General features: G+C 42.3%; 5 protein-coding genes, 1 long non-coding RNA gene, 1 other non-coding gene and 1 pseudogene across 18 annotated transcripts; 3 read left to right on the top strand and 5 right to left on the bottom strand.

The window, feature by feature from the left end:
* Nucleotides 1-77,152: 77,152 nt before the first annotated feature.
* Nucleotides 77,153-125,376, top strand: LOC126282011 (uncharacterized). The gene is made up of 2 exons (XR_007551320.1): nucleotides 77,153-77,242; nucleotides 125,221-125,376. It is a non-coding gene; the product is annotated as an uncharacterized LOC126282011 (long non-coding RNA).
* A 28,317-nt stretch (nucleotides 125,377-153,693) lies between these two features.
* LOC126281869 (uncharacterized) lies at nucleotides 153,694-164,160 on the bottom strand. The gene is made up of 2 exons (XM_049981195.1): nucleotides 163,773-164,160; nucleotides 153,694-155,855 (listed from the first exon to the last, which is right to left on the bottom strand). Exons 1-2 carry the CDS (start codon nucleotides 164,096-164,098, stop codon nucleotides 155,216-155,218), a joined length of 966 nt encoding a protein of 321 aa, XP_049837152.1. The 5' UTR covers nucleotides 164,099-164,160; the 3' UTR covers nucleotides 153,694-155,215.
* Nucleotides 164,161-234,229: 70,069 nt separating this feature from the next.
* LOC126355963 (uncharacterized) lies at nucleotides 234,230-862,468 on the bottom strand. Of its 7 annotated transcripts, XM_050006605.1 has the most exons (6): nucleotides 662,437-662,510; nucleotides 556,169-556,213; nucleotides 473,954-474,019; nucleotides 378,880-378,949; nucleotides 248,716-249,168; nucleotides 234,230-238,160 (listed from the first exon to the last, which is right to left on the bottom strand). In XM_050006605.1, the coding sequence occupies exons 5-6, from the start codon at nucleotides 249,091-249,093 to the stop codon at nucleotides 237,795-237,797; spliced, it is 744 nt and encodes a 247-aa protein (XP_049862562.1). In that variant the 5' UTR covers nucleotides 249,094-249,168; nucleotides 378,880-378,949; nucleotides 473,954-474,019; nucleotides 556,169-556,213; nucleotides 662,437-662,510; the 3' UTR covers nucleotides 234,230-237,794. The 7 variants fall into 7 exon arrangements, with proteins under 7 accessions (XP_049862562.1, XP_049862530.1, XP_049862547.1 ...); XM_050006573.1 differs by lacking the exons at nucleotides 473,954-474,019; nucleotides 556,169-556,213; nucleotides 662,437-662,510 and adding exons at nucleotides 699,388-699,452; nucleotides 862,191-862,406; XM_050006590.1 differs by lacking the exons at nucleotides 378,880-378,949; nucleotides 662,437-662,510 and adding an exon at nucleotides 862,191-862,406.
* LOC126288877 (5S ribosomal RNA) lies at nucleotides 263,588-263,706 on the top strand (annotated as a pseudogene).
* On the bottom strand, nucleotides 673,165-673,272 carry LOC126286498 (U6 spliceosomal RNA). Its single transcript, XR_007551701.1, has one exon. It is a non-coding gene; the product is annotated as a U6 spliceosomal RNA (small nuclear RNA).
* A 58,408-nt stretch (nucleotides 862,469-920,876) lies between the features above and the next one.
* LOC126355959 (calreticulin) lies at nucleotides 920,877-928,165 on the bottom strand. The gene is made up of 8 exons (XM_050006560.1): nucleotides 928,017-928,165; nucleotides 927,747-927,851; nucleotides 927,456-927,659; nucleotides 926,389-926,540; nucleotides 925,995-926,303; nucleotides 925,544-925,738; nucleotides 925,301-925,465; nucleotides 920,877-921,645 (listed from the first exon to the last, which is right to left on the bottom strand). Exons 1-8 carry the CDS (start codon nucleotides 928,099-928,101, stop codon nucleotides 921,619-921,621), a joined length of 1,242 nt encoding a protein of 413 aa, XP_049862517.1. The 5' UTR covers nucleotides 928,102-928,165; the 3' UTR covers nucleotides 920,877-921,618.
* A 189-nt stretch (nucleotides 928,166-928,354) lies between these two features.
* Nucleotides 928,355-947,881, top strand: LOC126355942 (uncharacterized). 4 transcript variants are annotated; one of them, XM_050006530.1, is made up of 3 exons: nucleotides 928,355-929,966; nucleotides 940,719-940,897; nucleotides 947,029-947,881. In XM_050006530.1, exons 1-3 carry the CDS (start codon nucleotides 928,658-928,660, stop codon nucleotides 947,077-947,079), a joined length of 1,539 nt encoding a protein of 512 aa, XP_049862487.1. In that variant the 5' UTR covers nucleotides 928,355-928,657; the 3' UTR covers nucleotides 947,080-947,881. The 4 variants fall into 4 exon arrangements, 2 of the variants coding, with proteins under 2 accessions (XP_049862487.1, XP_049862495.1); XM_050006538.1 differs by having other exon boundaries at nucleotides 928,365-929,780; XR_007565557.1 differs by having other exon boundaries at nucleotides 928,440-930,987.
* A 28,284-nt stretch (nucleotides 947,882-976,165) lies between these two features.
* LOC126355929 (protein PTHB1) lies at nucleotides 976,166-1,103,102 on the bottom strand. 3 transcript variants are annotated; one of them, XM_050006500.1, is made up of 14 exons: nucleotides 1,102,649-1,103,102; nucleotides 1,098,827-1,098,963; nucleotides 1,069,012-1,069,300; nucleotides 1,063,692-1,063,780; nucleotides 1,063,046-1,063,310; nucleotides 1,062,400-1,062,647; nucleotides 1,055,844-1,055,974; nucleotides 1,050,496-1,050,676; nucleotides 1,022,559-1,022,792; nucleotides 987,799-988,041; nucleotides 987,414-987,712; nucleotides 981,626-981,934; nucleotides 981,042-981,429; nucleotides 976,166-977,031 (listed from the first exon to the last, which is right to left on the bottom strand). In XM_050006500.1, exons 3-14 carry the CDS (start codon nucleotides 1,069,275-1,069,277, stop codon nucleotides 976,874-976,876), a joined length of 2,811 nt encoding a protein of 936 aa, XP_049862457.1. In that variant the 5' UTR covers nucleotides 1,069,278-1,069,300; nucleotides 1,098,827-1,098,963; nucleotides 1,102,649-1,103,102; the 3' UTR covers nucleotides 976,166-976,873. The 3 variants fall into 3 exon arrangements, with proteins under 3 accessions (XP_049862457.1, XP_049862465.1, XP_049862474.1); XM_050006508.1 differs by having other exon boundaries at nucleotides 976,168-977,031; nucleotides 981,626-981,930; nucleotides 987,410-987,712; nucleotides 1,095,781-1,098,963; XM_050006517.1 differs by lacking the exons at nucleotides 1,098,827-1,098,963; nucleotides 1,102,649-1,103,102 and adding an exon at nucleotides 1,070,582-1,070,645 and having other exon boundaries at nucleotides 976,168-977,031; nucleotides 981,626-981,930; nucleotides 987,410-987,712.
* Nucleotides 1,103,103-1,153,433: the final 50,331 nt, after the last annotated feature.

Here is a 1,153,433-nt window from a genome sequence, read left to right as displayed (position 1 = left end):
TAGTGGTCATAGGGCAAGAGCATGTGGAGAGAGAGACAGATAGACAGAGAGAGAGAGAGAGAGAGAGAGAGATTATCGACAGATAGAGGAGTTAAGGGGAGATGGACAGAGAGAGGGCAGAAAAGGAGATAGACAGAGAGAACTTGGACTGACAGAGGAGGGAAGAGGAGATGGGTAGTGAGAGAGGGAAGGAAGAAATGGAGAGGGTGCAGAAAGAGGTAGACCGAAAACAGGGGATGGAGGAGACAGTGAGAGAGGTGGAGGTGAATAAAGAAAGGGGTGAGCTGGGAAAGGATAGAGTGAGGGAATGGAAGAGGACAGAGACAGTGATGATGGATACAGAGAGGAGTGATGGGGTGGTGCATAGAGAGAGGGAGAGGAGGAGAAGGATAGTGACAGGGAGAGGAGAAGGTACACAGGGGAAGGGGGATGGAGGAGGGAGTGAGAGAGGTGGAGGAGGAGATGAATAAAAAAAGAGGTGAGCTGGGGATGGAGAGAGTCAGGGAGGGGAGAAGTACAGAGACAGGAATAATAGATAGAGAGAGGGATGACAGGGTACCACATAGAGAGAGGGGGAGGAGGAGATGGATAGTGAGAGGGGGTGGAGGAGGTGGATAGATGGAGAGAGTGGAGGAGATGGTGAGAGAGGTGGAGAACATGAATACAGACAGGGGAAGGACGAGATGGACAAAGGGAGAGATGGGAGGGGCTGAGAGACAGGGATGGTGGACAGAAAGACGTTTTGAGGAAAAGGTAGGTACATAGAGGGGTGAGGAAAAGATGGAAAGTGACAGGGGGAGGAGTAGGTGGACAGGGCGAGAGGGGAAGCAGGAGATGGACAGAGAGAGGTAGGAGGAGAAGATGGGCAGCAAGAGGGAGGAATGAGAGATAGACCATGAGAGGGGTCAGGGAGAGAAGAATAGAGATATGGGCAAAGGGAGATAGACAGAGATAGGGCGAGGAAGAGATCGACATAGAGGGGAGGGAGAAAGGGATGAACAGAAGACTAATATACAAAGAGCTGGGCCATGCTGAGTTTCTCAGCTAGTACACAATGTACTCTGATCAGTCACAACATTTTAACCACCGACCTACTATCGACATAAACCCATAAAGACAATAGCAGCGTCACCTGGCGAGGAATGACAGCTAATCAGCCACACACACGGTGCAGTGTCAGTGAGTGTCCTATCTGTGTGTAGAATGAGAAAGGTGCACGATCTATCTTAATTTGACTGAGAGCGGAGTGTGATGGCCTGGAGATTGGGCATGAGCATTTCGGAAGCTGCACGACTTTTCGGGTGTCCGAGGAGTGCTGTAGTAAGTGTCTTCAACACGTGGTGAAACCAAGGTGAAACCACGTCCAGACGTCGTTAGTTTGGGAAGCCACTCCTCATTACAGATATCGGGAGTTGTATTCTGGGCAAATTGGTAAAATAGGACAGGCGGCAAACTGTGGTAGAACTGACACTGACACTGCTGGGCGCAGTACAAGTGTGTCTGAACACACAATGCACTGAACACACCCAATGGTAGGCCTCTGTAGCTGGCGACCAGTGCATATGCCACTGTTAACACCATGACATCGGCAGGTATGACTGAAATTGGCACATGACCATCGACACTGGACATTGGCACAGTGGCAGAGCATTGCATGATCTGATGAAGTGGCATCTGTATTGCGGGATGGCGACAATCTGGCGACGGATTCAATATGCTCTGGGGAGTACATGTGTGGGCATCCATGGCTCAAATGGATCTTGTGCAAGGCACCATGAAGGTCAAGGAGTGTCGTACACTGGTTGAAAACCACATACATCCCTTCGTGACGATCATGTTTCCCGACAGCTGTGGCATTTTTCAGCACAATAATGCGCCATATCACAAGGCCAGGAGTGTGAAGGAGTGGTTCGAGGAACACAGCGGCGAGTTTGAATTGATGTTCTGGCCTTCCAGCCAGAACTGAACCCGATCACCTCTGGGATGTGATTGAATGTGGGGCCATAGTTCATCGCCCCCTCCCTGGCGTCTACTGGACTTACGTGACTTAGGTGTGTAGATGTGGTGCCACCTCCCTCTAGCGACTTACCAAGGCGTCATTGCTTCCATGCCATTATGCATCGCCGCTGTTGTCTCTGCCAAAGGTTTACACACTGGTCATTAGGTAGGTGGTCATAATGTTCTGGCTGGTCAATACACTGACGAGCCGAATCATTATGATCGCTGCCCACCGCGAGTTTGGATGCCTCCTGGTACTGCTGCGTACACTTGCCGCAGAAAGGAAAAAATGTAAGAGAATGAGAGACTAATGGGCAGTCATTGTAGCAAAGATACAAGCCGCAAATGCGGAAATCCAGCGATATGAGCGTTTTGCGAAGGGCACGTTGTTGTGGGTCTTGAAAAGAGGTTGTAGGATGATAAAATTACGAGTATGCCGTGTGGTATTGGGCAACTACATCTGATCACAAACTGTAGAGTCTGGAGGATCCCCCACTGTGTAATGCAAGATAGCCAACGATCTATGGCAGGCCTGACAACACAATAAAGTGGTGATGTAGGCACAAGTGTTTCGAACCACACGGTTCAAAGGCCATTGTTGAACATGGAGCTTCACATCACACGACCCCTACGTGTTCCTGTGTTGACCCAACGACACCTTCAGTTATGATAGCAGTGAGCACAGGATCACTTAGGTTTCGCTGTGTATCAGTAGGTATGTGCCGCCTATCGAATGAATCGCATTGCTTGTTACACCAGGTCGATGGTTGGTTCCTTACACACTGTCATCCAGGTGAATAGCTACCCAAAACATGCACTGCGCCACAGATGTAGGCAGTTGAGGGTAGAATTTTGCTGTGGGGTACACAGAGTCGGGCTTCCATGGGATGTGTGATGCTAACCGAAGGTATCCTGACAGCAGTGAACTATGTGAACATTATTGTGGACCACCTGCATCACTTCACGCTTTTGTCTCCCCCTACAGCGATGACATCTGCCACCTGGGTAACTGCCCATGTTGCAGGGTCAGACTCGAGCTATAGTGGTTTGAAGGGCATTATAGCGAACTCACATTTATATATTGGCCAGCAAATGTTCCTGATTTGTATCCATTGGAACGCATATTAGGCACCAGCTGCGTTACCATAAACCACCATCCTGTAATTTGCGGGAATTGCTTGAGCTGTGTGTAGACATGTGGTGCTACATACCTGTGGAATCCTGTCAAGGACTTATACAGGATGGAGCAGAGCAAATGCATCTTTTTCACTACTGAATGACTGGGACACAGTTTTATAAAATAATTAAACACAAGCATTAAGTGATAGATTTTTTAATGCAGTTTTGAAGTATACATACTTAATTAGGTTCGAAAAATGTCTTGGAGATGACGTCCTTCTTGCTGGATACAAATTTGGATCCTCTCCCAAAAGTTATGCATGGCTCTCTCCAACATTTCATTCGGCACTGCTTCAGTTTCCTGACGAATGGAATTCTTCAGGTCATCGATTGTGCGAGGCTTGTTCATGTAGACTTTTGATTTTAAATATCCCCACAAAAAGAAGTCGCAAATCGACAAATCGGGTGAGCGAGGGGACCAGTAAACATCACCCTATCTCGAAATAACATGACCTGGGAGCATTTGTCGAACCACTTCCATGGATGCTCTCGCTGTGTGAGCTGTGGCACCGTCCTGCTGAAACCATATTTCTCTCATGTTCACTTGACGCCTTTCACGTTCTGGACGAAGAAAATTGTTTATCATTTTAATGTAGCGTGCTGATGTCACAGTAAATACCGTAACTGCAGTTCCTTGCTATTAAAAAAAAATTATAAACGATAGGGTCCAACAGCCCCCATCTTTGAAATGCAGCACCACACTGTTTATTTTAAACTGTGGAGAGGTCTTTGGTGTAATTCATGTGGGTTCTCTGGCACCCAATAGCGACAATTTTGAACACTGACGTAACAGTCTACATGAAAATGTGCTTCATCACTCATGAAGACTGTAGCATCTGCATCTTCCGTTAAAATGTTGGCCATTACGTGACAAAACTCTCTGCACTGCACAAAATCCCCTTCACTAAGCTGCAGGACGATCATTATCTCGCACAGGTGAAACGTAAGATGATGTAAGATGCGGTGAAGCGAACGACGTGACACACCCAGCGCTACAGCCTGTCGTCTAGCCGATCGTTTCGGAATAGCAGGAACTGCCGTTCTCACTCGGTGTACATTTGCCGGAGTAAGAACTGAACGGGGAAGACCAGATGGTTTCTTTCTCACCACAGATCCTGTGGTACGGCTCGCCGCGGTTTTTGAATCCCCGCCAGACGTCACGGACGTCGAAGACCCCTGGAGGTCTCTCCACCATCGCGCCGTAAGCTGTGGCGGGGCGCGCCTCCTGCCCCGCATTCAGTGTGAGGGCGCCGCAGTGGAACACGCGGTTACAACGGCCAATAGCGACGACCCCGATAGAGCACTTAAGCGCCTGCCTCTCGCTCAGCCATTCGAGGGCTGGATTCCCTCACTTCCTGATCGAGGACTCACACTGCCTGGGCTACACTAACGACGTATCTTCGACGTGGAAGAGCCCCACCCGTGCCTGTCATGTTGTCGCCCGTCTGCATGCCATGCCTGCTGCCCGGCGTCTGGCCCGCGCCACCGCCGCCGCCGCCCCGTTGCCGCCTCCCCAAGCCTCACGGAGCTCGTAGATGCCGCCGCCGCCGCCGCCTCTCGGTACACTCTCCTCTCGCCCATGAGCACTGCCTGCAATCATGGACACCCAAACTACCACCATCATCTACACCTCCCCTTTACCTGCCCCCACAATAACATCATGGAGTGCTTCCTCTGCGATTAACCTGTCTCATCCACCTCCCCTACTCACGGTCCCTTTCCTGATCTATCTCCTCCTCATCTATCTCCTCGTCATATATCTCCTCCTCCTCCTTCTCCTCATCTATCTCCTCCTCTTCCTCATCTATCTCCTCCTCCTCATATATTTCCTCCTCCTCCTCCTCCTCCTCCTCCTCCTCATATATCTCCTCATCTATCTCCTCCTCCTCATCTATCTCCTCCTTCTCCTCTTCCTCATCTATCTCCTCCTCCTCCTCCTCTTCCTCATCTATCTCCTCTTCCTCATGGCCCCCCTCCCACTCCTGTCACCCACCGAGACTGCTTTCCCCCCTTCCCCTTGCAACTACCTCTGCTTCCCCTGCCTGAGTCACCACCTGCCACACCACAGTCGCTGCCACAGAGCGCCCTACCCTCTCACCTGGTGCTACTGCCTCACAGGAGGGCTCTGCCTCCCACCACCTCCCCATCCATCCAGTCCCTGATCCCTCCTCCCAGGCAACACTTGCAAAAAAATCTTCCACATGGCCCAGTGGCGACCTCTCTTCTACTGCCTCATCCAAAAAGCCACTACCCACTCCACCTCCCTCTGACCCCACCATGGATACCACCCCACCTCCCTCCTCTCCTGCCCCCTCCCTGTATACCTTTGTCCTAGCCAACCCTGATCCAAAATTCCTAGATGCCTGCATCCTCACCCTTGAAATCCGGAAGTACATCCCCAGTGCAGCCATCACCCAGCTTATCCCTCTCAGAGACTCCGTTCTCATCAAGTCCCCTCTCTCTTTCCATACTGATCTTCTCCGGTACCTTCGCCACATCACCTTTGGGCCCCATGGATCCCTCACCCCTTTCCTTATATTCTCCTCTCCTCGTCAGCCCCAACCCCCTCATTGTCCGCTCTGACCCTCACCGCCATTATCTCAAAACTCAGCCCTGTGGTCACAGAGGCTGAGGTGTTGGTGGAACTGAGCGCTCACCCCGCCCTAGAAATCCGCTCAGCTGACTGTATTTACAACTGTCCTGGCCCTGCTTTCCTCATGCATATATTTACAGAATCTGCATCCTCCATCAGCCACCTCCTCACACAGGGAGCCCTAATTTTCAACCGCCACCACCCTGTTGACCCATCTCGTTCACCTCCTCAATCCTACCACTGCCAGCGCTGTCTCCTGTGCAACAACCACCTCAACCAAAACTATAAGAACCCCCTATCTGCCCAAATTGTAAAGCCTTCCACTTCCTTAAACAGTGTCCCAACCTCGCCTCTCCCCCTTTCTGCAAGACCTGCAATGAACCTCATCCCACTTAATCCTCCAAATGCAAATCAAACACTCTCCCACCAACTCTGAACTCACTGTTCCTGTTCGCCCCACTGAGCCATCCATCCACCCTAACAATTCCCTCCACCCTCTCCCTACAGCAGAAGACATCATCAAATTCCTCACCATCATCTTGCAGAACATCCACCCCTTCCAGCGCCCCCACACACTCCAGCAGATTTCCCTTGCCGCCAACTCTATTTTCCACTTTAACATCTACACCACCTACTCCCACAACCAGGCCCACTTTACCTTCACCCACCTCAACACCCTCGTTTAAGCCCCTCTCTCTCCTTCCTGCATTCTTCCCATCTCCAACCTCCTGGCGCGTCAACAGTTTCGTCTCCTCTACCTCAATATTTGTTCCCTCCCTGCAAACAAATACCTCTTCATGCATACCCTCTCCAAGCACCAGATTGACTCATACTTAATGAAATCTTTCTCCGCCCCCACCATGTTGTCCGCACCTCCCCTATCTCCTTCACCGCACTGACAATCCCCTTCCCCTAGCCCGAGGTGGGGTCGCTATAGGCCACCTCAAGCATCTCACTGTCTGGCCACAACCCCTCCTCAATGACCCGACTGAACACCTTCTCCTCAGCCTATTTTTTCCCTCCCTCACCATCACCTGTGCCACTATCTACACTCTTGGAAATGGAAAAAAGAACACATTGACACCAGTGTGTCAGACCCACCATACTTGTTCCGGACACTGGGTGAGGGCTGTACAAGCAATGATCACAGGCACGGCACAGCGGACACACCAGGAACCGCGGTGTTGGCCGTCGAATGGCGCTAGCTGCACAGCATTTGTGCACCGCCGCCGTCAGTGTCAGCCAGTTTGCCGTGGCATACGGAGCTCCATCGCAGTCCTTAACACTGGTAGCATGCCGCGACAGCGTGGACGTGAACCGTATGTGCAGTTGACGGACTTTGAGCGAGGGCGTATAGTGGGCATGCGGGAGGCCTGGTGGACGTACCGCCGAATTGCTCAACATGTGGGGCGTGAGGTTTCCACAGTACATCGATGTTGTCGCCAGTGGTCGGCTGAAGGTGCACGTGCCCGTCGACCTGGGACCGGACCGCAGCGATGCACGGATGCACGCCAAGACCGTAGGATCCTACGCAGTGCTGTAGGGGACCGCACCGCCACTTCCCAGCAAATTAGGGACACTGTTGCTCCTGGGGTATCGGCGAGGACCATTCGCAACCGTCTCCATGAAGCTGGGCTACAGTCCCGCACACCGTTAGGCCGTCTTCCGCTCACGCCCCAACATCATGCAGCCCGCCTCCAGTGGTGTCGCGACAGGCGTGAATGGAGGGACGAATGGAGACGTGTCGTCTTCAGCGATGAGAGTCGCTTCTGCCTTGGTGCCAATGATGGTCGTATGCGTGTTTGGCGCCGTGCAGGTGAGCGCCACAATCAGGACTGCATACAACCAAGGCACACAGGGCCAACACCCGGCATCATGGTGTGGGGAGCGATCTCCTACACTGGCCGTACACCTCTGGTGATCGTCGAGGGGACACTGAATAGTTCACGGTACATCCAAACCGTCATCGAACCCATCGTTCTACCATTCCTAGACTGGCAAGGGAACTTGCTGTTCCAACAGGACAATGCACGTCAGCATGTATCCCGTGCCACCCAACGTGCTCTAGAAGGTGTAAGTCAACTACCCTGGCCAGCAAGATCTTCGGATCTGTCTCCCATTGAGCATGTTTGGGACTGGATGAAGCGTCGTCTCACGCGGTCTGCACGTCCAGCACGAACGCTGGTCCAACTGAGGCGCCAGGTGGAAATGGCATGGCAAGCCGTTCCACAGGACTACATCCAGCATCTCTACGATCGTCTCCATGGGAGAATAGCAGCTTGCATTGCTGCGAAAGGTGGATATACACTGTACTAGTGGCGACATTGTGCATGCTCTGTTGCCTGTGTCTATGTGCCTGTGGTTCTGTCAGTGTGATCATGTGATGTATCTGACCCCAGGAATGTGTCAATAAAGTTTCCCCTTCCTGGGACAATGAATTCACGGTGTTCTTATTTCAATTTCCAGGAGTGTATATCCACCCCGCAGCTCCTCTCCCGTTTGACTTCATTTCCCATGTTGACCATACCTTCTCCACCTATGTGATCGCCGCTGACCTCAACATCCACAGCCGTGACCCTGTCACCCTTCGGTGGTGGCATCAGTTCCTTGCCATCCTCCATGGTGACCTTCTTCCTCTCCCACAGCACACCCGTCCTGAAAGTAACTCCACCCCCAATGTTATCCTCGCTTGCCCCAAACTCATTGGTCGCATTGCCATTGATGTCCTCGATTCCATTGGTAGTGACCATCTCCCTGTCCTTCTCACCATCTCCTCTGCCCATCCCACCCCTGCAGCCACTCGTCCAGCTGCCCCTCCAAAGTCTCTCCATGACTACTGGTGTGCCAATTGGGATGCCTACCCGGAATCCATTTCCATACAGCTCAAAAACCACTCCATCACTGTTCACCACCCTGCTGACATCACCCTTGCCTCTTCCTTCCTTCAGAAGACCGTCACTGATGCTGTGGAGGCTCATGTCCCTACCAAACTCATCCACCCTCACCGCCCTACGCTTCCTCCACAGGCTGTCCTCCTTCTGTGTGAATCCCACAGGCTCTACCGCTCCTTCCTCTGCACCCGTGACCAGGATACACTCACCCACCACCGAAAATTACAGTGACACATCTGGAACCTGCTTACAGCAAAGAAACGACAGGACTGGAGCCAGACATGCACACGCCTGAATTCCACCCTTCCTGTCAGCTCCTAGAAGTACCTCTTCCTATTGTCCCATCTGCCTCACCTCCGTGTTCAGTAAGGTCTTTGAGGCCATCCTCTCACCGTATTCACCGCCACCTTAACCAGCACCACCTCCTTCCCCTTTCCCAATGTGGCTTCCGGCCTTCCTTCTCCACCAACGACAATCTCCTTAACCTTACCAACCTTCTTTACCTCCCACTTAACTCCTGTCACTTCGCTATCTTTGTTTCCCTTGATCTCCAGAACGCCTATGACCATGTCTGGCATCCCGGGCTCCTCTTCAAACTCCAGACCCATGCTCTCCCCATCAACTTTGTCCATTTGTTGCTTCCTTCCTCTCCCATAGTCCCTCCTATCTGACTATCCACAATTCCAACTCCCATACTTTCTATCCCTCTGCCGGCGTGCCCCAAGGTTCTGTCCTTTCCCCTCTACTTGATCTCCTGTACACTGGTGATATGCCCAAACCTCCCCCACCTGAACATATTCTCCAGTTTGCTGATGACACCACTTTCCTAGCCCTTTATCCTACCCTTCAACGGTCCCAATGTACCCTCCAAACCCACCTTGATCAATTCACCACTTGGTGCAACCAGTGGTTTCCTCTGTATCAACCCCTCCAAGACCCAGGTGATCGTCATAGGTCACACCACCCGCTCCTTCCATCTCCATGATTTCTACCTCACCATTTATGGCCGTCCTATCCACCTCACTCCTACCCTCAAGTACCTTGGCCTATTCCTTGACCGCCACCTCACCTGGACTCCCCATCTCCTTACCATCCAAAACAAAGCTCACAACCGACTCGCGTCTCACAGTGGAACATACATATAACGTGACCACCCTCAACATAAACAAAATTCAGAGTCAAGCAAAGGCAGCTGCACTGAAGGACTTTCTGTATCAGTCGGATACAGATATCGCCTTCCTGCAGGAAGTTAATGTCAAAGAACTGTATGTTTCAGGGTACAAAGAGGTGTTGAATGTGGCTCCAGAAAACGAGTGTGGAACAGCCATCCTTGCTAAGGAAGGGATCGAGATGACAAACGTGTGCCTTTTAGAGTCCGGGAGGGGAATTAGCTGCAAAATTTTTAACACCACTTTTATAAACCTTTACGCACCATCAGGCAACAATGCGAGACGAGAGAGGGCAGCCTTTTTTAAAAGTGACATTTTATTTCTACTCCAAGAAAACCCTGCAGAAATTGTCATTGGTGGAGATTTTAATTGCGACCAAATTTTAACTTCTCCCAAGAACTGCAGGCGTTGGTCACCAACATGAAGTGGTTTAACGCGTGGGAAATAAAATATCCGACGCCGGTTCGCTGCTTCACATATATCACTGGTGCTACACAGAGTAGAATCGACCGAATATATGTCACCCCCACTTTAGCCACCAAAGTTAGTAGTATCGAGGTGATACCAGCTGCCTTCTCTGACCACCTCGGAGTGAGGTGCAGCATCAAATTAACCAGGCAAAAGACATACTGGGGTCGCCCACTATGGAAATTAAATATCAACACCCTCTCTGAAAACGCTCTAGCTTTAAAGATGCAAGAAACTTGGCAGTCTGTTTTAAGGATGCGTATTAAATATAGAACAACTATTGAATGGCGGACTATGGCCGCTAAGAAAAAGATAAGGGCAACGCTGATATCTTACGCCAAAGAAAGGGCAATGTGGTCAAGACACACAATGGAGTTTTACTACTCTTGCTTAAGAGACCTTTACGACCAACCAATGTCTCAAGACGTCTTTATCAGTATTAAAAACGTGAAAGCCAAAATGATAAGTATCAAGAGGGTACGTTTGGAGGGATTACAAATCAAATCACACATTAGAACGACGGTGGATGCATAAAACGCCTCCATCTACCACTTGATACAAAAAAAAAGCAGAAGAAGAAATTTTACTGCCAGCCTCAGAACGGAAGATAACAGACTCCTGACAGTACAAAGGGATATCTTAAATGAAGCACATAGATTTTTTCAGCAATTATATTCTGGAAATGCTATTGACAACAACTCAGTACAAGAGTTTTTACAGAACTACGGAACAGAGGCAGTTGTTACAGAAGACGAGAACAGAGGTTTAACGTTAGAAATTACGCATGACGAGGTTTTTGGTATATTCAAATCTTCACCTTCACGGAAGTCTCCCGGCCCAGACGGCCTGCCTGTGGAGTTTTATAGGGCCTTTTGGCACCTAATAGGTTCCCAATTCACAGAAGTAGTAAATGACATCTTGAGGGGAGAGGATATTCCTGCTGCTTTCAAGGAAAGTGTAACTGTACTACTTCCAAAGGGAAGGGGTACAGACACGAAAGATATTACTAAAATGAGGCCGCGCAGTCTAATGAACTCAGATTACAAGGTAGTTACAGGTGTAGTTAAAGAACGAATGGGACCGATTTTAGAAAAAGTCATTGGATGCTACCAGACGTGTCTCCCCCGACGTACCATTTTTAAGACTGTATATCGAGACATTATTTCTATTTTCTCATCATCGTCAGCGAATGGTGGCATTGCCTTCATTGATTTTGCTAAAGCGTTTGACAGAGTCAAACACAACCTTAGAAGGCATAACGATAGCTGGGCTGAAGACGGTGACAAATGCACACGCTGACGATGTGGGAGTTCTAGTAAGGAGCGTTGATGACTGTGCCCAGCTAACGGACAAGTTATTGCTTTATAGCAGGGTAACTGGTGCGAGGATAAATGAAACGAAAAGTTCCTTTTTAAATTTACAGGGTCTTGACAATTTGCAGCTACCGTGGGCAAACAGGGTGGACCGTCACACTGCTTTGGGCATAAATTTTTACAGTCGCCCATTAAGAACAACGGCTGCTAATTGGAAACAGGTGTTAGGAAAAATCAGAGGCAGCTTAATACTGCATGAAACGAGAGACTTAAATATCAAGCAACGAATTAAACTAATATACTGTGCTGTTCTTTTGAAAGCTGCCTATGTCGCTCAGATTTTAGCAACACCTCCAGACTTAGCGAACTCTATAATGAGCACAATCTGTTAGTACGTATGGAAAGGCCATATCTTTAGATTAGCAGCAGGAACGACTACATCGAGACCCGTAAACGGAGGTTAGGGCTGACAGACCTTCGGAGGAAAAACACTGCCCTCTTCATTAAAAGAACGCTAAAACTTACAGAGACGCAGCCGAACAGCATAACTGCCACGGATATATGTTCAGAACCTTGAAACACAGAGGTTTCAATGATGACAACTTAGCGGTTTTAATGAACATCGTCAGAGGCATACGAACCAAAATCTCTATCAATGGACAATATACTAATGAAGTATTGATATCTAGTGGAGTTCCTTAGCGAAGTCCCCTGTCCGTGTTGTTTTATGTGGTTTCTCTGGAACCCCTTTTACGGCTTTTGAACACAACCTTAGAAGGCATAACGATAGCTGGGCTGAAGACGGTGACAAATGCACACGCTGACGATGTGGGAGTTCTAGTAAGGAGCGTTGATGACTGTGCCCAGCTAACGGACAAGTTATTGCTTTATAGCAGGGTAACTGGTGCGAGGATAAATGAAACGAAAAGTTCCTTTTTAAATTTACAGGGTCTTGACAATTTGCAGCTACCGTGGGCAAACAGGGTGGACCGTCACACTGCTTTGGGCATAAATTTTTACAGTCGCCCATTAAGAACAACGGCTGCTAATTGGAAACAGGTGTTAGGAAAAATCAGAGGCAGCTTAATACTGCATGAAACGAGAGACTTAAATATCAAGCAACGAATTAAACTAATATACTGTGCTGTTCTTTTGAAAGCTGCCTATGTCGCTCAGATTTTAGCAACACCTCCAGACTTAGCGAACTCTATAATGAGCACAATCTGTTAGTACGTATGGAAAGGCCATATCTTTAGATTAGCAGCAGGAACGACTACATCGAGACCCGTAAACGGAGGTTAGGGCTGACAGACCTTCGGAGGAAAAACACTGCCCTCTTCATTAAAAGAACGCTAAAACTTACAGAGACGCAGCCGAACAGCATAACTGCCACTCTATTTGACCTTCTTAAACCCGAAAGCATGCAGCCGCCAGTAGATGTTCACAACATAGATTGAAACCTAAAGCATACTAAGGATTTTTATGTAGAATTAAGCTACTTGACATGCATTTTAACAGACAAAAATAAGAGGACAAGTAAGTACACTCCTGGAAATTGAAATAAGAACACCGTGAATTCATTGTCCCAGGAAGGGGAAACTTTATTGACACAGTCCTGGGGTCAGATACATCACATGATCACACTGACAGAACCACAGGCACATAGACACAGGCAACAGAGCATGCACAATGTCGCCACTAGTACAGTGTATATCCACCTTTCGCAGCAATGCAAGCTGCTATTCTCCCATGGAGACGATCGTAGAGATGCTGGATGTAGTCCTGTGGAACGGCTTGCCATGCCATTTCCACCTGGCGCCTCAGTTGGACCAGCGTTCGTACTGGACGTGCAGACCGCGTGAGACGACGCTTCATCCAGTCCCAAACATGCTCAATGGGGGACAGATCCGGAGATCTTGCTGGCCAGGGTAGTTGACTTACACCTTCTAGAGCACGTTGGGTGGCACGGGATACATGCGGACGTGCATTGTCCTGTTGGAACAGCAAGTTCCCTTGCCGGTCTAGGAATGGTAGAACGATGGGTTCGATGACGGTTTGGATGTACCGTGCACTATTCAGTGTCCCCTCGACGATCACCAGAGGTGTACGGCCAGTGTAGGAGATCGCTCCCCACACCATGATGCCGGGTGTTGGCACTGTGTGCCTTGGTCGTATGCAGTCCTGATTGTGGCGCTCACCTGCACGGCGCCAAACACGCATACGACCATCATTGGCACCAAGGCAGAAGCGACTCTCATCGCTGAAGACGACACGTCTCCATTCGTCCCCCCATTCACGCCTGTCGCGACACCACTGGAGGCGGACTGCACGATGTTGGGGCGTGAGCGGAAGACGGCCTAACGGTGTGCGGGACCGTAGTCCAGCTTCATGGAGACGGTTGCGAATGGTCCTCGCCGATACCCCAGGAGCAACAGTGTCCCTAATTTGCTGGGAAGTGGCGGTGCGGTCCCCTACGGCACTGCGTAGGATCCTACGGTCTTGGCGTGCATCCGTGCGTTGCAGCGGTCCGGTCTCAGGTCGAAGGGTACTTGCACCTTCCGCCGACCACTGGCGACAACATCGATGTACTATGGAGACCTCACGCCCCACGTGTTGAGCAATTCGGCGGTACGTCCACCCGGCCTCCCGCATGCCCACTATACGCCCTCGCTCAAAGTCCGTCAACTGCACATACGGTTCACGTCCACGCTGTCGCGGCATGCTACCAGTGTTAAAGACTGCGATGGAGCTCCGTATGCCACGGCAAACTGGCTGACACTGACGGCGGCGGTGCACAAATGCTGCGCAGCTAGAGCCATTCGACGGCCAACACCGCGGTTTCTGGTGTGTCCGCTGTGCCGTGCGTGTGATCATTGCTTGTACAGCCCTCTCGCAGTGTCCGGAGCAAGTATGGTGGGTCTGACACACCGGTGTCAATGTGTTCTTTTTTCCATTTCCAGGAGTGTATATAGTAGAGCAGTTACAATCACGAGAAAACCAAAATAAAATGGAGCTGAAGTATCCCAACAAAAACTGTGAAAAAATATGGACTAATACAAATAACAAAACACTGACTACGGAAGTGCAAGCGTCATGGTACAGAGTTGCCAACAACATCATTAGTACCAATGAAAAATTGTATTCAATAGGGCTACATGCCACCAATGTGTGCCAAAAATGTCACAAATTGGACTCCTTAACGCATCGCTTCATCTGTAATGGATAAAAGAATATTTGGAATGACATTGTATTGCAAGTCGCTTTTCTCAAACGTACCAATGGAAGACAGATCACACTACACGATATACTCTTCCCAGAAGAAGTTTCCTTTCCACCACAAAAAAACAATGCCATCTTGTGGCTATTCGGAAATTTTGTCAATTATGTTGTCAACAACAAAGGTAATGACAATCTACAAGAATATCGAGAATATATGAAAGATGAATACTTAAAAATATACCGGAACAAATACCATAAAAAGAAGTTCGGGAATATGATGCAAATTTTGTTTCAGAAACAAGGCACCTTTTAATATCTAAATAATATGAAATCGACGGAACCAGACAGACTGCCAAAGTAGGGGATTGCTGTTGGCAGTGAAGTACGGTGGGGACTTCGTGTGCCCCGGGGCCGCTACGGTAGCCGTGAAGGCCTCAACAGAACCCCGAAAAAGCATAATTCCAAAAAAGTAACAGGAGTCATGCCACAGCGCAAGAATAGTACGGAAAAACTATTCTAATGCATGAGACGTGCATCGCTGAAGAAGTTTAATTTCCTCTCTTAATTTTACTTTTGCTTCTCTCTCATTTTTGTTTAAATTCTAAGGGAAGAATATTTTGCGTTCCGTTAATGCAGCCAACAGTTTAATATTGAGAATTATTTTCACGGTAATCTGTTCGGATTACAATTTTCTAACATTGTCTTCAAGATGTACTGACTTGGTAGAAAATCCTAAGAAATTTTGGTCTTGTGTCAAAGTGGTAGGTGGATCAAAACAAAATGTCCAGACACTCTGTGACCAAAATGGTACTGAAACAGAGGATGACAGACTAAAGACCGAAATACTAAATGTCTTTTTCCAAAGCTGTTTCACAGAGGAAGACTGCACTGTAGTTCCTTCTTTAGATTGTCGCACAGATGACAAAATGGTGGATATCGAAATAGACGACAGAGGGATAGAGAAACAATTAAAATCGCTCAAAAGAGGAAAGGCCGCTGGACCTGATGGGATACCAGTTCGATTTTACACAGAGTACGCGAAGGAACTTGCCCCCCTTCTTGCAGCGGTGTACCGTAGGTCTCTATAAGAGCGTAGCGTTCCAAAGGATTGGAAAAGGGCACAGGTCATCCCAGTTTTCAAGAAGGGACGTCGAACAGATGTGCAGAACTATAGAACTATATCTCTAACGTCGGTCAGTTGTAGAATTTTGGAACACGTATTATGTTCGAGTATAATGACTTTTCTGGAGACTAGAAATCTACTCTGTAGGAATCAGCATGGGTTTCGAAAGAGACGGTCGTGTGAAACCCAGCTCGCGCTATTCGTCCACGAGACTCACGAGGGCGTTAGACACGGGTTCCCAGGTAGATGCCGTGTTTCTTGACTTCCGCAAGGCGTTTGATACAGTTCCCCGCAGTCGTTTAATGGACAAAGTAAGAGCATATGGACTATCAGACCAATTGTGTGATTGGATTGAGGAGTTCCTAGATAAGAGAACGCAGCATGTCATTCTCAATGGAGAGAAATCTTCCGAAGTAAGAGTGATTTCAGGTGTGCCGCAGAGGAGTGTCGTAGGACCGTTGCTATTCACAACATACATAAATGACCTGGTGGATGTCATCGGAAGTTCACTGAGCCTTTTTGCAGATGATGCTGTGGTGTATCGAGAGGTTGTAACAATGGAAAATGGTACTGAAATGCAGGAGGATCTGCAGCGAATTGATGCATGGTGCACGGAATGGCAATTGAATCTCAATGTAGACAAGTGTAATGTGATGCGAATACATAGAAAGATAGGTCCCTTATCACTTAGCTACAAAATAGCAGGTCAGCAACTGGAAGCAGTTAATTCCATAAATTATCTGGGAGTACGCATTAGGAGTGATTTAAAATGGAATGATCATATAAAGTTGATCGTCGGTAAAGCAGATGCCAGACTGAGATTCATTGGAAGAATCCTAAGGAAATGCAATCCGACTACAAAGGAAGTAGGTTACAGTACGCTTGTTCGCCCACTGCTTGAATACTGCTCAGCGGTGTGGGATCCGCACCAGATAGGGTTGACAGATGAGATAGAGAAGATCCAACGGAGAGCAGCGCGCTTCGTTACAGGATCATTTAGTAATCGCGAAAGCGTTACGGAGATGATAGATAAACTCCAGTGGAAGACTCTGCAGGAGAGACGCTCAGTAGCTCGGTACGGGCTTTTGTTAAAGTTTCGAGAACATACCTTCACCGAAGAGTCAAGCAGTATATTGCTCCCTCCTACGTATATCTCGCGAAGAGATTAGAGCCCACACAGAAGCATACCGAGAATCCTTCTTTCCACGAGCAATACGAGACTGGAATAGAAGGGAGAACCGATAGAGGTACTCAGGGTACCCTCCGCCACACACCGTCATGTGGCTTGCGGAGTATGGATGGAGATGTAGATGTAGATGCAATTCAGTTTCAGAACCCATTAAAAAAATTGGAGCATTGAAGCTCGCCGAAGTAGGCGCTTGACGGAGAGCGAATGGAAGGGCTAGAAGGGGAGATGGGAGGCCCTAAAAAAAAAATTAATAAATAAATAAAAATAAAAATAAAAATAAAAATGGTCAGCGTGACGGACTGTTAGTCCTAAGGGGCCGGGTTCGATTTCCGGCTGTGTCGGAGATTTTCTCCTTTTCTCCGTTCAGGGACTGGGTGTTGTGTTGTCTTAATCATCATCATTTCATCCCCATCGACGCGCAAGTCGCCGAAGTGGCGTCAGATCGTAAGACTTGTACCCGGCGAGCGGTCTACCCGACGGGAGGCCCTCGTCGCACGCCATTATATTATTACTATAGCCTTTATTCGCTGTAAGCTATCCAAGTAATCTCTGTAGTATGAAAGCTAAGGACGATCCGTGTTGGCTCGAGGAGGCTTTCCAAACAGCCGATTTTTGGATTGCGTCGGGTACAGGAAAGAGCAAAAAGACTTGTACAGGGAACATGGGCAGCAAGGAGCCGCATTTCTCACTTCGACGTCTGTTTTATTACATGCAAACAGTTACACCAGTAACTAAAAAAGAAAACATAGCTTCCTATATGTTTCAGGGAATCATAATTTTTAAATTCAAAACATGATCTGACGCTACTCAAACATCAATCAATGTAAAAATGAATGTAAAGGAATTCCACTGAATGTCATTACTAATGTAACACCATGATTCAACAGATCTCTGTGTTGTTGTGTTTTATATACTATATTGCATTCAATCATTGTTAAAATTTATGTCTACTGTATCAACAGCTCTTAGAATCTGTCTGTAGGTGTACTGACTTAGGACAATAAATAAAATATTTGTTTGGCAGTAGTGTCTATTTCAAGAACAACACTAACTTAAATCACACTGTGGTGATGACAGTGAATTGACATTCGGGAGAAACTGGGAGCACACCCCAGGCCAACCACCGAGCCACGTTTCCATAAACCGTTAAGGCATATGACCGTAAGGTTCCTTTGAAAAACATTCGGCCGATATCCTTCCTGGAACTGTCTACCACAGCTTGCGTTCCAATTACCCCCTCGACCAGGAGATATTAAAGGGTGGCCCTCATTGTTCCTTTGCCGTATTCGTTCCTATCTTCCGCCTGTAATTTCCCCGTCGTTCGCGAGACGCCAAAGCCAAATTTTCCTTCTTACAGACAAGAAAACTCAAATTTTGTTCTAGGCGCGGACGCTTGTGGCGTCGTGCGCGAGTTGGAATCTGTCCAAGTGGCGCTACTGTCACTTGTTCGCGCTGCCTGTGCGTGGACGCTTCCAACGGCTGCTAATGGCTAGTGGCAGGTTGCCAGAGCCAAGTGCCGGTCCAAACAGCTGTGCTGGTCGCATCTGCATCATCTTCAGCAGACCCATTAAAACCCAGGCGTCGTCTGTGACATGTTGAGAGCTCGAAATGCATTGTCGTTTGTTGTTGTAGTCGTGCCTCGTCATCTCCGAATAACCAGTGCAACTTATATCTGTGTGAACCTGCTTACTGCATTCATCTCTTGGTCCTCCTTTATCCCCCACACGTCCCTCCATTAACAAATTGACTATACCTTGATGTCTTAAGATATATCCTGTCAAACGATTCCTTCCTTTAGTCAAATTGTGCCATAATTTTCTATTTTCCCCAATTCGATTCAGTCCCTCTTCATACTTATCCAGCTAATTTTTAACATCCTTTGTAGCACCACATTTCAAAAGTTTATAATTATTTCTTGTAAGGAACTGTTTATCGTCCACGTGTCACTTTCGTACAAGCCTGCAATCCAGACAAAGACCTTCAAAAAATACTTCCTAACACTTAAATTTGTATTGGATGTTAACAAACTCTTCCTTTTTTGCTATAGCCAACCTATATCTTATATCCTCTCTACTTCGACAACCATTACTTATTTTACTGTCCTAATCGCAAAACTGATCTACTACATCTTTAATGTCACATTTCCTATTGTAATTCCCTCAGCACCTTCTGGTTTAATTCGGCTAACTTTTCTTTGGTGTACCGATTGTAGTACACGCTCGTAATATCTATTATCGTTCCTTTACAGACTGCGTTAAACGAACAAAATTACTGAGGTGCAGCAAAATATTATATAGAACGTAGACGGATTGAAAGAGTGGGTCGGTTAGTCATCATGCAGTGGGACTGCCAGAAATACCCGACAGATAACCGTTACGGCAAACATCGCCTTTCAGTCCCCTTAGCGGACCATGTGATAGCACATGTTGTTAGTGCAGCTGTTTTCCGAAGGCATGCATCGGAAATTTACGTATCTGCAAACCATTACTTTTTCTTGTTTGTAAAGAATGGTTGGCATATCTCTACACGCGACGGCGTGCTGAAAGGTAATGCCTCTGAAATTTTTTATGTTAAAATTCTTAAAGCTTTTTAAATAAAAAAAACTATATTAATATTCAACATCTTTGTTCTTCTTGGAATGAGAAATTCCGCCTTATGCAAGACACCTTTTTTCTGTTTTGTTTCACCCATACATGTTTCATCATTTTTGTGCTTTCTTCAGTGGGTTTAATTTTTATTTTTAACTGAATAATTGTTGTTACATATAAACATTTGTGTTGTTTATAATAATATGTCGAAGTTTCATTTATAGTTTAATTGGCGAAAAGTGTATGTGTTCATTGGTTAACATACCTTACATGACGTTATTGTCCATTTATTTTGGTAGCTATTCTGCTACACAGTATACAATTTGTCATCTTCAAACAGCAAAACGTAATTTATTTTTCTGTTTGTTATGCATTTACGAACGAAAATGAGTCTGTATCACTTTTTTTGTATGTAACTTACAGTTTTGAAATTGTGGTGCGTTCCCCTGTGTTGGTGCTGAAGTAAATAGGCTTACTTCGTGACCTGTGGTCGGTTGGCACTGCACTTTTTCGATTTCTCAAAATATAGGCAGAGTTTTCACTGCCATTACGTGTTGTTGTGGCTGTGTTGTATTCATTTGTTTCGTAGCATGTTTGGCTGGGTGAGGCGCGCGAGTTTGAATTGTATTTGGCGAAAGTGGTGCATAGTTTGTGTGTGTGTGTGTGTGTGTGTGTGTGTGTGTGTGTCTGTGTGTGTTGAGGGTTGGGGCAGAGAGAGAGAGGTGGGGGGGAGGCGGGAGGGAGAAATATTTTTTTCCGTGAGTAGTTTTGGTGTGGGTATTATTTGTATGATTCTCCTGTTGTGACGAAGAGAATTTTGTTGCACAGTGATGTGAATTCATTGAGTTATTTCTTCCCTTGGGCTATTGATTTTTTCTCCCTCCTCCCCCCCCCCCCTCCACTCTCTCTCTTTCTACCCCAGCCCTCAACACACACACACACACACACACACAAAAAGCATTCAGCACTGACGCCAAATACAATTCAAAATCGCGCTCCTCACCCAGCCAAACACGATACGATACAAATGAATACCACACAGCCACAACAACACGTAATGGCAGTGAAAACTCTGTCTATGTTTTGAGAAATCGAAAAAGTGCAGTGCCAACCGACCATAGGTAACGAAGTACTTCGCCAACAACACAGGGGAACGCACCACAATTTCAAAACTGTAAGTTACATACAAAAAACTTGATGCAGACTCATTTCCGTTCGTAAATGCATAACAAACAGAAAAATAAATTACGTTTTGCTGTTTGAAGATGACAAGTTGTATATTGCGTAGCAGAATAGCTACCAAAATAAATGGACAATAGTATCATGTAAGATATGTTAACCAATGAACACACACACTTTTCGCCAATTAAGCTATAAATGGAACTTCGACATATTATTATAAACAACACAAATGTTAATATGTAACAACAATTATACAATTAAAAATAAAAATTAAATCCACTGAAGATAGCACAAAAATGATGAAACATGTATGGGTGAAACAACACAGAAAAAAGGTGTCTTGCATAAGGCGGACTGCACCACCAGATGATTATTTGTTCTTCGTATTTATTTCTCACCATGACCACTCTGGCGACGAACACATTTCCCTCAATGAGAGGCGAGTTTGCTGACACCATCACTGTAGAACGTTAAACTTTGTTGACGGAGCCACAGCCTGACCTCAGCTTGCTCTCCTTCATCACTGTCAAAGTGAAGACGTCGAAGGTATTTCTTAGGTTTTGGTAACAGATGGAAATCGGATGGGTTCAAGACTGAACTGTGTCGAGGGTGATCGATGAAAGTGAACCCAAGGCGTCGGATTGCTGCAAATATCGCAGCGTTCGTGTGTTGTCTGGTATTGTCATGCTGAAGGAGAAGATGCTTCTAGTGTGGACGAACTCAGTTTTCTGTGGGTCTCACAGTACCTTGCAGAGTTTTATTCCAAATGAGCCACACCTTCATCACCCCAGAACATTCTCAGCATGACTTTGCCCTCTGATGGCATGATATCGAACTTTCTGTGGAGTTGGTGATCTTTTGTGGCGGAAGTCCATTTACTTTCTCTTGTTTTTGGGGTCAAAATGGTGAATTCAGCTTTCATCACGTGCTGATGTCGATACAATCATCACTCTGCACAGCTTTCATTTTTCTACGAATTTCAATGGGAGGTATGTTCTCTGCGGTTAGAAACTCGATTACAGCACGCTGTTTCTCACTCACCGACACAGTTGCGTTACACTTCCCCATGTTGTACGCTAGATTCGGAACCCTCTAGAGGCTGAGGGTTGCAACTTGCGTTAGGGAAGCGGTGAGGTCGAGAAAGTAATATACATGACATGTAACACATCAACCGATGCGTAGAACGCCGTCGTATATAAATTGAGGTCGCCTGCTTGTGTCCATCTGTATATGCAGCCTAATCTCAGGAACTGCTGTGTGGTTTTTGATCTGGTTTTGACAAACGGATACACTTATTTATGTGGAAGGTTTATGAGTAACATTTACAAACATTTCGTAGGAATCGTCTGAATTTTGATGAATTAAAGTAATTTACATAAACTATGCCATTGCCACCTAGCAAACAGCCACCATAGCCCGAGAAGTCACCAGTGCCCCGAGAGAATAGCAAGCGTGACCAAATTCGCATCTTGTGTGCTGGCTGGAAACCGAAAGGTTGTGGAATCGAATCTCACCTAGGTCACTTTTTTCCACTATACCTTTTAGCCAAGTATTCACCTCTCAAGGAATTGGAGATACACATCTAGAAATATAACGACAATTTCAGACTGCCAATTTCTGCTTCGCTACTATTAGACTATCGCAATACGCATTCTTAATTCACCGCAGCTCCTTCAAACACTGGGCAGTGAGTTACTCAAATAGTAAGTATCGTAATAAATATGACGAATGTCGAAAAGAAAACCAACTCATCATGAGGCTGTTGTGTGAGACTTACAATTTTAGATAATCAATTATTTTTAACAAATAGTTTCTCTGCAATGCTTTACGAAGAGTTGTACAGGGAAAAGCATGCGAATCGAAAAGTGTTTTCTTATTTTTTTTTTTGCTAGAAATAAAACGTTTTTCGAAAAAACTTTCGCCTCATTTACGTGCAGTACCTTCTTTCAGCAGCGCACCAGGTGACTCAGATTCCAGCTTTCCTCCTTCCTTGACTCAAACCTAGGTGTGGATACGAGTCTTTGCGTGGCACGGCGAAGAAGTCTACAGTAAAGAGACAACGACAAAGAGTTGCGTCAATGAGTCACAACAGTGCATCACATTGAGTACTAAACTTCGCAAGAGGAGTGCTGTAAGACGGGCGAAACATGTACAGTATGCGTGTTTTTTCTTAATTTATCTTTTATTTGTGCCAACTCAGCCAGCCTCCAATGAATCGCTCACACAAACATATACCCATGATTTGCATATAACATTTCATTGCTTCTAAACATATTGCTTACATCACTATATGCTCCCATCATTGCATGAGATGTCACTCCAAACGCCAATACAATTTGGAACACGCAACACTCATGCCTCCGAACAACTTTCCAGCCGTGCGCTTCTTACACAGCGTAAGTTATGTGACAGTGTTGGTATTCATTTAGTTAACGTTGTTCTCTGAATTTTATTCAAAACTCTCGCAGCGACCCACACAAGTAATACGATACGACACTCAAGTCGTCTGGCCGTAGACGTTTAGTGTTACCCGTGCGAGACCAGGCTGGGTTTTAAGCGATTTATAATTACGTATGTTTCTTGAACTTCGGTGTAGGCATTAATTTTTTTGTTTGTAGCTCCTCAGTCATTTTGAAATTATTAAATGACAACATGGTTTCAGTACTGTCTGAATTTGTAACCTTTACTTGTGTTATTGCAGCTTCCGATATTAGACATATTCAAAAACTTGGAATTACGTAATAAAAAAGAAGTAACATTTAAGTATTTACAACGTTAGCTATCAGTGGTATGAATACGTAGACTTATTTGAGCTGAAGCAAGTTTCGTCAGCATATATGGCTGGGCAAACTACTAGGTTGAAAATAAATAAATAAAAACAAAACAAAATGAAAAAACGTTTAAACGGTCATTGCCATATAACAACAGTGGTCGGTCGTTAAAGAGTGGCTTCCTAAACCAAAACGTCGTGGGGCCGAATCTAGAGATGTTCAGGGGCGGGCTGGCAGCAGAATAAGCGCTGCTCTTCAGCCGAGAGACACAAATAGACAGGAAGACATGTAAAACAATTTAAAGAAGAAAACATGGCGGAATATAGAAACTAAAAAGGAGGAACAGAAGAAAAGAAAACATACAAACCGGCGACTGTAAATCGGAGATAAAAATCTAAAAAGTATGTCACACAAAAAAAAAACACACTAGATTAAAAGGCACGAGGCAAAGTACGGCCGGAGCATAAAAGGTCGTAGAACGATTAAAACAGGCACGTGACGGACGGCGTAGCACGGAACAGTCATGGACGATAAACAAGACGAGCACACAATTAAAACCGCTATCGACACATGTTTAGGATTCGTTGTTAATCTGTAGAGCCCCTTTTCCCGATGGATAACTTGGATAGGTTAGATGCACGCTAGTCGCCAAAGCGCCATCCAACTGAAAGAATTGCACCAGGTCTTTGAGCCACACTGCATCATTATTAGAAGGGGAGGTCAATAAGTTACGCAACACATCTTTTTCTCGGTCAGTTTCGTTTGAAAAAATACAGAGTTTGTTGTGGGACATCGTGAAATATTTCCGCTTCATTCTCCGTAGTTTCATCAAGTTTTGATAGGTGGCGGCACCATATGTATTCTCCAAAATGGCGTCTGTAACGGAGGTTCAAAATTGTTCGAATGGCTCTGAGCACTATGGGACTTAACATCTGAGGTCATCACTCCTGTAGAACTTAGAACTACATAAACCTAACTAACCTAAGGACATCACACACATCCATGCCCGAGGCAGTATTAGAACCTGCGGCCGTAGCGGTCGCGCGGTTCCAGACTGAAGCGGCTAGAACCGCTCGGCCACACCGACCGGCTGGAACGGAGGTGCCTTCGAAGCAAAGAGCTGTTTCTTTTAGCGCAAAAGCAGAGCAACGCACATGCTCATAACGCTTGCAGGATTTCTATGGAGTTCTGGAAATGAACAAAAGAACGGTGAGCCGTTGGGAGAGGCATCTGTCATCAACGCAACGAGGTCGCGCAAACGTGTCCGATCCGCCGCGTGCCGACCAGTCGCACACAACCGTGACTCCTGCAGTGTCGGGGCGTGCGGACACTCGCATTCAAGGTGATCGACAGATCGCAGTCAAACGCCTCGCTACACAGCTGGAGGGCTCTGTCGGTAGTGCTCACACACTCGTCCACCCTTTGGGATACTCAAAGGTGTCTGCCCGTTGGGTTCCTCACCGGCTAACAGAAGACCATAAAGAGCAGCGAAGGACCTTTAGTTCGGAACTGCTTGCGCGTTACGAACCTTATCATGACAATTTTATGACGAACATCATCACAGGTACGTGGGTTCTTCAGTTCGAACGGGAAACAAAACGGTAATCCATGCAGTGACGCCACCTCCAAAGAAAAAGATCAAAGACTCACCCTCAGCCCGTAGAGCCATGGCGACTTTCCTCCCTCATGGCGCAGCGATCAACTCTGAAGTGTAACGTGCTACCATCTGGAAATTGAAGATACGTCTTCAGCATGTTGGTCGCCACAGAAATGCAAACGAGCCTCTCCACAAGTCAAAACCTCACAGAAGTTAATGCCGTCGAGAGGAGCTCACAGAAATGGAAACGAGGGTACGGCATTGTGGGACGGGAGTCCCCCATTCGGGGAAGTTCGGCCGCCGTGGGCAAGTACTTACTGCATTCGACGACACATTGGGCGACTTGCGCGTTGGAGATGGGGATGAAATGATGATGATGACAACACAACACTCAGCCCCTGAGTGGAGAAAATCTCCTGCCTCGCCCTGGAATCGAACCCGGTCCCCTTGGCGTGGCATTCCGCCGCGCTCACATCTCAGCTAACGGGGGCGGACAGGAGCTCACAGAATTTCATTGGACTGTTCTCCCTCATCCACACTTCAGCCCGGATCTCGCACCTTACGACTGCCACCTGTTTGGGTCAATGGAGGGTGTATTGCAGGAAACAGTACGTGGGTAATGGGGTAGTCATTGGTGCAGCAAAACATTGGCTCCGACGTCGAGCACTAAAATGGTACCATACAGGCATACAGGCCCTCCCAGTAAGGAGGCGTAAGGCCGTCTCATTCAACGGAAATTATGTTGAAAAGTAGGGTTTTGTAACTTAAAGAATGGGGAATAGTGTGGTATATTGGAATCCTGAATGAAACCAACCTCCTTTCAGGGAAAAAAATGTGTTCCATTACTTCTTGAACACCCTTCGCATATAACGTTATAGAATACTTAACCGCCGCTATGGTTGGCCGTGTTAAAGCGCCGCTTTTGTGACGAGGAGGTGCATTGGCCCCCTGTCGAAGCCACCTCGCGGATTGCAGACGAGGGCCTGGATGTGGTTTTTGGGCGGTTTCCCAAACCCGATTAAGTGAACTCTGGTCTGGAACCAAAGTTCCGCCTCAGTAACACGATTCACAAGCATTTAGAAAACATTCACATTTCCGCTCGGAGAATACTACACGCAGACAGTTGGGTTCAGATATCAAACTTCCTGGCAGATTAAAACTGTGTGCGGGACCGAGTTCGAATCTCGGTCCGTCACACAGTTTTAATCTGCCAGGAAGTTTCATATCAGCGCACACTCCGCAACAGAGGGAAAATTTAATTCGAGGTCTACATATTTCGTCACTGGGAGGTGACAGAAAGGGCATCCGGTCACCCCTCAAAATTAACTGTGCCAACCGCCATTGCAACCATGACGACTCCACGTAGATGCGAGACGAAGACACAAGTAAGAGAAAAACAAGAAAGAATGGCAATGCCTGTGAGCATGATCAACTGCGTACCTACCGTATATAATCATTTTGAGAGACCACAATTTCCTATTGGAATAATCAAGTAACAAAAAAGATTTTTCCACAATCGGTCGTGGTGGTGCCATAACAAGAAGTTTATGCACTGACACATGCTACACAGATAATACTAAACTGGCTTGTGTTGCCGTTAGTCAGTCAGAGAATGAAATCAAGCAGGCAGTCTACTACCAACCAACGCCGTTATAATTTCAGCAACAGTTTGACGGTAAGGTGTAACGTGTAAGTAGGCTGTTTAGGTTTTCCTATTGGTAACGCCGCTTAGCGCTCGGTATGAAAAATCACTGACTGTGCTGTGCGCAGTGTGTGTTTAGTTTGCATTGTTGTCTGCCATTGTAGTGTTGAGCAGAGGCAGCTGGATGCTAACAGCGCGTAGCGTTGGGCAGTTGGAGGTGAGCCGCCAGCAGTGGTGGACGTGGGGAGAGAGATGGCGGAGTTTTGAAATTTGTAAGAATTGGTGTCATGAACTGCTATATACATTATGACTAGTGAGGTAAATACATTGTTTATTCTCTATTAAAATCTTTCATTTGCTAACTATGCCTATCAGTAGTTAGTGCCTTCAGTAGTTTGAATCTTTTATTTAGCTGGCAGTAGTGGCGCTCGCTGTATTGCAGTAGCTTGAGTAACGAAGATTTTTGTGAGGTAAGTGATTTGTGAAACGTATAGCTTAATGCTAGTCATGGCCATTCTTTCGTAGGGACTTTTTGAAGTCAGATTGCGTTGCGCTAAAAACTATTGTGTGTCAGTTTAAGCACAGTCGTGTATAAATTTTTCTATAGGGACGTTTCAAACGTAACATTTTTGAGAAGATGATTGTGGCTAACGTGAGTTATGAAATTAAATAATAAGGGAAAACTGTAGTTCATTCGCTAATAAAATTATCGTGATCGTGGTGGTAGAGCGTTGTAGGTCCTGGATACAGCCCCAGGAAGGAGCAGGGATTTTTCTTCGTTCCAGTCCCTCCTGGACGGTCCCAAATGCACTCGGTCTGTTATGAAACAGATGCCGGGGTTCTTCCCTGGGGGCAGGAGGCCGGGGCGAGGAGAGGCTGTTCTCCTTGGCCAGTAACCCGATCGAGGACTTGCACCACAGACTTTATTTTAATAAAATTATCATGCGTTAATAAATTATGTACAATTAGTTGGTGGTTTTAAACATAATATTTCAAAATTACTTTTTATTTTTCGTAATTAACGTTCTCTGTAATCTGTGTTTCAGAAGAGGTGAAGCTATTCTGTACCTACGCCGTTGTTCCTAGATACATTGTGATAAAACGTAATATTGTTAATATAGTTTATCAAGCCGCTGCAATTTGTCGTACAGAGACTCACGAGTAGTTGATATTCTGTAGGTGGTTGCAGTCATTGCATCAAATGCTCGATTTTGGGGTCATAAATTCTACAATAATATTGTGTACAACTCATATGAAACTAAAATAAATAAATGATTCATAAATGAATTATTCTTTGTTGTGAATGATCATTTTCATCCACATGAGTAGGGCCTCATACCCTTAAAGTATTGACAAATACGTTAACTGCCACTAGGCTCGACATAAACTGACTACAAAATTTTTTAAATATACTGAACAGTACTAACAACAACCGTCTGATATGTTCTTTAATTTCCTTGTTGTGTTTCGGTGCCTTAGACCACTGATGAGATAGACTGCACAGGACTTCATTATACTGAAAACACCTCCATTCCTCCATTAGCTGACGGGTGGACTCCGTCTGCAGACACCTTACGGAATAAACATTAATTTTTCTTCATTGCAGTGTTTTCAGTTAAGGTTTTGTGAATGCAGTGCTGAAGTCTTGAAGACATGTTGGTTTCATACTTGTGACGGGTAAACTATACTCGCCTGTCAACAGGCTCGAGTTTTCACACTGCCACGGAGTGCGGAACTGCGTAACCAGTACACAGACATTTGGTGCTGCACACCTCCGGAACCTTACGTGGGTCGTGTGGACTGCGTGCTACGCGTGTCACTGCTGTGCTGTGTTTCAAAAGTGGACCGACGTTGTATTACGCATGTCGTCATAATATTTTAGTTCATCGATATTAATTTAGAGAATCACGTTAACTGTCAGAAAACGAAAAACTACTAGACGTCTAGCAGTAATTAAACTATGAACCTAAGTAATTCGAGGGAGGCAGGGAGGGGTGGAGGTGGGGAGGGGGAGACAGGCAGTGTAGTGGTTGCTTTTTTTCTCTTTTTTCGGGGGGAGGGGGGGGGGGGGTAAACTTCGCTGCTTTCTGTAAAACGCACTGTATTTCTTTTCTGTTTATTCAAACAATTTTCAATACCTATATGTCATCTTCTGCAGGTCTCGTTTTGTTTCTGTAAAAATATTGTACGAAGTAAATGATTGTTTGTCTATTTTAAGAAAATAAAATGCAAAATAGGCATTTTTATTTTATTTCAATTCCTCACCTGAAATAATAATAATTGTGGAACTCGACATGTACAGGTCGGTATACATTTATGCCTTTTTATTGTTATACAGCATTATATCTGCAAAATAGATGGAAGATTTTGCTTAGACAATTATAAATTTTGAAGTGCTTTTCCGAGAGTAGTATTGCTGAATATCATGTACTTACGTTTCTCCCCCCACTGTGAATCACTGACGTGTTTTCTTAGTCGCTTACACGTACACATGTCACATATTACACTTTGTAGGCTTAAAACATATAACAACCGTGTGATTCGTACGTTTTTACAGATGGAAATCTAGACCCGCAGAAGATAACACGCAGGTATCGAAACATATTTGGGTAAATATAAGAAACAAATACGTTGTGTTTTGGAGAAGAAGAGATTGAAAACACAAATTTAATTCGCAAACACGGACAAAAACGTTAACATAAGTTTCCAAACTCAGCAGATAATAGAGGATACCAAAGTTAGAATGATTTACACATTTTTGAAGACGTTGGGTGTAGAAGGTACGTAGGGTAGTCTAAGAAATTTGGAAAAAAATATCTTGTAAGAGCTCGGAAAGGAGAAATGAGACACACGAAGATACTAGAGCTGCTTGCGTTGCTTTCAGGTAATGAACGACGACTAACAGCCATCACAATACGCAACGGCCAGACGAACGGTAGACAGATACTTGGCAGGTAATGTATAGAGCGCGGCAGGAGTAGGTGTTTACCTCCTGAAGTCAGTCTGCAGCTTGCGCAGCGCCAGCTTGCCTTTTCCCTTTCGCCATGAGCGCAATTGCAGCTGCCAGATTTTAGAAAGTGTTGACGAAATGCGGAAGGCGTTTGGTGAGGAGCACTACGCCTCCGTTCTGATTCCGCAGGTAGAACGTTACCGCGTTGCGGCGTCACCGCTACGATGGCTGGCGCAGCGTATCTTCCGTGTGTGACACCCTTTCCCTGAAAATGGGTTATCCGCTGAAAGATGAAAATACTGTATACACACAGTGACGGGATGTCGTTGGTATTTAATCAGCGTGCTTGCATGTAACATCACGTGCTGAAGACTTGCGCTGTCATGGTAGGGAGGTAGAGACAGTCAGTAGTTTTTTCCTTTCAGATTTTCGGTTGACACCGCGCCGTTTTCATCAACTAACCGAGTGCTAATACTTTCGCTGTATTGTGCCATCCTGTTTGTTTTATTTCTATTTTGTCGCACCACGCTCGACCGAGACGTAACTCTGCGTTTAGTTTAGGGATTTTATGCAGCGTTTTTACCTTTATTTTTCTCGTCAGGTCTCCCTTATTATCGATTAGGCGTTTACTTGAGCAATTTTATCTCTGTTGTCGTCTCATTTTTCTTCTGGTGGAGGTTCAGCTGAGATACAGTAAGGAGGCGTACTCACGACTTGTAACACTTTCGTTAATTAACTCTTGTGTTTCAAAATACTCTGGTGTGGACTACATTAATTAATAACCTATTCAATGATTTTATTTTTCTTATTAGAAGAAGGACTGAGAAAGAGTGTTATTCTGAAATGAAATAAGATTTCCACGACAGTAGCCGTCTGTTAAGTCAGATTGTGCTTTTCACCTCACCGTAAGTATCTGAAATTTCTGAGAATGGGCATCTGGAAAACAGCGCTGTAAGACAGTGAATTATGGACTGTGGTAAAACCGGGAAAGAAGAGAATCGCAATATTTGGGACGTGATGCTATAGAGGGATGCTGAAAATTATATAGAGCAATAAGGAACAAAGAAACTCTCCGCAGAATGACGAAAAAAATATGGAAAGCATTGATGACGAGAAGAGGAAGGAGTACAAAGGAAGACGGAGATTGGAAAACACACAACAAATAATTGATGACGTTAGGAGTAAGTGCTGTTCTAAGTTGAATAGTTTGGTACAGGTCAGGATATCATGGCAGGCAGCAACAATACTAGTCAGAAGACTGATGAAGATAGAGTATCTGCCCTTGCTACGTTTTCTCATACGGTCACCAAGTACTGGTAACGTTCTTGCTGAGCTTAAGTGTCCTGCATTTTCAGTTATTTTAACTTGATTCGTTTCAGTCGTAAGAACATCTTCTCAGACAACGTTAATTAGATAGCCATGGCAGATCTCGACGGGGTAATAGTATTAGCGTGTGTCTCCCTCTATATTACTTGTGGCGCTAAATTCACAACGTTTTAAAAATACGTTTTGTTAGACCCGTAAATAAAATAAAATGATCTGTTACAGCTGCCTTTGACTTTGAAACGATGGACGATTACTGGGCTCTGGACTCAGCAAACTACAAAAGATAGTTAAACATTTATAGAAGGCGTAAACTCACTAAGTGCTGCCATCAGAACGTTCCAAATACCAAGCACCAGTCATCGACAGCGGAGAAAGCAAAACAAAAATACAAAACCCCCTTTACAACAAAATGCAACTCTTATTTGTGAACAAAACGAGAACCTAAGTAAGCACATGTGAATATAGTTGTTAGGTGATGAACTGTGCGGAAAGTCTGCTCTCGATGTACGAGAATTTGAACACGCAGAAAGAAATAATATTCCTCACAGGCTGCTTTCGTCTCGAAATTGTCGAGTGACTGGCATTCTCGAATAATCATATTCCTGGTGGCGAATTGAAGTCGGGATTGTGGCTGGAGGTGATACACTGCCTGATGAGAAGTATCCGGACAGCCCCTATAGAGTACGGAATCGACCACAAGGTAGCAAGAGAGGTAGCAATTTTTATGCCGTCCTTGTGTAGCACTATGCATATGGTTGTGTAATTAGGCCCAATCTTTGTGATTAATTATGTAATCAGGATCGATATTTGTGTCAGTTTTGCCGGCCGGGGTGGCTGAGCGGTTCTAGGCTCTACAGTCTGGAACCGCGCGACCGCTACGGTCGCAGTTTCGAATCCTGCTTCGGGCATGGATGTGTGTGATGTCCTTAGGTTAGTTAGGTTTAAGTAGTTCTAAGTTCTAGGGAAAGTTAAGTCCCATAGTGCTCAGAGCCATTTGAACCATTTATGCGTCAGTTTCCAGACCAAAATAAATGGAGTACACTGACCTAACCTTCCTCTCCTGCATATGGGCAGTTTCCATGTGTTGGGGGGGGGGGGGGGGAGTACTTGAGCTTTCCATCCTGGAGCACCAGGGTTTGAGTCCCAGAAAGGGCACAGCCATTTTTAGTTTCCCGTCGTCTCTGAGTGCCTCTGGTGGTTTAATTATGTTAGGGGTGGGGTGGGGGTGGGGGTTACACTTGAGCTTTCTGCCCAGGAGGGCCAGGGTTCGAGTCCTGGAAAGGGGACCGTCAATTTTAACTTCCCACCAATTCCTGCGTGGGAGGTGGGGTGGGATGTCAGGTCAGCCCTGGGACAAAGAAATTCCCACAAAATTCGAAATTCCAGCCAATATTTGAAATTCCCACCAAAATTCGAAATTCCTGCCAATAGGGTAGATTGGTGGGATGGGGGAGGGGGAGGAGAGGGCGGGGGCACATGTGCAACTGAATAAAGACGTGACATCATCTGGAGCAGGTGTGGTCGTGGTCGGGGACGGGGGGCGGGTGGGAGCAGGGATGATTAAGTGATTAATTTAATTAATTTGCATATCAGTTTGATATCAAACTTGCACGAGAAATGGATTTATACTACTACTAGGAACTTCCTTTCCCGATGATAATGCGCTTCGAACATGGCTCGACGAGTTCTTCAACTCAAAACCACGTCATTTCTACTGTAGCGGAGTCGAAAAATTACCACAGCGTTGGCAGAGTGTTCTACATGGTGAAGGAGACTATATTATTGTTGACTAAAGCCTCTGTTATGTGTCTTTGTTGTGTTTATTAAACTTATGGAAAAACACTACGAAGCCATTCACCAACCTAATAAATTACCCTTCGGTGTCCGCGATACATCGACGATTCTTATCTCGGATTCTAAATCTTCCTGCAACCATAGTAGGCCTGAGTAGAGTAGACAAGCTGAAATACATACAAGTTAAAAATACTGAAGTAGCTGTTGACTGGTCATAGCGGAGTCGACAGATCGTTTAACTGCTGTATTCCCCTATTCTCCGCTAATTAGCGGTAAATTTTGACAGGAGAAGGAAACGAACGATAGGTGAACCCAGAAAAATGCAATAGGAGCGCTCTTGGTATCCATATGTAAGTTGGATTCGTATTCTGCAGAAGTGGTTCGTAGATGTTTGCTTAGTGGTATTGTACTAGGAACTTACGGATCCCAATCGATCGTTACCGATACGTCTACATCTGTACCTACGTAGTATACCGCAAAACATGGCACTGTGTGTGGCGGAGGGGACATACTGCACCAATTCCATCTCCTCTCCACCCCTTTTTCTCTTCCAGTCGCGGATGGAGAGTAGGAAGAGAGGTAATCGTGCCCTTCTGCATCTAATTTCACCATGGTGGTCATTACCCAAAATGTATGCTGCAGAAAATAGTACGTTTCTTGATTCATTTTAGGGATTAGAATCTTGTGTTCTGTAGGGCTCTGCAAGATGCACAGTTTCTTTACTGTAATTTCTCCCTCTGCTGATCATCAAATATTTCTGTGGCTCTTATCCTAGTGAAACAAGCCCGTGATGATTCGTGAAGCTCTTCTTTGAATATTCACTCTCTCTTCCCTTGGTAATGTTTCCAGATCTTCTTACAGTGCCCAAGAATTGTTCGAACAAGGGATTTCTTTCGAGCCTGAATCACACCTCATTTCTGTGACTCTCACACTGGCGAAATAAACCCGTGATGAATCGTGAATTCGCACACGGGACTCTCTTTCCTTCCTGAATGACACTTTCTTAGCATTCCTCCAGTATGTCTTAGTTCGGTATCTGTCTTCTCCATAGTTTAATTTATGTTGTGACGGAGGGTTGGGGCGAGCCTGCTGATTCGGCAATATTACGAGCTTTTGTGAACTACAGAGAGGCGAGCTTTTGAACTCGCTAGATCTACCATTTGATAGCCGTGCTCCACAGGGCAAGGATGTGTTAACGACACAGACCGAGAATTCGATGTTTGGCCTGTATAGGGTATCGTACCAACATTTGAGGTCTTTAGTCAAAATTAATCTTTCGATACCATCTTTTCATCTGAAGATTTCGGTGCCACATTGGTACAAATATATGCGGTATTTGGTTTTGGGGAAGTACTTGATACGTTCAAATATTTTTTAACTATTACAGTATCTTTACCCTTTAACCTTCTGTAGACAACAAGAACCTCTCGTATGTTAAAACTCGTAAATATGAAAACTCCCAAAAAAGTCACGTTGATAACATTACACTATATACAAATCAAACTAAATAAAATATAATTTTGAAAGTTAACATAAACAGTGACACATGAATATTTATTTTTATTGTATGTAGTACAAACCACAGTTTAGATCCAAAAACATTGTAGTTCGTCTGTTTTGTTGAGATCACTCCACAACAGGGAGCAGAAGCCAGAAAAATGTAGCAGCTGTAGATAGAATAGTTCTCACTTCTCAGTTCAGTCACTCATTTCTATGTTGCCAGTATATTATTTATATTTTTATCTTCAAATTTGCAATCTGTTTGTATGATCATGGTTGTGTGGAAATATATATTTATGCATCATCAGCTACAATTGGTTTGTTTGCACAATAATATGAAAGAACGTGATCATACTAAATTATTTGATAATGTGCCAGCAAGGAAATAAATTTATAGAAACATACACTGCAGCAAGTATTCTTTCATAAAATTAAAACCTGCGACATACGCCCTTGACGAAATATTTCAGTTAGCTTCATTTCTGTCGAAGAGCCAAAAACGTCTAATAGCGTATTCATCTTGAATCATCTCACTCAGCTTGGAGATCAGTTGTACTAAACTAAATGTCATATCAGCTAAAAAAGTGCACTTCACGAGAAAGATAGTTTTATCATCTTAATAAATCAATGAATAGTATTTGTGTGTTACTAATTAGAGGGGTGGTGTCAGTAGATACGTTTAAAATATTGCTATGAGTACTTTCGATTTCGTAAATTATCTCGTAAGATATTAAAATTTTTATGTTATTGTTATTAATGTCAGAATTTTTTTGGAATTTTTTATCAAGCAAAATTAACAGTTTAAGGCAAATATTAAATTTCGATCATTTGCATTACAGATCAGTTACGCTGCGTGCATCGTAATGACGACGTTACCTGTTAATGTTAATTTTTTTTCACACCGTAAAATTCATGTTCTCCAAATACGTAGCAACAGACCTCGTGCTGACCAACAACAAACTCCTGCCTTATAGTGGGGCGTAAAAACCTTGCGTACTGCAGTCAGAGTCTTTAAGTAACGTGGCATGGAATCATGTTCGATTGTGGTTGTTCCGAGGAAAATCACTCTCGACGTGGTATGAATTAAAGCCCACAAAGAACTTAAGTGGTTTATGGGGACCCGGTTCGAACAAAATGTCGGCCTGTTTCAAATCAAACTTTTTCGATGAGTAACTTGTTGGATGAACATGCAACCCAGACTGAAGCTGTCGAAACCGTTGTTCTTGGCAGAAGTTCGTATATTTCACACAACACGTCGCCGATCACCGCCCTGCTGAAACATCCCTATGGAGGGCTACTGCATCACTCAACAGTACGGGGTGTGAGATTGCGGTCACCGCAGTACCGTCCAACTAGTGGATGGCATATGCCGAGCGACAGGTTGATGCAATACTGGGGTTGAAAATCCACACTTTGCCTATCTACACAGCTAAATGGTTCAAATGGCTCTGACCACTATGGGACTTAATATCTGAGGTCATCAGTCCCTTAGACTTAGAACTACTTAAACCTAACTAACCTAAGGACATCACACACATCCATGTCCGAGGCAAGATTCGAACCTGCGACCGTAGCAGCAGCGCGGTTCCGGACTGAAGCGCCTAGAACCGCTCGGCCACAACGGCCGGCTCTACACAGCAGCAACGGCGTCCACGTCGTAACGCATTAGTTCCTTGCCTGAAGGGGGGAGTGTTCGGTTCGTCGTTTATCCGAAATCGGATTTGAATTGTACATACGTGTTAGCTTGGAACACAATCTTATTTGTCGGGAAAGCAAGAGTCATCGTGTGGTTGAGACTCCAGGGGGAGATGTTTCGAGGACGCGTTTATTACTATCTCTCTTTTGTCGGCAACCGGACTGATAGATTTGGTTTCATACCCCAGTCAACGTAGACGGTATATGAGATAGGATCAGGAACACAAACAGATTCTTCGCTGACGCTGCTGTTGTCTGTATCTACACCTACTCTGCGACAACTACCTTATTGTGTGCAGCTGAGGGTACTCCGCATAAAACCTTCATTTCTCCCCTTTCCTATTCCAGTCGCGAATGGCACGCGAGAAGAACGATTGTTGGGGGTTGTTTGGGAAAGGAGACCAAACACTGAGGTCGTCAGTCCCATCGGTTTAGGGAAGGATAAGGAAGGAAGTCGGCCGTGCCGTTTCAAAGGAACCATCCCGACATTTGCCTGAAGCGATTTAGGGTAATCACAGAAAACCTAAATCAGGATGGCAGTACGCGGGATTGAACCACCGTCCTCCCGAATGCGAGTCCACTGTGCTAACCATTGCGCCACCACGCTCGGTTTCTTAATTGGATTTCAATCTCTGATTATTGATGTGAAGTAGAATAATAATGTAACACACAGAGTATTAAATACAGTATTGGCATTATTTTCTCGATTGAATCACTGCTAAATTTCATTAGAATTTTTGTTCCTGGATACATGATCGTGTTGTACCTTGAAAAGTTTTTCACGTTCGAAAAACCTTAGTTTTCCGAAGTAATTTCAGAAAATGACTGCAAGATACATAAAGGGGCTGCTATGATTTGAGAATGGAATAAGAAAATGTACACTAATGGAAAAAATAGCACCACCAATAAATAATTAATGTAGAGTAATGAAATTTTTGGAATACATTGGTCTAGGTAACATACTTTAACACAGTTAGATCACAGGTTAATGTTAGTGCGAGATAAGCTATTGCAAATGTGAAATGCATGTTGAATGCAAACATGCAAAAATTCATGCATTGTGTTGTCCAAATGCCGAGTTCGATATCTGTTGCAATTGGTCGGTCAATACGGGAGCAGTTAATGCTGTTTGTGTGTGTGAACGAAGTTGTCGACTGGAAACAGATCTGGTGATCGAGCAGGCCAAGGCAACATGTCGACGGTCTGCAGACAAAGCTGAGATAAAACAGCGGTATGTGGGTGAGCGTTATATTGCTGGAAAACACCGCCTGTTCATGAATGGCAGCATAGCAGGCTGAATCACCAGACTGACGTACCACCTTGCTGTCAGGGTGCGGGGGATAATCACGAGAGGGCTCCCACTGTCGCTATAGGAGAAAGCGTGATAAGTGTTGCAGGGTACAATACTTCACCCTATGGATCCCAGACTGACGAGCTATATTCGAGTATCAGTCGAACAGGGTTTTGTAAGCTTCGTGGACAGACCTCACCTCCAGAGGATTCTTCCAATGATCTGCCCCATCAGCGATTAGTCTTGTGTGTTTGTTCCACTTTAAACCGCTCCGTGCACAAATTCCCAGACGTTTAATGGATGTGACTGATTCCAATGCTAGTTCTGCAGTCGTGTAGTCACACAGCGGTGGGTCTTTCTGCATATTTGTGCGCAACACATTAAATTTTCTTATGTCGAGGGTCAACTACGAATCCCTGCACTCCGGCCGTTGAGGCCGAGAGGTTCTAGGCGCTTCAACCCGGAACCGCGCTGCTGCTTCGGTCGCAGGTTCGCATCCTGCCTCGGGCATGGATGTGTGTGATGTCCTTAGGTTAAACTAGGTTTAAGTAGTTCTAAGTTATAGGGGACTGATCTCCTCAGGTGTTAAGTCCCATAGTGCTTAGAACCATTTGATTTGAATCCCTGCACCAACCGTCGATCCTGTGCATTTCATTAGAGTTTTATAGCGCTGCGACCGTCATATACTTCTGTTGAATTCCCAACTCTTTTCATAAACCAAATATGGATTGCAAGGCATCAGTTTGTTCCTAGTGGACAGCCTCAGATGGAAAGCCTTTTGATCACCACAACCTAAATTTTCGAGTGATGAAAGCTGCGCCTGATGTAACATAACAGACACTTCCTGCTGCTACACAAAACTGCTTGAATTTATCCGACTCTTTCCATATTCAACATTTTACTAATTTTTACTTTGTCATCTTTCTTCTTGTGACTTAAATTTTCGTGTTGGATTTCTTTTTTAGAAGCTATCGCTACCATTAATAACACGTTTTGGAAGTTAGAGCCACCTCTAACTCGCGGTGACGCAATAGATTTTCTCGGGTCTGGTTTCCATGCACTAATCCCACAATGTCTGGTATAGACTCTAAGAAGAAAAAATTGAGTACGCACCACAAAGGAATTACCCGACAGGGAATGAAATTGGTAGATGTGATGCACATGTACAGACAAACAGATGATTACAGTTTCAGAAAGTTTGGGCCTCAGTTCGAAGCGGGACTCATCACTGAAGACAAATTTACCCAAGCCAATGAGATTCCAGGTCGAAGACACGTATGGAGACGCCTCAGACAGTGGTGGGATACCAACCTGAATGTCAGCCAGCATACGGCCCAACAGCCAGAAGTCCTGATTTGGGGTGCCATTTCATTTCAGAGCAGGAGCCCTCTGGTTGTCATCCGGGGCATCCTTACAGCACAGCGGTACGTCGACGATATTCTACACCCGTTTCGTTACCCTTCATGGTAAGACTTCTTGGGCTTACATTTCAACAAGGTAATGCCCGCCCGCGGAAGGCGAGAGTTTCTACTGTTCGTCTTCGTGCTTGACAAACCCTACCTTGGCCAGAAAGGTCGCGCGATCTCCCCCTAATTGAGCACGTTTGGAGCATTATAGGCAGGGCTCTCCAACTAGCGCGGGATTTTGACCATCTAACGCACCAGGTGGGCAAAGTTCGGTACCATATCCCTCAGGAGGTTATCGAACAACTCTGTCATTCAATGCCATGCCGAATAACTGCTTGCATAAGGGCTGGAGGCGGACCAACACGTTACTGCCTTTTTCAATTTGTGGAGCTCCTTCTGAATAAATCATCGAGTTGTTCTGAAGTTGCAATCATTTGTTTTCCTTTACAAGTACGCTACATCTATTGATCTCCGTTCCATTCGTATAACTCCTTCGCGGTGCATCGTCTTTTCACTGTCTTAGAGTGTAATACCACTGCTCAACCTAATATTCAAAACTTTCTTTGAAAAGCATTCTGGAGTAGCTGAAGTATCACACTAATGAAAAAACTTTAAATACCTAGCTACAGGTAACTTGTTTCATACGAAAGACGTTTAATTATTTAATTTTAATCAGAACATTTTCGTTTAGATGAAACAAATTATGTGCTTCGAGAACTTCATCTTGGTACACTGAATGCAGTACTTCAATTACTTCAAATTGTTTTGAAAGCGGTGTTGAAAAGTAGGCTGAGATTAGCTATTACATCGGGCTTAATATTAATTAATTAAAAGTTCAGCATCATCCATAGCGCTCCCGAAGTTATCCACTAGGTCATTTATACTACTATACAAGATGACCCAGGAGGAATGGCCAATATTCAGGGATATGACATTTGAAGCAAAACGTTTCTTATTGACATATCCCCTATTTCTAACTGTTTCCGATATAGGAAACATTTAATGTATGCGGATTTTAGCTAGTGGCGCTCACGTTTCTCTTTCGCCCATTTAATCTCTTTGACGTTTTATTCTAACGCAGTCAACGACGTTGCTTTGAGTCTCTTTTCTCGAGATATCTTTTTGACATTAGACTAGCATGCTGAACGCGCAGTCCCTAACATTTTACCAGACGTGTGAGAGAACATCTCAGCCGCACGCACACAATCGCTGGATTGGTCGTGGTACAACAGTTAACTGCCCACCAAATTCGCCAGAACCTACGCCATTAGATTTTTGTTTATGTGGTTGGGTGAAACCTGAGGTGTAAAAACTAAAGGTGAAACCGAGATGAGTTGCTCGGACACACTGATACTGCTGCCCTCGTTAGGGACCGTGCAGAGGCAACCAGTCAAGTAACATAAATGCATTGAAAGAGACGGTGGGGTATTCGAGCATTTACTGTGAACTTTACAGCCGCTGTATATGACAACGCCTAGACGTGAATGTGTTAAAAATATTTTTCAATTGATATTTCGTAAAAAGCATGTTTCAGTGTTTACTAAATATTGTACATGTGTAGAGCTGACAGTGATCTGGAAAATACAAAAAATGTATGACAACGTACATTAAGTGTATTCTATCTCGCAATCCATTATGTTCAAATGGCTCTAAGCACTATGGGACTTAATATCTGAGGTCATCAGTCCCCAAGACTTAGAACAACTGTGACCTAACTAACCTCAGGGCATCACACACATCCATGCCCGAGGCAGGATTCGAACATGTGACCGAAGCAGCAGCGCGGTTCCGGACTGAAGCGCTTAGAGCCGCTCGGCCAAAAAAATTCGAATATGGCATATGTAGTAGTAGTAGTAGCAGCAGTAGCTTTATTCATCCGTAGATCTCTTTTTATAAGGATATAGGACATGTCAAAGTATTTACAAATTTAGATCAATTTAAAATAAGCTTATTCGTATACACATATATTTACAGACTTCTAGTTAGAGACAATCATTAGATTTACTCCTGGTATAAAATACTTTTTTTTAGAAATAACTTATTAAATAATGTAATGCCGCATTGTTCACTCATATCTCGCTATCAGTCACTACACACACTATACACACATTGTTTCATAACACTTCACTCACTACACACACACACACACACACACACACACACACACACACACACACACACACGTGTGATCTCTGTGCTGTGCCATTTTGTGTACCGCCACTTCCCATTTGCTATCCGGAAAAACTGAGTCCGCATCCCTCCATAATGAGGAAGAAGTGTTGGTATTGTGCCATGCATAGCTTGGGGGTAAGTATTTCTAGAAAGGAAAAAAAGAAGGAAAAAACATAAAAAGTGAAGGTGTTATGTGAAATGATGGATATTTTATAATCAATAGTATTATTATTATTTATTTGTATAACATTTTTTATCAAACCCCTACTCTGTTTTAGCTATGTAATCCTTCAATGTATAAAATGTATTGCATAACAGGTACTTTTTAGCTGCCTTTTTAAATAAGTGTATTTTTGCAATTTCTTTAATCTCTTTTGGTAATTTATTTTACAGTTTTACTCCTTGGTAAAAACGCTGTTTTGAGTTTTACGTTTATTTTTTCTTCGTAAATGTAAGTTCAGTCCATCTCTTGTTGCATGGTCATGGATAGAGCTATTTGTGCAGTAATTACTAATGTTATGTGTGTATGAGGTTTCTTACTTCAAATGATCATTCCTTTCATATCCCAGAACACTGAGCATTTCTTTCATATCACAGAACGTAGAACATTCCTCCTGCTACAACCTGTATATGCTGTAAAAAGTAGTACGCCCGAAATTAAATTTAATGTCTGATGATTTCTCTCTGGTAAGAATAAAATAATGTGTTCTTTTGCTATGAACTTTTCAATCCAGTCGCACAGCTGCTCTGATATTCCGTACACTCGTATTTTATGCATTAGTCGGCAATGAAAAACTGTATCGAACGCCATTGCAGAAGTCAAGGACCATGGCGTCAACTAAACGCCGACCTCTACCGCCTTCTGCGTCTTGCGGACTGATTCATACTGAGGAGACTTTCGGATTCCAGGAAGGTGATAATACGCGACTATAAAATGTGTTGCCAAATTGTACAACAGACTGACGCCAGTGACATTGATCTATAGCTACGAGCGTCTCTTCAACAGACCTTCTTGAAAACTCGAAATAGTGAAATTTAGCCTACAGTTTCATATTGTTCCAACTTCCCCAGTGATTTAGTGTAGTATTTTGTTTTGATATATCAATCGCAATCGTATTTGTTTCAAGTACTCATGACATCTGATGCAAATAGAGGGCGACTATAAATGATTTCGTTTTTAAAATTCTATATTTTCCAATGTATTGCATTTAGAAATATGACTGATGCATGAATAGAACGGTAAACTCACGGAGTTTGCATAGTGCCCTCCATCTGGGGCTATGAGTGCAGTGCTTTCACAAAATGGCGGTAAAGAAAGGGATTTGAATCGAGAACAGCTGCCAACATGAGTAACGTAGAAGTAAATATCCTCGGAGTAGCGAAGCCCTCTGGTCCAGACCGTATACCAATTAGGTCCCTTTCAGAGTATGCCGATGCATTAGCTCCATACTTAACAATCATATACAACCGCTCGCTCGACGAAAGATCCGTAGCCAAAGACTGGAAAGTTGCACAGGTCACACCAATATTCAAGAAAGGTAGTAGGAGTAATCCACTAAATTACAGGCCCTTATCGTTAACGTCGATCTGCAGCAGGATTCTAGAACATATATTGTGTTCGAACATTATAAGTTACCTCGGAGAAAACGGTCTTTCGACACACAGTGAACATGGGTTTAAAAAACATTGTTCCTGTGAAACACAACTAGCTCTTTATTCATATGAAGTGTTGAGTGCTATTGATAAGGGATTTCAGATCGATTCCGTATTTATGGATTTCCGGAAGGCTGTACCACACAAAAGGCTCTTAGTGAAATCGCGTGCTTATGGAATATCGTCTCAGTTATGTGACTGGATTTGTAATTTCCTGTCAGAGAGGTCACAGTTTGTAGTAATTGACGGAAAGTCATCGAGCAAAACAGAAGTAATTTCTGGCGTTCCCCAAGGTAGTGTTATAGGCCCTTTGCTGTTCCTTATCTATATAAACGATTTGGGAGACAATCTAAACAGCCGTCTTCGGTTGTTTGCAGATGGCTATGGTTCAAATGGCTCTGAGCACTCTGGGACTTAACTTCTGAGGTCATCAGTCCCCTAGAACGTAGAACCACTTAAATCTAACTAACCTACGGACATCACAAACATCCTTAGGTTTGCAAATGACGCTGTCGTTTATCAACTAATAAAGTCATCAGAAGATCAAAACAAACTGCAAAACGATTTAGAAGAAATATCGGAATGGTGCGAAAAGTGGCAGTTAACCCAAAATAACGAAAAGTGTGAGGTCATCCACATGAGTGCTAAAAGAAACTCGTTAAATTTCGGTTACACGATAAATCAGACTAATCTAAAAGCCGTAATTCAACTAAATGCCTAGGTACTACAATTGCGAACAACTTAAATTGGAATGAACACATAGAAAATGTTGTGGGGAAGGCTAACCAAAGACTGCGTTTTACTGGCAGGACACTTAGAAAACGTAACACACCTACTAAGGAGATTGCCTACAGTACACTTGTCCGTCCTCTTTTAGAATACTGCTCGCGGGGTGGGATCCTTACTAGATACGACTGACGCAGTACATCGAAAAAGTTCAAAGAACGGTAGCACGTTTTGTATTATCGCGAAATATGGGAGAGAGTGTCACAGAAATGATATAGGATATGGGCTGGACATCATGAAAAGAAAGGCGTTTTACCTTGCGACGGAATCTTCTCACGAAATTCCAATCACCAACTTTCTCCTCAGAATGCGAAAATATTTTGTTGCCACCGACCTATATAGGAAGGAACGATCGCCACGATAAAATAAGGGAAATCAAAGCTCGTACGGAAAGATATAGGTGTTTATTTCCTCCGCGTGCTATACGATATTGGAATAATAGAGAATGGTGAAGGTGGTTCGATGAACCCTCTGCCTGGCACTTAAGTGTGAATTGCAGAGTATCCATGTAGATGTAGAAACAGCGTTTCGCCTCCAAGCTGGTATTTAGCTAGGAAACAACTTCCCATTTATCTGGAAAAGTTAATCGCCATAATGTGAGAGTGTGTGACACCGGAAAACTTCATGAAATTGTGCCGCATGAACGAGAGGTTTTCTTTGCAGTACCACAGACGAAGCTGTATCGACCGATTCTCTTCTGTGAGAAGGATGTGGGTGTACCACTTACTTGGACATGCTGCAGTTGCGGTTGTTTCTACAGCTGAAAGCTGATTCCAAGAATTTCATCTTCCAACAAGACGTGGCACACCCTCATTGGAGGATAGATGTTCGTCGTTGCCTAACGATGGACGTCCGCATTGCTGGATTGGGCATACTGATGAAGACGATGTAGATCTGTTGCCTTGGCTCCCCAGGTCGCCTGGTGTGGTGCCTTGTGACTTTTTCTTTGAGCGTACGTTAAGGATCGTGTTTAGTGTACTCCCGCTGCCAAGAATACTGGAACAGCTCAGAGAGCGCATCAGTGCTTCTGTGATGACGACTGAAAGCATGTCAGTACATAATGTATGGAACGAGCTTGAACGTGTGTCGTACGGCCAGAGGGACACTCATAAAACATCTGTAGAGTGCAAAATGCAAATTTGATGAGTTTACGGTTCTATTCGTGCATCACTCATATTCGTACAAGTAATACTTCGGAAAATGCAGAGCTCTGAAAACGAATGAATCATTTAGAGTAGTCCTGTATATAAACTCAAGTGAGCCTTCCTACCAGTTACTCGTGCAATGTTTTATTTTGATAAGCTCTAATAGCTTGTGGGTATACAGGGAACGTACGGTTGCTTCAAGGCGATACAATACTTATAATCAGTTAAGCATTCAGATGAGTTTGAGGAATCTGTCAGTTCCGAAAGAACTGTTACCTCTCATGTTTCTCAGAATGAGTATTCTCATTTTTCGTTCAAGTGAGCTTGGAGAAGCCAAAAGAGTCTCTTCGTGAATTTCAGTCACGCGCCATGCTGCTTGAGAAGTCGGAACCCTCCACGCGGCTTTCACCAAACATTTGCGCTGCCATGATGGACTTCAGTACTTGCTGTACACCCAGGATGCAGACGAGTCTTCGGTAAATATACTGCTCTCTGGAAGAACAGCGCAAAATCGCCGCCTTTCTCCAGTGACTCGGCGCTTACGTACTTATACGTGGCACTCACTTCAGCGGTCAGCGCGCGGTTCTGTTGAGAAGAACAAAAGCGGTACTTGGAGGTCCACTGGTGGTCGAAAGGGATTGCTATCAAGCTCGCCGTCGATACTGAGGTCATTAGAGATCGAGCAGTAGCTCAGATGGGAAGTATTGCGGGTGAAATCAGTCGCGGTTTTCTCATAAGTAATGTCCATGACGCTTCTTAACTGATCCACACATTTCTGGGAAATCTGAGTCGTGGTCTTGAGTCCGAGGAGTGGCTTGATGCGGCTCTCCACGCTAGTCTACGCCGTGCAAAACTCTTCATATCTGTATAGCTACTGCCACACACATCCACTGGAACATGCGCGGTGTATTCAAGCCTTTGTCTTCCGCTACATCTTTTACCTCCCACACTTGCCTCCGCTATCAACTTGACAATTCCTTAATCCCCTGGATGTTTCTAAACGGTCGATCCCTTCTTTTAAAAGTTGTGCCATAAAGTTCTTCCCCCCCCCCCCCCCCCCAATTTCATGCAACACCCCCTCATCATTTACTCGATATAACCATCTGCTATTCAGTATCCTTCTGTAGCACCATAATTCAAAAACCTCTTCTTGTCTGAACAATTTATCGTCAACGTTTCACCCATTTAAGGATGCTTCTTAGCCCTTCAGTTTTAGTAGCTATTAACAAATTAATCTTTTTCAGAAAGGCTTTTCTTGATTTTGCCGAACTGCGTTTCGTATCCCCCTTACTTCTACCATCGTCGGTTGTAAAATTCGCTTTAATTCGACTTACTCCACTATCCACTCTGCTTACCTGACTTTCAAACCCGTATGGCGTCACTGACAAAACTAGTTTCTTAAGCCAGTCTAAGTTTTAATTTCTTCTCCCCGTGCCGCGCGGGGGTCTTAGGCGTCTTGCCACGGTTCGCTCGGCACCCCCCCCCCCCCCCCCCCCCCCGTCGGAGGTTACAGTTCTCCCTAAGGCATGGGTGTGTGTGTTGTGCTTCGCGTAAGTTAGTTTAAGTTAGGTGAAGTAGTGTGTAAGCCTAGGGACCGATGACCTCAGCAGTTTGGTCCGATAGGAACTTACCACATATTTCCAAATTTGTTCTCCCCGAAATTTAATCCCTTTCAAAATTTCTCCTTCGATTAATTTACTACAAGGTGGCCATCCCAATGCAGCAAGGTCGATGATTCATTTGAACAGAGGCAGAGGGTGATTGGAGTGTAATCTATGTTTGTGGTTTGAACGATGCTTTCTAGAATACTAACGAGTTAGCGGACATGAATTACGGTTCAAAATGGAATTCCAGAGAGTACTGCATCGGGCAGAGGGTGAAGGGAGTGTAATCTATGCCGACAGCTGTGGCCCAGCCGTTCTAGGCGCTTCAGTCCGGAACCGCGCTGCTGCTACGGTCCATGCCTCGGGCATGGATGTGTGTTATGTCCTTAGGTTAGTTAGGTTTAAGTAGTTCTAAGTCTAGGGGACTCGTGACCTCAGACGTTAAGTCCCACAGTGCTTAGAGCTTAGAGCCATTTGAACCATTTTTTTGTAATCTATATTTGTGGTTTTAACGATGCCCTTCTAGAATATTAGCGAGTTAGCGGACATGAATTACGGTTCAAAATGGAATTGCAGAGAGTGCTGCATATACTTTTGCCTAACACAACCTCCTATGTTTAGACATGTGAAACACTTTGGGTGCCAACAGTGCATTGCAGCCTACCAATAAACTGTGTTACTATGCAGAGTATACCAGTAGGAAGTGACGGTGTTATGAAGACGTATAACTGTTCATAAATATCACCATTTCCAGTATTACTTAGGAAGAATTTGCAACGCACGAGTCGCAGTTTACTGAATTTAGTGGGATGAGTCGCTTTTGTTAGGTCAGGCACGTCGACGTACCCCCTAAATGCACGCACAGTTGTCACTGTCTGGTGAGACAGGAACGCAATGTTTTTATCCTAATAGAGCCAGGAATACGTTCATTGTGAAGTATATGACTGCATTTCATCTTCCTCAACTGTATACAGGGTGTATCTCAAATGAATGCAGAAAATGAGAGGGCTAGTAGAGCGGATCATAACAAGCATATTTCACACAGCAAGCCATGTCCACATTCCTTAGGCAGGTATTACACTATCAAATTTCTTTGTCCAATATCTTTGTCAAAGAAATTTGATGGTGTAATAGAGAACTTTGTCAAATGTCGTCCAATATTTGATCAAATCAAGGGCCTCGCTGTAGATTTGATCAAAGACGTCCCTTGTCTTCTGCTCACTGCAATGTGAAATGTTACCACGTGGAGCGCTAGCATCGCTGCAGCGTTCTGTCGTCTGTATTGTTTTTATAAACATTGACGGTAAATACAATTGGTTGTACCGACAACCACAAAATTAATAGGGATGTATAAAGTTGATGAGGCGCTTTACAGCGTGAGGCACACTGAATACAAAAATAGATTAAGAAGCTGGGAGACCTAACCTAACCTAACCTAACTCTCTCCTGTATCAAGGAACCTGAGTGTTACAGTGAGCCTGTCTTCTGCAGATATAGCAGTTCTTAAGTGAGTATTGTGCTTTGTGATACGAGGATACACTTCAATGAGCACATACAGAAATGTATGCTCATCTATTATTAAGTAATAGATGTACGACTTGACGTCCTCCACTATAAGCTCACGTAACAAGTTTTGTTGAATGCTTTTATCGTGTCGTCGTAAAACCCACGATTTCACCCAGGTACGTTTCCCTTTTTGCGCGGCTTCTCTTTTGCATGTGCACACGGTGCAATTGTGGTACATGGAACTGCTGCGGTTAATAACAAGTTGTTGTCAGCCGTCTTGAACTTTGACGAAAAATATTATGACAATGTAATACCCCTTTTAGGTCTACGTCAAAGATCTTTATCAAATATATTTGACGGAATATTTGATCATATCTTTGATAAAATCTTTGACAAAGAAATTTGATAGTGTAATACCGGCCTTAGCGTACGGCGCGGGGCGTCGTTGGTAGCATCGCGCACCGCTAAGAGGGTAGGCACACAACGTGCCATCCGAGCCGTCATGGTAGCAGGCCTGAAGGGCATCGATTTATCGATTTGAGTGTAGTGTGACATCAAGGTAAAAGAGGCGTCGGGATGAAGTTTTGTAACCTTCATTTGTAAACGCTGTAGTTGACACAGTTGCGAATACTCCAGGCGGGACATCACTACAGGTTTTCCTCTTCTTACCGGGACGTGAACGTGTAGCTTTTGGCTGTGCAAATGTCTCTTTGATATGTGTTGAACAGAGGGCAGCACCTGTGCATATTGCGTGGTTGGGTACGCCCTACATCAGTTTGTCACCAAACGGGGACATTCTTGTGTTTGTTACTGTGTGGAGCGGATAGGAAATGGAGCGCTCCTCTTGGGAGGAAAGGGCAGATGTGCTTATGGAGCGATGGGTGGAGATGTCCACGCTGTCCAACGTTTGTACCACCCGCGGTTTCCAAATCTTCGAGTGCCAGATCCACTCACGTTTACTGCTAGGCCCCTACGAGCGACAGATTCACTTGAGGTACGTTTCCCTCTGACAGGTTCTCGTAATGGCACATTTGCATTTAAGCACTATTTCGAAACCCTGTGTATTTACTTTGTGTTACAGGTGCGAAGGCCCAGATGCGGTTTGTCAACGCAAAGTACATACACCACGGCTTGAAGCGGGCGTGTCAGCACTGTTGGAAAACACGCCCTCAACACGCTCGCGGAGTGTTGCACGGGTGATGAGTGTAAACCGTTCCACAATTTTGCGTGTGTGGCATTGCGGCGGGGCGGGTTAGAAACTGCGTCGTCTGTGTTGCGTATTGGTTGATCACTGTCTCTCGTCGTACTGTGCACTACGAAAGTTCCATCTACCTCAGTATGGCGTCTGATCACCAGCCCGTTTCTCTGCACACGTAGATACTGCCGAGACGATGTTAAAAGCAACGTCAATGTTTACGTTTGCAAAGTCCGCATAAACTCTGGTAGCAGGCTGTCCTGTAATATCTTATAATAGATTTCGGGTGGAGGCGAGTGCTTCATCACTTTAGAAAAATGGCAAAATTCTGCAACGAGTTCTTTTATTTCTTTAGGTTCAAAATTCAACATTTGCCATCAGCCCGTATTTAATTAACGAATAATGTCACCGTCCTCAGCTCACAGTAGATACACCCCAGTACACACACAAGGCAGCCAGGAATGTACTTAAAGTCCGACCCGAATTATTACTATTTTCAGTCATTACTCTGCTACAATATACGAGTTTCACTTTCGGTCCTTTTCAGTGGATTTCTATTAACAGAAATTGCTCGCCAACTATTCCATAGACGGATATGAAATATGGCACGCGAAATTTTACAAAAGCCGAAGGTACACACGCGTTTATCTCTATAACGAATCTCTTCGCCGAACTCAAATTTTCACACACTGTCCGTAAATGCAACTGTTTTCACGGAAATACAATCCGGACGCGAAATACCAGTAACTTTTTAATTTTACTCATAACGTTGACGAACACTTCCAACATGAATTGTACGTCCGACTGGTAGCCAACAACTGACTGACTGCCGTCCCTTCCAGGGCCTGTCACTACTTGCAGCCGGCCGCTGTGGCCGAGCGGTTATAGGCGCTTCAGTCTGGAACCGCGTGACCGCTACGGTCGCAGGTTCGAATCCTGCCTCGCGGCATCGATGTGTGTCATGTCCTTAGCTTAGTTAGGTTTAAGTAGTTCTAAGTCTAGGGGAGGGGTGACCTCAGATGTTAAGTCCCATAGTGCTCAGAGCCATTTGAACCATTTTCTTACGTTTTTACCACATACACACTCACTCACTCTCATTTATTCACACAACAAAACAATTAGCTATTAAATAATTATTAATCGTCTCTGAATTCTATGTTACGAAAATGAAAAATAGTGAACGCTTTTAACTATAAAAAATCTAAATAATTTGTTCTGACATTTGGCGAACTTCTGTAATAATTCCAAATGATACTACACTACTGGCCATTAAAATTGCTACACCACGAAGATGTCATAGCACATACGCGAAATTTAACCGACAGGTAGAAGACGCTGTGACTTGCAAATGATCGGCTTTTCAGAGCATTCACACAACGTGCTGACATAAGGAAAGTTTCCAACCGATTTCTCATACACAAACAGCAGTTGACCTGCGTTGCCTGGTGAAACGTTGTTGTGATGTCTTGTGTAATGAGGAGAATATGCGTACCATCACGTTTCCGACTTTGATAAAGGTCGGATTGTAGCCTATCGCGATTGTGGTTTATCGTATCGCGACATTGCTGCTCGCGTCGGTCGAGATCCAATGACTGTTAGCAGAATATGGAATCGGTGGGTTCAGGAGGGTAATGCGGAACGCCGTGCTGGATCCCAACGGTTCCGTATCACTAGCAGTCGAGATGACAGGCATCTTATCTGCATGGCTGTAACGGATCGTGCAGCCACGTCTCGATCCCTGAGTCAATCGATGGGGACGTTTGCAAGGCAACAACCATCTGCACGAACAGTTCGACGACGTTTGCAGCAGTATGGACTATCAGCTCGGAGACCTTCGCCGCGGTTACCCTTGACGCTGCATCAAAGATAGGAGCGCCTGCAATGGTGTACTCAACGACGAACCTGGGTGCACGAATGGCAAAACGTCATTTTTTTCGGATGAATCCAGGTTCTGTTTACAGCATCATGATAGTGGCATCCGTGTTTGGCGACACTGCGGTGAACGCACATTGAAGCGTGTATTCGTCATCGCCATACTGGCGTATCTCCCGGCGTGATGGTATGGGGTGCCATTGGTTACACGTCTCGGTCACCTCTTGTTCGCATTGACGGCACTTTGAACAGTGGACGTTACATTTCAGATGTGTTACGACCCGTGGCTCTACCCTTCATTCGATCCTAGCGAAACCCTACATTTCAGCAGGATAATGCACGACCCCATGTTGGAGGTCCTGTACGGGCCTTTATGGATACAGAAAATGTTCGACTGCTGCCCTGGCCAGCACATTCTCCAGATCTCTCACCAATTGAAAACGTCTAGTCAATAGTGGCCGAGCAAGTGGCTCGTCACAATACGCCAGTCACAACTCTTGATGAACTGTGGTATCGTGTTGAAGCTGCATGGGCAGCTGTACCTGTACACGCCATCCAAGCTCTGTTTGACTCAATGCCCAGGCGTATCAAGGCTGTTATTATGGCCAGAGGTAGTTGTTCTGGGTTCTGATTTCTCAGGATCTCTGCACTCAAATTGCGTGAAAATGTAATCACATGTCAGTTCTAGTATAATGTATTTGTCCAATGAATACCCGTTATCATCTGCATTTCTTCTTGGTGTAGCAATTTTAATGGCCAGTAGAGTAAAAGACAAACTGCTATGAATCCTAACTGACTTTAATCTTATAAGTGTCGGTTTTTGGTGTTTTAGGTAATTATCTACAAATTCGAAAGTATCTCAGCTAGATAGCTGAGATTTTAACACAACCTTCCTTTTAATAACAAAGGGCGGTATATTGACTTTTAACTAAATTGAATAAAACTTAATATAGTGTATTTAGATTCTTAGGGGCTAGAATATTCTGTCGCTCGGATTGACACAGGTTCAGCTTCCAACGGCTAGGCTAGCAATAGGTGCGAATGAGTCTCGCTACGATACAAGCGGCTGTTTCTATCACCGCCAATGGCTCCAAAGCTACGAGCCGTACTGCAAAGTAGTGCAATAAATGCTATTGCGTATTGACTCGCGACGTTACAGCATGAAGATTATTTGCACCCCTACCGCCTCCAGAATATTCACGCCCTTAATCCCTACAATTTTCCATGTCGAATTGAATACTATCAGTGGTTTTATAAAGTTGTGCCATTCAGCCGGACTTTCCAAATCGTGTACTTTTTACGGATGAGGCATCCTTTACACGAGAGCATGTTCAACAGCCACAATCAACGCGTGTGGACACGGGAAAATCCGCACACCACCTTCGTTCGTGGTCTCCAAGGTCACTTCGCTGTCAACATTTGGGTGGTTTGGCAGGCGATAATCTTGTTGGTCCGTACATTTCTCCTGGCGACTGAACGCAAACAGATACTAAATATTTTTACGAGAAACTTTGACAGAGTTGTTGGGACATGTTCCCCTCAAGGTGCGACAGCAAATGTGGGACCAAAACGATGGTGAACCTGTGCATTTCGCACATGTAGTGCGAATCCATTTGTATAAAACTTTTGGTGAGAACTGGATAGGGCGCGGTGGGCCGGTGACATGGCCTGCACGTTCCCCCTACCCGTCGCCCATTGATTTTTTTCTTCTGGGGCGTGTCGCGTATTCCCCACTGCACACCCTTTTTACTTTATATGTAGTTTATATGGCATAATATTTTAATTAATTTTATATTGCTTATTGTTGCGAGCACGACGGATAAAATACAATTCTCGCTATTAGTTTCTGCAGTTGAAAATATTTTAACTTTATGCACTTTGACCTATTATGTGGGGATACGCACAACACTGAAAGATTTCCTGCTGTGGACGTACGATTTTTAATTTGCAAACTATTTTTATATAACACTGATCTGGCGTGTTAGATATGGAACATGGTACCATTACTGTAACTAATTATGAAATTAAAAAAATGCCCTTCGTTACTTTCATTTCTTGAATGCACTAAAAATTACTCTTATGACCTGTACGGAATTACAGTCTGTTATGTAAAACGTAAAAGCTACATAGTTTTTTTAAATATATGATATAATTTTTTTAATATAATATATATAGCCATGTATGGAAGTGAAGCATGGACGATAAATAGTTTAGACAACAAGAGAATAGAAGCTTTCGAAATGTGGTACTACAGAAGAATGCTGAAGATTAGATGAGTAGATCACATAACTAATGAGGAGGTATTGAATAGAATTGGGGATAAGAGGAGTTTGTGGCACAACTTGACTAGAAGAATGGATCGGTTGCTAGGACATGTTCTGAGGCATCAAGGGATCACCAATTTGGTGCTGGAGGGCAACGTGGAGGGTAACAATCATAGAGGGAGACCAAGAGATGAATGCACTAAGCAGATTCAGAAGGGTGTAGGCTGCAGTAAGTACTGGGAGATGAAGAAACTTGCACAGGATAGAGTAGCATGAAGAGCTGCATAAAACCAATCTCAGAACTGAAGACCACAGCAACAATGAACACTATTAACTGCCACGACTAACATGAGAGCATGAGACTAAAAAAATTACATTTGATTCTTATGTTACTAGCCAGAATAGGTTTTGCACAGCAGTCTTTGATCACACACGAGTAAAATTTTATAACTCATGAATTATTTACGTAACTGATAACATAACAGCAGCTGCCGATGTCCACTTGAAAATGACATAATAAAATCCACAATTTCCCTCTGAAGTTTCCAGGAAGGTGAAACAGATCATTTTAATGTACCGTTCCCTGCCCCTTATGTTGCGGGAAAACTGCTTTCATTCAATTTAATTTGAATTTGCAGCTTCAGCGGTTACCGCGATCGCTGCACGGCTCTGCGTCATGAAAAATTCCTAATATGCTGAAAACGGTTAAGAATGTGGAATGAAATCTTGGGCAAGCTAGCAATAAATTATTACAGGTAATAATTTTAACAATTTCTATATTAAAAAAAAATCAACATAAACTGAAAGTACATACCTTTTACAAATATCAGCCTCCAATGGCGTCTTTCTGGATCAAAGGACAAACGAAGGCTACCCGTAAGCATTCTAGTGAGCGTCACAAGCTCTTACAACTTTAGCGGCTACAAGAAAACAGAGATAGTAATGCTTTAACCTCCACTATTTATAGGAAATTTAATATACATCTTTTCGATTATTTTTAATTAACATTGTCTGCTTCGATACATTCATTCGCCGACCACAGACTTTATTTGTGAAATATAGATACATAAATATTGCACAAACATGAAAATGAAAAATTGTTATTTCCTTTTATTCATAATATATAACCATTCATACAGTAATGGAATAATAATAATACAGTCTTACATTCTGCGTGGTGTCTGCTTGTTCTAAGTCGTGTCTCCCTACCACTTTCGAGCAACGACGCTCTGAGCGTGTTTTTTAGGGAATTGACTAGTTTGAACCTGGGACCTGTTGCTGGTAAGGAGACGCCAGACCACACATGACATGTAGAGTTCAGAAGAGTTCAGTGAGACTAGCGATGATATAACCAAATACTTAATGAGTTCAGCGTCAGCTCCACTGCACTCCCTGTAAAAGAATCTTGATACTAACTAAATTTAGTGGAAGGGGTTCAAGGCTTTCCTATTTTTAGTTAGCTAGTAAAATAACGTCGAAAAAGCAGTTAAGTTTACCATTGGAAATTTTATTCTACTCACAAAACATTGTTTATAAATTGCACTATTGATAAAAGGAAATATTTTATTACGGGATGATAAAAACCAACTGCGTCCAACAAAAATGTGAACGAATGTTCCCTGAGTGGGTTTCCAAGTTCTACAATGGATCGGAGGATGACCTATGCCATATCACATCTATAATTTAGGTCGTAAATTACATTGGGTGATGTGGCTTCTCAATAATTATATAACAGAAAAATCGTCGCGTTTCAGATTTTAACTTACGTAGCAAATGTGAACACCATGAGCTTTAATTGACGATCGGCACTAGTATTACGCAAAAAGGAGGTGTAACAGATGAGACTTCTGCAGTTCTGAGTGAAGCTTTATGCGCTGTTATGTGGCATCGCGTGCGTTCATTACCTTGTCGTTGGTTAGGCAGCGTCAGGGGGTGGCAGATGGCGCAGCTCCGCACACCTCGCCATCTCGGAAGCAACTCCCCCTTAACTTCTCCTTACTACAATTTACCGAAGTTGGTTTAGAAAAAACTATCTACCTGTGTTTTCATATGACCAATCAGGGTCTCAATGTTAACCTTAAGCTCTGCCTACAAAAATTCTTTCTATCCAATGAGGAACGTTATACTTTTCGTGGTGGGGCAATGTTTTTAATGTTTGCAATGTAACAGAGACGCGAAAAAGTCTCACGCTTAAACTTGCAGCTGGTGTGGCCCTTTTAGTGTTATCATAAGATCTATACTGTTCTTATCGAGGGCTCTATCTTTTAACATGGGCTGGGGGTGGTCCTGGCGGTTGGCTGGAGACGTGGGTGTCCGTCCCTATATGGTAGGGCCTTCTAGGTTAACACGGTTCTGTTCTCGGCTTCTGTTCTCGTTTCTCCCCTTGGAACTGCGTCTGTCTCACAGTGGGAAGGTATGACATGCATTTAGGCATTCTTGTGTTAGTCTGTGGTATTCCATTTGCTCACTCCTTACTCTTATTACTTTGGTTAATTTAATGTCACGATTTATTCGGAGCTATGTGACATGCTGCTTGATTTGCTTATCATGTCAGGGTTTTCATGGAAGGTATTGGATTTGCCTGACAGCTACTACATCACCACCCTTTGAACTTAATTTTTGCACTGAAGTTAGGCAATGATTGAATCGTTGTCTAAGTCAGTCAAAAATTATTCCTTTATCAAAATTTTGTTGCCTACTGTTCAGCCACGTTATTCTGGTTCTATGCTAGTTAGTATTCCTAATTTATATTTTTATATTCTTCCACATTATTCTCAAAAATATGTATATATTGACAAGAGAATATTTTTATGCTGTTATCATTATTATTAATTTTTAATTATTTTCTTTCTTTATTTAAGTGTGAAGTTTGTTTTTTAAGAAGTTTGTTATCGAAAGTGAGGAGTCTTTCAGATCGATTTTCTTAGAAATATTTTTTTATAAATGTAGTAATTAAGTAAAATCTATTCCTAACACATTTTCTAAATATCATGTACAAGTAAAATGTTTTTGTTTCTAGACACTCATTTCAACATTGTTACACTAACAAATAAGAATTATTTCCAAGAATTGCTTTGACAAAGAAATTACATAAACAAGTATAGAGATATTATCCTAACAAATGGTACAAATGTTAAAAAAAGGGAAAACATCCAATAAGATAATTTTTTATTCTTTGTTTTTATAAGGAGAAAATAAGTAAAATATAGTTATTCTTTTATTTTTATGAGGAGAAAGTCAGTGGCATATAGTTTTAGTGTTTATTATGCCTTACTTTTGTTCTTTATATACTGTCCATTTCAGAACTAATGACTTATTTTTATCGATAGTCTATTTTTTAATAAAGTCCATAGTCAATGACTTATTTTATAGTTTATTAGCTGTCTGGTGTGCTTAACTTATTTAGTTTTTCACACATTTCTTTTGCACAATTCCTACATCACATGATTTTATTTCACACATGCACACAATCCTATGAATGTTTAAGCATGAGGTTGGCGAATGTTTTTGCATGAAGGTGATGGACTTGAGTGAGATGGATGTGGGCAAGTGTTTGATGTACAGCTTCTTTCATCGTTCCTTGTTGGCTTTGCAACAGTGTGTTGTTGTTGTGGAGGTCCCATAATGGAATGGCGCTGTGAGTGCAGAATCTTGTGGTTTACTGGCTTTGTATGTGTGAGTGATCGTTATGTGTCGCTGAAAGCTGTCGTTTTTCGTTGTGATACTTCGCAAATGACTAGATTACAATAGGATAGGGATTTGGGAAGGTATGTCGTCTATTCTTCACCCATCTTCTTTCTTGGTCTCAATCTTGCGAATATTCAACTTCTGTTCTTCCTGCTTTTTCTCTGCTTCTTACTTGATTCTTGGTTCTTCTCTGAGCAGGATATGGGAATATTTATTGATAACTAGTCGCTTTGAAGTTCTCCTCTTAGTAACAGTTTGATATATTGTTTGGACGTGGCAATTCTACTTTGTGGAAGTTTTCTTCAGTTTCGTGCATCAGCGTTATGTTTAATAGTAGGAGTGTGAATTTTACGCAAATTTGTTGCCAGTTATGGCTTTTTTTTTCTTGATACTTCTCGCATTGCAACTTGTGGGTAGTTGCATCTGGTCCTTGCTGGAGTTTTTACAATGGTTCTTACAAAAAGTTTTACTTATAATCATCTAACATATGTCTAGTACCTACATTGTTTTATGCCTTCTTAAAAAGCTTTACAAATTTCGGCGCCCTTTCCATGTTACAGTTCTAAGATATTTTGAGTCTTAACTTCTACAAGAATTTTCAAATTGGTTTTTTATTTTTGTGTAGTGTCGTGGTGTACAGCATTTTAGTATTTCATATTCTTAGACTATCTACGCTTTATCACTTCACCTTAATCTATGGTACTATTCGTGTCATTTTTGTTTTTGTTTTTATTGAAACTACTTTCTTTTTCCCACCTTCCTCTCTCTTCATTCTTCTTTCTCTTGACGATCTTATCTGCAACATAAACTTGAAATATTGTGCTGATTATTTACCAGTAATAATATTAATCTTCAAACTTTTTGATATGGCCCACATGGTAAAGTCCTAAGGTGTTGCATGTTTTTGGGTTCATTAGTTGTACAGCATTATCATGAGCAATTCAGCTAATTATGACAGGTTCTTTGTATGCAGTGTAAAACTTATGTATTTTGTATTTCTGTTTGCTGGAGAGATGGTGTGTTTTTACAAATACTTTCTGGCCTACTGAGAATGTTCTTTTAATTGCTGTTCTATCTCCTCTTTCTTTTCTTTTAATGGTTGCCTTTCTGATGTTGGAGAGTGCTGTTGCTATCACTTGTTTGTGCTGTCTGCGTGGTACAATAGGAAATCTAACATTTTCTCTGGTTATGTTTGGGGGTTCAATATTTTTAAGTACAGTAGCTGGAGATAGTAGTGTAGTGCTATGTGGCATTTCATTTATTACTTCTTGAAAATCTTTAAGGTATATGTCCCAAGTGTTGTATCTTTTGCCTGCATATAATCGGCATAAAGTGCCTATGTCCTTCATAGATCGTCCTGCTGGATTTACACTAGGTTTGTACTTAGATATGTAGATGGGTTTTATTTTGTGTTGTTTTAATGCGTACTGCCATTGCACTGATTTGCATTGTGGGCCATTATCCGAAATTATTCGTTCCACTCACCTACTTGTCTGAGAAAATCTTGTCTAAATGCTTTACTTATAGTAAGACCTGTTGCCCGTTTTAATGGTGTCAAGGTAACATATTTAGAAGTAAGTTCCAAAACGACAAATATGAAAATATACCCATTTTTTGTACGTGGGAGGGGTCCCATAAAATCTGTTGCAGTTATTTGTTTTAATTTTTAGGGATTATTGGAAACATAGGTGGTTTGGTTTGGAAAGTGAAGTGTTTAGCCCTCATACATTTTTTTGCATTTGACTAATATTGTTCCAATTTGTCTTTCCATATTACGAAAATGGCTTGTTTGTTTCATTTTTTTAAAAAGCATTTCTTTGGACCAAAGTGGCCATTACTTAAATGCGTATACCATATGTACTTATTAATTAGTTCATCTGGGATATAAATTAACCATTCATTTGTTGAAACATTTCGCCTAAAAAATAAAAAATCCTTACTTCTCCACTTGTGTTTGATTCGTAGTGTTTCGGGATCTTTGTCCTGTTCTTTGCCTATGTTTTAAAATGCTGTCGTAATGTAGTTTTCGAAAGGTACTTGTTTCATATAGTACATTGTAAACTGGTCTTCTGTTGCTTCCAAACCTATATTATTGGGTGCACCCTGTGGACATTGTGATAAAGCATCTGCTAATACATTCGCTGGTCGTAGTATGTTTGTAATAGTGAAGTCTGGCTAACCTCCCATGCGTTAGTTTGGCACATAACAGAAATTCTAATGCTTTGTGGTCAGTGTATACTTTTGTTTTTCTTCTGAATAGGAAGTATCGAAAACGTTGGAAGCCCCATGGAATGGCCAATGCTTCCAGCTCCATGACTGATTAGTTTTCTCACTTTTTGTGAGTACACTACTGGCAAATGCAATTGTTTTATATTACTGTAGCCCTGCCTGTTCGTATTCTTGGAATAAAACAACTCCTACGCCTGTTTTCGCGTTATCAGTGGCCATACAAAAATTTTGTATTAGATCAGGATGTGCTAAAATCGGTGCTGTTGTTAGTGTGTTTTTCACTTTTAAAAATTCTTCATTGGCTTCTTGATCCCATACCCATGGCGTGTTTTTTTCCAGTCAATGCACATAGGCGTGGTGTTGCGAGAGAGTCGATCCAAATAAATTGTTTATAGAATCCGATGAGACCTAGAAATCCTCTGAGAGTTTTCTTATTATATGGAGTACAGAATTCTTTGATTGCCGTTAGTTTTTCTGGGTCGGGCATTACCCCTTTCTCTGAAATTATGTGTCCTAGAAATCTGACCTCTCGCCTTCCATATTTACTGTGACCCCATGCTGTTTCATGATATGTAAAAACTGATTTAATGTGTCGTTGTGATGTTGCCAAGACGGTTCTGCTATAATCACATCATCAACATAACAAGTAATTTTTTGTACAATTTCAGGACAGAGTATAGTATTAAATCCCCTAATAAACGCTGCTGATGATACGTTTAAACCAAATGGCAATCGTTTAAATTGGTAACATCTACCGAATACGATAAATGCTGTAAATTTTCTACATTCTGGGACCAATTCTATTTGCCAGAAACTACTCTGTAAATCAATTGATGAAAATATCTTAGCACCGTGGAAGTTTTGTATCAATTCCTCTAATTTTTCTGGGCGGTCTGTCTCAGTGATTATGATTGTGTTGATCTGTCTGGAATCAAGCACTAACCTGATGCTCCCATCTCGTTTTTGTACAATATGGAGCGGGCTGTTATATGTGGAGGTAGCTGGTTCAATAATATCATCATCTAACATTTTAGTTATCTCCTGGAATACTTTATTCCTGTAGCTTAATGGGATTGTATAGGGTGACACTTTAAACGGTTTGTGCTGTTTTACTTCAAAATTGTACTGAAAGTGTTTAATACTGCCAGTCTTAGGTAAAAATACCTCTGCTTTATCTCGTAAAATACCCTCTAATTCTCTTTTACTGTGTTCCGAAATACCTTGAACTTCTTGCAATTTTCCGTTGATTTCTTTATGGACTTCTAACATGAGTTGAGGCGATTCCCCCTTTTGTGCATACCATTCTAATTCTTCATCCTCTTTATCTTGCATCATTCTTAATTGTTTGTTTATAAGTGGTATTTCTTCGAATTTTAGCATTTGCTCAAAGAGAAGTGTGACATTCTCGAATATTACGCTACCTTTCCCCATATCTATTATCGCTCGTCTCTCATTTAAAAAATCTGCACCTATAATCAAATCTACAGTTAGTTTAGGTGTAATCACGAAGTTGGCTTCGATCTTTTAACCTTGACACGAAAGAGTTAACCTTGTTTGTCTCGTAACTTCCGAAGCATTGTTTCTAATAGCACGTCTTACTTTAATCTTACTTGATTTCAGAACTGGTAATTCCTCATTGGCATTACACTGCGTGAATAAATTTTCTGAGATCGCGGTCAGTTCACTTCCGCTATCAATTACAATATTGACTGGGATATGCTTTACCATGGCCTTCAAAATTGGTTGAATTTGAAAGGGTTGGTTCTGTTCTTCTTTTTCTTGCATCAACGAATCCTCCTCTGAATCATACATGAGTCTTTTCAGGACTTTCCCCTGTGAATTCGAACCTTCTGTAGGATAAGCTTCGACTGCTACTTCTCTCTCTTTTATTTCCTCTTCTCTATTTCTTCCTTCATTTACGCTTTCTTCAACATCCTCTACTTTTTCCTCATCCTCGTCTATCTTCTCCTTTTTCGTCGCTACTTCCACATAATCGTATCTAAATGCTCTAATTATCGCTTCATAACTTCCTTCATTATATACGTTGGGTTGTGTGCCCACTAGTAACTTATTTCAACTTCTGACGACTGCGCATTATCCTCATTGAATTCGCTTTCCCTGGTTTCCATCTCAAATAGCTCTGTAATACTCACTACTTCGTCCTTTCCTCCCACATTCGTTGTGCATGGATCTGGTAATTCATCTTCCCCGTCTATATTCTCCCAATTAATTTCGTCCCAACATGATATTGTTGTTTTTCTGTCTTCGTTTTCGTCTGGTCCCTGCAGATTTGTTTCTGCCTTCTTCTCTTCTCGTCATAAGGTATTTACTTCTCTGTTCAAGGTGCTGCAATTGTCCTGGGTCGGTGCGTCATTTTCTTTGGCATGGGCGCTTAGCTGTCAATTCGAACGTTTATCGGGGTTTGGTGGTCTTACCTCCACCTCTTCTATCTGTATTCGCTTTTCCTGTTCAGCTTGTTGATAGTGGTTTCTTTGTTGATAATTTGTCGGTCTATTGGTTCTCCAATACCCGTTCCGGTTGTCGTTATTCCCTCTGTAATAGTTGTTACCATTCCTGGGTGAATTATAGTTATTGCCATATTCTCTTCTAAATCCATAATCGGTTCTTTGTTGAAATCTATGGTCGTTTCTTGGTGCGAAGTTATCACGTGTTTCGCAATTATTGTTTCTTCGTACTGTGTCTTGTTGATTCCACTGCTTTTTGATTTCGTTTTCACGTGCGCTTCGTCTTTTCCTTGCGTCATTTTCCAAAAATATGAACTCTAGTTCCCTTAGAATACCTTTAAATGCTTCGACGTCATTGCCTCCATGACCTACTAATGATTGCTGGTATTTCAATGGCAACTTCCTCGCGCATAATTTAATCAACTCTCCGTCACTGTATGGTACATCTAAGCACTGATTTTTCTTTGCCATTACTTCGAAAAATTTCACGGGAGTCTTCTCTCCTGAATTTTCAAAATATGGGTTCTGTAATAATTCGTACTTCTCTCTGTTCTGTGCTTCGCTGGACCAATATCTTGAGAGAAACTTCTCTCTGAAATCTTCGTACGATCGGCATGTCGCTGAAACATTCTGCATGGTTTCTGCGACTGTTCCTGGCATGTGTGCACATATAAAGTCTAATTCGTGTGCTAGCGTCCAGTGTTCTGGTGATCCTACTCGAAATTGATCAATAAAAGGTCGTAGATGTAATGTGTAAAGTGTTGAAATCTTCTGACTGTGAGGAAATGATCGTTGTCGTACTTCATCATAGTTCCATATGAAATTCGCGATTCTTCGCCACTTTTGTTTCTCATCATTTCTCCCGTCGTTCTTTCCGGTTGTGGTAGATCAATTGGATATTGTCCACTGTAACTTTCGCCTACCCTTGCGTAGTATCGTTGGAGTGGTACGCAATAATTTTCTTCCATCGGTTGTGAAAGTGTAGCTGAATGCATTGCACTGTACTCTTCGCGACCTGGCTTTCCATTGTCATGTACTGGTTGGGTATCTTGTCTGGCTAACCTTGCCGCTACATTGCACGATCCAAACTGTATTGAAACATACATTTGTGGTTCTGCATGTGGTTTTGGTGCCGTTTGTTCATCAATAATTTCGAAACGTGTTTGTCGCTGTGCAGGCTGTCTGATTTCACGTATGTTACTTTCCGCCTGTGATTGGAATCGCAAATGCATGATATCTTCGTTAACTGCTTGTTTTTCAGTTGTTGTTACAGTTACGGATGTGGTTGCAGACTCAGTGCTTGTTCGATCTTGTTCACTACGCTCTTCAATGGTTTGCAACAACTCTGTTCGCAATTTCTGAAATTGTTGCTTCGTTTGCGCTTCTATTTTGACTATACGGTTATCATATCTTTTCAGCGCTGCTTTTGTGATACGTTTGTGTAACACACTGTTTTCAACAATTTCACGCGCTGTACCTGCTGCTTGTCTAGTAATTTCGTTTATCTGTTTCTCTAGTTTCTTGACTTCTCCGTGGGTGTTGTTACGTAATGTTTTGATCTCGTCCTGAATGTCATTACGCAATGTTTGTACGTCCACTTGTACCTTGTCAATGTCTGTTCTCAACTGATTGTAACCTGCTGTTAAGTTTCCTATCACTTCTCGAGATTCTTTTGCTTCGTCTTCAGTATGACTTAGGTGTAACTGATTTTTTTGTTTTGTTTTGTTCTTTAATTTCACGCATTTCTCTCGTGGTTTCTGCAATTTGGCTCGTCGTTTCTGCATTCTGAATTTTAATTTGGTTCGAAATTTCTTTATGTTGTCTTGTCATGGTTTCCGTCATTAATTGTAATAATTCTGCCAGATTGGTGAGTCCTATTGCGTTTTCTTCCGACATCCTACGCTCTGTGTTTTCGCCCAAGTGTTGGTTTGCAACCGATTGCATTGAACTGTGCGGTGACACGTTTCTGCTCGAATTCCTTGTACTCTGTGGTGAGGGAGCTCTGATTACTTGTACTATGGGTTCTACGTATTCAAGACGCAAGTTAGAATCCTCATCGGCTGTCTCTCTACTTTCCTGCTCCTCCGTCGTATGTGGACCTACGTTTTCTATGCCTTGGCGTACATTATCCTCGTTATGGTGCGTTATCTGTCCTATTTCTCGCGATACTGCATCGTCTGTTGTACTGATCTCTATTCTCGGTCCATCTTCATGTTGGGTCTCTACCTCAATTCGGTCAAGGTCTCGATCTGCCATTGATAATCTTTCCGAATCCCTTATTTTCTGTTTTAAAAGCAATTCACGCGCCCTATATGTACATATATAATAACGATTTTATAAATGTCTTGCCGGGCCGGCCGCGGTGGACGAGCGGCTCTAGGCGCTCAAGTCCGGAGCCGCGTGACTGCTACGGTCGCAGGTTCGAATCCTGCCACGGGCATGGATGTGTGCGATGTCCTTAGGCTTGATAGGTTTAAGTAGTTTCTATGTTCTAGGGGACTGATGACCTCAGATGTTAAGTCCCATAGTGCTCAGAGCCATTTGAACCATAAATGTCTTGCCAAGAGACGCAACAGGCAACCTGAAATCTGCTGTCTACGAAACACCCACTGAGACTGGTGCAGAGCTGATAATGCGCATTATGGCAGCCTCCGATGCATTTCCACTTTGCTAGGAGTGTTTGGAAGAGTGCGAGTCACTACAGCGTGTTGCACGGCGTACATTGAAGCAAGAGGGCGTAATTTCGAGCACTTTTTGTAACTGTTTTCAAATAAAGGTCATAAAACTTACCCCCGCTTCCCATTTACCTTGATACCACTAATACACTGAAAACTTTGCCCCACAGACCTTGTACTATGACGACTCGGACGACGTGGTGTGTGTCTAACCTGTTGGCGGCGCGCGGCGCTGTTCAACGACGCCCAGCGCCGTACGCTGAGAGATGCGGACATAGTCTGCTATGCGAAATATGCTCACTATAACGCACACTACCAGCCATCACATTTTCCACATTCACTTCAGGTACACCCAGCGTGTCACAGTCAGGACGTCCCTTACGGGGATACAGAATCGCTCGTCAGCGCTCCCTTAAATTATGCCTAATAGAGGGAACATTTTCTCACAAACTACTTGAGCGAGGGAGATAATGCTTTTACTGTATTTGCATTGACATCTTACAACAATACTGAAGCAACAATTTTTGTCAAAGTAATTACTTACAGAGATATTTTATATTTACCTTACAGTAAATTTTTTCCATCACTTTTCACTACATTATCACCTATCAGTTCAGTGAAAAGTGATGGAAAAACTTTACATTATCACCTCTGACAGGTTTCAAGAAGAATATAATAATTTCAATCCCAAAGAAAGCAGGTGTTGACAGATGTGAAAATTACCGAACTATATCAGTTTTATAAGCCACGGCTGCAAAATGCTAACACGAATTCTTTACAGACGAATGGAAAAACTGGTAGAAGCCGACCTCGGGGAAGATTAGTTTGGATTCCGTAGGAATGTTGGAACACGAGAGGCAATACTGACCCTACGTCTTATCTTAGAAAACAGATTAAGGAAAGGCAAACCTAATTTGGACAAGAAGAGAATAGAAGCATTCGAAATGTGGTGCTACAGAAGAATGCTGAACATTAGATGGGGAGATCACATAACTAATGAGGAGGTATTGAATAGAATTGGAGAGAAGAGAAATTTGTGGTCCAACTTGACTAGAAGAAGGGTTCGGCTAGTAGGCATCAAAGGATCACCAGTTTAGTATTGGAGGGCAGCGTGGAGGGTAAAAGTCGTAGGGGGAGACCAAGAGATGAATACACTAAACAGGTTCAGAAGGATGGAGGTTGCAGTAGGTACTGGGAGATGAAGAAGCTTGCACAGGATAGAGTAGCATGGAGAGCTGCATCAAACCATTCTCTGGACTGAAGACCACAACAACAACAACATCACCTCTCAATCATCATATCATCCCCAAGTCGCCCAATGTGGCGTCGAACGTAATAAGCACTTGCCTCGGCGGCCGAACTTCCCCAAATGGGGAACTCCCGGCCCACAATGCCGTACGCTCATTTCCATTTTGCAACATCAATAACCTCAGCAGTGTCAGCACTAGTTGCTGTGACAACACCAGTGTTCGAGGTGTACCGCTTTTTGGCATATGTCATTAAAAGCTACTATGAGATCATGACTGTCATCTTTCACTGCTTCTTCCACAGCTTCTTGCATTGACTTCTGTGCTACATCTTCAACTGCAGATCTTAGTACATAGTTGTAAGCGTCAAACTTCGTCAAGATTTAGAACACCACATAGCATATCACCTGCTGCTTTGCCCTTACCAATTGCTCACAACCCACAGACAAACCTAATACTTACATTAAAAATTTCAATTTACTTGTATCCGTTATTTACAGTTACTGAAACAGAGCATGAAAACTTACAGCTGTATTTACAAACGCTGCATATTAAATTAAACTGGGCAGCCAGGCCAACATGGCTTTCTACTTTCAGAGAAACCTTTCTTTGACATTTTTCTCAGCACTCATTATTTTCAAGAGATTCTCGCAGGATACTGGTATCAATGGGTTCAAAAACTTCCTTCTCTTTATCAAATAAATTATGTTTCTCGTCCAGATCTCTGAGTTTTGTAGGAGAAGCACTGCTTTCATTTGGAGTAACTTCGTTCTGCAAATCAGAACTAAGCGGCCACACATTTTCCAACAATGATGATAAAGAAATGTTTCGTTTTTGCTAGTGAATCATCCTTTCTTTTCTTTTGCCAGTCCACACGCTTTTTAAACAATTTTGCCCTAGCTCTAGACATTTGCAGTATGGAAAATGAAGCACTAAATACGAAAAAACTCGACACAACAACTTTCGTGTAGCACACGGTTTACAAACAATCCAAAGTCAAAATATCAAAGAGTAACTTCATGTAACCAAAGATAAACCATTTGGGACAAATAGTGTAAAAATAGTGGCTGGAAAACAGAAATCTGAATTCACGTGACGTGAATATACAGCCAGAAAGTTTGTGGCCAGCCATGACAGAAATGTATGACAAGAGCGCATTACCAGATCTCACAAATCTATAAAAATAAAATAGTTATAATTCTAGTAGAGCCATTTATGGGTAAAGAGGAAAATTGGAGTAATCTAATGATGCAATAAAACCAAAATCGATTTTTTTTTCTCCCTATTCCATGTCCCCTTAAGGGGAGACACTCCTGAATGGGCTGCCTTATCTTCACCCTCATAGTGCAACTGATATATAAATGAGAGATAGCTCAAAATTCTTACACAATTTGCGGGTCATTAGTCAAAGCATTCCCCAAAAATCATTGAGATATTTATTATATTTTGGTACTGACAACGATATTTATAATAGTATAAAAAACGGAACACTATTTCACTGCCGTACCATTTTCTTTGGAACCACTGACTGCACAGCTTAAAAAAGAGTCAGAATGCAGACAACATTCACCCAAGAGTTTTATGCCTCCAATTTCCACTACTGATGCTGATATGTGAAAAAGACAAGTCATTTATTTTATTACGACAAAACTATTTAAAAATGTAGCTCAAATGTCACCGACATCATTATCATGTTATAAGTTTTTCAGGAAATAGTAGGCAAGGGAGGTAGAGGAGGTCATTCTAAATATCTATACCATTTTTTGTGAGTTTAAGTTCAGTCATTTAGGAGAAACGTGTACCTGAATGATGAAAATTCAAGTTTTCGGTTAATAGCAAAAGAAGATTTACAGATTTATTAACTTACCACTATGCTCGTTTAGAACATGCCAGCAGCATACTCTAGTTGTCGTCCTGTTTCCTTATTTGTCTTCATTCTTTTCTTTCTGCTTCTGCAGCTGTCTCTGCTTCAGTTAACCAACGCTTATCAATTACCAGTTAGAGCTGAAGCCATATTCCTTCCCATTTGGATGTTCAATTTCTTCATAGCATTGATCCTTGAAATTGTACCGTCACTGAGTGTTATTATTGCATCCATTACACCAATCTTCAGCACTGTCAGCCCAGCAAATACAGTTTTGGATATTCTCTCCCATATACAGCTGTTGAAGCTTTCATTTAGATTCTGAGAGAGACCATGCACACATTTCCTAAGTACATTTTTATTTGCCAGCTCCCTATATATAGGCCTAACTGCCTCCACTACAGCAAGTGGTCAGGAATGCTCGAGGGTATATTGTATGCCTGTAGCATTGCTCAGCCAGTACTTGCACCGCGAATCTTCCCCTTTTCAACACAGACCATGCTCTGGGGTTTCATCTGTTAACACTGTGAAAACATGTTGCCCAAACAGCTCGTCTCATGTCCTCCAAATCTCCTATATTTCTCCTTATTGCTAGTCCATAATATTGAGTCAAAGAATCAATTTCTCTTTTTGTAAGACGACCAGGACCAGTTTTTTTTCCACTGAAGTCTTCACATAATTTTCTCAGCTGAGCTCCCATTCTTTTTTGCACACACCCAACACATTCAAGCTTTACTATCAAAGTGTCGTTAACAAGAGGAGGAGGAGGAGGATCTTAGTGTTTAACGTCCCGTCGACAACGAGGTCATTAGAGACGGAGCGCAAGCTCGGGTGAGGAAAGGATGGGGAAGAAAATCGGCCGTGCCCTTTCAAAGGATCCATTCCGGCATTTGCCTGAAGCGATTTAGGGAAATCACGGAAAACCTAAATCAGGATGGCCGGTGACGGGATTGAACCGTCGTCCTCCCGAATGCGAGTCCAGTGTGCTAACCACTGCGCCACCTCGCTCGGTCGTTAACAAGAGTAGTGTGTCCATTACAGTCGCCATCCCCAAGGTAGCCTACATACCTCAACCACGATCTTCTAAAAATGTTTAGAATTCCTTTCGTTTCCATGTTTCCACTTGGACCATCAAAGTCCTTTACACAAACATGGGTGCCAATAAATTTACTTGAACAACCCCGGCAGTACTTTGTTAGACATTCATAATCTAGAATCTTACCAACTTCAATAAATGTGGCAGTTAGAACCCCATTCAGAGAAGTATGACCTCTCTTCTGCCATGATCCATCAAATGCTACTACAGTGTCTGTATTGAAACTTCCTGGCAGATTAAAACTGTGTGCCCGACCGAGACTCGAACTCGGGACCTTTGCCTTTAGCGGGCAAGTGCTCTACCATCTGAGCTACCGAAGCACGACTCACAGCCGTTACTCACAGCTTTACTTCTGCCAGTACATCGTCTCCTAAAGGTCCCGACTTCGGATCTCGGTCGGGCACACAGTTTTAATCTGCCAGCAAGTTTCATATCAGCGCACACTCCGCTGCAGAGTGAAAATCTCATTCTGGTAACATCCCGCAGGCTGTGGCTAAGCCATGTCTACGCAATATCCTTTCTTTCAGGAGTGCTAGTTCTGCAAGGTTCGCAGGAGAGCTTCTGTAAAGTTTGGAAGGTAGGAGACGAGGTACTGGCAGAAGCCAAGCTGTGAGTACCTGCCGTGAGTCGTGCTGCGGTAGCTCAGATGGTAGAGCACTTGCCCGCGAAAGGCAACGGTCCCGAGTTCGAGTGTCGGTCGGGCGCACAGTTTTAATCTGCCAGGAAGTTTCATACCAGCGCACACTCCGCTGCAGAGTGAAAATCTCATTCTGAATGTCTGTATTCTCAGAAAAGGCTAGTGCTTCTTCTGCTTCTCTTTTCATTGAATGTTCACTTACACAGCATAAACCATTATGTATTAATTTATTGTGTCTGTCAAACCTCAGTGGAGGAGGAGGTAAATACATCACTGCACAAAAAGTCTGGGCAGCTCTCCTTTCCCTTCGAATACATCGCATTGCATAAGCAAGCTGACTATTTACACTGTAATGTCGACTATCAGTTAATGGCGATGTCTTAGTATCAATGTGCATCTTACACGATTTGCAGGCTGAAATGTCCTCAGAAACGTCAATACTATCTTCACAATTGCAGTACTTACATTTCACAGCACTCTTCAAAAGTCTTGACAGCATATTTAGGTTCACATTAACATTTCCGTTGTTATTGCTGCTCACAATACTAATAGGCTTGTTCTTATTACATTCAGAAAGAGAACCCTTACGTCTGTGGACACAGTTTCTGCAGGCGACTTTTGAAGCAACTAATGTGTATAATTCGGTTGTGTTTGGAACTGGTTGCCGTGAAACTTTCGTTTGGGGCTAAATTTCTTTACTCTCGACATTTTTAGCACAGGAAACACACACACACAGAAACAAAACAACACGCAATAACTACAAAACCACATGCTATGAAATTCCGAAATCATATATTCTCAGATTTTTATTTACATTCGAACCATAGCCTTCTAGACATGCCTGTACTTTGGTTCCGGTAGTCAATGCCTTCTAGAATACACCTGTGTGAACGATCCACAACTAACGACGGAAAAAACCGAATAACAAAATAATGCATCACGTATTCTGACGCACTTCAACCTGACAGGTGGGCGTAACCCCTGTGCAACATCACGTTCATCCTCAATTTTAGAATGAACAGAAAATGATAATGCCCATAAAATATACATTTTTGAAATCAGCATGAAATGCTTTTTTCTATAGAGCAAGAATTTTTTTTAAATTTTTGATCATTTTCACGAGCAAGTCCCTTTAAATCCGTCACACAGAAAATCATAACGTCGCTTTCCATTCTTAAAACGGAGGAAAAGTCCATTAGAGCTCCGTCGTTTGGTTCTTATGACTGCAATAAAGTTTTCAGGTGGGTGCAATAGCCACACAAATGTGCTCATACATATGCGGTGAGAACATTTCATGCAACTGAGTTCACACAATTGAAGTGCACAATGGACGGATTGAGGTCGCCGTGGTACATTTTCTCTCCCTGCAGCGCCAAGGAGAAGTAGCTTACGGTAACAATTACTAAATCTCATGTTGACTTAATACCGTAATTGAAAGCTGTTACATCAATAGCAAAACAATGTCGTGGAACTATGATTATCGTGATTTTGCTATGAGAGAATTTACGGCCTGTGTCAGAAAACCTTCTGATAACATCTTTCAGCTACTGCGAAAAAATATTTGTCCAAGAGCAGTGACTCCTACAGACTAATTTTAAACTAATAGCTAAGACAGGATTTAATTGTGCATGCTATGCAGGTGTCAGTACTCTTGAACAACTGCATTTTCGCAGTAGACGATCTGAAGATGGACTGTCGTTCGGGTTGAAACTGATTATCAGTAAAAGTTTTTTTGGCCGCAGACGGCGAGTTCTTTTATAATGAGAGCTAACAATTTAGCGCCGTGGATTATGAAAATTTTACGGACTTTCTTTCGTACTTGGACCAATATTCGATTATTTCTGCTGCCAGCATGCACGTGTCGTATGGTTTCGCAGTTTGGCCGACCTTATAACATCGTTACTGTGCGAGGCTAATGGTGCGTTGCCGAAGGTACTTTGAGGATCACTGTCACTCCTCCACAACACTTTTCTATTCCTTTCGTGAATGGAGTGCGGGAAGAACGAATGTCAGTTAAGACCTCATATATCCCTAGTTTTCTCGTGGTGATCATTTCATGACGTAAAGCAAAAATGTTGGCAACCTGAAGCTTGGTTGGAACACCGCAGTGCTCTATTAGGCGCAGTCATGTTGGAGGTGGTCTCCCATTGCCTTACGCAGATCTCTGAGCTGGTGGATGTATGTAAAACTGATCAAAAACGTTGAGTTCTTTTTTCTACCAGGTAGTTCTGTAGTATGTTAGAAATAATGTCTACAATTTTCGAGGTTTAATTCGTGCTTCAAATTATGTAAAAGCCGTCTTGTTTCAACCAATGCGCAGCGCCCCGCACACTTTCCTACACGACTCTGTGCTTGTTTGCGATATTTTATTATTTTCTGTCGTCAGAGAAGTCGTCTGTAGAGTACAGAAGACTGAACCCTTCTGCGATGCGATTAATTACAATTTATTAAATAAATGTACACATACGTAATGGAACATAAAAGCCAAAAGCTTTAATAACTTCCGTTACAAGAGACGCTCAAAGGCAACATTTTGCTCGTCTACTGTTCTTACAAATTTCTTTATATATATATATATCAATACATGATTAACTGTTACTATTTAACCTGTGTTTTATTTGAACAACATTAACCATGCCTACCAGCTTTTCTGTGTTTCAGCTAGGAGAACTGCAAGGCTGCAGACATATCGTTTACTGGCCGCTGCCGAACATCATTGATTTCGAATGTGTAGCAGCCGCTCGTGTGTCCTTGAGAATTGTTAAGCCGATCTGTAAACGCAGATTCCGCGCAGCACCTCTATGCAGAATGCGTAATGTTAATGATCGGCATATAGCAGGGTTAAAATACAGGGAGCGAAAGGCTATTAACAATTTGCACAGAAACCAGATGTCAGTTATAAGAGTTGAGGGGCATGAAAGGGAAGCAGCGGTTGGGAAGGGAGTGAGACAGGGTTGTAGCCTCTTCCCGATTTTATTCAATCTTTATACTGAGCTAGCAGTAAAGGAAACAAAAGAATAATTTGGTGTAGGTATTAAAATCCATGGAGAAGAAATAAAAGTTTGAGGTTCGCCGATGACATTGTAATTCTATCAGAGACAGCAAAGGACTTGGGAATAGCAGTTGAACGCAATCGATAGTGTCTTGAAAGGAGGATATAAGATGAACAGCAACAAAAGCAAAATGAGGATAATGGAATGTAGTCGAATTACGTCGAGGGATGCTGAGGAAATTAGATTAGGAAATGAGACACTTAAAGTAGTTAAGGTTGTTTTGCTAATTGTGGAGCAAAATAACTGATGATGGTCGAAGTAGAGAGGATATAAAATGTAGACTAGCAATGGCAAGGAAAGCATTTCTGAAGAAGAGAAATTTGTTAACACCGAGTATAGATTTAAGTGTCAGGAAGTCGATACTGAAAGTATATGTATGGAGTGTAGCCATGTATGGAAGTGAAACATGGACAATAAATAGTTTAGACAACAAGAGAATAGAAGCGTTCGAAATGTGGTGCTACAGAAGAATTCTGAAGATTAGATGGGTAGATCACATAACTAATGAAGATGTATTAAATAGAATTGGGGAGAAGAGGAGTTTGTAGCACAACCTGACAAGAAGAAGGGACCGGTTGGTAGGACATGTTCTGAGGTATCAGGGGATCACAAATTTAGCATTGGAGGGCAGCGTGGAGGGTAAAAATCGTAGAGGAAGGCCAAGAGATGAATACACTAAGCAGATTCAGAAGGATATAGGCTGCAGTAGGTACTGAAATATGAAGAAGCTTGCACAGGTTAGAGTAGCATGGAGAGCTGCATCAAACCAGTCTCAGGACTGAAGACCAGAACAACAACAATGGCACGCTCAGTCTACTCCATGGTATCAAAGCAGGTTAGACAAAATCTTGAATTATTAATTTTCTCTCTCTTAGTGGTCAATTTATTTGTGCTGTGTGATAATTTAAAATTATCATTTTTTTTACTTGGCTGCTTCTTTTAATTGACGGCACTCATTTACTTTCCTCTTATCAAAATTTATTTTTCAATTACCATTGAAGAGTGCCACACAAAATAGAGAAAATGTTCTTTTTTAAAATAATAATGCACTCTGATCTTATAATTAAATTTTCGCGGAGACGTCTGGTTATACGGTGGCAACTTGAAGTAACAGTTGTAAATAACAAATGCACGTTCGACCAGTCAGTTGTGAACGGGCAATGCTAAGTAGTGGACGTGTGACCGTAGTGCGTCAACGTTTTTCTGTCACTAATCACAATGGAGCAACATTTCCAAATCAAGTATTCAAAAAAGGTTTGAAAAAGAGATAAGTGTGTGCAAAGTTTTTCCCATACAACTTCACTCCCCAACATAGACGGCGACGCAAGGACGTCAGCTTCGACTTGCCTGAAACGTAAATCGTGGACGATTCTTTTCTGGGAAAAGTCATCACGGCTGACGAGACTAGGTGTCGATACGAACCTGCTACAAAACGGTAAATGAAGAAAATCATATGAAGGGTGAAGGCTATGTATGACGACACAACCTACGTTCAAGCCAATGTGATGCTCGAGTTGAACTACGTCCCAAAAAAGACTTTTCTGTTAGTTTCACACGATTTTATGTACGTTCTGTGCGTTTTAATAAAGTGAGAGGGAGCTATGTAGAACACCTGAAACATCAGAAACACCATCTTAACTTTTCTTTACTTTCATTAAACTAGCCTCGAAACTTTTTGGACTGATAAGTCAGCTTTCCGAAGGAACAGTAGTTTAGAGTGGCAACAGGAAATAGTGCTGACCCTGACAGTCTACTGTTTTCTTGCCGGTGCCGAGTTTTCAAATAAGAACCAGCAGGGTCTCTCGGCCTCAGTTTAGGCGGTGTCTTGCAACAGCCAATACAGGGAGCCCCCCTAGTCCGCATCCGTTACAGAGGACTTCGTGGTTTATTTATTTATTTACACGCCAAGTTCCGTAGGACCAAATTGAGGAGCAAATATTCAAGGTCGTGGAAGGTGTCAGTACATGAAATTGCAGCATACAAGTAATAACAGTTAAAAATAAAATATTTATCAACCCGAAAAATGTCAATCCGTAAGGTTAAGTAAACGCTATCAACAATACAACAAGAATGAGCTTAATTTTTCAAGGAACTCCTCGACAGAATAGAAGGAGTGACCTACGAGGAACCTCTTCTGTTTCGATTTGAAAGAGCTTGGATTACTGCTAAGATTTTTGAATTCTAGTGGTAGCTTATTGAAAACGGATGCAGCAGTATACTGAACACCTTTCTGCACTCAAGTTAAGGAATTCCGATCCAAATGCAGATTTGATTTCTGCCGAGTATTAACTGACTGAAAGATGCTTATTCTTGGGAATAAGCTAATATTGTTAACAAGAAATGACAGTAAGCAATATATATATTGAGAGGTCAATGTTAAAATACCCAGACTCGTGAACAGGGGTCGACAAGAGCTTCGTGAACTTACACCACTTATTGCCCGAACCAACCGTTTCTGACCCAAAAATGTCCTTTTAGAATGGGAAGAGTTACCCTGAAATATAATACTTTACGACATAAGTAAATGAAAGTAAACTAAGTAGATTAATTTTAATATCGAACGATCACTCACTTCAGACACCGTTCGAATAGTAAAAATGGCAGCATTGAGTCTTTGAACAAGATCCTGAATGTGGGCTTTCCACGACAGCTTACTGTCTATCTGAACACCTAGAAATTTGAACTGTTCAGTTTCACTAATCATATGCCCATTCTGTGAAATTAAAACGTCAGGTTTTGTTGAATTGTGTGTTAGAAACTGTAAAAACTCAGTCTTACTATGATTTAGTGTTAGTTTATTTCCTACAATCCATGTACTAATGTTATCAACTGCACTATTTGAAACCGAGCCATTGTTGCACACAACATCCTTTACTACCAAAGTAATGTCGTCAGGAAATATAAATATTTTAGAGTTACTCGTAATATTAGGGCGCAGATCATTTATATAAATAAGGAACAGGAGTGGCCCCAACACTGATGCCTGGGGCACCGCCCACTTGACAGTACCCCACTCAGATCCCACATCACAGCCATTCTCAACACTGTGAATAATGGCCTTTTGCTGTATGAACCATCTGTGAGCTACTCCCCGTTTTCCGCAATGGTCCAATGTCTGGAGCAATATTTTGTGATCAACACATTCAAACGTCTTAGTTAAATCAAAAAATATGTCTAGCGTTCGAAACCGTTTGTTTAACCCATCCAGTACCTGAAAGAGAAAGCTTAATATGGCCTTTTCATTTGTTAACGACTTCTAAAGCCGAACAGTACATTTGATAGTAAATCGTGTGACATAAAATGATGAATTATTCTTACGTTCACAGCCTTTTCAATAACTTTAGCAAACACTGATGGTATAGAAATAGGTCTCAAATTGTCTACATTATCCCATTCTACCTTTGCATAAACTGGCTCTACTACTGAGTACTTTAATCGTTCAGGAAACTGACCATTCCTAAAGGAAAAATTATATAAATGGCTAATTACAGGGCTAACGTGCAGCACAGTACTTAACATTTTTCTAGACACTCCATCATGTCTACGAGAATCCTTAGTCTTCAGTGATTTAATTATTGACTCAGTCTCCCCCTTGTCTGTAGACAGAGGAGTATTTCAGACATCAGTCTCGGAAAGGCATTTGCCAAGAGAGTTATATGATTCCCTGTAGAAACTAAATTTTTATTTACTTCACCAGCACTGCACAGAAAATGATTGTTAAATACTGTACATATATCTAATTCACCAGTAACAACAATATTTTTAACGCACTGACTTTATGTCGTCGACCTTGTGCTGCTGACCAGACACTTCCTTCACAACTTCCCATATTGTTTTAATTTTATCCTGCGAATTATCTATTCTATTTGCATACCAACCACTCTTTGCCTTCCTAATAACATGTTAAGCACCTTACAGTACTGTTTGTAATGAGCTACTGTAGCATGATCGTGACTGCCTCTAACATTTTGATATAATTTTAGCTTTGTTCCTTATCCCACTAGTCAGCCACCCAGGCTGCCTTTTACTACTAGTACCCCACTTAGATCGTTCTAATGGAAAGCAACTCTCAAAGAACACGAGAAATGTGTTAAGGAAAGCTTGACATTTGTTAATCTAAGTTATCAGCACTATAAACATCCTGCCACTCTTGTTCCTTGACGAGGTTTAAAAAACTCTCTATTCCTGTGTGATTACCTTTCCTACATAGTTTGTAATTATATGTGACATTAGTTTGAGTACAAAAGCCTTTTAGTGTTAAAATTTGCGCATAATGGTCTGAAAGGTTATTCACCCTTTTACTAACAGAGTGTCCATCTAGTAATGAAGAACGAATAAAAATATTGTCTATGGCTGTGGTACTGTTCCCCTGCACCCTAGTTGAAAAAAAAAACAGTCTGCATCAGATCATATGAATTTAGGAGATCTACCAACATCCTTTTTCTCGCACCATCATATACAAAATTTATACTGAAGTCTTCACATATAACTAATTTCTGGTATTTCGTGTAAAGTGAATCAAGAAACCTCTCTAGCTTGAGCAGAAATGCTCTGAAGTCAGAGTTAGGGGACCTATAAACATCAACAACTAGAAGTTAAGTTTCACTAAATTCAACTGCCCCTGCGCAACATTCAAATATCTGTTCGGTGCAGTGCAGTGATACGTCTATGGACTCAAATAGAATACTGCTTCTTACATACCTGACTACTCCCCCAACCCTCAAGGAACTCCTTGAAAAACAGCCAGCTCATTTGTATCCTGGTAAAGGAAGCCTCTGAATTGTCAAATTATTTAAATGATGCTCCGTTATACCAATAATTTCAGAGTCAACATCTAGGTAGCGACAAGTTCGCGAATTTTTCTCTCTACGGCGTCACACACTGAAATGAGGAACTCATGTAAGTGAAATTATTATCATAAATTTTAGAGCTTAATCTGGAACCTCTGAACAGGTCGTACATATTCAACATTCGTTGTGACGTACAGTGCGCCCAGAATCGCTGTTTGAGGGGAGGGGAGTGAAGGGGAGGGGGGGAGGTATGTGGTTTCGGTACTCGATTCGTATTTAGGAACGTGGGGTACAAAGCCTTTGGTTTAGCCCGGACTAGTGGCCATTTTTATAGTCATTCGAACATTACTGCAGCTATGTTACAGTATGTTACTCAAGGTCTGAACTACGAATCGGAACTGGCACCCAGATAAATTGTGTGAGTCCATTAACTCCTTTTCAAAATATTTTGATTGGCTGAAATTTGTGCTTAGCTAGTGGCACCATTTTTATGTGTAATGTTCAGATTTTTCGTGCAAAAAGTGACCCTCGTTCGTATTTCACGTGCAGACAGTCGCCTTTAAATAACTCCGGCTTGGACGAGATCGATGGTTCAGATTTTGTCCGCTGCTATATCGGACCTTGGTCTACGATAAGTTTTAAAGATGTTTGTATTTTACGTGCACAAACCAACGTTTCTCTGAGAGCTTTTAGAAGCGCGCCACTTCTGTACTTCAGACGTGTACGAATCGGTTTTAACTTTGCCGAAGACAGATAAATCGATAAAGACCTAGTAGCTGCCAAGTTTGCCTCCATTTGATTCCGGTTCGTCCGACTGAGTAAAATTTTGAGAAATGACAAAAACATCTGCACGATAGTTGCGGACTCGACGGATGCTGCGTCGGGACGAGGAAGCAGGCGAGAACACCCTGCTGACTGCATATTCGATGGGCAGGTGCTGGTAACGCGGCCGAAGGTAACTTTGCTAAGTATAGCTCCAAAGATCTTAGTAGGGAAGAATTCGATGTGCTCAGGAGCAAGGAGGAAAAGAATCTATCAAATTAAAATTTACGTATTTGATGAAAGAACGTGAGAAATGTTGAACAGAAAATTGGTGCAGCTGGTGGAGGGAGCTTCTCAACTTGATTGCCGGCACTCTAAGTGCCTGCCAGCAGACAGAAAACTCATTTTGATAACGAGCGGTTTAACGCCGAAGCACTAAGTGGAGTGAACATAGAGCCGTCTGAAGCGGAAGGAAAGAGAAAGAAATGCTGATTCACCCGTGAAACTGCAAACGACAAGCACTGCTGTCAGGCCAGATGGTGTAGCGGTAAACTGTGTACCCGAAAATCCCCCGCCCGAAAGTCGAAAGATCGTGTAATCGAATCGCCTCTCAATAATTTGAAGATTCACCAATAACGCCACCAGGTTCAGATATCACATTAAACTACAGGTCCCCTTCCTGCTTCGTGATTACTGGGATAGAGCAGGGATACGTAACGTTGCCAAAGTGGCATCCAAGTGAAAAACTTGAACCTGGCTGTCGAGCCACACGGAGTTATTACTGTCATTACTATCGCTGCATCCCTACAGCAGAAAAGAATTTCAGCGGCAGCGCGACGGCTAGGTGAGTGCTTGATTGGCTTCTACACCATCACTCATCATTCTTCCACATGCAGAAGATGGTGCGGAGGTAACACTATGGTCCCATTACAATTACATACAGTTGACACTTCAGGCGCTGGAACTGGTTTCCTCCAACCAGAGTGCTAACTGAGCCTTTTACCAGAATGAGAAGCTGTCAGCGACATATGCACTAATATCAGTGTTTGCTTTTCGAGCTTCACGTCTTTGTGAATTACAGGATGAATAGGGAAACACGAAACAAAAAGAGCTACAGGGGGTGGACATAAATATGGAAACACTGAAAACGCAGCACATCATCATGCCCAATACGGTGTTAGAAAATTGTTGCCATTCAAAATAACTTCCAGTCGTCTCGGAATGGGTAAATACAGATCATGTATGACTTTCAAGGTAACGTAGCAAAATTGTGGCAAGTTTAGTAACGGTGCTGGACTTGGAGAGCGATCACGCAGCCTTCTCTCCGAAGTAGACCACGAAAGCACAATACTACTGAGATCTGGTGACTCTGGTGGCTAGGGAGGAAGTGACAATTCATCCTCGTGCTCAAAAAACCAGTCCTAGACAATGCGAGCTGTGTGAGCAGGGAGTCTGTCGTGTTGGAACACAGCATCATCATTGGGGAACAAACACTGTAACATGGGATGGACCTGATCAGCCAGAATGGTAACATATTTCTTGGCAGTAATGTCACATTGCACAGTAGCTATGGCGCCCACGGAATACCACGATATGACTGCCCAAGTCATCACCGAACCCCCGCCATATTAACCGTGTGAAATAAGACTCATGGGACCAAATGCCTTTCATCCATTGTTGCGTACACCAGTTTTATGGCTTCGAAACCAAATTTTTCTGTTACGGGCAATTGCATTACTCATGACTGGTTTTGGAATTCACTTCACTCCGCATTTTCCTGCCACTGGAGATCCCTCAGTGTTGTTTTGGTGCAAACAGGGTTCGTGAGTGTGACGTTCAGTAATGTAATGACGTTTGCGCGCTGTCGTGTCTTATTTTTCGCCACTAGCCTTTTCAGTGGCCGTCCGCCACGAGCACTCAACACACATAGATTCGTCTACGTTGTGACTTTGTGGACGATGTCTTATCTGCTTTTCCTGTATGAGGTATAAGTCTTCGATGCGGTACCTCTTAAAGCACCAAATAGTTCGGTCACCTTGCTTATGAAAGCATCCATCATACAAGCACGAACAGTTTGCACACGTTCGAATTCACTTAGCTGCAACATAATGCACTCATAACTGTGCAGAACACTGTTCTGAACACGATCGACAGGTGCCGTTCGTGGTAAAATATAGCAGCGCGACCTGCAGGCTCGCGAGAATCGGGATTTATGTTCAAGCGTGAGTTTCTCGCAGTATTACTATACACATCAAAAAAGTTTTGAGTCACCTCGGTTCCGAGAGTTCCGTAACCTGTACAGAAAATTGGAATAGAGATCAACATAAACATCATTTCCGCCTTTTTTATTGTTCATGAAGTCCACACATTGCATCTTGTACCACCATACAGAGAGACCTTCAGAGGTGGTGGTTCAGAGTGCTGTACACACCGGTACTTCTAAAATCCAGTAGCTCGTCCTCTTGTAATGATGCTTGCCTGTATTCGTCGTGGCATACTATCCACAAGTTCATCAAGGCACTATTGGTCCAGATTGTCCCACTCCTCAACTGCGATTCGGCGTAGATCTCTCAGAGTGGTTGGTGGGTCACGTCGTCCGTAAATAGCCCTTTTCAATCTATCCCAGGCATGTGCGATAGGGTTCGTGTCTGGAGAACATGCTGGCCTCTCCAGTCGAGCGATGTAGTTATCCTGAAGGAAGTCATTCATAAGACGTGAACGATGGGGGCGCAATTGTCGTCCATGAAGCCGAATGCCTCGCCAAAATGCAGCCGATATGGTTGCACTATCGGTCGGTGTTTGACATTCACGTATCGTACAGCCGTTATAGCGTCTTCCATGACTACCAGCGGCGTACCTCGGCCCCACAGAATGGCTCAAATGGTTCAAATGGCTCTGAGCACTATGCGATTTAACTTCTGAGGTCATCAGTTGCCTAAAACTTAGAACTAATTAAACCTAACTAACCTAAGGACATCACACACATCCATGCCCAAGGCTGGATTCAAACCTGCGACCGTAGCGCCTAGAACCGCCATAGAATGCCACCCCAAAATAGCAGCACTCGCTGGACAGTGTGTCTAGGCGTTCAGTCTGACCGGGTCGCCTTCAAACACGACGATTGTCTGGTTGAAGGCATATGTAACACTCATCGGTGAAGAAAACGTGATGCCACTACTGAGCTGTCCATTCGGCATGTTGTTGGGCCCATCTGTACCGCGCTGCACGGTGCCGTCGTTGCAAAGACAGACCTCTCCATGGGCGTCAAGAGTGAAGCTGCACATCATGCAGCTTATTGCGCACAGTTTGAGTCGTAACACGACGTCCTGTGGCTGCACGAAAAGCATTATTCGACATGGTGGCGTTGCTGTCAGGTCTCCTCGGAGCCATAATCCTTAGGTAGCGGTCATCCACTGCAGTAGTAGCCTTGGGCGGCCTGACAGTTCCTGTCTCTCTGCATCTCCTCCCTGACCGAGCAACATCGCTTTCGTTCACTCCGAGACGCCTGGACATTCCCTTGTTGAGAGCCCTTCCTGGCACAAAGTAACAATGCGGACGCGATCGAACCGCGATATCGAGCGTCTAGGCATGGTTGAACTACAGACAACACGAACCGTGTACCTCCTTCCTGGTGGAATGACTGGGACTGACCGGCTGTCTGACCCCCTCCGTCTAATGGGCGCTGCTCATGCATGGTTCTTTCCATCTTTGGGCGGGTTTAGTGACATCTGTGGACAAAGGGACTGTGTCTGTGATACAATACCCACAGTCAACGCCTATCTTCAGGAGTTCTGGGAACCGGCGTGATGCAAAACATTGTTTGATGTGTGTATATTTGTGTCCGTCTCCAGTATCAGTCAGAAAGTTTGGAAATAATTAATTCGAATCATAGCTAGAACGGCGATCGAGGCGCTCACTCGTTCGTTAACAGAACCTCTAGTTTCGACCCACGCTTATGCGTCCACTGTGTGAAATAGGCACGTGCTATGAATTTCTGAGAGGTCTTTGTTTTGCCGATGCATATTCTTTGCCTCCAGCGGAAATCGTTCAAGGTTTAGGCGTCCATTGTTTGTTTGAAGAGCAGTGTCAGAAGAAATGCTGCCTGCTCTTGTGACAGTAGCAAGATGTGTCCTCACATGCTATGCAATTGTCTGCGCGATCTTTTTCGCCGGCCGCAGTGGCCGAGCGGTTCTAGGCGCTACAGTCTGGAACCGCGCGACCGCTACGGTCGCAGGTTCGAATCCTGCTCCGGGCATGGATGTGTGTGGTGTCCTTAGGTTAGTTAGGTTTAAGTAGTTCTAAGTTCTAGGCGACTGATGACCACAGCAGTTAAGTCCCATAGTGCTCAGAGCGATTTGAATTTTTTGATCTTTTTCGTCTGCACACTGGGATAATGTGTCAGCCAATGGACTCTCGACACGAGAACAGGGACGACGAAATGAAGCACAAATTCTAAGTAAAAAAAAAAGGGAAAAAAGGACACACACCACGAATGAGTTATCCGAATGGGAATTTGCTGAATTTCGTCCTGAGGTATATGGTGCCAAATTATTTCCAGTTGGCGCATCAGATCGTCAAAATCCTGAGATGGATGGACGGTCCTGCCCCTAATACTGCATCGTTCTCAACTGGGGAGAGATACGGCGACCTCACTGGCCAAGGTAGGGTTTGGCAAGCACGAAGACAAACAGGAGAAGCCACCGCCTTGCGCGGGTGGGCATTATCTTGTTGAATTGTAAGCCGAAGATGGCTTGCGCTGAAGGGCAACTAAACAGGGTAAAGACAGTCGTCCACGTAGCGTTGTGCTGTAAGGATAAGTGCTTGAATAAAGGCCAGAGGACGACCAACAAGTTATTGGATTGCTCAGCTTGTGAATCTCTTTCTCTTGAATAAATCACATTCGTCTGTATATGTACATCACATCTACCGATTTCCGTCCCATTCGGTTAATTCCTTCGGAGTGTGTCTTCTTTTTGTTTTAGCGTGTATTTCTCTTGATTATTTTATAACTTATAAATCATTGACAATGATTGTTATTACTTTATTATTATCACTTTAAACATTACATGTTTAGTCAATTTTATTTAACAGACACGAATACATATTAGTAAATCTCCGCACTGAAAAGGAACATCCAGTTACTTCAATATCAAACATGCTTTTCTCTATTATTTGATGCGTGGACAAGTCACTATTTTTCCTGCGTAATTTTTATTATTCAGTTTTATTTTGTTTACATGTCATTACACTTATGTACGATCTGTTGTACCTACAGTGTCATTTCATTGTCAAGCAATAGACAAAAACCGAAGAAAAATTAACAAAAACGCTACCCGGCTTAGTTGACTCAAAATGCATCGTTACATAATGCAGAAATAAAAGAAAGGAATTGAAACTTTGATTCTCTGGGTTACATTTTTTAGCTCTACGTCGACAATACTAAATAAATTAAAAATTGTGTTTCGCGTGATATATTTCGAAGCAAGGCTGACTGCAAAAACTCAAATAACTTATTCTGCACATGAAATCAGTATGTGCTCTAAATTTTTCTTTATCGTACGATCGTACATCCGCCTTATGACGCTTTTTTTTTTGTTAAGTCATCAGTCTTGTGTCTGGTTTCATATGTTCCTCCACGAACTGCTCCCTTGTACCAACATCTCACCTCAGAGTAGTACTTTCCACGGGAGTTGGTCCATGATGTCTTAACTCACCCCCCGTTTGTTTTCTCGCTTGTTTGCTGTGTTTCTAAATCTCTCAGCAGCCTATGACACTGTCAAACATAGATTCTTGTTGCTGCAGTTATACAACCTCACCAAGGATTACCAGCTAACCTGTATGATCAGAAATCTACTCCAGAATCTAAGATATTTTGTGGAATATCAAGGACAAAGAATCAGATGGAGGCAACAGAAAAACGGGTTGCCATAGGGTGTGCTGGCGCCCATCCTGTTTAATATATACACTAACGACCAGCCATTAACATTAGGAACACAAAGCTTCATATATGATGATCATATAATGACAGTTCAAGGATATAGCTTTGAGAGTGTAGAGCAGAAGCTCACCGATGTTCTGACAAAATTGTTTGTCTGTTATAGGGACAATCGGCTGAAACCATATCCATCTAAATCCCAGACCTGCGCTTTCCGCCTTAGGAACAAACAGGCTAGCAGAACATTACAGATAGACCGGGAAGGAACATCTCTAGAACATTGTGAGACACCAAAATACCTCGGGGTTACTGTAGACCGTGCTCTCACATAGAAGGAGCACTGCTTAAAAACAAAGCAAAAAGTGGCTGCCAGGAACAATGTTGTAAGGAAGCTAACAGGAACAACATGGGGAGCACAGCCAAATACAGTGCGGACATCCGCATTAGCCCTATGCTACTCTGCAGCTAAGTACGCTTGTGCAGTATGGTGCAGATCCACACATACCAAGAAAGTTGATGTTGCTCTGAACAAGACATGTATCATCACAGGTTACCTGAGAGCCCCTCCGGTTATCCGACGGCATACAGCAGCACAAAATGAAATGAAAAAGGCATTAGCATCTAAAGTTCATCCTCGACATGGTCATCAACCGGCACAGCAAAGACTTCTGTCTAGGAAGAGCTTTCGTCGCAGCACAGAAGCACTCGCTGACACACCACGCCAACACTGGGAGAAGAGCTGGCAGGCCAGATGTCAGCATCTGGAGGAGTGGGTGATTCTACAAGAAGCTCTTCCCCAGGCCACACAGAGAAATGGTGCACACGGGAATCACTTAATCGCCTGCGTTCCTGTGTCACAGGATCGAGGAGCAACCTGCAGAAGTGGGGCTTACAGGTGGACTCTCTCAAGTGTGACTGTGGAGATGCCGTGCAGACATCATCACGTCCGCTACAATGCACATTACCTCCAACTGTGTGCACTATGGAAGATCTTGTAAATGCTACACAACGTGCACTGGACGTTGCTAATTTTCGGGGATCCATTGTATAGTAAATTTAACCAGTGTCTGCTAATATATTCTTTGATTGGTTTAATTTATAAACTGTAATGTATGTAGTAATGTAATGCAGTAATGTAAGCAATAATGTTTGCTCTTGACACGAAGAAAATTAAAAACACACGGCCCTATTTGCCAGGGTTTTGATGTGTTCCTTTCTTCGCCAATTCAGCGGAGAACCTTCTCATTCTTTATCTCAACTGTCCACCTAATTTTCAACGTCCTCCTGTACAACGACATCTCATATGCTTCGATTCTCTTCTTTTCCGGTTTTCCCAAAGTCCACGATACACTTCCACTCAGTATTGTGCTACAAAACTACTTTCTCAGAAATTTCTTCCTCCAATTAAAGTCTACGTTTGATGCTAGTACACTTTTTTGGCCACGTTAACAGGGTAAAATCGTCTGTTCTCCGGAGAAGAAACTGGCTATGTTCGATAAAGATGAGACGGAATATCGTCCGAGAAATTCATCGAGGCGCCACGGCAGAGATGACGGCGCGATGATGCTACGCAACACGCAAAACTCAAAGTTCGCTTTCACCGGGCCGTTCTGCACTAGGGCGATGACGGCGCAGTTCGTCGTGCGTCGCGTTTCGATCGAGGACGGGCTAATGGCAACGCCCGGAGAAAGCCTTGTACTTTGGTCAACTTGCGTGAGCTTCGCCGGCGTCGCGTTTTCTATGCAAAGTCCAAGTGTTTACTCGCCTACGCCGCGTACGATAGGGAAATATATGAGAAGTGCCACTCGTCACCTATCAAAAACAACCGTTGTTACGTATTTTCTGAATTGAAGATCCGTCATCAGTATGTATTTCGATTTTTTATTTACCCACACGTATTTCACTTCCGCCTCCGTAGCTGAATAGTCTGCGTCGTTGATTACCATGCGGAGGACCCGTGTTCAGTTCCCACTACAGCTAGGGATTTAACCTTGGTGGGAGGACTGGAATGTGTATAAGGTTTTCATGTGGTTTCTGCCACTATAAGTAATTCATCTTTGCCGGGACTAAGGTAAACGAGCGAGCTGGACGAGTAGTGAATAAGACCCTTTACTCTGTGTTGAACGTAATTTGTAGTCCGCCTGCGCGCCAGTAAGTTGTGCACTGCTGCGGCATACTTATTTCAGGAATAGTAGCGAGCAGTTGAGTTTTTAGAGAAATAGATTCACATTTGTGAAGCTGAGAGAAGTTGCCGGCCGGGATGGCCGAGCGGTTCTAGGCGCTACAGTCTGGAACCGCATCACCGATACGGTCGCAGGTTCGAATCCTGCCGCGGGCATGGCTGTGTGTGCTGTCCTTAGGTTAGTTAGGTTTAAGTAGTTCTAAGTTCTGGGCGACTAACGAACTCAGAAGTTAAGTCTCATAGTGCTCAGAGCCATTTGAACCATTTTTTTTTTGTTTTTTGAGGGAGTTACGTGGAATACTTTATTATGGCGATGAAAACTGTTACTAGAAAGGTACTATTGATTATATGGCTGGAAAAGGTTTTTGAAGGAATATTTCAAGGTAACCAATGCATGCATAAAAATGAAATGTTGCTATTGTCAGAACATTTGATGGAACGAAATCGTTGTACCTTACATTACTAATAATATTCATGATTAGTGTTACTTTGATCCCTTTGTTAACATTATGTTACAAGTAGCACAGTTAGTTTAAATGTCTGTTTTTATAGTAACGAGAGAATTAATTACTTATTAGAATCTTGTCGTGTTGTAGAGTCTTTTTGTCAATAATTAGCGTTTCATTTTTCAAAAACGATTTTCTTTAAAGTAAAACCCAACCCCGTTTTTCTTAGCAAAGCTTTGAATATTTTATTATGCGTGGATTGCACCTTACCCGACACGAAGCCACGGAATGTATCTAACAAACAAAAGACAAATTTAGTAGCGAGTAGTTTACTTTTCTTTAGCTGCTGCATATGCTGACTTCTATTCGCTTAGTACACCAGGCATATGCTGTGCATGAAGTAACTTACTTTTATTTCAGAGGAGATCACACTTTGTATTCTTATGAGGAAACAGTAGTAAACTGACAGACGGCCGGGAGAGTGGTGTGCTGACCACGTGCCGCCTCCCCCCCCCCCCCCTCAATATGCGTATCCAGTGACGTCTGTGGGCTGAGGATGACGCGACGGCCAGTAGGTACCTTTGGACCTCCATGGTCTGTTCGGGCGGGGTTTACATTAGTTAGGGTTTTTTATCTCAGCATAATTACACACATGTAACCATATTAAACTGACGTTCGAAATCATAGGCCACAGGGGCTCTCTAGTTTGAAGGACATTCGCTTAAAGCAGTTTCTGCTACAGATACAGTGCACTGGACAAAAAGGATTACTCTCAAGGTCTTAATAATTGTTTTGCAGCTACGAATATTAAGTCATAATGAAACGAAAACATGAAAGTTTCTTATGTTAATATATTTACAAAAAATGGTGATAGACTAGAAAACAAGAAAAATATAAAACATGTGGGTATAAAAGTATCGACATCTCATGTGTATTTATTACCTATTCTCTCATAACACTTATGGCGCGGTTATATAATTTTGTGTCTGAAAATTTCAAAATACTCTAGGTATAGAATGTCCCATTTGTAGCTTTAGAGTTCTGCATACAGAATATTTCAGGCAATTCAGCAGTTTCAAACAAATGATTGGTAACTGCTCATTTGTTTGGCTGTTCTGGGGTAAAAACTGCAAAGTGTTTATTCATCTGCACTCAAAAAACGCAACTGTGCGTCCTACAAGGTGCCTGACTCTTATGAAGAAACTACGAACGTACGCAATATGAGACTAATTGTGTTAATGGATTCGACTGGACTGAAGAAATGCTAACAAATAGAACACATTATGCCATTCTGGACGGAAAGAGTCTTCAGACGTAAAAGTAAATTCGGGCGTGCTCTAAGAGAGTGTTATAGGACCACTACTTTTTGCAAATATACACTGACGAAAAGAAAAAGCGTAACACCGAAACAAAATGTAGAGTAATGAAATTTCCGGAAAATATTGGTCTAGGTTAGGGTGACCAAACGTCCCGGAAAACCGGGATTGTCCCGGTTTTCATCCCTGTGTTCCGGTGTCCCGAAAATTTGTTTCGGGACGCTCGAAAGTGCCGGAATTCAGCTTTTAAATACATTTCGTGAAACTTTGTTAAATTTTTGGGATTTCGCTATATTAAAGGAAATACGACACAAGAAATTAATATATTTTAGCTTATTTGTCTAAAACCTCCATTGTCCCATACTAGTAATCACGGTATCAGTATTGATACACTCAGGCAATAATTTACTTTGAGCGGTACTTTGGCCAACAAGTAGTAAGTTGTATTATTGTAACAGAGCTATGAAACCGTCCGATTGTCGCGCCACTTGCTCACACACTCATTGTCAGAACAGTGTAGTAGCCGATGTTTTGTCAGACAAACTGCAATAGTTTTTTTTTCATATTAGTGGTATTATTGCTGCAGTACTGTGAAACGCAATGCCGAAACGTGCCTGCAAGTTCAGTGACTGTTATTCCAAGGAATGGAATTTCATTAAGAAAGGTCGTTTTGGTTACGAAGCAGGGTGTTCCGTATGTAACTGTTTTATTAGTATAAGTCATGGTGGGCGTTCCGACATAGTTGATCACATCAGGTCAAAGAAACACATTAACAGATACAGTGCACCGAGCTGCAATAAAACATCACCAAACTTATAGATTTAGTGATTGTACTAATAAGCGTAACAGCATTTTGTTTGATGATTCCTCCAATGTAAAAAAGTTTAGTTCAGCAAGAACTACAGTGTCAGCTTTAGTGAAAGGAGTTATTGCTCCCCAGAGTGTAAAGGAAAGACATGAATACATGAAAAAGTCTTCTTTCTACGGGATATCCACTGATGCCAGCAATCATAAGGCCACTAAAATATTTCCGTTTGTTGTTCAGTTTTTCGATATTAATCAGGGAATTCAGACCAAACTTTTGAAGGTGAGTTCCCTACCTAATGAAACATATGACGAAATTTAAAGATTATGTATGAACACAATCGAAATGTTTGATCTTGAGAAAAATAAATGTGTGGCATTTTGTGGAGACAACAGGAACACAAGTTTTGGCGGTTGAAAAAGACAAAGCAAATACAACGTATTTACCAAATTAAAGGCAACATCGCATGAAAACATTGAAGGCATAGGGTGCCCTGCACATGTTTTACACAATAGCGTGTAGACATCTGCTGACACTTTAAGCTGTGATGTTGAAACTATCCTCATGAAGGTATATTCGCACTTTTACATATATGCTGTTAGAACAGAGAGGCTTAAAGAGTTCTGTGATTGTGTGGGAACTGAATATATGAATGTAATGTGTCACTGGTTATCACTGTTTCCAGCAGTTGAAAGAGTAACCCTCCTGTTTGAACTGTTATAGCATTTTTTTCCTAAATGAAGACAAAGCCCTCAAAAAATATTGGTTCAGTTTTTCAGTAACCCTTTAAGTGAAGCCCACTTATGGTTCATTCACAGTCAGCTTAGCACTTTGCAGCATGGAATAAACGAAATTGAGGGAAGCACGAAAAGTGTAATAGAGGTAAATGATGTTTTGAAAAATACTCTGGAAACTGTTACTAAGAGGAGAGAACAGCAGTTCATTTCTTTTAATGTAAAATCTGTCCTTAAAAGAGCAGAAGTATCAAAAGCAGTGGAAAGGAGCTAAGGAGTTAAGCTTGGCTTAACAAGTTTTATGACACTTGTGTAGAATATCTCAGCAAGTGGAGCACCTCATCTTTACCCTCATCGCCGGTGTTTGATTGGATGTTACTGAAGAGAGTGCCAAAATGGGAAAGTGTTGAAGAGACAGTTTCTTATTTGAAGAGTAAAGAGATTGAAATCGATGATTCCATTCTCTTTGGTCAGTTCGGCATACTGACAAATTTTGATAAAGAAAGTCTTCACAAGTGGAATGATGAAAAAAAAAAACACCATTGGAATGTCATGAGAAGTGGGTGAGTTTTTTAAAGGCTGTGACTGTCTTCAGCATTACTCTGAGTTGGTAATAATTGCAAGGTATTTGTTTGCAATCCCAGGCCATAATGCCAATGTGGAAAGAATATTTTCGTTCATGAATATCCAGTGGACTGATGAAAGAAACAGAATGGAGGTTGACTCTCTTGAAGCAATCCTGTAGATCCTGTACAACTACAAAATGGATTGTGCCGAGTTTTATCACTGTGTGTCAAAGAACATAGATCAAGAAGGCTGGAGGCAGTGAAAAATACCCTTTACTCCAAGGACAGTCAATTCCATATACAAGTGCTCAGTAATATTAAAGCTCATGTTAATATTAATTGATTAAAATTTGAATGACTGTAAAATTTTGTAAAATCGTAATACATTTCTTTATTATTGTATACGTTTATTAAATGTCATTAATTATACAGATAATCTAGATTATATCAATCTTTTGTATCCTATTATTAGTTATAATAACCGGGTTAACAAAATGTATCAACAAAACATTAATATTTAAAACTGAGAAACCTGGGTACATGTGGAATGAGGTGTCCATTGGCACCCGGGTGAATGTGTCCTGGTTTTCACCGAAAATATTTTGGTCACCCTAGTCTAGGTAACAAATTTAAGTGATCAAACATTCCAAGATAACTCATTGCAAATGTGAAATGCTGTTACGTTAATAACCGGTCTAAATCCCAGAATGTTGATTGCCAAGTGCTGGATATCAGTTTTTGGGATGGAGTTCCATGCCTGTTGCACTTGATCGGTTAATACAGGTCAGAGCTGTTTGTGGATGACGCTGCGTTGTCGTTCTGTGATGTCCCATATGTGCTCGACTGAAGGCAGATCTGGTGATCGAGCAGGCCAACGCAATATATCGATAATCTCTAGAGTATGTTGGCTTACAGCAGCGCTATGTGGTCGAGCGTTACCCTGTTGGAAAACACCCCCTGGAATGCTATTCATGAATGGCAGCACAACAGGTCGAATCACCAGACTGACGTAGAAATTTGCAGTCAGGGTGTGTGAGGTAATTGCAATAGTGTTCCTACTGCCATACGAAATCGCACCCCAGACCATAACTGTAGGTGTAGGTGCAGTGCGTCTAGCCCGCACACAGGATGCTTACAGGCTCTCAACTGGCCTCTTAGTAACCAACACACGGCCATTATTGGCACCTAGGCAGAACCAGCTTTCATCAGAAAACTTAACAGACCTCCCCCCGCCCACCAATGAGCTCTCGCTTGACACCAATGAAGTCTGAAATGACGGTGATTTGGGTTGAGTGGAATGCACGCTACAGAGCGCCTGGCTCGGAGCTGTGCTTGAAGTAACCGCTTTGTAACAGGTCTTTCTGTCACTGTGGTCCTAACTGCTGCTCAAATTGCTGCTGCAGTAGGATGCACCAGAGCCATACGCCGAACACGATGGTCTTCTCTCTCGGTAGAACCACGTGGCCATCTGGGACCCGGTCGCCGGTCAGAGTGGCCGAGCGGTTCTAGGCGCTACAGTCTGGAACCGCGCGACTGCTACGGTCGCAGGTTCGAATCCTGCCTCGGGCATGGATGTGTGTGATGTCCTTAGGTTAGTTAGGTTTAAGCAGTTCTAAGTTCTAGGGGACTGATGACTTCAGAAGTTAAGTTCCATAGTGCTCAGAGCCATTTGAACCATTTTGAACCCTGTCTTCTGTCGACCGTACCTTTTTGTGACCACAGCGGCTAGCAGCCATGTACGGCGGTAAGATTCCTGCCAAGTTTTTGTGCAGTATCGCAGAAGGAACAGCCAGCTTGTCGCAGCCCTATTACACGGTCTCGTTCAAACATAGTGAGGCGTGGGTAATGGCGTCTTTGTCGCGTCGAAGACATTCTTCACTAACATCAACTCACCGCGTTCAATCTGAAATGTGACTAACGCTCGTAACAGTTACAGTCAGTATTTACAATAACTCCGATTTGCATCCTCTTAGTCGCACAACTCTTATGCAACTGGCGCGCTGTAGAAAACGCCTACCAACTTTCGTTTATGTGGCGTAACTCTATCTTGGTGTTCCGATTTTTTTTCGTCGTGCAAATAAATGACCTAATAGATAACATCGCAAGTATTTCATTTATTGCTTCATTTTCCTCAAAACGAACTAATTATGAGTAAATAAGTAGAAAATATTTCAGCGTAGAACCTTAGAAAGATCCTGCGTAGTTATTTAGTGTTAACTGCGATGAATTTCTACCAGTCGAGGAGTCCGCAAGTGAAACTGAAAGCGGAAAAAAAGAACCTGCTCGGATATGTAAAAATTGTGACTTGTATTTTTGTGTAGAACGTTTCTTCATAAAGCACGACACATACAGGTATTATAGGTAGAAGATGAAATTTTCAAAGATTTTTCAGTTTATATATTTATTTTACAATTTCAATTGGAGAACGTAAGAAGAAATTATTTACCGTTTGTATTGAACAGTGTAAGTAATAAGTAAAATAAAATAGTAATTAAGCAATAAAAAGAAAACTCAAGAAAAATGAGCTACGTACGTCGTATATAACTCACAGTTATAGGTATCTTTAACTTTTCTTGAGCTCTTGAAAACTGTAGGCCGCAAGTGTGATTTGTTACCGGGGATATGATTCGCTGTAACACAGGGTCACAGCTTGCTGCTGTGAGCAGCTACGGTGCCACGGAGCTTTAAATGAAAATATTTCCGCGAGTTGTATTGATTTCACGTGACCCAAAGAAGAAAATTTCCGAGTCGTCTCTGACTTACGTGGCAGTGTTAACTATCACGGGCATCGATGAGGAGACGCCAGACAGTGTTCTAGGGGCTTCAGTCTGGAACCGCGTGACCGTTACGGTCGCAGGTTCGAATCCTGCCCCGGGCATGGATGTGTGTGATGTCCTTAGCTTAGTTAGGTTTAAGTAGTTCTAAGTTCTAGGGGACTGATGACCACAGATGGTAAGTCCCATAGTGCTCAGAGCCATTTGAACCATTTTTTTGATGAGGAGACAGGTTGCGACCAGCCTTCAGAGAAACGGTGGCCACCTGAAACACTTGCTACAATGCTTTTTTCTTCAACTGCATATCTGCAGCTTCAATCCTCGTTAGCTCGGTTATAAGGTGTTCACGTACACACTCCTAATACGTCCTTTTGGGGAAACCATTGATTTCCGGATCTATGTTTATTAGGATTACTTGCTTGTTTCATTTCGCGCCTTTCGTTCGTACCTCTAATAGGCAAACACCCAGGAGAACACATAAATGTCTGAAAAACTCGTATCACCTTTTAGCACTTCAGACTATTATGCCAAGAGCACTCATACTGAAATCTTAAAAAGTATGCATCGACTGACCAATTTAGATAGTGTTGCGTAAGCTCAGCATTGCATCTGGATAGTGTAGTTTGTGCGTATGTCGAGGTTCATCGTCAAATGCTCCTTTGTCTGATAACGCATCGCTATATTTATTGCATTACGTGAAGTCGCAGAAGAATCTACGTTCGAGTTCTGATAATAATTAATTACGTCGAGAGCTTCTGCTTGATATAAGAACTGGATTGTGGTGTGCATTAGTGTAACACGAATTGTTGGAGTGATCTTTTTCCACGAAACAATAACATTTCATAGGTTTGTGAAGCATAGTTGTAAGGTTTTCATATGTTTTCTACCGCTGTAAGTAATTTACCTTTAGTGAACTAGGACAAAGATGAATGAACGCGCTGCAGAATAGTGAATAAGTTCCTTGACTTTGTGTTTATCTGTGGTTAGCTTGCTTACCAGTCAGTTGTGCAGCGCTGGGGCGTCCTTATTAGAGGCATAGTAGCGAACAGTTGAATTTTTTGAGAAGGTGATTTAATATTTGTGAATCTGAGAGAAATTATTTGGAAGATTTTATTATGGAGATGAAAACTTGTTTGTAAATATATGTTATCGACTCTGCTGATGGAGAAGATTTTTTTGGAGGATGTTTTGGATAAATTCTAGTGTTCGATTCCACTCGTCGGCTTTAGGCAATGACGTCATACCTAAGGCAAAGAGCTACGTATAATCAGTCTATGAAAGCAACGGGTCATATTCGTAAACAATCAAATGTAGCATACCATAAAATTACAATCACATTCACGCAGTTATTTACTTGGTCATGAATTACATCGAAACGAAATGAAGATAATGAAAACAATTAAGAACAAGAATTAAAAACAAATTTTCATTTCTGGTAAGAAGTATTCTCGTAATTTAGGCGACTAGAAAAGGACAGAGAACCTTTAAATTGCGTTACAGTAAAGCGCGTGGTAAAGTCATACTGTTATAAAATAGCATTAATTTTATATTAATTATTGAATCTAACGGGAGAATGGCAGGAAAGTTGGGGTTTTGAGTGGGGAAATACTAGAATGTATCAGAGAAACGGTAAAATTAAACAAATCACACCAAATACGAAAGAGTAGCATAATATGTGGAGAAACCGACACACTAAATTGTAAAAGAAAAGCCAGTACATGACAAAAGAATATCTACAAAAATTACAGAATATTGGATTCGATAACTATAATTAACCTCTGTAGGCAAATTCCAGTTACAGATTCCAACCACTCCCTGATTCACATGTAAATTATTTTTGCAGTTACATGCACTGAAACGTAATACCATTTCTACATTTGTAACTGCTCTCTAAAACTACTGCGGTGTATAACAAAAACTGCACTAAGTAACTAGAACTGAACTTCTATATAGCTCAATTCTAGTTACCGACTCCAACATTAGTAACATTTTTGCAGTAGTTCAGAGGCAATTACAAATGCAGAAATCTTATTAGCCTACATTTTAATACACACACGTGTTGAAAAAACGACATAATTAATGAATCATCGGCTGTCTGGAATCGATAATTAGAATTGGCCTATATAGGAAGTCAGTTTCCGTTACCGATTTCAGCTTTTCAATGGTTCATAATTTTGGACATTTTTGCAGTTAATCTGTGAACTACGTTTTTGGAGAATTTCTTATTGATCTCAGAACTACTACAAAACTAATAATTATTCTAGATTCAGCTTCCAAATTTTTCTTTTTTTTCTTAGTAATGAAGATAGTAATGCTATGTGCAGAAATACTGTAACACTTTAGTGTACACACTTGTTGTTAAAACGATCTGAATAACGAACCGTGGAATGGTTGGAATCAGCAACTAGAATTAACCTATACAGGTTGCTACAAAAAGGTACGACCAAACTTTCAGGAAACATTCCTCACACACAAAGAAAGAAAATATGTTATATGGACATGTGTCCGGAAACGCTTACTTTCCATGTTAGAGCTCATTTTATTACTTCTCTTCAAATCACATTAATCATGGAATGGAAACACATAGCAACAGAACGTACCAACGTAACTTCAAACACTTTGTTACAGGAAATATTCAAAATATCCTCCGTTAGCGAGGATACATGCATCCACCTTCCGTTGCATGGAATCCCTGATGCGATGATGCAGCCCTGGAGAATGGCGTATTGTATCACAGCCGTCCACAATACGAGCACGAAGAGTCTCTACATTTCGTACCGGGGTTGCTTAGACAAGAGCTTTCAAATGCCCCCATAAATAAAAGTCAAGAGGTTCGAGGTCAGGAGAGCGTGGAGGCCATGGAATTGGTCCACCTCTACCAATCCATCGGTCGCCGAATCTGTTGTTGAGAAGCGTACGAACACTTCGACTGAAATGTGCAGGAGCTCCATCATGCATGAACCACATGTTGTGTCTTACTTGTAAAGGCACATGTTCTAGCAGCACAGGTAGAGTAACCCGTATGAATTATGATAACGTGCCCCATTGAGTGTAGGTGGAAGAACATGGGGCCCAATCAAGACATCACCAACAATGCCTGCCCAAACGTTCACGTTGATGACGTGATTGCACAATTGCGTGCGGATTCTCGTCAGCCCACACATGTTGATTGTGAAAATTTACAATTTGATCACGTTGGAATGAGGCCTCATCCGTAAAGAGAACATTTGCACTGAAATGAGGATTGACACATTGTTGAATGAACCATTCGCAGAAGTGTACCCGTGGAGGCCAATCAGCTGCTAATAGTGCCTGCACATGCTGTACATGGTACGGAAACAACTGGTTCTCCTGTAGCACTCTCCATACAGTGACGTGGTCAACGTTACCTTGTACAGCTGCAACTTCTCGGACGTTGACATTAGGGTTATCATCAACTGCACGAAGAATTGCCTCGTCCATTGCAGGTGTCCTCGTCGTTCTAGGTCTTCCCCAGTCGCGAATCATAGGCTGGAATGTTCCGTGCTCCCTAAGACGCCGATCAATTGCTTCGAACGTCTTTCTGCCGGGACACCTTCGTTCTGGAAATCGGTCTCGATACAAACGTACCGCGCCACGGCTATTGCCCCGTGCTAATCCATACATCAAATGGGCATCTGCCAACTCCGCATTTGTAAACATTGCACTGACTGCAAAACCACGTTCGTGATGAACACTAACCTGTTGATGCTACGTACTGATGTGCTTGATGCTAGTACTGTAGAGCAACGAGTCGCATGTCAACACAAGCACCGAAGTCAATTGGGCCAACTGGCGGTGAATCGAGGAATTACAGTACATACTGACGAAACTAAAATGAGCTCTAACGTGGATATCAAGCGTTTCCGGACACAAGTCCACATAACGTCTTTTCTTTATTTGTGTGTGAGGAATGTTTCCTGAAAGTTTGGCCGTACGTTTTTGTAACACCCTGTATAGGTCAGTTCCAATTACCGATTTCAGTATCTGTTAGACCCTATTTTTCTGAAATTTCATTAGTTGTGTAGATTGAACAATTAGTATTAAAACTTAACGCTTATTTATATTATTATGACTTCACCATGCGCTATAATGTACTAGATTTAAAGGTTCTCTGTGCGTTTCTTACTCGCATAAATTACGATAATTATTTTTTTTAAGACATGTATACTCCTATGCTGCTATTCTTATTTATTTTCGTTACCTTTAATTCTTGTCGGTACAATTTGTGGCTAAGTAATTAATCACGGGGATAGTGTAATTTTATAGTACGCTATATTCGTTTGTTTACGAATATATCAGTCGCTTTCAGTGAGCACCTCTATGTAGCTTCTCTGCCTTAGGTATGACTTCATTAATCAAAGCCAACGTGTAGAATCGGACACTAGAATTGACCCGAATTTTTCAAGATTACCAATACATGCGTACGAATCAAATGTTTGTTTGTCAGAACTATCAGCCGAAGAAGTCTTAGTTGCTCAGATAACTAATAACACTAATAATCAGTTTTGATTTGATCACTTTATTTTCATTGGGTAATTTCCAAGAATGATAGCCTATCGATGTCACTGGCTCCAAACGATACATATTGAACGAGCGATCGTTAATCGATCATACTACTCTGGTGGTGGGCGTTATGATCAGTTATTTGTGATCGTCATTTTTATCCATTTTCCGTCGTTTCCTTAGTTGCTCTAAATTACATACCTCCGTGAATTGTTTGTGCATTGCTAGGGAAACCCAGACGATCTATGTCGGTAGTGAGTGGGATGTCTGGTGTACTTGACGTTTCTTTGGAGGATTCTCTCACATGGAAAAATATAATTCCATGATTATCCAGCGTAGAAAACTGTTCGACTTTTTGTCGCAAATATGGGGTACTTCCGGACGAGGAAAGGAGGGACTATGTAGACTGTGGTGGTGCGAAGTGTGTACAACTTCGTAAGAACAGTTTCGATGCTGAAATACCGTTACAGTTTCATTCAACACAATGTGGAAAACGAACTTGAATCAGGAATAATACATAGTTCGACTCTTCGAAATTATCCATCCACACCAGCGTAATGGACTTCCACATGACGACAACACCGACGACGTGTAAGGTAAGTCGTCTCCTTTGTAATTACAAGTATTTTTATAACATTATTTTATTGTTGCTGTACTGACCACCGTAAACATACTCATAACGCCCGCCACCAGAGTCGCATGATCGATTTACGATCGCACGTTTGATATACATCGTTTGGACCCCGCGACTTCGCCAGGCAATCATTCTTGGAAATTATCTTTCATTGTGTCACAAATAACGAAATTGGTTGGAATGTCTGTAATTTTTGTACTGAGAGATTTTGGTAATTGTTAAGGTCTTCTTATGTAGTACAGTATTCTTTGACAATAATCACAGTTTAATTTATCAAGAACGTTTCTCTTTAAAGTAAAACCCGTCTCCATCATTGTTAGTAAAGTTTTAAATATTTGGTTGTGTGTGCCTTATACCTTACGCCACACGAAGCGACAGATCGCTTCTGACAAGCAAAAAACAAATTTTGTAATAAGTAGTTTATTTTTACTTTAGCTGCTGTATCTCCTGATTTTTACTGCCTTTCGGGAATGTCAGTACGGTACACCGGACACAAGACAACACGCTGAGCATGAGGCAAGTTATTTTTATTTCAGGGTAGATCTCTCTTTGCATTCTTATGAGGAAACAGTTCTTAGTGAGAATCATCAGGTGAGGTGCCATGCAAGTAGATTAATTTACAGTGAACAGTGTAGGTAATCTCAAACTGTTATTTTGCTCCTGAGCAGAGCAGGTTTTCTTTTTATTTATTTTTTTTTTTTTTTTTTTTTTTTTTTTTTTTTTTTTTTTTGCATTCAATCAGAAATTACACTTCATGCCTCGTAACTTCCAAATGTACTTCAGTATTGAGTTTCAGTTTAAATTTTCACTGTGCACACAATCACTTTTGGGGTTTAATTACATTAGTTTTCTTAGTCAGTATTTCATTAAGTTTAAAGTTTTGTTTCACGTTACTATCACATGCGCAACACAAAGGCCAACTATCAATCGGTATTGCTCAGCAGTTGAATACGGTATCAAGTGATTTGTAAGCAACCTCCTTTGTAGATTGACGACACTTCCCCAGTATTCTACCAATAAAGCGATCCTACCATCTGATTTACCCACAACTGAACCTATGTGACCATTCCATTTCATTTACCTACAGAGTGTTACATCCAGGTATCTGTATGAGTTGACCGTTTCCAGCAGTGATTCATTAATATTACAGTCATAGGATATTACGTTCTTCGTTTTGTGAATTGCAAAATTTTACATTTCTGAACATTTAAAGTAAGTTGCCAATCTCTGTACCACTTTGAAATCTTATCGAGATCTGACTGAATATTTAGCAGCTTCCTCCAAACAGGACTTCACTATAGATAACTGCATGATCTGTAAAAAAAAAAAAAAAAAAAAAAAAGACTGATTTTACTGTTCATAATGTCTACAAGGTAATTTATAAACAACATGAACAGCAAAGTTCCTAACACACTTCCCTGGGTCACACCTAAAGTTACTTCTACATCTGACAATAACTCTCCATCCAAGATAACCTGCAGGGTCCTTCCTATCAAAAAATCCTCAGTCGAGTCACAAATTTCACTTGATTTTCCATATGATTGTGCTTTTGACAATAGGCCCAGGTGCGGTACTGAGTCGAATGCTTCTCGGAAATCAAGAAATATTGCATGTAACTGATTGCCTTGATCCCAAGCCTTCAGTGTGTCATGTGAGAAAGGTGCGAGTTGGGTTTCACATGATCAATGTTTTCGAAATCCATGCCGGTTGGCACTGAGGAGGGCTTTCTGTTCAAGATACATCATTATGTTTGAGCTCAGAAAATGTTCTAAGTTTCTATAAATACAACAAATCGATGTCAAAGGTGTTGGGTGGTAGTTTTGAGGATCACTTCTAATACCCCTCTTGTAGACAGGTGTGACCAGTGCCTTTTTCCAGGAACTCGGTACAGCTTTTTATTCGAGGGATATATGATGGATTATAGCTAGAAGAGGGGCTAATTGAACCGCAAATTCAGAATAGATTCCGTCAGGCATTCCATTGCGCCTGGAACTTTGTTCAGTTTTAACGATTTCAGCTGTTCCTCAACACGACTAACACTAATATTTATTTCATTCATCTTTTCAGGGGCGCAGGGGCTAAATTGGGGCAATTCGCCGATGTTTTTCTTTGTAAAGGACCATTTGAAAACGGAGTTAAGCATTTCGCTTTTGCTTTGCTGTCCTCTAAGTTCCTGTCTGATTCGCTATGGACCGGACGCTAATTTTGGTGCCATTAACAGCCTTTACATATGACCAATTCTGGTCTTTGGATTCTGTGAAATGTCGTTTATCAATATTCTGCTGTGGTAGTCATTGAAGGCATCACGCATTCCTCTCTTGATGGGGAAACGTAATTCATTCAGGCTCTCTCTCTGTCTACATGCCTACGCTTTGTTTTACACCTGTTATGCAGTAATCTCTGTTTCTTTAGAAGTTTATTTGCAGTGACTGTATACCATGGAGGTTCACTCCCATTATGAACTGCTCTATTGCGTGCATATTCATCCGATAGATTGTCAACTATTCTTTGAGCCAGAGTTCCTCTACATGCTCCTGCCCTGTGCTGAAAGTTTCAGATTCCTCATTGAGATATGACACTACTGATTCTGATCTAGTTTACTGAACATGTATATATTCCTGCTTGTTGTAGTTGTCCTTTGTACTTTGGCAATCGTTGTGACCACAACCAAGTCATGATCACTGATAGCAGTTTCCATGATGAACATCCTCTAAGAGGCAGGTCTATTTGCTGGCATTAGATCCAATATATTTCCGTCATGAGTGGGGTTTCTAATTATCTCTTCTAGGTAGTTTTCAGAGAAGGCGTTTAGTGAAGTTTCACAGGATGTCATATCACATCCACCACTAACAAAACTGTAATTTTCCTAATTAATTGTTGGATGATTAAAGTCTCCACCGATTATTATAGTATTACAAGTGAACTGGGGTTTTCTCCAAAGTTTTCTGTTACATCAGGAGATGAGTTTGTTAGGCAATAGAAGGATCCATTATCATTTTATGCCCACCCCTGATACTGAGTCTTGCCCAAATAGTCTCACACAGAGCTCTACCTCGGTGGGTTTGAGTTCCTTGTCTAGTGCGACAAATACAGTACTTCCTTTTCCGGTTTGCCTATTCTTTCGAGAAACACTAAAATTTTCCCCAAAAATCTCACTGATATTAATTTTAGATTTCAATCAGCTTTCTGTATCTACTATTATGTGCACTTCACTGCTTTTTATGAACGCTTCAAACTCTGGCACTTTGTTGCGAATGCTTCGGCAGTTTACCACTAGGATTTTAATAGTCACTTGTGGGAGGCATTTCTTTCGATATTACGCTGATGCTTCTGTCTTTCTTACATCTACCGTTATCTGGACTGGACGGAGAGTCGCCTAATCTAAAAAACGCCTGTCTGCAGCCCGCACAGTCAGCTACCTGAATAGCAGTCTTTGATGTGTAGTGCACACCTGACCCATTTAGGGGGACTCTACAGATCTCAAACCTATGGCAGAAGTCCAGGAAGTCGTACCCTAGCTTGTCACAGACCTTTCAGAGTCTGTGGTTCAGTCCTTCCACTCGACCAAGAGCCAAATGGCCACGATCAGTTCTGGGGAAAATGCTGCAAATTGTGAGCTTCGTTGAAACTCCTTTCGCAACGCTGTTCTTCTCAACCTTCTATGCCAGTCTCTGGACTGAGCCAAGTATGACCTCGGAGGCCAAGCGACAAGCTCCATTAGTTCCAACATGTGCCATAATCTGCAGTTCGTTTCCCCCCGTTCCATCAATGGCTTCCGGAATAGCCTCTTCAAGATGTTGATGAGGCCCCCGGTATACACACTGAATGCATTTTACAAATTAGTTGCTGTGTTAAATATTTGACGTTAAGTATGTAAGGAAGAAAAAGGCATACACACTGAGTGCACCTGGTGTCCTTTCCTGCCCCTTGCTGCCTTTCCGCTAAGGGGTACCTCCTTCGCCGTGCACTTGGTCTGCCAACGATTAATATAGTCTTATCCTTTGCATTTGCCTTCTCCTGACACCAAACAAGGCAGGTTACACCCTATAACAGGTGAAGTGAGTCCTCCTGGCTCACTTTCAGTTTCAGTGAGAGACAGTACTTCAAACTTGTTGGTTCCAGGGAGATCTGTACAACACGCCGAGTCCTCCCTGGTCCACACCCACCCACTATAGGACGCCTAGATTTATCTTTGACACTGCACTCACAGTCAAGTGGACGAGTAATGACAGATCCTGTACTTTCTGCAGAGTAGACTGGATCCACAGCAGAGGACAGTGCTTGAGGTACTCCTGGTACAAGTATCACAGGTACACGACTCTCGGGAGCTCTTCCAGAACACCGATTCGCAGCAGCTGCCAATTGTTGGACAGCAGTCAGGGCGATTTCCAGCTGCTTACGAACGTCAACCAACTCATTCCGTGTTCGAGAACAGCATTCACAGTGGGGCTGCATTTTGGCTGGTGCAACGTATTGCAAGGCAGTGAACAAATGACTTTAAATTAAACCCGCAGATTATTTTTTAATCTGTTGAGCTAAAAAGCTGCTAATTCCCTATAAGAATTGAAGCTAATGCACAAAAACGATATTTCTATTAAGGCAACACAAAAATCTGTGGTAAAAGCTACTGGTTTCCTGAAGCGTTTTAAAGTTAATTATAGTTGTTTGCAAACTCGAAAACTGAGTTAATTTACGATAAATGCAGATGATATATGGAGCGACTCCTCTTTAAGAGAAAACTACATGTAACACAGTCTATTAGTTACAAAATCTCTGTTATAGTAACTAAACCACATACGCTGATTTACTACAAATTGCTCGTAGATTATGCAAAGGACAATAGATTCCGGATATTCTCAAAGTCGCACTTTTGGTTGCCTTGATATACAAAGAATTCAGGGGTGATGTATTCTTTGGCAGAAACTGAACCACAAACGCTGATCTGCTACGAAATATATCACTTATCAGTAACAAACGTACCAATAACTTACGAAAATATAGTTTTGTAAGCGTTCGAAAATTCTCAAAACAACTTATTTCTCAAGTAATTGTACGATTAAATTAGAGGACGATTGTTCTGAATGTGGACAGGCCTCTGTTCTCAAAAATTTTTAAAGACCACAATTAAGTTTAAGCCTTCTATTAACGATAACAATACGAGTTTATCGCGGCACTCGCGGATGTTCGAAATTTCGCAATGTACCACAATAAAAACGTGTACTGTTACAGTCGACGAAAGATTAAGTAAAAACGACACGAACAGTAAAATACACGAATCTAGGACTTTAAATCGTTAAGCGAATGTGTACACGCGGTCTCACACAGAGGCTAAGCCGTCACGCCATGCAGCTGACGAGGGAACTACAAAGGAAGTAAGTTGCACGAGTCGTCCCACGCTAAGACCATTGCACAATGTGAGTGCGTATTGTCAGAAGAGAGTGCATGCTCCGTGTTTCCTGTAGAGACAGCTCTGCTACGGTACATATAACACGTGCTTCACAGTGTGAGAGTCAAATGGCGCTGCAACTATACACTGTTAATTATAAGACTATACCTGAAATAAACAAACACACGCGCGATGGTTGGTCAGAAGCAGTAGCACACTTACGATGGTGTTGTCACGCTCCTCGAAGAAGTTGCTACTTATGTATTAGATATTTTGTTACTAAGTTACGTTAAATGAAATTTTAAGATATTCTAATGCATTAACATCCCATCAACGTTTTTCTTAATCACACCTTAGATACGTGGTTTTTATTTCAAAACTCGTGTACAGTCACAATCTCTGTACTGTTGTGCTTTGATTGTCGCACTAACAATACGTAGTATGAAAACGGCTGACGCTGCTTCCTGCTTCGTAGTGAAACACGCATGCGGAACTAGAGATGGATCGAACTCGTTCATTCCCGTGAACTACTTCATTCATTTCACTCTTTGCCGTGAAGCGTTCAAATGAAGTAGTTCATTCATGAGGTACGGAAGCCTGCCGAAGTTGCCCAGTTCGCCGCTCAGCCGCGGCTACGCTCGCTTCGCCTCGCTCGTACAGTAAAGCTTCGTAATACTTCATAATTTTACCAACAGTTGGCCGAACTATGCAGTAACGTGCACGCAACGTTTTACGCTCCTTCAGCGTCAGAGTTAAATAGAGCATGGTCGAAGGGGACAAAGGAAAGATAAACAGAGAAGCCTGTCACATATAAAGAACGTATTACATTTACTCTTGCTCGACATTTTCTCATGAAGCGCCCAAAAAAGTCATTATCTGCCAAATGAAACATTATTTGTTGTATTCATGGACTGAAAACTAGGGCTACCAACGAAATGCAGTCCAATTTTATGTTCCTTTTAAAATTTAATTCAAAATAGAATGAGTATGTTTACCACTGTCACAAAGTCTATATACCTACGTTAAGTAATTGTTCAGAAGGTTTCCTGTAGATTTTATTTTTGTTGAGAATAATAACCCTCCAAATTCAAAACGTAAACTGTCACCTGTAGTCACTGGTACGATTTCAGGTAAAATCCCTCTTTCAGTGTTATCGACAAACCTTTTATTTTCATGTTGGCTGTGCGTGTTCACACAGCCAGCCTCTTCGTTTGCATCTTTAATATTCATTTGTCTGCAAGGCTACCCGCAAACGCGACGTTTAACTGCACAAATAGTCAAGGGTAATGATGTCAGCACTGTAGGAAGCAGCTGACGCTGTCTTCCCCTCGCCCCTCACCTCATCAAACCCTCGTAAACCTATCGTTCCCTAAAAACACCGCGCGATTCGTCGACAGGCAGTAGAGGGAGGACTGAAGTGAAGGGAGGATGAGTGAGGTAGCGCCAATGTAGTGGGAGAGGGAGAGGGGAAGAGAGTGAGTGAACTAGAAAAAAGTGTGGAGTGTGCTATCTGTGAAGAGTTTGAAGTACCAGTTCATTGAAATTGAGAGGTTAGTTCACACTTCACTGGAGTGAAGCGTTCATTTGAACGACTCATTCACGAGCTCCCCATCACTATGCGGAACATGGTTATAAAGTGCCGTGAAATAGGTTGTTCTTCATGTTTTTCGTAAATTTATAGAAGAAAATAATCGGCTCTGAAGATGTCCGAGGGACTGTATTTGATACAGTTGGAATACCAATCCTCATCGGATGTTCAGCGGAATCGCTAGCGTAGTACACAGTTGCTGTAGAAGAGCATATGTATCAGTGGTTCAAATCTCGCGTTGGCCATCCTTTTTTTCGTTCAGTCGGAAATACCTACATCTCTTAATTGTGAAATTCATCATCATTTCTTATGAATATGCACGTGTTCTTGTTTCTAATTACATACTGCACGCGAAATTCCTGTTTTCATTTCTAACATAAATTCTTAAATATCGATGTTTAATGAAAGGCTGTCAATAAAGATTGCTTAAATTACGAAACATAACATTTAATTTTTAGGATAAAAATTGAAATAGAAATCCTCTCTATTTACACCATGTCCATTGTTTTTATACCATAGGTGTAGCCTCACACGAACCAGAGTGATAAGTGTCACAGAAATATGAAAAACAATCATTTTCGCAGTGCACCATACAAATGCTGCATTTTTACATTTGCCTCTGAACCATTACACTATGAACCCAATAGAATTCATCTGGAGCAAAGTTAAGGAATTTGGCCCGAGAGATAAGACATTTAAGCTACCATACGTATTGGAACTAACGCACGGAGCATTTTCACATGTCAAGGCCGAATGCTGGCGGGATATAAACGGCGCGTCATAAAAGAAGAAAATGCGGCGCCTGGGTAGCTTCGTGGATTCTGTTGTTGATAGACTCATTATCAACATTTCAGAACTGAAATGTATTTCTCGGATTCCTATAGGGAAGTAGCTAACAGATTACCAGACGACAGGCTGTGATTAATACCTTCAGTGGCATCAGTGTTCAACAATACGGTGAAATCCCTGCAATATGTTTTTGCATCACACATAGCTCGCTCAGAAAAATTACCCTGTGTTTAAGTTAGGGATTTTCATGACTCTTGTCTGTGATTGGAATACTATGCCAGGTGAGAACGAGAGATTTTATGTTTTTCGTCTGGCCGTCTTGTCACTTACGAAGCCTGCTTTACTCATGGAGTTTTGTCGAATGTTATTTCATTCTCTTTAAAAATTAAAAGACATTCGAAGCTACACTATGTGATCAAAGTCATTCCGGACACCCACAAAAAAATACATTTTTCATACTAGGTGCATTGTGTTGCCATCTACTGCCAGGTACTCCATATCAGCGACATCAATAGAGATCGTGAGAGAGCAGAATGGGGCCCTCTGCGGAACTCACGTACTTCGAATGTGGGTGTCACTTGTGTCATACGTCTGTACACGAGATTTCCACTCTCCTAAACATCCCTAGATCCACTGTTTACGAAGTGGAAACGAGAAGGGACACGTACAGCACAAAAGCGTACAGGCCGACCTCTTCTGTTGACTGACAAAGAATGCCGACAGTTGAAGAGGGTCGTAATGCGTGGTAGGCAGACATCTAGCCAGATCATCACACAGGAATTCCAAACTGCATCAGGATCCACTGCAAGTACCATAACAGTTAAGCGGGAGGCGAGAAAACGGGATTTTATGGTCGAGTGGCTGCTCATAAGCCACACATCACGCTGGTAAATGGTAAAAGACACCTCGTTTGGTGTAAGGAGTGTAAACATTGGACAATTGAACAGTGGAAAAACGATTTGTGGAGTGACGAATAACGGTACACAATATGGCTATCCGATGGAAGCGTGTGGGTATGGTGAATGTCCGGTGAACGTCATATGCCAGCGAGTGTAGTGCCAACAATAAAATTCGGAAGCGGTGGTATTATGGTGTGGTCGTGTTTTTCGTAGAGGGGGCTTGCACCCCGTGTTGTTTGGCGTCACACTATCAAAGCACAGGCCTACATTGATGTTTTAAGCACCTTCTTGCTTCCCACTGCTGAAGAGCAGTTAGGGGATTGCGATTGCACCTTTCAACACGGTCGAGCACCTGTTAATAATGCACGGCCTGTGGCGGAGTTGTTAGACTACAACATCCCTGTAATGGACTGGCCTGCACAGAGTCCTGACCTGAATCCTACTGAATACCTTTGGGATGAAGCTGAAGAGCAGTTAGGGGATTGCGATTGCACCTTTCAACACGGTCGAGCACCTGTTCATAATGCACGGCCTGTGGCGGAGTTGTTAGACTACAACATCCCTGTAATGGACTGGCCTGCACAGAGTCCTGACCTGAATCCTACTGAATACCTTTGGGATGTTTTGGAATGTCGACTTCGTACCAGGCCTCACCGACCGACATCTATACCTCTCCTCAGTGCAGCACTCCGTGAAGAATGGCCTGCCATTCTCCAAGAAACCTTCCAGCACCTGATTGAACGTATGAATGCGAGAGTGGGCCAGCGCCACATTGAATTCCACCATTACCGATGGAGGGTGGCACGAACTTGTAAATCATTTTCAGCCAGGTGTCCGGACACTTTCGATCACGTAGTGTATATTGTTTCTATGTTCGTCTCTTTTTACGTCTGAACTGCAACAGCTCACATCATTGCAGGTTAGTTAGACCAGCTGGCTGGCCAGTGCTGTCCAAATTAAACGTGCTGCAAAGCTATTGTCCCGCACTATCGCTCAGTCTGTGCGCGTGTAACGCAGCACGAAACATGACCTTATGACCGTACTTGACTGTACTGGACACAGCTTGTCTTCCGCTCCAAGTGAAACAAAATCCAATGAGATTAAGACAAACGCGGGAGAACACATGGTGTAATGTTTGCATCAGGTTTATTCTTATGATGAACACAGTGTAGAAACGTATTACTCCAAACTTGAAGTATGCAGGATAGAATAATTCTCGAGCCAAAACTCCTAAATTGCACTCGGATTCGCCGTGAAATTCTGTAGGTTTATGGACCAAACACAAGGTCGCGTCTAGACGTAAGAAAATGGTGCAAACAGTTTCAAAAATGGCTCTGAGCACTATGGGACTTAACAGCTATGGTCATCAGTCCCCTAGAGCTTAGAACTACTTAAACCTAACTAACGTAAGGACATCACACAACACCCAGCCATCAAGAGGCAGAGAAAATCCCTGACCCCGCCGGGAATCGAACTCGGGCGTGGGAAGCGAGATGCGGGCGCATACAGTTTGACAGCAGGACGTTCACACAGCGATTCTCGATTGGTTCCGTGACCAAGGAGCGTATTTCTATCGTCAAGGAATCGATTGATTAGTAGAACATTCCAATCGTTTTTTACAACTTGGTATCTATGTTGAAAAATAGCGTCATGTATCTGCGTCACCTTGAAGTTTAGAGTAGTATTCAATAAAAATTACTTGGCCTGTCATAATATTGACTAACGTACTTACTGAAGTCCCCACGTACAACAGCTCATGTACACAACGGGTGCCAACTGCGGGCAACGTACGATATACGCCCTGTATAACAACTGTGATATCTTCCACAAAAGATAATATAGACATTAATCATACCACTTTGTCAACACGTCTACAAACTTAATTAAATTCCTTGGGTCAGCAAAAGCCGATAATATTGGCGAAATATTAAGATTGTCGAAGCGTTGTTTGCATTTTCTTAGACGCTTCTTTGTTGCCACAACATTCTGCCATTTCCATCCAAAGCCTACAGTAACATTTTAGAAGCGATGGCGAAGGAGGTAGGGGGAGTCGGAACTGTTTCATAAAACAGTAGAGGTATACATGGGATCATGCAGAAGAGGCCTCTGAGTGAAGATGCAGGACAAACCCGGCCAATCATCTTAAAGGCTGTAGCCAAATTTCATTTATCAATGGCTAAGAGACAGATGTAAGAGAAATCATTCCAAAAAAAGAACAGCGTAATCTTAGAGGCGTAAAACCGATAGCCTTATTGGCAGAATACAGTATAATAACTAGCAGCTCCGGCGCTTGTGTTGTATAGAATGGAAAAACTAAGGATATAATATCTCCATTGCGGTTCTTCATGTATTATGCGCTTCGGAACAATATTACTTCTCCCCTCACGAAAGATACGTTTTCAGAATTTTGAGACAAATTCTGTCAGTGCTTTTATTTGGTTTCATCTTCCATTAGAATTTTTTAAGTGTACCTCTGAAACTTTCCCTCTATTAAATCAGCAACAAATAGAGCAACTCTTCTTCGATCTTTGTTAGAGGAGAACAAATTTCGGATGCCCGTCCAATCGTGCTGATTTAAGTTTTCTGTGGGTTCCTCAATTAGCACTTCTTTAAAACTGTTTTCCGTCTCAGTTCTTGTACTGTCTGCGATTGTGCTCTACCCATAACTCCCAACAAAATATCTTTAAAGCCTAACGCTGATATTCTGAACCTGTGGAATCACTTCAGTTCATCCTGTTCGGCAGGTCGAGTTTCGTAAAAAAGTAGCAAAACTTGAAAGGAGACGAGTTTCATAATCTCCTTACTCTGCAGACACTCTTAGCCTTCTCACATTCAATCTGTATCTCACTTTTGTTCTCCCCGCTACTTTATATCTTTATTGCACGAAAAATCGTTTCCCATAGCAACCCTTTCAATAAAAAAGCATTTCGTCATTTCATCTGTTTACACAAAGCGCAATATGAGTAGTAGAAAATTAAAGATAAACATTCCAAAATAATTATGGTAGAAACGTAGCAGTTCTTGTGGCATTCATCATCATCATCATCATCATCATCATCATCATCAATATCACTATCACTGGCAGTCATTATGAATCAAATGCTACAAAAAGTCTTTCCTATGAATCATGGTTTCATTTTTAAATTCGTTTACTCCTTCTAATAGGTCGCCTCCTCGGTCTCTTATTTTCTTTTGAATCTAGCAAAGACCTTCCTCTGTCCATGTACATTACCATCAGCACCCTGTGAGCCATTAAAAAATGTATGGCAGAGTGCATTTCTAATAACACTATTATTTGTCCCCTTTCCTGATTGATTCGTGAATGAATGTCGACTAAGTTGATGCCGTGTTCCGTACTTCCGGGAGGCGTTCGATAGGGATCTTCACTGCCGGCTAATGACGAAAATACGAGCGCACGGAACATCGGACCAGGTGTGTGACTGTATTGAATAAATTCTAGCAAACAGACACAGTATGTCACTCTCAACAGAGGTAAATCTTCAGACATAAAAGTAACTTCGGGCGTACCCCAAGGGAGTGGTACTGGGCCCTTAATTTCCACAGTATGTATAAACGACCAAGTGGATAACGTCGGAAGATAAATTAGGTCGCGCCGGCCAGTGTGTACCGAGCGGTTCTAGGCGCTTCAGTCTGGAACTGCGCGACCGCTGCGGTCGCAGGTTAGAGTCCTGCCGCGAGCGTGGATGTGTGTGATGTCCTTAGGTTGGTCGGGTTTGGGAGTTCTAAGCTCTATGGGACTGATGACCTCAGATGTTAAGTCCCATAGTGCTCAGAGCCATAAATTAGGTCGCTGTGTCTGTGTGTGTGAAATCCTAAGGGACCAAACTGTTGAGGTCAACGGTCCCTAGACTTACACACCACTTAATCTAACTTATGCTAAGAGAAACACACACACACACACACACACACACACACACACACACACATGCCAGAGGGAGAACTCGAACTTCCGACGGGAGCGGCCGGGTTGCGGTGATGCTACTGTGTACAGAGAAGTCGAAATGCTGCAAAAGTGCAGCGGAATTAAGGGACGCCTACAGATGATAGAGGCTTGATGCAGAAACTGATAATTAACCCTCAACATAAACAAAGTAATATGCAGAAAGACCCGTTACTGATGATCTACGGGTTTTAAAAGAATTACTGGAATCAGCTCCATCCATAAACTGTACAGGAGTATGCGTACGGAGCGATTTAAAATGGGACGGCCTCGTAAAATTAATCGCAGATAAGGCAGATGCATCTGCCAGATGATATACATTGGAAGAATCCTCGAGAAATGTAGTCCGTGGATAAATGGGGTAGCTTACAAAAAGAAAATGTTGTCCACCCCCAAGGAGGTAACTTACAAAACACTTGTTCGGCCGGTAGACCTACTTGAATACTGTTCATCAGTCTCGTATTCGCGCCATTTAGGTTTGATAGAGAAAATAGAGAAGATCCAAAGAAGAGCAGCGCATTTCGTTACACGTTCCTTTAGTAAGATCGTGTTCGTCACGTAGATGCTCTGCCATCTCCAGTGGCAGACGTTTCAAGAAAGGCGCTCTGCCTACAGTGTGTTTTACTGTCAAAGTTCCGAGAGTGTACGTTCCAAGAAGACAGTCAAAAGGGTGTATTGCTTCCTCCTACGTACATCTCACGCAACGACCCTGGCGTATAATTAGACAAGTTCGAGTCCACACGGAGGCTTGTCAGCAGTCGTTTTTCGGGCGAATCGTTCGCGAGTGGAACACAAGTGTAAAAGACAGTGGTACAGACAGTAACCTCCAACAAGCACCGTAAGGTGGCTTGCGGAGTGTAGATGTAGATGTAAATGCCTTGAGTCTCCGTATCATCAGTTATTTCCTGGACGTGGCCATTTCGCGAGACATGAGTACCAGGAAGCAACATGTTACTCTACTTTCCTTGAAAGGTACGTTCCTGTAGTTTCAAGAGTACCGTACACCTCTCCGTAGTGCACAGCGTCTCTCGTTTATCGTGTACCACTGGAGTATGTTACGGCTCTCCGTAATCTCTCGCGTTGACTTAACGATCCCGTCATGAAAGGCGACGCTCTGCGTCTACTCTATCTCTGCTATTAACTCAACACAGTAAGGATTCTACACAGGTGAGCAATACTCAGGAATAGGTCTTACAAGTATTTAGTGTTCTGCAAGTCACTTCTTTTGTTGATAATAACATTTCTTTAGGAAATTCCTGGTAGCTGCTTGTGCTGCCACTAGTTCTTTGTGTTCATTCCAGTCTCTGTCGCTGCGGATGGTAACTCACAGGTATTCTACGATAGTTAGCATGCCCAGTTCATGGACGCCGACAGCGTAAACGGCAGCAATGGATCTGTTAATTAGACCCATTTAAACGCAGTGTGTTACATTTACTGACGTTCATTTTTAACTGCCGTTCCTTTCACCGATCATCGATTCTCTGCACGTCTTCCAGCAGAGTTTCAATCTCCCTATAGACAACAGCATAGTCCGCGAAAAGCCTCAGAAACGGTCCAGCAATATCCACCGGATCATTAGTATACAGTGTGTCCCTCCTAAGACTCGTCAGCAGCATTTTCTCTGTTGTTTCGGCAGATATTTACAATTTTGTTTTAGCAACGTGTAACTTGAGTCAGCCCAAACAAATTCTGCTCGTCAAGCCTTTCATGCGACGCCTAGCGTCGATAAAAAGATCGATTTGTTTCCTGCCAAAAACAAAATGATGTTTAAAGCAGATTTTTACATGCCCATTCGACAAAGCGGTCCCAAATTAGTTAGCGCGATATTCGTTTCACCAATACATTTATTAACAGCAATATCAACTCGCTTTCTTGTCCGGCGAATGAATACTATGGGTATTGCTGGCATTTTCCCCTTTTCTCCTGTTCCAATCGTGAATTATAAGCGCAAAGAATGATCACTAGTAAGCCTCCGTATGAGTTCTAATTTCTCTAATTTTTACCTTCAAGGGCTTTTTTGCGAGATGTACGGAAGCTGTATGTTGGCTGAATGAGGTGAAGAGAAATTGAAATAAACCTGATATTTATCACATGTCTCTGTTATAATCTTATCAAAATGTTTGAAATATCGATTGACAAATACGCACACGCAAGACTAAAGGCAGAAAATAATCATTTAAATGAAAATAAATTTGTAGTACAAAATGTTGTTAAGTTGGACAATAGCATAAAGTTATTCGTCCTAGCCCCATAAGGATTCCTAACTCCGAACAGATAGCCCTCAAAATCTGTGACTTTGAATTTTAAATAGCTATGGAAACCTTGTATTTGTATGGTTTATAAAGGAACACGTGGGGCGCGTGCGTTATAGTTCACCTACTTACTGTTATCTGCTGCATGCGCCCCTCGTTTTTCGTTGTGAATCCTACAAGTATTTTCATAGATATTAAAAATTCATAATCACGCATTTTCATGAGTATTTGTGTGGGGCTATGAATCTTTACGGAGCTAGTAGATATTGTTTTATGCTTTTTAGTGCGATTGAAAAACGTGTTATATTAAAAATTTATTTTTATTCAAACAATTATTTACTCTTCCCTTTACTTCTTTTTCCACCCATCCAGTCGCTGTCTTTAACTCCCATAAATACTAAACTCATTAACTGTTCTAGGCCTTCATTGTTAACTTGTACTATTTTTTCACATGTTCATAGAGATTACTTTAGTTTCATTGTACCTGATTTCCACGCTTACTTTCAAATAGGCTCTATTAGGCTCTTCCACTCGTTGAAGTTACCTCCACTAGAGGCGAGGAGTACAACGTCACCAACGAAACGGAAGTCGCTCAAGCATACTTCATTAAGGCGTTTTCCTTTTTCTTTTCCCCAGTTTATTAATGTGGAAACTTCCTCTTGTGGGTAGAGTGTGGTATCGGGGTGGGAGGGGAAGGTGGTAATATTTTTTGTGATATGAATCTTCTTGCTTGACTTCACTAGCAATTTGTCAGGCAAGTGGAAGTTGTAGCCTTTTTCTAGTGCTATTAGTACAGATTGTCCTAAAACTTGTGTGAGCCAAAATCCTTGTGAAAATCAAAGAATCTCAGAAATAGGATTAATCATACCCATCACTCGTTAACAATTTACAAATGGTCCATTGTGTTGCACTTACTTCTAAAGAGTTTTTTTTTCCTAACTGAAAGGCAATGTTTTTCTATTCACCTGGTGACTCCAGCACTGAAAAATAAGAAAGTCGGTTGACGGGTCTCGCTTGTTTGTGAAGTAGAAAATTTCTAGGATTACTCCTCTTTTTGGGAACGTCTTGGTTCGTAGACATTTTGTAAACATTCTTTTCACAGCGACCATACGAACAAAATTGTAATTCTGTAAACAATTTCGCAAGTCCATTTCGTATATTTTTTCTTTTAAAACATCACCCTCTTCTGGTGTTGTTTCCATTTTTGTATCTCTAATTGCCTGGAGGCTCGTCTTGTATTATTTTCGAGTGTCAATATTTTCATCATTAACTACTTGTATCTTTCATTCGCCTCTTGAACTATACAAAAGTGTAAGATGATTTCGAATACTTTTACTGTTTTCACTCGGACTCTGCGCCACCTGCCTGCTTAAATGACGAAACGTGATATCTGCCCTACATAAGTTTGATTTGTTCTGTTTCTTTATTATTTTCATTTATCTCTCTTACTAAATTGTAATTTTATCATTTCATGTTGTCTCAAAGAAATTTCCGTATACTTCTCTTTGATTCCCGTTAGCTTGGAACACTCTCCATCTTTTAAATAGTCGTCTATTCCATTTAAGAACTGTTTTTCGTATCCTTTCTTCGGAACAGCAACAACTTCCTGCTTTTTGCGTATGTACATTTGTTAAATTATTGCCTCTTTCGTCTTCCTGTACATAATCTCAAATGACTACAGAATTATTAGTTTAGTGTGGTATATTTTACCTACTGTTAAATAAATGATCATAATTTCCGTTTCTGACTCCTTGATTCACTAGTTTGTTTCTTTCTTATTTTCATCTATACTGGAAGATCTTGGAAGATCAGTTTAATATAATATCTTGAAAAGAGACTATAAGATAAACATCAACAAAAGTAAAACAAGGATAACGGAATAAAGTCAAATTAAATCAGGTGATGATGACAGAATTAGGTTAGGAAATGAGAGAACAAAAGTAGGTGCCGAGTTTTACTATTTCAGCAACGAAATAAATTGTAATGGCAGAAGTCGAGAGGATGTAAGATACAGACAGCCAATAGCAACAAAAGCGTTACTGGAAATGAGAATTAACACCGAAAAGAAATTTAAATGTTTGAAGTCATTTCTGAAAGTATTTGTTAAGAGTGCAGCTCTGTACTAAAGCGAAACGTGGATGATAAACAGCCCAAGGAAGAACAGAATAGTAGCTTTGGAAATGTCCTGCTACAGAAGAATGCTGAACATTTTATTGGTAGACTGGATAACCATTGAGGAGGTACTGAACGGAACTGGGTAGAAAAAAAATTTGTGGGACAGCTTGACTAACAGAAGGGAAGGTTGATAGAACACATCCTGAGGCATAAAAGAATAGTCTATTTGGTAATGGAAGGAAGTGTGAAAACTGTACAGGGAGAACAAGACTCGACTACTGTAAGCAGTAAATTCTTCATTTGTGTGGCCATAGTGTCCGTAGTTGCTTTATAATTCTTGAGGTTTTCTTTCTGTCGTTGCAACTACAAAAATGCACGATTTTTTCACCAGATGCGTTTCGCTTTATTGAGGTAAAGCATCATCAGTAGTATGTAATTAAGTTATTTATATTTTGATTTGCTTTAAGATCGAAAAACAGATCGTTAAGAATAGGTGTGATGAGTGAAGTTAGAGGAGGAGGTGAGTGAAATGAAACTGTGAGTGTAGGTGGGGGAGGGGTTGTGGGAGAGTGGGAGGGGGTGAAGGATGGAAAAGACACTTTTCTTTTTCATGTAATTTCATCATTTATTCTATATAGAGTCTGGTTTCCAATATTTATCTGGTCATTGAGCAACTGTTTTTTTTGTGTTAATGCTTTTTGTATGTGAAAATTTTCTTGGAAGGGAGGAGGTGACTGTCTTTACTGATTTTCATGATATTCATATCGTTTTCAATACTGCTTGGTCTATGGTGTTCTGTTAGATGATCCACAAATATTGAATGATTTGTACTGTATTTAAATGCTCCGTTTGTGTTCTTTATATTTTGTATTGAATGTCCTGCCTATCATTCCAATGTATATCTTCTCACAATCTCTGCACATTATTGGCATCTGTCTGGTTTTGATTTTAGTTTTGGGATGTGCTTTTGTATCGAATTGTTTGTTTTGTAAGCAATGTTTATGCCTTGTTTTTTTTAATATGTTACCTACTTTATGGGTGAATTTGTTGTGGTAGGTCATTGTACACATTTTTTGTTGTAGTGCAAGTTGTACGAGCCAGTGTGGTTTGGTTAGTTTTTCTCATTCTTTGTCTCTTTATTTTTCTGTCTAGTTTGTCTACCATTGCTTCTTTGTGTCACTTTTTAATGCTATTTATTTTATAATGGCTAAATCTTTCAGGTAATTACAAGTGTTCAGCCTGTTTAACATGTATCTTATTGCTGCTTGTTTGTGGTTCTGTGGGTGATTTGAAGCTGTATTTAAGATAATGTCACTTGTTGTGGGGTTTTTGTATATGTCAAATGTGTGTTTATTATTGTCTTTTCTTATGGTTATGTCTAAAAAGTTGAATGTGTTTTCTTATTCTTCTTCTATTGTGCAATTTATGTTTTTGTGTACTGTATTTATGTCCATGTTTAGTTGCTGTATACTGCTTTTAGGTTCATCTACCATGAATGTTATGACAGCTATGTATCAGTACTACTAGATAACATTGTATCTTTTCTTTGTTATCATGTCTTCAAATATTAATTTTTCTATGCAATTCATGGAAATGTTGGCTAATGTTCCAGAAATAGGTGAACCCATGGGTAAACCTTCTCCTTGTAGGTAGTATTATTGGTTGAATTCAAAATAATTTTGTTGTGTTATTAACTTAATAATTTTATGGTTTCATCTGTATGTTCATGAGGTAGATGGTTGTGTGTCTTCAGGTTTTCCTCAATTATTTTTATGGTTTAATCAACAGGGATGCCACTGTACATACTACATCAAAGGAGAGCAATGTTGCTGTGTTAGGGATGTTAGTGTCTATTATATGTTCTACCAGTTGAGAGGTATTTCTGATAGCTCTATGATTTTCTAGTTTATAATACTGGGTGACCTTTGACTGCATTTGTTTTGCTATTAGTTGTGTAGGAGCTGCTCTGAAATTTACTATTAAAAGGAATGGATAATTTTCTTTATGGACTTTTGTTTGACATCTTATGTTGAGGGCCTGAGAGTTTTATTGAACAAGTTTCTGTTTCTCCCTGTCTGTAAATGTATACTCTATGTTTTTGAGTGTGTTTTTAACATGTGTTTGAAATCTGTTAGTTGGGTTTGATTTTAACTTTTTTATGTTGGTTTTGCTGATGAATTCTTCTGTTTTTGCTATGTATTCTTTTGTTTTCATGAGAACAACACTATTTCCTTTGTCAAATTTTATTATAATGACATTTTCTGCTTGCAGTTTCTTCTTTAGACTTTTAAGCTTCGTTTCATCACAATTATTTTTGAATTTATTGTTTTATTTTTTAATCTGTGTTGCTAGTTTTTTAAATTTCTTCTTTTATTAACTTCCTAGTTAGCCCTGTGTTCACACCACTGTTTTCATTTTTTCCTTCTATAGTGAGGATATATTCAGGTTCTATAATAAGATCTTGTATCTGTTGTTCATTTGCTGGTGAGTCAACGTTGTGTTTTAGACCTTTTTCTAAGAGCTGTTTTTCGTTTTCATCTAGTGTTATATCCGTAATATTGCCCACCCTAGGATAGAAATTATGTGTGTGAGTGTGTTTGCCATTATGGGGCTTTGCGTGGCGCAATTTGAGATTCTCAATTTTCTTATTATGCTTTAGTCGCATTTTGTTACAGCTCTGCATGCGCAGCGTTCGCCCTTTTCCACAGTGGAAGCAAAAATACCCAGATTATTTAATTTTTGTGCAAGCTGAAGGTGAATTTCGTATACGTCTTCGTTTAATGTCTGTTCTTTGTATACAGTGATTTAATTTCGTGTTTCAGCCAAGAATTTTTAGCGGTCTGTCTGGCAAGTTTTTCTACTTTCGAACTGGTGTTGATCTTTACATTTATGGTTGGTTGGTTGTTTTGTGGGAGGAGACCAGACAGCGAGGTCATCGGTCTCATCGGATTGTGGAAGGATGGGGAAGGAAACCAGCCGTGCCCTTTCAAAGGAGCCATCCCGGCATTTGCCTGGAGCGATTTAGGGAAATCACTTACATTTATGTACTACGGCATAAGATCTTTATGTTTAAAAATGGTTGTTGAATCTGATGGATTCAATTGTTTTATACAAATTAAAATGAGTCTCCTTAAACTGGTAATAGAGGCGAACTGGAAATGCTTGGCAAGGCGTCGTTAAATTCTTCATTTGTGTGGCCATAATAATTCTTTATAATTCTTGAGGGTATTTTTGTTCTGTCGTTGCAAAAATGCATGATTTTTTCACCAGATGCGTTTCACTTTATTGAAGTAAAGCATCAGTGGTCTGTAATTAAATTATTTACATTTTGATTTGCTTTTAGTTCTTTAAGAATAGGTTGATTTGTACTTCTGGTGATTTTTCGGCTGATTTCTCGCTTACATCGGGAAATGCAGTCTGCTAACACATCGTTTTTTGTGTTAGACACTGAAAATTTTGGTCTAATTTTTAGATGTTCTGCAGCACACGCACAACAAATTCTATATTTTTTCTACCGAAATCAGCAGAGAAAAACATGTGTTGCATTACTTATCGAACGCCCCTGGTAACCTTGTATCCTTTGCAAAGAGGTCATAATTTGCAATTTAAGACAATGCAAGTAGAAACTTATCTATGTATATCAGACACAAAATAATACTCTTTCGTACACCATATCTGATTGCTTCACTTCCTGATAAACGCCGTGAATATAACAAACAATACTCAAAGTAGACACTATTGAAGAAATCTGTATTTCTCACTTCTGCTGCTTCTGAAATGCCAGTGGCTCCTGTTGTGCCTAGATTTAATTAGCTTTATGGCACTGTCGTTACATACTGGACATAAGAGCGCTCAAACCTTTTAATAGCTTTCTGATGATTCGACCTCAGTCCTCCCATAGGGATCAAACATAGGTTAGAGTGTAACTGCGTAATAAGTGCTCTTTGAGAATGTCTTTAAAGCCAACCAGAAAAAAAAGTTGTGTAATTGCTCAGCGAGCTTCGGCTTTCTCTTCTTCATGCAGGTCTGATCAGCCGAACAAAACTTCGAGCACCCGTCTGAAAAGAATATTAGTTCCTATTTTTGAGGGCGGGGGGAGCTAATGCACCTATGGCATTTGCAGTTCTTATTATCATCATTAGTCGGTTTACTCGTTGCTGAGTGTCGTAACCTTTCATTCTGTAACCAGCTAAATCTTCGACTAGACGTCTCCATCCACAGCGATCTTCAGCTCTTCGTAATATAATGTGAAGATGTAGGCCGGTAACCTTCTTCGCTTCATCCAACCATCTACTTGCTTCTCTTCCTCGTCGTCTTCTGTCATAGATTTTGTTTTGCAAGATGGTCTTTTCTAATTTGTCCACTTCTCTCCTCAAAATTTGCCCAAGGAACTGGGAGCATTTTCGGTTGACGCGGGAAGGAACTTCTCGTGATACTAGATTTTTCTATAATGGAAGCATTGGCTCTTCTTTCGGTCTATGGCATTGGTGACATCTACCGCCAGCATTATATCTCGAAGGCACCAATTCGGCTCTAGTTACTAGCTTCCGCAGCCGTACAGGAACACAGGGAACATCAACGATTCCACCAAGTGCATCTTCGTTGTTTTGGATACTGAACTATCCTGCCAGATCTTAGTCAATTTAACCTTGCGGCTCGCCCATACACGATTCATCGATTTATTTCCTTATCAAACATTTCTGTGTCATTGATCAGAGATCCTAGATACACACAATCAGTCACTATCTTCAGAGCTCTGAAGCAACATGTAAGTTGAATTCCATCTATACCTAACAATTCTTGTAACTAGAACAAAAATATACAGCGCATATCTCTTTCTAAGGACTTTGTCTGAGACCAAAAACATGATTACGACACTGGTTTATCTTGCAGCGTGTTGTCTAAGGCACCTCCATCAAGAGGTAGTCTTTTTATCTCCTACCGGTACGTCACTGCTTCTACACTGGAAGGAAGTTGGTACTTGAACTGAGTTTTTCTGAGTGACTCAGGCATACGGTCAAAGTTTACTTTTTGATAAAAGAACTTGAATTATATTTCTTCTTTCAGTCTTATCAAGCTCCACTTGTCCTTCTTTCTCCTCGGTCAACGCTCACAAAGTTTGTGTTGCTCGGCTGTTGGGAAAGAGATTGGAGGGATGGTACATATCGTGCTGTTACACTGACATAAACAGCCAACACTCATATCCATCTTAAAAAACGAGTCAGTTTTGTCCTGCGTTAATAATTTAGTGGTTTGGCTGTTACACTTGTACAGGGACCTCGTGCCATCTTTAGAGACAATTTAGCACAACAAATCCTAAATTCCACGTTCAAATTTGTAATCAGTGATCTAAAAGTTTCTCGACTTGACCTACAGCGAGTGGTACGATATTGCAGGTGGACTGTTCCGTTATTTCTTGGCAGAACAGTTATTTGTTTGCAGATAAAAAAAGCGCACAAATTATGCTTCACCGGCATCTATTACTTTCAAGACGATTTTCAGCTTGTTGCCCATCGTTGAACAAAATAGTTGTTACCTGACCGTAACCTATTAAGCTGTTAACCGGGTTGGAACAAACAACCGATAGTGGTAAAATAGAAATTCATGTGCCTTTTTTCCTTAAATGGAACCATGTTTCGATATACTACAATTAACAGGATGGAATCCTTTAATGAGTTCGAAAATGTTGTTTTCGTAGAAGCAATCGAATTTCAGTATGCAAAAAGCTCTGTTATGCACTGTAGCGTTTTCATTTTTAAAATGGGCTCCAGTCGCAGTTTTTGTATGTGCGTCAGTAGAAAGTTTCAGCTATTTGTACGGCAGTGACCCTAGACTTGCATTATACTATGACGTTACTATAAAATGTTGTTGTTTATCACGTTTCAATATTGCAAGGTCATCAGCCAAATCGTCATGAAACAACACACAACAAACTTATAATCCTAGAGCAAGTGGACTTACGTCTCCCTAGTCAATCGATATTTTTGATGCATCAAAAACGTGATTATTATTTGAAAAAAGTTTTTATTTGATGTTGTACCCAAGGGCTAAGACTGTTGATTTATATAAAAATCTTTGAAAGTAACCACTGCTTATTTCTGCGGTTATTTTAGGCATTACTTGTAATGCTATTACATCGACGTGGGATTTAGTGCCCTAAGTTATGTACTTACCGTGTTGTTTTAGTCTTGGAGGTTGGATCAGGGTATCAATACGTAAAAATGGGTAAGTGGAGACCACACAAGACATATTAAGCGATTGCAAATCAGACCAGCAGTACTTTAGAAGCACAATTATTGTACATATACAGGGTGTTTCAAAAATGACCGGTATATTTGAAACGACAATAAAAACTAAACGAGCAGCGATAGAAATACATCGTTTGTTGCAATATGCTTGGGTCAACAGTACATTTTTAGGCGGACAAACTTTCGAAATTACAGTAGATACAATTTTCAACAACAGATGGCGCTGCAAGTGATGTGAAAGATATAGAAGACAACGCAGTCTGTGGGTGCGCCATTCTGTACGTCGTCTTTCTGCTGTAAGCGTGTGCTGTTCACAACGTGCAAGTGTGCTGTGGACAACATGGTTTATTCCTTAGAACAGAGGATTTTTCTGGTGTTGGAATTCCACCGCCTAGAACACAGTGTTGTTGCAACAAGACGAAGTTTCCAAAGGAGGTTTAATGTAACCAAAGGACCGAAAAGCGATACAATAAAGGATCTGTTTGAAAAATTTCAATGGACTGGGAAAGTGACGGATGAACCTGCTGGAAAGGTAGGGCTACCGCGTATGGCAACCACAGAGGGCAACGCGCAGCTAGTGCAGCAGGTGATCCAACAGCGGCCTCGGGTTTCCGTTCGCCATGTTGCAGCGGTCCAAATGACGCCAACGTCCACGTATCGTCTCATGAGCCAGAGTTTACACCTCTCTCCATACAAAATTCAAACGCGGCAACCCCTCAGTGCCGCTACCATTGCTGCACGAGAGACATTCGGTAACGATATAGTGCACAGGATTGATGACGGTGATATGCATGTGGGCAGCATTTGGTTTACTGACGAAGCTTATTTTTACCTGGACGGCTTCGTCAATAAACAGAACTGGCGCATATGGGGAACCGAAAAGCCCCATGTTGCAGTCCAATCGTCCCTGCATCCTCAAAAAGTACTCGTCTGGGCTGCCATTTCTTCCAAAGGAATCATTGGCCCATTTTTCAGATCCGAAACGATTACTGCATCATGCTATCTGGACATTCTTCGTGAATTTGTGGCGGTACAAACTGCCTTACACGACACTGCGAACACCTCGTGGTTTATGCAAGATGGTGCCCGGCCACATCGCACGGCTGACGTCTTTAATTTCCTGAATGAATATTTCGATGATCGTGTGATTGCTTTGGGCTATCCGAAACATACAGGAGGCGGCGTGGATTGGCCTCCCTATTCGCCAGACATGAACCCCTGTGGCGTCCCTCTGTGGGGACACTTGAAAGACCAGGTGTACCGACAGAATCCAGAAACAATTGAACAGCTGAAGCAGTACATCTCATCTGCATGTGAAGCCATTCCGCCAGACACGTTGTCAAAGGTTTCGGGTAATTTCATTCAGAGACTACGCCATATTATTGCTACGCATGGTGGATATGTGGAAAATATTGTACTATAGAGTTTCCCAGACCGCAGCGCCATCTGTTGTTGACAATTGTAACTACTGTAATTTCGAAAGTTTGTCTGCCTAAAAATGTACTGTTGTTCCAAGCATATTGCAACAAACGGTGTATTTCTATCGCTGCTCGTTTAGTTTGTATTACCGTTTCAAATATACCGCTCATTTTTGAAACACCCTGTATGTTAAGCGTAATATCCTTGTGGTCTCAACACGAAATTGATGAAGTCATGAAAATCACATGTTCACAGATGTATCGAAGTATTAGAGACGCACCAGCACAAATTATACACTTTTATAAAACAGCTGCTGCCCAAAACTCAATCTGAAACAGAGTCAGACCACGTGCTCTTTTCGACATGCAAAATTAATAACAATTGGATAACTACAAAAATGACGGAAGTCTTTATATTGCTTTCATATGAATTATGCAAATTAAATAAGATTGACCTTAAGGCCTAGAAGAGTCTATGAACATGGATTTCTCCCCCTCTTGTTCCGCGTGACTCTGACCATTCTCAAGTTAACGTGAATGCATCGCCTCATTGTTCGATTTAACAAGTTTCAGAAAAAAATGCGAAGAATGAATATCTGTAGCTCTTATGGCAAATTGGAAACGATAAAATGAACGAAGTAAATCAGATTAGCGTGTGTTGCTTGCAACGCCTTTTTTTCTCCGGCTCCGCATTTCGGGCGATGCCAACGGTACGAGGTCAAAGAAGAATGCCAAAGCATCACGCCTTCTATTCAGAGCTTACCGAGGAAGTGATTGTCAGAGATAATTTAACCACTGCACGACTCTGCCCTCAAAGAACGTAGTTTTTCAGCACGCCATCTGTCGTGTTGTCACAGACTTTGAGAGGAAGAAACACATCACACCTCAGTTGGTGCATGACAGAATGTGAGAAATGACGAAGACAGGGAAACATTGCATCAGGGCAGTCCCTTACAAAAGTTTGGCGGTATAAAATAAACGAAACAATAAGTAATAATAATAATAATAATAACTCTAATTACGAAGATAATATACTAAATTATAGTTAAAACAATGAAAAACTTCAACAGACGTAAAATCGTTCAGAATACGGGAATTTCGCTGGTGTAACAACAATAGATGATTAAAAATAAAAACAATAAGAATTATTTACGTATTGTGTACCAAAGACATCAAGTGTGACACAAAAATTTGCTTCCAACATCTAGGTCTTAACAGCCAATGTAAAATTGAAACATGTTTTCCAACCTGATTGCATCAAAGCTCCAGCACGTATCGGAATACCATGCATACTTTCGAACAATGAAAAGCGAATTTCATGCTATATTTATCACCAGTTATAAGCTTCGTTTGTGATTTATACAATTTTGGCAGTAGTATTCTCATCCAGACAATCGTTCCACGTAATTTCATTGTATACTTACGTAAGTAAAGGTATGGTTGAGAACTTCGCAATAAAGCAATGTTTACAAGTTACAGTTGTGCGTTCTATGAAAATCAGCAGCAATATCTGGATTGAAAAACAGTTTTCTCTATAATCACAGTGTAGCTATTTACGCTATAAATGCAATATTTCCACCTTCGTTTTCGTTCGTTGACCAGTTTCCTCCTTGGAAGTGTTTGGAAGATCAAAGTCGCAACGTGCATATAGCATTTACGAACTACACGGCTTTCTCATGATAATATGTTCATCGCATACCATTGTTTAGTTATTTCGCTGTTTACATAGCGCAGATGATATGCATTTGTCGTAAATAGCCCCGCTTTTCGAGTTTGTTAGACGAGCTGTTATTGGACATGACCTTAGAAAAACAAAAGTTCGACATTCAAAGTTCCAAATAGCTTTATGTATTCAGAAAATTTTAGTCCAGATTTTTCAGTTGTGAAACTCACAACTCGGCCACGTGAGTATGAGCGGAGTGTAAGCAGTGGTCTAGGAGCTCTGCACAGGGGAGGCAAAGAGAGCGAGAAATCAAGGTATTACACACAGCCCTCTGACCAACAAGTCTGAGATGATGAAAGTGAAACTGAGCAGTGAGATACATTTCACCTACTCGAAAGCCTGCTGTGTCCCTTTCAGAAAGAAGCAAGCACAAAACGGTAGAGCTCTCTTCACATGTACGGCGAATAACGGTATTAGAGGCTGTTTTGGAGGGCATAATATACTCTTTTGTGGGACATCCACAACTGCTGTTAAAATTTTTCATTATGAGCGAGTTCACTCCAGTTGTACTTGACAGATCGTCTATATGAATAAAAGTATTTTAGCAAGCATTGAGGGAGCAGGGTACAACTGCAAATTGCGACACATCTTGAAGCTAATGATACCTGTCATCTGGGGTTTGAGGTCATACCTGGCTCTTTCCAACTACTGGCAGAGAAGGTTGAGAAGAGCAGGCTTGTACATGGAATTTCCGTGCAGCTCACAATCTCCAGCATTGTCCACTGAACTGATCGTGGCCGAGAGGCTCTGAGTCGATTGGAAGGCCTCAACCAGAGACTTGGATGGTTCAGTAACAAGCTAGGCTGGAAATTTATCGATTTCTGCCGTAGGCTTCAGAACTGTAGGATCCCCCAAAACACATTGGAGGTTGGTAGATGAGACAAGCTACCAAAGAGGCCCGCAGGATCACCACGGCCACGAAGAAGATGGATCTTCTTAACTTGGATCTGGAAGGATTGCTTTATGGACCAAGGATCACTGTCTGAAGGTATGTTTAGCTTAAATACAAAAAAAAGTAACCCAAACCTTAAACGCGTATTTCTCGAAACCGTGTTTTTCAGTTTGGCGGGAAACATAACTTGAGAATGGTACGTACGATTTTGATTGGAATCTGATGCCGACACTTTGAATTGAATTCTGTATTAGCATACGTAGGCGTTTTGCGATATCTGCAAACCCCTATTGTCGCTGCATGCTCTTGTCTCGATTTTGTGGGCGAAGAAAATGACATTTGTTTCAACACGTGACCATTTTGTTAGAACTTAATATTTTTCAGTTATTCTATGCATGTTGACGGAAAATATACTTAAAATTACTTATAAAAATTATTTTGTTACAGGTGCAATAGGAGGGTTTTGAGAATTCCTGTCGGTGATCAATGTTCTGGCTGCAAGCGGTCCTTCCCTTGATGCAGCGGATACGGGGAGCATCCGATGTGGATGCAAAAATGATTTCTTAAAGACAGAAGTACAAGGAATAAATCTATATGATCAGATTTAGCATTACTTTTCATTTTATCTGAAAAAAAAGGAATCAGCCGACCGGTGTGGTCGAGCGGTTCTAGGAGCTTCAGTTTGGGACCGCGCGACCGCTGCGGTCGCAGGTTCGAATCCTGCCTCGGGAATGGATGTGTGTGATGTCCTTAGGTTAGTTAGGTTTAAGTAGTTCCAAGTTCTAGGGGACTGATGACCTCAGATGTTAAGTCCCATAGCACTCAGAACCATTTAAACCATTTGAATTTTCGAAAAAATCACAAAAATCACTTATTTTTCGTTGGTTCAAAGAGGGCTTTACCCTTAAGGGCATGCCGTTTTTGGGTAAAACAGTTCCTGATTCAGACGAACACCGAGTTACCTTGTTGGTACATGTCTGTTTAACAGTGAACCGGGCCCCTGAAATCGGATTTTTCAGTGTCGAAGTTAATGTTAGTACCAGCGATGATTCTCCACAAAATCATGTTCATTAATATTCAACAGGTAATAAAAGAATTCCTTTTCAAGGCGATTATCGTTGCATTCGCCTTTAATCTACTTACGAAAAAGAAGCAAAACATTAAATCTGCATGGTCTCTCCTGCGGAATGCAAATCAACTATTAGTCTGTCGTTCTGTTTACTACAGCAACAGCGCTAAAGTGATCGACTAAATGATTTTGAATGTGAAAACGTTTCGGTGTTATCGTCTTTTGGTTTCGATACGAAGTACAATATAGCGTCCGTTATACTGGAAAACGTCGGTCCGTTGACTGTGATCATGGGTTTTCCTAATGTGACTAAATTACCAGGGCAAACGCAACGCACTGCATTTTTAAAGACGTCTATCTGTGGGATGCTCACCCTAACTAAACACGAACTCACACACACACACACACACACACACACACACACACACACACACACACGCTTCAAAATTAGGGGCGTAATTACAATCAAGTAGGCACAGTTATTGATATTACTGCTTAGAATTGTTGTCACGATTCGTTTGAGTTTGAGATTAATACATATATTTATAAATACCATAATCCAGCTAAACATAATCCGCACTGTTAAGTGAGTCTAACTTTTGCACTAAAAGAAATAAAATTTCCAGCTATTAATTTATTTATCTGTCGACTTATGGAAATAAAATGTCTTCACAGAAGCTGTGTTTTCTAACTAAACTGATATAGTTTCTCCTTGACAACATTTCCTGTACCATGGAGAAATTTACAAATGTCTAAATGGCAAACAGCTTGTCGCATCCCAATTAGCTTTAACAATTCTACAATGTTCAACAACTTTCGTGATATATTTATTAAAACCATCAAACAAATGATCCTTTTCCTTGAGAGTGCTTTGGGGTCGAACCATTTCAGTTCGTTTCGGTTCGGTCATGGATCAGCCAGCTTAACCGGTATTAGACGACACACAATAAGGTAAACAAGTGAGGTGTAGACGGCCTGTCACCTATCGGCTGGACGGGTGAAGATGCGATTTTAACAGAGGGTTAATCCACCGGGGAGGAACAGAAACTTGTACTAGTATGACAGAAAACGAGCACTCGAAAGCTTTATAGCCATATCGTAATTTCATTCTAGACGAACAAGATAACAATAACTGCTTAATAGGCCTTTCGCAAGCATCAGTATGAGTAAACGGCGGCGTTACAACAATATAAGCTTTCACAGTCTCCAGTTCGTACGAATGTATTAAGTTTCTCCATCTCTCCGGATATTGTTTACGAATTTTATATTTCAGCGGTCGAATGTTTTGAGCATTTCCTAACAACATACACACGAGCCTCTTGTTGAGCTTCAGTCAGGGTGTGCGGAATCTGTTGGGAACAAAACTTTCTTGCTAAATATCCACGAAAAATCGGGTGTACTGCAGTTGTCAACGTGCCTCACGGTGCCTATTTCACAATTATGCCCTCACATCATCAATGTTTTTAGAAATAACAACAGTTTTTGGTCGACCATCATGAAATCCATCGCTGCTAGAAACATGACCATGACAAAAATCTGCTAAGCAATTGTGAAAAGTCTTTTGGGAAAATGATTGATTACAAGTAGTTGAACGAAGCGATTGGAGGCATTGTTTTTCAGGCTTTTACGAAAGTCGGAAGAGGTAAAGCAAAGGGTACTCTCATGTGAAACTCCCAATTTTCTCACAGTACTTTCCGTGTAGACGCTCACTGTAGATGTACTACTTCGCCAATTTCTGAGCTACCACTGTTTTAACAATGATGAACAATTAATATTGAATCAATAGTAATGTCACGTATCGGTCGGTTGACCCTCGTAGTCGCCTGTGGAATCCGGTAGACAGCCGAGGGCTTGAGCTCTAGTATTTCCTGGCCGTCATGTGAAAGCATTACCAGAGAGCAACTACTGGCACTGCTAATTGCCAGCGGCTCGTGAAGACGTCAAAACGATGGCGCAACTTTTAACACTCCTACACGATCAAAATAGATCCAAATTAATATTTTTAGGAAAATTATTTACTGGTGTATATAATGGTATAAGCACATCTTAACACAAAATGTCAGTGATGGAGCTGGCAAATGTAAAAGAAAAGATGTAATTTTCTTGAAATAAGGTGACAATAAATACGTTCGATGTCAGTTTATTGCGTGAGGCGAAAATATACAGTCCAGTCCAGTTTACACCACATGAGTCCAAAAAACATAGGGTACATGGCCTCCATAGCATTTGTTTTTATAAAGGTTTAACAATTAACATCACATATGACACTTTTGGTTAGTTCATTTACAATTAATTATACCATATTCCAACAATTTTATATTGTACAACACTTAGTCGTTGTTTCTCTTGAAAAATTACGTTTTTTCGTTACAAAACTGCGATAACACTGTCTAATATTTGTTTTGATTTTATGCAATGTCAGTAATTTTTCCGCTAATATCAGGCTTCAACATTCACACACATGATTTTTTAAAATAAAAAAGCCAGAATTCACGTGAAATTTGTGAATTTATATTACATAATCAGTGCATGCCCCCAGACTTCCGAATTTTTATCTGACATTATTAACTTTTGTATTTACGAAAAATAATTTCAAAGAACTGTTAAAATCATAAGATACTTCCAAAAACCCGAAAATACTAGCTACAAATTAAGAAATACGCATGTACAGAATGCATCCCTAAACCTACGTATTACATATTACAATACTTCCGAGCTGTGGCAGGTTAAGTTCCAAACTTTACTTGCTCCAAGAATAGACAGTTTTGGAATGATGTCCTACGAAAAACTTCTTCTCCTTGCAATTCTGTTAACACTTCGACGACCTGTGACATAAATACCTTTCACGAATTTACGCAAAGCCTTAGCCAACAACATAATGTGCAGCGTTAGTCAATAACGCCAGAAATGCAAACGTCATACATATGGGGTGGACAAAGTAACGATGACCTGGAAAATATTTCATGTATCTTAATACACGCAACCCAACTGAAACAGGTCTATTGGGAGTTTGTTATTTGCATTACTGAAATTTGTGCTTAATTTGGATGAGTCAGACACTAAGTAATAGTTTTGAAGCACTTATTATTCGCGCGCAATCTTTGGTGAGAGTAGGTGTATCGCTGGAAGATGTGCTTGTTTTGTCATCGCTGCTTGGCAGCGAGGACCATGAGAGATCTATCGTTAGAGGAGTAGTGAGACAGAAGCTGAGCAGAAGACTCGTGGCAATGTAGACGTAAAGTTATGTGGATCTGTGGTGAAACAGAGGAGAAATATTTCATTAATGATGTAGAATGAAATTAGAAAAGAGTATGAAGAGAACGAATGTAATAATTTTATTTAGTGGCACTGAAGTCGCACACAATTAAGAATCATTGTCGAATGAGGCATCCGTATCAGAGAACTTCAGATTTTTCATTAAAGGTTGTGTAATTTTCACTGTAAGGTATTTTTTATGTTTATCAATTATTTGTCTAACATTTGTGAGGGTAAGAGTTTGATATCAAAGTTGCCCTTGGTCAATGCTAATAAGTATTGCAAGATGAATTTCACACAAACTTTAGATTTTTCGTTAAGGGTTGTGTAATTTTCACTGTAAGGTATTTTTTATGTTTATCAGTTATTTGTCTAACATTTGTGAGAATAAGAATTTGATATCAATGTTGCCCTTTGTCAATGTAAATGATTGTTGCAACATGAATTTCATACAATTAACAGAATATCAGACAGTTTATAAACAGTTTGTTAAAGGAATATTTCGCCTAAGAGCATTGTCCACATCTTCAATCCAAATCATTTTTAAGAGTGCCTCACTGAGTGACAGGTATAAAACAGTTTATTTGTTGTCTGGAGCATTGCACTAAGCTCTCAGCAATTGTAGTTAGAAATTTGCAGCTGGTGCACATAGAGCGGCATGCACCGCGTTTCCAAGCATTTATATTACGGGGTAAGATATTTTCATTGCAGGATCAACTTGCCACAAAAATTATCAACGCACAGGGACAATTTCATGAACAGCTTTGTTAGGCAGATCATTAACGCACAGGGGCCAATTTGTTTAATTAAAGTGATTAATAGCAATATCAGTTAACATATGGTTTTGGAAAGATTACAAAACAAGGCCAAATTAATGTTGTATTCTCACAGGCAGATATATTTCGTTTCTCTCGCAGACGGAAATGCACCAAGTCACCCAAAGCTAAACAACAGCAAACTTACAACCAACCAACCAAGCCAGTACGAGTTTAAAATCAAAACAAACCAAAAGAATTTTTAAAGGAAACTTCCGTAACGTACATAAATTGCACCTAGGTGGAGGACCAAAAGAATTTTTAAAGGAAACTTTCACAACGTACGTAATTTGCACCTAGGTGGAGGAGGCGTAAGTTGGGTTGTCTACCTTGAGGTGCATGAAATGTTTCCCATGACAAAGTCATTTGGCCTACCCTGTATATAATTTCCGTTGTTTTAACGCAACGTTGAATCCACATCTACATACACGTCATACAGTTGTTTGTTGCACAAATAACTACTTTAATATTGCTTATAAGAAACAGAAGACGCTTTAGTAGCCGTTTCGCTCCTGTGGTGTGTATACACGTCCTGCTTCGCCGTTCCCTAGGCATTGTAGACGTGTTTACGCACGTAGCTTAAGTTTTCCTACAATGCGATGGACCGTGCTGAGCCACCGACCTCTCACTGTTGTCGACGAGTTACTTCCATATCTCTGTGAATGAAAAAGTTTCGCCGGCCGCGGTGGCCGTGCGGTTCTAGGCGCTTCAGTCTGGAACCGCGGGACTGCTACGGTCGCAGGTTCGAATCCTGCCTCGGGCATGGATGTGTGTGATGTCCTTAGGCTAAGTTTAAGTAGTTCTAAGTTCTAGGGGACTGATGTCCGCAGCTCGTGGTCTCGCGGTAGCGTTCTCGCTTCCCGAGCACGGGGTCCCGGGTTCGATTCCCGGCGGGGTCAGGGATTTTTCACCTGCCTCGTGATGACTGGGTGTTTGTGTCGTCTTCATCATCATCATCAATCATCCCCATTACGGTCGGAGGAAGGCAATGGCAAACCACCTACACTAGGACCTTGCCTAGTATGGCGGCGCGGGTGTCCCGCGTCGCTCCCCTACGCTCGGTAAACGGAGTATGGGACTCATCATCATCATCATCATCAGGGGACTGATGACCTAAGATGTTAAGTCCCATAGTGCTCAGAGCCATTTTTGAAAAAGTTTCGAGTAATTATCATACAACATATATGCCTCATTGCGTGCTGCCATTTACAACAAGTCTCGCTCTGGCACCTCGAATCGTTTATGAGATATGATAATTTTTATCACCGCATGAATGCCCAAGGACGTGAATAGGACTGACATTCTCGGCCGTCCTTCGGATGTGAAACCCAATAATCAGAGAACGAAAAGTGACATTCTTCTGCTCTCAATTTAAATAAAATTTCGATATCTTAACTACACGAAATTCACTGCAATATATGAGCTAAAACGAGTCATACGCCGAATTTACTCAAAGCGTTTTTATCTCTGCAAAACCTTTAAAATTTCGCGCATTGTTTTACTTAGTTTGATGCCACACAATAACTACGACATACAACGTAAAGAAAATTAGTCCTTTAGGAAACGAAGATATCAGACTGTAAGATGCGCAAAAATCAAATTTTTCACCCATAATTTTCTTAAAATCGGATGATAAGTATTTCATAGCAGCCGGCAAGTCCTCATCGACGGAGCTGAGAACGTCGCATCCTACCGTCCGTCGAATATAAAACTCAATAACTCGTGAACGAAATCAGATACCGTTTTGCTCTCTATTTTAAATAAAATTTCATTGCAGTGTATGAACTAAAATCAACAATACACAGAGTTTGTGCAATGCATTTTTGCCTTTACGAACTCTTAAAAATTTCGCGCAATATTTTACTTAATTTGATACAGCGTAGTTACGTATGACGGATAACGAAAGGAAATTCAGTTCTTTGTCAAGTGAAGATGTCAGACTGTAAAATGTACAAAAATCAGATATTTTCACCTAATAGTTTTTGAAAAACCGAATGATAAAGTGTTTCATATCGGCCAGAAAGAACAGGCAGGAGTATTTGGTGAGCAGAACAGCAAGAACAGTAGTTGCTCCCAGCACGGAAGTCGAAGAGCTCGTTCTGCACCAGCGAAAGGGTTAGCGTCTTCCGCTCGTTTTGGCGGTATTACAGTCCAACGGAGAGTCATGAAACTGTGCGAAGATGTGCAGACACCGAGTGTCAAACGCCGCAGTAGAAAAGTTATTTGTGAGTAGCGACAGGAAGAATAAATTAAATTTGCCTTCATCTGTGTGACTGTTGTCGATTTTGGCCTTCTATAAGATCGTTCTTCCAGTCATCTGCACTTGCTTTTCACCAGTGAAACTTATGATAATGACAAAGAGAATGTTCCAGAATGTAATTTTCACTCTGCAGTGAAGTGTGCGCTGATATGAAACTTCCTGGCAGATTAAAACTGTGTGCCGGGGTGAGACTCGAACTCGGGACCCGAAGTTTGGAAGGTAGGTGACGAGGTATTGGCGGAAGTAAAGCTGTGAGGAGGGGGCGTCAGTCGTGCTTGGGTAACTGTGATGATAGAGCACTTGCCCTCGAAAGGCAATGGTCCCGAGTTCCAGTCACTATCCGGAACACAGTTGGAATCTGTCAGGAAGTTTCAAAAAAAAAAAAAAATGTAGCCTACAGTGAGTCTTCCCTTCCGGTCTGTTGACAATTTGCAGTGGCAGGGAAAGGAACTGTGTCATGTGATACATAACACTGACTCACTAAACAGCATGCTGAATTTCACACCAATAGAGAGGCACAGATTCTTGGAAATTATCCAGAATTTATTTTACGGTGGATTTACTTTAACTTATTACAGAAGGGACTAGCACAGTGACATTCCCCTTGGGAAAATTACCCCATGAGGGGGTAAAATGTAATTTTCTCTGGGGTAAGAACAAAACGGTTCGATTGTGTTTCGGTCATGAAACTACTCTTTTTAAAGGTCATGCCATCACTACTACTATCATTGTTTCGTTATGATGTGAAATAACAAGCGCTAACACAGGACAGTAGCATGGAGAGCTGCATCAAACCGGTCTCAGGACTGAAGACCACAACAACAACAACACAGGACACAATGTCGTGGAGGATACAGCTTGTGAAACGTAAGTATGAACAACAAAATGGTTCAAATGGCTCTGAGTACTATGGGGCTGAACTTCTAAGGTCATCAGTCCCCTAGAACTGAGAACTACTTAAACCTAACTAACCTAAGGACATCACACACATCCATGCCCGAGGCAGGATTCGAACCTGCGACCGTAGCGGTCGCGCGGTTCCAGATTGTAGCGCGTAGAACTTCTCGGCCCCCACCCCGGCCGGCAGTATGAACAACACCTTTCTCACATAGTACACCCACCACTCCCTATCCAAAATACTTTGTATCATGCACCTACGACAGAAAAATTGATTGAGACACACCCACCCACCCATCCTCCCTCCCACACACACATTATATATATATATATATATATATATTCCTGCAAATTGAAATAAGAACACCGTGAATTCATTGTCCCAGGAAGGGGAAACTTTATTGACACATTCCTGGGGTCAGATAACATCACATGATCACACTGACAGAACCACAGGCACATAGACACAGGCAACAGAGCATGCACAATGTCGGCACTAGTACAGTGTATATCCACCTTTCGCAGCAATGCAGGCTGCTATTCTCCCATGGAGACGATCGTAGAGATGCTGGATGTAGTCCTGTGGAACGGCTTGCCATGCCATTTCCACCTGGCGCCTCAGTTGGACCAGCGTTCGTGCTGGACGTGCAGACCGCGTGAGACGACGCTTCATCCAGTCCCAAACATGCTCAATGGGGGACAGATCCGGAGATCTTGCTGGCCAGGGTAGTTGACTTACACCTTCTAGACCACCTTGGGTGGCACGGGATGCATGCGGACGTGCATTGTCCTGTTGGAACAGCAAGTTCCCTTGCCGGTCTAGGAATGGTAGAACGATGGGTTCGATGACGGTTTGGATGTACCGTGCACTATTCAGTGTCCCCTCGACGATCACCAGAGGTGTACGGCCAGTGTAGGAGATCGCTCCCCACACCAAATTTCTCAGATGTATTGAATCCATTATATCTATGTATTAGTGGACTACAGACCTTGATAGTTACACTGTCTTAAATTTTAAGTGTGTCTTATGTCACTTACATGATATCATATATAGTCACTAGCAGCTTGTTGCGACACGCAATAACTCTTGTTTTAAATGATGACTTCTGAGTAATAGTGAATGATGTTTTGCAATAATGCATAAATGCTATGCCAATGATTACTGTAATGAGATGTATTATGAATGATGTTTTGCAACACTGCATAAATGCTATACCAATGATTACTGTTATAAGATGACTTTTGCATAAATGCAATGTCAATGATTACTGTAATGAAATGACATATGAATGATGTTTTGTAACACTGCATAAATGAATGCCAATGATTACTGTGATATGATGACTTATTCATAAATGCTATGCAAATATTTAACTCTTGTTTTGAATTATGACTTCTGGATAATGCATAAAAATTCTTTGTAACTGGCCAATGATGACTGTAATGAGATGACTTATGATTCCATAATTACTGTATTGAGATGACTTATGAATAATGTTCTGTAATACTCCATACATAGTACAGAAATGTTTAGTAACTAACAAATGAGTGCCAATAATTATTCAGATCGGTTGATACACTAATCTAATTCTCAATGATGACTAGCTTAAGATTTAATGTCCTTCACCTTCTGACCTAATTACCTGCAATTACTGCAATATCTGTATGTCCTGTCCATCCTCATGATCATGGAGCACTATATTTGGTTTTTGCACTAATTCTGCGTTGATGTAAGAGTATGGATTCTACAAGAATGTGGTGTTGACATATCAAGCTGTCCACCACCTTGAACGATGGAGGTGTTATTATGGTCCTACTGTTTGGTGTACCTAATGTACTACCAAAATGATAACATTGAATATTAATACAACATTTCAGTGTCTTGGCCACACTGATAAGTACTTCAGGGAAAAGAACTTCAGAGTGGCTAACTTGGTGTTGTGCTTCTGTAGAAAGAAATGGACTTTCAGTGCAGCTACGTGCAACCTACTGTGCTACAACCATGATGCAATCCTTCCCATTCCTTTCCCAGTTCTTATAAAATGGTAAAGACTTATACAGTGCGTTTAAATTCTTGTAAAATGGTAAACACTTATACAGTGTGTGTGCACTTTATGTCATTTGTTAATATATTTTGTACTCATTGCGTATATACTTTGTCATTTCTGAATATGTTTTGTACTCAGTGCATGTGAACTCTATTTAATTTCTTAATATGTTCTGCACTTATCAATGATGTATATGCTCTGTGACTGTAGACTTAGTAACTAAATAGATTATAGAAAAATTTGTTGCCCATGGCAAGTCCAATTGACTCACCATCGCTGCAAAATTTTTGCCCCCCCCCTCCCACCCCCAGTGGAGGGTTATGTAAGAGGTCCATGATTAAAGAATTTGTTGCTAGCGCACTCGAGCAGATGTAATTTCGATGTATTGCTCACGCGCTGCCTGCGATATGTAAGCCACAAGAGAATCTGAGACCAAAGAACAGTGTTGACTGCAGTAGGAACTGTGTGTTAGTACGAGTAAGGTGTTGCTAGCGAGCAGTCTGTGTTGGCTGGGCCGCTTGTAGTGGAGCGATGGCGGAGCCTGAGCGTTGTAGCATAAGGTAAAAGCAGCCTCACGCATACGAAGTATTGTTATATCAAGTCCCATGTAAATGTTTTTAAAAAATCCCTTAATAATAATCTTTCTCATAAAAAGTAACTTTTGACAATCATTCATTTCAATTTAAAGAATTTACTAATTTCTCCAATCCTTGGTCATCTCGATTATTGAAAAGAAAAATCAGTTGTTTCTTTTATACATGACAAATCTATCGGCCAGCATAGCACTGAGCTGCGCCAGAAAAATTTTTTATAGGAGCAGATATATACGCGTTATCCGGCGACCTAATTGAGGTAAGATTTTTCAATTTATTCAGAATGAATATTCAGGGCCATGACGCAGCACTGTTGACGTCCTAAATTTACCAGTTTAAATAAACAGTGATTATTGAAAGGTTATAAGTGAGTCACATTTTTTTATTATTGAGGGATTAGTCACATTTCATTATTGATAGGTTACGCAATTTTCCTGTTGGTAGGTTATACTGAATGTGAACGACATAATTATATTTTTTACTGTTGAGAGGTTTCGGAATTTTTCTGTTTTGAGTTTACACGAAATGTGAATATTATTATTTTATTTTGTGGGGAGGTTACACGATGACCTCAGATGTTAAGTCCCATAGTGCTCAGAGCCATTTGAACCATTTATATATATAGGATTGGAATTCTGGCACATTTGGACAGTCAGATGTAATTGAAGTATGCTGCAACATTCATTACAATTGCTATGATGGTACTACTTTATCAGCGGTGAGAAGTCACACTTACAGTTATTACTGGGCGCCTCATTTGTGATTGTGGCTGCATGCATCTGCCTGTTATTGATTTTTCTACGAATTTTGAGTATTAGTGATCTATGCAAGCTCTCATGACTTCTTAATTTCTACCATTGCCTTCTTAATTATAAATACAACTTTAGGCTAAGTAGCAAGTAATTTGTCATAGATAAGGACTTCTGGTATATTTGGACTTACCATATGATTAATCGAATATGGACATCCAACAATGGTTTTTTTCATACGTTGATATGAGGTCAATCATTCGTGTGTTCCCTGGAAGCTATGTAGGTCACTTCCGTTAGCAGCCGATTGCAAGGCAACTAGCAGAGCCGATGGTGGCCCCAGTAACTAGTGGGGCATTGTAGACTGGTAGCCATTAAAATTGCAACCGCATGAACACAGCACACAACAAAAGTCAAACTGGTGTTAAGTGCACTACAGGCATGGATATGCAGATTATTAGGAATTCAGTGCAATTGATCAACGTAGGAATAACACCGGCTACATTCCGTAAATGAGGAAAATTTACGAAATGGATTTCTCATTCATATATCGCATTAAAATGTTTATTGGTCTCCCATATGCATGTCTCTCCTGGTGTTCACCCGGATGTTCCCTAATGGCAGCATGTGAAACAGTGTGCTTTTAATACTTGCCACTCCTATGGTTCCTAATCTTTTTGAGTCCATTACCTTTGACTGCAATCAGATATTAGCTTGTACCCACCTCCCCCACCACCAGCAACATTAGTTTTTTGCTGAGCCTTACGGCTCGTTGCTCGCCGACAGGACCCAGCGATGATGAAACAAGCCCAGCGTCTCTTAGCCGCTCGGCCCGCTGCCCGCCACGATCCTCGCCTGGAGATGGACTGGTTCGCGTTGGGCGCCACGACAGTCGCCGCATGTCCTTAGACTTCAGTTGTGATTGGCTGCTTTAAGGTCGCTCTAAAAGTGCCGTGTGGTGACTGTTCCTCGTTGCGCGGTTTCTAGCGCAGCGTACGTCTCTCTCTACATCAACATCTACATCCATATTCTGCAAACTACTGTGAAGTGCATGACAGAAGGTACTTCACATTTTGCCATATATTAAAGTATGGAGTGTGCTGGTACACAGCTAGTCAACGGCCTCGTGGACGTCTCGCTTCCCCCTGTGCAACCTCTACCAAATGGTTCAAATGGCTCTGAGCACTATGGGACTTAACATCTGAGGTCATCAGTCCCTAGACTTAGAACTACGTAAACCTAACTAACCTAAGGACATCACACACATCCATGCCCGAAGCAGGATTCGAACCTGCGACCGTAGCGGTCGCGCGGTTCCAGACTGAAGCGCCTAGAACCGCTCTGCCACCAGCGGCCGGCGCACCTCTACCCTGCAGCTGCTCACATCGCTAGCTGAATGGATTACTTGCAGTATGCGAAGCAGAAACTATGATCTGTGCAATGTCTGATGATAATAACAGTGGTTCGTTCACACAAAAAAATGTGATCATTGACAAGGAGAAAGAAGAAAGGGTATGGTGCATGTAGACCATCCGCAATTCACTATTTCTAACAACAGCTCAGAAATTATCCAGAACATTTTATCAGCCAGTTACGAATTTTGTAACAAAGTCTTCAGTTCATTTTAAATATTATTAAACCAGAATAGCGTAGGATATGAAGCTTCAGCCGAACAGTATTAATGTAATTACCGTTGATTTCGTACGCCTATTCACTGTGAGGCAAAATTTCGTCAGTTTTCATCCACATCTGCTACATATACTACATGTTCCACTTGTAGATTTTCGTGCTGATATTCTACTGAAAAAAAAAAATGAATTAGGTGAAACAGAGCTGTAATTAGATTAATCTTTTCTTCACGATCACTGCAATATCGCCACTTAGGGAGCAACAGTATATTCCAGATTCCTCAGTTAATACTGGTGTTTGTGACGTTGTAAGTACACTTTGGAGATATAGTTAGCGTCTAACTTAAAGTGTCTTCCAGCTCAGGTTTTTCTGCAATTCCTTGAAGCTTTCTCATAATCAAACAAACATGGTACCATTGGTGTTGCCATTCTTCGCATACTCTCAATTTCTGTTCGTTCGCATGAGTGGTTTGGAAGCAATCTTCTTTGTAGAGTCACTCCATTTTCCCAGCACCCTACGAATGAAACCACCGTATTCAGACAGTAATTCTGCGAGAACTACAAACGATGATTTTAAACAGGCACTTATTTCAGCCATTCTTGGATGCGAAGCTCAGTGGCATACATATCATAATAACCGCTTCATGATGGATAAAACTGGCTGCAGTAAGTTATGGAAATTAGTTCCTCTCTTTCGCCTAATTTTTCGTTTTCTTTTTTTCAGTAGAATATCAGAACGAAAATCAACAAATGTAGCAAATGCGGATAAAAACTGACAAAATGTTACCTTACAGTAAATAGGCGTATGAATTCAACGGAAATTACATTAATAATCTTGGGCTGAAGCTTCATATTTTACACTATTCTGGTTTAATAATATTTAAAATACACTGAAGAACTTGTTACGAAATTCGTAACTGGCTGATAAAATTATCTGGATAATTTCTGAGCTGTTGTTAGAATTAGTTAAAATATCTGAATTGCGGATGGTCTACATCCAAAGAGTGCATCTATACCTCTTCTTCTTTCTCCCTGTCAATGATCACATTTTTGGTGTGAAAGAACCACTGTTTTATCGCCAGACATTGCAAACTGCAAGTAATCCAATAAACTAGCGATGTGAAGACCTGCAGGGTAGAGGTGCCCAACGAGAAGCGAGACGTCTGCGATGCCAGGGAACAGCGAAGTACCAGCAGTGAGGCTGTACGAAAATGTAACAAGGCTCCCTGCAAGCAGCGAGGTGCGATTTGCCAGCAGCGAGCAGGGAAACATCAGCGTAAACATATCCCAACAAAACATTAGAATAAAAACGAATTTGCTTTGAATACTTATATTTTCAAAATGAAGAAAGGTAAATGAGATTTAGTTTTTGAAGCTGTTTTAGGAAGGCATGAACTAATGAGTCATTAAGACAATTGGTACTATTTATTTCTAACAACGTTCTTTTTGATGAACGACGAAACAACTCTCAGTGCATCGCGAGAGGTACTAATAATGACAATAATCCATTATATAGTTACTATTGTATTGTGCTGTCAATTTGTTAATTTATTTGTTGCGAAATTGATACTGGGACAATTTTTAGTCCATTGAGGCAACTACCTACGAATCAGAGAAAAAAAAGAACACATTGACACCGGTCTGTCAGACCCACCATACTTGCTCCGGACACTGCGAGAGGGCTGTACAAGCAATGATCACACGCACGGCACAGCGGACACACCAGGAACAGCGGTGTTGGCCGTCGAATGGCGCTAGCTGCGCAGCATTTGTGCACCGCCGCCGTCAGTGTAAACCAGTTTGCCGTGGCATACGGAGCTCCATCGCAGTCTTTAACACTGGTAGCATGCCGCGACAGCGTGGACGTGAACCATATGTGCAGTTGACGGACTTTGAGCGAGGGCGTATAGTGGGCATGCGGGAGGCCGGGTGGACGTACCGCCGAATTGCTCAACACGTGGGGCGTGAGGTCTCCACAGTACATCGATATTGTCGCCAGTGGTCGGCGGAAGGTGCACGTGCCCGTCGACCTGGGACCGGACAGCAGCGACGCACGGATGCACGCCAAGACCGTAGGATCCTACGCAGTGCCGTAGGGGACCGCACCGCCACTTCCCAGCAAATTAGGGACACTGTTGCTCCTGGGGTATCGGCGAGGACCATTCGCAACCGTCTCCATGAAGCTGGGCTACGGTCCCGCACACCGTTAGGCCGTCTTCCGTTCACGCCCCAACATCGTGCAGCCCGCCTCCAGTGGTATCGCGACAGGCGTGAATGGAGGGACGAATGGAGACGTGTCGTCTTCAGCGATGAGAGTCGCTTCTGCCTTGGTGCCAATGATGGTCGTATGCGTGTTTGGCGCCGTGCAGGTGAGCGCCACAATCAGGACTGCATACGACCGAGGCACACAGGGCCAACACCCGGCATCATGGTGTGGGGAGCGATCTCCTACACTGGCCGTACACCTCTGGTGATCGTCGAGGGGACACTGAATAGTGCACAGTACATCCAAAGCGTCATCGAACCCATCGTTCTACCATTCCTAGACCGGCAAGGGAACTTGCTGTTCCAACAGGACAATGCACGTCCGCATGTATCCCGTGCCACCCAAGGTGGTCTAGAAGGTGTAAGTCAACTACCCTGGCCAGCAAGATCTCCGGATCTGTCCCCCATTGAGCATGTTTGGGACTGGATGAAGCGTCGTCTCACGCGGTCTGCACGTCCAGCACGAACGCTGGTCCAACTGAGGCGCCAGGTGGAAATGGCAAGGCAAGCCGTTCCACAGGACTACATCCAGCATCTCTACGATCGTCTCCATGGGAGAATAGCAGCCTGCATTGCTGCGAAAGGTGGATATACACTGTACTAGTGCCGACATTGTGCATGCTCTGTTGCCTGTGTCTATGTGCCTGTGGTTCTGTCAGTGTGATCATGTGATGTATATGACCCCAGGAATGGGTCAATAAAGTTTCCCTTTCCTGGGACAATGAATTCACGGTGTTCTTATTTCAATTTCCAGGAGTGTAATTGCATAAGTGGTCATATATATATATATATATATATATCAGGAAATGGCATTACAGTGTGATAAATCATAAAGTTTGTTCATTCAATAAAGGGTTTAATATTGGAAATATGGTGATTGCCCTTCCTTTTTCTGGTTCTCAAAGTTTCGACGTGCACTACATTAGGGTGAGGAATGCTGCGAATTCTATATGGAGTATGTGTGCGTCCCAATCAATGTTTTTTATGGCAGTATATTCTACATAGTTTACCAATTTCTTTCATTAGTCGTTCACAAGGGTTCGAAGAAGCGTGATACTTGGATATATAGATCGGAGAAATGTTTCTAGCTCGTAACATACGTGTCCATATCGCAGATCGAAACTGTGGCCCATTGTCGGAAACTCCTTTCAATACATGCCCTACATGAAATAGAAAAGTTTTACAAATGCATTCGAAACAGATTTAGCACTCGCTTTGCGTAACCGAGTGAAGGTAACAAATTTCGAAGTGAGTTCAACAGCGACAAAGATGTAGCAAAAACCTCTATTAGTTCTGGGAATCGGTCCAAAAATGCCTACAGCGGCCATGTGTCTCAATTTAACGGGTACAATGGGACGTGACGGAGGAATATGTGAAGTCGTGTCTGATTTAGCTTTCTGGCAGAATTACATGACGCTAAAACTCGTCGAATACGTTTTTCCATATTGGCAAAATAACAGTTCTCTCTTAGTATAAGAAAAAATGTTATGGCTCCGTGATGTGCGTAACTTAAATGAGTATACCAAATTAATTTGTTAACAAGTTCGTCAGAAATACATAATAACCAATTGTTGCTGTCAGGGTGAGAGCGGCGAAACAGAAATGTTCTTGCATACAGTGTAATGGTTTCTAATGGTAACGTTATTCCTATCTTGCCAAAGCTGTTTAATTTCTTTCCATACGTTGTCTTTGCTCTGCTCTTGTGCTATGTCTCGTAATGACGACGAAATGAAATTTTCGAATGCAACTTGTTGAATATACATGACGCTAGAATTTGCTTGGCAGAAGTTGGTTGCGATGTCTTGCTGATTGTTGCTGAGATAACGGGATAGTGCGTCTGCTACAACATTTTGTGTACCGGGAATGTGAACAATTGTAAAATTAAATTTCTGTAAATAAAGTTTCCATCTGCTTAACCTGTCATGTGTAAATTTAGCTGAAAGTAAAAACTCTATAGGTCTATGATCTGTGTAAACGGTAGTATGTCTTCCATAAAGAAAATGCCTACATCTCGTAAATTCCCATATGACACATAATGTTTCAATTTCTGTGACAAAATAATTGCGTTCAGCAGGTGACAGAATGCGACTTGCAAAGGCGATGTTTTTAATTACTGTAGTACCGTCTTCAATTTCCTGAAAAATATGTACGCCTAAAGCGGTGTTAAAACTGTCGGTGACAATGGAAAAAATTCAAGTAAGATCTGGGTGTGATAAAAGAGGTGAATTCAACAAAGCTGGTTTTAGATTGACAAATTCAGACTGTGCTTGGCTATCCCAGGACCAAATAGCGTTTTTACCCGTCAGTTGGCATAATCTAGGGGTGTCTAAAGCAGAGTAATGAATAAATTTACGGAAAAAGTTAATTAAACCCAAAAAGCTGCGTAGTTGTTTCTTCGTCGTAGGAACAGTAATGTCAAGCAAAGCTTGAAGTTTTTCCTGGTCAGGTGCAATGCCTTCTGCTGAAATTACATGTCCAAGAAATTTTATGGAAGTTTTGCCAAAGTGCGATTTGCTAAGATTAACTGTGAGTCCTTGTGCGCGAAAAGTTTGCAACAGTTGTTCAAGAATCAGATTATGTTCAGACCAGCTAGCTTCTGCAATAAGGATGTCGTCTACATATATTGTGATTCTGTCTTTCATGCAAAAGTGTGTCTCGGATGTCGTCAAACTTAATAACATTTTCGTGAACAAGATTCTGTGTATCTGAAGTATTGCTTACGTTGCTGGAGGATGCAACCTGTACTGTATCTAGTCAAATTGTATCTGACGTGCTGTTATTTGCAGGAAGATGCTGTGGCATTTCGACTATTTGTACTGTTCTGTTACTTCGTCCTGACGTATTAGGTTCGGGATGATACCTACTGTCTGGTTCATTCATGATTATCTGTTGTTGTGGTTGATTCTGCTGCTGGTAAAACCGACTGTTACGCTGAAAACTGTACTCATTACTTTTACGTCTGTTATAATAATCATTGCTATACGGCGCGTTGCGATATGAGTTGAAGTGATGTGTCTTCTGTACGTAGTGACTTCCTTGTTGCTGTGCGTTACTATTTGGTGTGGCCGACGCTATACGTGTAGGCGGCGAAACATTAAAGCTTGGTTGACCTTGCAGGCTTCATTGTTGGTTAGGTATGCTAACCGGCTGGTTTTGATGCTGTTGCGGAGAAAACCCTCTATTTTGCCAAAATGTGTCTGCGATTGCTGAAACTTTTGTACATAAAGATTACAATTTTTGTCACTTATTTAAATTACACTGGTAGTTTTTGTCATTTCAAGAGTGTCTAATGAAAACTGTCACTTTCCGTAAAACTTGTCACATCAGGTTTTCTTTACTTTTTCTTAATCCTAGATAGATCGATAGTTGAAGAGCTATGTTGATGGAAACAAAGGATAGTAAAAGAGAAGGCAGCAGTGCAGAAAACTAAAGATGAAATAGCACTACTACGGCTCGGGGCCCTGTGCACGCTACGGCACATATTCATCTAAGTGTAATGAATCCCCTGAGGTCACTTACGCACTGCAAATAAATTTTAGTTTCTGCATTATAGACAATGCCGGTGAAAATTCAAAAACAAATTCTTGTATCCAGTCCAATTCTAGTTTCTGCATTACAGGCCAAGCTGGTGAAAATACAAAAGCAAATTGTCGTATCCAGTATAAAAGGCGTATTTGTGTTCTGTCATTCTTAAATATCTTAAATTTTCTCACGGATAGAAAGTGCTTATAATCAAAATTATCGTCTCTGTATGTCTGAACATGTTCAGGATTGTATGATAATCTGTTTGTCTGTGTCTGTTCGGAATCTAAGTCACGTACTCTCTGTAAATTACCTAAATTATACTGGCTGTGAGAGTGTGAGAAATGTTCGGAAAGTGGTGTATGCTGTGACGTGTTAAAGGCTGTAACATTTTTCATTTCAGTCATTTCTTGCTGTAAAGATGACAATTTTCTACGCAATGTATTATTGGACGAACTTATCTCACTGATTGTCTGCTGTAAATTTTGTAATTCGGGTGTTTGATTGAAAGAAATTTGTGACGTATCGTCTGATTTGATATTATTGTTATTTTCGATAACGTCAATACGACTGGCCAATTCATCAAATTTTTCAGTCAGTGCTTTTACCTGATCGTCATTTTTAGTGTCACAAACATTAATTTGTTTTTGGATTTTATGGGTGGTTTTGTTCAATTTCTTAACGTCTGCTTTAATAGCATCGGGATCCTGTATTAATTCCAACTGTTCAAGTCTGCTGGCCATTGTCTGAAAGTCTACTGTGTGAGTGTCTGCTTTTGTTTTAAGAGTGGAGATTTCGTCATGCAATTCAGTGTTCAACAGTTTGATAGTATTAGTTTCGTCTGATACTGTCGTAATGTTGGTGTCTACGTATGCTTTTGCTTTCGTAAATAACTTACGCTTGTCTTCCTGTCTCTGTGCCGTAGTTGTTTCCATGAATTGTTTCTTTGCTTTATTCTGTTCCTGTATAAATTTACGGTAACACGTTTCACTGTTTTGTAGGTGGTGATTAAAACGTTCGTCAATTTGGCTGTTTTGTTCTTCGAATTTCGTGTCTACTTTCGCATCCAGTGTACGTAAAGTTCTGATGACATTAATTTAAACTCGTCGCGTAACTGTGTCGCGTTTTCAGAACATTGTTTAGCGACTGCACTAATTTCATCTCTAAGTAATTTAGTTGTGGCTGCATGTATATTACTTAATTCTTGTGCCACAGATCTAATTTCTTAACTACTGTTCCTATCACAAGCCTTAATTTCCTCACGTAATTGTTTTTCAGTATCATGACATTGCACGGCAACGGCTGTAATCTTTTCATTAAGTTGTTTGGAATTGTTGTCCAGTTTTTCATTAAGTTGTTTGTAATTGTTGTCTTGTTTTTCATTCGACTGTTTGGAATTGTTGTCCAGTTTTTCATTAAGTTGTTTGTTCGATTCATTAATTTCTTGCTTGAGATTTTCATTAAGTTGTAGCAATAATGCCACAACTCGATCCATGCCAAAATTAGCTGCTGTATTCTCTGTGCTGTGTGATGGTGTATCTGCATATGTCACGTTTTGTATAACCATTTGGCCATTGTCTGATTCACAAAAAGGTTTGTTAATCGGATGTGCTCTGTTGGTCACTACAGCGGAATCAAATAAATCTGACGTCTTTTGTGAATATTGGTCACCTTCGTTAGAAACAATTATCTGTTCGCTACGTAAATTTTGCAAATCAGGTGTTTCAAACTGGACAGCATTCATTGTAACGGAACGTGCCGCGTCATCAATTGCCGTTAAAATAACAGAGGACTCAATTGAATTTGTTTGCTCATCATTAGCATTAAAATCATTACTAGTGATCGGCACGCATTGATTATCTGTGATTAGAGGATTATCACTATTGTACTGAGTGTCGCTAGTATTATCGGTCAAATTAGTCGAGTCAGCTGTTTCACTAATTGCACATCGCGATGTACTGTTAGCAGTTTTGCGCGGCATTTTCACAAACCAAAGTAAAGCACAAAATGAAACAAAGACAAAGCAAAAATGGAACAAATACAATTACAACAAATAGCAATAAATTGCCGATGATCTGTGAAAGAAAGAGTGACAAATTAGTAAATGCGTTGCGCCAGATGCAAACTACATTTAATATTACGTAAATAAGAGCAGATATATAACTGACTACTTCTCGGAAATTCACAAAAATACGATCCTGGCCGGTTGTCGACAAGTGTAACCTCCCCACAAAATAAAAAAATATTAATAATATTCACATTTAGTGTAACCTCAAAACAGAAAAATTCCTAAATCTCTCAACAGTAAAAAATATAATTATGTCGTTCACATTCAGTATAACCTACCATAAGGAAAATTGCGTAACCTATCAATAATAAAATGTGGCTTATCTCTCAATAATAAAAAAATGTGACTCACTTATAACCTTTCAATAATCACTGTGAATTTAAACTGGTAATTTAGGACGTCAGCAGTGCTGCGTCATGGCCCTGAACATTCATTCTGAATAAATTGAAAAATTTTACCTCAATTAAGTCGCCGGATAACGCGTATATATTTGCTCCTATAAGAAATTTTTCTGGCGCAGCTCAGTGCAATGCTGGCCGATAGATTTGTCATGTATAAAAGAAACAACTGATTTTTCTTTTCGATAATCGAGATGACCAAGGATTGGAGAAATTAGTAAATTCTTTAAATTGAAATGAATGATTGTCAAAAGTTACTTTTTATGAGAAGGATTATTATTAAGGGATTTTTTAAAAACATTTACATGGGACTTGATATAACAATACTACGTATGCTCGAGGCTGCGTTTACCTTATGCTACAACGCTCAGGCTCCGCCACCGTTCCACCACGACCGGCCCAGCCAACACGATACACCAGACTGCTCGCTGGCAACACCTTACTCGTACTAACACACAGCTCCTACTGCAGTCAATACTGCTCTTTGGTCTCAGATTCTCTTATAGCTTACATATCGCAGGCAGCGCGTCAGCAATACATCGAAATTACATCTGCTCGAGTGCGCTAGCAACAAATTCTTTAATCATGGACCTCTTACAATCGGTCCCCTAGAACTACTTAAACCTAAGTAACCTAAGGACATGACACACATCCATGTCCGAGGCAGGATTCGAACCTGCGACCGTAGTGGTCGCTCGGTTCCGGACTGTAGTGCATAGAACCGCTCGATCACTCCGTCCGGGCTCTATATATAAACGCAATTTGAATATTGCATTGTTCATCCTTAATAAACCCCTTCTTTCCATTGTGTATCAATAAATACGTTTAAGATGCATTTAACAATTAAGTTCGTAGTTATTCATTTCGATAATTCTTTTTTACGCCAAATGTGGTGCACCACTGAAAAGAAATCAGAGAGGCAGTCAACTTATAAGGGCACGTTTATTTGTATTTAACGATGTTCCTACTGCTTAAAGTGATGATCACTTGTGCGTGAAATACGCATTTCTTTTTATTAATGAGTCGGTAAACTCACAGGTCGTCAATAAAAGTCCCAGTACCCCACTTGAGTCTGCATAGTCAGACCACTCGACAGGAACAGTGGTCCTCATAAGTGATGACAACTACCATCCAGGACAATAACTGCATGCACGAATCTGTATAGATTCTAGTCTCATTTACAGTCCGAGTGCTACTCGCTATGATGGCTGTCTACTGACTGGTTCCGAGTCCTCCGTCGACATGCTCTTCTCGCGCCAACAAAGGCCAGAGAGAGTTGGACGCCAACGTATTGGCGTTCGACCTCCCGTCCTCACCAAACCAAGCGGTTGGGGTCAGGGGCTCCGACTCGCTGTTGGGTCTGATAACACCACAACAGATTTGGACTTTTGTGTCTTGCGCGAACTAAAGGTATGTTTTCTTTACTACATCGCATACGCTGACTGCGAAAATGAAATCAGAAGTGTTCCATCGGATACCAGTTTTTTTGGGGAAGATACACCACATACACTGATCGGCCAGAACACTTTCACTGGCGACCCACAATCGATATCAACCTCTCCAGGCGACAGCAACATCACCTGGCTAGGAATGTCTGCTAGTCAGGCACGCGAACGCTGCATTTAGTATCAGTGAGCGTGCTGTCCGTGTGTAGAATGGGCAAGGCGCGCGATCTGAGTTTGACTGAGGGCAGACTTGATGGCTCTTGGGGGCTTGTAACGAGCATTTCGGAAACTGCACGACTTGCCGGACATTCAGGAGCGCTGTGGTGCGTGTCTTCAACACGTGGCGAAACCAAGGTGAAACTATGTCCAGACATCGTGGGGTTGGGCGCTCATTCCTCATTACAGATGTCGGATGGCGCAGGCTGGGAAGAGTGGTAAAACAGGACAGGCGACGAACTGCGGAGGAACTAATATGAGACTTTAATGCTCGGAAGAGTACAAGTATGTCTGAACACAAAGTGCACCGAAATTGCTAACTATGGGCCTCCACTGCCGACGGCCCAAGCACGTGCCATTGTTAACACCACGACATCGGCAACTACGACTGAAATGGTTACGTGCCCATAGGCACTGGATGGTAGCCCAATGGCAGACCCTCGCATGGTCTCATAAATTCCGATACTTTCTTCATCATACCGATAAGAGGGCGCGAATCCCTCATCTTCCAGGGGGTAGCTGGCTCCATTCTGCGGAACATTCACGTGGGCATCCATGGGTCCAGTGGAACTGGTCCGAGGCATCATGACGGCCAAGCGGTATCGTACAATGGTTGCAGACCAAGTATACCCCTTCGTGACGATCACGTTGCCCGATGACAGTGGCATTTTTTATCAAAATAATGCGCCATGTCACAAGGCCAAGAGTGCGATGGAGTGGTTCGAGGAACACAGTGGCGAGTTCCAGTTGATGTCCTAGCTCCCCAACTAACTGAAAACGCTTGAGCACATCTCGGTTGTGATTGAATGTGATGTCAGAGTTCATCGCCCCCTTTACGAAATTTACGGGTGTTAGGTGACTTGTGTGTGCAGATGTGGTGGTAACTCCCTCAAGCGATCTACCAAGGCCTCACTGCATCCATGCCACGACGCGCCGCCACTATTATCAGTGCCAAAGGTGGACTACTGGCTATTAGGCAGGTGGTCAGTGTTCTGCCTGATCATTGTACACCACTTTCGAGAAACTTAAGAGTACGGGAGGAATCTGTAGCTGATAAATATGCAGATCTGTAACAAAAGTAATTATTTGTATTACAAGAAAAATGGCTCTGAGCACTATGGGACTTAACATCTATGGTCATCAGTCCTCTAGAGCTTAGAACTACTTAAACCTAACTAACCTAAGGACATCACACAACCCCCAACCATCACTAGGCAGAGAAAATCCCTGACTCTGCCGGGAATCGAACCTGGGAGCCCGGGCGTGGGAAGCGAGAACGCTACCGCACTACCACGAGATGCGGGCAATCTGTATTACAAGACATAAAATAAAATGAAAATAGTACTAGAAAGCTGAATAGAGCTTGAAATGTACTTAGAAGTGAGAAACGTTTCCTGTAATCTTTCTGTCTATGGGTCGATGCCGAAACTTCTTGGAGAAGTGTTCAGCAGTAACCCGCCAAAAGGTCTGATGGTCACCTTACAGTATATCGTCTTTCTATGGCAGTGATATTTTGGTGAAATCGCTTGCCATGTTCGTCACACGATCCAAAATGAGGTGGGAAGTTTCATCAGTTCCCTGTAATTCTCAGACATTACGTTTCCCAAGAAATTGTAGCACACATCTTTAAAAGCAAGTCAATCTGACTTCTCATAATATGTCAGCAACAGTTCAAAGGTAATATCCTTCATCAAGTCACGGATCTGAGCCCCAAAGAAAATTCCTTCTTTAATTTCTGCAGTACTGATTGCAGGAACAGTAGATAGTGAAAACTGAAAACCATGGCTGTCTTTATCCATCGGTTTCAAAAAATTGTGCATACAACCCAGTTTCAGATGGAATGGTGGTAACAGCACACTGTCTTTGTCAGCAAGGGGTTCATGCAAAACCTTTTTTTCACCAGGATTGAAAATTTCTCACAAAGGCCAAACTTTGTCTACATAATGGTCTTTCCTTGCCCTACTATCCCAGTGACACAAGAAACAACAATATTTTATGTAACCTCTCTGCATTCCCAGAAGAAGCCCCAGAACTATGAGATAACCACAAATTTTCCACTTGTGATTCGAATAGCCGGTATATTTCAGAAGTAGCCTCATGTTCTCATAGGTTTCCTTTAACTGAACGGAATGAACCAGTGGTATCGAAGGGTTCTCGTTCACGTTATGTTTGAGAACAGCTTTGAGACTACCCTTTGAGGATGCTATAAATAGGCGCCATTCTTACGGATTGTGAATTGTCACAATTTTTTAAAGCAGTCCATATATGTTACTACAATACACCAAATGTTACAGCGTAAAGTCAAGTGCAGGCACGCCAGTCGGGAACGTTAGAGCAGAGAGGGCTGTGAGAAGACGCCAGCCAAAGGCACGCTGACCGACCGCTCTCCAGGACGACAACGCTACAGCAGTGGCCCCTATGCGAAGAGGACACAAGTGCCGCGCCCGACTGCTTGCGGCCCAGTTCTACATCAGCTTCAAGACCAACAACTTGGATAGAAGCGTCAACTCTAATCACTTGCTTATACTGTCTATGTAACACAGACTTGGGAATTGTTATATGGAAGAGATTTCTTATTTTGTCTTTCGCCCTTTGTTTGCCACTCATCTGTGTAACAAAGAAGTATTGTAGTCTTTTCCTTTTGCAACAGAACACTTTAATACGATTTGTTTGAATGTCGTCCACCGATCCGAGAAAGCAGGTTTCCTAGACACCCCATATTTGAAGACTAGCCTGGATTTAACCCCAAACTCTCTGCCATTGAGAAAAAGGTGGAAAGACCAGGCTGTTGTTTACAGAATATAATACTACTGTTTGGTTGTAACAGGTTCTTTTCTTGAAGACGAGGTCCAAGAAATTCTGCTTGCCTCTTTGAAAGATTTACATCTGTTCGTTGAATTCTGCCTGAAGCAATGACTGTGGTTGTAGTTGTGCTGCAGATGACGTCATCTCGAGATCTTCATGATATGTTAGTGTGTTACTACCATCGTCTGTTTCATTTTCCAGTGTCCATTCTGTTGTTGGTTTTGGAACTGGGAGAGAATCAGAATGCAGAACTGGTCGAATTGCAGATTGCTGCTTTGAATAAGAAGGTTGTGTTTTGACTTATTTGAGATTCCTTTTACTTTCATTAAACAAAAGTAGCAAAGTGGTCTCCAGGTTCCATCAACAACTGTGGCATGGCAAATGACATAGATGGTGGGTTCAATGCAACCAGCTTCGTAAATAGCAGGAGCAACAATCCTGTGGTTGCCAACAACTACCCTCATCTATCATTGATTCAAAAAACAACTCGTATACCGTTTAGATGATTGGTGAAATGGAATGTCCTTGAGACTTAGTCGTACAATCGCCACATACATAACAGTGAAGTAATACACTTCCTAGACATCACTGAATATAAGAAACACGCGAAGATACACAAATCATATTTTTCAAGTTAGCGGATGTACACACATCAAGACTCGATACTGTGACCTCATAGAGAGAAAATCGATGGTCGAAGTCGATTGACTAATTCAACTCCAGCTTTCCTTTAGTTAGCCAAGTGGCTATCACCTCCTCCCCTTCTCTACTCCCACCGCTAGGCAATAATATTCCTAACATACAGAATGTGTTAATCGCCGCGACAACATAAATACCGCAGCCGAGGGCAGATAAAACTGCGTTTCGAGAAGGAAGTTTAGGTGATAGCGAACAATGGTTTTCACCATTGTCGTCAGGGCATTGGAGTACGAGGGTCGTTCCAAAAGCAATGCCTCCTACTTTTATCCATGGGAACTACAAGAGATATAGAAATCGCAACAGCTCAGCTAAATACAGCAATATTTCAGCTACAGACTGTAATTTTTCACATAGTCACCACTACTCCTTACGCACTTTTGCCAACGATGAATCAGAGCCAGCTGAGGCTAACAACGTCCTTACAGGTTTGACAACAGCATCCGGGTCTTGAAAATCTTTCAGTAGCCCAAGGAGATGGAAGTCTGAAGGCGCTAAGACGGGACTGGTAAGAAAGCCCAGCCGATGTTTGCAGTGAGTTGCGTGGTCACAAAACTGGTGCGGCGCCTGGTGTCATCATGTCGCAGGTGAAAGCTGGTCTTCTCTGGCCTACCCTGGAAATTCGGACTTTCGGCTTAGTCAGCGTCATATTGTAGGATGCTGAATCGTCATTTTCCCCAAGCTCCAGGACAACCAAAAGAACCACACCCAGTCTACGGCAGAAGACTGTGCACGTCACTTTGCTTGAAGATGGCTGTGTCTTGAATTTCTTCTGCGACGGAAAATTCGCATTTCGCCATTCCATGTACTGCGTTTCGGATTCCGGATCGTGGTGAAGAAACCGAGTCTCATCTGTGGTGACGATGCTTTTCAGAAAATTGTCACCTTCAGCTTCATATTGGTCCAGCAGGTCCTGACCAATTTGCATTTGACGAGTTTTTAGTTCATCTGTAAGCATCCGTGGGCCCATCTCGGACAGAATTTGCGGTAACCAAGATGTTCCAACATTCTTTCCAAGCCATTACAGTCGATATTCAGCTTTGCACACAATTCTCTGGTCGTTATCCGCCGATGAGCACGGATTGGTCGATCGAGACGCTCATCATTGCGAGGGATGACAGCTGTGCAGGGTCGACCGGGCCGTGCCTTGTCATGCACTCCCTTTCCACCGCCTTCAAAATGCCTTACAGTCGATATTCAGCTTTGCACACAATTCTCTGGTCGTTATTCGCCGATGAGCACGGATTGGTCGATCGAGACGCTCATCATTGCGAGGGATGACAGCTGTGCAGGGTCGACCGGGCCGTGGCTTCTCATGCACTCCCTTTCCACCGCCTTCAAAATGCCTTACCCATCGCTTCACATTGCTCACGTCTATTATATCGTCTCCACGCACCTTCCTCAAGCGTCGATGGACTTCAATCGGCGCGACCGCTACGGTCGCAGGTTCGATTCCTGGCTTGGGCACGGGTGTGTGTGATGTCCTTAGGTTGGTTAGGTTTAAGTAGTTCTAAGTTATAGGAGACTGATGACCTCAGAAGTTAAGTCCCATAGTCCTCAGAGCCATTTGAACCATTTCAATCGGCGCAGTTTCTTTAGCTGTGAGGAATTCAATCACACATCGCTGTTTTATACGCGCGGCCATATCAGACTCCATTCTGGAACACTCTTCTGTTGCTTCCAAATACTGCAGAACAACGGAACCACCTGTAAACGAAATAGGAAGCTTCAACCATTAGCAATACATCAACGACATCTAGCGCGTACATCTTAAGTCACCACAAAAAAAATTAGAGGCATTACTTTTGGAACATAACAAAAAAATGGTTCAAATGGCTCTGAGCACTACGGGACTCAACATCTTAGGTCATAAGTACCCTAGAACTTAGAAACTACTTAAACCTAACTAACCTAAGGACATCACACACACCCATGCCCGAGGCAGGATTCGAACCTGCGACCGTACAGTCCCGCGGTTCCGGACTGCACCGCCAGAACCGCACGGCCACCGCGGCGAGCTGGAACATAACAACCACATACTTTTGTACTGCGGCAAATTTCATTGTCGTACTGTGTAACTTGTAGAGGTTGCTTCCATTTAGGTTGTGTTATAAACCTTTTATTTTATTGCAAGAAGCAATATGATAGGACAAAATTAATGTCTGACCTTCGGACTGAATTTGAATATGGGCTATTACATAATTTTTTCCGACTGAAAGCTCCAGATTTCGAACTGTTATTGACCTGTGTAGGCCCTAAAGTTACCAAAGATGACACCTGTTTTTGGAAATCTGAACATGGAGCAGAAAGATTAATGATCACTCTGAGATATTTAGCTATTAGGGATTCTAATGCCAGCTTAATGAGCACCTTTAAAATATGAAAGGAGCTCATGTGCAAGATTGTACTTGAAGTTTATTCAGCTATAATTCAGATTCTATAGGAATATGTTAAGATAAGTGAACATTTTTCTTAGAGATTGGTACTAATGCGTTTATTCACGAAATGGAACACAACATAAGCTGTAACTGTACACATATGTACGAGGATCATTCAATAATTTAAGAGACAAATTGTTCTGGGGAAAAAAAACATTCTATAGTTCATGGTGAAGATTGTATGAATCGTGCAAATTTTTACAAGTGGATACAGCAGTTCAAAAGTGGTAGTGACTCAGTGACTGAGAAACACCGTTCTGGCCGACCAGTTGCAGTTTCTACTCCCTCACTTGAAAGTCGAATTGATGACATTATTCGTGTCAACCGCCGTGTGACTGTGGAAATGATAGTTTATATGGTTGAAGTTAGTACTGGTACAGTTCATGACATTATCTATAAGAAGCTGAACTACCGCAAAACATGTGTAAGATGGCGCCGAAAGGAGTTGACTGGGCTACACAAAGAAATAAGGTTGAAAGTGTGCACGGTGCTAAATGAACGTTATGAAAGGGAAGGTTAGCACTTCCTCAACAAAATTTTAACTTGTGATGCAACTTGGCTTCACCATTAAGAGCCAGAATCAAAAAGACAAAGCATGGAGTGGAAGTACATCAACTCACCCGTCAAGAAAAACTTTAAACCCCAAGCATCAGCAGGATAAGTCATGTAGACGGTGTTTTGGAATACTGAAGGTCCAGTTTTTGTGATTATCTCGAAGAGCAGTGTATAACCAACAGCCAATACTACTCGGATTTGCTTTTAAACAAGGTGAAGCCAGCCATCAGAGAGAGACGTCGTGGATCTCAGAGGAGAGGTGTGATTCTCCAGCAAGACATCGCACATCCTCATATTGCTCAAATATCCGTGAGACCATCATCAAAATGGGATAGGAAGTACTGCCTCATCCCCCTTACAATCCTGGTTTAGCACCTAGTGATTTCCATTTGTTTGGTGAACTAAAGGAGGCATTACGTGAGAAAAGGTTCCAGAACAAAGAGGGCTTGAAAAAGTTTGTGGGAAATTAGTTCAAACATCAAGATAAAGAGTTCTTTGCAGCCGGAATAAAAAAGCTTGTAGCCCGTTGGAACACCTTCATAGATGTTCAGGGGGATTATGTTGAAATGTAGAAAAAGTATTGTTTTGTAAAAATAAACGCCTTTTTCTCCAGACCAATTTGTCTCTAATTATTGAATGACCCTTGTTGTAAAAAGTAAGATACTAATTTTAGAAAATTGAGCATTTTGTAGTTACATTACTTTTTGTTGTATATGGTTACTACGGTGAAAGATCTGAGTCTTCAGAGGGAACTGGTGAAACTTTATAAATCGACTGTGGTGGTGGTGTATCGGTTGTAGGCGTACAAGTGTTTTGGTGTAGTTCAGCATCGTTGGTTTGGAAAGCATTGGATGGGGATGGGCAGTGGGCACTGTATGTCTGTAGCAATGAAGGAGATGGCCTGGTGTGGCTACTACTGACATGTTGCTTATTAGAATTATAGAACCTACTTTGAGGTTGCGTATGCGGTGTAGTGAATTCCGTCTCATATAAACCCATGTCAGCTTTGAAAAGGATTTGTCCGACCAAATGCTCCACTACACTTTTGGTGTGCTGACTGTATTTTCTGTGTTTGGCTGCAATATAGTCCCCGTAAATAGAACTTTCATCACGTGGGCATCGCTTTTCGTTGAGTTCCAGATTTAAGTCGTAAGCAATGTCTGTCCTTGAATGGTTACTTTGGTTCGGTGCAGAGGGATCTGAGATGCGAGACTTCTTACAGCTGTCTGGTGTTGTCGCTGGTTCATCTTTGCCCGTGTCCCCACCATCTGGCTCTTCATTATGGCTTAGTTTTGCAGTAGCATTGTCGCTTCCCCTCGATGTCGATATGTCTTTTCTCAGTGTCCTGTTATGGAAACTCCTGAAAAGGAGTAAACGATACTTAAAAATAGAATGAGATAACCTTTTTGTGCTACTTTAAATATGTTAATGGAAATTAGTGATTTTTTAAACCACTCATATTTAAATACAGAGTACATCAAAGTTTAAAATTGTTCTTTGTTCTCGACAGATGCCTTCCAAAGCGGAAAAATGGGCGCAGATAGAACGAAAGTTCGAAAGTAAGTAGAATTTTCTCACCGATAGAAAATATTTCTGACATCAGGAAGGTGAATATTACAACTATAAGCAGAATTTCAGCATAGTTTTTTGGGTTCATATTTGTATAATTATTTGTAACTATGGGGAAAACAATAACATACATAGAACATAATTACAGACTCTAAATTTCACCAGGATATGCAAGAAAAGCCGGCCAGTGTCGCCGAGCGGTTCTAGTCGCTTCAGTCTGGAACCGCGGGACCGCAACGGTCGCAGGTTCGAATCCTGCCTCGGGCATGACTGTTTGTGATGTCCTTAGGTTAGTTAGGTTTAAGTAGTTCTAAGTTCTAGGGGACTGATGATCTCAGCAGTTGAGTCCCATAGTGTTCAGAGCCATTTAGCCATTCAGTCTTGCCAGAACAGTGTTCTGTGTAGGCGTGAGAGAGTTATAAGTGAATTCGAAAGTGGACAAATTGTTGGTGCTCGTATGGTGGTTGCTTTAGCAACTAATCTGGGTGAAGTGTTTTGTGTTTTAAGAGGCACCGTATCGAAGCTTTATACCGCACACAAACAAAGAGGAAAAACATCTTCCACTAAATCCCTGCGTGGACGAAAGTGTGTGTTGAATGGTTGTGGTAAATGCGCACTGAAGAGGATGGAGACGAAAAATAAAAGGACAGCTGCAAAAGTCACTGAAGAATTAAATGTAGCAATGGCGAACTCTTGTCAGCACCAAATCGACATGAAGGGAGCTCCATCATCCGGGAATTGCAGCGCGATCTCGAATTCGAAAACCATTCACCAGTGATGCAAATACCCGTAACAGGAAAACGTTCTGCAGAAGCCATAAAACCTGGACTATGGGGCAATGGGAAAAAGTAAATTGTTTGATTGAGTCTTGTTGGCCATGGCTTTCAATATCTGGCCGAGTTTACGTCCCAAGAGTGAAATATGACGGGCGTTCGGTGATGATTTGGGTAGCCGCATCGTGGTATTGCACGGACCCCACTGGTGACTCTGAAAGGTCGCATTAATTTCAAGAATCATGTGACCATTATCGCTGATCAGCTCGATCACATGGTACAATATTTTTTCCAGAATGGTGGTTCTGTGTTCCAAGGTAACGGGACCCCCCTTGACATGGCTCGCGTTGTTTAGGACTAGTTCTGTGAGCACGAGGATGAATTGTCCCATCTCCCCTGACCACAACAGTCGCCGTGCCTCAATATTATTGAGCCTTTGCGGTTTACTTTGGAGAGAGGGGTACCTGATCACTATCCATCTCCATCATCCTTACTTGAACGTGTCCTATTTTGCAGTAAATGAGGAGATTAGTGTTTAACGTCCCGTCGACAACAAGATTATTAGAGACGGGGCGCAAGCTCGGATTAGGGAAGGATGGAGATGGAAATCGGCGAAGCCCTTTCAAAGGAACCATCCCGACGTTTGCCTGAAAGGATTTAGGGAAATCACGGAAAACCTAAATCAGGATGGCTGGACGCGGATTTGAACCGTCGCCCTCCCGAATGCGAGTCCAGTGTGCTAACCATTGCGCCACCTCGCTCGGTGTTGCGGTAAGTCTGGTAGAAGATTCGCTTGAAAAGCATTCATAACTTGCTTTCATCCGCTCCGAGACGACTGGAAGCTATCGCCAACGGTTTTCCTAGGCGGCGTTACGCATGGTAATGCGTTGTGATTCTAGTGTTCCACACTTGTGTTTGCTCCCGGTTTTTTGATATTGTTGTTTAAGGTGTTGCAGGTACAGATTATTGTTTGTTGTTCGCCGGCGTTGGTTGTCAAGGAAGAATTTCTGATGGAGGTGTTTTAAACCTTCGCCTCTACGGAACTCATTACAAAATAAAAAGCTGAATTTGCCTCCAGAGGAAGCGCAACCAATTAGGCTAATCAAGACTCTATACTTCCTTGTGGGTCATGATGCTTTTGCTTTGCAAGATATTTTAATGAAAAGTTACACTTTAGCTATAATAAAAGAAAAATTACGATTTTTGCCTGTTATCGATGTCGATACCAGCAAGATTTTACATTAATACTTGTTCCATATATAATGAATACGATATTTCGTAATGATGTGGAACGTGTCAGTTTAACATATTTTCTTTCCAAAATATGAATTTTTTCTTTACAGTTACTACTTTATATCTAAAAATTAATCTAGTGAGTAGAAGGCGTTGTCATTCACACGTACAAATACCAGGTGATTCAAAAAAAAGAACAGTTTTCAGTTGCTTATTGCACACAAACTACAAAAGATAGAAACACATTGCGCTTGTCATCGGCTAGAGGAAGGTTCAAAGTTTTGACACAGCTTTGCTATTGTTTGTTTGTAGCAACACGGGGATTGCACCACAAGAAAAATCATTTTGTGTGTTGGAATTTGCGCGAAGTCAATCCATTGTTTAAGGCCAACGTATACTCTGCCATCGATTCGGCAAAAAGCCACGCCTGCACAAGCAGATTTATGACTGGCACGCAAAATTCTTGGACGTTGTTTGCACATGCAAAGGGAAGAGGACTGGCCAGCCACACACGTCTTATGAAAATGTCGAGCTCTCGGTAGTCTACAACACAGGAGAGGAACTTTAATTTCCTCAAACAAAGGCGTGGCGTGATCTGGGGTCTTTCATGGAAAAAGTAGGAGAAAAATAGTTTTGTCATTTCCTGTACTGTGAGACCCTAGAGTATATATTTGTAAGGATAATAATTTATGTACATACTTTGTAACATGAAAAAAAAATTGTGGTCTTTTTAATAGATTCTTTATATATTAGCTACAATACTTAGTATTATTCCGATAATGCCTTCCAGTCTTGTTCATTTGAGAAGTCTGTTTCTACTGAGAACTCCGATTCATCATTATTTTCAGCTTGAAGGATCTGCCTAATCCATCCTTCGCCTGAGAGCAGTAAATATAAAGTCTCTTCTAGGAAAGGTTTGCTGGTTTTCTTTGGCTTCTGTCCTATTATTAATGGATCAAATGCCAGTAGTAGCCTGTTTATTATGTCCAGATTGTATTCTTCTCATGAGAATTTCCTGGCAAACGTTTGTCTGTAGAGACGACACTGCTTATTGCAAGCATCGGCTGCTGCTTCTGATAAGCAGCACATGGCTAAGCGGTCATGTTCAACCACAGTTGGGCCATGCACGAAAGTCTTGTGTGCTGTGGGAGACATAGGATGCCATGGCTATAAATACAGTCTTGCTCTTCCGGCAGTAAAAGAGACAAATTTGTCTACGTCTATCTTATGTCCATTGGAAATAACTTCTAAAATAACCCTGAATAGATGAGTTGCGGATCAACACATGTTATTTCTGCTGATCTTTCAGGGTCTGCAAAAAATCTTCTGTTAGTATTTCCATCCTTTCTGTTTCCTTATCCTTGCTTGGGATCATCTACAGTTAATACCAGTCGATTTCTAAACATTTCTTATGTGAGTTTTTTCCTCTCTCGAAGAAGTTGCTTTTCTTCTTTCGAACGGATTTGCACTTCTGCATGTTTCTTCTGTAGGACAAATGCAACAAAAATTCGAAACATCTAATTCGGGCATGGAGTGTAGACAGGCTGAACAAAAAAGCTTACGTATTTACTACTTTGGCTTTTGACAAGCCATAGAAGTCTTTTGAGGTAGCCTTGCAAATGTAACATCTCATTGTCAGTTCTGTCTCTGTTGCTGTATAGAGACAATTGCATCTCCTATAGTCATCAGCAATGTGTGTTTTATAGTTAAATCACCCTCTGTTCTTTCAAGGCTTGTTTCTCGTAATCGTTAGCAACATCAGCTGTTTCATGAATAAGTGTAATTCTTATTGGTCCGCAATAGCGAGGAGATGATGGCATAGGATTTTTCCAAACAATCAGATCTTTTCGTGCGACTAATATGTCGGTGAGACACCAAAGATGACTGAAATATGTTCGCATCAGAAACATGGTTGTTTCCAGATTTTGGTTTAAACTGAATTCGCTGTGAACCATCCTAACACAAGTTCCAATTTACTTACGTCATCATTTGGAAGATCATTCAAAACCTTTTCCATATATAATATTAATCGCTCACATTTGTGATTAAGCAGCACATGTGGAAGTCACCTGATAGGATTCAGTCACAGGAGAGCACTGCTTTTTAGGCTCTTAAGGGATAATGTAATAGCCGGCCGGTGTGGCCGAGCGGTTCTAGGCGCTACAGTCTGGAACCGTGCGACCGCTACCGTCGCAGGTTCGAATCCTGCCTCGGGCATGGACGTGTGTCATGTCCTTAGGTTAGTTAGGTTTAAGTAGTTCTAAATTCTAGGGGACTGATGACCTTAGAAGTTAAATCGCATAGTGCTCAGAGCCATTTGATACTGTAATAGTGATAGATCTTCCTATCAGCTGTTTGGATCTTTCCATATTGCTTCCTTGTCAGCGATGCTTCCACACAGATTGACAAGGCGTGGATATGTGAAAGTAGTTTTTGTGCTTGTAATGCTCTACGACTCCGATCTAATGCTTGTATGTACTTAACTCTTTGTGTAGGAGATGAAGTGATTAACCAGTTTGAAGGGTTCAGCATTTCCAAATTCTCGGAGCTTAATTTGGCTGGCATACGTTGATTCTGTGGCTCCAAAATTGTTTCTCAGTAGCTGTGTCTTACGCCTTTTACAGCGTTCACGTAAATCAACGGACGACTTTGGTAAGCTACAAGCTCGAGTTTCACAACAGAGAATTTTAATGGCACTTCGCAGCCTTGCCTCAAGTACGTACTTTCAGCTTTGTGAAAATCAAGCCTTCATCTCTTTAACTGTGATTGTATATAAGATAGTTTATGTTTAAAGCCTTTCTTTTCTTCATCACGGAAGGTAGGATCTGATAGTATACAGTTCCATAACGTTCAATTAAATGGTTCAAATGGCTCTGAGCACTATGGGACTCAACTGATGAGGTCATTAGTCCCCTAGAACTTAGAACTACTTAAACCTCACTAACCTAAGGACATCACACACATCCATGCGCGAGGCAGGATTCGAACCTGCGATCGTTGCGGTCGCGCGGTTCCAGGCTGTAGCGCCTAGAACCGCTCGGCCACTCTGGCCGGCCCATAACGTTCAATCCTTTTACAAACTCTTTTTCAGTAGATTTCTTCGTAAGGTCATAGAAGCCTTTTCTTGTAGTAACTTTGACTTTGAAAGCACCTAGCATAAAAACAAAAATGCTTTCAGCATTCATTTCGTAGATTACATTATTTGTAGCTGACAACTGAGTAATGTAGAACAGTCCTACAAAGTCAAACTGCGAGGACAGGTTTTCCTATTAAGCTCAATTAAGAAATATGTAGGGAAACACCCTAAACTATAACATGAAGAATGATTATTAGCAAAATTAATAAATAAAATGAATGAATATAATTATAAATAACAGTAAATACTCTGATCTTCAGAATCTATATTGCTTTTCACCACACTGCAAGTAAAAACACGATTTAACACATTCCCGAACGCAGAGTGATTTCAAGCCAACAAAGAAGCTTCAGACATACTGCAAGCGACATGTAGATACAGACTAGTTCTGCAGCGTATCGAAGCACAGCGGGCAAATAACACACTTCCTCAGCAATGCCTCTTCTGTACGACTATTGCAGTTAAGTTGTGCAATTCGGTAATCACTCTCATTTGAAAAGTGGAGTTTTAGCCTACTGCGACGACTGCATATAAAGCTTTACAAGTTGCTACAAAGATTGTCTCCTGGCGACATAACAGAAGGTATGAATTTTGCATTTCAGTTCTCCAGGATATGGCAGAGGACATTTTTTCAGAACGATTCATCTTTTTTGACGAATCGACGTTTCATGTATCGGATAAAGAAAACAGCTGTAAGTAAGAATTTGGAAGTCACAACATATGCCACAACAGGCAGAACATCTGTACCTAATACAGATGACGCCAAGTTATTTGCATTCAGCGAATTTATTTCGAGCTAATTTCGAACGGCTGTCAAAAATCGTCAGTGCAAATATGGATCATAAAACCCTGGCGTCGTCGTCCAGCATGAAAGAGATTCACCGAAACTGAATGTCTTTGGTGCCGTTTCCATGCGCAGAGTTCATGGACCTTTCTTTTTCCCGTAGAAAACTGTGATAGGAACACATACCTGGATACTGCTGCAAAACTGGTTGTTTCCTCAACTTCGCAAGGATATCAGTGATTTCATTTTTATGGATGACGGCGCCCCGTCTTACTTTCACGTTGAAGTGCGACGTTATCTTAGCAACACCATCCCACAACGCTGGACTGGAAGAGCTGGACAAGATCTTGTTCATTGCTTTTGTCCTCAAAGGTCACGAGGTCTCACACCTTGCGATTTTTTCCTGTGGTGGTACGTAAAAGACCGAGTCTTTGTCCCACCTGTAGCAGCTACTCTTAAGAGCTGAGAAATCGGGTTCAGTAAGCAGGGAATTGTTGACTCGTTTGTGGAATGAAATGCACTACTGTTTTAATGTATCTCGAGCAACACATGTGCTGAATTTGAGTGTGTGTATCGTGTATGTGAACATCAAACACTCAACCTTCCTTTATCCAGTGACATGGTTCAAATGGCTCTGAGCACTATGGGAATTATCTTCTAACGTCATCAGTCCCCTAAAACTTGGAAGTACTTAAACCTAACTAATCTAAGGACATAACACACATTTATGCCCGAGGCAGGATTCGAACCTGCGACGGTAGCAGTCGCGCGGTTCCAGACTGTAGCGCTTAGAACCGCTCGGCCACATCGGCCGGCCCAGTGGCATGGGCAATGTGTTTCTGCCATAGTTTGTAACAAACAATTGAAATCTGTTCTTTCGTTTTTGAATCACCCTGTACAGTATGTGACGTAAATGACCGCATCATTTGACTAACACAGAAGCTTAAATTTTTTACATCGCCAAGGGACCATTGATCTTAGTATATGGCATACATTTCAAATTGATATGTCACATTTTGGAGAGGAAAAGGATTTTAACAGTCACACAGACAGACGAACATGAACAACAAAGAGATCGTATAAAGGTTACGTTTTTACCGGCTTTGGTACGGAATCTTAAAAATGTTACAAGAAACAAAATTTTAATTACAGATTGATTATCGAGGACGTTTACGGAGTTATGTCTGTTGTTTTCTGAGTTCTTTAAAACCCAATGTTACTGACTCCACACAAAGAAAGAACAGTAGCTCTGCCATGTGTATATTTGCACAACTTTTTTTGAAGCAAGCAATGCGCCATTCAATGCTTGTATGCCAACTGATAATTTTTGAGAAGACTGTACAGGAGTAACAATCGAAGGAGTATGGAGAACAGTAAACCAAAACAACAATTTACGCTCTTTTCTTTCCTTACAAGAGAGAGCTATAACAGTGAATCAAAAAGCGAAATTGTCAGGGAGAAAATCGCTGACTATTTTTATTCCGAAGGTAGAATAAAATGGCAGAAATAAAATGAAAAATATGAGTGAAAAAGGATGCAACTTACCTCTATATTTAAAATGTTCATTCAAATTAAACGCGTAGTGAACTGGAACATGTTTCACAATTTATATGATTCTGTGTTTTTTACAACAATTCGAAATAATGTAATTTTAAATTTTCTATGTTTTATATTGAGTTCAAAAACTGCTTTTACATTGACTAACGTAATTTTTCATTGCAATAATAATAATAAAGCTTGAAATAAAATTTACAAAAGGAAAATAAAACTTTTTTTGCTTACCTCTGTGTTCCTGATTTATTCGCGGCGACTTTATCGTGCAGGAAGCCCATACTGCTAAAAGCAAACCATGTCGATCTGTATACTTCATCAGAACCAATCCCAGTTTGGTTCGCTTCTCTCTGTCGTTCACGGCGAAAAGATGTCAGTAAAGACTCCATTTTCTTTCTTACATCGTTCACATTTCTTTCTAACAGCTCACTTATTTCCCTCCAAGCGTCTAATCTTTTCAATTTGTTTTTATAATCGCAGTTCGTAGGGTCCCATAAACATTCCCGTTCGCGATAACACTCTATCAGCTTTAATGCCGTCTCCGCATTCCACTCCATAGTCCAGTATTTTTAAACACAACGTACTCACATCCGTCCAACAGACACAGCAAACCGCTACTGAGCCAACGAACATTCGACCCGGCGTCGGCACGAGGAGAGGGGTCCCAAGGCCAACCCACAGCAACGCTTTGATATTACCGCGGCAGTCCGAGCCGCAACCAAGGCCGACCGCTTCGTTGGTTCCAATTTGCCGCCCGTACGATCGAAGTAAATCTCGTCCAGCGAAGCGGTTGCAATGTGCCCCCCCCCCCCCCCCCCACCCAGAAACACACACGCACGCACACACACACTGAACAGAGCTATTTCGCTTGTATTATTTTTCGAACTTTTCTTGATCACCTGGTTCCATATTTCTGAAACGTCAGAAGTTCAAAAATGGTTCAAATGGCTCTGAGCTTAACATCTGTGGTCACCAGTCCCCTAGAACTTAGAACTACTTGCCGGCCTCGGTGGCCTTGCGGTTCTAGGATTTCCAGTCCGGAGCCGCACTGTTGCTGCCTCGGGCATGGGTGTGTGTGATGTCCTTAGGTTAGTTAGGTTTCAGTAGTTCTAAGTTCTAGGGGACTGATAACCACAGCAGTTGAGTCCCATAGTGCTCAGAGCCATTTTTAGAACTACTTAAACCTAACTAACCTAATGACATCACACACATCCATGGCCGAGACAGGATTCGAACCTGCGACCGTAGCGGGCACGCGGTTCCAGACTGAAGCGCCTAGAACCGCACGGCCACACTGGCCAGCAAACGGTAGAAGTCGATGGACTTTGGGCCCTTAATGATATGTATGACTATTACAGACATTACAGATTTAACAATAACAACACTGTTTGTAGCATTCGTTGTTGTCCACAGAAATTTGTTCAAATAGGTATCGGTAGTATGAAGTGCGTTTGAAAAATCCACGCAAAAATTAAAACTACGTACGTGTTTGGGGTAAACCGTTTTTATTTTTCGACACAGTCTCCTTTAGACTTATACACTTTGTCCAACGCTGTTCTAATTTGTTGATCCCTTCCGAATAATAGGAATTTCCAAGTCTGCAAAATAGCTATTAGTTGCTGCAATCACCTCCTCTTTTGAATAAAATCTTTGTCCTGCCAGCCATTTCTTCAAATTGGGGAACAAATAGTAGTCCAAGGGAGCCCAGTCTGGAGAATAGGGGGGATGTGAAACGAGTTGGAAACCAATTTCCATTAATTTTGCGACCACAACTGCTGAAGTGTGTCCTGGCGCATTGTTGCTGATGGAAAAGGCCCAATCGTCGCGGTTTTTCTTGCAGCTCAGTTTTAAAACGGTCCAATAACGATAACTAATATTCACCTGTAATAATTTTACCCTTTTACAGATAGTCGGTGAACATTATCCCCTGTGAATCCCGAAAGCCATAACCTTTCCAGCCAGAGGAACAGTCTTCGCCTTTTTTGGTGGAGATTCTCACTTGGTAACCCATTGTTTAGATTGTTTTTTGGTCTCAGGAGTATAGTAATGTATCCATGTTTCATCCAAAGTGACGAAACGGTGCTTAAAGTCCTGCAGATTCTTCCTGAACAGGTGCAAACCATCCTCGCAACACCTCACACAATTCCGTTTTTGGTCAAGCATAAACAATCGCGCAACCCATCTTGCGGATAGCTTTCTTATGTCATGATGTTTACGCACCTTAACTCTTCTGTCATCCATCACCATATCATGGGTTTTATCAATGATTTCTGGAGTCATAACCTCCACAGGGCGTCCAGAACGTTCAGCATCACTTGTGCCCATATAGCCACTACGAAAATTTTGAAACCACTTATAAACTGTTCTAATCGAAGGCGCAAAATCACCGTAATGTTTATCAAGCTTCTCTTTACTCTCCTGGGGCGTTTTGCCTTTCATAAAGTGATGTTTAATCACCATACGAAATTCTTTTTCGTCCATTTTTTGACAGTCACTCGGCTTCCTTGTCCACACGAATGCCAAACACAAACAAATAGACCAATATGGCTGAAACTTGGTGTGCGTTCTTTCCAAAGGCCCTGCTAACTAAACATGACCTCGATATGCGCCAGCGGTGCCATCTCTCGAACTTTGCACGGCCTTTTCAAACGGTCATCGTTTTTGACGCAGCTGATTCGCAAGTTTGAGAAAGTATCCTGCCACAAAAACTAAATTTATTGCAAAAAACTTATTATATCTCAAACAATTCGTAGTTATTCACCCAATATTTTTAAATCAGATTGCTTTCATGCATAAATGGTAAGCATATCTCATTAGTGTATGCAATGTACAATAAATCACTATTAACGTAAGCTTTTTGATTCAAGTGTCTTAAATTATATCCTTCTTATGAGTATATCCGAGGTATCCAACGGGTTACTCACAAGAAAATATGATGTTACTATACCATAAATTATTAGTTTGGCACAAAAATAACAAAATTGAAAACAGAAAAATAAACAGTTGGCAAACTTGTACTGTATAGCAATGAAAGTAACCAGCAAAAATGCCAAGTAATACTTCTCAACGTGAGGGTCCAGGAGGTGAGCTTTAAACAAAGGCTTCTTCAGAATACCGAAAGACCCTAGTCAAAACGAGGCCCTGAGAGTGTATGATATTCCGTCAGAGCTATTCATAGCCTTTGAGGGCCAGTCATGACAAAACTCTTGCATCAGATGTGCAGGATGTAATTCCAAAGAAAGTATGAGCAGACAGGTGCGAAACTTACTGAAATATCAGTTTAATAAGTCATGGTTGCAAAATACTAACACAAATTCCTTACAGTAGAAGGAGACCTCAGGGAAGATCAGTTTCGAATCCGGAGAAATGTAGGAACACGCAAGGCAATACTGACCCTACGACTTATCTTAAAAGATAGGTTAAGGAAAGGCAAACCCACATTTATAGCATCTGAAGACTTAGGTGATGCTTCTGACGATGTTGACTGGAATACTCTTTTTTAAATTCTGGCGGTAGCAAGGGTAAAATACAGGGAGCGAAAGGCTACTTATAACTCGTACAGAAAACAGACAGCAGTTATGAGTCGAGGGGCATGAAAGGGAGGCAGTGGTTGGAAAGCGAGTGAGACAGGGTTGTAATCTATCCAAGATGTTATTCAGTATGTACACTGAACAATCAGCAAAGGAAACCAAACAAAAGTTTATGGTAGCAACTGAAGTTCAGAGAGAAGAAATAAAAACTTTGAGGTTTGTCAATGACGTTGTAATTCTGTCAAAGACAGTAAAGGCCTTGGAAGAGCAGCTGAACAGAATGGACAGTGTCTTTAAAGTAGGATGTAAGATGAACATCAACAAAAGCAAAACATGGATACTAGAATGTAGTTGAATTAAATCAGGTGATGCTAAGGGATTAGGTAACAAGGTACTTAAAATAGTAGATGAGGTTTGCTATTGGGGCAGCAAAATAACAGATGATTGTCGAAATAGAGTGGATGTAAAACGTAGGCTGGCAATGGCAGGAAAAACTCTTCTGAAGAAGAGAAATTTGTTAACATTGAATATACATTTAAGTATTAAGAAACCTTCTGAAGATATTTGTCTGGAGTGTAGCCATGTACAGAAGTGAACTGTGGACGACGACGAATAGTTTAAATAAAAGAGAGTAGAAGCTTTCGAAATTTGATGCTACAGAAAAATGTTGAAAATAAGATTGGACAATCACGTAACTAATGAGGAAGTACTGAACAGAATTGGGGAGACAAGAAATTTGTGGCACAACTTGACCAAAAGAAGGGATCTGTTGATAAGAGACATTCTGAGACATCAAACTTGAGGGAAGTGTGGGGTTAAAAATCGTAGAGGGAGACCAAGTGATGAGTACAGTAAACAGATTCAGAAGGATGTACAAAGTGACAGAATTATACATAGTGTGTCAGGATGAGAGCTACATGCTTTGGGGGGGGGGGGGGGGGGGCGTGCTAATAATAGTTATGTTGATCAAAGAACTTCATATGGAATACGCCATACTGCGAATGGTTTCCGAGAGACACCAAGTTTAATAGCACTTTTATTCGGTTTTCGTGGATAGCTCGAAAAGCACACCCTCCATCGAAAACGTGTCACAGTCAAAAATTAATCTACATTAATTTTTCTACCAAAAAGGTCCTATTCTTTTTTCTCCAGAACTAGTAGTTGGCATGAGGAGAGGTAGAGAATATTGAAAATCTCGGGCGATGAGCTTGCGCTGTACCTTAGTTTCTGTAGGCCAATTTGAGGTACGTTGCCGACTGATAGATAGCATCGAACTGCAGTAATATATTCGTAAACAACATGCCGCTCTCTCCCGCACTGCGTAAGAATGTTTAGCGCCAGTTTATATTTTGTGTGGATAGCAAAAACATGCTAATGTGCCTCCAACTGGTAAGATACAAAGTGACAGAGTTTTACATGTGTCAAATCGTTCGTCTCAACCGCCTGTACAATACTGTGGTTCCTTGTAAACAATGACAATGTTTGAATAATACAGAAAAATTATAACAATGTCCACTAAATGTGTTAAGTCTCAGACAAAGGATACATGTCCATATGAAGTTTTTTGTTCAGAATGAGTAATGCTATCACCCCTCAAAGCGTGTACCATTCGTCTTGACTCACCCAGTATATGCGAGGGCTATTTTTTTTTATTTCAACTTCCGATCGGTCGCGAAATGGAAACCGTAGTGAAAATCACAAATATTTTATTTACAAGATTTAGCTACATCTTGCAACCACTTCTCTACATAATTTCCGTTCCGACTTAGACATTTGTCGAAGTGTGACATCAATTTCCAATTCCTTCGTCATAACAGGCTTCCTGAGTGGAGAATTTCCACGGTGGTCTGCAGTTTGTTGCCTGTGCCATAGGCTGTCCGCATAGTCAGCGGTTCATGTGACGAAGGGAAGAAAATCAGAGGGCGCGAACTCCGGGTTGTTTGGTGGGTGATCTTCATTGCAGCTACAGTGTGCGCCCGAGAGAAGAAGGAAACGCATAAGTTACGTTTTGTGGGATGGACAAAATTAGGCGAGACCCCTCAGCAGACACTTCACACTTTTCAGGAGACACTATTGTTCTAGGCATCTTTACGTGCTCACTGTATGCTGAGAACTTAAAAGTGCGACGTGACGTGTTAGAGGCTAGACGGTCATACAGGAGATACTGCACGACCCAACCACGCAAAGCTTCACTGGATTTTCACTGTGGTCTTAATTTCGCAACCAATTGTAGACAGGAAAAAAGCCCTCGTAGTTATGAATGTAAGTGAAGCAGTTGTGTCCACTTACAAAGTTAAGTGTACGAAACTCTTTCACTACACATCTTATCAAATGCAGCCACGTTAGCATGTTTTAGCCATGCACACAAATATAAATTGGTACTAAATACATAAATATTCTTATGTAGTTCAGTAGGGGCCGCCATGGTGCTTATGAATATATTACTGTAGTTAGAAACGTTTCCCATCTGAAGATGGGTGCGATAGAGTGAAACTGGTAATGTCACAGGAAAATGCTATAAATCTATTTATGGATGGCCCCTACTTTGTCAAAAACTGGCATGGGTGGTTGCAACCATCACCAATAATTTACTGCATTATTATCGTGCCTTCAGTTGTGCAATGTTGACTGGTATAACTTAAGTTGAACAAATGCCTTTTGAAAGCTACATGTTTAGGTCTGTTTGGTGAACATGTAACCCAGGGCCAAAATTCGATTACACGAATGTGGGAAACTTTCCAAAACAGCACTCAAACTGGTCGGCAAGAGTGACGCTTTGACAGTTTGAAATGGTTTGGGCAGCCATGCCGACTGGGCTGCAGAATTCTGCAGCACTCTAATGACTACGGTCACGCTGTGTTGCCCCCGAAAGACTTTTAGAAGCTCCCAGTTCCTCGAGAGGGCTTTTTTCGAGAGTGAAATTCTTCACGATTTTTCTCTTATAGAAAACCTGAATATAGACTAAATAAATTGTTACTGGTCTTCCTAGCCCACAGACAAATAGCAAACTACTGTTGTGGTGGCGATGTGTAGTGTAGGGAGGTAGCCTCCTTGTGAAAACTGATGATGGGCAGATATAATGCAGCCATGTTTACATTGTGGTGGAAATTGTCGACGGCATCTGAGAGCCGAAGTGCTTTTCCGCAATAAGATGACTGTACAAGGGAGGACCAGAGCAAAGATTCGAAACTCCTTTTCAGCTCTGCCCTGTGAAGGTCCTCATCCACTTCGACTGCAGGACTGCGCCAAAGCTGCACCAAAGAAACGGCATAATAACTAGTCGATAGGAAGACACACACACACACACACACGCACACACACACACACACACACACACACACACACACACACACACACACACACAAACATTTAAAGCAACTACTAGAGACACAGTACTTCCCATCGCGCTCGGTAGTTATATATCTGTGAATTAGAAGAATCACAGACTATCATTATGTTAAATGCGTGACAGTTTCGTACTGAACAATTAACATCCCACATTCCAGAAGGGTCAAGAGTGCTACATTTGTTACATCAGTGCTTTGCATGACCTGCAAGAAATTGCAGTTGAGAGATATACATCGTCTGAAAAGTATATGCACGATAATTTGAGAACTACATGTGCCGTGCAATTGATTCAAATACTGTAGCGATGTCATGATTTACAAAATGTGAAATCTAAGTCTTTCACTAATTGGTACGATTATGAAAGCAGATCTCCAGACTATAGCTATGCGGGCACGTAAAAGGAAAAATTGTTCTTTTCAGAAATTTCGCCTTCTATCTTTCGTCACTCAACTTCAAGCGATTTGCTGGTTGTACCTGTGGACTCACACTCGCGAATCGTGTCGGATTTGTTTTGGCAGCAAGAACCGTCAGTCTCTGAATGCCTGCGTTTGACTGGCTGGAGTATGACCTGGCAGGCAGCAAGACCATCCATGTCGGTAGGCCAAATGGAAGGATGCCCTGTGCTAAACGTAGCTTGTAGACAGTATCCCATGAAGAATGCTACTTTTGGATTCAAAAATTTGCCATCGCGCGCTAGTATTTTCATCCCTACGTAGCTAAAGGGTGTTCTGTGAAGAAATCAACTTCTAAAATGCCTATCATTTCTGTTCTAGTAAGTTGGCTGCATTGAACACTGCACGATTTTATCCGGTTTTTCTTTTTATCTTTTTCTTTTAAGTAATGCAGCGCTTCACGATGGAACAGGATGTTTCCGTAGTGAAAACTTATTATAAATATAGTGAGTGTTGTACAGACACTGTTCGCAAATTCTGTGGAAAAATCATCGAAATAATGTACCGAGGACATCAAGAATTGCCATGAACGCAGATAGATTCAGTCCAAATGAAGTGGTGGGCTCACGAAGGGCATCCGACCACCAACTACTGCCAATATCCATATAACAATGCCAGCACCGTAGTAAAAATTGTGGAAAGGCAAAAAAAGAAGAAGAACAAGAACAAGAACAAAAGTAGTCAGCGTATTAAACAACAATGAACAGAAATCTGGCTTGGTTATCATATGTACGCGTCAGCAGGAGCTAGAGTGAAGTGAGGTACGTTTTCTTCTTCCCTTTTGGACGAACCAGCAACTACAGTGCCATAGGGTGGGAGGTCGGCGGGGGGGGGGGGGGGGGGGGGAGGGAGGGGGGATCCTAGCTTTGACCTGACAAGTATGAAGAACGTAAATATTTCTGGTCTTTGCGAACAGAAGCGTCGTGGCTTTGTTTTATATATACAATGAAAGAAAATCTGTACTTGGATGAATTCGCTGGGACTGGTTCAGTCATCTCTCTAAGTACACTATGTGATCAAAAGTATCCGGACACCCCCAAAATCATAGGTTTTTCATATTAGGTGCATTGTGCTGCCACCTACCGCCAGGTACTCCATATCAGCAACTTCAGTAGTCATTAGACATCATGAGAGAGCAGAATGGGGCGCTCCGCGGACCTCAGGACTGCGAACGTGGTCAGGTGATTGGGTGTCACTTGTGTTATACGTTTGTACGCGAGTTTTCCACACTCCTAAACATCCCTAGGTCCACTGTTTCCGATGTGATAGTGAAGTGGAAACGTGAAGGGACACGCACAGCACAAAAGCGTACAGGCCGACCTCATCTGTTAACTGATGGAGACCGCCGACAGTTGAAGAGGGTGTAATGTGTGGTAGGCAGACATCTATCAAGAGCATCACACAGGAATTCCAAACTGCATCAGGATCCACTGCAAGTATTATGACACTTAGGCGGCAGGTGAGAAAACTGGGATTTCATGATCGAGCGGCTGCTCATAAGCCACACATCACGTCGGTAAATGGCAAACGACGCCTCGCTTGGTATAAGGAGCGTAACCATTGGACGATTTAAAAGTGGAAAAACGTTGTGTGGAGTGACGAATCATGGTATACAATGTGGCAATCCAATGACGGGGTGTGGCTACGGCGAATGCCCGGTGAACGTCATCTGCCAGCATGTGTAGTGCCAACAGTAAAATTCCGAGGCGGTGGTGTTATGGTGTGGTCGTGTTTTTCATTAAGGGGCTTGCACCCCTTTTTGTTTTGCGTGGCACTACCACAGCACAGGCCTACATAGATCTTTTACGCACCTTCTTGCCTCACACTGTTGAAGACCAATTCGGGGATGGCGATTGTATCTTTCAACACGATGGAGCACCTGTTCATAATGCACGGCCTGTGGCGGAGTGGTTACACGACAACATCCCTGTAATGGACTGCTCTGCACAGAGTCCTGACCTGAATCCTACTGAATACCTTTGGGATGTTTTGGAATGCCGACTTCGTACCAGGCCTCACCGACCGACATCGATACCTCTCCTCAGTGCAGCACTCTGTGAAGAATGGGCTGCCATTCCCCAAGAAACCTGATTGAACGTATGCCTGCGAGAGTGGAAGGTGTCATCAAGGCTGACAGTGGGTCAACACAATACTGAATTCCAGCATTACCGATGGAGGGCGCTGGGAACTTGTAAGTCATTTGGAGCCAGGTGTCCGGATACTTCTGATCACATAGTGTATGTTTCCATCTCGCCACGTGAATATAAAGAGCAGCAGATCATTAAAAGAAGATAATGCAGCATCAAAAAAATAATGTTATTAGTCATAAAAGCGATACGTTCCGTTAAAAGGCACTACACAGACTCCTAGATGTCTTATCGTATTGTAGAGCATTTTTTTTTCAATTTATTTACTAGTGTCCTCCATATTTTTCTACCAGGTGATCAAATTTTCATCCCTACGTAACTAAAGGGAGTTCAATAGCGAAAGCAAGTTTTGAAACGCCTGTCCTTTCTGTTCTTGTAAGGTGACAGTTTTGAACGTTGCACAATTTTCATCTGTTTTCCTCTTGGTTAGTAATGGAGCGATTCACGACGTAGGGGAATGTTGCCATGGCGTAAACTTATTACAAATTTGATGAATGTTGTGCAAGGACTCTTCGCAAACTCCATGGAATGTTTAACCAATGTAAAGCAACGAAGAAGTCAGCTGTGATAACACTGCTTCATGGTGTCCTCGTGTTTGTCATTCTGCGGAAAAAACATCGCCGTTCTGAGAGATAATGCTGTTAAGTCCTGTGAAAACTATTCGCCACCGTTGACAACAATTGAATATTTTCAGAATCAGCATGCAACGAATTCTGAAAGAAGATATCCATCTTTGGGTTTATAAAATCCAATGACACAAGAATTGAAACCAAACAATCGCGAAAAGGGCCGAGCATTTGGCTATTGGTCGCTTGTGCAACAAAGAGCTAACCAAAAATTTAATTAAGAGAAAAATGTTCTATTATGAGGCGCACTTTCAGCTGAATGGTTTCGTGAGCAAACAAAATTGCGGGATTTGGAACACAGAAAACCCACCAGTAATTAAGCAGTAGCCCTTACATCCACAACGAGTGGCTGTGTAGGGTGGTATTTGGGCTGAGAGCCTTCAATGATAACGCCAGAACCGCATTAACAGCGGACGGTGAACGCCTACCGCCAAACATTAAGAGAATTTTTGTGGTCTGGACTGGATTGTGCGAATGCTGAAGAGATTTGGTTTCAACAAGATGGTGCAACCTGTCACACATCGATTGCAACAAAGGACTTGTTACGAGAGAGGTTCCCTGACCGGGTGATTTCTCGCAACCGTGTAGTGAACTGACCACCGAGATTCTATGATTTGATACCATGTGTTTTCTTTCTGTTGGAGTATTTGAAATGTGTGTATGCCAACAAATCACGAACATTTCCAGAGCTCAAGGCCGAGATGCAGTGCGTCGCTTCAGAATTAGAGGTGTAGCGAAAAGTTATGGAAAACTCCAGCAAAAGAACGAGAGTGTACATGCCGAATCTGAATACTATCACATTCCAGACATAATCACCAAGTAACATACACTGCAATGGCATGTAAATTGCGTAATTTGTTCAATAAATTTGTGTGTTATTATGCACTTAAAAGTTGTCTCTTTATGAGACACTCTTTATTTTTATAATTCCTTGTAATTTTCTAAAATCTTAGTTTCATGCTCCTTAATACACCGAAACGTAGCTGTGAAATCTGTGGTCTCTCGAGGCGCAAGCAGTAGCACATCTCGAAGTCTCGCAAGCCTGTGCCGAAGGCAAGAGAATAATGCAGTAAATTATTAATCACGGAGGCAGCCAGCCATGTCAGTATTTAACAAAATAGCGAACAGCCATGAACGGTTTTATAAAACTTTATTATTTCATTACCAGTTTCATGCTACCATGTGCACCTTCAAACGGGAGATGTTTCTAACTGCAGAAATATATTATTTGTAAGCAGCATGCCATCCTCTCTTGCACTACATAAGAATATTTGAGTATTTAGAGTCAACTTACATTTTCTTTTTAATATTTTGTGTGGATCGCAAAACATGTTAACATGCCTGCGTTTGATAACATCTAAAGTGAAAGAGTTTCGTACACTTACCTTTGTAAGTGAATACAACTGTTTCACTTACATTTTACGAGAGATTGTTTTTTCAGACTCCAGTTGGTCGCGAAATTAAAAGCACAATGAAAATTCATTGAAGCTTTGCACAAATCGTAGCGCAGTGTCTCTGGTAAGCCTATCTATCACGTCACGTATTATTTTTTATTTATGGGCGGACATTGAGCACGTACAGATGCCTAGAACAATATTGTGCCCTGACAAGTGTGCCTGCTGAGGGATCTCGCCTGATTTCGTGCAGCCCACAAAAACGAAACTGTCAAGCATTTGCTTCTTCGTGAAAATTCTCGGCCGCACACTGCAAGTGCAACGAAGACGCTCCTGCAGCATTTTTTGATGGAAAACGATCACTCACCATACAACCTGGTCATGGCTCCCTCAGATTTCCATCTCTTCACATACATAAATCGCTGGGTATAGAAACAACATTTTGTCATAGACAACAAGCTGCATACCTGCGTAGAGAATTGATGGACAGTACAGGCGGCTGCCTGCCAATGACAAAGGAATTGGAAATTGGTACCACACTACCACAAATGTCTAAATCAGAGTGGAGACTGTGATTTTCACTGTAGTTTCCATTTAGCAACCGATCGGAGGATTAAAAGTCGGCTCTCCATTTAAAGCTGTCACTTTATACCTCACCAAATGGTGATAAATTAGTACGTTTATACTATTAAAAAAACATTAACGCTAACATTCTTATGCGGTGTAGGAGAGGACAACATGCTACTTACAATATACTACTGTAGTTCGAAAGTTTGCCACCTGAAGAGGGGAATGATAGCCCCAAACCAGTAATGACATTAAAACAAAATTTTTTAAAAGTAGTAGAAGCCAAGGGCGTACCCAGGATCTGAACTAGGGGGGGGGGGGGGGGGGGGCAGGTCATACTAGTCTCAGGAAACAAGGACTCGAGACAACATACAGCACTTCTTATTAAATGAAACAGTAAACCAGTGAAAAACTGATTTTAATAAACATTTTAAATACAAGAATGCACTTGTGCAATCGGAGAAAACATGCAGCATTTGTTATTAAATAAAACAATAGACTAGTGAAAAACTGCGAATAGGCTTCTGGGGGGGGGGGGGGGGGGGGAGGGGGCAGCTGCCCCTCGCTGGGTACGCCCATGGTAGAAGCTGCTTTTGTTCTTCACCAACGATCCTCGACGGCTGTGGAATTCTCATGATCCACCACAAAAAACTCAGTATATACACTGATGAGCCAAAGAAACTGGCACACCTGCCTAATATCTTGTAGGGCCCCAGCGAGTACGCAGAAGTGCCGCAACACAATGTGGCATGGAGTCGACTAATGTCTGAAATAGTGCTTCAGGGAATGGACACCACGAATCCTGGAGGGCTCTCCATAAATCCGTAAGAGTACGTGGGGGTGGAGACCTCTTCTGAACAGCACGTTGCAAGGCATCCCAGATATGCTCAATAATGTTCATGTCTGGGGAGTTCCGTGGCCAGCGGAAGTGTTTAAACTCACAAGAGTGTCCCTGGAGCCGCTCTGTAGCAGTTCTGGACTTGTAGGGTGTCGCATTGTCCTGCTGGAATTGCCCAAGTCCGTCAGAATCCACAATGGACATGAATGGATGCTGGTGATCAGACAGGATGCTTACGTATGTGTCCCCTGTCAGAGTAGTATCTAGACATATCAGGAGTCCCATATCACTCCAACTGCACACACCCCACACCATTACAGAGCCTCCACCAGCTTGAACAGTGCCCTGCTGACACGCAGGGTCCACAAATTCATGAGGTTGTCACCATACCCATACACGTCCATCTGCTCGATATAATTAGAAACGAGACTAGTCCGACCAGGCAACAGGTTTCCAGCCATCAACAGTCCAATGTCTATGTTGACGTGCCCAGGCGAGGCATAAAGCTTTGTGTAGCGAAGTCATAAGGGTACATGAGCAGGCCTTCAGATCCGAAAGTCCATGTCGATGATGTTTCGTTGAATGGTTTGCATGCTGACACTTGTTGATGCCAGAGCATTGAAATCTGCTGCAATTTGCGGAAGAGCTATACTTCTGTCACGTTCTCTTCAGTCGTCGTTGGTCCTGTTCTAGCATGATCTTTTTCCGGCCGCAGCGATGTCGGAGATTTAATGTTTTACCGGATTTTTGATATTCACGGTCATAAGGGAAAACTCCCACTTCATCGGTACCTCGAAGATGCTGTGTCCCATCGCTCGTGCGCCAACTATAACACCACGTTCAGACTTACTTAAATCTTGATAACCTACAATTGTAGCAACAGGAACTAATCTAATAACTGCGCCAGACACTTGTTGTCTTATATAGACGTTGCTGACTGCAGCACCATATTCTGCCTGTTTACATATCTCTGTATTTGCATGCGCATACCTATACCAGTTTCTTTGGCGCTTCAGTGTATATCAACATGGCTAGATATAAAGACTTTTTTATGTGAATGCAGTTTTATGTGGTAAATAAGCCTTTATTTAAAGCTCATTTCCTGTTTCCTCACTGTGATAAGTATTAATGTGGCATATTTGCTGGTTACTTTTGTTGCTATCCAATACGATTCTATCAGTCTGTTCTTTATCCTGTTTTCAATTTTGTAATTTTCCTACCAAACTAGTCATTATTGGTATACTAATAACACAGTTTTTGTGAATAACTCGTTGGATACCTTGAATTTGCTCATAAGGAGGATATAATTTGAGTGAGTTGAATAAAAAAGGTAACATTCATATTAACAGTATAAAAAACAACTATTGCAGGCACTACACGTTAGGACTACCTGCAAAACCTTTGCACACTATTTAATACGTTATATGATGCAGGGTTAAAGTGCTGCTTAGACAAGAGCCAGTTTTTTCGGGAGCGAATGGGTTGCTTACTCAACAAAGAAGGGATCTAGCCTACTAACTGCAGTGCTGAAGCTATCGACTCTCTACGCTGACCGCAAAAGTGAATTATTGTTCCAAGCCTACAAGTAGCCCGTATCATCCATGCACTTCACGTGTTATAGAAGAATGGCATATGGTGCTGGTGGATGGCTACCTTGAGTGCGTGTTCATGCAGATGAAGCGGATGCTATGCTCAGCACCCTGTGTTATGCCCTTTCACCATCATGTCCACTGGTTCTATCTGCAGATGCCTCCCCATACAGCAGTGGTACAGTGCATATGAATGATGATGACTCAAAGACGCTGACACTCGCTCAAAAGAACTAATCATGTGTCAAAAAGAAAGCTTTGGTGATAGTTTTAGCCTGTAAGAAGATCCTTGTTTACCTTTTCAGGATTAAATGTACATTAATTATGGACCACAAACCGTTGGTAGACCTGGACCATGCTACAGTTTCCCAAAATAGACAGCACAACAGCTCCAGTGTTGAGCTCTCTCGCTCAGCTCCTACAATTACACCATTCAATAGAAGCCAACGGTACAACACGTAAATGCAGACACATTATCTCGCTTATGCCTTTTGAGATGTATCAGTGCACTGAAACCCATTTGGAACACGTATTTTTCGGTCCAATTCGAAATAAACAAGAATCACTGATGTAAACAAAAGACAGAGGTATAGATAAACCTATACTTACAAAATTGATGCCATAAAACTGTTTACTAAATTACAATTGTATTGAAGTATATAAGTCCTGTAATTGGTAGGAATATTTAGGATTAACGTAATTAGGTGAAATATGGAACAAATGATCGAGTACATTGGTCAAAGTCATTTCTTTGAAACTGAGATGGATTTGTGTTAAAACAGTATCTAGATTAAGTCTGTGGTATTTAAAAGGAAAACTAACTGTAAGAATCAAAACTGATTAGAAAATTAAAATGTAATTAGCGAAAATTTTGTAAGTGGCGTGTAAACATAGGTGTTCTTGAGGTGTTTTGTCAATAATAAATAAAAGACCTATTTTGCCACATTCAATGGGAGTCTTGGAAACATATACATTGGTAGGAACATTTTCCGAATCATGTATCTTTTGCGTTTTATAAAAATAGTAAAAGTATTGTTAATATTTCATATTTGAATATCACACATTCCTAATATTTTAAATACTTAAAAAAATCGATAAATGTATTTGCTCTATTGAAGCCAGTGCAAATTTTGAAAGATGTCAATAATTTTAAGGTAATTTTAATTGTAATTTTATTAAAAAAAACCTTTATAATGATACCGAGGATTGCTCGGATTTACATATAAGGGAGCAGCGATGTTGGAATGAGAGAGCAGTGTCTTAGAAGATTTTTTGCAGGAAGCATGTAATTACTTAAGTAAGATGTACATCAGTGTTGTAAGAATGTCAGTATAATTATGACATGATTTAGAATAAAGGTTTTGAAACATAATGTTAGTATTCATCGTTCATGGTGTAAAAACCATGTTACAGTTGACAGCATGAGCTTGTGGCAGCAGCAGATATAAAGCAAATGGATGAGTACACCCTACAAAATTATAAGCTTTGTTAATAATAATTTCACACTTTGCCAAAACGAAATCTCATGTTTCCACATAGACACAGAATGGAGACAAAACTTGGGCACATTTACCATTACAGATGCACGAATCACTACAAATGTGCTTTGTGACCAAGTCGTGCATTGAGTCTTGCGCTGTGAACTCTGTGGATGGTCCATAAATTTTTCAGAGAGTGCCTATTGAGAGCTCTTGGGCACAGCTCTACCACTGTCTGACAGTCATCAGTGATGACTTCATGATAGACACTGGGCCATCATCTCAGCTGCCCTGCAGACTCAGGTTTTAGAACTACTTCATTGTAGGTGCTGGGGAATGTCCTGGATGAAATCTGTAGTGCAGCGACATTCTTAATGGTCTGGATTAAACAAGAACATGGAAGTCATGATGCCCAACTGTTCCACTTGCACTTGGTGTCAGGCTACACCATCCTAATCTTTTTCCACTGGCTCATTTCCAGTCACCCCCTGGGGTCACATTCATTTCAAATTTGTTCTTAGGCTGCTATGTGATGTGGCTCAAAGGTGTTGTGGATGCTTCTTCTAACTACTCACAGATGGTCAGCATTATGTCCACCACAACAGGACATGTAGCCATCAAAGGCATTCCCTAAATCATCATGAGGCAATGGCCCCTATTCACAGTGTCAGCTTTTGCACATTCCTGCACCTCAAATGGCATAACTACCTTTTTAGTCCACCATTTCATGCATCCTCCAATGGTGACACACAGCATATGGTACTGATATTGAGGCAGCGAATTTCGAAAGTGGTGGGAGCCACCATCACCACAGCAGCACTCACCATGGTACTGAGCATATACTGGATCGCTCCCATCCACTAACAGTGCCCAGCAGAGATCCTCTGTGGGAGAAGTCGCAATTTCTCTTCCATTTCCTGGCCCAGGGAACACTGATTCTGACATGCCAGGTGATATTCCCCAAACTTACCATTGTGACCATACTAGTGTGGGGTGAAACACATATGAATGATGGCAACAGTTGCTACCAACCAAGTTTGGTGCCTTAAGACAGCCGACATTCTGAGAGCGGAGTACCATCATACCAACTAACTGAATCCTCTGCTACCAACTGGACTGCCACTGGTGGTCCATCCAGACCCTGAAAGCCTAGCTTTGTCAGTCTCACAACTGTACAGCTATAATTTGTGCTTCAGAATGCCAGTGGCAGCTTCACTGGAAATGGGATGGAGGTAGATCTCTCCCTGCAGTCTTCACAGATATGGCCAACGTTGTCCATTTTTCTACACACAACAAGGTACTAGACACTCCTGGATCTTCACACCAGCTGGGGTTAAGTTTCAAGTCACCAGCTGTGCCAGTTCACCTTGTAAAGCATTATCCATGATACTTCTGGCCCTCTGTGACTGATTCAATGGAAAAGGGAGGAGGAAGAGGTAGGGATCTGGTATTCTGGCCTGGGCATGGATTACGGTTATGGCTACTAGACACCACTGCTACATCTGTGAGCACTATTATTGCTATGCTGCAGTACTGGCCTCAGTTCCATAGCACCACACCCATCTTGGCAGCCAGTTGGTGCTTGCGGTTGTACTATTTGCCTTCAGTGGTGTATTCGTCTTGCACTCATATTGCTAGTCGTAATGCACCATCGTTCCTGCTTTTCTGCTTGACTATGGCTCGGTACGTTGTTTGGATTGCTTGCTGGACTTTCCTATGCCTTGTGCCATTGCCACTTGTCTATTCTTCATTCCTGTGATTCAACTGCACTCAGCAGTGCACTAGTGATAACTTCAGGCTGGTCATCCAGCCCCTGCTAGTTCTGAGCTCTTACCAATCTTCGTCAGATTTCGCTCATAATATTGAGTATACTACACATGTTCCTCCAATTTAAAATCTTACCTTGAATACAGATGAACTAATCTAAAATTAGGAATATGAAGTCATGCTAACTCAGACTTATTTTGCCAATGCTCATTAACCCCTTAACTGCTCTGGACGTGTTAACACACACACCTTTGTACCTGTCCCTGTGTGCTCTGAACGTGTTTACGCAAACCACCAGACATGTTCAGAGTGAAGAACTGGTGGCACGCGTAAACACATTCAGAGCACACAGGGACAGGTACAAAGGCGCGTGCGTTAACACGTCCAGAGCAGTTAAAGGGCTAAAGCATGGCACGTGCATGGCTGACATGTTATCACTGTTAAGAATTTCAGTTTCACTTAATTTATTTCTTAGTTCCTGAAGATTATCACAATATGTTTTAAAGTTGTGTTTAAGATGGGGGTGGGAGATTGTTCTTGATTCAAGACATTTGATAAATATCTTCAAAGTGAAAGTTTTGATGAACTTATACATAAACACAGTGTGAAAAGCTTATGACCAGTTTAAAATTAACTATTGCTTCCAGACAAATTCCTCTTGACCTTGATTCCAGAAAGTACACAGCATTTGTATACAGGGATGAATGCTATCAAAATTACATTGTTCCTTTTGGGTTATATGTTTCAGTCACTGGATTTATTAAAGCAATGGATTTTGTTTTGGCTCTTGAAATTTCATTTAAATTAACTGTTTATGTTGATGACATCTTAGTTACTGAGAAAACTTGGGAAAAACATTTTGGCTTATTAGGGGAAGTTTCTTTGAAATTAAGGGGAAGGGGATGACAACAATTTTCAAAAATGCGAAACTTGAGTGACTGAATTAAAATTTTTAGGACACAATTTTTCTGAAAAAGGGATTTTTAACAGATAAAGAAAAAAAAAATTGAGGCTATTGCAAAATTCCGAGCTCCTACAAACAAAGAGCAATTAAAATCATTCTAAGTGTTAAACGGGTACTATAGAAATTTTGTTTACAGATGAGCTTTAAATGCAACTTGTATAAGAAACCGATTAAAGAAAACTACAATCTGGGGTTGGAATCAAGATTGGCAAAAAGCCTTTAATGAAACCAAAAATGAGCCTAGTCAGAATCAGATGCTATACATACCAGATATGTCTCTTTCTTTTTGTTTCATGATTGATAGCAGTGATACTCACTTGGGTGCACATTTGTTTCAGGAAAAGAAAATAGAAGGAAAAAGTGAACACAAGTAGATTGCATTCACAAGTAGGTTTTTACAAAAAATGCACACTTCCACTACAAAAGAACTTTTGGCTGTACACTGGGCTCTCAATAAATTCAAAGTTTATCTTTTGGACCATAAATCAATTGTTTATTCTCACTATAAAACACTGAATTATTTGCAGGATTGCAGGTTTTACAATAGTAGACTAACAAGATGGCCCTCATTCTTACAACAATATAAATATGAAACCAAATACATTCCAAGGAAAAGAGAACATTGTTGCTGATACATTTTCTAGGCAACCATTGAGGGATAGTTCAGAAAACAATAATTGGAAGGGGGAAGGGAATTCAAAATTGTATATTTAAGAGCAGTAAAAGAAGAAGGGAAAATTCTGAAAATTTTCAGTGACATTAGGAGGAATTAAAATTACAATAAAGCTAAAAGTTAGTTGAGAGATGTTTGGGTGGAAAATGGGACATGTTGATTAGTATTACAAGGTTTATAAGGGAATGTTATTTAGAAGAACAAGCCTGGATTATGATAACTGGAAATTATTCTGTCCTGAACAACACATTGATGCTTTAATTAAATATGTACATCAAAGTTTTGATTGTCGTGGTCCAACAAATTATATCCAAAAGTTGCAAGAAAGCATCTGTTCTGTAACATTGTTAGGAAAATGAGAAACTTGCCCCCTGTGACAAAGACAAATGTAATGTGCATAACAATAGATATACACAGACAGAAAGACCCATTATTGTATGACTACATAATTTCAGAACCATCACTGGGAGCAGTTCCATAAAATATCTAGTAGCACATGTATGGATATAGAGCGATTTAAAGTGGAATGAGCAGATAAAACAAATAGCACGAAAGGCAAATGCCTGATTGAGATTCATTTGAAGAATCTCCAGGAAATATATACCATCAACAGATGTGGTAGATTACAAAACTCTCTTTCGACCAGTACCTGTACCAGATAAGATACATAGGGGAAATAGAGATGATCCACAGAAGAGCAGTGCATGTCATTGCAGACACATTTAATAAGCATGAAAGCATCATGGAAGTGATCAACCACCTCCAGTGCCATATGCTGCAAGGGAGACATTCTGCATTATGGTATGGTCTACTTTTAAAGTTCTGAGCATGTATGTGCTTGGATGAGTGAACAAACATATTTCTTCCTCCTATGTATTTCTCAAGAAAGTAATACGAAGGTGAAATTAGAGAGATTCAAGCCCTCATGGAGTGTTACCAGCAATCATTGTCCTCACAAACCGTTCTTGATAAGAGCAAGAAATGGGTGAAACAACAGTGGTAAATAAGCTACCATCCACCACACAGTGCAAGGTGGTTTGCACACTAGCACAATAGATATAGATGCCAATGAGTAATGGTTAGCAACCACACATCCAGAGGACTAATGCAGAACATCTTGCTAAGCAAACACTTAGACTTTGTAGATGTAGAAGTTATATTGTCCATTACCAAAAACCAAAAGTGGGTTTTACTACATCTTTGAGATGGTTCCCTCTTTTTTTGGAGTTCATGAAACTTATCCTCTTAAGAAAGTCACAAGAAAACACATCATTTTTAAAATTATAGGAAGTTATTTTTGTAACGTTGTCATTCCAAAACCAATCCCTTCAGGTAATGGGATACAGCCCACATCTAAATCACAGAAAGCCTTTGTCGGCCAAGAAAAAATAAGACACATTTCGATTTCTGTTTATCAGCCCTCTAGTACTTCGCTGGAAGATGTTTAAGAGAAATAAGAAGACTTTGTAAGACATACTGTAGGAAAAACCATACCAAATGCATTGCATGTGCCAATAATTCTGAGGATATAATGAATAGTTTGCAACTTGTTACACTGGATTTTCCCCTTTTGAAATTTTGTATAAGAAAAAAAAAAGCTAACTTCATTTCTGAAAACACTGAATATCCAGTTTGTAAACACATGATGTCATAAGAAAGAGAAAAGTTGTTAGTGATCATGAAAACATAGGGGGCATTAAAAAAAGTGGGGGGATTGACTTGGAAGGAAAAACTCAGTTCAAAGTTGGAAATTTAGTTTAGGTAAAAACTCAAGAGAATTATCTACATAAGTTCTTTAAAACTAATAGAGAATCCACACCCCAGTGCATTCAGAATAATTTACCCAAAATTAAGAAAGCTGATTAGATTACATAATGTTACTGATTTGAAGCCTTGTAAAACAATTTTCCACTTGGAATGTTTGTAAAATAAATTTTTCACTTGGGAAATGAAAAATAAGGTAAACTGTTCACTAGTGGCAAAATTTAAAGTTTTATGTCAAAATTTGGAAACGAGTATGAAATTTAGTAATACCTGTTGTAAAAGAGGTAATACATTTCCCCAATGAATATAGATAAAAAACGTTGTACACAGAGAGTAAATCTCACAGATGCTTAGTTTTTTCTTGTAGTTCCTAACTACTCTGCCTGTTAAAACTTTGGCATTCAGAAGTCATGTTCTACATTATGAGACTGCTTTATTAGCATATTACACAATCAAAGACTACTTATAGGATTCAGAGTATTCGTTAATAATGAAATGGTTAACTACATCACCTTGTCACCTTACAATACTGTAGTGCTTTTGAAAGAAAACCATGTGCTGAGATTTGTACTGCATGATAATAATGTCTCTTCTTTGTCCCGAGTTCATCTCACTGATCATGGGAGGGTGCTGCCTCAGTTTTTTCAGATGGACTAAGGGGAGGCAATGACATGTTTACCAGACTGGAGTCATTTTTCTGATTGGACTGGAGTTAGTGCTAAGGGTAAAGCAGGAAGTTCATTCTTCAAGAGCAACCAACAGCTATACATCACATTTTTAGTGATGAAACCCTGTTTATATTCAAGAACATTTTACAACAGGGACCAGTTGAATGAAGCAGCTCATTTGAGACACTAGTCTCATATTCAGGAGGGTGGAGCTTGCCTCTGTCTGGCCATTGTGATTTAGGTTTTCCTAAATCATTTCAGGAAATTGCCAAGATAGGTCTTTCACCAATGCCACAGCCAAGCACCTGTCCCATCCTCATAAACCATGCTAATTGTTATATGTGTATGTATATTTCATTGTATTATGATGACAAATCCTACGTAATTGTAAGATGATTCCTGGATGAATGAATGAATAAAGATAAAAAAGTATGCTGCACACACAGAAAAACTTGGTCATATTTATTCAAATATTTTTGGTATTCACATTTTCTCCAGTGCATATTAATTGTTGCTTTACTATTGAAGCAGTTATCTAAAAAAATCCGTAACCTTTGGTAATAGACATGTACTTAGTTGTTTTACAATGGTATTTCAACCATGTTTGTTCATGCCATCTAATCTCATTTCTGGGAACTCTAAAGAGCACATCTGTTGCTGAGAAACATAAGGGCCTCAAGCACACTGTCAAATTTGAGATTATAGCATATGTGCATGCTCATGACACATGTTGATCTTATGGTGATCCAACTTTATCATTACTGTAGGCCCACACTGTATATAGGAATATTTATGAAAAGCAGTCTCATAGATTTCTCTGATATTTGCTTCCATATGGGCCCAAACCACAAATCATAGTTTTATTGCTCTGTGATGCTCAGTTTTATCTATGGCTGCCAGCATGATTTAGTGACAACATCACACACTTAGTGGTAGAGCTACATAATTGGAGGTAGACTGGCAGTTTTATCTGAACCTCAAGCCACAATTTGCACTTAATGAAAATGATGACAACAAAGACCGTGAAGTTTTGGAATAGGTCATAATTGTGTGTGTTGTGCATTTAGTATATTTTCTTTATGTTCTGATTCTGGTTTCACATTAATTACAAATTTTACAACTATCAGACACAATTGTCACTAGCCTATACTTGAAAACTTTGTGAGTTATCATAAATAATAATAATCCTAAATATTATTTAAAATTCAGTACATAAAGTGGGTAAATTACTTTCTTGAAGGAAATCTAGGATGTTGGGACTTCATTTAAAAATGAGTCAATTTTATGAGACTGGTAGTTTGCCTACAATTTTGATTTTCACAAACATCTATTTTTCTCAAAATTGTGTCTGTGCTTTGGGCCATTAAGTTTCTCAGTGCTTCATTATATAAGAGTCAGACACAAAGAAACTCCATAGTGTGATGAGAGAGTTGCAGAGCTGTCAAAAAGAATAATTATGCATGGAGAGAATGGTTCAAAAACACAACATAACATAACAGAGAAAAACAGAAATGATTAAGCAGAGCAGCAAGGAAAATGATATCACTGGCTGAGAAAATGTTTTCCAAAAATGCACAAAGAAATATAAGAGAATTTTAAGTATGACAAGAAGACTTATTAGGTAACAGGAGGAAGCAAAAAGAAAATACTTCAAAAATTCATCAACAAAAAAGGAAAACCTGTGTGAAAGGAAGAAGTAGTTTTGAAAGTATGGAAATAATTTCCAGAAATTGTACAAAGGACAGGATGAAACAAATACACATGGTGAGATAGAGAGAGACAAAAGAAATATCAACATCACTAAGGAAATTGAAGGGGAAGGTCTACAGATGTTGGATGTAGAGAAAGGTGTAGCACAAACGAAAAATGACAAAGCTCCTGGAGTAGATGACATCACAATGGAAATGATAAAAGCAGCAGGCTATCAGAATTCAGTGGCTGTATATAATAATGAGTATAGTATGGACATATGGAAATAATCCTGATGACTGGACAAAGGCTATTATTGTACCATTCTTAAGAAGGGCAACAAGGCACTCTGTGAGAATTACTGTGCCATTGCATGTAGATTTAAGGAAAGATAATTTTACAGAAAATTAGGAATAAGACAGAACCAAATTTAGAAATTAACAACAAGAATCTCAACCTGGAAAATCAATTATAGAGGCCATATTCACAGGCAGACAAGTTGTAAAAAAGAAACAGGCATTTGGTAAAGACATCATAGTCACATTCATAGAAATAAAAAAGGCTTATAACACTGTTAGAAGGGAATAGATTAGCAAGGTCTGAGTAGACTAAAACTGGAGAAAGGAATGCAGCTAAGAATTAGAAACATGCACAAAAAATGCCTGAATTGTCTTATAACAGACAGAAAAAAATGTGAAAGGCTTGTAATGGACAGAGGAGTTCAGCAAGGAAATGTGGTCTCACCAGTGCTTTTTAATGCAGTCATGCACAACATCATAAGGAAAGTTCACCAGGGGTCAAGAGTAGGTGGTATGAAAATCTTAGCCTGTGCAGATAGTCTGCTAATTTGGGGATAAAATGGGCAGAAATTGGAGAAGAACTAAATACCTGGCAGAGAGTAAGTAAAGAAGCAGGCATAGAAATAAGCTTAACAAAAAGTGAGTATTGAAAATCAGCAGGAAAAATGAAAAAATGAATGATTTAACTTGCAAAGGAAAAATTATTGAAGAAGGACATGCCTTCAAATAGCTAGGAAGTAAATTAAACCATTGACTTTCACAGCCAACCCTCAGGTGGCCACAGATTTCAAGTCCTTTACTACATTACCGGCTGTGAGATGGGCTGAGCAGCTATACCTTCTTCTTAGTATTTCCTCTTTTCTGTCAGTAGAGGACATGACTTGCTATTGGTATGTTGAGAAATCAGTCAACTTCTTTCAATATTTTGCAAGTCATAAGCAATTATTTTTAGTGTTTTTAACCAGCTGTGTAGTAGCCAGCACTGCCTACAAAAACATCCATTCACACTGCTTTCTTTTCTGACATCATGTGGTCTAGAAGAGTCTTACATATTTCTAGGGCCTCTCATTTTGTAAGAAATGAAAATGCTGACCCTGCAAAGGGTCTGAACAAGTTGCAGTGTTTTATTGATCATCTTAAACAATATATCTTAAGTGTTTATTAATTTGAAGAAGATATTGCAGTTGATGAAAGCCTCCTTCATTCAGAGGGAGACTCTACTACATCCAGTTCAATCCCCCCAAAATGTTACATTTCAGAATAAAGTTCTTCAAAACTTGTGAGTCAAATAGGGGCTACTGTTCAGAATCTGATATTTATACAGGAAAAAAACTTGTGCCAAGCTATAAAGACCTCATGCAACTATGTTTGACAGTGGTCATACAGTATTGTTGATAATTGGTATGCTTCCCTGTCACTGTTTCTAAGGCTCACTGAGAAAGGCACAAGTACCATATGGACAGTTAGATCCACAAGGCGAAATATGCCAGACCACCTCCAAAAATCTAAACTAAAAAAGGAGACTCTTGTATTATTTTCACACAAGCTCATGGCTGTGGAGTGGATGCATAAAAAAAGAAGTAAATATTCTTTCCACTATCCATAGAGATGTCAGTGTGACAGCAACAGAAAAAAACTGACAGGAAGTATAAAACCTGAATCCATGAGGTCCAAACAATTATAAGATACAACAATTCAATGAATGCATTTGACAGACAGGACCAGCAGTTGTCACCTTTCCCTCTCATGAGAAAATATGCCAGAGGATATAAGAAAATTGTCTTTGACATGATGGACAATTGGATTGTCAATTCATATGTAATACTAAATAGAGTGAGAGGAAAAAAACTTGTTTCAATCAGTTAAGAATTCAGATGGCTGAGGTTGTACAATAGAGGAGCTCACTCCATGATAAAATATTCTGATTTTTGTGAATTTATATGGTAAATATAGGGTTGATTACAGGGAGAAATATTAGCAAGGCAGTGGGTTAGCCAAGAAAGAAACATCAAGGATCAATGCTATTTTGTCAAAAACGGACATATTGAGCACATGGCTTTGTACAAAATATAGGTGGACTCTTACACAGAAGATTACAGCAACCAGTCACTTTTTACAATACTATTTATTTATTTAAACAGTGCTGTTACCTGTTTTGAACTGATAGGTTCATCTTCAGATGGCTAGTTCATGTTTTACATTACATTTTGTGGTTTGTTTCCCCAACTGACGAAACTTCCTTGGAGTGGTGATGCCAATGAAGAATCCATGCCATTGGCATCACCACTTTAACAAAAAGTTTCATCAGGTGGGGAAACAAAGCACGAAATGCAATGTAAAATGTGAACTAGCCATCCGAAGATGGACCTATCCATTTGAAAGCAGTAACAGCGCTCTTTAAATAAATAAATAGCATTATAAAAAGCGGTTGGTTGCTGTAATCGTCTGTATAATAGTCAATCTATATCAAGGATTAAATTTCATTCAGAATGGAAAATTGTTCAAAATTTTATTATTTTGTATCAGAGATAATTAGAAATTGGAAAATATGGACCGAAGCAAAGATCATGATGTACAAGTCATACAGTATCTGCCAGTGTTGACTTATGGATCAGAATACTGGACTTGAACATAGAAAAATCTGAGCAGAATACAAGCAACAGAGATGAACTTTCAATGAAAGATCCTGGATAAGCCAAGAAGGGACAGGTTGGAGAATGAAATAATACAAAAAGCTGTGCAGACCAAGCCCCTAAAACAAAATATGGACAGTAACAGTCTTCAACAGTTTGGTCACATTAAAAGAATGGGACCAGAAAGACTTTTAAAAAATCCTAGAATGAACACAATCTGGGTGAAAATCAATTTGAAGACCACAAACAAGATGGAGCGATCAAGAGAAGAATGATGTGAACCAAAGGGGATTGAAATGTGAGAAAATGAATTGCTGCAATTAAAAATGTAAATCTTTGTGCAGCCAAACTTTAGATTTTAAAATCTGTGCACTATTCATTGTGATTATATTTCTCTTAAATATCAAACTGGGAACATTTACATACAACTGTCAGAGCATAACAAACTACTTTTATGTATTTACATTTATTGGTGTGGCTACAAGCAACTTTCACTCTTGTATATGTATGAAAACTAATGACACCAAATGTGAAACACATCAGGAATGTCATAGTTGCATTGGTCTACTTTCTGTGTACAATGAACTAAGCACCTCTCAAAATGCTTGAGATTTTTTTCTTTCATTTATAACAAAACTTCTATAGTTTTATCTTCCGCAAAACATGAAGTTAAATTGTGGTAATATTTGACACATCTTGGGATAATATGTAATGTATAGTGTTCCTGCTTTTTTCTTTATATTTATATTACTTTGTTTATTTGTCACAAAACATGAAATTGAGAGCCATTGATGCTAGACCAAATCTGGGTTAGAGTTAGTTGAGGATTGATTGGCCTATATACTGAGTGAGATAGTGCAGTGGTTAGCACGCTGGACTCACATTCAGGAGGATGATGGTTCAAATCCGCATCTAGCCATCCTGATTTGGGTTTTCCATGATTTCCCTAAATCACTTAAGGCAGATGTGTGGTTGGTTCCTTTCTAAGGACATAGCCACTTTCCTTCTCCATCCTTCCTTTATCTGAGCCTTTGCTCTGTCTCGAATGACCTCATTGTTAATGGGACATTAAACACTAAACTCCTGCTCTTCCTTCACTGACCTGACATGGCAAGCAGTCTATCACAGCTGGATAAATCTATCCTTCATTTCCTGGCTTACTCCTTTCTTCCACTTTCCTGTCAAGAGATTGTAAGAAAATGGTGTGATTGCCTTTGACTGTTTCTCAATCAAGCTTCAAATGAAAATTTGAAATATTACTTCTTTAAATGTGTCTTAAGTTTTCCTGAACTACTATACCCAATTGAAACAGGAATTTGTCGGCTGTTACATATTGGAAGTGTTCAGTATTGTATTACCACAATTCTTTCCATAGACTCTTGGGTTAAATGTACTTCATCACATACGCTGTGTAAATTTCTCTTTGCCAACAAAGAATAGCAATTTCATCTTTTGTAACTATGGTTGGCAAAAGATCTTCTTGTTTCAGGGACAGTCTTGTATTTATAATCTGTGTAATTATGGGTATGGATATATTATAAGCTGCAGAAAAATATACCATCTGTAACCTTTGCTTCAGCAATGGTACCTCATGAGCAAAAATATAATGCAACTGTTCTTCTCCAACACTATCATGTAACAGAATAAACATTTTAAGAGGGTGTTTTAGTGTAAATGCTGTTATTTCTATGAAACTTTTATGACATTGTTTGTCATTTCATCTGACAGCTATTTATTTAAAGCATGTGATACAACTGAATTAAAGTACATGAACATATGTTAGAGGAAGAAAGGCATTTGACTTCTATATGAATGTCATCTCAACCATAACTTTAGTTGAAATTGACCTTACACCTTTAAGTGACAAGAATCTTTCAATAGTAGCATTTGTTTAGGTTTTGCTTAGTAATTAAAATACTGATTATTATACTATTTCTTATCACAACACATCAGATCACGTGGGGAGTGTTTTAACAAATCATTAATTTAAATGTCAGTCAACTTTGTGTCTATGTACAGAGTGATTATAAATAAAGTTTAATTTCAAAACACTGTGGAAATAACACCACTGGTCAGAATGATGCCAAATTGTAACAGAATATTATTGGAGAAAGGGGAAAATGCATGGCAGAAGAAGAAAAGAATAGTGTGAAAATTGATCAATAGATGGTGGTGAACATGTCAGAATACATAAATGAAAATGCCTGTCATGTGCATGACCCATTAAATTTGGTATAACCAAGCAAGGTACACAACTTTTCCTCCTTTCGCTTCTGTGACATTCACCATGACTGTCTCAATGAAGGATCGTGCTCTGCTTGTAAAGCTGTATTACAAGAATGATGACTATGCACACCTTGTTCTGCAACAGTTCTGGGCACTGAAGGGTTTGAAGAAAGGTGTTGGTCTGATGACTGCTGTGGAACTGGAGAAAATGATTCAGAAATTTGAAAAGACAGGTTCTTTTGGTGTGCGATCTGGTAGAACTAAGAAACAAATTGATTTGATGTCAGTGGAAGCAGTGGCCACAGCAGTGCAGGAGGAGATGAGCGGTGGTGTGCAAATGTGTAGTGCATGGATAACTGCCCAAACTTTGGGCATACCTGTGAGCATGGTGCATAAAATCCTACAAAACATCCTTCTTTGCTATTCATTCAAAATTACCCATGTGCACGAGTTGCTTCCTGTTGACCTGCCAGCAAGAGAGACCTTTGCTTTAGAATTTCTTGCTTGCATGAAAGTGGACAATGATTGCCTGTGGAAGATTTTGTAGACAGATGAAGCCCGCTTCCATCTGACAGCATATGTTGATACAAAGAATTGTCAAATATGGGCATCAGAAAATCCACACGCAAATCAAACAGTACCACTTCATCCTGAAAAGTTCACTGATTGGTGCAGGTTTATGGCATCATTTATCACATGGACATAGGCAGGTGCTTCCGGTCCTGTTACCTGTATCGTCACTGGTAAGCACTATGAGTGTCTTTTGCACACCCATGTCATTCCAGCTCTCCAGCAACATGGATGTGTGGATGGGATCATTTTCATGCTAGATGGTGCACCTCTGCACATTGCAAATCCAGTTAAGCAGCTGCTGAAGAACCATTTTGGGAATTCTAGTATTATCAGCTGCCATTTACCTACAGTCTGGCTGTCCCGATCTCCTTATATTAATCCATGTGACATCTGGCTGTAGGACTGTCTGAAAGATGTTGTGTTCAGTTTTCCAATTGCAAACTTAGCTGCACTGAAGGCATGCATTGTGCAACATATTCTGAATGTGACCCCAGAAACACTTTGATCAGTTGTGGAACATGCTGTTCCTCAATTTCAACTTGTTGCAGAAAATAGTGGACAGCTTATTGAACATGTTTTGTGCCAGTCACATGGAAATTAAGAATCCGATTTGATTTTGATTGATGCTTTTTATGTGCTTTTTGGCCTCAGGACAATTAAAAACTGTTTTTTCTCATCTGATGTGATATGATCTTGCTGTGGTGGATGGGCTTATGTAACTAACAGTACACCTGTACACTCATGCACACTTAGTAGTACGGTTTTTTAACGTCAAACATACACATTAGGCATTGTCGTATGATTAATTTGTCATTTGAAGTCAACCACTATTAACTTATAATGCTTATAGTGCCATTATTGCTACATTTTGTAACTATTTATTTTCCTTCTGCCATATGTTTTCCCCCTTTAGTTAAAGTAAAGTGAAGGAATTACATATAAACAAGGTAAGTGAAATGTGGGAAAGAAAATAGCTGTAAGATTTGCAAATAAATCAGTGAAAGACAATTGGGAGAAGACCCTGCAGAGTAGTGAATCATAAATTGTTAAAGATAAATTCGTAAATAACAATGGAATTGTTATATGAACATTTTTGTAAATAAAAATGGACCTGTCAACATGCATGGAAATCAGTACTAGAAAAGATGGCAAGAGAGGACAGTTTGGAGTGTTATAAATCGCAGGAGTGGCAGAAATGAAAGCAGAGGGTTGATAAAAGCTGGAAAAATGGAAGAAAAGCAAGGGAACAAATCGGAAAAAATCAGAAAAATTCATACGAAAATTGTGAGGACAGATCATACAGATAAGACTCCCCTGATCCGTGGTTGTGGGTGACTTTTCCAAAATCCACCCCTTTTCCTAGACCTCTCCAGTCCTTTTTCTTGACCTCTCGTCCTTCTCCTTCAACACTTCTGTCTGAAGAAGGAGCTGCTGGCTCCGAAAGCTTGCTTAATTATAACCTTCTCTCATGTGTGTGTTCTGCTGCTGCTAGATGACTAGATTTTTTTATCTATCCTATTACATGACGTTTTATATAATTTGATAAGGAATCAAAATTGATGGTGGTAGTGTTGTGCACCTTTTTTATGCTAAAGACAACCTTAATGTGGGATAATTAATGTCATTTTTTCTTCTGGTATTGTAGTTATGTACATCATTGTTCCTTTCCAACTGCATTGGGCTGTTTACAACAAACTTCATGATGGAATAAATACCCTTTGGGACAGTAGTCAAAATGCCTAACTCCTTAAACAGTTATTTACAAGATGATTGTGGGTGAGCACCACATGCTATTCTTACACCACGATTTTGAACACTGAACCCTTCCTTTTTTTTAAGAGGAGTTAACCCAGAACATTATTATGTATGACATTATTGAGTGAATACACACCAAATATGTCAACTTATTGACTTCTCTCTCCCCACGATAAGCAACAATTTGAAGTGCAAATGTGATTGAACTAAGTTGGGGGAGTTCCAGTTGTAGGAGTTTCCAGTTTAAACACTCATCAATATGGGCAACTGTAAATGTTGAAATTTACACTCTAGTTGTTATTTCTTCTCTATGTGTTACAGGTATCATCAGTGTATTACCTCCAGATGTGCACAACTGAATATGTAGTGCCTTTTGAAATTGAGAGTGAGACATTTTGCAGCAAGCCACTCAGTAATACCTTTATTTTTCATAGTAATTTTGTGTTATGAGACCATTGCAGAATCTTTACTTGTTCCTGCCAGCACATGCGTTTCTCTTTTCCTTTCACAAGATACTTTAATCCCTCTAGTGATCCCTGGTTCCTTACATGGGGTGACTAAGGTTTTAGGGATAATGTATTTCATAGTGTCACAAAATCTCATGCATATTCTACGCATGACATTCTGTGACTCAAGACTGGGGGGAGGGGAGGGGAGATATTATAATGTACCAAGATTTAGGCCAGATTACTAAAAGTAAGATTCTGATACCATTTTTGAACGTAAATTGCTTGAACTATTTCAGTTTTTCAGTGTATGATGAAGCACATAATGTGTTAGAGGTTACACAGCAACAATAATTTTATTTACAGTTTATAAATATTGCAAACATTCCTGTCAGTCACAACACATAAACACAATATTCCTCAAAGCTAGTCAATCTATTAATTTTATTTTAAAATAGAAAAGAATTAGTGAAGACATAATTTGAATATAAATGTATGTGAAAACCACTGTAACATTCCGTTATTTAATTTGTTCATATCATGTAAACTTACAAAATCAGGAAATTTTATTTAACAGTGTAAGGAAAATATAGATTACTACTTACCGTAAAGAAGACACGTTAAGCTGCAGGTAGGCACAACTAAAAGACACTTACACACTAACTTTTGGCCACAGCATTTATCAGAAGGAGAAACATGCACACATTTATTCACAAAAGCAAGCACACCCAAGGTACACATGAGCATGTCCAAACTACCAGTGGTGGATGAAGGAAGTGGCCAAAGGCTTATGTGTAAGAGTCTTTTAGTTGTGTCTGTTTTAATTTGTTGCCTTTTCAGTAAACAGCAATCTATCTTTTCCTGAATTCATTAATATTCCAACTTGTAGTTTCCATTCTATGAAATTTTATTTAGGTTTCTCAAGATCACAGTTTATTATTAGTTAGTTAAATGTTTACCTTTTGGTTATGGAAATGTATTTGGACTCCTAAGAAAAAACACTGTTATTTAATGAAAAACTTGAAAAACTCTGTAACATCATTATGCAAACAAAACATATTATGAAAGTTTTCTCAAAAGCACACATTGTGCTCTTGCCAGCAAACGCTTAATTATGTCAAAAAATGTATCTTTGCAAAAGTAGTCAACATTTGTAGTTCAGACATGACATTATAATTGCTCAAAATAACTTGGTCACTGCTTTAGTTCTTAGATTTTTCTGTCCGAGAAAATCTTAAATCTGTACTGACTAAAAAAACAGATTAACTAAATTAATTTAAATAACATGAGGAGTTTCTTGCAGGTTCTGGCATGTAACCATAAACCACATATAATTGTCAAAAGTGTCCCAGAAAACAGTTTTTTAGTTCTTCACACGGAAGTCAATTCTTTTTCCAGCATTTATCACAGTTCAATTTCTTTTATTTGATTAGAGTGCTTTCAGGTTGGTTGCAAAAACTTATATACTATGATGGGGATTCTTCATAATTGCTTCTGTAAAACTATGACATTTCTATGAATATGATCTCCAGTTGTTTTGCAGTATGTGATTTTTTGTTTATTTAAAGAAAAGATTTGTTGATTTGTGACAAAAGTTGACAAAGGCTTGAAGAAAAATAAATCTGAACCAGGGAACAAAAGAGTATTTTCATTTACTTTAGTATAAGTGCTGGCAGTCCTGGGCAGTTATGCCTTTTTCTGCGGAGAACAGCAAATAAATATGAGTATGAAATTTATTCTCATTTTACACTCTGAGCACTCAGCTTTCCCAGGAAAATAATATATGCCATATTACTGTTGAGACTGCTAGAAGGACATTTTGAACTGTTGAAGCTGGTACAATTTTTAAATTTGATGATAATTTTTAAATAAGAAGAAGATAGTGTTTAATAGGGAAGGGAGTTAGTGAGACTGGTTCTATTGGCCAATAAGGATGAAGTTAAGGCTGAAGTAGGAACGTTAGATAACAGCAGGTTTCATTCCCTATTTCCTACAGTCAGTGGGCTTCACTGTTAGTGGTGGTTAGGAAGCCTCAGTGCTCTCTTTAGATATGTGGGGACTTGAAGCAGGTCATTAATGCTCAAACAGATATTGATTCTCACACCTTGCCTTTTTTCAAAAGTAAACTAGCTCTTTTTTTAAATCATTCTAGTGGAGGTATACTTTCAATTGCCTCTTGAAAATTACTCAAGGAAGATTTTAGTGTTCATAATGTATCAGTATAATAGGCTACCTCTTATTGTGGCTAGTGTTCCTTCAATATTGCAGAGCTTCCTTAAAAAGACTATTGTGTATTGTGTGAATTGTCTTGACATCGTTCTGGTCACTGGTCACATGACAGAACATAATCTGTGTACTGTTTCTGTTGCACAGAGAGGTCTTAAGTGTAATTTTTCCAAATGCACCATCTTTCAACCAGCAGTCACTTATTTAGGCGAAATCCTCAGTAAAGAAGATGTAGAAGCTGTACAGAACATGCCTTGACCTAAATCCGTTATGGGCCTTTGAGTACTTTTAGCAAAAGTTTATTGCTATGGTCATATGGGAGCCTCCATAGTCCATCTGCTAAATCACCTCTGCAAAAAAAGAAGTCCCCTTTCAGTAATTACAAGTATGCCATTCTGGCTTTCCAGAAGTGGAAATTGGCACTCCAATTATCACCTTGTGATGTGACTTACCAGTCCCACTTGCTATTGATGCCAGCAACAGATGCACCCAAACATGGCATTGGAGATGTTCTCTTTCATAAGTTAAAGGATATTACAGTGAGGCCAATTATGCTTATGTCAAAGACACTTACTCCAGTTCAGTAACATTATTCTCAACTTGAAAAGGAAGCATTGACCATCATCCTTGGTATACATAAATTTTATATTATTTTCTATTGTCACAAATTTCATCTTATCAGCAACCCCAAACTGTTCGTCAGTTTTTGGACCTGAAGCAAAACTGCCAGAGCATATGGCACATCAATAGGGTTCCCTTTTTCCAGTAACAGCTTCAGATTCAGCAAGGTGTGGTGCTCCATGCTCCATAAAGAAGGTGAAGAAGGAGGTGCTTGGCAGTGTTGCTGTTCTCTGCAATCTCGGGTGCTCCAACTGCTGTATTGATCCCATTGGGGATTCCCAGGATGAAACAAATGGCGTACTACAACATCTGCTGACCTTGTACAGATGAAAATGTTGCATGAGTGGTTAGACAATGTGATGCTTTCAAGCCACTCCAGCTAGCCCCAACCTGTTCAGTCTCTCTATAGCCAGCACCAATGCAGTTGTGGTGCCAAGTTTATGCTGATTTCATAGACACTTTCTTAGTGATTGTGTGGCTAGTCAGCTTGAACTCTTTGCTATTAGTGTCATTGCAAATTTTGGAGACAAGCATATCAGTAAGTTAGCTTACCATGCATATTTTCATTCGTTGCTTTCTTACGGAATCATCTTTTGGGGCAATTCATCACTAAGAAAGAACGTATTTATTGCACAAAAACGTGTTATCAGAATAATGTCTGGGGCTCATCCAAGATAATCTTGTAGACAATTACTTAAAGAATTAGGGATATTGCCAGTAGCTTCACAATATATATACAGCCTAATGAAATTTGTTGTTAGTAACCCAGATCACTTCAGAATTAATAGCACAGTCCACAGCTACAATACTAGGAGACAGGGTGACCTTCACTACCGTTCATTGAATTTGACATTGGCACAAAATGGGGTGAATTATACTGCCACAAAGATTTTTGGTCACTTGCCAAACAATATCAAAAGTCTGACAGACAACCAATCGGCATTCAAAAGTAAGTTAAGGGAATTCCTGAATGACAACTCCTTCTACTCCATAGATGAATTTTTAGACACAGGCTAAAGAAATACAGTAAGTATTAACAATTGTACCGTATATAAGACTAACAAAGATTATTTGGGATAAAGGAATCTTTTGTACATTGACACGTTCCACATCATTACGAAAGAATCATGTTCATGATCCATGGAACGAGTAATATAACTAACTAACTAACTCCCACTTCCCATGAGTTGTCACTGTGAGACCAAGTACACACTGCAGTTCTGACATCAACATGAATTTTTTTCTTTTACTGATTAATAAATAATTGTACAATAGTTTCTTACTCAACCAGGAATTCATTATTCACTGTGTAATTTTCTGATTACTAACTGTCATAGAAATGGTTCACTTAGAAATATTTTTTCTAAAGATGTATTTAAGGCTCAATGCGTGTGCAAACCATGAAAATGTGAAATTTTTGATGAGCAAGAAGTTGTCTGTTTCCAAAGTGATGTAACTTGTTTGAAAGCCCTCATTCTCCTCTTTTTAACAAAAACTTTATTTTTATCAAAAATGTTATATTTAAAAGTTGTTTGCACTCAAAATTTTCATGTTATAAATTGGTTCAGTCTTAAAATATATTTATTCCCAAAAGTTCAGTACCATAGTTTTGTAGCCCTGAATTTTTTTCTTTACAAAACTATATTTTCACTAAAATAACTTGTTAGTCTGGTAAATATTCTAATTAGAAAATTTTATTTTCATGGCAACTTTTACTGAACTTTGAGAATAACTTTTTCTTAATGATCTCCTTTCCTATAAAATAGTACTGATAATTTTGTCATTTTCTGATTATAAAGATGTTAGTTTAATAAACTTATTTTAATGCATATTGTGACTGTTTCTCTTTTAATTATCCTGCTTTTTATGTTAATATTTAATGCACAATAAGACTGGATTTTATCATTTTGTGATTTTTATATTATGTTCATCTCTAAATAGGCATAGCAAACTGATGTACCTTCACTCATGACACGCACAACTTCAGAGAGTACTCATACATACAGTTCACAGGCCCACTTATAGAGGCCACCTGGATGAACCCTCTGGCATGCTCTGGTAAGCCACCAAAGCAACAGCGTTATTTAAGCGACCACAAATGAGTGTTCAGTCTATTCTTTATGCTGTATTACTGTTACCCACTCAATGTGTCCAGTACAATACACAACCTTTATCCTACCTGTTGTCCTGTAAAGTATTACTTTCTGTAGATCATGTTTGTTCTTGCTATAACAAACTTGGCTGTGAGTGAGGTTTATGTTTTCTCCATGTATTAGTGTCATTGCTAGGTCACCCAACAAACATCTCAATGGAAGAAATACACAAGCGTCTCACTGCCCAGCAGCAAGCTTTCATGGAACAACAGCAAGCTCTCATCACCACTCTCAATCAAGTGGTGTCTGCATGTTCATGGCAGGTTACTCTTCCACCAGTGCAACCATTGACCTATCCAGCATTAGATAAATCGACTGAAGATTGGGACTCTTATGGGATACAGTTATGCCTATATTTTGAGGTTTTGCACATGGGCAATTCAAACCTGTGTAGGACTTTCTTTCTTTCCTGAGCTGCGGAATTACACAGGTTGAGTCATTGTTGTAAATTTGTCACTAGTACCCATCACGTATGCTATGCTGTTCACATCATGCATGGTGTTGTTTGTCTGGCCCCAGATAGGCAAGTCTGTGAAAAAGTACTTCAGTGTGAGAATCCTATGCTTACAGATGTGCTCAGCATAGCACAGTCCTTTGTCACAGGTGCAGGTGATCAGATTGCTGCGTGAGGGAGGTATCAGAAATTGGTTGCAACTGTTCAGAAGGATGGAGAAGCTGTTGCAGCAGTACACTCTTCCACTTAGCATCACATGGGGCATCATTGGTTAAGGCCACAACAGCTACAGGCAACAGCACAGCAGCAGCCCCATGCCCCTCTACCATCTTGCTTGTACTGCTCTATCCAACATGAGTGTGCTACATGCAATAAGTGTTGGGTGGTTTGCAACAAGTGTTAAAAGAAAGGCCCACTTCATCAGCGTGTAACTCCTCTTCAAACGTGAGGGACATAATAGTTCCAATGGACGTAAGCTGTATCTCTACAATGACTGTGTCCCTGAACAAATTGTTTATTGACTTGCATGTGTTTAGTAAATGGATGAAAATGCAAGTGGACACAGGAGCTTCAGTGACTTACGTAAACACACAAATGTATGTGGACTTGTGCTCCCCTCCCCTCACACAGGTTTTGCACAAGATGGTTAGGTACAATAAACAGTAGATTCTGATCCTAGGTCAGTTCACTGCTCCTGTCCCTCACAAATCCGTTGTTCACTGTTTCAGCTTCCTTGTTGTGGATCATTCCCTTACCACAGACTGGTTGGGTTAGATTCACTTAATAGTTTCAGTTTCTCCACTGCTGATGAGGTAAATTTAGTGTCAGATCAAGTTCTGTATCTGCAACTGGAGTCTGTCTGCTCTGAGTTTTTGTCTCTGTTTTCCCCTGGGCTAGGCTTTGCTACCAGTTTCCAGGCCCGCATTATCATGAAAGAATCTGCCCATCCTCATTTTTTTGGTGCAACAGAGGCTTGTCACGTTGTTTGACTCTGTCAAAACAGAATTGTACCTTTTGGTGTCACTCGGTGTCATTCAGCTTATTTCTTCTAGGGAATGAGCTACACAAGGGGTCACCATTAAAAAGCTGATGGGTAAGCTTCGTCTCTGCGGTGACTTCAGTGTCACGATTACTATGCAGTCCATGATAGATGCATACCATTTGGCCCACCCTGATGTGTTGTTCACAAATTTGTCTAGGCAGCCACTACTTTTCCAAGAGTGATTTGTCAGAAACATAGCTCCAGCTTCCCTTGAATGAAGCCACTAGGTATCATCTCATTGTAGTACACCTTTCAGCCTAAACCAATATCGATTGGCATAGCTAGTGTGCCCGCAGATTTTCAGCTGTTTTTCAGTACAGTGGACAACTTGTGTACCCAGCTGCATCAATTATCTTGATGTCATCATTGTTTTGGGTTTTTCCACTGAAGGCTCCGTTAGCAATCTCTGATCATTGTTTTCTGTTTTGCAGTCAGCAGGTCTCAAGTGGAATATTGTCAAATCTCAGTTTTTTCAACTGTCAATTGAGTACTTAGGTTTTGAGGTTTCACACACAGGGGCTAAGGCCATTGCATCACCATGTTGACACAACTGCAGCTTTGCTGCTGCTGATCTCCATTAAGGAACTGAAGACATTTCCAGGTATAGATGAGTACTACCATAAGGTTCTACTGGACGCATCCACTGTTGCTCAGCCACTGCATGCGCCTTTGTGTAGAAGTGCGCCTGTTTTATGGTTCCTAACTTGTGAACAAGCATTCATTTTGCTTAAATCTAAGCTTCAATCTCCCTCATGTCTGGCCACTTTTCAGCCAGGTCAACCTGTCTGTTGGCTAAACATGCCTCTCAGCACAGTCTTGGTGCGGTGTTGGTGCACATATATGAGGACGGGTCTGAACGACCTATTGATTATGTACTTAAGACTTCAATTCCCACTCAGCAGCAGTATTCTCAGATTGAAAATCAGGACTTAGGATTGTATTTGCCCTCAAGAAATTTCATGTCTTCTTTTATGGTTCCAAGTTCCATTTAATAACAGATCAAAAGCAATTGGATGCTCTTTTTAACCCTTTGGCTTCTGTGCTGGAGAAGGCAGGGCATTGTTTGCAGCCATGGGCTCTCTTCCTCTCCTGTTATCATTATTAGATCCATTACTGGCTGATGGCACAATGCAGCACTGCTGATGCTTTATCTCACCTTTCAAACATGCCGGACCTGGCACTTCATCATGATGAGTTGCTTTGTTACTATTTAGATAGAGAGAATCAAAATGTGGTTGATGGTTTTCGTATCACTAGTGCTGTGATAGTATTGGCTGTCACTGTGGATCTTGTACTTAGTTGTGTACGCTCTTTTGTGTGGCATGGTTGGCTGGGAAAAACTCTGGGCCCCTGCCTTAGATCTCTTGCATAATCACTTCTCCCTCCAACACCACCTTTCTGTGTTTGATGGGATTCTTTTGTTAGCTATGACAGACACTGCCCCCCGGGTTGTAATTCCCACTTACTTATGTTGTAATGTACTGTAGCTTCTGCATGTCGGTCATTTGGGGAGCTCTCAGACCAAAGTTTTAGCCTACCAGCATGTGCATTGGCCGGGCATAGATGGGGACATTAGATGGCTTATCGCCACTTGCACTCACTATGTTCAACAACAGGTGACCTCGTGGACATTTCTTTCCCCTGGTTGACACCACAGCACCCATAGGAGCATCTACATGCCAGTTTTGCTGGGCACTTCCTAAATCAGTATTGGCTCATTTTAGTGGTGACTGTTCCAAGTTTCCCTACATGGTATGTTGTCTGTGGTGGCTATTATTTCAGCACTGTCAAAGATTTTTGCAGTTGAGGGACTACCATATACCATGGTAACTGATAACAGTCTCCAGACTGATTCTTGAGAAATTGCTTTTTTTTGTCCAGCTAGTTGTGTTTGCCATCTCACAAATCCACCATTTCATCCTTAATCTAATGATGAGCCAAACATATGGTTCACAAGTTTAAAACTCAGATGTGGAAGTACGTCAATGGCAGGTCTCCTGAAGTTGCTTCAGACCATATTTTGAGTTCATAACATTTCATTCCAGGGCGGGAGAAGAGCCCAGTGGAGCTGCTACATGGACACCAACCACAGGCTTTCCTTCACCTGCTGCATCCAATGCCGTGCCAACCAGCATTGTGCAGCTCCATGATGGTTCTGGGAGGGTGTGCCTGTCCTGAACATCACCGGTGCTGGTATGTGTGTTTTGTCCATACTCCTGATGGGTGGACATCCTGTCACTTTGACCAGATATGGCCATGCAAGGTGGGCCTGTTCTGGAGGGCCCACCACCCTTCTCTGCCCCTGCTGATGCCTGTTCTTGCATTGCAGATGGTTTAGTGTGTTCCACAGTGGTGGTTGCTGCCTGGCAGATTGCTACCTGTGGTTCCTGCCTCCATTCCCACTCCTTGACTGCTATTGCCTCCACTGCACATGACGCCGTAGTCATCATATCTGTTGCTGTGTCCTGTGTGGTCGTCATCTCCAATGCCACCACTGATGCCTCTCACACCTACTGCTGACTTATCACTGATGTTGCTATGGAGATGCTGTCCCCAGTCCTGCACTATGGTCTCTTATGGGAGGGGGAACGGGAGGGGGAGGGGGGGGGCACAGACCCGCCACCTCATCACTTCTGCCCCTACTCACCAGTGCCTGCCCACCACATGCTGCAGCAGCTGCCATCATTGATGAAATGGATGTCAGTGCTGTCATCGATGTGACTCATAATCTCAGTACCTTGTGAGATCAGTGTTTTCTTTTTCATGTTACCTGTGCTTTTTCAGTACCAATGCTTTTTCAGTGCCAGTGCTTTTCCGATACCCGTACTTTTTCAGTACCAGTTCTTTTCTTTCTGTATCAAGCATTTTTTGTGCCTAGTATTTTATGTTTGTATGTATGGTTTTCCCATCCCTTAGGGAGTGATGTACCTTCATTCATGACATGTGCAATTTCAGAGAGTGAACATCCATACAGTTCAGAGGTCCACTTGTAAAGGCCACCTGGGTCAGCCCCCTGATGCACTCTGGTGAGCCACCAAAGAAATAGCATTATTTAAGCGACTGGAAACGAGTGCTAAGCCAATTCTTTACACTGTATTACTGTTGTCCAGTCAATATGTTCTGTGCTGTGCACAACCTGTATCTTATGTGTTGCCCTATAAAGCACTATGTTCCATAAGTTGTGTTTGTTCATGCTAGTACACAAACAAAGCCAGAGTCAGTCAGAGGACAGCATTCATTGTGTAAACATCCTGTTGTTGGTATTGAGTTAGTACATTCGAGACTGCCTCAGTTACCCTGGATAGGACTAGTGGACTGATTTTATTAAAACATTTTTCAAAAATCAAAGTGAACTTCATAAAGTGTATGACATTTCATTTGAAATGTGGTTCATTTAATCCTAAAAATCATATTATAAAATTTTAAAATTAGCATATATATGAAATGTTTTACTGAATCATGTTATCATTCTGAAGAAAAGCTTGTGCACAAAATTCTTGCAAGTAATTTGACTGAGTATGGCATATTTTGAAACAGTCAGGCATGCAAAGAAGTACTTCACATTTTGGTACATTTTTCCCTTCTGGCCTATTATTGACATCAGAACATTCTTTTCACACATGTGTTTTGTGCAGCTTTTCATTATATTTTTTACTACCAGAGTTCTTTTATGAATGCTCATTAGTGTGATATAGTTTTTCAGATGCTTCACCATGTTGTTTCCTTTTATTTATCATATACCTGAGTATTCAGTCACAAAGAAATGTGTATCAATAGTTGAATCATTAATTTGCTCTTCTGAACTGGAATCAACAAATTCTTCTTCTGGAACTTTGGAAACATCACTATCACTGAAATTTTAAGTGCCAAAAATATGTAGAGCACAAGCAATGGGCCTACAAAGATAAGGTTGGGTGCAAAATAGAGAAGAAACATACAATGTGATTTTAAGGAGTGTAGATAGATCATAATTTAAAAACTACATGGTGATACAATGCAGAGACCCTTCCTTGTACAGTCTGTATGTCTACCAACAAAGGGCAAGGGGCACAATGTTAACTATGAATTTTTGCACACAGCATGAGCAAGACTCAGGTGCCGTCTGCCTGACTACCACCATCTGAGTCTTACTCGGGCTCCATACACAATGTGTATTTACTAAGAGTCGGTCAGTGTCTGGAAACCTTAAAGTAACTAAGTCAGTTCTTGTAACAATCTATGTGAGACAGTTGAGACTGAATAATAAAAGTGGACAGTTATTATGTGTCAGTCAATCAGCATCCAGTATCCAGAATTTACCAATCTGTCTGGGTCAGTTAAGGCCAGAATGTTGAAATGTATAGTTACTATGTCCATTTGAGTCATGTAAAGAAATATATTACTCTGCCATCAGTGAATCTACATCAGATATTGAGGTTCCTGCAGTTTTCAGAGCTGATCATCAAAAAGGGGAACATTGTATGTCAATTAATACTAAGAGATATAAAAGTAATTGCTGCCTTGTTGTATAATTTATTTAACAAATGTTCATCAAGACCATTAATAGCATGGGATGATCAAAAAAGAAAATTCTCAAGTCTTCAGATCAATGAAGTTACAGGCTCTTTCTCTCATTTCCCAAATGTTGTCCACCTCCAGGAGACAACATTGCCACATATACAGCGAGCCTTGAAGCAAATCTTTACGATACAGGGTGCACCCTGCACGTTGATGACTTACATAGGTCCTCACTTCAGAGCAACTGATTTCAAAAGCTTTTACGCCTGCAGTGAAATTAAATATGTTAGTACACCCCCTTCAATCCATCCTAAAATGGGTTGACAGAACAGTTTATTGTTGTATTCAATGTTTAAATGTTAAAAGTCTTAGTGTCTGTTAAAATGGTTTCAGCATTACACACCTTCCTAGTTTCTTATGGTCCACACCCATCAGTGTAGAAGCCTGTTGGAGCTCCTACATGGGCACACATGCAGCGCACTTCTGCATCACCTGCTTCCACTACTGGAACACAAAGTAGCTGTAGCCTCACCATTCCATGTGAGTAACACAATTTAGGCATGGACATTTGGGAATAATGCACGGTAGATTTTGAGGTCCATGGTTGAGCAACAGGGACACTAGGTGGTTTTGGTGGCTACCACATGTGGCACATTGTGCCAGCATTGTAACCATTTCCAGGTGTGATATCCTGGCCAGTGGCCTCCCTCATGGGGAGAACACCATCACCATAATCACAACCACTTTGCAGATCTCTCTATTCAAGAGCCATAGAGGTGGGCTGTCTGATTCTCCATTCCCACAAGCTGAGGGACATGGCCATGGTGTTCAAAAGATGGCAAATGACACTGAAAATGTATGCACGTTTCACAGAACAACCTCAGACTAAGACCACTACCTTTCAGATGCAAAAATGAGGTAAAGACTTGGTATGGCATATCAAGGGATAACTAGGGGAATTCTGAAATGGAATGTAGATGAATTGGAAGGCAGAGATACTGTTTCTGAATATCAGAATAAATTGAAATAGAAACTACAGCTAGTGGAGCACAGTAATGACACAGAAAAGGTATGGAAATGTGTTAAGAATAATATCATAACTGTGGTGAAGGATGTAATGGAGGAATTCAGAAGACCTGGAAATGAGGAGCAGTAAGGTGGTGCAGCAGAAGAAAGAAACAAGACTAAAATGTCTCCAACAATTTAGGGAAATTATCCAGGCTATGTATAATATAATGAAAATAGAATAGAAGAAGCAAGGGTATACAGAAGAAAGAAAGAAGAAGCCTTAAAAAGAAAGATAGAAGACATGAAAGAGCATTATAATAGGAATGAAAGTAAAACGTTTTGTAAGAAGTTAAAAGGAGGAACACAGAGATATAGACCTAAAACAATAAGCTACAAGGATAAAGATGGAAACTTGCTGACAGAAAAGGGAAAAGCAATTAACAGAAGGAGAGAATATTTTAAAAAATGATGGAAGGTGATTACACTGATGGGATGCAATGCATATATCACACAGTAGTCCCAAAAACAAATGAGCCTACTCTTGCAAAAGTACGGGAGGTAGTGAATTGTCAAAAAAGTCATGAATCTACAGGAAATGATTGAATAATTACTGAGCTGTTGGAGAGAGGAGGCATTGCTTTACATAAACTGATGTGTAAAGTTACCTATTTAATCCAAAATCAAGAAAGAAATCCAGAAGAGTGGACTATAGGTGTAAACCAATCCATACATAAAAAAGATGACAAGACATTTAGCTGTTACTAAAGAGTGATCACTCTGCTGAATGTGACATGAAAGGTTTTATCTGGAACCCTATACAATAGACCAATACCATATGTGGGAGATACATTTTGCGATTATCAGTGGGGTTTCAGGCCTAACAGACCAACTGTGGACCTAATGTTTGTACTGAGATAAATACAGGGAAAAGTATATGAAGATAATATAGAACTTAACAATATCTACATGAACTTGACGCAGGCCTTTGGTAGTCTAGAGGGAAGAGATGTTATTTATTTATTTTCGAGTTCCGTGGATCCTTGATGCAAATGTATTGCTAGGATGTAGAACATGTCAGGTTATTACAGTAATAGCCACATGTAGATGATTATATGGCAACCAATTTAACATATATAAGCAGATACATGAAAAAGGACATCCACATGTCAAATAATTACACACAAAATTCAGGTAACAACACAGATAATAGTACAGTAATGACATAGATGATTGCATAAATAATAGTACAGTAATGACATAGATGATTGCATAAACAAATTTAAAGTAATTCATCTAAAAAAATATTCTGCCAACAAGTGATACACTAATCTACATAATCAGTTCTATTAGAAATGCAACACAAATTCAAGAAGTATTACACATTATCAAATAATTCCTGTAAAGAATAGAAAGAATTATCCAAAAGACAAAGTTTTAACTGTGTTTTGAATTTAGTAAGATCCCCAATGAACACTTTTATACTTGAATAATGAACTCCTTTCTGTACCATGCTGAGATTTTTTAAATCATTGTGAAGATCATGTTTACTTCTTGTATTATGATCATGGTATGCACTATTCATTTTGTAAATTGCATAATTTTTGTTCACGAAGCACATTAGTGACAAGATATATTGACCAGGCATGGTGAGGATCCCCAGCTGTTTGAATAAATTTCTGCAAGAAGATCTAGGATGTACTCTACTCATAACCCTGATAACTCTCTTCTATGCAACAAAGACTTTATTTGCTTGTGGCTGATTTCCCCAGAATATGATGCCATATGTCATAAGTGAATGGAAATAACCAACATATGCAGTTTTGGTTGTTTTCGTGTCACAAACAGATGCAATTGAGCGAAAGGCAAATGCCACTGAATTCAGTTTTTTACATAGGTCAGTGATGTGGATAGACCAGTTTGGTTTGTTATCAATATGTAAACCCAGAAATTTGGAAGATACAACTTTCGCTCTTTCTTTGCCTCCACATTTTATTTCAACATTTCCCAGATTTTTGTTTACTGTTTGAAACTGAATGAAATGAGTCTTATTAACATTGAGGGACAGACCATTTGCAGTGAACCAACCTAGAACTTCTTGGAATATAGTGATCACAGTGTTCTCTAGACTGCAGTTTGGTACCTTGTTAATCATAATGGTTGTGTCATCTGCAGATAGGGTGAAGTGTGCTTCTTGGGTCACTCACCATGGGAGGTGATTAAGATTAAGAAACATAAGGGACCAAGCACCAAGCCCTCCAGCACTCCACATTTTAATGTACCCCAATCAGAGCTGGCTGGCGCCTTTGCACAATTGTTTAATACTACCTTCTGATTTCTGTCATCTAGATATGACTCAAGCCACTCACCTACTTTATCTTTTAAGCCATAATGCTCAGCCTTTCTTAGTAGAATCTTGTGATCTACACAGTCAAATGCTTTTGACAGAGTACAAAAGGTTCCAACTGGTCACATTTTCTTGTTTATTGATTCAAGGAGTTGGTTGACAAATGAGAAAATGGCTTGTTCAGTTGAAATACCCTTTTGGAATCCAAACTGATTTTTATTAAGGATGTTATATTCATTAAGGTGAGCCATGATTCTATTGTACATAAGTTTCTCCAGGAGTTTTGAAAGGCTTGTTAACAATGAAATTGGGCGGTAGTTAGAAACCTCTGCTTTATCACCCTTCTTGAAGAGTGGTTTAACAACTGCAAGTTTTAGTGTATTAGGGACAGTACCTTCATTTAGAGCATCATTAAATATGTGACACAGAACTATAAGAATTTATTTGTGGCAGTGTTTCAGTACTTTGATAGATATATTGTCCCCAACAGTGGAATTTTTGTTTTTCATTTGGCATATCACCTTCTCAATCTCATCTGCTGTGATGTAGGGTACATACATCTGGCTAATTTTTCTCTGCACTGCTTTTTGTAGAAGGTTCATGGCTTCATCCATAGACCCTTTACATCCAATTTGATCTGCTGCTGTCAGAAAATGATTGTTGAAGATATTGCCAACTATTTCCCCTTAATCTACCATGCTTCCATTGTGACACACTTGGATGCTGTCTGTATCCTCTGAAACTTTTCCTGTCTCCCTTTTTACCACCTTCCAGATTCTTTTATTTTATTATTTGATCTGTCAATTTCGGACGTGATAAATATACTCTTGGATTTTTTATTAACAATACAGTACAGTACAGTACAAACTGTAGTGTTCCCTATCCTGAGGTTGATCAGAATTTCTGAGTGAAACATAAAGCATTCTCTTTTTTATACATGTAGTTTTTATTCCCTTAGTGAGCCACTGTCTCCACCAATCATTCCGGTTTGTGCTTTTTGAAATTTTCTTAGGAAATACAGCTTCAATAAGGGTAACAAATTTATGTAGGAAAAGGTCGAATTTATCATTTACATTTTTAGCCTGATATACTGCCTCCCAATCTAATTGCTCCAAATGCCTACTGAACGTTTCCAGATTCTCACTGTTGATTAACCTGTATGGTCTGCTGATAAAACTGCTCTTGTTAACAGGGCTTACTTTGGGTATTTCCAACAGCTGCCCATCATGGTCAGAGGGACCATTTTAGATTTTTGTTACAAATATATTTTCGATTCTATTATTATCTATAAACATATTGTCAATCAGACTTGTATAGTTCTTTGTTACCCTAGTGGGAAAGTCAACAACTGACCTCAGATTGAAAGAATTCATTACATTCTCAAACTCTGTTCTATCATTGTTACAGGTAAGAAAATGTACATTAAAATCACCAAATCACCATATCACAAATCACCAAATTACCAAATCACCATTTCTTTGGTTTTTGAATACAAGTAAGTTAAATGTGATTCTACTTGCTTGAGGAATACACTGACCTTTCCTGAGGGAACTCTGTAGACAGCAATAACAAAAATAGGCATTGTATTGACAAGGACTTTAATGCAACAAGACTGAAAATGTTGGTCAACACAATGTTTTTTTACATCTATAGATTTGTACACTATATTATTTCTAACATACATTATCACTCCTCCTTTGTCCATTTTACTTCTAATATACAAAGTTGCTAAAGTGTACTTGTCTAGTTGCAGCATTTAAATCCTTTCCTTCATATGATGTTCAATAAAACATTAAATATGGGCATTGTTTATTGTGTCACTGTCACAAATGCAAACAGACAACTGGTCCAGTTTGTTCCTTAGACCCATTATATTTTGATAAAATAAGCAAAGTTTGTCATTTCCTAAACTCTTTGATTCAATGGCACTTCTTTGTCGTGAACTGCAATTAGAGATTATAGCATGTCAACCTGAAGGTATCTGCCTTATGTTAGTCTTGGAACTGAGGCTGGGTACCAAAAATCCTGCAGAGTTTTATGTTTCTTGGTTCTTGTGCTTCTTCTGTTTGCTTCTGTTACTGCTGATGATGGTGAAGCTGCTGAAAAGTCTTTCACTGTTGATTAATGAGGAGGGCCAATACTGATGAAAGGTTCTGAGCCACTGATGAAATATCAACAGATGTAACTTTTGAATCTGCTGCTGATGAATACAGGGGGACAGTTGCTGTTTCTGCTGCTAGTGAGGTTGGTCCCATACAAAGAACTATTTGGTTCATTTTCTCTCTGCTTTTAACAATTTTGTTTGCCATTTTACATATAAAGTTCTTTCCTTCATAATTCAGATGCATCCCATGCTTGGTAAGCGGGCATCTGTCCAATTTGCCTATATCAAGGATGCTGCATTTTGCGAACAAAGAACACATTTGTTTTATTCTCATGTTGGTTTTTCGTATTTCTTTGTTGATGTACAAGTGATACATCAAGTCATATTTGTGTGGTAATGTTGAGACAGTGGTATTACATTTTTCATTTCATTCTTGGAATTTCTTTATCTCCGTTAGGCAATTATCTGCTTCATTTTTTTGTGACATCGTTTGAACCCGCAATACACACCACAATGTCATTTTTTCTTAGCAATTTGTCATGCAGATTGACGCCAATAATATTTTTTGTTGTTGCTACAGGCTTAACAATACTTGTTATGTAGCATTTCTTGTGTTCTTTGAAAAGATTTGTCACGTTTTTGCCATGGCTGTTGGTTAAAAATAACGCACTACTTTCACAAACGTGCTGTTTTACATTTTTGTTGATAGTGTTCTTCTCATTCGTTTCATTTTTACATGCAGTGGATGGCCTACACACTTTTTCACTGTCACTGTTTTCCCTAATACTGGATTTTGAAGATTTAAAACTACTTGATGTACAGGCCAAATGTATTTCAGTTCTTAAGGCAAACTTGGCAGGTTCCAAGGCATTGACAAGAGTGGATGAGAAATTAACTGACAGTTTCAATATCATTAAAGGAGTTAGACAAGATGATGCTCTTTCCACAATGCTTTTCAATTTGACCTTAGAAGCAGTTATACAAAACTTGAAAATATCTGGACACATAGGTACAAGAACCACACAGTTGGCTGCATATGCTCATGATGTAATTATTAACAGATGGAGAATGTCACTGGAGAGGGTAGTGGTGGAACTGAAAGAAGCCATACAGCACATGGGAGTGGAAATTAACAAATCTATATGACAATCTATTTGTCAAACATGCTGCACATCACATCACAAATGACTTTGACAGCTGCTTCACTATGCTTGCTATTTGGATAACCCCTCCCTGTACAAGTTTCTATGTAGGTGGAAATTCTGTCTCCAGAATATACTGCATTCTTGCAGTTCCCTCTTGTCTCAACTGGCGCTAACCTGATTCCCACTACCACACTTAATCTTTTCCCTATTGTCTTCCATGATTAGTGTTGCTACCTCTCAATCACGGGGTCCTGGGTTTGATTCCCAGCCAGGTTGGGGAGTATCTCTGCCCGGGGACTAGGTGTTTGTGTTGTCCTCACCATTTCATTATTATTCATGAAAGTGGCAAGATTGGACTGAGTAAAGATTAGGAATTTGTACGGGTGCTGATAACCACACAGTTGAATGTCCCACAAACCAGTCATCATCATCATCTTCCATGATTGTCCACATCACTCTTTCTTCATCCAGGTCATGAACTGTCTTTTCCCACAACTCTTTCTGCCCCCAACTTGGGCACATTCTCTCTCCCTCCTCCTCTCCCTTCTACCTTTCGACCTCTCTCCCCTTCTTTCTGCCCTCTCTGTTTCCATCTCTGTATCCACTTTCCGCTCTTTCTCCCCATCTCCCCTTTATCTACATCTGCCCCATCAGAATTCTGTTTTGTATTGTTATGTAGCCACAGAGTTATCTGTCCTTCCTGTTCTGCCTCATACTATCCCATTACTCCCTCCTTGCCTTGTGTATCCTTCCATTCTCCTCTCCCCACATGTGTCAACCTAGGCAACTGCTATCTAATAAACAGTATCTCAACTGTAGTGGACATTTGAGCGTCTATTTGATCGTGTGTGAGAATGAGTCTTCTTTCTTCGAGAATAAGATACAGGGATAGAAATCTAGTTAATATTGTGTTTTGTTATGAGTACCTATGCATCCTACAACAATGTGCTGAAGGTGAATTTTCATATTTCCTTTATTTTGTGGACCATTGGATTCTTTTAGGTTTTATAATGTTTGAAGTAACATTCTCATGTTACTTGATCTTTGTGTGCTCTGTGATTTTTCCTAGGTTGCAATGAAGATAATATTTGATACATTGCAGAACGAGAATGTGTGAGAGCCAAATCTTACTTTTCCTATCATCAGGTCATTGTCTCCTTCATGTGTACATATCAATGTCCATCTCTCCTCTGCCCCCCCCCCCCCACACACACATACACACACACACAGAGCATTAAGATTGGGAGACAATAGAGGGTGAGGGAAAATGTAGGCAGTGGCTGGTTAGGTCACAAGGATTGCAAAAAGAACAGATTTTCTGGAGATACTGCTCTAACCTGTGGATTTAAGTACTGGGAGAGAGGATCCACAAGCCACAAGTACTGAAGCTGCTGTTTGAAAACCTGGATGTTGTGGGGAGGATGAAAGCAGGGTTTTGGATGGTGTATTTCTCATCTCAGAATGCCACAAGAGGTAGTTGAAGCCATGGCCAAGGATGTGATTAAGTTTTCCAACATCTGGATAGTCTTGTGTAATAAGGAGAGCATTATTCTATGACTGATTCACTGTGGCACTCTTTTTTTAATATTTCCTGACTCCCACTGCAGGATGGTGTCCACAGCTGCCAAGGATGTGGGGAAGAAACTAACTGACATGGCATTGGTCACAGCATTGTATTGTATTTTGTACATTTTATGTGGACAGGCAAATTTGTGTTACCATCTGAGAGGTGTTTGTAGACTTGTATTTCAAAGGAGAATTAATTGTGGTTCAGACATTATTGGTGAAAAGGATTAGGAAGGAGAATAATGGGAAAAGTAATATATCACGTCCGTAAAGCCATGGGCATGGGTGTGCTGGTGTTCAGTGACAAACCTTTCACAGTAACACACTAACATTTTGACAGTAAAGGGACAGAAATCATGGAAATGTGATATAGGAAGTACTTAGAATTTTGAATGTAGGCTAGGAGTTTGAAGACCACTGGTTTATGATATTGGTTAATCAAAGGAGAAGATCTGTCTGCAGGAGCATTATAGCCAACTGCAATGAGATGACCAGTAGCAGTTTTGTTGAGCTTTGGCAGCAGATGAAAGAAAGTAAATGGATGCAGTGCAGTGTTTTAGGCTGGTGAGCATTTTGAATTTCTGGGATGGGCTCATAGTTGTAATGTTTGTTAGCAAGGTGTCAGAAAGTCTTTAGGTAGTACAGAATTTCGTGACAATACTAATGTAGTTTCATGACAAAACTAGTGAAGTCATACAGCAGAAATAATAATTATCTGTGTCAAATAATTATAATTATACATTATTATTATTATTTGCTTTTATGGCCTCATTGGACCACTTTAGTCAATCATTTCCTTGTCTTCTTCAGTAAGCGCATGTTTCAGTCTTTCTTAACTGTCCAGTATCCTTCCATTCATTCTGATCGTTCCCATCTTTTCTCATCTGTCAATACCCTTTTCATTGTGTGTCATTTGTCTACTTTTGGTTTAAATCTTATTTTCTTGTATTTAGGCTTCTTGAGATTTTCTGTCTTGTTTTGCAGATCATCTAAGGTTATATCTAGTTCTCCCATATATTCTTTAATTTACTTGATCCATCCTACTTGTTGCTTCAGATTTCACAGTTTCTGCATAATTTTTTGTGCTAATCTGGTTCCTGGTGCCCTCATAACATGGCCAAAGAAAGAAATCCTCTTCTTACATGTAGTATCCCTGATGGGCTCCAGTTCCCTGTACACTACTTCATTCAGCACTATCCACCATTGTCTTTCCTTCTGGTATTTTTTTATTTATGCATGTTCTGGCTATTCTTCTCTCTACTTTTAGTATTCTGTTGACTCTGCTTCTCTGAGTGACTTTAAAAAGAGTCTCACTTGCACGTGTTACCTCTGGTTGAACAACTGTCTTGTAGTGTTTCAATTTTGTTTGAATTGATAGACACATTTCTTATTGTATGTAGACCTTGTTAGTTTTTGAGCTTTTATCATTTTATTGTTTATTTCTTGCTGAGCAGGTTTTTCATCCAAGTTGTGTGTTATAATCTCTCCAAGATATTTAAATTGATTCACCATTTTAATTTTTCTGTTGTCTACTGTTACGTGGTCTATTACTAGGAGGTCTGTTACCATTATCTTGGTGTTTTTGAAAGATATCTGGAGTTCTACTTTTTGCACTATATTTTTCAGGCTCATTATTTGATTTCTAGCTTCTTGTACATTATTAGCTAGTAATGCCAAGTCATCTGAGAATCCCAAACCATTTAGGTTTATATTGTCTTTCTTGGTTCCAATTGTTATGTTTTTAGGATTCTCTTTGTACCATTCTCTCATCAAATATTATGTGATGATGGAAAATCTTTTTCATTACCACTTGAAACAGGCCCAATGACCAAAGTAAATAATTTCTACAGACAAACTATGTCCCTTAAAAAAATTCTACATGAGTGTGAATCCTGACCATGAGAAGTTAATTTATTATATAAGGATTGGTTCTAAGGTTATGACTATCTGTTTCCTCCCCAGTCATAATGTTGGTCACATTAATGAAATACACTCCTGGAAATGGAAAAAAGAACACATTGACACCGGTGTGTCAGACCCACCATACTTGCTCCGGACACTGCGAAAGGGATGTACAAGCAATGATCACACGCATGGCACAGCGGACACACCAGGAACCGTGGTGTTGGCCGTCGAATGGCGGTAGCTGCGCAGCATTTGTGCACCGCCGCCGTCAGTGTCAGCCAGTTTGCCGTGGCATACGGAGCTCCATCGCAGTCTTTAACACTGGTAGCATGCCGCGACAGCATGGACGTGAACCGTATGTGCAGTTGACGGACTTTGAGCGAGGGCGTATAGTGGGCATGCGGGAGGCCGGGTGGACGTACTGCCGAATTGCTCAACACGTGGGGCGTGAGGTCTCCACAGTACATCGATGTTGTCGCCAGTGGTCAGCGGAAGGTGCACGTGCCCGTCGACCTGGGACCGGACCGCAGCGACACACGGATGCACGCCAAGACCGTAGGATCCTACGCAGTGCCGTAGGGGACTGCACCGCCACTTCCCAGCAAATTAGGGACACTGTTGGTCCTGGGGTATCGGCGAGGACCATTCGCAACCGTCTCCATGAAGCTGGGCTACGGTCCCGCACACCGTTAGGCCGTCTTCCGCTCACGCCCCTACATCGTGCAGCCCGCCTCCAGTGGTGTCGCAACAGGCATGAATGGAGGGACGAATGGAGACGTGTCGTCTTCAGCGATGAGAGTCGCTTCTGCCTTGGTGCCAATGATGGTCGTATGCGTGTTTGGCGCCGTGCAGGTGAGCGCCACAATCAGGACTGCATACGACCGAGGCATACCGGGCCAACACCCGGCATCATGGTGTGGGGAGCGATCTCCTACACTGGCCGTACACCTCTGGTGATTGTTGAGGGGACACTGAATAGTGCACGGTACATCCAAACAATCATCAAACCCATCGTTCTACCATTCCTAGACCGGCAAGGGAACTTACTGTTCCAACAGGACAATGCATGTCCGCATGTATCCCGTGCCACCCAACATGCTCTAGAAGGTGTAAGTCAACTACCCTGGCCAGCAAGATCTCCGGATCTGTCCCCCATTTAGCATGTTTGGGACTGGATCAAGCGTCGTCTCACGCGGTCTGCACGTCCAGCATGAACACTGGTTCAGCTGAGGCGCCAGGTGGAAATGGCATGGCAAGCCGTTCCACAGGACTACATCCAGCATCTCTATGATTGTCTCCATGGGAGAATAGCAGCCTGCATTGCTGCGAAAGGTGGATATACACTGTACTAGTGCCGACATTGTGCATGCTCTGTTGCCTGTGTCTATGTGCCTGTGGTTCTGTCAGTGTGATCATGTGATGTATCTGACCCCAGGAATGTGTCAATAAAGTTTCCCCTTCCTGGGACAATGAATTCACGGTGTTCTTATTTCAATTTCCAGGAGTGTATTTGTGGAAGGAAAGGGAAACCAGGTTGGAATCACTGACACCAGTTTGCAGTTTTCCCTTTTGTGTGATTTCACTATATTCCCTCCCTCACAACCCCTTCCCCCCTTTCCTCTTTTCAGTCTGTCATTGGATATAGTTGTCTTTACAGAAAAAATCTCCATGAGCTCTGATTCTATGGTGAGACATTCAGTGTCAGAAAAGGTGTGAGCCATTTGTTGTGTGCACTACATTTATATGTTAAAGGTGATGGCAGCATTGGTTTGAATATATTAGTCAATTTGTCTCCCTCCAGCACATTGTGGCCCAGCATACCATGTGAACTTCTTCTTACAAGGGCATCAAGGAAGAAGGGCCCTCCATCAACCTTGACATGGATTTCACCCTTAAAGCAGAGAGGGAGATCAACATGAATTCCTCACAGCACAATACATTATGGATGCTTTAGTTGTTAGAAGACATATAGTTATTTTCAGACTTACCACAACATTACTACAGTGGAGATTGTAGAAATATGTCCCTGAGCTGCTCATTTACTGGGTGAGCTCAAGTTAGATAAAGTTGTGCAGAAGGCATATGACCATTGTATGAATACTGAGCACATCTATTTCACTGTTTCTTTCCTTTTTTATTGCTAAAAACAACAGCCCACTTGTTAAAACTTCACTTGTTTACACATTTTGGATGTAGCCCATTGACAGTAAGTCACATAAAGGATATAATACAAAATACTGTGTGACTTGATTGTCTGTATTAATTCCTTTTATCTGATATTAGGATGATGGGCTAAGCCAGAAACATGTAAACAAATTTTCAAGAAATGGACTGTTATTATTAATTAGCAAAGAAGGTGTGAAAAAGATGTACTCAGTATTGATGGCTTAGCAAATATTTTGTAATGTAGTATATAAAGGTACTTCTTTTTAACATCTACCTTAAGATTCATTCCTTAAGAAAAATATGATTCATGAAACTGTTTTTCTATTTCAGCACAAGGAAAGAATACAGTGACTGATTGAGAGTGTGCTGAAGATTTAATTAGATGACTGACACAGCAGCTATCAGCCATTAATACTAGCACAGTGGACGCAATAGAGGAGACTGAAGGGGAAAAATCTGTAAAACTCATTCACTGAAGTTTCCGGGAGTGTTTGCATTAGTAGTATATTTCTACTAAAATAACTTTGTGATTGTAGTGTCAGTGAAATGAATGGTATAGGCCAAGTGCCAGCCAACCACAGCTTTTTCTCAGGCTCAATGTTCTCACTGTGTTGCCTGTTCTGCAGCCACTAGTAAAAGGTTCTTGCCAAGTGTAGCTGTGTTGGGTGAGAGGGGTTGAGGTAAAGCAGGCTGCACAGAACAGAAGGATAGGGTATGGGAGGGATGAACGCACAATTGTCAATACCACGAGCATGTTGTGTATAAGCCTGCAATTCTGCTCCCCTCCACTGACATCTGTCAGTGACAAACCTGTTTTAATCAAAGTATAGTGGTAGTAGTAGTTCTTATATCATTGTCTTCAGGGTTACCACTCAAAGAGTCCTTGTGTATGTAAATGATCCAAACAGGTGAAATATCCAAAATAATTAAAAGTAATTTAAAAATAATATGGTTTTTTAGCAAATGATCCCTTAAATGCATCCATCCCATCCCCACCTTTATTTCTTTGTCAGTAAAATCATTTCTAAATTTTAAAGTAAACTCAGGCTTTGTGACTGATAAATGGCACAAAAAAGGTTTAAGTTAGCCAACCAAACTAGCTCATATCAATCTCATAGTGGTTTAAGAAACATATATTACATGTAAAACCATATTTGATTCTACTTTTACTGCAGCACATGACGCACTCTCAGATGGTCTCAGGGACATTCTCCTGTCAGAGTAAAATCCATTCACTTAAAATGAGGTATATATAAAATTATGTACTAAATGTCACACACTACTGTGTCTTGTTATTGTTGGAGGTTGCTGTATGTCATAACACAACACACAACTTTACCATTTTCAGGTTCACAGGAGGTTTAAAATTATCTAGACATCACTTTAAACCTAGACCAGTTATTTACAACATTCAGGATATTTTTATCCCATTTACAGATGGCTTTCACCTTTAAAACTGCGGAAATGATGTACAGGAGAAAGATCCATTGTGTTCATTGTCGTCATATATGCATCCTTGAATGCTTTCAGCTTCCTCAAATTTCCATGTACTATAGTTGCCAGCTGATTGAGAAATGCTCTCTTAGAGGGTGAGGAGAACGTAATTACTGTATTGGAAGATCTTATTTGCCAGGCAAATATTGTTAATAGTGTGAAAGGCACACTAGAGTTTTTGAGCAAATTACACAGTTTGTGCCTTGTCAATCTTCATTCAGTTCAGTTCTCTCAAGAGCACAATGAATGTTGCATCAGAGACTGTAAATTAGTCAAGGATACATAGCCTCAGGACAAAATCAGAAAAAAACAGCCAGGTACATACATCTGCATTGACTCATCAATATTAACAAATGTAAGAGGTCAACGGTTCACTAAAATATTGCAGAATACAAAATAGAAATCTGTACTGTGATACAGAGTTTCCTATATTCCATTAAGTGTAAAATTAGTTTAATCATAAGTGGTAGAGTGACAATTCACTCTAATAACAGATAATGAGATAAACATGTGGACTTTTTAATTCTGCAAGACAGGCCTTTATCCTAACCAGTGGTAGCCTAATTACATGGTGAAGAGTCATATCATACCGAATGGCCAACTGAGTTATGTTCAGGAGGATATTGGATCAATAGTGTGTCACAAGAAAATATCTTGTGTGGAGCTGCTGTAAAACAGTGGCGGCTCATCAGCTTCTGTACTCAGACTGAAAAAGCATCAAGTTCTTTGAGACTATGTTGACAGCCTCACTCTGACCTGCATAAAATGTTTTGAAGCTGGTGTACTCTCCCTCCCCCCCCCCCCCTCTCTCTCCCTCCCTCCCTCTCTCTCTCTCTTCATCCATACTCTATATGCAAATGAACAAAAATTTTAATGAACTGCTAGAAATTGCATCCACCTATGCCACTCTCTTCTCTACAACATATTTTAGTGAGAACACTCATCACCTGTAAGACACCTCACTGTAGTACTTCAAATGTAATAGTAAAGCTCCCCCTCCCACCCTCCCACCCCCTAAAAAAAGAAAAAGACAATGTATGAGGCCAAGAGCCTCACTGTATCTTAAGAAATGAAAACTCCAACCTTGGGCACACTGAGATCACAATCGGAACAATTAAAAATCTATGTATTAATGTATTCTACACCAAAGCCATGCATAGTGCCACCTATGCTGTGCTTGTGGCTTGTGTAATATTTTCACTTTGATATTCAGGCACCGCATGGTTCTGATGTGAGTACCAGGGTACTCCAGTACTATCCAGATAGTATCAAATCGTGACCGCAACATGGTGATTCTAGAGAATACAGATTAATTATGAGAAAATCTATTATAATTTATTTGAATTTAGGCACTGAGAAGCTCAAGAAAGGGATAGGCCTCTGGAAAGTAAAACTTGGCTTTGAGCTGAGTAGATGACAGTTTCTTGGAGAAAACTGGACCAAGAAAATGAGTCAGTTATTTTCAGTTTAATTGAAACTATCACCAGTATTTTAAAGCACAGTGTTTCTGTTTAAACAAAGTAATTGTTAGAATGAATATCAAGGGAGATATTTGTCCTCCTTGTATACTCAAGTTGGAGTTTGTCAGCTGTTGCTATTAGAGCCTTTCCTGAAATTTATCTGTAACACTGTCATAAACCATTGAAACTCAAGTCCATAGATAGTCACATGTGCCTGTCGAATTGCTTACTCAGTTGCAGATCTAGTGTTAGGTGTGGTGGTGGTGGAGTGTGTGTGTGTGGGGGGGGGGGGGGGGGGGGGGAGGGTACCACAGTTTTTATACCTCTCCCCCCTCCCTGCCTTCCGAAAATAGAATTTGCCATCTCCCCTACTTTTAATGTGCCTATGAATTCAACAGAAATATCAATAAAAATGTAAATAATGTAATGAAATAATAATAATAATATTTGTTCACATGAATGCACGCTACATCTCTTTATCATAACTTCCCAGAAACTATTGTTCAAAGAAACATGGCATTCGAAAAAGACTGATCCCAATATTTCAGATGTGAATGTATGTCATCCAATTGATGTAAGAAATATAAAAGCAGCACACCTTAAAACTTTGGTGTAATAATTTACACAATATAAAATCTTAGTTTGTACTTACTTTTATAAGTATTTCACTTAACACTACTATTTTGAACATATTTCTGAAGACTATGGCTATGAGAGCATGTAAATGATGGGGATGCTGTTTCCTTATGTCATTTCTGTCTACATTGAGGAAGGCAGCCTTTGCCATTTTCTTCCTCCTTATGGGAGGGACATGCCTCAGGAACACTGCAAGTGCAATACTAGCCACCTCAGCACTGTGCAGATCAGAGGCTTCCAGCAACAGCTAATTCCACAAGTTGGGTTATGAGCAGGAAACAGGCACACCGTGTACATACACTGGTTTCTTTAGTGATGCAGTAAATATCTTACTTACATCACAAGAAGCTGTGATTTTCTCTTAAGATAGATTCATTCTGAACTATGACAGTGCCATTCACCTGGCCTCAGTAGCAAAATATCACTCTGGCCATGCTCTATATCTTGACCTCGGGACTGTGAAATGGTTGTCTCTTTAATAGCTTGTTGAACTTGCATGACACTCTCTCTGACTCTGAATATAACTATGTGGCAGTATTTTATTTGTGGAAAGTAATGGGACACTACGACATTAATTTCCCAAGCAGTACATGGTATGTCTCTCCATGTGAAAGAGAGTGTAAGCTTCCCCTCATTCAGGTCTCTGGGAGGGGAACACATTGAGAGGAAGCATTGTGAAAGAAACAAGGGCAGAATGAATGAAGGAAAGAGAAGGATTGAACATGGAATGTCCATACACTGCTGCAAGCAGAAAAGCTAGAAAATGCAAAACTGGAGATGAAAAGAAACAAATTAGATATGTGTGGCACATGTGAAATGAGTGGAGAGAGAACAATGGTGTAGAAAGTGGAGACTATAAGATTTTCTATTCAGAGGAAATTGGGAATGGTGAAAATGAAGTAGGAACAGTGATATGACAGAAACAGAAAATGAGGTAAAGAAGGTGCAATATATTGTTGAAAGATTGATGGTGATACAACTCCAATGTGGTTTGAAATATGTTCACACAGGTGTACGTGCCAAGCAGGTAGCACAGGAATGAGGAGGTGGAAGAATATTACGAAAAGATTCAAGAACTTATAAAGAAAGAAAATAGAAATTCTTGCATAATCATTATGGGAAACTGTAATGCTGAGATGGGTGAAGGAAGAGATGAAGATACAGTAGGAAAATTTGGATTAAAGATGAGAAATGAGAGAGATGTATGGCTAATTAGCTTTTGCAAAGGAAAGTCACTAGTGGTGGGTAACATTGTTTGAAAATCACAAAAGGAGACATTATACATGGAAATGAAATATGAAGAGAGAGAGGTATCAGATGGACTGCATCCTGATACAGAAAATATCTAAGAAAGGTCTGAAGAACATCAAAGCTTACCCAGAGTACACATGAATTCAGACCACACCCTCATTATGGAGAAAAATGCAAGTGAAGTTGAAGGAAGTTTGGAGAGATAAAGAAAAAGAACAATTAAACTTGTAAACACTGAAAGAGGTAGGTACAGTTTCAAAGCTGGAAGACAGATTTACAAGAAAATGAGAAATAAGCAGAGTTGAAGAACATTTAAGTGGCAAATGGATAAAAATGAGGGGAGGACTCACAGACTCCACCAAAGAAGTACTAGGAATTAGAGAGTCCAAAAGTATCTGGAAAGAATGGATACTGGAGAACATGTTGAAAAAGATGGAAATCTGTGAAAGAGGAAAACATGGAAAATGATGGAGGCAGAAAGAGACACATGCACTAAGTAAAGAATTAAGAAGATAAATTGAAGAAGCAAGAGAAAGATAGATGAAAGAGAAATGTGGGAAAATAGAAAAAATGGAGAGAGAGGGAAAGTATGAAATGATGTACAGATTGGTTACTGAGATAGTTTTTGAAAATAAAAGAGTGAATAACAACATGGAAATAGAAAGAGCAGACAACACAGTAGCTGAAGAACCACAGAAGGTTTTGAGCAGATGGAAAGAATGTATAGTACGTCTGCAAGAGATGAATCAATTACCAATTGAAATCAAGATTGAAGAGGAGGAATATGCACCAGAAGACATAAAGGTGTACAACACCTTGGAAGCAGAAGAAGAAAAGATGCTGAAGGAGATGAAGAACTGGAAGACATGTGAAATTGAGAACTTCCCAGCAGAAGAGTTGAAGAGTTTGGGAATCAGGGAAATGAAGCAAATTGTCCTTGAAATGAAATATACCCCCCCATCAACCATGGACCTTGCCGTTGGTGGGGAGGCGATACAGATAGCAGTACCGTAGGTACAACCACAACGGAGGGGTATCTGTTGAGAGGCCAGACAAATGTGTAATTCCTGAAGAGGGGCAGCAGCCTTTTCAATAGTTGCAAGGGCAACAGTCTGGATGATTGAATGATCTGGCCTTGTAACAATAACCAAAACGGCCTTGCTGTGCTGGTACTGTGAACGGCTGAAAGCAAGGGGAAACTACGGCCGTAATTTTTCCCGAGGGCATGCAGCTTTACTGTATGATTAAATGATGATGGCATCCTCTTGGGTAAAATATTCCAGAGGTAAAATAGTCCCCCATTCGGATCTCCGGGCGGGGACTACTCAAGAGGATGTCGTCATCAGGAGAAAGAAAACTGGCATTCTACGGATCGGAGCGTGGAATGTCAGATCCCTTAATCGGGCAGGTAGGTTAGAAAATTTAAAAAGGGACATGGATAGGTTAAAGTTAAATATAGTGGGAATTAGTGAAGTTCGGTGGCAGGAGGAACAAGACTTCTGGTCAGGTGACTACAGGGTTAAAAACACAAAATCAAATAGGGATAATGCAGGAGTAGGTTTAATAATGAATAGGAAAATAGGAATGCGGGTAAGCTACTACAAACAGCATAGTGAATGCATTATTGTGGACAAGATAGATACGAAGCCCACACCTACTACAGTAGTACAAGTTTATATGCCAACTAGCTCTGCAGATGACTAAGAAATTGAAGAAATGTATAATCAAATAAAAGAAATTATTCAGATGGTGAAGGGAGATGAAAATTTAATAGTCATGTGTGACTGGAATTCGGTAGTAGGAAAAGGGAGAGAAGGAAACGTAGTAGGTGTATATGGACTGGGGCAAAGAAATGAAAGAGGAAGCCGCCTGGTAGAATTTTGCACAGAGCACAACTTAATCATAGGTAACACTTGGTTCAAGAATCATAAAAGAAGGCTGTATACATGGAAGAAGCCTGGAGATACTGACAGGTTTCAGATAGATTATATAATGGTAAGACAGAGATTTAGGAACCAGGTTTTAAATTGTAAGACATTTCCAGGGGCAGATGTGGACTCTGACCACAATCTATTGGTTATGACCTGTAGATTAAAACTGAAGAAACTGCGAAAAGGTGGGAATTTAAGGAGATGGGACCTGGATAAACTAAAAGAACTAGAGGTTGTACAGAGTTTCAGGGGGAGCATAAGCGAGCAATTGACAGGAATGGGGGAAAGAAATACAGTAGAAGAAGAATGGGTAGCTTTGAGGGATGACATAGTGGAGGCAGCAGAGGATCAAGTAGGTAAAAAGACGAGGGCTAGTAGAAATGCTTGGGTTACAGAAGAAATATTGAATTTAATTGATGAAAGGAGAAAATATAAAAATGCAGTAAATGAAGCAGGCAAAAAGGAATACAGACATGTCAGAAATGAGATCGACAGGAAGTGTAAAATGGCTAAGAAGGGATGGCTAGAAGACAAATGTAAGGATGTAGAGGCTTATCTCACTAGGGGTAAGATAGATACGGCCTACAGGAAAATTAAAGAGACCTTTGGAGATAAGAGAACCACTTGTACGAACATCAAGGGCTCAGATGGAAACCCAGTTCTAAGCATAGAAGGGATAGCAGAAAGGTGGAAGGAGTATATAGAGGGTCTATACAAGGGTGATGTACTTGAGGACAATATTATGGAAATGGAAGAGGATGTAGATGAAGATGAAAGGGGAGATACGATACTGCGTGAAGAGTTTGACACAGCACTGAAAGACCTGAGTCGAAACAAGGCCCCCAGAGTAGACAACATTCCATTGGAACTACTGACGGCCTTGGAAGAGCCAGTCCTGACAAAACTGTACCATCTGGTGAACAAGATGTATGAAACAGGCGAAATACCTGCAGACTTCAAGGAGAATATAATAATTCCAATCCCAAAGAAAGCAGGTGTTGACTGATGTGAAAATTACCGAACAATCAGTTTAATAAGCCACAGCTGCAAAATACTAACACGAATTCTTTACAGACGAATGGAAAAACTAGTAGAAGCCAACCTCGGGGAAGATCAGTTTGGATTCCGTAGAAATGTTGGAAAACGTGAGGCAATACTGAACCTATGACTTATCTTAGAAGCTAGATTAAGGAAGGGCAAACCTACACTCCTAGCATTTGTAGACTTAGAGAAAGCTTTTGACAATTTTGACTGGAATACTCTCTTTCAAATTCTGAAGGTGGCAGGGGTAAAATACAGGGAGTGAAGGGCTGTTTGCAATTTGTACAGAAGCCAGATGGCAGTTATAAGAGTCGAGGGACATGAAAGGGGAGCAGTGGTTGGGAAGCGAGTAACACAGGGTTGTAGCCTCTCCCTGACGTTATTCAATCTGTATATTGAGCGAGCAGTAAAGGTAACAAAAGAATAATTCGGAGTAGGTATTAAAATCCATGGGGAAGAAATAAAAACTTTAGGTTCGCCAATGACATTGTAATTCTGTCAGAGACAGCAAAGGACTTGGAAGAGCAGTTGAATGGAATGGACAGTGTCTTGAAAGGAGGATATAAGATGAACATCAACAAAAGCAAAACGAGGATAATGGAATGTAGTCGAATTAAGTCGGGTGATGCTGAGGGAATTAGATTAGGAAATGAGACACTTAAAGTAGTGAAGGAGTTTTGCTATTTGGGGAGCAAAATAACTGATGATGGTCGAAGTATAGAGGATATAAAATGTAGACTGGCAATGGCAAGGAAAGCGTTTCTGAACAAGAGAAATTTGTTAACATCGAGTATTGATTTAAGTGTCCGGAAGTCGTTTCTGAAAGTATGTGTATGGAGTGTAGCCATGTATGGAAGTGAAACATGGACAATAACTAGTTTGGAGAAGAATGCTGAAGATTAGATAGGTAGATCACATAACTAATGAGGAAGTATTGAATAGGATTGGGGAGAAGAGAAGTTTGTGGCACAACTTGACCATAAGAAGGGATCGGTTGGTAGGACATGTTCTGAGGCATCAAGGGATCACCAATTTAGTATTGGAGGGCAGCGTGGAGGGTAAAAATCGTAGAGGGAGACCAAGAGATGAATACACTAAGCAGATTCAGAAGGATGTAGGTTACAGTAGGTACTGGGAGATGAAGCAGCTTGCACAGGATAGAGTAGCATGGAGAGCTGCATCAAACCAGTCTCAGGACTGAAGGCAACAACAACAACAACAACAACAACAACAATGAAATATATGACATAGAGGAAGAGCCTGATGACTTCCTTGCAGTGGGAATGACACCAACTGAGAAAAAGAGAAGTACTAAAATATGTGAAGAGCATTGTATTATCAGTCTAATTTCTCATGCAGCTAAAGTATTGCTAAGAGTTCTAAATAAAAGGTAATATGGCAAGTTTGACAGATGGACTGGGGAGTAAAAGTTCAGATTTAGAAGAGGAAAAGAAACAAGAGATGTTATTGTCATGTTGAGAATAATAGGGGAAAGATGTATTGAGAGAGGTAGAGAAAGCTATTCTGTTTGTATTGATTTGGGAAAAGCTTTCACCAGAGTTCAGTGGAACAAGATGATGGATATTTTGTAGAGGAAAGGAGAAGTTTGGAATGAGAGACAATTGATACAGAATCTGTACACAAAAGAAAGTAAGAATAAGGACTGGAAATGATATGTCAGAAGGATGCACCTGGAAGGGGTCCTATACAAACTTGTTGCCTCTCTCCTTCGTTGTTCAATTTATATCTGGAAGAGATTATTGTGAAAGGCATAGATAAGAAAAGAAGAGTATATGTTGGTGGGAAGAGAACATAATTTATAAAATTTGGTGATGATGCAGTATTTGTGACAGAACTATAAATAAAATGCTGAAAGATCTAAATGAAGCTTGGGAGAATCAATAAAGCAAAAAACAAAACTTTCATTAAACGTGTTTAATTTGACATCCAATATTAAGACAGGTCAAGTTGTTATTAGCCAAGTAAGAGCATTTAAATATCTCAAAATTACAACCTCTGAAGATTTGAGATGTCATGAGGAGATTAAAACTTGCATTGTTATAGTGAAGGAGGTACTCAATAGAAAGAAGAGATTATTATGTGCCAAAGTAGATAAAGGTATGAGGAAAAGGACTGGCAAGTTGTTTTTTTCTGGAGTGTGGCATTCTGTGGACAGAAACAAGGTGACTGAAATGAAAGGATGGAAGAAAGGCTAGAAGCATTTGAGACGTGGAGGAGAACAGAGAGGATTAATTGGATGGATAGAGTGAGTAACGAAATTGTTGGAAAGGGTTGGTGGGAGAAGCCTGCTGGTAATTATAAGAGAAAGTAAGAAGGGGTAAGACCTTCACTGAGTAAGGAGTGCTGCCTGACACAGTCTTTTGGAGTGTGTGGGAGGAGATACAAGATGATAGATGACATAAAGGGAAATGGAAGTGATGTGGACCAGAAGAGGATGGCAGAAGACAAGAGAAAATTGAGAGTTACTGTGAGAAAACCTGTCTTTGGGCAGAACACTATGACATATTTCATTCTGTTGAAAACAGTGTTCTGCCAGAGCACTTAAGACAGGTCAAGTTGTAAAATGTAAATGTCATGTGACTAGGGCCTCCTGTTGGGTAGAGTGTTCGCTGGGTGCAAGTCTTTTGATTTGATGCCACTTCGGCGATTTGCATGTCGATGGGGATGAAATTATGATGATTAGGACAACACAATACCTAGTCCCTCAGTGGAGAAAATCTCCAACGTTGGTGGGAATCGAACCTGGGCTCTTAGGATTAACATTCAGGGTGCTGTTCCACTTAGCTACTGGGTGCGGACAGGTCAAGTTGTTACTAGCCAAGTAAGACCATTTAAATATCTCAGAAGTACAACCCCTGAAGATTTGAGATGTCATCAGTGGATGCTCACACAACGTGGTTTTCCTTTTGACACAGCATGAGGAACAAGCAGTAGTTTCTTTCCTTTTGACACAGCATGAGGAACAAGCAGTAGTTTCTGAGACTGAGTGAGAACTGGGATGATGTGTGACCATTGCACCTATCTTTGATTGGAACATTAGAGTACATACTGGAAACACACTTCTTACAGCAACCATATAACACTAGCAAACTGTTTTTATTAAAAGATCAAGTATGACACTTTTTGGAAAACAGTAGTAGTTTTATTTGGATGATTCTGATCTACGATTAGACATTTGACATACCTGTTGTTATATGCTACAAAATCACTGCATGTGTAATCTTTTGTAAGTAATATAGTATGTTTATGAATATGATGTTTCATTGCTTCATTGTTGTTGTGGTCTTCAGTCCTGAAACTGGTTTGATGCAGTTCTCCATGTTACTCTATCCTGTGCAAGCTTCTTCATCTCCCAGTACCTACTGCAACCTACATCCTTCTGAATCTGCTTTGTGTAGTCATCTCTTGGTCTCCCTCTACGATTTTTACCCTCCACGCTGCCCTCCAATACTAAATTGGTGATCCCTTGATGCCTCAGAACATGTCCTACCAACCGATCCCTTCTTATGGTCAAGTTGTGCCACAAACTTCTCTTCTCCCCAATCCGATTCAATACTTCCTCATTAGTTATGTGATCTATCCATCTAACCTTCAGCATTCTTCTGTAGCACCACTTTTCGAAAGCTTCTATTCTCTTCTTGTCCAAACTATTTATCGTCCATTTTTCACTTCCATACATGGCTGCACTCCATACAAATACTTGCAGAAATGACTTCCTGACACTTAAATCTATACTCGATGTTAACAAATTTCTCTTGTTCAGAAACGCTTTCCTTGCCATTGCCAGTCTACATTTTATATCCTCTCTACTTTGACCATCATCAGTTATTTTGCTCCCCAAATAGCAAAACTCCTTTACTACTTTAAGTGTCTCATTTCCTAATCTAATTCCCTCAGCATCAAACGACTTAATTCGACTACATTCCATTATCCTCATTTTGCTTTTGTTGATGGTCATCTTATATCCTCCTTTCAAGAGACTATCCATTCCGCTCAACTGCTCTTCCAAGTCCTTTGCTGTCTCTGACAGAATTACGATGTCATCGGCGAACCTCAAAGTTTTTATTTCTTCTCCATGGATTTTAATACCTACTCCGAATTTTTCTTTTGTTTCCTTCACTGCTTGCTCAATATACAGATTGAATAACGTCAGGGATAGACTACAGCCCTGTCTCACTCCCTTCCCAACCACTGCTTCCCTTTCATGTCCCTCAACTCTTATAACTGCCATCTGGTTTTTGTACAAATTGTAAATAGCCTTTCGCTCCCTGTATTTTACCCCTGCCACCTTCAGAATTTGAAAGAGAGTATTCCAGTCAAAATTGTCAAAAGCTTTCTCTAAGTCTACAAATGCTAGAAGCGTAGGTTTGCCCTTCCTTAATCTAGCTTCTAAGATAAGTCATAGGTTCAGTATTGCCTCACGTTTTCCAACATTTCTACGGAATCTGCTTAGTGTATTCATCTCTTGGTCTCCCTCTACGATTTTTACCCTCCACGCTGCCCTCCAATACTAAATTGGTGATCCCTTGATGCCTCAGAACATGTCCTACCAACCGATCCCTTCTTATGGTCAAGTTGTGCCACAAACTTCTCTTCTCCCCAATCCTATTCAATACTTCCTCATTAGTTATGTGATCTACCTATCTAATCTTCAGCATTCTTCTCCAAACTAGTTATTGTCCATGTTTCACTTCCATACATGGCTGCACTCCATACAAATACTTGCAGAAATGACTTCCTGACACTTAAATCTATACTCGATGTTAACAAATTTCTCTTGTTCAGAAACGCTTTCCTTGCCATTGCCAGTCTACATTTTATATCCTCTCTACTTTGACCATCATCAGTTATTTTGCTCCCCAAATAGCAAAACTCCTTTACTACTTTAAGTGTCTCATTTCCTAATCTAATTCCCTCAGCATCAAACGACTTAATTCGACTACATTCCATTATCCTCATTTTGCTTTTGTTGATGGTCATCTTATATCCTCCTTTCAAGAGACTATCCATTCCGCTCAACTGCTCTTCCAAGTCCTTTGCTGTCTCTGACAGAATTACGATGTCATCGGCGAACCTCAAAGTTTTTATTTCTTCTCCATGGATTTTAATACCTACTCCGAATTTTTCTTTTGTTTCCTTCACTGCTTGCTCAATATACAGATTGAATAACGTCAGGGATAGACTACAGCCCTGTCTCACTCCCTTCCCAACCACTGCTTCCCTTTCATGTCCCTCAACTCTTATAACTGCCATCTGGTTTTTGTACAAATTGTAAATAGCCTTTCGCTCCCTGTATTTTACCCCTGCCACCTTCAGAATTTGAAAGAGAGTATTCCAGTCAAAATTGTCAAAAGCTTTCTCTAAGTCTACAAATGCTAGAAGCGTAGGTTTGCCCTTCCTTAATCTAGCTTCTAAGATAAGTCATAGGTTCAGTATTGCCTCACGTTTTCCAACATTTCTACGGAATCCAAACTGATCTTCCCCGAGGTTGGCTTCTACTAGTTTTTCCATTCGTCTGTAAAGATCTCATGTTAGTATTTTGCAGCTGTGACTTATTAAACTGATAGTTTGGTAATTTTCACATCTCTCAACACCTGCTTTCTTTGGGATTGGAATTATTATATTCTTCTTGAAGTCTGAGGGTATTTCGCCTGTCTCATACATCTTGCTCACCAGATGGTAGAGTTTTGTCAGGACTGGCTCTCTCAAGGCCGTCAGTAGTTCCAATGGAATGTTGTCTACTCCAGGGGTCTTATTTCGACTCAGGTCTTTCAGTGCTGTATCAAACTCTTCACGCAGTATCGTATCTCCCATTTCATCTTCATCTACGTCCTCTTCCATTTTCATAATATTGTCCTCAAGTACATTGCCCTTGTATAGACCCTCTATATACTCCTTCCACCTTTCTGCTTTCCCTTCTTTGGTTAGAACTGGGTTTCCATCTGAGCTCTTAATATTCATACAAGTGGTCCTCTTTTCTCCAAAGGTCTCTTTAATTTTCCTGTAGGCAGTATCTATCTTACCCCTAGTGAGATAAGCCTCTACATCCTTACATTTGTCCTCTAGCCATTCCTGTTTAGCCATTTTACACTTCCTGTCGATGTCAGTTTTGAGACGTTTGTATTCCTTTTTGCCTGCTTCATTTACTGCATTTTTATATTTTCTCCTTTCATCAATTAAATTCAATATTTCTTCTGTTACCCAAGCATTTCTACTAGCCCTCGTTTTTTTACTGACTTGATCCTCTGCTGCCTTCACTACTTCATCCCTCAAAGCTACCCATTCTTCTTCTATTGTATTTCTTTCCCCCATTCCTGTCAATTGCTCCCTTATGCTCTCCTTGAAACTCCGTACAACCTCTGGTTCTTTTAGTTCATCCAGGTCCCATCTCCTTAAATTCCCACCTTTTTGCAGTTTCTTCAGTTTTAATCTACAGGTCATATCCAATAGATTGTGGTCAGAGTCCACATCTGCCCCTGGAAATGTCTTACAATTTAAAACCTGGTTCCTAAATCTCTGTCGTACCATTATATAATCTATCTGAAACCTGTCAGTATCTCCAGGCTTCTTCCATGTATACAGCCTTCTTTTATGATTCTTGAACCAAGTGTTACCTATGATTAAGTTGTGCTCTGTGCAAAATTCTGCCAGGCGGCTTCCTCTTTCATTTCTTTGCCCCAGTCCATATTCACCTACTACATTTCCTACCCTCCCTTTTCCTACTACCGAATTCCAGTCACCCATGACTATTAAATTTTCATCACCCTTCACTATCTGAATAATTTCTTTTATTTGATCATACAGTTCTTCAATTTCTTCATCATCTGCAGAGCTAGTTGGCAGATAAACTTGTACTACTGTAGTAGGTGTGGGCTTCGTATCTATCTTGGCCACAATAATGCGTTCACTGTGTTGTTTGTAGAAGCTTACCCGCATTCCTATTTTCCTATTCATTATTAAACAGACTCCTGCATTACCCCTGTTTGATTTTGTGTTTATAACCCTGTAGTCACCTGACCAGAAGTCTTGTTCCTCCTGCCACCGAACTTCACTAATTCCCACTACATCTAACTTTAACCTATCCATTTCCCTTTTTAAATTTTCTAACCTACCTGCCCGATTAAGGGATCCGACATTCCACACTCCGACCCGTAGAACGCCAGTTTTCTTTCTCCTGATAACGACATCCTCTTGAGTAGTCCCCACCTAGAGATCCAAATCGGGGACTATTTTACCTCTGGAATATTTTACCCAAGAGGAAGCCATCATCATTTAATCATACAGTAAAGCTGCATGCCCTCGGGAAAAATTACAGCTGTAGTTTCCCCTTGCTTTCAGCCGTTCGCAGTACCAGCACAGCAAGGGTGTTTTGGTTATTGTTACAAGGCCATATCAGTCAATCATCCAGACTGTTGCCCCTGCAACTGCTAAAAAGGCTGCTGCCCCTCTTCAGGAACCACACGTTTGTCTGGACTCTCAACAGATACCCCTCCGTTGTGGTTGTACCTATGGTACGGCTATCTGTATCGCTGAGGTACGCAAGCCTCCCCACCAACGGCAAGGTCCATGGTTCATAACAATGCCTATGTACACACTGATACTGGGGTTCAGTAAAGAACAAAAATCAAGCCTGCGTCAGCCATCATAATCTGTTTCGTAACAAACAAATGTGTGTGTGAGTTCCATTTGCACGAGTGTGTATGTGTGTGTTTGCCGTCTAATTCTGACAAAGGCCTTACTGGCCAAAAGCTTTATTTGTGACAGTCTTTTTGTTGTACCTATCTGCTACTCAGCATGTCTGCTGTATTGTGAGTGGCAACTTTCCTGTTCACAGTATTGTTACATTCCATCGTGTATTTTCTCTTGTTTGATTATTTCATGTCAAAATATAAATGACTGAAGATATCAGCACAGTATTGTGGTTGACAGTTTTATACTGAAAAAGTTTCAGCAGTCACTCAGCACTCACAATGTTGCCTCATATTAAGCACCCCATTACTTTTTATTCTGTTCTCTTCTTTTCTAGCTTTGGTGAGAATGTAATTATTCTTTACGAATAACTTGATGTTGCGTTCTGGGAAACTATCATACTTGGTCCCAACATGGTGGTTAGATTGTCTTTTGTTCTATGCTGAGAGTGCAGTCCTTAAGGAATTCATATCATCTAAAATTTTAAATGAAAGAATGCAGCACTAAGTAAGTTTTCAAAACATGATTTTATTGCATCATTCCTGTAAAATACAGCAACTGTTATTTCTTACTATCTTTTATAAAAAATGACCATTTCATTACTGAAAATCCAATTTCTAATTATCTGAGGAATCTAGACCTTAATACTAAAGTCTTTACTTTGATAATCTGATTCCTTACATTTAAAAACATGTAACTACATGTTGCAGGTGGTCATTACATTATACTAAATAAAATATGTTAACTATCTTTACAAGTCACATTGGCTTTATGTTTAAGTTGGAACCACAGTATTAAAAGACATTCTGCAAATATTTCTGCTTATCTTTCACTTCATTTAGCACATAAGTTACACACAGTTATTTCACTGACACTATCTCTTACATTAAAACTTAAAAGTCTTTGTTCACTTACATTTCACTTGCACTGATTATTTAGTACACAGATGTGCAGTCAAATCATACAGCTAGTCACCTGCTGCTAATCGTAGCACTTAGGACTCATGACAAACAAAGAGAACTTCTAGAAATACAATGCAAAACATTAATACCTTCAGTTTTGTTAATCACTCTCATGCAAATAACAGTCTTGAATGCTGAAATCATATCAGTGGTTAACTGTTGCTCTCTTGCACATTGCTAATTCATCATCAGCACTGAATTTATAGGAACATTATTAAACAAATAATAAAATTAGGAGGTACCCAACACACCAAATCACTACAAAGCATTCATTGACATTGCACTAATTAAAAGTTAAATATGATACATAACTATTTTTTTTTGCAGCCCTCATCATTATGTAAGCAAAATGTGCAAGACACATTTCAAGTAAATTAGCCTCAATTCCCATTGACTAGCTACATAATTTTAACCAACAAAATCTATATTATCTTAACAATGGAAAAGGAATTTTATATATATCACAGCGGCTATTATTTTACAAAGAGTCCTCTTTGTGGTTTTCTCTTGTATAATACTAAAGAAAAACACATAAAGTAGATGTAATTACTATTGCACAGCCTGAAGCAAAGGTCTGGATGTTTATCTGCTAACTGCAGAGCTACGGGTCATGTAAGTTGGCAAGAATTTTTTTTTCTCTCACTAGAAAGGAGCCCAAGCTCCTGTTTTCTCAGTTTTTATCACATCTCCTAGCCCTTGATGTTCAAAATTATGTAACCTGTATGTAAATCTTATAAAGATATCTTAAATTGTGTTAACAGCCTGTGCTCTGGGTATGATTCAATGATCAACTGTCATGATATTATTGACAGACAACGAAGAATAATGTCATTCTCTATACTGGTATACATATACACAAAGCCTTGGTGGTTGCAGTTTCTAAATCATAAATTACTGAAATTGGATAGATTTCGCTTCTTAAAAGAATTTACTGTCATCATATACAAAAATAATTTATCAAAAAGAAGGTACTTTGAATTTTGTTCATAACTGCAGAATATTTCAACAAAGAGAAAAAGTCAGTCATCAGCTGCACAACATAATCTTCATTTGTTTCACTTGACCAAATAAAGGTTTTCTTGTGCAGCTGATGACTAACTTTTTATCTTTATTGGGGGTATTTTGGAGTCAAGGTCGCATAGGATGCAGCTAACAGTAGTTCCCAGATCACATGCAACCACTGTCAGCCCAACCTTCTTCATGAACTAGGCAGCTGCCAACGAGGCCAAAAGTGGGAAGAGGGGAACGTGCTTAGCTTTAGGTTGAAATCTTAAACATTTTAACAAATTGAGTTTTCTCCATATTAGCATTTGTGCGTCTTGCCCAGCATAATATAAAAGCATTACTCTTATGACACTGCTCGACATTGATGCAATGTCACATCACTCTAACAGAAACCATTATTCCCAAGTGCATCTGCAGAAACTTCTATGGTGAAGGAAAGGGGGGGAGGTGTTGTGGGTGTAGGACATGGAGACTCTGAAGTTGCCTGTCATTTATGACATAAATAAGTTGGTCAGTTTCAAGAAATGTCATGCAAGAAGTACTAAATCTTATATAGGTGGGACAAATAATTCATACCTCAGAGAATTTAAGTTTAAGGCATTTCTACAATGAATAAAAACTCTGTACTCTAGATTCCAGGCAGTGAGATGCAAGTGCCCCCTTCTGTATCCCTTGTGAACAGCTATGAGAAATTAGATAATGACCTACATGTAAGGTGAGGTGGCATATGGACATTTCCTCCTATTACCTCCCTTCTTAATTCTGACAGGTTATTAACTTTTTATTGTCCTCCTGCTCCTCTTTTTGTATAAGTAGATCTAAAAAATTGTTACTATAGGAACTTTGGGGAAGGGAGGGCAGCTACACTCCCAGAAAGGGATTTTCATCAATCGAACGTGTACCTTGCCCAAACAAACACACAGGTGTATCAGCCCAGTACAGGTCGAATTAAGAAAGAAAGAACATGTAATGGATATTTACTGGTAGCAAATATATTTTGTGCATCAGAAAACTAACATGAGCTGCCTTCCACCCCTCTCCCCTTTCCCTTCTCCATCCCTCTCCAGCTCAGACCCTGTGTGTTCATTCTTGGTCTTTTAATGCATTATAATTGTTGTGTTATACAGTTAAACAGCATTTAGATATGTTTATTTAGGAGAACGGGGTAAGACTGGGTATTTTTTGTAAGAGGTGGGGATGGGCTGTCAAGACCCCAAATACCTTAGTCATCAATGATGCCAAAATGAAATTATTTGGTATTTGATGGGGGGGAGGGGGGGGGGGGGAATGCTGTGACTGGAGGAACAGGGAGAATTCCTTATATTTGATTCCAGCACCATCAGTGTGGAATCACCAACTTTGAGCAGGTAGTTCAGAAGTATACACTACTATAAGATGTATAAAACATAGTCCCAAAACAAGATTTGTTTGAACTCAGGCAGACCATGCAATGCCACAATTTTCAGAACTTTTGTTCACAAACCTTTGACTGTTACGCATGAATCGTCCTCCACCTGCAGAGAAACAGGAGCTGCTATGAAAGACTCTCTTTTCAGCGCCAAATCGTGAGTCATCAGGTGAGGTAATTCATTACCTGTACTCTGTCGTCCATGAAGAGGCATATGACATTAAACGAATCTGGTTCGATACAGTGCTCAACAAAATAATGGAAAATTATTTCTAGTCTCTAGTTCCCAAATTTTTACAAGAAGCAAGTGATGGATATCCAGAGGAAAACCTGTCAAAATTTGGTAATTCAGTTTTTTCCTCGCACCTTCAGGAATGTGTGCATTACTAGTACAAATTGAGTTCATTGTAGGTCTAATATCGCTGGCCCTGGGTTCAGTTGGAATGGGTGTTACTGTTAAATGTGATATTTATGAACTACCAATGGAATTTTTGTTTGTTAAAATTGGTTTTGAAGGGGATGCAATAAAATGAAACAAATATTCTAAAAAATGAGTTTCATTTTTAAAACTACGCGCCTCCTGGACGGCATCTGGGGAAGTCTGGGATGGAGGCACGAGTACTCTGACATCCAGGCCCGTGCTTCGAGACCGTGCGCGGGAAGGACTCCAGCGGGGGCGAGGGGCGGCCGCTCGCCGCTCACCGCTTGTTGCGGCCCTTCATGGTGAACCGCCGCCAGAAGCTCGTCTTCTTCGCCGCCTCAGGCTCGGGCTCCGGCTCGTAGCCCTCGCCGACGTCATCGTCGTCGTCATCCGCGTAGCCGCAGTCCGCCAGCCGGCCGCCAGGTGACTCGCGCGTCGGCGAGCCGTGGCCGGAGTCCTCGTCGTCGTTGACGACGCGGCCACCAGGGGCGCTGCCGGCGCGCAGCATGTCCAGGAAGTTGGGCTCTGCGGCGGCCTTCTTCCCGGGCCGCTTCTGCGGGGCGCCGAAGCTCAAGCTCTGGATGTTGATCTCGGCCTTCAGCTGTTCGGGCGAGATGTCCTCCACGCGGAACTCGTTCGGGTCCTACGGATGGCGAAAGGAAGGCTCATTTATTTTTCGACCGTAGAGCACCTGGCTGCAGCATTTTGTTAACAGTGACCCGAGTAGCGTATTAAAATATTTATTATTTATTATAAACAAAATATAATTATTATTTCTTTATAAAAATATTTATAAAAATACTTATAAATAGCCAGTAAGATATTGATGAGATTGCAAAAATGTGTAGATATTGGCAATTGCGCTGCAATTTCAGAAATGTAAGATAATACCTTTTACAAACAGAAAGTACTCTATAGTATCCGATTACAAAACAAATAATGAAGTGATATGGAATGGAACATTGGCATACAGTACAATAAGTGATAGGGAACGCGAAGGGATAAGTTCTGGGAAGTTTTTACCATTTGTAAAGGAAATCATATACTAGAGCATAATGCGACCAATTATAGGGTAATAGTACCCGTGTTCAGATTGCCTATCAAGTAGGCGTGACAACATGCATCGAATCAAGTTCAAGAGAGCCGCTTCTAGGGTCGGTGTGGGCCATACGAAAGTGTAATATAAATACTGAGGGAATTTTAATGGGAACATTCGGAAGAAAGGCGACGTAGTTCTTACGAAACCATGTTGGGTAAATTTGGAGAACCCCACTACTATTTGAAGAAGACTGTGCTACCATTATGCCGCCATAAAGGTAAATTTCACCTGGGGACCACGAAAGTAAGATGAGGGATATTAGTGTGTGTACAAAGGAATGCAGAAGACAATTTTTCACTCGCATGACACGGAACAGCATGATAATACGGTATTAATATGATGAACGCTCCGCTACGCATTGTTCTGTGGTTTGGGGAGTATGTATAGGGTGTTTGAAAAATGCTTTTACCAACTTTGGGAACACGTTCCTTACACCAAAACAAGAAAAAAATTCATATAAATGTATGCCAGAAAATACTTCCTTTCCTAGTTATTAATGAAAGTTGACATTCAGCGGCTTTCCATGCACAACGCAACGACTTCACTTGTCTTGTGCTCTGGATGACAGCCTGTTACCAGGAAGACTTGTTTACATCTCTCAGTCGTCTGTCTCTAACGTGTCCATTGTGTACATGTACTACAGGTAGTGAGTTCACTGAAAGTGCTCCGTTCAAAATTCATTTTGCGAACAGGCTGACATGATTTTTATGCACTGAAACGCCAGAGAGACTGGTATAGGCATACATATTCAAGTACAGTTATATGTAAACAGGGAGACGGCACTGCGGTCGACAATGCCTATATAAGACAACAAGTGCCTGGCGCAGTTGTTAGATCGGTTACCGCTGTTACAGTGGCAGGTTATCAAAATTTAAGTGAGTTTGAACGTGGTGTTGTAGTCAGCGTACGAGTGATGGGACACAGCATCTCCGAGATAGCGACGAAGTGGGGGATTTTGCCGTACGACCAATTCACGAGTGTGCCGTGAATATCAGGAATGCGGTAAAACATCAAATCTCCGACATCGCCGCGGTCGTAAAAGTCTGCAAGAACGGGACCAGCGATGACAGAAAGAATCGTGCAATGTGACAGAAGACAATTTTTCCGCAAATTGCTGCAGATTTCAGTTCTGGGTCATCAACAAGTGTCAGCGAGCCAATTATTCAACGAAACATCATCGACAAGGGCTCTCGACGCCGAAGGCCCACTCGTTTACCCTTGATGACTGGACGACACAAAGTCTTACGCCGCGCCTGGGCCCGTCAACATCTACATTGCGCTGTTGATGACTGGAAAGATGTTGCCTGGTCGGATAAGTCTCGTTTCAGATTTTATCAAGCGGATGGACATGTACACGTATGGAGACAACCTCATGAATCCATGGACCCTGCATGTCAGCAGGGAACTGCTCAAGCTGGTGGAGGCTCTGTAATGGCGTGGGGTGTGTCCATTTGGATTGCTACGTCTAGATACGGCTCTGACAGGTGATACATACGTAAGCAACCTGTCTGATCACATGCATCCATTCATGTCAATTGTGCATTCTGACGAACTTGGACAATTCCAGCAGGACAATGCGACACCAAACTCCTCAGACACGGCCAGCCGCGGTGGTCTCGCGGTTCTAGGCTCGTAGTCAGGAACCGTGCGACTGCTACGGTCGCGGGTTCGAATCCTGCCTCGGGCATGGATGTGTGTGATGTCCTTAGGTTAGTTAGGTTTAAGTAGTTCTAAGTTCTAGGGGACCGATGACCACAGCAGTTGAGTCCCATAGTGGTCAGAGCCATTTGAACCATTTTTTTTCCCTCAGACATGAACGTTATTGCGGACATCTGGGTTGCCTTGCAACGTGTTGTTCAGAAGAGATCTCCACTGTCCCGCACTCTTACGGATTTATGGACAGCCCTGCAGGATTCATGGTGTCAGTTCCCTCCAGCACTACTCAGAAGAGTCCATGTCACGTCGTGTTGCGGCACTTCTGGGTGTTTCCGGGGACCCTACACGATATTAGGCAGGTGTACCAGTTTCTTTTGCTCTTCAGTGCATATGGCCACGCGAATGGCAATGGACACAAAATTGCGCAGTAGTATCAGACGGCGTTTCCAGACCGAAGACAGATGAGCCGTCCAACTTTTGCTGCTGTGTATCATCACATTGCTGATACGGGATCCCTAGAACCACAGACTATACCCGAGGAAGAGCGCGCCCGGATAGCTGAGTGGTCTAATGCACGGTTTTCTGGAGTGAGGAGGAGTGCCTGGTCTCCAGCACGAATCCGCCCAGCGAACTAGTGTGAGGTTCGGTGAACCGGCCAGTCTGTGGATGGTTTTTAGGCGGTTTTCGATCTGCCTCGGCGAATGCCTGCTGGTTCCCCTTATTCCGCCTCAGCTACACTATGTCGGCGATTGCTGTGCAAACTTCTCCATGTACGCGTACACCACCATCACTCTACCACGCAAACATAGGGGTTACACTCGTCTGGTGTGAGACGTTCCCGGGGGGGGGGGGGGGGGGGAGGAGGGGGGGGGGGAAGGGTACACCGGGGGCCGAACCGCACAATGACCATGAAAGAGCTGCAGAGGGGTGAAGTGGACTGCGGTAGTCGTCGTGGGGTTGTGGACCACTGCGGCTGCGGCGGGGACGGAGCCTCTCCATTGTTTCTAGGTCCCCGGTTAACATACAATACAATACAATACCTGAGGAAGACCACACGTTGCTCGTACGCCTGACCAGGAAGAGCACGTTCTGCGAACTATCGAAGAAGGGCGAGGTTACCAGCGCAAGACAAGTGATCGTGGCATGTGGTAGCCTATAATCTAAATTTCAGATTACTTATCTGGGTGCGTTGTACCCCTTAAAAGTGAACGTGGGCACAAACAAAAAATTACTTATTGAACTATTTTGGCCCCTCTCGACAAACGCCAAGTGTCATCAAGATCGTTTATTGACACTTGGAAATGTTCTGTTGGAGGGCGATTGTTAACGTCGCTTGTCGCAACTATTTGCTGTGTTTCGCATCGATTCGTGTATTACAGAGGCACTATAGCGTGGTTGTTTAGGTGGGGGTGTTTTGAACTATGCTTGCGTAAGGTAACGATGGAGGCTGGGCCTAAACTAACACGTGTACGATGCCGCAAACCTCGGCAAACAATTGCACTATTGCACTTGCCGAATGCTTTGTGTACTTCGCTGTGTTTTGCTTTGTGTTGTGAGTCGCTCGTTGTTTTGTTATTGTGCAAAGAGCGAAGCTAATCCAGATCCATGACAGGGTTCTAGTACGACGCTCACAAAACCTGACGGGCTCAGCGATCCCTATGACAACTGCCCTAGTCCTGCTTTCATAGGGGCGCAGATCACGGACGCAGGCTGTCACTGCCAGCCCGCGAGAGGGAGGCGCTGCTTCTTCCCCTGTCTCGTTTGTTTAAGATCGCGGTCGACTGTCACCTAACAGTGTCCACGATCTACGAGTTCATACTCCTTTGGTTATCAGTTATCACTGCACGTGTTACCTATGATTTTTTAAATTAAAGTAATGTTGCCAGCTACACGAAGAAGCTGAATGGAGCAAAAATTGGAAACAAACTATTCAACGAAAAGAAGGAAGATGTCTTTCAAATTAAAATATTTGGCGAACGTTTTTCTAAGCCATTTGCTCAGTAGTAGTAGTAGTAGTAGCAGCAGCAGCAGTAGTTGTAGTGGTAACATGAACAGTGATGGTGAAGTGTTAACCTCGTCTAATGAAGTCGTTGGTGGCGGCGAGATGTGTTGCCGACAATGAAGATAGAGCTATAGGAGTGAAAGCATCATTGTTGTTGATGCTGGTGCTGATGCTGAAAAGCCATTATACAAGGCATCGTGTGGGAGAAGCCTAGAGCTTCCAGTGTTTGGAAGCGAAGAAGTGAAGGACAGAGACGTCGACAAGAAAAGTAGCGAAGATTATAGTGAAAGTGTTTCTTTTTATTTTTTTTTGGGGGGGGGGGGGGCGAAAACTGTGTAGCTTAGTACGCCGCCGCCGTCTGTAAATTTTCAATCTTGAATGTAATCGTTTGCTGTGTCTATGCTGGATTCACCAATAGATGCCACCTGCGCACACGCCACTATAAAAGAAGGCAGGGAGTACAGTGTTGAAACTTCCTGGCAGATTAAAACTGTGTGTCCGACCGAGACTCGTACTCGGGACCATTTCCTTTCACGGGCAAGTGCTCTACCATCTTGTTTCTTTTTTTTTTAATCTCATTTTGTTCGTGTTTGTTCGTTGCTTCTGCTCGTGGCGGACGTCGCAAGACGCCCGTTTCAGTTCGTCGTTGATCAATTAATCAGTTTTTTTATTACAGAGGGCAGCTAACCCTCTGACCGAACACGCTGAGTTAACCGTGCCGGCGATTAAATATTAAGCACTGAACAAGGTTTTTTTTTTTTAATTTGTAACGTTATGTTTGGTCGTTGCGGACGTCACATGACATCCGTTCAAGTTCGTTGTTGATCCTTTAACTCAGTTTTTTTTATTACAGAGGCCAACCAGCTCTCTGACCGTACACGCTGAGCTACCGTGCCGGCATACCATCTGAGCTACCGAAGCACGACTCACGCTCGGTCCTCACGGCTTTACTTCTGCCAGTATCTCGTCTCCTACCTTCCAAGCTTCTGTAAAGTTTGGAAGGTAGGAGATGAGATACTGGTAGAAGTAAAGCTGTGAGTACCGGGCGTGAGTCGTGCTTCGGTAGCTCAGATGGTAGAGCACTTGCCCGCGAAAGGCAAAGGTCCCGAGTTCGAGTCTCGGTCGGGCACACAGTTTTAATCTGCCAGGAAGTTTCATATCAGCGCACACATCGCTGCAGAGTGAAAATTTCATTCTGGAGTACAGTGTTGTCAGTAGAGAAACAGTAACAGTAGAGTTGATCGTTCAGCAGATCTCCATCAGGAACACTTCAGGCCCTTCTAAAACTGCCCAAGTCTACTGTTGGTGATGTGACTGTGAGATGGAAACGCGCAGGAACTATCACAGCTAAACCGAGACGAGCCAAACATCATGTACTGACGGACAGCTGTCGGGCATTGGGGAAGATGGTTGTAAAAAGTCACGTGGAGTCAGCGGAAGGAATCATTCGTGAGCTCCAAAGTACTACCAGCAGTCCAGCTAGCGCGGTGGCTGTGCTTAGGGAGTTAAAAAGAATACGGTGCAATGGCCGAACAGCTCCTCAAAAGCCACACATTTCTGTAGGCGATTCTAAGCGACGATTTAGGTGGCGGAAAGAGTGGCGCCATTGAGTAGTGTATGACTCGGAATGAGTTATTTGGAGTAATGAATCACGCTATACCCTGTACCAATCCCACGGAAGGCTTTTGGTTTTGCGAATGCTTGGAGAATGTTACTTGCCGTCATGTGTAGTATCAACAGTGAAGTACAGATGAGGTGGTGTTACGCTAGGGGGGTGTTTTTCCATGGTTAGGGTTTAATTCTCTTACTGCGCTTAAGCAAACGGTAAATGCAGAAGGATATGAACACGTTTTAAATCGAAACCTCCTGCAGATTAAAACTGTGTGCCGGACCGAGACTCGAACTCGGGACCTTTACCTTTCGCGGGCAAGTGCTCTACCATCTTAGTTACCCAAGCACGACTCAGACCCCGTCCTCATAAGCTTTACTTCTACCAGTACCTCGCCTCCTACCTTCCAAACTTTACAGAAGCTCTCCTGCGAACCTTTCAGAACTAGCACTACTGAAAGAAAGGATATTGCGGACACGTGGCTTAGCCACAGCCTGGGGGATGTTTCCAGAACGAGATTTTCTCTCTGCAGCGGAGTGTGCTCTGACATGAAATTTCCTGGCAGCTGTGAGGACGTTCCTGGCAGCTGTGAGAACGCGGCGTGAGTCGTGCTTGGGTAACTCAGATGGTAGACGAAAGGCAAAGGTCCCGAGTTCGAGTCTCGGTCCAGCACACAGTTTTAATCTGCCAGGAAGTTTCATATCGGCGCACACTCCGCTGCAGAGTGAAAATCTCATTCTGCAAACATTTTAAATCACTGTGTTCCACGTACAGCAATGGAACAGTTAGGAGGCGATGACTGATTAAGACAATGACGTTCCTGAAATGGACTGATCTGCCCACACTTCCGAGAATCCAGCGTCCAACATTACCACCTTCGCTTGTTTTGGCTGTTGAGGCACTCAGACACGTCATGGAAAGTGTCCCAGCAGAGTTCAAGCCCCCATAAACGTGCACTATAGGTGTCCACTTACTTTTGAACGGACAGTGTGCGCGTTGCTTCACCTGGATATAGTGTACCTGAGGTAATTTGCGAACTGTCTTCTTCGCTTAGTTGAGGCGATTATCATAACTATACACGGTGTTATCCGATATTATCTGTATGTCTTGTGGGATGACTAATTGTTTGTCCAGAGTATGGAAGAGTTGCCTATGTTGTACCGTCTCTTAATTCGTACTATACCATTAAATTCGTACCTCTTGCACCATCCGACTAAGAGCTTCTTAAGAGTCATATTGTCAGCAATGAGTTCTGTGTGTTTAGGAACTAATCGTGTGAAGACAACGTTGATTTTGTTGTCGTTTTCTCCTCTATTTTTGTGTACGTAGCGAAGAGAATTACTGTTATAAGGTAAGTGGCAAAGTAATGTTTTATTTATGAGTTATTGAACATTTGAAGACATGATGTTCCGTTTATGGATGCGGATTTAAGAAATCTGTTCGGCTCTGCAGAAAGAAACCCAATACCACATAATGTAGAAGGGGCTATGGCGGGCAAAAAGTAGGCGGAAGATGCCCATCCAAGAAATGTCAGCACCAAACGTAAAACGAAGCAAAGGAGAAGAAATGTGTGAAAACGTAGCGTTTTGGAGACGGCGCGTGTGTGAATTCCTAAGGGACCAAACTACCTAAACTAACTTATGCTAAGGACAACTCACACACAGATGCCCGAGGCAGGACTCGAACCTCCGGCGGGAGGAACAAATGATCACATGCATGAAATGCAGAATGTAGATGGGCGGAAAGTGTGCAGTAATGGGGCGACAAGTGAGGAAGTTATACTGTAATGGTTGCAAATAATTATGTAAGAACTGAAACATCGAACGTTTCCTTAAACTTAGAGTAGCACATACTTTCGAGCTCAAGAGCAGTTTATAAAGATGGCACAGTTTATGAACCCACTGGTACATTTACGAAACCAGGTTCCTAAAATGTACCACTTGTAGACGTCTAGAAAATTAATTGTATGGTGTTTATTTTACGCAAAACTTCCATTGTTTGAATCAGATACCATAAACAACATCTTACAGATGAGAATGGCTTTGTTTAAACAATTTTATAACTTACGCTGAGGTGACAAAGTCGTGGGATACCTTCTAATATTATGTCGGACCTCTTTCTTGCCCGACGTAGTGCAGCAGTTCGATGTGGCATGGACTCCACAAGTCGATGTGAGAAATATTGAGCCGTGCTACCTCTACAGCTGTCCATAATTGCGAAAGTCTTGGCTGTGCAGGAGTCTATGCACCAACTGATCTCTCGATTGTGTCCCATAAATGTTCGATGGGATTCACGTCGGGTGACAAGGCTGGACAAATCATCCGCTCGAAATGTCCAGAATGTTCTTCAAACCAGCTCCGAACAGTTGTGGCACGGTGACATGGCACACTGTCGTCCATGAAAATTCCACCGCGTTTTGGCTGCAGATACCCTCCAAGTAGCCGAAATAACCATTTACAGTCAGCGATCGGTTCAGTTGGACCAGAAGAACCAGTCAATTCCATGGAATCACAGACCACACCAATACGGAGCCACCATCAGCCTGGACAGTGTCTTGTTGACAACTTGGGCCCATGGCTTTGTGGTGTCAGCGCCACACTCGAACCCTACCATCAGCTCTTATCAACTGAAATCGGTCGTCATGTGGCCAGAAGAAGGTTTCCCAGTCGTCAGTGGTCCCACTGATATGGTCAGGAACCCAGGAGAAGCGCTGCAGGCGATGTGCTGTTACCAAACCAATGTGGATTATCCTTCCTGACCTTAAAGTGCACCCAAAAACGAAGTGCAGCGCCGTGCCTGGCTCTGGGACACACTGCCTACGCCATTTCTGAGTTACAAATCAGTGACGGCGTGCAGTACATGGCCTACCTGTGGGAATGTCATCAACGATTGCAACGTTCACCGCAGTACCACGAACATTTTGCCAACACTTTATCGGTTGCGTTATTGTACAGATATCAGAGGACGCTTCACTTACAGTGAATACTTTCACTAGAAGTATCCCTTTTGTTTCTCTTTCCTCATTAGAGTCTTCCATTTTCTCTTAGTTTCTTACATGATACACTTATTTCAATTTTTGTTTACATTTCACAACTCATACTGATTTTTTTTCGAATTGTTACTAAAAGCTCTCCGTACATAACTTGTCACACATTTCAGTTGTAGTTATTTCTGTTCTTAAAGGATTTCGACTATGCTCGACTATTGACAATTACATGTATTTGTTCATGTATTGTTCTGACGATGTTGTGTTCGTAAATAAATTTTTAAAAAAGGCATTCGCATCGGCCGTCTGCTATAGCCAATTAACGCAAAATTTTGGCTCACTGTCCTAACGGATACGTTCGTCGTACGCCACACATTGAATTTTCCGGTCATTTCACGCAGTGTCGCTTGTATTTTAGCACTGACAACTCTACGCAACGCCGCTGCTCTGGGTCGTCACTGCGTTGTCGGTGGTGAGAGGTACTGACTGAAATTTGGTGTTATGAGGACACTATGGATCTGGGTATAGTGAATTGCGTAACGATTTCCGGAATGGGATGTCACATGCGTCTAGCTTCAACCACCATTCAGCGTTGAAAGTCTGTTAATTACCATCGCGCGGGCATAATCACGTTAGAAACCTTTTCACCTGAAGCACCTGAATAGAAATGACAGCTCCGCCAATGCATTGCCCTTTTACACATTCTGTACGCGATACTCCTGCCATCTGTATGTGTGCATATCTCTGTCCCATAGCCGCGCGGAGTGGACACGCGGTTTGAGGCTCCGTGTCACGGATTGCGGGGCCCCTCCCGCCGGAGATTCGACTCCTCCCTCAGGCATGAGTGCGTGTGTTGTTCTTGGCACAAGTTGTAAATGGACTGCTTCTGAGTTGGCAGCGCTGGGTAGCGCTTTGCATTGGATCTCTGACTGCGCTTTCTTTGTAAGAGACTCTGTGGCTGGTTGGACTCGTTGTTGGAAGTTGATCGCCAGTAGTGTTGGGCAGTTGGAAGTTAGTCGCCAGCACTGATGGAAGTACTGTTGGGCAGTTGGAGGTGAACAGCCAGCAGTGATGGATGTTAAATGTGAGAAGTTAGCATTGATGGACGGTAGAGGCACATGTTCGACTTGGAGATTGAATATTATTCATGAGTATATACCTTTGTACTAGACGCCAATGAAATTTATGTTTGTGTCTGAAATGGATGTCACATTATTAAGGTAAAAAATACATTATTTGGTTTGCAACAAAATCTTTCCTTTGCTAACCACATTCCTATGAGTAGTTAGTGGCTTTAGTAGTTAGATATTTTATTTAGCTGGCAGTATTGACGCTCGCAGTACTGCAGTAGTTGGCGTAATGAAGATTTTTGTGAGGTAAGTGCTTAATGAAATGTATAGGTTATTGTTAAGATTTCTTTTTAGTCAGGGCCATTCTTCTGAATTAATTATTTGTAGTCATGTTATCTTTTTTTGAGCAGACAGATTGCGTTGCGGTAGAATATTGTGGGTGAGTGTTGACGTGATAAGAATAAGTAAAGAGAAAGTAGGTTCACTTGCATTCAATTTCACTCAGCAGTTTAAGTAAAATATTTAATACATAAGTTTCAAAGTTAGTTTCATTTAGTTTAAGCAGTGTGTAAGTCTACAAACCGATGACCTCAGTAGTTCGGTCCCTTAGGAATTGAAAAACATTTGAACATTTTTTCGCTGTCCCCTGACTTTTGTCACCTCAGTGTACTGTTTAGGGAGTAAAAACTAAAATCTCAAAAGTGGTACAACTTAGGCGAATATCCGCTACTTGTCACTGTGTAGGGAGGGGAACGACTGAAGAGGAGGGAGCGCACCTCTACGAAAGCCTGCTGCAGGTCGCGCATGATCTTCTTGCGGATGGTCTTCTTCATGGAGAGGTGGCGCTCCAGGTGCTTGACGTCGCGCTCGGTGAGGGTGCGCGCGTTGTCGCGCCGGCTGTTGCGCTGCTTCTTCTTCTTGCCGCTGCCGCCGCCGCCGCCGCCCCCGCCGCCGCCGCCCTTCTGCGGGGAGTCGTCCTCGCTGGTGGAGCCCACGGACACGGCGCTGTCGTTGCTGGCGTCGACGCGCATCTCCTGCAGCTTCTGCGCGACTGCGGCCGCCGGGTCGGGCTGCTGCGGCTGCGGCTCCCAGCCGTGGAAGCCGAAGATGTCGCGCAGGTGCGGGATGGAGCGCTCCGTCTGCTGGCGGGACATGCTGGCCTGCTGCTGCTGCTGCTGCCCGGGGGCGGAGGCCGCGAGCTTCTGGCTGCCGGGGGCGGCGGGCGGGCTCTGCAACACCACACACCCACACATGTACTTTCTGCATACACTTCTGACAATTATGACTAGCCTACACACTCAGAACTTTTGAAGGTAGCAGGGATAAAATAATAGGAGTAAACATCGATTGCGATTGGCTTAGAAGGCTCAAACTAGCTTCGAACTACTAAATTTACGGATACTGGAATACACGATAGAGATTAGGAGGTGTAAGGGCAGTAGCAAGCGGTCGCTGACGTCATAGTGACTACCGATACTACAATACAGTATGAATGGACTGAATCAAACTGGCATTCAAAAATGGTTCAAATAGCTCTGAGCACTATGGGACTCAACTGCTGTGGTCATCAGTCCCCTAGAACTTAGAACTACTTAAACCTAACTAACCTAAGGACATCACACACAGCCATGCCCGAGGCAGGATTCGAACCTGCGACCGTAGCAGTCGCGCGGTTCCGGACTGCGCGCCTAGAACCGCTAGACCACCGCGGCCGGCGAAACTGGCATTCAGCGCAAGTGCCGGAACCTGTTCTAACCGTATGAATGAGTTGTGTCTGTTCTTTTGGACATGTCCGAAAGAACAGACTACACGCAGAATCCGCAACTGTTATACATTACACGAGGGTTGTCCAGAAAGTAAGTTCCGATCGGTCGCTAAATGGAAACCACAGTGAAAATCGAAAACATTTTATTTGCAAGAGTTAGATACACTTTCCAGATACTTCTCCACATAGTCGCCGCTCCGACTTAGACATTTGTCGGAGCGTTATACGAAATTTCCAACACCATCGTCATAGAAGGCAGCCGCCTGTGCTTTCCGATAATTCTCTACGCTGGTCTATAGCGCGTAGCCTGTGCCCAAGCGTTGCCTTCGTATCCAGCGTTTCATTTGAACAGAGATGACACTCAGGACGAGCCAATTAGGGCTGTGTTGTGGGTGATCGAACATTTCCCATCGAAAAGGCTGCAGGAGGGTCTTCGCTGCCCCTGCAGAGAGCGGCTGAGAATTGCCATGAAGAAGGAAGTGCGCGGCAGTTGTGTTAGGTGGGCTGCATTCATTAAGGCGAAGCCTCTCAGGGGGCCCTCCTACTTGGCGGGAGACATTGTTGTTCTAGCCATCTTTACCCGCTCACAGTGCGCTCACAACTGAAAAGAGCGTCTTGATAGATCGACGGTCATACTAGAGACACTACCCAACACATCTGTGCAAAGCTTCGTCGGGTTTTCACTGTGGTGTCCATTTCGCGACCGATAGGAGCTTTCTGGACAACCCTCGAATGAAAATTGAAGGCGGAGAGCGGATAGGTGCCGCTCGATGGGGGTGTGTATCGGCCGTCAGGCGAGCCCAGATAGGCCCGGCAGTGGCGGTAACGCTGTGTCCCGGGTGGCGCAGTGGTTACCGCACCTGGTTAGTAAGCCGGAGAACCCGGTTTCCAATCACGGTCCAGTACACATTTTCACTCGTCGCCGGCGATTCCGCTGAAGGTCCCAATGCAGCTGAAAGCAGTGATCCCTCCACTTTCCGTTCCTTTCTTCCACTCTGCACCTTCAGTTTACATATAACGCATTGTAACTGTGTTTATAAGCGCAAACAAGTTTGGTAACGACGTCCGAATGTTTGTTGGTCACTGGCGATTTTAAGAGTAAATTTTTAAGTGAAAAATAATGGTCTGCTGAGCGATCGCCAGTTGTACTAACCGCAGCATACAAGAAACTAGCTTAGGAGTTCAGTTCAATATATTCCCTAAAAACAATGAGATGAAGCGAAAATGGATAAATTCTTGTAAACGTGCCGATTCGGTTTCAATTGAAAACGCTCGATAGGCTCAATACATTTTGCTGATTCGGATTATGAAAGGGATTTGAAAAGTGGACTGCTGAATATTCTTTCGAAACGCAAGTTGAAAACTGGTGTTCTTTCAACTCTGAATCTACTATCCTCCAGTGCTGATTTGGAGCGTAGTAATTAGCCCAATAATGGGAGATCTTGGAAATAACTGCGTGGTTCTGTACAAAACAGAATATATTATATTACTTCCACGAATGCAAATGTAATAACGTGAAAGTTAACTTATTTGAAACACATTTACCTGCAATCGCAGGTATTGAAATGACAGCGTCTTTAAGTTTGTATTTTCTATGCGTTTTGTTCACAAATACTGTCTTGTTTGTCTGACAGATTGACATTCACAAAGACACTGTATTCATCAAAGAGTAAAGGCAAAGCCGGCCAGTGTGGCCGAGCGGTTCTAGGCGCTTCAGTCTGGAACCGCGCGACCGCTACGGTCGCAGGTTCGAATCCTACCTCGGGCATGAATGTGTGTGATGTCCTTAGGTTAGTTAGGTTTAAGTAGTTCTAAGTTCTATGGGACTGATGACCTCAGATGTTAAGTCACATAGTGGTCAGAGCCATTTGAACCATCACTGAGCAACTTTTTGTTCTGCACATCTGTTTGCTCATTAAGATAACTATCTGGTCTACTTCTTAAATAACTGAAAGTTTCGATTTCTTCTAAGATATGAATTTGTTTCCCTTTCTTAGCATAATGTAAAATTTGGAGCTTTTCGTTAATGTTTTTGGATGTATGTTTGTCGTTTAGGATGGTTCAAATGGCTCTGAGCACTATGGGACTCAACTGCTGTGGTCATTAGTCCCCTATAACTTAGAACTACTTAAACCTAACTAACCTAAGGACATCACACACATCCATGCCCGAGGCAGGATTCGAACCTGCGACCGTAGCAGTCGCACGGTTCCGGACTGCGCGCCTAGAACCGCGAGACCACCGCGGCCGGCGGTGTCGTTTAGGAAATGCAGTCCAAAGGCACTTGTATTGTTATCGATAGATTTTTGTGCTCTTTAAAACGTATCCGAAAGTTTCTACCAATTTTCCTGATGTATACTTTGTTGCAATCGTCAAATTCGATTTTGTAAACCCCTGTCTTATAAAACGGGGACGGAAAACGGTTCATGTGATATCCATGTACAGATAAAGAAATAATTACAATTTCAGAAGACTTGGCTGGAAAGAGCTTCACAAACTACGCAAGTCAGTAACGTGTAGGTCCCCCTCTGGCCCAAATGCAAGCTGTTATTCGGCGTAGCGTTAACTGACAGAGTTGTTGGATGTTCTCCTGAGGGACACCATGCCAACTTCTGTCCAATTGCCGCGTTAGATCCTCAAAATTCCGAAATGGTTCCAAGGCCATGCCCATTATTCTCCAAACGTTCTCAGTAAAGGAGAGGTCCGCCGATCCTGCTGGCAAACGAAGGGTTTAGCAACCACGAAGACAAGAACAGGCTCTCGCCGAGGATGGCTTTCCATGAAGGGGCAACAAAACGGGGCGTAGAGTATCGTCAACGTACCGCTGTGCTGCATGTGAGCCGCGGATGACAACCAAAGGGGTCCTGTTATGAAAAGAAATGACGCTCCCGACCATCACTCCCGGTTGTTGGGCCGTACGGCAAGCTACAGTCAAGTTGGTATCCCACCGCTCCGGGGCGTATCTAGACGCGTATTCGGCCGGGAATCTCATAGACTGCAGTAAATTTGTCCCCAGTGACGGGTCCCGCTTCGAAATGAGCCACGATGACCAGCGAATGCATTCAGTGTAGAAATCAGAATGCTTACTGCAGTCACACGCATCCTACAGTAGAGTGTGGCTCAGGTGTGTTGGACCCACAACAGATAGGTGACCCGCGGAGTGGCGGTTAGAGGCGCCATGTCACTAATCGTGAGGCTGCTTCCGCCGGGGTTCCGAATCCTCCCTCAGGCATAGATGTGAGTGTTGTCCTTAGCGTTAAGTTAGTTTAAGTAGTGTGTAAGTCTAGGGACCGATGACCTCAGCAGTTTGGTCCCTCAGGAAACATTTTGAACAACATATAGGTCTAACAGGATCTAATGAACGTACACAGGTAAGAGCAGCAAGAACCGTCATATGTTTATTTGACTCGCGGAAAAGCGTCATGGAAATGATGAGAAAGCTAAACTGATAGATGCCTACTTACAAAGTTTTAAAAGCCAGTGTTACATGAAGGATATACTGCAGATCCCAATATACCACTGTAGAAAGAGAGGAGACAAGGTTAGACTAATTATATCGCCCACATAAGCATTTAAACGCTCATTCTTGCTGCCCTCCACACGTGAATGGAATGGAAAATAACCGTAATATGTGACAGCATGGCTAGCTCTTCTGCCATGCACTTCACAGTCGTTTACATGGTGTGGGTACGGGTGAAATGTAGAGGCAGTTCCAGAAGAGCAACAGCCTCATCGAAGAGTATTTGTTTATTAAAAAAATCCTTGTTTCATTCAGTTACAAATGAGCTACACATTAGAGCAGAAAGTATATATTGTTATCCAGTACATCGTTCCAACTGTGCTGGGACTGAACACTTCACAGGGAGGTAAGAAGAGCGTGCATTAAAGAAGTTCACCAGAGGACAGGAAATATGGCTGATGTAGCCTAAAGTGGTCGATCGAAAATGTCAACACTAGAAGTTCAAATGGCTCAAAGGCTCAAATGGCTCTGAGCACTATGTGACTTAACATCTGAGGTCATCAGTCCCATAGAACTTAGAACTGCTTAAACCTAACTAACCTAAGAACATCACACATCCATGCCCGAGGCAGGATTCGAACCTGCGACCGTAGCGGTGGCGCGGTTCCAGACTATAGCGCCTAGAATCGCTCGGCCACCCTGGCCGGCACTAAGAGTTCAACACGGAAGCTGCATGTTCTTTGAACCACTCGAAGTCTCTGCAACTGCTGTACAGCCGATCTCGTCTCTCCGTAGGCAGTGCCCGCACCGTGTTATGAAAGACGCATGCGTACAGAAACCGTGCCGTTTAAGAGCTGCAACTAGTAGACACTATTAAATGTGTCGCTTTCTTTCAGTGGTTTGCGTATTGAGTAACGCCGGGTAGGAAAAAACTGGATTGGTTCGGACTGACGAGGCTTGATCCGATGTTTGTCGATGTGTGAATGCACTGAACTCACACATCTGGATTATGGAAAAGCCACATAATCTCTACGAGTCTCACCTCCAAGCACAAAAAGTGTATTCATGGCCACTTTCGATAACTTTTAGAACTTAGTCTTTTTCCCAGTTGAATATGATCATTCTGCGGGTGGATCCATATAAGTCTCGAATGGTTGCCCTCTTAATGAATAGACTTTTCAATTTCAAAAAATACAGACGATGATATTAAAACCTTATAATGCTGGATGGCAGGTAATAATTCCACGCCTCATACCAACAAAACAATCTTCGACATATCCAGTCAGGTGATCGAAGCATCATCTTGGAATTTTATACTTGCATTTGCTTGTCGCCAAGATTTAGGGAAACCGAATGATTCCTTTGGAGGAATCAACATTGTTTCCGCAAGGACCGATCTATGAAACCCAATTTTCCCTGTTCGTTCTTGAGATCCAGAGGATAGTAGACTGCGGACATCTGACGATGTGTTTCTTGCATTCCAGGAAGCCTTGAAGCTTTCGCTACAGTCCAACAACTGCGCCCAGTAAACAAAAAACTTGTATGTGGAACATACGCAGAAATGTACGTTTTGATTGAAGCTGTCTTACAGATAGTTCTATCCAGATCAATGGTAGGCAACCAGGGCCCTACTGCTCAATAGTGGGCGTTCCAGCTTTCATGGTGGGCAGGAGCCGGTTGGGGGTGAAATATATTTTTATTTTCGTAAAATTTTGACAAAGTATTTTGTACGTTATTATTATTATTATTATATACTCTAACTTACTGCAACTCTGCTTTTATAAATCTTATAACATAAACTTACTTTTTTACTTTATAAGTTCCCATTATTGTAGAACTGGTGGGCGTTAAAAATTTGACTACTAACAGAGAAACAAAAGTGGACGGTAGGTAAAGGAAGTTTTCTACCTCTAATGTAGACTGTAAACTACACATAATGTTCTACTTCTGTTGGTTCTCACCATTCTTTATATTATTACCTTTTAAGCTGGCTAAAGTGACTCAAATTCTTGCCCATCTACGTTGATTCCTGTTTTTCCCAGCGTCCCTAAATCTCTGACCACCAACGCTGAGCTTGCATCTCAACAGAGAGTTATCGAATGGTTCCAGTATTTTAATGTCAGGGCTACACTAGTATCTCGTATACACTGAAGAGCCAAAGAAACTGGTACACCAGCCTAATACCTTGTAGGGACGCAGCGAGCACGCAGGAGTATCGCAAGACGACATGGCATGGGATCGACTAATGTCTGAAGTAGTGCTGGAGGGAACTGACACCATGAATCCTGCAGGGCTGTCCACAAATCCGTAAGAGTACGAGGGGTGGAGATCTCTTCTTAACAGCACCTTGCAAGGCATCCCAGATATGCTCAATAATCTTCATGTCTGGGGAGTTGCGTGGCCAGTGGAAGTGTTTAAACGAACTGACACCACGAATCCTGCAGGGCTGTCCATAAATCCGTAATAGTACGAGGGGTGGAGATCTCTTCTGAACAGCACCTTGCAAGGCATCCCAGATATGCTCAATAATCTTCATGTCTGGGGAGTTGCGTGGCCAGTGGAAGTGTTTAAACTCAGAAGAGCGTTCCTGGAGCCACTCTGTAGCAATTCTGGGCGTGTAGGGTGTCGCATTGTCCGTCGGAATGCACAACGGACATGAATGGCTGCAGCTGATCAGACAGGATGCTTAAATATATGTCACCTGTCAGAGTCGTACCTAGACGTAGCAGGGGTCCCATAGCACTCCAACTGCACGCGCCACACACCATTACAGAGCCTCCACAAGCTTGAACAGTCCCCTGCTGACATGCACGGTCCACGGATTCATGAGGTTGTCTCCATAACCGTACACGTCCATCCGCTCGATACAATTTGAAACGAGACTGGTCCGACCAATCAACGTGTTTCCAGTCATCAACAGTCCAATGTCGGAGTTGACGAGCCCAGGCGAAGCGTAAAGTTCTGTGTTGTTCAGTCATCAAGGATACACGCGTGGGCTTTCGGCTCCGAAAACCCATATCGATGATGTTTCCTTGAATGGTTCGCACGCTGACACTTGTTGATGGCCAAGCACTGAAATCTGCAGAAATTTGCGGAAGGCTTGCATTTCTGCCCCGTTGAACGATTCTCTTCAAATCCCGTTCTTGTAGGGTCTTTTTCCGGCCGCGGCGATGACGGAATTGATGATTTACCTCATTCCTGATATTCACGGTATACTCGTAAAATGGTCGTACGGAAAAATTCCCACATCATCGCTACCTCGGAGATGCTGTGTCCCACCGCTGGTACGCCGACTATAATATCACGTTCAAACTCACTTAAATCTTGATAAGCTGCCATTGTAGGAGCAGTAACCGATCTAACAACTCCGCCAGACATTTGTTGTCTTATATAGGTGTTGCCGAACGCAGCGCCGTATTCTGCCTGTTTGCATATCTCTGTATTTGAATACGTATGCCTATACCAGTTTCTTTCGCGCTTCAGTGTAGCTTGGCCGTGAGCAATTCTTCACGGTAGTATGTCCATTTACAAGCGTTATTAATGCCTTTAGCCCCTACTATGTTTATTTCTGAACATACGCACATAATAATTCGGCTACTACGGATAAAGCATTGAAACTGACCTTGCTTTGTTTACGATTTACAGAACAAATTCAAATGGCTCTGAGCACTATTGGACTTAACACCTGAGGTCATCAGTCCCCTAGAACTTAGAACTACTTAAACCTAACTAACCTAACGACATCACAGACATCCATGCCCGAGGCATGACTGCAGTACAATTTTATTGCCGCCAACTTATATTTCGCGGAAAGAACACAAAGATAAGAGAGATTAGGGCTCGTACAGAGGCAAATAGGCAGTCATTTTTCGCACGTTCTGTTTGGGAGTGGAACGGGGAGACAAGATGGTAGTTGTGGTACGAGGTACCCTCCGCCACGCACCGTATGGTGGATTGCGGAGTATGTATGTAGATGTAAATATAGAGGCAGGATTCGAACCTGCGACCGTAGCAGCAGGGCGGTTCCGGACTGAAGCGCCTAGAACCGCTCGGCCACAGCGACCGGCATTTACGGATGGTTGGCTCAGCTACGAAAGATATTCCTCTGGAGTTACCTGCAAACAAGCCGACGTAAATCTTTCGTCACCGAATCTCTGCAGTCTTGTCAACGATACAGGTTCAGAAACGTCCAGCAACGAAGACCGTACGCACAGAACAAAGGCCGCCCACGGCAGGCAGCGAACTCGGCGGAGGAAAAATCGGCTCCCAGTAATTCCCGGCACGGCCTTCGCCCAGCCCGCTCCCAGTGGGCTGAAGTCCGCGTGGGCGAGGATGACGCAAACCTGTTTTCTTCAGCCGCAGAAAACAGCGAGCTCGCCCCCAACCGACCAGTTATCGAACCACATTTGAATTCAAGCGGCACTTCATGGTCGGCGCCGCTCCTAGCCACTTTCTTTAAAGATGGCTCTGTTTTACATTTTAGGCCTACAACTTTGTTTCCGCTGTTTTGTAGTAGATGACAGTAGCGGCAAAGAGTGATGCACTTGGTTAACCTTAGGTATCATATAATAAGCTGAGGCATTTTTAAATACAACGCCATCAAAATACACTCCTGGAAATGGAAAAAAGAACACATTGACACCGGTGTGTCAGACCCACCATACTTGCTCCGGACACTGCGAGAGGACTGTACAAGCAATGATCACACGCACGGCACAGCGGACACACCAGGAACCGCGGTGTTGGCCGTCGAATGGCGCTAGCTGCGCTGCATTTGTGCACCGCCGCCGTCAGTGTCAGCCAGTTTGCCGTGGCATACGGATCTCCATCGCAGTCTTTAACACTGGTAGCATGCCGCGACAGCGTGGACGTGAACCGTATGTACAGTTGACGGACTTTGAGCGAGGGCGTATAGTGGGCATGCGGGAGGCCGGGTGGACGTACCGCCGAATTGCTCAACACGTGGGGCGTGAGGTCTCCACATTACATCGATGTTGTCGCCAGTGGTCGGCGGAAGGTGCACGTGCCCATCGACCTGGGACCGGACCGCAGCGACGCACGGATGCACGCCAAGACCGTAGGATCCTACGCAGTGCCGTAGGGGACCGCACCGCCACTTCCCAGCAAATTAGGGACACTGTTGCTCCTGGGGTATCGGCGAGGACCATTCGCAACCGTCTCCATGAAGCTGGGCTACGGTCCCGCACACCTTTAGGCTGTCTTCCGCTCACGCCCCAACATCGTGCAGCCCGCCTCCAGTGGTGTCGCGACAGGCGTGAATGGAGGGACGAATGGAGACGTGTCGTCTTCAGCGATGAGAGTCGCTTCTGCCTTGGTGCCAATGATGGTCGTATGCGTGTTTGGCGCCGTGCAGGTGAGCGCCACAATCAGGACTGCATACGACCGAGGCACACAGGGCCAACACCCGGCATCATGGTGTGGGGAGCGATCTCCTACACTGGCCGTACACCTCTGGTAATCGTCGAGGGGACACTGAATAGTGCACAGTACATCCAAACCGTCATCGAACCCATCATTCTACCATTCCTAGCCCGGCAAGGGAACTTGCTGTTCCAACAGGACAATGCACGTCCGCATGTATCCCATGCCACCCAACGTGCTCTAGAATGTGTAAGTCAACTACCCTGGCTAGCAAGATCTCCGGATCAGTCCCCCATTGAGCATGTTTGGGACTGGATGAAGCGTCGTCTCACGCGGTCTGCACATCCAGCACGAACGCTGGTCCAACTGAGGCGCCAGGTGGAAATGGCATGGCAAGCCGTTCCACGGGACTACATCTAGCATCTCTACGATCGTCTCCATGGGAGAATAGCAGCCTGCATTGCTGCGAAAGGTGGATATACACTGTACTAGTGTCGACATTGTGCATGCTCTGTTGCCTGTGTCTATGTGCCTGTGGTTCTCTCAGTGTGATCATGTGATGTATCTGACCCCAGGAATGTGTCAATAAAGTTTCCCCTTCCTGGGACAATGAATTCACGGTGTTCTTATTTCAATTTCCAGGAGTGTATTAGTCCAATGTGATTGATTCATGATTCATTGATGCTCGGTCGACTACGTCAACGTACGAGCCCAGCTCTCGTCATTTGCGGAAAACTTTAATTTTATGGTTCAGAATGAAGAAATCTTCGCCTGGGGCTCATAAAATGCTGGGTAAGGCCGACGGTGAGGCACCTGTTAGTGAAAGGACGTGCAGAGAAAGGTTTCAGCGCTTCAAGAACAATGATTTTGACATCGAAAACTGGTATGGCGATGGCAGAGACAAGGTTTACGATGCACGGAAACAATCACAGGAGACAGTTATCGAAAGCAGTGTATGCGTTTGAGCCGAGTACAAAAGACAAACGGCCACAACACAGTGATAGACTGGAAAAGACGATTTTGCAGCGTGGCAGCGCTCGATCCCACGTCGCAAAACGCGTCAAAACGTACTTGGAAACGTTCAAATGGGACGTTCTGCACCACACTCCGTATTCTACAGACATTGCTCCCTCTGACTATAATCTTTTACGCTCAATGGAACACGGCCTGGCTGTCCAGCACTTGCAGTCATACGAACAAGTGCAAAATTTCCAGAATGAGATTTTCACTCTGCAGCGGAGTGTGCGCTGATACGAAACTTCCTGGCAGATTAAAACTGTGTGCCGGACCGAAACTCGAAAGGCAAAGCTCCCGAGTTCGAGTCTCGGCCCGGCACACAATTTTAATCTGCCAGGAAGTTTCAAGTGCAAAATTTGATCGATTCATGGATCTCTTCAATAGACGCCCAGTTTCTCCACCGCGGGATTTGTTAGTTTTTCACTATAGAGCCTCGAACTTAGAGAAAAAACGGCGTAGGCAAACTTGTAGACTTAATAACTTCGGTGAAGTTGCGAAAGTAATAACAAATTGGGCGAAATTAATAATCAATTTTTGCAAAAAAAAATAATATTTTGTTACCACAGGAGGACGGAAGTTAAGGCTGGCAGATACAGAAAACGTATGCGACAGTTTATTTGGTGGAATGGTGTCGTTTCGTCAATGACACCATTGACGGATTGTAGGAATGACTGGATGGGATTTGTCTACCTACAAAAACCGTTCCACAACGTAAAAAGATGCAAAATGTTTGAATTCTCTGAAAAGAATATTGCAGGAAAATGCGGGTAATTTAGAAATGATGTAGAACTATGGGGGAAGAATAAGAATGGACATTAACTTTCGGTGGGTCACTTTGGGCTCCAGCTGTCACAGATCATGTCTTCTGGATCTTGTACAACAGCTCGATAATGGATTTATTGGGTTTATCATTACCATACTTTTCTGTGATGGCTTTCCGGACTCGGCGCAACTGGTAAGTCATATGTACAAAGTGACAATCGATAGCCTTTATGTAATGTGCAAGGCATTTCCTTCTGAATTGACCAAAGATCATACCTGTAGCAGAAGAAATACATTCTCCTGTAAAACTGAATAAAATAATTTTGAGTGTCAGGCAGCTTTGCTATAAAACAGTAAAACATCTACGTCACCGACCTTAAACCAACTTTGCAGGTGTCATACTGAAGGAAATTAAACCGTAAATGGTTTTATTCAAATTGACACTGGCCGTGGACTACTATGAACTTATATTATCTCATAAAATAGCGTCATGTTTTGAACAGTCTGTAGGTGGGCCACTGAGTTTTAACTATCACTACGAGAAAATAAAGTTATGTAATTAATTTTTTGTTTCTTTGTACGTACACGTCTGAAATTCTGGTATATATTGCAACTCCGCGCTACAGTACCGTAGCACCTCACTAGAGAAGCCAAAACAAACTGGAGGAAGGGAGGAGGGAGATAATAAAGCTTAACGTCCTGTCGAAATACGGTCAGTAGTGACGGAGAAAAACGTCGGATTGTCTCAAGGATGGGAAATGAAATCGGCCGTACACTTTCAAAGGGACCATCCCGGCATTTGCGTGGACCGATTTAGGGATTTGCCGTCGTCGTCCCGAAAGCACGTCAAATGCGCTGATCACCGTGCCACCCCGCTCACTCACACACTCCGTCTTCAGGCCATGAGTGGCCTACCGGGACCATCCGACCGCCGTATCATCCTCAGGGGAGGACGTGGTGAAGTGGAGTATCGTGCGGCAATTTTTTTCCTTTTAAGGGAAACAACACAACAAAAATCGACGCCGAGTTGTTGGTGTACTCCAGAAAGTCTGATCGATCAAGTGGCAGGTCACCCCTTTGTGAAAAATCGTGAGTCGCAAGAGAAGAGGGAAGCCCTGTAGCTCGAATACGGCGTATCACAGTCGATGCGATAGTGGAAAAAGTGTGATATCAGCCGTGGATCGTGTTCAATATCTTGCACTACATTTAAACGTAACGAAGGTCGTCACACACGGGATTCGGTGACTGCTGGCATCCGTTCAAAAAGCGAGCCGAACCGAGGTAGTCAGCCAAATGTTGCGGTTGTGTCAAGCTAATCCACACCACTTCTTTAGCCGCCTAAGGGCAAAAGGTCACAGGAGGACACTACGGAAATCTGTAGACGAGGCTACCGAAGTCTGTCTAAATGGAGCGTCCAGGGAAGACGTGCAAGGGTGTGTTTTTGCTCCACGACAACGTCCCTACTCATTTTCCACAGGGCAGAGTCACGCACGCTACGTTTTTGGGCTAAGAAATTTTTCGTCGCCCCGTAGATTGTCCTGACGTGGGCTCATTAACTTAATTTTCCCCAGACAAAGAAACCATTACGTGGCAGACATTACCAGAACGACGACGAGGTGATTTTTCTTGAGAAACGTTCCCAAAATAGCCAGAGTGCAGACTTCTACGAGGCGTGTTTTTTAAGTAAGTACCGTTTCGAAATTTAAAAAAAAGACGTGCCAAGATATCTCAATTATTTTATTTTTACATGAAAGCCTGTACCTTAATCTACGCACTGACGCTATTACAGTCTGATTCTTCCTTGTTTACGTTGTGTACTGAGTGTTTAAGATGCCTCTGATAATCGTGAGTCCCGCCGACTGTGAAGTACGGGATGTTATAAGATTTCTTAGTGCCAAAGGCCTAAAAACGATTGATATTCATCGTGAGATCTGTGCAGTTTACGGAGAAAGCATTATAAGTGACGGAATGGTAAGAAAGTGGGCGAGAGCATTTAAAGATGGCCGCTCAAATGTGCATCATGAACAACGGAGTGGGCGTCCTTCGGTCGTTAATGAAAGTCTGGTGCAGGAAGTGGACAATAAGGTGAGAAAAAACAGATGCTTTACGATTTCCTCATTGCGGGATAACTTTCATAATGTTTCTCGTAGTGTTTTGTATGGCATTGTGACCGAGCACTTGAATTACCGAAAATTGTGCGCAGTTTGAGTACCGAAAATGTTGACAGATGGGCACAAAACCAAACGTTTAGACAGTGCATTGACTTTCCTTGAGCGGTACCACAACGACGCTGATGATTTCTTAAGCCAAACTGTTACGGGCGATGAAACATTGGTGGACTACGTCACACCAGGAACAGGCCATGGAAGTTGGCATCGTTTTGCTGCAAGACAATGCCCGTCCATATGTGGCAAATAAGACCAAAGATCTCATCACAGCTTGCCGGCCGCGGTGGTCTCGCGGTTCTAGGCGCGCAGTCCGGAACCGTGCGACTGCTACGGTCGCAGGTTCGAATCCTGCCTCAGGCATGGATGTGTGTGATGTCCTTAGGTTAGTTAGGTTTAAGTAGTTCTAAATTCTAGGGGACTGATGACCTCAGATGTTAAGTCACATAGTGCTCAGAGGCATTTTTAGTTCAAGTGATACACACTCGAGGATCCGCCTTTTAGTCATGCCCTCTCCCCTTGCAACAGTCACGCTTCGGTCCCTTATAAAAAGCCTCGAAGGGCCGACAACCGACAATTCCTGTCGGAAGAGCGTGCCCAGCAGGCAGTTGCGGACTTCTTCACGCGGCATACACACACACGGTCAGAGCGGAGAAAATCCCCGACGCGGCGTGGAACTGAACCCGGGGTCCCATGATCGAGAGTCAGGAACGCTAACCAGAAGACCGAGAGCTCCTGACAATTTATTGATAAAAGGCGCTTCGTACAAGGGAAAGTGGGCCACAGATTCTGTCGCCAGCGCCTGCAGAGCAGTGGCAAGCGCGCTGACGAGCAGCGGCTGCGAGCCCCCGGCTGATCGCAGCTGTCAGTGAACCGCAGACGGGCGCCTGGGCCGGCGCGGTGCAGCGGGGCGGACCGCTACGCGGAGTTTTTTGCGTAATTAACGTAACAGTGCGGCCGGCCCCGGCGCGCTCCACACGCGCGAGAGGGGCCCCCGCCGTCTGGACCCCGTGTGTGCACTGCATGTACAGACCGCCGGTACGGTAACGAGATGGGCGGCCAACACACAAAATACAATTAAGCTGACCCTAACGTGAGGTTACGGCCTCGCCGCAGTGGCTACACCGGTTCCCATCAGATCACCGAAGTTAAGCGCTGTCGGGCATGGCTGGCACTTGCATGGGTGACCATTCGGGTCTGCCATGCGCTGTTGCCATTTCCCGGGGTGCACTCAGCCTCGTGATGCCAATTGAGGAGCTACTCGACCGAACAGTAACGCCTCCGGTCACAGAAAACCATCATAACGACCGGGAGAGCGGTGTGCTGATCACAAGCCCCTCCTAACCGCATCCTTATCTGAGGAGGACACGGAGGTCGGATGGTGCCAATGGGCCACTTGAGGCCTGAAGACGGAACGCTGCTAACATGAGGCTGGTTTCAACTACAAAGCTTTAGTAGGCGTAGCACTGCTGGAGGTGGTATGCCGTTGCCTCCTCCGACCTCCGAATTGACTCACCCGCCCAGTTACACAGCTTAATTTTACCTCCGAATCACCGCGCAGTTTGCCATTTTGTATATTATCAAATCAGTGCCACAGGTAAAGGCGATAAAGGCAAGCAAAAAATTTAGTACTGTCCGGTGATCGAACCCTACATCCTTGAATTTTCAATCTGGCACTTACCCATACATTTAAGTTTTTTATTCGCAGATTTTAAAATTTCATAAAACTGCATCACTTAACAGAAAAATACAATTTACTGAAAATTATTTACACTGTTATTTACTGAGCGTAAAGCAAAACCTACAGAAAAATTTGACATGTGAAAGAGTAAAATAAGACATGCGAGGGCCGTTCAATAAATAACGAAATACATTTTCTTCTGAAGGCAGGTTGGTTTTATTCAGGATTGCAATACGCCGTATTATGGCCAACTCCTTTGGCTAAAAAGACCTATTTTTCAACATAATCTCCATTCAATGCAACGGCTTACGCCACATAACTGGGATCGCCTGCTGGTTGGTTTGGGATGTAAAGGGACCAAAGTACGGGGTTATCAGTCCCTTTTTTCTCATGCAAACAAGTCTCACGGTGAAACAATTTCCAAAAGGAGTTGGGGAAAGTAAAAAGGTTATAAAGCTAACGGGGAACCACACCGAAAGATAAAACGACAAAAGTGAACCAAAAGGGGAAAACGTATGCTAAAAGGAAAACTAGAGGAAAGTATTAAAATCATATAGCAGATGACCTGGGCCGGTTTTTCACCAGAATAAAAAACGATGAGCCAGCCACTCTGCAACACACTAAAATCTCCAACCTAAAAGACAAGGCGAGTTGAACAAACATAGGGACAAGGAGAATACCAAAGCGAACAAATAGCAAAGAAAGAGTGAGGAAGAGGTAAAATGGAGGGAGGGTGGAGACCTGGGGAGAAGGCCTGACGTCCACCCTTTGATTGTATGATAACCCCCCCCCCCCCTTCACGAATAAAACGTAAAACTAACTCAACCGTTGATGTATTGTAGCCCAACACCGTAGGCAGGGTGTTGGGAAGATTAAAAGCGTCTAAAATTGGGCTGTCCAACAAGATGTGGACGACTGTCATGTGGGAGCCTCAGCGTCACTGAGGTGGGTCCTCGCAATGGAGGAGGTGACCATATGTTAGCCAAGTATGGCCGATGCGGAGCCGTCAAAGGACAACAGAGTCCCTGCGAGTGGCTTGCATGATGACCACCATACACTCGTCGTCTCCTTGATAACACAGGGTTTATTTAGTGTGCTGAAGATGCGCCATCCAAGATCGCGAAAATTTTACGGCGGAAAACCGATCGGAGATCAGTCTCCGACAGGCCGATCTGTAGAGTTGGTTTACCGGTAGCCTGTTTGGACACGCTGTCAGCAAGTTCATTGACCGGTATCTCGACGTGTTCTGGAGTCCAGATGAAGGTCACTTAACGTCCACTGTTTCCAAGGGCATAAACAGACTGCTGGACAGCCATTACCAAAGGATGTTGAGGGAAGCACTGGTCGAGAGCATGTAGGCTGCTTAAGGAGTCACTTCAGATGACGAAGGACTCACTGGCGCAGGAGCGGATTTGCTCAAGAGCGCGATAGATGGCTACCAACTTTGTAGTGAAAACACTGCAGTCATCCGGCAAGGAGCGCTGTTCAGTATGCCCAATGTGCGCGTAAGCGAAGCCAATAAGACCATCGATCATTGATCCATCGACGTAGACCATTTCTGAGCCCTGGAACTCGCAGAGAAGAGATAAAAATTGTCGGTGGAGGGCCTCAGGTGGAACGGAGCCTTTTGGGCCTTGCGATAGGTCCAGACGAAGCTGTGGCCGAGGCATGGACCATGGAGGCATACGTAAGTGGACCCGCAGGACAAGTGGTACAGGAAAAGCGTCGAGTTCAGTAAGAAGCGAGCGGACACGGACGACAAGGGGATTCCCAGTTTTGGGCCGTCGTTGAGGGAGATGGATCGCTGTGTTAGGGAAAAGGAGACGGTAATTTGGATGACGATGCGAACTATGAATGTGGGCGGTACGGTTTGCAAGCAGTAGTCGTTATCGGAGCCGCAGTGGAGGAATGCCAGCTCCCACGAGGAGGTTGTTCACTGGGCTCGTTCGGAAAGCTCCCGTCGCGAGCCGAACTCAAAAGTGGGTAGGGTCCAGGAGACGTAGCGCGGAGGGCGATGCTGAACCATACACTACGCTCCCATCGCCAATTCGGAACTGTGCAAGGGCTTTGTACAGCTGCAGCTGTGTAGGACGGTCGGCACCCCAGTCGGTGTGTCTCAGACATCAAATAATATTAAGATGACGCCAGCACTTATCCTTAAGCTGACGAAGATGGGGAAGCCAAGTTAAATGGGCGTCGAAGACCAGTCCCAAGAAGCCTAAGTCTCCACTGTATCAAGTAGTTGGTCATCGAGATAAAGTTTGGGATGGGGGTGGACAGTCTGCCGACGAAAGAAGTGCATGACGCACGACATGGCGGCCAAAACCTGAAATTCTTGAGTGAGGACCCACGACTGCGCCGTCTGTAGGGCTCCCTGCAGCCGACGCTCAGCCACATCAATAGAAGAAGAACAGAAGGAAATACAAAAATCGTCAGCATATAGGAGGAGAGATACTGATGAATCTACTGCCAGTGTGAGAACATTGCTGGAATTTAAAAAAAGTGGGACACTCAGGAGAGAGCCCTGCAGACTCCATTCTCTTGTATATGGGGTGCACTGTGGGAACCACCGACGCGAGCTCTGAAAGTGCAGAGCGGTAAGAAATTCCGTATAAAAATCGGGAGCGGGCCCCGGAGACACCACTCATGAAGAGTAGTGAAGATATGGTGTCGCCAAGTGGTATCATAGGCCTTCGTCGGGTCGAAAAAGACAGCAATAAGGACTCCAGGTGGACCAAGTTGTCGGTGGTAGAGCGCCCTTGGTGAAAACGGCCCGGAGTGCCTATATGCCCACATGGTACCGTCTACTGGTCGACGTCAGAGCCGACGTCTTGCTGCATCAGTAACCTTCCAATCATTCAAGTGCCTCTTCCCGTGGTGTGCTTCATTGGGCCAAACAGATGGAAGTCGGAAGGTGCGTGACCCGGACTGTACGGTGGATGAGGAATAACAGTCCAGTTCAGTGTTTTGTGAGCTCCTCTCGAGTGCACAGACTTGTGTGAGGCCTTGCATTGTCATAAAAAAGGAGAAATTCGTTTGCATTCATGTGGCATGGAACACACTCAAGTCGTTTCTTCAGTTTCTGGAGTATACAACAATACACCTCAAAGTTGATAGTTGCACCACGACGGAGGGCATCAAACAGAATAACCCCTTAAGAATCCGAGAAGACCGTCGCCATAACTTTACTGGCTGAGGGCGCGGCTTTGAAGTTTTTCTTCAGTGGTGAGCGTCACTCTGTGGACTGCTGTTTTGTATGTGATTCGAAGTGATGAATCCATGTTTCATCGCCTGTGACCGACGTTCGGCAAAAATTGACACCATTAGCATCGTAACGCGCAAGCCTTTATTGTTCTTCTGTTAGGAGGCGAGGAACTCAGCGAACACACATCTTTGAGTACCGCAAGTGGTGTACATGTGTGTCAGCACAACCAACAAACACGACTAGTTGAGCGGCGAGATGTTTAATTGTGTTCTGTAAGGGTCTACGGGTTGCATGCAGCCATACGGTACGTAACACGCACTCGCCAGCCCGCCTATCTGGAATGCTGACAATTTGCTTGGTCAGTAATGTGCGTGCGCCAGACTTGCGGTCTTTTCAGATGCAACACATTTTTTGGTCCATCAGGCAGAAGGCAGTTGTACCTTAGGAAGGGTCTAAGCCGAAGGAGGGAGCTTTACGGTCTGGGGAATATTTTCGTGGCATTCCCTGGATGATCTCGTCATTCTGGAACACACAATGGATCAACACAACTATGCATCTATTCTTTGGAAACCATGCCCACTCTTAAATACAGTCAGTTTAAGCTCGGCACGTTGCTATCTACCAGCAGGACAATGCAACGCGTCACGTAGCTCGCAGTGTACCTGCTTGGTTCGAAGAGAACCAGGGTGAGTTTACCTAACTCCTCTGGCCATCTAACTCCCCAGACTTAAACACAATGGGGAATCTGTGGGACCATCTCGACCAGGCTGTTGGCGCGTTGCCTCCATGACTTGGAAACCTAGCGCAGCTGACCACGGCGCTGGAGTCCGCATGGCTCCACATTCCTGGCGGCACATTCCACGACCTCACCGACTCTCTAGCTGCACGCCTTGCAGCGGTCTGAACTGCTAAACGCGGTGTCTCTGTCTTTTGACGGATGGTTATATTAACGTGTCTGGACAGTGTAGATGAGCACGTATCTTAAAAATGGTTCAAATGGCTCTGAGGACTATGGGACTTAATTTCTGAGGTCATCAGTCCTCTAGACTTAGAACTACTTAAACCTAACTAACCTAAGGACATTACACACATCCATGCCCGAGGCAGGATTCGAACCTGCGACCGTAGCGGTCGCGCGGTTCCAGAACCGCTCGGCCACCACGGCCGGCAACGCATCTTAAACTGTCTTGCAAAGGCCACAAAATGAAGGGAAAAGCTGTCATCCCCGAAGGTTAGTTTAAACGCCACATTGCTTTACTGACCATAGTCCTATTGAACGACTTTGGCTGCCTTCGGTCTTTGAACTAACTTAGAGAGCTACACTCATGCTCATAAATTATTTATAATGCTGATACATGGTGAAACAACACTCTGGTAGGCGGTTTGCGGTTTTAATCACCTCGGGGTATGACCATGCGGTGTATCTGACCTGCGGCAGTCGCACGCTGGTGCTGGCAGCAGTCCACAGACGCGGAGGTGTGTTGGTGAATGTCAGAGTACGGTGCTGCGAGTAACTGTGCAGACGTTTTCAGACGTGCTAATGGTGACTATCTGTTGAAAATGGCTCAAAGAACACATACTGATGACGTTATAAAGGCTTAGAATACTAGGGCGACTGGAGGCTGGTCAAACACAGCAGGTCGTAGCACGGGCCCTCCGTGCGCCACAAAGTGTGATCTCAATATTATGCCAACGATTCCAGCAGACAGGAAACGTGTCCTGGCGCTACAGTACGGGACGTCCACAGTGTACAACACCACAAGAAGACCGATATATCACCATTAGTGCCCGCAGACAGATACGGAGTACTGCAGATAGCCTTGCTCGCGACCTTACTGCAGCCACTGGAACAGTTGTCTCCAGACACACAGTCTACACACGACTGAACGCACATGGTTTATTCGCCCGGAGATCTGCAAGGTGCATTCCATTGACCCCTGTTCACAGGAGAGACCGTAAAGCCTGGTATCAAGAACACAGTACATGGTCACTGGAATAGTGGTACCAGGTTATGTTCACGGAGAAGTCCAGACATAGTCTGAACAGTGATTCTCGCTGGGTTTTCATCTGGTGTGAACCAGGAACCAGATACCAACAAATTAATGTCCTTCAAAGGGACATGTATGGAGGTCGTGGTTTGATGGTGTGGGATGGCATTATGATTGGTGCACGTACTCCCCTGCATGTCTTTGACAGAGGGACTGTAATAGGCAGGTGTATCGGGACGTCATTTTGCACCAATACGTTCGCCTTTTCAGGGGTGCAGTGAGTCTCACCTTCCTCCTTATGGATGATAACGCACGGCCCCACCGAGCTGCTATCGTGGAGGAGTACCTTGAAACAGAAGATATCAAGCGAATGGAGTAGTCTGCCTGTTCTCCAGACCTAAACCCAATCGAGCACATCTGGGATGCTCTCTGTCGACGTATCGTTGCACGTCTTCAAACCCCTAGGACACTTCAGGAGCTCCAACAGGCACTGGTGTAAGAATGGGAAACTATACCCCAGCAGCTGCTTGACCACCTAATCCAGAGTATGCCTACCCGTTGTGTGGCCTGTGTACGTGTGCATGGTGATCATATCCCATGTTGATGTCGGGGTACATGCGCAGGAAACAGTGGAGTTTTGTAGCACATGTGTTTCGGGACGGTTTTCTCAACTTCTCTCCAAAGCCGTGGGCTTACAGAACTGTGTCGTGTGTGTTCCCTATGTGTCTATTCTATTAGCGCCAGTTTTGTGTAGTGTCACGTTGTGTGGCACCACATTCCGCAATTATCCTTAATTTATGAGCATGAATGTAGTTATAGGGGAACTACAGTTTAGCCTGGACACGTAACCGCAGTGCAACTTGACATTTTTCAAATCTACAAGCTGCCCTAAATGAACTGGACCTACTGTCGACTGAACCTCAGACCTTTTGATCTGGAGTCTAACAGTTTCGCATCCAGCCAGCGAGTCCCACACAACAGTGAGTTGATAGTTAAATGAAGGTTACATTTCCAACGGGCTAGTTGAAACTATTACACATGCGCGAAACAACATTTTGAACCACCTTTACACGTGATCGACCATGAGTTTGACACGTGTCTTGTAAATTAGAGATTCTTAAACCATGGTAAACAATGAGGTACACTTAAGATGACTTTCACACTCTTAGCAACCGGTGAGGAATTTTTGTCTCCGCACTTTGCAGAAACAAGATGAGGTCTGCACAGCTGATGTGATCTAAGTTCCACGGCCTTTACGACACATGTTACAACTTTCAATTAGCGTCTAGGGGCGTATTAACGGGCGTCCATCCTTTTTGGCATAGCGGGCGGATAGTCTTAATAACCGTATCGACCGAGCCTGAAGTTCATGCCATCCACGCTGGCTCCTCCTCTCGCCTCGTAACGCACGCTTTTACGACTGCCTGAATTACGTTCCAAGTTCTTTTACGGCAAAGCATTACAACGAGCCGTGTCCCGCGTGGCGTTAACTGGGGAAAGTCTGGCCCCCGGGTGCAGCACTGAAAAATGCGCCGAGTTAGGTGTAGTTAATTTTCGCAACCGTATCTGCTCCATCATATAGTAAAGCCGATCCAATGTCGTCGTCAGGAGCAGCGTGTGGATTATGTTGCGGCGAGCACTTCGGCATCATGTCTGCGTTAATCGAATTAGTAAAGTTGTTGGGTGAGTGATCCTCTAAACGCCCTGTACAGTTAACCTGAGCGCCTACGCAACTCCGTATTGCTGCACGAGTGGGAGTTATATTCTTCCTGTTAGACAATGCTTTTATAGACACGACTCCATGATGTTGGTTAAGTCCTCTGAGCAGTAATATTACCAAGATGCCCTCATTAAATATTCGCGTAGCATGATGGACGAAGTCTGACGCTGTAACAACTTTTCAACAACTCCCACACTTTCTTTCAAGCATCAGAAACTTCTGTGATTATACGTATGAACGCTTGCAGGACTGTATTTGCGTTTATAGGACGCCATACAATAAACAAACTGTTCAAGGCGTAGATATACGGCTTGTATTAGATGTAAATAAGGCTGCTTTTGGTATCTATAATGGTGCAAATATTGTTATTTAAACCTTTGAATCACTCTGATCAAGTGTTTTGGATAGTATCTCGCCCACATAATTCCCTGTAACTTCTACCTGTCAAAGTTCAAAATCTTTCTGAAAATCCATGGAACCTACTTGCATCTCTACGTCGAATTCCCGTATATTTTTTAGCTCTCTGTTTTACTGTGTTAAAATTGTCACTATAGGTTCACCGTATCCCTGACGTAGGTTTCTGTCGCTGTTTAACATGTATATCAATCTATTATAACCAGGGTAGACTGCATTGTTCTTTTCGGAGTCAGAGTAGGAAGCCAAAAGTACAGGGTGTTTCAAAAATGACCGGTATATTTGAAAATGCAATACAAACTAAACGAGCAGCGATAGAAATACACCGTTTGTTGCAATATGCTTGGGACAACAATACATTTTCAGGCATATGTGGACGTCATATGCTGTATTGATGATTCGAGAAAATGTAGGAAACGTGCAAAGGGCAGTACATAAGCCACATTTGTTGAGCTGAGCATGTAAAATTAAGATTTCAGCAATTAAAACTAGGGCAATGGCTTTCCTAGGCACGCAATCACAGATATAAAAAAAAATGTTACGATGGTAAAGTACTGGAGCATATTTTCGTTTGCAACATAACCTACGAATAAGACAAGTATATATAAATTAAAGAAGCAGTTATCGAAGAAAATGTGGAGCAATTGCAAGAGAAAAGAGATAAGTGAAGTTTTATGAAGTAATGACATTTCTCACGTTATTGAACGAAGCAGGAAATTGGACTGGTAGAAAGAAAGCAGTTAGCCAATTTGAATCATCAGAAATGGAGTGTCTCACAGATATAAAAGATTGCAGCACAGAAAATAAAAATCAGTAGAATCTACATAAGAGCAGAATGACAGAAAATTAATGAATGGGAAGAACAAATTGTGCTTACGTCGGAATCTAGGATAACAAAGCATCGTAAGCCTTTGAGGAGATCAGTGATCAGTGTACAGACCGATGACAAGAGGAGAAATCGGAACAGGTTTATTTTGACTTAAACCTGGAAAGCCATTAGAAAGAAGAACAGCTTCCTTCATGCGCAAGTTCCAACGGGCTGCTCCTGTTTCATCCGACAAAAACGTACGTAATGATAGTGTCGCTATTTGGGTAATTCCTGTCCAAATAAGGTGAAGGTTATTCCTTGTTAGCCAGCTATGGGGTAACGAAATGATTAGGATTTATAGTGGTGAAATAAATTACAACAAAGAGCATTGTAGACTATGCATTGGAGGAAAACCCATCAATATACTCCTCGGAAACAGAAAACGATTTCTATACTTATAACATCAACTGTAGATGCGTAAAAAATGACATGCTACATCTATGTCCGTATTCCGCAAGGCGTCGTAGGGTGTGACACTTTTGTGGAACCTGGAGTCTTGTTGGCAAGACAGAAAATGCGAAAGCAAATCACCTGGTTGTTGTTACAAAATGACCTGTAGCTTAGCGAACAGCTTATAATAGTACAGAAATTACGTGGCACGGCATTTGTTTATACTGTGAACGGCAGCGACCTTATCACACTAACTTAAAGTACGCCAGACGCTTGGAAATCTTCAATTCAGCTGTGTGATTTTCCAACAGTCTCTTGTAGTGAAACGTAACACTGAAATCATAAGATTTAAGAGAGCTACCGCAAGGAACGTCAAGTATTGAACTGAAAAACTACCGTAGGCTACGGCAGATTATCATTAGTGCCGGCCGGAGTGGCCGAGCGATTCTAGGCACTACAGTCTGGAACCGCACTAACGCTACGGTCGCAGGTTCGAATCCTGGCTCGGGCATGGGTGTGTGTCATGTCCTTAGGTTAGTTAGGTTTAAGTAGTTCTAAGTTCTCGGGGACTTATGAGCTCAGTAGTTGAGTCGCATAGTGCTCAGAGCCATTTTTTGAACTATCATTAGTAAGTGTAGACTACGGTAGCTACAGTCGTACCCGCGTAACCTGTACGTTTGGTGAGTTGCATACCTACCGGGCGTTATCTCATAACGATCGCTTTCTTTACGTATGCGCTCAGTGTCTTACTATATCCCCCTAAAAAGGGGAAGCGGTGAACCGTCTAGGGACTGAGTAAGGATATATAATGGGCCAGGTAACGTACGGAACATTTTTGTTCTACATAGTTATCCTCCTGTCTGTTACTTAAAAGTAAACAGAATTTATAGCAACATTGAAATTGTAGTAAGACTAAGGAAACAAATAGAAATCTATCACACAGCGCTAGAAATCGCAATTTTCTCAACAAAAAGCTAAAATGAAATTAAGACTGTGAAACAAATATATATCAAACTTCGTCGAAATTATATTAGAAATGTTTCTGTTGTTCATAAACGACTTTCCCATGTATCAAGAATAACAGAATACTCTTGCCCTGATCATGGCGAGGAACGTTCAATTGAGTACAGAATAACTACAATAATAACTTGTAATTTTTGTGTCTGTGCATGTAAATTGTATTTGCATCGAAAGCGATTGCTTTGGTTATGTAAAAGCAGAGAAGTTACATGATCGAATAATTTTTGTTATTTACAAAATGGAGTTTATGTTCTGTCAGGATATAAAAGACACAACGGACTAACACGGAGTGATTTTCGGTGCTAATTATGCGCCAAACAAACAACAAAATTTAAAAAAAGCAGAAGTTCTTCGATTCCCAGTTTCTCTTTCAGACGTTCATTTATGTTTTTTTTCCCAACCAATGCCGCCAGTACTACCGACAATCTACCATTTACTACGTCATTCATGTGGTGTACCAAAACTACCGAACTCTAGTTTCGATAGAGCGCAACTCTAGTCACGTCTGATGACCTGTTGTTGTCTGGGTCTGCTAGTCACGGTGCAGTTATTTTTACCCTCTGTACGTGGGGGGAACCGTTAGCCAAGCACTGCTACCAGGAGAACTCGTTCCATTCGGCTGCTAAACGTCCGAGCTTAGCTGCAGTACACAACTGACAACTTCCCGAACAGGCTTTTTGTGCTGTAATGTTAAAATGATAGACAACAGTTATAAGACATTTTCTGTTGATTGGGTTTTCCATCGAGACAGAATGAAGCAATCATCTTCATCTTAACGCTCCAAAGGCCTAGTTTGTTGCTAAATCGCAATTTAAATCGGCATACACGCCATCAAAAATTTAAACACAGTTCAAAGAACAAAACTCTATGATTTTTCGTTGCTTTCAAACTTTGCTAAGATTGTGTTTAACACGGATCACTTTTGCTTGGCAATATTTTCTGCTCTTATCAGGTAGTTCTGCCATCTGTTTCTCCTTTTCTGCCTCTTTTCCCATCCCTCTCGATTTCTCGCATCTCATTTCTCTTCGTGCATCTATACGCTGTCTGTTTAACTGGAAATTCCAAGATCACGTACGATTAGCCAATTCGTTTTCTCCGTTTACTGTCTAAATACCCCACCAACCGTAAAAAAATAATGGCCTGAAGGTGAGTGTTGAAGGAAAACAATTGTCTGAGAAACCGACAATGCTATGAATCACGTAAGTCAAATCACTACCAAAAACTGTATACTGACTTGCATTGTAACAATGTCGGCTTGTGAGACTGGCGTATGTTTCTGGGCAATATAGCGTTTGGTAATGTCTTCCCGGCGCAGATGCGGGTGAAGTCGGCTTGCGCAATACATCTCTTATGTGTGCGCTTTTTTTTTTCCTCCCTGTATTCCATTGTCAGTTGATTGCAATGTCGTATTGATACCTCAAGATGAAATTATATAACTTCTTATACATGTTATCAGGAAAAGAAAAAGTCAGCCGATTCGAAAATGTCAAACATGTATTACTAATAAATGCAGCTAAACGTCCAATAATTACAAAAATAGTAACTATCTGTAATGAGAAAATGAATAAACATGCGGTTCAAGAAAACCCTGTTTAAAAAATTAGAACCGTGGCATTTTTCTGAAAAATATGTCTTTTGTATAACTGAGAATTGCCCTACAGAAGTATGGGAAAGTTGCATGTGATCAGTGATTTTAAATTTTACGATATTGTGATCCGGAGAGATTATATTACATGCAGTTCATTGCAGAGACAAATGGCAAATGTTTTGACAAAGAATATTGTTATTCCGAGTGGAAGTCTTATGGGAATTCTTCCAGATTCTGTATCAAGCAAGACAAACGAACCAGCAAGAAAAGAAAGAATGCAAAATAACATGCAACTTATTCAAGGCAATTTATATCAAAAATGAATTACCTCACGTTGTTGCGATTTACCACGGTTCATACCTTGGCCGTCCATTAAATACATGGTCACTGAATGTGCAGAAAGTAGTGTTAATCAGATACTAATACTTAAGGGAAGATGGAATATTAAAGCAATCATAGGGAATTCGATACCAGGTGAAAATCGGTAACGTGACACGGAAACCTTACTTGGTATTCATTTGAGCGGTTGACGGATATAAGAATTCATAGTGTTCGTTATACCAGTCTGCTCAGTGTCGGGTACTGGTATCTTCCTCTGGCGGAATCGGCGAAGGCGGCCGAGAGAAACCGAGTGGAGCCGAGGGTCAACAACTCGGGGACCTTGCATCGAACCCTGGGGTTGACTCACCGCCGGTCGTCCTTACTGAGCGGCTTCTTGCGCCAGGCCTCGGCCACAGCCGCCGCGCCGCCTGCTCCCATTGAACAAACTTCGGTTTTTGTCTTTTGTGCGTCAGGCATTCATTTGCCCTCATTAGCAGCTGACCCTCCGATTTTCTGCTTTTTCACAAACTGCACTCGCTATCTTCACGATTCTTCATCCTGACACGTCGTTTCCACTGGCTGTTTCAACAGAGCCTCACCATTAGCGACTACATTCTCGTAGCGTACTTTAACTATGGAATCTTTTCGCGAAAACTCATTCGGAGTTATCGAGAGGCTCTACAGATCATCAGTGGAAAAGTTTATATCCATCCTTTCTCTCGCTGATGCTGTAATTATAGTACAACACCCATTTTTTCTATGTCCGATCGGTCGCAGAAAGGAAACCACAGCGAAAAAGAAAAATGTTTTATTCGAAACATTTAGCTCCGCCTTCCAGCTACTTCTCTATATAGTGACCGCTCCGACTTAGACATCTGTCGCAGCGTGGTACCATCTTCCCAATATCCTCGTCATAAAAGGCAGTCGCCTGTGCTTTCCGCCAATTTTTTACTCTGGTCTGGTCTGTGCACAAATGCTGCCCCATAGCCAGCCTTTCATGTGAGCAAAAAGATGAAAATCAGAGGGAACCAAGTCCGGGCTGTATGGTGGGTGGTTAAATACTTCTCATCGAAAACTTTGCAGGAGTATCTTTGTTGCAGCTGCAGTGAGCGGCCTAGTATTGTCATGAAGAAGGATAATGCTTGATGATAACATCCCTCTTCGCTTGTTCTGAACTACCCTTTGGAGGCGACTTTTTCAAATGAGGTGATCAACTCGCTGAACAAGATCATCGGCTGACATCAGATCCTTCCCTGGCCGCTGCATCGAGAACGTCTGTACGTCGTGCTTTAAAGTCCCTGCACCATTGCCACACTTTGCTGTCACACGTGACAATTACGGTATGTGGGCTGCATAGAAATCAGGCGGAATACCTCAGCACGAAGAAATCGAATGACAGCACGCACTTCACACTTGGCGAGAGACGCTACTGTTCTAGGCGTCTTTTCGTGACCACTGTGCGCTCGGAACTGAAAAAAATTCGACGTCACGCAATCGATGGTCATACTAGAGACGCTTTGCAACACACTTGCGCAGGGCCTCGTAGGACTTCCAACGTGGTTTTAATTTGGCGACTGATCGGGAGCTGGAAAAAAAGATGAGAAATAGCCCTTGAATATTTGTAAACGCATAGACAAATAGCTATCTGCGGCTTATATCAATACCGAACTCTCTCCGAAAACAAGTAATGTAATTTCTGCAGGTAGGAGGTACAGTTTAAGAGTAATGAGTCTTGGGACGTGCTCGTTATCGGACATGTCAACTGCTTGTCGTTCATGAACAGAAAAGTCACTGCTAAACTGTCAGAATCATAATGAAAGATTTTGTACCGAGACGTCGGATACATGTGCTCGATCTGGAATAAGCGGGACAATGACCAGATAGATATTACTGACTTTGGAGTACATTTATCGTCTTGTGGAATTAACAATCATCCGTGCTGAGCGTTTTTCACGAAACGTGAGAACGTGCGGACTCGATGCTTTCGTGTGATGTATCAATGCAAGACGATAATAAATGATAATATTTCACGAGTGGCTGGACAGTCTTTGTTATTGTATCGGAGAGACTACATTCATCTACGTCACGAGGATTTACCCGTTCTCTCGTTAACAGTAACTAAGTGTCACGCACTTATTGTGAATCCATCAGGCAAGATGATTAGTGGATACCAGTTCTCCTTAGAACAAGATAACAATTACAATTAACTTCCAAATGACTAGACTGTGAATAGTGTAGTCCACATTTGCCTTTTTTGACAATGAAAGATCACGAAATTTTAGTTCAACCTCGTCAATGTTGGTTAACACGAATCTCAGTAAACTTCAGTTGATCGTTTCGAACTGATACAACGATCAGATTGTTACTGCTAGGTGCAGTGTAGGGGCCAGAAGGTAGCGATTTTCGAGCTGTTGTTAAATATTTTTACTTGACGGGGTCGACAGCTGCGCGGATCTGAACCGAACTGTATCAGTCATGTGGATTCTGCACTGATTTTTCGCAGTGTATGCTACAGCATCAATGAGTTCATTTGTGATCCAGACAGACAGAGTGTGGAGCGTGCTGGGGCAGTGCAGTTGAGATCATCACCAGGGAAACCACTGGAAGAGTTCTTGGTTTGGTGGAAGTCTCATTTCCTAGCCACACCTCTGTGATCATCCTGTGGCTATTGTCGCTAACAGGGTCTGATTTGTGGGGACGAACTTGTTCTTCCGCCTGGTCTTGATTAACCGACCTTTCCCACATCATCCTACGCAGACAGGGGTCTGGGTATAGAAGGCAGTCTCAAGGTCGAGTCCACTGCAGAGAAACTTGTAAGAGTTCTCGTAAGGAAGCAACACCTTACAGAAGCGCTATTAGTCCGGAAGAGAAAAGGCCAGAGAAATTTTCTGCGTGTGGCTACTGAATCTGATTCGCTGAAGAATGTTAAATAACTTCTTAGAGGGATCCGGAGCAGGAGGCAGCCATCTGTGGCGGAGGTAGTGTATCGCAGGAGCCGGGAGATGGCTATCTTTTGTAATCAAGAGAGATATTTAATTTGTTCAATACCAACTGTCACTCGACCAACAACTCCTACAAGTAGCAGTATGAAATGCGTGTTGATATATGCGTGAAGATAGACTTTAGTACTGTTTACCGCCACCAGATGGTGTTGCTGCTTCCCATAAGGGGCACATTGCAGCGGCACTCGTTTCAGCTTGCGAGTACGCTGGTGAACATCGATAAGACAACATGGAAGCAGGCAGCATGGGCAGTGGTGGACAGTGTGGTTTCTCAGGAGGGAAGGATTGACTGCTTTAGACATGTACAGGAGATTAGTATCTCGAAATGTTTGAGAAATTTCTTTTCCCACAGTTGGAGACTGATTCGAAAGACTTCATTTACCAACAGGATGGGGCACCACCACAATGATACCTGGAAGTGCGGGAATTTTTAAATCAACGATGGATCGGTCGCACTGGACCAAATCATTCAACCTTACATTACTGGTCTACTTGGTCACCGGACCTGACTGTATGTGATTGTTTCTTGTGGTGGTTTATAACAGAGTCCGTTTACGTGCCTCCGTTACGAACAACAATAAATGAACTGAGACATCGCATAACAGCAGCTGTGGAAGCTGCAAGTCAAGACATCCTCGCTGCAGTATGGGAACAATTTGAATACCGCGTTGACATATGGCGTGTATCTCAAGGGCAACATATTGAACACCTATGAGAAGGCACGAAAAAAAAAAACTTTTTAAGTTTCCCGTTCATCAAAAAACAAAATTCATTGTATATGTTTATTAGTTTCAGAAATATAGACGAGTCAAATCTGATGATTCTTTTTGATACACCGTGTGTAATCTGTATTCACTTGATCAGAAAATGGTTCCTGTGAACATAAAAAACGGTAGTGTTGTTAATTTTTTTAACGCCCCAAATAGTTCTTGCCATGCGGAAAGCTGAGAGCGAATCAGAAAATGCGTTTCCCGTGCGCGGGCGTGGATTTCAGATTGAATAATTTTCGGATTTTGTAAACCTTTTGGTCAGTGTGCAAGTGCTCGGTAAGAAGGGGCATCTTAGATGAGATCGCGGAACCACGTCGCTAGATGGACGGTGGTCATGTGCCGTGGGTGGACAAATATATGGAAACACCAACAATGCAACACGTTACTGTGCCTAATACGATGCATTTAAACAGCTTCCAGTCGTCTCGGAATGGATAAATACAGGTCCTGACGGTTTTAAATGGAATCTTGGGACGTAGCCTCGGCCAGAAGTTGAAAACAGTGTGAAACGACTTTCTTCCCTTGCTCCACGGTCCAAGTTTTATCTCTTCTGCAACACGTTATCCTATTACGGGCATTTGCATCACTGACGAGTGGTTTTATAATTCTAGCTCGCCCTGCAATTCCTTGCTTATGGAGCTCCCTTCATGTTTGGCGCTGAAAGGTTTCGTGAGTGCGACATTCAGATCAGCAGTGACTTTTGCAGCTGTCGTCCTCTCCGTTTTCGTTACATTCCCACAAATGACCGTCGGTCACGACCACTCGCCACGCACTGTCGTCGACGTTGTGACTTAGCTAATGCTGTTTTTCAGTGTACCCGGTATGTGGTATAAATCTACAATACGGTGCCTCTCGAAACACCAAACACTTATGCTACCTTTGTTACAGAGGCACCAACCATACGACCACCAACAACTTTCCAACGTTCGACTTCACTTAGCTCCGACATACTCGTAATGTACTCACAAGGGAAGGTCACGGATAACAGAACAAAACCATTTTTGTTCTGTTAAAGACTAAAAAGAAAAACTGTTTGTAAAGTTTTAGCTGCTACGCTGCAACGGTATGGATAGGAGAAGGAAGAATAAGTTGGGCGGCGATAGGTTTGCCGTTTCTACTAAAGCCTCCATTTACGTATCGCTCTGCAAGCAGCGCCGTGCTCACAAAACGTCGCATGCCTTTGTGGTTGCTATTAGAGTAAAGCAAATTGTCTTTGCGGTGTGCAAGTGTGTTTATAGAGTTAGTATTTCATCCTGGAAAGTGAGACAGGCAGTAGTTGTGAAACTGTTGGTGGAGTAGTTTGGCACTGCAGAAGATGTACCTACAGGGGAAGAGAGTGTCATTTATGAACAAATAAAGCAATAGCTGACAGAAGAAGATGCTCTTAATAGCAGACATTGCTACATTTTTAATAGATGAAGAGGCATCAGATGAAGAGAATTGTGGTGCCATGGCAGTGAAGGATGAAGCAATGTCACCACTGCCGGATTTCCAGGAAAGCAGCGATTCATTTAATCAGCCATCACCTCCCAGCAAACGAACGAAGATCCCAGGCGGATATCTGACTGATGCGTACAAGGTAAGGACAAAACAAACAAAGGAAAAAGAACGAAATAATAATTCTCCTCGTCTGTATCGTCCTGGATTAGCAATTGATATTACACTGCGCCTGAAAATTACAAGTGTTGCACAGAAAAGGAAAATAAAGAGCAATACTGTGTTACAGAACTTTGAAAACAGGCTAAAGCAACGTCATTCGTCAAACCCTAAAATTTTCCAGAGTATGATAAATCGTGAATTATGTGATCTTTTTATGGCAAAGAGACATGTCAAATTTGCGTCTTGTTCCATGTTCTGCGTATTTTGAAGCAGTTCAGCTGTGGGCTTTCTGAAGTACGCTTTTTGTAATGTGGTCAAACGCGCCTGAATAATGCCTGCAAAAAATAACATCTCTAGAGGATTTTACACCCTTTCTACTGCCATTGTCCATGCCTTAACAATGTTATTGAGGATATTATTCAAAACTGTCCGTTGCTACTACAGACGGTGCTTTAGGGCTTCTTCCCATTTGAATAGAGCTTGGAAAGAGTGCTGATTAAATAATTCTGTGCACGCTGTAATTGTTCTAATCTTGTCTTCTAGGCGCCTAAGGAAGTATGTTTCCAGAATTCTTAAAATTTTGTAAGTAGACGTTTGTGGGATAATTGTAGTCTATCTTTAGGTGTCTGCTAGTTACAGAATATCATTTTTTGCGCAACGATCACCTTTTGTTCCAACAAACCTGTGACCGTTTGTGCTACCCTTCTTCAAATACTGCCAACATTACCTGTTACTACAATCCGATATGATTCCTAAACAGCCGAGCAGTATTTTACAATGGGGCGCTCTGCATATTGTTCAACTGCGGATAACTTTCTTTGAGGTAGGCGGTAGGCGTTCTCATGAAACTAGTCCTAGCTGTGTTCTCCCACATTTACGACGCGCTTTTTACAGAATACAGAGCGGGAGAAGGCGCGAAAGAAGGTTCCAACACACGTGTTGAAAGCCACACAGCGCCGTCCGGCAAGGAACAATGGCGCCGAGTGTGGCAAGCAGGGCCGGCCGCGAACTGTGGGGTTCGTCTCCCAACCGCGCATCGCAGTCTCCGCTACACTTTCACCGCACTTGCGCAACCGACGCGCTAGAGCGCGCGCGCACAACGGCCCTCGCCGTAATTATGCACCACTGCCCGGTGGGTGTTTATCGAGAAGATCGGCATTGTTACCTAAATTGGCACAATGCGGCACCGCTACGTAAAACTAACACTTCGTCAGTTGACCGTAAAACACGTGTGAAGTAGGTTTCTCTTAACATGTAATTCTCTCTTCATGCATCATGCGTTGCGAGCGAATGCTGCACGCCACAGTAAAGGAGAATGTAGTGTTATTAGTTTCTGGAATATAATACGAACAAATGCTGGGATCCGATGTTGTTCTAAAAACGGAAACAACGATACATTATGATGACGATTACAAATATAAAGATTTTCAACTAGGCTGTTATTCGTCCCTCGATCCTCTCTTGGCGTCCAAAGGTATAGGTACAACGTCATTTTTGTCCCTCTCTTTGTTGAAGTGTCATAAAACTATCACACGTTTTGTACTAGACACATGAATGGGTGACTTGGGTACTAAAGTTGACTGGTCAAAATAGCAACGATACATATATGTTAAAGAACGACAATGATATATTGTTATATTTCTAAACACAAGTAGCAGTGTATTATCATAAATAAGTGTAAAACAGATGGAACCAAAATAAAACTATTGTATTATGTAAGATCTTACTTCCTGAATTTCTGAAAAGTATCTACAATTTCAGTGATAAATTGTCCTTTATTAACCAAGTAACGTAAACTGTGTAAAGGGCGAAAAAGGATATTGCTTGATTAAATAATTCTTAACAGTCAACCATTAGAATACACACATATCAGTTATCTAGGTATAGACATTCAAAAGACTTAAGCTGAAGTAGCAACACAGATTTAATTATAAGGAAAGCAGATGTCAGACAAACTCTTTGGAACAACACCAAGGAATTGTAAATTATCTATAAAAGGGGTAGCTTACAAAATCACTGTCCAGCAGGTACAACCAGCATTGACAACTGCATCTGTATTTTGCAAACCATCTTAATGTAAGTTAACTGTTTACACCACGTATTGCTAATCAACGTCTAATAATAATGTATTAAAACGATGACAGATATCGCATTAAATATTATTTTAAAACGTGATATTTATAAGTTAAAGAGCATTAATACGCCATCATATTGCGTACAACTAATCCAGAGCTCGTGGTCGTGCTGGCACGGAAGCTCACGGTGTCCGATCAGGGGATCGGCAACCGCTTGTAATAAAAGAAACTGATAGAAGTTCTCATCGATATAATTTAAAAGATGCTGTGCAACATCCACGAAGGACCTCTGATGAAAACGACGAAGAAACAGATCGGGAAAGAGTGATCTAGTGATTAGCGTCGCGTGGGGTCCTGGGCTGGATCCCCGACTGGGTTGCAGATTTTCTTCACTAGATGACGACTGGGTGTTTGTGTCATCTTTATTATTTCATCTCATCTTCATCTACGCACAAGCGGCGGAAGTGGCGTCAAAGCGAAAGGCTCCCACCTAGATGCGGTCTTCCGACCAATGATGCCATATACCGGGTGATCAAAAAGTTAGTATAAATTTGAAAACTGAATAAATCACGGAATAATGTAGATAGAGAGGTACAAATTGATACACATGCTTGGAATGATATGGGGTTTTGTTAGAACCAACAAAAGACAAAAGTTCAAAAAATGTCCGACAGATGCCGCTTCATCTGATCAGAATAGCAATAATTAGCACGACAAAGTAAGACAATGCAAAGATAATGTTCTTTACATGAAATGCTCAATATGACCACCATAATTCCTCAACAATAGCTGTAGTCGAGGAATAATGTTGTGAACAGCACTGTAAAGCATATTCGGAGTTATGGCGAGGCATTGGCGTCGGATGTTGTCTTTCAGAATCCCTAGAGATGTCGGTTGATCACGATACACTTGCACTTCAGGTAACCCCAAAGCCAATAGTTGCACGCACTGAGGTCTGGGGACCAGGGAGGCCAAGCTTGACGAAAGTGGCGGCTGAGCACACGATCATCAACAAACGACGCTCGCAAGATATTTCAAGCGTCTAGCAATATGGTATTTTTGTTTTGGTTCTAATAAACCCCATGTCATTCCAAGCATGTGAGTCAATTTTTACCTCTCTATCTACATTATTCCGTGGTCTATTAAGTTTTCAAATTTATACTGACTTCTTGATCGCCCGGTATTTATTTCACCCCCCCCCCCCAAAAAAAACCAAAAATCATATACATTAAGCACACCGGCGGCACTGTTGTTCAACTTTGCTCGCTCAATGTGAGTGAATTAGTGCCATTTGCGGACTCGCCCTGGTGAATCGCTAGCATACACATGCATTAATTTCGTGTCAAAGGGCAGTTTGACGATACAGACTTGGGTCCTGCGCTGGAGAAAACAGGTGTTCTATTTTGTCCAGTGTTTGATTCAGTTATTTCTGTTGCAGAATATATCATCTACTCGTATGTTTCGTTAAAAGTGTATTTTGTTCTAACATGCTAGTGTGACTTTCCTGGACACAGGTAATCTAGAGAACAGTAAATCAAGCAATACAGGAAATTAATATGTTAATTAAAGTTGAATACTGATCGCTGTCTCTCGATTCAAATTTTTATCAGCGACTGTTATGATCTTTCTTTAAAAGCGATCACAGCCTGTTCATTCAGCTGTATATATGAAACCCACCATTTGCTCAGTCACTAGTGACCTACGATTAGTCATTATATTCCAAATAAGATATGGGATAAACTCATAAAGCAACTTTAGCATCAACTTGCTATTGCGCAGCCCTGGTAGAAACCACAGTAAAAGCTTTTCCGATTTGACATTGTGATACAAGGAAAGCCTTACTGTATCTCGGAATAGTGTTAAAAGATCCGTTCTTGACACAATAATCCAACATTTATGGCTCTATTAGGACATCATCAAAGTTAATTTCTCCTTGCTGTTATATGTGTGGAAAGTACCATGCTGCACTTTAGTTGCCGGCCGCTATGCCCGAGCGGTTCTAGAGGCTTCAGTCTGGAACCGCGCGACCGCTACTGCCGTAGGTTCGGATCCTGCCTCGGGCATGGATGTGTGTGATGTCCTTAGGTTAGTCAGGTTTAAGTAGTTCTAAGTGTAGAGGACTGATGGCCTCAGATGTTAAGTCCCTTTAGTGCTTAGAACCATTTAAACCATTTGCACTTTAGTTTGGATTCCTTCTTGAACGGTTGGTGAAATTACTTTAGTTTTAGTATAGGCCCAGTAATCTATAAATTTATTCCTTTAATTTAGATGGACTCCATAAATGTCAAACTACAAATCCAAGAGTTTTGATTACATGATTTGTTCTCAGATAGTTTTCCTGCCACTATGATGTTTCCGTGATATGCTTTGTATATGCGAAAAAGCACTCAGTTACACTGTTGTTCAGATATGTTACACGGAATTTATCCCTGTAGCTAGACAGGAGAGTCTGTTAACTCTGGTCAAAGACTGAAGAGATCTGCTACCATCATATAGCACTGTTAGTAACCTTTTTTTTTTCTTGAACGGCAACATTAATTATTAACCACTTTACATTACTCGTTTCAGGTTAACCTTATAATCCGTTCTGTAGAAAGAAAAAAAAAAAAAAAAAAAAAAAAAAAAAAAAAAAAAAAAAAAAAACAACGAGTCGACTGGAGGCGAATGTTTTTGCCCTTGTAATGTATTTACCGGGCCACCCACGACATCGCGACATCACGGCACTGATGGTGATGCAGCATGTACTGTATGAAGTGATGCTTTTTGCTGCTGTGTCTTGGTAGCTTTCGCGAAGTGCTATTCTGATCTGTACTAGAGCGTATTTTGGTACATTTTACTCGTTGCTGTTGTTTTGCCACAGATTTGATTACTAACGGATTTTGACGATCAAAAAGAAATAAGATTTCCTACAGACATCGGTTTAAAATATGTAGAACCGTAAGGGTATACCACATCCACCACGACAGTAACTAGTAAAGAATTATGGTGATCGATGCAATCTACAGAAAGAAAGACGCAAGGTTAGAGTTTAACGTCGCGTCAACATGTCCTAGGTAGAGATCAAGTACGAATTCGTTTCGACCAAAAAAGGACAGCAATCATCAATGTAATCACGAGAATCAACTATGTTAAATTGTAAAAAACTTACGGGGAGACTCTACTCTAAAGCTTCAATTTCTTAAAACAAATTTTTTAATGGCTATTTCACACCTTTGGCGAGTTTACTCCTAGATTCCAAAACGATTTCGCTGTTTTCTGATTACAAGTACGTCTAAGAAATATGGGAAACAAGGAGTAAATGAGGGGCCGCAGTACAGCTGCCAAAATGGTCAAGGTAGTACCTGTCTATTAGAGACTTGAACCTGACGCAATATGCGCTGATGGAAAGACACAAAATGGAAATGAAATTTTGCTCACTGTCATTTGGTCCAAGTGTCCCAAAGAAGAAAAAAAAAAGATACTTTCGGGTCTTGTAGAAGCTGTTTCTCGGTTCGGTATGAGCTGTTTGAAGACTGAAGAAATCAAGAGTCCCAGCACTCCTTCATCACTCTCCCAGAAGAAGATCTGTTTGTCTAGATATCAACAAAGCATCAAGCTGCGTACAAGATGCTGGCTGGAGAAAGAAAATATTCAGGGAAAAGGTCGCCCTAGTCTTAAAATTACAAGAAGAAGAAGCCTTACAGGAGCAGGAAGAGAAGGGGAAAGATACTGTGGTGGTGAATTTCCATGGGGATGTCTCTTGTACTAGCATTCACTTTTTTAGTAACATTTTAAAATCCATTTTATTTTTCTAAGTTAAATCCCAACGTTTTATCCTAAATATTAACCATTCCAATTGTAATTTTTTGCTGGAAGTAGTATAGAGGTATTTACGCACTCCTATGCATTAATATTATCGAAAATATAATTTATCTATTTTATTATTACAATTAGGTATCGATAATTAGAGAAAATTTAAGTTTTAAACTTGAAAAAAAATACACTGAGAGTAAATTACTAATTTTTCTCATGAATGCTTAGAACTGCTGAACAGTGTCTTCTGATGTACCTACAAAAATCTGGATGTCAAAATTGATCTACGAGTATCAAAAGATGGTTTTCACATATACCACTAAAATCATACTAACAATTTGAAACTCAAAAAACAATGAAATTCTGGATTTCAAACTTGGTTATCGCTACATTTTTACGTGACAGACATGATTTTAAAATTTTGTTGAAACAGATATAGTAGAATAAAAGTTAATTCCTGGATGGAGTCTCCCATTAAATACAGGTACCAGACAGTGGTCTCAACCCATTCCTCCCGAACATCAGTGACGTCGCAACCACTGCGCAGCCGCCACACACACACCAGTGTAGCATGCCTCCTGGCCGCGCACGTCCGTTCGTCCACCGGCTACTGGGGAGCCAAGAGCGGGTTTTCAGTATCTGGGGCACGGGTGCTTTCGCTCAGCCTGGAGCTGCGGGTTGGTCTTTCCATAATCTTTCCAAATGGGCTGTGGTCGGGGCCTAGCCTGTCGATTTCAAAGGCAAGTGATTTTGCAAGGGTGGCTGGTGGTTTGCAGCTCCTGTCGGAAATAATGGTTGCAAAGCCGTGTCAGGAAGCAGCTCTTTGCTGAAAAGTGCTGTTGGTGACGGCAGAAAGTGGCACTGGAATGTCTGAATTCTATTTCTAGAGTTAAGTGGCTCAAACGGCTATATGTTAACAGTAAAGGGTGATTCAAAACGAATGGGCCAAAAACAAAGCATTCCTGTGACTACAGCAATGACTATTACAGAAATACGCCCATAGATTGAAATGTTAGTTCTTACAATTCCTATGAACATTCACAGAAGTTGGATGTTGGTTCCAATCGTGACACTGCAATGCCTGTCCAGTACCGCATTTTCTGCCAGACCCGTTCCAAAGGAACCCGATCAAAAGTAGTAATTGCGCCGACTATTAGGTGACTAAGCTGCTCTGCTGTAAGTCTTGCAGAAATGGGCGTATGTAAACGATGTCCGTCACACATTTCCCAAAGAGAAAATACATTGGTGTAAGTCAGGCGGGCCTGGGAGAGGGGGCCGCGCGGGATTAGCCGAGCGGTCTTAGGCGCTGCAGTCATGGACTGTGCCGCTGATCCCGGCGGCGGTTCGAGTCCTCCCTCGGGCATGGGCGTGTGTGTTTGTCCTTAGGCTAATTTAGGTTAAGTAGTGTGTAAGCTTAGCGACTGATGACCTTAGCAGTTAAGTCCTAAAGATTTCACACACATTTGAACATTTGGGAGAGGGGCACGACATGAACGGTACATCATTCGACTCAGCACTGTGTAAGACGTTCGCTCAGGTCACTACGTATGGTGTAATGCCAATGTGGTCGGACTGCGTCCTGCTGTAAATTGAAGTCGTGTACCTTTTCTGTCAACTGTGGCAACAACCAGAGAGGAAGCACATTGAGATATGTTATGCTTTTGTACCGCATATTCTCAAATTGCGCTTGTTCACGTGGAACTTAAATGCAATGTGGCTTTGTCAGAGATTACAAGTCTGTCTGCAAAACCACCCACCTCCATATGCACTTTAAAATCAACGCATTACTGTCTCCGTTTTAGTTTGTCGGCTGGTTTTAGCGCCTGCAACATTTGAACTCTGTAAGATTTTAAGTTTTGAACTGCAGATGCTTCTGCAACACACGTCACATTATTGATGGCGACCTATTCACTTCTCTAGGTCTCGCGGATTTTCTGGGGCTGCTTTGGCGGGTTGTAGGAACGTTTTCCACCAGTTAATTTTTGTCGTCCCGTGGTTTGGCTTCTTGCACATGCATTCTGCCTCCTCTAATAGCTTTGTCCATCTAGCAGTGTTGTGACGGTGTTGGGCCACTTTACGAAATTTGGTCCCAAACTGTCTTTAAACAACGGTTATTGATGAAGTTTTTACGTATTCTACGAAAATGCGCCTTCCCTTAAGTCGGATGCCACTGTTTTGATTACTAACGCCAGTGGTGAACAACATGGGCGGCTTTCCATTGTTTCATTGTTGCCAATCTCAACTGTGAGCGTTAACCTTTCAGTTTACATGTTTATTTCTGAAATAAAAGTCAGTCATTACTGTATTCCCAGAAATGCTTTCTTTTTGTTCCATTCGCTTTTAAATCACCCTTAATTTTGCAGAGCCTGCGTGGAGGTCGTGAAAATCAGAGGGAGTCGGCCGGATGCCGTCGCGGGCTGGAGGAGGCAAGTAGTGTTTCCTCTGGGCCAGAGGGGGTGCGTGCAGGTGTGCTTCTGAAGTCGGCACTCACTGAACCCCGTATCTCAATACGGAAAGCCTGTAAGTATCCGAAGTGCGTTCCAGTGCACGGGCGTGGAATTGTGATCGAGGCATTTCCGCTTTTCTAGGCGTATCTTGCGACTACGTGTCCGGTAGGCAAAAGCCTCATACCCGATCGCGGAGGCAGAAGCTATCTGGAAGTGCTGTTAGGCAAAGCTGACAGACTTGACGAGTTTTAATTGAAGCCAACAAATTCCATTTATTCTGCGGAAACTTGTATGGGGTGATTATGTCGGTGTGTTTTGACCAATAAACCCTGAACTGCGTTCTTGTTTTGTTGTTACGGAGACTATCGGCGTAATTCGCTGGTAGGCAGCTGGTGGCGGTGTGTAACCTGTCGCTACATTTTCCAGTCCACTGACCGGATATCAGAATCGTTCTGAAAGTAGATGCCTGGTTCAAATGGCTCTGAGCATTATGGGACTTAACTGCTGAGGTAATCATTCCCCTAGAACTCAGAACTACTTAAACCTAACTAACCTAAGGACATCACACACACCCATGCCCGAGGCAGGATTCGAACCTGCGACCGTAGCGGTCGCGCGGTTCCAGACTGTAGCTCCTAGAACCACTAGGCCACCCCGGCCGGCGAAAGTAGATGCTACAGCGTATTTACTGGTGCTACAGGAGTAGTGGTAGTTTTAACCTTGTTTTGCGGGTGAAAGCGAGGATGACTGATGTAATGACGTAGCAGCCCAAAAGCTTAATCCGAATCTGATGACAAAAGTTTTCCAGTAAATTTGAGGAGCAATATATCGCATAATTCGTCTAGTTCGCCGCATATCGTAAAGCCGTCCTCACATGGGACGTGAAAACGATCGCTGATGTGCAGCTTGTGTTTTATGGCGTCGCAACGTCGAATTTCACTCTGCGGTGCATTCCTTAGCGTGAAAGGCAGAATCAGACACGCCAGATTTTTGCTTTGGGGAGAGGAACGTGGCCAGTGAGGTGCAAGGTGGCTTTTTAGGTAACAATTACAACTTAAGAGACAACATATTGGGTTGTTTCGTTGTCATTTGGTTGTTTTTATATTATGAGTACAAAAAATGTGTTTTGAGTATAAGCAGGGTGTTCCTAAAAGGATGTCGGGATTTTGAACAAGTGCTACCGAAAAACTGTTCAATTGAAGATAAAATAACTACGTTTAAGCTATCGTGCCGAATGGCATTCGTGAAAGAGTTGCACACTGGCGGGCCGCCATCTTAACTCACATACCAGCACGATGTTACGGTCCAACAAAGGGCACAGTGCGGCCTTTGGTACGCTGAATCTGAATCAGTTGTTGGTCTGCAGCAACACTTTCGAAAAACGTATCCAGGACGGAAGCAGTCACTGACGCAGCTATTTGTCGATGGTTCAGTTTTGAGAAACAGGTAGTGTGTTGAGAGGACATTCACCAGGCCGGCCGAGTCTTGTATCAGAAGCCCGAAGGAATCTCTTTCCCCAAGAAGTCTGCAGTTCATGCATAAAAGTTTATCACTTCGTGCCTAAAAAATTTAGCTCAGACAAGAGATAAAATCGACCGATCGCCCTGCGCCTACTAACACCGCCGGTTTCGGGCTAAAAGAAATGGATGACAATCCTAATTTTCTGAAATGATGCTGTTTTCAGGCGAAGTAACATTCTTTACGAATGATTGTGTTAATTGTCACAATTGCTGGATTTGAGGTTCAGAAAAACAGAACATTGTGCACCAAAATTTCCTTGATTCGCAAAAAGTGAACGGGTGTTGTAAGTTACTTTATGGCAGAGTTGTAGGCTATTTAGTTTTCGCCCGAAGAAAAATTACAGGAAAAATTTATCTAGATATGCTTCAGTTGTTAGTGTTCCCTCAAATCGCAGAAACTGAACAACACTGGTGAACGAGTGATTTTCGTGCAAAATGGCGCCCCGTCACATCAGCACCTCTAACTGCGCAACACGCTAAACAACAGATTTCCGAATTTTTGGGTAGGAAGAGTTTCTCTGTACTGTTTCTTCAAAATCTGAGCATTCTTTTCGGAAATCCTATACTGTTTCAAAGCATCAGCATATTCAGTCTCTCGAAAACGCGTCGTTTATGATCTGTGATAATTAAGTCTCACTTAAGGTCATATCAGTGGTTAAACCTTTGGGACGTACGACCCAAGCCACAGAATCAAATAACACCTGTCAGCTGTAGTGTAGTGGATGAAGCCAATGGTGCGCATGCTAGTTTCTGAAAATATTTTTTTATCCAGTGTGATGTCTTCTAAAATATTCTGGAACTTTCTTATTAATTTAATAGAAGTATGTTGTGGAATATTCGAAGCTAAGTATTAATGAGAGCGCTCGGAGTTCAGGAGCGAGTTTGTTCGATTTTGTGAACATAGCAGGCAACACGGACCAGTGAATTAGAAGACTGCTGTGTACGGCACTGGCTAATCCCTGGCAGTTCGGTGGTGATCACTGCAGACGGAACACGGCTAGCTTGTGAACAGGAGAGCAAACGTACGTTGTAATATGCGCAGTTAAAATTGAGCAGTGTTTGCGCTGAGTGGTCCGCGCGTCAGATATAGCCCAGGACATCCGCTAGAGAGTGCTGCAGTCACAAACTACACAGAAGAGCCAAAGAAACTGGTACATCTGCCTATTATCGTGTAGGGCCCCCGCGAGCACGCAGGAGTGCCGATGTGGCACGGACTCGACTAATGTCTGAAGTAAAGCTGGAGGGAACTGACCCCATGAATCCTGCAGGGCTGTCTACATCCACATCCATACTCCGCAAGCCACCTGACGGTGTGTAGCGGAGGGTACCTTGAGTACCTCTATTGGTTCTCCCTTCTATTCCAGTCTCGTATTGTTCGTGGAAAGAAAGAATGTAGGTATGCCTCTGTGTGGGCTCTAATCTCTCTGATTTTATCCTCATGGTCTCTTCGCGAGATATACGTAGGAGGAAGCAATATACTGCTTGACTCCTAGGTGAAGGTATGTTCTCCAAACTTCAACAAAAGCACGTCCATAAATCCGTAAAAGTACGAGGGGTGGAGATCTCTTCTGAACAGCACGCATCCCAGATATGCTCAATAATATTCAAGTGTGGGGAGTTTGGTGGCCAGTGGAAGTGTTTAAACCCAAAAGGATCTTCCTGGAGCCACTCTGTAGCAATTCTGGATTTATGTGGTGTCGCATTGTCCTGCTGAAACTGCCCAAGGTCCTCGGAATGCACAATGGACACGAATGGATGCAGGTGATCAGACAGGATGCTTACGTACGTATCACCTGTCAACCTGTCACATTCGCAACTAGGCGTATCAGGGGTCGCATAGCACGCCAACTGCACACGCCCTACACCATTACAGAGCTCCCACCAGCTTGAGCACTTACCTGCTGACAAGCAGGGTCCATGGATTCATGAGGTTGTCTCCATATCCGTACACGTCCATCCGCTCGATAAAATTTGAAACGAGACTCGTCCGATAAGGTAACATGTTTCCTGCTGCCAACAGTCCAATGTCGGTGCTGACGGGCCTATGCGAGGCGTAAAGCGTTGTGTACACGAGTGTACACGAGTAGAGCTTCGGCTCGGAAATCCCATATCGATGATGTTTCGTTGAACGGTTCGCACGCTGACACTTGTTGATGGCCCTGCACTGAAATCTCCAGCAATTTGCGGAATGGACGCACTTCTGTCATGTTGAACGATTCTCTTCAGTCGTCGTTGGTCCCGTTCTTGCAGGATCTTTTTCCGATTGCAGCGATGTCGGAGATTTGATGTTTTATCGGATTCCTGATATTCGCGGTACACTCGTGAAATGGTCGTACAGGAGAGTCCCCGCTTCATCACTAACTCGGAGATGCTGTGTCCCACCGTTCGTGAGCCGACTGTAACACCACGTTCAAACTCACTTAAATCTTGATAACCTGCCACTGAAGCAGCAGTAACTGATCTAACGACTGCACCAGACACTTGTCGTCTTATGTAGGCATTGCCGGCCGCATATATGTACCTGCCTGTTTACGTATCTCTGTATTTGTCGACGCATGCCTGCGCCAGGGTTTCTACGGCGCTTCAGTATAAAAGTCTGCACAGTTTCTTGCTTTTACTACTGCGTTGTCTATGCTAAGTTTCCACTATAATGTAGTATCCATAGCCCTCGATAATTAGCTTCCAGTTTTGGTGTTATCTCTTGCCCAATAACTTCATGAGTTCTGATGTTTGCTTTCTATGTCTTGTACAGTTTTATATGGCAAATACTTCCAGTGCAAGGATGACTTAAGACTGCGTGGTTTCTGACGCAGCGCGTGAGAGGGGAATTCGTGCGATGCCACGGAAGTGCCGAGGGCGGAGGAAAGGAACGCTTCTCCAGCCTATTGATTCGTCGGCTTTTTGCCAGAGACGGAGAACGTTCCGGAGGAAGACGACCGAGGCAACGCCAGGCACGGTTACGCAGACCTAGGCTGCTGCAGCAGCGGCAGTAGCAGCGTGTTTCGGCCAGACCTGGACAAGGCTGTCGCCGTGAGCGTTGGGTAAGCAGGCGGCAGGCAGTTCTTATCGGCGGCCGGACCTGGACCAACCGGTTTGTCACGGCGCGGCCCGGCGGGGCGCCGTTGCGAAACTGTAATTTCATACTGGCGGGCGGGTGCATCGCGCCGGCCCGGTCTTCATTTCTGCTGGCGCCACGGCAGAGCTGCCTAAGTAACTGCCGCGGGCGACGCGCAGCGGCCGGAACGCCGGGGAAGCCTCGAGTGGCAGCAAAAGCTACTCCAGCGCCACAGCTACTTGCCAGCATTCCCACACCTTCTCCCTCCCTCCAGTTCTTCGTTTAAGGGGACACGCCCCTGAACAGGCTGCATTTTTAGCATTATCTTCACCCTCATAGTGCAACTGATCTATAAATGAAAGATAACTCAAAATTCGTACACAGCAACGTGTGGAACTGGTTAACATCGTGTGAGCGTGTGGGTGCTATTCTGTCATTCTGCGCAACGGATTAATCTGAGATGTAACCTTTACCCTGTGGCTCTTGCAAGATGCAATTTCCACCCCCACACTAGTACATAAGTCAGACAGACGCTCCTAACGTACTAAAGAGAAATGCCTGAAAAATTTTCAGCAATAAATATCTTCTGGAGCCGTCCGCTGTAAGGAAATGACACAAAAATTCACAAAATTTCTTGCGTAACTAGTGGGATACTTGGGTACTGGAGTAGCGCTAGTTAGTATAAGAAAAACATGAAACTAACGAAAATTATTATTATTTTGCAAAAATTCTGTGAAATCACAATGGCACTTTTAGTTATGAACTCAACAAGTTATTTCCGGGTTCTTTTCGCAATATGAAGTTACCTCTTAAGGATAGGATCCGCTAATGAAATTTCTATACAAAGTTTAAGAATGTTATTGACTTGGCAGAATGGCAGAGAGCCGAGCCCACTCAATTTGAATAATTATCCTTTAGAATGTTGCTCGGTATGGTCGAGGCTGTCACGTGTGAAATACAGTGAAGTGTACTGTTGTGGAGGAAATATGGGGTTCGCAAGAGCTGCAGCGCACAATACTGTAAGCTGCATTGATTGCTGTCTGCGCCGCTCGCTGCTGACAAATAAGATAACTCTCGTTCTATCTGGATTGACCTTCGCCAATCAAACTCCCCCTATGGTTTGCCGAAGTCAAAGACTCCTATTCGCCCATAGTCTAACTATTGGCATGGTACACCGGTCAGATAACCAGTCCACCGCGATGCCACTCAAAAATTCGCTCGCAGGCGTTTAACTATAACTCTGTCCGTTCACACCGCACAATAAGTGTGGCGGCCAACACAGTGAACAACGCTTAATCGCAAGGACTCAGTATAGAGTCACACTCCGATTCGCTTTCAGCAGTGGTGCTCTCCCAGTGAAGTACTGAGGAGAGACTTGTTCCTCGCTCTTTGAGTACACGTACGAGCGCGCACGCTCTCGTTATGTATTCTCTCTACAAGAGCGACAACAGAACGGTCCCTCTCCACACCAGACGTGAAGGGGTGTATGTTTCGGTCTCTTCCATTACTCCTTCAGCTCAAGGCGTCAGGAATATCGCCTGCCAATCAGCATTGCTCTTCTAAAATGGGAGAATGACGTTTCGTTTAAGGCGACCAATCCGGAAATCTGTAGCATCGGCGTTTGGAGTTTGCTGTCTCCCTGTGAAAACCTCTGAAACTGCGTGCTATGTTCGTAAAGAATGCGTAGGCTGGGCGCTCCCACACAATCTAGCGCAATTAACTTTTAAGCTGAACACGGGGTCGTTCTCCCTTTCACTCGGGCAAACGCTGTCTGCTCTACGGGCGGTCGCCGGCCGACGTAGATAGGTTGACTCGTCCTCTGTAGGGACTGGCCTCCTGATGTGCGGTTTGCCTCTCCCGAACTAAAAGCTTTTGTGACCGTCGTGTTTTGCATGTGTATGTGTACGCCAGCCTCGAGTATTTCAATCTCGGTGCGCATTTGCGATTTACTTGTTATTTGCATATCCTTTACATGTATCTATACAACATTGACTTTATCTTATCGAGTTTGGGATCGAATGAAGCGTCTTGATGTGCGGAATATGATTGTGAGGGCGAAATATGTAAGCAATGAAGGTCAGGAGACCACGACATCTTACAACTGGTTATCATCGCAGCCCCGGGAATTCTATGAGACAGCAATTCACCGCCTTGTGTCACAGAGGTTCAAATGGTTCAAATGGCTCTGAGCACTGTGGGACTTAACATCTGTGGTCATCAGTCCCCTAGAACTTAGAACTACTTAAACCTAACTAACCTAAGGACATCACACACATCCATGCCCGAGGCAGGATTCGAACCTGCGACCGTAGCAGTCACGCGGTTCCGGACTGGGCGCCTTAACCGCGAGACCACTGTCACAGAGGGACCAGTGTCTCAACAGCCAAGGTCAATACTTCTAACATACAGGTACTGCTTTCTGTAATTATGCCTCCGGTTATGACGTTGTTATCACACTTCACTGAAGAGCTGTGGTGTTCGAAGCAACTTTCAGGGTGATGACAGCATTATCGTAAGTTTTAAAACCAAAAACTAACAATGAACGGGCACAACTAACAAGATTTGAAATATAATATTAACATAAAAGATATCATAAAAAATACAGACGAAAACGAAAAAAAACTGCCAATGTTATGAAATATCAGGACAAAAACATTTAGAAAAGGGGTCTGTTACTGTGATTGGGTGACCACTCAATAGCAATGGGTGATCCATCCACTCTGCAACACACGAAAATCTTAGAATTAATATTTTGGGAAGGAGACAGACGCCACACAAAACTTTAAAATTCGTGCCTAACACATCTAATTGTCGCTGTAATTAGTAGGCAGGTCCTGTGGAAGGAACAGGCCAGGCCTCAGTCTGGGAGAAAAACAAACTCAGTTACAATATGATTTATCGACACCTGTGTTGCTCACGTTTCACATATTGCCGACGTAGGGAAAAACCATGTATCATGATACAATAACCAACTTTTAGTTACGGCCGAGTTCCGCTAGTCGGTGAGGGAAAGCGGCAAGCCAATGCCGTACGGTAGATTTCCAGCCCGTGAATGAGCCACACATGGGCCACCTATTTACATGCGTGCTGACTGTTCACAGAGGGGCTGAACAATGGGAAGGCCTCCTTTGCAGCCGTATAAACAAAACACTATAGACGTAATACACAGTATAAGATACAACAACATGATACACAGTACACGCTGATAATCCGAAACATTATGACCATTGCCCATCCCGATGTTGGATGCCGCCTGTTGGCGTTGCAGGCATGTGATGCGGTATCAAAAATATATAAGCGGGGCAGACAAGGACGGGGAATCACCCTAGCGAAGATATGGGCAGCAAATGGGGAAATCCGTGGAGGTAAGCAACTTTGACCAAAGGTAGATTATTATTACGCAGAACCTACGAACGAGTATCTCTAAAACGGCGAAGCTGGTAGAATGTTCACGTGCTACTGTCGTGAGCATCTACGGAAAGTGGCAGACGGACAGTGAGACTACCACTAGGCGCTAAATGGTTGTTCTTCACAGAACATGGAGTTCTGAGGCCTGTCTGCTCCGTAAAGTGGGTAGATGGTGATCTATAGCATCTCTGCCGAAAGAGCACATTGCTGGTGCACCCTCAGAGCACACCGTTCATCGTACATTGTTGACTATGGAGCTCTGCAGTAGACCACCCCTATGTGTTCACATGTTGACCTAACGACATCGTCAATTACGATTGCAGTGGGCATGGACCATCAGGATTCGACCACTGACTGATGCAAACGTGTCGGCTCTTCGGGTTACTCACATTTTTGCTGCACTCGGTCGCTGGCTGTCTTCACAAACGCATCGTCGAGGTGAACGGCGGCTCCAAACGTGCAGCGCGCCGCGGATGCAAGGTGGTGTGAGCAGTATTATGCTATGAGTAACATTGTCCTGCGCTTGCATGAAACCTGTGGTAGTGAAGTTCTTGAAGATAAAAAAATTTGATTAACAATCCCTAGCGTACAAGAGGCATCAGTTTCCACCACACATCCACCCCTGTCGCCTCTAACCCTCTCTCTTTACGAATGGAACGGGTAGTAGCATTAATTTACCACACGATGAAAGGTACTCTCAGTCACGCCGACGGACGTAGGTACCGATGTAAGACCTTCGAACGACTCACTTCCTCGTAGCACAGGGTGTTTTAATACGATTTATCCGAGTTCACAACAGTATCTTCTGCGTAAATGAAGATAGAAACTTGTTGTAGATTCTGACTTACGCTTTAAATTAAATGTTATCTTGGTGCCTGCTGTTAGTTGCCCATTTAGATGGTTACTCGCCCTTCTATTAGCCAATGTGCAACGAATCGTGATGGCGGTACCGCAGTAACAAAAGGCATTTCGCATTCACTGTTTCAACAGGAACACTTTATTTACAACGCATGGCGTGATTTTCTTAACACTTAGGGCCCCAACAATATGAAAACAAATTTAATTCTGAAGTTTTCAGCAAAATTAACCTTTATTATCATAGTGAGCAACGAATACAAAAAGAAATTGGCAAAAAGTAAACAATTGTTTCAAGGAGGTGGTTTGCACTTTGCGCCCACTCCGAAATACAGCTTTCAACCACCCATCATCTCATGCGATATATCTGAAAATAAATTCGCATTATTCGTAGACACAGTCCCACATCTCGAGACGTCCATCAATTAATAATCCTAAACAACAAACAACAATGGGCCGAACAATTGATAGCTTTTGTATGAAAACTACATACTGCCCCAGATGTTTCATTTCGAAAGCAGTCGTAAAATCAGTAGTACCAAATAAAATTTACGTTACAGTAACTTTAGATATTCTTGCTTTCACTGTCAATAATATCCTCATTATGGCAAAAAAAAAGTAGCACGATCTCCGAGCCGACTGCCGATTGTAAGTGGCTGCTACAATCCACTATACATAGGAAGTACCATAGTGTGCCACCAGATGTCTCTAACTTGCAGCAGCGACGGTTGTTTCATACTAAAGGCACTGGTACTTCGAAAAATAATATAAGACAAATAAAATGGCTGTTTCAGGCAGAAACCACTGGTACTCAGAGATTACTTTACGAGATGAAATTACTCTACGATGAATCGGCCGTAAAGGAGATACGACTCCCTAATTACACCACTGGCTTCCAAGGTTGCCTCATCTCAGGGTATGTTTTCTTTATGGAAAGTTTGTGAAAGGCTCGGTCTAAGTAGCCTCCAGTTCCAACAACTTCAGGTAAACTGCGACGTGGCGTAGCAACAACAGTGAATGCAGTGACTCCAGACATGCTGACGAAGGTATAGGACGAGCTCTATCTCGTGTGGACGTTTGTTGTGGGGCCGATGGAAAGCACATTGAACATTTGTGAAATCTGAATGGGAATTTTGTTCATATACGTAACTGTGAACTGTAGGCTACCTCAAAGATATGTGTAGATGAATTTACAAGATACATCTTTGCAATATCCGATGATTCTTTTGAAAATAAAAACTTTGCGCTTCTATGTAATAGTTAATGTCTGCCCCGTGCTTCAGTCTTCATTCTTGTAGTTAGTCTTGTGATAGGGCCATTAGCATAAGTGCAGGATTATTCCGTAATGATGCTACAAACTATTAGGATGATAGGGAAGGATAAATATATCAACTTGATGTAAGGGATAGATCGAGTCGAAAGTTATAAGCGAAACCAGTGACGGCGGAACTCTTCTACTACTTTTATGTTGTAAGTTCATGTACTGACACGTTCCATAACCTTGGAGATTTGATCCTCAATTTGGTCTTACGGAACTTACGTGTAAATAAATAAATAAATAAATAAATACAAGCTCTTTGCTTCACGTAGTTTGGGAGAAGGCAGTAAGGACCAAAACAAGAAAAAATTTTCAGTAAACAAGGGCTCTAAAATACATACCGAAAGAGCTATGACTGCTACACTGAAAAACATCTGTTCTACTGAACTGGGCAATTTTTTAGAAGAGATCCACTATCAGAAGTATCAGAAAGATTTTCGCTTATTATTATATGTTTTGAGTCTGTGGTTTTCGGGTCAGTGCCCCTTACCTCAAATTGATGCATTTATCGTTCTCCAAAAGGCTCTGAAAACTATGGGACTTAGCTTCTGAGGTCATCAGTCCCCTAGAACTTAGAACTACTTAAACCTAACTAACCTAAGCACATCACACGCATCCATGCCCGAGGCAGAATTCGAACCTGCGACCGTAGCGGTCGCGCGGCTCCAGACTGCAGCGCGTAGAACCGTTCGGCCACCCCGGCTGGCTTATCATTCTCCACCTTCCCTGAAAACTTGTGATATCATCAAGGACTCATCCCGTATATTTGAAGGAATCTGTACAGTAGTGATAAACTTGCAGGGAAAATGTGTTGCCTTAAGCAGTACCAGCCTCTACGAAGAGCTGGTCTTATTCTCCGAGATCGATATAATGATTATGCAAATGCTCTCGTATTTCTCTCCACAAAACGCAATAAACCGAAGGCATCTTCGCGGTGTCGAAACACTGCGGATCTAAGGTCACTAAACTCATAAATATTCCCGAGTGTTTTGTCGCAGAGAGCGAGAGTGTAGAATCTGCCGGAGGAAAGAAATACGAGCGGGCCCACCGCTGCGTGACTAATCTGCGGCCGCAGCCGTGGCGGCCGTGTTTGCCGCGCGCCGGGACGTGCCCGCAGCCCAGGCAGATCTTTTCCCAGAAGAGTCGCTTTGTAACGGCGGCCGTCACCGCCGAAACTAACACCTCGCTTTTCAGAAAGACTGTTTTTCGCGAGGCGCCAGAGGCTGTGTACAGTGTTTATAAGGGACTGGGCAGAGGCGCACCTAATGAGAAAACAAAACGGCATTCAGAGCGGCGCGCGCTACGCTCTCCGGCATCCACATGCAACGGAACGGGCCGCTGGAATCTGCTCGCCAGTCCTTTTCCAGAGCCTGTTGCCAACTGATGGAGCCTGTCTCCTGCGCAACTTACAGAGACGAATTCCAGCGGTAGTTCAGAACGTAAGGAAACAAACAAGGCGTCTTCGAGAAAATAGAACATTTTCATTCTGTGAAATCACGAAGTTACGAACAAGGTCGCCTTACGGACCGCTCTGCCGTCTTCTGTTATCTTATTCGTTTTACGATTTCGAAGTCAGTGCCTAAAGCGGCAAGATGCAAATCTAATAATAATTATCTTCTTTGAAATATTTTAAGTATAAATCAATCCCAGCATTTCACATATTCGCTGCTAGCTGAGTGTATAACGTAAAAGTCTTGTAATCGTGAGTTAAATTACAGTAGTGAGCCTGTAAGCGTTGGGAAGCAGGTGCAGGAAATGCTGCATCGCCGTTCCAGGCAGGTACATAGTGTAGCTTAACGCCCCCATTCAACGGACGGAGTACCATGAACAGTGTCACATGTCGTCACTGTGCAGAGGTTTGGTAATTAATCCAGGACCTAACGCAAAGACAAGTGGTCTCAAAAATTTGCGCCAATCCTTTCTTCACCTTGTCGACCAAATGCTGGCAGCGAGAATTTCCCACCACCACGATTCGAAGCAGCTCACTTCCGAGTCAAGTGCCAACGCACAACCCAAGTCCTCCGAAAATGTGGACACGTCATTTCGTTCATACATTTCCAAAAGAAAAGAAAACAGAGGTATAAAATCAGCAACCTGGGAATCAAAACACGAACGGCACATCATTCGACCCAACATTAAAATCCAGAGCTGTGAATGATTTTCCTTAAGGTGGCTACGAACGAGATTATGCCAGTGCGGCGGGGATCTCCCTGTTGCAAAATCAAGTCGGATACCTCTCCCATCACCTGAGGCAGCAACCGGAGAGGAAACATATCGAGAGAGCTTACGCCTGTAGCGGTCGATTCTGCGGAGACGAAAGGGCCAAAGACTCTGCGGTTGGTTGTTGTTGTTGTTGTTGTGGTCTTCAGTCCTGAGACTGGTTTCATACATCTCTCTATGCTACTCTATCCTGTGCAAGCTTCTTCATCTCCCAGTAACTACTGCAACCTACATCCTTTGAGTGTGCTTAGTGTATTCATCTCTTGGTCTCCCTCTACGATTTTTACCCTCCACGCTGCCCACTAATACTAAATTGGTGATCCCTTGATGCGTCAGAATATGTCCTACCAACCGATCTCTTCTTCTAGTCAAGTTGTGCCACAAATTTCTTTTGTCTCCATTTCTATTCAATACCTCCTCACTAGTTATGTGATCTTCAGCATTAGTCTGTAGCACCACATTTCGAAAGCTTCTATTCTCTTCTTGTCCAAACTATTTATAGTCCATGTTTCACTTCCACAAATGGCTACACTCCATACAACCGGTTTTGCCGCAGAAAAGATTAAGTTTCGGAGAATCGCATTCATGTTCCAGAGAGACATGCGGGTTTTGAATACTCCATGTTCTCAAATCATGATGGTCCACTTGGTCACTTAAGTGTAATGTAGCTTCGTCAGAGGACACTAGACTGTCTGCGAAACCATTCCGTTCTTGAAATTGAATGCATAATTATGTCCATTTTGGTTTATCGGCGCCTGAAAGATTTGAATTCTGTAGGCTATGAAGAGCAGACTTTTTTTTCTTGAGCAAGCCATGCCACACTGCTCACTACGACGCATTCACCTCTCTATGGGCAGTACGCGTGAATTTTCTGGGCATCTTTCGCAGATCGTGCGAATGTTTTGCACCGCTTTATCTTTGACGGGTGGTCGTTCTGTGGATTTCTTCTTGCATATGCATTCTGTCTCCTCTAACTGGTTTGTACACTTCGCAGTTTTGTGACCTTTTCTATCGCGTATCTCACCGTTTTGAATACCAGAGCTGTCGATGAACAGCACCGGCGACTTTCCATTGTTTCATTGCTGCGAGCATGAAATTTGACAGTTTATCGGCCTCTCTGTGTATTTCTGAAATGAAGTCATTATTGTAGTAACAGGAATACTTTTCGTTCCGTTCATTTCGAATCATACTGTATTATAACCTTTTTTTCAAAGAACCAACAACTAACAAAAGGACCTACGGTTATTTCGTTAAGAATAATCCAAGAGCGCACACTGCCAATGCGTCTATGACTGTTTACGAGGACAGTTCCAATAAAAAGAAAACGCGAGGCTGAAAGGCTAAAAGACGGAAGAACATTCTCGGACTTCTTCCCAAGGCCGCTGCTATGTATTCTAATTCAAGTAAACGGCCCCGTTGTAATAATGTGATCACTGCCTGTGTTCGACGTCACCGTGCAATAACCGCTAACAGATGACAGGTGGCAGCAGTAGCAGTGGAGGGTATACAAAGCGTGTCGGGGAGGACGCAGAAAACAGTGCAGTCGTTGTCGTAACGCGGGAATGGGGCGATTTATCTGGCGACCAGGAGGGCATGATCATCGGCTTTCGGGCCAAGTGTGGAAGCATTTTCGAAGCGGCTAAGTTTGTAAACAGTTCACGTATTTTCGTGTTTGAAGTACACCGTGCATGGGAATATGGGGTCATCCAAGACCGGCGCCGAGGTAATTGTGGTGCACCACAGCCATGGGTGACACGGGTGAACTGCGGCGCAGTGTTCTGTACGAGCGGACTGACGTGCAACTGTTGAGCAACTGACCGCCCAAATGAACCAGGAGCTACCGGCAGCGTCTCCGCAACGACGTTCAGCGAACATTGCTGCATGAGGGGCTGCCTGATTCATGCACACTCGCTGACTGCTGTTCGTTGGCGATGAAGGCTGGAATTCGTACATCAGTACCGCAACTGGGCTTCTGAGACATAGCGCCGTATACCGATCCTGCCTTGGAGGCGCTTAAGTGGGAGATGTGTCTCACAGCTGGATAGTGACGGATGGTGACGAGAGACTGGACGCGCACGTAGTTCATGTATCAGCCGATAGATGACAATATTGGACAGGGGACTGATTTCGTTTCGATTGTGCCCACTAGAGTGCACTAAAGTAATATAATGTTTTTCATGAACTGTTCTAGTATTTTCATAAAGTGTTATCATGTCTTTTTGTGTATGTAAAATATTATAAATGTGTTTTACCAGTATGAATGATGCTTGAGTGTGGTTTAAGGCTAATATGAAGATAATTGTTTAACGAGTTGTGTAGTAGGATTTGGTGTGGGAACACTTCGAAGAAGTATGGATGTGGACAAAGGGGATTTTCGTAGAATAGGTTTGTAAAATAAGTTTATGGTAAAGGGAAAGTTAAATCAGGTATAAATAACAATAGTAAATAACTTTCTGCATAAACAAACCTTCAGCATATTAGGTAATTACGTCGGTAAAAAGTGTAATCGTTAGGTTTACTATTTTGAGATCGGTTATTGATGAAAAGCGCGGACTGACGCGGGAGAATGTTGTTTTGCTATTGGCTGTTGAGTAAACTGACCAATGGTAAAGCAGTATTCTTCGCGCGTCGCGCGCCTTTCTCTGCTGGTAGAGAAGACTTAGAGCAGATCTTCCCAACCTTTGCAGCTGGCGGACCCCTTCTTCACTCGAAAATCCATGTCGGACCCCTATTCAAGAGCACAGTAACTTTAAATTTCAGAGCGAAACCCATGGGAACTGAAAGCTTCTTAATGCAAGTGCCATGTTCCCAGTGACCCCCCCCCCCCCCCCCCCCCCGAAGTATCAGTAGCCTTTGGTTTATAGATGAATGAACTTGAAATCAACGATCCAATTTGAATTCCCACTGTATCCATGCACTTACTAGTGGACTTACTACCTTTGTTCAACACACTATAGCCTGATTAAAATTACTTGGTAATTGAAATTTCACACGATGGAGATGCCTTCCTCCAAAAGCAATCAACGTCAGTCCAAATTGTCCACTGTTGACAAGCTGCCGCTTATGGTCTGTTCATTTCCACTGTTGTGTAAGGAGCATGCGTATTTCGTAACAGTTCTGTGTATGTGTGGTTTTTCGTGAAATCCGAAGAAAAATATTCAAATGTATTTAAAGTATTCATTTGGTCGACCTCCCTCCTCATTCATTTCAACTGGAAACTTCCCTTGTTGTGAAAGCCGTGGAGAAACTGCACCCCACTTCAATGATCCAGACTTCAGTCACCAATCCATGTTAGAAGTAATAAATTGGTCAAAAATCGACTTATGAAATAGGTAGTGCACTGACAAAGCAAGTTTAACATTTAATGATGCCTGGGGCCACATACATGTGCTGTGATTAATCGACAAAGCTCGCTCCGCGCATGCGTAACAGGTTTCAGCGCATCTAGCGCCGTTAGCCAGCGCACGAACGACCCCCGTATTGTTGCGAAACAGTCGGTCAGAGAAGCCGCATTCTCCGGTACTAAACTGTGTATTCGTTCTCACTTAGGAACCGCAAAAGCTGCTTGAGAATACGACCTGAAGTAAAAGTACACATGTTTTTCACACGAAAAAAAAGTGATGAATTTAATTTTCAAATTTTTATTCAATAATTTTACTCATTATTTTACACGATTTGGTGAAAGGTGGCCGCGAACCCTTTAGAAAGAGTCGGCGGACACCTAAGGGGTCCGCGGTCTCCACGTTGGGAAGCCCTGACTTGGAGAATTCTAGAGAGGAGTCGGAGCCTAGCCATGAAACAGTTCGGACGTGTGTAGTAGTAGTAGTAGTAGTAGTAGTAGTTCCGATGGAAATGATAAGTTGCCGGATGTAGCAGTGTTTCATACATCAGAAGTGTTGCAAAGTGACGGCATAATTATTCCGATGGACGTGTAGAAATTTCGGTATTTTTAGGTGTATTTTGTGACGAGGAAAGACATAAACTCCGCGTGGCCTATTGAGCAGGTCGGTGGCTAAAAACTGTGACTGTATTAGGTAACGACAGACTTAATATTTGGCGAGCATTCTCAATCAAAAATAAACCGTATTTTTGTAGCTATTACGTTTTTGGGAAATGCAGCACCATAAACTTGATAAAGTGAGTGAAAGATATTGTGAGTGACTGCGTTAAGACTAGCACGGGCTTGGCAGTGGCACTTGTTCACCTAAGTGTCAGAATATATTAATTAAGGACAAAATTTCCAACCTTTCATTTCGTGTGAAAACCTTCTCCCGAAACGTCCTGGTTCACGTCGAAGTACAGTAGGTTTCCCTCGGCTTCCCTACTGGTGATCTGCTGAGACAATGTTCACAGGAAGGTGCAGGTTCGTCGTAAAGGGACGGAAAGAACCACGCTGCCGCACTTCCTCTGCGTGGCGGCAGCAGGCCTTTTCAGATGACTCGCGTTTTATGCTCCATGGGACAGACGAGCGATGGCGCGTACGGAGCGATACGTCTGATGCAAAGGTTACAGGCCAGAGGAGGGAGCGTTTCTGTCTGGAGAATGTTTTCGTGGCACAACCTGGGTCATCTCGACATTCTGAAAGACACAATGGATCAAGAAAAGTATGCTACTAGCTTTAGTGACCGTGTTTTACCCCTACATGCAGATTGTTTTTGCTCAGCACTATGCTATCTACCGGCAGGATAATGCAATCTGTCACGCGGTTCGCAGTATTTGTATGTGGTTCGAAGAGCATCAGGATGATTTTACCGTACTCCCCTGGTCACCGAAGTCCCCGGGCTTAGAGCCGTTCGAGAATCTTTGGACCACTTCGATCGGGACGTTTGCACCACAGATCCTCAACTGGGAATCGTTACGCAGTTGTCCATGGCACTAGAGTCGGCATGGCTCCACAGCTCTGTCAATACGTTCCACAACGTCACTGATTAGATTAGAGATTAGATTAGATTAGTACTTGTTCCATAGATCATGAATACGACACTTCGTAATGATTTGGAATGTGTCAGGTTAATAAAAGGTGCCTATACAAGATATTACATTACACAAAATAGTACATGACACTCAATATTTTTAATTTTTTGTGGGTGTTGGGGAAATTACCGACTTACTACATCCAAAAATTCATCTAATGAGTAGGAGGAGTTGCCATTAAGAAATTGTTTTAACTTACTTTTAAAAGCTATATGGCTATCTGTCAGACTTTTGATGCAATTAGGTAAGTTACCAAAGACTTTTGTGGCAGCATAATTTACCCCCTTCTGGGCCAAAGTTAGATTTAACCTTGAGTAGTGAAGATCATCCTTTGTCCTAGTGTTGCAGCCATGTACACTGCTATTACTTTTCAATTTCATAAGTGAATATATATATATATATATATATATATATATATATATATTGAGGCTACAGTGAAGATCTCTACCTCTTTAAATAAGTGTCTGCAGGATGATCTTGGATGAGCTCCAGCAATTATTCTGATTACACGCTTTTGTGCAATGAACACTCTTTTACTCAATGATAAGTTACCCCAGAATATGATGCCATACGAAAGCAGAGACTCTCTTCCTCTGACTCTTTTCCTGCACGTCTACCATTGCAAAAGGTGGTCATTCAGGCTTCTGACACGTGGTACCATTAATGTGACTCGACAGTGCATCCTTGTTCAAGTACAACCGGTACAGCATCCACCACAATCCGAGCAATGGGCCAGGGCGCATGTGGCACTGGGAGCCTGCCTCTTCTTTATTGCTTCCCGCACAGCGCCGCACACAGCGTTTGTGCCAGATTACAGACGCTCTTTATTTCTACGAATGCTCTGTTCTTTTACGATCTGAAAACAAAATTTCATTTTACTCTGCGAGAACTCGAGTGAAAGTTACTTGCTGCTAACTCCAGGGTACAGAAATCAGGACTGGACACAGAGCTCTGAACCTGGTGAACATTCCGCCCACTGCACTGACGTGAAACAGAGCGGATCGTTGGCGCCAGTGGGTCAGAGAACTGGAGGGCGGACGCACCGGCGCTGGCGCTCGGGACTGACGCCCGACTGTCCCCTTGCCGGGCGTCCAGTTTTCGCCGTAAAGCGACGCCGGCCGGCGGCGTTCCGGGAAGCGCAGAGCGGGCTGGCTCCTGTTACTGCACGGCTCCCGTTTCTCCTCCCTCTCCTCCCCTCTCACCGCCGATCACTCGACAAGCTCCGCTACACGCGCATCGGCGCCACTGCGACAGGTAGCCATAGTGTGTTCAGTGTTGTCTCGAAAATTTCCAGCTGCGACCAGGAAAGTTTTTGATTTATTGGTCCTCTTTGTATTCACCTGCCAGTGCGACGCACACCGATCGATAATTTTGAGGACACCTTGGCTGTTGACTCGTAAACATTTATGCCGGCCGCTGTGGCCGAGCGGCTCTAGGCGCTTCAGTCCGGAACCGCGCTGGTCCTACGGTCGTCGGTTCGAATCCTGCCTCGGGAATGGATGTGTGTGATGTCCTTGGGTTAGTTAGGTTTAAGTAGTTCTAAGTCTAGGTGACTAATGACTTCAGAAGTAGTCCAAATGGCTCTGAGCACTATGCCCGAGGCAGGATTCGAACATGTGACCGTAGCGGTCGTGCGGTTCCAGACTGAAGCGCCTAGAACCGCTTGGCCACAGTGGCCGACAGATGTTAAGTCCCATAGTGCTTGGAGCCACTTTCAAAACATTTAGAAAGCTTTCGCTCACTCTCTCGTTAATAACGCTACACGTGGCCAGTTGTAGAGCAAATATTCCGTACCGGGGTATAATGCGGTGGCGACAAAAGGTCATTCGGACACCACTTATTGAGCCATGCCAAATCCGTCTATAATCATGTCGACCCAGCGCCGATGCGGGAGACTGGGACAAGAAAAAGAAGATGTTATAATATTTAGCTGCGGAGGTTTAAAGCGTTCGTGAACGTAAATTGCGATTGTCGACTAATAACATTCTGTCAATATGATGTGCTAGAAACCAACTAGAATGCAGTAAATACAATTTGTAAGGCACAATAAAATAAGTTATTGGACTGGACTGTTACCGATTCCACTTTTTTAAAAATTGTTCATCTCGAAGATACAAGCCAGTTTTCAAAAACAACAATGACATGTTTTGAATTATGTGTGCTGCGCTTTTCAACTTCCGGTAAAGAAACAACAAAGCTATTGTTTTAACTGAGTTCCTTACATAAACCAAAATATAATTATTACCTCATAACGTATATGTGGATAGAAATTAACGACACGCACTGAAGAACCAAAGAAACTGCTAAAGGCGTAAGTATTCAAATAGAGAGATATATAAACAGAATACGGCGCAGCGGTCGGCAACGCCTATGTAAGACAATAAGTGTCTGGCGCAGTTGTTACATCGGTTACTGCTGACACAATGGCAGGTTATCAAGATTTAAGCGAGTTTGAACGTGGTTTTGTAGTCGGCGCACGAGCGATGAGACACAGCATCTCCGAGGTAGCGATGAAGTGGGGATTTCACGAGTGTACTGTGAATATCAGGAAACCGATAAAACATTAAATCTCCGACATCGCTACGGCCGGAAAAAGATTATGAAAGAACAAGATCAACAACGACTCGTTCAGCGTGACAGATGTGCGACCCTTCCGCAAATTGCGGCAGGTGTCGATGCTGGGCCATCAACAACTGTCAGCATGTCAACCATTCAACGAAAGATCATTGATATGGGCTTTCGGAGCCGAAGGCCCACACATGTACCCTTGATCCGTGCACGACACAAAGCTTTACGCCTCGCCTGGGCCTCTCAACACCGATATTGGACTGTTGATAACTGGAAACAAGTTGCCTGGTCGAAAGAGTTTCGCTTAAAATTGTATCGAGCGGATGGACGTATACAGTTATTCCCAGATAGTGATTGTGTCATCACTGAAGATAAAAATGAGATCTCGTAACAACATCTTCTTAGTCTATGCACAATTCCATCTTCGGCAGTTCTTCAAGACTATATTATCTCGTAACTATGCTAACACAGGCAATATATAGTTCGCTCACGACTTCTGCCGACCATTTCTGCTACTCGCAGCCACGTCTATAAGGATACATTATGTGGAATTACAGTGTAACTCAGATCAAATCAGTTTTCTGTGACCTGTTTGTTATGGCGCCACCTTACGATCTCAAACCGTACCGAGTTCTAAAGGCAACCAGGAGTGTTCGTGAGCTACGTCGTAGGCATTACGATCCACATTTGCTAATAGGAACTCCGCAAATATTGAGTATATTGGTCTTTCCTGCGAATATCCACATCGGCAGGCGGTTGTCTTCATGGATTTCCGTCATTTCTACTTATATCTTCGTTCATACCTGTGACATTTCCTGTGTGTTTGCTAACAATTACGCTCTCAGAAGTACGGTGATGATCGACAAGGGAACAGTTAAATAAAGCACAAATCCCATTATGGCAAAGATGTTGCTTACATTTTAAGAAAAATACTAGTAAGTGGAGCGCCATATATGGAAATGCACACATTTCATTTTTGTAGTTTCACGATATTGCTAGAGAATACAAGAACATTCAGTTCACAAGTGAATACAAATGTCAGAGTTCTCTAAACTTTCTTGACCTCAGTATCTTGAAAATAAACAGTAAACATATTGACATCTACAGGAAACATACCACTACAGGTATAAATGTCCATGCATATTCATGCCACAACCACACACATAAAAACTAACAGCACATAGACCGATGTTGCACAGAGCACACAAAATACGACTGAGCATTGAAATGCATCAAACTGGAACTTGAATAGTTACACAAATAGCAGCCGCAGATGTCTTGCACCCTGCACACAGACAACAGATTGCAGAAACTAATCTGATCTTTGGTCCACTGTAATTCCGCGTAACGTGTCCTTATACGTGGGGCTCCGGGAGGCAGAAAATGTCGGCGGAAGTCGTGAGCGAGCTGCCTGCTGCCAATGTTAGGACAGCTGTGAGATAATTAGGTGTCGGAGAACTGCCGACAGTGGAACTGTGCGGAGAGTAACAAGGCGTTATTACGAGATCCCATCTTTATTTTCAGTGATGACACAACAGCAGTTGGAGGAATCTGTACCTACGGAGAACGGTATGAAAGAGGTAGACAGAAGCAAAGATAAGGCCAACAGACAGACACCGACACAGTGTGTATTCGACGTTTTGTTGTTATTTCACAGATAACTGCTCATGTACTGAGACCATATCATGTGAGAGTTTCTTTTTCCATTAGCATAAAATCATGTAATAGGCTGCCGAACAAACTAAAAACTAAGACAAATTTTCCTATTCGGGTAGCTACAAGATGAAATGCAACGGGTACTCAGTTCAATACATGGGTCAAACTGTGCGAAGCTTCCGAATTATATTTAAAAAGCATATAATGCACTTAGATACAATACCTCGAATAAATGTGCCAATTGGGTGGGCACTACCGCCAGAGGTTCGAGTCCTCCCTCGGGCATGGGTGTGTGTGTTGTTCTTAGCATACGTTAGTTTAAGTCGTGTGTAAGTCTAGGGACCGATCACCTCAGCAGTTTGGTTCCTTAGGAATTCACACACATTAAGAAATTATTTTTTAAACCTGCCATACCTGCCCACAAAAATGAAATAGGGCATACTTTTGACAGAACAAACTGTAATCTAATAATACTTCATAAACTCAACCGAATTCACAAAGCAAATTTCTCTGAAGAGTTGGAAATTGTCGTTCGCAATAGAAAACATAAAAAGCGATTAGTGACAAAGCTGAGGCAATGGCAATGGAGCCGGCCGGCGTAGCCGAGCGGTTCTAGGCGCTACAGTCTGGAACCACGCGACCGCTACGGTCGCAGGTTCGAATCCTGCCTCGGGCATAGATGTGTGTGATGTCCTTAGGCTAGTTAGGTTTAAGTAGTTTTAAGTTCTAGAGGACTGATGACCTGAGATTTTAAGACACATAGTGCTTAGAGCCATTTGAACAATTTTTTTTTTTTTTGCAATGGTTTCATTCAAAAGTAATCACCATATGCATTAAGATATGTTTCCGACTGGGAGCCGATACGATCAATTCTCTTTTGTAGAATGTGATAGGCCGCTGACGGATACACAATCACACCCACTCTTGTACTTTCACGTCCGACTGAAACCAACGTCCACGCATGTCTTTCTTCAGGTCGGAAATGATGCGGAAATCACACTGTGGAAGACACGGGCAGTACGGAAGATGTTGCAGTGTTTCCTAACCAAATCGCTGAAACGTAGCCTCCGTCCGATTGACTGTGTTGGGCGGGCGTTATCGTGCAACAGGATGAGTCCGTCTGACAGCATTCATGGGACGTTTTGACTCTATGGGGCGTCGCTCTTTCTGCAAAGTGTCTTCGTAGCACTTGGCATTGATTGTGGTTCGACGTTCGAGGAGTTCGACGAGCAGAGTGTCCCAGCAGTCTAAGAAGAAAGTCATCTGGGTGAACAGCTTTGGAGGGGGAGATACGCGATGTTTCCACTATTGGCTTTGCCGTTTGTCCTCGGGTTGTCGAAATGCTGTCTGACGGATCCACTTATATACAATAATGCCCGCTCCAACAGTGCCAATAGGACGAAGGCTACGGTTCAACGATTTGGTTGGTAAACACTGTAAATACCTCCATATAGCCTGGATCTTTCACAGGGAGGATTTCACATCTTTGGCGACATGAAGAAAGACTTGCGTGGATGTTGGTTTCAGTCGAACGAGGAAATGCAAGAGTAGGTGCGGTTGTGGAGCCGTTAGCGGTCTATCGCCTTCTGTGAGACAAGAGCTGATCGTCTCGTCTTCCAGTGGGATAAATGTCTAAACCTGTGTTGTGATTAATTTTGAATGGAACCATTCTGTGGTCCCGTTGTGGCGGTTGTTCGGTTTTCAGTTGATTGTAGACATAGATATGCATGCTGTCTACTCCTAAGTAGGAACACTTCCATCTTTTTTCCATATTACCATTTCCTTTGCCTGCTGCAGATTTTCAAGAAGTGGCCTATTTTCCAGTCCTAACAATACTTATTAGGGCTTATCTAGCTATTTACAGAACTAACATATCATTAAAAAAGTAATGCTCCATTAAGCTGCCTGTCCAAAAACTCACGCCATGAGAATTTAACTGTGTCTCCGTCGCACGTTGGGATTCGTACACTTCTAGTAGGTACAGCTGAGTCTGTTCATCCTGCCACTCGCTATAAAGATTGCTTCGTCGCTCCGAAGAATGCTTTTGTAAGACATGGACTCTGTTTCTTGTCGGATTGTGTGCATCTCGCGGAATTCATACGCCTCATAGTGGACCAAACAAAACCTCGATATGATAGAAAAATGGATACAAAATCCTATAAAACATTGTTCTTTTTAGATTCTTTGGGTCGCTGAGATTCCGATGTCGCAATTACGAAATTCAGAATAGTGGATCTAATTAAGTGTATCAAAAATTCTAAATTAGCATATTCGAATGTAATTTCGGGTAAAAAGTATTGTCAGGTCGCTGATAACGAATTAGAAGTCAAAATTGCCGTATTGAATGTTTTTGTCGATATTTTAAGTTTTTCAAACGAAATCATGGTCACATTCGTCGCTTGTATCATTAATAATTTTAGGGGGGTCGCTGTCGGGTTGTCTCCTGGGAGCCGACACTTTACCTCTGGTGGATCTTTTATCTTCTTCAAACGCCATTTTCTAGTCTATCGAGATGAATGGTCCGAAGGTACCAACAGCCTGTGGAGAAAGACATGCATAGTTTTCTCACAGAAATATCTGATTGTAAAATCTTCTCGGTAATGCCTTGTATGCTAATTCCGATCTTCCTGCGCATATTCAGATAGCCGGTCAATCGTCAGCGCAGCAGCTTCGAGTACGATATATCAGAGCATTTAAACTATGTGGACTGATGTCGGGGCAGAATGTTGAGAGTCTGGTGAAGTTGGCACACGACCTTCGAGAAATATAAGACAACAGATTTTTAAGAGTTCTCGATAAAACCGTTTTGTTCTAGAGTTCTCTGCCTTGGAAAAAGAATTATTTGACACTTTGCGAAAAAAACATATGATCACTATTCCGAACAGTTCCCCTAGAATTCTACGGAAAACCCTAGTGACACTTTTTGTGCTGATAACAATTTATAAGATAACTGGAATAGAGACCCGCTTTTACCGTGTGGCACTGCCTCACGGTAGAAAAATGACTGTCCGCTAAAAATGTACAAACATGTGCACGCAAATACGTTTGAACCCGTTAATTATCCCGTTAAGGTAACAGGAGAGCCCTCTACAAAAGTGGAGCCATGCAGAGGAAATTTTGTAGCGACCGATTTCGAAAAATATCAGTAGTACTTTACTTTTTCGTCGATATACGTCATTACACCGGGTAAAAATGTCATAAACGCGCCTTCTGGAGTGCTACCCATCTTATTTTATCCTGACAACTTGGTAGGACCTCTGTATTAAAAGAAACATGAACAATACCTGAAAACTATGACGTTGTGGCCAAGCGGTTCTAGGCGTTTCAGTCCGGAACCGCGGTGCTGTTACGTTCGCAGGTTCGAATCCTGCCTCGGGCATGGACGTGTGTGATGTCCTTAGGTTAGTTAGGTTTAAGTAGTTCTATGTCTAGGGGACTGATGACCACATATGTTAAGTTCCATAGTGCTAAGAGGCATTTGAGCAATTTTTTTTTTCTACGCAAACGCCGCTGCTCTCGGTCGTTAAGTGTAGGCCGTCGGTCACCGCGTTGTCCGTGGTCAGAGGTAATGGCTCAAATGTGATATTTTCGGCACATTCTTGACACTGTGGATGTCGGAATATTGAATTCCCCAACGATTTTCGAAACGGAACGTCCCACGGGCCTAGCTGCAACTATCATTCCGCGTTCAAAGTCTGCTAATTCCCAACGTGCGACCATAATCACTTCGGAAGCCTTTTCACATGAATCACCAGAGTACAAATAGCAGATCCGTCAATGTGCTGCCCTGTTATACCTCGTGTAAGCGATACAATCGTCACCTGTATATGTGCATATCGCTTTCCCATGACGTTAGTCACCTCAGTTTAAGCCACCGTTACCACACTGCCCGCACGTGTACCTCTTCGGTTATAAGCAGCAACACAATCGCGGCTGCTGATAGTGTTTTGCGATATACTGCACTTTTTTCTTTTTATGGCAAGTCGGCGGCGCTACACAGTTCACTGATTCGCATTGCTCACTCTCGCCCGAGTGGAAAGCACGGGCGCCTTAGCGGCAGCTGTGTGGGCAGATCGGCGCTCCATCAGCTCTTCCCTGGACGGCAAAGGCAGCCGCGGGCGGCACCTCACAGCGCTGCCGAATTAACAGGCGCGCTATCTGGCCGCGCGCATCGCTTCCCTGGTGCGCGTCGCCATGTTAACAGCGGCCGCCCCCTCACGTGTTCCGCTCCGGCCGTTTTTAATTTCTGCCCGCAGCGCCTCGCATCGCCGCCTTGAACTGTTAAGCACGTCGGCCTCGGTCGTCTGCCTGCCGTACACTTTTGGATTAAAAAGAATGGAACGCCATGATGGAATCAACAGCATCGCAAATAAAGTATTCGAAACAAGTCACAAAACTACCTTCAGTCTTCTACTCTCTCCTTTGTGTTCCAGTAAACTTGACAGATTTATGGCAACAGGTAAATTTTCAAAAACATTTGCCCGAATCTCGTGGTCGTGCGGTAGCGTTCTAGCTTCCCACGCCCGGGTTCCCGGGTTCGATTCCCGGCGGGGTCAGGGATTTTCTCTGCCTCGTGATGGCTGGGTGTTGTGTGATGTCCTTAGGTTAGTTAGGTTTAAGTAGTTCTGAGTTCTAGGGGACTGATGACCTAAGATGTTAAGTCCCATAGTGCTCAGAGCCATCTGAACCATCAAAAACATTACTTGAATAGGAGAGCGTCTACGGAGTGAACCCGGGTAGTATCGACAAAATCTGTGATGCTCATGAGGGATATTTTGTCAGTATTTTGGTATACGGGACCCATGATCTACCGTGGCTGCTTTTCCCGCTTTGTTAGATTTCTTATCACCATTTATCTTCGTATCTGTAATAAGAAACCAGGTGTTGACAGATACGAAAATGACCGAACTATTTGTTTAATAAGCCATGGCTGCAAAATGCTAACGCGAATTCCTTACAGACGAATGGAAAAACTGGTAGAAGCCGAACTCGGGGAAGATCAGTTTGGATTCCGTAGGAATGTTGGAACACTTGAGGCAATACTGACCTTATGACTTGTCTTAGAAGAAAGATTAAGGAAAGGCAAACCTACGTTTCTAGCATTTGTAGACTTGGAGACAGCTTTTGACAATGTTGACTGGAATACTCTCTTTCAAATTCTGAAGGTGGCAGGGGTAAAATACAGAGAGCGAAAGGCTATTTACAATTTGTACAGAAACCAGCTGGCAGTTATAAGAGTCGAGGGGCATGAAAGGGAAGCAGTGGTTGGGAAGGGAGTGAGACAGGGTTGTAGCCTATCCCCGATGTTGTTCAATCTGTGTACTGAGCAAGCAGTAAAGGAAACAAAAGAAAACTTTGGAGTAGGAATTCCAATCCATGGAGAAGAGATAAAAACTTTGAGGGTTGCCGAAGACATTGTAATTCTGTCAGAGACAGCAAAGGACCTGGAAGAGCAGCTGAACAGAATGGACAGTATCTTGAAAGGAGGATATAAGATGAACATCAACAAAAGCAAAACGAGGATAATGGAATGCAGTCGAATTAAATGGGGTGATGCTGAACGAATTAGATTAGGAAATGAGACGCTTAAAGAAGTAAATGAGTTTTTCTATGTGGGGAGCAGAATAACTAATGATGGTCGAAGTAGAGAGGATATAAAATGTAGACTGGCAATGGCAAGGAAAGCGTTTCTGAAGTTGTTAACATCGGGTATAGATTCAAGTGTCAGGAAGTCGTTTCTGAAAGTGTTTGTATGGAGTGTAGCCATGTATGGAAGTGAAACGTGCACGCTAAATAGTTTAGACAAGGAGAGAATAGAAGCTTTCGAAATGTGGTGCTACAGAAGAATGCTGAAGATTAGATGGGTAGATCACATAACCAATCAGGACGTACTGAATAGGACTGGGGAGAAGGCGAGTTAGTGGCACAACTTGACTAGAAGAAGGGATCGATTGGTAGGACATATTCTGAGGCAGCAAGGGATCACAAATTTAGTATTGGAGGGCAGCGTGGAGGGTAAAAAGCGTAGAGGGAGACCAAGAGATGAATACACTAAACAGATTCGCAAGGATGTAGGTTCCAGTAGGTACTGGGAGATGAAGAGGCTTGCACAGGAAAGAGTAGCATGGTGGGCTGCATCAAACCAGTCTCTGGACTGAAGACCACAACAACAACAACATCTGTAATGGACCTAAAATGTTTGCAGAACAGTGTAATGTCGACGGTACACGTTGCGATGTGTATCTTTCAGGGAAAGAAGCTGGTCCCATTCACTCACGGTACAGTGGCATCTCGTTTATCCGGACTAGGTGGGATCGTAGGTTATCGAAAATCCGCATAATCCAGAAATTCAGAAAACAAATAGAATGACAGGGATTAAATGCCACTAACGCACACATTAAATTAGTTTTTACATCAACACGCCAAATCAGAGACGTATTTCATAAGGTATAGAGGTATTGTTGGTTTCACTCTGACTTAAGCCTCTGTGTCGCCTTGAGAATGGCTGCAGATATTAAAGTGCAATTCTGACTCCGAAGTGCAGAATATACAACACCTCCCCAAAATCTCATTGATTAATCTCCTAGGTAAAATTGCTCGAGCCATATACAGGGTGTCTCTCCTAAGCGTCGTCAGGCTAATTTTCTCTGGATTTTCGACAGATATTTCAGATTTCTTTTTTGCATTGTGGAGCTGCAGTCGGGCCAAACAAATACTGCTCATCGCATCTTTCACGTGACACCTTGTGGGTGCCTGTCTGTTTCCCATTACAAACAAAATAATTTATAAAGCGGAATTGAACGTCCCATTTGATAGAGCGGTCCCAGTTTAGTTTAGTGCGATGTTCGTTTTATCGTTATGTATTAGGAGGCACAGCAAAACTCTTAAGAACAACCAGTAGTTTACCCGAGCAGCGACAGAACTGCCCTGCCACACGCTGACTGCTACCGCCAACACGCGGCGCTACTGAGTCGCTGATGGAGTACTGGTTATTGTTCGAGTTCTACTGTCTCTGTGAATACATCTCGATAAAACGAATATCAGACTAGACTAACTTGGGAACCCTCTACCGTACAGGCATGCAGAATTCCTATTTAAAAGTATTTTTCTTAGTACTGGGAAACAAATCGACGTTTTTTCTGCCGCATGAAAGACTTGACAAGGAGTAATCGTTTGGGCTGCACAGTGCAGAAACGAAATTGAAAATATCTGTCCAAAGACTCGAGAAAATGCAATTAATTGAAAATATCTGTCCAAAGATTCGAGAAAATGCAATTAATTGAAAATATCTGTCCAAAGACTCGAGAAAATGCAATTGGTGACTCTTAGGAGAAGACACCCTGTATAATGGGGTGTTGTCTCTAGAAAATACATACTACAGAGTGTGTGTGTGTGTGTGTGTGTGTGTGTGTGTGTGTGAGTGAGTGAGAGAGAGAGAGAGAGAGAGAGAGAGAGAGAGAGAGAGAGAGAGAGAAGGAAATGGGGGAGAACGTCTCGGTTACTGTTCATTCAGTATTTCGATCCAGATGAAACGCGGCAACATAAAGCATCAACAGTGCTCTGAATTCACAGCGCATTTCTAGGTATGTTCGAATCGAAAGAGCTGGTATCCCTTGCCTTGTACCGACCTGTGAATCTACCCAAGCAGTAACGTGGCAGGTTTCGAATACAGGAAATTCTACTACAAGCAAAAGACTTTTCGTCGCGGGAAACATAATCATAATAACACAGCGACGTTCAACTCGTTTACCAGCTAATAGCGCAGGTCTGTACACAGTGCGTGGCTGACGGAAACTGCTCTTATCATTCGTCTGAGAGAAGTTGTAGATAACATACATGACAGTCCAAATCTCAAAGTTGCTTTTGATTTACTTTCAAATTTCAAGAAATACTGGAAGACTACCTTATACAACAATAATATTGCAGACGGATAGTTGAAGTGTTTAAGACAGCAGCCAGAACCCTAGTGCAAATTTAAAAAAATTAAGCAGATTAATAAGTTGTTTCAAAAATTTTCATTTGTAACAAGAGTAATAACGCACCATATTTGATGCATATCGACGCCGTCAGTGTAAATATAGCGATTAGTATCCATGGTATCATCATAGCGACTGTGATTAGTGAACTTAATAAGGCAGTCAACAAAGCTGGAGAGAATTTGTGCTAGAAACTGCAGATAAGCAGTTGTTAGTCTCCGCATCAAACTTAGATTGGATTGCCACCATACAGATCCAGTATGATGGACGTAGCGAAATTATAGGCAAAGATTAAATGGGTTGTCTATCATGCTCTGGAGAAGTATGTGCCGAGTAAGTGAATTAAGGACAGGAAAGACCTACCGTGGCTTAACAACGAAATTTGGAAAATGCTGAGGAAGCAAAGACTTTTGCACTACACATACAAAAAAGAACACGCAAATGATCACAGGGAAAAGACAACAGAAATTCATGCAACTTAAAACGATCGACGCGCGTAGCGCACACCTGCCACCGTAGTAGTTCAGCAAAAGGTCTTGCCGAGAACCCGAGGAAATTCTGGTCGCACATAAAATTGCTAAGCGGGTCTAAGTCTTCTGTCCAGCCACTCGTTGACTAGTCTGGTGTGGCAGTAGAAGATAGCAAAAGGAAAGCCGAAGTCACAAACTTCGTGTTTAAGAAATCTTTCAAGCAGGAGAACCGGACAAACATACCGTCCTTCGACCGTCGCACAGACTCGCTTATGGAGGACATAGTAGAAGGCATCCCTGGCGCAGAGAAACAGCTGCAAGAGTTGAAAACAAATAAGTAGCCAGGTCCAGATGGAATCCCAATTCCGTTTTGCAAAGAGTACACTACGGTTCTGGCCCCTTAGTTAAACGTGCGTTTATCCCGAGTCTCTCGTCCAGCGAAAAGTCCAAAGGAAATGGGAAAAAGCGCAAGTGACTCCTGTATATAAGAAGGGTAAAACAACGGACCCGCAAAGTTGCAGACCAATATCCCTAACGTCGATTTCCTGCAGGATTCTTCAACACACTCTCAGTTTGAATATAATAAATTTTCTTGAGACTGAGAAGCTTCTGTCCACGAATCAGCACGTTTTAGAAAGCATCACTCGCACGAAACGCAGCTTGCCCTTTTCTCTCTTGGTATCCTAGTTGCTACGGATGAAGGACAACAGGTAGATTCCGTATTCCTAGACTTCCGAAGAGAATTTGTCACAGAAGTGTCACGGTAATGCAACCATCAGTCCAGTATATCCGTTGTCTGTAAAAATGTATGGTTATACGTGGCAGACTCTACTGATTCGGCCAAAAAGTAGAAGACGGATGAAGAGACCGACTAATCATATGTGAAGTAGGTAACAGGATCATATATCAGATAAAGTAAAGGGGGTACACTATATTTTATAAATACTTCCATTAGGTTACTGAAGATTTCACAACATGCATGAATAACTAATTAATTTGTGATGGAACATATTACGTTGTATCATACAGATTTTAATTAGGACTGAGTTCTTTTAACTGTGTAAATTAATATGTAATATTTGCATCTTTTAGACAATTACTCTGTATTTTAATATGCACTTTTTGTTCTCTTTTAACCTTCACTGTATAAGCCTGAAGATGACGTAGTGTATCGTCTAAACTGGTAGCCTAAAAATAAACAGTTATTCCCAACGGTCGAAACTGGGCATGAGCACTTCAGAGTGACGTCACGGGGAATTACCACCGCGGCAAACCATGGTAGTACCAATGCTGTGAACCTGATGTTTTTGGGCTACACAAGATGGCGGACGTCGGTTTCAATTTTGTTATGTAAGGACAACTCCCTCCTTTTTTTTTACCTCTATGGTCATGCTGTGACTTTAATAGAAGACTGAGATCTGAGCGTGAGATAGTTTTAATTGAAGTAAGCTGCAGGAATAAACGGCATCTCTACTGAACTTTATCGGAAAAATTAGCAATTTAGTCTCCCTCCACAAACGAATCTGGTAATTAACTACAAATTAAAATTAACTGATTTTAATTCGTAATTTAGCTGTGAGTTACACCCTGGTAGGAAGATATCCGAGCACAGGCAAACAGGATTACTGAAAAAGGCACTTTTTCCGAACTTCGGACATCAGAGCCAGTGCTACAACGACATGCACTGTCGGCGCGCCCCTGCTGTCTACTGTCGCCTCAAGTGAAATCGCAAGAATGGTCATCATGCTCACAGTCCTTGCTGTCCAGGCGTCGTAGCGCTGTCCGTTTGGACAGCTGTTTCAGGCAAGACCATTTCCAGGCGTAAGGTACGTGTGTAGCTGTACGATCTCGCACAACTGAACTGTCAATACGCCTGTCTTCTGGAGAGCCAGTTGCGTGTGGCCGTAAAGACTCTGCAGGCGCTGAGTATTGCCCTCCTCAGCTCATCGACAGCCGTGGGATCGAGACCAACGCGAACTGCAATGTCGCGGAACTATAAACTGCTGTCTGGATACGCCATGATCCTCCCACCGGGCTCCTAGACGTTTCTCCTCCTCAGGCGATGTGTACGACGATCTTGTTACAAACAGCAATCATTCGAATGCTAGTTTCTAATGAGAAACCCGCTGTGCAATCATCCCTTATACACAGAATGTAGATGGCGTTACTCCTACCATCTTTCCATAACAATGCTTATCATTTGCATATCCAAGTATGTAGTACACTTCATCACAATTTGACGTTTGTTTTATGCCGTCTTCATGATGTGTCAGTTTTAATGACCCGCAAAGTACACGGAAACAGAGTAGTCACGTTCTTGGGACGCATCGGCGGTGCCCATGAGTCAGTGGTTGCTAATTGGAGTAGCACCGAGCTGTGTCAGATAAGATTATGATATGGCAGTGGGAACAGGACAGGCCATGAGGGGTGCGGGAGTGAACCCCCGCACGGCTTCCACCCCCGCCGCAAGGGCTGACTCACGCCCAGGACTCACGGCTGGTCATTAATCTCCCCTGACCCTGACTCACCACCTGCCAGTCTTTGGGGTAGGCGTCAGCAACGCTCGCTTTCGTGCACGCTTCGCTGGTAAGTATCGAAGGGATATCCGATGAAGGAATAGAAAGTCAGCTCGTCAACTTGGGGATCTGCTCGCCGTCTAGTATTATCAGGGCCAAAGAACACTAACTCGTTTTGAAGATCATTCACCCATTTGCACTGAGGTGCCTCGTTAAAAAAAAGGAAACCATTTCGTATAACACATCTTATTTTATCACCATCTTTTTGTCTAAATGTGATCTTGCAAATGTCAGATGGATGAAAAGGGTCAGATTCCGTCTTCTTAAATTTCCGAAAGGAGTTTGACTAGTAACCAAAATACGATCATACGAAGTATCTTCGCCGCCCGCTGGGGCCGAGCGGTTCTAGGCGCTTCAGTCCGGAACCACGCTGCTACTACGGTCGCAGGTTCGAATCCTGCCTCGGGCATGGATGTGTGTGGTGTCCTTAGGTTAGTCCGGTTTAAGCAGTTCTAGCTCTAGGGGGCAGATGACTTCAGACGTTAAGTCTCATAGTGTTTAGAGCTATTTGAATCATTTTTGAAGTATCTTCGGAAAAAAAACGATTTGCTCGATCAGCACGTAATAATGGATGGAGAATGTGTCGCAGAATAGTAGACGTGTGTGCGTCAAGGGAACGTTACAGGACCTGAAATGTTTTGAGTAGACATCAACTGTTTCTGGGATAGCATCAGTAGCACTGTAAGAAAGCTCTGAAGTGCGCAATAAAAAACTCGATGGAAACGAACAGCTCAAACATGATAGCAATTTAGAAAGGGAAGAAGGAAATCTAAAAGAGATCATCTCACATGTGGTGGTTCAACATTAGAATTACTTATCAGCTTTAATCACTTGCGAGTTACTCTACCAACTATGGAACGACTTTCTCTCTGTATCTACGACAGCGAACGACAGCTATAACAAAAGCCATTTACGCCTAAAGTACAAAATTTATTCCTGCCGATTTCGATAACGCTTTCAAGCTCAAAGCTGTGGCAGCTGCCACATACGGAATTCAGTTAATACGAACGTAGAATGAAATTTTCACTCTACAGCGGAGTGTGCGCTGATATGAAACTTCCTGGCAGGAGAGCTTCTGTGAAGTATGGACGGTAGGAGACGAGGTACTGGCGGAATTAAAGCTGTGAGGACGGGGCGTGAGTCGTGTTTGGGTAGCTGAGTTGGTAGAGCACTTGCCCGCAAAGGGAAAAGGTCCCGGGTTCGAGTCATGGTCCAGCACACAGTTTTAATCTGCCAGGAAGTTTTAATACGGACGTATCCGCCAAGGAAAAACATCAAGAGACTAGAGAATGCCAAAGTCGTAATCCTAAGGCCCGTAGAAAATAAAAAAATTGTTGCAAGGGGCTAAATCGGATGACCGTGATGACCACAGCGTACAGCCCCTCAAGGAGATGAGGCGTCCTGGGAAGTCTTGTCTCAAAACAGTCACTGACACCCGCGCTGTGTATGCTGCGGCGTCGTCCTGTTGGAACCGTACGTCTCCCACAACCATCTCGTTGTTGGCAGGAAAAAGTCCTGAATCATGTGGACATACCGATCAGAAGTCACCGAAATTACCTGTTCGTTTCCTTCAAAGAACGATGACCAGTCATTACAACTCGCGGTAGTGCATAGTAAACAGTTGCACGTTGTGAACGTAGGGGAAGCCGATGAAGTTGTCTGCGGGTATTGGGGCTCCAGTTGCGCATGTTCTGCTTATTTAGAGATCCCGAAAAATGGAAGTGAGCCTCAGGACTGAAGAAAAAAAGTGTATCGTGAGGCACGTCTCAAATGCATTTTCCAGAGCAACAATACCGCGCGGATTAAGTACCTGCACCACTGCCGATTTGCAGGGATGAGATTTTAGTTCTTCACGAAGGATTTGTCTCACAGAGCGAGCAGACAACCCACGGCAGTCGCATATTTCAGGACGGAGCGCTAAGGAGAGATCGCGAAACAGAAAGTTTTTTCAGGTCATTGTTTTGGGGTGACCTTGCTGTACGTGAAGCCCAGATATCTTTCTTCTCTTCACATCCCCAGTGTTCCTGGGGTTGTTTACCCATAAAATAATCTACGGCCGGTCAGGAACATGACCACAGGGCGCAGTATTGAAATGGGTACGGAATGCACGCTGCGTAGCGATGACTGAGCGACCAGTAAGCCAATGTTACAAGGCACTCTTAATGTATACAATGCGGGTGTAGACGACCTGCTACCTAGCGACAGCACCGGTGAAGTTGCAGTCGTAGAAGGCGGTGCATACGGCGGAGAGAAATAGGAATCTTTCTATTCTGCGGGGGATTTGCGAGGGCGCAAAACGCAGCATTTCGAGGGGGCTTTCTGCTTGTTATTGTTTTCACTTGTGGTCAACAGACGAGAAATACTAGTCGATCACAATATTACTGCACCTGGCACTGAGCACGCTTCGGTCGGCTTATCGTGAGCTTTTATCGCGATATTTCACGAGGGCGCGCTGAACCGCTTCATACCATATGCGCAACTGTCTTCAGATCATTCACAGTGCGATGTGCTTTTCTTAGCCATCACTGTACTTGTTCACTGTAACGTCATCATGTGTTTCCGATAGCGGCCACGGAAAGCTAAGTGGCCGGCCGCGGTGGTCTCGCGGTTATAGGCGTTCAGTCCGGAACCGCGCGACTGCTACGGTCGCAGGTTCGAATCCTGCCTCGGGCATGGATGTGTGTGGTGTTCTTAGGTTAGTTAGGTTTAATTAGTTCTAAGTTCTAGGCGACTGATGACCACATGTTAAGTCGCATAGTGCTCAGAGCCATTTGAACCAAAGCCAAGTGCAATAATGTTGTGTTAGGGTAGTACGCGACATCTTGAGGCCTCTTTTGACTATTTCGCGAGCTATTCTACGCATTTGCCAGTGAGTAATTTATAATAAAGACAGTAATAAAACAAATCACAATTCTGTTATTTGTATTACCGTTGCGAAAAGCTGTGTTTCTAATGATATCTTCGTATTTTAGAAATTGAGAGCAACAAAGAGAATATAGGCGTGCATATTGTGGTGTACAACAGGGAAGATGTGTATATGATCGTCTAGATAAGCTTTACCCTAGTAAGGTAGGTCTACAAATGTTTAATTCTGAGTTTGTATGTTTTACGTAAATGTGCATATAAGTTTACTCGCCTAATGTGTACGTATCACGTTAATTTGTGAAAGTACTGCACATGTTTGATTTGACTGCATCTTTTGTATTATTTCAGCGTGCCAGTGTTGAGCTTCCCCATTACTGTGTCACTTGCGCGGATCACTTCATGTGCCATCGACAGCTGCTTGTCAAAAAAGGCACACCCATTCAGACGAAGTTCCTAAATTCCCGTGGACCTGCGGGTTTCAACTCTTTCATTACTGGGACTGTATGTCCCTGTCTCCACCCCTTCTTCCCAGCGAGTGTCGAACCCAGTTCCTACTTCTGCACCATGACGCCGTTCTACCCTTCTCGTAACTACTACAGGCGGACACTGCCACGGCGAACAGCGCCTAGATAATTCTGTCCTCCATGTCTAAAATGCCGAATACTTTAGTCCATAATTCTGCATAAGCATAACGCAATTTAATTATATTTGCACAAGATAACAATAACTGCCTAATAAATGCGAAGCTGTCTCTCTCGAAAGTTTCAGTATGAGTAAATACCAGCTTTACAAAAACATCAACTTTCACACTCAGTGGCGTAAGAAAGTCTGTAGTCCCGAATATGCAGCTTATAACATTAGCATAAGCGCCAATTGTAGCAATTCGTTGTTTAGTGCTCCAAATTTTCGAAGTGCCGTTTAGTATCGTATGATTTCTCCGGCATCTGGCGCGCTGCATTATTACCGTTTCGTGCCGCAGTATGCAGGTGAATCCTGATTTCGGGCTGTGTGCTGTTCTCACCAACATCTGAGCTACTTTACAGCTTCACGAAATGAAACGTGTTGAGCCTCATGTACACCAGTACAATCAACAATGGGAGCTACTGTGAAAAAAATTAAAAAACAATATTGTTAAGTCAGTGGTGCTGTGACTGAAAGCCCCTGACATACAAAATTTAACCACATACAGGTAAGTGTGAAAGGTAATATCGGCTCGTCTCACGAATTTATTAATGCATTTAAGCCCTGCACAACTCTTCGCCACTGCTCTTCATGTACACTGGAATGAGTAGACAGTACGGTTAAGACTAAGGCATACTACACGTATGCAGCAATAAATGATCTGTGTCCTTATAAGGCACAATACACTTCAGGTTAGCAGACTCTCACCACCAAAATGGCGTCCAGCCGACACTTCAAAACACCCTGCACTTGCGGCGCCCTCAGGGAGTCTAGCTATTATTACAAGGTCTTTGAATAAGGCTAACTGAAAAGCTGGCAGTTGCAGACTTGTACGTTTGGGGCGCTGGTGCGACTTGTATGGGATAGGTATATCGTGTAATACCAGCTAAAGAAAAGTGCGCGTTGACAGCAAAAGTGGGCTCCATCTTCATCCACTGCACGATGCCGCGCGGGATTAGCCGAGCGGTCTTAGGCGCTGCAGTCACGGACTGTGTGGCTGGTCCCGGCGGAGGTTAGAGTCCTCGGGCATGGGTGTGTGTGTTTGTCCTTAGGATAATTTAGGTTAAGTAGTGTGTAAGCTTAGGGACTGATGACCTTAGCAGTTAAGTCCCATAAGATTTCACATACATTTGAACACTCCATGATACTAAGTAAACAACGCGGAACGCAACTTTATGCCGTGCCCCTGGTTCCGTCCCCTCTCGACTGTGCCCATCTACCACCCTCTCGGAGCAATCATCGCTTCACGCCAAATTCATATAAGCAAGTTGCTCTGTCCCACCCCATAGCACAAACACAGAATCCTCTTTTGTATACGACTTCGTATACGACGGTAAGGGGAGGTGGTGCAGAGACTGGGGCGGCGACTGTCGTCGTAGGACAGCCGAACAGGAGCACAAACGATTAGAGAACAAGTTAACACAGTAAACGGAAGACTTAATTAACTTGAATTTCTCCAGGTCTGTGAAGACTGATTACAAATAATGCAGCAAGAAATAAAGTCCAGCTCTCAGTGTCAATAAGGGAGAGTCTGTGCGTTATACACTACTGGTCATTAAAATTGCTACACCAAGAAGAAATGCAGATGATAACGGGTATTCATTGGACAACTATATTATACTAGAACTGACATGTGATTACATTTTAACGCAATTTTGGTGCATAAATCCTTAGAAAACAGTACCCAGAACAACAACCTCTCGCCATAATAACGGCATTGATATGCCTGGGCATTGAGTCAAACAGAGCTTGGATAGCGTGTGCAGGTACAGTTGCCCATGCAGCTTCAACACGATACCACAGTTCATCAAGAGTAATGACTGGCGTATTGTGACGAGCCACTTGCTCGGCCACCATTGATCCGACGTTTTCAATTGGTGAGAGATCTGGAGAATGTGCTGGCCAGGGTAGCAGTCGAACATTTTCTGTATCCACAAAGGCCCGTAGAGGACCTGCAACATGCGGTCGTGCATTATGCTGCTGAAATGTAGGGTTTCGCAGCCATGAAATGAAGGGTAGAGCCACGAGTCGTAACACATCTGAAATGTAACGTCCACTGTTCAAAGTGCCATCAATGCGAACAAGAGGTGACCGAGACGTGTAACCAATGGCACCCATACCATCACGCAGGGTGGTACGCCAGTATGGCGATGACGAATACACGCTTCCAATGTGCGTTCACCGCGATGTCGCCAAACACGGATGCGACCATAATAATGCTGTAAACAAAACGTGGATTCATCCGAAAAAATGACGTTTTGCCATTCGTGCACCCAGGTTCGTCGTTGAGTACCCCATCGCAGGCGCTCCTGTCTGTGATGCAGCGTGAAGGGTAACCGCAGCCATGGTCTCCGAGCTGATAGCCCATGCTGCTGCAAACGTCGTCGAACTGTTCGCGCAGATGGTTGTTGTCTTGCAAACGTCCCCATCCGTTGACTCACGGATCGAGACGTGGCTGCTCGATCCGTTACAGCCATGCGGATAAGATGCCTGTCATCTCGACTGCTAGTGATACGAGACCGTTGGGATCCAGCACGGCGTTCCGTATTACGCTCCTGAACCCACCGATTCCATATTCTGCTAACAGTCATTAGATCTCGACCAACGCGAGCAGCAATTTCGCGATACGATAAACCCCAATCGCTATTGGCTACAATCCGACCTTTATCAAAGTCGGGAACGTGATGGTACGCGTTTCTCCTCCTCACACGAGGCATCACAACAACGTTTCACCAGTCAACGCCGGTCAACTGCTGTTTGTGTATGAGAAATCGGTTGGGAACTTTCCTCACGTCAGCACGTTGTAGTTGTCGCCACCGGCAGCAACCTTGTGAGAATGCTCTGAAAAGCTAATGATTTGCATATCACAGCATTTTCTTCCTGTCGGGTAAATTTCTTGTCTGTAACAAGTCATCTTCGTGGTGTAGCAATTTTAATGTCCAGTAGTGTAACATGAACGATGGTGTCGGAGTCGCAACCAGGAAGTGTCTGTGTAGCATCACGTAGCGAAGAGGCTCCAATTGCGAATGGGTTGAGCGGCTGCCGCTGGACCACCGATACTGCGGCGGCACTCCAGAGCCGTTGGAGTGTGGCCTAGCGGGCGCGCTCCATTGGGTTCGTCGGATCCCTCAGGACCGGTGTTGGCATACGACGGAAGCTTAAAACGCTGGTAGGGTGGTACCGATATGTGACACCGCGCCTTCATTTTGTTTTTTACTGACAAACCAGGACAGTAAGCAAATCTGTTGTCATTTTCTAGGTTTGGTGCCCAAGTAGCTGCGCAGTTCTCTCATGTGGCAGCAAGGGGCGTGGCTGGGACACCGCATTAGTTTCGCAGACGGCAACACCTGTACCTCCTCGACCGGCGGCTTCGGCGTTTATTTTTAGCACGAGCCCTGCCGCAGCTGTGTGTTGGGGCAGAGGCAGCGAGCAGCGAGCAGCAGGTAACGGACGTGCGTCTGCCAGATTCCGCGGATGAGCGCCGGCCCCGCCAATCGGCGGCCACCGCGATAACCGTTCCGCTGCACGCCTAACGGTCGCCGCCCTGCACTGCCGGCTGCTCAGAACGAGCCGCAAAAAGCCGCACCATCGCTCGCATAGCTCCGGATGCCCCGCTGCCACTGGAGTGCACCGCCTGGCTTGTACGTGCGACTTTCTAAATCTGCATCTACCACTACGTCTACGTCTATACTGCGTGAGTTGCCTTACGGCGTGTGGCGAGGGTACTTTAGGCATCTCTGTCACTTCCCCCTTTTTCCAGTTCCGTTCGCGTAAAGGACGATTGCTGGTAAGCCTCCGCATGAACTCAAACTCGAATCTTTGTTATTTTATCTTCATTGTCTTTTCGCGAAATATACAGAGGTACTAGGAAGGTTTTGGAGTAGGACGCAACAATAAGTCGCAAGAGGCTGATTGTTGCTGTGTTCTGAGAATACTTCATCCATTCCTTGCATTCTGGCCGCTATGCGAAGTCGTTCACTAGCAGTAATAATAGTTGATATGGCGCCGTGGTCACGAAGTGAGATTCGGCCAGTTTTGAGGTACAACTTCACGCGTGGTTTAAATATAGACCAATGCTTTGAAGAAATTACTCTTGCACTCGGTGATGTGTGTCCACATCGTACAACTACAGTCAGGTGGTACAGAGAATCCCAAAGCGGAAATTTGACTCTGGAGGATGCTGAGAAGACGGGAAGGCCACGATCATCAGTTCAAATGGTTGAAATGGCTCTGAGCACTATGGGACTTAACATCTATGGTCATCAGTCCCCTAGAACTTAGAACTACTTAAATCTAACTAACCTAAGGACATCACACAACACCCAGCCATCACGAGACAGAGAAAATCCCTGACCCCGCCGGGAATCGAACCCGGGAACCCAGGCGTGGGAAGCGAGAACGCAACCGCACGACCTCGAGATGCGGGCGATCATCAGTTACAGAGGAAAAAAATTTAAAAAAATAAAAATGATGCTGTGAGGAAAATGCTGGGCGAACAGAGGAGGGTGACCTACGAACAGATAAAGGATACCTTGGGACTAAATGCACCAGCAACTCGTTCCATCCTGCGCAATCACTTGCAAGTAAAAAAATCTTTCTCGTCTCTGGGTGTCCCTTAGACAGCTCGAAGAGCAGATAACACAACATGTGACTTGGTGCGTGCAGATGTTAAAGAACTTTCCTAAGGAACAATCTCAGTATGCGAATAACATCGTGACAGCTGACGAGACTTGTCAATAGTATTATGACGTGCTGAGTAAGACTCAAAACAGCCCGCCCGGCTAGCCGCCCGGTCTAACGCGCTGCTTCCCGAGCGGGAAGGTGTGCCCGTCCCCAGCACGAATCGGCCCTGCGGATTAGTGGCGAGGTCCGGTATGCCGGCCAGCCTATGGATTGTTTATAAGGCGGTTTTCCATTTGCCTCGGCGAATGCGCGCTGGTTCCCCTTATTCAGCCTCAGTTACACTATGTCGGCGATTGCTGCGCAAACACTGTCTCCACGTAAGCGTACACCCTAATTTATGAGACGTTCCCGGGGTGGGGGGGTGGGGGGTGGGGGGGGGGGGCGTCGAGGACCACCGGGAGGCGAACCGAACAATAATCCTGAGTTCGGTGTGGGGCGGCGGTGAGGTGGGTGGGCTGTTGTGGGGTTGTGAACTACTGAGGGCTGCGGTGGGACGAAGCCTCTCCGCCGTTCCGTCGTTTCTAGGTCCCCGGCTCAATACACACGCACACAACACTAAAAACAATGTTTGGACCTTTGAAAGTGACGACTCACACATAGCTGTAAGAAAATCCCGATCACTAAAAAGAAAGTGATAGATTTTTCTTTCTTTTTTTTCAAATCGTGTAGAATTGTGGAGCGTGTTGTTTTGAACACACGCAAGACAGTCACAGCTTTGACGACATTCACAGTTCTGAAGAACCTGATACCAAAGTCACGAATGGACACTTGGTTCATCCATCATGACAACGGTCCAGCTCATCGCGCCAACAGATGCACCAAACATTTGCGGGCTACAGGACTGAAACTTCTTGAGCATCGTCCTTGCAGCCCAGGCCATCCTCCTCCTGACTTTGCACTGTTCCCGCATGTGAAAATGAAGCTGAAAGGAGTGCAGTTTTCAAGTGATGAGGACTTCCCGAGGGTTTGGGATAACGAGTGTGCCTTACTCCCAACAGAAACACGGGAGAACTGGTTTAGGGACTGGTTTCGTAGAATGGAGAGATCTAGTCAATGTGGTGGAAATTAGTTCGAAAGACTTTAATAACTGAAGCTGTACTGCAAAGCAGTACCTACGTAGCGAGAAATGATCATCACGATAAAATAAGAGAAATCAGGGCCCGCACGGAAAAAATTAAGTGCTCATTTTTCCCGCGTGCCGTTCGAGAGTGGAACGGTGGAGAGACAACATGAAGGTCGTTCACTGAACCCTCTGCCACGCACTTTGTTGTGAATAGGAGAGTAATGACGTAGATGTAGATGTACCCTTTGTGCTTAGGAGATAGCAATGTTTTGGTTGAATCTTCTGGGGATGTTCTTTGTTCGGATTTTAATAATAAACAACACAGGGATGTATGAAAACCTGTCCTGAAGCGCCCGTCACTGAGAATCTCCGTGATGCTTTCACGCTTACAAAATGAAACTGTCACGGAATGTGCTCCCGTTCTTGGTATCTTCCCAGTTCCCTATACCAACCCTATCAGGGACGAATCCCAGACTGAAGAGCAGTATTCAAGTACTGGTTGAACAAGGGCTTTTCAAGATACCGCAATGGTGGGAGGAATAGCCTTCGTGAGGATTCTTCCAATGAATCTAGGTCTAGAATCTGCCTTACCTGCGATAAGTATTTTTGTGTTCGTTTTATTTTAAATCTCTGCACACACATGCTCCTAGATATAACTGCCTCCAGTTATTGTTCTGCAGTCACGTGATCATATTATGTTGTGGGTCAACTGCCAATATTTCCACCAAGTGTCGATCTCTGCAGTATTCCTGCATTTCCCTACATTTAATTAGTGCTCTCTAGTGGACTTTGGCCAACTATGCCTCAATATTTTACCAATTTTTAATACATTTTTATTGCAAAAAGAACTAAGAATCACCAGTGTAATAACAAAGTAACGAAATTTTAGATAGTGTGTTTAAGCTCCTTGTTTTAACGAAACAGTTTAATACACGTAACATTTTTATTGCTTTTTAAAGCACCCCCAAAAGCCAATAGTGGATGACCTTTTTTTATCTTTTGGTTCTACTGTATAAAATGCAGCAGAATACCATAACGTCATGGACAACTCATGATCATCTTATGCAGCAATTGTGTACAAGACTTTCATTATGTTATTATTGTATAATATACATAGTCCAGTCACGTCAATGTGAGCACCGTCTATGTTCGATGTCAACGTGCAGTTACCACTCACAGACAACAGTTAGTACAAGCAATGGATATACATAAACCGTATGGGTGGGGGGATGCAGTCGTTGTCCTAATACGGAAACGAGCGATTTATCTGATGCTCAAAAGGGCTTTATAACTGGCTTTTTGGACAAAGGTGGAAGCATTCCCAAACGGCTAAGTTTGTAAGCTGTTCGCGTGCCGCCGTTTATCGTGTCTGGCAAAATGGCGCTATTGAAAACCGGCGCCAAGGCAACTGCAGTGCAATACGGGCCATAGATGACAGGCAACAACGGCTTCGGAGATGTGTGCAGGGGAAAAGACGTGCGAAAGTTGAGCAACTGAACGCCAGACGAACCAAGAGGCTACCATCAGGGCCTCCTCAATGACCGTTCGGCGAACGTGGCTGTTTATGGGTCTCGGCAACAGGCGCCTGGTTCGTGCAACCACGCTGACTGCTGTTCGTAGGCGGAGGAGGCTGGACTTTGCACGCCAGTACCGCAAACTGCATGTCCACTGAGTGGCGGCATGTGGCGTTATCAGACGAATTTCATGTTGCAACTGCCTGACAGTAGGGGACGTGTGCGGCGTGAAATGTCTGGAAGCAAAGGGCTCAGGCCGGAGAAGGAAGCGTTACGGTCTGGGGAATGTTTGCGTGGCATTCCATGGGTGATCTCGTCATTCCAAAGGGCACAATGGATCAACACAAGTACGCATCTATCCTTGGAGACCATGTCCACATCTACATGGAGCTTGTGCTTCCTCGTCACGATGGCATCTACCAACAGGACAATGCGACATCTCACACAGTTCGCAGGGTACGTGCGCGGTTCGAAGAGAATCAGAATGACGTCGCCGCACTCCCTTGGACAGCGAATTCGCCGTGTTTAAACCCAGTCGAGAGTCTGTGGGACGGCCTGGATCGGGCTGTTAGCGCCACGGATCCTCGCGCGGCTGGCGACACCACTGGAGACTTCGTGGTTCGATATCCCTGTCAGTACCTTTCAGAGCACCACTGACACTCTACCTGCACATCTCGCAACAGTCAGCGCTGCAAAAGGTGGTTATTCATGCTTTTGACAGGTGGCCACATTACTGTGTCTGGACTGCGTCATGCTAAATGTATTGTACATGTCACATTTCAAATTATATAGAAGTTTTAATTTTTTTTGCAGTCTAGAGATGGTCGTTGGAGACAGTCGACACTGCTAATATGTAAAGATTATTTTCACTGTGCCGGTAAAATATATATCTATATATATGAGGTAACACGGTCGTCTCCAGACGGCTTCTAAAAATAATATCGTGCTTCTTAATATCGACGAATGTCAATTGGCTCGCGGTAGGACTGTGTAGTTGTTTGGCGGCAACGCCCACGCACAGGCGCTGCGCGTGCAGTGCGTTTATCTGGGTGACCCGTGTCACTGCTGATACCCACGTGTCAGCGTCGCGACGCGTAGCGTGCGTCCTGGGTCCCTAATGCAGCACGCGTTTCCAGCACCACGCAGACACGCATTTGCACGCAATGAAGGCGCGGCCGCACCTGGACATTATGGAACTCGAGCTGCTGACTAACGCGCTGTTTCTGGAAACCTCCAAATTCTTTACGCTCGGCAGATAGCAAAGAACCTGCCGAAAACATCTATCAAAAGACTGCGCTCTCTTGACGATGTGCTCGGTCCTATACGACAATATTTGGACGCGCGCACTTACAGATTAAAGATTACTTTCTGTATACTGCTCGGCCAACGACCTGATACTAGTCATTTAATTGGATGCCACGTTGGTGACCCGCGTTCCTTTACTTAGCCCAGTAATCCTACCAGGAAAAGGGATCCTGCAGTTCGAAGTGAAATTCGGAGCATTTATCGTGCCTAGAAAATTTTCAGATCATAATGAGGCGAAGGTTACGTTAAAGGTAAATTAAATATTCAGACCATCATTCCACTCAGGCAAGCTTTCTAGGACTTAGAACTACTTAAACCTAACTAACCTAAGGATATCACACACATCCTTGCCCGTGGCAGGATTCGAACCTGCGACCGTAGCGATCGCGCAGTTCCAGACTGTAGCGCCTAGAACCGCTCGGTCACCTCGGCCGGCGACACCCTGTTTATTGCGACGTGTGTCTGCTACTTCCACGGTAGCTCTCGTGGTAAATCTAAATGGTACTTGGTTTAAAAAGAGCTGTAAATGTTAATTTTTAAGGTGAAGACTTTTTATATTCGTTTCAGGCGACCTTTCCTGGAATTCGTAAGGCTTAACTTAACGCACAGGGCACAAATGAATGAGCCAGTTCCAAGTGAAACAATTTGGTATACATGACGGTGAAATAGACAGCGAATGTGTCCATTGGTTCATGAAACGATTCATCAAAATCTCCGGTGACCAGCCGAGACAAGAGACTTATTAATTTTATCTTCAGCTGTTTACTGGATAATATAGTAAGCAGAAAGGCAACCCTAAATTCATCAGATGTATCAAGTAACTGTAGCTCTCTTATCTTCTTCTCCAAGCTAACAGCAAAATCTACCCAGAGTTTAGAATGAAATATTTGACGCCACATTACATTTTCTCTACTCTTTGCTGCCATACGTGGAAATTTATGGTAGTTTGTTGCTTAGTATAGTACTTTGTGCAAAATTTTCATGATCACCTCTTAAAAGAAAACATAACCAACTTGACTTCATATTTTAAGGAGAGGAAGGCACACCTGAAATATTCAGCACCAGAATAGACTAGGTGCGAAAATATGCGCCACAATTCTGATAGTACGAAGTTATGACCTCGTGAAAGTACAGCATTTAAACTTCTGCGCGTATCGGTTGTTGTCACTCCCTCAGCCTAATTGCAGCCGCCTAATTCCCGAGCTCTAAGTACTCTGCACCGGAGTAAGAGGTTTGTCTCCACAATATCGGTGAACCAACAAGCCTTAGTGCTTAGTTCCTTGCGTCACAATGCGCAGTTTCTAACCTGTAACCGGTGTCCGAGATCTCTTTGCTTTGAGGAGGAGATAAGTGTTTAACGTCCCCTCGGCAATGAGGTCATTAGAGGCGGAGCACAAGCTCCGATTAGGAAACGATGGAGAGGGAAATCGGCAGTGCCCTTACAAGGGAACCATCCCGGCATTTGCCTGTCGCGATTTAGGGAAATCACGGAAAACCTAAATCAGGATGACCGGACGCGGGTTCCAACCATCGTCCACCCGCATGAGAGTTCACTGTGCTGAACACTGCGTCACCTCGCTCGGTCTTTGCTTTGAACACTTTTATGTGTGATTTACAAATGCAGTGTAAATTAATGAAATGAATAGGTAATTAAAAATAGCGTAGCGGTATTTGACTTCTAACATAGCAACTGTGCGTAATTTTCTTTGCATTAAAAAGCTGACGTTGTTAAAGTGAAGTATATCTGTAGGAGTCGCGCTGTTCTTCGACGTGACTGGTATGATTAAATTGTAAATCGAAAAGTCAATAAAGCTGTTTCATAAGAATTAAGCTTTTCGCGTGAAACAACGTGCTCTCGAACAAGATTTCAAAACAAGTGGAACAGACGTGACCCCCTACCGCTCCTCTTCCCTCGCCAGCCAAATTCCTGTGAAGGGGGGGGGGGGGGGGGGGGGGAGGCGCTGGTTGTAGTTCCGCTGTGCAGTACTCGGCGCTCAGGCATCAGGCGGTTGCGGCGGGGCGGAGCCAGTCACGAACAATGGGTGCGGAAGACAGTTAAAAATCTGCGCATTCAGAAGGTCATAAATGCATAGTGTCACAATATGACCCAAATTTTTACGTCGAATCGACTGCTGGGGCTGATATCTTGCTAGTCTGCTTTGCTCTCCTCATACACTGCCCAGTCACATTAATGTCACCTGTCGTTCTCCAGTCCAGCTGTCGGACGGATCTCAGAATCTTCCCGAATGCAGATCGATAGCTGGGGCATGCAGCGTTGGTTCTGGAGCAGTGACATATTTAATCCGGTCAAAGCGAGGATGCCGGCGGTTGTATATACTCGTTTTCTCAACGTACAAATTTTAATAACAACAATAACATTAACAGATGCAAAATAGAATAGCCTCTCCAGAGCCAAATTATGATGCTATCTGCCTAAATTACAAGCCATATTAATCCCTTCTCTATTCCAGTTAACGAACGTGAGTTAATTTAACATTCATCATTGACAGTCTTCCGATTTACAATCGGAGATCAGCAGGATTGGTTTTTTGAAGTTAAATAGTGTTAGAATAGATGCCCTCCGGCACTCATAAACCGTAAAAATCACATCTAATTAGGGCATATTTAGAAAAAAAACTCGACATATCAATAATCGCTTTTCTTTTATTCCACGCTGAACCCGATCACTTCCGCGAACTTATTCTTACTACACTACTACGGGACACAGCAACTGCCCTACAACAGCGTGCAACACAGCCAATGAATAGTTTAGTATTGTTAGCCAAAGATCTGCTAGAAATGACGCATTACTCACCAGAGTTGCAATTAACCGAAAAATACAAAAAATCCCATAATCTCGACGTGTGACGATATTGAAAGCTCACACAATGGCTGCAAGGAGCATTCTGCGACAGGCTCTCCAACAGACCGGCCTGCTCTCTGAAACTGACAGTGTATGATACTGATCCTTGTTTGCCAATAAGTTGTTCGTAGTTAATCTTTGGAACAGTAGATAGCATACGTTGGCTCGCGTGCCAAAAACATTTTCGATTACGGTTGTGTTTCGCGAATGAGTCTTCGATCGAACACAAATCCTGCAGCGCGCAGTCTGACATCATTCCTATAAAGTTGGGTAACCATACGGGTAAATAATTTTTCTTTCAAATGATAGAGCGCAGCGATCAGTCGTCCTTTTCTTCCAGGTTTTATTAGCCAAATCTAGATTTTGGCTAGTGCCCAGCCATTATCAATGCACTGTTTCATGGTACCAATGGATAGGGCGCTTATATCACAGTTCGTTCAAGAAAGAAGCCCAAAAACAAGAGACTGACGTACTAGGACATGTATTGATACCATGAAATAGTTCATTAATAATGGCTAGGCAATAGCCAAAATGTAGATTTGCCTAATAAAGTCTTGAAAGAAAGGACGACAGATTGCTGTGCTCCACTGTCTACTCTGGCTTAAGTAGTGAAAGTTTAACTTCAAAAAATGTTCAAATGTGTGTGAAATCTTTGGGACTTAACTGCCAAGGTCATCAGTCCCTAAGCTTACAAACTACTTAACCTAAATTATCCTAATGACAAGCACACACACCCGTGCCCGAGGGAGGACTCGAACCTCCGCCGGGATCAGCCGCCACAGTCCACGACTGCAGCGCCTAAGACCGCTCTGCTAACCCCGCGCGGCCGAGTTTAACTATAACCACCCTGTTTCTTTGTTGAGTGTAGGTGACCGAGATGAGAACATGCAGAGTCTTAGCGTCGTGTTTGTGTGTTTGTGTTGATGAGATATGAGAGAGAGAGAGAGAGAGAGAGAGAGAGAGAGAGAGTAAGATAGAGGCGGGGGGGGGGGGGGGGGTGAGATTATGAAATCTGGTGTCGTGACATACCCTGCTCCTCTGCGAAGCCACTGAGGGGCCGGCCGAACCTCAACGGCCCCATCCGCCGGACGCGTCACCACCTTCATCAGTCTTCAATGAACGAGGCATTGTTACGGACACCTCCGCAGTGCGAGACCGGTAGATCTGTTGCGTGCAGAGCCGAGGCCAAAAATAGCGACTCCAGTTGCCGGGCGAGAGTTTGCGCTTGCCGCAACACGCATTAGTAGAAAGCAGTCGCCTTATGATTCTGGGGGAAGGGAGAGGGGAGGGAAGGGCCACTGAGAGTGGGAGAGGGGATACAGCTGAAGGTCAGTAGATGCGGGCAGCTGCGCTGCGACAGCGGAGCACAGCAGTCGACCGCAGCCGTGCCGTCAGCACGTGGCAGGCGCCTCAGCACTTTGCTCCGTGACGTCAACTCACGCCAGTGCAGACAGTGATGGTGCGATGTGAAGCAGTTTGTTTGACGTGATTTCATATCCGCTCTTTTTCTGCAGCTATTCCATAAATACGTTCGAGGAGACACTTCCTCTTGTGGTCTTCAGCCTCAAGACTGATTTCATGCAGCTCTCCTAGCTAGTCTATCCTACACAGGCCTCTTTCTCTCCGCGTAACTACTGCAACCTACATCCTTTTTAACCCGGTTACCGTAGTCAGATTTGGTCCCCCTCTACAAATCATTTTTTTCTTCAAAAAGAGCAAAAAGGCATGATGAATGATGGCCACCGTGTATTTTGCGAACATATTTTGTAAATGCATCGAAACACGTGGTGCGCAATGTAAGTTTGTATTGTGACCAAACGAAAGTGTTTAGTAATGCAAGCAAACGTAACGTGATTTTAAAAATACAAGTAGAATTAGGAATAAGATTTGTAGGTGGAAAACTATCAAAAAAATGTTCCAGCCGGACATTTCACAGCAAATTAGCGATAAAACAAAGCATTATATTTCTTTGACGGAACCACGAAAGCCTTCTGACGATGAAATGTACAAATTCGAATCCGGAAACGGGACTTTTTGAATAACGTAACCCAAAACCAATTTTTTTGTGGCTGTTTGCCGTCCACCATCAACAATTTACCTCTCTACGATTTTTAATTTCGTCCCCCCTTTTCCGCAAAACTCTCCCCCCCCCCCCACCGCCCCCCTCCCCGCTCCCTCTCTCCCCTGACAATTCATTGGTTCCTCAGAAGGCGTCCTATAGAGAGATCACTTCTTTTAGTCAAGTTGTGACTAAAATTTAGTGTCTCCTTTATTCGGTTCACTACCTCATCATCTAACCCATGTAATATTCAGCACCACATTTCAAAATATTCTGGTTCGTTCTTATGTCAACTGTTTATTCTCCACGTTTCACATCTGTAGGTTAAGCTCCAGACAAATACTGACAGATAAGACTTCATAATTCGATGTTGACAAACTTCTTTTTTCTCAGGAACGCTTTTCTTATACTGGCATTCTACATTTTATTCTCACAACTTCGGACACTGTCATTTATTTTGCTCATCAGATAGAAAAACTCACCTACTACTTATAATTTACCGTTGATGATATTCATCTTATAATGTCTTTCCATCATACTATCCATCTTGTCAATTGATCTTTCACTCCTTTGCCGCCTCTGTCATAATTACATTGCAATCGATAAACATCAAAATTTCCATTTCTTCTAACTGAACCGAAATTCTCTTTACATATTTCTCTTTGCTTCCTGGACTCCTTTTTCGTTGAACAGACTGAATAGCCTTGGGGAGAGGCTACAGTTACTCCTCATTTCCTTCACAATTACTGCTTCCCTTTCATGTTCATCGACTCATAACTGCTGTCCGGTTTTTGTACGAGTGGCAGACAACCTTCCTTTCGCTGTATCATTATTGAGCGGCTTGTTTCTAATTGAAGAGACATATTTACTGCAAATGGTGCTATTATTAGGGTATGCTATCCGATACAATTGTAAATATTTGCACTCAAATCCAAACAAACCATCGTGCAGTGCAGGAATAAAAATCAGCTCGTAATGTGAAGAGGCTATAGAAGAAAGGAGCTTGGGGTTTATGCCCCTTGACGTCGATACGAACCACATGCACGGATAGAAGGAAGTGAGGAAGGCAATCGTGAACAGAAACCATACCCGCATTTATATTCGATCTTGACAAACTTCTTTTTTCTCAGAAACGCTTAGGGAAACCATAGAACATATAAATCTGGGCGGCTGGACTTGCATTTGAACTGTCGAGCCCACAAACGCGAAATACAACAATCGATGTTAGTATGTCTGTATACTGAGCAAATAGTTAAGGAAACAAATGAGAAATTTGGACAAGGCACTGAAGTTCCCAGAGAATGTAATCTTTGAGACTTGCCGATGACATTTTACTTCTATGAGACATGGTAAAGAACTTGAAAAAGACTGTGAACGGAATAGATAGTGTCTTGAAAAGAGGGTGTGGGATTAACGTCAACAATAGTAAAATAAGGATTATATAATGTGGGAAACTAAATTAGATGACGCTAGGGAATTAGATTAGCAAATGAGACGCAAAAGTAGCAGATGAGTTTTATTATTTGACCAACACAACTGAGGATGGCTGAGGTAGGGAAGATATACAATGCAGACTGGCAATATCAGGACAAGCATTTCTGAAAAGAGAAATTTGTTAACACTAACATAAATAAATGTTAAGAAGTCTTTTCTGAAGGTGTTGTTCTGGTGCGCAGTTCAGACACAAATAAAATCTCATCTTCTGAAATGTGGCACTGTATGTGAACGCTAAAGATTAGATGGGTAGGTAATAACTAATGAGGGCATACTGCATCGAATAAACGGCGGACAGATGAATTTAATAACTTAACTGACAGAACAGATCGGTTGATAGGACATGACCTGAAATGTCAATGAATGGTGAAATTGGTAATGCAGGGAAGTGTGTGAAGGAAGGAGGACAGAAATTGCAGAGGTAGACCAAGCACACACCACAGTCGAGGCTGCAAACGCACAGATGATGGTGTAGGAAATTTTAAGTGGTAGTATTTGACCGCCGACTTAGTGCCTATGTCCTGGAGTAAATTCCAAACCTCTAAAAATGTCTCTAAGCACTATGGGACTCAACATCTGAGGTCATCAGTCCCCTAGACTTAGAAGTACTTAAACCTAGCTAACCTAAGGACATCACACACATCCATGCCCGAGGCAGGATTCGAACCTGCGACCGTAGCAGCCGCGTCGTTCCGGACTGAAGCGCCTAGAACCGCTCGGCCACAACCCACTCTGAGACAGGAAGTATTCAGCAGCGTCGATCGCATTATTTGACACTGCTATTCTATACAGAATGTTTCTGGAGGAATAGTACAGATTTTAGGAGCTGGTAGTATACAGTAGACTAATTCGAATGAAACATTCCTTATAACATGTGTCCAGTTAAGGAGATACATCTGGTGACAGAGATAGATTTCCATTTCGCGTGTTGGTATTACACTTCCTATGGGTTCATTTATAGACTGTCCTCCCTGTTTTGAAATTCAAGTTGCGAAGCTGTGTTTGAACTGAATTTTTCAACTGTGATTGTGGTTTATTGACCAATTCTGCTGCATCGTTTAAGCATGCCACATACATTTAAAGATGTTGTTTATGCCAACATGGTGTTTGTGTAGAGATATTGTAATGGAAACGCTGCTACTGCTTGTAAAGAATATGGTAGACTGCTTTCTAATCGCAGGATTACCGGATTCAAGAGTGTTTACTCCTGTTCTTATTGAACTACGTGAGACTGGTTGCAGCGCCTTATAGTCATCTCTCACCTGAACGTGCGAATATACAGAATGTGGACGAAGTGGAAGACATTCAGTTGGTAATACGTCGTCCTTCCAAAACTCACGCAAAATATCTACACATATCGGTGTTCCACATACAAGAGTGCTGGGTACATTACGTGTGCACAGCCTTATCATTTACTGTCGATCCAGCATCTTCGACGAGGAGATGTAAACAGACTACTGGAATTTTGTCGTCGGCTAAATGCAAATCGCCAAGTCGTCGTCTTTTTCTTGTGTCCCCGTCCCGCATCGGCGTCACCTCGTCACCCCCTGGGAGGGAGTGTGTGTACCCCAGCTGACTGCGTGCAGTTGTATTCATATGAAAGTGGTCGGGAGTTTTCTAAATGTTTGGGAAACTTGTGACTGGGACGGGAATTCGGTGCCAGCCCCGCATTCACCTCGTAGGATGGGGGAAACCGCCAAAAAACACATCCAGGCTGGGCGGCATGCTGAAACTCGTCGTTAATTTACTGCACAGATTTGATCCGTGGCGGGCGCACTCTCCCCTCCCGTAGCGGCGCTGTAACACCCACGGCTACCCCCGGGTGGGTGATTGCAAATCGCCAAGTAATTTCATTACCACTGTTCACTGATGTCGCCACCTTCACTTGTGGCGATATTAGCAACAGTCCTAACTCACGTTGGTAGTCCGATGAAAACCCACATGACTTGGTGAAGACACATTTTCACGAGCTTCTCTCCGTAAATATTTGGTATGTTGTGATAGACAACAAGATGATCGCTACTATTGTGTTTCAGGCTCCCGTTATCTAGACTTTCTAGGGAACGAGTTTCCACCATTATCTGTAGAGATTCCTTTCGCTATAAGGACATGTGAATCATAATGTAAACCTAACATTCCCCGGAAGATGGACCTGCAGAAATTGTCACGTTTCTTCAGCACCAAGACCCTCGACAAACACAAGAGATGAATTAGTCGTTCACATAGTGAATAGTGTTGCCCTCATAAAAGAACGCCAAAACAATTTTTACATTTATTCCAATTATTTTAGTTAATTGAGTAGTAAGTGCTCTCTTTAAGTTTTTTACCTTTGATTTTTGAGAATCTTTTGTATGATTTTTTAGGTAAGTGAACAGACATCATATCAGTTCTTTAAAAACTGCCCTAGCTCTGTGCAAATGCCATAGTGTGTACTGCCAAAATCCATAACATGACTGTGTAAGCATGAAATTAATACTGACTTATGATGGTATATGATTAAGTTCGAGAACATCAGCTTCAACTCGTTTTTAAGTAATCTATAGGACTAACACAATATCAGTCGAATGTGGGAACGCATAAAATCGAACATGAATTTTGTAGTAGTCTTGTGCACCGCGGAGACTAAATTTCGCATGGAATAACTCGTTTTAAAGAAATTAACAAAGGACACGAAAACTTTCATTTGAATGTGGTTCAAGACGTATTGCCGTGCATAAATGAACCAAAATTATCGATTAAATGTAAGTGTGTTATACTTTTTGTGGGCATTAGATGGGAAAAAGCGGCCGTATAACGCAATACTGAATTAGTTTATTAGGGAAACAGCCCCTCCATAAAAGAAAGGTATGAGATTTAATGGGTACAGATTCAGACTCAGAAATCTAGAGGTGTTGAACAATTCCTTCCGATCAGCGAGAGTTTTTCCGTATAATAGTGCCAGAATCTGTGACGCTAACAGTATTGTATTACGGGGAGTTTCGCTCATTGGTGAGCCGAATGTCGACCTTTCTCGCCTTAACATTTCCAGATCCGGAACCGTGTTTCGTTCATGGTCGGCTAACTCTCTCGCCAGTAGAAAGTATACATTGAAGGTCGCTCCTTCAGTCGTAAAAACGCTTTTCTTATTTGTCTGTGTCCGTTTAATTTCTTTCGCCACCGTCGCGAAACTGATCTACAGCACTTCTACCGAAGCAGGCTGGGTAGTACTGAAGAGGCTGAGCTTCTATGAAACTGTCCATGTAGGATGTTTCTCATTTCGGAACGTATAACGGTTTCTTCTAGTTAACGACTGAGAGCAACGAAATCACTCCCAGTCAGTAACGAGCCACTACTATTTTTATTTATTCCACAGCACGGCTCTACGAAACCTAAAGCTGTTAGACGTTCTGTAGTTCTGTCTCGTCTGCGACGTGTATTCCCCTAGTGAGCTCTGCCAGTGAATTTCACACTTTGAAAGAAACACTTAGGTTACCAAGCGTTTCTGTTGTTTTGCCATACAGTCCCTGTCACCTTCACAAATATAGTTAGCCGCAAGGTTCTTCCAATTATATTCATGAGATGGAGGTTAGGCGAAGTAGCATGTGATAATAGTCAATAACGAAAACTTCCAGCGGTGTACTTTGGTTTTGAATAATTTTGTTAACTGATATTCTTTACTCGGGGCACGTTAAACGTCCCACTAAATCTCAACGTGATTTAGTAAAACATGCTCTGGACCTGCTATACAAATCTTTTTCTCTCGCTGTTCAAGACCATATATGCCAGCTCAGTGACGTCACATCTGCCAATGTTTTTATTTTTTGTACGAGCAGTTTAGTAGCAGCGTAAATCACACCATGCTACTGCTTTTTGGCTGGTGAAAGAAGGCGGCGCCTTGTAGTGTTGTAAACTAACGTGTGCATCTTCGCAGGAGCTCTTAGTTCACATTCACAACTGAACACAAGCAATCTGAAGGAGCTTATGCTTATTCACGGATTCAGCATTTAAAACCAGTGGTTTTGTGAAGTGATTTCAAGAATTTGTAAGGATACTTTTTCAGATGTCTTCTAACTCTATTTAATCATCGTCTATTAGATTTTCTGTCATTATTCAAACAAATATGCAGCCCTTATTTCTACACATCCCTATATTTCCTCTTCGTAATGTGCAACAGAGACCCCAACACATTCGAACCGTAGTACGGTTTAGTTCCGTTACGAATTTGATTGTTGTCTCTAACAAGTGGACAATGTTGTCTCAGTATACAATAACGAACCAGAGTCTGCCACTTCGTTATTCATAGGCATGATATGAGTGACTCCAGTTATCGTATCGCAAAGAGCTACTGCATTTCATTCTATTTATAAAGAGTTCGGTTTTCAGTTAATTGGTATTTACAGTCGGTTACCGGTATTTGCCTAAGTAACGAATCTTGTCAGGATCTGATTAGACACGATACATGTTCCATCAAGTAAGATAGTCTAATCCGCGAAACGTGTGATGCCACAACAAACTTTACAGACGAAAACGACTCTCCCTCTCATTCCCTTGCGTTGGGAATACAAGAACTATCTTCGCGTTTGTTGATGACTCGAATATCATTCAGAATTTTGCATAGTAAAAAAATTCTCAGTATACCCACAGATCGTGATAAATATCTCATATGTATTTTCTACAAGAAGAGTCAGTTCTGAGCCGGCCGGTGTGGCCGAGCGGTTCTAGGCGCTTCAGTCGGGAACCTTACGGCCGCTACGGTCGCAGGTTCGAATCCTGCCTTGGGTGTGGATGTGTGTGATGTCATTAGGTTAGTTAGGTTTAAGTAGTTCTAAGTTCTAGAAAACTGATGTCCTCAGATATTAAGTCCCATAGTGCTCAGAGCCATTTGAATCAGTTTTGTGCTGAATGGAAAGATTTTACGTGTGAAGACCCTAACTTGGGACTAGTATTATTAATGTTTACGGGGGATCGTTGTTATCATCGCGATGATAGTTTTATTCCAAAAAATAAGTGCCTGGCTATAAATCCGGGGTTTAATCCCCAGTCGGCGCACAGATTTATTTTCTATCACTTTGATATTTGACAATGATTGGCGTGCGGGAAAAATGTCGAGTTGCACCATTGTTCAGAGTTCCTGGGCAAGTGGCGGCTATGTAAATCAACGGAAGGCAAAGGTATACCACCTCCAACAGCACTACGCCTATTAAACCATTAAAGTATACAAACCAAAGTTCAGGCTGATGAGAGCTATTTCGAGCCAGTATGTTGTAGAGTGGAAGAGGCAGACGTGGAACGGCGGCAGACGACGACAGCAGCAGCTGGCGTAATGTGAGGCCACATAAGTGGTACAACTCAAGCACTTATTGTGAACATCTTTCCGTCTGAGAAACTCTGGAGTACTGGTGTGCGCGTTTCGAAACAAAGGCCGAGGTCATGGTTATGCAACAGCGTATTGTGTGTTACAAGTAGGCCTACATGTAGACGCTTTCTGCGTCCAGTCACCTCCATTGAAAAGCTCACCGACAGACGTGCCTGCATTAAAAGGTGGACAGCGTCTGCAAGACAGCTCGTATATGACACAGTACAGGGCCGCTTCTGCCATTAACCAAGACCAGGTGGCCTCCTAGGTAGGAAAAATTTTAGGGGCGGCAAAGAGCGGACAAAATTAATTTTAAATCCGACAGTCGACCGGGGTGGCCGTGCGGTTCTAGGCGCTACAGACTGGAACCGCGCGACCGCTACGGTCGCAGGTTCGAATCCTGCCTCGGGCATGGATGTGTGTGATGCCCTTAGGTTAGTTAGGTTTAAGTGGTTCTAAGTTCTAGGGGACTGATGACCTCAGGTCTTAAGTCCCATAGTGCTCAGAGCCATTTGAACCATTTAAATCCGACACTGAACAAATGAGAAAAAGAGGAAAATTCAGTTTTAAAGGAATTGAGGACAAGGAATGAAAACAGAAGACTATCCCCAGCAAATGAGGACGTCTGGTCACTTCAGTTTATTGATTAGAAGTGTAATAGTAGATCTGCATACTTGTACCGTTGGCTGTTGATGGTGGTGGGTGGCAAGGGGGGGGGGGGGGGTGATTATCGGGGAGACCGATGGTAGTAAAAAGGAGTAGGTGTAATTTTTGAGGTCTCGCCTAAGGCGGCAAAACACCTAGAAACGGCCCTGACTCAGTAGTCTCGCTGGTGCACTTCCTTTTGATGGATTCAGTCTTACTGTTCACTAGAGTGAAACAGGCAGTCGGCTACAGGAGTGTGCCTAGGACGAATTTAACATCAGGAGTAGTCTCTACCACATAATCGGAGTGACAGACAAATTGTGGTTTCACTTCGTTACAGAGTTAAATTTCTCATCGCGTGTGTCGTATGAGCATGGTGCTTTGAGCTGTTAGTGCTCGTAAGAGAAGGAAACTTCTGGAAAGTAAACTCGTGTGCATAAAGACCAAAAACGACAGAGTAAAGGAGGTGGAATAACAACGCACTGTTCTTCCAACATATGTGCAGCGATCATGTGCAGGAATTTTTTGTCGCGTGGGAATTAAACTAATATGTCGGAGCAACAAGAAGATCGCTAGTCCACCAAAGAAAGACACCGTCGATACTCTGCTCACGTCTCGAGTTAGTAAGGTTAGCTCCTAGCGCGGGATTGGTTTACAATGGCGAAACGGGACGTCCGCGACCTATGAGATCAGCTCTGAAAGAACACGAGCGTCCCATACAGCTCTGAAAATATCAAATTCGAGGTGGAAGAGCACCATAAGGAATGTGGTAAAGATGTACACTACTGGTCATTAAAATTGCTACATCAAGAAGAAATGCAGATGATAAACTGCTATTCATTGGACAAATATATTATACTAGAACTGACATGTGATTACATTTTCACGCAATTTGGGTGCATAGATCCTGAGGAATCAGTACCCAGAACAACCACCTCTGGCCGTAATAACGGCCTTGATACGCCTGGGCATTGAGTCAAACAGAGCTTGGATGACGTGTACAGGTACAGTTGCCCATGCAGCTTCAACACGATACCACAGTTAATTAAGAGCAGTGACTGGCGTATTGTGACGAGCCAGTTGCTCGACCACCATTGACCAAACGTTTTCAATTGGTGAGAGATCTGGATAATGTGCTGGCCAGGGCAGCAGTCGAACATTTTCTGTATCCACAAAGGCCCGTACAGGACCTGCAACATGCGGTCGTGCATTATCCTGCTGAAATCTAGGGTTTCGCAGGGATCGAATGAAGGGTAGAGCCACGGGTCGTAACACATCTGAAATGTAACGTCCACTGTTTAAAGTGCCGTCAATGCGAACAAGAGGTGACAGAGACGTGTAACCAATGACACCCCACACCATCACCCCAGGTGATACGCCAGTATGACGATGACGAATACACGCTTCCAATGTGCGTTCACCGCGATGTCGCCAAACACGGATGCGACCAGCATGATGCTATATACAGAACCTGGATTCATCCGAAAATATAACGTTTTGCCTTTCGTGTACCCAGGTTCGTTGTTGAGTACACCATCGCAGGCGCTCCTATCTCTGATGCAGCGTCAAGGGTAACCACAGCCATGGCCTCCGAGCTGATAGTCCATGCTGCTGCAAACGTCGTCAACTATTCGTGCAGATGGTTGTTGTCTTGCAAACGTCCCCATCTGTTGACTCAGGGATCTAGACGTGGCTGCACGACCCGTTACAGCCATGCGGATAAGATGCCTGTCATCTCGACTGCTAGTGATACGAGGCCGTTGGGATCCAGCACGGCGTTCCGTATCACCCTCTTGAGCTCACCGATTCTGTATTCTGTTAACAGTCATTGGATCTCGACCAAGGCGAGCAGCAATGTCGCGATACGGTAAACCGCAATCGCGATAGGCTGCAATCATCTTTATTAACGTCGGAAACGTGATGGTACGCATTTCTCCTCCTTACACGAGACATCACAAAAACGTTTCACCAGGCAACGCCGGTCAACTGCTGTTTGTGCATGAGAAATCGGTTGGAAACTTTGCTCATGTCAGCATGTTGTAGGTGTCGCCACCGGCGCCAGCCTTGTGTGAATGCTCTGAAAGGCTAATCATTTGCATATCACAGGATCTTCTTCCTGTCGGTTAAATTTCGCGTCTGTAGCACATCTTCGTGGTGTAGCAATTTTAATGGTCAGTAGTGTACTCTTTGCAGAACCTCAACCGCTAGTTAGGCAACCACTTACCTTGAATAGGATGTTACGAGAGGCGAGCGACACAGTGGCGGCCCCACTAGAATGAACCGCGGTACAGATTTCTACCGCGTCGGCTGCCAGCAGTAGCTAGCATGCGGACATGCTGCGCTTACGAGGCTGCTCTGTCCCCCGCGGCCGCGAACACTGCCGCCGGAGGCTCACAACGTGCTGGCCAGTCTTTACCGCCTCTACACACAGTGGGGGCAGCGCCACGTCACACAGGCAGCTCCCTCCTGATCCGTTAATGTGGGCTGGTAAAAATCCATGTAAACTAGCGTCAGTGGAGAATATCACATCTCTTCCTCTCTATCCGCGACGTCTAGTCATATGACGAATATTATTCAAGCTCACTTCTAAGAAATTATAGGGGTAGAAGGAAACGCAGTACAGTATATAAGACGTCAAACTGCGATGCCACATACACCGCTGATTTTGTCTCTCTCAACCTAGAGAAATCCTACGAACGTTTCTGGCATTCCGGTCTTCTTTTCAAATTCCAGATTTACACACTTCCAATTGACTATATACGCCATATTGCATCTTTCCTATCTATTCGCCCATTCTTCGTAACTATTAACACTACCAGTTCCATACCTACCATTCAACTGCAGATATGCCCCAAGACTCCGTCCTGTCTCCTTTCTTTTATCTTTTCCACACTGCCGATATGTCCAAGCCACCTCCGCCTGTCCACCTCCTTCAGTATGCTCGTGACACTGCTTTTCTCGCCCTCACCTCTTCACTCCACAAATGTCAGTGATCCCTCCAAGTGGTTCTAGGCGCTTCACTTCGGAATCGCGCTGCTGCTACGGCCGCAGGTTCGAATCCTGCCTTGGGCATGGATTTGTGTGATGTCTTTAGGTTAGTTAGGTTTAGGTAATTTTAAGTCTAGGGGACTGATGACCTCAGATGTTAAGTCCCATAGTACTTAGAGCCATTTGAACCATCTGATACCTCCAACTTCTTTTCAGTCAGTTTACCTCCTGGTGTAACCAATAGCTCCTCAAAATCGATTCCTGCGAAACCCAGCCAATAATATTATAGGACGAACCACCAGCACCTTCCTCCTCCATGATTCCTACCTTACCATTTACGACTGCCCTATTCAGTTAACTAATACACTAAAATATCTTGGACTAATCATAGACCGGCAATCGACACGGAAACCTCATCTACTAACCATCCAACAAAAAGCTCACAACAGACTTAAACCATTAAAACTACTAATTGGCCGAACAGTTCTCCACTGTCTTCCAGACCTACAGAACCTTGATCGGACCAGTCCGCTCCTATGCAAATGTTGCATGGATATTCGCCCTTCCTAAGTTCTGTAAGTCCCTTCAGATCCATGAGCGTCATGCACTCCGCCCAGCTTTCAGCATCTGTTTACCGTCTGCCATAGTCATCTTTTCCCATCTCATCAAAATCCCACCTCTCCTCACTCACGCTGAAGGCCTTCGGACAATGTACACCATCCCCAAACTCGACTTTAATAATCCTACTGTCGCCCCTCTAATTTCCAACCCGCTCCTCTACAGATACATCTCACCAAACCTACACCTGCACACCCTCCACATCCTCTCCCCAGCATCTACCCATCCTACGACCTATAAATCCACCTCGCCAGTTCCGCCTCATAAGGGCTCCCTTTTCCTTCCCTACCCGTTTTTCCGTTCGTCCTCCTTTCCTGATCCCCATTTCTCCTTCACATTGTGGTCTTAACGACACCCCATTCCGCCCCCCCCCCCCCCACCTTCTATATTCCTGTCTCCCAATATCCACTCCTTCTCCATTGATACTACCCATCAGTGTTCCATCCTTACGCCCGCACCCTACTACCCACCTCAACGCCAAACTTTCTTCACTTTCAACAACAGACAACCTTCCCTAAGACAGAGCATTCTAGTTTTAGTGACAGGGAAGCGCTTCTGTTTAAGATTAGTGTTTTACATGGCATCATGAGTGGAGAGGGGCAGTCAAGGTGCTTGTTCCTTGAATTTATGCACAAGTAGCGAAGCTTTCACGTAGATTTTCTCGTAACAGGAAGTTAATTTGTCCACATCAGGGTAAAATGATCGCATCTCTTCTGCAACTCTGTGTAACGCATTTGCATGGCAAGTAACGTACAATATACTGGGTTAGAGAATTCGAAGGCGTAAAAGGTGTAAAAACAAGATGGCTGACAGTGGAACAGTTGAAGGTGTTCCTGGCGGTTATTTTGAACCTTTCAGAGATGACTGTGTTTTTTTTGTTTTTTTTTTGTGTGTGGGGGAGAGTGGTTAAGATCTCTATAGGTTGGTTTTGTCTGTTAATTCTTTGAGGGCAGAGAACAGAGTGCCATTGCAGAGAGCTGTGTATTCATTTATCATCAACTGTTCCACTGTCAGCCATCTTGTTTTTACACCTCCAGCTTTTCCACTGCCAGCCATGTTTTGTTTTTACAGCTGATAAACAGTGAAACAGTGAGTGACAGTGACAGTGGCAGTGGCAACTCAATATTCAGTGTTTGACAGTGATGAAGACGAAAAAAGAGTAAGTGAAACACTATGTAAATAGACACTCACTCACACACACACACACACACACACACACACACACACACATTGAATTAAATAATTCCAGGCATAGTAATAACATAGTTCTTCAAATCGTAATTTTGGCTCAAACAATTTATCTACTTTAAGGTATACGTGGTTGCAGATGACAAACTGTGGAACAAACAGTCACTGTAGAAACACACGTCAGAAAAACCACACTATGTGGTAAAAAGGTATGAATTTTTCATAATTTATGTGTCTTTTCAAATATCTGTAATTACATTTTTTTTAAACTAATAGCTACATGTATACAAAACAACAAAGAACGTTCTTTATCTTTAACAGATGTAAAATAAAAGCCCACTGAGGATGCTGCAACTGCAGTGAAACATGTTTGGGTTATAAAACAAAACTGTGTTTTGCTAAAGGCGGACCCTATCCAAAAACATATGTATTGTTAAAGCAAACATGAAAAAAAAAGAGCTTCAATACCAAGATGATTATTAGAGAGGAAAATTGCAAGTAGGAATGTGTACCATGAACCATTGCGCCATGGCACTCTTTGAGTAATGTGGGTGAACTGATCAAGTCCGCTGCAATAGCGGCCGCATCTTTTACAACTCGGCGCGGTGTGGAACCCAGAAAAGGTTTATTGAAACATTTCTGGAAAGTGTACAGAAGCTACTCCGCATATGGTTTTCCGACAGAGTGTGACTGTCGATTTGGATGAGCCCCTGGACGCGCCCAACACCGAGTGAGCGCGCTAGCGTTTCTCACCCACATTGACAGACAGAGAGATTAGGACAGACAGAGAGACTAGCGACAACGTCAGCCGTGCTTAGCCCAGCCGCTGACAGCCCAAGGTCAGCGCTTCTGTCCACCGGCCCAGCTGGAGCTGCGCACCGGATCGCGTCCAAGGCCCTCCGACTGCAGCACAGTGCAGCGATGAGTTTGGTATTATACTATCATATTTCTTTGTCACAGTCGATATGTCAAATATTTACATCGATTAAATTTGACAATGTAATAGAAAACTTTGCCAAAAAAAAAAAAAAGGGATCAAATATAGAGCCGCGCCGTAGATTGGATCATAAAAGTCGTTCGTCTTCTGTTCACTAAAGTGTGAAATATAACCGCTTGGAGCGCTTGCATCGCTACAGTTATTTGCCGTATCTGTAGTATGTTACTAAACATGGCTTCAAAGTTCGTGTGTTCCTTCGACTCTCTTTAATAACCATACTTTGACTAGGGTGGGGGCGGGGGAGCAAGGAGCACAATGCATGCTATTAATTGTGTGGAAATGAGCAGATGGAATATGCTACAGGCTACGTCATATCCACAATCACAACTACAGCCATTCATCTCTACATCCAGGCACCTTTGCAGCAAGCCGAAACAGAGAGTGTGGTCACAATATAAAACAAAAGAATAATTCTTAACTTTCCATTACACTTTGTCTATTTTTGAACTCTGGATGCCCCAAGTAAAAAACCGCTTCGTCTGTTTCGTACTTTTTATTGATTCTAATAATTAAATTCTATTAATTAAATTATTCAAAATTGAAGTAGTTCTTATTGACCATACAATGTACTAAACATTTATTTACCTTCAGATATTCCGCCTTCAGTAGGTACTTTAAAAATCGCTTCACACGTTTCTGGAATTATTTTGGTTAATGTGTACTATGGTGTTCGAGAGCTGTATTTTAATCTATAGTAGTTCTCTCCTGTATCAAGAAATTGCAGTGTCACGGCGAGACCGTCTTCTGCACATATAGCACTTCTCAAGTGAGTATTCTGTTTTGTAATATAAGAAGCCGCTTTACTGAGGAAATACTGAAATGCACCTCATCCATTCGTAAGTAATTTATATAAGACTTGACGTCCTCCGCTTGTTGCTCTCGTAACAAATTTTGCTGAATTCGTTTATTATCCCGACGTAATACCCACGGCTTCACCCAGGTATGTTTCCTTTTTTTCAACCGCTGTTTCTTCCAAATGTGCACACAGTGCAATTGGGTACAAACAACTGCAGCGCCTAATAACAAATTGTTCTCAGCCATATTGAAATATCAGGAAAAATATGACGAAGTGTAATATCCGTTTTTAGTGCCCCGTCAAAGATCTTTGTCAAAGAAATTTGAAGAATATTTGGCCATATTTCTTTGTCAAAGAAATTTGACGAGTATTTGATCATATTTCTTTGTCAAAGAAATTGATAGTATAACACCGGCCTAATGCCGCGACACAGGTCTGGCAAGGGCATCGTCACCGACGCCCCTCCCCCCCCCCCCCCTTCTTTTTGACATCCAGAACGTCAGCCAGTGTAACATTATACAGACTGTAGCATCACAAGATATAATTTTTGAGTTTCATATAGCACATGCAGGCGTCGCATGTTACAATTAATGTGCAGGCCGGCCGGTGTGGTCGAGCGGTTCTTTTATGTGCTTCAGTCTGGAACCGCGCGACCGTTATGGTCGCAGGTTCGAATTCTGCCTCGGGCATGGATGTGTGTGATGTCCTTAGGTTAGTTAGGTTTAAGTAGTTCCAAGTTCTAGGGGACTGATGACCTCAGATGTTATGTCCCATAGTGCTCAGGGCCATTTGAACCAATTAATGTGCAGCTAAACCACTACAGGTCATGTATTATTTTATTAGCTTCTTTATCTAAATCATAAGATTTTAATTGCCCTGATGGCAACAAGACGGAGTTTAAAACCACCGCTCGACACGTTAGTCAACACAAAGATGTTAAGTTTCATGTTGTTGAGTCTCGAATGTGCCGGCGAATGCTGTATTGAATGTGAAAGAACAGATAAACTTCTAGGTATGTTTTCATCTTGTCGACACTAGACGTTCGTTCGTTCAGCAGACTCACCCGTAATTAATTCGGGAGGTCGCTAATATACTGCTGTTGTGATACCCGAGACAGAAGCTCCTTAGGAATATACAAGGATAGGATCAGATTTTTAGAACATATTCCTAACATACAGAGGAAGAAAATGGGTTATACGAGAAAGGCAAATTAACGATTCGTAGTCGAATTTCACATAATAGTCTTTTCTTTCCAGAAATATTCAAAATGCCCTGCTGGTTACGTATCATTAATTTGTACTTCTTGGACTGTGGGCTATCACACGCGCACCAACCCACCCTCCATTCCTCCCTCACTTCGCATCCTAACTTCTGTGAGGGTACAGAATTCGGCGGAATTAAATTTGGAAATGTTCCATAATCATAAAAAAACTGTTGCGGAAGATGGGTAATATATATTTTTATCTATGTGATAAACATCATTGTACAATGAACACTTGTAGAAAATGAGTAGTAGCATGAAATGAAGCGTTTGTGGATACAGGTTCAAATATCGCACGTTCTTTTTCTATGCCAGAGAAGTTTGTCCTGAAAGTTTGGGATTGGCCTTATGTTACGCATGTTACGACCGCTATACTCGCTATTGCTGGTGCTGCCTCTGGACATTAAGTAATGCAAGTCACAATAACAAGATAAACAGTGACGTCCCCAACAAAATCACAAAGGCGTGTGTTAACGAGCTAAGGTATGGATACCGACAAAATAAATAAATTTAAAAAAATTCAAAAATCAACCTGTTGCTTCACATTCATCCTCACACTCAGACTAAAATATAAAAAAACTTTAAAGGGTTAATATGGTCTCTGGTCATATCTTGCGATGTATCTCAGGCTTACAGTGGCATCGTGAATCTTCAGTTTTCTTTCCTCGATATAGCCTTTATCCATTACGTATAAATAAAGATCGGTATGGATCTGATTTCCTAATGAATGAACTATTATTATTATTATTTACTCACTCTTTTATGTTTTTAATTATTATTACATTTCTTATTAATGACTTTTACTAGAAATTACTATAACCTTCAGCCGTGCTTTCTTTGCTGACTATTGCCTTTCCATCTGACATGTTAATGATTATACAGTACCTTCTCTTTTTTCTCTGCCTCGTGATGACTGGGTGTTGTGTGATGTCCTTAGGTTAGTTAGGTTTAAGTAGTTCTAAGTTCTATGGGCCTGATGACCACAGATGTTAAGTCCCACAGTGCTCAGAGCCATTAGAACAATTTTGAACCTTCTCTTTACTCGAAAGGTTTTTGTTTTAATTTTTGCATACATGACATCTATTTTAATTTACTCATGCATCTTGTACAGCTTTTCAATTCTAGCCGGTCGTGCATTTCCGTCATCTCAGTTTTTTTATGTCTATGTTATATTCTGTCTTTTTCAATTGTTGCGTTTTTATAGTTTATCCATGCAACAGTTACTCTCCATCCAGGTCGCAAAGTATCGCACACGGACATATTTTCTTTCTAAGGCATCGATATCGTACTAAATCAATTGCTTATCCTGAATCTATAAACACCGAATCAATCTTGTTTCCTGTATCCGCAGCACTGAGAACATCAAATGCGACGAGAGAGAGAGAGAGAGAGAGAGAGAGAGAGAGAGCTGAGTTCCACATTATGTTAATTTCCAAGTATAGCGTCACTTTCTCGCTATTTCAAATCATATTCTTAAAAATGTAAGTAAAAAGTATCCAGACATGAAATGTTGAAGAAGTCTGTATGACGACGAAGCATGAACTCTCTGCAGGATGAAACCCTTCCACGACCACTCTTACTGCGTACTTGCGAACACGACGCCGCTCTGTTTTCCGCACCTCGTCGGATGCCGGCGTCTACACGCTCGTCAAAGAAGGGAATAAATCTCGAAGCAGCTCACGGAGGCGGTTACCACGCAGCCGCCGAGCTGGAACCAGTGCCATGAGCGTTACAAATTCAGCGGGAGGGTCAAGGTTGGAATCCGCGCGCATTCCGCACAAAGCCACAGGATTTTGCTGTCTGTCCAGCGCTACAGAGAAGATGTTCCTTTCGCAGGTGAGCACAAATGTTCCAAAACTATGTCCGAAACTATTGCAAAAAAGAAAAAGCGTTTCTGAAGATGTGGGGCCATTCAATTCTACCAATATTATCAGAAGAACGGTAATTTCGTTTTGTACGCTGCAAATATATATGTTTTGCAATATCTCGAAAAAAAGCTTATCTTTGGACAACACCCGTAATTTCGGCTCTCTGGCTACCCAATTTACGGTTTCCGTACTTCCTCTAAATAAACTCAGGCAAATTCCGTTAAAAGAAGGTTCCGTCGGGTCGAACACATAATTATTAACGGTTAACTATGCGATTTAGATTTTTAAATATTTCATTGAGCTGATGAGACTGATAGTTATGTAGGTGACTTTAGTATGGTCGCCGTTTCCAGGTCGAGAGTACTACGGAAATGTTTGGGTCCGTATCAAATGAACCTACGGGAGCGTATCAAAGGAATCCAGAGGTGCCCTGCTAGGTTCCTAACAGATCGGTATACCCCATACACAGGTGGATCAGAGATGGTCTCAGAGCTTAAATAGGAAGTACTGGGAGAAAACGCTGTTGGCCACATTTAAGAGAACCATTTTTAGAGGAAGATTTTGCAACGATTTTAAAGCAGTCATCACATTTGCTAGAAAATCCTAAGAAATTCTGGTCGTATGTAAAGTACACAAGCGGCAAGACGCAGTCAATACCTTCGCTGCGCAGTGCCGATGGTAATGTTACCGTCGGCTGTGCCGCTAAAGCGGAGTTATTGAACGCAGTTTTCCGAAGTTCCTTCACCAGGGAAGACGAATGGAATATTCCAGAATTTGAAACACGAACAGCTGCTAACATGAGTTTCTTAGAAGTAGATACCCTAGGGGTTGCGAAGCAACTCAAATCGCTTCATACGGGCAAGTCTTCCGATCCAGATTGTATACCGATTAGGTTCCTTTCAGATTACGCTGATACAATAGCTCCCTACTTAGCAATCATATACAACCGCTCGCTCACCGATGGATCTGTACCTACAGATTGGAAAATTGCGCAGGTCGCACCAGTGTTTAAGAAGGGTAGTAGGAGTAATCCATCGAACAACAGACCTATATCATTGACTTCGGTTTGCAGTAGGGTTTTGGAGCATGTACTGTATTAAAACATTATGAATCACCTCGAAGGGAACGATCTATTGATACGTAATCAGCATGGTTTCAGAAAACATCGTTCTTGTGCAACGCAGCTAGCTTTTTATTCGCACGAAGTAATGGCCGCTATCGACAGGGGATCTCAAGTTCATTCCGTATTTCTAGATTTCCGGAAAGCCTTTGACACCGTTCCTCACAAGCGACTTCTAATCAAGCTGCGGGCCTATGGGGTATCGTCTCAGTTGTGCGACTGGATTCGTGATTTCCTGTCAGGAAGGTCGCAGTTCGTAGTAATAGACGGCAAATCACCGAGTAAAACTGAATTGATATCAGGTGTTCCCCAGGGAAGCATCCGAGGACCTCTGCTGTTCTTGATCTATATAAATAACCTGCGTGACAATCTGAGCAGTTTTCTTAGGTTGTTCGCAAATGATGCTATAATTTACCGTCTAGTAAGGTCATCCGAAGAACAGTAAGCGATTTAGAAAAGATTGCTGTATGGTGTGGCAGGTGGCAGTTGACGCTAAATAACGAAAAGTATGAGGTGATCCACATGAGTTCCAAAAGAAATCCTTTGGAATTCGATTACTCGATAAATAGTACAATTTATATATATAAACAGAGCACCTCTCCAACTTTCGATTCATAGTATATGCTGAGGCGTAGCTATGCTAGGGGCAGGAGTGTTAAAATGTGCAGGCAGATATTGCCGCATCGAATTAGTTCGCGCCTACAAACAGGCAACCCAGTGAACAGAAAGCGAGCTGTCGTCGCTCCTTCCTGGGCATTTCTTGTCAGCGTCTTCAGTGTGAGTTAAGAATTCAAGAATTCGGAGACATGTTCTGTCTACTGATATATACCAATTGTCTTTATATCTTGCAGTTTTCGTATCGTTATCTTCTGAAACCTCAAAGGCACTTATGAATGATGCTCTACATCGAACACGAATGCAGTCTACAATCCACTGCTTTCCACACGTACTGAGATAATTAAAACTATCAGTTGATGGTTTAGTAGAAGTTTGTGTACTGCCAGTAATGGCAGAAACTTTCAGTCGGTTCCATGTAGTTTGGCTTATCCAGTAGTTTGTCTACACAGGTAGATATGACTGATGCATTTCATTAACGAAGCAGCCTGATGCTTATGCCCTTATATCTACATGGATACTCTGCAAATCACGTTTGAGTGACTGGCAGAGGGTATAGAGGAATCCTTTATTGCGATCGCTATGTCTCTTTACCAACTATGCAAGTCGATAGGGAGAAAGAAGGATAGAAATTGTGGAAAATGAAAGGGAAAGTGGCGCGCACCGCACGCGATGAGTACAGGTTGCAGCGTAACTGGACGTAAGTTCCGCTTGCGCGGGTGAAAGTAGCGCCGACGGCCACGCCGGAACCGAGGCTGCAGGTTGAGGTGAGGTCAGAGGCCGGGCACAGCCAGAGCTGCCCTTCACACCGGCAGAAGCTGTCTGCACTGCCGCGTGGCATGCGTCTCTAACAAGGCAGGAATAAACTGGAATTATCTTCATATCGCTGAGCGCGCACAAGATGTGTCCGCCTCAGTGCCAGTTGCCATGTACGAGGGGTGTCTGGAAGGTAAGTTCCGATCAGTCGCAAAATAGAAACGACTATGAAAATCCGATAAAGCTTTGCACAGATGTGTTGGGAAGTGCCTATAACATGACCCTAGATAGCATCACGTCGCTCTTCTCATTTCTGAGCTCACAGTGAGCGCGTAAAGATGTCTAGAAAATAGTGTCTCCCGCCAAGTACGAGGGCCTGATGGGAAATTTCGCCTGAAGCTATGCAGCCAACATCACATAACTCTTGTGCAGTTTCTTATTCAAGACAATTCTCAGCCGCATTCTGCAGGGGCAATGAAGATGCTTTTGCATCGTTTTCAATTGGAAAGCTTGATTAACCACAATACAGCCCGTAATTGTCTCCCTCTGAGTTCCAACTCTGCTCACATGAACCGCTGGCTATGAAGACAACATTTTGGCGCAGATAACGAACTGTAGGCCAGCGTAGAGAATTGGTGGAAAGCACTGGCGGCTGCCTAGTATGATGAGAGTATCAGAAAGTTGGTACAACACTACGACAAATGTCTGAGTCAGAACGGCGACTACGTAGAGAAGTAGCTGGAAGGTGTAGCTAACTGATACAAATAAAACATTTCTGATTTTCACTGTGGCTTCCATTTCGTGATCAATCGGAACTTACTTTCTGGACAGCCCTCGAATTTCCCAAGTATGGGAACGTATATATATTGATTTGAAGAAAGAGTGACACCTAGTGAATATCTAGAAAATTAAATATGTGTTGTTTGAACTAAAGTATCAAATTTGGCGTCAATAGTAAGACTAAGTAGATAAAATACTTACACAATTTCCTCGGGAACCAAAAATTCCTTCCCAAAACTTTCCACAAGATTTCCGTTTCCCCAAAAGTCCTCCCAAAAAAAATATCCTTCCCCAAAGTAACCAAAAAAAAAAATCCCATTCTGGAGACGCTGCACACGACTGTTGCAGATGTCTCCCCGTCCAGGGTGGGGAGACTCCTGCGCTTGTGCACGGTGGCCCGTGCGTACAAATGAGAGGCATGCATGAATTTTCACCATTGCATGCGCCCCCTTGCCTCTTCTTGCAACAGCCGTATACACCTAGCGCGCACGGAAGGTTACGCAGGTGTACACGCACTTCTTGATTCACGGACGACTGTGGCGTCAGGGACTGTATCTGGTCACAAAGTTAAAAGAAAATTAATTTCCTTTTCTTCTTTCAAAAGGCTAAACCCAATCTCTGCAACAGCAGCTTCCCATCTTCAACGGCCCTCTTGATCTCCACATATGAAGAACATCTCATCTCACACATCATATTTTGTAAACAGGATGTTCTCGGCCGTCCCTCGTTTTCTTTCCTATGAACTTGCCTTCGGAAAAGTTCTGTAGAAAACATCATGTGCAATTAACTGTCCAATGAGTTTTGCTTTGCACTTTCAGTAGTTCTTTCTTGTCTCCTATTTCTGTCAGAACCGACGCATTCGTTTTTACCGACGCATTCGTTTTTCTGTCAGTCCAGCTAGTTCTTGTAATTCTGCTCCAGAACCACATTTCCACAGATTCGAGACGAGATTTCTCCTACTTTGTTAACGTCCAAGTTTCACCTCCGTATGCCAGGACATGTCACACAAAGGTCCTTACAAATCTTTTATAAGCCTGGAAGCCGATCTAGGTGTTCAGTAGAAGGTTTTTCTTATTTCGAACGGCACTCTTTGTTTTCTTGAGACATCTGTTCTTTTCCTCCTCGGTGATACCGAGATAATGGTATTCGGTTTTTACAAATTGCTCGGTGACTACTTTTATGTCAGTCTTACCGCCATCTCCTTTCTTGTCTATAACCACGACTTTTGCCTCCTTGATATCTATTTTTAGTTTTAGTTTCGTTGTCCCTTATATAACATCTTAAGAATTTTTTTAGTTCTTTCTATGAGTCTGCCACTATTGCAATGGCATCTGCAAATCTGATGCGGTTAATATGAATACCATTAATTTTGATTCCAGTCTTCTTTTCTATAACTGTCATTATTACCTTCTCGACGAATTCCTTAAATAAGCAGCGTGACAGAGGGCACACCTGACTTATTCCCCACCTGATTTTTGCCTCTATTTTGCTACCATTAGTATCCAGTTTCCAGTTGAGTATACTCTCAGAATTAATCGTCTATCCTTCCACTCAGGACCTACTTTGCGCTTTGCTTTATATAGTAACTTCCAGTGAACGATGGGATGAAGAGATATGGGATAAATGCTGGGAGGAGGGGGGGTGGAGGGAGGGAGGGAGGGAGGGAGGGAGAGAGAGAGAGAGAGAGAGAGAGAGAGAGAGAGAGAGAGAGAGAGTGCGCATCTCTAGTTTCTACTTTTTCATAGTGCAGTTCCTCATTCCTTTAATTATTGCAATTGCGAATACATTTAATGTATGTATTTAATGTTCCTTTCAAAGGAACTTTGCGTCGTATTCGGAATAACAAAGGCACTGCAAAATCGAAATCAACGGAGCTGATCGCCTTGTTACTAAGGAATGCGCGTTAACGACTCATTTCTAGAGTTTCTGCGCATGTACTGCACGTAAAAGTGTAGGGCGATACCTAAGACGCTGTAGTTAAGAAACGTGAAATACTGCCTTTCACAGTGACAACTTTCAGAGCTGTTACTTCTTGTGCGTATTCTAAAATTGCAGACACATTACAAGGACGCTTCTCTACCAGGCACTCGATCACTTCATGTACCACAGATTAGTGTCGAATCCAGGATTGTGGTCTTGTGAGTGGTGGGTGAGCGGGTGTGCTCATAGAAATTTTGTATTACCGTGCCGTCTCCAAGTCCTGTGGAGTAACCGAAATTGGTTTTTTCGTCTGTTATACATAATGTTGTTGTTGTGGTCTTCAGTCCGGGGACTGGTTTGATGCAGCTCTCCATGCTACTCTATCCTGTGCATGCTTCTTCATCTCCCAGTACCTTCTGCAACCTAAATCCTTCTGAATCTGCTTGGTGTGTTCATCTCTTGGTCTCCCTCTACGATTTTTACCCTCCACGCTGCCCTCCAATACTAAATTGGTGATCCCTTGATGCCTCAGAACATGTCCTACCAACCGATCCCTTCTTCTAGTCAAATTGTGCCACAAGCTCCTCTTCTCCCCAACTCTATTCAATACCTCCTCATTAGTTATGTGATCTGGCCATCTAATCTTCAGCATTCTTCTGTAGCACCACATATAATATGAACTACAAAAGGGAGAAAATTTTCGAGGCCATTAAATCTGAAATCTAAGTTGCAAAGTAGTTGTTTTCATTATTATTAAAGGAAAACAAAAAATGGCCCAAATGGCTCTGAGCACTATTGGACTTAACGTCTGAGGTCATCAGTCCCCTAGAACTTAGAACTACTTAAACCTAACTAACCTAAGAACATCACACACATCCATGCCCGAGCCAGGATTCGAACCTGCAACCGTAGTGGTCGCGCGGTTCCAGACTGTAGCGCCTAGAACCGCTTGGCCACTCGGGCCGGCTAAAGGAGAAACAGATGTAGGCCTGGGGGGGGGGGGGGGGGTCCTGTAGCCCCATAACGTCCTCTCCCCCACCTGGATTCTCTGTCTTCGACGAATGTAAAAAATTTATCTCAAGAGAAAAACTTTATCGAGCTACTGAACTAGCCAAGGGAAGCGGGCACGATCACGTGTTTCGCTGAGATCTGGCCGTTTGAAAAGCACATTGCGAATCGCGACTAGTCTGTTCTTGTCTTCGATTCCTGTCGGCGCTTTCCCGCTGCAGTAACACTGCGTACTGAGTTGCACTGAACTCGTTTTATGCTGATCACTATCAGATTGCGTGTTACCGAAGCTCGGCGAGATTCTGGTTCGCATCGCGTAGCATGGCTTAACATATCGTTTATTGCATTTCCTGGTCGTCAATGTGCATTTGTCGACGCTCAACCTTGACGTTCATTGTCCGGTGAGGTGAACAGTTTTCGAGGCAAGGTAGAGAATTGGATTCACATTATTCCATCCGAATACTAGGACCCTTGAATCCGTTACGCCCTAGCCCACTAAAATGTTGTCAGCACTCTCTAATGCTTACGGGGTTCTTATTATTCAGTTCTTTCTCTTGTAGTGATCAATTATACGTTGTGTTTCATGGAAGGAGGACTGCATGCTTTATTATAGTAATGAGTAAAATTCAGATTAAATAATAATCACTTGAAATAATATTTATGAGGTTTATTCGTAGCCGCGTGCCACTGTTCTATGATTCCATTATTTTCACAGTATTGTGTGCATTTTGCAACCTAATAGAATTACAATATGTATTTATCCATACATTCTGCCGTTAGCAGGGAAACCGCTCTTGATGAACCACTGTTATAATCAATATGTACATTTCCAAAAACTGCAATAACAATACGCCTTAGCAATGTTTTCATGTTTTTCAACCAAATGCTGAGTTATCATCAGGAGATGCAGGGAGAGCTGAATGTATATCGCCTTATGTACGATTTGTTCGGTTCCCGTAGAAAGTATTGCTGGTTTTTTTCCTCTAAGAAATCATTCCAATGTTCATTCATGGTAGTTATTCTTTCGTGGTGCAAGATACGTTTTACTATACTCAAATATGTTCTATTACTTTTAAAATTGCACTCAAACAGCGTTGTTGTTGTTGTTGTTGTGGTCTTCAGTCCGAAGACCGGTTTGATGCAGCTCTTCATGCCACTTTATCTGGTGCAAGCCTCTTCATCTCAGAATAACTAGAGCAACCTACAGCCATCTGAATCTGCTTACTGTATTCATCTCTTGGTCTCCCTCTTCAATTTTCAGTCCCAACGCTCCCCTAAAATACTAAACTGGTGATCCCTTGATGTCCCAGAGTTTGTCCTACCATCCGATTCCTTCTTACAGTCAAGTTGGGCCACAAATTTCTTGTCTCTCCATTTCTGTTCAGTACTTCCTCCTTGTTGTTGTTGTTGTTGTCTTCAGTCCTGAGACTGGTTTGATGCAGCTCTCCATGCTACTCTATCCTGTGCAAGCTGCTTCATCTCCCAGTACCTACTGCAACCTACATCCTTCTGAATCTGCTTAGTGTATTCATCTCTTGGTCTCCCTCTACGATTTTTACCCTCCACGCTGCCCTCCAATGCTAAATTTGTGATCCCTTGATGCCTCAAAACATGTCCTACCAACCGATCCCTTCTTCTAGTCAAGTTGTGCCACAAACTTCTCTTCCCCCCAATCCTATTCAATACCTCCTCATTAGTTACGTGATCTACCCATCTAATCTTCAGCATTCTTCTGTTGCACCACATTTCGAAAGCTTCTATTCTCTTCTTGTCCAAACTATTTATCGTCCATGTTTCACTTCCATACATGGCTACACTCCAAACAAATACTTTCATAAACGACTTCCTGATACATAATCTACATTCGATGTTAACAAATTTCTCTTCTTGAGAAACGCTTTCCTTGCCATTGCCAGTCTACATTTTATATCCTCTCTACTTCGACCATCATCAGTTATTTTACTTCCTAAATAGCAAAACTCCTTTACTACTTTAAGTGTCTCATTTATAAAACTTTATATAGAAGAGAGTATTTATTCAGACCATTTTTCAGGATATATTTTAATATTGCCAACTATTTGTTTACAGCATACACTACATAAATACGTGTTTCGTAGTTTTTGCAGTAAAGTAATCAGCAGCAGTGTGTACAACCCTTTGCCAGCGATGCAAAAGTCGTAGAATACCCTCGACAGCGCCAGCTGCGTGGACTGTTCGAGTGGAGCGACGTATCTGAAGCGAAGGCCATGAACTGCGGTAATGCACTTCCCAGCCCCATCGCTCGAACAAACCAGACACAACTTGCGCCATATAAGCCCTAACATTTCCTGCGGAATGATGGCCGGTTCCCGTAGAAAGTATTGCTGTTTTTTTTTCTCTAAGAGAATCACAGATTGTGTTCCAAAAAAATGAGCGAAGCCGTTCACTGAATTCGCTTGAGAATTGTTACAGAGATTCGTCAGGCAATAGACCGCTCCACTCGATCAACACAACTGGCGTTACTAAGCCTATCCTAAGCCTATCCTACAACTTCCACGACGCAGGTGAGTGCTTTGAAGGACAGTAAACTTTGAAACAAGTATCTATTTAGTGTAAGTTGTAAATAAAAAGTTGCCATTATTACAGTTGCAATCCTCATATTTGCTTATAATCTGAACTTAAACAGAAGGTAAGTTGCTTACAAGCATATCTAGCTGGTACAGCATGGAGGGCAGTTATCGCTGAAACAACCGGTTTTGGATTATATCAGTTTTTTTTTTCAAAAATCAAAATGGTTCAAATGGCTCTGAGCACTATGGGAGTTAACATCTGTGGTCATCAGTCCCCTAGAACTTAGAACTACTTGAACCTAACTAACCTAAGGACATCACACACAGCCATGCCTGAGGCAGGATTCGAACCTGCGACCGTAGCGGTCACGCCGTTCCAGGCTGTAGCGCCTAGAACCGCTCGGCCACTCCGGCCGGCATCGGTTTTTTCCACACCAATTTAAACTGACCGTTAAAACCGATCAAAATAACCAGTTACTGAAATAACCGATTTTCAGTTTTTATTCCTATTATTTCCTTAATAAAGGGAGAAATCGAACGAAGATTGAAAAATTTTGTCTCTCGCAGTTTCAAGACACATAAGATCAAATTATTGAATTACATAGTCGTATAAAGAAAACGCAGCCCATTCGTCGTTTCCTGCTTCTCTCGAAAATTGGTAAGGACTTGAATACTACAAAAAAATCTCTGGTGTTTGTTACTGATTCTAATTTTTTGAAACTCTGCTCAAAAATCATGCTGTAATTGGGAATCAAACCACTATTTGAACATAACGAACAGTCAATGCTAAAAAGGGAAAACTGACGTTGAAGAACCCTGTTTTTCGTGTTAATTTGTCCGGCATTTTACGTAGACATGGGCAGAGATCAGCTACTTTCTATTTGTATTGTATCTTACGAGTGAATTGCTGTTAAGTTTTTAATTTATTACTGTTACCATAATTTTCTTCCGCTTTTATTGTTTCATAGAAATGACCAGACGAATCTTTAATCTTTTAAAGCAAGTGAAGCATTGTGCTTCTTTGCTAAATCACTTCGTAAAAATAGCGGGTGATCAAAAAGTCAGTATAAATTTGAAAACTTAATAAACCACGGGATAATGGAGATAGAGGGGTAAAAATTGACACACATGCTTGGAATGACATGGGGTTTTATTAGAACCAAAAAAAATTGCTAGAGGCATGAAAGACCTCTTGCGCGCGTCGTTTGGTGATGCTCTTATGCTCAGCCGCCATTTTCGTCATGCTTGGTCTCCCAGGTCCCCAGACCTCAGTCCGTGCGATTATTGGCTTTGGGGTTACCTGAAGTCGCAAGCGTATCGTGATCGACCGACATCTCTAGGGATGCTGAAAGACAACATCCGACGCCAATGCCTCACCGTAACTGCGGACATGCTTTACAGTGCTGTTCACAACATTATTCCTCGACTACAATTATTGTTGAGGAATGATTGTGGTGGTGGTGGTGGTTAGTGTTTAACGTCCTGTCGACAACGAGGTCATTAGAGACGGAGCGCAAGCTCGGGTTAGGGAAGGATTGGGAAGGAAATCGACCGTGCCCTTTGAAAGGAACCATCCCGGCATTTGCCTGAAACGATTTAGGGAAATCACGGAAAACCTAAATCAGGATGGCCGGAGACGGGATTGAACCGTCGTCCTTCCGAATGCGAGTCCAGTGTGCTAACCACTGCGCCACCTCGCTCGGTTAGGAATGATTGTGGACATATAGAGCATTTCCTGTAAAGCCTTTGTCTTACTTTGTTACGCTAATTATAGCTATTCTGATCAGATTAAGCACCATCTGTCGGACATTTTGTAAACTTTTGTATTTTTTTGGTTCTAATAAAACCCCCATGTCATTCCAGTCATGTGTGTCAATTTGTACCTCTCTATCTACATTATTCCGTGATTTATTCAGTTTTCACATTTTTGATCACCCGGTATTTCGAGACTCCGTTATTAGTGGAAAGTTGAAAACAACTCTTATAATCGGGACCAAATAAATACCGAAAATACCTGTTATTCCGAACTAGAATACCGGTATGAGTTTTAACCGGTTTATTCTTCCCATTCCTGTTTCTTACTTGAGATAGCAGTCAGCTGGGCTCTGTGCAGGGCGCTGCTGTACGATGCGACCGGATTGGCCACACTGTGTCGGCTGTACTCTTGTGTAGAGGTCTCGGATAGGCTAGATGAGGCAGCGCGGCAGTATCGACATCACCGCTAGCTGCAGTGGCCCTGGTCGGCTGAGAGTTATCGATAGGTAACGAGCGGGCGTAACGAGGCGCGCGACGGCCAATTGCAGCCGGGACGGGCCCTGCAGGCGCGCTGCGCCGTCATTACACGCGACGGCAGGCGCAATCCGCCCTGTGTCGCCCGGCAGCTGGCGTGCCGCGAACGCCGGCGCGCTCCCACCAGTGGACAAGGCACGAGGCTGGCGGCTTTATTTAACGGCAGCCAGCCGCACACCTAACAGCGGGCCTCGCTAAGATGTATGGTCGAGCACTTTGTCCGGGAGACATTGACCGTCTGCAGCATCATTTTAAGCAAGCATTCGTACAGTTCAGGTTGCGTGGGGCGTGATCGCTTTTCAATTATGCAGGCTTGCGCGAGGATGTCGATGCTCGAGCGTCTGCACCGAAAATGTGCACACTTCAAAATTGATTCAAATGTCTCTAAGCACTATGGGACTTGACAGCTGAGGTCATCAGTCCCCTACACTTAGAACTACTTAAACCTAAGAACATCACACACATCCATGCCCGAGGCAGGATTCGAACCTGCAACCGCAGCAGCAACGTGGTTCCGCACTGAAGGGCCTAGAACCGCTCGGCCACAGCGGCCGGCTGTGCAGGCTTCTACAAGCAAACGTCACTGAGAGCCAGTCTTCGCAACGGCACTAGTTGGTCCCATATGAAGAAAATTATTTACAAATGGCTGAAAGAGTTATTCGACTATATGGAAGACAGCCTTGCTTGACGGGTATTAAATCGAAATACAAAGAGGGATGTAGCATGCGTTAAACTTTTAACAAACTACACAGAAGGTGTCCCTGTCACATTCATTACACATATGGGACTACGCGTATGGAGCGATTTAAAAGGAACGACCATATAAAATTAATCACAGGAAAGGCAAATGCCAGACAAGGATTGATTGGAAGAATCATCGGGAAGTGTACTCCAACGACTAAAACCTCGTTCGATCGATACTAGACCACTGTTCGTCAGTCTGGGATTTGTACCAGATAGGATTGCTAGAGCAAGTAGAGAAGGTCCGAAGAAGAGCAGAGTGTATCGTCATAGGTCTAGTCTACATCTACACTACATTACATGGATACTCCGGAATCCACCGCGGAGGGTATCTTGTACCGCTACTTTTCATTTCCATTTCTATTCTACTCACAAACAGATTGAGGGGAAAAACGGCTGTCTATACACCTACGTAAGAGACCTAATTTCTCACATCTTATCTTCGTGATGCATACGCGCAATGTATGTTAGCGGCAATAGAATCGTTCGGCAGTCAGCTCCTAATTCCAGTGCTCTAAATTTTCTCAATATTGTCTCTCGAAAAGAACGTCAACCTGTCCACCGGGGATTCCCGAAGCATCTCCGCAACTCTCGCGTGTTGTTCGAACCCACGTGTGACAAATCTAGCAACCCGCCTCTCAATTACTTTGATGTCTCCCTTCAATTCGATCAGGTACGATTCCCAAACACTCGAGCAATACTCAATAATAGGTCGCACTAGCGTCCTACATGCGGTCTCCTTTACAGGTTTCATGATGATGATGTTTGGTTTGCGGGGCGCTCAACCGCATGGTCTTCACCACCCGTACAAGTGAAACCCTCTTTCCCAAAATTCTCCCAATAAACCGAAGTCGACTGTTCGCTTTCCTTACCACAGTTCTCAAATGCGCACAGTTTTTACACAGTCCATTTTCTTTTCACAATCCAGTCTAGTCACTCTCACAAATGATAATGATGATGAAACGATGACAACACAAACATCCAGTCCCCGGGCGGTGAAAATCCCCAACCCGGCCGGGAATCTAAACCGGGACCCGTGATCCAGAGGCAGCAACGCTAGCCCCTAGACCACGAGCTGCGAACTCCTTTACAAGTGAAACCCTGTTTCCCAAAATTCTCCCAATAAACCGAAGTCGACTGTTCGCTTTCCTTACCACAGTTCTCAAATGCTCACCCATTTAAAATCGCTTTGCAACGTTACGTCGAGACATTTAAACGATTTGACTGTGTCAAGCAAGACATTAATAATACTGTATCCGCACATTACAGGTTTGTTCTCCCTGATTATCCTCATTAACTTACATTTTCCCGCAATTAGATCTAGGTGCGAATCATCACAGGAACTACAAATTTTGTCTAAGTCGTTTCACTGTTAAAACTGCGAGAGTGTATATTCCTAGAAGGACTGACCAGTACATCTCGCGACAAAGCCTCGAAAGTACGAAGCTATTTGGAATGTAAGGTCCGGTCGCTAGCAAAATGGAAACCACTGTGGAAATAAAAAATGTTTCGTTTGCAACAGTGACGTATTTCGTTCTAAAGACGGACAAAGAAGCTATTAAACAAGTGGTCAAAATGTTTTTCTCATCAGTGTACATCTGCGTTTGTACGCTGTAACTCAAACTTGCGGTGTATGGAGGAGGGTACTTTGTATACCGCTGGCCTTTTTTTTTTCCTTGTCTTGTTGCAGTCGCAAATGATGCGCGGAAAGAACCGGTGTTTGCAACCTTCTCTACATAGTCGCCGCTCCGACTGAGACATGTGTCGTAGCGTTGTACCGACGTCAAAGAAGACAGCCTCCTGTGCTTTCCGCCAATTCTCTATCCTGGTCTGCAGCTCGTTGCCTGTGCCAAAATACTGTCTTCAGAGCCAGCGGTTCGTGGTAGCAGAGATGAAGCTCAGGGGAACCAATTACGGACTGCATTGTGGGTGATCAAGCGCTTCCCATCCAAAAGGCTGTAAGAGTGTTTCCATTGGCCCTGCAGAGTGCGGCCCAGAAATATCATTGAAAAGGGAACGGATAACAGTTATGTTATGTGGGCCACATGACTTCAGGCAAAATATCTCACCAGACCCCCATATTTGGTGGGAGACAAAATGCTTTAGGCATCTATAAGTGCCCGCTGTGCGCTAAAAACCGAAAATATCGACATGACGCCATCGTGGGGCATGCCAGAGACACTGCTCAACTCATCTGTGAAAAGCTTCATTGGCTTTTCACTGTAGTTTCCATTTCGTGCCCAGTCGGACATTACTTTCCGAAATAAGCCTCGTAACAGTAGAGAGATTCGAGGTCACACGGGTTTTACCGACACCGACTCTTTCCGCGTATCATTTGCGAATGCAACAAGACAAGGGAAAAAAAAGAGATAGCAGTATACTTAGTACCCTCCTCCATACACCGCAAGTTGACTTACAACGTATAGATGCAGATGTACACTGATGAGAAAAAACATTTTAACCACTTGTTTAATAGCTTGTTTGTCCGTCTTTGGAACGAAATACATCACTGATTCTGCTTATCAGGCATCCCATAGTTTGTTGATCGGTTTCTGGAGGTATGTGGCATTAGATGTCTACGCACAACTCGCGTAATTCGCATAAACAATGAGCCGCTGATTTGGGTTCCATATGATTTAAATCACGCAAATTTGGTTGCCGAGACTTCAACGTGAGTTCACTATAATGCTCCTCAAACCACTGCAACACGGTCCTGGCTCCGAGATACGGACAGTTATACTGCTGAAAGATGGCATCGCCTGCGGAGAAGAAATCAAGCATGATGGCATGCAGATAATGGTTCGCAGCTTTCAGGGTGTCTTGGATTACTAACAAGTGTCCCATGGAAACGCAGGAGAATGTCTCCCACCAGGCTGCGACCGTGGCGTGCTGCACGTTTCGAGCTGCCGTTCACCTCGATGACGGCGTTTGTGGAGATGACCAGCGACCTAGTGTAGCAAAAATGTGATTTACCCAAAGAGCTGACAAATTTCCTTTGATCGACTGTCGAATCCTGATGGTCCCGTGTCCACTGCAGTCGTAATTGGCGATGTTGTCAACATGTGAATACTGAGGGGTGGTCTGCTGTGAAGCTCTACCTTCAGCAATCTATAATGAACGATGTCCCCCAAAAAACTTGCGCCTGCACCAAGATTGCGCTCTTTTGGCAGAGATGCCACATATCGCTATCTATCCTACTTCACAGGTAGATAAGCCTCCGAAATCCACGCACTGTTAAGAGCCGTGCCAGCCATTTAGTCGCAGTTTTACTGCCCTACGTCTTCCCATAGGTGCTCACGATAGTAGCGCGTGAACATTCGACCAGCTTCGCCGTTTCCGAGATACTCGCTCACAGGCTCTGCGTAATAATAATCTACCCTTTGTCAAAGTGCTTATCTCAAAGGGTTTTCCCACTTGCCGCCCATATCTTCGCTAGTGTAATTCTCCGTCCGTGTCTGCTCCGCTTGCATACCTTTCTTACCACGTCACTTCCCTCCCATATCTTTGCTAGGGTAATCCTCCGTCCGTGTCTGCTCCGCTTGCACACCTTTGTTACCACTTCATGTCCCTCCTATATCTTCGCTAGAGTGATCCCCCGTCCGTGTCTGCTTCGCTTACATACCTTTGTTACGACGTCAATTCCCTGCAACGCCACCAAGCGGCATCCAGCGTCGCGGTAGGCAGTGGTCGTAATGTTTTGGCTTATCAGTGTATATATCAGAGTGTGAAGTCACCGGCGTCTCATCTCGATTGATAAGAGAAGAAATACAGCCCTTGCGAGATGGGACAACGCGCGGCTGAACACCTCTGGGCTCAACAAGTAGTTTTTCTGTTGTTGCTTTTGGCCGCAAGGAAGTGCGGCAATCGTTAGAAAGGAGTCTGCAGAGGTGGTCGGTCGTGAACATTCGGTTGGAGGAAATGTTCGAAAGATCGCCAAATAGTGTAGTGAAGTTTACAGTAAACTGTCGAAAGAGTATTGTACAGTAATCCGTAGTTATGCAAATATGATTCTGTCTTGCGAAAACACAAATTCATCTCTCTACACCTTCTCGTTTAATATCCAGTCCTTGAGCAAAAACAAATTATTCTTGCCTAACAATCGAGGCAGAGCCATATTTCCATAACCGAAATTTGGAAGCAAACACAGATAACAAGTAACTTTCAGCCACAAAATGAATAAATAATTTGCAAGTAGGAAATGTCTCCAAGATTGAAAAACTCATAAAAATTGAAGTTTTATTCCAATCTGGTTGCATAATTTTGTTACTTTACTTATATAATAGCTTTCGACAAACGGCATAATGAACTAATAGTGATATATCAGATCATTGTGCTTAATGAACTCCTTCCAACTGATTTTCAAAGAATAGTGTTTCAAAATGGTTCAAATGGCTCTGAGCACTACGGGACTTAACATCTGAGGTCATCAGTCCCCTAGAACTTAGAACTATTAAAACCTAACTAACCTACAGGCATCACACACATCCATCCTCGAGGCAGGATTCGAACCTGCGGCCGTAGCGGTCGCGCGGTTCCAAACTGAAGCGCCTAGAGCCGCTCGGCGACTCCGGCCGGCTAATAATAATAAAATACTCCATAATCGACAAGAATCGGAGCAATTATCAACGAAGTGAGCAAGGCAAGCGAGCTCACAACAGATACACATGTGGTCATGGAAAAAATTATCACGGATTACGTGAGGTAAAGAAAATTGCAGGTATTTATTAATCTAGGACAGAAAGAGATGAGGCACTTACGTAAGTCGAAACTAGAGTAATACAAATGTGTATAGATGCACAATTCATATTTCATAGCTCCTACTGCCCCCGAGAAGTCACAATATTACTGTGTCTTTCATACAGCGTTACAGCTTATCTTGCTTTTTAATCAATGGTGTTGCGAGCGATTGGAGGTTTAAATAAGTTTATCCACTGATGCTGAAATCATTATGTCTACCCATCATGTGGACATATCTTCCAATCACATAGTAACATAAGTAAGTTTTTGTATCATTCATTAGTCTTGAAACCACATGTTTCATTTCTTCAGTCTGTCTTCCTCTCATGTCTTTCGCGTGATAACGAAAAGCCGGTCCATATGAGCTCAACGTATTCGAAGCACAAACTGATGCTTTCACATGCCTTAATAAATAGTTACCACCACAACTTTGACTAAGAATGAAATTAAACTTCCGTTCCTCTTTTTTCCTAGCAGGGACACATCCTTAGGTAGATGTCTTCATTGTGGCACACGATCTCCAACACAGAAAGAGTAACAGAGTTAGGATGTCAACGGGTCATTGCAAGACATACTTAGCCGGGCCAGACCTCCGAATCCCAGGAATATTCCGAGTAAATCAATTTCACAAGAGAGAGCCAGGAGAAGAAACTGAGTTCCCACGACGATCATGCCGCACAGCTGCCGGTTACCAGAGAGAATATCTGAAGTACGCCGTGTGAAAGAGGCACAGAGCAAAGCGGCGACATGGCAATTTATCCTCTCTCTCTCAGTACCGAACGCTTCGCTCCTCTGCATCAGTCGCAGACGCCATTAGCTGACAGCAGACAGGGAGCTGGGCCGGCTGCTACTATTGGGTAATCATTCCACCATTTCGAAAATATAGACTTTGGGAAGGCCAGCAATGTGTGTCAAACTGAAGGCTGCAGCTGGAGCGGTACAGCGCACTGCTTCTCTAGCGGCACCACTAAAGCGAGATCAAACACACAGCTCGAGAGTCATAGCGTGGCTGAAGAACCACATACCAGACGGGTAGTCGCAGGGCAGCACAGAATTTTGCAGGAAACAATCACGCAGAGTTACCCTACGAAGAGAGGCTTCTTCTTCTTCTTCTTTTTCTTGTGCCTTTGTGCCGTACAGATGCCGACCCGACATGGTAAGAACTGACTTGGCGTGGTTAACTTATGGGGTGGCGGGATGTACTTCCTGTTACGACTCCTTTACCCCCGGGACGGAAGATGGGTACCCCAACTGTCTACGTGTAGTGTCATCCACAGGAAAGTGAGCCAAAGTCTTCCAAATGTTTGGGAATCGTGTAACTGAGGCGGGAGTGGGGTACCAGACCGGTATTCATCTAGTGGAACGTGGGAAAGAATAGAGGTACGCTTATCGAAAGCTTTTCTCCGAAGAAGTAAGTATGAGTAAGAATTTGACATTTTGGAGTCTTTAAAGCTCTGTGCTCTACATAATTAATTTCCTCGTATGGTGTCTATGGATGAGGCAGGTTATCGATTCTGCGACCGATACCAGCAGGAAATTCAGCCTCACTTCAGCCTAAATTGAGAGAAAACTACTGTGTCTGCCGAAACCAACAAGCTCATGGGCCTGCGTCAAGGTACTTTTGATTAAACAGTAATCTCCTTCATACTCCAAAAGCTACATGTCCTTTGCAATAGCGAAAAGCAGGCAGCCCGATATACTACTGACAGGCTCTAGTGGAACCCCGAAAACGGGAAGACAAGTCGTTCCCTACACAGTAACAGTACAGGCGCTGATCCATGCCACCACGGGTGTTGTGAGCGGGGCAGAGGTAAACATATAGTATGTGATCAATAAGTTTTTCATATTAGGTGCATTGTGCTGCCACCTATTGCCAGGTACTCCATATCAGCGATCTCAGTCGTCATTAGACATCGTGAGAGAGCAGAATGGGGCGCTCCGCAGAACTCAGGGACTTCGAACGTGGTCAGATGATTGCGTGTCACTTGGGTCATACGTCTGTACGCGAGATTTATACACTCCTAAACATCCATAGGTCCACTGTTTCCGATGTGATAGTGAAGTGGAAACGTGAAGCGACACGTACAGCACAAAATCACATAGGTCAACCTCGTCTGTTGACTGACAGAGACCGCCGACAGTTGAAGAGCGTCGTAATGTGTAATGGGCAGACGTCTACCTAGACCATCACACATGAATTCCAAACTGCATCAGGGCTCCACTGCAAGTACTATGACAGTTAGGCGGGAGGTGAGAAAACTTGGATGAGTAAGAATTTGACATTTTGGAGTCTTTAAAGTAAATGCCAAACGACTCCTCGCTTGGTGTATGGAGCGTGAACACTGGACGATTGAATAGTGGAAAAACGTTGTGTGGAGTGACGAATCACGGTACACGATGTGGCGATCCGATGACAGGGAGTGGGTATGGCGAATTCCCGGGGAACGTCATCTACTAGCGTGTGCAGTGCCAATTGTAAAATTCGGAAGCGGTGGTGTTATGGTGTGGCCGTGTTTTTCATGGGAAGAGGGGGGGGGGAGGGGGGGAAGGGGAGCGGCTTGCACCTCTTTTTGTTTTACGTGGCATTATCACAGCACTTTCTTGCTTCTCACTGTTAAAGAACAATTCGGGGATGGCGATTGCATCTTTCAACACGATCGAGCACCTGTGCATAGTGCACGGCCTATGGCGGAGTGGTTACATGACAATAACATCCCTGTAATAGACTGGGCCGCACAGAGTTCTGACCTGAATCCTATAGAACCCCTTTGGGATGTTTTGGAATGCTGACTTCGTGTCACGCCTCACCGACCGACATCGATACCTCTTTTCAGTGCAGCACTCCGCGAAGAATGGGTTTCCATGCCCCAAGAAACCTTCCAGCACTTGATTGAGCGCACGCCTGCGAGAGTGGAAGCTGTCGTCGAGGCTAAGGGTTGGGCTAACACCATATTGAATTCCAGCATTATCGATGGAGGGCACCACGAACTTGTATTCCATTTCAGCCAGGTGTCCGGATACTTTTGATCACATAGTGTAATTCGATGGCCGAGCAACTGAGTGTCAGTCAAGCATACTACTGACAATTGGGCAACTGTAAAGCGTGTACCGTGTGGTGTAAGACACTGAAATGTTCCAGATCGTTCACAAATTCTCTGGGGTTTCATAAAACAACTACCGTACGCAAAAACTATGCAGATGCGACCTAAGTCTATGCGTCAATGCGGAGTGGACGATTTGTCGTCGGTTCTTCTTCTAATGCATGTAGACCTTAGCACGTGTTACGAATAGAAAAACCTGGAGGGATGTTCTATTATCTGGTATGTGTCATTTTTCTGTAAGTCTTGTAGTTTGCACACAGTTGTCTTCTGAAACCACAGAGGTACTTATGATAACCCTCTATCTCTGTTGCAATAATGACTGCGTGGAAGATGCGGTTTATTATACACCTTATTTTAGATCTTTATGACTATGCTATGCTGATTATATTTATATGTTTTGACGATGCCGTTATGGCCTAATCACTTTAGGACATGGAGTAAAAAAGATCTGTGGATGGTTCATTACGGACTGAAACCGGTCATCGTCTAAAGAATTCATATTGTGATCAAAGACTGAAATAAAAAACGTTTGTTCCGTTAAATGGTTCGCACGCTGACACTTGTTGATAGCCCAACACTGAAATCTGCAACAGTTTGCGGAAGGGGTGCACTTTCGTCACTTTGAACTATTCTCTTCAGTCGTCATTGGTCCCGTCCTTGCTGGATCTTTTTCCGGTCGCAGAGATGGGAGATCCCCACTTCATCGCTACCGCGGAGATGCTGTGTCTCATCGCTCCCGCGCCGACTACAAGATCATGTTCAAACTCACTTACATCTTGGTAACCTGCCATTGTAACAGCAGTAACAGATCTAACAACTGCGCCAGACATTTTTCGTCCCTATACAGGGTGTTACAAAAAGGTACGGCCAAACTTTCAGGAAACATTCCTCACACACAAAGAAAGAAAATATGTTATGTGGACATGTGTCCGGAAACGCTTACTTTCCATGTTAGAGCTCATTTTATTACTTCTCTTCAAATCACATTAATAATGGAATGGAAACACACAGCAGCAGAACGTACCAGCGTGACTTCAAACACTTTGTTACAGGAAATGTTCAAAATGTCCTCCGTTATCGAGGATACATGCATCCACCCGCCGTCGCATGGAATTCCTGATGCGCTGATGCAGCCCTGGAGAATGGCGTATTGTATCCCAGCCGTCCACAATACGAGCACGAAGAGTCTCTACATTTGGTACCGGGGTTGCGTAGACAAGAACTTTCAAATGCCGCCATAAATGAAAGTCAAGAGGGTTGAGGTCAGGAGAGCGTGGAGGCGATGGAATTGGTCCGCCTCTACCAATCCATCGGTCACCGAATCTGTTGTTGAGAAGCGTACGAACACTTCGACTGAAATGTACAGGAGCTCCATCGTGCATGAACCACATGTTGTGTGGTACTTGTAAAGGCACATGTTCTAGCAGCACAGGTAGAGTATCCCGTATGAAATCGTGATAACGTGCTCCATTGAGCGTAGGTGGAAGAACATGGGGCCCAATCAAGACATCACCAACAATGTCTGCCCAAGCATTCACAGACAATCTGTGTTGACGACTTGATTGCACAATTGCGTGCAGATTCTCGTCAGCCCACACATGTTCATTGTGAAAATTTACAATTTGATCATGTTGGAATGAAGCCTCATCCGTAAAGAGAACATTTGCACTGAAATGAGGATTGACACATTGTTGGATGAACCATTCGCAGAAGTGTACCCGTGGAGGCCAATCAGCTGCTGATAGTGTCTGCACACGGTTTACATGGCACGGAAACAACTGGTTCTTCCGTAGCACTCTCCATACAGTGACGTGGTCAACGTTACCTTGTACAGCAGCAACTTCTCTGACGCTGACATTAGGGTTATCGTCAACTGCACGATGAATTGCCTCTTGTGTCCTCGTCGTTCTAGGTGTTCCTCAGTCGCGAGTTATAGGCTGGAATGTTCCGTGCTCCCTACGACAGCGATCAATTGCTTCGAACGTCTTCCTGTCGGGACGCCTTCGTTCTGGAAATCTGTCTCGATACAAACGTACCGCGCCACGGCTATTGCCCCGTGCTAATCCATACATCAAATGGGCATCTGCCAATTCCGGATTTGTAAACATTGCACTAACTGCAAAACCACGTTCGTGGTGAACACTAGCCTGTTGATGCTACGTACTGATGTGCTTGATGCTAGTACTGTAGAGCAATGAGTCGCATGTCAACACAAGCACCGAAGTCTACATTACCTTCCTTCAATTGGGCCAACTGGCGGTGAATCGAGGAAGTACAGTACATACTGACGAAACTAAAATGAGCTCTAACATGGAAATTAAGCGTTTCTGGACACATGTCCACATAACATATTTTCTTTATTTGTGTGTGAGGAATGTTTCCTGGAAGTTTGGCCGTACCTTTTTCTAACACCCTGTATAGGTGTTGCCGACCGCAGCGCCGTATTCTGTCTGTTTACATATCAATGTATTTGAATACGGGTGCCTACATCAGTTTCTTTGGAGCTTTAGTGTATATAGCGCTTGCAGGTGGGGCTACTGGCATGTGCATCTCTCGTCGCCCCAAACGCATGCTCCAAATTTCGCCTGATTTGGATGCTTCCTTCAGGGTGTTCCGTTTTCCGTGGGCAGCAGCGTATTTCTGTGGCAACAGAAATATCTTACTAATGCGCGGAGCTTCAGGATGTGGGAAACAATCTTCAGGCATTTATCCACTAGCGCGTTAACCCTTTGGCCCAAACACACAGCACACAAAACCTACCAGATTCCAACAGCAAATATGCCCCTAGGATTGGAATGACGTTTCTAATTTAGACGAACTCATGAATGTAACTTAGTGCACTCCGCGAACATTTCGATCCTAAGAGGTCCATAGGAGAGATATCAGTGCAGTTTCTGCCACAAGTCGTTGAGAACAAAATTAACAGTGTGAGAGTTGTCCTGTAAGTAGAGTGGTTAGTGTAGCAGCGTGTGGGCGACGCTCTGTCAGCGCGAGAGCGTGCCGCGAATGCACGGGACCGGCTCATGCCCATCTGCATTCCTCAGGATATGGCAGTGCGCGGAATGTTATCTCACCCGGCACGCGGCTCGCCGGCTACTGGTGTGGGCTGGCACCGCAGGCGGCGACTATGTTGTAACCAAGTACCTGCAAAACAAAACGCCGCGGTTACAACAACGGACAATCTCACTAAGATGCACAAACATAACTGTATCCCTGACAAGGGACCAGGAAAATTTACTGTGCTTTATCGAACTAAATTCCTCTCCAGCTCAAAAAATGATTGAAATGGCTCTGTAAAGTATGGGACTTAACATCTGAGGGCATCAGTCCCCTAGAACTTAGAACTACATAAACTTAACTAACCTAAGGACATCACACGCTTCCATGCCCGAGGCAGGATTCGAACCTGCGACCGCAGCGGTCGCGCGGTTACAGACTGTAGCGCCTAGAACCGCTCGGCCAACCTGGACGGCTCCAGCTTAAAAAGATATTTAATGAACTATCTACTAAAACAACAATAGTGCCCACCTTTCTGCAGTACTCTTCACTTACCCATTAACTGCTAAGTATCCTTCTGTTCCATCAGATCTTCCTCGTTTCCCAATGTCTGTCTCACTTTCTCTGCCTCAGAACTCTTGTAATAACATCTCAGTTATATACACACATGAACACATTTTGTTTTTCCTACGGTCACTATTATTACTGCTATTATTACACAGTAAAAACAGCGAATGAGGTCACTATGCTGGAAATCGTATTTTACTCTCCTAGAAATGGAAAAAAGAACACATTGACACCGGTGTGTCAGACCCACCATACTTGCTCCGGACACTGCGAGAGGGCTGTACAAGCAATGATTACACGCACGGCACAGCGGACACACCAGGAACCGCGGTGCCGGCCGTCGAATGGCGCTAGCTGCGCAGCATTTGTGCACCGCCGCCGTCAGTGTCAGCCAGTTTGCCGTGGCATACGGAGCTCCATTGCAGTCTTTAACACTGGTAGCATGCCGCGACAGCGTGGACGTGAACCGTATGTGCAGTTGGCGGACTTTGAACGAGGGCGTATAGTGGGCATGCGGGAGGCCGGGTGGACGTACCGCCGAATTGCTCAACACGTGGGGCGTGAGGTCTCCACAGTACATCGATGTTGTCGCCAGTGGTCGGCGGAAGGTGCACGTGCCCGTCGACCTGGGACCGGACCGCAGCGACGCACGGATGGACGCCAAGACCGTAGGATCCTACGCAGTACCGTAGGGGACCGCACCGCCACTTCCCAGCAAATTAGGGACACTGTTGCTCCTGGGGTATCGGCGAGGACCATTCGCAACCGTCTCCATGAAGCTGGGCTACGGTCCCGCACACCGTTAGGCCGTCTTCCGCTCACGCCCCAACATCGTGCAGCCCGCCTCCAGTGGTGTCGCGACAGGAGTGAATGGAGGGACGAATGGAGACGTGTCGTCTTCAGCGAAGAGAGTCGCTTCTGCCTTGGTGCCAATGATGGTCGTATGCGTGTTTGGCGCCGTGCAGGTGAGCGCCACAATCAGGACTGCATACGACCGAGGCACACAGGGCCAACACCCGGCATCATGGTGTGGGGAGCGATCTCCTACACTGGCCGTACACCTCTGGTGATCGTCGAGGGGACACAGAATAGTGCACGGTACATCCAAACCGTCATCGAACCTAACGTTCTACCATTCCTAGACCGGCAAGGGAACTTGCTGTTCCAACAGGACAATGCACTGAGGCGCCAGGTGGAAATGGCATGGCAAGCCGTTCCACAGGACTACATCCAGCATCTCTACGATCGTCTCCATGGGAGAATAGCAGCCTGCATTGCGGCGAAAGGTGGATATACACTGTACTAGTGCCGACATTGTGCATGCTCTGTTGCCTGTGTCTATGTGCCTGTGGTTCTGTCAGTGTGATCATGTGATGTATCTGACCCCAGGAATGTGTCAACAAAGTTTCCCCTTCCTGGGACAATGAATTCACGGTGTTCTTATTTCAATTTCCAGGAGTGTATTTACTTGCCAGACATTTCCCAAGCGTTTAGAATTGCGTGATGTATCGGAAGGTAATTGGTGCAGATCACGCTAAAATGGCTTTTTGTAATAGTCGGATGGATATTTTATCACTGCCAGCTAACATTTTGGCACCGCTCCCAGTTGCCGAGAACAGCTGCGACCACTTCTATTGGTCTGAAGTCGAAAGTTCTACAGTTCCTTGGCGTGCTCGTTTTCGACAATCTTTTCTGGCTTACGGTTCCACCAGTTCTTTGCCATGGGCAGTTAATAATTTTGCTGAATGTCCAGAGCATCATTCGTGCTACAGCATTGTGCCTCAGCTTGTAATCAATCCGGGCGATCTTCCTGTAACGGCTGAAGATGTGGTCAATTGTTTCCTCAGCTTTTCTGTCGAGTCTGCAACTATTGAGTGTTCAGCCGATTTCCCGAGTTTCGTTTTGATGGCGTCAATTACGATGACCTTTTTCTATACAGTAAATGTCAGTCCTTCAGTTTCTTGCTCGCCAAGACCAGGTATTTTCTTTAACTATTGTGTCAAATAGATCATGTAATGATAGGTCAGCGCAGGAAAATAGTGAACGGCACCTTAGACCGATGACGAGTAGAGTGTGGGGCAGACCATCTCCTGGTGCAAGTAGAACTAGACATGGAAAAGTTCAAGTTTGCTTTGAAATTCAGTGTTTGACGTGGCAAAACTAAATAGAGAGGGAAAATGTCAAGAGTTTGAGTTACAAAGAAATAACCGTTTCGCTGTGCTAAAAAATGCAGATGATGTGAAAGACGTGGAGAAAGTGTGCCAAACTGAGAAGACAGGCGTGACAAACGCTGAGAATAAAGTACTGAGTTAAAAAAAAAGAAAAAGAAAAAAAATCCGGGAAGATGAAGATGGTTTAATCAGGAATGAGGAGATGTAGATAAGAAAAAATGGTTCAAATGGCCCTGAGCACTATGGGACTTAACTTCTGATGTCATCAGTCCCCTAGAACTTAGAACTACTTAAACCTTACTAATCTAAAGACATCACACACATCCACGCCCAAGGCAGGATTCGAACCCGCGACCGTAGCGGTCGCGCGGTTCCAGACTTTAGCGCCTAGAACCGCTCGGCCACCCCGGCCGGCTGTAGTTAAGAGCGGGAGGAAGCACGTGAGTTATGGCTACAGGATATACACTGAAGAAAACATATCTACAAACGCACAGACACACATCAAGACTAAGGAGAACTGAAGAAGAAAGACACATCATGAAAATTCTTGAAAATATAGAAATGAGTAGTCGAAACCTCGAAAGTGGCAGATTTTCCCAAAAGCTGATTGCTGATGCGACACATGGTTCAAGTCCCCGCCCGGCAGTCCTGATTTAGGTTTTCCGTGATTTCCTTTAATCGCTTCAGACAAATTCCTGGGTGGTTCCTTTGAAAGGGCGCGCCCGACTTCCTTCCCCATCATTCCCTAATCCGATAGGACCGATAACCTCGCTGTTAGGTGCCCTCCCTCGAATCAACCAACCGACCATCGTGCACTGAAGAAGATAAAATGCTGGCCAACCCTTAATGCCTTGGAAGTTACCCGTTTTTGGGCGAAAACAATTTAATTTAACGTTTGGTAATTCAAAAATGGTTCAAATGGCTCTGAGCATTATGGGACTTAACATCTGTGGTCATCAGTCCCCTAGAACTTAGAACTTCTTAAACCTAACTAACCTAAAGACATCACACACATCCATGCCCGAGGCAGGATTCGAACCTGCGACCGTAGCAGTCGCACGGTTCTGGACTGCGCGCCTAGAACCGCGAGACCACCGCGGCCGGCTTTGGTAGTTCGTCTATCCTTAAATGTATCTGTGACTGTTTACTCTTATACAATACTTATAACTGTATACTAATTATAATGCGTGAAAATGATTTAATGGAAGAAAGTGATATAATTACGGTCATGTTTATCTATTTCTATGATTAAATGAGTTAATCTCTATGGTCTATGCACACGTGTTTATAACTGTTAAGCTTTTTCTTACCTCCATCGTGATCGGTGCCTTTGACAAGAATAAAAATGAAAAAGCGACCACCGGAGTTCTTTTGACACTGGCTCTCGATTTTTTTACAAATGAAGTGAGTCATCCGTTGAAAACCAGGTCTAATTGTAACAAACAAAGGCGAATGCGTTATGTGTTGGTAAATAAAGACAACGACGCCATTGCAGGCGCCGGCGATGTACAGAGGCACCAGACAACAGGCTGCCGTGATTAGCGAGTAATGGCCATCCTAAATTTTATTTGGTGTTAATCCGGCATGAATATTAACTGCTCGTTAAACCTTCGGCCATCGACCGCGTCCGACACGTGTTCCGGGAACGTTCCCATGCCGGCTTCCGAACTCAAGCGAAAGACGCCAGATCACCCCGCACGTAGGAACCTGTTCCACGCCTAGTAAACAATATTTCTGAAGGCACAAAAAATTACGCTCCACGAAATATGAATGCTAATGGCACCAGGCCCACGTGACGAGCTTCGGAGCAACACACACACACACACACACACACACACACACACACACACACACACACACACACGGGATGCCTCTGCACCCTATTTTCTTACTGAGGTCACTTTTACTCCAGTCATCGTTACTGACAAACCATAGTGCCACCCAGGTCGGCTGTATAGTAGCAACACAAAATGGAGACCTCTACAGCGCACATAGTTTTACATCCAAGACCTCTGAATACTACGCGGAGTAAGATGCCGCATGGTGAAACACTGAGGATCGGTTTTCACCTCAGGGGGTTTTCGTCGCGTCCTCAAATCGCTTGAGCAAATGCACAGAGGTCTGTCTTTCCGCACGATTTCCTATATTTTCAGAACATTTGAGTGACTTCCGGCAGTCACAGATCGACTAAGACGATTATTATCGTACGTATGATCGTATGGTGTGTCTCATGAAATTTGTGTCTGGAGTGAGGATTTCTTAGTAGGAAGAACACAACATGTTATCCTGGCTGGAGAGTCATCGACAGATGTAGAACTGCCTTAAGCCATACCCCCAGAGAATAGTGTTAGGAACCTTGGTGTCCATGTTGGGTAATAATGACACTGCAGACATTATTAATACTAACCTCAGATATTTCTCAGATGATGCAGAAATCGATAGTGAAGTTCCATCTGGAAGAAGTTGTGCAAATATTCAGTTAGATTTTGGTAAGACCTCAAAATGATGCAAATATTGCAAACATGCTTGAAATGTACAGGAATGTTAAACTGTGCACATCACAAAACGAAAAGAATGTAATATCCTACGATTAAGACATCAGTCAGTCACAACTGCAAACGGTCAACTCATACAAATACCTGGATGTAATACTCTGTAGGGATAAAAAATGGAAATATCACATAGGCTCTGTCGTAGGTAAGGCAGGTGGAGGTCTTATGTTTATTGGTAGAATAAAAAGGACATGAACGCACTGTATAAAAGAGAATGCTTACAAAGCCCTTCATACCATATTGGTCAGGTGTGTGGGACCGGTATCGAACAGGACTAACAGGAGACATTGAACGTATACAGATAAGGGCATGACGAATGATCGCAGGTTCGGCTGATCCTTGAGATATTGTCGCTGAGATGATGAAGAAATTGGACTGGCAGGCACATGAAGATAGGGCGCAAAGTATCAATAGAAAGCCTACTTACAATGTTTCAAGAAGCGACTTTAAATGATGAATCTGGAAATGCACTGCAACCACCTTCGCCTCTTTTCCATAGGGATCGTGAAGACAAGATTAAATACGGTGCACACTGAGTCATTGTTCCCGCTCTCCATACGTGAACGGAAAGGGAAGAAGCCCTAATAATCGGGAAGTGCGACGTACCGTCTGCACACATGCATCTCAGTGGTGCACGAAGTATGGATGTAAATGTAGAAGTTGGCCATCTTCTACTTTTGTAGTGCTTGAGATTCGCATCAACATTTGTACAAAGTAGTAATACGATAAATCGCAATCGCGATAGGTTACAATCCGACCTTTATCAAAGTCGGAAACGTGATGGTACGCATTTCTCCTCCTTACGCGAGGCATCACAACATCGTTTCACCAGGCAACGCCGGTCAACTGCTGTTTGTGTATGAGAAATCGGTTGGAAATTTTACTCATGTCAGCACGTTGTAGGTGTCGCCACCGGCGCCAACCTTGTGTGAATGCTCTGAAAAGCTAATCACTTGCATATCACAGCATCCTCTTCCTGTCGGTTAAATTTTGCGTCTGTAGCACGTCATATCCGTGGTGTAGCAATTTTAATGACCAGTAGTGCTGATAAGGCAGCACGAATGACTGCGATACAGAGGACCCGAGTTCGAATCCTACCTCTGTCGGGGATTCTTCCTTCGTGGGAGATTAGAATGGGGTCCACGCAGCCTCGTGACACCAACTGAGGAGCTGCTTGTACGGAAAATTGCGGCTCCAAGGTAAGGAAAGAGGGCGGTATGTTGACTCCCTGCCCCCTCCATACTGCATCCGCATGGCGCCACATGGCAGACGATGACACGGCGGTCGGTCGCCTCGCGCGGTGCTGTGGACCAGATCAAAGCGCTAACTTACTTTCTGGGGTGAGAATTTACAGAGGTGTAATCATCTGAAAAGCGCATGTCCTTTCTGCACTACAAGCACGTCATACCCGTAAGAAGAAACAGCTCGCTATTTAATTGGTCTTGATTACTGCTCAAGTGCAAGGATAGCTGGCCGCAACACCGTTATTCCCTTAATCGTTAATTAAGGAACTTTTCGAGTAACGGATAAAGTTTTAAGTTAATTAAAAAAAGGGTTTAACGGGCTCTTTAACTTCTTTTATCTTCTTTGAGTCCATGGATTGTTAGTTAGGTATCTGCTACTTATGAGTAAAATTACGTTGGGCCGCCCCCGGAAACCATGTTTTGACAGGTTCTGGTCGTGCTGGCGTGTGGCTACGCCGAGATGCGCGCTATTAATACAGAACAATCGAGTGCGATCGAGATAACTATGTGTTGACTGTTTATTGTTGTTTGTTTGCTGATTTCGCTTGGAATACCACTTTTTGTTAGTGGACTTACTTTGGAAACTAAATCATGGAATCGGAGTCTAGCTCTACAACTGATGAAAATCCGCTGAAGAGTAGCCTAGTGGCAACATATCTGTAAAGCTTAAAACCCAAAGTCTGATCAAATTGTGCTTGATCATGAAATCGAAAGACTCATTAAACGACGCTGTGTTTTTTGGGGGAATGGTTTAAGAAAATTTATTTACTAAACATAATATGCCTCTACCGACGAGTGCTGCAGTCGGGCGACGTTTATCCGCGGACAAAGAAGTTTTGTCTCCTTAGCGAGCCTCGCTCCCGAATCAAAATTTTAACATGTTGATACTCAAGAAGGGAAATGTGCACCTTATCTCACAGGTTGTCTGAATCTCCTGTATTTTGATTCTGCCATGATTTAACATCGGTAATTAAATAATTAGGCTGACCGGAGCGGCCGAGCGGTTCTAGGCGCTTCAGTCTGGAACCGCGCGACCGCTACGGTCGTAGGTTCGAATCCTGCCTCGGGCATTGATGTATGTGACGTCCTTAGGTTGATTAGGTTTAAGTAGTTCTAAGTTCTAGGGGACTGATGACCTCAGATGTTAGGTCCCATAGTGCACAGAGCCATTTGAACCAATTAAATAATTATATAAGAAATGGGCATATTGTTTTTGTATTTGTCTTCCATGTTCTACCTAAACTTTTCCAACGAAAAATTCTTATTTAAGTAATGATAATCATGAAAGAAGGTTGTATACGTGGAAGAACCCTGGAGATACTAAAAGGTATCAGATAGATTATATAATGGTAAGACAGAGATTTAGGAACCAGGTTTTAAGTTGTAAGACATTTCCATGGGCAGATGTGGACTCTGACCACAATCTATTGGTTATGTCCTGTAGATTAAAACTGCAGAAACTGCAAAAATGTGGGAAATTAAGGAGATGGGACCTGGATAAACTGAAAGAACCAGAGGTTGTACAGAGTTTCAGGGAGAGCATAAGGGAACAATTGACAGGAATAGGGGAAAGAAATACAGTAGAAGAAGAATGGGTAGCTCTGAGGGATGTAGTAGTGAAGGCAGCAGAGGATAAAGTAGGTACAAAGACGAGGGCTGCTAGAAATCCTTGGGTAACAGAAGAAATATTGAATTTAATTGATGAAAGGAGAAAATATAAAAATGCAGTAAATGAAGCAGGCAAAAAGGAATACAAACGTCTCAAAAATGAGATCGACAGGAAGTGCAAAATGGCTAAACAGGGATGGCTAGAGGACAAATGTAAGGATGTAGAAGCTTATCTCACTAGGGGTAAGATAGATACTGCCTACAGGAAAATTAAAGAGACCTTTGGAGAGAAGAGAACCACGTGTATGAATATCAAGAGCTCAGATGGCAGCCCAGTTCTAAGCAAAGAAGGGAAGGCAGAAAGGTGGAAGGAGTATATAGAAGGTTTATACAAGGGCGATGTACTTGAGGACAATATTATGGAAATGGAAGAGGATGTAGATGAAGACGAAATGGGAGGTAAGATACTGCGTGAAGAGTTTGACAGAGCACTGAAAGACCTGAGTCGAAACAAGGCCCCCGGAGTAGACAACATTCCATTAGAACTACTGACGGCCTTGGGACAACCAGTCCTGACAAAACTCTACCAGCTGGTGAGCAAGATGTATGAGACAGGCGAAATACCCTCAGACTTCAAGAAGAATATAATAATTCCAATCCCAAAGAAAGCAGGTGCTGACAGATGTGAAAATTACCGAACTATCAGTTTAATAAGCCACGGCTGCAAAATACTAACGCGAATTCTTTACAGACGAATGGAAAAACTGGTAGATGCAGACCTCGGGGAGGATCAGTTTGGATTCCGTCGAAATGTTGGAACACGTGAGGCAATACTGACCTTACGACTTATCTTAGAAGAAAGATTAAGAAAAGGCAAACCTACGTTTCTAGCATTTGTAGACTTAGAGAAAGCTTTTGACAATGTTGACTGGAATACTCTTTTTCAAATTCTAAAGGTGGCAGGGGTAAAATACAGGGAGCGAAAGGCTATTTATAATTTGTACAGAAACCAGATGGCAGTCATAAGAGTCGAGGAGCATGAAAGGGAAGCAGTGGTTGGGAAAGGAGTGAGACAGGGTTGTAGCCTCTCCCCGATGTTATTCAATCTGTATATTGAGCAAGCAGTAAAGGAAACAAAAGAAAAATTTGGAGTAGGTATTAAAATTCATGGAGACGAAGTAAAAACTTTGAGGTTCGCCAATGACATTGTAATTCTGTCAGAAACAGCAAAGGACTTGGAGGAGCAGTTGAACGGAATGGACAGTGTCTTGAAAGGAGGATATAAGATGAACATTAACAAAAGCAAAACGAGGATAATGGAATGTAGTCAAATTAAATCAGGTGATGCTGAGGGAATTAGATTAGGAAATGAGGCACTTAAAGTAGTAATGGAGTTTTGCTATTTGGGGAGCAAAATAACTGATGATGGTCGAAGTAGAGGTTATATAAAATGTAGACTGGCAATGGCAAGGAAAGCGTTTCTGAAGAAGAGAAATTTGTTAACATCGAGTATAGATTTAAGTGTCAGGAAGTCGTTTATGAAAGTATTTGTTTGGAGTGTAGCCATGTATGGAAGTGAAACATGGACGATAACTAGTTTGGACAAGAAGAGAATAGAAGCTTTCGAAATGTGGTGTTACAGAAGAATGTTGAAGATTAGGTGGGTAGATCACATAACTAATGAGGAGGTATTGAATAGGATTGGGGAGAAGAGAAGTTTGTGGCACAACTTGACTAGAAGAAGGGATCGGTTGGTAGGACATGTTTTGAGGCATCAAGGGATCACAAATTTAGCATTGGAGGGCAGCGTGGAGGGTAAAAATCGTAGAGGGAGACCGAGAGATGAGTACACTAAGCAGATTCAGAAGGATGTAGGTTGCAGTAGGTACTGGGAGATGAAGCAGCTTGCACAGGATAGAGTAGCATGGAGAGCTGCATCAAACCAGTCTCACGACTGAAGACAACAACAACAACTACGTTTGATTCATTTGCTCATTTCTCTACACCCATAACATAAGTTTAATATTGCGAGTTAACGACTAACTCTAAATTACTGTGAAGTAACGCTTTAACGTTTAAAGAAGTTAACTTGTTTAGCAACGGATTAACGATTAAACAAGTTAACTTTGGATTAACATTGGCCAGCTCTGGTGGCAAGACCTGTTTGGGTGTCGGGCCCCGTGCCGCGCTCCTTTGTCCTTTGTTTGGCACGCGCCTCTGCGCGTCCTTGGCCTGCGAGCGGTCAGCGAGCGCGACCAAAAAGAACGGGGTGGTTTGGGAAAGGGCCCGACAAGTGACAGTGCGGGGTGAGCCGCTCCAGCTCTTTACGGCCGCCAGCGCCGCGCGCCATTGTGTGGCCCGCACAGAGCGACACGCGCGACGGGCCGGTGCGGTTGCATGCCCGGTTTGCCTGCCGTTCGTAACCGGGAGTTACGTTTGGCGGTGGCGTCGCCTGCTCGCCATGTTTACTCGTGTTATGGTAGTACACCTTGTACTTTTGTGTCTTCTCAGTTTTTATTTTTGTTGCCCGCTTTGTTCTCACCACCAATACTGTCTTCACGGGACACGTTGCTCATCACCAAAGGGCCATACTTTGGTTTAATGTGCAAGCGATTGCCCCATTTGGAATACTGCACGCAGTCTCTGCATCTGTTAATTGCGCATAGAAACATTCAAAGTGGCTCCCCCCGTCGGAGGTTCGAGTCCTCCCTCGAGCATGGGTGTGTGTGTGTGTGTTGTCCTCAGCGTAAGTTAGTTTAAGTTAGATTAAGTAGTGTGTAAGCCTAGGGACCGATGACCTCAGCATTTGGTCCCATAGCAACTTACCTCAAATTTTCCAAACATTCAATGATCTCTAGATCTGGCACTGTTTAAGGCACAATTGAAAAATATGGGGCAAATAAGGCGCACACGGGACAACACACACGAAAAACCTATCTTCTCTGAGTGGAGAGGTTGTTCATGCAGAATATGTGGATTTTCGTGCGACCAGTATCTGCAAGTCTGGGAGTTTATCTAGCCTGATAAATGAAACGAGACATCATCTGACATGAAGTAAAGCTAGGGGCCCAAACAATCGTTAGCAACTGATGTTAACAGCCGCATACAATAATGAACTCTGTTTTTCTGACACTCAGATTTCAGATGGGCTTTTAATTTCATATCTTTTAGTATACGATGACACGGCGTACGAGACACACCAACCTGCTGTGATCACCTCCTTACCGACGTGCAGAGACTTCTCTTAATCTCACTGAGAATTCTGTCTACAGTTTCAGGGGTCCTCATTGTCGTTCCCCCATTCCTCTTCAAGGTCTGGATGGATGCTACAGCTCTCCATTTCTTGTACGGAACTTGAATGGGGATTTTCCAAGCAGTATAATTCGCTTGAAGCACTTCTTTACATACCTTGTTGGGGCCTGCCTTTATATAACACTCGAAAACAGCAATTCGCTGTTCTAATGCGAAGTGTCTCATTTCTGCAACAACTCAACAGTACGAGCTTCTCACAAGTGACACAGGAACCACACAGCTGCATTCAATTTTCCGATAAATGCAGTGTAGCCAACTTTCGAGGCAGCGGTGCCACTTCACATGCAGATTGACTGAAATGAACAACTGGTGCATGAGGCGTATTGGTTTTATGTGGGACACCCCTGTATAAATAAATGTAAACAACTGCGATTCCCATTCGCTTTCACAAAACCCTGCTAAACTTAACAGTATAGCTTTCTGGCCGCTTGGGGGAGCTCCTATCGCAGGGGCAACAAAAAGAAGACGTAGTGTCACAACGGCTATGTTACATTGTGATAATGCACCTGATGCAAGGGTCGAAAGGACAGGATCATCTCTACGTAAAAGATACATAGTGAGGTCCAACTTTAGCACCTATGCGAGGACTACTCTAATGGCTACTATTTGAGCTACTGACCGATGTATGGTTCTGCCGCTAGGCCAGGACCTGCGTAAGACGATAAGGCCGGGCGCCACTTCGGCGCTTATCAGGTGTCAGTGCTGCAGACGCTTGTGGAGAAAGCCGTCACCCGAGGGCAGCACTTGCGCACGCACGCACCAGTTAAGCTCTCGATATCAACGCTGTCGATCTGTCGCGATCGATCCTCACCGTAGCAGATAAAGATCCTCCCGCAGACCTCAGCACTGGCACTTCAGAATTTGCTCTTCATCACTTTCATGGGCGGCCAGGAAATGTCTCCCGTTTTTGCGTTGTAAAATTACGTAATGGCACACCATCGCGTTGTATCAACAGGTGGCAGCACTGCAAGTTTCGAACAAATGATCAATGTTGTCGTACCTAGTACATAATGAATTAACACAGAATTCCTGAAATCTGAAGCTGAAATCCTGCGTGCCTTCGTTAGACGCTGGCTGAATTATTGTAAGCATGAGCGACTTGACTGATGAAAAGCGAAGTGGTTGACTTGTTACATAGTAAATACGTCAAATAAGTTTTAGCGAATGGGGTAAACAGTCAAGTGTGAACGATGTATCAGAACGTCTTCGCTGAGTTGGATCATTAAAATTTCCACGTTCTTGCCTAAAAATACAAGAACGCGCACAAGACACTGCGGAGACTGGAAAGGTTGGATGGGAATTCCCACCTCTTCCACGTTACAGATCATGTCTTTGATGATGCTGTTTGGTTTGTGGGGCGCTCAACTGCGCGGTTATCAGCGCCCGTACAAATTCCCAACCTTTGCTTAGCCCAATCTCGCCACTTGCATGAATGGTGATAAAATGATGAGCACAACACAAACACCCAGTCATCTCGAGGCAGGTGAAAATCCCTGACCTCGCCGGCAATCGAACCCGGGACTCTGTGCTCGGGAAGCGAGAACGCGACCGCGAGACCAAGAGCTACGGACAGAGCATGTCTAGCGCCATCAGATTAAAATCTGTTCAGCATAATATTGCAGGCTTACCACCGTTTTGAAAATGCGAAGACACTCCAGAGTTCCAAATGCCAAAGCAGACGAATGCACTCCATGACGCTTCAAATTGATGAATAGACGCCCTCGTTCAAAGGTGGATACAACTTTACAGGACAGGAATTACACTGAAAACTGAACGAAGCTCATGAAAATTGTGATTGTTTGTTGTAAAAATGTCACTTCATTGTCTCGCGAGTGAAAGAAGACATAAATCAGAATGCACTGTTTCCTGATAGTCCCATGTGCACTCAACTTTTTACTTGTGTATAGGGTATCCAACTGTACGGAATACTTTGGATGAACTATCGACCTGTGTATAAATTCAAACCACATATTTTCTTACATGCATTCAGCATTCATCAGAGACTTTTTGATATTGTGGAACTGTAAGCTGTATGTTTCACGTCCTGTCCTTCCATTTTCTCCCACATCCGTCCATCAATCTTAAATTGCAAATTAATAAATTCCTCACTCTTTGTGCTTGTGGAAAATAGATTGTTAGAGCAGTAAGTTCCATAAGCGGAATCGTTTCACATTATGTCTATAGAAGTTATGCAAATGACATATGGGACATGTAACTAACTATGAAATCATAATGCGCTAAATAGCAAACGATATAAACACCTACACTTACTGATATTACTCATTCCACTACACACAGAAAGAGATTTAACTTCACCGATTTCAGTTCGACATTCGCGTTGCATCGCTGCTGCGGATTTTATGGCATTCCTGTGAAGCTTAACGTGTATGTCTCGTAAAGTCACAATAAATGTCTCTACAATTAGTTACTAATTTTTTCTAATTTACAATATATATTAAAAACAGTAGTGCTTCTTTTTATTAAGTTACAACACGTCACAGAAAGAGCTGTTCATCTCATAATAGGCAAATATAATTCGCTACCCGTGGCCTTACTGCGTAAGTCAACACAGGGAAAGGGTTTATACACGGGATATACTCTCATAGTGAATCAATATTCATGGCATTTGTCGTAATAAATTGCCTGTGACATTAACAATATCCTTTAAGATTATTTCAAGAATGCTTCTTGAAGTGAAACATGATTGTTACAGAGGAACTGATGTCCAAACGCAAAACCCATATTTCTTATTTGTAGAATCGTTGGCTTCGAAGTTCTGATCAAGCAAGTTGCCGCCGTGGTTACGACGGTTGGACATGGGACTCATGTTCAGAAAGAGCTCGCTGACCATTATAATTTACGCTTTTCGTCGTTTCTCTGTTTCACTGCAAGTGATTTGTCCTGATGATTGCTTCCAAAAGGCCAGATCAATTCTAAACGCATTTCTTCTCCACATGAGCTCCGTCTCTAATGACCTTGATTTCGACGAGAATTACAACTCTAAATTTCCTTGTTTCTTTATGTTCTAGATGCAAAAGAAGACTTAGAGCTCTACTTCGTCACAAATTAAACTCATCACATTCGAGAAACGGCACTAAACAGTAAAGTCAGCGTTATGTAGATATAATTGTCGGATGATGTAATTACCCCCACCTTTACTTTTCTCCAAGACGGGGTGATCTATCGACTACGCGGCGTTTTAGTAATCTGGCGCATAGACTATTCGCTTCAAGGTGTCAAAGTCTCTGTATAAAGTCGGACGCTCTGATAAATGAGATGAACGACGCATGCACTTTCGCCATGGTAAAGTACATACGAGCTCAATGTTGAAACTTAATGGGGACAATATACCTCTTACTAGGCAGATGACTGAAAGGTGTGCATTTGAAATACATCCAGCTTAAATAGCATAATTGTATCTATTGAGATACTTCGTTATTCATTTTTAACACTATACGGAGTCACGTACCTTTAAGCTCATGTTATTTCTCTGTCTAAGAGTGTAATGGAGTTAAGAAATACACAAGATCTCTCGAAAGTCCATTAACATTTGAAATGCACTAATACACGGAATAATGTAAGGAGAGAGAGAAAACTTGACACACATACCTGAAATAATACGGGATTTATTGAAAACAAAAACGAATGCAAAAAGCGGCCAACAGGTGGCGCTGGACAGCAACACATCAGTGACGTCGCATGAGAATTGTGTACAAAATGAACTGTAAGGTGAGAGGGAGTCTAATGCGTCGCAATCGCGGCATGTTGACTTTACGAGAGAGGGCACCGTTTTAGTGAAGCCTTAATATCGGAATGGAGAGTCCATTACTGTAGCTTTACGATCCTGTGTCCATGAGAAGCGTATTCGAACGCGTGAAGGATCTACGAGTGTCGCTGTGAAGACAATGATAATTAAGTTGGAGGCCACTGGTTGTTTAGACGACCGTCCCCGTAGTGGGCGACCAGAAGCAACTACCCCTGCTGCTTGGACAATTCAGGAAAAAATGGAGACTTTTGCGGGTTCATCTGCGTGTGGTGAAGTCAGCGCTCGTGAAGTCGCACGTCGCATCGGCATTTCACGCACTACTGTTTGTAGAACACTAAGTCATACCCTCCATTGCTATCCGAACAAAACCTAGCGTCGTCACGAACTACAGCCACCTATTTCGTGGCGCGGAAAGCATTTGCAGCGTGGGCACTGCAGAAAATGGGGGAAAGATAACGATTGCTTGTCTAACGTACTATGAACGGACGAAGCCCATTTCACACTCCGACGGTCTGTCAACACCCGTAACTGCATTGTTACTTTGTGCCAGGAAGGACTCTCAACAAGGGAAGTGTTCAAGCGTCTCGGAGCGAACCAAAGCCATGTTGTTCGGACATGGAGGAGACACAGAGAGACAGGAACCGTGGATGACATGCCTCGCTCAGGCCTCCCAAGGTCTACTACTGCAGTGGATGGCCGCTACCTACGGATTATGGCTCGGAGGAACCCTGACAGCAACGTCACCCTGTTGAATAATGCTTTCCGTCCAGCCATAGGACGTCGTATTAAGACTCAAACTGTGCGCAATAGGCTGCATGATGCGCAACTTCACTCCCGACGTCCGTGGCGAGGTCCATCTTTGCAACCACGACACCATGCAGCGCGGTACATATGGACTCAGGAACATGCCGAATGGACCGCTCGGTATCACGTTCCCTTCACCGATGAATGTCGCATATGCCTTCAACCACACAATCGTCGTAGACGTGTTTGGAGGCAACCTGGTCAGGATGAATGCCTTAGACACACTGTTGAGCGAGTGCGCCAAGGTGGAGGTTGCCTCATGTTTTTGGGGTGGCATTATGTGGAACCGACGTACGCCGCTGGTGGTCATGGAAGGCGTCGTAACGGCTGTGCGATACGTGAATGCCTTCCTCCGACCGATACTGCAACCGCATCGGCAGCATATTGGCGAGGCATTCGTCTTCATGGACGACAACTCGCGCCCCCATCACGCACATCTTCTGAATGACTTCCTTTAGGATAACGACATCGCTCGACTGGAGCGGCGAACATGTTCTGCAAGAATGAGCCCTATCGAACATGCCTGGGATAGATTGAAAAGGGCTGTTTATTGTTGACGTGACCCACCAATTACTCTGAAGGATCTACGCCGAATCGTCGTTGAGGACTGGGACAATCTGCACCAACAGTGTCTCGACGAACTTGTGGATGGTATTCCACGACGAATGACTTGCATCAATGCAAGAGGACGTGCTACTGGGTATTAGAGGTACCGGTGTGTGCAGCAATCTGGACCACACTTCTGAAGGTTTCGCTGTATGGTGGTACAATATGCAATGTGTGGTTTTAATGAGCAATAAAAAGGGCGGAAATGATGTTTATGTTGATCTATATTGCAATTTTCTGTACAGGTTCCAGAACTCTCGGAACCGAGGTGATGTAAAACGTTTTGTGATATATGTACAAGACTTATTAGTTCCTGTAAAACTAAAAGCCGTTTATACAGCACAATTACTCTGGAAATATAGTGCTAACTTCTTGTTCTATAACGTATGTCTATGCACTGATGAGCCAAAACATTATGCCATCCACATTTTACATGCGTGTTTGTTCGCCTTTGGAGCAGCGATTCTGTGTGCCATAGATTCAATCAGTGCCTGGTAGGTTTCCGAAGGTACGTGACACCAGATGTCTACTTACAGATCACGCAATTCCCATAAACGACAGAGCGGTGGATCTGTGGGCGCGGTGTTGGCCACCGAAACCATCCCAAATGCTTTCCGTTGACTTCAGATCACGCGAATTTGGGGCCCAAGACAGCTACATGAGTTGAATATCATGCTTCTCAGACCACTGTAGCACGATTCTGGCTTTGTGACACGGACAGATCCTGCTGGAATACGCCACCGCTGTCGAGGGACGCACTAAACGTGGAGCATGCAGGTGATCCTCAGCAGCGACCACGAAGCCCTCGCCTGTCACGGTGCTTTCGATCGCTACTACAGGTCTCGCGGAAGACCAGGTGAATGTCCCTCCATAGCATAATATTGCTCTCGCAGGCGAGGATGGTTTCGAACAGCCTTCGCCTAGATGACAGCGTATCTGGTTGGGAGCATCGAGATGTTGTAACAAGAAACGTGATTTATCGGACTAGGATCTACGTTTCCATTGACCCAAAGATAAATTTCCATGATCCCGTGTCTACTCCAGTCGTAACTGAAGATGTGAGTGGGTCAACACGGTAAGTATATTACATGTTTGTTGCAGGGAACCACGTTCGAGAATGTCCGCTGAACGTTGTGCTACGAAACACTTTCCAGTACTGCACTCTGTCGTCGAATCTGCTACAGACCGGCTCCAGTTTTGCATTACAGAGCGGGTAAGCGTCCACCCTCCAAGTTCTGTACTGAGGTTCGACGCCCAACACTTTTCCCGCCTACTCGTGGTGTCAGCTTCCTTCAACCACTTGCTACAGATGCTCACGACACTAGTACGCGAACAACAGACCTGCTTCGTCGTTTCCGAGGTGACAGTTCCTAGGCGCCGGGCCATTACACTCTGCCCTTTGTCACAGTCCCTTATGCCAGTGGATTTCCCCATTTGCGGCCACATGTACTTGAAGCTACTACCCAACCTAAAAATAGATGTAACAGATGTAATTATCAGTCTGCACATGTCCGCCTGCTTAGCTGGTTCGTAACGTGCTTGCCTACCATGCAGAGGGCCCGGTATCGATTCCCGGCCGCGTCGGAGATTTTCTCCGCCCGTGGATTGGATGTTGTGTTGTCCTTATCGTACATTCGTCATCGTGGACGCGCAAGCCGCCCAATGCGGCGTCACATGAAATAAGACCTGCAACACGGCGGCGGAACTTCCCCGGACGGGCCTCCCGGCCAACAATGCCATACGATCATTTCATTTCATTTAGTGTCCGCGGCTCGTGGTCTTGCGTTAGCGTTCTCGCTTTCCGCGCACGGGGTCCCGGGTTCGTTTCCCGGCGGGGTCAGGGATTTTCTCTGCCTCGAGATGACTGGGTGTTGTGTGTCTTTCATCATCATTTCATCCTCATTCACTCGCAAGTCGCCGTAATGGCGTTAAAGAACTTGTGGAGCGGCGGCCGAACCGCCCCGCGAGGGATCTCCCGGCCACCAATGCCATACGCTCATTATTATTATTTCATTTAGTCAGCACATGACGTAAATTCTGAAAGAATGTTGTTCAGTACACCGACCGCAGTCACCAATGTTAGAATGATTCCCCATTCGTCTCTTCTCTGCTTCAATCCTTTCCTTACCGTGTCATGTGGTCAGACGGTATTCGGTATTGGGGTGGCGTTGGGGACACGTCATGCGGTAATATACAAGGTGTAAAAAGTATGAGTGCAGATATTTTTATTAGTGGTACATTAATATGTACACAAGTCAGTGTGTTGATTTTTTTTATTTTTTATTTTTTTTTCTCCTGCATCCAACAGTCTTCCCACAAACTTTACGACTTGATGTTTTCGGCATGACCGTAACTGCACCTCTAACTGGACTACGCCTTTTTGCGTCCACATGTCCGCACATCTACATCTGACCTGCTGCCCACGTGAAAATAAGCATTAATGGCTTGCTCTTGCCACATGTACTTGGAGGTACTACCCAACCTAAAAACAAACGACTTATGGTAGCTATAATTATTTGTCTGCACATGATATAAATACTGATATAATGTTTTTCAGTAGACTGTCCGCTGTCATCAATACAAATATTAGCAGTTATACCCATTACACCTGTATAATCAGAAATAAAAAGAAAACAAATTAGCGCTCATCCTGCTCATTTCATCTCAAGGCAGCATCTCAGATGGTATTACAAACTACTGTGTATGGAGTTACTCATCAACATGCAGCATCCTATCTGTTATAAACCAGTTGGTTGATTTCCCACCGTAAACTTTTAATGTATAATAAAGGGTGTTTCAACAAGGGCTTTACAACTTTAAAAATTCATATAAATTAATTTATTGTACCTACTGAGGTGATTGTATTGTGAATTTGTAGGGAAACACATCAAGTTTTGTCTTGCGTAGGTCGCTAGAGCCGAATCGCTCTGTAAGGACCGCTAGTGACAATCGCGTTAAAGATGGCTGCCTTCGCTGGAACCGAGCGTGCTAGCTGTGTGTTTTGGTTTCAAGAATCGAAGTCGGCGACAACAGTTCAGCGTAAATCCACATTAAATATTCCATCATGTTCGTGATAGCCCTAAACTGAACTTTTTTGTGCATTGAACAAGAACAAAGAGTACGGCCCTTTTTTTCTGTGAGAGAACCATCAATGGGATAGTGTACCTGGATACGATAAAACAATTTCTGATGCCACAGATCGATGAGGATGACCAAGAACGAAATGTTTACTTCTTGAAAGATGGTGCCACCCCATTACCTGGCTGACGTCCGCGATTTTCTCAATGACCGCTTTCCAGGTCAATGGATTGGCTGTGATGCCCCAACTGCATAGGACCGACGTTCCCCAAACCTGACACCACTCGATCTTTCTTCGTGAGGATTCATCAAGGGTATCGTGTTTATAGATCATGTGACGGCTTCTCTACAAGAACTCAGAAAAAGAATTTATCGCCACTGAGTAAGTTACACCTGCAATGCTATAGCGAGTTTGGGAAGAAACTGACTTCCGATGGGATGTGTGCAGGATAATCAACGGAAGGCATACACAACATCTTTAGCTTAAGGTAAAACAAACTTGATGTGTCTCCCTACAAAATAACACTAGTCCTAGCTCTATACCTTCTTTCAATAAATTTATATGAATTTTTAAACTTGTAAAGTCCCTTTTGAAACACCCTGTAAACGTCACATAAAAATTGTTATTGTGTTTGCATTCTAAATGTTTTCTTGCTACGGAATATACAAGAAGAAATTCATTAATTTTGTTATTTTTGCCTGCTACTCCCTACTCTATTATTTGCTAAGCTTCATATCTTATTAAACTTTAAGGTAACGTCCAACGCAATACGTCGTTTGGCTGTTTGTGATGACAGATAACAGCGGTCGTCGTCAGCTGTGATAAACTTGCTGAAGATAAGCAGTGCCAAGTGGAAAGACAGGTACGTACTTCGTTTAGCTCTCAAGATGAAGATGCAACCTTTTAAAACACAGACACCTGTGGATCGCTCAAGCCTTACACACTGAATTGTGAAAAGACCACGCACAACGTCAATTTCTGCGATATAATGAAGCATGCTCACGAGCAGATTTTAAGATGCATTCTCTTCAAATCATACGGTTCTAAAAAATGAAAACTTTTTGACTCTTTTAATACGTTAACCTCAAAGTGTGATCATAAATCTGCTTGCTACAAGAACCTATTCGCCGCGTTGTGAGAAAATATGGTGAGTGATTCTTCAGTGCGTCTACAGATATTGGAGAGCACGGACGTGGGGTTTCCCTTTTGAAAGCCTTCGCGCTTAGTCTGAACAGGAGACAAAATGTGTGTATTTCTTTTTTTTTTTCAGTGCTTGCAGAATAACAACAACTAACTTGTGAATTTAAAAAAAAAACAGCTATGAATTTTTCGATTTTTAGTACGATTTCTTCGAATACAGATAAATGATGAATGTTTTTGTTCATTCTTCACCAAAACGGGTTAAATTCAGCAGAGATGCATTCCCGAGATGTCAACCTCATTATGTCCTTCTGCTACTGAATGGTATCACTGCATTACCCTTAAAGACTAAATTTTTAACCTAACGTCCTCACTGGCGAATACAGTAGGTAATTTTTTGCATTGAGATCGATTCTGCATTACAATTTTTGTTATTCCTCGTACTCTGAAGATTCAAGGATTCTGCCCTGATTTCGGGAATGTGACCAAACTCTACGAACGAAACTCTAAATTTTTAAGATGGTTTAAATGGCTCTAAGCATTATGGGACTTAACATCTGAGGTCATCAGTCCCCTAGACTTAGAACCACTTAAACCTGACTAACCTAGGGACATCACACACATTCATGCCCGAGGCAGGATTCGAACCTGCGACCGTAGCAGCAGCGCGGTTCCGGACTAAAGCGCCTAGAACCGCTCGGTCACAGCGGCCGGCTAAGTTTTTAAGACAATTTCACAGTAGTAAATTACGATTGACACAAGCCATAAGTAGAAGTACTGATTCATGGTCTTCTCAAGCTGAGTATGGCTCATGTCCTCTTTAACGAGTATAATAGTACGCCGATTTACCTGTATTAACATTACCGAAATCTGCCTACTTCAATGATCGTAAGTCATTGAATACAGCAGAAAATATTCTAAACTACGGTTTTCACAAACTATCCGTCAGCCTCAGCTCAGTGGAATGGTTCTCTAAGGAAATGTATATCGCTCCAAATTACCTGGTAATTGCATTCGAGAGAAGTCTCTCCTCTGTGAATTCGTTAATTCCACAGCTACAAATCTGGAGGGGAGAGGGGAGTACCGCGAAGTGTAACAACATAATTTACGCCGTTTTGATTATAAATTGCTCAAAAGAATTATGGAAACACGTGTATGTAAAACAGTTTTGATACAGGCGGTATCTGTGGTCGTATTACATAGCTTGAGCTCCTCGCTTTCAATGTACGCAAAAACTAGAGTCATTCGGCATCCATCGGGTGTGGTGTTTGCATTACTGAATCACCTGACCCCTCAGAAGGAAGTGAGTATGAGTGCGCAGTGTTCTCAAGTGAGGCACACAGGCCGCAGATGTCATTTGTGGATGCTGCATTCAACCAAGCACATATAATGCGACATCTTTACGTAGTACTACTTGCAAGGGCAGTCTGTTTCATCCAAGAAAGACTGACTTTCCATCGAGTTGCTGCAGATGCCAATGCCCTTCCGTCTGTCATCCATAGGGTGTGGTCACACAACAGGGAGACAGGTCAGTACACAAGGCTAGTTGGACAAGGTCACGCCGCGTTATAATCCCAGGTGAAGATCGACATCTGGTCATCTCTGTGTTGTGGCGACATACATATATCGCCAGAGCACTGCAAGGTGATGTCAAAAGGACCACAGGAGTCGACCAGTCCAATCAGACTGTAAGGACCTTACGATGTAGACGTCCTATTCGAGTATTTCGCTTGACACAACAACATCCTGCAGCTTGCCTTCAGTTCTGCCGTTCTCCTGTCAACTGACAACTTCGTCACTGGCTAGACATATTATTCACAGACGAGTCGCCGCGCGGTCTTGGCGTCTTGCCACGGTTCGGGCAGCTGCTCCCTTCGCAGGTTCGAGCCCTCCCTCGGGCATGGCTGTGTGTGTTCCCCTAGCGTATGTTTGTTTAAGTTAGATTAAGTGGTGTGTAAGCCTAAGGACCGATGACCTCAGCAGCTTGGTCCCATAGGAAATTACCACCACCACAGACGAGGATAGATTTGCACTGACGCAAGGTGGTGGCCGTATGCGGGTGTGCCGACGCTATGGTGAGCCTTACCTGCCAAATTTTGTCCACGAAATTGACAGACTTGGCCAAAGCCTGTGGGACGCATCAGCACTGACAGTCGTACGGATCTTTTCGTTGTCCGTAGTCGCCTTACCGCTAGGCAGTACATCGAACAGATGCTGTGGCATCATGTGGTGGCTGCTACATACGGAGGTGGCCCGGAATTCCTTCTCACGCTATGGCCCATTTGGCGGACGTCACCATGAGAACCTGGACATCCATGTAATGAAATGACCCGTGGTGAGCCCCGTCTAAACCCTGTTGAGCCATGCTTGACAGTCGTGTTGGTCGTTGTCCTGTTCCGTCACAGAATTTCCAAGAACCCTCAACGGCTGTCATTGAGGATTGGGAACGGAAATCACTGGTGACATCAATAGATTATATGGAGCATACCACTTATTTGTTAGGCAGTGATAAAAGCCCAAACAAGATAACGGGATGAATGATGGTTCTTTGTTTGATTTGTGGGAGGAGAATAATTAATACTCAAATTTGCTACGAAATCGCCTTCGCCGTGCAACTAGACGTAAACCGACGAGAACTTCTAACTGCAAGTGTTTTGTTGCAACTCGACAACGCTCGTTCCCGTATTGCCAGTTTGACAGCAGCAACAATATAGCATACGAAATCTGAATCTGTCGGATACCTACCTGACTCAACCAAGTGATTCAATGCCCCTATTAATTTTGAAGAAAGCTGTAGCACTGACGTACAAAGTCTTGGTTACATCAATAGCGCCTTGTTTCTCAGGGGTTGTGAATACAGGTTACGTTGACACTTAGTCAAAAACTTGCTCTAATTCTTTTAATCCCAGACTTCTTGCTCTGTTCCATAACTTCATTCACGACTTATAAATGGTCCATTACAGAAATTGCACTCCACTAAACTGTCCCGAGGAGTATCAGTCGCAAGTGTTGAAACAACAAAGATACAAAATTCTCCCATTTACGACAAGGAGAGTTTCCCAAACAGATAAGTGGAAGTCAGCACCAGTCCAGGTAGAAGGCATTAGAGGCGATGGAGCATTAGGTTTGGTGGATATATAGGAAACGTCTTGACCACAGCAATCTGTGTGATGGCACTCCCAACCTTAAGAAGCACGTACAGCTAATACCGCGCAGACCGTTATGTAATCAAAATAAGTGATTCCTCGGACGTACTTATCTATATCGTCGATAACGTAAAAGAACTCGATTACGCAAGTAAAACTGGCGTAATAAGTAAAAAGACTCGCTGCGACAAACACTACTATCTTGTCATCAAATAATGTGTGTTTACGAAAGAAGGAATTACTTATATTTTAAAACCATATCGGAAAATTTGTTGTTTCAGAAGCTGGCCTTAATCATCTGATACTGTAATAAGAAAAAAAACACTTATAGCAGCGTGAGACTAAAGCTTTAGTTGAACCATGGTACCTTAGCCAATACTCACGGATGTCATATAGAGTATGATTAGAGTATGATATGGGAAAAGTTTAGCACAATGAACCCTGTAATAAAGGGTTAGCATTTAGAAATTAATTTAAGAAAATGCGAATATTGGAATTGACGTTTAAATGTATTCTTTCTGTGCTGTTAACTGTATTCGCAGTAAATTTCACAGGCGGTATCCACAGAAGCCGCTAACTGCACCTTCGAAAGTACAATGAAGTGATGAAAGTCATGGGATGACGATATGAACATATACAGATGGAAGCATCACATATACGAGGTATAAGGCGGGAGTGAGTTGGCAGAACTGTCATTTGTACTCAGGTGTTTCAAGTGAAAATGTGACCAATGGGGTTATGGCCGCGCGAAGGGAATTGACAAACATTGAATGCGGAGTGGTAGTTGAGCTAGACACATGGACATTCAATTTTGGAAATAGTTAGGAAATTCAATATTCTGGGACCCGCAGTGCCAGGATAATACAAAATTTCAGGCTTTGTCTCTACCAAGGACAACTCAGTGGCCGACGGCTTCACTCAGCGGCCAGGATCAGCGGCGTTTGCATGGAGATGTCAGTGCTAACAGAAAAGCAACACTGCGTGAAATAACTGCAGAGATCAATGTGAGACGTACGACAAACGTATGGGTTAGGACAGTGCGGCAACATTTGGCATTAATGGGCTATGGGAGCACAACCGACGCGAGTGCCTTTGCCAACAGCACATCACCTGCAGCACCTTTCCTGCGCTTGTGACCACGTCGATTGAACCCTAGACAACCGGAAAACCGTGTTCTGGTCACGTGAGTTCCGATTTCAAGGGGTAAGAGTTGATGGTAGGGTTCGAATGCGGCGCAGACCCCACGAAGCCATGGATCCAAGTTGTCAACAAGCCACTGCGCAAGCTGGTAGTGGTTTCGTAATGGTGTGGGCTGTATTTACATGGAGTGAACAGATCGTCCTCTGGTCCAAATGAACTGACTATTGACTGGAAATTGTTATGATCGGCTACTTGGAGACCATTTGCAGACATTTATGGACTTCATGTTTCCAAACAACGAAGGAGTTTTTATGGATAATAATGCGCCAGGTCACCGGGCCACAAGTGTTCACGATCGATTTGAAGAACATCTGAACAATGCAAGCGAATAATTTGGCAACCCAGATTGCCCGACATGAATCCATCGAGCATTTGCGGGACATAATCGAGAGAATAGCTTGAAGAGTCCCCTGCTGGCATGCAGGATCCATGGACACATGAGGTTTACATGGACTCATGAGGTTGTCTCCATATGCGTACACGTCCATGCGCTTGATACTAATTGAAACGAGACTCGTCCGACCACACAACTTATTTCCAATCATTAACAGTCCATTGTCGGCGTTGACGCGCCAAGGCGATGCATAAAGCTTTGTGTCGTGCAGTCATCGAGGGTACACGAGTGGGCCTTCGGCTCCAAAAGCCCTTATCGATATTGTTTCGTTGAATAGTTAGCACGCTGACGCTTGTTGATGGCTCAGCATTGAAATCTGCAGCAATTTGCTGAAGGGTTGCACTTCTGTCATCTTGAACGATTTTCTTCAGTCGTCGGTCCTGTTCCTGCAGGATCTTTTACCGGCTGCAGCGATGTCTGAGATTTAATGTTTCACCGGATTCCTGATATTCACGGTACACTCGTGAAATGGTCGTACGGGAAACTTCCCTCTTCATCGCTATCTACTGTGTGCCATCGCTCGTGCGCCGAATATAGCACCACGTCCAAACTAACTTAAATCTTGATAACCTGCCGTTGTAGCTGCAGTAACCGATCTAACAACTACGCCAGATAATTGTCTTATACAGGGTGTTACAAAAAGGTACGGCCAAACTTTCAGGAAACATTCCTCACACACAAAAAAGAAAATATGTTATGTGGACATGTGTCCGGAAACGCTTACTTTCCATGTTAGAGCTCATTTTATTACTTTTCTTCAAATCAAATTAATCATGGAATGGAAACACACACCAACAGAACGTACCAGCGTGACTTCAAACACTTTGTTACAGGAAATGTTCAAAATGTCCTCCGTTAGCGAGGATACATGCATCCACCCTCCGTCGCATGGAATCCCCGATGCGCTGATGCAGCCCTGGAGAATGGCGTATTGTATCACAGCCGTCCACAATACGAGCACGAAGAGTCTCTACATTTGATACCGGGGTTGCCTTGACAAGAGCTTTCAAATGCCCCCATAAATGAAAGTCAAGAGGGTTGAGATCAGGAGAGCGTGGAGGTCATGGAATTGATCTGCCTCCATCGGTCACCGAATCTGTTGTTGAGAAGCGTACGAACACTTCGACTGAAATGTGCAGGAGCTCCATCGCGCATGAACCACGTGTTGTGTCGTACTTGTAAAGGCACATGTTCTAGCAGCACAGGTAGAGTATCCCGTATGAAATCATGATAAAGTGCTCCATTGAGCGTAGGTGTACGAAACTAAAATGAGCTCTAACATGGAAATTAAGCGTTTCCGGAGACATGTCCACATAAAATATTTTCTTTATTTGTGTGTGAGGAATGTTTCCTGGAAGTTTGGCCGTACCTTTTTGTAACACCCTGTATATGCGTTGCTGACCGCAGCGCCGTATTTTATCTGTTTACATATCTCTGTATTTGAATACGCGTGCCTATATCAGTTTCCTTGGCGCTTCAATGTATTATTTATGACTAAAGTCTCTACAATGTGTGTCTGTTGTGTTCATTAAACTTACGGAAAGACACCGCGAATTTATGCACCGTTGCAATACAAACGTTTCACGGAGATGAGTGGTTACTTCGTTGTTGAGCTCGAAGGTTTCTTCAGTTATTTGACCAGCGCGTTCTAATGTTTTACCTCCGCTGGAAGGGGTTACACGTGAGTATCCCTGATTCACACAGACAAGATTCCACTGCAAACGTTTTTGTTTGCCTCACGTACGCGCAAGCAGTTCTCGACTTACGAAAACCCCGAGGCCTACTCTCGGAATGTACGGTGCTGGACGCGATGAGGAGGTGCCAGGGCCCGCCCGGCCACGCAGAGCGGGCGGGATGGGCACCGAAGCGGCCGCGATGCTATCGGCGCGTCCGCCTCCGGAATGCTTGTGTAGTCGGCGCGGGCGCGCAACTCTCCTCACTCGGGGCTTGCTGCCCCGTTAAATCCCGCTCGCCGCTTTTCTCTTGTCGCGAGCGCCCCTCTCCCGTCTGCCCTGCTCGTGAGGACGCCCGCGTCCCTTCTCGGCACTGCCTGAACACGTGGAGCGACGCACGAGACGGGCTGTCCGTATCGCGCATACAAAGGACTCTCCTGCACGCGCCGCACAGTTTCGATCCTCACGCCCCTGCTTCATTGTCTCACACTGCCCTGCTTCGTCATATCACTTTGTCTCTGAAGCAGCGAATATGTAAGCTTGCAGACCGTAAGGCTAAACAACTATTTTTAGCAACTAATAAAGATGTTGGTTTCCAAAAAAAAAAAAAAACTTCACGCTTTAGGAAAAACAAGCACGTGCGTTTAAAGTTGTCTGTTACCCGAGTTTGATTTCGCTGCTATTAATAGGAAAATCTGCGAGAGGCATTTATATTATTTTAAACAGCGGAGAAACCCGGCGTTACCCATGCATTTATTTATAGTTGTCGGACAGACGAATGATATTTTCAATTGTCTCGCGTATGCAGGTGGTGGTGGTGATGATGATGGTGATGAGGTCCCATACTCCGAGGGGCGTAGGGACGATGCGGGACCCGCACCGCCGACTAGGCAAGGTCCTAGCGGAGGTGGTTTGCCGTTGCCTTCCTCCGACCGTAACGGGGATGAATGACGATGATGAAGACGACAACAGTCATCTCGAGGCGGGGAAAAACCCTGACCCCGCCGCGAATCGAACCCGGAACCCCGTGCGCGGGAAGCAACGACGCTACCACAATGCCACGAGCTGCGAACGCAGGTAACATAGTACTGCTAATTGAATAAAACGATGAGTTGAAAGAGAATATGAGAAAATTGACAACTGGGCTAAAATGAACCAAGACAAAACGGTGTTCACGCAAATTGGAAAAAAAAGACGAGAGCAAGAAGAATTTCTTGAGATACATGGCGTGAGGTTCAAGAGAGTTCACCAGTCGAAGTACAAGGGTTTACCAGCAACGACGCAGTAGAAATGGACATCGCAGAAACAATAGCAGTGGAAAAGAAATGCAAGTATGTCCTCAGAAGAGTACGAGGAAGATATGGGGACCACTCTTAGACAAAGGCAAACGTAATAGGGAAATACTGTGGACAGACCATGCGAAAGGTCAGTAATGTGTCGGTCTTATAAATGCAGTCTACGATAAAAATAAAAAAAGACGCACCACGAAATCGGTAGATGAGAGGTAGATGTCCAGGCAAGCAAATGATTACAATTTCAGAAAAATTGGATGATAGCTTCACAAATTGAGAGAGTCAATAATGCGTTGGTCCACCTCTGACGATTATGCAGGCCGTTATCCGGTTTCGTATTGATTGATAGAGTTGGTCGATGTCTATCTGAGGGCTATCGTCCCAAATTATGTCCAATTGACGCGTTAGATCGCCAGATTCCCGAGCTGGTTGGAGACCCATAATGCTTCACAAGTACTCGATTGAAGGAGAGATCCGGCGACCTTGCTGGCCAAGGTATGGTTTGGTAAGCAGGAAGACAAGCAGCAGAAACTCTCGCCGGGTGCGTGCGGGCGTTAGCTTGTTGAACCGTAAGCCGAAGGGCAACAAAACGGGGCCTAGAATACCGTCGACATACCGTAGTGCTGTACGGGGCCGTGGATGGCAACCAAAGTGGTCCTTCTATGAAATGCAATAGCACCCCAGACCATCACTCCTGGTTATCGAGTCATATGGCAGGTGACACGCGCGCTGGTGTCCCACTACGGTCCCTGGCGTCTACAGGCACGTCTTCGCTGGTCATCAGGGCCCATTTCGAAGCGGGACTTTTTACTGAGGATAAATCTGCTCCTGTCAATGAGATTCCAGGCCGAGGACGTCTTTGGAGACGCTCTGGACAGCGATGGGATACCAACCTGACGGTCGCCCACCTAACGGACCAACAACCAAGAGTGATGGTGTGGGGCGCCATTTCACTTCATTTCATTTCATAGCAGGACCCCTTTGGTTGTCATCCGCGCCGTCCTTGCAGCACAGCGGCATGTCACCGATATTCTACGCCACGTTTTGTTTACCATCATGGCAAGCCGTCCTGGGCTTATATTTCAGCAAGATAATGCCCGCCCGCACGCTTGTCTTCGTGTCTGTCAAACCCTACCTTGGTCAGAATGTCTCCCGGTCCCTCCTCAAATGAGGACGTTTGGAACATTATGGGCAGGGCCCTCCAATCAGCTCGGAAATCCGGAAGTTTGTGGTAAGATCTTATGGGGCCAAACTGCTGAGGTCATCGGTCTATAAGCTTACACTCTACTTAACCTAACTTAAACCAACTTACGCTAAGCACAACACACACACATCCATGCCCGAGGGAGGATTCAAACCTCCGACGGGAGGAGCCGCGCGAGCCCGTGACAAGAAGCCGTAGACCGCGCGGCGCCAGTTCCGTTTTTGATGACCTAATGCTCCAATTGGGCACAATTTGGCACGATATCCTTCAGGATGACACCTAACAACTCTGTCTATAAATGCCAAACCGAATATGTGCTTGCATGAAAGCCAGAGGTGGAAAAAGGAAATGAGCGCGACCGCTACGGTCGCAGGTTCGAATCCTGCCTCGGGCATGTGTGTGTGTGATGTCCTTAGGTTAGTTAGGTTTAAGTAGTTCTAAGTTCTAGGGGACTGATGACCTCAGATGTTAAGTCCCATAGTGCTAAGAGCCATTTGAACCATTTTTTTTTTTTTAATTTGGCGTCATTGGCCGGAAGGCCCCTTACCGGGCAGGTCCAACCGCCTTGGTGCAGGTCTTATTACATCCGACGCCACAATGGGCGACCTGAGCGCCTGATGGGGATGAAATGATGAAGACAACACCCAGTACCTGGGCTCCTTAGGACGGCATCCGTCACGCTGGCCATTCAGCTATCGGGGCGGAAAAAGCCAGAGGTGAACCAGCTCGTTATTGACTTGAAACTTCCTGGCAGATTAAAACTGTGTGCCCGACCGAGACTCGAACTCGGGACCTTTGCGTATCGCGGGCAAGTGCTCCACCATCTGAGCTACCGAAGCACGACTCACGCCCGGTACCCACAGTTTTACTTCTGCCAATATCTCGTCTCCTACCTTCCAAACTTCACAGAAGCTCTCCTGCGAACCATGCAGAACTAGCACTCCTGAAAGAAAGGATGCTGCGGAGACATGGCTTAGCCACAGCCTGGGGGATGTTTCCAGAATGAGATTTTCACTCTGCAGCGGAGTGTGCGCTGATATAAAACTTTCTGGCAGATTAAGCTTCTGTCAAGCTTGGAAGGTAGGAGACGAGGTACTGGCAGAAGTAAAGCTGTGAGTACCGGGCGTAAGTCATGCTTCGGTAGCTCAGATTGTAGAGCACTTGCCCGCGAAAGGCAAAAGTCCCGAGTTCGAGTCTCGGTCGGGCACACAGTTTTAATCTGCCAGAAAGTTTCATTTCAGCGCACACTCCGCTGCAGGGTGAAAATCTCATTCTCGTTATTGACTTGCTCAGTTTCCGAAGCTCTTTCTCTAGAATAAATCCATCTAATTTCGTTGAATTGTAATCATTTGTTTGCATTCACACGTGCATCACATCTCCTTTTTTTTTCATGGTGCTCACGGCAAAACATCGGCTGTTCGTTGCCGATTGTTACGCGAAGTACAATTCGTGGATAACGTGGCGGTAACTCTTTGCGCGGGGATTTAAGCCTGGAAGTGCTGTGACAAAACCTCCAGCAAAACTTAGTAATGAACTGACAACAGAGTGGCTCTATAGCGAATGAAACCCGTAACTATTAATTATCAAGGGTCAGTCTCGCATCAGTCTTATTGCATATATTTTCCGAGCCAGTTCATTTTGCGCGAACTGTAGTTGCAGAGGAACACGCCAGTTGTATGTGCTCTGGACAGCCTCATTAATTTTATTCCTACGGAGGCTGAACACAGCACATAAAGCTGGCATGTTTGCTCTGCAGCTACATTAGATCTGAAGATGTCCAGAATACCCCGTCGAGTCAAAAAATTTCAACACTGGGTTAATAACACACATTGTCGTGAATGTCGGTTAGATTGTCAAAGCGTCGGGCCTTCACGAGAACTTCTGCACTTTGTCGTTCTGTGGTATTTTAATATTGATAACAGGAAGTCTTGTCATCCGTAATGACTTTTTTCCCAGAAAAGAATTGCAATCTTTTGCAATTCAATTAAGTCGCGGAAGGCGTTCACATTATTTTTCCTTCTGGAGTCAAGGTGTGCGGGACAGACTCTGCACACACTTTCCTCTTCTTCCAAACGTTGTGGAGTGTATATCCTGAATACCTGATTTAGCGCTGTTGCTCTATTGCGCTTTGTGACACCACGACTTTGACAGACTAACGTCGCACGCGCATTACTTAACACTGCCTGCTCACAGCTCATTGGTCCAATGAAGATCTGTTGCTAACAGTTGATGGTTCAAAGCACCACCAAAGTTACTCCGCTGTTGTCGCTTATATGGCAGCGATAAACTCCCTCTCGGAACTTTTGGAAAGGACGATGTAGACCGTAATAAAATATGTTACAAGTAACGAGGACGTGCAGAAAAATAATATCTCTGACTTTTTTATCTCAAAACTCTTACAGCTTTTTAAACAAAATAAGCTTTATTAATATGCTACATTTTTATTCGTTGCCTGTGTATTTATTTCTCAACACAATCACTCTGGCGAGAAACACATTTATCCCAAGGAGAGACCACTTTGTAGATACCGCCATTGCAGAATGTTTGGCTTCGATGACGAAGCCATAACATCATCACTGCTTGCATCACTTCATCACTATTAAAGTGAACTTCTCCAAGGTGATCAAATGAAAATCGGATGGGGCCGAGTCGAGATTGTATTAGTGTTTTTACAGGTGCTCCCGAAACCGAATTTCGCAAATCGTTTCACGAACACAGCCTACGGTTAAACACCCCAAAATCGTTTGTGGAAGTCCTTTTCTAGCTTTAAATGAAACAAGTTCACTGTTACCAGTCACTGTTCATTAACTCCACAATGCGTTTCAGAGGTTTAAACCTCCATCATCAGGTGGATTTACATTTGTTAGTTTTCTAGCTGCCGATTATCCATTTTCACAAACGATTTTTGCTCTCATATAAACGCACAGCTGTTTTTGAAACGTGCTTGAGCTGTTAAGGTTACGTCTTCAAAATGTTCGGGTAATATGGACGAAGTGGCTTTTTGCGCAATGAAGGAGAAGCAAAAAATGAGACTGAGCATGAAGCTGTCTAACTATAATATTTAAGTGAAGAGATATTGCGAATGTGCTCCCTAAACCAGAAACTGGAGCAGCTGTTTTCCAGACGCCATATTTGGACTTGCAAATCCTCTTCAGAGCTTAACATAGAAACACGACAGCGACAAACGGTTTCTGTAATTGAAAATGGTTCAAATAGCTCTGAACACTATGGGACTTAACATCTGAGGTCATCAGTCCCATAGAATATAGAATTACTTAAACCTAACTAACCTAAGGACATCACACACATCCATGCTAGAGGCAGGATTCGAACCTGCGACCGTAACAGTCGCGTGGTTCCGGACTGAACCGCCTGGAGCCGCTCGGTCGCTGCGGCCGGCTTTCTGTAATTCGGTTTCGTCTTTCGGAAGACATTACGCATGTGAACGTAATGTACGGAGAATGATCGATGACAGCGAACACAAGCCGCCGGATTGTTGCAGAAGTCACAGTGCTCGTATGTGGTCTAGCGTTGTCATGCAGAAGGAGAGAGTGCTCCATGTGTGGACGAATTCTTCGAACTCGAGCTTTCAGTTTTGTGAGGGTCTCGCAGTACACCGACGATACACATCACCGTGTTACACGCTATAATTCGGAACCCTCTAGCGGCAGCGGGTGCAACTTGCGTCAGTGAAGCAGGAAAGCTTTTTTTCTTTATTTTTAATTCATCTCGCTCTCGCCATATGTCAGTGGTGCAATACTCTGCAGTTCAGCCAAGAACATTCTTAAAAAGGTGTCAAAGGAGACAATAAAAATATGAGGACTGGAGGACTGTTTGTTTTTAAATTAAAAAAGATTAAAGATGCACACATAATAGGGCGAAAAATAGTTACAAAGTGGTGATAGCATTCTACGAAAAAAGCACTGGAGCACTACATTTTCATTTGAAATATGAAGGATATGTGCTGGGTGAGAAGTATTGCGGGAAAAGAAAATATGTTCCTTGTGTGTTTTAAAACATAGGGGACTTTCAGGTAGGAAAACTATGGACACGATAGGTAGAAGTTAAGATGGATATTAGGAGTACAGGTGGTAGGAGAGACAGAGTGTGAGGATAAGTAGTGTGTGTGAGTAGGGTGGTGATTACAACAGGAAAGGAAAGGGGATGGGTGGAGACAGAATAGAAGAGAGGAGCTCTGATGTGGTGGGGAACAGCTGGGGTAGAGTTGAAGTTGATGGAAGTGACAGCTAAATTGTCTGGGAGTGTAAGTTGGTTGAAATTGTGTTGGTATGGCATATGTGTAGATATAGTGACAGAGAGATGTGTTTGAGAAGGCGCGGCAGCATATCAGGGTTGATGATCAAAGGGGAGACAATTGAGTTCTTGGAATCTAGTTTGCGGATACTACAGGAGATGCAAAGGTGTTCGATGTGAGGGAGGAGGGGTGGGAATGTGATGAGATGGTAGGGGATCCATGTGAGGGAAGGTAAACGGATGTGAAAAGCGAGGCGGACTGCACAGCATTCGAGAATTTGGAGGGGGTTCCAGAACTTTGGTGAGGAAGAGATCAATGCAGTATTTGTGTAGTCGAGCATTGGTCGGATGAGGGTTCTGTAGGTGTGGAGAATGTTGGAGGAGTGTAATCCGCAATTTCAGCCTGTTAATGGTTCAAATGGCTCTGAGCACTATGGGACTAACATCTCGGGTCATCAGTCCCCTAGAACTTAGAACTACTTAAACCTAACCAACCTAAGGACATCACACACATCCATGCCCGAGGCAGGATTCGAACCTTCGACCGTAGCGGTCGCGAAGTTCCAGACTGAAGCGCCTAGAACGGCTCGGGTACCAGCGGCCGGCGCCTGTTAATGGTTTTAGAAGTCTTAGTCTATTGTGATATTTCTATTGCTTGGTTAGTAGGTAGGTTTTCACGCTAGTTCCGGTTGAGGGTTAGTCCAAGATATTTTTGTGTGTTAGTTAACTGGATAGGACGGTCATAAAAGGTAACGTAGAAATCACGGAGGCAAAAGGTGTGGATGGTTCCTCCTATAATTACTGGGTTGGTTTTGAAGGGGTCGACCTTAAGGAGCCATTGAAATGAGAAAATCGACCGAGTAAAATTCATGGCATGTAATGCACTGAAGCGCCAAAGAAACTATATAGGCATGTATATACAAATACCGAGGCAGGCAGAATACGGCTCTGTGGTCGGCAACGCCTATATAAGACAACAAGTCTCTGGCGCAGTTGTTAAGTCGGTTACAGCTGCTACAGTAGCAGGTTATCAAGTTATCAAGATTTAAGAGAGTATGAACGTGATGTTGTAGTCGGCGCACGAGCGATAGGATACAGTGTCTCCGAGGTACCGATGAAGTGGGAATTTTCCCGTACGACAATTTCACGAGTGTACCGTGAATATCAGGAATCAGGTAAAACATGAAATTTCCTACACCGCTGCGGCTCGAAATAGATCCTGCAAGAGTGGGACGAACAACGACTGAGGAGAACCGTTCAGCGTGACAGAACTGCAACCTCAAGCAAATTGCTACAGATTTCAATGCTGGGCCATCAACAAGTGTCAACGTGTGAACCATTCAACGGAACATCATCGATACGGACTTTCAGAGCCGAAGGCTCCCTCGAGTACCCTTGATGACTGCACAAAAACCTTTACGCCTCGCCTGGGTCAGTTAACACCGAAATTGGACTGTTGATGGCTGGAAACATGTTGCCTGGTCGTACGAGTCTCGTTTCAAATTGTATCGAGCGGATGGACGTGTACGGGAATAGAGACAACCTCGTGAATACATGGACCCTGCACGTCAGCATGGACTGTTCAATCTAGGGGGAAGTTCTGTAATGGTGTGGGGTATGTGCAGTTGGAGTGATATGGGACCCCTGATACGCCTAGATACGACTCTGACAGGTGACATGTACGTAAGCATCCTGTCGGACCACCTACATCCATTCATGGCCATTGCGATTTCTGACGGACTTGGGCAATTCCTGCAGTACTCTGCGACACCCCAAACGTTCAGAATTGCTACAGAGTGGCTCCAGGAACACTCTTCTGAGGTTAAACCCTACCGCCGGCCACCAAACTCTCCAGACGTGACAATTATTGAGCATATCTGGGAAGCCCTGCAACGTGCTGTTCAGAAGAGATCTCCACGCCCTCGTACTTCTACGCGTTTATGGACAGCCCTGCAGGATTCATGGCGTCAGTTCCCTCCAGAACTACTTCAGACATGAGTCCATTCCAAGTCACGTCGTGTTGTGGCACTTGTGCGTTGTCGCCGGGGCCATACACGATATCAGGCAGGTGAACGAGTTTCTTTGGCCCTTCATTGTATCTCAGGTGCTATGGAGAACAGAACAAAGTATTCGGAGGCATTACTTTTCAGCACACCTACGTAAATTTCGTTAGTTGGTATCCTTTCCGGCGTTGCAATTTTAACGGCCAGCAGTGAAACAAAATAGGAGGCGACCGCAGTGGCGTCAGAAGTTATCACGTGGGAACAGTACGGGACGCGCCCCGGCCGCTTGTGGTGAGCGCGCCCTGGAGCTACCTGGGCCGATAGCCGCCTATCAATTCTAACTGCCGACGCAGCACGGCGCCACAAATCAGCCGGAACGCGGCTGCCTGTTTACATGTAAACGAGCCGGTCCCGTCGGGGCAGCGCGCGCGTTATTAAGAGCGCTGGCTGTGGCGGGCGAGCCGCTGACCTTTGCTGCCTACCAACCGGCCCGTGACTCACCGCCCACGGAGCAGCGCCGACCGGTGCAGTCGCAGCGACCGCCACTTTCGCTGGAGCGCGAGCCTGTGCCTGGATTAGAATAAAACAGCTATTGATAACTGGGGATGCAAGGGGGCGGGGGGTGTTGACAGTTCACCATTAAAGGCAAGCGCAATATGGTTCCGGTAACAGCAGCTGCCTATGCCGTTCAGGAAGTTCGTACGTTGCCCATTAACCTGCAGGACTTAGTTCACTTTGCAGGATCCTAATACTCTTAACACTTTCCTAATCTTCACACATTTCATAAAAGGAACATGCCGCACAGAGAAATGAAGCATATACCACCAAATCATAACATTTATGCCCCAGGGCCTGGCGAGATGGGTCCTTGTAAGTGGTGCAGGTGCAGATGAGGCACAAATAGAGTTCTAATGCTACTGTAGGGTACCGTAGACTAATGTAAGTAAACATTGACTAAGGTAGCTTTCCTAGTAGCTTTGGTCAATTAAGGTGGTACCCACATTACCCGTACACTGCGTGTGTTGCGTACCTGTTCCGCTTTACCACAAAACGATCACTTTCATTCAGTATACGATCATTGCCTTACTAGATGCCCCTAAAAACGGAAAGCGGTGAACCGCCCAGAAACTGACTGAGGATATATAAAGGGCTAAGTTACCTACGGAACATATTTGTTCTACCTAGTTATCCTCCTGTCTGTCATATTTAATTCAGGTTTTATTCGAAAATTGTCGATTTATAATGTGAAACAGAAGAATGTAGCAGTAAAAATAAAAAGCAATATACACTTATACTATAGCATTAGGAGACGCAATTTTCTCAACAAAAGCTGAAATGAAGAAAACCGCAAGACAAAAATATGTCAAATATCGCTTCACTAATTCATAGAACTTACATAAAACGTGTTTCTGTTATTTGCAAACGTTCTGTCGACTACAAAATAACAACGATAATTACATATACTTTTTTATGTTTGTGCATGTAAGCTGTACTTACATAGAAAATAACTCCTTTGATTACATAAAAGCCCAGAAGTCAGATGATCAGCTAATTTTTATTACTTAGAAAGTGCAATTAATATTCTGTAAAGATATAAAATACACAGTGGACTAAGAGTGGACCATGTGCTGTTCTAGTTACGCGCAAAACAAACAATTAAACAAACAAAAAGACCAAAGACGTGTCGTTGGCTTCCATTTTCTCTCTTACACATACATTTATGTTTCTTTTCCCCAACGGTAGTTTTGGTAGAGCGCAATTCTAGTCTCATTTCTTTCCTAAGACATTTCACTGTTAGCTTCACACATTCTGTAAAAGAAACATACCTCACAGGGGAAAAAATGGTATTTCGAACAAATCACAACAGTTTCACTGGACCGTACAGAGGGCCTGGCTAGATAGACCCCTGCGAAGGGCACAGGTACAGAGAGGGCGCAAGAAGTGACCGAAAAAAGCATTGTGTACATAGCTCATGAGGTGCAAAACAATACTATGACACACCCACTCGCCTGCCACCTCAGAAACTGGAAATTTGTGGTGAGGTCTTATGGGACCAAACTTCTGAGGTCATCGGTCCCTAAGCCTACACACTACTTAATCTAACTTAAACTAACTTACACTAAAGACGACACACCTCGAACCTCCGACGGGGGCAGCAGCGCTGACCGTGACAAGGCCTCCCCAGACCTAGCGGCTACACCGCGCGACTGGCACCTCAGAGTTCCGAGCAGCAGCCCCCAGAAGGCGCTCTCTATTTGGGACCACTTTCTGCTTGAGGCACCACTTGCATCAGCACGTCGTATTCCTATCCAATAGTGTTGCCAGCCGCCAAAGACAACACTGTCAACTGGCGACTACTCCGCTTCCATCTAGCCAATTGGCAGAAAAAATGACGACTCACTCTCAATTCCAGACACATCCTTTGGTATTCAGACGTTGTATGGCTGCCCTCTCCACCTAAGTTCTGTAATCCCCTCCAGATCCTTGAACACCACGCACTCCATCTCACCTTCCTCAACCATTTACCTCCCCCACATACATCCTTTACCAACTCATAAAATTCTCACCTCTCCTTAGTCACGTTGAACACCTCCGAACAACCTACAGCATCCACAAACTCCACTCCAATAATCCTATAATTCCCCTTCTACTTTCCAGTCCTAGTATGGAGCTGCGCCTCTTACCAACATATCCCACCAACCTTCCACCTGCACACCCTCTGCATAGTCTCCCAAAGGAACTTCAGCTACCTCCTCTTGCCAGATCTTGGACTCCATCCCGACATTTACTCCCCCAACCCGTTCCATCTCATCAGGAACCCCTCTCTTTCCCTTCCCCATATTTTCCCTCTTCCATCCTTCTTTGCCTCGCCCCTTTTCTTCATCAGATTTTAGCCTCGCTGATACTCCCTCTACCCCACTCTGTCTTGTATCCCAACAGCCACACCTACCCCATCGATGTATCTGCTTCCATACTCCATCCATATATCACCCCCATTCTGCCCTCCTCGACGACCAATCTATCCCTTTCAACAACAGACTAGCTGCCCCAAAGCAGGTCCTTCCAGCTTTAGTAGCAATGAAGTACTTCTTTTTACCATGTTCTGCACCAACTTTTTTCATGTTGTTGCGATCTTCAGTCCTGAGACTGGTTTGATGCAGCTCTCCATGATAGTCTATCCTGTGCAAGCTTCTTCATCTCCCAGTACCTACTGCAACGTACATCCTTCTGAATCTGCTTAGTGTATTCATCTCTTGGTCTCCCTCTACGATTTTTACCCTCCACGCTGCCCTCCAATACTAAATTGGTTATCCCTTGATGCCTCAGAACATGTCCTACCAACCGAACCCTTCTTCTGGTCAAGTTGTGCCACAAACTTCTCTTCTCCCCAATCCTATTCAATACTTCCTCATTAGTTACGTGATCTACCCATCTGATCTTCAGCATTCTTCTGTAGCACCACATTTCGAAAGCTTCTATTCTCTTCTTGTCCAAACTATTTATCGTCCATGTTTCACTTCCATACATGGCTACACTCCATACAAATACTTTCAGAAATGACATCCTCACACTTAAATCAATACTCGATGTTAACAAATTTCTGTTCTTCAGAAACGCTTTCCTTTCCATTGCCAGTCTACATTTTATATCCTCTCTACTTCGACCATCATCAGTTATTTTACTCCCCAAATAGAATAACTCCTTTACTACTTTAAGTGTCTCATTTCCTAATCTAATTCCCTCATCATCACCTAACTTATTTTGACAGTATTTCAGTATCCTCGTTTTGCTTTTGTTGATGTTCATCTTATATACTCCTTTCAAGACACAGTCCATTCCATTCAACTGCTCTTCCAAGTCCTTTGCTGTCTCTGACAGAATTACAATGTCATCGGCGAACCTCAAAGTTTTTATTTCTTCTCCATGGACTTTAATACCTACTCCGAATTTTTCTTTTGTTTCCTTCACTGCTTGCTCAATATACAGAATGAATAACATCGGGGAGAGGCTACAACTCTGTCTCACTCCCTTCCCAACCACTGCTTCCCTTTCATGCCCCTCGACTATTATAACTGCCATTTTGTTTCTGTACAAATTGTAAATAGCCTTTCGCTCCCTGTATTTTACCCCTGCCACCTTTAGAATTTGAAAGAGAGTATTCCAGTCAACATTGTCAAAAGCTTTCTCTAAGTCTACAAATGCTAGAAACGTAGGTTTGCCTTTCCTTAATCTTTCTTCTAAGATAAGTCGTAAGGTCAGTACTGCCTCACGTGTTCCAGTATTTCTACGGAATCCAAACAGATCTTCCCCGAGGTCGGCTTCTACTAGTTTTTCCATTCGTCTGTAAAGAATTCGCGTTAGTATTTTGCAGCTGTGGCTTATTAAACTGATTGTTCGGTAATTTTAACATCTGTCAACACCTGGTTTCTTTGGGATTGGAATTATTATATTCTTCTTGAAGTCTGAGGGTATTTCGACTGTTTCATACATCTTGCTCACCAGATGGTAGAGTTTTGTCAGGACTGGTTGTCCCAAGGCCGTCAGTAGTTCTAATGGAATGTTGTCTACTCCGGGGGCCTTGTTTCGACTCAGGTCTTTCAGTGCTCTGTCAAATTCTTCACGCAGTATCGTATCTTCCATTTCATCTTCATCTACATCCTCTTCCATTTCCATAATATTCTCCTCAATTACTTCGCCCTTGTATAGACCCTCTATATACTCTTTCCACCTTTCTGCTTTCCCTTCTTTGCTTAGAACTGGGTTTCCATCTGAGCTCTTGATGTTCATACAAGTGATACTTTTTTCATATGTTTTTAAATATTTTTAAATGTTATCTTGTTGTAGTTTTTATTTTCCCCGCTTATTTTACAACTGCTTTTAACTAAAAATAAAGGGGGGGGGGAGGTCGTGTCTCTCATACATAAAAACTACCATTTTATATTCCCCTTTTGATACTTTTTAACTCATTGTAAGTATGTCACCTTTCTGTTTATTATTCTTTCATCTCATTTAGATTTTCTTGCCAGTTGGCTGAAGAACGGGTTGGCTGTATTACTAACAGCCCACTCTCCCCTCCCCGCTCATATGGGGTGAGGTGGGACGAAATAATAAAGAAGAAAATAAAAAAAGCTCAGTTGATTTCTTGCATCTTAGCCGTTCCCACTTTGCTAACATTTCCTGGAATTAAGCTTCGGAGCACAGTTCTGTGAGTTAGAAAATGGCGCTAAGCACTATGGGACTTAACATCTGAGGTCATCAGTCCCATAGCCTTAGAGCTACTTAAACTTAACTAACCTAGGAGTATCACACACATTCATCCCGAGGCAGGATTCGAACCTGCGACCGTAGCAGCAGCGCGGTTCCGGACTGAAGCGCTTAGGACCGCTCGGCCGACACCGGCCGGCCGTGATTTCGATTCATAAGACAATAGTTTCTATTAAGCAGTCACTACTTATAGAGCAATAGATGCAGTCAAGCGACTGTCTGCATAATTACTTTCAGTCATAGTGATCATATCATAGACTGCTAAGAGAGGGCAAAGTTATTTAGATGTCATTGTATTAGGTATAGGACATCAACTACCACGTAGCAGACTGTTTCCAAAAGTTAAGTTGCAATCATAAATCTTAATACATGTCATTGGTTATTTCTTATTGTGCTGCCACATGTCTGTTCTGGTGCTGCCCTGTCAAGCAAGTGTTGATCTGGTAATACAAGGATGCAACCTGCTACCGATTTGAAGAACTATAGCAGTAAACAAGATTGCCGCTACCGTTAAAGTTTGGGCTCAGTTAAGAGTGGCATTCAGTTACACATCATAACAACCCAAAGAGCTGTTCAAGAATAAACCAGGAGAGGTACGAGATTTCTCCAGTTCCTTGTGTTCCTATCTTCCGGCAATGATAAGGAGCATGTCCCTTGGTCCCCGACTGTAGATGCACGCTGTTCTCATAGTGTCGTTTCTATAGTATCATTTCGTACAAGTAGAATCACGAAAAAACAACTACTACATTCCTACCTTATCTTATGTGGTAACACTGCCCTCAGTTCACGCAGCAGGGACATACACATCTCCCTCGTGTCCACTACTTCGCTACCGTATTATGTAGTATCTCAAAGGTGCTCAAACAAATACGGAAGGACGCCAATTTTTGACAACGTCTGCCGATCGAGAAGTGGAGGGGGTAGGTAAAGAAGGTGGGTGGTGGTGGTGGTTAGTGTTTAACGTCCCGTCGACAACGAGGTCATTAGAGACGGAGCGCAAGCTTGGGTTAGGGAAGGATTGGGAAGGAAATCGGCCGTGCCCTTTCAAAGGAACCATCCCGGCATTTGCCTGAAACGATTTAGGGAAATCACGGAAAACCTAAATCAGGATGGCTGGAGACGGGATTGAACCGTCGTCCTCCCGAATGCGAGTCCAGTGTGCTAACCACTGCGCCACCTCGCTCGGTAAAGAAGGTGGAGGGGCACGTAATTAATGTGCTCCTTCAGCAGTACGTTTGCTGCTCTCAAGTTGTAAAGCGATTTCAACACATGAAACACGGTGAAAAGCTACTTACAGTAGAGCGGAGGCGAAAGTAGAGTGTAAAATTAAGTTATCTTATCGATTATGACCAAGATGCTAAAGTTGGTTCCAGTGACATATAATCAATAATGTTTTTCGATCAAATCATGGAAAATTATAAAAAACACACAATTCGTGGAAAAGTATATTTTCGCAAGCCTCTGTTACAGACTTTTTAACTCGTTTTTGTCAAGTCGCTTTGTTGTCTCTTTGTCTGCTTGGTACAGATTTTGAAGTTGATTTTAAACTAACGTTCCAAAGCGTGAAACGTCCCCTTAGAAAAATTAATGAATGATTGTGCTGATAAACATCTTACGTTATTTGATTTTCAAACAGCTGAACAAAACTGAGCGTACTCAGACTTTTCTGTTTACTTATTCTGATCAACACTAAACTGACACACAATATTTTTAGCGCAACGCAACCTGACTTTCAATAATCTCTACAAAAGAATGGCCCTGACTAACGATAACCTATACCTTTCATGAATCACTTACCTCATAAAAATCTCCGTTAGTCGAACTACTGCAATACAGCGAGCGCCACTACTGCCAGCTAAATAAAAGATTCAAACTACTGAAGTCACTAACCACTGATAGGCATAGTTAGCAAATGAATGATTTTGATAGAAAACAAACAATGTATTTACCTCAATAGTGTTCACAAGTTATGACGTACAGTCTTACAAATTTACTGTCTCTGATGGACAAACGTCCAGATCATCCGCTCTCAAAACTCTGCCATCTCTCTCCCCACATCCACCACTGCTGGCGGCTCACCTCCAACTGCGCAACGCTACGCACTGTTCACATCCAATTGCCCAACACTACAATAGCAAATTCCAACAATGCAAACCAGCCACAGACTGCACACAGCACAGTCAGTGATTTTCACACAGTGCGCTAGGTGACGTTGCCAACATAAAAACCTAAACAGTCTACTTACAAGCGCTAGAAATTTGAAATTTTTAATCGTCTCAGAAATTGATGGCAGTGCAATATTAACTCTCTTTCTCATCGGTCTGTTCGGTAACGGATGGGATGAGGACCTCCGATGTTCAGTCCCATTGTGCTCTGAACCATTTTTTGGGATGAGGACGAGAAAGGTTGGCAATGCCTGGCATCTTGGCTGCCCTGCATAACCGGTGCGTTTTGTATAGTATCAGAATGCATTTCAGGCCTGTATGCGAGTAGGCGTACGGGGACGGATGGGCAAGGAGAAGGGGCAACAGGGAGTAGGCAATAGTCAGAGAGAGGGGGAAGATGAGATCTGAACTACATATGTGACATACATGTACTTGGCTGCAGGTAAAAAGCCAGCATTATTTTAAGACAGCAGTCAGCAACATTTTTATGTATTTTTATTTACGCCTACTAGAGTTTCGGGCTTTCAGGCATGTTCAATGGGCGTAATGCACATTTAATCTTCGGTTAGTACGTCTCTAAGAGTATCAGTTCGATATGGATTCTGCGGCTGGCTTGTGAAAATTAACATTTTGTTTATCTACTGTTTCTCGCGTGTTATTTCAATGTATTACTTGTTAGATGTACTTACTTTCGACTTACAACCATGGCACAAACACTTTTTCTTTGCGTATCGGGCAGAGAGCGGCATCTGTCATGTCGCCGACTAGCACCTTTGGTTACATCGGAGTATCATGTTTATGGTCAGAATTACATTTTGCTTACAGGATTGGGAAAGTACTGTTGAAGTCAGTTTGGTGTTAGTAAACCTTAAATAAAATAAACAGGACAAGATAAACGATAAGGAAATTCGACAGACAACGAAATCCACGCAAGAAATTTCGAAAAATAAAGAAGTTATTTCTTCAGTTTGATATCTACACGGTTTGCGAAACATCTGATGGCGTAATTGCGACACAGCCAAAATTGTCGGAACCGATCGATTAGCTCAGCGATTTCTACCTGCACACCGTGCAGACTGCTACCGTGACCTACATGTACAGGGACGTGGTACAATGTGTGTGAAGGCAACAGCCAGGCCGTTGCAGGCGGCGCGAACAGCTGAGCCGTGGCGTGAATCACGCCGCAGACGTCATGCACTCTGTGAGATCCGGCTCCGGCCCAAAGACCTTCTGGTAGGCGCGGAGACAGGCGCAGACAGTGCAGCACACGGCGGAACTACACTTATGCTCATAAATTAAGGATAATTGCAGAATGTGGTGCCACACAACGTGGCACTACACGAAACTGGTGCTAATAGCATAGGCACATAGCGAACACACACGACACAGAACTGTAAGTCCACAGTGTTGGTGACAAGTTGAGAAAACCATCCCGAAACACATGTGGTACAAAACTTCACTGTTTCAGGCACATGTATCCGAATATGGGATATGATCACCATGCACACGTACACAGACCGCACAACGGGTTGGCATACACTCGATCAGTTGGTAGAGCAGCTGCTGGGGTATAGCTCCCATTCTTGCACCAGTCCCTGTCGGAGTTCCTGAAGTGTCATAGGGGTTCGCAGACGTGCAGCGATACGTCGACAGAGAGCATCTCAGACGTGCTCGATGGTTTTTAGGTCTGGGAAACAGGCAGGCCACTCCATTCGCTTAATATCTTCTGTTTCAAGGTACTCGTCCACGACGGTAGCTCGGTGGGGCCGTGCATTATCATCCATCAGGAGGAAGGTGGAACCCACTGTACCCCTGAAAACGGGGACATACTGGTGCAAAATGACGTCCCGATACACCTGACCTGTTACAGTTCCTCTGTCAAATACACGTAGGGTGTATGTGCACCAATCATAATCCCACACCACACCATCAAACCACGACCTCCACACAGGTTCCTTTCAAGGACATTCAGGGGTTGGATTATGGTTCCTGGTTCACGCCAGATGAAAACCCGGCCAGAATCACTGTTCAGACTATACCTGGACTAGCCCGTGAATATAACCTGGGACCACTGTGCCAATGACCATGTACTGTGTTCTTGACACCTGGCTTTACGAGCTCTCCTGTGACCAGGGGTCAGTGGAATGTACCTTGCAGGTCTCCGGGCGAATAAACCATGTCTGTTCAGTCGTCTGTAGACTGTATGTCTGGAGAAAACTGTTCCAGTGGCTGCGGTAAGGTCCCGAGCAACGCTGCCTGCAGTACTCCATGCCCGACTGCTGGCACTGATGGTGAGATATCGGTCTTCTTTTGGTGTTGTACACTGTGGACGTCCCGTACTGTAGCGCCTGGACACGTTTCCTGTCTGCTGGAATCGTTGCCATAATCTTGAGATCACACTTTGTGGTACACGGAGGGCCCGTGCTACGACCTGCTGTATTTGACCAGCCTCCAGTCGCCCTAGTATTCTACCCCTCATTTTCAAAACACAGTCACCATTAACAAGTGTGAAAACGTCTGCACACTTACTCGCTGCACCTCTGCGTATGTGGACTGCTTCCAGCGCCACCGTTCGACGACCGCAGGTCAAATGCAACGCATGGTCATACCCCGAGGTGATTTAAACCCGCAAACCGCCCACCAGAGCGTTGTTTCACCATGTATCAGCATTACCCTTAATTTATAAGCATGAGTGTATCAGCCAGTGGCAAGGGACAAAATCCACGTGCGCGGGCACACTCAAATTAAATACAAGGTGAATCAGAAATCTACCGACAAACCTTCAGAGAGAGTTCGTAGTATGAACCAAAACACAAAAATTAATAAATAAATATGCAGCAAACAAATTCAGAACTACAAGCACTTGTTGATCTCCGCTACAGCTGGACACATCTATTCCACTGATAACACTTGTTCATCTTCGCCGGCCTACCGCTGTGGCCAAGCTGTTCTAGGCGCTTCAGTCCGGAACCGCGCTGCTGCTATGGTCGCAGGTTCGAATGCTGCCTAGGGCATGGATGTGTGTGATGCCCTTAGGTTAGTTACGTTTAAGTAGTTCTAAGTCTAGGGAACTGTTGACCTCAGACGTTCAGTCCCATAGTGCTTGGAGCAATTTTTTAACCATCTTCGCCACTGTGAAACATCTCTTCTACTAGTGAACTGCTCATATCTCTTAAGGCATGTAGTTTAGAGACCATGTTTAGCAATCATCTCTTCCTTGTTTTTGTCCATACTACCACCTATCAAACTTTGTTGATGGAGTTCTGGTTCAGGCTGGATATACGAGGGGCGTAGAACAAGTAATGAAACACATTTTCGTTCTGAAAGCATGTTGCTTTTATTCTGGATTCCAATACATCAATTTATTCGTCACTCTTTTGGCCACAAAATCCTATTTTTTAACATAATCTCCGTTCAATGCGACGGCCGTACGCCGCCTTACTTGGAGGTCCTGTACGTCCGCATGGTATCACTCTACTGGTCGACGTTAGAGCCAATGTACTGCTGCATCAATAGCCTCCCCTTCATCCACGTACTGCTTCCTGCGGAGTGCATCCTTCATTGGACCAGACAGATGGAAGTCGGAAGGTGCAACAGCGGGGCTGTGGGATGGACGAAGAAGAACAGTCCAATGAACTTTTGTGAGCTCCTCTCAGACGCGTAGACTTCTGTGACGCCTTGAGTTTTCATGGAGAAAGAGAAGTTAGTTTGGATCGTTGCACCATGAGGGAGGATATGAAACAAAATAACTCCTCCAGAGTCCAAAAACACCGTCAACATGACTTCACCGGCTGAAAGTGCCACTCTGAACTTTTTCTTCGGAGGCGAGGTGATGTGACGCCACTCCAAGGATTCCCGTTTCATTTCCAGTTGGAAGTAATGAACTCAGGTTTCATCGCCAATGACGATGTTCGAAAAAAAAAAAATTGTCACGGTCAGCCTCGTAACGCACTAGCAATTCCGCACAGATGGTTCTTGGTGGCTCTTTACGGTCTTCTGTTAGACGGCGAGGAACCCAGGGGTCACATCCCTTTGAAGAAGGTACGAGGAAGGAAGATTGGCTTCAACGTACCGTCAGCATTGAGGTCATTAGAGACGGAGCACAAACTGAGATTGTGTGAATATGGGAAACAAATCGTCTGGACCCTTTCAAAGGGACTATCTCAGCATTTGCCTGGAGCGATTTAGGGCAATCAAGGAAAACCTAAATCTCGAGGGCCGGACGCGGGTTTGAACCGCCGTCCTCCCCAATCCGAGTCCAGTTGTTAACTACTGCGCCACCTCCCTCGGTACACACCTTTGAGTCCTATAACAGTTGAACGAGTGTGTCAACACAACCAACGGAGACGTCCAGTTGAGCAGGTAGGTGTTTGTGATCCACAGATCACCTACAACCAGAATGTCCGCATGTTCCAACATTGCACGCGGGAGATCAGACAAGTTTGTGCTGCATTGCTGAGATGATGACAGACACCTGACCCAACGTGTCTCTTTGTTTCTCTTCACTGCCAGGTCTCCGTAGACATTCTACAAACGCCTATGAATATCTGCTGTGTCCTGATTTTCTTCCAAGAGAAACTCAAGCTCTCTGCATGGAACGCACCTCCTTTACAGACGCCATTTTGAACGCTACATATAATGCCGCCACGTATCGGAAGTTCATGAAACTGTAGGTGTTCAGGCGGTATTGGGCTCTAAAATACATACTTTACGACATACGAGCAATTCTCGATCTTCGATACTGTCAAATAAAACTCTTCTACTGGAAGCTCTTTGCTTTCCATATTTTGAGAAGTGGTAGTATTGACTAAAACAAGAAAAAAAGTCCAGTAAACATGTGCTCTAAAATGTAGGCCTTAAAAGTTATGAACACTTGTTGATTAGAAGAGTTGGTTTTCAAAGTAGAGAAGATGAACACATACTTATAACTCTTAAGGTATGCATTTTAGAGCCCTTGTTTGTTGGTCACTTTTTTCTTGTTTTGGTTCATATTGCCACATCTTAAAATATGGGAAGCAAAGAACTTCCAGTAGAAGAGTTTTGCTTCACAGTATCGAAGATTAGGCTGTGAGTACTATGGGAATTAACTTCAAAGGTCATCAGTCCCCTAGAACTTAGAACTACTTAAACCTAACTAACCCAAGGACATCACACACATACATGCCCGAGGCAGGATTCGAACCTGCAACCGCCGCGGTTGCGCGGTTCCAGACTGTAGCGCCTAGAACCGATCGGCCACCCTGGCCGGCTCGAAGATCAGGAATTGCTCATATCCCTTAAGATACGCGTCTTAGAGCCCATGTTTACTTGACTTTTTGTTTCGAATGATGATTCCTGTCGTATCCCTCAATATTTATATATATAAGTCTCACGTGCTCGCAACACCATCAGGTCCGCAGCGAGGTCGAACGATTACTCCTGCGGGCCATGAGACGGTAACGAAAGGATAAGAATCAGCATAGCGACGATACGGCCCATAAATTAGCATAAGCTACTGTGACAATGGCAAATGTTATAGCCTCGCGCCTGGGCATGAGCATATCGGAAATGGCAAAGCTAATCGGCTGCTCACGCGCTACTTTCGGGATCATCTATAGAAAGTGGTTGAAGGACAGTGAAACCACGATCAGACGACAAGGTGTTGCACGTCCACGCCACATCACAAAACGAGGAAATTGATCGGGGACCTGTCCGCTCTATAAAGCCAGATCTGCAGACAGAGCACAGTGCTGGTGCAGGCACAAGGTTTCAGAGCTCACTGTTCAGCGCACAGTGGGTGAACGAGGGGCTCCCAAGCAGCTAAGCTGCGTGTTCCTGTGTTGTCCCAACGATACCGCCAATTACGACTGCAAAGGGCATTGGATCATAGGAAATGGACCGTGGATCAATGGAAAAGTGTCAGCTGGACGGATGAATCACGTTTGTTTTGTTACACTAGGTAGGTAGTCGTGTCCTGATACTCCAACATCCACACCAATGGCTGCTCCAAACATCCACGAGGCCATGGCCACAAGCTGGTAGTGGCAGTGTTGTGTTACGGGGGACATTCTCCTGGGCTTCCGTGTAACGTGTTGTGGTAAATGTAGGTACCATGACCGCTGTGGATTATGTGGACATTATTCCGGATCATCTGCATCTGCCTGGATGGCGATAGGATCTTAAGGCATTATAACTGTCTGTGTCACAAGGCCAGAATCGTGCTACAGAGATTTGAGAAACATGTAGTGAACTCACACTGATGCCTTGGCTACCAGATTCGCCTAACCTTAACGTGATGGAATACACCTGTTCCGCTATCGGGCACCAGCTCTGCAACCGCGAACCACAGGTACATAATTAAGGGAATGGCATGGCCTGCGACTGGACGTCTGGTGTCACATACCTATGAGAACCTTACGAACGACTTGTTGAATCCATGCCATGCAGAATCGCAGCTCTATTCCGCTTTGAAGGTGGAGCAACATGCTGTTAATCAGGTGGTCGTGATGTCTTGGCACATCAGTATATATGTTGCTACGAAACAGTATAATTACCCGACATGATAGAGCTAAGACTCCCGACATAATCGAGCTAAGACTAGACAATTGCAGAAACTTCGCTTAGGTATCCGTTAAAGATCAAAATAGAGATACTTGTTTCGCGTACAGAAAGCTATCACAGATAACTTCTTAAAGTACTCAACAGACCTAAGTGGATGTTTTATCGTACTACTGATAAGTGTTTCGTTTTCTTAATATATTCTTAATTGAAAGAGGACTTCTATTTCAATTTCACACTTAAGTTTTTAAGGCACTAAGATAATATCACTTAGCAAAGCTACATTTTTTCATTTCGGAAAATGCGTCATTATTAAGACAGAAAAAAATAATGCACTCATAAATCCAATTTTTTCTCAGAGAAGTGTTACTAACCACATTAAAGTCTGCTCTAGGGAGCAGCGTCTATGACTACTAATCAAAATGTCCTGAATCCCTGGTCCGCTCCCAGCCACTGCTTAAATTTGAATGAAAATGATCAGTAATGGCGACCGAAGACCTTTTATATAAAGAGGCAGGTCCGTTCTGCCGTCGGACTTTTCAAAGAGAGAGCAGAGGTTCAGCGCACTCTTTTGTCCTTGGGGTGCGAAAATACCCCTAAAAGGCAGAATAGTCAGCAATGATAAACGGCAAAAAAATTGAAACCACTATATTAAAACTACATGTGGTGTTTCCTCAGGACATGTACCCTGTAATTGAAAAAAATGTCGTGATGATCTCTCCAACAGCAAAAGATTTAGGATTAGTCCGCAAATCGTATCTCCCGGAGGGAACTGCCAAGGGGCAGGCGACCTTGAGTAAAAGATTCAGTAACTAATGAGAGCGTAACATTGTACGCGTCAGAGCGTGGAATGTCAGAAGTTTGAATGTGGTAGGAAAGCTAGAAACACAAATTGGAAATGCAAGGTCTCAATTTAGATACAGTGCGGTCAGTAACGTGAAATGGAAAGAAGATCGTGATTTCTGATCAAATATACGGTAATATCAACAGCAACAGAAAAAGGTATAGGATTCATTAGCAGCAGGAAGGTAGGACGGAGAGTGAGTCACTGTGTACAGTTCAGTGACACGGTTTGTCTCATCGGAATGGACAGCAAATCTACACCAGCAAAATAAATTCAGGTACACATATCAACGTCACAGGCAGAAAATGAAGAGACAGACGAAGCAAATGAACACATTCAGCGGATTATTTAGCATGTGAGCGGAGATGAAAATTTAATAACCATGACGGACTGGAAGGCTGCACCATTCGAAGAAAAAGAAGAGTTACAGGATAATACAGTCTTGGGAGTAAGAATGATAGAGGAGAAACACTGAGTTCTGCAATAAATGTCAGGCACAGTGAATATGTTGTTCAAATATCACAAGAGGATAAGTATACTTGGAAAAAACCGGAGACATGGGAAGATTCCAGCTGGATTGCATCATTGTTAGAGAGAGATTCCAAAATCAGGTAGTGGACTGTAAGGTGCAACCAGGAGCCGTTACAGACTCTAATCACAACTTTGAAGTGATGAAGAGTAGGAAGATAACTGCGAAGAAAATAGGAAGTGCAGGAAAAATTGGAATAATTTGAAAAAGAAATGGCACATTAAAAGGTCCAAAGCACTATCGGTAACAATAAAAGCAAGAGTGGCAACAACAAAGGTGCAGTGGAAGTTCCACTGTTACATGTAGACGACAGAAAGGATAGGTGGAAAGGGTATACCGAAAGATTCTCGCGGACACAACTTGCGTCGTGACGCGATCGAAGAAGAAATGGGTCTCGATATGGAAAACGTGTGAGATCCACTACCAGACTCAGAGTTTAACAGAACTCTGGAACACTTGCGATCGAATAAGGAAGAAGGGAAAGAGAACTTTCTCTCAGAGGACTTAAAATCTTTGCGGGAAATGGCAAACTGACGACCATTCAAATTCACGTTTAGAATCGATGAGGCTAGAGATATACCACCAGACTTTCGGACGAACATCGTCTACATAATCCCAAAGATGGCAAGGTCTCATGAGTACGAGACCTTCGCGCAACCAGGTTGCTTAACAGCTCATGCATCCAAGCTCCTGACAAGAATAACACACTGTTCCGTAAAACTCAATGACGAGATAGATAAAGTAACGTAACATATTAACAACTCAGTGGAAGTGAATGGAAGTGCGAGAGTATGTTGCCAGATGTCTCCCAGTCGTACACAGAAAGCAGGACGTCACGTGGGGTAATATCAGCGTGACTGAAGCCCCAAGTGGGGCTGACCGGTAACACGAGGCAGTGGAAGGAACGGGAAAACAGAGAGAGCATGTCAGTAAGACATCTGTTATCGGCGTTCTTCACTACAACACGGCCCGGATACATCTGGATGACTTCCGTTGGCGAATCGTCAGGAAACTGAAGAATGAAGTGCGACGAGTGTGGCGCAGGTGTTTGGTATTGATGACACGACCGAGCTTTATGAACCACAGGCACTGCTGCCCGAAACAAAGGAGGTGGTCGACCACGGTCAACTACTGCAGCAGATGACCGCTACAGTGTGCAGCAGGCAAGAAGGAACCTACGTCAAGCAGCGTGTGCAATTGCAACGACATGTAACACGACCGAAAAGCAGGCAATCTCTCCCTCCACCGCGGCACGGCAACTGCATGAGGGTGATTTCTCTGCCCGACGACCAGAACGTTGTGTTCTGTTGACACCCGCACATCGGCAGCATCGTTTACGATGGTGCCAAAAGCATAGGGCCTGAACCAACGGAATGTGAGGTCGGCTGCTCTTTTCGAATGGGACCAGACTGAGTCTGAGTTGTGATTCTGCTCGCACCCTTATACGACGAGAAGTAAGAATACGAAACGCATCCAGCAAAATTATGCAACGTGATCGATTTGATGGTCGAGGTGTTTTGGTGTGGGAAGGGATCATATTACTGGGCGTACTGGCACCCAAATCTTTCAACAGGTTACTCTCAGTGTTGTGACACAGCACTCAACAGCAGTGGTGAACGGATGGTACCTCAAGAACTCATTACCAGCCTTTTGGCCAGTATGGGATCACGTTGTAAACCATGCACTACAGTCCTTGGTGGCCATGCACCCTGTTAAGTATTATACCGCACCTTTTTTAATATCCGGAGGACTATCATAAATCGCGGGTACCTCAGTGCCGTTATTGTCCTGAAAGGTGTAATTGCTGTTCGTCTCATTGCATATTACTTTCAGTTACCTTCTGTACTACACTGTAGGATTTCTTTCTATGAATGGACCAACTTTCTACATCTACATATATACTCCGCTAGCCACCAAGCGGCGTGTGGCGGAGGGCACAAATCGCGCCAAAGTTATATTTCCTCCCCTCTGTTCCACTCGTAGATCGCGTGAGGGAAAAACGACTGTCTGAACGCCTCAGTATGAGCTGTAATTTCTCTTATCTTTGAATGGTGATCATTGTGCGTTTTGAAAGTTGGTAGCAATAATATATGCTCTACATCATCGGCGAAGATCGGTTTTCGGAATTTAGTGAGCATCCCCTTCCGTTTAGCGCGTCGTCTATTTGCAAGTGTGTCCCACTTCAAACTTTCTATGAGATTTGTAACGCTCTCGCGATGGCTAAATGTACCAGACACGAATCTTGCCGCTCTTTTTTTGGACCTTCTCAATCTCTTGAATCACACCCAACTGGTAAGGGTCCCATACAGACGAACAATACTCTAAAGACTGGACGAACTAACGTATTGTAAGCAATTTCCTTTGCGGAAGGACTGCATCGCTTCAGGATTCTACCAATAAACCACAGCTTTGAGTTAACTTTGACCGTTACTTGTGTAATCTGCTCATTCCATTTGAGATCATTTCGAATAGTTACACCCAGATACTTGACTGATGTTACAGCTTCCAAAGACTGGGCATTTATTTTGTACTCGTACATTAATGGGGATTTACGCCTTGTTATACGCAGTGGGTTACACTTACTAACATGGAGAGCTAACTGCCAATCATTACACCACGCATTTATTTTCTGCAAATCGTCATTGATTTGTTTCGTCGAGTTGTGTTACTTGGCAGCGACAAAACACGCTGATGTTACTTTTGCACGGCAGTGTATAAAGACGAATGGGAAAGAAAACTGAGGGTCTGTTAGATGCCGATGAGCATGGCTTTAGTTAAGATAAAGCCATCAGGGGGATAGTTCTGATTCGTTGATTGATAAAGTAAGCATAACGTAAGAGAAATCAAGACAACTTCGTATGATTATTGGACTTATAAACAGAGTTCGTCAATTTAACTTGGTGCAAAATGTTCTAAATTCTGAAAAAATAGGAGTAAGCCATAGGGAAAGATGAGTAATATACAATATGTACAAGAATAGACGAAGATGAGTAATATACTATATGCACAATGATCGAGAGGCAACGGTAAGAATAGAATACCAAGAACGAAATGCTTAGATTAAAAAGAGTGAAAGGCAGGGATGCTGTCTTTCGTCTCTACTGTTCAAGCTATATACCGAAGAAGCAATGACAGAAATAAAAGAAAGTTTCATGAGTGGCATTAAATTCAGTGTGAATGGACACCAATGATAAGAATCGCTGACGCCGTGTCTGTACTCCCCACTCCTCCCCGCTGGCACGGTAGCTTGCTTTACTAAATTTTTGCTGTTCTTTGATGCCACAAATTTCTTTCCTCCTCAGATTCAGTCCTCTTCATTTATTATCCTATCAACCGATGCGACCTTCAGCATTCTTCCATAGCACTACATTTCCGGAGTTTCCATTCTCTTTTTGTCATTACTCTTATTCGTTGACGTCTCACTTGCGTATAAGGGAACAGATTACTCACTGACGAATGCTTTCATAACATATTTCTTAACACTTAAATTCATATCAGATGATAAAATATTTCTCTTTTCCAGAAACGCTTTCCCTGTTGTTGCCAGTCTGCATGTAATATCACCTCTACTTTGGACATCATATTACTTTGCAGCTTAAATCGTAAAACTAGTCAACTACTTTCAGTGCCCTATTTCGTGATCTAATTCCCTCAGCACCGCCTGATTTAATTCGTCTACATAACGTTACTCGAGATTTATTTTTGTCAGTATTTATCTTTTACCGTCTTTTCAAGCTATTATTCATTCCATGAAATTAATCTTTCAAGTTTTTTGTCGTCTGACAGTATTACAAGTGTCACTGAAAATCTTAAAATTTTCGTATCTTCTCGCTGAAATTAATCCCTTTACACACTTCTCAGATTTCTCTCCTAGAGTATGTACGGCTTCAACTGACACCATGTGATGTCCATGGGGTGTGTCGACGCACTGGGCCGTTGAAAGCCCCCGGGATATGTCGCTGGGCCTCCAATATTAGTTAAGACTCTTCCTGTACTGACCAGAATATTTCAAGAGGCAAATGAAGAGCTAGAGACAGCTTAATGTCAGCTAGGAGGGCTTTTTCGGGCCCTGAGAAAGTGGCGCCATCTTTCCTTTGTTCTGACCCGCGGCCTTCGCTCTCGGCGCGTTGCACAAGCGCAACCCGTAAGGAGCCGTACTGGTTGTGGCGCGGGGCCACGTTAATGCGTGGCGCCTGCTGCTTATGCCGCCCGTGACGCGTCACGGGCATTGTGTTGAAATAGCTCTTGGAGCAACACTGTCGCGTCCAGTGTGGGCCATGAGTTAATTCGCGTTGCATATGCTGCCGACTAACAGCGATGACCGACGACGACATGTATCGTGCCTAATGATTTCTACCGTACGAGGTACCAGACAGATATAGGCTAACCGGTTATTTTATGATGTCATTTTCTAAGTTAAAACTGTTCTTCAGTATCTATAATTTTACTTAGTTACGTGTTGTTTCCTCTACAGATTACTGCACACTTTAAATTATTTGAGCTATAAAACAGAATTTTAAATTAACAAAACATGCAGATATAGTAGGGTTAGTAATGAGGTCTCAATTATCATCTCAAAAAAGTCAACCAGCGGTAGTGTTCTTGATGGCGGCTCTTAATCCTACCCTACATACTCACTATTCAATGTGACCCATTTTTCCAAACGACGGATCATTTGTCGGCGACATTGGATGTAGAAGTCAACGTTTTGACTGTTCAGGAAAAGTTTCAGCTCGAAATAACTTTGTAGTGTCTCTGTAAATGCCTACGACACAATTATGTTTATCCAAGGACAGAGGAAGAGCAGTTTATGAGATATTGTTCTGTGAAGATTGAGCTGGGGAAGTATTGTGGATCAGAAACACCTCCCTTGGCAGCTTCCTGTGACTCATCGTTTTGACAGCCTCTCGTAAAATTCTCTAAAGATTTTAGTAATATGTTCCTTCGGCGGTTTGCCCCTTACAAGTATAATCTGTTATACTACACCATGTCAATCCCAGTAAACACTCTGTCGCAAATAGGGTTATAGTGTTGACGTCTACCTGGGTTCACACAGAGTGCATTACTTTCATATTTTGGTAAGATTATGAATTTATGTTCTGTGTTGGTGACGACGCAAGTAGTATTGTTACGGCAGTTCAAGCCCCATTTTTACATTTTGGGAGAGTGAGGTGAAGTGTTAGAGAAACGTGTGAGGTCGCACCTAAGCCTTCGTTTATTTGTCCTCTTGCTCATGTCACATAGTCACGAAACTGATGATCTGACGCTATATTGTCTCAAAATTTCCACACTAAGTTGGGATTTTTCATTTTCAATGTTGCTGATAACTAACCCATGCCGGATTTTCTGCCAATCGCCCGTCTGTTTCCTTCTGGTTTCTTTTCTCTCAATTTTTTGTGGAAAACCTTGCTTCTGAAACTGTGCAATGTGTAATACTAACATCTTATTGGCCGGCCCCAGTGGCGCTTCACTCTGGAACCGCGCGACCGCTACGGTCGCAGTTTCGAATCCTGCCTCGGGCATGAATGTGTGTGATGTCCTTAGGTTAGTTAGGTTTAAGTAGTTCTAAGTCTAGGGGACTAATGACCTCAGATGTTAAGTCCCATAGTGCTCAGAGCCATCTCAACCATTTTAACATCTTATTGTCTTTCTTACCTCAACAGCTCATTTTTATTGAATGATCGGACTAAGTTTCTCAGGCTATAAAATGTGAAGTCTCGGCACATAAAATGGGAATCAAACATCATCGATATCGTCCTGATGTCAGCTGATAGTGTGTGTAGGGTATGCAGCGACTGGGAGTGAAAAGTGAATGAACAGTGTAACACTACCCATTCAGATTTTTAAATAACTTCTTTGCAAAACTGTGTGTACTAGGGACAAACCAAATGAGGTATACTTGGAGGGTGGAGGCTCCACTTCTCATCTGGCCATCCTCGTACAGTTATGCTGTAATGGTTTCTACTTTAAGACCACGGCCAGTTACCAATCCAATCCTTGTCAAACTAGATATTGTAACGGTCTAGTCCCCATAAAATATTAATTTTAAATACAACACTAGGGATATGATATATTGATGCTGGGTGGTGGGAGAACGGCGACAAGAGCGTAAAATCATCTTATTAATAATTTTGACAAATATTTGTTTCATACAAAGAACGCCCGGTCAGTCTCGGTAGCTGCGGGGTCAGCGCGGCAGATTGTTAACTGAAGCACGGGGACTCTGTTGTGTTGTCCATGTCTTGGTATCGTCATAACCGAAACAAAAATCGCCTGCATGATGTCACTTCACAAGTGTATGTCGCATGACAAGCCTATGTAACTTCTTAACAGCGCACGGCTTGACCCTAATGAATATTCTGAATTATCGAAGCACACCGTCGTATCGTCTTCCCACTGTTGACTTGGCTGTATGGGCACGTACAAAAGCCAAAACATTTAAAAAAAATAAAAAATACGAGCTGCTGGCCAACTTCGCGTTTCAAGGAATGCAGTACCTGGAAGACTGATTATGTGAATGTGGAGATGATTCAGAAAAGTGGCCTAAGAAGCACAGCATCCACATATGGTGGTTGTTCGCAAGAAACAAAGACAAAATCGGACTTTTTAACTGTCAGTCTTTATATTGTATTCATTCCGGACTGATATTTGCAACTGAACCACGGGTTTTGTAGTTTCCACAGATATTCTTCAGACTGTTAAGAACTCATTTCTACGAGGCGCAGAGTCTGATATATCATCTGCAGGATATGCTGTGTTTTTAGTTCAGTGACCAATAGTTTAATTACCCCACCCGGATAGCCGCGAGGTCTAACGAGCTGCTTCCCGAGTGGGAAGGCGTGCCGGTCCCCGGCACGAATCCGTCCGCTGGTTTAGTGTCGAGGTCCGGTGTGCCGGCCAGCCTGTGGATGGTTTTTAAGGCGGTTTTCCGTCTACCTCGGCGAGTGCGGGCTGGTTCCCTTTATTCAGCCTCAGTTACACTGTGCCGGCGATTGCTGCGGCACCACCATTTCCACGTATGCGAACATCATAATTATTCTGCCACGCAAACACTTGGGGTTACACTCGTACGGTATAAGACGTTCCCGGGGGTGGGGTCCACTGGGGGACGAACCGCATAATAACACTGGGTTCGGTGTGGGGCGGCGGTGGGGTGGGTGGACTGCCGTGGCCTGTTGTGGGGTTGTGAACCGCTGAGGGCTACGGTGGAACGAAGCGACTCCGTTCTTTCTAGATGCCCTGTTTAATACATACATATAATAGATTAGTTTACAGAATCAAATCATCTGGCGTCAGAGTTAGTTAATTTTGGTAGATTTGGACACTGTGGGGTTTTTTAATCGCTGCGTGAAGTTGAAAAAACGTTCACTCTTCGACTTATCGTTTTGGTTCAAATGGCTCTGAGCACTATGCGACTTAACTTCTGAGGTCATCAGTCGCCTAGAATTTAGAACTAATTAAACATAACTAACCTAAGGACATCACACACATCCATGCCCGAGGCAGGATTCGAACCTGCGACCGTAGCGGTAGCTCGGCTCCAGACTGTAGCGCCTAGAACCTCACGGCCTCTCCGGCCGGCTATCGTTTTGTGTTCAATTGTTTTATGAGGCAACCGTAGTGGTGGAACTTCCTCAATGGAGTCAGATATCAAATACAGGATCCCGATCATGAGTCTCATAGTGTCAAATTTGTGACGTGATCTGTATTTTAGGCTCTTATCGTAGTGGTCTACCGACACAAAATGTAAGAACTAAGTCGTTGCTGCAGTTTGATGCGTGGGGACTGAATAACATTTACTTAAATTCATCCCTCATTTTTAAGAAAGGGAGTCACAGCAATCTGTAATTATGTGAATCCTTGTATATTCACTATCTGATCAAAAGTATCTGGACATGTACTAGTGGACGTTAATGTGAGGCGTGTCCACCCTTCGCATTTATGACGGCTTTAGTTCTGCACTTCCAGTGAGATGCCTGAATCCATCTGAAGGAATGGCAGCCCATTCTTCCTCAAGAGATGAAAAGACAGCAGGTAATCAATTTGGACGCTAGGGTTTTTTTTTGTCTATTCTATTTTCTATTTGAGCTGGTCAGGATTCTGGCCAAAGCAGTCCATTTCAGGAATGATATTTTTCACAAATCGTTGGCTCTCAGATACTGCTTTATTTCAAAAAGCATTGTCATGCTGGTACAAATAATCATCGTCTCCGAACTATTCCTCTACTGTACAGAGTACACAATGATGTGAAATGCATTCCTATGCTTAAGCATTTAACGTTTTCTTGAGCGCAGTAAGGCGAGCACGCCCTAACCAGGAAAAACACCCCCATACCGTTAAACTACTTCCTCCGCACTTTAGTGCTGACGTTACAAATGATAGCAGGTAACATTCTCCAGATATTCGCCAAACCCAAACCCTTCCATCGGATTGCCGCAGGGTGTAGCGTGATTCGTCTTTCCGTATCATTCATTTCCAGCCATCCACTGCCCAGTGGCGACGCTCTTTACATCACCTCAAGTGTCCATTAGCACTCACTACAGAAATGAGTGTTTAAGAGGATGATGATGATTATGATGATGATAATTGGTTTGTGGGGCGCTCTACTGCGCGGTTATCAGCGCCCGTACAAATTCCCAACCTTTGCTCAGACCAAGTTCGCCACTTCCATGTCTGATGATGAAATGATGAGGACAACACAAACACCTAGTCATCTCGAGGCAGGTGAAAATCCCTGACCACGCCGGGAATCGAACCAGCGACCCCGTGTTAAGAGGAGCTGCTCGACCACTGTAGCCAACACCTACTGCTCCCTCCGTGCAGTCATTTTGCTAGCCGGACTGCTGGTCGCAGCGATTCCTTCCGCTAATATCAAGCGATTTTTTACAGCCACGTTCCGCAATGCTCCACGGTTCCTGTCCGTCAGTTCATGAGGTGTGCCTGGCCTTGCTTTAGCTGTGATTGTTACTTCGCGTTCCCATTTCAGAATAATCGACTTGGGCCGCTTTACAAGGGTGTTCAAATGGCTCTGAGCACTTTGGGACTTAACGTCTAAGGTCATCAGTCCCCTAGAACTTAGAATTACTTATACCTAACTAACCTAAGGACATCACACACATCCATGCCCGAGTTAGGATTCGAACCTGCGACGGTAGCCGTCACGCGGTTCCAGACTGCAGTGCCTAGTACCGCTCGGCCACCCTGGCCGGCTACAAGGGTGTCCCTGACGGATTCGTGCTTAGCTGTCATAAAATGACCAGTCCATGCTCGACGTCGCTGATTTCTCCTGAGCTACCCATTCTGTTGTTGCTGCTTCTCTGCTGAAAACACAGTAGTCGCCATCTCCTTTTATGCTGTAGGGTCTGCCTCTCGTGGCACGTCGTGGTCAATCCTGCATTACATAGGGTTGTCACCGAGCGGCGTAGCACAGCGGTTAGCACACTGGACTCGCATTCTGGAGAACGACGGTTCAAAGCCGCTTCCGACTATCCTGATTTAGTTTTTCCGTGATTTCCTTAAGTCGCTTCAGGTAAATACCGGGATGGTTTCTTTGAAAGGGCACTGCCGATTTCCTTCTCCACGCTACCCTAATATGAGCTTGTGCTCCGTCTCTAATGACTTCGTTGTCAACGGGACGTTAAACATTAATTTCTGCCTCCTCCTACATAGGGGTGTCCCGAAACTTTTCATCAGACGGCGTTGTTTTTGTTATTCTTAAACTGTCGTATCGGGAGATATCCAGTACTGTTGTAAAGATGACTGATGAATACTGGTACTGCTGCTACTACTACTAAATCTAGAGAGAAACAGAGAAGATCAGAAGAAGAGCAGAGCGTTTCATTATAGGTTCATTTAGCAAAGAGTGGAAGCGTCATGGAGATGATAAGTGAAGTCCAGTGGGAGACGCTGCAAGAGACGTGTTCTCTATCACAGTATGCTGTACTGTTAAAACTCAGAGTGCGTACGATCCTAGACGAGTCGACCAAAATATTGGTTCGTGCTACGTTTGTCTCGCGAAAAGACCATGAAGATAAAATTCGAGCGATCCGACCACACAGGCAGGCTTAGCAGCAATCGTTCTTCCCGCGAAACACATCGACTGGAAGAGGAAAAAGTTGAACTAACACTGGTACAGAGCACCCTCCATTATAAACCTTAAGGTAGGTTTCAGAGTTGTACTGTACCACTACCACCTTACCGCAACTTCAGACAGTACCGAGTTACTCGGATCGTAGCGGCGAACGCTTCGGGGCCCGGTGACCCGTGGCGTCCGGGCAGAGTTCTCCTCCCAGACGAGACAACTCCGCAAGACAGACGGACCGGTCGCGCAGCCTTTAACTGTATTGCGCTCCGTACGCACGTCCCCGCCTGTCGCTCGCGGCTACGGAAAAACACGTGCAGTGACGGTGCGGCCTGGTCCGGTCGGTGTGCCCCCCTGCCCGCAGCCGGCGACTGCTGCGGTGGACGACCCCGGCAAGCCACGCCGGCCAGCGGCTGGGACGAGAGCCCGTCTCGACGCCGTCTCGTCCGCACGCTAAGCCGCGCCCGCCGGCTCTCCGCGGTCGCACTAACGGCACGGCTAAGCGGTCACTGGGCTGTAGAGGCCTTACTGCCTCCCTACTCGGCCAACAAGAACGTTTCTAAAGTGAGTTACCAGCGAAGTCACTCGCAGAGATCCACTGCCAAACACGATGGCTCCAGACGCTTGGTCCACTCCATTTCTAACATCTCATCTCCTTTGGCCATTCTATACGACAAGGTCAAATTCTGCGGAGCGACGCTTTCTTCAGCCTGCATCTGCTAGGTCGGTCTTCCCTAATCCTCCTAAATGGGTTATGGTCGGAACCTACGTGACTAGCTTACATGCTGAGAAACTTCCTCAAGACGGCCGGTGTTTCCAATTGCAAAAAAAAAAAAGTTCAAATGTGTGTGAAATCTTATGGGACTTAACTTCTAAGGTCATCAGTCCCTAAGCTTACACACTACTTGGCCTAAATTAACCTAAGGACAAACACACACGCCCATGCCCGAGGGAGGACTCGAACCTCCGCCGGAACCAGCCGCACAGTCCATGACTGCAGCGGCTTCCAATTGCAAAAGAGGTCGTTAAAGTTCTGCCAGAAGGTAATACCTTACATAAGCGCTGTAAGCAGAAGCAGTGAATGGACAATGAGTATGCCTACATACTGCTCCTGATTCCGATTAGCTGAAAGGCTTACAGGCTGGAGCTCGCTAAATCGAGGAGTCGATCGGCACCGCCCGTAGATTTGAGGGTGCAAATTGTGGACCCCTGGGGCGGAATTCGTGTCTGAAATTGGTCATCACGTAGTAGATCTGGAGTTAATGTAACTGCGTAAAACGAGATCACTTTTTCGGTATGAAAAGCTAAAAATGCCTTCGAAAGAGCGTTCCCGTGCGTGGACGTATATTTCGGTTTAGGCACTCTACTGGCTTTCTCGGAGGTTGTTGCGGATTAGTTCGCGTGGAATTCCTTGGAAGAAAGAGACCTCAGAGCAGAGCGTGCAGCCATTAGGTAGCTGGTGTGTACGGCATGAAATATCTCAAAGCACACACCCTGTATGCGTTATGGTCTGGGGTACGTTTTCGTCATTGTAGAAGACGCAGTGGATCGTCGCAAGTATGCATCAGTTCATGGGGAGCATGTCCACCCCTATACGCAGTTTGTTGTTCCTCGGCACGATGGCGTCTACCAGCAGAACAATGCAGCGTGTCCACACAGCTCGCAGTCTGCGTTCATAGTTCGAAGTGCACTCACCTGTCCAAAATGGTTCAAATGGCTCTGAGCACTATGGGACTTAACATCTGAGGTCATCAGTCCCCTAGAAGTTAGAACTACTTAAACCTAACAGACCTAAGGACATCACACACATTCATGCCCGAGGTAGGATTCGAACCTGCGACCGTAGCAGTCTCGCGGTTCCAGACTGTAGCGCCTAGAACCGCTAGGCTACTTCGGCCGGCGTGTAACTGGTCAGGTGTCTAGTCTACATCTATATTCTGCAAGTCTTCTTGTGGTGTATGACTGACAAGAAGGATCTTCTACGCCACTACCATATTCCCGCTCCTGTGTTCCATTCGCGAATAGAACGTGGGAAGAACGACAGTCGATGAACTTCCGCATGAGCTCTAATTTCTCTGGTTTCCTCGTTGTACTCATTTCGCGAGACATGCGGGTCCAATTAATATTTTCCCGACTCTGTTTGAATATAAGCTCTCGAAATTTCGACAGAAGCTCTCTTCGTGAAGCACAGCAATTATCTTGCAAAGACAGCCTGTTCAACATTCCCTTAACGCTCTCGCGTTTACTAAACGACCCCCTAAAGAAACTTGCAGCTCTTCGTTCGTTCGATCTTCTGTTAATGCTGTTTCATGAGGGACCTAAATGATGAATAATAGTCAAGAATCAGTCTAAGGACCGTTTTTGAAGCTACATGTTTCCTTACGATCCTTCCAACGAATCTTAGGCTACCATCTTCTTTTCTACAATTAATTGTGTGTGGTAACTCCACTATAAGTCCCTCCGAACAGCTATTCTTAGATATTTTACGGTTGTCACTCTTTCCAGTGATTGTTCACCAATGTCGTAATCTAACAATAATGGTTGTCTTCCTTTATTTATGCCAGAACGTCACGTTTATTCATCCTCATGGTCAAGTTAAGTTCATTTTATGCTCGCGGTCAACTGTCGGGTCCTGTGCCAATCATCGAGTCCCTGCAGGTCTTCCTACGTTTCACTAGTCTTCTGGCATTGCAACCTTCCTATTCACAAGAACATTTTCCGAATAAAGCCTGATCGAGCTTCCGACGTAATCCACTAAACGATTTATTTATAGGGTGATTCCAAATTCATGTGGCGCAAGACGAAGTCTACGTTTGCGATATAATAGTCTTGGTCTATAGGTCTAAGTCATATTGAAAGATATGCCAGGAAGTGTCATTCCAAGCAAAAAAGGCTAGATAAACGTGGGCTCTAAAATTCACGCCTGAATACCTATGAGCCCTCTTCTTTTCCGGCACTGTGCAACGAATCTCTTCCGATGCAAGCTCTTTGCTTTCCGTATTTTGGGAGGAGATAGATGGACTAAAACGAGAAAAACATTACCTACTAAACATGGGCTCTAAAATGAGCACTTGTTCGCCTTCGGTAAGGTAAACACATCTTTTCTACTGAACAAGTGTTCATAGCTCTTAAGATATGCATTTCAGAGCTCATGTTTACGATACCTTTTTGCTTCGAATGATAGCTCCTGTCACATGCCTGAATACAGCCTTATCCTATGCGTCAAGACTACTGAAGCAGTAATGTAGTCTTTGTCCTACGGGACATGACTTTGGAATAACCCTATATATTTTAATCACTAATGACCCTAAAACACTAAAACCCTACCAACAAATATGTCGATTTCGTCCGGTTAAGAATAATTGAGTTCCCTCCCCTAGTAAGTCCTGAATCCAATTCCAAAGCTCGTCAGATACTCGTTCAACTCGTATTTCGTTCACTTAACCACAGGACGACACTGTCGAATGCCTTCCGAAAGTCAAGGGTTGTGTTTCGGAAGATCTCTTTTTACGAAATCCATTTTGGTTTTTAAAGACAATATTTTCGTCCTGCAGAAACATCACAATGCTTGAGCATAGGCTGATGGCGACCCTTCTCGAAATCCGGAATGACCTGGGCTTTTTTTCCGATCGCTGGATACGCTTCGTTGCTCAAGAGATCGACGTTAAACTGCTTCCACAACGGAAGCAAGTTCCTTCGCACGCAACATCTGTAGAACTCCACTGGTATCTCATCCGGTCTAGTTGCATGTCCACCGTGAGGCAGTTTCAGTTCAGTCCCTACTCCGAAATCGGTCATGTCATCTGCCTTTTCCGCATTCATGCAACGATTGGTTGGTTGTTTTGGGGGGGAAGAGACCAAACTATGAGGTCATCGGTCTCATCGTATTAGGGAAGGACGGGGAAGGAATTCGGCCGTGCCCTTTCAAAGTAACCATCCCATCATTTGCCTGGAGCGATTTAGGGAAATCACGGAAAACCTAAATCAGGATGGCCGGACGCGTGATTGAACCGTCGTCCTCCCGAATGATTAAAAGGAGGAACCGTGGTGAAATAATTTCCATTCCTTTCGCGTCTGAAGGGAGGGAAAAATCACTGTCACTGTGTTTCTGTATGAGTCCTAATTCTATCACCTTGTTCTCAATACAGCTATTCGATTACAGCTTGCAGACAATAGCATTGGTGCAGGCTCAATGTGGAATACCAGTTTTCTAAACTTGAAGTTGGTGAGGACATATCCTCTTTCTTCAGTCGATTCGACTTTAAATTCCTTTTTATTTGTTTAGTCGTACCATAAGAAAACAATGACAAAAATACAAATTGCATTACATAGTGGTATCTAATGACAAAAATATATAAAACATATGAAACAGAATCCGCCCAGAATTTTAACAAATCACGTGCATGAGGTGTAACTCCTAACAGGATCTCCATTGTGCATCTCTAAGGGCATTTGTTGCAGTTCATGAAACAGAGTGTGATTTTCACACATTTGCAGAGCCTAGATAAGCCAAGGAAGCCCCCTTTGACATACTATTTCTCAGTCTGCCAAAACCAGTACGGAGACTGTTTAATGATTTCCAAGTAGACCAGTGTTCCTCATGTCACGATTCTTTTAGATTTTCGGCTGTATGAAGGAAAATACTCTTATACCTCAGTCGTTGGTGGGCAGCCTGACATCCATACAATGGGCTGGTCACGTGCAGCCAGTGGTAACTCGGTATGTTTCATTCAGAGAAGCGGAAAGACCGGGTCTTTACCAGACAGGGCAAGCATGTTCTGTGGCAGAGAAGCACTGAGCCAGGGCAGTAGTTCTCAGCGTCCCTGGTTGTGTACGAAAATTGTTTCCAGTCAATTTATGAAGGATGTTACGTCTGGATGACACTTTGTTTGGTGTTTATCCAGTGCTTTTTGTACGTGAGTGTGCGGTTCATTGTTACACTTAAATATTTAGATGCTGAACGGTGGTCTAACTGAACGTCCTCCCAAGCTACTTACAATTTCCTTGAAGTCTTCTTGTACTTTATATGGAAGGCACATTCCTGAGCTTTTTATGGGTTAAGCTTCAACTGATCTTCTCTGCAGTAGTTAAACTGTACAGATAGGGTTTCTGATAGCTTTCCTTCTATAGCCTCAAAGTCGATTGCCTGAGCGGAAATAGCTCGATCATCCGTATATATCAAGCTTCTGATACCATTTGTGACAGGCTGGTCATTCTTGTAAATATTTAATAGAGTTGGGTTAAGTACATCTCTATTACACTTTCGAATGAGCTACAACGACCCATTACAAGCGTGGCAGCATGTTTCTGAATCGCTTGGTCGTCCGTCATTACGTAGAGTTGATAAAGACTGTAAACATGAGCATAGCTAGGAGCTGGTCGCTCTACGTACTGTAGTGTGCGGTTTCCTTAACAGACGTATTGCCCCACGAAATGTTTCCTGGAAATCAAAGTACTCCATGCCCATTACGTAATATCGAGTTGGCACATTAGTTCCGTTTCATTCCACTTCTAAATATTTACCATCATCAGCCATTTGACAAACATTGCTGGATAAAGTCCTCATCTAGACTTTTTGTTGGATCGCGGTCTTCAGCTGTATGACTCCACGCTGTTCCTGAGTGTTTTCCGATGTCACCTGCCCGCCTACCATTAAAATGTCGTCACTTAGGTCTTCTCTTATCTCATGGAATCCTGCAAACAATTACTTTGGTTCATCTAACATCAATTCATCTGGCTACGTGAACCTCCCATATCCAAGTCATTTTCGCTACAGTGAGAATCACGTCTTATACTCCCGTATCATCCCTGACCCATCCTGTCCATCCTAGAAATTGCCAATATGCGTATCAAAATTGCTTACTGAGCGACAATAAGGCATGCTTTCAATGAAGTGAGGCACCTGTAATACCGGCCATGAGCTCTCTGGTTTTCAGGGTGGTGGCAGTGTTAAAATACCAAGACGTTTCGAAGAGTATTACACTCATCATATTCTGGCGAAGATTCTGTTTCCTCTCTGAGCTAACTGATCGCCGCGGAGAAAATCAACTGAAGCCTACCCCTCGAAAAACCCAGGCATGTGCTTTCCATCTAAAGAACAATCAGGTTTCAAGACATTGCAAATAGTGTGGCAAACGTCGCAGTATTTTAACTCCACTATCCGGCTGGAAGCCCTGGAGCTTTTCAACAATAGAACACGCCGTGAAAGTCTGCCCCCACAAGACTATAGTATAACAAGCAAGTCGTGTAGCACACGAAAGAAAAAGTTCTAATTTGTCAATATTTTCAACTGAAGTGTACTTCTGCATGGCTGGACACTACTGAAGACAGAGAGAATGCGCTTAGAAAATATGGAAATGTGCTATGGAGAAGGCTAAAGAGATCTACTAGACAGATATAAAATCCAACGAAAAGGTTTTGAAAAAAATCAATGAGTGAAGATACCTCATAAAACATTTTCAATGGAAAGGTTTCACAAATACCGCTACCAGTCACAAAATTTGTTGAGTCCATAAATTATTTAATTAGCAACTCATTTTGAGGTTAGTCATCATCGGGCTAGAGTGGCAGTACAAAAACATTTAACACAAGTGAATACAGATATTAAAATTTCTATATATAGTCTTGGTGTATTCTGTGGTCATCCTGTGGAGATAGACGAAGAAAATTTCATATTTATGTAAACTTGTCATAAATGTTTTATGTACTGCCACTGTGGCGTGATAATGCGGTCTAGCCTATAAACCTGCTGCTAATGAAATAATTTAAGGAGTCAACAAATTTTGTGGCTGGTAACGGTATTTGTTAAATCATATAATATTTTTGGAACAGTCACTGTCGGTTAAGAGTCAGTATGGCTTTAAATTACACTAAGGAAAACGAAATTTTCTGGGTAATTATTTAGGCGCAATACGGCTTTAACAAATACACTGAGCGGAAAAAATTGTGGGAAGAAAGCCAATAGGAAACGAAGTAGGGAAATAGTTGAAAATTTGTTGGAGGTGGCGAAACGACAAAACTATTAGGACATAATGAGGACAGTGGAAAATAGATAAGAATAGTTGCCGTGAAGCTGTTTGTGGTGAAGTTTAGAGCTTTCAATTTCTCTCTTAGATCAGCGTCGTATCGGGAAACAGTCCTTGGAAAAACTGATGGTCCAGTAGAACACAACAGAAGTAGAATTACCAGCTATTCACAACATAAACACAACAAAAAATCCCCGATACAACCCAACGAGCCCTCCGTATATGCAACTTAACAGGATGTAATTTCCTGATGAAAAGATCTACGATTACTACACCGGTTGCACCGATGAAATTTCGCGACGTTTCGACGAGTATCATTTGTTGTATTTGTGAAGGTATGCTTTCTCGGCGTATACTGCTTTTCTAGGGTTGCTAACGAATTTCGATGAATGTCATACTGTCCCTCCAGAAGATGGTGAGTATGACACTTGTCGAAATGTGGTGAAATTTCATCAGATGATAACCTAGGTCTTTCCACTGGAAATACATGCCAGGAAGGTTTGCATTTACGTGTACAGCATATTGCTTGCCGCACACAACGATCATCAATCTCTGAGAGTGGAGAATTCTCCTATCAAAGAGTTCACTACCTTGTCAGAAGCTGACACGTTGGGAGACGTAACTGCAGTACAATTATAAAGTTTAAAATTTACGCAGCAACCGGCAGGACAGAAAGGAAAATTACAAGAAAATGGATTTGTAAGAAACCGGAAACGGTAATGGTTTAAGTTAAATAAATGTTTCCTTTAAATTTGTTGATATTGTCAACCAGGAGATAAGCGATCTGTTATAACTTTTTTATTTATGTTAGGCATTGAAATCCCTGAAGTCAATATCGTACCACCGGTTGCATGCAATCTATCCTTTCTAAACACCGTCTATGCCTTTGTAAAAATTTCGGCTGAATTTGTCTCTGGCTTCAGCCAGCTTTCTGTACCTATAACGATTTCAGCTTCGGTGCTTTGTATGAGCGCTTGAAGTTCCGGTACTTTACCAATGTGCAGCTTCGACAGTTTACAATTACAATACCGATTGCTGCTTGGTCCCCGCATGTCCTGACTTTGCCCCGCACCCTTTGAGGCTGTTGCCCTTTCTGTACTTGCACGAGGCCATCTAACCTAAAAACCGCCCAGTCCACGCCACAAACTTCTTTATTTGGATGGATTGCTAGTTTCGGCTAACAGTCTAGCCATTTTCAAATCATAAAACATTCTTGATCAGTGTTTGTGCAATTATGGCTTCACACATTGTTAAAATATTTCTTAAAATGACAACAACCACACATGATAAAGTTAAAAATAGCTTTTCATCGTTCGTGGCCTGTGTAATTGAAGGACGGTCATGAAACAAAGGGATTATGCAGTTAAAACCTGCTAACTGACAGAATCAGTATTTCCATCATCTCGCGAAAAAGATCGCCATGTATGTGTCGCTGTAACGTGGTACATACAAATGCTACGGCAACTGATGCCCATTACAACGTTCAAGAAACACAACATTCGGCATATACATAGTACACACATCAGTGGCCGGTACAGCAGCGAAAAGGGAACTAATGGTCACTAGGTTGTTCCGTTGTTACAGCAATATTGATCTCTGTTATGAGATGATGTAAATGCTCATAGTGTTATTTACTAAGTTTTAACGGCGTGTTTTATGACCATCGTTTAATTACATTGGCCACGAACAATGAAAAGCTGTTCTTAACTGTGTCACGTACGGATATTGTCAGTTCAAGAAAGATTTTAACGATACGCGAAGCCGCAGTGGCACTAACACCAATGAAGAATGTTTTATAATCTGAAGATGGCTTGAATGTTAGCCTAAACTAGTAATCCATCCAAATAAAAAGGATTTCATGTGCGATCTTGACGTCATGGGTTTTTAATTCCTAACATAAATAAAAAAGCCTTTTTTTAAACCATACTTATCGCTGGTTGCTGCTTAAATTGTAAACCTTACAAGGAGCTTCTCTAAATAACTCTATCATCATAATGATGAAATTGCTAATGGTAGACTCCAACGCTATGGTACTTGTTATCTTCTCTGCAACTACACAGCACACACTGGCAAGTAGATTTTGCGATGCAAGTTTCCCAATAACGTTACTCCGTCAATTATCCCTGCGCAACGCGTTACGTAATACTAGCGGCGTGTGATGGTTATCTTTATGTCTCTCCTCTCACGTACGTATACGAGAGAGAGAGAGAGAGAGAGAGAGAGAGAGAGAGAGATGGACGGCTGAAAGCGTTTCATCAACTCTGTGTTTCGGCTGCAAATTCGTGGAAGTTAAGTGGCTAATAACTAGGAGACTGGTAGCTTTTCGCATTAATTGAACGCCAGGTAAACCGGGACATGAACTTTAAAGGCGGTTAATCACTTTCTACAGCTACTGGTGCTACAACTGCTTTAGGCTATTTATAGCGCTGATATCCGAGACCCCATTTACGGTGCACACTGGCGGACGGTATATCACGCTTTGACTTACGAAGGATAATTCTTCGCTGTTTCTCCGCCTCTGTAGTTGCAAACTTAATGAGACCGTTGTCTGCCAAAGTGAAAAACAGATGTCGAGCGCGGAGGGACAATGGCTCGTAGTGTCAGGTCACTTGATGGATTGCAGAATACAACGCATCTCTCCTAACTGTCTTCTTTGTTGAGTCGACGACTTACAAAATCTGCCACAGTACATAAAACACAGTGAATACTGACGGCTTCTATTCTTCTAGCATAAAGTTTTCCTGCGTCTTCTTGTGGGAAGGTAGAAGTACACCATCAGAGATTACGACATGGCTGAATTATCTGCACTTGATGACGCACTTAACGCTGTTAATATTTTTTGATGTGTGAGTCGACGCCTTCACTTTGGCGAACATTCTCTTCAGCTATATGACAAGGAAATAAGAAAGGGTGTAGACGCTGACAATCTCTGGTCTCGCAAATACATTCCATGTATAAAATCAGTTCTGTTTTCTTTTTTTTTTAATTTGTCAATATCGAACAATTTGCCATCAATAACAGTTTCAAGTTCTTATGCTTTAATGCACATGCATATTTATAATCACGTAGGCCTCCGCGGGCAGTGTCAGTCGACATAAAAGTTTTCTGGGTTTGGTACCGTGTCATAACGTATAAAACTACTGCTGCTGGAGAAAACCCAACGTTTCGGCCACGGTTGCAGCGGCCTTCTTCTGAGTCTAATGGTGTGTTCTAGCTGTGCAGTGTCCTTTATATTGTTGCTACTGCGCGTGCTATTACGTTATAATTTTAAAAAAGGTTGTTAGTTTCATTGGGCACTTGGGGAAGAAGGAGAGGGAACTTTATTTTAATAGGTTATTGCGGTGGAGGGATTACGTAAGATCTGTTGCCTATTGGCTCTTGCGTTATGTGCCATGACTGGTGGTCACCGTCGAATGAGAAGTTGGCTGCTGTTTACCAACTGCTGGGCGTCGGCCGCGCGGCGGCCTCGTGTTGACCGTGCGGTCTGTTGGGCTCTGATTGCTGGCAGCCAAGATGGCGCAACCTGAGTCCATCCTCCCTGTTCATGTTATTACGGTGTTTAAGTATTTACATGGCCTCTCTGATTTTGCGTATCGTTATAACCGGCTGCTTGGCCAACACACAGGCTTCGCTGAATTTTTATCTCTTTTCCACAGTCTTGCTGATGTTCTGCCGCTGCAGATTTGTTGTGTCGCCCTAGACAAATATAGCGCTCGTGTTCCCGAATGCGCGTTGCTATTGGCCTCCCAGTCTCGCCTATGTATGCCTCTCCACATTCGCATTCCACCTTGTACACGCCTGTAGTCTGTAATGCATCCACCTTGTCCTTAGTGGAGCCTAGCACGTCCTAGATCCTACGGCTACCATAGAAGACAGGCTGCACCCCAACCCGGCGAAGGTGTTTGCCTATTCGGTCAGTAACATTTTTCACACAAGGTAAGCGCACCGTTGGCTGCATGTTGTCTACTTCTTGCTTATCTTTCTTTCTTAGTTTCGTCGACAAGGCTGTGTAGATCGACTTATGGCAGTGCGTAGACTTTTAAGCTCAGGTGTTATGTTTTGAGCATCATTTAGGCGCTGTGCACGGATTGCCAAGAAATAGTTTTCATCAGAAAAAAATTACGTTTTCGTATCTATTCCTTTTTTTTAATAGCTCCTGAAATCATGACTGGAATCCCAATGTTATACGCGGTAAGTACCATGTGCCAATGAACATTCGTCATATTTTGGAGCCTTGAAATGATGACAGTCATATCACACTGGTCTTACAAACGACGATTTGCAAACGTATGGACATAAACACTTACAGAAACTGTAACTCACAAAGAAAAGCTTCAAGGATTGATTGGCAATAAATACTAAATTTGATGATGAAGACACGTTCTACAGTCACAAGTATTCTTTATCTGTGATCGTGCACCAGAAACTGGCCCGGCCGTTTTGATTACAACCATCGTACTGCATGAAGCTAGTCAAAATTTAAATACAACAGGGAACAAGCAAATGGTCCAAACACTGTGGAACACTAATGTCGTATATTAATCTTGCAAAGAATTAACAGACATCGGTAGATTAGATTAGATTAATACTTGTTCCATATATCATGAATACGACACTTCGTAATGATGTGGAACGTGTCAGGTAAATAAAAGATGTCTGTACAAGATATTACATTACACAAAATATTGCACGACACTAATGTTTAAGTTGTTTTTTTTTTCGTTTTTGTTCCCCCCCCCCCCCCTTAATTTACATCTGAAAATTCAGCCAATGAGTAGAAGGAATCATCTAGAAATTCTTTTAATTTATTTTTAAATGTTGGTTGAGTATCTGTCAAGCTTTTGATGGTGTCTGGTAGGTGACCAAAGACTTTTGTGGCAGCATAATTTACCCCTTCCTGTGCCAAAGTCAGATTTAAGCCTGCATAGTGAAGATCATCCTTTCTCCTGGTGTTATAGCTATGCACACTGCTATTACTTTTGAACTGGGTTCGATTATTAACAACAAATTTCATAAGTGAATATATATACTGTGAGGTTACTGTGAGGATACCTAGATCCTTAAATAGATATCTGCAGGATGACTGTGGGTAGGCTCAGCAATTATTCTGATTACACGTTTTTGGCCGATGAATACTTTCCTGCTCAACGATGAATTACCCCAGAATATGATGCCATACGAAAGCAGTGAATGAAAGTAGGCATATTAAGCTAATTTACTGACATTCTTATCACCAAAATTTGCAATAAACCTAATAGCATACGTAGCTGAACTAAAACGTTTCAGCAGACCATCAATGTGTTGCTTCCAGTTTAACCTCTCATCAATGGACACACCTAAAAATTTTGGAAATTCTACCTTAGCTACAGACTTCTGTTCAAAGTCTATATTTATTACTGGAGCTGTGCCATTTACTGTATGGAACTGTATATACTGTGTTTTATCAAAATTTAAAGAGAGTCCGTTTGTTGAGAACCATTTAATAATTTTGTGAAAAACATAATTTACAATTACACCACTTAGTTCATGGTTTTTTGATGTTATTACTATACTTGTATCATCAACAAAAAGAACTAACTTTGCATCTTCATCAATGTGGAATGGTAAGTCATTAATGTACATCAAGAACAGTAAAGGACCTAAGACTGAGCCCTGTGGGACTCTGTACTTGATAGCCCCCAAGTTTGAGGAATCAGCTGTTGTTTTAACATTACACGAACCACTTATTTCAACTTTCTGCATTCTTCCAGTTAAGTATAAATTAAACCATTTCTGCACTGCCCCCCTGAAACCATAACGATTTAGCTTATCTAAAAGAATTCCATGATTTACACAATCAATGGCCTTTGAGAGATCACAAAAAATTCCAATGGGTGACGTCCGGTTATTCAGAGCATTTAATATTTGATAAGCGAAAGCGTATATAGCATTTTCTGTTGAAAAGCCTTTCTGAAAACCAAACTGACATTTTGTTAGTACTTTATTTTTACATATATGGGAGGCTACTCTTGAATACATTACTTTCTGAAAATTTTTTGATAGAGCTGTCAGAAGAGAGATTGGGCGATAGTTGTTGACATCTGACGTATCCCCCTTTTTATGCAATGGTTTTACAATGGCATATTTCAGTCTATCGGGGAAAACAGCCTGCTCCAAAGAGCTATTACATACGTGGCTGAGAATCCTACTTATCAGTGGGGAACAAGCTTTAACTATCTTGCTGGAAATGCCATCCATTCCATAAGAGCTTTTACTTTTCAGTGAGTTTATTATTTTACTGATTTCAGAGGGAGAAGTTGGTGGAAATACAGTTGTTTCAAACTGCACAGGTATGGCTTCTATTAAAAGCCTTACCTCTTCTAGTGAAGTTCTAGATCCTATTTTCTCCACAACATTTAAAAAATGATTATTGAAAATATTTTCAATTTCTGATTGTTTGTTAGTACACTTGTCATTCAGTTTTATGGCACTAAAGTCTTCCTGTGCTCTTGGTTGCCCTGTTTCCCTTTCAATAATATTTCAAATTGCTTTAATTTTATTTCAGAGATACTGATCTCAGACATGATACACATGATTCTGGACTTTTTAATAACTTTTCTTAGTACCACACAATAGTTTTTATAATATTGAACAATTTCGGCGTCAGTACTCCCTCTTGCTGTTAGATACAGTTCTCTTTTACAGTTGTAAGATATTCTTATTACTTCAGTTAGCCAAGGTTTTTTATATGTTTCCTTGGAATTATGTTTAACTATTTTCTTGGGAAAACAATTTTCAAATACCCTTAAAAATGGATCGTGAAATAAGTTATATTTCAAGTTTGCATCGGATTCCTTATACACTTCATCCCAGTCTAGCTGCTTTAGACTTTCCCTACTGTTTGCATTATTTATATTGTTAATTGAACGCACTGCTTTGAAATTATGATTTGATATACTGCATGGAGCTATGTCATGTACTGCAACTAGGGTTGCATCATGATCTGAAAGACCATTCTCAACAGGATAAGCATTTATGTCTTTAAACTTATCTTGGTCTATAGAAAAGTTATCTATCAATGTCCTGCTGATTTTTGTTATCCGAGTAGGAAAATCAATGACAGAGCTCAAATTGAAAGAATTGAGTAATACTACAAGATCATTCTTCCTATTACACTCTTTCAGGGAATCAACATTGAAATCCCCAGAAATGATAATTTGCTTCCCCCTGTCTGACAGATAGCACAACAAAGCATCCAAGTTTTCTAGAAATAGCTGGAAATTCCCTGAGGGGGACCTATACACTGTTACAATTATGAAAGTGTCATCATTTAGTTTTAGCTCAGCGGCACATGCTTCCATATGTTGCTCTACACAAAAAATTTTAGTTTCTAAATTTTTTACACTGTGGAAGCTTTTGACATGTATGGCAACTCCTCCTCTCATCATATTATCTCTACTTACATGTGCAGCTAATTTGTACCCATTGATGCTAACCTTTTGCATGTCAGTGACAATGTGGTGCTCAGACAGGCATAGTACATCTATTACATTCTCAGTTTCTATATCTTCTAAACAAAGCAGAAGCTCATCAATTTTATTCTTCAATCCCCAAATATTTTGATGAAATATACTAACATTATTTTTCACTTTACTTTTGTGAGTATCTTGAACTTTTTTAACATCTTTAGTACTTGCCTGGCTGAGTTTCCCACTGGACACTGCTCTTACACTAAAAAAGAGTTTCCACCATGAGATGTAGTTCCACCCCCCTTTAAATGTCCTGCTATCAGCCCAGCCAGTTTACCCTTCCCTTTCGTGTTGAGGTGTAGGCCATGTCTAGTATAGTCCCACCTACAGAGTGAATCAACAGGAACCACACCAATGTGATACCCCGCACCAAATCCAAGTAGCCGTTCCAACTCCAAATTAACACTCCTGACAGAAGGGCTCCAATGAGGTCGGTCGTGGCGTTCCAGAACCGACACAAACCCAACACTGGTATGACTCGATGTTGATGCAATCTTTGTCAGGTCACACTCTATGCTGTACCCCGGATCTCTGTCAATACTGTTGCCCGGCCCACCCACAATAACTACGGTATCTTCCTTAGTAAAGCCTCTACATAGTGAACCTAAATCCTCTGTAACCTGCCCCAGTCCAGTACGAGGTTTAAAAAAACTTGTGACCTGATATTCTGACCCTAATTCATCCTGCAGAAGTTGGCCCACACCACTAGCATGCGAACTACCTAGCAACAAGACTTTCTTTCTCTTTGCAGACTTCCCTACCTTCTTATTCAATTTGCTGCTGAAAGCTTGTTGAGCCCTGTCTACATCTGCTTCTGTGAGAGAAATTACAAAACTGACAGAACATCATACATGAATTTCATTCATTACTCATTTAACCGAGCCAAATGTCGCCGTGTTACAACGCTATACTCTTTATTCGGGAGAGGTGGTTCGAAAATTTGTGAAACTAACGTGATTTGAATTTCATACTACATCAGTCCTAATGACTGACGCGATCTTACTTACATAGATAAAAATCGATTCCTACCAAATTGTTTCCAAACTGAACAAGAATTCGGTCAATAAACTCGCTGTACACATATACAATTTTTTTAAATTCTTGGAACATGTTGAAATCTGAAATTTAAAATTAAATAATTTATGCAACTCATGTGATTGTCAGAATGCTCGATCTGAATGGAGGTTAGGCATATTTTCGTTTGCCTTTATCGATACTCGCACCACAAAAAATTAGAGTTCCTCTTCTATTCGATCGTTGAAGTCACCGACAAAGAATTGTCATTTTTTGTACAGAACTGACTAGAACTTTTCATGTTAGTCCTTTTTAACTTTAAAATAAACAAACAACGTACGGTCATCGTTATACTGGAATAATTTTATTCTCGTTGATATTAAGGTTGTCGATACGCTAAATACGATTAACCTCTGGCGCTCGAATGCCTATAATGTATCGAGATATGCAACAACATTTGATGAACATTGAAACCGTTAACATCTAATTATATGAGCTTTATAACTCAAAACGTCCCACCAACACGTTACATCATGCAGGTTATATCGTACTTGTTGACATCAAAGTTGAGTATTATCTTTGATCTACTAAAATATACTTTCAATCTGCGATATTGCTTGAAACTTGTGGTGTCATCTTTGATAACTATGTACGCACATATAAAAGTAAAAACAGTGTGTGGGACATACAGAATTACGTTGTCATAGGCAACAGAAATCATTTTTTTACAGGTATATTATGAGGGCGTGCTGAAAAGTAACGTCTCCGAATTTTTTATTTTGTTCTCAATATCGGTTGAGGTATTGCATGTTATGCAGATTACTCGGTATGCTTTCGCGCTTCGCTGAAGCAAGTTGCAACATTCTTGTCACGGTCCGCGCGGCTTCCCCATGCCGGAGGTGCGAGTCCTCCCTCGTGCATTGCTGTGTGTGTGTAATGTCCTTAGCGTAAGTTAATGTTATATCAAGTAGTGTGTAAGCGTAGGGACCGATGACCTCAGCAGTTTGGTCCAAATCCGATCCATTCTCTCTGTCGTCACTGTTGGTGGCCTTTCTTCCCGATCGGCATCAGCCACGCGTAAGAAGCCTTGATGGAACTTCACTGTGATTTTACGTGATACTGTTTTGGTCTGTATACGTGCGGTGAATTTGTTTGCAATTAACACGTTTCGTCCCCAAGAATCGTACAGCCGTACATACTTCAGGTCTGGAGTGCGTTTCCAGTTAGCGTGCGATTTTACCCCCCGCCCTCCCCCCCCCCCCACTCCCCCACTGCGATACGACTGTTATCCGATCGCAAAAAACTCTGGTTGCAACAAATAGAGAACACGTATTCTCTTCTCAGGAAGCGCGACTTTTGTTGCGTGTTGTGTAGTAGTTTTAGCGTAGGACGTCCTTACATGAATGTTGTATTTATGTCTTTCATAATATGATTGTTGTAATGAATGTAATAAAGGTCATGTACAAGTGCGCTCAAAAAGTAATGTAACACATTTTTTTTCTGAAAGCAGGTTGGTTTTATTCAGAATTCCAAAACACCACATTACTCCCCTCCCTTTTTGCAGCAAAACCCTGTTTTTCAACATAATCTCAGTTGAGTGTGATGACCTTGCACCACCTTACCAGTAAGGCTTGTATGGCCCCATGCTCTACTCTACTGGGCGACGTCGGAGCCAACGTCTTGCTGCATCAATAACCCCCACGTCATCCATGTACTGCTTCTCATGCAGTGCATCATTCACTGGACCAAACAGACGGAAGTTGGAAGGTGCGAGATCCGAGCTGTAGGCTGGATGAGGAAGAACGGTCCAGTGAAGTTTTTTTGAGTTCCTCTTGGGTACGCAGACTTCTGAGAGGCCTTGCGTTGTCATAGAAAAGGAGAAGTTCGTTTCCATTAATGTGGCGACGAAGATGCTGAAGTCGTTTCTTCAGTTTCCTCAGAGTATCACAATACACTTCTGAGTTGATCACTGCATCAAGCGGGAGGACATCAAACGGAATAATCCCTCCATAGTCCCAGAAGACCGTCGCTATAACTAAAGGCTGAAGGTGCGGCTTTGAACGTTTTCTTCGGACAAGAGCTGATATGGCACCAATCCATTGATTCCCGTTTTGTTTTCGGTTGGAAGTAACGAACCCACATCTCATCACCTGACACGATGTTCGACTAAAAATTGTCACGATCAGCCTCGTAACGTTCAAGCAATACCGTACAAATGGTCCTCCGTTGCTCTTTACAGTCTGTTGTTAGACGGCGAGCAACCCAGCTGGCACACACCGATGAGTACCCCAAATGGTGGACGAGTGTGTCAGAACTAGCAGCAGAAACGTCTTGTAGCGCAGCGTTGTGTTTGACTGTGATCCGACGATCAACTTGAACGAGAGTGTCCGCACGTACCAACATTTCAGGAGACAGAGCTAGATCGGACAGGTTTGCGACGATGGCAGGCGCCTCGTCCATCGACTGAGCTTACTCTTTTGTTCATTGTCTGATCTCCACAGACATTGTGCATGCGCTTATGAATATCTTTCTCTGGTTTTCCGCTAAAAGAAACTCAATCATAGGTATCTACTTGGAACGCAACTCCGTTACAGACATTTTGAAGTCTACGTTGAGCGCCATCACCAATCGGAACTTCATGAAACAATACGGGATGATGTGGGAATATTCCACAATTTCCTACAACAAAATGGTTCAAATGGCCCTGAGCACTATGGGGCTTAACTTCTGAGGTCATCAGTCCTCTAGAACTTAGAACTACTTAAACCTAACTAACCTAAGGACATCACACACATCCATTTCCGAGGCAGGATTCGACCCTGCGACCGTAGCGGTGACGCGGTTCCAGACTGTAGCGCCTAGAACCTCTCGGCCACCCTGGTCGGCGTCCCACAACAAATTCTGCATTTTTTTCAACCGAAAGTGGCTGAGAAAAGAGTGTGTTGCATTACTTATGGAACGCCCCTCATATTATGCCTAGTTAGATATAAGAAAGCTCCGGGTGGCCATAATGTCGCAGGATATATAAATCAAGAAGTAAAATAAATAAATTATAGATGGAACAGAAGATCGGATTCAGGAAGTATGAGGAGGGAGTTCGTAGTGACCTTTCCAAAAGAACAATAGGCACCTACTTAGAAACCTTAAAATGTCTAAATCTGTATGGGCGTCCTTCTAAATATGAGTTTTAGCAGTGAGTCACCTACTTCACTGGGAGTGATTGCAGAGGAATTGGTTACCCCCTAATATGAGCTTGACGTCTATTTGCAGGCTGGACCTCGTCACGCAAAAAGTGGAAGCCCTAAAAGATCAGCTGTGTGCTGGGCGGTATGTTACACACTGGTCACCCTCTTACTGCACAGCGCTCCAAAGTGAACGGACAAGGACAAGGAGAAAACGGTGGGCCCACGCACGCACCATAATTAGCACGGTATGCATATTTCGATTTCGTATATTGCAACTAAAGGGAAAGGCGTCGGTTCCACCTCGGTATAAGTCGCTTGCCGTTAATCCATAAATTAAGCGGCCCCCGGGATCGTAGTATCGTGTTTCCACGCTGCTAGGCAAGCCGAGGCAACAAATACGGCGAAAGAGCCTGCCCGGTCGGCCGGAAACCCGATACGGAAGCGGCAGAAAGCTGCGAGCTTACGCAGATGCTGCCACCCACGGGTCAGCCTCCGCGAGAGTCAGAATCTCTAGAACCGCTCCTGCTGGGAGAACCACAGTTTACTTTTTTCCTGGCTAAGTATTTTTCTTTATGGAAATGAGCTGGTATTGTGGTGTTTGCGGTAGCCCTTTGTGAGCGGCGGTGATGTGGAAAAATTTTACGACGTCAGTGTCAACACAGTTTGAACTTGGGGGTCGCCCTTTCCAGGTACCTTCAGATTACGAGTTACCGCGTTACGCACTTGCCAGTCTACTTGCATCTTGCATTAAAAGGGTCTCCTTTTCGCGAAATGCTTTTACCAACTTCTCAATACAGATATTCGAGGAACGTAAAACAGTGCTACTCAGGATACGATCCTCGTAGAAGGTGAGTCACCCAAAATTTGCACCGCAAATTTTACGGAAATAGAATGATATGGAGTTTTCACAGAATGGGATGGTAGTCAGGGACTCGTATTGTTAGCCAATAAACGGACTGTAATAATACTTAGAAACGTATTTTTTGTGCATACATACACTTTTTAAATGGTATAATGTCTGTTCATATTAACAAACTAAAAGTAGGGTGAATTGGAACGTCAGTGGCGTTTGTTGCACGATCCTAGTGCGACATGGACACAAGCATTAAGACAGGATACTCAAGATGTATCACGTATCTTGTTTAGTGATGAAGCCATATTTACCTATCCTGGCCGGGTAAATATGTATTAGCGGTCTCTTGGCAATTACTGTTGGTTTCGCCAGGAAGACCGTCAGCATCCTTGGAGTGCAAACGCGTGGTGTGGGACAGTGAACCATCAGCTCATAGGCCCGTTTTTCATAGACGGAACACTGAACGCGCAGAAGTATCGCAGCCTCCTAACACACCATGTGCCACGGGTGCTAGAAGACGTTCCTCTGCAGACCAGGAGGAACCCTGTGGTACCAACATGATGGTTGTCCAGCCCATGGTGCACGAAGTACTACGGCATGTCTTCACGAATTGTTTCCGAATCGTTGGATTGGACACAGAGGACCTATACCATGGCCGACCTGTTCCTCGGATCTGACACCTGTAGACTTTTTTCTGTGGGAAACTGAAAGACGCTGCCGACAAGGACGTACTACCACACCCGACGATATGCAACGACGTAATCCTGCAGTCTGCTGAAATGCTAGCACATGTGGAGCAATTGTCTGATACCAGACTGGAAGAGCAACTTGTTATGGTCAGTTGTCTCCTTACTGGTCAGAATCCACATAACTTTGTATGAACTTGTACTGTTCTTTAGTGTGTACTACCAAAGGTATTGTACAATTGTTTGTCTAGGAACTTTCCAAAATACGATGTATCGCAAACGACTGGGTTCTATAATCATGAACAAACACCACTGTCATTCTAATTTACCCTCTTTTAGATTTGTAAATATGAAGAGTCATTCCATTTAAAAAAGTGTGTGTTCGCACCAAAAATTCACTTTCTAAGTATTATTAGAATCTGTTGATTGGTTAAACGTACGCGCACTAGACTGCCAATCAATTCTGTGAACATCGCACAGCAATAGCACTTTTCATTTACGCAATATTTGCAGTTTAATTTTTAGGCGACTCACCCTGCGTAAGAGCGAATACTGTCAGTTATGCTTCCCGCTTCGCATTCGCTAGTTACAAGGAAAGACAAATGACAATGCAAAGTACCCTCTACCCTGACGTGTACAGAATTTGTAAAGCATTTATGTAAATGCAAGTGCAAACGAATCCATTAATACACAGAATCTACTGCCGGCAACAAACAATTGCGTTCAGGTTTCAGGAAGACACAGTTAAACGTGCCTTTGGAGCTTCCTCCGCCTTGTAGGTTACAGACGATAAGATGGGATGCGGACTAAGGAGACCGTACACAATATTGTTAATTCCTTTTCATCCACCCAGTAGCCACTGGTGCAGGAGCCCATAAACCTTACATTTTAGAAGAAATATGTGTTATACGATATGTTATTGATTTATGTTGTAGAGACGGCCGGTGTGGCCGTGCGGTTCAAGGCGCTTCAGTCTGGAACCGCGTCACCGCTACGTCGCAGGTTCGAATCCTGCCTCGGACATGGATGAGTGTGATGTCCTTACGTTAGTTAGGTTTAAGTAGTTCTAAGTTCTAGGGGACTGATGACCACAGATGTTAAGTCCCATAGTGCTCAGAGACATTTGAACCATTTATGTTGTAGTAACTGTAATATAAATTCGTAGCTCTCAACGAGGAAAAAAAACAACAACACAGAAATAAAGGTAAACTAAGGTGGAGAGGTCCGCAGCTCGTAGTCTCACGGTAGCGTTCTCGCTTCCCGAGCCCGGTGTACCGGTTCGATTCCCGGCGGGATCAGGTATTTTTCACCTGCCCGAAATAACTGGGTGTTGTTGCGTCGTCTTAATCATCATCATTCATCCCTATTACGGTCGGAGGAAGGCAATGGCAAACCACCTCCATTACGACCTTGCCTAGTACGGCGGCAATGAAAAATGTCGACTCTGAATCAGTTGTTGGGTGGAATGCTCGAAGAAGGATCCATGCAAAACTGGGCTGAGATCTATTCCCAAGCAATAAAGCTTTGGAATCCATTGAGTCCTAGCAGATTATTTCGCTAAAATTATTAATTATAATGAAGAAACATTATCAGTATTAATTTAAAGTAATATTAATAAATAAAGGGGAATGCAGTTCTAGCATAAACACGGTGAAGCGCGTTGGTTGAGTTCGAGGAGGGGACCAAACAGCGAGGTCATCAGTCAAATCGAGTTATGGGAGGATGGTGAAAAAAGTCGGCCGTGTCCTTTCAAAGGAACCATTCCGGCACTTGCCTGAAGGCATTTAGGAAACAATACAATTAAGCTGCAGTCAGTAGTTCATAATCAGTTTTCGCAAAGGCTGACCGATGTACTGAAGTATCCCTGATACAAGTCAGAATATTTAAAGGTCGCCCGCGACAATTTGAAATCCTGCAGAAATTTGTATTATATTGTCTCCACCGTTGCGTACATAACGTGAAGAAATTTCGTTCATTTTATGTGCGTGGTTTAAGAAAACCTGATGTTTTAAGCATTTTTCTACGGATTATCATTATTGTGGCGATTTTACGTTATAATAATTAGTAAATTATTTTTTTCCACGAACAAAATACACATATGTGAAACGGTAAACTAAAAATCATGAATTTAAAACGTAAAATAACAATTTAAAACATAGAGGAAATATAAGTAAATTACTAATTAGATCAGTAATGTATGTTTACATATTTTAATGAGGCATGTTGGAAACACTTCTACAGTAGACTGTGTACAAACTGTTTTTAAAAAACCACTATTTCAGAAACCAGTTGTATTACACATGGATGTAGGTGGCTTAGAAGCCTCTTTAATTTACGTTGTAACAAAATTTTCCCATTTTTCAAAACTGACTAATGATGGTGCGGTATTATGCAAAGCCGGCCGAAGTGGCCGCGTGGTCTGGAACCGCGAGGCCGCTACGGTCGCAGGTTCGAATCCTTCCTCTGGCATGGATGTGTGTGATGTCCTTAGATTAGTTAGGTTTAGCTAGTTCTGAGTTCTAGGGGACTAATGACCTCAGAAGTTGAGTCCCATAGTGCTCAGAGCCATTTGAATCATTTTTATTATGCAAAATTTCAAATTATTTCAAAAGTCGAGTACACAGTTTTCAAGAACATTACTTAGGTATCAACGTATATATGGAAAACATATTTATATTTCATCATTTCGAAGATATTCTCTCTAAAACCAATATGAAGAATTACCTTTCAGGGTGTATTACCCCTCACATATTGCATTATTTCGCCCCGTCTGCACGGCTGCCAAGTTTCATCAAGTTTACTGTCACTTGGGAAAGTTCCATTGTGAGTGCTAACCGTCTGATTTCAGACGATAAAAAGGAAAAAGAAGAAAAACAGCGTATTGCCGGAACAGCGTTTGGCGGCTCTTGGTCTTCCCCGCAGATTGACTGTTATGAGGAGCCGAACGGAAAGGCCTTTTTGTCTGACTCCAGCAATATTTCGAAATTTGCCTCCGCGGGTGGTCGACAACTACAAAGCGAACCGACTAGGCAAGGCAAGGCAACTGCAGTTTTTGCCTCCTGGTGTCTGGTTTCCGCTCCAGCAGCGGAAAGCTAGCAAACGAGCTGTTTCCGCACTAAGTGGCTTCGTTCAAAGTGCCCCGGACATTGTGCTGCTTCGTCACGTGCTAAGCGGCTCTTTACAACTATGTTTCTTCCCCGCCCCCCGGCCCCCCTTCTCTATGTCACACAGACTACACACAAGCACACACAATGGGCGCCCCTATGTTACATTATGACAAACACACCAACGACATTATTCGTGTACCTGCGTTGGCAATGAAAAACGTATCAGTTCATATATAGAACAAATGCTTTCCAATTGAGCAAAGTGAGTAATAAATTAGAAAAAATATTCTGAGCGCTGCTTGCTGCTCAGTTCAAAACTGAATAAGTGTTATTTTATTTTTCTCCTTGCACTTACTGGCCGAAGTGGTTAAGGTGACCGCTCACCATAAGCGCGAAATCCGGGTTCGAATTCCGCTCCGACACAATTTTTCATGTATTTCTAGTAAATGGTACACCTAACAATAAATGCATTCGCAAACTGCGATTACATTTCAGTATTATTCTAGGTAACTACTTCTACTCCACATAAGAATGTCTCTTTTGAATCTTATAGCTTGTACAGTCAAAGCAAACACATATTTTTTTCCATTTTTACTTTTTATTACTGCATAAGGTAAACCAGACTCCTTCGACAAAATTTCGCAGATTGTTCAGGTATATTTTTGAGTATTTTCATACAGTAGAATCGCGGTCTCCAGTGGCTCCATACACAGTAATGGCATTTCTTTAGATTTCTTAACCCTATTTACCTTTGTATCTTTATTGCACTGAAAGTATCTGCGCAACAAGCCAAGTGGTGGGTACGCACCGCGTGTCTTGTTTGGAAACAAACTTTTCCCACTCACTCACAGTGCTAGCTGGTGATGACGGAAATACCCACTTTACTCTTCGTCCCCGAGCTTACATTCATCACTGCTCGTCTTCCTAAGAAAACTTAGGAAGACTTGTTTTCAACACACTCTGGAGCGGTGTGTGCGCTGATATGAAACTTCCTGGCAGTTTGGAAGGTACGAGACGAGGTACTGGCAGAAGTGAAGCTGTGATGACGTGTCGCGATTCGTGCCGGGGTAGCTCAGTTGGTAAAGCACTTGCCCGCGAAAAAACAAAAACTCGAAAAATTTATAACTGTATGTCTAGGTCTCTTAACCAGCCACAGATCTTGGTGTCATCTAATAGAGTTCACCGCTTCCACCAGGAAATTTTCATAATAGTCACTCTCCAGTCAGGCGCGGCGTAGTTTACACAGTGACTCCTCAGTCGCACGATGGGGCACCCTTGAACCCCCCAATCCATACAAACAGGCACTACGCATTCCATGCCTTGTACAGAATCGATTCAGAGCTGCCCATAAATTCCTGGGAGATTAAATCCGTTTACATGTTTTGTAGGGTCAGCAATGAGTCGAGAATTTGCTGGAGGAACCTTTTGCCAAAGCCATCTCCACTTTTGACACACACATCGTATATAAAGGAAGCATCTTGCGTTGTCATTGGTGGTTTTGTGGATTTAAGTCTGCTGCCACGTATGTTCCGAAGCTGCCATGGAAGTATTTTCACAGAAACGATGCTAATTAGTGCAACAAACCGAATAAATCATAATTGCATTATTTCTCTATAACGAATCACTGGAGGCCAAGGACTCTTACACCAAGATACTCAGAAAATATCTCTGAATAACCTCCGGAATTTTGTCTGGTGTTTGAGTTCACCCTGGTATAATCGTATAACGGCCAGAGTTCAGTCATGTGTAAATACGATTATACGAGTATTAAACTAGCGATCTGCCCCGTATTGCACAGGTAAAACAGAGTGTCTGTGGCCAGACGACTTCTTTGGTACAACGGTAATTTTATTTATGGGCCACTGCGTAGAGTCATGATTAAAGTTCTGAGAACACCGACAGGCAACTGAATAATGTCACTTTCACGTAACTTAAACAATGTACGCTGCGCTTAACATGGACGTTCTTGGGATGCACGAATGTTGTGTGTTCCACATTTGATTGGTGCTCAGAGTGACATCTCGTAGCAATGACTGCAGGTGCGTGGTAGCACACCACCCGATCCATCCCGAATCAATGCGTCTGCTAGTGAAAATTGTATTTAAATATCAACAGTGTTTCTCTAGATTAGCCTTCACATATACACAGAAATACGGGTATGGGACTTAAATTTATAAAATATAAAGAAGTGTATAGATGTAGTCAGTCAGGTAATACACTGTAACAGTTTTGTGTGGCTCAGTGGCCTAGTGCCGATCTTTCAACTATATGGTACTTGCTGTCCGTTCTGGACAACATCGACTTGGTCCTCGAAGATGCGCGGGCAGAAGAAAATGTGCCAACCCCAGAACGGACACGCACTGCCGACAATGGTGCATGGGCGCGAGTTGGAGAACCAACTTCGCTATTGAAGAAAAAAAAAAAAAAAAAAAAAAAAAAAATTGGAGCGGTGAGATGAAACGGACACACTTGATCGCGCAGCAATAGCCTTGTTCTGAGTTCTGCCATTCACCGCTAGATGGCAATAGGGTCGCTTTCATAGCGGCAGTTGACTTCAGTTCGTCACAGTTAAGCCAGTTTGCATTATTAGTGAAAAACCGCATCAAAATCCTTACAGTAGTTCCTGGAATTAGCCCCAATATACAGACAGAAGAGCAGAGAGCTTCAGTTTCTATATATATATATATAGAGAAATGAAGAGAAGAAGAGAGAACGCGTAGAATGACTCATTCTAATGACACATGGAACTTGTGCCTACCCGAGCAAAAGTTCTTGACACAAATTTTTAACTTATAGTACTCGATCTTGAGATTTTTAGAAGTAGCTTGGTATGATTATTCTGTTCCCACAATATAAAGAAAATCTTCTATGATAGTATTTACAAAATGAAAAATGTTTCTATCATAGCACAAAAAAGTTGGATATGTCCTGGTCAGAGCTAGGGATGTAAAAAAAAAAAAAATAATAAAAAAAAATTTTTCAACTTATCTGTCAGCTTCGAACACAATCAAATAAAAACATTTTGACATAATTGTGCTTTCCTGCTTGTGAGTATAAGTACCTATGTCACGTAATATAATGCATCGTATGAAGCAAAGTAATAAGATACATAATGTCATGCTGTATAACATGACACATGCCATCAAGTCATCCAACATGGCATTTGTCATGTAGTGCAGTATGACATGTGTCATTGAAATTTAGGAAGCATGCATGCGCACTCTGAGGTACTTTCTATTATCGATGCACCCCTACTTAGGACATTTCCTATTGTGGCTCCAACCCACTCTCTGGAAGCACATAAATTTCTGTTTGTTCTTACGCCCTTCACCATACATGTAACTTGGAGTTCGAACTGATTTCTACAAGTTTAAAACCTCCCAGAAAAACTATTTTTTTACGTGCTACATTTAGCTCGAGTTTAGTGCATCGTATCTCTAAAACAGAAAAAAAGATTACTGGATAAAGAAAATTGCGTTTTTCGTGCTAAACAAAAAAATTTCAACCTATGTTCCTAGCTCGAATAGAAACCGAGAACCAAGACCCCAGCATACCGCAATTCTACGCACAGGCGTTTCAGATATATTTGTTCGCACTGTTTAGGCATTTATTTGATGCAAGCAGACGTTAAACATCGTCTTTTATAAATTTACTGAATTCTGAATACCCGTCACGTACATGTGATTATTATCTTTTTGCTATATGTAAGCCTTGCATTACGGAAGAACTTTCAGTTTAACATTGCAGTCGTGTACAATGTCACACCAAGAGAAGAAGACGCACGCCGCAGTATTTTCATACTATATTACTTTTTTATATTTATGTAATCCGCCTGCTTGCTATACGGTCAGCTTACTATCTTCGAAAGCCTCGCTAATACTCCGCTAACCTCAATCGTCCGGTGCGTAAATATATGTAACTCATTACAGGTACAAATGTTGAACATAATCGTAGTGAAGGCGTACTGCATCGCACATCCACGCCCAGGGCGGGATGTGCTTCGCAAGGATAGACACTACACGATCTTGGAAGTGTTGCGATGTTTAAAATACAGAATTATAAATACAGAAGTATTCTGTTTGGACCTCATTCTCGTAAGAGAAACTGCTCCACCGTGCTACGCCATGAACAGATCTTTGTATCAAGATCTCGTCCTCCCACGCTGACAGCGCACAGTTATTGGTGGCTGATACGGGGCGTAGCTAACACCTGGCAATTCTTACGTAAGCTCAGCGGTCCGCCCACGACCTCCCTGCTTTCTGTCCTTGCACTTTCTGAAAACCTGTCTCCCGTTGCTCTGCAGACACTTTAGATTCATATGGCCCGTTCCTTTCGATTCTCTCAAACTTTCGCCTCGAATGTAGAACTGAGGGTATTAAGCAGGATCTACAGCACCCGGAAACGCATTTGTAACTTCTAAACGTCATTGCATGGCACTGATGACAGCTTTAATTAGAATGACACACACAACTACAAGTGAAGACAATAGTTGGACGATGAGGTATTCTATGCACTACATCATCATTAACAGTAATGTCTTTTTCGACGAGAAACTAAATTTGACCTACGCGTTTTGAAGTATGAATTTCTATCCTCAGTTGGATGGAGTGAGTCTGCAACGCTTTATGGGTTGTGTGTCAAATGGTAGTTAAACATAGCTCACAGGCCAAATTGAATAGAAAAAAACTGTTTTGCTGTATCAGTCTGACGTTTCCTACAGTTGCATCCCACTTACGGTCGAACAATGTAAATCTGAAGACGAAACTTTTCGAATAGTTGTGCTCAGACGAAACGGCTGTACTATACCGAAGATTAAATTCTAAGATGCAGCATTTGAGCAGTTAAAACATAATATGAGTAAAGTCATTATATATATATATATATATATATATATATATATATATATATATGTGTGTGTGTGTGTGTGTGTGTGTGTGTACACATTATAGATATACACAAATCTAACAACACTACCCGTTACTTATACATGGGTCCATTGCAGAGCCGAATCCGGGAGGAAGAGGGAGGGGAGGGGGTGGGGGAGGGCTACGAGGCTCAACCACCCCCTCACCCCAGAATTACATCTGTTTCTGCTTATTCGCAAATAAATAACTAAAAGAGAGATATTATTTGCAACATAGCTACACTGCCTCAAAAATTTTCTCCCTATTTATTTTATTTTCTTATTTAAACGCCTAGTTCCGTAAGACCAAATTGAGGGGCAAATCTCCAAGGTCATGGAACGTGTCAGTACACGAAATTACAATGTAAAAGTAATAACAGATAAAATAAAATGCTTATGAATCCAAAAAAATCAAGCCACAAGTTTAAGCAAACGTAATCAACAATATATCCTAGGAATCAGGTTAATTTTTCAAGATACTCCAACTGTATAGAAGGAGTGACCCACGAGGAAAATCTTCTGTTTCGATTTGAAAGCACGTGGATTACTGCTAAGAGTTTTGAATTCTTGTTGCAGTTGATTGAAAATGGATGTCGCAGTATACTACACACCTTTCTGTACAAGAGTTAGAGAGGTGCGATCCAAATGCAGATTGGATTTCTGCCTAGTATTAACTTAGTGAAATCTGCTAATTCTTGGGAATCAGCTGATGTTGTTAACAAAAAATGACATATATATATATATATATATATATATATATATATATATATATATATATATATATATATAGAGAGAGAGAGAGAGAGAGAGAGAGAGAGAGAGGCCAATGTCAGAATACCCAGACTCGTGAACAGGGGTCGACAAGAGGGTCGCGAACTTACCCCACTTATTCCCAAGACCGTCCGTTTCTGAGCCAAAAATATCTTTTAAGAATGGGAAGAGTTACCCCAAAATACAATACCATATGTCATAAGCAAATGAAAATAATCAAAGTACACTAATTTTTGTGTCGAAGAATCACTTACTTCAGATACCGTTCGAATAGTAAAAATGGCAGCATTAAGTCTTTGAAGAAGATCCTGAATGTGGGCTTTCGACGACAATTTACTGTCTATCTGAACACCTAGAAATTTGAACTGTTCAGTTTCACTAATCATATGCCCATTCTGTGAAATGAAGACGTCGGGTTTTGTTGAATTGCGTATTAGAAACTGTAAAAACTGAGTCTTACATTAGTTCATTTTCTACATAGCATTAACTTGTGTTATAAACTACACTATATAAAACATAGCCAATGTCGCACACAACATCCTTTACTACCAAGCTAGTGTCATCAGCAAACAGAAATCTTATAGAGTTATCTGTAATACTAGAGGGCACATCACTTATATAAATAAGGAACAAGACTGGCCGCAACTCTGATCCCTGGGGCACCCTCCACTCTACCGTGCCCACTCACACCCCACATCACAGCCATTCCCAATACTGTGAATAATGACCTTTTGCTGTCTGTTGCTCAAGTAAGAGGTGAACCAATTGTGAACTTCTGCCCGTATTCCCTAATGGTTCAACTTCTGGAGCAATATTTTGTAATCAACACAATCAAACGCCTTAGTTTTATATATATATGTATATATTCTCTTTTGTCTGTGAGTTAATGGATGGATTAAACAATAGGTTTTGAACGCTAGGATATATATATATATATATATATATATATATATATATATATATATATATATATATATAGGGTGTTTCAAAAATGACCGGTATATTTCAAACGGCAATACAAACTAAACGAGCAGCGATAGAAATACACCGTTTGTTGCAATATGCTTGGGACAACAGTACATTTTCAGGCAGACAAACTTTCGAAATTACAGTAGTTACAATTGTCAACAACAGATGGCGCTGCGGTCTGGGAAACTCTATAGTACGATATTTTCCACATATCCACCAAGCGTAGCAATAATATGGCGTAGTCTCTGAATGAAATTACCCGAAACCTTTGACAACGTGTCTGGCGGAATGGCTTCACATGCAGATGAGATGTACTGCTTCAGCTGTTCAATTGTTTCTGGATTCTGACGGTACACCTGGTCTTTCAAGTGTCCCCACAGAAAGAAGTCACAGGGGTTCATGTCTGGCGAATAGGGAGGCCAATCCACGCCGCCTCCTGTATGTTTCGGATAGCCCAAAGCAATCACACGATCATCGAAATATTCATTCAGGAAATTAAAGATGTCGGCCGTGCGATGTGGCCGGGCACCATCTTGCATAAACCACGAGGTGTTCGCAGTGTCGTCTAAGGCAGTTTGTACCGACACAAATTCACGAAGAATGTCCAGATAGCGAGATGCACTAATCGTTTCGGATCTGAAAAATGGGCCAATGATTCCTTTGGAAGAAATGGCGGCCCAGACCAATACTTTTTGAGGATGCAGGGACGATGGGACTGCAACATGCGGCGTTTCGGTTCCCCATATGCGCCAGTTCTGTTTATTGACGAAGCCGTCCAGGTAAAAATAAGCTTCACCAATAAACCAAATGCTGCCCACATGCATATCGCCGTCATCAATCCTGTGCACTATATCGTTAGCGAATGTCTCTCGTGCAGCAATGGTAGCGGCGCTGAGGGGTTGCCGCGTTTGAATTTTGTATGGATAGAGGTGTAAACTCTGGCGCATGAGACGATACGTGGACGTTGGCGTCATTTGGACCGCAGCTGTAACAGGGCGAACGGAAACCCGAGGCCGCTGTTGGATCACCTGCTGCACTAGCTGCACGTTGCCCTCTGTGGTTGCCGTACGCGGTCGCCCTACCTTTCCAGCATGTTCATCCGTCACGTTCCCAGTCCGTTGAAATTTTTCAAACAGATCCTTTATTGTATCGCTTTTTGGTCCTTTGGTTACATTAAACCTCCGTTGAAAACTTCGTCTTGTTGCAACAACACTGTGTTCTAGGCGGTGGAATTCCAACACCAGAAAAATCCTCTGATCTAAGGGATAAACCATGTTGTCCACAGCACACTTGCACGTTGTGAACAGCACACGCTTACAGCAGAAAGACGACGTACAGAATGGCGCACCCACAGACTGCGTTGTCTTCTATATCTTTCACATCACTTGCAGCGCCATCTGTTGTTGAAAATTGTAACTACTGTAATTTCGAAAGTTTGTCCGCCTGAAAATGTACTGTTGTCCCAAGCATATTGCAACAAACGGTGTATTTCTATCGCTGCTCGTTTAGTTTTTATTGACGTTTCAAACACCCTGTATAAAGCCTAGCGTTCAAAACCTATTGTTTAATCCATCCATTAACTCACAGACAAAAGAGAATATAGCATTTTCTCGTGTTATGCCACTTCTATAGCCGAACTGTACATTTGATAGCAAATTATGTAATATAAAATGATCAGTTATCTTTACATACATAGCCTTTTCAATAACTTTAGCAAACACTGATGGCATAGGAATAGTTCTGAAATTGTCTACATTGTCTTTCTCCCTTTTCATAAAGGGGCTTTACTACTGAGTACTTTAATCTTTCAAGAAACTCACCATTCCTAAAGGAAAAATTACAAATATGCTATGTAGTGGGCTAACATGTTGCAGCATAGTACGTTAATATTCTGCTAGGCACTCCACCATATCCATGAGAGTCATTACTCTTCAGTGATTTAATTATTGACTGTATCTCCTCCATGTCAGTATCACAGAGATTTCTTTCAAACATCAACCTTGGAAAGGCATTTTCCAAGATAGTTATACGATTCCCTGTAAAAGCTGAGGTTTTATTTAATTCACCAGCAATGCTCATGAAATGATTGTTCAGTACTGTACATATATCTGATTTACCAGTAACAGAAATATTTTTACTAAGAACTGACTTTATATCGACAACCTTGCGCTGGTGACCAGACACTTCCACCACAACTGACCATATGGTTTTAATTTTGTCCTGTGAATTAGCTAGTCTGTTTGCATGCAACATCCTCTTTGCCTTGCTAATAACATTTTTAAGCACCTTACAATACTGTTTGTAATGGACTGCTGTAGCTTGATTGTGACTACTTCTAATATTTTGATATAATTCCCGCTTTGTTCTGCATGATATACTTACCGCACTAGTCAGCCGCCCAGGCTGCCTTTTGCTGCTAGTACCCTTTTTAGAACGTCCTAATCGAAAACAATTGGTATTAATGATAGATTAGGAGAACGCCTTCGTTTCCTCTTGAGAATTCGGAGACGGCACGATGTTATGAAATCCTGGGTTCAACTCTGATAAATATTCACAGATACGACGGTAATTGTTATTTGAAGTAAAAAAGTCTAGTAAGTATGAATTCAAACTGCATGCCTTAAGAGCTATGAGCAGTTCTGCAGTTTCGACAATGTGAAACAAATCTCTTCTACTGTAAGATCTCTGCTTTCAATATTTTGGAAGGACGTAGTATGAACCAAAACGAGAAAAAATTGTCAAATAAACATTATCTCTAAAACGCAGACCTTAATACCTATGAGAACTTGTTCAGTAGAAGAGACGTATTTCAAAGTAGCGAAGATGAACAAGAACTCATAGCTCTTAAGGTATGTGTTTTGGAGCCCATGTTTACTGGATTTTTTTTTCTTCGAATGGTCGTTCCTGTCATATCCTTGAATGTTGGCCATTTCTCCTCGGACATCGTGTACATTTTTCTATTACACACTAAGTGCACAACCAAGAGTCCATTGCACTATTTCGAGTACTGTCTGATGGAGGTCGTACCATAAAGTGATGAGTGAATTAGCTGCCCCATTTTTAAACAAAGCAAATTCAGAAAAAATATATACATACAATTTTGTGTGTCATGTCTTTTTATGTCCCTTTCCTCCCCCATGCTTGTTTGCTTTGATGCAGTTACCTGGTACGTCGCTATTCTAAAATCTCCAGATACGGAAAAGGAGATCTGTTTTCGCTGGCGAGAAGATGCAATTTCTAACTCTCTTTTATTGCTGTTTTGTCACGAACGTATGACGATTCATGTCTTACCATCCCTTCTAACAGTCGAACATTGTTGAAACTCGCAGCAGCAGATTAGATCATTTTGCCACTATCGTGACAAAATTGATAATTCGTCAGATCGTGCGAGATCCTCGTGTTGAACGAACAGCTCGTAATGGATGCTGTAAGAATAGCCAGCCAGATACAAGAATTGTAAACTACACGTTGTTCGTCATTTGTTGTACAGCTCGTAGTACGTTTTACATACGAACACATCGCAACCAAGAATCCATAAAAGATCTGCGAATTTATGTCGCCGTCGGTGCTTCTTAGTAGCAGTTGGATTCTGTTTCACCAGGCACCCAGAGTACAGGGGACTGTTCAGACCACGAAAAGCGGTACAGTTCGATCTGAACACAGTAGTATGATAGTTTTTGGAGGTGTGTCTTACCTGTCACGACGAGAGATTTCAAATGACCAGCATCGACGATGTGAATGTTAAGGGTTGTGCAGTTACCTGCAAAAACAGAAAAATACATCTGTTCAGAAATTAATGTTCTTTATCAGAACATAGGTTTTAACATGCTTTGTTTTCGCTAGTGACATCAAAAGATATTTTCTGTACGCTGTAACGATTTGCGTTAAAGTAAATTCACGAAAATATTCCGTTCACGTGTGCAATTTTGTTACTAGACGGTAACTCTGTTTTTTAGTGTTCGTGACGGTTGTGGATATAGATACGAGAAAACATGAAATTATACAGTATTATGTATACGGCATTATTAGTTATTACGCAAAAAGTAACACATGCTAAATATCTCACATACATATTTCTTAGTGCTCACACGTGTGTAACAAAAACATAAACAAAACAGTTTCCGAGAAGTAATATTAGTAAACCAGCACACAAATACTGCTGTCAGAGACTAAAATGGCGAATACGTTCCTCTTTAAAAGACACTGACAGAAAAGGGGGAACGAGTTGCTTCAATTCTCATTCCACTTTCCTTACAAAAATTTTGGCATGCGAACATATTCGCGCTCTTTTAACTCAGAACCTTCTAAATTATTTTACCCAGCCTCTCTTTGTAATTACGCCTTCGTATTCAGCATCCCCTTTTCACTGCCGCTGTCTATATATGTCTCGCTCTCTGTCTGTCATAACCTCCTCTTCCCTTCCATCTCCTCCTCCCCCCTCTTTGCATGTTCGTATCCTCCTCCGTCATTCTCTCTCTCCGTTAACACGTTATCAGCCCCACTCCAATAGGATAATGGTGAGTCTCACCTCCACAGTATTTTTTACAGATAGTAAGATGCGAATCAAGTTTGGTTGAAAACGATCCTGGAGTTTAGGACATCTCGTGGCTTTGCCCGGGTTTGGACGCGTCACATGTATTACACCCAGTGCTTTTTTTTCTAAAAAAAAAGTTTGAGGGTACTCCAATATTGAATATAATGCAGCGAAAATTACTTATAACTGAAGCATGGGATACTACCCGTTTGCTTTTAGCCGTGACGTCATCAACATCATCATGGTAGCGGGTCGGTAGAGGCATTCGGGCATACACATATCCGTTTAGCACTACCATCGCCCACTATTAACGGGCGAGGGAACTACATACTTGTCGAACTGGCTGCTTGTCGAGAACGATTGCCGTAGCTTCGAAATGCTTGAAACAGTCAATGACATCGCTTTTATCACCAAAAACTGCACTGGTATAGTTCGTTTTGCAATTACAATAGTTCGTATTGCAATTACCAACACGAAAAAATGAAATAAATTTGCGTTCGTGAAATGAATCTTTCGAATTCTTCCAAGTTCTCAACATCGTAAAAAAATTACTTCGCCGACGAAAAAGTTTAGGGGTACGCATCCTCCAGCGTTCCCCCCAGAAAAACAGCACTGATTTCACCTACATTTAACATATTTCACACGTATTTGCACACATACTTCACCAGTATCTCTAGTAAATTCCACGCTGCAGTTTCGTTTTCAGGCATCTCAATGGTTATGACGTCATATCTCGTGAACTGTGTGTCGTAAAATAATATAATTTTGCAAGATCATTCAGCGGTGTCTGAATACTTTCCGCAAAATATGTTGCGAGTATAGTTAGTAGCGAAGAATTAATATATTAAAACATCGTGAGTGTTGCGAGAGTTTTTAACGCATTTCATTATCTATGACGTCATACCTCCTGAACTATTTGTCGTACAAAGATATAATTTTGCTAGTACATCCATTGGCGTATGTGAATACTATCCGCAATATTTGTCGTAAATACAGATAATACTAAAGAAGTAATAAATTCGAATGTCATGCCTGATACGGCAGTTTTACTGTATGAACAGCGAAAATGTGCTAAGCCATAAACTTTTTCTTTTCATCATTTTGTGGCTGTTGTCAGCCAGAAAAAGTTTCGTAAAGGTCTGAAATTACGTGTAAAGTTTTTTGCAGACCACTAAGTGCTCTCGTTCTTAAATACTGGGTGAATATAGTCTGGCTATTTTTGCAGCGTGAGCTACGGCACTTTTTCACCACAACTCCTTTGAAAAGGAGGTGCTTCCCCTTCCCGCCCAATGCCTCTTTCGGGACAGTAGGTGATATGTTTACTAAGTTCGGTTCAAATTGATCCAGTGATTTAGAAGGATATGTGGAGCATACCGGGTGATAATTAAAATGCACCTACTCACTGAAGTCCTGTGTGGGTCGCTAATACCGTATGGCAGCGGAACTTGGTAGATGCTATAATGCGTTAATCCGGAATCGCTTTACACTGGAAAAAATATAGTTCCAATTTTGCCCACCAGGTAAAAATCTGGCGCTGTACAGCATCTCATCGACGTCTCCGGTGCTCATATTGAAGAAACTTTGTAAGCATCGGTTAATAATAAAATAAAAATTATGCCTTTCTCACTTGTTTGAAATTTTCTGTCCACGTCCCGTTTCATATGGGACATTTCTAGATGTCTGTCTTGCATTCATAGCGCCAAATTTGCAACTGGTGGCCGAAATTGGAACTAATGCTTTCAGGCGTAAATGGGTTACGCAGTAACGCATTAAAATATCTAGCAAATTTCGATGCCATACGATTGTTACAGCCCACACTGGACCTCTGCGAGCAAATGCACTATAATTATAAATACCAGGTGCATAGCAGGTGTACCGGTATGAAATGAGCGTTAAGATACAAATGTGTCGCTAGGGAACATTTGTTGTGAACGAGCTTCATTTTTTTTTTTTTTTGTTGGTATGACATCTGTCAATGATATTTAGTACACACCAAGTCATGGAACAAACAACCTCATATGTTTTCATCGTGTTAACAATGTGGAATTTTGTACCAGAAACTGATGATTTGCGGAAAGCATTAATTTTTTGTTTTCATTAGAAAAAAGTGCTGCAGAGTCGCATCGAATGCTTGTCGACGCATGTGGTGATCATACTCTATCAGAAGCAACATGCAAAAGATGGTTTCAATGGTTCAGAAATAATGATTTTGATGTAAGAAATGAAGAACGTGGAATACCACCAAAAAAGTTCGAAGACGCCGAATTGCAAGCAATATTGGATGGAGATGATACTTTGAGTCAGAAGCAAATGACAGCAATGCTAAATGTTGCACAACAAACAATTTCTGACCCTTTAAGAGCTATGGGAAATATCCAAAAGTGTGGAAAATGGGTGCCACGTGAATTGAATGAAAGACAGATCGAAAACCGAAAAATCATTTGTCTAATTTTGCTTCAAAGACATGAAAGAAAATCGATTTTGCATCCATGAAAAATGGATTTATTTTAAGAATACGAAACGGGAAAAATCATGGGTTAATCCGGGACAACCATCAACATCGACTGCAAAACCAGACAGATTCGGCAAGAAGAGAATGCTCTGTGTTTGGTGGGATCAGAAATGTGTGGTGTATCATGAGCTTTTAAAACCCGGTGAAACTGTGAATGGTAATCGCTACAGACAACAAATGATCAATTTGAACTATGCATTGATCGAAAAAAGAATGTGCCAGAAGACATGGCAAAGTAATTTTTTTACACGACAATGCACCTGCACACAAAGCAAAACTGGCTCAGGATACAATCAAAATACTTGGCTGGGAGCTACTACCCCACTCGCCGTATTCACCAGGCTTGGCCCCTTCCGACTACCATTTGTTTTCATCAATGGGACACTCATTGGCTGAGGAACACTTCGATTCCTACGAAGAAGTCGAAAATTGGGTGTCTGATTGGCTTGCTTCAATCGACGAGCATTTCTATTGGCGTGGTGTCCACAAATTGCCAGAAAGGCAGTCAGAATATATAGAAAGCAATGGTCAGTACTTTGAATAAAATGTACTTACTTTTCAATTCAAAATTAGTGTTTCATTTTCACAAAAAACGCTCATTTCTTACCGGTACACGTGGTATACAGGGTGTTACAAAAAGGTTCGGTCAAACTTTCAGGAAACATTCCTCACACACAAAGAAAGAAAATATGTTACGTGGACATGTGTGCGGAAACGCTTACTTTCCATGTAAGAGCTCATTTTATTACTTCTCTTCAAATCACATTAATCATGGAATGGAAACACCCAGCAACAGAACGTACCAGCGTGACTCCAAACGCTTTGTAACAGGAAATGTTCAAAATGTCCTCTGTTAGCGTGGATACATGCATCCACCCGCCGTCGCATGGAATTCCTGATGCGCTGATGCAGCCCTGGAGAATGGCGTATTGTATCACAGCCGTCCACAATACGAGCACGAAAAGTCTCTACATTTGGTAGCGGGGTTGCGTAGACAAGAGCTTTCAAATGCCCCCATAAATGAAAGTCAAGGGGGTTGAGGTCAGGAGAGTGTGGAGGCCATGGAATTGGTCCGTCTACCAATCCATCGGTCACCGAATCTGTTGTTGCGAAGCTTACGAACACTTCGACTGAAATGTGCAGAGCTCCACCGTGCATGAACCACATGTTGTGTCGTACTTGTAAAGGCACATGTTCTAGCAGCACAGGTAGAGTATCCCGTATGAAATCATGATAACGTGCTCCATTCAGTGTAGGTGGAAGAACATGGGGCCCAATCAAGACATGACTAACAATGCCTGCTCAAACGTTCACAGAAAACCTGTGTTGATGACGTGATTGCATAATTGCGTGCGGATTCACGTCAGCCCACACATAGTGATTGTGAAAATTTACAATTTGATCACGTTGGGATGAAGGCTCATCCGTAAAGAGAAAATTTGCACTGAAATGAGGATTGACACATTGTTGGATGAACCATTCGCAGAAGTGTACCCGTGGAGGCCAATGAGCTGCTGATAGTGCCTGCACACGCTGCACATGGTACGGAAACAACTGGTTCTCCTGTAGCACTCTCCATACAGTGACGTGGTCAACGTTACCTTGTACAGGAGCAACTTCTGTGACGGTGACATTAGGGTTATCGTCAACTGCACGAAGAACTGCCTCGTCCATTTCAGGTGTCCTCGTCGTTCTAGGTCTTCCCCAGTCGCGAGTCATAGGCTGGAATGTTCCGTGCTCCCGATCAATTGCTTCGAACGTCTTCCTGTCGGGACACCTTCGTACTGCTAATCTGTTTCGATACAAACGTACCGCGCTACGGCTATTGCCCCGTGTTAATCCATACATCAAATGGGCATCTGCCACCTCCGCATTTGTAAACATTGCACTGACTGTAAAACCACGTTCGTGATGAACACTAACCTGTTGATGCTACGTACTGATGTGCTTGATGCTAGTACTGTAGAGCAATGAGTCGCATGTCAACACAAGCACCGAAGTCAACATTGCCTTCCTTCGATTGGGCCAACTGGCGGTGAATCGAGGAAGTACAGTACATACTGACGAAACTAAAATGAGCTCTAACATGGAAATTAAGCGTTTCCGGACACATGTTCACATAACATCTTTTCTTTATTTGTGTGTGAGGAGTGTTTCCTGAGACTGTACCTTCACTTTTATCATACGTAAAGGTACGATTATTCGTGTTGTTTACATGTATAGATGTAAACACACAGTGTTTGTGCAGATTGATAGCTTACGAAGAAAGGGACAGGGGGAGGAGAGGTTGGGAGGCGGAGTGAGGGAGCGGGAGAAAGCAGGTTCGCGGCCACGCCCGCAACCAGAAGGCTGGCGGCTGCTGCGGCGCCGGCCGTAACCCGACGCCCCGTGCGTCAGCCGGCAGGAGGCCAGGGTAGGCAGCGAACGCGACGGCGTGTGCAGCCGCGGAATTTCGCCGTCGTTGGCGCAACGACTGCCGGCCGACCGGCGAGGCCCTCCCGGCGGTGCGGAAGGGGCCCGAGTACAGCACAGGGCGGCCGGCGACCTCTGGCGGCACCAACCGTCGTCTCATATTCGCTGCAAGGCTGCGCTTTCGCGGTCCGCTTACTTTCTCTCCAATTGTGTTGATACGATTCACGGCAGTCCACACTGCAAAGTGATCCACACTTCAGCAACAACGATAGTGGCAATACTTCCCATCATGCGTGGTTAAAAATCCTATATCAAGACCGCATTTTTTTTTTACTGAGTACCGGTTCCGGTTCACTGCCGAGCCATCTTCAGATCTAAAAATACAGAAAATTGGGTACAAAAAGCCAACAATTAAAATTACATTCACTACCTGAATTTCCATTGTGTTCTACACACTAGTGTAAAATGTTGTTCAGTGTGTGACACTCGTTACACATCGCCGTATTTTTTAGAGCTAAGTCGCCCTAGCTAAAATCCTATAGCGATAACTGGACAGTATTTCAACATGACACAATAAACATTGCACAAATTTATGATAAATAATATGAAGTACCTTACCTAAAGTGAACATCTTAGTTGGTTGTTTAAATCTACAACGTTAATCAATTTACATAATGAATTAATATTTTCACTTTAAATGAAACAACAAGTTTACTGTTACCTGTCAGCGTTTTATTTATTTCCACGACGCGTTTCGAAGGTTTAAACCTCCATCATCGGGTGCATTTACATTAATTAATATGACAGGAACTTGTGGCACTGCCTCCAGTTGTCAAAGGTTCCTTTCGCTGTTGTAAACATCACATGTGTGCTGTCACAATTTGTAAACAAATATGGCCATATGTTATGTGAAATGTGCCTCAAAGTGTGAAATAAAATAGATTAAAGAGACAGTTGACGCACCTTGATTTCATGTACCAATAGTATCACGAAAGAGCAGACTACACCGTCGACATAATGTACCACACAAAAATCCTCTTGTACTCATTAAAATTCCAAGACAAACATAGAACTTTAATTTCTCAGTCGACACCTCACTTGCCGTATAGGATTTCGAGCATCATTCAAAGGCGCTTGAGTTGTTTCTATAATCATTTTACTTCTTACACTACTGGACATTAAAATTGCTATACCACGAAGATGACGTGCTACAGACACGAAATTTAATCGACAGGAAGAAGATGCTGTGATATGCAAATGATTAGCTTTTCAGAGCATTCACACTAGGTAGGCACCGGTGGCGACACCTACAACGTGCTGACATGAGGAAAGTTCCCAACTGATTTCTCATACACAACCAGCAGTTGACCGACAGTGCCTGGTGAAACGTTTTGTTGTGATGCCTCGTGTGAGGAGGAGAAATGCATACCAGCACATTTCCGACTTTCATAAAGGTCGGATTGTAGCCTATCGCGATTGCGGTTTATCGTATCGCGACATTCCTGCTCGCGTTGGTCGAGATCCAATGACTGTTAGCAGAATATGGAATCGGTGGGTTCAAGAGGGTAACACGGAACGCCGTGCTGGATCCCAACGGCCTCGTATCAATAGCAGTCGAGATGACAGTAACGGATCGTGCAGCCACGTCTCGAGCCCTGAGTCAACAGCTGGGGACGTTTGCAAGACAACAACCATTTGCACGAACAGTTCGACGACGTTTGCAGCAGCATGGACTATCAGTTCGGAGACCATGGCTGCGGTTACCCTTGACGCTGCATCAGAGATAGGAGCGCCTGCGATGGTGTACTCAACAACAAACGTGGGTACACGAAAGGCAAAACGTCATTTATTCGGATGAATCCAGGTTTTGTTTACAGCATCATGATCATCGCATCCGTGTTTGCCGACATCGCGATGAACGCACATTGCAAGCGTGTATTCGTCATCGCCATACTGGCGTATCACCCGACCTGATGGTATGGGGTGCCATTGGTTGCACGTCTCGGTCACCTCTTGTTCGCATTGACGGCAGTGTGAACAGTGGACGTTACATTTCAGATGTGTTACGACCCGTGGCTGTATCCTTCATTCGATCTCTGCGAAACCCTACATTTCTGCAGAATAATACACGACAGCATGTTGCATGTCCTGTACGGGCCTTTCTGGATACAGAAAATGTTTTACCGCTGCCCTGGTCAGCATATTCTCCAGATCCCTCACCAATTGAAAACGTCTGGTCAATGGTGGCTCGTCACAATAAGCCAGTCACTACTCTTGATGAACTGTGGTATTGTGCTGAAGCTGCATGGGCAGCTGTAGCTGTACACGCCATCCAAGCTCTGTTAGACTCAATACCCAGGCGTATCAAGACCGTTATTACGGCCAGATGTGGTTGTTCTGGGTACTGATTTCTCAGCATCTATGCACCCTAATTGCGTGAAAATGTAATCGCATGTCAGTTCTAGTATAATATATTTGTCCAATGAATACCCGTTTATCATCTGCATTTCTTCTTGGTGTAGCAATTTTGATGGCCAGTAGTGTAGTTTTAGACAGATTGTTGTTTTTATCTTCATCGGATACCCGTAATTGACCTTGTTCTTGATTCCACCTTCGTTAGTCATACTTTTGTTGATAGTAATTTTCAGCTATTCAAACATTTTCTGTGGTTCCTTTAACTCTTAATTATCGAGAGTCAACTGTGCATCCGCAGATGGAAATAGTCGCAGAAGTTACCACCCTGTAGCCTGCTGGTCAGAGGAGCTACATTTTTTTATTTTTTTTATTTTATTTTATTTATTTTGAGTCATCAGTCGTCTAATTGGTTTGATGCGGCCCGCCACGACTTCCTCTCCTGCGCCAAACTTTTCATCTCAGACTAGCACTTTGACCTAACGCTTTCAATTGTTTGTTGGCTGTATTCCAATTTCTGTCATCCCCTACTGCGTTTACACTCTTACAGCCCCCTCTAGTACATGGAAGTAATTCTCTGATGTCTTAACAGATGTCCTATCATCTGTCCCTTCTCCTTGCTAGCGTTTTACACATACTCCTTTTCTCTCCTCCTCATTCCTTACCTTATCAGTCCACCTAATTTTCAACTTAGTTCTGTGGCGCCACATCTCAGATGCTCCAATTCTCTTCTGTTTCTGGTTTCCCGCAATCCATGTTTCACTACTATCTAATACTGTGCTCCAAACGTACATTCTCAGAAATTTCTTCCTCAAATTAACACCTATATTTGATACTAAAAGACTTCTCTTGGCCAGGAATATCCTTTTTGCCAGTGATAGTCTGCTTTTTGTACTCCTTGCTCCGTCTGTCACGAGTTATTTTACTGCCTAGGTAACAGAATTCCTTAACTTTGTGATCCCAGTTCAGATGTTTAATTTTTTCTCTGTACTCATTTCTGCTACTTCTCATTACTTTCGTCTTTCTCCGATTTACTCTCAGTCCATATTGTGCACTCATTAGACTTTTCATTCCATACAACATCCTGTAATTGTTCCTCACCTTCACTGAGAAGCCAGCCGGAGTGGCTGAGCGGTTCTAGGCGCTACAGTCTGGAGCCACGCGACCGCTACGGTCGCAGGTTCGAATCCTGCCTCGGGCATGGATGTCTGTGATGTCCTTAGGTTAGTTATGTTTAAGTAGTTCTAAGTTCTAGGGGACTGATCACCTCAGAAGTTGGGCGCTGATGACCACGCTATTTAGCGCCCGTAAACCTCAAACACACACACCTCAGAAGTTAAGTCCCTTAGTACTCAGAGCCATCTGAACCATTTTTTTCACTGAGGATAGCTATGTCATCAGTGAACCTTATCACTGGAATCCTTTCCCCTTGAATTTTAATCCCACTCTTGAACCTTTCTTTTATTTATGTCACTGCTTCTTCTATGTACGAGACTGAACATACGAGCGAAAGAATACAGGTTTTATACGCTAAGTGTTTTTGTAGCAGGTTATGAATTCGTGCCCGATAAAGCCTTTGTGTTAATTAACATTACTAGCGATCCCACTAGGATTCTCTGAGAAAAGCCCGACGTTACCTTATTTGTGAAAATCATTCGTTACTCGGCGTTACTAAAAATGACGTCATGGAGTATTCCAGCGACCCACATAGTTGGGAGATCTGCTCCTATTGTGCGCTGTTGTTTCGCATTGTTACCGCCCCCTCATCAGGTCGGGGCAGCGAGGGGGCGGGTCTGGGCACGGCAGGGCGGTCTGATTTATGTTCGCCATTGTTACCGGGGAGGCCGCTGATGCCATCTGGAAGGCGGCTGCTGCTGCTGCTGCCACAACCGCGGAGCGGAGGGACATCACAAGCGATTCCCCACTTATATCTACGCTGGCATCTCCATCCATTGTCCAGCCACAGCGCAAAGGATACGGCATAGCAATTCATAACCTGCTACAAAATCACTAAGCATATAAATCATACGCTCTTCACACAGAAAGATTATCAAAGTAACGGAAACACCTGTTTCGTTCTCTAATAAAATGTTCTCTGGGTTACAGCCACGTCAAATGATTAAAATGCCACGAGCTGTCGACTAGCACTCCTAAGTCATTGTCAAGTTGGAGTTGCGGAGGATGTCTTGAGGAATAAACCGAGCCTGGGAGCCCCTGTATGGAAACATCATCCAACGACGCTACAGACCGCCGAAGTTAAAGCCGCCGACGCCTGTCAGTAGGCTACCCCTTCGGCAGCACTGCTGATGAGTTGCGAAAAGTGGCAAATCGCACTAAACAAAGAAAAGTGTGAGGTCATCCACATGGGTACTAGAAGAAATCCGACGAATTTGGGGTGTACGATAAAACGCACAAATTTAAGGGCTGTCAATTCGACTAAATACCTAGCAATTACAACTACAAGCAACCTAAATTGGAACGACCACATAGCTAATACTGTGGGGAAGGCGAAACAAAGATTGCGCTTTGTTGGCAGAACACACAGAAGATGCGACAAACCTACTAAAGAGACAGCCTACATTACACTTGTCCGTCCTCATCTGGAATATTGCTGCACGGTGTGGGATCCTTACCAGGTAGGATTGGCGGAGGACATCGAAAAATTGCAAAGAAGGGCAGCTCGTTTCGTGTTATGGCGCCGTAGGGGTGAGAGTGTCACTGATATGATACGCGAGTTGGGGTGGCAGTCATTGAAACAAAGGCGGCCTTGTTTGCAGCGAGATCTCTTTACAAAACCAACTTTCTCTGCTGAATGCAAAAATATTTTGTTTACACCCACCTACGTAGGGAGAAATGATCATCATACTAAAATAAGAGAAATCAGAGCTCGAACGGAAAGATTTAGGTGTTCCTTTTCCAACGTACTATTCGAGAGTGGAATTGTAGAGAAGTAGTATGAAAATGGTTCGATGAACCCTCTGCCAGGCACTTAAGTGTGACTTGTAGAGTAACCATGTAGATGTTGTACACCCTGTTATACATGGTGTCCCAAAAATGTTGCGACAAACATCGTGGAGTTGCGGAGGATGACTTGAGGAACAAATTGAAGGTAGGAGCCCCTGTCTGGAAACATGATCCAATGACACTACAGAGCGCCAAAGTTATAGGCGCCGACGCCTGTCACTAGGCTACCCCTTCGGCAGCAAACGTGACTTCACAGTATGCGCACGGAACGTAGGCACATTGTCTCGCATTTTTGTTTGTTATTCAGTGAAGGCGACTGTTTGACATGGTCGCCAGTGGAGAAGATGGAGCTAGCTGCTGTGTAGACAGGCCCTTTCTCCTATGGATTCGGTGCTCTATTGGTTTGGTGGATGACGGTTTTGGACACAGTTTCCGTACACAGTTTACTTTTCTTCTGTATACTGAAAAACAATGGAGATTTTAGAAGGTTGCAGAAGAAAAATTAACTGTGGGTAGAAACCAATGTCTGAAGCTGTTAGCCGGCCGCGGTGGTCTCGCGGTTCTAGGCGCGCAGTCCGGAACCGTGCGACTGCTACGGTCGAAGGTTCGAATCCTGCCGCGAGCATGGATGTGTGTGATGTCTTTAGGTTAGTTAGGTTTAAGTAGTTCTAAGTTCTAGGGGACTGATGACCACAGCAGTTGAATCCCATAGTGCTCAGAGCCATTTGAACCATTTGAAGCTGTTATGCACTGAAGTAAAGCGTCACATTCATAGGAGACGAGGCCTTTCTACGCAGCAGCTATCTCCATCTTCTCGACCGGCATCATAGCAATCAGTCGAAATCCCTGAATAACAAACAACATTGGGAGACGTTCTGCCCTTAGTCTGTGAGCATAAGAAGTCACGTTTGCTGTCGAAGCGGTGGCCTAGTGGTAGGCGCTAGCGTCTGTGGCTGGCTCTGATCACTATGGGACGTAACTTCTGAGGTCATCAGTACCCTAGATCTTAGAACTACTTAAACCTAACCAACCTAAGGACATCACACACATCAATGCCCGAGGCAGGATTCGAACCTGCGACTATAGCGGTCTCGCGGTTCCAGACTGTAGCGTCTAGAACCGCTCGGCCACCCTGGCAGGTGCGCTACCGCCTGCAACTTCGATGTTCTGTAGCGCCGATGGACGACGTTTCTGGGGACGGGTTTCTGTCCTCGATTTCTCCTTCAAGACGCCCTCTACAATCTCTCGAAGTTTGTCCAACATTCCTGGGACACCCTGTAATCTCTGGCTGCTGGTTGTGACGTCAGTGGTCCTCACAGCATCGCCATATACAGGGTGAAACTAAATTCGCTTTATACACTTTGAGGATAAGTTTTTTACACCAGAAGAAGAAAAATATACAGGAAACGTGGCCTCTGAAATGCATACCTTAAAAGCACTTGTTCGGTAGAAGATGAGCAAGTGCTCTCAGCTCTTAAGGTATGCATTTTAGAGCCCATGTTTAATGGATTTTTTTTTTCTTGTTTCGGTGTAAGGACCCTGCCCTGAAAGTCTGCAAAGGGAATTTAGTTACGCTCTGTTAGATGACAGCATGTTCTACGTGCCAGCTCGAACCTCGTGATCGATGTTGGCGCACCGCGCTGGCATCTAATCCTCCAGATGTCAGAAACTCATATCAGTACCAAACGTAGTACGTCGATAGAGTATCAACCAATACTCAGATTCAGTTCGTACTATGTGCTGTCGCCCAACAAAACGTGCGTAAACGTGAATTAAAAAATTGCACCGGAACTATGGGGCACAGGAGAAGCATAATTATGAATGACTAATATGTGTAGCTTTCAGGGGAAGTTAGCAGAGCGTTAAATCCTCGTACCAAGGGTCTTGGGTTCATGCCCCAAAAATGACATTTTTTACTGTATTATGCGCGAAAGTGTTACATTGGACTATTAATATTTCCGCACGTATCATGCAATTTTTTCTTTAGTCTACTGTTCCGATTGTTTATGTTCTTTCTGAGAAACTACAAATGCACGAGCTGCTTCATCACGAGTGGTGTTTGTTCTGTCGTACGTGACTGACGGAACATCACACCCATCTATACAAATGTATTCTTTAGGTTTGCTACTTTCAACTAACGAAGCGAAAGCGCGTTGCCAAAATAACTTTGCTACAGACTCCGAAAAGACTTATTACATGTCAGGAAAATGTTCTCCCATCTAACAGTTCTACGCGTAAATAATTAAAAGAAATTGTCATCAGCGGGATTTGAAGGCGGGACCCTTAGTACAAAGGTCTCAACACGCTACCAACTCACCCTCACGAGATCCACAAACCTGTCACTCACTGATAAGCTTTTCCTGTCCACCGTCGTTCTGGTGTTTCTCTTAATTATTGTTTACGTATGTTCTACTGGACGGCAGCATATAGTGCGAACGAAATCGATGTTTTCGTTAATACCCTATCGATATACAGCTTTTGGTACCAACCTGAGTGTCCGGCATCTGGAGGTCTGGGTTGAGACTCAGCACGCCGTCTCTAATAGTGGTGTTACCGGTGATTTTTATTACGATAGCTTCTTTAATTACACAGTCCCAGAAGCTGTCAATGCGATCCACAACAGAGGTTTCGTCAACGTAGGAGATAAAAACCTGTAACATTTAAATTTATATTCGCTGTTAACAAATTTCTGATTTTCAGAAATAGCTTTCTTGTCATCGCCAGTCTACGTTTTATAACGTCTTCGCTTCCGCTATCATCAGTCATTTTACCGCCCCGAGAAAGCAGAAAAAAGCGCAACACTAAGGAATTATCCGAATGCACGGAAATCGGTAGAGGAGAGACAGCATCACGAATTGAGCAAGTCAGTAACGCATTGGGCCACCCCTTGTTCTGATTCAAGCAGTCATTCGGCTTGGCATTGCTTGACAGAGTTGTTGGAAGTCCACCTGAGGGGTACCGTGCCAAATTCTGTCCAACTGGTGCGTTAGATCGTCAAAATCCCGAACAAGTTGGAGGACCCCTCCCACAACGCTCCAGACGCTCTCAACTGGCAAGAGATCCGGCTACCTCCCTGGCCGAGGTAGGGTTTGGCAAGCACGAAGACAAGAAGTAGAAACTCTCGCAGTGTGCGGGCGGTCGTTACCTTGCTGAAATGTAAGCCTAGGATAGCTTGCCATGAACGGCAACAAAACGGGGCACGGAACATCGTCGACCTACCGCTCTGCTGTAAGGGTGCCGAGGAAAGCAACCAAAGGGGTCCTGCTATGAAATGAGATGGCACCACAGACTGTCACTTCTGACTGTCCGGCCGCATGATGGGCAACAGTCAGATTGGTATCCAACCGCTGTATGGGGGTCTCCAGACAAGTCTGGAAACTGGAACCCAGTAGTTCGAGGTGGGACTCATCACTGAAAATAATTCCATGCCGAATGTGCCCGTGTCCATTGCAAATGGAGTTGCTAATAGGCGCAGGGGGTACCATGAGCTCAGCCCCCTTCCTGTGAGCCGACTGTGGCTTGTGGCCAATGAAGCACCAGTTACCGTAGCTGTTAGCCTCTTATTGCGCGCGAGAATCATGTTGCACAACTACCAAATCAAATCAGACCATACTTTTTTTTATTTTTAGCGCATACACGGGCTGAGGAAAATATAACAGACCGTGTTTCATGGGAGCTCAGAGTTAACTGCAGGTCCCGTCTAGGAAATTCGCCAGTAAATATAACTGACAGTTATCAATAACTATTAAAAGTAATTGGTATAAAAATAAAATAAGCGCGAAAACTGATATTCTGAAATAGGGATGGCGGTTATCGCTGAATCAAACGGTTTTCGGTTGTGTCGTTTTTTTTTCAATGTCAGTTTAACCTGACTGTTAAAACCGTTCGAAATAATCTGTTTATGAAGTAACCGATTTTCGGTTTTTTAACCCTGTTACTTCCTCCAATAAAAGTACAAATCAAACATCAACTGAAAAAATTTGACTGTCTCAGTTTCGAGATACATAGAATCAAAATATTAAATTAAATAAACAAATAACAGGAATCTTAGTCTGTCTACCATTCACTGCTTTTCTCGAGAAGCGATCGGTCGTTGAATACTGGGAAAAGCACCAGAATTCCGTTACTGATTGTATTTTTTGGAAACTCTGCATAAAAACCAAGTTTAAGCGAGAGGATCATTGCACTGTTTGAGGATCACGAGTAGTCAGTGATAAAACCAGAAAACTAAAGCTGAAAAGCTGCGCTCTTCGTGTTAGGTTGTCCGTTTTCAAGGCTTACACGCAGATAACGGCATATTATGTACATACAGGCAACAGATCCGCTACGTTCAGTTTTTATCGTGAACTGTAATTTAATCATTAAGTTCCTCTTTATATGATATCGTAAGTTTGTTATGGCTCCTTCCATTGTTAATCTTTCAAGCAAATGGAGCACTGTACTCCACTGATAACATATTCCGTCAAATACTTCCGGTCTAGGGATGGTATCGTTCTGTAACACAATTACGTACGACGACAGCAGCGAGAAACTACCTAAGAGAACAGATGGGGCTAGTCTTGTATACTGCATGTGCTTGCGAATCATCTAATATGCCATACTAAACGGTAACAGATTCGTTATTGTCTTAACAAATGCTGTTTTAAAGCCTACGTGATGTGTTTGTTGCTCGTTTCTGTCAGCATTGTGATTATAATAGCTCGGATCACTTTTCCAGTTTTCCATAATAAGGCAATATTTCAAAGCAATGGAAATTTTTCGAATGCAAATTACACGTTTTTTTTAAACTGTTTATATGAAAACCAAAATTTTTAGCATTGCTGCTGTGACGAATTGATATTTCAATTTTTTACTCAGTTATTGACAAAAATTGGAAAGAACAGCTTTCCCAACCAAGGCCAAACAAATACCGAAAATGGAATTTTGTCATACGATGACATGGTTGGTGACCGTGGCTGTTATTTGAAGACAAATGTTGATGGTGTTGATTGTGGCATTTGCAGGCCATATTGCTGAAGAAAACTATTCAGTGAGATACATTGAGAATAACTTAAAAATTTTGCATCTAGTAGAAAAAGGAGCCACTATGAATAATTATAAGAAATAGAAATACACACACATAAAACAGCACCCCAGACTATATCCTTAATGAACAAACCGAGTTAGCTAACACCACCTTCCTGAAAAATTTTCAAAAATTATTTTCCACCCTCGAAAGCAAATAATATTTCTTCGCCTATCTGCAGATCAAGTAGCAAATTTATATGTCGCAACAATTCTCATGATGTAAATGTAAATAACATACTGTCTTACCTACACAATACTAAAAAAAGGAACAACTTTATAATTAATGCAAACAGTTTCCGCTCTAAAACTCACAAAATCAATGTGTCTCTGTACTGCTGTAAAAGGCGTTTCAGTTGCATAAGTGAATATATGATGTTTTTCCAAACATGGGACATCTTCAAAATGCTGAAATGTATCATAGCATCTTTGACACTCATATGTTTGAAAGCACTTTGTATGTATCAAAACATGTGGTGCGTGTTAGAAATCTATTCTGTGACAAATCTATAGTGTTCAGTGAGAAAAATTTACGTGTGCAACGATAAGAATGCAGTGGGAATGTATTCACATCCTTTAGACGAATGTTATGAAAACAAACACCCCAAACCGACGTGTCACGTAAGTCACATCCAATGAAAATCTGTAACGCAACCATCAGTGTGACGTGCTTATAATTACGTATCACTTATATTTTAGGACAATTACTCTGTAAGAAACGCAGCACATGTTATAATGAAAGTATGAAAACTGTCTGAAGACAATCGTACTGATTCGAAACCGGTAACGGTACCCTTTGAATAAAGGAACTGAAAATAAATTTGTGGATGGTTGCTGTCTCAACACTATCAACATTTGACTTCAAATACCGAAAACATCTGTTACTCAGAACTAAATTATCGGTATCGGTTTTAACGGGGAGGTTATTCCCATCCCTACTCCGTTATTTCCGTTCTGTCCACCTCTACCGTGCACGGTGGCAGGCGAGAGCGACCGCAACACGGGCGGGTAGGGCGGCGGCAGTGCGCATGCGCCAGAGCCTCTCGCGGTGTGGGCCGCGGAGGGCGTGCAGACAGACAATGGGCGTCGGCCGTGTGGGCCCAGCGCGCCGCGGCCTGCCCCGGCCTGGACCGACCTGGCCGGCTATTTGCGTCCATCAAGGCCGCCGGCCAGAGTCGCCCACGCGGGCCGCCGCCGGCGCCACCGACAACTCCTCCCTGACGACGCGAGGGGCGCACCGCCGACAAGCAGCCAAATAAATGTCTCGTGCCACCGTATCCGCCCTGTCCGAACTCTTCATGGGGTGCAGAGCGTAAGGGCTCTCAAAGCCGAGGGTATCTGCGTCTGCAATGAGTGTGTTGGAGATTCGGCACTGATCTTGTGTGAGTGAACGAATGCTGACCTTAAGTTATAATACTCCCATTTTTGTTTTCTCACAAACCAATGACACGAAATCTATGAAACTTGAGTCCCTTCTCAAGTTATCTCTCAGCAGCCGTACACATTATTCACAACGTTCGACGCCAAGATTCCATGGCAGTTGCGAACACTTCTTCACGAGTCCATTTTGACCGCTGAAAATTCGCTGATGCAATAGCGCCGCGGCTAGAGAATGCGAGACCAAACAGAATGCTATTTTGTCTAAAACTGACATGGTGAGACCGTGGCTGTGTATAATTAATGCAGGTTCATTCTTACAAAGAAGAAAACAGTAACCAGCCACTATTAATACTGCTATTTATTTAGGTAAATAGCGCCGTTAGCGGTTTCGAACTGACAAGTTTATCATCAGACGGCTATTCACATGATTTCCAAGATGCACAGTGTTCCTGGTGAAGATTGCAGAGAGCCGCTTTTCTACAAAGACAAGTTGGACAGATGTTCGACTGTATTAGAAAGCAGCGCGTAGGCTTAGATTTGACTGTCCCACTATTGGTTCTCATAGCTGCATTCAGATGAACGTCAGCTGCATTTCATTTCACAGAAAGGCCACGGAGCCAAACTGATGCTGTGGATGTAGTATTTCGTTTGTATCTATAATGAGTACTACATTAGCATTGCACGTGATGCATTCAAGTTACAACACTTCCCATTCTTTTTTCAGAATTGAAAACAGATAGAAACATGTGGTTCGTTTTAAAATACACACATACACTCGTGAGCAGTGATGGCAGCACTGTATGGTGCATGGAACTTTAATGTTAGCGATGAGAGAGAGGACTGTTTTTGATACTGAAAATGGCAATGTTCCCTTTATAAGAAGAGCGTGTAAGCATTCGTTTCTTCCATTGGTGTGGTGTGACACCGGCTGAAATTCATCAGCAGTAGAGTGAAACACTTCGTGATAGCGCCATGAATGTGTCTAAATGTGCGTTCGTTTATGTGACAGTTCAAATAAGGCAGAGCGTCGTGTCACAACAAACGGAAACAATCTCGGCCGCAAACCAGCCGGACTGCCGACATGATGAACCCAGTGAAGAAATCAAATAAAGCTATATGAGTCCAGAGACCTTTTCAGGTCTCAAACATCTGTAATGCAAATATGCAGACTGAAGTGACGAATGAAAATGAACCACGCCTGGGATTCGAACCCGTGTCTGCTGCTCGCTAGGCAGACGCACTAACGCTACAATGGCATAATGGCTTTGCATAACTGCACGGACTACTCGAGTACGCCTCCTTCCTCATTCCAAATTCCCATTCACGCCTCAGCCCGCTTAGTATTTCCCATAAACTCCAACAGCATTGCAGAGCCTCGCCAACTGTACTGGAATAGCACCTCAGCACAGAATGAAATGGTTGGGGTGAACAGGAATTTGGATGGAGGAGAAAGGTCTGCTAGGATAGTCCATGTAGTTGTAGAATTTAGGAACACGTATTATGTTCGAGTATAATGTCTTTTTTGGAGACTAGAAATCTACTCTGTAGGAATCAGCATGGGTTTCGAAAAAGACGGTCGTGTGAAACCCAGCTCGCGCTATTCGTCCACGAGACTCAGAGGGCCTTAGACACGGGTTCACAGGTAGATGCCGTGTTTCTTCACTTCCGAAAGGCGTTTGACACAGTTCCCCACAGTCGTTTAATGAACAAAGTAAGAGCATACGGACTATCAGATCAATTGTGTGATTGGATTGAGGAGTTCCTAGATAACAGAACGCAGCATATCATTCTCAATGGAGAGAACTCTTCCGAAGTACGAGTGATTTCAGGTGTGCCGCAGGGGAGTGTCATAGGACCGTTGCTATTCACAATATACATAAATGACCTGGTGTATGACATCGGAAGTTCACTGAGGCTTTTTGCAGATGATGCTGTGGTGTATCGAGAGGTTGCAACAATGGAAAATTGTACTGAAATGCAGGAGGATCTGCAGCGAATTGACGCATCGTGCACGGAATGGCAATTGAATCTCAATGTAGACAAGTGTAATGTGCTGCGAATACATTGAAAGATAGGTCCCTTAACATTTAGCTACAAAATAGCAGGTCAGTAACTGGAAGCAGTTAATTCCATAAATTATCTGGGAGTACGCATTAGGAGTGATTTAAAATGGAATGATCATATAAAGTTGATCGTCGGTAAAGCAGATGCCAGACTGAGATTCATTGGAAGAATCCTAAGGAAATGCAATCCGACAACAAAGGAAGTAGGTTACAGTACGCTTGTTCGCCCACTGCTTGAATACTGCTCAGCAGTGTGGGATCCGCACCAGGTAGGGTTGATAGAAGAGAGAGAGAAGATCCAACGGAGAGCAGCGCGCTTCGTTACAGGATCATTTAGTAATCGCGAAAGCGTTACGGAGATGATAGATAAACTCCAGTGGAAGACTCTGCAGAAGAGACGCTCAGTAGCTCGGTACGGGCTTTTGTTAAAGTTTCGAGAACATACCTTCACCGAAGAGTCAAGCAGTATATTGCTCCCTTCTACGTATATCTCGCGAAGAGACAATGAGGATAAAATCAGAGAGATTAGAGCCCACACAGAAGCATACCGACAATCCTTCTTTCCACGTACAATACGAGACTGGAATAGAAGGGAGAACCGATAGAGGTACTCAGGGTACCCTCCGCCACACACCGTCAGGTGGCTTGCGGAGTATGGATGTAGATGTAGATGTTGTGCAAAGCCATTGTGCCAGGGTGGCCTAGTGGTTAGCGCATCTACCGCGTGAGTTGGAGAGCTGGGTTCGAATCTGGGCCTTGGTACATATTTTCATTCGTCTCTTCAGTCTGCATATATACACCAGTGGAGGAAGTTGTTCTGGAGTATCACCGAATAAGTGTGGAACACGTTGCTTCCAAATTTGGCGGTTCTGTGGGATCTCTGCACGAAATCTCGCATGAAGACCTGAAGATGTGGAAAGTATCCTCCAGGTGATTGCTACGAACGCGACGCAGCAGTTTCTTCGTGACAAGAACTTTCAAGTGGTTTCTGATGCTCTTCTGATGTTCACCTTAGCTGGCTCCTAGCGACTGGGTGAATCAATCGCTCCTCATGAAGTATTACTCTAACTGCCCAGGAAACGCCTCACATCCATAACACCAGCATATGGGAGTCCAAATGCTCTCCACTGAATGGAAACGTGAGTGGCAAGCTACGAAAACCCGGAGCCACAAACTTATTAACAACCCAACTGTTAAGATTCCAGGCTTTCACCACCCTATGATGGTGTCGGTATGGCTTAATAGATTCCGGGTTGGAGGAGATATGTGCAAATAACACATCCACAGTTGGGGCCGTTTGCACTGACGGTAGGTATCACTATCGTAATATTCAATGAGCCAGATTCTAAATGAGTGTCCTGACAGACGTTTCACTGGTGGTATCAGCGGTCTCCATGAAGCATCCGACAAGGTAATCCACTGGATTGAGTCTTCCGACATTCATGTGTATTCTGGGTTAATGAATGTTTATGAAGTCAACGAGTGTACTTTTCTATCACTGCCAGAGGAAACAAGATCTGCATGTGGCGTGGTACAGACAGAAAGCAAATTGGCGACCTTCGTGCAGAGAAGTTGTACAGGAAAATTAAGTTACTGAAAGACACACTATTCATGGTGAACACTAAGGAAACCGACAAACTGAAGGGATGGATTTCTGATCGGAAATGGAGGCAGAAGTCCTCTGAATATGCTTCCAGAAATGCACTGACGAATGAAAGTTCCTCTGACCATGTGCCGTGTGTTACTTGTGTGTTGCCGGCTGTGTGATTGATGCAGCGTACTATAAGCAGCAGAATGTTCAGGTATTCATGTCGGGAACAAGCCGAGATGTTGTTTATGTATCGCCAAGCAGATGGTAGTAGTTGAGAGGCAGTATGGCCATACCAAAAGAAATGCCCTCATAGAAACCAACCACATCACACAACATTTCAAGCGTTTGTGTGATCATGGATCCTTTCAAGCTGACGAATGTGCTGGGAGGCGGTGGACTGTGCGTACACCACATGTGGAGGACCGGATTCTACTGGATCTGAGATGAACCCTAGTGCAAGCTCAAGGCAAGTGGCCTGCCAACATGCTATAAGCCAAAGTACGATTATGTGTTTCCCGTGGCTGTATCCCTATCTCCTGCAACGAGTGCTAGGATTATCAGCAGCAGTCAGAGGAGTTTTCATTTGTCACCGCCATCTATCATGGCAACGATGCATTTCCGTACCTTTTTCCCTCCACTTCCAGACAGGAATCCATCTCTGCAGTTGGTCGGTTTTATTAATGTTCACCGTGTATATACGGCCTTACTCTCCCTGCAGTACTTACAGGTCGCGCAGGATACGGTGGGCGATGCGCTATGATCAGTTTTCGTTTAAAGCGCTGGGCGAGTACATTCGTTTGTTCATAAGCGGAGGCCGACACTGCCTTGACACCTTGCGGCCGGTCAGCGATGACAGAATCGACGCGCACGCCCTGCAATCTTTCTCAAACGATTTTACAGAAACCATTCGGTAAAAAAAAATGTTTCCTTGTAGTTTTCTATGTCAGGTTCATTATGATGTGCCTATCATTTCATTAATGGTCATAATTATTGTGATAATTACATGGAAGTAAGACACCGCACGAAATACGAAAAAGTTTGCAATGAAAAACAGGGGTCGCTATGATTTTGCGTTTGGTGTATATTACATAATATGTTGGTGCGTGTGAAGTTCAGCTAACATATTGAATTTTTCTTTAGATAGGGCGGAGGTCTCTATCTGTCACCATCTCGAGAAAATTGTTCTGACGTAGCGCACTCAATTTGCGATCGCTCGGCACCAGCGACTAAGCAGGAGTAAAATATTTACAAAATTCCTCATATTTCATAAATGGTTTAAGATATCAAAATGAGATTTTGGCAAATGATTGCACACAAAGAGAGCAGTATTTTGCTGCATGGTTATTATGCAAAACTTCATTTCCTATCACGTTATTCGACTAACTACAGACTTTTCTGTTGAAAGAATGTAATTTTAAAGGCCATTGATAGCTGGTGAAACGGGAAGTGCTGTGGGTTTTGGAACAACATAAGTCAAATCATTACACATTTTTTTTATACCGAGGATTTGCTTTTTCATAAAATGCTGACCTTACTTTTCGCCAGTTACTCACTTAATAAACTTGTCAAGGCAATACCAGCAATAATCTCACAACCGACGTCACGTGATTGACTGTAGTGCCCTCTTCACTGCCTATATAATCGGCGCTCTCTCGAGTTCTGGTTGCAGTTTGCCATTCTACTTCTGAAGATGTCTCCCGCAGTCGCAGAGGAAACATTAAGAGACAGTTTTATAGACCGACCACGGCCTAGTAAACCGGAAGACTTAAGTGAAGTCTCTGCGCAGAGTCATTGTGCTATCTGGCCTGCTTTTAGTATTTTGGAATCCCGAATGATTGCTTCTGCTGATTTCATACCCCCTTTTTAAAATCACTCTCCGCAATGGTCGACACTTCTTGTCTGTTACCGAGCGAGCTGGCGCAGTGGTTAGCACACTGGACTCGCATGTGGGAAGACAACGGTTCAAACCCGCGTCCAGCCATCCAGATTTAGGTTTTCAGTGATATCCCCAAATTGCTCCATGGAAATGCTGGCATGGTTCCTTTGAAACGGCGCGGCCCATTTCCTTGTCTATCCCTGTTACAATCTGAGCTTGTGCTCCGTCTCTAATGACCTCGATGTCGACGGGACTTAAAACCCAATGCTTATTAGTACATGAGGTCTGCTGATCTTGGTTTACCCGTGGTTGTGTCCATTTCACAATCACATCGCCATAGTCGACTTGGACAGCTTTATAATACAAATCGATCTTTCGCGAACTAACGCGTAAGATGAACGGAACGAACGAAGGACGAATTCTAAGGAAAGGTCTTTCATAGTTCACTTCGGTCGCGGCTTTCTACTTATAGTTCCCAGGAACTGCTCATAGTTAGTTCGGTGTCGAGTTGTTGTTTGTTTCGTTCGCTTCGCACGCCTATTCTAGATCTGTTTCAAACCTTTTTTGAATCACGACCTTCTGGTTCTTTTCGTATTCTATTCAGTGTCCACGACCAGTAATTAAAATATATTTTATAATTACGCAAACTACATAAAAAGTACGTGGTATGTAATATATACTTCACTAGCTTATTTGTTATCTCTTCACTGCCTAATTATTAAATGTTTATCTATTGTGCTCGCAGCAGTCAACAAATGGTGAGTAATTGGCGAGCAGTCTGTACTCGGGGCCGGTTTTTTCGTGCGCCACCTTATATTATTTCACTGTGATCAGCCACATAACGCTGCAGTTGGCTAAACGAGATGTTTTGCACAATCACGAAAATTGCAAGTGTTATGAATACAAACTCTGTACTCTAGGGGGAAGGCAAGTGCCCCTCTTGTCGCCTTCCATCTTCAATCGCCTATGGTACTAATTTTCAATTTTTCATAACAACCATATATCAAGCACGATTGAACGGTGAACGAGTAAAAATGAACGGTGCCCAAAAAATAACGATCACCAGTGAACTCCAAGGGTGAACGACTTTGCCCATCTCTAATTTATAAGAACTGAAACGATGGATTTGTCACTCAAGTGACTTCCAGTGAGTGGACCACGTTCGAAGTCTCTGAGCTGTGATCCACCCATTCTGCTGTTACCGCTTCTTTACTGACAACCTAATACTCCTCGCCTCTTTATATACTGCCGGGTTTGTCTCCCGTGACACTAGTGGACAATTCCACATTTCACAGTTGTGTACAGATAGTTTTAAACACCAATTCTATAAGTTATACGTGAGCGAGACATGGCTACACGATCTCTTGTCGTCAATTCTACACCATCTGCGGAACACTAGTATATTTTCTCAAGCGGGAAACTAACACTTTTCGTGCAGTTTGCTACCTATTTCGCATCATCTGCCACAAAGTCTCTCCCTGCTACTGTGTAAGAGGATTTTAATATCCAAAACAACCAAGTAAGCAGCTCACTGTGCAGCTTCCTGTGCAGATTGCTGCTGTGAAGGTACACTATAATCTTAACGGTTGTAAAAAGCCGCTGCCTACTATCTTTTTCCTCCTCCACAGGCAGAAATTACCCAGCTGGCAACAGAGCCACGCAGTGCAAACCGCAAGAAGGGGAAGGTCAGCACTAAATCCGGGCGCGCAGGTCGTACTTCATAGGCGGGCTTTACGTAAGGTGCGAACGAACAGGAAACAATGATTGCGCAGAATGGCGCGGTAAGCGATGGCGGCCGTTGCTGCGACGTGTTTAGCAGGCGCGTTCTCAGGCCGGGCAGCCCCCGCACGGCTCTGGTCGCGGCTTTCTCAGCGCCGCAGAATAACTCACTCCACACGGCCCCGTGCATTCGCGTCTTCCATTTGGCTACCCCATGTGGTTGCAATGAGGATGACGTCAGCACACGCGGTAACAATGCCCGACCCGACAGCCTGGGCAGTCCAACAACACGAATCTGTCTCACGAAGGAAAACATTAGCTCCGTGCCAAACATGATTCAACAGGTCGTGAGAGGTCTGGGAACTAACCAGATATTTTCACTTCACCCTCTAGGTGTGTCGTCCACCTTCATACGTGCAGTTCGATATTTGCACTGTCCAAACAAGCCGTACATCAACTACACTACTGGCCATTAAAACTGCAACTCCAAGAAGAAATGCAGATGATAAACGGGTATTCAAGGACAAATATAGTATACTAGAACTGACATGTGATTAAATTTTCACGCAATTTGGGTGCATAGGTCCAGAGAAATCAGTACCCAGGACAACCACCTCTGGCCGTAATAACGGCCTTGATATGCCTAGGCATTGAGTCAAACAGATCGCGGATGGGGTGTACAGGTACAGCTGCCCATGCAGTTTCAACACGATACCACAAGTCATCAAGAGTAGTGACTGGCGTATTGTGACGAGCCAGTTGCTCGGCCACCATTGACCAGACGTTTTCAGTTGGTGAGAGATCTGGAGAATGTGCTGGCCAGGGCGGTAGTCGAACATTTTCTGTATCCAGAAAGGCCCGTACAGGACCTGCAACATGCGGTCGTGCATTATCCTGCTGAAATGTAGGCACCCCATACCATACACGCTTCCAATGTACGTTCACCGCGATGTCGCCAAACACGGATGCGACCATCAGGATGCTGTAAATAGAACCTAGATTCATCAGAAAAAATGACGTTTTGCCATTCGTGCACCCAGGTTCGTCGTTGAGTACACCATCGCAGGCGCTCCTGTCTGTGATGCAGCGTCAAGGGTAGCCGCAGCCATGGTCTCCGAACTGATAGTCCATGCTGCTGCAAACTTCGTCGAACTGTTCGTGCAGATGGTTGTTCTCTTGCAAACGTCCCCATCTGTTGACTCAGGAATCGAGACGTCGCTGCACGATCCGTTATAGCCACGCGGATAAGATGCCTGTCATCTCGACTGGTAGTGTGATACGAGGCCGTTGGTATCCAGCACGGCGTTCCGTATTACCCTCCTGAAGCCACTGATTCCATATTCTGCGAACAGTCATTGGATCTCGACCAACGAGAGCAGCAATGTCACGATACGATAAACCGCAGTCGCGATAGGCAACAATCCGACCTTCATCAAAGTCGGAAACGTGATGGTACGCATTTCTCCTCCTTACACGAGGCATTACAACAACGTTTCACCAGTCAACGCCGGTCAACTGCTGTTTGTGTATGAGAAATCGGTTGGAAACTTTCCTCATGTCAGTACGTTGTAGGTGTCGCCACCGGCGACAACCTTGTATGAATGCTCTGAAAAGCTAATGATTTGCGTATCACTGCATCTTCTTCCTGTAGGTTAAATTTTGCGTCTGTAGCACGTCATCTTCTTGGTGTAGCAATTTTAATGGCCAGTAGTGTAGCTTAGTATGGACAGTGGAATAATTTACAGGGTGTGATTAATTTGAAGCGGTTCACGTTTCCATTCCTAAAATCTATGAACCTTCCACAGCGGTCAGTTACAAGCTCGGGATGGGAAACGTATTGTTGATTTCGCATGGGACCACAAACAGAAACATATAAAATGTTACCAGAGTTGCAGTTTACATATAAATGGAATTAACTTCGGTTTGAATTCCAAGTCTTCACTTAGTACTTGTGTATTTTATTTCTACCACGTAAGCATTTGCGAAGGTCATTAGGTGAATTTGCAACTGCGAATAATGGCTGCCATCGGCTGTAGAATGGAATGACGACAATGAAAGTTTGTGCCAGACCGGATCTAGAAAGCGGATATCCCGCTTATCGCGAGCGGTAGCCATACCATTTGACTATCTGTGCATGACTCACAGCCAGACACAAACTTACATATGCCGTCAGTCGACAGTTGACGGTTGAAGTGTTCGCTATAGTATGTAGAAATCTACAGATACCAGTATTTGAATGCTGGCCCCTATTTTGAGCAGAACCGATCAGGTGGAATGTTCCTACACGTCGGTCAGGGGCCTGAAGACATCGTAGTAAATCGCCAAAACTGGTAGCCAAATAAAATAAGTTAGATGGATGAAAGGTGTTTGATTTGACATCCTGTAGCGAACAGCTGAGTCCTACAAATATCTCTGAAAAGATGGACATTCAGAGATTTGTGAAGGCTGTGCCTGTTAGTAATATTAAAAGTATAAAATTTAAGGTCTAGTAATGAGTGTGCGACTGTTTGTCTAGTCACACTGTGTTTTTGAAAGAGACTATCTTTTTTACGTAATTAGCCTGCTGTCTGACTAGATCGTTTCGTTGTAAATAGATGGAATTTTTATCTTGAGATGCTTTTGCTGATATGCCTTCAATTTTATTTCCTATTTTTTCTAATTTTTAGAAAGTTTGCGCTGTACTTTCAAATTAAGTTCTGTTCAGACTAGGACGCCTAAAAGAGCTCTCTACACCCAAAGATGTATGGTAGAATAGACGAAAAGTGAAAAAGTAATTTTTTTAATTAATTTTAACGAAATGCTATATTTTCAGTTTTTGCACTTATCCCATGAAGCAGACTTTCATGCTCTCTTAGAAGGCAATTGAACGGATGTAATACATTATAACTCGTATGTAATGGTTTACTTATATTTAAAATACTGTAGTGTCCACATCTGTAGTGGGGGTGTGAGAAGAAAGATGGTTGTCCTTCACGAGGAGCCTTACACAAGTATAAGATGCCGCTTTTCAGAACGAGTTAAAAAACATATCGTTTCCACTGACATACATCTCGCCTATTGACGACATGCTAAAACTAGAGGAATAAGGACTCAAACAAAATAGCATTAGTCACTGTGGGGTATGTTAGATACCAGTCCAGGTATCAGTACCACAGGTGTAGAAATTCGATAATTTGGTACCTGCGCACTATACCGCTACAAGGATATACTGGAAGGCTTACACGCTCTTCTTACATCAGTCGGAAATTCAACGCCTGTACCCCTTCAGTTGTTCATGTAAACTACGAAATTCTTCGAGCCTAGTGTGTATGGAAGTGTCTCACGAGGTACAGATTGTCTGGGGAGTCTGGTAAAAGAGACTCTCCGCTCTCTACTCAACCCGTGTACTTCCCTGACGACTCACTGATGACTGGCCATGTCTGGATGTTCTCCAGGTGTAAAGGACGAGACTGGCCGATTGATTGGTGACGAATATGGATTGCAGCACCTCACCTGGAACGGAGGTTTTACGTTCTCATTTTCTGCCTAGGACACTAATATTTATCGTAGGTGGAGTTCTGCACATGCGGCCCGCTCTGGAGACAGCGCTTGGTGTTGCTCACTATGTGCTCGACTTTGCGTCTCGCTCAGAGGCTGTGGGATGTGAGCTGCGCAAAGCTGAAGTAGGTCCGCGGACGTTGCCGAGACAAGCAGGTAATGTGCGCTACGCAGGAAAAGGCGGACCCCATGGCAGGAAGCCAGAGTAAGTTCAGGGAGCCAAGCGTTTCTGGGACACATATGCTTTCTACTACGTCCTCATGCCGCACAACTTCCGTAAGAAGAAAAACTGATTGCAGAAACTTGTTTTCGCTGTAAAGTTTACAGGTCAAATCGAAATCAATTTTGCTAACTTCATCAAATATCCCTTTTCCGAGAACCATTTGTTTTACACGCGAAGGGTGTGTGTGAATCTGCTGTTCCAGTTTCGTCAACACGATGAAGTGAGGTTATCAGTACTTCCGCAATATTTCCTTATGGATGTCGGCGAACTGTTCAAAATGGTTCAAATGGCTCTGAGCACTAAGGTCATCAGTCCCCTAGAACTTAGAACTACTTAAACCTAACTAACCTAAGGAGAGCACACACAACGATGCCCGAGGTAGGATTCGAAACTCTGACCGCAGCGGTCGCGCGGTTCCAGACTGTAGTGCCTAGAACCGCTCGGCCATCCCGGCCGGCGGCGAACTGTTATTAAGGAGTAAGAAAGTAGTCTGTGAAAGATGAAATGTTTAAAAATCTTGTGTACCTCAATTAAAGCATTGCAAAATGTTTCATTATTGCCATATAGTTCAGGCACACAGAGGAGTCTTGTAACGGATCAAAAATTTCCGAGTGAGAAAGACATTCCTGTGTGCTGAATTGGAGGGTATTTTGTCATCAACCACTGACTGGATACGATAGCCTTTCCCACTATAAGAGGGAGTGAGTGAGCAGTTTACAAATTAGCAGGCTATGCAGAATACAGGATTGCTGCCAATCAGTTCGTATTTTGCTATCGGGGAAATATATCGTCATTTATGTATCTTGTTACACCCAACACAGGTAAAATTTGCTTCTCTTCACTTAAACAGGAGAAATGATCAACTGTCTGGTCAGTCGGAAACTTACATTCCTTCACTCTCTTTCCATTTCCTACCGTTTATCCTATCGTATATGATTAGCTGTTTTTACAGTATACCAAAATTATTTTAAACTTGTGTGCTGATGCCCTTCCTGTCACCAGTGTTCAGTTAACAAGAGGAAGACATTCCACTTTCATCACAGCCAGGACTCTCATGGAAACTGAATTCAATCCCATCGATGAATGGAAACGCTGTTGGAAACAAAACTGTTTCCCACAATGCCTGAAGTTGCCCAGCATCCAGAAGAAACCCTCTGGATTCGACCAGCCTTGGGCAATTTGGACTATCTTGAACCGCATCCGAACAGGCCATGGACGATGCGCAGCCACTGTCTACAAGTGGCGCAAACCTTCACCACCATCCTGTGAGTGTGGTGCAGAACGACAGACAGGTGCTCACGTTGTACCAACGTGTCCCGCACGTGCGTACAAGCGTCGTTTCGCAGATTTCCTCACAACGACGAGTAATATTATAAAATACATAAAAGACCTTGACATCCATCTAAAGCTGTTGTTATTTGTGTTATTTTATCAAAACTTCCTGGCAGATTAAAACTCTGTAGCCGGACCGAGACTCGAATTCGGGACCTTTGCCTTTCGCGAGCAAGTGCTCTACCATCCGATGAAGGGTTGTGACTCGTGCTACGGTAGCTCAGATGGTAGAGCACTTGCCCGCGAAAGGCAAAGGCCCCGAGTTCGAGTCTCGGTCTGGCTACAAAGTTTTAATGGTTCAAATGGCTCTGAGCACTATGGGACTTAACTTCTGAGGCCATCAGTCCCCTACAACTTTGAACTACTTAAACTAACTAACCTAAGGACATCACACATATCCATGTCCGAGGCAGGATTCGAACCTCCGACCGTATTGGTAGCGCGGTTCCAGACTGAAGCGGGTAGAACCGCTCGGCCACCCCGGCCGGGACAGTTTTAATCTGCCAGGAAGTTTCATATGAGCGAACACTCCGCTGCAGAGTTAAAATTTCATTCTGTGTTATTCTGTGCTGGAGAGCTGTGTTTAAGTGTTAACTTGTAGAAATATGTAATCTTTATGTATATATTGCCATACGATAAATAAATAGTCAACCTATTGGAGGGAATTCGTGGCGCTATCTACCTGCGAATCGTGTTAACTTTGTTCTTTGTGTTACCGTGTTTTAACTGTTCGTATATCACATTTTTGGGCACAGGTCGGAGACTAGTCCAGCATTTTCCTAAACGAGCAGACTACACTCAGGCTGGCCGTTGGCTGTAACGGATCACCATGCTGGTCTGATACGCCTGCGCATGACCTACTTGTCACCCAAGACAACGCGTTGCGCCTTAAGCTTTATAAGTATCTGTCTCTTCCTTCATTCTGCATAACATGAAAAGCTTCAGGCATGTTAAACAACATTTTAAAAAGAAAATAGTAAGCTGACAACCCAATCACAATTGAATTGCAGAAGTATGTTGACATAGCACGAACTGAATCTGAAATCAAGCAACAACAATTTCAGTTCCAGAATCGGTAATGGAGAGTTTACGTGACCAACGGGGAAACCAGTTTTCGGAAAATTGGGCCACCCACATAGAAGTAATGTGGGGCGCTGCGAATACTCGCAACGCAGACCAGAGTGGCGCCTGTAGCGATTCGTCAGCTGGTCTGCCCGCCTGCGCGTCGGCAGAGTCCGTGGCCCGCTTTGCCAGGCTCTCAAGGCCCCGTGCGCCAACTCTTGCTCCATGACGTCACCGTTACTGTTCCGGGAGCTCTAGCGAATGTCCTGCAGCCAGACCGTTCCCTCGAGGCGAAGTGTCACTCTCAGGCGGCCACCAGCTGGCTGGTTGATCAGTAAGGTGAAGGTGCCCTGTTTTAAGTAATCTGAAGTTGCCATCAACCCGAAGGTTACTTTGAACACCACAGTGAACGAGCAGACAACATCGTATTGGAGGTGGTGTTCTGCGACCTTTGAACTGTCTTACCCAGGCTGTTATCAGAGGTGCATATAGTTTAAAGTGGACTCCGAACTTCACAGTAACATACATTGCAAAAGTTTTAAGAAGTAACAAGTTAAAATCCCAGAACTAACCAGTGCTCGAAGCCAAGTCCTTTGCATCTAAGGTCTACCGTCTTACTGCTTTTTGTTTTTGCATATTTTTCGTGTCTCTTTTCAGAAATGCCTTCAATTGAAAGTTTCTAACCATATGTTTCTCTTATACATTTCGTTAATACGTAACGTATAATACTCGTCCGCAACTTAATGTAACAATCACGGTTCCTCTTCGAAGCAACAAGAAGTCCCCTTTCGAAACATTAACATGATGCCTCTTCACAACAAATAGTACTCCTCTTCCAAATCATATAAAACTCTTTTCCCGGAGGAAGCAAGATCCCAGTACTTTAAGAAAAAGCTCCTCATCTAAAATCAAATAAATATCCTCTCCTAAAACAAAAACTGATTTTGTTTTAAAACAAACCGGGCTCCGTGCTTCTCTTCTTTGTTTAAAACAAAGTGTGTCCTCTTTCAGAACAACGGTTTTTTCCAAACGCAAACAAGACCTCTCTTCTAAGACGAACAAGGCTCCTCTTCTAGAACAACCAAGACTTCCCCAATAAGATGACGAAAACTCCTCTTTTAAAGTAACCCTTTCTCCTTTGTCAAAAACAAAGACCCGTCGTCTAAAACAAGCCCGACTCCTCTTTCAAACACCAACGACCCCATTCTTTTGCCGGCCGCGGTAGCCGAGCGGTTCTAGGCGCTTCAGTCCGGAAACGCGCGACTGCTACGGTCGCAGGTTCGAATCCCGCCTCGGGCATGAATGTGTGTGATGTCCTTAGGTTAGTTGGGTTTAAGTAGTTCTAAGTTCTAGGGGACTGATGACCCCAGATGTTAAGTCCCATAGTGCTCAGATGCATTTGAACCCATTCTTCTAAATCAGACAAGCATTTCTTGTCTAACATACAAGCTCCCTTTCTAGAACAACAAAGACGTCTGTTTTTAAACAGGAAGACTCCTTTCATAAGGCAAACAAGGGTTTTTCTTTTAAATTTCAACTAAAGTAATTTTCTGGAATTAATTATGGATGACGTAAATACTCATTTATTGTATGATGATGGTAGCTGTTCTTTCGGACATGTCCAAAATAACAGATACAATTAGTGATCTTGCAGCTCTCGGAGAATGAAATTACAATGAAATCCAGACCATTAGGTGCTTACAGGCGTTGATAAATAGCAACGGGGACATGTGAAAATGTGTGCTCCGACCGGGACTCGAGCCCGGGATCTCTTGCTTACAGGGCAGACTCTCCATACGACTGTACCACAGAGAATTCAGAGAATAGTGCGACTGCGGAGGGACTTATCTCTGAAACGCTTCACGTTAGATTCACAATTCCAACTTACTGTCCACACACTACATTCGCAGTGCCCCAGCCCAGTGTACTCATTACTCGCGGCAACCAATCTACCGATTCCCGTGAGAGTTTGAGCAATGTGAGTGCATCAGCACTGAAGAAGGTCTTTGGCCTGTTAGCCGTATCTATATGAATATGGTATCTGTTCTCTCGGACGTTTGCACAGAATATGACATGTCCGAAAGAACAGATACCATATTCATATAGAAAAGGCTTACCGGCCAATGATATTTTTCAGTGCACATGCACCCACATCGCTCAAACTTTTACGGGAATCGGTAGACTGGCTGCCGCGAGTAATGAGCATAGTGGGATGGCCCACTACAAATGTAGTGCGTGGACAGTAAGTTGGAACTGTGGGCCTCACGGGAAGCGTGCCAGAGGTAAGTCCCTGCAGTCGCACGATCCTCTGTACCCTCGCTGACTCAGTTGGATAGAGCGTCAGCCATATAATCAGGAGATCCCGGGCTCGAGTCCCGAGGGGGGCACACATTTTCAACTGTCCTCGTTGATATTTATCAACGCCTGTAAGCAGCTAATGGTCTGCATTTCACTGTTGTTTCATTTAGTGTAGGTTCATTCTGCTGCACTAACGACTTTCGCTCATTCCGAGTACTATCAGTATCATTCTGTTCTCTAGCACGGGTCAGTAAGGCAGTACAACAGTCGAAAATCGGGCGAAATTATCTTTGTATTTCGCATATTGTAGCCGTTTGTTGTGCTCCATTTTCAGGTGATACCAATAGCCTTCGAGAATCACTTCCATTTTCTTGCTAATTGAATAGTAAGTATAAATGGCTAGCAGCCACAGAAATGCTACACTTATCCGAGAATATAATGTTTTCCGTGGATGACAAAGCTGCTCTATTTGCAGCTAATACACACTGGCGAGGGGCTAAGCTCTATTTTATGTAGATTGCTGTGTGTGGTAATCTTTTGGTGGATAACACAGAGATCGTGTATATGAGCTATTTACTCATATCTTTTTCCAGTCCCTGCAGTTACTCTCAGTTTCAGCTTTGCTATTATATTGTTGACGTACTGCACTCTATATCTTTCTAGTTGTTTGATTTGGTGAAACTGATTTTTCTGTGCAACTACCACTGTCACACACATAGGCTGTAAAATTAACGACTTCAGTGTAAACCTTATGTATTCGGTACTATAGGATCATCTCCCTGTCACAAAGGATTTGTTAGTGGAAAGGCGCGCGTATGCCGAGAGTCAATTCACGGTCATAAAGAAACGCATTAAGAGTAACGAAATGGGATACGTATTCGTTATTCCGTGTAGCTACCGATTTGGTCATAATCGATCACGAACAGAGTGCACTGTATCGTTACTGGTGACTTAACGAACAGGTTGAATACGAAGGCTACAGAACAGACCCGAGACGGGCACGAATTTGCGTGCGGGAAAGACGACGTGTGTAATTTGGAGTCTTTACTTCGAGCCTCATAGAACATTCGGTACTCGGCAATGAATAAGTACGATTTGCTACAGGCCTGATTTGCAATTTCAGCAGGCGCCAAGCTAGCAGAAAAAGCCTATGTACCATTTGGTTCCCCTTCACGCTTACTTTCCACAGCACAGTGCAAGAGCTGCTGTTGGGGTAAAACAACTTTCTTCTCTACATCCGAAGAAATTAAGCGATGAAGACAACGTATCATCCAACGTTGCTTGAAGGTGTAGTCCATTAGAGATGGGGCACAGGCTGTGGTTGGGAAAGGAACAAAAAGGAAATTGTCATTCTTTTCAAAGATACGAAAAAGACGTTTGCCTTAACCATTTTAGGTGAACCACGGGAAGCCTAAATCTGGACGGCTGGAAGTGGATTTGAATCGTTGTCCTCTCGAATGCGAGTCCAATGTCCAATGACTGGGCCACCTCTCTGTACTTTCTTTTGCTGTACGTACACGAAATACGAGATGTTGAGAATGCAGGAGGGTATCACGTTACACATCAGCTGCACCAATATCAGTTCATACCTCCCCTCTCCTATCTCCTCCGTTTATTCTCTCTCTCTCTCTCTCTCTCTCTCTCTCTCTCTCTCTCTCTCTCTCTCTCTCTCTCTCTGTGTGTGTGTGTGTGTGTTTCATACTGCGAGGAGGAAACATATGAAATGACACACATTCACTCGCTCCGACCTTACCCGCGTTGACCCAAACAATTACACTGTCTTTCCTCTATTGTCGATGGTGTACCTGAAGAATGACAGTCGTTGAACCTTCGACACAAGTAACAACGTCCCTCACATTATCACCACTATTATCACGAGAGAAATAGTTGCCTGGAAACAGTGTGTACCTTGAATTGTCTCGTAATGTACGCTCCCGTTATTTTAAGTGCAAAACTTTATATGGCAGACTGTAACTCAGGAAATACATATGCTCCTATTTCCATCTATTGCACTGCAAATTTTTTCCTTTGTTTTGTTACCTGAAGATATAACATTTCTGTTTCTTTGTATATTGTAATTGTTTTACTATTTGCATATATATATATATATATATATATATATATATATATATATATATATATATATATATATATATATATATATATATGTCGCTGTATAATTGGTTTGTTTTGTGAATATTATTTGTATTTATACGCTGGGTCTGGCCTAGGGAAAAGTATGCTATCGAACGAATACATCGATAGGTCGTGTGGAGAACCAAAGTGTTTAGGATCTTTGATGGTGTTAACTGCGCCGCATGGAGCGCGGGCAGAGAGAGTCTGGCTGGAGTAGTGCGGTTGAGCAGGTGTGTTGTGTGACGCTCCCGCGAGTTGCCGCGCGTTCGGGGTTTGGCAGCATGTAATTGCGCTCGACTTGCTATGATAGTTTCTGACACGGTGTCGCGGACGGGAAGCATTAGCTGGCGCACATCAAGAGCCCGTTTCGCCTGGTGACCGTGTGGAGAAGAAGGCGCGCCAACATCCAGCTTCTGCAACAGCGACGGCCGACAATGAGTGACTGCCGCCACCTCCTCGATCGACGGCTTCAAACCTTCAATCAACCAACAAGGAAGACTGGAAGCACGTAAAGTTTTAGAACTGTATGGCAGACCTCAGCTTTTCAAACTGTTCCATTTTCGTAACTATAATTACACCAGCTTAGAATGAACATTTGTGGCTCATTGTCCCAAATTGCATTACCAAGCAGGGTCCCTTCCTTTTCTGAAATGAACCCGAGTGTCGTTGAAATTCAGACGCCAACATTAAAGTAATATCATTCCATTTCACTGCTTTAATTTCAAAGTTCAGTTAAGGTATTCATACATAGCTGGCTACAATATTTAGATTACACAAGCACAAATTAAGAGTTTGAGTTTTGTTACCGTATTTTAGCTTACCTGTGACTGCAGCTCAGCTTGGCACGTACTACATTTTACTATTGTTTATTGTTCAGAATCATTTAATTCAAGTTCAAAGTTAAATCTCTTATTTCTAAATTGCGTAGATTCAAGTAGCTTTTGAAATGATTGTTGAGGTAGCCCAAGACCAACCGTATTTTACTGAATTTCGATGTGCTTCAGAAACAAAGCTCACTATTAATTTCAGTCACTAAATTAACTTTCAATTTTCCGGTTTTATTAATTCTTTTGCTAAATTAAGTCAGAGTGTAGCGAAATTTATTACTTCTGACAAACTCTCACTTTTCACACTACACGTGTCAACCTTCAGTTGCCACGCGTCTAGTGCTAATTATATGTGTAATAACCTTTCTTTTTCAGTTACTATTGTAATTGTCCATAGGACTGGCGACCGTAATTTTCCCCAAATCCCAAATATCTAATTACAGCTAGTTAATTGTTAACGTAACGGCCGCACATTTACTTTCTTTACTAACTTTACCCCTTTCCAAAATTAATTTCCACCAGTTTCATTTGCATTCTGCCTTTCATTTAGATGTAACCCCTTCCTCCCTCTTTACCGACAGATAAACTTCGGTGACGATTGCTTTTCCCAAATTTCCATTAGGTACACGCGGTTTAATTTTTCACTGTCATTAAGGTCGATAAGTGAGGGGGAGGTTACAAGACAATGTCTTTCCTCTTCTGGTGGAACGTGGTTTATAAGTTGGAATTAACTGGGGTTTGGGAATTTCTCCTGGGGGAGGCCGACGGCCAATTGCGCCACAAACTGTTGAAGAAGTTGTTGTGGCCATGGCTGAGAATGCTGGACACAATGTGTGACCTTCGAGCAGTGCTCGAGCTGTGTCGCAACTCTAACATCCCGTGGTCCATCGTTCGAAAAGTCGAGTAACAGTAGGAGCCCGAGTGGTGGGGTTCTACGGTGTGGTGGATGCAAGGTGTCACATTGAGCAAAGTTTCTAACCTGAAGCGTAAACATTGTACGCAATTAACGATTGTTACCCTCCCATGTGGAAATTAAAACGTGTTTGTTTCAATGCTTTATTCGTCTCTCTCTCCCTCAAGACCGTAAAAACGTTTTTTATTTTTTACGATCAGTCGTCTGTCATGAGGGGCCTCCGAGAATTGGAAGTTTAATTATAGCCATCTTGTAAATTCGGTTGGGGTGTCCCTCAAATAGGCAACTGAAAAGTAGCCACTACTACCATAGCTTGTAATTTTCTAAGAATTCCTTTCCATCCTTGAGATTCTTAATTTTCTTGCTACTTGATTCTCTGAAACTTAGATGAAATATAAAATAATAAGATATAATGTTCTTTGATTATAGGAATGAAAATCATAACTGCTGCCCCCCCTTTTTTCCCTCCTGATAGAGATACAAGTCGAGGCGGAATACGAGTTCTGATGAAAAAAAGTAGCTAACAGTTTCAAAGTGGTGGCCTTCAGTGGCGGAACACTACTTAGTCGGACGAGAATGACTGTAGGAAATCGGTTCGAATCCTGCCTCGGGAATGGATGTGTGTGATGTCCTTAGGTTAGTTAGGTTTAAGTAGTTGTAAGTTCTAGGGGTCTGATGACCAAAGTAGTTAAGTCCCATAGTGCTCAGAGCCATTTGAACCATTTGAACTAAATCGGCCGTCGATCTGCTTAGGAAAATATCCCATCTACCGTCTGAGACGATTTGGAGAAGGAGCTGAAAATGTCACTTAAAGTGGCTTGAGGCACACCTGAACCGAGGCTCTACCATCACCCTGTGTCTTCCTTCTTCGTTAATTGCGACGTATGCGGAAAGTATGCTTGTTTCGAGATGACGATCCCGGATGTTTTGTATGTTAAATGGGTCAGCTGTTGTTATGCGACGCACAGGAACTAGAAAGAAAATATCGAATTATTAAGAGGGCCCACAAACCTTCAGTTTTAACTCTGCAGTTCGTCAAGTGCGACGTTACAGTTGAGTGGAAAAAAAGTACCACTGCCGGAGACAGCTGTGCAGTTGGTGCTCACCGCTCCTCTGTGCGTGGCTGACTAGTCTTTTGCGGTGACAAATTGTGCAGTTCCCTCCAGTAACCGTACAGTTCACAGAGGCTTGCGTAGACGGCTATCTGAACTTCAGTCACCTGTAATCCACGAAAAAAAATTATGATAATTTGACTTCTCTTTGAGGCTACCGGAATCTTCATGAATTTTGGGACATAGCATGTGTTTCTATTAGAATCGTGTAAAAAAACGAACTCGTATGAAGTTTTAATAAGACAGGCAGTCCAAAGAAGAAAATAAACAACCTGTAACCCTCCTTTGGGAAATGTAGAAGCAACACAGGTGCAGCCACACAACACGTTGTGGCTCTCTTTTTTCCCCCCTCACCCACGAACGCTATACGAAACGCCAGAGCAGAGAACGAAATTGGGAGGAAACTTGAATGTAGCCTACACATTTCACTTCAGATAACTTGCAGATTTTTACTTGGACGGATAATAACGCAGTTCGTCTGAATGATCGTGGGCCCTTGTAAATTTACCTAGATAAGCAGAAACGTAAGGCTCGCAGTGCGATGACCCACACGTACGCAATCAGAATGGCGGTGCAGCAAGTGAGAAAGAGATGCAGTTGTCGTCAGAGTGGGGGCAGGCAGGGCGCAGCCGCGTGGGTAGCAACAGGCGGGGAAGCCCCGGCACCAGGTGCTGGCGGCGCCACTGTAGCCGGCCCAGCACAGCGAGTCCGTGCTAACCACCACTTCCGTCCTACAGAATCTGTGCTCTTAACGCAGCCTTACTGCTTTCACACTTGCGATTTGTTCCTGTCTCTAAAAGTCACTTCCACGAGGAGAATAATCCGTCAATGATAAAATGATAAACCAGTGTCTTTAGCTATGTGTAAAACGATGCGCTCAACCAGTTACAGGTTTAAAAAGGTACCCTAGGACGCTCCAAGTCGTCATCTTTAATATACGCAGAATGTCGTCATAGCAACACGTAGTTTCAAGAGTTAGGTGAAGTAACAGGACCACGTAGGGATCGTATCTTCGGATTTGTATGGTGTCATAACACAGTTACAGCTAACTGACCGCCAGGGCCGTTTCTACCATTACGCAAAACTAGGCGACCGCCTAGGGTGGTAAACTTTAGGGGCGGCAAAGGGCGGAAAAAAATTAATTTCAAATCAAACGGCGAAAAAGTTGAGCATATAAGGAGGAAAAAAAAGAAAGAGAGGAAAAATTAACACACCAGACTGTTTTCAAAAGCATACGAAATCTTTACTTAATAAGTCTTTACTTACTTTGATGAAAGTAAACACATTGCCTCTACCTAACTAAAAACCGAAGCAGCTGCTACTGAGAACAAAACGTTATCAAAGATTCTTGCAATAAAATTAAATTAGGAATTTGACACCAAATTTGGATTTAGTTAGCTGAGTTCTACTTCAAAATATTGGGCACATTTTTTCTATTTCAATTATTTTCGTAAATTCCTATAATTGATGACAAGAAATAAGAAACTGGAGAAATTTGTTGTCCTCAATGAGTTTTAAAAGAATTGAGGAGAAAGCACGAAAATTGAAGGCTGTCCCCAGAAAATGAGGATGTCTGGTCACCTTAGTTTAATGATTAAATGTATAACAGAAGATTGGCGTTGCTGTGCCGTTGGATGTTGGTGTTTTTGGAGGGGGGCGGGGATATCTCGAAGGCCAAACGCAGTAAAAAAGCGGGGCATCATTTGTCAGTTGTCGCCTAGGGTGACAGAACACGTAGCAACGGCCCTACCGACCGCAGTCTAGTAGAAAACAGGCTGTTCTAATTCGAGAGCTCTGGAACGCATAATTTATTCAGCCCTACAAGAAGACTTACGAGGAACTTATTTTAGCATTTCCTTCAACTGAGTTACATGTTTGTCATTTCATTAATGTATTAACTTGCATTTTTGCTGGAAATTTATACTAATAAACACATAAATATCACTTGCAATTTCACATTCAGATTTTTACATTCCAGACGCTCTTAACTGCTAAGATAAAAAATTTTCATTGATAAGTTAGTAGCACAGTTTTTATATAAGTATACTTACGTCATAGCACAGGTTAAATAGTATGACTATTTGGAATTTCTTGGTTTATCAGTAATATTAAGACTTTGTTATGAAGGACAGAAAATGGACTTGTATGAAGAACGAAAATTTTTTCATTCACGGCACAGCAGAGGGTAATAGGCTGCCAAATGATAAGCAAGAACGTAACAGTTCAAATTTCTTCAAAAACTTCTCCAATGTGGAATGCTGCTTTTATTAATGTAAATAGTTAACTGAAAAAATTGTCTTAACATAACTTGATAAACAAGAAATACCACATAATCATACTATTTAATAAGTACCATGTTATTAATGTGATTATATCAAAAACATTGTATTTTCATTGTTAGTACTATCTCAGCAAATTGAGAGAAGTTTATCTTGGCAGTTAAACCTCTTTGAAATGTAAAAGTCTCAGTGTGAAAGCAATAATAGAGTACGTGTTTATTACTGTGCTCTGTGTGCCAGGCAAACAAATTTCAAGCAAAAATGTAATTAAATACATTAATGAACTGATTTAAATACACAGCTCAATTGAAGGTTCAAAAATGGCTCTCAGCACTATGGGACTCAACTGCTGTGGTCATCAGTCCCCTAGAACTTAGAACTACTTAAACCTAACTAACCTAAGGACATCACACACATCCATGCCCGAGGCAGGATTCGAACCTGCGACCGTAGCGGTCGCACGGTTCCGGACTGCGCGCCTAGAACCGCGAGACCACCGCGGCCGGCTCAATTGAAGGATACACTAAAATAACGAATCTTTCTTTACAGTGTTAAATTTTGGCTCATAATGTCTGTGGCACACCCAGCAAAGAATCCGCTTTTACACTTCAGATTAATGTAATGCACACATAACTGTAATGCACCTGGTGATGGCAGCATGGCACCGAAACTTGTCATGCTAATTAGTAAAAGGCCATTGAAACAGTAGAAATTCTCTCTTAAAGTTATAGTACAGTCACCGACGACAACCGACTCCATACAACATGGATAAATGTAAGTGTTTATGCTGTATTTGGTAGGCAATTGCCCTTGATGGTGGGAGCCGGTCTCTGGTGGCCGCAACGGAAGCTGCGTCGCGTGGTAGCCCACTGCGTCGGTAGTGGCTACTGGCTGCTCTGCGAGTCGCTTCTCTCGCCTGCGCAGCTCCGTGCGTGTCCGGGTCAACACTCCGAGACTCCTGACGCAAGCGTCTTACCGTCGCCAGAGAACAATGCCCCTGCATTCGCACGCAGCCGACACCGCCCGAGGCAAAAGCAGCGTCTGCAACTCCAAGTCACCATTCAAGATGTTTCTGTTTGATATTTTCGTGAACCAAGGCTGTATGCAGTTCTTCTGTAACCTGCACTCTTACGTCACGTGTAAGCGATGCAGCGCCAGTATTCTTTCAAAGTAAGTGTAGTGATATAATTCTTCTTACTTTCGACGATCACCTGTTTTGCGTAAGTATCGAAAAAACCGCACTTATATTAGTACTGCGGCCGTATGTAGTTTGAGAATTCCGGCACATAATGTCAGTTTGTGAGGACAAATTATTTTTTTCTGGGACAACGGTGATATTACGCATAATAAAAAAGAAAGATAGGGAATTATTCGCGCAAACTCGGATTAGAAAGGCTGAGGCAGGCAGTCGAGCCGGCCGCTGTGGCCGAGCGGTTCTAGGCGCTTCAATCCGGAACCGCGCTGCTGCTACAGCCGCAGGTTCGAATCCTGCCTCGAGCATGGATATGTGTGATGTCCTTAAGTTGATAAAGTAGTTCTAAGTCTAGGCGACTGATGACCTCAGATGTTAAGTCCCATAGTGCTCAGACACATTTGAACCAGGCATCGGTTGTTTTTGCCTTCTGAGGGTCCAGTGCGCGAAATGCAGCAGCTTACTCGGTGCCGTCCTAAATGATAGTCTTTCCTTTATTACCTGTTTCTTAAAGAAACTGTCACTGCACTGAAGAAGAACGAACATTGAAAACATTCAATATTTTTGCACCGCTCGACCATTTGAGCTTTCTCAACAGCTTCATCCGCGTATAAAACACTTGAAAGTTTTGGAATGTTTCGTTCTTATTCAAATCGTCTGTGCTTACACTGAACCTCCTTCCCATTTCGAAGAAAATGAATTCACTTGTCTATTTCCTTAAGTTTCGGACTATGTGCGAGAACTTGAATTTCTCATGAATGTATCAAATCGAGCATATTTTTATTGGTCATGTGCACATGAAGCACTGCAGGAGTACTGGAAGCACATGCAGGGTGACAGTCATTGAATTATACCAAAAAAACGTAAATTAGTTACAAGCTAAGGCGTGCACACACTTTATTCATATTTAGGCTACGACATGTTCGATATGTCTGTCATCATTGGCGATGATGTGGCGCAGACATATATCGAAATTCTGCATGGACCGCTGAAGTGTCAGAACATCGATGCCGTCGATGACCTCCTGAGTGACTGTTTGCAGCTCAGCAATGGTTTTGGAGTTATTGCTGTACACCTTGTTTTTTAATATAGCCCCACAAGGAGGAGTCGCATGTATTCAGATCCGGGGAATATGGCAGCCTACGCCAGTGGCCTCTGGTACTCCAGAGCCAGAACGCTTTCCCCAAAGTGCTCCTCCAGGACATCAGACACTCTCGATGGGGTCGACCTCCGTCTTGCGTGAACCACAACTTGTCCAATTAAGCGTCACTTTGGATAATGGGGATGACATCTTCCAAAATCTTCACGTACCGTTCGGCACTCAAAGTGCCATGAAGGAATATCGCACTGATTATTCCGTGACTGGATACTGCATACCACAGAGTCATTCGTTGAGGATGAAAAGACTTCTCGATGGCGAAATGAGGATTCTCAGTCCCCCAAATGCGCCAATTTTGCTCACTGACGAACCTATCCCAATGAAGTGGGCTTCGTCGGTAAACCAAACGATATTCATATACTAATTTCCATAATGCCCCGCGGCCAACAGTGCAGTTTGAACGTCCTGACGATTTTATTTCATATAGTTCACTAATTCTCACCTTGTGCTGTCTAAATTGGGAGGATTAATAGGTCAAAGATAAGGGAAGGAATCGGCTTTCTCAGGAGGTGTTGGAACCATTTATGCTGGTGGTGTTGCATAGTTTCCAGTATAATGCTTAAGATTTCCCCAAGACAGCGCTTACAACTCTTAACCAACAGAGATGTTAGAGTGCTCTCAATTGTGCTGCTTCTATTCTTCTTTTACCACTTTCTCTAAGAACCTGTGTAGTATTTTAGTGCTTTCGCCCTCAGTTTTAATGAGATAGAAATGCCTAATATTTTATTTTCTATTGTATTAATACAAAATGGTTCAAACGGATCTGAGCACTATGGGACTTAACATCTGAGGTCATCAGCCCCTAGAACTTAGAACTACTTAAACCTAACTAACCTAAGGACATCACACACATCCATGCCCGATGCAGGATTCGAACCTGTGACTTTAGCACAGGCGCGGTTCCGGACTGAAGCGCCTAGAACCACCCGGTCACAGCGACCGGCGTATTAATACATTTCCTGTATAAAATCGAAGCGTGCACTCATCGTCACTGTCAATATTTCATGTAGCTCAAAGACTGTGAACACTGGTTTGAAGACTACAGCTATGGACGCTTAAGACTGGGAGAATGCAGTATCTTCCTGCCGTTTATACCCATGTTCGGGAGAGTCAGTCTTTCTGTTATGTTTATGTTGTAAAGAGTCTTTCCCATTCTGTCTTGCCTTCCGTTAACTTGCTGTAGTTTGCCGGTTCCACCTGTGAACTCAGGAACCATGCCAGACATCTTGTTGACAGCAGCTGTGGTCAGGCTGTAAATAGCCGCCTTTTCCTACGTGTGCATAATTTTCTGCAGCCAATTCATTGTGCAAACCAGTCCACGTGAACTAACCATCACGAACGCAACTGAAATGTATCCTGGTTTAAATGAAGCTTGAATTTTTTTTAAAGAATTTCTTGCCAATACCGAGACCCTTAGTTCACAAGGTACTGCAATTTCGCGAAAGTTGGCTGAAAAATTTGGAAATTATTATATGTAAAAACATAAACACAATATATAACTAGCAAGTTGTCTATCAGATTGTTCACCTTCAATGACGAAATATATTATCAAAAAGATGGGCTTGGTATGGGAAATGGTCTAGCTGGTACTTTAGCAGATATTTTTGTGAACGATTGAGAGTGTAAATTTTTTGCGACATTTCCACAGCTAAAAGGTAAAACGATTTATTATAAACGGTATGTTGACGACATTTTAGTACTGATAGATGGCGACACTAGTGAGGTTAACGCATTTGCCCGAGCAATAGGTAGCATGCACCCAAAAATAACTTTTTCTACTGAATTTGAAGAAGAGAGCTCTATTAACTACCTCGACCTTACTATTACGAAAGTTGACAACAGGCATATGTTTTCGATTTCAAGAAAACCTACTTGTACAAAGTGTATCATCAATGCCACTTCATGCCATCTTCCCCGATACAAGAAAAGCTTTCTTCACCTCCATTATTCACTGGCTGCTTAATCTTCCTTTGGCCGAAAGCGAAATACGCGAAGAACTCAGCATTTTAAAACAGACTGTTGTAGCTATCGGCTTTTCGGTAAATGATTTCAAGGGCCCTTACAGTAGGCTACAGAAACGCGTAAAACAGCAGACAAACACACACACAGAGAGAAAATAGAACCAGTAAAGACAGAACGAAAACCATTCCCATACAATTTAACGGCAAAATGTCGCTACAAATGGAAACTTTTTTTCGGAAATCTGATGTTAGATGTGGCTCTCAGGTTAACAACACTCTAAAACTACGACTGCAACATAAACTGAAAAGGACGTAGTTTACATCAATTACTGATTTTTTTTTCTTTGTTAATTTCATTCCACTGCCCCATATGGGCAGTGGAGGGCTGGCAGTAGCACCACTCTTCAGCCAAACCGGTCTACAAAATACATGAAAAAGAAACGCTTACTAAAAAGGGGTGCATAAAAAACACAGCAAATGGATATGATGGTAGGTAAAATGTACACTAATACGGGGACATGCATCAATCACTGAACGCCACCGGCTGCTGTGGGCGAGAGGTTCTAGGCGCTTCAGTCCGGAACCGCGCCTGTGCTAAAGTCACAGGTTCGAATCCTGCATCGGGCATGGATGTGTGGGATGTCCTTAGGTTAGTTAGGTTTAAGTAGTTCTAAGTTCTAGGGGACTGATGACCACAGATGTTAAGTACCATAGTGCTCAGAGCCATTTGAACCTTATAACCCTCTTACAGACCTTACTGATTACTTTTATTTTACGTCGTAGAATTATCATAGAAGAATATGTGTACGCTTACAGTAGCGGCATCTGGCGAGCTTGCAACATAAAACATTTTGTGGCTATTGTTCGGAAGTTTGTTCTGAACAGTAGTGCAGTTGCCAAGAGGAATCATGTGTATAGTATTATTTATATATATTTGAAGATGCTGGCACTGATTTTGTGTTTAGCATTTGACGATGCCTCTATGACTCCAGTATATTAGATGTTTTTATAAAACAGGTATGTCTCATCATATTTAAAGCGCACAAATGCACATGTGTGTCAGTCACACTTCTCATTACGGTCTATTTTATTGTTTTATGCTGTAGACAATCTGCTAGTTGTATTGGTCTTTTTTTCATATTTTGCTGCAGATATGAAGACGGTCATTATAGACAGTAACGAGCGAGGTGGCGCAGTGGTTAGCACACTGGACTCGCATTCGGGAGGTCGACGGTTCAATCCCGTCTCCGGCCATCCTGATTTAGGTTTTCCGTGATTTCCCTAAATCGCTTCAGGCAAATGCCGGGATGGTTCCTTTGAAAGGGCACGGCCGATTTCCTTCCCAATCCTTCCCTAACCCGAGCTTGCGCTCCGTCTCTAATGACCTCGTTGTCGACGGGACGTTAAACACTAACCACCACCACCATTATAGACAGTAACCTATAGTCTGATGACATAAAAAAAATTGTGACCATAGACGTGAAGTAAAGAAAATGCATTCTGTTTTCGTGTCACTATTCAAATCGTGACCATGTCGCAGCTTGTTATAAATACACTCCTGGAAATAGAAAAAAGAACACATTGACACCGGTGTGTCAGACCCACCATACTTGCTCCGGACACTGCGAGAGGGCTGTACAAGCAATGATCACACGCACGGCACAGCGGACACACCAGGAACCGCGGTGTTGGGCGTCGAATGGCGCTAGCTGCGCAGCATTTGTGCACCGCCGCCGTCAGTGTCAGCCAGTTTGCCGTGGGATACGGAGCTGCATCGCAGTCTTTAACACTGGTAGCATGCCGCGACAGCGTGGACGTGAACCGTATGTGCAGTTGACGGACTTTGAGCGAGGGCGTATAATGGGCATGCGGGAGGCCGGATGGACGTACCGCCGAATTGCTCAACACGTGGGGCGTGAGGTCTCCACAGTACATCGATGTTGTCGCCAGTGGTCGGCGGAAGGTGCACGTGCCCGTCGACCTGGGACCGGACCGCAGCGACGCACGGATGCACGCCAAGATCGTAGGATCCTACGCAGTGCCGTAGGGGACCGCACCGCCACTTCCCAGCAAATTAGGGACACTGTTGCTCCTGGGGTATCGGCGAGGACTATTCGCAACCATGTCCATGAAGCTGGGCTACGGTCCCGCACACCGTTAGGCCGTCTTCCGCTCACGCCCCAACATCGTGCAGCCCGCCTCCAGTGGTGTCGCGACAGGCGTGAATGGAGGGACGAATGGAGACGTGTCGTCTTCAGCGATGAGAGTCGCTCCTGCCTTTGTGCCAATGATGGTCGTATGCGTGTTTGGCGCCGTGCAGGTGAGTGCCACAATCAGGACTGCATACGACCGAGGCACACAGGGCCAACACACGGCATCATGGTGTGGGGAGCAATCTCCTACACTGGCCGTACACCTCTGGTGATCGTCGAGGGTACACTGAATAGTGCACGGTACATCCAAACCGTCATCGAACCCATCGTTCTACCATTCCTAGACCGGCAAGGGAACTTGTTGTTCCAACAGGACAATGCACGTCCGCATGTATCTCGTGCCACCCAATGTGCTCTAGAAGGTGTAAGTCAACTACCCTGGCCAGCAAGATCTCTGGATCTGTCCCCCATTGAGCATGTTTGGGACTGGATGAAGCGTCGTCTCACGCGGTCTGCACGTCCAGCACGAACGCTGGTCCAACTGAGGCGCCAGGTGGAAATGGCATGGCAAGCCGTTCCACAGGACTACATCCAGCATCTCTACGATCGTCTCCATGGGAGAATAGCAGCCTGCATTGCTGCGAAAGGTGGATATACACTGTATTAGTGCCGACATTGTGCATGCTCTGTTGCCTGTGTCTATGTGCCTGTGGTTCTGGCAGTGTGATCATGTGATGTATCTGACCCCAGGAATGTGTCAATAAAGTTTCCCCTTCCTGGGACAATGAATTCACGGTGTTCTTATTTCAATTTCCAGGAGTGTACAATACGCTTCAAACTGATGAAATGCACCAGAAAAACATTATGAGAAAATACAGGGAGATCGAGAGTGCTCACAAATTTAAGTATGTTGGGGAGATGATACAGACAAATGGAATAGGAAAGAAGCTCATGAACAGAGAAATTAAAAGATGAGTACAGCATTTGCATGACTGGAAACATCCACAATAACCTATACCTGTAATGTAATGTAGAAGTAAAACCTGAAATGCTCGTTATAGATCGGACAGGTGCACTAGAAGATCTAGTAAAAAAGTTTCTATAGCAAAGATCGCATAAGTATGTATTTATTTTCGACAGCCTTTGCTGTCATCTTCTGGTCTTAAAATTTTTTTGTTACAAAATGTGTTCAATTAGAGTTGGAACGTTATGCCAAGTTGCCATGTTCGTGAATAAAATGTAGCACATTATGCAAAGGTCTGTCAGAAATAATTGATTGTAAAATTTTCATTTTTGGTAAACGTTTCCATAATGTGCTACGTTTTATCCGCTAAGATTAAAACTTCGTATGAGGTTCCAACTCACAATTAACACCTTTCGCAAACAAAAATTTTTGAAGACCAGAAGATGACAGCAAAGCCTGTGGTAACCATTTGACAAAAATAAATAAGTATTTATGCAATGTTGGCTGTTTCCAAGTGAAGCACCTCACTCCTCATTTCTCAACACGATTTCAAGCACTAGAAAACATCAAGAAACAAGAGAGAAGAATCAACAGAAAAAACCATGGGTCCAGTAATACCGAAGAACACCACAGACTGACAAATAACCGAAGAGATATGCGCATACTAAATGACATTATGAAACGATACAATATTGCAGAGCCTGTGTTATTAACCGTTAACTACTATCGACTGTATCTCAGACCAGTACTAATTTTTGTGTCGAGATATTTCTCACACCTCTGCAAAGCCAAATGGGCTCTTCCATGTACCTTCCTACTGGCTGTCAAGCTACACGTGCCAGCATTCTTGCATTGTTGCTGCTCTCTGTTTCGTAATTATTAGCCTTGAGAGGTCTCACAGACGTACCCTAGTGTTTGCGTGCAGCGTTTTTATTGCATGCTACTGTTTCTCCATGGCGGGGAAAGCTGGGCCTTCTGTGTGTTTGTGAGAGATGTCTTCACTTGCAAGATGAGCCTCAGACACCGAAAGAACAATTCGAAAATCGAAAAACATGCACATTTTGCCCTCCTCGTCTGAAGAGGAAAACAAGGTATCCATGTCAACAGCGTGGTGTTCCTATTTGTTTCGAGTGTTCCAGGAAGATCTGCGTGAAGTGTTTGCAGGTAGAAATTGACTAAAGTATGATTCAGTGGCACATGAGAACAAGTATTTAGTTTTTACTTGTAATTTTAGAAGTAAAATGTTGGCAAAGTTTCTCCATTCATAAACTTATGGACTGAAATATTCGCTCTACATTGGAAAGTGAGTCGTAAACTGAAAGCTGAATTCGCACACAATTTATGGTAAGTAATGTCGGATTTTTTTCACCTAGTTATATTGACAATTTGTAATATAACCTCTCTGACGAAAATATGTGTGTGAGTGGAGAGCTAACTGTTTGCTGTTATTTTCGTAACTCATAAAATAAAAATATACTCCAGATTTCGCTTTTTTTAATTGTCGAAGTGTTTAAAATACCGCAGTGTTTAAAAAAATCAAATTTCTACAAAAGCCACCTCTAAGAAGTGTAATGCATGACTGGAAGTAATGAAACTATATATATATTCGGCAAAATTCTGGTTTGATATATAAAACAGAAAAATGCGGTCTGTGAGACCCCTCCACAGTAATTGTGTTCCTGTGAATGATCATAGTAGTTAAGGGTTAAGAAGAGTGGTGCAGTGCTCCTTGGGACGGAAATTTTACGTACGCATCAAGAGAATGCCAGACACAAGACAAAGTAAACAGATGTCGGAGTACAAAAAATGCATCACCGAAGTCACAAAAGACCTGAAGTGTGCAGGCATAACAGACTCGATACTGAAGTAGAAAGCGATCCAAGAGGTCATCAAGACGTGAACAGCTTGGTCGGAAAAACGTAAGATAGCTCGGTGAAGAAGATTGGCGCCAGAGACAATGTAACATCAAGTTGGAGCCTCGTGTGGTCCTCTAGCAGTCTATCGTGTGTTATAATAATAATAACAAATAAAATAAATAAAATAAGTTGACTAGAAGAAGGGATCGGCTGGTAGGACATGTTCCGAGGCACCAAGGGATCACAAATTTAGCATTGGAGGGCAGCGTGGAGGGTAAAAATCGTAGAGGGAGACCAAGAGATGAATACACTAAGCATATTCAGAAGGATGTAGGTTGCAGTAGGTACTGGGAGATGAAGGAGCTTGCACAGGACAGAGTAGCATAGAGAGCTGCATCAAACCAGTCTCAGGATTGAAGACCACCACAACAACAACAACAACCATAATAATAAGATTAGTAATAACGATAACCACTTTTAGTAGCATGGTGTTTGGGGGGGAAGTAATGACACCGAAGTCACGCCCCGTCCCTTGGATCTGTGCCCGCTAGCGCTGTAGCGTTATAGTTGCAAACTGCAGAGCGGGCGCTGCTGGCAACACGGGTGGCGGGTGATCCGCGCCTCCGTGTCCCCTGGAAGGCCACGCGGGGCCGGCTTTCCAGGGCAAGGCGGCGGCAGCGGCGGCGGCGGCGGGTCGCGTTTCCACGAGCTCAACAAGGCCGCACGGCCACCCAGGACGCAGCCTCTACTGTGGTCGCGCCTCGACATGACCGCTGTCAGAGGGACGGGGGAGAGCGCTGAGAGGAAGCTATATAGTATCGGGAGGCTATAATTAAAGGGCAGCTACTCACAGATGAGTGTGAGCTGCAATTACCGTATCACAGCGAAATTTGGTAGATGTTCTAATGCGTTAATGCGGAACCGATTGCGCTAGAAAAGAATGGTTCTAATTTTCGCCACCAGGTGCAAATCCAGCGCTGTGAATGCAAGAAAGACGAATATAAATATTTTGCATACTTAACCCTTCGGTGGGCGCGCCTGCGGCACATAGCCGCAAGATTTAGTTTTCTGTTAGTATAGCAGATAGCGTTACAGTTGCGTCCACGTCCAGACACATATTTGTTGTTCTCAAAGGATGTCACCATTTACTACATTTGCGCTATTAATGCTTTCAGCAGTTTGATCATTATTGTTGTTTGAAACGTGAGTGTTGCGTTTGGTTCAAATGGCTCTGAGCACTATGGGACTCAACTTATGAGGTCATTAGTCCTCTAGAACTTAGAACTAGTTAAACCTAACTAACTTGAGGACATCACACACACCCATGCCCGAGGCAGGATTCGAACCTGCAACCCAAGCGGTCTCACGGTTCCAGACTGCAGCGCCTAGAACCGCACGGCCACTTCGGCCGGCGAGTGTTGTGTTTGCGGTGTGTTTGCCGTTACGCACCTTGTGATGTAAGTGTATTCTATGCTTGTGTTTTTATTTCGCTTCAAGGCAATCTTTCTTTTATATTAGTATGTAATGAATATTAGAATCGAATCAAACTTCCCATATGCAATTTTCATTACTTTTTACAGTCTTGTATTTGATTTGCTACAATATACTACTTTTACAAAAACATATGTTTCGTTATGTCTCATAAAAGCGTGGAAATAGAGAAAATGAAGGCATTTGACGGGCACCGTCTAATCGTACGTCCTGAAGACTACGAGAAACTACTGCGAGAATTGTCAGAAGAGGAATTACAAGAATTCGCTTGAATCTGTGTGGAAAGAGGAAGTTATTGAAGAAGGAAACTACAGCAGTAACTCTGAACAATCAAGAGGAAACAGATGACCACCTGGTCAAAGAGGGGAGAGAACAGAGGATTACCGATTTTACGTAGGAAAAGATAAAGAAACCATTTGGATAAGTAAACCGCTTCCTCCTTCTCCTAAAACCAAGGCCAAGAACACCCTAAAAGTTTTTCCAGGTCCAAAAGCAAGTGCTGAAATCACGGAAAAAGAAATTGATGTATTTTACCTATTTATTAATGACGGTGTGATTATTTTTCCTTGGGTTAAAAAGGTAAAACTAATTGCGGTGCAAAAGCCGCAACGCGCCCAGTCATGGAAGTATGAGAGCCGCGCCCACCGAAGGGTTATAGGGTTAGGAACGGGATGTGGACAGAAATGCTATACAGTGACGGATTTGCAATTGGTGGCCGTAATTGGAACTAATTTTTTTCCAGTTAAAATCGGTTCGGTGTTAACGCATTAGCATATCTACTAAGCTTCGCTGACACGCGATAATCACAGCCCAAACTGGACCTCCGTGAGTACCTGCCCTTCAATTATAACGACCCGGTACTATGGGTAGGCATCTGTCGTCTCATTGCTGGTGACGTAGATGGACCAATGAAGGGAGTTCAAGCTGTGGCGTCGGCGCGAACTGACAGGTCTACAACTTCATACGACTTCTCACGGCGTGCCGCTGCCCACCATCTTTGTAAGACGGTGTCTGAGACGTCTCAGCGTGCGCAAACTGACGGCACATTCATCTATCACAGTTCGATGCTTGTCCGTCGCCGAAGTCGTTGACTGGTTAGGTGGTTGGTTGATTAGAGGTAGTTCATCTGGAGTTAGATCAGATAGTGCACGTACATAGTGGTAAAATCGAAGCACTGAAAGCCAGTATCGATGCCAGAGCAGATTAATAAATTCAGGAGAAATAAAAGTATATGGAGACTATTCTTGAAATTCATGTGATCTGCAATATGTATACACCTACTACGTAAAGCGATGTATGAAAATTTGTTACAGAGAGAGTTCCGGTCATGGTGCGGCACAATTTCTTTTAAAATTTTGCCTTAGGTAGTAGATGTATACTTACTGCAGTCAAAGTGAAGTTAAAGAATAAATTTCATTATTTGACATTGTAGTTCGCCATCAAACATGAATGCGTAGAAGACGAAAACGGTCTGGTAAAGAAAATGACAACGATAGTTTATGACTTCTCGTTGTCTTGATTCTAAAACCTGCACGGGAATCACGAGATGTGCGATTGTCTGTAAATGAGCTGACAATCTATGAGAAGAAATATATAGGTGTGTCGTATGTGGAAGTTTGGGTGGTGTGGAGAGCGTACTTGGATAGCCAAACGGTAAGCGGGATATCCGGGTTCGAGCCCCGTCCGGCACAAATTATCATATGTCGCTTTAGGTAGTACTTCTATACCTATTACAGTTAAGCTGAATTTCAGGAACAAACAGGAATAAATTCCAATATTTGAAACATCAAGTGTACGGATGGGGCAGGTATATAGCTCAGAGCTGACGAGAGATCTTTCAGCACTCATCGTGGCGAGAAAAATCGAACCCAACGGTGAAGACAGTGACGAAGTAAAGAATGCCTTCTATTCGGAGAGTCGTCACACTAGAAGTGAGAAGACTAAAAACGTAATGGATATCTCTTGGACTGTCGATAATAAAACAAGACGAAAGAAGTAATCGAATTAACATGTCGATGGGGCCATGCGATTGCCAACACGCTGAAATACCGTGCCGGCTACCACTAGACCAGATGGCCCGATGTATCTTCTGGTCAGATTTCGCTGTTCTCTGGATTTGCGGCGGCTGTTTATATTACTGTTTTCCTCTCAACATACCGCTTCCTCTCTTGCTGATCAGCCCGTAGTTCCCGTCCATCACTGCCACGAGATGTCATTCCAAATACATGTATTACACACTCATCATTACTTAGCCGTAATAAATTGTATACAACCTGGATGTGGTTTTTAGGCGGTTTCTCGCATCCGACTCGATGAATATCCGTCTGGCACCCACGTGCTGCAGCAGTTACACGATTCGGAAACATTTAGAAAACGTTCACACTTTCAGGTGGATAATACTAAACGCAAACTGCTGACAGATGGCGTACACAAATTCCGCAGCAGGGGGAGGCGATGGGTGGGGGGTGGCGGGATTATAACACAGTATGTATAGACAGAGGATATAATACATGTAGAGGAAAGTGACATGGATCATTCTGCTCCCCCCCAACCTAAAGTGGACACACAGGTTCTTGACTCTGCGTTCTCCAGGAGTTGAGGCTTCTACCATTTTGTAACGCGCTTTACAAGGCGTTCGAGTCACTGGTAGCTTATCAGTTCGTCATTTCAATTTTTGACAAAGAAAAAAGATTTACTATTGGGTTATATTTTTCGCTGTTTCTCATAGACATTGTCAGATAAGCCTTTCGATTCTTCAATAATTATGTTTAAGTTTAATGTTTATGACTTAACGGTTTCATTTAGATGTATGGCTAAAAATTTATTTGGTTAATAAAATATAGGCTGTAGTTGCGTAAACCGAACACTCTTTAGTTGCTTGAACAGGACCGCTTGCTTTTCCAAGTTTATAGTCTGGCTTACTGTCTCGGAAATCTATTTGATAATCGAGAGTATAATGGGGATGGCTGATCAGGGAAAGGGGAATCATCACAAAATGACTAAACCTACTGATGCAGTTCAGAAAGAAAAAATGGATTGGGAGGAGGTCAGTAAACAGATTAATGTTCCCAAATGAATACTTGTGAGGCTGTCCAAGATGAAGTATGGTACAGCAGAGGAAGCAGTCAAAACAAAAGAGGCCGACCCGCGATTCTGGGTAAAGATCGTGAAGAGGAGCTGGTTATTAATGTGTAGCTGTGGAAGCTTTTCCCTTTGGGCTTACTCGTAATGACTTGTGAAAAATGGCCGTACAATTGGCAAACAGAATTAACATTGAACATCCTGTCTTAAATGGCACAAAACAAAACCGCCAGAAAAAGCCTATTGGTACAACCTCTTGGTTTCAGCAAAAGAAAACATTGAACAATTATATAATCTTCTGGAAGAAGTATATTATACCTACTTTGAAACAAGATTATCTTTTCTCTAATTTAATACCTTTTCTTATTGTATATAGTGCTATTTTGCTTATTTTTGGAAGGGTACGATTTTGACACTATTTTTCTAACTCGCTGTGTGTACGATTTTTGAAAATAATTACTTTTTGTACGACTTTTTCTTGATTTTTTTTCTATGGGTGAAACGTAATTGGCGCACAGCATTATAAAGTAAATGTTACATGCTTTTAAGATACTTTCGGCTATTTCTGCTATTTTCGGCTTTTTTGCTATTTTCGGCTTTTTTGCTATTTTCGGCTTTTTTGCTATTTTCGGCTTTTTTGCTATTTTCGGCTTTTTTGCTATTTTCGGCTTTTTTGCTATTTTCGGCTTTTTTGCTATTTTCGGCTTTTTTGCTATTTTCGGCTTTTTTGCTATTTTCGGCTTTTTTGCTATTTTCGGCTTTTTTGCTATTTTCGGCTTTTTTGCTATTTTCGGCTTTTTTGCTATTTTCGGCTTTTTTGCTATTTTCGGCTTTTTTGCTATTTTCGGCTTTTTTGCTATTTTCGGCTTTTTTGCTATTTTCGGCTTTTTTGCTATTTTCGGCTTTTTTGCTATTTTCGGCTTTTTTGCTATTTTCGGCTTTTTTGCTATTTTCGGCTTTTTCGCTATTTTCGGCTTTTTCGCTATTTTCGGCTTTTTCGCTATTTTCGGCTTTTTCGCTATTTTCGGCTTTTTCGCTATTTTCGGCTTTTTCGCTATTTTCGGCTTTTTCGCTATTTTCGGCTTTTTCGCTATTTTCGGCTTTTTCGCTATTTTCGGCTTTTTCGCTATTTTCGGCTTTTTTGCTATTTTCGGCTTTTTTGCTATTTTCGGCTTTTTTGCTATTTTCGGCTTTTTGCTATTTTCGGCTTTTTGCTATTTTCGGCTTTTTGCTATTTTCGGCTTTTTGCTATTTTCGGCTTTTTGCTATTTTCGGCTTTTTGCTATTTTCGGCTTTTTGCTATTTTCGGCTTTTTGCTATTTTCGGCTTTTTGCTATTTTCGGCTTTTTGCTATTTTCGGCTTTTTGCTATTTTCGGCTTTTTGCTATTTTCGGCTTTTTTAAAACATGCGGGACCGGTCTTGGGCACTTTATGTATGCTGTTTGCACTACAACAGTTTATGCATCGCCCTGAAAGAGCATAAGGATCGAAGGAAGGTAAATCCATCCACTGGAATATATTCCAGGGACGGACGACAAGCTGCTGACGAAACCATTACTGTAATTGCCAAGATCAATAATCCGGACGTGGGACAAAACATTACTACAAAACTTGTGAGGTTTCTATCTTATTTTTGGTGTTCAAAAGAAGTGAATTTTCAGTCAGCATATTATGCTTCATTTCTGTATACTGTATATCTTAGGTTTTCAGTAGCCAGAGAGGTTCTGAGTAGAGGCAGTGTGATCTTAAGTTGCTATTAGCGTTATTGTTGCTGTAGCATTCTAAGAGAATGCTAGTGAGTGAGTCGGGTGATGGTCATGGTACTGAGCGTTCTGGATATAGCTTGACAACACGGTGATAAACATATAGAGGATGGTGAATTTCGGAAATATTATTTGGTAACGACTAATTTGACAAGTGAAGGTAATATTGTTGCTGTACTGCTTGGTAGCACACACAGTAATGACGTGTCTAAATAATGAAAGGTTTCAACGGAATTTTTCTTTACTGGTTTGAACGTGTTAAAGTAAAGTTAACAGTCACAAGGCTTCCACTCAGAAGTTATAGATTTATCACTCCTTTACCAATTCAATAATTAATTTCATGGCAAAATAATATTTGTCTTAAGAAATAATTTTCGTAAAGATCATTGTAATTATCAGAAGATGAGTTTTAGTTTTCGCAATACAATTTTTTTTAAGTTAGATTCTTCTCTTTCATTTAGCGAGTTCAAATTCTGAAAGAATTCCATTTTTTTAATTGTGTGCATCGCGGAATACAGTGGCTACAGTCAAAGCATGACATATTTGCATTGCACAGCACAATGTTTTATTTCCTTCGCTGATGCGCAGTTTTTTTTCCGACTACGAGCAGTACCTAGTTTCCGTTGCCACAGGTAAGACATGAAAATTAGTTAGGACCAGTTTCGCATTATGGGTAAGATAGATAATTCACAGTTAACTTTCTCTCTAAAATTATCATCAGGTTCAATTTACATTTCTTACAGATAGTTTTATTCTTACAATGCAGTGTCACATTTGCGTGAGTATTATCCAGTGTTCGGAATTTTATATATGCACATCTTGTATGTACATGCACAAGGCATTTTAGGGAAACATTTTTGGTTATTTATTCTTACAATTTTTTTTCTAATCTCGTGTAGCATTTTTATTCGATTAGTTTTGTGTGTTGAAATTGCAAGTCCTTTACTGTGACGTCACATATTGTACCACTGTTCACAGAGCTGTACAATACAGAATTTCACGAGACACCTTATTTAGTTTTCAGCTTTACGTTTCTTAATTAATTTGGGTGAAGGTAATTGTAATAGAAGTATATAGTTATACAGTTTCATAATTTAGGCGATACATTTTACCAGATAACATTTCGTAATTGCACCATTTGTATTGTTTACGTCAACATCACAGGCAACCGAAGTTTGTAAGTAGGCTGTTAAGGTTTTTATGTTGGTAACGCCACGTAGCGCTCTGTATGAAAATCACTGACTGTGCTGTGTGCAATCTGTGGGTGATTTACATTGTTGGAATATTCGCTATTGTAGTGTTGGGCAGTTGGATGTGAACAGTGCGTAGCGTTGCGCAGTTGGAGATGAGATGAGCCGCCAGCAGTGATGGATGTGGGGAGAGAGAGATGGCAGAGCTTTGGGAGCGGACGATCTGGATGTGTGTCCGTCAGAAAAAACGAAATTTGTAATACTGGATGTCATGAACTTTGTGAGGTAAGTGATTCATGAAAGGTATAGGTTATTGTCAGGCAGGGACATTCTTTTGCAGGGATTATTGAAAATCAGATTGCGTTGCGCTAAAAAAAAAAAAAAAAATATTGTGGGTCAGTTTACTGTTGGTCAGGATAAGTGAAGAGAGAAATGTCTGAGTACGTTCTGTTTTGCTCAGCTGTTTGAAAATCAAATAACGTAAGAGGTTTACAGCACTCTTTCATAATTTTTCTAAGGGGATGTTTCAAGTTCTAGGTAGGAAAGTTAAGGTTTAGTTCACAATAAATAAACATTTTTGTTCAGAAAAGTTACAGATCGTCAGGCGAAGTCGGAGAAATGCTGACGAAAAGGACTTGTGCGCATGTGAGCAACTCTCCCAAATTTGCACGATCCTTGTGAGTAATTACACTGGCGTTCAGATGAAGTTGAATGAATCGGCAACTAGGGAAGGCAAGAGAGGCGAGGGCCTCCCAGTTAATTAAATACGGGAGCCGGACGGGAAGCTGACGGCTGGTGGTGGGCAGTGCGCGTGGCAGCCCTAATGGAGTGGCCGTGTCCAGGACAGCCGCAGCTGGCTGGAGCGAGCGACCGGCTCAGGTACCGTGGCGGGCCGCGCTCATTTATACAGATAGAAGTGACGACTGCGGCGTTAGCCTCGGCGACTCTCGACGCCCCGTTTCATCATCGTGACAAAGCAAACGCCCCAACATGCAGCCTAAGATTTAGCATTAACTTATCAGTACCCACCAGTCATCAGTATCGCCGTAATCGTCGTTACTGCGTGTGGGTTCGGTGCATACGTCATTAGACCGTTAGATGTGTCTGACCTTTTCGACTCGTCTCTGTTTGGTGAATCACGTAGCAGAGTATGTGACTGTTACCGGCCAAGGACCAGTCGTCCCTGCAGCTATACGCACGCCGTTTTTATGAAATTTATATTTTTAGTGGCCGTTTTTACACATGAACTGAACCCTAGAAGCTATTGCAAGCGCGTTTCGCAATTATCATCATTAATACTGATCAACAAAATTGCCCTGCTACTTCTTTATACGAATTTCTACGAACGTAAGGACACAGGGCAATGACTTCTCACAAGTTTAGTTTCCTCTAAAGCCTATTCAATCAGAGTTTAATTGCTTTTGGAACTGTCAGCAATTAGTTTGGCCATCCTGAAGCCTGTGGATTCAATACTACACTGAAGAGCCAAAGAAACTGGTACACCTGCCTAATATCGTCTAGGGCCCCTGCGAGCAGGCAGAAGTGCCGCAACCCGACGTAGCATGGACTCGACTAATGTGTGAAGCAGTGCTGCAGGGAACTGACACCATGAATCCTGCGGGGCTGTCCATAAATCCGCAAGAGTACGAGGGGTGGAGATTTCTTCTGAACAGTAAGTTGCAAGGCATGCCAGATATGCTCAATAATGTTCATGTATGGGGAGTTTGGTGGGCTCGGCGCACCACATTAGATGTGTTCCGTCAACTACTGTCCAGTTTTTGTATTGTTTGGCCCACTGCAGGCATGCAGCTTATGTAGCGCTGCGAAGAGTAACCTTTCGCGTAGTACTCTACTCCAGATGCCAGCCGCGGCGGCCGAGCGGTTCTAGACGCTTCAGTCCGAAACAGCGCGACTGCTACGGCCGCAGGTTCCAATCCTGCCTCGGACATGAATTTATGTGATGTCCTTCGGTTAGTTACGTTTAAGTAGTTCTAAGTTCTAGGGGACTGATGACTTCCGATGTTAAGTCCCATAGTGCTGAGTCATTTGAACCATTTTTGAATCTACTTCAGAAGTCCATTCCATGGAGTTTCCTTTGTAACGTTAGCTCGGATACTGAACAGGATGAACCTACACACATTGACAGCAGAATGTACTGTCTGGTTTGAAACCGATTCAAGTGCAAGGCGTATCACTGATTTCCGGTACCTGGCGGTTAGGCTCTTTTTTCTGCCACTGTCCGTACCGTTAGTTGGCTGCTAGTGGTACACCATTCCTGGCAGACATGTTGGATAGCCCGCGCCGATACACCAGCAAACTGAGCAACTTCATTCAGGCTGTAGCTATGAACACAACTACACATCATAGCTTCTTTCTGACGTTCTGTGACGTCATGACTTCGAACCATCTTACTGTGCTGCTTCTATACAGCCGTCTGGCACGTACACACTACTTCACTGTCACCGCTTCCGTCTGCAGTGGAGGGTCACACGGCCGCCGAGTCCCGGTTCTACACCATCCACAACGGTCATAAGAATTCAGTGTTCTCTTTGAAAGGCGGACGGGGGGGGGGTTACACATCGCTTGTGAAAAAGCTAAGCACCCAGTAGGGAGGAAGAAACGAAATGAAACGTCACTCGTTGAGAGGACATGTGATGTTATTTCAGTAATTACAAAAGCGGGGCAGCTTTACAAATAACTTGGCTGTATGAAGCTACTTATCAGTGGTTCCCCTTGTTCCGCCTCAGCTACACTATGTCGGCGATTTCTGCGCAAACAAGTTCTCCACGTACGCGTACACCACCATTACTCTACCACGAAAACATACGGGTTACACTCGTCTGGTGGGAGGCGTTCCCTGGGGGGAGGGGGGGGGGGGGCAACGGGCGCCGAACCGCACAATAACCCTGCGTTCGGTGTGGGGTGTCGGAGGAGTGAAGTGGACTGCGGTGGTCGTCGTGGGGTTGTGGACCACTGCGGCTGTGGCGGGGATGAAGTCTCTCCGTCGTTTCTAGGTCCCCGGTTAACATACAATACAATACAATACAATACAATACATGAGTACTACAGAAAGTTACACGTGTGTCTATCACAAACACCATTTTCCAACAAGAGTGGCGTATTGTCAGAAGAGAGTACATGTTCCGGGACTCCTACGCAGTTATGCTGTGGTACGTTTGAGAGATGCATCACAGTGTGCGAGCGAAATGGCGCGGCAACTGAAAATGTACTGCAAAGCTGAAGTAAGCAGGACAGTACAATGGGTGTTCGTTAAACGTCTACACTGCACAGCCGGCCGCGGTGGTCTCGCGGTTCTAGGCGCGCAGTCCCGAACCGTGCGACTGCTACGGTCGCAGGTTCGAATCCTGCCTCGGGCATGGATGTGTGTGATGTCCTTAGGTTAGTTAGGTTTAAGTAGTTCTAAGTTCTAGGGGACTAATAACCACAGCAGTTGAGTCCCATAGTGCTCAGAGCCATTTGAACCATTTTTTACACTGCATAAAGATTCACCGTGAAATTCTGGTGGCACATGGACCACATGAAATGTCGTGTCCAGCCGTTGTGAAATGCCACCAATTTGATAAAGGTAGAACGGACGAGTGTGATATTGATTGGGAAGCCCAGATCTTGCACCATACGATTACCACCTTTCCGACGTGCTGAAACAACATCCGAGCAGCAAACATATTTTCAAACGATGAGGACAATGCCACAGTGGTTCTCAAATGGCACCGTGACCGAGGAGCTTATTTCTACAGTAGAGGATTTGAACGATTAGTAGAATGGTCCGACAGTTGTTTACAGAGACTTGCTCACTACGTTGAAAAATATTGTCATGTGTTTGCGTCACTTTGAAGTGAAGCATTCAATAAAAGTTAGAGGGCCTACCTACCCTCATAGAACCTCGCACGACCGTCAACGTGAAAGGAGACCCATAAATGTAAAGTCACGAAGGAGGTTGGAAGTCTATCATGCCCCAAAATATCGGCGATGGTTCAGAATATGCAGATAAAGTTCACATACTGAACGAAAAACCAAATTACGGCTCTGTGGCAGAACCAAAGGTCTGTCTCTTACGGATTTCACTTTTGGTAGAGGTTGTAAGGTAGGGAAGGAAGAGAGGCTACTGTTTGGTGTTTAATGAAGAGGAGCGCCTGTTTGGAGTTAATTGAGAAGTTTTGTCGTGACGCGCGGGGCGACCGCGGCGCGCTCCGAGCCAGCGACCACGAGGAACAGGTCTAACCGGCCACGGCCGCGGCCGGGGTGATCGACAGCTGATTCCCATCTCTGCTGAGTGGTCGCCACCGGCGCAGCATCCGACGAGGGCGGCCGCCACGTCGCCAAGGTGATACGCTCCTCACTGCGCAACGCTCTTTCGCAACACTTCGATTTCTCTCTAGCCGCATTTAACGCAACATTTGATTAATGTTGCGCAGTGTTTCGTGTCGTTCGTTATTGCTGCTTGAACCCAAGTACACTCGTGAAGAGAACCTACTGTGTCCAGTGTGGTGGTTGTGGCGCTGTTAAGAGTAATAGTAGTAGTAGTCATACCGGGTAAAATACACAGCCTGATAAGAAAAGTGAAGGATCAGTATACAAGGCCGAATGTCCACGCAATTTCAAGTGGTTCAGATGGCTCTGAGCACTATGGGACTTAACATCTGAGGTCATCATTACCCTAGAACTCAGAACTACTTGAACCTAACTAACCTAAGGACATCACACACATCCATGCCCGAGGCAGGATTCGAACCTGCGACCGTAGCATTCGCGCGGTTCCGGACAAGCGCGTAGAACCGCTCGGCCACCGCGGCCGGCTCTACGTAAGTATCTGCACGTACACACCAGCCCAGAGCGTGTAAATGATTACAGTTGCAATGTTGAGCGGCAGGCAGGACGCCCACTAGAGCACTTTAGTGTTGTTACCAGGCGTGGTAGGAAATATAAGGCTCGTGAATGGCAGTTAGCCGTAAATGTGGAAACATGCAAGTCAGTGGCCATGAGTAGGAAGATCGAACCTGTAATGTTCGTGCACAGTATTACTAGTGTCCTGCTTCACACACTCAAGTCGTTTAAATATCTGGGCGCAAGACTGCAAAGCGACTTGAGTTGGAATGAACATGTGAGAACTCTGGTTCAAATGGCCCTGAGCACTGTGGGACTTAACATCTGAGGCCATCAGTCCCCTAGAACTTAGGACTACTTAAACCTAACTAACCTACGGACATCACACACATCCATGCACGAGGCAGGATTCGAACCTGCGGCCGTAGGAACAGCGCGCTTCCGGACTGAAGCACCTAGAACTGCTCAGCCACAGCGTCCGGCAGAACTGTGGTAGGAAAGGCGAATGGGCGACTTTGTTTTATTGGGAGACTTTTAGGAAAGAGTGGTTCACCTGTAAAGGAGACCGCATATAGGACGCTAGTACGACCCATACTTAGGTAACAGATGTTTCGGATCTTTACCAGATTGAATGGAAGGAAGACATCGAAGCAATTCATAGGCGGGATGCTAGATTTGTTACCAGTAGGTTCGAACAACATGTAGGTGTTACGGAGATGCTCCGGGAACTCCAATGGGAATTCCTGGAGCGAAGATGATATTCTCTTCGAGATACACTTTTGAGAACTTTTAGAGAACCGGCATTTGAAGCTGATTGGCGAACGATTCTACTGCCGCCAAGATACATAGCGCGTCAGATACGATAAGGTAGGGCTCTTAAGGAGGCATATAGACAGTTGTTTTTCCATCGGTATTTGCCAGTGGAACAGAAAGGAAATGACAAGTAGTGATAGAGGGTACCCTCCGCCACGCACCATACGCTGGCTTGCGGAGTATCTACGTATATCTAGATGTAAAATAGCGTCAGATATCGTGTGATCACTGTGAAGGACACAGAGATGCTGCGTACACGTGTGAGACAGCGTTATCAGCACCTTACAGCACTTCAAAGTGGTGTCATTGCGGGTCTCCATTTACTTCTCGAATTGCTTAACAGCTAGATTTGTGGGCCATTTATGTGTGACAGTGGACAAGTGCTGGACTGCACCGGAACGTGAGGGCAGGCATACTCGTCGTCAAGGCTCCAATCGTCCACGTCTGACCACCACAGCGAGGATCAGCGTATTTTGCGCTATTTAACACATTCTCGATTGTTCCTGCCAGCCGAGAGCAAAAATGGGCTCCTTGTCACATTCTGTATTGACCAGAGACTAGTATAAGCTAGGCGTGCAGTAACACCACAAAACAAAAGGATCTGTTCAGAGTACTGCCGTGACCGGGAAGCATGGACTCCTGACGAACGGCGCTAAAGTGTTCAGCGGTTAATCACAGTTCTGCACTACGTCGGATGACCATCGTCGTCGTACATGGAGGCGACCTGAAGAGAGGTACCATTCTTTCAATATGTTGGAGAGCCGCAGCGATGTTGCTCTTGACATCATGGTGTAGGCAGCCATCGAGTATGACTTCAGGTCACGGCTGGCAGTGCTTCAGGGAACTGTGATGCCACAATGGTACTTCACAGACACCATGCATCTTTATGTATCACCTGCCATGCGACGTTACCGTTGAGCCATTTTTCAACAGGACAGTGTTCGTTCACACAGGGGACATGCATCTATTAACTGTCTGCGTGATGCTGAGGCACTCCCGTGGCCAGAAAGACATCCCAGATCCGCCCACAATAGAACATCGGCGAGACCAGCTGGGACGTCAACTCTGTCACAATCCCCGTATCGAGGGTACCAAGGGACAGTTACAACACTTTTGGGCCAGCTCGCCTCAGTAGAGGATACAACGGCTTTATGACTCCCTTGTCCGCCCTGATAGATGAATGGTCAGCGTGACAGACTGCCGTCCTAAGGGGCCCGGTTTCGATTTCCGGCTGCGTCGGGGATTTTATCCGCTCAGGGACTGGGTGTTGTCTTCATCATCATTTCAGCCCCATCCGGAGCGCAGGTAGCCCAATCTGGCGTCGAATGTAATAAGACATGCACCAAGGCGCCCGGATCTGTCCCGTGAGGGGCCTTACGGCCAATTACGCCAAACGCTCATTTCCATGACTCCTTTCATGAATAAGTCAGTGCGTGCATCCAGGCCAGAGGGAGTGCAGCGTCATACTGAGAAGTGGATTCATACAGCCAAGTTATTTGTAAAGCTTCCCTCGCTTTTGTAATCACTGAAATAACATCACATGTCCTCTAAACGAGTGACGTTTCATTTCGTTTCTTCCTCCCTACTGGGTGCTTAGATTTTTCACAAGCGATGTGTTAACCCCCCTCTCCCTTTCAAAGAGAACACTGAATTCTTATGACCGTTGTGGATGGTGTAGAACCGGGACTAGGCGGCCGCCCCCCCCCCCCCCCCCCCCCAATGCAGACGAAAGCGGTGACAGTGAAGTAGTGTGTACGTGCCAGACGGCTGTATAGAAGCAGCACAGTAAGATGGTTCGAAGTGAAGACGTCACAGAATGTCAAAAAGAAGCTATGATGTGTAACTGTTAGGGCAGAAGCAGATGGAAAACCGTCAAAAAAACCATCCACAGACTGGTCGGCTCACTGGACCTCGACACAAGTCCGCCGGGAAGATTCGTGCCGTGGACCAGGCGCTCCTTCCCGCTCCGAAAAAAGTACTCATGTACTGACAACTATGAATGATCGCGTGCGTTTATTTCCTAGTTGACAGAGTACAGCGTAAAATGAAAACTGCATTAACTGTATACGTCTCCTTCCTGGAAATGTTCCGTAAGATGCGCCTGACGGGAGATTCGTTTTCATTTCTTTATTTCAATTAGACAGAAAAAGGCGTCATATTGGCTTCTAAGACACGCTTGAAAACAGAATAGCCGGACAGTGATAATCTCAATACGCAAAGCATCAGACATGAAAACGAGCAAAAAATGAACTGCCCAACTTCACGTGTTGCGTTAAGACGGGTTGTGAACACGCGAAGTTGCTCGTCGATTCGGACTCCACAAGCGATGTCATCGAACATTCAACCGCTATTGTAACACAAAATAAAAAACTGAAAAAATGCTCCGTACTGGTTGACCGCTGTCACCGTCTCCAAATGATGGCCGCTGCCTACAAACAATGACCGAAGACACAAGCAGGAGAATGGAACAAAGGCAACTTAGAGGGATGTCTCGAACCAGACAGTACCCAACCATCTCTTCTTGGCCTCCAAGTGTCTGTTATGAACAACAGAACAAAATACACAGCAGCGTGACGCGCGTAAAATTTAAGAACAGGTGCACGTGGAATCGAGCCTGATCCATGGCCTCGGGCTCTCTTCACTGACGACTTCTGAACTCGTCTGACAACTGATGATCGGTGCAGTTGAGTGTGGAAGTGTCTGGCTACCAGCCTACGCTTCAGGCATGCGGTCCGCGGAGTTCAGCAGGCAGGTGCGTCACTCATGTTTCCGGGCTTGTGTTGCATTCTCATGTCGAAAGGCTCTCACCGCTATCAAGAGTAATTTCACAGTTGTGCAGTATAAAGATAAGAGCCTACAACCTGTTTCTACTGCCTATACAGCGCGAAACAAAATGTACGGCCAAACTTTCAATAAGATTTCTCACCTCTAGGGGAGGAAAATACAATGAGGTGACGAAAGTCACGGGATACCTACAAATGTCGAGTATGACCTCCTTTTGCTCGGCGTAGTGAAGCAACTCGACCTGGAATGGACTCAACATGTTGGAAGGCTCCTGCAAAAATATTGAGCCATGCTCCTTGGGATTTGGAAATCTGTGGTAAGTTCCTGTGGGACCAAGCCACTGAGGTCATCGGTCCCTAAGCTTACGCACCACTTAATGAATCTTGAAATAACTTACGCTAAGAACACACACACAAACACAAACACACACACACACACACACACACACACACACACACACACACACACACACACACATATGCCTGCCTGAAAGAGGACTCGAACCTCCGATGGGGGAAGCCGCGCGACCCGTGGCAAGCGCCTCAAACAACACGGCTACACTGCGCGGCTACACTGCGCGTCCACGCTGCTTCTATAGGCTCCATAATTGCGAAACTGTTGCCTGTGCAGGATGTTGTGCACAACTTGACTTCTCGATTATGTCTCCTAAATGTTCGGTGGGCGAGCTGGCTGGCCAAACCCTTCCCTCTAACTCTCCAGAAATTTCTTCGAACCAGTCGCAGTGACGTGACAGGGTTGTTTGGGAATATGAAGTCCATTAATGGTTGCAAATGGTCTTCAAGTAGCATAACCGTTTCTAGTCAATGATAGGTTCAATTGGACTTGTGGACCCAGTCCATTCCATGTGAACACGGCCCGCGCCATTATGGAGCCACCACAACTTGGGTCCATGGCTTCGTGGGGTCTGCACCACACTCGAATCCTACCATCAGCTCTCGCCAACTGAAATAGGGACTCATTTGGCCAGACCACGGTTTTTCAGTTGTCTAGGGCCCAACTGATATGGTCACTACCCCAGGAGAGGCTCTGCAGGAATTGTCGTACCGCTAGCAAAGGCACTCGGGTCGGTCGCCTGCTGTCATAAGACATTTCTGCCAGATTTGGCCGCACCATGCTAACGGATACGTTCGTCGTACGTCCCAAATTGATTTCTGTGGTTATTTCACGCAGTGTTGCTTGTCTGTTAACACTGACAATTCTACGCAAACGTCGGTGTTCTTAAGTCGTTAAGTGAAGGCCGTCGGCCACTGCGTTGTCCGAAGTGAGAGGTAATGCCTGAAATTTGATATTCTCGGCTTACCATTCACACTGTGGCTCTCGGAATACTAAACTGTCTAACAATTTCCGAAATGGAATGTCCCATGCATCTAGTTCCTATTACCATTCCGCGTTCAAAGTGTGTTAATCCCCGTCGTGGGACATCATCACGTCGGTAATCCCTCCACATGAATCACCAGAGTACAAATGACAGCTCAGCCAATGTACTGTCCTTTTATACCCTGTGTAAGCGCTACTACCGCCATTTGTACATGTGCATACCGCTATCCCATCACTTTTGTTATCTCAGTGTATGTTATATGGAGATGGGTACACAAACGCTTTATTTCCATTTTAGACCTCAGTTTGTACACATCCCGGGATGCAGCATGTTCTCATGTAGCAGCCTCCAGATAGCCATTACTTGTTGCTGCTAATTGTCTTAAGCTGACACTAGGATTTTCGTCAACTGCCCGAAGTAGTTCCATCTCCAGATGAGGTGTCCTTGTCCTAGGCCATTGCCAGTCTCGAATAGTAGATTTAAGCTCCCATTTTTCGTAAGACGACGATCAACTGATTCTAACGTCGGTCTAGACGTTTCTCCAAACAAACGTTGAGCGCCACGGCCATTACAATCTGCTAATCTGTACAGCAAATGGGCACCTTTCAGCTCCGCATGTGAGTACACTATCATTGCACTGTAACGGAAACCAAATCCGTGATGAAAACTGAACAGCTGATGCTACTTGGCTGATACAAGTGCAGCCCAGAAGTTAGTCTCATGTCAACACAAGCTACGAAGTGAGTCACATATCAATGATACCTCCGTTCAACTGGGGCGACAGACAATGGCGACAAACCTACAAGTACAACTTCAAATGGCTCTGAGCACTATGGGACTCAACTTCTGAGGTCATTAGTCGCCTAGAACTTAGAATTAGTTAAACCTAACTAACCTAAGGACATCAGACACATCCATGCCCGAGGCAGGATTCGAACCTGCGACCGTAGCTGTCTCGCAGTTCCATACTGCAGCGCCTAGAACCGCACGGCCACTTAGGCCAGCAATTACAACTTCCTGTATATCCTAACCAAACATAACCAACAAGTTCTTTCGAAATCTTCATGCAAGAAAACGTTCATGTAATGCTGGAAGCTTCTGTTTCTGTGTTCTCTCCACGATATATGTGATTACGATGAGAAGCAGAAAATGAGCGCCACTGCGGAAATAAAGCGTTTCCCGATTCATGTCGACATAACACGTTTTGCCCCTTTATGTGACAGGAATGTTTCTTGGAAGTTTGGCGACGGTTTAGTTTTCCAAGAAGACACTGGACGCACCCCGTGAACACCATCCTCCAGGAAACAGGAATCAACTCAATGGAATGCCCTGAGGTATCTATTGATATGAACTTGTCAGAACATACACTGCTGGAAATGGAAAAAAGAACACATTGACACCGGTGTGTCAGACCCACCATACTTGCTCCGGACACTGCGAGAGGGCTGTACAAGCAATGATCACACGCACGGCACAGCGGACACACCAGGAACCGCGGTGTTGGCCGTCGAATGGCGCTAGCTGCGCAGCATTTGTGCACCGCCGCCGTCAGTGCCAGTCAGTTTGCCGTGGCATACGGAGCTCCATCGCAGTCTTTAACACTGGTAGCATGCCACGACAGCGTGGACGTGAACCGTATGTGCAGTTGACGGACTTTGAGCGAGGGCGTATAGTGGGCATGCGGGAGGCCGGGTGGACGTACCGCCGAATTGCTCAACACGTGGGGCGTGAGATCTCCACAGTACATCGATGATGTCGCTAGTGGTCGGCAGAAGGTGCACGTGCCCGTCGACCTGGGACCGGACCGCAGCGACGCTCGGATGCACGCCAAGACCGTAGGATCCTACGCAGTGCCGTAGGGGACCGCACCGCCACTTCCCAGCAAATTAGGGACACTGTTACTCCTGGGGTATCGGCGAGGACCATTCGCAACCGTCTCCATGAAGCTGGGCTACGGTCCCACACACCGTTAGGACGTCTTCCGCTCACGCCCCAACATCGTGCAGCCCGCCTCCAGTGGTGTCGCGACAGGCGTGAATGGAGGGACGAATGGAGACGTGTCGTCTTCAGCGATGAGAGTCGCTTCTGCCTTGGTGCCAATGATGGTCGTAAGGGTGTTTGGCGCCGTGCAGGTGAGCGCCACAATTATGACTGCATACGACCGAGGTACACAGGGCCAACACCCGGCATCATGGTGTGGGGAGAGATCTCCTACACTGGCCGTACACCTCTGGTGATCGTCGAGGAGACACTGAATAGTGCACGGTACATCCAAACCGTCATCGAACCCATCGTTCTACCATTCCTAGACCGGCAAGGGAACTTGCTGTTCCAACAGGACAATGCACGTCCGCATGTATCCAGTGCCACCCAACGTGCTCTAGAAGGTGTAAGTCAACTACACTGGCCAGCAAGACCTCCGGATCTGTCCCCCATTGAGCATGTTTGAGACTGGATGAAGCGTCGTCTCACGCGGTCTGCACGTCCAGCACGAACGCTGGTCCAACTGAGGCGCCAGGTGGAAATGGCATGGCAAGCCGTTCCACAGGACTACATCCAGCATCTCTACGATCGTCTCCATGGGAGAATAGCAGCCTGCATTCCTTCGAAAGGTGGATATACACTGTACTAGTGCCGACATTGTGCATGCTCTGTTGCCTGTGTCTTTATGTCTGCGGTTCTGTCAGTGTGATCATGTGATGTATCTGACCCCAGGAATGTGTAAATAAAGTTTCCCCTTCCTGGGACAATGAATTCACGGTGTTCTTATTTCAATTTCCAGGAGTGTATTACTATCTACACTCCCCACGCCCCACGTGTTGAGCAATTCGCCGGTACGTCCACCCGGCCTCCCGCATGCCCACTATACGCCCTCGCTCAAAGTCCGTCAACTGCACGTACGGTTCACGTCCACGCTGTCGCGGCATGCTACCAGTGTTAAAGACTGCGATGGAGCTCCACATGCCACGGCAAACTGGCTGATACTGACGGCGGCGGTGCACAAATGCTGCGCAGCTAGCGCCATTCGACGGCCAACACCGCGGTTCCTGGTGTGTCCGCTGTGCCGTGCGTGTGATCATTGCTTGTACAGCCCTCTCGCAGTGTCCGGAGCAAGTATGGTGGGTCTGACACACCGGTGTCAATGTGTTCTTTTTTCCATTTCCAGGAGTGTATTTCGACAGCGCATGCTTAATTTTATTAATTGGAATTTTACTACGAAATTATTTTCATAATTCGGGACGGCAGGCGTAGTACTTCGCTGGTGGCAGTCCGCCACTTGTTTTAAATTAAATATGCCGTTATCAGAAGTCTGGATGATGTAGAGAGAGCGTTACGAACGCTGGCTGTTACTTCTGAAATTGTAATTTCATTGCATAGAAGAATATCAGACACTGGATCGTTGTCTCAGTAGTTACAGCTTTCAAACATATTTGAAGTGAACGTTATCTTCATGAAACAAAGGTAAAAGATTAATCCTGTTCTCATTTCACTGGTCAGTTCGTCCTGTTCTATGTTTTAGGATTTTTGGTATCTACATATTAAGCGACCACTGGTGCTGCGAGAGTACTATTAGCATTTTAGGAAGTTGCTCACATGTTCGTTCTCACATACGTGCGTACATTTGCGTGTAGTAAAGTACACACATCAAAAAAAGTTTTCCATCATCCCGATTCCCAGAACTCCTGCAGCTAGACGTTGACTGTGGATATTGTATCACCGACACAGTCCCTTTGACTGTCCAGAGATGTCACTAAACCCGCCCAGACATGAAAACAACCATGCCTGGGCAGCCCCTATTAGACGGAGGGGATCCGACAGGCGATCAGTCCCAGTCATTCCACCAGGAAGGAGGTACACGGTTCGTGTTGTCTGCAGTCCAACAATGCCTAGACGGTCGATACCGCGGTTCGATCGCGTCCGCACTGTTACTTCGTGCCAGGAGGGGCTCTCAACAAGGGAAGTGTCCAGGAGTCTCGGAGTGAAGCAAAGCGATGTTGTTCGGACATCGGGGATGTACAGAGAGGCAGGAACTGTCCATAACATTCCTCGCTCAGGCCGCCCGAAGGCTACTACTGCAGTGGATGACCGCGACCTACAGATTATGGCTCGGAGGAACACAGACGGCAACGCCGCCATGTTGAATAATACTTTTCGTGCAGCCACAGGACGTCGTGTTACGACTCAAACTGTGCGCAATAGACTGCATGATGCGCAACTTTACTCCAGTTTCCGTGGCGAGGTCCTTTTTTGCAACCACGACATCATGCAGCGCGATACAGATGGGCCCAACAACATGCTGAATGGACCGCTCAGGATTAGCATCACGTTCTCTTCACCGATGAGTGTCGCATATGCCTTCAACCAGACAATCGTCGGAGACGTATTTGGAGGCAACCCGGTCAGGCTGAACGCCTTCGACACACTGTCCAGCGAGTGCAGCAAGGTGGGGGTTCCCTGCTGTTTTGGGGTGGCATTATGTGGGAAGACGTCGCCGCTGGAGATCATGGAAGGCGCCGTAACGGCTATACGATACGTGAATGCCATTCTCCGACCGATACTGCAGCCATGTCGGCACAGCATATGGGCGAGGTTTTCGTCTTCATGGACGACAATTCGCGCCCCCACTGCGCACATCTTATGAATGAATTCCTTCAGAATGACGGCATCGCTCGACTAGAATGGCCAGCATGTCCTCCAGAAATGGACGCTATCGAACATGCTTGGGATGGATTGAAAAGAGCTGTTTATGGACGACATGACCCACCAACGACTCTGAGGAATCTACGCCGAATCGCCGTTGAGGAGTGGGACAATCTGGACCAACAGTGCCTTGATCAACTTATGGATAGTATGGCCCGACGAACAGATCATGCATCAATGCAAGAGGACGTGCTACTGGTTATTAGAGATACCTGTGCGTACAGCAATCTGGACCATCACCTCTGAAGATCTAGCTGTGTGGATGTACAACATGAAATGTGTGGTTTTCATGAGCAATAAAAAGGGCGGAAATAATGTTTGTGTTGATCTCTATTCCAATTTTCTGTACAGGTTCCGGAGCTCTCGGAACCAAGGTGACGTACATTTTTTTTTGATGGATGTAGATGAAGCGGTAAAAGAAATTCAAACATAAAGCATATCATTCAAGTGTGTATTCCTATTTTCAATTGATTTTCCAGTTCCACTTGTTAGAATTTTTTTATTAAAGACGTCACAGCATGCTTGGAGCCAGTTGATAATTACAGTGTGTGATAGCAGGACTCTTCCTAACACCCTGGAAGGCCTCAGGAAGGTCGCCACTGAAGACTGGTCTGTCAGGGTTGAGCTGCAACGCCTCTAACACAGCATGACGAGCAGGATCCTAGCACGTTATGTCACATTGGATGGGGCAACAAGCTGGCAAACAGTAGATTATGATCTCATACATGTGCAAACGCACGGACTTACGAAAAGACTTTTTATTTTGGTTATCATTTTGTTCTTACTTCATAGCAAAATTGTTTTTAGTTTCATAAGCCTTATTCTTTCGATCTTGCTTCCCTTGAATCTAAGCACATCCCCTTTCACGGGTAAGTAGTGGTAAAAAAAAATTTCGGGCGGTCTATAAAATCGACTCACTATGCAATTGCAGATAGAAATCGGTAGAAAGATGTGAAAATTGCAAGCTTTCAGAAGCAGTGACTCCTTCTGCCGACAGAAGAGAGAGAATAGCGGGACGTAGCGACACTTGTAACTCTGAAGGGTACAGGAAAAGTCACCCAGGATCCTGTATCAGAAGAGAATTCTGGGACAGGGTGAAACAGAAAAACAGTTCGGTGATTCCTGAAAACAATCAACGCCATGCACCAAACCGCTGTGGAACGGTTTTTCAGCCTTTCGCATTGGTACGACGGCCAATAAGAATAAAGTATCATAGACAGAGGACTCCAGCGACTTACAGTACATGATAGCCTTGACCTCTGCACAGGTTTAAGATATTTGCAATCAGCAGCTGCTATGTAAGAGCACAAGAGCATGTGAACACCCTAACTTTCAACACCTTGCGGACTTTTTTTGTGATGCTGTTAAACAACCATAGATGCTGCAATCTGAGAGATGCGGCACTTAAATCTACCGTGCTACTGCTCCTCTACACTCGGTGAAACTTGGCACCAGTGTCGCGAGTACGCCTTCAATTGTGACGTTTTAACGAGCTTTTGCGCATGCGCAACCATCGTGATGTAACTGCCTTATGTACCAAATATATGCACAAGTGTACGGTTCACGATGCGCACAGCTAGCCCTAGCTATTCAAGTACAAGCTTACATCAGTACCACGAGTTGGTAGCACACTGCGGCACACTTTTATCCCCGTTCACTCGGAGTAAATCCTGATAGATGATAGCACGCTCCGCAGTTATGCTAATTCACTTACTATATTTTGCAGTAAAATTAGGTTGGACGTCAGTATGTGTTAAAGCTGTGCAGGCAGTGAACCTGTTTTGTCAGTTACTCAGTGAGTTATAGAACATTACGTCATGAAGTTTTTCATACAATAATCCATTTGCGGTGGTGGGAATCATAAGATCCTAAAGCACATCGTCGATTGTGAGATTATAGTATTTATTCATGCTTGGGAAATGTGTTGCTGTTATTGTGAGTCAGGATTGTCTGTGCTGTAGGCTCTGACACTATGGGACTTAACATCTGAGGTCATCAGGCGCCTGGAACTTAGAACTACTTAAACCTAATTAACCTAAGGACATCACACACATCCATGCCCGAGGCATGATTCGAACCTGCGACCGTAGCAGTCACTCGGTTCCAGATTGTAGCGCCTAGAACCACTCGGCCACCCAGGCCGGCATCTGTGCTGTAGGCCCACATTGCATATATGAAAATTCACGAAAAGCTGCATCACCGGTTTCTCTGATATTCACTGAAATGTGGGATCGACGGCAGAGTGCTTTAGGTCATTATACATCTCGGCGCCTCATCTGTTCTCTAGTCAAGTGACCATACTGGTAGACATTAGAGCTTGTGTTTAATCATTTCCACAAGCGGCACTTTGAGTATGGAGTTGGTTGTTAACTTTGCGGGTATCGGCTTTCGTGTGCAGTGTAGACATGAACTACTTTGAACTCAGTCGGTAGAGCACTTGCCCGCCAAAGGCAAAGGCCCCGAGTTCAAGTCTCAGTCCGGCACACAGGTTTAACCTGCCGGGAAGTTTCATATCAGCGTACATTCCACTGCAGAGTGAATATCTCATTCTAGGAACAGAAAAGTAAATTAGCAGGAAAAGTTAGCCGCAAAGTAACTAGGGCCTCCAAGGAGATATCCTTTGATTGAGAAAGTGACGAAATCAAATAATCGTGACTACAAGCGAATATTTAAGAAGGAAATGAGCAATAAGCACAAGTTGTTGTATGGATATAGCGAAAGAATATCTGATTTTGAGCCCGGAAGCAAATGCATGAACTAAAACACCTGTTAGTGATCTTGTACATTTGTCAGAAATAATGAACAAGCACGAAAACTACCATTTACACAAAAATGCGAAATGGAGAGTTGCGAAAGCTTACACACTATTTCGTTTTTGACCTAAACTGTACCTGATTGTGTACAAACAACAAAATTCCACAAATTAATTCTTCCTTTTGTCAGGTAAGTTATGCATCTTTCCTTCTTCATATTATTATTATTAGTAGTAGTATTATTATTACTGTTGTTGTTATTATTGGCAGTGGCTGTAGTTGTATAAACTTGTTGCTAAGCGTAACTGTTACACAGCAGATGCTATTAATTTCACTCTCTGAGAGTTACGTGAGTCTAAAAATTTGTGAACATCGAGAATGTGTACTCACGTGACACCACTGGCAATCCGGGTTCGTATCCTCAAGATCTTTTCTGTAGAACTTTGCAAATGTGAACTTGATCTAAATATAAACTTGATCCTCGTCACCCTCCCGGCTCCAGTTTACGGTTAATTCCTCGTGTTCTGCTCTTTCATCGTTTCCTTTCGTTGTGTTTCCGTCCAGGATAAAGTAGACTGTTAATCGCGATTATTATTATTATTTTTACGACAACAATGATGATAACATCAGAGGAAGATTTAATGTTGCGTGACAGCTGTAAATTTGGAAGAGAAGTTTTTACGCGGCGCTTGTCAAGAACCTCGTAGAGCTGCCGCACAAGGGTTTCATAAAGTGACGAGTTTGTGGGCACTCGCGGCTCTTTTACGAGCTGCTGGGTGTGGTGTGGTGTGGTGTGGTGTGGGGGTGGTGGGGGTGGCGTCCGCCAGCTGGCCGCGGCTCGGCTGTGACCTTTCACTCGCAGAACCGCGGCGGGATCCGTCTCTCCGGCGAGCGTTAGGCAACTTCTCAACCTCTGCACGGGCCGCTCATCGCCACACAAAGCAGCCTGACTCAGCGAGACGCGTGGGTGCTACGGCCGTCCGCAGAAGCCTACAAACTGCGCGCGCGTCTCATTTGCTAACAGAACAGGAAGACTAAGATTTAACTTTCGGGCGACAACCCAGTTATTAGAGGCGGAGCACCAACTCATGTTAGGGAACGGTGGACAAATCGGCCTTCTCAATTTTAATTTTGGTTCATGGTAACCACAGGTAAAAGTTACAGTCGGCAAATGAACTCCGTTCCTGCCGAATACGAGCCCTCTGTTTCCACAGCGTCGACCCGCAAGGTATCTGCTTCGTCACCGCTTTGGCTTCCCCGATTTCAACGTGCTCAGGTGCTGACATGCCTCGCAAGGAGATTGCCAGGATAATTAACCAACAGCCAGTATTTACATTCAGCGAGTTACCCAGCAGGAGCACAGAGAGTAACTGCGAACAGATTCTGTCATGTCGACATCTTCCATGCCTTAAGCCCCTCTGCCTCTCCATATTCAAATATACTGTGATTTTACTAAATGGGGGAAAGCTGTAAAGTGAGAGGGTAAGGAGCGGGAAAGGTCATGTCGATGTTCGCCCGTCGACGGAAATGTACCGCAAGGGAGGTACACTGACTTGAAGGCAAAGAAGAAAGATCTCTGATGGTGTAGGTTTCAATGACTGGAAGTACACATGGCAACACAGCAGGCAAGTAGGAAAGTCCCGTTCGCACTGGTTTTTTAGACGCATACTGAAGAGAGCTGGTGAGCTGTAGTACCAGCACGTAGTAGCCACATTACCCCTCGTGCCACGAAACGCACGTCTCCCGATAGGGGAGTCAGTGTCACCAGCAGGGAGTGCAGACATGTCTCTCCTGGGAAGCATTGTGCAAGGATAACGAGGCAGTCGCCCCTAACCCCGTCAACACGTTCTCACTGAACCGGTGCTGATGGTTTGCTGCCACCATACCGTGCAGACTCTTCACAGCCGACAGGAGGATGTTGTGTAGGTTGACGACACCGTCCACCCCCTCTCCAACCTCCCCTCACCTCCCCCCCCCTTTAATGTAGCTCATCTGTGAAGAGGATGGCTGAGAGAAATCCCAGCATCCTGGTGGCCTGTGTCACGAAGCAGCGACAAAACCGTTACCGAGGAGGCAAGTCCGTAGGTAATTAGGCCTTCACGCGTTATAAATCATACTGATAATATCAATTGCAGTGGAGGATGTTCCACGTGTCTTCCGGCTTACCTGCCTAGTGCTGATACCGCAATCACTGTCGCAGATCTTATATCTCCACATTCAAATCACTGTACATCTCTTGAAACGCATTTCCGGTCGCATCTCCAAATGACCTTTTACTGCTCCTTATCCTCTCGTTCCCTATAGCCTACATAGCAAAATCACTCTGTGTGCTCCGCAAGTAGTGCCTTTCGATATTAGACTACTGTCATACGGACACCTGCTGTCCCTGCCTAGAATACATACTGTTTGATTCTTTTTTTTCTTTTATCATTTCAGTGAAAACCCCATGTTTGTAATTCTATGACGAATAAGTGAAGACCTCACGACAATATGGCAATTTCCACTTTGGGAAAGTTAACTCTGCAAGTACTTCATGTACCGACACACACACACACACACACACACACACACACACACACACACACAGATGGATCAAAAAAATTATGAACGCCTGTTAAAAGCGTGTTGGTCTGCCTTTGGGCCGCAATAAAGTTGCGATTCTGCATGGTATGCGTTAGACAAGCACTTGGTAGGTTTCTGGAGGTATGTGCATCAGACGTCTACCCACATGTTAAGCAATTCGCGAAAATTGGCTGTAGTAAGTCCTCATTCGTCTCAGCTCCAATTACATACTTTGATTACTACTTGACGTGCCCGCAACTCCACCACGCAGTATTCAGTCTCGCGATGTTCGGTCGTCATAATGTTGCCCCCTACACCATTATATGTTGTCTCAAGCAAATGTTTAGCAATAGCCAAAATAACACCCCATTTGTGGATTATATGAATCTGCTAGTCGTAAATGTCTGTTGTTCTGTTTTACTTCTTTAGTCATTTGCGCATCTGTGATGTTTGGATTTGCAATTCTTGAAATATACGTTCCACACAAATGAAAAGTTTTACATACAAATCACTTTTATGGATCGTAGAACAGTCGCGTCGTCAAGATCTGTGATCATTCGTGCTGCTCTTCTCTATACACGTTCAATATCCCCTGTTAGTCCTATCTGGTACGGATACTGTACGCTTGAGCATAATTCTAGGATGGATCGCGAGATTTTTTTATGTTCCATGTTGTCTTTTCTTTCTGTCATCGTTTTTCAGCCGATAATAATCATGAAAATAATAATGTTGAAATTACATATGTTATATTTGTGAAAAATACAGACTTGTTTTTAAAGTAATTACTCTTATTCCTGCTCTGTATCGGTCCTCTAGTTCTTTTCGGCTTTCTTCCAGTGTTTTCGTGTCTACACGAGTATTTTACGCAGCACCATCAATAATTCATCTCACTTATGCTACTCACCACTACAATTTGCAGATTTAGTAATGTTTCCTGCCCACATCTACCATGTGGAGGATTTCATTTTTAAGGATAATCAGAACTCAAATCATCCTTGTTACTGTACTATCGCCACACCTTTGTATAACAAACTGTACCAAAGTTGGCGCGCAATAGTAATTGGAAAATACAAAAGACGCTAAATAAGTATTTGTACTTTGAATTTTCTAGTCAGTCCTCCCTTAAAAAATTAAAAATGAAAGGTACCCAAATTTTCTCAGTGAGATATTTTGTTATTAAGTATTTAAAATAACATTTTCTAACTTAACATAGCGTTACTTTCAGTCTCATAACCTTCCTCGCTCAATTCACCCTGATCACGTTTATTCTTTACTCGTAATTTTTCAATTTTTATGTACTTTCTGTCTCCCACGAACCAGGGATCATGGTAGGGTGGCATGTGTGCTTCAACGACACAGACAGCCGTACCATAGGTACGCAATGTAGGGTATCGGTGGGAAGGCTACACTCATTTCTGAAAAGGCGTGGTAGCGATTGTTTTTAAAGGCGTGGTAGCGATTATTTGTTTTTTTTATTACTGAAGGAGCTTCCGTCTGGATGACTAATCTGGCCTTTGTTGGCTAACAACACGAACAACTTGTAGAAAAAACAGACTGCAGTTTTAAGAGTCAAAGGATATGATACGCAGATACCGAGACGGAAGTGAGATTGGGTTTCACTCTGTCACTACGTTACTCATTATGAACGTCGAATAAGTGAAACTAAGGCAACGTCTAGAAAGGGAACTGAACATTAAGGAGAAGAAATAAAATCCTAGAGATTTGTCCATGACGGTGTAATTCTGTCAAGAGAAGGCGATGCACTGAGAAGAGCAGCTGAATGGAACGGATAGTTCTTGAAAAGAGGTTACAAGACTAATCAATCAGGATAATCGAATGTATTTGAATTAAATCAGGTGATGCTGAAGGAATTAGATTAGAAAATGGGTCACTAAAAGAAGTAAGTGAAGTTTGCTATTTGAGCAGCAAAATAAGTGACGTTAGCTGCAGTAGACAGGCTATAAAACATAACCTTGTATGGCACGAAAAGCATTTTTAAAATACTGAAATTTGTGAACATTTAATATAAATTTAAGTGTTAGGATGTCTTTTTTTGTGAAAATATTTACCAGGACTAGAGCGATATAAGGAAGAGTGATGCAGATGATAACCTCTGCAGACAAGAAGACAAGCTTTGGAAATGTGAGGTTGGAGAGAAATACTGAAGATTGAATGGATAGGTCGGATAACTAATGAAGAGCTAATGCAGCCCATAATGAAGATATGTATTGCATCGCCTAGAGAAGAGAGGAGCTTTACGAAGCAACTAGAGTAAAAGGAGGGAAATGTTGATAGGACTCATACTAAGGGACTAAGGATTCGCCAGTTTTATCATAGGGAGGGGGGGAGGGCGAGAGACGGTAGGCGAGGGTGGCAGATGTATAGGAACTGTAAAGGGAGACCGAAGCCTGGCTACATGCGGTAAGAATGTTCAAGATTGCTGTAGTTAAGCAGAAAAGAAAATGATTCACAAGATAGCCAGATATGGAGAGGTGCATCAAACCTGTCTTCGCACGGAAGAGCACAACAAGAATAAGTATCCTGAACAAGGTAGGCTGTAGATTTCGATAAGAACACGCCGTATTTCATCTAAACGTCTGAAGATGAAGAAATACCGCTGTGTTGGGCCATTCTATTTCCTCCTCCTCCTCATCCTCTCTCTCTCTCTCTCTCTCTCTCTCTTTCTCTGACCACCTACGTACTCCATTGCCTTTCGTGCTGTTAAGCTCGGAACGAATCACACCATGGGAGAAAGGGTGTTCCACAGTGAACCTGGATGGTGAAAGGTGCGTTTGTTTGAAAGTGAAGTGAACCTAGCTAGGCGCAGCAGCGAAAGTTTTACGAACGTGAGGACTTTTACTTTGAATGCGCAGGCAACTAGTTCGACTCCTAGCCGTCTTGTGCTGAAGGAAAAATGGCTCCGATCGGCCTTCTCTGTAACGTAGGCATAAATGTTTGGCAAAAAGTAAGCAGAAGGAAGAGAAGATATCGAAGTTATTACTGTCTATGAAAATACGTGTATATCACTGGTGTGGATACCAGGAATTGTCGGACGAAACTAACAAAGGAAAAACAGAGCTTAGTGGTGAAAACTTTGAGCTCGTCATGTCATTTAAATATTTAGGGTTAATACTAACAAGCCGTATAAATGGGTTGAACATGCAGAATCTATAAGCGAAGAGGCGAATAGAAGAGTTAGATTTGTTGGAAGAGCTTTGGGAACGTGTCACGCATCTGCAAAGGAAACAGTATACAGTGTGATGTCTACTGTAATGTTTCACAAAGTCTCCAAGTGATGGGAAATCTAACAGACACACAGACGCTATGACAGGTTAGTGACAGGTTGGTACAACCAATATAAAAGTATAACAGAGACCCTCAGGGAACTTAAATGGTAATCTGTGGAAGAAAGGCAATGTTGTTCTCGGGTAGCCTGTTCGGTAAATTTAGAGAAGCGGTATTTTAGGAAGTTTGCAGTTGGGTGGCCTCCATTGTATAACTCGTAGGAATCATAAGAATAAGATGAGAGGGATGAGGATACAAAGTCAGATGGTGGCAGACATCTTCGCTCTGCTCAATTCGCGAGTGGAATAGAAAATCGCCAATATTGGTGTGAAGTACTCCCCTAACGCACTATACGGCAGCTTGCAGAGTGTGTATGTAGAGGCAGAACGCGCCGTCAATATCGTTCTCATTAGGGACGGAGTAGTTTCTTAGTGGGCCAGGACAGGGGATAGGAAAGTGCGGTGTCCTGCCTGAAGGCGCTGCCTGACCGATCTTCTGGTGCAAGTTACAGCGAAATAAAGAAAAATCGAAATCAAGGTGTCGAGACACGTACTGGAATAACGCTACTAAGAATAAAAACCCAGCATCTCACACATGATCGAGTACAACCTTCCGTCAGGACCACTTGGGCAATATTTCAAGCCAAATGAATGTTAGCTGTGGTATTTAGATACAGTATATTTTTCCATACAGTGCAGGATAAAGTAAATCTTTAACCGCTGGTCCCACTATTATACACACAATAGGGCCATCTGTACTACTGTCCGCCCTAAGGGCCCGGGTTCGATTCCCGGCTGGGTAGGAGATTTTCTCCTCTCAGAGAGCAGGTGTTGTGTTCTCCTAATCATCATCATTTCATCCCCATCGACGCGCAAGTCGCCGAAATGGTGTCAAATCGAAAGACTTGTACCCGGCGAACGGTCTACCCGGAGGGTGGCCTTAGTCACACGGCATTTATTTATCTGTACTACTAAAGACTCCAACAGTCACTCGATAACCAGTCCCAGTTTCTCGTTGCCTATCTAATGGGTACCAAGTGCAACAAAAATTTGATCGTCGTATTTAATACTTTTATTGAGTGAATTTAAAAATTTTAAATGCTGCCATTATCTCTTCCTCAGTATGTATAATCTTACGTCAGAGGCTTAATACAATACGGTAAACATTAATGTTAGAAACTGAGAACAACTAAAGGCGCGCAAATTAACCAGGCTATACTACTCCTGTTTTTCATAACAAGAGCACTTGGTGACTTCTAATAAACTTTAAACATAATTTCAGAGTTTTTCTAATTTTTCCCAGTTACAGCTCCATAATGCGTTAACATATTTGTAAAATAATCAACGTATGACGATGTTTTATACATGGAAGTTAAGTTCTATGAAGAATCGGGGTGGGGTTACTTGTCTTATCTAAACCATTAATGACTGTGAATAGCATACATTTTGAAACAAAACGATTGTCCATCAGGAGTTTAATCGCAGCAACCAACTACTCGCACGCTGTCTAATGTCTCTCGTCTGTTAAACGACTGATATTAATTATATGTACATTGAAAACAACAAAAAATTTATATGGCACTTTCACATCGACACCATGGGCATAATATTAGTACAAGGGTAAACAACATAAGAGAAGAAAGGCAAATATTCCTGATAGGAGATCTTTCAGGGTCTCAGATCAGTTGTAATATCACAAAGGAGAATTAAAATTTGTAACATCGTAAACAAAATTCAGATACATTTTATCTGCTACTGAAAAGTTTACTCACTCGTAGAAGCTAAACTCGTCCTCGTCCCATATTCTCAGTACGTACCTGAAATAAAAAAGCACCCATTAAAAATTGACCATTATTGGCATTTTAGGCGATTATATTGTGCTAAGCCTACCATTGTTTCACAGGTCAGTTTAAAGACATAGCGATGGAAACGTTGTTCATGGGGGAAATCAAACAGCTTTTCATCAGTTATTACTATCCAATCTACCAAAACCAAGATCTGGTTAACACGACATCCGCAGCTGAGCTTCATGGTAGAACTAGATAATAAGCGGCTTCAGTTTTAAATAGTTTCATTGGTTATTAAGTAGTATACAATTTCTTATTATTCTTGCTTCATTTCCTCTTTGCAGTCTTGCATACCTCAGAATGGGCTTACAACTTTAATCGTCCGAAACAGGACGTGACTGAACCAATAAAACTATTTACAACTGAAGCGGTGTATTATCTGATAAGGAAGTAGTCGAGTCAGCACTACTTGGAGTGTTCAAAATCAAAAAGAAAAAAATTATATTTCGACGAGTGTATAATAATTTACGTGTTAATTAAATAAAACTTGTGGAAATTTACCAGTATAGGGCACATACACTCCTGGAAATGGAAAAAAGAACACATTGACACCGGTGTGTCAGACCCACCATACTTGCTCCGGACACTGCGAGAGGGCTGTACAAGCAATGATCACACGCACGGCACAGCGGACACACCAGGAACCGCGGTGTTGGCCGTCGAATGGCGCTAGCTGCGCAGCATTTGTGCACCGCCGCCGTCAGTGTCAGCCAGTTTGCCGTGGCATACGGAGCTCCATCGCAGTCTTTAACACTGGTAGCACGCCGCGACAGCTTGGACGTGAACCGTATGTGCAGTTGACGGACTTTGAGCGAGGGCGTATAGTGGGCATGCGGGAGGCCGGGTGGACGTACCGCCGAATTGCTCAACACGTGGGGCGTGAGGTCTCCACAGTGCATCGATGTTGTCGCCAGTGGTCGGCGGAAGGTGCACGTGCCCGTCGACCTGGGACCGGACCGCAGCGACGCACGGATGCACGCCAAGACCGTAGAATCGTACGCAGTGCCGTAGGGGACCGCACCGCCACTTCCCAGCAAATTAGGGACACTGTTGCTCCTGGGGTATCGGCGAGGACCATTCGCAACCGTCTCCATGAAGCTGGGCTACGGTCCCACACACCGTTAGGCCGTCTTCCGCTCACGCCCCAACATCGTGCAGCCCGCCTCCAGTGGTGTCGCGACAGGCGTGAATGGAGGGACGAATGGAGATGTGTCGTCTTCAGCGATGAGAGTCGCTTCTGCCTTGGTGCCAATGATGGTCGTATGCGTGTTTGGCGCCGTGCAGGTGAGCGCCACAATCAGGACTGCATACGACCGAGGCACACAGGGCCAACACCAGGCATCATGGTGTGGGGAGCGATCTCCTACACTGGCCGTACACCTCTGGTGATCGTCGAGGGGACACTGAATAGTGCAAGGTACATCCAAACCGTCATCGAATCCATCATTCTACCATTCCTAGACAGGCAAGGGAACTTGCTGTTCCAACAGGACAATGCACGTCCGCATGTATCCCGTGCCACCCAACGTGCTCTAGAATGTGTAAGTCAACTACCCTGGCCAGCAAGATCTCCGGATCTATCCCCCATTGAGCATGTTTGGGACTGGATGAAGCGTCGTCTCACGCGGTCTGCACGTCCAGCACAAACGATGGTCCAACTGAGGCGCCAGGTGGAAATGGCATGGCAAGCCGTTCCACAGGACTACATCCAGCATCTCTACGATCGTCTCCATGGGAGAATAGCAGCCTGCATTGCTGCGAAAGGTGGATATACAGTGTACTAGTGCCGACATTGTGCATGCTCTGTTGCCTGTGTCTATGTGCCTGTGGTTCTGTCAGTGTGATCATGTGATGTATCTGACCCCAGGAATGTGTCAATAAAGTTTCCCCTTCCTGGGACAATGAATTCACGGTGTTCTTATTTCAATTTCCAGGAGTGTATTTACCCAACGATGACAATGCCGTACTCACATCAACGTATGCGCACTACATATGACACTTTTTTCGGGATACCTACGCCTCTCTTCTGTCTTTAGTGAGAAATATAACGTACTCTTTAATATATACAATGGCTACTTTGAAAAGCGTTGGCCTAAAAAATTAATCTATGTCAGTAGATTACGTGCTCGTAAACCCTGGGCCACAAATAAAACCAGGATATCATGAAAACTAAGCAGCAATAGAAAATGAAATTTGTGTATTTTCTGGGTGAAAAACCAAGCACCTCCAGTAACAAGATGAAAACTATTCACAACATTGTTGAAAGTGAGGTGAGAAAAAGGATTCAGAAAGATGAGGAAATGCGAGATGAAACTGCTTCGTAAATCGCTCTTGTGTGCCGGGCTCGGAGTGAACGACCGATGACTGCCGAAACTGCCAGAGATATGCCGACCCTATGTGGAATCCCTTGAATGTGTCGACACTGCGGTGTGCAAGGCGTGAGGTTACAGCGTTAATGTATCACTGTAAGCTGACCACACAAAGTGTTGGTCACCCCATTAAAAGAACGACTGGTCGCTTTGGAGAACTTCAGGCGGTGCGAAAATGTACCAGGCTGTCATGCAATCTTCCATCAGTGACGGAAGTGCCGTATATGTGCCAATCGAATCATTATAGTTGGATGAGTCAACCTGAAGACGTGACAGAATAACAGAAACTAATCTTAGTGTTTGGACATGTCCATGACCACACCGGGAAGAATTTGGTTGATTCGCTGGAACATCGACGTAGACTGTCCACCGTATCTACAAGGTGTGGTGGAACACTTCCACGGCATGCCAGGAGAGGTAGTGAAAAGATACTGAACGACAATGGCCAGAGACGAGTGTGACAGCAAGTCAAAGGTCAATGAAAATCGGTTTTAAACTCTAAAGGAATTTCTCCTACCAGTTAATGTAGGGTTCTTGTAAATATAATTACGAGTAAACATTGCGAAGGGAAATGCAAGTGGTAAACATTTGGATAGAGAACAGTGGCCCGAAATTGGAAATTGCTCATAGTTGCACATGTACTGCACATTCCAGTAGGCCAAACAACACAGAATCTGGACAGTAGATGGATGGAGGCATGCAGTCTTGTCCGACGAGTGGCGATTTCACCTGTTTTCAAGTGATGCGAGGCGTCGAGCGCACCAGCAGCCAAACGAGGGTGTGAAGCGTGTGGGTCAGGCCGGAGGAGGTTGTCTCATGTTTTGCGGGTGTTTTTCGTTCCGTGACTTGGACTCACTCATTACCCATTGAGGTCACCGTGAACATGAACCAGGTTGTTTATGTGAAAATACACAGTGAAAAATCGATCCCTCTACATCTTTCTGGTGAGTATACTGCGGACACTCCTGTCTTCCAAGAAAACAGCAGCGTTGTTCATAGGGCTCCACGCAGACGTCCCTGGTTTGACGAAAACTGACGTACCCTACCGCATCTCGACTGGCCTGCTACATCATCCGATCTTAATCCCATTGAAAAGGTGTGGAACTACTTGGAACAGTGGGTGAAAAGCAACCATTAATATCCCCAAAAGATGGCAACTCTACGAGATGTAAGCGTAAATGCTAAAATCAGGCACGCTCGTTCCCTTGTATGCAGCGATCGGACGCCCACGACTCTATGGAAGAGCCTACGTAGCTTGGGGATCGGAAAGGCAAAATCGGAAACAGCTTTCCATGTCTGAGCTAACGAATTAAATGAATTCTTCTCTGCACCTCTGAATACCCACACGGCTGATAATTACAGTCCACAAAATCCCCTAACTGGATAACTGACAACGATACATTCCACCTTAAACACCTAACAATAAATACGGCAAGAAAAGCAATAATGAGAATCTCTTCTGACGCGATAGGCAATGACCGCATCAGTATAACCATGATTAAGAATGTTGCCGATATCTTAGTACCTGTCTTCACAGACATATTTAATTTTTCCCTCGTGAACGGAATATACCGCACTGCATGGAAAAGAAGCATATTTGGCCCATCCGTAAGATCGAAAATCCGCAACTGCCTAGTGGTTACCGACCAAATAGTATACTGCCTGCTGTTTCCAAAGCACTTGAATATATTGTTCATGATCAAATCACTGAACACCTGCATGAATTCAGCCTCTATGACAAATTTCAATCCAGTTTCCGTAAACATCGCAGCACAAACACTGCTCTAATTAAAGTAACTGATGACCTGAAATATTCCATCGTCAGCCGAAAGGCAATAATATTGACGCTACTAGATTTCAGCAACGCTTTTGGTACTGTTAACTTTGACATATTGCTCAGAAAAATGCAACAGCTTAATTCCTCAGATAGTGCAATGAGATCGTTTGAAAGGTACTTAAAAGACAGACAGCGATGTGTTGTCTGCGTAAATGAAAAATCTCCCTGGAAACATCTCCTTGGGAGTGTCACAAGGATCAGTGTTAGGACCACTTTCGTTTTCTTTATATGTCAATGATACTTCGTCGGTTCCGTCCTCCTGTAAATATCATTTCTATGCCGACGAGCTCCATCTCTACCTAAGCGTCAGACCCGAAGATATAAACACTGCAATCGCTCAGATGAATGATGATCTGGCTTCAGTAGTGACATGGGCGAAAAACCTGGGGCTTAAACTAAATGCAAAAGACACAAGTAATCTTAATAGCGCATCAGAAATTAATAAGTTAATATTTCCGCGAACGGCTGCCTCCTATTCTGCTCCACGGTACTCCAATACCATATCAGAAAACAGTGAAGAACTTGGGTGTAACTTTGGATGAGCACCTCAACTGGGCGGAGAATACAGTCTCAGTGTGCCGGCAGACGTCCGCTTGTCTCTATGCTCACAAAAAGTTTCGGAACGTATTTCCACAGGAAGCACTCGTTCTACTGAACCTCCACTATTGTGATGTAATTCAACAAGGCATGAGTAGTGAAAACAACCGACGGCTAGAACTAACTATGAATGCCTGTGTGCGTTACACTTGCAACATTCGCTGATATGATCATGTTAGTGCTTCATACTCCAGCTATGGTGGCTGCGGCCGGACAAATTGCTTGACTACCACACTCTATGTCTACTTCACCGACTCCTCTTCGCGCAAGCACCCCAGTATCTTGCTTCAGAGAATAAACACCTTTCATGCCATCATAATCGAAACACGACGTCACTCTTATTTGGTATCCTAACAGTGCCCACTGACAAAACAAAAAATTTTACAAACTCCTCCTCAGATACCACTGTCCGCCTCTGGAACAAACTGCCGCAAAATTCAATCCTCTGCTGTTTTTAAGAAGAAGTTGAAGCATTTCCTACTATCATCTTCATAGCGTTTTCCACAAAATTAATGTACAAGGCCAATCCTCTCCTCTGTCAAATAGCAAAGCTAGTGTCTCCTATCTTGCTCCTTTCTCTGCTTCCTATAATCTATCAGCATTAACCATGCAATCTTCTTTTCCTTTATATTTTCTTAATTATGTTACATCATGTCTCTATTCTTCCCCTCCCTTCACCATCAGTCTCCCTCATGCTCCCTGCTGCAAGTCTCCTATCTAAAATCTGTCTCTTTCATAATGTGTAATTATAACAGTACTTATCATCTATGAATATAAACTTTATATGTATTTTTCCAAGTGTGGCTTTGTAATTGTTTATTCCACTTTTTGTACTAGATGTAGTTCAACATGCCTACCAAAACATATGAATGTAAAATAAGTAGAATGCCTGGTTAGATGTAAGAGAGGGCCTGATGGCCCTAATCTTTCCAGGATAACAAATCAATAAATAAATAAGTGGCTTCAGTTACACACGGTACATCTGAATAAACTCGTCGACACTCTGCCTCGTCTAATCAAAGCCGCTATCAAGGCTGCAGGCGGTTTTATACGATTCTTGCGTCATTTCCCCTGAGGGTGACTAATTTTCTGTCGAGTTTCTTAATTGTGTGCGATTGTATTGGACATTCCATTCCACAGGAAGGAGAATCCTACGCGCAAGAAAATTTGCGAACGAACACACAGCGTAATGTTGACATCCGTGATAAACGATAGTCGAAAGCGTACAGTGTGGGGCGAGCTGTTGGCCAGCGAAGGTGGGCGGAGCCGCGCCGGCCTCTGAGCAGTGCCGGTCGGTGTCGACATACCCTGCCCGGGAGTCGATCCTGGCAGCGCGCCCACTGGAGCGGCAGCGCGCCCCGCCTCGGAAACCCGTTATGCGCCCGCCCGCTGCCAGCCCGCAGGGCGTCGCAAAAACCGCCGCTCTCTGCCTTCTCTACGCGGTTTTGGCCACTGATTTAAAAGCTGCGAGAGCGGTGCAGAAGGGTGGAAAAGCGAAGTTCTCTGGCACTGTTGTCACTAATAGAGACAAAAGTGAGGTGTAAAGTTCTGAGAAACCGTATTACTGTTATCTGTATGTCGTGTGTTTATTAAAATGTCAGCGCCACGAAGGCAGCTTGTAACAAACGTCAAGTCGGCATGAAATGTACCTCATGCTTGGATACGCAAGTGATCAGCACTTCAGTGCAACCTCTCCACGCAGGTAGTGGTAGTAGTAGCAGTAGTTTATTCATTCAGCGACAATGTACATTGTACGGATTTCATCAAAGAACATAGTATAACAAAAATAAGATAAGAGTGTACAGTTTCCTACATATACAACGGTTTATTGTACCCATCACAATATTTTTGGGCAATACAACTTTGATTACCGTAATAATATAAAAGATGAGAAGGATCTTTTACATGAAATACATTACACGTAAATAATTGATTTAATATTTTTAGTCAGAAAAATTAACATTAAGGCTCTGGAAAGCATTTGATTTATGGTACTATTAACATATAGTAAATGAATATACTTGCTTGCTACAAGGTTACTTCAGATATTCATTTACACTATAATAGCAGTTGGTCATTAAGAATTTAAATATTGCTTGCTTGAATGTAAATAATGTTTTTATTTCTTTTAGCTTAGTTGGAAGTTTGTTATACAAAATAGTACCCTGAATGTTGGTATGCTTTTGTGTTAAAGCCTCGTTTACTCTTTATGTGGATGTCATTGCACATTCTTCTATTGTACGAGTGAAGATCTGAGTTGGTTTTCCAATTATCAATGTGCATTTTTATATTTTAACAACACTTTTTTTATATAAAGGCATGGTAAGGGTAGAATATTTAGGAGTCGAAATAACTATTCGGAAGGTGTTAGCATTTTACTGTTTGAAATTATTCTAACAGCTCTTGTTGTAAGGTGAAGATGGTTTTCATGTTTGCCTTATTATGACCCCAGAGGGTTAGGCCATAGGTGATAGCAGAATGTATGTAAGCGAATTAGACAGTTCTGATACGCTCTTTACTACACACAGTGCTAATTATGTGTAATGCAAAACAAACAGAGCTTAACTTGTTAGTGAGGTAGAGAATATGGGCTTTCCAGTTGTAAGTAGGCTGTTTAGGTTTTTGTATTGGTAATGCCAGCGCCACGTAACGCTCTGTATGAAAATCACTGGCTATGCCGTGTGCAATCTGTGGCTGGTTTGCATTGTTGTCTGCAGTTGTAGTGTTGGGCAGCGGCAGCTGGATGCTAATAGCGCATAGCGTTGCACAGTTGGAGGTGAGCCACCAGCAGTGGTGGACGTGGGGAGAGAGATGGCGGAGTTTTGAAATTTGTAAGACTGGATGTCATGAACTGCTATATATATTATGACTAGTGAGGTAAATACATTGTTTGTTCTGTATTAAAATCTTTCATTTGCTAACTATGCATATCAGTAGTTAGTGCCTTCAGTAGTTTGAATCTTTTATTTAGCTGGCAATAGTGGTGCTCGCTGTATTGCAGTAGCCTGAGTAACGAAGATTTCTGTGAGGTAAGTGATTTGTGAAACGTATAGGTTAATGTTAGTCAGGGCCATTCTTTCGAAGGGATTTTTGAAAGTCAGATTCCATTGCGCTAAAAATATTGTGTGTCAGTTTAAGCACAGTCGTGTACAATTTTTCAAAGGGTACGTTTCATATGGCGACCCTGCCAGGATACCTCACTGGAATCTTCTGATTTTTTCTTGTAGTTTGTGTAGTTAGCGTAACCTTTGTTTATTGCTAGCGTGCAATTGTAGAGAGAATTTCCTCTGTAGTTGTAGTTTTTCATTGTTGTACAGTAAAACAGTTGTAGCATGCATGTAGGTTTGCACCAAGTATTTCGCAGCTGCGCTTGCAGTTAACTTGATATTATTTTCAGTGCTATGTTAATGTGTTCTCTTATTTTTTTACTTCAAATTGTGTTTTTCTGTGTTGTGTGAAATATTGTGACAATAATGGCGTGTGAAAAACGTAATACTAGGCTTCAAAGTAAGCTGAGAAATGATAGTGAAGACGAAAGCAGTGTGTTAGCGTCACCATGTAATGAATTCACTAACGTTCAAAGTAGTAATTTGGTAATAGTGCATAGGGAAATGGAGCACGCTGCAAATAATGGTGTAGGCAGTGAAACAATTAGTGAACAGGGAAGCATTATCGATCGATCAGTCGGCAACAGCTCGCCTCAGGATTCCGAAATGACAGGACACAATCTTGCAAATACTGTAGATTCAGATTTTGCGTCCTCACCGTTTTCTCAAATAAATCAAGAGACATTTTCTGCTTTTCAAAATGCGAATATTGCCGGTTCAAATGCACTGCCGAAAAGCACTGAGGAACATGTTTCCGACACCAGTGCACTCTTATTACAGTTAATGCAACAAATCGGACAAAGGCTACAAAAGTTAGACACAACGCTTGAACAAAATCAGAAACAAATGGGACAAAATCTTCAAAAGTTGGACACAATGGAACAACACCAGAGACAAACACAGCAACAGTTAGACACAATGGAACAAAATCAGAGACAAACACAGAAAAAGCTTCAAAAGTTAGACACCACACTTGAACAAAAACGTGACGAATTAACTACTGAGTTACATAACATTGAATCGAAATGCCAAAAAATCTGTAATGAGGTAAAAACACAAATTTGTGAGCATTTTCAACCTATTTTTTCGCGGCATGAAAATGCATTACAGAATCATGAAGCAGAAAATCACGACACCTTGCAAGCTAAAATGGACTCAGTTGCATCCACCGATTCGGTTACGCAACTTGCAAGAACTCAGGAAAACTTAAAGGACACAGGAGATTCGATTTCAATACAAATGGACACTCTGAAACTTGTTTCAGAAAAACACACTGAGGAAATGTGTTCACCATCAGAGAAAGTAGCCGAACTTTCAGATCAGTTCACTAACTTATCTACAAAGGTAGATGATGATCTGAATGATGCAGAAGAGTGCCAACAAATTAGGAAATTCAAACAAAATCAGAATCAAATTATACACAACACCACAGAGAAATCCGGGAAGTGCAAGATCAGCTGACACAGGTAATACAAGAATTACGTATTTCAGAGGACACTCGCGCTCCAACACGGGAAGAGGGACTTAGAAATACGGAAAAGCCACAAAATAATAACACAGGGCATTTCGGAAATTATGAAAGAAATTGGCAAGGTGCACCGAATTTTGAGATGGAACCGCCGACACGACGTAACAATGACCGATATACTACCCGCCGACACGATGATTCTGACTATAAGCTGTTCATTACTGCACGTAAATTCAAAACATTTAAGAATTCTGGCAACGACATCCATCCACAAGCGTGGCTCCATCAATTCTTTCATTGTTTTCCTCCCACCTGGTCATTAGAGCACAGATTAGAATTTATGTGTGGCTACTTGGAGAATGAACCAGCTGTAAGAATGCGATCGGTCATTCACGATTGTCATAGTGAAGGAGAATTTTCTCATGCCTTCCTCTCAGCATATTGGTCTCAAGCTACACAAGACCGAGTAAAACATAGCATCATAATGATGAAACATTTCGAACAATCTGAATTTTCCAGTCTTGTCAAATATTTTCAGCGACTCTTACAAGAACTGGAAATTGACACTGACAATCGCGGAACGCGAAAACAGAAGCACAACAATTACAGGTCATATCCGTCGCAATTCCGCGATGAAAGACATAACTGGACACGACAAGGGTATTCTTACAACGTAAATCGTGACCAAAACAGACACCACCCGTATGACAACCGTTGGCAGAGTAGTAATAATTACATGGAAAGGTCGTCTATCCACGGTAATGACTATCACAGAGACAATCAGAGACACAGACAATATGGGAACCAAAATAATTACTATCAAGGGAAACAGAATAACTTTAGACGCAACGGTCCAGCGCGCAGTTACGATTCAGGGAGAAATTCACCACCACGTGACCGACAAGAAAGAAGCTATGGAATCTACCGACATGATGACAGACGATATGATCGTAACGACAGAACTGGCGGGATTCAAACAGGGCCGGGCCCTCTCGGCAAGGTGAATTTGTAGAAGTTAGGTCTCCTAATCCCAATAACGACGCGCGCCAACAAAGAAACAGACAATGACTCGCACCGCAGGCAGCCGCGTGCGCCGGCTGGCTCAGAGAAAAATAACATTAGTTAACCTTGAGCAGAATTACAGAATCCGACGTATACCACATGATAATTGCGTTGAAGTTGAAACTCTGCGCACTAGGAAGAGTAAAGGTTTACACCACATTTCACATGTAAAACCGTTTATTGAAAGATAATCTGCTTTTTAACTTTGTCTTTGCCATAAAGCTGTTCACTTCACGTTACTAGTATATGTTGTCAGACTTAGAATCTGTTAACATACAACAATGATTTGAATTAACTATCCAGTCTAGAACTTAGAGAACTTATTTAGACAGTATTTAAGAGTGCATTGTTATAGTGAACAGACGTCACAGTGTTATTGTGTGTGTACATTCTTGCTTGTTAGTTGCACGATTACGTAACGACTATAAGGCTTACATACTTAGAACATATACTGCTAATGAGATTTTAATGCAACATTTTGGTTTACTTGAAAATACATTCTTTATTTGAAGTACATTCGGTGAAATTGAAGATGACTTAGCATTTGGATTCTCTGATAGCTACACGATTATATCACGACGCTACTAATATGTGACACGATTTACATTGTTGCTTTTGCGGTGTATCTGTTTTATATCTGCACAGTTTTTCTGAATTATTCTGTAAAGTAAAACATGTTTTAGTAGTAACTATGTGGTATAGCTACAATGAGCTAGTCTTTTCTGTAGCACAATAATACGTTACAGTACAGTAATTACTTCATCACGGCAATAAGCATAGTAACTACTATATCTATACGCAAAGCATTTCACTTTTGTTTATCATGAGGTAAGTACATTGCCTTCTGCAGAACTTAGCTTTCGGAGGACGATAACTACGACACTTCCACAGCACAGAGATTATCTTACAACAAGACGCACAGTTTAGCGCTACAGTACACGTATTTGAGTGATTAATTTTGTACTTAAAACATTTATTTTTTAAGATATTTGAAGTACAATGATACAAAGGTTTTCCGTGATACATTTCATTCCATTGCTGTAATCTGTAACATCTGAGGATATAATTACATTAATCCTCAGGGGGGTACACGCTTACTTTGTGTACCATGTGTTTGACAAGCACAAGGAGCCCTAGCTAATATGGTATTTGCTTATACAACTTTACACATCGGTACCATATTTATCTAACACATAAATTACACAGCTATCTGATCATTTAACTGAGATACAAACTTTTTTTTTACTACATCAGTGACACATGTTTACGTAATTACACTGTTGGATAACTTCACACTTAATTGTATTTTGTCTGTACTTTGTGAACTGTTCATATTTTTTTCGGAACCATTGTGATACTATGAGACCTTCGAATGACATATTTGGTATGGGATCATGATTTTTAAGTACGTTTGAGGTAGATGACACTTTTAACATGAGCAGAGAATTTTATTTAGGTTTTGAAATTATTGGAGGAAGGTACGACGATTTTGAGAATTTGACTGAGGTGTTATGATGTTATTATTACGATGACTATGTATATTATGCTGTTGCGGTATGTTTATGACCAATAACCTGATGCTGTATGAGTTATTTGATTATGCTACGTATCTGTTATGATGAAATATTGAAGAAATGTCGACGAATAAGGTAAGGAATAAAGAGTAGTGGTTAGGGACTCTGGTTTGTGAAAAAGGTTGTTGGAAACCAAGAATCGTACTTTAAGAGCTATGAAATGTATGTAAATGCGTGAATGTATTACAATGCCGACGAAAATTTTTTGGACACTGTTATATCAATAGGATTTTGTTTCTACATATTTGTAACGCAAATTCTTGACCTGTGAATTTTTTTATATGAGACTGTCACTGTAGCGGAAACTGCTGTCGTCAATTTTTCAGTAAGAAAGGTAAGTGGCCACCTGCACGTAATGCGTCGTGGGCACCCAGCTGTGCGACAGTCGCCTGGGGAAAAAAGCCATTAGTGTGTGCCTTTCAGAGGCACAGGTAAAAAAAAAGGGGGGGGGGGCATTATCCTCGCTATTGACATTTCTTTGTAGAAAGCGTCGCAAATACGACACGCTCAAACTTGAAAACATATGATTACACTTTGGAGTTCTTAATTTATGATATTTACTGAAATGAAATGATGAGAAACATTCCATGTCTATTGTCTTGCTAGTTGGAAGATTGTTTACTACATTATGAAATGACTTATGGCTAGCGAATGACGTTTCACGCCTTGCTTCGCCTATTTTGTTTAATATCTAGTTTCTAGCTGCACTGCAGCATTGATTACAATAAAATTTAATGGATGTACTAATATAGATATTTTATGCCTACAGATCCAGTAAATGATAACTTTATGATGTACTTAAAAAAAACGAAGGAGCACAAAAAGACTTCCCTTCACAGGAACTGCATACATAATTTTCTTTTCAAGTACTTGGTAATTTTTATGGTAGAATAAGTTGTGGTGCACAACTTTAATTATATAGACATTAAGATGTGAATCGACATCTCCCTTTTCTGCGTTGTTGTCTTTACTGTAATATCTTTTCTGCTTGAGCTTTGTCATGTTTAGTTATAAGCTGTTGCATTTGCTTCTGCTGTGTGCCAGGCATAGTGCTACTGAATTTCACTTTGTATTACTCTGTTAAGCCAGTTTTATTACGGATTTATTTTTCTTGTTTGCTGTGCATTGCCTTATATTAGTTTTAATATTGCTGCTTCTTTGACAACTTCCATTTTATTTCATTGTTGTTTGTATTAATTATTTTGTGCCGCTGCATTGCCTCGTCCCTTAGTTTAGCATCTGAGCTCAGTAGCTTTAAGTTAGTTTCTTATATAGTCTACCCCCTCTTAAGCTAACTATGATGAATTGGAAGAAAAGCATTGAGAAGCTATAAGAAAATGGTTTGGCCAAAAAAAAAATGGTTAAGAGGGGGTAGACTATATAAGAAACTAACTATGATGAATTGGAAGAAAAGCATTGAGAAGCTATAAGAAAATGGTTTGGCCAAAAAAAAAATGGTGTACAGTGTGAAACGTCCCCTTAGAACAATTTATACACGACTGGTCTATATGAAACGTCCTTTTAGAAAAATTATACACGACTGTGCTTAAGCTGACACACAATATTTTTAGCGCAACGCAATCTGACTTCCAAAAATCCCTACGAAAGAATGGCCCTGATTAACATTAACCTATACGTTTCACATATCACTTACCTCACAAAAATCTTCGTTACTCAAGCTACTGCAATACAGCGAGCGCCACTACTGCCAGCTAAATAAAAGATTCAAACTACGGAAGTCACTAACTACTGAGGCACAGTTAGCAAATGAAAGGTTTTAATAGAGAACAAACAATGTATTTACCTCACTAGTCATAATATATATAGCAGTTCATGACACCAATTCTTACAAATTTCAAAACTCCGCCATCTCTCTCCCCACGTCCACCACTGCTGGCGGCTCACCTCCAACTGCGCAATGCTACGCGCTGTTAGCATCCAGCTGCCGCTGCCCGACACTACAATGGCAGACAACAATGCAAACTAAACACAGACTGCGCACAGCACAGCCAGTGATTTTTCATACCGAGCGCTAAGCGGCGTTACCAATAAGAAAACCTAAACAGCCTACTTACAAGTGGAGAAAAACTATTTTTGAAAGAGGATGTGATCAGAATACAGAAAGTATCCTTGGACAGGATTTTTTTTTTTGCCTGGAGCAAATGTTGAAATAAGAGGGACGATCTATGGAAAGAAGTTTTGGGTTGGACTGCAGTACCAAATGTTACACTGAAAACAACCCTGCCCTTTCCTCTTGTGTTATCCCACTATGTGTTTGTGTACCCTTGGGTCTTTGTGTTCTTCCTTTCTTTATGTGTTTATCTGACGAGAGTTACATAGTAGAATTTTTCTGATAATATGTTATTTACTTAGTAAATATGTTTACACATTATTTATTCTGTTTTGTTCTAATGCTCATGTGTGAAGTTGATGTTTCAAAAGTTATTCTTTTATGTATGTACTGATTCATAATTTTTGTAACATTGATGTATTTGTTATTTCGATTCTTTTGTAAAGCTTGTATTACTGCAAATGTTATCTGTACTATTATGTTCTTTAATGATACATTCTGTACCTTTGTTATTGTATTCTCATGTTATAAAATTGTCATTGACACCAGTTCATCAAATTGAGTAACTTGTAAATTACATTTCACTGCACACGTTTCTGTTGGTCATAGTATATGGACAACATGTGAGAAGTAGGGGCTGATAGTGTTTGCACGTGTGTTAATAATTCAGCAAGGGACTGGATAACAGCATAGCTGGTTCTAAGGACATTTCAAACAAATTCTTTGTGAGTGGAAAAGTGGTGGTTTATGGACTTGCTATATTCTCTGCAAGACTCTTCAATGGTGATTATGCGCCTGCACAGTCAAACAGATGGCTTCTGGCCATTTCTACAAGGACTACAGTGGGTCTACACCTTTGATGACTCACCAATACCATTATTTCTAAAAGGACTGCAGTGGGTCTGCACCTCTGGTCGCCCACCAATACCGTAATCTCTACCAGGACTACAATGGGTCTGCTCTGTGATGACCTACCTACCAATATTCTTTAAAACTTCGACTGACTCTGCTGTGGATTTGCTCTGTTGTGGCCCATTACCTGTCAGCATGTCTTTCCGTTGGAAGTAGAACACTACTTCTTCAAGACTGCATGGAAATCCACTACTTCCATGTGCATTTTCTTTTACTGCTCAGACATTGAGCAAAAACACTGCTATTATGCTGTGATGAACGGTCAGGACTGTCTTTATGGACTGTGAGAAAATTTTAGCTTTTGACCAACATTGTATCGATAAGTGTGTACATTTCATTTCTTTGTTATTGTAATTATGAAAAATTTTTCAAATCTGTATTGGCCACTGCCCAAAACAATTTGTAAATTTTTTGTGGGGAGCATGGGGGCTATGTAAGTAGGCTGTTTAGGTTTTTTTATTGGTAACGCCGGCGCCACGTAACGCTCTGTATGAAAATCACTGGCTGTGCCGTGTGCAATCTGTGGCTGGTTTGCATTGCTGTCTGCCATTGTAGTGTTGGGCAGCGGCAGCTGGATGCTAATTGCGCGTAGCGTTTCGCAGTTGGAGGTGAGCCGCCAGCAGTGGTGGACGTGGGGAGAGAGATGGCGGAGTGTTGAAATTTGTAAGACTGGATGTCATGAACTGCTATATATATTATGACTATTAAGGTAAATACATTGTTTGTTCTGTATTAAAATCTTTCATTTGCTAACTATGCATATCAGTAGTTAGTGCCTTCAGTAGTTTGAATCTTTTATTTAGTTGGCAGTAGTGCTGCTCGCTGTATTGCAGTAGCCTGAGTAACGAAGATTTTTGTGAGGTAAGTGATTTGTGAAACGTATAGGTTAATGTTAGTCAGGGCCATTTTTTCGTAGGGATTTTTGAAAGTCAGATTCCGTTGCGCTAAAAATATTGTGTGTCAGTTTAAGCACAGTCGTGTATAATTTTGCAAAGGGTACGTTTCACAGTCTAAATTTTCATCAATTTGCACACTTAAAGAGTTGTGGCAGCTACACTTTCAATTTGTTTATTTTGAATTTTGACGTTCACATCATCATGAGACTTTGTTTTCCTGTAATGTATATGAGTAGTTTTTGAAATATTTAAGATTAGCCTATTCTGTTCAAACCAGTTTTGTATGTATTCCAAAACTCTGGTTGCAGATATTGGCAATACCCTATTTATGTCTGTTACAACAATATTTCTGTCGTCAGCAAACAAAGGTATGTGCGTACCACTGATTGGAACGTTGATATCATTAATGTCCTAGAGCACTGCCCTGAGGTACTCTGATTGGTACAGTCTGCATCTTCGACCTGTACACAATGCTTCGGCTTTTTATTGTTTGCTGAGGTAATTTCTATAACCTGTTTTTAATTGTGGAGATATGACTGAAACCATTTTAATGCAACTTCTCATATACCTATACCTTCTAGTTTGTCTAGCAAGATGATATGATCAACAGTATCGAATGTCTTCGATAAGTCCAAGTTTATTCCTACTGTACTGTTATTTCTGTCAAGTCCTATTACAGTGTTTTCGATGAATTGGGCAATTGCTATTTCTGTACTCATGCCTTTGCGGAAACCATGTTGGTTTACAGACTTGAGATTGAATTTTTCGAGGTAATTTGTAATTATATTTTTCATGACAGTCTCTACTACTTTGAAAATACAGCAGTAATGCCATCGACATTCTGCACGTAAAGGAAAAATTACGCTTTTAACTGTTGTTTGTTTGTCAGAACACGATATTCTGTTATACATAAGAATGAGAAACATCTGCCAGCATGTATCAGATTCGACTGTGGCGTATCGAGACTGCAGTCTATTGACCCGCGATATTGCTCCTCGTGTTGGTCTGGATTCCACTACTGTGACGCCAGTATGGAATCGATGCATTCAGGAGGGCCATACTAGACGCCATGCAGGATCTCAACGTTCCCACACGACTACCGCCCGAAAGCGCAGACACATTTTTTTAATCACTTATGAAGAATCGTACAGCCAAGCCACACGCCTTGAGTCAGCAAAGAGAATTGTCTCATGCAAAAGAAGCACAAGGTGATGAGAAAAGTAATGAGTCTCATGTCTTATCTCCCAAAATTTTTATTTCTTTCAAACAACAATATTCTCCTCTTCAAAGAGTTTCCTTCAGCAGCAGTTTGGATAGCAGCGCTGAAAGGCGTCAACTGGTATGGCCTTAAACATGTCAGTCACTTTCTTTTGAACGTTCTTCAGAATCCGAAAACGGAGTCCTTTTAAGACATCTTTCAATTTCGGGAAAAGATAAAACTCGGAAGGACTCAGATCGGATGAATAGAGGTACTGTGGAATAATATGAATGCCTTTTGACATGAAAAATTTCGTGACGGAAGTGGCCTTGTTAATATCGGTTGTTGTCATGATGCAGCATACACTTGTCTTCAATGTCTGGTCTCACTCGATTCGTCATTTTCCTGGGCCTTTCAACGACATCTTTGTAAAACACTCGCTTAACAGTTTCTCCTGGAGGAATAAATTCTTTATGTGCACACACGTTTGAGACGCTTTAGTCGGTTATCTATGCTGAAGATATCTCTGGGCGAGATTTATCTTCGAAGTGTTCTCGGCCTTCCAAAAATGATTTATGCAATCAAAGAGCTTGTGCAGTTGAATGTTCTCCATAGGACGGTTTCAACTTTCCAAGGTTCACACTGATGGATTACCCAAGTTTGGCACAAATCATAATGGCATAATGTTGTTCTCAGTCCCGCTGCTCCACTTCCGTAACACGCAACAAAAACACTGCTTCAGTGATAAAGCTCTCAGAAATCATGTGATAGGTGCAAGGAGCTGAAACTCGGACGGAGCATCTGAAAAGGAAGAAAGCACCTTTCTTCACAAGCAGGACGCCACAGCGCTGCCAGATCGCTCGCATAGTTGTCAGTCTTATTACTTTTCTTACACATCTCGTATGCACACGGACACTACGGCATCATCTGGAGCTTCACGGAATATTTGCATGACGACCTTTATTGCGGATCTCTTGGACTTGGTAGCAGAGGAAGGCACGTAGATTGTAGTGCACCATATGTTAATACTGGACACAAGAGTGGCACCATGTCGTGATTTCAGACGAGTCCCAACTACGAGTACACAATCACAGTGCACATGTGTAGAGAGGTTTCGAGAAGAACGAACTTTGACAGACTGCATTCATCATCGTCCTACAAGCCCAACATCTGACATGACCAAGTGAGGTGGCGCAGTGGTTAACACACAGGACTCGCATTTGGTAGGACGACGGTTCAAACCCGCATCTGGCCATCCTGGTTTAGGATTTCTGTGATTTCCCTAAATCGCGTCAGACACAGCTCACTTCCTTCCCCACACTTCCCTAATCCGATGGGACCGACGACCTCACTGTTTGGTCCTCTTCCCTGAATCAACCGACCAACCATCTGACATGAATGTATGGGGTGCCAGTGGGCTCAAAACAGGACGACCTCTGGTTCAGATAGCCAATACTTTGGGCAGAAGACGTTACATTTCTGATGTCTTAAGGCTGATAATTGTGCCCTGTGTTCGAGATCATCATTGTGTTATCTTCAAGAAAATGGTTCAAATGGCTCTAAGCACTATGGGACTTAACATCTGAGGTCATCAGTCCCCTAGACTTAGAACTACTTAAACCTAACTAACCTAAGGACATGATCACACCCATCCATGCCCGAGGCAGGATTCGAACCTGCGACTGTAGCAGCCGCAAAGTTCCGGACTGAAGCGCCTAGAACGGCTTGCCTCAAGAAGATGAAACAAGACTGTATATTGGCCGTGCTCTCCTGACATACTGCAGTTCATAGGTTACTGAAATGCTGACCTGGCCAGTGGGTTCTCCAGACCTCTCATCTGCTGAAAGCATTTGGTTGTGGATTCCCAAGAGCCTGACAAGAGCCTTGAACAGAGGTGAAGCGCATGTGATGACTTACCTGAATCTATGATACAAGATCAGTTTGGCTCCAAGCCAAGTGGAGCTAGACTTGCTGTTGCTGCCAAAGGTGACAGCTGTATGCACTAAATTTCGCACCCTGTAAACTTCCAAATTATCTACAAATCATCCTACTACATTGTACGCTGATGTCACAAAAGTCATGGGATATCTCCTAATATCTTGTTTGGTCTGCTTTTGCTCTGTGTAGTGCAGCTACTGGACGTACCATGGACTCAACAAGTCGTTGGAAGTCCCTTGCAGAAATACTGAGCCTTGCTCCCTTTATAGCAGTCCATAACTGTAAAACTACTGCCGGTGAAGGATTTTGTGCACAAACTGACATCTCGATTACGTCCCATAATTGTTCTATGGGGTTCACGTTGGGCGATCTGAATAGCCAATCGTTGACTCAAATGGTCCAGAGTGTTCTTCAAACCAGTCACAAGCAGGTGTGGCCTGGTAACATGGCACATTGTCATCCATAGAACTGGCATCGTTGTTTGGGAACTAGAGGTCCATGAATGGCTGCAAATGGTCTCCAACTAGCTGAACGTAACTACGCCCCAATCCAATATAACTAAATACAGCCTATAACATTATGGAGCCACCACCAGCTTGCACAGTGCCTTGATGACACTTGGGTCCATGGCTTCGTGTGGTCTGCACCACACACGAACTGTACCAATGGCTCTTACCAACTGAAATCGGAACTCATTTGTCAAGGCTACGGTTTTCCAGTTGTGTGTGGTCCAAGCGATATCGTCACGAGCTCAGGAGAGGCGCTGCAGGCGATGCCGTGCTGTTCGCGAAGGCACTCGTGTCGGTCGTCTGCACGCCAGTCCAATAACGCCAGATTTCGTCGCACTGTCCTAAAGCATACGTTCCTCGTAGGTTCACATTCACTTCTGCGGTTATTCCACGCAGTATTGCTTGTCTTTTAGGACAGACAACTCAACGCAAACGCGGCTGCTCTTGGTCTCTAGGTGAAGACCGTCGGACACTGCGTTGTCCATAGTGAGGGATAATGTCTGAAATCTGGTATTCTCGGCACACTGTTGACACTGTGGATCTCGGACTATTTAATTCTGTAATGGTTTCCGAAATGGAATGTCACATGCGTATAGCTCCAGTTACGATTCCGCGTTGATGGTTCAAAAATGGCTCTGAGCACTATGGGACATGTTAAGGTCATCAGTCACCTAGAACTTAGAACTACCTAAACCTAACTAACCTAAGGACATCACACACATCCATGCCCGAGGCAGGATTCGAACCTGCGACCGTAGCAATCGCGCGGTTCCGGACTGAAGTGCCTAGAACCGCTTGGCCACCGCGGCCGGCTGAAGCTCTGTTAATTCCAGTCGTGCGTTTCAGTTTTGTCAGTTTTCTGAACAGCAGCGGTTCATGTGGTCAGTTCCCACAACAAAGGACATTGTGCTAGGTGCTTTGTTGCAGAAAATCCTGCACTTAAAGCTCACGTGCTCGGAGTAGTAGCAACCTCTTCCGAGCTTGAGAGTTTGCGACGCGTAAATCCATACAGTATATCAAATCAGAATTTCAAAGCAGTGCGTTCAATTAACAATATAAATACTGCAAACTTTAGGGAAAGACTAAAGGAGCTAGACTGGGATGAAGTGTATATGGAACCCGATGCGAACTTGAAATATAACTTATTTCACGATACATTTTTAAGGGTATTTGAAAATTGTTTTCCCAAGAAAATAGTTAAACATAATTCCAAGGAAACATATAAAAAACCTTGGCTAACTGAAGGAATAAGAATATCTTACAACTGTAAAAGAGAACTGTATCTAACAGCAGGAGGGAGTACTGACCCCGAAATTGTTCAATATTAAAAAAACTATTGTGCGGTACTAAGAAAAGTTATTAAAAAGTCCAGAATCATGTGTATCATGTCTGAGATCAGTAATTCTGATAATAAAATTAAAGCAATTTGGAATATTATTGAAAGGGAAACAGGGCAACCAAGAGCACAGGAAGACTTTAGTGCCATAAAACTGAATGACAAGTGTACTAACAAACAATCCGAAATTGGAAATATTTTGAATAATCATTTTTTAAATGTTGTCGAGAAAGTAGGATCTAGATCTTCACTAGAAGAGTCAAGGCTTCTAATAGAAGAGGCCATACCTGTGCAGTTTGAAACAACTGTATTTCCACGAACCTCTCCCTCTGAAATCAGTAAAATAATACACTCACTGAAAAGTAAAAGCTCTTACGGAATTGATGGCATTTCCAGCAAGATACTTAAAGCTTGTTCCCCACAGATAAGTAGGATTCTCAGTCACGTATGTAATACCTCTTTGGAGCAGGGTGTTTTCCCCGATAGACTGAAATATGCCATTGTAAAACCATTGCATAAAAAGGGGGATACGTCGGATGTCAACAACTATCGCCCAATCTCTCTTCTGACAGCTCTATCAAAAATTTTTCAGAAAGTAATGTATTCAAGAGTAGCCTCCCATATATGTAAAAATAAAGTACTAACAAAATATCAGTTTGGTTTTCAGAAAGGCTTTTCAACAGAAAATGCTATATACGCTTTCACTGATCAAATATTAAATGCTCTGAATAACCGGACGTCACCCATTGGAATTTTTTGTGATCTCTCAAAGGCTTTTGATTGTGTAAATCATGGAATTCTTTTAGATAAGCTAAATCGATGTGGTTTCAGGCGGGGCAGTGCAGAAATGGTTTAATTTATACTTAACTGGAAGAATGCAGAAAGTTGAATTAAGTGGTTGGTGTAATGTTAAAACAACAGCTGATTCCTCAAACTTGGGGGCTATCAAGTACAGGGTCCCACAGGGCTCAGTTTTAGGTCCTTTACTGTTCTTGATGTACATTAATGACTTACCATTCCACATTGATGAAGATGCAAAGTTAGTTCTTTTTGCTGATGATACAAGTATAGTAATAACATCAAAAAACCATGAACTAAGTGGTGTAATTGTAAATTATGCTTTTCACAAAATTATTAAGAGGTTCTCAGCAAACGGACTCTCTTTAAATTTTGATAAAACACAGTATATACAGTTCCATACAGTAAATGGCGCAGCTCCAGTAATAAATATAGACTTTGAACAGAAGTCTGTAGCTAAGGTAGAATTTTCAAAATTTTAGGTGTGTCCATTGATGAGAGGTTAAACTGGAAGCAACACATTGATGGTCTGCTGAAACTTCTGAGTTCAGCTACGTATGCTATTAGGTTTATTGCAAATTTTGGTGATAAGAATGTCAGTAAATTAGGTTACTATGCCTACTTTCATTCACTGCTTTCGTATGGCATCATTTCTGGGGTAATTCATCGTTGAGTAGAAAAGTATTCATTGCTCAAAAACGTGTAGTCAGAATAATTGCTGGATCCCACCCACGTTCATCTTGCAGACATCTATTTAAGGATTTAGGGATCCTCACAGTAACCTCACAGTATATATATTCACTTCTGAAATTTGTTGTTAATAATCCAGCCCAGTTCAAAAGTAATAGCAGTGTGCATAGCTATAACACCAGGAGAAAGGATGATCTTCACTATGCAGGGTTAAATCTGACTTTGGCACAGAAGGGGGTAAATTATGCTGCCACAAAAGTCTTTGGTCACCTACCAAACAGCATCAAAAGCCTGACAGATAGTCAACCAACATTTAAAAATAAATTAAAAGAATTTCTAGATGACAACTCCTTCTACTCGTTGGCTGAATTTTTAGATATAAATTAAGGGAGGGAAAAAAAACTAACTTAAGCATTAGTGTCATGCAACATTTTGTGTAATGTAATATCTTGTACAGACATCTTTCATTAACCTGACACATTCAACATCATTACGAAGTGTCGTATTCATGATCTATGGAACAAGTATTAATCTAATCTAATCTAATCTAAGGATCGGAGGACGGGCCGCCGGTCGGTGCGCACTCTGCAGCTTCTGACGACTGACGTGCGGATGGATTCTTGTCGCTCTGGACAAGATTCTCCCGGTATTTCGCTCTAGCCGTCAGGCACAATATTCACTGGACCAACCCTCTTGTGTTTACGTCCACTCTCCATTAATGACAACTATCACTGGACGGCAGAGTACATCTCCGTCTTCTGCTAACCACAGCACTTTGATGCACACCGACCGTCAGACCAAGCCTAGAAAGGTGCGACCGCATGCTGTTCCCGTATTTCGGATTCGAGGGCAGCCTCTCTCACTTTCCCGGTCGCTTGCGGTCTGGAAATTTGATACGCTCCTTTAATGTGAGCAAACTGTCCGAGGTGTTAGGTCGTGAATGAGTGTAAAATACGTGCGAATCATTTTCTGCCGAGAACGAGCTATGCATACTGACCGCAACTACCTCGCAATGATATCCTACAAACAGTAATCACGGAGGCTGCGGCGAGTTCCCGGGTACGACTAGTTTAATTACTGGAAGGAACGTCCTAGTTGGCAGTATACTGTGTCATCAGACTGCGCCTCTCTGCTTGAAACTGCCCTTTCAAGTTGGCAAATTCCTAATATTTACCTCGCACAGCTTGTTACAGTTTTTCAGGTACAGTAACGACAGCGTTTATGTCGCGCCAGTTCATTTTGAGTAAATATGAGTACCACTCTCAAGTAAAGTATCAGCGTTTCGGCACAACTGAAGACAGCATAACGCTCTTTACAGACACTTTTCGCCTCGCAAGATTTGTAATCAGCGACTTCTGCACCAACAATAATTATCAACGGAAGTATGACCGACTGGCAGAAGCCGAATGACGAGAAAATTATTTTGAGTAATGGGTAAATGTAGGAAGACACAAAGTAATTTTGACTTTATGACCTGTCTTAGAAGCTAGGTTGAAGAAAGGCAAGCGTCTATTCATATCACATGCAGAATTATGTGTACAGGACCCAGATTGTAGTTGTGAGCGTCGGGTGACAGAAAAAGAGAGGCAGTAGTTAAGACAGGATTGCATGTTATTCCAGGATTCAATTCAGTTCCTCTCCCTAAATTATTCGATATACTTGTCTAATCTTCAGCATTCTTTAGTAACACTACATTTAAAAAGATTTTGTCTTTTTGTACGTACTGTCACTTGTAATAAACGTTAACATTACAGACATTACACCCATTTGACAGAAGACTTGCTGGTCGTGCGGTAGCGTTCTCGCTTCCCACGCCCGGGTTCGATTCCTGGCGGGGTCAGGGATTTTCTCTGCCTCGTGATGACTGGGTGTGGTGTGATGTCCTTAGGTTAGTTAGGTTTAAGAAGTTCTAAGTTCTAGGGGACTGATGACCATTGATGTTAAGTCCCATAGTGCTCAGAGCCATATGAACCATTTTTTTAATTTTTTTTATTTTTATTTTTATTTATTTATTTATTTTTTTTTATTTTTTGAAGAGTTACTAGCACATTTACAGGGCGACTGTTATTAAACTGTGCGAAATAAAATCGTCATAACTCCTGAACAGTTTGCGTTAGGACGTTCAAACTAGACAGTTGGCCGCAGGGCATCATGGGGATTGCTAAGATTTGTTTTAGCGACGAAGTCCACTTTCATTTGAAAGGATTCGTCAGTAAACAAAACTGGCGCATTGTGGGACTAAGAATCCGTATTTTGCGATAGAGAAGTCTCTTTACCTGCAACGGGTGATTACATGGTGTGCAATCTCCAGTCACGAAATAATCGGTGCGATATTCCTTGATGGCACGGCGACTGCCCAACGGTACGTGAAGGTTTTGGATGATGATTTCATTCCTATTATCTGAAGTGACCCTGATTTCGACAAGATGTGGTTCATGCAAGACGGAGCTCGACCCGATCGAAGCAGGAGAGTGTTTGATGTCCTGGAGGAGCACTTTGGTGACCGCATTCTGGCTCTGCGGTGCCCACAGGCCACTGGTATGGGCCTCGATTGGCTGCCATATTCTCCGGATCTGAACACAAGAGATTCCTCTTTCTGGGGCTATACTAAAGACGAGGTGTACAGCAATAACCCCGAAACCATTGCTGAGCTGAAAACAGCCATTCAAGAGGTCATCAATAGCATCGATGTTCCGACATTTCGGCGGGTCATGCAGACTTTCGCTAGTCGTCTGCGTTATATCATCGCCAATAATGGCAGGCATATCGAATATGTCATAACATAAATCCGAATATCAATAGTGACGTTTACATGTTGAATAAAATGTGTGCACGGCGAGTTTGTAACTAATTTACATTTTTTCCGTATAATTCAATAACTCTCACCCTGTATATTCGATGTTTAGATATTCACTATTTCTGGAATATTTTTCATTGTACTCACAGTCTATATTTTACGTCCTTTTACTTCTCTTGCTGTTAGTTGTTTTGATGCGTATATAACAAAACTCGTTTACTACATTCAGTGTCTCATTTGCCAATCAAATTCCTTCAGAATCGCGTGACTTAATTCGACCACATGCCTTACGCTTGTATACGCTTGTTTCAGTTTTGCAGACGTTCGTCTTCCATCTTCTTTCCAACACAATCCATTCTGTTGAACCGACTTTCGAGTCGTTTTCCGTCTCTGGCAGAATTAGTGCGTCATCGGCAAAACCTCAGGCTTCAATACCTTTCGAATTTTCTCCTTGGTTTCCATTAATGTGGGCTCAGTGCACAAATTGAGCAATACGGGTGGATTTTAGACGGTCACATTCTCTTCACGACCTCAGCTTCCTTTCATAACCGAATTTTAGCACTACAGTCTGGTTTCTGTATAAGTTGCTGATAACCTCTTGCTCTTTGTATTTGATACCTGATAACTTCGGAACTTGAAAGACTTTTTATCAGGCAACATTTTCAAAAGGTTTTTCTAAAAATTTGAAGACAGTAAGCCTTACGTAGATGGGAGTCTAGAGGAAGTCTTTACCGGCTTGACGTCACTTTGTCGACCTAGACGATAAAAAACATTTGCCCAGTTAAGCAACAGAAACGGCCTGATCATGTAGCTTAACCCATTGCGTGGTAACTTGTGAGCCAGGGAGGTAAACCATTTCCGGACTGAACCCACGCAACAGATCAACAACCGTTTGGTCTGGTACGTTGAATTTGGGTTTTAGGCAGTTTTACACTCGCGTTTAGGCAAAAACTAGGTTGAATACCCGACTTACGTCTCAGAAGATACGATAAACAAAGAGTTAAGGTATGATATGTCGCAGAACAAAGTTTACACGATTCACAGACTCTGTGTGCACACGACATTTCTCCGTTAGGTTAACTGGGCCGGTCACAAACTTAATACGACTCCATAAAAGGTTGTATGTATCTCCACCCACATAGTTAAAATAAAAATTTTCAAATCATATAAAACAGCTGACCCATACGACATGATAAGTCGTTGTACATACACGGTGTAAACAGTAACTGGTTGCAACGTACTACAGTGGTGTAGGTGAAGGCGAGACGAACAAATCCATACGATAGAGGAAAGTTTTGGTCTATCGAGCCGAAAGCCTCTAATTGAAATACATTTTTTTTTTAAGGAATACATCATACTTCGACTGTTTTATTTTTCATTTAACTACAAGCCAGGTTTCCACCTTTTATGCCATTTTGAGGTATCTGATTTTATGTTGTTAACATATGTTGCAGGACACTTAACATGTTGTCAAGCTCAAAGTTGGCCACAAATTAAGAAAAATATTGGCCCCAACGAAATACCAGATGTAAAATCACCATCTTGTAAGAGCACAGTAAATAATCGTGGGAGCACGCCATATTTAGTAAAAACAGGCTTACGATGGTAAGTAAAAGATGAGCACATGTCCTTAAAACGTAATGATAGTGATCTGATCTGTTGCAAGATGGTGATCTTACATCTGGCATTTCGTGGGGGGAGCGGGGGGGGGGGGGGAGGGGAGGGGGCGGGCAGTATTTTTCTTTACGACCAACTTTGAGCTTGACAACATTTTAACTGTACTGCAATATATTTTAAAGGCATAAAATCAAATACTTGAAATTGACATACGAGGCCGAAACATGGGTTGTACTTAAATAAACAATGAAATAGTGTAATTGCGGTGAGTTCTTTTAAAAATTATTGCATGATTGTTGTGCAGCGGCATCAAAGACTGACTTCGAAAGCCACCTTCACTACAGCGCTTGCGCGCCGCGCGAGACTTGTGCATCCGAGCATTGAGCGTGCCGAGTTTCTCATTTCATAACGTGGAACAGCACGTTCGGGAGTCTCTTGGAACGTGCAGAGCAATATCTAGTATGTCAGTCAGACCAATCAGAGAGTTGACCAATCAGATGGCACGACGCCACCTACGTCGCACGCACGCCATCTCCCTCCAACACAGAGCTGTGAGGCGCCATATTGGCATTCAGTTCAAGCCTATACGTATACATGCCGTTTCTGAGCACCAGCAAATTGAGAGTCACTAGAAAACCCGTTGTTAACTGTATGGTTCGTTGCAATAAAATAATGAGAAGTCATATTCGTGGCAAAATAATTGTTGTAACTTGCGTATTATGAGAGTATATCATTTGAAGGTAGCGACCTACAGTCTGGAACCGAGCGACCGTTACAGTCGCAGGTTCGAATCCTGCCTCGGCGGCATGGATGTGTGTGATGTCCTTAAGTTGGTTAGGTTTAAGTAGTTCTAAGTTCTAGGGGACTGATGACCTTAGAAGTTAAGTCCCATAGTGCTCAGAGCCATTTGTTATAATTAAATTTCAGATAGCAACATAGCTACGATTAAAGCATTTAGCATATGCTAACGGGTTAGATTTGGCCATTCATGAACTGTTATCACATGAACAAAACAAAAAAAGAGCGTAGTGAGTAGCGTCAATGACCCACGACCAGCTGGGTGGTAAAACTAAGGTTCGCGTCTCGCGAAGTCTCAAAATATTTTTTTCCCAACATTCACGTATGTAATGGGTTCTGATGCTTTATTATTAGTTTAATGTAAGTATATGCTGCATATCTGATGTTACGTAAATATAAGTTCACATTTTTATGAGGTGTGAGTTTGTTCGATTAGCTTAATCTACAGGACAGCTTGCGCTACTTGTATAAAGATATTTTGTTCCTTTTTCCTTTCAGTTTAGTAATTCACGTCTTTTAAAGACTCTGCTAGCGGGTAGGAACAGTGATCAAGTAAGAATGACCTCAGGGTTTTACCAAAACGCGGGAAAGATAAAATAACTTTTATCTTACGTGGAGAACTATTGCAAATTTGTGTTTCCCTGTTTGTAATGGAACTTTTATAAGGCTGTGTCCTTGTTGATCGTACATGGTACTTTCCGTTTTGTCTTAAAACGTACATCTATATTGAAGTTTTTGTGTATTTTACATATAGAACAACGCGACTAGGATATGGAAAATGGAGGAAACGTGTGCTTTAATAGGACCAACATGGGAATTTTACGCACGTCCGTTAAGGAAACAGTGTGATTTACGAACAGCAACATTCCACAACTGCCTCTGGAGTGCATCGCGATTGCGTATATCACGTTGGGGCCCACGTCTCATCGTTCCTGAGCGTTCAGCAGTACGTTGGACTCGGCACGCTCAACGTTGACGTTGGACAGCACGGTCCGTGTGGCGACGGCTTAACCGACACCACTACACACTCTCAGGGCAGCAGGAGTAACCGGAAGTGGAGCCTCGAACGTACGCGTAAGTACTGAGCTGGGTGATACTCGATCAAGGCTGCAGGGAAAAACGCTAGCAACCTTACCTCCGTGTGAATTCGGGCGGTACGCATCAAAACAAGTGAGCGTGGGAGTGGTGTATGAACAAGTAAAAGGGGGCTCAATTAACCAGCGCCACATAATGACACGATCTCACGTAACGGAGGGGGCCGGCTGTATTTTCGCTTTTTAGGAGTCAAGTTTCCGGCGGGTTAAACGCGGCGGAGGCGGATATAACGAAATTAGAGGCTCCCCGCGGCTTCTCAATCTCCGCGGCAACAACCTGGCCGAGCGATCGGTCACGCTCCGCGGCTGCCGAGAGCAGGAAATGAGGATGAGTCTGAGAAAGCGCCTCGGGCAGCGGTCGCTGCTTCTGCGGACGTCGGCAGCCGGGCAGAGGGAATTTGCGCAATGCGAGTACTACAGCCAGCAAGTGTTCCCGTGGGCGCGATGCTAACATACAGTATTTGATCAGAATTACCCTAACACCATATTTAATGCAGAATTGGCCACTAGAGGTCACTAAGGGCGGTATAAAAGGATGCGGAACTTATTTTGTTTTAGAAAATGCATGTTAACTTTGCTGTATTGAATTTTTCCCATTTATTCCGATCGCTTTCGAATTTCAACCAACATCCAAGGACTAAACCAGACAACAGAAATGTTACTGACAAAAAATACACAACCCATAGTCGTTGAGTACTGAACATCATACACTGAAGCGCCAAAGAAACTGGTCCCCCCATCTCCTCACAGTCCAAGGCAAGGCACATAACTGTCTCCATCTCCTCAAACTCCTCTCCGGTCGAACGTGGGGATTAGACCCTTCCACTATCCTACATACCTATAAGTCCCTCATCCACCCCATCCTATGTTATGCCCACCCCACTTGGATCTCCGCCCCCCCCCCCTACCCACCTACTACAAATCCCTCCAAATCTTTGAGCACCATGCACTCCGCATCACTGAACACATCCGTCTCCCATCCCCCACACAGATCCTTTATGATCTGATTCCCTTCCCCCACCTCCTCCTGTTCTTTGAACGAATACGGATCTTACACATCTCCCGCAAACTGAATCCCCCCATCCTTTTGTTTCTCCCATCCTCTCCCACCCTAGCTCACTGCCGAGCCTGTACCACAGTGTCCCGCCTGGTCTCCATCTCCACACAGTCCATACCCTTGCCCAAGGTGGCTTCCGCCAACTCCCCCTCCCAGATGATGTCCTCGTGCCTTCCATCTACCACTCTTACCAGATCTAATCCCTTCTTCTTCCCCCCTCCTCAGGGCTCCCTCTACCTCCATCTCCACCTTCCCTCTTCCTGCTTTTTCCCTGCCGAACACTTTCTTTCTCCTTTTCACCCCCCCCCCCTCCCCGGGCTTCAGGCTACTTTCCTTCTCCCCTCCACTGCCCCCATCCTAATTTCACCCTACCATCTCTCCCTCTCCTTTCTTCCCCCCCTCCCTCCTTCTATCACCCGATGGTAGGTCCCCTTCGGTGCAGTGATTTTTAACCTTTCGTTATGGTGTCAGTGTTTCTTCAGTGTCGTGTGCAGTGCTACGTTCCACCAGCACCAACAGTGTTGCCAGCATCATTCATTTGTGTTCCCACTGTGGGGATATTCTTTGTTTTTGTGTTGACTCAAATTGTTCATTCTCAGCATGTGTGTGTAGCTCCCGTCTATGTTGTTTATAAATCTACCATTTACACTTATCTATTTTGGTTCTTGCTTAATCATCACTTTATACCATTCTATGTAATGTGTTCTTTTCTCATTTGACTATGTTTATTTTCTGTAGCACTCTTGGCTGAAGAGCAGCGTATTGTGCCGCTTGCAGCCCGCCCCATTTTGGGGAGTGAAATAACAATAAAGAAAAACAAAACAAAACAAAAAGAAAGAAAAAGAAGAAACTAGTATAGGCATGCATATTCAAATACAGAGATATGCAAACGGGTAAAATACAGCGCTGTGGCTGGCAGTGCCTATGTAAGACGACAAATGACTAGCGCAGTTGTTAGATAGGTTACTGTTGCTACGATGGCAGGTTATCAAGATTTAAATGCTTTTGAACGCCGCACGAACGATGGGACACAACATCTTTGGGGTAGCGATGAAGTGGAGATTTTCCCGTACGACCATTTCACAAGTGTACCGTGAATATCAGGAATTCGGTAAAATATCAAATCTGTGACATCACTGCGGCTGGAAAAAATTTCTGCAAGAACGGGGCCAATGACGACTGAAGAGAATCGTTCAACGTGACAGAAGTTCAACCCTGCACATTTCAATGCTGGGCCATCAACAAGTGTCACGGTGCGAAACATTCAATGAAACATCATCGATATGGACTTTCGGAGCCCCGAAGGCCCACTTGTGTACCCTTGATGACTGCATGACACAAAGCTTTACGCCTCGCCTGGGCCTGTCAACACAGACGACGGACTTTTCATGAGTGGAAACATGTTGCCTGGTCGGACGAGTCTCATTTCAAATTGTATCGAGTGTATGGACATGTACAGGTATGGAGACAATCTCTTGAATCCATGGATCCTGCATGTCAGCAGGGGACTGTTCAAGCTGCTGGAGGCTCTGTAATGGTGTGGGGCGTGTGCAGGTGGGGTGATGTGGTACGACTCTGATAGGTGATGTGTATGTAAGCGTCCTGTCTTATCACCTGCATCCACTCGTGTCCATTGTGCATTCCAACGGACTTGGGTACTTCCAGTAGGACAATGCGACACCCTATATGTCCAGAATTAGTACGTCGTGGCTCCAGGAACACACTTCTGAGTTTAAACACTTCCGCTGGCCACCGAACTCCCAAGACATGAACATAATTGAGCATATCTGGGATGCCTTGCAACGTGTTGTTTGGGAGAGATCTCCACCCCCTTGTGCTCTTACGGATTTATGGACAGTCCTGCAGGATTCATGGTGTCAGTTCCCTCCAGCAGTACTTCAGACATTAGTCGAGTCCATGCGACGTCGTGCAGCGGCACTTCTGCATGCTCGTGAGGGCCCTACACGGTATTAGGCAGGTGTACCAGTTTCTTCAGTGTACATTCATGCTGTAGCCTGTTACCTAAAAAGATATTTGACTATTTTGCTGTCAGTAAAACAGCAGTAACAGCTGAATGTTTGGGTCAGGAGAGCTCAATAATTTAGAACTAGTCACTGTGTGTCGCTTGAGAAATAAATCAGACATGGACAAATTTTCAGCGTTTCCAAAACTGCTCAAGTCGACTTTGCCGGATGTGATTAAGTGGGAACGCCAGAGAGTAACCACGTCTAAACCAAGACCAGACAGAACCCATGTACTGACGGAAAGGTATCGTGTAGCATTGTGTTGAATGATTGTGAGAAATCGCGTGAAACCAGCGGAAGGAATGAGTTGTGAGTTCCGAAGTGCTACCAGAAGGTTCAAATGGTTCAAATGGCTCTGAGCACTATGGGACTCAACTGCTGTGGTCATCAGTCCCCTAGAACTTAGAACTACTTAAACCTAACTAACCTAAGGACATCACACACATCCATGCCCGAGGCAGGATTCGAACCTGCGACCGTAGCAGTCGCGCGGTTCCGAACTGCGCTACCAGAAGGCCATTAGATTCAAGATTATGCGTAGTGAGTTAAAAAGAATTGCGTACAATTGTCGAGCAGCTCCTCTTAAGTCACACATTTCTCTAGTTAATGCTATGCGTGCTCTCGTTCATCAGCAGAAATGATTAGTGAACATGTAAATACAGGAAACAGAACTTCTATTTAACTTGTAACTGTCTCCAGGCGTTGTATACAAACTTTAGAAAAGAACAGACAGCAATAAAGTCCAGTTATTGCAAAAAGCAACTGCACTGTGAGGCTCCCACTACCAATACAAGAGCAGACTGTCGATGGTTGACTAAGACTATGGAGCAGGGCCGGCCACGGCGTGCCAAATTTCACGCTTGCAAAGTGTGCAGGCCAAGGCCAGCCTGTCATTCGGCTGTGGTGAGTCCTTCTCGGAAGTACACGGAACAGCGCTACATTTCATTTAGCACTGCGGCGCGGCGTTTTTCGGTCGGCACAACACTCTGATTTCGGCAGAATCGTGGTGTCAGTGATGTTTACTATTCGCTGTTTGTTCGTGGTATCAAGGACGCGCGCATATTTAGCGACTATTTGTACGAAAAGAGATAGTCTACTGATCTGTCGTCACAATCCTTTGAAATGAATGGGAATGACAGAAAACAAGGATGAGAATTTTCAATTCGTTTAAGCGATGGGTACTGCATATTTGCTACGAAACGTCATTATAGTACCACGCAGAAATAATTTAAACTTTTAGGGACAATGAAGGAGCACAAAATTACGATGCTCAACAGATAGGATACATTGTTCTGTGCATCAAGAAGCACTTTGTGCTAAATTTTCAGTCATGGAGCACTTGAAGAAAGTGATAGTACAAACAGTAAAATTTTTGAGGTCGCGCCCGTTACTCTATTTTCATCTGCAAATTTTCAGTAAAAATGAATGAAGATAATGGAGACTTCATATATTACTGCAAAGTGCGTTTGTTAAGTCAATAGGCATGCTTGGAATGATTTTTCCATTAAATCTCGCTATTGTAGAATTTATGAAGGAAAAAGGAGTGCAAGAATGAAAATTGTAAGATCCAAACTAGTTTGGAGGGTTCTTATTCTGCCGGCCGGAGTGGCCGAGCGGTTCTAGGCGCTACAGTCTGGAAAAAGGCGACCGCTACGGTCGCAGGTTCGTATCCTGCCTCGGGCATGGATGTGTGCGATGTCCTTAGGTTCGTTAGATTTAAGTAGTTCTAAGTTCTAGGGGACTGATGACCTCAGCAGTTAAGTCCCATAGTGCTCAGAGCGATTTGAATCTTTTTTTGTTCTTATTTTAAGTGGACTTCAGTGCGCATTGCCCACATTAAGATAAGTCAAGTTAACTTCTTTCGCTTTTGATGGGAATCCATTTAAACAGAAAATCGCGTAATAGAAGTTACACATTCTTACACAGCGTGATTTCTCAAGAATTCACAGTGGCCTTGCAAGAATTACAACGATAGTTTTGTAAAGATTTTGAGAAAACTGTCAATTTTACATGGGTTTCCAACTGTTTTAGAGATTTCATTGCGAATCTCTCTACGTTAAAACTTTCCAGGACATCTACGTGCATTTCTCAGGTATATTTTCCAAGTCTCCATAATGAGGCCCCAAAAACGCTACAACATTTTGATCGACATATTTGTGCGAAATATCTTTTTTCGATTATGGAATTAAATAAGTCATCATTATGTGGCAATTATAGTACAAGCTCTGTGAAATTGTCAGCGTCTGTCCACATACTTCCAGTATGGACCAGATAAAGATTATGTTATGTCTTCAGTGCCAAAAATAATTAAATAACACTGAAAATTAGTTTTCTTTGTCACCTATGTTCTTGAGAAATGTGAAATATAAAACCGAGTCATACACAGTGCGATTGAACTGCTGTTTAAATATGGCGCGTTCCCTGTTTTCCCCTCTTACCCCTCCTCGTACACAGACAGCGCAGCGTGGTAGTGGGGGAAATGTGAAGCGAGGCTGACAGCTTAGGCACCGCGGCCCAGGTGTGGTCCACAAGCCAAAATCTTGGACACCTCTGCTGTAGATTGTCACACACTGTGACTGTGACTTGGCTGGGCCTGCAGCTGCCGCCGGCCATCACATACCACAGTGGAAGAGGGCGCCTGTAGTCGTAGGCACTGAAGGCGTGGCTCATCAGCAGCACACCACTGGATCCGCCAGGTCCCCGCGTGGATGCTACCGGCGCCTTTCGAAAACATGCGTTTCCGTTGCCATTTGTGAGACTGATGACGTTGGTATCAGTCTATGATACTACAAAGCGACACCACTGGACAGTGGATGAGTGGAAACGAGTGATTTTGAGTAATGAATCACGCTGTACCCTTTGGCAATCCGATGGGAGGGTTTGGGTTTTGCGAAAGCGGCGACATGTGTCTATATTTTTGTCATTTTACGTCTATTTATCTTTTTTTACATTTAAAAGTAGACAGGGCATAGAACGAACCACATCTCTCTTGTGATTATCCGCTGGATGATGTCTTGCCATACTACTCCAGATTCGAGATTAAATACTGAGTGAAAATGTTAACTTGTAGCAATCTGGTTCTGATTTGCATTACGTTTACGTTAGCCCCACTTGCTTCCACTTTGTTAGTTAATCAAGGGTGTGCTGAAAAAAATGCCTCCAAATTTTTTATGTGAACACTCTTTCTTGACAGCATCACTATTAAAGCGAAATCGTCGAAGGTGTTTTGGAAACAGATGAAAATTGGATGCGGCCAAGTCGGAACTGTATGGAGGATGATAGATGACAGTGAACGCAAAGCGTCGGATTGCTGCAGATGTCTCTGAACTCATGTATGGTCTGGCATTGTCATGCTGAAGGACAGGGTGCTCCAAGTGTGGACGAACTCTTCGCATTCGAACATTGAAAATTAGCATGATATTTCTCACGCACCGATGTAATTATGTTACACATCGACACATTACACGCTACAATTCGGAGCCCTCTAGCGGCAGAGGGCTGAAAATATGTAGCCGTGAAGAATAAAGATGTAAAATGTTAATAAGGTTTGTTTTATTTAAAAAGCTTCAAGACTTTTCACGTAAAAATTCGGAGGTATTACTTTTTAGCAAGCACACGTATATTTGAGGTACTTTTAAGATCACTGACTGTGGTTTAAACCACTCTGAGCAGTGTAGTGTATTATGTTGAAAATACTGGAAGCAGAATAAAGTTTTTTTCATAGCTACATTTGATGGTATAAGAAAATGTCTTTCAAACACTTAGGTTCACTCCACTCTAGAACGAACAATAATGTTCTTAAGTTTTTGGAACACCATTCGTAGCTGTTTCTGAGAACTTGCTTCAGGAGATACCGCCCAGACATTGTTCCCTCGCTCAAAGAATGTTGTACCGCCGGGCGCTGCAACAAAGTAGTTCCCTCTGACGTGCAGAATGAGGCGCGGAACAAGCTTGTCGGCGCCAGACAAAGCAGTCGCCATTCCGTTGTCTTCCCTTCTCTGCGTGTACAACTGCTGCTGATGCGCGTGAAGGTGCCTCCTGCTAATGAGACGAAGACGGACGCCGATTCAGGATTCCCAGACGAGTTAACAAAAGCGGCGCTGCTTCAAAAAACACGGGCAGGGGGAAACGGGGTTGGCGCTTTGGGAATGCAACTCCCGTTTTACTTGTTCTGTAACTGCCGTACTATGGTGACAAGTACGCTTCATTCTGAAGTGTTCCTCGCTTTCCAACTTTGTTGCATGGCCATTTGTACGACAAGATAAACGCGCACAGAATTCTTGGGTTGCGTGAGGAAGCGAGCAAACTTGCAACAGTGACTAGCGAGGTTCTGCTCTTACAAAGGCTAATTTTACGAGACATTAATAATTTTTATCAAATCGCATATGTTCGGAAAGAAGGCGTCGTCGGAGTACGCGATCAACTAAATTGTAGACACTTCATTTTCATGTGTGTGTCCAGATATAAGCGCCGCCTAGTGGTTCAAAAATGGTTCAAATGGCCCTGAGCACTATGGGACTTAACTGCTAAGGTCATCAGTCCCCTAGAACTTAGAACTACTTAAACCTAACTAACGTAAGGACATGATCACACCCATCCATGCCCGAGGCAGGATTCGAACCTGCGACCATAGCAGCAGCGTGGTTCCGGACTGAAGCGCCTAGAACTACTCGACCACAGTGGCCGGCGCCGGCTAGTGGTCAACAGCTAGTTTGTGCTACTCGATAGAAGCGTTTTGTGGTTGTGTGAAATGAAAATAGCCACACGGGGTAGCCGCGCGGTCTAAAGGTGTCTTGTCATGGTTCGAGGGGCACACTCCATCAGAGGTTCGAGACCTCCCTCGCGTATCCTTAGCGTAAGTTGAAGTTAAGTAGTGTGTAAGCCGTAACCATAGGGATCGATGACTTCAGCAGTTTGGTCCCATAGGAGCTTACTAAAAACTTCCAATACAAATAAATAAATAAAAATAAATGTTTATGCAATATTTCCAAGTGGTAGTCGTAGACCGATTTCAAATCAAAATTATATGGTTCCAGAGACTTTTCAAAGTTTCGAACATCTACGATGTGTACACGTAGACTAATGTAATGAATGAAAATTTGCACCAAGGCCGGGATTCGAACGCGGGTCTCCTGCTCACTGTGAACATGCGCTAAGCACCATACCAGCCTAGCACAGTGGCTTCGGACAACTGCACGGAATACACTAGGACGACTCACTCCTCAATTCAAATTCCCATCCACGCCTCAGCTCTCTTGGTATTCCCTTTAACGTCGGAACAGCTTTGCAGAGGCTCTCGAACTATACGAAAATAGCACCTCGGCTTCGAACGAAATGGAGTATCCTGCCCGAAACCCAGACATAAACGCTTTAATCAAACGAAACTATGTGGTTCCAGAGAGACCTTCTCAAATCTCAAACATGTGTTATACCGGTCGGGGTGGCCGAGCGGTTCTAGGCGCTACAGTCTGGAACCGCGCGACCGCTACGGTCGCAGGTTCGAATCCTGCCTCGGGCATGGATGTGTGTGATGTCCTTAGGTTAGTTAGGTTTAAGTAGTTCTAAGTTCTAGGGGACTGATGACCATAGATGTTCAGTCCCATAGTGCTCAGAGCCATTTGATTTGAACATATGTGATGTATATAGGCAGACTGAAGCGGTGAATAAAAATATGCAACAAGGCCAAAATTTGAAGCCGGGTCTCCTACTCACTAGGCAGATTTGCCAACCACTACGCCCCCCGGGCGCACAACAGCAGCGTAGTCCGTGAGTAGGAGAGACGGATTCAAATTTTGGCCTTGGAGCATATTTTCATTCGCCGCTTCAGTCTGCATATACATATGTCGTAGACCGACTCAGTGTCTGACTTCAGGTAACAGCTAGAACATGATAAGTAGGAAAGCTTGGGTTACGTAAAGTATTCAGACATTTTAAAGAAACAGATAGCATTGATAGACAAATTGTGTAATGGTTTCAACTTAGATGATGGGTGAATGTAGACTTTCTCGGAATCTATAACACTGATGAAAAGATCTCAACATTTCGCCAGAAGATGATGAGTATGACAGTCGTCAAAAGGTAATCTGCGTTTTCGATATTATGTTCGTAATATGACAACACTGCATATTACACTGAAAATAATAGAAGTGCAAGCCTTTAAAGCAATCAGTTCACTGTAAATACTTGTGCTGCACAGGTACTACGCGATTTTCGCGGAAATTTATCTTCATTTTCTTTATAAATATTTATCACTTACAATAATTCTACTACAGGGATCTACGGCACGCAAACTACCCAACATCTGATTAATAGGTAGTCCGCAACGCGGCCATCTGATTATAAACAAAAGTTCGAAACCGGTACTAGGAAGAAACAATACAATGTGTAAAAATGTTCAAATGTGTCCGAAATCCTAAGTGACCAAACTGCTGAGGTCATCGGTGCCTAGACCTACACACTACATTAACTAACTTATGCTAAGAACATCACACACACCCATGCCCGAGGGAGAACTCTAACGTCCGGCGGGAGGGGCCGCGCAATCCGTGACGTGGCATCTCAAACCGATGGGCCACTACTTGGCGGGTGTTTTATAACGTATCTTATAATACAGCCATAGCATCTTCATAAGGTCAACCACTGACAAAATAACATATGACGGACTAAGCAAGAAAGACATAGAAAGCAGAGTAATCTTATCCATTACTGATATTTTAGAACCTGTGACTGTTAATTGAATGTAAATACAAAAAATTGCAACCTGTCGGTCATAAATAACTATTCAAAAACATTACTGGTTACAGTTTCATACATTTACATAAAAAAGCAACCTAGCACAGGCGAAGAGGGCACTTCTCACCAAAATAAGACTACTATAACAAACGCAAACAAAAATTCCGCCCACAGGTGACGTAGGGCACAATCGGTGCCGACCGACCACCGTGTCATCCTCTGCAAATGGCGTCACTGGGCGCGGTATGTAGGGGCCTGGGATCAGCACACCGGTCTAAAGGCTGTTGTCAGTTTTCGTTGCCTGAAGACGCTACTACTGGATCAAGCGGCTCCTCACTTGGCATCACAAGTGTGCACAGTTCTCCTACCAAGGAAAAATCTCTTGGCAGTACCGGGCGCTGTGCATGGCAGTGAGCCGCACTGAACACTCAGTTACGGATGCGGATATCGTAACAGATATCGGCTTTAACCTGAGGAAGAAATTTCTGAGAATTTACATCCGGAACACAGAATTATATACACACACCCAAAAAAGTTTTGTATCACCCCGATACCCAGAACTCCTGAAGATAGGCGTTGACTGTGGGTGTTGTATCACAGACAGTTCCTTTGACTGTTCAGAGATGTCACTAAACCTGCCCAAAGATGTAAACAAACACGCATGAGCAGCGCCTATTAGATGAAGAGCGTCCAACAGCCGATCAGTTCCAGTCATTCCACCAGGATGGAGGTACACGGCTCGTGTTGTCTGTACTTCAACCATGCCTAGACGGTCCATACCGCGGTTCGATCGCGTCCGCGTTGTTACTTTGCGCCAGGAAGGGCTCTCAACAAGGGAAGTGTCCAGGCGTCTCGGAGTGAACCCAGAGGAAACACAGAGACACGAACTGTCGATGACACGCCTCGCTCAGGCCGCCCGAAGGCTACTACTGCAGTGGATGACCGCTACCTACGGATTATGGCTCGGAGGAACCCTGACAGCAATGCCGCCGTGTTGAATAACGCTTTTCGTGCAGCCACAGGATGACGCGTTACCACTCAAACTGTGCGAAATAGGCTGCAATGATGCGCAACTTCACTCCCGATTTCATGGCATGGTCCGTCTGTGCACCCACGACACCATGCAGAGCGGTACACGTGGCCCCAACAACATGCCGAATCGACCGCTCAGGATTGGCATCACGTTCTCTTTACCGATGAGTGACACGTATGCCTTCAACCACACAATCGTGGGAGACGTATTTGGAGGCAATCCGGTCAGTCTGAACGCCTTAGACACACTGCGCAGCGAGTGCAGGAAGGTGGAGTTTACCTGCTGTTTTGGGGTGGGACTATGTGGGGCCGACGTACGCTGCTGGTGGTCATGGAAGGCGCCGACGGACAGTTCATCCATATCGGCAGCATATTGGTGAGGCATTCGTCTTCATGGACGACGGTTCGCGCCCCACCATCGTGCATATCTTGTGAATGACTTCCTTCGGGAGAACGACATCGCTCGACTAGAGTGGTCAGCATGTTCTCCAGACATGAACCCTATCGAACATCCCAGGGATAGATTGAAAAGGGCTGTTTATGGACGACGTGACCCACCAACGACTCTGAGGGATCTACGCCAAATCGCCGTTGAGGAGTGGGACAATCTGGACCAACTGTGCCTTAATGAACTAGTGGATTGTATGCCACGAAGAATACAGGCATGCATCATTGCAAGAGGACGTGCTACTGGGTATTAGAGATACCAGTGTGTACAGCAATCTGGACCACCACCTCTGAAAATCTCACTATATGATGGTACAACATGCAATGTGTGGTTTTCATGAGTAACAAAAAGGGCGAAAATGATGTTTATGTAGATCTCTATTCCAATTTTCAGTACAGGTCCCGGAACTCTCGGAACCGAGGTAATGCAAAACTTTTTTTAGACGTGTGTCAAAAATGGTTCAAATGGCTCTGAGCACTATGGGACTTAACATCTGAGGTCATCAGTCCCCTAGAACTTAGAACTACTTATACCTAACTAACCTAGGGACAGCACACACATCCATGCCCGAGGCAGGATTCGAACCTGCGACCGTAGTGGTCGCGCGGTTCCAGACTGTAGTGCCTAGAACCGCTCGGCCACACCGGCCGGCAGATGTGTGTCGCGGTGAATCACGGACTGTGAGAAAACTGGAAAAGAAGACAATCGAAACGTTTGATATGTGCTATTGTAGAAAAATGTCGAAAATTAGGTGGACTGGTAAGCTAGAAACGAAGAAGTTCTCCGCAGAAACGGCGGGGAAAGGAACATGTGGAAAAGGCTGACAAGAAGCAGTGACAGAATGACAGAACAGGGCACCACGGAGAAAGTTGCCTGGTATTACAGCGACCTGTAGAATGCAAAAATCGTAGAGTTCGGTAGAGATTGGAATATGAGATTGTCGTGTGCAAGAGCTACTCTGAAATGACGAGATGGGCACAGAAGAAGACGGCTGCATCAAATCAAGAGAGGAGACGAGGTACTGGCAGAAGTGAGGCTGTGAGAACGGGGCGTGAGTCGTGCTTGGGTAGCTCAGTTGGTAGAGCACTTGCCCGCGAAACGCAAAGGTCCCGAGTTCGAGTCTCGGTCCGGCACACAGTTTTAATCTGCCAGGAAGTTTCTGCATCAAATCAGTAAGACGACTAATGAACCTCCACGCAACCCCTCAAAAAACAAAAAAGTCAAATAATATATTTTATATATGCATATTTCTGGAACTTTTGGATACCGCTTCGTGCAAAACAAGAATGGAGTAGCGAGGTATACTTGACGCTTTAGGTGGGGTATCGGCCGCCGTACAGTGGAGGCGGAGAGCACCAGTGGGTCTGTGCCGGCGGGCAGTCAGGGCGTGTTCGCGCTGGCCGGCCAGCGTAGCGCCACAGAAGACGCCGCGGCCGCGGCCCGCCTGCGGCGCCACCCTAATGAGCGGCCTGCGGTCGGCGGGCCAGATCAACAGGTGCCTAGCGCCGCTGGCCGCAAGCTTTCTAACGCTTTATTACTTTCTTCTGGACGGAGAAAGCGCACGCGAGCCATAGCAAAAACAGACGTGCGTCCAAACCTCCCACAACCCGCCGTCATCCTAAACCCGCATCGTTAGGCTAAGTTATTAAACACTTACTCCGGGTCTAGTTCCAAAAGGGTTGACAGGGTGCACGCTACTGGGTTTACAGATACAAGATGCTGTGTCTCTGTAAACGATCCAGAAGGAGAGAGATGTTGCTATCAGTTTAACGTCGCGCCGACGAATAGGCCATTAGAGACCGTGTAAAATAACCACCACAACCAGTACAACCACAACCACCACCACACCACGACCTATATACACAGGATAACCCTACAGGAGGTAGTATTTGTCCCATAATATTATGTCCAATAAATCGCAGCTGTTGAGACACAGATGAGGCAGGATTCACAAGGTATGGCATAGTAGATTACCAAAATAAGTACGTGTGTGCAGATGCAAATCCTTGACAGAATATGGACGTGAGGTATCGGGGTCGCGTGCAGCACCAATATATGCGCAGGAATTGTCATGACAAATTCATAGGACCATATACTTTACTAAACAGATTAACAGGTGCTGTGTATCATCGATTTCTGCTCCAAGAAATACCAGGGCTGTTCGCGAACGTTTCCCTTGCAGAAAGAAGACTGTGGTTTACGCACGACGGAGCACCAACACATGCGACGGTACATGGGCGAAACATTTCATGGGTGATGGATTGGTCGAGGAGGTCGAGTAGGATGGCCTCCACGTTCACTGAATGCAAAAAATGGTTCAAAAGGCTCTGAGCACTATGGGACTTAACGTCTGAGGTCATCAGTCCCCTAGAACTTAGAACTACTTAAACCTAACTAATCTAAGGACGTCACACACATCCATTCCCGAGGCAGGATTAGAACCTGCAACCGTAGTGGTCGCGCGGTTCCAGACTGAAGCTCCTAGAACCGCTTGGCCACCCAGGCCGGCCACTGTACGCAAATCTGTTGGATTTCTGCTCTGCGCAGGCGTTACAGGAGCGTTTGCCAATGCATGTGACGCAATCCGAATGGAGCCAGGTGCCTTCTAAAGTGTGCCCGATTCGCTGTGAATAAGCATTGGACGATGTGTCAGGATACGTGGCAATCACATACAGCAGTGTATATAGTTTTTATCTCTACGTATCAGACAGGTGGAAATGAGACGACAGACTGGCGGAATCTCAACAGGGTTTCAAGACTACAAGAACTTTTCATCTAGTTTTCACCAACGCTGCGTCCTATCCTGAATTTACTCTTTGTTTGTCATCACGCCGACTTCATGACTCAAGCGCTGCGTCAGTTCTCTAGAGTCGCTGGGACTAACTTTTCGTACGCGATTTCTTGTAGGGACGTACTGGTCTTATCCATAACCCTTCGAGAAATCGAAGTTAAAGCCTTCCATTTTCATTCCCTAATACCAATATTCAACGCATATCGCACTTCATATTGCCTCTCAGTATTACTCCTAAAACACTGATGGAAAAAATCTCAATACCAAGTCGAAGTTGTACGACATAAAGGAAAGTTGTTAAGCCTTTTCTACATCTGAAAGCTCATGTCTATTCCAAATTCGCGCCAGTCGCAGAAGAGAGGCGCTGATAGCGCCGACGGCGCAAATCAGGTTTGCTTTAAACACGCGATGTAGAGCTCGTGAACGTTAGTTCTCCTCCGAATGCGAAAATATTCTGTTGACACATAGGGAGAAACGATCACCACGATAAAATAAGGGAAATCAGAGCTCGTACGGAAAGATGTAGGTGTTCGTTCTTTCCGCGCGCTATACGAGATTGGAATAATAGAGAGCCGGCCGGAGTGGCCGAGCGGTTCTAGGCGCTACAGTTTGGAACCGCGCGACCGCTACGGTCGTAGGTTCGAACCCTGCCTCGGCTATGGATGTGTGTGATGTCCTTAGGTTAGTTAGGTTTAAGTAGTTCTAAGTTCTAGAGGACTGATGACCTCAGATGTTAAGTTCCATAGCGCTCAGAGCCGTTTGAACCATTTTGCCAATAATAGAGAATTGTGAAGGTGGATCGATGAACCCTCTGCCAGGCACTTGAATGTGATTTGCAGAGTATCCGTGTAGATGTAGAATCAGATCAGGTCAGGTAAATGGTGTGTGTGTGTGTGTGTGTGTGTGTGTGTGTCGGGTGGGGGGGGGGGGGGGAGGGGGAGGGAAGCGGAACGACAGATATGCCTTTTGAGATACCGTGATGGACGTGGCCATCTGAGAGACATTGTCATGATGCAGTATCCACTTGTCTGCAGTGCCCACTCTAACTCGATTCACCTTTTTTGTGAGTCTCCAGGAACATCGTTGTAAAGCATATGATTCTACCCGTACTCTCAGAAAAGCACATGTGCATTGTTTTGATTTGTTCATTCCAGCTTTTTACGGCCGAGGACACGTCTCAGTGTGCTATTCATTACTTTGCCTCTTTGTCATAGAAATGTACTCAATCCTCTCAAGAAGATCAACGAACACATTTCTTTGTCTTTCTGCTCGTCTGTGAAGTTTTTGGCATCATTTTGAAAAATCTTTCGCATGTACAAATCTTCGGTCAAAATTTGATGTATGGCGAAAATTATACTATTAAACGTCGGTCTGACCTGAAAAAAGGGCGCACACTTTCGACATTTTCGTTGGTTTTTGAAGTTGAAGGTCTCCCTGAGCGACGTTCATGCCCTTCCGAAAATGATTTGTGACAGCGAAAAACTTGTGCTCTTAATAGAGAATGTTCCACAGATGCATGTCTCAACTTTTCGAAGGTCATACTCGCGTACTCCCCAAGTTGAACACAAAACGTTATGACATAACGTTGCTCTAAATTTTGTTGTTCCATTTTCGTAACACACAACAACAACAACACAACTTCACTGAAGGCGCTGTACAGATTTGAAACTCGGACTGAGCATCTGTTAGGGATGAACACAGTGATCAACAAAAGTATAACAGCACAGCGTTGACAGATCACTCGCAATGTTGTCAGTCTCATTACTTTTCTCAAATACCTCGAGCATTGATTTCGGTGTTAGAAGATGGCTGGATCAATGGATGGATGATATCTGGAAGACGTATATAAATCCACATTGTGATATTGCAGCCAACAGGTAGTATCACACAGTTATAATACTGTAGTCAGTCATGAAATTTAACGGTAAACTTTTTATTTTCTCTATCCAATTAGACCCAAACACTACCGTTCTGAAGTCGCGCAAATTCAGCGTCGCAGTTCACTGCTGCTGAAAGAGTGACGCACGAGCTGACTGGCCAGCAGCAACACTACGTTGCCGGGCTGGCACAGTGAGCGGTGACGCAGGCAGACTGCTCTGACGCTGCAACATTTGAGTCCATCTTGTGCGTATAGCACGCCTTTTAGCAGCATCTCTTCCTTTTGATGCTCTTATGAACAGAGCTTCAAAACTTATCAGTCTGAACATTATAGCTGCCGTGTATATCAAATTGGCACACTAGATGACTAGATGACTTCCTTGGCAGGCCATGTATATAAATCTATAAATCGAATAAACAGCTGCAATGATTTCAAATAGATAAGTAGTTGTCCTGGCCTCCTGGAGAGGCCGTGCACGTTTGGTTCCGAATTTCGTTGACGGATAGTATGACAGTCGACTCTTGTAGTTTGACCCTGCAGTCAACTGTTTCCTTGCGGTTGCGACCTCTAGCTACGTTCGCGATAACTCGCGCGGCAACTTTGCTACGGGTCATTCGTGTTTGAGCCCGTGTTCCCTTGAAGATTTGAACTTCCTTGTCAGTTTGTGACAGTGTCCGGCACGGAGTCAATTTCAGGTTGTTTGAACGAGGAAAGCGAATTCTGCGATAGAAGGCCAGTATATTCGATCACATTTATGACGGCGATGATCCTGAATACTGATCGGAGAGTTCTGATGCAGGCTGTCCGAGGAAAAGAAAAAGGACAGCTGTTCAGGAATCAGCAACTGAGCTTCAAAGAGATTTCTTCGAAGTTACAAGGTGTGATGTAACTGGAAATAAGATTGATTTTACCACAACCTAAACGAGGGAATTGCTAATCATGTGAAGACGAAAATGAGTGGAAGATGAGATAAACTGGATTTTCATCGATCGGTTTTTGAAGACCAAGTTTTGTAAATATTTGTCACCGAGACGAATCGTTATACCGAGCAACGAATTATTGGCAGTAAAAAAAAAATGGTTCAAATGGCTCAGAGCACTATGGCACTTAACAGCGGAGGTCGTCAGTCCTCTATAACTTGAATTACTTAAACCTAACTAACCTAAGAAAATCACACACATCCATTCCCGAGGCAGGATTCGAACCTGCGACCGTACTGGTCGCGGTTCCATACTGAAGCGCCTAGAACCGCCATTGACAATATTGTCAACGTAAAATGTACAGAACACAGCAGACTGCAACAATGGGTTGACACAAATAACGAAGAATTTATTTTTTGTTTGTTTGATGTTCTCTGGAATGGTCTGGATCGAAAACCTCCAGAAATATTGGTCAAAGAATATACTACACAAAAATTAAGTAAATAAAGCTTTACCCCGCAACATGTTTGAGGCACTTGTGAGTATGCTACATTTCATGGATGGTTCTGGTTCAAACAATGAAAATAGTACTAAATTTTACCATTAATTGACCTAGTAAACGGCAAATTTTACGAAGTATATCATTCTGGTAAGAAAGTGTGCATTGATGAGACTATGGAACCATTCAGAGGAAGAGTGGGGTTTTGCAGGTATATTCCGGGAAAGCGTCATAAATAAGCAAATTAAGCAAACTGTGCGCTGATGGAGGCTATACCTGACAACTGAAAGTGTATGCTGGAAAGGAGATGGCCCCCGACGATAATGACATGTTCACCAGTGAAGTGATGGAGTTGACGGTTCCATTCTTGGGTGCCGGATGCACTCTGTACATCGGCAATTACTATACGAGCGTCGCCTTAGCCCATATGTTGAACAAACATTCAGTCCACCTCGTTTGTTTTGCTTTCCTGTAGGGCGCAAAAGCAGCTGCGGTCATACGCGCCCAAGTCAGAACTGTAGAACACGAACACAGATGGGAGTTAAACGACTATACGTCAGTCTCTATGGACAGAATAGGAGACAGCTAAAAACAGGCACGTGGAAAACGGGCTAAAAAACACCATACAGAAATGGAGGTCGAAAACTAAAATTTAAACGGCCTTCGCCATATTGCTTCAGCGGATAAAAAGGAAAACGCGTTCGACAGCCAACGCGTCATTCGCTAAAACGGCTGATAAATCAGGCGGCAAACCAAAGCTGAAACGTAAATTGTTATAAAAGGGCATTCCTGCAGGAAGTGGCGGACAATAATTGATACACATGTAAAGCATAAACCTAATAATTAATTTAAATACATTTTACATCCTCTGTGAATCTGTAAACCTACTTGCTGAGTTAATAAACATTCCGCATTTATATTAGTTTTGTTGTATTCTTCCCAAAAAAAATGTCATTCGACTGAAACGCTGAAAGGAGTCTTTTTTTGTTATTAAAGATTGTGCATCATCCCCCGACACTTGGCCTATCAGATATGATATTGAAGAAATTTACCTCACAGGCCGTGTGTCAAACAATTATTCACACCTGAAACAACCTCGGCCTTCGGTGATTCAGGTCCGGGAGCCAACGTGTTAAACCACGCTCGTCGACACGCTCTCTCTGTCTTTTCACAAGTGCCATTATTTCCCTTTCGCAGGTTATTCCAATCTTTTGATCTCTCTAAAGTGTGTGTCTATTTCTGCGAAACTTGAGTTTCTCCCGGCGTATAAAATGTTAACATCATTTACGGAAATGCAGCCGGGTTACGTCTTCGACAGTCGCCGTTATTTCGATGGGTAAACATACTGTCATTTTCAAGTCACGAGTGCAAGGAGAGAGAGCTGTGCCCGTGTAAGAAAATTTAAACCTTCTGCTGCGCCGACCAAGAGCCATAATGCGGCATGTCAGCATCAGCACTCCACAAGCCACCTGATGGTGTGTAGTGGAGGGTACTTCTGGTACCACTATCTAATTCCTTCTTCCCTACTCCATTTGTGAATGGTGCGGTTGAAGAGTGAGTCTCGGTAATCCTCCATATAACCGCTGCTTTAAACAAACAGCCTCGTGCGGTAGCCGCTCGGTCTTAGGCGCCTTGCACGGTTCGCGCGGCTTCCCCCCGTCGGAGGTTCGAGTTAGTTCAAATGGCTCTGAACACTATCGGACTTAACTTCTGAGGTCATCAGTCCACTAGAACTTAGAACTACTCAAACCTAACTAACCTAAGGACATCACACACAGCCATGCCCGAGGCAGGATTCGAACCTGCAACCGTAGGGGTCGCGCGGTTCCAGACTGTAGCGCCTAGAACTGCTCGCGAGGTTCGAGTCCTATCTCGGGCATGTGTGTGTGTGTGTGTGTGTGTGTGTGTGTGTGTGTGTGTGTGTGTGTGTGTGTGTGTGTGTGTGTTGTCCTTAGCGTAAGTTAATTTAAGTTCGATTAAGTAGTGTGAAAGCTTAGGGACCGATGACACAAGACCTTACCACAAGTTTCCAATTTAAACAAACAGATAAACAACACACGCCCGGTAAACACCTTGAAACACCTTGTACCACCACACAACCAAAAATGACCAACTTCAGAATTTATCGATAGTGAACAATAATTTCCAGTGGGTCGATACGTAGCCTTAACTCTGACTCTCCGTTATTTGAACTGAATGAACTGCACCTAGACAATGTTCCGCAATAACAGATTTATCGGTTGTTCTAAGCATGTTCGACGCTTCTGCTCAGCACACCGCTTCCCCAAAGATGGTCTGACGACGACAGATGGAAGTTCGGATCCGACCGTGTTTCGTGCACGGGTAGCGGAGGAGGATAAGGCGACCGCTCGGGAAAATCGGTTTGAGTCCCGATCCGTCACAAATTGTCATTGTCATTTCATTATATAGCTGATGATTGTCCGTATTCGTAACTGCGAATACATTTCATGTTTTTCATAAAGCATGTAGTCGCCACTGTGCCAACGTACTTATGAACAACACAGGCACAGTAATACCGTAATAATGACATTCCCATAGACGAGAAATAAATTCCTAATCTTTCTTAATTATTTTATTCCAACTGTACTTCATGTCTGCATGTGAGAATAAGATATTATACACTGTGTTATACAAAGTTTCAGGTACACTGATAACGAAACTAGGTACTCTCTTTAACGAAATTCTTTCGCACAGTATGAAGTGCAGCACAGTTGTGGCACCCCAGGAAGTCGAGATGAGCGGACGAGGAGCAGCGCGGCACAATGTAAGGCTACTTGCAGCGACTGGTTCTCCTGAATCAGCTCCCCGCGTAACTGCCCACACGACGATCGCGCCCGGACGAGGCCCCATTCTCGTCTCTCCAGTTTTTTGTGGTCCCCTCCAGCAGCTTGTCCTTCGTCTGTCACGGATGTCACAAGGAGCATTTATATTCACGTCGGATGTCTTTCCGAAAGCAAAATTACACCTCAAGTTTCTTTCCGTCCCATTCTATCTGTCCGAGCGAGCACCCTCAGCACAGAGCCACTAATTGCACTTCGTGTCCACTTTTTCCCTCTATAACTCTTTCAAGCCAGCCATTGGAACTTGTGAGAAAGTTACACTCCCCAACAAGATAAATAATTCCACTGCTTTCAGAGTCTTTATAAGCATTGTTTGTGCTACGTAATATTCAGTCACAGCATCAATGACAGTTGACACGTATGTAAAATATCTTTTAACAATGAAACAAAAACTTAAAAGCACTGCTGCTTTTTGTCTGCTAACACGTTCACCATCACGCCATAATTTAGCACTTCCTTCAAAGACTCCAAAATACGAAAAAGAGCAAAATATTTTTCAGTCTGATTTTACCAATCACAATACTTCTCAGGTCAAGACGCCCTGTACAACATTATTCTATGAACCACATAGCAACAAATGACCACAGTGTACATACTTCTAATCAGAAGTGTCCAAAATGGCGGAAGCACACGGTTAAGTGTACCACTATCCTGCAGTGGATGTCGCTGGCATATTTTCCTTACAATATAGACGAAAATGTAAATAACACAGATGCCAATAGTTTATCGAAGTTACGTAGTAAGTGGAGCTCGCGCAAAAATAGATAGGTTTTCAGCGTCATTGAAGCAATGCTACCAGCAAGAAAGGAAGATATTCGATCTTGTAGAAGTGTAATTTTCATACTGTGACAACACGCTCGCCCAACATTATGTTCAGTCAAGCAGACAGTGGACTTTCGTTCACTTCCTTACCGTAGCGATCACTGAGGACTGCTAAATTTTCGTCGACGTTAGAATCATTTGTTAATTCTTAAATTTCTTCGTGTGTTATTGTGTTCCTTTGCACATCATAAGCTTCTGATATGATCATTTAAATCTGCAGAACGGTGACTGGTGCCGCGCGGGATTAGCCGAGCGGTCCAACGCACTGCAGTCATGGACTGTGCGGCTGGTCCCGGCGGAGGTTCGAGTCCTCCCTGGGGCATGTCTGTGTTTGTCCTTAGGATAACTCAGGTTAAATAGTGTGTAAGCTTAGGTCCCATAAGATTTCACACACATTTGAACAATTTGGTGACTGGTGATCGCTTCGTTTCAGTTGTTGTCAAAAAGATCCCCTCGCTCTGTTTCAGCCGTAATTAACTCTATCCATCGTCCTTGTCATAACAATGCCAACACGGGTTGCTGTTTTAGCCTCTACAGATCTAATGAGAAATCTGTCCTCTCTCTATCTCACTTTCCTTGTCCCTACTAAGCGCCACGTCATTACGCCAAACTCTCTTTTCAGATTCTCCAATTTTCATACAAAACTCAAACTTCTAACACTCTTCGCTGCCAAGGATAGAAAATGAGCTTCAGTCGCTATACTTCTGATTACTTCCTCCCTCTCCACGGAGATCCAAACGGGGGATTATTTTGCCTCCGGAGTTATTTTCGAAAGAAATGGTCATGTTCGGGATAGCTTGTCATATTGTTCGACCTGCGGATGGACATTTCGTGTATTTAATGCGACCGTTCTCGTCGCTTTCTGTAGCTCATTGGTGATTCTTATTCCTCGCCGTGCAGCTTTCGCCGGCCGCTGTGGCCGAGCGGTTCCAGGCGCTTCAGTCCGGAGCGGCACTGCTGCTACGGTCGCAGGTTCGAATCCTGCCTCGGGCATGGATGTGTGTGATTTTCTTAGGTTAGTTCGGTTTAAGTAGTTCTAAGTTCTAGGGGACTGATGGCCTCAGATGTTAGGTCCCATAGTGCTCAGAGCCATTTGAACCATTTTTTGGGGCAGTTTTCCATCACAAAGGCTGCAGAGTGCCCTGAACCTGTATCAGTTGCTCTGCCTTTTCTTAAAGGCCTTTGAAAGAATGAGCACAGTTCCTTGTGTGAAAAGTGTTGAGATCGAAAACTGGACCTTGTGACGATATCTGTGCTTACTGTCGATAAAAATAAAATCTGACTCTTCATTCAGTACAGCGTGCATTAAAAACAACTTTTTTACTCCATCAGTGTAACGTGATGAATATAAATAGTGCACTCTATTCCTGTCTCTGGTCCGGAAGTTCAAGCGTGCTATTAGGTCTTTGTAGCTACGTGTAATGCAAATCATGATAAACCGAAATGTGCTTCCATAGCTCAATATTTATGTCGTGAAATACTGAAAAAAAAACGCTTCCAGTCGCTACTGACATTGGACATTTTCAAACACTATTCCTTACTTAAATTAGGTTGGCATTCACTAAAATTTAATGTGTTGCAGATTTACGTGTTCTGCCACATCAACAACTCACTCTCAACCACCGAGTGAGGTGGCGCAGTGGTTAGCACACTGGACTCGCATTCGGGAGGACGACGGTTTAATCCCGCATCCGGCCATCCTGATTTAGGTTTTCCGTTATTTCCCTAAATCGCCCCAGGCAAATGCCGGGATGGTTCCTTTGAAAGGGCACGGTCCACTTCCTTCCCCGTTCTTCCCTACTCCAATGAGACCGATGACCTCGCTGTCTGGTCTCCTCCCCCAAAAACAACCCAACAACACAACAACTCACTCTCACGTAACGCTTGGCGTATAGCGAAAACGTATTGAAGTACAACGGAAATTAAATGAGTCCAGAGACCTCTCAAGTCTCAAATACCTATGTTGTATGTAAGCAGACTGAAGCGACGCGTGAAAGTACGTACCCACGGTCAGGATTCGAACCCGGGTCTCCTACTCATTAGGCAAATGCGCCAACCATAATGCCACCGTGTCACAGGGACTTTGCGCAACTGCAAGTACTACCCTGCGAAGCCTCCCTCCTCAAATCAAATTCCATTCACGCCTCAGCACACTTATTATCCGAACAGTTTTGCACAGGCCATCCAACTATATTGAAACAGCGCCTCACCATCGAAAGAAATGGGGGATCCTGCCTGAAACCCAGACTTAAGAGCTTTATCAAATGAAATTACATGTTTGCAGAGACCTTTTTCAGTCCCAGATATTTATGGTGTACATATGAAGACGGGGGAGATACCAGGTGGGCTGAGACGTGAATGGTAATTTGGTTTGAGAAGGGATGCCACCTAGGGTAGTCTGTGAAGTTGCGCAAAGCCTCTGTGTACCTGTTCCAGCATTTCCCTTACAACCAAGGGAACTATTTTTTATTTATTTCTAGACAGCGTGGTCGACTGTCCGCCAAACAAAACTCAAAACTGCGTGCGTATATACACTGAAGCCCCAAAGAAATTGGTATAGGCATGCGTATTCAAGTACAAGGATATGCAAATGGGCAGAATACTGCGATGCGGTTTGCAACGATTATATAAGAAAACAAGCGTCTGGCGCAGTTGTTAGATCGGTTACTGCTGCTACAATGGCAAGTTATCAAGATGTAAACGAGTTAGAACGGGGTGTTATGTCGGCGCAGGAACGATGGGACACCATCTCCGGGGCAGCGATGAAGTGGGGATTTTCCCGTATGACCATTTCACGACTGTACCGTGAATATCAGGAATTCGGCAAAACATCAAATCTCCGACATCGCTGCAGCCGGAGAAAGATGATCCTGCAAGAACGGGACCAACGACGACTGAAGAGAACCGTTGAAAGTGACAGAAGTGCAGTCGTTTCGAAAATTGCTGCAGATTTCAAAGCTGGGCCATCAATGAGTGTCAGTGCGAGAACCATTCAATGAAACATCATCGATATGGGCTTTCGGAGCCGAAGGCCCACTCGTGTACCCTCTATAACTGCACGACACGAAGATTTATGCCTCGCCTGGGCCGCTCAGCATCGACATTGCGCTGTTGATGACTGGAAACATGTGGGCTGGTCGGACGAGTTTCAAATTGTATCGAGCGGATGGACGTGTACGGGTATGGAGACAACCTCATGAATCTGTGGATCCGGCATGTCAGCAGGGGACTGTTTAAGCTGGTGGAGGCTCTGTAATGGTGTGGTGCGTGTGCATTTGGAGTGATATGTGACCCCTGATACGCCTAGACTCGACTCTGACAGGTGACATGTACGTAAGCATCCTGTCTAACCACCTGCATCGATTGATATCCATTGTGCATTACGTCGGACTTGGGCAATTCCAGCAGGACAACACGACGCCTCACACGTCCAGAATTGCTACGGAGTGGCTCCAGGAACATTCTTCTGAATTTAAACACTTCCGCTGGCCACCAAACGTTATTGAGCATATCTGAGATTCCTTGCAACGTGCTGTTCGGGAGAGATCTCCACCTCCTCGCACTCTTACGGATTTATGGACAGTCCTGTAGGATTCGCGGCGTCAATACCCTCCAGCGCTACTTCAGACGTTAGTCGAGTCCGTGTCACGTCGTGTTGCGGCACTTCTGCGTGCTTGCGAGGGCCCTTCGCGACATTAGGTAGGTGTACCAGTCTGTTTGGCTCTTCAGTTCATGTATAGAAACTTTGTTTTTATATTTTGACTATGTTGTATTTCAAGAATGAGACAAAGACCACAGGGACTGGCTGACAGCAGGATGCTGTTGCACTGGGAAACGCCCGCAGAGGTGCCCGCGCTGGGCCAAGGCGGGATACAAAAAGACTCGCGCAACCCGCCACGCCTGGCGCAGAACCCCCGTCACCATTAGCATATCTGCGGACGGACAAAAAAGCACCTGTCACACCGGCCCCTCGCTAATAATAAGTGCGCAGCGGCCGCAGCCAGCTAATGCCTCCTCGTCTTGTCTGGCAGCGGCGGCGCGGCCTGTTTGTTGGGATGCCGGCGAAGCCGGCGAAGTGCGACGTGGTGACCGAGCGTCGCTGTCGAAAACTTGAGGTCGCTCATCTCCGAAAGAGTTGGAAAAGGTGGAGCGTGCGCTAACAGTCAGCAGTGTAGCCAACTAGAGAATAGAAGCTTTAGAATATCACCACGCCTGTTAGCTGACAGTGCTGCTGTACACAGAAAATTATCACAGAGAGACAACAGTAAGGAACTGGAGAAAGACTTACCAAAATTTCCACTTGCGGTAAAGAATGTAGCTCTCTTTAAAAGTGTATAGATGCTTGATAGCGTCTATAATAAAGAGAGAGAATCCGATAGTGTCTGATTCAAGATTATTGACTGATATTTTGGGCATGTCGCATCCTATAAGTATTTATGGATAATACGAAGAAGCGTTATGATATGATGCGAGCACGTAAAATCACTATAAGGGGAAGCGAATATAAGAGGTAGATTTGTTCGAAGGTTTCTGGATAAAGGCTGTGTATCTGTACATCTACATTTATACTCCGCAAGCAACCCAGCGGTGTGTGGTGGAAGCCACTTTACGTGCACTGTCATTACCTCAATTTCCTGTTCGAGTCGCGTATGGTTCACGGGAAGAACGACTGCCGGAAAGCCTCCGCGCGCGCTCGAATCTCTCTAATTTTACATTCGTAATCTCCTCGAGAGGTATAACTAGGGGGAAGCAATATATTCGATACCTCATCCAGAAACTCACCGTCTCGAAACCTGGACAGCTAGCTACACCGCGATGCAGAGCGCCTCTCTTGCAGAGTCTGCAACTTGAGTTTGCTAAACATCTCCGTAACGCTATCACGCTTACCAAATAACCCTGTGACGAAACGCGCCGCTCTTTTTTGTATATTCTCTATCTCCTCTGCCAACCCGACCTGGTACGGATCGCACACTGATGAGCAATATCAAGTATAGGTCGAACGAGTGTTTTGTAAGCCACCTCCTTTGTTGATGGACTACATTTTCTAAGGACTCTCCCAATGAATCTCAACCTGGCAACCACCTTACCAATAATTAATTTTATATGATCATTCCACTTAAAATCGTTCTGTACGCATACTCCCAGATATTTTACAGAAGTAATTGCTACCAGTGTTTGTTCCGCTATCATATAATCATACAATAAAGGATCCTTCTTTCTATGTATTCGCAATACATTACATTTGTCTATGTTAAGGGTCAATTGCCACTCCCTGCACCAAGTGCCTATCCACTGCAGATCTTCCTGCATTTCGCTGCAATTTTCTAATGCTGCAACTTCTGTGTATACTACAGCATTATCCGCGAAAAGCCGCATGGAACTTACTTACAAGACGCTAGTGCGACCAATTCTAGAGTATTGTGCCTGCGTCTGGAGTAGAATTGGCTTGACATGTAGTAACTCCGATATATATATATATATATATATATATATATATATATATATATATATATATATATTGTATCGATGTTTGTGAAAGATATCGATATTATCGACACAAATTTATCGGTATTTTTCGTAGCGAGAGAAGTCTCGAGCATGAAAGACTTCCGATTTGTGTTCTGCGCATGAAATATTGTACTCACCGCAAAATTCCGGACAAGCAGAGTCAATTTTTCGCTAAACAGCAGTACAGTAGTTTGTGTGGCCTTATGCCGAGTCTAGGTTACTTTTACAATGCGTCTGTCTTTTCTTGATCCAGGCCCTCACGCGGTAAGGAGAGCGCACCCCCATTCTGAGTCATAGTTGGGAGCAGAGAGAGGTAATTTGCACCATTGTCATATAGTGCTGTGATCAAACGTGTTCATTCCGCACCTCGTACCTGTCATTTGCAATGGTAGAAATGGCACACGGAAGTAGCCAACTTTCACGAATATTCAGTAGAGGTACACTCATATTCTCATCTGCTGCTCATTTGATATTTTTTGCCCATCCCCAGTGTGGAGGCCTTTTCAGGTAGACATGGCCATAGGCGTGGAACGAATACAGAGATACGCTATTAGGATCGTAAGAGTTCAACACAGCCCTTACGAATGTTTAATCAAAATGCTCCGAGAATTTAAATGATTGTTTTTGGAAGAAAGACGATGTAGGTCACTTGAATACGTGTTGGGTGCATTTAAAGAACCCATATACGAAGAGGACTGCGTGACCTGTGTGCAGCGACCAGCGTTATCTTGCGTAAAGATCACCGAGAATAAGATGACAGGTATTAGGCCACGTATATAGCCACACAGATAGTAATTCTCCTCTCGCTCACCATGCGAATGGAATGGAAAGAAAATTTACAATACTGGTACGATGTACCCTCCGCCGAGAACAGTACAGTGCCTTGTGGAGCATATATGTGGAAGCAGAGCGGCCCCAGATTGGTTTCAATCCGGCCGGCAAAAGAATTATCGATCAAGAGAAAATGAATGTACTCGGAAAACCAAGTGTTTTGATGTATAATTTGGTGGTGCAGCGTGTCGAGAAAGTGGTGCCATTCATATCGGTGTGTTACACCATAAACATTAAAGTCAGGAATGCTGCTACTGTGTCACGTGACGACGCGACTCGCGAGCTTAAGTAGGTATGTGTGAATCAGGCCCGTGTGTCACCAAAGGTTGCCCATGCCTGATGTAGAGTACAGACTGATCAGCGTACCACGTGCAGGATCTAAGATTTTGTGTCACATTGTTCTTTAGCAGCTAAGGGACTACCTTAAAACTTATAATATCCACGATAGCCGTTATTCAGCCCTCTGGAAGTAATATACCGTAATAAATTAATTACAGTAACTGATGACACGAAATATGCCATGCACAGCCGTGAAGAAACCACTTTAAAATTGCTCCGTTTCGGCAAGGCTTTTGATATTGATTTCCATACATATGTATGTACGTATGTATATATGTATGGAACTGGGTATCTAGAAACGACGGAGAAGCTTCGTCCCCGCCATAGCCCTCCGTGGTTCACAACCCCACAACAGGCTACAGCAGTCCACTCGCCCCACACCGAACCCAGAGTTATTGTGAGGTTCGGCCCCGCGTTTGTAGTAATTAAGTGCAAGTACAACGCGGACTCCCTTTATCAAATAAAAACAAATACCCTCGACCGAGAATCGAATCCTTGACCTCCTGCGTGCCAACCCAAACACTATCTACTGCACCAACTGCAAAGCACTGCTCCTATCACCTGACACATGCAGCTGTCGTACATGTGATTACAGTGTTGCCACATTGCCAATCTTCAGCGTCCATTTACTGCCGGAATTACGCGCAGGAAGAAATTTTGTGAGATATTTTTGTATTGCTAGTAAGTGAGGAATCGCGCTGTGAAGATCGGGTGCGCGAATTTTTCTTTACACTGTATATTCTTATGACTACCGCTATATGCTGATGTAATCCAGTTGTACCTAAGTGCCAACCCTAAGAACATTATTGCTGCCGTTTCAGGTATCGATGTCAATCTTCGTTTAGTATCACGATGGGCACAAAATCTGCGTCTTAAATTAAATCCTAAGAAGACACATAATGATGCTGAAGATTTGTTTGGTATATCGAGTAATTAAGGAAGAGGTATTGAGTCGAACCGAGGAGAAAAGAGATCCATGGCACAACTTGAGTAAAAGAAGGGATATGGAGATCGGGGACATCCTGAGGTATTAAAGAAAAGATAGTTTTATTATTTTACTGTGTTTAAGGGAAGGGGGCGGAGGAGGTTCTAAAAATTGTAGAGGAAAAGGGGGCATCAGTCTTCTGACTTGTGTAAGCGGCCAGCAAAGATTTTCTGTGGTGCATCAACATCTAGATGCCACAGCTACATCCACACCTAACGTGCTCCGTTATCGGATTTATATACTTTAATCTCCGTATTCCCATAAAGAGTTTCGCCTCTGTCGCTCCCTCTAGTAGCATGTAAGCTATTAATTCGTGTCTTGGTAGATGTCCTTTCATTACGTCTCTTCTTCTAGTTAGTATTTACCACGCGTTCCTTTCTACGCCGATTCTGCAGTATACCACCTCACATCTTATCTTGGCAGTTTACCTAATATTCAGCATCTCGAGTACTATAAGCACGTTGTAATGGTTGTGGATTGCAGTAGCTATACAGAGACGAAGAGACCTGCGTAGACAAACTAGCAGTGTGGAGAGCTGCCACGAACCAGTTTTTGGACTTAATGTAACAACAACAACATGCGCTGATAAACAGTATCAGTTGTCTGATAAATACTGTTTCAGTGAGCTATCAACACTCACTGTCTCCAGAAAATTCTTGCAGTATTATGCTGTTTTCAACCAAAAGCTTTGTTTCAACACCGCACTGTTTTACTAGGCATTGGTCTTCGTAGAAAGTTGTCCATGCAGTTGTAGGGAGACGTATAGTGTGAAACTTCCTGGCAGATTAAAATTGTGTGCCGGACCGAGACTCGAACTCGGGACCTTTGCCTTTCGTGGGCAAGTGCTCTACCAACTGAGCTACCCAAACAAGACCCACGCCCCGACCTCACAGCTTTACTTCCGCCAGTACCTCGTCTCCTACTTCCCAAACTTCACAGAAGCTCTCCTGCGAACGTTGCAGAACTAGCACTCCCGGAAGAAAGGATAATGCGGAGACATGGCTTACCCACAGCCTGGGGGATGTTTCCAGAATGAGAATTTCACTCTGCAACGGAGTGTGCGCTGATATGAAACTTCCTGGCAGATTAAAACTGTGTGTCGGACTGAGACTCGAACTCGGGACCTTTGCCTTTCGCGGGCAAGTGCAATGTAGCGTGAACTCCGAAACACAGCGCAGCCTGTCAGTTTGACATTGATTGATAAGTCGTTATCAAAGACGCAGGACGCATTAAGTGAACAGTGAAAACCGAGAGCGAGTGTGGGTTGAACCTAGAACCTTTGGATACACCGTTGAGTACTTAGCCACAGAGTCACTGAGTCACAACCTCCAAAGAACAGAAGTGCTGACCTGTCTATCAGCGTACTTCAGCCATCTGGGATTCGCGGGCAGCAGACGCAGCGGCCCTTGTCGTGGACCAAAACTAAATGCTTTCTGGGAAATCGGCTGTCACCCTGTATGGTCTAGACTCGAGAGAATCGCCACACCACCATTACTTCCGGATGGACAATGTGCCGTATTATGTTGAGAGGAAGTACGCTTTTATACGAGTAAAACATGAAATGAGCATTGCAGTTATACAACCGCCATTGCGTAGTCGTCAAGGCATACTTTTACGGAAACAGGAGGTAATCAGTTCAAATCGTGCATTAGGTTAGTTAGCTGAGAACAACTGGCAATGTTGGAAGGCAGTGGATCTACTGGGTCACGAGGACAGTAGGGGAAGACACGAGGACACATAAAGACTGGAAAAAGGGAATCATAGTGCCAATTTTTAAGAAGGGTTGCAGAAAACTATGTTAAAATTACAGGGAAGTTACTTTGATTTGTGATGCTACCAAAGTATTTGAGAAGATCCTGGAAAGAATAGTATAGAAGGTGGCAGGTGGAAGACGGAGAACAATACGTTTTGAAGGAAGACAGAGAACAACATGTTTTGGGAAAGTGGTACTCCACAGCTTGTACATATTTGAAGAACGTCTTGATTTATTTGCGCCGCAGCTCTTGGAGTAAATTATGACGTTCTTCAAGAAACAAAATGGATGAAGACCAGCAACATCAACAAGGGATCTAATTTAGGGTAATACAGCTCCAAGAGAGACAGCACGACTGTGATAATAATTTAGTAATGGGTTTCCTGGACACTGAGAAAGCTTATTATTGTGTGAAAAGAAGCACAGTTTGAGAAACCCTTCATAAGGGGGCATTCGAAGGCTTACTATGAGAAGAACAAAGGAAATGTAACAACGAAGAGTAAGTTGTGTAAAAGTCGGAGAAGGAAAATGATTAGAACAGAAAAATGGGCTGAAGCAGTAGAGTGTACTATCCTATCTACTGATCATCACCGTTATGGATTAAACAATGACAGGGGTGGCAGCGCCGATAGGAGATGAAAATATGAAATCAATGTTGTCTGCACGTGATTTAATGGTGAGGGTAAATGAAGGACAGGCCCAAGACAGCCTAAATGTGTAGGAAGGATTGCATGGATACAAGGATTGAAATTTAACGCGCAGCGGTGTGAAGTGGTGGTAATAGCGAGGAATAAGAGGAGAGAGGCAACGGATATACTCTGAGGAGACAAAAATCATGGAATGCCTCCCAATGTCCTGTCGGATTGCCTTTTGCTCGCTCGGCGCAGCGCAGCAGCTAGGTGTGACATGGACTCAACAAGTCGTTAGAAGTTCCCTGCAGAAATACTGCGCCATGCTGCCTCTATAGCGGTCCATAGCTTCGAAAGTGTTGCTGCTGCAAGATTCTGTCCACGAACTGCCCTCTCGATTATGCCCCATACACGTTCGATGGGATTCATGTCGGGCGTTCTGCATGGTCAACCCATTTGCTCGAATGATCCAGAATGTTCTTCAAACTAATCGCGAACAGTTGTGGCCAGTGACATGGCATAGTGCATCCACAAATATTCCATCGTTGTTTGGGAACATGAAGTCCACGAATGACTTAAAATAGCCTCCAACAACTCGAATATAACGACTTCTAATCAATATTCGGTTGAGTTGGACAAGAAGGTCCAGTCCATTCCACATAAACTCAACCCACACCATCATGAAGCCACCACCTGCTTGTACATACCCTGTTGACGGCTTGAGTCCATGGCTTCGTGGGGTGTGCGCCACACCCGAACCTTGTCACCAGCTCTTACCAACTGAAATCCGGACTCATCTGACGAGGCCACTGTACTCCAGCCATCTAGGTTCCAACCGACATGGTCACGAGCCCTGGAGAGGCGCTGCGGTAGATGCCGTGCTAAGAGCAAAGGCACGCGTATCGGTCGTCTGCTGCGATAGCCGATTAACGCCAAATTTCACCGCACTGTTTGTTGTACGTCCTACACTGGTTTCTGTGGATCTGTCACTCTGTGTTGCTTTTCTGTTAGCGCTGACAATGTACTCAAATGCCACTGCTCTACATCTATCTACATCTACATCCATACTCCGCAAGCCACCTGACGGTGTGTGACGGAGGGTACCCTGAGTACCTCTATCGGTTCTCCCTTCTATTCCAGTCTCGTATTGTACGTGGAAAGAAGGATTACGAAGCGCGCTGATCTCCGTTGGATCTTCTCTATCTCCTTTATCCCATCAACCCCACCTGGTGCGGATCCCACACTGCTGAGCAGTATTCAAGCAGTTGGCGAACAAGCGTACTGTAACCTACTTCCTTTGTTGTCGGATTGCATTTTCTTAGGATTCTTCCAATGAATCTGTCTGTCATCTGCTTTCCCGACGATTAACTTTATATGATCATTCCATTTTAAATCACTCCTAATGCGTACTCCCAGATAATTTATGGAATTAACTGCTTCCGGTTGCTGACCTGCTATTTTGTAGCTAAATGATAAGGGACCTATCTTTCTATGTACTCGCATCACATTACACTTGTCTACATTGAGATTCATTTGCCATTCCGTGCACCATGCGTCAATTCGCTGCAGATCCTCCTGCATTTCAGTACAATTTTCCATTGTTGCAACCTCTCGATACACCACAGCATCATCTGCAAAAAGCCTCAGTGAACTTCCGATGGAATCCACCAGGTCATTTATGTATATTGTGAATAGCAACGGTCCTATGACACTCCCCTGCGGCACACCTGAAATCACTCTCACTTCGGAAGACTTCTCTCCATTGAGAATGACATGCTGCGTTCTGTTATCTAGGAACTCCTCAATCCAATCACACAATTGGTCTGATAGTCTGTATGCTCCTGTCGTTAATGGAAGATCGTCGGTCACTGCGTTGTCCGTGGTGAGAGGTAATGCCTGAAATTTGGTATTATCGGCACACTCTTGTTACTGTGGATCTCTCTATATTAAATTCCCTAACGAATTTCGAAATTGAATGTCCCTTGCATCTAGCTCCAATTACTATTCCGTGTTCAGAGTCTGTTAATTGTCATCGTGTGGCCATAATCACGACGGAAACCATTCCACATGAATCACGTGAGTATAGATAAGAGCTCCACCAATGCACTACCCTTTTGTAGCTTGGATACCCGATACTACCGTCATCTGTATTTGTGCATATCGCTATCCCATGACTTCTGTCACCTCACTGTAAGTATTAGCGGACAAGTACTAAAGAAAGCGGGAAGTTTCAAGTATGTACTTGAGAAGCGTAAAAGAATTATAAGGTAGAATGATAAGCAGATTAGTAAAGAGGAAAGCAAGGTACAAATGGCTCTGAGCAGTATGGGAGTTAACATCTGAGGTCATCAGCTCCCTAGAAGTTAGAACTACTTAAACCTAACCAACCTAAGGACATCACACACATCCATGCACGAGGCAGAATTCGAACCTGCAATCGTAGCGGTCGCGTGGTTCCAGACTTCGACCGGCAGGAAAGCAAGCTCATGGATTCCGGCAGAATGTAAGAAGCCTGGATGCACCACAAAAAACAATATAAGTTTTGGACCGAACATATTAAGCTCTAATTCTCACGTATGAATCGAATGGGGTGGGTAATGACGAAAAGGTCGGCAAGATACACACTCGCTACAAGAAATTTGAAAGACGCCTTATAAGACTACCCAGAATGGATGTAGTGAGGAACGAGAAGGCGAAGAGAAGTCCACGAAAGAGACCATAGAAAAGACAAGATTAACAGGGTAAGGACACGTTAAAAAAATTAAAGTCGGTAGAATACCAATACAGGCCTCTGAAATGACAATAGGAGGCCAGAAAACTGGAGGAAGGCCGAGAGACAGATAGCTGACTGGAGTGAAGAATGTGCGAAGAAGAGAGAAAACTGGGACAGATTGGAGAGGGGAACTTGGCGGGAGGGCGGGAAAAGATGAAAAGGCTTATCTCCCAAGCAAACACAGCCAGGGGCTGGATACTAGTGAAAAAGAAGACAATGGTGAGATACCACACGTTTAGCATAAGCTTCTTATTTATTTTTAACATGTATCTAAGGATATTCAGAAATTTAACTAAAACGGTTATCATTGTGTAAAAAGTTCGTATATGGACTGTAATAAAATAAACAGTATAAAATTTATTAGTTTAGTATTACACTCGAAGTGTGTGAACAACTGTGACTGATTATGTACTGAATTTGCTGTATCCTTGTGCTTGAGAGTTAATGAACGCGCTGTCAGATACCCTACAACAAACAACAATAATAGCCAGTGTCGTAATGGACACAGGTTGATCGTGTGACAGCTAAAACCATGGCCTGCTCCTCCTTCCGCGTAGTGCTACAGCTGTAGTCGGATTCGGTGTCAGCCCTCCCTGGTAGTATTTGCTCTCAAACGTGGATAGTTTTTACAGACGGCAGCCCGTCCTCTTACCCTGTTCCTGGAAGCTGTGCTCGTTTCGACCGTTATCGTTTGTCACGGTGAAGATGCTCTCACGCTTTAAGGTGATTCCACGCGTCCGTCACTTCGGCACAATGGGAACCGGCTAAATTCAACTGTGGGCCTCAAGACGGAAGAAAGCTGTCTCGAGGTTATCTGTCATTCCCTCTCGCTTCACTTTTCTCCCGGAAACAAATGGAAATAATCTAATATAATCGTTCACAGTAACTGAATATTAAACAAAGTGTCGATGTCTATATAGTTACCGCAACTTCAATTCCTTCTAAAACAATAAAACCATTAATCGTTTTTTCAGTAAAACAATATTCGAATGAGATGTCACGTGAGTACATCGATTTTTCTTAAATAATGAAAACGTCAAACATTTTTCTCTTAGCATCGCACTGTGTATCCATTTACCGTCAGAGGCGATAAATTTTCCTTGCTGAAAAAAATAGGCATCTTCTTTTGCAATTAATGCTATTTATTCATTTGTTTTATGTTGGACTGATCAACAGCCAACATTCTACCTAGGTAGCGGAGTCGCGTTAAAATCTTAAGAGGTTCCTTAACTTTAAGTTAACATTTTCAGCGCTGTGCAAAGACAAAGCACGAACTTGCGCATATGTAATTTTTAAAACCGTTCGATGCGCTGTGTCTTCTAAGATGTGCATTTTACAGGCAGCCCTTGCGCACATTATCGAATAGTTATCGTTTTATTCTCTTTAATGTAAGAATGTTGGATGATATAAAACTTATGGCTGGTAGTTTTATCCGTGGCTTACGTCAGTTTAATGTACATATAACAAAATAAAACAACTGCATATGCATGAACAGTAGTTAAGAAAATGGCTCTGAGCACTATGGGACTTAACATCTGAGGTCATCAGTCGCCTAGAACTTAAAACTACTTACACCTAACTAACCTAAGGACATAACAAATATCCATGCCCGAGGCAGGATTCGAAACTGCGACCGTAGCGGTCGCGCGGTTCCAGACTGTAGCACCTAGAACCTCTCGGCCCTAACATTCGGCCGTCCGTTAAGATCAACGAGTACTAACTCCAAATATCTTTATGGAACAGCAGTTATCAAAATATGAAATATTCAGCACATATATTGTCTTTATAAACGAGCAATGCTGTCTAGCACGAATTAGGGGCGACATGTGTGTCAGTAACAACAAATTAAAGCGAGTAGATAAAATGTTTCTGTTCCAGGCATACGTGGACTCTGTCTAAAGAGTATACATGGCTAGATTAAGATTACATATATGCAACATATACTATATATACTACGTACAAATCTGTGGTATTGTAAGTAGGCTGTTTAGATTATCTTATTGGTAACGCCACATAGCGCTCTGTATGAAAAATCAGTGGCTGTGCTGTGCGCAGTCTGTGGCTAGTTTGCATTGTTCTCTGCCATTGTAGTGTTGGGCAGTGGCAGGTGGATGCTAACAGCGCGTAGCGTTGCGCAGTTGGAGGTGAGCCGCCAGCAGTGGTGGACGTGGGGAGAGAGATGGCGGAGTTTTCAAATTTCTAAGAATTGGTGTCATGAACTGATATATATATATTATGACTATTAGGGTAAATACATTATTGGTTCTCTATTAAAATCTTTCATTCGCTAACTATGCCTATCAGTAGTTAGTGCCTTCTGTTGTTTGAATCTTTTATTTAGCTGGCAGTAGTGGCGCTCGCTGTATTGCAGTAGTTTGAGTAACGAAGATTTTTGTGAGGTAAGTGATTTGTGAAACATATAGGTTAATGTTAGTCAGGGCCATTCTCTTGTAGGGATTATTGAAAGTCAGATTGCGTTGCGCTAAAAACTATTGTGTGTCAGTTTAAGCACAGTCGTGTATAATTTTTCTAAGGGTACGTTTCAGTATACGCAGGACCTGAGCAGAAATGAAAGCGACAGATGTGCGAGCTCTAGATCACCAAGTGTTCAAGAAACACAGCACTTTTGGCGGTGGTAGGAATGAACCTCCCATGAGAGTACAGTTTTTAGGCAGCGGCTACCATGCAAACAAACAGTAATAATGCTCAATATGTTATTGAATCTATTAATATTGTCATAACAGACATCAAAATGAAAGGTCGACAAAAATTTAAGATTGCAAACAAATATCCAGAAAGGGATTGTAAAGAGTACACGAGGACGTCTTATAAACAATTACATAACTTTATTATTTTACATTTGGTGATTTACACATACTGGGATGACATTATTCGTAAGAACTGGGTAGGAGAATTTTCCCTGGCATCTTTCACACTTTATGAACAACACATTTTTACAATTATACCTTTGTTTCAGAGTTCCTATAGAAAAACAAAATTCATTGCACTCTTAAGAATCTCTCTATCCTCTGATAGTGTGGAATAAAACCGCACTAAACGCGTTGTTTCATCAGTGGAAATGGAATGTATTATGTTGTAGTCTTATCGGAAAGTGATTTCATTTTCTCCCTCTGAAACAACAGTTTTAAATAGTTTGATCAAATTCTTTACCCGACGCTAAAAATAGGGTTGCCGTAGCAGATGCCTTTATTGACGGGGGGGGAGGGGGAGGGGGGGAATCTATTAAGTGCTATTTGATGGCAGTCCTCCTACATTTCTAAAAAACTCGTCGTATAACTGTGGATTTGTCTTTTCTCCCCTCGAGTCGTTTAGCAGAAGAAATTTGTTCTCCTGCGTGTAAGGCGTCATCACATCACCCAAAATACTTTTGTTGTTATAAGTTAGCGAGACGGTTGGAGGTTGGTTGGCGGTTGCTTTGGGGAAGACCAGACAGCGAGGTCATCGGTCTCATCGTACTAGGGAAGGACGGGGAAGGAAGTCGGCCGTGCTTTTGAAAGGAACCATCCCGGCATTTGCCTGGAGCGATTTAGGGAAATCACGGAAAACCTAAATCAGGATGGCCAGACGCGGGATTGAACCGTCGTCCTCCCGAATGCGAGTCCAGTGTCTAACCACTGCGCCACCTCGCTCGGTAGTTACCGAGATTTTGATGAAGTAATGAAGACATTTCTTTGTTTTGCCATACATTCATCCACCAATTATTTTGCCTTTCCTTTCCATAACATTCTTGAACGCGGTTCTAGGCGCTCAGTCCGGAATAGCGCGACTGCTGCGGTCGCAGGCTCGAATCCTGCCTCGGGCATGGATGTGTGTAATGTTCTAGGCGACTGATGACCACAGATGTTAAGTTACATAGTGCTCAGAGCCATTTGAACCATTTGAACATTCTTGAAAATGTCAATGAATATAATATGTTGAGCATTAGTTTCGTTTGTATTCAGTGTAAGTAACGTAAAAATTGAAAATTAAAAAAAGCTTCCACCCAGCGACTCACTCCAACGACTCTCGGATTACCGTTTAGTATTTTTTCCGTTGCGCCAACTGCTGCATGGAAACGATGCTGTCATAAATGCCTGACGCCTTGCCCGTTTCGGGCCAGAAATTCTGCTTTTTCCCTGACTTCATCTACATCTACATGGTACTCTACAAATCACATTTAAGTTCCTAGCAGAGGGTTCTTTGAACCACCTTCACAGTTCTATATTATTCCAATCTCGTATAACACGCGGAAAGAACGAACACATATATCTTTACGCACGAGCTCTGATTTCCCTTATTTTATCGTGGTGATCGTTTCTCCCTATGTAGGTCGGTGTCAACAAAATATTTTCGCATTCGGAGAAGAAAGTTGGTGATTGGAATTCCGTGAGAAGATTCCGTCGCAACGAAAAACGCCTTTATTTTAATGATGTCCACCCCAAATCCTGTATCATTTCAGTGACACTCTCTCCCATATTTCACGATAATACAAAACGAGCTTCCCTTCTTTCAACTTTTTTGATATACTCCTTCAGGCCTATCTGGTAAGGATCCCACACTGCGCAGCAGTATTCTAAAAGAGGACGGACAAGCGTAGTGTAGGCAGTCTCCTTAGTAGATCTGTTACATTTTCTAAGTATCCTGCCAATAAACCACAGTCTTTGCTTAGCCTTCCGCACAACATTTTCTGTGTGTTCTTTCCAGTTTAAGTTGTTAGTAATTGTAATTCCTAGGAATTTAGTTGAATTTACGGCCTTTATATTTGACTGATTTATCGTGTAACCGATGTTTAATGGATTCCTTTTATCACTCATGTTGATGACCTCACACTTTTCGTCATTTAGGGTCAACTGCCAAATTCGCACCATTCAGATATCTTTTCTAAATCGTTTTTCAGTTTGTTTTGATCTTCTGATGACTTTATTAGCTGATAAACGACAGTGTCATCTGCAAACAACCTATGACTTACTAACGAACTGGATGTTGTCAGCATAGAAATGAGATATACAGAAGACCAGACTCGACAATGTATCACTCACATACATTACAACGAGGACAACAGTGGACCCTGTGGCACTCCTGTGAGAACATGTTTTCCGGACCACTTTCCATTCGATGCTCTCTATTCCTCAAGCAGTTTTCGAGACACTTCACCGAATTAACTGAAAATTTTAAGTGACGCATTCTTTTTCATTTCCTCGTTTTTTCTTCGTGCGTACCTGTTGACGGTATCAGTTGCTTTGCAGAAGTCTTGTAGTATGTGTGAAGCGTTGTAGAGTCTTCGGCTCTAATAAGTTCACAGAACAGGTTTCTGTCTGAATATAATTTCTAGTCGCATATAAATAAGACTCCTTGTAACCTATACAAAGGTACAGTAGGGTAGCGGTAGTGTACGTGTACGGCAGTAGGTGATCAGTCGAAATTCAGCGCCAAGTCTTGACTTCCTACTAGTGTGTAGCCCTCCGAAAGCAATTTTGTACTCAGCGTATAAATCGATTATACGCGACCTAACGCGTTTCTTCAGGGGTCTGCAGCCATGAAATTACCCCACCTTCCGGTGCAGAAACCAATAACGGTGCTTCGCGTTCGCAGCAAATTTCGCGGAGAGCGATTACTTGGTAGCGTGTTTGCAGGGAGAATTAAGCAGGCGCGCGAAGATGAAGCTGTCGGGTGTGGGTCGTCGGGAGCCTGTAGAGGGCGAAGGCAGTCGCGGTTAGCGGAGGCCCGCTTTTTGTATCTGTTTGATGCGGTTCCCAAGGTCACAGCCAGGACGGCCCGGCCCGCGGCTTCGCGAAGGAGCTTGTGACGTTAGGTGCCGCACCGCCGCCAGCTCCATCCAGTACTGATCCGACCTCTGGTTGTCCCGCGTCCCTGGCGATCAGGCAGCCAGCGTGGGCGGAGGGATTTCCCGCGCCGTTAACGTCCGCGGCCGCATCTCCCGACCGCAGACCTTGGCGGATGAGTGAAACGACGTCCTCCGTAATGGCCCCCAATCTGGAAAGTCACGAAGCTAGCGAGCCACCAGCTATATCGTTATGGCCCACCGTTTTTCCTGTCATTCATTCCCCCTCTTCGTGCTTTGTCTGCGGTAGGGCTCGATCTTCGACTGAGAAATTTGGCAGGTACCGTCCCGTCATTATCCTTCGAGAAAGCAGGTCACGGACAAATCTCTGGCTCTCTTACGCTTTTACAAAAAGTGTTTCAAAACGACAATGAGAAACGTAATGATATTATTAGTGGCTATATAGAGGTATTCTACAGAAGAATGGAAAGACTCGAAGAAGCGGATCTGTGGGAAAATTTGCATCTACATGTCTACTCTGGAATCCATCGTTAAACGTTTGGCAGAAGGTTCATCAGACCACTCTCAGACTATTTCTGTACCGTTCCATTCTCTAACAGCACTTGGGAAAAACGGACACGCAAATCTCTGCGTGAGAGCTCGTATTTTTCTAACTTTATTACGATGATCATTTTTCCGTATATACACTCCTAGAAATCGAAAAAAGAACACATTGACACCGGTGTGTCAGACACACCATACTTGCTCCGGACACTGCGAGAGGGCTGTACAAGCAATGATCACACGCACGGCACAGCGGACACACCAGGAACCGCGGTGTTGGCCGTCGAATGGCGCTAGCTGCGCAGCATTTGTGCACCGCCGCCGTCAGTGTCAGCCAGTTTGCCGTGGCATACGGAGCTCCATCGCAGTCTTTAACACTGGTAGCATGCCGCGACAGCGTGGACGTGAACCGTATGTGCAATTGACGGACTTTGAGCGAGGGCGTATAGTGGGCATGCGGGAGGCCGGGTGGACGTACCGCCGAATTGCTCAACACGTGGGGCGTGAGGTCTCCACAGTACATCGATGTTGTCGCCAGTGGTCGGCGGAAGGTGCACTTGCCCGTCGACCTGGGACCGGACCGCAGCGACGCACGGATGCACGCCAAGACCGTAGGATCCTACGCAGTGCCGTAGGGGACCATACCGCCACTTCCCAGCAAATTAGGGACACTGTTGCTCCTGGGGTATCGGCGAGGACCATTCGAAACCGTCTCCATGAAGCTGGGCTACGGTCCCGCACACCGTTAGGCCGTCTTCCGCTCACGCCCCAACATCGTGGAGCCCGCCTCCAGTGGTGTCGCGACAGGCGTGAATGGAGGGACGAATGGAGACGTGTCGTCTTCAGCGATGAGAGTCGCTTCTGCCTTGGTGCCAATGATGGTCGTATGCGTGTTTGGCGCCGTGCAGGTGAGCCCCACAATCAGGACTGCATACGACCGAGGCACACAGGGCCAACACCCGGCATCATGGTGTGGGGAGCGATCTCTTACACTGGCTGTACACCTCTTGTGATCGTCGAGGGGACACTGAATAGTGCACGGTACATCCAAACCGTCATCGAACTCATCGTTCTACCATTCCTAGACCGGCAAGGGAACTTGGTGTTCCAACAGGACAATGCACGTCCGCATATATCCCGTGGCACCCAACGTGCTCTAGAAGGTGTAAGTCAACTACCCTGGCCAGCAAGATCTCCGGATCTGTCCCCCATTGAGCATGTTTGGGACTGGATGAAGCGTCGTCTCACGCGGTCTGCACGTGCAGCACGAACGCTGGTCCAACTGAGGCGCCCGGTGGAAATGGCATGGCAAGCCGTTCCACAGGACTACATCCAGCATCTCTACGATCGTCTCCATGGGAGAATAGCAGCCTGCATTGCTGCGAAAGGTGGATATACACTGTACCAGTGCCGACATTGTGCATGCTCTGTTGCCTGTGTCTATGTGCCTGTGGTTCTGTCAGTGTGATCATGTGATGTATCTGACCCCAGGAATGTGTCAATAAAGTTTCCCGTTCCTGGGAAAATGAATTTACGGTGTTCTTATTTCAATTTCCAGGAGTGTAGGTGGGAGTTAACAAAATAAAGGTGTATGAAAAAGAATCGCAAGATTTAAAAACATCTAAACTGTTCGGTTATTTGAGATACGTGCATAAACTATGTACTGTTGGAAAGAGCAATCTCTCGAGCTTCACACAGTTCCCGCTAGGTAGCAGCAATGTGTGTCCACTTCAGTTCTAGTAAAAGTCCGCCCCGATAGCTGAGTACAAGGTTAGCTCCCTCTGTAATAATAAAAAAAAACTGAGTTAATCGATCAACAAGAAACTGAAACGGATGTCTTATGACGTCCGCCCGGAGCAAATGCAACGAACAAAATCGAACAAAAGATGGTAAGCGCGACGCACTGTCATGCCAAGGGGACTGGATTCGATTCCCGGATGGGTCGTAGATTTTCTCCGCTCAGGGACTGGGTGTTGTGTTGTCCTCATCATCATCGCCACATTACCATCGACATGCAAGTCGCCGAAGTGGTGTCAACTAACCAGGCGACCGGTCTACCCGACGGGGGGCCCTAGCCACACATTTCGTTTCAGTTATAGTAAAAATGGTGTCGGGACAACAGAAGACGTTTTGTGTTCTACGTTTGGCGCAGTGCGGGTCAGTACCAACGGTTCAACGTGAGTTTCGTACTCGGTATTGTTTGGGTCTTCCTACAGCACAGAACACTAGACGATTGCATGAACAATTCCGAGAAACAGATTGTGTACAGGCAAATCGCCGGGCCGTCCCCGAGTGTCTGACACAGATGTTGAACGCTTCCGCCACAGTTTCACAAGGAGCCTTCAGAAATCCATTCGCCGTACAGCTCGACAGCTTAACATGCCTCCGATATCCGTCTGGCATTTACATACGAAACCATACAAAATTCTGCTACTATAACCTCTTTGTGAAGGTGGTAAACAGAAACGCGTGGATTTCCGTTATTTCGTTCTAGTCAAGATGGAGGATTGACATTTATTCTTACACGCTTAGTGTTTAGTGCGAGGCAACATTCCATTTAAATGAAAAGAAGAACCGTCATAATGTGAAAATATGGGGTACGGAAATATCACATGAAGTTGTATAACATGAAAGGGACTCTCCAAAATTTAAAGTGTTTTGTGCAGTTTTGTGGGAAAAGGTGTATGGTCCATTTTTCTTTGCCGAGAACACTTTTACAGGAAGCATATATCTCGATATGTTTGAGAACTTTTTTTTCCAACGGTTGGACACTCACTCGAAAGACTTCATTTACTTACATTACTGGCCTCCAAAGCCACTGGACCTGACTGTGAGTAACTACTTCTTGTGGGGGTTTACAAAAGACTCTGTTTATGCGCCTCCGTTACCAAAAACAGCGAATGAACTGAGACGTCGCATGACAGCAGCTGTGGAAGCTGTGACTCAAGACATCCTCGCTGCAGTGTGGGAAGTGTTTGAATACTGCATTGACATATGCTGTGCATCTCAAGGAAAATACAGACATGCCAAATCGGGTGATTCTTTTTGATACACCTGTATTTTCGCATTCGGAGGAGCAAGTTGTTGACTGAAATTTCGTGCAAAGATCTTGCCGCAACTAGGCATGCCTTTATTTTAATGATTGTCATCCCGATTTGCTATCACACCAATAAGACTTTCTTGCCTTTTTCGCGACAATACAAAACGAGCTACCCCTGTCTAGTTTTTCGATGTCCTCCGTCAAAACTACCTGGTAAGGATCCCACACCGCGAAGCAGTACTCCAGAAGCGGAAATACAAGCGTAGTGTTAGCAGACTTTCTAGTAGACCTATTGCAGCTGCCATATGTCTGGCAGTGAAACGCAGTTTTGGTTTGCTTTCCCCCACAACCTTATCTACGTGATCGTTCCAGATTAAATAATCCGTGTAACAGAAATTCAACTGATTTCTTTTAGTACTCGTGAGGATGACCTCGCGCTTTTTATTGTTTGGAGTCAATTGCAACTTTTCGCACCATTCAGGTATCTTCTTTAAATCATTTTGCATTTCGTTTTGATCATTTGATAACTTTGCAAGACGGTAAACGATAGCATCATCTACAAATAATCTTAGAGGGCTGCTCAGATTTTCTCCTAAACCTTTTACATACTGTAGATCAGGAGGAGCAGACGGCCGATAACACTTCCATGGGAAATGCCAGACATCAAATCGCATTTTCTCGATGACTTTCTGTCAGCTACTTCGAAATGTGACCTTTCCGACAGGAAATCACGAATCCAGTCTCACAACTGCGACGATACTCCACAGACCGCATTTGATTAGAAGTCCCATGCGAGGAACGACTTCAAAAGATTTCTGGAAATGCTGAAACAGGGAATCAATTTGACATCCCTTGTCGATAGCACTCATTACTTCTTCTAAATAAAGAGTCCGTTGTGTTTTACAAAAACTATAGTTTCTGAATACGCACTGTCAATACATCAACAGCTCGCTTTCTTTCAGGTAATTCAGAATGCTCGAATACAGTATGTGTTCCAAAAACGTACCGCAGATCGACGTCAGTTACATATGGGTCTGTAATTCCTCATATTACTTCTACTTGCCTTCTTGTGTCTTGGTGTGAGTTCTGCAACTTTCCAGTCCTTCCTTACCGACCTTTCGTCGAGCGAATGATTGTGTATGATTGTTAGGTATGGAGCTGTTACATGAGCATACTCAGAAATGAACCTAACTGGTATACAGTCTGGATTGCAAGACTTGTCTTAGTACTTGGTTTAAGATGCTTCATTACACCTACGGTAACTACTTTTAAGTTACACATACTCATAACTGTTCCCGATTCGAATTCTGGAATGTTTAGCGCTTCTTCTATGGTGAAGAAATTTCGGAAAACCGCACTTAGTAACTCCGTTTTAGTGAATTATCATGTGTAACATTACCATCGCTATCACGGAGAGAAGAAATGATTTCTTGTCGCTGGTTTACTTTACATACGAGAAGAATTTCTTTGGATTTACTGCTAGATTTCAATTTGTGTTACGTGGAAGTATAGAAACACACGAGGCAGTACTGACACTATGCCTTATTTTATAGTATAGGTTGAACAAAGGCAAATCTCGGTTTATAACATTAATAGATTTAGAAAAATCTTGTGGGGTTGTGGACTGAAACAACTTGTCTCGAATTCTGAAGTTATCAGGGACCAAATATAGGGAGCGAAGTGCTTTGTTCAGAAACAACGCGGCAGTTCGAAGAGTCGAAGGACATGAAATGGCGGTAGTAATTGTCAAGGAAGAGAGACAGGGTTGTAGGAATATGATTCAAGCTATACACAGATCAAGCTGTAGAAGAAACCAAGAAGAAATTCGGAAAGAGAATGAATGTTCATGTAGAAGGACTAAAGACCGTAACATTTGCCGATTTATTATTGATTCTCTCAGAGAGGTGAAAGACTTGGAAGATAAGTTGAACGGATTAGATATTATCTCGAAAAAAGTTTATAAAATGAACATATATACAAAATGAACATAAATAAATAAAACAAGCCTAATGGAATATAATCGAATTAAATCAGGCGATTCTTAGAGTATTACATTTGGAAATAGAACACTGAAAATTGTAGACGAGTATTGCTATTTGGAAAGTGTAATAACTTGAGATGGCAGAAGTGCAGATAATATAAAACTTACAACAGTGAGAAAAGATTTTCTGAAAAAAGAGAAATATTCTACTATCTAATATAAATGTATATCAGTTGATATTTTGCGAAAGTATTTGCCTGGGATGTAGCCATACATGTAAGTGACAAGTGTAAAATAAATAGTATAGACAACAAAGGAATAGAAGCTCACGAAATATTGTGCTACAGAAGAATTCTGAGTATTAGATTGGTAGACTGGGTAACTAATGGTGAAGTACGGAATCGTATCCGGGATAAAATAAGATTATGGCATACGACGATTAAAAGAATGGACTGGTTGATAGGACACATCGTGAGGCGTCTAGTAAAAGTTAATTTTGTGATAGAGGGAAGTTTCAGGGGCAAAAATTGTAGAGTGGGAGCAGAGACTCAGTATATCAAGTAGGTTCAAATGGATTAAGGTTGCAGTAGTTATGTAGAGAGACTTGCAGACGATAAAAGTAGCGTGAAGAGGTGCATGAAACTAGTTTTGAACTGAAGACAAACAACAGTAATGAGCGTTGGCACGGTATTTTCCATTATGGAATGGGCCACACAAACGATCATGAAGCTGACCCAACCGTCCCTCTAGCGGACCGCGAAGCTCTGTAGCACCGCCCGCGTTCCGTCGGCGTGTTTATTACCTACGAATACAGCGTTCGACACTGAAGTACGGCGAGAATCGACTACGGCCGAAAGAGTCATAATTTGTCCGGTCCGTCAGTTCCATCACTCCGTCCCGTGGGATTTTGGGCTCAAGTGAAATTCAGTGCTCGGCGCAGAGTGATGCAGTGGTGAGATGGAAAGGTAGGGAGCCAAGAAATGCCGAGATCCAGCAGACAACTCAAACACTGGGAACTGCGTATTGTTGATTCTATCCATCATTGGTGACAGCCAACCGTCAAAATACGACTAGCTCATCAAACTAAGTGCTCTACGGCACGTGAGTCACGGATCGGACTGACATGAATTTCGTACAGTCTTGTTCTTTTTTTTTTCTCATTTCTTTCTTGGACCTTTGTCCCACATCGGCGAAGAGTCGGCATGGTTGTGAACAGATTTTGGACGGGTAGTTTAAGGGGTGGCCGGATGCTATCCTGTCGCCAAACCGTTAACCCCACCCCCGTGGGACGGAATATATATGTCTTACAAGTCTCTGCGTGTAGAGTTGTTCAAGTGAAAGTGGGCTAAAGTTTTCTAATGTTTGTGAACCTTGTAGATGAGGGGGGGGGGGGGACTGGTGTATCAGACCAGTATTCACCTAGTAGGATGTAGGAAATCACTTAAAAACCATTTCCAGGCTCGCCGGTACACCGATCTTTGTCATTAATGCACCGGGCGGTTTCGATCCCGGGCCGGCGCATCTCCCCGTCGCGGAAGCGCGGTTTAATACGCCTGACTATCGGGGCGAATACATGTGATAAGTACAGTGTCTCCCACAATAGATCATGGAGTGTATCTATGGCGCTTTCGCGCTTCCTAGACAAGTACATCACTAGCCGCGTGGATCTTCTTTGAATCTTTTCCCTATTCTTGGCTGGGCCGACTTAGACGCTGTTTGTTATAATACTGACCATTGTACACTGGTCTGCAAAACATGAGGACGAAAATAGCTGTCGCATTATCCGAATCAGGTACACGCTATTTAAACATCTAGAAAACGGTGTCACACTTGAACATGAGATTTACTTTTGACACAGACAGCTGGAGTACACAGGTTCCATGCCGAGGTGAGTAGTGAATTCAGAAAGGGCATCCGGCCACCAGGTGTCAGTACATCGCCGCAACCCACGTAACAACGCCAACCCTATAGAAGAAAGGGGAAAAAGCAAACGAAGAAGACAGCCGAGGTCACAAGAGCAAACTTTTGCCGTAGGGCTCAACTAAGAGGTAGTTGCTTCTGGTTGGCACCAAAGTTTGTACCAATAGCCTGGGTTAAATCCTAGACCTTTCTGCAGCGTCTCTTGGAATGATGGGGTATAATACTGTTGATAGTCACCCATCTGTACGATGGGAACGTTAAGACTGGAGGTGCCGTTCGGGTTGTACTAGCAGATCACGTTCTGTGTCAATCTAGATGTCAATCTCTCTCTTCTCTTCATCCACAACAAGAAAAACGAAATACTAAACTTGTTGTGTACATACAGACTGAAGCGACAAATGAAAATTTGAACCTAGGCCAGGATATATGGTGTTACAAAAAGGTACGGCCAAACTTTCAGGAAACATTCCTCACACACAAAGAAAGAAAATATGTTATGTGGACATGTGTCCGGAAATGCTTACTTTCCATGTTAGAGCTCATTTTATTACTTCTCTTCAAATCACATTAATCATGGAATGGAAACACACAGCAACAGAACGTACCAGCGTGACTTCAAACACTTTGTTACTGGAAATGTTCAAAATGTCCTCCGTTAGCGAGGATACATGCATCCAACCTCCGTCGCATGGAATCCCTGATGCGCTGATGCAGCCATGGAGAATGGTGTATTTTATCACAGCCGTCCACAATACGAGCACGAAGAGTCTCTACATTTGGTACCGGGGTTGCGTAGACAAGAGCTTTCAAATGCCCCCATAAATGAAAGTCAAGAGGGTTGAGGTCAGGAGAGCGTGGACGCCATGGAATTGGTCCGCCTCTACCAATCCATAGGTCACCGAATATGTTGTTGAGAAGCGTACGAACACTTCGACTGAAATGTGCAGGAGCTCCATCATGCATGAACCACATGTTGTGTCGTACTTGTAAAGGCACATGTTCTAGCAGCACAGGTAGAGTATCCCGTATGAAATCATGATAACGTGCTCCATTGAGCGTAAGTGGACGAAACTAAAATGAGCTGTAACATGGAAATTAAGCGTTTCCGGACACATGTCCACATAACATCTTTTCTTTGTTTGTGTGGGAGGAATGTTTCCTGAAAGTTTGGCCGTACCTTTTTGTAACACCCTGTGTGTATATATACACACATCCTTGGGGAAAAAAAAAAAAAAAAAAAACAGAACACCCTGAACGACTAAAGATAGACGGTAACAATCATAGGACACGCACACCAGTATGTTCTGCGGAAATGATTAATACGTCAGTCGCCTTGGTTCAGCAAATGTCATGCTGCCTAGAAGGCACAGGGTCCGCCATGAGTCCCGACAACGCGTTCCATGCGACATGGAATCGACGCGTATAAGGCGCGAGTCACGTCCTGTGATATAGCCGTTCATGCTGCATTTACCTGGTTCCAAAATTCATCTGTGGCTATTGGTATTGGGTCACAGCGCTGCACGCGTCGTTTCACCATAGCCCACACATTTTCGATTGGCGATAAGTTTGATGATCTGGCGGGCCAGGACAAAAGGCTGCCATCCTATGACTCCAAAAAGGCATGTGTTCGTGCAGCACCACGTGGTTGTGCATTGTCCTACTGAAAAATGGCGTCTGGGGTGTTGTGCAGGAAGTGAATGGATACGGGTCGCAGGATGTCAAAAAAATGGTTCAAATTGCTCTGAGCACTATGGGACTTAACATCTATGGTCACCAGTCCACTAGAACTTAGAACTACGTAAACCTAACTAACCTAACGACATCACACAACAGCCAGTCACCACGAGGCACAGAAAATCCCTAACCCCGCCGGGAATCTAACCCGGGAACCCGGGCGCGGGAAGCGAGAATGCTACCGCACGACCACGAGCTGCGGACGCAGGATGTCATTCACATAGGTCACAGTGGTCACAGTGCCCTGGACACGCAACAGATGTGGTTTGTGGCTGCACGCAGCAGCACCCAACAGCATAAGAGCTCGAGTTGGCGCTGTGTGTCTTGTGCAAATGCAGTCACTGTGCTGCCGCTCCCCTTTTTGCGGCGAACCAGAACGAGTGCATCGTTTTCAAGCAAACAGAGCCTGTATTCGTCCGAAAACATTGCTGCCACAGTGACGTTGTTCCTTACACCATTGCCGTCTAGCATGCTTCTCCACATTCATCAGAGGTAGACGGAGAAGTGGACGCCACGCGCGTCACCCAGCCCGCAACAAACGCGACGGAATGTCTCCGCTGGTAGCGTACGAGGTGTGTCACCGTTCCACTGTCCCGCCAGAGGCAAGAAGGACGCAGATTTATCCTACAATGCCCTTAGAGTGAGGTGTCGATCTTCTCGGGGGGTGGTGTGGATGGTGCGACCTGACCCATCTCGTCGTGTTCTACGGCCTTCCGTGAGCATTCTACACACAACCGTTACACTGCTGAAACACTTCGTTCCACATGAGCTGCAGTTTCCCGGATGGATCCATCACATTCTCTCGTACTAGTAATGCGCCCTCTTTCAAACCCACTGATTTGGCGGTAAGGTTCGCGCATACGATTGCGAGGTTCCTGCACGTCTGCTCAAGTCACACTGATCCGTTATCCTTGGTTTATAGCGACAACGAGAACCGCAGGCGCGTTTTACCGGTAGGTGGTGTTGCGCCGGGATATAGATGTTGATCTTTAACACGCGCGCCGACATGGTTCAAATGCTAATCATTTCTGCAGAGCATACTAATTTACATTTTCTGTCAATATTAATGTCCTATCTCTAATCGTTCAAGGTTTACTGTTTTTTCTGAACATGAGTTTTAAACGTGGAAGCTCTCTGGAACCATATAGCTTAATTTGATTAAAGTATCTATGCCTGGGTTTCAAGAAGGACCCGCCTATTCATTCGATGCTGAAGTGCTACTGCAATACAGTTGGAGACTCACTGCTCTGCTGTTAGAGTTCAGGGGGGAATTCCAAGTGGGCTGAGGCGTGAATGGGAATTTGGGTTGAGGAGGGAGGCGTACTAGGGTGGTCCGTAGCCACTGTACCACGCTGGCGTAGTGGTTTTCATTATGGCTTCACTCTTCATATATGCATCATTGATGTTTGAGACATGAAAAGGTATCTGGAACCATATAGTTTCATTTGACTAAACGTGTTTCTCGGCAAAACGAACTTTAGCCCCAGACCTAGCAAGACGTAACTTGTTCACGCGACTAGGTACAGTCACGTTCCAGTTCAAAGTGGAGCCCGTAGCTAGTTCTAAGTCCCAGCAGCAAAACGATCGTGGACAGCCGTGATGGTTACTTACCACCGTTATTAAGTTTACTGACGGCGAGAAGGAGGCAGGAGTGACTGTGGTGACGGGAAAGGTGACGGAGCGAGTGAGTGAAATATGTTAAAGTCGTGTAACTCGATGACGGAAGAAGCAGAAATGTGCTTATACAGTAATAAATATTCCTTTGACAATATGCATGAATTAGTTATTATGCTGAAATTTCTGCGAAATTATGATCACAAGGGAATACCAACTTCCTGAAAACTTCACAGATTTCTTCGCTCAGAACTGGATTTCATTTCAGCAAACAGACTTTGAAAAAAAGAAAAGTTTGCTGTGTTTGGGGTTAGGTTTCAAAAAGGTATCAGAACAAAAGGATCATCTTGTACAAAATATACGACATGGTTTTAAAACGGGTCACTACATTCTTTTTACAATATCACTACTATTATCACTATCTCTTAACACTTAAGGCACTAATAATTACACTTGTTCCCCAAATACTAGCATTACTGGGTGGTACAATGTGGTGGATATTCAGCTTGTGAAACGAATTATTATTATTATTATTATTACTATTATTACTATTATAGTAGTAGTAGTGGTAATAGTAGTAGCGGCAATGGTGAAATAGGCATCATTGGAAGCCTGAAGTCTTCCAATTTCTGCCAGTTCAAAAGCAAGAGGTCCAGCAATCAAGCGATTGACAAACGGTAAGCATAGTGCACACAAGTTAACTTGGCTGAATTTAAGTTGGATTGCAGGAAGCGGATGTAGTAAGAGAGGGCTGGTGCGGAGGATGCATGTTTTGTAAACAAGTGTCTAACTTCTGTGTGGATGGTTAGCTTTAACTTTCTGAGCAGAAGTTGTAGGTTAGCACTCGCGATGCACTGACAATTACTCCATGATTATGTTAAAAATGTGATAGAAATAAGCTATACCAAGTGACACACAAGTTTGTGGTTTAATTGTTCTATTTTTGTTCAGTCTTAGCACCAACAGAGAGCAGCCCTTGACCAGTTGTTTCATGCTACAAAAAATTCCACGTTAACGAGACATGAGGTAAGGCTCTAATTAATTTTCTCTGAAGTCAAACTGCTGTCTAGTGAAACAGGAATTCAATCCCGGCACAGATTCGTGACGATTTGGCGACTATGATAGGACGCTATGTCGTCACAACATATGTGAGCCCCTTCGTGTATTATTAATAGCTGTAGTATTTTGGGTGTCCATCATTCGGCCATTTTAGATTTAGATTTAACTTTCTGAGCAGAAGTTGTAGGTTAGCACTCGCGATGCACTGACAATTACTCCATGATTATGTTAAAAATGTGATAGAAATAAGCTATACCAAGTGACACACAAGTTTGTGGTTTAATTGTTCTATTTTTGTTCAGTCTTAGCACCAACAGAGAGCAGCCCTTGACCAGTTGTTTCATGCTACAAAAAATTCCACGTTAACGAGACATGAGGTAAGGCTCTAATTAATTTTCTCTGAAGTCAAACTGCTGTCTAGTGAAACAGGAATTCAATCCCGGAACAGATTCGTGACGATTTGGCGACTATGATAGGACGCTATGTCGTCACATCATATGTGAGCCCCTTCGTGTATTATTAATAGCTGTAGTATTTTTGGTGTCCATCATTCGGCCATTTTAGATTTAGATTTAACTTTCTGAGCAGAAGTTGTAGGTTAGCACTCGCGATGCACTGACAATTACTCCATGATTATGTTAAAAATGTGATAGAAATAAGCTATACCAAGTGACACACAAGTTTGTGGTTTAATTGTTCTATTTTTGTTCAGTCTTAGCACCAACAGAGAGCAGCCCTTGACCAGTTGTTTCATGCTACAAAAAATTCCACGTTAACGAGACATGAGGTAAGGCTCTAATTAATTTTCTCTGAAGTCAAACTGCTGTCTAGTAAAACAGGAATTCAATCCCGGCACAGATTCGTGACGATTTGGCGACTATGATAGGACGCTATGTCGTCACAACATATGTGAGCCCCTTCGTGTATTATTAATAGCTGTAGTATTTAGGGTGTCCATCATTCGGCCATTTTAGATTTAGATTTAACTTTCTGAGCAGAAGTTGTAGGTTAGCACTCGCGATGCACTGACAATTACTCCACGATTATGTTAAAAATGTGATAGAAATAAGCTATACCAAGTGACACCCAAGTTTGTTGTTTAATGAAACACCTTCAAAAACTAAATATGATTTATTTTTCGACATCCTTAACAAGAGTGTGCAAAGAATTCATTTTATTCTGAAGTTTAGCTAGGCGCTGATGTTGAAAACTGTGTGGAGATGGAGGGGGCTAAGAGGGGGAGGCGGTGTGGTTACAAACTAATTTCTCATAGTACTCCGAGTAATGGTCTCAGAAAACTTGGGAATCGCTGCATTAGAGTGTGAATGAAAGTTGCCACAATGATAGTGTGCGAAGAGAATTGTCAAATAAAAGCGCCTGCCTTTCAAACTTTATTTATTGTGTTCTGCAGGGCATTGTTTTTTATAGGCATGCTAACAGTGCTCTATTTGCAAGAATGTGTGCTATTCATACGCCCCCTCCCTGTTTCTCGACGTTTAATATCCTTGACAGATCGTAATTTCGTTTTACCGGACAATACAAGGACTGATCGCAGTCAACCGCACGACACGAATCCATACCTGACGCTCCCCTAAGAGGTCGGAGGAAGGCTACGGCAAATCTACTCCATTAGGACCCAATAGGCGCCAATACAGTATCCACATATGCCCCCAATACTGTAAATGAATGTAAACATAGGAAAGGAAGAATGATGAGGAGAAACAAGAAGGAAGAGGCAGTTAAGTACGATTCACGAACGATGGCGGTTCGCGCATAACTACCACCATCGGAGATGTCAACTCGCAACAAATGGAATAAATATTCACTAAAACAACTCGCTGCGATCACGTTTAATGACAGCGTTGGCTTCTAAATTCACAGCAGAGCGTTCAGAACACTAATTAGCGCTCATTGGCTGTCGGAGAATGCGTGACGACGTAGGTGGGCAGAACAAGGCTAAACTCGACCGCCATCGTTCGTGACTCCCACTGTAACATATTATTAGGTTGGAAAAAGATAGAAAAAGTAAATTCTTTGTGTTCCCGGGAGTTTAATGACATGGAGTCGAAGCTTTAAAGAAGAAATAAGCACGAGGACGTCTATGGAAAATAAGCGTTTGAAAAGGTGAAGCGATTATTAACAGCTGGAAGTATTCCAGTGGAACTGAAAAAATTATTTGCTTAACTTTGTGTCTGGAGCGTAGTTTTATACAGCAGTGAATCATGGACAGTTGAAAAAAAAGAAGAAAGATAATTAATAAGTTTTGAAATGTGGGTGTGGAGAAGAATTCTTCAGGTGAATCGGTCTGGCAGACTTATGAATGAAGAAGTAATGAAAAAATAGGGTAAGTAAGAACGTCATTGTAAGTGTTCAGAAAGAGGAAAATATCTTCGGTGGGACATTTACTGCATAGGAATTGTCTGCAAGAAAGAATTATTGAGAGAAAAGTTGAAGGAATGAGAGGGAGAGGCAGGAAGGGAATCTGAATGACGGACGACGTGCAACGTGCTCCAAACAGATGAAGGAAGATGCCCAGCACAGGACAGGATGGAGAGCCTCCCGTTGAAACCGTTGGTAAGACAGTTACACCAAAGAATTAACGAGGTGGTCTGTCGCGGCTGTTAGACGGACAAACGTAGCGCGAGTGGAGGAGTGCCGGACACATCTGTCGGGCCCGCGGACAGCCGGCCAAGCGTATCAGTCGCAGGCGGCGACACGACCGGAGCAAACACGAAAACCTGGCGACGTTCCGCGCAGTGGCCGCTGGTTTTCCAGCGCCGCGCCGTCCGGCAGCAAAAAGCGGGCCGGCCGCTCACTTTCTCCGCTGCACGGCCCGTGTTTTGCCGGCCTGGAGCTGAGCTCTGCACACCGCTGCACGCTGCGCCCTTGCAGACCCCGCGAGCGAGGCACAGACACCGCCGCTATCCGTCTTAAGCCATGCTACGTACGACAACGGCAGGGCGTGATTCAACACTTGCTCTTCGGAAAACCCGAAGATAAAACTTAGAACCACTGTGCTCTTGATCTCCATAAGACTCTTGTTGATCCATTGATGTTGCAACAAGTGGAGGCATCGCCTGCTAAATGAGACTAAAATGAATCTGATGTATTCGTTCCGTCGTCGCTAGATTATTTGTATTTGTCTACACTCGATAACTGCCGTATTTTCTTATTCTAGTCTGCGTGAAAACCGCTTCATCTCTGAACAAAATGCTATCCCTGAGCTACGGATCTTCAGGTAACCGAAAGAAATATGCAATGAGACAAACAGATACGTTACTTTTATTGAAAGATAATAATTACAACAACAAAAATGGTTCAAATGGCTCTAAGCACTATGGGACTTAATAGGTGAGGTCATCAATCCCCTAGAACTTAGAACTACTTAAACCTAACTAACCTAAAGACATCACACACATCCATGCCCGAGGTAGGATTCGAACCTGCGACCGTAGCGGTCGCGAGGTTCCAGGCTGAAGCGCCTAGAACCGCTCGGCCACTCCGGCCGGCTAATAATTACACTGAAGTTCTACATCTACATGTACATCTACATGGATACTCTGCAAATCTCATTTAAGTGCCTGGCAGAGGATTCATCGAACCAATTTCACAATAATTCTCTACTATTCCATCCTCGTACAGCGCGGAAGAAACTGACAGCTACATTTTTCCATGCGTGTTCTGAGTTCCCTTATTTTATTATGATGATGGTTTGTCCCTATGCAGGATACGTCAAGAAAATATTTTCGCATTCGGAGGAGAAAGTTGGCGATTGAATGTTCGTGAGAAGATTTCGCCGCAACGAAAAAGTCCTTTGTTTTAATGATGGCCATCCCAAATCCTGTATTATTTCAGTGACACTCTCTCCCTCATTTCGCGATAATACAAAACGTGCTGCCCTTCTTTGAACTTTCTCGACATACTCCGTCAATCCTATCTGGTAACGATGCCACACCGCGATTTAGGTGGTACCCTAGACATTACAAAGGTGCGACGTTGTTCTTAATAGTGTTTGTGATCACCACAGACAACACTGCATGCTCTGCAACCTGCTCCAATGGTGGCCACGAGGTTGGTAACGAGTTTTTGTGGTAGGGCGTTCCGTTTATCCAAAAGAGCGGTTGACAACTGCTAGATGGTCACTAGTGCAAGTGGATGTGCTGCAATATGTGTACTCAACGCATCCCACACGTGTTCGTCTGGATTTACTTCTGGAGAACAGGCAGGCCTGTCAATTCACCGAAAATCGTATCGTTCAAACAGTTCCTCCAACTGCGTTGTTTGACGCGGTCGCTAACTGTCATCTATGAAATTGAAGTCTGGCGTAAATGCGCCCTCGAAAAGACGCGCTTAGGCAAGGGATTCATCGTCACAAAACTGTTGACCGGTGAGTGTATCGTGTTCAAAGATGTGGAGGTGAGTACGCGCATGCCACGTTATGCCTCTTCACATCTTATCACCCACACCACCAAAATGATCATGTTCGACAATATGTGATCGGAGGCTTTCCCGGCGTATGTGTTGTTTCCAGGGCTCTCAGGTGTCCAGCCGGATGCGATTGTTGAAGTGGGACTTCAACATCGTATCCGGCTGGACATCCGAGATCCCTGGAAACATATTCGCAACGTTCCGTGTGCATTACGTGCTCCCACCTCTCACCATACGCCCAGAATCACTACTCAGACTGGATCTGCTCTCATTCGAGAAGAGCACGCCACACCACTCGTCGATGGTCCGGTCTCTGTATACATGGCACCCTCCCAAACGGTGTCGCCGATGTGCGGGTGTCAACGGAACACAACGTATTGGTCGTCGGGTGAAGAGACCCACCCTGTGCAGTCACTGTGCCACAGTGGAACGTCAGATCGTCTTAAATCTGCTTGCAAGTGCAACAGCCGTCTGAAGTGGGTGCCTTATTTCTTGTTGCACAATGTAGCGGTCATCTGTTGCTGTAGTGACCTTGGTAGACCACATGTGGTTCGGAATGTGAAAAAATGCTATGAACAATACCAAATTCCAGTGTCTCCTTCCAGTTTCCCCGATGATTCTTACCCATCCGAAGACATCCAGATGTTGTCTCTGGGTCTTATTGTAATTAAGAACATCACCAGAGGCCACCGTGACTGCTCACTGAGTCACACACACACACACACACACACACACACACACACACACACACACACACACACATATATATATATATATATATATATATATATATATATATATATATATATGTGTGTGTGTGTGTGTGTGTGTGTGTGTGTGTGTCTTTTCCCGTTCCATTAACGACCTCGTGTTGCGGGGCGAACCTCATTTGGAATTATAACTACTGATCTCACGGCATGGGACATCCAACGTTCCGCGCACAATTGGAGGACATCTAGCAACATGCAGGGCAATGTATATGTCCGAATGTTGGTTCTTCATACATGTTCCGTTGCGAAAATAATCTCTTCGTCGTTTTGGAAATGCTTGTCGAGCAATGACTTATTCATCTGCGAAAAGAGGAAGAAGTCACTGGGGACCATTTCATAATAATACGCGGGGTGAGTTAAAATGTGACGACCCGAAGAAGCAGCACGTCTGACTATCCTATACCTAGGGCGTTGTGAACAACTACATTCCCTCGGATAGCTTCCCGAGACGTTTCAGCTTGACAGCCCCAAGTCACCTCGTGAGGTGAGTTCGGTAGTACGCTCCTGTGACCGTTGGTCTCGGTTCTAAGGGACGTTTTTAATTTTTTACTAGTAACTGAGTAAAAAACAAATATCATCAGCAAGAGCGCTAAAATTTTTCCTTTTTAAATAATTTTTTTTGAAAGCAGTAATTTTTAATCGTAAAATTTTTGTGTCGGTTTGGAATGTTGGTGACTGCAGAAAGTGGAAAAAGCAATCAGTGCTATCTTAATAACAACGCCGAGAGAAAGGAGCCGCAAACACATGTCATAAGAATTAGTACAGCACTATTGAGACAATAATATCCCAGTTGCCGTATCGCGTATTCGTGTTCATGCTATATGCAAGACTTGGCCCCACCTGGTCTTAACGGTAGTCTCGCTGTCGTCGCCGGACGTTACCTGTATAGCAGAGTGGCACCTACCCTAATCTGGAAATAGTTTCACGAAGTGACTTAGCAGTGAAGTACAATGCTCCATTTGCTTTGAAAGATTAAAGATTTATCTGCGCCGCGCGGTTTGAGGGGCCACGTCACGGATTGCGCTACCCCTCCCGCCGGAGGTTCTAGTCCTCCCTCGGCAAGGGCGCGTGTGTTGTTCTTAGAATAAATTAGATTAGATACTGTGTAAGCAATTTGGTCCCTTAGGAACTCACACACATTTGAACATTTTGATTTATCTGCCGCTTTTACGAAATACTAAAACGGGAAGTAAATTAACACAATAGTAATAAATTAAAAACTTAAAAATAATTGTTCATAGTATATAATAAAAATATAAAATAGCTGATCTGTTTCCTGTGTCCACATGATATACCTTTCTCTGCTTGTAGCCCTTGAAAACGGACAAATTAATATGAAAACTTCTTCAACCCCACTTTTCATCCTTCATTCAGCACGACTTTTGAGTAGGTTTTAAAAAATCAGTAGAAGAATACTGGAGATTTTATCTAATACTCAACCACTTGTCACTTTTCGAGAAAAGCAGCGAACGGTGGACGGACGAAGTTTCCTTTTACTTGCCTACTGAAATTAATATTTCGATACTACCGGTATGTAGTACTGAGTCAAAATTTTTCAATATTTTTTTCCATTTCTACGTTTATTACAGGAAATAACAGAAAGAGATAACAGAATGTCGGTTATTTCAGAAACCGGTTATTTTGATTGGTTTTAACTATCAGCTTAAACTGGCGTTGAACAAAACCGACATAACCGAAAGCCGGTTGTTTCAGCTGTAACCGCCATCCATACTCTCACCTCGATTGTGATGTACCGGTCTCGAGCGTCTGGTCCTCCATTCCTCTGGCGATTCCCGGTTCTGCACAGATGAATGGTCTGGAAGAATCTACGCCACCCAACCACTGTGCCACAGGATGGTGCTCTGTTGCCGCACACTTCCACCAACGCGGCGTAGATCGTTGAAGCGTTGTTCCTGTTGACCCGCCTAACTCCACCTTTACCAACTGGCTGTGCCGTTTTGTTTTGTTCCTCTAGTGGCATGCTACGGTACAGGGCTGCGGGGATTTCACTGTGTGCCTGGACTGCAGACTTGGAAAGGCAGAAAGAAAGCTAGTTACTTAACTTCATTTTTATGTTATAATTAAAAATTTTTGATTAGCTCTCGTACGTGGAATAAGTGCAGAGTCAAATGCAACCAATGAGAATATGCACGGTGGATGTAGTATCATTGAGCGTGCTATCCGTGTATAGAATGGGAAAGGCGGGCGATCTATCTGGGTCTGACCGAGGACAGATTGTGATGGCCCGCAGGTTCGGCACGAGCATTTTGGAAACTGAACGACTTGTCAGGTGTTCAAGGAGCTCTGTGGTTGGGCAGCCACCCCTGATTACAGATGTCGGATGTCGGATGTCGTGGTCTGGGCAGACTGTAAAACAGGACAGATGGCGAACTGTGGCGGAACTAGCATCACACTTTAATGCTCGACAGGGTATAAGTGTATCTGAACGCACAGTTCACCGAACACTCCTAACGATGGGCCTCTGCAGCCGACGACCCATGCATGTGCCAATGTTAACAACACATCGGCAACTACGAGTGAAATGGGCACGTTACCAACCGGCAATGCATGTTAGTGATGAATCCCGATACCTTCATCATCATGCCAATAGGAGGGCGCGAATCCATCGCCTTCCAGGGCCACAGCTCCTTGACACCTGTACTGCGGCACGGAGATAAGCTGGTGGCGGCTTCATTACGCTCTGGCGAACGTTCACGTGGTCATCCATGAGTCCAGTGGAGGTCGTGCAAGGACCATGATGGCCAAGGAGTATCCTACACTGGTTACATCTCTTCGTGGCGATCATGTTTCCCGACGGCAGTGGCATTTTTCAACAAGACAATGCGCCATGTCACAAGGACAGTCGTGTGATGGAGTGGTTCGAGGAACACAGTGGCGAGTTTCAGTTGATATGATAGCCCCCCAGCTCGCCACATCTGAATCCGATCGAGCACGTCTGGGATGTGATAGAACTTGAGGTCAGAGCACAGCGCCCCCCCCCCCCTCCTCCCCGGAATTCTCGGGAGTTAGGTGACTTGTGTGTGCAGAAGTGATACCAACTCGCACCAGCGACCTATCAAAGCTTCATTGCCTCGAGATGCGTCGCCGCTGTTATCCGTGTCAAAGGCGGTTATTAGACAGGTGATCATAATGTTGCGGTTGATCAGTGCACTTAGGCGTCGCTGCTTTGGAAGTACAGAAAAATCTCCTCCGCTGATAATGTGAACAATCATAAAGAATAGAAAACTGTTAAAAAATGTCATTCTCTTACGTGTTGTTCTGAGATTTACTTCAGATATACAAACAATCCTGCCGTAGGAACATCTGTAAGTGAGAATTACAGTAGAGATTGAAAATTCCGCTTTAACTTTTAAGGTCTTTAATTTTTTATTTTTTATATTTCATTGCTTAGTTCGCGCCCGATTTCGGTGTACTACGTATCATCATCAGGTCTGATACTGAAAATAAACAAGAGAACAAAGATAATAATTTTTACATGCACTAGCACGCATAAGAAAACAAAAAAGAAGTGCCCTATAGCATTTTAGAAAACAGTCGTCTGGCTAGGGGCGCTAAAGTGTAAGTCAATTAGAAAGCAACATCAAGCGGTATGCATAAGCTTTAAGTCACCGACTCACAGTTTGGAGTTTTACTGCGGTTCTGTACTGTCTCTGTTTCAACGTGTTCCTTTACCATCTATAATGTACTCTTAACGCTTTCGTGCGACTTTTTTGTAATATTTTTCCCTTTTGCATGTAAATCACTAATTCGAATTATGAACTGCCGGGCTAGTTGGCCTGCGTTGTTCTTCCCGTCAACGGATGGCAGTACTTTTGTCACTCTGGTTTACCTGTTTGCGCTACTACATGCTCTGCGCTCGCTGGTGGTACACCGTGTCTTATACTCTCCAACGCAGCGCCTGGGGTCGCAGCACTAAAACTACTTCTGCTGGTGTTCATTCCATACTTCACTACCCAGTCGTCCGTGGTGTTGTCTGGAGTAGCTTTGGCATTGACCAATGTTTTCCCACATCCAGCCCGACCGCTGTTTTCTAAACTGTTATATGGTACTTCCTTCTTGTTCTCTCACGTGCACTAATGCGTGTAAAAATTATTATTAACTTCGGTCTCCTGTTTATTTTCTGTATCACACCTTCACACCCGATGATGGGCACGTAGTAGCCCGAAACACGCCGTGCTCTGAGCATTGAAAAATAAAAACTTACAACTGAAGTGGTATCTTCAATTTCTACTTCATATATGTTGTTCTGAGTAATAAGCGATTTGTCTCCAAATGTCGTAAACGTTAAATACCAAAACAACCAAATATATTAGAGTTCTCAAAAGCGAAGCGCAGTTATGTCATTTAGTACTGAGTTGGCGTAGATGTGAGCTCTTTCACAGCCTTCGGCCCTCTGCAGTTATAAACGACGTCCCACGGTACAATCAGAGGAATAGCATAGCTTAAAGAAAACACGAGAAGGCGACCGTAGATCTTCAGTATGGTCAATGAGCTCCTGAATAACAACAACGTGACAGATCGTTCATGAAGTGGTTGGTTCAGTTATAACCCGCAAAGAGATTCCTTAAACACTTCACTATCATATGTTTAGGAAGACTTTCTTATCACTTACATTATTGCCATACATTTGGATTTTTACCCTGATTATTAAATATCTGAATTTAAAATTCGAGGCATTTTCGCATGGATTATAATATTCCCTTGCACACCCAAATAGCCGCGCGTGATTAGCCGAGCGGTCTCAGGCGCTGCAGTCATGGACTGTGCGGCTGGTACCGGCGGAGGTTCGAGTCCTCCCTCGGGCATGGTTGTTTGTGTTTGTCCTTAGGATAGTTTAGGTTAAGTAGTGTGTAAACTTAGGGACTAATAACCTTAGCAGTTAAGTCCCATAAGATTTCACACATATCTGAACATTTTTGAACACCAAGTACAAGCACGCTTTTACGCCAGTAGCTTTTTATCTCATCCGATGTTTGCTGGTACCAGCGTCGCATTCATAGTTGCAAATGAGTTGAGAAGCAGGAGCAGGATAAGATACGTACTGAACTCTTTTTATGCGGTCAAATTATGATTCTGTGATTGTGCTGCGGTCATAGAAAAGCCTTTTATCTTTGTTGGATCCAGCTGTTGTTAATTCCGGTACGTATCAAAGTGCCGAGTTCTTAGTGTCTTTTCGTTTGCTCGCATAATTCCAATTAATTGTGCACATAATTCATACTTCAGACAGAGAGTGTTATGGGCCGTTTCTCAAATTTCATCGACGTTACAAACTAAGCAGCGGAAAGTTATTGCTGTTGTGCAGACACACTCCTTTTCTAGGAACAAAAAAGTAAATAAAAAGGAAAAACCTTGCCTTTAACGGCGGCAGTCACATAAGTTCCAAAGCATAGTCATCTTCTTATTACTGTAGAGAAGATGCCCAGATGCCGTAATATCGCGAGTCACGCAAACCGTGCTGACAAATTAGGTGCGAGCTAGCGTAAAGTGGCCACCATTCAATCACAACTATTTTGAGCAGCTACGTCCTCTAAATGTTTTTGTGCACCCAATGTCAAGGTCCGGAAGACGTTATTAGCAGGTGAGGCCAATCTTTCTCAGTGACTGGCCGTTTTTTGCTGTTGTCCTTGATTGCGTAACAAGGAGAGTTTCCATATTTGTTTTATATATGCTACGCCAACCGAGAACAGCGCATATAATAAGCCAAACGACTTCGCAAGGAGCGCGGCATTCCTCTGTGAAATATTCTTCGAAATAATATAATAGCTTGAAAAATTAATGAAGAAATCATAGTTCCACTATTATTGCTTTTCAGTATCGCCCTTACTTCATGACAGTACTGGCTAAAAGCATCAAAATTAAAATCGTTTGTCATATTTGCGGAAACAACAAGCACACAACAGCCAACAGAAACCTTTAGCAGTGTGAAAACCTCCCAATACATCCACGAATATCAATCTATGAGAAATTAATAACAGAAGGTATGTCGAAGTTAGCCGTTAATTTCTTACTACTTCTAATTTTGGTAGAACATATTTTAACTACATGAGTTTCATACGCTGACATAATGGCAATGCTCAGCTTTCCCGGAGATCTGTCAACCATACTAACTGACAATAGCAATGGTGTAGAGGCATTCTAAAGTTCTGCGTCGATCCCCCTAACTGCAGGGTTACGGATAAGATGTAAATAAGCACTGAGGGATGGTTCGGCCCCTCTTTTTTATTAAGCGGTCAGCCGACCACATATATAGTTCTCCTTCCGTTAAGCAGCGTCCCATGACAGGATCGTTGCAGAAGACGCTTGTGTAAGTGGAGACACTAATTAAGCACCTTTCGTGGAAATAGAGAGCTGAATAATTTGAATATTTTACGTCTCTTAGTATGTTGCGTCGTACGGAGACTTTTCCAAACGATTGTTGAGTTTTAATACATGACAAGGTAGCTGATGAATAGATTTTATCTGTGACGAATCACGTATTTCTGTGGGCGTACCACGAAAATCTGAAAAGAAATTTTTAAAGTGTGTTCCTGGGGAACAGTCGTAGCTATTTCGCTTCTGAGAACAGCCAGTGATCATACCACAAGATGTGTATGTTGACATCTTGTAAGGCCTCAGATGATGACTCTGCTGAGCGCCCTAAGTCCATCATCCTTATCATCATCACGGTCAGCCCAATCATCCTAAGTAAACACTTAGCAGTGATGTAGTATACCGCCGGAACTAAATTTGTACCCTGCGCCTTAGCATGTGCACAGTTCCTCATTTACAATATTCTGGGAAGTATCTTGCAAGACGGCCATGCAATTGTTTTCCGAATATTGATCGATTGTCCAGTATTAATATCACGTCAGCCGAATTGAAGCACGTGATGGAGTTCAGAAAAGACACTTCACAAGACAAGTCTTGCGTTTAACGTGAACACCTGTTTATGCAACACAGGGAACTTTTTTTTTTTTTTTTTACTATGAAGATTTACTTCTCTCGAAGAGGACGTACTTCTACAGGCACGTTTTTTAAAAAAAATAATAAGAACCATTTTCATATTAAACACACACAACTGTATTATTTACAACAATTTTGTTATTATGTGAAAGCCAATACTTTTGAATGCCAATACTTTAATCTAGTTTTCAACATATTATCGCTCAATATTAAGATACTTATCATAACAAACACACAACTTCTGAATTTCATTCTCAATTTGACGTCATCAAGGCTAGGAGAAGAGTAGTCAAGCTGTTACAAGCAATAAAATGGTTCAAATGGCTCTGAGCACTATGGGACTTAACATCTATGGTCATCACTCCCCTAGAACTTAGACCTACTTAAGCCTAACTGCCCTAAGGACATCACACACATCCATGTCCGAGACAGTATTCGAATCTGCGACCGTAGCGGTCGCGCGGTTCCAAACTGAAGCGCCTAGAACCTCTCGGCCACTCTGGCCGGCTCACCTTCACAGCGCCACGTCTAGTTGCCATATTAGAATTCACCGCATTAATAACCATAAAAGATATTTTTAAAATATTTCTTCAAAGAAATGTTTTATAGCCAAGACTGTGTTCAAAACATTATTTTATTGAGCTGTTTCGAAAGGTAAGACTTATCTCCAGCTCTGTAACATTATGCATTTACATATATCTCATTTACCCTTGTTATTTTTGTTACATTATCACAACTGAGGAAATGGTAGCTATACATTTATATACCTTTAAAAACTGAATTGGTTGTATGTCCTATTCCGTTCATTCATTACTCATGCCACGTTAATATTTTTGTGGAGAGTATGTTGCACACTCCACATAGGTTAGTCAAAAATAAAATTATAAACAGGTTTGTAAAAAAATGTGCACAACTAAAATGCACCTCGTGGACCTTCGCAAATCTACATGCACTATGTCATCGAAAGTATCCGGACACCCCCAAAAACATACGTTTTTCATATTAGGAGCATTGTCCTGCCACCTACTGTCAGGTACTCTATGTTAGCCATCTCAGTAGTCATTAGACACCGCGAGAGAGCAGAAGAGGCGGCCCCGCAGAACTCATGGACTTTGAACGTGGTCAGGTGATTGGGTGTCACTTGTGTCGTACGTCTGTACGCGAGATTTCCACACTCCTAAACATCCCTAGGTCCACTGATTCCGATGTTATAGTGAAGTGGAAACGTAAAGGGACACATGCAGCATTAAAGCATACAGGCCGACCTCGTCTGTTGACTGACAGAGACCGCCGACTGTTGAAGAGGTTCGTAGTGTGTATTATGCAGACATCTATTCACACCATCACGCAGGAATTCCAGACTGCATCAGGATCCACTGCAAATACTATGACAATTAGGTGGGAGATGAGAAACTTGGATTTTGTGGTTGATCGGTTGATCGGCTGTTCGTAAGTCACACGTCACGCCGGTAAATGCCAAACGACGCCTCGTTTGGTGTAAGGAGTGTAAACATTGGACGATTGAACAGTGGGAAAACGTTGAGTGGAGTGACGAATCACGGTACACAATGTGGCAGGTTGTAGGTCTGGCAAATGCCCAGTGAACGTCATCTGCCAGCTTGCGTAGTGCCAACAGTAAAATTCGGAGGCCTTGGTGTTACGGTGTGATCGTGTTTTTCATGGAGGGGGCTTACACCCCTTGTTGTTTAACGTGTTACTATCACAGCACAGGCCTATATTAATGTTCTAAGCACCTTCTTGCTTCTCACTGTTTAATAGGAATTTGGGGGTGGTGATTACATCTATCAGCACGATCGACCACGTGCTCATAATGCACGGCCTTTGGTGGCGTGGTTACACGACAATAACATCCCTGTAATGGACTGGCCTGCACAGAGTCCTGACCTGGATCCTATAGAACACCTTTGGGATGTTTTGGAACGCCGACTTCGTGCCAGACCTCAACGACCGACATCGATATCCTCGAGAAACCTTCCAGCACCTGGCTGGACGTATGCTTACGAGGGTGGAAGCTGTCATCAAGGCCAAGATGGACCAAAACTATACTGAATTCCAGCATTACCGATGGAGGGCGCCACGAACTTGTAAATCATTTTCAACCAGGTGTTCGGATACTTTTGATCACATAGTGTGTGTAGCACTCTTTTGATGCTTGTCAATTGTTAAAGTAAAGTAACGTTAAGTCGCATTTATGACAATGTCTACATTTACATGACGAGTGAAGCACATCTTGCAACCTCCTCACTCGAAATGAGTTGCAGTATGTTTGTAATTTTATTTTTGACGAACCTATGTAGAATGTGCAACATACTCTCCATTAAAATATGAACATGGCACGAGTAATTAACGCGGTACGGTACTTGACGCAAAACCAAAAAAGTTTTTAAAGGCATATAAATGTATAATTGCCATTTCCTTATTGGCCTAGCTAAAAAAAATGAGGAGAGACAAAGTATCTGTAAATGCATAATGTTACAGAGCTGAACAAGACAGTCTTACCTATCTACACCCGTCAATAAACAGTTTTGAAAGCGATTTTGGCAATAAAGAATTTCTTCAAGGTACCTACAGATAGCTCCTTCTCATTATGAGAAACTTCAAAGTTTTCTTCGTCGATGACCTGTGTAATCTTTCTTCCTATACAGGATCTGTGAATTGGACGGAAAAGAACGTAATAACTGTTGACACAACCCACTCTGGGACGTGCGGCGGTATTTTGGTCCCGCTCCCCCTACCTAGGAGCCCAGTGTGGAAACCACAACGCTGCTAGGTTCAAATGACTCTCAGCACTATGGGACTTAACATCTGACGTCAACAGTCCCCTAGACTTAGAACTACTTAAACCTAACTAACCTAAGGACATAACAAAAATCCATGCCCGAGGCAGGATTCGAACCTGCGACTGTAGCGGTCGCGCGGGTCGAGACTGTAGCGCCCAGAACCGCACGGTCACTCCGGCCGGCACAACGCTGCTTGACCCTGTGCTGAAGTCACTAGCCTAGTGATAGTTTACAGCAGAGGCGAGAGGCGCGTTCACTTTCGCGCTCCCGACTTCCGCCTCTTCGTTCTCGCTGACTGCCGCCGGCGCCAGCGCTCTAAGAATACACCGCCGTCACACCTACCGCGAAAGGCAATTAGAGCGAGCAGCCGGCCGCAGAATTTCGTAAGCGGCCGTGCAAGACGCCGTAGCGCACTAACTGTTTGCTCGCTCCACGCCCACGGCTGAGGACCCAAGAAAGAGAGACAAAGCAGAGAGAACGCAGCGATAACACCGGCGCTGCCCCCAGCCGCAACACGACACGGGGACCGCAGTCTAGACTCTCCACAGCTGTAGCATTATGAAATGTCTTGACACACGTAAAGATACTCTTACTCTCTTGGACCCACAGACCGCGGTGGATTTTTGACCTCGACAAATAGCCTCCTCCACCGCGTTCTGTCCTTGGCGTCTTCTTCTCTTGTTCCAAGTATCTAAAGATCCTTGGCCACCTGGTCTTTCAGTCTTATTTTCGGTCTGCCTAAAGGTCTTTGCCCGTCGGGTTTCTTCTCCGACACTTCTCTCAATCTTGAGCCCTTCTCTCTTCTATAGACGTGCCCGACCCATCTCAGACTCCCTCCCCGCAAATATCTGGCCAATCATATCGGGCTAGTAACGGAAAAAATCACAACACCAAGGAAGAGTTGTGCGACATAAACGAGAGTTGTTAGGCGTGTTTCTACATCTCGGTAGTAGCGCCACTATGAGGATGCAAACTAGTTTTGTTTTCTTAATAAGACGCTTTAACGGTCGTGGCCGTTATTTACCTTTGAGATGGGACGTGGTGAGTTGATGTTAGTCAAGAATGCCTTTAAGGCGACAAAGGTGCCATGATCAGCACCTCGCTGAGTGTGAACGAGAATGTCTTATTGGGTTACAAGAAGTTGGATGTTCCTTCTGCGACATTGCAGAGAGACTTGGAAGCAGCGTAGCCACTGTCAATGATTTCTGGCGGCGGTGATCACGAGAATGTACGGTCGGAAGATGACCGTGCTCCGGACGACCACGTAGCATTGGTTCAAATGGCTCTGAGCACTATGGGACTCAACTGCTGAGGTCATCAGTCCCCTAGAACCTAGAACTACTTAAACCTAACTAACCTAAGGACATCGCACACATCCATGCCCGAGGCAGGATTCGAACCTGCGACCGTAGCAGTCTCACGGTTCCGGACTGCGCGCCTAGAACCGCGAGACCACCGCGGCCGGCCCACGTAGCATTACCGAGAGGGAAGAGCACCGTGTACAGTGTATGGCACTGGCGCATCGACTGCATCTGCAGCAGCAATCTGCGTAGCAGTTGGCACAGCAATGACACGACGAACTATTAAATATCAGTTACTTCAAGGACAGCTCCGACACATATTCCCTCTATCGTGCGTTCCATTGGCCCCAAACCAGCCCCATTTGCGGCTTCAGTGAGGTCAAGCGAGAGTTATTGTTGGTGGAGGTCTGTTGTGTTTTCTGATGACAGCTGGTTCTGCCTCGGTGTCTTGTGTTGGTTAGGAGGAGGCCAATTGAGGGCCTGCGACGAGCCTGACTGCGTGCTGGACAAACTGTGACTACACCTGGAGCCATGATCTAGGGCAGCATCTCTTGTGACAGCAGGGGCACTCTCGTGGTTGTCCCACGCACCCTGACTGCAAATCTGTACGTCAGTCTGGTGATTTGACCTCTTGTGCTGCCATTCATGAACAGCGTTCTAGGATATGGTTTCCAACAGAATAACGCTGTTCCACATCCCGTAATGTAACCCAACATGCTCTACGGAGTGTCGACATATTTCCTTGGCCTTGGCGATCCTCCAAAGAATCACACATGGGGCATCATCGGACGACAAGTCCAGCGCCATCCACAAACAGCTGTTATTCCATCTCTCCCTGGAGCTTAGTTGTTTTTTAGTATTTTGATCGCGCCTACTGTCTCTTTCAATGCCGGTGGTGCAACTAATGATTCTACATTCTGATATTTATGTTGTTCTTCCATTTCTGTACTTCCATCTTCAACATTTAAAGACTTCTCAAATTACTCTTTCCAAGTTTACATACCATGTCTGAAAACAAGACAAGAAAACAGTTATACTTACTAGCAGCGTATGTTCTCTTGTATATCGCCAGAGAGGCTAGTTAGTGATTTGTATCACTAAACGGCCAAAAGGTCACACACACGCAGTTGCAGGTTGCCTGTCTGACGGCTTTGATTTTTAGTATTTCAAATAATTATTGACAGAATTTAAAAATTTAAAATACTGATATTATCTACTCTTCAAGAGGTACGACTTTATGTTAACCGTTTAACACAACTAGGCGAACACTGAATACAGAAACTGACTATTAATCTTGAGACATCGTAATTCACAGCTCACAAATAACCCAGATTATGCTCATCCGGTATTTGAGAGTGAGAGCAGTTAGCAACTTCCAACAAATTTTACAAGTAATTTCAAAATTTTTCGAAATTTTCTGTCGCAGTTCCCCCCCCCCCCCCCCCACCACCACCATACACACACATAAAATAATGAAACGAAAGATGATTATCGCTTACGCTTACTACATATTCGCTGTTCGAAGTGTAAAACTTCAGCAGTCAGGCAAGACGTTTTATGTGGTTGGTTTGCTTGACCCAGTCGAGATAATTTGATGAATTTTATCCGTAGTAGATACTGTTGAACTCCGTGACTGTTCTTTCATAGGGTGTAGAAAAATTTCCGCTACCAGCCACAATAAAAGGTTATTTATTTGTCACACGACCGGTTTCAGGCTTGCGCCCAGTCCTCAGGTGTTTATACATTCATGTACATGTTTATATTGCTGGAGATCACTGTATAAATACAAAAAAATTATTTCCTGGTGACTAAACAGTACAAGTGGGACAGCATTTGTCAGAAATATATCTGTACTTACAGTTTTCCCACTTAGTTGCACACTTATTATCATTTTCACGCACATATTTCAGTTTTATAAAGTTTAGCTGCATATTTCACTATTACGATGTGCACTCGTGAAATACACTGTGTTTACATACAAACATGTGAGCTATGGTCAAAGAACTTAGACATAGCAGGTGTAAAGATGTTGCTCATACAGAAACATGTTTGTTATGGTCAAAGAACTAAGCCACAGGAAGTGCAAGGGTGTTACACATGTGCAAAAAAAGACGACGCACCACGGAGGAATTGTCCGAATGAGACGGAAATCGGTAGATATGATGTACATGTACAGACAAACAAATGATTACAACTTCACAAAAAATGGATGATTTACTCAAGAGAAAGAGCTTCACAAACTGACTAAGTCAGTAACGTGTTGGTCCATCCTTGGCCCTTATGAAAACAGTTATTCGGCTTGACATTGACTGATGGAGTTGCTGGATGTCCTATTGAGGGATGTCGTGCCAAGTTCTGTCAAAATGGTGCGTGAGATCGTCAAATACCGGGCTAATTGGAGAGCCTTGCCCATAACGGTCCAAACGTTCCCAGCTGGACAGAGATCGAGCGACCTCGCTGGCCAAGGCATGGTTTGGCCAGCACGAACACAATTAGTAGTAGCGCTTGCCGTGTGCGAACGGGCATTATCTTGCTGAAATGTAAGCCCTCTATGATTTGTCATGAATGGCAACGAAACAGGAAGCAGAACATCGTCGACATACCGCTGTGCTGTAAGGATGCCACGGAAGACAACCAAAGTGGTCCTGCAACGAAACGAAATGACATGCCAGATCACTCATGGTGATCAGGCCATATGGCGGACGACAGACAGGTTGGTATTCCAACGCTATCTGAGGCGTCTCCATACACGTCTCGGCCTCAACTCTCATTGATTTGAGTGGAACTGGCTTCAGTGATGAGTCCCACTTGGAACTGAGCCCCGATGACTTTTCTGGAGACTAGAAATCTACTCTGTGGGAATCAGCATGGGTTTCGAAAAAGACGATCGTGTGAAACACAGCTCGCGCTATTCGTCCACGAGACTCAGAGGGCCATAGACACGGGTTCCCAGGTTGATGCCGTGTTTCTTGACTTCCGCAAGACGTTCGATACAGTTCCCCACAGTCGTTTAATGAACAAAGTAAGAGCATACGGACTATCAGACCAATTGTGTGATTGAATTGAAGAGTTCCTAGATAACAGAACGCAGCATGTCATTCTCAATGGACACAAGTCTTGCGAAGTAAGTGATTTCGGATGTGCCGCAGGGGAGTGTCGTAGGACCGTTGCTATTCACAATATACGTAAATAACCTCGTGCATATCGTCGGAAGTTCACTGAGGCTTTTTGCGGATGATGCTGTAGTTTATCGAGAGGTTGTAACAATGGAAAATTGTACTGAAATGCAGGAGGATCTGCAACGAATTGACGCATGGCGCAGGGAATGGCAATTGAATATCAATGTAGACAAGTGTAATGTGGGTTGGGTTGGGATGTTTGGGGAAGCAGACCAGAAAGCGAGGTCATCGGTCTCATTGGATTAGGGAAGGACGGGGAACGAAGTTGGCCGTGCCCTTTCAAAGAAACCATCCCGGCATTTGCCTGGAACGATTTGGGGAAATCAGGATGACCGGACGCGGGACAAGTGTAATGTGCTGCGAATACATAGAAAGAAAGATCCTTTATCATTCAGCTATGCCGGCCAGAGTGGCCGAGTGGTTCTAGGCGCTACAGTCTGGAACCGCGCGACCGCTACGGTCGCAGGTTCGAATCCTGCCTTGGGCATGGACGTGTGTGATGTCCTTAGGTTAGTTAGGTTTAAGTAGTTCTAAGTTATAGGGACTGATGACCTCAGAAGTTAAGTCTCACAGTGCTCAGAGCCAAGGCAATCAGCTATAATATAGCAGGTCAGCAACTGAAAGCAGATAACTCCATAAATTATCTGGGAGTAGGCATTCGGAGTGATTTAAAATGGAATGATCATATAAAGTTGATCGTCCGTAAAACAGATGCTAGACTGAGATTCATTGGAAGAAGCCTAAGGAAATGCAATCCGAAAACAAAGGAAGTAGGTTCTAGTATACTTGTTCGCCCACTGCTTGAATACTGCTCACCAGTATGGGATCCGTACCAGGTAGGATTGATAGAAGAGATGGAGAAGATCCAACGGAGAGTAGCGCGCTTAGTTACAGGATCATTTAGTAATCGCAAAAGCGTTACGGAGATGATAGATAAACTCCAGTGTAAGACTCTGCAAGAGAGACGCTCAGTAGAACGGTACGGATTTTTGTTGAAGTTTCGAGAACATACCTTCACCGCGGAGTCAAGCATGCTTCGTCCAACGTATATTTCGCGAAGAGACCATGAGGATAAAGTCAGAGAGATTAGAGCCCAAACAGAGGCATACCGACAATCTTTCTTTCCACGAAAGATACGAGACTGGAATAGAAGGGAGAACCGATAGAGGTACTCAGGGTACCCTCCGCCACACACCGTCAGGTAGCTTGCGGAGTATGGATGTAGATGTAGATTACCATCGAGGACGCATCTGGCGATGCCTTGGACAGTGGTAGGATACCAACATGACTGTCACTCACCGTACGGCCCAACAGCCAGGATTGATGGTCTGGGATGTCATTTCTTTTCATAGCGGGACCCATTCGATGGTTATCTACGGGAACCTTAGAGCACAGTGGTACAATGATGAGATTATGTTTCCTGTTTTGTTGCTCTTTATGGCAAGCCATCCTAGCCTTGTATTTCAGCAAGATAATGCCCGACCGCACATGGCGAGTGATTCTACTGCTTGTCTTTCCGCATGCCAAACCCTACCTCGGCCACCATAGTCGCCGGATCTTTCCCCAACTGAGAATGTTTCCCGCATTGTGGGCAGGGCCCTCCAATCACCTAGAGATTTTGATGATCTAACGCACCAGTCGGACAGAATCTGGCACGATATCCCTCAGGAGCGCAACCAACAACTCTTAAATCAATGCCAAGACGAAAAATTCCTTCCATAAGGGCCGGAGGTGCACCGGCGCGTTATTGACTTGCTCAAGTTGGGAAGCTATTTCTCTTAAATAAACCATCCAAATATTCTGAAATTGTAACCATTTGTTTCTCAGTAAATGTTTATCACGTATACCGATTTCCGTCCCATTCTGCTTATTCGTTCGTTCTGCATCGCCGCCTTTTTTTTTTTTTTTTTTAGATTACATTTTCAAGTGATCCTATTTAGTGATAAGCCTTTTTCTCTCTCTCTCTCTCTCTTTAGAGGTTTTTCGTGTCAGCAAGGCCCAGAGTACTCGACTGTTTGACTACGAGCGTTGTGAGGACGGAGTGCCGTAATCCGAGAGGGCAGCGTGTAGCTGTAGTCAGCTGGACAGCGGGCGGCAGCGCGAGTTTTTGTGGGGACATCGGAGCGCTTTGGGGCTGGCGGGCGGTACACGGAATTTGGCGACCCGGCCAGGCTGCAGGCTGTGGCCGCTACCAGGCACCGGACACCCGTGGGAGCTGCACTGCGCCGCCCACTAATTGCATTCTGCGATGCCGTCCCGCATTCCTCTCCATCGCAGAGCAACCGGCGCGACTGCCCGAGGCCACTCTAGCATTAAACCCATGGCGTCCGCAGTGCTCCGGGGCACTTGAGGACAAAGGACTCACTGACGCTTGTCACCATTAACGCCATTATCATCAGTGATCTGCCTCAGGGCATGTCTTCGTATGAAGCTCTCCGTGCAGACTACTCATTTGCTGCCCTCTTCGTGTTCTCATAATAGCTTTCTATCCTTATACTCCCCATCATCTGGTATCTTCTGCGTCCTTTTCTTCTTCTTCAATTCATCTTTCCTTCCATAGCATCCATCAGTAAGCAATTTCTTCTCATTCCATGTCCAGCAAATTGTGTTAAACAGTATTTGGGAGTGACAGCAGCTTTCCTCATTCCCTTTGCAATTGTGCTTTCCTCTGTCATCCTCTTCCCAATCTGTAATGGTATTTTCTGTTGTTGTTGTTATTGTTGTGGTCTTCAGTCCTGAGACTGGTTTGATGCAGCTCTCCATGCTATTCTATCCTGTGCAAGGTTCTTCATCTCCCAGTACATACTGCGACCTACATCCTTCTGAATCTGCTTACTGTACTCATCTCTTGGTCTTCCTATACGATTTTTACCCTCCACGCTACCCTCCAGTACTAAATTGGTGCTGCCTTGATGCCTCAGAACATGTGCTACCAACCGATTCCTTCTTCTAGTCAAGTTCTGCCACAAACTTCTCTTCTCCCCAGTCCTATTCAATACCTCCTCATTAGTTATGTGACCTACCCATCTATCTTCAACATTCTTCTGTAGCACCACATTTCGAAAGCTTCTATTCTCTTCTTGTCCAAACTATTTATCGTCCATGTTTCACTTCCATACATGGCTACACTCCATACAAATACTTTCAGAAAAGACTTCCTAACACTTAATACTATACTCGATGTTAACAAATTTCTCTTCTTCAGAAACGCCTTCCTTGCCATTGCCAGTCTACATTTTATATCCTCTCTACTTCGATCATCATCAGTTATTTTACTCGCTAAATAGCAGAACTCCTTTACTACTTTAAGTGTCCCATTTCCTAATCTAATTCCCTCAGCATCACCCGACTAAATTCGACTACATTCCATTATCATCGTTTTGCTTTTGTTGATGTTCATCTTATACCCTCCTTTCAAGACACTGTCCATTCCGTTCAACTGCTCTTCCAAGTCCTTTGCTGTTTCTGACAGAATTATAATGTCATCGGCGAACTTCAAAGTTTTTATTTCTTCTCCATGGATTTTAATAGCGACTCCGAACTTTTCTTTAGTTTCCTTTACTGCTTGTTCATTATACAGATTGAATAACATCCGGGAGAGGCTACAACCCTGTCTCACTCCCTTCCCAACCACTGCTTCCCTTTCATGTCCCTCGACTCTTATAACTGCCATCTGCTTTCTGTACAAATTGTAAATAGCCTTTTTCTCCCTGTATTTTCCCCTGCCACCTTCAGAATATGAAAGAGAGTATTCCAATCTACATTGTCAAAAGCTTTCTCTAAGTCTACAAATACTAGAAACGTAGGTTTGCCTTTCCTTAATCTTTCTTCTAAGATAAGTTGTAGGGTCAGTATTGCCTCACGTGTTACAACATTTCTACGGAATCCAAATTGATCTTCCCCGAGGTCGGCTTTTACCAGTTTTTCCATTCGTCTGTACAGAATTCACGTTAGTATTTTGCAGCTGTGACTTATTAAGCTGATAGTTCGGTAATTTTCACATCTGTCAACACCTGTTTTCTTTGGGATTGGAATTATTATATTCTTCTTGAAGTCTGAGGGAATTTCGCCTGTCTCATACATCTTTCTCACCAGATGGTAGAGTTTTGTCAGGACTGGCTCTCCCAAGACTATCAGCAGTTCTAATGGAATGTTGTCTACTCCCGGGACCTTGTTTCGACTTAGGTCTTTCAGTGGTCTGTCAAACTCTTCACGCAGTAACGTATCTCCCATTTCATCTTCATCTACATCCTCTTCCAATTCCATAATATTGTCCTCAAGTACATCGTCCTTGTATAGACCCTCCATATACTCCTTCCACCTTTCTGCTTTCCCTTCTTTGCTTAGAAATGGTTTCCATCTGAGCTCTTAATATTCATACAAGTGGTTCTCGCATAAATTTCAATGCAACCAAAATCACGATCGCAAGGAAGTCTAGTATGACCTACCACGGGAAAATAATGCTGCACAGGTCCAAATCTTTTGGTGGCAACGAGAATCCTTACCAGGGCAATAAGATACCAATTCTTTGCCTGGCCTTACAGTTATCTGAGATTATGTGCAGGTATTTGGCTTGAGTGTTAATTATCTCCAAGTATTTTAATAGACAGCTCCCAACCTCATCTGAACCCCTTCCTCTGTCCTCATCACTCCACAGGAACCCCAAAAAAGTATATTTTAGATGTGATATCACAATTGCATCTTTATTTCAGGACAAATACTCCTAATACCTGCCAGGAAAAGGGTGTCCCTACTGTTTCACAAAACAAATTCATGGCAATTTTTGTGTCCGAATGTAATATAGGCTTCAAACTGCCAAAAAGCGACACATGTTCAACATGTGATGCCTTTCTAACAGCAACGAGTAACCCAGAATTATGTACAGAAAAAATTACACAAAGGAAAAAAAAAACATGAGTTGCATCTAAGAAAGGCTGATAGCGGGTACAATATGATCGTGTCTTTAACTTCTCTGGCTAAAGAGAATGTGAAAGACAACCACTTAACAGCCATGAACACGCAACAAACGTTTCACACGCCAAAACTAACAGTTGGCCCAGCATTCAACACGAGAAAAATGTGGTCGTATAACTACGGTACCCGCGATTGTGGATCAAATAAGGAATACATGTTCCTGTGGAGTGATGAGGACAGAGGAAGGGGTTCAGATGAGGTTGGGAGCTGTCTATTAAAATACTTGGAGATAATTAACACTCAAGCCAAATACCTGCACATAATCTCAGATAACTGTAAGGCCAGGCAAAGAATTGGTCTCTTATTGCCCTGGTAAGGACTCTCGTTGCCACCAAAAGATTTGGACCTGTGCAGCATTATTTTTCCGTGGTAGGTCATACTAGACTTCCTTGCGATCGTGATTTTGGTTGCATTGAAATTTATGCGAGAACAGGCGTCCTATAGTATACACGCCAGATGAATGGGCAAAAGTTGTCAAATCTGTACTCCAAAAAACTTCATTGTCACGAAAATCCACGGACAAGACTTCAGAAGCTTGTGCGATCTGAAGCCATTAATCTTCATACCCACTCTATTCATATCTGGAAATCCCATTCGTTTTAGTGAAGCGAGTCAATTTAAGTTTTAGTACGAGTATAAAGGCCCCTTCACGCTAATTGTGAAGCACTGCTACTCAGTTTATGTCAGTGGATCAACTTAGCAAGAGGAAAGGAAGACCTGCTGGACCAGCTCCATTTCAGACGCCAGTAAAATATACAAAGAAACTTCAGATTAATCAGAAAAAGACTGATGACATACTGTCTCTTATGATCTTATGGTATACATACCTACAGCATATCAAAGCTCTTTCTGGTTATGTGCTGGACATAATGTGAACAATGATAACGTAGAAGAACTTCCTTGATTTCACATTTACAGTGTAAAATGAAGTATTAGAGTGACTTATCTGTTATGTTTCTGTGTATGTGAAAGTGCAAAAATCGTTGAAAATTACTAGTTGTTATATATTTTACAAAATAAAACCTTTAAAACGTACTTTGTGTTCTAAATTATTTTCAGGGAGACACAGTCATGAGCCATTTTCAACCACATCATAATTAAAATGACTCTCAAATTAATGTTACATAACAGAAACAAGATCGTGTAATTTACACAAGGTTTGCAATGTATTAAAGTAGAATTAAAAGCAAGAAGGAAGTGTCAATTTTGTCTTCAACATTTTTTTATTTCCATGAAACTTGGAATTCGCTGTATCTCAAAACTAGTTGAATGTGGCTTGTGACTGTATCTCTTCGACCCCTTCAAATGTATAATTTAACGTTGCCGAGGATGAGCGGAAAGTATGGAGAGAGTGGCTGGAGGAACGGGAGAGGGGGGAGAAACCCAGCCAAACATATGTAATTAAATCTCAGTCTGAACTGAGCAACAAAAAAATGTATAACAGACTCATACGCTAGCAGTCCAGTGTCTGGAAATCCATAAATCCTGGTGATTGGATAGCAGTCAATGGCCATCAGATGTTTGGTACTCACAGTGCAATTTGCGTTAGCCAGACAGCTGTCCACCCATCCGCCACGAGAACGCCTCGCTGACTGCTTGACATTCGGCACTCTGGGTTCTCGCTCCGTGTTCGGCAATGGTGAACGTCTGCAGGGTCGTCTGCAGCTGTCGGCCCAAAGCGCACAGCGGGCGAGAGAAATCTGCTCCTCTCCTGCAATGGCTCGATGTCCGTCACATCTGATTGTACACCTCGTTTTCCTCCGATTTCCATCTCATTCACTCAGTGCCCTGTAGCCCGTACAGCGAGAGAAGATCCCTCACAGTTGAGCTGGGCGTAGCGTGGCCCCTCCGCGCCTCTAGCAAGACCCAATCACGTAACGCGATTTTGTTTACGTTTCTACGGCAACATTTCAGTGCTGGCAACAATGCTGCTAGCTGTCAGATATGTTCTTTCGCCGCACCTATTACAATACAGTGTTAACCCCGCTGAGCAAGCTAATTGCATTGGTATTTCTTCAGTGTAATACTTTTAAAAGTTATAATTATGAGGAAAACAACTACGTAAACGTATGGACATGGAGACAAAGGTTGCCGCTGATATCGTCCAGATCACGAACTTCACATTATCGCCAATAGTTCCACATTGATGGATATAGTGTAGGAAGTTAGCTGACAGCTAGACGAAAAGCTTGTCCTGTTTCTACCTCTGCTGCTACCGTTGATGTCGATCAAGGTCGTGCTTGGAGCTGTTATTTCACTACACCGTTCCAGTTGTAAATGTTCTCACTGCATCGATATCGTATATCCGCATCCAATCAGCAAATTTTCCTGTGTTCATCCCAATGGTTTATTGTGATTTTTCCTCTTAACTTTTCCGAATATTGCAGCTTAGCCTTGTTCTCCTTAGGAGCAACACTTCAATTGACTGTTTCTCTTGTACTCGCTGTCTGCGCCCACTTCGGACTTCTAAACAGCAGCCTAGATTCTCCTTTGTAAACTAAATAACATATTGTTGCCTATTCAGGAACAGTGTCTGTTAGTTCTGTGAGAATAGAACAACTGGTTTTCAAACTCCGGAAAGGTAAACGATATACACGCTCGTCTTATTCCAAAATATCTATTCATTAAGTTTTTGCAAACCTGCGACACTGTGAGGGTTCTGCTTCATGCTTGATTAGCTCTGCCTCTGATTGTGTTAAACTGATCAGCGGAGTGGTTTCTCCAGCAACGTCACGTAACGACCCACAAGTTGTAAAATCTGAGCTTACGTTCAATGACAGAAACGAGAGTTTCAAGTAAATGGGTATACAGTAAAAGTGATAAACAAGAGAATTTTCTTCGCCAGGAGAAATTGAGGTACCGGCTGATCACAAGAAATTGCCACGAATCTCGAGAATAAGTGCCATTTCCCAATGTCGATCGCCTCCCTAGTCGAATGAAGCCGACAAGAGGTCTCAGTCTGAATAAACTTTGCATCGATAGGGTGCCCACAGAACTGCTTACAAACAATTAGGAAGAGACAGATATATAGAACGAAAAATAAACAAAAAGAAAAAAGTTTGAGCCGCTGCCTTCGGTGCGGAAGGAGCCGGCTTCGATTCCCGGTACTTCCACAAATTTTTTCTGAGGTAGAGATGTCTGAAAAGGGGCCCACTGAGACTCTTGAGGACAATTAAGCAGCTGCTAGATAGTTGTTCCGAACCTAGGGATAAATTATCACCTGAGGGGTAAAATAATACTTTCTGAAGAGTAAAAAAAATGGATTCATTAATGATTTAGTGACCACTCAAAACGATTTTTTAAATGTAAGCACTATTGTGGTACACTCTAATATGTAACGGAGCACCATCATCTGTCATTTGACATCCACTTCTGGATAAAAGCGGCCTCTAGATAATTCCATGCACTGCGACTTTCCAACGGTTCCTGATTATTTCCTATTGCCATCTACCTACCTACCTTCCGTTACTTTTTCTCAGTCTTCGGTTATTTCTTGGAATCCACATGAAAATTTCGTTTGCCGATGTCCCATCCACCTTCCTGGCTGTTATCCACTCCACATTCACCTTTTTCTGTATCTATCACAATTACGTCTTCGACTCTAGTCAACCCGTTTATTTGCTTTCTTGTCTTTCCCAGTAATATGCATCGTCCACCTCTCCATTTGTCGCTGAGTATCCCTCGAAGTCTGAATGGTTTTCACGTTAAAGGGCCAGGGCGCAGTGTAAAGAGTGATGAGCACTCGAGATCGCACTAACCCTTCTGTTTATTTCTTTTATCGTCCATCCGGTGGTAGCAGTTATCTCTCGTTGTCATCAATAAATTCTAATAGCAGCTATTTTTCTGGTATGGGAAAGTGACAAGTAAATATCTGGGCTCTAAGATCGAACACTGTACTGACGGAATATTTTCAGACAATGAAATTCGTTCGAAACCACTATTTCTTGACCTCAGAAGGCAACATGCTCCATAGAGATTTCCTTGAAACGGAATAGATCTTAATTTAGCGGAAGTCCGATGATTAGTAGTAGATCTGTGGTTAATAGCTATTATTATTGGAAGAACTCTTAAGAACACCGATTCCATTTGCAACATACGGGTGTGAACGTACACCTGCGACTACGATGGGAACAGAAACAAAAGCGAAGAACTGAATTAACATTATTTCTTGCTGCGGTGAAAAACGTAGAGAGCATGGTAGTTTCAGATGTTTGAACTTTAGCTAAGAATTAAAAATCATTTGTCATTTTGAAAGATGGGCGTTAATTACTTACAGTTTAATGTTTGATTAGGTCCAAAACTGTGTTCTGGGTATTGGATATCATCTGGTCTCGTTCAGGGGTAATGGTCTCAAAAGGCAGGGAACGACTGTGCTAGAATAAAGAAGCAGAGACATCACTAGATTTCATCTACTGGCAAGGATGGCTGGAGGGATTTGGGACGTGCTGATCACGAGTTTCACGATCATAGGTCGCTCCTCATACTGCCCTGTAAGTAGAATTCGGCCAGTCGGAACAGCCCTAAAACCTATTCTGTGAGTGGTGCTTACGTTTAGTCCTAAAAGTCACTTTGTAAGTATATTGTGGGGCCTGTGCAACACGGCAGAAGTAAGTAGTAATTGAACCACTGCACGACAAAAATGAAGTCTGTAATACACTTCTGTGTCTGGAAGATAAACATTTCAACCAAAGTTTACAGTGTACCTGTAACTACAACTTTGTAATCATGAACAGAGTACACGTGCAGTGCTTGTCACTACTCAGATAATACTTGTTAGAATATTCAAGAAAAACTTCACCTTATGATGATAATTTGACCGTTGAAACTTGCTAATGAACTTTATTTTGGCCGGCCATTGTGACCGAGCGGTTGTAAGCGCCTCAGTCCAGAACCGCGCTGTTGCTATGGTCGCAGGTTCGAATCCTGCCTCGGGCATGGATGTGTGTGCTGTCCTTAGGTTAGTTAGGTGTAAGTAGTTCTAAGTCTAGGGGACTGATGACCTCGGGTGTTAAGTCCCATAGTGCTCAGAGCCATTTGAATTTGAACATTATTTTAAAGTGACTGAAGCATTAAATCGAATGTTTCTTGTGTAGCCTATTACCTTCTTAGTCACAGTTCTTCACAAACAGTCGGTAATGGATGACGTATGCCTTTGATTAGGATTAAACTCGGAAACGACAGATAAGTGATCCTAACTACGGCGGTGCACGGAAGTTGCGAGATGCTCTTGGGCTGTATGACGACGGACGGAGCATTGAAAAAAAAATGTTGGAATGATCGGACTGTTGTTTCGCGCGCTTGTGAACTGTGACAATGGACGCTGCAGACAGTAAAGCCCGCTTCATACAACCGACTTTGTGACCATTACCGAGTTCTCGTGCTGGGTGCGCGTCACGTAGATGCGTGAAAAACCGATTACGTCGCAAGCTGTAATGATATAATGATTGTGCTCACTGTCGGGTTCTGAAATTTTGAGTACGCTTTGAACTGCGCACGCCGAATGCCGAGATGTCGTGTGCTAACGTCTTATGTGTCTTCTTCATCCTTATTTTATTACTTGCTTCCTACTAGGTGGCAGGTTGAAAAAGTTGCAAGAGGATTTTACTATTTTTGTTAAAAGTTTTCGCGCACGAGGGAACCGAAATGCCAGAAAACAAAAAGTTATTCAAATTTCACAATAGCTAAACAAAGAAAAAGCCTACATTGTGCACAAATAAATATACAGATAAAAACATATTTAAATGAAGTGGTTGCAAGAGTGAAAAGGTCAGCTCTATTGAAGAGCAACAATAGTTTTGGATTTTCCTAGCTATTACGCATTTACAAAGAAGAGCCGGTCGGAGTGGCCGTGCGGTTCTAGGCGCTACAGTCTGAAGCCGAGCGACCGCTACGGTCGCAGGTTCGAATCCTGCCTCGGGCATGGATGTGTGTGATGTCCTTAGGTTAGTTAGGTTTAATTAGTTCTAAGTACTAGGCGACTGATGACCTCAGAAGTTAAGTCACATAGTGCTCAGAGCCATTTTTAGAAAGAAGAGAATACACGAAGAATAAAGCGCAAAGGTGCTATATACTGCCTTCTGTATCTTGCATTATGTGTTTGTACGGATACGTTTCCTAGACCGCATGAATGATGTTTTGAAATGTTTGGACGACACTTTTCTTATTCTTTCCGTTCTGTGCAGTGTGGAGAGTTTATCACACGTCCTTCGTGAAGCAGCACTAACATGAATTTCGCTTTAAGTCATTAATAACATCTGTTATCACTCCTAGCTCCTTGATGCTGTTACTGTATTCCAACTTTCTGAGAGAAATATAGTCCCTCGCAATCTCACTTTCAGTACTCAAGATGTACACTTCACACAGACAGCACTCTGAGCATACGCAAATTTGGCGTAGGCAGGTAAATGAAAGTGACCACTCGAGACAAGAAAATCTCTATACTTGAATAAAAGTAGTTTAAGCGTGTGGGCAGTTTACTACTTCTGTTCTAGAACATTACATCAGCCACAATTGAGCACTTGTCTTTAACACGTGTGTGGTGGCACCAATGTAGTCAAGCCCGACACATATTAAGAACACTTCAATATCGATGGGTATCCTCCACTTCTCTGACAAAAAAAATATAGCCTTATGTAAATTCAATTATATGCAAATTATGTACTCTATGAACTACCGCTTTCATTCAACGTGACTAGAATAATTTTGAAGCTAACTGAGAAGAAACACGAACTATGTTGCATTTAAAAAAAAGGGTAAAGTCAAATTAAATATTCCTGTTGCCAGCTACATAAATGATTAGATTCTTTGTATACAACGGTAATCTCTCTGATCTCTTTCGCTTGACGTGTAGAGACTGATAGAGTAAGACTTGTTTGTGCAGTCGTAGTAAATATTTGGAATAGACCATGTGAGCACGTGGAAGTTATATTATCGTGGAAGTTGAATTCTTGTTGTGAACCAGCTGTTTGATTATTCAAAAAATACAGAAGCTAAAATCAACGAACTTTCATTATCTAGTAATTAAAATTACCGATTGAGCTGTTGCGATTTCGGAAGTTCCAGATTTCTTTGTACAGGGAAAATTGGAGACAACCATCATAACCAGAAGAAATCAATGAAACCTACATACAACCAGGTAAGTACGAGATTTATAATTTAGTATCTGAGTACCTCTCGTTGCCCAGATATGCATTTATTCCAGTCTTCTATTATTTTTCTTTCCCCCTGTCTCTGTCCATTCCCTCCTTACCTTCTCTCTGCCCATCTCCTTCACCCCCTTACATCTCTTCCTCCTCTTTCTGTCCACCTCATCATCCCCCATCTCTGTCCATCTCCTCCCACTATCTCTGTCCATCTCACAATCCGCACACTCTATGTCCAGCTCATATCCCCCACTTTCTCTCGCCATCTCTTCCTCCCCCCTCACTCTCCACCTCCTCTACCTCCGACTCTTTGTCCACTTCATCCTCCCCTCTGTCTCTGCCCATCTCCTTTTCTCGTTAGTCCATCTTCTCCCACTCTCTACCCACCTCACCCCCTTCTGTCCATCCCCTCCTTCCCCTGTCCATCTTCTCCTTTTCCTTTCCATCTCCTCCTCCTCGCTCTCTCTGTCCATCTGCTCCTCTTCCCTTTGTCTGACCATCTCCTCCTCACCCTATCTCTGTTCATCTCCTCAGTCTCCTCTCTCTGTCTATCATCTCCTCCGCCCTATCTGTGTCCATCTGCTCCTTCCACTTCTCTGTGTCTCCACTTCCTCCTCCCCCGCCCTGCTCTGTCTATCGCCCCCACTCCAACAGGGTGTTGGTGGTTCTTACCCCGCAGTATTTCTTTTTTACAGATAGTAAGCAATATGTGCACAAAGTTTTGTTGCAATCGATCGAGGGGTGTAGAAGGTCCCTTTTAACTGCAGTTTTACAAGTGTACGCAAGTCACATATATTTCAGACATTTTTAACGTATTTCACACAAATATTTTACACATATTTCACCTGAGTCTCTAACGAATTTGTCCCTGCAGTTTCGTTTTCAAACAGCTCAATGTTTATGATGTCTTGTTTTCTTAAGTACTTGTTATAAAATGACGTAATTTTGCAGGTACATCAATGTCATATATGGATAACGTCTGCGAAATGTGTTGTGAATAGATATGTAGTAAAGAAGTAACAAATTAAAGCGTGACGACTGATGCGGCAGTTTTACTGCACGAACAACGAAAATGCAGCAAGCGATAAATTTCTTCTCTTTCATTATTTTGTACGGTGTTGAACAAGAAAAACCTTTATAAACGTTTGAAGCTATGTGTAAAGTTTATAGCAAGTCGCTAAATGCTCTCTTTGTCAAATACTGGATGAATAAAATGTGGGTATTTGCGCGCCGTGGGCTACACTTCCTTTTAACCCCGAACCCTGTGATAGGCAGACAGTGCCTCCTCCCCCCCCCCCCCCCTCTTTCCCCCAGCACTTATTTCCAGACGGTAAGTGATATTTGTACCAAGTTTGGTTCAAATCGATGCAGAAGCTCGTGAGAAGATGTGGAACACACACACACACACTCAGACATACACATACATAAACACGTACATTTTTGTAATATGCATGGGTTAAATTGGGCATGACTATTTTCAGTTTTACTAAAAATGACTAATACCTATACAGTTGGTACGTCACTGGAATTGCCATCCCCTTTGAGAATAGCACATCACCACAGCTGGCTTGTTCCCTGCAGCTAAAACGGCGACAGGGCGCCTCCTCCGTGGACCCACCTAGACAGTCCAGGGAAAGCGTGTCTGCTGCGCGGACGGCTGTCGCCTGATCGTTTTTCCACTCGATCGGCGCCGCCTATTAAAACCTTCCCACTGTCCGCCCGTACAGCAGTGACGCAACTGTGGGCAGCAAAGTGGAAATCGCAGCAGCTGCGGGACCTTCAGGCAACCTGGCTCCCCACTGCGCAAGCGATTCTGTCGTCACTAAGCGGACCTGTGCCGAACCTGCAGTTCTGCACACATTACTGTCGCCATCCACATCGCAGTAAAGCCAGTATGCTAATTATGAGCCCTTAATGAGAAAATGGTGTAAGCAAACTCCAAATCCTTTGCAGTACAGCGCGTCCTAAGATTTTGCTTGTCATGAATTCGCCTGCTAACGGGAATTGCTAAGTCTACAGAAAGATCAAGGCCTCGAAAGGCTATGTTTGAACTAATTAACAACTGAAATCCAGGAAGAGATTCGGCAAATCCACGGCGCTAACCAGCAGCCCTAGAATGTCGTAACCTGGATAAAGAAAGCTGCAAACCAATGAAATACGGAGTATTACATGGACAGCTACATGACGACCTGAGTGAGCTGCCTGTAATAGCTGACAGTTATAATAACAATCTACTCGAGTTGAGTGTGTTGTTCCCTTTCGGAATTTGTCTATACAATCATCTCGTAACTGGTGTTATAATTTCTCAACATTTCAAACTTATATAGGCTACATATATCTCGGTGGTCATTTTCATTTTGAAGTTCGGGTTGTGTAGTTGTACTTGAGATTACATCATTGTTTTTTCCCAACTGCTTTATTGATATTTTGGTCTGTTCTGCGGTATCGCCCAAGAACATCGCACATATTTACATGGGCTGTGTATGCAGATGCGGTATTTGTGTACGAGTTTTGTAATGGAAGTAGTACTGGAAGAAGTTCCTTTGGATACAAGGACGCATATTTCTTTTCCACCGTGGCGGTCCCCCTGCACGTTCTAGGTGTCAAGTGACATGATCTGAACCTAATATTCTCCTCAAGATGTATCGGGAGATATAATCACATTTCTTCGCCACCAAGGTACCTGGACCTTATAGCTTTAGATATTTGTCTATGGTAATGGCTGAGAGGTGAATTCTAACAAAGAAAAAGTAAACACAAAAGACAGATTGATCGTTAAAAATGAACGCTGAGACGATCCCACAAAAAAAAAGGCTCAAGTGTCTCTGAGTACTACGGGACTTAACATTTGAGGCCATCAGTCCCCTAGAACATAGAACTACTTAAACGTAACTAATCTAAGGACATGACACACATCCATGCCCGACGCAGGGAACTAGCGACCGTACCGGTCGCGCGGTTTCAGACTGAAGCGTCTAGAACCGCTCGACCACACCGGCAGGCGATCTCACAAAAGCTGCGCGCGGTGTCGTCAAGAGAATTCGAAAGGGCACTGAAATCGGAGGTGGAATTTATGAAAATCAGCTTTGAACTTAATTATTTATCTTTGCTTAAGACTTTTTGGAAATATTTGTTTGGGTTACATTCTAAAAGCTGTATCGCTGTAACCAATAAAATTTGGATGCATGTTATATAGATTGTTTTATTCGAATTCATCTGCACTACCACCACCTAAAATATTTATTATTGCTCCAGAAACAGCCTTATAATTCTAAAACAGTTCTTCAGCAACGAAGTTACTTAACTTTATCGATCCAGTAGGCTGTTCAGCAGTGCAATATAAATTCACAATATTACCTTTCTGTATTATGTAGGCCCTTTCAGTCTCAGTCTGCATTTAACACACAGTGTAAGTCTACCTAAAATACGGGAACGAATAGTTTGGTTGTCCTTCTAAAGGTATTACGTATACTGAAGGTATGGCAATAGTTTTAGTGGTGTAATAGCTCAGTTACCTTTAGTGAGATGTTCGCATTGATTAAGAAAATACAATAGTTTATGTGGTGCTTCATCTTTAGTAGCTGACAACGTTTGGAGACTAACTCTAAGTTAATGGCCAAATTATCTAAGATTATCATTAAGTATTTTTATATTCTCTGTATTCCATCCATGTTTATACAATATCTAGAAGTTTCTTTCTTTGGTATTATTGAAACGACAGACAAAACTGACTAAAACCGCATCTGGAATTAATTATACGTACGCCGTAACCTGGATGGGAACATTTACGGCCACCCTGCGCAGCTCACTGCTAGGCTTCAGGACGGAAGCCAAATCTCAATGGCTGCTACGGCTTAGTAGAGGGACTGCGTGCAACAGTTTAAAACTGGGGAGCCTTCCAAGTTCACGATATCAAGATTTCAAACAATACTTTGTTTTCAATGAGAACCACAATAATATTTTCTGCTGAGGCACTGGACCGTTTATGTAACACCTGAGAGGACTTCATATCTTGGTAACCCATTACAAAAACAATTCAAATTATAAACCAAACTGATAGAGTAAAGGCACTTTACTTCCATTACGAAAAATGTCCAGTAGATGACTGTGGCACTGGTCACGTTTTCACGGCTGCTTTGATGGAACACGATTAGAGCTGTAGAGCTCCTGTAGGCTAGCGTAAACTATCGCAAGTAACTATGGACTACCGCACTTTCCCTACTGTAGTACGTTTCGACACTTTAGCTCGTAACCACATTACCTGTACGTTTGGTGTCTTGCATATTTATTGCGCGTTATCTCGTTTCGATCACTTTGGTCCCGTATGCGGTCAGTGTCTTACTAGATTCCTCTTGAAACAGGGAGCGGTGAACTGTCTAGAGGATATATAAAGGATATATAAAGAGCCACGTAACCTACGAGACACTTTTATTCCACATACTTATCCTCCGCTCCGTTACTTAAAAGTAAACTGTATTTATAGTAAAACTTAAATCGTCAAAGCCGCGCGGAGTAACCGTCAAAGTTTAATTCAGGTTTTCTAAAATTGTTGATTTGTAACGTGGAAAAGAGGGACATGAAAAAAATGCAAATTTATTACATAGCGCTAGAAAATGTGGTTTCATCACGAAAAACGTAAACTTAAAAAGATGCAAAACAAAAAAGGATCAAACATCACTTTAGTATTTCGTCGAGCTTATATAAAACATGTTTGTGTTACTGCTAAACAACTTTTGAACTTATCAGTAGTAAAAGGGAGCTTCTGCCTTTGATCATGATCAACAACGTACTATTGAGTACAAAATAACAACAATAATTATATAGATTTTTTATGTTTGTGTATCTAAACTGTATTTGCATCAAAAGTAATAACTTTATTTACATAAGAGCGCATAAGTTACGTGCTCAACTAATTTTAATACTTATAAAATGCAATTTATATTATGTAATGATATGAAATACACAATAGACTAAATGATAATTAAATCAAGACCCTAAGCTGCGACAGGCGTTGATATACATCAACGGGGACGGTTGAAAAGTGTGCCCTGACCGGGACTCGAACCCGGGATCGCCTGCTTTTTTTTTATTACAGAGGGCAGCTAATCCCCTGACCGAACACGCTGAGCTACCGTGCCGGCTTTCGCGTATCAGCCTTGCGCAGGGGTCATGCTAATCTTCTCTGTATCGTTCCAATTTTAGTATATGTACCGCCGAAGCGAGTACGAAATGATGATGGACACACAACACCCACTCATCCCGAGGCAATAACCTAAATCAGAATGTATGAAGACGGTATTTCTTCTTTCGAACATGTCCGAAAGAACAGGTACCATCTTCATACAACAGACTAACGTTGAACGAAGTACTGCTTTCGTTATATACAAAACAAACAAATCAAAAACAAAAATAAATCTTCGGTTCCCAGTTCCTCTCTCACATTTTAATTTATGTTCCTTTCCCTACAAATGCTACCACTACTACCAGTAATCCTAACATTTACTACGTCATATATGCGCTCTACCAAAACTACAGAACAGCAATTTTACGATGTTTAGTGAACTGCAGACGTGACCTTTCATGAACTTTATCCCAAGACGGCAGGAGAAAAACTTGCTGGCAGACAAACAGCCGTGGCTGGTGGCGGTTATCCACCACTGGCGTGTGCCGTGCAGACAATACGCGAGGCCTGGGGTTCCGTTACACTTCCAGGGAATCTCTGAATATTTATGATCATCCGTCGCACTTCTCACGCGCCTCATATACCCTAACGGGTTGTTGCCGCCGCCGCCGCCACCGCAGAAGTGAATCGAGGTGAGTCATTGTTTGACGCCCAGGGAAGCGGAGCGACGCGCAGGGCGGCACTTTCCTCCGACGCTCAGGATGGGCTGTGCACTTATCAGCAGACGACCGCTACACCGTTTAGGTTGTTCCGTCATGGGAGAGTGCAGTCCGTACGATACACCACATTATACGCTTTCCATTGGTGACGCGACAGCTGGGTTTTTCGCACGCGTGCCCGATCCAACGGTAGTCACTTGCAAATATTAGGTTAGAGCATAAAGCCCCAGCGTTTTCCGTAAGTTTAATAAACACAACAGATACACATAACAGACACTTCAGTCATCAATAATATATTATCCCCCACTACTTACAACAGTCTGCCAAAGTTTTCAGACAAAGAACTCGTCGAGCCATGTATGGAGTGCATTTTGATGCGAAAAGTAAGTTTCCTGAAGTTTGTTCGATAGAGAACGGAAAAGATGAAAACGTCAGAGCGCAAGATCAGATGAATATGGGTGGTGCGGAATTACTTCCCATCCCCAATTCTGTGTAGTGTTTTTTGTCAGAGTGGCAGAGACCGAACGTTATCGTGGAATAGCATCACTTCACCTTGTCTTCCTGGTCGTTGTTTTTGGGCTGCGTCTGCAAGACGTCGCAGTTGTTGACAACAAATGTCAGCATTGTTGGTTACACCTCGGGAACGCAATTCTTAACACACAACAACGTCATAGTTTCAACAGATATGTAATAACATTAGCTTTTGTGTCTCGGCGCAGGTCTTTACACGGGTAGCTGCTGTATTGTTTGGGCTTAAGCGTTCTTTTCTTTTTTTATGTTAGCACAAAGACACAATTTATCGATACATGATACGAATTGTCGGTGCTGTCCACGAGCCAATTGACGACGCGCAAGGAGAGATGCACATACGGCCACCCGCCGATTTTCGTGATTTTGGCTTAGAGCATGCAGTACTCATAAACTCGATTTTTGGACCTTCCCCATGGCATAGAAATGGCACACGATGGTGGAATGATCACAGTTCTTCACATTTGCTAGTCCTCGAGTACACTGACGTGAATCACTGTGCATTGATGCGTTTAAGTGACCTTCATCAAACCCGGGGTGTCGTCCTGAACGCGGAGAGTCGCTAATGACAAATCGGGAGAAGCTCTGTCCCACCGCTAGTGCGCCGACTATAACACCACGTTCAAACTCACTTAAATTTTGATAAGTTACCTATGTAGCAGCAGTAACCGATTTAACAACTACGCCAGACACTTGTCGTCTTATAGAAGCGTTGCCGACCGCAGCGCCTTCTTGTGCCTGTTTACATATCTCTGTATTTAAATACGCATGCCCGTACAAGTTTCTTTGGCACTTCAGTGTAGGTTTCTGACAAAAAAAGCAAAGCTAGCCCAGAAGACATGGTCGTATCTCTATGTGGCTTCGTACGTGTACAGACGACCGACCAGTGTGCAAATTATTGGAGCTACAGTTCTCTGTTAGAGGTACCATGTCACCAGAGTGCACTAGTGGTGTTCTTGTTTAGTTTTTGTCACGAATCAAAGCAGGCTATGTTAAGGAAATGAACAGCGCAGATGTTGAATAATGACTGTGAAAGACACGGAGATGCTGCGTACTCCTGTAACGCAATCTTACCAGCGCCTGAAAGAAGCATCGTTGTACCGGGTGATCAAAAAGTCAGTATAAATTTGAAAACTGAATAAATCACGGAATAATGTAGATAGAGAGGTACAAATTGACACACATGCTTGAAATGACATGTGGGTTTATTAGAACCAAAAAAATACAAACGTTCAAAAAATGTCCGACAGATGACGCTTCATCTGATCAGAATAGCAACTATTAGCATAAAAAAGTAAGACAAAGCAAAGATGATGTTCTTTACAGGAAATGCTCAATATGTCTACCATCATTCCTCAACTATAGCTGTAGTCGAGGAATAATGTTGTGAACAGCACTGTGAACCATGTCCGGAGTTATGGTGAGGCATTGACGTCGGATGTTGTCTTTCAGCATCCCTAGAGATGTCTGTCAATCACGATACACTTGCGAATTCAGGTAACCCCAAAGCTAATAATCGCACGGACTGAGGTCTGGGGACCTGGGAGGCCGAGCATGACTGAAGTGGCGGCTGAGCATACGATCATCACCAAACGACGCGCGCAAGAGATCCTTCACGCGTCTAGCAACTCTTTGTTTTTTTTGTTCTAATAAAACCCCATGTCATTCCAAGCACGTGTGTCAATTTTTACCTCTCTATCTACATAATTCCGTGGTTTATTAAGTTTTCAAATTTATACCGACTTTTCGATCGCCCGGTATGTCTCCATTTGTCCGGCTGGTCGAATTGTGCTATATGCAGATCTTTGACGCATTTGGGTGTGAGAGTGTTCTGATGTTGGACTGCAGAGGGCGGACCTACTCGTAGTAAAGGTTGCGGTCGACCACCTCTGACCACCACAAGGGAGGTGTGTTGTGCACTAAGCATACCGTAACCACGTCCAATCCGCGACTGCTACAAGAGAGTGTAGAATGGATTCTCTCCAACTTTCTCCCATTGATCGGACAGTAGCAGTAGGCGCATTAGGAAATTATTCTAGCATGCCATAGACTGCCGTTAACTCCATGACGATAACGGCTGCGTTCGGGTTCTTAGCATTATCAGGAAGCATGGACTACCGATGAATGACGTTGCATCGTGGTCAGCGATGAAGAGCGGTTCTGTACTGCATCCGATAACCAACGTCGGCGAATATGGCAGCGAAAAGGGGAGAAGTCCCATCCTTCCAGTGTATTGGAGAGGCACAGCGGGGTTACTGATGGCTGTTTCAAATGGCTCTGAGCACTATGGGACTTAACATCTGTGGTCAGCAGTCCCATAGAACTTAGAACTACTTAAATCTAACTAACCTAAGGACATCACACAACACCCAGTCATCAAGAGGCAGAGAAAATCCCTGACCCCGCCGGGAATCGAACCCGGGAACCCGGGCGCAGGAAGCGAGAACGCTACCGCACGACCACGAGCTGCGGACACTGATGGCAGAATCGAGTGGAGAGTCATCAGGTATCATTTTAGGTCACGGCTAGTAATTATTGAGGGAACCCTTAGGTCGAACGATACGTCACGAATATCTCGCGTTCTCATGTGCTAACTCTCATGCGAAAGTGCTGTGGTGCCATTTTTCAGCAGGAGAACGCTCATCTACACATAGCACGTTCCTCTATGAACTGTCTGCGTGATACTGTGATACTTCCGTGGCCGGATCTGTCCCGATAGAAAATGTGTGGGACAAGCTTTTACGTCAACTCTGTTTCCAGCGACAGAATCCAGGATTTCAAGGACGAGTTACAACAACTGTGGAGCATCTTGCCTCAGGAGAGGAGATATCGCTTTATGACACGCTTCCCCACCGAGTGAGTGTATGCATTCAAGGCAGCGAGTGTGCAACGCCATACTGATAAGTGGGCTCAGACTGCGAAGTTCCTAGTCAATTGCTCTCGATTTTGAAATAGCTTAAACAACAACACATACACTCTCAACCCGAAAAGTTTCATTTTGTTTCCTCCTCTCCTTCTCTGTGCTTCATTTTCCCTGTCAGGGAGTGTATATAACTTTCCAAACGCCTCAGCTATCTCAGACTTAAAACTAAGAGCCTAATAAAGGCCAAGGAGGTGTACCAGTGACAAACTGTTTTTAACTTTTAGCTGCTTGAGTATCCGTATGGAGGCGTTTTCTTACATTTGTGACCCGTAGGTTAAATAAACACGTGAACATTACGGGAATGCTTCGTCAACTCAAATGGGAATCCCTCGATGGGAGAAGACGTTCTTTTCGCCAAACTCTGTTGATAAATTTTGAGGGATTGGCATTTGCAACAGGTTACAGAATGATTAACGATTCCATTGCCACCAACGCATATCTCCCGAGTACAGTCCGTGAATGCAAGATAAGGGAGAATCATGGCTCCCGTGGAAGTGGACTGAGGTGAAAAGTCGTGGTATGCACATATACAGATGGTGGCAGTACCGCGTACGCCAAGTATGAAAAGGGCTGAGCATTGGCGGCGTTTCCTATGTATTCAGGTGATTCATTTCAAACGTTCCCGATGTGATTATTGTCGCACGGCGCGTATTGAGAGACCCTGGACGCGGAGTGATACTTGGAGCTAAACGCATGTGACATTCCATTTCGGATATCGCTAGGGAATTTAATATTCCCAGATCCACAGTGCCAAGAGTGTACCGAGAATATCAAATTTCAGGCGTTATCTCTCACCACGGACAACGCAGTGGCCCTCGTCCTTCACTTAACGACCGAGATCAGTACTTTTTGGGTAGAGTTGTCAATAGTGACAGACAAGTAAAATTCTGTGAAATAGTCACTGAAATCAATGTAGGACACATAACGGACGTATTCTTTAGGACAGTGCGGCGAAATTTGACGTCAATGGGTTAATCAGAGCAGATGACCGACGCGAGTGCCTTTGCTAACAGCACGTCGCCTGCAGTGCCTCTTCTGGGCTCGTGACGTATCGGTTGGACTCTCGACCACAGGATGTTGATGACGATGATGATGATGATGATGATTGGTTTGTGGGGCGCTCAACTGCGCGGATATCAGCGCCCGTACAAATTCCCAAACTTTGCTCAGTCCAATCTCGCCACTTTCATGAATGATGACAAAATGATGAGGACAACACAAACACCCAGTCGTCTCGAGGCAGGTGAAAATCCCTGACCCCGCCGGGATTCGCAGCCGGGATCCCGTGCTCGGGAAGCGAGAACGCGACCACGAGCTGCGGACTCGACCACCGGAGAACCGTGTTCTGGTCACGTTAGTTCCGGTTTCACGGGGTAAGAGCTGATGGTAGGGTTCGAGTATGGCGCAAAACCCACGGAGGCATGGACCTAAGATGTCAACAAGGCACTGTGCAAGCTGGTGGCGGCTCCATAATGGTGTGGGCTGTGCTTCTAAGGAATGAACTGAGAACTCTGGCCAAAAGAACCGATCGCTGACTGGAAACAGCTATGTTCGGCTACTTGGAGATCATTTGTAGCTATTCGTGGACTTCATTTTTATGGATGACAATGCTCCATGGCACTGGGCCACAATTGTTCGCGACTGTTTTGAAGAACATTCCGGACGATTCGAGCGAATGATTTGGCCACCCAGTTTCCGCGGCATGAATTCCATGGAACATAATCGAAAGATTAGTTCGTACACAAAATCCTACATCGGTAATATTTTCGCAATTATCGGCGGCTACAGAGAGGTAGCATGCCTCAGTATTTCCGAAGAGCTTCCAACGATTTCTTGAGCTGCTCCGCTACATTAAAGTAGTTTATATTTTTCATTGTTATTGCAGTTAAAATCTTAGGCATATACGGGGGCAAGTCTCACGTGGCGGGGGGGAGAGCAAATGTGACACTTCATCTCAGAACCAAATAATGGCTTATGGATGGTTCAGTAAGCAGAAATGCAAGGAATGAAGACGCTTTTCCTTCCAAAAGCATTTGTTATTTAATTTTGGGCAATGTACACTCTTCCAGCGTCCCTCCCATTTCATTAACAGCTCTAAAAATTAGGAACTGCTGGGTTTGCTGGCTGAATGACGAAGGTCAAGTTTTCCAAATTTTGCAAACCAAAGAAAACATTCTGAAAATCAGAACTCTAAGTTGCGTGAAAATTTTGATGTGCCTTATTGGTGCTACAAATTACGACAGTATTTCCACTGAATACTATATCTTCTAGATCTCGAGGCAGGTGACATTGCTGAGGTACATATTTCGGGCCCCAAAACGGATGTTCCGAATATTTTTAGGAAAAAGATTCCAGAAAATATTACACTCAGCAGACACGATATTTTATATAATGGAAAAGTTAAAAGTGCTGTATAAACAAAAACACATTTTTCAATCTTCTCATTCCAGCTCTGTAATGTCTAGCCCGTCTGTTGGGTGGTTGGTGCGTAGTCCAACGTGAAACAATTTATCATTCTGCGCGACGTATCTGTCGACTACTTTCATTGCAACAATGAGTATGTATTTTGCAATTTTAAGTGGGAGGGAGTGCTTGCCGAAGTCATTTTAAAGTTAAAGTGGCTCTGTTTTAGATACTGAACGTTTTCTTCAGTATCCATAACATTCGATGTTTGCAGTATTGTTGTGAGATGTTTCATAAACGAAAGATTTAAGTTTTATACCGAAAAGTTTCGCGCTTTGGGGACCATTAAAATTACTTAAGAAGTTTCCGGGAAGAAAGCTCTTTATATGTCATCTAAACTGAAAATCATTCCTTGAGTAACTTCAGACACAAAATGTTTTACTCGTCATCTCTACAACGCCAGTCTACTCACGCTGTGGATAATCTGTATCTAGTTTCTTTGTTCACATTTTTTCTGAGGCGTAATCACAACTGCGACCGTGTATGGAAACGTGTGAACTCCAGCAGCTTCCTCTTTCTTGCAACAAACTAACAAAACCGGAAGCTTCTAATTTTGGGCATCAGAGCATTAATGACTAAGAGTTCCATCTTTCTTGGACAGAACGAAAGAGACCGTGATAGTGCATGTAACACCAAATACCTCCAGGTTGGTGCTTTATTGTTTCTGCAGCAAACACACCAGCGGTCAAGCCCTCTATAACACTCCTCTTGTCTCGATGATGTGTATAATTTGAGTATATTTTTTTTTTATCTGCAAGACACTTCAGTTTGGACGAATATGAGTGTGCTTCAGCAATTCATAACGTAGTTCACGCAATTTTTTCGGTGACAACTCCATATGAATATACTGGCGCGTTCTCTTGGTCAAACCACATTTTCTTCTTTGCGACATGAGGTGCTCTTTGCCTTAATTTGCTGTCGAACTGGCCCACTATTTCGCAGTAATATTGTCTAGTAACCGATTTTTCCTTTCTCTAAGAAGTCAATGTATGTGACGCTCTTCGCATGTCAAAACTTTGTCGTCATAACTTATCCTCCCGATGAGATTGTCTTCGCCTTCTTCTGAGCGTATTCACCTAAGGAAACTCAGTGTTTTGTTGGTTGCTTGGTTTCCGGGGTATAACCATGAATCCAAGTCTCGCGTTTGAGGCAAAATTTCTTCTCCTTGCTGCTAACAGTGACCAGTTTGTGAACTGATGATGCAAGGCAGTTAAGGGCAATTTCTTCCCCTCGCAAAAAGTGCTAACATCTTTTTAAGTTTCAAATTGGTTAGTCAACATTGCTTGAATCTTATTTATATGGGTTTTTAGTTAGACAGAAGAAACAACGAAATCTGTCTACAACGCAAAATACATGTAATTTTATTCGCACGTATATAAAATCATAAGTGCAGTATACAAATTACAAAGCAAAATCATATTCAAATTCAGTACAATATTAACTTACCATTCCGTTATAAAGAATATGCTTATTTTCTCCTTCACGAGAAGAGCTAAGTAAGTTCTTAGGTGAATCAGTTTCTGAGCAAGCAATAAAGGCCTGCCCTGGAAGAAACGTGGTTATCTCATATCCAAACACGCAATACTTTGTTCTGTTCCTTTTAACTTAAAGGCACCGCGTCTGTCACCAACCGCCCAAGCGACCCCAAAAACTGTGGAAACGACACTACTATAAGTCATTTTAGATTATGTTCACACTTCACACCTTATGATTCTCCTCACCTTCATCCGTTTCTTTATGAACGCAAAGTTTTTTTTTTTTTTTTGTAACGGAAAATGCTCCTGGCGATACAGAGCTATGTTGGAAAACACACACACACACACACACACACACACACACACACACACACACACACACACACAGAGAGAGAGAGAGAGAGAGAGAGAGAGAGAGAGAGAGAGAGAGAGAGAGAACATCCGCTTTTATATGTATAGATAGTTTGCCACTTACAAGAACGGCACTCAAGACTCACTGCCGATGTTGATCTTTTCTGCATGACTGTCAAAACGATTGCTTCAACAAAGCTCCTGCTGGGGACGTCAGAATTAGCTGTTGTTCTCACTTTTAGACAGGTACGTCCGAAAAGAAAGTATTCCAGCGGTGTTTCATCCGATAACGCCCATCCTTATCATTACTGTAATGAAACAAAAATGTGCATCTAGTAGTATCAAATTTCAACCACTTTCATTCTGTTGCTGATGCCAGCTGGAGTTCGTCTTTTCCTTTTCCTTCTCTTTTACTAGTTAGTAAGCACGAAACACGTGTAACGTAATAACAGAATCTACGAACGAAAGAGTGTCAGGGATCGGCGACGGACGTGTTCATTGAAGGGAAGAGTGTGAATCTCTCCGCAGCGTCGTTAAGATGTTTTGCGTTGAAGTGAATGCAAGTGAGAGAGAACGGCCTCCTAGATCTCGCCTGTGAATGTCAGGTGCTAGGTCAAGCATTGCTTTCTCTTTGACACTGGCGATCTGCACTTCTGCCTCTCACAGATTACAGTCTGTGTAACGACGTGAATGTGATTATGTTGACGAGTTCACCTGCGTATTACTTCTCGTTACACTTTGTTTCTCCAAGTTGTGCTGCGCGGAGTGGCAACGCGGTTTGAGGCACCATGTCATGGATTGCGCGGCCCCTCGCGCCGGAGGTTCGAGTCCTCCCTCGGACATGGAAATGTGTATTGTACTTAGCTTAAGTTAATTTAAGCAGTGTGTAAGTCTAGGGACCGATGACCTCAGCAGTTTGGTCTCTTAGGAATTCATACACATTTTAACATTTCCAAGTTGTGTTTCCCCCTACTGCCACGATAAAACCATCAGTTCCTTGTCTTCGCATCAAAACACTTCAGTTAACAAGGTGTAAACCCATCAAGTGCACCAAAAATTAACACGTATATTCTCTTCGATGTACATTGCTTTAGTTTTTGGTCATCTGTCCTCCGACTGGTTTGATACGGTCTTTCTCCAACTTTAAACCTACTGCATTTCCCTCTGCACCATGCAAACCATTCCCTGATGTTTGGACACGAGCCTTGTCATCCTGTACCTTCTTCTTGCCAGAGTTTTCCACATATATTCTCCTTCCCCGATTCTCCGAAGAACCACCTCATTTCTTAACAGTCCACCCAATGTTCCTTATCCTTATCGAGACCAATGTTTGGCACTAGTAGACTTCTTTTGGCCCGAGAATGCCCTGTTTACCTGCCCTAGACCAATTTTTATGCCCATGCGTCATAGTTATTTGCTTCCAAAGTAGCACAATTTCTTCACTTCGTCTACCTCGTTGACCGTAATTTTGACGTTAAGCTTCTCACTAATCACATTATTGATACCGTAGACTGTCATTCCAATCAATATGACCCGTAATTCTTCCTCGTTTGCATTAAGAATAGCAGTGTCGCCAGTCATCTTATCATTGTTATTTTTCATACTAAATTTTAACCCCATCCTTGAACGTATCTTTTACTTTTGTCATTGCTTCGCCAAAGTGTAGATTGAACTCTGTGGGCGGAACACTGCATGCCTGTCTTCCCTCCTTAGTAATGGTAGTAGTAGTAGTAGTAGTAGTAGTTGAATCCATGGATCGCATTTATAAGAATATTAGATGATTGTTCGGCGTATTCCAATCTGGCCCGAGCTCTCGAAGTTGGCAGTCATGTGTACGTGAGGGTAGCTGGGTTGTGTGAACGAATAATGTGTGTTCCTCTTTTTCCAGAAGGCTGTGTAAGTGTTGTTGAATTGTGCCTGTCTCCCACATAAGATATTATTTTTACGATAAGTGCACTCATGTTCAGGAAACAGAGAACACCTTGAACAACTAGAAATAGAGCGTTCATATTCACAGGAAAGTACGTTAGTATATTGTGCAGAAATGCTTAGGCATTTGAGTCACCTCGGTTCAGCACGTGTCCTGTTGCCTTGTAGTGAAAGGGTCCGTCATGGACTCTGATAACTTGTTGCTTGTTGCTTGCGTGATGGCATCGACGCGTATAAGGAATGAATGGTGTCCTGTGGTACAGCTATCCACGCTGCGCTCACCTGGTTCCAAAGTTCATCCGGCGTGATTGGCACTGGGTCACAGCGCTGCACCCGTCGTTTCACCATATCCCATACATTTCCGATTGGAGACAAGTCTCCTGATCTGGGGGGCCAGGGCGGTGCCCGACGTCCTGTGACACCAAGAAGACACGTGTTCGTGCAGCAACATGTGGCCGTGCATTGTCTTGCAGGAAAATGGCGCCCGGGCCGAAAAACGGCGCCGGGGAAGGTATGGCTACGGCTCACCGGATGTCATTCACACAGGTCACGCTGGTCCCAGTGCCCTGGTCGTGCACCATCTGTGATTTGCCGTTGAACCCAGTAGAACCCCACTCGATAATCCCGTGAGTTGGCGCTGTATGTCTTGCGTGAATCAGTCACTGTGACGCCGCTCCTCTGTCTGCGGTGAACCAAAATACGACCATCATCTTCAAACAGACAGAACCTGGATCTGATGGCATTTCAATCCACAGTGATGTCGCTCCGTACACAATTGCCGTCTAGTATGTTTCTGTAAATTCGTCAAAGGTAGGCGAGAAGTGGACGACGCAAACGTAGCTCATGCCGCAATAATCGGCAACGGACTGCCACACCTGATAGTGTACGGTGTATCACACTGTTCCGCAGTTGCGCCAGAGCCAATGAAGAGGCAGATCTGTCCTGCAACGCCACTCGGAAGACGTGTCGATCCTCTCGGGGGGTGGTGTGGATGGTGCGACCTGACCCATTTCGTCGTCTTCTATAGCCTTCCGTTAACGATTCTCCACATACCCGTGCGCTGCTGAAACTCTTCGTCTCACGCGAGCAGCATTTTCCCGGATGGGTGCCTCGCATTCTTTAATGCCAGTAATGCGTCCTCTTTTAAACTCACTGAGTTAGCGGTACGTCTGCGAGGCATCCTGTACGTGTGCTCAAGTCACACTGATCACTACTTTCGGAGTAATAGAGACAACGAGAGCCGTATGCACATTTTACCGGTAGGCGCCGCGATGTCGATGTTGACCTTGAACCCGCGGGCCGACATGGTTCAAATGCTAATCATTTCTGCAGAACATACAGGTACGTGTCCTGTGAACATGAAAGTCGTATCTAGAACGTTCAAGGTGTTCTGTTGTTTCTGAAAATGACTGTACCAATCTGTCTTTCCCTACATTGTTGATATTGCAATCATCTGTCAGTCCGTCTTCCCCTTTCTGTGCTGTCAATCTCCTCCTCTCCTGTCCATCTCATCCTGCCTCTCTCTCTGTCCACCACCACCACCACCACCACCACCTCCTCCTCCTCCTCCTCATCTGTGTCCATCCGCCACGTTGAGTAACCGTGCGGTCTGACTCGTCTTGCCACGGTTCGCACGGCTCCTCCCATCGGAGGTTCGAGTCCTCCCTTGGGCATGGGCGTGTATGTGTTGTCCTTGGCGTAAGTTAGTTTAAGTTAGATGAAGCAGTGTGTAAGCCTAGGGACCGATGACCTCAGCAGTTTGGTCCCTTGTAAGTTACCCCAAATTTCCAATTTGTGTCCACCTACTCCTCGCCGTTCTCCGTCCATCTCCTCTCCCCACCTTCTCTCTCCGTAAGCACGTTATCACACCCATCCCAACAGCAGGCTGGTGATTCTTACCCCATAATATTTCTTTCCAAATAATATCTCCATCAAGTTTGATTGAAATCGATCCTGGTTTTAGGAGGAGCTTTTTTCCCGTGGCTTTGCTAGAGCACGCACAATATATTTAACATATGTTTAACATATTTCACAGAAATGTATACACATATTTCACCTAATCTCTAGCGAATGTCGCCCTGCAGTTACGATTTCACGTAGGTCAATTTTTATGACTTCATATACTCCAAATAACGTCATACAATTATATAACTTTCCATGTACATTCATTGGTATATTTGAATACTTTCTGCTAAACGTGCAGTGATTGTAATTACTAGTAAGGACGAAATAAATTAAAATTTCATGCATGATGCAACAGTTTGTGCCGGCCGGAGTGACCGAGCGGTTCTAGTCGCTACAGTCTGGAACCGCGAACCGCTACGGTCGCAGGTTCGAATTCTGCTTCAGGCATGCATGTGTGTGGTGTCCTTAGGTGAATTAGGTTTAGGTAGTTCTAAGTTCTAGGGGACTGATGACCTCAGAAGTTAAGTCCCATAGTGCTCAGAGCCATTTGAACCATTTTGCAACAGTTTGTGAGGTGCCTCAGTGTTTACGCCGCCATATCTGCTGAACTGTATGTCGTATACTCATATAATTTTGTAGGCCCATTCAGCAGCGTATATGGATATTGGCTGCGATTTTTTTTTGCGAATAAATTTAGTAGTAAAAAAAGTAATATTTGAACGTCGTGCATGAGGCGGCAGTCCTTCACCGATCTCAGTGTTTGTGAAGTCATACTTCCTGAACAATGTGTCGTAGAATGATATAACTGTCAAGGTACATTCAATGGTATATGTCAATACTGTCTGCAAATTGTGTCGCGAATACAGTTAGTTGTGAAGAGGTCATAAATTAAAAAGTTACGCCCAATGCGTCAATTTTACTGCACGGACAGCACAAAAGTAGTAAGCGACAAAATATTTGCATCACTTTATGGGAGCTGCCAGCGAGAAAAAGTTTCGTAAAGGTTTGAAATTGTTTGTAAAGTTTAGTGCAAGTGACTAAGTGGTCCCATTCTCAAACACAGGATGAATAAAATCTGGGTATTCGTAGTCTGCACTTCTTTGTCTCCCCCACCTGTACCTCCTTGAGAGGATGCGGTTTTTATCCTCACAGTAATTCTTTGCAGATACATGTACCATGTTTGGTTAAATCGGTCCAGTGGTTTAGGAGAAGATGTGGAACGTACATACATATTTTTGTGTAATACGGATGGAGTGGACTTATCTAGGAAAACAAGTACACTAAATACTGAAGTCCTAAAGGGGCATCCAAAAAGAATGAGTCCTTTCACACTGAAAAGTAAAACTGTACAGCAAATTTGAAAAATTAAAATAAAATCTCTACTGGAGGAGGAGGAGATTAGTGTTTAACGTCCTGTCGACAACGAGGTCTTTAGAGACGGAGCGCAAGCTCGGGTGAGGGAAGGATGGGGAAGGAAATCGGCCGTGGCCTTTCAAAGGAACCATCCCGGCATTTGCCTGAAGCGATTTAGGGAAATCACGGAAAACCTAAATCAGGATGGCCGGAGACGGGATTGAACCGTCGTCCTCCCGAATGCGAGAAAACTCTACTGGCTTAGCGGTTCTAGGCGCTTCAGTCTCGAATCGCGCGAGAGCTACGGTCGCAGGTTCGAATCCTGCCTCGGGCATGGATGTGTGTGATGTCCTTAGGTTAGTTAGGTTTAAGTAGTTCGATGTTCTAGGGGACTAATGACCTCAGCTGATAAGTCCGATAGTGCTCAGAGCCATTTTTTCTACTGGCTTAGGAAAATGAAAAGACACCTAGAAGGAATTATACCAAATAATCAAGAAAATAAGAACAAAATATATAAATAAAATTAAGAGGTAAGCGGGGGGGGGGGGGGGGGGGGGAGAAAAGAGAGGGAAGAAAATGGCTGTCAGAAGAGAGGAAAGAAAAATGTGCACAGATTAAGGAGTAATTGAGAAAGCAGAAAGGTAATTTAGTAGCTTAAACATGATCTTTTGCAGGCCTGCAACGAACGGAGAGGAATACACGCATTTACGTACTAGAAGGCGAGACAGGTGACAGGTGCCTGCATAATGGAGAGCACAGCTGCCTTCGCCGCCAGTTCGTTGCCCCCCCTGCTCGGTAGCTGTGGGACCTCGCGCAGACACCCCGGAAAGTAGGAATTTGCTTTACGACTTCCTGCTGGTGTAGCGCTTAGCCCGATTTTCTGCCCCGTCTGTTTGTTTGGACGGCGAGGCAGTAAAAGGCGGGCGTTAGAACGCGCGCGCCTCGCTGTTTAATTCGGCGCCGGAAACCCAATTAGCACAAAGGCAGAGCGGCGGGTCGGCTGCCAGTACACCGCACAGGCAGCGACTGCTGCACAGCGGCGCCTCGTCCCGCCAGCAATTAGGAGACGGGGTTTAGGGCCGGCCGGGTTTCCTCGCTTTCCTACAAACTCGCCGCTCTCATTAAGCAGTCTGCGCCTTTATAGTCGGAGAAATATGAGAGCCGCTTTACGGGCAAAACGATTTCGGTTTTTCCCACCAGTAATGACAGTCCATGCAATGCGTCAAAGTCACTGTGGGCAGCGCTCTTAACCAGAAACTGGTCCCGCAATGCTGTGCCGAGCACGGTCGTCATTCAGACTTCATGCCGTCCTCACACCGGACGTATTTTTCATTGCGAAGCACGCCAGGTGTGATATCGGCCGTGGCTTTTGGATGCTCTGAAACGATCTGCTACTTCTCACGGAACGTACTGCTCATCGCGTTTCGTGGACGCAGCGCTCTCCAGTGGCACTTCTCTGTTGCATCTGGCTCACTAATCACACAGTTTGTTTACGAAAAACACGCCCGTAAAATACAGTGAGCAACGGAATTAAAAGACTATTTTTCTGAAACCCCGTAATTGTCTCTCATTGCGATGTGTAGCTTTGAAATTTGGTTCAGAGGTGCCTACAATCGTTTCGCATTATGGCGCAAAAGCGCGGAGTCCTGCGACTCCAGCCTCGGGCTTCAAACAGCATGATGTCGACGCAAGCGAGAAAGAGATCGCAGCTCAGATGTTCGTGTGACGTGTAAGACGGGTTAATGGCATCAAGCTGCACCACAATTCTGGCCAGGGCCACCGCGAGTGGGAAGGTGACGCCTCTCCGATAAAGGTCAGATCCGCAACGCCCAGCGTTGAAATCACGCGGTTTTCTTTTGTGTTACCTAGGAAAACATTCCAGACACACCGTCGCTCTTAATCGGCACGGAAAGACATCATGGGGTGGGCTAAGGGTGACATAAAAGGCGCCAGTGAAACCGCCCCTTTTCCTGGGGCGTTGATTCCCACACATTTAGCAATAAAAAATTACAGTTCGCATTGGGATGAGGAACAGGAAGACGTTCTTGACAACCTTTGCTACTGCTGGCACTCTCGGACTGTGGGGCGGCGAAGAAGTCGTCGAATGAGTTGTTTGAATGTTCATTTCACGTAACAGACTATTGCCGATGCAACATATGTGGGACGGCGAAGAAGTCGTTGTTTAATGTTGAATGAAAGTTGAACATTGCCACCTTAAATCACGCGAGCCTGGCAACTAATTTGGTGGCCAGTCAGAAAGCGAAGGGAAACTTACTGACCTTAGTTCCCAGTCTGCACGGCCACATTCCTGTACAGCCCAACTAAACGAAAAATATCCATAGTTCTTCACGGGATTAGGGCTGCTTCAATAAAATTTAAAGTTCCAAACAAGATTTTATTATCTTAAAGGCTCACACAAATTACTCGAAACTTCTGAAAATGCTAAAGACATTAAATATTGTTAATTCAGCCAATCGTTTAATAGTTCAGAGGCGACTTCTACAGCAAGTTCCTCCCGAATAGTTCATTACTCTAACTAACGGTGCTCTATTAATAGTTCGCAAAGATTAATGCTCGCCTTAAAAGTGGAGTTAGTCACCACTTGCCACGCGGAATTATACTTCACACGGACGGCACAATAACAGTTTGTTACCGAAGTCTAAACGATCCAGGACGGTGTACAGTCCTCGCGATTTTCAATGTCCGTTTACATTGCTAAGTACGCGCATGTCACAGCCCGCTATGACGTCACCCGAGGCGAGGCGCGATCGGACGTTAAGCTCGCGTGGACTAGGCGTTGGTCTAATGCGGAGTGAGCTTCCTACTGCCTCTGCCGCTCTTTTTATATAGCTCCGGCGCGTACCGCCAAGAGAGCATCTGTTCTTTCCGTTCCTATGCAGATGCCTGCAGCCTCCAAATGATCGCTATCTCAGGCACATAATCTTAAATATCACATTTAATAATAGCTTTACAAACTTCTCAATTTTTGTATACATACATCTGAGCAGTACAGAAGCACGTAGAAAATCTCAGCCCGCTAAAATTAAAACTTTACTCTCTAGAATTTTTACAATGGAACTAACGGTAGATTGTTACCTCTGAACCATAGCTTTATCAAGACTTGTATCAGCTGTTAATTATGCTACAAGACTAAAACTTGGTGTAGCTTTGTTAATTGTCCTATCTGATCATTGGTCTTAAAGAATTTGTTTTATCATTAAAATTTAAAGTACTTAATCTATAATGCTTATGTACATTTTACTCACAAAAGTAGTTTTTACTAAATTACTAAAAAACTAGAAGAGGTAACTGATTGTGGTATTTCCATTATTATTATTAGGGTGAACTGAAGCATCCTACCAATTTTCAATATTGTAGCTCTATTATTTCGCGCCTCTGATTTTTCCGAAAAACGCGGATTCTGGAGTCAATTTTAGTTTTATGGTTTTGGAAACCAGCACCACTCATTAATGACTTCTTACTGCACCTTCTCACCAAATTTTGGCTTCCTAGCGTCATTATTTAGCGCCTCCTATTTTTCTTTCAAAACGTGAATTTTACGTGAACTACTAATTTTATAACATTAAGATTTGTTACCTGAAACATTATTACATAGAACTATACTTTAACAAAGTTTTACACACAAATCTTAATTTTTACTTTTATGTTAAATGTGGTGCAATACTATATGCAGGCGCGTTACGATGACGTGACGCTACTAGCAGTGAACTAGGGTAAGTCCCGTGCACTCGCTCGCCTCTGTATCTTATACATGATACAGCGCTTGCTTTGCTTCAGGACCATACGACCAGTCTACCAGTCACTATGGAAACTTGGGACTGCATACCTACTAAACATGATCGCGCAGCTCTGGCGCGCGACCGCAATCAACTTTCGTGGAACCACTAGGGAACGTTCAAAACCATTCGTAGGAATTTAGCGTGATCCGAGGCAGCAAAGTGTGCTTATGATTTTTCAGCCCTCCTATTACGCGTCTTCCAGCAGCATGGTCACTGGCAAGGTGGCAGGGCGGGGGGGAGGGGGGGGGGGGGCACAGGAGGAAGGTGACATTACCACATGCGTGTATTAAACGGCAAAGGTGACCCTAAGATCTCCCCCTCCCCTCCCCCCCCCCCCCCCACCATCACCACTACCATCACATCACTTGAGTAGCAAATCGATCAGGGACGTTTCAGCATTTTCTGCAGCAGCGCACATCGACTGTTGGTGATGTGACTGTAATGTGCGACGTGAAGGAACATGCACAACCAATCCACGACCATGCAGATCTCGTGTACTGATGGATACGGACCATCGAGCATTGCGGAAGCTGGTTGTAAATAATCACATGATATCATCGCAGGTACTCACTTATGAGAGCCAGTGTGTTACCAGCAGTCCAGCTAACACAATGACTGTGCGTAGAGAGTTGAAAAGAGAGGCGTACAGTGTTCGAGCACCTCCTCATAAGTTACGCATCTCTGTAGTCAGTGCTAAAGGACGTTTGGGTGGTGTAGAGAATGACGTCACTGGATAGTGGATGGCTGGATACGAGTGGTTTGAAGTGACATAACAATCTGATACAAGAGTTTCGGTTTGTGGAATGCCTGGGGAACAGTACCTCCCATCACGTCCAGTAACAAAGTGATGCACAAAGCAAGTGGTGTTACGGTATGAGTATTTTTCGTGGTTATGGTGCGGTGGCACTATTTCGATTAATAAAACGCTACATGTGGAAGGACATGAACACATTTTACAGTACTGTGTAGTGCATACAACAGAGGAACAGTTGGGAGACGATGACTGATTCTATGAGCAAGAGAAGGCACCCTGTCATAAAGCAGCATCTGTGAGATAATGGTTTGTGCACGACAGCATTCTTGAAATGGAATGGTCTCCCCCGAGTTCCGACTTGAGCCCTTTAGGCTCAGTTAGAACATCGGCATTGCTCTGAACCCTAGCATCCAACATCACTACCTTGTCTGGTTTTTCCTGTTGAGGGGGAATGGCCTGCCTTTTCATCCCGAGACATTCAGACACCTCTTTGAAAGTGTCCCCGGCAGCGTTCACGCCGTCGCAAAGGCGACGGTTGGAGACACCCCACGTTACTGTCCACTAATAGGTGTCCATATACTTTTGATGAGATCGTTTATACAGAGTGGTCAAGAACAGTCTGAAAACCTTAGTTAGAGGCTAAGTTGTGCCGAGGAATAATTGTTAGGAAAAAATTCGATACGTTGTACCGTTTCTGAGTTAATTAGCATTGAAATTAGCCAATCAAGACGGGACGCGCGTACATTCAAGCGGCCCACCAAAGCTGCTGTCGCCAAACGTGTTCTTTGTTTGGTTTGCTAAAACCGAAGAAGAGAGCCATCCAGAAATTGGACATTGGACGCTAGTAAGGATCGAATCCGAGTCATCGGCTGAGCAGCTTCGTGTGCTATTATCTACGCTAAGAGAAAAATTGGCACTAATCGTATATGGCGCGTGCAACGACCTGACTTGGTAATTACCTCTGAAACGTATCGAATTTTTTCCTTAACAATTATTTCTTAACTCAGCCTATTCTTCAACACCTTTACAAACTTTTGAGGCTGTTTCTACCATCCTGTATATGAACTCGGGGGGTCATGTTAGCACTCCCCTGTATGATCATGTTGCTCAAACATCTTCACTAGATGATATCACTAAAATATTTTAGGCCTTATAGTTAATATATTCCGTCCGACAGGTCTCCAGAAAATGAACGAAACTTCGTAACATTGTTATTACAGAAAATAAAAGGAAACAGGGTGATCCACTTCCTCTCGTCAACATCTGTCCTCAAACGTATAAGTAACATTCAAGTAAATATGACGTTATTAAAAACTTCACACAAAAGTGACTTCTGCTCCCATGTAGTAGCACCCACTGCAGGTATTTGGGGTAACTTAAGTCGTCTATTGCAGAAGATGACAGTAAAGGAATAGAAACATAAAAACAACGTACAACAGTCTCTCAGTCAACCGTCCTCAGTTGTGAGAGTTTGTTTAAGTGCAGTGTGCACCAACGAAGAGAAGATGGAACTGCAGCTCATCTTTGGGGACTGAATGCCTGGTGTGTTACAACCTGTTAACTGTCAACTCCAGCAAGCGGACGACTTAATTTACTCCAAATACCTGCACTGTTCGCTGGAGTGTTATTTAAAACAAAGACGCACTGTTATCCGTAACTTCGTAAAGAACAAAGTTGCCTTCCCGGTAACTAAAGATCATTTACTTGACATATTTCTTATTTTGCTTCTGGACAAAGCAATTTTGGAGTGCTCAAGATAAATAGGACACCCTGCAACTGCGCCTGAAAGTAATGAAGATGGTGATAAAAAGAAAAAAAAAGGAAAACAAGAAAGCTCAATTAGTTACCTGCCTGTCGCTGCAAAATACAATAAAGGAAGATAATTTTCTTTTGCAAGCTGCTGTACAGGGATAATTAGTGATCGATTATTCTGCGTTTTTACTGGCAGGAACTAACAACTCCTGTGACAGAAGCAATCCTTCTGTTAGGGTCAACTGCGATGTGATTGCGGTACGTGTATCTAAGCGCACATACGTGCCAGTGATGGCAAGAGTGGGAACTGGCTGTAAATGTCATCGTGAACGAGGGTCGTTGGTCGGAGACGGATACCGTTCGGTGACCTCCTCTACGCTCAATGAGGGATTGACAGCTGACGCGAACCACACGGGACACGTGGGACAGGTCCTTGCCTGCAGTGCTCCCAGATTTTCGCGGAACAGGGGCAGCAGCAAAAGTGGAGAGCGTCACGTGTTCATCATATCCCAGTAATGTATCATCTTGGATTTTTATAGCTCTGAAAGAATAAAATATTAACAGGATCTGTTTTCTGGCAAAGCGAAGTTAAACAGGGTGAATATTAATAAAGCACATTCGAATCCTGCCTCGGGCATGGATGTGTGTGATGTCCTTAGGTTAGTGAGGTTTAAGTAGTTCTAAGTTACAGGGGACTGATAACCTCAGATATTAAGTCCCATAGTGCTTAGAGCCATTTGAAACATTTTGAACTGGGGTAACGCAAAACATGGTATACTGTCTTTGCCAGCGATGTAAATAATTCGTTTGTTTGCCTACAAATGTAATCACCGTTCTTTATCAGAATGGTTCAAATGGCTCTGAGCACTATGGGACTTAACATTTGAGGTTATCAGTCCCCTAGAACTTAGAACTACTTAAACCAAACTAACCTAAGGACAGGATTCGAACCTGCGACCGTAGCGGTCGCGCGTTTCCAGACTGTAGCGCCTAGAACCGCTCGGCCACTACGGCCGGCCGGCACATGTTCATAGCACATTTTTCCCCCACTTCAAGTCAGGAATCAGTCCCTGCAGTTCGTCAGTTTTGTTAATGTTCACCCTATATATTTGTGTTTCTCAAAATATGCTTCACCGCAGTTGTGGAATCCTCAGTACGAACTTATTTACTTTCTGTTCAGATTATATTTAGTTTTTTTTTTTTTTTTTTTTTTTTTTTTGGGACACTACTGATATGAGCAATATGGTCACTGCAGCAGCTGTTGTTGTTGTGTGCCTATTCTGACTCTCCTTATGTTGCAGCTGACTCGTCTTATTGAACTGTTTTATCTTGATGATATTTTGACAGTACTCGACTAAAGTTTTCTACTACTACTCGATTTGCAACACGAGTTCAGGATTAATTCGTAAATATTGTGCCTGTCGATACCACGCATCTGCTTCTACCCACGACATCGTCAAATTGGGGGACGTACCGGCAGGCCACTCATCGTACCCTACAAGCGTAAAATACGGGCCGTAACAGGAACTGTAATTTCCACATGACATTAAATTCATTGGCTCCGCCACTTCACAATCTGTCATCTCCCGATCTAACCTAGACCTCGGCCTGTGCTACAGATCAGCTGACACCTGAACCTACGTTCTAAAACATAATACAGAATTAAAAATAAATATTGCAAGTGTTTTGTTGTCTCTCTATCTGCGGACGAATGACATCACATGGCATCGCCTACATCACTGGTCAATGACGGCGCCCCGTGTCGATAGTTTCAACTGAACCGCTAATTTACGGTACTTGAATGAGCGGCAGAAGACTGAACGAGCCTGAGGAAAACTTCGTCACGGTAAAAAAAGTATAGAATGAGACTAATCAAGTCTAAAAACTCATCTCGGAAGGATCAGAAAAGACCCATTACCACAAAAACGAATGCTTCGTTAGCTATAGATTTGTGAATAAATGGGTATGCACCACAGAAAAACGAAGTGTAATCTAACGACAAAGCAAATCAACGCCCACTCATGATGCCACCACTATGCTGAATCCTGTCTGAGCAGATATATGACTAAAATTTCCTGGGAGGCATACTCTGTTATTCCCAATAGTGTAAACGAAATCTTTCTGTATTCTAAACAAACAACAGTCAGTGTCAAAGTCTAAGCCGTGTACTTCTTACAGAAACTGCAACATCAGTATGTTTGAGCTGTATAAGGCCATACAGACAACAAAAGCGTACAGTGAACTCATTAGATTGCCGAAAACTCATCGAAACGCGTCGCGGCTTTCGGTTTCATTTGAGAACTGTACTTCGTGAAATTGATCATTAACCCTGATGATCTTTCAAGAGAATTGTAAGACGAATGTTTACATAATAAACTAGTTTCACATCCTGAAACTATACTGTATCTAACCTGTAGTATCCTTAGGATACCTTTTGGGAAAGGATAAACCGACATTCATTCAACTAACAATTATTATAAAGCATCTGCACTCTATTAATGGCTACAAATAACATAAACAAATGCGATTCCACCAACAACAAGAGCCACTTTTTTCCAGTTAGGCGCCGGCCGGTTTGGCCGTGCGGTTCTAGGCGCTTCAGTCTGGAACCGCGTGACCGCTACGGTCGCAGGTTCGAATCCTGCCTCGGGCATGGATGTGTGTGGTGTCCTTAGGTCAGTTAGGTTTAAGTAGTTCTACGTTATAGGGGACTGATGACCACAGATGTTAAGTCTCATAGTGCTCAGACCCATTTGAACCATTTTTTTTCAGTTAGGCAGGTTACCAGGTGCTCTTCTTCATCAGCCTCTGCCATTTCGCTCATTGAAATATTGTAGACATCTCCTCGCATTTTCTGAGGTCATGAAGTAATCGTCATTATATTGTATAATAGGCTTTCAATATTTTCTGCACAACACCATTTAAAATGAAAGCGCTCACGCTCTTGGCGAACGTTAAAACAAATTTGAAAACAGTATCGCCTCATTACAAAAACGAGGTGTAAGAATGATGAAAAAGTTGTTTCAGATCAGCACCCTCGAAATTGCTTTTTCTTCACATAAGCGTACTTGCTCTTCCTTGCCTCTGCACTCGAAAAAGTTTAATTAACATAATATTAAATGAGGATAAGTTGATAATTAATTGCGGCATGGATCCACACACCACAGGGTCACGTAACTACTTCCACGTAATAAGAGCAAATAGCGCCATCACACTAAGAGCTAAGAGATACAAACATCTCGGGTATTAGGTAGTATAACTGAGTGATTACTTGGACTGAAGTAATGAATAGTTTTGCAGTCTTATCTGAAAAGGATATAGTGCCATCATCTGCACTGCGTGTTAATTTTAATGTTAAGTAATGAAATGAAATGATGGTAGGGGGTTGTTGGGCCAGCTAGTGCAAATCTTTCTATTTGATGCCGTTTCGGCGATTTTTCGTCAATGAAGATCACATGAAATGACTAGGTCAACACAAACACCCAGTGCTCGAGAGAAGAAATATCTCCGAGCTGATCGGGAACCGAACTCGGGACCCATAGATCTAGAGTCACTGACGCTAACCACCATGCGATGAGCAGCGGACTTGTTAAGAAATTATGTAATTTTTTGTGCCACTGTTATTCCGTACCTCATATACTGCATATCTCTTTGGCTTTATTGTATTGTTATTAAATCAGATAGTTTTGTTTACCTAAGTTGTCCCTGATAATGTTTAATTTTTGAGTGGATACTTTCCGCATATGGCCATTAAACGTATTTGTTGCGAGTGCAATTTAGATCCTTCGTCATCGTCAGGCGCTGTGGAATGAGGAATTCCATTTACAGCGTTACGTTCGACATGCCGGAACATAGTCGGCAGCACTCTTAGAGCAAGTATGTGTGGTGATATAAGTCCAGCCGCTATTCCACACACCGTGTGAGCATACGCCTTGTAGCTAGCACAGTAACAGCAGTCAGCTAGTAGGAACACACCCACAATACGCATCGAAGGATAACGCTCGTGTAGCAACATGGTGCTTGAATTCCATCATGTGTCTGATTTGAAACTACTGGGAATTGTGTAGTAGAATGTCACAACGTAATGTTGTAGAGGGTTCTTTAACGTCCAACAACGCTTGACAGTGACGAAGGATCTAAACTGCAGTGGCAATACATATTTTAAAAGCTATATTAACTACACTGAGGCCGTGGACACAATTCTCATCAAAATACTTTATTTATATTGTGATACTGCACTAGCGATCCTCCTCTGATCCGCAAGATAGCAAACACAAAGTGTGTAGGGCTGCGTGACCAGTTTGGCAAAGCTGTAAAAATTATACATGGTGGTCAAAAACAGTATGAAAAACTGCTAAGGATGTTTCAGGGTCGGCTGTGCTGGGAAATAATTATTAAGACAAAAATTGGAAACGTTGCGCCGTATCCGACTTAATTAACGCTGAAGTTATCAAATCCTGTCGTCGCGCGCGCAAATTTAAGCAGCCTGCCAGATTATGATGATGATGATGATGATGATGATATCGGTATGTTGGGGCCCTCAATTGCGTGGTTATCAGCGCCCGCATGAAGTCTCAATCTTTTCACTGTCCAATCTCGCCACTTTCGGGCATGATGATTAAATGATGAGTACAACACGAACTCCCAGTCCCCGGGCGGAGAAAATCCCCGAAGCGGCCGAGAATCGAACCCGGAACCCGAGACAAGCCCGCTAGAGACAGTATCGCCAAAGGTGTTCTTCATTTGGTTCCCTGAAACCGGAAAAACTAAGTTTTTGCCCACCAACCTTACATTTATCACCACAGAAAAGGTCACATTTTTAACTAGCAATGAGCATCTGAACAAGTGGTACGCCTAACTCATGGACCCACAGAAGTCTATGCGTTACCGCATTTTAGCGCGAGCAAGTGCTTCAATCTGTGCGCGCAACGACCTGAGTGGCTAACGTCAAGTCGGAAACGACACAATGTATCGAATTTTTTTCTTAACAATTCTGTCTCAGCGTGATCTACCCTGTAATACCCTTAAGGTTTTCGAAATGTTTCTCACCATCCTGTATACGTAAATGTTCCTCTTGAATCAATCGTCCATGTGTTAGTGAAAACCGTATCGCAATTTCTGCTGCAGCCCCTCAGATTAGCCTGCACATACAGACATAAAAGGCAACGGGGATTTTAATTTAGTGATATGTATAGATAGATATACTGAATTACGTCTCAATATTTTTTTATTGCACTCTACATCTATGTTCATGTTGTGTACATAGTTCCGCGGAGTCAGCGCGTACACAACTTTCCCACTAGAGCGCGCCGCTAAGCATAACAGCGCAGGCGCAGCGCTCGTCCGTCTCCGGACTACGAGATGGCGCTGTCTTAGAGACGGACCAAATTCTGCTTCCGCCGATCCGCGTATTAATATTTAACGCAGCCAATGAGACTGCTGCTAACGTAGAACCTTTTCTCCTCGCGGATCACACTCGCACAGTGATACCTGGACGCGCGAGGTATTAGAACGAGTATACAGACCTCCGATCAGACAGTCTGCATTAGGCTGCACCAGTCTGCATTTGTCTGTACCAGTCTATAGTCAAGTTTCAGTCTGCGCCTAATAAGATTATCATATTGATGTACATAGCCATGAAGAGAAATGTATAGTATCAGAGATATGTGAGAATAAGATTAATGTACCAAGACCAAAGGAACTTCAGATTGTCAACTGTAAACAGCACCCAGAATCAAGTTACGTAATGTCTATGATTTATATTATTTTAATAAATGTGTGTGAAAATTAATCAACTTCTGGTTAAAGTTGGTCACTGCCAATCTGCTACTCTTAGCTTGCAAGTGGCATTTCTATCGTCTGACCTAACGGCAGAAGATAAACACGCCACGATAAGACCACGAGACATATTGCTGACACTCGCCTACTTCGTTAGAGCGACTAGTCAAATAATCTGATAGGGTGTGTATGGAAGGTCTTACAGTACGCACACCACAGTTCATTTGATAATATCTGTACGATACTGCATTGCATCTGTATGTCTAAGCTAAATTAAATGAAATTTGACTATTGTCAACAGTGCATAAGTCTTGGTGGACATGAGGCCACATCAAGCTCAGCACGTCGCCAATAGTGGCGAAGACGATTTTCTGTTTTTTTTTTTTTTTTTGTTTGTTTATATTGCCTACGTAATTCTGTGAGTGCTCTCTTCAAACGTCAGGAGCCATTCCTGGTGCACTGGTAGGAGTGTGAGAGGCCTGTACTCACCTGAGTTGCGCGCGACAGGTTCACTCGCAGTGGCGGGCGGGGCGGCAGTTGTGCATCATCAGCTCCTGCAACACGAACAGCGGGCGTCAGGCGCTTTACTTTACAGGCCGAGCTAAGCTGAGCAGTTTTGATAACGGACCGGACCGCTCCGCTCCGCTCGTAACAGGCGAACCCTCGGCCGTCGGCATCGCACACCCAGCTCACGCTGCCGCGCGCTTAAAGGAGCGTTGCGGTCAGCCAGTTTTATGTGCTGCAAGTGACTGCGACTACACAGTACAAAAGTCCTCCCTGGTTAGTACCCGGCTTACGAATCAGAGTGTACAAAATTCGAAAGGTAAAATATTGCTAGCTCATATCTTCTGTGGCTTGTCAAAAGAAGTTGATTGCGCAGTTCATACTTTTGTCTTCGAGAATCTCAGATGTTACGGTGTTAGTGATCTTTCTGTTTACTGGCTTTCATCCTGTCTAACTAAAGGGATGCACAGTATTGCGTTAGTAAACTCACGGTATATACACAATAAAACAGCAGCTTCAGAATGAGGAATAATAACTACAGATCTACCACAGGGATCGATACTGGGCCCACTCTTGTTTTGTTCTATAAAAATGACCTTCCTTCTTATATTCAAATAATAAAAATTATTCTCTTTACTGACGATGCAATTATTATGATCAAGTCGAAAGCAGTATCTTCAATACATGAAAATGTAAATAATACTTTCTAAAAATTAATAACTAGTTCACTGCCAGTTGACTGTCACTGAATTTAAATAAACCAAAATACGTGCAATTCAGTATTGCACGAGGCCTGACCAGACCACTAGAAATAATGCCTGAGGGTAAATCAATAAGCGAAACAAAATATCCTAAATTCTTAGGTGTTTATAGTGATAAGAACATGAACCGAATGTCACATGTTACACATCTTCTTAAACTTTTGCGTTAATTATAACGTTTTGGAGATGAAAACGCTGCAAAGCTGACAGACAGTGCGTGGGTAGGTGGCACTACGCTATTCCGTGATTTGCTGTCCGTTGGTATTTGGCCAGGTTTTCTGGCTGCTGCCAATGTGGATTGATATGGATGTCTGTTAAACTTCCTTTGAGTGATCAGACAACAGGATTAGATAATGAAATTATAGAGGAGCAACACATCACTGTACAACAGACATATGCAACTGCTGCTTGACCTTCTTTATAAGATTTATTCAGTAATAACTTACAAAAGTAAGATTCATTGGCGCTCTGTTTCTGTGAAAACCACGTGGTGGTGCTGGCAGTATTTCTCGAATACTGATTTCCCGCATTTTCGGCTACCTTTGAGTCGCTAGTATGGTTCAATGTTGTGACGTTACCACGAAGTACAGATGTGTGCGCGGCGCAACAGTACAGCTTTTAAATGCACAACGCTACACAACTGCCGCCCTAACTTAGTGCGACTCTGACCGTACGCTGCCTAAGAGTCTTTTAGAAACTGCACACTCTGCGTACAGTCCTGGGTATTACGTCAAAACTGTGAAGGCATCACTGTCTCCTTATTTAGAATGTGACATCCTCGTTTCCTTTCGTTCTCTGTTTCTCTCCGGCGATCAGGTATTTATCTACACAACTTTAAACTGAGCAGATAGTCTATGTCGTAAGACTTTTATCACCTTTAAAATTAGTGTGATTTATTGTCTACGTTCATAACTAATACCAGAGCACTGGCAGCTTCTTGCTGAGGAGTATTGCTTCAAACTGCTTACGGTGACTAAGAAACTGTATACCGTGTATCATTTTCCATGCTCTATAGAAACTACTGCAGTGGACTGCTGAAAGATTTCTGTGTTGAAAATCAGTCTTGGTTATTTCTGTATCTATTACAACCTAAAAGCCTCTGCTGTTATATTCTGGCAACATATTTTCGCATTATAAAAACTATAGTTTCCCTATCTTTCTGTGTACTCCCACTAGAGGAACATCGCGCTTTTAGCAATTACTGATTTTCATTTTTCTCTTGCCTTCAGATTACCTTATCTTTCACCATACAGTCAGCTGCGATGTCCAGAGGGAGCAGGTTTTTTGCCGGGGCAGCATTATTCGTTAGAACCGTGCTGCACGACGGCTGCTGTCGCCGAGTAGAGAAACCTAACGGAATACAAATTTCATCACCGCAACACTTTCTCGCAGACTGACCGCCAGGTCAGGCTTTGGAAGGCGTCACCTACTGTCTATTTCGGATATGAGGCCATCCTCGTTCGCTTTCCCACTCCATTTCCCGTTGGCTGCCTGGTAATTTCTCATGGTCCTTTAATCCGAGCAAATTGTCCACAGGTGTCGGGTGTGATGCTGTTAGAACCTTTGAAGTACGTGCGCCTCATCTGCTCCCGAGAGCGAGCGCTCACTACTGACCGCAACTCACAAGTAATGATATCTTACAGACTGTGGTTTCGAAAATGCAGAGAGTGGACGAGAAACGAATCATTTAGATAGTTTGAATTTATTTATTTGTAATGACTGGGACTCACATTAACATATTCTGTAAATTTTGCGGTGTTTCTGCATTACAGACGAGTATACAGAATGAACATGAACACCACCGACATAATTTCGGAGATTATGAGTATTTCATTTCATCGCTCAATGAAAGTTTGTAATACTAGCATAAAATGTAGTCTACGATACCAGAGGTCTCACTGATCTGGGCACTTCGTCGTTGTCCAGTTAGAGCCCAACTTGGACGGTGTTCACTACTGGCACGCTTTGTAGCCGTTTCGCAACCATGTAAACAGTGTCAGCCACAGTTTCATTCAGTTTGTGTTCAGCACTGCAGTAACAAGTCACATAGAGGCATATAACACTTCGATAGAGTCAGGATAATGCCTTTACAGGTCATACGCTGTAAGATGTTACTGGTCGGTTACGTGTCATTCAACATGATGTGTCTCAGGTGTGAAGAAAATTCAGAGAGACGAGAAATGCGAACGATAGACCTCTCAGTGATCGTCCTTGTATGACAATATAAATGGAGGATCGTTTCCTCCAACTGTGGGCTCACAGGCGCCCAACATCAATTGTCGGAAATATTCGAAATGACTTCTCCCGGGCAACTCATACTAGACAGTGCGTAGAAGATTGCATCACGGTGGTCTTCATTCTAGAATATCAATGAGAAGTTTTGCACTGAACCAACGGAACGAACGCAATCGAAGGATCTGGACTCTTACACATCAACACGGATCACTGCACAATGGAGTAACGTCATGTTTGCGAAGAAGACCAGAATCGTTTTACGATCGAACACTAGACGTGTTAGGGCTTTGTTGAAGAGTTAGACGACACCGGAAACGCCGATGCGTTCAGCAACTACACCCTTTTGCAGATGGAAGTGTAATTTTCTGGAAGGCAATAATAATCGGACTGCGTACACCTCCAAGTCTCTTCTACGGCATTTTGACCAGTCCCCGTCGCCTCCAAGAGTTCCTGCAAACCAGTCACAATTGTAAGGCGTGAAGTCGATGACAACTTCATCCTAGTTGATGACGATGCAACACCGCACCGTACTCTGCCAGTGTCTCTGTATCTTCAAAGGTGCAGATCAACCGAATGCACTGCACAGCACAGTCCCCAGAAAAGAATGCAATCGAGCATACGTGGGGCCTGTTCGAGGTGAACATTGCACAGCGTCTGAATCCACCTGACAATCTTCAGGCTCTCTCTGAAGTTGCCATTGAGGAGTGGGACCTCAAATCCCAAGATAAATTTGATAGTTTCATCCAGAGCATGCCTCGCAGAGTTGAACTCATCCGTGAGCGGGGAGAACAAACTCACTGCTAAAGACTGATAATCACCATCATGAGATAAAAATTTTCACTGTTTTCGTTTTCAAGATGTACAGTTAGGAGAGAGCCTACTTTGTTTTGTAATGGTTTTTTTCTAACTAAGCAAAATTGTTCCTGTGTTTAGAACGAATTACGTTTATTTTGTTAATAAGGTATTGTACAGACCTCAATGGGTGTACTATAAGAAGTCATTGTAATAAACTCTATGATACTCCAAACTTTTGTTCAGGTATGTATAAATTCGGTGCTTCGTTACAGACAAAGTATTTGTGATTTATTCGTTTTGTTACGCCAGTCACCTTTGTTCTCGTTGAAATACCTACACAACTCGCAGTCGGGAGCACGACGGTTCAATTTCGCGTCCGGCCTTCCTGATTTAGGTTTTCCGTGATTTCCCTAAATCGCTTCAGGAAAATGTCGGGATGGTTCCTTCGACAGGTCACGACCGACTTCCTTCCCCATCCTTCCCTAATCCGATGAGACCAATGACCTCGCTGTTGGTCTCTTCCCCCAAATTAACCCAACCAACCTCCACAACAGCGATATATCCTGTGATATGCCACCATCATAACACGGGAGGATCTGGTTTCTCGTAGGCACTCTTTACTGGTGCAATGGTGCTGTGATGTGGTTACCGTCGCTGCGGTAACAGCCAGAATAGGGTCGTTATGTCGCTCTTCCATAGCGTTCAGTGAATTCATATGTGAGGTGCGTATCGGGTAACTCTTCACCAGTAAGTCTACCAGTACAGCTACGTGCAGCTGACACTATCGGGAAAAAAAAACCTGAGACAGAATCAAGGGTACGGAATACAAGCTTAAGGGCGAAGACTGAAATGGAAACTAATGCTGCCAACAGCAATTAACGTGAGTAAAAGCAACAATTTTGTTTCCCACACAGGGCATAGCGTCGACAACGACACTGTTGAGCAGATACTTTAGTGCAATACAGATACAAAGGTAAATGGGAGTAAGAAATGAAACTACATCCAATTACTCTGTAACGAGTGACAAGAGGGCATGCGTCCTCTACACCAAAATAATCAGAAAATATCCCTATGAAATCTACGAAATTTTGTTGCTATAGTTCGGATTTTCATGTATTTGAGAATCTTTCACTTATCACATTATTTGGATAACTTGTAACTGCGTTTTAGAACGAACATTCTCAAACTTCGTATACAAATACACTCCTGGAAATGGGAAAAAGAACACATTGACACCGGTGTGTCAGACCCACCATACTTGCTCCGGACGCTGCGAGAGGGCTGTACAAGCAATGATCACACGCACGCACAGCGGACACACCAGGAACCGCGGTGTTGGCCGTCGAATGGCGCTAGCTGCGCAGCATTTGTGCACCGCCGCCGTCAGTGTCAGCCAGTTTGCCGTGGCATACGGAGCTCCATCGCAGTCTTTAACACTGGTAGCATGCCGCGACAGCGTGGACGTGAACCGTATGTGCAGTTGACGGACTTTGAGCGAGGGTGTATAGTGGGCATGCGGGAGGCCTGGTGGACGTACCGCCGAATTGCTCAACACGTGGGGCGTGAGATCTCCACAGTACATCGATGTTGTCGCCAGTGGTCGGCGGAAGGTGCACGTGCCCGTCGACCTGGGACCGGACCGCAGCGACGCACGAATGCACGCTAAGGCCGTAGGCTCCTACGCAGTGCCGTAGGGGACCGCACCGCCACTTCCCAGCAAATTAGGGACACTGTTGCTCCTGGGGTATCGGCGAGGACCATTCGCAACCGTCTACATGAAGCTGGGCTACGGTCCCGCACACCGTTAGGCCGTCTTCCGCTCACGCCCCAACATCATGCAGCCCGCCTCCAGTGGTGTCGCGACAGGCGTGAATGGAGGGACGAATGGAGACGTGTCGTCTTCAGCGATGAGAGTCGCTTCTGCCTTGGTGCCAATGATGGTCGTATGCGTGTTTGGCGCCGTGCAGGTGAGCGCCACAATAAGGACTGCACACGACCGAGGCACACAGGGCCAACACCCGGCATCATGGTGTGGGGAGCGATCTCCTACACTGACCGTACACCTCTGGTGATCGTCGAGTGGACACTGAATAGTGCACGGTACATCCAAACCGTCATCGAACCCATCGTTCTACCATTCCTAGACCGGCAAGGGAACTTGCTGTTCCAACAGGACAATGCACGTCCGCATGTATCCCGTGCCACCCAACGTGCTCTAGAAGGTGTAAGTCAACTACCCTGGCCAGCAAGATCTCCGGATCTGTCCCCCATTGAGCATGTTTGGGACTGGATGAAGCGTCGTCTCACGCGGTCTGCACGTCCAGCACGAACGCTGGTCCAACTGAGGCGGCAGGTGGAAATGGCATGGCAAGCCGTTCCACAGGACTACATCCAGCATCTCTACGATCGTCTCCATTGGAGAATAGCAGCCTGCATTGCTGCGAAAGGTGGATATACACTGTACTAGTGCCGACATTGTGCATGCTGTGTTGCCTGTGTCTATGTGCCTGTGGTTCTGTCAGTGTGATCATGTGATGTATCTGACCCCAGGAATGTGTCAATAAAGTTTCCCCTTTCTGGGACAATGAATTCACGTGTTCTTATTTCAATTTCCAGGAGTGTATTTACCCTCATGTCAATCCATTTCAATCAACATAATACAATTAGGATTTGAATGCGATCAGAAGCGGTAATCTGCCAACGTCTTGGAACTCTATTTTGACGCACTCTGAATCATGCTGAGAATTGGCATCGAGTGTCTGATTCAAAAGACTCTTTATAATTGTCACGTATGGCTACGTAGAATCAGTCTGGAACCGCACGACCGCTACGGTCGCAGGTTCGAGTCCTGCTTCGGGCATGGATGTGTGTGATGTCCTTAGGTTCGTTAGGTTTAAGCACGTATAAGTTCTAGGGAACTGGCGACCTCAGATGTTAAGTCCCATAGTGCTCAGAGCCATTTGAGAAACGTAGACGCTAAAGTATTACAAGCCACCATAATAAAAGGAGCATCAACCTGAAATGGGTAATTTTTCGGTAAATCACGACAGTTACTAGCTCAGTGACTTGAGTAACAAGTGGTGATTTGCACTGATAGCTCCAGATGGCACAGTGCATATTCATTTTTGAGAAGACTAGTATGGTGGTAACAACGATAATGGCAATATTGAAATGGAGCACAGATATCATTTTATTTTTGTGCTAAAGGTAATGCAAGGTAACGGTAAGCAAGCATTACGCCAACGATTTTGTTTCTTACTGAAGGTTCAAAATCACCTGAGAAATTATTTGAAGCCGTAGAGCAGCACTAGACAAACGACTACAAAAAGATAAGTACACTGCTACCCGGTAACCCTCGCAATACCACGTGGAGCGAGTCTTTATGCCCACACTTCGAAAAAAATTTAAAAAAAATTCTTTTATTGGTTCTAGTTAATTCTTCTACCAGATTCCATATGTGTTTTAAATTTTTAAGTTAAACTTAATCCAAAAATTTGAGTTTCAGTAGCAGATTTCACTTTCTACAATGAATGTCGTATTTAATATTTCGAAGTTCAGGGCCTTATTTACACATCAATATCTTTTTAAAAAGTCTCTTGAGAGTATAAGTCAACAACAGTGAAAGAAACTTGCAGTGTTTAAATTTTTTGTGGTGGTAATGAAGTCGGTAGTGTCCGTTATTGAAAGTACATTGATATTACTAAGAGTGCGCTAAAAGGCATTTTCACATTCTCGATCATACTTACATATATCAGCGTTTCTTTAAAAGGTATGTTGTTAATATACGTACTATAACAACAATTAACAAAATCTGTTTTTTAATTTTTTTTCAAGTAGGCGCAAAGTACCCGCTCGCCCCTTGGTAATACACTTTTTCTAAAATGTCTTGATATTTATAGAGTTTAATTTGCAACACCGGGAAGGATAGCAAATAGTGAAAATTATAAAGCCTGCATAGAAAATATCAGAAAAAATGATTACATTTTTGTAGGTGATCTGGGGTGCGAAATTTGCTGAAGGGAAATGGCACCTCTGGCAGCAGCAACGCGTCACGTCATTCTACACTACTCTATGTCAGATTCATCAGTCGCTGTAGTTGGCGACTGGAGATGAGCCAGTGTTTCGGAAACCCATGGCCACATGTTTTGAACAGGTGAGTGATCTGGAGAACATCTTCGCCAGGGCAACAGTGAAACATCTTCTGTATCGAAATACGTCAGGGCAGCACAGGCGACATGCGGTCTTGCGTTATCTTGTTGAAAGATAAAGTCACAGAGACCCCGACCACATTAGAAATGTAACGATTGCTGTAGAACTTACCGGCTGTGAGAGCCGAAATGTGTACCCAATGGCAGCCCATACCATCACGCCAGATACCGGATCCTTATGACGACGACAAATGTAATCTGAAAATATTTATTCTCCTCGGAGCCTCCTCAAAAGGGCACGTCCGTCGCGATGCTATACGGAAAACCAGGACTCGTCTGAGAAAGAGGTCGTGGTGTTACTCTTTTGTCCGGTGTTGTTGTTTGGCGAACCGTTGTCGGTGTGAATCTCTGCTGCCGCGCCGAGGAAAGTCGTAACAGCGGCTGTCGTGGCGCACAGACCGCGCAGATAATTACCTCGTGTCGCTACAAACAAGCCCATTTCCTGACTCAGAGAAGGTGACGTGGCTGTACTATCCTGCACGTCCTCTCGGAAGCTACAAGCGTGAAGCAATCGAAATCATGTATGACGTTCAGTATGGCCCTTCTGAAACCATCGATGCCTTATTCGCTTGACAGTCGTAGAACAGGAATCAATGCGAGCACTATATCGTGGAACGATAAACCGAAGTCTCTACAAATAGCGATCCTGTCGTTGTCTAATTGCGATATAGGTTTGTAGACACTTCTTCTTGTTGCTTGAGGGTAAGCACGATTTTTACACGAACGATAAGCATCTAATTGCGAATTCTCAATGAGAATCTTCTCTTAGCTGCAGAATGTAAATGGTGAACTTTTTATCTACCTTATGCGGTTACGTTGCAATGCTAATGATTTCCACACCCAAGCGCAAAGCACACTTGACACCACTTTTACATTCGATGCATGTTGCTTAGACGCTTTTGCAATATTATTAGACAGTAGCGTATTAGTGAAACGCAACCCTCCATTTTTCAAAGCACTGAACTCCCATGTATAAAGCCGGCTGTGTGGCCGAGCGGTTCTAGGCGCTTCAGTCTGGAACCGCGCGACCACTACGGTCGCAGGTTCGAATCCTGCCGCGGGCTTGGATGTGTTTGATGTCCTTAAGTTCGTTAGGTTTAAGTAGTTCTAAGTTCTAGGGGACTGATGACCTAAGATGTTAAGTCCCATAGTGTTCAGAACCATTCGAACCATGTATAAAAAGTCACGCAGGTTTGAAATTATGTGTAATGTTCGTTGGAAGTCGCTCAGTGTTTCCATTCTCCGGTGATGGATACATACAGTGTGGGTAATTTACGCGCTGTGAGTTACGCTGCCGTAAGACATATACAAAGTTCCGCACAGTAATAACTGAGTTATTATGTTAAATCTTTAACATAAAACTCTAGTTGTTAATGAGTAGATTATGATGGGATATTATATTTTTAAGCTCGATCTGCCAGCCGCTGAGGACGAGCAACTCTGGGCGCTTCAGTCCGGATCACCCGCCGCTGCTGCGGTCGCAGGTTCGAATCCTGCCTCGGGCATGGATGTGTGTGATGTCCTTAGGTTGGTTAAGTTTAAATAGTTCTAAGTCTAGGGGACTGATGACCTCAGTTTAAGTCCCAGAGTGCCATTTGAACCATTTTTGAAACTCGATCTATAGCCGTATGAAATAGTGAAAATGAAATTTTTGTTGCCCCTGGAAGCCGCTAGATAGGCAACCTGTAACAGGATTGGTGCCAGTAGTTAGCCGTTTAGCATGGTAAACGTAAAGTTCTGCGTTCCAGTCGCAGGCGGGTCAATCGGGGCCGACCGACCGCCGTATCATCCTCTGTAAATGACGTCATCTGATGCGGTGTAGAAGGACATGTGGTCGGCACACCGCTCTCCCGGGCGTCGTCGGTTTTCTTGACCCTCGAACCGCTACTAATCGGTTGTATGCACACCATAGAACTCCTTCCATTACGTAAAAATCCCTGCCAATAACAGGAGTCGAACTCGAGTTCCCTGCATGGCAGTCAGCCGCACTGATCACTCAGCTAGGAAGGCGGACATCGATTTACGGGAGTTGTTAATGTAAGTGCAGAATGGAGGACTTGATTTATGTACCAGCAACGAAACTTAGGTAGATCTCAACAACAAAACATCACTGATGTTTCACTTTTAGTGTTATTTTTAGGTTAGCAGGTGCAAAAGTAGCAAATGGCGCGGTATTTCCCTTGTACTCTGGAAGCATGAGAGTTGCAGGAGAAAGGTAAGAGTGCAGCTGGCGGAGAGCTTAAGGAGCTGAGCCGGGCTGTGTGCATCCGAGGCGGTCCCGCGTAATGAGCGGCGTGTAATGTGGCCCCGGCCTGGCGCGCCCGTGGCCCCTGCTGCGCGGCGCGGTCACTGGCCGGTAATTGCCTGCGGCTGTGGCGTCCCCCGTGTCCCGCCGGCCCTGTTATTACTGCAGATCAGGGAAAGCCGCGCCGGCGGCTCGTCTGCGGTGTCACACGTCGATAATTTGTGGCCGCACCGCCGCTGCCGCTGCCGAAACGGGCCTTTTTGTTGACCACGAGAGCAGTGCATCGCGTGTCCGAGTACGGCTGGAGCCAGCACGGCAGCGGCTGTCTGCGGGTTAAGTAATTCCCTGTCCTGCCGGCGACGATTAAGCGCTGTCACTGCCGCCGGCTACCGCCCTCACTCACTGGACCAGAAAAAAAAAAAGCTGCGCGGCGTCCGAAAAACCTGAGGAATGACACCAGACACTGCTATTACTACCTGGCATGCATCCTCCATCTCAGTGTTTAGTTATTCATTTTTCCAGTTGTCTTTACTATTATGATCGGCACTTATTGCAGCGTAAACATTAGCAGCTGCGCGTGTCTTCAGCAGTTTCATTCAATTCCGATTTTTTTACTATGGCCTTCAGTCCGAAGATTGGTTTGATGCACCTCTCAATGCTATCCTACCCTGTGCAAGCCTCTTTCTCTCCGAATAACTACTTCAACCTACATCGTTCTAAATCTACTTAGGGTATTCGTCTCTTGGTCTCCGTCTACGATTTTCAACACTCCTCCCCCCCCCCTCCCCTACATTTCCCTCCACTATTAAATTGCTGACCCCTTGATTCTCAGAATGTGTCCTATCAACCTATTCCACGTTGTGCCAAAAATATCTTGTCTCCCCAATTCTATTCAGTATCTCCTCATTAGTTACGTGACCTACTCATTTACTCTTCAACACTGTTCTGTAGCACCACATTTCTGAAGCTTTTTTCTCTTCTTGTGTAAACTGGTTATCGTCCATGTTTCACTTCCTTACATGTTTACACTCCAGACAAATACTTTTGCCGGCCTTAGTGGCCGAGCGGTTCTAGGCGCTACAGTCTGGAACCGCGCGACCGCTACGGTCGCAGGTTCGAATGCTGCCCCGGTTGCTTTAAGTAGTTCTAAGTTCTAGGGGACTGATGACCTCTGATGTTAAATCCCATAGTGCTCAGAGCCATTTGAAATACCTTCAGAAAAGACTTCCTAACACCTAAATCTATATTCAACGTTAACAAATTTTTCTTCTTCAGAAACCTTTGCTTACCTTTGCCAGTCTACATTTCATATCCTCTCTACTTCAGGCATCATCAGTTATTTTGCTTCCCAAACAGCAAAACTCATCTAATAGTTTAAGTGTCTTGTTTCCTAATCTAATTCCCTCAGCATCACCCGATTTACGTCGATTATATTCCATTATCCTTGCTTTGGTTTTGCTGATGTTCATCTTACATCAATCTTTTTCTAAGACACTGTCCATTCCGTTCAACTGTTCTTTCAAGACCTTTGCTGTCTCAGACAAAACTACAATGTAATCAGAAAACCTCAAAGTTTTTATTTCTTTTCCTTTGACTTAAAATCCTACTCCAACTTTTTGTTTGGTTTCACTTTGTGCTTGCTCCATTGCAGACTGAATAACATCTGTCTTACTCCCTTCTCAAACACTGCTGCCCTTTCATGCTCCTAAAGTCTTATAACTGGCATTTGGTTTCTGTAGATGACACTCACCACACCCTTCAACTCTACGATGCCTCCTACCAGCTCCACCTCAGTCTCCTGATCGAGTGGTCTAATACGTCGAAACTTCAAGTGGATCTACAGAAAAGCCAAGTCACCATCTTTGGTCGCAACACTCAGCGTTTCAAAATGGTTCAAATGGCTCTGAGCACTATGGGACCTAACATCTGTGGTCATCAGTCCTCTAGAACTTAGAACTACGTAAACCTAACTAACCTAAGGAGATCACACACATCTATGCCCGAGGCAGGATTCGAACCTGCGGTCGCGCGCTTCCGAACTGAGCGCCTAGAACTGCTAGACCACTCGGGCCGGCTCTCAGCGTTTCCGTCTCCATCTATAGCCAACCCATCCCTCGGACAATACGGTAAAGTATTTAGGACTAACTCTCGATAGAAAACTAACACGGAACGCACATATCCTTAAGTTCCAAAACAAAGCACGGAACCGACTAAAACTACTAACACGCCGTAGCTGGAGTCACAACGTTCTACCATTATTCTCACCTAAAACTTCCTCATCCATAGCATCCTAACATACGTTATCATTCCCTGGATATCTCTCTCTCCTAAATTTTATATTTGTGAGTCCCTTGAAATCCTGTAAATACATGAACTCCGTCTCGCCTTCCGCATGCGTCTACCTTCTCGAACTCACATCCTGTATCAACTCATCCACTTCCCACACGTTCTTCTCTTCCCAGAGCCCTTTCGTATCCGACAGATTAATCGCAAAACTTATCCTAGCAGCCAGTTTCCCATCCAAGAATAACGAATCCATGTACCCTTCTTCGCCACTGCATCCATATTACACCTTCATGCACCATCACGCCTTATCCATCCTCTCCCGCCGGCATTTTAACCAACTCCCACTCCAAAACAACAAAATCTGTCCCGTGATATTCCCAACTTTCCAACCCTAATCACAACGCTCCACCTCACACCATACTTCCATACTGTCCTTCCCCCTTTATCCACCTTGCTGACTTCTAGTCGCTACTTGTGATTCTACAGGCCCCATAGTCGTACTCATCATTGCACCCTCATCATAAAAATTTTGACAAAGGGGACGTTGTTATAGTCCGGCGCCTGGAACGAACATCTCGGGTACTGTGACTCTGCTTCGCTATTTTCGTACTTCTGTTGTTAGCATCTACTGAGAGTGGTTGAACGACGGCGAAACCATGAGTAGGTGACTTTCACCGATACAGATGATTCCCTTCCCTTCTCTTCCCTTGCACCATTAGCAAATGGAAAAATAAGGGAGCAGAATCAATCTCGCATCGTCATATGTACGTGTACACTACTATTGGATGAAACAAAACTATAGTGACGAATTTACAAAGGTTATAGGTGGTGCCTTGACGGAAAAGTTGAGCACCACTACCCGTGTCACAAACGTACCTTAGGTACGATTCAGAGCATTGCAATTGCAGAAGCGGCGCCTGCATCGAAGCTGCCCCTTCGACAGTTAACGTGAATTTGATAATATGACTGAGCACAAGAGAAACTTCTCGCAATTCGCCTTGTCCATGACAAGACTGCTGGATGTCTGGATGGGCTACACTGCTCATTAATCATTGCAGAACCGATTGAAGACGACTGAATGTCTCATTATGTTTCATTTTAGCCCCTAGAGCTCCTTATAATGCACGGTGAACTACACACACGAACAGTTATATGAAAGATATCTACGTCGTTCCTCACGCCACCGTCTTACAACAAAAGTACTGCAATAAAAACTCACGAATACGAGCTCCTAGTTTCTGATGTACAGAAGAACTGCTTATTTCAATATTTTTAGCTGTGTTCAGTTTTTTACATGTGTTGCAACTCCTCCTTTTTCTTTATTGACTCCAATGAAAATTATTTTAGCCTATAACCACATAATTATATTATCTGTGCCTATGTATACACGGGATTCAGACAGGCAAAAAACAATTATTTTTTCAGAACTTTCCAAGTCTCCCAAACGTAAAAGAAGCTCATCTACCTTGTTCTTAAATCTCTTTATGTTGAAACTAAGAGCTTTTACTTTTTGAAAATTATTATCTATTTAGTGAAACTGTTCTGCTCAGGTTTTTGTTTTGTATCTGCCTTTCTATAATCTCACTCTATCCTCAGGAATATGTGCCTCTCCGTCTCCAGTACTTGCAATGACGCTTGTGGCCTCCCTTGCACTTCCTGCAAGGAGTTCAGCTAATTTGCCCTTCCGCTTCCCATTCAAGTGCAGGCCATGGTTTTCACCCACATTTCCCTGTTACAGCAACAGGTACAGCAAAGATATGAGACTTTATTGCCGCCAACAGCAATCGACTCAGCTCGTTGTTTACACGGTTGACAGCTGTGTTTACGCAGGACCGGCCACTGCGCAGCAAAATCTCCAGAAAACGTAAATTTGTGTGCTTTTGTCGCTCCTGTTATATCTAGACAATTCAAGTCACTAGCCTGGCTGTTTCCTGCTTCTCCTACTATAAGCATCTGATCCTCATCATGAAAATCTTTGTACAAGGCCCATACATTTCCTGTCACCTGGCTAACTTTGTCACTATCTTCCACGCTGCTGGTGATCTGGTATTCTACACCTACTTTTTCCTGTATCACGTGGTCTATATCCCTCCCATAACTGCTGCCTTGCAGCAAGACTCTTTTCTTTCTACTTGAGTTTCTTCCAACCTAGACCTAATTTCTTAAGTATGAGTCTGCTGCATCGTACCACGGGTGATCAAAAAGTTTCCGTTCGAAGGCTGTACAATCTAGAATCGTTATGACAGTATGATAGTAAGGCAAAATCGCCGTGAGCACTGAAGCAATCATCGCTCGACGCATAAGTTTGAAGAAACCCGTTTGGTTAAACACCGTGTCCTGCTGCGTGAAGAAGTACGTAACTACCTGCTGCACATCCTCGTCCGACAGGAATCGTCGACTCTTCAAGACTTTTTTAAGGGACCGAAGACGTGATAATCGCATGAGCACTGGTCTGGATTATACGGCGGGTGCTTGGATGTATCCTACTTGAGTTGTCGCAACTTCTGCGCACATCTGTGATGTGGGAAAGTGCCCAATCATGAAGCAGCAGCAGCCCTTGTCGCAACATGTCACAACGGTGGGTTTCAGTAGACATTCTCCTATGAATGTCCTCCGGTGTTTGCCCTTGGGCAGACAAGAAAAGAAGAATAATATCAAGTTAGTCCTCTCTGGGCGCATTTGGTAATAACGTCGCCACAATTCACGTTTCCGCATTTACCGCGTGCACACTGGAAAGACACGAATGTCATATTAATCCCTTGCATACACGTCGTTGCTTATATACCCGCATCGGAATCGCGCTAAGTTCATATACGCTACATCAACGCCCTCAAACGTAAACGTTTTGCTCGCCCCTTATATTTTGCTCTAAAACTGCTGAGGCTCTCCCTACCTATTTCAGATAAGTCAAACAAATTGCTTACTATATTTTTAAAAGTGATTTATGAACTTTTTCCTGGCGCTTTTTACTTGTTACCCTTTCCCAGCTGTCACTGTCTCTTTCTCCCTTCAACATACCTAATTCAAAATACGACACTGTAATGCTACCTGAAGGGTACAAATCGTTTTTCACATTTCCAAGATGCTGTTGTTTTGCCTATACAATCTACCACTTCATGAGATCCCCTCTTCTCGTATGTTATTACCTTCCTCACTACAAACAGCCCAATGTAACCCACAATCCATAAATCATCTCATGTTTCTTCCAAGACGACTAATCTACGGCAACATCTACGTGCACTACATATGACATTAGTTTTACAGTAACAGAAGAAAGAATTGCACTTGAACTGCTATGAAGAGAAAAGTGTTGAGTACTTAGCAAGTAATCGTATTTATCCTCTTTCGAGCTGCACAATAAATTGGCGACTGAACGGTTGGCAGACGTGATCACATATTCAAGTAACGGGAATTTCACCCCGCGTGAAACATGAAATCAATTAAATAAACGTAACGCACTTTAAAAACAATATTATACAGACACTATTATAAAAATTACGAAAGGTATTGCAATTCTTACAGAATTATACTTGAGAGTTCGCGGTGGACAGTTGCTGATGAAGTCACAGTAAAGAGCCATTTCGCAGGTCCTACCTCGGCCACAGCTGCTACTGCTCAACCACAAACGGCATTCGGAACAGTTGCAGGTCGAATCTTATCTGCCGTGTAGTAGCAACGTCACCTAAAATGCACTGAGAACACCTCGGCGGTTACCGAATTCCCGGAAACATAAACTTTTCCTTTTCACATCCTCGAGCTAAGCTAGAAGAAGAAAAGCACTTTCTTCTCATTGTTTGCAAATTCAAAGGGACGTCTTTAAAAGAGAGCAGTATTCCGTAGCACTTTCTTGAAGTGAACAAAGTCTTTTTCTGAATGAGAAACTCAAGTCTCCTTAACAGTTTTTTCCGTACTTTTAAGTCCTTGTGTAGGAATCGCTGCCAGAAGAGAGTGAGGTAACCTACTACAATTAAAAAGAGGAAAAAAAACAAGAAAAATTCACTTGTATGAGGGAAAATTTCTGTATCATTACATAGACAGATTCAGACCTTATACGCGCGATGGAAACATGGTCAGAACAATTTAATTCTACGGAGACAGCATTTTTTACGGTTATATGGGTTCTAATAATGTGGCTCGTTTGGTCAGTTCCAGGCTACATATACTGAAGTCCCGTGTACAAATCCCAGCCGGTTCTACGATTTTTTCCTCTCACTTAGCGATATTTTTTACCTCTAACCATACTTTTTTAATGTGCAAAATGCCAAGTTACACCGTGGTTTGCAGTTTTTATTAAACTACAGGCCCCTGTTCTCTCTGTGGCTGACTGGGTAAATCAGTTAAAAAGTGAGATGAGGTTTGTTTGATCCACGGCGCCACAGAGACACTAAAAACAAAGTGGCATACACTTGAACATAGAAGCCACCTGCACTGTGCAAACCTCTTTACGAAGTTTCAAGAAGCAGCTTTAAGAGATGATTGTGTGTACCGCCTGTTCAAAAAGTTCGGAAACTTGTTTAATTCCTGGCGTATAAGCGATGTCAGCGCGATAACTAGGGTGGCAGCTTGAGCTGACATCTGTAAACGACAGAAGTGCGTTCGACCAGTCGGTTGCCGGCAGGCAGTGTTAAATTGTCGACGTGCGACGGTAGTCAACATTGTTGTGTCACAGGTCGCAAGGGAGCATCGAACTGAATGTCTCTCAATCAAATGTCAAGACATTCCCCAGAATGTTTTGAAGAAGAGAAAAGTGTGTAATAAGTCAGTCTCGCATGCTTCTACTACTTAACAAAAGGCGCACAACTTCTTTTGCAGAAAAGGTAATCGCGGGTAACGAGACTTGGCGTTTCAGCACGAATGTACGACGAGGCGACAAAGTGGAGAATGGGTCTCTGATGGTTCGCGAAGAACGAAGGAGGTGCGAAAGTTACGCTCGAGTTGAACAACATCCCAAAGAAGCACCTTTCTGACGGTTTCACATGGTTGTATGAATGTTCTGTGCTTTGTACTCACGTGAGGGGGCGAATATATAGAGTAACTAAAGCACTAAATCCGCCGTCTTAACTTTTCTTTATACTTTCATTAATCCAGTCTCGAAACTTTTGGACTGGCAGGTGTCTTTGGGAGTCGCCCACGTACGGGGTCGGTTCGAGAACATTTTTCCACACAAACGACATATCTTTTGCCGCTCCCGCCCTTCCCTTGCAGACTTTCAGCAGTGTCAGTTTTCGCAACTAATTGTGATACGTCCTGTTCACAAATCTTACAGTTCTGGTCCTCTCAGCTTGCCGATCCAAGCGGCGGTTTGTTTCGCCTCGTTTTACTCATCAGAAAGACCGGACCGAATTTACGTAACCATAAATACCATATAATGCACTTTTATTAAACTAATAAAAAAGTATCAGAACCTATTAAAAAAACACGGAGGCTAGTAATACAAATATTTGGACCTAGTGAGGCGCGAACAAGAAACAGATCAACCGTTACCTTGCCATTCTGCGACGCTCATTTCTTTCTAGTAATTTTTTTTGTTATTCCACAGAAACAGTAACAACAATGACTAGCTTACAATGAAATGACATAAATAAAGTGACAGCTATATCTACCATAACTGCTGAGCGACCATTATTTTGTATCTTACCTCCTACTGAAAGCTTTAATCGTACGCATGTTATTAACTGGCATTTAACTATAACAGTCTGTATTTGTTACTAATCCTCAGTGTGCTGTTGCAACGAAACGGCATACTTTTATAATACCAAAAAACAACAGTTATTTAACCACCAATATGACGTTTCCTGTCATTTTATTACATCAAATCAAACACAATGATGGAAGCTAAAGAAATGAATTAAAATTTGTGCTACGGCCGGAATTCGAACCCGGGCCTCTTTGCTTACCATTACACCACCGCAGCAATATGAAGCACAGTGTGCTGCAACGTGCTGGCACGGTAGTTCAGCGAGTTCGGGCATAGGATTAGCTGCATTCTTTAATAAGAAACTGAGTTAATCGATCAACAACGAACTTAAACGGGTGTCTTACGACGTCCGTCCCGAGCAGATGCAACGAAAAAAAAGCATGTTCAGACAGAGGGTTAGCTGCCCTGTGTAATAGAAAAACTGAGTGATCGGATTAACTGTGAACATTAACAGGTGTCATGGAACGTCCGCCCCGAACATATCCAACGAACACTATGAGATCAGCAAAAAAATGAAAGTTCGAGTCCCGGCTGTGCCACAAATTTTAATGCATTTCTTGAGATAAAGACGAAAATTGTGTCGGGGAAAATTTAATTACAAATAAAGTAATTATCGTCCAGCATTCGAGAGATCCTGATGCTTGGAAACGACATATATAGATATGGGCTTGACCTGAAAGTTAATACGGCGTCTCGCGAATGTGCACTGAAGAGATGGCGTGTAGGCGGCGTTTTGCCATCTTATTGGCGAACATTGAAAGGCACATCGAGAATACGTGTCATGTTAGAAATTGCTCTGTACGTTTGGAAAGACTCCCCAACGTGTTTTTTGCACGCTATGACGTCAGAAACTCGGCACGCTCAACGTTCGAATGCGTGGTCCGTGTGCCGACAGCTTTACTGATACCTACTTGTCGAAAATCTTACCTGTTTGAATCAGCAAATACAGAAATGAATACTAATCACTGTAATCGACAAAATTATAGCTTGTTTTACTGATCGAAACTCAACCCAAACGCGATTCTTCCTGACGAAATTGTGTTCAAAATGTAGCCACGAGCGTCTCGCTTTCCACCTGCCTCGTGTCCGCTACGCCGGGTAATCAACCGGCATCGGAAGCAGACGACTGCCTGTCTGTGTTGACAGCCTCCGGAAGTAGCCACCAGCGAGACGGTGGCCTGCAGACCGCGGAGCCCTGACAGAACAAACAGTCGCGCCGTAGACACGCTCGACGGCGCGGGGCCTGCAGCTGATGCTTCACGGCTGACTTTCCCGCGGGTCGCTCACGCACCTAGCTGCGGTCCGTACTGCGAAACAAGATGCCTGACATTCAAAGTGGTCTTGGAAGGCTGCATCGTCACGTGTCTACCACGGCCAAACCCGTAACGCAATTTTGCTTACCTTCCCGTGGCGACCAACGCCTCAGTCTTGCCATTGTTCTAAGCCTTCAGTCAGTGTTGCGGCAGCCTTTGGCAGATTATGGCTGATAGCTGGCAATATCGCTGCCGTATGCCTGGGAGCCATACGGAATGTAGGATCGTATGCTGATAACTGTCTCACAGTCAGCTTCACAGATAATACATCTAAACTGATGACCAGAGTAGTGGTACAAACCAGTAGAAAAGAAAACTGAAAGATGAGAGATGCTTCTGGCCTTGTGCTTCATAACTGAAGTAAGAACTATTAAAATGAAGACCTTTTTGATTTTTCCATCTAGGAAAAGCGTTCGACAGCGTAAAGTGATGCAACATGTTTGAAGTCCTGTGAAAAACGGATCTATGGTACTGGTAAAAATGCAATATGTGCAAGAACCAAGAGGAAACAATAAGAATGGAAAACCAAAATACTTTTCGCATTGAAATGGGCATAAGGGCGGGATGGACGCTTACTCGTCTGAACTGTATATCGGAGAAGCAATGAAATAAATACAGATGAGATTCAGAAGTGGAATTACAATTCACGCTGAAAGGATGTCAATGATAAGAGCCTCAGCTAATAATGGAACCCTTTGTGAAAGTATGGCACAAGCAAGGGCCATATTCACTGTAGTCAACATTCTAGTGATTACAGAATATTGATTCAGAGTAAATCAAACGATGACATTACTACTGAGGAGCAAAATTTAGAACAAAGTAGTACGCAAAGCGAAGGAATTCTATTACTTTGGAGGCAAAATAATACATGACGGTCGAAACATGGAGAACACAAAGAGACAATATATTTTAGTATATTATTTTTTATGTAGTCGTCGTCCAAATTTAAACATTTGTCGTAGCACTCCATAAGCTTTCCTATGGTCTGCATTCTCAGTTGCCGCCAATATGTTGAACCAGTCACTAACGTCCCTCTCCCCCCCCCCCCCTCCCATCCCCCCCAAAAAAGTACGTCCAAAATTTGGGGAAAAACGGTGATCACTCGGGGCTAAGTCCGGCCTGTAAGGTAGAGGTTCGAAAACATCCCACTTATAGATTGCCGAAGCACATCCTTCGTCAATGGAGCAGAATACAGGCGAACTTTGTCGTGAAGTAGTACGATGCAAGTTGACAATGACCCACGCCGTTTGTTTTGAATAGTGCGGTGTAATAGATGAAGGGTCTGAGTACAGGTAGCTCCATTTATGATCTCTTTTCTAGGCGTAGAGCCGGTGTGTAGGTCGTCCTTTCCATTCAAAAACACTGTGGCCGTAATCTTTTTTGTGCTTATAATTTGTTTGGCCCTATTATTTTGTTTTGCTGGAGATCCTGAATGATGCTATTCCACTGACTAGCACTTTTTTTCTGACTTTTATGCGATTCCTACGTCTCGTAACCAAGTAACTGAAAAACCTCTTCGCCATCCTTGTCGTTCGCAGTGAGAATGGTCAGTACAGCTTACGCTCGTTATTTTCGTGTTCATTTGTCATAAGTCCCACCTGACACATACTTTTGTACTGCCCAAATCATTACTACCAAAAATGGTTCAAATGGCTGTAACAACTATGGGAGTTAACATCTGAGGTTATCAGTCCCCTAGACCTAGAACTACTTAAACCTAACTAACCTAAGGACATCACACACATCCATGCCCCAGGCAGGATTCGAACCTGCGACCATAGCAGCAGCAGCGCGGTTAGGGACTGAAACGCCTAGAACGGCTCGGCCACAGCGGCCAGAGATTACTATCAATTTGATAAAGAACTGATCGCGAAATTTCAGGAAAGACAACGTCACTCCATCAGTAGCGAAACATCTATTCTACTCATATTTTTCGTCCAGCCTTGATTTGAGTTTGTCAGTAACAACTAATGGTCAACCTGATCGTTATTCATCATGAATATCCGTTTGTATGCCATTATACATGAAGCACCGTTTTAGAACTGAAGCATAATTCGTCAAATTTCCATAATCTTCGGTTATCTGTCGGTACATTTCATTAGGGCGCACTTTTTGGCATTAATAAACAGTGACACACAATTTTGCTACGCATTTTAAAATCACGCAGATAAACAGTAAGCAACTGTTGCTCCTCACTGTTAGCGCTAATGGTAAGGAAGGTCTATGATACGCCGGCGGGGATGGGTGGAGTATTGCGCTGCCCGTGACATCAAAATGTTCCTTGCTTCTGGAACGACTCTCGTTCAAATCAGATGCAGTATTCATTCAAGCTGAGAAACTCAAAGCCCCCTGGAGGGGTAGAGGCGGCTGACAAGCAAACTCTCATTAGGTGGTCAGAGAGCGGGCGCAGAGCGGAAGGCGGGCAGGCGGTAACGGGTGTGTCTGGCAGCAGCTAGCCGGCGGCCCGCAGGCGCTCTGCGGCCGGCCCACCTGCCGCCGTCTCTGTTGACGCCTCAGTCCTCATTGGCTCCTCGCCTGTGTACTTCAGATGTGGCGGCGGTGCTTTTTATCGGAAACCAAGTTAAATCACCAGCTACACAAACCTTTTGTCGAAGTCGCAAGTCGGAGGTGGCATTTACGTTATTACACAGGCCAACCCTCCCCCCATGAATCATGGACCTTGCCGTAGGTGGGGAGGCTTGCGTGCCTCAAAGATACAGATAGCCGTACTGTAGGTGCAACCACAACGGAGGGGTATCTGTTGAGAGGCCAGACAAACGTGTGGTTCCTGAAGAGGGGCAGCAGCCTTTACAGTAGTTGCAGGGGCAACAGTCTGGATAATTGACTGATCTGGCCTTGTAAACGGTCTTGCTGTGCTGGTATTGCGAACGGATGAAAGCAAGGGGAAACTACAGCCGTAATTTTTCCCGAGGGCATGCAGCTTTTCTGTATGATTAAATGATGATGGCATCCTCTTGGGTAAAATATTCCAGAGGTAAAATAGTCCCCCATTCGGATCTCCGGGCGGGGACTACTCAAGAGGATGTCGTTATCAGCAGAAAGAAAACTGGCGTTCTATGGATCGGAGCGTGGAATGTCAGATCCCTTAATCGGCCAGGTAGGTTAGAAAATTTAAAAAGGGAAATGGATAGGTTAAAGTTAGATATCGTGGGAATCACTGAAGTTCAGTGACAGGAGGAACAAGACTTCTGGTCAGGTGACTACAGGGTTATAAACACAAAATCAAATAGGGGTAATGCAGGAGTAGGTTTAATAATTAATAGAAAAATAGGAATGCGGGTAAGCTACTACAAACAGCATAGTAAACGCATTATTGTGGCCAAGATACATACGAAGCCCACACCTACTACAGTAGTACAAGTTTATATGCCAACTAGCTCTGCAAATGACGAAGAAATTGAAGAAATATATGATGAAATAAAAGAAATTATTCAGATAGTGAAGGGTGATGAAAATTTAATAGTCATGGGTGACTGGAATTCGGTAGTAGGAAAAGGCAGAGAAGGAAACGTAGTAGGTGAATATGGATTGGGGAAAAGAAATGAAAGAGGAAGCCGCCTGGTAGAATTTTGCACAGAGCACAACTTAATCATAGGTAACACTTGGTTCAAGAATCATAAAAGAAGGCTGTATACATGGAAGAAGCCTGGAGACACTAGAAGGTTTCAGATACATTATATAATGGTAAGACAGAGATTTAGGAACCAGGTTTTAAATTGTAAGACATTTCCAGGGGCAGATGAGGACTCTGACCACAATCTATTGGTTATGACCTGTAGATTAAAACTGAAGAAACTGCGAAAAGGTGGGAATTTAAGGAGATGGGACCTGGATAAACTAAAAGAACTAGAGGTTGTACAGAGTTTCAGGGGGAGCATAAGGGAGCAATTGACAGGAATGGGGGAAAGAAATACAGTAGAAGAAGAATGGGTAGCTTTGAGGGATGAAGTAGTGAAGGCAGCAGAGGATCAAGTAGGTAAAAAGACGAAGGCTAGTAGAAATCCTTGCGCAGCAGAAGAAATATTGAATTTAATTGATGAAAGGAGAAAATATAAAAATGCAGTAAATGAAGCAGACAAAAAGGAATTCAAACGTCTCAAAAATGAGATCGACAGGAACTGCAAAATGGCTAAGCAGGGATGCCTAGAGGACAAATGTAAGGATGTAGAGGCTTATCTCACTAGGGGTAAGATAGATACTGCCTACAGGAAATTTAAAGAGACCTTTGGAGATAAGAGAACCACTTGTATGAACATCAAGAGCTCAGATGGAAACCCAGTTCTAAGCAAAGAAGGGAAAGCAGAAAGGTGGAAGGAGTATATAGAGGGTCTATACAAGGGCGATGTACTTGAGGACAATATGATGGAAATGGAAGAGGATGTAGGTGAAGATGAAATGGGAGATACGATACTGCGTGAAGAGTTTGATAGAGCACTGAAAGACCTGAGTCGAAGCAAGGTCCCGGGAATAGACAACATTCCATTGGAACTACTGACAGCCTTGGGAGAGCCAGTCCTGACAAAACTCTACCATCTGGTGAGCAAGATGTATGAGACAGGCGAAATTCCCTCAGACTTCAAGAAGAATATAATAATTCCAATCCCAAAGAAAACAGGTGTTGACAGATGTGAAAATTACCGAACTATCAGTTTAATAAGCCACAGCTGCAAAATGCTAACGCGAATTCTTTACAGACGAATGGAAAAACTAGTAGAAGCCGACCTCGGGGAAGATCAATTTGGATTCCGTAGAAATGTTGGAACATGTGAGGCAATACTGACCTTATGACTCAGAAGAAAGATTAAGGAAAGGCAAACCTACGTTTCTAGCATTTGTGGACTAGGAGAAAGCTTTTGACAATGTAGATTGGAATACTCTCTTTCAAATTCTGAAGGTGGCAGGGGTAAAGTACAGGGAGCGAAAGGCTATTTACAATTTGTACAGAAACCAGATGGCAGTTATAAGAGTCGAGGGACATTGAGCAAGCAGTGAAGGTAACAAAATAAAAATTCGGAGTAAGTATTAAAATCCATGGAGAAGAAATAAAAACTTTGAGGTTTGCCGATGACATCGTAATTCTGTCAGAGACAGCAAAGGACTTGGAAGAGCAATTGAACGGAATGGACAGTGTCTTGAAAGGAGGGTATAAGATGAACATCAACAAAAGCAAAACGAGGATAATGGAATGTAGTCGAATTAAGTCGAGTGATGCTGAGGGAAATAGATTAGGAAATGAGACATTTAAAGTAGTAAAGGAGTTTTGCTACTTGGAGAGCAAAATAACTTATGATGGTCGAAGTAGAGAGGATATAAAATGTGGACTGGCAATGGCAAGGAAAGCGTTTCTGAAGAAGAGAAATTTGTTAACATCGAGCATAGATTTAAGTGTCAGGAAGTCGTTTCTGGAAGTATTTGTATGGAGTGTAGCTATGTATGGAAGTGAAACATGGACGATAACTAGTTTGGACAAGAAGAGAATAGAAGCTTTCGAAATGTGGTGCTACAGAAGAATGGTGAAGATTAGATGGGTGGATCACATAACTAATGAGGAAGTATTGAATAGGATTGGGGAGAAGAGAAGTTTGTGGCACAACTTGACGAGAAGAAGGGATCGGTTGGTAGGACATGTTCTGAGGCATCAAGGGATCACCAATTTTGCATTTGAGGGCAGCGTGGAGGGTAAAAATTGTAGAGGGAGGCCAAGAGATGAATACACTAAGCAGATTCAGAAGGATGTAGGTTGCAGTAGGTACTGGGAGATGAAGAAGCTTGCACAGGATAGAGTTGCATGGAGAGCTGCATCAAACCAGTCTCAGGACTGAAGACCACAACAACAACAACAGGCCAACAACGAAAACACTTTTTAAATCAAAGTGGCTTATTATTGTGGTTTTTAGTCTACTTGATCTTAATATGACAGCAAATAGTCTATTTTATCCAACATTTTCTACAATAAATATTTAATATTTAAAAGCTTCATTTCTTGCGATATTAGAAATATGCAGGTTGTCTGAAAAAGATTCATACCATATTTTGTACATGAGTGACGACAAAAACTTGGAGCTAATTTCAATCTACGTATTGAAACTGAAGGTTTATCGTGGCGCCACTTTTAAAATATTATATTGGTAGGTAAGTTTGCAGCGTTTTTGTTTTGCATGTTGGTATTCTGGTTGCTATGGGTTTATTTATCGACCGTCATTTTTTATTTGTAGTTGACGTTTGCTATTAGAGTTTACATGTTGTCATCTTGTCATGTGGAGATAGTGATCGGAATTGTGGATGGTACAAAATGGAGTACCAAGTGGAGAAATTGGAACATTTCAGACATATTCTTTTGTTTGAGTTCAGTGGAGGGGCGCCAGGAGCGGAGGCAGCCAGAAACATTTGCGCCATGTATGGGGATAACGACACTGGACAGAGCACGGCAAGGAGGACCGTTTTAAGTTCGTGATCCTCCACATTCAGGACGACCTTCGAAGCTTATGAAGATCGTTTGAGCGCTTACATTCACAATGTCGCGTGGTATCAGGGCGCGTTGAAGGGGGTCGCACGGCTCCCCCCGTCGGATGTCCGACTCCTACCTCGGGAATGTGTGTGTGTGTGTGTGTGTGTGTGTGTGTGTGTGTGTGTGTGTGTGTGTGTATGTGTATGTTGTCCTCGCCATGTGTGTGTGTGTGTGTGTGTGTGTGTGTGTGTGTGTGTGTGTGTGTGTGTGTATGTTGTCCTCGCCATAAGTTAGTTTAAGTTAGATTACGTAGTGTCTAAGCCTACGGACCGATAACTTCAGCAATTTGGTCCCATAGCAACTTACCACCACCAACACAATGATCAAGTCCATGTACTTGAGAATGGTAAATGCGATGAACTGAACGGACTGTCAAACCTAAAGGCCCAGGTTCGATTCCCCACTTGGACGGAGATTTTCTCCGCTCAGGGACTGGGTGTTGTCTTGTCCTTATCGTCATCATTTCATCCCCATCGACAAGAAGATGCCGAAGTGGCGTCCACTCGAAAGATTTGCAGCAGGCGAACAGTCTGCCCGACGGGAGGCCCTAGCCACATGGAATTTCCATTTCCATTCCACAATCGTTAGGCATTCGCATGTAATGGGGAAGGTTCAAAAATCGGGTATATGGGTACGGCATAGTCTAAGCGAAAATCACAAAAATCAGTGCGTGACCATACGTGCATCTCTGTTGATCGTCTTCAGTTACCTCGTGAACAACAACGACCATTCATATCCTGCCTCGTTACCGTTGACGAGAAACGTGTCCTTATGCTAACATACGGATAATAAAGGAATCGTTGAGCCTAAATAAAGCAACAACTCCCCACACGAACACCTGCGGGCATCCACAGAAGATAATGTTACGCATCTGGTGGGACAACGACGATGTGGTGCACTACGAATTGCTTCCCCGAGGTGTAACGTCGCTGCTGACATTTATTGTCGAGAAGTGGGACGCCTCGCAGGCGCAGTGCAAGAACAGCGATCAGGACATCAGACGTGTCGTTCCGCCCTAAGACGATTCCGCAATAAGAGTGGGGCACTGTCAGAAGAGAGTATACGCTCCGCGTCCCCTGCAGGCACAGTTCTGCTCTTGTACGGACAAGAGGTCCATCAAGGTCTATCACTGTGAGGGAGTGAAATGGCACAGCAACGGGAAACGTACTGAAAAGTTTAAGTACACGGGACAGTACGATTCTCGTTGGAGAGACGTCTAAATTGCACACAGATTTACCGTGAAATTCTGGCGGTATATGGCTCAAATGGAGTGTCGCGTCCAGCCTTGATCAAATGGTGCCAACAATATTACCAAGGCCTCACAGATGTGGATTATGCTGAAAGGCAAGTCCAGGTCATGCACCATCCGATTTCCAACTTTTCGGCAAGATGAAAAAAACATTTCGAGGGAAACATATTTTCCAACGGCAGCAGCGGTTGACGAATGACTCTGTGACCCACGAGCTGATTTCTGTCATGGAGCAACTGAACGGTTCGTAGAACGTTCTACACAAACCTGGTGACTATGTTGAAAAACAGAGTCATGTGTCCGCATCACTCTGAAGTGTAATGCAGCATTCAGTAAAAGTTACTTGGCCTGCCACAAAAATCTGTAACTTACTTTTCGAAGTCCATTCGTACTCTTCACAAATCGAATTAATCTTTCTGAAACACCCTCTATATTATGTACATTAATACAATTACTGCAAAATTTAGTGAATGGCATAGTAGGGTAAGGAACGAAAAATCGTCAGAATAAAATGTCCTGAAGCTTAAGCTGGCCGCTGTGACCCAGCGGTTCTATGCGCTCCAGTCCGGAATCGCTCTGCTGCTACGGTCGCAGGTTCGAATCCTGCCTCGGGCATGGATGTGTGTGATGTCCTTAGGTTAGTTAGGTTTAAGTAGTTGTACGTCTAGGGGACCGATGACGTCAGATGTTAAGTCCCATAGTGCTTAGAGCCATTTGAACCACAAGCTTACAGAGGAGAAGGTTTTGCGGAAGAATATGATCGATCTGAAAGGAGCCGTTAGGAGCTTAATGAAACAGTTTCTGAAAACATTACGCAAAGATGCAGCCATTAATAGTAGCCGCTTCCGGTCTCCTGGCATCAGACCACCGAAGTGATGCTGATTCATGCTCTTGTTGGAGTACTGTGCATGTGCGACACGACTTTCCGGCCGTTCTCCCGAGAACTTTATCTTCATAATACACGCTGGGATAAAGCTGAACAGTCACGAAAGGGAGACTACATACGCCACAGGACGTGAGAACGTCCGCCGGTCTCCGGGTCCAGCATAGCTGACAGCTAAGACAACGTCACAACGAGCGGACGCCTGCCGGCCCAGTCTCTAACAAATTAAAGTCGCTGCCCTAGTTAGTGTCCAAGTCAGATAACCACCCCTCCGAAGACTCTTCCCCAAAAGCTCGGAAACGATACGTCCCACAGATTCTGAGCGAGTCTTTAGCGTGGAGGGTTTTTTAAGAAGCTCCGAGAACTGCCTCTCTTGCAGGCTGCGTTGTTTTAACGTCGGCCACCTTAAACGGCAGATAAGAGTTTAACGAGCAGTTTCGCGAGCGGGTAAGTCTACTGACGTACGGCGGCCGCTTTATCGCCGGTGGGAGAACAGTAGCCGCGGCTGCGACCTGTGGCCGGAGTGGATGGCAGGCGGTGGCTTGTTGCACACAGGGCCGCGGTGGCGCGAGAGATGGGCCGCCAGATAGGACCGTGATGGGCTGGAGATGCCTCCGCGTCCCTGCTTCCCGTCTACCGGTGTTACAGCTTCCAGCGTCGCGGCCAGAATGCTGCGACTCGCTATGTCAGCCAAGCACTGGCCTAGGAAGAGTGGGCTCAAGACTGGTGCCTTTTAATCTGCCACAATGATCAATACTACGCTGAGATACAGCCAATAACTAGAAGCTCCCCTCATTTCGACAATTTCAGGCGAGTAGCAAGTTTATAACTATCTTGGTACGAAAGTGTACCAACTATAGTTCGACTTGTTTCCACTTACATCGGGTAGGCAAAAAGAAAAAAACTTCCTGCGGCTGTCAGGAGAAGAAGATGTAAATCACTTATTGTTTTCCTGCAGTTTTTTCGAAGCACAGAAAAATCGTTTACTGCAAAACCTTGGGTCCGCCGTTTTTCATTTCTCTAGACGAGGCCTTGGTCAGCCAGTTTTACGAAGTTTGTTTTTTCACTTGTGCTGAATATTATACTTTTAAATGTGTTGTCAAGTTACAAATGTTATTTGTTATTTACGAAAGAGAATACGCGTGGAATGATAACATGTTGTAAACAGACACGCTCGCCTAATCAGGGAAAATAGTGTAATAAATTGTAAATGAATTATCGCTGGCGGTGCGAGCGCACCAAAAATGTAGCAGTTCGGAGTCGCGAGGAGACGACAGGTGTCATTGATCGTGTGTATTCGCCGGTGTGGCCATGCAAAAGTGTGGACATAAAAAGTTTGTTTCCGAAGTGCGGAGCAGTGGAAACTGGAATGCTTGTTTTGGCGGATGTTTAATATGGGCAAGCTGTGTGTATGGCATTTATTGAGAACAGTACAAATGCAGCAAGAGTAATTCACATAACATCAAGAGTACCGTGGGCCCTTGTTATTGGCTATGGTATGGCAAGATGATCAACCTGTGCCCTATTTTACTGCTAAACGAAGCCGCTCGACAAACCAACGGCATTATGAAGTGAAGTAAGGTCTAGACATTTTATAACTAGAAGTGTAATGGACTGATCAGCGTAGTTGGAATTTTATTGCTTGAATAAACTTGTTTTCGTCCATTGTCACACAGATAATTTTCCAAAGTCGTTATCCAAGTAGTATCTATCCTATCCCTATCTACGAATCGAGATAATCAGAAAATGAACTCAAAACGAAGTGAACATTAATTTATTACATTATCAAAACATAATTTTTCAACTTTTGGACAATTGCGTAATAATGAAATCTTCGGCTATAATGTGAATAATATCAGAAAGAGAATGATGCAAAATCCAGTATTAATGCATTTGCTAAAAATAAAGTAACTTTAATAATAAAAAATTTGTAGTAAAACTTTACGTAACATAGGCATGAATTTCTCTGTCAAAGCACATTTTCTAATTTAAAGCTTGTGGCAAAATTTATAACTTTCATTACAAAGAAATGTCAGAGCAACTACTAGGTAAATGACAGTCTTTACCAATGAGTAAATTCAAATAACCTTTCTGCTTCCTACAATTACGACAGTCAGTATTACGGTGATTAACGTAACAAAAAGTTTATGTCCAAAGCCAGTAAAAATCTTATTTTAATTGAGCTTAGAAAATTAATATAATATGTTGCAAGTGTTTACTATTGGATTATTATTTGACTACTGGGATATGTGTGGTATGAAATACTTGAAAATGGGCCGACCGCTGTGACCGAGCGGTTCTAGGCGCTTCAGTCCGGAACCGCGCTGCTGTTACGGTCGCAGGTTCGAATCCTGTCTCGGGCATGGATGTGTGTGATGTCCTTCGGTTAGTTAGATTTAAGTAGTTCTAGGTCTAGGGGACTGATAACCTCAGATGTTAAGTCTCATAGTGCTGAGAGCCATTTTAACCATTTCGTCTCAATATCCTGTAAAACCCGGTCCTCCAAATCTGTTGTACGAACAGTTTGCCGCCTCCTTGCATGTTCGTCTGTCTGAAGGGAACCACGCTCACAAAAATGCCGTAAAAGGGCTTGAAATGTTTTGTGATGTGGTTGCTGTCTGTAAGTGTACTTGTTTTGGTATAGCGGTGCTGCCTCTCGACCGTTTCCATCTACTTGGCGGTATATAAACACTGTCTGGGCTTGTTCCCGACTTGAATACCGGACCATTTCGCAGCTTACAGTAGGATGCGTCGATCACACAGCCTGCAACACACAAGCAACACACGGCACGTCGCCAAAGGAACTGTCATTAGTCAGCGCCATCTACCGCGGTAACGATGCATTTCCATACACATGTTTATAGGAGAGTTTTTCCTCCTCTTCGAGTCAGGGGTGTTAGAACATAAAAAAATATTAATCAACCAACTATGTTTACTCTAGTGTTGGAACCTAGTTACGGTGTTGACAACAACGACGTCGTGAGTTAGCGTAACTTGTCAGTATCACAGGGTTGGTCACAGCGTGACTTTTAGCATAGAAAATCAGCAGGAGGCTAATAATCGTCACGCTTGCTTGCTCGCGTCCGCCGTGGTGTGCCCCTTGAAACTGGAAGGTGGCGCACAAGGACGCTCACTTACGACTCTGATAAGGGAACCTCCCCATCGCACCCCCCTCAGATTCAGTTGTAAGTTGGCACAGTGGACAGGCCTTGAAAAACTGAACACAGATCAATCGAGAAAACAGGAAAAAGTTGTGTGGAACTATGAAAAAAAAGCACTATATATAAACTGAGTAGTCCATGTGCAAGATAGGCAACATCAAGGATACTGTGAGCTGAGGAGCGCCGTGGTCCCGTGGTTAGCGTGAGCAGCTGCGGAACGAGAGGTCCTTAGTTCAAGTCCTCGCGTGAAAAGTTTATTTTGGGAAAGTTATGATCTGCCCGTCGGTCATTGACGTCTCTGTTCACTGTAATAAGTACAGTGTCTGTGTTTTGCGACCGCACAGCAAATCCGTGCGATTAGTAGACGGAAGGACGTGCCTCTCCAATGGGAACTGAAAACATTTGATCGCAAGGTCTTAGGTCGACCGATTCCTCCACAGGAAAACACGTCTGATATATTCTATACGACACTGGTGACGGCATGTGCGTCACATGGCAGAAATTTGTTGTCGACCCACCTAACCAGTACACTTAGCGAATGGGTAAAAAGATTCTTCTACCTTGTCCGATTTAGGTTTACTTGTGGATACATAATACGGCGCAGTTACCTCGCATCGGACGGACGGACGAACACATAATAATTGTCTGAAAATAAAAAATTAAAATTTACACCCGAGGGAAGACTTGAACCAAAAACCTCTCGTTCCGCAGCTGCTAACGCTAACCACGGGTCCACGGCCCTCCTGAGCTCGCAGTATCCTTGATGTTGCCTATCTTGAGCATGGACTACTCAGTTTGTGTATTTTCCTTATTTTTTTCATAGTTCCACACTACTTCTTCCTGTTTTCTCGATTGATCTATGTTCAGTTTTTCAAGGCCTATCCACTGTGCCAATTTATAACTAAACTGAGGGGGGTGCGATGGGGAGGTTTCCTTGTGAGAAACAAACAGAATTTCAACTTGTAACTGTGCGATCTTGTGCGCTTCGGTATTGATTAATATACATCATGTCCATAAAGTCCCTTTACAACTTCAAAATTTTATTACAACGAAAGTTCTTGAAATATTGTAACAAAATTTGTTTTATTGCAATCACTGTTTACTAAAGTGTTTATATATATACTAAAATTTTGTGTTTCAGATACTCTGTTGATGGAAGGAACTGAACTTGTATAAAATAGCAACTCCTCAACAGAAGGCAGAATGTGTGCCTTGGTTTATTGAGACAAAATCGGATGTTCAGACTCTTCAGAAACTTCAGAACGAAGTATGGAAGAGATCCACCATCGCGCCCTTCAATCCGTGGATGACACAAAAAATGTATCGAGACAGGGACAGTGATAGATAAAGGGAGCAGCGGGTGACCAAGAACATCCGAGGAAAACATCGATTGCGTTTTGAACGTCTTCACTCGTTCACCTACGAAGTCCATCAGCACTCCTGCCAGAGAGTTGCAACTACCACGTGCAACACATGCCTAAGGTCCTCCACAAGAACTTACGGTTGTACGCTTACAAAGTGCAACTGGTACAGACACTTGCGCCCAATGACAAGCCAAAACGGACAGAGTTTTCACTCAACATGCTGGAACGCCTTTCGGAGGATGAAGCATTCCTCAAGCGAGTTTGTATCAGTGGTGAGACAACTCTTCATGTTTCTGGGACATTAAACAGAGAAAATGTGAGAATCTGGGGATCTGAAAGTGTGGTGTGGTATCATGTGCAACCGAAAAATTGGTCCATTTTTCTTCAGCGAGTCAACAATTACTGCAGATGTTTACCTCGACTTTTTGACCCAATATGTAGCACCACAATTGATTGACTTACAACCAGCTATCATTTTCCAGCAAGATGGTGCACCACCACAGTGGGGACTGCATGTTCGTCGCTTCCTCAATCAAACATTTCTAGGCAGATGGATTGGGAGGGATGGACCAATTCCTTGGCCACCGCATGCGCCAGATATCACTCCCTTGGATATTTTATGGGGGCATGTAAAAGATATCGTCTATCAAACACAGATACGGGACGTTGCTGACTTGAAACAAATTATTTGTAATGCCATTGCCACCATAGATGACGCTATGCTACAGCAAACATGGCAAGAAATCGAGTGCCGTCTTGATGTGATTCGTGCAACTAAAGGCGCCCATACAGAGGTCTCTTAAACACTGCCAAAAAACTTTTATAAACACTGATCACAATAAAAGATACGTTGTTAAAATATTTCAACAACTGCCGTTGCAATAAAATTTTGAAGTTGTAAAGGGACTTTTCGTGAACCTTTGCATACCGCCTCTATTTCCTGAAAGTGTGAGCTGCCATCAAAATCTTCCCGTATCATTTTATGGAGGAGGTCTGGAGTACACACGATGTCGAAGTGCACACCACTCGGTCCCCAGTAACAGAGAGAGTAGGGACGCGGCGTCCCAGGCGGTCCGTGGCAACGGCGGGTAGGCCCGGTACAGTACAGTACAGTACAGTACAGTACAGTTAGATGATTGACGGCGATAGCGCCTTTCACCGGCGTGTCCCGCGCCCCCGCACGCCCCTGTGATCAGCGACACCACGCGACCCTCGCTTTTATTTACCGATCCGCTCCGGCGATCATAATAGCGAACCGTTACGCTGGAGGCCGGGCCTTTCTCTTATTCCCTAGGCTCACAAGCGGCGCAGCTTGCCGAAGGTGGAAGCGGAATTTCGGAAACAGATCTCATTAAAAATCCTTCTGGGTGTCAGGAAGGTCGCAGTTCGTAGTAATAGACGGCAAATCATCGAGTAAAACTGAAGTGATATCAGGTGTTCCCCAGGGAAGCGTCTTGGGACCTCTACTGTTCCTGATCTATATAAATGACCTGGGTGACAATCTGAGCAGTTCACTTAGGTTGTTCGCAGATGATGCTGTAATTTACCGTCTAGTAAGGTCATCCGAAGACCAGTATCAGCTGCAAAGCGATTTAGAAAAGATTGCTGTATGGTGTGTCAGGTGGCAGTTGACGCTAAATAACGAAAAGTGTGAGATGATCCACATGAGTTCCAAAAGAAATCCGTTGGAATTCGATTACTCGATAAATAGTACAATTCTCAAGGCTGTCAATTCAACTAAGTACCTGGGTGTTAAAATTACAAACAACTTCAGTTGGAAGGACCACATAGATAATATTGTCGGGAAGGCGAGCCAAAGGTTGCGTTTCATTGGCAGGACACTTAGAAGATGCAACAAGTCCACTAAAGAGACAGCTTACACTACACTCGTTCGTCCTCTGTTAGAATATTGCTGCGCGGTGTGGGATCCTTACCAGGTGGGATTGACGGAGGACATCGAGAGGGTGCAAAGAAGGGCAGCTCGTTTTGTATTATCGCGTTATAGGGGAGAGAGTGTGGCAGATATGATACACGAGTTGGGATGGAAGTCATTACAGCATAGACGTTTTTCGTCGCGGCGAGACCTTTTTACGAAATTTCAGTCACCAACTTTCTCTTCCGAATGCGAAAATATTTTGTTGAGCCCAACCTACATAGGTAGGAATGATCATCAAAATAAAATAAGAGAAATCAGAGCTCGAACAGAAAGGTTTAGGTGTTCGTTTTTCCCGCTCGCTGTTCGGGAGTGGAATAGTAGAGAGATAGTATGATTGTGGTTCGATGAACCCTCTGCCAAGCACTTAAATGTGAATTGCAGAGTAGTCATGTAGATGTAGATGTACTCCTGCGGCACCATACGCTGGAGTATATTAATGAGATTGACGCCGGCTACGAACACCTACGCATTTATGCTGGGAAGCTGATGTTGACTTTCGTGGCTTCCTGTTAACCGTCCAATGACATTCCTTAAATGTAACTAAATGTAATAACTTCCAACTGCGCATCTGTAGCCGTGCGAGAGCATAAACTCTGGCGAATTTAACACCCGACTGTCGAGAAACATACATTTATTTTAGAATTCTCCGTGAATCTACCATAGTTCTGGCACTCCCGGAACAAATTTTGAATAGTTTCGCTGAATTTCGCGAAGAAAACAGTAGCACTCGGGAAAATTCTTATCTTCCAAAAAAATTATTTGCCAATTTGCGGAAAAATAATGACCACAATTCTCAACAGCTCCCCAAGAGTTCTAGAGAAAAACTTATGACATTTTTCGTTCATATAACAGTTAATGGGATATCTGTAATAATGAGAGATCCATTTTGACTATATAGAAAAACAATCTCGTACAAAGGAAATGAGACAAAGTAGTAGATGAGTTTTGCCATCTCGGGAGCAATATAACTGATGATGTTCGAAGTAGAGGGGAAATAAAACTTAGACTGGAAATAGCAAAGAAAGCGTTTCTGAAGAAGAGAAATTTGTTAATATCGAGCATAGATTTAAGTGTCAGGGAGTCATTTCCGAAAGTATTTGTATCGAGTGTAGCAATGTAATGGAAGTAAAAGGTGGACGGTAACTAGTTTAGACAAGAAGAGAATAGAAGTTTTCGAAAAGTGGTGCTACAGAAGAATGCTGGAGGTTTGATGGTTAGATCATCATTACTAATGAGGAGGTACTGAATAGAGTTGGAGAGCAGAGAAATTTGTGGCACAACTTGACTAGAAGAAAGTATCGTTTGGTAGGACATTTTTTGAGCCATCAAGGGATTACCAATTTAGTATTGGAGGGCAGGAAGGAGGGTAAAAATCGTAGAGGGAGACCAAGAGATGAATACACTGAGCAGATTCACAAGGATGTAGGTTGTACTAGTTACTTGGAGATGAAGAAGCTCGTGCACGATAGAGCAGCATGGAAGGAAAGCCGCATCACACCAGTCTCTGAACTGAAGACCACAACAAACCAACAGTCCTAATCACAGTTGCCGGCCTCGGTGGTCTCGCGATTAAGGCGCTCAGTCCAGAACAGCGCGACTGCTACGGTCGCAGGTCCGAATCCTGCCTCGGGCATGGATGTGTGTGATGTCCTTAGGTTAGTTAGGTTTAAGTAGTTCTAAGTTCTAGGGGACTGATGACCACAGATGTTAAGTCCCACAGTGCTCAGGGCCATTTGAACCATCTAATCACAGATATGGATAACACCCCAAGAGTTCTACGAAACTGATCAATTACATCCTTACCAGGACTTGGAAAATTTTGTTCTCGGGTAGCAGGACGTCCGATCCCCACCTGGTTAACCATCTGCGCAAGATTACATAATGTTTCGTTGTCTAATTTAAGTTAGCAGTATAAGATTTCGAAAATGGTTCAAATGGCACTGAGCACATAACATCTGAGATCATCAGTTCCCTAGACTTAGAACTACTTAAACCTAACTAACCTAAGGACATCACACACATCCATGCCCGAGGCAGGATTCGAACCTGCGACCGTAGCAACAGCGTGCTTCCGGACTGAGGGGCCTAGAACCGCTCGGCCACAGCGGCCAGCTGTTTAAGATTTTGCAGCGCTTCTAGTGATCGCTACAACGTACACTTAATGTGCAATTCTAAGCGTTCTAGAATCTGGGGTACTATGGAGAAGCTAAGGTAAGAATTGGCTGTACTCTTTTAATTTATTTCACAAGATTTGGTAGCAGCGGAAACTTATTTTCACGCCTGCAAGACGATCATAACCACAAACTACCTCCGTACTATTTATTAAACAGAATTCTATTAAAAGAAAAGGGGAAAATTTGGGTGATACAGCTTTAAAGCTTATTCGTAAAGAACAATTAGCATGGCTGCGTGCCGATATGCGTAGAGCCTTCATCTGCCTCTGTAAACTTTCCTGGCGTAGTAATTGATGATATTAATATCGGAACTCCAGTCGGAATGTTACGTCATCTTCAGATTTTTTTTATTATTTCGGCGGTCCACCTGGCCGCCATGTTCAGGTGAGTAAGCCATTAACTCTTCGCAACTGAAATCAAACACTTTTGTTCCTTTATTGTGTTTTCAATTCCTCATCCGGGGGGGGGGGGAAATCAAACACGCAGTGGCGGCTCCTTTATACGCCGCCTGTAGCTGCGAACACAAGTGCACTCTAGCGCAAAGACGACGTTACGTTCCAGCTGGAGACCCAATCTGAATATCGACGCAGAGACTCGTCATACCCTGTGTCTGCTCTGTAGTATTCTTAGTCTTTGCAGTCCCTCTTATCTAACTCCAACCCTTACACTACTTTGTGAACTGCGTAGCGGAAATACTCGTTCGCAACAAAGGAAAATCCTGCCTGTACCATCACACCACACTACCAATTTCTCTAAATCATCTTCTGTATCAGGAACCCGACTTTAAAACAGTCTTCTTCAAAAGTTCGAGAAATTAAATTCCTTCCAAACTTGAAAAGACATTTAATGGCCCACCTGTCATAGCCGTCGTCTCTCCTATGTACTAGCCTGCACCTCACTCTCGTCAATCCCAACCACTTTCACCTACTCCATGTTGGCAGAGTTCTTTATTTAAATTCTATTCTTTCCTAACCGCCATTTCAGTCTTCTTTCTTCATCCCTTCCGCTTTATAAATCTAAACATGTACTCAGATGTGCTATATTCATCTATATCATTCTTAATCCCATTTCCTGTTACTATAATTATTGTTATTAGTGTAAACTACTATTTTCATTATTATTATTGTCTATTATTATTATTATTTTTCTTTCCTGTCTTAGACGTTATGTCTGGTTAAAAATGGAAAGTAACACGGACCTTGATCAAGCGTGACTTCCTTTTAACTGTACGGTATATGTTACATTGCATTTAGAAACTTTCGGGTAATTGAAGATGTATCAATAATTACAGATTTCTCTAGTTGAATATATAAGTTTGGATGTAGCTATATTGCGTTGATGTACTGGTGGATATTGTGTGGTATGACTCCTGTAGTTGATGGTATAATTGGTATGATGTCAACTTTATCCTGATGCCACATCTCTTTGACTTCCTCAGCCAGTGGGGCCGGTAGCGGTGGTCTCGCGGTTCTAGGCGCGCAGTCCGGAACCGTGCGACTGCTACGGTCGCAGGTTCGAATCCTGCCTCGGGCATGGATGTGTGTGATGTCCTTAGGTTTAAGTAGTTCTAAGTTCTAGGGGACTAATGACCACAGCAGTTGAGTCCCATAGTGCTCAGAGCCATTTCAACCTCAGCTAATGGGATGCATTTTTCAATTTTTTCTCCTGTTATCTTCTGTGTATTTGTTGTATTGGGTATGGATATTTCGATTAGTTATGCTAATTTCTTCCTTTTATTGGTGCGTATGATGTCAGGTTTGTTATATGGTGTTATTTTATCTGCTATAATAGTTCTGTTCCAGTATAATTTGTATTCATCATTCTCCAGTACATTTTGTGGTGCATACTTGTATGTGGGGACGTGTTGTTTTATTAGATTAGGTTGTATGGCAAGTTGTTGATGTATTATTTTTGCTACATTGTCGTGTCTTCTGGTGTATTCTGTATTTGCTAGTATTGTACATCAGCTTGTGATGTGAACTACTGTTTCTATTTGATGATGGCATTTATCTGCTGCGGCATTGGGGTCTTTAATAATGTGCTTGCTGTAATATCTGGTGTTTATTGTTTGATCCTGTATTGCAATCATATTATTATTATTATTAATATTAGTGTAAATTATTATTATTTTATTATTATTATTAATATTATTATTCTTGTGAATGTCTTTTAATATGTGTTGTTCCTGAAAGTTGTAAGAGAGGGCATTAAGGCCCTAATCTGGTCAAATTACATTAGCAATAAATAAACACATTGGAAAATAAAAATTTTCACTGAGGTAAGTCGTTTCTTTCTGTTCCATTCCGATAACTTTTCAAACTACTCTCGCGTAATAAAATGTGCTCCCTGCCACATAGTAAATAGTGATTCGCAAGGTACAGAGGTACATGTAAAGGTAGATGTAGAGATTTTGGAATGATAACGTCTGCATCCTAGCCCATAACAACAACTATGATAATGAAACGTTCACGCAAACTGATGAGGAACAGACACCGATAGCTCGACACTCCATTTCTCCCAGATACTGGAGACAACAATATCTTCCACCACCTGGACCTGAACCGGGAACCCTAGAGTAGTGAGCCACCGCAAAACCGCGAACCAGCTGTCACAGCACGCGGCAGCTGTCGTATCCAATGAGTGACTCCCACACGACCTGCCGAGGAGGATAATCCCACAAACGCGAGCGCAGACAGGCGGCATTCCTCGGCTCGCTCAGTTTTCACAGGAGACGCGCTTGCGAGCTCTCGAGGCACTCTGTTTACACCGCGTCAGGGAGGAACAGTTGAAGGTAGCGCAAACAGGAAGCGCGTGGCGTCTCCGTTCCCACAGCGCTGGCCGGCCGGGACAAGAGCCCCCAGTCATCGTTTACATATGGATGCAGTGCGCTAACCCAGGCGGGCAACCACCTCTCTGCCGCCACTCCACTACCCAAACAGAGAGCTGGTGTTTTCCCGCAGCGCCTTTCCGCACTAGCAAAAAGCTACACTCGTCAAAAAATAAGCATACACCGTCCGGTTAAGTTTACTGTGAATGGTAATACTGGAGATGGTACTTTCTTGCCTTCCTCCCACAGAATGAGCAAACCTTGGTAGGCCTTTGAAAACATATCGCAAAAGATTGCCTATCATTGTTTTATAAGACTAGATTTTCTTCAGCAATGTATAAGCTGTTTTCGTTGTTATCCGTCCTAAAACTAGTTAGATACAGCTCTCTCCACGCTAGTCTGTCCTCTGCTACTGTCTTCATCTATGAATAGCTTCTACAGTATAAATCCATTTGAAGCTAATTACTTCAAAGAGTATTTATTGTGTACATAGTTCCGCGTAGTCAGCGCGTACACAACTTTTCCACTAGAGTGCGCCCCGCTAAGCACAACAGCGCTGGCGCAGCGCTCGTCCGTCTCCGCACTATGAGATGGCACTGCCATAGAGACGTACCAAATTCTGCTTCCGCCGATCCGCGAATTAATATGTAACGCAGCCAATGAGATTGCTGTTAACGTAGAACCTTTTCTCCTCGCCGATCACACTCACGTAGTGATACCTGGACGCGCGAGGTATTATGACGAGTGTACAGACCTCCGATTAGTCAGTCTGCATTAGTATGCACCAGTCTGTCCGAGTTCTACATTTGTCTGTACCAGTCTATAGTTAAATTTCAGTCTGCGCACAATACGATTACCATAATCCTGTACATAGCCACGAAGATAAATGTATATACACGTTTGTCAAGTATCAGAGATATATGTGAGAATGAGACTAACGTACGAATACCAAAGAAACTTCAGATTGTCAACTGTAAATAGCATCCAGAACCAAGTTGAGTAATTTTTATGCTTGTTATAATTTTAATAAATGTGTGTGAAAATTAATCAAGTTCTGTTTAAAGTTGGTCACCGTTAATGTGCTACTCTAAGCGTGCAAGTGGCATTTCTATCGTCTGACCTAACGGCAGAAGATAAACACGCCACGATAAATGGTTGAAATGGCTCTGAGCACTATGGGACTTAACATCTATGGTCATCAGTCCCCTAGAACTTAGAACTACTTAAACCTAACTAACCTAAGGACAACACACAACACCCAGCCATCACGAGGCAGGGAAAATCCCTGACCCCGCCGGGAATCGAACTCGGGAACCCGGGACGCCACAATAAGACCACGAGACATATTGCTGACACTCTCCCACTTCGTTAGAGCTACAAGTCAGATAATCTGATGGTGTGTGTACTGAAGGTCTTACAGTATCCACACCACAGTATTCAAGCATTAATATTAATCTCCCTCTACAGATTTTTGCCGCCCACACTTTCACACACACACACACATACACACACACACACACACACACACACACACACACACACAGTTCCCAGCAGCACCAAATCAACTATTCCTTGACGCCTCAAGCTCTATCCTACGATCTATCCTATCCCATCACATATGTGCTCTGACAGGTGTTTGAAGGTGTTCCTAAATGGAGAAGCTAGAAAATGGAAGCGTCTCAGTAATGATCTACCTCAGGGATCTGTTCTGGCCGTCATTCTGTTTACCTGGTACAAACCTGACATGGCAGACACAATCTCCATGAAAACCCAGCATACAAATGACATAGCGTTAGTCTTTCTGAGTAAAGATCTTACGCACTGTAAGAATGTGCTGACTTGATTTCTGACGAAATTGGATGATGACTTCCATAAATGGTGCCGGCCGCTGTGGCCGAGCGGTTCTAGACATTTCAGTCCGGAACCGCGCTCCTGCTGCGGTCGCAGGTTCGAATCCTGCCTCGGGCATGGATGTGTGTGATGTCCTTAGGTTATTTAGAGTTCTAAGTCTAGGGGACCTCAGATGTTAAATCCCACAGTGCTTAGAGCCATTTGAACTCTCTCTCTTTGTTCGACTACGAAAATTCGGCCAATACCTCATGGTGTAATTTACAGGGAGTCTTGTTTTCGCTCTGCTAACACGTTTGATAGAAACGTATCATACGATGAATTAGTCCTTTCTGCGTGCTGTCATTTCCAAAAAAACGGCGTTTCGATGTCTTGGACCGTTTATGACGTACGACGATTTTTACGGCCGCTCGATTCCCGAAGCTCAGGAAAGGATTTGGACGCGCCGTGAGCGACCCGTCTGTGTATATAACAAGCAATATCTCCAGAACGAAAAGAGATATCATTCCGCTGTCAACTTCAAATATAATTGAGATATATTGGTTACATTTCATACGCAATAATGTATGGCCTAAAATGAACTATACGGGAAGTCTACGCATTTGATTTTACCACTGCAAACTCTTAACAATTTCGTGAAGCCATGTACTCAGTTTCGTGCATAACAGTAACTATGACGAATAAGGAAAATAAATTCAAACCTTTATAGAGTGAAGAACACAAATTTTTTCGCAGAATAGTTTTCTTAAAATCGTATTTTATAGCTGCCGGCGCGTCCGCTCCATTACTTTCCCGAGAAGACCCGTAGCTGTCGCTCTCACTGTCGCGAATGCTGCAGCGACCTAGTAGATAGTGTCGGAAGTTCCATGCAGCTTTTCGCGGATGATACTGTAGTATACAGAGAAGTTGCAGCATTAGAAGACTGCAGCGAAATGCAAAAAGATATGCAGCGGATAGGCACTTGGTGCAGGGAGTGGCAACTGACCCTTAACACAGACAAATGTAATGTATTGCGAATACATAGAAAGAAGGATCCTTTATTGTATGATTATATGATAGCGGAACAAACACTAGTAGCAGTTACTTCTGTAAAATATCTGGGAGTATGCGTAAGGAACGATTTGAAGTGGAATGGCCATATAAAATTAAGTTTTGGTAAGGCGGGTGCCAGGTTGAGATTCATTCGGAGAGTCCTTAGAAAATGTAGTTCATCAACAAAGGAAGTGGCTTACGAAACACTCGTTCGACCTATACTTGAGTATTGCTCATCAGTGTGGGATCCGTACCAGGTCGGGTTGACAGAGCAGATAGAGAAGATCCAAAGAAGAGCGGCGCGTTTCGTGACAGGGTCATTTGGTAAGCGTGATAGCGTTACAGAGATGTTTAGCAAACTCAAGTGGCAGACTCTGCAAGACAGGCGCTCTGCATCGCGGTGTAGCTCGCTGTCCAGGTTTCGAGAGGGTGCGTTTCTGTGTGAAGTATCAAGTATATTGCTTCCCCTACTTATACCTCCTGATTTGATCACGCATGTAAAATCAGAGAGATTCGAGCGCGCACGGAGTCTTTCCGGCAGTCGTTCTTCCCGCGAACCATACGCGACTGGAACAGGAAAGGGGGGTAATGACAGTGGTACGTAAAGTGCCCTTCGCCACACACCGTTGGGTGGCTTGCGGAGTATAATTGTAGATGTAGAAAAAATTCAAACACGTTTCAATTCAAAAGTCGCTTGTTGTAACGGAGGAGAGGCAGTGTCATGGACGTGGCCGAAGAATGCCACTTCCGTAACCGAATCTAGCGGTGGCGTTTCGTCGCCTGAAGCTGTCGCGGGCTGTTGGTTGCTTCTGTCGTTTACGTAGGACGCGGCGTTTAGCTGCGGGCTGCTGCTCCACAGACTCCAGCCGCCACCCGCCCGGCTATCGCAGAGTCGTTCACCCCGCCACGGTGGCCCGGGGCGCACGCCGCCAGATAGTACTACAGTGTTTTGTCTACGCGCCAGGTGCTAATAAGAAACAGAGCGCAGGGGTCAGCGAACCGCGCAAAGCAGTCGCCCGCTTCTTCGGCAGCTCCCACCCACTGCTCCGACCAGACGGCCGCACTGTGCGTAAGCATCTGTGCCAGCCACAGCCTCGTGGCGACCCACCGCCATGTGGTGACAACTAGGGCTCGAAAAACGATTCTCGCTTTCGAACAAGCTCGCGATATCCCAGTAAGCTGCAGCATCGGTTGCTGCTCGAACAATCGCGTGACATGTGACTCACGCGGCGCAAAAACAAGCGATTACCCCTGCGTTCCGAGCTGTAGTTCTGGCTCGTGTGACAAACGGTACATCACAACATTATCAGTGACTGGTCAAATTGGCTCCTGTATACGCGCCACCGTAGCCGAGTTCGCTAACGCACGCCTATGGGGTGGCGCTTTATTCGGTGGTAAGTCGATTCGAATCTTGGTGGTGGATGAAATTTTCGCCGCCGGTATTTGACCGGCAAGAGGAAGACAGGAGGTGGCGTAAGGTTTATGATCACCATTCTTCGTGCCAATGTTCTGCATTAAATTACAATTCATCCTATCTCTTCTGTCACCATCTCCAAAAGGAACGTCGCCCTCTCCTCCTTCCCCTCCCCCCCCCCCAACACACACGCACCATTAGAGTCACCAACACTTAACGGATACACTTACATACACAGCATCTCATTCTTAACGATGGAAAGGTGGCTGCGTGAGCGGAGGATAGGGAAAACCTTTCCAAGTAGGCGGCTGAACCAGCACTTCGGGATCTCCCAGTCATTCATGCCATACAACTTTGCTTTTTACTTCTGTAAGTATTGTTTTGCGTTCTACATGAATAAACAGCTACAAAGAATACGAGCCTCTTAAGGTCAATATAACTTATAAAAATAAATATAAATTATTGTATATACTTTTGTAATAGAGTTTTGTGAAAATGACAGTACGTTAGGCATCGTGAAAATAATAGACATTTTGTATTTTCTTTCATACAACGCTTTTAATCATGAAAACTTGAGTTTTCTTCCCAAAAATTATAATAGTTCTGGATTTAACATATAACAAAACGCTATGAGAAATTTCGTAACCAGAGTATTGTAAAGAGTGAAACATATCCCATTTATGCCCCAATATAAAAAATGGAATTTATTGGACTTCTTTAAAAATCCAGAATGAAAATAAAGTTCCAAAGTATTGCAGAATAAATAAATAAATATTTCCATACATTGTACTGATCCCACAGACTCGCCTCTTGAACCACAAACTTGCAGCTCTAGGTAAAACTTAGCTGAAAGAAAGAGTGGGATCGCAAATTTCGTAATACAGGCTTAGTATCGTAATCTAATATTCACGGTAAATAATGAGAGGCGAAACTGTTGCAGGATAAAGATTTATTAAAATTCTTGACTAAGGTTTCGGTATATATAAATATACCTTCATCAGAAGTAAAAAATCCTGAGCGGAAGACACTTTCATCAGCAAAAACTTAGCATCGGAAATGAGAAAGAAAAAACACGAAAGCTTAAGTAACCATAAAATTATCAGAGTATTACAGGCACAAAATCTGTAAGTTACTACTAAAATTACATCCTGCAATGGAGATTAATAAAACAATTGTGCGAAAAGGCGTCGTCAGTAGTTAAGACAACATATCCATTTGTACAACATGATTACGGATACAGGATCAATGCGAACACAGTTTAGCATCGGTACTTCGCCTAGGAACTATCGTGACGAGAGTGTGAAAGCACTAGGGCAGATGGTTTCGCCGAGAGAGGGCACTTGCGGTATTTGCCAGACACTCGCGCATATTAAAATCCATGGATGCATACACAAGCGCATCAAAATTAATAAGAGTTGTGCTAATTTAAACCTTCTGTCTTACTAAATGAAACATATCAGACCATTTAAAAACATCTATGCTATATAGAAAATATGGAACCAATTTACGTGTGTCCTGGTGTCAAACAGATGAAGACTGCGCTATGGAACACATCTAACGAGAGAGGTCACTAGTGTAATGCGCGAGAATCTCGCATAACGTAAGCGGTAAAATACATACTAGCGAAAACAACCAAAATGTTACAGTAAAACGAAACCATCTGTTTTGGCTGTCATCATTTACCGTGAAGAATTTCAACAGTTGCTGTCTCAGTCATGTTTAAAATCTTGTAATCTACTATTGATCAAAGATCCGGTAATTCTGGTTCGTTAAAACTCCCACCTCTCAAAATATTCGACACTTCTTTTTAAAACCCTGTACATGCGTATTTCTAAAATATAATCATTACTATAATCACAGGAATATTTTCTTGTTGCCCCATGCATTTTTAATCACCCTGTATTTGTAATAGCTAGCAGGCGGACTAGCAGCCACCGGCGGGCGACATCTACGTGGAGCCAGATGGCAGCGGACAGGCTGCGAGTTAGGTGTCTATTGGGAATCAATAAGGCCCATCAGCGCGTCCATTTGGAGCGGAACCGGTTACACTCGGCGTGTAATGACTTAACATGAGTGTGCACTTTGTACGGGCGCCTACAGCGGCCAAGTTACCTCGGGAGCCGCGCCGAGCAGGCATGCACGGGCCAACCCCGGCAGGAGGGCGCCACCGTCTCCTGATAACGAAGCACGCGGACAGAAACGTACTCTGCTCCTATTCTTGCTTCCCACGCCGCCTAATGAGAGTGCACCGCGGGGAAAAGTCGCCGGCTGCACACTTTCTGCGCACATCCAGCCGAGGAAACTGTGCCGCCCTATTCCGGCTTAATCTGGGAAGCGCTAATTACCCCGGCAGACTTTCAACTGCACTTCTGTGAGGCACTCTGCACTTCGCCAGAGGAGGAGAGGGGGTTGGGACTGAAGTGGGAGTATGAGCCCTGCCCGAAACAAATATTTCACTAAAGCCGTTTACACGCTGCCGGAAAAAAGTGCTACGTCCTCGAGGACATCGAAATACGTGTCCAAGGAATAGAAAAGCAAGTGAAATCACTCAACACAGGAAAGTCCACTGGACATGACAGGGTACCAATTCGATTCTGCACAGAATACGCGAAAGAACTTGCCCCCCTTCTAACAGCCGTGTACCGCAAGTCTCTAGAGGAACGGAAGGTTCCAAATGATTGCAAAAGAGCACAGGTAGTTCCAGTTTTCAAGAAGTGTCGTCGAGCAGATGCGCAAAACTATAGGCCTATATCTCTGATAACGATCTGTTGTAGAATATTAGAACATGTTTATTGCTCGCGTATCATGTCGTTTCTAGAAACCCATAATCTACTCTTTAGGAATCAACATGGATTCCGGAAACAGCGATCCTGTGAGACCCAACTCGCTTTATTTTTTCATGAGACCCAGAAAATATTTCAGATACAGGCTCCCAGGTAGATGCCATTTTCCTTGACTTCCGGAAGGCGTTCGATACAGTTCCCCACTGCCGCCTGATAAACAAAGTAAGAGCCTACGGAATATCAGACCAGCTGTGTGGCTGCATTGAAGAGTTTTTAGCAAACAGAACACAGCATGTTGTTCTCAATGGAGAGACGTCTACAGACGTTAAAGTAACCTCTGGCGTGCCACGGGGGAGTGTTATGGGACCATTGCTTTTCACAATATATATAAATGACCTAGTAGATAGTGTCGGAAGCTTTTCGCGGATGATGCTGTAGTATACAGAGAAGTTGCAGCATTAGAAAATTGCAGCGAAATGCAGGAAGAACTGCAGCGGATAGGCACTTGGTGCAGGGAGTGGCAACTGACCCTTAACATAGACAATTGTAATTTATTGCGAATGCATAGAAAGAAGGATCCTTTATTGTATGATTATATGATAGCGGAACAAACACTGGTAGCAGTTACTTCTGTAAAATATCTGGGAGTATGCGTACGGAACGATTTGAAGTGGAATGATCATGTAAAATTAATTGTTGGTAAGGCGGGTGCTAGGTTGAGATTCATTGGGGGAGTCCTTAGAAAATGGAGTCCATCAACAAAGGATGTGGCTTACAAAACACTCGTTCGACCTATGCATGAGTATTGTTCATCGGTGTGGGATCCGCACCAGGTCGGGTTGATGGAGGAGATAGAGAAGTTCCAAAGAGGAGCGGCGCGTTTCGTGACAGGGTTATTTGGTAAGCGTGATAGCGTTACGGAGATGTTTAGCAAACTCAAGTGGCAGACTCTGCAAGAGAGGCGCTCTGCATCGTGGTGTAGCTTGCTGTCCAGGCTTGGTTCAAATGGCTCTGAGGACTATGGGATTTAACGTCTGAGGTCATCAGTCCCCTAGAACTTAGAACTACCGAAACCTAACTAACCTGAGGACATCACACACATCCATGCCCGAGGCAGGATTCGAACCTGCGACCGTAGCGGTCGCCCGGTTCCAGACTGAAGCGCCTAGAACCGCACGGCCACACCGCCCGGCTTTGCTGTCCAGGTTTCGAGAAGGTGCGTTTCTGGATGAGGTATCGAATATATTGCTTCCCCCTACTTATACCACTCGAGAAGATCACGAATGTGAAATTAGAGAGATTCGAGCGAGCACGGAGGCTTTCCGGCAGTCGTTCTTCCCGGGAACCATACGCGACTAGAATAGGAAAGGGAGGTAATGACAGTGGCACGTAAAATGCCCTCCGTCACACACCTTTGGGTGGCTTGCAGAGTATAAATGTAGATGTAGACAAAGTAGTTTTATTGACTAGTGTGGTGACACGTACTTCATCATTGTAGGAGTAGTTTGGTTACAAATCCATACCAAATGAAACACACTTGTCACAGTGAACGGTATCCAACTGTCGCATCAATACATAGTTTAGCCTCGGATGGTGGCAACGCAGGCATGTATTCTCTTGTGCAAACGATCGTATAGCTGCAGGAGGTCGCCTCAAGCGTCGTCCGCCCGGAGGACGAGTTAAGTTCTCGCATCATAGGGCCACATACACGTTCAATTGGCGAGAGATTTGGTGATCTTGCTGGCCAGGGCAGTTGTACACAACGAAGAGCTAGTCAGGTCACAGCAGCCGTATGTGGACATGCAATATCTTGTTCAAATAGCGAATCACATTCATGTCAAAACAAGGCAGTAGCACTGGGATAAAACCCTGTGCAGTGTAGCAGGCACTGGTTACCTTAATCTGAGGAAACACGAGATGATGCCGCAAGTTGCAACCGAAGCCTCCCCACCCCCCACCCCCACCCCCACCCCCACCCCCACCCGCCTACCACGAAGGTTAGGGTGAGACCTGTCTGTCATGGGTGAATATACTCTGGAATAGGCCGCTCCCATCAGGTCTAAGCCATATACGTGTACGTCCATCACTCGAATACAGACAGAACCTGCCCTCATCACTGAAGACAACAGAGGACCATTCCACTCAAAAAAAAAAAAAAAAAAAAAAAAAAAAAAAAAAAAAAAAAAAAAAAGTTCAAATGGCTCTGAGCACTATGGGACTTAGCATCTGAGGTCATCAGTCCCCTAGACTTAGAACTACTTAAACCTAACTAACCTAAGGACATCACACACATCCATGCCCGAGGCAGGATTCGAACCTGCGACCGTAGCAGCCGCGCGGTTCCGGACTGAAGAGCCTAGAACCGCTCAACCACAGTGGACGGGTTCCACTCTCCAGTGAACTCTTTAATGACAACAGAGTAAGGATGCTTGGTGGTGTCGTGGCGTCAGTGGCAGCGTCGACAGAGGCGCATCAAGAACACGTACTCGTCGGTGGAGCATGGTTTTACCCTGAAATGAATGTTGCAAACACTGTTCACTTCTCAACTCAGCACAGTTACTGCCTGCAGTGTCAAAACAAAGGGCACACAACAGACCTTTAGAGCGCCACCTCATTGTCGATGACCATTACAAATGAATCACTAAAACTACAACCCCTAAGTATGAATATCGTACACCTGGTAGAACTGAATACAGTCCTTGAGGATGTTGCAACCTTTTCTTCTCGGCAATGTATTTTTATATATGGGTTGATCAAAAATTTACAATAAGACTGACGCTCATTGATGAACATCATAGAAAATGCTGGAAATGGTTATCATTTACGTCGATGCAGCGGTGTGATCGATTTACCAAACTGTGAGACACCCTAGTAGCCCTGCCTGTAGCTCTTCCACACTGTGAGGGTTATTTGAGTACCCCTGACCCTTCAACTTGTCCCACACACAACACTCACAGGGAGTAGATTAGGCGATCAAGGTGGCCAGAAGGTTTCTCTGCATCTACTGATTGCCCTCTCCTTACCGAAAACCTCATCCACTCGTGACAAGGAGGCCAAGGTGGTGTGCGCTGTTGCTCAGTCTTCATGAAAATATCCAAACAGTCGTTCATCTTCGCAGAGTTGAGTCACATATCGATTAAACAGTTCTTGGACACACCAGTTAGAGGTAAGAGTTTGGTGAAAGAATAGTGTTACGATGTGGACACCAAACATTCCGCACCAAGCACCAAAACTGAGATTTTCTAAAGACTCTTCAAAGTACCGATGTGGATTTTATGGTGCACTTTGTGTGAGTTCACATACTCTGACAGGCTGAATAAGATCTCATCTGAAGAAATACGGAACTAAGGATACAAAATCCTTGATTCCCCCTTCAGCCAAAACCGTACGCTTTAACTCACGCAATAAATTTGTAAGGATATGGATGCAAGCTGTTTTTGAAAATGTTACGACCAATGAGCTCTCAATGTCCGCTTGCACAGAAAAACGCCATTGAGATTTCGTCGGACTTTGTTCCATGTTTTCGTTTCGAGCAATGTTCTTCTCGTATCCGAACTCTCTTCGCATATTTACGGCTGTTATTCACTGCAGAGCCAGCTGAGTGCCATTTTTCTACTAACTTTCCCACTGCCAAAACTCTTCTGTCATCAGCTGTTGCGAACACGCTTTTCACGAATCGTGCTTCGCATAACACTGGACAATGATGTGCGCTGTTTTACTGTGAGAACCATTCTGTGTTGCTTTCAATTGGTCGCTGAAGACGTCTGCTCTTCTCACTCACTCAAAAATAATGACATACCGAAGTAATAGCGCAAGGGGCAGGCGCATGCACAGACATTTGACAGCAGCCGTCTGTTTCCAGCATTTTCTGTGATGAGCAGCTCTCCCGTTCATTAACAAGTATCTGTTCCGTTCCGGTTATATGAAGATTTTCCGAGCCAGTTTTATTTTTCCCAGCCTGTATATCCATTTCCAAATTTCTCGAGTAAATATCGGAAAATTAAGGAGGATAAAAAAATCAAGGATTCTAGAACATTACAAGTGTAGCTGAAAACCGTATAGTTTTCAGGCGCTAGGCTACGTGGATAATCTTGAAGCCTGGCCACTGCAAAGAACATTTCAGCGACATAAAGGCGCCAGGCCATAAGCTGACCATTCCTGCTGTCTAAAATAAAGCAGCAAATAGTACACAGTTCGTGAGTCCACTTATTAGAACCGTCGAGGAAGAGTATGGTGGTTGAGGTAAGACAGGATGAGAAAGGCCCGACTCAAAGAAAAATTAACAGAGGGAGTGACATTGCCGAACTTGGGCCGAAACGACTGAAAGAAACAGCATTGCAACCGCTCCCTCCCCGTTTTTTTCCCGAAGACTGTGCTACCATCTCTCAGTTAGTAAGGTACACTTCAATAAAAATTTCAGAAGCAGTTTTAAAATTATTATATTAGTTTGACGAGAGAGAGTAGCTATATCAGTTGGTATGGTTGATGAGATCTGATTAACTGTTGTATGAAATCAGTATACTCATTTGTATACAGTTTACATTCAAAAAAGGTGGTTGATGCCTCCTACTGTTATTCCACCAGATTCACGATAAGGATTGTCTCGAATGTGCATTCGGTGGAGATGGTTAGGAAATGAACCCTGATTAAATCACATGCGAATCACAGAACTTCTAAACTTGTTACTCGCGATAATTGTGTGGAACCATGGCTTTGAAAGAATGTTTTGGCGTATTTGTTCATAATATTTCCCTTTAACGAGTCTCGAGTCCAGCGATAAAACCACAAGCCCCTCCTCCCCCTCCACCTCTCCGTATCCCCCCAGCCCCCTCCCAGTCATAAATTTGTTCAATGGGATGAAATTTGTCAATTTTTTGCAATTTACAATGTGGTACCGACGTGATCTTACGGATGACCGGTTGTGGACGTTTGTCCGAATCCTCTTCGACACGATTTCTGTTATTCCATTCAGTCAAGAATGTATAGAGCTTAGTGTTGGTTAACGGTTTCATGGAGTTGCTGATCTTGTGTACGTAATTGTACTCGAAATAGTACATAGTACAGCCTGATGCAGCGGTAAACTGAAGTTACCGAGTCTATATTTACACAGAGCGTCCATAGTGTCTCGTCTTCATTTAGCTTTCAAGTTTACGACCAAGTTCATTTCTGTGCGGTAATAGTCCTTATTATACGAATAACGAGAGGAATCTTGAACCGCTGGCGCACGTTGAGTAAGTCGGAAATGCTTAGTGGTCCTTGGGAGCACTAGCAAAGCCGAGGTGGGCGAGCTGCCGGCTGTGGCCGAGTGCGGGGGTGGAGCGCCTCGCCCGGCCGGCTCCAGCCAGTGCAGGCCCACGCGCTGAGCTGAGCCAAGGCCGCGCCTAACGCTTCCGCGCTCACCGCAAGGCCGCCCCACAGCCGCTACACGGCAACACTCCAGTACCAGCAGCCGCCACAGCCTCGACTAGCGTCGTTCAGGAGTAGTCTGATCACCGCGTCTAACTCTCGGCGGAAATCCAGACAGAGGGGGCGAAGGGGAGGGGTGGGAAGGGGGTGGAGGAGACAGGAGAGGCTGTCACTGGGCTTATGACACTCAGCCTAAAAAAAAAAAGGTGGTAGTAGTAGTAGAAGCATTAGACAGCCAAAAAAAAAAGGTGATAGTAGTAGTAGTAGTAGTAGAAGCATTAGACATGCTAATTTCCAGATTTCACAGCTCACTTTCACAGGATAATGTAGTCTGAAAACGAAGTGTCTAGGGTTACGTTTAACAAAGCATAGCCTTTAATTGTGATCTCTCAGATTTTTCTCGGCGTGACTGCTTGTCGGTGAGCATCCGGGTGTTCTTCCTAGTGGTTGTGGTCCCATTTTGCGTTCAATATTTCGACGAATGATCCAGCCGCCTTCTTCGGCTACTGCGAGTTTTGTTGTTGTATGTTCTAGGAGCCTGAGCTGCAACCAGACTGTAAACTAAATGAAGAACAATTGGCCAGGTGCGAGCAGGGCGCGCGTTCTAAAGATTCCGTATTAAGTTAATTACGAGGGGCGTTTGAAAAGTCCGTGTAAAATCCGAGAGATGGCACCACTGGCGCGTATCGAGGTCATGTTTAGTTCGTAGCATCTTTGGAAAAAACTCACACCACGTTTCAGCCATATTGGTCTATTTCTTTGTGTTTAGCATTAGTGTGAATCATGGAAGTCGAGTGATTGTCAAAAAACGGACGAAAAAGAATTTCGTGTGGTGATTAAACATTATGAAAGGCAGAACGACTCAGGAGACTAAAGAGAATCTTGATAAACATTACGGTGACACAGCACCTTCGATTAGAACAGTTTATAAGTGGTTTCAAGATTTTCGGAGAGGCCATATGGGCACAAGTGACGCCAAACGTTCTGGACGCCATTTGGAGGTTACGACTCCAGAAATCATTGATAAAATCCATGATATGGTGGTGGATGACAGAAGAATTAAGATGCGTGAGATTGCTAGTGCTTTGGGCATCTCGAATGAACGGGTACATAACATTTTGCTTAAACATTTGGACATGAGAAAGCTAAGCGAAAGATGGGTTCCGCGATTGCTCACGCTTGACCAAAAACGGAATCGTGTGAAGTGTTACAAGGATGGTTTGCACCTGTTGAGGAAGAATCTGCGGTACTTCAAACATCGTTTCGTCACTGTGGGCGAAACATGGATACATTACTATACTCCCGAGATAAAAAAATAATCTAAACAAACGGTTACCACGGGAGAATCTGCACCAAAAAAGGCGAAGACTATTCCTTCGGCCGGAAAGGTTATGGCAACTGTCTTTTGGGATTCGCAAGGGATAATTCACATCAACTACTTGGAAAAGGCTAAAACTATCACAGGTGCATATTATTCATCGTTATTGAATCGTCTGAAAAACGAGCTGGAAAAAAAAGCAGGCTATTGGACAGCAAAAAAGTCCTTTTCCATCACGACAATGCACCAGCACACACCTCAGCAGTCGTGGTTGCAAAATTAAAGGAAATAGGACTCCAACTCGTTTCACATCCCCCCTATTCTCCACACGTACCTCCCTCGGTCTACTATTTGTTCCCCAATTTGAAGAAATGGCTGGTGGGACAAAGATTTTATTCAAACGAGGGGGTGATTGCAGCAACTAATAGCTATTTTGCAGACTTGGACAATTCCTATTATTGGGAAGGGATCAACAAATTAGAACAGCGTTGGACGAAGTGTCTAAGTCTGAAAGGAGACTATACCGAAAAATAAAAAAAGGTTTCCCCCAAACACGAAAGTAGTTTTTATTTTTGCACGGACTTTTCAACCGCCCCTCGTATGTATGTGTACACTTTATCCATCCCCGGAATCGAGAATTTTTGCCTATTATCGCCATCAGCACTGGCGGTATAGCTGTCAGGGATATTTCAAAACTCGAGAATGCAGATAACAAAAGAACTATTTTTGTGTAACATAATCACAAATTAAGAATTTTCCGATTGTTTTCTTTTACTTTTACGATGAAACATTGCTTCTTGCCAAATTTCATTACTCTATAAATTTTGATGAGTGGGTTTGCAACTATCAAAATATGTGACGTAACTCTCCGTATGTTTTGACTGCATTGACTTTGAAGCTTCAACTTCTTACGCCTCCAAGGGATTATAGACTTCAGTATGGGACATACATGTCAACTTGATGTGTCTACCCGTTCCCGAGAAAAAAGGGTTTTAACAGACGGACAGTCAGACAGACAGAAAACATAGTGATGCTGTTAAGGTTCCGTGTTTACCGATAGCGGTACGGAATCCTAAAAACACCGTCTCAATCACAATGTCTTCTACTGGCGACTGATGGTTTCAATCTGCCCTGCAGATCATCTTCAGTTCGTCAAATCTGGCATACCGAAACCGGTAGTCGACAGTAAAAGACATTGTGATCCAGACGATGTTTCTTCATTTATTATAAGAAACGAGATGACGTACCGTAAGACATGTCGCCAGCTATGGAAGACTGCGATCTACTGTGTAAATTTCGACGTTATCAAAGTTGTGAAAGTTCGTTGTTATTATACTTCGTAACTTGCATAACATATCCACTTCTAAAATTCTCTGATTTAAGCTCCTCAAATAAGGAAATGAGTTATATAGCGAAGGTGTTTAAGAGTGGTTGTTCTAGTTCTTGGTGAATCTTGCGGGTTGTATGATCCGACTATACCTCCTAGAAGAGTCAGCAGCAACTACCCTTTCATTACAATGTTTCATTGTACCTAAAGAATGTTTATTCTTGTTTTAAAGTATTGTATACATTTCATTGTTAATTACATCGGGGGAGGGGAGGGGGAGTAGACAGAGGCAGTGGTAAAGTGGATCCACACCTGGATCCACACCTCTCCTAGACATACAGTCAATAGTCCCAGCATTGTACAGCAGATACCTACGGTGCGGTGCGGCTTTCGTCAAAAAACTGCACACGTTTCATTGTCATCGATTATTTTTACCTGCCTATAAGGTTAAATGTATGGCGAAAACGTGATTTTATGTTTCCCCAACTCATGGTAGAAGTATTGTCGCTGTAGGTGCGAAACCCAGTCAGTTGAAGGCAGTGATCTGTATCTAAACTGGACTTCGAACACCAGCTGTCTGTGGCGACGACCGAAGACCCTCGTACTTCGTATCTTGGTCAGCTACAACATGGCGGCCATGAAGTGTAACTAGATCACAAAAGCAAGTCGTTTCTGAGTCGGCGCTCATGTGAACCAGTTACACAGCATATTATACATTCATGAAGAACAAGACTCTGAAGACTAGTGCAGAAAAAGAATCCGCTGCGATCTGAACAATGACATTGTAGTCAGAGAATTGCTCGTGTTTTATTTCGCATACGTTTTCCTCATACTTTCCTCAGTCATGCACAAGAACGCAATGAGATGTAACAGAAATCAGTAAATTAGGTACTGTGTTAGCCAAACCTTTAAATACGAGTAATTCGTAAAATGAAGTGTTTTAAACAAAGAAGACGCCTCTTGAAAAAAGTTTACATGGTTTGCTTAGAAACTGTTGAATATTACGCATGAATAAAGCACGTACTTATTAAATCTACATCTACATCTACATCTACATGACTACTCTGCAATTCACATTTAAGTGCTTGGCAGAGGGTTCATCGAACCACAATCATACTATCTCTCTACTATTCCACTCCCGAACAGCGAGCGGGAAAAACGAACACCTAAACCTTTCTGTTCGAGCTCTGATTTCTCTTATTTTATTTTGATGATCATTCCTACCTATGTAGGTTCGGCTCAACAAAATATTTTCGCATTCGGAAGAGAAAGTTGGTGACTGAAATTTCGTAAAAAGGTCTCGCCGCGACGAAAAACGTCTATGCTGTAATGACTTCCATCCCAACTCGTGTATCATATCTGCCACACTCTCTCCCCTATAACGTGATAATGCAAAACGAGCTGCCCTTTTTTTTACCCTTTCGATGTCCTCCGTCAATCCCACCTGGTAAGGATCCCACACCGCGCAGCAATATTCTAACAGAGGACGAACGAGTGTAGTGTAAGCTGTCTCTTTAGTGGACTTGTTGCATCTTCTAAGTGTCCTGCCAATGAAACGCAACCTTTGGCACGCCTTCCCGACAATATTATCTATGTGGTCCTTCCAACTGAAGTTGTTCGTAATTTTAACACCCAGGTACTTAGTTGAATTGACAGCCTTGAGAATTGTACTATTTATCGAGTAATCGAATTCCAACGGATTTTCCTTTGGAACTCATGTGGATCATCTCACACTTTTCGTTATTTAGCGTCAACTGCCACCTGACACACCATACAGCAATCTTTTCTAAATCGCTTTGCAACTGATATTGGTCTTCGGATGACCTTACTAGACGGTAAATTACAGCATCATCTGCGAACAGTCTAAGAGAACTGCTCAGATTGTCACCCAGGTCATTTATATAGATCAGGAACAGTAGAGGTCCCAGGACGCTTCCCTGGGGAACACCTGATATCACTTCAGTTTTACTCGATGATTTGCTGTCTATTACTACGAACTGCGACCTTCCTGACAGGAAATCACGAATCCAGTAGCACAACTGAGACGATACCCCATAGCTCCGCAGCTTGATTAGAAGTCGCTTATGAGGAACGGTGTCAAAAGCTTTCCGGAAATCTAGAAATACGGAATCAACTTGAGATCCCCTGTCGATAGCGGCCATTACTTCGTGCGAATAAAGAGCTAGCTGCGTTGCACAAGAGCGATGTTTTCTGAAGCCATGCTGATTACGTGTCAATAGATCGTTCCCTTCGAGGTGATTCATAATGTTTGAATACAGTATATGCTCCAAAACCCTACTGCAAACCGACATCAATGATATAGGTCTGTAGTTAAATGGATTACTCCTACTACCCTTCTTGAACACTGGTGCGACCTGCGCAATTTTCCAATCTGTAGGTACAGATCTATCGGTGAGCGAGCGGTTGTATGTGAGTGCTAAGTAGGGAGCTATAGTATCAGCGTAATCTGAAAGGAACCTAATCGGTATACAATCTGGACCTGAAGACTTGCCCGTATCAAGCGATTTGAGTTGCTTCGCAACCCCTAAGGTATCTACTTCTAAGAAACTCATGCTAGCAGATGTTCGTGTTTCAAATTCTGGAATATTCCATTCGTCTTCCCTGGTGAAGGAATTTCGGAAAACTGCGTTCAATAACTCCGCTTTAGCGGCACAGTCGTCGATAACAGTACCATCGGCACTGCGCAGCGAAGGTATTGACTGCGTCTTGCCGCTTGTGTACTTTACATACGACCAGAATTTCTTCGGATTTTCTACCAAATTTCGAGACAATGTTTCGTTGTGGAACCTATTAAAGGCATCTCGCATCGAAGTCCGTGCCAAATTTCGCGCGTCTGTAAATTTTAGCCTAACTTCGGGATTTCGCATTCTTCTGAACTTCGCATGCTTTTTCCGTTGCCTCTGCAACAGCGTTCGGACCTTTTTTGTGTACCACGGGGGATCCGTTCCATCTCTTACCAATTTATGAGGTATGAATATCTCAATTGCTGTTGCTACTATATCTTTGAATTTGAGCCACTGATATTCTTTTTCCTGGCCTTATCCCCTATCTTCACGGGGTTGGGATGTTACTCTGGATTTCGCAGTGTCAGAGCTATAGGGTGTACTCTAGCTGTCTGTGTCTAGTGTTGCTCCGTGTGGGAGTGTGAAAACGTTTCTGTTTTTACGAAATATTTGGTGTGACTGAGGCGGGACTTGGGTACCAGCGTGGTATTCACTTCGTCGTATGTAGGAAATCTAAAAAGATATGTAGGCGGGCTGTGACACGAACCCTCGTCATTAACACGCCGGGTGGTTTAACGACTAGGGCCGACGTGCCTCCCCCAATCCTGGGAACGGCTTGCTAATGCGCTGCTATTGGGCTAGTCAAATATAAACTTTTCTTAAAATGGGGAATTGTTCCTACCTTGCAGCCTGAAATGAAATACATTTTTGGGTACTTGGTACATACAGTAATGTAATGCCTCCCATCACTTACGCTGCCATTTACTGTCATAGAGACACGTACTGCAAATGGCGCACTACATTTCCTTCGAAAGGTGCTTCACTATCGAGTTTTCAAGAAAATTATCTGCATTTATAGGGGCGACATGTGGTGTATGTACAAGTTGACCGATGTGGCAATGGTGTCGCAAATACACGTCAATTTCCCGAAGTATATAAACATAAAGATACAGAGCGCACGAAATATTTCTGGAGCACAAAATTATCTGTCACGAGATGCTAGAATGAAATCGCAAGAGAGATTGTAAAACTCGTAGCATACTGCACGTGAAGGAAGCCCTCGCTCTGGTTACATACGACTCTTCTAATGAAGTACTACGATAGCACGCTTATTTGACAATTCCCTTCTTTAGTTTCTGTTTTAGTTCATGATATGAGAGTTATAATTTTAAATCGGCAAGAAATCCTCGCTCACGCACAGCCCGGTCGAAACCTTTAGCCCAACTACAACACGGGGGACGAAGTAAAGCGCAGGAAATCCTCTGTTCTGAAACCAGAGACCAACTCTGATGAGCTAAATCCTCTGTTCTGAAACCAGAGACCAACTCTGATGAGCCAAAACATTACGACCACCTGCTCAATAGCTTGTTTGTCCGTCTTTGGAACGAAATACATCACTGATTCTGCGTACCAAGGATCTGACAGTTTGTCGGTAGATTTGCGGAGCTATATGGCATTAGATGTCTATGCAAAGATCATGTAATCTGCGTAAATAACGGGCCGCTGATTTGCGTACGCGGTGATTGCACCCTAACGACACAGATGGACCCAATAGGATACACGTCATGTGAATTTGGTTGCCAAGACATCAACGTGAGTTGACTATAATGCTCGTCAAGTCAGTGTAGCACGGTTCTGGCTTCAGACACGGAATGTTATACTGCTGAAAGATGACATCACCGCCGCCAGTGAATACATCAAGCATGAAGGGATGCAGATCGTTCGCAGCTGTCGGCGTGTCTTCGATTACTACCACAGGTCCCCCCCCCCCCCCCCAAAAAAAAGGTTCAAATGGCTCTGAGCACTATGGGACTTAACATCTAAGGTCATCAGTCCCCTAGAACTTAGAACTACTTAAACCTAACTAACCTAAGGACGTCACACAACACCCAGCCATCACGAGGCAGAGAAAAACCCTAACCCCGCCTGGAATCGAACCCACAGGTTCCTTGCAAACGTAGGAGAATGTCACCCCGTAGCGTAACACTGCTCCCACCAGCCTGTGTCAGTGGTGTGCTGTACGTTTCAAGCCGGCGTTCACCCCAATGACGGCGTTCGTGGAGACGACGTTAAAAAAAAAAAAAAAAAAAAAAAAGAGTATGAGTCATCCGAACAGCCGATGAGTTTCCATTGATCAACGGGTCGAATCCCGATGGTCCCGTGCCCACTGCAATCGTAATTGACGATGTCGTTGGGTCAACATGTGAACACGTTGGGGTGGTCTGCTGCGGAGCTCCGAGTTCAACAATGTACGATGGACATTGTTCTCCGAAACACTTGTGCGTGCACCAGTACCGTGCTCTTTCGGTAGAGATGCCACAGGTCACCATCTATCCCACTTTTCAGAGCAGACAAGCCTCCGAACCCGACTCTCTGTGAAGAATCGTAGACGTCCAACCACTTAGCGCCTAGTGGTAGTTTCACTGCTCATCTACATCTTTCTGTACATGCTCATCGAACTACAATATATGAACTATTAGTTCATTTTATTACGTGAATAATAAAAAGATTTACTTAACCTGATACAATCCTTTGCCTCAAGAATATTTGATAATTTAGAACTGTCGTTGATTGTTAAAGCATCACTTGATGCATTAATTAACAAGCTTTTATCTTGAACAATAATCCTGAACACATACAAAAGTTCATGTCCTCCTGAGACTGTAATAACTCTTTAGTCTTACTCGATGTTGATTGCTTCATCTGTCACGAAATGGGCAAACCACTTTCATGCTCGACTCTATATTGACCTCTGTGCCAGGGCACGGCTATACCGACAGAGGGGGCATGTCTTCTTCAGGTTCTCCCATTCTTCGTTGCGGATTGGAGCGAGACCCGCTAACGTCTGTAGTATCGATGTGCGTTGCCAATTATGGTGTTTCAGTCCAATCTTTGGACGATACCACATAATATAATTGGTATCTGGATCAAAAGTACCAGGATAAAACTTGGGGGATCAATAGTATTTTTACTTAGAAACAGAGCTTCTCCGAGTATTGTAATGCAGTTCTCGAATATTACTCCTCGTATGTTAGTTTTCCTCCATTCAGATACAGATTTATATTGCACTTTATCTCAACTGTTCAATAAACTACTCACACGCACAATCACTGCAGAAACTCATTTTTATGTTGGAAATATTCAAGAGAACTTACAGGAAGACACAGACTGTTCAAGGAATATGAAACAATGCAGACTAAACTACCACCACAACATTACTATTTCTCCTGTCCAAGTAAAGACAATGATTTGCATTACAGATCCGTCCCACCAAAGAAGCTACAGACTTACGCTTGATACATCATACGAAGTAGTTCTGGAGCGTTTACATGCTTGTAGGTCCTGACCATAGAACAGCAGCCCACTCACAGAAGTAGATTGTTTCTCGGAAATGAATCATAAAACAATTTTTTATTGAAACCGAAGTGTCTAATAGTAATAATGCACGGAGGAGGACTACTGTATTATGAACTACAGCATGGGATATTTCCTATGCGAAAGACTATGCGAGATTCATAGTATGGCGGCGCTGGAAGGAATAATTACGTGTAGTTTTATCGATGTATCATGCAGTGCTTTCATGTTTTAAACAACGATGAAAGAACGTGGGAAGATCGCGAGATTCTCAAACAGACAGAGCCGCAGAAAGCAGTCTCCTCGTGTAATTTCAAACAACTGACAGCTTCACTAGGAAATCTCTCATCTCGAGTAGGAGGCAGCTCCAACCTCCTAGTGCATCCAGCACCGCCATCTCGACAACCTCCGCACGTTCTTCCATTAGCATATTCACGTTCTCGCTGTCGCCTTCGTCTGTGATAGCGTCATCGGAGACTAGTGTGGAATGCTCCGGGTTGATGAGGTATTATCTTCGACGACGAATCATGCATTTACTTAGGGGCTACCCATATTTTAACTGAATTTGAAGAAATGACTACAGACGCCGCATTTGTAACCTTATTACACAGACACAATCGACGACAGTTTCATAAATTTGGTGAGAAATAACAAATTTTATGAAAAGATACTTTCATTTGACACTTCAGCAGTTGTTCCATTCCATTTCTAATTTTTTCATCCTGTGGGAAAATAAGTTTTTTTTCACACCCTGCAAAATTTATTCTTGCGGCGTCATTGGCGTCTTAGTTTCATGAAAATTCACTGCTACACCAAAAAACTGAAGCACCCACAAGGCATGGTCGGATCTCAGAATAACTTCATACGTGTGCACTCTATCCACGGGTACCTAAATGATTAGAGCTGTAAAAAATTACCTGTGACAGGTAGGACGACCGCCAGAGCACATTACTGTTCAGCGTTGTTACCAAGCGTAGTAGTGTACAGAGGGGCGAGAACAGAAACCAGATGTGGAGAAATCGATGTGAAGGGCACGGCGATGCCACATACTTGTTTGAGACAGCGTTATCAGCACCTGACAAAGTTTTGAATGGGGCGTTATTGTGTTTGTCCATTTGGCCAGCTGGTCTAAACGTGCAATACCCAGATTTGTTGGGCATTCGGATATGACAGTGGCCCGATGTTGAACCGCTTGGCAACGTGAGCGCAGGCATATCTGTCGTCAAGGTCCCAGTCGACCACAAGGGAGAATCGCGGTATTGTGCAACGAGCACACTGTAATCCCTCCACAGCTGCACCTGCCATGTGATAAGTAATGGATGCCCTGCAACGCTCTGTGTTATCCAGTGCCATTGACGGGCACCAACAGCAGGCGGACAAGGGAATTTTTGGCCATGTATGGGCTGACGTTCATACCACAACACAAATGCTTGCGTTTCGAATTATGCCTTGACCAAGAAGCATAGGCTGCTGTTGAGTGGCGTTGTATTTTATGCAGCGATGAACCGTGGTTTTGCACTGCTCCAGACACTCCTCCAAACAACAGCTAGCTTATTAGCAATAACGGCGTTTTCTGAGGAAGCGTTTGAAATCAGGGAATTAGCATGGATAGTCAGTGAAGGATCCTAAAAAACAATCTAAGTAAATTAAACAGCTGTGACTGCGACCAAAGACAACAACCAGCACCAACGGGAAACAACTAAATATGTTCATTGACCCAGTGATTCCGAAACAACCCCCTAAATGTCGCGCAATTGGAGGAATCATGGCTGAGTATGGAGGGGGGACGAACTGCCTCTCAGAAACAGCGATGACCCCTCTGCATGGATCCTGGTACACCATGGCGACAAGGGTGTGTTGGAGAGCAAGAAAATCAGCCCTATGGACAGGGACTGACCGAGATCCTGGGAAAAATGGTTCAAATGGGTCTGAGCACTATGGGACTTACCATCTGTGGTCATCAGTCCCCTAGAACTTACAACTACTTAAACCTAACTAACCGAAGGACATCACACACATACATGTCCGAGGCAGGATTCGAACCTGCGACCGTAGCGGTCACGCCGTTTCAGACTGAAGCGCCTAGAACCGCACGGGATCCTGGGAAACTATAGACAACATGTGGGCCTCGCCAGCCTGGGGACTACAGGTTGTACCCCTGAGTACCTCCGTAATTACGACCATGCTGTAAGCGGGTGCTGTTCTGCTGGCGGAAAGGGTCGTCAGCAGTGGCGGCGCCACCTCCAAGTGTTTCCCCGGGGCCATCAAACAGGGTGGCTAAAGGCGCTCTTCAATAGGACGGCCCGTTCCCCAGTAAAGAGGGTAATTTTTCCGAGCTGATTCCCTTCGTGGTGGTGGGGTTGGGTAGTGGATACATGAGGTGGACTTGAAGCGAGGACGAGGGAAAACTTCTGGATCCCTGATGATGATCCACCTTTGGCAAGGGGAAACCCAAAACAGAGCAGCAATGTACAATATTGTCCAGAAGACCGTCGTCGGCGTGTAAGACCCATTCTTCCAATGTTTTGGAGAGGCACAGCGGTGTTGTTCCTGGCTTAGTGGTGTGGAAAGCCAATGGGTGTGATTTGATGTCATCTCAGAGTGGTTGAGGGAACTCTGACAGCACAGCGGTACGTCGCGGACATTCCATGATCTCGTGTCTTACCTCTCGTTAGACAATATCGCGGACCATTTTTCAACATGACAATGCTCGTCCATGTATGGCACGTGTCTCTGTGAACTGTCTGCATGATGTAATGTCCCCAGTACAACATGTGTGAGAGACCAGTTCAAACATCAACTCTGTCTGGGTGCCAGAATCCAGGATATCAAGGATCAGTTACAAAAGTTGTAGGACAGCTTGCCTTAGGAGAGAGTTACAACGGCTTTGTGACTGAATCAGCGCATGTATCCAGGCCAAGGAGGTGCAACGTCATACACGTAAGTAGGCTCATACTGCCAACTCCTTGGTAAATCTGACGCGATTTTGTAATCACTGAAATAACATCACAAACCCTCTCACTACATTCAGTTTAACTGGTACGACTTGAGGCCGAAATTCCACCAACTGAGTGAGTGGACCATACCTGTAATAAAAATTGACATGCATCTTAAGGTGACACACTCCACATAAACTGTGTATATAATTTTAGTCACAGAACTGACACGAAGAAAATGTTGCATTGTAGCCACGAGTATTCTTGCAAAAATTCTTTGATCTTACTTTAAATTCGAACATTTTAGGTTAGGTTTTACCGTGAATGTTATTGACATTAAATGAAACAACAAGTTTACTGTTCCAGTCACTGTTTATTTATCTCCACAACGCGTTTCAAAGGTTTAAACCTCCATCATCAGGTGGATTGACATTAGTCGGCATGACATTTGTGTGTGTGTTGTGTTATGATGTTTTGGAGGGACCTGTGGCACTGGTAGTGGATAAACAATACGCTATTTCATTACATGGTTTTGGGTTTCTTGTGACAAAAAATTAAACGTATATCTAATGGTAAACATAATATAGGTAACACAGAGTACCTCCAGTGGTCACAGGTTCCTTTCTCTGTCGCAGCACATCACATGCATGCCGTCATATTTTGTAAATATGGAAAGAGGAAGGAATCTGTGACCACTGGAGATACTCTACTTTACTTATCTTATGTTTACCATTAGATAGACGTTTAATTTTTTGTCAAAAGAAACCCAAAACCATGTAATGAAATAGTGTATTGTTTCTCCACTACACAGTGCCACAATTTCCTCCAAAAATTGTAACACAACACACACACATATGTCGTACTAACAAATGTAAATCCACCTGATGATGGAGCTTTAAACCTTTGAAACGTGCCGTGGAGGTAAATAAACAGTGTCTGATAACAGTAAACTTGGTAACAGTAAACTTGTTGTTTCATTTAATACTTTGATTTTTCTTTAATTTTTCTTTAATTTGAAAGCAATCTTGATACAGTACGTTTAAAAATAAATTTTGTGTTAACGGTGGCAAATTAACTTTTCCCTTATGACAGACAACACATTGTGAAGCCGTTGAATCGCGTAAAGCAACCTCAGATGCAAAATGACTTGCATTTCAAAATCTGCACTGTAAATTCATCACGTCGCAGTTATAACTCTCAAAATTATTTGGAATAACGTTCAGCGGCACATTTTAATTTATCATATAGAACAACAATAGAATTAACGTTATCAACGAGTACAGTTCCAACTTCTCTCTCTAGGTCTTCGTGTTTCAGTTCGACCCGTTAGTGTTCTTGTTCGAGGCTTAGCCAAAAAAAAATTAGTTTCCGTACAATAAGGAAAGCTGTAGCTATTCAAGACTTTGAAAATTAGAAACACATCAGATTTTGTGACGACGGCGGCAAACGAACACAAAGTTAGTTCCATATACTTTCAGACAAAAGCAACTGCAAAAATGACGCTAATAAACAGCGTTTGTTGCCCCCGAAGGCTTCGTTACTACGTTTCGTTTTCCACTGCTGACTGTATGAACGTCATAACAGATGTGGCATTTTAGCTGGCCGGTATGCGTGTGTTACTGCAAATGAACCGTCTGCAACATTTAAAGATGAACAGATGAACGTCCCTAGAATGCGATATCACGAACCGTTGTTACTTTCGTGTCTCATTTCTACTACAGCACCTGATCGGTACGCAGGGCACATTTGGGTATTACTCCACCTTTCGATATTCACATATTCGAGACTCTACTGTGCGATAGAGAAGGTGTCGCCTGAGTTACGAATAAGAAGCAGCGGCATCCTTTTTACCACTCTTAACGTCTACGTGCAAACGCAATTTTTTCTTTGTTCACATCTATGGCAAAATATCTTCTGCATTATATGAGTTTCATTGGCTTCAAGTGGTTCAAATGGCTCTAAGCACTAAAGGACTTAACATCTGAGGTCATCAGTCCCCTACACTTAGAACTACTTAAAGCTAACTAACCTAATGACATCACTCACATCCATGCCCGAGGCAGGATTCGAACCTGCGACCGTAGCAGCAACGCGGTTCCGGACTGAAGCGCCTAGAACCGCTCGGTCACAAAGGCCGACGTTTCATTGGCCTCATTGTGTAATTAATATCAGAAATTGCTACTTCATTTTCGTGTTCACGTATTAAAATTATGATTTTACTTTCTCCTCCCCTTCTGGGTGCTTCACTTTTTTTCCACGCAGTATGTTTAGCGGAAAACGAAGAATTGCGCATAAGAGTAGAATCGTCTACGGAGCTAGATCATCATTCACGCTGCGAAATCATCAAGATAAGATTACGTTCAGAGCATGCGATACCGCACAAACACGTATTTTCACTCACAGAGAAAATTGAGGAGATTCAACATTACCGTACCACCAAACGCCTCATGTAGTGCTAGATTGGCCTGATTAAATGATATTGAAATGGGGCACTTGATTTTTATGTTGACAACTGACTAAAATATATTCTTCGAAATAGTTCTTCTGTGGTACTCTAACTTCATTGACAGCGATAAAGGACAAGTTTAGAACATAAGACCGTGTCCGTGGTTTTAGTAACGTCTCTGTGCCGTACAGATATACAGGATGGTACATCTCGTCATGGGGAACAATTCTTGTAAGAGAAAAAATGATCTTGTCGTTTCCCGGCGACGCTAGGCGTATTTTTACTGAAATCTGCACCTCTGGGACGACGAGATTTCACCGAACTAGCAGGGTCCACCTAACCAGCTGTGCAGCATACTATCTGCCCCAGTAAATTTATAGAGTGATTTTCAACAAGAAAACCTTGAGAATGAGTATCGCTAAGAGGAGAAGGATATTTCACAAGCAGATCAGAAACTTTAATTTTGCTACGTCCTTTCATGCGGAGCAGACGACTGGCTTATAGACAACACACACCGCATGTGTATGCCACAGATTGCCTACACCCTACTACTTCTCAGAGGTATAACGCTAATAAAAGCCGCCTAGAGTCCTCAGGAAGAGTCAATGAACATTTTGGTTCTAAAAAATGTTGTTCCCATGATGTGATCTGTCACCCTTAGAAATTTCCTGAGAGATTAAAACTGTGTGCCGCATTAGGTCTCGAATGCGGAACCTTGCCTTCAGCGGCCAATGCTCTCAGCGACTGAGTTAACTTAGGCACTACCCACGACCCATGATCAGAGACTAAATTTTGCCGGTATCTCTCCTACTTTCCAAATTTTATACAAATCTAACTGCATAGGTCATGCGACTAGCACTCCGAGAAGAAAACGCGTCATGTAGTAACGGTTTGGCCATAGACCAGGCATAAACTGTGAGGCCGGGTGGCAAAACCAATTCTCACCAAAGGCTAGATTTCGGATTTGAGCCCCGGTGCGACACACAGTTTTAATAATTCAAGAAAATTTCAAAGATTGAAAGAATAAAAGGTTAATCTTGATAATTTATGTCTTTTGGGTTGTGATCCTCCAAAGGCAGATTCGTTTCCCGAAAGATTGTGGGGACAATACTCCTCCTGTTTTTCTAAAACATAAATTATTTTCACTTCTCTCGCACATATATGTTTCAGCAAATCTGTACCATCGTCAATGGGCCCTTATCGTTTAGAAACGTTTGCCCCCCGATGCTATTAATACGACGAACATACTGCTCACGTGTAGATGGTGCGTGAAAACAACGTGAAAATCGTTTTCTTAACGGCACTCCTAGTTAGTTAAAATTGATTAACCTGCTTGGAATGTCGTTAATAAGTTGACTTGTTCAAATGTGTGTGAATTCCTAAAGGACCAAACTGCTGCGGTCATCGGTCCTTCACTTAAAGCTAAGGACAACACACACACCCATGCCCCAGGGAATAAGTTGACATATTTCGACAAGAAAGAGAACAGCAAAATACAAGCAGCACAGTTGAGATTCTTGAGGCGAGAAAAGGGCTGCGCAAGAAGAGTGTTAACAATGAAGGAAGAGGTTCTAAATGAGTTGAAGGTACATGCTATTAATGAGGAAATAATTGAAAGCAGAGGTAGGTATTAAAAACAACATGTGAAGCGAATTAGAGAAGAACATCTACCTCAGTAAATCTCGCGCTACCACCCGATGGAAGGACAAATATAGGTTGAGCAAGAAAACGATGGACATTCTGATATAATAAAGCTTCTCATGAACATTATGAACTGTCTGGTATCGATAATTTCAGTTGAAAGACTATGTCATACAAAATTATTTGTACCTGAAAGTCATATTTTATGCATTACGTTTTACATTCGATGTGAATAGAAACATAACTGAAAATTTTATAGAGTTTTTTTATAACATTTCCAGTGATTTTTGTTAATCTTTACGTAAAGATCACATATGAGGTAACTTAAATATTGTGTCTGCTAGCAAAGTAATTAGATGCTTTGTCTCCAAATAAACTTGTTGTTCTTACTCGCTTGTGGGGAATAGCAGTGGTAAAAAAGTGGTGGAAATTCGTTTGTGAAGAGTAGATACGTTTTGCATATAGCTGGAGTATGTAGCTCACGGGAGCAGATAGAAGTTATTTTGTCAACCAGTTGCTTGAAATGTTTCAGAATACAGAAGTTAAAAAAGTGAACATTTATTTCTTCGTTGTGAGTAATCTGTCGAACTACTACAATCCCATTTAGTTTCGGATTTCTTCGTACAGGGAAACCGGAGACATCAATCACACTCCAAAGACAACGAAGCCAACATATAAGATCAGCTCAAACCACATAGAAAAACACTTTGATGTGAGCACGTCCAAGCTTAAAAATTCTGCAGATTGACGTACATCTGTGAAGTGGCATGTTACAACATGAACTTTGTGAAGACGGCGTAGGCAGATTCCTAATCCGCGTACCTAAAACAACCACGATCACCACCACAACCACCGAAAAACAGTGTGTTCTTCAATGTATAGCGTAAAAGACACGAAACACGATTCGGTAACATGAGTAGCAGCGAACTTTTATGGAGCGATTGTAGCGGAAGGTAAGCAGATAGGATTTGGGCCAGTGCAGCAACAAGTACAGCCGAGTGGCTATCGCACACGTATCAGAAAGTCTGCCTAGAAGGCCGGCTGCTGGTGTTGCACACACACACACCTCGGCTCAAGCTGCTGACAGCCAGCTTTGCAACAGCCAGCTCCCTCCATACCCTCTCTCCCCCTCCTCCTTCAAGGAGGGCCGCTCCATCATCTGTGTCGTGAACAAAAACCAGCATGTTGCATCAGCCTATCGATTACTCCTACTCTCAAACATCCAATGCGTCCCATTTCCGAAATAGAACTTCTGATAAAACATTCACCCGCTTCTGGTCCATTGAACCCTGGCTTCACGATACGGATATTGATCGCAAATGTTGTAAACGTTTGTCCGTAACTCGATGGAGCCAACCACTGCTACACGTCCGCTCTTCTACTGCTTTGCCGGTAACAAGTATTTATATACAAAGTGTCTAATTTATCCTGACAACCAAAAATATATTTCTGTCCACAAGCAAAATATAAAAAGAAAATGTGTCAAGCAAATGTTGTTTGACCACAAGGGGATTGTTAATCAGCACGGTTGACTTTCTTGTATCTTTGTTCCGTATGAAGATATAGACAGCAGTACGTCTAATGTTAAACAGTATTCCGTATTTTTCATTCGGTAGTCGAATTCCTATCCTGAAGAACTTGTAAGTAGGCTGTTTAGGTTTTTATATTGATAACGCCACGTAGCGCTCTGTGCGAAAATCACTGGCTGTGCTGTGTGCAGTCCGTGGCTGGTTGGCATTGTTGTAATATTCGCTATTGTAATGTTGGACAGTTGGCTGTTAACAGCGCGTAGCGTTGCGCAGTTGGAGGTGAGCCACCAGCAGTGGTGGATGTGGGGAGAGAGATGACGGAATTTTGAGAGCGGATGATCTGGACGTGTGTCCATCAGAGACAGTAAATTTGTAAGACTAGATGTCATGAACTGCTATATATATTATAACTTTTGAACACTATTAAGGTAAATACATTGCTTGTTCTCTATCAAAATCTTTCATTTGCTAACTATGCCTATCAGTAGTTAGTGCCTTCAGTAGTTAGAATCTTTTATTTAGCTGGCAGTAGTTGCGCTCGCTGTATTGCAGTAGTTCGAGTAACGAAGATTTTTGTGAGCTAAGTGATTTGTGAAACGTATAGGTTAATGTTAGTCAGGGCCATTCTTTTGTAGGGATTGCGCTAAAAATATTGTGTGTCGGTTTAGTGTTGATCAGAATAGGTAAAGAGCGAAATGTCTGAGTACGTTCAGTTCTGCTCAGCTGTTTGAAAATCAAATAATGTAAGAGGTTTATCAGCACAGTAATTCATTAATTTTTCTAAGGGAAAGTTTCAAACTGTACAAGAACGTTTCACAGTGTACAGCTTTCGTAATCGTGACGTCGTGAAAATGGTGTACCAGAACACGGTGCAGGTTCGTGGGGTACCGCAACACGTCCACATGCTGTACTTAACAATAAACAAACGGATACTACAGAATCCTTAAACATATTCTCAGTTCGAATATAATAAGCTTTCTTGAGACTGAGAAGCTTATGTCCACGAATTAGCATGGTTTTAGAAAGCATCTCTCGTGCGAAACAAAGTTTGCCTTTTACTCACATGATATACTGCGAACTATTGGATGAAGAGCAACAGGCATATTCCGTATTTCTAGATTTCCGGAAACCATTTGACACGGTGCCCCACTGCAGGCTGTTAACGAAGGTACAAGCATATGGCATAAGTTCACAGATAAGTGAGTAGCTCAAAGACTTCTTAAATAATAAAAGCCAGTATGTTGTCCTCGACGGCGAGTGTTCATCAGAGACAAATATATCGTCGGGAGTGCCTCAGAGAAGTGTGACAGAACCGATGTTGTTCTCTAAAAACATAAATGATTTGGCGGACAGGGTGGGCAGCAATCTGCGTTTGTTCGCTGATTACGCCGTGGTGTATGGTAAGGTGTCGAAGTTGAGTGACTGCAGGAAGATACAAGACGACTTACACAAAATTTCCAGTTGGCGTGATGAATGTCAGCTAGCCCTAAAGGTGGAAAAATGTAAGTTGATGCAGATGAATAGGAAGATCAAATCCTCAATGTTCGTACACAGTATTACCAGTGTCCTGCTTGAAACAGTCACGTCGTTTAAATATCTGGGCGTAACGTTGCAGAGCGGTATGAGATGAACGAGGATGTGAGTACTGTGGTGGGGAAGGCGAATGGTCGACTATGGTTTATTGGCAGAACTTAAGGAAAGAGTGGTTCACCTGTAAGGAGACTGCATATAGGAAGCTGGTACGGCCTGTTCTTGAGTACTGCTCGAGTATTTGGGACCGTAACAGTTCGGATTGAAGGAAGATATCCAAGCAGTTCAGAGGCGGGCTGCTAGATTTATTAGCGGTAGCTTCGACCAACGCGTAAGAGTTACGGAGACGCTTCGAGAACTCAAATGTGAATCTCTGGAGTGAATACGACGCTCTATTTGTGAAACACTACTGAGAAAATATAGGGAACCAGCATTTGAAGCTGACTGCCGATTGATTCCACTTCCTCAAACATACATTGCGCGTAAGGACCACGAAAATAAGATATGAGAAATTAGGGCTCATACGGAGGCATATAGACAGTCGTTTGTCCCTCACTGTGTCTGCGAGTGGAACAAGAAAGGAAATGACTAGCAGTGGTACAGAGTACCCTCTGTCACGCACTGTACGTTGGCTTGCGGTGTATCTATGTAGTTGTAGATATAAATGTAGAAACACAAGAAAAACGCGATGCAGCCAACCGTTTTCAGTTGAAGGCATGTGTGTGAGTGCAATGTACACCAACAAAGAGAACGTGGAAATACCACTCGTCTATGAAGAATGTCAGTCATCAGAACATAATTACAGCAATTTTTTTCTTATTTACAACACAGTTACATCTAAGAGTATTGTAGTACATTTAAACGATTTGTAGCACACTACCTTCTATCCATGCGTGTAAATTTTACTGACATAAAAAAATCAAGCAAGGACGGTTGATTGAATGACAGATGTGCATTTTATTTGTGTTTCTCCAAGTTTACTGTCAGCTACAAAAAATGGACGCATTAAGTCACCCCGGGTAACTGTACTGTGCACTAGAGCTGCGGATTCAAAGTCATTTTTTGTTACGTTTTTAATAACGTCATGATTGCGTGGTACACTGCGATGAGTTTTGGAAGAGGTCCCAAGGAGAGGAAGTAGAATGCCGAATAAAAAATATGGGATGATATTTAAAAAAAGATGTACTGCTGGGAATATCTTTATCTTGAACAAAGTTAGAAGAAAGCCAAGCATGCTGTTGTATGTGCCCTGGTAGCTAAGAAACATTTGTGTGGTATCGTCCAGAGACGGCAGAGCTACGGCAGAGTTGGCAGCCAGCACAATTTGATACCACAGATATTAACGAGAACTCGCTGCAATCTGCAACGACATATGGAAGACCCTCCAAAAGACCCCCCCCCCTCCCCCTCCTCTCAGCATTAGCAGCGTCCTCACACTGAGGTTAATACAGTGACGAGCATGCAAAAGCTCTTCCCAGCCTGTGACCTCTACTTTAGCAGTGATCACCATCTGATAGGACAGTGTTACTTGAAATCTCAGTCGAACATGTAGTTTTGTTCATGTTGGCGTTGTACTTCATGAGAACAGTTTGTGATTGTATGCATCAAGTGATCCTTTCATGGTTAATGACAGTTGTAAATATTCTACGCTAACCTGTGGCAAAGAACTGTTTCAAGTTAAAATAAATCTGTTTATTCACTCATGTAATAAAGTGAACTAATATTTCATCTGATGTAGTTAAAAATGAACCCTCTCCCAGGGCACGCAAAGAACCCACAGTTGTGGCTGGACGATTGTAGTCCCATCTGGTCACCAAAATTTATTTGATAGTTTTTTTTGTTCCGACGGAACGCGTTGTTTATCTTATTTGGAAACGAACTACTTGTATTTACTCATTTTGTTTGTTGCTGACGACAGTAACACCCTCTTCACTCGTTGCCCTCAAGCTTGTATTCAGAACTGCCTGGTTCTGTCTGCTGTAAAGTGGTTGCTCCCACTGCAGAAGTAATTCAGCATAGCATCTAGTGCCGCTCTTTCTGTGCATTCGTTAAACCCATTCGCGAGGTGCATCTCGGCTGACTGCTGTGTATCAGTGCTAAAGTACAGCCAACATTGCTGGAAAAATAAACCCGAGCGGTACTGAATGCAAGCCTGAGGGCAAAGAGCAAAGTGGGTATTACTTTACCATCAGCAAAAGGAACAAGTTTGTTTCCAAACAAGACACACGGAGCATACTGCAAACATTTTCACTGTTGTGCAGATACGTTTAATATAATGCAGATGTAAAGATAAATTGTGATAAGAAATCAGACTAAATACAATTATTCTGTTAGAGACCACTTTAGATCACGTATCTCTGATGCCAAAACACTCAGTATACTAGAACATCCTAGAAAATATTGCCGTCTGAGTTCGGGTTCAGCACACACGTAACTTTTCGTATATCAGCTATTTATCCTCTGCTTGCTAGCTAATGGGAGTTTCGTGCCACCCTGAAAAATAAATTAAAACGTAATATGCTTGTTGCAAGCAGTATAATTGTTCCTTCCCTTCCCGACATTTTTTTTTCGACAGTTCATCACATTCACCATTTATTTTGTCCGCATAACACAGCAGTCGGTTCCAGCACTGACTTGTTTGTACCGTTTATGGTCAGCAAATAATTATAGTTTTAATTTTTGAGTGTAAGCTACTAAAAGTTTTATTTCTTCATAGCTGCTTTGTGAATTCCATTATGCTCCAGTTTTTGTATAGGTATGTAGTTGCATAATGTGAACATGTTTGTAAAATTTTGCATATCGTTGAAAAAAGACCATCTAGCTACAAATTCTCGCTGATGTTCTGTGGACTGTCTGTTTAGTCTTAAGTTGTCCGAGGATGACCTAGAAAGCCGAAAGCCAGTTAATAACGAATTATAAAATAAATATTATCGTCGAACATCAGCAATGTATATTAAACTTTTTAAAAATTAAAATACTTTCAGTAGCTTACATCGGTAGGCACAGGAATGTCGTATATGTTGCGTTCATAGTTAAAACACAATGACAGGGCACCTAGTATTTCTCAACTGCAGTCCAAGCAAACGACCTATTACGTCAGTATGCTGTGGCAAACGTTTTGATAGAGAACTACACAACGACGTCTGCGACTCGACGGACAGGAGATTGACTTCCAGTGACGTAATAAAATATTTACCGGCGGTGCTGATTTCCACAGAAACGCCCAACTTTATTTGGGTGCTCCGGGGCGTTGTTTACACGCGAGAGCCCTTACAAGGGCTGCAGCACGGTTTGGATGTCAGGCCGTCCCGACAAGCCATTAGGCTGTTATGATTGCCGGCACTAATAGCTGGCGGCAAACGACTCAGCTGTGTGTACTTAGCTCGAGAGGCAATCAGCATCGGCATTTGCTGATAAACAACAGGAGAGCATCGGGGATCTTCCCAAACGGCCGTCTTCAAACATTCATTGCCCTCGTCTCCGTGTCGGACAGTCGTGAATAACCAAATTAAGAGCAGTGGTACCAGTGAAAATATACCCATTCTCATTCTCCGCCACTGATCTTGTACCATGAGAGACGTGCTAGTATTTATGATCTGTTATTCTCGTTCACCAAACTATATCCTCGTCTACATATACAGGTGTACCAGGTCAATATGCAGGGATACGACAAGAACAACTATTTGAAGCAAAAACGTCCAGTAATCACGGGTTCTAGAACGCATACCTTAACATATATCGCCATTTCCTCATCTTCGCTACTGTAAAACACATCTCCTCCAGTCAACAAGTGCTCATTGTTCTCAAGGTAAGTATTCTAGATCCCATGTCTACTAGAATCTCTGTTGCACTTTCGCATGGCCTGTATCGACCTGTTACAATCCTAGCAGTTTGTACCTGAATTCGTTCCATGCAACAATGTCTGCTGCCATGCAAACTTTCTAAAAATTTTAAACTCTGGAACAACACTGTTGGGTGCACTAGCATCTTGTATTCGATTTCGTTTACGGATGCACTGTACTTTCTCACGGCTCTCCCAACAAATGTAATCACACACACACACACACACACAATCGCAACAAGCGTTCCGAATTTTGAACTGATTTTAAAGCTTGGAAGAAAATTTCCTAATGGCGTTGTTCGGTCTGTTGTCTCGATCAACACTTTTTAAATCTATACCTTTCAAATGGCCGGCCGTTGTGACCGAGTGGTTCTAGGCGCTTCAGTCTGGAACCGCGCGACCGCTACGGTCGCAGGTTCGAATCTGCCTCGGGCATGGATGTGTGTGATGTCCTTAGGATGGTTAGGTTCAAGTAGTTCTAAGTTCTAGGGAACTGATGACCTCAGATGTTAAGTCCCATAGTGCTCAGCCATTTAAACCATTTGCACCTTTCAAATTGTAACAGGACGACTGGGTATCCCTAAACATTTGCAACGCTTCGAGAACTTTGACAACGTTTCGTTCGCTTGCAATCCGCTTTTTTTTACGACTTTGACCGTATTTAATTCCTGCTTAAAACAGTTTAAATGCAAGAATTATTCAAACAGAACACAGAAGGCGCCTGCCAAAAACGAAAGTTGGCAGTATTTCGATAAACTAAATAATAATGAACTGAAGTAAAAAATCTTCATGAACAATTTGAAGTCTTCCGGTAAACGTTCAAACACGAAAACACCCTACCACAAAAGCAAGGTGATTATGTACTTATCAAGATGATAAGAGAGTAAGAGAGTTAATAGAACTTTACATATTTGTTAGTATAAGTATGTGACGACATGTATGGAGGATGAGCGTAAATCAAAACATGTAGCGCTGAGTTATTCGAGCGTTCAAAAATTAAAAGATTAAAAATCAATCTAGGAAATCTTATCTTAGCAATGCGTTCTGTCATGATAAGTTGTGGTGAACTTTTATACTTCAAGTTCCAAATTTTAAAAAATTGTAATGTTCAATGAAAATAAAAACACTGCTTGATTTAACGGCTGTATTATTCTGTGGAAACAGACGTGTTTCGATTGTGATGTACACTGAGCTGATAAATGTCATGGAACAGTGGTTTGCGCATATGCAGATGGCGGTAGTACCACATACATAAGGTGTAAAAAGGGCAGTGCATTGGAGAAGCTGTCATTTGTACCCAGGTGATTCATGTGAAAAGGTTCCGACGTGATTATGGCCGCACGAAGCGAATTAGGAAACTATGATCGCCGATTGGTAGTTTGACGAAGAAGCATGAGCCATTTCATTTCGAAAATTATTAGGGAATTCAATATTTCCAGATCCCCAGGGTCAAGAGTATGCCGATAATACCGCATTTAAGACATTACCTCTCACCAAGGACAACGCCGTGGCCGATAGGCGCCACTTAGCGACCGATGATGGCAGTGACGTTTGCGTAGCGTTGTCAGTGTTAACAGACAACCAACAGTGCGCGAGATAACTGCAGAAATCAGTATGGGACGAACGACGAACGTATGGCGAAACGTTTGCGATAATGGGCTGTAACAGCAGACGACCGACGCGAGTGCCTTTGTTAACAGCACGACACAGCCTGCAGCGCCTCCCCTGGGCTTGTGACGATACTCGTATCGGTTGGACGCTAGACGACAGCAAAACCCTGGCTAGTCAGACGAGCCCCGATTTCAGTTGGTAGGAACTGACGGTAGGATTCGAGTGTGGTGCAGACGTCACGAAGCCATGGACCCAAGTTATCAGCGAGGCGCTGTGCAATCTCGTGGTGGCTCCATAATGGTGTGAGCTGTGTTTACATGGAATGGACTGTGCCCTCTGATCCAACTGAACTGGTCATTGATTGAAAAAGGTTATGTCCGGCTACTTGTAGACCATTTTGAGCCATTTATGGACGTCATATTCCCAAACAACGTTGCAATTTTTATAGATGAAAATGTGCCACGTCTCCAGGCCACAATTGTTGGCGATTGGTTTGGAGAGCATTCTGGACAGCTCCTGTGAATGATTTGACTACCTAGATCGCTCGACATGTGTTGCATAGAACATTTATGAAACATACATGAGAGTTCGATTAGTACATAAAATCCTGCACCTGGAACACTTTCGCAATTATGGACAGCTAAAGAGGCAGCATGGCCCAATATTTCTGCAGGGGACTTCCATCGACTTGTTGAGTCCATGCCACGTCCATTTCTGCAGTGCCCCGGGAAAAAGGAGATCTGACACAATATTAGGAGGCATTCCATGACTTGTCACCTCAGTGTTTAATCGATTACGTTAGCAACACCAACACACTACCGTTCGTCGTCAATGCTCTACACGGAAGCTACGGCAACAAAATTTCCTCTGAAAAAGATTCGCAGCTCTTTTTTTGAGGGATAAAACAACTTTAGGTGCACTTCTTGTAGATCTCCAGCTAGTAATAAATGGAGAGCACGTGCGCGTGTTGGTACAGGCCGCAGATGCAGCGGTGGCGCGCGAGCAAACAGCGCAGCGTCTCGCCGCTGCCTTCGCGAAGGCGGTGTTTGTCGACGCGCTCGTGTTGAGGGGCGCTCCGTGCCGTTTCAAGAGCACTACTCCACCGCGCGTTTCTACTCGAACGTTTTACGGAGTAAAGTTCGTAAGGCTGGGAAATCCGCAGCGAGTTCAGCCAACGCCCGTCTAAACTGTGCTTTCTTCACGCGGATGAGGATAGTGTGAGGATAAAATCAGAGAGATTAGAGCCCACACAGAAGCATACCAACAATCCTTCTTTCCACGTACAATACGAGACTGGAATAGAAGGAAGAACCGATAGAGGTACTCAGGGTACCCTCCGCCACACACCGTCAGGTGGCTTGCGGAGTATGGATGTAGATGTAGATGTAGATGATCTGTGGGTGAGTGTTTTACTTCAAATCCAGAGGTCCGGAGTCGATCCCCCGCCGATTCTAAGATTTTTCCTCTGCTCTTACGAACTGTTTTGCCTGTCTAATGTAAAAAACGTCATGTTGCACCGCAGTTTGTAACAATTTGTGAGAAGTCGAGTAGTCATACGGAGTCACTCGTGGGTTAATCAGCTGACACACTATGGTTCACTAGTAGGTTACTGGGAAAATGCAATCAGTCTGCAAAGCAGATTGCTTACAGAAGATTCGTGCGAACCATGCTAGAATATTGCTCAATTGCATGAGAGCCATCCCGAACAGGAGTAATAGGGGACTGAACGTATGAAAATAAGGTCAGGATAACCGCTCACATGTTTCGCTCAGGAGAAAACGCCATGAAAAACTGCCGTTTTCTACTAGCTGCAGATCTACAAGAAGTATTCCTTCTAACTTCAAGATAGACGTCAACTACCCTTCAAATGTATACTTACCACTTCTGAAGAACCAATTTCAACTAAAGAATCTGGGAATATATACTAAAACCGCTACGTATCTGTCTCGTAGGGACCGCAAAGACTGATTTCAGTATGCACAGAGGCACCTAGGCAGTCATACTACCCGCACTTTATACACTATCATAACGCACAGACATACCGTTTTAGCTATGTTAGCCATCTGGTTGTCTCTGTGTCTGTCCGTCTGTTTAAAACCGTTTTTCTGAGGAAAGGGTAGGATATAAAGGTGAAATTTGTCACACACTACGGTCTAGCGTCCGTTGGCGATATAATAAACGTTAGCTTCTAAGTCAATGCAATCAAAAGATACGGCCATTTATATCACATATTTTGACACTCGCAAACTTAAACATCAAAATCGACAGGGTACTTCGCACTGACCTAGAATCATGAAATTTATCATAGAGCAAGGTTTCACACTACAAAAGGGAAAAAATCCAAAAATTGTTAATTTGTAATTATTTCACCCGAAAAAATTTTGCTATAGAAATATCTCCACAACAATGCAAAAGTCATGAATAAGAAAAACTTTGGACACCGGCTACCAGAATCACATTTTGGTCAATGTACATTGGGAAAAGACCAAGCTTATAGTCCTTAATTAACGTGAAAAGCTTCTGGAAGATAGCGACAGGGATATGGAGCCCACAAATTCCCGATTGAGTTTTAATCCGGGGAGTCTGATGGTCAGGGGAGTAAGGTGCTCTTCGAATCAGGCATGTAAACTGCGAGCTGTGTGACACGTTGCGTTGTCCTCCTGGTAGGTGCCGTCGTGCCAAGGAAAAAATGCATGTAGTTGTGGACATAGTTCCCAAGGACAGAAGCATACTTTTGTTGATTCGCTGGGCCTTCCAGAATGGTGACATCACGTAGAGAATGTCACGAAAACATTCAAAAATGTTTCAAATGGCTCTGAGCACTATGGGACTTAACATCTGAGGTCATCAGTCCCCTATAACTTAGAACTACTTAAGCCTAACTAACCTAAGTACATCACACACATCCATGCCCGAGACAGGATTCGAACCTGCGACCGTAGCAACAGCGCGGTTCCGAACTGAAGCGCCTAGAATAGACACGACGTGCACACGCAGCAGAACGACGAGGGCCTGCTCCCGCTCAGTGGCATAACCAAAGTAGAATGATTCCTTGCGTCGTAGGAAAGGGTTAGAGGACATTCTGTCCCTATGAAAAGTTGTTCTTCAAGACGTGATCTGTCACCCCTAGGCGTTTGATGCAAAGACTTTGAAACACCCTGTACCTACAGTGTGTATCAGGCGGAATGATAAACATCTTACGAGGTGGTAGTATAGACTGATTCGAGTAAAATACTCCATACAATGCGTGTCCAAGAGAAATTTTCATTTCGCGTCTTGGTATTTCACTTGCTATGGGCTTATTTATTGATTGCTTTTGAAATGGAAACGTTGCAGCTTGTTGCAGAGAATGCGGTAGATTACTGAATATCCGTGGAATAGCAGATTTAAAATTGTTTATTTGTGTTTTCATGGCTGCAGTGTGCAGTAGTCATATCGAAGCTGAACGTCCAAATAGATAGACTGAGGAATAAACAGACGACATTACTCAGTTGCTAGAACGCAGTCGAAAATACAATTTATGAAAATCGACTTTGAACTTCATCATTTGGTTTGCTTATCATCATCTGTGGTCATTTGTTTTGGTTACATTGTTCCATATGTATCTCTCTAACTAATAAAAATTGTACACATATTATATGGAGTGTTTAATTTGAATCAGTCTCCACTACGAGCTCCTAAAATAGTCACTATCTCTCCTGAAAGACTGGTTCAAATGGCTCTGAGCACTATAGGACTTAACATCTGAGGTCATCAGACCCCTAGAACGTAGAACTACTTAAACCTAACTAACCGAAGGACATCACACACATCCATGCCCGAGGCAGGATTCGAACCTGCGATCGTAGCGGTCGCGCGGTTCCAGAATGAAGCGCCTAGAACCGCTCGGCCACATCGGCAGGGCTGAACGACTCTATATTGTTTCCTCATCATTCTTTTCGCTCTTTCTTCGACGTTACAGTGTGGTTTAGTTTCGCAGGAACAAAATGTAAGCATCTAACTGTTACGACAGTAACTCATTACAAAATTACGTATCTAAAGTTCCCTTGAGCAATAGCTGATTTTCCCTCGAACGAAAGGAAATTGTTGGGTACTGAACATCAGCTGCTTTACCGTCGTCTTAGTTCCCCTAATCTATTACAGAAGTTGGCAGCTTACACTCAAGGTTAGCATGTGGACGCCCCCTCGTAAACATTTATCCTCAAATAGAGTCAAAGTGCTCCTCTGGTTCTTGAAACGGACACTGCCCTTAGTCGTGGCTTAAAATCTTTCACCGCTATATCAAAGGCCAGTGGTAGCGCGCAAAGGATGAGAGTCATTGTGCTATGACACACAAGAATTTACGAATATTTTTAATTGTCCGGTTTATACGATATCACACGGACTAAGGATTAACTTATTTTGAGTTCTAATACAACAAATTTCATTGAAACAGAGAAGCTTCTGTCCACAGATCAGTACGGATTTAGAAAACGTCGCTCGTGCAAAACTCAGCTTGCACTATTCTCCCCCGCAAACCATGGATGGTGGGAAACAGGTATATTCCATATTCCTAGATTTAAGGAAAGCGTTTCACATAATGCCCCACTTCAAGACTGCTAACGAGAATCAAAGCATACGGTTTAGGTTCCCAGATACGTGATCGGCTCGAAGACTTCGTAAGTAATGGAACCTAATCTGCTGTCGTCGATGGCGAGTGTTCATCAGAGACAAGGGTATGGACAGGAGGGCTCAGGAAACGTGATAGGCCCGCTCTTAATCTCTATATACATAAATGATATGACGGATGGGGTGAGCAGCAATTTGCGGCTGTTTGCTGGTGACGCTATGGTGTACGGGAAGTTATCGCCGTTAAGCGATTGTAGGAGGAAACAGGATGTGACGAATGGCAGTTTGCACTATAAATATAAAAATTCAACTTCATGCAGATGAAATAATATTATGATATTCAAATACAGCATTAATAGTGTCCTGCTTGGCACAGTCACGTCAATACCCCGGCGTAAAATTGCAAAGTGATATGAAATGAAACGAGCACGTAAGAACGATAGTAGTGAAGGTGAATGGTCAGCTTCGGTTCATTGGAAGAATTTTAGGAAAGTGTAAGTTGTCTATAAAGAAAACAGTGTATAGAACACTAGTACACCCCATTCATGAGTACTGATCGGTTTAAAGAAAAGCATCGAAGCAGTCCAGAGGTGTGCTGCTAGATTTGTTACCGGCAGGTTCGACCAACACGCAAGTGTTACAAAGATGCTTCGTGAAGTCAAATGGGGATCCCTGGAGAGAGTATAAAGTTCTTTTTGAAATTTGGACATCCAGCGTTTGAGGCTGACTGCAGAATGATTCTACGGCCATAGACGTGCATTTCGCGTAAGGATCACGAAGATAAGAGGAATTTGGCTTGTGCGGAGATATGTAAAAAGGCGTTTTTCTCTCGCTCTATTTGCGAGTTGGACAGGAGAGGAAATTACTGGTAGCAGTAAAAGATAGCTGGGGGAGTATGTATTATGCAGATGCAATATAATTAGAAAATTTCTTCCTGATCGTTAGTACTGTCTGTGTATGAACTATGCACATATCACGTGTAACAGAACGTGACAAGAATTTTTTTAATGAACCCAATCTGTTGCAAGAAGCACCGCAGCAATGCCATTTATGCTCTTGAAAACAGAGCCAAAGTACTTTCCTTTTAAAGCTGTTACAATATAAGAGGAGGTGGTGTCAGGCTTGCGTCATAGCTTTTGAGGACGTATTCACTTTCCTCGTGACGTACAGTCACATGGTGAGTAAACAGCACCGGCCTTATCTGCTCATGTGACTCCCCCTGAGCAGGTTTTCCTGTCAGCAAGTAGCCTCAGGAATTGCTCACATTTATCTCATCAGGCGGACGCTAGTTTCGTTTTCTAACAAGATGAACTTACGCATATCGAGAATGGAAGGCTTTCGCCAACACGCACAATTTTACGTACTACACGGTAATACTGGATTGGGTGCTACGAAAGTTTTATAACTGAAATTCGAGACAGTATTTGTTAATTCCTTGACGCCTTACCTCATCTTCGCATAACGACGTATATCACCTCATAATTTTCAAATTATAATCGAAACTGGAAGTATGCTTGAGCTACGAGAAATGGATTATTTCGAGAGAAGGATAGTGTGTACTTATGGAGTATTATCTATAATTTGTACCACGCTAGCTTAGAATGGTCTGAAATTATAATCATAGGAAATTTCTGCGATGGAATAGTTGTGACAACCTTTAAGTGCAGTTTCATGTCTTACAGTTTAAGAGGGACATACATCAGTTATCGCAAATGACAGTCACGCACAAATATTTCTGTAGAGTATGGACCTCAGTGGCAAGCTCTGAGTAATGACAGGTTACACACACAAAATATATTTTGGTAAGGGACGTATCTTCTTACTACGTCGTTTGTCAGGTTTTAAATTACTTGGAAGCACTGATGATGGTGCAAACGCATTGTAGTCAACTCGTAGTTCATAGCGGTTCTGCTTCTATGTCTTCATCGTGCCGTATCAGTTGTTATTGTTGCTGTTTACGCATTATATTCTTGGTTTAGTATGCATAGCAAATCGTTTGAATTCACTAGAATTTTACGATTGCGACGTGTAGCCGAGCGGTTTGAGGCGCCGTGCACGGATTGCGCGGTCCCTCCCGCCGGAGGTTCGAGTCATCCCTCGGGCATGTGTGTGTGTGTGTGTGTGTGTGTGTGTGTGTGTGTGTGTGTGTGTGTGTGTGTGTGTGTGTGTTCTCGGCATAAGCTAGTTTAAGTAGTGGGTTGTGTGTGTGTGTGTGTTCTTAGCGTAAGTTAGTTTAAGTAGTGTGTAAGTCTACGAACTGATAACCTCAGCAATTTGGTCCCTTAGGAATTCACACACATTTGACGATTTGAATTATTACATGTTAAGGAGAGGCGCGGAACGTCGTAAGAGACATTCGACGTATCTTCGAATGCAGGTTTCCTAAAATGAGCCAAAAAAAGAACATTTCACAAAAGCGTTCGAGAAACTGGACTTGTTTGTCCTGTGCATGTAAACCATGGAAGACGAGATGTGAGTACACGGGAATTTAAGCGTGCGATACTAGACAGGTATAACGCACCTTCAACCAATACACGTGCTTTGCCATGTGCTATACAAGTTACGCAATTGTTTTGGGTGTACTGCTGGGGTATGTGAAGGCGTTGCTAATTCGAAGCGGATTATTTTATTTTAATTTCTCTTTTTACATCACTGCAATACGGAAATATTGTGCATATCTTTACCAGACCAAATGTTCGTTTTGTATTAAAGAACTATAACTGTCCACCGCGCTCTTTCTCTTGAATAAATCATTCATTTTTCCTGAAATTGTAACCATTTCTTTGTCCGTACGTGTGCGTAACATCTAGTAATTTCCGTCTCATTCGGATAATTCCTTCGTGGTACGTCTTTTTTCCCCTTTCATTCTTAAAATTGGCAATATCTTAGTAATTTTTATATTTACGAATTTTTAAAGGGTGGAGGGCAGCAGTAATATCTTGCACTTATTCTAGAAACGAAATGCTACACTTTCTTACAGGTACAAAGGCTTACCTAAAAACACTAAACCCATCCCGAACAGGCCATGGAGGCCCAACGGAACCGGCCGGCCGCCTTGTCATCCTCAGCCCACGGGCGTCACTGGATGCGGATATGGAGGGGCATCTGGTCAGCACACCGCTCTCCCCGCCGTACGTCAGTTTCCGAGACCGAAGCCGCTACTTCTCAATCAAGTAGCTCCTCAGTTTGCCTCACAAGGGCTGAGTGCACCCCGCTTGTCGACAGCGCTCGGCAGACCGGACGGTCACCCATCCAAGTGCTAGCCCAACCCGACATCGCTTAACTTCGGTGATCTGACGGGAACAGGTGTTACCACTGCGGCAAGGCCGTTGGCCACAAAGGCTTACCAGAGGTCAGTAAACTGGCGAGTACCTAGCTCTGGGTGCTGCCGTTTTGATAAACGTGTGTGCACAGACACACCTTACAACTACCACAAAGTAGTAGTAGCAGCAGTAGTAGTAGTAGCTTTATTCATCCGTAGATCTCTTTTTACAAGGATATAGGACATGTCAAAGTAATTACAAGTTTAGACCTATTTAAAGTAAACTAATTCGTATACACACACACTTACAGACTTATAATTGGAGACAATCATTAGATTTACTCATGGTTTGCAATACTTCTTTTACAAATAGGTTATTACATAATGTAATGCCACACTATTCACTCATATCTCACTACCAGTCACTGCACACACTACACACACAGTTTCTTAACACTTCACACACTCTCTCTCACACACACACACACACACACACACACACACACACACACACACACACACGCGCGCGCGCGCGCGCACGCACGCACGCACTAGTGATCTCTGGGCCATTTTCTGTACCGCAACTTCGGATTTGCTTTCCTGAAAAACTAAGTCAGCATCCCTCTACAATGAGTGAGATGTTGATCTCAGAAAGAGGAAGCGGTGTTAGTATTGTGCTATGCATAGCTTGGGGGTAAGTTTTTCCAGAAAAGGAAAAAATAAGGAAAAAACCATAGTGAGAAGGTGTTATGTGGAATGCTGGATGTTTTATAATCATTATTATTATTTAGTTACATAATTTTTTTTCAACTAGATCCCTACTCTGTTTTGTCTAAGTAATCTTACAATGTATAAAATGTATTGCATAACAAGTACATTTTAGCTGCCTTTTTAAATAAGTGTATTTTTGCAATTTCTTTAATCTCTTTGGTAATTTATTGTACAGTGTATTCTTCTGTTATTCCCGTACAGAAACAATTAGTCACTTCGGAACAAGATAAATAAATTTTTTGATGGCCAAGAAGCAAGATGGGTGCCTTAGCAACCACGTTGTTGCGAACACGGTGAAAAACAGGTACAGAATGCCGAGGGAAATGTCTGTCGGGACGGAGCTGCAATGGCGCGTAATGCCAGATTGCACGGCACGGTTCAGCACAGGCTTGTAATTGCCCGAGCGGTGCAGACGGAGGCGATGCACGCCCTCTGGCGTGGTTCAAGGCTCCAGGCTGGAGGGAAACAGCAAAAACCTGGAACATCCCGTGGGAAAGAGGAGCGGGGCGGGACACCCACTGCAAACTCAGCAGCCGGGGAGTTCACAGCATCCGCTGGACTCACCTACTGAAAAAACACCACGTCTCTACAGCATCCTCTAGTCCGTGGAGCGTGGCCGACGCCCCGCCATCAAACGGTTATTACTTCGAGGAATAGCTGCGCAGATTCATCTTGCATCCACAGATCTAGCATCCAGGAAAAAGCAGTCGTGTGAAACACAGTTTGGTTTATTCGTGCACGACGTCTTGCAAACAATAGGTGCTGATAACAGGTATATTCCGTCTTCTCAGATTTCCGAAAGGTGTTCGACTCTGTACCATACCGCCCACTACTAACATAGATAGGATCGTAGTATCCTTCCAAATGTTTGTTGGTTTGACGAATATTTGGCTACTAGAAACCAGTAGGGGCGAATGATCCACAGAAACGAAACAAATATCAGGTGCGCACAACGGAAGATGTGTGGGGGCATAGTTTTCTGTTTACGGGCCTGAATGTAGTTTTCTGTACAGGTTGCAGCAGCATGGCCGTGATCCAGAAGTACCAGTGGTTGTCGGTCGTGTGTGCAGCGACGAAGAGCAAAACTATGTTGCATATTATAAGGTATTTGGGGCAGCCTGTATGTAAATCAAAGAACAATGTGCAATAGGGACCGAACGAATGAGTCAGTGCAGTTGCTGAGACACAGCACCTGGGAGATACGCAGAGCTGTCAATGAACTGTGGTGTGGCTATTAAAGATTCAAATTAAATATTCGTTCAAGTGAGGAATGTCAAAATAGGACGCATTTCGTGAATGGGGACAAACTCGTAAGATGGAGTCCTATGGAAGCGCAAGCTACGGTTCAAATGGTTCAAATGGCTCTGAGCACTATGGGACTTAACATCGAAGGACATCAGTCCCCTAGAACTTAGAACTACTTAAACCTAACTAACCTAAAGACACCACACACATCCACGCCCGAGGCAGGATTCGAACCTGCGACCGTAGCAGTCCCACGGCTCCGGACTGCGCGCCTAGAACCGCAAGCTATGCCAGTCAGCATGGGCCGCAAAAATGTTAGTGCAGTGTCACAAGAATCCATTTATGTAACCCATTACTGGGCAACTTAGTTATTAACAGCAGCTTTAATGTGAGTTCTGAGATTTCATTATTACACAGACTTGACAATTTCTTGTCGTTGTATTATCAATTATAACCGATACAGCGTTCCATCTTTCAGTATTCAGAAATGCCTGTGGATCTTAATTATTTGTACGGAAGTAGCTCAATAAAGAAATAATACATTTTATAGCATCATAAATTAATAGCGGACACAGCCACATCATTTAACGAGTTACTTCATTTACATACAAGAGATGTACATCATTAGTCGGCTAGTGTTAGCGAAAAGGGTGGTGAGGGGGGTAGGGGGGTGGGTTGAATACGTTGACATACTAAGCAGCCCATCAGCCGTATCAAAAGGTCTGAGGAGAGCGTTAGGCCTACTGCCTCGCGAAACCTCGATCATTTGTAGAAGTTGTTAATATGCCGTTACTATTTTACCTATAAAGAACCAAATTAGGTGAAAAAAATAACTAGTTCTGCGTGATTGCTCCAAATGGATATCGAACCTGACTATCGTCCAGAGTACATAAATAAAATTAATTCATCTCCCTGAATAAAAACATTGCCAAAAGTTAATTCATGCTTTCCGTCGTATCTAATAAGTTTCCGATTTTTACAATTTGTGGAATAACAACTAAAATGCTTTGTTTCCCTTTGATTTTGCATTCATTTGTGAGTAAATAACGGACACAGACACTTGAAAGTACAGCGTCATAGCACACTCGATTGAAATAGTCAGTTCTTTTCCCCTGTCACGAACATCTTCGAGCCGGAATGACTTGCAAGACCAAATATCCAGAGATCTTGAAAGTTCTGAATGTCAGAAACTGACGTATAGAGGTTTTCGGGCCCTGTGAAAGTCGTACGGTAAGATTATGCGATAGCGTTTAGTGAAATCGGGACATCATTTCCGTTCTGCCCGAGACGAAAAGATAAGACGCGAGCGAAACAATGCTTGAGGCACATCTTACCAGGGATCCGTGCTGCGAGGGAATGGACTCCTCTAGCTAGCCGTGTCCACGTTCAGCTGCTTAATGCCCAGTAACGAACGGATTCTGATGAAAGATGAACACTTATTGGAAATAGTTTTAGTGCTTACTAACTGTCTGGTACATTCTGGGAAAGAAAGGAAACATGTTTGTTCGAATGTCCCGTAGATGTAGGTATTACTATAGTCGGAGGGCGCTCGGATAGCACAAAACAAAATGGGGAGGGGGTCTAAGAATCGGCCTTGTTGCAGTGGAATGGACGCAGTTAGACAATTTCGGTAGGAAGAAGCATAGCCAAGTACGTAGGCGTCAGTACCGACATGGGTCTTACTTGGCATCAACATCTCCAAAAAAAAACTGAGGGATAAAGCGGTGGGAAAGCTGCGCCAGCTGCACTCTCTGCTAAATCCGATGGCCACACTCCCTCAGGACGTTGGAAGTTTTAGGAGCATGACGCTCCTACGTCTGGTTTTGGAGTACGCAGCTGTCGCCTGGGGAAAAGTGGCGGATTCTCGTATCGACCGCCTACAGAGGATGCAAAATCGAACTCTCACACTCGCTTTGCACCTATCAAGGAATTTCTCGACGGAACTCTATGAGGTAGCCGGAATACCTAACCTCTGGGAGAGGTTCCGGCGATCGGTCGATGACTTCCATAAGAACCGTAAAATATCACAGAGCTAAGTTCACCAGGTTGCAACACCTGCTGGCGGCAAATACTAACGCTGTCTTTATAACATAGTAATTCTTCGTATTTCATATCGATACGTGAAAAGCAAAATCGATAGAATTGGATCGACGAACGTCTGAATTTACAGGCTAGAAGGCTAAACCTTCGAAGAAGAACGGGAGATTTAGTTCCTGCTAAAGAACTTACGTACCCTAACAACGCGTCTGAAATGCTCAACTAAAGCACTTATTGTTTTGCTATACTCACTTGTCTGTCGCTTAGTTAGATATGCTGCATTTCTATCATTATTATCCTCGTCATTATGCATTAGGTCCTTCGATCTGTTTCAAACTTCATCTTTCCATCTCGTCTTCGTCTTACCACTCTGCTCTAGGCTTAAATCTGTAGGCCGAGTCTGGCAAACTTACACTGTCACCCCCACAACTCGTCCATAAAACTACATTTCGAAGGCTTCGAGAGCACTCCACTAACGCAGTGCGTTACAGCTAAATATTAAGCTCTAATGGTGTGCTTCGAAGAAACTGAACGACGAAGATGCACAGGATACAGATATTCCTACATCGTTTGTCTTTCTGGGAGCAATGCAACTGAGCTAAACACCGGCACCATCGCCCGATGACGGAGCAAAGCAACTGAAACGCGTCGTAAATAAAAAAACTGGGAAGTGCGAGAAGGACTCGCGCTCTGAGATTTCGTACAAATTTAATGATGTTTATAGATAAAAATAATAATTTCGTGTGGCTCGATACCCTGGTGCAAGGCTTGCTATTGGAAACCACTTCGGCGACTTGCGTGTTCCTTAAATATCTCGGTTATAGGTTGATTCCTACATAGAAGTTTACAGCAACTAGCCACTTTTAACAATGCTATTTATTTGTTTAAACAGTGCCGTTACCGGTTTCGAACCGACAGGTTCATCTTCAGACGGCTAGTTCACGTTATACATTAGATTTCGCCTTTCGTTTCCCCAACTGACGAAATTTCCTGGGGATTGTGGTGCCCTACAACGAAAACAAGATGTGAGACAACGTCTTTTTAACTATTTTTGTGCCTCACAACGATTTTAAGTGGTGTAAAAAAAATATTATTAAAGGGAAAATGTTTCGGTTATTTACGATGAAGTGCAGGCTGCTTATCATCTTGCAGCATCGAAAACTGTATAATGCACCTTTTTGCGTATAAATGTGCACATCATGTAAAGCACCACTCACACACGAAGAAGTTTCATTACATGGAGGTATGTATACAAAGATGGCGATATTACAACCATAACAGTGCCAAAGACTTCTACTCTCAGAGATATTTCATTACGTACAGGTATGTGAAGGTAGAAATTTACAAATTGCTAATGTTACATTACTTACTATTTACATTGTTTATCTTAATTTTAATCAGTTCTCTTTCAATGTGAATAGTAAGCAATGTAACACTAGAAATTTGTAAATTTATGCTGTCACATACATGTACATAATGAAATATCTCTGAGAGCGGAAGTCTTTGGTATTGTTATGATTTTAATATCGAAATCTGTGTATGCATGCCTCCATGTGATGAAACTTCTTAGTGTGCAAGTTGTGCTTTACATTACGTGCAAATGTATACACAAAAAGGTGCATTATACAGTCTTCGCCTTTGCAAGACGATAAACAACGTGCAATGAAAAATAATGGCGCGGATTCTTCATCATAAGTAACCGAAACATTTTCCCTCCAATAACAATAATAATAATAATAATAATAATAATAATAATTTGTTTACATCACTTCAAATCAAATGGTTCAAATGGCTCTGAGCACTATGGGACTCAACTTCTAAGGTCATCAGTCCCCTAGAACTTAGAACTACTTAAACCTAACTAACCTAAGTACATCACACACATCCATGTCCGAGGCAGGATTCGAACCTGCGACAGTAGCAGCCGCGCGGTTCCAGAGTGTAGCGCCTAGAAGCGCTCGGCCACTCCGGCCGGCTCACTTGAAATCGTTGCGAGGCACAATTATAGTTAAAACCTACGTAGGGAGAAATGATTATCATAATAAAATACGAGTAATCAGAGGTCGAGCGGAAAGGTTTAGGTGTTCCTTTTCCCCACGGGCCATTCGAGAGTGGAATGGTAGAAAAGTAGTATGAAAATGGTTCGATGAACCCTCTGCCAGGCACTTAAGTGTGACTTGAAGAGTAACCATGGAGATGTAGATGTACATTCTTGATTAAAGAAAACCCACTGATGTTGGCACTGAGATGCTGAAACAAGTTTAGGTACATGAAAAAAACTGTGTACCACACACCCAGTAATGATCCTATAAGGGTTCCGTTTCTTCCGATGGAGGTAAGGAAACATAAAAAAAATTAGTGACCAGTTACGTTGAGTTTTGGTTTATATTTTAAACAGATAGTGCCGGAAACTGTCTGCTAAACATGTCTATGATCGAAGTGTCTTAGCTCTGTGAAAAGCGCTTCTCCTCCTTCAAGAGTCTAACCATCTGTGTGCTTCTTGGATCAGCCGCGTTAGTAACGACAGCTGGAACGCTTACGCAGTGCGCCACAGATGGTGTAAGCTCAGAAACAATGGACTGTGGACAATGTCGCCACATCGAGTGTTTGTCGGCCCGTCAGTGGCGCCGTCAGCAGGCGAGAGGTGACAAGTGCGTAAGAGGAGCCGCAGGCAGCTGGCTGGGCCGCGCTGCCTGGTGCGTGGTGCGTATCGCGTGTCTCGCCGCGCTGTCCACCTGCTGGGAACAGGAAGTACAGCTCTTCAGCCTCTACGCGCCGCCCACACGAGATTCCCATAGAAATTCAAGCGCTGACACTGGAAACTGCCTACTGCTCCACTTAGCAGAGGCCTTCAATAAGCCCAAGGCTCAGTCTACAAAAGAAAATGCTCAGAGAGGAGCAAAAAGTTAACTGATCAAAACCGTTTGGCACCACGTTGATGATTTGCTTAGATTTTGCATCCGAAACCTTTGAGGTTCGCCGATGACATTGTAATTCTGTCAGAGACAGAAAAGGACTTGGAAGAGCACTTGAACGGAATGGACAGTGTCTTGAAAGGAGGGTATCAGATCAACAAAAGCAAAACGAGGATAATGGAATGTAGTCGAATTAAGTCGGGTGATGCTGAGGGAATTGGATTAGGAAGTGAGACACTTAAAGTAGTAAAAGAGTTTTGCTATTCGGGGAGCAAAATAACTGATGATGGTCGAAGTAGAGAGGATATAAAATGCAGGCTGGCATTGGCAAGGAAAGGGTTTCTGAAGAAGAGAAATTTGTTAACATCGAGTATTGATTTAAGTGTCAGGAAGTCGTTTCTGAAAGTATTTGTATGGAGTGTATCCATGTATGCAAGTGAGACATGGACGATAAATAGTTTAGACAAGGAGAGAATAGAAGCTTTCGAAATGTGGTGCTACAGAAGAATCCTGAAGATTAGATGAGTAGATCACATAGCTAACGAGGAGGTATTGAATAGAATTGGGGAGGAGTTTGTGGCACAACTTGATTAGAAGAAGGAATCGGTTGGTAGGACATTTTCTCAGGCATGAATGGATCACCAATTTAGCACTGGAGGGCAGCGTGGAGGATAAAAATCGTAGAGGGAGACCAAGAGATGAATACACTACACAGATTCATAAGGATGTAGGCTGCAGTAGGTACTGGGAGATGAAGAGGCTTGCACAGTATAGAGCAGCATGGAGAGCTGCATGAAACTAGTCTCAGGACTGAAGACAACAACAACAATAACAACAACAACAACAACAACCTCTTTCTCAATGATGATAGGGTGAGCAGCCAGCTGTGACTGCTAATGAATCTTAATAGAGGGGAAAGAGGCTGTAGAATGCACAGGTTAACGTAGATAGAATATCAATTTGTTGTGATAATGACAGCTTGCTCTAAATGTAGAGAAGTGTAGGGTAATATGGATGGGCAGGAAAAGCAATTCTGCAATGTTCGAATACAGTATTAGTGATGTGCTGTTTGATACACCAACATCTATTAAATACGTAGACGTAACGTTTCAGTGAGATTTGAAATGGTACGGACGCGCAACGTCGATAGTACAGAAGGCGCGTGGTAGACTTTGGTTTATTGGGAAAATTAGAGGAAAGTGTAGCTTTTCTAGTGTAAGTGACAGTAGTGTGATCCATTCTTGAGTATTACTCAAGTATTTGGGATCCGCATCAGCTCGGATTAAAGGAAGACGTTGGGGCAATTCAGAGGCGTGCTGCTGGATTTGTCACGAGCAGATTCGATCAACATATGAGTATTGCGGAGATGCTTCGTGATCTCAAATAGGAATCCCTTATTGGAAGACGAAGTTATTAGCGCGAAACACTATTGAGAAAGTTTAGAGATGGGCTTCTGAAACTGATTGCTGCACGATTCTACTGCCTTCAACGTACATTTCGCGGAAGGACCGCGAAGACAATAGAAACTAGGGCTCGTAAGGAGTTGTATAGATAGTCGTTTCTACATCGGTCCATTTCTGAATGGAGCAAGAAGGAGAATGAGTAGCAGTGGTCAAAGTACCATCCGACGTGCAGCGTATGGTGGCTTCTGGAGTTTACAGATGTAGAGGCGGATCGTACGACTTGTACACATTGTTCAGCCGGTCATCAAGCCTCGAAGAGTAGTTTCGAACTCAGGCCTTTCGTTCATTGTCTCTTTACAGCAACAAGGATTGTCAGTATGCGAAATTTCCCGCTGAATTTGTGTACAGCACAGTAACGTCATTCCATCATCCAATCGCTGTCGAGAGAAACGGAATATTGTAGCTGTGCCTCGTTTAGTGGTCGTCTACGATCAACATCACCAGATGACGATCATCACCTACAAATTATGGATCATGGTTGTATCTTGTATTGAAACGGGGGATCTAGAAATGACGGAGAGCCTTAGTCCCGTCGTAGCCCTCAGTGGTTCATAACCCCACAACAGTCCACAGCATTCCACCCGCCCCACCCCCGCCCCACACCTAATCTAGGGTTATTGTGCGGTTCGGCCACCAGCGGACCCGCCCCCGGGAACATCTCATACCATACGAGTGTAGCCCCAAATGTTTGCGTGGTAGAGTAATTACAGTGTACGCGTATATCGAGACAGTGTTTGTGCAGCAATCACCGACACAGTGTAACTGGAACGGAATAAGGGGAACCAGCCCGCAGTCGACGAGGAAGATGGAAACCTGCCTTAAAAACCATCCACAGGCTGGCCGGCACACCGGACCTCGACACTAATCCGCAGGGTGGATTCGTGCCGGGGACCGGCACGCCTTCCCACTCGGGAAGCAGCGTGTTGGACCACGCGGCTAGCCAGGCGGGCCATGGCTCATGGTTACTAAGAAAAGAATGCAACGAGGTTGCTTTCTTGGGAGACGCTGGGAGGGTTGTGCCGACTCAGACAACACGCAACCGTCTGCACACCGCTGTTAACATCTATAGCGTCTGGTATCAACAACAGCAGCACAAACTTCCTTATACTATGAACATAAGGAATAGAACTTCGATCAACGCGTTGGAAGATGAGGACTTGTCCGACGCCTGATGATCATCGTAGAAGTGTGTGGAAGCCGCAAAGTGTCAGTGCACGTCTCAGCCGTGTAGTCCCAGCGGGTTCAGTAAGAAGGTGGCTCAGTAGTTTTCCGGGCCGCCGTCAAGTGCCAATCTGGACGCTTCTCGTCGCTGTCGAGGGTAATTATGAGGCTGACCAGTTTCGAGGCAGAATTCTCCAACCGGTTGTCCTGCCCTACAGTCAACATTGCGCCGATGCTTTCGTCTTCCGGCGTTACCGGCATTACTGCACGAGAACATCGCCTTCACCTCGTGAACTCCTTGCTCCAGGAGACAGGAATCAACCGAGTAAAAGATGCTGCGGTATCTGCTGACATCAACCCAGTTCAGCGTGCTTGGGGCCAGATGAAATCTGCGGTCTACGGAGTATTGTTGCAAGAATCGCTCTCCCGCACCGGATGGCCTCCGTACGGCCACCGTCGATATTTGTGACAGGCTTCAGCAGCAACGTTTCAATCTCTCTGAAGACGGCGTGTAGAGGGGCAAAAGGCACAGTACTGTGCACACGGAGCAGTTACACCATACTGAATGCAATCCAACTACATTTTTCATTACACATACGCCCACTTACGCACAGACCCTCTCTGTTTTTATTATTGTTTTGCTTTCATTTGAGACTAAAGTTTGTTATATGAATAAACATAACATACACACTAAAGTTTGTTCTTTAGTTTCATATGGCTTGTTCTTTCACGCTCTGTTGGCCTTGAATTTAAATTTAAAACACATTCTCAAATATTCAAATGGTACGCAACGTTTATTTGAGCAGTTTATTGTAACAATGGCGGGAGATGAGCGGGAGTGGTTGAGATATCGGATTCTTCAGTCGGGAGGTGTGGGTTCCAGACTCTGTTCATTCACCTCCATTAGTTTCGCCGCATTGTCCCTAACTCATTTCAAGTAAATGCTCCGCGAACCACCATACTGAGCATGGCAGGTCGTACCTTGTATTACTGTTAGTTGTTCCCTTTCCTGATCCACTTGCAATTGAAGCGGAGCAAAAACGACAGGCTATATGCTTACGCACGAATCTTTATTATTTCGTCTTGTCTTCGAGATCCTTCAGTGAGATGCATATTAGTGGCAGTAGGATTGTTTTGCAGATTCCAACAAATGCCGAGCGGCTCTCTAAACTTTCTCAGCAGTCTTTTGTAAAAAAAATGTAGTCTACCTCCGAGGATTCCCATTTGATTTCCACAGCAATTCCGTAAACACTCACTTCCTTTAACGAACCTACAGGCAACAAATCTATCAGCATCTGAATTACTTCGATATCTTCGTTTGACTCGACCTGGTGGGAACACTCGAGCAGTACTCAAGAATGGGTAGCACAAGTGATCTCTGCACAGTCTCCTTCATAGATGATCTACACTTAACCAAAATTCCCGCAATAGACCTAAGTCGACCGTTCGCTTTCCCTACAACCGACCTATGTACTTGATCCATTTCACATCGCTTTCAAACGAGACGCCTGCAAACTGAATCAAATCAGCGTGTCAAGCAGGACACCGCTGACACTGTTTAAGAACATTATAGACGGTTTTTCCTAATCATCTACATCAATTAACATTTTTCCACACTTAGACCAAGCTGTCACCCATCACACCAAATATAAATCACGATATTGCAGTGCCTGTGTCACTCCAAATTTCGATGCAAAGTCACTTAGGGCACGCATGCATGCATCATAAATTCGGAATAACACAGGCACTGCAATGTGGTATTTATCCGCTGACACCGGGCAAGTGACTTTCAAGTAAATGTTTCCCCTGGACAGGAATATACGTAATGGACGTACGAGTACAGGTTGTAGACACATGGTTGATGACGTATGGAAGTTTGGGCCTGCCCGTGAGTCGTGCTCGGATAGGCAAATGGTAAGGCTACCGCTCGAGATAAGTGGGAAATGCGGGTTCGAGTCTCGGTCGGGCACAAATTTTCATTGCCGACATTCCATTAAACAGCTGATGGTTATCAAATTCGCAACATTAATGTAAATATAAATTATGTCCAAGTCATTCTGTAACTTCTCAGTCACTTAAAAGCGCACTTTCCTGTGAACTATAGCGTCATCAGCAAACTGCCGCAGATCGCTGCTCTCCCTTACGGTCAGATTCTTTATGTATACAGAGAACAAGAGCGCTCCCGTTACTCTTTTCTGAGGTCATCCTGAGTCCTGACGATACTGTTGTCTCTGATGAACTCTCGCCGTCTAGAACAACGTACTGGGCTCTATTATTTACAAAGTCACCAAGCCAGTCTCATATCTGGGTACCCACTCTGTATTTTAGGACCTTTGTTAACAGTCTGCAGTCTCAGCAGATTTCCTGCTCTATCTCAGTACAGTCCGAGCTTGTGCTTTCTCTCTAATTACATCGTGACAACGGTGTTTTTGAAAGCTAACCCACTATTTCGTTGTGTCGAATACCTTACTACCTGTTCAGCTACATTAAATGAGCGGTGTTGTTATTAATTCCACCATATCCACACGCACTAAGTGAGCAATGGCCTGTGACTCTGTTGATGGGTAACTGTTCGTCGTGCGGTGATATTGTGTGTGGAGGGCCCCTTAGTGCTACTCTGGAGCGGTAGACGCTCTCGCTTCCTCAGTAATAATATAAAGAACAACACTGCTCTCTACAGCCACTGATCAAAAGCACACCCACTAAAACAGATGCGCCTTGGAAACAATCAAACAAACAAACACCCACACACACACAGCGTGAAAAAATCCTTTCAATACTGCGGTATTGTATGCTTTCCACTTAAGCAGAGGAGTATCTGTATCGGGTCTCCCTGCTGTCAGTACAATACTACATCTCCCCCCTCTGCATTCAACTATTTTCGGAAAAAGGCATTCTGCGCCTTTATGTTTGTTTCACTATGTTTCCGATCTTACTTGCTTCAACCTCCCTGAAATCTGAAACGACCTTGGCATACACTGAGGTCACAAAAGAGAAGGGATACTTCCCAACATAGCGTAGGACTTCTTTTGGCCGGCCGCTGTGACCGAGCGGTTCTAGGGGCTTCAGTCCGCAACCGCGCTGCTCCTACGGTCGCAGGTTCGAATCCTGCCTCGGACTTGGATGTGTGTGATGTCCTTAGGTTAGTTAGGTTTAAGTAGTTCTAAGTTCTAGGGCACTGATGACCTCAGCAGTTAAGTCCCATAGTGCTTAGAGACATTTGAACCTTCTTTTGACCGGTGTAGTACAGCAAGTGAACGTGGAATGGAAAGAAAAAGTCGTTGGAAGTCCCCTACAGAAATACTAAGTCACGCTGCCTGTATGGCCGTCCATTGCCGATGTAGAATTTTGTGCACGAACTGACCTCTCGATTATGTCCCATGAATGTTCGATGGCATTCATGTCGGCGACGTGGGTGGCCAAACCATACACTCGAACTGTCCACAATCTTCTTCAAACAAATTGCTGATAACTGTGGCCCAGAGACAAGGCGCATTGTCATCGATAAGAATTCCATTGCTGTTTGGGAACATGACGTCCATGAATGGCTGCAAATGGTCTCCAAGCAGCCGAACATCCAGCCCATTCCACGTAAACACTGCTCACACCATTATGGAATCACCACCAGCTTGCGCAATGCCTTATTGACAATCTGGATCCACGGCTTTGTGGGATCTGCGCCACATTCGAACCCTACCATCAGTTCTTACCAACTGAAATCTGAACTCATCTGAAAAGGTTACAGCTTTCCAGTTGTCTAAGATCCTACCGATATGGTCACGAGCCCAGGAGAAGCGCTGCAGGCGATGTCGTGCTGTTAGCAAAGGCACTCGCGTCGGTCATCTGTTGCCATAGCCCATTAATGTTAAATTTCGCCGCCCTGTCCTAATGGATACGTTCGTCGTACGTCCCACATTGATTTCCGTGATTATTTCACACAGTGTGCTTGTCTGTTAACACTAAAAACTCTTTGCAAACTCCGCTGTTCTCGGCCGTTAAGTGAAGGCCGTCGGTCACTGCGTTGTTCGTGGTGAGAGATAATGCCTGAAGTTTAGCATTCTCGGCACGCTCTTGACATTATGAGTCTTGGAATACTGAGTTCCCTAACGATTTCCGAAATGGTATGCCCCATGCGTCTGGCTCCAACTGCCAATCAGCGTTCAAAGTCTGTTAATTCCCATCGGGCGGCCATAATCGCGTCGGAAACCATTTTACATGAATCACCTGCGTAAAACTTACAGCTCCGCAAAAACATTGTCCTTTTGTACCTTGTGCACCCGACAGTACCGCCATCTGTATATCTTCATATCGCTTTCCCATGATTTTTGTCACCTCAGTGTATTAAAACACCGTAACGGAATAGGACTCGAGCCCGAGATCTACTGATACCTCTCTCCTAATATGGCACAGTTTGACAAAAAGTGGGGATCAGTTGCTAATGAAACATTCTGAGACATCAAGCAGTCATGACTATAGTACTGGAAGTATGTGGGGGGAAGTTGAAGAGGGACATCAAACTTTCAATACAATAAGCAGTTTCATTTGGATGTAGATAGCAGTAGTTAGGCAGAGATGAACTAGCGTGTAGAGCTGTATCGAACCAGTCTTCGAACTTAAGATCACAACCATAACAACAGTCTTATAATATATTCTGTTCACTTGTATCTGTTGTTTGTAAGATGCCCTGTGTTAATTGAGCAAACTGTGTCCACATGACAAGGTTTCGCTGAACCCGTTCTCATTCTTTGAGGAAAGCTTGTTTTCCTCCCGGACGCCACGCGTTAGGTGCCTGCAACAGAGGGACGTGTACATTTAACAACAGAGGTGATAAGCTACATCCCTACCTAACACCCTTGTTCACTTGGATATGTATCTCGTAACCTTCATCCTGATTAGGTTTTCTGTGATTTCCCTAAACCGTTCCTAGCTAGAGTTCCTTCCCCGTCCTTAAAACATTACGACTTTGTGCTCCGTCTCTAATGACGTCGATGCCGACGGCTCCTTAAACCCTAAACCTTCCTTCTTTCGTGGTCTTCCACTTTTATTGCTTACTACAGACAGACAAAGTCTCTCCAGAGAACATTTATTGCTGTTTGATCTTAATCTGATACAATTAGACACGACACGATTATTTTTAAGGGACATTACGGAAGGAAGCACTGAGACTGCCGTTCTGATGAGCCAGTCGGGGAAAATTCGAACTCGGCTGCAGGCAGCTGACCTTGAACCGGCTTCTGGTTGACCGCACTCGCCAGCAGAACGCCGGAATTGTCGGGTGTCAACTCGAAACGGATTTCCGGTACACGGAACTGGGTAGTCTGGTGGGTCTTCTTGCATAGCTGGAGGTCTTGTTACTCGCAGACCTAATCTTACGGACCAAGTGCTACGGCTACTAGAGTTTCATGGACACTGCTTCAAATGGGAACCAAGTTTCTCGCGACGAAGTCGTTGTGTAAAACATCCAGTGTTCTGAACGCAACAAATTTTAGGCATTTTGTAGCATCCCCTGTATGGGGAACCAAACTGCGTTTATTAATATCTACATAAACTGAACGCTTTTAGAATGAATAGATGAACTACAATTTCACTCTTTCAGTTTTCAAAATTCAAACTATATACAGACGATACTATTTTAAGGTGACTAGGTATTTGCAGCTAACAGTAAGAATAATCCGCAATAAACAGCATATCAGCTACGCGGTATCAGTGTTTCATTCAACTTTCAGATATCTGATAAAAAAAGAAATGTGATGGTATTTTGTGAAAGAAACAAAATTAAATCAACTATTCTAAAACAATGGACCAAGTAAAAAAATTTTGAATACCTACACTGCACTGTATCAGAAGTACGCTAAACAGATTTTCAACATAGGATAAGGCATTTAACATAATGAATAGTACTATTAGATGAACCTAGCAAAGGAAAGAAACGCTTCCTCAAGTTTTACAAGAAGCTAGAGTGCGAAAGTGAGGTTTCTCTGACAAAATACAAAATCGAAAGCGAAATACAATAATAACAGGACAGCTACGATTAATGTCTCTAAATGAAAGAAAAGTAGGATAGTACGGAAGGATGAAGACTGACAGACTAACAAAAATATAATACAACTACAAACCGACAGGGCGAAAAGAGGCAGAGAGACCGAAAATCAAATGCAAGTACTTAATTTAATCTCTACAAGTATATGCAACAGGAAAAGCCTAATACGTGCAGAAAATAATGGCTGTGATGATGTACTTCACACTACACTTTAAAATAACGCTGCAAAAAGACAATGAATATTTTATGATTTTAAAACTGTTTCTCACTTCTTCGTCCTGAAATGACTACGTTGCGTCTGATTCGTCCCCGTTACCATAAATTGCTCTGCATCAGCACTGCTAAGCACCTTGTCTGGAATCACAGTTGAGGTGCCAACCTCAACTCAACATGACTGTACTGTTAAAATGCTGACAAAACGCCTTGTCTTGGAACGGTAGATTTTATAGAAGTACTGAAAGTATGCGCGTTTTGAGGAAGCAAGAACACTCGTGGAAAAGAAAGTGGGATATTTTGAAACTTCTTGGCAAATTAAAACAGTGGGCTGAGCGGGCACTCTAACTCAAAGACCTTGCTTTGCTTTTACCGACTGCGCTCTCCAGGAGAGTAGGAGAGAAGTACAGTTGCAATCGAAGGCATCAGAAGATTCTGGGCTCCAGTCCTATTCCAGCACACAATTTTCACACACTAAGGAGACAAAAATCATAGGATAACGATGATTCATGTGATAAGCTTGAGAACTTTTTTTTCCCACAGTTGATGACTGATTCGAACGATTTCATTTACCAACAGGACGGGACACCGCCACACTGGCATCGGGAAGTGCGGGAATTTCTAAATCAAAGGAGTACTGAACGATGGATCGGTCGCACTGGACCAAATGATTCATCCTCACATTACTGGCCTGCGAGGTCACCGGATCTGATTGTATGTGAGTATTTCTTGTGGGGGTTTATAGAAGACCCTGTTTGTGTGCCTCCGTTACCAACAACACAGAATGAACTGAGACATCGCATAGCAGCAGCTGTAGAAGCTGTAACTCAAGACATGCACACTGCAGCGTGGGAACAATGTGAATAGGTCATTGACATATACCGTGCATCTCAAGGGTGCATAATGAACACGTATGAAAAGGTATTAAAAAAAAAAAAAGATTTGAGTTTGCCATTCATCAAAAAACCAAATTTATTGTATATGTTATTTAGTTTCAGAAGTATAGACGTGTTAAATCGGATGATTCTTTTTGATGCGTCCTGTATATTGAAGCAACGCCTTCTCTCGCTAAGATTCTTTTATTACACTATACTCTCCATTGTAGGTACTGTGAGCCCATCTTCAGGTGCGTTACCGTATTGTTGCATTCAGAAAAATTGTCATAGTGCGCGAAAGACTTGGAACTACTACAGATACATGGGAATCATTACGAATCCAAAGTAATTCCTTATCTGAAACAGTTATGTGGGCGAGAGCACAATTTACATTTTGTGGATGGTGCGGCACGATATATAAAGACGACAGCTTTGGCTGTCAGGCTTAATTCCAGATGCACCGTCTCTGCTGTTAGACTGAGAGACTATCTGATTGGTTCAGAGATATCTGTAATTGATTACGATCTAATTATCATTCAGTGGTTTGTGTCGCATTAAATCGTATCTATATGTCGTTCTGGAGTACTTTCAGTGTGAAAAACCACTGTCCACTATCATTCTTAAAATATACACTGACTGTGGATATCCCAACTGTAACTGCAAAGATCTCAGGAGCTGCAGTTGAAATTGGCAGGTTCTTGGAGCGGAATATCCGCCGCCAACGTGCCTGAGCGGCTGATCGAGAAGACCCTTGGTCGATGAGCTACGAACCGATTATGGCCTCTCTGGAGGAAACATTCGGATCTGCGGCTAGTTATCCAGACTGCAAAAGAGGGTATAGCAGGCTAAAAATTTAATGCCTTCTCGACCTTGGATTGTGATTATTTCCTTTAGTTTTGTTTTATATTCTCGTTTATAATCACTAATTCGTTTAACATACTGAATTACAGTCGCGTGTCGCTGTTGGCTTGGAGACACCTGTGGGGTTGTTCAACTTCCTCGCGCACAACGGTACCTTTCCTTCGCGAAGTTAGAGTGTTGTGCCTTATGCATGTCTGTTCAGTGGAGCAGACTGTGATGTCAGCGTATGAAATTAGGTGTTATGGTTAGTGATGCTGATGAGTGTGGTCCAAAGGAGAGAGAAGGTGAAACCCGCTGCCGGAACAAGGCCGGCCGGCCTGAGTGGCCGAGCGGTTCTAGGTGCTACTGTCTGGAGCTGGTGGTGGTGGTGGTGGTGGTGGTGGTGGTGGTGGTTAGTGTTTAACGTCCCGTCGACAACGAGGACATTACAGACGGAGCGCAAGCTCGGGTGAGGGAATGATTGGGAAGGAAATCGGCCGTGCCCTTTCAATGGAACCATCCCGGAATTTGCCTGAAACGATTTAGGGAAATCACGGAAAACCTAAATCAGGATGGCCGGAGACGGGATTGAACCGTCGTCCTCCCGAATGCGAGTCCAGCGTGCTAACCACTGCGCCACCTCGCTCGATAGTCTGGAGCTGAGCGACCGCTACAGTCGCAGGTTCGAATCCTGCCTCGGGTTTGGATGTGTGTGATGTCCTTAGGTTAGTTAGGTTTAAGTAGTTCTAAGTTCTAGGGGACTGATGACCTTAGCAGTTAAGTCCCAAAGTGCTCAGAGCCGTTTGAACCATTTGGAACAAGGCCTACTCGTCTCGAATAACGCCGGGGGGGGGGGGGGGGGGGGGGGGAGGCTGCCGAACTTCAAGTCTCCATCCGAAGGGCGGAACCCCATCAACAGTGCCACATGTCCTCACTCCTTGATAAAATCGCTCAAATGGCTCTAAGCACTATGGGACTTAACATCCGAGGTCATCACTCCCCTAGAACCTAGAACTAATTAAACCTAACTAGCCTAAGGACATCACACACATCCATGCCCGACGCAGGATTCGAACCTGCGACGGTAGCAGCAGCGCGGTTCCGGACTGAAGCGCCTAGAACCGCTAGGCCACAGCGGCCGGCTCACTCCTTGATAGACTGTGGAGAGGTTTGTAATTTAGCCCACGATATACTCGCAAAGTCTGACGACCAGGTACTGTGCCCTGCCACTTTTACCGCCCTTGCCGCTCGGCAAGGGCGCGTCAAATGCTAACGATGCAATGAAACTGTGTTGGATAGGGTTGGTGGAGGAAAAAGACTGCTGCAGGTTATAAGAGAAAGGAAGAAGAACAGGATGGGACACTCCTTAGGACGGAAGTGGTTGCTAACACGTGGTTTGGAAGGACTAGTTTGTGGGAGGAGATGAGAGGAAAGAGGAGATACAAGATGACAGACGACGTCAAGGGAAGCGGAAATTTCGCGGACCTGAAGAAGATGACAGGAGACAGATTGAGAGTTACCACGTGAAAACCTGCCTTTGGGCAGAAGACTAAAGATGACGATTAGGAATCTAAACGGCTATCTGCGAGTCGAGCTTCACCACACAAGGGTGCGTTAGCGACCTCGAATCCGGAGACGAGTTTTTCCGACCACATTCTGATATTCTGGAAACAAAAATAGCTACCACCACTGTTCCACAAACGTCGTAGTATTCATTTACCCTTCACAGTAAAAAACAAAAAGAAACAGAATGCGCTTACCAAAGGTCTGCTCATTCATTAATGATATTTGGAGACGGCGCGGGAAATCGAATTACTGAAATCCTGGTGAAGGCTTTGTTATCACTGCTGTGGACATTTGTTTTGCGTTTTATCGTTATGCCTGCTGCGTTGTATCACTGTACAATGGAATGAGGCGAGACGGATAACATGCGAAACTACTCTTCAGAAGAAATTAAAAACCGTAAAGGAGCCAAAGAACTTAGCTTCAGCCTCCGATAGGCCGAATGACCACCAAGCGTTACACTTGCAAGCGATAAGACTTAGCTAAGAAGTCAGTAATTTGCGGCAGAATACAGCCGCGCAACTTGTAACAACTTAAAACTCAACTGTGCATCTCCCCCTCGAATGCCACGGTGTTATTTCTATCAAGTGACCTCGAGTTGGTAGGATGACAAATAAAAGAATGTCTCCGCGCTATAACAAACTAAACTCTTTTCGCCATATCTCCTCCGTCAGTGAGCCACTGGAAAAAATGCGTCTGTTTCATGGTTGGATTCCCTCTCGAGTTACAAAAAGGAGGAGGACGTGCTTGAAAGAGGAAGCGCGCCCATTAATGCTCGAGTTGCGGGACGCTGAACTTGGCAGAGGGCGACCTTGGCTGTCGAAGGACTCTGGGCTGCGTGCTGATAACAGGAGGCTCGAAACAACGCGCAGGCCATGCGGGCCCGTCTAGAAAGGTAAGTGACCCTTCCCACGTCAACTGCAGCAAGGGATGTCCTACAGCTCCAACGGTTGAAGTCGAACGAAAGGGTATTAAAGTACTGAAATGTGTCTGTTCTATACATTGCAGCCGCGCGGGATTAGACGAGCGGTCTCAGCCGCTGCAGTCATGGACTGTGCGGCTGGTCCCGGCGGAGGTTCGAGTCCTCCCTCGGGCATGGGTGTGTGTGTTTGTCCTTAGGATAATTTCGGTTAAGTAGTCTGTAAGCTTAGGGGCTGATGACCTTGGCAGTTAAGTCCCGTAACATTTCACACACATTTGAACATTTTTTTTTAAACATCGCAGTTCAACAAAATCCTTTGAATCGAAGAAGATTTTACTGAACAATAAAATTTTACTTCACAGCACAATTTCTAACGCCAAATATTGGAAAAAAAATGTTGTTGATATCAAAGAATTCCAAACATCAAAGAAAAGAAAAGATACCAGAGTCTGTAAGAGCTTTCACCACGTAACACTACGTTTGCTAATACCCAATGAATTTATTGTAGTGGATATTCAGTGTTAATATTTTAACACCTTTTTGTTTATGGTGATAAGCGCTTGTAAAATACGAGCACTGGACAAACATGCACTCGCATATTGGCGACAGTAGGCTTAGCAAACAGCGATAACAAGTGACTTCCGTCAGCTTCTTTATGCAGCTGTTACAAGCCTCTCCCAACGTACGCCAAGAATATTACGAAGCTGCCTTGCCGATTACTGTGCGAAACGGGAGGTCTTCACTTTGCAAACAAAGTGACCTTGAATTGTGAGGCAGCGGGCAAAAAGGAGAGAAAAATAAGCGGGGAAATACGATTTAAAAGCACATCCTGTCGCTCTACAGACATAACGGTGCTCTCGGTACCCGTGGGAGCGTGGCGACGGAATGTAATTATGCACAGGCCGAGGCGAGGAGCAGAGCCAAAGGCTGTACGTCGGGCTAGGTGCAGGGTGACAGTTACTGAACTACATGAAATAAAATCGTTATAACTTCTGAACGATTTGCGATAGGACGTTCAAAGTGCATGGGTGCCCGCGGGCCATTATGGTACTTAGTATGCGCATGTTTGGTTTGGTTTAGTGACGAAGCCCACTTTGATTTGGATGAGTTCGTCTGGTCAGTGGTGGCCGAGTAACTGGCTCGTCACAATACGCCAGTCCCTACCCTCGATAAACTGTGGTATCGTGTTGAAGCTGCATGGGCAGCTGTACCTGAACACGCCATCGAAGCTCTGTTTGACTCAATGCCCAGGCGTATCAAGGCCGTTATTACGGCCAGAGGTGGTTGTTCTGGCTACTGATTTCTGAGGATCTATGCACCCAAACTGAGTGAAAATGTAATCACATGTCAGTTCTAGTATAATATATTTGTGCTATGAATACCCGTTTACCATCTGCATTTCTTCTTGGTGTAGCAATTTTAATGGCCAGTAGCGTAGTTCAATGATTGTCACTCTGTACTACTAAGCGCTCTCGTTTGTCCAACAGCATCTTTACCACGGTCGTTGGGTATTTTGCACAAAATTTAATTGACCTCGTGCTATAATACAGTAGTATTCGATGACCACGAAACCACTATGATATTCGTTTCTGCGTTGACGACAATCATACCTGGTATACGAGACGTACACTACCGTATCAGAAGTATCCGGGCACTCCAATATAATGCGGAGTTGACCACTAGATGCCGTGGGAGACGGACCCGCATGTATAAAATGATGCTGGGAGCACTATGTTGTCCGTAGAAAAAAAGTAACAGCAGAATGTGTCGCGCATGAGAGCTCAGTGACTTCAAACGTGTACTCCTTAGTGAATGTTACCTGAGTAACAGATACATCAGACCAGTTTCAAGTTTTCTGAGGCTGCCCAAGTCAATTGTTCGCGACGCGATTGTAAAAGGGGGAACCAGAAGATACAACCACAGCTAAGAAAAGACCAGGCAGACCTTAAACACTGGCAGACGGGGACCGTCGAACATTATATAAAGTGCTAACAGCAGTCGAGCTAGCACAGTGACTGCGCAAGGAGTTGAAAAGACTGGGGCACAATGATCGAGCAGCTCTTCGTAAGCCACAGGTATCTGCAGTCTATGCTAAGTGACGCTTGACGTGTTGTAAGGAGGGGGGGACACTGGACAGTGGACGACAGGAAATGAGTGGGTTAGGGTAATGAACCACGCTGTGGCAATGCGATGACAGCGTCTGGGCTTGGCGAATGTCTAGAGGACGATGCCTGCTGTCGAGTGTAGGGCCAACAACAAAGTACGGAGGAAATGGTGTTTCAGTATTGAAGTGTATTTCGTAGTAAAGCGGTAAATGTGGAAGGATATGAACACATTGTATAGCATTATGTACTGCCTAGGAAGACGACAAGCATAGCAATTCGCCCTGTCATAAAGCACGATCTATGAGGCAGTCATTCGATGATCTGTGGGCAATAATATTCCTGAAACGCACTGGCCTGTCCACAGTCCCGACCTGACCGCAATGCAACATCTGTGGGATATTTACAACGTCAGTTTCGCTCCAGACCCCAGCGTCCAACATCACTACGTCCTTGGGAAAGAATGGGCTGCCATTCCTCGTCACACACTTAGACACCTCACTTAAAGTTCCCCCCGCAGGTTTCGAGCCGATATAAAAGTGAAGGGTAGATACATCGCACATTGGAATCCATTAATAGGTGGCCGGACATTTCTGATCAGAGAGGACGTGTGTACGGAAAGAAGCAAAATTAGTGCACAGTGTCCACTCAACGATGAGGGTATCAGAGGATAGGATTGGAAAAGTAACTACATCGTCTAATTTTAAAGGTAGTCATCCCAGCACTCACCTTAACCGATTTAGGGAAACCACGGGCTTTCTAAATCTTGATGGCTGAAGGGAATTTCAAGCCCATTCCTCCCTGACATCTGACATTAGTCTAATGTCTCAACTAGTGCGCCACCACGAACTGTGTATGTCTCAGCAGTAAGATTCTTTGTACGCAAGCTGTATATATATATATATATATATATATATATATATATATATATATGTGTGTGTGTGTGTGTGTGTGTGTGTGTGTGTGTGTGTGTGTGTGTGTGTGTGTGTGTGTGTTTTGTGAGCTCTGTCAGTGTGACATGCCGCTAATCGTGTTCTTCAGTCGACAATAGATTCAAATAAACTAAATATCAAAGCTTGGAGATACACCTTTTAGCAATTGGAAGACGTACACACATTTGATCTGAGAACTGTGCGGCATTCGCTACCATACGTAAAACTTCTTTTTCATTTTTAAGTTAAAGAAATATATCTAAGAGTGACTATAATATGTACCATTTTTCTTTCAGCCATTTGTAATAATAATTGCTATTTAGTCTGCTTTGGAACACAGGTTGTTAACGCACGCGCAATTCCACGACCTATCCCAGATGTTTAGATAGCGGTAAATTATGTCTTTGACATTAAAATATTAAATATAATTCCTTTCATTTTCTGTAATATTATCCGTATCTATAATGGTCTGTAGGAACACGCCTCCAGGCTGCATTAATTTTCAAATTTACTTTGTAGTTTGCGTTAAAATTTTAAATACTACCATGATTTGTCAGTCTCAATAAACTGTTTGTTATATCAGCGATGTTACCTCTTATCAGTGAATCATAGTTATCTATCCAGCTTTACATGAATCACAGTAATTATTATTTCTTTCCTACTGAATATGTTTCAGTAAAAGTTGCTGAGCTGATTGCGATATAATCCTTTGAGCAAAACTGCCCTAATTTTAATGACAATTTTGGAATTAGCTATTCGAAGAGTGGAAGCGGAAAAATGGTCGAAGTGCCAAACCTAACATTCCTCATAAAAACCGAAAAACAATGTATCTCTTTTGTACAAAAACTATTTGTATCTAGAAAGCTGAGAAGGTATTGTGATATCACAGAAATATGCTGACGATCTCTTTCACTGTAAAAAAAAAAAAAATAAAAATAAAAAATAAAAAAAATAATGAAACAAATTGCAAAATAAGTAATTTATTAAAAGCATCCTAAGTGCCATACCTAGTGGTTCTAAGTGCCTATAGGAAAGTTTTTGTTCAGTATTGACTTCTGTTTGTCTCACAACTTCATTTTTGGGATCAGAAGTTGCGAAGTTTACTGTGAAACACCTTGTGCTTCCGAGGATGAAATGGCAACATCGTCAACGTCACCCTGTTTTGCATCTGATTAACATAGCTAGTCTTTGAAATGAAGTACGGCACGGCATTCATTAGCCATGGTCTTTCCTCTTTTGAATACATAGACATTTTTCCATTACTCAGTTTCAGAGCGAAAATTTTCAGTAGCTACATACTGCATTTGGAGATCTTACAGGTAGTTGCGTCGACAAAAATGTTTCAGCAGCATCTTTAAAATCAAAGAAGTCAATAATGTACATTGGAATGATATTTGGATCTCCTGAGGTAAACACTGCTTGGCACAAAGACCATGCATCTTGTAGTAATGAATATCTGAAACATTTTGTGCATGATCTGACACTTGGAACAAGTCTTCCGACATGCAACAGGGTACCAATACCACAGCTGCACTGAAAACGAGCTTTTGCAAAAATAGCATTTAGAACGTTTATCATTTCCTCTCTTCATTTCTTCCCTGTCAGTTTTCTTTCTCGAACGAACAAAACTGTAATTATTATTGCAGACCTCCTGCGCTCGAGCTCCACAGTGTTATCGCCGAACTAGTGTATTAGATCTCGACAGAAACGCAAACGAAAAGAGTACTAAATGCCACCGACACATCTCACCCAAACAAAAATAAAGCATTTAGACCAGTTCGGACACTGGCTCGTAGCTAGTTCTCCTACCTCAGAAGAGTTTGCTACCTGATAGTGTAAAATCTCAAGTTAGTTTTCTTTAAGGCGAGAATAATGTTGTTCAGTGCTTTCTACGGTTTAGGAGTCCGAAGTTCCACTTTGTCTACGTCCAGGGTCTCTTTGTACTTTGTATTACACGCTGTAGAATACCTCGAGTCAGAAAAACAGAGAGAGAGAGAGAGAGAGAGAGAGAGAGAGAGAGAGAGAGAGAGAGAGAGACTCCCTTTCATTTATAGTGAAACTTAACTATTAAACGTAGACACATTAAACAGCCGAACTCTATATCATAAACATTGAGAAGGAAAGGAAGGATTACTGTTTAACGTACCGTCGACGATTACCCACTTTCAGACGGGGGCAAAAGCTCGTGTTGGACAAGAATGGAGCAGTATAATGGGTGACAACTTCACAAAGGAAAAATTCAAGTATTCGTATTAAGCGATTTAAGTAATCTGGTAGGGCGGACAGGTACTGAGCTCCACTACTCCTGAATTTGAGTCCAGTGCATTAATGACTGAGGCACCTCATTCTCTCAGAAATACTCAGGTCAGAATTCTACAGTAACTACACTCCTGGAAATGGAAAAAAGAACACATTGACACCGGTGTGTCAGACCCACCATACTTGCTCCGCACAATGCGAGAGGGCTGTACAAGCAATGATCATACGCACGGCACAGCGGACACACCAGGAACCGCGGTGTTGGCCGTCGAATGGCGCTAGCTGCGCAGCATTTGTGCACCGCCGCCGTCAGTGTCAGCCAGTTTGCAGTGGCATACGGAGCTCCATCGCAGTCTTTAACACTGGTAGCACGCCGCCACAGCGTGGACGTGAACCGTATGTGCAGTTGACGGACTTTGAGCGAGGGCGTATAGTGGGCATGCGGGAGGCCGGGTGGACGTACCGCCGAAATGCTCAACACGTGGGGCGTGAGGTCTCCACAGTGCATCGATGTTGTCGCCAGTGGTCGGCGGAAGGTGCACGTGCCCGTGAACCTGGGACCGGACCGCAGCGACGCACGGATGCACGCCAAGACTGTAGGATCCTACGCAGTGCCGTAGGGGACCGCACCGCCACTTCCCAGCAAATTAGGGACACTGTTGCTCCTGGGGTATCGACGAGGACCATTCGCAACCGTCTCCATGAAGGTGGGCTACGGTCCCGCACACCGTTAGGCCGTATTCCACTCACGTCCCAACATCGTGCAGCCCGCCTCCAGTGGTGTCGCGACAGGCGTGAATGGATGGACGAATGGAGACGTGTCGTCTTCAGCGATGAGAGTCGCTTCTGCCTTGGTGCCAATGATGGTCGTATGCGTGTTTGGCGCCGTGCAGGTGAGCGCCACAATCAGGACTGCATACGACCGAGGCACACAGGGCCAACACCCGGCATCATGGTGTGGGGAGCGATCTCCTACACTGGCCGTACACCTCTGGTGATCGTCGAGGGGGCACTGAATAGTGCACGGTACATCCAAACCGTCATCGAACCCATCGTTCTACCATTCCTAGACCGGCAAGGGAACTTGCTGTTCCAACAGGACAATGCACGTCCGCATGTATTCCGTGCCACCAAACGTGCTCTAGAAGGTGTAAGTCAACTACCCTGGCCAGCAAGATCTCCGGATCTGTCCCCCATTGAGCATGTTTGGGACTGGATGAAGCGTCGTCTCACGCGGTCTGCACGTCCAGCACGAACGCTGGTCCAACTGAGGCGCCAGGTGGAAATCGCATGGCAAGCTGTTCCACAGGACTACATCCAGCATCTTTACGATCGTCTCCATGGGAGAATAGCAGCCTGCATTGCTGCGAAAGGTGGATATACACTGTACTAGTGCCGACATTGTGCATGCTCTGTTGCCTGTGTCTATGTGCCTGTGGTTCTGTCAGTGTGATCATGTGATGTATCTGACCCCAGGAATGTGTCAATAAAGTTTCCCCTTCCTGGGACAATGAATTCACGGTGTTCTTATTTCAATTTCCAGGAGTGTATATACCAGGGTATACCGCATAAAATTACAGATTAGTCTTTCTGCAGCAGCGCTTCTGCAACTGACATACCATCAGTAGTCGTAGGAGCCTTTAATGCAGTAGACTGCCAGTAATAGGCTGCCAGCAGCGCAAGCCCGCAACACACGAGTCTGTTCCTGACTAAAACTTGTATTATAACTGCCTAACAATCAATCGTGTGTTGTAAGAGGAATAGAGAGTGCATTGAAATTAGAAGTATAATGCTGCAGTTATTTATGGTCCACGCTCCACACAGTCATTAAAGCAGTAATGAATTTTGTTAATCCCAGGTTTAGTAGACAATCTTAATTATGTTTAATAATTATAAAATCATTTAGCACTCGACTGTGGCATTTGAAATCAGTAACAAACAGAAAGATTAGTAATGTAAATATAGCACTCTTTTTGGCGAAACAATAGCTCAACAATCATCATCCTGTTCACTCATGTTCGCAAGAGGCGTCACACTGTGAGTCTTGGAAACTGTATTAACTGTCATCAGGATGAGGTACTACAGCCTTTGTTATTGGTTGCCGTCTTTCATTCCGTTCGGGCTAACACAGAAGTTGGATAAATTCTAGTGTCTGATTCCACTCGTCGGCTTTGAGCAATGACGTCATACCTAAGGCAAAGCCGCTGGAATCGATAACTAGAATTAACAAATGTAGGTAAATTCCAGTTACAGATTCCAACTGCTCCATGATGAATATGTAAATTATTTTTGCAGTTGTATGCACTGAAAGGCAATACCATTTCTACATTTTTAATTGCTCTTAAACTTCTACGGTGTATAACAAAAACTGGAATCGGTTTCTAGAACTGGCCTTCTACATAAGTTGCCGCGTGGGATTAGCCGAGCGGTCTCGGCCGCTGCAGTCATGGACTGAGCGGCTGGTCCCGGCGGAGGTTCGAGTCCTCCGTCCGGCATGGGTGTGTGTGTTTGTCCTTAGGATAATTTAGGTTAAGTGGTGTGTAAGCTTAGGGACTGATGACCTTAGCAGTTAAGTCCCATAAGATTTCACACACACACATTTTTTTTCTACACAAGTCAATTCTAGTTACCGATTGCAGTATTAATAACTTCTTTGCAGTAATTCAGAGAGCAATTACAAATGCAGAAATCATATGAGCCCACATTTCAGCGCACACACGTGCTGAAAAAACTATCTAATTAATGAAGCATCGAATGGCTGGAATCGGTTATTAGAATTGACCTATGCAGGAGGTCAATTCTAGTTACCGATTCCAGCTTTTGGATGGTTCATAATTTTGAACATTTTTGCAGTAAATGTGTGGACTATGTTTTTGTAGGATTTCTATATGTCTTATTGATCTCAAAACTACTACGGAAAACTGATAAATATTGTAGGTACAGCTTTCATTTTTTTTTCTTTTTTTCATAGCAATGAAGACAGTAATACCATATATAGAAATCCTGTGACACTTGTAACACTTTAGTGCACACACTTGTAGCTAGAACGATCTAAATAACGAACCGTGGAATGGTTGGACTCGGCAACTAGAATTAAGTAATTAAGCACGTGAGGTGTGTTTGTTATTTTATCGTATGCTACATTTGTTAGTTTACGAATATGGTCAGTTGCTTTCAAAGATTGCCTTTATGTAGCGTCTCTGACGTCATTGATGAAGCCGAGAGTGGAATCGGACACTGGAATTGACCTCAGAAGTTTATCCAAAAAGTGGAATACGGAAGTGTAGATCTTACACTTTCCCGATGCCGTGTAAATATTAGTAAGTGTATCATGAAGACGTTACCTGTCACGGATTTGCTGCTGACAAGCTGAACAGAATGGCCTCAGGATCCATTCTAGACGGAAGATTCACTGCTCGTTTTGCTTATCAACACCTGCGAATCGTGGTGTCGTCCTTGAGTCGACCGTTGCTGTAAGATCGACGACGGCAGCGGCCGCGGCTGCGGGGTTTCCGCTCTGGTCGCTGACGGCACGGTGCTGCCTCCGCGGTTGCCCAGCGACGGCAGGGCAGGAGTAACAAAGAAAAAGCGCGGCTAGCAACCGACTGCTGGCTTTCCGCGTAAGGCGCGGACGCCAGCAGCTCTCGTGACGCAACCCGCTGCGCTTTCCCGGCGAACGTTGCGCGCTTTTAGGGCCCTGGCCACGGGGCAGTCGTACGAGATCACGGTCTGCTGTACTGGTTACTGCCCAGGAGCAGTTACTGGGGACCTCTTCCTTTTTACCCATTACAAATATCCCTTGATTTGGAACGGACTGTTTCAGTACAAAATAAGATCCACCTATCATGCGAACAATTATTATTAATTGTGGGCTTAAACATGTTTCAGAACCTGTGTGCCATCATCAATTGGTGTTTTTATTACTGTATGTCGAATGATAAAATTTTTATTACTGGCTATTATAGTGAACATCAACAAAAGCAAAACGAGGATAATGGAATGTAATCGAATTAAATCGGGTGATGCTGCGGGAATTAGATTAGGAAATGAGACGCTTAAAGTAGTAAATGAGTTTTGCTATTTGCGGAGCAAAATAACTGATGATGGTCGAAGAAGAGAGGATATAAAATGTAGATTGGCAATAGCAAGGAAAGCGTTTCTGAAGAAGAGAAATTTGTTAACATCGAGTATAGATTTAAGTGTCAGGAAGTCGTTTCTGAAGGTATTTGTGTGGAGTGTAGCCTTGTATGGAAGTGAAACGTGGACGATAAATAGTTTAGACAAGGAGAGAATAGAAGCTTTCGAAATGTGGTGTTACAGAAGAATTCTGAAGATTAGATGGGAAGATCACATAACTAATGAGGAGGTATTGAATAGAATTGGAGAGAAGAGGAGTTTGTGGCACAACTTGACTAGAAGAAGGAATCAGTTGGTAGGGCATATACTGAGACATCAAGGGATCACCAATTTAGTATTGGAGGGAAGCGTGGAGGATAAAAATCGTAGAGGGAGACCAAGAGGTGAATAAACTAAGCAGATTCAGACGGATGTAGGTTGCAGTAGGTACTGGGAGATGAAGAAGCTTGCGCAGGATAGAGTAGCATGTAGAGCTGCATCAAATCAGTCTGTGGACTGAAGACCACAGCAACAACTATTATAACAAAATTAGATCTTGAAGTCTATTGTGATTTTTAGTCATTGGGCGGAACGAACACAAGAAATTACACAGTGGATTTTTGTCCGAATTTTCGTAGACAGACGAACAATGGGAAATGGACAAATGAAGTATCAAAATGATCAGCGTGAGAGCTAGTTTTGAAAAGAAAATTTTAATTGCCTGAAAGCAACCAGCGTAATAAGGAAAATAATTTTTCTCATTTGAGGGAAAACTTTTGTCTGAATTTTCATAGGCAAACAAAGAGATGAAAGTGGATAAATAGGGGTGCCAAACTGACCTGCGCGAGGTCTAGTGATTGCAAATGAAGGTTGAAACGCTTAACAATAATCAGCGTAATTAGGGTAAACTTAATTAATGATTTAAGGGAAAACTAGAACATTTCACCAGTGCTGGTAGGTATGTAAATGGAATGTCGAAAACTCCTTATTCACAGCCCAGCTATTTAGCGCATAAAAAGTTAAGCTGTTTAGAAATTGTGGAATTCTTCTTTCATGTTGAAAAAATAAAATAAATAAATATTAAATTAAATCATAAACTGAAACACCGCTGATTTCTCTTCAAGTGTAAACTTTTAATAGTAATAGAATGTCGATCGATAATTAAGTAAATTATATTTCATGTTTCCTGAAAAAAAAAACTTGAAAGTTTTGTGAAATGAAATTTACTGGCAATTGCGGAATCTGACATTAGCTGCACTAAGTACGAAGATATTAAATGGTTCAAATGGCTCTGAGCACTATGGGACTTAACATCTATGGTCATCAGTCCCCTAGAACGTAGAACTACTTAAACCTAACTAACCTAAGGACATCACACAACACCCAGCCATCACGAGGCAGAGAAAATCCCTGACCCCGGCAGGAATCGAAACCGGGAACCCGGGCGTGGGAAGCGAAATCGCTACCCTACGACCACGAGATGCGGGCTCGAAGATATTACCTATCTCTATCCCAAGCGGCTGTTACGGCGACCGCTCGCAAAAATTGCAAGTCCGGGTTCAAGTCCCAGTCATGTACAATTTCTTATGTGTCATCAATAGGTAGTATCTTCATACCTAAAAGCAGCTAATGTCGAAAATATATGACAATGGCGAATAAATTTCATAAATTTAGTAGAGTTTCAAGACCGTCACCAAAGTCTGTGTCCTCAAACATTCTTAATAATACGTTTTGTGAAATGGTTTGTTTAAAATTAAGAAATGAAATAGATTAGAGAAACATTTGACGAGCTTCATTTCCTGTTCATTATTTTGAGCATTGTTCAAAGTCTACTGTGGTTTTCATCTTATTCTGTACGTTATTAGCTGCTGTAAGACCATCTTTTCATATTCTCCGCTTGTCATGTGCAGCGAAATAATGGTATTGTGGGACAAGTTGAAGAGTCAGCAAATTATTTTTAAACGTAATTTTGCTGCGAGAAATTCTGCCACTGTTTCTCGATTATTTACATTTATTCTTGTGGCACTTGTTCTTATCTGCATCATTATTTGATAGAGAACTACACAGAAAAGGGGAAGAGGCTTTTACTGAATCACTCTCGCAAGTTCAAATTTCAAAAATTCAGCAAGTCTGAAAGATTCTGGGAGACTAAATCCGTTTAACGGATCGGCACTGGAAACTGGAACCTTTACCTTTCTGAAACAAGTGCTCTTCTGACAGATATCCCAGCACGACTCACAATATGTCCTCACACCTTTACTTCCGCCACTATGTTTTCTTCTAGCCTATTTTCCAACCCCCTACCTTCTCAACTGGTCGTGAATCGCGCTTGGTAGCTCAGTCGCTAGAGCACTTGCCCGCGAAAGAAAAAAGCCGCAGGTCTGAGTTACAGTCTAGCTCACAATTTTAATCTGCCAACATGTTTTAAAGTAGCGCACGCTTCACTGCAAAGTTAAAAATTCATTCTCTTCATAAAGCTTGGTTTGCTACTCTGTGTCTGGTGAACATCATCGTCAGAGACTGTAATAAAAATACAGACGGGCTGAAACATATCCGGTCACAAAAAAAGAATAACAGTTGTTTTCACACAAAAAGGATTTGAATTCCCATAGTTTAATCTGGAAATACGGATGCTGTAACATATTAAAAAATCAGATGATGTTACATCAGTGAATTTGTTCAGTAAGAAAGAAAAGAATGATTAGTATGTGTTATTCCTACTTATAACTCAGTAAATATATCACATTTCTACAGTTTATTAGCACAACACTGGTACAAATAATCCTGTCACCAAGAGCCAAGTTGTTGATGAACACTTTATGAAAATTACATAAATTGATGGTGGTGATGGTACTAATGTCCAGGAAGTGCACGTGAAATGTGGAATTCCGGCGGTAATCACAAGTTCATTGAGATACTAAGTCTAGTGAAAGTTGAAGTCCAGTATAGTGACCGGATTGTAAGTCCAGAGAGCAGACAAATCAACATCGAGCAGCAGGTACACCAGTCCAAGAGACTAAACAGTCCACCGCTGCGTAACGCTTCCGAGTCGTGGTGTAGAACATAGCACGGTGAGAACTGGCTCGTAGACGTCAGTAGCGCTGTTAAATAAGGCTCTATAGCTAATGCAGCCAGCGGCTGGAATCTTTATATTTTCTGGGCCTCCAGTGGCTGAATGTTGTGTGTGGTCAATCGCTGTGGTTTGAAGCGCGCGCGAGAAAGCGTCCCGCGATGTTAGCAGCGGGCCACTCAATGGGAAGTGCGGCCCGCGATACGTTTCCCGGCCGCGCGTAATGGAGAGCGCCGCTGCTCGGCAGGGATTTAATTGTTGTGAATACCACAGTATGTACTGTTGGCTGCGAGACCACGAAGGTAAGTTCAGCCGCTTAAACTGATTCGCAAACACGTGGTTTTCATGTGATGGACTGGAATTTTGTGCAGCTACAAAAGACCTAGAGATTATGCTGGACGGCACCTCGTCTTTTATGCAGCTTCGTCTGAACAACAAGCTACCATAAATAATATTGTGAACAAACCGATGGGAATGACACGGGGAGCACAACCAAAAACTGTGACGACTCCTGCGCAAGTGCTTTAGTCGGTATTCTTTAACTACAGCAGTAATCCATCATAATTCCCTTACCTATAGAATTTGTTATTCTGTCCTGTCAATAATGTAACAGAAAACATCCTTACTACAACAACACGCGGCGATACAGAGATACTGCCACACATTGAAGGCAAGACGACATTGATTCTGTGTGGAACTAGCGCACTGTTGCAGCATTTCTTATTGCAGGCAGTTTAGTGCCGTGAACGGCCTCGCTGCACCCTACTACAAATTAGGACGAAATCGAAGATAACGTGCAGGCGCCGTCCCCTCGTGATTTAAAGGAGCCATCCTGGAAGCAGTGTTTGAAAGCAGGCAGTGAGGCAGCAGGCGCCGGTAAAGACAAACGGGTGTACACGGACAGCTAGCTACAAGCATCCGCGGATTGTATAAGGTGGCGCTGCTCGGTGCGACTTCCGCGACTCGGCTATTGTAGGTGTCGTGAGTATCTGGTTCTCAGCGCAGCCGGCGCCTGAGCGGAGAAAGCGGCCGGCAGTGGGAAAACGAGAGTCCGCGCTCTGATCGCGCCCAACCCGCAAAGTGCCGGGCCCGGATGCGCTGCGCGCCGACACATCTCGGGGAAACGGCAACAGCACGTCGGCTTCCGAAACGTGTCGGCTCGGGCCACACGGCTTACATCCTCTCCCAGGTACTGTATCGATCTTAACACGCACTGAAGAGCCAAAGAAACTGGTACGCCTGCCTAATATCGTGCAGTGTCCCCGAGAGCACGCAACAAGACGTGGCACGGACTCGACTAATGTCTGAAGTAGTGCTGGAGAGAACTGAAACCCTGAATTCTGCAGGGCTGTCATTAATCCGTATGAGTACGAGGGGTGGAGATCTCTTTTGCACAGCACGTCGCAAGGGATCAAATATATTCTCAATAATGTTTACATCTTTGGAGATTAGTAGTCAGCGGAACAGTTTAAACTCAGAAAAATGATCCTGGAGCCATTCTGTAGCAATTCTTGACGGGTGGGGTGTCGTATTGTCCGCCTGGAATTACCCAGGTTCGCAGCAATGCACAATGGACATGAATGGATGCAGGTGATCAAACACGATGCTTGCGTACGTGTCACCTGTCAGAGTTGTATCTAGACGTATCAGGGGTCCCATATCACACCAACTGCACACGCCCCACTCCATTACAGAGCCTCCACCAGCTTGAACAGTCGCCTGCTGACATGCAGGGTCCATGGATTGATAAGAATGTCTCCATACCCGTACACATCCATCCATTCAATACAATTTGGAACGAGACTCGTCCGACCAGGCAACATGTTTCAGTCATCAACAGTCCAATGCCGGTGTTGATGGCCCCAGGCGACGCGTAAAGCTTTGTGTCGTGCAGTCATTAAGGGACACGAGCGGGCCTTTGGCTCGTTGAATGGTTCGCATGCTGACATTTGTTAATGGTCCAGTATTGAAATCTACAGCTATTTGCGGTAGGGTTGCATATCTGCCACATTGAACGATTCTCTTCAGTTGTCGTTGGTCCCGTTGTTGCAGGATCTTTTCCCGGCCGCAGCGATGTCGGAGTTTTGATGTTTTAAAGGATTCATGATATTCACGGTACACTCGTGAAAAGGTCGTTCGGGAAAATTCCCACTTCATCTCTACCTCGGAGATGCTGTGTCCCGTCGCTCGTGCGCCGATTATAACACCGCATTCAAATTCACTTAAATCTTGATAACCTGCCATTGTAGCAGCAGTTACTGATCTAAAACTGCGCCAGACACTTGTTTTGTTATGTAGGCGTTGCCGACCGCAGCGCCGTATTTTGCCTGTTCACATATCTCAGTATTTTAACATGCATGCCTATACCTGCTTCTTTGGCGCTTCAGTGTATCTAGTCCGCTAGCTACCTCACGAGGAAAAGACAAACTTTTCGTTATATTCTCGCAAAAATCAAGCTCCAGCTATCGAAAATGGTGAAGCTGTTAGTCTTCCTCTACATGACCACTTTTCAATGTCACACAATTTCCCCGACAACTATTGACTTTGCGGGGACATTCTTTTGCAGAAGTCTCCAAGTAGCTGTTCAGGAAACGTTCCAAAATTGTGTGGAATACACATTTTGAAATTACGGGGTGACAGGGATAGAATACAGGGGGGAAAGGTTATCTAAAACTTGTATAGAAGGGGGACTGATGACCTTAGCTGTTTAGTCCCCCTTAAACATCCCAACAACCACCACCACTTGTATAGAATACAGACTGTAGTTACAAGAGTCGAATACAGTACATTCTCCTCGACACCGAGTGTTCGTCAGAGGAAAGGGGATCGTCAGAAGTCCCAAAGGAAGTGTGATAGGACTACTGTATACGTAAATGGTCAGATAGACAAGTTGAGCTGCAATTTACAGTTGTTTGCTGATGATGCTGTGTTGTACTGGAAGTTGCCGTCATTGAGGGACTGCAGTAGGATATAAGATGACTTTGACAAATTTTCTGGTTGGTGCGATAAATAGCAGCTTGCTCTAAGTGTAGAAAAATATAAGTTAATACAAATGGATGCGAATAACAATCCCTTAATGTTCGAGTACAGCGTCAGTGATATGCTGCTTGACACAATCACGTCGGTTAACATCTAGGCGTAACGTTGTAAAGCGAAATGAACTGGAACGAGCACGTAAGGACAGTAGTAGCGAAGGCGACTGGGCGACTTCGGTTTATTGTGAGAAATCTAAAGAAAAGTGTGATTCATCTGTATAGGAGACGTCGTACACAGCTCTAGTGCGACCCATTCTTGAGTACTGCTCGAGTGTTTGGGATCCCCACCAAGTCGGATTAGAGGAAGACATCGAAGCAGGTCAGAGGCGGCCTGCTAGACTGGGTACTGGAAGGTTCGAACAACACGCAAGTATTTCGGAGGTGCTTCGGGAACTCAAATGGGGATCGCTGGACGGAAGACGGCGTTATTTCCCCGGAAGATTATTGAGAAAATTCGGAAAACCGGCATTTGAAGCTGACAGCGACCAACGTACATTTCACGTAAGAATCACGAACAAAAGATAAGATAAATTAGGGCTCGTGCAGAGGCTTGTAGACAGGTGCTTTTCCTTCACACTATCGGCGAGTGAAACAGGAAAGATATTGAATATTAGTGGTACGAAGTACTCTCCGCTATGCACCATAAGATGGCTTGCGGAGTGTGTATGTAAATTAGATAAACGAAATGAAAGGGAAGCAGTAGGTGACAAGGGAGTGAAACATGGTTGTGGCCTATCCCGATGTTATTCAGTCTCTATATTAAGCAAGCTGTGAATGAAACCATGGAGAAATCTGAGTATAGACTTGAAGTTCAGGGAGAAGAAATAAGGACTTTGAGGTTTGCTGATGACATTGTAATTGTACTAGAGGCTATAAAGCACTTGGAAGAGCAACTGAAAGGAATTCGATAATGTATTGAAAAGATATTATAAGATATCAATATATATAAACGAAGCATATTGAAATATCGAATTAAATCAAGCTTTCCCTTAAGAGGAGGATGGGAGAGGCGGTAGGCAGGGGGCAATCATATCGAAAAATTAATCTAGATCTGTACGAAGACAACAGACACTCCATTCGAAGAGAATAGCACCTAAATGATACCTTATGTCTTGTTCAAGGAAGGTGTCTATAGTCCTACTGAACATACTACATAGGGTGTCCTAAAATTTTGAGTCTAAATGATACGGCCGGTAAATGGTTCTAATGCGAGTATTTTGATACAAGGGACCAATTACCGTGCATGAATCTTTCAGGTGGTATGTGGTCTCGAATAACGTGTGTGAAGTATGTGTTGGTAAACACAACAGTCTCTTTTATGCATGGGGCTGCAGCCACTATATATGTCTTGAAATAATAGATTCTGTGTGGGGAAGTTTTTTATTTTAAATGGACACTTTATCTCTCTATTAGCGACTACCCAATTTCGACCCCTTGGGCAATATCAAGCTACATTACAGCATATTTACATTTTATTGTGTTACGGATTCTGGTACAGTGACAAAACACACATGACGACAGCACTGTTGTCATTCTGCACATAAAGCTTCACATCTGTGAGAGTTGTTTGCACACCTGCTACTTTTGCGCTGAATTCTGGTTATTGACACCACTACACATTGTCTTTTCCACACCTTTGTATGGATTATGAATAGTTTAAACGTAACAATTTCTTACACTCAACAGCGCTCCATGAGACAAAGGCGCCACTTGCCTGCGCTCACTACACTCGCAGGCAGGCCAGCTAGTGTAGGCTACCCGCCAAATAATCTTACTGCAAGCGTTCTGCCCATGAACCAGCTGCTTGCCACTACCGCCCGTTGTGCTCGCCCAGCTGCGTACGATCGCATACGCTACAGCTCGGCAGCAGAATGTCCACGCATGAACTGTTTGCCCCTGCTGGCCTGTGCTGGTGCCCACCCAGCTACCCCCAGATGGATGTGTGAGCTGGTACAGCCTACTAGATAATTCCAAAGAGATCAAAATCACCTAATCGCTAATAACGAAATAAAATGATAATTTCAAATAAGCACATCATTATAAAACAGACTATATGAATGCATGTAAGTTAGTTCAGGATCTCCTCACAAAACCACTAGGTCGATTTCAGCAAAAATTTGACCCTCAAGCACCAAATTGCACGAGCATCAGTATTGTGAGGTTCACAACCTCCTACCTGTAATAGGAGTGGAGATACTGGCAAAAACGTGTTTTTGATATGTAATGCAGTGTGCATGGCAGGCATGTTGTGTGGGAACAGTGTCGAGTTGCTTTACCGACCTACTTTGCAACCTAAGTGTCAGCGGATAAGGAATGGTAGTGCAGCCCTCAAGATGTAGGCAGCACTGCACGACAGGCATGTTGTGTTGGAGTAATATCGATCTACTTTATCGACCTTTTTCTCGTGACACCTACATGTCATGAGATAAAGAGGTTTTTAAGCTGTTGACATGTAGACTGAACTGCACAATAGGCATATTGTGAGAGTAGTATTGGCCTGTTTGACCAACATGTTTTTCAAGAACTTGGTGAACTTGGCAGAGGGAAGACTGAGATAGAAAAAGAAGGGGATGGACAGAGAGTGAGGTGGAGGAGATGAATAGGGATCGGTGGGGGGAGCAGATGGACAGAGTGAGAAGGAAAAGGAGGAGGAAGACATGAACAAAGAGAGGGAGAAGAGGAGATGGACAGAGAGAAGGGCGAGGAGGAGATGTAAGGAGACAGGGGAGAAAGGGATATGAAGAGAGAGAAGGAGGATGAGATGTGCAGAAAGAGGGGTAGGAGGAGACAGATGGGGAGGAGTTGAAGATTAAGGAGACATGTGAAAGATGTAGTGGTGTAGTGGTCTGGCGGAAAAGGAAGAGGGGCAAAATGAAGTGAATGGAGATTGAGGGATGAGGATACGGACAGAGATAGGTGGGAGTAAAATATGGTTTGAGAGAGGAAATGCACAAAGAGGAGGGGACAGGAGGAGATGATGAAACAGTTAGAGGTAAGAGTATGAGGTGGACAGAGAGATGGATGAAGGACGATGTGGACAGATAGGGGGCAGGAGGCGGAGTGTGCACTGTATGTGTCGAACACATGTACTGGCAAGCTGTGCATAAAAAGCTAGTAAATAAACAGCCTACGCAGGAATGTGACTTCTTTCTAGATGTTTGTAAATTGGTTGTGTTACATAACAAATAACTGGCTGCCGCCACAGTGGCTTTTTCCACTATTTACAATTCAGAACTGCTTGCAAAAGATGGAGCTTTACACGTTACAGAAAATTGGAAACAGGCATTTCATGTATAGTGCAGCAGGATGTAGTGTGCAGATAGTCAAAAGAACATACCCAGAAGAGTTTCACAGTATTCTTCATCTTGACTAGAAGATATTTATCACTGTCGAGACAAAGATATGAACAAATGAGTCATTCAAGCCACTGAGAACTGGGCAAGATTCTTGACGAGATAACTATTTGATCAGTAGAATTTGAGAATTTACCGCTGGTTGATGTGAGAGTGGTCTAGCAGGTAGACCACTAAACACAAGCCGTGGAGGTCAAGGGTTTAATCATGAGTAGGGGTGGAGAACTTACCTCGTTCCACTCCGTCTACGAAAGCTCCAGGTTCAATCATCCTGCTACCAAATGGGTACCAGGGATCTTCCCCAGGAGTAAAGGGTGGTTGGGCATGGGGCCCACCACCCTCCCCCTCCTAGTGCCTTTCAAATGGCCAGCCGGGGTGGCCGAGCGGTTCTAGGCGCTACAGTCTGGAACCGAGCAACCGCTACGGTTGCAGGTTCGAATCCTGCCTCTGGCATGGATGTGTGTGATGTCCTTAGGTTAGTTAGGTTTAAGTAGTTCTAAGGGACTGATGACCTCAGAAGTTAAGTCCCATAATGCTCAGAGCCATTTGAACCTTTTGCGGGAAGTCTGTACTCTACCTACAGTCCGGCCAGTATCCCAGTCATGGGCTGTGTGCCACAGACGTTACTTTTTACCATATGGGAGATTCACCAATAACAACTAGTCAACTTGTCCGTGTGATACTCTCTTCGAAGAACGCACATTGAAAGGTACTGGTTGAGAAGTAATTGCTTTCCTATCATAGATAATAAGTGCAAGCAATGCGACCAAACGATGTTGAACTCAGAGCTCTGGTCTCTCAATGGATCATCCAGTACAGTACTCCTTTGCCTGTATTTTCATAGTTTGTGCTCCTCATGGATGGGTCCTCTTCAACAGCGATGGTTCTTTTCAGCTGCCACAGTAACCATCGCTAGAGTGATGATAACCCATACACAACGCTCATCTGAGATCGGCAGCAGCAAGTCTCTATCGACTTGTGGAACGGACTTGTGCAAGATCAACTAACAGAACCTTATTGGCCTCTACCCAGCCTGAATAATGCATGTTACTTTGCTTTCATTACAGATTTGTTGCCACTGTTCTTGCAGGCTGTACGTCTTGTTCTCAGAGAAAGGATTGTTTCCAACATGACAATGCGCCGTTTCAGTTCGACATTAATTTCGATAATCACCCTCATCGTAGGATTGGAAGGAGAGGTCCTGTCGCATAGTCAGTGCGATAACAAAAGGTAATTCCTATGCATTTTTTCCCTTCATGTTTACATGAAGTCGTTGCTGTGCAGAACACGTGGTTGGTGGATCCTAAATGCCCGTGCCATTGTAATGTTCGGATCGAGACCGGTGGTCGCCATTTTGAATAGTTACTCTGACCTAAACCTATTGCTGAAATGTGCAACTCATTCACGTAAACAGAAAAAGTATTTCCAACCATTACTTCTTTTCCCTCAAACCCTGCAGGTCCTTGATTATTCAGGGGTGCATAATCGTTTGGCTACATTCTTTGCATACATGTTTATGATGAGGATACAATTACTGCTTCACTACCATAAATAAGTCAACTTATGTACAGCAAACGCTCCGAATGAAGTAAGGGCGGTAAGAAAGAAAAGGAAAGATGCTCCGACAGCGCGAGAGATGTTGGTGGGCGAACCGGAAACGCGGGTTCGCTGAGGCTGTTCCGCTAATTTGAAGGAAAGAGAGAGTTTTATCTGACGGCGCGGCGAGGCAGCTCGCTCTGAAGCGAGGATAACGGTTTGCGGCCGCGGGCGCGGCTGCCCAGGGCCAGGTTTCCCGTAGCGGTGGGCTGCAGACGACGTGCTCTGCCCTAGCTAGCTCCTGCCCAGTAACCGGCAGCAGAGACTCGCTACTCTGAGACCAAGCGCGAACTCCTATACACGCAGTCTCAGTGACCGCACTCAACAGTACTCCACCAAAACTGAAACCCCCCAACACACGGTAGTCCCATCTGCCGCATTTTGGTAATGTAGCCGCTGAGCTCTAGATGGCATAACGCCTACTCGCGATCGAGAGAGGGCAAACGCATGGGGAGGAACCTAATAAAAACTAAAAACAATATCGAGAACTATTAAACGTTTCTCGGTGATGTTTTTGCTAAGCTAGGGCGGACAGTGTGACAAATTTCTTGACGAATGCAAGAATTATTGTAAGTATTATTACTATTACCTTCTTGCAGCTCAGTGGTCAGCGTGTCCGGCTTCTATGCGGAGGACCACGATTCGATTCCCAGTATTGCCAGTGATTTTTACTTCTCGGGAGGACTGAAACGGGATGCACTCAGCATTGCGATGCCAACTAACGAACTAGTCAAGTTAGATACAGTTGGTCCATGTTCAAGAAAGCCATGACGGCGGTGTACTGACCCCACGCCCCTTCATGCCGCGACCAATGACACCATCGGCAGCGGATGAGACTGCGGTCGGTCGGTACCGATTGGCCCATCTAGGCCAGGACGCGGAACTTTATTATTATCCTCTTGGAATTTGTTAACATCGAGTATAGAATTAAGTGTCAGGAAGTCCTTTCTGAAAGTATTTGTATGGAGTGTAGCCATATTTGGAAGTAAAAAATGAACGATAAATAGTTTAGACAAGAAGAGAATAGAGGCTTTGGAAATGTGGTGCTACAGAAGAATGCTGAAGATTAGATGCATAGATCACGTAACTAATGAGGAGGTACTGAACAGAATTGGGGAGGAGAGGAATTTGTGGCACAATTTGACTAGACGAAAAGATCGGTTGGTAGGACATATTATGAGGCATCAAAGTATCACCAACTTAGTATTGAAGGGCAGCGTGGAGGGTAAAAACTGTAGACGGAGACCAAGAGATGAATACACTAATCGGATTCAGAAGGATGTAGGCTGCGCTAGTTATTCGGAGATTGAGAAGCTTGCACAGGATAGAGTAGCATGGAGAGCGGGAATTTTTTTTTTAAATTAAAAAAATAAAAGATAAAATTGGCTCTGAGCACTATGGGACTTAACTTCTAAGGTCATCAGTCCCCTAGAACTTAGAACTACTTAAACCTAACTAACGTAAGGACATCACACACATCCATGCCCGAGGCAGAATTCGAACCTGCGACCGTAGTGGTCACGCGGTTCCAGACTGAAGCGCCTAGAACCGCTCGGCCACCTCGGCCGTCGGGGAGATGCATCAAAGCAGTCTCTGCACCGAAGTCCACAACAACAACAGACGTTAAATATTACTTGCGTATTACATTTCGTCTACATCTACATGGGTACTTTGTAAATTACTCTAAGTACCCGGCAGAGTGTTCTTCGAACCACCTTCAGATTATTTATCTACCGTTCCATTCTCTAACAGCGCGTTGGGAGAAATGAACACTTAAATAATTCCATATAAGCTCTGATTTCTCTTGTTTTATTACGGCGATCGCTCCCCCCCTCTACCCCCTATGTATTTTGCCGTAAATTATTTACTTTTGCATTCACAGGAGAAAGCTGATGATTGAAATTCCGTGAAAAGATCTCGCCGCAACGAAAAACGCCTTTGCTTTAACGATTGCGACCAGAGCTCGCTTATCGTATAATCGTACGTGACACTCTGTCTCCTATTTCCCGATAATATAAAGAAAAGCTGCCCTTCTTTGGACTTTTGCTATGTGCTCCGTCAATCCCGCCTGATAGGGATCCCTCACCGCACAGCAATGCTCTAGTAGTGGACGGACTAGCGTAGTGTAGGCAGTCTCTTTAGTAGAACCGTTGATCTTCTACGTGTTCTGCCAATTAAACACATTCTTTGATTTTGTTTCCCCATGACATTCTCTATGTCTTCGTTTCAATCTAAGTTGTTCGTAATTGTAAGGGTACTTATGTGGATGACGTCACACTTTTCTTTATTCACAGGCAGTTGCCACTTCTCGCACCATATACATGTCTTGTTTAGTTCGTTTTTAATTGATTTTGATATTCTGATGAATTTACTAGACGGTAAATGACAGCATCATCTGCGAACAATCTAGGAGGGCAGCTCAGTTTGTTTCCGAAATCGACTAAAAAAAAAAGAAAAAGAAAGAAAGATTACGAACACTACCTTGGGGAACGCCAGGTATCACTTCCGTTTTCGCCGATGACTTTCTGTTGTTGCTAGTGCACTGTGACCTTTCTGACAGCAAATCACAAACCCAGTAACAGATCTACACCGATACTCTATAGGCATGCAGTCTGATTAGAATTCGCTTGTGAGGTTCAGTGTCAAAAGCCTTCTGGAGATATAGAAATATGGACTCTATTTGAGAGCCCGCGTCGATAACGCTCATTACCTAGTGCGAATGAGGAACTAGTTGTTATCCGCTACAAAATAGCGACAACCACACGTCGATATGTTTAGTCGTTCCTGATAAATTTTAGTTGATCACTCCTAGCGACAGCACCCTTCATAGACAAGCGATCTAACTACGATGAAGTAGCGTTTGATTATAAATGCTTGTCAAACAGCGAAACAGGTGTTCCTAAGGTGGCGCAGGGCTAGGCGTTTTTACGGAAGAGCCGCTCCACTTGAGACACAGTAGTGACAAACGTAATGAAGACAGGTATCACGATTCAAGCGCTGGTACAAATGGAGTAGACAGCGGCTCGTCAACGCGGCGCGCGCAGCCGTGACCTTGTGCCTGGCTGCCGACTGGCTAATCACGGCTGGCTTTGGCGAGGGCAACGGCTCGTAGAACCCGACACGCGTCGTCGTAACGCCGCACCGCGGAAGGGCGACGACGACTGTCAACCGGCGCGCTCGCCGTACTGGGCAGCCACACGGCCGTAACGGACGAGTATGTTAGCTCTCACTACTGCCGTAATCCAGCTGTGTCAGAACGTTACAGTCTGTCCTAACAGATTAAATACATACACTGAAAAGCCAAAGAAACTGGCACACCTGCCCAATGTCGTGTAGGGAGCCGCTACACAACCTCGCATGGACTTGACTACTGTCTGAAGTTGTGCTGGAGGGAACTCACACCATAAATCCCTAAGAGTATGAAGGGGGTGGAGATCTGATGTTGCAAGGCATACTAGATGTGCTCAATAATTTTCGTGTCTGGGGAGTTTGATGGCCAACGGAAGTGTTTAAACTCGGAAGAGAATTCCTGGAGCCACTCTGTAGCAATTCTGGAAGTATGGAATGGGGCATTGCCCTGCTGGAATTGCCCAAGTCCGTCGCAATGCACAATGGGCATAAATGGTTGCAGGTGATCAGGCAGGATGCTTCCTTACATGTCACCTATCAGTCGTATCTAGACGTGTCGCGGGTCTCATATCACTCCAACCGTACACACCCAAAACAATTACAGAGCCTCCACCAGCTTCAACAGTCCCCTACTGCCATGAAGCGTCCACGGATTCATGAGCTGGTCTCCATACCCGTATTAGTCCAACCGCTCGATATAATGTGAAACAAGACTCGTCCGACCAGGCAACATGTTTCCAGTCATCAACAGTCCAATGACGGTGTTGACGGGCCCAGGTGAGGCCGTACAGTCATCAAGGATACACGAATGGACCTTCGGCTCCGAAAGCCCATATCGATGAAGTTTTGTTGAATGCTTCGCACGTTGACACTTAATGTTGACCCAGCATTTAAATCTGCAGCAGTTTGCTGAAGAGTTACACTTCTGTCGCGTTGAAGGCTTCTCTTCAGACGTCTTGGTCCTGTTCTTGCTTGATCTTTTTCCTGCCACAGTGATGTCGGAGTTTTGATGTTTTACCAGATTCATGACATTCACGGTACACTCGTTATATGGTCGTACGGGAAAATGCCCACTTCATCGCTACCTCGAAGATGCTGTGTCCCATCGCTTGTGCACCGACTGTAGCACCACGTTCAAATTCACTTAAATCCTTCATAACCTGCCATTGCGGCAGCAGTCGCCGAACTAACAACTGCGCCAGACACTTGTTGCTGTCGACCGCAGCACCGTATTTTGCCTGTTTTCCTATCTCTGTATTTGAATACGCTTGCCTGTACCAGGTACTTTGGAGCTTCAGTGTAGATGTATGTCTGAAAGAACAAACATTGTTGACAACTCACAGCTGTACGAAATACTTCAAAATTTGAAACTTCCTGGCAGATTAAAACTGTGTGCCCGACCGAGACTCGAACTCGGGACCTTTGCCTTTCGCGGGCAAGTGCTCTACCAACTGAGCAAGCGGTCACCTTAACCATTTCTGCTATCCGTGCACACTGCCCGGACAGACCCAAAATTCCGTATGTCACACTGTCTGCATCCTAAGATCGTAGTCCAAGCGGTTAAGGCAACTCCTCGCGATAAGCGGGAAATCCGGGGTTCGAGTCCCGCTCCGGTATAAATTTTCATGTATCATTACTAGGAAGTAGATTTATATGTAAAACAGCCGATGCCAAGGAATTCGCAGTCAGCGAATAAATTTCGAAAGATTAAATACAGCCTGCCAGATGAGGACTCGAACACTTCAACACTTCATTTCGTGCGCCCAGCGGCCGCGCGCAAGGCTGGGGATTGCATGCCGCTTCGGCAGCTTGCGTGCCACTAGTCTTCTCCAGTTATCCAAGCGGCGAAAGGGGACCTACAGTTTAACGCGGAATCAGCCTCCTCTCACCGTTGATAGGTCAAGGCTAGGTTCAAGACAGACTGAAAATTTACGTCGTCCGGCCGAGATTCGATCACGCAACCTCTTGGTATGCAGGCACACGCTTGCTGCTGGACTACCAAGCCCACTCGAATCCTGATCTACTGTTGGTCAGTCCGAGAACGAACACGTCGACGATTCCAAGGCATTCTCGGTAAATTAAGTCGAGTACCGAAGTACCACATCTGGTAACAAGATCCACCGTTTACAGCTGCTAATCGGCCAATGTCGATATCACTCAAAACCAGAACGACGACAGATGCTTGTTGTTCTAGTAAGAGTTTTCGGTTTGTATTCGTTTCCGCTTTTTTGCAGCTCTCTGCCAATATCTGAATTCGGGAAACGGAGTTCACTTGCGGCAGTAAAAAGGACGTTGCGCTGCAAGATGTATTTAAAAAAAAGTATTGGATCATTCACACTCTATCCCAACAGACTTTGGCCAAGAACTGTTCCATTAATTTTCATTAAACGGTTATGTAAACATATGAGGACAAAATATTTTGGAAACAAGTTATGATTTCAATTCTCGTGTGAAATTCTCTGAAATACTTTAATATGGGACGTATCATAAAAAACAGATATGTTTTCTACAAATAAACGTAGATGAAAGTGTAAATTTATAAATACGATTTATTTTTACCGGATAGTTTCCTACAGTCGAGAAAACACACTTACCAAAAAATTGTGTTTTAAAAAAATATGCAAAAAGTAGAATATATAAAATGGTTCAAATGGCTCTAATCATTATGGGACTTAACATCCGAGGTCATCAGTCCCAGAGACTTAGAACTACTTAAACCGAACTGACCTAAGGACATCACACACATCCATGCCCGAGTTAGAATTCGAACCTGCGACCGTAGCAGCAGCGCGGTTCCGGACTGAAGCGCCTAGAACCGCTCGGAGAATATACAAGAAATCAACTTAAGTGATGGATATAGTTTTCATTCACTTACAGCAAACTAGTTTCCTTAGAGGCACAGCAATTGATACGACGTCGCACACTGAGGAAACAGGCAATCTTGACAGACATCCGACAAACGATAACTTTACGAACGGTGTATTTGGATGACTCTTGTTACTTTCACATTTTCTACATTACTAGCATGAGGACGCTGAATGAAAGGTGAAGTCTACAGAGAAAAAGCAAACGCAAGGGATGAACTGATCGTTGGGTTCTGAGTAGAACTGTTCTGATAAAACACATCAGAAGAGTTCGTGGTGTTACCACGAGAATTCGAAAATGCATTCAAATCTGCAAGTGGAGCTTTTTTTAAAAATCAACTTTGAACTTAATTATTTACCATTGATTAACACGTTATGGGAGTATTTGTTTGGGTTTGTAATGGTACAGACATTGATCCTGTCCAGACCCGGTCGTATCTACCCCTACGCACCTTTCATCCAGCGAGTGAGGATATGGTAGCGAGGTGCGCGATCAGGCACAAAAAGTTGTAAATTTATAAAACTGAGATTATTTAAAAAATCAGCGAATGATTCTTAAATTATAGCCGACCACAAACAACTTACCGGCAATCACAAAGTGAATTCAACGGTTAGATGATGATGATGATAGGTTTGTGGGGCGCTCAACTGCGCAGTCCTCAGCGCCCGTACAAGGTCACAACTTTCACACAGTCCAATCTAGCCACTGTCATGAATGATGATGATGAAATGACGAGGACAACACAAACACCCAGTCGCCGGGCAGATAATATCCCCAACCAGAGCGGGAATCGAACCCGGGACCCTGTGATCCAGAGGCAGCAACTCTAGCCACTAGGCCACGGACCGCGGACTCAACGGTTAGAGAAGCAATGTGTTGAGGCTCATAGGGATGATTTTGCTTGCGTTTTAAATATAATAAATTTACTCGTTTCACTACATCTGTGTATGTAAATTTTGTTTTATGTCGGAATCTGCCCTTTGTTCAGCCCTCATAACTTCGTACCAGGGTGCCACTGAAACTAAGGTGTACAATGAATTGTCAAAACAAACTCCTCTGTCGCATTATGCATTGTCGAGAAGGCTGTAACCCATAGGCAAGTAACGAAAGCCAATTGATTCAAAGAAAAAATGAATAAATCGAGTGATATCAAATCAGTGTGAACGTCATTTAACCTCATCATATTAGTGATAGTATTTTGGTGGGAGTTTTCATCCGAATGATTGGAGATGTAGATACGGCACTTTTCAGCAGGCAAACTTTGTAGAACTGCCTCGTGCATCTCAATTGCAAATTCGCCCTCCGTGCTGTAGTAACTTACAAGTCCGACTGCCTATCGTAACTTAGAGAGTCAAAATTCGCGAATTAGGTTAATAAACAGATGGTGTGACATATTTATCTCGGTAATCAATAACACTGGACGCATGTTATTCAGAATATTTTATTCAAATGAATCATCTCCTAAAATATAGTCTAAGGCAAAAAAAGAAAGAAAACGACCACTAAGGAATTGTTCGAATGAGACGGAAATCAGTAGAAGTGATGTACATGTACAGACAAACAAATGATTACAGTTTCAGAAAAATCTAATTATTTATTTAAGAGAAAGTGCTTCACAAACTGAGCAAGTCAATAATGTGATAGTCTGCCTCGGGTCCTTATGCAAGCACTTATTTAACTTGGCGTGGATTGACAGAGTTGTTGGGTGCCCTCGTGAGGGATGTCGTGCCAAATTCTGTCCAATTAGGGCGTTAGATCGTCAAAATCACGAGATGGTTGGAGGACCCTAGCTGTAATGCTCCAGATGTTCTCAACTTGGAAGGGATCCGGCAAACTTGCTGGTCATGGTAGAGCTTTGCAAGCACGAAGACAACCAGTAGAAACTCTCGCCGTATGCGGGCGGGCATTATCTTGCCCAAATGTAATTTCAGGATGTCTTGTCACCAAGGTCAACAAAACGGGGCGTAGAATATCGTCGACGTATCGCTGTGCTGTAAGGGTGTCATTGATGACAACCAAAGTGGCCCCTTTATGAAAAGTTATGGCACCACAGACCATCACCGGCCGTTGTGACCGAGCGGTTCTAGGCGCTTCAGTCCGGAACCGTGCTGCTGCTGCTGCTACGGTTGCAGGTTCGAATACTGCCTCGGGCACGGATGTGTGTGATGTCCTTAGATTGGTTAGGTTTAATTAGTTCTAAGTTGACCTAGGATGTTAAGTCCCATAGTGGTCAGAGCCATTTGACTATCACTACTAGTTGTCGAGCCTTATAGCGGGCGACAGGGAGGTTGGTAACCCGCCGCTGTCCAGAGCGTCTCCAGACACCTCTTCGCTAGTCAGCGGGGCTCAGTTCGAGGCGGGATCCATCACTGAAGACAGTTCAGTTCCAGTCAATGAGGTTCCAGGTCGAAGATGTGTCTGGAGACGCCCTGGACAGCTGTGGGACACAAAATTGACTGTCACCCGCCATAGGGCGAGGGGTGCCATTTCTTTTCATAGCAGAACCTCTTGGGTTGTCATCAGCGGCACACTTACAGCGCATCGGCACGTCGACGATATTCTACGTCCTGTTTTGTTGCCGCTCATTGCTAGTCATCCTGAACTTACATTTCAGGAAGAGCATGCCCTCCTCCACAGGATAAGAGTTTCTTCTGCATCTCTTCGTGCTTGCTAAACAGTACCTTCACCAGCGTGGTCGCCGGATCTTTCCCCAATTGAGAACGTTTGGAGCACTATGGGCAGTGCCCTACAACCAACTCGGGCTTTTGACGATCTAGCACCCCATCTGGAGACAACTTGACACGATATCACTCGGCAGGATAACTACTTGCATGAGGGCCAGAGTTAAATCAATGCGTTACTGACTTGTTGAATTTGTGAACCCTTTTGCCGCGCCGGATCAGCCGAGCGGTGTGAGGCGCTGCAGTCATGAACTGTGCGGCTGATCCTGGCGGAGGTTTGAGTCCTCCCTCGGGCATGGGTGTGTGTGTTTGTCCTTAGGATAATTTAGGTTAAGTAGTGTGTAATCTTAGGGACTGATGACTTCGGTAGTTAAGTCCCATAACATTTCACACACATTTGAACATTTTTTGTGAACCTTTTACTCTTGGATAAATCATCCATTTTTTCTGAAATTGTTATCATTTGTTTGTCTGTACGTATACATCACGCCTACCGATTTTTGTCCCATCTGAATAATGCCTTCGTGGTGTGTAGGCTTTTTTTCCCTTGAAGTGTTTTTACTATCCCTCCTGACACAGTGTACAGGGAAGTTTGGCAGCGTGCGGACGTGGTACTCTCGGCAGGAGAGTGTGCTGCTCGCCAGTGTGTGGAGACGGCAGCGGTGCCGGGCGCGGACAGGGCGCTCGGCCGCCCCCGCAGCCGCCGGCCTCCGCCAGAAGGTCGCGCAGCGCCTTCACTCGCAGCAGCGCTGCTCCGGCCGCAGCGCGCGACCTCCGGCTGCACACCACCTGCCGCTTGCACGAACCGCGCTCACCCACAGCTCCCAATGTCGGAGAACTCACGTCATACAACAGTCCTGCAAACCAACCTAGACAGGTCCCCAGAACTTAGAACTACTTAGACCTAACTAACCTAAGGACATCACACACATCCATGCCCGAGGCAAGATTCGAACCTGCGACGGTAGCATTCGCGCGGTTCTAGACTGTAGCGCCTAGAATCGCTCGGCCACCACGGCCGGCCATACGATTTAGCGTGGACTCCGAACCACAGTGCAGCAAGTGTCTTTAAACTGTGGGCCCAATTGTCTCTATGTGTGTGAAATGCTTCCCAGGGCACAAGAAGGCAATGGCACACACCTTCCAAAAAGGGCCATGCCAAGGAGAGCGCTTCAAGACACTGGACGGTTGATCCAATTCAGACAATTACCCCTGAGTGCAATCAGATATTAGCTGTTACTCCCTATTCTCCACCATCATTAACATTACGATGTGGCAATGCCTGTGTCATACTCATTGATATGCAATGTTCCTTTGGACATGCATGGATGTCCAAGGGAACTTTGCATCGTAATCAGAATAACACAGGCACTGCCATCATATGTATTTATTTGCCGATATGGGCAATCGACTTTCAAGTACAACGTCTGACCATTACCGAAATATACATAATGGATGTACAAGTACAGGTAGTATACGTATGGTTGAAGACATATGTAAGGTTGAGGCTGGCTGTGAGAGTGCACGGATAGCCAAATGGTAAGGCGATCGCTCACGATCAGCGCAAAATCCAGGTTCGAGTCCCGGTTCGGCACAAATTTTCATTACTGTCATTCCATTATACAGCCGATGGTTGTCCTTATTCGCAATTCCGAGTACATTTAATGTGTATGATCAACATTAGAGTTTAACTAACCGTCACAATGAAAAAGAATTTTCTTTGAACACTTCCATTTTTTAAATGACGAAAGATAAATGATGTGTAGTTTTCTTAGATCTTTTATTAATCCACTAACTAATGAGTAAATGAGATAACCGGTTCTTCTTGTTTCGAACAACCGTTTTCTATACAATGATGATGCGATATTCAAAACAATGGCTCTAAGGACTATGGGACTTAACATCTGAGATCATCAGTCCCCTAGACTTAGAACTACTTAAACCTAACGAACCTAAGGACATCACACACATCCATGCCCGAGGCAGGACTCGAACCTGCGACCGCAGCGGCCGCGTGGTCCCGGACTGAAGAGCCTAGAACCACTCGGCCACAACAGCCGGCCTGGGGTATTCAGCGCATCGCGAGTGCTACCTTCAACCCCTCCTCAGAAAAGAAAACTAACGATCCACATTGAGGATAGACACATGTTACAAAGCATGCTCCCACTGTGTCACTCCTATCCCAAGCGGCACTTTTTCCTCTACACCCTGCACCTCCTACTTCAAACCAGCCAAGTTAAAAAGTGTGCTCTGTACTTCATGTTTGTAAATCACTTGATTTGTGCATCCTTTACATCTGCACTGGCAGAAATTGGAAGACTTCATAGTGCCAAAGCTTTCTATTTGACCACAGCCACTAATAATAATAATACACGCCCGCATCTCGTGGTCGTGCGGTAGCGTTCTCGCTTCCCATGCCCGGGTTCCCGGGTTCGATTCCCGGCGGGGTCAGGGATTTTCTCTGCCTCGTGATGGCTGGGTGTTGTGTGATGTCCTTAGGTTAGTTAGGTTTAAGTAGTTCTAAGTTCTAGGGGACTGATGACCATAGATGTTAAGTCCCATAGTGCTCAGAGCCATTTGAATAATAATACAGTGTAAGTTTACGGCAGTGCAGTGGCCATTACAATTCTGTTGTGCAATAAATTAATTTCTTTATTGTTGCGAAGTGAATAATGAACTATTTCTAGTCTACTGCAGAAACCACCTACAACTCGGAGAAGTTATTTTCACGAGGTACTTACGCAAATGATATATATATGTCTCAGTCGTACCGTCATATGTGGATGGTACAAAATACAAAGTATATGTCTACTGAATGGACTATGTAAAGAAGATGTTCATACATTCGTTTGAAAAGCTGTAACCTTCACCAAATTGTGTCACACGTTAATGCTAGTGTTTGAAAAAAATGTAATTAATGGTAACTTATGTAATTAGTATTACAGTCCAGTGAATTACTGATAATGGCATCATAATAATAATAATAATAATAATAATAATAATAATAATAATAATAATAATAATAATAATAATGGTATGGTACAAGTCTTTCAACTGGACGCCACTTCGGTGACTTGCAAGTCCTTAAAACCAACGGCCCCTGGTTTTCCCCGGTCACCCACCCAAGCACTACTTGGGTTTAACTTCCGTGATTAGACGGGAACCGATGTTACCAACGTGACAAGGTCAGTGCCTAGCAATAATGGAAATAATCTTTTGAAAATTGTTCCGTTACCAAAATACAACTAAACTCTTTTGTTTTTACCCCTTCATGGAACCCCAGAGTGGTAGCCACTGACTTCACTGCTGCAGTCAGAGCACGGCCAGAAGTGCCAGTCAGGGACATGGCCAAAGCGAATGGAATAAGACCCAAGAACTGCACAAAGGCATCTGGTGCAAACAAATGCACCCAAATTTGTCGAAGGTTCCATGGTAGGCTAAAAAGTGTCATATGAAATGCCATAGGCAACAAGGACCACTGCCAGATTTGAACTCTACCACGACTGCTACCGTCAACACATCCCCAGAAGACACGTCGTACCATCAGTACATTGCGACTGTGGAAAGATCCAGGACATCAACCACATTTGCTTTGGCTGCCCTAGATACAGAACAGAATCGGACTTACTCATTACGGAGCTGTCCGCATGAATTAATAAGTTCCATCGTAAATGTTAATACCCTGGGTAGCAGTTAGTATCGAAATTTTTAAATTGCTTGTGGAATTCGTGTTTCAAGTTGGGATTAAAATGTAACCATTCAGGTTGGGTTAGTACGCAGGTGTTTATTTCGTTTAATTACAAAGCTATCGATTAAGGTAAGAGTCCATTATACTTAATTACGTTTTAGCAACCATGCCAATGAAAATTATGTCTCAGATTCCTCAAAAATTGCAGAGAAGGTAGAACTGATGCCTTCAGAGGATAGGCAACCCTATACGACCGGACTGGTCGTATTCGTGTATCAATACGGCAGTAAATAAATAATAAAAATATTTGGAAAAAACCACGCTAGACTACAAGTCTCCTCCTGGCCATGTTGATTTGGATTCTCCGTGGATGTTCTGCATCAGCTCAGGCTAGTTTTAGGATGCTTGTTTGAACAGGTCATGATCACTTCCTTGTCACACCGTTCTCTACGAGAGCTAATTATCTCGACGTCGGCAAGGCAAACACGAACATTTTTTTGTTAGTACAACGCTGAAATGTTCAACTGAATTGGTAATTGCTTACACTTTCCCAGGAAAGGTATCTATGGCGTTAAAAAAAAAAGTAATTGTCATTTCATAATGCAATAAGCTGAGTCCACCTAAGTTCAATGACCCTGCGGAACGTTTCCAACCGGAAACGACGCTTCGATGAAATAACTTCTTTACAGGAAGCGACGGAGCAGCAACTCCTAAAATTGCTTCGCTTTCGCGCTTTTGACTGGAAAGTGGGCTGTAATAAGTGTCACTGCTCAGCTGGCGGTTCTTTTTGATTGCATTGATTATCGCAGATTAACTAGACAAAAACATACATAAGAACAGAGAGGACCTACAAATGGTGGCACACGATACGCAAAAATGAATGTCGAAATCTGTACCACACGAAGAAACTTGCATAAACAATTTTCAAGAGAGACAGTGCCTTCTGTCAGAGAAGGTGCGCTCAGCTCCAAATGATACAGAGAACCAGCGATGGGTAAGGGTGTAAGCTGATGTAAGGTCTCTCGCTTGTATTTGGTAGTCGATGACAATGATGTGATTTCTCTTTTAATTTGATGAGTCATATTTCATATTTGAATACTGGATATTTTTCAGACAGATGTCTTGAATAGTCCATATGTTACCGACAGAGATTCTCAATACAAACAATGTGATCTTTGGTTTTTAGTAGCATTGTCGTTGCCAATGTAGCATTCGTGTGTGTTAAGTGACAAAGTCTGGTTTCAGTCAAGGCTAATGAGCAGTTTGAGAAACTAGAACAACACAGAGATGCAGGCGCAGAGGATATTGGTTTTGCAAATATGGTTTTGGAAAGACTGATTTCAGAAGCGTCAAGATATTCGGTAATGTTACCGCTGAATTGCTTGCTAGTGCGTGATTTCTAATGAGTTTGAGAAAGGCAAAATTTCGGTATGAATTTTATTTATTGATTCGGGTCGTTTAGTTTGTGATTGTCGAGGCGAGATTAAACAAAATTATCTACTCACATGGCTTGGATTCACTCATATATCCATCACTCCATCACTTCATTAACGAGTTACACGACAGAGCTAGATTTTCTTTTATAGGAAGTGAATTGAATTTTGTTAAGATCGTTGTAATCGTTAATTGAGTTTCATAATACAGTTTCTTAAATTATAGTCTCGTCTATATCATTCAGTACATTCAGTTTCTTTCACTCTTCCCTTACTAAAGTATTATTTTTTAATCGAGTGTCTGTGCATTGCACTCAACGGAACACAGTATCTTAAAGCTTTAAGCATGACGTGGTTAGCACAGTTGCTTTTCTCTGAATTGTATTTGGGAAACGTTTTATTTACCTGATTTGCTGCTGTACTGCATCCTAACATTCACGACTTTCGAGCAGTACCGAGTTTTCTTTGCCACAAGGTAAGTCATGAAAGTTTTTTAGAACCAGTTTAACGTCACTGTTAGGGCACGGATTATTTGCAGTCAAACATTGTATTACAGATTATCGTCAGGGTCAGTTCAGTTAATGTTTAGTTCACATCTCACTTCTTTTGCCAAACACTCTCATGCTGACAGTGCTGTGTTAGAAAAATGGTTGAAATGGCTCTGAGCACTATGGGACTTAACTTCGGAGGTCATCAGTCCCCTAAAACTTAGAACAACTTAAACCTAACTAACCTAAGGACATCAAACACGTCCATGCCCGAGGCAGGGTTCGAACCTGCTTCCGTAGCGGTCGCACGGTCCCAGACTGTAGCGCCTAGAACCGCGAGTTACATGGCACACTGTAGCGCCCAGAACCGCTCGGCCACTCCGGCCGGCGCTGTGTTACATGTTCGCGTATGTGTCACCCAATATTCGGAATTTTGCTTAGTCGGTTTGGGTAAGTAAATTTCCAGAGCATTTAACAGAAGCATTTTGGGCATTTATTCTTTCGAACTTCAATTTGTAATATTATGCAGGATTTTTTCTCTGTTAGTTCTGTGTGTTAGAAATACAAGATACATACTGTGACGTCACTTATTGTGGCATTGTTCACTGCATTGCATGTTAGATTTTCACAGATTCTTTAGTATTCAGTTTTAGGTTTTTTTAATTTTTTTAGCAGTAGCTGATTGGCGTGTAGTTATACGATTTCAAATGGATTTCATCAGATAGCGTTTATGTAAGCATACCACTTGCATTGTTCAGTTGAAAGAACTTCCACATTAGAATGCATATACACACGAAAGTTACGAGTGGGAGACCTTTATACAGAATAAAACAGTTACAACAGGTACGACGGACTACGTCATACCACTGTCCATAGTAGTACCCCTTACGACCTACCCTGCTATAAATTTCCCGTGGTCTCACTTAACCACTTCACACGAATGCTGGAGTGACTTCTTCTACATGGAGACGGTCCACATCCTTCCGAAAGCTTGCCCAACGTAACAAGCGGGCATCTGGGTCTCTAACGAGAGCGATTTTATCTTAAAATCCGCGAAGTATCTGGAGGTGCCTGTAAAGCATTTGTTAACATCCGTAAACAGCAAGAGCAAAGAGCACAAGATGGGTCAGCAAGATGGGCGGAAATTGCAGCAACGAGAGAGAAAGCAACACGGCTGCAGACGGTAAAGTGGAGCTGGTGGGAGACCCGGACGTTACAACAGCAAGCGCGGGTAGGAGGCGCGCATTGTGACCGGCGTCGCGGCGCTCCAAGCGTATTCGGAAGCAGCGCTGAGTCCAGTTGTGACGACTGCCTACTTGCGCTGGGGACAGAATAGTCTTGTCTGACAAGGACAGTGTACACCCAACGGGTCATCGATTTTGCTCATCTTTTGTACGGTTGTAGTTCAAAGACAGCAGGTGTTGACAGGTATGAAAATTACCGAACTATCAGCTGACACGAATTCCTTACAGACGAATGGAAAAACTGGGAGAAGCCGACATTGGGGAAGATCAGTTCGGATTCCGTAAAAATGTTGGAGCGCGTTAGGCGGTACTGGCCTTACGACTTATCTTAGAAGATAGGTTAAGGAAAGGCAAATCTTCGTTTCTAGCATTTGTAGACTTAAGAACTTTTGATAATGTCGACTGGAATACTCTCAAATTCTGAAGGCGGCATGGCAACGGCCTTGCCGCAGTGGCTACACCGGTTCCCGTGAGATCACCGAAGTTAAGAGCTCTCGGGCATGGTCGGCGCTTGGATGGGTGACCATCCAGGCCGCCATGCGCTGTTGCCATTTTTCGGGGCGTACTCAGCCTCGTGGTGCCAACTGAGGAGCTACTCGACCGAATAGTAGCGGCTTCGGTCAAGAATACCATCATAACGAGTGGGAGAGCGGTGTGCTGACCCCATGCTCGGATGTAGAACTAATATTCTGATTTTGCCGAACGCTGCACTGGCTCGCTACTTCAAGGACTAGGTGTGTAGAAACTGACAGCCCACACGACACCCGAAGGTGAAATTCGGTATTCATAGAGCGTCTTTACTTAGCACCGAGAGCAGGAGTCATTTGACAAAGAGAAGTGCTGAGGTAGACTAAAGTAAAAATCAAGGAAATTGAAATAGATTTTACTCGACAATTTGGAAACCGCATATCGTATGTATCAACAGTCCGCCGCTAGCGTTGTGTTTGTCTTTGGTGCACAATCAGTGGCGGTTGCCGCAGAATAAGTGTTGGGATCCCTCGGCGGATTCTAGTGGCAAAAGCCGGAAATCCTGGTTGAGGAGTCGTTGCATAAGTCGGTAACGTGTTCTTGCTCGAAACGTCGTACTTGATAATACGCATCCGTGGTATAATGGTCTGAACGGAAAATTTTTTACAGACCAAATCGAAATTAAAATTTAAGATACCGTTGATCAGAGCTATCTTCTACTCCTCGCTCTTTGGGGAAGAATAAATTATACTTGCAAGAAGTGTGAGGATCAAAAGGAGGTTTTTTTCACACATTACATCAGGATGTAAAAGGTGCCTATATCACACATTACATGAGGGGGGATCGACGATATTGAGCGGTGTAAACCTCGCTCGTTCGTCGGTACACGGGGTGGGACGTGAAATTAAAACATTTAGTTGAGTGGTAAAAAGGCAATCACATCGGTGCCCAAAATTAAGGCAACAAACCGCTATTTCCCCGTCCTGTGTCTAATTCGCGATATAATCACAGATGTCGCTACGATCGCTTTCTGCACGGAAGGCGGCATTCCGGTCAATGGACAACCACACCAACGATGACATCAGGTCTCCTATCAAACGGCGTGGCGTTTGCCGTGTAGTCGCACATCCACAGTCGCTGTGTACACAGTCACCGACGGTGCAGTATGGCACAGAGAAGACGCCTACGAGGCTCTCTGCGGTGGATTGCCATAGGAAGAGTTGAAGCAGGACAGTCGCAAATTGATGTGGCCCGATAGCTTAATGTGAATCGTTCTGTTGTTTCTCGGATGTGGCGATAGTTTATAGAGACCGAAACTTTATTCCGAAGACCAGGCCAGGGCCGACCACTTATGACACCAGAAAGAGAGGACTGTTATTTGGCTGTATCTTTCCGTATTTGGCACGACGGTATCGCCTTATACTGCACGGCAGCTGGCATTTGAGCTCCCAGCATCCACTGGACCTGTTGTATCGACGTAAACGGTGTACGTAAGGCTTCAGCAGAGCGGCCTTTACAGTCGGATACATGCTGTATGTGTACCTCGTGAGATACAACATGTACAAAGAAACAATATATTGGCTGACTGCTCTAGGAAAGTGCGCCCTCTGAACGTTAAAATTAAACCACATCGTGATGCAGAACGCCTCTTCCATTGTCCACCACTGGAATTGGCAGAGCATCTGCATGACGCTCTCGCGCTAACGAAATGAACCAGCAACGAAACGCGCTGCTCTTCTTTGGTTCTTGTCTATTTACTTCGTCAGTTCTATCTGCTAACGATCTCAGAATGAAAGTTTTATTAATACGTATCTACCGCGTCGTACTGACTGGATCACAAAGATCTTGATGACGCTCACGGAAAAGCAATTGACAGACTCGAGTGACTTGGCTGTGAAATTGATACGAGAATAGGGTGCATAGTGCGGCACTGAGAGGGAATAAATATGAGAACAGAGTTTTTTTGTCAGAACAGTTTTATCTTAGTCGGTGTACTAGATCCCATTTCCTGTGTGGCGAACTTGGTTGGGGCATTTCAGCACTTACACTTCTACAGACGGCAGCTCCAAGTAGGCTCCAAGCTCCAAGTAGGTGATAATATGTCAAGGTGGTAAAACAAAGTGCAGGTTACGGGGGGCGTTTGAAAAGTCCGTGCAAAATCATGGAGATGGCACAACCGGCGTGTATTGAGGTCATGTTTAGTTAGTAGCATCCTTGGAAAGAAAGAACACCAAGTTTCTGCCATATTGGTCTATTTCTTTGTGTTTGACATTCGTGTGAATTAAGAAAGTCGAGTGGTTGTCAAAAAATGGACGTGGAGAATTTCGTGTGGTGATTAAACATTACTCTATGAAAGGCAAAACGCCTCAGGAGACTAAAGAGAAGCTTGATAAGCATTAAGGTGACTTTGCACCTTCGATTAGGACAATTTATAAGTGGTTTCAAAATTTTCGGAGTAGCCATTTGGGCACAAGTGACGCTAAACTTTCTGGACGCCATGTGGAGGTTACGACTCCAGAAATCATTGATAAAATCCATGATATGGTGGTGGATGACAGAAGAATTAAGGTGCGTGAGATTGCTAGTGCTGTGGGCATCTCGAATGAACGGGTACATAACATTTTGCTTAAACATTTGGACATGAGAAAGCCAACCGAAAGATGGGTTCCGCGATTGCTCACGCTTGACCAAAAACGGAATCGTGTGAAGTGTTACAAGGATGGTTTGCACCTGTTCAGGAAGAATCTGCGGTACTTCAAGCATCGTTTCGTCACTGTGGACGAAACATGGATACATTACTATACTCCAGAGACCAAACAATAATCTAAACAAAGGGTTACCACGGGAAATCTGCACCAAAGAAGGCGAGGACCAGTCTTTCGGCCGGGAAGGTTATGGCGATTGTCTTGTGGGATTCGCAAGGGATAATCCTCATAGACTATCTGGAAAAGTGTAAAACTATTACAGGTGCATATTATTCATCGTTATTGGACCATTTGAAAACCGAGCTGCAAGAAAAACGCCGGCGATTGGACAGCAAAAAAGTCCTTTTCCATCACGATAATGCACCAGCATACACCTCAGCAGTTGTGGTCGCAGAATTAATGGAAATAGGATTCCAACTAGTTTCACATCACCCCTATTCTCCAGACTTGACTCCCTCGGACTACCATTTGTTCAAATGGTTCAAATGGCTATGAGCACTATGGGACTTAACATCTGAGCTCATCAGTCCACGGACTACTATTTGTTCCCCAATTTGAAGAAATGGCTGGCAGGACAAAGATTTTATTCAAACAAGGAGGTGATTGAAGCAATTAATAGCTATTTTGTAGACCTGGACAATTCCTATTATTCGGAAGGGATCAACAAATTAGAACAGCGTTGGACGAAGTTTATAAGTCTAAAAGGAGACTATGTCGAAAAATAAAAAAGGTTTACCCCAAACACGTAAGCAGTTTTTAATTTTGCACGGACTTTTCAAACGCCCGTCGTGAAAGCTAATATTATTGTACCAAACGGACCGCTAACATATTTAGAGTGCATTTTTACGTGGTAGAGGTAACAGCCGTCCCATGTGCCCTCCCTTCGACAGACAAATTGATGAAGTAAACAAGCACGCCCAACGAGGGAATTAGCTGAGGCTGCCCCTGCTGCATGTTCCGGCGGTAAGGCAGCTGTACAGGCAGAGGTGTTGAGTCTGTTGTGTGACACGCGGGCTGCTCGCGCCCGCTGCGCACGCCCACCAGCGATGCCCACGCCATGGTGGTGGGTCGCAACGCGGTGGCAAACAGCGCCGTTCTGCCGCAGCGTGTAGCTCTGTAGCAGTAGGACAGGACAAGCTTCTTGGGAGCCTTCACAGGACGGAAAAAGGGAAGGGTGGTGTTTAACTCCCTGTCGATAAAGACGTCATCGCAGTCACTGCATAAGCTCGGATTGCGGAAGAACAGGGAAGGCAGTCAGCCGTTTCGTTTTCAAAGAAACAGCACAGGCATTTGCCTTGGGTAATTTAGGGAAGCCACGCCACGGAAAGCCTAAAATTAGACTGAGCAGTCGTCCTCCCGAATGCTGCAGAAGAAGACAAGTGAAGAACAGCGCAAATATCTTCCACGTTGCTTTCCGACGTCAATATTTCTCTACAGGGTGCCACAACAGGAATCATCAAGATTCGGGGATATGACAGCAACGATCATTCGAAGCAAAGAAGTCTAGTAAACATGGCCTCTAAAACGTGTATCTTCAAGAGCTATGAGCACTTGTTCAGTATCCGGTCGGAGTGGCCGTACGGTTCTAGGCGCTACAGTCTGGAGCCGAGCAACCGCTCCGGTCGCAGGTTCAAATCCTGCCTCGGGCATGGATGTGTGTGATGTCCTTAGGTTAGTTAAGTACTAGGCGACTGATGACCTCAGAAGTTAAGTCGCATAGTGCTCAGAGCCATTTGAACCAACTTGTTCAGTAGAAGAAAATGGTTCAAATGCCTCTAAGAACTACAGGACTTAACAGCTGAGGTCATCAGTCACCTAGACTTACAGCTACTTAAACCTAACTAACCTAAGGACATCACATCCATGCCCGAGCCAGGATTCGAACCTGCGACCGTAGCAGCCGCGTGGTTCCGGAATGAAGCGCCTAGAACCGCTCGACCACAGGGGCAGGCTCAATAGAAGAGATGTGTTTCACAGTAGCGAAGATAAACAACTGCTCATAGTTCTTAAAGGTATGCATTTTTGAGGCCATGTTTACTAGACTTCTTTGCCTCGAATGATCGTTCCTGTCATATCCCTGAATATTAACGATTTCTGCTTGTACACTCTGTATACAAAGAAGGAAAGGAGGGAGGGAGATCAGAATGAAGCGTCGGTCGATGGAAATGTCGCTAGAGACGGAACACAAGATCTGAATGGATAAGGATAACGACTGTGTCGTTCTCGAAGACCCCAGTGCAGAATTTGCCGAAAACGATTTAGTGAAACAACGAAAACCGTAATCAGTGTGGCATGACTGGGATTTAACCCGCTGTCTATCCAAATACGAGTCTATTGTCTCTCACAGCAGCTGCGTCATTGCCCTCCATCAACGCAAGACGACTTGCGTAGACTCTTGTATCGACCCTGATGTTGACGCAGTATAGTGATTTAAATGGCTCAACGTTTTTTAAACGCCTGCAATTCTTAAAAATATAAGTACAGTGATTATTACGATGCTTAATGTTGGCACTGAATCATTTCCCAGAACTATCCAAGAAATGAAGCACGGATCCAGGGTTGGATTCTAGTGGGGTATCACAGTTGCTTACTTTCTCCTCCCCGCATATGTAATTTGCTGTCACTCCCATTTCTAGCGCGCCTCAGTTGCTATAGCGATAACATATAAAAGGTGAATTTGCTAAATGGGTACAAACAGCAAGAAACGATCCCTGAGAGGGAAAGGAGCAAAAAACATATGGTGCTAAATGCGTTCGAGTTGCGGTACATCCACTTGAAAGTGGAGATAAAAGATTTTTGATAGCGGTTCTGGTATCAGCACCATGCAGCTAGCCTGGCAGCATGGATTAAGCCAGACGACCGTGTGGAGCATTCTCCACGATAACCGCCACTATCCATATCACAAAGCTTGCATGCATTATTACTACGGACTTGCCTCCGCGGCGACATTTTTGATGCTGATTCGTAGTAAAAGCTATAATAGTTTTCGGATATCTGCCATCCATCCTATTCACAGATGAAGCTACGTCTTACTAGGAACGGTATAGTTAACCTTCGCAATACCCACTCGTGGGCTATGAAGAGTCCCCATGGTTGAGCGAAAATGAGTGGGCTGAGATTATAAACGACCCCCTCGTGGGACCAGTCATCCTTCCACAACTCTCACAGGCGAAGCATATCTGCGCTTCTTGTGGGCGGCCCTACCTTTCCTTCTGGGAGACGTATCTTTGGTGTTACGAAAAGGTAATGTAGCTACTACATGTGCTCCAGCTCATTGAATTGAAATGAAATCATCGTATGGCTTCTGAGTTGCAAGTGACCCCATACTGGGCTACTTGGGTACAGATGATGATGAAGTGGTGATGAGTACAATACAACATTCAGTCCCCGAGCGGAGAAAATCTCCAATCTCCGACCCGGCCGGGAATCGAAGCCGGGTCCACTGTATGGTGGTCTGACGCTCTGACCACTCAGCTAACGGGACAGACTGCCCTCTTGAGGGAGGAGCTAAAACACTAGTATAGACAGAACATTCCCATTTGCCTGGCCTGTGCTCATGTGTCCTATCAGTCACTGAAACGTACACTGTCAAAGATCTCTTATCTGTTCCTACAAGTTAGTGTACTTGTAATGCGTTTCCAGCCATATGTCGATATGGCCTTATCCTGTCTGTCATTGTTTCCTACAGTTTGTTTTTGTGTTCCCGTCGCCACTGTTGTATCTTGTATGATAAGAATCAAGGGAGAGGATGTTGTTTGGTGACCGGTATCCTCTTTCTACAACACAACTGTACACAAGTATTAACAGGGTTTTTTATTTACATGAACAGGAAGCTATTTAACTTTAAGAGTCCATATGTTATGGTACATGATCTTCAGTAATGGTCCACAGTAGCCTCACTGCTGGTAAAGTAGAAGTCCTGCTATGTACTTTAATCTGGTCGCAATGAACTGACAGCCTCCAGCTAGAATAGTGACTGAGCTACTGACTGAGACTGACTGAGACTGAGCCCTCCAGTCTGTGGCGGCGATCTAAATACTTGCGGTCGAGATGGCGTTGGCGGCATTTTACCTGCGAGCCTGTCTTTGGCCTCTCTCCTGATAGGATCGCTTGATGCAGCGGCTAATATCTATGTTCTTGCTACATCTTTGCCACCTAGAGTGCTGACGACAGCTTAAACCAGCGGGAACAGGAGTGGCCCCAACACTGATGCTTGGGGCACCCCCACTTGACAGTGCCCCACTCAGACCCCATATCACAGCCGTTATTATCATTGTGAATAATGACCTTTTGCTGCCTGTTGCTAAAGTAAGAGGTGAACCAATTGTGAGCTACTCCCCGTATACCGTAATGGTCCAACTTCTGGAGCAATATTTTGTGATCAACACAATCAAATGCCCTAGTTAAAACAAAAATTATGCTAAGCGTTCGAAACGTTTTGGTTAGCCCATCCAATACCTCAAAGAGAAAAGAGAATAAGGATTTTCAGGATTTTCAGTTTTTAAACGACTTCTAAAGCCGAACTGTACCTTTGATAGCAAATCGTGTGATATAAAATGATCAATTATCCTTACATACACAGCCTTTTCAATAACTTTTGCAAACACTGGTGGCATAGAAATAGGTCTAAAATTATCTACATTATTCCTTTCCCCCTTTTTGTAAAGCGAATTTATTACTCAGTACTTTAATCTCTCAGGAAACTGACCATTCCTAAAGGAAAAATTACAAATATGGCTAAATACAGGGCTAACAAGTGCAGCACAGTAATCTTTGAGTTCAATAAACACCTTTTATAACTGAACAATTCACGTCTCCTTATTTGGCGTTCCTCTGAAGCTTGTTTTGAAATTGCCTGGCACTTCCGTACAGTACTTTGGTAAATCTCAAATAGTGACACGAGAGAAATTGGTATCCGTAAATCTTCTGGGTAGGGGTCTGGCTGGTATTGTTATTCTGTGTTTTAAGTTCGTAGGTAAATTGATTTTATGTGAAGATTGTTGTGAGATTTTCATTGATGTCAGTTCATCATAATGAATTTCGTTTAACGGTTTACTATATGCATTTTTAAGACAGATTTGGGGATTTAAATTTTAATGCCAGCTGAAGTTTTTAACTGATATCGTAATTGTCTTGAGCTTAAATTTGACATCAGCGTATCACCGCTATTTGCCATCAATATTGGATCAGGGTTAATGTTTAATCAACGGTTCCGAAATATTTACTTTTCTAAAAAAAAAAAAAAAAAAAAAAAAGGTGGGGGGGATTCTTGTAAATGTTGAGCAGGAATTTCTTTTTAATAAATTTGTTTTCAAAACATATCTGAATTAATGTTAGGCCGGCACTTAACCACTTTCTGCGGATCCCGCCATGCAACTTTATTTTCCGAAAGTCAGCCTCCGTAGCTGAGTGGTCAGCACAGGAGCCTCGGTTTCGATTCCCGGTATTGCCAGAGATTTTTCCTTGGTGGAAGGTGTGGTACGGGGTGCACTCAGTCTCGTGGGATGAGCTACTCGACCGATTATTAGCGATCCAGGATCAAGAAACACGACGAAGACCGGGAGAGCGGTGTGCTTACCACATGATATCTCCTACCGTATCCGATGACGTCAATGGAAAAGGATAAAGCCTAAATTTACCTTTTGTTTTCCGAAACTTATCTAAGAGACTTGGGAAATGATATACGCAGTCTGGAACCGTGCGACCGCTACGATCGCAGGTTCGAATCCTGCTTCGGGCATGGATGTGTGTGATGTTCTTAGGTTAGTTAGGTTTAAGTAGTTCTAAGTTCTAGGGGACTGATGACCTCAGAAGTTAAGTCCCATAGTGCTCAGAGCCATTTGAACCATTTGATATACGCAAAAACACAAGCTCATGTAGTAAAATGTTCTTGGAGGGGGGGGGGGGGGGGGTGGACTCATGTCTCACCTGACGGTGTGCCCTCACCCCTAGTTCGGACGTGCCTGGAAGAATGTAAAGCTGGAATGCAAGCCGGTTAGAATGGCTAATGCGCTGGCTCTCATATCTGGCTCCGAGTTGCTTTTTTACACCGCTACAGCGTATTCCGAACGCCTTGCCGTTCAGTCTTAGCTCATTTGCTGCATACTTTTCCGAAAAGTTCCAACGCCATCATTTACAAGCTCGTCTTTTTTTAAAACGCCGTCGAACGTCTTTAAAAAGTACGGAGTTCCATTAAAAATATACTTGCATCGGTATCCACCTTCATACAAGAGTTAACAAAATTACGTGTATCTCTGCGTACTATCATTGGTCAAAAATCTCGTTTCGGTATCTTTAGCCGCCCACGAAATAAATCGGGTGTTACGTCCTGTGGGACTCACCCTTTACACGCAGTCTCCTCTAGATCCATGCACTTCAAAAATATCTCCTGTCCATCATCGTCAAAGCTTTCACAATCTTTTTACACCTGGAGCAGTTAAAAGCTGCTCTTAACACATTAACCAACAGTATTACCGCTACTCTATTAAATAACCAGCTAACGCATCAAGCTTTTTGTTTCAATAAAATTAAGATCTTTTTGCTTGCGGAATAAAAGTTCTCGATAAGAATTCTATTATGTAACTATTTCGTAGAATTCTAGATAAATTATGGAGTAGAGAATATTTAAAAGTAGGATTACCTCGTTGGTCGGTGACGGGTTGGATGACACATTGCCAGGAATTTAAAGCCACTCTAAACCAAATTATGCATCGCCGCGATAAGATAATGTGTTTAAACCAAATTACATTCTGTTCTCAACGAAATGGATGCTTTCATCAAGAACAGCCTATACGAAGTTGGTAAATCACTGCCATGTATCTATTGCTGTGGTAAGACGTGGAAAGTGTTATAACGTGATCTATAAAAAATACACGCAATTCTTCCTAGAATAACATCAATCTCTATTAGGAGTACTACTTTGGTTATAAAAATTACTACTTTTTTTTGCTAATAGTCTACTTCATTTTACCCACGCTTTCCGCAAGTCAGTGTATCGCTAATGGCGAAGGGGACTCGAGCATTTCGTTTCAATATTAGTAACATCCCTCCTAATTTAATTTGTGCATGGTGCGAGGCTAAACTGACTAAGTTATATCTCCGCAGGTTCTCTTACTTCTCTAATCGGATGCTCATCCATCTCCAGCAGTAGGCGATACAAGAGAGCATCGCGGACAGGTTTCCTGTTAATATTCTGAGAATGTACGTTCCTAGAATACTCGAACAATATATTGTGTCCTACGTACATCTTGCTGAAATGAGATAGGTTCGATCTCAAACGGAGGTTTAAGTTCTTCTCGCACACCATTCGGCACGGGAACAGGAAAAGAGGAAAACATGAGCGGTACACAAAGTAACCTGCGTCACGAAGTATAGATACAGACGTATATCTTATTCTCGCTATCCCTATACGAGATATACAACAAAGCTAATGCAGTTATTGCGACATGTGACTCGAAACTCCAACCCCTTAAATATACAGATCGGTTTCGCTAGAACAGCAATGCTTTCTTCTATCGATTCCTATTTCAGGTCCCTGAACATCTCCGTTACATTTTCGAATGCGCTACACCGATCTGTTGCGGTTCCAACAGAGCGTTCTTGAGTAGCTTCATCGAATTCCGTCGGAATTCGTAGATGAGGACCGAAAACATTGGACCACTACCTTAGAACAGATCGCGTTCGCGTGTTATGTGCGGCTTCCTTAGAAGGTCAAGTCTTTCATAGACTTCCGTTGATTGCTGGTGTTCGAAACAATTCACATTTTTAGCCTCGCACAGTCTGTTGACTGCTAGACGGAGATGAGTTGGACAGCAACTACTCAAGTCCTGCTTTTAGTTCTTTTGTCTTGAAGCATTTTTATGACTCTTTTCGTAAACGAATCCCGCATCAAACATATTTTCATTAAAAAAAAGGAAAAACATTGATTCATGATATTCCTCACGAATTAACGATTTGAAAGTGTAAATGTTTTACGAGAAACATTCTGTAAATAAGCATTGGCATACCACTCAATAACTGATCAGTTAAACCTTGTAATAGGCGACGCCTATTTCCATCGACAGTTGCATTAAGTTTCAGTTGGTTAGTCGTTCAGTCCAACACATGAGCAACGAAAAAGTCTCAATTTTATGTACATTTTTTCGGTTATTTCTTACCAGCCTCATAAATACTCGTAACACTGAAGTTGTTCATTAAAAATTTCTATTATGGAACCAAACGAGCAACATACCACTGCAATAAAAATAATGGGAGGTTTATGTGTTTATCTTGATGCTAAAAAGGTATGAAAATATATTTGTCGCATTTTAAGATTTCCTTGTAACTGTTCGTCTGGCTGCAAACAATTCACCAATAATTTTAACGTGACAGAAGTAAAGTCAAACGAAAGAGGTATGCTGAAAGCCCTGAACTAAGTCCAGCGCTAATTTTGAGAGGTATAAACAAAACAAAAGAAAACGCTTAGTACATTTTTAGGAAGTGCTTTTCGTTTTTAAAGTATTACAGCCAACTTCACAATGCTTCATTGGCTAAAGTAATAATTAAATTACTAATAATATAAAAATATCTATAGACTGGGTAACTAACAGAAAAAAATATCTAATATTTATGACAACAAGTAAACGGCCTTGCCGAAGTGGTAACACTGGTTCCCGTCAGATGACTGAAGTTAAGCGCCGTTGGCCTGGGCTAGCACTTTGGTGGGTGACCATCCGGTCTGCCGAGCGCTGTTGGCAAGCGGGGTGCACTCAGCCCTCGTGAAGCAAACTGAGGAGCTACTTGATTGAGAAGCAGCGGTTCCGGTCTCGGGAGAGCGGTGTGATGACCGCATGCCCCTCCACAATGATAATACCTGTGAGCTCAGGATGACACGGCGGCCAGTCAGTGCCCTTGGGCCTTCATCACCTGTTCAGGGTGGAGTTTAGTTTTTTATTTATGCCATCAAGAAACGGAGTGAATCGTGCATAATGATTAGTTGTCGGTTATGAAAAGTAAATACTCAATGAACACACTAAGGCGATTCGAAGAGTCGTGATCTCTCATGTGCAGTTTGCGTTTTTTAACAATAAAACATATCGCAATATACGTGAATGTAGGCTTTCTTGCCGACATTTACGGACGAGAATGTTCTCTGTTTATAAGCCGTGTTAAAGCAAGGAGTGTGTCAACTTTCCTGCTCGTCATAATGATGACGAGCAGGAAACTTATCAAAACTTTGATGACATAGTCAGTCGCCGATGAACCAGGTAGATTTTATCAACAGCGTAATATGCCGCATATTATGGTTGCATTCCTCAGAGAGAAAGCAATTTTCAGTTACAAGAACGTGCTGCGCGAGAACTAAAGAATCTCTGATAGATTGTTGTGTCTGATGTCTTACTATATTATTTGGTTCTGAGAGGGGTCTCAGTAAGATAGAAATACGACATGTCGGGTCGCAGCCCCTTTTACATAGCGGAGCGCAGTCCCTCTCATTACTTTCCAGCGAAAATGAAAATGTAGTGGTAATCCCTAAGGTACACAGCTGAGACGGAAGTTCAGAGCCGTTACAAATTCTTCGTATTGGTAACACACACCGAATTGGCTTTTAGCGCAGTGTGCCGAAGCCCAAGTCAGTGTCCTGCTGTTATCGTCTGCACTCCGAAGACTAGTTCCACGGAATATTCTATGCTGGTCTACCTTGTGCAACTCTCTTTATAACCATTGCAGCCTAAAATTGCTAAATTTGAAAAATCACGAACACCGTATAACGTAACACGCCATTTTCACATAACGCGTTTTCGGGGTTTTATTCTCAGTATTCTGTTGCATGACGTTGTACTAGATCCAAGTACCATACCATGGAGAATGTCTTTGAAATATGCATCAGTGAATGGCGCTTCATCTTTGTGTCAATCTGTGCTTTCCTCTGGAGTTCCCAAATTTAAAAGATATGAGAAGTGGTGTTGGTTGACTAGCGTTCTACTGCTTAAAAACCTAATGCTCTGTTTCCCCACTAGTACTCTCACAAATAAAACATATTTCCTCATTATTAATAGCATTTGGAACAAACACTTTCTTCCTGATGTCTTGCATAAAACTGATAGTTCTGAGACCGTAGTTGCGCACAAAATATAAGTTTATTCTTGAAAAGGAGAAAATAACAACCAGTTACTGTACATATAACTCTTCATTTACACAAAATAGCGCCGCTGCCGGTTTCGGAACGACAAGTTTACCTGTAGACGACTGCTCGTGTTTGTATTGCATTGGTTTTTGTTTACAGTAGTAGTAGAAAAATTAACAGCCAACAGCCAATATAAAAAACAAATGTACCATGTGGGTGAACATCCGTCTGGAGATAAACCTGTCGGTTCAAAACCGCCAACTGTGCTGTTTCCGTAAATAAACAGCTTAACTAACACTGACTGGTTGCTGTTTTCTTGTTTGTAACAATCATCTAGTACGGACATACTTGTTGGCAATAGAACCAGTCAGTTTTGTTGTATTGCGCTTAGAACGTTCTCAATAAAGTATTTTATGCGCTGTCATTATTTTTTTGAGGTGGTGCGGTAAGCAGCGTAATTCTGTGGTATCAGAATACCTTCTCAATTCTTTGGATACAAATAAAGATACATTGTTTTGGTAAAAGCTGAACCCTTATACGATCACTTTGTTCTGTCTGTTCCTGTGCTAAGACCCCTTTTTCTCAGGAACAGGTGGAGGTATCAACTTGAAAGTTATGTCAGCTGCTAATGTCAATCATCCCTTGACGCTGTAATAAATTTAAGCTTCTAAACCAATGCAGTCAAAAGATACGGCCATTTATTTCAAGTGTTTCGATACTTGCAAACTCAGTCAGCAAGATCTACTGGGTATTTTCCGTTGACCCAGAATCACGAAACTTGACTAGAAGTAAGGCTCTACAGTACAAATAAAAGAAAAATCAGAAAATTGTGAATGTATAATTAAATCATGTAAAACAATCAGTGGAAGCATCAGGTTGAAGTTTATGTCAAATACGAAGGTCTACAGTCCGTTGGCGGTGTAAATAATTTAAGTTTCTAAGTGAATGCAATCAAAAGACACAGCCACATATGTGACACATTTTGATACTCGCAAACTCACTCATCAAAGCCTATACACGAATTGTTTATATAGACGTCGAGCCTGGACGGTCTAGCAGTAAAGCGCGTGCCTGGATACCGAGAGGTCGCGGGATCGAATCCCGGTCGGAACACGGATTTCTCAGTCTTCGTTTTAACATGCCGTTTACCTTCTCAGCGATGTGAGGAGTCGCTAAAAGCAACACGTGGTTCGGATTCCAAGCTAAAGTGCAGGTTCCCTTTCCCCGGTTGGATAGCTGGGGCATGTTACGGATGCGCAAGTCGCCGACGTGTCTCCATTAGAAAGACTTGCGCCGGGTCACCGGGCCACAAGAAATTATTATTATTATTATTTCTTTCTTATCTCAGACGTTAAGTCTGGTCAGAAATAGAAAGTGACGCGGATCTTGATCAAGCGTGACTTCCTTTTAACTGTACGGTATATGTTAATTGCATTTAGGAACTTTCGGGTAATTGAACATGTATCAATAATTATGGATTTCTGTAGTTGTATATATAAGTTTGGATGTAGCTGTATTGCATTGATGTTCTGGTGGATATTGTGCGGTATGACTCCTGTAGTTTATAGTATAATTGGTATAATGTCAACTTTATCCTGATGCCACATATCCTTGACTTCCTCAGCCAATATTACTTCCTAGTTCTAAGTTCTAGGGGACTAATGACCACAGCAGTTGAGTCCCATAGCGCTCAGAGCCATTTCAACCTCAGCCAGTGGGATGCATTTTTCAATTTTTTCTCCTGTTATCTTCTGTATATTTGTTGTATTGGGTATGGATATTTCGATTAGTTGTGTTAATTTCTTCTTTTTATTGGTGAGTATGATGTCAGGTTTGTTATGTGGTGTTGTTTTATCTGTTATAATGGTTCTGTTCCAGTATAATTTGTATTCGTCATTCTCCAGTACATTTTGTGGTGCATACTTGTATGTGGGAACGTGTTGTTTTATAAGTTTATGTTGTAAGGCAAGCTGTTCATGTATTATTTTTGCTACATTGTCATGTCTTCTGGGGTATTCTGTATTTGCTAGTATTGTACATTCGCTTGTGATGTGATCTACTGTTTCTATTTGTTGTTTGCAAAGTCTGCATTTATCTGTTGTGGTATTGGGATCTTTAATAATATGCTTGCCGTAATATCTGGTGTTTATTGTTTGATGCTGTATTGCAATCATGAATCCTTCCGTCTCACTGTATATATTGCCTTTTCTCAGCCATGTGTTGGATGCGTCTTGATCGATGTGTGGCTGTGTTAGATTATACGGGTGCTTGCCATGTAGTGTTTTCTTTTTCCAATTTACTTTCTTCGTATATGTTGATGTTATGTGATCTAAAGGGTTGTAGAAGTGGTTATGAAATTGCAGTGGTGTAGCCGATGTATTTATATGAGTGACCTCTTTGTGTATTTTGCTAGTTTCTGCTCGTTCTAGAAAGAATTTTCTTAAATTGTCTACCTGTCCATAATGTAGGTTTTTTATGTCGATAAATCCCCTTCCTCCTTCCTTTCTGCTTAATGTGAATCTTTCTGTTGCTGAATGTATGTGATGTATTCTATATTTGTGGCATTGTGATTGTGTAAGTGTATTGAGTGCTTCTAGGTCTGTGTTACTCCATTTCACTACTCCAAATGAGTAGGTCAATATTGGTATAGCATAAGTATTTATAGCTTTTGTTTTGTTTCTTGCTGTCAATTCTGTTTTCAGTATTTTTGTTAGTCTTTGTCTATATTTTTCTTTTAGTTCTTCTTTAATATTTGTGTTATCTATTCCTATTTTTGTCTGTATCCTAGATATTTATAGGCATCTGTTTTTTTCCATCGCTTTTATGCAGTCGCTGTGGTTATCCAATATGTAATCTTCTTGTTTAGTGTGTTTTCCCTTGGCTATGCTATTTTTCTTACATTTGTCTGTTCCAATAGCCATATTTATATCATTGCTGAATACTTCTGTTATCTTTATTAATTGGTTGAGTTGTTGATTTGTTGTTGCCAGTATTATTATTATTATTATTATTATTATTATTATTATTATTATTGTATGTATACATTATTAAGTTTGTGTGGAACCTTCAGAGAGGGAGTCCTATTCGTATTTGTCGGATTTTTCCATTCACCTGCCAGATGTCAGATTTTGCGCTTACAACTTTCCCATTTTTACTCTTCACTTGACTTTTTCACAATGAGTCTGTGTCGGTAACGTCACATCATCATCAGCAGCCACTTGACGCCTTCAGGAATAAAGGCCTCCACCACCCATTGAACTATAGCAACGTGTGTTGCTCCTGGGTATTTTATTATGTCATCTAGCCACGTTCCATGGTGTCGTCGAGCACGAAATCCATCAAAGAACTTTCTTGGTTTATCTGCTACGCATTCGTCTGGCTACAATTCGTTTCAAGCATAATTATGCCTTGCACCTCAGTTTATTCCCTGATTCATTTGTTTTCGTAAGTCTCCCAGTATTTCCTAACATTTACATCTCCTACACTCGTTTAACAATTCTGTTTATGAATAATTTTCGCATTAATAATAGTCGTTGACTGCAAACTCAGTTCCGGACACATCGGAAGCACTCCCGGCCAGTTTTACTCTTCTATTTATTTATTTTCCTGAGCATCCAGTTGTCTTCATTTACCCTAAATCCACAAATTAATTTATCAGTTCTATGACAAAACTGTTAATTGGTATATTATCTTTTTACGAATTTAATCACATATTTTAGTTCTACTTTAACTGAGTTTCCAGGTCTACTTTCTAACTATACGAGGCACTAATTCTGCCGAGAAACAATTCGCGAAAAAAAATGCGAAGTTGCACCATAATTCAGAATCCACGCTGCAACTGACGGGGTGAGTCAAAGCAAAGGACAGAGGAAATCAACGCCGTACCATCTTCCGTGCCTAGTAAAGTACTGTGATCTTCAAACCAACCTTCGATTTTTTCCCCTCTTTCTAAGAATTTTCTGCTTATAGAAAACAAAATCCTGAAGACGAAGAAGATATGAGCGTTATATCACTCTGCTATCAAGTCCCTGGGCTATACATTTTTATGACTGCTCCAAATTTTGTATGCCTTCTCGTACTTTCATCTGGCTGTGGAAAAACCTTAAATGCTGTGCCGGCTACTCCTAGTTATGATGTTGGGAAAACAGCCTAAATGAGAGTCGCTACACAGAGATTAGAAGGAAGAAGAAGAAGATGAAAATACGCACGGTTTAACGAACGTCCCATCGACGACCAGGTTATCAGAAAGGGAGTGGTAAGATGGGAACGGAAATCAACCGTGCCGTTTTCAAAGGAACGATTACGGCATTTGCCTTTCGCTGCTTTATGAAAATAACGCAAAAGAAAATCTCAATGATCGGAAAGGAATCTGAACAGCCATCCTTCCGAAAATAAGTCCAGTGGCATACTACTGCGCAACCTCGCGGTTCAGAGACTACAGGGGACCACGGTTCCAAGTTTATCGTGCACCACTTTCATGTAGTATTAGGTCGGGCGTGGTGATCTGGTAGTGAAGAGCGTGCCTAGCCTTCGAAACTCAGTGATATGAGGATTCGCTAGGAACGACGCGTTGCTACGATTCCAAGTCAAACCACAGGTCCCCTTCCCTGCCTGAGTGAAAGGGGTAGACCAGGGACACGCAAGTAAGGATGGCTTTTATTACTGAAACAACCCATTTTGGGTTATATCAGTTTTGTTCCACGCCAGCTTAACCTATCTCTTAAAACCGCTCAAAATAATCAGTTTCTGAAATAAGTGATTTACAGTTTCTTATTCCTATTATTCTCTGCAATAAAGGTAAAAATCGAACAAAGACTGAAAAAATTTTGACTCTCTTTATTCCAAACTACATAGAATTAAAATATTAAATCAAGTAGGCAAATGAAGGAAAACATAGTCCATCCACCGTTCGTTGCTTTTCTCGAAAAGTCATGAGTGGTTGAATACTATAAAAACATCACCGGTATTTTCCTACTGATTCCAGTTTTTTGAAACTCGGCTGAAAAATGTTGTGATCGGGAATCACACCACTATTTGGACATAACGAATAGTCACTGCTAAAGGGTGAACACTTTCTCGTGTTAATTTGTTTGCTATTACCATTATTTTCTTCGTCTTTTATTATTTCACAGAAATCGCACTTAAACCTTGAATTTCTTAAAGCAAATGAAGCATTGTGCTTCATGGCTACGGCACTTCGTAAAAATATTTTCAGGCTAGGGTTGGTGCCGGTGTGCAATACAATGGATGTCAGACGATCAGGCAGGGGCAAGCCTAACACACGTAAACGCTTACCGTAAGCGAAGACTAACGGCAACAGGGACATCATTGTCTCAGCAATGCTGTATCAGTTCTTACACAATCCGTTTGTTGCTCCTTTCTATTGACGGTGTTGTTACAATAGCATTGATCTATTTTCCCCTTTTCTTTAATTACGCAATATTTTACAATTAAAAATTACTCCTTTTTTTTTTAAAAAAAAGGCTTACTTAAAATTGAAAAATTTTAGCACTGTTGCTATGAGTAATTGATATTTCGGTTGTTTTAGTCGGTTATTAGTAAAAATAAAAAACACACCACCTACAACAGAGAAGAAATAAATACCGAAAAATACGGGATATACTGAATCAAAATACCGTTATCGGTTTTAACCAGTCGCTATTTCCCACCCCTATAAGTAAATGGCCGAAGCGACGTCCAGTTAAAGACTTACAGCCTCACGATTTGTCATTACACTAGGCGACAAACCCGGCATTGCCCGGGTATTCATTCTGCCAATTTTCTATTAGAAACTTACAGTTTCTGTCCGATGGGCGCAGCTGCTTCGCATCTCTACAACGCGATTTTGTAAACGTCTCTGTGGCAACGCCTCTTCATAGTTCTGTAGACTGCTATTGTTTCCGCCCACAGCCGTTCGCGCCTCCCAGCTGAAAGCTGTCAAAAGCGCTACCAGATGTTAGGGATTTCCTTGTGTTGACTCGACTGTATCAGCGCTTTGGTGGTGGTGGCTGTTGGGATGTTTAAGGGGGACTAAACAGCTAAGGTCATCAGTCCCGCAGTGCTTTGGTAGTAAAGCATAAATGTATTAACACTTTATGCACGATGCAGAATTTTTTCATGCATCTCAGTGTTTATGACGTCATGTCGCCTGATATATGTGTAATACAATGATATAATTTTGTAAGTGCTCTCAGCAGCGTGTGTGGATACTTTTTCCAAAATGTGTTGCGAAAAGAGGTGGTATCAAAGAAGTAAGTTTTGCACGCGTCTACGTGTTTGTGAGGTCATATCTCCTGAATTGCGTGTGGTACCGTGATATAATTTGTATGTGCATTTAGCGGTATATGTGGATACTATATGCGAAATTTGTTCCGAGCAGAGTTAGTAGAACAGAGGTCATGCATGAAGCGGCAATTTTTCACGCGTCTCATTATTTATGAAGTCATATCTCCTAAACTATGACAGGTAGGTGGCTCTTACCCCTCACAACGATTGTTGCCTGACAGGGATATTTTTACCAAGTTTGGGCTGAAATTGGTTCAGTGGTCTAGGAGGAGCTGTGGAACATACCTACATGCACTCACACATATCCATTTTTATAACATATATTTTATAAATACAATTAGTGTTTGCGATCGGATTTTTTTCCTAGGCAAGTTCTCTTTCTATTGCAGTTCTCTTTCTTGTGCGATGGATAGCACAAATGAACGTAACAACTGAAATGGCTAATTTATTGCTTTCGACCGATACCGTATGGCAGGCGTCCAATGAAGTCATATACTTCACGCGGAATCGTGGCGACCGCAGTAAGCAATAATGTGGAGGGATTATCACATTGGTATAGGTTACTACAAAACTAACTTACGAGGTTGCGTTCCAAGGGCCCTTTAAAAGATTTCTATGTTTTACAATGCAAGTCTGTAGAGATGAATAGCCAATACCTTTAGACAGGACCTGTACAATTTATTCTAGTAACCTGCCTACTCCGTCTGCCTACACGTCTGTCAGTATGTACCAGCATGTTTCACCGGTGTCCATAGTCATGTGTCCGAGTACCGTCGGAAGCGGACTTGTAATCCGTATGTTCTTCGTCAACGTGACGTGCTTTGTTGTTTTATGGACGCAGTTGCACGTGATATTGCCATCGTTAACTACATAGGTTCGCCAGTGGGGAGAAAATCAAATTCTCCACCCATCGAGAAGTAAAGGATTCAGATCGAAAGCCAAGTTGTTGTTCTAAAGCACATGGCTTGGCTTGTTTTTAGGGAAGGAGACCAGACAGCGAGGTCATCGGTCTCATCGGATTAGGGAAGGACGGGGAAGGAAGTTGCCCTTTCAAAGGAACCATCCCGACATTTGCCTGGAGCGATTTAGGGAAATCACGGAAAACCTAAATCAGGATGGCCGGACGCGGGATTGAACCGTCGTCCTCCCGAATGCGAGTCCAGTATGCTAACCACTGCGCCACCTCGCTCCGTTAAAGCACATGAGACATTCATCAATCAACGACGACTCACCATCTGGATAAATTAGTTTCCCAATATTTTAGCCATAATTTTGCCCCACTATGACCTGGTCACATAGTGCATATGCACTATGTCATCTAAAGAGCATCTAAAGAGCTCGTCCACTCCCAGATGGGTAAGTGATTACCCGTCAGCGGCACAGCTTGTCAGCATTGAAATATGCACAAGTCAGCTGTTTATGGTTTTTTCTCAACTGGACCAAAAGCGAGAGTACAAACGATGAGTACGGAAAACGTCGCTCCTAAAAAGGGCAATTCTGCCCTCCCCCTTTCCTCAGATAAAAATAAGGTATACTGCAGCAGCATCTACATTAGTGCCTTGATTACTTTGTGAAACGGGGTTTCCGCGAGTGAGCAACGATTCCCCAAGCTTCTTATATTAGTCATTATACGAAGTGACCACATAGGATCGTCGACCTCTGGAAAAAGCTATACGTAAAGTAACCAGTCGGTGTTTCGGTGGAGGCGCATCACGGAGTCGAGAAAACAGCCAAATATTCAAGTACAGTTTAATACCCACAAAAAGTTTCACACTTCACAGGTAATGTCTCTTATCCTATATTTGCGGTCCACATCTAAAGCTCAACATTGTGTCACTAGGAATAGCCCAAAGAATCATTTATCTCAGCAATATTCCGTGGAAGTACATATCTTGTTCGTGGGGTAGTTACAACACAATCTATGGAGGAGCGCCACGCAGGACTAGCTTCAAATGAAGCTGCAGCAAACAGTCAAAATGTTGAAAAAAATTAATTGAAGTTTGCGCGTTTATTGTGGCTAAATTACTAACAAATACATATTTTAAGGCCTGGTGTGAAAAATCTAACAGTGGTAGACCACACAGGTACGTTTCCTCGACAAGCAAGAAATAGGTGCACTTCATAATGACTCCGTAGTATCCTCCAACAAAATGTTTTAAAACAAGAGCAGTAAATGAAACAGATTAATCTGTTCTAATCTTCAACTGTCATGTTTACAAGAAGTAGCAAATCCACTAAAATTTCAAACGTCACGGCGTGTCTCCCGTTAGTTGAAGTATTACAGTTTCAAACGACGAACAGTTGCGGTGTTGTTTAACTTTCGTTTCAACTTATACTTATTCCTGTACGTATATATCCAAGCACTTCCCTTTAAGAAAGATGAACTGTTTCTGCGCTGCTCGCTGCACTTCGAAATCTGCTCAACAATGATAAGCATGCAAACATTGCGCTCCAAATAGATAATAGATCACAATAATTAGACGCTTTTTCGTTTCTTTTGTTATTCCACTAAAACGACGAAACATAAACATAAGGCTGTTATCGAAACAAGGCCTTTTTATTTAAGCGACAACAGCAACAAAGCTGCCAACAAGACAGTGCGCAAAAATCAATCTTAATAGAAATAGCCTCGAAGTAAGAGGGGTAGCGCTGTGGCAATTGAACAGAAAAGGAGAGTATCAATACAGTTAGCAAAAAAGATTCCCTCAGAAGTACCGGAAACTTAGCTGTCATACCAGGCAACAGTTTTGTCGCTCGCATCTTATGGGTGACTGAAGTAGATCAAAGATGACGAAACACGAAAAGAAGGAAAACATAAAGTTCCAATCTTTAAAGTAAAATTCAATAATTTTCGTCATGTATTGGCAGAAAAAAGAATAGTAAATTAATACTCACTCTGGCAAAATCACTGAAAAACAACTGGTTGAGGAGTAGTAGAGACGGCGCACGATGACAGGTACTATTCTGGTAAGCAAATTCGTTCTCTTATGGATTTATGTGAAAACGAACGCACGATTTACTCGAGCGACAGTTAAGCACAAAACATAAACTGACAGATGTTCCAGCGACTTGTCCGGTCAGCGAGCGCTGTTCATCTGAACTAGCGTTCCCGCTGTCCCGTTGCCAGTTCCGAAGGTTGCCGCTTGGCGCGCCACTAGACACGTGGTTGAAGTGACTGCGGAAGCTCGCGAAAGTCAGCGTTGCTCCTTTCGTCCGGCAAGCAAAAGTACTGCTGTTGCTGGTGTAGCCACCGATCTGTCACATCAAAGTTGTATATCCTGTATAAATCGAGAATCAAATATAGGCCTACTATTTTCTTACAGACAGTCACATCAGATAATAAAATACACAATACGTGACATAGTAAAGGACGAGACTGGTAGAAGCAGAAATGAAGAGGGGCACATAGCATTAGAGTAAATGATAAATTAGTAACAGATGCGTGCAGTGTTGCAAAACTATTTAGCAAGCATTTCCTGACTGCTACCGTACTGAAAACGATGGTGTTGCCAGGCTCGTTAGATACATCCATGGTATATCTCAGACCAGTCAATATAAATGACTTCAGTAACGTCAATATCCCACTCAGTATGTCAGTAGAAGTAATGTCCACCATAAAATCTTTAAAATAAAAAATTCTAGTGGTTGTGGTAATAACAATAAAGTTAATTAAAGCGTGTGCTTCTAGGTTTAGGAACGTAAGTTCTCTATGTAGCCAGTCGTTAATCAGTGGAGTATTTCCTGAGTGGTTGAAATACGCTGAAATTAAGCTTCTGTTTAAGAAAAGAGGTAAAAAAATACAAACGCATTTCTCCCCAGTTTCACTTTTGCCAGCATTCTAAAAGTTTTAGAACAGGTAATATACAGTAAGCTTCTTAACCATCTAGCAACAAAAAATATATTGTCAAAGTCACAGTTCAGATTTCTAAAGAGTTCTGATATTGAGAAGTGAGAATGTACTAAATCCATAGACAGTAAATTACAGACTACTCATATATACTTTGTGATCTGTCAAAAGCCTTTGACTGTAAATTACAATATCATTTTAAGTAATCTAGAATAATGCAGTGTAACAGGAAATGCTGCAAATTGGTTCAAATCCTGTATCTGTGACAGCAAACAAAGGGTGTCATTAGGAAAGAGGAATGTCAGACATTATCCAACTGTCACCTAATTACATGTGGTGTACCACAAGGTTTGAGCTAAAGGCCCTTACTTTTTCTTGTGCATATCGAGCACCTTTTGTCTGTAACATTATCAGATGACAAGTTTGTTTCGTTTGCAGATGACACAAAAATTGAATAAATACCAAATCAATTATGGTCTTAGAAATCAAATTTTTACAGACATTAATAAATGGTTCCTAGCCAATTATTTATTATTAACCTATGAAAAAAGATGCTAATTAAGTTTAGAATTTTCTCATGAGGGTGTACTTAAAATATTATGACAAAGAGATAGAAGATAACAGCGTTAAATTTTTGGGATTGGAACTTGACAAAAAATTCATTTCAGAAGAGCGTATCACAGAACTGTTAAAGCACCTAAGCAAATCTCTATTTCTGATGTGAATCTTGTCAGACATAGGTGATATAAAAATAATATACTATGTGTACTTTCATTCCATATGGGATTATTTTTGGGGTAAATCATCAAACCATACCAAAGTTTTCTGGGTCTAAAAATATGTTCTACGAATAACAATTAATTGTTGTATGAACTTAAGAACATCAAGCAAATCCTGTTTCGGGAACCATGGGTTTAACTACTGCTTCCTGATGCACTTATTTCTTAATGAAATTGGCATTAAAATTATATCTCATTTTTTAACCAACAGCTCAATTCATAGAATCAGAAATAAGAATAATCTTCACAAAGATTTAGAGTCACTTGCTTTGGTCCAGAACAGTGTGCATTATTCTGGAACAAACATTTTGAATAACTTACCAGCAGCAATAAAAAGTTTAGCTAGTAATACAGTTCCATTTAAGAGGAGCCTAAAGGAGTTATTAGGGCCAACTCCTTCTGCTTCATTTCTTGGCAGAACCAGCTGATGAGATATGTTGCTAATGATATTAATAATGTGAGTATTAGGACAATCTGACTTCTGTACAAATTCAGTGCAGTAATGCAGCCCTTGTAAAGAAGTATCGTAAAATGATTTTTCTATTTGATCATGCATAGCTACAATAGCTTAAGAATTGTCATACGTACATCAGTGTATTGAACAGTTACATATTTTGTGATAAGTTATTTACTACCTTTTAAATGAAAATATGCTTCAGATTTTTTATTTATTTCTTGTCCATGGGGACTCTTTCACTTAGGAGCTGTGGAAGGTACATCACCATATTTGTTTCTATTTGTGAATATTTATTATGTATTCTTATTTTTCTGACATGTTCAACATCCTAGAGGTTCTCCTCCCTACGTATAGCTTGTACAACATGTTCATCTAATCTAATCTACTGTCATAGGAGTCCACTTTCATTCAAGAAGCTTACATTTCCACATAACAAATAACTGTGAACTTATGTGAAAAAGTAGCCTAATCCATTTAGCTACTATAGGAGACCCTATTTCTGACTCGACTGAAAATTTTATAAAATAGCATTATTACTCAGCTCAGCTGACAGAGAATTCTGTGTTATAGAATCAGTATGGAGAGGTCCATGTAGACAGGGAGTTACATATTTTGTGGGTCTCTCTTTAGGCCTTGGTAACAATCAAGCATGTATAGGAGTTGAAAGAATGAACAAGCAAATACATAAAGTCGTTCGTTGCCTTAAAATATCCCATTTAATGTTAAGAATGATAAAACATTGATCTCAGTTCATAGACTTTTAGCATCAGAAATTGCAATGTGACTTTCTTTTAGTCAGAAATATGCTTTCAGATTGATGAGATTGGCTTAATGATATTGTAAACCTAGTATTGTGCTCTGTACAATAGACATTGATCCACTCTTTGGGTACTTCACAACTTTTTTTTACATTGAACACAAATTTACTCAACACTAGTCAGTATTACTTAACATCTTATTATTGAGAAAACTTCACACAGATAACATCAAATGATAGTATAATTTTGTTTTCATAGAAACTCCTTCACAGAGTCATAGTATAGAAGTTCTCAATCAGTCTCTTATTGATATTTTGAATTTATTCTATATCTATTATTATTTTTGTGTATCTCAATCCTCATTATGCAGCTTGATGCCAGGATGGAATTTTCCTTTATGGAATAGTGGTGTACTTGTTTGCTGCACAAGAGCAAAATTCATTTGCTAGTATAGCAGCTGTCACAGATTCCTGTGGGAGATATGAGGATCACTACTGCATGTGTTCATACAGAACATGTAGAATTTTATTTCCTCTGAATAGTTACCTGCGTGATTTTTAGCGTCTTTAGACTTTTTTGGGTTGGGTACCATACTCAGGAGACCGTAAAGTAAACTAATCTTATACAAATCACAATATGTAAAGTTAGATATCTGAATGCTGTTGGGAACTTAATCTGAAGGAAGAGATTATATAATGATTTAAATTAAACTTGGCAAAGTAAAATGAAGGAAGATTAGTGTTTTAAAATGTTACTGGTAACATAGTCATTAAAGATGGTGTACACCTTGGATAGAACAGGGAATGGAAAGAAATCATCCATGTTCTTTTCATAGGAACCATCTTGAAATTCACATTAATTTAATGAAAGAGAAAGTAGAAAATTTAAATCTAGATTGTTAGATTCTATTCCTCCTGACCACAAGCCAGTATCATGATCACTGCACCATATAACTTAATTTTACGTAAAAGTAGAGGAAGATCAATATTTCTGATTAATGAACTACATGGTAATAACAGAAACTTCTGCAAATTCTTTATAATCCTATATATGTGGTATTTGTTCTTTTGGACATGTCCAAAAGAACAGACACCATTTTGATCCAGCAGCCACTATGAATCAAGACACAAGTGTCATAAATCAACACCCACTGGCCCACCGGAATGGCCGAGTGGTTCTAGTTGCTACAGTCTGGAATTGCGTGACCACCATGGTCACAGGTTCGAATCCTACCTCGGGCATGGATGTGTGTGATGTCCTTAGGTTAGTTAGGTTTAAGTAGTTCTGAGTTCTAGGGGAATGATGGCCACCCAGCAGTTAAGTCCCATAGTGCTCATAGCCATTTTTGAACACCCACTGGCAGCTAATGTCTTTAACTAGTTGTGTCTTGATGTATAATCTGGTGGTTTAGTTATGGATATGGTGGTTAGTGAATGATTGAGCTAGTATGTGTAATTCAGTCAAAATAGTTTTTCAAAATTTAAATAGGGCTAATCGTAAGAATGATGTGAAGGCTTACATTTCAAAATCACAAGCCAGTAATGCTGAAACAGAGAAAATACAGCAAGGAATTGATGCAATATGTAAGAGACAATTTAGTTTCTATATGTGACAAAGAAAAGATGGTGAGATAGAAAGTAGGTTTTGAGAAAGCTGACGAGTGTAAATTTACTATATTTGCAAATGAGACCAGCATTGTATCAGAAAATGCATCAATGTTAGTTACCAATAACATTTTATCAGAAGTAAATCCAGATGAATTGAAAGTGACATTCAAGAACCAGCATTTCAAGAGAGCTGACAGTGCATGGTCCATGGGCAGTCACTTAAACTACAAGCTAAACTGGGAACGTCACATACCAAAAACTGTGAAGAGATTGAGCTCACTGCTTTTGCATTAAGGGTGCTTCCTTTACTGGACAGTAAACGATCATGATGGTAGGGTATTTTGATTTCATGCATTCCATCATATAATAAGTAATTATATTCTGGAGGGGGGGGGGGGGGACTCTTCTCGTGCTAAACAAAACTTCTTGGCTCAGGAATTAGTGGTTAGAATAATTTGTAAAGCAAGTCCAAGGGCTTCCTGTTACAAAGTGATTAGTCAGTTGGGAATACTTGCCACTGATTATTACATTTTTTTCTGTTTCTGCTTCATTGTGAGAATTTCTCATTCAAGTCCATATTGAAGAAAACCTTGTAAATAGTCAGCCTATAACCATATTTATAAATTAATATGCAATGTAAATGTAAAATTACTCATTCTGTATCATTATGATTAACTGTACTAATAATGCATGGAACATGAAAATAACGCACTAACCAATGTCTCTTAACCATATTTATAAATTAATATGCAATGTAAATGTAAAATTACTCATTCTGTATCATTATGATTAACTGTACTAATAATGCATGGAACATGAAAATAACGCACTAACCAATGTCTCTTTGAAAGCAACTCAGCAGTCCACATGCATGGACCATAGATATAAGGATTACATACATTACCAATCACAAATGCTGTTCCAGAGGCAGAGAAGTGCTAAGTATGCTGGAGCAAAAGCTTTCATTCCAATAAGGATAAAAATTCAAGGAATACTAAGTCATTTTTCAAAACTAAACTACACTTATTTCTCTTTACTCACTCATTCTACTCTGCTGTGAATTTGTGAATGAATGTTTACCAAAGAAAAGATGTAGCAAAAGAATTTAAAGTATGTATCTTCTATAGATCAGCTTATTTTCATATAGTCACTGGCGTGAAAATGTATTTTTACTGCATATTTATTACCAGATTAATTGCCCTGCGGTATAACAATTACATCTGTCAAACTGTTCTGAACAAGCCACCTTTGAACTGTAATGGTAATAATCATATTGCTCACTGCTGTATGGATCCACAGAACATACATAAACAAATAAAAGAAACAAAGAAGAGGACAGAAGCTTCTTAAGTTCTGTATGTAAGAAGTTGTACTGAACATTTCCAATGTAGTGGGTCAGTGGTTTGTGGCACTAGATATTGAGGACCAGTGACAGAGGGGAGCAAAGGCCATTATTTTGTCATGAATAGCAGGAGAGGAAGCGACACTTTGTGGGTGTGGAATGGGTTCCTTCCTTGGCTCAATGGGTGAGGTGTGAGTGAAACATTGGTGGTTCCATTACCAGTGATCTATTGACACATAAGACCCTTTAAACAAAGAGAGTAATACATTGTGTTTTAGCTCACTTAATTCTTTGCAACAGCAGTGTGGTGCAAAGTCGTAGTGTGGAGATTTCAGTGCCACTGATACTGTAACAGCTCGTGTTGCAGCAGAGTGCTGGGCAGTGTATGCTTCCATTCAGTACCTCATCTATGACCCACTAAGGTCTCTCCTTGTGAATTTGCTTGTTGCATTGTTAACAAGCGGCTACAGAGTAGCACAGAGAGCTCCGTACCTGAATTGAACCAGCAACCCTCAAGTTTGGCATCTTGTAGTAGAGTTCGTCAATCTGTAGGCTCAAAGGTGACTCATTTGGTGAGGCTGCAGTCCCTTTGTCCTCACCAGCCACCTGGGTAAGTACCACATGAACTTCTTTCTGGCAACATCTGGGATGGCATCTTCTATGTTGATCTATTCGGGTGGTACCAACATATTCTTTTGTTGAGCAGCATAGCAGCTAAGCCGTTGCAGTGAAGTATGACGTCCACTGACTAACTGTCAGCCCATCCATCCAAGCAACATTTCTTTGTCTCTTCTTTCTCCCCTCAAAAGGACACCCTCATGCCCATTTGTTGGAGGTATTTAGTTGGTATTTTCGCCAATGTTTCTAGGATGGTGACTGACTCTATGATCCATACTTCTCATGTTGGGCAGAAATGTGACCAAAGTCGAGACAAATGCCAGCTTTACTCATTTTACCTCCATGCCAGTGTGGTCAGGCATTGCCCTGTCATCCTCCTTCCCATCGCCAGATATGTCACCCAGATGAGTTCAGTATTTTGACAGTTCCTGGAGCATTGACTGTTGCTGTGTGAACTGTGCTGGTTGTTGTTCTTCTTGGAGGCACTGCGCATCTGCTTGGTTGTCAGTGTGTTACAGTGATGACTGCTGCTGTCCAAGCTCCGCAGGTCATCAGCCTCCTTGTTCGACTGCTGCCATTTCCAAATATTGTGGCTTAAAATGTCAAAGTCTCTCAAATGTTCACATCACCTATAATAAGCCTTTACTTATTTTTCTGCTGGATCTCTGCTTTGAACAACCATGAGTAACAAATGATTATTATACTCAACCATAAATAACACACAATTATTATATACCCTAAATTCCTCCCTGGTACAGAAAAATTCATCCTCAGGTTTTTTCCTATGTCAATCTACAAATGACTAACAAACAAGAAACAAAAACAAAGTGGAAGTCATAGCCTGTCAGGAAAATTATACAATACATGCTTTCTGTAATAGCTTGAAGTACATCAGCTTTACAAAACTTCTGAAAGTAATGTTAGAAATATGGTAAAATGATGATCAGTAACAATACAATTAAGTAGCATGCAACAATTATGTCTATGTACATTTTAGCAGTACACATGTATGCTCAGGATTTTCATAGCCATCCAACTGGAATTTGATGTAGTGATATGTTATTGTTCATCTTGGGTTTTCATCTGATACACAGGAAAGCAGTACAAAGTATAATTATGAACAAGAAGGTTCTAGAAATTCACATTTATGTTCCTCTTTCAACCGTACAATATGTTGCATCATAGCACCGGCATCAGTCTTGCCTTGTTGTCCATTGATAAGAACATCTAATGACTGCAGGATGGAGGAATCAAGAGAGTTGTTTAGATAAGACAAATTTTGAGGCACCAATTGTTGCGCCTAGGTGCTTCTGGCCAGCAAATCAGTGGGTATGATGAGGTGACAATGGTCGAACCAGTTATGGGTACAGTTGTTGTTGTCTTCAGTCCTGAGACTGGTTTGATGCAGCTCTCCATGCTACTCTATCCTGTGCAAGCTGCTTCATCTCCCAGTACCTACTGCAACCTACATCCTTCTGAATCTGCTTAGTGTACTCATCTCTCGTTCTCCCTCTACGATTTTTACCCTCCACGCTGCCCTCCAATGCTAAATTTGTGATCCCTTGATGCCTCAAAACATGTCCTACCAACCGATCCCTTCTTCTAGTCAAGTTGTGCCACAAACTTCTCTTCTCCCCAATCCTATTCAATACCTCCTCATTAGTTACGTGATCTATCCACCTTATCTTCAGTATTCTTCTGTAGCACCACATTTCGAAAGCTTCTATTCTCTTCTTGTCCAAACTAGTTATCGTCCATGTTTCACTTCCATACATGGCTACACTCCAAACAAATACTTTCAGAAACGACTTCCTGATACATAAATCTATATTCGATGTTAACAAATTTCTCTTCTTGAGAAACGCTTTCCTTGCCATTGCCAGTCTACATTTTATATCCTCTCTACTTCGACCATCATCAGTTATTTTACTTCCTAAATAGCAAAACTGCTTTACTACTTTAAGTGTCTCATTTCCTAATCTAATTCTCTCAGCATCACCCGATTTAATTTGACTACATTCCATTATCCTCGTTTTGCTTTTGCTAATGTTCATCTTATATCCTCCTTTCAAGACACTGTCCATTCCGTTCAACTGCTCTTCCAAGTCCTTTGCCGTCTCTGACAGAATTACAATGTCATCGGCGAACCTCAAAGTTTTTACTTCGTCTCCATGAATTTTAATACCTACTCAAAAATTTTTCTTTTGTTTCCTTTACTGCTTGCTCAATATACAGATTGAATAACATCGGGGAGAGGCTACAACCCTGTCTCACTCCTTTCCCAACAACTGCTTCCCTTTCATGCCCCTCGACTCTTATTACTGCCATCTGGTTTCTGTACAAATTATAAATAGCCTTTTGCTCCCTGTATTTTACCCCTGCCACCTTTAGAATTTGAAAGAGAGTATTCCAGTCAACATTGTCAAAAGCTTTCTCTAAGTCTACAAATGCTAGAAACATAGGTTTGCCTTTTCTCAATCTTTCTTCTAAGATAAGTCATAAGGTCAGTATTGCCTCACGTGTTACAACATTTCGACGGAATCCAAACTGATCCTCCCCGAGGTCTGCATCTACCAGTTTTTCCATTCGTCTGTAAAGAATTTGCGTTAGTATTTTGCAGCCGTGGCTTATTAAACTGATAGTTCGGTAATTTTCACATCTGTCAGCACCTGCTTTCTTTGGGATTGGAATTATTATATTCTTCTTGAAGTCTGAGGGTATTTCGCCAGTCTCATACATCTTGCTCACCAGCTGGTAGAGTTTTGTCATGACTGGCTCTCCCAAGGCCGTCAGTAGTTCTAATGGAATGTTGTCTACTCCGGGGGCCTTGTTTCGACTCAGGTCTTTCAGTGCTCTGTCAAACTCTTCACGCAGTATCGTATCTCCCATTTCGTCTTCATCTACATCCTCTTCTATTTCCATAATATTGTCCTCAAGTACATCGCCCTTGTATAAACCTTCTATATACCCCTTCCACCTTTCTGCCTTCCCTTCTTCGCTTAGAACTGGGCTGCCATCTGAGCTCTTGATATTCATACATGTGGTTCTCTTCTCTCCAAAGGTCTCTTTAATTTTCCTGTAGGCAGTATCTATCTTACCCCTAGTGAGATAAGCTTCTACATCCTTACATTTGTCCTCTAGCCATCCCTGTTTAGCCATTTTGCACTTCCTGTCGATCTCATTTTTGAGACGTTTGTATTCCTTTTTGCCTGCTTCATTTACTGCATTTTTATATTTTCTCCTTTCATCAATTAAATTCAATATTTCTTCTGTTACCCAAGGATTTCTAGCAGCCCTCGTCTTTGTACCTACTTTATCCTCTGCTGCCTTCACTACTACATCCCTCAGAGCTACCCATTCTTCTTCTACTGTATTTCTTTCCCCTATTCCTGTCAATTGTTTCCTTATGCTCTCTTTGAAACTCTGTACAACCTCTGGTTCTTTCAGTTTATCCAGGTCCCATCTCCTTAATTTCCCACATTTTTGCAGTTTCTTCAGTTTTAATCTACAGGTCATAACCAATACATTGTGGTCAGAGTCCACATCTGCCCCTGGAAATGTCTTACAACTTAAAACCTGGTTCCTAAATCTCTGTCTTACCATTATATAATCTATCTGATACCTTTTAGTATCTCCAGGGTTCTTCCACGTATACAACCTTCTTTCATGATTCTTAAACCAAGTGTTAGCTATGATTAAGTTGTGCTCTGTCCAAAATTCTACTAGGCGGCTTCCTCTTTCATTTCTTAGCCCCAATCCATATTCACCTACTATGTTTCCTTCTCTCCCTTTTCCTACACTTGAATTCCAGTCACCCATTACTATTAAATTTTCATCTCCCTTCACTATCTGAATAATTTCTTTTATTTCATCGTACATTTCTTCAATTTCTTCATCATCTGCAGAGCTAGTTGGCATATAAACTTGTACTACTGTAGTAGGTGTGGGCTTCGTATCTATCTTGGGCACAATAATGCGTTCACTATGCTGTTTGTAGTAGCTTACCCGCATTCCTATTTTCCTATTCATTATTAAACCTACTCCTGCATTACCCCTATTTGATTTTGTGTTTATAACCCTGTAGTCACCTGACCAGAAGTCTTGTTCCTCCTGCCACCGAACTTCACTAATTCCCACTATATCTAACTTTAACCTATCCATTTCCCTTTTTAAATTTTCTAACCTACCTGCCCGATTAAGGGATCTGACATTCCATGCTCCGATCCGTAGAACGCCAGTTTTCTTTCTACTGATAACGACATCCTCCTGAGTAGTCCCCGCCCGGAGATCCGAATGGGGAACTATTTTACCTCCAGAATATTTTACCCAAGAGGATGCCATCATCATTTAATCATACAGTAAAGCTGCATGTCCTCGAGAAAAATTACGGCTGTAGTTTCCCCTTGCTTTCAGCCGTTCGCAGTACCAGCACAGCAAGGCCGTTTTGGTTAATGTTGCAAGGCCAGATCAGTCAATCATCCAGACTGTTGCCCCTGCAACTACTGAAAAGGCTGCTGCCCCTCTTCAGGAACCACACGTTTGTCTGGCCTCTCAACAGATACCCCTCCATTGTGGTTGCACCTACGGTACGGCCATCTGTATCGCTGAGGCACGCAAGCCTCCCCACCAACGGCAAGGTCCATGGTTCATGGGGGGAAGATGGGTACAGGTAAGTGAGATTTCATGCTTGAGAGAGAACATAATGTGTCATTAACTATTAGTCCAATACCACAGATTTCAACGTGTTCAATTGTAGTAGAGGCACCGTTGTTGAAACGGTGTGCAAAGATATTGGTCAGTTGGTTAACTGTGTAAAGCCAGTTTTCTCCTACTTGTTGGAAAGAATATGGCATAGCAGTTAGTATGCCGTGTGGGCAATTTGAGACTTTGTTTTGCTCAAAAAATTGCTGGAATTCACAATTGTCAGTGATCACTTCAGTGACACATGATGGCACATGGTAAATTGCTCATGTATGCAATTACTTAACTCTGCAGCTGTCATTACTGCAGTAGCATTCAGTGTTTTGGAGATTAGGAATACTTGACATGTTCGAAATTGCACAAATTTTTTAAGCTGACTCCACTTCACTGGGAAGTAGTGCATTGTGTAACAGCCATAGACATCTGTTGCCAGTCACCAGAAAGGAAATATGAATTTGTAATTTTACGTTGTCTGTATCCAATAGTACTTTAGCTAAGTTGTAGTAATGCAGCAAGTATTCCTTATCTGGAAGGAAGATTAATTGTGGTGGCTCTGGTAACTGTTTATGGATCTGAATCAATACGAATGTAAAGTTTGTTGGCAATAGTAAAATTGGCAACTGTACTGCATGGTGGATGGCTTCCTTGAGGTCCTCTGCTGTTAGCCATGCATCCACTAATTAATCTGTGAGTAATCAAAGTAACCTCACTACTGAGATATTCTTATCCTCTATATCAAGTCTGGTTTGTATTATCTTTAAATCAGTATTCAATGCCGTGGTGGTAGCTCAGAGAATCTGTGTGATGTTAAACCTATTATCCAAGGCAAAGTACAGGGAGAAACCATTCACATTAGTCTGGATTCTGGAAGTAATATATGGGTAATAGATAATAACTATTTAGAGCGGAAAAGAAAGAAAATAATGTTCTATTTTGCCAGTTACAGGAGTCCAGATAGAGGGACTAATGGGATGTACAGGAAAAATGGCCAGGGAAGAAGTTTTGTTATCCTTCATACTGGGGAATATACAACATACACACTGTAGTTCCACAAATGAAAATCTCTCTGTTATTAGGATTCAATTAGTTAAATAAACAAGAAGTGATATTGTATTTTAAACAACAACCGTTAATCTGCCTTATCCAGGGACAACAAACCTGCCCTCTTCATAAAGACAAAAGTGGGTAGAAACAAACTAAGTGAGGATGTTCATTTTTGTGCAGCTATAAATCTCTTGCAGGGAAGAGATACCATAGAAGATAAAAATAAAATAGAACCAATTAACATATTATGCCAGGCTCAAATAGCCAGCAAAGTAAGAGGATATCATCAGATATCCCAGGAAGAACAGGCCAAATTACATAAGTTATTGTACCAATACAAGGAAACTTTTTCCAAGTGACCATGCCACATAGAAGGATATGAGCATAAACTTAAAGCTGAAGACAATACACTGTTTTTCAGAAAGTCTTATCTTGAACCTGTGTCACTAAAGGAATCTGCAACTGTTCAAATTGAGAAAATTTTAGGACAAGGAATAAAAAAAGGAAACTCCAGGTAGGAATATCAACAATGCAGGAAAAGACAGATTGCTATTTATCATAAAGAAGAAACATTAAGTTGCAGAAAGGCACAGTTAAGACACTTACACAAAGCTTTTGGCCACAGCCTTCATCAGCAAAAGAGAAACTCACACCATTCATACACTATCGAAGCCAGGGTTGGCATTCATGTGTGTGTGTGTGTGTGTGTGTGTGTGTGTGTGTGTGTGTGTGTGTGTGTGTGTGTGTGTGTTTGTCTGTTTCTCTTTTGCTGATGACACACCATTCATACACTATCGAAGCCAGGGTTGGCATTCATGTGTGTGTGTGTGTGTGTGTGTGTGTGTGTGTGTGTGTTTGTCTGTTTCTCTTTTGCTGATGAAGGCTGTGGCTGAAAGCTTTGTGGAACTGTCTTCTAATTCTGCCTGTCTGCAACTTAATGTTTCTCTTTTAGGATAAGTAGCAATCTATCTTTTCCTACATTGTTGATATTAAAAAAAGAATAAACTAAAGACCACATAGCGAGTATAGCAATCCTTTATTAGCAGTTAAAAAACTGGGTGGAGGGGTGCAGTTAGTTTTAGATGGAAGAACACTAAATCAGATAAAAGAAAAGGAAATGGACAAACACCTTCCTGTGGAAGAAATACTGGCCAAGTTGAATGGTGTCAAGTAGATCAGTACTATGGACCTGGCCACTGGTTACTCACAAGTGTCACTCCATCTCAAATCATGAACCTACAAAACTTTTCTATTCAAAGGGTGATTTTATCAGTTTAAGGTTTCTCCTTTTGGTTTAGATGTCTCAGTATCTGTGTTCATGTGAGCTTTAGATTTAACAAAAAGTAACACACTGTTACAAAAAATTATTCTATATGTTGATGATCTTATTATTTAGACAACATGGTCGGACCACATTGCTTTACAACATGGTCTGATCGCACTGCTTTAATACAAGAAGAGTTTGGAAAGTTCAAACAGAAAGGTAGTTTGACCAGACAAAACTACAATCATCCATCCAAAACTGTAGGTTCTTTGACTACTCTGGGAGATGGCTCATTGGAGTTACAAAATACAAAATATTAGTTCAGTTCATTACATGAATAAATAAAAATATTTACATAACTCAATACAATCCTTTGCCACAGGAATGTTTGATAATTTACAACTGTCATTGACTGTTAAAACATCATTCCCCCAATTAACAAACTCTTCTCTTCAAGTACAGTGTTCAACATTTACTAAAGGTACACTTCTGTCTGAGACTTTAATAATTTGATGATGCTGATTGTTTCAGCTGAGGTCATGAACTGGGGCAGAGCACTTCCATGCTTGGCTCTATATTGACCTCCATGCAAGGGCACTGCTGTACTGAGAGAGAGGCATGTCTTCTTCAGCATCCCCTATCCGTGGGTGCGGGTTGCAGCAACACATCGCTAATGAATGTGGTATCAATGTGCATTGCCAACTGTGGTGTGGCATGGCAATCTTTGGATGATATCACAAAGGTACTACGATAAAACTATCTAAATATTCATTTGGAAGGAAACAGATTAAATTTTTGGGACGCGACACAGTCACTGGAGGAACCTGACCGTGTCCACTGAGAGTAGAGACAATCACTGAATGTAATTATCCCAAGAACAAATGGCAACTGAAATCCTTTTTAGGAATAGTTAATACTTTTCAATATCTATCTAGGAATCACATCAATAATTCAGCTATTAAGATTTTATGAAAACAAAAATCTCAGTGGCTCTCAGGTGAAGAGGAAAGTAAGACACAAGGTTTAGAAATTGCATAAAAAAGGAGTAAGAAAATTAGTTCAAGAGAACATGAGAAAATAGCTGGTAGACTCCAGATGGAATGTGTTTATTCAGTCAATACAAGAAAACACTTTACCCGCATATAAGGACAGTAAATGGTTACTAAATAAGATGCAGTAACTCAATAACAAGTCTGCTGTCAGAAATGTGATTTATTGCAAAGAAATTTAAAACAAACTTTTATCTCCATCAATATATGCCCATCCACTAACTATATACTGTTGCTTGAATGTCTTCTATTGTTCAAAGCAATGCTGTAGGTCTCCCGTTGCCAAATTCTTTAATAACTCTGACATTTTTACTGTCACATCTCCAACAAATTGGAACTGTATTCCCTTCAGTCCATTTTTCACTTTTGGGAACAGATAAGAGTCATAGTCAGACAGATCATTTTAATGTAGATGATGTTTGGGTGCAGAAATGAGCTTTTCCATTAAAAACAGTTTCACAGATATGGCGTTGTGGGTTGGTGTGTTGTTCTGCTGCAGAATCCATGTGTTGTTCTTCAAAAAAATCTGGCCTTTGCTCCCTACTCTCTCCCTCATCATGTTTAGGACTTCTTTGTACTATTTCTGATCAATGGTTTGACCTTCAGGCACCCATTCGGTCATGATAACACCCCTGATATTGGAAAAAAGATCAACATTGTCTTCACTTTCAACTTGCTCATTCGTGCTTCTTTCTTTTTTGTCAATGTAGGAGTCTTTCAGTCCATTGATTGATGCTTTGTTTCTGCATCATACTGAAAGATCCATGTTTCATCACATGTGATGACACTGGTGTGCCTCTGGTTCTTCATTGAGTCATTCCATGACCATAGAGCAAATGTCCTTCTGATGGCCTTTTTGTTCCTGAGGGAGGTTTTTTGCAACACCTTTTGCACAAACTTTTGTCATGTTTAAAACTTCATGCAAACTTTGTCTTACTGTGACTTTATTCATATTCATCATATCTGCAATCATCCAAATGCTCAGATGTCAGTTGTTCTGCACAATTTCATTAATTTTCTGAACATCTGCTTTGATTCTTGAATTTACAGATTTACTCAGTTGTTCGCCGTCTTTAGCCCCTTCTGTACCTATTGAAAACCATATGTGCCATTTTTGACGTATGAAAATATCCCATTGGTGGCTTTTTTTTATTTCACAGAGAGTTTTGAGGGTAATGCAGTGCTTGAGTTGTAAGTTCACCATGCTCACAGATTACTACAGAACAACATAATGCACAGCCAAGGCTCAAAAGCTAACTAAAGCAGACAGAAAGATGAAACCAACAGTCTCTGCTCTCGAAGGTTCAATGTCAACTGAATTCCAGTATCAGCCTTCCTCCATGCTCCTGCACAACAGGAGATGCATAGTCTCATTATGTAATTCTGCAGGCTTTCATGGCCATTGTCACTGAATTTAAAATATCTACGTTTTGACCCCTCTGCTGGAATCTTCCTCAGGATCTTCTGGTGTTCACTACTGCTAGAACACTGTCAAAGATGAGTGTAGCATTCTCTTATAAAGGGGGAGTTTTCAAGCGTTGTGCTGGAGATGTGATAGTATTGGTTAAAATTCGTATGGCTACCATTGGTGGGCCATAGTCATAGGCTAACTTTCCCGCTCTGATGCAGAAGAAGGGGCATTGTTAGCTAATCTCCTGTGGATACCATTGGCGGCCCATCGTCATTCTATCCAACCTCCAGCAGGAACCCATGAAAACTCCTCCTTTATATGAGGACATGACACTCGTCTCCGACAGTGTTCTAGCAATAGTGGACACAAGAAGATCCTGAGGAAGGGATTGAAACATTGATCATTTTAGAAGAAACATGATGTGGCCTAATAACACAGAAGATGTTAACTTCACAGTCTCATTGTTTAACAGCCATACATCATACTATGGAACCCTATACTGGCACTGTAATATTCAGTGTTCTAGATGACAGGTTTGTGTTCCAAGTCATGTAGCAAATAAGTTAATCAAGTGCATTCATTAAGGGTATGGACAATTCAGAATTAGGAAATGTATCCAGCGTATGATTAAATACAATTACTTGGAATAGAAGTTAAGTATTCTTTGAGACACAATGGTTTTGTATTTTTTTTTTTTTTTTTTTTTTTTTTTTTTTGTGAGATATTGAGTATGACTATGCTTGTCTCCTATTTGACATTAAAGATGTATTGTTTGAATCAAAAATGTACCTGAATACTCATTACAGATAAAAAATTATTTAACAAAAAAATGTTGTCAACCTAATGCATAATTCCCATGAAAGCTTGAAGAAAGAACCTATTTAAATTGTGTTTAGGATATAGTTATGAAGTGTGTAATGTGCTAAGATTACTGTTGTTGTTGTTGTGGTCTTCAGGCCAGAGACTGGTTTGATGCAGCTCTCCATGCTACTCTATCCTGTGCAAGCTTCTTCATCTCCTAGTACCTACTGCAACCTGCATCCTTCTGAATCTGCTTAGTGTATTCATCTCTTGGTCTTCCTCTACGATTTTTACCTTCCACACTGCCATCCAATACTAAATTGGTGATCCCTTGATGCCTTAGAATATGCCAACCGATTCCTTCTTCTAGTCAAGTTGTGCCACAAATTTCTCTTCTCCCCAATTCTATTCAATACCTCCTCATTAATTAAGTGGCGTACCCATCTAATCTTAAGCATTCTTATGTAGCAACAAATTTCAAAAGCTTCTATTTTCTTCTTGTCTAGGCCTAAACTATTTATAGTCCGTGTTCAACTTCCATACATGGCTACACTCCACAAATATACTTTCAGAAACAACTTCCTGACATTTAAATCTGTACTCGATGTTAACCAATTTCTCTTCTTAAGAAACGCTTTGCTTTCCATTTCCAGGCTACATTTTATATCCTCTCGACTTCGAACATCATCATTTATTTTGTTCCCCACATAGCAAAACTCATTTACTACTTTAAGTGTCTCATTTCATAATCTAATTCCCTCAGCAACACTCGGTTTAATTTGACTACATTCCATTATCCTTGTTTGGGTTTGTTGATGTTCATCTTATATCCTCCTTTCAAGACACTGTCCATTCCGTTCAACTGCTCCCATTCCATTTAACTGCTCTTCCAGGTCCTTTGCTGTCTCTGACAGAATCACAATGTCACCAGTGAACCTCAAAGTTTTTTTTTCTTCTCTGTGTATTTTAATTCCTACTCCGAATTTTTTTTGTTTCTTTTACTGCTTGTTCAATATACAGACTGAATAACATTGGGGATAGGCTACAACCCTGTCTCACTCCCTTCCCAACTACTGCTTTCCTTTCACGCCCCTCAATTCTTATAATTTTCAGCTGATTTCTGTACAAATTGTAAATACCCTTTTGCTCCCTGTATTTTACCCCTGCCACCTTCAGAATTTGAAAGAGAGTATTCCAGTTAACATTGTCACAAGCTTTCTCTAAGTCAACAAATGCTATAGGGTCAGTATTGCCTCACATGTTCCAACATTTCTATGGAATCCAAACTGATCTTCCCCTACCGAGCGAGGTGGCGCAGGATGGTTCCTTTGAAAGGGCACAGCCGATTTCCTTCCCAATCCTTCCCTAACCCGAGCTTGCGCTCCGTCTCTAATGACCTCGTTGTCGATGGGACGTTAAACAACACTAACCTAACTAACCTGATCTTCCCCGAGGTCAGCTTCAACCAGTTTTTCCATTCATCTGTAAAGAATTCGTGTTAGTTTGTTGCAGCTCTGACTTATTAAACTGATAGTTTGGTAATTTTCACACCTGTCAGCACCTGCAATTACTATGGATGTTATTAAGAGACAATAGAGAGTAAGCATGTACAATCCCCAGTGCTGTTTAACTTTTTGTAGAGTAAATAGAATTCTATTCCTATAGTGATTTGTTGAATAATGTAAATACATGGAGAGCACATTTACTACATATCATTCTTCAGACAGTTATAAGACCAGTTTTTCCATTCATCTGTAAAGAATTCGTATTAGTATTTTGCAGGTGTGACTTATTAAACTGATAAGTCAGTAATTTTCACACCTATCAGCACCTGCAATTACTATGGATGTTATTAAGAGACAATAGAGAGTAAGCGTGTACAATCCAGAGTGCTGTTTAACTTTTTGTAGAGTAACTAGAATTCTATTCCTATAGTGATTTGTTGAATAATGTATATACATGGAGGGCACATTTACTGTGTATCATTCTTCAGACAGGTATAAAACCAAAAGTTGTAATCCTACTACAATTAATAAGAAGGAAGTAAAGATGAAAAGTACCACTGACTTATAAATTTGCTTAGATTTTTTAGAGAAATTGGAAATTCCATACTACCTGAGATTAGTGAATGCATACATACATATTAAGCATGGACAGTGTAGATTTTTGTTAATACTTTTCATACAACTATTAATGCAAGAACCCAAATATGTTCATGTTACCTAATGAAACAAGAAATTTTGTAAATTACTAACAAGCTGAAAAGAGCAGAGTGCATACAGTGTATTTAATACCTTTTGTCGAGGAAAAACATTTATTTTGTTGTACATGCAAAGCATTTTCATGGGATTACAATCATATACATAGTTAAATATTTTCATCTGTCACGTAACAAACAAAACATGACATTTTAGATGCATACTTGGCACTAATAAGTAATTAAATTCAATTACATTGGCACTAAGCTGTTAATTATGTACTAATTTCAAAACATGAGGTCATTGGCTCAAAGGAAGGGTGTGTAGTGTTTCAAAATATTAATCAAACCACAGCCTCCTGTTCCCACCTGATCAACATCAATGTCTCCTTTGCCGTTTAGAAGCTCCAGCCAATCACCTAGCTGCCACAACCTGGAAAACTAAAAGGCGCAACTTTTCTTGGAGGTGAGGCCGCTGTAGAGAAAAATCCTCTGTCGTCAATCATTACAAAAAGACAGGAAACTATGTCGATATCCTCATTGATGGTTGACCAGCCCAAGCTCTTGTTCATTCTGGAGCATCACATTCAGTCATGTCAGAGAAATACCATCGCCAGTTGCAGAAAACCTTATTCATCGACAACAAAACATCTCTGCTGAGGGTGGTTAATGGGAAATATGTAAAACCTACAGGAAGGTGTGTCATTCGTGTGGGTATAAGTGGCCATACACAGCCCTTAGAATTCATCTCATCCCCTTACAAGAGTGTAATAATGACATTACTCGCAGATGGGACTTTTTGAAAGTTTCACAGGCAAACACAGATTGTGTTCTCTCGTTGATTACGCTATATGAGATGAGATACTGTGGACAGGAAGATGCACATCCGAGTGTGTGAAGACTATGTGTGCTGGATGAAGTGGTCATTCCTGCACTCACTGCAAGAAAGGTAACTGTCATGTGTCATACCCTGCATCAACCCATGAATCATGTAGTGGAAAGTAAGAGAGGCATACCACTGAAGAATAATTTAGTCATCTCAGCCTCTGTCATCTCATTTAAGAATGTATTCAGTGAATTGTGGATAGTTAACTGTCGCCAAGAACCGCAGATCCTTCCAAGATGCATGTCATAGCAAACGTTGAGCCGTTGATTGCAGAACAGATGAGCATCATAGAAACCTCCCGTGCCAAGTCTGTGGGCGAAATTAGTGCTACCACTATGAGACAAGATCTTCTAGCTCGACTATCACCAGATCTCACTAAGGAACAACAGAAGAAGCTACTTGTCATTCTTCAAGAGTTCTCTGAATGCTTTAATCCACAGGTGAAGAGCAAATTAGACAAACCAATGGTGAAGCACCGGTTTAGCACTGGAAGACCATCAACCAATAAGCTAGAGAGCATACCATGTGTCAGCAATGGAATGTCGAATAATTCATGACATGGTAGAGAAAAATGATGAATAATGATATCATTCAGCCTTCACAGAGTGCATGGTCATCACCAGTGGTTCTCATCAGGAAGAAGGATGGCAGTTGGTGCTTTTGTGTTGATTACAGGAAGCTTAATAAGATAACTAAAAAGGGCATCTACCCTCTTCCACAAATTGACAATACACTAGGTTGTCTGAAGGGGGCAAAGTTTTTCTTAACCATGGACATGTACTCATGATACTGGCAGATCAAAGTAGATGAGACTGATCATGAGAAAATTGCATTCATCACCCCTGAGAGCATGTATGAGTTTAAGGTAATGCCATTTTGTTTGTGTAATGCACCAGCAACTTTTGACCAGATGATGGATAATCTTCTAAGTCACCTGAAATGGATGATGTGTCTTTGTTATTTAGGTGACATTATAGTGTTCTCAGAGACATTTGATGAACACATAAAGAGACTGAGGGCTGTTCTTAAGTGTCTCCAACAAGCCGGGCTGAAACTTAATCCAAAAAAGTGTCTCTTTGGAGCAAAAGAAATCAAAATACCTGGACACCTTGTGTCAAATGAAAGTGTGTGGCCAGACCCAGAAAAGGTGTGATCTTCAACAAATTTCCTATTCCTAAAAGTATTAGAAATGTGAGAAGGTTCCTTGGATTATGTTCTTATTACCATTGTTTTATCAAAAACTTTTGTCTCAAAGCCAGGCCACTCAAAGAGTTGTTAAAAGCTGATGCCAAATTTATGTGGTGTGGTGCGCAACAAGATTCTTTTGATGTGCTGCAAAAAGCTCTGATGACAGACCCAGTACTTGGTCTGTATGATGACAGAGCACCTACAGAACTACACACAGATACCAGTGGGTATGGGATCAGTGCTGTTCTGGTGCAGATTTCAGATGGAAAAGAGAAGGTTATAGCCTATGCTATTAGGACACTTAAAAAAGCTGAGAGAAACTACTCAACTACAGAAAGAGAATGTCTTCCTGTGATCTGGGCCATGTGCAGATTTGTACAGTATCTCTATGGAAGGCCATTCACAGTTGTTATAGACTATCATTCACTTTGTTGGTTGACAGGTCTCAAGGATCCAACAGGATGACTCCCCAGGTGGGCACTACGTCTTCAAGAGTATGATATTACCATAGTGTACAAAAGTGGAAGAAAACACAAAGATGCCAACTGTCTCTCAAGAATCAGTCAGAGGATGCGAAAGGACAATTTATGGTAGTTAATGGATTACTTTGCAAGAAAAACTTTAATCCATTTGGAAAGACGTGGCTACCAGTGATTCCTAAACACATGCACTGAGGCCAGACATTTAGGGTTTATTAAGACATACAAAAGCATCTGCAAGAGATTTTTCTGGCCAGATTTATTTAGCAGTGTCCATCACTATATGTTGAGAGTGCCAGAGGAGAATGGCAGTATCTCAGAAGCCACCTCGCTGACTCATACCAATTCCACCTGCCGAAACACCTTTCCAGCATGTTGGGATTGACCTCCTTGGACAATTTCTAACATAAGCTTGTGGCAATAGATGGGTTATTGTTTGCACTGGTTATCTGATACACTATGCCATTTCAAAAGTTGTGGAAACAGCTGAAGCATTTGAGGTAGCCAAATTCGTCGCAAAAGACATTGTATTAAAACATGGTGCCCCAAGGTCATCAATTATGGATCAAGGGAAAGTTTTTCAATCGAATCTTGTGACAGAGATAAACTGTTGGTGCAACATTACTCATCACATGACCACTGCATACCATCCGCAAACTAACGGGCTTACTGAATGCCTTAATAAGACTTTGGCCGACACGCTATCAATGTTCGTCATTGTTGAGCAGAGCAACTGGTATGAGGTGTTACCTTTCGTGAAATTTGCCTACATCACCACCAAACAAGAAACCACAGGATTTATGCCATTTTTCCTGGTGCATAGGCATGAGGTGACGTCAACGATGGACACTGTGTTTATGTTACATCCTGATCACGGGGATGACAACTACATTGGCCAGGTGTTAACCAGAGCTGAGGAAGCTCAGCAGTTAGCTTGATTCTGCATGCTGTAGGCTCAAGAAAATGATTGCTGAAGGTATGATGCAAGCCACTGCCCTGTTGTCTATCAGCCTGGTGACCTCATATGGATCTTCACTCCTGTTTGGAAGGTTGATCTCTCTGTGAAGCTCCTCAGGCACTACTTTGGTCCTTATAAGGTTCAAAGACAGTTCTCTGATGTTAGTTATGATGTTTAAGATTTTGACCCCGGCAGAAGACGATGAAAGATCAGAGATACAGTCCATGCCCTTTGAATGAAACCCTATAAGGATCCTGCAACCCAGGGTAAATTCAAAGCTTCAGTGACAGGCAACGAGCAGAAAGGTGACGAAGAACGTAGCGGCAAGGGAAGTTCTAAGAAGATCACCGTCAGGGTGAGAATCAATCATCGGGGGTCGGAGTATGCAGGACAGATGACTCATTCCCAGACTAGGAGGATGTAACACTGAGACACTGTTCTCTTAAGGAGGGAGCAATGTCGCAGAAGAAGCTGAGTAGCACAGTCACCATAGTGCAGCCGGCATGGTAGCTCAGCACGTTCGGTCAGAGGGTTAGCTGCCCTCTGTAATAAAAAGAACTGAGTTAATTGATCAACAACGAACATACACGGGTGTCTTATGACGTCCGCCTCGCAGATGCAACAAACAAAAACGAACAAAATGAGATTTAAAAAAAAGAAAAATAGTGTAGTGGTTCTGATACTAGGCTGTTACATTGAGGGTCGTGAGTTTAAAACTCACCTGAACTGTGAAATTTTTATTTCTGTATTCAGTTTGAGTACATTCTAGAAGTATCCACAAATGACAAGATCATTGAACTGGAATGTTCTGTAGTTGTATATATACTATATGTGTTCTGGCTGGAAGCAGTTCGCTCCATGATCTTGTATGTTCAAGTGCTGAATAAACTTCCTTTAAGTGAAATTAGTGTCCGTCATTCATCTACTCACACCTTCTTCTACGTGACAATATAAATTAAGCCTGATCCGATCCAACATGGACAAAGTTTACTACAGAATTTAGCAGCAATACTGCAGTCAGTAACAAGAAGCTAAAAGCAAAAGTACTCACAAGTAAAATACATGAGAATGCAGGCTTTCTCGGCGAATCTTGAAGATAAATTGTTCTCGGGTTGACAGCCGAGTCAATGCGTTGTTCTCCAGCAACGTTTCAGCAAGTTTCTTACTTGCCATCTTCAGACGAAGTGTCGGGTTCACGTCTCGTCCGGGTCTTTATAGCCGCTGGACCACGGGCATCTCTGCATCCTTGGCACAGGTCGGGGATCCCATAGAGACTCCATCCACCTGTTGGTAAAACCTGCCGCCACACTGGAAATATGTGGTCGTGAGTGCATGGCGGAATATTTCCACTGTGTCTTCTTCGAAATGATTTTCCAGTAGTTTCAGGGAGTCCTCTAACGGTACCCTTGTGAAAAGGGATATAGCGTCAAAGCTGACCATAATGTCATTTTTGTCAAGATGCCACTCCTTGAGTGTCTTAACAAACTCCGTAGAATTCTTGATGTGGTGGGGACATTTACCCATGAGAGGCTTAAGCAGTAGCGCCAGGTGTTTGGCTATACCATAGGTGGGAGAGTTGATCGTGTCTACTAACGGTCGTAATGGTACCTCCCTCTTGTGTATCTTGGGGAGGCCGTATAACCATGGTGGAACCAGAGCTCTGGGGTAAAGCCTTTTTATCAGGTTCTGGTCCAGACCTGAGTAGTTGAGAAGAGCGATGGTCTTTCTAGTTACAGCTTTTGTAGGGTCCTTGTCCACTTCTTTGTAGGCCTGGTCTTGCAGCAGCGAATTAATCTTGTCCCAGTAATCAGTCGCTCTTAGCAGCACTGTCGCGTTGCCTTTGTCTGCTGGTAGGACGACAGTATCCTCATCTTCTCTGAAGCTGCGTATCGCCCTGCGTTCCACCACCGAGATGTTGGTTTTCGCATTCTCGCTTTGTCCAGGATTCTGCAGGTCTCCTTTCTCACCTCTTCAGTGGCTTCAGACGGCAGCCCACGTTTGGCCTGTTCAACGCTGCTGATGGTCTCTAGTTTGGGTAATGTGCTCGGAACGGTGCAAAGTTCAGTCCTTTGGATAGCACGGAAATTGTCGCCTCATCCATCTTCCATCCTCCAACAAAAATCAGAAATATGCTGGGCTCAATGAAGGACAACTTGGGTCTAAGAACTCCGGGTGTCTACAGTATTTCCTGTGAATGTGGGAAACAATATATTGGGCAGACGCAGCGTTGCATAACGCAACGCATCTCTGAACATGTGAGAAGCGTCCGCCTCAGACAAAAAGAAAAATCCGCGGTAGTGGAGCACAGCCTCAGTGAAGAACACACTTTTCAGTTTGAAGAAACCAAGAGACTGTGTAGAGCGAAAGGTTTCTGGGACTCAGTTATTAAAGAGGCAGTGGAGATACGGGTTAGTGACAACCTGGTCAATCGGGACAGTGGCTTCCAACTCAGCAGCGCGTGGAATACAACATTAACAAGAACGAGACAAGAGCGCTCCGATGGAAGTACGTCGGTGGTGGCATATGGAATAAACAGGCCGCACCGAGACGAGACACCAGGACCCGGCGCCCGCGGCTCCCCCCCACCATGCGCCCCCGCGCCTATTCCGCTCGCGCCTGATTGGCCCGACCTGTGCCAAGGATGCAGAGATGCCCGTGGTCCAGCGGCTATAAAGACCCGGACGAGATGTGAACCCGACACTTCGCCTGAAGATGGCAAGTAAGAAACTTGCTGAAACGTTGCAGGAGAACAACGCATTGACTTGACTGTCAACCCGAGAACAATTTATCTTCAAGATTCGCCGAGAAAGCCTGCATTCTCATATAACGCACCTCTACGGGGAGGACATACATTACAGTGTCAAATCTCTGCAAAAACTTCAGATCAAGAAGGCAAGTTTGCTCAGCAGACTCGCGTTCTTGCAGCGTTGTCGGGACAAGCATGTACTGCAGCAATTCACACACCTGCGACATCCTATAAATACAGCAAGAACCAAACGCATCCTGCAACTTGCCAGTTCGGCACTGGTGAGGGAGCACATACACATCACAAGGTCTGAACTCGACAAAATTGGTCGCGCATTACTCGCGTGTCATCTGAAACTGGCTTCGACACTGTCACCTTTCACATGGGATAGGGTGGATGGCAATACCTTCACATCCAGTGAACTATGCAAGTGGAAGGCCACCATGAAACAACAAAACAAGTTCCAGTGACTCCCAGGTGCACAACGGCAGGAGGCTGACACCGAGGATTCGAGGACCATCGTCAACTTGGCCAGCAAGGAACTGGATGAGGCAACAATTTCCGTGCTATCCAAAGGACTGAACTTTGCACCGGTTCCGAGCACATTACCCAAACTAGAGATCATCAGCAGCGTCGAACAGGCCATACATGGGCTGCCGTCTGAAGCCACTGAAGAGGTGAGAAAGGAGACCTGCAGAATCCTGGACAAAGCGAGAATGCCGAAAACCAACATCTCGGCGGCGGAACTCAGGGCGATACGCAGCCTCAGAGAAGATGAGGATACTGTCGTCCTACCAGCAGACAAAGGCAACACAACAGTGCTGCTAAGAGAGGCTGATTACTGGGACAAGATTAATTTGCTGCTGCAGGACTAGGCCTACAAAGAAGTGGACAAGGACCCTACAAAAGCTGTAACTAGAAAGACCATCGCTCTTCTCAACAACTCAGGTCTGGACCAGAACCTGATAAAAAGGCTTTACCCCAGAGCTCCGGTTCCACCACGGTTATACGGCCTCCCCAAGATACACAAGAGGGAGGTACCATTACGACCGTTAGTAGACATGATCAACTCTCCCACCTATGGTATAGCCAAACACCTGGCGCTACTGCTTAAGCCTCTCATGGGTAAATGTCCCCACCACATCAAGAATTCTACGGAGTTTGTTAAGACACTCAAGGAGTGGCATCTTGACAAAAATGATATTATGGTCAGCTTTGACACTATATCCCTTTTCACAAGGGTACCGTTAGAGGACTCCCTGAAACTACTGGAAAATCATTTCGACGAAGACACAGTGGAATTATTCTGCCATGCACTCACGACCACATATTTCCAGTGTGGCGGCAGGATTTACCAACAGGTGGATGAAGTCGCTATGGGATCCCCACTGGCACCATGTATCGCTAATCTGTACATGGAATACTTCGAGGATATCGCCTTGGAAACAGCACGCCTTAAACCCAAGGTCTTTTATCGGTACGTGGACGATACCTTCGCTGTCTGGCCGCACGGTGAAGACACTCTAACGGAATTTCTGAACCATCAGAACAGCATACATGAGAACATCAGGTTCACAATGGAAATGGAAGAAAATGGGTGCCTACCCTTCCTCGATATCCTTATAAAGAAGAAAACGGACGGCACACTGGGACACTCGGTCTACCGAAAGAAAATGCACACAGACCTGTACCTCAACGCAACAGCTGCCATCACCCAGCACAACGGTAATCCGTGCTCACTACCCTGGTCCGCAGAGCTCATGACATATGCGACAAGGACAGTTTATCTGCTGAGATTCAGCACCTGAAGAAAACCTTCCAGATGAATGGATACACCGGCACGCAGATTAGATGCGCTCTCCATATGAGCAAGAAGAAGAAGGAGAAGAACCTTCAGGAAGATGAGAACAACAAAAGTCTGGCGTTCCTCCCATACACAGGACCACCCACTGCCAAGATTGCCAGGATACTGGAGAAAAACAAGATAAAAACCATCTTCCATCCTCCAACAAAAATCAGAAATATGCTGGGCGCAATGAAGGACAACTTGGGTCTAAGAACTCCGGGTGTCTACAGTATTTCCTGTGAATGTGGGAAACAATATATTGGGCAGACGCAGCGTTGAATAACGCAACGCATCTCTGAACATGTGAGAAGCGTCCGCCTCGGACAAAAAGAAAAATCCGCGGTAGCGGAGCACAGCCTCAGTGAAGAACACACGTTTCAGTTTGAAGAAACCAAGAGACTGTGTGGAGCGAAAGGTTTCTGGGACTCAGTTATTAAAGAGGCAGTGGAGATACGGGTTAGTGACAACCTGGTCAATCGGGACAGTGGCTTCCAACTCAGCAGCGCGTGGAATACAAATTATCAAGAATGAGACGAGAGTGCTCCGATGGAGGTACGTCGGTGGCGGCATGTGGAATAAACAGGCCGCACCGAGACGAGATGCCAGGACCCGGCGCCCGCGGCTCCCCCCCCACCATGCGCCGCCGCGCCAATTCCGCTCGCGCCTGATTGGCCCGACCCGCACCAAGGATGCAGAGATGCCCGTGGTCCAGTGGCTATAAAGACCCGGACGAGACGTGAACCCGACACTTCGCCTGAAGATGGCAAGTAAGAAACTTGCTGAAACGTTGCAGGAGAACAACGCATTGACTCGGCTGTCAACCCGAGAAGAATTTATCTTCAAGTAAAATACAGTCATACATATTACATCAGTGAACGTGGGCTACCCGAAAGTCACACAGGCTAATAAAACAACAAAAATGGTCAATTTTTGATAATATAATGTTGGATAGATTTTTAAAAAAATCTTCTCACTAAGCAGCAGTAGGAGCACACACACATAAATAGAGGTTTTACTTACACAAGCTTTTTGAGTCAATGGCTCCTTCTTGCAGGATAAGGGTTGAAGGAGAAGGAACAGGGGAGAAGGAAAAGAGATGTAGTTTGTAAAAGTCACACAGAACTTCAGGTCAGGGGAGTCTTACCGAATGAGATGAGAAGGAAAGATTGCTTGTTTGGGGACTGCACCAGATGAGATTTGAAAACCTGAGAGCTTAAAGCTAGAAGTCAGGGTAGAAAGCAAGACAGAGATTACTACTAAAACTTGAGCATTAGTTAATAAGAGTAAAAAACTAAGTGCATTGTACGTAACAGAGGTGGGAGGGGAGATGGCAAAAAATAGGACAGGTCAAAAAATGAAAGATGTACAAAACTAAAATGGACTGGAGAAAGGAGTAGTTACTGTGAAGAAATACCAGGGTGGAAGAAATTAATGTAAATTAAGGCCAGATGGGTGGTGAGAACCAAGGACTTGTTGTAGTACCAGTTCATACATGCAGAGTTCTGAGAAACTAGTGTCTGGAGTAAGTGTGGTGAAAAGGCAGCAAGGTCTTTACTGCCATGTTGTAGAGTATGCTCTGCAACAGGATATTGTGTGTTGTTGATATACGCCCTCTGTCTATGATCATTCACCCTAACTGATAATTTGGTGATAGTCATGCTGATGTAAAAGGCGATAGTTTGTTTACAGAACAGCTGGTATATGACATGTGTCATTTCACAGATAGCTCTCCCTTTGACAGTATGTTTTGCTAGTTACAGGGCTAGTATAGGCGATGGTAGGCACAGGGCAAGTCTTGCAATGGAGATGGTCACAGGGATAGAAGCCACAGTGTAGGGAGATGGATGCAGAAGGAGCGTAGAGTCCGACAAGGATATTGTGGAGATTGGGAGGGTGACAAAAAGCTATTCTAGATGCGGTGGGAAAAATTTTCAGACAGAATGGATCTAATTTCAGGGCACGGTTTTAGGAAGTCATGGCCTTGTTGAAGTAGCTGATTGATACTTATGTGTGTGTTCTCCTGCTACCATGTGGTGAGTAATTTTTTTTTTTTTGTCTATACAGTTAAATTATAGTGAAATTCACATACATAATTTGAAGGTAGTTGTTTGTATCTTATCCTGTTACTTCTGTAGATCTAAACATAAAGGTTGTGGAGTTTCTGTATGTACATTAAAACAGGAAAGCTCTGCTGATTGTAAACAGTAAAGGTTTGAGATCACCTATAATTAAAGGAAAAGACTATAAAATTACTGATGACAGATGACTTTAGAGTATTTCGCATGTACAGTTCAACAAGTAACATGATTAGCACTGCATTTATCATTCAGTTATTACAACAATTAAATATAATTTTAATGTAGCTTTCTCCAAAGTAAAAAAGACACCACCCAAAAGCTGCAGGATGAAACACAGTGGATTACCAGTAAAATATTACAATGGTCTTGGAAGCTGCAGGAACTGAGATTGATGGGTAAAATTTTACAAAACAAGTACAATTCACTCTGAACTGCCTTTCATGATATGTTATTGTTTTATACATGTAAAATGATGTAAAACTTAAAATGCTAGATTTTGAAGCACTGAAATCCCTATTCAAATGATTTTACTTCTACTTTTTTCCTTTCTTATTTTTTAGTTTCCCCATTCTGTCAATTCACACAGCAGGTATGGTTGAAAGAATCCTTGGTGTGTTGAGCACAAACGCTGTTTGTCTGCATATTGTGTTACCTGCTTCATTATGAATATGACAGGACTGAGTTTCTAACAGACTAAATTAATATGTTGTTTCCATTTCAGCTGATAATTCACAGTAATATCTAAGAATATATTGGGTTCTACTTATTCTAGCCTTGTATCATCCATGTTTAAATAAATTAACTTTAAACATAAAGAAAATTAATTGTTGTACTTCTGGTTCAATAAAAGACACAAGGATGGTAAATCAAAAATTAATGATGATGTAATAGAATGCGTAATGCATATCAAATTTTTGGGGTTGAGGGTAGATTGTAAGTTAAAATGGACAGAACATGTAAAGCTTTAACAAAGAGACTACCCACAGCGGGTTATACTCTTTGAATACTTGCATCAGTGTGCAATATTTCATGCCTCAAAATGGCATAGTTTGGATACATACACTCAATCCTCAGTTATGGAATCAAGTGATGGCAATATTCAGTCTATCTTCAAGGTATGGTACAGAAAAGAGCTGTACAGATAATAACAAATAGCAGCAATAGGACCCATTGTACTGATTTATTTTTAAAAAAAACTAGCAATTCTGACTGTTCCATCTGAATACATTTTCCAGACTGTAATGTATGTAAGGAAAAATATTCATCTGTATACTACAAACAGCTCAATACATGGGTACGAAACTAGATCCAGCCATTACTTATATCTAAATAGGAAAAACAAAACGCAGAACAGTATGCTATATAATGGCCTAAAATTGTACAACAGGTTGACACAGGAAATAAAAGGTGTACACAAACTTCACATCTTTAGCCAAAAGATAAAAACATATTTACTAAGCAAAAGTTGAAACGAGTACTTAGAATAATTGTAGTTAGGTATTTAGTAGACACAAATACCACACAGGCCTATATAAAACAACATTATATGGCATACTTATAAATACTTAAGAATTGATCTGTAAAAATTGTAAGAATTGAATTATAAACATTGTAAGAACCCATGTATGGTTTAGTTCATAAGACACAATTGACGACATCCATACAATTTGCATTGTTATACGGGGATGAATAAACATATCAATCACAAGAAACATTTCTCTTTGAAAGCTGCACAGATTATCTTTTTCAGGTTTATAACCAGTTTTGGTCACTGTTCACTGTTGTCACGTCATCTGCAAATTCATATTCTTGAGGGAAAAAACCTTGTTTCACAGTGCGCCTAGCATCCAACACATGTTGGTCTATTGATTATTCATACGATTTTAAACACATCCCTGTTGGTTTTTAAACATTTTTGAAAACATTCTGAATTGATGTCTGAATGAATCTAAGTCGATTTTTGAATGAGTGCATAGTATACTTGATGTCTCTGACAGGGGAATCCTCATCGCATCTAAAAATAAACTTTCTGCCCTCATAAAGTGATGGGACTGTACAAGCTGAGCGGAATAAAACCAAACATATGAATGCCAATTGCTGTTCATCTGTGTGGTTGACTGAGTTCGCGAATCATCAGTGTTGTCACAATTACTAGCGAAATCCACAAATTCACTATCCAGAGTGGAAATAAATGACTAACAGGAATAACAGGTAAGAAAGATTATGTATTATCTTCTCCGTGTATCCAAGACAATGAAATTTTGACAGAAAATTTTTGGTCAGGTTGCTACACTAGTAAGGGCCAGTTGTACAATCCCTTGCTAGCAGGCACTTAAGTTCTATTCTGGTAACAGCGTGGAAAATGCATTGCACGAACATGTAATGATGCCTAACTGGAGAATAAGTGCAGGATAACAAAACTGGTGATTGTGGCAGGCTTAGTGAAGCCAACTGGAGAATAAGTTTTGACAACAGCAGGAATAGTTACAGAATTAGTAATGACAAGATTGTTTGTTAGAGTGAGGAAGGAGAAGAAATGGGGTCATCACACAAATTATGAATGACTATGACGATTCAAAATTTATATGAAAATTTCGTACTACTGCTTTTCGATCTCATGCTTGAGAACATGGAGTATATGAATGGAATGTGAAACTCCTTCCTAACAAAGCTTTTTGTTTGTTTTTGTTTGTAGTAGGCCTAGTAGCTATTTGATGTTGATACTTCGTGAATTATGTTGTGTCATGGTGTAAAAATGAGCTTTTGTGCCAAAACAGTCTTGTTTATTTAATGTGTGTTACAATTGCTGCAATATCAGAAAGGCCTCTTTTGTTTTATCTACACTGACAAAACAGACATAATCAGATTGAGAAAACACACCAATCTTGGGTACTATTTGTATTAACAGCTTTTTCAGTATTAGACAATGACACTTCGATTTTTCATGTAACTAAACGTTAGACAAACTTTGTTGAAGTTATAGATTCTGTAAAGCTGTAGCAAGTTATTAGCTAATAGACAATAAAGATTGCAAATTTTGTAAAGAGTTCTTGTTCTCCTGGCTACAAATAATCCCATCCAGTATTAATTGTGAGTCTTTCTTTTAAGAGGTGCAGGATGTCAAACAGGCTGCTGAGAGCAGGAGATGCATCACAGGACATTTTACTCTCCACTGTCATGAATATAGGTCTGATGGTTTCCGTTACAAAATGTACACGTCCGTGTTCCACAGAGTGAAAAACAGTGATGTGCGGTAGAAGAACACTGAATGAGGAGGCTTGGCACTGCACTTTGGCACACTTAATACCAAATAACATGTCTTACATTTCCTCGAACATATGTGCTTTATGTATCAGACTCTTCAGAAAGATAAGCAGTACAAAATGAACATATATTGGAAAGTCAATTTCTGTAAATTGTTGACGTCCTATCTCAAACACTCGAGGGAGGGTGGGAGTGGGGGCACCACTATCTATATTGCCTGTTATAATGGGGAGGTGGGCGGTGTTCACGTAACGAGTGTTTACAATTATTGATTTTGCTGTTTCCTCTTTGTTTACTGCTCTCACGTCCAATGAAAACAAAATGCATTTCTGTGGCCGGGAGCCATCAAGTGAATTAAAATACTTTAACATAATTATGGAAGGCTAAAATATGTTTTTAGTTTCAGATTTTATTTCCACCTGTCTGAGAGTCAAGCATTAATTGCCTTGCAGAACAATGGAGTTATTTTTCGGTTTGCTAAAGAAATTGGGCGTTTATTAATCTTTTCTGCTGAGGGAGTCGATTTATTTGAAACAAAGTGTTTAATTCCTCACTATTGGCTAGTTTCAACTGTTCGCTGCATTTCAAGTGCATGTTTTAATCAAGTAGTACTTATGGAATTATGTCATAATAAAGAACCAAACATGAGATAATACAGTACTGGTACTCCAAGAGAATTTGCGTCAGGAAAACTACACTGAAAAGCTTAATATTAGGTCGAGGCCTACTTCATTGGGAATCTGGACATAAGGGTGTGCACTTTAGCACGGTTCATAAAATTCCGATGCCCTTGTATCCTCTGGTGCCTTGTTTCTTTTATGACATAATGTAAGATCTTTTCATGTTTTATACATACGAACATATGGGCTTCCTATGTCATCGTAACTGCGCAAGCGCCGTTACACCTGTTATCTGGCACTCTCTGACGACTGCTTAAATGAAATGCTAGTGTACACACCTACAACACATGAAGGAAGAATGATGTGCGAAGTGTACCCTACCAACTGACAGTGCTTCAGAAAGGACATCGGTACTTGAGTATCATGTAACTAAGAAATGCTTCGGAAACAACTGATAATGAATTTTTTTTATTACATGTACGTTTATAGTACACAGTGTAATCCTACAGAATCAAACAAATTCAATTCAAACGTTTCTATTAGGTTGCTGAAGTTATGGTGTATTCCAAACAATTGAAATAATTGTCTCATTTGCAAGAAAATGTCATTCAACATATTCACAAAACTAAAGGCTTGACATGAATCTGTTGCATAATTATGAAGCACCCTGATATTGCTCCTAACACAAACAGTGTTTTGTCCATTTTCTCTCCAATCATATATAATAGCTACCTGACATCCCTAAAATAGTTTACAAGATGCATTTTTCTGATTTTTATTGTTGAGAGCAGAATTTATATTCAGTTGATTATCACTTTAAAAATATTATACACTCCTGGAAATGGAAAAAAGAACACATTGACACCGGTGTGTCAGACCCACCATACTTGCTCCGGACACTGCGAGAGGGCTGTACAAGCAATGATCACACGCACGGCACAGCAGACACACCAGGAACCGCGGTGTTGGCCATCGAATGGCGCTAGCTGCGCAGCATTTGTGCACCGCCGCCGTCAGTGTCAGCCAGTTTGCCGTAGCATACGGAGCTCCATCGCAGTCTTTAACACTGGTAGCATGCCGTGACAGCGTGGACGTGAACTGTATGTGCATTTGACGGACTTTGAGCGAGGGCGTATAGTGGGCTTGCGGGAGGCCGGGTGGACGTACTGCCGAATTGCTCAACACGTGGGGCGTGAGTTCTCCACAGTACATCGATGTTGTCGCCAGTGGTCGGCGGAAGGTGCACGTGCCCGTCGACCTGGGACCGGACCGCAGCGACGCACGGATGCACGCCAGGACTGTAGAATCCTACGCAGTGCCGTAGGGGACCGCACCGCCACTTCCCAGCAAATTAGGGACGCTGTTGCTCCTGGGGTATCGGCGAGGACCATTTGCAACCGTCTTGATGAAGCTGGGCTATGGTCCCGCACACCGTTAGGCCGTCTTCCGCTCATGCCCCAACATCGTGCAGCCCCCTCCAGTGGTGTCGCGACAGGCGTGAATGGAGGGACGAATGGAGACGTGTCGTCTTCAGCGATGAGAGTCGCTTCTGCCTTGGTGCCAATGATGGTCGTATGCGCGTTTGGTGCCGTGCAGGTGAGCGCCACAATCAGGACTGCATACGACCGAGGCACACAGGGCCAACACCCGGCATCATGGTGTGGGGAGCGATCTCCTACACTGGCCGTACACCTCTGGTGATCGTCGAGGGGACACTGAATAGTGCACGGTACATCCAAACCGTCATCGAACCCATCGTTCTACCATTCCTAGACCGGCAAGGGAACTTGCTGTTCCAACAGGACAATGCACGTCAGCATGTATCCCGTGCCACCCAACGTGCTCTAGAAGGTGTAAGTCAACTACCCTGGCCAGCAAGATCTCCGGATCTGTCCCCCATTGAGCATGTTTGGGACTGGATGAAGCGTCGTCTCACGCGGTCTGCACATCCAGCACGAACGCTAGTCCAACTGAGGCGCCAGGTGGAAATGGCATGGCAAGCCGTTCCACAGGATTACATCCAGCATCTCTACGATCGTCTCCATGGGAGAATAGCAGCCTGCATTGCTGCGAAAGGTGGATATACACTATACTAGTGCCGACATTGTGCATGCTCTGTTGCCTGTGTCTGTGTGCCTGTGGTTCTGTCAGTGTGATCATGTGATGTATCTGACGCCAGGAATGTGTCAATAAAGTTTCCCCTTCCTGGGACAATGAATCCGCGGTGTTCTTATTTTAATTTCCAGGAGTGTAGATAAACATTTTATCTAAGAAAATATTCAGTATCTAAGTTTTAGAGGCACTTAATACAATGCAAAAAAGTTTGATCCTGCTAATAAATGTCTGTTGTAGAATTAAGACACATTAAAATTAAGTTCTAATTTTCCTCAGAAAAAAAGCAGTTTGACTTCTTTCAAAATCTTGAAGTTTAGAAATAATTGTTATTATTCGAAAGTGTTTTTGTAAGATACACATGATTTACAATTTGCATCGATTAACCTTATAAAAATCTTGTAGCACTGTGTGTGTGTGTGTGTGTGTGTGTGTGTGTGTGTGTGTGTGTGTTTGCGCACGTGCGTAAAATTCTAGAAAAAATTTTAGTTAAGAAAAGTTTTAAGCATAAAATAAACCTGGTGGTTTTTAATAGAAAACAAAATAGATTTTCACACCTAACAATCATGCTTCACATAAATGATTTTTAAAGAATACCTACTCAGTGGTTAAACAAAATAACTTCATTTGTGAACATATGTGAAAAAATTCTCTTTAACTTCCATGCTGTTATGAAAAAATTATTGAAGAGTATTTTGTCATATTGTGAATCATTTGTAGACAATTTCTTGCACATGTACAAAGTGAGTCTATAAATTGGTATAGTAGACAATTTCAAAGTTACAGTCAGTTGCAGCTAGTCAGTCAGTTAGTTGCACCTATGAAATGTAAGTGAACAGAACTGTGCCACTCAGAGAAATACGCTTCTGTAGACTCGAAGCAAGTCTTTGTAAGTCATGAACCTCCTACTTTTGTGCTAGTGTCGACTACATAACAGAAGATTACTAACATAATTTACTATGTAATGAACTGGGGCAAGGAGAGGAAATTCAAATGAAACTTTAAGCCACAACCTTAAAATATGGATATGTGTAAAGAATGATTTGTTGTGGGATGAGAACATAAAATTAGGTGTTGGATGGTTGTATCCCAGAATGAGAGTCAGTGGAACATTCTTAAGAAAGTAGCTTCCAAAAGCTTCATCCTATTGATTCTTGAGTACCAAAGTTGTTAATCTGTCTGAAGCAAGTACCTAGGATGAATAATAAAGGATACAGAGATGATGCAAAGAAGAGCAGCTTGTTCATCGAGGATTCACCTATATTAATTTCTCTCACATCTATATCAGAGAATGACAGTGACAGTAAAAAGAGAGAAATTCAAGCTGATAAAATGGTTCACTGAAAGTTATTATTTCCAAGCACCATTTGCAAATGGGAAAATCATAGGGGATTTCCTGAAAGTTATTGTTTCCAAGCACCATTTGCAATGGGGAGATCATAGGGGAACATGAAGTACTCTTTATCATATATCACAAGGAAGTTTGTGTATGGTGCGTGTCAATTGGCGGTTGTCTTATTCTCATGTTGCAGTGGGCTGTATTCCATTCAGAGGAAGTTTTTACTTCTGTGTTACACATGTGATTCTACAGTGTCATCATATTAATTATATTCCAAGGGAATTTACTTATTCTTTTTTTAAGAAGACTACCATGAAGCTGTCAGCACCCACAGCAGTGCCTGTACCTCAAGCAGGATGTTTTATGACAACCAATACCACCACTGTAGCTAGAGTATATACATATCTGGAGTATAGTCCTAAGTTATAGACAGGTCTTCATGAAATTTATGATATATATGTCATGGTGTTTGTTGATGAAAGTTTGAGTAGGCTACATAATATGAATCCGATAACCCTTGGTCACAATTAGGACTTCTTGCCATCTGTTTCTGATTATTCTCTCTGTTTATTTGTAGTTCTGATTCTATTGATATGCATATGCAGAAAACAAATTATAATTTTTTTTAACCTTTTTCCAAAATTCACTTTTAACTAAATTATTCACTGCTAATTATTATAAAGTGTCAGTGTCAATGTATGTTGGTAATAAAGGAGTCTGCCTACTTATGCTTGCTCATGAACAGCCAATAATGCTGACTATTAACATAAACAGTTTGAGCTTAAATCAATTCCATACCATTAAACAGTGAATCTTCATGAATATAAGTGTTTAAAATGACAATTTTGACAGATGAACAGTAAAGATGCTGAAGAACCATGTTTCAAGTTGCATGATGTAAACTGTCAGTTTTTTTTTTTTTTTTTTTTTTTTTTTCTAATGAAGAAGGTATATTTCAAAACAAGTAATGTTGCTGATCACAGTGATGGTAATAAATGGGGTGGTAATGTTGAGAAATTAAGTGAATTTGTTGTGGATGTTAGTCTATCTGTATTCAATGGGGAATGCTATGGTGTCAGCAACTGGAATGGAATGTATCTATTGCTCAAGAAAAACAAAATTTTAAAACTGTGAATCATACTTAAAAGACAGTGTTGAAATCACAAAATGGTTTTATCAATTTACTCCATAAGGCAATAATTAATTTATTTGTGACTGAAACCAAAGGAAATGCCTCACAATCACATACATCTTCAGGCATAATTGAAATGTAGGTAAGACATGAACCCTGGGGAAATTCTCAGATTTTTCAACATTGTTATGGCATATAGGATAACAGAAGATAACTGGAGCACAAATGTACTATTCAAGAACATTTTGCATTCAGGAATTATTTAAAATTACTTTCGTTTACTCTTCAGTGACATTCATTTTGGAAACAATTAATCTGCTATAAGATGCGATAAAACTCAGAAGTTCAGGGAAAATCACATATGATGCAAATGAGATTTTGTACAGAACAGATTTCAGGTGAAGCAGTTGGTTGCCATAAGTGAAACAACAGTACTATTAAGAAAACAACTTTTGGTTTTACTATATATAAATGTGATTTTAAGATATAAAAATTATGCAATTACATTCTATTATTCTGCTCATGGTAATTTAAACATATCACATGATTATTGTATGTAAAAAGTTGCAATAAAAACTTACGTTGGATCTCCTGAATAGTTATGATTGTGAGTTGTAACAGTGAATCCTGTATTGAAGTTCCTGTCGCAAAACAATTCCTTGAAAAGGAAACATATTGAGTAAGAAAACTGAAAACGAAAACAAAAATATTGGAAGTAGAATTACAACAGGGAGAATAGGGTACATAGTCAATGGCATTATTGTTAAAAAAAATAACAGGACAAGACAAGAACGTTTCTCTTTCAGGAAGCATGTTTGGTTCCATAATAAAAGGTCTGATCTGAAAATGTGTAGCTGCTACCAGCTGCCATTGTTAAATATAACAATATGGGTATGTAGACGTTTCAGAACAAACAGCTACAGCAGTTCTCAACTGACATTCATTCATTTATTCAGAAACAATTACATGGTATCACAAAATTATCTTTGAAATCTTTAACCCACTCTGTGGTAAATGCATCAATCCTACATAGGAAGTTAGCAGCAAACACAATGCAAGTAAAGATCTTAACGGTTTATATGGAAACATTTATGTAGTGTGTCAACTGAACAAGAATTTTAGAAATGATGTAGGAGTCAGTGAAGATTACAACAATCCTACAATTGAATATAAGAAAATATGCAACTTCACTGGCTGACAATTATCCAAGGAAAAGAAAACAAAAGTAACAAGGCAAGAAGAGGTGCCATAAGTGCTATGTGATGAGTTGTAAATCAGATAGTAAGTCTGAAAATCTGAAACAAATGAAGCAATTGTTAATTCTTTTCATGTGATTCCTAGAATGAGTTCCAATATTCTCACAGTACCTAGTCACGTATTCCACTGAATCCCTATTTGTTTGCAGACAAATACCTTCTAAAACATTCTCAAAATTTTGATCTCCTAAGGCCATCTATCACAAATATAATAGCTTTGTGAGACAACGAAAAATTACACTACTGGCCATTAAATTTGCTACACCAAGAGGAAGTGCTGACGATAAACGGGTATTCATTGCACAAATATATTATACTAGAACTGACATGTGATTACATTTTCACACAATTTGGGTGCATAGATCCTGAGAAATCAGTACCCAGAACAACCACCTCTGGCCTTAATAACGGCCTTGATACACCTGGGCATTGAGTCAAACAGAGCTTGGATGGCATGTACAGGTACAGCTGCCCATGCACCACACATCATCAAGAGTAGTGACTGGCGTATTGTGAGGAGCTAGTTGCTCGGCCAACATTCACCAGAAGTTTTCAATTGGTGAGAGATCTGGAGAATGTGCTGGCCAGGGCAGCAGTCAAACATTTTATGTATTCAGAAAGGCCCGTACAGGACCTGCGACATACAGTCATGCATTATCCTGCTGAAATGTAGGTTTTTGCAGGGGTCGAATGAAGGGTAGAACCACAGGTCATAATACATCTGAAATGTAATGTCCACTGTTCAAAGTGCTGCCAATACGAACAAGAGGTGACCGAGACGTGTAACCAATGGCACCCTATACCATTATGCCGGGTGATACGCCAATATGGCGATGATGAATACACGCTTCCAATGTGCGTTCACCGCTACGTTGCCAAACACTGATGTATCCATCATGATGCTGTAAACAGAACCTGGATTCATCCGAAAAAAATGATGTTTTGCCATTCATGCACCCAGGTTCGTTGTTGAGTACACCATCGTAGGCGCTCCTGTCTGTGATGCAGTATCAAGGGTAACCGCAGCCATGGTCTCCGAGCTGATAGTCCATGCTGCTGCAAACGTCATTGAACTGTTTGTGCAAATGGTTGTTGTCTTGCAAACGTCCCCATCTGTTGACTCAGGGATCGAGATGTGGGTGCACAATCCGTTACAGCCACGCGGATAAGATGCCTGTCATCTCGAGTGCTAGTGATACGAGATCATTGGGATCCAGCACGGCATTCCGTATTACCCTCCTGAACCCACCGATTCCATATTCTGCTAACACTCATTGGATCTCAACCAACACAAGCAGCAATTTCGCGATACGATAAATCGCAATCACGATAGATTACAACCTGATCTTTATCAAAGTCTGAAACATGATGGTATGCATTTCTCCTCCTTACACGAGGCATCACAACAATGTTTCACCAGGCAACACCAGTCAACTGCTGTTTGTGTATGAGAAATCGGTTGGAAACTTTCCTTGTGTCAGCACGTTGTAGGAGTCGACACCAGCACCAACCTTGGGTGAATGCTCTGAAAAGCTAATCATTTGCATATCACAGCTTCTTCTTCCTGTCAGTTAAAATTTGCATCTGTAGCACGTCATCTTTGTGGTGTAACAATTTTAATGGCCAGTAGTGTATTTATCATCTTGATTCGCCAGTCAGTTAATATATTAATGATTGATTGCCAATAAGAACTTCCTTGAAAATTTAGTTAGAGTCAACAATGCAAATACATTAGTGTGCAAAACTTACAGACAAAAATTAATTTTGCAAGTTGTGTGAAAGCAAAGTAACATGAGATGAACAGAACTTGCAGTTTTATTCAAAGACAGTAATTACATTGTAGGCACTGTGATATGTGATGCCCCCCTGGACATTACAAAAGGTGGGACATCTTTCTTAATAAGATGTGTGACCACCACAGATGGTAATGTATGCTCCATAACATGCTCCCATGTTGGCACAAGGTTGGTAAAGAGTTCTTGTGATAGGGCATTCCAGTTCTCCAATAGCGAAGTTGACAACAGCTGGATGGTCATTAGTGCTTGTGATGTTCTGCAGTACATCTCCTAAATGCATTCTACACTTGCTCAATGGGATTTAAGAGAGGGGAAATGGGTGGTCCAATCCACTTGCTGAATATCCTCTTATCCCAAGAGCTTCTCTACTTGCACAGTTTGATGTGGTTGCAGATTGTTATCTATAAAGATGAAGTCAGGGCTGAATGCACCCCTGAAAATATGTAAGTTGGGGAGTAGGAAGTATCGTAATAATGTTTCCCAGTAAGTCTACCATGTTCAGTGATTTGGTGATTAGTAAGACCATGCAACATTACACCTCCCAGCGCCATAACACATGTATCACCAAGACTGTCATGTTTGACAACATTCCTGAGAGCGTTACATGTTCCCACCTCTTGCCATACGGAGGTTGTCCAGTAATGTTGAACATTTTAGTTTCGGTGCTCCAGGTGTTATTGTGTGCGGATAGTGTTGCATGGGCGTATTGACCTCCAAACCTTTGAACACAGCACACTTACTAGTCAACATCATTGTGACGCCATACCCCTTCCCCATGTTATCTTTTCAGAATTTCTATGAATGACTATGTTTGACCACATCAAACAGCACATCTGGAGGAACTCTTGGAATGAGAGTAATTTTAATGAATGGATTGGCCTGCCTGTTCCTCCAACTTAAATTCCAATCAAAAATATGTGGGATGTGTTGCCTGACAGATGTATTGCAGCTGATCCACATGCACTAATGGGTATCTGGCAGTTGTCAACCACAGTGGTGGGGGAATGGGATGCCGTATCACAAAAACTCCTAACCAACCTTGTATCCAGCATGGGAGCATGTTGTGGAGCATGCATTACCATCCATGGTGATTACATACCCAATTAAGTACCGTGCACCACTTTTTGTAATGTCCAAGGGACCCTAATAAATGGTGGTGATGTCAGCATAGTTACTGTTTTTGAATAAAAGTGTAATTTCTTTGTGTCTCTTCAGTTCTGTGTGGAATCCCAGTTCGATTTTACAAAGAGTACTCTACACATTGGCCACTTACCTAGCTTGCATTTGTTGCAAATCTCTCACCCGGCACAAAGTCCCAGGTGACTAAAAAAAGTCCAGGTGACTCCTGTGTATATGAAGGGTAAAAGAACAGACCAGCAAAATTACAGACCAATGTCCCTGACTTTGGTTTGCTGCAGAATCCTTGAACATATTCTCAGTTCAAATATAATAAATTTTCTTGAGACTGAGAAGCTTAGGTCTGCAAATAAGCATGATTTTAGAAAGCATCACTTGTGCAAATCACAGCTTGCCTTTTTCTCACATGATATACTGTGAACTATGGGTGAAGGGGACCAGGCAGATTTTCAGAAAGCATTTGACATGGTGGCTCACTGCAGGCTGTTAATGAAGGTACAAGCATATGGAACAAGTTCACAGGTGGCTCAAAGATTTGTTAAGTAACAGAAGGCAGTATATTGTCCTCGATGGCAATTGTTCATCAGAGTAAAGGGTGTCATCAGGAGTGCCCCAGGGAAATGTGATAGGGCTGCTATTGTTCTCTATATACCAAGTGATTTGGCGGATGGGATGGGCAGCAATCTGCAGTTGTTTGCTGATGATGTTGTGGTGTATAGTAAGTTGTCTCAGTTCAGTGACTGAAGGAAGATACAAGATGACGTAGACAACATTTCTAGTTGGTGTGATGAACGGCAGCTAGCTCTATATGCGGGAAAATGTGAGTTAATGCTTATTAGTAGGGAAAACAAATCTTTAATGTGCACTTTGTTTAAATATCTTGGTGTAAGATTGCAAAGCAGTATAAAATATAATGGGCAATTGAGGCGTGTGGTAGGGAAGGTGAATGGTTGACTTTGGTTCATTTTAGGAAAGTGTGGTTCATCTGTAAAGAAGACTACATATAAGATGTTGGTGCATCCTATTATCGAGTTCTGGTCGAGTGTTTGGGATTCATATTAGGTCAGACTGAAGAAGAAAATCAAAGAAGTTCAGACATGTTACTGGTCAGTTAAAATAACATGTTAAGTGTTACCCAGATGCTTCGGGAACTAAAGAAATGGGAATCCCTGGAGGGAGGGTGACACTCCTTTTGTGTAACACTATTGAAAAAGTTTAGAGAACTGGCATCTGAAGCTGACTGCTTTTACTGCCAGTAACATACAACATGTATGAGGACCATCAAGATAAGACACAAGAAATTAGGGCTCATACAGAGGCAATAGACAGTTGTTTTATCCTTGCTCTATTTGCGAGTGTAATAGAAAAGGAGATGGCTAGTAATGGTACAGGGTACCCTCCACAATCCAACGTATGGTGGCTTGCAGAGTATGTGTGTAGATTTAGATTGTATATTTATTGCAGTTACTTTCTGGAATACTCTGTACGAATTATTTTAATGTACACTCAAGTTACATCAACATCAAGTTACTTGGCAGTAACACATCATGCAAAATTTACTTTTCTGTTCAAGTTTTGCACACCAGTGAATTATGTCTTGAAACAGTATCAATGCTGTAATCTTTTAAGCAGGAGAAAGACATTTGAATGCCAACCTAATAAGTGTCAAGAGGCAGGGAACAGAATAAAACTAGTGCTGTTTCAGTGCATGACGCCATTAGGGATTCTGCCTTGTACAGGAATATCTATAATTCAAGAAGCACAGCCAGAACTGAACTCTAGGTGTCTAGTGTGAATTGGTAGTGAAATAATCCAGTATAATCAGCATGGTGTGCACACCTATGGAATGGTAATGCATACATATTTTGAAACTAGAAGTGTATTGTTTTATTGACCCTGAGCTTGGGTTTCTTATACTCCACTTTATGGAAAATGCGATACTTTTTTTTTATTTATTTAGCCAGACATGTTCTGTAGATCAAATTTATCTCTGTGAGATACAAAGTTCATGGTAGTTTGTCTATTTTAGGCCTAATAGGTGTAACACATGCATTTTATCTATTTTTTCTGAATTGTTTGCCTGAAAATTACATTGCTAGTCAAACTGGATTTTTATAGTGGCCTTTTTTTGTCATGTCATGTCATCTGCATAGTAGTCATGAAGAAATTTGTTTTAAAGAAATGCTTTTTTGTAATAGTTATGTATGTCACTGTAATTACATCTTCCGCCCTGATGTGCATCTCTGGTGGATGTCTCTACTGCTACTGTGTAAACTCTTTTCATACCTTTTTGATGACACATAGCTGTCAAAACATGTCTAAGTACATAAAAAAGAAATAAATTGCATTTTGCATAAGGCAGAGTTTAAAAAAACTTAAATTTAAGTCACAATTATGAAAAAAAGTCAGTCGGGGCTTCCATCCCAAGCAACATTATTCTTTCTTACGTGTAAAATATACTAGATGATGTAAGACAGTTTACAAAATTACTACTCTATTCTCGTTTGACATATGTCACACCGAGCTAAAGGGGCAAGTGCCCGCACACACACACACACACACACACACACACACACACACACACAAAATCCACACACACACACACACACACACACACACACACACACACACACACACACACACACACACAAAATCTCTCTCTCTCTCTCTCTCTCTCTCGGTCTCTACTCCTGTAATGTGTTCAGAAACTCATTTGGTATTGGTTTTGCCGATGTCTGTATCTTCTATACAGAAGCATGAGGCCATGTCATGTCCAAAACTGCACATATGTGAATACTGTAAACATAGATTGATAGACTGGTAATTTACAGTTAATGAATCGCCTTTACGTACCTGTCAAACTGTTCTGTCAGCAGCAAAAAACATACATAAAAGCACATAAAAAGTATAACTAAGGTATGTAAGGAAGTTATACATAATACATTATGATTGTATAGTACATCTCATGTGATGTGAAAATTAGCCCACTTCTTTCAGATGATAGAACTATGTGCCATGTTTTTCAAATATATTGTACATAAATTCCTTATACTCCTTAGTTATACTTTTTATATGCTTTTAGATAAATTCCTTGCTGCTGATACAATAGCTTGATGCATACCATACACAGACGTGATTCATTTACTGTATGTTTTCAGTCTGTGTTTATAGTTTTAGACGTTACATGGCATTATGCTCCTTTGAAGAAGATACTGACATCTGCAAAATCAGTAAAAGCAGCTTTATTAAGAGGAACAGATAATTACATCAACCAAAACAAAATAAAAAGGATGTGGATTATAGTGAAGACAGAGGTAGGTGGGGCCAGAACGGAAAAGGAACAGATAGCTCTAAAAATAAATGGGATGATGGTAACAAGTGCATATAGTGTTGCAAACTCTTAAACAAGTACTTTGTTTCTATTACCACAGCTTGGGGTTACCAGGTTCAGTAAACAGTGCAATGGAATATCTGAGACTAGTCTCTACAAATAACTTCAGTAAAATGGAAATGACACTCACTTCTCCCAAAGAAGTAGCATCCATCATAGAATTCTTAAAATCACAGTATTCTATTGGTCATGATATCAGTAAAGTGAATCAAAGAGTGTTCATGTGAGTTGAGTTCTATCTTAATTTTTTGTTGTTGTTGTGGTCTTCAGTCCAGAGACTGGTTTGATGCAGCTCTCCATGCTACTCTATCCTGTGCAACCTTATTCATATCCCAGTATCCACTGCAACCTACATCCTTCTGGATCTGTTTAGTGAAATCATCTCTTGGTCTCCCTCTATGATTTTTTCCCTCCACACTGCCCTCCAATACTAAATTGGTGATCCCTTGATTCCTCAGAATATGTCCTACCCAGCAATACCTTCTTCTAGTCAAGTTGTGCCACAAATTTCTCTACTCCCCAATTCTATTCAACAACTCGTCATTAGTTATGTGATCTACACATTTATTTAATTGTGTAATAAATCTCTTATTGGCAGAACATTCCCAGACTGGCTAGAATGTGCTGACAATAAGCCTTGTTACAAGAAGGGGGATAAAGAGATACTGTCAAACTATTGGCCAATTTCACTATTGCTGACTGTTTCAAAAATATTTCAAAAAGGTGTGTTTAAGCACTTGCCTGCAAATAATACATTGTCCCAATCCTAGCTTGGATACCTTAAGGGTTCCAATACAGAAAAGGCTATTTACACATATAGTGAGAATGTGCTTAATTCATTAAATAACAAATTAAAGGCCACTGACATTCTCTGTGACCTGTCAAAAGCTTTGACGATATGAATCACAACATTCTCTTCAGTAAATTAGAATGGCAGTGTGGCTGTGCTGCAAAATGGTTCAACCAACAGGAAACAACGCACTTCGAAATACCTGTAGTGCAATCAGTCTTCATCTGATTGGGAATTAAATATATGTGGTGTTTCTCAAGGCTCCATCTTGGGTCTACTGATTTTTTTATTGTACATTAATGACCTCTTGTATGTTACATTGCCAGATGCTCACACATACATGACTGCAGTCTCAGGCAACTGAGGCAGTGAGGCTTCCATCATGTGTGAGTTGTGTTTACATGAGTGTGTATGTGTGTGTTTGTCGTCTAATTTTGACGAAGGCCTTACTGGCCGAAAGCTATATTTGTGACACTCTGTTGTGCCTACCTGCAACTCAGCATCTCTGCTATATGGTGAGTAGCAACTTTTCTTTTCACAATACTGGGCCTTTAAATATTTCTGTTTTGCAACATTTCACATATTATGAAATAATACATCAGCCTTTTAGCCTTACAAATCACTCTACTTCCATTTATAACTAGTTCTCAACAAGTCTCACCACAATGAATAAGCCCAGAAATATTATACAAAGTAAAGAGTTTACATCTTTGTTAAAGACAGTCACTGGTACATATTTAGCAGAATTAATAGAATTGAATTTACAGGATTTTATGTCAAAACTTCAATGTATTTTAAATGTATGGAATATAAATATGAAGGTATGAAATAATTGATTTTTATGGACTCAGTTTTTCTATGAATCATAGGATACCAGTGATACCATTTCCCACTGGTATCCTAGGATTCCATTATCTCATTGGCTTGATAAGATCATTGGGTATAGATAAATCATTTCATTAACTATAAGCACAGGGGATGAGAAATTGAAGTGACATTTGACAAAGGATCTTGCACAGTATAGTGCCCCAGCACTCAGTAGACAGTAGTTGAGAGCAGCAACACATACAGCAATCATGATACTTAGTTCACACATTGTAATCTGTAATTTAGTTGGTTAGTTACTGATTTATTCATTGACTGTTAAGTCCTTGTTGTAATTTCTCATCTAGTTTTTATATTTGTGAGAGCTAGACTTTGCCTGTCGGATGGAGCCCCCTTGCACTGTCTTAGAGAAGTAGCTAAGTGCCAGCACCAGGTTTCAGCCTCTCCCTTCCATTCACCCATAACAATAACCGAACACTACACCATATAAGCACTCATGACAGTCACCTACATAATGCAGATACACACTTGACACTTCACAATATGTTGAAGGAAGGCACTGGAAAACCACCTCCACTAGGATTTTGCCTAGAATGGGCAATGCAGGATTCCTGCATCTGTTTCCCTACACTCCTCCCCAATGTATGGGACAACTTTGACTTTGAGACTCACATGCAACTTTTGCCAGTAGATAAAGCTACGAAGAAAGGAAGGAAGGGAGGAAGATTAGAGTCTAACATCCTGTCAGCAACAAGGTTACTAGAGATGGATGCACTAGCTTGGATCAGGGAAGCATGGAGGAAGAAATCATCCATGCCCTTTTCAAATGAAACATCCTGGTATTTGCCTTAAGTGATTTTGGGGAAATCATGGAAAGCCTGAATCTAGATGGATGGAGGATTTGAATTATCATCTTCTGAATGCAAGTCCAATGTTCTAACCAGTATGACTCCTCGCTCAGTGATATGGACAGAGATTGTGACCATTGTGAGAACTTGATGGAAGAGTTGTCTGCTATCCACAAACATCTGGAAGCTGTCTTGGCAACTGTTGACTGGTCTTGTATGTGCACTGTTATTTATACAAGTGGGTGGGTGCTCTCATGTTGTATAGACAACAGGGATCTTGCCAGTGTTTCTCATTGTCAACATGTTGTCAAAGAAACCTGATCTGGACACAGGGTCACCTGATAATGGGTGGTCAACTGTGAGCAGATTTATAGATGTTTTGCAGCAAAAGTACACCATTTAATCAAAAATATCTGGACACCTGGCTGAAAATGACTTACAAGTTCGTGGTGCTCTCCATTGGTAATGCTGCAATTCAGTATGGTGTTGGCCCGCACTTAGCCTTGATGACAGCTTCCACTCTCACAGACATGTATTCAGTCAAGTGCTGGAAAGTTTCTTTGGGAATGGCAGCCCATTTTTCATGGAGTGGTGCACTGAGGAGAGGTATTAATGTTGGTCGGCGAGGCCTGGCACGAAGTCGGCGTTCCAAAACATAGGCTTCAGGTCAGGACTCTGTGCAAGTCAGTCCATTACAGGAATGTTATTGTCATGTAACAACTCTGCCACAGGCCGTGCATTATATACAGGTGCTTGATCGTGCTGAAAGATGCAATCGCCATCCGCAAATTGCTCTTCAACAGTGGGGAGCAAGAAGGTGCTTAAAACATCATGCAGGCCTGTGCTGTGATAGTGCCATGCAAAACAACAAGGGGTGCAAGCCCCCTCCATGAATAACACAATCACACCATAACACCACCGCCTCCGAATTTTACTGTTGGCACTACACACGCTCGCAGATGACATTCATCCGGCATTCGCCATACCCATGCCCTGTCATCAGATCACCACATTGTGTACCGTGATTCGTCGCTCCACACAACATTTTTCCACTGTTCAATCGTCCATTGTTTACACTCCTTACACCTACTGAGGCATCATTTAGCATTTACTGGCATGAAGTGTGGCTTATGAGTAGCCGCTCGACCATGAAATCCAAGTTTTCTCACCTCCTGCCTAACTGTCATAGTACTTGCAGTGTATCATGATGCAGTTTGGAACACCTGTGTAATGGTCTGGATAGATGACTGCCTATTACGCATCACGACCCTTTGCAACTGTCGACAACCTCTGTCAGACAACAGAAGAGGTCGACCTGTACGCTTTTGTGCAATATGTGTCCCTTCACGTTTCCACTTCAGTATCCCATCAGAAACAGTGTACCTAGGGATGTTTAGGAGTGTCAAAATCTTATGTACAGACGTACAACACAAGTGACACCTAATCACCTGACCACATTCGAAGTCCATGAGTCTGCTGAGCATGCCATTCTGCTCTCTCACGATTTTTAAAGACTATTGATGTCGCTGATATGGAGTACTTGGTGGTGATGATGTTTGCTTTGTGGGGCACTCAACTATGTGATCATCAGTGCCCATACAAACTCCCAAGTTTTACACAGTCCAATTTTTTCACACAATCCAATCTAGCCACTGTCACAAATGATAATGATGATGAAATGACGAGGACAACACAAACATCCAGTGCCCAAGCAGAGAAAATTCCCAACCTGGCAGGGGATTGAACCCCGGGACACCACGATTCAGAGGCAGCAACACATTGAATTCCTGGAAGTAGGTGGCAGCACAATGCACCTAATATAAAAAAAACTAATGTTTTTGGAGTGTCCAGATACTTTTGATCACATAGTTTCTATGCAGCAAATGACTAAAACATTCACTCCACACTTCTAATGATAGAACTGGTGGGCCTTACCTCTCTTGCACTCAGGCTTCTCCTTCATTGAGGTTTGGGAAACATTGGAGGAAAACAATGGCTAGTCAGATGTAGACTACTCAAATTTTACGAGTGATGCCTGCCATCTTTGACTAAAGTAATGCCACGACAAAATAGAGAATCAAGAAAGCTAAAAAAATATTTGCATTTTTCTTTACAATTAATAGTCACCAAAACCCAACTTAAAAAAGATTTATTCAAAAGAATTAGTTCAAACTTGACAAACATAAAAGTACTCTGGTTAAACTGCACCATGTCATTCATCACACCTACAACAATTTCAGTATGATCCTCACAACAGACCAACAACAAAATCCAAACATTTTTTTGCCCTTTGAAAAGACAATGACAGACAGAGACTTCCATCCAGCAGCCTCTCATGCAACAGACTGGTGTTGGAACTGTTAACAAAATCAGACGACAAGAATATTAAATACTGTGTTTGAAACTGTATGATAATAAATTTGAGCACCAAAAACATTTGCAAATACGAGTGACTCAAGTAAGTACTTCTGGAACTGAAAAACAATCGGGACTACACAAAACAACAATAGCACCAGGCTCTGACAGAATTTCTATTAGGTTCTGCAATGAAAACACTACAGAATTAGCCTCTTTCCTAGTTTGTATTTACCGTGACTCGTTCAAACAGATTGGCTCTGAGCACTATGGGACTTAACTTCTGTGGTCATCAGCTTGATGTGTTTATGACTGTTAATATGTTAAACAGGTCAGTGAATGTTTGATAAAATAAAATTTACTTCAGGTGTGCACCGAGGAAGTGTAATAAGGCAGCACTCTTAGAATATTTACAGACAGTGTTTTTGCATATTGGAGAGTACTGCTGGATGACCGGTAGGTAGGCAGTGTGGACCAACATGCATAGTAAAACACTTAATGTAATGAACTGCAGCTTTCTTTGAATGTGAATAAATTTATGATAATGCCTATAAGAAACAGAAAGAACCCAGTGGTACCCAATTACAAGAATAGTGGCAAACTTTTGGAGCCTATCACTTTGTTTAAATATCTAGCAGTTATAATACAAAACAATATGAAAGAGAACAAATACATAAAACTGACAGTAGGAATGGGAAGAGCAACACACAATATTATCCAAGAAAACCAATAGCTTCTTTTTTCTGTTTCTCATACAAACTTGCATTAGTTCTAATTCTGGTATCAGGCTGTGCGGAAGTTGAAAGCCCACCAGAGAAAATGGACCTCAATGGACGACAGAGGACAGTGTCGCTACAGTGCTGCACTAGTCTAATGAGTGCGCCATCATCTCATCACGTGAATATGCTGGCCAATAGTGTTCCTTACGACTGCCATAAATATTGCCGCACCTCAACCACTCAGCGAGTCGTGTATCTCATCCAATAGTATTCTTTAGTATCTCCATTGCACTGATGCCTACTCGTCGAGGACTTCACTTTGGTATTGGTCTTGTGCTTTGGTCTCAATTTGGATTGTAGCTCATACTTGACCTGTTGACAGTGTTGTGTCAAAAGTTCCTTGCACTTTGTTGCTGCGTAGGTTGCTATTGTGTTGGGTCCGCCTTTTGGTCAGCCCTGTTGCTCAACTCTGGCATGTGTTTGAGTTGCATCCGTAGGTGGTTTTCCCACCTTGTGTCCTCATCTTTTCTCTTCTGTTTTTCTGAGGTGTGCCCTGGTATCCAGCTACTTGTGGATATAGCAATTGGCGACGAGGAAAACGGAAATTGTTTCATAACATGGAAGCTAAATTGTTAGCCTGCTTTAGCAACAGCAGCAGTTATGCACCAGCAGCAGATAGAGGCAAACTTGTTACGTAAGTCACTTCACGTCTAGGTGGTCAAACTTCAAGTGCAGGGGCCAGCACTGCACTCGACACCACTTTCCGTTCTCGATAATTTCCTCCTTTCAGTGACACTATGGAAGATTGGGACACACATTTGTATTGATTGAAGCAACATTTCTAGATGCAGCAGACAATTCATTGCAGCAACTGCTCTTTCTGTCATGGGCGTCACCAGACATGTTTTTTTTTTGTTCTTCTGAAAATTGATGCCTTTGTCTGACCTTGTTGCCCTCTCCTTTCAGGAGATATGCATTCTGCTGACTAATTATTATTCCCAGCACTACCATGTGGTTGCCTCCAACCTAGAATTGCATCAATACCATAAACAACTGGAACAGTCATGCACTCGTGGGTCACTGACTTGCTAGGATTCAGCTGAAAATGTGATTTTACTTGCACCAATCAAGGCTGTAAGGCTCCCTGCACCAATTCCCTGATTTGTGATGTAGTGGTTCAACTGGTGCCTAAACTGGTGGTTCATACAGTGGTGTTTGGATGATCCATTGTTAGAGGACATCTCCCACATTGCTCATTCATTTGAAGTCACACACGCAGTTAATGAATGAGTCATGGCAAGGCTACAAGTGGCGACAGTTCACACGCACCATCACGTGCGTCACCCCAGCATTGTAAACATAGGATGACTGCCAGACTGCAGCAACGTTGTGATTCATGTTTGTCTGATGTCTCTATGACCTCTGAGCCTCCGGTCACCCCTCGATGTCAACTATGGATGCTGCTCCCTTTGTGTGTTTCCTCTCACTCTCAAGCAGCTTGTTGAGATAGCTGTGCGTCACATATATGCTGTGGGAAGGCGGCGCATCTCTGCTCCGTATGTCACAGTTGCAAGACCTGTCCCCATACAATAACGCGACCCCACCAGGATATGGTACACTCGCAGAAATTGTTTTTCACGCTTCGTATGTCTCACCAGGACATCCGTTTTCAGGTGGACAGTGAGGCCACTGTCTCTTCAATCAACCAGGTGACCATCAATGCTCAACTGCTGATAGAAACCTATCCTATTCTCTGGGAGATCTCCTCACCAAATTGGCTGGGGCGCGGCAATATTTTTCTAAGATCGAACTTGCTGATGTGTACCTTCAGCTAGCCTTAGATGAGGTATCTTGGAAAAATTATCCTTAACATGACGTTTTGGTTGTGTAAGTATAAACAACTTCTCTCTGGCATTTCCTCTGCTCCTGCAATACTCCAGGGATTTCTGGAACAACTGATACAGCATATTCCGGCTTGCATCAATTATTTGGATGATCTCAGGGTCATAAGCTCCTCCCACCATAAGCATTTGGAAAACTTCTGCACCCTGTGGGATGCAGGGCTTCGTTGCTGTTAGGAGAAGTGCAGATTTTTTTCAGTCAGCAGTGGAGCACTTGGGGCACTGGCTCTCTAAAGAGTGAATTGAGGCTACTAATTAGAATGCTGCCATCATCACTGCTTTACCTTGCACAACGAACCTACCTGAATCACAAGCATTTTTGGGCAAGCTCAACTATTATGCTAAATTCTTACCCCAGTAACTCACATTGCACAACCTCTCAACCAATTGTGTAAGAAGGGGCCCTTATACTTGGACCATCACATCTGAGCAGGCTTTTGTCAAATTGTAAACCATGCTGACATCCACACTCTGCCTCACACCCTTTTCTCCCAATCGCACGCTGGTTGTAGCAACCGATGCATCCGCTTATGGTATCAGAGTGGTCTTGGCACACAGGAATGGGGATGGTTCTGAACAGCGTATAGCATATGAATTCGAGACCCTGACCCCAGCACAGCACAACATGCACCCCCTCTCAGTCCTTTGCACCCTGACCTACTCCTTGCATCCCTTGGGACTGCATCTATCTTGATTTTGTAGGCCCATTCTTGAGTTCTATGTGGTTGCTCATTGTAGATGCTTATTCAAAGTACCCCTGTGTTGTATGTGTGGAATCTACCACAGCCAAAGCCACCCTTACCACTGTTGCCCAAGTTTTGGCCATAGAAGAATTGTCTCATACATTGGTCTCTGACAATGGCCCACAATTTGCACCCTTACTTTGTTTTTGAGCAATTACCACACCACATCAATGAACATTCATAGCCCTGTAGAGTTCCTCCATCATCATCTACCTTGGACTTACCTTCATCTGCTGACACCATTGCCATTGGAACCTCACTCTCGTTCGTTCTGGAGTTATAACCTGGCATGGCGGTGTGGGCACACCCCTACAGGAGTGCTAAAGCTTGGATGAAAGCAATGGTAGTGTCCATCCAATATGGTATTGGGGCTGTGTGGAAGTTGAATGCCTGTTGGAGCAAATGGACCTCAACGGACAATAGAGGATAGTGTTGCCACAGCACTGCACTTGCCTAGTGAGTGCATTACCACCTTAGACATGAATGCACGCATAAGTACCACTGCACCTAGATTGTTCAGTCAGTCGTGTTCTTTGTCTGGCAGCATTCATTACTATCTCTGATGCACTACTAACTACTCGTAAATGACTTTGAATTTGGTATTCTTTGGTCTCAATTTGAATTGTGGCTCATATTTGACCTGTTGAAAGTTTTGTGTCGCAAGTTCATTGCACTTAATTGTTGCATAAGTCTCTTGATTTGCTCGTGTTAGGTCTGCCATTCGGCCAGCCCTCTCACTCGACTCCAGCGTGGGTCTGAGTCCCATCCACAAGTGTTCTTCCCATCCTGCGTAGTCACTGTTTCTCTCGTGGGTGCACTGGTATTTGGCTACTCATGGATAATATAGCACTAGTCATTTTAAACAAGCTGGTTTGTTCATATTAAATATGAAATCAATGCAGATGTTTCATTTGTGTCACTGGCAAAAAGAAGAAAAATGCCCCCTTTTTAACATGAAGCAACTGCCCAATTGTTGCCCTTGACAGGGAACATTTCTAATACCAACAACATATTGGGTGTGGATTCTAAGATCATTGGATCCCCTCTGCAGTTTACAAACGCAAGTCTGTAGGATGCATCCTACAACTTGGTCCACTCGCCTGAGCAGTGGGGGCAGCAGCAAATTTCAATGTAGTATACTATTTATAATTCATGTGTAAAATGGTAGAGAGCCTCAATTAAGGGTTCTTAAAATGAAGAATAAAGCATATAAATCTTAAAAACAGTGGTAGAATGCAATTCATTTCAATAAGAAGTTAAGTCAGCTTCTAGTACATGACAAACAAATTATCATTACTTAAAATGAATGTTTCCTTTTATTAGTGGCTACAATTAAATTTGGTGGTACTTTCTACCATGCCTACACTACAGACTACTATTGTCACAGGACCACCAGTTTGATTTTTGCATCCCAGTGACTGTACACTTCCCACAGAGTACAAGTTTTACCAAAATATTAGTACATTTCAGCAAAGTTTAAGGCTATAGCAATTTTTCTTATTGAATATGACATGATCACTGCTATTGCCCACATATTTATTTTGTAACAGTCTATTCTTTTTGAGTATTAAAGACATCAAGACAATTCAAAAATTCTGTAACAGTTGTTCCGCAGTAATTAAATTACATCATTTCCATAATACACTTCTATGAAGTAAAGATTTGCCGAAAGCGTTATCAATACCACTGTAAAGCTGAAAGATGTTGCTTTTCTTCACTAGCCATTTAGCAGAATGTACTAAAGCTTATTCTGATATTTGAACCCCTTTATTACTTATTCATTTTAATTTAAAAAATAGATATGATTCGTAAATGGAAAAATGTACATAACTATTAAAAGAAGAGATGACTCAGTAGTAGAAGTGCCTCAGGCACACACTAATGTCAACTCATGTCAGACTGGACTCATTTTATTATTTAAAAAAGAGAAGTGGATGGAGGGGGTGGGGGTACAGGGAGGCAGGAGAGAGAGAGACTGCAGAAATTATAGGTTTTCCAGACTAACTTTGTATGTCTGGATGGCAATGCACCAACTCCTTTGCATTCAGTCATTACTGTCTGTCTTGCATATCGTTAGACACTAAAACTGTGTAGTGGCAGTGTGTATCTATACAAGAGACACACAAACTACTCAATGGAATTCTACCACCCTTTCAAAGCTACATTGTTAATATCTTCATTTGGGATCAACAGACTCCACAAAACTCCTGGAAAAACCACAGATTTAGGCTTATTGAAGTATTTGCAGGATCAAACACAAAACTTGCCCTGTTGGCATTTTTATAGCTTTGTAGGATGCTCCAAATGCACAAGTGATTTGCAATATCTTACGTGTCCACTTTGGTGTTTTGGTACTTTATTCTATGTACAATAATGACTAAATATGTCAATAAGTTAATTTATGACCAAGACCTTCCACGATTCAATGCTTGGCAAACGGTAAGTGTAGCAACATAAGCAACAATTTAGCATGGCTCACTTGTGAACTCTTCCCATATACATTAAGGGCAACTCTGGAGTATATACAGGGCGCTTCAAAGTCTTTGCACAAGTGACTGGGTGTGACATCACTGTCACATGATTGAGAATAACTTTTGTTGGAGACAATATTTGCAGACTATTTGCAGCGATCATAAGCACTGTTTAGTATTTGCCGACCCTAGGACAATGATTACACTTAACTAGATGGTCTCTACACCACTAAACAAGAGCAATTTTCAACAAAGAACCGTATAAATGAGTTTGTCTAAGTGGAAAACAACATTCAGCAACTTCAATTTTGTTCAGTCTACCACCTTTCATGTGCTACACTGCAAACAAATGTTGCCGAGTGTCTACACCCTGTTGCCTCTCAGGAATTTAACCAGTCTTAAATGACACCTACTTACCAGGAAGCATCCTTTGTCTCTAACAAGAGATGCTCCACGGTGACATGATCTACCATACACAGACGTTTGTCACAAAGGCTTTGAAACTGCTTGCATACATATAAACATATGTAACTTAGTCCCCAAATGCTGTGATCAGCAGTTTCCATGCTTACTGTAGGGAGTGGCCCTACAAAAGTTGTAAGATACCAGAGTTCACACCTGACCAAGCCCTTTTTTTCACTCCTACATGCAGTTTGATGCAACATAATTGAGCAAGAATGTCACCAAGAACAAAACACTGGGTATGTGCACTTTGGTTTTCTTTTGCAGCATTTCTCTTTTGCCAAGATAAGACTGCTCAACATTTACATTCTATTTTCTCAAAAAAATAGTTTTTTTTTTTCATCCAGTTATATTGGTGGATACTGTAAAAACATATTGCTACATTTGACTTACAGCGGTGAGTCGAAGACCTTAATCGGTGATTTCAAAGTATATTATTACAACTTTCTACCATATTATGAATTAGCTGACAGGCTGTAAAACAAGTAAACTGATGAATCTGTTGCATAAGGAGCTTAGAAACTGAGAAGCCTGATGCCTACTTCATGATCTGCATACTCTGACTGGAACATTCAGTCAGTTTCATGTTCCACAGATCACAACTGTGACGTCTTCCTATGATGTAGACTTAGTATACTTTACAATAAGAGTGCACTGCTTCAGGACAAAACACAGAAACATTCTGCCCACTTACATGATCTGAGGTTTCTTAAAATACACATGGTTATACTTTACTATGTTAAATAACTCCCACTCTCCAGGTTTTTTTTTTCTTTTTACATGTATACAATGGCTTATGCTTAACTATGTCACACGCACTCAAACAGTTTCCACAAAGTAGAAGCTGTCTAGATGGTGTTTTTTTTCCCAGCTGGATAACTTCATTTCTTTCTGTCCCCCACCCTAAGGCTGAGTAATGGATACTGTAAATAATTTCTCCTCTAAGTATTGTAACTGCATTTGCATAGTAGTATATTTTCAAACACTCATTACTGTTAGGCTTGATTATAATATTTGCATGATCAGTAAGGAGAACTATTTCTGCTTTTTGGCTGCATTTATATGCAACACAGACTCAATATTGATCCCTGTGGTACACCTGCAGTGATTATTCCTTAGTCCAAAGATGCTGTTTCATTATGGACATTCCCTGGTATTCTTAATTCTACTCTAAATCATTTTAGAGAAATATGGCAAAAACCATTTACCAACAAATACCCCATACCATAATATTTAAGCTTCTCTGTAATATTTGTAGCTGACCAAGAGTACTATGGAATTAACAGTAAATGAAACAATAAAGGACTAACAGTTGCTGGGCAATATCCCAACATCATGACTGACACCACAGCCTCAATCACATTCTAATTAAAAAAATACTATTGCAAACTCATGTGTGTATGCACATGTACGTTTATACTTACCACTAAAGAAAAGCCAAGAACATTACGTATTCCTCCTGTGCTATGTTTCCATTTGTGTAACAGTTTTTATTTAACTTTGGATCCATTATTGACTTTGAAAAAATATTAAGCAATAATGTTTTACCTCATGTAAGTGTTCTACTCTGTCCTTTGTGTGCACATTTGGTCTATAATCTATTAACTAAAGAAATGCTAATTCAAATTGGAACACCAATTGCTCTTAAAATTCTCAATGGTGTAAACACAATATCAATTAGTTTATTACTAATTCATTTAGCAAATGACATACAGAGGAAACTTTTGCATCGAAACAGTTTCTAGGGCACTTTACAGAAGAATGAAACTCTGTCCTTATGACTTCCACACACATCAAAAAATGAAATTTTCAATACAGATTTTCTCATACCCTGTAACTTCTCCAAACTGGTTAATTTTCTCATTGCTGTGGAGGTATCTAATGTGTTTAGAGGATTCAAAACCAAAAATCACATTAACAATCTCGAGTTTTGTGGTGAAAATTTCTCAATTAGGTACTCTCAACATAAAAATAAGAAACATATCCTCAGAGGATATATAAATCTGAGTAGAATTCACAAACTTTTGATAATATTCATTGAGGATAGTGTTATGCACAAGAAAAGTTCCAAGAAAATTCTTTTCCAGAAGGTCTTTTGGTAAACGTCATTACTATCATTTTCTTATTGGAAATGAGTTCTGAGTTGACTACAAATCCTTTTTGTTCTTAAGGTGTAGAATGTCACTGACATTTACCAATGAGTGAAGATATTTGACATTGTGTCTAAGGTCTTCAAATCGCTGCCGAACTGAGTACATACAGAAATTTGCACTGATGTTTGCCACAGATGAGAACTTAATTACATCAAACAGTTACATTCAATAAAATAATACAAGCATTAAGTATAATCAAAATGCTAAAAACTGAAAGTAAATTTTGTTTAATGTGTCTCAAAAGGCAGCCCATAACAAAAACACACATACGGCATTACAGTGTTCATAACCATGACAATGAATGTGCTGCTTAGTGAAAACATATGAGAAGTCACCCACACACACAAAAAATAGTACAAAAACATATTTAAAAACAACAACATCAGACGGCCATAACAAACTCAACCCACTAATGATATGCTATTCACAAATGACACAGTTGTGAAATTATTGCTTATCCATTTCAATAACTACATAATTCACAACTCTTAACACCTTTAAACAAAATGTTTACAACTGCAGTACCAAAAAGAAATAAATAATTCTAATATGCCAACATAATACTTCTGAATTGACCTCAGCATGAACGAAGTTTGATTTTGAGAAATGCTCTTCACATACTGTTAAATTTGTAGGAAACTGAATGATCACATTTATTAAAAATGATACAAAGATGTATTTTCAGATTGTTTACACAATTATTCAATGAATATTAGTATGTCACCTATATCACACTACCTGCTGAATGCATTAGAACACAACTTTCAATCACAACTTTACACAACTGACTCACTATTACTTCCATGGAATTAATGTTTAATAACAGTCAATATTTGTCACTAGCAGTCTTCTTCCTCCACTTCATCAGAAAAAAAGATCACATCTTTTCTAAGTTGCATATCAAGCTGTCAGTAATAGAAAAACTTTTGCTGAAATAGTCTTTGCAACTTCAATTAAAACTCATCATGAGTGTGCGAGTCCTGCAAAAGAAAAAAAGAGGAATAATTGTTAGAAATAAGCCACCCAACAAGCTGTCTAAGCACTTGTTATCTCAAGAGATAGTTACCAAACATTTCACTTTCTCACTTCCTCCCACTCTTATCCCTATGATATAGCAGCTGGCCAGAGAGAGAGAAAGAGGGAGATGCACACAAAATGTAGAGGTCTGAAAACTTCATGCCTATACAGATTGGGCTGTGCCAAAGTTAGTAATCAAAATGACACGCAATACCACTTTATATAAATATTTTGGTTTCAATTCCACTTGTACAACAGCAAAAGTGCACTTAAGGTGTTTGCAGCTCTTCCACTGAGTGCTGCTATTAATAACATATCTGGTGATGAATTATGCGTAGTGAACTGGTCAAGTCATTAAAAAGGTGTGGATAACCAACCGCAATGCTTGTTCACAACTCCTTTTGCTTTGCCAATTACACTAGCTGGTTTTTTTATTTCACTCACAGGAATTGCACTTGGAAAATTAATTAAATATCTGTGACAACCAAGATGGTAAATGTCATTGCTGCAAGTGACCATAGATGCTGACACACACACACACACACACACACACACACACACACACACACACACACAGAGAGAGAGAGAGAGGAGAGAGAGAGAGAGAGAGAGAGAGAGAGAGAGAGAGAGAGAGAGAGAGAGAGAGAGATTCGCACTGACTACCATATACTATCACCAGACTAGCTACAAACAATGACCATGAATAGTCAACAGCAGCATGTAACAGAAGAGCAATGGTGAATAAGTGCACTTTAGCCTGGACAAGATTTAAGCACCTGTTAACTCTCCCAACAGCTTTCATGGTGGGCAGAGGGGAAGATGGGAGGAGGGGGTCCTCTAACACTTTTTCACACAGCTCACTGTGTGAGTGGTTGGATACTTCCAGTAGCAGTCAAACTGCTGAGACACTGAATAGCTTAATTATGTTTTCTATGCATGCTGAAAGTTGTACAGAATATATGCAGAACAGAATTAACTGATTTACACTACAAACACAGCAGCCTGAAAACAACACTAGCTGACAAAAATATGCTTCAACTGCACTACATTCCATCTTCCATGCACACATTAATAACTTAAATATGGGAACAGGTATGACAAGGATACACCAAGTGATCATACAATTATGGAAGACTTAGATGCAAGAGACCTGCCCAGTTCACCAATGCTGCACATCCTACTCCAGTCCTGTCAGGCTCGTCCTATCTCAACAGAGGCAGCACCACCTGTGAAAGCAGCCTGTCATACCAGTTCTGCTGCAAGTTCTGTTATGGCATTTTATTTGGGGATAATCACCAAGCAGCTGACCACCAGAGTAAATGGTGACTCACAAGCTAAGGTCAAGAACAGTTTACCATACAGTACCACCACTATACTACCGAGGACAACATACTCTGGTTCAATGGCTGCTTCACAACCAGTGCTACATAAATCCCTCCCTCCAGAACCAGCTACTCTTAACTACTTAGGTGGGAGTTATCCGTGCAACGCACACCCTTTGCACCAGTAATCTTCCCAAGTTCACCCACTGTTTCCACACCCTCCACCCAACAGTTTCCCCTTCCCTGTCAATATAAGAAGGGTAAAATAACTGACACAAAATTACAGAAATTACATAGAATTGATGTAGAATTCTTGAATGTGTTCTCAGGTCGAATACAATAAATTTTCTTGGGAGAGAAAAATCTTCTGCCCACAAATCCATATAGATCTACATCACTCATGTGAAAAAACAGCTTGCCCGTTTCTCACATGATCTCATGCAAACCTGGATGAAGGGCAAAACGCACGTTCCATACTCCCAGATTTCCTGAAAGCATCTGACATAGAACCCCACTGCAGACTAAAAGGTATTAATATATGAAATCGGTTTCCAGACATGGGAGTGGCTTTAAGATTAAATTATAGAACCTAATACATTGTCTCGAGGGTCTCTTCAGGTATGCTCATGGGAAGTATGACATGACCACTAATTCTCTACATACATTAATGATGGATAAGGTGAGCCTCAATCTGCAGCTGTTTGCTGATGAGACTGGTGTGCTGGATAGTGTCACTGACTATAAGAGGATACAAGGTGACACACTAAGGTTTTAGTCAATGTGATGACAACTTGCTCTTAATGTAAAAAAGAAGAAAATGCAAGTTAATGCAGATGGGCACGAAAAACAACCCTATAATGTCCAAATACAGCATTAATAGTATGATGCTTGACAGTCACATCTATTACATACCTAAGTGTAACATTGCAGAATTATTAACTGGAACAGCACATCAGGTAACAGGGAAGGCAAATGTTCAATTTCAGTTCATTGGGAGAATTTTAGAAAAGTGTGGTTCATCTGTAAAGGAAACACATACAGAACCCTAGTGCAACACACACTTTACTACTGTGAGTGTTCGGGATCCCAGAACAGGAAGACACTGAAGCACTTCAAGACAGGCTACTAGATTTAGTATCACTCATTTCGATCAATGCGCTACTATGAAGATGCTTTGTGCACTTACATGGGAATTCCTGGAGGGAAGACTTATTATGCAGAAGGCTGTTTAGAAAATTTAGAGAAACAGTGCTAAGTTGACAGCAGAACAAAACTATTGCCATCATACTTTTGCAGAAGAACCATGAAGATATGGAAAATTACGGCCCATATGGAGTATATGGACAGTAATTCTGCAGTCCCTCCATTTCTAAGGTGAACAGGAAAATAAATGGCTCGTAGTGATACAAGGTACCCTCCACCATGTACCAAACTGTCGCTCACAGTATGTATGTAGATACGCAAAAACCATACATCTGGCTAGAAGTGAATAACTTCTAAAGGAAAACTAGTTGAATAATCAAATTCAGTTTACAAACTATTCAAGGTGAGTCAGGAGGAAAGGTATTTTCTTTGAGGAATGATAGTATTAGTGATTCTGAACAAAAAACTTCATATGGACATATGCCACCAATTGGTTTCAATATCACTTTTGTATGATTTTCTTGAGTAACACTATAACCGCACCCTCCAAAGAAAACATGTCCCAGCACACAAACTATATAAGGTTCCTACAAAAATAAGGTCCTATTAATTTTTTTGCTCTAGAACTAATGATTTGGGCGAAGAAAGCATGAGAATGTCGAAAAACTCGCTTGACGTGCATACACTGTAGCTTACGTAGTAGTTGTACGCCAATTTGAGGTAGTTTCCCCAACTCGTCTCAACTTGCTCTACACTATTGTTGCAAACTGAAAACTTCAAAATCGCCTACAAAAACTGTAAGCTACAGTGCATGTGCGTCAAGCGAGTTTTTCCAACATTCTTGCACTCTTCGCACAAACCATTAGTTCTAGAGAAAATATGAACACGAACTTTTTAGTAGGAAATTTAATATAGTTTAATTTTGTACTGTGACAAGTTTTTGCTGGAGTGTGCGGTTTTCGAGGTAGCCGAGAAAAACTTACAAAAGTGACATTAAATGTCTTCTATCTCTGAAACCATTCTTTCCTTTTTGTTCAGAGTCACTAATACTACCACCCCTCAAAGCATGCACCTTTTCTCCTGACTTGCCCTGTATTAAAAGCCTGTACATTTTACATTTAAATAATACTTTTTCTAACAGATCTAGTATTACCTCTTCACCAGATTCTGGAGGATCACTCGTTTCGTCGTCATCATCATCTTCATTCTCATCTTCATCCTCATCATCTTCTTCATCCTTTTTGGAAGACTTTTCCTCCTCTTCTCTCTTTTTCCTCTCCTCTTCATCCTGTTGCTCTTTCATTTTCTTTTCACCAGCCTGAACAAGAATAGAATTATGTTAGTACAACAGTGTGTACAGTGTTACCTCAGAAAATAAATATTTAATCCCACTTACAGATCTGGGCCTCCACAATTCTTCTCCCACTTGTTTAGCATGGTCTGGATCATCAGTTATCAGAATGTTATCAAAAATAGTTCCCGATTTTACTTGCCACAAGTCAAAACCAATAGCACAAACCTCATTCTTCAAATATAGTTCTGGGTCTGGTGAATATTCAGGGTTGTCAATTTCAGGATGAATCCAAGGCCCCTATATAAAATAAGAAAATTAAATTTGTGCCACATAAATTTAAAGACAATTATGAACAAATATATTAAAGCAGCTTGAAATACCTTACACTCACTTTGTAAAACAATGAACAATGGCTATAACAGAATGAACCTCATGCACAAGAAATTAAAATCTCATTTCTTAGGCATGAATAAAGCTATCATCCCAGCACATCATTGAGAGTTTCATATGAAATCATGGCCCTCACATTTGATTTAGGTGCAAAGTATCTTACCTTGTAATTAGGGTTATCAATTTGTTTAGGTTTCCATTCACCCTTGAAGTCTGGGTTGTCAATCATAGGGGGTTCCCATTCACCATCCATTTCATCATCCCAATCTTCTGGCTTACTGGCATCAGGGTCAGGAATATGCTCTGGCTTGTCCCAATCGTCTGGTTTCTTGTCATCAGGGTCATCAATAGTAGGACGATCATCCCAGTCTGCTGGTTTCTTTGCTTCTGGATCCTTTATCTTCTTCGGTGGCAGAAAGTTCCAGTCTGCTTCTAGTTCTCCAGACTCCACTTTCTCATTGTCTATTAACACCTTTAGAAGGGAAATCATTTTAGTGATTATTTCCGAAACACTGATATATGGGTAAGGTTAAAATAATTTCAATGCAAAAACATACCTCATATGTGTTGTCAGGCTTAACCACCAAAGTGTATAAATGTGTGTAAACATCATCCTTGCATCTTATTTCCTTGTTGATTAGCAAGTTCTTTCCTTTGTAATTAAAGATTACATGAACTTTCTTAGTGCCAGGACCACAAATGTCAGGACCTATAAAAGGAAGTTTGATTAATTTTATACTTACAATACTGCCAAATTTGCCTCTCCCCCCCCCCCCCCCACACACACAATTGTTCCATATTACCTATTCTTCCAATAAACTACATATTTGCTGCACAGTAAAATTAGTACAACCAGAACTTAGAAAGAGCATCACACAAAACACACAAAGCACCTTACCTGACTGTCTTCAAGGACTTTTGGATTTTCATAGTGAGTAACACTAATAAAACAATTAGCAAGCTCACAGAATGCCCAAATATAAATTTAACTGCTTTCATACATTAAATCCTTGATTCTGATAAAACTACACTTTCAAAAACTAAATCCATCTCATTATCCACCTCATTTTAACAGCAAGCAAAATCGCCAGGGATGGTAATGTGACCAGCAGTACAGCAAGAAAACATGAAATCAGTACTATAACAATCCTATCCCTTAAGATTCCAATTATTTCATGTGTGCATGGTCTGGAAGGAACAAATTTAATGGTTCATTGGAAAGAAGTTTCCATTCATTTTTGAATTTCTTCCAATAAATTCTGCTCACACCATTAAAACTGAAGAGTGAAAAATTAATAAACAGCTCTGCTATTTTCAAATCTGCTTGCACGTGAGCTTCACCAATTATCTACGCAAACTAATCTGCCATGATGGCAGTCACATGGAATAAGATTTGTTGACATTGCGAAAGGTGTATCTCCAGCAACGATGTTTCCGCCCCCTTGATTAATACATTAGAACGTGTCAATTATACCTAATATCTACTTTTCGTGTTTTAATAATGTTCTTAAACATGAAAACCAGTACGGAATGCAGTGACGATCTAAGAAAATAAAATGTAAAATAAAGCTCTTGTACACGAGTTCTTCCTGAAATGGGTACCATATGCCGGGATTGGACTTACCAAACATAAGAAGGTATGGTGAGTCACCGTGCATGTCTTTCTGGTCCAAACCACAGTCAAAAACTTTAAGGTATCCTCCGCCACAGTCTATATTCTGTTCATGCTTCACTGTAAATTGTATAACCAGAGGCTTTTCTTTACTACTAAATGGCTTGAACTTCGTGGATAATGCATAGAACCTCGCGTCTTGAGATGTCTGGATACCTGCAAAAATAAAGAAAATTGTCACATGCAGAATTTAAAAAATTGAAAATTTTAAATTGATTCTTTGCGTAAAATAAGGGTTCCTACCTTTATCTTCTTCTGGGTCATTGAAGAACTTGCCGGCACTACGGACGAACTTGCCGAACTCCTTTCCCGGATGCTCCGAGTACACCCAATTGCTTTCCCACGTATCTGAACATCAGTCATAAAAAATTCTGTATTTTTCTATTACACGGCAAATAATATATTGTCAGTGGTAAACTATAACTACGAAAAATAACGAGGAAATCATAGAAAATGTAAAGACATGATAGATTTGTCATAACGTGACAAGCGGTAAGTTATCCCGTTACTTACCGTCAGCAAACTTCTCTTCATAGTAAACTTCACTATTAACTTCCGAAAACGCTAAAAACGCGAATACTAAAACTAGGAACCTCATTGCGGAGGATGCTATAACCTACTCGCCACCCCGATGCAAACTTGACAACGTACACAGAAATATACAACCAACACCCGCAATTTCCTTCGCCTCACATACAACGCAGCACCCAGACAGATGGGCCTATGCCATTGGTTAGCTTGCGTGCACCAATCAGAGGGAACCACGCTGAGGAAACAGCGTCAAGGTTTCCGATTATCACAGATGCTATCATCTGTGTGCTAGCTGGCGAGTCTTGTCCACGTATTGACTGGTTGCCATGGAAACGGCTTCCCGCAGGCCGCAAGGTAGCGTGGCTTCACCTCAGTGTCACATGTTTGTTGAAAATGGAGGTTTAGTGAACAGACTGAAGTGAAGTGATGAAAACTGGTAGCATCCGTGTTAGATCAGCGTGTCCACTGTGAACGCGTTATATTCCTATAGTTTTAAATGCATCCAAATATAAAGCCTCACGCCTCCTCCGTTCATGCAGAGGATGAATGGTTTGTGGAAATAAACACAGTTTAACCACAAAGCACAGATAAGAGAAATTGCTGCTGGAAGTTACCAGGAAGAGATGACAGATTTTCATTTAACCCGTTGTTATGAACCCAGTATATCAGCTACGAAGAATAGGAAGATGTCACGCAGCGATTTAGCGTTTCAAAAATTAAAGAAGTACGAAGTAAAATATAAAACTAACCGAAATTTGACATCTGTACAGTCGGTGGAAGCAAATAGTGAGTCTGATATAGAACAATACAAATCTGTTATACCTGTGTACACCAGCCCAAGAGGCAGACAACAGGATTTGACAACATACTTTGAGGCGTCAAAACATTGTCTTCAGAAGGCTGAAGAGACTGGCGGTCGAGCATCATTGAAAAACGGTAATGTCACATCATCTGATACACGTCCACGTAACAGAACACTTATTATTGACCTTAAAGTTGATGATGTTGACGTGGTTTATTCAGATGACTCGAAAACTGAGTTGATTACCAATTCTTCTCCAAACGCTTGTCGGGACAGAAATAGTATTTCACGGAAGAAGCAATCTGATGCCGAAAAGTTAACTGCTCAGAAAAATAAGACCCTGTCTCCTCCATTGAAGATATCAGTAAACAACAAACCTAGTGCGTCTGATACATCAGTTTCTATTAACAATTTATGCAGGAATATAGTGCCAAATGATAATCCCACAGATTCAGGTGATCATACACATATTAACTCCGCCACAGCAGTTGATAAAACATCTGTCTGCACCAAGAACATGAAGGAAATTAAACAAGTTGACTTATATCTAACAGACGAAATGAAAGAAGTGCAGGTACTGTCTCAGCCAGTAGAATATTGTCAAAAGCAAAACGAAAATGAATCATTAAAACAAATAAATTGTGATCTCTTTAGCAACGAAGACCCGGAGACTGTAAGAAGTGAAATATTTGAAAGTAACTCTGAGATCACAAGTTTTGAAGTTCCTGATATTTCCAGTTCTTTTCATATAGATATTAGAGAATCTTTACACCTGGACTCAGTGGTAACCCCAGAGAGTTCTGTTACCGCAGGTGATGGTGTACCACAGAATACAGACGATAAAAATGTCGCTGCTCTGGCATCAAACAGTGTAACAGATGGTCATTTGCACAGTGCAATCTCAGCATTGTGCTCCAAATGTAAAAAAAGTTTTAAAAAACAGTGTAAGACTCAAGCAGATAAGACTTACTGTACTTGCAATAGCAAATCAACACAGACAAATATCAACATGGACTTTGTACATCACATAAACAATATTCATCTTTCTAACACAACTGTAGAGAAAGATGTGCTGTTATCACCGTGTAGTTTATTTGTTTACCATAACTTGCTTCATCGTTATTCAGAAGGTACAAATTCTTCAGTCTTTCTTTTAGTAGATTTGTAGAAGGAAGTAATCAGCACGATGTAACTCTTGCAAAAGAAAACATATGGTAATTGCTCATCTATTAGTATAGACTTTTCAGATTATTAAATAGTTATGGTAAATTTGAGATGATATAGGCGAACTGGAGTACAGGTGTAACACAAAGATTATCTCATTTAAGAAATTACATTTCTATGTTACAACATTACAGAATGTTCAGCATGTTTCCTGTCAGCTCTTCAGTATATTTTTGATACAGCTGGCTGTGTCAACATATAAGATACAGTTAAGACAATTAATACAACAGCTTTGTGAATTAATAAAAGTACATATTGGTAGTAGGGCAATCCCAGGTGCTAATATACTTATTAAAACATATATAGTTACTGGAATACTTGTTTACACATGTATGTACATGCTTAATTACAATTATATATCAGTTACATACATTTACAGTTTTCAATTACTTATAGCTAGTTGATTGATGATACTTGTATACTTATTTATGCATAATTCTAATTGTGTGATTATTACAAGTGATTCTACTGATAAAAACATCAACCTGAAGCACAATTCTTGAAAATCACTCTCCATGAATTAATCAACTGAGTAAAATTCTTACTGTTTCATTTAAGTTTATAAAACTCCTGTTAACTTGTGTCATTGAGTCAATTGAGCTGTTTTTCTTTTCAGTTGGTTGAAGAATTTAAGGCCTGTTTATGGCTACTACAGATGCGAGAATCTAGAATACAGTAAATGTATCATGTGCCAATTTTTTGTATAGTGCAAATGAACATTATTTCTTAGTCTGTTTTCTTTAGCATAAATTAGACAGCTATAGATGTAAAGGCTGAAGAATGTCGTTATGCGAAGTGCTCCAAACTGACTTCTTCAAACCTCTCTGGGAGGCAGACCCAGAGTACATGGAACAGCTTTCTTCTGCCATCGAGACCTGTAAGCTCACTCTGGTGCACTTCCCCACAACAGTATTCTACATTGTTGGTGTGAGTGGAAGAAGGCATATTAAGAGTAAAGTAGGAGATTCTTACTGACTTAATTTATGGAGCAAAAGTAAAACTCTTGACAGTGTGCTGCTTAAGTCATTTGTGTGTCCATCCCATGTAAATCTTGTATCAGTCACAAGTTGAAGTAAATTCACATTCTTATTCTCAGACCTAATTGCTCTGAGACTGCAATAAAGTTCTTCTGTTTTTGTTTTGAGAATGGATAGATAGCCGGTTGGCCAGATGCCTGTGATTAGTCAACTCATTTATTTCTCTGTTATAATTTTGAATATCTTGATAGTTTTTGCCTTTTGTTAGCATTGTGATGTCTTCCGATTACAGCACATACTCACCTAGTATGTGACTTACGAAATTATCTGTATACACAATAAAGAGACAGGATCCAAGAGCTGACCCCTGTGATGTTCCACATTTCATTTTCAACAACTGTGATGCCTGATTATTTGCATATACTAACTGTAGCCTGTTAGGTAGGTAGGTTCTAACTATATTTCATCTTTTATCTCTAATGCTGTAGTGAGATAATTTTATTTATACAGTCGTATGTGACACAAAGTTGAAGGCTTTGTTCAAGTCTATAAGTACTGCACACGTTGCATCTCTCTTTTCAATATCCTCATATATAATACGTAATAGATTTCCGACTCATTTTACTGTTGACAGTTCTGATCTAAAGCTACACTGATTTGCAGTATTATTTTCAAAATAGTCATATATTTGTTAACATCTACAGCTTTCTATTATTTCTGAAACAATTGGAATAAATGAGTGAGGCCTGTAATTACTGGGGAGATGTCTCTCTCCTTTCTCAAACACGTGGAGTGTAACGGTGATTGTAGGAGCTTGAATGATGACAGCTTGTACACTTTATAAAGTATTTGTTTAGTACATTGCAGTCTGTGGTAACAGTATTGTCATTTTTGAACTGGTTTATTTCACTTCTAATGATATTTCTTGCTGTAGCTATCATTTACTTTGCACTTGGCCTTCTTAATCTCAGTTTGGTAGACATGTTTGAGTTTTGCATATATTTTCTTAACTTCACAATTTTTAATAGATCCATCTTTGGCTGTAGGAACCAGTATTCTTATTATAATCAGTCTCTGTCTATAACCCTCCCCTCCTCCTCCTCCCCCCCCCCCCCCCCCCCCACACACACACACACACAACCCTCCAATACCATAGGTGCAACCACAATGGAGGGGTATCTGTTCAGAGGTCAGACAGATGCATGGTTCCTGAAGAGGGCAGCAGCCTTTTAGTAGTTGCAGGGGCAACAGTCTGGATGATTGACTGATCTGGCCTTGTAACAATAACCGAAACGGCCTTGCTGTGCTGGTACTGCGAACGGCTGAAAGCAAGGGGAAACTACAGCCATAATTTTTCCTAAGGGCATGCATCTCTACTGTGTCGTTATAAGATGATGGCATTTTTTTGGCTAAAATATTCCAGAGGTTAAATAGTCCCCCATTTGGATCTCTGGGTGGGGACTACTCAGGACAATGTTGTTCTCAGGAGAAACAAAACTGGCAGTTCATGTATCGGAGTGTGGAATGTCATATCCCTTAACCAGGCAGGTAGGTTAGAAAACTTACAAAGGGTAAAGTTAGATGTAGTGGGTATTAGTGAAGTTTAGAGGCAGGAGGAACAGGACTTCTGGTCAGGTGAATACATGGCTATAAATACTATACAAAATAAGGGTATGCAGGAGTGGCTTTAATAATGAGTTAAAAACAGGAACATGGGTAAGCTATAATGAACAGTATAGTGAACGCATTATTGAAGCCAAGATGGGCACAAAGCCCACATCCACCACAGTTGTACAAGTTTATATGCTAACTAGTTGTGTGGATGAGGAGGAGATTGAGGAAATATATGACGAGACAAAAGAAATTATTCAGGTAGTTAAGGGAACTGAAAATATAATAGTCACCGAGGACTGAAATTCAATAGTAGGAAAAGGAAGAGAAGGAAGAGTAGTAGGTGACTGGGAGAAAGGAATGAAAGAGGAAGCCGCCTGGTGGAATTTTGCACAGAGCATAATTTACTCATAGCTAACAATTGGTTTAAGAATCATGAGAGAAGGTTGCATACATAGAAGAGTCCTGGAGACACTGAAAAGTTTAAGATTGATTATATAACGGTTAGAGATATAGGAACCAGATTGTAACACATTTCCAGTGGCAGATGTGGACTCTGACCACAATTTATTGGTTATGAACTGCAGATAACAACTGAAGAAACCGCAAAAAAGCAGGAATTTATGGAGATGGTACCTGGATAAACTGAAAGAACCAGAGCCGTAGAGGGTTTCAGATGGAGCATTAGGGAATGGTTGACAAGAATGGGGGAAAGGAATACAGTCGAAGAAGAACGGGTAGCTTTGAGCAGAGGATCAAGTAGGTAAAAAGATGAGGTCCAGTATAAATCCTTGGGTAACAGAAGAGATATTAAATTTAATTGATGAAAGGAGAAAATATAAAATTCAGTAAATAAAGCAGGCAGAAAGGAATTAAACATATCAAAACTGAGATCAACAGGAAGTGCAAAATGGATAAGCAGGGATGGCTAGACAACAAATGTAAGGATGTTGAAGCATATATCACTAGAAGTAAGATAGATACTTCCTACAGGAAAATTAAAGAGACCTTTGGAGAAAAATAGAACCTCCAGTATGAATATCAAGAGAACAGATGTGAAAGCAGTCCTAAGCAAGGAAGGGAAAACAGAATGGTGGAAGGAATATATAGAGGGTCTACACAAAGGAGACGCACTTTAGGGCAATGGTATCGAAATGGAAGAGGACTTACAGGAATATGAAAAGCAAGATATGATACTATGTGAAGAATTTGACAAAGCACTGAAAGGCTTGAGTCAAAAGGAGGCTGGGTCTAGACAACATTCTGTTAGAGCTGCTGGTAGCCTTGGGAGAGCCAACCAACACAAAAAACTTCCATCTGGCGAAATACCCTCAGAATTCAAGAAGGAATACAACCCCAATTCCAAAGAAAGCAGATGCTGACACAGGTTTGAAAATTACCGAACTAACCGTTTAATAAGCCACAGCTGAAAAATACTAACACAGGCCCTTTACAGAAGAATGAAAAAACTGGGAGAAGCTGATCTCAGGGAAGATCAATTTGGATTCTGTGGAAATGCAGGAACATGCGAGGCAATGCTGAGCGTGCGACTTCTCATAGAAGGTAGGTTAAGAAAAGGCGAACCTATGTTTATAGCATTTATCGACTTAGAGAAAGGTTTTGACAATGTTGACTGGAACACTCTCTTTGAAATTAAGAGTGGCAGGAGTAATATACAGGGAGCGAAAGTTTATTTATAATTTGTACAGAAAGCAGATGGTAGTTATGAGTAGAGTGGCATGAAAGGGAAGCAGTGGTTGAGAAGGAAGTGAGACAGGGTTGTAGCCTATCTCCAGTGTCATTCAATCTGGATATTGAGCAAGCAGTAAAGAAAACAAAAGAAAATTTTGGAGTAGGAATTAAGCTCCAGGGAGAAGAAATAAAAACTTTGAGGTTTTCCAATGATGTAATTCTGTAAGGAACAGCAAAGGACTTGGAAGAGTAGTTGAATGGAATGGACAGTGTCTTGAAGGGAGGATATAAGACAAACACCAACAAAAGCAAAACGAGGATAATGGAATGTAGTCGAAGTAAATCAGGTGACGCTGAAGAAGTTAGACTAGGAAATGAGACACTTAAAGTAGAAAATGAGTTTTGCTATTTGGGAAGCAAAATAATGCATAATGATCGAAGTATGGAGGATATAAAATGTAGATGGACAATGGGAAGAAAAGCACTTCTGAAGAAGAGAAATCTGTTAACATTGAGTATAGATTTAAGTGTCAGGAAGTCCTTTCTGAAAGTATCGGTATAGAACATAGCCATGTATGGAAGTGAAATGGACAATAAACAGTTTAGGGCAAGAAGAGAATAGAAGCTTTTGAAATGTGGTGCTACAGAAGAATGCTGAAAATTAGATGTGTCGATCACGTAACTAATGAGAAGGTACTGAATAACATTGGGGAAGAAGAGAAATTTGTGGTACACTACCTGACTAAAAGAAAGGATCAGTTGGCAGGACACATTTTAGGGCATCAAGGGATCACCAGTTTAGTACTGGAGGGAAGCATGGGTAGTAAAAATCATAGAGGGAGACCAAGAAATGAAAACAGTAAGCAGATTCAGAGGGATGTAGGTTGCAGTAGTTACTTGAAGATGAAGAGGTTTTGCACATAATAGAGTAGCAGGGAGAGTTGCATCAAACCAGTCTTTGGACTGAAGTCCACAACAACTACTGTCTACACTATGTTGTAGTGTTTTGTGGTCAGCATTTAGTGTTATTAAGATCTTTCTTATAGAAGGGGGGACAATTGCTCTTTAATATTCTTTCAACAATGTCTAGAAACAAAGCAGTGCAGTCATCAATAGTTCTCTCAGTGGTCAATTTATAGCATCAGTCCACTGAGTTTAGTTCCTTTATCTTATGTTTGATACTTTTATTTAGTACTCTGTGCATTAAAAAACTTTTAATAAATTCAGAGAGTTATTATCTTATTTGTAGAAATAGTCTCTCATGATCAGATAGTCCAGATTTAACCACACAGCATTCTGCATAGTCTCTGTTTGTTAGTCATTATATTGCCTAAGTATACTTCTAACCTCATGGGCTGTTCATTGATGCACTAGAGATTAAGTGACTTTATCGTATTTATTAAGTGAAATACATACTTTCTTTTTTCTCTTATGGCTATGTTAATGTCACTGACTGTGGGAAGTTTGTAATGTCTGCATTGTGAAACTAATAGTATTACCATATTGAGTTTATCTATAAATGTTTTTTCATCATTTCATTGTGTATGATAGTGTGATGCAGTTACTATTTTTGTGTGTGTAGTACCACTGCTGCTGCTGCTTCTTCAGATATACCTTTTAGACACAGACTATTAACATCTATAACTGAATGCTTTATATGTAGACTGTTTGAATCATAGACTGATACGCAACAATGTGCATTATTTGTTCTGCAATAACTGGTGATCTGTGGGTATCCAGATGGGATATACAGTGCCATAGGTGAACTGTTTAACCAATGTTCATTAACACAGGGTATGCAGCAGCTGATTGTTCAATCCAGTATTGTAATTCATTGAGTTTACCCCTGAGTGATTGCACATTGATGTGAAGCAGAATTGTATCATTTTTAGTACATTGAGGTACATTCTCTTCTTTGTATTTTCTAGCTTTTGTTGGGCCTCTTTACCTGTAACACATTTTGTGGTGTAGTTCAGCAGTGGTTTATTCTAAAAGAAATGGGATGTAGAAGCACTGGTTGATGGGATGTGTTTAAAATGATCATTTTGTTTGTGTTTTTTTTTTTTTGCTAGCAAATTCTCCCCTACCCCATTTAGATGTAACCCATGTATTGTATAGATTCCATGGCCAACTCTAATTACATCCATAATAGACACATTAAAGTGTTTGCATATTATCTCATATTTTTGTTTGCTTGATTAATTTCCTGGTTTATGCATATCTGCATGGAATGTTAAATAGTAGTACATTGGTGTGTGTTAGGAAACTGAGATATTTCTTTTTATTCTGAACAGGCAGTATGCATTCTATTTCTCGTAAATGTCGTTTGAGCCACCAGACAAGACAATAAAGTCCATACATGTTTACTAACTTCAGCAATCAACACCCTTATCTTGATGAATCGCATTGCATTCACAGTATTTTTTTACATTTATGTGAATAGACAGGCTATGTCCAGGGTTATCACCAAGAACTATAAGTTTTTTTTGTTGTTTTGCTTTCTGATAATATTGAAATCATGTGTCATTGTCTTGTAAAACTCATGGGACATCATGTTGCTTTTATTTTTCTTCATTAATAATCACTGTGTCACTGTTTTTCTGGAGGTAGTTTGATATACCTTGTTTTTGTGGCTTTATATCACTGAGGACATCATAACTGTTTTTCAGTGGAATATAAGACACACACCTGGTTACAGAATTGACCTCCACAGTGCGACAAGGTGCAAACCATTTACCAGTATCTGAACAAGATCTGCTTGACTCCCATTTCCACTGCTGAATGTAATTTAAATTATTTTCACTGAAGAATCCATATTAGCCCACCAAAAATAAAAATTTGGTTGCATTGGCTACATAGAATACCAGTTTTTGCTGGTTTCAAATATTTTTTACAGTACCTCATGCATTCACTTTCATGAGTAAGAGTTATGTCTCTATTTTCTTGGCACTTGGTTTCACTAATTCACTTAATTATAATTAATTCACTCATTTGATCATGCTTAAGTAACATTTGTATTACTAATGATTTCTTGTCTATTAAAACTGAGATAACTGTGTCAATCTAGTTCTTTCCATTCAGAGTCAGGGCTAATTTCTTGCCTTTACATTTCGTGCAAAACCATATCCTTAATTTTGGATCAGCACTCGCACTTCTATAGTGTAAGTAGACTTGCATTTAAAGCCCATTATTCCTTTACTTACACATTTTTACAGGAGCAAAATTCTGAGTCTAATTTTTCTAGCACACATTCGTAATCATACACTGAAGTGCTTGCAACACTTGTAATTTTGTTTTATCAACTTATATAGTTATATAATTGTTTTCTTGATAAAAATATGTCTCTCTGTTCTTTATTCACTAATGCTCCTTCATTCAGAGCATTCAAATTAATTTGTTCTAGTCTCCTAACCAAGATGCAAAATTTTTGAGTTTCTGAGTAAGTTTGTGAGGTTCTGTTAGGTTGGAAGATTTGTTTGTTTTCAGCAATCAGTGGAGAGTAGTAAATGAGGACCTTGCTCTTTACTATTCATGAATTCTTAATTTCATTGTCCCTGTTACATTTCAAAGAGAAAAAAAAAGATGACATTCTTGACATATTGCTGTCGACAAATGTTGCATACTTACATGGAGGTTTAATCAGAATTCAAGCTATGAAGCATCTAACTGACTACTTTTCTTAACAATATTTTAATCTAAAGTAAATGTTAGTGTCAGTTAATGTAATTGGCGTACCTGTCTATTCAGATCAGATAAAGAGTAACATGGCCAATAAACCAAATGTTGGTTTTGAAACCTACAGCACTTCAACGACTTGCGTGTCAATGATAATTACTGGCGATGAGCACAACACATGCGCCCAGTCCTGAGCAGAGAAAATTCTCAATCTGGCTGGGAATTGAACCTGGGGCCCCATGACTGAAGAGTCAGCAATGCTAATCACAAGATAATGGGCTGCTGATAGAAATTTAGAGTGTGTATTCTAAATATGCTATAAATGTAGGTCCTTAACTTAACTTCTAAGATAAGTTGTATGTCAGTACTACCTCACATGTTTCAGTATTCCTCTGCAACCCAAAGTCTGCTTCCCCAACATCCGCTTCTACCAGTTTTTTCATTCTTACATAAATAATTTGTGTCAGTATTTTGCAACCATGATTTATTAAACAGAGAGTTTGGTAATATTCACACCTATCAGCACCTGCTTTCTCTGCAGTTGAATCACTGTATTCTTCTTGATGTCTAAGGGCAATTCCCCCATCTCACATATATTGCACACCAGGTGGAATAGGTTAGTCATGGCTGGTTGGCTCAAGGATATCAACAGTTCTGAGGGAATGTTGTTTGCTACAGAGCCTTTCTTTTAGCTTAGCTTTTCCTTAAAATTATATTAAAAAAAAATCATCTATGTAAACAACTGAAAGGATCTGTGAAGCTGTTTGGAGATTATCTCTGAGTCAAACAACTGTTTTGAAACTGCAAACTCCTTTCAGAGCAGATCAGAAGCCAAATGAAGTTAATGAGTGTCCATAGCTACTGGTCACAAACAAAACAATATGCCATAAATACGCTGCCACTAATCCATGAGCTTGGGGACAGACTTGTTATTAGGTGTAACATTTACCTGGAGATATGATGGTGAAATAGAACACATTGTATTGGTGTGGAATTTGTGCCTTGGCATTTGAGTGCTAGTCCAAATTATCAACACTAAGAAATTTATCTTAAACTGTATGATAGGATTTGGATGATAACAGATGGCAGGAGTTAGATTTCCAGATACCATACCGAAATTAGAACAGCAACCTATAGCATGAAACAGCTTAAATCACCGGACACAACAAAGTACCCAATATAACAGTGGATCTGCTCATTGCTTTGTCATTGCACACCTCCATCTACATACCTATTCCACAAGCCACGTATGGGGGGGAGGGGGGGAGGATGGTACCTTCTACTGTTCTTATTCATTTCCTTTTCTCTTCCACTTGCAAGTAGAATGAGGAAAAAATGACTGACCGTGTGCTTCCATATGAGCCCTAATTTCTCTTATGTTTGTTTTCCTTATGTGAAATGTGTGATGGTGGCAATAAAATCATTCTGCGCTCAGCTTCAAAATCCCAATAACACACCCAAGCACAAGATAGTCGCAACTATGGCACTTTTTACTAGGAAGATCAGTATATTCTACCCTCTCTTCCCATTAGAGCTAGCAATATGTGATTTTGCTTTGGTTCTCACACTAGAATTTAAAGAATCATGTTTTGAAATTGTTTCCTTACTCAGATAATAGTAAGCAATACTCAATATATCTATGGAAATGTTTTTATATTGTTTGTGATATATTAAAAATGAAATTACTATATTATTATCCAGGTCATTTGATTGGACAGTACACTACAATTAAGTTTGGTGAGTGGTAACACCACTGTGTGTGTGTGTGTGTGTGTGTGTGTGTGGTGTGTGTGTGTGTGTGTGTGTGTGTGTGTGTGTAAAGTAGGAGTCAGTGGTAGAAATGAAATTAAGAGGGTTCTTCCATGTCAACTGGCCATGTTTACTGTCTTTCATTTTAATAAAACTTGATGTAGATGTTTGTTGGTCCAAATGAAAAAGCATGAAAATTTATAGTGCAACAGTTCCTATGGAAATATGGAAGTACACCCCAGTGGAGATACTGAACTGTTAAAAGTTAATAAAATGTGCTTTGTAGCAATAACATTTAATGTTTTATACACAGTCTTTCATTTATTTTACTGCATACAGTATTTTATGTGGTATAGTTTAGCCAAGCAAAACCAATCTGGACAATAGTGCTCTTCCTTTCCACATTACTACAAATGAAACAATCTGAATGTTTCCAGTCTGCAAGGTAGTAAAGTTTGTTACACTTTTTTCATAGGTTGAGCCCACACCTTCATGAAAAAAAAAGATCTTTGAGTAAAAGCGACCAGAGTTTGTACCTTTTTGAAAAAGTTGTATCTAACATGTTGCCAACAGTTCTCTCAGGTTGTTATTGACAAGAAATTCAGGTTCTTCATTGACTGTATTCAGTTTTGCCTTGTCTTACTGTTTCTCATTTCATTCAAGGTCTCAGACAATGTTCCAGTCTAATTATTGATCTCATTCAACCCTTTCTTTTCTAGCAGTAGATCTGTTATAAAACATTCTTGCATTTATTAATATTTGTTTTGTTTGTTATTAGTCCAAAGCCATTTGGTAAGAACTTTTTTCTGCGATTATTTGGTTACAGTCACTTCATCAGTTAGGTTTCATAGTAAATGACATACTATTTGCTATCTAGCTTTTGTCAATCTAAACCATTGTAGGTACTGGAAACATGAACAGTTCATTTTTTCATTCATTCATCATGTTCCGTAGGTCCCATCAAGAAGGATCCTGATCCTGCAGTTAGCTTCCTGGATAAAAGTTTAATGGAACAAGTCAATATAACACAATATTTGATTAACAGCCATCACACTCTGTATAATGCATATTGTACAGCTGTAAGAAACTTATCAAAAAATTATCAACCCGTTACACTTGAAAATACAATGCAGGTTAGTGGATCAAAATGTTCTTTAGATAAAATAAAATGGATCATATGCTTTCATTTAGTGTTTTGTAGTACTAGAGAAATGTAAAAATGATATTTAAAATCATCTGTCCATTCTACTGGGTAGTTATAACTAAAGTGCAGCTACTCAGATCCATTATGGGCTGTAATTAAAACATGGCAGTGAAACTTGGTAGATATTCTAATGCGTTAACATGGAACTGATTTACACTGGAGAAAAATTAAGTACAATTTTGGCCACCAGATGCAAATCTGGCACTGTGAGCACAAGAAAGACGTGTAAAAATGTTTCCATATGTAATGGATTGGGAGTGGGATATGGGTAGAAAAGGTCAAACAAGTGGGTTATGTTGTTTCATAATTAATCAGCACTTAAACACAGGTTGTTCAATATGAGCACTGGAGACATTGACAAGATGCTGTATAGCACCAGATTTGCATCTAGTGACCAAACTTGGAACCAATTTTGTTCAAGCATAAATCAGTCTGTGTTAATGCATTGGCATATCTACCAAGTTTTTTGCCATACAATAATTACAATCTGCACTAGATCTCCTTGAGTATATCCACTTTATTTATAACCACCTGGTATTATTATATTTGTGCTGGCAAGTGAAATTAAAGTAGTCAGTTAACTGAATGTGTAACTCACTGTTCTGTAATTGAAGTAATTTATTCATCTGGAGAAGAATGGCAGCAAGGCATGCATGGTAAAATAGTTTTATTCGGTTATTAAAATACGGGAAAGTGATTGAAGGACTATAAGCTGTAATTGACATGACTGCTTCAAACATGGTGTGATTCATACAAATACAATACAAGACAGAAAAATGAACTTGTTGTAGACTTGTCCCATTCTTGAGTGCTGCTAGAGTGTTTCGCATCCTCACCTGGTCAGGTTAAAGAAAGAAATCAATGCAATTCAAAGCGGGCTACTAGATTTGCTACCAGTGGGTTCAGTCAACATTCAAGTGTTGCAAAGATGCTTTGTGAACTGAAATGAGAATCCCCGGGGAGAAGGCAATGTTCTTTTCATGAAATACTAGAGAACTAGCATTTGAAATTGATTGCAGACTGGTTCTAGTGCTGCCAACGTACGTTCATGTAAGGACCATGAAGATAAGAGAAATTAGGGCTTGTACGGAAACATATAGACAGTTGTGTTTTCCTTTCTCTGTTTGCGAGTGGAACAGGAAAGGAAATGATTAGTAGTGGTACAGGATATCCTCTGCCATGCGCTATGAGCTTGTAGAGCATTTATGTAGATGTAGATGCAGAGCAACTGCTCAGGTATGTTACAGGCAAGAATTTCTTTAAATTAGGTACAGTATAGTAAAGCTATCCTCAACTCAGTGTTGGCATTGTACACCATATTGTCCTACTGGAGACTGTAAGCCCTTTCCTCCTTCTGAGATGTGAACTGTACCCAGCCAGCTGTATGTGACCTACAATTTAATATAGGCTCCAAAACACAGTGCAAGGTGGCATTTTTCATGTTAAAAATCATTTCCAGAGGTGAAAGAAGTACAGAAAACAATCCATACCAACAGTTGAAGGACTGAACCACAGAGCTCTGGATTTGTAATCCGACACTTATCTAGTCTGCTACTGCACCACATTAAATCAAATGCCTGATTGTGGAAGGTGCACAGGCATTCCACTCATTGGGTAGAAATATTTAGGAACACTGAGTTTAAGTCAGTGAAGATTGCCAAAGTGAAAATGTAAAAACTAGTGCCAGTATGACTTGTTAACATAAAGGGGTAAAATTTTAATGTGAGAATAAGACTGAAAGAGACATAATGATAGGTCTCTGAGAAATGGAATTGGCATACCATGACATGTTCTTTTATGGCACTGATGTATATTTGGAAATAGTGGATAAAAGAGGGTTACACAAAAAAGCACATTTAGTGGGCCATACAAGGTGACCATAGGAAGAAATTATTGTCACCTTTTCTACATGGCCATTACAGACACTGAATCTTTTTTCATGGTGTTGGTTTGATGGAGCATTGCAAAGATGTGTGAACTTGTCTGTGGTGACAGTTTGTTTGATGGCATTTGGTTAACTCAGACTGCTGGATTGCATTGTCCAGAAACCACTAATTCCTCACACTGCAATGGGCTTGTGAATACTGTCATTAGTGGACTGAGTGGCATTCATATACATGTTAGATGCTAATATGATAACTTGCTATCTGGCATCCTGGCATAATAGACAGATGCCAAGTGGGATGGTGTGGGTGGCCACTGGATAACCATGAGATATTGTCTACCATCTATTGAAGGACATATGAATGGTAACTGCTGCATCATGTAGATTTTAAACCTCAATAAATTGGCTCTTTCAGGCAATCCTGCATGTCACACTGTAGTTATAAAGTGCCTGATGAGATGTGGTGATGAGTCTATAAACGTACTTTCAAATAATGAAGAGTTTCATTACTTTGATAGGCTGCATGTCTGACAGTTCACCTGTTGAACATATTTTAGGTATTTTCATGGAGTTGGCTGCATCCCAAATATCCACAAGACTTTCAATTGTTTATGTATCCTCCAATGAAAGTCTGTTTAATTACAGCTGTATTTTGTTTTGTTTTATTTTAATGTGTATCTTGTGTAAGTAGAGTTGATTTCAAGACAACATTGTCTCATTGTCAGCTATCTGTTAGGCATGCTTCAAATATCGCCTGCCGTAGGTACTATAGAGTCGTCATGTCAATAGAGGCAACCATAATGCATCTGCAATACAGTTTGATTTTTCGATCAAACACCCTCTACTCTCTGCACCGAAATGAAAGTATTCATTATTTAAAAACTTGAATGTGATTTGGACAGTGACAACCCATCATGAAACTGATTCTGCTTTATTTTCACTTACTTTTTACCCATTAGTACAGTTGTGCAAAATATTACCAAGTGATGCAGTAGAAATAAAAAAAAAATACTAAATTAGCCAAACTTTTAAGTATGTTTAATTCATAAAATCAAGTCCACCTGACAACATAAGCTGCTCTGGAATACCGTTTGCTTAGGCATGATGGTACTGATGATAAAAATTGCAAATGATGTATACACCATGTAGAGAAGGCATTGAGTTGCAGACCGACACAACAAAAAGACTGCTGTAAATTTGAACTTTTGGCTAAAAGGCCATATTTTCATGTAGGAAACACATTCACACAAGCACGGCTCACACATGTGACTGCTGTCTCTAGCCTCTGAGGCTAGATTGTGTACTCAACTGCCTATAGCAACTGCACCTGACAGAATAAACAATCTGTAGTTGGTGGGGGTAAGGAGGCAGCTGGAGTAGGTAGGGGAGGGATAGCAGTCTAGGAGTGGGAAAAGGTGTACTGCTGCTTATAGGGCATGCAGGAACATGATGGCGGCAGTGTAGGGTTGCTAGGTTCAGTTTGGAGTTTAGAATGAGGGGCAGGGGAGAGGAATAGAAAAGGAGAGAGGTAGAGGAGGAAAAAAAGACTAATGGGAACATTGGTGGAATAAAAGGTTATGTAGTGCTGGATTGGGAGCAGGGAAGGGGATAGGTAGGTGAAGGAAAGGTACTAGCAAAGATTGAGTCCCAGAGGTTACAGGAACATAGGATATATTGTAGTGAGCGATCCCAGCTGTGCAATTTGGAAAAACTGGTGTTGGTAGTAAAAGTCTAGATGATGCAGGCTGTGAAGCAGTCAATAAAGTGAAGCACGTTGTTTTGGACAGCATGTTCAGCAGTTGGGTGGTCCAGCTGTCACTTGGCCAGAGTTTGTCAGTTTCCATTCATGCGGATAGAATAGCTTGTTGGTTGTCATGCCCATGCAGAAAGCAGCTCAGTGGTTCCAACTTAGTTTGTAGATCACATGACTGCCTCACAGGTAGCCCTGCATTTGATCAGATAGGTAATGCCTTTGGCAGGACTGGAGTTGGTGGCGGTGGGAGGATGCATGAGACAGGTCTGGCATCCAGGTCTATTGCAGGGATATAAGCCATGAGGCAAGGGTTGATAGCAAGGAGAGGTTAGGGATGGACAAGGATATTTCATAGGTTTAATTAGTGGCAGAATACTACTGTGGGAGGAGTGGGAAGGCTAGTGAGTAGGATATTCCTAATTTCAGGGTATAATGAAAGATTGTCCAAACCCTGGTGGAGAATGTGATTTCGTTGCTCCAGTCCTGGATGATACTGAGTCACAAGGGGACTGCTCCTTTGTGGCTGGATGATTGGAATGTGGAAGGTGTTAGGTGACTGGAGATACAAGGCATGGGAGATCTGTTTCTGTACAAGGTTGGGAGTGTGATTTTGGTCTTTGAAGGCCTCAGTGAGATTCTTTCTATACATAATGTAAATAAAATAGAAAGAAACTTCCACATGGGAAAAATATATTAAAAACAAAGATTCCAAGACTTACCAAGCGGGAAAGCGCCGGTAGATAGGCACAATAAATAAAACACACACACAGAATTTCGAGCTTTTACAACCGGCGGCTGCTTCGTCAGGAAAGAGGGAAGGAAAAGGAAAGATGAAAGGATGTGGGTTTTAAGGGAGAGGGTAAGGAGTCATTCCAATCCCGGGAGCGGAAAGACTTACCTTGGGGGAAAAAAGGATAGGTACATAATCGCGCGTGCGCGCGCGCGCACACACACACACACACACACACACACACACACACACACACACACACACACACACACACACACACACATACATATATCCATTCCTGCTTGGTAAGTCTTGGAATCTTTGTTTTTAATATATCTTTCTATACATATTTAGAGAGGGACTGCTTGTCACTACAGGTGCAATGGCCATGGGTGCCCATCAAATCTCTCAACAGCACCTAGCAGCCCTATCCTGTCCCCACCATGACAGTGCTCTCAATGCTCACTCTTACAAGCAGCAGTACACCTTCCCACACCCCTACCCTGCTGTCAGTCCCCCTCGCCACCCCAGCCTCCTCCTTACCCCCACTACCCACAGACTGCTTCACTCATCACATGCTATTGCTGTACATAGTCTAGCCTTGGTGGCCAGAGAGAGTGGGCATGTGTGTTGTGTAGTTGTATGTTACGTTTGTGTGTTTTCTATTTTGGAAGAAGGCCTTTTGGCTGAAAGATCAGATGCATAGCAGTCTTTTTGTTGTGTATATCTGTGACTTAGCATCTCCTGTATATAGTGAGCAGCAATCTACCCATTTCATAATATTGTCATTATTTCATTCTGGATTTTCCAATGTTTAAATGATATGATATATGATACAAGTAGAACCCAAGATTAACATTTTCAAGTGCACATACATCGCAGCCTATAGCAAAGTATAATTTTTCATACGTATTATGTGAATGATGCATTTCCTACCAGCAGCTCTTAGACCAGAGTTCTCCATCTCTGTAGTATAGAGATCACTGGTGGTGGTGCATTGTTGGTAAGTGTGAAGGCAAAGTAATTGGAATTATGAGCAGATAAATCCTCTTAGGAGGCTACTTCGTATGATCGGTGTACCATGCCATAACATTATGATTGCCTACATTTCGTTGTCTGTCAGCTGCCCATAATTTCCTCCAGTATTAGGTTGTACAAATCAGTGATGGGTTGGTCCTTTTAATGTGCTACTTATTTCCACATACAACCTTCACCATTCTTTTATTCATATATTTATTCTGCTCACCTCCAGTTGAGATATCTGAAGTCTCTTTACATTCTCATGATAGAGTCAAACTGTAAAATCCTCACAACTTGCACTTTTCTTTCTGAGGCAATATTAAATTTTTGGAAACTGACAATAATTCTGCAGAGCCCAAGAAGAAATGGGGACATTATGGTGGAAATTTGTAAATCTGCGTAGAACTTAAAAAATTTGCAGATTTTTGCTGTTGATTCAAAATTGAAGCATTTATTGAAAATACAGTGTATTGTTATTTTGTTACCAGATAATTATGAGATATACTAAATCCTAAACTTTGCTAATTACTTTTGCGTGAATAAAAGTACAATGCTAAAGAAACCGACTGTTAATGTTAATGTTTCACACATCAGTTAAAATATTTGTTCTGTCTGCTGTGTTGTGTAACACTAATAGCACTATTTAAGCAATTGTATTTGTTTAATTTTCAGTTTATAAAGCACAGCAAGAAGAAGAAAAGGAAAAAAATGGCTTCTCCATGAAGCAAAACTCATTTTTTACTGTGTATATTTTTTTGACGTCAGTATTGACATTTTTTGTAACCTAATGGCAATATTAAAAATGTATCCATACAAGTAATCTATAAAATATTCATTAATGATGGTCTGAGCCACAGGGTGTTACCTACAACAGTTGTCAGCTAGGGACTTTAAAAATATTGTCTGTCCGTAAATGAATATAATCTACAGCTCGAGGCAGCAGCTCATGTCTTTTTGCTAATCAGAATTCAAATGAATTGCAAACTCGAACTGTAAAATTTGTGATTTATAACACAGAGAAGAGATATTTTTAATTTTTTTAGGCATGTTTATCAAGTGAACAGCTTTCAGGAGGTCTTTTTATGATGTTTGTGTTGATTTCTGTGTGACTTATTTAATACCTTGACAGTACTAATTTAGCAAAAAGAAGTTAAAGATGTAAAGAATTGGGTAAGAAAAGAAAACATACATTCTTTTTAGAACAGAATATTCTCTAGACCTGTATTAAGTGGCAATAGCTCCTGTCATTATGAACCACTTACGGTTGGAGCAGAATGCAATGATGTTATTTATTGGAGATGCTTCACAGGGATTAAGGGCAGAACTGGCTAAACATTTGTCATGAAAGTAAGTCAAATTCCTTGAAAGAGCATTTTGTATCCAGTTTTTAAACCATGGGATTCCTCAATTCAAGTCCATCATGTCATTGCCGTGCTAGCTTGCTTTGTCATTTATGGATAAGTGGGATGCCAGTATTTGATTATTAACTTAGTTTTTAATTCTATGAAATAAACAATTCTTTTGACACACATGGTTTTATTTGTATTGTGATGTTACTGCTGTCATCATATTCATGCATTATTTCATTATATAGTGACATATTTTTAAGATATTTTGATCATCTTCAGACATATCTACATACAAGTTACAAACAAGCAAATAACATCCAAACAATCCATGAAGACCCAAGGGTGTCGACCAGCCGCCATGTCATCCTCAGCCCTTAGGCGTCAACAGATATAGATTACAAACCAGTTACTTAAATACTGTAAAGTACCCATAAATTATGAAATTATTAAAGCTACATTAACAGGAAGGTTAGCAAATAATGAAACTTTACATGTTGTACATATGCAGTAAAGCAGTAAAAATAATGTAATAGGATGGATAAAAGTATCTACTCACCAATCGGTGGCAGGAGAACACGTGCACAAAAACGTTTGACTTAAGCAAGGTTTTGGAGCCAGTGGCTTCTTATAACAGAAGAGTTGAAAGGGGAAGGAAGAGGGATAAAGGAAAAGGACTGGAGAGGTTTAGGAAAAAGGGTAGAGTTCAGAAAAGGCACCTCGAACCCTGGCTCAGGAGAGACTTGCTGGACAGGATGAGAAGGAAAGACTGATTGTTGGGGACTGCACCAAATGAGATTTAAAAACCTGAGAACTTTAAGGTGGAAGACAGGATAATATGCAAAACAGACATTACTACTAAAACATTGTGCATGATTTAGTAAGAGTGAAAAGCTATGTGTATTGTACGGAACAGACTTGGGAGGGGAGATGGCAAAAAAAAAAGGACAGGTCAGAAAATGAAAGATGTATAAAAGTAAAATAGAGTGAAGAAAGAAGTAGTTACTGTGAAGAAATGCTGAGATGGAAGAAATTAAGGCCAGGTGGGTGGCAAGAATCGAGGACACGCTGTAGCGCTAGTTCACACCTGCAGAGTTCTGGGAAACTGGTGTCTGGGGGAAGAATCCAGACAGCCCATGTGGTGAAACAGGCACCGAGGTCACGACTGTCAAGTTGTAGAGCAAGCTCTGCAGCAGGATATTGTGTGTTGTCGCTATACTTCCTCTGCCAAGACCCATTCATCCCGACTGATAACTGAGTGGTACTCATGTTGATGTAAAACGCCAAACAGTGTTTACATAACAGTTGGTATTGACATGCGTCATTTCACAGGTAGCTCTCTCACTTTGATAGGATATGTTTTACCAGTTGCAGGGCTGAAACAGGTTGTAGTAGGAGGGTGCATATGGCAATTCTTGCGGCAGAGACCATTACAGGGGTAGGAGCCATCGAGTAGGGACATGAGTGCAGGAGGATCATAGGATTTGACAAGGGTATTGCGGAGATTGGGAGGGCAACAGAAAGCTATTCTAGGTGCGGTGGGAAGAATCTCAGACAGAATGGATCTCATTTCAGGGCATGATTTTAGGAAGTCATGGCCTTGTTATAATAGTTGATTAATACCTTCAAGACCATGATAATACTGAGTGGCAAGTGGTGTGCTCTGAAGTTGCATTAGAAGGGATCAGTATGTAATGGATCTGGGAGATGTGTTATTTTCTACCAGATTTGTCGATACGAAATTTTAAATGTTTTCTTATATTTTTTGCCAGAAATTTTTTTATTGTAATTTGCCTTATTTTTTGTTAATTTACTTATATTTCTGAGAGTGAAAGCATATTGATTACTATTAGTAAATGTGACGAAGAATATCAAAGAGACTGATTACAAGTGGAACCTTGTGTGTTGTGTAAAATGTCTTTGACGCTGGAGACGTCTTTGACTGTAGTCAGTCGGCAGTTGACAGTGAACTCATGGTGTGTGTTGACGGTTGAACAATGTGCAGGTCGCCATCATAATAATTTGGAAGTGAATAAAAAAAATGAATTATGTTACTACTTTTTCTATATAAGCTTTAAGAAGAAACCACATTTGAAGAAATGGTATTTGAAGCACCAAAAAATGAGGCAAACACATTGAACCAGGACATTTCTGCAGCCAACAAAACTGCATGGTGGAATCATACTTCCACTAGACAACTGAAGCCAAGACAATTATCACCTTGTAAACATTTTACGGAAAAGGTACAGTCACGAAATATGCCAAATTTAAGTAAATAAAAATAGTTACCATATTTCAACTGTGGCCTTCAGCCGAGATAGCATACTTCAAGTACCAGGACTGGATGTGATGGCCTGGGAAATATGCTTTTCAACTAGGCTAATGAGGTAATTACATCCAGTGAAGGCTAAGGTGAGAACGGTAGTATATCGCTGTAAAGAGTCTGCATCCGAGCCAAACGCCAAGGCTGTGTGAGAGGGAACATTTGACATAGAAAGGAACAAAACTGTCAAAATGTAAGTACCACTGTTTGTTGGTAGGTTTAATGTGGACAGAAGTGTTTGCTGGCATTCCTTGAGGATGAAATCAATATCAAGGAAAGTGGCATGGGATTTGTAATAGGAGAATGTGAAATTTAATTGGGAGAAGGTATTTAGAGATTTAAGGAAGTTTAACAGATCAGCCTCACCATGAGTCTATAGGCCAAAGATGTATCTAAACCAATGTATTTAAACCAAACAAGGGGCTGAAGGCTTATGGATCCCAGAAAAGCCCCTCCAAGTAACACATGAAGAGGTCGGCATAGGAAGGAGCTATCATGGTTCCCATAGCTGTACAGCTGATCTGTTTGTATGTCTTCCCCTCAAAGGTGAAGTAATTTTTGATAAGTATAAATTTGATTAAGGGGTGCAAAAAGGATTTCATAAGTTTGGAATCAGGTGGGTGCTGACTGAGGAAATGTTCAGCAGCAGATGTATATTGTCAGTCAGCACCCACCTGATTCCAAACCTATGAGATCCTTCTTGCTCACCTTATTCAACTTTATACTTACCAATAATTACTTCACCTTTGAGGGGCAGACATACAAACAGATCTGGGATATGGCAATGGGAACCAAGATGGCTCCTTCCTATGCCAACCTTTCCATGGGTCCAGAATGAGATTTTCACTCTGCAGCGGAGTGTGCGCTGATATGAAACTTCCTGGCAGATTAAAACTGTGTGCCCGACTGAGGCTCGAACTCGGGACCTTTTCCTTTCGCGGGAAAGTGCTCTACCATCTGAGCTACTGAAGCACGACTCATGCCTGGTACTCACAGCTTTACTTCTGCCAGTATCTCGTCTCCTACCTTCCAAACGTTCATATCAGTGCACACTCCGCTGCAGAGTGAAAATCTCATTCTGGAAACATCCCCCAGGCTGTGGCTAAGCCATGTCTCCACAGTATCCTTTCTTTCAGGAGTGCTAGTTCTGCAAGGTTCGCAGGAGAGCTTCTGTAAAGGCAAAGGTCCTGAGTTCGAGTCTCGGTCGGGCACACAGTTTCAATCTGCCAGGAAGTTCCTTTCCATGGGTCGTTTTGAGGGGGCTTTCCTGGGATCCATAAGCCTTCAGCCCCTGATTTGGTTTAGATCCATTGATGACATCTTTGCCATATGAACTCATAGTGAGACTGACCTATTAAAATTTCTTGGGTCTCTAACTACCTTCTCCCAACTTAAGTTCATAATGTCCTATTCTGAATCCCATGCTACTTTCCTTGATGTTGATTTCATCCTCAAGGAATGCCAGTTACACACTTCTGTCCATATTAAAACTACTAACAAACAACAGTACTTACATTTTGACAGTTGTGAACCTTTCCCTGTCAAACATTCTCTCCCATGCAGCCATGGCATTTGAGGCATAGATATTTGTTTGGATGCAGGATCTTTACAGCAATATTCCATCATTCTCACCTCAACCTTCACTGGATGTATTTACCGGGCAACCACACCCAATCATGGTACTCCAGATCTCTCCAAAAAAACAGCTTCAGAGCACACCATTTGTCACTCAGTATTAACCCGGTGTGGGGTGGCAGGTTAATAATAATAATAAATAATCAATCATAGGTAAGTTGGAAATATTATTAGAATATTGTTCGCCGTCTTTTACTAGATCCTGGAAACTATTTCTGTGGTCAGCCAGAAAGTGATGGAGAACATACTGACCATAGTTCCCAGTCTGCAAATCCACATTCTCTTCCAGCCCACTGAAAGAAATGTTTCTATCCTCTATTTGCTCAGCAGGAACAAGACTATAATTAGAAATGAAGAGTTTGAGTTCTAATTGATAGATATATTTTGTAAAGTTTCACATGCTCAGCATTGTAATATTCATTATGTTAATACTAATAATAAAGCTCTCTATCCTAAAGAGCACTATGAGCAGTTCAGAGGTGACCTCTGTGGTAAGTTCATATTAAACTGTCTTTTGCCCTGACTTCTGATAATCAAAATAATTGCTCGCCACAAGAAAATATTTGTCACCACTTGCCACACAGCTTTGTTAACATTACGGGTGGCATACTAGCAGTTACTTCCACGAAATCTAAGCAATCCAGGATGGTGTACAGTCCTCCCAAGTTCACTTCCTATCCAAACCAAAAACATTGGTTTAGTTGTAGTCTGTGATGTCATCTGAGGCATCGCATACTCTGGTGTTTGACTGGTGTGGATCTTATGGTAGCTGGATGCGATGTGAAGAACAGTCTTACCTCTTCGGCTGTATTCATATACAGGCACAGTGAATGGTGAAGAGAACATCTACTGTTATCCACTCTGTGCCCACAGTAGCAGCCTCTAAATGGCTTCTTTTTTGGACACACAATATTTTACAACACAGCTATGTATTAATTTAGAATCTTCATAATTTTTGTATGAATGTAGTTAAGTTGGTTAAAATCACAGAAAAGTTTTAGCTCACCTGCATTTAAATTTCACCGTCTAGAATTTTCAAAACGGAACTGACAGTAGAACATGACCTCTGATTTACTACTTTAAGAGACCTTGTATTTGTTATTATTTACATCTAGGCCTAGAAACTGTTATACTTCTATTATTTAATAGGTTTCATCTTGTGCTGTAACCAAAACTTTCTAGCATTGTTATAATAGATACTTAATCTACTACAAATAACGAAGTTTTTGTTCCAAATTTAGTTTTCAGCAAATTACTTGAAAACTAACAGAGGTAGCTCAGTGGGGTTACATAATTAATATTTTTATACTAAATTGAAGCTCCATACAAATTTTCATATTCCTAAGTCTAATATTTAGCACCTTTTATTTTTCTTTAAAATGTTGATTCTGACCACAATATTGCTTTAATCACATTGAGACTTGTACCAGTTAATTTTGACATGCATCTGCACATTCTGGTGAAGTTTTTGGGTTCCTAGCTTTATTATTTAGTGACACTTATTTTTTCTTAAATGGTTTACTTAGGGAAAGATATTCATCTGATCAATCTGAATTTTGACAGTTCAAGCATTAATATACTAAAGCACATGCTGGAAAAGCTTGAAAAACAGCTTAAACTTTTAATTTCATTCTTAATTATGGTGTGATACTTGTGTGCTAGGCACAGCCACATGGTGATGTGCTGCTAGCAGTGAACTGGGGTGAGTCCCAGCACACTCGCACACCTTTGTATCTCTCAAATGATACAGTGCTTGTCTCAGCACATTGGTCTTGAATGTATTAATCAGCTACTTTGACAAGGCCATGACTTCCTAATATCATGCCCTGAAATGAGATCCATTTTGTCTGAGATTTTTCCCAATACACCTAGAATAGCTTTTTGTTGCCCCAACTTCTGCTACATCCTTGTCAGACCCTGTGCTCCTACTGCACTCATCTTCCTACCCTATGGCTCCTACACCTGTGGCCATCCTCGCTGCAATACTTTCCCTATGCAGCCCCCTACCACCACCTATACCAGCCCTGTAATGGCAAAACACTATCAAAGGGAGAGCCACCTATGAAATGACACATGTCGTATACCAGCTGTTATGTAAACACTCTTTCAGTCTTTTTCTTCAGCATGACCACCATCCAGTTATAATCAGGTTTTCATCTCCTTTAACAATTCTCATTGCATTACATATTTCCTCGTATATTTCATCAATGACTGCATCTTCTTGTTTGGAAGTTGGCATATATACTTGTATTATCATAGTCTCCTTTGGTTTAGTTTCAAGTTTAACTAGTATTATTTGAGAGCTATATTGCACATATCCCTTGAGATGTGAACCATAATTTTTCCTCAAAATTATTCCAACTCCTCCTATTCCTGGTGCATCTTGGTCAGTTCTGATGTGAATGATTCTGTAGTCTTCAGACCAAAAATCACCTGGTTGGGGCCATATCATCTCCGATATGGCTAGGATATTGATTTCCAGTCATTCCATTTCAAGTTTTAGGTTTCCTAGTTTGCTACACTGAAGCAGTGTTCTCACATTCCAAGTTGCTATATTAAAATTGGTATCCTTTTCCTTCACCGTGTCTGCATCTTTTGCAGATGGTTGTCACTTGGAAAGTATAATTTTGCAGCTAATAAGGAAAAAAACATTTAAGTATTATTCTTCTGTGTATTGTGCGTTCAGGAGGGGGGGGGGGAGGGGGGGGGGGAGAGATTTGAAGGAAGAGCAAATACTCAAAAGTTAATACAATTATCTGTCTGCCTATATACAACTCACTATTCATGTGCAGATGAATGTGTGGTGTTGCAAAACAGGGTATTCATCCATCTATCATGCAAGGTGTTCTGTTGAAGTCATCAAGAAGGACATTTAGGGTATTGGAAGGAGCCAAGGTGGAAAGGTACATTACCTAAGGCAAGCAACTCATATAAACTTTATTCATTTAATGTATTAACAATAAACTATAACTATATTACCCAGTGCTATTTGTCCTTACAGGAGGTACCCAAGAAACAAAATAAATAAATAAATAACACTGCAATGGGTTGAGCTTGTGAAGCATGCATCTCTGAAGCTAGGAATTTACAGCACAACTCGTTGCCAGTTCAGTGCTGCCTTTGTTGTTGACCTAGCTTGTTCTACACATCTACAGTGATGTTTTTGCTAGCGCTGTTTTGTTTTTTGTGATGGCAAGTTTAAGTGGACAGTACTCAGTAAAAATAGCACTGAAACTGTTTTAATGTTGAAAACAGCTTATCAAGATGACACCGTGGGAAAAATTCAAGTGTACGAGAGGTTTGCTCAATTTAAAAATGGTGACATGTCAGTTGATGACAATCCTTGTTCTGGATGTCCATCAACTGCATGAACCAACGGAAATATTGAAAAAATTTGAGAGCTTGTGCTCACAGACTGTCGACAGACAATTGATCAATGATCAGAGAAGTTTTAAGAAGATTGCGCAGTGATGTTTGTCAAAAAAGATCTGATTTGTGGCAGACAGGAGACTGGTTCTTCCACCATGACACTACACCTGCACACACACAGCCATCTCTGTTAGACAGTGTTTGGCTAAAAATGGCATGGTCTCTCTGCCCCACGCATCTTACTTGCCCGACCTGTCTCTGTGTGACTTTGTCTTATTTCCACACATGGTAAGAGGCATGAAAGGACTCTGCTTTGACAACACTGAAGAAGTAAAGAAAAAACGAGGGAGGAACTGTCAGCAGTTTCTAAAGATGACTACAAAAATTTTTCGAACAGTGGAAGCACCAGTGGGACAAATGTATTAGTTGCAATGGAGAGTATTTTGAAGGGGTAGGTTTGTTTTTTAAACAATTTGAAAATATATAGTTTTTAAAAAATAATTTATTTTTTGGAGGGGGTACCCCCTCATACACCACTTAAATTTACCCTAGCAAATACAAAGGAGAACCACTAGTCTAAAAACAGTTACTCGCTCTTCAGTTATATTAAATAGCAGCTATTTATCTTTTATTGGTAGCTAAATATTTGGTATTTTTAAAATAGTCATATGTGCAAGAGAGGCCTATTTACAATACTGGTACACTACTACAAGTCGTGGAGCTTTACAGTGAACACTGCTGCTTACCATTTACCTATTAGGAATTTTTAAGCTTTGAATCTAGGTAATCAGATAATTTATAGTCGGACTGGTGGAAATATTGAACCTATCGATATTGCTCGTCAAAAATGCTTGTCAAAATGGTGACTTAAAGCTCCATTTGAAATCCAATATTCATAAAATGCAGACCATAATAAAAATTATAGCTATTCTCATGACATCATATTTATTGGGCTTTGCCAATTCACAGCAAACTTCAGAACAACTTTTCTGAAATTTTTTTGGTGAGGAAAGTCTGCATGATGAAACTAGTAATAACGGTATGAGGGTTGCCCAATTTGCTTCTGTGAACGAGTTGAAAGCAGTAAGTATTTGTTTCCCAAGAAAAAATAAATGCAAAGGGGCCTTAAAGATATCAGGACAAATGAAGCAAACCAAGTGAACCTTATATTGGTATCAAAGAGGTGAGCATCTGATATGGAAAATGTGCATACTTTCCGAGCAGCTACAATTCTGTCCATTATGTAGTATCAGTCAAAATGAAGCATTAACATGCTATGGCTGTCAGAGGAAGTACTGTAGTACCAGAGTGAAGAAATGGAATATAGAACAACTGAAAGACATATCTACTGTTCAAGAGCATCAGAATGATTGAGGCAGAAGTACATACAAAATATGATCAAGACCATCTAGGCAAAGAATGGATTTCTGTTAAAAATGCCATTTTGTCAACAGCATGTGAAATACTGGGGGAAACAAGGAGACATAAATGAAGAATGATACGATGACAGTGGCAGTGGAAGTGGCAGTGGAACAGGAAAAGGAAGCTAATCTGAAATGGTTACTGTGAAACACAAGCTCAGTCAAGCATTATATAATGAAAAGAGAAGAGAAGCAGTAAGAGTATTAGGAGGGAAAAAAAGGGAAGTCATAAGAAGAAAGATAGGGGAGACAGAAGAGCCCTAGGAAAGGAATGAGGGCAGAAAGGCGTGAGACAAGAATATACTCTCTCTGCTGTTATATTCAGTACTTATATCCAGGAAGCTATAGACCAAGTTCAGGAGACTGAGTTGAGGATCAAAATTAATTGACAGAAGATAGACATACTCCATTACGCAGATGATATTGCTGTGGTCATGAAGAGAAAAGAAGATCCAGAGAAGGTTCTCAAAATGTAGAGTGACTGCCGAACACAGTAGATGCATTTGCAGAATGTGTTAACCATCATACTGCTGCCTTAGGGCTCTCCCTCGGGAGTTACCATTATCATATTTAGCAAAATTATTGTGTTTCATGATCATCCTGGAGTAAAGTTGTCATGCTTAAGCCTGAAAGATTTACATTTTGTGAATGTAGTACTGCCACTTGCCAATATACTGACAAACGTGGAGGCTGCAGGTGGGAATTATGAAGTTGAGGTGGTCAATTTGGAGTCACTTTTTCACACACTTTTCTTTCCTTTCCTCCACGGGGAATCCTCCCTACACCTCGCAAGGTATAGGGTATTTGCAGGCCAGTGCATCTGCTGAGGCTTTAGGTACTAGCTCTGATGTGAATACCTACCATATAGAGGCGAGAACCAAGCATCAACCAGTGCACTCTGATGGCACTGCAAAACTTGTGACAGATTTGTTTATCATGGGAATCCAAAAGCACAGTCCATTTAATAACTCGCAAGAGTGCACACAACTTGAATGTGGTGACAAAGACAACCGAACACTCTGACAAGGAGGGTAGGCATCAGTACAAGAGAAAGCAGACAGTTTGAAGGATGGAGGTAGACTCATGATTGATGAGAGTGTGAAGGATGTATAGGAAAAGAAACAGGATAGCAAGGGGAACATAGTAATCAACATGCCAAATGCAAACTCATTTTCTGCCCTGGAAAATGTGGAAGCAGGTGGAGGAGGAGAGATGCAGGTAGTGAGATGAAAAAAGGAGTGGGTATTGATGATAATATAAGGGTTGTTTGAAAAGTTCTCGGAATGACCATGAGAAGTCAGCATTAGCACAACAAGTTGTTCACACATCATTGTACTGTTGCCTGTAAAAACATGCCACATCAGTGCTGTTGGAAGAGGGCTGTGGTGGTGAGGTGGCTCTGTTGTTGTTTCCGCGTAGTGATTTTTGAAGATGGAAAAAAATCGAGATTCGGGTACTTTGTAAAGAAAGGTATGAAAGCAAAGGACATTCATACCAATTTCCAGAATACACTGGAGTCTCTGCTCCTTCATATTAAACTGCTGCCAAGTGGAGAAATGAATTTAAACTTGGTCGGGAGAGCTTAGATGATGATCCACACAGTGGTCGGCCAAGATGTGTTGCTACTCCAGAAATCATTGCAAAAATTCACAAAATGGCCATGGAGGATTGCCAATTGAAAGTGTGTGTAATTGCTCATGTTTTCCAGATGTCATCTGAAAGGGTATCACATTTTAACTGAATAATACGAAATTAAACAATTATCTTCAAGATGGGTGCCACTACCTTTGATGTACGTGTACACACATTAAACGAACTAAGGTATGAATTGTTGCCACTCTCTTCCCAAAACTGAAAATTTTTCTTGGTGGACAAAGATTCCCTTCACACAAAGAATTGATACCCGCAGTTGACAAATATTTTGCAGGCCTGGAGGAAACTCATTTTTGAGATGGGATCAAGGCACTGGAACACCGTTGGACCAAGTGCATTAATCTACAAGGAAACAACATTGAAAATTAAGAAAAGTTTCAGTGATGTAAGTACTTTTTTTCTATTCCATTCTGAGAACTTTTCAAACCACCCTCGTAGTCTACCTGACCTGGGGGATCACTGTTCGAGTCAAAGAATTGCAGGGATTTTGAAAGAGTGGCTTACAGCAGTCTACCACCCTGGAACAATGTACACTCCTGGAAATGGAAAATAGAACACATTGACACCGGTGTGTCAGACGCACCATACTTGTTCCAGACACTGCGAGAGGGCTGTACAAGCAATGATCACACGCACGGCACAGCGGACACAACAGGAACCGCGGTGTTGGCCGTCGAATGGCGCTAGCTGCGCAGTATTTGTGCACCGCCGCCGTCAGTGTCAGCCAGTTTGCCGTGGCATACGGAGCTCCATCGCAGTTTTTAACACTGGTAGCATGCCGCGACAGTGTGGACGTGAACCGTATGTGCAGTTGACGGACTTTGAGCAAGGGCGTATAGTGGGCATGCGGGAGGCCGGGTGGACGTACTGCCGAATTGCTCAACACGTGGGGCGTGAGGTCTCCACAGTACATCGATGTTGTCGCCAGTGGTCGGCGGAAGGTGCACATGCCCGTCGACCTGGGACCGGACCGCAGCGACGCACGGATGCACGCCAAGACCGTAGGATCCTACGCAGTGCCTTAGGGGTCTGCACCGCCACTTCCCAGCAAATTAGGGACACTGTTGCTCCTGGGGTATCGGCGAGGACCATTCGCAACCGTCTCCATGAAGCTGGGCTAAGGTCCTACACACCGTTAGGCCGTCTTCCGCTCACGCCCCAACGTCGTGTAGCCCGCCTCCAGTGGTGTCGCGACAGGCGTGAATGGAGACGAATGGAGACGTGTCGTCTTCAGCGATGAGAGTCGCTTCTGCCTTGGTGCCATTGATGGTCGTATGCGTGTTTGGCGCCGTGCAGGTGATCGCCACAATCAGAACTGCATATGACCGAGGCACACAGGGCCAACACCCGGCATCATGGTGTGGGGAGCAATCTCCTACACTGGCCGTACACCTCTGGTGATCGTCGAGGGGACACTGAATAGTGCACGGTACATCCAAACCGTCATCGAACCCATCGTTCTACCATTCCTAGACCGGCAAGGGAACTTGCTGTTCCAACAGGACAATGCACGTCCGCATGTATCCCGTGCCACCCAACGTGCTCTAGAAGGTGTAAGTCAACTACCCTGGCCAGCAAGATCTCCGGATCTGTCCCCCATTGAGCATGTTTGGGACTGGATGAAGTGTCGTCTCACACGGTCTGCACGTCCAGGACGAACGCTGGTCCAACTGAGGCGCCAGGTGGAAATGGCATGGCAAGCCGTTCCACAGGACTACATCCAGCATCTCTACGATCGTCTCCATGGGAGAATAGCAGCCTGCATTGCTGCGAAAGGTGGATATACACTGTACTAGTGCCGACATTGTGCATGCTCTGTTGCCTGTGTCTATGTGCCTGTGGTTCTGTCAGTGTAATCATGTGATGTATCTGACCCCAGGAATGTGTCAATAAAGTTTCCCCTTCCTGGGACAATGAATTCACGGTGTTCTTATTTCAATTTCCAGGAGTGTAGTTTCAGGAGGAGACAATAGAAGACTGTGACAAAGTCAAAGAGGAGCTTAAAATGCAGGAGACCAAGTTCTACTTGTACACAGTGGAACCAAAGCAGGCATTACAATTGGTTATAAAGGATCTACCAATCAACATGGATCCGAGCAGAATATAGGCTTCCCTATTGAACGTGGTCAGGTGATTGGGTGTCACTTGTGTCATACACCTGTATGTGAGATTTTCACACTCCTAAACATCCCTAGGTCCATTGTTTCTGATGTGATAGTGAAGTGGAAATGTGAAGGGATTCATACAGTTCAAAAGTATACAGGCTGACCACGTCTGTTGACTGACAGAGACCGCCGACAGTTGAAGAGAGTCGTTATCTGTAATAGGCAGACATCTATCCAGACCATCACACAGAAATTCCAAACTGCATCAGGATCCACTGCAAGTACTATGACAGTTAGACAGAAGGTGAGAAATCTTTGATTTCATGGTCAAGCGGCTGCTCGTAAGCCACACATCACACTGGTAAATGCCAAATGACACCTCGTTTGGTGTAAGGAGCATAGACATTGAACAGTTGAGCAGTGGAAAAATGTTGTGTGGTGTGATGAATCATGGTACACAATGTGGCGATCTGATGGCAGGGTGTGGGTTTGGTGAATGCTTGGTGAACGTTATCTGCCAGCATGCGTAGTGCCAACAGTAAAATTCAGAGGCGATGGTGTTATGGTGTGGTTGTGTTTTTCACGGAGGGGGCTTGCACCCCTTGTTGTTTTGTATGGCACTATCACAGCAGAGGCCTACATTGATGTTTTAAGCACCTCCTTGCTTCCCACTGTTGAAGAGCAAATTTGGGGATGGTGAGTGCATCTTTCAACACGACTGAGCACCAGATCATAATGCACAACAATAAAATCCCTGTAATGGACTGGCCTGCACAGAGTCCTGACCTAAAGCACATAAAACATCTTTGGGAGTTTTTGGAATGCCGACTTCGTACCAAGCCTCATTGACTGACATCAATACCTCTACTCAGTGTAGCACTCCATGAAGAATGAGCTGCCATTACCCAAGAAACCTTCCAGTACCTGATTGAATGTATGCCTGCGAGAGTGGAGGCTGTCATCAAGGCTAGATATGGGCCAACATCATATTGAATTCCAGCATTACTGATAGAGGGCGCCACAAACTTTTAAGTCATTTTCAGCCAGGTATCCAGATACTTTTGATCACATAGTGTCTGTGAATGGCTTGAAGACTTTTTAAGAAACATAATCCTGGATGGTGAGTATTCGTCGGAGGAGTGCCCCTGGGAAGTGTGATAGGACAACTGGTATTTTCTGTCTGTATATAAATGAGCTGGTGTACAGGGTAAACAGCAGCCTGTGGCTGTTTTCTGGTTATGCTGTGGTGTACAGGAAGGTGTCATTGGAGAGTGACTGTAGTAGGAAGTGTGATAGGACAACTGGTATTTTCTGTCTGTATATAAATGAGCTGGTGTACAGGGTAAACAGCAGCCTGTGGCTGTTTTCTGGTTATGCTGTGGTGTACAGGAAGGTGTCATTGGAGAGTGACTGTAGTAGGATACAAGATGACTTAGAGAAAATTTATAGTTGGTGTGTTAAATGGCAGCTAGGTCCAAATGTAGAAAATGTAAAGAAATACAGATGAGTAGGAAAAAACACACACATAATATTCGAATACAACATTTGTAGTGTGCTGCTTGACACAGTCACATAGTCACAGCAATGAAATATCTGGGAGCAATGTTTCAAAGCAATATGAAATGGAATATGCATGTAAGGATTGTTTTAGGGAACATGAATGATTGACTGGCTTATTAGGGAATTTTAGGAAACTGTGGTTCATCTGTAAAGGCAACCACAAATAGGATGCTAGCGTAATTCATTGTTGAGTACTGTGTGTGTGTATTTAGGATCGCACCAGGTTGGATTAAAGGAAGATACTGAAGCAGTTCAGAGACAGGCTGCTAGATTTGTTATTGGTAGGTTCAAACAACAAACAAGTTACAGCGATGTGTTGGGAACTCAAATGGGGATCACCGGAGGGAAGGCAACATTCTTTTCTATGAGGACTATTTAGAAAATTTAGAGAACCGACATTTGAGGCTGACTGCAGAATAATTCTACTGACATTAATGTACATTTTATGTAAGGACAAAGAAGATAAGATTAGAGAGTTAGGGCTCATATGGAGGTGTATACACAAATGTTTATCACTCTGTTCGTGTGGAATGGGAAACAATGTAATTAGTCATAGCTCAGGATAGCCATCACTACACACTGTATGGTGGCTGACAGAGTGTGTGTGTAGATGTAGACCAGATGATGGCAAGAATGGCTACATTACTAACTGGGAGCAACGCAATACCCTGGTAGGACACCACCTGGAGGTCATAACACAAATGTGAGACAAAAGAGAGGTAGACTCAGCATTTTACAAACATCCATCAGACTTGTGCTTGAGAGATAAGCCTAGGGCAACCAACAAACCTAGTGGAAGGGGACCCACCCACTGATATCTGGGATGTGATAGCTGCAAAGCTGTGCATGGAAAAGGACTACTAGTGTTACCATTATCCCACCTATCATCGCGCGCTTAGACAATTGGAAGTCCAAGTAAAGCAAAAACTACAGAGCACAGAGGCCTCTGCTGGGAAGAGAGCTTTATAAATGCAGAACAAGTCACAAACCAAGTATGGAGAATTATGAAACTGCCAAAGGCTACTCCCATGCCTTCCTGAGGAGAAAATGGACTAGTCTACAAAGGAGAGGAGAAAGCAGAAGTAATGGCAATATCACTAGAGTCACAGTCAAAGATGAAGAGTGTGACAGGCAGGTCAGGATAACAGTCAGATGAGTGGTTCAGTTGAGAGAGAATAGGCCAGAAACAGAGTTCACAGCTATTTCTGAGTGCTTTGTGTGATCATACATCAGACAATTAGGAAACAACAAATCCTCCAGTCCTGACCAGGCTTGTGTCCCAAACCTGAAGCATCTATCTCCTCCTGCAATCACATACCTCACCATAATCTATAACCTGTGCTTTTTCTTAACCTACTTTCCACCTGCATGGAAAACTACTCAGATTAAACCATACCCAAACCTAACAAAACCCCCATCCTTTCCCAAAGCTACAGAACCATTCCAATCTTTTCCTTTCTTGGTAAATTATTGGATTGTCTTATCCTCAGAGCCCCTGTTCAGTTCCTTAAAGACAGTAACATCACCACCTCTGAGCAGTTTGGCTTCTATGCAGAATGTAGCACTACCCACCAATCTCTGCATCTGGTGGAAACACATAAGCAGAGCAAGAGATAGGAAACACAGCACAGGAACAGTCTTTCTAACCATAAAGAAAGTGTTTGATAAAGTCTGGCATGATGGCTTAATTTACAAACTATCCCAGTTAGACATTCCTGGACACATGACCAGCATGACTGCCTCATTCCTACATCAGGTACTACATCAGGTATGGCAAACATGTTAGCACGGTGAGGAAGGCTGTGGTTGGGGTCCTGCAGAGCTCACTTCAGGGCCACATATCTCATATTGTACATGCTCTGCACCAAAAAGTGAAATAATTGGCAGGTGGAGAAATTGCACAGTATATACGAGCAGCATCATGTAAATTTAATTGCAGGAAAACTGCAGCAACACCTGGATGAGATCTCCAACTGATGTAATGTCTGGAAGATCAAAATAAATGCAAAGAAAATAACCCTAACAGAGTGTCAGATTTCTATGGGCAGCAGAAACATAATGTGGAGAAACTCGGCAACCTATCTCACCCTTTTTCTGGAAATGTAGCTCACCTTTGCTAAAAACATTAATGGGGCCAGAAATAGAGGTTGATTTTACAAGTGTTCTTCATCAGGCAGTGAGAGAGGAGGCACTTGGATTGCATGGCGAGCAAAAAACCAAGACGCTTCAAGAGGTCATAAGGGAGGAAGTGGAACAAACACTGAACTCAATCTATTGTCCTTCATTTCCCTTTAAAATGGTGAAAAAGTTGAGACCCAGACGAAGTTACATTCCTGTAATGATGCACGAGGAACCTGTTTGGACACCAAGGAAGACTCACGTCTGGAGGATCCAGAATAACCAACCAGTATGTTTCCACTGCGGACAACTGTAACATGTAGTGCGCTATTGTTGAGAAAGTTGGTGGATATTTGATGATGCTCATGCCAGAAGACAGCAGACCGATCTTAGCCGATGCCAACTCCAGGACAACGAAGATAAACAAGATGATGTGGTTGCAGGACGACTCGCCAGGTGGGCACTACATCTTCAAGAGTATGACATTACCATAGTGTACAAAAGTGGAAGAAAACACCAAGATGCCGACTGTATCTCAAGAAACCCTGTGCAAGACCATCAAGACTTTGATGGAGATAATGACTGTCTCACTGCACTCCAGAATCTCTCTGTTGATCAGAAGAAGAACACCAAGATATCCCAAATTATGCTTGCCTTAAATCAGTCAGAGGATGTCAAAGGACAATTTATGGTAGTTAATGGATTACTTTTCAAGAAAAACTTTGATCCGTTTGAAAAGAGATGTTCTACAAAAATTTCATGACACACCTGACGCCGGACATTTAGGATTTGTTAAGACATATGATAGGACCCGCAAGAGATTTTTCTGGCCAGGTTTACTTAGGAGTGTCTATCACTATGTGTTGCACTGTCAAGAGTGCCAGAGAAGAAATGCAGTTCCTCAGAAACCACCTGGTCGACTCATACCAATTCCACCAGCCGAAACACCTTTCCAGCATGTTGGTATTGACCTCCTCAGACGATTTCCAATGTCTGCTAGTGGCAATTGGTGGATTATTGTTTGCACTGATTATCTGACATGCTATGCCATTACAAAAGCCGTGAAAACAGCCGAAGCATTCAAGGTAGCCAAATTCGTTGTAGAAGACATTGTATTAAAACACAGTGCCCCAAGGTCATTAATTACAGATCAAGGGAAAGTTTTTCAATCAAATTTTGTGACAGAGATAAACCATCAGTGCAACATTACTCATCACATGATGACTGCCTACCACCCTCAAACTAACGGGCTTACTGAATGCCTTAATAAGACCTTGCCTGACATGCTATGTGTTCATCAATGTTGAGCAGAGCAACTGGGATGAGGTGCTACCTTTCGTGACATTTGCCTACAACACCGCCAAACAAGACACCACAGGATTTACGCTGTTTTTCCTGGTACATGGGCGTGAGGCGACGACGACGATGGACACTGTATTTCAGTTACATCCTGATGACACAAACAGTGACTTCATCAGCCAGGTGTTAACCAGAGCTGAGGAAGCTCAGCAGTTAGCTCGACTCCTCAAGCTGCAGGCTCAAGAAAATGACCACCGAAGCTATGACGCGAGTCAGCGCCCTGTTGTCTACCAGTCTGGTGACCTCGTCTGGACCTACAATTCTGTTCAGAAGGCTGGTATCTCTGAGAAGCTCCTCGGGTGCTACTTTGGACCTTATAAGTTTGTAAGACAGTTGTCCAAAGTTACTTATGAAGTCGAAGATTTCGACCCCGACACAAGATGACGAAAGATCAGAGATACGATCCACGTACTTTGAATGAACCCCTAAAAGGATCCTGCAACCCAGGGTAAATTCAAAGCTCCAGCAACAGGCAAAAAGTGGAAAGGTGACAAAGAACGCAGCGGCAAGGGAAGTTCTAAGAAGATCACTGACAGGGCGAACGTCAGTCGTCGGGAGTCAGAGTATGCAGAACTGATGACTCATTTCTGGACTATGAGGATGTAACACCAAGACAATGTTCTCTTAAGGAGGGTGCAACGTCGCAGGAGAAGCTGAGTAGCACAGTCGCTGTAGTGTAGTGATTATGAGACTAGACTGTTGCATGGAGAGTTGTGAGCTCAAAACTCACCTGAATTGAAAAATTTTAATTTCTATATTCGGTTCAAGTACATTCTACAGGGTGAGTCATAAATAAGGAAAAATATGTCATGGACATTGTCACACACTGAGCTACAAACATAAATTCGTTCTCCACAAGTTCCTATGACAATAAATGACAATGCAATTGAATGGTAAAAATGTGGAAAAATGAAGTGAACTTTGGGGTGCTAGTGTGTGCCGAAATTGGCCAAGGGGACAGATTGGCAATAGGGCACAACAACATGCAAGTGTCCTCCCCCCTCCCAATGAATCATAGACCTTGCCATTGGTGGGGAGGCTTGCGTGCCTCAGCGATACAGATAGCCGTACCACAAGTGCAACCACAATGGAGGGGTATTTGCTGAGAGGCCAGACAAATGTGTGGTTCCTGAAGAGGGGCAGCAGCATTTTCAGTAGTTGCAGGGGCAACAGTCTGGATGATTGACTGATCTGGCCTTGTAACAATAACCGAAACGGCCTTGCTGTGCTGGTACTACGAACGGCTGAAAGCAAGGGGAAACTACAGCCATAATATTTCCCGAGGGCATGCAGCTTTACTGATGGTTAAATGATGATGGCATCCTCTTGGGTAAAATATTCTGGAGGTAAAATAGTCCCCCATTTGGATCTACAGGCACGGACTACTCAGGAGGACATTGTTATCAGGAGAAAGAAAACTGGCATTCTACGGATCGGAGCGTGGAATGTCAGATCACTTAATCGGACAGGTAGGTTAGAAAATTTCAAAAGGGAAATGGATAGGTTAAAGTTAGATATAGTGGGAATTAGTGAAGTTCGGTGGCAGGAAGAACAAGACTTCTGGTCAGGTGAATACAGGGTTATAAATACAAAATCAAATAGGGGTAATGCAGGAGTAGGTTTAACAATGAATAGGAAAATAGGAGTGCGGGTAGGCTACTACAAACAGCATAGTGAACGCATTATTGTGGCCAGTCTGCATGAGACTGCGAGCAATGACAGCGCCCACATCTATCTTGTACCGATTATGCTGGCCAGTATTATGTATCATGGCTAGTTGGCATAGAGAAAGGAACAACATGTTTGTTTTATAATTTGGTCTTTGTGTCCCAGACTTAGTTTTAAGAAATGAGTACATAGATGCAGAATACAAAATACAACTACACAGGTATGTGGCAGTTAATACAAACGAATACAACATAGCGGCACAAGTCAAAACTAACGTAGAAACTCATGAGCAGAATCTGCAGTGGCAGTTTATAAGTACTCTTTGAAATGACGCTCATGATGTGTGTGGCAAAGTTGAACTCTTTGCAGAAAGGATTGCTGAACATGATTCAACATGTCTGTATCTCTTTTCATAATATCACAGGTATGTTGTAATCTGCGTTGAAGGGTGTTGACATCAACAATCTCTCCTTCATAAATCACAGATTTCAGATGGCCCCACAAAAAGAAATCCAGTGGATTCAGGTCTGGAAATCTTACTGGACATGCTACAGGGCCTCCACGACGGATCCATTTTCAAGGAAAGGCATTGTCCGGCCACATCACACTGTGCCGCTGAAGTGAGCAGGAGCACCATCATGCATGTACCACATGTTCATACGAGAGGCCAACTAACATCTTCCAACAATTCCAGTAATGTAGCATCCAGGAAATGCAGATACCGCTCTCCTGTAAGCCTTTCTGGTAGCACATGTGGCCCTACGAAATGGTGATCAATAATACCACACCAGATATTGACACCACATCATTGTTGGTACCCTCATATCACTGTGCTGTGGGGGTTTTCTTCTTCCCCCTCGTGCCAATTATGCGAATTCACTATACCATCCTTCATGAAATAGGCTTCACCGGTGAACAGTATTGTTTGTGAAAAATGGGTCTGATGCTGTAGCATAAAGTTGCAGAAGTCCAGCCTCCTCTGGTAGTTTTCTAGCAATAATGCCTGTACCTTCTGCATGTGAAAGGGATGGTAAAGGTTTCTATGGAGTACTCGCATAACAGTAGATTGTGACATTCCAACCGCAGTGGTGAGAGACCTCGTGCTTATTGTTCGGTCCTCCACAACAGTTTGTAACACTTTTTCTTCGTAATTCGCACTGTACGTTGACGGTCGACCATGACCACTAAATCCTGGAGGCACTACACGTGCACCATACTCCCTCAAGCGCCTGTCGACAGAGTAAAACGTTTTTGTGGGTGGAAGGCACCAGCTAGGAAACCTCTTGTGATACAGTTGCCTTGCAACATCAGATCTTCCATCTACAAGCCTGTAGGTGAGGTGGATGTCAGCATATTTCTCATCTGTGAAACTTGCTATGGTTGTGTAGTAACCCTGGGACATGGCCGTTACCAGCTATCAAGACAGCGAGTATCAGGCAGAGTGAGCAGCGCAGAGGTGTTGCAAACACTTCATATATGCCGCAGTTTTACTTCCGCCATTGACCACTCTTCCCACTTACAGGACACACATTCCCTAACATGGGACTGAACACTCCTTTACCGCCGGCAACATGTGAGTCACGAGTTCTGATACAATTTCACATACATTACGATGCAATTTGTTCTTTCTCATATCTTTCAAACGCTGGCAGATACACATCAGCTCATTGGTATTTCATGTGTTGTATCTATGGGTTAATGACATGTTGTGATTGTGAGGCTCGCTGGTATCTCATCCAATGGATAACAGGTGTTTTTGTTTTATGTACACAGTACACTGAGGAGAACAAAATTAACAATGGTGCATCACATGTTACGCATAGCAGCATGCGATCTTCAACATATTTTCCTCATTTATGACTCACCCTGGAGAAGTATCCAAAAATGGCAAGACTCATTGTACTGGAATGTTGTGTAGTTGTATATATACCTCTGGCCAGAGGCAGTTCACTCCGTGCTCTTGTATGTGCAAGTGCTGAATAAACCTTTGTTATGTGAAGTTAGTGTTCATCATTCGTCTACTTACACCTTCTTCTACATGACAATGTCATTGACAGAGTTTTCGATACTGATGAAGATAACTGGTATCAATGACAACCACTCACTTCACTACTTGTATCAAATTTCACATGTGACTCATCATGCTCCAAAAGCTCACAAACAAGTTGGTAGCTAGTATTTTGGCAAGTTTATCCTGCTCAGAATAAAATTGAGATTTGTACACGAATGACTTGACATACACCTCCAGTAACAAAAGGAAAAAAAAGTGAGTTGTAACAATTATGCTGATCACTGGATGTGTCTGCCTTAACAATCTAATAATTACAAAAAGTCTTGTCCAGGTAATGGAGGGCTTGAGCAGTGATAGATTACATGTCCACATTATCCCAGGGGCAACAAATCATGACAGCATACCAACACTCTTAATGTAGAGCAACATAATACAATATTCTTATTTCTGATTATATTTAGATTAGCAAACAAATAAAAAATGAGGATGAGCACTGGCTCCTGTGTAGATGAGTAATGGGAGTAGGACTGCTGAATATATTAAAAAATATCAGGAATCCAATACATCAATATTTAAAAAAATATCATTGTCAGCTATGAGTATATTGAAAAAAAAAAAATTATCGCTATATCGATGGAAGAAATATCGACGTACCAGTCTATAAAAATACCAGCTGCACATTGTAAACAAACTGCCAGTTTTAGAGCTATATATTTAAATAGTGATTTGTTATTAGATATTTTATGCATCAACAAGCTATCAACCTGCTTATCTCCCTCTGACCAAGAGCTGAAAGGAAAATGATGCACTTCACACTTCGTGACAATCACTTTGCCAGCAATGGTAACTGCATGTCAGTGCCACAATAGAAAGTGTCCAGTGGGTCCGTTGTTTGATTTTGTCAGATATCAGACTTGTCTGGAACCTTTCATGTTGACTTCCTTGTTTCTTTCCTTTTTGCAAACACCAGCAACCTAGTAGATTGCATGGTGAAGTTAAACATTGCAGTTTCTGTTGGTAATGTCAAACAACGATTACACCAGCATTTTCCCTCACATGTCTCCACTTACCGCAAAGATAAATTTGTCATTTAGATTTTCGTTCATCAGTTTCAGCAACTTTTTTGAAGGATGCCAATGTGAAGAAATAGCACACTAGTTGCATTAAAAATTGTTTTTTAATGCAAATGATGTGCTATTTCTTCACATCATATATCTTGTTATTCCATTCACACTCCCATGTACTCCCCTCCAGTAATCCTCAGTTTTGCTTGATACACCATACAATTATAGCTTCAGCAATAAGGGTAGAACTGCTGCTGAGAAAAAGCTGTTTCCATATCAGTAAATACTGTAGCTACCTGACTGCCTTGATCCATGGCTTTCACGATGCCACTAAGAAACGTGAGGCTTTGGTTTCACATGGTCAACGTTTTTGGAATCCACACTGGCTGGCATGGAGGTGGTCATTCTGTTCAAGATACCTCATTAAGTTTGCACTCAGAATATGTTTTAAGATTCTACAACTAGATGTCAAGGATATCTCGTGGATCACTTCTGCTACTCTTCTTGCAGATGAGTGTGATCTATGCTTTCTTCCAACTACAGGGCACAGTTTTTTGCTTAAGAGATCTATGACAGATTGTTGTTAAAAAAGGGAGGGACCCTCCATTGTATACAGTCATTGTAAAGAAACTTCTAAAGAAACAGAGATTACTGCATAATAGGTGTAAAACAAAACTGAGGGCTATAGATAGAGAGATGCTGAATGAAATGCATTTCACTGTTAAGAGAGCTGTGTGTGATGCCTTCAGTTACTAACATAGCAGTCAAATGATACTTCACAAAACCTAAAGAAATTCTGGTCATATGTAAAGGCTGTTAGTGGCACCAAAGTTAGTGTCCAGTCCCTAGCGAATGAGACAAGAACTGAAATTGAGAATAGAAAAGCAAAAGGTGAAATGCTGAACTTCATTTACAAATGTTCCTTTACAAAGTAGAACCGAGGAGAGCTTTCCCAGTTTTAACCCTCATGTCATTGAAGAGATAAATGAAGTAAATATTAGTGTCAGTGGTGTTGAGAAACAGCTGAAATCTTTAAAATTAAACAAATCTCCAGGGCCTGATGGAATCCTTGTCAGATTCTGTCTTGAATTTGCAGCTGAGTCAGTCCCTCTTCTAATCATAATCTATTGTAGATCCCTCAAACAAAAAACCATGCCCAGTTCTCGGAAAAAAAACCACTGTTCACACCTGTTTACAAGAAGAGTAGTAGATGTGATCTGCAAAACTACCATCCAATATCACTGGCATCTTAAAACATGTTCTGGGCTCAAACATAATGAAGTATCTTGAACAGAATGAGCTCCTCAATGCCAATCAGCAAGGATTGCAAAAACATCGATCATGTGAAACCCAACCCGTGCTTTCCTCACAAGACATACTGAAAGCTTTAGATCAAGGCAGTCAGTTAAATGCTGTATTTCTTGATTTCTAAAAAGCATTTGAATCAGTACCACACCTATACTTATTGTCAAAAGTACAATCATATCAAGTGAAATTTGTGACTGGACTGAGGACTTTTTGGTAGGGAGGACACAGCATGTCACTTGGATGGAGACTACTTGCCAGATGTAGAAGTAACTTCAGGTATGCCCCAGAGAAGTTTGTTGGGACCCTTGCTATTCATGTTGTATATTAATAACCTTGCAGACAACATTATCATTAATCTCAGACTTTTTGCAGATAATGCAGTTATCTACAATGAAGTACTATCTGAAAGAAACTGCATAAAATTCATTCATATCTTCATAAGATTTCAAAGTGGTACAAAGATTGGCAGCTTTCTGTAAATGCTCAGAAGTGTAAAACTTTGCACTTCAGAAAATGAAAAAAAAACGTGTAATCCTAAGACTATGATATCAGTGAGTCACTGTTGGAATCAGCCTACTCGTACAAATACGCGGGTGTAGCACTTTGTAGGATTATGAAAGGGAATGATCACATAGGCTCAGTCATGGGTAGAGCAGGTGGTAGACTTTTATTTACTGACATAATGCTGGGGAAGTGCAATTAGTCTACAAAGAAGATTGCTTACAAATCACTCGAGTGAACATTTCTAGAATATTGCTCAAGTGTGTCAGACCTGTACCAAATAGGATTAACAGGCGACACTGAATGTATACAGAGAAGGGCAGCACAAATGGTCACAGATTTGTTTGATCCACAGGAGAGTAGCACAGAGATACTAAATGAAATGAACTGGAAGACTCTTGAAGATAGACATAAACCATCCCAAGAAAGTCTATTAACAAGGTTTCCAGAACTGGCTGTAAATGATGACTCTAGGAATGAACTACAACACCCTATGTATTACTCACATAGGGATTGTGAAGATAAGAACAATTACTGCACACTGCAGACATTCAGACAATTATTCTTCTCACACTCCATACATGAATGGAACAAGAAGAAACTCTAATAACTGGTACAGTGGGTCATACCCTCTGCTGTGCACCTCACAGTGGTTTGCAGTGTATAGATGTAGATGCAGATTTCATTTGTTTCTCTTCATCACTGACACTAATATCTATATCACTAATCTTTACATCAGTGCAAGAATTAAATTGGCACAATACCTTTGGATTTTCCTTTCTAAAAGAACTTTTGAAAATGGAGTTCAGTATTTCTGCTTTTGCTTTGCAGCTCCTAGTTTCAGTTCCTTACTTGTCCTTAAGTATCTGGACACTAACTTCAGAACTCCTAACAACCTTTACATGTGACAAGAATTTCTTTGGCTTTTGTGAGAGATCTTTTGATAATATTCTACTATGGTAATCATTGAAGGTTCCATACATTGCACTCTTGACAGCCAAATTTATTTCATTCAGCATCTCTCTATCCACAGCCTATATGCTTTGTTTTATGCCTTTCATGTAGTAGTCTCTGTTTCTTTAGAAGTTTCTTTACAGTGACCATACATCGTAGAGGGTCCTTTCCATCATGAACAGTTCTACTGGGTACATATCCATCCAGTGCATTGTCAACTATTCTTTTAAATGCGAGCCACAGTTCTTCCACATGCTCCTCTCCAGAGATGAATGTTTCTAATTCCTTCTTGAGCTGTGGAACTAATCTCTTTTTATCTAGTTTTCTGTACATATAAATCCTACTTGTTTGAGTTGCTCTTTGCTAATCATCATTGCCAAAACTGTGTCATGATCACTGACACTAGTTTCAATCTGTACATCCTCAAAGAGGTCACGTTTCTTTGTTGCCATTATACCAATATATTTTCATGATAAGTGGGCTTCTGAACAACCTGCTCTCAGAGAAGACATTTAGTAATGTTTTGTAGGGCGTCTTGCCGCACCCTGTACTTACAAAACTGTAATTTTCCCAGTTGATTGTTGTATGATTAAAGTTTCCTCCAATGGTGACAGTAATATTAGGAAAATTGTTTACTAGCAAACTGAGGTTTTGTTTAAAAGTTTTGGTTACATCTACAGATAAGTTTGGTGGTCAATATAAGGATCCAATTATAAGTTTATGTCCATACTTGAAAATTAGTCTTGCCCAAACAATCTCCCATGCAGCTTCAGTTTCTATCTCTGTGAATTGAGTGTCTTGTCTACTGTGACAAATGCAACACACCTTCTTCCCATTTGCCTATCCTTTTCATACACACTTAAATTTTGTCTAAAAATCTCACTAGTATTGATTTTGTGTTCTAAGTAGGTCTCTGTGCCTTGTATTATGAGAGCTCCACTGCTTTTTAGGAGTGCTTCAAACTCTGGCATATCATTGCCAATGCTTTATCAGTTAATCACAAGGATTTTAATACTTTCAGCTATAAAGGGTCTTACACTAACATTACCAGATCTCCTACAGCGATCATTACCTGGACTGGATGAGAGGTGCTTAATCTAAAAAAAAACACCTTGTGTGCACTCATCACTCAGCCACCTGTGTAGCAGCCTCTGATGTATAGTGCACACCTGATCCACTTGGGGGTACCCTACAGTTCTCAACATTATGTCATAAGTCTAGGAAGTTGCAGCCTAACTTGTCACAGAAAGGCTCTGGTTGAAGCCTTCTACCTGACTCAGAACCAGGGACCCACAATGCATTCTGTGGACAGTGCTGCAAATTGTGAGTTTCACTGAAACTCCTTCAGCAAGGCTGGTCTTCTCAAATTGTACCGACCAGTTACTGAAATGATCTAGGTAAGACCTAGAGCCCAGATTACAGGCATCATTTGCTCCAACATGCACCACAATCTGCAGTTGGTTGCAGACTGCTCTCTTGGTGGCTGCTAGAATAGTCTCTTCAACATACTGAATGGGTCTCCCAAATACACACACACCGACTGCACCTAGTGTTTCTTCATCCCTTGCTGACGTTTCACTGAAAGGTACCAGTATTCACTCCACATCTGAACTGCTGACAATTAACAGACATCTATCCTTTGGATTTGCTCCCTCTGGGCACCTGACACAATAGGAACGAGAGGCCAGTAATGAACTACTGTGAGGTATAACCAGAAATTTGAGGAACTCAGGCATGAGAATGTAAAGAAAACAGGCAGAAAGGAGAATAGAATAATGAAATGGGGTGAAACATGTTGAAAAATGTTAAGAAAGGAAAATATGAGGGCAAGGGAGTGAGAAGAGAGCAAGGGAGTTAGAAGAGAGCAAGGGAATGGGAAGGTGATGGCCAAAAGTGGAGACGACATGGCTTGTGAGAACAGAGTGCTGAAGGGACAGTTTCCACTTGCACAGTTCAGAGGAGCTGCTCTAGGGTAGGAAGATCCAAACAACATGGATGTTAAGCAGCTTTCAAAGTATTTGATAAATGGTTGTGCAAAATTTTCAGCAGGTGTGTGATAAATCGTGGTTAGCCAAAACTTGGTATTGGCAAGTTTGTGGACAGATGTTTGGTTATCATACCCACACAGAAAACTGGACATTAATTTCAATACAAATGTTAGAAGACATGGCAGCTTTTATACATGGTCTTACCTTTGATTGGGTAGGGAATTCCTGTGACAATTGCAACAGTAGGTGTTAAATTGGTTATGGGACAAGCCCAGCACTTAAGTTGTCCAAAGGAGAATGACCTTAGTGGTTTAGGATTGGGAACAAGAGTGGCACTGTGATGGACCAAGAAGTTGTGTAGTTTGGGTGGGCAACAGAACACCACTTTGGAAAATGAGGGTAGGAATTTTGAGTAGGATGTCCACCACAAACATTAACACAGACCTTAGGTTCCAAACTGCTTTATCACTTTTTATTTAGGGACAATACACTGAAGAACTTTTGGTTTTAAATATAGGCTTGCAGAGTCACAAGAGTAGTAATAATAATAATTTCATGTTGTTCAACAGACTGACAAAGTCTTTCAATTGGATGCCACTTCAGCAACCTGTGTGTCACCAACATACCCCATTATCCCTATTGGGGAAAGGGGAAATACAGTTTAAAGTGAAATTCAAACTATGTGTCATTCCTGATAACTCTTCACATGGTTCAGAAGTGAAGGCTAAAAAGTAAAGGCAGACCGAAAAAAAACCATGGACGAAATGGCCTTCAGCCCATGACCTTTTGGTTTCCAGGCATGTGCTACACCATTTGGGCAACTACGCCTGATAAAAGAGGAATTAAATACATTCAAATCAACAGAAGTATGGGGGAAAATTAAAATACCAAGAAAAATTAAAATCTTGAGATATATTTTATTACAGAAGAATAGACCAAGGAGGAAATACAGGTGGAGGATTAATTGTAAACAAAAAAATTAAAATATTGAAGAAATATGACAAAATTGTAAGGGCTGTTTTAAAAGTTAACAGGAGATATTCCATGGAAGTTTATTTTGATAGTGATGTATAAGATCTCCACAAAGATTAAGAGTGATAAATGAATGTACTTTCTACCACAAAATAGCTTAAAGCACTTAAAAACAAAGGTAAAATTAAATAATGACTTTCCATTGGGTAACTGTAGGTATTATAGCAGATATTATAAACATCCCCAGCATGGAAACATTGTTCCAGAAGAGAACAATTAGCAAATGGGCATGGCAAGATCTAAATAGAACTAAAAATTAAACTGACTACATATTTTTTTAAAGAACAAAGAACTTTAGCAGGGCCTGATGGACCCAAAATATTTTCAAAATTTTAAGTAATCATAGACCAATAAAGTGAGGAGAAAAAAGGAATACAAAGCTGTAAATAACTGGATAAGGTAAGAAAACAGAAATATATATTATGATAAGTTATAAAGAATAGGGAGGTATACTAGATTAAATAAGACAAGTTCAACATCTTAAAATTATTTATAGATAGTGGGGAAAAGAGTAGTGGAAATATGGAGATGAGCACAAGGGAGAATCAGGACATAATTCAACTTATAGAAGACAATATCACCAAATGTTTATTAGGTCTTGTTGTATAAATTAAACTATTGTATTACAGTACAAGTTCATTATTGTGTAAACTGATGGTTTCATACCTAATTCACCAACATTATCTGAAATTATTTGTTGAAAAGTCCAGGTGATGTATTCATATTTTCCTTCATTAATAATGATGAACATAGAAATCATCAATGCCACATATAAATCTTAGAAAATATTACAAATATAACCACAATATGCTGAAAACCTGTAGTAAACAATGAATAATAATTTTCTTGGTAGTTATGTTATGACCTTTACAGGATCATTTTATAGTTTGTGTAATACAAATTTTGTACTGATACATACTGAATAAATTTATGACTGTGCATTCTAATAATGAATGTACAAAAACTCATCAAATGTACAACACAGATATAATGAGTTCTGCTAATAAAAGCACTCATATATGCATGTTTTCCCATATATGTCAAGCTTGATGCCATTTAGATTCTAAGTGAAGATGTTCAGTCATTTGTTGTCAATATATGGTTACCAGATATCATCATCATCTTCGGGAGATTCTGCTGTGTGTGTTACTTTTATATTCTCTAGAGGTTCAGGTGGAAATTCGGGTGGCTTGTCTTTCTCCAGAGAAGACACCTGAAGAGTGGCAGGTTTTTTGAAGTCAGTCTTATACTGACTGCCATCTGGAAGCAGCCAAAGTATGGGTGTTTAGTCTCAGAATATTATAATTGTTATTTTTTTCTACAGACCAGTTCATTTTTAAATAATAAAAATTTCACAGTCAAAGATGGACCATAAAAATTTCACAGTCAAAGATGGACCATTATTTGTTTCTTCCACCCCAAAAATATAATTACTTGGTATAATTAACACTTAAGAAATTTAATCACTCAAAATCCAGTATGGAAAAATATATATTAATTGTGATCGTCTCTGCTGGAGTATTACTATACAGTATGGGATTCTTATCAGATAGGACTGACAGAGAACATTGAAAAAGCTAGGAGAAGGGTAGCTCATTTTGTATTACCACAAAATAAGGGAGACAGTGTTCTTTTATTTAAGTGAGTTGAGTTGACAATCATTAAATCAAGTGTTTTTGGTTGTGGCAAAATCTTTTTGTGAAAGCTCAATTACTTACTGTCTCCTCCAAATGCCAAAACATTTTCTTGCTACCTCTTACATAGCAAGAAGTGACCACCATAATAAAATAAGAGAAATCAAAGATCACACGGAAAGATATGGATTTTCAATTTCCCCACGTGCTGATCAAGAGTAGAATGGTCAATAAATAGTTCAAGTGTAGTTCTATGAACCCCTCCCCCCAAATCACAAACAAAAGTAGTTCTATGAACCCCAAACAAACATTTAAGTGTGAATTGCAGAGCGATCAAGTAGATGTAACACTCATGCATGATTGGGATTGCTGTCACTGCAGTTTGCCTCATTCTCTGGCAGTTTTGCAGCTCAAAATTGATGATACATGTACCATGGAATTAGTGTGAGAAATTCAAGGTTGTATGACGCAAAATACTATCAATACAAAGGTGCTAATGCCATGAATAGTGGGTTCATAGATGATGCTGGATTGCCGAAACTACAATGAAGTTAGAATACTTTATTTATTATGATAAACTCATAAAAAATTATTAATATGACAATATTAAGAAGAAGCACAGTTTGTTTTCATTTCTGTTGGTCTTTTCTGGTTATTTGTTTTGTTTGCCATGGTACTGAGCTGAAACTGCTACTAAAGTACATTGCTAACCACAAATGATGTCACATTTTCGGTTAATAGTTTTTCTGAATCACTGAATATTGGAAATACATTTTTTTTCCCTTCAAGGACAGCATCTCACAGCATATTATGAATGCAGCAGGCACTGATTATTAAACATTCTGTCACTTATGATTTAATCTTCTCTGAAGCAAAAAGTATTTGCAAAACTTCATTTTGGGACACAAGGGTGATCCTCATTACCAACAAACACTGTCTGCCTGTGTCCATTCATACGAATGGACAGTTTGTTGCTCGTCATACCCACACAGAAAGCTTCACAGTGCAGGCAGGTTAGTTGGTAAATCACGTGGGTGCTTTCACACGTGGCTCTGCCTTTGATCGTGTACACCTTCCGGATTACAGGACTGGAGTAAGTGGTGGTGGGAGGGTGCATGGGACAGGTTAAGGGATAAAAAGGACAGGTACACACACACACACACACACACACACACACATATACATATCCATCCGCACATACACAGACACAAGCAGACATTTGTAAAGGCAAACAGTTTTGGCAGAGATGTCAGTCGAGGCAGAAGTACACATGCAAAGATGTTGTTGAAAGACAGGTGAGGTATGAGTGGCGGCAACTTGAAATTAGCAGAGGTTGAGGCCTGGCGGATAACGAGAAGAGAGGGTATATTGAAGAGCAAGTTCCCATCTCCGGAGTTCTGACAGGTTGGTGTTAGTGGGAAGTATCCAGATAACCCGGATGGTGTAACACTGTTCCAAGATGTGCCGTGCACCAAGGCATGTTTAGCCACAGGGTGATCCTCATTACCAACAAACACTGTCTGCCTGTGTCCATCCATGCAAATGGACAGTTTGTTGCTGGTCATTCCCACATAGAAAGCGTCACAGTGTAGGCAGGTCAGTTGGTAAACGCTTGGGTGCTTTCACACGTGGCTCTGTCTTTGATCGTGTACACCTTCCGTGTTACAGGACTGGAGTAGGTGGTGGTGGGAGGGTGCATGGGACAGGTTTTACACCGGGGGCGGTCACAAGGGTAGGAGCCAGAGGGTAGGGAAGGTGGTTTGGGGATTTCATAGGGATGACCCAAGAGGTGACGAAGGTTAGGTGGACGGCGGAAAGACACTCTTGGTGGAGTGGGGAGGATTTCATGAAGGATGGATCTCATTTCGGGGCAGGATTTTAGGAAGTCATATCCCTGCTGGAGAGCCACATTCAGAGTCTGATCCAGTCCCGGGAAGTATCCTGTCGCAAGTGGGGCACTTTTGGGGTTCTTCTGTGAGAAGGTATGGGTTTGAGGGGATGAGGAAGTGGCTCTGGTTATTTGCTTCTGTACCAGGTCGGGAGGGTAGTTGCGGGATGCGAAAGCTGTTTTCAGGTTGTTGGTGTAATGGTTCAGGGATTCAGGACTGGAGCAGATTCGTTTGCCACGAAGGCCTAGGCTGTAGGGAAGGAACCGTTTGATATGGAATGGGTGGCATCTGTCATAATGGAGGTACTGTTGCTTGTTGGTGGGTTTGATGTGGACGGATGTGTGAAGCTGGCCTTTGGACAGATGGAGGTCAACGTCAAGGAAAGTGGCATGGGATTTGGAGTAGGACCAGGTGAATCTGATGGAACCAAAGGAGTTGAGGTTGGAGAGGAAATTCTGGTGTTGTTCTTCACTGTGAGTCCAGATCATGAAGATGTCATCAATAAATCTGTACCAAACTTTGGGTTCTCAGGCTTGGGTAACCAAGGAGGCTTCCTCTAAGCAACCCATAAATAGGTTGGCATATGAGGGGGGCATCCTGGTACCCATGGCTGTTCCCTTTAATTGTTTGTATGTCTGGCCTTCAAAAGTGAAGAAGTTGTGGGTCAGGATGAAGCTGGCTAAGGTGATGAGGAAAGAGGTTTTAGGTAGGGTGGCAGGTGATCGGCATGAAAGGAAGTGCTCCATTGCAGCGAGGCCCTGGACGTGCAGGATATCTGTGTATAGGGAAGTGGCATCAATGGTTACAAGGGTGGTTTCCGGGGGTAACAGAATGGGTAAGGAATCCAGGTATTCGAGAAAGTGGTTGGTGTCTTTGATGAAGGATGGGAGACTGCATGTAATGGGTTGAAGGTGTTGATCTACGTAGGCAGAGATACGTTCTGTGGGGGCTTGGTAACCAGCTACAATGGGGCAGCCGAGATGTTTGGGTTTGTGAAATTTAGGAAGTAGGTAGAAGGTGGGAGTGCGAGGTGTCAGTGAGGTCAGGAGTTTGATGGAGTCAGGTGAAAGGTTTTGTAGGGGGCCTAAGGTTCTGAGGATTCCTTGAAGCTCCGCCTGGACATCAGGAATGGTATTACCTTGGCAAAGTTTGTATGCAGAGTTGTTTGAAAGCTGACGCAGTCCCTCAGCCACACACTCCCGACAATCAAGTACCACGGTTGTGAAATCCTTGTCAGCCAGAAGAATGTTGATGGATTGGTCAGCTTTCAGATCACAGATAGCCTGGGCTTCGGCTGTGGTGATGTTGGGAGTAGGATTAAGGTTTTTCAAGAAAGATTGAGAGGCAAGGCTGGAAGTGAGAAATTCCTGGAAGGTTTGGATAAGGTGATTTTGAGGAAGAGGAGGTGGGTCCCGCTGTGATGGAGGACGGAACTGTTCCAGGCAGGGTTCAATTTGGATAGTGTCTCGGGGAGTTGGATCATTAGGAGTGGAATCAGGATTATTTTTCTTCGTGGCAAAGCGATATTTCCAGCAGAGACTACAAGTGTAGGACAGTAAGTGTTGGTTAAAGCTGAGCTATGTTGATCTTGTGGTGAACTTGGGTTGGTAAACAACGATGTGCACATCGTTGTTTACCAACCCAAGAACCGAAGAGAGAGAGAGAGAGAGAGAGAGAGAGAGAGAGAGAGAGAGAGAGAGAGCTGCCATCTCCTTAAAAAAAGATTGTTCCTAAGATCAAAGCATACCTGGAATGGCTGGCAGTTGTAATTTGGCTCGTCTTGTTGACAGGAGGCCAGCAGGTGTCCCTGGTACTAAATTAGAGTGCTTCTTCTCTGCAAGTTGAGAACCTCTTGGTATTGTTCCTTCATCATCTTCATTTATTTCAGTAGCCTCTGGTATAGGGCTAATTCCAACAGGGAGAGTGTTTGATTCAACATTATGTTCTTTCTTCCCTGTAAGTTGACTACCTCTACAGGTTCTCTCAAAAGCCATTGAAATATGTTTTTTAAGCCTTGCTATATCCTGCAATGCATCTAGAGAAATTGGTGCTGACCGCTGTTGGTCTTTCACAGATTTTGCCAATGATGTTCGAAGTAAGTATGACACTGCTGCATCAGTTATTTCATCCCAGCCCTATAAAAAATGATTATTCTGAATGGGAGTTAGCATACAAATTTATATCCCAGCCATGTCAGTGATTGGAGGATCCATCAGTACAACATCAAACAATTAATTATTTGCTACACAGTACACTATTGGAGATAATCTTTTAAAAATGGCCATTTCAGCATTTACAACAAAGAAACAAAAGTAAAACATGTATACATACCTGATCATCTGAATCATTTACTGAACAGCTGAGTGCTGAATCAAGATCGGCTACATTGTTCTGTGAAGAAGGATTTTGTAACTTCAGCAGGAAAAGTAGTAGTCGTACACAACAACTAACTTGAATACTCAAATACTTCATCTTTTTTTGGTTTTCTTCTAGAAGGTCAGTAGATATTAAAATTTTTGTATATGTGTCTTTCAGAAGATTTTCCAAGTTATTCATTGGTGTTAGAATTTTATCTTTAAACTTGGTAAGAAGTCTTCGTTGAACAATTCTAAACTGAGCAGCTTTTCGTGCAAGATCTTCCTGTAATGCATAATTTTTACTAAAAAGAAGGAAAGTGTCAGGAAAAATTACCACTCCTATTAAATGTAGCTATTTTACTTATATGAATGAATAATTTTGAAAGAAACATTCACACTGGAGACGCTACAAGCGCATTTAATAGCAACTAATGAGAAACACAGAGTTCAAAAGCAGTAAAATAATTAAAAGAAATGTATATGAAGCATTCTACTTTCAGTTTATACCCTGTATGTAGCTATCAAAATAAAATCTGTTGTAAACTCACTCTGATATCACAGCATCACTTTAGATTGCCGTGGTGATAACAATTGTATATTTTATCTATTTGTGAAACTTATAACACATTACATTTTGTGTATTTTGTCCCTGCTGGTTGTGTGAACTAGAATCATCACCACCATCTACATTTATATGCTACAAGCCACTATCATTCCCCCATTTCCTCTTCTATTTAGGATTGATGCAAGGTGAGAACATTTGTCAGTAAGCCTCTCCAAGAGTTCAAACTTCTCTGATTTTACAGGTGTGTTCATTTTTCAAGAGGTATGTGGAAGGAAGTTATGAGCTGCTTGTTTCTTCTTGGAAAGTGTGCTTTTAAAATGTCAAGAATAAATCTCTGAGTGATGAACACTGCTTATCTTGTAATATGTCACCTAGACCTGGATGAGCATTGCCATGAATCTGATACTGAGTTGCCTAAAATATACTTTCCAATTTTATGATTCCCAGACTGATGTTTGCAAATTTAGGATACAAAGTAAAATGTGGGTAAAAAGATTAGAATAGAAGATTTTAAGATGTATTGCTACAGAAAAATACTGAAAACTAGACAGGTAGATCAAATAACTAATCAGGAAGTACTGAACTTAAATGGAGAAGAAAAAATTGTGGCATAAGGTGATTAAAAGAAGAGATTAGGAGGTAGAATGCTTCCTGAGGCATCAAGAAATTTGGTAATGGAAAAAAACGTGGGGGTAAAAAAAGATAGAGAGAGACTAAGGCATGAGAATGGTAAGCAGGTTAAAAGGATATGGGTTGCATTAATTATGCAAATATGATGGGACTTGCACAGGATAGACTAGTGTGGAGATCTATATCAAACCAGTATTCACACTGAAGGTGGCAATGATGACATCAACAACAAGGTTGAGTCTAGATCTGGCATACTTCCTGTCTCATAAGTTAAAACTTAATACAATTCAATATCCAAGTTGTTGCACCCAGAATGGTGAAGAGTGTGAAACAAAATGTAACTGCGATTGTATGTAACCAGTTAAAATTGTGTACTGGATTAGGATTCAGATCTATTCCATGAGCGGAATGCGAGCAACCACTATGCCATTCAAGTGCACATCACAAACTGACTCAAAGCTTTAGTTGTCATCAAAAGTTCCTCCCCAGAGTACAGCAGAAAAGCAGAAACAGGTCTGAAAAGTTGAAGCTTTCAGTTGGTCTGTCGAGTGTGCTTGGATGGCATATTGGTTGACAGAACACGGCCCATGAAAGATGGGGCCTGGATTTGAATACCAGTCTGGCATACAGTTTAAGCTTGTCATGTACAATAATCACAGCAAATACTCTACTTAGAATAAAAGAATTGCTTCTCAAACTTTAGCTATATTGAAATTCCACAAACACAATGTGACATTGTGAAACAATAGCCTAAAACAGGTTTATTTGCACAAATATTCTCTTAACTAAGTGCCAAACAAATACTCCAAATTTCACAGAATGTCCCAGTGGTTAAAACTATAGCATCATCAGTAAAAATCTGAACCTCCACATTAGAGAATATTGCTTCATTTACTGCCATAAAGATATAGGTTATATGCTGTGGTATTGATGGTAGTCCAACATTCATTGTTGTTTCTTGAGAATACGAAGGTGTTAATACAATGTCCACATGAATTCTACCAATCACTGTGGTGCAGTGATTAAGGTACTGGGTTCACATTCAGGAAGATTGGGATTCAAATCCCCATCCAGCCAATCAAGTTTCGGTTTCACGTGGTTTCTCTAAATTTTACTTCCCCAGTCTGAGATTGTGAACATGTCTACTGACCACATCAATAGTAAGATGTCAAACCTTACTCTTACTTCCTTTTTCCGCATAAATTACATGTGGGGACAGCCAATGTAATCAGAATAAGCAAAGAAATCTTTGAGAATCTTGTAATCTCCATCTGTGCTCTCTGAGCCATTATCAAATGTGAAGCAAGGATACTTTTTATTATGATAAATATTAAAGTATTTTCCATTCCATTTTATTCATGAATGGAGCATGAAATGTCTGCCTGTATGCAAGTCATTATTACTTTTATCTTCACAATATCTATGAGACTGATACACAGAGGACTCAAGAATACTTATAATTTCCACCCAGAAATTTTCTAAGTAACTCATTAGATATCCACACAGTGCCTGTCTTCAGATGTTTCTCACCAGTTTACTTTTAGAACCCTGGGGTGTAACGAGCTTCAGGTAATGGGGCACCCTAATCCTTATCTTATCTGAGCAATGTGCTACATTATTAATAACCTCATCATTGATGAGACAGCAAGTCTTAATCTTCCCTTTTCTAAAAAAACGTTGTCCCAAATTAATTTCAAATATTTCAATGGCACTGAGGGTTTACCTCAGTGAGAGCCAAGGGAGGGCAGCCATCAGCCATCCCCCATTCCCCATACCTCACCCCACATCTGCAAAATGGATATTGACTGCTAGGAAGCACACACAGAACTATTTATCATGAACTCTTAAGCCTGTTTCATCATTCACCGTCAAATGTAACATTAGTTAACCTTCTTTCTCTGCCTGCCCCATGTATCTGCATTTACCTGTTTAGGTCACTTTTGTATCATGCCATAGAAATGACTTTCAATGTATCCAGCAGCTTTTGACCTGCATTGTATATTTTGTGCCATTGTGAAACTATGTCATCATCATCGTAATCCTCTGATTTATGTACTTCACACTTTTCTCAAAAGATGTTGAAATATTTACTTCTGTACTCCCAAATGTCTGGCACAGACCACAAGCATCCATTTTTCCCTAAATCATTTTCTTTACTCCTCAATTTTCTAAAATAGAGAAATAATTGTGACTGAAGCTGATGACAATGAAGAACCATGACACTTATAGTGTGCACAGATTTAGTACAGTAAGTGCTTGTGAAGGGTTGAAAGTGCAGTGTCATTGTGGATGAAAATGGAAATGAAAGGAATGAATAGCATGATATAACGAAGTTTCCTTCTCTCAAAATGGCCAATAGAATCAAGTGACTGTTAGAGAATCATCAACATTATCCTGTGCGTTACTTCATAGGGCTCTGTGAAAACACCTGAAATTTAATCAGGGACTTTGTGTCACAGTATGGTGATCAGGAGCTACATAGTGCCATATCTTAGGATCTGCGTGGTGCCACTTCCTTACTAATCAGATTTCATCATGAAAATTTCTCCTACCATCAATAATAAGAGCAGTTATCTCATGGATAAGCAAAGCCAAAATCTAGTGGATCTGACTGTAGAGTTGTAGCTCATATCCTTACAATTAATTAAAATGAAATTTGTCTTCTATTGTAAATAAAAGTGTATTTATAACTGAATATCTTATAAGCAATCATTCTTCCCATTCTTCATATGTGAATGGAATTGGAAAAAGGACTAAGAACTGGTACAGTTGGAAGTAACCCCTGTCATGCCTTTCTCTATGGTTTCCAGACTGTGAGTGTAGATGTAAATAACTTGGTGATACTAATATATAAACACAAAAATGAGGACCAATATGTGGGTTTCTCTCACCCTAAGGTCTGAGTGGCCTGCAATTCCTCTATGACCTTTACCTCCTTCCTCCCAAACAAAGAAACTAATAATGCCAAAATCCAAGCTAGTTTCGTGTACTTTTATATGCATTTATTGCCAGTAATAGAAAGTCACTTAATGAAAATAGGTGAAGCAAAAAGCAAAGCTCCATATTTTGGCCAGATGGGCCAATCGGTACCAACTAACTATCAATCACCTGCTACCAATGGTGTCGTTTGGATGTGGCACAGAGGGGCATGGGAGCAGCACAATGCACTCCCAGGCATCAGCTTTCTAGACCTTGGAGTCATTTCTTCTCATTCAAGTAACTCCTGAAATGGCATCACAAAGCTGAGTGCACCCCATTCCAGCCCTATCACCAAGAAAAACTCCATGGCAGTACCAGAAGTTGAACCTGGGTCTTCCACATAGCAGCCAAACATGCTGACCACTGAGCTACAGAATATAAGTACCAGTTACCAATGCCATCTCATAATTTTATGATTTTCTCGAGTGAATTTTTCCTTTTGATATAATTAACTATGTCCTTTTATGTACTGTAAGTGACACTTTGTAACACTGCTTAAGAAAGGCATGTATGATTCTCTGACAGTATAAGTAACTGACATAGAAGCCTTTTATCTTTAATTACTAGGTGCTACCTGAAGGTTAAATAAAATCACATTGTATGAGATTTTTATTTGCCACAGTCACCTTCAAAGTAGTCCCCTTGGGAGCTCAGACAGCAATCCCAGTGCTTCCGCCATAAACAGAATGCATCCTGAAAATCTATTTTACTCAGATTGTTCAGCATCACTTGCAATTCCACTTCAACCTTCTCTATCATGCCAAATTTTAATCCCTTCAACTTCATTTCTGACTTGGTAAGCAGAGAGGAATAGCACAGAAACAAGACAGGGGAATACAATTGATGAGGAAGAACTGCTGTGTTGTTTTTTTACCAAAAAACTGCTGCATGATGAAAGTTGTATGTGGCCTCTCATTGTCATGATGAAGGACCCAATCATTCATGCACAATTTCGCTGGATGTTTCCTTCTCACATCCTCCCTTAGCCATCATAGGACAGCACCAGATATTGTGGATGGTCCACCTATGATCTTTCACAGCCACATTCTGAACAGCACTGACTTTTTCTGGTATCATGCCAGTAGATGGTCTTCCTGAACATTCATTATCAACAACAGATATTCAGCCATTTTTAAAATGTTTAAACCAGTCATACATTTGGCCCAGGCCCAAACTGTCATTACTAACATTTTGTTTGTTTCTAAGAATGTGTTACCAAGTTTAAAACAGAACTTGATACAGCAAGGTTGTTTTCTCAAGCCAGTCATTGCAAAATCACAAACAGAAGCAAACGTCACAGAGGAAAACTGTCCCCCAACAATAAACATATCTACTTAGATCAAATCTGCTAGGCATACTGACACATGAAACATGTATTACAATGCTCTTAGTGGCATTTGATTGTACTATGATTTATAAGAGCGAGTCATACAAATTTCGGGAACAATTGGATAGGACTCATATTCTGATTTTCTCTGGACATTATTTATTGGTAACAAATATACAATATAACTTATTCTTACTGAAAGTATAAAAATAGTAATAGTAAATTAAAAATGAGTACAACATTTTCCTAAGAAGTACTTGCCTCTAATTTAAATGATTCTTTTCTACATCTGAAGCGAGCTTCTACAGCCTCGAACAGTTCCTGCAGAGGTAATGATGAAGTGTAGCCACACGAGAACTGCTTGTTTTTAGCAAAATGCTTATTAAGTCTGTGCACCAACTGGTATACAAAAAGGCACAGAGATGAAAATGTATTGCACTGAAGATGATATTGTTGCGAAGATTTTACAGTAGAGATTGTGACTATATTTTTTTCCAAAAAACATGGTGCAAATCCAACACTAGAAACAGTTTCAGGTCCTGAATCTTCAAATGAAAATTCTGAAATTAGAAATGTATACCTCCTTGAGTTATCTCTGAATTGCTTGTAACTTTATAAGACAAACAAGATAATTTCTCAGTCTTACCTGGGAAAAGTACCAGTGGTTCAACAATAGGCAGATTTGAATTAATTGCTATTTTGAATTCAGCATTTTTTTCTGGGGCACATGGCTTTGCTACAAGCTTTAGTGGAAGTTGTGCAAAATGTTGCAAGATTCGTGGAATGCTCCTGCTGTTTGTAACATATGAAGTAACAACTCTCATCTCCAGAGAAGGGACATCACCCGGCTGAGATAAATATATGTATGTCGTCCAATGAAATTCTCCACCTGAAACAAAAATAATCTTGTGTGAGGCCTAAGTGCATATGACTGTAATCATCTGTCAAAGAAAAAGTGACATAAAGGATGTTCTTGAAATATAGTGTCCCATGGTTACAGTAATATGAGGCTCTGTTATTTGGCCACAAGAAACAGTCGTCCAATTTCACAAGCAGAGAGCATATAACAAAAAAGAGTTTCTCAGAAATGATGATTATAATTATGAAGGTAATCTTAAATAATTCAGCATTCTTAGATTTTTCCCATTTTGTGTTTATATGCTGTGCATGGCTTTCAAGAAACTGAAGCAGTAGCCAATTGTGATTCCATTTTTACAATGGAAAGAGAGTTTCACTTAAACAAATATTAATAATGCTGACAAGGATAAAAGAAGAAAGACTTTAAGCTCAACAAGTATATGAATTCACAGGCAAAAGACATTAGCCATTTTAAGCTTTAAATGTTCCCCATAACAAAGCGAAATATTTTCCAAGTGAAAATTTGCACCAGTACCTGTAGTATCAATATGAAATGCCACAGATTTCCTCAGCAGACCATAACCGTGTGTAATATACATGTCTATTAATTGTTCTTTTCGTCTTTAAATAACCAGTATTGCTTTTTACAGAAGAATACAGCATTATATGAAGACAGATTACTACTCATCAAAAGAAATGTCGCTGTACTGTTACTCTATAACTACTACTGATCTGAATATCTTTTATAATTGAACAAATCCGATTATCATTGTGGAAGAGGCATGTCAGCAGACTGCAGTGAAAGAAATATTAGTAATTCATTTGTCATAAGTTTCTCCACTTGACAGCTTGTCAAGCCTGCATAAATGCATTACAAATGCACTGCAGTGTCACAAATGAATATTGGGTGAAGTGAAACAGGACAATATAAAATGTACCTACTTACAGTAGAATGAAAGTTACCTGTCCTTTTTTCCCAGTATCCATCTTACCTTTTTCTCACATTGTTGTCTTTTGTTTTCACTTCAAGCTAATTGATATGTGCTACAATTTTCCATATTACTGTTTCCATGTTGCTGGTTCCTACTATCATGTTTACGTCTACATCTAAATAATGTATTTTATGGACTACAAGATGCACTTTTTTCATCAAAAATTGCCCCCAAAATTCAGATGCATCTTATACTCAAAATCAATAAAAAATATCCAGTGCTTGATTTAAAATTCCACCCAGTCTTAAAAAGATCCAATATTCAATGTCATGGGAAATCTATTCTATCTGCCAACATTGGATTCATTCAGCAGCAGCAGTGCACCAATGTGACAAACATGAGTTGCAGGGATTCAAAAGCTTTATTGAGGAAGAGTTCTCTTCTTGTGCTAGATCAGTTCAGTAGCCATTTGAAAGAAACTGAGACAGGAAAATACAGAGCTTGCTGTTATTCCAGGAGGACTTACCCCACAACTGCAACCTCACTATGCCTCAATAAATACACCATTTAAAGTGCATGTGAGTTAGAAATGGAACAAATGGATGATGGATGAAACCTAACATGAATTCATGGCGAAGGGAGCTTTAAAATGATCAACAATCAAATAAGTGTGTCAAGGGTAAAAGAGTCATGGTTTGGAGTGAGAGAAAACGTTACTGTTAAATCTTTCAAGAAGTGCAACATAAGTAATGCATTTGATGGCAGTGGAGACCATGACAAAGAGGAAGAAGAAAGTGTAGATGATGATTTTCATGGATTTTAAATGTCAGTTCGGTTTTATAAGCTGACAACTTTTTCTCAGGCTTTGCAGTCTAATAATAACAATGGTAAAAATGTTATTTTTTTAAAAATTGCTTAAAAATTAAGGTCCATCTTATAGTCCACTTGCAAATAGAGCAAGGGAAAAATGACTATCTATATGCCTCCATACAAGCCCTAATATCTCATATCAAAATTTATTTTGGCAGCAGTAGAATTTTTCTGCAGTCAGCTTCAAATGTTGATTCTCTAAATATTCTCAATAGTGTTCCTCAAAAAGAATGTCAATTTTGCTGTGTCTTGCTACTAGTGCACCAAGTCTAGTGTCACTGCGTATGTTTATTTGAATCAGCTGCCAACTGTATCAGAGCAAGGTGGCTGCTGGAGGCCACCTATGGGAGGCATGCACACAGCGCAGTCTCTGCCACACCATTTGCAGGCAACTCACACATATATCTGTGCAGAGCAGTGCTGACTGATATCTCTATGTTGTTCTGGTTTGTACCATGCACATCAGTTGGTTTGTGTCTTGTGGAGTCTCAAGAGTCTTTTCCATTATTGTGCAGATGTTATTAATAAAGCCCTATTTGTGTGACTTGGATCAGTTTTATGTATTACTTGGTTTCTACACAACTGGTGATGGGTTTGGCACAGTTTCTGCAATTGCAGTCTTCAAGTGCAATTTCATCAAGTTTACCCAGTATGAACACATTGCTACCTTATTGAACAGTTTACTTTGGCTGTGACCACTTTGTTGGCTTCTATTAACAGACAGGATACTGTTCCACTGGTCCATCCACCCAATTTTCCTCTGTATTATGATTCAGACAGAGAATTGTGAAACTTACAAGATAAATAAATCACACATCATTTTTTGGCTTTTGGTGTGACTCGAGCTTTAGCAAAGCCTTCTTTCTCTCATAGATTCCGCGTATGTTGTAGCAATTATTGTGTCACCTTGCCCCTTTACAAGAACTGGCAGTTCTTACTTTTGATCACATGTGCAGCATATTGTCCAGCTACTATTGCAAATGAATGCATGTCATAGCAGTGCAAGATGAATTCTATTGGTGCCGCAAGAAACCAAACCAGCCATACAGGGCCTGGGCAGTCGAACTTTACAGTCTAAGCTGTAAGAGTCAATTTGTTACTGATGCCCATAATGACTCTTATGCAGACTCTGTGGTGCATGACACAATTGTCTGATTAGCTCCAGACAAGGAAGTGCGGTAAAAGGCTTTACTCTGTGAAAAACCCATGTTGGCAGAAGTTTTGCAAATAGCACAATCCTTTGAAGTTTCTCTGCAGTGAGTGACCAAATTGAAGCATGGGGTGATGTGGCAGTAGTGTCACAAGGACAACACTAGGACAACACACAGCTTGCATGTGGAAGTGGCTGTGGTGGCTGTAAGCATGCAGGCCCAGTGCCAAGCAGACCAAGGCGGAACCAAACAGCTGCGATTGCCACAGCACCAGCATCAATGTTCCCTTTTCCATCTTGTCCTTTCTGTTTTTTTCCAGCATGAATGTTAGGTGTTCCCTAAGCACTGTGCTACTTGTAATGCTTGCCAGAAGAAAGACCACCTTCCCTCCATGTGTCATTCACCAAAGGTTGCTCAGGATATGGAAGTGGATGCAAACTGTGCGACTCCAATGCTTGTGACTTCTCCCAAAAGTTGTTCATCGAGTTAAGTGTTTTTTGCCAAGTGGTCTGGCTACAGGTCGACACAGGTGCTGCCGTGATGTTATTGAATTCTCAAACCTATGTGAGTTAAGGTTCACTGCCATTGACAGTGACTGCGCAGAAGCTGGTCCCTTACAACAAGCAGAACATTGCACTGTTAGAACAATTTACAGCATCTGCCTCTTACAAGTCAGTGGTTCGTTCCATTACATTTTTGGTTGTTGCTGAGACCGGTATTGAGAGCTTGTTTGGGATCAACGCATTTCAGGCATTTTGATCTACTATCACTGATCCAGTTCATCTTCTTTCTGATCAGGTACCATATTGGATAGGCTTCAATCTCTAGAGAGGTTCAACCTGTTTTGGCTAGTGAATGGTCATCTCCATTGTTCATAGTTTGGAAGCCATCTGGGAAACTTCGCCTCTGTGATGACTACAATACTACTGTCAACGTGCTGTTAATCATGGACACATGTCCTCTCCCATGCTAGGAGCAACTGTTGGCAAAGATATCAGGTGGCCAGTATTTTTTTAAATCTGATTTGTCTAAAGTTCCTGTGAATGAAGAGTCTTAGGGAGTTCTAGTTTTGAATACTCCTTTTGGTCTCTACCAATATTTGCACCTTCCTTTTGGTGTGACTAGTGCCCCAGCTATTTTCCAACTATTTTTAGAGAAAGTGACTATGCCTGTCCTGAATTGCATTAATTATCTGGATGACATTTTTGTCATGGGCTCCTCCGTAGTCAATCATTTGAAAAATTTGTGCACTTTGTTTCCTGTCTTACAGTCCACAGGCTTACGGTGCAACCTCATGAATCTCAATTTTTTCAACCTTCTATTGTTTATTTGGTATTAAAGGTCTTGCGGGCTGAGGTTTGTGCTCCACCAGACCACATCTCCGCTGTTACATTTATGCCTCACTCCTCGTCCATAAAGGAACTTGAGGCCTTCCTAGGGAAGATAGCCTACAGCAATAAATTCCTGCCAGAGGCACCCACATTGGTGCATTCATTGCATGCCTTGTTATGCAAAGAATGTACCTTTTTGCTGGTACCTGGCTTGTAAATAAGCTTTTCAAAAGTTGAAATACAAACTCCTCTCAGTCTCTTGTTTAGCTTCATTCAGACCAGCACATAGTTTTAGTAGCTGATACCTCACAGGATTGCCTCAGCACAGTCCTAGAGCACCAATATGCTGACGGCTCTGAATGACCTGTTGCTTTCACCTCTAAATATCTCACTGTGGCCCAGCAGCATTACTCTCAGCTGGGAAAAAGGCTCTCCAGAAATTTCATGTTTTTTGTATGGGTTCAAGTTTCAGCTCATTACTGACCATAAACTTTTGGTTTCCTTGTTTAACCCACACATTTCCTTGCCTGACAAGACAGCACACTACCTAAAATTTTGGGTGCTGCTCTTGTCTTGCTACAATTATAAATCCATTTTCGATCTATGTGTAAACATGCCAGTGTTCCTGTGGGCCCTGATCGTGGCTTTGATCATGAAGTATTGCTTTACTTCCATATTAATACCAAAGCACATGCCATAGTCGAGGGTTTTCCAACTAAGAGCTCAAGTGTAACAACTGCCATTGTTGCTGACCTGGTTCTCCACCTGGTGGTTCAGATTGTTGAACAGGGCTGGACAGATAAACTGCCAGGAAGGCTTCGGACTCCCTGCACGACTATTTTGCCTTATGGTATTGCCTCACTGTTTTTGATGTGTCTTGTTGTCCACAGAAGACCACTCCCCCAGAGTAGTCATTCCCACTGTGTTATGATGTGAGGTTCTACGCCTTCTCCACCAGGGGCACTAGGGAGTTCTGTGTGATAAAATGTTGTCTAGGAGACACATTTTTTGGCCAGGGATTGATGGTAAAGTCATCTGTTTTGTTGCAGCTTGTGAGCAATGTGCCCAACAGCATGCAGCTCCCAGGGGATCCCTGCCCCCTGACCCGCTCCCCACCAGCCATGTGAAAGCATTCTTGTAGACTTTGTGGGTTCCTTCTTGAATTTCTATTTGCTCTTGGTTGTAGATGCATTTTCCCAGTTCCCTTACATCCTGTGGTGTGTGTTGACATCAGCGGAGATCACAATATGTACATGCTTGAGGGTTTTTTCTATTGAGGGGTGCCTTGTAACTTAGTTTCCAATAATTGACCCCAGTTAGTTTCTAACATTTTCCAACTGTTTAGTTCCAGTCAGGGCATTCATCAGTTATGGTTCCACCATTCCACCCTCAATCACATGGGGAGGCAGAATTACTAGTGTGCACATACAAGACCCAAATTAAAATTCTGTTGTTGATTCTTCATCGAACGATGCCCTTCCCTATTTTCTGAGCTCCTATCATTTCATGCCTATGGGGCAGTGGTGACTGAGTTGCTTCACAGCTGACAGCCATGTACACACCTCTACCTTCTGTGGTCTGCATCACACCTGCCACAGTTGGGTTCATCAGGCCACTTTGTGCTGGGATCGCCGGTGTGGGCATGAGGATTTGGTCACCAGCCCAAGTGGATACCAGCTGCTGTTGTCCTCCACTGGGGATGCCATCTTTGTGATGTCTGTATGGCCAATGGGCTGGTGGCATGCTGCTTTGATCAGTTGTAACCCCACTCACTGCTGGAAGCTACCAGTTCCTGGTTGCTGCCTCTGTCACCACAGCCCATTTCACCACCCTCTGCCTCGAACCCATCATTGCCTGCTGTGGAGGTGCACCTGTCCCATTGACTTCCTCCTCCACATGTGGTGCCCTGGGGTTCCAACTTCCCGGTGACAGGCTCCAGTCCTCCTTCAGCCTCAGATCCATTGCCCCAGCCTGCTGTTCTGGTTGGGCCACCTGCACCAGCTTCCTCACCCATCATCACTGGTGGGTCCAGCACTGTGTCCTTTGCACTGGGACCTGCGTGCTGATCACAACACAGAGATTGCAATGGCACCCTCCTCTCCAATGCTGTTGTCCAGCATCATGTGGGCCCACCACCCTCGGGCACGCCTGCATTCCCGCGCATTCTGGCCCTGTGCACTGGTGGCTGCCCAGCACTTGTCCTTCTCCTCCATCAGCACTAGCTGCTGCTGCCTTAGAGCCAATGTATGTGTTCTCTCATTGTGCCACTGGCATCTCCTCTGTCACCTGGGCACCCACTTTGCACAAGGAAAAGATATGCTGTATCCTGATACTAATGCATGTGAGTGTGCTGAGTGTGGTGTTGATGCGTGTGTGTTTGAATTGGCCACCAACCACCAACTGCATCAGTGAGGGCCGGCAGCCAGAGCCTGCCTGTGGGAGGCGCACATACGGTGCAGTCTCTCTCGCACCATCTGCAGGTGACTCGCATATATGTATGCACAAAGTAGCACTGACTGATTTCTCTGTGCTGTTCTAGTTTTTATCGGGCACATTTGTTGTTCTGTGTCTTGTGGAGTCCTGAGAGGCTTTTTCGTTATTGTGCACAGGTTATGAATAAAGCTCTATTTGTTCGACTTGGATTGGTTTTGTGTATTACTTGATTACTACAGCCTTCCGTCCTGTGATCTCCAGTTGAGTTCCCAAAGCATCTCTGTAACACTTTCATGTCTTTTGAACCTACCAGTAATAAATCTATTACTGCAGAGGAAATCTCATGAAATCCTTAGATTCTAGTGTTCACTCTACCGATTAGCTTTATAGCTTCCTATAGGTACTGAGACTAGTTGTCAGCTATTGCAGGAAACTCTTGCACAGAAAAGGGGGAGCCACAAGAAAATCTTTCAACTTAGATTTAAAAATTTGGGGTTTAGCAACCATTTTTTTCAGTTCTGCTGGAAGCATATTGAAAATGAAACCATTCTGAATAGTGCACGCCTTTCTGAACAGTACTTGGCGGAGTGTTAGCTAAGTGCAAATTGTTTGTGGTTTAATGTTCACTGAATGACTGATGCAGTTTCTTCCGAATGAGTCAATACTATCAATAGCTATTTCCATAGTGAACTGTATGTACATATAAACAATGGCCTATACAAAGTTCATGAGCTCACAAGCAGGTCTGCCTGACCAACCTTTTCTGAGCTAAGAATATTCTTGATGAGTTCATACAGCTGTCCCACAACTATGATACCAAACATGATAATACAGTGACAGTAAGAAAACTAAATAAGTCTTAGCATTACATTGTCAGAGACAACTGAATTCATTCTTATGGTGAAGTTAGTAGCATTCAGTTTTCGCACAAGATCTTGAATGTGATGTTCCCAAGAAACATTGTGCTGGATGAACATACAATCCTGAGAATGCAGCTCAGCAAGTAGATTGGGGGGGGGGGGGGGGAGGTTGGTTGGTTGGGGAGTGTAGAGGGAGAAAAGAGTCAGGAAGTGGGAGGGAGAGTTGCAATGTGTGGCCACTGGCTCATAGGAACACAGCAGGTGAGTGGGATAAGAGTGGGGAAGGGAGAGAGAGCAGATGCATGGAAGATACCATGTATATGTGGATACATGAAATAGGAATGCTACTCATGAGCACTGGAGCTGGTGAGTTTATGCGGCGAATGATGATAATAATATGGAGGAGTGGATCAGGAGGGGGTGCAGGGCAAAGGAAGGGGAGATTGGAAACTTATGGGTAGAGGGTGAAGTAGGTTAGCAAATACTGAGTCCAGGAGGATTGCAGGAATGAAAGATGTGTTGCAAGATAACTCCTGTCTTGGTAGTTCATAAAAGCTGGTTCATCAGGGAAGGATCCATTTGGTATGGGTTATGAATCATCGATTCAACTCAATCATGTTGTGTTCAGCAGTATGTCCCATCACTGGATGTCCAGTTCTTCTCATGGCCACAGTTTGGACACGGCCAATCATTCTGGTGCGCAGCTGGTTGGCAGTCATAGCAACATAAAATGCTGTGCAGAAATTGCAGCAGAGCTGGCATATGACATGGTTGCTTTCATCAGCGTCTTTGCATCTGATGGGATAGGATACACTTGTTACAGAATGCACTGGGAGAAGAAATCAGGCAGGGCTTAAAACTGGGTCACTACTGTGACAAGGGGTTGGGAGGGAGAGTGGCATAGGAATGGTACAGGATGCTATGTGCAGCGAAATAACACTTTACGAGGTATGGGAGGGATTGTGTGTAGGATGTCCCTGATTCCCAGATATGATGATAGACCTGAGGAAGAACATGGTTCTGTTGCTGCAGTCCAGGATGATATTGGTTGATGAGAGGGGTGATTTTTGCAGCTGCTTCTTGGGACTGATGGGACTATTACAGGTGTGTAAGGAATTTCTACACTAGGAACAATTTTTCGGAGTGGCAAAGATGACTCTGTCAAAATGCAGCTACTGCTGATAGTTTGTGGGCTTGATGTAGACAATAGTATGGATGGAATCATCAGAGAAGTGGAGCTTAGTTCCATGAAAGTGGTACATTGGACTGGGGATGGGCAGGTGAAGAGAATGGGAGAGAAGGTTTTGAGGCTGTGGAGGAATGAGGATAGGATTTCTTAGCCTTGGGTCCAGATCACAAAGATATCATCACTGAACCTGAACCAGACGAGAGGTTTGGAGTTTAGGGACACTAGGAAGGATTCCTCTAGATAGCCCATAGGAAGCCTGGCATATGAGGATCTCATGAAGGTTCCCATGGATGTGCCATGTATTTATTTATATATCTTCCCCTCAAATGAAAAGTACAGGGTGTTTCAAAAATGACCAGTACATTTGAAACGGCAATACAAACTAAACGAGCAGCGATAGAAATACACCGTTTGTTGCAATATGCTTGGGACAACAGTACATTTTCAGGCAGACAAACTTTCGAAATTACAGTAGTTACAACTGTCAACAACAGATGGCGCTGCGCTCTGGGAAACTCTATAGTACGATATTTCCCACATATCCACCATGCGTAGTAATAATATGGAGTAGTCTCTGAATGAAATTACCCGAAACCTTTGACAACGTGTCTGGTGGAATGGCTTCATATGCAGATGAGATGTACTGGTCCAGCTGTTCAATTGTTTCTGGATTCTGGCGGTACACCTGGTCTTTCAAGTGCCCCCTCAGAAAGAAGTCACAGGGGTTCATGTCTGGCGAATAGGGAGGCCAATCCACGCCACCTCCTGTATGTTTCGGATAGCCCAAAGCAATCACACGATCATCGAAATATTCATTCAGGAAATTAAAGACGTCGGCTGTGCAATGTCGCCGGGCACCATCTTGCATAAACCACGAGGTGTTCGCAGTGTCGTCTAAGGCAGTTTGTACCGCCACAAATTCACGAAGAATGTCCAGATAGCGTGATGTAGTAATCGTTTCGGATCTGAAAAATGGGCCAATGATTCCTTTGGAAGAAATGGTGGCCCAGACCAGTACTTTTTGAGGATGCAGGGACGATGGGACTGCAACATGGGGCTTTTCGGTTCCCCATATGCGCCAGTTCTGTTTATTGACGAAGCCAGTAAACCAAATGCTGCCCACATGCATATTGCCATCATCAATCCTGTGCACTATATCGTTAGCGAATGTCTCTCGTGCAGCAATGGTAGCAGCGCTGAGGGGTTGCCACGTTTGAATTTTGTATGGATAGAGGTGTAAACTCTGGCGCATGAGACGATACGTGGACGTTGGCGTCATTTGGACCACAGCTGCAACACGGCGAATGGACCTTTTCGGTCCTTTGGTTACATTAAACCTCCGTTGAAAACTTCGACTTGTTGCAACAACACTGTGCTCTAGGCGGTGGAATTCCAACACCAGAAAAATCCTCTGTTCTAAGGAATAAACCATGTTGTCCACAGCACACTTGCACGTTGTGAACAGTACACGCTTACAGCAGAAAGACGACGTACAGAATGGCGCACCAACAGACTGCGTTGTCTTCTATATCTTTCACATCACTTGCAGCGCCATGAGGTATGCAGTCGGCCCGACCTGGGCCAGCACCGTTGTCCACACACGCGGGCAACACAGAAGCAGACCATTCCTGAAAAGGGCAAAGAGATGACAACAACGAAACGAGAAGTATAGAATACACATATCGTCGAAGAGAAGTTTTGGAGGCAATGCAGGGTTATCCTGCAAGGACTCCGCCTCACCAGGGGAATAGGGTGCTCCCTGAAGAAGATGCTCTAATGGCTTGCAGCGCCATCTGTTGTTGAAAATTGTAACTGCTGTAATTTCGAAAGTTTGTCCGCCTGAAAATGTACTGTTGTCCCAAGCATATTGCAACAAACGGTGTATTTCTATCGCTGTTCATTTAGTTTTTATTGCCATTTCAAATATACCGGTCATTTTTGAAACACCCTGTAGTTATGTGTGAGGATGTAACTGGTTAGATGTACAAGAAATGAGGCAGATAGTTTCGAGTCAAAAGTATTTTGGAAAAGATAGTGTTTGATAGCAGCAAGGTCATGGGCATGGGGGATCTACATCCACATATACATGGTTACTCTGCAATTCACACTTAAGTGCCTGGCAGAAGGTTCCTCGAACCATTTTCATACTACTTCTCTACCGTTCCACTCTCGAATGGCACATGGGAAAAAGGAACACCTAAATCTTCCCGTTCAAGCTCTGATTTCTATTATTTTATTATGATGATCATTTCTCACTATGTAGGTGGGTGTCAACAAAATATTTTTGCATTTGCAAGAGAAAGTCGGTGATTGAAATTTTGTAAATACATCTTGCACAAAGAAAACCATCTTTGTTTCACTGACTGCCACCCCAACTCCATTATCATATCAGTGACACTTTCACCCCTACTGTGCAATAACACAAAATGAGCTTTCCTTCTTTGCACTTTTTCAATGTCCTCCATCAATCCTACCTGGTAAGGATTCCACAACGTGCTGCAATATTCCAGCAGAGGATGGACAAGTGAAATGTAGGCTGTCTCTTTAGTGGGTTTGTTGCTCCTTCTAAGTGTTCTGCCAACAAAGCACAGTCTTTGTTTTGCCTTCCCCCCAATATTATCTATGTGGTCTTTCCGATTTAAGTTGCTCATAATTGTAATCCCTAGGTATTTAGTCAAATTGGCAGCCCTTAGATTTGTGCGATTTATCGTGTACCCAAAATTTATTGGATTTCTTTTTGTACCCATATGGATGACCTCACACTTTTCTTTGTTTAGTGCCAATTGCCACTTTTTGCATCATGATTGAGTATAAGAAGGTGGCATCAACAGCGGTGAGTGAGAATCCAAGCGGTATTGGGGTGGTGATGGTCAAGGTTTTGTTAAGAGAGCAGTCTGTTTCTTTAACATTAGAGGCTAGGCTACAAGCAATTGGAGGTATTGGTCAAATACAGGAGAGATTCTTTCAGAAGAAGCACAATAACCAGCTGCAATGAAGTATCCAGGATTGTTGTGTTGATGGACCTTGAGAAGTATTTAGAACATGGGTGTGCTAGGAGTCATTGAGGTCTTAAGGAGATGGATTCAGGAGGAACATTCTGGGATGGGTCTAAGGATTTGAGTAGAGACTGGTGGTTATGTTTGACTTCTGGGATGGGATCATATGAAAGAGCTTTTGGGTGAAGGAGACATACACTTTGCAGATGATTTCTGTCAGGTAGTCACTGCAATTCATCACAACACTGATGGATTCTTTGTCTGCAGGGACTGTCTGGAGGCTGCAGATGGCTGCTCTTTCTTCTGTTGAAAGGTTTGTGTGCTTGGGTTGGTTAAGTGGGAGAGGGGGGAAGGTCACTGTTGGATGGTGGTATGGATTAGATTCAGTGTTGGAATTAATTTGGCCTTGGTTGGAGAGATTGGCAGCAAATAAGTGTTTCCACTGTAGTGATCATGAGGAGAGTAGGTCTTTGACAACTGCAGCATGGTTGAACACTGGTGTAGAGCTCAAGGCGAGGATTTTAGACAGGACAGGAACTTCTGTAGAGTGAGATTTTTGACGGATAGGTTGACAACTGTGTTTTGGGTTTCTTTAGATTCTGTGTTTTGTGGAATGTTTTGAGAGGGAGTTTTGGAAGACATAGAGCAAAGCACAGTCTGGTTGTTATGAAGGGTTGATGAGGAGTGCAATGGGGATAGAATGGTGTTCTGAAATGGGAGTAGGGTGTCAATAAATTTCATAAATTTTTGATGTACATTTGTCATTACCTAATTCCACTGTGGTGGAAAGTTCTATGAACAGATAGAGTTGCCATGGGATCCCTTCTAGCACCAGGCATTGCTAACTCACATATGGAACATTTTGAGGAAACATCTCTCAAAACCATGTGACTAAAACCAAAGACATTTTACAGGTATTTGGGTGAAACATTTGTGGTCTGGGCATATGGTGAAGAAAAGTTGAGAATTCCCGTGGTACCTTAATAGCATACATGATGTCAGGTTCACCATGGATGTGGAAGAAAATAGATAAATAAGATTGCTGATCATCCACTGGGACAGACACACACAGAGCTGTACCTCAACCACAATAGTTGCCAACATCCTTTACAACACACATCTGTGCTCACCGCCCTGGTACACAGAGCATGAGTCATATGCTACAAGGAAAGCCTGAACAAAATCTTTTGCAAAAACAACTATTCAGAGACATAAATAAGACATGCTCTCCAGTCAAGCAAGAAGAAGGAAGAAGAAAAATCCAGAAGAAGAAATAGAGCACCTGGTATTCCTTCCATATGCAGGGCTGCTCACAGTTAAGATTACCAGGATAATGGAGAAGCACAACATAACAAACATTTTCCTCTTAACATTTAAAATTAGGAATAAGCTTGGGCTTGGGTCAATCAAAGACCAACTAGGGCTACAGGGGCAACATCTGTTGGAATAACGCAAGCAAAAAACTGGCCAGATGCAGCAATGCATCTCGCAGCAATATTCAGAAAACGTGAGAAATGTTCACCTTGTGAAAACCAATAAGTCTGTGGAGGCAGAGCGCAGAATCAAGAAACAACACTCGTTTGTGTTGGATTCTGGGATTCAGTCATCAAAGAGGCAGTGGAAATAAATAGTTCATTACATCTATCTTAGTACATGTTTCAAGTTGGTGTTTGACATAAAATATCATCTAAAATCATACTGAATGTGATCTCTGAAAATTATTTTGAAAAATTGGTTCAAGAACTAGCTCAAAGTGTAAATGGTTGTGAAAACATACTTGACCTCTTAGCAAGAAATAATTCCAAGCAAATAGGGAGCATCATGACAGATACAGGGATTAGTAAACACAATGTCTTTGTAGCAGGAATGAATACTGTAACATTCAAATCCACCAAAAATGAACACAAAATATGTTGTTGTTGTGGTCTTCAGTCCTGAGACTGGTTTGATGCAGCTCTCCATGCTACTCTATCCTGTGCAAGCCTCTTCATCTCCCAGTGCCCACTGCAACCTACATCCTTCTGAATCTGCGTAGTGTAGTCATCTCTTGGTCTCCCTCTACGATTTTTACCCTCCACACTGCCTTCCAATACTAAATTGGTGATCCCTTGATGCCTCAGAACATGTCCTACCAACCGACCCCTTCTTCTGGTCAAGTTGTGCCACAAACTTTTCTTCTCCCCAATCCTATTCAATACTTCCTCATTAGTTAAGTGATCTACCCATCTAATCTTCAGCATTCTTCTGTAGCACCACATTTCGAAAGCTTCTATTCTCTTCTTGTCCAAACTATTTATCGTCCATGTTTCACTTTCATACATGGGTACACTCCATACAAATACTTTCACAAATGACTTCCTGACACTTAAATCTATACTCGATGTTAACAAATTTCTCTTCTTCAGAAACACTTTCCTTGCCATTGCCAGTCTACATTTTATATCCTCTCTACTTCGACCATCATCAGTTATTTTTCTCCCCAAATAGCAAAACTCCTTTACTACTTTAAGTGTCTCATTTCCTAATCTAATACCCTCAACATCACCTGACTTAATTTGACTGCATTCCATTATCTTTGTTTTGCTTTTGTTGATGTTCATCTTATATCCTCCTTTCAACACACTATCGATTCCGTTCAACTGCTCTTCCAAGTCATTTGCTGTCTCTGACAGAATTACAATGTCATCGGCGAACCTCAAAGTTTTTATTTCTTCTCCATGGATTTTAATACCTACTCCGAATTTTTCTTTTGTTTCCTTCACTGCTTGCTCAATATACAGATTAAATAACACCATGGAGAGGCTACAACCCTGTCTCACTCCCTTCCCAACCACTGTTTCCCTTTCATGTCCCTCGACTCTTATAACTGCCATCTGGTTTCTGTACAAATCGTAAATAGCCTTTCGCTCCCTGTATTTTACCCCTGCCACCTTCAGAATTTGAAAAAGAGTATTCCAGTCAACATTGTCAAAAGCTTTCTCTAAGTCTACAAATGCTAGAAACGTAGGTTTGCCCTTCCTTAATCTAGCTTCTAAGATAAGTCGTAGGGTCAGTATTGCCTCACGTGTTCCAACATTTCTACGGAATCTAAACTGATCTTCCCCAAGGTCGGATTCTACTAGTTTTCCCATTCGTCTGTAAAGAATTCGCATTAGTATTTTGTAGCTGTGACTTATTCAACTGATAGTTCGGTAATTTTCACATCTGTCAACACATGCTTTCTTTGGGATTGGAATTATTATATTCTTCTTGAAGTCTGAGGGTATTTCACCTGTCTCATACATCTTGCTCACCAGATGGTAGAGTTTTGTCAGGACTGGCTCTCCCAAGGCCGTCAGTAGTTCCAATGGAATGTTGTCTACTCCGGGGGCCTTGTTTCGACTCAGGTCTTTCAGTGCTCTGTCAAACTCTTCACGCAGTATCGTATCTCCCATTTCATCTTCATCTACATCCTCTTCCATTTCCATAATATTGTCCTCAAGTCCATCGCCCTTGTATAGACGCTCTATATACTCCTTCCACCTTTCTGGTTTCCCTTCTTTGCTTAGAACTGGGTTTCCATCTGAGCTCTTGATGTTCATACAAGTGGTTCCCTATCTCCAGAGGTCTCTTTCATTTTCCTGTAGGCAGTATCTATCTTACCCCTCATGAGATAAACCTCTACATCCTTACATTTGTCCTCTAGCCATCCCTGCTTAGCCATTTTGCACTTCCTGTCGATCTCATTTTTGAGATGTCTGTATTCCTTTTTGCGTGGTTCATTTACTGCATTTTTATATTTTCTCCTTTCATCAATTAAATTCAATATTTCTTCTGTTAGTCAAGGATTCCTACTAGCCCTCGTCTTTTTACCTACTTTATCCTCTGCTGCCTTCACTACTTCATCCCTCAAAGGTACCCATTCTTCTTCTACTGTATCTCTTTCCCCCATTCCTGTCAATTGCTCCCTTATGCTCTCCCTGAAACTCTGTACAACCTCTGGTTCTTTCAGTTTATCCAGGTCCCATCTCCTTAAATTCTCACCTTTTTGCTGTTTCTTCAGTTTTAATCTACAGGTCATAACCAATAGATTGTGGTCAGAGTCCACATCTGCCCCTGGAAATGTCTTACAATTCAAAACCTGGTTCCTAAATTTCTGTCTTACCATTATATAATCTATCTGAAACCTGTCAGTATCTCCAAGCTTCTTCCATGTAGACAGCCTTCTTTTATGATTCTTGAACCAAGTGTTACCTATGATTAAGTTGTGCTCTGTGCAAAATTCTACCAGGCGGCTTCCTCTTTCATTTCTTTGCCCCAGTCCATATTCACCTACTATGTTTCCTTCTCTCCCTTTTCCTACTACCGAATTCCAGTCACCCATGACTATTAAATTTTCGACCCCCTTCACTATCTGAATAATTCTTTGATTTGATCATACATTTCATCAATTTCTTCGTCATCTGCAGAGCTAGTTGGCATATAAACTTGTACTACTGTAGTAGGTGTGGGCTTCGTATCTATCTTGGCCACAATAATGCATTCACTATGCTGTTTGTAGTAGCTTACCCGCATTCCTATTTTCCTATTCATTATTAAACCTACTCCTGCATTACCCCTATTTGATTTTGTGTTTATAACCCTGTAGTCACCTGACCAGAAGTCTTGTTCCTCCTGCCACCGAACTTCACTAATTCCCACTATATCTAACTTTAACCTATCATTTCCCTATTTTACCTCCGGAATATGTTACCCAAGAGGATGCCGTCATCATTTAATTATACAGTAAAGCTGCATGCCCTTGGGAAAAATTACAGCTGTAGTTTCCCCTTGCTTTCAGCCGTTCGCAGTACCAGCACAGCAAGGCCGTTTTGGTTATTGTTACAAGGCCAGATCAGTCAATCATCCAGACTGTTGCCCCTGCAACTAATGAAAAGGCTGCTGCCCCTCTTCAGGAACCACATGTTTGTCTGGCCTCTCAACAGATACCCCTCCGTTGTGGTTGAACCTACGGTACGGCTATCTGTATCGCTGAGGCACACAAGCCTCCCCACCAACGGCAAGGTCCATGGTTCATGGAGGAAGGAACACAAAATATATCTATTTAAAAAAGCAGATAAATATTCACTTGACATTCTTCTGAGTGACAGTCTCCACTCCTTCCAAACTAACTATGTAAGTGTGGACAAGATGCAACATAAATTCAAAGCCACTGCACAGACAGAAAGTGAGAGATATACACCAAATAAACTAACAAGAAATGGTGCTGATCCCCCAAGGTACACAAAACAGTTCAGAACACTATTGCAGAAGCAATGAAGAAAGCATGCAAATTCAAAAGAACACTAAATCTCCAAGATTGGCAATGTTTTAAAGAAGCTCAACCTTTAGTGCTGACCTCAGTGTGTGATGCTTTTAATAGTTTCCACAATGTCCCAAAATTTGATAGAAAATCCAAACAGATTCTGGTCATACGTGGAGCATGCCGGCAGCAAGACACCTTCACTGTGTGATAGCACATTAAAGTGGAATTACTAAATACGGTTTTCTGAAATTCCTTCACTAAAGAAGATGAAGTAATTGTTCCAGAAAGTGAATCATGAACAGCTGCCAACATCAGTAACATAGAAGTAGATATCACTGGTGTAGCAAAGCAGCTTCAATCACTTAATAATGGCAAATCTTCCTATTCAGATTGTATACCAATTAGGTCGTTTCCAGAGTATGCTGATACAACAGCTTCATACTTAGCAATAGTGTACAACAATAAATGCAAGAAGGCCTGGAGTGTAATAAACTCCATTGCACACACTAAACACAAAGAGGAAATTCCAATTACCCCAGAAGAATTTTATAAATATTGCATTCAGTCCATTGAAGAAATTAGTAGTTCAATAATCAGACCACCTGAAAATGCACTTAGTATTATGGACAGCTGCTTTGAAAAGCTTCCCCCAAGCACCTTCACTTTCACAGAAGTGAGCCCAAATAATATCCTAAACATAGTGAAAAATTTCAAACCTTCAGTTAGTGTTGATTACTATGATATGTCATGTAATTTGTTGAAATATGTTATTGATTGTGCGATTTATCCTTTAACCTTTTGTGTTAACAAATGCCTAGTTGAAAGTAAGTTCCCCGACATACTAAAAAATTCTAGAGTTGTGCCCATATACAAAAAAGGGGAAAAGAACTGTCCCGCTAGTTACAGACCTATATCCATAACACCAGCTTTTTTCAAAAAATTTTAGAAATGATTATGTATGAGCAAATTAGTGCCTACTTGGGTAAACTAAATATAATTAGTGATAAACAGTTCGGATTTAGGAAAGGTAAATCCACAATGGATGCAATCAACTCCCTTGTAAAATTACTCTTAGATGTGTTCGAGGCTAGGGACTATGCCCAGGCTGCATTTTGTGACCTGAGCAGAGCCTTTGACTGTGTAGAGCATGACATTGTGCTGGATAAGCTAGTTTATTATGGTTTTGATGACAGTATAAATATGTTCAGGTCTTTTCTAGAGAACCGTCAATAAGTTGTGTGCATTGGTAGGGAGAAATCAAATTAGGTACGGAGTGCCTCAAGGGTCAGTGCTTGGACCTTTACTGTTTATACTAATGATTAATGACCTGCCCTTATTCATAAATTCTCATACAATATTGTATGCTGATGACACAACTTTTCTACATAAAAGCTCTGATCTAGGTACACTGAAAACACAGACTGAAAATACCCTTGCTCAGTCCTCATTATGGTTCAAAGCTAATGGCTTCTTGCTAAATGAAAACAAAACCCAGACACTTTACTTTAGCCTCAAAGAGATTCCTAACTACCAGGAATTATAAACTGTTGAATTTTTAGGTGTTACTATTGACAATAAATTGACATGGAAACCACACATTAAAAATATATTGGCTAGGCTATCAAGAGTTATTTATCTAATTAGAAATTTCAAAAGACATGTTCCCAATGATTGTGTGAGATCAGCATATTTTGCCTTCTTCCAAAGCATCATCTCTTATGGAATTTTACTGTGGGGTAGTAGCTGTCATGTAAATGACATTTTACTTTTACAGAAGAAAGTAATAAGAATAATAACGGATTCTGATGAAACAGAACATTGTAAACCTCTGTTTATTAAATTGCAGTGTCATACAGTAGTAAACTTATTCATCTACAATGTTTTAATGTACATTAGAAGCAATGTGTCTAATTTTGTGTTGAGAAGTTATATTCATAGCCATAATACTAGAAACAGAACATCTGTAGACGTACCATATCATAGATTATCAGAATCGCATAACTCTTACCTAGTTCTTGGACTAAGGATGTTTAATAGACTAAGTGCTGACTTTAAAGAACTGCCTGTAAATATCTTTAAAGCTAAATTATACAAGCTACTAGTGAACAATCCGTTTTACACCATTGATGAATTCTTTGAAGATGAAAATACTGTATTCTAACATGTACCTATTTTATGTAAACCAATTTACATTGATATAGTAGTTCATGTAGAAATATATGCTCTTGACTTTGTCTATTGCTGTAATCAGCTGAACGACAACAAAATTATTATTATTATTATTGTTATTCAATGAAAGATTAATACTCAAAGACTGGAAAGTTGCACAGGTCACACCAATACTCAAGAAAGGAAATAGGAGTAATCTGCTGTATTAAATACCCTTATTATTGATATCAATGAGGGCTACAAACAGGGGATCTCAAATTGATTCCATATTTCTAGATTTCCAGAAGGCTTTTGACACTGTTCCTCACATGTGACTTCTAAGCAGATTGTGTGCCTATGGAATATCATCTCAGTTGTGCAACTGGATTTGTGATTTCCTGTCAGAAAAGTTGCAGTTCATAGAAATTAATGAAAGTTATAGTAAAATAGAATCTAGCATTCCCGAAGGAAGTGCTAAAGGCCTTCTGCTGTCCCTAATCTACATAAATGATTTAGGAGATGATCTGAGCAACACTCTTTGATTGTTTGCAAATGATGCTACCATTTACTGTCTCACAAAGACATCAGAAGTTCAAAACCTATTGCAAAATAATTTAAATAAAATACCTGTATGGAGCAAAAAGTGGCAATTTCTTCTAAATAATGAAAAGTGTGAACTCATTCACACTGAGTACTAAAAGGAATCCACTCAATTTCAGTACCAACGATATCTTAAGCAAATCTTAAGTTGGTAATTCAACTCAATACTTAGGGATTACAATTATGAATAATTTAAATTGGACTGATCATATTGATAATAATGTGGGGAAAGTGAACCAAAGACAGTGTTTCATTGGTAGAACACTTAGAAGTTGCAACAGATCTACTAAAGAGGCTGCCCACACCATGACTGTCAATCCTCTTCTGGAGTATTGCTGCACAGTCAGCAGATAACAAAGGACCTTGAAAAAGTTCAAAGATGGGCAGCTCATTTTGAACTATCACAGAACATGGGTGAGATTGTCATGGATATGAAACACAATTTAGGGTGGCAATCATTAAAACAAAGGCATTTTTCACTGTGGTATGATCTTCTCACAAAATTTCAATCACCACCTTTCTCCTCCAAATGTGAAAATATTTTGCTTGCACTCACTTATAAAAATATTCACAATAATAAATTCAGAGTTCACACAGAAAGATTTAAGTGTGCATTTATCCCATGTTCTATTTGAGAGTGGAATGGTAGAGAAGTTGCTTTTTCCACATGTTATTTGAGAGTGGAACAGTAGAGAAATAGCTTGAAGGTGTTTCAATGAATCATCTCCCAGGCACTTAACCCGGAATTGCAAGATAGTCATGTAGATGTAACTGGTATAGTGACTTCCAACTGAGCTCCGCATAGGATGTGGCATTAGCAAAACTATGACAGAAATATTCTGATGTAAAAGCAACAGAGGCAGCAAGCAGAACACACTGGCAGCACCAATTCTCGATGCCTGGAATCCCCTCCACACATGACTGAGTACAGAACTAATATATGGTGTGGAACATCACACATGGGTGCCTCCAGTATAAATCTTTACTTGTAATGTTAATGCAATATTTTTTGCATGGTTTTGTGATATCTTTGTTGTCAATAAGTTTATAGCATGTCCTTGACATCATGTGATCTCAGCGCATAACCTTTGCTATCAGTAGGTTTTGGAAGTTAACAGAAGGATAAGGAGTTGTAATATGAGCATGGCGTGGACATTCAGAAATGAATATTTTCATGAAGTTTGTGTTACTATTGCCATTTATGGTGCATAGTTTTGTGGTGAACAATAAATAAATTGAGCTGAAATTTAAATCTGGCCTTGATTATTCATTGTTGTGATGAGTGCAGTGTGAACAACAAGCAGTGGAATAATATTTGATAGGGAGTAAGCTAGCTACTATATTACCAGTTAGTTTACATTTGGTGTCATGACCAAACTGTTTCATTTAATAAAGGAACACAAGAAACATAAGAAATAAGGCCCAATTATTCAATCATTGAAATGTGAACACTAATGCAATTGAGTGACATCATGAGTGTAGCCAATATGCTACAGCCAGCAGCTCCGAGTGCTTAGTGCACTTGTGTCATGGATAGAGTGATATAGCTGCTGGAGTTTTGCCATATTCAAATTCTTCACAGCAGTGTGAGTGAGCCTAGTGTGCATGCACAGAGATGCCATGTTGTGATTTTGGCTGCAACAATCAAGGCACCTTGGGAACCATCACAGCGTCCTGTGTGAGCAAACTTGCACCTGCACAAATAGCATGTTTTTGTCTGCTGCACCCATAGTGACTACAACCATTTCGATGTGCGAGGTGGCATACCAGCAGTAAATGAACAGCAGATAAGCTGCAGTACAGCAAAGCAGTGTGTAGCTGCTTGTAGGACTTGAAATTGGTCACTATGGATGTGAGAGGTGACAATATATGTATGAATGAAATAGACCAAGGACAGAAGATAGTTAACCAAGAAACAGTTGTAGGAATGCCATGGAGATGGCAGTGTTGATGTATGCAGATGTCTAATGGTGAGCAGCAGGGTGCAATTCACCAAGATTATGATCATTATGTAGGATAAGTGGTGGTGGTGGTTAGTGTTTAATGTCTCGTCGACAACGAGGTCATTAGACATGGAGTGCAAGCTCTGGTTAGGGAGGATTGGAAAGGAAATCCGCTGTGCCCTTTCAAAGGGAACCATCCTGGCATTTGCCTGAAACAATTTAGGGAAATCACGGAAAACCTAAATCAGGATGGCCGGAGATGGGATTGAACCGTCGTCCTCCCGAATGCGAGTCCAGTGTGCTAACCACTGCGCCACCTCGCTCGGTGTAGGATAAGTACAAATGGTTCCCAAATGAGACATGCTGGTACACATGTTTGATAGATCAAATGGACCAGGTGACTGAGGGCAATATGGAATAAATTGAGTGGGAGTGAATAATAGAAATGATGGGCAGAGGCTGTCAAACCAGTAGGATTAACAATCATAGTAGGCGATGATCACCAAATATGGATATGGACCTTGGACCTCCAGACAGGAGTGAGGGACAACCTCATCTCAACTGAGTGGGCCTGGGAAACTGGGAACAGCTCCTGCCATGGATCAGGCAGGAGTGAGATTGGAGAGAAAGCCACAAAGAAATGGAAATTCGAAAGACCATATAGGGAATAAGATACTGACTGAAAGCAGAGTAGAAACGAAGTGGAGAGTTCTTTTGGTTGCAAAAGGGGAGGAGGAGTTAGGGTCTTCAGAAAATAGGAATAACCAGATAGCTGAAGGTGTAATTTTAGATGAGAGGGTACAAGGATTGGAATTTGGATCTTTGGAGAGATAATCAGATGAAATAGAACAGGATTCCGAAGTCTCCATGGAGGGGGTGTACCAGCAAGGGTTTCAAGATGGCATTAGTCATGTAAAGCAAAACAGCAAAAGAAAAGATGTTGGTTGATTGAAACTGTGGTCCAATGAGGATGAAGTGGAAGAATATTTGAACCAAGAGTATGAGACTGAAGAGGAGAGGCTGTCTGAAGGGAAAGAACCAATGGAAGATGAGGGTTGTAGATTGTAGATTGTATTTTATTGGTCCTGTTGTCTACATAGCAGCTTATGCATAAGACAGTGGACAAGTCAAGTTATAAATATACAGGCTGAAAGTCATTTCAAGGCATACATATTTAAGCTTACAATAATACACTTTACACATAAGTATTTATATAACACATTTCATAAATTTAAATATTCTTCAATGGAGTAAAAGCAGTGATGCTGTAAATATGACTTTATAGATTTTCCAAATGTATTGACCTCAGTGATAGCTTTTATGTTTTCAGGAAGTTTGTTATAAAGCTTAACTCCCATGTGTAAAGTACCTTTTTGGCACAGTTCTGTGCTGATGTGAGTAATATGTAAGTTTCTGTTTTGTCTGGTAAAGTGCTCATGTATATCACAGTTTTTTTTTTTTTTTGCAGTCTCTGGTCCTTGCCTATTACAATTAATTTAAAGAACAAAAGGGTTTCCATAATGTATACACATGGTAATGGAGGAATACCAGATTTCTTAAACAGGGGTTTACAAGAGTCTCTAGACTTGCACCCAAACAAGATTCTAATGGCCCTTTTTTGTAGTTTAAAAGTGCTAATAGCTGTTTTAGAGTTTTCCCAGAAGGTGACCCCATATCTAAGACGAGAATGAAAGTACGCATGATATGCATTCAATGCTGTTTTCTCACTACAGCATGATTTAATGAACAAAGAAGGTAACATGTTTTGCTCAGTTCTACATTGAGGTATTCAATATGCTTATTCCATCTGATGTTACTCTGCAGCCAAAGTCCTAAGAATTTGGTTTCAGTACTGTTACCAACTGGTTCGTCATTGATAGAGACTGATGGGATAAACATGTCCTTGTTAGGAACATTGTGGAATTTTAGAGCAACAGTTTTCTTACTGTTTATTACAAGCTGATTACTCTGTGTCCAGCTGCTAAGTTGTTTCGTGACTGTGTTTACTGTCTGCTGTAACTGTTCATCGTCGTCTCCTTTTACTAGAATCGTGCTGTTATCTGCAAATATGATTGTTTAGTGTGCATCAACATTTAAGCTTAGATCATTTATGTACAGAAGAAACAGAATGGGTCCCAATACGGGTCCTTGGGGTACACCACATTTTATTTGTTTATAGTGAGATAAGTGATTAGATACTGTTTTTAGTTCACTATTTGTGTGCTTGTCGCACACTGCCTGCATACGATTTGTCAGGAAGGAACTGATCCACTTGTTGGACAGACCTCGAATACCATATCTTTCTAGCTTCGATAGCAGAATTTTATGGTCCACCATGTCAAACGCTCTTCACAAGTCAATAAAGACTCCTATTGTTTCCTGTTTTTTGTCCATCAGGTTTAGGATGGAACTGATGCACTCATAGACAGCAGTTGTCGTTGACCTCTTATTTCTGAATCCATGTTGTTCATTACACAGGATGCTGTTTTTATTTATAAATTTCATAAGTTTCTCATACATAACTTTTTCCAGTACTTTAGAGATGCAGGAGGAATTTTTTATTCCTTTTATTGCTTTAGCTACTTCATCTTGTGAAACAGAACTGATGTACATTGATCCTCTACATGCACTTACTTTATATTCATTTGCATGGGTGCTCTTAAAGTTTGATTGTAACATATTTTCAGCGACACCTGTGAAAAAGTTGTTAAATGTGTTGGCTACTTCTAAGGGGTTTGTTACTTTTTTATTTTTATGTGATAGTGTTATATTTTTGCAAGGTTGTCTGTATTCTCCACATTCTTTTTTTATAACACTCCACATAGCCTTTGATTTATTAGCTGAATTATAAATGATTTCATCATTATGCATTATTTTTGCTGCTTTTATTACTTTTCTTAATATTTTGGAGTATTTTTTTTATAGTATGCACGTACTACAGGTGAGGAATTTTTTTAGTTACGTATTTCATGAAGTAGTCTTTTCTTCTGGCATGAAACCCTTATTCCCTTTGTGATCCAGCTGTTTGTTCTGGAATTCCCCCATATGGTTAATGTTTTCAGTGGGAATGCAAGTTCAAAGAAATGGGTTAATGTATCAATGAAAGTGTTGAATTTTTCATTTATATCGTTTATTTTGTACAATCCTAGCCATTTTTCTTTCTGTAATAAGTTGTTGAAGTAGTTCACATTATGCTCATTATAACTTCGAAATGCTATTCTGAAAGATGTGTTGTTAATAATAATGCCTTGTACTTTTATGCTGAATATTTGAGCAAGATGATCACTAAAACCTGCATTGAAAATTTTTAGTGAGTTGTTGTGTAAACTCTTCTTGACTAGAAACTGATCAAGAGCTGTTTGGCAAGTTTCTGATACTCGGGTAGCTGCTTTTACTTCAGCCTTTAAATTGTAGGACGTTGCAAGGTTCAAAATGGTCTCCCTATTTCCACTATTCATGAGGAAGTCAATATTCAAGTCACCACAGATTATCAATTCACAATCCATTTTATTTACTTTATTTAGCAATGACTCCATTTTGTTCAAGAAAAGTTCAAAATTCCCGGATGGTGATCAGTAAACTGTAGTGAGAATAAAGGGGAAAATACCATACAGGAATTTGTTTTTGATAAAGATTATGCATGTTTTAATAAAAATGGATATGCTAGTGATGAGTTAGTAATGGAGAAAGTAATAGCAGCAGAACAGTTGCAATAGTGTTACAATCACCCAGTCATTCAATTTGGAATAGAAAGTGAACCCACAAGGATTTTACTAGACATAGAGAGCAAAATTAATGCTGCATCTGAAAGTTACTATAATCACATCAAAGAGAAAAGTGAATTTCTTGATATTGCAGCCTTAGAGCTCAGTAATTCAATGACCTCATGGGATCCACTGCTCTTTCATGGATCTGAATGTGGTGAATACAATACCGCAAGCTGTTGCAATGCTATTTCTATTTTAGTTCTCTGCACTGCTTCCTACTGTATTGCTGTTCTACATCTTTCATTGTAGTTCTTCTACTATCAGCCCATCTTGGAATTAGAAAAAAAGCTGTAGGTGATAAAAAAAGCTTTGGACGTGTCAATGTTTATTATAAAAAGCCATTACAAATAATGCAAGAATTTGATGATACAATTTGTATTGACTGATCTATGTGGCACTGAATAGTTTGGATTAATTAGCAGTGAAGGAAGTATGTGATGCAGAATGTTAGATGTAATGACTTTGAGACATTAAGCTGACATCACAAGAGAGATGGATGAATAAAATGGCAACTGAGAAAAATTGGGCTTTTTTCATTTAGGACTGAGGTGTAAAGGAAGGTTATAATTTCTTTCCTTTTTTTATTTAAAAGATATTAATGAAGTTGGCTGGCTAGCAAATATGAGGAGGATGCTTATTTGTGTGTGATGTGAGGAGGATGCCAAGGAAGAACACTCAGAAAGTGGAGTTTATGGTAATTGGTGAAGTAAATTGGCGGGTGATATGAGAGTTAGAATAATTTGATGGAAGTACTAGATAAAAAGAAGCAATTAAAAATAGGATAGGGTAAAATGTAACTCAGTGCAGAAATTGTACAAAAAATAAGAGAAGTAAATGTTCAATGGCAAGTGATCAGCAGAGAGAGAAGATGATATTAAGGTAAATTACATGAGAGATCTTTCAGATCATATGAATTTGTCTGTATAGGGCACATGGCATATAGTAAATCACATGAGAGATGTTTCAGATTGCATGAATTTGTCTGAATAGGACACATGGCATAAGGAAAGTTTCTTTGAATTGAAAGAAGGCAAATCCTTGCAACAATATATTGTTTTGGAAAGATGACAAAATTATAACATTAATCTTTCCACACACCTATTTTATACCTATATTATAATGTTAATGTGCTAACTAGCTAAATATATGTAAACATATTGGAAAAAAGATGCTGTGACTTGACAAACAGGAAAGCGCTGGCAGATAGACACAATAAAAAACACACACATAAATATCAAGCTTTCGAAACCCACGGTTGCTTCATCAGGGCATCCTTTCGTCTTTCCCTCTCCTTCTCTCTTTCCTGATGAAGCAACCTTGGGTTGCAAAAGTTTGATATTTATGTGTGTTTGTGTGTCTTTTATTGTGTCTATCTGCTGGCACTTTCCTGTTTGATAAGTCACAGCATCTTTTTTTACATTTTTCCTATGTGGAATGTTTCTTTCTATTATATTCATATCATTAATGTAAACATATTGGGTTAAACATGTACGGATGTGTTGGAGCAGAAAGCGTTTTTTAAGGCTATGTAAGTTATTTAATCTCTCTCGCCATCCTAATAGGCCTTGGAAGGCCCAATGATATTGACCGGCCGCCATGTCATCCTCAGCCCACAGGTGTCACTGGATGCAGATACGGAGGGGCACGTGGTCAGTACGCTGCTCTCCCGGTTGTATTTCATTTTATGAGACCGAAGCCACTACTTCTCAGTTAAGTAGCTCTTCAGTTTTCCACACGAGGGCTGAGTGCACCTCGCTTGCCAACAGTGCTCAGCAGACCGGATGGTCACCCTAGCCTGGCCTGACAGTGCTTAACTTCGGTGATCTGATGGGAACTGGTGTTACCACTGCGGCAAGGCCATTGGCTAAGTTATTTAATCTGATATTATTTATTAGAACCATATGTGAGAAAAGGGGAGAAGAAGCTTTCAATAGAATAAGTAAGAGTAGTAGTTTCTTAACTGACTCTATGATTTCTTTTAGTAAATTATAAGATAATTTGTTATTAATGTGATAATCATTAGCAGCCACACATTTATGAGGTGCATTAAATAAGTAATGCAACACTCTTTTTTTCTGAAAGCAGGGTGGTTTTATTCAGGATTCCAATACACCATATTATTCCTCACTCTTTCAGCTATAAAATCCTATTTTTGAATATAATCACCATTCAATCTGATGGCCTTATGCCACATTACTGGGAGGATCTGTATGTCTACATGGTACTACCCTAGTGGTCACCATCAGAGTCAATGTCTTGCTGCATCAGTAATCTCATCATCATCCTGGAGCACATCCTTCACTGGGCCAAACAGATGGAAACTGGAAGGTGCAAGATCCAGGCTGCAGGATGAATGAGAAAGAACAGTCCAATGAAGTTTTGTGAGCTCCTCTCGAGTTCACAGACTTATTTGAAGATTTGTGTTTTTATGGAGGAGGAAAAATTCATTTGCATTTTTGTGGCAATGAACGCACTACAATTTCGTGAAGGTAGCACAATACACTTCTGACTTGATCGTTGCACCATGGAGGAGGACATCAAACAGAATAACCCCTTCAGAGAGCCAGAGATCAATGCTGTGACTTTACCAGTTGAGGGTGCAGCTTTGAATATTTTCTATGGAGGAGAAGTGGTGTGGCACCACTCCATGGACTGCCATTTTGTTTCTGGTTCAAAGTGATGAACCAATCTTTCATTGCCTATGACAATTTTCATCAAAAAATTGTCACAATCAACCTCATAATGCACAAGCAATTCTGGACTGATGGTCTTCCATTGCTTGTTATGGTCTTGTGTTAGGTGGCAAGGAACCCAGTGGGCACACACCTATGAGTACCCCAACTGGTGGAAGAGTGTGTCAGCACTACCAGTAGAGATATCCAGTTGTGTGGTGAGATGTTCGACTGTGATCTGTCAATCACCTCTGCACATTCCAACAATGCTTGAGTAACAGCTGTGTGTGGCTGCCAGGCACACAGGAGATTGGATATGTATAGAGCCGCCAGCTTCTAGAACTTCATGAAACTGCAGATGAGAATATTCCATGATGTCCCACAGCAAATTCCACATTTTATCAGCTGAAACTGGGCGAGAAAAACTCCTACTTATTCAGAACCTCTCATATTTTGCTACCTTGTTTGAATTGAGGAATGTTGAAATAGTGCATGAATTAATTTTGAAGGGGGTTTTGTGCACACTCTACCTGTTTGGTTAAGAGGTCCAACTCATCACATGTTAAGGGTATAATGTAATGTTTATACATTGTACTAGTAATATGGGTTGAGAAGTAACTTGCATTAGCGAGCGAGTTTTCTATTCATCTATGTTATTGTGGGTTACAAACTAATGCCATTGTAAGTCTTTGCTGGTCGTATTTCATGTTCTTGAAGTGCTGGATGGGGTATGAAATTAGAGTTCTGAAAGCATGGATGTATTTATTTTTTGTCCTTTTGGTATGTATTATTGTTAATTGGGTGAAGTACTTGGAAGAGACTTATGTATTTAGAAAATTTCAAACATTGGTAGAATATTTTATTCAAATTTTCAGTGGTATTACATGCTATTTTTCATCAGTATGACATGTATTATGTGGACTTTTTTTCATTTCAGAGTTATTCCATGGTAATTGTGAAATATGTTTCTTTCCACTGACTTTTACAGTGTCCTAGTTGCAATAGTCCAAAGTGAAAGTAAATGGGGGGTAGCGAAACATTGCAAGTGCCTGCCAACAGTATGAATCTTCACGTATAATGTTAATATAATATGCTTTTTCATGTGGTTTTATAATATCTTTGTAGTCGGTAATTTTTCAGAGGTCATGGATTTCACATGAGTTCAACAATAAGCATTGTTATCGGCAGTTTTTAGAAGTCTAATAAAGGAAGGAGGAGCTGTCATGTGAAGATGGCGTGGACAGTAATAAATGAGTATTTTCAAGAAGTTTTTGTTATTAGTGCTGTTTATTGTGGATAATTTTGTGTTAACAAGAAGTGAACAGTAAACAACTTGAGTTGAAATTTAAATCTGGGCTTGATTATTCAATGTCATGATGAATGCAGTGTGAATAGCAAGTAGTGGAATAATATTTGAAGAAGAGTGTGCTAGCTATGGTATTAACGGGCCCGTTTTACAAGTGCACGGATATTCATAATCTTACTTTATATTTCATCATATCTATGGGAGGCTTTACTTCTTATTGGTTTAATAACTGATTAAATTTTAATTTTATTTGTAGCTCCATCTGACAAAATTGTCTCAGAATGCCCACTGTTAAGATTTCTGCATATTTACCAGTACCACGTCCACCCAGTTAGCCGTGCAGTCTAGTGCACTGCTTTCAGGGCAGGAAGACATGCCAGTCCCTGGCACGAATCTGCCTAGCAGATTAGTGTCAAAGTCTGGTTTATTGGTAGCTCCATCTGACAAAATTGTCTCAGAATGCCCACTGTTAAGATTTCTGCATATTTAGCAGTACCACGCCCACCCAGTTAGCCGTGCAGTCTAGTGCACTGCTTTCAGGGCAGGAAGACATTCCAGTCCCTGGCACGAATCTGCCCAGCAGATTAGTGTCGAAGTCTGGTTTATTGGTAGCTCCATCATTGGTAGCCAGTCTGTGGATAGTTTTTAAGGTGCTTTTCCATCTGCCTCGGCGAATGTGGACTGGTTCCCCTTATTGTGTCTCAGTTACACTATGTCAGTGATTGCTCCACAAACACTTTCTCCACATATGCATACACCATAATTACTCTACCATGCAAACACTGGGGTTACACTCGTCTGGTGTGAGACATTCTTGGGGGGTCCACTGGTAGCCAAGCCACACAATAACTCTGAGTTCGGTGTGGGGTGGCGGTGGGGTAAGTGAACTTCTGTAGCCTGTTGTGGGGTTGTGAACCACTGAGGGCTGCGGCGGGGATGAAGCCTCTCTGTTGTTTCTAGGTCCCATTTCCATACAATACAATACCAGTACCAAAACATTTTTTATACAAGTTGATAATTATTGAAAAGAAATGTGTTTCTGCACAACTCTGTTGGAACATAGTTTCATTCTACAGTAGCACTATTCTACAATAGTAGTATGTGAGCACTTGCATTCTGCCTCAATGTCTGTTTCACAATTGACCATATTGTTTTCATTTTGTTCTGAGAGCTATCTATTCTCTTGGCACAATGCAATTTTTTAGCCTGTCTGGTGACTTTCTCAACCACTCTGCGGTACTGTCTGTAGTGAAATTTTGTAATTGGTCTGTGTCTGTCGATAATGTGATACACATCCAGTTTGCTCCTACATGATATTTTAATACCATTATAAATAATTTAATAAATAAATGTAGCAACTCTCCAAATATTCTATTGACATTAAATAATCCAAACTGTTTGCTTATTAGTATTACATATCTGTCTGTAATTTTTAATGAGAAAGAGATACAACAGATATCAAAGAATGTAACAATTGAAAGCTGATTCATATCTCTAACTCTTTTTTTCCCACTATTTTAGGACATGAATTTGCCTTGATTCCTTTCTGTATTATTATCTATGCATCACGATCTGACAAACCATTACTAATTTTACTCACACTGTGACCACCAACTAGAGGACAATCTATAAAGATATTGTCTATGATTGACCTGCTGTTTCCCTAAACTCTGGTTGCAAAGTACACTGTACCAGGTTGTAAGAGCCAGGTAAAAATCATAAACATTCTTAACTCTGGAGAACCAGTCATGAAACTGTTATTGAATGCACCACACACAATTCACTCATGTCTTTCTTAAGGTGTGATCATAGCACAGCACAAGCATTGAGAAGAAAACTGGAAGATCTATAGAGGTCTATAACTGAAACCTTTTTATGTTCCTTCAAAATTCGAACTCTACTACACATTCTTCAAATATTTGGTTTTTACACTGTTTTGATATATCAATACTTTTGAATGGAATATTACATTTAAGATAAATGGGCACTCTAAAAGAATTTGGTTTTGAGTGAGCACAGATTCACCTAGTATGGTATATTGTCACTTGTAAGCTTAACCAATCATCCCTTCCCATCTTATTCAAGCGTAGACAGTGTCTATCATAACACAATTGAAGGATACTCTCAACTGGCACCTCCAAAAAGAGTGCCTTGTCAACAGTCATCAGCATCCTCTCATGTCCCATATTAACTTTCTGTATAGCATTGTGAAGATGGTGTTGTTTGTAATGCTGAAACAGCTGCACAAAATTAACATCAGTGGTCTCAGTAGTAATCCTGTCAAAAGTCACCATCTATATTGAAATAACCATCTATATTGAAATATAACAATACTCTTCCCAATCCCTCCAGCTATCACACCCTGATCGCCTTAGTCAAGTCTAGTGCACATCTGTGATTATAACATTTTAAACTAGGTAACTTTGGTTTCCTTTCACATTTAGCAAGCAAACTAAATGCGATTAACATGTAAAGCATAGGCCTATCCTACAAGCACTTGCACCATATCACATTAACATTTGTGAAAATTGTGACTGAAATGTACACTACAGCACAGATTAGATTCATACATAAATGATAAAGGCTACAAAAATGTACATCAACAATTGGCACTGGAGGACTGAATGAAACAGGTTGCTGACCAACCACAGTCCACATGTGTTCAGTGGTTCAGTGGGTGAAATGTCAGATGAATATGCATGGCATAGCAGCATATTGGCACTCTTTGAAGCAGGTTTGCACATACCTCGCCACAGGCAACCAGACACTGTCCTGCAGAAATGTAACATATGGAGTTGCCTGAAAGAGAGGAATTAGCTAGGTCTCTAAAACCTTCTAAACCTGTGCAGATTACCTTCAATACATAACGGTTGAGGCTGCATGTTGTACCTAACACTGCACCCTCATTTCTCAACCATGATGATGAGTAATGCAGACTGCCAAATAGCAGTACACCAAGCGTGGAGCCATGGCTACAGGACAGTCTGAGGCAAGACCTGCCTGAAAACACTATATTTTGCCACTCAACATGACAGTGATGGTATTTACATATCTGTTTATAGTCTCTGGATACTATCTGGATGGAGAACCTGGTCTGGGAATGTAGGACCTCTGCATGCCTTTCAATTCCTATCATATGCATTGTTCGCCATACTGAAGTTGGGCAAAAAGTTTTGATCAGTCTGTATTTCATTAAGGATTACTTACTGATTTTTGGTTATAAATTTTGTCGTTGGCTGTAACAGTATCTGAAGCAGTAGACTATCAGATCAGTAGGTATAGTTTCCTTCTCAGTGTTAAAGAGAAGTTAAATAATGTTAACCTTAGGATGTCTATAAATGAACACAAGAATTGGACAATCAACTGCTTTACCCTACAGTAGGATATCTAGGGTTCACAACTGTCACAAATATCTAGCTAGGCCACAGATTTTTCAATAAACTCACAAAAACTGCCCATTCTGTTCCCTATATTACATTTAAGATTGTTCTAGCAGAGTTGTTTAAGAAGGAAGTGTGCCACTCCACAAAAGAGTATGAGGAATCAGATTTAAGTGACATAATGACTGACATAGTAAGTTGTAATAAATCACTGGTTACAAGGTAACTGCATATAAAATTTTCAGACTGTATGTAACAAAGTGTCACTGATGTAAATATCATTAAATTTTTACATATAGCATGTCTCTTATCATTATATGTAAATAATTATAAAAATAACATATAAAATGTTCAAAGATGGATAAATTCTGTTCTATGCTATTCAGTACAAGACTGCAATACTTTATTGAATGACCATCACATAACCAAGCTAATTTCTCCCTTCACATAAATGTGTAGAACATTCTCCTGAAAACTCAAAATTTAATATCATTTTGTGAGAAATAAATTATCACATTTGTGGTACATTTCTCAATGATACTAAGTGGCAACAAATATGCAAATAGGCTGGGCAGTGGAACACATCAAATGTGGCATATTCCTGTCCACAAGATATGACATCAGACTATCGACGCAGACAAGTCCAAATCTACTGCAATGCTGAGCTAACATTGCGGATGAAGTTGTACAGTCTGTTATTGCTGTGCAAAAAGATTACAGTCTCCCAAACTCTGGTCACATTGTAAGGCCCCATTTTTACCCATCACTTAGCAACTCTTTTGTCCACTGATTCCAAACACAGCATCACCATAGTAGCATGCCCAGAGTGAGCTGAAATGTTCTGTTCTTGCAAACTCGTTTTCTGACAACTGATAATTCGGCACTATTTTATCTAAGTTATGTGGTAATACTTTGCATTTCAACATCAATGACATAAACTGGCATTAATACCCATTTTTGGCTCTTTACTAAATAAGTTTGGTGATGCACCAACTTATGGTGCTGCTGGGCCTTATGGGTATGCCATCTTAACTAATTACTTTTTCTAAAGATCCTTCAAGTTTGGATTCATCCAAACCATTCTTTCTGGGATTTGCAGTTTTCACAAATGTTAGTGTATATTTACCATGATTCACATTTTCTCCAAAGAATATTGTCACAATCAAAACAATGCCACACTGAAAATAGCAACAGGTATGTCACTGATGAAAACTGTATGCAATGAGCCCATGTAACCATCAACATTTCCTATAGGCCAAATCTGGAAGATACATTTCCATTTGCAAGATTTTGTCAAAAATGAAAGCAAAGATAAAGTAAAACGAAACAGTGAACTGAAAGTCAACTGTAAGATGTCCACCTGGTTGCCAGATGAGAAAAAGCACTTTGCTTAGATGCAATAAATTAGAAGTTACCTGTAAGTACCATTCCAATTCATAAAAAAACGTTAAGGGACTTTTTTAAAATCTATAACCTAGATGTGAAACCATAACCTATCTGTAAAAATGGACAAATCATGTAATATTTCAGGACACCCACTGAAGATGCCTTGTAAAAAAGGTGAAACATATCTGGGTGCATAAATAACAAAAAATTTCAATGTGCAGCATGCAAAAAAGGCGTTTTCTTTTAAACAACTGCAATTTAAACAATTATGTATCACATATATATTTTAATTATACTCACACAGGCTGTTGACAGTGTGTGAAACTTGAGAGGCCTCCAGTGGTGGTTGTACTATGACTGCAACTTGCACCTTATTAAGAGGCACATGTGGACGTAAATGGACAGAAATCTGGCATGCAGGAGGATCAATCCCTGCTCCTAGCATATGTTCATGTGAAGTTGTTTCTAGTCGGGAATTCATGTTCACTTCAACACAAACTTCACGCTCTGCTGCACCACTTGCTAGTGTGATTGCTGTAAGATATTTATGAGTTACACACACTTATATAATAAAAGAAACAGACTATTTACAAATAAATCAATATGGGGAAGTCACTGTGGATCCTTAGTAGTTGATACTAAATAGGATGGATCGGGATGTGTTCAGTTTATATAATGCATACTCAATGTGTTGCTTAATATATAGAAAGAAAAAGAAGAAGAAAAGTTAAATAAGCCTAAGTAGTTGTGACAATGACCAGTGGCGATACCCCCTCCCCCCTTGCCACCCCCCCCCCCCCCCCCCCCCGCTCTCTCTCTCTCTCTCTCTCTCTCTCTCTCTCTCTCTCTCTCTCTCTCACACACACACACACAGACACACACACACACACACAAAGTGCACTCCCTCCTCCCCCCCCCCCCCCTCCCACACACAGACTACATACACATAGAGCAGACTGGGATTGTCCTTGTTTTAATCAAGAACTGTCCATGTTTTCCATTGCGTTTATTCTACACCCAGTTCATTTGCTCTCTGTTTCAATAACATCCTTCATTATTTGTCTACTTCAGACATCTACTATCACACTCAGTGAACAGTTTATTTATGTCATCATTATACCTAGTTTCCTCTCTCATGTGGTGCATAACAATGCTGATTTGTCAGCACCATTGTTTCACCTATTCCCCAAATACACTTGGCTTTCTGTAAATCTCTGCAATACTACCTCAGATGACTAGCATTTAATAGTTTACTGATTATTTGGTTAGGCACTTTAGTTAATAATTAGAGTGTAGCAACCACTACACATGTCAACTGATGTGGTCGTGCACATTAGCTTTGCTTGTACACTCCAGAGATGTAGTTGTGGCACTATTTGAGTGACTGTGCTGTGAGAAATGAATGATGTCAACCGCCAAGTTTGTGTCTGCTGCTTGGAGTACTGTGTTTATGTTCATTACTTACTGCCTGGAGATGTAACACATTTACTTAATGTTTATTCTGTTCTCTGCTTGCTGATATTGATGTCGCCTATAGCAACTGATTCTCTTCCTTATGTTACTTTGCATTAATACATCTGTTCAAGCCTATTGTCAGTGTGTGAGCACTTATTAAGTATGGGTAGCACTACACAATCTAAAACTCTCATTAGTGGTGACCTTTATGTGATCAGCCCTGGGAAGACTGGCCTGCAGTTATATTTATTACAGGATGGAACTGCCTGTATACTACCATTATTGGGTATTCAAATCCAACTGATTTGGCAGCATGATCCAGTTCTCTGGTTTGCCCAGGTCAGGCCAGCTTTTGCTATGTTGGAATTACAGCAGATGTGACTAAATTTCCATTGACAGTGAGTCATCTCGATCAAAGCTATGCTTCTGAAGTTCAGGATATAATTGTGGCTCCACCAGCAGAGAATGACTATGAAAGATTAACGACTGGGCTTATTCATAGACTTGCAGCACTGCTGAAAGACTGTATCAAACAATTGCTGACTCAGGAAGACATAGGTAACAAAAAACCATCCCAGTTCCTGCATTACCTCACAGAAAGACGATCATTGTAACAGTGCCTGATGATCTCCTATGTTCTCTATGGAGCAGATGCCTGCTGCCGCAGGTAAAGGTGAATAGGTGATTGTCGCATCATGGATAGAGGTGTTGCAGGACCCTGTTACAGAAGTGACTGTCTGCATCCAAGAAGCCATTGCTTCAAACAAGTTACTGCAGTCACAATATCTGGCAGTGGCACATAAATGAACCTTCACATCTCATGCACAGATTACAATGACTTGTCTACCAAACTAAGACACTGAGCACACAGATTGGCATGTTGTGTCACAAAGAGGTCCTAGTTGCTAAAGAGGACATATCTGCAAGTGATCCAGGAGCTGTTTCTAGACTCAATCCATATCAGATGCTGGTCCACAGAAGATTCAGAGAACAGGCTAAAAAAAGCACTATCCCCCTGTGCCTACCCAAATTCAAATGGCACTTGGTCATAGGTACCACCAACTACCCAACTACATCCTGGCACCTATTTATTACTGACATGGTATCAGGCCAGAAGTATTTAACAGAGACAGCATCTACACTAGTATCCTGCCCAGAGTGTCACTGCACTGCTGCAGACTGCCTGTTGCATTTAGCTTGTTTGTCGCAAGTAATTCAGTAATTGTGACATACGACACATAGTGTGAAGAGTTGGATTTGGGATGCCAATGTCAATTCACATGGGATTTCACTGCAGTAGAAGTGGCAAAAGCAACTGTAGGTGCTGATGTCCGGGTTCACTGCCAGGTCCTGCGAGATATAGCAAAGGCTCACCCAGTCGGCAATATTATCAGACTTATGGCCACTGGGTATCATCGTGATACCAGAAGGTACAACATCCAGGTAACACAGGTTGCGGACGAGGAATGCTGCCCACTGCAGTGTAAGTTCCCTACATCAACAAGATCTCCACACACACCACAGCAAATTATGCATGATGCGGTGCACGATATAAAAATTACAGACTGGGTCCTGCCAGCCAAGAAGATTGGCTCCATGCTGCTTCACCAGTCCGATGTTGTCTGAAAGCATCATACAACCTTCCAGCAGCCCATGGATATCCATGCTGCATTTAGTATGCAAAAGGGGAGGAGTCTGTCGTCCATGTGACAATTACAGAGTGCTCAACTCATGAACTGGGCTTGATCACTACCCAGTGTCATTACTAAGAGGTTATAACTGCCCAGTCCTAAAGCATCAACTGCACACAGACCAGCACAGCACCGTGAAATGGCATCAAGAAGGTGCTCACTGGCATGCCAATAGAAATATCGGGCAGTGCCATACCTCCAGGAAGACAGAGTTCAGTGCCCCCTGTCAGCACTGACTTAATCAGTGGCCCATCATTGGTTGGGCCCAATTCAGTCTCAGACTTCTAGAGCATCAGTATTGAGTAATAGGAACGCAATACTTAGCCTGCATTCTGGAAATAGTAATAGTGTGTAAAAGTAATTGCATGTAGGAGGCACAGAAAGCACATCAAACCACCTCATAATGAGAAGTTGAGTTGTGTTTTCCCTTTTAGAAATAAAATGTTCTATTAATCTGCAGCTGTTATGCATCAGATCATTTTGAATTCCTGCCACTGGCCATCAAAACTTCTCTCCTTCCTTGTCTGTACTGGTGCTGATGCCCACAATAGCCACACAACAATAATCGTGCTCTGCATGAAGCCACTATATTCAGTGTTACAGACCATGCAAAGACATATACCCAGATTCCCTTGGCAACATAGGACATTCCAATGAGCACGGTTATTGTGTTTTTTGGCTTGTATGAGAAGAATTTTATGACCTTTTGGTCTATGTAACACTGCACAAACCTGGCAGCCGTTCACTGACTCTATCTAGCGTGGGTTGATCTTTTGTTTTGCCTATTTGAATGGTATGTTGGTGTTTCACTGTCCAAGGATCAACATCACCAGCACCTGGGAGAAGTTTATGAGCATTTCAAAAAGTACAGTGTGGTATTGAACACAGTGAAATGTGTGTTTGGACAACATGAAGTTGAATTCCTGGATCGTCAAATATCTTCATCGGGCTCACTACCACTCACTAAGAAGGCTGAAGCCATGCTGCAGCTACCAAAGCTGTCTACAATAAAAGAGCTACGTAGATACTTAGGAATGATCAGTTTTTAGTGCCAGCATCATTCATCATGCACTGCTGAACAATAGATGCCATTGAATGCAGCACTAGCTGGTCCAAAGTTTAAAAGAAGTTCTCCTCTGCAGTGAACTGAAGAGGTGAGTATGGGTTTTGAAGCAACCAAAAAGAACCTAGCACAAGCAGCACTGCTGGTGCATCCCAAGCTTGGAGCTCCACTGGCATTTGTGCTGGATGCCAGTCAATCAGCTGTTGGATGCCAGTCAATCAGCTGTTGGTGCAACCCTCCAACAATGGGTGAACAACATATAGCAGCTGCTAGCTTATTTTTCACACAAGCTGTCACTTATCGAGCAATCAAGTACTTATGACTGCAGGATGAGGGCAATACAATCACTTGGAATTAATTAGCCAGCTCAGTACAAATATTCACCACATATCAGGCCTCACTAATTTAGCTAGAGATTGTCTCTCTGGAGTGGCCAGTGTCTCATGGCCTATTGAACATGGCTGTGGCTGCACTTGCCAAGGTGCAACAAGAAGATCAGAAGTTGCACACCGTATTGGATGATGACACTGTGGCACTTAAATTACTGCTAGTTGACATGCCCAACGATAACATGAAATTGTATTCTGAGGTGTCACATGGCAGATCACACCCTTTCAGACCCATTGCATTTTGCAGGCTGTTGTACGTGACCTTACATAATCATTGATGCCCTGGAGTCTGGTTGACATTCAAACTAGTATCTCAAAAGTTCTTGTGGCTAGGGATAGAGAGGGACTGCTACATTGAACAAGAACTTGCCAGCATTGCAAACTTTACAAAATCACTTTCCATGTTAATCCCCTGATCAGAGAGATCCCAGACACTTCTTAGCATTTCACCCACATTCATCTTGACATGGTGGGACCACTTCTTCCATTAGACAGCCAACATTATATATTCACAATGATTGATCAACTGAAAGAGGCTGACAGTTTGAGTCAGACTTGTTCACAAAGTTGGTGAAGTTTTATGGCTATATCCATCACAAGACAACTATTTATCACCCAGCCAGCAATGGCAGTCTAGAGCATTGGTATCAGACACTGAAGGCTGCATTAATGTTCCATGAGACATTTTGGTCATCTGCACTGCCCAAAGTCCTGGTGGGCCTACAAGCCATGTACAAACCAAATAAAGAGTCTGCAGTAGCAGGCCTGGTTTACAGCAAGACTTTGCACCTGCCAAGAGAGTTAGTTGAAGACAGTCGACTATCCAGGAATGGATGACCAATTGTAGCTCCTTCGCAAATTATGGGAACAAGTAAACCAAATTGAATCTAAAAAGGCCTCCAACCATGGTTCCCCAACAACTTTTGTGCACAATGACCTTGACAGCTGTTTGATCTTCATGTTATGTATAGCCTGCATCAAGCCACCATTGCAACCACCCTTCTGAACCCAACATTCCACACAGAGACACACACATGACGGTCATCATAGTGAACAGAAAACAGGGCACCATGCCTCTTAACAGAGTGAAGCCTGCTTACAGTCTTAAGAAGGCATCATTCACCTTGTGGTCAAGAACTGCATGCTAGGCAGATGCGACACCTGCCTTCCAACCCTGTATCCACAAAAAGTTGATGCGGAAAACTATGTACACCATCTGCTCTGGAAGACATGTCCACTTACTGGCCCAGTTCATACAAGACATTCCATACTCCACTTTCACCAAGGGGGCTCCTGTAACAACTACTACACATTATGACTACTGTGATCATGCATGTTAGCTCCGTTCACACCACCCAAAGATGTAGTTGTAGTACAAGCTGAGTGACTGACTGTGCAGTGACGAATGAATGGAGTCAACTGGCATGTTTGTCTTACATTTGGAGGGCTGTGTTAATGTTCATTACTCTTTGAAGTTGTAACTCATTCTTTATGTTCATTCTGTTCTCTGCTAATTGTATACTGATGAGTCACCTACAGTAACTGATTATCTCTCTTCTGTTATTTCACCTTAATAAAACTTTTCAAGCCTATTCTCAGCATGTGACTGAGCACTTACTAAGTACAGGTAGCACTAAACGATGTAATATTTCCATCAAGAGCAATTGTAAAATTGAGACATCAACTGGGCACTGATTTTGTTCCAGTTTTTCAGCCACTTACCAACTTACATGCTCCAATAACTTTAAACATTACAAATATATTAAAATACTGTCAATAGTTTAATGTGCATTATAATTAGAAAAAAACTGTAAAGATAGGAAGTTTGCCTCAAGTAAAAACCAGCTAACTACCAGTAAGATTCAGTTCTGCTTTCTAGAAAAATAACTAGAATTATGGAAATAAAGAACTGCAGAATGAATCTGTATAATTGGCATAATTACAACTTCAATGTGTGGAATTATCTCCATGACTGTCAAACTGTAAAGATAGGAAGTTTGCCTCAAGTAAAAACAGTCATAACAAATTCACTGAATATATTGTAAAAATTAATTCCAACACATATCTGAGAGAAGTCATACAACCAATATTTGTGTGTCTGCATAGAAGCTATTAATGATTACAGGGATAGTGTTCCTATGATTATGGAAGTATTAATTCCTGGAACAAGAAAATAAGTAGTGACTATGCCCCAGAGTAAAGTGTATTGCTAAGGAATCCAAATAATTACTTGCCTGTCTTAACATACACAATTAAAACCACAACTATTTTCTTTACAATTATTCAACTAACAGTATAAAGGCCATGAGACTGCCATAGTGCAGATCTTTATTTCAGGTACTTTTGGCAAAATGATTCAAGCTTATGTAGAAGAAGAGTATGGCAGTTGGTGTCAACTGCATGGCCATTCCTGCCATAATAATTTTACATTGAAGAAATAATAATCCACACTGAACAGCTCTGTAATTTATGATGATGATTTTACATTGAAGGAAATGATGACCATAAAGATTTTCACAGTAATCAGCAAATGAAACTGGTCATTTGAGCATTGAATATTAATGTGCAAACTATCATATTTGCTTCGACAGGAGAGCAACATATTCTTTGGTTTTCACTGATATGCCAGCAGCATGTCCACCAAAATTCTCAGTTAATGTTAGATCCGAGGAGATGGTCCTTCATCCACGCTAATGAAATTACTAATTGACTGTGAATATTAGAAACATGTGAATTGGTCAGACAAGTCTTGGCAACTGGCTAAATTTTATGGTCAGATATAATGAAGATATATCATGATACTTGTCTATCTACAAGGCACTGTACAAAGCAGTGGCAGCCTGTTTTCTGGCACTGTAGATCAGGTCCACTGACCTTCCATTATAGATTAGTTAACAATAGGAAAAATGAAAGGTTGCTTCAAAGTAATTTTTCCTTGTCATGCAGTTCATTATGATAATCAGATGTTGCATGCTTGACAGCTTGGTCTTCAATATTGTCCATGTGCAGAATGGTGGAACATTTATAAAGGAAAATACAGTTGGTTGTATAGCAGTTGTCAATTAAATATGGTTTAATGAATGTCTCAAAATATCAAACAGTGGCCTAGACAATACATCCAGTTTGTCCTCCAAATCATCTGCCTACAACCAGCAGATCTTGATTATAGAAAAACCTTTGATATTATTGATCATGACATTCTGATGCATAAGTTACATAATTATGGGATTAGAGGCCAGTCTGAAAGGTGGATCCACCTGTTGGCTGCATCATTTAAAGTAGTCTGTGTTGTACTTCCACACCCCATTTTCCAGCCAGTGTAGCAACACAGTAAGTCGACACTGAGGGCGATCAACGAAGAACTAAAGCAAAGAAGGCAGAGCATCACATATGGTGCTCTGGGTGAGGTCTATTGTATGTGGGCACGATAAATTAGGACTCACCAACTTTGACAGTGAAGTGTGAACTCACTCACAGTGCTGTGATGCAACAGCCAATCAGCACTGGGGTTTCATGGACACAGCAGGACAGCAGCCAATCTGCAGCAATTGAGTACAGGAGCAGTCAATCAGCATACAGGTGGACATAGCTGACTGGGATAAAGAAGACACTTCACTGAGAGAATTACAATTTGCCGCAGCCATGCAGACAATAGACCAAGATGACAATTGCAGTAACAGCAGCAGCAACAACAACAGCAGCAGGAGGAGATGAGTGAGTGAGAAATAAGGTATTTCATAGAAAAAGTCATTTTATATTAAGTGATACATAACGAGTGGCCTTAATGAACAAGACAGTGCGATAGGAGACAAGGCCCAACAGGGGCCTGGTCCAGTAGACAATAGTGAAATGTAACTTTGAATGATGGGGACAAAAGTCCTATTGTAGATGACATGTTAAAACCATCATCTACAGTGCATGGTGAGGTGAGTGAAATGGGCAAGAACAGTATTGAAGTGCATGAGATCATTAATGTTAAGGAGGAGGAACCTAGTAGCAAAAATCAGCAAGGGCAAAAGTTTAACACAGACGGGAAAGTGGAAGCGATGTTAATGCAAATTATGAGTAGTTTGAGTAATATGAATATGAAACAAGACATTAGTAGTATGAAAGAAGATATTATTAGCATGAGAAAAGACATGAGCAGGGTGGAAAAGAAAACTGATAGCATTAGAACTGACATGGTTAACTTAAAGGATGAACTGAAGAAAGAAATTACAAAAGAGATTAAGGTAGTCAGCTCCAATCTTTTAGAATTAAGTACGAAGTTTGATGCAGTAGTTAAAGATTGTGGTAATACTAATGAGTAATTAACACTGAGTCATAAATGTGTGGAAGAGAGAAAGAAGCTTTGTGATGACAATAGTAGAAAGGTGGAGGTTTCCAAGAAACAATGTGCTGAAAATGGGGTTAAACTTTAGAACCAAATCAATCAGATTAAAAATAATTTGGAAACAGAGGTAGAAACCAAGTGTGCAGTAGTGATAGAGGAAAAAATGGTAAAAGTAAATGAAAATGTAGATTCAAAATTGACTGTAATGGAGAAAATGGTGGAAGAAGTACAAAATGAAAAGCATAGAGAAAGTGACAGTGGCTCTGATAATCATTTTGGTAAGCAGGATGATAGTTTTTCCAGGGAAAAGATTAATTGGGATTCGTTGTATGAAGAAGATCACATGGTAAGTAAAAAGGAAGTGTGGCACCCTATAATAACAGCAAGTGTACAAGGTATACATGTTAAGTGTTTACCGGACAGTGGTAGTGATTTGAATGGCATTCCACAGGCATTTTTTGAATCTGTTAAGAACACAGAGGGTATAGAAGTGATGTATGTTTCTGGAATAAAAATTATTGGTGCTATTGGTCAAACAGAGTGAAACAAGAGGTACTATTAACTGTGGAATTGGCAGGACAGCTGTTGCAGTACAATTTCTTGATGATTCAAAATCTCAGCATTGATGTAATATTTGGGACCAATTTCTTGTGCAATTAGCAAATAGGGGGGTTTAACATTCTGTGTTGGATTCATAATGTGGCGATAATGCTTACCCCAACTGTCTGTCTCATTTTTCATGTTTCCTAAGGCAGTCAAACTCTTTTGCTATCCTATCTGTAGTTTATAAGTGAATCCGAATCATTCTTTCTCTGACTGTCATGTGATTTGGTACAGTAGGATACTCTTGTATAGAAATATTTTAGAAATGGTTTCTCTAGTGTTATCTATATATAAGGGTGCGTCAAAAAAATGTGTAGACACTTTTAACTGCCATAGATAATTTATTTCCCATTCTACAAGGTTAAATATCTGTGAGAAAGTAATGTTATGTTTCTTCAACAGGTGGCAGCAGTGGCAGGGAAGTAACTGCAACATGGCAGATGTGCGTTTGAACTTTGAAGCATGGAAGCAGATAATTAAATGGTACTGGAAGTTTGAGAATGTAGCTGCGGTTAAAAGACAGTGGAGAAGTGAGTATGATACAGGACCACCTTCAAGGTTAACAGTTACACATCTATGAGTCAAATTTGAAATTCATGGAACAGTGTGTGATGTGCATAAAGGTCGACCAGGACGACCTCGTACAGCTACAAGTGACGATTCCACAACTGCGGTCTTCGAACTGTTCCAGTGGTCGCCTCAAAAATCTTCAAGGCAAGCGGCACGTGAGTGTAATGTAAGTGCTAGTAGTGTGCTACGCATTCTGAAGAAAGGCAAGTTTCATGTTTACATTCCAAGGCTGGTGCAACAGGTAAGTGATCCAGACTGACGGTTAGAATTTTGTGAATGGGTTCAGGAGATAGTGAGACGTAAACCAGGATTTATGGGTAGCATAATTTGGTTGGATGAAGCCCAATTCAAACTCAATGGAACTGTCAATAGGCACAATTTTGTGTACTGGGCTGAGGATAATCCTCAGATTATAGTTGGAAAGGCTGTGAATTTACCCAGTGTAAATGTGTAGTGTGGTTTGTCTGCAAGGGGACTCATTGGGCCTTTCTGCTTTGAAGGTACTGTTACTGGAGAAACGTACCTAACAATGCTTGCTGACTCCACACTCACTGCCATTTGTGCATTATATGGTAATGATGAGTTTTATTTTCAACAAGATGGTGGCCCACCGCACTATCATAGGGACATACGAGCATACCTGGATCACAATGTGCCAGGCCAATGGATAGGACGCAGGAGACCAATTGAGTTACCTGCACACTCTCCAGACCTCACACTGCTGGATTTCTTCTCATGGGGCACAGTAAAAGAATAGGTATACAACCGTAAACCACCTAACCTGGACACACTTTAGAATCAGATTCAGGTGGTGTGTGCAGAAATCTCATTGGACACTTTGGTATGATGTAGGGAATCAGTGGTGACTCATGCTCAGAAATGTATTGATACTGAAGGCCACCAGATTGAACATTAATCACATTTGCACAGAACATTTATTTTTCCAATTGGACTTTAAGCTTTCCATTTCCAGAAATTTAACATTGTAGAAAGGGAAATAAATTATCTGTGACGCTTCAAACTGTGTATGCATTTTTTTCACTCCCCCTTATTATGTTGTGTTAGTTATAAGTAATAGAGTCCTAAAAGAATGGAAGAAAGTAAAATGGTTAAAGAATTTCTGTCAAACAAGGAGGTGAGGTAAACAGAAAATGGAAAGATGGTGTCAGCATATGTGGAGGATAATTAACATCTGAAGTAATCAGCTCATTGGTACAGCAACACAGGCAATATTCAATATAAACCAGCTCGAATACTCTTAATATTAATTGTGATATAATAGCAGTGTTTGTGTTCAGTGCAATTAGAATATGGAGATAACTATTTACCCTTAGAAGTGTGTCATGGTACAGCCTTTTGTAACATTGAGGAATTACAACTTTAAACTTAGTTGCCTAAACTAATGTGTTTGGAAGGAATAATCAATATTTGTATGTATATCACCCTTCAGGCCAGAATCTCAAGTAATTTGGTGGACTACAGTGAAATAATAGTTTTTCTAAGTGATAATTTTGTCTAATCAGTAATGAGAGTTAAGTTTGTCTTAGCATAAGGATCTGTTACTGTGGAGTGTTTTTCAGTAGAATCAGTTGTGCATTAGATAAGCAGAGCAGATGTTTATTTTTTAGGTAATGAAGCAATAATAAAACAATGAATACTGTTAGGGTCTTAACGGTTAGGGAGCCTGTCTCTACAGTAGGGATAATTTTTTTGAGAATACGCTCCACTAATTAACTAACTGAGAAAGGTAAGTAAAATAATGGAGCTGACAGACATGCTTGAGTACTGCAAAAGATGAATGCATAAAAACAAATGTTGTATAACTGTACTGATTATCTATTTTTGGACTAAGCAACATTGGGTACTGTGTATATTGTGCAATTTGTGACACTGTAGCTGGGAATGAGAGCTTAACAGAAAGAGCAATATTTTAGTGAGGTACATTATTGAATCTAGAGATTATCTGGAAACTTCTATTTGTGTTCTGAGGAATTATGAGATTAAAGTGGTAATACTGAAATGAAGAAAAGTAATTTTGTTGATTAACTGCTAAACTGACATCAATATTTTCTGGTTGGTCAACTATTTGGTAACATTTTGTGAGGATTTAATTTCCTGGTTGAATGAGAGTAGTGCTCACAGTTGAGTAGAGAAGTGGGGCTATGGTTTGGTACAACTTCCATCCTCTTAATTTTGATTTGAGAAGTAATTAAGCTATGTAATTGTGACTCTATTCTTTTTCCATAATGTAATGATTAGTAAATCTATGCTACTGCACATTTTGAGTTTCTGAAAATGGGAAAGAAACAAGAGTCTTTCAAGTTTAAGCAGTTTCAGACAGAGTTATGACAGAGTAATGTTTTGTAGTGTAACGTGCACATGATTTTAAAATTTTTTCTAGTCACCACCTTTCATTTTATAGTCAAATTTAGTGCTAATTATTGTAATGTTAAGAGAACTATGTATTTATGAAGTAATGACTATCATTTTTAGTGTGAAACATTTTTTCTTATACTTAAGTTGAAAGTAGAAGTAAGTGCACTACACTAAGGTATTTTATCTCATTTTTTCATTTACTGTGGTGGAAGAGAACCACCTCCAAGGGAACTAATATGCATTTCCTTACTAAGTGCCATTTGGACCTGTTGAAGGCATGGACAACTTTGAAAGAAAGTGTGTAAAAGGTCATTAAAAGTGTGAGAGTGCTTGAGAAAAATACTAAACATGAAGCAAGTAAAAATTTCTATCAAAAAAAGAGAACTGCAATGCACACTGCAATTTAACTTTTTTCTACCCATGAGGATTAATTTTTTGTTAAGTAAGACATGAATTGTGTAAAATGATATGTATCTTTAAATGTAATCTTCACTTACCAAAAAAGGGCATCATTTATGATGAAGATGCATAATTTTTGTTAAAGGTATAACTTGTGGATCTTTTGTGACATTGTTCAATGCACTGTATGTATATATTTTGTATGGGGATTTTCATATGGCCAGTTCATATAAGTAGAAATTTGAAAAACATGTGTACTGTAGTTTTGATAAGATTTCTTATGTAATAATTTTTTGTGTGTAGATTTTTAACCCACTGTCTGGGATCACTTGTGGTCATTGAATTACCCAGTTAGCTATTTGCACTATCTGTCTTGTCAAGCTGGAATATTTTTACTTTCCCTCTTGTTTTGCCATCTGTCTCCTTAAATCATTTTTTCACTTTTGAACTAATTGCCATTAACATAAGTGACTATAATCTGCATTTTCATGAAAGAGAAAGGTTAACCCTCAGTTTTAAAGAATATAACACTAGATCTAATTTTGTGCTTAGTTTTATGTCTGTAACTGATTCTCTAATTTATTTTGACTATTCCTAGTTAATACTTTAATTATAGGGTAATTGTTTTGTAACTTAAATTCTATTGTTGACTTATAAACAATTATAAATTCTGTACTAATTATAAACATTTGGAAGATGAAATGCTAGTATTCTTAAAGTATCTATTTGGTTCTAGTTGAAAACATGTTAGCAAAGCCAGCCCTTAATTAATTCCCAAGTAATTTTTAGTTTTGTCAAAAGTATTGTTTGTGTAAGTATAGATGTTAATTTCGTGATTTAAACAAATAATTTGGCCTAACTCTTGTAGTAGAAGAAACTGTTAAAAAGAACCAATTTTTCAATGTGTTCAGTAAATTGAATGAAGTAATTTCAGTAAATTTAACTTTGAACAATGTGTAGTTTCAGCACCTATTATTGTGAGGATATATAAGGGCCTGATTTTCAGTCCTGAGACAGTCAGTCCATGGCCGAGTTTCAGACAAGAAATGTGTGTTGGTTAGAACCACAAAAATGCTTCAACTTAACTGGGAAATAAGTGTAAAACAATTAGGCTGTGTGCTAAAACAATGACAGTGTCTGTTCAATACATACCGCAATATCTTGCAAGACTTGTGAACTGGGGGGAGTTAGGTTTTAACTTCTCATAGATGTACAACAGTAAACTATTGAAGCAATATGTGGATGTTTGCCTGCAACCTATTAATGAGGCATATCAAAGGTTAAACAATAGTGCACTGGCCATATAACTGTGTATTATTGGGCGGGGAGGGGGGGGGGGGGGGGGGGACAGTGACAGTAAAATATTGCGAAACACAAATGTACACCTGCCGGCTACATCATTTAAAGCAATCAGTATTTTACTTCCACACTCCATTTTCCATCCAGTGCAGCAATGCGGTAAGTCGACACTGAGGATGATCAACGAAGAAATAAAGCAAAGAAGGCAGAACATCAACAGATTACAGAAATAAAATACAAAGGCAGTGAAACACCCAACTTTTCTATTTCTTGCAGTTTCCATCTTTCTTTAGGCCTTTTCCCATTGCAACGTGGGGTCGGTCTTGTTATTATGGATTTGGCAGTGTTCGTTGCAGAGGGTGGCCAGATGTCCTTCCTGCCGCCACCCCGAACCCCCTGGGCTGTAAGTAGTGTCTAGTGTATGCCATGAAATAGTGCAAAAGTCTTCAGATGTTTGTGAGTCATGTAACTGAGGCGGAATATGGGGACCAGCCCAGTGTTCACTTAGCGGAATGTGGAAAACCACCTAAAAACTACATCCAGGCTGGTCGGCATACCAGCCCTCGTCGTTAATCTGCTGGCTAGATTCAATCCATGGTTGGCGTGCCTACCTGAGTGCAGGAAGCAATGCATTAGTGCTCTCAGCTTCCCTGGTGGGTGTTTCTATTTCTTGCAGTAATGAGCAAAACAGCACGTAAGGAGTTCCACAAGGTCAGTTCTGGGACCTGTCTTATTTCTACTGTATGTAAATGACCTGGCTGATAAAATGCATGTTGAAACCACAGTACTCTTTGCAGATGGCACTAATATTCTAAATAATTCACTCAGTGTGGAAAATCTGCAGGAACTATAACACTGGTTATGCATAGCTTAGCACAGTGGTTCAGGATGAATGCATTCATTGCAAGTTCTGAAAAAAAAACTATGGCAGTTAACTTTTACACTGTGCAAAACCTCTGTCTTTCAAACTCTGTTTTCACCATTGAAGGAAAAAAATGTCTCAAACGTGATTCATACAAAAATTTTAGGCATAGATATTCAGGAGGATTTGAGGTGGGAGATGCACCTCAACAATTTAAATAAAAAACTGAATACACTTAACATATGCAGTTAGGGTTCTAACTCAAAATACAAGCTGTTCAGTGGTGGTAACAGTGTACCATGGTAGTACACTATTGCTACTGATGTACAGATTTTTTTTTTTTGGGGGGGGGGGGGGGATTCCACAACATATTAAAAAAAGAAAACATCTTCAAACATAATTATGATACACATGCATGTGAAACTAGGTGGAAGCTGAACCTAGAACTAAACACAGTAAGTACATACCTGTGCAAAAGAGGATTGTATCATACTGGAGTTATTTTATACTGTCATCTAGAAGAAGATGTAATTAGATGAATGACAAACATTAACTTCACTTAACGAAGGTTTATTCAGCACTTGCACACACAAGAGCATGTAGCAAACTGCCTCCGGCCAGAACACATACAGTATATATACAGCTACAGAACATTAGAACATTTCAGTACAATGATTCTTGACATTTGTAGATACTTCTAGAATGTACTCGAACCAAATATAGAAATTAAAATTGTACAGTCCAGGTGAGTTTTGAACTCAGGACCCTCCATGCAACAGTTTAGTATCATAACCACTACACCACAGTGCTACTCTTCTGCAACATTGCTCCCTCCTTAAGAGACCAGCGTCTTGGTGTTATGTCCTCCTAGTCCTGGAATGAGTCATCGGTCCTGTATACTATGACTCCTGATGACTGATTCTCATCCTGGCGGTGATATTCTTAGAACTTCTTTTGCCGCTACACTCTTTCTCACCTTTCTGCTTGTTGCCTGCTGCTGGAGCTACGAATTTTCTCTGGGTTACAGGATCCTTATAGGGCTTCATTCGAAGGACATGGACCCTATCTCTGATCATTCGTTGTCTTGTGTCGGGGTCGAAATCTTCGACTTCATAAGTAACATCAGGCAACTGTTTTACTACCTTATAAGGTCCAAGTCTCAGAGAGGCCAACCTTCCAAACAGGAGTGAAGATCCAGACAAGGTCACCAGGGAAGTGGCTCATGTCATACTTTCAGCGATCATTTTCTTGAGCCTGCAGCGTGCGGAACCAAGCCAACTGCCAAGCTTGCTCAGCTCTGGTTAGCACCTGGCCAATGCAGTCATTGTCCATGTCATCAGGCTGTAAAGGAAACACAGTGTCCATCATCTCACAACCAGGCACCTGGAAAAATGGCGTAAATCCTGTGGTGTCTTGTTTGGCGGTGTTGAAGGCAAACATCACGAAAGGAGCACCTCATCCCAGCTGCTCTGCTCAACATTGACAAACATTTATAGCATGTCGGCCAAGGTTTTATTAAGGTATTCAGTAAGCTCGTTAGTTTGCATATGGTTGGCAGTCGTCATGTGATGAGTAATGTTGCACCAATGATTTATCTCTGTCACAAGATTAGATTGAAAAACTTTCCCTTGATCAGTAATTAACGACCTTGGGGCACCATGTTTTAATACAATGTCTTCCACGATGAATTTGATGACCTAGGATGCTTCAGCTGTTTTCACAGCTTTTGTAATAGCACAGCATGCCAGATAACCAGTGCAAACAATAATCCATCTATTGTCACTAGCAGACATTGTAAATCGCCCAAGGAGGTCGATCCCAACACACTGGAAAAGCATTTCAGCTGGTGGAATTGGTATGAGTCAGCCAGGTAGTTTCTGAGGAACTGCCTTTCTCCTCTGGCACTCTTCACAGTGTGGCACATAGTGATGGACACACTTAAATAAACCTGGCCAGAAAAATCTCTTGTGGATTCTATTGTATGTCTTAATAAGTCCTAAATGTCCAGTCTCAGGTGTGTCATGGAATTTCTGTAGAACATCTAAGCACATGTGTTTAGGAATCAATGGTAGACACCTCTTTCCAAACATCTCAAAATTTTTCTTGCAAAGTAACCCATTAACTACCTTAAATTTTCCTTTCACATTTAAGACAAGCATAATTTGAGATATCTTGGTGTCTTTCTTGTGCTCAGCAGAGAGATCCTGGAGTGTAGCGAGACAGTCACTATCTTCATCAAATTCTTGATGGTCTTGCACAGGGTTTCTTGAGATAGTCGGCATCTTGGTATTTTCTTCTACTTTTATGTTAATGTCATACTCTTAAAGACGTAGTGCCCACCTGGTGAGTAATCCTGTTGGATCCTTAAGACCTGTCAATCAACAAAGTGAATGATGGTCCATAACAACTCTTCCATAGAGATACTGTTGAAATTTTCACATGGCCCATATCACAGCAAGACATTCTCTTTCTGCAGTTGAGTAGTTACTCTCGGCTTTTTCAAGTGTCCAAGAAGCATAGGCTATAGCCCTCTCTTTTCCATCTGAAATCTGCACCAGAACAGCACCGATCCCATACCCGCTGGCATCTGTGTGTAGTTCTGTAGGTGCTCTCTCATCATACAGACCAAGCACAGGGTACTTTGTCAGAGCTTTTCACAGTACATCAAAAGAATCTTGTTGAGCACCACCACAGATAAATTTACCATCAGCTTTTAACAACTCTTGGAGTGGCCTACCTTTGATACAAAAGTCTTTGACAAAATGATGGTAATAAGAACATAATCCAAGGAAGCTTCTCACATCTCTAATACTTTTACAAATACGAAATTCCATTATAGATATCACATTTTCTGGGTCTGGCCACACACCTTCATTTGACACAAGGTGTCCAAGTATTTTGATTTCTTTTGCTCCAAAAAGACACTTTCTTGGATTAAGTTTCAGTCCGCCTTGTTGGAGACACTTAAGAACGGCCCTCAGTTTTTTTTTATGTGTTCATCAAATGTCTCTGAGAACACTATAATGTCATCTAAATAACAAAGACAAATCATCCACTTCAGGTGACTTAGAATATTATCCATCATCCGTTCAAAAGTTGCAGATGCATTACACAAACAAAATGGCATGCAGCTTTACTGTATGGTTAAATGATGATGGTGTCCTCTTCGGTAAAATATTCCGGAGGTAAAATAGTCCCCCATTGGGATCTCCGGGCAGGGACTACTCAGGAGGACGTCGTTATCAGGAGAAAGAAAACTGGCCTTCTACGGATCGAAGGGAATGTCAGATCCCTTAATTGAGCAGGTAGGTTAGGAAATTTAAAAAGGGAAATGGATAGGTTAAAGTTAGATATAGTAGTATAGCAGGAGGAACAAGACTTTTGGTCAGGTGAATACAGGGTTATAAATACAAAATCAAATAGGGGTAATGCAGGAGTCAGTTTAATAATGAATAAAAAAAATAGGAGTGCAGGTAAACTACTACAAACAGCACAGTGAATGCCTTATTGTGGCCAAGATAGACACAAAGCCCATCCCTACTACAGTAGTACAAGTTCATATGCCAACTAGCTCTGCAGATGATGAAGCAATTGAAGAAATGTATGATGAAATAAAAGAAATTATTCAGATAGTGAAGGGAGAAGAAAATTTAATAGTCATGGGTGACTGGAATTCAGTAGTAGGAGAAGGCAGAGAAGGAAACGTAGTAGGTGAATATGGATTGGGGCTAAGAAATGATAGAGGAAGCCGCCTGGTAGAATTCTACACAGAGCACAACTTATCGTAGCTAACACTTGGTTCAAGAATCATAAAAGAAGGTTGTCTACATGTAAGAAGCCTGGAGATACTGACAGGTTTCAGATAGATTATATAATGGCAAGACAGAGATTTAGGAACCAGGTTTTAAATTGTAAGACATTTCCAGGGGCAGATGTGGCCTCTGACCACAATCTATTGGTTATGAACTGTAGATTAAAACTGAAGAAACTGCAAAAAGGTGGGAATTTAACAAGATTGGACCTGGATAAACTGACTAAACCAGAGGTTGTACAGAGTTTCAGGGAGAGCATAAGGGAACAATTGACAGGAATGGGGGAAAGAAGTACAGTAGAAGAAGAATGGGTAGCTTTGAGGGATGAACTAGTGAAGGCAGCAGAGGATCAAGTAGGTAAAAAGATGAGGGCTGGTAGTAATCCTCGGGTAACAGAAGAGATATTGAATTTAATTGATGAAAGAAGAAAATATAAAAAGGCAGTAAATGAAGCAGGCAAAAAGAAATACAAACGTCTCAAAAATGAGATTGAAGGGAGTGCAAAATGGCTAAGCAGGGATGGCTAGAGGACAAATGTAAGGATGTAGAGGTTTATCTCATGAGGGGTAAGATAGATACTGCCTACAGGAAAATTAATGAGACCTCTTAAGAAAAGAAGGGAAGGCAGAAAGGTGGAAGGAGTATATAGATGGTTTATACAAGGGCGATGTATTTGAGGACAATATTATGGAAATGGAAGAGGATGTAGATGAAGACAAAATGGGAGATACGATACTACGCGAAGAGTTTGACAGAGCACTGAATGACCTGAGTCGGGGTGATGCTGAGGGAATTAGATTAGGAAATGAGACACTTAAAGTAATAAAGGAGTTTTGCTATTTAGGAAGTAAAATAACTGATGATGGTCGAAGTAGAGAGGATATAAAATGTATACTGGCAATGGCAAGGAAAGTGTTTCTGAAGAAGAGAAATTTGTTAACATCGAATATAGATTTATGTATCAGGAAGTCGTTTCTGAAAGTATTTGTTTGGAGTGTAGCCATGTATGGAAGTGAAACATGGATGATAACTAGTTTGGAGAAGAAGAGAATAGAAGCTTTCGAAATGTGGTGCTACAGAAGAATGCTGAAGATAAGGTGGATAGATCATGTAACTAACGAGGAGGTATTGAATAGGATTGGGGAGGAGAGAAGTTTGTGGCACAACTTGACTAGAAGAAGGGATCGGTTGGTAGGACATGTTTTGAGGCATCAAGGAATAACAAATTTAGCATTGGAGGGCAGCGTGGAGGGTAGCCATGTATGGAAGTGAAACATGGACGATAACTAGTTTGGACAAGAAGAGAATAGAAGCTTTCGAAATGTGGTGCTACAGAAGAATGCTGAAGATTAGATGGGTAAATAGTATAACTAATGAGGAGGTATTGAATAGGATTGGGGACAAGAGAAGTTTGTGGCACAGCTTGACTGGAAGAAGGAATGTTCTAAGGCATCAAGGGATCACCAAGTTAGTATTGGAGGGGAGCATGGAGGGTAAAAATCGTAGAGGGAGACCAAGAGATGAATACACTAAGCAGATTCAGAAGGATGTAGGCTGCAGTAGGTACTGGGAGATGAAGAACCTTGCACAGGATAGAGTAGCATGGAGAGCTGCATCAAACCAGTCTCAGGACTGAAGACAACAACAACAACAACAACTGGAGAAAAGTGTGTGTGTGTGTTTGAGGTTTACGGGCGCTAAACAGTGTGGTCATCAGCGCCCAAACGCATAGAAACAGGAACACATGCGGTGAAGGGATGAAGACGGACACCGATCAAGGAGAACGGCTAAAAGACACAGGCCTGACGCAGTTCCAAATGCTCACATACAGAGGCAAAACAAGAGGAGAAGAAACACACTAAAAAAGGAAAGGAAACACAAGGAAAAGAGAACAGATACCAAAGGGAAACAAGGAGGTAATCGTGACTGGCGGACCTCTTACCTAAAACCTGGGTGAGCCAGTCACCCAGCAGCACATTAAAACCCTCTCCCTAAAATCCAAGGCAACAGATTGGACAGGACACAAAACCGTAAGACCTTAACCACAGTCGCTGCGTCATCTTGCAAAATAGAGGGCAAATCCGGTGGCAAAGAAACCACCGCCCTCTGGTCAGAGAATAAAAGACAGTCAAGTAAAATGTGGCGGACAGTAATCTGGACGCCACAAGCACTGCAGATTGGGGGTCCTCCCACCGGAGTAAAAAACCATGCGTTCAGGGACTGTGCCCAATGCGGAGGCGAGTGAGGAGAACCTCATCCCGCCTGTATGACTGGTAGGACGTACGCCATGGTCGCGTAGTGGCCTTTACCAGACACAGCTTATTGTCAGAAACTGCCAGCCACTCCTCTTCCCATTGATGCATAACACGAAAATGCAAAAGGGAGGTTACAGCATGGAGGGGGACGGCACATTCAACAACGTGAGGGAGGGAACATGCATCTTTGGCAGCCACATCCGCCAGTTCGTTTCCCCTAATACCCACGTGTCCCGGCACCCAGCAGAAAGAAACCTCCTTCCCCTGCCGTTGCAGGTGGAGTAGGTCATCATGGATGTTCTGGACGACCGTATCCGCTGGGTACAAGTGTTGCATGGTCTGAAGGGCACTCAGGGAGTCAGAACAGATGAGGAACTTAAGACTGGGGACACATCTCATCTGCTCCAATGCCCGCAAGATTGCAAACAATTCGGCATCGAGGATGGTAAACGCCGCAGGAAGCCGTAACTTGACGACTCGATCAGGGAAAACAACAGCACAACCCACAGAGTCCCCCTGTTTAGAGCCATCTGTGAATACAGGTACATGGTCCGGACGCTGGTTTAAAATATCGTAAAATAAGGAGGTAAAAACAAATGCCAGAGTGCAGTTCCTCCGGTTCTCCGACAAGTCTAGAAGGCTGCTGGGCCTCTGGAGCAACCAGGGAGGCAGGCGAGTAAAACCTTGTCGTTGGGGGGCCACACGCTCCACACCAAGGGACTCAAGCAAATGCTTGGCACGAATCCCAAATGGTCTCGTTGCCCTGGGACGACTGGAAAAGAGACATTCCATAGGCGGTCGGGCAACGGTAGAGTACGCAGGGGTGGTAGGACAGGCAAGGAAATGACACACCCGTCGCACCATGAGGAGTTTCCGCCGGATGGCGAGCGGCGGTTACCCTGCCTCAGCACACAGGCTGGGGATGGGACTGGTACGGAAGGCTTCAGTGGCCAGCCTGATACCCTCATGGTGTACTGCGTCAAGGATCTTCAGATACAAAGGCCTTGCTGACCCATACACAGTGCAAGCATAGTCAAGACGCGATCGGACGAAAGCCCTATGAAACTGCAGCAGACGCACCCGATCTGCTCCCCAGGACCGATGGCTCAGACACTTCAAAATATTCTGTGCCTTCAGGGCCCGCACCTTGAGGTCTTTAAGGTGAGGCAACCACGACAACTTGGAATCAAAAGTGAGGCCCAGGAACCTCACAGTGTCTCTAAAAGGAAGAACGGTGTCCCTCAGATGCAATTCAGGGGAGGTAAAAAGACGCCGAGAACGATTAAAATGAACACACACAGATTTGTCTGCAGAAAAGGTAAAACCCATCTTTGCAGTCCATGCCTCTAAGCGCTTTATCGTAAGCTGCAACTGCGAACTAGCAGTGACAAGACTGGAGGAAGAACAGAAAACAGCAAAATCGTCCACAAACAAGGAGCATTGGGCAGGACTCCGGATAGTGGACGTGATACTGTTAATAGCAACGGCAAAGAGGGTGGCACTTAAAACGCTGCCCTGAGGAACACCATTCTCCTGCACGTACAAATCAGATAGCACATTACCAACCCGATACCGAAAGAGGCGGTGAGAAAGAAAGGACTGAATGAAGATGGGGAGACGGCCACGAAAGCCCCACTCATGTAGTTGATTGAGGATAAGGCAGCGCCAAGTAGTGTCATACGCCTTATTAATGTCAAAGAAGACCCCTAGAAAATGCTGGTTACGTAGAAAGGCCTGCTGGATGGCGGCCTCAAGCAGGGTCATGTTGTCTATAGTGGAACGACATCTCCGAAAACCACACTGAGAGGGGCTAAGGAGCTGCCTGGTCTCGAGCAGCCAAACCAGGCGGCGGTTGACCATGCGTTCCAACGTCTTCCCAACACAGCTCGTCAAAGCAATACTCCGATAACTACTGGGATGCGTTCGGTCCTTCCCTGGTTTGAGGAGGGGAATCAAAATCGCCTCCCTCCACGAGTCAGGGTACGTGCCGGATAACCATATCATATTGAAACAGTTCAGGAGAACTTCCTTGGATGGCAGCAACAGGTGCCGCAGCATGCTGTACCGGTTTGATCATGACCAGGCACAGTATCATGAGCCACAGACAGCGCAGAATCCAGTTCCCACATTGTGAAGGGGCAGTTATAGGGTTCAGAATTTAGAGACCGGAAGTCCAAGTGACCCCTTTCGATGGCAGTGCGGTAGCGGCAGAAATCTGGATCACAGTTAATAGTGGCGGTAGAGTCCGCAAAATGCATGGCCAGTGTCTGGGCAATGTCTCTCGGCGCCGTGAGGAGACATCCCTGATGCAGCAATGCCGTGACAGGGAGCTGGCTGAGTTTCCCGGAAATCCTTCTGATGGCTTCCCATACTTTCGTAGAACTAGTGGAGCGAGAGATGGAGTTCAAGAACAATTGCCATGACCGTCGTTTGCTCTCTTTAATCACTCACCGCGCTCTGGCCCTTGCCACCCGAAAGGCCGCAAGATTGTCAGCTGAGGGACAGCACTTGAAGCGGCGCAGTGCTGCACGGCGGGCGCGGATGGCTGTGCGGCACTCTGTGGTCCACAAAGGGACAGGACGCCTCTTGGGATGACTGGATGACCGTGGGATTGACAATTCAGCAGCATGGGAGATCACGGCTGTAACATGGTCTACCCATTCGTGGACACTGGCACAGTGTTCCAAAACAGCCAGTTGGCTGAAAAGTGTCCAGTCAGCTCTGCAGAGGTGCCACCGGGGCGGCACTAGTAATGCCACAGCCTCATCCAGGAGGCGAATCCAAAGGGGGAAGTGGTCACTAGAATGGAGGTCAGCTGCAGCCTCCCACAGAGCAGAATCCACGAGTGCCGGAGAGCAAAAGGAAAGGTCAATAGCCGATGATGACCCGGAAGCAGTACAGAAATGAGTGGGAGCACCAGAGTTGAGGAGGCACAGTTCTTCAGACATCATGAGGCTTTCCAGAATGCGACCCCTGGGGCAAGTAGTCGGAGAGCCCCATAAGACATTATGAGCGTTGAAGTCCCCCAGAAGATGAAATGGGCGGGGGAGTTGGCTAATAAGGTCCGTGAGAGCCTCAGAGTCTATCGCATCTGGAGGTGGTAAATAAACTGAACAGACTGTGAGCCTCCGACCCACAAGAATGTCAACTGCAACTGCTTGCAAGTCGGTGACGAGAGGGAGCTCAGATGAGGGGTGCATGTCACGGACAAAAACTGCAACACCACCCTTTGCCCTTTGCACCGTCAGATCATCTTTTCGATATACGGTATAGCCCCGTAAAGAAGGAGAATCAGTGGCCCGAAAATGTGTCTCTTGGAGACATAAGCACAAGGGGCACTCTCGTATAAGGAGTTGTAATTCGGCCACATGCGTCCTGAACCCATTCAGGTTCCACTGTAATATGGGAGCCAGTGATCAGGGTGGCTGAACTTTCAGCCTGCCTCTGTGCTTTGGAGGAGAGACCGTACTGGCCGGAGATTTATTCCTGGGGCGAGAAGATCGCCCCCGGTCGACATCAATGTCCATAAGCTCCGATGACGACCCACGGGAGATGTCAGACAGTACGATGGTCTCGTCATCGGACCGACGCTGACTAGTCTCCTCAGGTGACAGAACCTTCATCTTCTGAGGCTTTGTCTTGGGGGGCTTGGAATGCAGAGCCTTGTCAACAGTTGGAGGTTGACTTGCCTGGGCAGAAGGCGCCATATGGGGAGAGGCAGGAAGTACCTCAATGTCAGCAACCACGGCCTTGTCCGATGTAGCGGGGAGAGCCGAAGATTGCAAAACAACCGCAGCAGCACAAGTGCACTGGCAAGCACAGGTATTAGTGCTAACACTAGCAACCTCCGTTTGCGTAGCAACAGTGGCCAGTTGTACTGGTTTTTTGAGAGCGGAAGCGAAAGATGTTGAAAACACAGGAGGTTGCATGGCCTTAAAGAGCTTCTTGGCCTCACCATAGGGGATGCGCTTAGATGTTTTAATCTCCTGTACCTTCCGTTCTTCGAGATAGATGGGGCAGATCCGGCTCCAGACAGGGTGACTCCCAGAGCAATTCACGCACTTCACAGGCGATGAACAATCGGCTCCGTCATGGGCAGGCTGACTACATTTACCACAAGTGGCTATCCCATTGCACCTCAACGTAGTATGCCCAAAGCGCTGACATATAAAACAGCGCATTGGGTTGGGGAAATATGGCCGTACGGGCCTCGCTTTAACATGCTCTGGGAGTCTCGGGCAACTGAACGTGAGAATAAACGAGTCAGATTTGACGAGGTCCCCATTGACTCGTTTCATAATATGCTGCACGTCAACAATTCCTTCGTCAGCCCACTCAGATTTTAACACGTCTATGGGGATATCCACCAAGTCCCTACACGTCACAACACCCTTACTATAATTCAAAGTGGAGTGGAGCTTGGTCTCGACAGCGTACTCTCCTAGACAGGTTGCTTTCCGAAGGGCAGCGACTTGACGGGAACTAGAAGTTTCAACTAACAGAGTCCCATTGCGCAGTCGCTTTACAGATTTCAGTGTTCCTGCAATTCCCTCAAGACCCTTGTGGATGTAAAAGGGAGAAACCCTCTCAAAGCTACCCTCCTTCCTTTTAATAATCAAAAACACATTCTGATTATCAGCATGTGCTCCGTTACCACATTCTGTTATATCTCTAGCAAAACCAGGCGCTGGAGGACTCGCAGCGCGTAGCCGCTTTTTCGATGGGGTGTGTTTTCCTACCAGCGGCCCACCCAAGCCACTGGTAGGGGGAAATGTAGAGGTCGAAGGGTCCATTGCGGTCCCACGAGCAGCTAGGGAACCAAAAGTCCGCTCAGACAGAGCCCCGCATGCCTGAGTAAGAACTGGAGAAAAGAGAACCACTTGTATGAACATCAAGAGCTCAGATGGAAACCCAGTTCTAAGCAAAGAAGGAAAATCAGAAAGGTGGAAGGAGTATTTTAGAGGGTCTATACAAGGGTGATGCACTTGAGGACAATATGATGGAAATGGAAGAGGCTGTAGATGAAGATGAAATGGGAGATATGATACTGGATGAAGAGTTCGATAGAGCACTGGAAGACCTTAGTTGAAACGAGGCCCCGGGAGTAGACAACATTCCATCGGAACTACTGACAGCCTTGGGAGAGCCAGTCCTGACAAAACTCTACCATCTGGTGAGCAAGATGCATCAGACAGGCGAAATTCCCTCAGACTTCAAGAATAATATAATAATTCCAATCCCAAAGAAAGCAGGTGTTGACAGATGTGAAAATTACCGAACAATGAGTTTAATAAGTCACAGCTGCAAAATACTAACGCAAATTCTTTACAGATGAATGGACATACTGGTAGAAGCCAACCTCAGGGAAGATCAGTTTGGATTCCGTAGAAATGTTGGAACACGTGAGGCAATCCTGGCCCTACGACTTATCTTAGAAGAAAGATCAAGGAAAGGCAAACCTTCATTTCTAGCATTTGTAGACTTAGAGAAAGTTTTTGACAATGTTGACTGGAATACACTCTTTCAAATTCTGAAGGTGGCAGGGGTAAAATACAGGAAGCGAAAGGCTATTTACAATTTGTACAGAAAGCAGATGGCAGTTATAAGAGTCGAGGAACATGAAAGGGAAGCAGTGGTTGGGAAAGGAGTGAGACAGGGTTGTAGCCTCTCATCGATGTTATTCAATCTGTATATTGAGCAAGCAGTGAAGGACACAAAAGAAAAATTCGGAGTAGGTATTAAAATCCATGGAGAAGAAATAAAAACTTTGAGGTTTGCCTATGACATTGTAATTCTGTCAGAGACAGCAAAGGACTTAGAAGAGCAGCTGAATGGTGTCTTGAAAGGAGCATATAAGATGAACACCAACAAAAGCAAAACGAGGATAATGGAATGTAGTCGAATTAGGTCGGGTGATGCTGAGTGAATTAGATTAGGGAATGAGACACTTAAAGTAGTAAAGGAGTTTTGCTATTTGGGGAGAAAAATAACTGATGATGGTCGAAGTAGAGGGGATATAAAATGTAGACTGGCAATGGCAAGGAAAACGTTTCTGAAGAAGAGAAATTTGTTAACATTGAGAATAGATTTAAATGTCAGGAAGTCGTTTCTGAAAGTATTTGTATGGAGTGTAGCTATGTATGGAAGTGAAATATGGACGATAACTAGTAGAGAAGAGAATAGAAGCTTTCAAAATGTGGTGCTACAGAAGAATGCTGAAGATTAGATGGGTAGATCATATAACTAATGAGGAGGTATTGAATAGGATTGGGGAGAAGAGAAGTTTGTGGCACAACTTGACTAGAAGAAGGGATCAGTTGGTATGACATGTTCTGAGGCATCAAGGGATCACCAATTTGGTATTGGAGGGCAGCGTGGAGGGTAAAAATTGTAGAGAGAGACCAAGAGATGAATACACTAAACAGATACAGAAGGATGTAGGTTGCAGTAGGTACTGGGAGATGAAGAAGCTTGCACAGTATAGAGTAGCATGGAGAGCTGCATCAAACCAGTCTTAGGACTGAAGGCCACAACAACAACAACAACAACAACACTTGTTGCTCCATTACAATGTATGCTTACATCTTTCATAACTTCCTACGTGAATGTGATATCCACTTTCAATATGGTAGGTGACAGACTAGACTGCTTTTAGAAAGAACATACTGTGCTCATTACCTCTATGTTTTGAGTATCTTATAGTCTACATACTGTGTCATGTGCTGTTCAGGTTGCTGCTTTATTGTATATTTTGCAAACAGTAAGATAAATATTCTTGTAATCCTGATTCATTAAAACTGTGTCCACTCATGTACATCCATTATTTCATCCACTAAGTGGTTGTTATTCTTTACATGTTTCAAAACTTTTAATAAATAGTTCCTTTAAAATATTTTTGTCAGTTCATTTACACATTTTGTCTCGTGTACATCATTACTTTTTTGTAGGAAGGCTATTTTAAAAAGTAACTCATGTAGTTCGGGTGCATATTTTAAGAGCAGTTAGAGATTATTCACATTAGGAATCTTGTCTAGCTTCATTTAGTCTGTATATGACACAATACAGGTGTGCTACTCAATGCACAAAGTAATAGAATTATGTTGAAAAATGAGGCATAAAGGGATACTTACTACTGTCCTTGCTATAAGAATTAATGATTTTCTGCAGTTCTGCCAGCTCCTTGCTAGCTTCCTGGTAATTAATATCTGTCACTTCCAAAGGTGGTGGAATAAACAGTGATGGCTCTGTTCCAAGATAGCAACAATGAATTAAGCCATCTTCTGATAGGACTGCAAGAACTCCTTTAAGATCCTAGAGATAATAAAAATCTGCAGAATTAAAGAGGAATGTAGCATATTTTGTGTGGCACAACTCAAAAAATAAAGCATTCACACTGATTAACAGAAGGAATGTATCACTAATGAATATGCAGCAATTATTCTTTTACATACTGCAGAGAATTATTTGAATGAACTGAAAAACAGTCCTGGACAGAATAACAACAATACAGAAATGACATATTGGTACCCATCATACAGGAGACTGGGCTGAAGACACACACAATGAGAAAGACTGCTAAAATATTAAAACTTTCAGAAAAAGTCCAAATTCTGCAGTAGATAAACACAAACTCTCTCTCTCTCTCTCTCTCTCTCTCTCTCTCTCTCTCTCTCTCTCTCTCTCTCTCTGAAGAGCCAAAAGAACTGGTAACCAGCCTAATGTTGTGTAGGACCCCCATGATCACACAGAAGTGCCGGAACACATGGTTCACATGCTGACACTTGTTGATCACCCAGCATTGAAATCTGCACCAATTTGTGGAAGGGTTGCGTTTCTGTCATGTTGAATGAATCTCTACAGTCATAGTTGGTCCCGTTCTTGCAGGATCTTTTTCTGACCACAGCAATGACGGAGATTTGATGTTTTACCGTATTGCTGATATTCACAGTGCACTCGTGAAATCATCATATGGGAAAATCCCCACCTCATCACTATCTCAGATATGCTGTCTCGCATCACTCATGTGCCAACTATAACACCACATTCAAACTCACTTAAATCTTGATACCTGCCATTGTAGCAGCAGTAACTGATTTAACAACTGCGTCAGACACTTGGTGCCTTGTGTATGCAATGCCAACCGCAATGCCACATTCTGGCTGTTTACATATCTCTGTATTTGAATAAGCCTGCTTATACCAGTTTCTTTGGTGCTTCAGTGTATATGCATTTTTGTAGGAAATTAAAAACATTGGATGGACTCTTATTACACTGATGAGACTTAGTGGAGTGCAAATCATTCCACAAAGCAGGAACAAAAAATGCCATATGCCTAAAAAAAACAGTATGATTACACCCAAGGAAATGTTCAAGAGCGGAATGGCTAGAAAAGTGGAATTCAAAGGGTATTTCTGGGAAGGGATTTTATAATGTCCCACACTGAAAAAAAGAGGGGCGTGTGCAAATTGATTGTTTATGTTTTACTAGGCAAAAATGTGATACATTTTAAGAACATTGTTAGTCATTATGAAGAAAGGTTCAGGGGAATTCTTAAAAAGTTACTCAATAGATCGGTGACTGCTGTAACTCAGGACCCTTATAACAAAAAATACAGCTGGTATCATGAAGTCCAGCTATGAAATTGAAGACTTCTGTTACTGAATGACTTGGTGTTTTCTTCTAATCTCAGGGGACTATACTGATCCACATAACATGAGAGACTGCACTTCAGATGACAAGAATTACATTTGGGGAGTGTACTGCACAGAGAAATGAAACTTTTGTGATTGCCTGTGCCACACTGACATTTCAATACAATTGAGCTTATTAGGGTCCTGTTAACCTAAGGTAGGTGCCCAAGGTAAAAGTGGTATGAAACAGACTGCCTGCCACAGATACCAGTAGCTAAATGTAAGTGGAATGCTTGCATGCTAGCTACAAGCTGTTCAAAGGCCACAGTATTTAAAACAGAATCTCACGGTGACACCTAAGAAACAATAACAATCAGTTATTGAAATAAGGTACATCAAAATATACTCAGAATTGCTTGAAGAGAAGGGTGTGGCACTGATGTAAAGTACTGCACCTATCCTAACATTGTAGATGATTACTAACTAATCAAACTGGAGTACCCCATGAACTACAGTTTTAAGAAATTATGTTTAGTCTCTCAATAAGTGAACACTTTTACTATCTGAGTAATGTTCAACACTCAGCATAAACTGTCCAATGACTTAAAGTGGTTGGAACTGTAGATAACTTGTAGGCAACTGTAGAAATGAAGAACTGCTGGAATTCGGTGATAACTGAGAACTGGTTAACTGCTGAGAGTGAGGATGCAGTATCTTAAATCATACACTCGGCATACGAATGTCATCCTGCGAATGATTTAGTAGATCCATAAGAATATTTCAGGGTTTCAGCGCTCTTGGTTATAGCAGTGTAACTACTGGTAGGTGAATATATTGTGCGAAAAATTTACAGTAGTTCGTAATATCAGTGCCATCTAGGAGGAGACTGACTACACTGTATGCGAAGTGCCACAATGTTACTGCCTGGTGTCATGCACCCTCTGAAAATAATACTGTGTACAATGGTTGGTAGAGACACAGCAGGTTCTTATCAAGAACTAGAGAAAAACAAGACATTTATGATATATGATGCTCTCCAGTTGCAGTGCTCTGTTCTACAAAGAATTCTCCAAATTTTCTGGAGGAATTCAGTGATTCACAGAGGCAAAATCTAAAACTAATATGCACAAAGAGTTCACTGTCCTATCAAAGCTACAGAACAATTGCCAATTCAAGTAGATTGACTACAATAACAGGATGACCTCTCACAGCAGCAAAAGCGTATAAAGTAGGCTTTTTTTCTTTTCCTAATTTATCATCCTGTCCCAGAAAATTGCTTCCAGCTCATTGCTACACATCATAGAATGAGGTTTCATTTGTAGCTACACATGCACAACACATTTCATCATTCATTTATTGATAACTACTTGTGTATTGAGCATACATGAATAGTTTCCCAATTTGAAACTTCCTGACAGCTTAAAACTGTGTGCCAAAGCAAGACACAAACGTGTAACCTTGCCTTTCATGTGAAATACTTTTACCGAGTGAGCTATCCAGACACGACTCATGACCTGCCCTCGCAGCTCTGGTTTTACCAGCACTTTTCTCCTACCTTCCAAACTTCACTTCTAGAAGTGCTAGTCTCAAAAGCTGGGAAGTTTGGAATGTAGGAGGAAGTGTGCTAGTGGAAATACAAAGGGGTATCCAAAAAAAACTGGAATCACATTGCCATGGGTGGAGATTGGTAGTACGCATTTCTGCTGCTAGGCATGTATATTGCAACTCATTGCCAGTTCAGTGCCACCTCTGTTGCCTGACCTGGCTTGTTTTGTTCATCTGTAGTAATTGTTTTTGCTAGTGCTGTTTTTTCTTGTTTTGTTTTTTATGATGGCAAGATTAAGTGAACAACGCACAGCTGTAAAATTTTGTTTTCCACTTGGTAAATATGCTGCTGAAACTGTTTTAATGTTAAAAACAGCTAACCAAGATGACACAATGGGACAAACTCAAAGGTACAAGTGGTTTGCTCCATTTAAAAATGGTGACATATTGATTGAAGACAAATATCATTTTGGATGGTCATCAGCTGCCCTAATCGACGAAAATTTTGACAAAATTCGAGAGCTTGTGTGCACAGACTGTCAAAAGACAATTAATCAACTGAGTTGAAAATTTTAAGAAGACTGCAGAATGGTGTTCATAAAGAAAGACCTGATATGTGGCATACAGGAGGCTGGTTCTTTCACCACGCCAAAGCACCTGCACACACAGCGATCTCTGTTAGGCAGTTTTTAGCTTAAAATGGTATGGTACTGCCCCATGCACCTTACTTGCCTGACCTGGCTCTGTGCAACATTTATTATTTCCACACATGAAAAGGGGCATGAAAGGACACTGATTTGACAACATGGAAGAAGTCAACAAAAATATGAGGGAGGAGCTGTCAGCCATTCCTGAAGATGACTACAAAAAATGTTTTGAAAAGTGGAAGCACTGGTGGGGCAGATATATTATTTGTAATGGGGAGTATTTTGAAGAGGATAAGGTTGTTTAGTAGATAATTTGAAAATATATAGCTCTAAAAAAAAAAAAATTTTCGGGCACCCGCACATAAAGCTTCATGCATTGACAGCTCAATTGGTAAAAATATGGCCCACAAAATGCAAGGTTCAGAGTTAAAATCACACACACAATCACAGTACTACACAAATTTTTAATCTTTTATGAAGTTTCAAATACAACACACACTCTGTAGCAGAGTGAAAGATTCATTCTGGAAATTTCTCATTTTACTTATTTGAAACACCAGGTTCTTGACCTATACACATAACACTCACTGAGCATTGCAGTGCTGTATTGGAAGAATAAAACAAAGTTGCCACTCTTTGCTGTTGGTAGGGGCATTTATAGCACAGTACAACATTTATGCAAATAATCATTTCTTTGAAAATATAATGTAATGGGATGGATGAAAGATCTCCTGACTAAGCAGTGAAAGGAGAAAACATGGTGAGTAGATTTTTTTATCTATCCAATTACATTACATAACAACACTGGCAATATACAGGTACAACAACTGATCTCCACCACAACTTCTTATCAATTGCAATCAGTAATACAATTGCTTTACAGATTCATAACTTCCAAATGTGGGGATTATTCATTAGTAATGATATTTGAATTAACAAACAAAATTTCAAGATTTACCCTCCTGTTTTGTTCACTGTGTTAGCTATGATGTAAAGCTCAGTCGTAGTGTCTTGCATTTGACACTATTGTAGTGAAATGCCTCATCAAAAACAATGGAAATCCACATGCAAATAAAGAATGGTTGTGTCTTTAAGCTATGAAAAGGAAATTGTACAGGTATTTGTAGTATGGCTCTATGAGTCTTTAAAGTTGACTCCCACCAAATATGTTTGATAAAACACACTGTCACATTAATATTTTCATTTATATTACTTCATTTTAAACCAAAATATAATATTCACATACAGAATATGAGTAAACATTTTCAGTATTCTGGCAAGGTACAACACACTGACATTCATCACGAGATCTAGACAGAACAGGAATTCAAAGACAGGGGTCACTCATTTCTCAATGGACAATAGTTTGAACAAATTACACTTAGAGACAAACTATTTAATATTTTATTTGATACTCTCCATCCTACATATTTAAAGTAGTGTCACAATAAATAACAATTAACAATAATAAATTCAGTAAATTAAAAAACTCTTGAGTTTCAACTGTTTTCCTAAATACAAATTGCCTCATAGCTTCAGATATAATCATTTTTTCATAACTGTTAGGTAAGTAAGCATTATTTTCTTTGGAATACTTTTATTCTATGGTTTTTGCAATGTTTTTATGTAGCATACAGTATCACTTAACTTACGTACCTGCAAATTTATCTTCTTCACAGCAATAGGGCACACAACAAGTTGACAAGACCAGCGAAGAGTGGTTTGTTCATAAATTAACAAAGTATTCATCTCAGTTCCAATAAGAACCATTAGTTTGCCACTGGATTCTAAAAATAAACAGAACAAAATTTTGTATTGATTTTACAATGTTGATACTGATTTTAGACTGCTCAATCGCATGGTTATTAGCACATGTTCACTAGTCTCAATATCATGGTAACATCCCTGTAACAGCCTGCCCAATAATAACTCTTTTACATGCTTAGTGAAATATGGTATGATGTTAAAAAGCACTCAGATTAGGAAGCTTTGCATTTAGATGTATCTCACATTATTCTGATCTGCAAACAGAAATTCCAATTTTGTTTGTATATTTTCCTTTTGCATTGTGCAATTATCTTCTTTGCTGATCAGCTAAAGCCAATTAAGTGACTTATTTATCCTGCAACGGTTAAAAATGATAACATTTTTGAATATCTGAATATCTACCAGAGAACTCTTCAAAAAACCATAAATCTACACTTACTTTCCTATATTTTTACTTCTTATTAGCCTTAGTGCTTAATAAGTACTGATGAACTGAATAAACAGTGTCCCATCATCAAATAATTTCTATGTAGATTTTGGATCATCCAAAGAGATTCCTGCAATTTTAAAATCAACTCTTTATTAGCTAGGCCTGTAAATTGACTGACAGTTGAAAATCTCTCTCACTAGTATGATAGGCTATACTGCAAAAAGTAAATAGACTTGCATTCTTACAGTGGGTGGACAGCTGTCATACTTAGAAATTAACCATTGTACTCATGTTAATGTGAAGTGTACAGTAGTAAACCAATTGCAACTGTATAATATAATTAGAAAAACTTTTATCAGTGCAGTGATGTTTTGCTGATTATCTAACATGTTGAGTCTTTTCTTTTCTTTTCTTCCTCTTTTTGTAGAAACAGAGTATTATTAATTATATTTAATGGTTAATACAGCTTCAGAAGTTATTTAGACTGGCTATTTTTATTGATGTGTTCCTTGAATCTTATCACAATCTCAAATGCTGTCGTTAATGGTAAAATCTCCAGAACACAATACATGGATGAATGAATGTTGAAATTTGTCCTTCAGCTTAACTATCTAGCCCTAAATAAGATACTGTGTGCTGTTCTAGAAAACTGTACATACAGTGACACAGCCATTTTTACAACAAGAAACTGTAATGTGAATAATGGGAGATGTTTTGACCATTGAGAATCATGTATAATTATTATTAATTATGGAAGTCAGCAATGACAGTGGACTAAACAATGCATCTCTGCTGATTGAAATTTAAGATTCTCCCTTCTCTCATCTTTGGCCACTGTGTGTGTTACACTTTCAATTTACTTGCCCCTATTTCCAGTCTCTGTTTTAACTCAACAAAGCAGTGCTATTTACAATATAAAAGCTACACTCTAGTATTTAAACTAATGCGCTTGTTAGCCCTGGTACAGTTGCTCTTATGGAACCATCAGCATCAACTGTTTGTTAGCCACTGCTAGAAAAAGACTGCTTTCAGACTTCTCCATGAACCACTGCCTTCAACTATGCGCATCTACATTTCCTGCTGTCCTCTATTCTAAGTAGACATGTTCATAACTATAAAAGCAGAAACAGAAATGTCTGTCACAGAGCAGTACTGAGTAAGGTTCTGTTAAAAATATTGAGGGGGAAACATTATAATCTGGAAACTATAACAAAGCCAAAGGAAAAGAGAAAATATTAGGTAACTGGAAATGTTACAGCAATACTATATAGACAATAAAAAATACTTTCAGTGCATTGCTGGAGAAAATAGAAACAATTTCAAAATTGTTTGCAACAAAAGAATTAGTTTCAAAATGTTGTTCTAACATTTTTTAAAACATTGGTGACTATATCAAGCAACAATTTTGATAAAAAAGAACTTGTCCAGTGCAGTGGCTTTTGTTGTCAGGTATCTTAGGGAGCTTAACACATAGTTGATAATGTACCAATCAGATAGCAGATATATTTTTTAATTTAATAGAATATGCTAGTATATCAGATCAAACATTAGTATTAAAATGAAAATCAAAGAAGAAGGAAGATGAGGAGTCATCTTTCCATCACTTTATTACTAGATCTGTGTCGTTTACCAGTCATGACTGGACAGACTGAGGTCAAGATTAATTACATATATGCATTTTTTAAAAAAATTCACAAAATTAAGACATTTATACTTAATAGAAACAATATTTGTTTGTCCATTCACTTTGGTCACTATTAAAGAATTCACCAATGGAGTACAATGGGGGTTCTTTCAGGTCCTGTGCTACTCTCCTTCAGAATGTTCCTAGCGGCAGAGATTGCACTTCTTGAGGCAATGAGTTGACCAGCTTTAGGGCAACCACTGGAAAGCTGTCTTGCGTTCCCGTCAGTCGACACCTAGGTATTTCAATGCTCCTCTTGTTACAGGTATTGTGATTGTGTATATCTTGCCTCATGATGAAGACACGTTGTTTTTCTTTCATGCTGATGAGACATAAAAACACATACTGGCTGAGGATTTCATGATTCCTAACTGCTTGAATATAGGCCTGTAGTGCTTCTGTCTTTTGCTTGATGTGATTATTCTGAGAGCTTTTTTCTGTAGAATTAGCACATCCTTACAACCTGCAGAATGTCCCCATAACAGTAGGCCATAATTGATGTGGCTATGGAATAGGGCATAATATACTGTTTTGAGATATTGGTCACTCAATATACCTTTTAACCTCCTCAGAAGGTATACTACACGGGAGAGCTTGGAGCACACGTACGCTGTGTGTTCGTTCATTGTTAGTTTCCTGTCTATCATGAAGCCCAACAGTATGACCGCCTCATCAGTAACAAGACTGCCAGAAAAAGAGCACATGCTCGAATAGCACAAAGTTAGGAAAAGATATTGGCCACATCGTTTCCAACAGAACCATCCAGGCGTTTGCCGTAACTGATTTAGGAAAAGAGGACACCTAAATCTGGATAGTGAGACAGCGAATGGAACATTGCTTCTCCTGAATATCAGTTCAGCATCTAAACCATGGCATTAACTTGTTCAGTAAAAATGAAATTAAAATTTTGTTTAAGAAAAGGAATATATCGATACTGTCTGAAAATAATATTATCTTACTGAGAGTAAATTTATGATTGAATCCATGAAACATTAACATTAAAAGGAATATATTCTTTATTGTTCTAGCTCACTATTATAATAATATAATTCACTAACAAAGATGCTCTCTTTATAAATAAATTCTAAAGACGTAAACCACTTACATTTACATTAAAATACAGTAACAATATGAAACAAAATGTGCACAAGCTGCAGCTGAGCCAGGAAATTGGCTTTATCCTTTCTGAAGAAAGCATTGCACCATCTATCTTAATCAATTTTGGGAAAGTGATGAAAATGTAAATACATATATTCAGATGTGGATCTGAACCTCTGGTCTCAAAATATGAGTGCAGATGCTGACACCCATACTTCTACCACTTAATGCAATCACAGATAATTTCAAATTTTGCTATGTTTTGGCAATTCAGTACATTATAATGAAGTTAACAAATTTTGTATTTTAATACACAACAATTTTTATTGTTGTAAGAATTGTTCCTGGGATGTTATTTTTTATTTTCATGGGGACAAGTGAGTGTGCAGCTGACTGAAGTTCATCCACTGTGGCACATATACTGGCCATTATTACTCCTGCTCCAAAGACCAAAGATCGTACAATGCTGCACTTCAATATGGCATGCAACTTCTGCTCTTTGTTTCTTAAAAATAATATTTGTGAATTTCTAATTCGTTGAGAAATGTTTGAAGAAAAGGGAATGATCACAAGTTAATTAACTCTGATAAGTAGAATGTAATACTGATGAAAGAATATATTCCTATACCAGAAAAAATAATATACACTGCATTTCATTTCACAGTGATAAAAATATAATATTTACTGCTTTTCTGCTTTTTCATAAAAACAGTCACTGAATCTACAACTCAAGAAAAGAATATTGAGGAGGAAACATTATGATCAGGAAACCATAACAAGACCAAAGGAAAAGAGAAATTATTGGGTAAATGGAAATGTTACAGCAATATTTAGTGTGGAATGGAACAGCTAAATGCAACATTGATGTATCTGTATCCTAGATAAAACAGTCTACGGCCTGATTGTATAGGTATACGAGGGATACAGCCAATACAGCACAGGAAATCTATTAGCATATGAACAAATTTTAAAGACCTGAGAAGAACATTAAGGGGTGTCATGTTATGCCAAAGAGTTAAGCTATGAATCATTTGTAAAGATAAAGATAATATTAAAGGGACTGTTGGGTCTTCAAGTAGTAGAATATTTTTGGTCCTCTTCCTTGAAGTATAAGTGTTAGTTGCCTTTTTACAACAATTTGAAAAGGTAGACAGACAGACAGACAGACAGAAAAACACTACACAGTGACTTAACCATTGGGCCATCTTGCTCAGTAGTATTGGACAAAGCACATTTAACTTTATTTATGATATATGTTCAAAAGTTCCTGAACATTCATAATTTCACGTCAATGGTGTGTTAGAGTGACATGTGATTGGCATCCCTGAACACACATTCGTTTAATGTGTAACTGCTGGAAGTTTCATTGTTGTATGTCTGTTAGTTATTGTTCAGTGCTGTATCAAGTAGAATGTTGTGCTGTACAGTTTGCAAATTTCAAGATGGCAGAGTTAGAGGAACAATGCGCCTGCATTAAATTCTGCATAAAACTTGAGAAAACCTTTACAGAGACACACCAAATGATTCAGAAAGCCTGCAGTTATGAGTGCTTAAGCTTTACTTAGTGTTAAAAATGGTTCACACAGTTTAAAAATGGCTGGACGGAAGTTAAAGACGACCGTCATTCAGGAAACCCTTTGACGTCTACTGGTGATACTCATGTCAGAAACGTAAACAAAACTGTGAATGCCAGTTTAAGAATAACTGTCCACGAGATTGCAGAAGAATGTTACTTTTCAGTTGGATCATGTCATGAAACCCTGACATAGCATCTTCGAATATAACATGTTGGCGTCAAGTTTGTCCCATGGCTCATGACTCAAGACCAAAAAGACTTTCACCTTACAACCTTTGAAAAGCTTTTGGACTGCACAAATAAGAATGATGTGTTCATTAAGAGATTCATAACTGGCAATGAGATGTGGGTCTACAGTTATGATGTTGACACCAAGGTTCAGCCATGACAATGCATCAAGAAAGGTTCTCCTAGACGAAAAAAAGCACATCAGAACAGGTCAAATGTTGAAGCCATGCTAACAGTTTCCTTTGACTTTGAAGGATTAGTTCATCATGATTTCATGCCACAGAGACAAACTGTTAATCATGGTACTACTGGGACATGTTGTGATGCCTGCAAGAAAATGTGAGAAAGAAACGGCCTGAAATGTGGTGAGACAATTCATTGCTCTTGCATCACTATAATGCACCCTTACATTCATGCATGTTGGTGCATGACTATTGCATAAAAAATGAAATCACTGTGCTGCCCCATTCTCCTTACTCTCCAGACCTGACCCTGTGGACTTTTTTTTATTTCCAAAAAAGAAAACCCTGGTGAAAGGATGATTTGCAAACACAGACGACATATAAGAAAATTCACAGACGGTGCTTCACATGATTCAGCAAGAAGCGTACCAAAATTGCTTTTGGACGTGGAAATGTCATTGGGAGCCGTGTATTGATTGTGGAGGTTAGTATTTCAAAGGAGACCATACACAATAACTGAAAGGTAAGTGTAGAAAAATTTTGTGGACATAGTATAGAATTTTTTGAAAAGACCTTGTACAATATTTCTTACATATCCCTGAAGTGTATGCCTCACTATTGCAAACATTATATAGCAGCAAATCAGATTAAACTGTGGTGGTGTGTTTTGCATTGAAAATAATCAACATCTGATCTACTATAAGTAGTCAGTTTTCCTAACAACAATTATTACATAGAAATATATACAATGCAAAATCAAACCATTTCTTCAACAAGTAACTTTTGGGTACAACCAATTTTTGAAATCAGTGCAGAAGTATACTATAATTTTTGGCATTAACTCTGTTAAAATTCGGAAACATCATCCCAAAATTAACCACAGTCAAATTTTCTATATTTCCATGATGATTTAGATACTTAATAAGTTACTTTACTGTCGGATCACTACAATATTGGATATACAAGCTAAATGAGAGCATGCAAACAAATGCATGTGGGAGAGATTTTTCTATCTCTTGAAGCCTGTGGCTGACTACTTCCTAGTTTAATAGTGTGATAATGTCTTTATTTTAGAGTGTAATAACTGTGTGGTATGTTTTGGACACATTTAAATGCAATAATATCACTTACTGTACATTTGTAAATTAATGAAGCAGGGGTTATTGACAACGTATTGCAGAATTTCAATAATGCTATTAAACACAATGATCAAGTGCTTCAGTGGCACAAAAATACTTCTTACTTACCAGTTATATATGGATAAAAGCAGGATGGTCTGTACTCTAATCTCTTCATAAACTTTAATACACCATTTTGCTGTACACAGAAGAAGTTTCTTTCACCCAGCACCACTATGTCATCATGAGAGGTCCACGAAACTATTTCAACATCAATAACTGCTTCTCCAAGATTGTACGACCACTCTGCAACTAATTTTCTCCCTTCTTGGACATCTTGGTCTTTGATTCTACTTCTTTCAGCAAGTTGTTGGTAGCTAAGTTAGAGAAAAGGAAACATTGTTTGTTTATGTAGTTGTATCTCTTGATTTGCTTTGGTGTGGGGGGAGAGGGGGGGGGGATAACTCATAGTTTAATGATATTATGGCCTCTTCTTAAGTTCTGTTCTCATTTTATATATGAGTCAACCAGGGTGGCAACAAGAACAGCATAAAAGAATGGGATAGATTTAATTGCACCAAAGTAGGGGAAAATGCCGTGTCCACAGTTGGAGCTATAATAACACAATGAAATAATTTCACAGACATATGAGGAACATAATTGTAACATCAACAGAGCTTAAGTGGAGAGAGAGAGAGAGAGAGAGAGAGAGAGAGAGAGAGAGACCAACTCAAATAAATGCTACTTCAAGATTAAAGTTGAATTAATAACATACCTGTAACATTCAATATGAAGATGTGAAGAGACTGTAACAAATGCGTCTAATTGTACTAAATATACGACTGGCCCTGGCAATAAGAAATTTGGTAGAAACTGTATGAAAGATAAAGTTTCTTGTTCAAAAAAGCATAAAGCTCCATCAAGAGACTGTACACAAATAAAATCACGGTTTCTTGCACCACCAAATGGACCAATGACCATATTAAAGGCTGATCGCCGTAGCTGGTGTTCATATGCCAATGCCAAACTTCTTTGATCACCTAGAAAAAAGCCAAAATTAGACATGTAAAAGAATGTCTCCCTAGCTGTTATTTTCTGAACAGTTTTTACTTTAATATAAAATGCTGCAACAGAAATATTCATCGCAATGGTTGAGTACATTGCAAAAGAATACTAACATCCAATGCCACACAAAAAGTGTGTCAACTATAAAAGATAATAAAATGCATATATAACCAAATAGTGCATTGTTCAGGTGTTGAGTGCTCAACAGAAAGAAGAGCAATTGTGAAAATGTTGCTAAGCTTTGGGACCCCATTGAGTTGCATATACAGAGTGGTTACCTTTACTGCTTCCTTTATTTAATACTACCCAAATACTCAATATAAGATGTCATTAACTGACCAATGAAAAATACATACCATGCTCTGCAGCACCATGTCTTGTTATGAGACTATAGACAGCAACACTCTGAGGATGCAAAATACCTATCTGCAGATTCTGCGAACCCCTGTAGTAATAGACACAGAATACAAAGTTAAGAAGAAAGTAATTCTATAATTCAAAAGCCATTTCATTTACTAAGAAGGAGCAAAAAGATAAAGGATGTGCATTCTAAAGGGAAATTATAAAATGTGGCAGCATGGCAAGGATATCAGCATACTGCATGAGGTTACCAAGAAGTCTGTGCTGAAAAATTATTATTATTATTATTATTATTTTCTTGAGTGTCAAAAAATTCATACCTAGTAATTACTTTCCCTAATAATTAACATAATTTGCTAAGAAGTTATGATACATCAAACCTTTTTAGTGTGGTCTGTTTATTTGCATTAGTGCTGGGGTAAAGCTGATTCATTATGAACTGGTGTTCAAGCAGCTGAAAAAAAAACACTATCTCATGATTTATTATCACATCTTAATCACTCACCTGTCATTACTCAACAGACTGTGCCACTCTTACAGTACAGGAATACATACAATTATGAACAGACATTAAATGAACAAGAAATGCATTAATAACACACTTAAAACTAGTCTGTAACTCAATAATAAAAAAGGCATTTGATGTTCTACTTCATTTAAAGTGGTAGCGAATCATATTAAGAAAAATTTAAATACTCGTAATTTAACACCACAAAATTCATCTACTTCCTTGGTTCCCTTTCTCTTTCCAGACCTAGAGCTATTCCACAAAATATTGTTTCTTAATCTAGTCACATCATGTGAAATACAGCAGAGACCAATCTCTTGCAGTTTTGATAGCATATCAGTTCTCTTCTCTCAAATAAATGTGACATCATGTCTCCCATATCCTGTCAAATATAATTTTCAAAGCAGCAAAAGAGGTTCCTCTCTTTTAAAAGGATGAAGGGAGTGATGTTAATAACTACAGAGCCATACTAATCTTATCAAGCATATCCAAGGTTCTTGAAAAATCAGTATATGACTGTGTTATTAAGTTCCTAGAAACCAACTGTTTATTGACCCTTCGTCAATTTGGCATTTGAAATGAAAGATCAATAAATGGGATCCTATATTCATTTCCAAATAAAGTTTACAGTGAACTCAATGACAGAAGCATACAACAGGAGTATTCCTCAATCTCACAAAAGCTTTCAGTATGGTCAGTCATGAATTACTTCTGGAGAAACTGTTACAGTACACAATAAGTGGAAAATCCAATGATTGATTTTGCACCAGTCTCATAGAGCACATCTCAAAAACTGCTGGAAGCAACGTTGGAGCAAGGAACAAGTCATATGGTCAGGCATTCCTAATGGTTCCACACTTGGTCCATTTATGTTTGTTACATTTATCAATGATTTGTCCTAAAGCATTCAGAAAGATCTACCAGTAATGTTTGCCGAAGACATCAAATCGTGCATTCAAATCACTGTGTTAATGAGCTCCATATCTTGATTTCAAATACAAACTACAAGATGGTAAAGTGATTAAACACAAACAAACTGTTGCTGAATAAAGACAAAACGGTGTATATAAATTTTGTCCCACGACATATAAATTCATCAAGGACAGACAACTTTAGATGGTGAAAATGTGTCTATAAACCAAGAGGTAACTACTAAATTCCTCAAAGTGTAAATAGATGACACTCTACAGCAGGACATAAATAAAAATAGTTAATAAATAGACTAAGCTGTTTGTACTATGCATTACCATCCTGAGTGCAGTCTGAGACAACAAAACACTGAAATATGCATACTTTGTCAACTAGTATAGTCAGTATTCATCTATTGTAATACTTTTGGAGCATCTCACAAAGGGAGAGATTTATCATGCATACGAGAATGGTTAAGATAAGAAGACAAGTTCTTCTCTCCTCCATCACTAAATATCTATTTTGCGGCTCAACGTCCTGCCCACATGCTTTATATTCGCATTCACCAAACAGTGTGTCACAAAATAGTGTGTTTTATTCATGAAAATTTACATGTTTTTATAAAAAAATAAAGACATCCACCATTATCAGACCCTCCATTTCAATGATGTATCTATAATTTGTGAGTGGCTGTGTAGAGGTCAAAGCAGCATAAGGAAGATGTGTGTTCCACTGTACAACAAGCCACCTGAAAGTTTAATGTCAAATAGAGAAGGATTCAAGGCGAAACCAAAAATGTAGCTCCAAAAGAATTGTTGCTAAACAGAATTTATGAATGCCAATCTAAAATAGCCATGCCAAAGATCTCTGTATATAAAAATCAATGTCCTGACTGTAAGAAGGGATTTTTTGAGATTACAACCCTAAGGGGGTGAAATAGGGGATGAAGGTTTTTTTTAACAATATTGTTTTTAAGGCAATTTTGAAGATACACCTACCAAAACTGGTATATGGTTTCTCAGTCAGAAATAAAAAATAAAAGTTTTAGCATTTTTGGAAATTTAACCCTGTGGGGGTGAAAGAGTTGGTGAAAGCTTTTTTTGAAAATATATCATTATTAAAAAAAACTATTAAAGTGTTTTTAAAGTTACATCAATGAACAATGATATTTGACTTCTGGGTAAAAAAAAAAATAAAAAAAACCAAACATTGTGTTTCAGTGTTTTTGGAAGTGGACCTCCTATGGGGCTGATAGGGGATGAAAGTTTTTATGGGAATATTTCATTGTGAAAGCATTTTTGAAGCTGTGTCTATGAAAATTGGTGTTTAGCTTCTCAGTTAGAGATGAAAAAATACATGTTTCACTGTTTTTTGGAAATTCAGCCGCTAGTAGGAAGAAATAGAATCAGATTGATTCATTGAGTCACCATTACCCCAGCCCATACTGTTTAAGGATAGAAATTTGAAGTTTGGAGAGAGTATGTATCTTATACTATAGGCATTGTTTAAGAAACAATTGTCCAAAATTTCACTCCTAAGGTGGTGAAATAGAGGATGAAAGCCTTTTTGGAAGTATGTCATTATTAAGGGAATTTTGGAGCTAGATCTATGAAAACTGGTATTTGGCATCTCAATCAGAATATAAAAAGTATATGTTTGAGCATTTTTGGAAATTCAAGCACCAAGGGGGTAAACTGAGGGAGAAAGTTGTTTTGAAAATAAGTAATTACTGAAGAACTTGTTAAGGAATTTTAAGGCTACATCTATGATGATTGGTCTTTGACTTCTCAATTAGAATTAAAAAAAAAAAAAAATACATGTTTCAGTGCTTCTGGAAATTTAACCCCTAATGAAGTGCAACAATGGATAAAAAAGTATAAGAAAATATTTTGTTACATTAAAAAAATATATATGGAAATTGGTTTTTCACTTCTTGGTTTGATATAAAGAATTTATTTGTTAGAGGATGAAAGTTCCTACGAAAATATCTGACACGAATGCAAAAGGCATATCTAACAAAAACTTTAGACTCCAGCAACCAGAATTGCCGTTTGGTCAAAAGTATGTTCAGAAAAGACCATGCTTATATGGCCTTAATTAGTGTGGAAAGCTTAGAAGGAACCGCAATTTGTGACCAACATAAAAATTTGGTTAAAAAAAAGAATCTCTGCAGGTCATACAGTCTATGCAAGTGAAGTAGCAGGTGCTAAACTAGATTTCTTATATCCCACAAGGTTTTCGCTGATTTATTTCACTCTACCAACGTAATTGCTGTTTTCAATATTTTGAGTTAATTATAATATTGATACAAGTCATAATTGTGACTTGTCCCTTATTTATGTGTAACAACACACGACAGTACGGGGTGTCCCACTCAAACCTCCCTGATTTCAAGGACCCAGGAGAAAAAAAACCACTATAGGTATGACAATGAAAAATGCACCCTATTGTAGAGTATCTGAAAGAATTTACATTCCCAAGTCAGAAGTGCCAAGAATAGTCGCCAGAGTGCAGCATGGTCACCTGAAGTGAAAATGGCGACTCCACAGCAGTGGACAGAAGCAGTAGTGTGGTATGCAGAAAAAAAATTGCCGATTACTGTGCAAAGAAATTATTGTCATCTGTATGAATGTGATCCACCTAATGTGAAAACAATTAAGGAATGGTATAGGAAGTTTCTGGCAACAAGAGGTGTTCTGAAACATTCTAGCGGTGCACTTTATGGAGTTTCAGAAGAGACAGTGGAGGACATCAGACAAATGTTTCTCAGAAGCCCATGTTGTCAATTCGTCAAGCAGCTAGGCAACTTGATGTACCTTGATCATCATTGCATCGTGTACTTCACCAGTGTCTTCATACATGTGCTTACAAATTGCAAATTCTGCGTCTTCTCAGGCCAAATGACAAACCACGCTGACAACAATTTGCTGCGGATATGCTGCAGTGTATTGATATGGATGCCAGCTTCCTGGCATAATGTTTAGATTTGGGGTTCAAAAAATCTGTACGTTGTCATTGGAAATGTTTGTGATAGCCCTAAACTAAACGTCTGGCGTGGGCTAAATGCACAACAGGATTGTTGGTCAGTTCTTCTTGTGGAACAAACAGTGAATGAGTCAGCGTATCTGGACATGTTGGAGCAGTTTGAGTGCCCCCAGATACAAGACTTGCAACCCAGCATCATTTTCCAACAAGACGGAGCTCTGCCGCATTTGTCAATGGCTGTTTGCAAGTTCCTGGATAGGAAATTTCCCAATCATTGAATCAGATGCAGAGGACCCATTGCCTGGCCACCACGTTCACCCAACACTATGCCACCTGATTTCTTCATGTGGAGATTCATGAACAACTGCATGCATGCGACCAAAGTGGACAATATTCCTACGTTCTGACATCGTATCACTAATGTTATTGCAACAATAACAGAGGAAATGTTACAAAGAACTTGTCAAGAAATTGAATACACTCTCAATATTCTTCATGCTAAAATTGGTTCACATGCAGAGGTGTATTGATGATAAATAAATAAATTCTTTGAGATGCTCTACAATGTGGTGCATTTTTTATTGTGACATCTACTGTGATTTTTTTCCCTGGGTCTTTGAAATCAGGGAGGTTTGAGTAGGACACCCTTTAGTACCGAGATCAACAAAAATCGTATCAGATCAAAACACTCCATTCTGCAACATCATTATCAAAGAACTTGCCAAAATAAAGTCTTAAAGTACCCTAAATTAATTTCCTGAACTTAACCAGTTCAAAAATTGTGCTCGAGAAGGTACCATATTAAATGTTTTGAGAAAAACAACAATAACTACAAATTAGTCAGAGCCTGCAGAGTAAGTTACCATTTTATTGCTTTGAAATAACACACTGTAAATTACAAGACAAATACTTACGAAACAAGTTTTCCTACACACACTTGCAGAATTGGATGTGCAAGATGTGTTTCAATGAGGAGATCACAAGGTCTGTACCCAATGAATTTTCCATCTTCTGATTTTGCTGCGGAAGGCTGGAATATGTAGAGCAAACCATTGTGACTGCCAACAATTATATTCTCTGATGCTCCTTCAATACTGGCAATTGTAATACTTGTCTGATCAAATGTTTCATCAGCACCACATTGTGTTGACCACAGTTCCCTTGCTTTGAATAGAGACATTATTATATTTTTCTTTAGTTGTCCTGAAATGTCAATATATGGGAGTATGAATATGTGAATTACAGAACATATCTACAAGCATAAATATACCTACAGCTGCACATATATGTCTGTCACATATCCTGTGTATCCCCCTCTCACCCCCCCCCCCCCCTCCTCCTCCTCTTCCTTGTCGCCCAAGAAACATACCTTACACATCATATACTGTAACTCTCACATGGTGGGTGCCACTGGAATTTGCTGATGGCAGGATATTGTGCCCCCCAACATACACACACACACTTTATATATTTCTTTATAACACCAAGTCGGGCTTGATGGTCTAGCAGGAAACTGCATGCCAGGAAACAAAAAGAGTGTGGGATGGACTCTTGGTTGGACCTAGGATTTTTTTTCAGTCTGTCTTTAACATAGCATTTAACTCTCAATCATGAGAAGCTCCACCAAAAACGAAATGTGGTTTGGATTCTTTGTTAAACAGTAGGCCCACTTTCCCCAGTTTTACAACTAAAATAGATTAATGACACACAAGCAACTGAAACTAGGTCAAATTTAAAGACTTACACCAGCTCATTGAGCCACATGGAATTATTATTTGCAATACCAACAGTGACAAAAATTAAGTCATTTATGGTTTCAAATGAGTCATTATACATAAGAACAGAAATATTCATTGCCGCATATATGCAAAATACTTGCATTTCTAAAATTAATGATGACAAGCATTAGTACACAAGTCAAGTTTGTGAAAGTGTAATTCAGAGTCACTGGCAATGAACTGTCTTCTGTGTACTCAGGGATAACAACCCTTTAATCCTTAGCTACTATGAATGTTGATAGGAACACAAATACTACAGAGGGATCGCTCTGACTGCCTTTTTATTTTTTGTGTATAAAACCACTGTTTTGGTGAATATATATTTTTCATGACTTCCCGTTGTTCATTACACTTCTTGGAAACAGAGTTTATGGGAATTTGAATTTTTTAAATAATGCAGAATTTGAAACACTTTAAAAACTAAAAACAAAATTTGCAGCTTATTTTTATTTCATGTATTACTAAAGTAACACTACATAGTTATCTCTCTACTCGCTCACAGATTATCATCAGAGTGATGGTATCACAGATTCACATTATAACTGTGTGGAAAAGCACATTTCAGTAATGACAAATTGGATTTGGAATCAGCTTTGAGTTAGCAGCTCATCGTTCCAGCCTTAGAGTGATTATTCCACCCCATACTTCTACCAAAGAAGAAATTTTGCCTAATTTTTATTTTAAAAATCAAGAAGAAAGTAATTACCTTATGGATTCTTCTGAGGCCCTGAATCAAATTCTGATTTGCTTTTAGTCTGCATGCATTTCACGCACACCCTCCCACAATTCTTCAACAAAATTAGAACACCACATTGTTGACATGGATATCTTGTTTTCCACTTCAAACAAGGACAACAAAAGGTTGGGGTTTTTCATTTTTCAAAACAGTATTTCTGTATTTGATGCTGGTGTCACCAAAACAGCAAATTTTCTCTGAGTCTTTTCGGAATCTTTTGTAGTCCAGGCAGCTGCAAGAAAATGTTGAGTTGCCTTGTTGTTATGTTTGCTAGTGGCTTCTGTTTTCTCTATCCAAAACACCTTTCTGTTCTTACCAAAGAAGTATGCTTCTCCATCATGACCACCTATCACATCTTCTTCACTTTCAGTTTCCTTCTCCGAATTAGTATCCGTTTCTTGCCATGGAGAAATGATAACTTTCAACAAAAACATGACACACAAACACTATGGTACATCTGTGAGACATCCAGAGGTCCAAAATTGAGAAATAAATTGCAGCAACAATACCAGATTTATGGTAAATGTAGCTTGCCATCCAATAGGAAGGTACACAGAAGAGTCCACTTTGCTTCACAGCGGTGTGTGAAATATCAGAAGACAAAAAACTGTAGCAGTATGAGGGACTACCCATAGTAGTTAAGGGTTAAGGAACCAGGGTAAGAGCTGTGGATATTTACTGTGTTCTCGAGAGTAAACTCCTATTGAGCAGTACTTCAAATAATGTTACTGACAGAAGCAGCACTCTGTGTTTAACAGACTCATGAAATAAGATAATGTTGGCAAAGGCAGAAGTGGCTGCACTTGGCAAAGGCGATATGTGACATAAGCGTGGAACTTTCCGAGGAATGTTCTGAATACCACAAGATGTTCCATGAACATCTCCTGATGTGCCATGGATTTTATGGTCAAGGCATGAGTGGCATCAAGCAGAGTATTAATCTAAGAGTTATTTGCAGTTCAGAGTTTTGAGTTAAGAATCATGATGTAAGGGGTTATTACAGAAGAAGCAGTGGAGACTATGAAAGTCAGGAGATAACAATTAAGAAGTTAAGGGATAGTAATCATGATGCAAAGACATCATATGAGAGGATACGGGGCCTATGAGTTTGCTTAGGTAAGACCGTAGCTATGTTGCCTATCTACGTCTTGCCTGTGCATCTAGTGAATTTAGGAAGCAGTTTGTTCTATTCTTAACATAGTCTCAAACATGGATTCACTAAATGTGTAACAAGTGTGCTTTAATTCACTCTTCAATAAGTTCTTCACTTAGTCATCAACTGACCAAGTGAATCGACAGATAATTGTAATCTGTTGTATTAAATCTTCTCATATTAAACCTAATTGTTCTCTAGAAGCACCTGCAGAATCTCCTCTAGGTTTCCAGCTGAATTCCTACCAGCTCAAAATTCTAGCTATAGTTTTGGACACTTTAGTTTCTGCTAAACAATCCCACCTCTGTTTGCTGATGTCTGGAAGCTGCTTGCAGGACACAATCAGAGGTAAGTGTTATGTTGCTTGGTTAGCATAGCACAGTGACAAATGTTATTTCTTTGTGTACCTAATGTTACATTAAGAACATTTGATGTCTGTTTATAATGGCACTGTCTGGGAAACAGTAGGGTAGTTTTCAAATCTGATTTAGTCATTTTCTGTGATATTCAGCAGAAAAGACTTCTGATGCAGAAAGATACCACATGCTTCTTGTTAGAAAATATTAAATTTTTATTGTTGGGACAATTACATTTTGTTGCTGGGATACATACACTATCCATAGTTTGTTGCTACTAAAGTCCTGTAGAAGAGTTGCACAATTAAAATCTGATTCTTGTTTTGATCTTCATCTCCTCTTATCCTCACATCAGATGAGTGACTCGTTTCTTCTGCCAAAACCCATTTCTTTCTCCTCCTCCATTAAAGAACTAACAGTTATAAAAGATAGAACTGAATTTTCTTTACTTTTTACTGCTCCATTGGAAGGCACTCACTAGGTGCAGGTATTTTTACAAAAACTGTTTCTCAGTTTGTTAAGATTTAGATTTTTAAGAGAAAAAACTGGAATAATTTCTGTATCTTTCTGAATTCCCATGTGACCAATTGTAGACTGTCTACTGTTTTGAGGTAAGACATCACCAACTGTTGGTACTCTTTCCTACTTTGTTTACTGTGGTTTTGACATTCATGCTTGAGATCCATTGTTTCATCTTCTGAGAAGTGATAATCACTACCTTTTTGTTGTCTAGGAATCAGATCCATTACAGTACATTACTTTTATCGTTTTCCATGGATCCTTTGGAGAGGAGTCTCTGGGATGTGAAAAAAGTACAAGTTTTATTTTTATTTTATTTTATTTTTTTTTTAATTCACTCTGAAACCGATCTTTATTGCTTACAAGACTTTTGAATAAGTTATTGAATATATGAGTACCCATGTATTTGACTCCATTTTGTACTAACGTTAAGCTTTTATAGCCTTATATAGACTGTTTTTGGTTTTGGTGTTGCACGATAATCATGGACTGACACCAGATATAATTCTAATGACTTGTTTCTGAATTTTAAAAATGTTCTCTTTGTGAGAGGAGTTTCCCCAAAAGATGATTCCATAACTCATTAGTGAATGGAAGTAGGCCGAATAAACTAACTTCTTCATTTTTAAATGTAGCTGAACTAAGGCATTTCATTCGATCCAGAGTGTGGGTTTTACAATTTCGATTGTGGTCAATTTGTAGCCCTAAAACTTTGACACTGTCGACAGCTTTAATTTCATTGTTTGAATGCATTATACTTATAGGGTCAGGTATTCTTTGTGAGGTACTAAACTGTATGTACTGGGTCTTGTCAAAATTCAGTGACAATCCATTTGCTGTGAACCAACCATTGATACTTACAAATACACTCCTGGAAATGGAAAAAGAACACATTGACACCGGTGTGTCAGACCCACCATACTTGCTCCGGACACTGCGAGAGGGCTGTACAATCAATGATCACACGCATGGCACAGCGGACACACCAGGAACCGCGGTGTTGGCCGTCGAATGGCGCTAGCTGCGCAGCATTTGTGCACCGCCGCCGTCAGTGTCGGCCAGTTTGCCGTGGCATACGGAGCTCCATCGCAGTCTTTAACACTGGTAGCATGCCGCGACAGCAAGGACGTGAACCGTATGTGCAGCTGACGGACTTTGAGCGAGGGTGTATAGTGGGCATGCGGGAGGCCGGGTGGACGTACCGCCGAATTGCTCAACACGTGGGGCGTGAGGTCTCCACAGTACATCAATATTGTCGCCAGTGGTCAGCGGAAGGTGCACGTGCCCGTTGACCTGGGACCGGACCGCAGCGACGCACGGATGCACGCCAAGACCGTAGGATCCTACGCAGTGCCGTAGGGGACCGCACCGCCACTTCCCAGCAAATTAGGGACACTGTTGCTCCTGGGGTATCGGCGAGGACCATTCGCAACCGTCTCCATGAAGCTGGGCTACGGTCCCGCACACCATTAGGCCGTCTTCCGCTCACACCCCAACATCGTGCAGCCCGCCTCCAGTGGTGTCGCGACAGGCGTAAATGGAGGGACGAATGGAGATGTGTCGTCTTCAGCGATGAGAGTCGCTTCTGCCTTGGTGTCAATGATGGTCGTATGCGTGTTTGGCACAGCACAGGTGAGCACCACAATCAGGACTGCATATGACCGAGGCACACAGGGCCAACACCCGGCATCATGGTGTGGGGAGCGATCTCCTACACTGGCCGTACACCTCTGGTGATCGTCGAGGGGACACTGAATAGTGCACGGTACAGCCAAACCGTCATCGAACCCATCGTTCTACCATTCCTAGACCGGCAAGGGAACTTGCTGTTCCAACAGGACAATGCACGTCCGCATGTATCCCGTGCCACCCAACGTGTTCTAGAAGGTGTAAGTCAACTACCCTGGCCAGCAAGATCTCCAGATCTGTCCCCCATTGAGCATGTTTGGGACTGGATGAAGCGTCGTCTCACACGGTCTGCACGTCCAGCACTAACGCTGGTCCAACTGAGGCGCCAGGTGGAAATGGCATGGCAAGCCGTTCCACAGGACTACATCCAGCATCTCTACGATCGGCTCCATGGGAGAATAGCAGCCTGCATTGCTGCGAAAGGTGGATATACACTGTACTAGTGCCGACATTGTGCATGCTCTGTTGCCTGTGTCTATGTGCCTGTGGTTCTGTCAGTGTGATCATGTGATGTATCTGACCCCAGGAATGTGTCAATAAAGTTTCCCCTTCCTGGGACAATGAATTCACGGTGTTCTTATTTCAATTTCCAGGAGTGTATTTCATTAGCTGATTGCTCAGTGAGATCCCGGGTACTGTTTTTTATACCAATACTTGTATCATTTGCAAATAAGACCAAATTTGCATTTTGTGACACTGCATATGGAAGGTCATTAATATATAATAAAAACAACAAGGGACCTGAAATAGAGCCGGGGGGGGGGGGGGGGGGGGGGGGGGGGGGGGGGCACCCCTTGTCTGATGGTTTCATATTTTGAATGACTATTGTTATGTGGTAAGCTAGATACAGACACACACTGTCTTCTATTAAAAAGATGGGTGAGAACCATGAGCCTGCTACTCCTGTTATCCCATAATATTTTAAATTTGGTATAAGGATATCATGCTTAACACAAGCAAAAGCTTTAGCCAGATCACAGAATATTCCAAGTGGCAATAACTTTCGATCTATTGATTCTAATATATCATCTGTAATAGTGAATATAGCTTGATCGGTTGACAATCCTTTCCGAAATCCAAACTGATTGCAAACGAGAACATTTTTCTGTACTAAGTGTTTATAAAGTCTATTATACGTAACCCTTTCAAACCCTTTTGAAAATATTACCAGTAATGAAATAAATGGAATGGAAGTTTTCCACTGATGATTTGTCTCATTTTTTGTGTAATGGTTTGACAATAGCATATTTAAGCCTATCTGGAGGGATTCATTACATAAATAACTCAGTAGGTCACAAAGTTCTGAGGTGCAACATTTAATTATGGTAGTGCTGATTTCATCATAACCACAGGAACATTTGTTTTTAAGAGTGCTAATAATATTATAAATCTCTTTCAGTGAGGTAGGATATAGCTGAATTTTGTCAAACTTCTGCAGAAATGCATTTTTTAAATATTTTACGCTGTCTTCTGAGGAACTATGCAAACCTAAGTTGTCTGCTACTGAAAGAAAAAAGTTGTTGAAAGTGTCTGCAGTTTTGGAGGTATCTCTAATCAACTCATTATTTACATTTAACATAATTTCCTCATTTGCCTGATTAGTTTTTCCTGTTTCACTTTTTACTATGTTCCATATAGTTTTTATCTTGTTATTAGAGGCATTTATTTTTTTTCTTGAAAATAAATACATTTTGAGGTTCTGATTACTTTGTTTAGAATTTTACAATATAACTTGTAATGTGATTTAGCTCTCTAGTCATTGTTTTCCCTTGACATTAAGTACAGTCTTCTTTTTGTTTTGCAAGATTCTTTTATTCCATTTGTAATCCAAGGTTTTGAAACATTTAATTTATTTGCTTTGATTACTTTCTTAGGGCAGCAGTTTTCAATGTGACCTATGACCGTATTTTTCCTGTCTGTATTCCTCAAACTGGTTTTTATACATTCAATTTCTCTTTCATTTATTATTCGTATAGTTTCCCACTTCCTGTTATTCGTCGAATCAGACCCCACTATATTAAATGTAAACAACTGGGCATCATGATCTGAAAGGCTATTAAATATTGGGTTTATACTATGATCTGCTAGTGTGGTAGTATCTACGAAAATGTTATCAATAGCAGTGCTGCTGGTAGCCATAATCCTGGTTGGGAACTGTACTAAGGGAATGAGATTATAAGAAGTGGTAAGAGACTCTAGTATGGATCTTGAGTAACTATCCTCCAGAAAATTCTATATTTTTAGGAGTTAAGAAATTTATTACCATTTGGAGCCCTGTATATTGTGACTATAATTATTCTTCTTTTGTGTGTTTCTACTTGTGTGGCACATGCTTCAAAATGCTGATCACTACAGTATTTAAGAATGTCAATGTTTTTATAATTGTGAGCCTTTCTGCTGTAAATGGCAACTCCACCTTCTTCCATCTCTTTTCTACAATACTTTGAAGCTAAGGTAAATCCTTCCATATTAAGCATTTCAATTTCACTGCCTAAATTATGTTCAGAAATACAAATAATATCAACAGGATTTGTAGACTGTACTCATCAATACATATCAGAAATTCATTAATTTTGTTTTTTAAACCTCTGATATTTTGATGTAGTAAATTTACTGTTATTTTTACTGTCTTCACAAGTATTATGCTTAACATTTTCAGATACACTTTGTTTCAATATTGAATGTATAGATAATCAGCTTAACCTAAAAAAAAAAAAAAAAAAAAAAAAAAAAAAAAAAAAAAAAAAAAAAAAAAACTACCTCCATGAGTTGCTGTGTCCCCCCATAAAGAATTTGCTATCAACCTAGCCAGTATATCCTTCCCTATACTATTGGGATGCAGGCCATGAGAAGTAAAGTCCCACCTACCAATAGTACCAACAGGAACCAAACCAATCCCTGGTCCAGCACCAGCCCGAAGCAGTTGATCCAACTCCATATTGACCCTCTCCGCAGAGCTGTTCAACTGGGGTTGATCGTACCGCTTGAAAACAGGCACAAACTCAACATTAGTATGGTTCGTTGCTGATGCTATTTTTACCAGGTCACTCTCAATTCTGTAGCCCTGGTCCCTATCGATACTGTTCCCTGCTCAGCCCACTAATACAACATGATCCTCCTTGGTGAAAACTTTACACAACGATCCTATGCCCTCTATAACTTGGCTGGGAGATGTACTAGGCTTGAAAAAGTTTGTGACCTGGTTGCTGTCACCTAATTTTCCCTGCAGAAGTTGGCCCACACCTCTTTCATGACTGCTACCTAACGGCAGAATTTTCTTCCTACTTTTTCTGAAGCAACAGACTTCCTAACTGATTTCTGCTGTGCATCAGCCACACCTACATCTACATGACATGTGTCCATAGGACACTGTGCAGATAAGAAAACTCTCAAGTTCCTCACTACAATGGATGGAAGATTTATTAAAGATAAACAATAAGAAGTGTTTTAATTCATATTAAATATTATAAAGGATAGAAATTGTAGTGCAAGAAAATTAAAAGACAAGTATGTCACACATATTTTACTGCTTTATGCTATGCTGGGCTGCCACAAGTAGAAACAGAACTGTGCAAACAAGATCTCATGCACACAGTTTACCACAATGAATCACATGCTAAATGGGGACAGAAAAAAATCTGTAACATACTGCACACAATGAGACAGTTAATGCTGCTGACAGGTACACCAAAGGAAATTAAAGAAGTAGAAATATCAAGAACTCTCACAAAGAGAGAGAGAGAGAGAGAGAGAGAGAGAGAGAGAGAGAGAACCTTCACTCGAGTGGATTTTTTACAGGGCAAACTTTTATATATATGTTACATGTTACTTTGACTACATTGTACTGTACGGGCACTGTAACCCCACCCCCAACCCTCTTTCAAGTTACTTTTGTAGTCAGTTAATGAGTCAAGGGACATTTCCTGAAAGGCTGAAGTATGCACTTATAAAAAAGGAGATAACAACTGAGCACTGTCTCCCCTCTTACTTTGTATTCAAAAATATTTGCAAAAGTAGTTTACAACTGAATACTGAACTATCTGTCTGGGAATAACCTTTTAATAATAGCTCAATATGGTTTTCCTAAAGGTTTCTCTATTGTAAAAGCAATCGATGGTAACATGAACTCAGTTTTTCTTGTATCCCAGCCTAACGGTGACACAGACTCTTGACATTTCTATGGCTACAGCACAATATACTGTGCCCAGTACTAGCCTGTGGTCAAAAGATACAACAGCCACTTCCAGGAAGTGTTCTGAAGACTTAATGGCCCACACTAGGAGGTGCCTGCAACATGTACAGTGGTGCTTAAATTATGGTGCACATACAGTATTTAGAGACCAGCATCAGTCATGCCATTTTACTTAAAATTGTTCAGCAGCTTGGGAAATTGAAAAAATCAGTTTTCACCAAACCACTGTCAAATACTTCAGCTCTAGTAGAATTAAACAAGAAAAAGAATCATGTTTGCATTTTCTGTGAGAATATTAAAGACTTTGGTCATGTAAATTATAAGATACTACAAGAGAAATTAAAACAGTATGGAATACAAGGTATTCTAGTATATTAATAGCATGAAACAGTCACATTTGCAAATAAAATGACAGGAATATGCGTACATTCTGAGTGAGTAAACACCAAATATGGTACCCTACAATATTTGGTGCTTACCATGCTTCTTTTGTTTACATACCTAAATGATTTTCCTGGTATATTAGACACGGTCAAGAGAATAATAGAATATGCTTAAATTGGTTCACAGTTAACAGCATAACCCTTAATGTGGCAAAAACTCATAATACATAATTCCAAAGATATATAAATGGCTGGTAGGTACCAAAACTAGAAACCAATTTGCATGTACTGGATGAGGTACCATGTGTGACATTCATAGATATACAGATGAAAAACTGAGGTGGCACCAGCATTTGGATATGTTAACCATAAACTCAGATCTGCCTGCTTTGCTCTTACAAATCTTTCTTACTATGTTGACCTGCAAATATGAGTGCTAGACTTCCAACCAATACTGTACTACGACATCATCTTCTGGACCAATGCAGCTAAGGTCAGAAAGTACTCCACAGAAGTGTGCAATAATACTACTGTGTAAAACTGAATAACAGTCTTCTTGCAAAGCCTCCTGAGGGACCTCAGGATTCTTGCGTTTACATGTCAGTACATATATTCCCTAACTGTATTTCTGTTTAATTATGAGGGTGAATTTAGGATGAGCTCCACAATTTAAAACCACAATACTAAAAGTAAAAATAATTTCCATCAACTATGCCAAACTATCAAGATTTCTGACTAGTTTTATACTTTGCTGCAAATGGCTGTAGCAAGTTACTAAAACACATCAGACAGCAAACTGAAATCACCATATTTTTCAAAAACAAAGCAAAAGAGCACCCAGTTAGCCACTACTTTTACAATTTATCTAATTGCCTGAATTTTGGAATGTAAATTCTGCATAACTCTAATGTTGATAATAATAAAACACTGACTTTGCCAGTATACAGATGGCTTATAGTGGTCTTTGTGGATTAATATGTTGTTTGAAGTAATGGATAAAAACAATATCTCTTGGAATGAGAGGATACTCAGTGAATGGTGATTGGACTGGCCTGCCCGTTCCCCCACCTTAAATGTAGGGGATGTGTTGGGGAGACATAATGCATCATGTCTGCGTGCACCACCAATCATCCAGCAGCTGTCAATTGCATTGGTGGATGAATGTAACTATGTACCAGCATTCTGGCCAGCTTGGAAACATGCTGCAGATTCTACATTGCCATATTTGATGATACACATCCTATTAAAAACAATGTCTCACCTTTTGTAATTTCCAGGGGACCATTATGAATTGTGACGAAATTCAGTGTAATTATTGTCTTTAAATAAAAGTGCCATTTCTATTCATCCCACTGTATATTTTCTTCAGTTAGTTTCTGTACTATACTGTAGCAGTTCTTTCTATGTAAGGATCATACTACATTGAGCTGTGTTACTTGGCAGTGAAATGTCATGTGAAAGTTACTCTGTGTCAAAACAGCAATAAGAGTGAGGATGGCAGGTATAAGCGTGTCCAGGGCTGGCACACACAAACAATAAATTGAACATTATTCCTCCAGTTTTAAGCTGTCCATTTCTCTTCAGAGCACATTCTTTCAAATAATATTTTTCTTTCACTACCTAAACGCAACTGAATAGGAATTTTTTTTTTTTTTTTTTTTTTTTTTTTTTTTTTTTTTTTTTTTTTTTACTGTTGTCGACAGGCAAAATTTTTACTATAACATCAGTATGTAACTTATTAAAGAGAATGTGATTTAAAAAGCAGTTCCCAACGAGAACTGTGTTATGCCGCTTTAATTTTGGTGGGAATTTTACAGTGGGGAATACCTCAAATCTGCACCAAAATAACCCTAGTCCATGGAGCATGATCAGCAGCCTAATATCCAACAAATAAATCACATTTAAGTTCTCACAGACAATGACCCTCCACATACACTCCTGGAAATTGAAATAAGAACACCGTGAATTCATTGTCCCAGGAAGGGGAAACTTTATTGACACATTCCTGGGGTCAGATACATCACATGATCACACTGACAGAACCACAGGCACATAGACACAGGCAACAGAGCATGCACAATGTCGGCACTAGTACAGTGTATATCCACCTTTCGCAGCAATGCAGGCTGCTATTCTCCCATGGAGACGATCATAGAGATGCTGGATGTAGTCCTGTGGAACAGCTTTCCATGCCATTTCCACCTGGCGCCTCAGTTGGACCAGCGTTCGTGCTGGACATGCAGACCGCGTGAGACGACGCTTCATCCAGTCCCAAACATGCTCAATGGGGGACAGATCCGGAGATCTTGCTGGCCAGGGTAGTTGACTTACACCTTCTAGAGCACGTTGGGTGGCACAGGATACATGCGGACGTGCATTGTCCTGTTGGAACAGCAAGTTCCCTTGCCGGTCTAGGAATGGTAGAACGATGGATTCGATGATGGTTTGGATGTACCGTGCACTATTCAGTGTCCCCTCGACGATCACCAGAGGTGTACGGCCAGTGTAGGAGATCGCTCCCCACACCATGATGCCGGGTGCTGGCCCTGTGTGCCTCGGTCGTATGCAGTCCTGATTGTGGCGCTCACCTGCACGGCGCCAAACACACATACGACCATCATTGGCACCAAGGCAGAAGCGACTCTCATCGCTGAAGACGACACATCTCCATTCGTCCCTCCATTCACGCCTGTCGCGACACCACTGGAGGCGGGCTGCACGATGTTGGGGCGTGAGCGGAAGACGGCCTAATGGTGTGCGGGACCGTAGCCCAGCTTCATGGAGACGGTTGCGAATGGTCCTCGCCGATACCCCAGGAGCAACAGTGTCCCTAATTTGCTGGGAAGTGGCGGTGCGGTCCCCTACGGCACTGCGTAGGATCCTACGGTCTTGGCGTGCATCCGTGCGTCGCTGCGGTCCGGTCCCAGGTCGACGGGCACGTGCACCTTCCGCCGACCACTGGCGACAACATCGATGTACTGTGGAGACCTCACACCCCACGTGTTGAGCAATTCGGCAGTACGTCCACCCGGCCTCCCGCATGCCCACTATACGCCCTCGCTCAAAGTCCGTCAACTGCACATACGGTTCACGTCCATGCTGTCGCGGCATGCTACCAGTGTTAAAGACTGCGATGGAGCTCCGTATGCCACGGCAAACTGGCTGACACTGACAGCGGCGGTGCACAAATGCTGTGCAGCTAGCGCCATTCGACGGCCAACACCGCGGTTCCTGGTGTGTCCGCTGTGCCGTGCGTGTGATCATTGCTTGTACAGCCCTCTCGCAGTGTCCGGAGCAAGTATGGTGGGTCTGACACACCGGTGTCAATGTGTTCTTTTTTCCATTTCCAGGAGTGTATTTCTAAGTGGATCTTGTCATTACAATCTCTTACAGTTTGGTACAACTTGGCATAAAATTCTTATACAGAGTAAGGGATACTGGCTCTTGATACCAAATATAATGCAACATATAATCAAAGATCTGCCCATGTCTTAAATAGTGTACCCACAATCCTATCTATTGACTAGTTATGCAATAATACTAACTTGCACTGCTCAAGCTGTATCAGATTAAATTTTCACAACCTGCAGTATTCTGATAAACATAATAATTCTGCAAATATATAATTTGAAATCCTGTTTCTTGTATTGGCAGTAAAGTATTTAAGAGGATTCCTATATTCTGACAAACTTTACTGAATAAGTGGACAACAAAATCCATTATTCTGTCCAAATTACAGCAATATACAAAACTAGTACTTCTCTCAAAGTTATTCTGCAGCTTACTCTGTCAAAAACATTTAGCCTTAGAGGGATAGAATGAAAACAGCAAAAAGTAGTCGATTAAATGTACAATGTTTTATTTGTCCTGAATGCTTTCAGCAATTAGCTAAGTAAAAAGTCACTTCTTAGAAGAATTCAGATGGGGACCATGCCACATATAATGTAACCGACACGGGGTGACACTTCATTCAGATCCACATGTGGTCATCACCACCACCTGCCAGTCTGTAATTACACGTACAAGTGCTTCGAACAAAAGCTTCTTGTAACAATAAACACATGACAACATTTACTCGAGTGGGACGACAATTCTCAAAGATGTACCCGTTATATTCAGTTACGTGATTAACCCTTTAACTGCTCTGGACATGTTAACATGTGCACCTTTGTACCTGTCCCTGAACGTATAGAGCACACAGGGACAGATACAAAGGCATGCGCATTAACACATACAGAGCAGTTAAAGGGTTAAAGTTTAAATCCACATTTTTACCAGCAATAATAAAAAATCAAAAGTTTACTTTACCACTGTGGTAAATAAGATGTGCTTCAGGCAATGTCATGACCAAACACTTCTTCCCAAGATTTTCTAGTTAATCATGAATTGTACCTCATCCAACTTTCTCTGATACTGTATCTTACCTCTCTGTCAGCTGGCATTGCATACATAATTATCTATATTTGCACTAACACACTTTGAGAAAATAACGAATTGGTTCAGTTTATGTTAGTGCATTATAAAGTATATTGTATACACAACAGTGCTATAATTTCAATTGGATTTAATCAGGATTAGTGGAAAATTCAGAACTGGAAGAGGAGTCAGGTAATGGATCCCATATCTCAAAAACTATTCTCATTGGCCCTAGAGGAATTACCGGATCCACAAAAACTGTGGAAAACAAAGAATAACTCAACTGTCTTTGGATGATGACATTTTAATTTTTTAGTCAAGTGAAGGTAAATTTCAACAACTAATGGAAGAAGTTACTAAATCAATTGTGTTTGCTATAAGTATAAAATGAAGTTGGGAGGGCACAGGGCCAGTTAAATGGAGAGCAGGTGAGCCAATAAAGTTCTTTGCTGCATTTCAAAGATGACAATCTAAAGGAAGGTGGATAAATGGCACTAAAATATGCAGGATCACCACAAGTGCATATCACAAGTTCATAACGCCTAGGGAAATTAGGAAGTGGCCTAAGTTCTGCAGTAGACATGAAAAATGATGATTACCTCAATGATTATGATTACATCTTCCCTCTTTCTTTTTCATCTGTATTACCTGCTTGCCTGCTGTAAAATACTTGTACAGTCACACAGTTCTTATGACCATGAAACATTTAACCTTTCATTTGATATTCATATTGTTTGATTCAGACTTATTTATCAAGTTCTCTTTCTGTAATTAAAGCAAGGCTTTTCTTCTCTCACAAATGGCTTTGTCTAGTTATGATGACCAAAATCGCTGACTTCACTTCTAACAACTCCCTTCCAATTCCATAGTGTGTCTACAACCATTTCAGTTGCCTATAATTTTCATGGCTTTGAAATAACAAATATGTATTTTCTGTCTAGACATGTTCCAACTGCTTACAAAATAATAATTCACATTTTTTACAAGAAGGCATGCACACTGTACAACTGAAAGAGAATAGTACAAGTGGCGGAAAAAATTAAATTTCATAATTAAACAGATTATGTCATTTATTATAGTAAATGAGTCTGAACATGAATACAAAATAATACCACAATGCACGTTGTAAACAAAAAAGAAGAAATGGATAATTTAGGATTACAAGTAAGTTCCACTTGTTTTTAAATCTTGAAATGCTGGTATACTATAAAATTACTGCTCTTCCTTTATAAGATTTTGCATTACAAAATATTTTAATGCATGTGTCTATTCTTCAGATGAGTTACAACAAAGTCATACTGAGACTTCGTGACATCTTCCATAAGAAAATCTTTGATGTTTACATTCTCTAAATGATATGTTCTATTATAGAGGAACAGAGCTGAGAGGAAATCCAGGCATAGACTTTATTGTAACTAAGAAAATATTACATATATTACATATATTGCAGTAAAACTAGACACACAGCTGGACATAAACAAACTCAACGGTACAATATCAGTAACAATTAAACAACACATTCAGCATTTTGAATTAGTGAAGTTGGGTGGCAGGGGGAACAAGACTTTTGGTCAGGTGAATATAGGGTTATAAATACAAAATCAAATAGGGGTAATGCAAGAGTAGTTTTAATAATGAATAAAAAAATAGGAGTGCGGGTAAGCTACTACAAACAGCATAGTGAACGCCTTATTGTGGCCAAGATGGACACTAAGACCACAGTAGTACAAGTTTATATGCCAACTAGCTCTGCAGATGATGAAGAAATTGATGAAATGTATGATGAGATAAAAGAAATTATTCAGGTAGTGAAGGGAGACGAAAATTTAATAGTCATGTGTGACTGGAATTCAACAGTAGGAAAAGGAAGAGAAGGAAACATAGTAGGTGAATATGGATTGGGGCTAAGAAATGAAAGAGGAAGCCGCCTGATAGAATTTTGCACAGAGCATAACTTAATCATAGCTAACACTTGGTTCAAGAATCATGAAATAAGGTTGTATACATGGAAGAACCCTGGAGATACTAGAAGGTTTCAGATAGATTATACAATGGCAAGACAGATAATTAGGGACCAGATTTTAAGTTTTAAGACATTTCCAGGGGCAGATGTGGACTCTGATCAAAATCTATTGGTTATGAACTGTAGATTAAAACTGAAGAAACTGATAAAAGGAGGGAATTTAAGGAGATGGGACCTGGATAAACTGACTAAATCAGAGGTTGTACAGAGTTTCAGGGAGAGCATAAGGGAACAATTGACAGGAATGGGGGAAAGAAATACAGTAGAAGAAGAATGGGTAGCTTTAAGGAATGAAATAGTGAAGGCAGCAGAGGATCAAGTAGGTAAAAAGACGAGGGCTAGTAGAAATCCTTGGGTAACAGAAGAGATACTGAATTTAATTGACAACAGGAGAAAATATAAAAATGCAGTAAGTGAAGCAGGCAAAAAGGAATACAAACGTCTAAAAAATGAGATTGACAGGAAGTGCAAAATGGCTAAGCAGGGATGGCTAGAGGACAAATGTAAGGATGTAGACACTTATCTCACAAGGGGTAAGATAGATACTGCCTACAGGAAAATTAAAGAGACCTTTGGAGAAAAGAGAACCACTTGTATGAATATCAAGAGCTCAGATGGAAACCCAGTTCTAAGCAAAGAAGGGAAAGCAGAAAGGTGGAAGGAGTATATAAAGGGTCTATGCAGGGGCGATGTTCTTCAGGTCAGTATGATGGAAATGGAAGAGGAGGTAGATGAAGATGAAATGGGAGATATGATACTGTGTGAAGAGTTTGACAGAGCACTGAAAGACCTAAGTTGAAACAAGGCCCTGGAAGTAGACAACATTCCATTAGAACTACTGACAGCCATGGGAGAGCCAGTCTTGTCAAAATTCTACCATCTGGTGAGCAAGATGTATGAGGCAGGTGAAATACCCTCAGACTTCAAGGAGAACATAATAACTGCAGTCCCAAAGAAAGCAGGCATTGACAGATGTGAAAATTATCAAACTATCAGTTTAATAAGTCACAGCTGCAAAATACTAATGTGAATTCTTTACAGACAAATGGAAAAACTGGTAGAAGCCAACCTCAGGGAAGATCAGTTTGGATTCCGTAGAAGTGTTGGAACACGTGAGGCAATACTGACCCTACAACTTATCTTAGAAGAAAGATTAAGGAAAGGCAAACCTAAGTTTCCAGCATTTGTAGACTTAGAGAAAGCTTTTGACAATGTTGACTGGAATACTCTCTTTCAAATTCTGAAGGTGACAGGGGTAAAATACAGGAAGCAAAAGGCTATTTACAACTTGTACAGAAAGCAGATGGCAGTTATAAGAGTCGAGGGACATGAAAGGGTAGCAGTTGTTGGGAAGGGAGTGAGACAGGGTTGTAGTCTCTCCCCAATGTTATTCAATCTGTATATTGAGCAAGCAGTAAAGAAAACAAAAGAAAAGTTCGGAGTAGGTATTAAAATCCAATGAGAAGAAATAAAAACTTTGAGGTTCGCCGATGACATTGTAATTCTGTCAGAGACAACACAGGACTTGGAAGAGCAGCTAAACGAAATGGACAGTGCCTTGAAAGGAGAGTTTAAGATGAACATCAACAAAAGCAAAATGAGGATAATGGAATGTAGTCAAATTAAGTCGAGTGATGCTGAGGGAATTAGATTAGGAAGTGATACACTTAAAGTAGTAAAGGAGTTTTGCTATTTGGGGAGCAAAATAACTGACGATGGTCAAAATAGAGAGGATATGAAATGTAGACTGGCAATGCGAAGGATAGCGTTTCTGAAGAAGAGAAATTTGTTAACATCAAGTATTGATTTAAGTGTCAGGGAGTCATTTCAGAAAGTCTTTGTATGGAGGGTAGCCATGTATGGAAGTGAAACATGGATGATAAATAATTTAGACTAGAAGATAATAGAAGCTTTGGAAATGTGGTGCTACAGGAGAATGCTGAAGATTAGATGTAGGCCACACAACTAATGAGGACGTATTGAATATAATTGGGGAGAAGAGGAGTTTGGGGCACAACTTGACTAGAAGAAGGGATCAGTTGGTAGGACATGTTCTGAAGCATCAAGGGATCACCAATTTAGTACTGGAGGGCAGCATGGAGGGTAAAAATCGTAGATGGAGACCAAGAGATGAAGACACTAAGCAGATTCAGAAGGATGTGGGTTGCAGTAGGTACTGGGAGATGAAGAAGCTTGCACAGGATAGAGTAGCATGGAGGGCTGCATCAAACCAGTCTCAGGACTGAAGGCCACAACAACAACAACATTCAGAATTTTAGGAAATGAATATTACAGAGGTATCAACAAAAGGAGCAATTATTTAACAAAGGTACTTAGGAAGACGTCAAAAGATGCTTCATGCAAAAACAGAGGAAAAGCTCAAATTTAAAAACAAACTTCAAAAATGAAAAAAATAACATTATGCAAATAATGCTACACGACGTAAATAAAGCCATTCAAAGGAAAAAAACAGTTGTCAGGTGGTGATGGCTTTTCCACAGAAGTGATAAAATCTGTATAAAAGATAGCACAAAAATCACTTTCAGAATTATTTATAGAATTAATATAAGTTGCCATGTTTCAATCTGTGTGAGTTCATCAAAATTGTGTGATCTTTCAAAGAGTGACACTCCCTATCTATCATCTCAGCCAAAAGTGACACTCATCAATCAAAATGTAGCACTATTTCAATGAATTCACTTGTCTTGAAAGGTCAAAGCTATATATTACCACAGTTTCCCACGAAAATGGGATCATATTTATAGAATGTCTCCAGAGGAAGACAATTCCCAAAAAGTGAGATACTGCAAAAGTTGTTGAGTGTCACATGAAATATGAGTAAGCAGGCAAACAGATCTATTAGCCTTCTGTCTGAATATACAAGACATCCATTAAATAATTACGAGCTGAGCAGGAAAAACATTGGATTTACTCAAACTAAGGACTAAACTGAGTTTAGAAGTAGATACGGTACAAGGAACTATTTGCAGGTTTTGAATGAAATGATAGAATGAAGCAATGACCCGCATGGATAGCTAGAATGCTGTTTCCAGTATTCAGGGAGGCATGTTGGTCCTGTCCAACAGATTGAATAAGGGTTGCTGCACTAGACAGTGCAGATATGGTTTTTAGGCAATTTCCCACATTAGTCTAGGTGAACACCAGGCTAGTACTCGCGTCATGCCTCAGTTACACTATTGACAAACATTTAGAAAAGATGTTCACACACTTTCCCATGGCATAACACTAGTTACAGACAGATATGGTACACAAATTCCATCCATATGGGGGAGGGGGGCATGGCAATTTGATAACTCTCTAGCACTTATGTTGCCAAATCCTGAGTTAACATAGTGACTACTTGAAATAGGATTAGGCCAGGAAAATTAAATAAAGTTGCACTGGTGTATGATTGTAAACTGCAAGCTCAGTTCAAATTTTTTTCGTTAGATGCTATGTCTTGTATTGACACCATGCTGAAGCTGTAATATGTGTTTTATTACACAAGTCTTCAAGACTTTAATATCTGGTATCTACAATACATCTTAATTGTAATCTACCCAATGTGACTTATGCCTATATTTTATAATATGGTCTTCATGTCTGTCTTCATATCTGATATTATATCTTATACTTTTCTAGCTCTGAAAATGGTTACACGGTAATCTTATATGACCAATCCCCCCCATGTACCATGGACCTTCCCGTTGGTGGGGAGGCTTGCGTGCCTCAGCGATACAGATGGCCGTACTGTAGGTGCAACCACAACGGAGGGGTATCTGTTGAGAGGCCAGACAAACATGTGGTTCCTGAAGAGGGGCAGTAGCCTTTTCAGTAGTTGCAGGGGCAACAGTCTGGATGATTGACTGATCTAGCCTTGCAATATTAACCAAAACGGCCTTGCTGTGCTGGTACTGCGAACAGCTGAAAGCAAGGGGAAACTACAGCCGTAATTTTTCCCGAGGACATGCAGCTTTACTGTATGATTAAATGATGATGGCGTCCTCTTGGGTAAAATATTCCAGAGGTAAAATAGTCCCCCATTCAGATCTCCGGGAGGGGAATACTCAGGAGGACGTCGTTATCAGGAGAAAGGAAACTGGCGTTCTACGGATCGGTGCGTGGAATGTCAGATCCCTTAATCGGGAAGGTAGGTAAGAAAATTTAAAAAGGGAAATGGATAGGTTAAAGTTAGATATAGTGGGAATTAGTGAAGTTCGGTGGCAGGAGGAACAAGACTTTTGGTCAGGTGAATATAGGGTTATAAATACAAAATCAAATAGGGGTAATGCATAAGGGGTCAATTGACAGGAATAGGGGAAAGAAATACCGTAGAAGAAGAATGGGTAGCTCTGAGGGATGAAGTAGTGAAGGCAGCAGAGGATAAAGTAGGTAAAAAGATGAGGGCTGCTAGAAATCCTTGGGTAACAGAAGAAATATTGAATTTAATTGATGAAAGGAGAAAATATAAAAATGCAGTAAATGAAGCAGGCAAAAAGGAATACAAACGTCTAAAAAATGAGATTGACAGGAAGTGCAAAATGGCTAAGCAGGGATGGCTAGAGGACAAATGTAAGGATGTAGAAGCTTATCTCACTAGGGGTAAGATAGATACTGCCTACAGGAAAATTAAAGAGACCTTTGGAGAGAAGAGTACCACGTGTATGAATATCAAGAGCTCAGATGGCAACCCAGTTCTAAGCAAAGAAGGGAAAGCAGAAAGGTGGAAGGAGTATATAGAAGGTTTATACAAGGGCGATGTACTTGAGGACAATATTATGGAAATGGAAGAGGATGTAGATGAAGACGAAATGGGAGGTTAGATACTGCGTGAAGAGTTTGACAGAGCACTGAAAGACCTGAGTCAAAACAAGGCCCTCGGAGTAGACAACATTCCATTAGAACTACTGACGGCCTTGGGAGAGCCAGTCATGACAAAACTCTACCAGCTGGTGAGCAAGATGTATGAGACAGGTGAAATACCCTCAGACTTCAAGAAGAATATAATAATTCCAATCCCAAAGAACGCAGGTACTAACAGATGTGAAAATTACCGACCTATCAGTTTAATAAGTCATAGCTGCAAAATACTAACGCGAATTCTTTACAGACGAATGGAAAAACTGGTAGATGTGGACCTCGGGGAGGATCAGTTTGGATTCCGTAGAAATGTTGGAACACGTGAGGCAATACGGACCTTACGACTTATCTTAGAAGAAAGATTAAGAAAAGGCAAACCTACGTTTCTAGCATTTGTAGACTTAGAGAAAGCTTTTGACAATGTTGACTGGAATACTCTCTTTCAAATTCTGAAGGTGGCAGGGGTAAAATACACGGAGCGAAAGGCACAATTTGTACAGAAACCAGATGGCAGTTATTAGAGTCGTGGGGCATGAAAGGGAAGCAGTGGTTGGGAAAGGAGTGAGACAGGGTTGTAGCCTCTCCCCGATGTTATTCAATATGTATATTGAGCAAGCAGTAAAGGAAACAAAAGAAAAATTCGGAGTAGGTATTAAAATTCATGGAGAAGAAGTAAAAACTTTGAGGTTCGCCGATGACATTGTAATTCTGTCAGAGACGGCAAAGGACTTGGAAGAGCAGTTGAATGGAATGGACAGTGTCTTGAAAAGAGGATATACGATGAACATCAACAAAAGCAAAATGAGGATAATGGAATGTAGTCAAATTAAATCGGGTGATGCTGAGGGAATTAGATTAGGAAATGAGACACTTAAAGTAGTAAAGGAGTTTTGCTATTTGGGAAGTAAAATAACTGATGATGGTCGAAGTAGAGAGGATATAAAATGTAGACTGGCAATGGCAAGAAAAGTGTTTCTGAAGAAGAGAAATTTGTTAACATCGAATATGGATTTATGTATCAGGAAGTCGTTTTGGAGTGTAGCCATGTATGGAAGTGAAACATGGACGATAACTAGTTTGGACAAGAAGAGAATAGAAGCTTTCGAAATGTGGTGCTACAGAAGAATGCTGAAGATTAGATGGGTAGATCATGTAACTAATGAGAAGGTATTGAATAGGATTGGGGAGAAGAGAAGTTTGTGGCACAACTTGACTAGAAGAAGGGATCGGTTGGTAGGACATGTTTTGAGGCATCAAGGAATCACAAATTTAGCATTGGAGGGCAGCGTGGAGGGTAAAAATCGTAGAGGGAGACCAAGAGATGAATACACTAAGCAGATTCATAAGGATGTAGGTTGCAGTGGGTACTGGGAGATTAAGCAGCTTGCACAGGATAGAGTAGCATGGAGAGCTGCATCAAACCAGTCTCACGACTGAAGACGACAACAACAACAACAACAACAACAACATATGACCAATGGTACCACTTCTCTCATTTAAAATGAACAGGTACATCACTCCAATGACACAGGTAGCTCTTAACTGTAGATATCAAAACAGAGTAGAGATCCCACAATCACAATAGAAATGTATGTGAAAGTGTTCAGAATGATAAACAACAAATTGACTGGAAACTTTCCAGCAAACCTAGAAACAGTAGCATGATTAACTTCCAACACAGTGTAGGTTTCAAAGCTTATATACTAACTGCAAACTTACGGAGGGCACAGGGAGTAGCATTGTGTGAAAAAGAGCAGCAACACTTTGTAGAATCATGAACTGTAGGATCTATAAAGGAGAAAAACAAGGAAACAAATTTAGAGACTTTATAAGCTTACCACAGGGAACCACAATGAATTGCTAGTTACTAATTCACAAAATATGCCTTTTACAATTATGTAGCAGGATTGCTCCACAATAAGCAACTTCTTGAAAGGTATCTACAGCAGGAACTTTAAACCTGCAGAAATCGCAACATATACTTAATTGTATGGGAGGAGGTTGCAAAACAATAATCAAAATGGAAGATTCTCTGCCTCAACGACTTTCACACATGGTTATTGCACAAGCAGTCACACAAACATTGTCCTTTGTCACTATATAGTGAAATGATCGTACAAGAAGGGAGAAAGGTAATCGCTACATTACAATTTTTTTTCTTTTTTAAATAAAGACCTCGCTGAAAAATATTTTACTGAGCAAATATGATTATAAATGTGTACACCAAATTAATACTCCAGCTAAGAATGATCAGTGCCTAGAGCAAGACTGAACTTGTGCACTTGGTAACCAGGGTCTCAAAACAATAAGGCTTCCAAAAATGGGCTTCAAACGACGATACGACAAAGGAAGTACTGTTAATTAAAATCAGTGCGGAGAACAAATACAAATTTGTGTATACAGCCTAAACTGCACACACAATCAATAACTAGTAGTGGCTTGTGAGTTTTTTATATGGGGGGGATGTGTGTGTATCTACAGTACAAGCAATAGTAGTTTTATTTATCCACATACCATTTTTATGAGGACATTGGACATGTTGTGCTATACAATTTAAGAACAAGAAAATACCCTGGTTAGGGAAAACAAGGAAAACCTAAATCAGCATGACCAGATGGAGATTGGAACCTCCACCCTCCCAGATACAAGTGCAGTCTTTTTTGAAACAGTGCTTCCTCGTTTGGTTTATCCCTAGTGTACAATAGTTTCACAAAGAATACTGTAATGTATACGTCTAGTGCTACACTGTTCACTTATTTCTCACTCTCTGTCATTGCACACACTATATGTATTATTTCATAATGTAGCACTACATACATTGTCAGCTGATCAGGACCACAGTGATGATGTTTAGTTTAATAAGCAAAGTACATGTGAGGCAGTGGTGGAAAATGTGCTATGTTGTGATTGAAAATGAGAGACAGGCAACTATTTGCATATCCATGTGCAAATGAGAAGTAGGGCAGTAATGAAAACCTTTCACTGTATTGCCCTGCATAAAGTCATAACAATGTATAAGGAACAAAAGGTCTTAGACATGCTAAAAACTTCGAAGAAATTACTTTATTGATTGAAAATGTAAATATTCTGTAATACTACATTCATCTCCATGAAGTGTAAACCTTGCTGAAGTGGGTGGCTTGCGTGGCTTTGTGATACAGGGGCTACATAAGGTAAATGAACTTAAAACAATATTGTAGAAACAAAAGAAGAAGTAAATTGAGAATGGAGGTATGATACTGTGAGTAGAATTCAATAGCGCACTAATAGATCTAAGCTGGAACAAGGCACCTCAGAATTATTGAGGCACTCAGGAAAACATACCATGACAAAATTATTCCAATTAGTACGCAAGACATATGAGACAGGTGAATACCTCAGACTTCATCAAGGATGTAACAATTCCTATTTGAAGAAAGACAGATGTCAACAGGTGTGAATATAACAGAAATATAACTTTGACAATGTTAACGAGAATTCACTCTTTGATGATGACATTATTTTACCAGAGATGACAACGGACTAGGAAGATCAGTTGAACAGAATTTACAAGATGAACATCAACAAAAGTAAAATAAGGGTAATGCAATGTAGTTAAAGTGAATCAGGAGATGCCAAGGTCATTAGATTAGGAAATGGAACACTAATAGTAGCAGGTGAGTTTCGTTGTTTTGGCAGCAAAAATAGTGACGAGGGCCGAAGTAGAGAGAATATAAAATGCAGATTGGCAGCAGCAAGAATAGCATTTCGAAAAACGAGAAGCTGTTAACATTACACAAAAATTTAAGTGTTAGGAACTGTTTTCTCATGTGTAGCTTTGTATGGAAGTGAAATGTGGATGATTAACAGTACTGACAAGAAGAGAATAGCAGCTTCTTAAATGTAGTACTATTGATGGATACTGAAAATTTTATGGGAAGACTGAATAACTATGAGGAGGTACTGAACTGAAATGGAGACAAAAGAACTGTACAGCACAACCTCACTAAAAGAAGTGATACATTGACAGGACACATCCTGAGGCATAAAAAATATCATCAGCTTTGTAATGAAGGGATTAACGTATGGTACTTTGATCCATTTGGATGTAGGTTATAAAAGTTATGCAGAAATGAAGACACCCTTACGGGACAGAATAATATGCAGAACTGCTGTAATTATGTCTTCAGACAGAAGCACAGTTGGGGGGTGAGCTGTTTTGCTGGGTGGAATGAACAAGGGGAGAAAAGTGGGAGGGAGTAGGGGAAAAGATAGGGGAAATAAAAGCTGAAGGGGGGGGGGGGGGGAGGCAGGAGAGGCAGCAGTTGTAAGGAATAGGAATATGGAAACAGTGAGCTCATTGCAACTGCTGGCAGGGGGAGTTGTGTGCTACACACAATGATTTGGAGGATTAGGTCGGGAGGGAGATACAGAACAGCAGAGAGGTGGACATAACTGCAGGATGAATGAATGAATGGCCACCTCCAAACTATACCCAAGAGCAGAATGTACTGTGCAATGGCAACACATGCTGCTGAGCACAACATCTGCGATTTCAATGGTTGCTTCACAACCATTGCCATTTGGATCCTTCATCCTAACAAAGGCTTCTCTGATTTACATACATGGGAACTGCACTCACAGGTCCCTTGATCCTGCAACCTTTCTGACCTCAGTGTCCACTAGCCTCTGCCCTTCATTCACCTCCATCCCTGCCCTATGACACTAATTTCATTCAAACTTCTCTCACACCTTCTTCACTTTTGTCTCCCTCTTCCTCTTCCCTTCCAACACACACCTTCACTTCACTGTGACCTGTGCAAGCGTCTACAGCCAGAATGAGTTCACCAATGCCACATTCCTATCCCTCCCAGCTGTCAGCTACCCTTATCGAACCCTTCCACTTATTTACTGCCATATTTCTCCCCTTGTCCACTCCACCCCACATAGCCAAAAACCACAGCTGAGCTGCACTGTCGGCACAATACAGTCAGCCAGGATAACGTAGCTGTGCTGACAGCTTTGAAGAAGGATTCGTCCAAAAGTTAGAAATGACCCTAGTCTCTTTTTACAGGCCTGTTGACAACTTGGAGCATCAACTGTACAGTGAGCCCTTACATTTACTCCTTCCAATTTTACATCTGAAGAACTAGTTTATCAGAATTTTCTTCTCTATCTGCAAATTCCACTTTGATTCTTATGTCTCTTGTAGAAATTTTCATCAATGGATTCCTCTTCAGGTACACATTCACAGTTTCCTATATGGGGACTATGACTGCCTTCCAGTCATGATCAGTAACTTTCTTAATGGTTTCTGGTGTCATTAACTTCAAAGCTGTGGCATGTTTCCTTTGATAATTTTTTTCCCACCAAGCTCCATATAACATCTATCACCATATCAACTTTATTGAATGTAGATACCAATGGTGTGGAGGCAATCATAAAAAGACACTTTTTGTTTCCAGAATTTCATTGAACTGAAACACAGCTTACAGCCAATATCATTCCACTAAAACTAACAGCTATGGTTTAATTGTATATTTGGTTAAGTTGGCTAAATCTCATATTTATATGAATTGGATGAGGCCACTTTACTTACCATTTTAGTCTGTCATGTCCTCACTGTGTTTCAGTGACCCTTTTACCAGCTTTAATGGAGGCCACTTACAACCTTTTTTCTTTTCATCTCCTCATGGCACATGGAATCATATTTAGTGTCATATAATCCATTAACCCTCCAGTAACTATAATGAAGTCATCTGATGTGCTGGCCAACATAAATACATGTGAACACTCACTACCACCATCACTCTGGCAACAACTGTTGTAACAGTGCATGTGGCCCCATATTTTATCAATATGCATGTCACACCTTATACCACTATTCCACAATACTGCCATGTTTCCATAAAAGAAGACTTACATTTTTAAAGCAGTTTCCCTTAAGATAGAAAAGTTTCTGGAAGGTTAATCCTTTTTTTGTAGCTATTGTGCAACTTAGGCACAGCTGATAACTCTTTCTGGTTTCCATAATATTTCTGAATTTAATATAATAATGCACTTGCCTGTGTCATCTATTAGTACAATTATTGTATCCAGGATTACTTCATTCCATCGAATGTGTGATTGGTAACTGACTACTCTCTGCCTCTCACTGCACATTCGCGATCTTGCAAATCATAAAGTAGTGCAATACCTTCCAGCAGCAAGTTTGGTAATCTTCTGCAAAAGCACCTGCAGACCATTAACCTTTTCACTGTCGCACAGTTTCATGATTGTATGAGTAGTTCACTTTGCCTACCTTGACATAAAATCATCATCATTGCTAGCACAGTTTTTACAGTTCATCTGTTGCATGTAGGTCTACACATTTCTAACTGTTCTCTTTAAATGTTTGTACTGGCAACATGGCTCATTCTGGGAACACTTAGTTCCTAAATGTGTTGATTTGGCTCCAGGCATGTTTCGCGTAGTTTGACTGTAACTGTCTGTAACTTATTTTTGTGGATTTTTGTAAACACTGCAAAGTTCAATGGTCCCAAATGTTTCTAAAATACTAAAGAACTTTATGAATGAATGCCAACAGGGTTCTGGTTATCTATTGGACTTTCACTAATGAGTTTCTGGTAATTTTAGTGAAAAGCAATGATAGTTGTGTGAATACGTATTTTTTAAGATAAGCAATGCACAGGGGCAGTTTGAGAACATTTTTCCACATAAGCAACCACTCCTCGCCCCTACCCCTTTTTCCCCCCTCTTACACTTTCACCTGTGTCAATTTTTGCTACTAATTGTGATATGCATTTTATACATATCCTACACTTGGATGACTCTGGTGCTCAGCTTGGTGCCACAAGCGGCCACTACTAATTGTGTTATGCCCTGTATGGAAATCTTATAGTTGTGGTGCCTCTCATAACCCTCTCAATTTGGCACCCCAAATAGCAGCTTGTGTCGCTTGGGCCTTAAATTGGCCCTAGTAATGTATTAACCATAAAATAAAAATGGCAGACCATAAACCCATGAAAATATTCCTTCAAGACAGAAACTTTTCCTTGAAATTGATAAAGACAGGGGGCATAAAAATACAGGGTAGTCAGAAAAAGTCCGAAACACTTGTAGGGATGTTGCAGAGCAGGTATGCTGTGTACAAGTTATTTAGCATTGAAATTAGCCAAATGGGAAGAGACATGTTCACGTTCAAGTGGTCTGCTGAGGGGACGGGGGTTGTTGTGTTGCCCAACGAGTGCTTTGTTTGGTTAGCTGAAACTTGAATTTAAGCACACAATGACCTGATTGGCTAAATTCACACTAAATAACTAGGAAACGGCACAACATATCAACTTCTTTCTTAATATTTACATCTCAGCACAATCTCCCTTGCAACATCCCCACAAGTGTTTCACACATTTTCTGATCACCCTATATATTCATAAAGTACAGTGCTGAGATGATTATTTAGGGAAAATGTACATAAATCACTTTTGTAATTGAGCAACAGAACATAACAATCCAAAACAGCACAGTTTGGCCAATGGGACACCATCATCTGACAAAATGCTGATGGTTATCACATAACTGAGCACACATTTAGACACCAATCTACTCAAGAGGGAAACTACAGAAAAAAGGTTAACTTTTTTTTTCAATTTTATCATTATGATTATGGCAAGAATAGTCAAGTTTGTCTTATGTCCAGCATTTTTCAGTATATATTTCAGCAGTGATAAAATCCAGTTCCAAATATAAGCGAAAATCCACAGACAAAATGTTTACGCAGTCAATTTTGGATATCCTGCTGCTGAACGTGCTCTAGAATGTAATGTAGGTGGCTCTAAAAGCCGCTTCTGTTGCTCATTCAAGATGAACCCATTCCTTCTCCCATCACATTCCCTCTTATATAAAATAACTGGTACTCCAACACATACTTATTCCCACAGTTTTCACCATCAGTCTATCTTCATTTGCCCTTACTTTGTTACCCCTTTAATTTTTCAGTTTCCAAGCATAATTCTGTATCTCCTTTATTCTTTCATGCCTGCCCCTTACCACCCCCCACCCCCCTCCTTTTCAAAGCCCTGCTACTATGATTCCATGATTCTCATACTTAATGAATTAATTGCTTCGAACTTATTGTCAGTACTCTGAATTTTTCCTCTTGCCTGTTAGTAGCTATTGTTTCATCAGTCTTCCACATTGCACTTAATATACGTCAATCCTGGGTTTTCGAGTGATGCTAGGTTCTTTATACCAACTGCCTATTTTTTTTGTTTTCTTTACACAACTGTCATCTTATCTTTTCTCATTGAAGGAGAAAATGTCACTAGTGTAAGCTCAAGAGTCACTATCTTTTTCTGTATATTTGCTATCACTGAACAGCAGTTAACACAAAGGCATTCATTCATTTCTGACATTTCTTATCCAATCTTAATTTGTGGTTTGAAATCTCTGGCATTATTTTTTGTGACAAAGCTTACACAACAAACAACTTCAAAATCTGTGTATCCAATTTAGCAAAGAAACAGTATGTGTAACTTCATATTCTTTACAGTGCAGTTAACACAAATGTGCAGCCTTTAAAGTGTGCATCTGTGCTGGTGCAAAATGTGTTTCTATAATGATTGTCATTATTCACAGATTTACACCTGTTGTATGTCCACAAAACTGTCACATTATTTTCATTTTTAAAAGTATGATTTTGTCATCAGGTTTGGTATCTTTTCTTCGCCCAAGAGTCATTTATTTGACTTTCTCAAATCACAGTGAAGGTACAATGCAGCACCTGGAACAAAGACAAAACATCATGTAAAATCGTAAGGTGAAGTGAAATTTTAGGAGTCTTGTAGCAAATGAACGAGTTATACCATGCTCTGTGCCATGAAGCATATTTGAACCTTCAATGACGTATAAACAAACACATAAAGAAAATACAAATCAGTCATCAATGTTCATCACTATTATGTTCATCATTATCTATTGAGCATCCAGATTAGATCACAGAGGACAGGTTACTTTGCTGAGGACCCAGAGTCACTTCTAGGCTTTTGGCAAGATCAATGTATAGTTTTATTGACATCTTGAGATTTCGGGTACCCTACTGGATATCAGCATCATTCATGCATGATACTCTGACAACGTGATTCGTTATCTTCATCAGATGGCCACCTGATGAACAATGCTGATATTCGGCAGGGTAACCAACATCTCAAGATGTCAACAAATGACTGGTAAAGTCTAAAGAATTACATCATAGTTTCATTTATTGAAATTATATATATATATATATATATATATATATATATATATAGAGAGAGAGAGAGAGAGAGAGAGAGAGAGAGAAAGAAACTTCCACATGGGAAAAATATATTAAAAACAAAGATTCCAAGACTTACCAAGCGGGAAAGCGCCGGCAGACAGGCACATGAACAAAACACACAAACACACACACAGAATTGCTAGCTTTCGCAACCGATGGTGTGTGTGTCTATATATATATATATATATATATATATATATATATATATATATATATATATATCATCAGGAATTAACTTGCAACTACATCTAGAGCAAATTCACAATGGTTTATCAACAAAAGATGCACTATGGGAGCCATAGAATGACCACACAGTATCCAAGAGCATTAATTTTCGAGAATATTAAAGTCTTGTAGGCAAAGGCATACAGAGGTGGGAAAATCTTCTATGTCGTAACAGTGGTGGTATTGTCTTTATCTACATGACTGAAACATATTGTAACCCAATACTGACTGCCTCAAAATGACATCACCTATAAGACACTCATGCTGCCCGAGACAGTGTGGTCATTCTCTGGCTCCACCAGTGCATCTGCTGCTGTTGATAAATCTTTGTGTACTCATTCTAGTCACAGTCATGATGCCCTGACAATACAAGATAAAAAGGGAGAGGGTGAATAATGTTGAATACTTTTGGGAGAGGAGCACTGAAAATTATATATAGTTCAATGACGTAGTTTTATTTAATTTGTTTTCTGTGACACACGAAGTGAATCATATCACATCATAATACACCCACCACAAAAATATTTGAAATAAGAAAATGTTGAACTGTAAAATGACAACTAAAATAACAATAAACAGGATATAACTTTATTTGACAAAATCTTAATAACAGTCAAGGGAAAACAAAAATGTCATTCATAGCATATCGGAAAACACTGTCTCAGCATTTGCCAAGAATTATGTGGAAACATGAGAGAAGACCCAAATCAATATGTCTGTACCAGATTTCTTAGATGAAAAGTTTTTCTTAGTTAAGAGTTCATGTGAGCAAGCTTCAATCCTATTAAAGGAAAGTGACATTTCTTTCAAATTTGGTGCATTCAGTGAGCCAGATACGAGGTGGAAAACTAACAATTTGCAGAGGTGTACAACAATTGTGAAGAAAGTTAAAGAGGTACAAAGTTTGGAAATTGTGCGAAATGTATATGCATCTGTCTCAGCATAAATTAACTTTGGTACTAATTGAGATACAGCGACAGAAGTTGTATTACTGAAAAGCTACTGACTAATGCTTTACATTGATATGAAACGATGAGTTTCTAAGAATTTTCACATTCAAGGACATCGACCTTAACCTTTGATCTCGAATATCTCAAAACACACCATCTTTAATTTTTTTTGAAAAAAAAAAAAGTATTTCATTGCTCCAATATGTTACTATAAACATGGTTATTATCAAGGTGGCACATTAAAGGTATCATGCCAAAAAATTTATTTTATCAGGATCAGCACACTATCAAAACACAAAAGGTAACAAATAAATATGAAACACAAATTATTAAAAAGAACAATTCATAAGTAATGATGTACAAAAGCATGATTTATATTATTTAGTGGCCTTATGAACCATTTACAGTGTAGCTTGAATGAAAAGGTAATAAAATGTGGTACAATCTCATCTCCAATGAAATTGTTAATGTTAACCAGATATGATGCAGGGAGACTGTATGTCCTTACAGTTGGTGTCACTGGATCCAGTCTTGTGAGTATGTCACAGTTTCTGACAACACAAGTGTTAGTTTTGGCAGAAAACACAAATGATTGAGATGGTCCATGTGGGTGCAAGGAACTGGCCTATACTTCATCTGTTTCTTCAGAAATTTTCAACACATACGTAACCCTCCAAAGACTGTCATACATACAGGCAACAAATCCATGTAAATCTGTTAACAACATTTAATTCACCATAGCAATCACTGACTCATCTCTGTTTAATAAAGAAACAGAATATGTCTTTGTTTATACTATACCTTTGTTAATACATATTACACAATGAAGCTTATGTGTACTTGGAATCGTCCTTGTATTCTTGAAATGTTGCTTCACCTTGGCAACTACTTCATCATACGGGAAGCCAATGTATAGTGGAAGACACATGAAGGAACATTTCCTTTGCACCACTGAAACTACTACTGTGATGTCAAAATATCGTTCTCAAGAGGTCGTTTAGACTGACAAGTGTGGATAATCTCTTTACTATCCCTACATCCCCATTGCAAGGTTCATTATTTGGTGCTGTGGCAAAAAACTACCAATGTGCTGAAACACAAAAATACCCCTGACTGTATGACAGATAACTGATTTTTTTTTCTCTTTTTGTATCGTGCACCACATCCACCCAAAAAGTAATAAATGTGCTCTGGAGTTGGAAAGTGACATGTCAAGAAATTGTGCTGGATAAAATACACACAAACTGTATCATGCTGAAGGCAGACAGATATTTCCACATAAGACATATGGCATACTTCATTAGCGTTTGTGTCTCTGCAGTAGGAAATATATGGGTGAACTATAATGCGTGAACTGTTCCATTGAAATCCCTGTACTTCATCCTGAATGGTGAAGGAGCAATTCTTTGCAAAATCACAAACAGTAAGATATTCACTTACACTAAGCTCTTCTTTAGGGATTTTTTTTTTAAACTGTGACTGCTGCTAGGTGATAAATAAAGTGTAGCAGGAGGAGTCATAAACTTCATGCAAATACCTCAATGAAATCATCTATTGACATCACTAGTCTCTAAAACTACCCTATCTGTTGTTAACCAAGCTTGTATGTAATTTCGTCAATGCAGCTTGTAGTAAACAGCTCTAAAAGATAATCAGTCTGTCTTGTCACCCTTGGACAATAAGGCCATGTGCCTAAGAAACGCACTGGAGGTGCAGGATTGCATGTAATAAATGCTACACAATGCATGTACGATGGTAATTTGTGTTCTTCATACTTTGTTAGTTCTTTCAAGTACACTAAAGTGTGCAAACACTGAAATCAAATCAGATCGACGATTATTTATGCTCTCGTTCTTTTATATCTTATATATCGTTATCTCATAACTGTTTATCTTGTAAGGTGCGGACATTTAGTGAAATGTAGAAAATATATTTGTTTATGACATTTTCTCAAAATAAAAATTTCATTTTAGTACCTTCAACCTCACATTCAAAACATCTCTTTTTCATTCGTAGCCTGGTATGCGTTACACTGCTGCCAATATAACACACCAGCTTAAGATTGCATTGCTGTAGCAAGTTCAAAAACGAAATACGTTATATGCTTCACACACATTGCTCCAACAAATTACTACTTTGCAGTTGGCGTTTCGGTGGAAAACGATTTTTTTTTTTAAATTTCTGGTGATAATTAGAACTTCAAAGTATCAATTCATTCCCGTCCATTAGCCACATCTGTTTGCGCAAACATCAGCATTAGTGGTGGCAGAGGAAATCACGCATGTTAGAAATCACAGTGTTTGAGAAGTCACACATTTAACAATAACAAGTTTACAGAATCTAACAGCGATTTCAGTCACAATTGGCAGTCCCAGGTAGCATTTCACATCTTTCCCATTCAACGCTGTGTGCCATCTGTTGGCCGAATTTCATACTGCTATCTGGTGTCATGCTACAGAATTAGCTGCTATTTCAGTGACACGCAGTTAATAGTGCCATCTGTTGGCCACAGTTCGTACTACGCTCTCTATAGGGTCCAACTGCGATTTCATTGACAAGTCACGACCAAAAGTCGCAGTAGCAACTAAAAAGAGCAGTTAACAGTGCCCAGTTGGCCAAAGTTCGTACTACGCTCTTCTCTGCGATACACTTTCGAGTTCAACTGCGATTTCTGTGACAAACCGCAACTAGAAGTCTCAAGCACATTTAAAACTTGTTGCCCTAAAGTAATGAGAAAAAATAAGAGAACTATGAGGAAACATGGTCTCACATCAGTGCATAACTGGTTCACACCTGACCTACAAAGTCTCAGAACTCTGTTAATGATTTCCTATGACCAATCAAAAAATAGTGAAGCCGAAAAAGCAAACTACATAATACATAACTACATAATACAAGGCAGAAATTAGGTTAAGCAAGTGCAAGGCAAATAATGATTATATTAATAAGTCCCAAAATAAATGTAAAGCAGCCTGGACTGTTCTCAAGACTCATATGGGTAGCAATAAAGATGTTAACAAAAATAATTCATCTGATGCTTGTATCACACCGGATGATTTCAACAGATTTTTCATTAACGCTGCCAGTATGAATAACAGTGCTGCAAATGAACACATCCATAAATGTGACAACAACCATATCTCAAATAATAGAAATTCATTTCTACAAAATTTTGAGGTTATGGTTCCTGTGTTTAAATGGAAAGAAGTAAAAGTAACAGAAATTAAAGCTGCAAAATCAGAAGACATTTATGTTCTCTCCAATTCTGTAACAAAAAAATAGCAGATCTAATAGCACATCCACTCTGTTCTCTTATCAACCGGATGCTCATCAGTGGCTGTTTCCCTTCATCCTTAAAAAATGGTAGTCGTTACTCCACTGCACAAGAAAGGTGACAAGCCTGGTACAGATAATTACCTCCAATCTCCCTTGAACCCGTCATATCAAAAGTAGTGCAATATTGCATACAGCTCCAAATCAGTTAATATCTGTCTGTGAATAATATTCTTAGTGACTCTCAGTATGGATTCACGTCCGGCCTGTCAATGGCAAAAGCAGTTGAAGATGTTGTTTCATATATATTGTCATCATTCAAATCAGGATTATCAGCTAATGCCACTCTTGTGGACCTCAGCAAGGCATTTGACTCTGTCAGTCAAAGAATACTACCAGAAAAACTGCACTGCTATGGTAGTAGAGGCTTAGAACTATCTCTGATCAGATCCTATCTGAGCGATAGTTGTGTATTTTAACAATATGAGGTCAAATGTCTTGGATATCATGCAGGGTGTACCACAAGGCTCTGTCTTTGGACCTTTACTTTTTACAATATGTGTAAATGACTTGCCCAGCACCATGTTATGTAAATCCACACTCTATGCAGATGTGACAACTTTTGTTACAGCAGGGAAAAATTTAGGAAAATTAAACAAGGAAAGTGAGGCTCGTCTCAGAGCAGCCATCAAGTGGTTCCAACTCAATGACTTGCATATAAATCATGATAAAGCTGTAAATATTCTCTTTAGATTGTGTGTTTAGAGTGATAAGATTGATTGTGTCTCAGCTAAACTACTTGGGATCCATCTTAACTCAAAATTAAAGTGGAAGAATTATACCGATTATATTTGTACTAAGTTAGCAAATGTGACATACAGTATTTGTTAGGTAAACTAAGGTCATGTGTTAGTGGTAAGTTACTACTCAATGCATACTATGCCTTTCTTTTACCACACCCATTTAACTTATGCCACTTTGTTGTGGGCAAACTCACCCAGAGCAAAACAAGTTTTCATTTGGCAAAAGAAGTCAGTCAGAGGCATCCATGGAGTCAGAAATAACGAGTCTTGTAGACCATATTTCAAAAATCTAAAAATTCTAACAGTTGCAGTCCTCTTTATACTAAATTGTCTGATACACACAAAACAAAACCAACACAGTCACAAACTGCGACAATCTATCCATCACCAAGACACACGTATAAAACAGAAAATTGACATCACAGTTGCTAGACTAAAGAAAACTCAAGATAGTTAAGGTATATGGGAGTAAAACTATTTAACATGTAGGCACATAATGTGTCACTGAATGAGTTTAAAAGTGTCACAAAGAAATGGCTTAGAGAAAAAGCTTTTTATACAATAGAAGAGTTTATAATGTGCACTAAAGATGATCTTAAGTACCAGTACTAATATAGTTTCACTTAGATTAAACTTATACATGTAAATATAATGCAGATACCTTGTGCAGCATCAAGGACAAATTTTTGTATATTATTAGACAATAATGATCTACAACATATAACAAAATTTTTTTAGTTATGTAAACTGTATATGTACATAAATGACGACATAAACTGCATTTTTAATGCCTAAAGCTGGATAATAGAATAAATTAAAAAAGTAGCAACTAAAAAGCGCAATTAACATTCTTTGCCTAGTGCCATCTGTTGACCGATATTTGTACTTCGTTATAAGAACCTCGTGCCTCACAGGATCGATGTACTGTTAACTGTGTGCACATTATGTGACAACATACACATTCAGCACCAATTTTGGTTGGTCAAACACAGCTGTGACTCGGAATGTATTATATCAATAAGATGCAACACTGCCTTTTTCTCCTGAAAATATCATTTAGAGACAATTAACCTAAGAAATGTGTTTGATTGTGCTTCCAAATGACAGTTGTGGTTATACTCCACATGCCTACAGGACTGCAAAGTTAACACAGCAGAACTCAAGCACATGTATAAGTGTAATGAATTGAAAACAGTATTATTGAGTCATATGAGTGCTTCACTTTTGTTCCGACACAGTTCAACTCTCTGGAGAAAAATTTTACACCTGGTGTTCCACATGCCAACTGCACACACAAGAACTTTTTGCCTACACTACAACCACCTAGACAAGTAAGCTTTTCCTGTGTTACCATCCAGTACTTCACTGTAACTATTCCTGATTTAAATGCAAGACCCTTACTTCCCACTTTCGTATCAACAGCCTCAAAATGCATACTCTAAACCTCGTGCTGTGTTACAGATCAGTGTCACCACAACCAGATTACGGGAAAAAGAGGGGGTGGGGGCATGTCACTCCCCAACAAGTGTTAACCAGTAATTAAATGGCGGAAAATTTATGGGTATAGGACGGATTAACATGAGGAAAACGAGATTTTCATTATTCACTCACTGTACTTAACATTTATCCTTCCTTTAAAATCGCATAATAACTTCAAATTAAACATAGTTAAATCATTCATACTGCACACTTATTTCATAATTATGGCACTTTTAAAATGCAAATTCTCTAGGAGATGTCTTGAATCATCACAATTCTCTCTCAAGAGCCTTGATGTGGGTAGATACTTACAGCAACCAGTAATGAATCAGAACTGTGTCTGCAAAATCTCAAGGATTATTAAACATTTTTGCTGTTACTAATTACAAGCAATGAAACTGGCAAAGTAGTATTGCTAATATTTCCTGCAATGAAAGCCACTCAATGGGGGATGTTTCACATTTACAAGAACGATCTCGCTTAAGTAATTAAGTACATCGAAACACTTAGAAACTAACCTCTCATCTGACGAAGACAGTCAAAAGATGCAGAAGCAAATTTTTTCAGATATATTGACAATGGTATTTTGAATTATCGAAGTACTGAGTGACTGTAATGTAGTTTGGGTACCTGTGAACATAACAATACGTTAGAATTCATTTTCTAAACATGAACTATTATGTTACTGTATGGTTTCTCACGTATTAATTACATTATAATTTTTTTCACAATTGTTTCTTTAATACAAAATTAAAGACAAAGGAGGAAAAATGTAAAACATACTTACTAATGACACTTTTTTGAGATGCATTTTTCTGTGTGGACAAGTGTAACTTTTTCATACGCTGATAAATCGCAGGAGTCACAGAAATTGCAGAAGTAATAGAAATTGCAGAAGTAGCAGGAGTCGCAGAAATCGCAGAAGTCACAGAAATAGCAGTCAGGAATCAAGAAATTTATTCACCATAGGTCATTTTACAATTATATTGTCTTCGTCATACAGGGTGTACTAGTACATACAGAATAATAAAATAAAGAAGTGTCAGTACATTAGAGAATACATTTCAAGTATAGCAGTGTACCAAATTACACCAGGAGAGGTTCTAAAAGTTAATGCAATAAGCTATACTGTAATGTAATATAATATATTATTGTATTGTTTATTGTATAGACTATGTAATTACAGAAGAGTAACCACAGCACACAATAGTATGTTGAACTACATACAACTTTTAAATGCTAATATCCTCCTCAGGCATCTTAAGGAATTCTTTAATCTCATAGAATGGATGATCTGACAGCCAGCTGTACTACTTAATTGTCAAACGGATATCAACTGCGTTTTTTAAATAGGTACCCCCATTTTTATAACATATTCGTGTAGTACGTAAAGAAATATGAATGCTTTAGTTGGACCACTTTTTTCGCTTTGTGATAGATGGCGCTGAAATAGTCACGAACATATGGCTCACAATTTTAGACGAACAGTTGGTAACAGGTAGGTTTTTTAAATTCAAATACAGAAGCTCGGTACGTTTGAACATTTCCTTTCAGTTGTTCCCAATGTGATACATGTATCTTTGTGAACTTATCATATCTGAGAACGCATGCTATTACAGTGTGATTACCTGTAAATACCACATTAAGACAATAAATGCTCAAAATGATGTCCGTCAACCTCAATGCATTTGGCAGTATATGTAACGACATTCCTCTCAACAGCAAATAGTTCGCCTTTTGTAATGTTTGCACATGCATTGACAATGTGCTGACACAGGTTGTCAGGCGTTGTCAGTGGATCACGGTAGCAAATATCCTTCAACTTTCCCACAGAAAGAAATCCAGGGACATCAGATCCTGTGAACAAGTGGGCCATACTATGGTGCTTCGACGACCAATCCACTTGTCATGAAATATGCTATTCAGTACAGCTTCTGTGCCAGACATCCATCATGTTGGAAGTACATCGCCATTCTGTCATGCAGTGAAACATCTTGTAGTAACATCGGTAGAACATAATGTAGGAAATCAGCATACATTGCACCATTTAGATTGCCATCGGTAGAATGGGGGCCAATTATCCTTCCTCCCATAATGCCGCACCATACATTAACCTGCCAAGGTCCTGATGTTCCACTTGTTGCAGCCATCGTGGATTTTCCGTTGCCCAATAGCGCATATTATGCCGGTTTACATTATCGCTGTTGGTGCATGACGCTTCGTCGCTAAATAGAACGTGTGCAAAAATCTGTCATCGTCCCGTAATTTCTCTTGTGCCCAGTGGCAGAACTGTACATGACGTTCAAAGTCGTCGTCATGTAATTACTGGTGCATAGAAATATGGGACGTGAGCAATCGATGTTGATGTAGCATTCTCAACACCGACGTTTTTGAAATTCCCGCAGATTCGGACAGTTTGTCTGCTACTGATGTGCAGATTAGCCACGACAGCAGATAAAACTCCTACTTGGGCATCATCATTTGTTGCAGGTCGTGGTTGAAATTTCACATGTGGCTGAACACTTTCTGTTTCCTTAAATAACGTAACTATCCGGGGAATGGTCCGAACATTTGGATGATGTCGTCCAGGATACTGGACAGGATACATAGCACACGCCGTTGGGCATTTTGATCACAATAGCCATACATCTACATGACAACGACCTTTTCCGCAATTGGTAAACGGTCCATTTTAACACGGGTAATGTATCACGAAGCAAATACCGTCCGCATTGGCGGAATATTACGTGATACCACGTACTTATACGTTTGTGACTATTACAGCGTCATCTATCACAAAGCGAAGAAAATGGTTCAACTAAAACATTCATATTTCTTTGCGTACTACACGAATATATAAAAAAAATTGGGGGTTCCTATTTAAAAAGAAATGCTGTTGCAATCCGTTTGACCTATGGCAGGGCCATCTAGTGGGCCAACCATAGCACCATCTGGTTTCCCCTTCAAGCTAGACGAGTTTCGTTCTTTGTAGTTTTTTCGTTTGATGCTTATTTCGTGAGATATTTGACCCAGTCACTATCAATGGACCAGATTCACACAGGTAGTATCTACAGTCGGACAGCTTGTCTGATGTAGCTGTAATAGATTATATACACAAAAGTTCCTCGTGAATCAGTCTTGGTATTAGTGATAGATGTGTTAAGTTCCCTAAAGTAATTCGAGAAACTAGTCTTCATATTAAGACACAAGAATGGGCAGAGGACATTATTTCATCTTAGCTTACAAAAACTTCCTTGTGAATCATTACATTTATTAATGAAAACCATTTCGAAATCCGTACAGTAGTTCCTGAAAGTAGCCTTTATATATAGACAGGAATATATATTAGGGGGCCTAAAATATGTGTATTCAAGTCCCTCACCATGTTTTGTATGTATAAAACTGGTACAAAAATATCGTTTCAACGGCTGTTACACCTATTGTGATACATGCACCATAAGGATCATGAACACAGTACTATGAGTCATTTAATATTTTGACATAATTAGTTAGTATGCATACAGCTTCCTTGTATTCATCTGGAGAGCTGTGTTTGCTAAAGAACCACTACTGGGACAGGGAGGTGTGCCAACCCTGGACTGAATTCACATGATAGATAAACAATGAGGGACTGTGTGCTGGCCAGCCATCCATGGTTTCAGGCTGTTTCCCACATCCCACTAAGTGAATACCTGGTTGGTGCCGAAGTCCAGCTCAGGTACACGATACACAAATATTTATAAAACTTTTGCACACTTTCACATCAGTGACACAACACACACACAGTTGTGGCACACATATTCCATCTTGAGGGCGTCATGGGGTGTTGACAAGAAGGGCACCTGGCTGCCCCTTAAGTTAATAACCATGCAGACCTAATGCCACAGTGGGACAAAAGCACAATGAAAGAAGAAGATAGCTCCCTTGTCCACACTATGTAAATTGTAGCGATCTTGATCATATGGTACATTTGAAGCTAAATCCTGGCTACTTGTGCTAAAATGTTAAACTAACATTTACCTGAAGATGGCAGTAAGTCTCACAACCAAAAGTTCATTCTTCACCAACAATTTAAACTGTGAAGAATTTAAATGTCAAGCTGTTCCCTTTTGCTCTTGAAGGAGGATTGCAGGGAGGAGAGGAAGCAAACTGCGTCCAGCACATTTACAGATATATTTGCATCATTCTTGTGGGAACCTATGCCTAACTCCCTCATATTTAAACACCTACTGCTACATCATAAACAGGGAACCGACAACAGTGCTTTCTGTTTTATTGTATGTGGGGGTTCAGTCAGTATAAATACGAGTATTCTGAAAGTTAACATTGTCCAACAGAAGGCTTATTTCTGAATGTCTGTCTACTTGCTGTTACTGATAATTTCAGTTATTAAGTTATTATCAAACATATAAAGTACATACCAGAAAGCAAAAGAAGCTTTTAACAAAAAGAAAAAAAACTACAAAACTAGCAAACGAGAGACCTTTATAAAAGAATGTAGCTGTAGAATAATATCCTTCTATTTTCTGTCATATACATAAGATAAAAAACCATGGACCTCCTTCAGTGTCTTTTCTATAATATTTCTACTTTTGCTTGACAATATCATGGTTCAAACACTCAAAAGATAGAAAATATTCCGTTTCTTATGATCAAGTGAGGTATATCATGTCGAGAAGTCATGATTTGTGATGTCAGTGAGTTTTGCTCATGTTCATGGCAGAATGTAAATCTTAGCTGCCCATCCCTTTCGCTTCTTGCATTATGTGAAATGATATAAAACTGTGATAAGCTATTTTACAATATGTTTACAATATGTTGCAAATGAAAGCTCTTCTCACAAGATACAGTAATGAAACTACTGTTTGTGAAATAATTATATGCCTTGTGAGGTTGAAGTCCCTTCTGTGTTATCTCTGGTTTTCTGTGGGACCTGACTATATGGTGTGACAAAGTAAAGAAAATAATCAGAATAAATTCCAGATTCAATGTCACGAATAGAAAAACCCAGCAATAAGAGTTGTTACTGTACACTGTGTAAAAACTAACAATTTTTAGTTAACTGGCATTCAGAATATGTAAAGCTACTGTGTAAACGTATCTTCATTATTCCTGTAATAGTATCAGAGTTGCATCAATGCTTAACGACATGTACATCTGAGAAAAAAAAGCAAATAACTTAGTAACCCAGGATATTCCTATCAACACCTGCTCATGCTGTCAAGAGACAAAAACAGAAATAATGTGAAAAATAATAATAAGAAATAATAATAGGCCATTATAAAAAGAGAAATAAAAATATAGATAATTGTTTAATGAAGCGAGTGACATAAGAATGGCAAGAGACCTATTTGTAGAGTAGGTAAAGTGTCTCCACTGAGGCATATTAGTATATCACATCTAGAAATCTTGATTTGTGATATCAGAGTTGTTTGCCCATAATTCAGTACAATCCAAAGGCACTATGTGAGCTAAATCTAAATCTTGCTCGCTTTTTTGTTTTGCTTATTGTGTGATGTGAAATATTATAAAACCATGAATGGCCATTTTACAATTACCTCCCCCCCCCTATTTTGCTGCTGATCATTTGTTAATAGTGATGGAAAGACTTTTAGCATATTCTTATAAATAATAACCCAAGCACTTTAAATTCACTTTAGTAAATTTTGTTTTTATTTGAGAAGGAACATAGTTAGTTATTCTGGTATTACTTCAATGAGAAAGATATTGCCAGTTGCTGCATTCATTGAAATTAATACGATAACTGAAATATATAATCTGTACTGTATTTGTTTTTCTATCTGATGTGTAGTCAGTTAACACTTATTTTGTTTTGGCAAAAGTCCGAACCGGCAGCTTTGTGATTTATTTTACAAATAATGTTACTATAACTTACAACTTGAATACTATGCTTAGTGCCACATACCATTAGGTAGAAAAGGAAACATTCAGAAATTTTCTCTACTTTTAAATACACTGCTCGAAATCTGCCAACACTATGCCTGTTTCTCAGTAGGAAAGGAGATGTGGGTGTGTGTGACTGGGCAGATTATGGTGGATCATATTGGTGGATGGCTGTCCCTGAATCCTACAGCATTTGCTGCTTTGGTGATGGCTGTGGCAATACTGGGATTCCAGTTATATTAGAATCAGATAATGATGAAGATGCATGGCGGATTCCAATTGGACTTGATGTCATTGGTCCCCAGAGGTGTTCATGAGATGCAGCCACCATATAATAGGGTCTCAGTAGACTGTTGGTTGTAGGATTTGGGACATTAAATGACATAGACCGACTAAGCATTGAGTTGACCATCTGTGTACTACACTGAGTCCAAAATTACAGCAATAAACGGAAATTTTGCAAGGTTGCTGTTATTTTGATACAAAATAGTATAAACAGGTCATAATAATGCCCATTCTTCCTGCAGAGCTGCTTGAAGTCTTGGAGAGTGGTTGGTGGGTGCTTACATGACCCTTATGTATCCAAGACATACTCTACAGGATTCAAATCTGGAGAGAGAGTGGACCACGCCATATTTTCAATGTTTTCTGTTTCCAGGAAAACATCAATCACCTGTACTCTACAAGGTCGGGAATTATCGTCCATCAGTACAGAGTCTGTTCTCACAGCACCTTGCAAGAAGCACTCCTTACTGATTCACCAGTACAATTCCATGAAGAGGTGTTCTAGTGGTCAACATAATCCCTGTCCACTCCATTAGGGATCCTCCTCAATATCGGTCTCTTTCTGGAATGTTTGGGTCCAAAATCGTGTTCTACATTCCCTCCAGATGCGAATACATCAGGAATCGTTCTGGAGACTACCTGTGAAAATAACATTGGCCTACTGTTCGACTGCCCAGGTTGGATGTTGATGATTGTACTCTAGACCTGTGAAGATGTGTCAGAGGTAGACATAGAGCAAGTCCCCGACAATAACGGCCACTCTGCCAAAGCCTTCTACACACCATTTGCCTCGATACAACATGCTGCGAGTTTACATGCTAGTTGTCATGCAGTACTAAGGCCTTAGTGTCGTGCCTTTACAGCCAAATGCCGGTCCTCTCTTCTGAACTCACAGGTGGTCAGCCCTGTCCTGGTCTTCAGGAAACATATTTAGGTCTTTGTAAAACGTCGCCAAATCCGAGAAACAACAGGCCAATTCACACTAAGCCATCAGGCCACATCAGTTTGCGACTGGCCTGCTTCTATTCTTTTTATGGTCCTCCACTGCAGAGGGTTTGTTAGGCATCTTCTCTATGCCATACTGCACCGTCTGTGACTGTGTACACAGTGATTGTGGATGTGGGGCTACCTGGCAAACACTACCTCGTTTCATAGATGCCCTAATGTCATCATTGGTATAGTTTTTCGTTGACTAGAATGACATATGCCGTGCAGAACAAGATCGTACAGACATCTGGTTGACAGATTGTATGATTATATCGTGAATCAGACACAGTATGGGGAACTAACAGTTTGTTGCTTTAATTTTGGACACCAGTGTATTACAGTGATTGCCATAAAAATAGCTGCATCCAGAAGGTCCTAGTGATCGGTTGCAAACTGGGTGGTTGCACACCATCAGCTATATAATGTTTAACTTTGTATGGATGGCCACGCACTCTGAGAGTGTGGATGCATTTGTGACACCATCCTCTTCAGCTGACATAACAGCCAACAGTTGTGCTGGCCAGTATGACAGTGAGTAGTGTCGCCAGAGCATCACCTGCTTGGGATCTGTGCCCAGGTGACATGTCTGACAGGAGGGTGTCCATCTAGATCAGTTCAAGAGGGGCTGCATTGTGGGGCTCCAGGATTGCCCATTGTTGGCAGCAATGGGTACAGGAAGGTACATATGGATGACATGTAGGATCAGAATGTCCCACAATCACGACAAGGAGGGGAGATTGATGAATTGTCCACCAGGCACAAACCAATCTGACAGCAGTTGGCGAGCTGTTATGCCTTCTGTTCAACATCCAGTAAATGCTAGTACTACTGGCCAACCACCGACCATTATGACACCGACCACACAGACCCCAAAGGAGTCGCACCTGACTCACCTGGTGATGACAATTGACATGGGGCCTTGCAGAATGGCAGCAGGTCATCTTTAGTAATAGGTCCCTCTTCTGCAGTGGAAGTTACAACCACCGGCTCCATATCTGGAGGCGCGGTGGAGAGTGCCACAAAGGTAGTTTGTGGTCTCCCATCACATGACTGGTCGCCTGGTATAATGGTGAGGTGAGAGATATGTTCTGGTGTTCATTGTCCATTAGTGTTCCTAACAGGCTCAATGACAATTGCACTATATGGGGAAGAGGTCTTGAAAACAATGGCTCTACTATTCATGAACAACCACACCTGTGCCCTATTTCAACACAACAATGATTGTCCTCATACTGCTGCCACATTAGGACTCCACCTCCACTCACCAATCTGTGGGAACTGCACACTCAGGTGCAAGCAGCATGGAATGGGGTTTCACAGGACTACATCTAGGGCCTGTACAAGTGCATGCCATCATATCTGAACGTTTGAATTCACAACTATGAGTGCCTGAGGCCATACTGTCTTGTATGTTTTGTGGCTGTGTAGTGCAATAATGTTGATCCTTCGAAGTTGAAAGTGTAATCATTTCGTATATGGGGTACTATCCACCTGCCTGCCAACAATCCGCCTGGACCTCCTATTTGCAGCCCTTTTTATGACAGTCAGCGCAATTACTACATCTCAGGCGGAAGCTGGCACTGCTATCTATCTAACCATCGAAGGAGTTAGTTTTGTTAGCTGTATAGCTGTGTTCCCTTGACAGTGAAGGTGTTCATCCAGCAGCTTTGTCTCAGAAACAGTTGCTAACGTCCATCCTGCTTGGCTCCAAGATGTTTGAGAACTGATGTATATTCAGAGGCCGTAGCAATTTGCTGGGGTATACAGTGGCCTTCATTTGAAGGGGCATCTAACATACATAAACGATTTTTAGGAATTCCTCCTACTGATTTGTGTTGTGTTACAGGGGATCTGGAAAGTGGTAAGTGATGCACTGGCCTATTGGCTCTAATGTTTGATGTTCAAATGATTCTATTCACTACTGTTTGGTGGGTGTAAAAGTGGAAATGTAAATATTCAACTGCTAGGTACCACCATGTGTACAAAATTCTCTGAACTGAATAAAAATGAACTGTGACCTATAAACCATTACAACAATGTATTCCGTCTCTTGTTAAGTGAAATTTTAGTTAAGATGATAGAGTGGTTTCTGGGCGACATGTATGTAAGGGAACAGAGTACGCATCACCACTAGCCACATTTACTTCAAAATGGGCTCCACAAAATTCGTACGGATACAGTGTGGGCAGCTTGGCTCCACTGTGCTTCTGGAAACGATCCAGGCATCTGAAGAGACAGGAGGGGACACTACTGTGGCTGTATGAAAGGGCTCCTGGAACGATGTCGACGACGATCAGAGTCACAACTAGAAAGCCAAAATTTGTTTTTGCTAGCATAGAGAAGAGCTTGAGTGCTCTACGTAGAAAACTGTGATTAGCTGCTTCAACAACTTTTAACGCCTGGACACTTTTTATAGATATTTCAGTGGGTCTCGATGCTTCTTGTTGAACATTCTGCTCTGGACCTAGTTGAATGACGATGTCACTGATGAAGGACTCTGTATAAGATCGTTTGCATTCCATCTTCAGTATTAAAGTTTGATTTGCGACTAAGATCTTGTAGACTGGTGATCCAACAATCATATACTCGGCGTTGCTGCGTCTGTCTCTGAGCAAATTGTAATTTAGTAGCTAAAATGTGGCTTTCATGAAAGTAGAATGCCTCTCAAACAGCTGTCTATTTGTACTTTGGAAATCACTATGAAATGCATGGCACAATGTATTTCCCATTATACCCTGTATTAAAGCTCCTTTCCGTTTTATTCGTGTGTGGAGCACGAAAGAATAAGTGCTTTAATGGGCTTGTGTGTACTATAATTCTTATAATTTTGTCTTTATATTCTTTGCGGGAGCGATAAGTAGAAGTTGTAATATATCTCCAGATTCCTCACTTGGTACTGTTCCTTGGAACTTGGCAAGAAGACTTTTACAGGATAGCTGGTGTCTATTTCCCAGCTTCCCTTCATACTCTACAAGAGGAAAAAACTATTGGAAGCAGGAGATGTTGTAATGTCAGAGCCATTCTTTGCATTTTGTTTTCTAGAATCAACTTACACTTCATCCGATATACAAGGTGTAACAATGAGGTATGACCAAACTTTTAGGAAACATTGCTCACACATAGACAAAGAAGAACACACGAGTATAAATATGTAGACATGATACAATCCATTTCCTGTGCCTACTCATAATCACATTAATCATGGGAAACACACACAGACAGAACGTACCAGGATTACAATAAATTTTTCTTACATGAAATGTTGAAAATGACGTCTTAGGGAGCATGTGATGTTTTAAGCCCACTGCTCGCAACTCTGGCAGGCTTATAAGGACGAGGAAATGTCTGTGGGAGGAGGAACTTCTTCGTGCAACTGACGACAATCCTAATATCAGCGTCAAGGCGGTTAATTGCAACAAGTGATGTTGACTACTTGACTGTAGAGTGCTCCATGAGAACCTGCTGTATATGTACCATGTAAAGCGTGTGCAGGATCTTCCAGCAGGTGATTTTCCTGCATGGGCAGACTTCAGAGGGTGGTTCATTCAATGTGTCAAACGCTCACTGTGCTGGCTGCATATTCGTTTTAATGTGATCAGATAGTAAATCTTCACAGTCAGCAGATATGGGCTGTTGAGAAACTTCACGAAATTGTGCAATCATGTTACCAACAAAGATTGTCAACGTTTAGCCGACATTATTGGTTACTTTGTTATGACCTCTTGTTCTCCCAGCCAGGTTCGATGTAGAAACTTATCGCGCTTTTTTACAGAATATTCTACCTGTTCTATAAGAAAATTTGCCATTTTGAAGGCAACAATACACGCAATTCGTGCATGATAGAGCTCTTCCTCATTTCAGCTCTTCCTCATTTCGCTGTTAATATTCACAGGCATCTAAATAAAAGATTCCGTGACAAATGAATACGGAGAGGCGAGTGTAGGATTGCCATCCATCCAGTTTTCGGCGGAGTTGTCCCATAATTTGAAGTTCTACCCACGACCCTGGGTAAAGGGACTCGGGACACACCCGCATTGTGCCGTACTTTAGAATCATGTGAACAAAGAGAAAGAATGATGTATGAATTTTCTCTCACTGTCACTGTATGTGAATCAATATACACATTTTCCTATGGAATTATAAATTATTAGGTAGTTACCAGTGCGTTTCAGATGCTTCAAATTGACGAAATATAAAAACTTTTCCTTGTGCACCCCAGTACTTTGATGTTAACAACATCAAATGTCTAAACTAAAGCTATAAAGCTATCATAGGCTACAGTAGACTTTCATAAGTAAGCGTTGAGTACAGTGGTTTTCATAGTAGCTTCGGTCAGTTAAGGTCGTACCCCCATTACCTGTACATTAGGTGTGTTGCATATCTACTGGGCGTTACCTCATAACAGTTTCTATATTTAAGTATGCGTTCAGTGTCTTGCTAGATTTCCTTAAAAACCGAAAGCAGTAAACTCTATAGATATAGAGTGAAGATATATAAAGGGCTACATAGCCTTTGGAACATTTTTGTTTTACGTAGTTATCCTTCTGTGTGTTACTTAAAAGTGAACAGTATTTATAGCAAAATTGAACCTTTCAATGCTTAATTCATGTTTTATTCTAAAATTGTTGTTTTGTAACGTGAAGCAGAAGGGATTGTTGTAAGCTAGCCTATGGTGGCGGCAGTTCACTGTCTGCCAAACGACTTATAAGTCGTAACCACCATACCCAAGAGGTGGCACATTTATCGATAGCGCAAGGAAGTCTGACATTAAACAGTGACCCCTGTATGTATCACCCATGAGTTGGCTAACTAGACATAAAATTAATTTAATTACTTCACTCACAACAAAATAAATGACATCGTAGGAAATGAGAATGGGTATCGTTCAAAAATTAATAACAAGGACCTACGGTATCACAAAGAGATTTATTAACACCAAAGTCAAGAGAGAACAAACATATTTACAGAAACTTCAACTGAGTAACATTTCAACACGAATTCAGTTTGGTTGGCAATAGACCTGGGGAGCCTAACTGGAATTTACGTGTAAATGAGACTGGATACTGTGAGTGGAAGGGTGCCAATCTAGGCAAGCACATGCTGCTGTGCCGTTCCACTAATTGGTCTCTCGCGTCAAGGTACAGTTTAGCATGCAATGGACACTGGGAATGACTACTGCGAGTACAAGGGTGCTGTGAAAAAAAGATGGTAGTGAAAACAATTGTTAGGCTTCTGAATTTGCCGAAGCTGCGCGACGTTACCAGTATAGCCGGTGAAAGACGAGACTTCGTCAGGATGCGGCGTACTGTGTGAGATGGTCCCATGTCCGCCGGTGATTGTGTCACGTCCAGGAAAATGCAAAGTTTCGCTCGGGTGTCCGTACATCATTACCACTAATTGCTCTCTCCATAGAAATGGAAGAGCTCTTGAGAGTGTACTCAGCGACGGTCGCGAAGCAAGTCCTCCTCTCTCCCTTTTGCTCAAACAAAACAAAAAAAGACCTGTCCCCTCCCCCCCGCCCCCAATGTTTTCAAATAAACCTATCATGGTCTAGCAGTGGTTATTGTGCCAATCATGTTTTCCACCAAGGAGACCCGATATTCCCCAACCAGTGCAGTACGCGTTTTGTTCTCCGATAAAACAGCACAAAATCCCTGAAGATCCTGCAGTCCAAACCCCGGCGCATTTCAGAATGTGAGGGAAGCTTCCTAGTGAAGACAAGTTCCGTTGTCACGTCCCCTTAGAAAAATTAATGAACGACTGTGCTGATAAACCTCTTACATTATTTGCTTTTCAAACAGCTGAGCAAAACTGAACGTACTCAGACATTACTCTCTTTACTTATTCTGATCAACACTAAACTGACGCACAATATTTTTTGCGCAACGCAATCTGACTTTAAAAAATCCCTACAAAAGAATGGCCCTGACTAACATTAAACTATACCTTTCACAAATCACTTACCTCACAAAAATCTTCGTTACTCGAACTACTGCAATACAGCGAGCGCCACTACTGCCAGCTAAATAAAAGATTCTAACTACTGAAGGCACTAACTACTGATAGGCATAGTTAGCAAATGAAAGATTTTGATAAAGAACAAACAATGTATTTACCTTAATAGTGTTAAAAGTCATAATATATATAACAGTTCATGATATCCAGTATTACAAATTTACTGTCTCTGTCTTGATCATCCGCTCTCAAAACTCCGCCATCTCACTCCCCACATCCACCACTGCTGGCGGCTCACTTCCAACTGCGCAACGCTACGCGCTGTTAACAGCCAACTGCCCAACGCTACAATGGCGAGTATTACAACAATGCCACCCAGCCACAGACTGCACACAGCACAGCCAGTGATCTTCATACAGAGGCTACGTGGCGTTACCAATAAAAAAAACCTAAACAGCCTACTTACACCGTCTCGTCCATAAAACGATTTACCGGGCGCCGTTTTGGGGGGGCGCGGAGAGCGGCATCAATGAAATGCGACATCCGGAGAAATTCGACGCCCCGTCTCACAGGATACGCTGTTCTTGTAATAAACACGTTTAGCCAGGCGCCAGCCCGACGCCGCTTAACCTGGATCCGCACACGAGATACGGAGAGCAGCCTCCCACATCGCGTCCAGTCGCTAATAATGCAGTTAGGTCGGCGCTAGGATGCCCGACGCTGCCAGTTTCAAAAGAAGTGTCATTTCGCATTCAGCCACGGCGTTCCCATGCTCTCGCTTGGCCAACAGCATAACAAGGCCAGAGTGTTGTTGTTGTGGTCTTCAGTCCAGAGACTGGTTTGCTGCAGCTCTCCTTGTTACTCTATCCTGTGCAAGCTTCTTCATCTCCCAGTATCAACTGCAACCTAAATCCTTCTGAATCTGTTTAGTGTATTCATCTCTTGGTCTCCCTCTACGATTTTTACCCTCCACGCTGCCCTGCAATAGTAAACTGGTGATCCCTTGATGCCTCAGAATATGTCCTCCCAAGCAATCCCTTCTTCTAGTCAAGTTGCGCCACAAATTTCTCTTCTCCCCAATTCTATTCAGTACCTTCTCATTAGTTATGTGATCTACCCATCTAATCTTCATCTTTCTTCTGTAGCACTACATTTCGAAAGCTTCTATTCTCTTGTTGTCTACAATATTTATCGTTCACGTTTCACTTCCGTACATGGCTACACTCCACACAATTACTTTCAGAAACGACTTACTGACACTTAAATCTATACTCGATGTTAACAAATTTCTCTTCCTCAGAAACCCTTTCCTTGCCATTGCCAGTCTACATTTTATATCCTCTCCACTTCGACCATCATCAGTTATAGCGGCCCATAAATCACTGCCCTGCCATGGCCACGACCCGCTCCGGTGGCTATAAAGGAATCCTCGAATTCGCTTCCTGCTCGAGGGAAGTTCTAAGGCTGCCCCTAATGCAATTGTAACCTCCAGCGTCTAAAAATCTGTCTCTATAGCCGAGTTTAATTCTACTAGTGCTACTAAAGTCATGCAAGTACTGTGAGATCAATAAGTGGTTTATCCTAACCCTAATTGTCCATCAGATTAATAGCAATCAGGGAGAATATAGATACGCCAAGGGCGAATGAAACTGTATGACAATCGCCTAAACAATATGCAAGGGGGGGGGGGGGGGTGCCAGACGCGGACTACCACGGCAGTGGGTGCCCGGAAGGCACCGCCGTCTTTCAGTGTTCCGAAAATAATGAAAACAGCAAAAAGGTAAAATTAAAAAACCGCAAAACAAAAATATATCAGACATCACTTCAGTACTCCAACGATCGTATGTAAAACAGAATGTCGAATCAAAACACCTTCCAGCCGCCTAACTTTCCTATTGATATTTTATTTGAGCAACCGGCTTGGACAGTACATTACGCCACCACTCTCAGCCCATCTGCCCGACGTGTAGGAAGATTCCCACCTGTGATCCAGTCAAAATAGACGCCAGCATTGAGTGACTGGTATCCGTAGATTTTTGACACAGTGATCCCTTCAATCATCACTTGCCAGGTATAAGGATGGATTTACAGAGACCGTATGCAAAACATGTTCCTGTTTTTTGTAAACTACTTTCGCGTTTATCAGTAAAAACAGGAAACTCCTGGCTTTTCTCTTCATGAAGACCGTTCTATTGACTACAAAATAACAACAATAATATATATATATATATATATATATATATATATATATATATATATATATATATATATTTACGCCTGTGCATGTAAACTGTACTTGCATCAAAAGTTGTTTACACACAAGCGCAGAAGTTAGGAGAGTCACGAACATCCAGCACTTATAAAAGGCAATTTATTATCTGTAAGGATATAAAATACACAATGGAGGAACGCTGAATGATGTGTGGTTCTAATTAACAAACAACCAAACGAACAAGAAAAGCCGGCCGCGGTGGCCGTGCTGTTCTAGGCGCTGTAGTCCGGAACCGCGGGACTTCTACGGTCGCAGGTTCGAATCCTGCCTCGGGCATGGATGTGTGTGATGTCCTTAGGTTAGTTAGGTTTAAGTAGTTCTAAGTTCTAGGAGACTGATGACCTAAGATGTTAAGTCCCATAGTGCTCAGAGCCATTTTTGAACAAGAAAACAAAGAGAGATCGTGGGCTTCCAGTTTCTCTTGTAACACATTCTAATGATACCAATACTACATTTCCATCTCCATCTACATCTACATTATTAGTCTGCAATTCACAACTAAGTGCCCGGCAGAGGGCTTTTCGAGCCACCTTTAAGCTACTTCTTTGCCGTTCCATTCTTGAACAGCACGCTATTAAAACGAACACTTAAATCTTTTAGTGGGAGCTCTGATTTCTGTTATTTTATAATAATGATCATTTCCCAATATGTAGGTGAGCGTCAACAAAATATTTTCACACTATGAGGAGATAGTAGGTGACTGAAATTTCACGAGAAGGTTCTGCCGCAGCAATAACTCCTTTGTTTTAATGACTACCACCCCAATTTGAGTATCACATCCGTGGCACCCTCTCCCTAATTTCGCATTAATACAAAACGAGCTGCCCTTCTTTAAACTTTTTCGATGTTTTCTGTCATTCCCATTTGATGTGGATCCCACACCACACAGCATTATTTCAGAACAGGGCAGACAAGCGTAGTGCAAGCAGTCCCTTTAGTAGACCTGTTGCATTTTCTAGGTGTTCTGATAATAAATAGCAGTCTTCGGTTTGCTTTCCCCACAACATTATCTGTGTAATCGCTCCAATTTAAGTTATTTGTAACTGTGATCCCTAAGTACTATATTTAACTCAGTTCACAGTCTTTAGATTTGTGTGATTTATCGTGTAACTGAAATTTAACGGATTGTTTTTAGTGATCGCGTGGATGGCTTCACACTTTTCAATTGCCGCTTTTCGCACCATACAGATATCGTGTCTAAATCATTTTGCAATTCGTTTTGACCATAACAGTAAATGACAGCATTATCTGTAACAACCTGAGAGATTCTCAGATTCTCTCCTAAGTTGTTTATGTAGATGAGGAACAACAGAAGGCCTCTAACACTTCCTTAGGGGACGGCAGATATTGTTGTTGTTGTAGTTGTGGTCTTCAGTCCTGACACTGGTTTGATGCAGCTCTCCATACTTCTGTTTTATTCAATGACTTTCCATTAGTTATTACGAACTCTGACCTTTCTGACAGGAAATCACGAATCCAGTCACACAACTGAGACAACTGCCGCTTGTGAGGAACGGCGTCAAAAGCTTTCTGGAAACCTAAAAATGTGGAATCAATTTGACAATAATCCTACCATTTATTACGTCATTTATGTAGTGTACCAAAACTACCGAACCGTAGTTTTGACAGAGCGCAACTCTAGATATGTCAGATACTGTTAGATTCTTATGAACACACCAAAGAAACCCACAAAGACGTTTATCACGCAATAAAGAACATCACAGGATGCAGTGGCTTTCATCTGAATCAAATAAGGGCATATCATGTTGCCAATGAGCCAGGAAACTGAAGTAAAAAAAACAATTTGGTTTTCGTCTGACTGAATAACGAGAATCCACTTGCAACTGTGATGTCATGAAAAATACTTTAAAACATAGTCTTAAAACGTTTCAGTATTATGTAGAGGCATTAACTGTCAAAATATACAGTAAACTTGGTTCCTCTGCATCAAGTGTTCAGTCACGGAGAGAATTTTCAGAGTTTATGGAGGTAGAGTTCAAGGATATATTACGACATGTCTGCACAAGATGGTTCTCGCCACTTGCTGCACATGACAGAATTATATATTGCTGGCCTGCCATCAAATCCTTTTATTTCAAATGGCGAGGAAGATTGTTCAAGACTGATTTGGCAGTTTATGACATCAGATGGGGAGCATGATGCTCAATAAACCGAACTTTCAGATTCTGCACCATATTTTGCCCCTGTTTGAAGCTGCTGTTAGAAAACTGAAAACTGCTCAGTTACTTCTGTTGAGGCATTCAGAACAAATTCTTAGAAAAAAAAATCGCGAAATCGTGGAAGGAATACCAAAATCACAGAGGTTGAATTTCCAAAATTATGCACAATCTTTCTTGTCACATTCATTACAATGTTTTCATTCTACTTATTAGATTTTCGCTTAAAGAACAAGAGGATTTTCGTCTGCAATGGTAGTATGTTTTAATGGTTACCCACAACCTGAATCCCATGCTGGATGAACAGTAATATGCTGAATTCTGTGATTTCCGGAATGCATATGATGACTTGATAAAAGCCAGCAGAAGACCAGTACATTTCTTTAAGCATCTGACCACAGTTGACTTTTTCCATTTCTAGTTGTTTAGGCGTATATCACACATATTTTCTGTTCCTGAAAGAATCTTCAGTATGATGAAGTACCAGTGGTTAGAAGAAGAAATCGGATGTCCATGGCCATAGTGAAAAGAGAACGTCAAATAAAAGTGAACTTTTTAATAGATGTGAATTCTTGAATCTTCTGTAGGCGAAGGGGACAGTGAAGGACTACTGAAAGCAGCAAAGAGCAACGAAAAATATGTATTCAGAGTACAAAACAGTGATCATGTTACTGTTGGACATTTTCTTCAAGATTTTTATCTCTCTTTTTATGTGAACTTTGTACTGAACTAATTATATCGCCTGTAAATGTTCGTTTAAGAATTCATTTCATGTTTAAATGGCAAATCCAGACATTAGAAATAAGAATGAAAAGAAAAAGCCTTTTTTTATCTTTGTGTTAATACAGTATTAAAACTAAATTGTTATTTTTAATAATTATAGGTACAACAAATTGGTTAAATTACTTATGTTATCTGTAGTAAACTTTTAGCTTTTTCTTCATTTGTATGATCGAGAAGCTGTTCAGCATACAGTTTCCTGAAAGGTGGCATCCCATGGTGGAACAATTTCTTTGCCTCCATGCCCTCTGGGCCTAAACTCGTTCAGCCCATCAAGGATTCAATGAGATGGCGGACTGATGTACGTATATATTTTTGCTAACCGTGGGCATTTTGAACATTTCATCTAGGAAAGTGTTTCATACTGTGCTGCTACGTTCTTTTTCTCTGTCTTTCCCGTGATTCAGGTGTTGAAGAGTCGTAGATACCAAGTTCTAACACAGAAATAAATCTTCTCGGGACCCATGTCCGTATAACATATTCTCTTCTTCTAAGCGTGAGGAATGGTTCCTGAAAGTTTGGCCATATCTTTTGTTACACCCTGTGTATAGCTGTTGTAATAACCTAATTAAGTAATCTGTAACATGTGAAGAATGAGTAGCAGCAGCTGTATTTCCCATAATTTTCAATTTGTCTGTTGCGCTAGGCCTTCACGTTCATCTCTGCGCAATCTCTTTGGTAAACTAACATTGTTTTCGTTTCCGCAGTGTCTTACAAATACAGTGAGATCATAAAATATTCAATACTAATTGCAACAATGAAGAAATATCTCATTTCTGCTATCTGTTACTCATAATAAACAACTAAAGTACATTTAAATAACATTTCATGGTATTTGACTATACTGATATTTTACAATGGCTTAAAACACCAAGTCGTTCGCCGACTGGTCAGCACGTTCGGTTCAATTGCCAGCACTGCTAGGGATTTTATCTCGCCGGTAGAACTGGAATGGGGTGCACTCAGCCCCGTGATCCCAATTGAGGAGCTACGTGAGTGAGAAGCAATGTCTTCCAGACGGTAACGACCACAAGAGCAGTATGCTGATCTCATGACCTTGGCTAATGCTTCCGCCTGACGCCACATGGCAGAAGATGACACGGCGGCCGGTCCGCGTGGTCTGCAAGTCTGATCGTGGAGTTTTAGTTTTAGTCATTTGTAAACATGAATCACGATATTGTTGTAGGGCAGCGATGAGAGGAATGTCTAGCAGAGTGTCTTCCGTAACGCTCATGATCCCAGTTCAAACAACTCGAGAAACGCTGCAACAAATAATTCAGTTAGAATGGCAGCCTCATTAATGTCAGGCTACGTACAACCTTTGTGTTTCTACCAAAACTCTGTGTTACGGGAGTGCGTAGTACTCCCGACGTATTTTCTTGCTGGCAGACGCCGTCAGCTAGTCTATTACGAGAAAGCGTGCGGTGCGGATCACAACAGGAAGCTGCCTCTCGACGTCACGGAAACCTTAAGTCAACCGTGGGAATATCTCCTACTTTTACCTGTGCATGGCAGGTTGTTACGTCTCTTCGTTACATAATGGAGGAGAAAGAGGAAAGTTTGTCTGCCCGCGAGGTATTACCGCAGTGAACATATGAAGTGCAGAGGTCGCTGTAGTGCCGTTTGTGTGGAACTTTCTCGCTAGATGGCTCTCCATGTCCGACGCAGGCTAATCCGCACTGTAAAGCCGACACCGTTAAAACAGAAACCGCTATACTCCAAAAACGTTGTCACCACAGTATTCTTAACGCGAAGAGCTTAGATTTTGTGTCCAAAGTAGCAATAAATGTACAACACACTTCTAGTTCGCAATTGTCATGTCAGTTCCTGCTTCAATACGTTTTATGAAAACTTAACGTTTGAACAGGAAGGACCTGCAAAATCGCCTAACTGTGGAATGTGGCAGCCTGCAACAGGGGGTGTAGTTTTCGTTATCGTTGTAGATAGGATAGGTGTAATAGCAATAAGTCCTAAAAGATAACGTATAAATAATTTCGTACGTTATTTACTGTCATGGTATAGGAGTATTCAAAATAGCTCATAAGAAAAATTAAAAAATATCCTTCACATTATGTCAAATATTGCTAATTCGAACTCGCCTGTGGACCCGTGATCGCTAAACCACGCTTGTTTGTGGAACTCAACTTGGAGGTAAGCTGGTTCGAATCTTAGTGGTGGAAAATTTTCATGCCAATATGTTGAGGGCAATATGGGCAGAGGCGATGGCGTAAGGTTCCTGATCACCAGTCTTCGCGTCAATGCCTGGGTTTCAATTCCAAACAACTTGGCAGTCTTATGGAGTGAGGCTATGTTACACTGATGATCCGCCCCTCGAATGAGGAGGTTAACCCGCAACAACTCGCGCCTTTAAAAGTTAACACCATCGGTCGCGCGTCGAGCGTTTTGCTCACACTCAACAAGCAGTCTGAAATGTACCTAATATGTATAAATTTGAAGGTGTTTTGTTATTTTTATGATAAGACACTCATATTTTACTGTTTACAACATTTACATGCAGTACAAAACAGTCAGAATATCTATGTTGTTGGTGAGAATCTTAGGGTAATTAAAATCGCCAGTCTTCTAAGACACTAATTTTAAAAAATGAAAAAAGAAACAAAGTGTTTCTTATTATTTAACTTTTTTGACTTTATCTTGTCACATATCGGAGCTTTGCGCATGTCACATGTTACAGCATGTTCATCACACAAATATTTTTGACAATGAATAGATGTATTTTTTGTGATTCTTGAGTTTCTCCCGGCGTATATGATAGTCAAAATATCCACGGGTGTACTGCCGGTCTACAGTGTCCAACGGGCACAATATTTCGGCGATCATACATGTCGCCATCATCAGGTGGACTGACGGACTGAGCTCCTGTGAAGGTGCCGGTACGGAGATCCGTACGCTGTGGCTGCTCAGGGGGAGCTGGGTTCGGTCGCAGCGGCGGCCGCTTTAAATACCCTCCGCCCGCGGCGCACTCCCTCCGCCGTCCGCGCCCCGTATTTTTTGTCTTCCGATTTTTTCGTCTCGGACAGACTTGACATATACTACTAGGTTTTTCAGCACCTGAAACTTTAGTTCCATTGATAAATCGTTTTACAACTTGCCATAGAGGATAAGACGTCTTCTTCCACTCACACCAAAATTCTTTCTGTCTATCCATCTATAAAACTACAAAATATTGTAGTTTACTCATTTCCTATACACGTAGTCATCGTAAATAACAAAAAAACACGATAAACCAAATGTAGTACACATAAATTTACATTAAAAAAATGAATAGCGAAATACAGTGAGTGCAAAAGGTATTCGTATAGCTGCATATCTTTTAGAAAACAAAGTCTGTGTAACACGAAAAGAAATGTATACAACATCTAAAGTGCCAGTCATGTAAGAAGTACCTCGGCAAGTAATTTTTGTTGAAAAGCAAAGAAAGAAATAACACCCAGATCGACAGCAAGGTTAACAAAATAGAAAATGTAATACACGAGCTACTTCAAGTATTCGTCCACCATCTGAACACGCAGAGCTCCTGCGCGTATTGATTAAACTATAACGCTGACCCACGCCACACACTAGTCATCAACCGTGTGCGGCCCCACTCTATCGCCTGTTGTGGTTCTGAACGGCGCCGATACGGTGCAATTAGCGCCATGGGCCGTAAGGGTAGTGAGCCGACGCTGATCGAAAGGAAACTTATTCAGCGCTTACATAATGAGTGCAAATCTTCTTACGAGATTGCTAAAGTAGTCGGTAGACCTAGATCGACGTTCAGTCGATAATAGATCGATCTTTCCCAACAAAATCACTAAGAAAACAACCACGTACCGGACGCCCTCATACTTTGACTGACGCAGACGTGAGATTTACCATGATGGAAATGAAGAAGAAACCTAAAATCGGCGCTCCTAAGACGGCTGGGGAGTTGGAGTCTAGGGGAAAGAAGGTATGTGCCAACACGATCAGAAATACCTTCAAAACGTGAGGGTATCACGGCCGGGTAGGGCGCAAGAAATTTTGAGTCAGTGAACAGAATAAAAAGAAACGTCTTTATTTTGCAATGGAACATAGATTCAAGACTTCTGGAATAGAGCAATATTTTCCGATGAGAGTAAATTTAACGTATTCGGGTCGGATGGCAGGCGAATCGTGCGGCGTAAGAAGAATGCGGAGATGTTGCCACGCAGTCTTGTGCCAACGGTTAAACACAGCGGTGGCTCCCTGATGGTGTGGGGCTGAGCGCGTTCTGCAGGTGTTGGAGATTACATTTCATAGAAGGTACAATGGATCACCATATGTTTATCAACATTTTAAAGGACAATCTGAATCCTAGCGCCGAAAAATTAGGTCTGCAAGGAAATTACATTTTTCAACAAGATAACGACCTAAAGCATACGGCTCTAAATACACGTCTGTGGCTCCTGTATAATATCCCAAAACAACTTAACGCCCCTCCTCATAACCCAGACATTAATCCTATTGAACACCTTTGGAAAGTACTGGAAGATAGCATCAGGAGAAGACATTTCCAACAAGAGAGACCTAAAAGAAGGACTTCAAGACGAATAGGACAAATTCCAGCGTCTGACGGCAAATTTGGTCAAGTCGATTCCCAGACGACTACAATCAGCAATAGCTGCAAAGGAAAACCCCCACTAAATATTGATTTTAGTAATTGAAATCATATTTTCAGAACGTAAATAAAAAAAAACTTCATTTTTGTCAAATTTGTTATCGCTATGGATGTATTTATTTCCTTGTCCACCAATGAAAAGGACTTACCAAGGTTCGTTGCATATGACTGGATGTTCACATTTTATGTCCCCTTCCTTTCACGTGACATATACTTAGTTTTTAAAAAAATTACAACTAGACGAATACTTTTTGGACTCACTGTACGCCGAAACTTGTGAGATGTAATTGCCTCAAGGCGATGACCGGCCTAACCCCGTTCATCATAAGAATAAACCTCATGTAAGCAATGCTCACCCGCGTTTGGTGGAACCTCATTGGATTTCATTTCATATGTAGCGGAAGCCAGCTCTCTCGAGTACCGCCTAGTATTTATGATGAGGGTACGTTTTATGCTGTACTTCACGAGCACATCGGCACAGCGATAATACGGGGCAACAGCAACAGCATTTAACTTGGACAGCACTGGCCAGGCAAGTGATCCAACTAACCTGCTGTGATGTGAACAGTTGCAGTGAAGACGTAAAAACAGACGAGCTGAGACTGTAGCTTTGAACGTTATTTAGTGTTTAAACAGATCGAAAAAATGGTAAAGTTCATGCGATACGCTTCTTAGGCGATCGGACGGGAAACATAAGATGTTCTCGATCTTAGCTAACATATTATTATAATTAAAAACAAGAGTGATGAAAATTTCTGACTTTAAGAAGAGTCATTTTCCTGAGTGAGTTACGTGCTGCGTAAAAGCGCACTGCTACGATTTCGCCAAGTAGTTAAATACTGAAGCCAATGGAGGCATTGCAGTCAGACGTCCGGTAATCGATGAACTCCTTTCATATCGGACACCGAGGAATACATTTCTGTACTGCTACGTTGATAACGAGGCGATCAGCAACAGGATCCCAAGCCACCAAAAAATCCACATGTCTTCCCCCTCTTTTATGACGTGCTGCTCTGCATTTCGCCATAGTTTAGCAGTGACGTTCACAAAGCTTCGTCCATTGGTTCCAGTACCTTTGGCAGCTTGTCTTCGTATTTCTCGCGACAAATCACTTAACTTAGCTCCAAATCAATTCTGTTGGTTGCGGATTGCAGTGTACAGGGGACAATTGTTAAAAGGCAGCTTTTGTACAGTGAGCTCAACGGCGTGAAAATTTGTTCCCATGTTTCTACGGCGCTTTTTATTCTGGTTCGTGTGAGACCACATCTTTCCTACAAAACAATGAGCATATTCAAACAAAGAGTATTTGATTTTTCATTTTTCTCCAAAAAATTTAACTGTGTAACGTTTTCCTAACTTCAACAATCTTTTCTAAAATATCGATAATTAAGAATGTGTATTTTCAATTTAAACCGGCATGTTGCGTGCGATATGTAATTAGAACTAGAAGACGTGTATTTTTTTATTATAATGATGGTTAAATATGAGTTAATTATCGTATTTTGATGAAATTCATTTTTAAATGATTTAGGTACTCAAACCCAACAAAAAAATTTGTAACCCACAACGGCTTTCGGACCGCCGTTCGCCATCCTGCCAATCAATGCCAGTACCGATTACGCCACGCAAATAATTACTATGGTCACCCTTTTATTTGGTACAGAGTGTTTCTCGAAAACCTTCAAAGCTGGAATTTCTCTATGATCTTGTGAAAAACGTTAAGAACAACTTGTTTCTAACCATTAACGGTGTTCCGCGCACCTGTTTCACTACGAAGCACAAAGTAGCGCCGTCCATTTTCACGGTGCGCCTGTTTCACTACGAAGCACAAAGTAGCGCCGTCCATTTTTCACGGTACGTATGAACAGCGAGACAATCAGAGCACAAATAGCGCTTACAGAGACTGCGTTGTACAAGATTTTTGAAACCGAAATTACGTAGCTAAAGTACGATTAAGAAAAACGTTGATGGCTGTTAATACACCAGACTGTCTTAAAGTTTCATTTATAGTGACGTATTAAATAAGATATCTAATACAAAAGTTGGACCTACTTCCAACGGCGGAACAACAACAGTGTACGAGAGCTACGGCTCCTGACCAATCATCGATTTTGTGTGCTTTTACATCAGGGTTTTTCCCATGATCAACGGAGTATAACCTCAGTGAGCAACATCCGCATGTTGAATCATCGACAACAGTTTGCACGGGTCGGGAGACGTATAAGAACAAGGTGCTGAGCGAACGAGAATCTTGTACGCATTATTGACAAAATACCAAATGTTTCAAAATTTATGTGAGCGAAATGCTCATACAGCAATTGGTCACTTGTTAAGCTCGGCGATACTCTGGGGTGTTATTCGAGAGGAGCAGGCTGTGCTCCGGCACCGAATTTCACCGTCTCCCTTCCCTTCATCCGTAACAACACAAATACAACTCTACACCCAACAATCGTTACATTCACACGGCACAGGTACATACTTGACACTTAATAAAAAGACGGAGGAAGAAAAATATCAAACCGGTCCACTAGGACCTTGCCTAGAGCGGTGGTGCAGGTTTCTTACATCTGCTACACTACACTCATTCCCTGATTATGGGACCACTTAGATTACTAATTCGCAACTCAAGTCGCTTACTGGTATTTTAAACTCCAATACTGCACTGAGTCTTTCCAATACTTCACTGAGTCTTTCAATTTCATTGCCACTCTCTTGTTGAGTGCATTTACATCTTCGTATGGCATCTCCATAGAGTGTTGTGACAGTCTGGCCGAGAAATAATGTTTTCTGTGAGATGTCATGTGAAGATTTAAAACACGCTCTTGATACTGAGAGGAACTTTCAAAGAGGTAGCTCACCATCCTACAGAATCTGCTGCACATAGCGCATATGCACAGTTACAGTTAGTGCTGGTAATGTCAACTCATTAGCGCCAGTTAGAGAACATTTTTCCACACAAGCAACATATACTTTGGAACCTTTGAAATACCTTTCCTTGGGCTCTTACTCATTTTGCTCATTTCATGAATGTAATAATTCCTCACAAACGGTGGACCTGGTTTCGATTACTGGTGACAGGACCAGTTTAAACCAGTCCGCCCGTCACTAGAATGGCGCCAGATCAGAACATTTGCATGAAACTGTGAGTCACATGAGATTTATTACTTGTTTAGCTATAAACAATATAATGAAAACTTTATTATTGGAAAGTTTCGGGGACGACGGAGAAAAAAGGTAAATATATAAATATGATGTAAACGACCTAGTCGAGAGTTATGTTCTGATACGACAGTGGAGTACCGATAATGTTGCTGCTAAGATTATAGGGCAAGAAAATTCCAGAACTGGTAGTACGGACTAAAACAAGAGAAAAGGCCAGTAAATATGGGTTCTAAAATGTATATCTGAACAGCTATGAGCATCTGCTCATATTCACTATTATGACAAATCTCTTCTACTGAACAAGTGCTCATAGCTCTTAAGCATTCGTTTTAACGCCCATATTTACCGGACGGCCATATTCGCCCACTACTTTCTTCCTTCTCGTTCTTTTCCTACTATCGAATCCCGGTCTCCTATAAGCGGTAGAGACCTGGAGGCAACTAAAGGTTTCAGATTGATTACATAATTGGCAAGACAGATATTTCGGAACCAGATTTTAAACTGTAAGACATTTCCAAGGGCAAATGTGGACTCTGACCACAATTTATTGGTTATGAACTGTAGATTTTAGCTGAAGAAACTGCAAAAGGTACGAAATTAAGGAGATGGGACCTGGATAAGTTGAGAGAACCAGAGGTTGTTGAAAATTGCAGAGGGAGTATTAGGCAATGGATGAGTAGAACAGTGGAAAGAAGCACTGTGGAAAACGAACGGGTACCTGCAACACATGAAATAGTGAAGGCAGCAGAGGATCAAACAGGAAAAAAGACGAGGCCTAGATAAAATCCTTCGATTAGGCAGGAGATTCTGAATTATATTCATGAAAAAATAAAATTTAAAATTTCAGCAAATGTACAGATGAACGAGAATACAAAATTCTAAAAAATGAGATCGACAGCAAGTGCAAAATGGCTAAGAAGGAATGGCTAGAGGACAAATGTAAAAATTTGGAAACATATTTCACTAGGAGAAAGGTAGATACCGCCTTCAGGAAAATGAAAGAGGCCTTTGGAGAAAAGAGAAGGAGCTGTATGAATATCAAGAGCTCATATGGGAAACCAGTCCTAAACAAAGAAGGGAAAGGTGGAAGGGGCATATAGAGGGTCTATACAAAAAAGATGAACTTGAAAACAATATTGTAGAAAGGGAAGAGGACGTAGGTGAGGATGAAATGGGAGATATGATACTGGGAGAAGACGTTGACAGAGTACTGAAAGACCTAAGTCGAAATAAGGCCCCGAGATTAGACGACATTCCGTCAGAACTACTGATAGCCTTAGGAGAGACAGGCATGACAAAACTCTTCCATCTGGAGTGCAAGATGTATGAGGCAGGCGAAATACCCTGATATTTCAAGAAGAATTTAATAATTGCAATTCCAAAGACAGTAAGTGCTGACAGGTGTGAAAATTACCGAACTATCAGTATAATAAGTCATAGTTGCTAAATAATAACATGAATTCTTTACAGAAGAATGGAAACGATGGTAGAAGCCGGCCACGGGGAAGATCAGTTTGGATTTGGGAGAAATGTAGGAACACGCGGGCCAGTACTGACCCTACGGCTTATCTTAGAAGATAGGCTAAGGAAACGCAAACCTATGTTTGTATCATTTGTAGACTTAGGGAACGCTTTTGACAATGTTTACTGGAGCACTGTCTTTGAAATTCTCAACGTAGCAGGGATAAAATACAGAGAGCGAAAGGCTATTTACAACTTGCATAGAAACGAGGTGGCAGTTATAAGACTGGAGTGGCATGAAAGGGAAATAGTGGTTGGGAAGGGAGTGAGACACGGCATAGCCTAACCATAATGTTTTTCAATCTGTACATTGAGCAAGCAGTAAAAGAAACCAAAGAAAAATTTGGAGTAGAAATTAAAGTTGAGGGAGAAGAAATAAAAACAAAATTGGCACTGAGCACTATGGGACTTAACAGCTATGGTCATCAGTGGCATAGAACTTAGAACTACTTAAACCTAACTAGCCTAAGGACAGCACAAACACCCAGTCATCACGAGGCAGAGAAAATCCTTGCCCCGCCAGGTAGAAATAAAAACATTGAAGTTTGCTAATGACAGTGTAATCCTGCCATAGGCAGCAAAGGACTTGGAGGAGCAGTTAAACGGAATGAATAGTGTCTTGAAAGGAGGATATAAGATGAACATAAACAAAAGCAAGACACGAATAACGGAATGTAGTCGAAATAAATCAGATGATGCTAAGGAAATTATATTAGGAAACGAGACACTCAAAGCAGTAGATGAGCTTTTTTATTTGGGCAGCAAAATAACTGATGATGGCCGAAGTAGAGTGGATATAAAATTTAGACTGGCAATGGCAAGAAAAGCGTTTCTGAAGAAGAGAAATTTGTTAACATCGAATATAGATTTAAGTATTGGGAAGACTTTTTGGAGGTATTTGTCAGGAGTGTAGCTATGTACGAAAGTGAAACCTGGCGATAAACAGTTTAGACGAAAAGAGAACAGATGCTTTCGTAATGTGGTGCTACAGAAGAATGCTGAAGATTAGATGGGGAGATCACGTAACTAATGAGGAGGTACTGATCAGAATTAATGAGAAAAGAAATTTGTGGTACAGCCTGACTAGAAGAAGGAAATGGTTGACAGGACACACTCTGAAACATCAAGGGAACACTAATTTAGTATTGGTTGGAAGTGTGTGTGTGTTAAGCGGGGGGGGGGGGGGGGGGGGTCGTAGAAGAAGACCATGAGACGACATCAGCAAGAAGATACAGAAGGCTGCTGTAAGTTGCAGTAATTATTTGGAGATGAAGAGGCTTGCACAGGACAGACTAGCATGGAGAGTTGCATCAAACCACTCTTCGGACTGAGGACCACAACAACAACATTTACTGGACATTTTTTTAAATTTTGGTACGTACTACTACTCCAAAATATGGAAACCAAAGAACTTGAAAGAACTTGCTGTAGAAGAGATCTGTTTCATAGTACTGAAGTAGAACAAGTACTCATAGCTCTTAAGATATGCATTTTAGAGTCCGTATGTACAGACTTTTTTTTTTCTTTCGTTGGTCGATACTACCACCTGAAAGTTGCTTATTCTATAGTCTTAGTAACAACAGTACCGGTACATGTATTCCGCTGTCACAGTCATGAGGAAGATCCTCGCTTATTACTTTCGACTCAGTTATTTCCAGACCATGGTCGCTTACCTCAAATTGATGCATTTACTCTTGACCATAATCCCTGATAGTTTGTAACATCATCATGGAATCACTCTGTGTATACATGGTGAATCACAATTAATAGAGAATACCGGTAAGTCTAAAAGTATACGGTGGTAGAAGTGGAGACGGTCTAAAACACATAGGTCTACAAACAAGCAGTTTGTGACATAATTCCTAATGTTTGATTACGAGATTCCACTGATTTCAGTAAGAAATATTGTCCTAGCTAGTATAAAAATATTTTAAATGTAAACTTTTCAGTGAAGTCTCCATCCAATTGGGCTGAAATTTCACCCATGACACTGGGCAATGTTGGGGAATGTGGTACTTGCATGGTAGGGCACAACACATTTTGTTGATAGTGTGTCTAATGCGCCAACATGATCCGAGATGAACAGGCTGAACGCAGCATGTACCTTGGTCTCCAGCATCACGTGACCGCAGTCCACTGGACTTTTCTCTTTTGGATCATCTCAGAAGTGCAGTGTACAGCACTCCAGTTGGTTCGGTTGAAGAACTGGGGTAGTGAATTGTACAATTTTGTCAAGATTTACAAGATGAACTGGGGGAGTCTGAAAAAACTCGCAACTCACTGCAGAGACGAGTACAGAGTTCCCTGCAAATGTTGGTAGTAAACTGTAGCATGCGACGTGCTGAATATGGATTGTATTTCTTGTTTGGGTAGGTCTCAGATGAAGTTTGAATCCAACTAGGTGGGATCTGAATTGAAAAGTTTATATTTCGGACACGCTTTTACTAACTAGGGCAGTATTTGATACTGAAAAGAGTCGCGGCTCCTAACCACATATTCACAATGATCTCGCATAAGACTTGTTTGTGGACCAATGTTAAGCGCCTATGGCGCCCCTCTCAGCCTGGCGCGCCAAGCAGCTGGCCGCTTCCGTCGCTTGAGGCTTCATTAAATCAGTCCTGCAACGTATCTACAAGTAAAACTGTATCTCATTTCTGCTACATGTGTTACATTGTGAATTTCTGTCAGCAGAAAATCCAAGAAGAGGGAAGTTGCCTCTCTGTACTTCACTCTTGAGAAGAAGGAAGTAAGTGAACAGGAAAACCTAGAAAAGCAGCTACGGAACGGATTGATGGCCAATCTTACTGCACTTACCTTCCACCTACAGATTTTGTTGCTGGTGTAAAAAAAAAAAAATCTTTCAAGACTGGTCACAGACTTGACTTACCTGACAACAGTCCAAAGGAAGACATTACGTCGCAATACAGCCGAGCAGTTCGCAGAAGTCTAGTTTTCCCAAGCTTTCTCGGCGTCAAACCATTACTATGGCCTACATTGTGCTGGATCACAACTGTTATCCTTCACATCTTTGTAGGACGAAAGCTCAGCCATATCCTTAGTGTCAAGTCCACCTTGTTCGCATTATGACGGACAACGCCGTAACTTTCTCAGGGCCTTGATCAGAGCAGAAATTCCAGAACCTACAACTGTGAAAGGCCTGTTTCGGCAGCTGCCGACAACGGGCTGTCAGTATTGCCCTGTTTCTGCAAGAGCGGATATCCAGCTATAAGTCAGACACAAAAGATCAAGCGCGAGAAGTTGTGGTACATGGACCGTACTGAATGTGTGACTTTACAAAGTGTATCGTGAAGTTTAACTGCTGTTAATGTAATTTCCATTGTAGGTGCTGTATGTATGATATTGTATAGCAAACGTAACCACTCGCTCCTCTGGCTAAATGGCCAATAAATAAACAAATAAGAAACAACAAACGAAGGAAAATACAGTTTAACGTCCCGTTGACGACGAGGTCATTACAAACGAAGCACGGGTTCTTAAAGGAGGTGGGTGGGGAAGCGTCTTGGATCTATTATTTTCAGTGGAATCATCCTAGTACTCGAAATGGTGTTAGAAGATTCAGTTTATCTGTCCAATTTTTTGCCATCCAGTTCAACAGGAGCCGCAGTTCACAAACCATTCTTTTAGTACAGATTATAGAACAACAACAAGAAAACTATTCCACTATATACAAAATAAACGTTTATTTGAAAAGTGAGCTTGTTAGAGAAAGAACACATACACATGAGCAAGTGAGTGCATAGAGAGAGAGAGAGAGAGAGAGAGAGAGAGAGAGAGAGAACAAGCGAATCCCCACACTGCTTACCTAGCCATTTCGCAGCGTGCAGCGTGCACCTACGAGACACATTAGTAAGAGAGGTCGAGACGCGGTAAGTCACAGCACGTGAAACTGCAGTCTTCAACAGGGCCTGCAGGGCGGGAAGCGAGGGACTATTTCAAGTGACTTTAATAATTCTTGACTGCGCTTTTAAATGCATGCCAGTTCCCGATGACACACCAAAAAGTTGAGACCTTTAGTGGAAACTTTTTAATTACGTACTGATTTCCCGTGGGCCCTGCACGGAGCAGAGCGTTCGCGAAGTTTGGCGGACAAGCGGACCAGTGCGACGCCACAAGTCCGTTGCAGGGGCCGTCTTTCTGTCTTTCTCGTAGGCCCCGGTCACAGAATAGGCAGTTCTTCTGTGCCCAGGTGCTCCTACAGCCAGTTTCACAACGTGGAACCGGCTCTTCCGCGGCGTGAGCTCCGTGGCGACGCGGAGTACAAATACGTCCGAGCAGCGTCTACTATTGTACAGCCGGCAGGGATGGCCGAGCGGTTCTAGGCGCTACAGTCTGGAACCGCGCGACCGCTACGGTCGCAGGTTCGAATCCTGCCTCGGGCATGGATGTGTGTGATGTCCTTAGGTTAGTTAGGTTTAAGTAGTTCTAAGTTCTAGCGGACTGATAACCTCAGAAGTTAAGTTCAAATGGATCAAATGGCTCTGAGCACTATGGGACTTAACATCTGAGGTCATCAGTCCCCTAGAACTTAGAACTACTTAAACCTAACTAACCTAAGGACACCACACACATCCATGCCCGGGCAGGATTCGAACCTGCGACCGTAGCGGTTGCGCGGTTCCAGACTGTAGCGCCTAGAACCGCTTAGCCACCCCGGCCGGCAGAAGTTAACTCCCATAGTGCTCAGAGCTATTTGAACCAATTTTTACTATTGTACAAATATGTTGACACTGTACGGGCTACAGAAAACGATTGCCTTTTTCCGAAACACAGCATTACATAACAAATTTAATTACATATGTTAGGACTCTTGTACCCACTACAAATATAGAACCGAATCCTTGTTTATCTGAATGCATGTTCGTCCACTATTTCCTCCTAAACCGATCCATATATTCCGGTACGATGTTCAAAGCAGTATACTGCAATTATTTCGCAGGATTTAAGGCTTACTTTTACGGTGTGTTTCCTTTAAGACGTAGAAGTTTCCTTTGATTCGTTTCATCGAAACGCAACAATTCTTACAATACGACGAGCATTCAAAAAGATAACGGCGAATTTGTAATTTCGTATGTTGTATTGAGAATGGAGCGACTTTTTGCGATTGTGCTGGTAAACATTGTCTGAAAAGTACGAGAGACATTTATAAATAATGCACAGGTTGGTTATTACTGTGGATTGTTTGACGCAACAACAATGAAAATTACGTCATATGTAGTCGGGAGCTTGAGGAAGAACCACATGTTTTTAATTTTTCACACTCTAACATAAAATTGGAGAGAGGTAGAAATAGATCCTACAGGTGTCTCGGCTACTGTGATTGTTGAAGACCAGAGATCGTACATAAAGATCGGAATTTTACGCGGCAAGAACCAACCAGGAATTCACAGTGCGTTGAGTGAAGTTTGTGGTGAGTTTACAGTGGGCCATAGTACAGTTTCAGATTTGTTGTTGTTGTTGTTTTCAGTCCTGAAACTGGTTTGATGCAGCTCTCCTTGCTACTCTGTCCTGCGCAGGCATCTTCATCTCCCAGTACCTACTGCAACCTACATCCTTATGAATCTGCTTAGTGTATTCATCTCTTGGTATCCCTCTACGATTTTTACCCTCCACGCTGCCCTCCAATGCTAAATTTGTGATCCCTTGATGCCTCAAAACATGCCCTACCAACCGATCCCTTCTTCTAGTCAAGTTGTGCCACAAACTTCTCTTCTCCCCAATCCTATTCAATACCTCCTCATTAATTACGTGATCTATCCACCTTATCTTCAGCATTCTTCTGTAGCACCACATTTCGAAAGCTTCTATTCTCTTCTTGTCCAAACTAGTTATCGTCCATGTTTCATTTCCATACATGGCTACACTCCATACAAATACTTTCAGAAACGACTTCCTGACACTTAAATCTATATTCGATGTTAACAAATATCTCTTCTTCAGAAACGCTTTCTTTGCCATTGCCAGTCTACATTTTATACCCTCTCTACTTCGACCATCATCAGTTATTTTACTTCCCAAATAGCAAAACTCCTTTACTACTTTAAGTGTCTCATTTCCTAATCTAATTCCCTCAGCATCACCCGATTTAATTTGACTACATTCCATTATCCTCGTTTTGCTTTTGTTGATGTTCATCTTATATCCTCCTTTCAAGACACTGTCCATTCCGTTTAACTGCTCTTCCAGGTCCTTTGCCGTCTCTGACGGAATTACAAAAACCTCAAAGTTTTTACTTCTTCTCAATGAATTTGAATACCTACGCAGAATTTTTCTTTTGTTTCCTTTGTAAGTAGGCTGTTTACATTTTCTTATTGGTAACGCCACGTAGCGCTCTGTATGAAAAATCACTGGCTGTGCTGTGCGCAGTCTGTGGCTAGTTTGCATTGTTGTCTGCCATAGTAGTGTTGGGCAGCGGCAGCTGGATGCTAACAGCGCGTAGCGTTGCGCAGTTGGAGGTGAGCCGCCAGCATTGGTGGATGTGGGGAGAGAGATGGCGGAGTTTTGAAATTTGTAAGAATTGGTGTCATGAACTGATATATATATATTATGACTATTAAGGTAAATACATTGTTTGTTCTCTACTAAAATCTTTCATTTGCTAACTATGCCTATCAGTAGTTAGTGCCTTCCGTAGTTTGAATCTTTTATTTAGCTGGCAGTAGTGGCGCTCGCTGTATTGCAGTAGCTTGAGTAACGAAGATTTTTGTGAGGTAAGTGATTTGTGAAACGTATAGGTTAATGCTAGTCAGGGCCATTCTTTCGTAGGGATTTTTGGAAGTCAGATTGCGTTGCGCTAAAGATATTGTGTGTCAGTTTAAGCACAGTCGTGTATAAATTTTACAAAGGGGACGTTTCATATGACGACCCTTAGCCAAGGATACCTCACTGGAATCTTCTGATTTTTTTCTTGTACTTTGTGTAGTTAGTGTAGCTTTTGTTTATTGCTAGCGCGTAATCATAGAGAGAATTTCCTTTGTAGTTGCAGTCTTTCATTGTTGTACAGTAAAACACTTGTGGCATGCATGTAGATTTGCACAAAGTATTTCGCAGCTTCGCTTGCAATTAACTAGATATTATTTTCAGTGCTATGTTATGGTGTTCTCTTATTATTGCTCTTCAAATTGTGCTTTTATGTGTTATCGTGTGAAATATTGTGACAATAATGGCGTGTGAAAAACGTAACACTGGACTCCAAAGTAAACTGAGAAATAATAGTGACGACGAGCGTCGCTTATCAGCACCACAGTGCAGTGAATTAACAGACATTCGAAGTAGTAATTTGGTAATTGTGTATAGGGAAATGGAGCGGGCGGCAAATAATGGTGTAGGCAATGAAACAAGTAGTGAACAGGGAACAATTATCGATCGATCAGTCGGCAACAGCTCGCCTCAGGAATCCGAAATGAGAGAACACAATATTGCAAATACTGTAGACTTAGGTTATGGGTCCTCACCGTTTTCTCAAATGAGTCAAGACACATTTTCTGCCTGTCGAAATGTAAATGTCGCCGGTGAAAATGCACTGCCAAAAACCATAGAAAAACAGATTCCAGACACTAATACATTATTATTGCAATTAATGCAACAAATGGAACAAAATCAGAAACAAATGGAACAAAATCTTCAAAAGTTAGACACAATGGAACAAAATCAGAGACAAACACAGCAAAAGCTTCAAAAGTTAGACACAATGGAACAAAATCTTCGGAAGTTAGACACCACACTTGAACAAACACGTGACGATTTAACTACTGAGTTACATAACATTGAATCGAAATGTCAAAAAATCTGTAATGACGTAAAAACACAAATTTGTGAGCATTTCAAACCTATTCTTTCGCGGCATGAAAATGCATTACAGAATCACGAAGCTTCCATAAAATAATTGCAAACTATTGTTCGTGAAAATCACGACACCTTGCAAGCTAGAATGGACTCAGTTGCATCCACCGATTCGGTTACGCAACTTGCAAGAACTCAGGAAAACTTAAAGGACACAGTAGATTCGATTTCAACACAAATGGACACTCTGAAACTTGGTTCAGAAAAACACACTGAGGAAATGTGTTCACTATCGGAGAAAGTAGCCGAACTTTCGGATCAGTTCACTAATTTATCTGCAAAGGTAGATGATGATCTGAATGACAAAAGACCTGTAGCCATCACTGACACAGAAGAGTATGAACAAATTAAGAAATTCAAACAAAATCGGAATCAAATTAATACGCAATACAAAAGAGAAATCCGGAAAGTACAAGATCAGTTGACGCAGGTAATATAAAAATTTCATATTTCAGAGGACACTCGCGCTCCAACATGGGAAGAGGAACTTAGAAATACGGAAAAGCCACAAAATAATAACTCAGGGCATTTCGAAAATCATGAAAGAAATTGGCAAGGTGCACCGAATTTTGAGATGGAACCGCCGACACGACGTAACAATGACCGATATGCTACTCGCCGACACGATGATTTTGACTATAAGCTGTTCATTACTACACGTAAATTCAAAACATTCAGGAATTCTGGCAACGACATTCATCCACAAGCGTGGCTTCATCAATTCTCTCATTGTTTTCCTCCCAACTGGTCATTAGAACACAGATTAGAATTTATGTGTGGCTACTTAGAGAATGAACCAACTGTAAGAATGCGATCGGTCATTCACGATTGCCACAGTGAAGGAGAATTTTACCATGCCTTCCTCTCAGCATATTGGTCTCAAGCCACACAAGACCGAGTAAAACATGGCATCATAATGATGAAAAATTTCGAACAATCTGAATTTTCAAGTCTTGTGAAATATTTGGAAGACATGTTACATAAGAATCAGTATCTTTCAAACCCATACAGCCCGTCAGAGCTCATCCGCATTTGCTTAATCAAATTTCCTGAACATTTAAGGAATATTATTTTGGCAGGGTGTTGCAAAGACGACATTGAAGCTTTTCAGGGACTCTTACAAGAATTAGAAATTGACACAGACAGTCGCGGGATGCAAAAACAGGAAAACAATCACTACAGGTCACATCCATCGCAATTCCGCGATGAAAGAAACAATATCTCTACCAGGACTACAAGGGGTCTACTCTGTGATGACCTACCTACCAATATTCTTGAAAACTTCGACTGACTCTGCTGTGGGTTTGCTCTGTTGTGGCCCATTACCTGTCTGCATGTCAAGAAGCAGCACTGTCTTTCCGTTGGAAGGACAACACTACTTCTTCAAGACTGCATAGAAATCCACTACTTCCGTGTGCATTTTCTTTTATTGCTCAGTCTTTGAGAAAAACACTACTATTTTACTGTGATGAATGATCAGGACTGTCTATATGGACTGTGAGAAAATTTTAGCTTTTGACCAACATTGTATCAATAAGTGTGTGCATTTGATATCTTTGTTATAGTAATTATGAAAAATTTTATCAAATCATTATTGGCCACTGCCCAAAACAATTTGTAAAAATTTTTTGTGGGGAGCATGGAGGCTATGTAAGTAGGCTGTTTACATTTTCTGATTGGTAACGCCACGTAGCTCTCTGTATGAAAAATCACTGGCTGTGCTGTGCGCAGTCTGTGGCTAGTTTGCATTGTTGTCTGCCATTGTAGTGTTGGGCAGCGGCAGCTGGATGCTAACAGCGCGTAGCGTTGCGCAGTTGGAGGTGAGCTGCCAGCAGTGATGGATGTGGGGAGAGAGATGGCAGAGTTTTGAAATTTGTAAGAATTGGTGTCATGAACTGATACATATATTATGACTATTAAGGTAAATACATGGTTTATTCTCTATTAAAATCTTTCATTTGCTAACTATGCCTATCAGTAGTTAGTGCCTTCTGTAGTTTGAATCTTTTATTTAGCTGGCAGTAGTGGCGCTCGCTGTATTGCAGTAGCTTGAGTAACGAAGATTTTTGTGAGGTAAGTGATTTGTGAAACGTATAGGTTAATGCTAGTCAGGGCCATTCTTTCGTAGGGATTTTTGGAAGTCAGATTGCGTTGCGCTAAAGATATTGTGTCAGTTTAAGCACAGTCGTGTATAAATTTTACAAGGGGGACGTTTCACCTTTACTGCTTGAATAACATCGGGGAGAGGCTACAACCCTGTCTCACTCCTTTCCCAACCACTGCTTCCCTTTCATGCCCCTCGACTCTTATGACTGCCATCTGGTTTCTGTACAAATTGTAAATAGCCTTTCGCTCCCTGTATTTTATCCCTGCCACCTTTAGAATTTGAAAGAGAGTATTCCAGTCAACATTGTCAAAAGCTTTCTCCAAGTCTATAAATGCTAGAAACGTAGGTTTGCCTTTTCTTAATCTTTCTTCTAAGATAAGTCGTAAGATCAGTATTGCCTCACGTGTTCCAACATTTCTACGAAATCCAAACTGATCCTCCCCGAGGTCCGCATCTACCAGTTTTTCCATTCGTCTGTAAAGAATTCGGGTTAGTATTTTGCAGCTGTGTCTTATTAAACTGATAGTTCGGTAATTTTCACATCTGTCAGCACCTGCTTTCTTTGGGATTGAAATTATTATATTCTTCTTGAAGTCTGAGGGTATTTCGCCTGTCTCATACATCTTGCTCACCAGCTGGTAGAGTTTTGTCATGATTGGCTCTCCCAAGGCGGTCAGTAGTTCTAATGGAATGTTGTCTACTCCCGGGGCCTTGTTTCGACTCAGGTCTTTCAGTGCTCTGTCAAACTCTTCACGCAGTATCATATCTCCCATTTAGGTTAATCGTCTTCGTGACGGTCGTGTAAGCATAGACGACGACATCCGGAAGGCTAAAAACGTCGACGGACGAACGAAGTGTGAAACTTGTATCAGATGCTTCTGACGAAGATCGCAATGTGACTTGTGAGGACTCTCTGAAGCCACGGGAATTCCCCCAACGTCAGTATTCCGTATTCTGACAAATTATTTGAAGAGGAGAAACATTCCTGCGAAACGGCCCCATGCTGTCTGACTGCTGAAGAGAAGCAGAAACGCCTGGGCGTTGCAACCTTGCTCAAGCTACGATTAGACCATGAAGTTCAAGGATTCTTGTGTCGAATTGTCGGTATTGATGAAACTTGGATTGGAGACTCTGAACCTGAGCTGAAATCAAAGTCCAATGAGTGGAGAGTTTCAGATGTTCCACATCCAAAAAAATTTCGACGCGCTCAATCAAAGTTCAAGCAAATGATGAGTTTTGCTTATAATCACCAAGGAATTATCATGATAGATAGAGTCCCACATTGCACAAATGTTACAGCAGTGTATTATCGTAACTTCAAGCAAACCCTGCACAGAAAAATCCGCAAAAAATGTTAGTTACTCGAGGCTACCCATTGCCCAAGAAAATGTTCGACCTCATATTGGCAATGTTGTAGCCCAAAAAAGCGCGAATACGGATTGGAAGTGTCGCCGTACTCTCACTACAGCCCGGACACGAGCCCATCAGACTTCGACTTGTTCACGAAGTTGGACTAAACCTATGTGTCGACACTGTTATCTTTCTCTGTGAGAGCTTTCTACCACCATCACTCAAGTTATTCTACAAATGAACAGAACTGCTGTTCTGGATGGAATAATAGACTTCCCGACGCGTTGGGATTCAGTCCTAGAGAATCAGGCAGACTATACTGAAGGACTGTAAAGGGATATCGAAAAAAAGTATAAGTTTAAAGAAATTAGTGTGCATTATTTATGAAATGTCCCTCGTATCTATACAAAATGTTAGCCGTATAGGATATGTAGCCGAGTGTCAGCTGTCAAAATGCTGTTGCACAGCCCGCTGTATAAATTAATTGTGTATTGGTTAAAAAACGACAATTGGATCTATTGTTCACTACAATACTCTTTCTTCCAGTAACATAGTCCATGATGCCATCAACACCAAGACTCTACCAACTATTTCTGTAAGTAACATAGTTGTCCACCCAAGTTTCGTCGATATAAAGTTTCTACCTTGCTCTCTCATACACACCTTAAAACAAGTTTTGCACCACCCCTGTTCCCAGAACTCTTGAAGATAGACGTTGACTGTGGACTCAAAGACACAGTCCCTTTGATTGTTCAGAAATGTCACTAATCCCACCCAAAGATGTAAATAACCATGCATGTGCAGCGCCTATTAGACGGAGGGGATCCGACAGAGCCGCTCAGTTCCAGTCATTCAACCAGGAAGGAGGTAAACGGCTCGTGTTGTCTGTAGTTCAACCATGCCTAGACGGTCAATACCGCGGTTCGATCGCGTCCGCATTGTTACTTTGTGCCCGGAAGGGCTCTCAACAAGGTAAGTGTCCAGGCGTCTCGGAGTGAACCAAAGCGATGTTGTTCGGACATGGAGGAGATACAGAGAGTCAGGAACTGTCGATGACATGCCTCGCTCAGGCCGACCAAGGGCTACTACTGCAGTGGATGACCCTCGGAGGAACACTAACAGCAACGCCACCATGTTGAATAATGCTTTTCGTGGAGCCACAGGACGCCGTGTTACGACTCAAACTGTGTGCAGTAGGCTACATGACGCGCAGCTTCATTCCCGACGTCCATGGCGAGATCCATCTTTGCAAGCACGACACCATGCAGCGTGGTAAAGATGGGCGGAACAACATAACGAATGGACTGCTCAGGATTGGCATCACGTTCTCCTCACCGAAGAGTGTCGCATACCCCTTCAACCAGACGTCGGAGACGTGCTTGGAGGCAACCCGGTCAGGCTGAACACCTTAGACACGCTGTTCAGCGAGTGCAGCAAGGTGGAGGTTCCCTGCTGTTTTGGGGTGGCATTACGTGCGGCCGACGTACGCCACTGGTGGTCATGGAAGGCGCCGTAACGGCTGTAGGATACGTGAATGCCATCCGCCGACCGATAGTGCTACCACATCGGTAACATATTGATGCCGCATTCATCGTCATGGACGACAATTCGCGCCCCGATCATGCACATCTTGTGAATGACTTCCTTCGCCACATGACTGAAAAGGGCTGTTTATGGACGACGTGACCCACCAACCACTCTGAGGGATCTACGCCGGATCGCCGTGGAGAAGTGGGACAATCTGCACCAACAGTGCCTTGATGAACTTGTGGATAGTATGTCACGACGAATACAGGCATGAATGAATGCAAGAGGACGTGCTACTGGGTATTAGAGGTACCAGTGTGTACAGCAATCTAGACCACCACCTCTCAAGGTCTCGTTGTATGGTGGTACAACATGCAATGTGTGGTTTTCATGAGCAGTAAAAATGACGGAAATGATGTTTATGTTGATCTCTATTCCAATTTTCTGTACAGCTTCCGGAACTCTTGGAACTGAGATGATGCAAAACTTTTTTTGATGTGTGTATTTTAACCATCTTTTATGTATGTGTAACCTTCGACTGCAGAGCGGTTTTTATCAGCTCCCAGCCCTCCCCCACTGTAGGAAATAGAAATAAAGATTTAACAAAAAAAGGTTGGCTAGTACAGTATATAATCTGGGAGTGTACTCACTATTATTATCAATTTTCTACTTGGCACTACGATTTTGCAGACTGCTACGCTATGCGAGCGAATAATTGAGGGGGATGCTGTCTCATGCAGACGTTTCCGACTGCTTTCGAGAAGTTAGTTTTTTCTTATTTTTTTCTTTATTGATGGTTTCTTACTTTCTGTCCTGCCTTACTATCCATCCTGTGGTATGACGATTCTACTTGAGGATTCACGAACCGTGTTGTTGTCAACAAGTGTGATCAGACTTCCATCTTTTCCACTAGGTGCTTCTGATGGCCACCTACTAGGAATACGTTCTCTGTTTGAAGCATTTCCTGGATCGCGGACATCTGCCAGAGGGCTGCGATCCGTAGATTTTGTGTTGATGCTCGGTTTCCGTCCTTGCCCCTCCTCACCTGATGCAATGTCTCGGCGCACATGAGCAGGTGCAATGACAGTGAGCGGTAGACTTGTGTGGGTTCCATGTTATGTGTCTACCGCCAGAATATTAATGATCTGGTGCTGGAATACGAGACCCCATTCGGAGTTCCTGGATCACTTCCATGATTATCTGTTGCGCTCTAGAACATTTAGCAACAATATGATGTATTGCTCGTAATATCATGGTGCATCTTCTATTTTTTTGTAAATACTGTTTACGATTAATCTTTCATCTTTGGAGCGATAACGTTTCATTTTGTTGATCAATAGACTTTTTGTGTTGCTTACGTTAGACATCTATAATTACAGAATATATTTTAACCTTAGGAAATCAGGGACAGAACCTTTCATGTCCAAGTAAAGTCTAATTTGCTTCATTATGCAACTTGCTTGCGATACCTACTGTATTACGGTTGTCATGTTTGTATTATGTATTTGCTGAGAATCATATCTGTCTTATGAAGAAAACTGCATTATTTCGAACCTGAAGATGGGTTTTTGGATGTTTATAACTTACAATGCAAATGCAGACATAGCCATGCTAATAAAACTGTAATTACTAGTAATTAATACTTATACACATTGGTATGGAAACATAAGGCCGAAAGTAATTTCCTCATTATGTGTCAGTGCCAGGTAACTTGGATCATACGTAGAGAGAACTGCTACAGTATGATGCAGAAGGTAATCGAAAGAAATACGCAATGAGACGAGCGGAAATGGCACTTTTTTCAAAGAAAACAATTGCGCTGAAGTCACCGCGATTTTTGATGGTTGCCTGGACATACAAAAGTCTGGAGATGGTTCTTACTGGGGCATGTGATCGCCACGGACGGCGACGGATACTGTGCATTGTGCCTCCATGCTGGCCGGAGGGTTGGTAAAAAAGTTTTGTGGGAGGGTGTTTCATTCTTCCAGCAGCACGGTATCAATATTATGACTCATAATTCACATCTTGCAAGTACTTTTAACAATCACTTTCTAAACGTAGCAGCAAATATAGGTTTAAATGGTTCAGTTGAAGAACCAGAGAGTATATGAAATGTCATTCTACAAAACTTTAAGCAACTAGAAGTAACACCAAAATCCGTCTCTGAGATTAACACAATTATAAAAATTCTAAAAGGGAAAAGCTCTTATAGGGTTGATGGAATTTCAGATAGAATTCAGAAAAGTTGTCCCAACTTAATAAGTTATGTTCTTAGTGATATATGCAATGCATTTCTAGCACAAACGGGTTAAGATGCGCAACTATTAAACCGCTTCATAAGAAAGGTGACAAGACGGACTTAAGCAGTTATCGTACAATATCTTTACTGTCATCTTTTTCCAAAATATTCGAAAAAATAATGTATTCAAGAGTAATAGCAAACGTAAGTTGAAACAGTTTACTTAGTTTGGATTCGAGAAATACCGCACAACTGAGAATCTTATTTATACATTCATTCATCAAATAGCACAAGCCTTAAATAATGATGTATCACCATTTGTCTTTTCTTGTGATCTCTACAAGGCCTTCGATTGTGTAGCTCATGATACACTCTTAGAAAAACTCAAGTTTTATCGAACTGATGGCTTTACACACAGCTGGTTTGAATCATACTTGACAAACAGAATGCAAAAGGTTGTGCTGAATAATTCAGACAAGGTCGGAAATATAGCCAATTTCAGTGGGTGGAGTAAAATCGCAAAAGGTTCAATTCTGGGTCTGCTTCTATTTCTTATAGACTCTGAATGACCTTCCACTTCACATTCAACAAGCAAAGCTGCAGACGATACTAACGCTGTAATACATTCCATTGGAGAGAAAGCAATATTAGATTTAGTAAATGATATGTTCCAAAGAATTATTAAGTGGTTCTCTGTAGATTGTCTTTCACTACACACCTTTTCCCTTGAAAAAAAAAGAAAAAAAACATTGCTTTAAGTTCTGTACAACAAATAGAGTTATGCGAACAACTGATGAAGCGCATGAGGAAGAATCAGTAAGCAGGTTAGAATGCTTCAAATTTTTGAGTGTACATATTGATGAAAATATCAACTGGAAAGAGAATATTACTGAAACTGGGAAACAATTAAGATTATCTACTTCTTCTCTTAGGATAATTGCGGATCTTGGAAACAAACGTATCAACCTCCTGACATGTTCTGCGTATTTCCACTCAATAAAGTCGTATAGAATAATTTTCTGGGGTAACTCATCACTTAGAAAGAAAGTACTAATTGCACAAAAACGAGCAGAAATAATAGAGCGTAGTGTTCACCTACGAACGTCATGTAGGTACTTCTTCCATGAGCAAGGCATTTTAAATGCGCCGTCACAGTAAATATTTTCGCTAATGAAACTCGTCATAAATAACCATCACAACTTGAGAATAACAGTGACGAACATATCTACAACACTAGAAGGGAAAATGACCTTTATTATCCTTTTGTTAAAGCTGTAAGCGGCTCAGAGAGGAGTTAAGTATGCAGCAATAAATTTTTTTAATCATTTTCCCACTAATAGAAAACGTCTGACGGGTAGCAAAGCAAGTTTTAAATCTAACTTAAATTACTAAAAGTACTGGGAGATGAAGAAGCTTGCACAGGATAGAGTAGCATGGAGAGCTGCATGAAACCAGTCTCAGGACTGAAGACAACAACAACACAACAACAACAAAATCATTTCTCCTGGACCACTTCGTCTATTCCAGTGGTGAATTTAAGAAAAAAAAGAAAAAAAGGAACTTGCTTTTAAGTGTAGTAGGAATAAAATGAGAATGTGTTCATTAACGTTAACACTAATCATGTACACAGAACCTGTAAACTGAATCGTCCCACAATAATACGATACCGCTAATTCGTTTTTGGAGTGTTTACTTCGAACACTTGACAACAATTGAGCACAACTGCTCAGTTGTCAAATATTCGAAAAAAACACTCCAAAGACGAATTCACCGTAGCCAGATACGGATGGCTGATAGATATATCTCATTGTCTGTACAAGGAGCGCATAGGAGCCTGAAGATGGTATTAGTGAAATGCTGAAACCGGTTGTCTACAAAAAATGACTTAAAGCATACGACTGACTCGCGACTTTTCTTCATTAACAACTGTGATTAGTTGACGATCGGCCTTTACCACTAGACTCACTGGAACGTCAATCACAAAGTTATTTTAAGCGAATTATACAGAGAGATCCAGCACTAGAGAAAAGCGCACATCGAACACTGCCTTTGTTATAACAACAGAGTACATTTAATAAAACGAAAACAGTAATACAGTTTTAGCAAAAATTAGAAGGGTAAGCAAAAGTGTTCTGCAGCTTCTGACAATGGTTCTGACATGTTGTTTAATATCTAGAGATCGACAACTAATACATTCTACCTTCGTACTACGCTCCCCAGAGGGTTATGTCTTGTATCATATTAATGGCGGTATGGTTTTTTATTGTGTGGCTCCTTGTTATGGTAGTGAAGTGTGAGATTATCGAGGCAAAATTTTGAGTTACGAGGCACAAGCGCTCAGAGAATTCTTGATGGGAGTTAATAAAATTTTCAGTTAGAAACTCTCTTGACTTGTGTGCTTTCCTTCGTGACACCAGGAAAGAAAGCGTTCTCAACGAGCAGAGGAAGTTAATCAGGTAACACAAGAAAGATACTTTTAAATAAAGTTTATTATATATTGAGAAATATGTGATGTGCAGCAGCATTAAGTGAGCAGACAATTCGAACCTGTTTCGCTTTGATAGTTTGCTGTGCTGAGTGCGTAATTTTAAAAGATAAATCAATAAATATTTATTGATACATTATTTCTGATAAATTTATTGTGTATGTGAGGAATGACAAATTGTGGAATGGTTTGAATTCCGGTGTTAGCGAGGGCTAGGTCTTGCGTGGAACGGTCTTATGCAGTCGAGTTACAGCAAAAATTATAAAGGAACTTCAGATGTTGATAAAAATATGAGTTTGGAAATTCTACGTCCAATGGTAGGGCAAAATGAGTGATAAATTAATTGCTTTATTCACGGACGGTGCACTTATTACAAACTAAATCAGGAGACAAAAAATATTGTCATATATAGCGAGTAGCATCCGTTGGCGAGCTATATTGTTACTTGAACAATTAATAAGACGACCGTGAACTATTATAACGTATAGTATAATTTGGAGAGGGAATGGCATATTTTAGTGTTAAAATGAAATTGTATTTAATTTTTGTTATGAGCACCTTTGGATGTAGTCACTGTTAGAAAGTTTGCTACTTAGGAAATCAATGAACGAAGTAAATAGTAGGAACTGTTGTTGTTTGCAAGCACTCTTTCTCTTACATGGAAGAACTTGTGACTTCAATAGCTCCAGCGGTTTGCTGCAGTGGTAACACCGGTTGCCGTCATACCACAGAGGTTAAGCGCCGTCGGGCTTGGCTAGCCTTTGGATGGATGACCGTCCGGTTCCGCCGAGCGCTTTTGGCAAGCGGGATGCGCTCAGCCCTTACGAGGCCGATTAAGGAGCTACTTGAGTGAGATGTAGCGGCGTCTGCGACGAACGCCGACAACGGCCGGGAGGACGATGTGCCGAACACATGCCTCTCCCTATCCACATTCACTGAGGCCTATCGGCCGAGAATGACATGGCGGTCGGTCGATACCGTCGGGCCTTCCGAAGCCTATTTGGACGGCGGTTTTAAAACTTTGTTTGGCAACAGTGTCGGATTTCGTGCGAAATATGTTCTCTCTGCTAGCCATCCCTTACCCCTGTCGTATCGCCGCAAAGAAAATGTTTCAATTAAGAAACAGTAAATTACACCCACTCCGTCTTATTAATTCTCAGCCAGAGTACAGCGTACGATGTTTACTCGTTTCCTAAAGCCAGCATTAGGCGACTTCTTCGCATGAGGTGACACGCTATAGTGGAATCGGCGTAACATCCCTGACAGCTAGCAGCGTAGTTGCCAGCTTTCAGCTGCATAACGCTAACGGCTGCAGGCGTCTGCGTAGCGGTGACAGCACTGAGGCGTTGCTATAGAGATGTTTACAAAATCGTTTTACGTGATTGGTTGAGGTAGGTGCGTGGAGCTGCTGCACACAGCCCAGTGCGACCCGACTCGACTATAGTGACTTGCTCGCTACGCATACTCAGAATCAGCAGAGAGCTGATTGGAAATCAGCATCGACTAGAATAAAGCTTACTATGCTACAAATTTACTAGTACTAAAACGGACCGAAGTGACCATTCCTTAACACTCTTGACATATTTAACAAAGCTGAATCTCCGATCTAACTTGTAGAAGTACGAATGGTACATAGAACTGATTCTTAGCTCCATTGCTGTCGAAGCTTTTTAATGTTGCTCGTTCTCTTCAGAGGTGCTTTATCAGTTCATTACTTTGAACTGCTGACATCAATACTGAAAAATCCCTAAATACCCCCACTCTATTTGTAGTCGGCCAGAGTGGCCGAGCGGTTCTAGGCGCTTCAGTCTGGAACCACGCGACCGCTACGGTCGCAGGTTTGAATCCTGCGTCGGGCATGGATGTGTGTGGTGTCCTTAGGTTAGTTTGCTTTAAGTAGTTCTAAGTTCTAGGGGACTGATGACCTTAGCTGGTAAGTCCCATAGTGCTCAGAGC

Source organism: Schistocerca gregaria, chromosome 1 (assembly GCF_023897955.1).
Source record: "Schistocerca gregaria isolate iqSchGreg1 chromosome 1, iqSchGreg1.2, whole genome shotgun sequence".
Lineage (NCBI taxonomy): Eukaryota > Metazoa > Arthropoda > Insecta > Orthoptera > Acrididae > Schistocerca > Schistocerca gregaria.
Note: the sequence above shows the minus strand (reverse complement) of the source record. Positions and strands in the feature narration are given on the sequence as shown.

What these genes read in the sequence shown, in the direction of transcription:
- LOC126281869 (XM_049981195.1), bottom strand. Translation starts at nt 164,098, where the DNA reads ATGGAGTGGAATGCGGAGACGGCATTAAAGCTGATAGAGTGTTATCGC. An exon ending in AATAAATCAGGAACACAGAG is followed by an intron (nt 155,856 to 163,772) that starts GTAAGCAAAAAA and finishes ACTCCTTTTCAG; the next exon opens with GAGTTTCCATAACAGGACAC.
- LOC126355963 (XM_050006598.1), bottom strand. Translation starts at nt 249,093, where the DNA reads ATGTCCCGCCAGCAGACGGAGCGCTCCATCCCGCACCTGCGCGACATC. An exon ending in TGCAGCAGGCTTTCGTAGAG is followed by an intron (nt 238,161 to 248,715) that starts GTGCGCTCCCTC and finishes CGCCATCCGTAG; the next exon opens with GACCCGAACGAGTTCCGCGT.
- LOC126355959 (XM_050006560.1), bottom strand. Translation starts at nt 928,101, where the DNA reads ATGAGGTTCCTAGTTTTAGTATTCGCGTTTTTAGCGTTTTCGGAAGTT. An exon ending in ACCATACCTTCTTATGTTTG is followed by an intron (nt 926,541 to 927,455) that starts GTAAGTCCAATC and finishes TTCCTTTTATAG; the next exon opens with GTCCTGACATTTGTGGTCCT. An exon ending in AATTGTGGAGGCCCAGATCT is followed by an intron (nt 925,466 to 925,543) that starts GTAAGTGGGATT and finishes ATTCTTGTTCAG; the next exon opens with GCTGGTGAAAAGAAAATGAA.
- LOC126355942 (XM_050006530.1), top strand. Translation starts at nt 928,658, where the DNA reads ATGACAGATTTTCATTTAACCCGTTGTTATGAACCCAGTATATCAGCT. An exon ending in GCTTCATCGTTATTCAGAAG is followed by an intron (nt 929,967 to 940,718) that starts GTACAAATTCTT and finishes CATGTTCCGTAG; the next exon opens with GTCCCATCAAGAAGGATCCT. An exon ending in CACTTGAAAATACAATGCAG is followed by an intron (nt 940,898 to 947,028) that starts GTTAGTGGATCA and finishes TTTAATTTTCAG; the next exon opens with TTTATAAAGCACAGCAAGAA.
- LOC126355929 (XM_050006500.1), bottom strand. Translation starts at nt 1,069,277, where the DNA reads ATGTCTCTATTCAAAGCAAGGGAACTGTGGTCAACACAATGTGGTGCT. An exon ending in TGTGTAGGAAAACTTGTTTC is followed by an intron (nt 1,063,781 to 1,069,011) that starts GTAAGTATTTGT and finishes CTATTACTACAG; the next exon opens with GGGTTCGCAGAATCTGCAGA. An exon ending in CTTCATATTGAATGTTACAG is followed by an intron (nt 1,062,648 to 1,063,045) that starts GTATGTTATTAA and finishes TCTCTAACTTAG; the next exon opens with CTACCAACAACTTGCTGAAA.